General features: G+C 43.7%; 5 protein-coding genes and 3 pseudogenes across 15 annotated transcripts; 5 read left to right on the forward strand and 3 right to left on the reverse strand.

The window, feature by feature from the left end:
* Window positions 1-39,495: 39,495 nt before the first annotated feature.
* LOC308511095 (procathepsin L-like) lies at window positions 39,496-41,062 on the forward strand (annotated as a pseudogene). The gene is made up of 3 exons: window positions 39,496-39,932; window positions 40,302-40,645; window positions 40,845-41,062. The product of its transcript is annotated as a procathepsin L-like (transcript).
* Window positions 41,063-311,803: 270,741 nt separating this feature from the next.
* HCCS (holocytochrome c synthase) lies at window positions 311,804-321,535 on the forward strand. Of its 2 annotated transcripts, none has more exons than XM_081081340.1 (7): window positions 311,804-311,952; window positions 313,062-313,204; window positions 315,667-315,815; window positions 317,129-317,277; window positions 317,516-317,635; window positions 319,423-319,509; window positions 319,975-321,535. In XM_081081340.1, exons 2-7 carry the CDS (start codon window positions 313,093-313,095, stop codon window positions 320,171-320,173), a joined length of 816 nt encoding a protein of 271 aa, XP_080937466.1. In that variant the 5' UTR covers window positions 311,804-311,952; window positions 313,062-313,092; the 3' UTR covers window positions 320,174-321,535. The 2 variants fall into 2 exon arrangements, with proteins under 2 accessions (XP_080937466.1, XP_080937467.1); XM_081081341.1 differs by having other exon boundaries at window positions 311,934-311,952; window positions 313,078-313,204.
* Window positions 321,536-330,331: 8,796 nt separating this feature from the next.
* ARHGAP6 (Rho GTPase activating protein 6) lies at window positions 330,332-838,175 on the reverse strand (the record flags this gene model as incomplete). Of its 3 annotated transcripts, XM_081080923.1 has the most annotated exons (14): window positions 330,332-332,401; window positions 335,540-335,620; window positions 340,308-340,579; window positions 355,297-355,394; window positions 378,090-378,269; window positions 387,372-387,520; window positions 388,557-388,707; window positions 392,170-392,225; window positions 398,695-398,890; window positions 401,766-402,022; window positions 407,055-407,201; window positions 408,827-408,898; window positions 436,733-436,892; window positions 837,597-838,175. In XM_081080923.1, 14 exons carry the CDS (start codon window positions 838,173-838,175, stop codon window positions 331,626-331,628), a joined length of 3,174 nt encoding a protein of 1,057 aa, XP_080937049.1. In that variant the 3' UTR covers window positions 330,332-331,625. The 3 variants fall into 3 exon arrangements, with proteins under 3 accessions (XP_080937049.1, XP_080937050.1, XP_080937051.1); XM_081080924.1 differs by lacking the exon at window positions 407,055-407,201; XM_081080925.1 differs by lacking the exons at window positions 407,055-407,201; window positions 837,597-838,175 and adding an exon at window positions 630,384-630,632.
* Window positions 370,787-371,250, reverse strand: LOC308511314 (large ribosomal subunit protein uL23-like; annotated as a pseudogene). The gene has a single exon. The product of its transcript is annotated as a large ribosomal subunit protein uL23-like (transcript).
* On the forward strand, window positions 479,450-483,793 carry AMELX (amelogenin X-linked; the record flags this gene model as incomplete). The annotated part of the gene is made up of 4 exons (XM_081080988.1): window positions 479,450-479,503; window positions 481,372-481,419; window positions 482,998-483,042; window positions 483,281-483,793. The coding sequence occupies 4 exons, from the start codon at window positions 479,450-479,452 to the stop codon at window positions 483,791-483,793; spliced, it is 660 nt and encodes a 219-aa protein (XP_080937114.1).
* Window positions 604,557-618,528, reverse strand: LOC308510917 (putative inactive peptidyl-prolyl cis-trans isomerase-like 6; annotated as a pseudogene). The gene is made up of 2 exons: window positions 618,484-618,528; window positions 604,557-605,219 (listed from the first exon to the last, which is right to left on the reverse strand). The product of its transcript is annotated as a putative inactive peptidyl-prolyl cis-trans isomerase-like 6 (transcript).
* On the forward strand, window positions 808,665-810,593 carry LOC308510918 (polyadenylate-binding protein 4-like; the record flags this gene model as incomplete). The annotated part of the gene is made up of 1 exon (XM_081080989.1): window positions 808,665-810,593. The coding sequence occupies one exon, from the start codon at window positions 808,665-808,667 to the stop codon at window positions 810,591-810,593; it is 1,929 nt and encodes a 642-aa protein (XP_080937115.1).
* A 79,442-nt stretch (window positions 838,176-917,617) lies between the features above and the next one.
* Window positions 917,618-932,753, forward strand: MSL3 (MSL complex subunit 3). 5 transcript variants are annotated; one of them, XM_081080926.1, is made up of 13 exons: window positions 917,619-917,737; window positions 918,951-919,033; window positions 919,425-919,520; window positions 919,867-919,964; window positions 921,001-921,086; window positions 921,622-921,744; window positions 922,500-922,660; window positions 923,591-923,749; window positions 924,505-924,761; window positions 925,494-925,603; window positions 927,938-928,037; window positions 928,635-928,719; window positions 931,974-932,753. In XM_081080926.1, exons 1-13 carry the CDS (start codon window positions 917,636-917,638, stop codon window positions 932,071-932,073), a joined length of 1,560 nt encoding a protein of 519 aa, XP_080937052.1. In that variant the 5' UTR covers window positions 917,619-917,635; the 3' UTR covers window positions 932,074-932,753. The 5 variants fall into 5 exon arrangements, with proteins under 5 accessions (XP_080937053.1, XP_080937052.1, XP_080937055.1 ...); XM_081080929.1 differs by lacking the exon at window positions 917,619-917,737 and adding an exon at window positions 918,075-918,155; XM_081080930.1 differs by lacking the exon at window positions 917,619-917,737 and adding an exon at window positions 918,793-918,870.
* The last annotated feature ends 118,147 nt before the right edge of the window (window positions 932,754-1,050,900 follow it).

Below are 1,050,900 nucleotides of genomic sequence, written 5' to 3' on the forward strand. Positions count from 1 at the left end.
GGTATCTTAACGGATAGAGGACGTGTGTGTGTGTGTGTGTGTGTGTGTGTGTGTGTGAGAGAGAGAGAGAGAGAGAGAGAGAGAGAGAGAGAGAGAGAGAGACAGAGGAGGAGCTGCTATTGGTATCTTAACGGATAGAGGACGTGTGTGTGTGTGTGTGTGTGTGTGTGTGTGTGTGAGAGAGAGAGAGAGAGAGAGAGAGAGAGAGAGAGAGAGAGAGAGAGAGACAGAGACAGAGGAGGAGCTGCTATTGGTATCTTAACGGATAGAGGACGTGTGTGTGTGTGTGTGTGTGTGTGTGTGTGTGTGTGTGTGTGTATGTGGAGGAGCTGCTATCGGTATGTTAATGGATAGAGGATATGGAGGAGGATACCAGACATCATATAGTATGCAGGGAAGCCCCCACAACAGAGAATTATCTGGTCCCAAATGGTCATAGTGCTGAGGCTGAGAAACCCTGTCTGACCTGGGAGGGTGTTGCCTGGGGACGGGGGAGTCTATGGTAAACTGTAGAGCACTTGCCTACATCGGGGCTCGGATCGGAGGATCCAGCGCTGATGTGGGCATGTGGGAACCTTCCATGCAGGAACAGAACCAAAGGGTTGAAACTGCTTCAGGATGCCACGGGATGGCCTCACATTATCTTCAGGGCCAGATGAGAAGGAAATTGAGCCAGATCCCTTCTTGGCAAAGGCCCCCTCACCCCAATTTTCTCACTTGCAAGAAACCAGACCGCAATCCCTTTTCCTTACATTCACCTAAGTCAACTTTCTCAGGCATAAATCAAGGTGTTGGGGCACTAGTTCTCCCTCGGGAATCACAGATAACACACTGACGTCTACCTCGAGTTGTTTTACAGGAACCAGAACTCCCACAAGATAGAAAACTGCTGACGCTCACTGGCCACAGCCACATAAACCCCAGACTAGATGGCGCCGGAGGGTTGATGATGAGAAATCCTAAAATATCTCTTTGTAGCTCCAGCTCCAACCAATCTTGATATGTTGAAGACCCCTACCCTCAATTTCACTTTTCAAGCCAATAAATAGATGGAAGTTCGTGTTGTTCGGCGCAAGCTGCCCATTCCCCACTGTTCAGCGCTTCACAATAAAGCATTCTTTCTTTCACCACCACCTGGTGTCCGCAGATCGGCTTTGCTAAAAGGGGTGCTGGGCGAGTGCACCCTGTTTTAGTTCAGTCCAGGAACTACTTGAATTAAATACTTTAAGAGTTGTTTTTTGTTTTTTGTTTTTTTGTTTTTTTGCCAGAAAGACAATACAAATAAAGCTGGCTTCTTTAAACATATATCAGATTTAAAAATTGGGTAAAGAAATGGATTTAGAATCACATGTTGTCATGGTGATTCTACATAAAGGAAGTCCCTCAGGGCTCATGGCATAATAGGAGCCCCCATGTCCTGCATCCCTTCAGCCACCACATTAGCATCCTCAGTCAACCCAGGATTGAAACTCAATTGAGTTAATACACAAATTTCATAGGGTCCTTTTGTTTTAAATTTAGGAATACATTCAGTAATTGCATTCCAATCTGGGTATGTGACTGAAAACATATTTAAGAGTTTTTGGCATGTTAGAAAATGGACATAATTGCTTAGTCAGTATTTGTCAATTGATGAAAGGTATCAGCCTTTTGATTCCAATTTTAAATGTGAAATTGATGTTAGATTTGTGATTGTAAGTTAAAAAGTATAACAGAATTTATTGTTTGGTTAATGATATTGACTCTTACAGTGAACTTTCAATTCTCTAAATAAGTATGAATATTTTAAGAAGTCAATAAAATTAAATATTGAAAAGTTTAAATGACAAAAGGCTAAATATTTTAAAGTTTTAATGGTAAGAAGTTGAAATATTTAAAGTAAAAATGGTGATGAACGTAAATATACACAATTGTTAAATAAATGAATGCATGCATTTGATTTATAAAAGTAGTTTAGGTTTTTAAAAAAGATTCTGCCAGTTAGAGTTGCAAGTTTGCCCAGTTAGATAGATACTTGAATAAACAGAAAACAGAATATATTAATTTTATAAATGTAGATTAAAATGTATAAAAATTTAGCTAATTAAGTTTAGAAATGAGAGCAATTGTTTGAGTGTATATTGTTCAAATTAAATTGATTCAACACTAATCAAAACCCTCTGTGAAACTATTATTATTATATACAAAAAAGTTACTAGAATTGTAAGCAGAAAAATAAGATTTGTAAGTTGAACTTAAACGCTTGAAAAATATTTTGTCTTCTGTAACTTTAAAAATTTAATATCAATTTAAAGTCTACATAACTATATATAGCCCTTTCTGCACCAAAAGAAAGAAAGGAAGGAAGGAAGGAAGGAGGGAGGGAGGGAGGGAGGGAGGGAGGGAGGGAGGGAAGGAAGGAAGGAAGGAAGGAAGGAAGGAAGGAAGGAAGGAAGGAAGGAGGAAGGAGGGAGGGAGGGAGGGAGGGAGGGAGGGAAGGAAGGAAGGAAGGAAGGAAGGAAGAAGGAGGGAGGGAGGGAGGGAGGGAGGGAGGGAGGGAGGAAAGGAAGGAAGGAAGGAAGGAAGGAAGGAAGGAGGGAGGGAGGGAGGGAGGGAGGGAGGGAGGGAGGGAGGGAGGGAAGGAAGGAAGGAAGGAAGGAAGGGAGGAAGGAAGGGAGGGAGGAAGAAGGAGGGAGGGAAGGAAGGAAGGAAGGAAGGAAGGAAGGAAGGAAGGGAGGAAAGGAAGGAAGGAGGGAGGGAGGGAGGGAAGGAAGGAAGGAAGGAAGGAAGGAAGGAAGGAAGGAAGGAAGGAAGGAAGGAAGGGAGGGAGGAAGAAGGAGGGAGGGAGGGAGGGAGGGAGGGAGGGAGGGAGGGAAGGAAGGAAGGAAGGAAGGAAGGAAGGAAGGAAGGAAGACAGCAAAAGTCAAAGAAAATGCCAATCTTAGACTTTAGACCAGCTGAACTTGTCTTTTAGCAATCAGGAAATAATGTTTCTGTTGAACAAAGGGAAAGGGGCCCTCACTTTCCAGGTTCAAAGGTACAGGATTTCTGGAGTGGACTCTGTGTGCCCCATTTGCCGCCAGGAAAACATGGAGGATTTTGTAGCCCTGGCCAGACAAGACAATGGCGCTGACTACAGTCCCTTCTGAGAGCTCAATTATCATTAGATAGAATATAAAACCTGTTAGTTCTGGAACGACCCTTACAGATCACAGGACTCGCTCTTCTCCTCACTCCCCCCGCCCCCAGGAATGAAATGGCCGTGACCAACATGGTTACTCATACATCCTTTCCCCTGGTTGATTTACTAAGGTTCTTTCTAAAGTACTTGCCGAATTTTCTATAGCCGTGGCTACAAACCTCAATGAATGAGCAGATGAGCAATGAGGTTCTATGAAGATATGGAGATAACACACTTCTGAGAACTGTCTGACAGAGACGTGTGTAAGTATGCATGTGTGTGCAGGAGATGAAGGCTGGGAGCTACTCTTTCCTCTATTTCAGTGGTTCTCAACCTTCCTAGTGCCTCGACCCTTTCATACAGTTCCTCATGTTGTGGTGACCCCCAATTTCATGGTTACAAATGGAACATAATGAAAACATAGTGATTCATCACAAAAACAATATGTAATTATATATGTGTTTTCCGATGGTCTTAGGTGACCCCTGTGAAAGGGTCGCGACCCACAGGTTGAGAACCGCTGCTCTATTTCCTATCATTTTCAAAAAGTTGAAAATTATAACACTGTGCTATACAATATCATGACATGCAGCTATTAAGAAAGGCATGTTATTTTATTTTCCTTTATTTCCTGAATTTAGAAAATGTAAACAAATGACTTATGATAGTGCTGGCGAACCTTTTGAGCTCGGCGTGTCAGCATTTTGAAAAACCCTAACTTAACTCTGGTGCTGTGTCACATATAGAAATTTTTTGATCTTTGCAACCATAGTAAAACAAAGACTTATTTTTTGATATTTATTTTATATATTTAAATGCCATTTAACAAAGAAAAATCAACCAAAAAAATGAGTTCGCGTGTCATAGGTTCGCCATCACTGACTTATGATGACGCTTGATAACAGCCAGATCTGGAATTTAAACAGACCTTCTTTATGCTACTTCCTTTTAAAAAACCAAACCAAACCAGGAGGCGAATGTAGCACTAAACCAAATAGTGCCATCTGCTGGCTATTTGCTAATAGGTTTTTTTTTTGTTTGTTTTTTCTAATCAGGGCCACCAAATGTAAATTGATAGGAGAAAAGAGAGAAGCACGTTTCCTCCTTCCTCTGTCTCTGTACCCTGGGACCCCCTGCCACGCGCCCTCTGAAACAGATGACAAGGATTCCCATTTCCACTGGGGTTTCTCTCTCTCTCTCTCTCTCTCTCTCTCTCTCTCTCTCTCCCTCTCTCTCTCTGAAAATCTCTTGGATTTGCTTGGCCATCAATAAATACATTTCTAACAAAGACAGTGTTGAACTCCCTCATTTTCTTTCTTCCACTCAATAAGGAGATAAACGACAAGTTCACCAACCAAGCCGCACAATGATATGGAGACTGAATCTTCCTCCACGAGGCCTGGACAGAAGTAGGTCAAGATAATTGAGTGACAACTACTCTAGCATGAAGCATGCTGTTTGCTTCGACTCCCTGGCTTCATGTTTTTCATTTCATGATGGCATCAGGGCAAACAGAGTTTTGTGTAAACTCTTAACCGAGAAGATACAGCTGGGCTTTGGCCATTTCCAAAGATGGGCTGGCATGACCAATATTTAGATTTCAATCAAATACAAATGCACATGCAACCATCTTGTTCAGAGTTTCTTCTCCTGGGTAACGAAGTGAAATGAGGGAAAACACTGAACGGACTAATCAAATTCACCACCGCGAAGAAGCTCAAATGTCATCACTATGGCAACGTGTCAGCCAGGGTCTAGCTCATCTCTTCCTTCAGAGTGGAAGCTGCGACTTGCCCTTGCTAATGAATGAACGTGGCAAACACACTAAGAACAATGAGTTTGGGGCGATGAGGAAAGATCTGAGGACTGATCCATTCATGAAGCACTTGAGCCAATTTTGCGTTTTCTCGCTCCAAATTTAATTAGCCTCAGAGGACCTGCTTTGCACAATGGATTTTCTCACTTGCTCGGTTCACTCTGTGCTCCCAGAGGGATCTCGTGTCCTTGCGTCCTTTGTTCTGGGAAATGACAGTGATCATTTCCACTTTGGACCAAACTGGGCAAATCTCAGGTGATGTAATGCAGAGGGTGTAGGCAGTGGTTCTCAACCTTCTGGCCCTTGAAATACAGTTCCTCATGTTGTGACCCAGCCATAAAATGATTTTCGTTGCTACTTCCTAACTGTAATGTTGCTACTGTTAGGAATCGTCATGTAAATATCTGATATGCAGGATGGTCTTGGACGACCCCTGTGAAAGGGTCGTTTGACCGCCAAAGGGGTCGCGACCCACAGGTTGAGAACCGCTGGACTAGTGTATTTACCAAGAGGTTAGTTTAACATATTAAGAAGGCATGTAAAAGATGCCCTATTCACTGAAAAATCACTTATTGAAAAATCTGAGTTTCTGACTAAATTTTTCCAAGGCCAGCATTCACGTAGACAACCAATTAGTTTTAAAAGTCAGGATAAATATCCTTTTCATCAATTATGTGGCTGATACTCATGTTCCAAATGGCAGAAATTCATTCTGCACAGCTAGCCTAAATCACTCATTTTATCATTAACCATTTATTTTGACCTATTCTTAAAATTGTGGAAAATGATTCAGCACTGTATTCCTTAAGATTGTTTTTACACCTCATGAACTTACATTAGGTTCTCTACCTTAGGCTTCACATAGGGAGGCCAAAGAGCCAAAAGCTAATTTTCTAAGAAGCCCAATACACCAAATTTGCCTATTGTAGATTTAATAACTTCAATCGTTTTAAGTGGAATGCTGCATGTTAGTGACTGGTATATATTTTCTGAAATTTAAGTACACTGAAGGTAGTAGAATAATCTTAAAAATGCTAAAAGTCTCACAAAAGTCAATGTATACTTGCATGGAAAGCCATTCTATTAGACAATTGGCACTTTATATGTAATGGAACTGTTTCAGCTACTTCTGGTTTCAGCCTGGATATTTTCAAATGACACTTTCTAATTTTTTTACTTTGAACAAATTATCTAATTTTAATGGGCTAGCAATCTTTCCCTATTATATATAACAATTAAAATTTTTTAAAATTTAAATGGAAAATAAACTTTAAATAAGTGCAGGTGAAAATTATAAAACAAATTAAAGAACCAGATCAGATAAAACAGCATTTAAAGTTAAGAATTTAGTTAAAATTTAATTCAAATTATTTAAAATCAAACGTAAAAATGCATAAAGTACTAAAATAATTCATTATATGGTTTGATCATATATGTTATCATAAAACTAATTTTTAAAATAGTTGAGATTTATTGAAAGATTTGCTATGAAAGATAAAATCATATAAAGGAGTGAAAAGGGAGTATGAAAGCTCAGAAGGGACATATATAAAAGGTTGGGTGAATGGTAGCTCAATTTTAAACTACATTAAGTATAAATATGTAATTGGACCTAATGGATCATAAAAATATATTGGTTAAAGCTCTTAAACATCCTGAGAGATGATTGCAAGACCAAAGTACATTAAAAAGTTTTTAAGCTGAAAAAGTCAATTCTGATATTTTGATTATTGCTAATGAAAGAATGTATTTCTGAATGCATTCAAAATGCTTTCTTAATGATTAAATTGATTACGTAGAAGATGTACATGGAGCCCATCTTCAGTTACTAAGGTGGAATAGAGCTATTGAAGCTGTTTAGAAACTCTTTGGAATGTGCTAATGCCATTTTTTGATAAATCAGGAAATTCACATATTAGCTTTCGATGAACTGCCTGAGAGCCAGTGTGCGTGTGTGTGTGTGTGTGTGTGTGTGTGTGTGTGTTTTAAGTCTGGCTGTTTTCTGCCTTTCCTTGCTGTGTTCCGAGCAGTGCAGAGAAAGCAGCTGCAATGATTTTTCCATTGCAGACACTATGATGCCGTTAACTCAGCCTCAGGGTACATTGTTTGGTCCCCACGTCAGACTGCCTCATATTAGAGGGCCGAGTCAATGGATACTGCCAAGCGTTTTTCACTAGAACTGATGTTAACCCGAATCTCCCCGATTCGGCTCTTGTGCAGTGGACATTTATGAACTTAAAAAATGCTATATTTTTTCCTGGTCACATTTTACCTTGTTTTAGATACTATGTTTATGTTGCATTGTTTGTAGTCGAGTCAGCTCGGCTTTATTGGAAACCTCTTGACAAATCACGACTGTGGCTCCTATGACCCCCATAGTCCTTTGCTCCATTCTGGCACAAGGTAGGCTACGTCACACATCCGTGCCTGAGGAATGACACATGCTTCCTGACCGTTGTTGTCCTTCCCAGAGTACACACCCCTAAGATTCCATTTACCCAACTTTTAAAAATTAGCATTTCCAGCTTTCCTCCCCTCACTAATTTGAAGTCCAATTATTGAAATGCAAGAAAAAATATACTCACAAATGGCATTTCAGGAAAAATTAATCAACAAATCATGTCAAGTTAATTAAAAATGGAGATGAAAACAATCTGATAAAATCATTAATCTTCTTGAAAGCGTTTAATTAAAACATAAAGCATATCTTCATTAACATGAATGTCATATCTTAGTTACAGTGATAGCTACATAATGAACTCTAAGTTTTAGGCAGTTATATATAAAATAACAGGAAGACAGTTAAAATTACTTATATTTTATTGGGGATTTGGGTGTATTTCTATGTGTATACCCAGCATTCTGAGAACTCCCCATAACTCAAAACAATAATAAAGAATCAAACCAAAAAGAGAAGAAGACCTCAACTTTAAAACTTCAATAATAAAGAGGAAAAAACTTGATTTCAATGAATAAGAGAAGAAATTGAAAGTTTTAAGTGGCCTTCCCCATCCCAAACTCAGAATTCTAAAGGACACCAAGAAATTATTGGAGATCATTATGGCCTCAATTCTAAAACCTGATAAACTTAAGAAAAAGTTTTAGTGACGAATGTCACTCATGAACTTAAAAATGAAATATCAAAATAAAGTAATAAATAGTCTAGTAAAGCTTTGAAATAAAAATAATCCAAAACCAGGATGATTTATTTCAGAAATATCAGGATAGCTCAATAAATGGAAATCCACCAGCATAGCACTTCTATACTCTATGAGAAAGAGCATTTGAAGAGGCAATAAATAATACTTGATAAAAATGAATGAACTTTCTTAAAGAATTAAATAAAAATAGAAATAGTGTCCCTTAAGGTGTCATTGTAGACCCATCTTACACTGAGAATCAAGAGTAATACTCTAGTACAGCGGTTCTCAACCTGTGGGTCGCGATCCCTTTGGGGGTCGAACGACCCTTTCACAGGGGTCGCCTAAGACCATCGGAAAACACATCTATAATTACATATTGTTTTTGTGATGAATCCCTATGCTTTCATTATGTTCAATTTTGTAACCATGAAATTGGGGGTCACCACAACATGAGGAACTGTATGAAAGGGTCGCGGCATGAGGAAGGTTGAGAACCACTGCTCTAGTACACTGAACTGTAGTGAAGACACGAAGGGTCTCTATCTGCACTGCGAAGTATAGTGGCCGCTAGCCACATGTGGCTACTGAGAACTGGGCATGTGGCTGTTGGCACTGCAGAACTGAATTTTAAATTTTACTTAATTTTTATTAATTTAAATGGGCACACGTGGCTAATGGCCACTCTAAGGCAGAGGTCTTTATTCGGGTGTGGGGAGGGCAATAAGATACAATTTAATCATTATTCTTGATGGTTTAGTAGATGTTTACATCAGTCACTAAGAAATTAAAAAAAAAGAATATATTCTCTAAAAACCTATTGCTTCTTTCCCACCCCATTTTTGCAGGTAAAGAAACTGAGTTACAGAGAAGTGAAGTAAAATTGCTCAAGACACCGAGCTAATAGATGGCTTCCATGGGGCTTAACTCTTTCTCAAGGCCAGTAGTCATGGCGTCAAAACATCTGTCTCTGTGTATTCCCTTCCTCATCCTTCCTTTACACATCTGTCCTATAGATTTCAGGTGTCTGCACACCTGAATTTAAAATGCCCCGTTTGGTTGAGCTCTCTCCCTTACCCCCACCCAGCCAAAGGACTTAGATGCAAGCCTATAGGCCTAACCAATGGACACAGACAACAGGGGGGCGAGGGCATGAGTGGGGGGATGGGGGGTAATGTGGGGATAAGGACACATATGTAATCACTTAATCAATAAAGAAATAAAAAATAAATAAATAATAAAATGCCCCATTTGGGATCCTAGAGGCCATGAAGGCATAAAACAAAAAGAAACTCCCGACAACTGTTGCAAAAACTAGTTGAAGAGTTCAGAGTTGATGCAGGATATAAAGCAGACCCATCTCACATCCTGGCCAATAGCTGATGTTCAAGTTGTTTGGAGCAGGGAGCACATGTTCCACGAAACACAAATAATAATAAAGACATAGAACTCAGCATGATTGTTAACATACGTGTTGGGATCTGCACATGTAAATGAGCATTGGCACTTGGGAAGAAACATCCTGGAAGCTTAAATGTAAATTCCAAGTAAGCTAAACTGGTTCAGGAATGTCAACATCGTTGTGTGTTTTTTTGTTTTTGTTTTTAAATATATTTTATTGATTTTTTACAGAGAGGAAGGGAGAGAGATAGAGAGTTAGAAACATCGATGAGAGAGAAACATCGATCAGCTGCCTCCTGCACACCCTCTACTGGGGATGTGCCCGCAACCCAGGTACATGCCCTTGACCGGAATCGAACCTGGGACCTTTCAGTCCGCAGGCCGACGCTCTATCCACTGAGCCAAACCGGTTTCGGCAACATCGTTGTTTTTAAAGTTTCTCCAGAGTCAATTTACACATAACAGTAAAATTAGCCTTTAGATTTTCTGTGAGAAAATAACCAAAACACAATATTTGGAAAAACAAAAAATAAAATTTACTAGGAATATTTTAAAAATTCATTTCAGTCGAATTTTGATACTCCAGGAAAAGTTGCTTTGATTATAAGAGAATATGGAGCCTGGCCAGTGTGGCTCAGTGGTTGAGTGTCGACCTATGAACCAGGAGGTGACGGTTGGATTCCTGGTTGGGACATGTGAACAGGTTTCGGGCTCGATCCCCAGTAGGGGGCATGCAGGAGGCAGATGACCAATGGTTATCTCTCATCATTGGTGTTTCTATCTCTCTCCCTCTCCCTTCCTCTCTGAAATGAATGGGAATATATATATATATATATGCGCACACACACAATTTTTTTGAAGAAGAGACTATGGAAGGAGTCAAAGGCTTTCATCAAATTCTGAAGGGGGATTCTAAGCACTTTCAAGTATTTCAGAGATTGGTATCTTTGGCTCTTTATTACATCTAAGTCCACTTCAAAACTCAATGAAATTAATTTTCTTTGCTAAAGTGGCATAATTATAACTCCTCTTCTGTTTGGCATGGATGATCTAGAATGCTTTGATTTTTAGCAGGAAGGAAATTGCAAGGGATTTTTTTGGAGGCCCTAAATAGCATTGGGCAGTGAGGCAGGAGATGAGAGTGAGGAGAATGAGAGGGGGAGGAGAGAGAGAGAGAGAGAGAGAGAGAGAGAGAGAGAGAGAGAGAGAGAGAAAGAGAGATCCAAGAAGGTTTTATCAGGCAGCAGTTGGAGTAAGGGAGGATAGAGAATGGGGATTACAGAGCATGTGTATGAGAAGAGATTATCTATAATTAACTGAGTTGCAAGAAGGGCTAGTTGGGTGGCAAGGCAGACTGGAAAGGAAAATGAAGAATTTGGGTCAAGAAACGTCACATCAGACATGTCTTCACATTGCACACCAAAGACCATACAACTCAGATGTGCTTTGGTGGCTTCCTAACATGGGAGAGGGCAGGGGAAGGGCAGCAAGGGGGCAGGGGATATCCATGCATGTTTTACATACTGGTCAAGTCCAATGTTCATTGATGCAGACATGAATGAATGATTTGTTTTTGGATGTCACTGAGAAGCCTCATGAGGGAAGCACAGCATTCAGTGCTACAAATAGAATAATGAGGCATTAATGGAGCCCCTGCATCAGACAGCGACAGCAAATTTCCTTCTACCTTTCAAAGAATTGTATCACGTGGGATCCTGCACGCTAGGCTTGGCCTCCCTGAAATACCCAGAATTCCCTGTGGTGGGTAAAGGGCCCCAAGAATGCCAGCCTGTATATTCCTGTTGATTCCAAACCAGGTAATCCCCCAGGAGTAAAGTATTTTTCTGCTAATATAATTAGTGATCGCTTCTAAGATTCTTAGTCTCAGGTTCCTACACAAACAGCTCTGATAGGCAGTTAGTGGAAGAAGCCCATTCTCTTGAATACTTAGTCATGAGCGAGAAAGGCCAGATGGAAAGAGGACATTAAATTTCTACAGTAACTGTCCGGATTATAGAAAGGCATTCCCTATAGTCTATTTCCCTCAGCCTGAGGAAGAATTTCTAGGAGCCTTAACCCACACGACAAAGCAAAACACCATTTTTCTCAAAGTTGAATCATTGCAATACATGGCCCTCATATAGCAGTTTGTGTCTTTTTTCATGATGCCTTTCTAGAATCCTGTTTGATCTTGATAATATTCTGAGGGAGGGGCAGGCCAGTTTGCAAAATGAGGAGACAAAAATTCAAAACAGTGAAGTGATGAACCTCAGATTCCAGGCAGAGCGCAGGAGGCTTGATGTCTACTCCAGGATTCACAACAGCCAGAATATCCAGTTCAGGCTTCTTGCCTGAATTCAACTTTTATTTAACTGTTTTTAATTAAGTTCTTGCAGCATGATGAAAAAAATAGCATTCAATTCAATCTCATACAATTATTGAGTGCCTAGAACCCTGGTTGGCAAACCGCGGCTCGCGAGCCACATGCGGCTCTTTGGCCCCTGGAGTGTGGCTCTTCCACAAAATACCACGCGTGGTCGTGCACGTACAGTGCGATTGAAACTTTGTGGCCCATGCGCAGAAGTCGGTATTTTGTGGAAGAGCCACACTCAAGGGGCTAAAGAGCCACAGTTTGCCGACCACTGGCCTAGAATGTTCTAGATACTATTTTGTAATTAGGTTACAATAAACTAGACACGACCCCTACCTTTTGGCATATTATCCAGCCCAGGAGACAAGAAAACAGGGAAATAAACAATTAAATGAGTCAGGTTTTACCAGGTGGAGAAGGTGGTAACAGGCATACTAGCTTATTCACATATTTTCAATTATTTATTAAATAAATATATATTAGGCAACGAGCATGCACCATTCCCTGTGCTGGCATGTTCAGGGGACATACAGATGGAAAGGTACATGAGTCTTTTTTCAAGGATCTCTAGGAAATAAATACGTAAGTAATAGCCCAATGCCACACAATAAGGTTATTTCTAGGGCAATGGGATCACTGACAAAGGAGCTGGGATCACAGATAAAGTCTACATGGGGAGTGAGAGAAGGTTCCCACGAAGAGGAATCCAGTGTGAGAAGTTACATGATACCTTGTCTTGCCCTTACAGAACTTGTCACATGCCAGAACAGTAGCCACAGACACAGAGAACTACAAGAAATGGCAACAAGTGCCACCATGTTTATAAACACCAGGCACTGTGCTAGCACAGCCGCTAGTGAAGCGGTTCTCAACCTGTGGGTCGCGACCCCTTTGGGGGTCGAACGACCCTTTCACAGGGGTCGCCTAAGATCATTGGAAAACACATATATAATTACATATTGTTTTTGTGATTCATCACTATGCTTTCATGATGTTCAATGTGTAACCATGAAGTTGGGGGTCACCACAACATGAGGAACTGTATGAAAGGGTCGCGGCCTTAGGAAGGTTGAGAACCGCTGCTCTAGTGACTCCCTCTGTGTGAGCGTGTGAGGCAGCGCCACCGTGCTGATGCCTGAGCTGGCCTTGGAGCATGAACAGAAGTGTCGGGTAGAGAAGGGAGGAAGCCATTCCTGGCAGATAGGAACATATAAGCAAAGTCACAGAGGCATGAACGCGCATGGTAATGGGATGGGGAATAGTGAGACCTGGAGCTTGGAAACAGGATCTGAGAGTTGACCGAGTAGAAGAACAGGAAAAGAAGCAGGAAAGAAAATTTCGATGGCATTTTATGAGTCTAGGGTAGTGATGATTAAGACGAGAGATGGTGTATTTACGAGGATGTTCAGATGCAGCGCAGTCTGGGAAACTTGCAATGTAAGGGATGAGAGAGAGAGAGGTGTGGAAGATGACTCAGAAGTTCCCACCTTCACTGGCTGAGTGGCTGGAGAAGCACTCACTGATAAAAGACATAGAGAGGAATGTCTTGGGGTGTGGTAAACAGAATAATGGCCGTGTTCTAACTCCTAGAAATTGTTCCCTGATATGGCAAAAGGATTTTTGCAGATGTGATTTTGTTAAGGATCTTGAAATAGAGAGTTTATTCTGAACTCTAGGGATTATCCAGGTGGGCCAGTGTATAGCAAAGGTCTTTTAAGAGAGAGGTAAGAGGGCCAGAGGTAGAGAAGGAGTAGTGATGATGACACATCTGTCTCCATTTCTCTCCCTAAAATCAATTTAAAATAAAAATTGAGAAAAACTCCTTTCTAAAAAGAAAAAAAGCCAGCAATGCATTTTTCTAAATATCGAGATTAAGTTGTATAAAGCTCTCAAGCTGTACAGCACTTTGGATCACTAGAATATTATTTATCTGTATTATTCAATGTCCCTCTGACATGCAAACAATCTGAAAATGAGGCACTCACCCAGCAGAATGCTTTTCTGATGTGGAATAATGACCTATAAAGTACATCCCTGAAACAACAGTCTACTCATATCCTAAAGAAAAGTCATGTAGATGCATGAAGCTTACATCTGATCCTAGGGATAACGAACAAGGTTTGTATCTGCTCCTCAGCGGAAAGTGACTCAGGGACCTCTTGTGTTTACTATTTTGGTGAATGCCATTGCCACCCTTCAGTTGCTCAGAATCAAAACCTCAAAGTCATCATTACATGTCTCCTCTTCCTCACACCCCACATCCAATCCTGTTGATTCTATGACCTCAACGTGTATGGCACCTGACCCCTCCTGTTCCTCCTGCCTGGCTTTGGTCATGGCCTTGGAACTGGCTCCCCATTTTTAGCAGCGTCCACTCTCCATGGCTCCTTTCCACCGCCTCCACAGCGCTCTTCGTATGACTTGGATTATATCATTTCCTTCCCCCAAAGCCATGACGAATCACTATCATCAACAATGTGAAGTGCAGGATCCTCAAGCCAAAATTCAAACTACAACAGTACGGTACATGGATCATCTTGGTCCATGAACCCCTCGGCATGCTTCACCGTGGAGATACAGAAACAGGGAGTGATCATTTAGAAACCTCCCTACGCATTCTTTCCTTCTTTCCTACATTTGCTCTGATGCTATTCATTAAAATGTCATTCTGCGTCTGTCGCATCTACTCATACAGTTTTCAATTTGGTAAGTTAAACAGTTGTTAAAACCCTTTTTTCTAGTCGTTCATTTTTCACTGTTGAAAATAAATGTGTCAGGATACCGAACATCGGAAATTTACAACAGTGATAATCTGAGAAGCACTGGGCAGCGCTACACCAAGTGTGGTCTCCTGGCTGGCAGGATCCTCACCACTTGGGAGCTCCCTAGAAAAGCAGAATTTCAAGTCCCACCCAGGCTTACTAATTCTGAATCTTCAAGGGTGGGTCCCCACACTCCATGTTTTAGCAAGCCCTATAGGTTGCTTGCTAACGTTTGAGATACACTGACTAACAATCTTTCCCACCACTCCTTCAAACCCCTGCAGCCCCTGGTGGCTATTAGGAACTTGAAATGTGGCTCCTATGATGGAGAATTTTTAGCTTTATTTAGTTTAATTGAAATCTAAATAGCTACATGTGGCTGGTGGCTGCCATATGGGACGGCACTGGTCTGTTCCCTACCCTATATCCTTAAATAGACAGCCACAGTGCTAGCTCCGTGCTGTAGTTGGAGCTTTTCAGTCCACATAGGAATATCTGGTTTTCCAACCCCAGCACTCTCCTGGTAATCTATTGAATGTCACCCATCTTTCAATATTTCCACCTGTTCCAGGAAGACCTCCAGGATTTTCTTTATTTAAATTAATTTCCTTCCTTGTTTTCCTTTTACAGTGTCCTTTCTAACTCTCTTAATAGTACTTATTACTCTCTGCTTTGTGCCCGAGTTAGTTAGGGATGGGTTTGCCCTCCCTCAGATGGAGAACTGTTGGTTTAATCATCTTTTATCCCGCGACAGCACCTACCTGATACTTTGCAAATGGGGCACATTCATCAACCATGTAATTAAATGAAACCCACATGAAACCAGAAAGAAGTCTTCAACACCAACAATGCATCCTAGTGTTCTTAGAAGTCAAGACAGATCAAAATGTTAATGTATACAATTTAGTTTCGAATAGGAAAAATGTTAAAGCCATGGTGAAACATTTGTCACAGGATCAAAATACATTGTTATAAAAATAAACAGAGTGCCTGCCTCATCATTGCTTTAGCGGCAGGAACGCATTTTCCTTTGGCAGTCCTCTACCTCCATCAGAAGTGTTCCTTAACTAAATGTGAGATGAGAAACAGATTTGTAGCTTTTTAAAGAAATGGCACTCCTATTGTAGAAATGTACTCTTGGTGATATAAAAGCAGTTTTCTTATCAATTTCAAGAAAGATACTAGACTTCTAAATGGATCAAAATTTTGTTACAAAAGAGAAAAAATTAATGTTTATTTTTACAGAAAAGGTGAGACGAAAACACAATTCATTCTGCTTCATTTCAGAGTTCTATACTTGATCCTATTTTTACAAAGCTATAAAATTAAAATACATGAAATTAACCACACCAAACCAAACATTAAGGTGGTTAATAATTAAGTACATTCTGCCATCAATGTAATAAACCTCATTAGATTTTTATAGGGATTACATACCCACATTGACTCACAAATACAGCACTCCAAAGAACTTACACTTCACAATGCCTTCACACAAAAGCGAATGGGAAACGTATGTTACTTTCCAACAACGGGCAATGACAGCATGCATGTTAGATTTGAAAACCTGAATGTCAAATACAATTGACAGTTTTCTATGTACTTTTCTTTATGGAAGCTCACCAACGAACATCAATGCCAACTCCCCTTACAAGTAGTGTTTTCAAAAATTTTAGGTTGTCTGATTATGCCATGGGGGCGGGGGGGGGGAGCACACGATTCAACAGGCATCCACACATGATACATTTGACGTTCTTCTCAGTCTGTTCTAGGAAGCTTGGAAAGATGCAAGTTTCTAGGCCAGTGATGGCGAACCTTTTGAGCTCGGCGTGTCAGCATTTTGAAAAACCCTAACTTAACTCTGGTGCCGTGTCACATATAGAATTTTTTTTGATCTTTGCAACCATAGTAAAACAAAGACTTATATTTTTGATATTTATCTTATATATTTAAATGCCATTTAACAAAGAAAAATCAACCAAAAAAAAAAAAAAAAGAAAACGAGTTCGCGAGTACCTCTGACACACGTGTCATAGGTTTGCCATCACTGTTCTAGGCAATACTTTCAAATTTATTGTGTGTACTTAATTTAGTAGATGAAGAATAGACTGGAAGTCTAAGATAAGACAATATATTTATCTCAAGAATCCATAATTTATTAGAACATAATGGCAAAAAATTTTTAAGTCATATAGATAATTGAAAAAAAGATGCCACAGTACAAATGACATAATCTTAGTCATGTAAAAAATGAAGTAAATATATGTGAAAACATAAAGAATGTGAACACCAAACTGTTAAGACTGGTTTCCTTTGAGTGAGTAAGTACTGGTGGTGGGGATAATGGGAAATATATTTTTCATGGATCTATTCTATGTATTTTTGCAAGTTTGAATCCTTTATAACAAGAATGTTGCCAGGAGTTACAATCAAGATGTTGGAGTAGGTAACACTGTACTCACCTCCTCCCATCACCACATGAAAATTACACCTAAATTATAGACCAATCCACCGGGATAGCCATCTGAAGACTAGTTGAACAGAAGTCCCGTAACCAAGGATATAAAGAAGAAACCACATCGAGACTGGCAGGAGTGGCAGAGATGCAACATGGGTTGGCCCCACACCCACGTGGAGCGCTTGAGACTATAGAGGGATAGCTCAGCTGCAGATGTCCCTCCCGAGGAGTGAGGGATCTCAGCCCTATGCTGGGCTCCCTAGCCAGGAACGACAGTTCTGAGAAGAGCCCTCATAACGTCAATGAGGAGTCCATCCATCCGGGTGAGAAGGAAGGCTACTAGAGACCCGGGTGTCCCCTTAAAGGTCCAGCTCCCAAACTCTCACTCGCAGGCATTCGCTTTGGGCTCCCTCAAAGGGACAACTGCTTGGGGGGCATCAGAGACATATAGGGAGAAACTAAGTTGTGTGGCTTTGGTGGGGGGAGGGGGCTGGAGGGATGGCTGACATTGTCCCTATGCTGAGCCCTCGCCTCACGTGACCGAATCTGAATCTGCATTAGCCTGGTGAACACCACTAGCTCCACTCTGATGACTTTGCGAGACCCCACAGCACCGCAAAGGTCTGTGGGCCCCAGGTGGGTGGTGGCTGGCCTCAGTGAACCCTGAGACTTTTGAGTGGACCCAGACCTGGTATTGGTGTCAGCCAGCCTCCATTGGCAATGTGGACCCTCCCATGGAATGCAAGTCCAGCACTGGCAGCTACCAACCATGGATCACCTTGTAGCTCCTGACAGGTAGCCCCAGGCCAGTCACAGGCAGCATTGACATTGACCCGCACTGGTGGCCCTCCTTAGGGCCCAGAAGCACTGTACCCAGTGGCTGGCTTCAGACACAGACCTCCACCTGATTAGCTCCACAAAGGGCACACTCCAAGGGAGGTCTCAGAAGACACCAGATCCCACTGGGGTGAATCCCACTCTTTGGGTTCTCAAAAAAAAATAGAACTACCTTATCACTCAGTACTTACACTTCTAGGTATTTATCTGAAGAAATCAAGCACTAATTCAAAAAGATATATGCACCCCTATATGCATTGCAGCATTATTTACAACTAGGGGCCCAGTGCACAAATTTGTACACCTTGAAAGGAACTGTGGGCTGTAAGGCTGCGGTGGGCACAGGGGCAGGTCTCGACCCATCCTCTGTGGCCCTGCCCAGCCCTGCTCCTGCCGCTGCCGCTCCCACAAGCTGACGGTGCCAACCCAGCTTGCACCTGCTGAAGGCGCAGAGCAATTGGGGCCTGCACCATCAGCAGGTGCAAGTGGCAGCTGCTGCCCCGATTGCCCCTCAGGAGCAGGGGGAGGTGGAGAAGCCCTGAGGGGCAACTGGGGCCAGCAGCTGCCTCCCACACCCACTAACAATGCCAAGCAATTGGGGCTGGTGCTGGGCGCCAGCAGCAGGTGCAAGCGGGGCCGGCAGCAGGTGCGAGCGGTGGGTGGGACCGCAGCGCATGGAAGCAAAGAATTTTTAGTAACCACCAGAGGCTCGCCCCAATGACAGCGGCCAGTGCCCCGCCTTGCTCTGGTGCCCCACTCACCTGCTCCACCATTCCACCGCGGCCGACGCCCGCCATGTTCTGCGCGTGCCCCCTGGTGATCAGCACACATCATAGCGACTGGTTGTTTGGTTGTTCCACCGTTCAGTCTATTTGCATATTAGCCTTTTATTATGTAGGATAGCCAAAACATGTAAGCAACCCAAGTGCCCATCAACAGACAAGCAGATGAAGAAGTGATACAGTGGGGCCTTGACTTACAAGTGTCCCAACTAGCGAGTTTTTCGAGATACAAGCTGTCTCTCGGCCAATTTTTTGCTTTGAGTTGTGAGCTAAAATTCAGGTTACGAGCCAGCTTCAGATACCCCACCGCTAGTTGGCGCAGAGAACGTCACAGTGAACGCCACAACATCAGGCCAGCATCACGTGTCTCACTCATTCACTTTAATGATTTGACATACACGTAATTTGAGTTATGAGCTCCATCATGGAACGAATTAAACTTGTAAGTCAAGGCCCTACTGTACATATATATAATGGAATATTACTCAGCCATAAAAAGTATGAAATCTTACCATTTGTTACAGCATGGATGGACTTAGAGCAGCAGTTCTCAACCTGTGGGTCGCAACCCCTTTGGGGGGGTCGAACGACCCTTTCACAGGGGTCGCCTAAGACCATCGGAAAACACATACATAATTACATATTGTTTTTGTGATGCATCACTATGCTTTCATTATGTTCAATTTGTCACAATGAAATTGGGGGTCACCACAACATGAGGAACTGTATGAAAGGGTCGCGGCCTTAAGAAGGTTGAGAACCGCTGGCTTAGAGGGTGTTACGCTAAGTGAAATAAGGCAGACAGAGAAAGACAAATACTGCATGATCTCACTTATATGTGAAATCTAAAGAATAATATACATGAACAAACAAAACGTAGATTCATAGATACAGAGAACAAACTGAGGACTGCCAGAGGGGGAGGGGGAGGGGGCTGGGTGAAGAAGGTGAAGGGATTAAGAAGTACAGATTGGTAGTTACACAATAGTCATGGGATGTAAAGTACAGCATAGGAAATAGAGTCAATAATATTGTAATTATTATGTAGGGTGGCACGTGGGTCCTAGAATTATTGGGAGGATCACTTCATAAATTATATAATTGTCTAACCACTGTACACCTGAAACTAATATAAAATAATGAATGTCAACTATAATTGAAAATTTTAAAAAAAGTTTCCATGTATTACTTATGTAACCATAAGTAAGAATTATTTTAGAAAAATAAAAGAACATTCTACTTGGACAAAAGCAGAAGAAATATATATTTTTCCTGACAGAGGCTTTACCCCCTAAAATGTAGTACAAACAAAAGCAAATTAAATTTTTGTAAGAAAAACATCACACTTATTAATTTAATGGTCAGAGAGATTTCATCACCATCTTTTTACCAGCGAGGAAACTGAAACGAAGGCATGTTAAACTATTTGGCCGATATCACCAAGGTAGTAAGTGGCAGAGCCAGAATTTGATCCAAATTCTGATTTCAAAGCTTAGGTGTCAGCCATCACATTCCCTTAACTCAAGGAGACGCAGCTCAGAGAAATTTATTAACTGAATCTGACTAGAAGAATTAATCAACCCAATCTAGACAACTAATGAATTTGTAAAGCTTAATGGATTTATTTGAAGCAATTATGTGTGAAATAGAAATATTTTATACATCCTGGGATGTCTCTAATAACTGACCTCCACTCTTTCTAGTGATCCTTTCTTTATTCAGAAGAACCAGCAGTGGGAGTGAATGACTTAAGTTTCCTTGAACCCCAATCCCATGCTCACAGTTGTATCACATTTAAGGTTCATTTCAATGTTCACTTATTCTACAAATATAGCTCAATTGATGCTCCCTTCTTTTCAGATTCAACCCACTGGAATTAATAATTATCCTAAGTGTGTATACATATTTTGGGACACCCTATACCAGTGATGGTGAACCTATGACACGCGAACTCATTTTTTTGGTTGATTTTTCTTTGTTAAATGGCATTTAAATATATAAAATAAATATCAAAAATATAAATCTTTGTTTAACTACGGTTGCAAAGATCAAAAAATTTCTATATGTGACACAGCACCAGAGTTAAGTTAGGGTTTTTCAAAATGCTGACACGCCGAGCTCAAAAGGTTCGCCATCACTGGCCTATACATATTGATCACCCAATATGCTGCTGACTTTGTACATAGGGTCAGGGAGAAGAATGAGGCATCGGCCTTATTATCCCAAGTCCCTGGGAAAATAAGTGTAAAATAACCCCATGTAGAAGAAAGAATAGCAACACCAGAGTATTGGGGATGTTCAACAATATCTGGAGACATGTTGGTTGTCTCAACTTGGGCTGGGGATAGTATGTAGTGAGTAGAGGCTGAGATGCTCCTAAACATCCTATAATGCACAGGGCAGCCTCTGCAGCAGAGCAATAGCTGACCCCAAATGCTAACAGTGTCACGGTTTAGGAATCCTTTGCTAAGGCATATCACTCCAGAGTTTTTGATGAGGAAATTTAGATCAGTTAAACCAGAGGAATTTACAATCCCATGATAATGAATGGATAAAAATATCAGTAATCTACTCTTAAATATTCTTGTCCTATTCTTATCTTTCTGTGAGATTAAGAGAAAATGTAACTTTTCTGAGTGTGGCCTATTCTAGCTATATAAAACCATAATATGCAAATCGACTGAACGGCAGAATGACAGGCAGAATGACCAGTCACTATGACGTGTACTGACCACCAGGGGGCAGATGCTCAAACAGGAGTTGCCAGCAGGTAGCAGTGGATGGTGGGGGCCGGCAAGTGGGTGATGCCAGGCCAGCCAAGGCGGGTGTAAGCGGGGGGCCCATCACCCTGCCGGTCACCCCACGGATCGGCCCTGATCGCCGGCCAGGCCTAGGGATCCTACCCGTGCCCCAATTTTGTGCACCGGGCCTCTAATAATACATAAGTAGGAAGGGTGGGGGATTTTCCATTTTTAGGAGGATGAATTCCCATCCTTGGCCGAGCTCTCATCATCTCTCCCTCCCCAGACTGTTGCACACCACAATCAGCTTGTCCACTGTTCAACCCTCTTAACAAATCCCCATTGCACTGGGGAAAACATTCAACCTTGGTTTAACATCTATAAGGTGCCTACCTTACACCACGCCTTGTTTTACTCTGCTTTAGCCACAATGATCCCTGAGTTCTTTTCCCAACTCAGCGGCTACACGCATTCTATTTCCTCTAAATGGAAATCTGCTCCTATCACTAATTCCTTATGTTTCATACTATGACTTAAATATCATGCCCTAGAAAAGGCTTTCCGCAAAATGTCCCTTGCCTTTCATCCCTCACTTCCTTATCCATTCTCCACCCGTTTCCAACCTGCTCTGTGTCCCTGACACCCGTGTTTCTGTATAACTTAAGTGTCCTCGCTAGCTGGCTCCTGGCTGCATTCTGCCATTGGGAAGCATCAGTAAAGTAAGAGATCTGAGGGCTGGAAAAGATGAACGTCTGGGTATTTCCAACCCCTTTCCTATTTGGCTGCCATTTTGGGAGAGACTTCCTCTTGCTAGCACCAGAGTTCCAGCTCTAATTCATTAAGCCCTTGTGCCTTGCCTCTCTAGTGAATGCTACTTTCTGGTTAAGTTGGCATCTCTCCTGAGTTCCCTTAACCCTTCCCCACCTCTGGAAGTAACCCCTTTATTAACATATTTTCATTTAAATAAAGTGAATTTTGTCTCTGGTTGGCATCTTGACATTCACACTCCTCAATCTAAATCAGTATAGATTCTTTTTATTATTCTTCATATAGACTTTTCTATGGCCCTCAATCATTTTTCTCCTGAGCTCTTATCATATTTTATAAATGTGTATTTGTGCTAGTATTTTAATTCTTTGTGTAATATCTATTGTTTGACCCAGCAAAATTATATATGTTCCACAGGGAACATGGCTGTTTTGTCAGTGACAGTTGAATGGATTGATTGAAAAGCAGACACCTGAATTTGAATGAAATGAATTATTATTAGAAAAACAATCCTATATAATAAAAGGCTAATATGCAATTGTCCCCATGGGGAGTTCGACCGCTTGCTATGACGTGCACTGACCACCAGGGGGCAGCACGGAAAGAAGGAAGGCCCCAGCCAGCAGCTGGGGGAAGAAAGGCCCCAATCGGCTCTGATCGCCAGCCAGGCCTGGGGACCCTATCCATGCACAAATTTCGTGCACCGGGCCTCTAGTATTAATATAAAGAATTTATGGCCTTCACTGGTTTGGCTCAGGGGATAGTTCCACATTTTTCATTAGGCATTGAGAGCAGAGACATGAAAAGGAAACAGTTTCTTTTATTAAAGGCCCATAGGCTAGTGGGGAAGAGAGAAAGGTAAAGGCTAGTGGGGCAGATGAGAGACTTAAGCTGGGGCACAATGGGGTCAAGAAAGAGATTGCTCCCAACGGGGGAATATTGAGAATGGAGGCATTGGAAATTAACAAAAAAAGAGCATGTTTCCATTTTGTTCAGAAAACACAAGGGCCAATATGACTGTAAATTCTTTGTTGTTCCTCGAATTCAGGGAGGAAAGGAAGGAAGCAAAATCCAAGTCAAATCGTGCTTTGGGGTAATGTCTCAGCCAGATAAAACAGGCAAAGAAGCAATGACATGAAAATTGCCTGGGCTTTACTACAAGAATCCAGACATGTGGGTCCTGATCGTAATGGGAGCCCAAGTGGTGCGACGTGGAAGCCTCCAGCCAGAGCTCCTAGGAAACCTGCATTTCCTGCGTTCAGGGAGGTTTACCGTAAGTAATTCACCTGCTGTCAAGTGTGCTACACATGCATATGCCACTGGGTGGTATGTATGAGTGTGTGTGACCAAAATATGACATTTATAATCCTCAAGGTAACAGTTAGGTTCAACAACATTCTTTCTGTCTTGAAATATTGAGAAATATTCTAACATCTTTTTCCACTGAAATCATTTTTTGAACCTTCCCGTGTAGAGGAAAACAGTTATTTCAGCAAGTGCTTTTAGCACCTTCATGATTTTGTCGATGAGTTGCCCCAGCCCAAAGAGGTCACACTGAGTTACAAATCACTCTGATTAGAACCAAATAAATACAGGTCCTGTCTCCGTCAGTCGTTACAGCGGGGTCAACAAGCTTTTGCTATAAAGGCAAGCCAGTAAATCTTGTAGGTTTTGTAAGACACATGGTCTCTCTTGCAACAACTCAATGTTGCTATGATAACATGGAAACAGCCACAGACAATATGCAAATGATGGGCATGGCCATGTTCCAATCAAACTTTAGTTACAAAAATAGGTGGTAAGCCAGGTTTTGTCCATGGGCTATAGTGTGTCAGTCCTGCATAAGACTGTTGAGAAGGAAAGGGGAAAAATGAACTGAGAACAAAGGAGAACAAACTAGGGGAAATGAAATCATTGATGGAAACACTGCAGTCGTACCAAGAATATTCTAGTTGTAAGATATATGAAGATCATGACAATAAATCAATAAACTCTGACTAATCGAACACATACTCTGTCTTGTGATAAAATAAAACTTATTGGTAGAATTTCTTAGCAACTATAACCACTATCAAAAATAATCCCATTTTGAAAAATATAAATATATAGAGCAGAAATAGGACTATAACATGGATAAGTCTTGAAAACATGATGCTCAGTGAAAGAAGCCAGACACAGAGGCCACATATTATGTGATTCCACTTATATGAAATCTCCAGAACAGGCAAATCCATAGAGACAGAAAGCAGATCAGTGGTTGCCAAGGGCCGGAGGAAGAAATGGGGAGTGACTGCTAAGGGGCACAGGGTTTCTTTCTGGGGCGATGCAAATGTTCTGAATTAAATAGTGGTGATGGTTGCACCGACTCTGTGAATGTCCTAAAAACCACTTAATTGTCCACTTTAAAAGGGTGAATTTTATGGGATAAGAATTATATTTCAATTTTTAAAAAGGGTCTAGGACATTCTCATGCACTGCTTTTATTTTTCTGGAAGGCAACTTGAGGCAGTATATATTAAAAGTCGTGCAAATGTGGGAAGTCAAAGAGAAACAGGATCTGAGATGTGGAAATGGAAGAGCAGGAAAAAAAATCAGTTAATTAATTAATTTAAAAATAAATAAATATTTTCAGCAACTGGGATAGCTCCATATACATCAATTTGAACACAAGAGGGGTTTTGTCATGTCTTGAGAACAAGGAAAAGGTAGCACTTTACCTTTCCATATCCCTGGAAAACGGCCATGGATATTTGATTGCTGATATGAGTTAATGACAGGTTTGCCTGGACAGAAAATGATTATTGCTGGGCACCAGGCTAGGAGCTTTTATACTTTGCTGATCCTTACCACAGTTCTGCAAATTATGCATTATAAACCCCATTTTACAGGTGAACAAACGGATTGTCAAAGGCCATGCTCTTGACCAGCCGGTGTGGCTCAGTGGTAGAGCATCAACCCAGGACACAAGAGGTCCCTGGTTTAATTCCCAGTCAGGGCCACTGCCGGGGTTGTGGGCTTGATCCCCGGTCAGGGATGTGCAGGAGACAGCTGGTCGATGTTTCTCTCTCATTGATGTTTCTATCTCTCTCTCCCTCTCCTTTCCTCTCTCTCTAAAGTCAATAAAAACATATTTAAAAATTAAAAAGAAAAAGCCATGCTCTTTCCCCATCCCTCCTAATCTCATGGATCATATGTGGATGGTACCTCTAGCAGGAAGTGGTTGTCAGCCTGCACCTCGCTCCCAAAATGTTCCTCAACTGCATTCTTTCCCTGAAAGCGGGGAGGGGTTGCATAGGAGGCCCTGCCTACAAGTTCACTATGTCGCCATCTACATTCCAGCATCAGTCTGTCAACTGGTCTCCCTGCTCCTCTGTCTGCAACTACCAGAGGGACCTCCTTGAAACTTCTATCAGCTCATTCACCCCTCACTCTTTAAAAACACGAAGCCCTTCACCCAGTTAAAAGGGCCTAGGTGCCCTGCTTGCTGGCTATCACATGTGCTCAGTCTTGCCCTTGCTCCTCTGGCATCAGCCTATGGGCCTTCCTTCACATTGAGCCCTAGAAGCTTAGCCTAGCTCAGGGGTGGGCAAACTCTGGCACGCGTGCCAAACATGGCACGCCAGTAACTTTTGCTGGCACGCGAAACCCTCCATTATAATCTTCCACTACAATTTTTTTTCTTAATATCGACATTTTTATTTTTCAGATAAATTCAGTGTAGGTGCATCTTAGATAAATAAATAATTTTACATAACATGTATACATTAAAAATAAATGTATTTTTCATCATCATATACTGTGTTTTTGTCGCTCGAATGAATTTCATTATTTCTTCAAGTTTCTTCACATACGTACACCTTCAGAGATATCAAGTAGGCGTAATGTTCTCAAAAAATTAGGGTTGGCACGCAGAAGAATTTTGAGTCAGAGATTTTGCTGGTTTTGGCAATCACTCGCAAAAAGGTTGCCCACCCCTGTCCTAGTTGGCCCCTCTTGCCTCGAATGCTCTTCCATGGCTGACACCTTATTCAGGTCACCCTGCCCTTGTCTACAGTTCTAAAGCAGCAATAATATACACGATTCTAATCTTCTGCAAAGCTCTTACCACCTGATATTTTCTCCTCCTTCCCTCCCTCTCTCTCTCCCTTTCTTTCTTCCTACCTTCTGTCCTTTTTCCTTTCCTCCATCCCTTTTTCCTTCTCTCCATTCTCCCTCCCTGCTTCTTCTCCATCCCGTAGAATAGAAGCTATAGGACAGTGGTTCTCAACCTGCTGGCCCTTTAAATACAGTTCCTCACGTTGTGACCCAACCATAAAGTTATTTTTGTTGTTACTTCCTAACTGTCATGTTGCTACTGTGATGAATCGTCATGTAAATATCTGATATGCAGGATGGTCTTAGGCGACCCCTGCAAAAGGGTTGTTCAACCGCCAAAGGGGTCGCGACCCACAGGTTGAGAACCGCTGCTCTAGGAGCATATGAACTCTGTGTTGAAAGAATTAATGATAGTGAATGCAGCTTGGCAAGGTCCCATGTTTAGCTAAATAATTAAAGATCGAAATCCCATAGCCCATAGCCTGGGCTCTGCAGAGGGCTACCCAATAAATGGGGCTTCTAATGACCACACACTGTAGAAGGTCCTAACCAACACTGACCATTTACAACTGCGCCCACCCCCAAAGCTCCATGTCTGAGAAGTTTCTGCCTGGAGTTTTTATTACCTGCTCATAAAGCTCTGAATCATGTGGTTTACAGGGCAAGTGCTAACGCAGTCATAATTATATCGGTGTGAACACACTGTCATAGATATGCAGCAAACATAGACACAGGCATTTAAGAGAGACCAGCTGCTCCCAACACAAGATCAACGGTTGCGTAGAAACCAGTCAGCACACAGCTAAAGAACTTGAACTGAGTGACTGAAGGTGACACACCCTATAAATCACAGAGTGCAATGACAGTCTGCAGCAGCAGCTCAGAGTCACCAGCTCACTAGACAGAGAGCATTTTAGAGACTCTACAATGAAGACATGGATACCACCTTCCCTCAAATGGTGACTTGCCATTTGTTTTCTGTTTAAAGAACCCACGCAAAAAATAAGTGTAAACTTCAGTCTGTGGGCGATTTCCTTTCTTTTCTCTCTGGAAGCTGATCAAGAAACAAGAAGGGACATGACTTCATTATAAATTCAGCACTTACCTAGGGCTCCCCGCTCCCCACTTTTAAATCTTTGAAATAACAGCTCACCCCATTCAGAGACTGGAAGGAGAAAAATGCCAAGCCTTTGTTTGACCTTTTCTTAATTCATAAACACACTGAGCCAATGAAAACATATCCACCCACCCACCCATGCACTCCATCTCCTCACAATTAGCATTTTCCATGGACTCGGTGATGATTCTAAAGCAAGGTTTCTTGGCCTAGCCAGTGGTCGGCAAACGCATTAGTCAACAGAGCCAAATATCAACAGTACAACGATTGAAATTTCTTTGGAGAGCCAAATTTTTTAACTTAAACTATATAGGTAGGTACACTGTTATTCACTTAATTAGTAAGAGCCACACTCAAGGGGCCAAAGAGCCGCATGTGGCTCGCGAGCCGCAGTTTGCCGACCACGGGCTAGGCACTATTGATGTTTTTAATCAGATCATTCTTTGTGGAGGACTGACCTGTGCATTGCAGGATGTTTAGCAGCATCCCTGGCCTCTTCCCACTAGATGCCAGTAGCACCCACCACTCTGGTAGGCAACCAAAAATGCCTCCAGACAATGCCAAGCATGACCCTGAAGGCAAAACCACCCCAGGTTGAAACCACTGTTCAAGACATTGTACATAAAAAACTAGAAGAAGCCCTAACCGGTTAGGCTCAGTGGATGGAGCGTCAGCCTGTGGACTCAAGGGTCCCAGGTTCGATTCCGGTCAAGGGCATGTACCTTGGTTGCGGGCACATCCCCAGTAGGGGGTGTGCAAGAGGCAGCTGATCGATGTTTCTCTCTCATCGATGTTTCTAATTCGCTATCCCTCTCCCTTCCTCTCTATAAGAAATCAATAAAATATATTTTAAAAAAACTAGAAGAAAAAAGATCAGCTGATATTCTCTAATTGCTTTCCTCTTTTAACGTACGCTGACACGTTTTACCTCTTGGACACTGTAAACGTATCAATCTAGAATGTACACAGGTTGCCCCTGTAGCTCTGTTTGAATTGTGGGAGTTTCTCAGCCTCTTTCCGATATGCCGTAAGGCCAGGACTGCTTTTATAGGGAGACTCCTTGAAATTCAATGCCAGATTTTTATGCCTTCATCAAGAATTGTATGCCAAGATGACACTTCTTAAAAAACAACCAGGACCTGCAAATGCCTCCGAGACTCAGCGATATTTGCAGTTGGTGGAAGGATCTTAAAACTGGTTTCAAACCAGACATTTAAAGATCATAATATTTGTACGAAGAGCTCTTTAAAGGAAAAGAAGAGAGCTGGTTTTAGTTTGAAACCAATGAAAAAACAAGTCGTTTGTCTCTGCCTTTTGCTACAATAACTAACCTCTTTTAATGACGATATATTTAGATTAACAACAGAAAGAGCAGAACTAGCCCTGATATCGGCCTTACAAGATTTTACAATTCTGCAAAGGCCATTAATCACACACAATCTATAAAGACAACCTAAAGAAAATGTTCCAACTGCCTCATTCCCTTGTCTTGGTTATAATCCAAGAGTAAATCCTCCAAGTCTAAATCTCGCTACCCATAAAACTTCTTATCTGCCTTTGCTCAGTAAAGGCCATCAACCAAATCTCTACACACTGGTTTTCCCATGGAGGAATGAGGCTGTGAGTTTGTTTACCAAGAGGCAAAAGGTGGGAAGAAAGAATAAGCAAGAAATTGAACATCATTTTTCATCAGCCATCTCGTGTAAAGCTGATGTGGATGTAGAGAAAGATTTTCTTCAGGGTTTTCATAAATTTCATTATTTACCCAGGAATAATTTATTCTAATTGAAAAAGTGCATTTTAAAAGCTGCTGACAGAAGTGATTCTAGTTTCTAGGAATATATCCCAAGAAACTAGAAACACCAATCAGAAAGGACATATGCACCCCTATGTTCATAGCAGCACAATTCACCAGAGCTAAGATCTGGAAACAGCCTAAGTGCCCATCAGCAGATGAGTGGATTAAAAACCTGTGGTACATCTACACAATGGAATACTACGATGCGGTAAAAAAGAAGGAGTTCTTACCATTTGCAACAGCATGGATGGTACTGGAGAGCATCATACTAAGCGAAATAAGCCAGTCAGAGAATGATAACTATCACATGATCTCACTCATTTATGGAATATAATGAATAACATAAACTGATGAACAAAAACAGATCCAGAGACAGAGAAGCATCATCAGACCATCAAACCTCAGAGGGAAGGCAGGGGAGGGTGGGGGGAAGGGGGAGAGATCAACCAAAGGACTTGTATGCATGCATATAAACCCAACCAATGGACACAGACACCAAGGAGGTGAGGGCATGAGTGGGGGGTGGGGGGTAATGGGGGCATAAGGACACATATGTAATACCTTAATCAATAAAGAAATTAAAAAAATAAAGAAAAGCTGCCGACAATCATACATGGACTATTTCACATTATATAGGAGCTGACCAATGGTTATTGATTTAGCAACAGATGCATATTTGACATGAATGGTATAATTTCTCTAAATAGTATAATTTCTGTTTACAGAGAGATGAAAAGTGAATTAGTATCATTTTTTCATCTTTTTTTTTCTCTTTCTGATGGGTTAATGACCCGCTTCACACAAGCCCCACATTTTTGCTTGGGCTGAAGAGAAAAATCCTTGACATAGTCTGTGGGGAGCTGCTCTAGGGTTAAGCCTCGGACTGACCTGTTGGCAAAGTCACAAACAAGTCCGAGCTTAGAGGGCACAGTCCTCTTAGCATAATTAGGATTGACCTCATAACGCTCCCTAGATCTTATCTGGGAAGCTAATGGGCTGAGGGAGGTGCAGGAAGTGGCCAAAACAAGTGAAACTCACAAGAGCAGTGTAACTATGGAAACCACTACCTTGTTTACCTCTGACTATAAAATAAAGGCTCAGCTTGCCTCAGGATCTCTCTCTGTGGCCTCAGCCAGGCACAGGAAGATCCACGGAGACTAAAGAGAGCTATGCTGATCATCTGAACACTGTCTCCGTGTAAATCATTCTTCGCCGACTCTGTGCACACCTTTGGGAACCCCTGGCCCGCTCGGGCTGGACCCCGGCAATAGTCCATCTCGATCTAATGTGTGGCATTGCATTACGCTCTCTATGAGTAGCCTGCATCTTGTGGTCTATTTAATACCTTGCCTTTCTTATTAATAAAACCCAAACTAGGCCACGTTCAGGATGATCAGCTGGGAAGAATGTGGCTTGTCCGAGAAGACGGGCGTGTACCCAGCATTCTTCTCTAAGAACAGCATGGCTCGCCGTAAATGTGGAGGGTGGCGTGTGTGGAAAGTCGGGGCCCCCAGTGTAATCCTTGGGTAGAGAACTTTTGGGTTTTTATTCATGACAATTTAAACACCGTGCTTTTCTATAGGTCTCCCACCAACTAATTCAACAGCTGCTTGTGGGGGCATACTGACATGATGGACTCATTTTAGGAGGAGTCTAAATGCTTCCAAATACCCTTTATGTACTTTCTAAAATAACTGCCCATAGAAAAAGAGCATCTTGTAGTTCTAAGTCAAGGAAATGAATGATGTGAATACTACTTGAGTAAATCGTGATGTTGTTTTGTCTCTAATCCCTCTGTTCAATGAAGCTACATCTGTCAGTATAACCTCTTTGCAAAAAAATTGGTTGCTAATTTTAAGGTGATCAAACATCATTTAATCTGTTCAAGCTACCACACAGGGACTGCCTTGGTGGGCCAGGTATTCACTGTATTCTATCTCCTATTTTCAGAGGTGACCATACTCATTATTTAAAAGCTAACTCTTTAGGAGTATGAGGACAATTGGAATCATATTTCCAGTGGGGCCTACAAGTCAAGCCTGTGCAGCATTACACCCCCCTTCAGCTTGCCTAAGCACTCAGAGCTTAGGGGACTCTAACCTACGGGACTCTAACCTACGGGACTCTAACAGTACGGCCTAGTCTCCAATGCCAATATCAGCTCCCTTTCTGAGAAGAGCCAACTTGACCATCACCACCAGAACAGAAACCCTGCAATGGGCACTGCTGTGCACATGATTTTATTCAGTCCTCTACTTACCAAGGAGGTCAAGTTTCTCTCATTTTCCTGAGAGGTGAAGTCATTTGCTGGGGTCATGTAGCCAGCAAGGGGCTGAGGCAAGCCTGGAAGCCAGCTCATTGCAAGCTCACAGTCAATGCTTTTCCCACTCTACCTGGAAGAGCAAGTCATCACCCTGAGTTACAGAGTTGTTGCTTCCCATTGCAAGGGCCTGCTGAGCGAAACCACTGACATGAGATCGAGCAATTGTTGGATAGGTTTTTCTCCACCCTGACGCCAAATCAGATGTATCTTTGACAGGACACTCAAGCCTTAAGGGCATCACCAGACAATATTAGTGTTTGTTACCAAATATCATTCCTATATGTGACTCCCTCTATGACAGAGGTCGGCAAACTCAGTCACCAGAGCCAATTATCAACAGTACAATGATTGAAATTTCTTTGGAGAGCCACATTTTTTAAACTTAAACTCTATAGGTAGGTACATTGTGATTAACTTCATTAGGGTCCTCCTAAGGCTTAGGAAGAGCCACACTCAAGGGGCCAAAGAGCCGCATGTGGCTCGCGAGCCGCAGTTTGCCGACCGCGGCTCTATGAGACAAGCAAATATGCAAAAACCCATGCATTGCTACTCTCGAAAAATGTCACCAGTGAAATCCAGTCAATGTTTTCTTCTCCAGTTTTTGCCAATTAGCTGTTTCTTATTCTGCCAGCTCTTTAAATGGACAGAAAGCAGGCCTTGAGTGTAGGGTTAAGCCTTTGAAAGTGCCTTCAAATACAGGAACAGGCTGCAAACCGGAGCACTGTGCTCTGAAGCTGTAGATGTTTTATTGTTATTGATGCCGAGACAACAGCCAATGCGGCAGCGGGCTTTGCTGATGGGGCCTTGCCAGCTGTGGCCGTGACCTGTAGAACTCCTTGTATTCTCCTTTTACAGCAATTATTCTCTGCAGCCCCCTCCCCACAGTGTGTTCCCTCACCTTGCATTAAAACATGTCCCGGCGAGTCTGGCTTGTCCACAGGACACGGAGCCCCTCAAAAGCAGATATATTGCTCATTATTTTGGATCGCCTAGGGGTCTGGCAACTGTGCCTGGCCCAGGCTGATGCTCCCTTCCCCTCCCCACTCCTATTTTGGTTTATATCCTCTGAAAGTTCTCGTCTGAATTCTTTAAATATCATTGCTTCAAGCATCCACCCCACTTTACAACAGCAATTTACCACTTTGATTCCTCGCCCCACTTTGCTTCTCCTGTTGATTTATGTTCCCTTAAATTTCTGGGGCAAGTCAGAAAGGTGGAGAAGAAACACTGCAGACTTTGGAGTCACTAGCCAGCTATGTGGCAAGGGGCGTATTTAATCGCTATGAGCTTATGAGGCTCTCGTTTCTAAGGAGAGAATTGAGTTGGGGAGAAGGGAGGGAAGGGAAGGGGGAAGGAAGGAAAAGAAGAGAAGGGAAGGAAAGAAAGGGAAAAAGAAAGCAAAAATGTCAGCCTTGTATGGTCATTGTAGGAATTTTAGAAACTGTTTTGTAAGCTCTTGGCATTTGTCATCCATTAGTTAGCAGCCATCTGTTCGTGTATTCCTGAGTCTAACTGTGAATACTGGGAAGCCAAATAGAAGATACATCACATATTGAAATAAGAGAAGATGTGTCTTTGATTTTTTTTTTTGTCACCATGATGGTATTTGTGGGTGAAAATTTTCCTTCTGCTTTAATCTCATTGGAATTTTTATTTATAAAGTGAATCATGTTACATTTAGTTCTTACTGGTATTAGGATCAACCTTGGTAGATGCCTAATATTAGCAAGCAGCACTTTCAGGTCATCAGATGAATCCTCACGTAGAGGGACAACTCCTTAAACCCCTCTCAGCCACCAGGCCACCAGTACTAATATACTGTGATGTAACCATCTGTATCTTAGTTTCTGTGTATAGCTTTTTAATGTGAATTTAGTTGGCCCTTCTCCCTTTTTTCTTCCATCAAGCAAATATTAGTGAGGAATAATTAATAAGCAGACTTAAACATCTTCTAATCAAATAACAGGCCCTCAAACATATTAAAAGAGAATTATATCGAGTTTGGGCAAAATGATCAATTATTGACCAGCATTCAGAGTGCGGTGAGGGAAAAAAACACTGTAGAGTCTGTAGGAAGCTTAGATTTCTAATTGTGCATTGTAGGCGCTGGCATGAAGGTAGCAGAAAAAATCTTATGATAGTATAAGATCAGAATTGAATGTCTAGAGTTATTTAATAAAGGTAATATGATTGGAAACCAGCATTACTAAAAAGCATTCATTACTGAGTTAATCAATATGTGGTTCTGGTGAGATAATACAACAATCGTGAGAACTCAACATACTTCCAGACCAGCGGTTCTCAACCTGTGGGTCGCGACCTCTTTGGGGGTCGAACGACCCTTTCACAGGGGTCGCCTAAGACCATCCTGCAGATCAGATATTTATATGACGATGCATAACAGTAGCAACATGACAGTTAGGAAGTAGCAACGAAAATAATTTTATGGTTGGGTCACAACATGAGGAACGGTATTTAAAGGGCCAGAAGGTTGAGAACCACTGTTCCAGAAGGTTTAGGGTGGGGTGGAGATACCAAAAAGACTGATTAAAGTCGCAATGGTAGCCATGAGGGTGGTGAAGGGCTATTACCATGCAGCGAACACTTAGACCCATCATGTGGGAGCCTAGCAGGCACTTTTCCTACACCCGCACCACTGTGAGGCACATCATTATCCCCATATTTCCCAAAGGAGAAATTGAGCCCTAAAGAAGTCAATAAACCCGACCAGAGTCCAGATTTATTGGCAGAGGCTGAGCCGGGCTTTCAACTCATTTCTGGCTCTAGAAGTCTTTTTGACTAAATTAGGTCACAGAATAGTGACCTAATCATGTTGTCCCTCAAATCACCATAAATGCTGTGGTAGGCACCTATATGATGGTCCCCAAGAGTCCCTATCTTCTCAAATTCGTGATTTGGCATTTTCCTCCCCTTAAGTAACTTGTTCCTAACTAAGAGAATATGGCAGTGTTGAGAGGGGCCGCTCCCTTGATGGGTTAAAAAATATTGTGATCTTCATCTTGCTAGCAGGCTCTCTTCCTAGCTGGCTTTGAGGAGGGACGCTGGAATGTTGGAGAGGCCTGCATGGCGAGGAACTGAGGGTGGCCTCTGGCTGCCAACCAGAAAGGAAATAAAGCCCTCAGTCCAGCAGCCCTCAAGGAACTGAATCTTGCCAAAAACTACACAAGTGAGCTTAGAAGCATATTCTTCCCCGGTCTCTATATGAGATACCACCTCAGTGGACAGCTTGATCTTGGCCTTGTGAGGCCCTCAGCAGAGGACCCAGATAAGCCGTGCCTGGGCTCTTAACCCACGAAAGCCGTGAGATAATAAATGTGTGTTGCTTTAAGCCTCTGAGTTTGGGGCAATTTGTTAGGCAGCCCTAGATCCCAAATACAGTGGGGCCTTGACTTACGAGTTTAATTTGTTCTGAGACCGAGCTCGTTAAGGAGCTCGTGAACTCAAATTACTCTGTCAACTCAATGCAAAAAATCGGCTGAGAGACAGCTGGTATCTCAAAAAACTCGTTAGTCGGGACACTCGTAAGTCAAGGCCCCACTGTACAAGGATCTCACAGAAAGGCCAAGTAAAACCAACTGGCTTGCCACATGTAGCCACAAGGGTGAGACCCACAGAAGACAATGATGCTAGTTTTCAAAGTGACAGATACCTCAACTCCCAGACTATATAGCACCCAGATAACGGGTGAAACCAATGCAGTGAGCACATTGCCCCTGGGCCTAATACATTGGCTTAATCTGTGTCAAAAGCATAAAACGGAAAAGGGTACAACCACTAGTCAGAAAAACAGTGAACTAATACATGCAATGAATTAATAGAAGTGAACAAAGAGCAAGGACATACTGAGTAACAGAAGTTTTAGAAACCGCTTGATTTAACCAGGCTGGAGTTAGAGAGAATTACAACCTAAATTGAGGTTTTAAACTAGGGGATGGTTGAGTCAGTCCCTTGGGAATCATTTGGTATCCGGGCTGCTTAGGCCAGCTCTGTCGGGCTTAGCTCCATCATCAGGGAATAGCCCTCTGGATTAGAACGTTTCCAGCTTTTACGGAGCTTTTATTTTGTAATAAATGGAGGGTCAAGACAAATTCAAAAAATTTCTGGCCCAATTACATTTAGTAATAGGAGAAATTATGTTATTTCCCTTGGCTTTTAAAATTAGTCAAAGCTCACTTGGAATTTGAAAAATTCCCCCTTTTTGTTTGATTTTGTTTCCCTCTTCATTTACAGATTGGCTTTTATGTTCAACATCAGTTCCTTTCTACAAATATTAAAAGTGACAATTTATGTTTGACGATTTCCATACTAATGGGTAACCACAGCTCTAAACTTTATTAACCCAGTGCAGAAATTTATAACTTTCTGTTCTGAGCTCGACACTTATTCATTATACTAAGTTACGTCCATCCGCACCCTTTCTTAGCACTGAGACATTGCCCTTGAGGTTAAGTAGCCCTGAGTTTGAAAGCTGGACCATTCACTTACTAACCAAGTGGCCTTGATCTCCATGACCCTCCGTTTTATAATCTGTAAATGGGGAGAAGTATAAAGTCCTTGAGATGGAGATTTCCATATAAATTAACTGACATAATGTAAGTAAAATATTGTGCTTGGTACATAATAAGTAGCTGTTACTGTACTTTCAAGATTTTCTCTTTGTCTTTGGTTTTCTGCAGTCTGAATATGACCTGGCTAGGTAGAGACTTTTTTTTTTTTAATATATTTTATTGATTTTTTACAGAGAGGAAGGGAGAGAGATAGAGAGTTAGAAACATCGATCAGCTGCCTCCTGCACATCTCCTACTGGGGATATGCCCGCAACCCAGGTACATGCCCTTGACCGGAATCGAACCTGGGACCTTTCAGTCCGCAGGCCGATGCTCTATCCACTGAGCCAAACCGGTTTCGGCTAGGTAGAGACTTTTGATATTTATCCTGCTTTGTGTCTATGAACTTCCTGGATTTATGGTTTGGTTTCTGTAATTAATTTAGGAAAATTCTCAGCCATTGTTACTTTAATTATTTTTTTCTGCTTCTCTCTCTTTTTTTTCTTCTGGTATTCCCACTGTATGCATATTATACCTTTTGTAATCATCTTACAGTCCATTTAAATTGTTATTTAAAGATCTGGGAAGCAATGCATAAGAAATGTCAGGAGAAAGCAATATAAAATATGACAGAGAGTTGAAGTACAGTAAGGACTTAAGTACTGAGTGGATTCAGCCAAGAAGAGGTCAACACTGACATCTTGGGGGGCAGTTTTGACAGAGCATTGAGGGGGGAAGGCAGGCTACAGTGGAACAGACAATTCTCTTTTATCTCTAAGCAACTAAACTTGAGTGGCCACACAAAAAGGAATATATTGGCTCATTATATACAGGTAGTTGCAGTCTGCTGGTTGTTAGGTTGCCATATCTTTAAGACACATGGGTAAGAGGGGTGACATCAAGAAACTAAGTAATTTAAGCCATAGCCCTGAAGCAAAAAGATTGACAAACTCAAACAAAATACTCATTTGACCCTATCCAAAAAAATCATTCATCATCTGTTTTAAACCTCCTCCCCCCCACCCCTGCCCAATTTCAATCATGCCAATCACCTACCAGATTGGAAACTAGATAAACACCAGCACCCTAAAACACTCCTTTCTAAGCATCTCTATGAGGGATCAAATAATGATGGGGATGCATGTCTCCATCAGCAGCGGGGTCATTCCGGTCCTGCTCTGCCTGGCCCAGAGTGGGGGGGACACCTGAGACTGGATTTTATGTTCTTTTCAGAGTGCATAGGCCTCCCAGCCACCAGCCTGGCTTGCCCAAAGAGAAGTTGTGTGGGAAGTGTCCCGAAGTCCCCACTGAACCAGGCTGGAGAATGAACGGCAAGCCAGGGCGCTTAGAACTGAACGTTCCCCCACGATGACCTGGCAAGCCAGTCCCCCTGCACGTCTCCCTTCACTGTATGATTTCAGTGAGAAGGTTGTCCTTCTAACCTGAAGGCCTGGAAACATTTTCAAACCTGGATCGGCCTATTCCTCGAGACTAGTAACGAACCTACTGGGATCACATCCATCTGTAGGGTTCCCCCAGCACTGAAGACAAATTTCATCCTATAATTGAAAAATAGATTTGATTTCTATTCCGTTGTGTCAGAGCTTACACTGAGGTCTCTCAGTGGAGCGGTCTGGGCAACAGGGAGCTGGTCCAGTTTTGGCAAAAGATACTCTATAGACACCTGTGGGGAACACTGCGGAAGTGGAGCTACAGTGATGTTTGAAAAGGGATTCTGCTGCCTCTTGTAGATGCTGGGGTGGGACTGAGGGCCGTGAGGCATGGAGAGCCCAGATGAGCGGCCTCCCATCCTGGACTAGCATTTCCTGAGTCCCACTATGTGTCAGGCACTTGACATGAGTTCACTGAATCCCCTCCATATCCCTGAGACTGGGTATCTAAGGAAAATAAAGACAATTGCCGAAACCGGTTTGGCTCAGTGGATAGAGCGTCGGCCTGCGGACTGAAAGGTCCCAGGTTCGATTCCGGTCAAGGGCATGTACCTGGGTTGCGGGCACATCCCCAGTAGGAGATGTGCAGGAGGCAGCTGATCGATGTTTCTCTCTCATTGATGTTTCTAACTCTCTCTCTCCCTTCCTCTCTGTAAAAAATCAATAAAATATATTTAAAAAATAAATAAATAAATAAATAAATAAATAAATAAATAAATAAAGACAATCCAGGAAGATGGACAGCATAGCTGGCATAGAAATGACTGAATGGTGATTGGAACTTGAACCCAAGTCTGTCTCACTCTTCTTTGCTGTGCTCCACACGAAACCTGGCTCGCTGTCTCTACACAGATGCCTGTTGTCTTATGGGTTGAGTATTTCAAAATGTGATGTTTCTGCCAGAATGCAAGCAAAATAATCCAATATTTCATGCTATTGACTCAGGCAGTGACACTTAGGACATTTTCCTATCGAGTTTCCATTGTGATCTTGTAGCATTCTTTTTCTTATTTTTTCTCAGGGAATGCCTAGAAACCACATGCCTCTTGTCAGGGCTACCTTAGGAAATCCAAGTGACAAGGGGAAGCCCTCACATACCAACAAAGCCTGGGCAAGTACCCCTCTAGTGCAGAAGTGGACAAACCTTCTCTGTAAAGGGCCCGATAGTCGATGTTTTAGGCCCGTGGTCGGCAAACCACGGCTCACGAGCCACATGCGGTTCTTTGGCCCCTTGAGTGTGGCTCTTCCACAAAATCGTACAGTGCGATTGAAACTTTGTGGCCCACGTGCAGAAGTTGGTATTTTGTGGAAGAGCCACGCTCAGGGGGCCAAAGAGCCGCATGTGGCTCGCGAGCCGTGGTTTGCCAACCACTGTTTTAGGCGTTATGAGTCAGGTGGTCTCTGTCCCAACTACTCCATGGTGCTGTGGAAGTCCCAAAGCTGCCACGGACAATCCACAGTGAAGGAGTGTGGCTGTGTGCCAGTCCAACCACTTATGGAGACAAGTTTGAATTTTATATAGTGTTCACTTGTCACAAAATATTACTCTTGTGTTGAATTTGTTGAATTAAAAAATGTAAAAAGCATCCTTAGCGCCTGGGTTGTACAAAAGCAGACGGTGGCATGGATGTGGCTCATGGACCGATGTTTGCCATTCCCCGCTGTTTAGGATCACACTCTTATTTTTTTCATACATGTTCAATAGTTTCCTTTCAGAAAGTTTACAAAAGAGAGGCGATCCATTGGTAAATAATTAGTGAGAACTACTGAGCATAATGACATTTTAAATCACATTAACACCAGTTTTTGGTTACTGGGGTGGCTCATAAAAAACAAAGTTCTGGGAGATACTGGACCAGCGCGTGCTGACTGCGTCTGCTCGGCTGTGCCCCCGAAGGTTTTGAAACATGAATCCTTCACTCTTCTTGATTGCTCTTTACTTAGGAATAGTTTCAGTTGCTCCAAAACTTGATGGAAGTCTAGAGGCATGATGGCACCGGTTTGAAGGCAACACACAGTAAAGCTCAAATGAAGAAGGATGGAGGAGAGCAGTGTGGGAGAAGAATATGAAAATGATTGACCTGCACAACCAGGAATTCAACACTGGGAGACAGAGCTTCACCTTGGCAATGAAGGCTTTTGGTGACATGACCATCAAAACCAGAAGCACAAGAAAAGGAGAGTGTTCTGGGAACCCTACATTGCTGAAATCCCCCCAACTGTGGATTGGAGAGAAGAAGGCTATGTCACTCCCGTGAAGAGCCAGGGTCACTGTGGTTCTTGTTGGACATTTAGTGCAACTGGTACCCTTGAAGGACAGATGTTCTGGAAAATTGGCAGACTTATCTTGTTACAGAAAAACCGGACCAGAACCAAGCAACGCTCTGAGAGTTTGGAGTTACACTTTATTCACCGCAGTGGGCTTAGGGAAATGAATCCAAATTCTAAGCAAAGCTACAAGCAGAACTTCCCTTTTTCTGGAAGAGCCAGCCCTTTGTGTGCTTGCTGGCGGATCTGAAAACTACACAGTTCTCAGTTCTCATGGCACTGGGCGTATCTAGTCTCTGGCCTACAAGGTCAGACAGCTAAGTTTATCTCCCTCATTATTCAAGCAGGCTAGAAAGCAAACTTATTTTTTCAGAATAAGAGGCTGTTTAAAGAACAGCAGAGAATTCCAAACAGTAGTTTTACAGAATAGGGGTTTGCCTTCACAATCTCATTGAGTGAGCAGAACTGTGTGGACTGCTCTCAGGGCAAGGCAATGAGGGCTGCAATGGTGGTCTAATGGTTAATGCCTTCCAGTATGTTACTGGTAAGTCCAGTGGAGGCCTGGACTCAGAGGAGTCCTGTCCATATCATGCAAAGGTTGGACCCTGCAGATACAGGCCCGAGGATTCTGTTGCCAATGACACTGGCTTCATGGACATCCCTGAGCAGGAGAGTGCCCTCATGAAGGCGGTGGCAACCGTGGGACCCATCTCTGGTGCTACAGATGCAAGCCATCTTAGCTTCCAGTTCTATGAAGATGGCATTTATCATGAGTGGCACTGCAGCAGCGTGGATCTAGATCAGTGGTTCTCAACCTTCCTCATGCTGCGACCCTTTAATACAGTTCCTCATGTTGTGGTGACCCCAACCATAAAATTATTTTCGTTGCTACTTCATAACTGTAATGTTGCTACTGTTATGAATCGTCATGTAAATATCTGATATGCAGGATGGATTTTCAGGGGTCGCGACCCACAGGTTGAGAACCACTGATCTAGATCATGGCATTCTGGTGGTTGGCTATGGCTTTGAAGGAGAAGAATCAAGTAACAATAAATATGGAATTGTCGAGAACAGCTGGGGTAAAGCTAGGGGCAAGAATGGCTACATAAAGATGGCCAACGACCGGAACAACCATAGGGAACTGCCACCGTGGCCAGTTGTCCTACTGTGTGCGATGATGCTGATAAAGAAAGACTTGATTGAGAACAGGATTTCCAGAGGAGGAATTTTTATCTTAAAACTGACCACATTGTACTTGATGGGATACAGCACTTGAATCTTGAAGATCCAAACTGTGATTTGAATTCTGTGATGTTTCACATGGGTAAAATGTTACCACTTCTTTTATAAGAATGTATACATTTTTACCTATTAACATAAAACTTAATTTTTATTATTATTTTAAAAAACAAAGTTCTATATTTCTTTAAAAAAAACCCTTTTCATTGAAATTTTTATTGTAATAACTGTAAATTCACATGCAGTTGTAACTAACACAAAGAAACCCCTTGTACCCTTTGCTTAATTTCCCTCTATGGTTACAGTTGCAAAACCATAGCATAATATCACAAGCAGAAAGTAGACATTAATATAATCTACTGAGCTATTTAGATTTCCCCAGTTTTACTTGTACTGGTGTGTGTAGATATGTAGTTAGTTCTATGCAATTTTGTCATATATGCAAATTTGTCTATATACCACCAGGATGAAGATAGTAAGAGTTCCATCACCACTAGGATTCCTTGTGTCATCCTTTCATAACTACATCCACCTCCCTCCTTTCCCCCCACCTCTAACCCTGGCAACCACTAATCTGTTCTTTATTTCTAAAATGTTATTATTTCAAGAATTTTACATCCATGGAATCATACAGCATATAACCTTTGGGAATGGGCTTGCTTGACTCAGAATAATTCCCTGGAGATTCCCCCAGTTTGGTGAATGTATCAATAATTCATTCCTTTTTATTGCATGGTATGGACGTACCACAGCTTGTTTAACCCTCTATGCATTGAAGGACATTTGTGTTCTTTCTAGGTTCAGGCTAACATGAAGGAAGCTTTTATGAATGTTTATGTACAGGTATTTGTGTGACTATTTCATTTCTCTGGGAGAAATGTCCAAGAGTGCAGTTGCTGGGCTACCTGGTAATTTCATATGTATAACTTTTTAAGGTGCCCTTCGGGCATATTTCAAAATAAGCATTTGTAACATGATCGCAAAAACACCTGATACTGAATGATGCCACGGTAAAGGCCCTTTAACATTTTCCTGCCACCACACATTTTCACTTGACAAGACCGGGAGCTCCAGACTAGGGACCTTAACTGACCCCAAAGGGTGACAAGTCGCATCATGGTCAGTGAGGACGAAGCCAACACAAGAAATCACTTCTTCTGTCTCACCAGTTGATGCTCTCATCCTCTCACACAGCACCGGTAAAATCACAGATGGAAACAGAGAAAGACAGGGTGTTCTCATCACGAAAGAAGGGACATCATTTACTTGACTCTTAGGGACATTCTGAGCTCACATCCAACCATCTGTCCTGTGCCACAGCTTCCCTCCGTGGGGTCTGTGTGGCTTCTCCGCTCATAACTTGAACGGCCTTATGGCACTGGCAAGTGATCAGGGACAGCAAAGTGCAAACATGCAAACAATGTTTAATAATTCTCCCGGGTGTGTATGGGAACCAGAAACTCCAAAGCTCTGCGAGGACAGCAAACAAACCCTTTTCATCAGGCCTCCAGGGGCTGTGCACCTGTATTGTTGACAAGTTGATTATACTGACTAAGGAGGGTTGAGCCAGTTTTGATAAGTTACATCTCCTCAAATCGAAAGCCTTACCAGACAAGTTCTGAGGTCCTGAACAGCCCCAAGAAGAACTGATTGCAATTCTACATTAGCCTGGGCCAGTGGTCGGCAAACTCATTAGCCAACAGAGCCAAATAGCAACAGTACAACGATGGAAATTTCTTTTGAGAGCCAAATTTTTTAAACTTAAACTATATAGGTAGGTACATTGTTATTCACTTCATTAGGGGTCTCCTAAGGCTTAGGAAGAGCCACACTCAAGGGGCCAAAGAGCCGCATGTGGCTCGCGAGCCGCGGTTTGCCGACCACGGGCCTGGGCAATTGCTTTTCAGTCCCCTGGCACTGGACTTCCCAGCCCCTTTCACTCTCTCCTCAGAATCTCAGAGGCACTGTAACAGGGCGTCTGCATCTGAAAACGCTTCTTCTCCCAATAGGCTCTGCGGCCCAGCAGCAGCAGCACCGGCAACACTTGTTAGAAATGCAGATTCCCAGGCCCGAGACCAGGAGAATCCAAATCCGTGCAGTTGGACCCAGCCATCTGCTTCCTCGCTCTCTCTTACCCGGAGATTCTGAAGCTCACTCAAGCTTGAGCAATGTCCTCAACCTCTTCAGAACGATTTCAGGTAGATTATGGCCATGGAAACCCAAGCTTGCAAATAAGTTGCAAAAGAGCAGCCCACCAAACGGGTTCAGTCCTTTTCTGTCAATTACACAGTCTTTCTGAGGTCAATATTGATATAAGCATCAGCCAGAGTTGTTATTTCTGACATTCAGCAGATCATAGCTTTCTTCGCACTTGCTATATTTAAGTTATGTTTCTAATGAAAATGTTGAGTTTGTGCTTCTACTTAGCACCTATTTAAAATTCTTTATCAAACTGTAATTTCCTTGAGGGCAGGAGACGTGTGTCTCCATAGGCTAATAAAGAGGTACCTAATAAATGGTGGTTGAACAAGCGAATGGCTTGTGTTTTATATTATACTTGCTTCGTCCGCTCTTAAACTGTGCATGTTAAGGTTGCACGAGATGCTGAATTCTGGGCAATTTTCTGACTAGCCTTAAGTATCCAGCAGCTTTCCCCGAACACAGTAAGTTCATAAAAGTTATTGAATGAACAGTGAACAATAACAACCACTAAATTGCATCTTTGATGCTACTGTATAGACTCCAAATAATTTTACTATGGCCACTACTCCCATGTGCATGTGGGAAAAACTAATTTCATATGTGCCACTGTGAAGACTGTTTAACAAACATCACTACCGACACAATGGAACTGGAGAGCATGTTCGGAGAGGCTGTGGCTCAACAAAGGTAGCTATGGCAATGGTACCTTCTTTCAGAAGCGGCCCTCGTGGCACAATAAAGGAGAAAGGAGACAATGGGTATCCGGCCAGCTGAGCTAGCAAGACCAGCTTCTGTTTCTACCACAATTTTTCTAGTAAAAAAACAAATTATGGTCTCACCAGAGGATCCAAAGTCTAGCATTAAGATAGGGCTGTCTCAAGCCCTTTGATGTGGAGCCCTTAGGTTTTCCTGCCTTGCTGGTTATGCTGTAAGACTGAGAATAACTGACAACTGCACAGCAAGGTGTGATGACAAATAAGCACTCTTCAAGGATCAGGTGTGTTTGAAGGTAAAAAATCTTTACTCAAGGATCTAAGTTATCTTAGCAAGGAAGATCTGTGCTCTTTAATCTTCAAATAGCTCATTTGAAGGACAGGAAATCATAAGTGCTGTCCTCCGTGGTCTTTGTTATAAGACACGGCAGAGGAATAGTTTTGTAATCTACCTTTCAGGAAAACAAGCGAATAAGTCATTCATCTGTGCCTCGGAATCTAAGAGGAGGATAAGTAAAATGAAGTGTTTCTGGTAAGTAGACTTCAGCAATGAAATACTTTGAAAAGCTTACAATTATTAATAATCTCAGGATGACTTCCACTTGGTTTTCTTTTCCATCAAAAGAACATTTCCTGCCCTAGCTGGTTTGGCTCAGTGGATAGAGCGTCAGCCTGCAGACTCAAGGGTCCCAGGTTCGATTCCGGTCAAGGGCATGTACCTTGGTTGTGGGCACATCCCCAGTAGGGGGTGTGCAGGAGGCAGCTGATTGATGTCTCTCTCTCATCGATGTTTCTAATTCTCTATCCCTCTCCTTTCCTCTCTGTAAAAAATCAATGAAATATATTTTTAAAAAAGAACATTTCCTTCCACACACACACCAAAAAAAAAGAACATGTCCTTGAGAGTGACAGGAAGAGATGGCAGCAGATGTTCATTTCTTTCATTCAGTATCGCTGCTATTTTTGCATATTTATAGAAATAGAACTTTGTTGTCGAGTAGGGTTTCTGCCCTCTTGAAACGTGTCTTCAGGACATGTGTATTTTTAAAAGGACTAACATGTTTCTGATCCAAGAAGAAATACAAAACCAGTCTGGGTAAAACACCATCTTCCAAACAAATTTTAACTTTGTACTTAATTTGTTCAAGCATTTCACAGAGAATCTGTCTCCAGGCAGAATTCTGAAAAGCTAGTTTTGAGCCACCATACGTTACAATTGCTTGCAATTGCTGAATATTTTAGTAGCATTCATTCAAATTGATTTGAGCAATGTTTTCTATGCGAAGCTTTAGGGCGATCTAGTCTCAGAAAGGTTCTTTAAGGTATACTAGGAAAGCTGTCCATTGCGAAATGAGAGGACAGGGTGATAGGGAATGAATGTCCACCTTCAACTCTGGCAGGTCACTGTCTCGACATGCTGTTAACAAAGAGATCCTAAGTCCTGCCTAAGTCCACAGACCTCCGAAGGAAGTCTAAACAATTCTGAGTGATTTGGAGTAAAAGCAGGATTAAGCAACAAATTCAAAAGCTTTTTAGTGGGTGCCTTCTTCCCCAAAGGCACTGTGTTTTGTATGATTTGTCCTTCAGAGTGACAGTTCCGTAGCTCACATGTTTATCAAATATTAGACCACCACTCGCAAGGAACTTAGTGGGATGATACTGGCCAGCATTTGTTGAGCACATACTCTCTGCAGAATACTCCGCGTACATCTTCTAATTCAGTCTTATCCAAGGCCTCTGGCAGGCGTGTGGGAAAAGAAATGAATGTCAGGGACTTAAGTGTTAAGAGCAGAAAATCCAGCTGGCGAGTGGCGTGGCAGAAATTCTAATTTAGGTTTGCATAGCTCAAAAGTTTGTTCTCCTAATGCCTATACCATTTGTCCCTCCTTAAAAATCATTAAACAGCTAGTGATGGTGGCTGTGGAAAACGGAGGGTTGTGAAATCAAACTGAGTTCTTTTCTACATCTTTCCTTAGCTGGGATGAAAAGCAACACCACACACACACACGCACACGTTTATTTGGGTTTATTTTACGGGGGAACAATTAATATCATGTGAGCATATGTGTGTGTGTGTGTGTGTGTGTGTGTGTGTGTGTGTGTGAGAGAGAGAGAGAGAGAGAGAGAGAGAGAGAGAGACTCAATAGAAAAAGTTCCAAGACCATTCATCTACTCTTTTCAACTAATGAAATGAAATGAATTTGAACCGTAATTTATCTCCCTTACTCACATTCTCTCCATTTGTGACATACAGAACACTGCATTCTTTTTTTAAACACTACATTATAGCTGTTACTCCATGCAATGGTCTCAAATTTCTCCATCCCATATTTTTCTCTTCCCAGTCACGAGGCACTGCGTGTGCTGCCCTCACCCCCATCATTGCTTCCCTTTGGTGCACGCTCATTTCCTTATTTGGGACCCAGAGAGAGTAAGAAACAAATAGATGTTATGTGGGAAGAAATCATTATTGCCTAACATTTCCACATTTGTTTTGTCTGGTTTCTCGGAGTTCTCATTTAGTCCTTGTCTTAATTTTTTGGCAAGTTTCAGGAATTCTCATAATCCCCAAATTATCATCTTCCAACATTCTCCCCTTGGGAATTCCATGGAAGCCTCCTACCTCCATGCAATCCTAGGATCTGAGTAAGAGCCGTCATTTATGGAATATCATGAGAGTCCCCTTCCGGACGGCCTAGATCAGTGATGGCGAACTCATTTTTTTTGGTTGATTTTTCTTTGTTAAATGGCATTTAAATCTATAAAATAAATATCAAAATTAGAAGTCTTTGTTTTACTATGGTTGCAAAGATCAAAAAATTTCTGTATGTGACACGGCACCAGAGTTAAGTTAGGGTTTTTCAAAATGCTGACACGCTGAGCTCAAAAGGTTCGCCATCACTGGCCTATATGGTAACAGTCTACAAGTGAGAGGACATAGTATGTATAGCCATGTCCTCCCAAGCCTTTCTAATCAGCGGGCTAAGAAGGACCATTCTACTCTTCATCATGCCTTTTGCCCATCTTTTCTCATATCTGGGATCATAATTGATGGGTTTGTTTTTCCCAGAGGTAGAGCCTGTGTTTTGTGGCTCTCATTTTTTTGAGCAGTGCCAATGGCTTCAGACCCTTAGTGCTGTAAAAGTAAGATAAACTTGCCCACCAAGAGGCTCTGAAATACAGCCAGTGCCTTGGAATTAAAGTGATAATCCTTGCTGCCCTGCGCTTATCTGCATGGGCATGCATACAGCCTGGAGGGCACATAGATTGCACTTGCCAGGGCAGTGGTTCTCAACCTTCTGGCCCTTTAAATAACAGTTCCTCATGTTGTGACCCAACCATGAAATTATTTTCGTTGCTACTTCATAACTGTCATGTTGCTACTGTTAGGAATCGTCATGTAAATATCTGATATGCCGCATGGTCTTAGGCGATCCCTGTGACAGGGTAGTTCGACCACCAAAGGGGTCATGACCCACAGGTTGAGAACCGCTGTGCCAGGGTAAGAGAAATATGTAGGGAAGGAAACAGTGAACCTCTGCAGGGCAAACTGCACGAGGCAAACCACAAGGCTACGGTCAAGGAGCCATAACCAGCAGGTCGCCTGCCCCATGTTCAGTAAATGAAAATGTGCTAACACGGAGCTACATTTCCCACAGCCCCAAAGACAACAAACTCCGCAGCAGGCAAGGGGACTTGAGTCATAATGTCATCCTTGAGCAAGGTCGCCAAAGCAGAAAAAAATGCACTTGGCCATTGGTGTGTACCTAAAGGGCCAATTATCGATGAAACAATTGTAAAGAGTGATCGTTTCAGGGAAACACTAAAAAAGTCTTTAAAAATAGTCCGTTGACTCCAGTGATTTATGTCATAAGAAACAGACCATTTTAAGCAACACATGGGCAATAAAAGCGAGCAGATGTTTGCATTCTAACCAGGGCACTAATGGAGGTGCTATGGCACTGTATCAAAGTCAAGTTTGCCATCTTCAGAATTGCCCACTGGAGTTGTAAATGCAGCCGCGGCACTTTGGGCCAACAACGGGGGAGTGTTCCTCGCCCACTCTTGATCTCATTCCTGCTGCAGGTAAGAATGAATAATTCACTGTGAACACGCTGCATCACACTTGTTTCCTGAAATGGGCCTTGAAATGTGCGATTGAGTAGAAGATTCGAAATTGCCATAAAACCAATTCCTTGGGTTGCTGAATTCCAAACATAAGTTATTAAGAGCAAAATCACAGTCAAAATAAATGAGCAAGTCTAAACCCACAAGAGATTGGGTTTGGAATTTCACGGGCAGGCTCTCAGCCCGGCCGTTCCCAAGTCAAGCCCTGGGTCCTTGGGCAAAGCTCGGCAGTGGAAATGAGTTCGTGCACTGCAACCTCTCCCTCCCTCTCCTCTTCAGAAACTCAAAGCATTTAATAAATATGAAGTGAGGTACTGCTGGCCAAAGAAATAACTCCTGGGAGTCTGGAAGACATTTGGAAGATTAACTCTTTAGGCCACCAAGCTATTGGTCACAGCCCTAGAAGCGCTGCTAACTCAGTCAGGACTAGCCAAGCTCCTCTGCGCCGCATAGCTGAGGCCTTTCCCAGCAGGGGCATTTCCAAAGCACATGGCATTCACACTACTGTTGCAGATAAAGCTCATTACGGATTAGACAAGCGCTGCCACCTTCAGGGGCCAGTTTCACTGGGATGAACCCCATCAGGACATGACTAGGCAGCCATTCTCTGGAACCCACTGCTTGGCTGGCCGTCTTCTCCTGAGGGCTAGCAGTGCGGCCTTCCCCTTATGTTTGCTCTCTCCTGTCGCTCTTCCACGTGCCCACCTCCATTTCAGGGAGCAGTGTCTTCTCAGCCAGTCACCGACTCAAGAACAATGACCACTTTTGTCTCGTTTCATATTTCTTGATTTTTTAAAAATATATTTCTTTTTTTTTTTTTTTTTTTATATTTTATTGATTTTTTACAGAGAGGAAGGGAGAGAGATAGAGAGTTAGAAACACCGATGAGAGAGAAACATCGATCAGCTGCCTCCTGCACATCTCCCACTGGGGATATGCCCGCAACCCAGGTACATGCCCCTGACCGGAATCGAACCTGGGACCCTTCAGTCCGCAGGCCGACGCTCTATCCACTGAGCCAAACCGGTTTCGGCTAAAAATATATTTCTATTGATTTCAGAGAGGAAGGAAGAGGGAGAGAGAGATGGAAACATCCATGATGAGAGAGAATCATGGATTGGCTGCCTCCTGTACGCCCCACACTGGAGATCGAGCCCGCAACCCAGGCATCTGTCCTTGACTGGAATCGAACCTGGGACCCTTCAGTCCACAGGCCGACGCTCTATCCACTGAGCCAAACCGGCTAGGGCTTTCTTGATTTTTTAATGTAACCTCATTTCTTACTTTCTTCTGTATTTCCCTTTTTGTTCATTTGCTTTAAGTTTGCAAGCATTTACCTTGAAGTTTCATTCATTCTTATCCTTTTGTGTCATCTCTTTCTTTCTCTCCCTCTCTCTCTCCCTCTCTCTATCTCTCTCTGTCTCCCCCTCTCTTCCCCTTCCATTCTTCCATTCTTCTCCTCCTTCTTTCCTCTTCTCCCTCCTTCCCCCTATCTAGTCTCCAATATTTCCTAGCAATTTGTGGCTGCTGCTTCTTTTCTTGATCTCTTAGTTCTCCACCTGTTTGTCTGCTGAGCTGAGCTTTTGTTTAGTTATGGGGGTTGTGCTTGGCTGGGGAGCAGTGAATAGATTTTTCCGGCTTTGGGACCTCACTTCCTCTAACATATCCTGCTTCTCTATTTTTTTCTTTTCTCTTTTCTTTTTCTTTCTCCCTTACCTTTTTGACTTCCACTTACCTTCAAAATCATTATACTTTGTCTTTAAAGTACTGTGACATTTTCTTTTCTTATTCTTTCATCTGAATTTGAAAAAAATCAGTACACAATGGCTACAACTTATTGTCCTTAAGAGAGAGAAACTTTCTAATGGGTACATACATTTCTATATATGTAATATACAGGTAAATGTACATAGATACATATAGTGTTGCTTTATCATCGATAATGACTCTAGTCAACAAGCAGTAGATGTAATAATACATGGAAATATTCTACTTGAACTATATAAGCCCTGAAAAGGTCTAGGAAGCAGCAATAAAAATTAATTTTAAACTAAAAAATCAATATATTTTGGCATATAACAATATACACATTTCATTGGAATCACTTGTATTGTATATTTATAGCTAAAGTTAACTTCAAGATTCCTGATCAACAGCAATAAATTATATACAAGACACACACAGACACACACACACACATCCCCCACTTTTATTTTCCCCACAGAAGGCAGGTCATTTATAAATAAACTTTGGATAATCTAAAACTCATATATTGACTTATGCTACCAAAATACAGCCTTGAGTAAGCAAAGAAACAAGTAAATCAAACGGACAAGTATATATAAAATATGCTGTTTTAGAGATAACACGGGACATATTTTATTAACTAATTTATGACCTACAATCTGTTGGCAGAGGCCTGACTCCTCCCGATCCCAGTCTTTCTGAACAGGATAAACAGACCAGAAGGCCTGATGGTGGATAAAGCTCACATCTTTATCTTTGCAAGAGCTTTATTGGGGGGCCTGGAAACAGAAGTTCTCACCATTTTTCATTCATTGTAACGTTTGATGTGTTTTCTCTTTAGAGCGATCTTCACTCTGGCTCATTCTACCAGGTTCCTCTATTATCTTTGACCTGTGGGCAAATGATTTAATGGCAGGTAACTGCATTCACGGGCAAAGTGGACTCTTTCTCTGGTATGACACTGTCTAGCTCTGGCTTCCTTCTATTGCATTGTGATTCCTCAAACATCCAGAGTGGGAGCCGTTAATACTGCACATGCTAATCGCAAGGTCCTCTCAGCGGTGGTCGGCAAACTCATTAGTCAACAGAGCCAAATATCAACAGGACAACGATTGAAATTTCTTTTGAGAGCCAAACTTTTTAAATTTAAACTGTATAGGTAGGTACATTGTGATTAACTTAATGAGGGCACTCTTAAGGCTTAGCAAGAGCCACACTGAAGGGGCCAAAGAGCCGCATGTGGCTCGCGAGCCGCAGTTTGCCGACCATGGTCCTATGGAATGCTCCTGCTTTGAACTTAGCAAAACTAAAGCCAAATGGGTCTTTATGAAGCGAAGTGGCCGCCCTTCTAGAAGATACAATTCAGATTTAGGACTGCCTTTTTCAGCTCCTCTTCTATCTGGAAATGATTTGCACCAAAGTGGACCATGTTGAGAAAAAAATTATGAAGGCAGAGGAAAGGCGGTAGAAAGAAGCAGCTCTTTACATGCCTGGAACCTCTATTTCAGATAACAGCTTCCATTCCACTTCCTTCCCCACTCCTCCCACACACCCAAATCCCAGGCTGGCTGTATGTAGTAAAAGCTCAGCTTTCCAGATGGAGGCCCAAGTGCAGCCGAGTTATCTGCAAGTTCATACAAACGTTTCACAATCTTCCCCCCGAACATGACGCCCGGGAAGTGAGAAAATGCTATGCCTCCCACCGTCTCCCACACGCTTTTATATGTGAAATGTTTCTTGGGGGGAAAAAGAACTGAAGGGGGTTTTGATGACAAACGTAATATTCTTGATAATTCAGTGAGAGATAAGTGCGGCTCTAAAATGAAGAGACTTAACAGTGTGTGTCAAGAACAACGGGAAAGAAACCGAAGAAGGCAACAGAAGAATTGGGGTAGTGACCTGCATCCTGCAACCAGAACACCTGCAGAGGGAAGCTAACACCTGGATTCCACAGGGCGCAAGCCCCTGCCCCCTCCCCCCGCCTAGGCCCAGGTTTTCCTAACCCCGTGGCTGCAGCTCTCGCTGCCTAATGGCTCCCTTTCATGAGAGAATCTTTGGAAGTCAGAAAGGAATTTGCTGAGGTCACTCGAGGGCAGGGGAAGCACACGTCATCCACAATTCTCACGAAATTGATGCTAGAAAAGTCGAATGGCAAAACCTTCACCCGAAGTCTACAGGGAGCGTGAAGTTCAAGTGTGCTCATCTGTCAGTGCAGACTCTCAGGTTCCATTTTCCTCAATCCTATCGGCCTCTTACAAGTGATAAAGGATCTCAGCTAAGAAAAGCATAGCTTAGTCCTATATGGCAGTGGTCAGCAAACTCATTAGTCACCAGAGCCAAATACCAACAGTACAACGATGGAAATGTCTTTTGAGAGCCACATTTTTTAAACTTAAACTATATAGGTAGGTACATTGTTATTAACTTCATTAGGGTCCTCCTAAGCTGGCCTTTGCTAAAAATGTCCTCAATCTGATGGAGGGACGTTCGCTGAGGTCGACCCCTTCCAACTCTCCCATCCACACTCGTCTTGTGCACTTGTTTCGTCCATCTCCTTTCGTTCATCCTCTCTCTCTGTCCAAACCATCTCCACATACCTTTCTGCATCCTCGACACTACATCTTCTTTCACTCCACAACGTTCCCTAAAATTCACTTAATAAACTTTACTTAAAGCTTTAAGTCAACTTCGCACTGTACGTGTGCGCCCGCACGTGGTATTTTGTGGAAGAGCCACACTCAAGGGGCCAAAGAGCCGCATGTGGATCGCGAGCTGCAGTTTGCCAACCACTGCTATATGGGATTCCTTAATCCAGGTTGAGGAAAAAGAGGAGAGGGGGGTGGAATGAAATAGAAGAAAATCACCAGACAACTGAAGTTAATAGCTGTCCCGTACACTATCAACAAGGAGAAAACTTCACTTAGGTAAACTTACAGAGTGCTGAAATCTCCACTGTCAAGATTCTCACACACCACCTCACACCCCAGTAAGTTATTGAGAACAGCTATTCCTCCTCCAGGCTTCACTGGTGGTGAATTTGTGGAGTAAATAGTAACTCATGTGTGTAGGGCCTTTGACCATATCATGAAGCTATTTTGATGGTCTGAACAACCCTTGGAGATGGGTCTTTATGGTCTCACGTTTAAAGATGGGAAATCTGAGAGTCAGAGAAACTTAGCATCACATAGCTAGTAAATGAGTAAGCTAAGACTTGAACCCACACCAAGTCATTCAGGCTCAAAACGTGTGCATTTTCACCCTAGCTGGTTTAGCTCAGTGGGCAGAGCGTTGGCCTGCAGACTGAAGGATTGCAGGTTCAATTCCGGTCAAGTGCATGTACCTTGGTTGCAAGCTCAGGAGGCAACCGATTGATGTGAGAGAGAGTGGGCTGCCTCTCCACCATGCGGGAACACAGTGAGAAAAGGTGGCTATCCGCAAGGCAGAGAGCTTTCACCCGACACTGAACCTGTCCACACCTTAATCTTGAACTTCCCAGCTTCCAGAATTGTAGTATTTAAGCCACTCAGTCTATGGTATTTTGTTATAGCAGCCTGAGTTGACTAAGACAGCTGCCCTGCTTCCTCATCACACCAGCAACATATGCTTCCCACTTGCCTTAGCCAGGCATGAGCTCTATCAGGGCACATCAGCCCACCGCATACATTCTCTCTACATGACAGGAGCTACATCAGATTAAATGTCACATTCACTGGGGTGGGACATGGCAGGTGGCGAGTGGGGGGAAGAGAGTGGGGCCCGAGGGTCACCTTATGGAGCATAACAGCTTTAGACAGGTCCATCCTCAAGACCCTGAGAAACCATTAATACGAACTGAAACCAGAAAAATGCTGTAGTTGTAACACAAGTGGGTTTTTAATCAATCAATTTAGAAACTAGCTCAGGCCCTCCCACCACAGCTGTTGGAAAAGCTTTCAAGCTGTCTAAAGAATAAGTACAAAGTGAGTAATTTTTTTTGTTTATGAAACCTACTAGAGGCCCGGTGCACGAAATTCGTGCAAGAGTAGGTCTTCCCTTCCCTGGCTGCCAGCACCGGCTTCCCTCCGGCACCCGGGACCCAGGCTTCCCTCGCAGCCCCGACTTTGTCCAGAAGGACAGAAGGACGTCCAGTCTAATTAGCATATTATGCTTTTATTATTATAGATTTGTTTTAGAAGAACACCTTAAAAGGGGAAACATTTGAAATAACACAGAGCTTTTAGAGAAGGAAGAAGCCTTTAGAACACAGGTCTCAAATAGACAACCGTACAGGGGACAAACAGGTAACAAAAATAAGCAAAGAGGACCTGGTACAAGACATCAGAAACGACATCACGCTTCACTGAAAAGCCAATTTTTAAATCACTGAGTGGGCAAAATTACACATTGGTGAGTGTCCACTTCTACTCCGACCTCTTGTTTGCTCAAGACGCCCAACCCACTTCCACCCATTCCACTCCACTTCCACCCATTCCACTCCACTTCCACCCATTCCACTCCACTTCCACCCATTCCACTCCACTTCCACCCATTCCACTCCACTTCCACCCATTCCACTCCACTTCCACCCATTCCACTCCAGCTAATACTTATTGATTGAGCACTGTGCTCGGTGCTCTCACAGACGTGACCGTTTTCAATACTCATAACTGTCCAATGAATTGTGTATTTATGTCTCTATTGATAGATGAGGAAATTGAATCTCAGAGAAATTTAAGATGACTTGGCTAAACACACCGTCCACTGCTTTGGAAAAACCTGGGAAACACTGCAATTCTTTTGTTTCTTAACGTGAAGCCAAGTATATCAGTTCGAGTAAACTTGTTATCCGTTCGCTAGTAGTTTATATACCGCTTTGTTCCCCACGGCAATACATGAGGAGTGTGTCAGTACAGATCTAAATAACTGCACAATCAGGTACTCGGGGAAGGGGGGGGGGAATAATTTGGGTTTAACTAACCAAGGCCTCTGCGGCAGAACAATACCTCTAACTAATGCAGCGTTTCCTGGCTCAGGCTCTTTAACCAACATTCCACTCCTGTCACGTGTGAAAACTCCAACTGTCAAATTGAGGTGGTTCTGCTTAATTTCATTTCTGTCTCAAGTTTAGACAAGTGAAGAGCAACTCACGAGAGAGTGTGAGCGTATGGGCCCATAACAAGGGTGTGGCTAACGTTGGTTTACAGTTGTCTGTATGGAATATAATACAATGTGAATAAATAATAGAAGAATAAACGCTGTGTTTTACATACAACGGTAAACCTACTTTCGCCCCACCCTGTAGTTGAGAGCCATGCTTTTATGCGGATACAGTTATTAAGGACCAAGCATATCTGAGAAGGCCATGGCCCACAATGCACTGCTAGCCATTTTTATTTTCCTTGAAACAAATTTAATGGAACCCTTGGCAAGAATATATCAAGTAACTCAATTTCTTGGAAAGGTTCACTCACAGAAGATTCCCTTCTATGTGATTGCAAGCAATTAATTAAAAAATGGAAATGTGCTGTTCACATTGAACTAGGAGTCCTAGGCCTGTCTCTCACCTTGCCAGCTAACCTTTCTTCAAATATAAATATAGTTTAAATTGGTTTTGCCAATGCCCTAGAACCAGTGATGGCGAACCTATGACACGCGTGTCAGAGGTGACACGCGAACTCATTGTTTTGGTTGATTTTTCTTTGTTAAATGGCGTTTAAATATGTAAAATAAATATCAAAAATATAAGTCTTTGTTTTACTGTGGTTGCAAAGATCAAAAAATTTCTATATGTGACATGGCACCAGAGTTAAGTTAGGGTTTTTCAAAATGCTGACACGCCGAGCTCAAAAGGTTCGCCATCACTGCCCTAGATCCTAGGAAAATCAGACAGGTGCACACCAGTTCTGAATTTGCGGTCCCCAATTCTGAGCCTTACATATACAACCTGAGAGGTAACAGCAGCTTCTCTTGTCTGCGTCATAAGGATTGTCCCTGGAACTTGTACCTTAATAATTGTTAGTGTTTAGTCCAGCTGGCGTGGCTCTACAATGGTTTAGCATCGACCTATGAACCCGGAGGTCACGGTTCGATTCCCGGTCAGGGCACATGCCCGGGTTGCGGGCTCCATCCCCAGTGTGGCGTGTGCGGGAGGCAGCCAATCATGATTCTCTCTCTGCATGGATGTTTCTATCTCTCTCTCCCCCTCTCCCTTCCTCTTTGAAATCAATAAATATATATATATATATTTAAAAATAATAATTTCCAGCGGTTAAAAGTGAGTATAAGAGCACTCGAGTTCCCCAGGACTCTGGAAATACTTATTCTTCACATGGGATCCTAGGAACCTGTGACAACCCAAGAAAGTGTGGTGTTGCAAATCACATTAACAAAATATAAAGAGGCATCATCCAGCTCTCTGTTACTCTTGATGATCTGCAGGGGGCAAGGTGGTGTCTTTCTTGTGGAAGTATACCAAGTTCATTGGCATCTGCCTGACGTGTTCTGACATGGAGATCCTCTCTCTGGTCACTGAAAGCATGAACCTCTTGACCTGTGTGTTACCTGCTTTGTGCTCACTAGTTGTGACTGTCTGACTCAAAGAATGTCCTTCAGAATGACTAGCAAAACGTGAGTGGTTGAGGAAGTTTGTAGCCATGGACTTTATATGCTGCACATCATTCAAATAATGATATTTCTCTTTGCAGAAATTCTATGGTTGCATGAAGATTTGGTTTAAATTCATCTGTCTCTTATATACCCACTTTTTCTCCAGAGTACTTAGCACAGGACTTCAAAAGGCACTCAATAAATATTTGCTGAATGAATGTAACAGGAATTAATAACGCCAAATGTTTTTGAAAAGGTAATTGATGTCAAATGGTAGGCAGAGAAAGCCAGAGAAAGTTCACCAGGGATACAAATGCTGTGTACAAATTTGGTGCTGTGTCCAAGGAAAGAATTTACACTTAATAAATAACTTTTGAAACTCGGTTCTTTTATGTCATTGCCTCTGGATCAGGCCACACTGGTGGTGGGAGAATCCCAGCCAAACAAACCCCGATAGCAGTTTGAGAAAGGGACGTATAAATGAGACGTTAATGTTACAAAGGATCCCAGGAAATAAAACACCTTGCCATCTACTCGTCAAGAGATCTTTAAGGAGAGGACAACACACACACACACACACACACACACACTTACTTTTTAAAAATTTTATAAATTTAAAAGGGCAACTAGAGGACATACAGAGACCTCTGACAATAAAAATCCGTGTATTCTTTCTCACACTGAGCCCCAAGCCCCAGGTAAGCACAGTACAGAAGAATTTTAACTTGCATGATCTATATCCATGATGCAGAACCTTTTGAGCTTGGCAAGTCAGCATTTTGAAAAACCCTAACTTAACTCTGGTGCCGTGTCACATATAGAAATTTTTTTATCTTTGCAACCATAGCAAAACAAAGGTTTATATTTTTGATATTTATTTTATATATTTAAACGCCATTTAACAAAGAAAAATCAACCAAAAAAATGAGTTCGTGTGTCACCTCTGACACGCGTGTCATAGGTTCGCCATCACTGATCTATATTCTGGGCTTGGATTGTCCGAGTGTCAGCTTAACCGCATCATGACAGATAGAGAAATTGATCCTATCTGTACAATATAGGGGCAAATCGGGGAAGCTATGCGGTGCAGAGAGAACCTTTGGGAGGACAGCCCAGCCCAAGCACAGTTCAATGGCCTAGCCCAGGGGTGGGCAAACCTTTTGACTGGAGGGCCACAATGGGTTCTTAAACTGGACCGGAGGCCGGAACAAAAGCATGGATGGAGTGTTTGTGTGAACTAATATAAATTCAAAGTACACATCATTACATAAAAGGGTACGGTCTTTTTTTTTTTAGTTTTATTCATTTCAAACGGGCCGGATCCGGCCCGCGGGCCGTAGTTTGCCCACGGCTGGCCTAGATGCCAAGAGAGATGGACATCTGGGCACGTCTCTAACCCAGCCATCATTTACCAGGGCTTGTGGACAACTGCCGGGAAGCTTTGTCTTAAAGAACCCTCCTTGGGGTGATCAGCCATCAGGGGAGTTTGCAGCAAACTAGAGTTCACATGCTACCCTTTTGCGGGGACTCCCAAAGGATGCTAGCAGATGAACAGCACACGAAGTCTCCGAAAAGACTGGTGTCTCTTTTTTATTTCCCCACCCAGTATTTTTCAACCTCCTTTAACTTGGACACTCCTTTAACGTCTCCCAGGTCTGAGGAGCTGCGGGATGGTTAAACCCTTCCTACAGGCCCACAGTACCAGTGACTTGGAAGGGTTAATGCAACACCACGGCGTCCTAACTGCCTGTCATTGGAGGATTAGTCCGGACACTGAAGTAACTTTCATCTCCGAGAAGAAATCCGCCTGGAACTTTATTAACGCCGAAGTGTTAAATACAATAATCACTATTATTGCCCCCACATGAGAGGCTGAGGAGCCAAGATTAAGTGGATGTTGGAGCCCGGACCCCAGTCAGCTCCAATAATTCATAGGCCCCTGGCAAGCAGACCTCTAAACATGGGATTCAAGAACCCTGTGCTCAGCCCCCTGCCCTCCCCACCCCAGGAGACTTATCTGTCTTTCTGGTTATATATTCCCTTGGCTGTTGATGTAATTAGTGTATAATAACTGTGTACATATCAACTCACAGGAAAACCGGCAGACGTGCTGGTTGATTTGGCCGGAGGCCATCTCCTCGGCGGGGTGAGACACCCCGGTATAAACATCTGTTATTAACCGTATATTTTCAAATAGTGTTTTGTGTCTCCTGGGTTACTGATTCCCACCGAGAGCAACACCATATCAAGACTCCTGTTTTTCTGAGCGGCACCTAAGAGATAACAAGCTTTCAAACATTTACAACAGTCTCCTCAGTTCTGCTGCTTCTGTGCTATTAAGAATTTTATTTATGAAAACAGCTACGGCGTCACACGCACTGCTTTTCTAGGTTTCATTCTCGTGGAGGTGAGCAGGGCTCACTTAAACTGAGTTACTATGAAGAGTTCTGCTTTTTCAAGCCGAGAGCCCTGCATAAAACTGGCCCCAGCTTTTGTTGTTCTCAATCAGCAGTTGCCATTCCCTGTATTCGATCTATAGCCTCAGTAGGGAATGGGCTGTGACTGCAATTTTTCAAGAAGTGGTCATTCTCTCAGATCTGCTGGTTTGAGCGTATTACTTTTCTTGAGGCCAATTTAAGAAACTAATTTCTTAATATGAGAAATTCAAAATCGGTTCCTCGTGCCACTTGCTGTAACTGGTAGCCGAAGCCTGCTTCCTAAACCCCTAGGATTAAGTCACGGTGTGTGTGACAGAAAACAACACGATTTCTTTGATAGATGAGCCATCAAATATTCAAAAACGTTTATCTGAGCTAACTCAATGGTGAACCACCTTGCCATAAGAAATAAAAATAATACAATTTTGTACCTGATTCCCAAATCACTACAAAAGAGACTTTCTTCAAAAGTTATACCTGTGCCTCAGAACTCAGTGAGAATAGTTTTTTATTCTTTTTTCTCGGGGGTCTCATAACTGGCTGTTCCCAAGTATAACTAAAATTCCCCTGCCAGCCCGTTACCCTTTCACATATCCACGTTTAATTACATTCAGCTTCAGATCTTTGTATACATATAGAATATAGCCGCATTTGAAATCCATGGACTGCAATGCCTTTGACAGAAAGCCTTTATTCATCGTTCTCGCCTTATATATAAATAGACACACGCTACTTGTCAAAAGGCAAGAGGGAGCTTCTTCACATTGTCTAGAACAAAGAGCCCAGCTCGGCTCCTCTCTTTCCTCAGTGTCTCAGAAGGTGTCCTTTATTGCATGTGCACGATGCAAGCATTTTGCTGCTGCGTGAATGAAAAATGATCCCTTCAGACCGCCTTTTTAGTGACAGATTGCACTTCTGCAGAACCTCACACTGCCTGTGGTGGAAGGAACCCCACTTAGATTTACACTGACTTCCTTGGGGACTCAGCCTTCTCACAAAGCACCCCGATGCTCATTCCCAGCGTTCGAGTGCAACAGCGATGAGAAAGTTTGCTCATCGTGATGGTCTAGAAACTCTGGGTGAGGAGAAACACTCCCTGGAATGTCTAAAGCGCGAAAAGCATTGCCCCTGTGGCTTCTGGGCGTGCAAAGCAGGCAGAAAAGTTGTCTGGAGGTATTTGCGAAGCATTGTGTTTGTTCAGGAAGGAGCTGTGGGGTGGGAGCCTGAGCTCAGCCTCCCCTTTGCTTCCTGGGTGAGAGCAGCGAGGCTGCCACTTAAGCAGAAGCAAGAAGAGAGAGAGATCGGTAAGACTCACCGGCTTCCCCATTTTTCCTGGGACGGGCTTTTGGTTCCTCAGTGTGATCTGGAAAAAAGCAAACCTGTAGGTCCAAGCCGGCTGCCTCGGATCAGCTGAATGGCTGGGGCGTTCAGGAAGCTTGCTCTGTCCAGCTCAGCTCACTCCCCCTCTCCAGGCTGTGTGCGTACACGCCTCCCAGGCAGCGCAAAAATCCGCCAAACTCAGGTCAGCCGAACAGGTTTCCTTATATAGGTAAACATGAATCGCATTCCTGGTGAAAGAAGTTAACTAGGAATCCAGTAACCTGTTTAACTCTCCGCACGCCAGGACGGCTCCAAGTCAGTCAGCCCGCAGAGGGTTTGGTCGCAGTACAAAGGGATTTGTGCGATTTAATTAAAATCATCTTTATCCTGGCAGTCTGTAATATTGGCCTTTCTAGTGTAACTGCGAGTCAACAGCTAGTATTTTATATCATGGGCTGTGACCAACCTTCTATTATCTGAAGGCATTGTAGGGAGAAAGACCAAAGTATAGGATATTGTCATTTGTCGTTCATGTTTTTTAAAACCAGGGTAACTTGTCTTGAAATTATTTTCAAAGAAGTGAATAGAACATGCGATAGGAAGAGAATGTGAACAAACCTCTATCAACTGAGGCTCAAATGCCTTATTTGAGCAAAGTAAGTAATAGTTATTCAACTTTCCCAGGCCTTTCGTAGATAATGCAATGTGATCATTTTGAGTCTACTCCTTTTACAACACAATAATTGCTACTGTATTCTTTGATGGGCGAAATGACACATAATGGCATCTATTTATTCCCTGTAATAACCCTCCTGAGACCACATACTAAAGTGTTATTTGATGGTTTCAGGAAAAAAAACTAAGACTTGTGGATTTGCATAATTATATGCAAAAATTTTTAAACGACTTCCTGGGCTTAAGAAGGTAAGAAAATATTTTTTAATGTTTTTATTGATTTTAAAACGAGAGGAAGAAAGAGGTAGAGGGATAGGGAGAGGGAGAGGCAGAAGGAGCGGGGGAGAGGCAGGTAGTAATTCGTTGCCTCCCACACACACCCTGACCAGGGATCAAACCCAAAACCTGGGCATGTGTCCTGACTGGGAATTGAACCAGCAACCTTTAGGTGCACAGGACGATGTTCAACCCACTGAGCCACACTGGCCAGGGCAAAAAAAAATATTTTTAAAAGAACTCTGGGGAAGGCCTACCTCTAGGATCAAAACATAGTTTTTAAATGTAAGTATTTCTATCAATTGTCCAATAATTGGCTCTTTCCCCCTAAATTTATCTACCACTAATATAGAAATAATTCGTTTTTATTCTAACCAATTCCACTGAAATCTTACTAGAAAGTAGAGACTCAAGTCTTTCCAGTGCCTGAGTGTTGGAGGTGAAGATTACCTGTTAAATAAACCCTACTTTAAAACGAATCACTTGTTCCTATTCCATCCACTGGTTGACTGCTCCTTGAGTAGTGACAACCTTGGTAAAAATAGCTCAGTGCTGTATTTTAGATCTCTGCTAGGGAAAGGGGAGAGGAATGAACGTGTACACACTACCTCAGCCAGCACCAGCACAAACCAATCATGAAAAGTTTCTGTTAAGAGGAGTAAATTGCACAAATTGCACTGTCAGGAAGGGTAACTAAACTTTGAATAGCATTTTACATTGGACAAAGATTTTCTCATATAATTTCTTTTTATATTGCAACAAGAATGCTATGAAGTGTGTTACTATTTCCTTTCCGTGATAACAAAACTGATTTGCAGAGAGATAAAGTGATTTTTCCAAAGCCTCATGATCAGTCTGTGAAACATCCAAGATCACAGATCTTCTAGAATTTAACTCCAATAGAATTTTCAAAAATAGAGTCAACTTGAAGAGGCAGAAGAACATTAAAATGGCAGTTTTCCATGTGCAAATATTATTTTTAATAATCATATGTCCAGAGAGTTTAAATGCAATATAGTACTGCAATATACTGATTAAAATACTGTTATAAAGTCATAACTTACTGCTAAAATTACTGCCTTTAAGTGACTCCAGAAAGATCATAAAATGTGATAGGAAATGGATCTTTATTGAATATGAATTCGGGTTATAAAATAGTATGAAAATATAACTTTGCAAATATTGCACACATATTTCTGTTCACAGTATACACATTTCTATTGTATAAAGTTAAGGCTCATCTTGACTCCCCTACTAGAAGGAATATTAGTGTTTTCTACTCATTAAATACAAACACTGTGCGCCATGCTAGGTAAATGGCTTTCACTAATACAGTCCATTTATGATCCTGCACCCTTTATGTTCTCACAATTCCCACTGAAGCAAGTTCTGTTTATACAGGAACTTTAGATTTTATTAACATGTTGATACAAGACAAAGAATGCATTTTTTTTCCAGGGCAGGCTAAAGCTTTAAGTGCTTTAAGCTGGCCTCCAAATTTGTTCTTACAATTTTAAGCAAACAATCATTTAGGTTTTAAACACAAAATATCTTGGGCTATAATTATTGATTTGCAAGGTCAAACTGAAGCTTGGCTCTCTAAACAGCATATTACAAAGACGGAATACAACCCTCTGCTGAATCCATTCTGGATGCCTCAAGAAATGGTTTGGGAAAGACTGGGTCACCGAAGTAGCATGAATCCAACCTAACCATAGAGGACCCATGAAAGAGTACTTACAGCCGAATAATTACACCGTGCCAAAAAACAGCACTTATGGGAAACTAAATAAAATACAAGACTTACTTGAAGGGGAGAAAATATCATTGTGGTTTAAAGAAAACACGAGAGAACAGATTGTAGAAATTCCCAGTGACATATAACTAATGAGTAGTTGAGCTATAATTCAAATCTTGGTCCACCAGACTCCAGAACGCTTGCTATTCCTCCCGCATCCTGGATATACCACTCTATCCAAGAAAGAGCAAAGACCCTGCAGTCAGAAGATGCTTCCATTCCAGTTCCATCTCTTGCTTGTGTGGCCTTGGGTAAATTATTTAATATTTCTGAGCCTTACCTCTAAATGGAAATAAAAATGGCTGTACCTCTCACAGATGACTGATAGTTCCTAATGATATTTTTAAAAAATCATTCTACATGTATGTATTGGTGCTGTTTATGATGCAGGCATTTTGCTAGGTCTTGGGAATATACCCAGTAGTAGCAAGTTAGGCATGCTCTCTTTCCCCCCAGCTAACAGCCTTACAGGAATGACTGTGCACATCCATATTAAGGAATGTGAAACTCGAATGTTTTCCCCAATTTCTCAATTAATGCAATAATGTTTAGTTGAAGTTCCATGTCAATGAAGAAATATTAATGGACAAATGCCCAAGTTAGTGCTCTCACTGTGGTAACTGCAGGTTACTCTCACTGGCCAGAGGCTCGCCTCACCATGATTAGACTGAGGGAACCTGGGTTGAGCCAAATAAGGTAAATGCCAGAAAAAGATAAGACTTGGTGCATCATGATAGCATGACAATGGCCTTTATCTAACAACTGAGGAGGATGAGCACATTTCATTGAAAGCTGAGCGTTCATGGACTTGTCTTTATCATTCATTCTTTATATAAAAAAGCAATGAGCCCTGGCCGGGTGGCTCAGTTGGTTGGAGTGTTTTCCTAAGCACCAAAAGGGTTCAATTCCTGGTCAGGGCACATACCTAGGTTGCAGGTTTGATCCCCTGTTGAGGTGTGTATGTGTCTCTCTCTCACATAGATGTTTCCCTCTCTCCCTCCCCCTTTCTCTCTCTCTCAAATCAATAAAAACACATCTTCAGGTGAAGACAAAAAAATAATGAAAAAAAACCATGAGAAAGATTCCCTAAACATTGCAGCCAGTTATCTACCGACTAATCTATTATTAATTCACTTCCATCCAATACAGATTTAATCGGTATGTACTATAAATAAGGGTCTATGAAGAATACACACAGAAAAAGCTATACCAAAGAATGGTCTCTAGTTTCAATGGACCTTTCTAGAAAAATGTGCTCAATATCTGTATCAGGCAGGACGAGTGAGGTTATGCTCTGGTAACAAGCAACCCCCAGATCTCAGTGCCTTGTAAAAACAAAGGTTTGTTTCTCAATCATGCTGTTAGTTGACACAAATCAACAGGCAGGACTCTCTTCTTCATAGCCACTCAGGAATCCAGGCCGATGAAGATTACTTTCAACACATACTTCCGTGGTTACTCAGACAGGAAATGGGGTCTTGGTGAGTTGTGCACTGCCTTTCAAAACTTCACTCCATAAGGGACAATAAACTTTTGCTCACCTTTCATTGACTAGAGCTAGTCCGCTGGCCTCTTTAATTTAAAAGACAGAGACAGAACTAGAATACAGGACAAATGAAGACATGACAGATAGGGCAAACCATTTGGCTAGAGCAGTGGTTGGCAAACTGCGGCTCGCGAGCCACATGCGGCTCTTTGGCCCCTTGAGTGTGGCTCTTCCACAAAATACCACGTGCAGGCGCACACGTACAGTGTGATTGAAACTTCGTGGCCCATGCGCAGAAGTTGGTATTTTGTGGAAGAGCTGGTGTTTTGTGGAAGAGCCACACTGAAGGGGCCAAAGAGCCGCATGTGGCTTGCGAGCCGCGGTTTGCTGAGCCACAGTTTGCTGACCACTGGGCTAGAGGAAAGGATCAATTAAGTAGGCAATATGCAATACCCCTTCTGGCATAATGACTGGCATTATACGTTTGGAAAGTACGGACTAGATCCCATTTACATAAGAGTGGAACTTAAAGGTAGACTCAAGGATTATTAGTGGTTCTGGGTGAACCTTGAGGGAAACAGTGACATTTAAAAAGGATGTCCTGAGGCAGGATCTTCTTAATATTTCTATTAGTTACTTGAGTGGTGAAATAAAAGACAAGTTGATTTAATTTGCAGATGGTGCAAAATTGGATCGCTAACACCTCAGAGGATTGTATTATAATTCAAAATGACCTTGAAGAGTAGGGGGAAAATGACATTAAGAAAGAAACTTGTGTTCAATGGTGATAAATAAAGAACTAGAATGAAAGGTCTACAAAATACCTGGTAGAAAAACGATATCACACTAATAATATTAGCCTTTAAGTTAAATATATACTGGCAGCTTAGCACTTTTAGTTGTAAAGCCTTTGGTATGGTGGTATTAATAATGTAAGCACTGGAAAATAGACAGTTCCAGGGTATTGATTCATTGATGATCCACATTATAAGAAACTAGAGGCCTGATGCATGAAAATTCGTGCAAGAGTAGGCCTTCTTCAACAGCTGCCGGCACCAGCATCCCTCCAGCACCCGGGACCCAGGCTTCCCTCCTCTGGCTGCTGGCAAGCACCTGGGACCCTGGCTGGCTTCTCTCTGGCCCTGGCTTTGTCAGGAAGGATGTCCGGAATGAGGCCTGGAAGATGTCTGGTCTAATTAGCATATTATCCTTTTATTAGTATAGATAAGAAACCAGAACAAATTCAGAAACAAAAGCATACATTTCCAAAAGACTAAGTGCCCGAGTCAGGAGTCAGCAAACTTTTTCTACAAAGGTCTAAGTAGTAAATGTTTTTTACTTTGCTAGCTCTAAGCCTCTCTGCTGCTGTGGTCCAAAACAGCCATAGATCACATGTAAATGAATAGGCATGACTGTGTCCTAGTAAACCTTTATTTATAAAACCTGGCAGCCAACCTTGGGCTGTACTTTGCAGACCCCTGTTCTCTTTATCATAAAATGTGTTCTAGAATTGTAAGGTACTAAAATTAATTGTGAGTGCCTCAAAGGCAAGACGGACCCTATTTTGGCCATTTTCCTATTGCTCAATATGCTTCAATAGGAAACAGGACTCTGGTTCCCTAGATTTAAAATTCTAGCACAGCTGTGGGCGAACTACGGCCCACGGGCCGGATCCAGCCTATTCGGCTGTTCTATCCGGCCCGCGGAGCCCAAAGAGCGGAGGGTTCTCTTGCTCTCCCCTCCGCTCCTCCACCAGCAGCAGTGTTAACATGGCAATGTCGGGAAACACGGCCGCAGCTCCTTCTTCTGAGTCCAGTTTAAGGACCCATTGTGGCCCTCGAGTCAAAAAGTTTGCCCACCCCTGTTCTAGACCATGATAAACATCAAGTGCATAGGAGCTAGGACAAAAAAGCCCATATGGAATGCAATGGAATGTTCTGCAGTGTGTCTTTTGGGTGTCTCAAGGACAGCCCAGTATTCTATACCCCACCTCTCCTTCCCTCCCCATGTGCCCCCACACCCTTCCCTTTCCAATCTGTGGACAACAACGGGGGTATGTACAAGTTCAGTGATTGCAAGTAACCTCACAGGGTCATCTGACTATAAATGCCTAACTGGACAGGTCAATCATGCCCCAGGCCTATAACTTCTTTAGTAAAAGTTTTAAGCCAGCCCTGTTCATTGTTCTTGTGCATCTAGGTTAGCACGCCTTTAAAATGCCAGAAGTCATCTTTTCCAGACACCTCAAAGGTGCAACCACCCTCAAGGAAGCACATAATCTTGTTAAATATCCTATACCTTGCTTTCTCCCACCTTCATATAATCTTCCTTACATTCCTTCCTTAATTCTAAATGAATAAAAGACAAGCCCAAACCATCTTTTTAAAATACATATCAGATCATGCCACTTCTCCGCTTAAAATTTCTGGTGGTATTCTCCTATAATTAGAATACAATCTAGTTTCATATCACGGCCCATGGAGCTCTCCCTAATCTGACCTCTGCCAGTCTCTCCAAACTAATATCATAGCACCTTGTCCAGCCGAGGTGCCGTGTCTTCCCCCAGCGTAACCCTCTTCTCAGACCTTAGGACCTTTGCGTATGTTCTTCCCACTGCCTGAAACATCCTCCCTCGTTTGGGAGGCAGGCTAGTTGCCTCCTAAAGTCCAAATCAGAATCCCTGGAACCCGTGAATATGTTACGTTAAATGGAATGAGAAATGAAGGTTGAAGATGGAATTGAGATTGTTAACAGACTGACTTTAAGATAAAAAGATTGGAGGACATTAGAGGAATGGCGGTGTGAGATCCCCTTGCAATTTCAACAAGTTAACCAACTATAACACAACAAAGAATTCCCTGCTCAACACAGAGGCATGCCTAAGAGGCCCGTGCACTGGAACATTTAAAGGTGGGGAACTGGGAATAAATGGGGAGATTAGAAGGGAGGAAAGCACAGACATCCCACAGACACAGCCCTGCAGCTGGGAGCTTGTGGTTTGGCCTGGAGAGGGGAGGAAGCTGGCGGTAGCAGGTGCTTCCTTCCGCCAGGAGGAGCAGAGAGCTGTGGGGAGCTGGGGGGGGGGTACTCCAGCAACGTGAGGGGCAAGTGGAATGAACAGTGTCTGAGCCAACAGACGCCTGACAGAGCACAGGGTTCTGCAGTGAGGTTCTCCACTACCAGGCTGGGCTGTGATGTTTCAGGCAAAGAAAGGGAACAGCAGTGCTGCCTCACCACTTGAACTCCCAAAACTCGCCTCCCGTTACCCTTGGAGTATGATTGAGGAGCATGTTATCTGTAAACCAAGAGCTATTGCAGTAAAACTGCTATTTAAACACCAAACAACCCAATCAAAAAGAGGGCAGAGGGCCTGAAAATACACCTCTCCCAAGAAGACATAGGAACAGCCAATCTACACTAATAAAAGAGAAACATGCAAATTGGTGTCACTCTGCTATGCCCACCAGCCAATCAGGATGAGTATGGAAATTAACCCAACAAAGATGGTGGTTAATTTGCATATGCAGGCCCGGAGCAAAGACTGAAAATGACTGAAGACTGAAGACTGAAGAGGCTTGGCTTCTCCGCTGGGGCCGGACCGAAGGCCTGGGTCCCGGGTGCCGGAGGAAAAGCGGTGCCGGCAGCCAGGGGAAGGAAGGCCTATTGCGCGAATTTTCCTGCAACGGGTCTCTAGTAGATATATGAAAAGATGTTCAACCTCACCAGCAATTTGGGAAATACAAATCAAAACTACAATGAGATACCACCTCATACTTTTTAGAATGGCTATATTATCAACAAGTCAAGCAATCACAAGTGTTGGAAAAAAGGGAACCCTCATTCACTGCTGGTGGGAATGTAGACTGGCACAACCACTATGGAAAGCAGTCTGGCGATTTCCTCAAATAATTACTACCCAGCAATCCCTCTCTTGGGCATATACCCCCAAAAACTGGAAAATATGTATTCGCAAAGACATATGCACCCCTATGTTCATTGCAGCATTATTCATAGTGGCCAAGACATGTAAGCAATCCAAGTATCCTGCAATAGAGGACTGCATAGTACCTAGCCATAGGAAGGATGAAATACTACCATTAGCAACAACATGGATGGACCTTGAGAATATTAAACTAAGTGAAATGAGTCGGTCAGAAAAAGCTAAGAACCATATGTTGTCACTCATATGTGGGACATAAAACTAAATTTGGTGAACACAAACAGCAGTGTGGTGGTTGCCAGAGGGAAGTGGGTGTGGGGAGAAGGGGTTCCTAATATGAGGTGACAGGAGAGGATTTGACTTGGGGTGGTGGGCACACTGTGCAATGTACAGATCTTGTAACATAGAAATCCACACCTGAAACCTATGTGATCATGTTGACCAATGTCACCCCAATCAAGTTAATAGAAAAGTAATAATTAAAAAATTACAAAAAGATTATCTTGTATTAGCCAGGTGGGCCCAATGTAATCACAAGGTCCTTATAATGTGGAAGGAGGAGGCAGAAGAATTGGTGTCAGAGTGATGATGTGAGAGACTTGACTATCTGTTGGTGGCTTTGAAAATGGAGGAAGGAGACCATGATCCAAGGAATGTGGGCAGCCTCTAGACCAGCGGTTCTCAACCTGTGGGTTGCGACCCCTTTGGTGGTCGAAGGACCCTTTCACAGGGGTCGCCTAAGACCATCGGAAAACACATCTATAATTACACTAGAGGCCCAATACACAAAGATTTGTGGAAGAATAGGCCTTTCTTCCCCTGGCTGCCAGCACCGCCTTCGCTCTGGCCCAAAGCTGCCTTCCACCTTTGCGCACTGCCCAGAGGCCTGGAGCAGCCGGGGCAGGGCACAAACCTACGTCGTCACCATGGCGACGACGCAAGTGTCCCAGCCCAGCTGCCGCCATCTTTGCCGCATCAATTTGCATATTCCCTCCTTATTGGCTGTGGGTGCCACCATCTTTGTCAAGAAGTGACGGTCAATTTGCATATTCTGTCTTTATTAGATAGGATATTGTTTTGTGATGAATCACTATGCTTTCATTATGTTCAATTTGTAACAATGAAATTGGGGGTCACCACAACATGAAGAACTGTATTAAAGGGTTGCAGCATTAGGAAGGCTGAGAACCACTGCTCTAGAAGCTGGGAACAGATTCTCCTGTAGAGCCTACAGAAGGACTGCAGCCCTGTTCACATCTTGATTTTAGCTCAGTGAGGCCTGTGTTCTACTTTTGCCTGTGAGCACTAAGAAAACAAATGTGGGTTGTTTTAAGCCATTGAATGTGTGATCATTTGTTACAACAGCAATAGGAAACCAATACACCTGGCATCTGCACTGCTAACCCCCCCCCCCCCCGTCGCCCCCCGAAGCCCTCAGATTTTATGCAAAAGTTTCTTCAATAGGAGGCCACCCTTGACAACCATGATTGACACCAGCCATCTTACGTACAGCAGTTCCATAGCAATGTGTCCATTTTATTTCCTTCAGAGCTCTGATCACTATCTGACTTACTGTAGATCATTCCTCGCAAAGCAAACATTTAAAAAGCCCACCTTGACAAAAAGTAGAAAACAACAAGAAACTTGAAAAAAAAATAAATGTGGTGGTTATTTTATGTTCCTCGCAACAGGAATGATGGAGAAACAACCAGGTTTGGATTGAGTAAGAAACATTTTCTGTTGGATGGAAAGACGTTTTTGACAGTAGTTGGAGTAATTGCACAATGAAACAGGCTGCCAAGAAAGGCCACAGAGGCCTCGATTGCGGCAACACTCACAAAAGAGATTAGATAACTCAAGTCAAGAGAATAAGTGGAGCTCAGCCTAGAGCATTTACTTGATGACCGGCTTGTCCTTCCTCCAGCTTGAAAATGTGTGTAGCACAAAGCAATGAATCACAGGACAACATCTGCATGTAATTGCATTTCTGTTCCAATAATAAATGTTTCAACTGCTATGCTATTTACGAAAGCTGTTATCATAAAGAGCCAAGTGGGGGAAGTTTGAAACACAAACGCTTATCTTAAGAAACCTTTCCTTTGCAATTCAGTGTCCAAGTACCCAAACACCAAATTTGCTGTAGTATTTGAACTGTCCTGAGGAGTTTATTTTTGAAATTCTATTTTAAACGGATTTTTAGGTATTTGATTCCCTGTAAAAAAAAGCCCCTTCCGTCACCCCTGGTTTTCTTAATGTTTTTTGAACCTGAAGAGGAGCAAAGGCTGGACTTGTTCCTATTTCCCCTCACAGACATATCATCTGAATGTTGGATTTGCTGTCAACGGGGAAGAGAAGATGTTTTGCACTTTCCTTTTAGTCCAGAATGTTTACTCTCAAAACAGAAGACTAGAATTACAGATTTCCCCCACCTGCCCCGCTCCCACTCCCAAAGCCACCACCACCTCTAGGGACTTTAGGCCTTTACATTGCTTACAAAATGCCAGGACAGTTTCAAAGTATTAATAACCAAGGTAGAAAAGAATAGGAACGAAAAGAAAGTCTTATTTCCTCGGCTCGACCTTGCCCTCTCACCACCCCACTGTGGCAGATGACTTTTCTGTATGCCTTGGGAAAGGATAAGCTGACTTCTCTGTTCAGTATTCCCTAAGCCAGTGGTCAGCAAACTGCGGCTCGCGAGCCACATGCGGCTCTTTGGCCCCTTCAGTGTGGCTCTTCCACAAAATACCACGTGTGGGCGCGCACGTACAGTGCGATTGAAACTTCATGGCCCATGCGCAGAAGTCGGTGTTTTGTGGGAGAGCCACACTGAAGGGGCCAAAGAGCCGCATGTGGCTCGCGAGCCAGTTTGCAGACCACTGCCCTAAGCCATCAGTGCCACCAGAAAAGGTTAGCAATCATTTTGGCTTTTAAAGTTAGCTTTGAGGGAGTGCCTGTTCTGCAAAATAAAGCAAGTTGAATTTTTAAACAATTCACTTTACTTTGCATCTTTTAATGGAGCCTGTTGGCAAAGTAAAAGCCACTGCTTTCGGTCAAACATGAAAACTCGGTCAAGCTACAGAGAATACTAAACTACAGCTCTTAAAAGGCTGCCTCTTTCCATTTTGCTAGGCAGGTGTTTCACGATGATGTCGTTCAGAATTTATCTTTCAATGGGATGACAAATAACCATGCAGGAGGGAAAATCCGAAAAGAGCGAGGAAAGCAAGTAATTTTACAATAATAATTCTAAACCACCTTCCCGTGCCCTACGGTTTGTATTTCTTCACTCCTAAATGCTTAGTTCTCATTTTGCCGTAGGCGGCAGGAATGGCACCAGGTGTCTGACCGGCGAGGTTAGACCGGACCTGGGTTCAGGAACCTTGATACTTGGGTTCTGGCCAGGAAAGAATTCAGAGCCAAGACCCAAACTGTAAGAGAACATTTATATGGTAAATCCCAGAGGCAGAAAAAGTAATTGCTAGAAGAAATGGGCTCAGGAAACAAGTTATAGAGGTAAAGGAAGGACCCTTGGAGTTTGGGAGTGAGGAAGCTAATGGTAACATGCCTGGGGCAAGGAGAAAGAGAGAGAGGGGGGAGAGAGAGAGGAGAGAGAGAGAGAGAGAGAGAGAGAGAGAGAGAGAGAGAGAAAGAAGAAGAAGAAGAAGAAGAAGAAGAAGGAGGAGGAGGAGGAGGAGGAGGAGGAGGAGGAGGAGGAGGAGGAGGACGAGGAGGACGAGGAGGACGAGGAGGACGAGGAGGAGAGGAAAGAAGAGAAGGGAAGGCAAGGGCATGCGCTGAGTATGGAGAGAGCACTGGGACCTCTGTGCTAAGGGTTTTAAGGGCTGAGATGTTAGGGGCGGTCCCAGAGGGAGATCTCAATAGAATATGCAGCAGCTTTCTAGGTGCGTCCTTTCAGGGCTGTGGTCTCCACTGACTGACTGGTCGGTGCCAGGACAGGGGGTCATTATTCCACACAGCTGGTCCTGAGGGCAGCCACAGGGTGGCTTTTCTGGGCCTGGGGCTGAAACACAACTGAAGCCTAGATGCTCTCTCTGGGGAGGAAAGGTCAGGGGGTCCAAACCTCATGGCCAGCGATATGCTAGGGGAGAAAGGTCACCCTGGGGGCGGGGTCCCACCTTACAATTCACTGTCCATGGCTAGGCACCCAGGGCTTTCCACCCTGGCGACCTTCTGTGCCTGGCCCATCGTCCTTGCTCTGCTCATGTCTGTCTACTAGCAACTGCCTCCCACGACTTCATTAGCACTGTTTAAACGACCACAGTTGAATATCAAAACCAAATGAAAACATAGAACATGCCAAAACCGGTTTGGCTCAGTGGATAGAGCATCGGCCTGCGGACTGAAGGGTCCCGGGTTCGATTCCGGTCAAGGGCATGTACCTGGGTTGTGGGCACTTCCCTAGTGGGGGATGTGCAGGAGGCAGCTGATCGATGTTTCTCTCTCATCGATGTTTCTAACTCTCTATCCCTCTCCCTTCCTCTCTGTAAAAAATCAATAAAATATATTTAAAAAATAAAATAAAATAAACCACCACAGTTGAATATCAAAACCAAATGAAAACGTAGAACATTCTTTTAGGAGGATGAAAATATATGATCGATTTCCAAATTTGTTTTTAATTAACTCTTTAAAACACAGATCGATAATAGTGGTTGCCAGTGGTCGGCAAACTGTGGCTTGCGAGCCACATGCGGCTCTTTGGCCCCTTGAGTGTGGCTCTTCCACAAAATCCCGGCTCTTCCACAAAATACCAACTTCTGCGCATGGGCCACGAAGTTTCAATCGCACTGTACGTGCACGTCCGCACGTGGTATTTTGTGGAAGAGCCACACTCAAGGGGCCAAAGAGCCGCATGTGGCTCAAAAGTTACGTTTTAGTGAAACATATAATACTTTCCATTTTCTTGGTTTTGAACGAAGAGCAATATGCACTTAGTGGCATTAAAAATCACCAAAAACCATGGCCAGTGATAAAAAGACGCTGAAAGCATGTGCCTGTTCCGATGTGACAAGAAGAGCATGGTACATCTGTGGTATTTTCCCCCAAACCCATAACCTCAGTCTAATCATGAGAAAACAAGAGATAAACCTAATGTCTTTGTTTGGGCTGCTATAACAAGATACCACAGACTTGGTGGCTTATAAACAACAGAAATTAATGTCTCACATTTCTGGGGGTTCAAAGTCCAAGATCAGGGTGCCATCATAGTTGGGTGCACACTCTCTTCTGGGTTGCAGACTTCTTTTTTTAAGTTTTTATTGATTTTAGAGAGAGAGGAAAGGAGAGAGAGAGAAAGAGAGAGAGAGAGAGAGAGAGAGAGAGAGAGAGAGAGACATCAATTGGCTGCCTCCTGCAAGCCCCCTACTGGGGATTGAGCCTGCAACCCAGGCATGTGCCCTGACCAGGAATTGAACTGCCAACCTCTTGGTGCACAGAGCCACACCTGCGGGGCCAGACTTCTTGATGTGGGAGGGATTAGGAAGCTCTGTGGGGTCTCTTTTTTATGGGGGGGTCTCTTTTATAAGGGCGCTAACTCTATTCATGAGGGCTCTACTCTCATGATCTAGACACCTCCTAAAGACCTCCCTCCTAATATCATCACATTGGGGATGAGGATTTTAACATATGGTTTTAGTGGGATCACATACATTTAGATCGTAGCAGCTAAATTGAGTGACATTTTACAAAATATCTGACCACTACTCCTTAAAACTGTGAAAGTCTTTAATAGGAAAGGGACAACAGAGAAACACACAGCTCAGAAAAGCTTAAGAATATATGATGGCTAAATGCAATGTAATGTCTTGGATGGGGTCCTAGAACAGAAAGAATTTGTGAAGAAATCAGAGAAACAGAAATGAAGTCTGGAGTTTTGTTCATAGTAATGGGTAAACAGGATCTCTCTGTGCTTTCTTCGAAACCTTTTTGAAATCTAAAACTATTCAAAATTAAAAATATGTAAAAACAAATCCTAAAACAGCGGTTCTCAACCTGTGGGTCGCGACCTCTTTGGCGGTCGAACGACCCTTTCACAGGGGTCGCCTGAGACCATCCTGCAGATCAGATATTTACATGACGATGCATCACAGTAGCAACATGACAGTGATGAAGTAGCAACGAAAATAATGTTATGGTTGGCTCACAACATGAGGCGCTGTATTGAAGGGCCAGAAGGTTGAGCACCACTGCTCTAAAACAAAGACAACAAAACAATAGTTTTACATTGTGGCCCAAAGAAGGAAAAACGATTCAGAAAAGATGCATCCAAGAAAGACAGAGACACAGAGGCAGGGACATGCAGAGAGCAACAGATATAGCAATAGACTGGTGGGCTCTGGGAAGGCGTTGGAACTCCTGGGCCTTGTTGTATGGCTCCCCGCTCTTTTGTTAAGCTGTTGGGGATCAGAGAAAAGGATCATTGTTTAAAAGTACTGAGAAAATTGACATAGGTTGGCAGCATATATTAGAGGACTGAGAAACTAATCTTCCTTTTTCTATTTTCAAACGTTAGGTATTTTCTTCTATGTGATTCTGAAGGTTTTACAGATGTGTCCAGGAACGGCTGTGGTTTAGCAAGTTTTTCAGGAACCTTGGAGCCTGGATCAGCCAGCTTCTGACCCTGAATGTTGTTGCCAACAGGGTTCTCTGAGAATCCCACACTCTCTAATGTGCCAATGCTAACATGATACATTTAGAATTGGCCTTGACTTCCTCCTAATAGGTATTTCTATTTAGCAATCAATCTAGTTTTTATCTACCTGGGAATAGATATAATGGGAAGCAAAAAAAAAAAAAAAGATAGTTAAAAAAATCCCTGAGGTTAAGTAAAGTTTTCACAGTTGCACAGATTAAGTCTTTGGAGGTTCTTTTCTTAAGAGAAGAGACCCAGTATTTCTCAGAAGTTTTCCAGATTACTTAACCCCACAGTTAACCTCCAATTAATTCATGCTAAGAATTTCTTCAAACCAGTGTGCATGCACTTACTACACTTTCCATGGTGTTTTTCTAAAAAGGATTTGAAACACTATTTTTTTTAAATACATTTTTTATTGATGTCAGAGAGGAAGGGAGAGGGAAAGAGAGATAGAAACATCAATGATGAGAGAGAATCATTGATTGGCTGCCTCCTGCACACCCCCCACCAGGGATCGAGCCCACAACCTGGGCATATGCCCTGACCAGGAATCGAACCGGTGACCTCTTGGTTCCTGGGTCGACGTACAACCGCTGAGCCACACACAGCTGGGCTTGAAACACTATTCACCGTAAGCCAGGATAGTCTTGACAAGGTAAAATATGAACAGCCAATCCAAGGTATTTGATTACGGTGTGCCTTAAATCAGTCCAAACATCTATTTCATGGATGGGATACTCGCACTCAGGTCTCCAAGACATTTACTGATATTGATCAGAGAATCCACACACCTTTTTACATGGAAGAGATCTCTATGTAAAAACTGATTGAGATTTTGGTAACTGTTGGCATGTTGGAAGGGAGAGAGTAAGGAGATCGATGTGGAAAGATATCTCAGAGACTGTGTATTTCATCTTGAGTTCGTTTTATATCATAAATGTGAAGTTCTTGTGAGCTTGGATTTAAGCTTTAATGCAGCAAATTACATAAACTCTTTAACAAGAGCCAAAGTTCTAAAGTGCCCTCTTATATTTGTTTTGCTTTTCCATTGAAACAGCATACCCAATCTGAGTCTGATTAAGTCTGCTGACTTTGTTATCAGCGCTAGGAACTACATATCTATACAGAAAATTAACTTCACCTAGAAATGCATGTTTTAGTGGTTTTACTCCTAAAAATTTGCTGATTAAAACGCAGTAAGTCCTGGGAAAGGCCAAACTTCATTTTTTCCAATAAAAAATTGGGTTTGCACATAGGCTGGAAACAAGGCTAGGGTTTTTTGAGATGTGAAGACACATATGACTTCATATTAAGCAGATCGTCACTTTCTGGTGAGCACAATGGCTGGCACTTAGTATAGATCTAGCTTTATTCCTCTGTATCTATGTATCGACCTCAAAGTTTCCCAAGCTCAGTACCATTGGCATTTTAGATCAGATCATTCTTTGTATGTATGTGTATGGGGAGATGGCGCTGTCCTGTGAGCTATGGGATGTCGAGCAGTATCCCTGGCCTCTACCAACTCGATGCCAGGAGCATGCCCTCTCCAAGTTTCGACAACCAAATGTGTGTCCAGATATTGCCAAATGTCCTTTAGAGGGGACACAATCTCCCCCATTTAAGACTACTGATTATAGAAGAAATAAATGAATGACAGGATTTTTATAGCAAAACATCCAGGCTTCATCCTGGTATGATCAACTGAGAAGGTAAGAATGATTAGTAAATTTTTATTACCTAGGACCCTGGTCGGCAAACTGCGGCTCATGAGCCACATGCGGCTCTTTGGCCCCTTGAGTGTGGCTCTTCCACAAAAGACCACGTGTGGGCGCGCACGTACAGTGCGATTGAAACTTTGTGGCCCATGCGTAGAAGTTGGTCTTTTGTGGAAGAGCCACACTCAAGGGGCCAAAGAGCCGCATGTGGCTCGCGAGCCGCAGTTTACAGACCACTGACCTAGGACAATATTAATACTATTTCTATCACCATAATAAACTATAATACTATTAATGAATGCAAGAGAATATTTTTGGATCACCCATGCTTCCTACCTATTACTCTTCACCTGATTACCAAACTTTTTCTGCGCACACTGTTTCAGGTAGTGCCTAGAAGTCAATTGATCTGCTGAATCAAATCAATAAATTTCTAAAAGATCATGATTATGTGACAACCAAGACTCATCTGATATATTAAAAAGTAGGCTTTTTGAGGGAGAAATGGAATTTTTTAATTTAAAAAGCATTTCTTAAAATATTAAGAGCCAGAGCTTCACCTGATTCAGAACAAATGTTAAAAATGGACCAAATACAGTGGGGCCTTGACTTACGAGCGTCCCGACTAACGAGTTTTTGGAGATACCAGCTGTCTCTCCGCTGATTTTTTGCATTGAGTTGATGGAGTAATTTGAGTTAACGAGCTCCTTAACGAGTTCTGTCTCGGAACGAATTAAACTCTAAGTCAAGGCCCCACTGTATATGTAGTTTTGGAAAGCAAAGAGAGTTGTGTTCTATTCCCCATATACAAGGAAGAAAAGACAGCTTTGTGGGGTGCCATGTCCCATGATTCCGGTGGCTTGCACTCAGTAAGTATTAGAGCACCATCATCTAAAATAAATCACAGCACATAACTGGTATCACTTCATACTAAATTTTAATCATCAACAAGACCATAATTAGAATAGCGTGGGTCACTTGCTTTGAATCAAAATCCCTGAGTCTGCTTTCTCATTATGTATCAGAATCCTCTGCACCACAGCTGAGCGGAACAGACATTCTACTAGGAAGTAGACACATGACTGTGGGTATGCCATTAAAACACTTTGAGGCTCTTTGATTCCACCATCTGCAAAAAGGAAGGGATACTAATTTCTTCCTCTTAGGTTTCTCTGAGGATGAAATTAGACCACTAAGAGCAAGCGTCCTTTTAGAAACATTTAGTCATTTGCTTAATGTCCCTGGAGACTGGCTCCTATGGCCAACAGCTTCAAATGTCGAAAAATTAATTTTCCCCATATTCTTGAATCAAGAAAGGATATGTGAAAGCCTGCTGAAAAAGTAAAACAATATAAATACAGGTAAAGTGGCAGCAATGTATGCCCTACACCAGGGGTGGGCAACCCCTGGCACGTGTGCCAAACATGGCACGCCAGTAACTTTTGCTGGCACGCGAAACCCTCTCTTATAATCTTCCATTTACAATTTTTTTCTTAATATCAACTTTTTTGTTTTTCAGATAAATTCAGTGTAGGTGCATCTTAGATAAATAAATAATTTTACATACATGTATACATTAAAAAATAAATGTATTTTTCATCATCATAGACTGTGTTTTTGTCGCTTGAATGAATTTTATTATTTCTTCAAGTTTCTTCACATACGTACACCTTCAGAGATATCAAGTAGGCGTAATGTTCTCAAAAAATTAGGGTTGGCACGCAGAAGAATTTTGAGTCAGACATTTTGCCGGTTTTGGCACGCACTCACAAAAAGGTCGCCCACCCCTGCCCTACGCCTTTAAAGTAACTCTTCCGCTGTCTCTCTCTCATCTAAAGCAGGACCAAGATGTACTTGAAAATATCTAATTCTATTTTAATAGTGACTACTGTTTAAGGGCTCCCAGTCCACCCAATCCCAGGAGGCGGACAGAGTAAAGACCAGCTTCAGCCTGAAGTCCAGAGCAGCCCTGGCTTAATTGGCTTCACGTCCCTTGTCTAAATTTCAACACATGGTGGACTTAATTATTTCATCTTGGGTTGGGTGACCTCCATTAACTTGAACTCTGGTGTAAGTGACCTCTGTGGTCTCATTCACTCATTCACTCATTCATCCATTAATTCCCTGATGAACTCTATTCAAATTATAGTTAAACAGTGACACTGAGTCTTGTGCAAGATCAAAGGATGATTCAGGAATTCACAGTGCATACAATATGTGTGCGCACGCACACACAGACACACACACACAAATATAATACAGATGATATGTGACCGAAGATTCTAAGATGGTCTTAGAAGTTGATGAGAAAAGTATTATAAATAGGAGGCTTATGCTAGTCTTTACTGAAGGACATAGAATCTGGTCTTTAAGGCATGAACAGAATTTGGGCATAAGGAGAGAGTGGTTATATTGGTGTTCATTTTATAAACATTTGTTAAGCCGAACATATATGCTTAACTTCAAAAAATGTTGGCAGATACTTTAATCACCATGCTTTTCAAGTTTGCACTACATTCTCTGCTCTGACCATTCCAAAATACGGTATCTGAAATCTATATTTTAATTAGGCTAAGAAAATTATTTTGTCAAACCACTTCTAACAATAATTGGGGTATACTGATGAAATGGAAAACCAGGATTGGGATTCATCCATCTAAGTCATCTAAAACCCTGAAACCAAGATAAGTTTCCCAAAGAAATAGAATCTATAGCTCTCTTTGCCTTCTTTGACTCAATATTTCCTCTTCTAACATATGGATAATATTATTTGTCTCCCTGAGGTGTGTGGCTATTATGGGAGTTACTAGGGCAATTTGTTCAAGTACTTTAATGAGCCCAATGTATTTGAGATCAGTTCAGAATATCTTTCTGCCATGGGCAGGCTGGCCAAGGGTTCAGAGACTAGTTCATCCATCACAGCAGAAAGGGCCTTAGCAGAATATACCCTCTGAGCGGAGGGTGAACTACTCACCCACAGTCCCTTGGGGGAAATTGACAACTAGATTGGTGAGTGGCTTGGAGGGTCAGAGATGATTGTGGGGATGACAAAGAAGGAGAGATGGAGATAAAGAAGACAGACGGTCCAGCTACCAAGAGAGAAAATGTTTCCCTGGCTGGTGGCCTTGGAGGGGAAAAGATTAGAAATCATGGGACTTGGGGGTTAAGCCTAAATATAGGAATTTGTATATTCTGGTTAAATTTCAAATCAACTTATAATAAGTGACACAGACAAAACAGAACCATTAAGATAAGGATAAAAGAGTAAGAATAAAATAATAAACCAAGGGAAATAGTTGGATAAGAAAACAAGTCAGCAGAGTTATTCTAATGGAACACAACTGTTAACTTCAAGAGCTCTGGTAGCCAAGGCAGAAAGGGAAACAAAGCAAATTCCATGTTTCTGTGATATAAAGAAAGAGACAAATATTTTACCAGCACCAAGCCATAGATTTTTTTAAAATATATTTTATTGATTTTTTACAGAGAGGAAGGGAGAGGGATAGAGAGTTAGAAACATCGATGGGAGAGAAACATCGATCAGCTGCCTCCTGCACACTCCCTACTGGGGATGTGCCCGCAACCAAGGTACATGCCCTTGACCGGAGTCGAACCTGGGACCCTTCAGTCCACAGGCCAACGCTCTATCCACTGAGCCAAACCGGTCAGGGCAAGACATAGGTATTTCATTCAATGGATCTTGTGGTAGGCAGAAGAATGGCCCTCCAGAAATGATCATGTCCTAATGCCCAGACCTGTAAATGTTAGCTTACACGGAAAAGGGACTTCGCAGACATTACAAGTTAAGGGCCTTGAGATGGAGCAATTCTCTTAAAATGATCCCGGTGGACTCAATGCAATCACAAGGGTCCTGATGTGGGAAGGAAGGAGGTAGGAGGGTTATAGCAAGAGAAGGACTGTGATGATGGAAGCAGGGGTCTCAGAGATGTTATTGCTGGACTGGAGCCATGAGCCAAAGGATGCAGGCAGCCTCAGAAAACCGGAAAAGGCAAGGAAACAGGTTTACGCTTAGATCCTCCAGAAAGACCCAGCCCTGCTAAAACCTGGATTTTAGCCCAGGGAGACCATTTTCAGACATCTGATCCCCAGAACTGTAAGATAATAAATTTATGTTTTTTCAAGCCACTAAATGTGTGGTAATTTGTTATAGCAGCAAAAGAAAATGAGTAAAGACCTTTTTAATTAATTAATTAATTTATATCACATTTTTTAACTGATTTAAGAGAGAGAGGAAGGAGGAGAGAGGGAGAGAGAGAGAGAGAGAGAGAGAGAGAGAGGGAGAGAGAGAGAGAGAGATCAATTGGTTACCTCCGCACATGCCCTGACCAGATTTGGAGTCCCCTACCTCCTGGTGTACAGGATGCCACTTCAACCAACTGACCAACACCAGCCAGAGCACTACAGGCCTTTAAAAAAAATGGACCAAAAGAAGAATTGAAATGTAACTTTTAGGTCACTTCTGTTGGGTGTAAAAATAATATGGCTGAGCTATGTAACTTTCTGGTGTGACTGGCTACATGTAAGAATAAAGATTAGAGAATCTGGAGTAATAATTTGTAAACCAGGTACATCAGAATCATCTGAAGTGACGGTGAACATTTCAGATTCCCAAGTCCTTCTCCAGTCTTGCTAAGGAGATTCTGTGGCGAGGGCCTGCAATTTGTATTTTTAACAAGCATCTGTATTACAAATAAATAATCATTGCTACAAAGAAATTGCCACACATTTAGCAGCTCAAAACAACCTGCATTTATTATTTCAGTTTCTGTGGGTTAGAAATCTGGGCATGCCTTATAAACTGGTACCTCTCATGCCCTAACCAGTTTGGCTCAGTGGATAGAGCATTGGCCTGTGGACTCAAGGGTCACGGGTTTGATTCCGGTCAAGGGCATGTACCTTGGTTGCGGGCACAACCCTAGTGGGGAGTGTGCAGGAGGCAGCTGATCGATGTTTCTCTCTCATCGATGTTTCTAACTCTCTATCCCTCTCCCTTCCTCTCTGTAAAAAATCAATAAAAATGTATTTTTTTAAAAAAAGTAAACTGGTACCTGTGTTTCAGTGTCTTAGAAGGCAGAGTAGGTTTGCCAGCTGGGGCTGCGGTCTAATCTGAAGATGCGACTGGGTAAGGATCCCCTTCCAAGCTCACGTCGCTTGTTGACAAAATTCAGTTACTTAAGGGATGTTTGGCTGAGGTCCTAGGCTCCTTGCTTGCTCGTGATTGGAGGCTGCTCTCCCTCCCTTTTCAGATGGGCCTCTCCAACATGGCAACTTGCCTTCTAAAAGCCCGTGTAAAAGAGTCTGCTAGCAAGATGAGGATTACAAGCTTGGCAACATAATTCTGGAAGAGACATTCCATTACCTTGGCCACACTGTATTGGTTAGAAGTCACAGGCCCCGCCCACATTCAAGGGAGGATGTGATTACACCATGGTGAGAACACCAGGTAGAGGAGATCATTGGTGCAAGGGGTGGGGGAGGCTCTTCCCAGATGATTTTTGTGTAAAACCAAGTTGTGAGCACTAACCTAGGAGAATAAATGATTAGAAGGAATCAACCATTGCAGCTGGGCTTTGGACAGGAAGTGGGTGGAAACAATTCAAGACTGCTGGCTCCCGGATGTCTCAGTTGTGTCCTTAACAAATGCTATTGATTAGCATAGTGTCTGGACCTTGGAAACAGTCATTATTACTCCCAGGCCCCTCTCTGCTGCCAAATCAGTTATTGACTGTCCCTGGGCTGACCTCAACATCTCTGGGTAGCAGCACAAGCTGGAGGGAGAGGGGGGAAATTACGAGGGGGGGATAAATTGACATGGTAAGAGTGGGTCTCTGAAATTCATGAGTTTTGATTATTTTTACTCTCTTGGAAAAAAATGTAAATTCGCCCTGTCACAATCTAAAGAGAATCCATTTCACAATTTACACAGCTGATTTAAAAAACGATCCTATTTCAAGCCCCACCGCATTTCCCTCAGATATTGAAATGATATTCTGGCAGAAACGTTGGCATGTGCTTAGCAAACCCTCCAGGGCACAAAACTAAACAACATTTCCCAGCCCCTTGCAGTTAAGTGAAGCCAGGGAACGGAGTTGGCCTGAGGTAGGTAGCCTGGCTCCCCAAATCTCCTGCATGATCCTTAAAATTCTCTCTTTGCTCACCTCTTGAGCAGATGTTGGGGACACAGAGAAGGACTGTAGGGGTGACAGAGCCACCAGAATGACAGACCCTGGGCTCCAAGACAACTACTCTTCTCCTGTTACTGGCCAACTGCACTGTAGTCCAATGTGAGTGAGAAATGAACAGGTATTGTGGGAAGTCACTGTTCATTACAGCAGCTGATATTACTAGCCCTGACTAAAATCATTGTATTATTTTCTTGGTGGGACAGATGTATACCCACAGATGGATATTGAGGGACATGTATTAGAATAGGTCATGAGGGTGGTGATAGGGACATATTGACTGTATGTTCTTCCCTTCTAAACTATACAGTTTCATGGATAGATCTTTCTAGATGCCATTTCTCTGTCTTTGAAAATTGAGGGCTTTTCTCAGTGAGTTGACAGCGTGGGACTTCCTACTGTAACTCAGACACTGATTCTAAGAGGGCTGATGGCCTGGAATTACCATACTCCCACCCATGTAACTTGAAATCATAATACTGGTAAAAGCCCCGCTGCCAATCTGTGCCCCATGCCAGAGAGCTTTGTACGGATGCCAGTCTGGTCCAAGCATAGGTCGGCCACACACTTGCATGTCAGGTAGTGGAATGCTGGCTTCCACTTGAGGGTTCAGTGATGGCCACGCCCAGTCTTGTTTGTATATTCACACACATGCCAGTGCTATTAAGGTACCAGGCTCTCTTGTGTCAAAATCTAAGGCTTCTGTTTTTAAAACGAAGAAAAAAACCCAAAACCACGCAAGTCATCAAATAGCAAAGGTCTCAATTTGCAATTGTGTAGTTTGCGGAGGAAGCAACTACTTAAAGATGCACTGTTTCCCATTGAGCTTTTTAGAATAGGGGTGGCAATAATAATAACTGTCTTGATAATAATGTCATTTAGTATGTATGAGGCCTCGTGCTTGGCATGTCATATTATATGTAGTTTTATTTAAACTTCTGAGGAAAATATTAGTGCTATATTGCCATGTGTTGATGAGAAAAGTGATTCCCAGAGAAGGCTGCCACTCAGTTAGCAAGTGGGAGGAGCTGGGGTGAGGGAGCAAATCTAATTCCAAAGGTGCTATTTTATTAAAGTGTGCCTGTGTGCGTGCATGCGTGTGTGTGTGTGTGTGTGCGTGCGTGCATGTGCATGCGTGTGTGTTAGGAAACAGTCTCTAAGGAGTAAAAACTGACTTGGCCAAGGCCCTACAGGCAGTGACAGCGGTGAAAGTCTATCCTGAGCTCCCTCCAGCTATAAAAGCAGGCTTCCTTGAAGTCAGCACATGTTTACAATGTTTTGCAAAGAACCATAAATATGCATGTCCTGCATCACCCAATAGAAAAGGCTTAAGACTCTAAAATTAGGGCATCCCATGGGTATAAAACATCTACATCAGTTATAAAAATTTATTTGGTAAAAACACTTAGGCCGCAGTGGTCGGCAAACTCGTTAGTCAACAGAGCCAAATATCAGTAGTACAACGATTGAAATTTCTTTTGAGAGCCAAATTTTTTAAACTTAAACTATATAGGTAGGTACATTGTTATTAACTTAATTAGGGAACTCCTAAGGCTTAGGAAGAGCCACACTCAAGGGGCCAAAAGCCGCATGTGGCTCGCGAGCCGCAGTTTGCCGACCACGGACATTCAACTAATGCTGACTTATTTACTGAATGAATGGAAAAATGAACAAATGACTGATATGAAAATCATACTGTTCAACCTGAGTGATAATTAAGGGGATGAGGTTTATGTCATGAATTTTCCTGAGTAAAACAAATCAGACAACACTATTTGCCACACATACAAGACAAATGTCGGGTTATTAAATGTGAACTGATGATAAACTTGGGAGCTTGGCTGAAATTATGAATTCAATTCTGATACAGGTCCCAGCTGCATAGTCCTCAGTTTGAGGAGTGTATTATGCCAACCCAGCCTGCCATTACAAAAGGACTGGGTGACTTCAATAACAAAAATGTATTTCTTACAGTTCTGGAGCCTGGAAGTCTGGGATAGGGTGCCAGCTTGGTCAGGTTCTAGTGAGACTCCTCATCCTGGCTTACAGATGGCCACCTTCTTACTGTGTGCTCACATGGCCTCCTCTAAATCTAACTACCTCCTGAAAACCAGATCTCCAAATATCATCACACTGTGGATTAGGGGCATCAATATATGAATTTTGGGGGGACACAATTCACTCCATAGCGGGGAGTATAGTAATGAGGTCTTGATTTGATTTTTAATTTTCTAACCAATACTTCGGTTACATTTCTAGAATTCTGTCATACTAACCTCCTAGCACCAGTCCCTCACAGTCATGCCTGTGTAACAATAGGGTTTCTCAACTGCATCCATCTTGACATTTGGGGCTGGATCATTCTTGGTTGTGAGGGGCTGTCCTGGGCCTTGTAGGAAATTTGACTGCATCCCTGATATCTACTCACTAGATGCCAGCAGCCTCTCCCTGAGCTGTGGCAACCAAAAACGTCTCCATTCATTGCCAATGTCACCTGTGAAGCACAGAACGAGGAGGACACTTGCGACACCTTCAGCAAGGATCTGTAACCCATGTCCTAGATTCAGTTACCCAGCTTATTGTTTTGGTTTGTTGTTTTTTTTTACCTGAGATATGATTGACATATACCATTGTCTAAGTTTAAGGCATGCAACACATTGGTTTGATACATTACTACCATTGTGTTAGCTAAATCCCCATCATGCCACAGAATTATCATTTCCTTTTTTGTGGTGAGAACAGTTAAGATCTAGTCTCTAGCAACTTGGAAGATCATAATGCAGTATTGTTGTCCATAACCACTACGCTGTGCATTAGAGTCCCAGGACTTATTTACCTGCTAGTTGCAAGTTTGGACCCTTAAACAACATCTCCCCAATTCCCCCACACCCAATGCCTGGTAACCACCGTCCTACTTTTTTTATGAGTTAAGCTTTTTTAGATTCCACATATAACTGATATCATACAGCATTTGTCTTTCTCCATCTGGCTTATCTGATGAGGAAAAAAAACTCCTCATCATAATGCCCTCAAGGTTCATGCATGCTGTTGAAAATGGCAGTATTTTCCTTCTTTCTCATGGCTGAATAATATTCCATTGTGAATATATAGATATAGATATAGATATAGATATAGATATAGATATATAATCTTTTTTATCCATTCATCTGATGTCAGACACTTGAGTTGTGTCCATATCTCGACTGTTGTAAATAATGTTGCAATAAACACAGGAGAACAGATATCTCTTCAATATTCTGCTTTCATTTTCTTTGGATATATAGCCAGAAGTGGAATTGCTTGGTTGAATGGTAGTTCTATTTTTAATTTTCTGAGGAATCACCATACTGTATTTTTTTTCCATACTGGCTGAATCAATTTACGTTCCCATCCATCCACTTTAAATTCTGGCCATATGGATAGGACTTTTTTCCTCATCAGAATAACTCAAGTTTAAAGTTTAATTCTCACCTAACTCTCTTGGGATCTGGCAGTTACTTCAAAATGGCTGTGCTATTATATAGGCTACTATTTAAATTACTGAGATTGAAACAGATATTAAACATGAGGCATTTCACTGTTGACACTGACAGGTATTAAAAAAACACACACGTGATAAACATAAGTGTTCACATGTACCCTTTTCTCAACAGAATCTTCCAATTAAACAATCTCTTCCGCCTACACTTAAATAATATTTTAATAATGTTTCATTAAGATTGCCATGAGATTTGTGGCAACATTTACATTTGTTTTCAGTGCTATCGGTATCAGTTGTTTTTCTTCAAGGAAACCAAGACTTCCAAAAACTCCTTACTGCTTAGGGAAACAGTTAGTTACAAATGTTAAAGATTAGTATTTCAGCCCAGAAATAAACTGAGGAACCTCTTTGATCCTAGGAAGCAAACTCCTGAATTTGCTACCAACAATATATTTTCACGGGTGCTTCCCTGTGAGCAAAATCACGACTGAAGTTCCACAAAGGAAAAGCATCCTGCAGTAAGTAGGAAGGTGGGGTTTATACAAAGAAACACAAACAATTATGCCTCCAAACAAAAAGAAAAGTTACTCTCAAGTGTTTCCTCACTATGACTCAAAGTTTTACTGTTTCTGTGTCTACATTTGCAAATGCTATGGCCGGCAGTCTTCTCACAACCAGAGCATAACATTCTATGCTTATTCTCTCTTGGTAATTCTCTAATAAGTTTATTTGGAACCAAGATATGTTATTTCAAGCTGCCAGGTCCTCAACACAGCATGAAAAATCTGGGTTGTCTTCCATCTGCCTTTTAAATCCTTTCTCTTAATTATGATCCAGTAATCCAATTTTAGCTTGCACTAGACTCAATGCTCTAGCGCCAGTACAGAATTCAGTTTGCTCACTTGCTTCCCAAGTACCCAGGCTGAAAAAAGTCTTGTTATTGTCAGACCAAACAATGTGATTTGAAGACATAAGGCACTAAAAGGATAAGACAGAAAAGCAGGCCCTATTCCTTCACTATGTCATCTCTCAGTTTTTATTAACGGGGCAGCAGAACATGACTTTATTTTCAATAAAAGTAGAACATTAAACAATGTTTTGTAAGTCAGGAATTTTCTCAGGTGCTTATGGGTGACTTTCAAGCAGCATGCAATATGCCTGCGAGGATACAGTGATCAACAATTAATACAAAGCTCCTTTTCTTGTCACCCCAACTTGCCCATGTTAAACCTCAAAGATAAAACCACATCCGAGCGCCAGCATACATGTATCCCTCTCGGCACGAAATTCTTAGCTTTTACGTTGGTTCAGATCATTCCCCTCAGGATATTTTAACCAGAAGAAATATTTGGCTTGAAACCCAGTGTCCCAGGTCTCAGCTGAAAATCAGTGATATCATTTCTGAGGGGCAGCACTTCAGTACATCTGCCTTCCAGCTGCCAGAAATGGAAATACCTAGAGCAACTCTTATATCAGAGAAGCAGATCATTTCAATCTCTTCGAAGAGAAGGCAACAGAGAGAAAACCTGCCAAAATACAGCAGGCCATTCTCCTTCTTACTCTGCCCAAGCTATCCTTCACCCCACCCCAAGTTTTTCAAAGTCATCCTACAATTCAGAACTCCTAGCTCAGACTTCTCATGTTCTTATTGTGGCTTCTGACCTTTCCAATGACCCACTGATAACCCAGCATAAGAGAGATGAACTAACCATATGCTGAAAGGTTCGAACATCCCTTCGGGGGTATTGAACTACACGGAGAACTCTATGTTCTGGCAGGGGAAATACAGTGTAACCCAATTTTCTTACCATTACATGCATTTCACGGGCCTGGGAAAAATGGATCTTCTTACTTGTTTTACCAAACTCCATGAAAACAAGACTAGGTATCGCCCAAACAACTAATCAGAGCCTGGGTTTTATTGTGGCTTGAGGGGAAAGCAGAAAGATCACTGACATTTTCTTGGCTCGAAAGCTACATTAGGGGACTTCACAACCGGAACTTTCCTCAAGGGATATGAAATGCCACTAGACTTGATGTGGAAAGGGGTATTAACTCAAGAATCCAGATTCTTGTTTTAGAAAATTGATGGACACATATGAGGATAGTCATCCACGTAGACACTTGCTACACTTGTTCTTAGTACCTTCTTAGAGGTTAGTCCAAAATATTGCGCTCATTCTCAAAGCCTTCCTTCTGATGTCAGAACATGTGTGTGCAAGAATTCTGTGCATTAGCAGCGGCAGCAAAGAGCCACAGTCCTTTCTCAAAGCCTCTTGGTCAAGGTGTAAATTGCCCAGCTCTCTCTCTCAACCATAAGTGGCATTTCCAGTTTCAAGCACTTCTCTACTTTTCATCCCCACCCCCCATTCTAGTTCCAGCCACTGTCTTGTTTTCCTTGCATTATCACAACAGCCTGTTTTGTCTGTTTGTTTATTTTGGTAATAGTTATTGAGGTATAATTTATATATCACAAAATCCACCTCCCTCCTTTATGTGTACATATCAATGGATTTTAGTAAGTTCACTGAGTTGTACAACCATCACTGTAATCCAGTTTTAGGACATTTCCATCACCTCAAAGAGATCCCTCTTTGCTATTTACAGTTAATATTTGTTCCTACTTCGAGACCAGCGGTTCTCAACCTGTGGGTCGCGACCCCTTTGGCGATAGAAAAACCCTTTCACAGGGGTCGCCTAAGACCATCCTGCATATCAGATATTTACATTATGATTCATAACAGCAGCAACATGACAGTTATGAAGTAGCAACGAAAATACTTTTATGGTTGGGTCACAACATGAGGAACTGTATTTAAAGGGCCAGAAGGTTGAGAACCACTGCTCTAGACCCTGGCAACCACTAATCTTCTTTTTATCTATGCAGATTGGCCTTCTCTGGATATTTCATATAAATGGAATGCTAGAATATGTGACATTTTGTGAGTGGCTTCTTTCACTTATTATCATGTTTTTAAGGTCCATCCATGTTGTAGCATGAATCGGTACTTCATTCCTTTTTAAGGCTGAATAATATTCCACTGTATGAAGAGACCATATATTGTTTATCCGTTTACCCACGGATGGACATTAGGGCTGTTTTCCCTTTGGGGTTACTATGAATCATGTTGCTATGAACATTCACATACAAGTCTTTACGTGGACACAAGTTTCATTCCTAGGGCCGGAACTGCTGGGTTCTAGAATACATTTTTTGTGCAGCAACCTCTTAATTGTTCTAATTATCTCATGTCTTGACCCACTTCAAGACCTTCTCCCTACTACAGCGAGAACGATCCTTTGAAAGTACAAATCCAGTCATTGCTCTGCTTGGTTAAAACACTCCAGAAGCTTCCCAATGTTCTTAAATTAAAACCAAAACTACTACATTGTTTATGGAGCCCTCCAGGATCTGTTGTCACTTCTGCAGCCTCTAATCCTGTTTCTTTGTCACCTGGTCCCTTCCCCCTCTTTATACCAGCCAGATGCCATTTTATTTTCTGAACAGACTGTGATCTCTCAAGGTCTTAGCTTAAGCTCCCCCCCCCACACCCCCAACAAACACACCTAGAACTCTCTTTACTCTAGGGTTGTGGTTAAGAAGGCAGCTGTGGAGTTAGATACCTGAATTCACTAAGTACAGCTGTGTGACATTGAGCAGGTCCATGTCTGTGCAAGACACTCCCCATTTTTAAACTGAGGATTAATAATGGATTCTGATTAATAGGGTCCTTGGAAGGATTCAATGTGTTATAACGGGTGAAATCTTTAGAATAGCTCTCATTAAAAGTTAGTGATGGACAAGGAATTCTTCACGTTTTGGCTTAGATTTCACGCCCTTTTAGAAGTCTTCACTAATCCCATATACATGGGCTTGCTCCTTTAAGTGTTTCCATAATATTCTGTTCTTGTATCACATTATCATTATCATCAAAATGTCATTTGCTTGTCTGGATTCCCCTGGCAGACTGTGAGCTTATAAGGCAAACTAAACCACTTCTGTCACTTCTACCACAAGCATCTCATATGGCATGCCTCACAGCAAGTGATCATTAAAATATATGCTGAACTGAAAAACTATGCTAGACATTTTCCATGTTCCATCTATTCTCGCCTTTCTTTGTCCAGTTCTCCCTCCTTGAGAGACTTCCATGGACTGTTTCATCCAAACTATTGACCAGCTGCAATTTGGTTGTGTTTGGCCAAGAGAAGGCTCTGGCAATTTCTAGATGGATGGGTGAAAGAAGAGGCGATGGTAATAACCCTTCCCATTTCCTCCCTGCCGTGGTTCTGCCCATGGTTGCATTCTGCTACCCTGTTAGGACACCCCACTTCCACAGCTCTAGCTCTCTCTGGTGGTAGAAAGACTATCTCCTTCCCTTGCCTCTTCAAACCTAAGAGTGCCCCCAGCATCTCCCCGCTATTGCTAATCCCCGTTGCTCTGCTTTCCCTCCATCAGCCCTTCAACCCTGTCCAACCCTCTGTAAAAAGCTCATTAACCAGTCACCATGTTAACCCAGTTGAGTGTGCCACCTGATTCCTGCTGGGACCCTGACTGGTACAATGACTGATCATAGCTATTATTGTACATCTCACACTTCGCATTCCTACGGGGGGGCTCAGGTGGTAGAGGGGTGGGGAGACTCTCTGCTGTGTTTTGTTGAAGAGATGGTGGTAGGGGAACATATGATTTCACTATTAAAATAGCTTGCAACGTTTACAGTCCTTATTTTTATAGGTATACATGTCACTTGCTAGATGCCCAGATGTGTTATTGCCAATGCTTTCCCTATGGATGGTTCTTAAAGCATTTTGCTGGTGGATCTTGCCTTCCAGTGCACTTTTCAGTGAAGACTAGGTAGCAGCACTTGGCTTGATGAATGAAAATTCATAGTCCACCCAGAGTGCTAAGACTCTTCACGTATCACGATTCTTTCCAGTTCCAGCAAATGGAACATTTCCCAGGCTATGATTTCTAGTTTCCATTTGAGAAATATGATTGTATATGTGATACCATCAGTTCCATTACAGAAATAGGCTTTACACAGCCAAGTATCAGACTCTGAAACCAGGGAGGATCTGTAGGTCTCAGAGACCACAGCGCGGGGACACCTATGTCTTCTATGTCATCTGTCAAATCTGTTATGCACACATTCCTCACAGAACATGTGGTCTCATTTGCTCAGTTCCCAAGAAATAGGAGGCTTGGACTGAACTCTAAATTTTTCAAATAATTTACAAATATTTCTTTATGTCAAATAGGTCTTTTGTATATTAACTTAGAGTTATAATCACCCACAAGGACTTGGCTTTATTATCCAATTAGCATGATTTAAAATGATTCTCTAATATGATCAACGCTCAGATTTCAACAGCTCTAACTACACTATTTTGTTGAAGCCATCAACATTTTTCATGCACTGAATGTGGGAGGCCACACAGAGGAATTGATTACTTTTCAGAAGTGCCTATTCTAAAAAGAGAGCTGTGTTTGTTTCCTATGGTGGCTCTGACAAATGACCACAAATTTAGTGGCTCAAAGAAAACACAACTTCATATTTTATAGTTCTGGAGCTCAGACGTTCTCAGTGGGTCTCCCTGGCCAAACACAAGGTGTCCGCAGTGCTGTCAGTGGGTCTCCCTGGCCAAACACAAGGTGTCCGCAGTGCTGTATTCCTTCTGTGGACTCCCAGGGGAATCTGTGTCCTTGACTCTTCCAGCTTCTGAAGGCTGCTTGCATTCCCTGTCTCCTGGCCCCTTTTCCATCTTCAAAGCTAGCAATGGCTGGCCGAGTCCTTATACCCTGTCACTCTTACACTGCTTCCATCCTCACGTCTCCTTCTCTGCCTCTTCTACCTTCCTCTTTCACTTACAGGATCCTTATTATTACACTAGAGGCCCAGTGCACAAAATTCATGCAGGAGGTGTGTGTGGGTCTCTCAGCCAAACCTGCACCCTCTCTAATCTGGAACCCCTTGAGGCATGTCAGACATCCCTCTCACAATCCAGGACTGCTGGCTCCCAACCGCTCGCCTGCCTGCCTGCCTGATTGCGCCTAACTGCTTCTGCCTGCCAGCCTGATCACCTCCTAACCACTCCCCTGCCAGCCTGATTCATGCCTAACTGCTCCCCTGCTAGCCCGATTGCCTGTAACTGCCCTCCCCTGCTGGCCTGATGGCTCCCAACTGCCCTCCCCTGCTGGCCCGATGGCCCCCAACTGCCCTCCCCTGCCGGCCATCTTGTGTCCACATGGGGGCGGCTATCTTGTGTGTTGGAGTGATGGTCAATTTGCATATTACTCTTTTATTAGATAGGCTTGAACCCATCTAGATAATCCATGATGCTCTTTCCATCCCAAAACCCTCAACTAAATTACACTGGCAATGTCCTTTTTTGCAATGTAAGGTAACATACTGATAGGTTTCAGTGTTAGGCTGTGAACATTTGGGGGGGCCATTATTCTGCCTACTATAATACTATTACATAATTATTTAAAATTTTAGAAACTTTTGCTTTTGCTGTTATAAGTAATGAAATATGGTGAGAGTAAAAACTGAGTCTTTTTAGTTTTCCCTTATGCCATAAAAAAACAACAACCCTAGACACATTCTGTTGCCTTGATGTCTTTACACATTCAATGAGTGTAAAAATAGCTACTTCAAAGGGTTTGCTGTTGTTTTTTCAAACGGTTTTAATTTTTGAATTTTAAATTACTAGTACAGGTAAAATTACTGATGTAGAGAAAGTGCTCAAAAATAGTCTCCTATTCATTATATACCATTTTTATACATATTATTTTCCCTGTGTTAGAAAACATAAATATTCCAATAGTAATAATTATAAATACTTAGATTTCAGATGTCATTTTGTGATTTGGAAAGCTTCATGAAATATTTTTTTGTATCCTCTCATCTTCAAAATGAATACAGAGGAAACACAATTTTTGAGACTACATGTACGTTTTACTTAAGTAGTTTTGGGTTTGGCTTTCTACAAGACAGTAACTAGAAAGATTTTTTTTTTAATTTTTTTTGGTTGCTGTGGTGGAAGCTAGGAATTCTTCCCCAAATTCACAAGCCAATCATCATATATGATTATCCATTTCAGGAACTGGGACGCAATTAGAAGGCCAGGTTGTACTTCTTAGCACTTTAGTTGTTTTTTTAAAAAAATATATTTTATTGATTTTTTACAGAGAGGAAGGGAGGGGGATATAGAGTTAGAATCATCGGATGAGAGAGAAACATCGATCAGCTGCCTCCTGCACACCCCCCACTGGGGATGTGCCCACAACCAAGGTACATGCCCTTGACCGGAATCGAAACCTGGGACCATTCAGTCCGCAGGCCAACGCTCTATCCACTGAGCCAAACCAGTCAGGGCACTTCTTAGCACTTTAAAGGTATCATAGCTGTGCCACTGTATTGAGGACAATGAAATAAATGGCTACGAACAAAACCGTTTAATCAAAAAGTTAACTGATTGCCGGGTTGAGGGACAAGGGCAATGCAAGCAGACAGGGCCCCTGTTTTTGCGGTGCTGACGGTCCAATGGAGGAGAAGAAGGAATAACACACCGATAGATACGTGAGCCAATTCATATTCAAGCAGCTTGATTCCTAGGAGGGTAAATGCTATGGTGATAGCCTTATGCTGGGTTGTGTTTGTGGCCGAGGGGAAATTAGTCAAAGGCAAGATGTCTCTGGAGAGGGGACATTGGAGCTGTCGTTTGATGGAAGTAGTTCATGCTGTAGGTTCTTAAAAGCCCAGATCCCTATGGCCTCTCTTCATATCCATGCGTACTACCCACGGTGAGCAAGTTAATCAATTAGAATACAGAGAGAAAGTACTAGAACTTCTACTTGTACTTATTTTTATCTAGAAAATAAAAAAATTAAAATTTGCTAACAATTTTTTTTACATCAGCACCATACACCCGGTCCCTATGATAGACAGTCACCCTCATCTGAAGTACTGTACTGCACTGCATTTTATAAAAACCTAGTTAAGTGAATTTAGAGATCATATTATCTAATCGTAACTAGAATAAGCCTCACATAATGGACCAAAGGCTTTTCAAGTTTTCTGTAAGGATACCATGGGTTGAGGTAATACTTTGATTGTGCTTTTCCTTATCCAAGTGGGCCATTGTCAGCCACATTTTGACACTCTATTCATAGCTGAAGATAATACAGCCACAAGTATTTAACAGCACCAAGAAAGCCACATAAAACAAGTATTGACAAGCACTTCCATTATAGATAAATCTTACCCAGCCTTCCCAGAGGGGGAAGCCATCAAGTGAGTAACACATTTAAAAATATTATTTACTTACTTCATCTTTATTCCATTATGTATTTTTTAAATATATTTTTATTGATTTCAGAGAGAAAGAGAGAGGGAGAGAGAGAAACATCAATGATGAGAATCACTGATTGTCTGCCTCCTGCACGCCCCCTCCTGGGGATTGAGCCTGTAATCAGGGCATGTGCCCTTGACTGGAATCGAACCCCGGACGCTTCAGTCCGCAGGCTGATGCTCTATCCACTGAGCCAAACCAGCTAAGGCTGTATGTTTTATAATATACAAAATACAAAGGCTCCTGAGTCATATATGTAATTTGAAATTAATATACATATACTTAGGATTCGTGTGCATCCATCGTTGCTTCTAGGCTTGCATAATCAAATACACGCTGTGATCACCATTCTAAGCTATTTGATAGTTTATGGCCCTTGTTAGTGACTGTCAGCAACTATATATGGGACAACCTGTTCTGAACTCTGAAACGATTTTCAGGCTGGTGTGAAGTTCTGAGCATAATTAAGGTGCCAAGAATCACATAATCCAGCAGAATCTGGGTTGAGTGGCAATTCCCTAGTGCTTTGGAAGGAACATTCCAGTTCCAGCTAGAAGCTGCAGGGAATCTGAGCCGATCCCTGAGGTGATGCTCTAATTCCTGTGCCTTCGGTGCATACAGAATAGTGGCCAAAATTCCACAGTAAATCCATTCCTCAACAAGAGTTCCCAGTCTACAGGGTCTGGTCAGGGACAATTCTTGCGAGTGAGTGTGTGTGTACACATGCACACGCGTGTGCCAAAGTGACAGCAGCTAAGGTTCCCTTTGGCCCCTTGTGATCTCATCAAACACTTGCAATCACATTGATGCTTGCCTTATTTTAACATTGGATAATGTATTTCATAAGAGATTGTTAAAATCCAAACTATAACTATGGGCACATTTAGAACTGAAAGAGTTAAATGTATTTTTAAGTGTACGTGTGCATTTTACTCTAATGTCATTGATGAAATAATTTGCAATTCTGTTTGTCCTTAAGGATAGGCGGTAGGTGCATACAGCTTTCAGACATCCTTACGTAATCAGTTGCCTGTGGTAAAAAGCAATGGATAATCTTTAAGGATTTCTCGGTGATTAGGTGGTGGATGTTTTGATTTGCACAACAGAATGCATTCCCAGGAGAGAGGGACAGTAGAAATTCAAAGGTGCCCCAAGGCCTTCCATGTCCTAGATCCCACATTTATCAAAGTGATAACTGTCTTGTCAAAAGATTTTTCTCTCAATCCCTTTTCCTGTTCCCTGTGTTCCCTCTTCAGCTAGGTATCCAAACCCACTTCTTCGAACACGAGCAGGGGAGAATTATCTAAGACAGTGGTCAGCAAACTGCGGCTCAAGAGCCACATGCGGCTCTTTGGCCCCTTGAGTGTGGCCACGAAGTTTCAATCGCACTGTACGTGCGCGCCCACACGTGGTATTTTGTGGAAGAGCCACACTCAAGGGGCCGCAGTTTGCTGACCACGGATCTAAGACTCAGTGTGTGCTCAGGATTTGCAGAGATTTGGAGCACCTCATTCCCATCTTTCATCTATAGCGATACCATCCCATGCTTTGAAGTATAATATCACATAAAGAACAAATAAAAGCATCTTGTGTATGTAAATGTGTGAGTGTGTGTGTTTGGGTTATGGTGCCTAATATATCTGAGGAGATAGATAATTTCATGACAGTTTTCCTAGGAAGTCACTGCCCCAGGCATTTGGCTTTAGCGGTGGTAGTGGTGGTGGTGATTCTAACCCAGTGTTAGGCAAACTCATTAGTTAACAGAGCCAAATATCAACAGTACAACGACTGAAATTTCTTTGGAGAGCCAAATTTTTTAAACTTAAACTATATAGGTAGGTACATTGTTATTCACTTAATTAGGGTACTCCTAAGGCTTAGGAAGAGCCACACTCAAGGGGCCAAAGAGCCGCATGTGGCTCGCGAGCCGCAGTTGGCCAACCACAGTTCTAAGCAATTCAGAGGTCAGTGAAACTCTCTGGGTGAGGTGGCAGTTCAGAGTGGGAGCACACAGACTTGATGAGCTTTGAGAAGGAAGGGGTAGGAATGAAGCTTCTCAACCATTTGGCCTCCACTTTCTTCTCCCCCAGAGACTACTTAGTCACGTCAATCTTTGAATATTGAGGTCCTAGTGGATGTCCTCTGTAGAGGACAACTTCCCAGGGGCCTTCAAAAGCCTGAAGTCCTAAACCCAAAACACAGAAACCCAAGCAACCCCATCTCTTGTCATCACATTAAACATGTACCACAATAGGATGGTTTAATGTATTTTCTATGTGGAAGATTTTATTAAGTTTAAAGATTTTATTACGAGCTGGCCTCACATAATGTGGAGAGATCACATGGGCTGTCATTCCATCAGATCCTTCCTTCCTGCCTTTTCATTCTGGTGATATAGGCTTCTCCCGTCACACGTATCTGGCTCTCCTCTCCCCTAGAACTGCGGGAGGATACATATATGTAACAAAATCCCTTGCCATTGAATAGAGTCACATGACTAGTAATAGCTGATAGGCTGTGGGCAGAAGTAACTTGTGTCATTTCCCAAATAGGGAATTTTATTGCCATTATGAAACCCTGCAGCACTCTGTTCCCACTGCTGTCATGATTGGTGATGTTTCATATGTTGGTACCTCAATTAGACTGGGTTCCAGAGGTAGGAGAACATAGAGAGGCACCCTCTATAGATATCTAGTATTTGTCAGGTGTGCTCAAAAGGTAAATCTCATTGTGTGACATGACTAGGATTTGGGGGACTAGTTGTTAATGCAGCATACTCTGTGCTATCCTGATTGGTATCTTACTTCATTTCATGATTTTAAGCTTGGCCTATCTAGTCTGCTGGTGTGGCCATCTGCTCCATTGTTACCACATATGTCACATTCATCAGCATTCTCGTGCTTATTTGCGACAATGAAGGGAGGCAAGGGACTCATCATTTTTTTTTCTTTTCCTCTGAGCCTCCCACTGACATATGAAACTACAACACAAACCATGACAAACCATAGTCTGTTCTATATTTAGCTAACATTCTTTCTCTCTCTGCCTAAGACAAGATTTGACATGGAACTCAACTATCTAAAATTAAATGATGAGAATATACACATACTCCGAGTTCCAATGCGTCTTTATAACTTCAGCAAACCACCATCATTTTGGGTTTCCTTCTGCTGCTCTGGAAAGCAAGGACAAGAGTGATATTTCCCAAGGTGGTTATGGGAATGAGTGTGTGTATGGGGGGGGGGGGGCGGAGTGTAAGGGGAAAGGTGGTATATTTTGCATAAAGGGAGCTATATTTGAAAAAGGCATTCACTGCATTCTCAAGGAGCAGTCAGGAGAACTATGGACCTCCAGAGCATGTTGGAATCTGTTTTCTATTTTCCCACGTTACATGCTAAACTGTTTGCATGCTCACTCCCCATTGAGGTATCTGGCTCCAGTAAAATATGGAATTGCTACATTTATTTACTGATTTAAGAATAGAAATGAATCCAATAAGAAGGATCATTTTTATATCAGCCTGAATGGGTAATGGTGTTCCTGCAAATTCTAAATGCTTTAACCTATTCTTGTTTTATTTATAAAATAGGTAGCCAGTTTTCATTAAAACATTAATACATTTACATAATGTAAAAATAATTAAGTCTTATAAAGCATGTAGGGAAAACTACATTTAATTTTCATCCCAAGAATCTAGGTTCCAGTCCTTCCCAGCAGTAACTCTTATTATTACATGTTCTATACTTTTAAAAATATATGGCATATACAAGGTCCAAAACTTATCCCTTCTCCAAATTTATCAACATAAATGGAGTAGATCATGCACAATGATTTTAACCTGGCTTTTTTTACTTAACGATATTATCTTGGCCATTGTTCCTCTTCAGTCCATATAGATTTACCCATTGTTTCCTAATGTCTACATAATATTTTATTGTACATTTAGGACTTGACTTAATGGTATAGTTGGCCCAACTGATGGGCTGAAGGGGGGTGTAGCTCAAAACCATGAGATACAGTAAAATACCTGTTCTGATGGTACAGGTTATGCTGCATTAACAGATAAGCCCCAGATGATCGGTTGGTTTGTATTTGAGGTGACTCAAATCAGGCTGTCCAGAACAAGTGTTTCTGGCATCTGCATATAGGGCAGATGTTAAAGCATCAAGTTTACTGAATCGAAAAATATGGTTCATATAATTTCCATTACTGCAAATGGGTCCCTCAGAAACCTTTGCAGAAAATCCATCCCCAACATCTGGTTCCAGGCAACCACGTATCTATCTGCTTTTGCTCACCATACTTAGTTTTGCCTGTTATAACATTTTATATAAATGAGATCAAACAGAATGCACGCTTTTGTGCCTGACTTCTGTTGCTCAGGATGTTTTTGAAATTCATTTCTGTTGTTTTCTGTATCAATCGTTCTTTATTTTTCATTGTTGAGCAGTGTTCCATTGTGTGAACATACTACATTTTATTTATTCATCTTTGATAGACATTTGAGTCGCTTCTAGTTTGCGATTATTATGAATAGTGCTGCTTTGGATATTCTTTCAAATGTCTCTGCTGGGCACAGGTATACATTTCTGTTGGGAACATACCGAGGGTTGGAATTTCTAGGTGTATGTTTAACTTTTACAAAACTGCCAAATGGTTTTGCAAAGTGGTATGCCATTTTATACTCAAGATGGTGTATGACACCTGGGTGGGGAGGGGAGAGGGAGAGGGCAGCCGGGGAAAGGGGAACATATGTAATACTTTTCACAATAACGATTTTTCTTAAAAAGATGGTGTATGACAGTTTCAGTTGAGTCACATCCTTGCCAATACTTGATATGGTCATTTGGGAGATATGTTTTGATAAATGTTGTTCTCCAAATGTGTAGCAGACAGAACCATCAACTGTCCTGCCTTCCTTCTCCCTTGCTTTGCATCATTAGGCTAACACTTTCCTTGCAGCTATGTGTATTCAATATATCACAGTTCCAGCCAGTAGGGCAGTGGTTCTCAACCTGTGGGTCGCCACCCCTTTGGCGGTCGAACGACCCTTTCACAGGGGTCACCTAAGACCATCCTGCAGATCAGATATTTACATGACGATTCCGAACAGTAGCAACATGACGGTTAGGAAGTAGCAACGAAAATCATTTTATGGTTGGCTCACAACATGAGGAACTGTATTTAAAGGGCCAGAAGGTTGAGAACCACTGCAGCAGGGTATAAATCAGTCTGCCGGAGCCTGTCTAGGCAAGCTTTCATTTACCTACTAAAGGGACAGATATGCCAATGCTAAACCCACCCTTCCTCCTCACTCCTTCCTGACCTGATTGCAGACATGGCTCCTCGTGCTGTGTTAGACATCTCTTGCCGTCCACTGTGAAGGGAAGGCCAAGAGAACCATAGCAGACAATGGCAACCCCAAACCCCCAAACCAGCAGCCACCTACTTCCAAACTTCAAATTATGCAAGAAAAGTAAACCTCGTCTTATGAACGTCATTGTGCCCTAGGTATTCTCTTACTTGCAGGGTAACACTGCTCACTTTCTTATCATTCATTTAAGCTCTACCAAAGGGGACTCCCCAAATGACAGTCCTAGTGAAAGAGAATGCCCGTTTCCCCACAATTCTCCCAACATAGGGCACGGTTTAAATCTTTAGTATTTTGTTGTTTTAACATACATTTACTTAAGGAGGACTGAAGTTGGCACTTTATTTGCTATACATTGTCCTTTCTGTGACTTGCCTGTATATGTCTTTAGAGCATTGACTCATAAAAACTCTTTATATCATAACAAAACCAGCCCTTTATCTGTCATATCTGTCATTTGGCTCTCGACTTTGCGTATGGTAGCTTTTACGCTAGTCATACATTTTTGATGTTTGTGGAACATATTTTGAAGTGAGATGCCCTGTATTCAAATGCTCCTTTGGCTCCTTACTAGTTCTATGATCCAGGGGCTAGTCTACATTCACTTACCTGTCTTTAATAGACTTCATATATATAAATTGTACTAAAATTTGAACCCAGGTCTACCTGGCTCCAAATCTCATGGTCTTTTTATTATGCACCAAAGCCCTTCAAATATACAGAGTATACACTGTCTCAGCCCATTGTCATGTACCCTATTTAGGTCATCATTCTATATGAAGATTGGCTTTCTTAAATATGCACACTTTTAATCTTTGTGAAAATACGGCTCCCCTATGCCTTCATCTGTAGGTTATAAACAGATATGTGGGCCGTCGTCTTTCTAAGAGAAATCATACCTAAAGCCCTGGGGGAAAACCTGGCTTTCTTTGGTTTATGGAAAGGTTGCAGTCATACTTCCCATCTTTTCTAAAAATGTGGCTTCTCAAAAGATGAAATATTAACTTCATCTTTCATTTATTTATTTTTAAAATATATTTCTTTATTGATTTAAGAGAGGAAGGGAGAAGGAAAGAGAGATAGAAACAACAATGATGAGAGAGAATCATGGATCGGCTGCCTCCTGCACACCCCCCTTTGGGGATCGAGCCCGTAACCCAGGCATGTGCCCTCGGCTGGAATCGAACCTGGGACCCTTCAGTCCGCAGGCTGATGCTCTATCCACTGAGCCAAGCCAGCCAGGGCTTAACTTCATCTTTTAGATAGGTATAGATGTGGGGTACATCCAAGATCAAACTGTATCTCCCTTTTGATGATCTCTACTAAAATAATTCGATTTAGTTTGTGGACCTTTCCAATGCCATTATCAATTGGGCCCTAAAATGTTATCGACAATTTAAAGTATTATTCACATAAAAATGGAAGAACCTGCTTGGTGTAGGCTTGTCTTTCCCTCGATGACTATATAAGGGTGGGAGTTTCATGTTTTTAAACTACATGAAATTAGAATTTTACAGTACATGCCAAAGAAAATCAGTCTTTTCCTCAATGCCATTTCCATTTGAGACTGTGATTCTGCTTTGGCTTACATTTTCATAAAGTTGGCATTTTTACCTCTTCTGCATCTGGAAACTCCCAAGTGGCTTGGTCACACTGTGAACTGAAATGGAATGGAATCTGTTTTGAGGAATGGAATTTGTTTTGAGGAATAAATCACCACTTTTTACATTTTTCTCCCTTATGATGTATTGATTTGCAAGATATGCCATGAAATATATACATCTATGTATATGTACATTCACATACACACACCACACACACACACACACACACACACACACACACAGACTGAAGTTGAAAAAGAGCAAGAATTGTATGCATGGTTCGGTTTACTGTTAATTTGATTTCTTCATTTAGGGTGACTTCAAGGAGTTAGAAGCTGAATAAAATCAAACTCAAAAGAGAGGACAAACAGTAAATATATGTACAGATTGTTGAAAACACAATTGTTTCCATTCCATCAGCATTTAATTTTAGAAACATATTCTGATAAATCAATAACTACAAATAAATCTACTAGATATTCTATATCGATATTACTCTTAAATGTTTGAAGCACTGTTACAGCAATCAAAAGTATCTATAGCAGCGGTTCTCAATCTGTGGGTCGCGACCCTTTGGGGGTCGGATGACCCTTTCACAGGGGTCGCCTAAGACCATCGGAAAACACATATATAATTACATATTGTTTTTGTGATGAATCCCTATGCTTTCATGATGTTCAATTTGTCACAATGAAATTGGGGGTCACCACAACATGAGGAACTGTATGAAAGGGTGGTGGCATGAGGAAGGTTGAGAACCACTGGCCTAGAGGGATTCTGCTTTATCACCACTTTTGAAAGTGAATAGGAATGTAATTTGTCGGCCAAGAATGACCACCCTGCTGATGGCACTTTCTTTTTTTGTTTGAGGGTGAGAGCAAGGTAGAATGGCTAATCATTCCATTTACTCAGAATTGGGGAGGTTCCCAAGATGTGAGACTTCCGGTGCCCGGCAAAGGCCTGGGAAACCATGGCGAGTTGGTCAGCCTAGAGCAGGGCAACCTGTCCTGGTTGTTACAAATTGCACCCATCTGGGTTTGATACTGGAGCACATGACTGTCCTTCATGTGCCCAGAACTGAGATCATCCCTGGAAATGCTCACAGTTGTCTAAATGGAAGCAACAATTCTGAAACCACAATAAAACCTTCAGTGTTTGAAAAGTATAAAATGAGTACTTTGGGTAGTTTAAATTCTCCAGAGTAATCAGGATATGGATATAAACACAATATACTCTACAAACACATCCCATAAGAAAAAACAAGCCTCCCTAAGAGAAATGTCGGGTCTAAGATGCACATCAACTTAGTGTTCTGCTATGAGGGGAAGAGGGACGGTGATGGTCTGGGTGAAAATGCAATTTTCCATTTAGCAAGCGATTTAGAAAGTAGTTTCTTATATCATTATGAGCACTGAGTTATCGAAGATAATGAAATGCCCATTTTATGTCCTAGCAGCAACTTTCTAAAAAGCTATACCTGAATCTTCCCCTGGTATCCCCATTCAGCTCTGCCCAGAATTGGGGACCATATTTAAATGCATCTGGTGTGAAGCATAGATCTCTAAAAATGGCATATTTACATTCACAGATTAAATATTAACTAATTTAAAAAAATATATATTTTATTGACTTCTTACAGAGAGGAAGGGAGAGGGATAGAGAGCTAGAAACATCAATGAGAGAGAAACATCGATCAGCTGCCTCCTGCACACCCCCCACTGGGGATGTGCCGCAACCAAGGTACATGCCCTTGACCGGAATCGAACCTGGGACCCTTGAGTCCGCAGGCCGATGATCCATCCATTGAGCCAAACCAGTTAGGGCTAAATATTAACTACTTTTAAAACAACTAGACACCTCTCACTTCTCCTTCACAGTTGACCATTTTGTAGGAAGTGTTTTGGCTGAGAGTTTTGCCATCTACTTTTGAGTTGCTGGCACGACTAGACAGTGTGCTCGGATGAGGATCAAAGGGAACTTACTGAGCTTCCCCCATTTCATTCTATGGAAGAGTCAGGGTGAAACACAGATGCCAGCCCAGCCATGCTCTCCCTTTGGATTCTCATTACATTGGTTGCATCTCCCTCCCTACAGCAGTCGAGATCCTCTGGGGGTGCAGCTTGGATTTCTCTTATTTGTTTCTGACTCCAATTCCTGCTTCTGGTGAATTGCTTCAGTGTTTGGACCACTTCACCCTTCTGAGCGCATCCTCTTTGGTGGCCAGGGGATTGTACCATTTAGGTCCCCCTTCAAGAGACTCTGCTGCCAAGAGTGTGGTTAGCAGATAGCCGCCAGCTGCTGTGCCTACACATCTGTCATGGCCTCTAGGCCAAGGGTATACTGTTTCAGGGCTGCTCCCAGCCAAAGACTGAGCATGAAAGGGACTCAACCCAGACCCCTGTCTGATGTAGATTCTCTAACGGGCAAGCTTTGCTCGGGGGCTCGCATCAGTCAGGCCACTATGGTCTCAGAGCTGCACTGCAGGCTAGGAAGCTTCTGCCTCCATCTTCCTTCTTTCTTTTAAACAAAATTACATTTTTATTGTTTTCAGGGAGGAAGGGGGGGGAGAGAAACATCAATAATGAGAACGAATCACTGATCATCTGCCTCCTGCATGCTCCACACTGGGGATGGAGCCTGCAACCCGGGCATGTGCCCTGACCAGGAATCGAACCCTGACCTCCTGGTTCATAGGTCAATGCTCAACCCCTGAGCCACACCAACCAGGCCCTTCCTTCCTCATTTCACCTCACAGGTATTAGATGATTATAGGCTCTCCTGGTCTCTCTCCCCCTTATCTTCCATTGATATTTCTCCATCTCTGTATCTGCTTCTTGGAGGGCCTAAATTAATACATAGTTCTTATACCTATGTTAGATGCCAGTCAAAGTACCAATGGCATAAGGCTCTGTGTATGGCAGTTTTTTGTTGAAGGTTGGAGACAAATGATATAAAACTGAGTCTTTAGCATCCTTGTCCTTAAATATTTTGCTCATGCCCATACCCTCATCCTAGAATTTCCCATAAACTTGTTTTCCATAGGTTCCAATCTCTTGCCACATCTTTCACATTGCCAGCCTTGCCTCATTTCTTTAATCTCCACCCTGCATCCAATATTTGCTATGCCTCCTAAATTCTTAACTTCCCTTCTTACAGACTACTTCATTGGGACATCAACGGCCACAGCTCAAGTGGTGTATTATTGTTCTTCCTAAAAGAAACTGTTAGCTCATGGTGAAAAATCACATTTTCCCCTGAACCCTACTATGTATACTACACATGACTGAGGACAAACAACCAGAATTCTCATATTTACAGATGAAAAAAAAGAGATATCTCCATAACTCTATCCAACCAGAAAAAAATATTGGTTTATCCCTATGAAGTCATGAGAAAAAAAGGAAGGGAAAAAGAGCTACATTGGGTCAAACCAACGATACTGTAGTACTGATTTTATTTTATTAAAATATGTTTGTATTGATTTCAGAGAGGAATGGAGAGAGTGAGAGAGAGAGAGAGAAACATCAATGATGAGAGAGAATCATGGATCGGCTGCCTCCTGCACGCCCCCTACTGGGGATTGAGCCCTGCAACCCAGGCATGTGCCCTTGACTGGAATCAAACCTGGGACCCTTCAGTCCACAGGCCGATGCTCTATCTATTGAGCCACACCGGCTAGGGCTGTGGTACTGATTTTATACATTTAGGATTTAGTGTAGAAAATTCTATTATTTGCCATAAACCACCTTGAGGCATCTAGCGATAATTGCTAATTCTAATGAGGCAGAATGTGAAAGAGATTAACCAGTTATTTGCTACATCCATCTCCCTCTTTCCTTGGGCAATTCTATGTGATCACATGACTGAGTTGTGGCCAATGAAATTTAAACAGGAGTAAGACACACCACACCACACCAGCCCTGGCTCATCAAATCCCCAATTTATGGACCCTCCATGCTCTTTCCTTCTTTTCAACAGTTATTGAAGATAGCAAACTCACACCATAGAAGGATCATGGGTCTCTGAAATTAGGCCTGGAGAAGAGCATCCTACGTATCAAAAATTTTGCTAATATTTTATTGGGTGGCTAATTTTCTTATTAAGTTTTAGAGTTGTTGAGATATTCTGAACATAAGTCCTTTATATTCTTTGAAAATATTTTATCTCAGTCTGTACTTACTTTTTTATTCTCTATTTTGATTCTGTTAAGTGACTTTCAAAGAGCAGACTTTTAAAAAATATTTGGTGAAATCCAATTATCAGTGTGTTCTTTTGTAGATCAAATTTTGGTATTATATCTAAGCAGCCTTTGCCTAATCCAACAGAAAAAGTTTTTCTTATGTCTTGTTATAGACACTTTATAGTTTTAAGCTTTATATATTGGTCATAGATCAAACAGAGTGTATATGGTATGAAATATAGATCAAAGTTCATTTTTCTTTAGTATATGAACATCCAATTGTTCCATTAGCATTTTTTGAGAAGACTATGCTTTTTCTACTGAATTATTTTGCATCTATGTCAAAATTCAGTTGTCCACATAATATGTAGGTCTATCACTGGATTCTCTATTCCATGGGTATATTTGTCTATCTTTATGTCAGTACTACACTATCGTGATTACAGTAGCTTAACAATAATTCTTGAAATGTGGTAATGTTCTACTTTTTAAAGGTTGTTTTGGTTATTTTAAGGTCTTTGTTTTTCCATATAAATGTTAGAATCTGTTTGTCAGTTTCTATAAAAAGCCTGCTAGGGTTTTGATTAGGATTGCATTGAATTTATCAATCAATTTTAAGGGAAATGACATCTTAACAATATTGAGTTTTCTGACTTTTGAACAAGGCATATCTGACAATTTATGTAGGTGATTACTTAATTTCTCACAGGAATGTTTTATAATTTTCACCATGCATGTCCTTTACATATTTTATCTAATTTATCCCTAAGCATTTCACGCTTGTGTGCTATTGTAAATGATATTTTAATTTCAATTTCCTATTGTTCCATGACAGTATATAGAAGTATAGCTATTTTTAAATATTTAACTTTTAATCTTATAACTTTGCTAAACTTACTTGCTAGCTCCAGCAACTTACTTACTTATTTTTAATTAGATTTATTTCAGTGACATTGGTTAATAAAATTATGTATGTTTCAGGTGTATAATTCCATGTACATCATCTATATACTGCATGGTATGCCCACCACCCAAAGTCAAATCTTCTGTCACCGTATATTTGATCTCCTTTACCCTATACTACTACCCCAACCCCTTCCCTCTGGTAACCAGTTGTCTGTGTCTATAAGGTTTTATTGGTTTTTCTTGTTTGTTCATTTGTTGCTTTCAGTTTTATATCCCATGTGGCTTTTTAACAGATCCATCAGATTTTCTACATAGGCCATCATGTCATCTGCAAACACAGAGTTTTACTTTCTCCTTTCCAATCTTTATTTTTCCCTAACTAATTTTTTCTGCCTAGAATCTCCATTACAGTGTTAAGTAGAGTTGATGAAAATAGACATCCTGATGTTGCTTCTGATTTTAGAAACTTTCAGTCTTTGACTGTGAGTGTGAGGTGAGCTATATTTCCGTCATAGACGCCAGTTAGCAGTTTGAGGAAGTTCCCTTCGATTCCTATTTGTTGAGAGGTTTAGGTCAGAAATGAATGGTGGGTTTTGAGAACTGATTTTTCTGTATATTAAGATTGTCACATAGTTTTGTTTTCTTTTACCATTTGTTAATATAGTGTATTATGGTGTTTATTTCCACATTTTATGCCAACCTATATTCCTGGGCTTAATCCCACATAATCATGATGTATTATCCTTTTAATATATTGTTGGATTTTATTTGCTAAAATTTTATTTAGAATTTGTTTCTGAGAACCACTGGTCTTGCACCTGTTAAATATTCAAGAAATGTTAGCCAGCCCTCCCCTCAAATGTGCATACGTCTTCTATAGTTGCTGTTTTTCTGGAGTGTAATAAACAGAACTACAAAAAATATGCCGATTAGTGCACTTAAGCACCTGGATAAATTTAATGAACCTGTTATGAGTTGTCATAGGAATTTGGGTTAAATTACATTTAAACTTAAGTTGAACTTCTGTTTTTTAGCTGCGTGAAGGCAATGAGCACATGTTCCTTCCTGTCCGTAACAAAGAGTTTCTAGAGCTTAGGGTTTACTTGCAATCTCAAATGTCTTTTTAGCTTTCTATCTTCCATTTCAGACATACAAGCAGCAGAAAAGCCCAGCTTTCACACTATGGCTAATAGGGTGCCTTTACATCCACACAAGACAGCAGGTCAGACCAGGAGAGCTAACTGGGGGCCCATCTATATACATTATGTTCTGTTAAACCGCACACTTAGAAGTCCATTTACGCTTGAGCACACAGTATGTCCAATTCACATTCTACATAGGTAAGGCTGTTAGGCAAATTGACAGAATTCCAATGCCTGTAATCTTCTCCTACATTCTTTTAAAAAAGATAAATATGTTTTCATTGATTTTCTGAGAGAGAGGAAGGGAGAGGGATAAAGAGATAGAAACACTGATGAATAAATCCATGAATATTAAAAAAAAAGAAAGAAACATTGATGAAAGGGAAACATCATCGATTGGCTGCCTCCTGCATGCTCCCTACCAAGGATTTAGCTCCCAACCCGGGAATGTGCCCTGATCGAGAATCACACTAACTACTTCTTGGTTCATGGGCCAACACTCAACCACTGAGCCACACCGGCCGGGCGTCTTCTACCACATTCTTACGTACCAAGCAAAACCAGGGACAGCCTGATGCAATAGCAGAGACATTGGTCTTCAGTCTGAGTTCGTCACCTCCCACCGTTTCCTGGGTTAGTGTCATGGGCTGGGTAACAGACATTCAAACTGCCCGGGCTCAAGGGAAAAGTAGTGTTTTCTGTTGTCAACCACAGACTGTTTACACCAAAGCTAGACAAGCCCCCAGGCAGCAGCTGAGTGTTAGGAAGTCTGGGAGGGCCAACCCATACAACAAAAGAACCCGCAAACGTTTGTGGGTAGAGGAGGGGCTGTCTGTTGCACCATGACATGTAATGTAATATCATCTAAAATCTCTGTATAGAAAACAGTGCTTAAGCTTAGAACATTTGTGCTTAAGAACCTTGAGTGTTTATAGTTCTATTTAAGACTAGGCTGAAGCATTCAGGGTATGACAGCAATCTAATCCCAGTGTTACCAAGCACCTGCAAGGCAGGCCTGGTTGGTCTTCCAATTTGTCTTCTGACCATGTTCTGAATGGCCCCATTTGGGGTTCAAAAGAGACTATAATTTAATCTAATATTTTGCAATCCACTTTAGGCATGGTTGAGTGTCAGTCCATTTCTAAAATGAATCATGGCCTACTGTTTGCCTAACTCTCCTTTGGTTTCTCTTGGTCTCTATTTGCTAGGATTATATGCTAGGCAAAAATAGGATGGTAAATTAAAGTTTTGCTGACTGGGCATATTGCTAAGAAAGCTCTGAGCCATTTCTCATGGGCAAATATTTCTAAATTTATATTGGTCCTGGCATTAAGTGAAAATGAACCAATTTTTTTGCCTCCATCTCTTATGAGCAACATAAATTGAATGCATATTCTTTCATTTAACTTTTTTTAATGCCATCTGGATGCCCAGTGCAAATTTTTTGTTTTTTTAAAATAGTAAGGCCTTTGTTTGCGAATATAATATCTTATACTTATTTTTCTAGATGCTAGTATATCTAAGACAGTGCAAGGAATATTGTAAAATTTCCATAAATTGTCATACAAATTTGAAAAGCTGTGTATTTAGGGTAACATTCTTTGTTGTTTGGACATTTGGTCCGATGGTTTCCTTAACTCTTATTCTCTTTTTGCTTATTTGTTTGTGATTTTGTTGTTAATCCTTATCCGAGGATATTTTTTCCATTGGCTTGTAGAGAGAGTGGAAGGGAGGGAGAGAGACAGAGAGAGAAACATCAATCTGAGAGAGACACATCAATCAGTTCCTCTTGTACATGCCTCCACTTGGGGCTGAGGATAGAGCCAGCAACTGAGGTATGTGCCCTTGACCGGAATTGAACCCGCAACCCTTCAGTCTGCTGGCTGATGCTCTAACCACTGAGAAAAACCAGCTAGAGCAAATCTTTCTTACTTTCTATAATTTTTATAATAGACAAATCCTTCTTTTCCTTTAGAAGGAAGTAGATTTTCTTTTAAATAAATACATACATATGAAATTTTATAAATTTATATATTTGTATTTATTTATGTATTTATTTATTGCCTTCTGAAAACATAATCGGCCATAATCACAAAAGACCAGAGGCCACACTCTATGTCAGTGATGGCGAACCTTTTGAGCTCGGCGTGTCAGCATTTGGAAAAACCCTAACTTAACTCTGGTGCCGTGTCACATATAGAAATTTTTTGATCTTTGCAACCATAGTAAAACAAAGACTTATATTTTTGATATTTATTTTATATATTTAAATGCCATTTAACCAAGAAAAATCAACCAAAAAAATGAGTTCGCGTGTCACCTCTGACACACGTGTCATAGGTTCACCATCACTGCTCTATGTTGAACATTCCTTCAGCAGAACTTTCTGAACTATGAGCTCCCCAGCAGGAGGGAGCACAGCGTAGCACAAGGACTGAACTGATACATGTAATGATGATTTTCTCTCTTATGCTTGGAAAACAGGTTGAACCTGAAAATACATATTTCCAACAGGACAGTTTGGGTTACAAGAAGCGGTAGAGAATGGGATATGTCCCATTTCAGCACATGAGGTTTGGAGGGAGGATTTCAGGAGAAGGAATCTGGACAAATTGCCCAGTGGTTCAGTCTAGTATTTAAACATCCCTGGTGACTGAAGTGAATGTTTAGGATTTTGTTTGTTTGTTTTCTTTCTGTTAATCCTCACCCGAGGATATTTCCCATTGATTTTTAGAGAGAGCGGAAGAGAGAGGGAAAGACAGAGAGAAACATCGATGTGAGAGAAACACATAAATTGGTTGCCTCCTGCACACACCCCGACCAGGGCCCAGGCTGGGGAGGAGCCTGCGACCAAGGTACATGCCCTTGACCGGAATTGAACCTGGAACCCTTTGGTCCACAGGCCGATGCTCTATCCACTGAACCAAACTGGCTAGGGTTGAAGTGTGAATGTTTGAAATGTCTAAAAGCTCACATTCAAATTTGGTATCTGGATTATCTGTGCCTCTGATAATGGGAGGCCCATTTCATAGTTAATAAAGAGCCAACAGAACTAATATTTCTACCCTTATTCAGCTAAACATTGCCTTTCTCCTTGCATTATTTATTATCATTTGAAGCAACAAGATGCTGTTAATCTTATGGCTCAATATAGCTGGACTGGTCCCCCGGGTAATAATACCAGGGCTAAAGTCTGCCAACACTAGACTAGTTTTAATAATCTACAATTGTCAAGTCATTGATTTTAGATCTCACCAAAGATAAGCAAGACAGCAGAAATAGGCAAGCTTGTCACAAACTCAAAGATGTGGAAAGATAAGAGGAGCAACATCTGCTGAAACTGTTTGCGGGAAACACGAAATACAAAAGAATGACATCAACTGGAATAATTCAAGTTGAAAAGGAAGAAGAATGTTGGAGAATCCCAGAAGGAGTGGAGCCAGGGTCATCCGTCAGGAGGAAAGTGAAGAGAATGTTTAGAGAAAGTCTGGAGAGAAAAGATGATTCAGTGAATGACCTTGGACTCAAGTCCCTTAAACCTCTCCATGTCTCAACATCCTTCTTTGTACTCCCTCCTAGGGAGTTACACTGGAACATTCTGATGTCTGTAAGTCTAGGAATTGAAGTACAGACAGTGCCTGACTTATGATGATTCGACATCTCAGTTTTGACTTTATGATAGTGTGAAAGCAATACGTATTCAGTAGAAAACACACTTCCAATTTTGAATTTTGATCTTTTCCTGGGCTACCAATATACAGTACAACACTCATTCGTGATACTGGGCAACCTCGGCGGGCCACAGCTCTCCATCAGCCATGCGATCAAGAGAGTCAACAACTGATACTCGACAGTTTTCAACTTACAATACAGTGGGGCCTTGACTTACGAGTTTAATTTGTTCCGAGACCGAGCTTGTTAAGGAGCTCGTTAAGGAGCCCGTTAACTCAAATTACTCTATCAACCCAATGCAAAATAATCGGCCGAGAGACAGCTGGTATCTCAAAAAACTCGTTAGTCGGGACACTCGTAAGTCAAGGCCCCACTGTATTTTAAACTTATGATCAGTTTATTAGGATGTAACACCACCATAAGTTAAGGAGCATCTGTATATACATGTATATTTTTCATGACATCCGTGCCTTATCCAAACTCTAAATTTAACATAGCATCCTTTATAGTTGCACCCCTTACATTTTCTTTCTCTTGCATGAAAAAAATTTCTCTTGGAAACCAACTAGCAAGCATAACATAAAATGAATGTAGTGCAAGTTGTCAGTAGACTTCCACATATGTGTCACTAGGTGTGAAAGGAATTGTCTGATTTCTTAACACCTCATTTTTGGATCAGCCCCTCCATAAATACTCTTCTCACACCTCAGAAAGAACAAGAACACAACATATTAAAACTGGGCTTACTGGATGAGTCCAAACCCTTGTCAGAAGATTTGAAGCCTGGAAATCATAGGTTCTCATCACATGAGTAAAGTGACACTGAACATTTATTCCAACTCTGAAGTCTGTTATTTAAAAGGAGCCATGCTCTTCTTTCTTCTTGGTTTTCCTTATTTGTTTGTTTTTGCTTTGCTTTATTTCAATTTCTTGAAATTCTTTCATATCTGGCCAATGTCTGTTTGCCATGGTCAAAGGGAGAGGGAAGGAGATGGAATGGGAAGAATAAAATAACATTTAGATGTGTAGGGGGGAATCCCAGAAATCATTTTTATGTAGGTTTCCATACCAAGCCGGTGATAGAGAGGACTTGCTCCATGCCAGGCACTGGGTGAGGCGTACAAGGCACCATGCTAGATGGACATCAAAGAGGGAGCAAAGAAACTCAACAGCTTGGCAGACACACTCACTTAAAAACCCATTTGCACGGGCTGGAGAGAGCCTGTTGTCTCCTGGAGAGGCTTTGGCATGACCAGAAGGAAACATCAAAGACACTCCAGCCTTCAAATCCCTTCCAAGGGTGTTATCAGCAGGACAGGAAATGGGAAAGTCATCCTAGAAGGGATTTGGAAAGGAAGGGGCGGGTCCAAGGACGCCCTTGGCCCTGAACATGATCTCTCACCATGTGTACATTCAACAGACGTGAGATGGTGAACAGCTTGGCACCCCATCAGTAGCAAAGCTCGCCTTAGCCCCCCACCAAGACACTGCGGGGAATAAGGCAAAATGAGAAAAGATAATTCAATAAGAGTGTTTTGTCATCTTCATGGTCAACTTCACATTTTGAAAGGATCCCATGAAACAAGAAAGCCTGCATTCTGAAACAACAGAAGCGTAAATAAATATCCTAAGAGACAGGAGAAAACCAAATTCAAGCAAGTAGGGTTTGCCTGAAATACTAGCTGGCACGCTAGACAACACCCCTGCTAAGCCAGTGGGGGCGCTTCATGCTGATAGTACCTCAGGACGACGGAGGAGCCAAAAGTTGCCAACAAACACAAGGAAAGGCCTTTAATTCCGTGTCACTGGAAATAATGACAGACTATGAAATCTGCCCATGTGCAGAGCCCAAACAGAACTGAAATTTCACATGCGGCCTGCCACTGAAGGAGGATGGTAAAAATGAACTCGGCCAAGCTTTTTGTCAAAACACAAAGTCCCGACAAAAGCAAGGGATTGGAGATTTCTTGAAGAGATAGGGCCAAGCTTTTTGTCAAAACACAAAGTCCCGACAAAAGCAAGGGATTGGAGATTTCTTGAAGAGATAGGAACATTAAAGCAAATAGATAGGATACACTGGATACATATTAATTATATGTATTATATATGTTGATTAATCCAAATAATACACACTACATACTTATATATTCATAAAGGCAAATGAATAAAAATCTAAATTTTAAAATACATATTTTAAGTTGAACAAAGTTAAGATTTTAAAGTAAGGCCCTAGGGCAGGAGTGGGCAACCCCTGGCACGTGTGCCAAACATGGCACACCAGTAACTTTTGTGGCACGCGAAACCCTCTCTTATAATCTTCCATTTACAATTTTTTTCTTAATATCGACTTTTTTATTTTTCAGATAAATTCAGTGTAGATGCATCTTAGATAAATAAATAATTTTACATAACAAGTTATCTTAAAGACCACAGACATGGATTGACGAGAGAGGGGAAGAGCAATTTCTATGCCTCTGCCTTAACTCTCCCTGCCTTCCTAGATCCGACCAGTGTGTTGGTTTCATCCACATACGCTTGTGAATCTTTGTTCTCAGGGATGAATTTTGTTAAGTCTCGTAATAGGAGTAGCCTGACGGATGAAAGTAGTAGCTCGTGCATATCTCTGAAGCTCACGAAATATAAACCTGATGTCAAATCTGTCATTAAAAAATAAGTGTATTTTTCATCATCATATACTGTGTTTTTGTCACTCGAATGAATTTTATTATCTCTTCAAGGTTCTTCACATACGTACACCTTCAGAGATATCAAGTAGGCGTAACATGTTCTCAAAAAGTTAGGGTCGGCACGCAGAAGAATTTTGAGTCAGAGATGTTGCTGGTTTTGGCCCGCACTCACAAAAAGGTTGCCCACCCCTGCCCTAGGGAGTGGGAACTTTTTAAATGAGCCCCCAAGCCCAGTAACCCTTTCTTCTGCGTGTCTAGTAGGCGAGGACCCATGCATGCAGTTTAGAAGCCATGTGTGTAATGGTCAAGTTTAGAGTTTCTGGACTGGAACTTCAGGCCTTAGATGTCAGCTTCACTACTATCAGTGTGACTTCGAAAAGTTCCTGAACCAGACCTCAGAAAACATGAATACAATTTCAGTACTCGCCTTAGATGGCTGTTGTGGGAACTAAGCAAGATAATATATGTATAGCTCTAGACTGGCCCCTAGCACAGTGATGGCGAACCTTCTGAGCTCGGCGTGTCAGCATTTTGAAAAACCCTAACTTAACTCTGGTGCCGTGTCACATAGAGACATTTTTTGATATTTGCAACCATAGTAAAACAAAGATTTTTATTTTTTATATTTATTTTATATATTTAAATGCCATTTAACAAATAAAAATCAACCAAAAAAATGAGTTCGCATGTCACCTCTGACACACGTGTCATAGGTTTGCCATCACTGCCCTAGAACATATTGGGGACTCAATAAACATTCACTATTAATATCACAGATCTATTATAAGCTCTGTGCCCCATATGCATTTGTAGTGTCCACAGAAACTTAACAGAGTAGAGAGTAACCAGCAGTATTTAATCATGCCTGCTGCTTGGTTTAGACATTAAGGCTCCGCAACTTGTTTGATTTCCTAAATTGCACAATATAAACAGACATATGGAACAGAAAATTTACTTTCTTTTTTATGTAATTATTTCCACTGGTTGTTTTTTCCTTGGTTATTAAACAAGTGCATTTTTTCCATGTACCTACTTTTTTGTTTTATTTCATCTTCATAGAATAGAGTAAATGCCTGTTCCTGTCATCTGTATTAAATCTCATAAATAATTCTCTTAGATGTCAGCACAATATTCATACCTTAGAACAATAGTCCTCGATATTTCTCCAAGGAGCAGTGTCTCCAGATGTGAATAAGTCCTCCTATTAAAAAGAATTATATATCAAAGTTAATTTGAAAAATGTTGGATTAAGCAATGCTAACCAAGCATGCAGGATTTATCATAGCCTTAAATATGCTAATGTGTGCTATTGATCTCCAAGACATAAATATAACATGGCATGTCTTCCCAGATCACTTGTCTGCACAACTCCCTTTCCATGAAATTACCACTTTCACAGAACTATGACCACCTGACAGAACTAACACTCTGTGTAGGCACTCTGAGACACTCTATATTCAAAGGACTACCTGAAATCTACTGATTTTACCCTGGACAGTGGGTCACAATCTCATTTTTAGTCAGATGGTCTGTGTATCATGCAACAATAGCTATAAAGTGTCAGCACCCTGATTGCCAGGGTTGATCCTGATGGTTCTGCTGGTTGGGAAGGTGTCTCCTTTTGCTTATACCCCTCCTTCTATAGGCCACTCCTGCTTCCATATGCTCAGGAAAGTCAAATTCTTCAAAAGATGAATGCAGTTCTGTTTCAGCAAAGGCCATCACTTGTTCCGGAAGTGTGTTATTCTAAGCATGTCATCAGTGGACACACTGAAACAACGTCTACATTTGTATCATATTGTCCACAATTATTTCAGCCGGCATTCCAAATTGGTCTCTTGGTCAGTGTTTCCCATACTAATCACCCATGGAACGTGGGGTAGTGATTCTTGGGTTCTACCAGCCCAGGCGTTTTGAAATGCTTCCCTGGTGAGGACTATGATCAAACACCTTTGGGAAATTCAAACTTGACTACACATTACAAACCTTCTTAGACTGTTGAACCTCAGAGGGAAGGTAGAGGAGGGTGGGTGAATGGGAAGAGATCAACCAGTGAACTTGTATGCATACATGCATAACCCATGGACACAGACAATAGGGTGGTGAGGGCCTGGGGTTGGGGACAGGGGTGGGCTGGAAGAGGTCAATGGGGGGGAGGGAGATATATGTAATACTTTCAACAATAAAGATTAAAATAATAACAACAACAACAACAACAATAATAATAATAAAGAAAATACCAGAATCCTAAACAAAAGCTACTAAATCAGAATCTCCAAAGGTGGGAAGGGTATCTGTACTTTTGAAATATCTAAGAAATTTGGAGGGCCGGTTCTCTGAGAGGAAATGCCAGTCTACACCTCAGGTTCATCTACTGACAGAGCTAGAGAGGGAACTGCAAGGCAGCACCTCCAACATGGAGTCTCAGGCTTCTTCTGTGTGATCACTTAATATTGGCCATGAGGTACTGACCAGCATGGCACCCTAGACAGGGGAGGGGCCCACATACATACTGAGCGAGGAAGGAAGGAATGTCAATAGTAATATCTAAAAATAAACAAGTAATTTTCTCTGAAAATAGGCAGAGTTGAGAGCAGGAAATTTATCCCAAAAGCCCCAAATGTGGTTTGATCAAGAGACTCATCTTTAGAAGATATGATCATTCTACTTTGCCTTCTGGTGTTTTCTACAGTGTAAAATATCTCCTTAGGCTTTCTGTATGTGACATGAGATACCTTCCTAAACTTCATCAAGCAGTTTTCTGACTGTTGATGTGTTTTCCTAATATATTTCAACTGGAGGCCTGGTGCACGAAATTCATGCATGAGTAGGGTCCCTAGGCCTGGCCGGTGATCAGGGCTGATAAGGGCTTTCCTTCCCTGGCTGCTGGATGCCGACCAGGGCCTTTCTTCATTCCACACCACCCACTGGTGGTCAGCGCACATCATAGTGAATGGTCGAACTCTCAGTCAGTTGAACTCGCGAGGGGACAATTTGCATATTAGTCTTTTATTATATAGGATTTCTGTTTGGTTCTCCATCCCCTTGATCCTGAGTCTGTTTAGAATGAGCTCTCTACAAGAGCTGTCCTTCTGAGTGGAAAATGTAGTAATCTTACTAACAAAGAAGAGCCTCAACCAGCTATTGGACATGGGATACTTCATGCTAGAGAGAGGAAGCAAGCAGTACAGGTTATGGAACTAATTAATCATTTTGTCAATCTTGAGAATCCTTTGTTTGTAGAGTTAGCAAAAATGGTAGAGGTATTGGGAAGTAAAAATGGATTACAGGGAACTTCTGGAGCTAATTTTGTTAACATGATTCCTACAAGACACCCCTCAGGAACCAAGATGTGATTTCTTTTCTTTTTTTTTAAAATATATTTTATTGATTTTTTTACAGAGAGGAAGGGAGAGGGATAGAGAGTTAGAAACATCGATGAGAGAGAAACATCGATCAGCTGCCTCCTGCACACTCCCTACTGGGGATGTGCCCGCAACCAAGGTACATGCCCTTGACCGGAATCGAACCTGGGACCCTTCAGTCCGCAGGCCAATGCTCTATCCACTGAGCCAAACCAGTTAGGGCAATGCGATTTCTTTTTAACAGATCATCTTTTCTTTTGCAGGTAACTATAGACTTACAGAAGAGTTTCAATGATAGTACAGTGATATCCCATATACCCTTCACTCAGCTTCCCTATCGTAACATCTTACCATAGAAATTTTTATCAAAACTAAGAAGTTAACTTTAGTATAATACCATTAGCAAAAGCACAGAACTTATTCAGATTTCAACAGTTTTCCCACTAATGTCCTTTTTGTTGTTGTTCCAGGATTCTAAAGGGTGTCCCAAAATGCACGCAAGAAGTAATTTTGATAGAAAACACAGGTTTATAATTAAAAATTGTAAATTTTTTCTTGATTCATAAAGTATAAAGTATAGGGTTATGTATGGAATAGCATATAGGGTAAAGGCCTCCACGGCTTTGCTGGCACATGCGCACTCTTTTGTTATTGCTTGAGCAGCCGCATTTTCAAAGAAGAATGGTCCGATGATGCCTCCAGCCCCAAATCCGCACCAAACAGCGACACGTTGTGGATGCATTTTTTTCTCAACAATCACGAGTCGATTTTCTGAACCCTAAATGTGACAATTTTATCAATGAACGAAGCCATCAAGATTAAAATGAGCCTCATCAAAATTCCCCCACATTTATGCAAAACGGTCATGGAAAATTTCAACAAAAGAGTGCGTATGTGTCAGCAAAGCCGTGGAGGCCACTTACCCGATATGCTATTCTATTCCATACATAACCCTACACTGTATACTTTATGAATCAATAAAACATTTACATATTTTAATTATAAACCTGTGTTTTCTATCAAAATTACTTCTTGCGTGAATTTTGGGACACCCTTTACATTGCATTAAATTGTCATGTCTCTTTAGTCTCTTCTGATCTGGGGCAGTTCTTCTTTCTTTCCAGACCTGGACACTTTTGAAGAGTAATGATGTCTTCTCATGATTAAACTGAGGTTGTACATTTGGGGAAGAATATTGCAGAAGTGAGGAGCCCTTCTCAGTGCATCATATCTAGGGGTGTCTGGTGTCTATAGGTATTACTGATTATGTTTACTTTAACCACCTGAATAAGATGGCATCTGCCAGAACTCTTCACTATAAACTTACTATTTATTTTCACCTTTATAATGACTGACAATCTTGGGGGAAATATTATTTAAGCCAATATTCTGCTTCTCCTTAGACCAGTGACGGCGAACCTTTTGAGCTCGGCGTGTCAGCATTTTGAAAAACCCTAACTTAACTCTGGTGCCGTGTCACATATAGAAATTTTTTGATCTTTGCAACCATAGTAAAACAAAGATTTATATTTATTTTATATATTTAAATGTCATTTAACAAAGAAAAATCAACCAAAAAAATGAGTTCGCGTGGCACCTCTGACACGCGTGTCATAGGTTCGCCATCACTGTCTTAGACTATCATCCACTCATTTTAACATTCATTGGTAGATTCTGTCTGAGAGAATTATCACTGTGGTTTTTAAATTTCTATTTAGAACTATTTTATTTAAAAATTCTATGTCCATCATTCTTTCTCTTTTTATTAATTGGAATTATTCTGTAAGGAAAACTTGTTGCCTCTCTCCCATTCAAGACAAGAGATTGACAGGACAGAAACAGGCTGCATAAGGTAGACCAACAGGACAGCACGCATAGTTGATTGCGTCTTTAGAACATGATGCTATACCACCATCCTATGATGGGTTTCTACCCTAAAGACAAGCAAAAATGCACCAGATGGAAAAGCCTAGAATTTAAACTTAAACTCAGAGCTAGGGCAGGATGGTGATGATGTGAAGAGAGCATATTCCTGGTGGTGTCCATGTGAAGAAGACACAAATGCTAGCCTGGAGCAAAAGAATTTCTGGCGTTCAGAGAGCATAGGCAGAAAAGGTTAAACAGATTAGTGGCAGTTGGATGCTTGGTCAAAACATAAGTCACTACTAACAGAGTTCAGACACATGGTAGCGGGGACAGTGAAAAAATTCCAGAAAAACAAAAACAAAAACACAGGCCAAGGAGATTAGGACTGGGCACTAAGGAGTCTGGGTGAAAACAAGGAAACCAGGCAAACGTGATGGTCTCAGGAAATAGAAAAGATTAGCTGGTATAGTCAGAACTGTTCTCTGTGAAAGGCCAAAGAAGAAATATTTTGGCGCTTGTGAGCCGTATGTCCTCTATTCAACAATTCAATTCCGCAGCTATAGTGTGAATGCAGCCACAGACAGACAGCATATAGAGAAATGGGCATGGCAGAATTTAGATCGCAATGAGTCACAATTGGCCTGTGGGTAGTGGTTTGTCAGTTCTGACACAAATGAAGCCAATAGCACTCTCGGCCAGACTTTCCTTTGGGCTCTAGACTCAGTACTTCTTAGTTGGTCCTGTCTTGACTTAAAAAATCATCCCCAAGTGGCAGGTGACGACAAAAATAACTACAATCACTTCAAACAAGGCACAACAATTTGGGGGGGTTCTTTATAACGAAGGGTTTTGGAATTACTCTAGTTACTGCTCTATGTCTTGATACAGAGGTAAACATCACTTTGGAATTTAACTAAATTGCTTATGTTTATAATACATTCCCCCAAAGTAGATGCAGCATATACTTTTATTTGGAAGTTAAATTTTAAAAGTTGAGGTTTCTTGAGATATTTTGAATCAAATTGAATATAAGCCACTGTTATTATGAAATGGTCTCTTAACTTGAATTTTATGATATGGGTAATTTGAACCAAGTTCTTTGCTTAAATTATATCAGTAAATTGAAATAAAGCAAACAGTAACATTCTCTCCATCCTTTGATTCACCTTTGGTCTGTTGCTTTATTTAATGTTCTCCTTAAACATTATACATCTGAAATATAAGCTTTATAACATAATGGTGGCTAAATAGAGGAGGATGAACTAGAGGAGAACTTCAAATTATTTTGCTCTAGGAGAGTCAGAATATATAGAAAACGTTAAACTAATCCTTTTAGGAGTGAGATATCAATTCTATTTTCCTTGCACCCTCTGGGCTTTTCTTGAATCTTTGAAATCCCTTCTCTATAACTGGAATTCCTATGGAGATATTTCTGTGTATTTATTCTCAAGTAGCATAAAACATTTTTTTAAATTCTTGGCTAACGTAGCTTTACAATATTTTATAATTTTAACAGCCTTGAACTTGATACAGATGCAAATATAATGCAGGATAGGCAAAATTCATGGCCACTCACCGCAGGGATGAATGAAAGGGGGGAAAAAACTTGCAACATTTTCAGATTTCATAATCTTATTAGTTCCCTGGAAATTTAATTTCGAACCTGTGTCATATTTTGCAGATTTGATTTGAAGTAAAAGATTCAATTTCAGTAAAATATCAAAAGATATTTTAGTGTTTTAAATTTCATTAGACTGAATATTGGTGTAAGACATACCTAGATCCATGTCTTAATCTACTATTTTGTAAAACTGGAGTTGAAATATTAAGCAAATTGTTTTCCATGTAAGAAACTTATAAGCCATTTGTTTTTACCTTGTGAAGAAAATAAAAGTTTCACATCCCCAAACCAATAAACACACTATAGAATTATTTGCATCTTAGCGCTATAAATATTCTGATCATTATATTCATGCATTCTTTGGGCATAAATTGAGTAGGCCACAGGGCAGCTGGAGGGTGGCCACAGCTCGACAAACCTTACAGTTCAGCAGATGTGGTTGTAAGATATGGCTTCACTGAAAAATATTCACCACGAAGCAATTTTAGTACTCTACTCCAAGGTTTTGATTTAAAAACTTGGAATTTCCAACAGAAAAGGCATAGGCTTGCCATCATATTGGTCTTGAGGTACAAAAAACAATTAGTTGCCTCAAGTAAGCAATAATGTGAACCAAAAGAGTATTTTCAAGATGCAATTTTACTACAAATCTGTAAGTCATGAGTGAGAAAGCTTTTCAGCTCATGCAATGAGCCTATTTCATTTTCTTTTTTTGGACTTCCAGATACCCAGAGGCTTTTCTTGATGTATATATGAGAAGCCTTCATGTGGGTCATTCACTTTGAAAGATCAGCTCAATTATTGGAACAGTATTTTTCTCTGATTTGGAAAATAATATTTGTATTCTCAAGTATATGTAGAATTATCAAAATGTTCTAAGATTTTAGAGGAAATATCACAGCCACAATCATTTCCTGAGCTGTGGAGCTGAACACCATTATTTATAATATACATTGAGAAATTCCATAAGATCATAACATACACAGGAATGTTAGTAAGTACCTAGACATGCGGGAGAAGAGGAATGAAGGGGCTTCAGAAACAACCTAATGTCAACCTCATGCTTCAAAGGTTTGAGTTAATAAAGACTGAGTCAGACCAGCAGTGCTACTTTGATCTAGATCAAAACTTCCCACTCTAATTCCTTGGCTGTGAGAGGAAAGTGAATTTCCAGATTTCTCTTTGTAAAGGAAAAAAATAATAAATGTGAAAGATGCCAACATAATTCTTCAATGGTTTTAGGACTTGTGGTTAAATTTATGAAACTCTTTGAGTTACAATCTAACATTTACATAAAATAGGAAGGGGGGCTGATGAAATTAACATGTCCAAAAGTTACCAAGGGAACATCTAAAATAAGGCAGCGTTGCAGTACCTCTCCTTCAAGTGGTGCTGGTCCCCCGCCTGGGGGGTAATTCTCACTGAGTGAAATAATTAATCCACAGAATCTCTTGATTGGTTCCACCTTCCCGCTGACCAGCCCAAGGAAATTCAGAGTATCACTTAGTGGTTTTATTAATCAGGACTCTTGGGTTGTCTAATTCTGACAATATTTATTTAAAATATTCCTGTTTACTTGTAGTGTCCTTGAACATGACCATATAAAACTTCATGCACCAACTCACATGGAGGAATAAACACACACACAGAAAGAAAAGAAACAAAAGTAAAGGAAAGAGAAAGAAAAGTTGTGTTTCCATTGCCTAAGAAGTTGGCCGTGATCCCTCACTAGACTGTAAACTCCATGAGGATAGGCATATTAACTGCTTGTCCTTCGGGATGTCATCAGCACTTGTACTGTGGTCTGCACATGTGATAGAAACTCAACAAATATTTCAGTTGGATTGATCACATCTTGGGTTATCAGGTTCTAAGCCAGTGGTTCTCAACCTTCTGGCCCTCTAAATACAATTCTTCATGTTGTGACCCAACCATAAGATTATTTTCGTTGCTACTTCATAACTGTCATGTTGCTACTGTTATGAATCGTCATGTAAATATCTGATCTGCAGGATGGTCTTAGGCAACCCCTGTGAAAGGGTCGTTCGACCGCCAAAGGGGTCGCGACCCACAGGTTGAGAACCGCTGCTCTATGCAACGTGTTTCCTCTATTTATCATCAATTATACTTCACAACAACTTTTCTAGTTCAGCTGTGTTGTCCTCATTTTATAAAGTCCCAAGGTCACACAGCAGAAAAGCAAAAGAAGTGGGATTAGAACCCAAGCTTTCTTATTTCAAGTTTATGACTCCCACACACATCCGCTGCCTGAAACAGCATTCAGTAGACAGAAGCAATGTCAAAACCTTTCTCATCCCAGCAAATAAAGGATAATATTTGTCTCTTCGCATGTTCACCTGAATACTACCTAATATAGGAATCCTTCCTTAACCACAGAAAAGAATTTTAAGATCCATTATTTTTTCAAATTGAAGGAACAGAAAAGTCCTCAGGTAATTATTTAGAGAACAAGCTTTTTGCAACCTCCACTGCAATATTTTTCTAATCGCGTTCCTGGGTGGAACACAGGCACTGAATTTGGAATCTGAAGCTCATTTCCTGTTTAAAATGGTTTTCATTCATTGAATGTGAACACTTGTTTTTTATTGCAAAGTTGTTTACAAAGCTGAGCTGCTGGAATTAATTTTTTTTAATGAACAAAAGAGTGATGGAATATTTAACTGGAAGGAATTCACAGAGAGCTGCATGCAACTGGCAAAGAGTTTTAAGGAAAAGTTTTCAGTTTTAATTAAGGCTACTCAGTCCAAATTTGAGGAACATTCAGGTAAAATTATTTCAACGAAAGAATTGAATAACTGAGGAAAGGAAGTTTTATAACCTTTTTTTTTTAGTTTGATAAACAAAGCTTGTTCTTATCCAAAAGAATAATTAATTCAGGAAATATTAATGAACATTAAATCCTTGCTATATGCCAGACATCAGGATCAGTTCACAAAAAGTGATCTATATACATAAAAGATAATCAATAATTTCATGTTTTTATGAAAAGTGGCAAATGACTGCTATTCTTAATGGCAATTCATTAAAGTGAGAGCAAATTACATTCAGAACTCCAACGGGTAGAACAATAAAATCAACACATAAGGCCATGATCAGCTGCATAGATGCAAGTCACCTTGAAGACCAAAACTTGATGGATAGTTGACCTATAAAATATATGTATCAAAAGAAAGTGTTTCTATTTTATTGGGGAAGCTTCAGTCTTTTTATTTAAATTGAGACATAATTTACACATCATAAAATTCACCATTTTAAGGTGAACAATTCAGTAGCTTTTAGTATATTCAAAGAGTTGGGCAATCATCACCCCAAAACATTTTCAGAGTCCCAATAAAAAAAACTTGTACTCTTTAGCAGTCACTATTCCCTCCTCCCCCAAACCCTGGAAACTACTAATTTATTTTCTGTCTATGGATTTGCCTAATTTGGACATTTCATATAAATGGAATCATAATATAGATGGTCTTTTGTGATTAACTCCTTTCACTGAGCATAATGTTTTTGAGATTCATCCACATCATCACATGAATCACTTCATTCCTCTTTATTGTGGAACTAGAGGCCCATTGCAGGAAGATTCCTGCAAGAATAGGGCTTCCTCAGGCCTATTCCTGCAAAAATAGGGCTTCCTGCGACTGGAGTGAAGCAGAGAAGGGAGCGAAAACCACCTTCTCTGCTGCCTCGCTCCCTCCCGTCTCCGCAGCCTCGGCTCCGCTCCAGTGTCCGCTGCCTCAGCTCTCTCCCTTCTCCGCCGCTTCCCTCCCTTCTGCAGTGCTTGGTTTCCTTCTATGCTGTCTTCAGTCTTCGCTCCGTGCCTGTGTATGCAAATTAACCGCCATCTTTGATGGGTTAATTTGCATACTCGCTCTGATTGGCTGGTGGGTGTAGCAGAGTGACACTAATTTGCATGTTTCTCTTTTATTAGTGTAGATAGTATTCCATTGTTTGGATAGACCACATTTTGTCATCTATCCAGTTGATGGACATTTGGGTTATTTGTACCTTTTGAATAATTCTGGAATGAACAATCATGTACCCGCTTTTGTAGGAACATGTTCCTTTGATATGGTCCACTTAGAAACCAAGAAAAACAAAAGTCAGAAAGGTATCTAGCACTGTACCAAAGATAGCAAATGTGTCAATTATCTGTTTCTTTTGTTGCTGAATAGTATTCCATTATATGATTCTACCACTGTTTATTCATTACCAGTTGTAGGATATCTGGATTGTTTCTAGGTTTTGGTAATTATGAATAAAGCCACTGTAAACATTCACACAAAGGTTTTTGTTTGAATATAAATTTTAATTTCTCTTAGGTAAATACCTAAGAGTGGGATTACTGCATCATATGACAATTCTATGTTTAACTTTATATGAAACTGAAAAACTCTTTTCAAGGAGACCTGACCAATTTTTAAAATTGATTTTAGAGAAAGAGGAAGGGAGAAGGAGAGGAAGAAAGTGAGAGAAACATCTATGAGAGAGAAACATCAATTGGCTGCCTCCTGCATGCCCCCTACTGGGCATGTGCCCTGACTGGGAATTAAACCAGTGACCTCTTGGTGCATGGGATGATGCTCAACCAACTGAGCCACAGTGGCCAGGGCAAGACTTGACCATTTTGCATTCGTTGCTCAACATCCTTTCCAAACCTGATATTGTCAGATTTTTTGTTTGTTTCATTGGTTTTTAGCCATCCTACAAGTGTGTAGTGGTATGTCATTGTGATCCCTTTAAGACTTTATGTTCTAAATTATCCAGCAAATAACATGTTTTGCTAATATTAGGTAAAAATACCTAAATTAGGTATTTTTTTATCCAGCAAATAACCTGTTTTGCTAATATTGTTGTTTGTTTTCTAGCATTTTTAAAAACTTGCACAGAAATAGAGAGAATCTACACTAATAAAAGAGAAACATTGTAATTCGCGTACGACCGCTACCCTTTTCATTGGCTAATCAGTGAGATATGCAAATAAACTGTCAGCCAAGATGGCGGCAGCAGCCAGGCAGCTTGAAACTAACATGAGGCTTGCTTGCCTCAGTGACGGAAGATCGTTGGAGGAAACCAACGTTCCCGCCTGCGGCTGCAGGCCTCTGAGCGGGCAGTTTAAGAAACATTGTAACAAATACCGCCAGACTTCAGCCAGCAGATTCGCAACATTGTATGCAAAGGCCAGAAACCTACTTTCAGCCGTGGAGGCCAAAGAGCTGGAGCCAAGCCTCAAGGTAAAGCTGGCCCAGAATAAAAAAAAAAAAAAAAAAGAAAAAAAGGAGCGATTGGGAACTTCAGTCACCCCCAGCCTGAAAACAGCCCTCAGCCCCTCACCCAGGCTGGCCAGGCACCCCAGTGGGGACCCCCACCCTGATCCAGGACACCCTTTAGGGCAAACCAGCCGGCACCCACCCATGCACCAGGCCTCTATCCTATATAGTAAAAGGGTAATATGCCTCCCGGCACCGGGATCAGCATGACAGGGGGCAGTGCCCAAACCCCCTGATCACCCTGCGGCTCTGTGTGTGACAGGGGGCGGGGCCCCAACCCCCTGAGCAGCCCTGCTCTGTGCCTGATAGGGGGGAGCTCCCCAACATCCCCCCCCCACGGGCCCTGCTCTGTGTGTGACGGGGTAGAGCCATAACCTCCCCATCGGCCCTGCCCTGAGTGTGAGAGTGGCGGTGCCCCAACCCCCTGATCGGCCCTGCTCTGTGGGTAATAGAGGGCGGTGCCCCAACCCCCTGATGGGCCCTGCTCTGTGTGTGACGGGGGCAGCGCCCCAACCCCCTGATTGGCCCTGCTCTCTGCGTGACAAGGGGTGGCGCCACAACCTCCCCATCGACCCTGCCTTGAGTGTGACAGGGGACGGTGCCCCAACCCCCCAATCGGCCCTACCCTGAGCGTGACTGAGGGTGGCATCACAACCTCCCAATCTGCCCTGCTCTGTGCATGATGGGGCGGCGCCCCAACTCCCCAATCGGCCCTGCTCTGAGCCCGACCAGGGGCTGCACCTAGGGATTGGGCCTGCCCTCTGCCACCCGGGGTTATCTCCCAAGGGGTCCCAGACTGCGAGAGGGCACAGGCCGGGCTGAGGGACCCCCCCTTCCCCCCCGAGTGCACAAATTTTTGTGCACCAGGCCTCTAGTATATAATAAATCTGCATAAATTTATCACCCAGCTTCAATGATTACCATCATTTTGCCAATTTATTTCATCAAATATCACTACCATTTTTTTAAATGCTTTTTCTGGATTTTTTTCCAAGCAAATCTCATATTTTATTTCATTTCATTGTTAAATATTTCAATATAAATCCCCTGAATGATTAAAAATAAAATGTACTCACAAATAACAAAATCAACAATAATTCCTTAATGTTCTCTAATATTTAGTCTATGTTCAAATATCTTCAATTGCTTCAAAAGTGTCTTTTTATAGGCTGCCTTATTTAAATGCAATTTGCTTATGACATGAAATGGAAGCCAAAAAATCCCAGGTCCTATTTTCTCCAAATGATTGAGGTTCCACTCAATGTTCAGAAATAGTTTGAAGTTAGTTCAGATTTTATACAGGTTATAATTTAGCGATTCCAAATTATATTTTTATTACAAAGCAGCAATTTGGGATTACAAGACAGATATTAAGAATACAGAATTGGCATATAATTTAAGCCACAGATCAAAACACTTAAAAGATGCCTGCCACGATCAGATAGTGCAGCCAACGGATTCTGTTTGCAATGAATGCATGGGTTGGCACTACCAGCCTGGGGCAGGGTGGAGAGGACAAATACAGGGAGGGGGGCCACGAGAAGGAGTTCTTTCTTTGGCCACCAGAAAGGACTTGCTTCTCTCACTTGGCATTGTTCCAAACAAGACTTGTTTACAGGAGGCCTCAGCAAAACAGGAGAATTAACAAAACATCCTATCAAGAGGGGCGTGTGTGTGTGTGTGTGTGTGTGTGTGTGTGTGTGCCCTCACATTAGTGCATGTATTTCACATTAGGGGCTTCAGCCAAATAAAATTTGGTGTTTTTTTTTAATCTTTATTGTTCAGATTATTACAGTTGTTCCTCCCCGCCCCCCCCCCCATAGCTCCCCTTCACCTGGTTCCCACCCCACCTTCTGCCCTTACCCCCCATTGTCCTCGTCCATAGGTGTAAGTCCAATCTCTTCCTGTACCCCCCCACACCCCTTTCCCCCCCCCGAGAACTGTCAGTCCACTCCCTTTCCATGCCCCTGATTCTATTATATTCACCAGTTTATTCTGTTCATCAGATTTTTTATTCACTTGAGTTTTAGATTCACTTGTTGATAGATATGTATTTGTTGTCACTTTGTTGTTCATAATTTTTATCTTTACCTTTTTATTCCTCTTCTTAGAAGATACCTTTCAGCATTTCATATAATACTGGTTTGGTGGTGGTGAACTCCTTTAGCTTTTTCTTGTCTGTGAAGCTCTTTATCTTGGTGTTTTTTTTGTTTTGTTTTTTAAATAAAACCCAAATAAGACATTTTTTTATCATGCCGGCTTTAACTTTCACTTTATTTAGGACATAGACCAGAATTTATTTGGAATGAATTCCATTTTAGTTCAGAATTGAGTCATACAAAAACCAAGAAATTAATATGTAGATTTGACGATAAGCAATTTGGTGTGTTATGTACTAAATTTTTAAAAATTAATATCTGTTTAAATTTCTGGTGGTAACAAGACTTTTCTTCAGTACAAACAGTAGTGCTGTATTATATGGCTCCTTACAGCCCCCGAGCTCTATTTCAACGTTTGCACAAATGTATTTGCTTGCTCTATTACCATTTAGTCCAGATAACAAGGCTCAACAAATGTAGCCTGCACAATAAGAATATAATCACTGTTTAAAATCAAACTTCAGAGCGGGTCAACATGGCATAATCTCCCGTCTAAGTGATCTGTAATTTGCCTCTCCAGATAGTCATCTTGGCCCTGGAGCAGTTTAAAAGGTAGCAGCTGCCAAAAATTGTTAACCATTAAACAAAGGTTTGCTTTTCTTTTATGTGGCAGGAACAAAGGTGCACTCTTAAATCTGTGTCTGAAAAATGCGTAGGTTTTGAAGAGTCGAATCCTCTCTATAACCCTTGCTTTTGGTATACCGAACAAACCTTTTAAAAGTGTTCTGGGGGGTTTGTTTTTTTGTTTTGTTTTTTTTTCTTTGCCTTGATTGGGTGATCTGAGTCAAGGTATGTGAGTTTTATTTCTGGGGGCAACGTTGACATAAAGAAAACTTGGAAAACCCAGGAGAGTCCTGAAAGGAGGACACATTACACTGGAATGTATTCCATCACTTGCCAGGATATTTAAGAACACGGAGTCATCATCATGGGGGATGTCCCCGTCCTGAGTGCAGGTGACTCTGCATCCTGGAGAATATCCATTTCTCTTACTGAGCCACGGTGCAATGTAGCAGTCCACATATTTGCTTTTCATAGCTAAAAAGTAAACATTAGCATTTTTGCTTACTTTTCCATGTTAGCCCACTGCTTTGCTTCCACCTTCAAAGAATTCTATACTTTCATTTTCAAGGCAACTCTAGAAGACATGCCATTTTAAGTACCATGGGACTTGAGACTCCACGCACAGCCTCTCATGGATTCAATTAGTCACCGCTAGAACCTGAAGATCCTAGTTTCTACTTAGTTGACTGTAATCAAAGCAGGATTTCCCAGGGTACTGTCTCTTTTCAATCACATTTGCTTTCTGCCAAGTTCCCCTTTGGGTACTTAGAATGACTTTTTAGACCTTCACCAGTAGAAGGACAATGCCAGGTTTTTCACTAGTGTAATAGAACCATTTGCCAAAGCCATTGAATTATCCTGTTACTTATCAAATTCCTTAAAGTAAACATGTTGGCGAAGTCATTGCTTCCTTCTATCTGAAGTGACATTTTATAACCAGGGTTTTTCAACCTCCTTGGTGCTATGAGCATTTGGGGCCAGAGAATTATTTGTTTTGGGACCTGTCCTGTGCATTGTAGAATATCTAGAAACATCCTTGGTCTCTACCCACTAGATTCCAGTAGTTCTCTCCAACCCCAGTTGTGACAACCACAAATAGACATTACCAAATGCCTCCTGGGAAACAAAATCACCCCCTGTTGAGAGCTATCCTATATAATAAAAGAGTAATATGCAAATTGACCATCACTCCAACACACAAGATAGCCACCCCCATGTGGTCAAAGATGGCTGCCCCCATGTGGACACCAGATGGCTGCCATAAGATGGCCTGCAGGGGAGGGCAGTTGGGGGCGACCAGGCCTGCAGGGGAAGGCAGTTGGGGGCAATCAGACCTGCAGAGGAGGATAGTTGGGGGGAACCAGGCCTGCAGGGGAGGGGAGTTGGGGGGGGGGACCAGGCAGTTAGGGGCAATCGGGCCAGCAGGGGAGCAGTTAGGCGTCAATCAGGCTGGCAGGGGAGTGGTTAGGGGGTGATCAGGCTGGCAGACAGGCAAGCAGTTGGGAGCCAGCAGTCCTGGATTGTGAGAGGGCAGTCGAATATCCCTCGAGGAGTCCCAGATTGGAGAGGGTGCAGGGTGGGCTAAGACACACACACCCCCTCCGCATGAATTTTATGCACTGGGCCTCTGGTTGTTTTATAACCAGCAAGATAGGTATTCCTCTTCTGTCTCTTGAATTACTCATTAATACATTTCATAGTCAACTACTATGTTAAGTAGCGATGCTGGACACAAGGTGCTACTAGACATGATCCTTGCATGATGCTTGCCCTCAGAGAGTTTATGGATTAGCCTAGGAAGCCCTCACTCTAATCTCATTCCTAACATCTCCGCAGCAAGAGCCCGCCGTCAGCAATAGGCTAGGGATACAGTCTGTGAACTCACACCTAGCCTGGGCTCGTGACCTCCCTATTTGCCCTCAAATCCCCAAACCAGAGCATCTGTTTGACTTAGGTGGCTATGCCAAAGGATGATGACACTCTCTTTTGAGTTCTTTCAGTGCACTGGGTTTGCACCATTCATTATTTACTACCCAGTTTATAGATGCTATGTAATATTATGAACAATATCACATAAAAAAACCATGATGAGAAAAGCAACACAATGTGGATCAAAGAAGACTTACAAGATCCCTTTACTGTGGTGAGAACAGACTGTGGTGGGGCTAGGATAGAAGCGGGCATATCATTTAGGAATTTATTACACTAGACCAGGGGTGGGCAAACTTTGTGACTCGAGGGCCACAATGGGTTCTTAAACTGGACCGGAGGGCCGGAACAAAAGCATGGATGGAGTGTTTGTGTGAACTAATATAAATTCAAAGTAAACATCATTACATAAAAGGGTACGGTCTCTTTTTTTTTTTTAGTTTTATTCATTTCAAACGGGCCGGATCCGGCCGGCGGGCCGTAGTTTGCCCACAGCTGCCCTAGACCCTGATGTCAGGGGTGGGGATTCTGAGAAGAGGTAAGGTTTAGGATATGTTGTGAAGACAGTCAACATAATTTGTAGAGGAATTCAGTATAAGAAGTAACTCAAAAACAGACATGACGTGATGTTTTATGACATAAATTACTGAGTTGAGGAAGTTAGGGAAGTAGCCAGTTTGGGAGGATATACAAATGTTTATTTTTTAAACATGGTAACATTGAAGAATTATTAGATATCCAAGCATAGATGTCAAGTAACCATTTGGAAATATGAATCTAAAGTTAGGTGCTTGGCTGGAAATAAGAGAGTTAGGAGTGGTATTGCACAGGGTTCTTAACTGCAGACAACAGAGTTCACTCTAGCCAGTTTAAAGAGAAAAATATGTTACAGAGTTCCAAGAATATCTAGATTAGATAGTACAAGACCTGGATGCTATGTCGTCAGAAATAGTGCAAGACCTGGATGCTATGTAGTCAGAAGCAATGCAGCCAGGGCAAATGTCCAACCACACCATGGAAGGTTCTAATGGAAATCTGACCCAAGGGACTGGACATGAGGGAGTGGACACTGGAAATCTTTCTGACAAAGCAGGTACCTCCGCCATCATGAAAGTGACCCTATCTCTCCTAGTCATGACTACACCCCAATCTTACACCTGTGCACTTGAATCAAGGAAATTACGTCACATGTCTCTACCTGTAAGAAAAACATCCAATTTTAGCCATACAGACTCTCTAGTATTAGAAGGCAAGCTAGAGGGGTTTGGGATGAGTGTTTAATAAGTCAACTTGCTATTTTCTGCTTCAGGAAGCCAGCAGTGAAGAGCTGGGATTTATAACGATGGTACTGGCTGAGACCATCTGGGAAGAGGGACAGTCGCTGGAATGAGTCCTTAGGCACCCCAATACTGGGGTGTCCAGGAAGGAGACTGATAAGGATCCGCTAGTGAGGAGAAGAAAAAACCAGGCAAGTGTAGTGTCCTAGCAGCTCAAAGAGTAAGTGATCAACTGTATTGAATGGTGCTTTGAGATAAATTAAGGACAGAGGACTGACCACTGAATTTGAAAACACTGAGATCATTCATGACTTTGACAACAGGCATGTCAATGGCGTAATTAGAATGGGTGAAGAAGAGGCTTGGAGAGGGTGAAGTGGAGACGATGTGTATCAAGGGGCAAAGACATGGTGCTGGGTGTTGGAGGGGAAAAGGAGGCCAGGAGAAGATCTTTCAAATGGGAGAAATTTAAAACTTAAATGATCAAAAAAAAATCATAACAAAGCCACATTTTTGTTGTTGTTCTTAATCCTCACCCAAGGATATTTTTCCATTGATTATTTTAGAGAGAGCGGAAGGGAGCGAGGAGGGAAGAGAGAGGGGGAGAGAGAGAAACATCGATGTGAGAGAGAGACACATCCATTGGTTGCTTCCTGCATGTGCCCTGACTAGGCCAAACTCACAACACAGGTACGTGCCCTTGATGGGGAATCAAATCTGCAAGCCCTGTGGTTCACCCGCCAACGCTCTAACCACTGGGCTACCTGCCAGAACCACAGCCACCTTTTTCAACAACCCAACCAAACTCATATTTTAAATTGGCTCTTCCACAGAAGTTTGTTTGTTTCCTGACCTTTGCAAATTCTGTGCTTTTAAACATTTTTCCTAACCAGTTGAATGTCCTTATGGGGGATGCCAAGGGATTTGTTTCTCAGCTCAATGCCCTGAGTCTTGACACAGTCAAAGATAGTCATGCTTTTACAACTGGACAATAAGGTCTCTGATCCTATTCACACTTCGCCTGAAGCATACCCTTTGTTTCCGTTTTCACTACCTTTAACCAACAAGTTCATCAGAAAATACTACCTTTGTGTAATGCAGAAGAGGAGGTATTTACTTTAGAAAGTGCTAGAATATGAAGGTCTTGCTGTAATAATATGTATCTGTTCATCTGCTGCAGCCCAGATACTATGAAAACAGAATGAGTAACTGCTTCCATTCAGCACTCCCAGCCCTCCCTAAAGAGAACATATATGAAGGGTTCAGTGATTCAGTCAACTTGAATACATTTGAATGTTTATAATATACTCTTGACAATTCAGGTTCTACAAATTCCTCCGTTCAACTTTCCCATTGGGCACCTCTATCTTTGCACAAACTACTTTGAGTTAGTATTGCCTTGCCTATGGAAATTAGGTTGGCTTTGACAATTCAGAAAGGATTTTACAGGATGACATTAATTTGACAATTAATTTGGGGTTTTTTTGTTATCTGCTATTATAAGGAACCATAAAGGGAAGTTTGCTTTCCTTTCACTATCAGAACAGGTAACTTAGTTCACTTTGTAACTCCATTTTCCGCCCAAATCGTTTTCTTCTTCCCATCATCCCTAGAGCCCAGCAGCTGCTGATCTGATCTGTATTCCGACCCTATAGTTTTGCTTTTTCCAGAACGCTACACAAATCGAATCGTAGCGTACACAGCCATTTGAGAGTGCCTTCGTTTACTCAGTATAAGGCTTTTGAAATTCATCTGTGTTGTGAGTAGCAATAGTTAGTTCCTTTTTATTTCTGAGCAGTATTTGATTTTTATGCATGTACACTACTTATTTATCCATCCACCAATTGATACATTTGAATTGTTTCTCATTTTATTTTTTTAAATATATTTTATTGATTTTTTACAGAGAGGAAGGGAGAGGGATAGAGAGTTAGAAACATCGATGAGAGAGAAACATCGATCAGCTGCCTCCTGCACACCTCCTACTGGGGATGTGCCCGCAACCAAGGTCCATGCCCTTGACCGGAATCGAACCTGGGACCCTTCAGTTCACAGGCCGACGCTCTATCCACTGAGCAAAACCGGTTAGGGCTGTTTCTAATTTTAAGAGATTATAAAAAAACAACTTCTAAATACTTTCACATTGTTTTTTTCGTATGGACAAATGAAGAGAAATGTCTTCATGTAAGTGCAGAGTAGGGCTGCTAAGCCAGAAAACAAGCCTATGTTAACTTTCCTCTATACTGGTGGTGGTAACCATTCATATTCCAAACAGCAACTTATCTGATATCCTGAAAAATTGCTAAGCTCACCTACTGAAAGGTTTGTTGTAGATTCTTTGGGATTTTCTACATAGTCAGCCATGTTGTTGCTAACAAAGGACAGTTTTATTTATTCCTTTCTAATCTGTGCTTTTTAAAAATTGCCTTATTTCACTAGCTAGAAATTGATGTTAACTAGAAGTGGTAAAAATAAACATCCTTGCTTTTTTCCTAATCTGGGGTTGGGGGGGAGGGGGAGAGATTCAGTCTTTAACAGAAAAGTACCATGTTACCTATATGGCTGTTTTTGTTGATGTCCTTTATCAGAATGAAAGTTCCACTTTTTCCATAGTTTGTATGATAGATGTTGAATTTTGTCAAATGATTTCTTTTGCATCTATTAAGATTATCATGGCCTGGCCGGTTTTGCTCAGGGGATAAAGTGTCCGCCTGCAGAATGAAGAGTCCTGGGTTCGATTCTGGTCAAGGGCACATGCCCAGGTTGCGGGCTTGCTCCCCAGTGTGGGGGTGTGCAGGAGGCATCCAATCAATGCTTCTGTCTCTTAATTGATGTTTCTCTCTCTCCCTCTCTTCCTTCCTCTCTGAAATCAATAAAAAAATATATTTTTAAAAAGGTTATCATAAAGAATTTCATTGATACTTGAGTGTTGAACCAACCTTGTATTCCTAGGTTATAACAAATTTGGTCATAATAAATTTTTTATTCTTGCATTTATTAATACATATTCATAATTTTTTGTTTATATTTATGGGATAATTGACCTATACTTTTCTTTCTTTAAATGTCTTTTTCTGGTATTGGTATCAGGATAATACTGGCCTCATGGTTTGAGTAGAAATGACTTTCTTTGCTGGAAGGGGTTTAACTACAAATTTAATTTCATTTTTTGGTATAGAATTATTCAGGTCACACATTTCTTCCTCAGTGAGCTTGAGTGGTAGGTTTACAGAGGACTTTTGAGCAATTATTTTCATTGCATTTAAGTTCTTAAATTTATTAGCATAGGGAATGCGGTGGAGATAAATTAAAAAGAAAAAATGAAGAGAAACTTAGGGCAAAATATTTATTAGAGTATAGTTGTTCATCATATTCCCTTATTTCCTTTGTAATGCTATTAAGATCTTTTGTGATATTTTCTTATTTATTCCTGTTACTGTTCATTTATGCATTCTCATTTTTCTGTGTTTGGTTATAACTTTATCAATTTTATTGATTTTTTTCAAAGAAACAGATTTTGCTTTCATTGATTGTTCTCTTGTCTCTGCTTTCAATTCTGCTGCTTACTGGTCTTGTCATTATTGTTTACTTTTTTATTTATTTGCTTTCAGTTGAATTTATTCTTTTTTCTAATTTAGTCACATAGAAGTTTAGGAAATAGATTTGAGACCTTTCTTTTTAAAAGCTTAATGGTATAAATTTTCCTCTTAGTGTTGTTTTAGCTGCATTTTACATGTTTCCTAGCTTTAACTAATGTTATGTATCTCCTTCTGGTTTTCTTTCGATTTCATGGGTTATTTAGAAGTGTTTTATTTCATTTCCAAGTACTTGGGGAATTTTCCAGATAGCTTGTCATTATTTATTTCTAATCTAATTACATTTTGGACAAAGACATCGTTTTCATATTTTCTTTTAAATTCATATTTTATGTTTATCACACTTCGTTTCACATATTTCACTACAGAAATATTCATGACTGATTTCTTGTGGCTTCCCCTGCCTCTACTGTGGGTGTTATATAATACAGCATATGTACCATCTAATCTTCCTAAAATCTGAAAAATTGTGAATTCTAAAGGACATCTGGCTTCAGGGATTTGGCATAAAAAAATGTAGACTGACTTTGTGATTCAAAATTTCTATTTCTATTGTTTTTTAGATTATCATTGATGTGAAAATACATAATTAAACAATTTGATAGAAAAACTTGAAAAATCTGAGGAATATTTCCCCAGAATGGAGACCATGGTTCCCAGACAAAAAACATAGCAATGATAAACTTATGATATAATAGTGTTGAGTTTTCTTTGTTTATAGCCACTTCTCTTATCAGAGACCTCATTTGAAATACTAGACTGACAGGCAAATTTGGGTAACACTTCTTCTTTTGAATTTTCTTTTCCTGGACATGATCAAAATTGTCAAATGTAATCTTACTGCTTTTCTGTAATGAGTACTAAAAACTCTAAGGAAATCTCTGAGGAGATAGAGAAGATAACAGTTCACGACAAATATTAACCTCATTCTAGACTAGAGTTTTCTTGCTTATCGAAATACTATTGAAACTAAGAGAATTGCTTACTGAAACCAAGAAAGTTGGCTGTACTAGAAGAAATTCTTACTAACACTATTCCTAAATCTGTAGTAATGAACCAGAGGCAAAGAGTACATTTAAGTACTCTTTGTACTCCCTGTAACAGCAAACTTTAGCCCAAACTTAAATAAATAATGCCAATCTTTATAAAAATGCTATTGAATGAAAATGATAAATTAAGGGGGCCTCAATTGTGTAGGATGAGGAGAAAAGCCCGCACATAAGCTAGTAGGAGTTAAATTAGTGAATTCAATAGAGACTGTGTAGGTCAGCCAAACTGATGGGCAGGGAGAGGAAGCAGGCAAAGCTTTAACATGGATGTTTGTTTGTTTGTTTGTTTGTTTTGTTTTGCATTTTCATTACTTATCCTTTTTTTTTCTAAAGATACTTTGAGACCTTTTTTTAAACTTTTATTGATGTCAGAGAGGAAGGGAGAGGAAGAGAGAGATAGAAACATCAATGATGAGAGAATCATTGATTGGCTGCCTCCTGCACGCCCCCTACTGGAGATCAAGCCCGCAACCTGGGCATGTGCCCGTGACCGGATTCGAACCTGGGACCCTTCAGTCCACAGGCCGGCGCTCTATCCACTGAGCCAAACCACTCAGGGCACATTACTTATCCTTTAATAAGCACCGTATTCTGTGTGGAAGTCAGTATTCAGTTATATAGTGGCTCCCTCAGATACGTGGATTTGCTTGTATCTGAGTAAGTTCCAAATCATCTAGGTTCAGAATCATCTGAGCTGGCACTGGCTACACTTCAAGCCGCCCATCCCCTATAGCGCTGCACATTCTCGCATTTAAACAACTGATATAAACAGTGATAACACAGCGACTCTAAAGATGAAGAGGCAGAATTTGATTTCCTTCTGTCATGCCATGTGACCATTTGGAGTTACAGTTGTGTTTAAGATGGAAAATACTGAAACTGCTAACTATACTATTTTTAAAGTGCAAATGTTACTTCATCCATGAATATTTTTTTAAATATATTTTATTGATTTTTTTTTTTTTTTTTTTTTTTTTTACAGAGAGGAAGGGAGAGATATAGAGAGTTAGAAACATTGATGAGAGAGCAACATCGATCAGCTGCCTCCTGCACACCTCCCACTGGGGATGTGTCTGCAACCCAGGTACATGCCCTTGACTGGAATCGAACCCGGGACCTTTCAGTCCGCAGGCCTACGCTCCATCCACTGAGCCAAACCGGTTTCGGCCATCCATGAATATTTTACTGAATTTGAGTATCTGTTTATTATTTATTGAATTTCTTGAGGTACCGGGTTCAAGTGAACAACTCAATAGAACATGATCCGCACACTGCATCGTGTGCCCATCACCCACGCAGTCCCTTTCCATCCCCATTTTCACCCCTTTTGCCCACTCCACCAGCCCCCCCACACACACACTGTGTCTGTATGAACATAGTTTTTATTATTTTAACCACAGTAATTCGAGGAGCCAATCAAATTATAGAAACTGACTAGATACCATACAAGTTAATGCCACAGCTGATCTGCACATTTCCCACTTGCCCGGGAACTAAGACCCCCACCTCATTCCAGTGAAGTTCTAAAGAGAAACTCACATGCTGATAAGGAGAATGCTCAGGCCGAAGGTCATCTGGTTAGCTTTCTCTCTTTTTCTGAAGATTTTATTGTTAGTTTGATGCCATGAAGGGACAAAGATTAAAAGTTACTTTTGACTGGGTGCTGCTGGTGGTTACACGTTCAAGTTGAATTCCATTGTCACTCTTGGATCCCTGCTCAGAAGGAAAATCCAGGAAGCTAAGGTCTAGGCTGAGAAGAAGTTGGATGCCCCATCTCCTGGTGCTCTACGCAGGGCAGGGGGTGGCAAGGTACTCATTGTTTCACTTTAATCTCACCTAGATTTGCCATAAAGCTCAATTAGGGCTTTTCAAGAACAAGTTACTACCCTCCACCTTTAGTATGGATGTGACTGAGGCAATCCTGTTCTGAATCTACTTCCATTTTTTATTTCGGAAACGTTACACATTCATCTGCCTCAGTCTTTTTCGCATAGGAATTAAACTGCCATGGCAGAATGGACATTGGGATAAGTCAAAGCTACAAATGCAGAACATGCTTTGAAGACGGACAAAGGCCAAGGCCGTGCTGCAGGCAGTCATGAATAGAATTCTTAAGCCCTGTGGGAAATCAGGCTGTGCCCGATTCTGTTCTAGCGCGGGCTACTCTGGGTTGCGTTGTGACCACTTGCAGTGAAAGTCAAGTTCAGCTCCCCAAGCTGAGCGGTACACCTGAATGCTCTTGAAAATCGTCCTTATTTTCTTTTCTCTCAAAAGTCCACAGTCTGCTGACCAGGTAAAATAATAGAACATATGGTCTTTATTTAATTTCTTCATGCTTACCGCCAAGACAAGAGGAGGTTGAGGAGTGAAGATCTTGGCTGTCTCTAATGCTTTCCTTTAATCTTCCTTTATTTACTAAGAGCTAATAAAAAAATCTGAAGTGCTTAACTCTCAAGCATTGTTTTTCTTCTGGGCACTGGTATTTGATTTGTTCCTTGGCCTGAACCCGTCATTCTTTTTGCTGCTGAATGTGCTATTGTGAGCCTCCTTGTAAATGCTATGTTCATTCGCCTTTCTTTCATACTTTTTTCAGCTTCAAAAATGTGTATTTTTCCGCTGTTTTTCAAATCACTCTAAGTTATTTTAAAATATAATTATCTTAGATTTATAAAAGGATAAAATGTAATTATAAGAGCAATAGTTATATGGACAATTGTGGAAAAGAGAAGAAAATAATGTAACATCTTACTGCCCAATTACAGTTCTTTATTTATTCTCTTTTAATATGATTATTGCATTTTGTATATTAACACTCAGGGTATAGAATTCTGCCCCCGATGGCTTTCTTTCACTCCACATTACCTTATCAACATGGTTCCATGCTTGCTAACTCTGTTTTGTAATTATTAGGTTACATATTCAAGTGACATTGCCTCAATTCACTTAGTCTTCCTGCTACCAATAGGGCATTTAGAGTGATAATATCTGTTTGTGTTAACACTGACAGGAGCTTTGTAAAGCAGTCAAGCCTGCACAAAATTAATATTCAAGGATTAATGATGTGTGAGGTTTCAAATGTGAAAATGACAAGTTATAAAAACTTTGTGACAAACAACTCAACAAGAACAACTCTCTTTGTTGTATCTTTCATGACATACAACTGTAGATTAGGGGAGTGGGGACAGATATGACTGAAGTATCAGCATTCTTTCAAAAATCTGTATTACTAATATAATCATCCATAGAAACAATTTCCTGCCATATCTTTTCTGACATTTATCCTTGAAAATGTGATTCTTGATATATCTGACTCCCAGGTCAAACAAATTATATCTATCTCAAAACATTTAATATTTGTACAATGTGAATATTTACATCCTTATTATATAGAGAGTAGCCTTTGTAATATCTTCCCACATTCTGATATTCACACATTCTAATATTTTATTTGGAGCATTCTAAAATTGATTTGTCCTAAAAGGTTTGTATTTCTCTACAGACAATTAAAACTGAGAAGAGAGCTTAAAAAATCTGTATGCCTAATTACTATGAAGCTTGATCACCTTGTTTTTTGATAACCAGGAAACAAAACATGTTCTTAGTCCTTTGTAAATTATTCACTGCACTACCTCTTTTAAATATTGTACTTCTTAGTCTATCATTTTCTTTCTTTTAAAAATCCTTTTAATTTGTCAATAAAATACTTAAAATATACAGAAATCCTCTAGATTTTTAATATAATCAGCTCCTAGACAGACTTGTTTTACCAATACCAAACCTTTTAATAGTCTCACTAGATAATTACTTTTTCTTTACTCTTTCCATTTCTAATCATTTTTCCCTTTTAATGCACCTTTTCTTACATGATATTTTATTTTATAATACGTTAGTATGCTGGTTTTGTTTTTGTGAATTGGTGTTTCTCTGGATATCTTTTTAAATATCTCTTTATTTAAAAAATGTATGCCACTTAGTTTTATGTGTTTCTTTTGTGAGCATCATATGGGTATATTTTATATTTTATCTAATCTGATAATCTTCATGTTTCATTTTTGCATTTATTTTTACTGACAAGTTACATGTATTTCTTCTTTCTTTTACTTTCATTTCTCTTTCCTACTATTTTTGCTTCCCTTTTCTGACTTCTGTGAGATTAATAATTTTTAATCTTTTTCTTTTTAAAAGATACAATTTGCATATGGTGACAAATAGTAGTCTTGTTTCATTCTTTTTTTATGTGGCTTTCCAATTTTCCCAGCACCATTTATTGAAGCGACTTTCTTTTCTCTATCATATGTTTTTGGCTCCTTTGTTGGAAATTATTTGCCCATATACATGTGAGTTTATTTCTGGGCTCTCAATTCTGTTCCACTGGTCTGTGTGTCTGTTTTTCTAACAATACCATGCTGTTTTGATTTTTGTTGCTTTGTAGTATAATTTGTAGTCAGGGACTTAGCTGGAGAAATAGGAAACAGTATGTCTACTCCATCTTCCTGGAAACAAAACTTATGTATTTTATAGTATTTGTCAGCTTTTTCTAGAATTTAATTTTACGTGGAAAGCACTTAAGTCATAATTTAATTTTCAATATTTTTGGCTACGTTCCTTATATTAGATTTCTTCACCTGTTTTTGCATTTTGGTTTGCAAGCTCATTTGGAGAGGGAGATATATCTCTCTTAACTCTGGTGCTGTGTCACATATAGAAATTTTTGATATTTGCAACCATAGTAAAACAAAGACTTATATTTTTGATATTTACTTTATATATTTAAATGCCATTTAACAAAGAAAAATCAAACCAAAAAAAATGAGTTCGCGTGTCACCTCTGACACACGTGTCATAGGTTCGCCATCACTGGCCTAGACCCTAATTTACAACCAGTTTCAAAATATAAACCAGGGCCCCTGCCCTTTAAAGTGAGCAAGAGTTATCACAGGCTTGGGCCTCAAGCCACTGGGAGATTTGTTTAAGCTCCTAGTTGACCAACTATGCCTGAGTTTTCACACTGGCTTGGCCCACAGGCAACTGTGAGGTGTTGGCCCCAGGCAATGAGTGGCAGAAAGTTGTTCAGCCTTTAATTAGCGAGGGGAGAGGGTTCCTGCCGCATCCCTGCTTTAAGCAATAAGCCAATCCTAGTGCATCCCAAGTAGAGGTGGAGAGTCAGGGGTACTTCAGTCTCCCTTAGTTTGCAGAAGCCCAACTCCCTGCTATCAGATCCAGACTGGAAGCGGTCTCTTGCTTTCCCTCTGTCTGCAATTTTGCTTTTCTCTTATATTTCTGAACCATTGCAATGTGGACTTTCACCATGTGTCCTTCTTTTTATCGTTTTGGTATGTCACTGCCATGTGCTAGGAACAGAAACCGCACTGAAGCATGAACTTAGTGGGCCATCAAGATGGGAAATTCAAACCTTTCTTAACCCTTTTCGGTCCAACGTGGAGGCTGACTCGACAGGCGCTAGGATCAGGTTCAACGTCGAGGCTGAGACACCGTGAACCGGTTCAACATTCAATCCCGTCAATTAATTTGGGCCAGACTGTTTGAATTTCAAAAATAAAATTGGACCGCAAAGGGTTAAACGTGTTTGAGAACTACTTGAGGGAAATAGTTTATATATGATAACAAGCCCCTAAATCCAAAATGAGCTCTGATTAAGTTAGTTTCATAATAAGAACCAGTTTTTTAAGTGACATCATCTATTTATTAGCCATTGAATGTATAATTATGTAGTTCTCTTATATCCCCCCTTTACCTCAACCCATCATCCAAACATAGATAGATGATAACTTCCTATTAAATTGTTATTCAGTATTATTGGGTAAATATAAGTCAAATGTTTACTATGATTAAACTAACTTTCTTGTAAACTTTTTTTCTAGCGCTAATAACTGTCTCGTTTTCCTTTGCTTAGCTACCTTTTTACCTACGAATACTTCTCCCAATGCCATATAATATCATGGCAATACTTCTCCCACGCCATCAAATCTCTCAGTTCAAAAAGTTACCATTTCTTCCTTTTTGACACACTCCTTAGTGCCCTCCAGTTTTATGGTCCATTAGGACCAGTTACTCTCTTGGACTTCTAACAGTTGTCTTCTTAAAACTTATCTTTACCATGAACCTTCTCCTTTTTCCTATGGTACATCTCCTGTTTCCAGGATTTTACTTCTTTCTTGGTGCACTGTAGTATGACCCATGCTCCACAAACTTGCTATGAACAGAGGCATTGTTTTTGCTCTTCTTTTAAATGAATAGCTTGGCTAGTATAGCATTCTCGGTTGGAAATTATTTCTCCTCAGAATATTGGAAGTCATTGCTCTATTTTCTTCTGGCAACCAGAGTTTTTAAGTCCAAAATAGTTTTCATTGCTGATCTTTCATATAGGACATGTTTTCTCCCTAGAATATTTTAGTATCTTCTTATCATTTATGTGCTATAATATCACAATGATGTGCTGTGATGTGAGTCCTTTTATTCTTTGAATTATACCGCTTGTTGGGCCTTTTCAATCTAGAGATTCATATGCTTGAGTTCTAGAAATCTCCCTTGAACCTTGTGGCAGACACAGCTAAACTCCCACCGGAATTATGTTTTTCCCCCTTTGCTGTGGTCTGAATGTTTGTGTCTCCTCAAAATTCACACATTGAAATCCTAATCCCCAAGGGATGATATTAGGAGGTGGGTCCTTTGGGAAGTGATGAGGTCATGATTGTAGACTCTTTATAAATAGGATTAGTGTCCTTGTAAAAGAGGCCCCAGAGAGCTTGTTGGCCCCATTCGCCATGTGAGGACATAGCAAGAAGTTGGTAGTCTGCAACCTGGAAGAGGGCCTTCATCAGAATCCAGCCATGCTAGTGCCCTTATGGACTTCTAGAATCCAGAACTGTAAGTAATACATTTCTGCTGTTTATAAGGCACCCAGTGTATAGTATTTTTGTTATAGCATCCCAAATGGACTCAGACAGAATATGGAATTTTGTTTTCCCCCTCCAGAATACTGCCTCCTCTTTGTACCAAGGTAGGCAAGACGATAAGCTCTCTCTAACACACTAGGAGAAGTGACATATTACTCTAGGTCAGTGGTTCTCAACCTTCCTAATGCCGCGACCCTTTCATACACTTCCTCATGTTGTAGTGACCCCTAACCATAAAATTATTTTTGTTGCTACTTCATCACTGTAATGTTGCTACTGTTATGAATCGTCATGAAAATATCTGATATGCAGGATGGATTTTCATGGCTACCAATTGAACATAATGAAAGCATAGTGATTAATCCCAAAAACAATATGGAATTATATATGTGTCTTCCGAAGGTCTTAGGTGACCCCTGTGAATGGGTCATTCGACCCCCAAAGGGGTCGCGACCCACAGGTTGAGAACCCCTGCTCTAGGTCAAGACAATGAGGAAATGGATATATGGTTCTTTGCTCTTTTCCTTCATTTGTCAGATGGATGAAGAGAATCCCAAGGTGCTGGGATGGTAGAGCCACAAGACAGAAGTGTCATGGGTGCCTCCGTAATCATGAGGAGAGAAGCAACATGGTGATGGCTAACCAGGAACATTTACCTGTTATGTGAGCCAGAAATGTACTTTAATTCATTAAGCTCCTGATGGTTAGCAGGTTATATCTGTTCTAACAGGCAGTGTTCCCTGATTGATACAGCTCCTTGAAATATTCTCCTAACTGCTTTCTCTGATTTTAATTTCTAGAATGCCAAACAGTGAGATTGATAAGACTTCCCAGATTAATATTCTAATTTCTTATTTTTCCTCACATTGCCTCTCTTTGCCATTTTTTTTTTTGTCACTACTAGTGAGATTTACTTGAAAATTTCTTCCAACCACTCTATTAAAAACATTGAAAGGCAGGGGGATAGGGAAGGAACTTTCATATTTTTAGTTTCCAAGAGTATCTTTCTGATTCTTCCTCTTTTATAATACACAGTACATGTTTGATTCACTATGTTCCTTATCTCTGAGGATAACAATTATAGCTTTAAAATTATTTTCCTGCTTTTTACGTAATTTATTTCCTTTTTGCATGTGTGCGTTAGAAGCTATTCCTTAATGGCTTATGATCCAGGGCTGCTGTGCTTCTTGAGTGAAGTGCTAGAAATCTGACTGCAAGCTCTGTGTCTTGGTAAGTAGTGAGCTTCCTATAAGCAGTGGTTCTCAACCTTCCTAATGCCGCGACCCTTTAATACAGGTCCTCATGTTGTGGTGACCCCCAACCATAAAATTCTTTTCGTTGCTACTTCATTACTGTAATTTTACTACTGTTATGAATCGTCATGTAAATATCTGATACGCTGTATGTGTTTTCTGATGGTTGCGACCCACAGGTTGAGAACCGCTAGGCAATTGGCTAGCCCACTAGCTTCTTCATTTGATATTCTCCAATCATATACCATGGATTCTCAGCCTGGCCCGGATGTTCTGGGAGCCATGCAGATGCAGCAGGCTAAGTGGGGGTGCAGAATTAGGTTTCCATAATTTTATGCATGCCTGCATCTCACCTTCACCTCCATCTTAAAATGCGCCAGGTGCACCCCCAGTCTGCAGCCTCTCTAGTTCAATGTCTCTGTGGAATAAGACTTCAGTTCTTATTACAAGGATTGGGGAGAAATAATTACCTGATAATCAAGCGAAGGCTTGGTTGTGGACATTGAGCTGGGTTGGCCTACTGGGATGGTTCACATTCCCAGAGTTTTGCAGGTCAAGTGATGTATTAATGATTACTTTGGCCAAGATATAGGCAACACAGGAAAGATAAGTGTGGTATGGTTTGGGGTCCTAATTAGCTTTCCTATTGGCTAGAAAAATCCCAGGGTATCTCACTCTGAGGTTTTCCTGAAAACAGAGTCTGACGTAATGGCTTGAGTCGAACTTAATTTGGGGGGTGATATTTGAAGCAGAAGAGATGGAATGAGAAGAGTGAGAGAGGCAAGGGAGAAAAAGCCACAGAAGAACGAGGTACTGATTGGGTAAACAGTATGGGCCATTGGGGCTCAAGCCCAATCAAGGCCCTCTGGGGACCCAACAGAACATATATCGGAAATGTCCCATCAAATGAAATGGAACTAAAGTAATTCATCTATTGACGCTCACTGTCCTGGAGCATGGACATCCCTCCCACCGTTCAGGGCAGTGGCTGTTCAAGGCCTCAAGGGTCTCCCTCTGGTTTGGACAGAGTCCCCAAAGCCAAACAAGGAGATGCTGAGACTGAGCTGTGGCATGCTGGCAGAATGTGTGCAGTGCTTCTCCCAGCTGCAGGGAGAGCAGCTAGCCCAGTGGTCGGCAAGCCACGGCTCACGCGCCACATGTGGCTCTTTGGCCCCTTGAGTGTGGCTCTTCCACAAAATACCATGTGCGGGCGCGCACGTACAGTGCGAAGTTTTTAGGGAACGTTGTGGAGGGAAAGAAGATGCAGTGTCGAGGACGGAGAAAGGCTTGTGGAGATGGTTTGGACATAGAGAGGATGAACGAAAGGAGATGGACGAAACAAGTCTACAAGACGAGTGTGGATGGGAGAGTTGGAAGGGGTCGACCTCAGCGAACGTCCCTCCATCAGATTGAGGACGTTTTTAGCAAAGGCCAGCTTAGGAGCCCCCTAATTAAGTGAATAACAATGTACCTACCTATATAGTTGAAGTTTAAAAAATGTGGCTCTCAAAAGAAATTTCAATCGCTGTGCTGTTGATATTTGGCTCTGTTGGCTAATGAGTTTGCCGACCACTGAGCTAGACTAACAGCACATAGTGAAAGACGCTATGAGCATCTGCTACATGGCGGTGGTGGAAGGAGACAATATAAGTGACCAAACAGAAGAGAGAAGCACCTGACTAGCTCAAGAGGGTCAAGGTCAGAGAGTTCATTTACAGGTCTTCTAAGGATTCCAAAAAGGCCCACATGATAAAGAATCAGCTTGAAACATCTGCCAGACATGGAGAAAGCAAAGCCAGCTCCAAAGGGACCAACTCTATTCCTTCTCCTTCCCTTTCCTCCTCCTCCCTATGCCCAGCTCCTTGAGCCTTCTGGCCAGCGGTTCTCCACCTGTGGGTCACGGCCCCTTTGGCGGTTGAATGACCCTTTCACAAGGGGTCACCTAAGACCATCCTGCAGATATTTCCATGACGATTCCTAACAGTAGCAACATGACAGTGATGAAGTAGCAACGAAAATAATTTTATGGTTGGGTCACAACATGAGGAGCTGTATTCAAAGGGCCAGAAGGTTGAGAACCACTGCCTCTGGTCAACATACTGGGGGCTTGGGGAAGAGGAGGAATCCAAGTCCATGCCCACTTCCTCCACTGGAGGCTTCCAGCCTGGGGAAGTGATGAAGCGCTGCCTTTAAATCAATTTTGAGTTTCCATTAATATCCTGGATTGGATACTGATTTGTGAACCAAGACTGTTTGTGGCTCTATCACCATAAGAACTACATGTGACCTAAGGATGAGCAGAAACTTTTCTATCTTGGGGCAGGAGACATTCAACCCTTCCAAATAAAGTCCTTTAGAGGGTGTGGGAGATAAAGTTGTTTTTTGATTGCAGCACTGGTTGTCCTTATTTGATCTACATTTATCAGGCCATTTTAATGAAATAAAATTCATCTTTGCTTCTTTCCCCCGGGGGATGATATTTTCCAAAATGAAAAAGATGATGAAGGATATGGCAGATAGGAAGTTTGGCTTGAGGCTATGAGAAAGAATCCAAACTCCTTCCCCTGCTCACAGGCCTGGTGTGGCCCTGGGCCTCCTTATCCCTCCTAGCCATGCAATAGTCTCTCAAATTCTATGCTCTAGGCCGTGGTCGGCAAACCGTGGCTCGCGAGCCACAAGCGGCTCTTTGGCCCCTTGATTGTGGCTCTTCCACAAAATACCACGTGCGGGCGCGCACGTTCAGTGCGATTGAAACTTCGTGGCCCATGCGCAGAAGTCGGTTTTTGGAAAGGAGACGGACGAAACAAGTGCACAAGATGAGTGTGGATGGGAGAGTTGGAAGGGGCCGACCTCAGCGAACGTACCTCCATCAGATTGAGGACGTTTTTAGCAAAGGCCAGCTTAGGAGTCCCCCAATGAAGTTAATCACCATGTACCTCCCTATATAGTTTAAGTTTAAAAAATGTGGCTCTCAAAAGACATTTCCATCGTTGTTCTGTTGATATTTGGCTCTGTTGACTAATGAGTTTGCCGACCACTGCTCTAGGCACACTGAGATTCATTCACTTCCTGCAGAGTCCCGTCATGTAGTTCATCCCAGTCCTCCAGATTAATTCTCTCTCCCCTCTCCCATCTTCCACCTCCTCTGTTAGGGGCACCTAATTACTTATTATTTGCTAAATCTCACCTTAAATGTCGCCTCCTCCAGGAAGGCCCCGCCAAACACCAGAGTTTCTATCACATGTCCTTTAGGTGCTGACATAGCCCCTGGTGCTCCATCTCTCCTCGCACCTTATCACTATTATATTTACTGGTTTACTTTGCGGTACACTGTCTGCCCTCACCCGCTACCACAATCTCTGTAAGATGTGGTCTGTCTGGTCCACGTCTGCAGCCATGGCAGCTAGCACAATGTCTGGCATAGGGTGGGAATATTTGTCAAATGAATTAATCTATATGTGTATTTTCATAAAACGCCTGACTAATGTACATATATTAAAATGCAGATTTTTAAAAAATCAGCATGCAGAAAACAAGAAAATGACAAAATATTGGAATCGTCCTGGAAAATTCAGGATTTCCGGTGGCTATATATGTCCCTAAGAGAATGTTTCTCAAAATGTGGTTCCTGAATCAGCAGCATCACTGGGGAACTTGTTAGAAACACGCATTCTCAGCACCTCCCTCCAATCAGAAGCTCTAGGGCAGTGGTCGGCAAACTGCGGCTCGTGAGCCACATGCGGCTCTTTGGCCCCTTGAGTGTGGCTCATCCACAAAATACCGACTTCTGCGCATGGGCCATGAAGTTTCAATTGCACTGTACATGCATGCCCGCACATGGTATTTTGTGAAAGAGCCACACTCAAGGGGCCAAAGAGCCGCATGTGGCTCGCGAGCCGCAGTTTGTCGACCACTGCTCTGGGGGAAAGGTGCAACATCTGTGTTTCACAAGGCGTCCATGGCACACTCAAGTTTGAGAACCTCTGCCCTACTATTGAAAATGCCCCTCCCCGCAAAGCTCTTAAGTCATATTTGGAAGGAGGAGATGGTGTTTATTAAACATCCCTGAAAATCGAGACCCAGGCGACCTCCTTCTTCTTGATGCCATTCAAGTGAACCGTCCAAACTAAAGACCATCCAACACAGTCCATTACCAGAGGACTCAGCTGGAAAGGATTACAACTGAGCGGCCCTGTCAGCATGTACAGCCGGGGCCCAGGTGTGTGCATCTGGTCCTCCTGGCTAGGAAATCACTGGATTACTTGCTTCATTTAATTCTACATTTTAACAGCCTGACATTTTCAACTACATGGTTGGGTTTTTAATCAGATGGGCCATCGCTGTACCTCTCTTGGCATGACAACGTACTTTGTGGGAGAGTTGAATTAGCAAGGGTGTTAAGCCTCAGGTTTGGCCCAGGGGAGAGGAAGTGACACTTGAAATGTTTGGCCAATCCATATGTGATCTTAAGATGTGAAATCAAAGCCTTCATTAGAAAAAAACAGAAACCATCCAGAACCTTCAGTGAGTATTTGCTGATTCCTTCCCAAGGAGGTTTTATTTTTTTTAACCCTATCAAGTGTAGGGAGATGGAAAGTTTTGTATCTTGGATCAAATTTTATTTTGTCCATAAGGATCACCAACAGGAACAATGGGACAGACCTAAGATGCTGGATGGAAACTACGTTTTTAAATGGGGTAAAAAAAAAAAAAAAAAAAAAAAAGATAAATACACCAAAAACACAAACAAAAAAATAAACAAAGAGCCAAGGAAATGAATAAAAATGGGTGAAAATTTTTTCAGTTCAGGCTAACAAACAACAAATCTATATATATAAAAGGCTAATAGGCAAAGTGTCCCCCTCAGGAGTTCAACTGTGAGACCAGGAGTTTGATCGCTCGCTATGATGTGCGCTGACCACCAGGGGGTGGTGTGGAACATGGTGGGAGACCAGCAGCAGCAGTGGGGCACTGAGGAAGTAAGGGAAGGAGGAGGCGGGGAAGTTCAGGTGGATAATCTGATTGGCCCTGATCACCAGCCAGACCGAGGGCATGAATTTCGTGCACTGGGCCTCTAGTAATGTATAAGCAAATAATATGCCAGACACTATGTTGGGGAAGAAAAAAGAGAGAAGAGTGAAAATGCTCACCATCTCAGCACGGAAGACTCTCTACTTATTCTCTAGAGCGCTCTGTCCAATAAGGAAGCTGGTAGCCAAGAGAGGCTCATTCAATGAAAATCAATTAAAACAAAATCAAATAAGAAATCCATCGCCTCAGTCACACAATCCACATTTCAACTGTTCAGTAGCCACATGTGGTTACCATATTGAACAGCACGGGTTAGAACACTGCCCTGGGCACCACCTCGTGACTAAAGATGCATAAAATCTAGTTCCTGTGGTCCAGGGACATATTTTACAAAATATGTAAGACCAGGACACAACTATGATGCTATGAGAAAAATAGGCATGTGTGAGAGGTATAAACTAAGGCATAGGTCACCAGTACTGCTGTGCCTTGTTAAAAATACAAATGCTTGCTAAGTGAAATAAGCCAGTCAGAGAAGGATAAATACCACATGATCTCACGCATTTGTGGAATATAATGAACAACATAGACTGATGAACAGGGACAGATCCAGAGACAGAGAAGCAGCAACCAGACCATCAAACCTCAGAGGGAAGGTAGGGGAGGGAGGGGGTAAGGGGGAGAGATCAACCAAAGGACTTGTATACATGCATATAGGCCTAACCAATGGACACAGAGGGGGGTGAGGGCATGCGTGGGGGGGGGGGGTAAGGGTTAATGGGGGGATGAGGACACATATGTAATACCTTAACCAATAAAGAAATTAAAGATAAAAAAAATACAAATTCTCTAGTCCAGTGGTCGGCAAACTCATTAGCCAACAGAGCCAAATATCAACAGTACAACAACTGAAATTTCGTTTGAGAGCCACATTTTTTAAACTTAAACTATATAGGTAGGTACATTGTTATTAACTTAATTGGGGTTCTCCTAAGGCTTAGGAAGAGCCACACTCAAGGGGCCAAAGAGCTGCATGTGGCTCGCGAGCCGCAGTTTGCCGACCACTGCCATCCTCAGAGAAGAATATTCTTTGGTTCTGAGAGAGGCTTCCAGCATCAGGCAGGTATCTCAGGAAGCAGACACCTGAAAGATGGCTGTTGGATATAAAGAGACAAGACAGTATAGGAGAATAAGCATTCTCTTATAGGTAAAGTATAGGAGGATTTATACACTAGCACTGGCATAAATATGTGTGTATGCTGATCATACCACATCAGCAACTTAATTAGGGACTACTGTCAAAACCTCCCAACTTGATCTGTCTTTGATTCTTCAAAAGCCAAAAAAACAGTTCAAATCAGTGGTTCTCAACCTTCTGGCCCTTTAAATACAGTTCCTCATGTGGTGACCCAACCATAAAATTATTTTCGTTGCTACTTCATAACTGTAATTTTGCTACTGTTCTGAATTGTAATGTAAATTTCTGATCTGCAGGATGGTCTTAGGTGACCCCTGTGAAAGGGTCGTTCGACCGCCAAAGGGGTCGCGACCCACAGGTTGAGAACCGCTGGTTTAAATCCTTAAGTAGGAACATGAGCTCAGGAGTTAGTGAGATCGGAATGGATTAATAGGGAAACCAAGTCCTGAAGTCACCAGAACTATTCACAGGCCTGATGCCAAGCAAAAGACAATATAGCCAATCCTTTGTGGACAGATAAGTCATCTATTACACTTATCAAGCTACTAATTAATATAGGGAAATCAGTAGTCTTAAGGGAAAAGCACACTTTTTTTTTAAACAGACAGAACAACTTTGAAATACAGGAAAGCCCTCCTGGGGAGTACGATATATAAAGCTGAGAGCAGCTGGCAAATATTACCTCAAGATGCTGCACTTACCAGATGACAAAAAACGCCGAGTCTCAGCCAGGGAAGAACATTCTGAGCCCATACTGTCAGTAGATATCTCCTGGCTCATCAGTTGGTGATAATGGCTTTAACATCAATGGCTGATGATTTGGCCAATGAGATGGTCTCTGCTCCTGTGTTTGGGAAAAATCAGAGAAATCGGCATTAGTTGACCTAGATAACATCGCACAATGAAAAGCACGTAAATATTAACATTCTAACTTCTTCATTCTCATCCTGAATTTCTTTTTTTTTTTTTCATCTATTCTGGGATATTGCAAACTCATCTCTTATTACTTTATCTTTCCGTTCCTCCCTTCCTCCCTCCCTCTGCCCCTTCCTCCTTTCCTTTCTCTTTCCCTTCCTTTTCTCTCTTTCTTCCTTTCTCCTTCATGCCCATCTTCTCTTTCTTTGTCTTTAAATTTATTTTTAAAAAATTTGAGATGAAGGGGATTGTTTGTTCTTAACGGGATAAAGCAAGTAAAAAACAATAATGTTGATTCACTGAAGGCTGTCTTAATTTCCTTTGTTTGAACATATCCCCTCGCCACCACCAGAATACCTTCTTTAATGACAAACAATTTCCTGCTATACTAGATTCCAAGACCTTAATCCTTATGAAGGGCCATGCAAATGTTAAATTTGTAAGTCATATGCAGTTGTTCCAAGGAATTTTTATTGAGTTTCATTGGACATGCAGGCTAAAATGCAATTTCTGGCTTTTATTAGACACTAAAAGTCTATGTTTCAACTAACTCAACAAAGAAAAATTTGGGTGCAATACATAGCAGATGGGAGGAAAAAGCATCATGTGAAACTGTACTGGTTATACGCTGCTCAACTCCAGGGAGAACCATTTACAAAGGCTTTGAAGTGAATAGCGTGCCCCCAGGAGTTGTACAGTGCACGAACTGCTCAACTGTTCATGACAGCTTGAACAGGAAGCTTTCTATGTAATTAGCAGAGGTTATAGGTTGACTCAATTAAGTATTTACTTGGTACTTCTCATATTTACTTGGTACTTCTCTGTACCAGACCATGGTAAGCAAGACTGAATAGGTCTCTGTCCTCATGGAGCTAATACTTTATTAGGAGAATCAAATACTTAAGCAAGCACTCGTGATTAAAGCATGATACGCACCGTGATACAAGAAATACAGAGTGCTATGAGGTCAGGGCCTGAAGGAATTTCTGGTGATGTTGAGATATGAGAGATGAACAGGAATTAGATAGGCCGAGAGAGTAGATCTGTTTGGGGTACCAGTTTTGTTGGAGCCAAGCGCACTTGTCCTGTCAGAGCCTATGGCAGGCCCAAGCCATTCATAGGTGCTGCTTGGGGAAGATGTCATCTCTGTACAGTCACATGGAAGCTGTGCTCGGCCCCAGCTCAGTGACACATGTCGCCAATTTTATGCTTTGTTCTAAAGTAATGAGGGTACTTTACTCCGCACTCAATGGTGGGAGCCCCCTGACAACAGACAGTGTCTTAGCTCTTGATGTCCTGTTATTCTATCTTTGCATGTGGTAGGTGTCCAATGACTATTGAGAGAAAATCATTAAATCTCGTCTAACTTAAGGTAGATCAGTGTGAGATAAAGACTTGGGAGTTTCCTTTTCCCAGCCTTTCCACTAAGTGAAACCCACACAGATACCTGATTCAGGCAGACATGAGCCTGTTCGTTTTTCATTTGATTTCAGTTGTGCTATTAGTGAACGCATCGGAGCAGTTTCCTGATATTGTCACAGACAGACAAGGACACTTACACAAATAATGATATTTGCAGCAAAAGACTTATGATCTCATGTTTTGATTCCAATCTTATAAACGCTTGAAAGTAGCTTTATAGGTGTCTTGGGCTAATTCTGAGAGCGCGTATAGTTCTCGTGCAGTCATTGGAAAGAAAACACAGCATCCTGTTCCAATAAAAGTCTCAGACACGGCAGTAAATCAGGCTTGCCTTTCAGAATACAACATTAGGCCATCGGTTTGGGCATAACATTTGGTAATACCATTGAGACACTAAAGGCAATCATCATAACCCACATATAGCCACAGTTCCAAAGGCAGCTTTATGCTTAAGCCAGGACATGACAATGGCATGCAAGTTTGTTGTTTTTTTTAACCTGATCTGGAGAAGACCATAGAGACAGACAGCCTGAAACCCATTAATGCAGCGGTTCTCAACCTGTGGGTCGCGACCCCTTTGGGGGTCGAATGACCCTTTCACAGGGGTCACCTAAGACCATCGGAAAACACATATATAATTACATATTGTTTTTGTGATGAATCACTATGCTTTCATTATGTTCAATTTGTAACCATGAAATTGGGGGGCACCACAACATGAGGAACTGTATGAAAGGGTCGCAGCATGAGGAAGGTTGAGAACCACTGCATTAATAAGGTTAGCCTTTGCCTTGACACTAGAAGAGTAGCTTTTCTGAAAACTCATAAAATATTTTCGTATCTCCACTGTTAAGTGGGAGAATGTTCTCAATTTATTTCATTCAGCTTTTAAAAATTTAAATATGTTAGATTGCAAATCTGTGCATTGACCTAACACAATTTCACCATTCTTTTTTCTTCTTCATGACACGTGGCCAGCAAGAGTGAAGGTAAGTGGCCTAAAAGAGTGGACTGTCAGCTTGCATTTAAATCAGATTTTATTTCCAAATTTCTCCTGGTTTTTGGATTATAATTTCTCACAAGATGTGTTTCCAGAATAACAATGCCAAATTTGGTCATCCATAACAACAGTGATGTGAGTTAGAGAAACATTGGCCTGCTGGTTTCTTTGGAGAACAAATTCAGACTTAATGCTGCCAGTTTCCCATATTTCTTGGGAAAAATATGCTAGAATCTTTGATTTTCCCTATAGGGATACACAATAAAAATGAATAAAGTTACCCATTTAAAAGCCTCTCATTTATATTCTCATTACATTCAATTCTGATGATCTTGCATTACACTGGCTGTTTCAACACTTAATTTTTCATGGTTTCTTGAGACTTTCCACAAAGCAAACACACTTTTTTATGCAAATAATTGATGTTACAACACAGATATAAATATCTTTACACTTGAACATCTTTCCATATTAGCTTTGTATATAGTTGTCCAGTGAATATTTTTAATAAAGGAATGAATAGCTCTGCAAATATTATCCGTATCAATCAGCCAAAATATGTTAAGGCCAGACTGTAACTTGGATAATTTTCAAACAACATACTTCCAATTGCAAAAAGCAGTTCAAACCACTGAGCATTTTCACTCCACTGCTGCTCTGGTCCCTACGTCTATTCTCTCACAAACCAGCCCAGATCCCAGGAACAGTCAGTACAATGACTGTGCCAGAGTCATCTCCGTGGGTGGTCCCATTCTTCATGACATATGAATGTTTACCTTGCTCTGCCGGAATCTCAGTAGCTTCATTCTCTCCCGTGGCGAGCCCTCAAGGTTCCTACAAATATTGTTCTTCATAACTGAAGGTTCAATCCTGTGCCAGTTTCTAGAACCAACCTTTATCTTTGTTGGGAGGGTTTAAAGAATTCTGGTTGAATATCTAGAACATCCTTTCCTACTTGCTTGGCTGCCATTTTGGCTCTGATCTTGCCCCCTGTTCTTATAACTGGATTTCTTCTATTTTTCCCAGTATGCCACCTCTCCTGTGGCCTCCTGGCTCAGCTCTTGGGCTTGATCTGTAGCTCAGCAATTGGTATGAGCTCAGCCTCCTTAGGAATGTATTCTCTTCATTCCTTTCGGTACCTCAGAGTGGTGCAGGGCTGTACTCTCTTGCTCCCCATGAACTCAGGGAAGAACATTCCTGCAATCTCCTGCTAGCCTGCTGCTGAGATTGCTGAAAATCCCCATTGCCAATGAACGTGTCCCCTTTTACAGACACTCCACTAGATCTCCTAATCCAGTGGTTCTCAACCTTCCTCATGCCTCGACCCTTTCATACAGTTCCTCATGTTGTGGTGACCCCCAATTTCATGGTTACAAATTGAACATCATTAAAGCATAGTGATTCATCACAAAAACAATATGTAATTATATATGTGTTTTCCGATGGTCTTAGGTGACCCTGTGAAAGGGTTGTTTGACCCCCAAAGGGGTCACGACCCACAGGTTGAGAACCGCTGAACTAATCCCTGTTTTCTGTAGCCACGATGGCTGGGTGCTGAAATCTACCTGTGTTAGTTCACGTCCTCTGAGAAGTAAATGCTGAGACAGGACAAAGCGTGCCAGAATTTCATTAGAGGGTGTGCCTGCGTGAAAGAATTCGGATGAGAAATGGAGAAGGCTGGGAGAGCATTCAGATTGTGATGTCCGATGGCTCCCAGTGAAGGAGAGAAAGGGAGAAGATGGAAGCTCCTAGTCTCCCCCTTCAGGGTGAGGAAGGTTTGGGAAAGCTGTCAGGGCATCTTAACCAAAGTCATCTACCAAAGGGGTACCGTGTCCCTCAGGATCGGGCCTTAGTATCCCCTCATCATCTAGCCATTGGGAGGGAGCAGCCTGTCAAAGGGGGGCTTTGGCACAAACCCCACCATTAATTCCAGAGTGCAACAGCTGGGACCCTTGGTCAGCTATACCCCCTGTAGTCACAGGTCTGCCAGATGCATGTTCGTGGCCTTGACCACCTGTCAGACTAGACCTTCTTCTAGCACCGGAAGCTGGGTCTACCCCCCAGAAGCTAGCCCCACCCAGCAAGCATGCTGCTTTCCCGCCAGCTCCCAGCATCTCTCAGCCTGCCTCATCTGGCTGGAGTCAACAGGCAGCCAGGTCATGCCTTATCACAAGTAGCACTTGCATGAGCAAATTCCCTCTTGGCATTTCTTAGAGAATGCATGTGTTTCTAAAACCCCAATTCCAAGGAAAATTAGTTGAGACGTTGATGAAATGAGAAAAGGGATTATAATTCTCCCCTAAGAATTAAAACTGAACAATCAACATAGAGACATAACTGACTTCATGAAAGCCACTGACACAAAGTCGAAAGTAAGAGCAGGGAACCGATGCATGGAGTCCAAGAACAAGGATTTTAGGGGTGGGGACAGGAGAACAGAGGGTCATGAGCCCATCATTCAGCCTTCCTTTGCAGCTGCTGCCATGTCATACATATATGTTCAATGCAAAGAAAATATTAATGGATATGCATAGTACACTTTATACAAATCATATGACTGACATTCAAGAAATGACAAGTTTTGAATAAAATAAGCCTTAATTGGTAATTTCCATGAATGACTGTGGATTGTGTTGGTAATCGAATAAGGAGATCTGAATGTGAGGTTATTTGGATTCTACCTAACAACTACCCTTGCCAGCATTTCCAGTGTTTGAATGTTTGTTATAGGATACAATTCTTTGTAAAGAATGGTAAATTGAAAATTCTGTATTTATTAAACCATTCTGGTATCTATAATCCTATATAATAAAACCATAATATGCTAAGTGTCCGGTGGGTCAACTGCTCAACCTGCTGCTATGATGCACACTGACCACCAGGGGGTAGATGATCCAACAGGTAGGTTGGCTTGCTGCTGGGGCCGAAATCAGGACTGGGTGAGAGGGCCGGACACGCCTTAAAGCCCTCCTGTGTTCCCTCCCCAGCCCACTGGCCCCCATCGGTCCCGATCAACCCAATCGCCTGCCAAGCCGAGGGACCCCACCCATGCACAAATTCATGCACCAGGCCTCTAGTAATTAATAAAGAGTATAAAGAATGTTAGAAGTATTTTCACCATAATGCACAATAGAAAATAACTCATGAAATTTCCCAGAATTCTAATTTCTTGTTCCCAGTCCTGAAGATTGGAAACACTGAGATGAAGCTTGGGAATTCTCCAGAATGGAGTAGAGAAATTGCAATGACTTAAATGAGCAGGCGGCTTTCACCTTATCCAATCAGAATTCAAATCCCATAGCTAATGAGAGCCTCAATCTCACAGCTCCTTCGCAATAAGGGAAAGAATCACATCTCACAGCTTTCCATTGTAAATCTTCCCATTTTAGAAAAAAGACAATATGTTTTCTTTTCAGTTCTTTGTCCTCTATAGGGCTTCATGGCCACATGGCTAAGAAGGAGATACTACAGTTGAATAAAAAGAAAAGTGCATCATGTAACCATGATATCGCTGCAGAAGGTTTCATGCACTTGACCTTTGATGAATAGGTCATCTTTCCAAAGAATTTTTCCTGATTCTACTCCAGTGCCTTGGTTTGCTTGGACAGCCCAAACACAGTGTAACAGGCTGGGTCGCTTACACAGCAGACATTTATTCACAGTTCTGGAGGCTGGAAGTCCAATAGCAAGGTGCTAGCGCCCGTGGTCGGCAAACTGCGGCTCGCGAGCCACATGCAGCTCTTTGGCCCCTTGAGTGTGGCTCTTCCTAAGCCTTAGGGGCACCCTAATTAAGTTCATAACAATGTCCCTACCTATATAGTTTAAGTTTAAAAAATTGGGCTCTCCAAAGAAATTTCAATTGTTATACTGTTGATATTTGGCTCTGTTGGCTAATGAGTTTGCCAACCACTGGTCTAGGTTCTTCTCACCACATCAAGCAATCGTCACAATTCCTTTCAACCTTTGCTACACATTCTAAGCACCTGGGGACCTATAAACATATACTGAAACCCAGGTGTCCACTGCAAAAGATTCTGACTTAATTGGTCTAGGGTGGAGCTCAGACACTGGCGTTGGTTCAAAGCTCTGAGGAGCTTCTACTAGAAAGCCAAGGTTGAGAATGACCATGTTATACTATACAATACATAGTCTATGTCTGTGGACCTTTCAGCTGAGACCAGCCTCCCTACCATTAATTCAGAGGCACAGCTGGCTAAACCTGTATGGGGAAGTATTGCCTATCTGTTGACCACGTTATGTTTCTGGAGAGTCAAGATGCACAGGTCCCTGATAGAGACCATCACAGGCTGGTTGGTCCCTCTGGCCCAGTGTACATCAATGAAGGTAAATGTACATCATTGTTGTCCGTTCACCTCACAACAAGCCCAATGATGGCCTGATGAGTTTTATAGTTAAAACTCTGCAGCTTAGAGAGTCAGAGCACCTCGTCCAAGGTAGAGCTGGCATGTGAACTGAGGATACCCAGCTCTGCAGCCCTCAGTCTTACCTGCTCTGTGATATTGATTCTATCTAAATAAACAACCTTAACAGGGATAAAAATACTCCTTCACCTTAATTACTGCACACGCATCACTAAACAATGCACTCTTTATGACCAAAACCAAAATTTTCTGGTGAGAAATGAACCAAAGAGTTTAAATTTTGACCAAAGGCACCATGAAAATAAATACTGATATTGAAGAAATTCAGATATCCTGGCTTCCACACTTATGACCCTAACCCTAGGGCACAAGATGTTTTTTCTCTGTACCCATGATGGACATCTTTAATGTTTCTTTTCTGCTCTGAGAATGGGGTTTCTGATAATAGACCATACCTGATAACATCACCCTGAGTCTGAGAGGGGTTTTGAAGGTTGAAAATCTTGCTAAACGTTTACCAGCACAGTGCAGCCTGGGCTACTGTCTCCTTCCACCAACCAAACCATATCACTTTCAAAACTGTCTCTCTCAGTAGCCTCTGGTTTTATTTAATTTACTGCACTTGGAATTTGATAAGTTGCTGGCTAGCTTTCGCATTCTTTCGGATCCTCGTAATTCACATATTATCTTTCAGCTTTCAGTCTTTTGAATCCTCTACTTACTCCTGGAGGAAAGCTGCTTTAGTGTTTTATCCAGTTAATACCTCCAAACGTAGTCAGAGTCAAACACAGGGATAGATTCTTACCCAGAAGTGTCATTGTGGTCCAGACACTCCTCAATGTCCAACATTTGGGGAGGTCCAATATTGCCCATGGGCCCCACTAGGGATCCACAGATGAAAGAAAATGACCCCACCCTACAGGAGCTCACATTTTTGTGGGAAGGGGAGACAATAGCTGGTTACAAAATAATATAAGCATTCTGACAGACGTATGTATGGGGAGCCGTCCATGTCCACGGTTGGGGCAGCTCGCACAGACTGTGGAAGCCAAGGACTTTTTTTTAACTAGAGGCTGTGGAACATGATAAGGAAAGAAGAGGGCAACCATATTCCAGGAGGCAGGAGGGCACCCCCAAAGCATTGGTGCTGAGAGTGGATATGGCTCAAACACAGAGTCAGGGGCATGGAGTGAAGAGATACAAAAACGGTTAATCCTTATATAGTCTTGATACATGCCATGAGAAGTTCTTCCTGCTTGATGACTCCTAGTGATTCTCACAGCCCTGGACAGATAGGTATTACTATCCACCCATTTTAGAGATGAGGAAACTAAAGCAAAGGGAGATCATGGTACCCAGTAAGAGATGACGCCAGGATTCAAAGCCAAGGTAGCCTGGGGTTGGGGTCTACAGTTTAACTCTACCAGGCTGGTGTGGAAAGCTTTGCCAGTTCATTCATTTCGTTCATTTATTTGTTCATTTATCTATTCATTCATTAATTCAATGTACATTTACTGAATGCTACTACACGTTAGGCATGACAATAGGCTTGAAGATGAAAGAGACAGGCCCTTGAATTCTACCCTTAAGGCCATGGTGTAGGCAGGGCAGTGGCACGTGACCATTTAATTAAAATTTAATGGAATAATAATAAGACATTGCCTTCTGGTGCTAGAGTCTAACAGAAGGAAATGCTATAAAAACAAAAAATACTACAGCAAGCAAATTCAATCAAAATCCTGGCAAGGAATTTAGGCTCAGCGTTGGACCTAATGTGTAAGTGGACAAAGATGGGCAAAGAACATATTGTTACACAAAGAAGAGAAGGAATACAGTCTGGAGGTGCTGATGCCAATGTAAAGGAAATACAATTGGATACAAAGGGTTAAGTGGAGCAGAGGACAGGGCAGGCTTTCTGGGCTGGTGAGTGGCATCTGAGGCGCCGTGACTATCACTCGGGTCTCTATCCAAATCCATCATGGCTCTTCTGTATGACTGAGAAAAGCACTGGCCTGGAGGGATATAAAGGGTGTCCCAAAATTCACGCAAGATTTGAATTTTGCGTGAGCATTAACAACAACAACCAATAAAAGCCTAATTTTACTTGGTTCATTGAATCAGATTCTAATATCTGTTGCCCTTTGATGTCAATCCCTTCCATTTGATAAGCATGACCAAGTACCAATGATGGCCCAGGAGCAGGGACAAGGAAGACCACGGCTTTGCGTCTGTGCCAGCAAAGCCGTGGAGGCCATTTACCCGATGTGCTATTCCATACATAATCCTATACTGGATACTTTATGAATCAATAAAAAATGTACCATTTTTAATTATAAGCCTGTGTTTTCTATCAAAATTACTTCTTGCGTGAATTTTGGGACACCCTTTCGTTCTGAGTTCTTCCTGGAACACACCCAATTCCTATACTCTGGTCTCAAATGACAATGGCTTCAGCAGACGAGGCACAAAACACATGGACTCCTGACTGACTGACTGACTTGCCCCAGAATGGACACAGCTTACCTCCCCTGCCCGCTCCAGAACTTTCCAGTGACAGGAGAGGGGAAACGCCTGGGCTTAGAAAATTTTCCTCTAAAACTCCTTCTTGAACTTGAAGCAGGGAAAGTCTTTCCGAAGCAGATTTTTCTGCTTGACCACAGGTCTAATTTTTTCTCTGGGAAGTGAAGGTACCTCATGCTGGCGTAATCGAGTTTCCCTGGGAAGGAGCCGATGCCCCCTGGGTGGTCACTGCTGCTGACAAACTAGATGCAGATGTTTGGCAGGTCGCCTCCCGATGCATCCTGCTCTGTGTTTTTCCTCACGGAGCGATGAAGTGGCTTCAGGGCGCCTGTCACGCTGGGCCTCCGTACTTCACAACATGTCCCTGTGGTTTGCTGTTAGCCACGCCTCTGAAGGGCGAATCCATCAGTCATTGGATGGTAGCCCCACTTTGGCTACCCCTTCTCTCAGCCACTGTCCCAGCCAATGGAGCCAGCAGTTGCGTCCCTTCTTATTTGAGAAATGATCATGGGAAAATTCACACATTTGTGACATGCAGGTTTTAAAATGTATTCCAGAGAGGAAGGGAGAGGCAGAGATAGAAACATCAGTGATGAGAGAGGATCATTGCTTGGCTACCTCCTGCGCGCCCCCCATTGGAGATCGAGCCCACACCTGGGTACCCTGACCAGGAATCTAACTGTGACCTTCTGGTTCATAGGTCGGCACTCAACCACGGAGCCACACCGGCCAGGCTGAAATGAAGGATTTTAAAGCTGTGTTCTTATTTACTATTTTGAGAAACAAATGTTGACAATTTTAAGCTTTCAAATTAAAGGGAAAAGCAAGGGCCATAGTTACTGTCCTAACATGGTGCTATTAGGGGAGAGGGACAGATATTGCTTTGCTAGTGCATTCACCTATTCATTCTTCTGAAATTATGAGTGGGGAAAGGGATAGGTTAAACTTATAAAACTCTCCTTTACAAATATCTCATTTATTCCATGTATTTACCCAGCTACTCCATTCTTTATTTCCTGTCATTTATAACACAACTCCTCTAAAGAACTGTCCGTACTCTGAGCCTCATTTCTCTTTTCCAATGCATTTTCTGCTACTTCAATTTCTTTATCTCACTATAAAACCCACTCACATGAACACCTCCCTAACACAAAGCAAGTCAGCTCTGCTTCTAGGCTGAAAATCATTTTCTTTTCAAATCCTCCACTCTCTCATTTTAGGACCATGTTCTAATTAGGTTTGTGCATCAATTCAAGGCTGGCTTCTTAGGCTAGCTTCGTGGTCGGCAAACCGCGGCTCGCGAGCCACATGCGGCTCTTTGGCCCCTTGAGTGTGGCTCTTCCACAAAACACCATGTGCGGGCACGCACGTACAGTGCGATTGAAACTTCGTAGCCCATGCGCAGAAGTCGGTATTTTGTGGAAGAGCCGGAATTTTGTGGAAGAGCCACACTCAAGGGGCCAAAGAGCCGCATGTGGCTCATGAGCGGCGGTTTGCTGAGCCGCAGTTTGCCAACCACTGTGCTAGCTCATGGCTATGCTCTCCCATGGTGGGTCCTTAAACACGCCAATAAAACCTTAATGAAAACACGGTCTACAACGTCACTCTGCAGCACAAATATTAATCTACTGTTAGCTTTTATTTACAGTCAGCAGTATTTTCTAGTATCAACAACCAGCCCAAATCCAGTCCAATGCCAAAAAAGCATCATGATACACAATTAAAATACTATATCTGTACTCTTCCTCATCAGGGCCATATACATAGAGCATATGTCCATGTGTGTGCTGTGTACCCTTTAAGTCAGTGGTTCTCAACCTGTGGGTCGCGACCCCTTTCCCAGGGGTCGCCTAAGACCATCCTGCATATCAAATATTTACATGACGATTCATCACAGTAGCAACATGACAGTTATGAAGTAGCAATGACAATAATGTTAAGGTTGGGTCACAACATGAGTAACTGTATTTAAAGGGCCAGAAGGTTGAGAACCACTGCTCCCTAAGTGATAATAGTAGGTTAGGGTGATAGATTGGTCTGCATTTGCATTCCCTTTCCAATGGTAAAGCCTGCCAGCAACTTTTGAGTAATCATGGGGTGGAGAGAGGAATAAGTCAAAGTTTTAAAGTCGCCTTCAAAACATGCAGCTATTTCTTCCATCACCCAATCCTTCTCCAGATACTGTCCCATTTCTCAACTTCCTTTTACAGACTCCTTCAAAGAGTTGTCTCTACGCCCTATTTCCAATTTCCTGCCTCTCAAAGTCTTAAATTTCCCCTGATCAAGCTTTTGTAGCCATCACTCACCAAGATGGTTCTACTGAAGGTTCACTCGTTACTTCCACATCACTAAACCCAATCTCAGTCCTCAGCATGCATGGCTTGTTGCAGCATTTTACAAAGTTCATCACCCTATCCCCAGAAACACTTTCTGTGCCTGGATGCCAGGATGCCAGGATACCACACCATTCTGTTCCTGCTGCCCCTCTGGCTGCTGCTTCTCAGACTTTGCTGGTCTCTCTTCCTCTCCCTGACTTTTTTAAAATTTGAGGTGAAATTCACATAACATAAAACGAACCATTTTCTTTTTATTTTTTTAATCTTTATTGTTGAAAGTATTACATAGGTAAGTGAACAATTCAGTGGCGTGTGGAACATAATATTGTACAGCCATGACCTCTATCTGGTTCCAAAATGCTTCTATCATCACAAAATGAAACTGTATACCCAGGAAGCAGTCTCTCCATTCCTCCCACTGCCTGATCCCTGGAAACCGTTCATCTGCTGTTTGTTTCTACGGATTTAACTATTCTGGTAATTTCATATAAATAGGATCATATAATATGTGACCTTTAGTTTTTGGGTTCTTTGACTTAGAATAGTGTTTTGAGGTCCATCCGTATTGTAGCATGTACCAATACTTAATTTCTTCTTATGGCTGAATATACTCCATTGTATGGATGGACTGCAATTTGTTTCATCTGTTGATGGACACTTGGGTTGTTTGCACCTTCTGGCTATTGTGCACCTGACCTTTTATTATCAGAGCGTAGGCTCAGTCCTTCCACCTCTTCTCTGCCGGAGACCAGTTCCAGCAGGGCTGCATCTGGGAATGGCTGAAGGCATTTCCCCAAACCTGAATAGGATACATTAAATTGATTCTTGGCTGCCAGACAGCTAAAAGGCATCTTAATCTACATGGTATTGCCTCCTACTGGCCAAACACCTGAACAGCCATGGGCGAATTCCCCCATTCTGACAATGTTTCTGTATACCCTTTGAAGTGTGTATCTCTGCCTCGCCTCGGGACAAGTTGTGTTAATAAAAAGCATGGTGTCCTAGGGGCGGGGAGAACCTAAGACCTTAGACTTAAGATCTTGGAACTGAGCTCCTTTAGCTAAGCTCCTCTGACCCCAATGCCTTTCAAAATTATATCTCGTCTCCGGATTCTCTATTAGTCTCTGGATTCCTATTTAACATCTACGCAGCCTTCTCCAGGTTCCTGAACCCTTCCTGATGTTGGAGTAAGAGCACCAACAATACTTCTCTCCTTCTTCCCTTTCCACATTACTCTTTCAAGGATCTCTTCCAGTCATGTGACCTTATATAATATCAGTGTGCGGGTTATTTCCAACTCAGGCTTCTCTTCCAAACTGCACAGTCTTAGAATTTAACTCCCTGCGCAACATTCATTAGATTCCAATAGGCATGTCAAATGTAACATCCAAAATGGAACTCTGAATATTCTTCCCACCTGCCATTTGTTGCCAATCCTACCCCTCCCAGCTTTTCTATCTGTTAATGACAACTCCATCCATCTTTCTGCTTTGACTAAGGAGCTCAAAGACACCCTTGGCTCCTCCCATATTCACATTTGATTCATCAGCAAATCCTATCACCAGCTGTCATCACTTTCACTCTGACCACCTAGACCAGTGATGGTGAACCTATGACACGTGTGTCAGAGGTGACACGCAAACTCATTTTTTTGGTTAATTTTTCTTTGTTAAATGGCATTTAAATATATAAAATAAATATCAAAAATATAAGTCTTTGTTTTACTACAGTTGCAAATATCAAAAAATGTCTCTATGTGACACGGCACCAGAGTTAAGTTAGGGTTTTTCCAAATGCTGACACGCCGAGCTCAAAAGGTTCGCCATCACTGGGCTAGGTCCAAATTACCTGGTCCAATATCATTGATTATTACAATGGTCCCATGGCTGGTCCCTCAGCTTCTGGCAAGACTGGTTATAAAATACACACACACACACACACACACACACACACACACACACACACACCCCTCCTCAGGACTCTCTCTTTTTGTATGTTCTCACATACTGCTAGCCTGCATCTGATTATAAAGTTTCTTGGGCAAAAGCATTATGACCTTCCGAGAGAAGTTTAAGTCTATCCATTATCATCTGGTGAGAACATTCTCAACTAAAATAATCATGGAAAAAATGACTCTGATTTATTAACTTTTAAATGTTCCTGTGTTCTGGCTTTATTGTCCTTGCTTCCAACTCTTAAGGGAAAAAAAACCACCAACAACATAAATTAAGTTTCTTAGGTCCACTTCAAGGGAAAAAAACAAATTCTTCTCTGTTCAATTTCAAGGGTAAGCTCCCTCCATCCATTTTAATATATGGACCTGCTTTTATTCCATGTTTGAGAATTAGCTCCATGTTGCCTAAGAATTTAAAAGGGCTATAAATTAACTCTATTGAATCCCGTTCACAAATAGAAGACAGCATAGCAGCACTGAAAACTTAAAGCAGGGTTCAATTAGCATCAAACTAACTTTACTTGTCACATGTATTATTTTCAAGAAAACAACATTTGCGATGTAATAGAATTGTCAACTTATCTTGTTATAAAGCTGTGGTTTTCAACTAGAGACAATTTGCCCCCCCTCCCCCTGGAGATATTACGTAGTGTGGAAACGTTTTTTGGTTGTCATAATGCGGAAGGATGCTACTGGCATCTAGTGGGTATAGGCCAAGGATGCTGCTAAACATCCTACAATGCACAGGACAGCCCCACACAATAAGAATTACCTGGCCCAAAATTTCAAGAGTGTCAGGTTTTAAACACTCTGGTTTAAAATAAAGCAGGGAGAGCCCAGCCGGCATGGCTCAGTGGTTAAGCATCAACCCATGAACCAGGAGGTCACAGTTCGATTCCCGGTCAGGGCACATGCCCGGGTTGTGGGCTGGATACTCTACTCAGTAGGGGGTGGCTTTTTATCTTAATGCCGATCAATGATTCCCTCTCATCATTGATGTTTCTATCTCTTTCTCCCTTCCTCTGTGAAATCAATTTAAAAAAAGAATGTGTTTTTAAAATAAAGGGGGGATAAATGGTGGTGGAGACGTGACTTTGGGCGTTGAACGCACAATACAATACATAGATGTATTATGTGTTATAGAATTATATATCTGAAAAGTATATAATTTTATTAACCAATGTCACCCCAATAAATTCAATTAAAAATAAAGTTAAAATGTTTATCATTCCTTGGGACCATGGGGGTATAAATCCAACTGAAAGACATTTAAATTTTATAAGCAGATTTTTGGATTTCTGACTTTTGGTGTCTTTCCTTGAAGGTATAGTTTTTACATTTTGATTTCAATATAAATTAGCATATGTCACCTTTAAAGTCACCCATGTGGCAATAAGCCAACTTCTGGAAATACTCTGAGAAAAACTCAGTAGCAACTAATTTCCTGAAACAGTGTCTGGCACCAAACTGTTCCAGAGATGATTACAAAAGCAAGAAGCAAAGTGAATTGCACACAGTAGGTGTTGACAATATCTAGTGATTTACTGACTCCAATTCAGAATGTGTTTGCAATTCAAGGTTCTGGATGGTTTGTTAGCTTCTACATTTATCAACCTAATATAATACTCAAATTCTTTTGGGCCTAGTCGGGTCCCACAATTTCTATAAATGAAGGTGGTATGAGATGATTTAGAAAGATTTTATTCCAAAATGCTCAAATCAACCTCTATTATAAGTACGTATAGGCATAGGTACAGGTATAACTCTGTAACCATTGGGGACATCTTAAATTGGAAATCCCACATGTATTGTATTCTCTACTTTAGGAGGCTAACTAAAACATTATTAGCTTCCAGAACATGGATACTTGAAAGACTAATGAACATGTAGTGCAACCACTTCTCTTTTATTACAAACTAGGGGCCCAGTGCATGAATTCGTGCACCTTGAAAGAAACTGTGGGCCATGAGGCTGCGGTGGGCACAGGGGCGGGTCTCGGCCCATCCTCCATGTCCCTGCCCAGCCCCTCCCACCACAGCCCCAGTCCCCTAACTGCCGGCAGCCCCACTCCCGCCTTCGCTGCTCCCATGCCTTGACAGTGCAGAGCGACTGGGGTTGGTGCTGTCAGCAGGTGTGAGCGGCAGCTGCTGCCCCGATTGCCCCTCAGGAGCAGGGGAGGTGGAGAAACCCTCAGGGGCAATCGGGGCCGGCAGCCGCCGCTCGCACCTGCTGATGGCGCCGAGCAATTGGGACTGGCGCCAGGCTCTGGCAGCAGGTGCAAGCTGCAGCTCCAGCGCCAGATGTGGGTGCGAGAGGTGGCTCCGGTGCTGGTTGTGGGTGCGAGCGGGGCCAGTGCCGGCAGCGGGTGCAAGCTCCAGGTGGGACCATGGTGCACAGGAGCAAAGAATTTTCAGTAACCACCAGAGGCTCGTCCTGATGACAGTGACTGGTGCCCTGCCTTGGTCTGGTGCCCCCGCTCACCTGCTCCACCATCGCGCTGCGGCCAATGCCCACCATGTTCGGCGCCCTGCCACCTGCTGCTCATGCCTGCTATGTTTCATGTGCGCCCTCTGGTGGCCAGCGCACGTCATAGCGACCAGTTGTTTGGTTGTTCAGTTGTTCCACCATTCGGTCTATTTGCATGGTAGGGTTTTCTATATATAGATGAGGAAAGAGAAGCTCCAGAGGCTATGAGACTCCCAAGGCCACAGAGCTGGTTAGCAGCTCAACCTGGGTAAAAGCTCTGCTCTCCTGTGAGATTATTCTGACACTTCCCCCATCAGACTCAATTTTTTGCTTGACTTGTTGAATCAAACTTTCCAAAACTGCAGTGTAAAGTTATTTTGTCTAGTTTAATATCAGTCTATAAACTTGATATAAGTCCCTGAGCAATTTATTTATTTATTCCCATATTTTTACCTGAAATTAAAATCCTTCCACTAAGTGTGCAGCACAATTCTTTAAAGTGAGCTGGAAATTATTATAATACAGACTTAAGAAATCTATCTAATAATATGCAAATTGGTTGGGATGCTGTCACCTAACGACCAATCAGTAGGCTGGCATCTCCACCCCCGACAACGGGCCCAGGACATGAGGCTCGCGTCCCCTCCCCCTGCGCTGGCCCAGAGACATGAGGCTCACATCCCCGAACCCAGCAACAGGCCCTGCGACATGAGGCTCATGTCCCAGCCCATGGTAACGGGCCCAGGACGTGAAGCTCGCATCCCTGCCCCCTGTGCCAGCCCAGGGACTTGAGGCTCGCGTTCCCCCCCCCCCACGCCTGCCCACAGGCATGTGGAAAGATCCCTCCATGGTAGGCCCAGCTGGGGTCCGCAGGCCTCCCCAGGCTCGCCCTACCTCTTTGGGGCAATCCATCGAGGAGCCTTGGATGGGTGGGTGGGGCCTACCTCTTTGGGGTGATGGATCACAGGGCTCCTGCACTGTGACAGGGCATAGGCCATGCTGGGGGACCCCTCCCCTGCTCCAAGTGCACGAATTTCATGCACCGGGCCACTAGTGTTATATATATACTTAATACTTAATATATGATAACTATACAGTTAATGATTTTTTTATTTTGCCATAATGGCCTTTAAGAGTTATATTGCTTTTGGGACAATTCCTTTCCCCCCCCCAGAATATCACCTTTTTCACTCCCAAACACACTAAGTAAACTATAAGCACTGACAATGTCAATATCATTAATTCAGGCAATGACATACCAATTTACTTGACACAGCAATTTTTAGTCAGAGATTATAATAATGTGGAAGAAATTTCATGTATACAATGCATGCTTGGTCCTTATACCAAGCAAGAGGGCTGAACAGCTTGATGGCTGCTGGCCACATGTGCCATGTCCACACTTTCAAGCATAATCACATTAACCTTAATATTTCCCCCAAAGTATATTCCTGTGCTACAATTTTAACTGTAAGTTTATTTTGAGTATAATACAACCATAAGCCTGGAAAGCTTGAAAAATTGGCAAGGAAAGTGGGTCAGAAAAAAATGACTTTTAACATTTACAACATCTATTTGTATATTTATCTATTTAGTACCTAATCTAATTAATAAAACCTTTTTTTCATTTAATGTTTTTCAGGAATTAAAGTTATTAAACAAAGAACAGAGTTGAAAGTGACTTGGAATTTTTATCTTAAAGCTGAGTAGTCAAGCACCCTCCACACTTAGAGCTCTTCAGGTCACCTTTCCCTGCTCCCCAGTAAACCTAATGATTAGAACATTTGAGTCCAGATCTTCTCTTTGCCGATCTTCTCTTTATATCTTTTCCTGCCAGCTAAACACTGAAGTGTTGTAACAGACACCTCAAAAATGCCTGAATTCAGGCATGTGAATTTAATAGGAGGCTCTGGCTGGAGCTCTGTGCAATGAAACCAAACAGTTCTGTGTTCAAATGGAAATGGAAATATTTCACCCTGAATTATCTTTACAAGATGATTCCAACTTTAACATATGAAAATAACAGTTGAGATTTTTATCTGCGAATTTCTCAGGAGCTCCGTTTTCAGACTATGTGGTCTATTTTAAACACACCATATGGATTATGTACTCGAAGAACTACTCTGGACTGAAAAAAAAAACTGTGCAAACACAAACCACCCAGTTCTGAAGTCCCAGCTGGCACTTCTGTTACCCGTAAGAGCTCTTTTCTGTTTATGTTTCTTACACCCACATGTATATATGTTTGCAGTTGGAATCCTTCACCCTTGTCTCTTAAAAATTCCTTGAGCAGGAAGGCGGCTGAGAATGGGACTTCACTCCATTTATGCGGGTCGATATTCAGCCCAGTAATGTGGACAAAGTCAACACGGCAGGCAGAAGGCCGCCAGGAGAAGGCAAGCTCCAGAATCTTCTCCTCCCCTCTTCCGTTCCAATGTGCCTGCCTGGTGTTCCTTTTCCTTGAGGCTCCATTCCCTGTTTTTGCAGATGCCACCCAGTCTGAGGAAGCAGCATTTTCCCAAGTTGTGTGTCTTACCCGCTGTTACAAGAGTCCCTGGAAAGAAGGGTCCCTGCACTAGCTGGTGTGGCCCAGTGGCTAGAGCGTTTGGTCTGCAGACTCAAGGCTCCCGGGTTGGATTCCAGTCAAGGGCACATGCTGGGGTTACAGGCTCGATCCCCAGGAGGGGGTGGGCAGGGGGCAGTCTATCGATGATTCTTTCTCATCATGGATGTTTCTCTCTCTCTCCCTCTTCCTTCCTCTTTGAAATCAATAAAAATATTTTTTTTATAAAAAGAAAGAAGGATTCCAAGGAGAAACTATGGAGAGCGAAACTTCTCAAAGCTTTTTTTTTTTTTTTATGCCCAGAGCTTTCCATGTTACTGTTCACTGTGAACATCTTGGATGGTCATTAAATATGCAGATCTTCCTTTTCATCCCAGGGTCCTAAGGGAAGACTATTCCACAGAACTCAATGGGAACTACTACAGCTTAAAGCAGCGCTTCTTAATCTGTGGGTCGCGACCCCTTTGGGGGTCGAACGACCCTTTCACAGGGGTCGCCTAAGACCATCGGAAAACACATATAGAATTCCATATTGTTTTGGGGATTCATCACTCTGCTTTCAGTATGTTCCATTTGTAACCATGAAAATCCATCCTGCATATCAGATATTTACATGATGATTCATAACAGTAGCAACATGACAGTGATGAAGTAGCAACGAAAATAATTTTATGGTTGGGGGTCACCACAACATGAGGAACTGTATGAAAGGGTCGCGGCCTTAGGGAGGTTGAGAACCACTGGCTTAAAGGGACTTCTCAAGGTTTAACACTCAAGAAGGACATGCAGGCCTCCCGGATGGCAGCTGGGGGAGCTATTTTTAAATAAGTGGAGCTATTGGCACATGTCAGGACCCACTACACAAGTGGCTGCCTATTTCAACCCTGATAATACACTCCCCTATGACACAGTCACATTGTCACACATCTGGGAGTGACAGCAATGATTTCACGGATGATAGACATGAGAGGCAAAGCAGAAAGTAGACAGAAATTCTACCCGTATCAGTAGAGCTTATGAATTATAAACACAGCAACCCGTTTTGTCCTTTTGTTCCCCAACTACATACTGATTAGCTTCGAGCGGGGCCAGGTTGTCCTTAGCTGTTGCCCGGGATTCTAATGTGCAGTCTAGCACATTTTTGTAAACAATGAATATTTTCAGAGTGACTTAGTAATTCAATGATCACCAAATTTGGGCATTCTGCTCCGTTTTCATATTTCTCCCTCCCTCCCTCTCTGCACTTCCAAATCCCCATATTTACAGATGATCGTGGGAATCTATAGATAGGGGAATCAGAGAGGACATCTAGTCAGTTTTTTGTCCCTAGTCTAAAAGTTACCTATTTTAGCCCTAGCCGACTTGGCTCAGTGGATAGAGCGTTGGCCTGCGGACTGAAGGGTCCCAGGTTCCATTCCGGTCAAGGGCACATGCCTGGGTTGAAGGGTCCCAGGTTCCACTCCGGTCAAGGACACATGCCTGGGTTGAAGGGTCCCAGGTTCCATTCCGGTCAAGGGCACATGCCTGGGTTGCCGGCTTGATCCCCAGTGGGAGGCGTGCAGGAGGCAGCCGATCAATGATTCTCATCATTGATGTTTCCATCTCTCTCTCCTTCTCCCTTCCTCTCTGAAATCACTAAAGAAATATATTTTAAAAAAATAAATAAACGTTACCTATTTTAGGTGGATAGATCAGATCTCTTGTATTTAAATACTCCAGTGAAAGAAGCTTCAACGCAGTGATGGCGAACCTTTGAGCTCGGCGTGTCCGCATTTTGAAAAACCCTAACTTAACTCTGGTGCCGTGTCACATAGAGAAATTTTTTGATATCTGCAACCATAGTAAATCAAAGATGTATATTTTTGATATTTATTTTATAGATTTAAATGCCATTTAACAAAGAAAAATCAACCAAAAAAATGAGTTCGCGTGTCACCTCTGACACGCGTGTCATGGGTTCGCCATCACTGCTTCAAGGCCTCCTTAGTACTCTATTCGAAAGCTGCATGACACTCACGGCTGAGAAAATTATCTTTGATCACACCTTCTATCTTGTGCAACCGTCAAAAAGCACTTGAAGGACAGTGACCATTTCCATGGAAGGGTCAAGTTCAACCATACCTTTCCCTAAACACTTTGGCAAAACCACCAAAGAAAGATTTTTCTTGCTGCATAATTAAATGAAAAATATTTCTCTGGAATTTTATTTCCATTCTCATCTTAAACACACAGTATACATACATGTATATATCTGTATGCATGTGTGTGTGTGTTTATATATGTGCATATGTATACTTATGTCATCTGCTTAATCATATAGGTTCAAGAAGTTAGCCATTTTCATGACCTCCTTCTCCTATAGACTTTCTTCACTTAATTAGCCACCAACTTTGATCTATGCCAGCGGTTCTCAACCTGTGGGTCGCGACCCCTTTGGCGGTCAAACGACCCTTTCACAGGGGTCGCCTAAGACCATCCTGCCTATTAGATATTTACATGACGATTCCTAACAATAGCAACATGACAGTGATGAAGTAGCAACAAAAATAATTTTATGGTTGGGTCACAACATGAGGAACTGTATTTAAAGGGCCAGAAGGTTGAGAACCACTGATCTATACTGTTCCTGAAATGACAGTCACAACCCTTGGATCTTTTCCAGATTTCTATCATTTGTTGTGGCCTTTCTTCTCTTTCTCTTAGACTGTGTAGGAGGCTCTAAACTAGTAGAGATATTTCCAACCCCCTCCCATCCGGTATTGATTTTGTATGGCCATTTATAACGGCTAAAATGTCTTCAAATATATCATTCAATGTTTATGATCATTCTGTAAACCAGGCCCTATGACCTCTGGGCATATGCAGTCACTGTGAATGGTGACCAATGAGCTCAGTGTCACACCGCTAGTAATTTATTTGTCAATAAATCATGCTTCCTCTCACCTCATTCCCCCCCTCCCATGAACCTTAGATATTTTTAAAAACATCTAAAAAAATAAATTTTAAAAGACTGCTAAATGGGAACGTATGTGCAAAAAGATAAAATCTATCTTCATATATCATTACTAACGCTATTGGCTATTAAAATTTTAAAATAAGCATTTACTGATGAAAATGAAAGAAATTCTACTTAAACCAGTTAATTTACGTTATGAAAAATGAGATGCATTTTTTGTGAATTCCTAAGGGCATGTGAGAAAGGGCTATATTACTTGACAGTGTTCTAATGTTCCCTGACTGTTAGATTTGGGGAACTTGGCAAGTAACTACGTGCTCAGTGTATACACTGTATTAGTCTTTGCCTTTCTCCCAGTGTAGCATGACTCTTTCCAGTATTTCCAAACTTCCAACCCTGCCCGCCTCCAAGCCCCAGCTCATAGGCCATTCCTCCTCACCATTCCCACAAACCTTGTCTGCCACCCTAGGTTGTTGGTCATAATCCTCTTAGGGCCGTGGTCGGCAAACTGCGGCTCGCGAGCCACATGTGGCTCTTTGGCCCCTTGAGTGTGGCTCTTGCTAAGCCTTAGGAGTACCCTAATTAAGTTAATAACGCTGTACCTACCTATATAGTTTCAGTTTAAAAAATGTGGCTCTCCAAAGAAATTTCAATCGTTGTACTGTTGGTATTTGGCTCTGTTGGCTAATGAGTTTGCCGACCCCTGGCTTAGGGTATTCATGAGATATCATGGTTATCTAGGGACATGTCCTCTACTCTTAGAGAAGAATTCATTCATTTACCGATTCAACAAATAACCTTTTAGCATTGCTACCACGCCAAGTCTATTCTTGGTTCTCAAACAGAGAGAGTAATAAGAAAAAATTCTGTCTTAAGAATGCAATCTTGCGCACGCACCTGCTGTCTTTGTTATGCCACATGTATGGATGGCACCGCTCGGTCAGTTCAGCCTCCCTGACTTCAGACATCAGCTGACAGAGTGCTGTTTTCTCTTTCACTTCTTTAGTGTAGCCTGAGACTGTAAAACCATCAGAAAGAAATCTTGCATTTCAGCCTTGCATTAAGCATCTAATAGCTGACTGCACTTCAAACAGAAGGGTGCTTCTATTGAGAAAGAGGTATCCCTTACATGAGCCCAGCATTCCATTAACCAATGAAAGAAAGTGTTGTTTACGCAGGCCACTTTTCCCTGGATTCTTCTCTTAATTATTCAGCTCGGAGTGGGAACGGTAGTAGAGAAATCTGTCATGCTGAGAGTTCTTTCCCACTAATGAACTAATTAGAACATCCTATTTATATTTACACGTGAAAGTGAGTTGATTTTACAAAGTATACTGAGCTCAGTAGTGATGAGAAGGGTCCATGGCATCCTGGAACAATTAGGGACAATTGTTTGAGTGCTTTGGTGCTAATTATAATTATTATAATCAGTTCATCATTTATAGAATAAGCCCTTCTGAGGGCCTGTTTTCACAGCCAGTGTCAATTAGTCACTAAAGAAAACAAAGAGAATCTACGGGAACAAAGGGAAAACCACTTTTAGTAGACCCTGGAAATTACAGACCGCATTGTTACTTTATGTCTTAGCCAATTCTTTCAAAGTAGGATTTGAGACCGTTCTCAGGTAAGTACATAAATCCCAAATAAAAATAGGAAATTGAGGTCGTGAAGGAAGTAGAAAGAAAATGTACACTCTTTTGTTTTTTGGGTTAATCCTCACCTGAGGATATTTTTCCCATTGATTTTTTTTTTTTTAAGAGAGAGTGGAAGAGAAGGGGGGGGAATATTGATGTGAGAGAGACATATTGATTGGCTGCCTCCAGCACATGCCCGACCCAGGCTGGGATTGGGCCTGCAACCCAGGTATTTGCCTTTGACTGGGAATCAAGCCTGGACTCTTTGGTCCAAGGACTGACGCTCTAACCACTGAGCAACTGACCAGGGCTCCACTCTTAAATTTGATGGAACTAAACAAGTATAACTCTGGCTCTTCCTGTTGCTCAAGGCAAAAAAAAAAAAAAAAGAGAATAATGACCATTAACCGAATACTCCTGAGCAGAATGGACCACACAGAGGTTTCGTCCTTGGCTGAACTCCTCAATTTTAGATGGATGGCAGCTTGTTCACTTTTACCTGCCAGTTTTTCAACTGGATCTCTCTTTCCAAGTGAAGGCCTGGGTTCCATTACACTTGCTAAGTTTTCTCTCTAAATGAAGACAGTATTGTGCTAATAGCTCACACTGGGATGGCTGCCTTCACACCTGACCCCCTGTAATCCATTCTAAAGTTAGAGTAATCCCTCATGAATGTAAATCAAAGCCTGTCCCTCGCATGCTTGCCATCCTCTCAATGCGCTGACCCCCCGTGGCCTGACAAGGTCTGGTTACTGCCTCAGCTCCCACCTCCCTTCCCTCCCTCAGCTCCGAAGCAGTGTGAGCCTCTCTATTTCTGGAAAACATCACGCTCATTTCCTCTTCTGGGTCTTTGCTCTTGCTGTTCCCTCTGCCTGGAAAGCTCTTTGCTCTGATTTTCACATAATTGTTTCTTTGTTCATTCTGATTTCATGTCAATACTAAATTCTCAGGAAGCATTTCCCTGGCCATCAGAGAACCCGTCTGCACGTCACTGTTTCCCACATGACTAGGTCCTACTTTCTGCACCACGTTTATTTTCTGACGTGACCTTGGTGCATGTCTGTTTGCGGGTTAGTCTTTGTCATCACACTGGCACATACACCCACATGAGAAGGCACTGTGTGTCTCACTTCCCTCTCCATTCCCAGAACCCAGAGGCAAGTATGACATATGTTGTGATGGACGAATCAATACATGAAAGACAGTACACTATGAACTTATTTTATAATATGAAATGAAACTTAAATATATCCTAGTTCTCTTCCTAAACTATCCGGTGAAGGTCCAACTCAGTTTGTTCATTAAATGTAGGCATTCAAAAATGTTTCTGTAAAGAGTCAGAGAGTAAATATTTTAGGCTTTGGGAGACACACAGTCTCTGGCTTAAGTACTCGACCCAGCCGTGATAGGATGAAAGCTCCCACACATAATGTTTAAACAAATGGGTGGGGCTGGGCTCCCATAAAACTTTATTTACAAGAAAGAGCAGCTGTTGGATTTGGCCCCCAGGCCATGGCTTACCAACTGTTGATAAAAGGTGTAGATCACAATTCGTATCAGAAAAACGATAGTTGCTTTGCTAAAAGTGAAACAACTAAGCAGGAAAAAACAATGTTTTAAAAAATCCAGAAACATTAGAATACAAATTATTCTGCCTAGAAAGAAAGTGTAACCAAGAACTAAGGGAATCCATGATCAGACCAATAAAAGAAAGACCAAGTAGCAGCAATGCCAATGGCCGCATCACAGTTTCGGACACGTCGTGCTTGTGAAGAGAGGACCCTCTTTATAGAAGATGCTGATGAGATTGCACTTGGAAAAATGTAGACAGGTCCAGGCACTTCATTAAAGAGAAAATAAAGGAAAATGTCCAAAAAGATTGGAAAGCATGCTGTCACTGGCATGCGCTCTGAGGCACACAGCCAGAAAGAAGGCTCAGGAAGCTAATGGCTGGGAAATGATTGAAAAAAACCCCAGCTATGTAACAACGTGGGATACATGAAGACCACAGAGGACATGCCAAAGTGTTTATGCATGAACACTGCAAATACTGTAGAAAGGCAAGGTATGCGCTGTTCATCTATCTGGAGATTTGAAAACATGAAATAAAATGAAATTTGGAAAACATATATATAAGCCAAATGATCCTACCAGAGTTTAGAATAAAAATATTCTTTTAAAAGTCTCTTCCAGTGATTCCAGAAAATGTTTCCAAGAATGTATTTATATTTATGGAACATTTGACAGTTTTTAAGGTACATTTGGACACTCTGTTCCAATCTGATCATTGAGGCAGCCAGGAAAATATTATCACCCCATTTTGTAGATGAAGCGACAGAGGCTCAGAGATGGTACACTTGGAGAATTTCTGGCTATATGTTAGATTTACCTGGAGTGTTGTTTTTTTAAATGTGGTAATGCCTTGGTGCCACCCCAGACCAATTAAATAAAAAATTCTGGTAGTGGGATTCAGACATCAGTGATTTTTAAATGTCCTAAGGCACTACCAATGTTGAGGATCACTGATCTAGTCAAGAGGTCAACAAACATTCTCTGTAAAAGGCCAGATGCCCTGGCTGGTGTGGCTCAGTGGATGGAGCGTCAGCCTGCAGACTGAAAGGTACCGGGTTCGGTTCTGGTCAAGGGCACCTGCCCGGGTTGTGGGCTTGATCCCCAGTGGGGGGCGTGTAGGAGGCAACTGATCAGTGATTCTCTCTCATCATTGATGTTTCTATTTCTCTCTCTCTCCCTCTCCCTTCCTCTCTGAAATCAATAAAGATATATTTTTTTAAAAAGGCCAGAGAGTAAATATTTGAGGCTTTGCTGGCCATATGGCCTCTGTCACACATACTCAACTCTGCTGTTGCATAGTAAAAGCAGCCATACACAATATGTTCACACATGGGCATGGCTGTGCTCCAATAATAAAACTTTATTTATGGAAATATGTGATGGGCCAGATATAGCCCAAGGGCCATGGTTTGTCATCCCCTGATCTAGTAGGACTTTTTGTGGAAGAAAAGCCTGGAGATGTTAAATATTTTGCCCAAGTCATCATCATTCATCAATAACAAACTCCGGGCTGAGGTTCTGCTCTTCTGCCCACTGGCTTGCTATGGTCCCACTACCAGCTTTCTCTTGGGCTCGCCAGCCATAACTTTGGGTAAGCTATGCTCCACTTTCCGCAAGCTTAAAACATTATCCTCCGAACAACCTATCAATTATGTCATGGGAATAGGGCTGCCTTTGCATACAAAGAGCTGTGGTTTTTAGTCCCAGCTCTTCTACTTACTAGCAGGGGAATCTCTGGCAGTTCTCTCAAATCCAGAGTCTGAGTTATCATCCAGGAATGAGATTCCCCACAGGGAATTTCTGTGTAGATTATATGAGTACTAAATGACCCGGCACCATGCTTGGCACATAGTAAATGTTCAGTTAATATTGATTTCACAACTTGAGGACTTTTACTATTTTAAGATTCTTTTTTTTTTAATAGGTCATGGGGAAATTAAAAAAAACAAACAAACTAGCCCTAACCGGTTTGGCTCAATGGATAGAGTGTCAGCCTTCAGACTGAAGGGTCCCAGGTTCCATTCTGGTCAAGGGCATGTGCCTTGGTTGCGGGCACATCCCCAGTAGGAGGTGTGCAGGAGGCAGCTGATCGATGTTTCTCTCTCATCGATGTTTCTAACTCTCTATCCCTCAACCTTCTTCTCTGTAAAAAATCAATAAAATATATTTTTTTAAAAACCAAACTAGAATATTAGGAAAAATTAAACATTTCACCAAAATTCAGTCTCGCCATTGAGCAGGGACACACTGAAAACAGGAGGGGAAGAAAGGTACAGGAAGTATGTAAAGAAGCTCCCCTAAGAGATTCCGATGGCCATGGTCCTGTCCAACCTCACTACTGACTGACGGTCACTAGCCTAAGTTTTGATTAATTTCTGATTATCCCAGAAGTTGAGATGAGATGAAGAGTGTGAAGATTATATTATTTCATTCAAAGATATACATGGAGTGCAGGTCTGTGCCCTCATCTTCCTAAACTTGGTAGCTTGAATATTAACCTACAGCTCACAATTCATTATTTTCCATTGACTATAAGAGACACTATTAGTCAAATTGTGAGTTTAGGGTTTAGTTGGCATCATAAGATTGATTTATACTGATACCATTAGTGAATATACTGACTTTTCAAAAAATTTTGGCGTGAACAAGGTATCTATATTTCCACTGGGGTAAATAATATTACTATGTCATCCTATATAATAAAAGGCTAATATGCAAATTGTTGCCTTGGGAGTTCAACTGACCGGGAGTTTGACTGCTCGCTATGACATGCGCTGACCACTAGGGGGCATCGTGGAATGAAGGAAGGCCCTGGCCGGCAGCTGGCAGCCAGGGGAAGGAAGGCCCCAATCAGCCCTGATCACGGGCCAGGCCTAGGAACCTTACCTGTGTATGAATTTTGTGCACCAGGCCCCCTCTAGTATATTATAAAATACTGGGATGGTCTATTAGCAGGAATTGTTAGTTGACTAAGCAGCATGCATTCCCTTCCTTCCTTGCTAAGGGATCCCTATTACTCCCATGCCATTGTGTGTTTCATGCTAGGGAGGTTGAACCTATTTTCAGGCTATCTGTGGACCTGATTGGTCTGGGGTAATAGATGAGTCCTCTCACCAGTGACTAGATAGCGAATGTGTATGTGACCTTATTATAGCCAATGAGAGAAGAGAGAAAAATCAGGTAGGGGCTTCTTGAAAGTTTCCTAATTCTTCTGAGAAGACAATGTGAGAGACTATCTTTCCTCTTTGTTTAGAAAGCATTTTGTCTGGTGATGCCTGGAATCCTTGCTGCCATCTTTTTTTTTTAATTAAAAGATTTTTATGTTGACATTATTGCAGATATTCCCCATTTGACCACCTCCACCCGCCCCCTCCTCCCCTTCCTTTGGCCTTCACTGTTCTATTGTCTGTGTCCATGGGCTATGCAAGTATATTCTTTAGCTAATCCCTTCACCTTTTTATCCAGTCAACCCCACCCCCCTCCTCTCTGGCGCCTGTCAGTCTGTTCCATGTATCCATGCTTCTGGTTCCACTTTATTTGTCAGTTTATTTTGTTCATTAGATTTTGCATATGAGTGAGATCATGTGGTATTTGTTTTTCTCTGACTGGCTTATTTCACTTAACATAATACTCTTCAGGTCCATCCATGTTGTTGCTAAGGGTGAGAGTGCCTTCTTTTTTACTGCTGCATAGTATTCCATTGTGTAAATGTACCACGGTTTTTTATCTACTCATCTACTGATGAGCACTTGAGCTGTTTCCAGATCTTGGCTATTGTAAAGAACACTGCAATGAACATAGGGTGCACATATTATTTCTGATTGGTGTTTCAGGGTTCTTAGACTATATTCCCAGAAGTGGAATCACTGGTTCAAAAGGCAGTTCCATTTTTAATTTTTTGAGGAAACTCCATACTGTTTTCCACGGTGGCTACACAAGTCTCCACCACCAACAGTGCACTAGGGTTCCCTTTTCTCCACATGCTTGCCAGCACTTGTTGTTTGTTGATTGATTGATAATAGCCTTTCTGACAGGTATGAGATGATGCCTCATTGTATTTTAATTTCCATCTCTCTGATGATTAGTGACCTTGAACATTTTTCCATGTGTCTATTGATGTCCAGTTTGAAGAAGTATCTATTCAGGTTCTTTGCCAATTTTTAAATTGGATTGTTTGTCTTCCCGGCATTGAGTTGTACAAGTTCTTTATATATTTTGCAATTTAACCCATTATTGGATGTGTCATTGATGAATATGTTCTCCCATATAGTGGGTTCCCCTTTCATTTTGTTCATGGTTTCTTTTGCTAGGCAGAAACTTTTCAGCTTGATGCAGTCCCATTTTTTTTATCTTTTCCTGAGTTTCTCTTGTACTTGGAGACATGTCAGCAAAAATATTGCTGTGAGAGATGTCTGAGATTTTACAGATTTTTCTAAATCTGTGAAATATGTCATTGGTATTTTAATAGCAATTGTGAATCTATATATTGCTTTGGGTAGTGTGGACATTTTAATAATATATGTTCACCACTCTTATTCAACATCATACTGGAAGTTCTAGCCACAGTGATCAGACAAGAAGAAGAAATAAAAGACATCCAAATTAGAAAGGAGGAAGTAAAGTTGTCACTGTTTTCTGATGACATGATATTGTATATAGAAAACCCTAAAGACTCCACCAAAAAACTACTAGATCTAATAAATGAACTTGGCAAAGTTGTAGGATACAAATCAGTATCCAGAAATCAATGTCATTTTTATACACCAATAATGAACTATCAGGAAGGGAAACTAAGAAAACAACCCCATTTACAATTGCAACAACAAAAAATAAGGTACCTAGGAATAAATTGAGCCAAGGAGGTAAAAAACCTGTACTCAAAAAAACTATAGACATTGCAGAAAGAAATTAAAGAAGATACAAATAAGTGGAAGCATATACCATGTTCATGGATTGGAATAATTAACATCATTAAAATGTCCTGCTGTCATCTTACCTGAAGTTAAAACAATCATACAGATGACCCAGGCAAATGGTGTTGAGAACCTGGATCCATGATGGCATCATTAAATCATAGAATCAACCACCCTGAACATGCTCTATCGACTAACATTTCTTTATGTGAACTAATACCTCTCTTTAGGGTTTGTCAGCTTAATCGAGAATGTCTTGATTCTGAAAGTATGCTACTGAAGCCTTTTATCTGACATTACTTCCTGGATGCATTTCTCTCCCATCTGTTCTAAAATCAGTTTTCAAATTACTCTTTGAAAATACAAATCAGTATAGAGTAGCTGTGCTGCTACATTTGGTAACCTGATGCTTCAAAAGAAAGCAAGTAGTCTGGCATTTTGATGATTTTAGGAATGTCCTTTATTAACAAATTTCTGCAGGCAGAACTCACAGCTGGATGGCAATATACCCAGAGACAATATCCATTAATCCTTGGGCAAAGCAATGTCTTTGGACCTCAGACCACTTGAATGCAGACATATTTGCCAATCTTGTACACAATTCAAGGAATTTTGTCTTTAATACATCATTTCTAATTACAATCAAATGTTCACCACAGCAATCAAACAAGAGGAACTTGAATATATAAAGCTTCAAAAAAATATAGGTCATGAATTATTTCTCCCATCTCAGTGTTTGAACTTCCTGTACTTATTCACTCCATAAACACTTACTGAGTTCCTACCATGTGCTTGGTGTGGGGAATCCTATATAATAAAAGGCTAATATGCAAATTGTCCCCTCAACCTGGAGTTCTACCAGGGGGTGGGGCTGGCTGGCCAACCATCTACGGTCCCTCACCCTGGCCAGCGCCACCCCTGATCATCCCCCCCCCAACCCCAATCAGCGGCGGGGCCGGCCAGCCAACCTGCCACGTCTCCTCCCCCTGGCTGGCCCAGCCCCATCAGCCCCGATCGGGGTGGGATGGCTGGACCCCACCAGTGCATGAATTCGTGCACCGGGCCTCTAGTATAGAAATAAAAGGGCAAAGTCAATCCCTTTAGGGAATCAGAGGCTATCAGCATTGTTCAGTAGTACTTTCTATAGTGATGAAAATGCTCTCTATCTGTCCAATATAGTAGCCATTAACTACCTATGGCTAATGAGTACTAGAAATGTGACTATTGCAACTTAGGAATAGAATTCTTAATTTAATTTTAATTAAATTTGAATAGTCCCATCTACCTAATGGCTACCACATTGGACAGCACAAGTCTGGATGGTAAAGCAGACAAGAAAATCAAAGGTGATGATGTACTGTGATCAGCACTGCACAAGGAAATGTACATGGCCCTGCAAAGTAGGATTCCAGGGGAAGAACACTCAAGTAATTCAGCCTAAGGCGAGAAGGCAGGATAAGAAAATATATTCAGCCCTGGCCAGTGTGGCTTAGTTGGTTGGGGCATTGTCCTGCACACCAAAAGGTCATGGCCTCAATTCCTAGTCAGGGCACATATCCACGTTGTAGGTTAGATCTCTAGTCGGGGCACGTGTGGGAGGCAACTGATCAATGTTTCACACTCACTCAATGTTTCTCTCTCTCCCTCTCCTTTCCTCTCTTTCTAAAATCAATAAAAAAGGGCAAATACATTCAAAGAGAGTTGACCCTCGAATCAACTCCTGAAGGACAAAAAGAAGTTAATCACTAAGTCCACTTTCTGTTTCTCATTGTATTAGGATATTCTACTTCGTCATGAAATTAACATATTCCATGTTATCCATCAAACCATCTCCCATTCACTATTTCACTACATACGTTCACTTCAAGTATATTCATAATATAACCATTTTAGAGCTTTCCTGAATAATGTACTCCACATTGATCCAGAGGAATTTGTACTTAACATTTTATGTTAAATATGTAATACAAAAACACCCGCGTGCCGGTTTGAATTGCATAGCTGCTAAAATGCTGCTGACTGCAAACTACCAAAATCGTTTTCCTTGACCCGACTCTACGTGTGTTTTTCTCTTCCATCTATTCTAAAAATTGGTTTTCAGATTACTATTCAAAATACATATTTGACAAAATTATATCTCTAGTTACATAGATAGCAAGTGTGTGGAAATCTGTTTTTCCTTCTGTCACTTAAAGTTCACTAAGATAGTTGTTTCTGACCATTGAGCTCTTTCTGAAGCCGTGAGGCCCACTTGCCTTCTGCCTTAGAACAGAGCACCAGCCTCTGTAAATGGATTCTAGGTCCTCTCATGCCCCCCATGTCTCCTAAACACAACTTCTGTCTCTCTCCAAGGAGAGGAGCTGGGAATATCTGAGTTTCTGAGTTCAGTGGGCTTTACAAGACTAATAGGTGGAGAGTGAAGAAGAGAGATGGGCGTAGAGATACTGATGCCTGATGAACAGAATCATTGGGAGGCCCTGACAACCAGAAAATGAAGAGTTAATATGTGTTGGAACTTAGGTGATAGGAGGAATGAAAAAAGCCTAAGGCAGATGTACGGAGAAAATTAGAACTAGAACTATAGGGTGTCCCAAAATTCATGCAAGAAGTAATTTTGATAGAAAACACAGGTTTATAATGAAAAATTGTAAATTTTTTATTGATTCATAAAGCATACAGTACAGGGTTATGTATGGAATAGCACATCGGGTCAATGGCCTCCACAGCTTGGTTGGCACAGATGCAAAGCCATGGTCTTCATTGGTCTTCATTGTCCCTGCTCCTGGGCCATCATTGGTACTTGGTGATGCTTATCAAATTGAAGGGATTGACATCAAAGGGCAACAGATATTAGAATCTGATTCAATGAACCAAGTAAAATTAGGCTTTTATTTGTTGTTGTTGTTAATGCTCACGCAAAATTCAAATCTTGCGTGATTTTGGGACACCCTATATTAGCTCAAAAACACATTGAATGTTGGAGGACAGAGGGGGCCACACCTTTCAAGTGGGAGACTGGATGAATGCTGTAGGCATTGGTGTAAAAAATGCCTCTGGGGGGCATTCTGTTGGATTTTAGGAGCAGTTGGCTGTGATAAATGCAAATTGGGGGGCCAGTGATACAGAATTGAGATATCAAGGGGAGGTAAGAGAGATGAGGAGAGGGATATAAGGCGCAAGAGACTAGATAGGGAGCAACCACATAGATGAACTGACACTCAGAGGTTTCCAAGTCTTCAGAGAGGGATATGAGACTCCAATGAAGGAATTAATTGAGACAGTTGGAACAGGAAGAAACCTGCGATGGAGGTGGATGAGGAACCACAGGTCTGTGATTCCCACTGAATGGGCACTACGTTCTTAGAGTGCCATACTCCGGGAGAGGAAGCATATGCAATGGTTACGACTTCTGATGCCATTTCACCTGCTTTGAAATACTGACTCTGCTACTTCCTGGCTGTGTGACCTTGGACAATCACACTGTCTTTCTGTGCCATAGTTTCCTTCTCTTTAAAATAGCAATAACGATAGCGCCTCAAGTGGGCCATGGTGAGGATTAAGTTGTTGCAGAGACCAAAGAAGAACCAAGCGATGCTTTAGAGAAAAGGAGGGACACTGTTTATTTACGCCGGTGGACTCAGGGAATAGCTTCCCAAGTCTGAGTAAAGTAACACGCAGGGGGCTTCTCTTTTATATCTTCATGGGGTCTTTGTCCCACAAATATGGATTATGCTTCTGGTCCCTTTTCGCAGGCCTTGCAAGAAGGCCCCCAGGTGTTGGGGGTCTCCAGGCCATATCCGATGGTTTGGCCTAGTGCCAGAGTTAATAACCCTCCCTCCGGGGCAGTGCGCTGTTCACAGTTTTATGGCCTCTGTAACAGGTTCTGGAAGACCAGTTTCTGGGAAAGAAGTAATGACTTAATTATAGGTTATCAAGAATGTACACTGGGCTGGCTGGCATGGATTCCGATTGCTAGCCCCCCAAATATGAGGGTTACATTGGAATTAGCCCTATTTAGCCTTCTCAAAGTGAATTAATATCTATAAAATATGTACTATATGAAAGAGGTGGAAGAAGATAGGTGGTCATTCAGACCAGGAGATCTTTAAGACCTGACAGGTTTGAGTGACAGTGGTGGCAGTGATGCCCATAAGAGGTGAGGTGGAGATGGAAGACCATGAAGTGCTGGAGGTGGATGAACTGGGAAACCAATGTGGTGGGAATATTCTCAACATGAATGTTGAAGTAAAGGAGAGTGAGGTAAGGAAGAGTAGAAGGAAGTCTTTCTGGTAGAAGACCGGTGGCATTGCAAACTTTAACATCAACTTGTATTATTGATAAATATACCAGCTTCTGTGGTCAGTTTACATACCTTTACCTCATTTCTGTTCACAACAATTCTGCAAAGTCAATGTTTTCCTCCTCAAAAAAGAGGAACTGGCACAAACTGCCAACCGTAGCACATGGAAGGGGGCTCTGAGAGCCTGGGCTTGTCTAACTACAGCTGTGTTGGGGACAATGAGAATGGAGGAGATAGGCTGGGCCTCCCAAGTGGGAGTAACTGTTGAGCTAAGACGGCAATAGCAAGGGGAAGGCGAGGAAGAAAGATAAAGAGGCAATTCTGCAAGACTGAAGGATAGTCGGCATCGGTTTCTGCATTCATAAAATTAAAAGAGAACCAATTGGTTTACATCACATCTTTCTGTTATTGCAGTCATTCACTGAACTGAGAAAGCCTTTTGTTCTTCATTTTTTTCCGGAGAATAGCATCATCATTCAGGTTGGGTTGAGTGTCTCATGATGTTTTATTGTAGCCTTATTTCCCAGCCTGAAAATGTCATAGTTCCATATTCCTTTTGGAATGTGTAGTGTGATATGCCTCCCACCCTCCCTCCTCACAACCTGTCTTCTGTGATATATACCATTTCATCCCTTTAGCAATTGGGAAATGTATTTCTGGAAGCCAGTCTCTTGGCAATTGATGCATCATTTTTCCATTAAAGAGGGTACTCATGCATTCACGAAGAATTGCAGGTTTAAAGTGTTTGGTAATGATCTCTGGTTGCTTGTCAAGCAGAATTTCTATCTAAACAGAAAAATACAACTTTAATGTGATTTGCAACCCTTCCCCTGGATTCCTAATTTCCTCTGTGGTACAGAGTGATTGTTCTCCGTGCTGAAAATCCAGCACAGGTGCTCACTGCATTTGTCCTTCTTTGGAGGTACATCCTCTAAGTCTGACACAGGAAAAAGCTAAAAGTGTCCTAAATGAGTAATCCCCCTCCCCTACAATCTTTTAACTCTGATTTATTCCTAAGCTGAAGGTATTCATCACCAGCTGAGCTAAAATAAACTAACTCTTATGACATATAATTAAATTATTGGCAGAAATAAAATCTAAAATTCCTCCCAAGTACTTCACATAAACATCAGCAGGATAATTGAGTTGAGGTAAAATATTTTGTTGAAAGGCCCAAAAGAGAGAGAGAGAGAAAATCTACCTGAAAGAATTTGTTACCCTAATCTCTGACAATGTTTAATTTTCTTTTCATGATAATTATAGAAAAATTTCACTTGCATGTAAAATCCTCTTTTCTTTCAACTCTGCGTTGTCTCCCATCCTTTCCCGTATCTTTACCCGAAACTGGAAATAAAAACATTAGTAAAATGTTTAAACTCTTAGCTAAATGACAGCTTCTTAAAATCTGGCTAAAAGAAATTATACATGTACTCAGTAGTCACAGCTTCGAAGTGAAATTCAAGAAAGGGGGAGTGTTAGTTGTATTTCCATGTTGTCCATCTGATTTTCCTTTCAATTGGCTCAAGAATAGACTCAATTATCCCCAAAGCTTTGTAACCAGGATACATTAATCTGTGAGAATAGTGATTTCTGAACCCCTAATCAAATAATATTGAGGAACACACACAGACACACAAGTGCACATATATGCACATGGGCGCACACAACAACTCCATAACTGCACTTTGCCCATTCCAATGCTTCTAAGGATGACTTCAGCTCCGTTTTGCTTGGGAGTTTTCTTTCTTCCTGTCATTTGAAATTCCGAAATGATCTAGTCATTTCGGAAGCCAGAATTGCAGTGTCCACACCACATGGAAAAACGTTAAGCCAACTTTTTCAGGGTTTACCACAAAATGAACAACAAGTCAATACAACAGGGGTTCACAGTCAACACATTTTTCCTTTAAGGTTTTGTGGTATCATTTTCATATTTGTCTCTAAGTTTTAAAAATTCTCTTAACCACCCTCTGCTCTTTTCTGTGGAGCAGCAATTTTTAAATTATGTGGTGGTTTAATAAACTTCCCTTATTTTTCTCACATTCCCTCCAATGAGGGCAATATTTTTCAGGCCACTCTCCTTTCTGGATGCAGAGAAAAAGGAAGTTTGAACTCGGATTAGGAAAATTTGGGCTCAACCCCAACTCTGCCACTTGTTGGCCACATGGACCTTGGCTGGTACTGTCGTCCTACTGAGTGCAGTGGGCTTATCTGTAAAACAATGACACAAACACCTACTACACAAGTAGAGGATTCAAGGAAATGGTAGTTTGTGCAGAAAGTTTTTAGTGTGAAGATTCTGCCTATAGATTCTTTTTATTCATATGCTTCTTGGTGAGGGGGAATACTTGGCAAAAGAATGCACTGACCTTCTCCTTCTAGGAAGAAAGGGTCAGCACCTGGTGCTATAAGGACAAATGTCTTTCCACTCTGATCACCAGTAAACTCTCCTTATCACCACTCAGAACTATCTCAGGCCCAATCCCCGGAAGATAACTCCACTCCTATCGTTTTGAGGTTCACAGTCTACTGATACCATCTCCCTACAACCGCCTATCCTCTCATCTCTCTGCTCCTTGCCTTATCCTCCCGTTTCTTTTTTATTTTATTTATTTTTAATTTTGTATTGATTAAGTTATTACATATGTGTCCTTATCCCCACATTACCCCCACCCACCCACCCCTACTCATGCCCTCATCCCCCTGTTGTCTGTGTCCAATCCTCCCCCGTTTCTTATCCTGAGGGTTCTACCTCCCTTCCTGACCTTTCCAAAGGAAGATAGGTGGCTTCCTGTCACACCTCCCATGTGGAGATGGGACTAGAAGCTCTGGGAGGCAATGGAATACTCCCTACTCTCTTCTGCAGCTTCTAGTTTCCTGCCACCCGCCACCACCACCATGCAATAATATTTCCAGTTTTTTAAGTCTTTTGCCATATATTCTAACACATCTTTCCCTTGCCATTCATTGTTGTTTCACTCTGGGACACTCTCCCAAGTCCTTTAAGACAACAAGCATCTACCGCTGTCTTCCCTTTCAATGTCTGTCATGTTTTAAGGCTCTAACCCAGTGGTCGGCAAGCTCATTAGTCAACAGAGCCAAATATCAACAATACAACGATTGAAATTTCTTTGGAGAGCCAAATTTTTAAAACTTAAACTATATAGGTAGGTACATTGTTATTCACTTAATTAGGGTACTCCTAAGCTGGCCTTTGCTAAAAACGTTCTCAATCTGAGGGATCAACCTCAACGAACATACCCCCACTTCTTCTAATGCCACTTCTTCAAAATAGACTCGCCCAGGCCGAAAAGTGACTTCTGCGCATGGGTCACGGAGTTTCAATCGCACTGTACATGCGCGCCCGCACGAGGTATTTTATGGAAGAGCCACACTCAAGGGGCCAAAGAGCCGCATGTGGCTCGCGAGCCGTGGTTTGCCGACCACTGCTCTAACCTATTGAAGCTTTTTCCAACACCACACCTCACAGATCCTTGCCCTTTAGAGTACTGAGAACTCATTTCTTTGGCACCTCTCTTCTTAGGAAGCATCGCAATACACTTGATGTTTTATTGCAACCAAGATCTTAAACTGAAAGAGTCCTCTAACAGGCCACAACTTCCTGAGTTTTCAACTCTTTCACATCCTAATTCATGCTACATTTCTTGCCTCATCACAACATCCACTTCCTTTACCCCATCCTGCTTTCCTAGTGGATCACCAACTGCTGTCAGACAAATAATGCCCCAAAGGCGTCCATGTCCTCATCCTTGAAAGCTGTGAATGTGTTACCCTTATATGGCAAAAGGGATTTGCACATGTGATTAAATTAAGGACCCTGATATGGGGAAATGTTTCTGGATTATACTTGTGGGCCCAATGTAATCATGAAGGTCTTTGTAAGAGGGAGCCAGGAGGATCAAAGTCAGACAAGGTGATATGAGGATGGAAGCAGAAACAAGTGATGCAGCCATGAGCCCAGTAATGTCAGTGGCCTGTAGGAACTGAAAGAGGCAACCAGTTCCCTTGGAATCTTCAGCAGAACCAGCCCTGATAACACCATCATTTCAGCCCAATGCAACTCATTTTGGACTTCTGATCTTCCGAACTCAAATATAATAATTTTACTTAATGCTAGAGGCTCGGTGCACGAAATTCGTGCACTTGGTGGGGAGTGGAATCCCTCAGCCTGGCCTGCGCCCTCTCGCAGTCTGGGAGCCCTCGGGGGATGTCCAACTGATGGCTTCGGCCCGCTCCGGGGAGCGGGCCGAAGCCATCAGTTGGACATCCTTAGCGCTGCCACGGAGGCGGGAGAGACTCCCACCATTGTCACTGTGCTCCCCAGCTGTGAGCCCAGCTTCTGGCTAAGCGGCGTTCCCCCTGTGGGAATGCACTGACCACCAGGGAGCAGCTTCTGCATTGAGCGTCTGCCCCCTAGTGGTCAGTGCGCATCATAGCAATCGGTCGTTCTGCCGGTCAATTTGCATATTAGCTTTTTACTATATAGGCAATTTGTGGCAATTTGCTGCAGCAGTGTGATAGGAAACTAACACACCACCCATGCAGCTAAATGGCCTGTTGGCCCAGTTCCTGAGAGTACCAATAATCAATAATTTAGTTTTGCCCTTATCTTCACTTCATAATTCCTCTTGATTAGGACTTTCCTGGATTCTTGCCTTGTCAATCCCCACCTTTGATTGACTTCTATCTGGATAAGGGATTTTTTTTTTCATTCCTGCACATCAGTTTCTAAGTGATATTGCAACAAATCCTTAGCTAGTTAATTAGGATCATTTATAAATCTCTGAATTTTAGATTTTTTCCCTTTAATATTTCTCATTAGTGACTTCATAGTAGATGCTACATATATTTCTATTCTGCCTGGGATCTCAACCCACCGCTACCCACTTTACTCTTGGATGAACCCACATTTTTCGGAGAAGACTGAGATCTTCTAAAGCCTTTCAAACTTTCTTCTATCTTTAGCCACTTATTTTCTTTCCTCTTGTCTCAATATCAGTGCCCTTTCTCCTCAAATCCAAACCCTCCCCATGTCTCCGGATCCATGCCACCCCAAATATTCTTCACCCTCACTCTATCCATTAGCTCCTGTCAGCTGGAGCACATAAGCAGGGGTCATTAGTTCTACTCTCCTGGGCAGGGAAGCACCATCTAAGGCAGTGATAGAGAACCTTTTGAGCTCGGCATGTCAGCATTTTGAAAAACCCTCACTTAACTCTGGTGCTGTGTCACATATAGAAATTTTTTATATTTGCAACCATAGTAAAACAAAGATTTATATTTTTGATATTTATTTTATATATTTAAATGCCATTTAATAAAGAAAAATCAACCAAAAAAATGAGTTTGCATGTCACCTCTGACATGCATGTCATAGGTTCGCCATCACTGATCTAAGATTTACCTATGATAAATCATTCTTTAAATTTTACCTAAAGATCTCCAGAGCTAGGAATCATACCTCCTATTTCCTCGTATGATGTTTCCTTGTCTTAAGAATCAAGAAGTTCTCAAGTGAGAGAGAATAGTCAATTGTTCTGCCTTTTATAGATACCCAAGGAAAATGATATAATGACATTAAATAGAAATTCTCTGAGATCATGAAGATGGCAAATATTCTATATTGTTGTCTTCATGTCCTCATAAATATAAAATGATTCCTTATTTTGTTTTGGAAAATAGAGTTACTCTTCCCAGGAGTCCTAAAGAATTGTGTATTTTATGTAATAGGCACTCACTGTATGTTTACTGAATAAATGGTCAAAGCAGCTCATCAAAATGAAAATTTTCCAAGAGCTGATCACCAAGGGTCATAGAACACTATATTCATATTCATATTATTTCTGAGAGGAAGGGAGAAAAAAGATAGAAACATCAGTGATGAGAGAGAACCAGCAATTGGCTGCCTCCTGCACGCCCCCCTTCTGGGGATCCCGCCTGAAACTCGGACATGTGCCCTGACCAGGAATCAAACTGCGACCTCCTGGTTCATAGGTTGGTGCTCAACCACTGAGCAACACTGGCTGGGCAAGGGTCATAGAAATTTGAATGCAAATCAGCCTTCAGGTAAGAACCTCTCCATCTCTGTCTCTATAAGTTGTTACAAAATATTATTTTCATCAATGTATAACCTTTATCACATGGCTTCCCATTTTTGAAAATAGAATTATGTACCTTCTACTGTTGACTCTACTATATTCTTGTTACAGGTTTCAAAAACCTTACATAATAGTTCCAGCAATTTTTGCTGGCAATTGAAGCCCATGGATGAAGACAAAGAAGCATAAAAGGGAAAAGCTATTTTAAAAAAAAATGATTCTACATAGATGTTAAAGATGTCAACATTTTGGGGGGAAAGAATATTGCTTATTTTAAAATGTCTAAAATTATTCTAGCCAAATAAATATAGAACTAAGCTCTTGCAGAAATATAATCCTTATGGAAAAGATACCAATTTTTTCATAGAGTTATTTACTTTTTGCTTAAATTAATTGCATGTGTATGTAAAGTACACAGACATATTTTAAAACATATTAAATATATTAACCTCAAAATTCATATTTTCAATCTATGAATTTACATACATGGGAAAATATACAAACCATTTCAACAACAGTGCCAGAATACATTTAAAGTCCCAATATATAAAAATATTTTAAAGACATTTAAGTAAGAGAAGCAATATGGAGTAGTGAAAAGAAAATACATGAGATGAATCAAACTGAACTAGATTTGAATTCTCTTTTTTTATTGATTCTAGAGAGAGGAAGAAAGAAAAAGAGAGAGAAATATCCATGTGAGAGAGAAACATTGATTGGCTGTCTCTGACATGCGCCCCGACCGGGGGTTAAACCTGCAGCCTGGATATGTTCTGACCAGGAATTGAGCACACCAACTTTTGGTGTATGGAGCAACGCTCCAATGAACTGAGCCATACCTACCAGGGCTAGATTTAAATCCTTATCACCCATTATATAATATTTAACAAGTTCAATAACATTAATAACAAAAATTGGGTATAATACATTTTTAAAATATGAATGAATGATAGACATCATTCATGAGGGTTAATATCCAAATGTTTGATATCATGAAGCCTTCTAAAAGTTCACCATGCTTATAAATCAAAGAGAAAAGATAACTGTACAACCATCTGGAAAATAAAGAATTCCTAATAAAACCCTAACATAATAGGAAAATAGATTGACGTGAATAGGTCAATAGTGCCATGGATGTTTGCCTTGAAATAATTTGGACTGGTAAAAATGAAGCTGTTTTCCTAAAGTGAAGCTTGGGTACATTTTAACAGTTTACTCTGTAATTTTCTCTTTGAAAAGAGAAAAATAGGTATATGCTTTGTAAATAAAGAATTGCCATTAACAAATGGGAAAATAATAATTTAATTCTCATTTTCCTGTGCTATTGTGGGGTTTAAATGAACCAGCCTCTCCCAAAACATAGATTTCTCTTCTTCCTTCTGTTCAAAGACTGTATCTCATTCTTTATTCCCCAAGAGTGTCTGGCACAGCCCTAACTGGTTTGGCTCAGTGGACAGAGCGTCGGCCTGTGGACTGAAGGGTCCCAGGTTCAATTCCGGTCAAGGGCATGTACCCTGGTTGCAGGCACATCCCCAGTAGGGAGTGTGCAGGAGGCAGCTGATCGATGTTTCTCTCTCATCGATGTTTCTAACTCTCTATCCCTCTCCCTTCCTCTCTGTAAAAAATCAATAAAATATATTTTTAAAAAATGATAAATTCCTCTTCTGGAAATTCATGTTAGAGATATATCAGCACATAAATGAAATAATGCATTTGTTTCCATATCAATTGTGTTAAAAGACAGGAAACCACCTTACAGGCCACTACTAGTGAATTGGTTAGATAAATGATAGGACATGCAGACCCTAGAATACTCTAAAGCTGTAAAAATGAATGTGGAAGTTGTATATATAACAATACGGAAAGTTCTGTAAGATACAGTCATACCTGAAGGAAGAAGGTGAAGAGCACCGCATGGCTATGCTGTGTAGAAGAGGGGAATAAAGTATGATGGAGTACATATTTGTACTTTGTATGCATAAACAAACTCTGGAAAGATGACAAGAAATGAACAGTATTGCTTGCCTCTTTGGTAGAAGAGGCGAGAACATTATGCTTGGGGAGTGGGTTGGAAAAGACTTTAGGCTGCACATATACAAGCCTATGCTGTGGTAGGCAAAATTCTAAAATGTCCTTCCAGTCTAATTTAGGTACCGCTGTGACGGGACTTGGCCGATGGAATTAAGGTCCCAAATAAGCTGATCTGAAAGTCGGGAGATTTTTCCTAGGATCTCTGCACGGGCCCGGGGAAATCCCAGAGCACTTAAAGGCAGGAGAGGAAGGCAGAGAAATGAGGGAAGGGGCGAAAGTCAATGTTGCTGGAAGGGGCCACGGAGAAAGAATACACACAAAAAGGAGGAGGAGGAGGAGGAGGAGGAGGAGGAGGAGGAGGAGGAGGAGGAGGAGGAGGAGAAGGAGGAGGAGAAGGAGGAGGAGGAGGAGAAGGAGGAGGAGGAGGAGGAGAAGGAGGAGGAGAAGGAGGAGGAGGAGGAGGAGAAGGAGGAGGAGGAGGAGGAGGAGGAGGAGGAGAAGGAGGAGGAGAAGGAGGAGGAGAAGGAGGAGGAGGAGGAGGAGGAGGAGGAGGAGGAGGAGGAGGAGGAGGAGGAGAAGGAGGAGGAGAAGGAGGAGGAGAAGGAGGAGGAGGAGGAGAAGGAGGAGGAGAAGGAGGAGGAGGAGGAGAAGGAGGAGGGAGGAGGAGGGAGGAGGGAGGAGGAGGAGGGAGGAGGAAGGAGGGAGGAGGAGGAGGAGGAGGAGGAGGAGGAGGAGGAGGAGGAGGAGGAGGAGGAGGAGAAAGATGGCAGGTGCAGGAGCCAAGTGGGCCAACTAACAGTCAGCAAGAAAATAGGGACCTAGTCCTACACCCACAAAAATCAAATCAGGCAACAACCTGAATGAGTTTGGAAGAAGATCCCCTCCGCTGCCTCCTGAGGAGAGCCCAGGTGGCTAACACCTTGATTTCAGCCTTGTGAACCCCTAACCAGAGAAACCAGCCAAGCCAACCTGTACTTACCTACAGAGCTGCGAGATTTTGTGTTGTTTTAAGCTGCTATGTTTGTGCTAATGTATTACAGCAGTAATAGGAAACAAATATATCTATTAAATGTCTTTTTATTATAAATAAAGATTTAAAGTTCATAAAAATTCCTATAGACCTCAGTGAGATCATTAAAAATAAGATTAATTTTTCAGGAGCATAACTATCAAGCCAAAAGTTCATGGACGTTTTCTTTGTCTTGTGTGCCTACATTTAAGTACTTTTAGTCTGAAATCGCAATTTTGATTAAAAAAAAAATTCCCTGGGTAGCAAGTCTGTCTTGGCTCCTAAATCTAGAGCAGTGGTTCTCAACCTTCTGGCCCTTTAAATACAGTTCCTCATGTTGTGACGCAACCATAAAATTATTGTCGTTGCTACGTCATAACTGTCATGTTGCTACTGTGATGAATTGTCATGTAAATATCTGATATACAGGATGGTCTTAGGCGACCCCTGTGAAAGGGTCGTTCGACCGCCAAAGGGGTTGCGACCCACAGGTTGAGAACCGTTGATCTAGAGTCTTTAAAGTCTAAAATGCAGGATATAAACACAGTTTCTTCAATTCTTAGAAAGTTAGTTAAAACTGTTATAATTAAACTGATAGACACGAAAGGCACAGACACTTGGCTTAAAGGAGAATGTTTGCCTTGTCTAATTGACATGTCCAAAGGTTAAGCCTGCACTTTATCTAACCTGTAACTACATTATTCTTTCCTTTACTATTGGGTAGTTCCAGAGCTTTGCTAAAGCAGTTTATTGATCTTACATGAGAAAAATGATCAAATAAGTGGTCCTTAATACAGAACGAAGATAAAAATTCTAAGGACACCATTTCTATTTAATATCATTCAGTTCTTTATAGCTAAAAACTTTTTATAAAAACAAAGATCTCCCAAAATTAACTGCCTTCTGTGAGAAAAAGCAAAAATATATCTCTTTTCTAATTTGATGTAAAAGTTAAATTAATCTCACTGTTGAGGAAAATCTACCAATTAATCTCACAGTTCAGTGAAATCTGCTTTTTTCCCCAAACCATTTCTCCTCTTCTAAGATCTGTGCCCATCTCTTTCTACTCACTGCTGGTCGATATCCATTTCAGTGGTTCTCAATGAGGGTGATTTCCCCCCCCCCCCCGAGGTCACCTTGGGCAATGTCTAGAAATAGGAAGGATGAGCTTTAAGGAAAACTCAAGGTATGAGAGAGTAGGAACAGACATTTGTTTCTATTTATGTTTATTCTGTCTTCTTTTTTTGTTTGTTTTCAACAGAAAAAAAATGGGGAATGTGGCTATAGTGACAGGATGACCACCAAGAAGTCTCAAAACTATCCTTGTGCCAAAAATTCTCCTCTGAAATGAGAATTTCAAGTAGTAATTTTTGAAAATATTCACCACTTCAAGGAATCACATGTAAAGAGGCATTCATCATATATGATATTGAAGTGAAGTATGAACTTTTAAATGGTAGAAATGGAAAAGTTAGGAAAGATCAACAGGAGCAAAGGTATGCCATTAAAGACCTAGGCTAAGACCATCCACGTCTTTGTATTTCCAAATACTACGTACAAGTGCAGAAGCTGAACAAGTGAAGAAAGCCGATAGGGAAAAAAGTTGATTAATTTGAAATGTGGTGCTGGGTGAGGACTCTACAGACACCCTGTACTCTCAGAAAGATGAACAAGTGTGTCCTAGAGAAAATTAAGCCTGAAACATTGCTGGAGGCAAAGGTGACAAAACGGAAGCTGTCCAACTTTGGATACTTCATGAAACGGAGGATCTTTGGAAAAGACAATAATGCTGGGAAAATAGCATTAAGAAAAGAGGAAGACTGGTTTGGCTCAGTGGATAGAGCATTGGCCTGAAGACTGAAAGGTCCCAGGTTCGATTCCGGTCAAGGGCATGTACCTTGGTTGCGGGCACATCCCCAGTAGGAGGTGTGCAGGAAGCAGCTGATGGATGTGTCTCTCTCATCGATGTTTCTAACTATTCCTCTCTGTAAAAAATGAATAAAATATACTTTTTTAAAAAAGGAAAGAAAGAAAAGATGAGACCAAAGATGAGATGAATTGACCCCATAAAACAAACCATAGGCATGAGTCTACAGGATCTGAGTAGGGCTGTTGAGGACATGACATTGCGGATATCACTCATTTATAGTGTCACCAGGAGTCAGGGCCAACTCAATGTCAGGTAACAACAAGAACATGAACTGAAGAGAGAGGAGAGAGGAGAGAGGAGAGAGAGAGAGAGAGAGAGAGAGAGAGAGAGAGAGAGAGAGAGAGAGAGAGAGAAATGAGAATGAATCTGATATGAAGAAGATATTTTTCTCTCATTATCTTATACCCATTTGTAAAGTCCGGTTCATGCAATATCCAAAAAACAAAAGATGATTCAATCTCAACAATGTCAACTGGAGTGAGGGGAATGAGGAAAGGAGGAGAGAGTTTGAGTTACATTGGTGTCTGGCATGAAGACAATTAATCGGTTAAACCAGTGATTTTCAACCTGTGTGTGTGCCAAGCACACTGGTATGTAGCAAGAATTTTTAAAACATTCAATACCTGACTAGTTAGGGGCACTGGCCTCTTTTTCCTTAGATTGTCAAATAAAAAACAACATTCAACACAACAATAACCATACAGTGTGAACAAATCAAAATTATACCTATTTTTGTCAGGTCGGCAAGATAGATAGATAGATAGATAGATAGATAGATAGATAGATAGATATTGGTGTTCCATGGAATTTTAGTAATTAGTTTATGTGTGCCAGGAGATGAAAAGGTTTAAAATCTCTAGGTTAAACCTATATGCTTCTTTTCTGAATAGTATAGGGCCGTGGTTGGCAAACTGCGGCTCGCGAGCCACATGCGGCTCTTTGGCCCCTTGAGTGTGGTTCTTCCTAAGCCTTAGGAGGACCCTAATGAAGTTAATAACCATGTACCTACCTATATAGTTTAAGTTTAAAAAATTTGGCTCTCAAAAGAAATTTCAGTCGTTGTCCTGTTGATATTTGGCTCTGTTGGCTAATGAGTTTGCTGACCACTGGTATAGGGACATTAAATCTGATTTTCCCATTTGAAACCAATTTGGATTTGACATCAGAGCTATTTCCTTGAGTCAACCATAAGAAATGATGTATGTGACTGTATGCTTTCTCCATCCTGGACTGTTGGTTGCCGTGCTGATATGAACTGGCATGCCAGGCATGAGAAACCATTCATTTACAAGGAACCCATAAGCCCTTGAGGGGCATGCCCTGTGCTCCCTGGAATTGATCTGAGAGCTGGAAGGTCACTATGGGGCAGCAGACTTAAGTCATTCACACAGGAAATTCCCCCCTTTGGAAGGGCATCCACAGGCAACAATCGATTTCAGATTTCTAGGAAAGAGCCTTCTCATCTAGTGTCTAACAAGGGGACACTTTTTCTCATAACCTTGAAACAATATGGTTCTAACCTTCTCTTGGTTTTGGGCTAGAGAGTCTAGTTGAGTAATAACTAACAGAGACCATAATGCAGCGGTTCTCAACCTGTGGGTCGCGACCCCTTTGGGGGTCGAACGACCCTTTCACAGGGGCTGCCTAGGACCATCAGAAAGCACATATATAATTACATATTGTTTTTGTGATGAATCACTATGCTTTAACTATGTTCAATTTGTCACAATGAAATTGGGGGTCACCACAACATGAGGAACTGTATTAAAGGTCGCGGCACGAGGAAGGTTGAGAACCACTGCCATAATGCATTCAGGCTCTGACATGCCAACGTGGGGGCTAGAATTGAAGCCCAATGCCATAAGCATTGCAGCCTCTGTAGGTTGGTTAGCTTTGCCCAGTATCACAGTGTCATAGGTTTACATGAAGAGGTCTGGATAGATTAGCATATCTGTGTAACTACTGGAAAATAAATAAAGATACCATCCTTCTGATGTGAGGCCTGGAGTACCTTCGTGTAAAGAGAGAACATTCTGCCAAAACCGGTTTGGCTCAGTGGATAGAGCATCGGCCTGCGGACTGAAAGGTCCCAGGTTCGATTCCGGTCAAGGGCATGTACCTGGGTTGCGAGCACATCCCCAGTGGGAGATGTGCAGGAGGCAGCTGATCGACGTTCCTCTCTCATTGATGTTTCTAACTCTCTATCCCTCTCCCTTCCTCTCTGTAAAAAATCAATAAAATATATTGAAAAAAAGAGAGAACATTCTATTATTCTTGGTGATAAAGTAGATATTACACAGAAGATGCTCTAATAACCAATTCTACTTCCATTTCATGAGGACCTGAGTTGGGCTCCCACCACGCTATGCTCTCCCACTAGCTTTGCAAGCCAACAGTCCTCATCAGTCTTTCTACTCCTTTCTTACCCTCCACAAGACTTTGACTCTACACACGCTTCTGTTTCTCTAAATCCTTCCCCATCCACCACCTTGTCCAACATTTCAGAAAGACACAGCAGGATCTTGGCATTTAACTCGTGAAAAGCCGCCAGGCCTAACCGTGTCAATGTCCCTACTGCATGCTCACACAATGAAATGATAGTTTAGTATGAAAAACCCCACTGCTTTTGTAAATGCTGTGATAATCCTCATTACATCGATACAGAGCAAGAGAAAGGAGCTCAGACTTAATCCATTTTAATCTCAGTTATTTCCTAATATAAAAGACTGCAGGCCTTTTCACATTCTTTTGGAAGGATTAGTGAAGGCAAACATGAATAACAAATAGACATTTGAGTTCTAGAAGAGCCAAAAGCAATACAAAAGGAAGGCAGACAGATCAAATTTCTGAACAGAATTATTTTTCTAAGCAGAGTTTAAAAGTTAACATTAGGAACAAATGTTAAACAGCTCTGCACAGCTATTTTTCTTTACCTGGAACACATTTTGCCAAATAGTTAAACTGACAAGTTGGAAAGACACATCTTGATGCTATATACATAAAGGAACTTTGTCTATGTGACAGGCATAATAAGGTATTTTCTTAAAAGAAGAGCATCTTGGGTAACAATTTTCATATCCCTCTAGTCACTTCATTGTCTGAGATATTCCAAAACTAATGGTATCATTTTTTAGTGAAGAATATGTTGATTCTCATCAAAGTGTACTTTGGCCTCTTCATTCATAAATGAGGAAAGCAAGCTCAAGAAAGAGTCTCCAAGCCGTCCAGTGTCACAGAACCAGAGATCAATAACAATTCAAGACTAGAATCCTGGTTTTCTGACTCATTCAATGATCTTTTCATTTACCATTGTCCCTCTACTGCAGAAGATTATATTTTACTAGAGGTCTGGTGCATGACATTTGTGCACAGGAGGACCGGGGTTGGGGGGGGGAGGGCATCCCTCAGCCCAGCCTGCCCCCTCTCACAGTCTAGGACCCTAAGGGGGATGTCCGACTGCTGGCTTAGGCCCAGGGGGAGTGGGCCTAAGCTGGCAGTCAGAAATCCCCGAAGGGGTCTTTAGCATTGCTGTGGAGGAGGGAGAGGCTCCCGCCACTGCCACTGCGCTCGCCAGCTGTGAGCCTGGCTTCTGGCTGAGCGGCACTCCCACTGTGGGAGCGCACTGACCACCAGAGGAGAACTCCTGCATTGAACATCTGCCCCCTGGTGGTCAATGCACATCATAGTGAACGGTCGTTTCCCAGTTCAGTTAATTTGCTTATTAGGGTTTTATTATATAGAATTGTTGCATAGTATATACTTTCTCCTCCATTATAGCCCCATTCCATTTTGTTTCAATGTATCTTGACTCAAAACAGCAGGAACAGAAAACCATGAAAATGGTGGCCGACAGGATGGCAGTGAGGGTGAAAGTGTGAATGAGGGAGCAAAAGGGGAGTGTGTGGACGTGTGGGGGTTGTGTGTGTGAGTGAGGGACAGTTATATTCTGCAGGACTGTTGGGGGCTGGCGGACCAGGCTCCCCTAGATGGGCAACCTCTACTACCGCAGCAATTTCTCCTGGGGTGGCTGGCTCTGCCGCAGAGGCCACACCATCTTGAAGGGGAGAGTGGCTGTGACTGGGGGCCCAGCCTCACCTCCATCCGGGAAGACCTCCGACACCACCGGGGACCCTATACCGCACCGGCCAGGGACCTGCTGCCTCGGCTGTGAACCCACAAACACCGAGACTCCAGCCTCCCTGGCCAAGGGCTCCTAAAAAGTTTGTCCGGGGGGAGACAACGTGGCAGCTAAACTTAGCAATGTAGCAGGATTCAAAATTAACACCCCGAAATCTATGACTTCTTTATACATCAATACTGAACTCACAGAAAGAGAAACTCAAAAAACAATCCCATTACCATTGCACCAAAACAATTAAGATACCTAGGAATAAACTTAACTAAGGAGGTAAATGACCCGCACTCAGAAAACTACAGGACATTTAAAAAGAGACAGAGGAAGACGTAAACAAATGGAAGAACATCCTGTGTTCATGGATTGGTAGAATCAACATCATTAAAATGTCCATACTACCCAAAGCAATTTACAGATTGGATGCAATCCCCATTAAGATACCAACTGCATATTTCACAGACCTAGAACAAACTCACCAAAAATTCATCTGGAAAAAAAACCCCAAAAACCGAATAGTCACAGCAATCCTGAGAAAGAAGAACAAAGTTGGGGGGAATCACAATACCAGATATCAAGCTCTATTACAAAGCTGCTGTTCTTAAAACTGCCTGGTACTAACTAGCACAAGAACAGACATAGAGACCAATGGAACAGAACACAGAACCTAGAAATCGACCCAAGCCATTATGCTCAATTAATATTTGACAAAGGAGGCAAGAGCATACAATGGAGTCAAGACAGTCGCTTCAATAAATGGTGCTGGGAAAATTGGTCAGATATATGCAAAAAAAAAATGAAACTAAATCACCAAATTACACCATACACAAAAATAAGCTCAAAATGGTTAAAGGACTTCAATGTAAGACAGGAAATCATAAAAATCTTAGAAGAATCCATAAGCAGCAAAATATCAGACATATGTCACAGCAATATCTTTATGGATATAGCTTTTAGGGCAATGGAAACTAAGGAGAAAATAAACAGATGGGACTACATCAAAATAAAAAGCTTCTGCACATCAAAATAAACCATCAACAAAACAACAAGAAAGCCCACTGCATGGGAGAACATATTTGCCAATGCTATCTCAGATAAGGGTTTAATCTCCAAAATTTACAGGGAACTCATACAATTTAACGAAAGGAAGATAAACAATCCAATAAAAAAAAATGGGCAAAGGACCTAAATAGACACTTTTCGAAAGAGGACATACAGAAGACCGAGAGACATATGAAAACATGCCCAAAGTTACTAATTATCTGAGCGATGCAAATCAAAATGACAATGAGATACCATCTCCCCCCTGTCAAAATGGCTATCATCAACAAATCAACAAACAACAAGTGCTGGAGAGGATGTGGAGAAAAAGGAACCCTCATGCACTGCTGGTGGGAACGCAGACTGGTGCAGCCTCTATGGAAGACAGTATGGAGTTTCCTCAAAAAGTTAAAAATGGAACTCCCATTTGACCCAGTGATCCCACTTCTTGGAATACATCCCAAGAAATCAGAAACACCAATCAGAAAGGATATATGCACCCCTATGTTCAATAGCAGCACAATTCATCATAGCTAAGATCTGGAAACAGCCTAAGTGCCCATCAACAGATGAATGGATTAAAAACCTGTGGTACATATACACAATGGAATACTATGCTGCTGTAAAAAAGAAGAAACTTTTACCATTTGCAACAGCATGGATGGAACTGGAGCGCATTATGCTAAGCGAAATACCAGTAAGCCAGTTGGAGAAAGATAAATATCACATGATCTCACTCATATATATGTGGGATATAATCAACAACATCAACTGATGAACAAAAATAAATCTAGAGACAAGGTAACACTGAACAGACCGTCCAACCTCAGAGAGAAGGCAGGGGAAGGGGCAGTTAGAGATCAACCATAGGACTTGTATTCATGCATATTAGCATAACCAATGGACACAGACACTGGGGCAGTAGGGGCTTGTCCTGGGGGATAGGAGTGGGGGGGGGGAGTGCCAATCAGGTAAAAAGGGGACATATGTAATACTTTAAACAATAAAAAAGAATAAATTTTATAATCATTTAGTATATTATTGACATAATTATATGATCTAATTTTGGTTCCTACTATTAGTCTTAGGGTAAATCACCAAATTAAGAGCAGAGATTTTTTTTAAAAAATATATTTCTTTATTGACTTCAGAGAGGAAGGGAGAAGGAGAGAGAGATAGAAACATCAATGATGAGAGAGAATCATTGATTGGCTGCCTCCTGCACACCCACCACTGGGGAACGAGGCCGCAACCCAGGCATGTACCCTTGGCCAGAATCTAACCTGGGACCCGACAGTCTGCAGGCTGAAGCTCTATCCACTGAGCCAAACCAGCCAGGGCGAGCAGAGATATTTTTAAAAATAAATCATGTAGCCTGACCAGTTTGGCTGCATAAATAAATTTATCCATGTTGTCATGAAAAAAAATAGCAGGAACAAACTGATTCACATGGCCCTACTTGTCTAAATGCCCCCACAAAGTCACTGAGAAATGCTGTAAAGGTCAGGTATACCCAAACCCTTTGATAGAAATTCATATTTAACTAACAGAGTTATAAAATGAGAAGATCCCTAAGACATTATTTCCATGATGCGAGTTTAGATCTTAACACACTCCACCTTCACCTGTAATACTAGACATGGAATTTAGTTAAATTCAGGTTTCTCAACCTCGCCACTATTGACTTTTGGTGCTAGATGATTCCTTGTTGGTAAGGGCTGTCCTGTGCATTGTAGGATGCTTAACAGCATCTCTGGCTTCTACCCACTGGGTGCCAGTAACACTCCACCCCTGAGCTGTGATAACCAAAAATGTCTTCAGACATTCCAGATGTCCCTTTGGGGGGTAAAATCACCCCAGATTGAGGACCACTGGTCTAAATCCTTCAGCGCCTCTCTAAACCTTGACAGAAAATAGGAACAAAAGCAGAGATGAAAAGTGGGAGAAAAAGGGACTCACTGGCACCTCTGACTATGGACCCTCCTTGGCTCTAAAGCCATTTAAATGTTTTGGTGAAAAAGGGGAAAGTTGTTTTAACCAACCATATGCCTTTCTTCACTCCCACCACACTTTTGCCTTCAAGTGTGTTCTTGTGGCCATAAAAATAGAACCTGCCTGTTTGTAATTATACTATTATTCTGCAGCAAATTTTGGAAAGAGCCAATTGGTGCACTTCCAACCTGAAATTCTCCCTCTCCTCTTCTCCCTCCCTTAGCCAGGAGTTTGGAGAGAGGGAAGGAATGAGAGAAGAATGCCTCATGTGCTCAGCTCTGCCTGTGCTGATGCCTGCAGCCAGCATCCACCTCTCAGATCTCCAGGACCTGCCAACCGAACCTTCCAACATCACCTTGGCTCTGCCCCAACGTCATACCATGAGGTTGTCATTTTCTCAGCATTTTCACTCAAAACCACAGACCTTTGGTGAGAGATGGTCAGAACTCAACAATAGCAACGTGTAAAATGGGGATAGGAAAGGGATAAATCCCCATTCTGACTCAGAATGAGTTATGATCTTTTATTCATAGCTTGGGTTATTGCTCTAAATATGCCAATGACAGCCATGCTATAGAAATGTAACAGAAATGTTTAATAGGTGTGATTCCTACATAACTTCTTCTCTGGCTTTTTATAGATTGAGATACAAATAATAAACTGTCAAACTACAGCGGGAAGGCCGGGGAGGGGTGGGGGGGGTAAGAAGGACTTGTATGCATGCAGATAAGCATCACCAATGGACGCAAGACACTGGCGGGTAGGGGAGGCCGGGGGAAGGTCAAGGGGAGAAAAGAAAGGAGACATATGTAATACTCTTTGTAATACTTTAAGCAATAAAACAAAATTTTAAAAAATGCTCAAATCTGAAGTATGAAGTGCTATGATTTTTTACATATGTATAAATTCATGCAACTGCTTCTCAGATCAAGATCTAGAATATATCCATTACCCATAAGGTTTCCCTTCCTCCACCTAATTAATATTTACACACCTCACAACCTCCTAAGGCAAGGAATATTCAATGTCCATCAGTGTAGACTGGCTTTGCATGTGTATTTTAGCAAATATGTAAAATGCACAATATGTACTCTTTGTACTCTTTTATTTTCACAGAATGTGTTTCTAAATTCATGTATATTGTTTTGTGTGTCAGTGGTTTGTTCTTTATTGTTGCTGTGTAGTAATCTATCATGTAAATATACCACATACCCTGTTAATGGATATTTGTAGGGTTTAAAAAATATTTTGGGACCACTATGAATAGCACCGCAAAGAAAATGTACGCAAGCCTCTGTTTGGATAGGTGTATCTGTTTCACTGAGGTGTACAACTAGGAGAGAAATTCTAATATTAATAAACAGAAAATACCAATCATTAAAGCTAATTTTTATAGCAATATAAAGACCTGAAGGATATAATGATCGTCATCCATTCATTTTGTATAAAGGAAAAATAGATGAACCAATTTTATTAACAAATCAGGAACAACATACTAATGCCGCTAACAGAAGAGTGAACACAGAATTTGTCCTCAAACAGGGCAACTTTTCATAGTGAAAAGGCACTATTAATATTTGCATTGGACCCAATGAACCTGGACTTTCCTGAGAAAACAGTCTTATGCCAATTTCACAATTAGCTTGAAGCCCTTGTCCTCTGCTCATGACATTGGTCAGCATCTTGTTCACTAAAATTGGTCATAAATACTCCATCAATGGCAAGTCAGAAATCATAAACCTCAAAGCCAGTGGAACTGACTAGGAAGGATTGAGGACTGGAATGCAGAAATCCAGGGTTGAGACCTATGCTTTCAAGAGCTTGGCTATACCCTCATCCAATGTGCCATTCAATCAGTGAGTTCTCTCTCCCTTCTCATTTTCTCTTCCAGCTCAGAATCCATTCTGACTTTAAGCCAGTGTAGGCTAGCCACATGTGCTCTATGTTATGTCACTGAAAAGAAGCAAGCTGTAGAGCACGTCAGCGGCTGCAACACCTTTGGCAATATCTTTCTTCTTCATGCTTCAGCCACTGGACTTACTGTGGTCTGAGAATCCCGGAAGCACAGTGTGACGGTGCCTGAAATCTTCACTAAGTCAAATACCATGAAATTGTTTTCCTCAAGCTGATTCTCAACTGGTTGGGAGGGGATTGGAGTGATCCCATCAAAGCTGATGTCTTTAGGTTTATGTGGGAGAACAACGATGCTTTATTTCTACCATGTTTTCAAAGTTTGAAAGCAACACAAGACAATAACCATTACGTAGTAATGCCTTTTGACTACAAAGGACTGCCAGTGTTTACAGGCATTTAAAACTACATTTGTCAAAAATCAGAGATAGAAGATTCAAAACTAAAATAGCATATCTTGAAAGGAAAGCAGTATATACAGCTACCTTTAGAACATCCCATGATTCACTGTATTGAAATGAGTAGTTGCATAGAAAGAGTAAATTTAAGTGGAATGATGATCAGAGATTAAGGACTTTCTGTTTCCTACTGCAGAAAGCAGCCATTCCAAGTGAATTCACTGGAGAGTCATAACCTGTTACAAAATTATAAGTTAGAAAAAGAACTAGAAATATAGGTTAAGATTCTTAAACTAAAATAATATTTATAACATAAATTCCTTGTGGAAAAAATCCTTATTTTATAAAATCATCATTATCTTAATGCTAAGTTCATATTTTCTAACAAAGTATAAAACATTTTTGGCTAAATCTAAATCTTCTAGTTGATATCTAAAAATTAAACAATGGGGTCACATTTTTGTGTTTTAATAAAATCTATATTTACACTAACATACAACTCAGTGAAATACTCCTGGACATCTATCCCAGAGATATGAAAATTTATGTCCACATATAAACCTGTACAAAAATATTCATAGCAGCTTTATTTTAAAATAATAAGTGGAAACAATCCAAATATCCATCAACTAATTCTTATTCCATTCTTAGCATGGAATACCGCTTAACAAAAAAAAAACAAAACAAAACAAAAAAAAAAAAACAAAAAAGAAAGAAAGAAAGAAATCTCTTAAAACATGCAAAAATTTATTTCATATATTTTTTATTGATTTCCGTGAGGAAGGGAGAGGGAGAGAGAAATAGAAACATCAATGATGAAAGAGAATCATCCATCAGCTGCCTCCTGCACGCCCCCTACTGGGGATCAAGCCTGCAACCCAGGCATGTGCCTTTGACTGGAACAGAACCTGGGACCCTTCAGTCTGCAGGCCAATGCTCTATCCACCGAGCCAAACCAGTCAGGATAAAACATGCAACAATTTAGGAGTATCTCCAGATAATTATTCTAAGTGGGGGAAAAAAGCTAATTTCCAAAGGTCACATACTGTATTATTACATTTATGTAAAATTATCAAACTAGGTAAATTATAGAGATAGAGAACAGACCAGTGGTTGCCAAAGGTTAGCTATGATGAGGGGGAGTGGATGTGACTATAAGGGGATAGCATGTAGGAACCTTGTGGTCATGGAACGGTTTTGTGCCTTGATTGTGGTGGTGGTGATTACACAATTTACATATGTGATAGAATGGAACTACACATACATTGAACCAATGTTCATTTCACTACTTTGGCATTGTAGTGTATAAGATATCACCGCCAGAGGAAACTGGGCACATGGATGGTACCTGGAATCTCTGTACTACTTTTTATAGCTCCCTGTAAATCTAATTATTTCAAAGTAATTTTTTAAAAAGCTCCAGTTGTATCTATATCTGAACATACTCACTGACTCACTCATGAACTTGCCCCCTACCTTTAGAGCAGTAGTTCTCAACCTTCCTAATGCCCCGACCCTTGAATACAGTTCCTCATGTTGTGGTGACCCCCAACCATAAAATTATTTTCATTACTACTTCATAACTGTAATGCTGCTACTGTTATGAATTGTAATGTAAATATCTGATATGCAGGGTGTATTTTCATTGTTACAAATTGAACATAATGAAAGCATAGTGATTCATCACAAAAACAATATGTAATTATATATGTGTTTTCTGATGGTCTTAGGCGACCCCTGTGAAAGGGTCGTTCGACCCCCAAAGGGGTCGCGACCCACAGGTTGAGAACTGCTGCCTCCTGAAAAAAAGTCCTTCTTAACATGAATTTTCCTAAGAAAAAAAATAACATCACCATTAATAGCAAAGGGAAAAGTTTTTATGAATTTCTGAAACCTAAATTAAACCTACATATGCTAAAGCAACAAGATGGGGGGGGGGCGTTATGTGGGGATAAGGACACATATATAATAACTTAATCAATAAAGAAATTTAAAAAAGAAATAAATAAAATGAACCTAATTATGGCAATATTTAACGAAAGTTGTTATAACATGATATAACAAGGAACTGTTCTTTTAATTCCTCACTAAACATGTTGTCTGTCTGCACATGTTCCACTCTTTTTAGCAGCTAGGTAGTATGCATGGAAGCCGGTGGTCATAACGCATGCATTTGACACTCACTGTTGAAGTCACTGCACAATGAGTTAAAAAATAAAAAGAATAACGACGAAACTATCAGCGATAACAATACAGATGCTGCCTGAGCTCATCATTATTCCAAACTAGGAAGCCAGGCATTTTCCTGGAGGAAGAGACGGAAAGTGGCACCAGCTGCCATGGGGCTGTGCCCCTTCCTTGGTACACAGCTGTCCAGAGACAGGCAAATCCAGCTTAGTCTTCCTCCCAAGAAACACCCAGGAACAGAAGTGGGGATATTAGACCAAGCTCCCCTGAAAAGTCCAATTCTTGTAGACTGAATGGCATAGCTTGAAAAGAAGGCTGAACTGGTATACACCGAAATCTCCAAGGTCATAGCAACTGGACATTAAAATGATGAGGAAGTTTGTTTCTCATAGTTTAAAAATAATTTCAATGTTGATATTTTACTTATAAAATCAATCTTTAAAATATATGCATACCTACACACATATGTATGTGTGTACATGCACATGCATACACACCTACCGTATTTTTCCGTGTATAAGATGCCCCCATGTATAAGACATCCCTCCCTTTTCCAACCCAAAATTAAGAAATCAATATTTAAAACATTTGCTGGTTTTCTTATTAAGGTCTTCTTTCTTGGCATCTTAAGGAGTTGTTCTTCCTGTTTTCTCCACTGTCTGATCATACGCTCAGTGGGAGGGGGTCCAAATTACCTCTCTGCAGCTCTATTTCTATGCTCTTTTGCATAGTTGATTACATTCGGTTTGAATTTTGCAGAGTAAGACAATCACTTACCGGTATTTATCTTTTTATTTTTTGACATCTTTATGGGCTCAGAACGCTCCGGTCCCTGTTGCATCTGTGCACTCTCCACCTCCACCTCCAATTATGGCATCAGCTGATGTCCATAACAATAAGGCTCATGATTGGAGGAAGCCCGTTTGACTAGGTTTGGGCAGCTATGCACCCGTGCATGGCATCCTCCTCAGCTGACTTCCGTGTATAAGACACCCCTCGATTTTCAGTCTAATGATTTTAGAACAAAAGAGCATCTTATACACAGAAAACTACAGTATAAACGGTGATGCTCACCAGGGGTCTTTGATCTGAGATAAAATTGTAGTAGACACTTTTGCTGCCTCCAGATCCCTGAGCTCCTTTTCGCTCTGGGTCATCTCCCCTGGTTTAAGTATATTTTGGCTTCTAGGGACTGCACCCAGGACTGCCTTCAGGCTATGAGAGCACTTTGGCACCACACGTCCTGACATACCTGGGGGATGACCCTTAGCTCATGACTATCATGAAGGAAACTGCTCCCTGCACCAGAGGAGTGGCAACCTCTGACACTGCACTCCAGAGCTATTCTGTGGGGTATCAGGAGGAGGGTGGGACTTTGCTTCATGTTGCCTCCCTGCCTGGCCTTTTTCCTTGCTGCCTGCGTGCCCTATTCCCTTAACCTGCTTCATCTGGAAACATTTTCTTAACCACTTACATATAAATCTTCATTTCAGAATTTCTGGGACCAAAGTAAAAAGAAACTTTTTTCCCACATTAATATTTTTCTGAAGTCAAGGAGTATCTCACAACTGATATGAGCATTTAACTCAGCTTTTATTCCTGAAAAAATACACCCCTATTATTAAATAGATATTACATCTCATAATTAAAGATATCTAAGACTATAAGCAATGTTGGGGCGTCTATTTTATTCTCCAATGTACATCTAGTGCCCCAAATATTGCCTCAAACATATTTTACTCAATCCATTTTTGTGGCATTAGTGGATTGCAAAAAATATAGTTTTATAATTTGTCACGTATTATAATTCAAATTATGAATTTCTTTGATGGTAGGGCATGAATCACGTCTGTATTTATATTTCCCATAATATTGAACACAAGTCTTGTCCAAATTCAGCGCCAACAAATGTTGACTATCACTGGAATACAGATGCAAAAATTTCGCGGAGGGAAAAATAAATTTAAATCAGGTAAAGAAAAGAAAAGAGAACGAAAGGAAGGGAAAGAAGAGACTGGGAAGAAGGGAGAAAACAGCAGACTAGAGAGGTGAAATCACTAATTAGAAATGTGAAATGGTAGATGCCGGTCAACTTTCAAGTGAAAGCAAAGAAGAGATTGCAAACACTATAATGGCTGGGAATATGATGTGAGCCAGAGGCATCTGATTTACATTGAATTTAAGCAAGAAGGATGCATGCATTTTTCAAGACCAGGAAGTTAAGATCTGGAATAGATTTCTACAGTGTGCCAAATTCTCCATCCAGCAACTATGGACAGTTAGTAAGAAGTGCCATCACACAATGGTTTGCACAGCTCACCACAACAGCAGGGATTTCCAGACACAACCACAACATGGAAAGACCAAAAACCAAGCTGAAAACACTGGACATCCATATTCTTTGGGCCAACCAATGAGAACGCAAATGCCTCTCCATCTGTCCTCCACTAAGGTCTCTCATTAGGACTGAGTCACGTGTCTCCCGTATTCTTTACAGATAGCCAAGCAGACAGAGGGGTGCTACTTGCAGTTTGGTGAGGACCTGATCAAAGGTAAGGTGACTTTTGAAGCTGTCCTGCATTAAGAGGTGTCTAGATAAGACGATAGAGTAGAGGAACAAAAATACACTGTTTCAGTGGAAGCAGAAGTATGGTTATCTGTGTTTGTGTTAAAGCACATATGTATCCATGTGTACTGTGATGTGTTTAATCGCTGTTGGCAAGTATTACTGTGGAATTTTCTGAGTTAAGAGAGTTCATGTCATTGGGAGAGAATAAAGTCAAGTAAAGGATGTAATGCTTCCTTTGATACACAGAATTCAACTCATCCCAATGAGTCCTCCCTTTTACCTAGGATGCTCAAACTTGCCATGGAAGGGGCAGGAAGCAGTGAAAACGTGAAGGAAAGAGGAAGCACAGGGCAAGGGAGACGCGGCAATCGGAAACAAAAATTGCAGATCTATTGAGGATGGGAATGGAAGAGGCGCAGGCATGGGCAAAGCCTCAGGGGCACCCCTGTCCCACTTCTTGCCCACTGAGGAAGAAAGAAGCAAAAGCCATAACCGGTTTGGCTCAGTGGATAGAGCGCCGGCCTGCAGACTGAAAGGTCCCAGGTTCGATTCCGGTCAAGGGCATGTACCTGGGTTGCGGGCACCTCCCTAGTAGGAGGTGTGCAGGAGGCAGCTGATCGATGTTTCTCTCTCATCAATGTTTCTAACTCTCTATCTCTCTCCCTTCCTCTCTGTAAAAAATTAATAAAATATATTTTTTTATAAAAAGAAAGAAGCAAGAAGAAGAACATCGAAGCATCAGCCTGTCATACCTAGGACTCCCGCCATCTCTCCCCACCTGGCTCATCTCTCATCTCTCAGGGCCATGGTTGTCACCCTGGCTCTATCTGGAGCCCAGGTGGCCCACTCAGCCCAGCTCATTCTGTGCGCAGGTCTCTATATCCTCATGGCAAGCGTGGCTAGAGTGAGTAAAGAGGCGGTGTTAAGGGACATGAGCAGAGAAGTGGAGACACCGAAGAAGAGATGCCTGGCAATTGGACCTCCTAAATCAGTGGTTCCCAACCAGGGACATTTTTGCTCCCCCTTCCAGGCAGCATTCGGTGATGTCTGGGATACTTTTGTTTGTCACAACTGGGGGTGGGGGTACAGTTGGTTTCTAGTGAGTAGAATCCAAGGATGTTGCTAAACATCCTATCAATCACAGGACAGCCTCTCAGCCAAGAATTATGTGACCCAAAATGTCAGTAGTGCCATGGTTGAGAAAGCCGGGCTAAAAGAAGCCACTCTTAATGTCAGCTTGGTAATGCAGAAGCCAACGTCCACTGCGTCTCCCTGATACTTACCAGAGAGAAAGAACAAAGTCTGTACAACTGGATTCAGGGCTTTGAAACACGCTGCCATGGCTTTGACAGTTATTTGGAGCACCACACTTATCCCCGACTGCTATCCTCCAGCTCCTGTTTCCAGATGAGCACTCCAATTTCTCAGTGTAGTGTGATCATCAGACTTAACCATTTCTCTTTCCTTGCATGGGACTCTACCTCTCGCCTTCCCTGGCCACTCCTTCCATTATCACTAAATGCTGCCTGGAATATGGATAACCCGCCCAGAATGAGTCTTTCCTTTGTGATGCCTCTGTGGGCATCCAGGAATGAGCTATTGTCTCCCTCTTCTAAACCAAGTCCTTCCATGGTCTGATTAAGCTACCAATCCCAGGTGGCAGGAGGATTCCATGGAGCACAAGAACCTCAATACTCATAAGGTCAAATAAATCTTGCAAATGCTGGATACACTCGCATCTTCATAAGCATACTAGCCTAATAATGACTCTGAAGACTCTTAAGTGTAGAATGATGGTTGCCCTTTTTACCCCCAGTTGCCAAGATTATTTGACTAATGATTCTTCCCTCTTTTCGTTTTACACCTATGAGCACTGTGTAAAACTAACGTTTCCCAAGTGGGAACTCTATTCTAACCCAAGTCCACCTTCCATTTTTCTCCAGCTTGCCCTTTATAGAAGAGACTCCATTACTACCACTCTTTAAAGAGCAAAGGGGGTGGAATATATGGTGATGGAAGAAGATCTGACTTTGGGTGGCGAGACTTGAAACCTATGTGATTTTATTAAACAACTAGAGGCCCAGTGCATGAAATTCATGCACTTGGTGCATGTGTGTGTGTGTGGGGGGGGGATCCCTCAGCCCGGCCTGCGCCCTCTCGCAGTTTGGGACCCCTCAAGGGATCAGGCCTAAGCTGGCAGGCAGACATCCCTCTCGCAGTTCAGGTGCTGCGTGAGCCCGGCTTCTGGCTGAGCGGTGCTCCCTGCGTTGAGCATCTGCCCGCTGGTGGCCAGTGCACGTCATAGCGACTGGTCATTCCACCGTTCAGTTGATTTGCATATTAGGGTTTTGTTATATAGGATGTCAACCCAATAAATTTAATTTTTAAAAAAGAAGAGACTCCAGAGACCTTCCCAAACAAAGCCACAAGAAAGACTCAACAGGAGGAGAGAAGCCCAATAAGGAGGGAAAATTAAAAGTCTAATTCTATAATCTGATGGTTCCTTTCAAACTAAGAAAATGAACCTCATTGTGGAAAGTAATAAGTCAGAAGCCATGAGGCAAGCAGGTGGGAGAACCACCAGGAATGTTGAAGATTACGGCAGGCAATGGGTCATAAATCTGGAGCTAAGAGATCGTAAGACACCTGAGAGGAGGTCAAGGTCAATGGTTCCACTCTGGGAATCCCATCAGAAACCATTAAAAAGCCACTAGAGTAAGATGGTTACAGACTCTTCCCCAACAGAAGCTTCAAAGATTACTACCTCGGGCTTGATTGATCTGACTCCTCAGGGGCCAACACAACTGTGAGTGTGTACATCTAAGGGGAGCCATTAAGATGACAGATGCTATCGATTTGTATATTTATTGCCATAACTTTTGGCAGACTTTTTCTAGGAAAATTTTTATTATGACAATATAAAAGTAGATTATATTTCTAATGCAGGCAAAGGTGCCATATGGAGTAGCAGCAGCCTTTCCTTAAAGGTCTACTAAGCTGGAACTGGTTTGGCTCAGTGGATAGAGCGTCGGCCTGCGGACTGAAAGGTCCCAGGTTCGATTCTGGTCAAGGGCATGTACCTGGGTTGTGGGCACATCCCCAGTAGGAGATGTGCAGGAGGCAGCTGATCGATGTTTCCCTCTCATCGATGTTTCTAACTCTCTATCTCTCTCCCTTCCTCTCTGTAAAAAATCAATAAAAATATTAAAAAAAAAAAGGTCTACTAAGTCCGCAGAAGGCCATGGGATGTATGGCGAATGCCAGCTCTTAAAATCAGGTGACCTGCATCCTACACCTGGCTCACTGGACATTTTCTTCACCCTTCTAGGTCTGACACGCTCATCAGCTCAACGAAATTTGATTCTAGGTCAGCTTTCGGTTATCTGAATATCCAACACACTTTCTCCCCCCTGATTTTTCACACACGCTATTAGTTCTACCTGGAATGCTTATCCTTTGCTCATCACTAGACTGATCCTCCAGTTTCTTTAGATCTCAGCATAAATGCCAAATATTCTGGAAGGCCTTCACTTCTACCGTGGTTAGGTCCCCCACTGAAAGCTTCCACAGATCATCGATCATCCTCCAACATAATGCACATCAGATTTTAGCATAATTATTTAATTCCGTGTTTGTCCTTCCCTAGACTCTAAGCAAGAGGCTGGGAAACATCTCTCTTGCTCAGAGCTGTCTCTTCCTTGCCAAGCATACATTAGAAACTAAATGTTTATTAGATCGAGCCCTGACTGGTTTGGCTCAGTGGATAGAGCGTCGGCCTGCGGACTGAAAGGTCCCAGGTTCGATTCCGGTCAAGGGCATGTACCTTGGTTGCGGGCACATCCCCAGTGGGGGGTGTGCAGAGGCGGCTGATCGATGTTTCTCTCTCATCGATGTTTCTAACTCTCTATCCCTCTCCCTTCCTCTCTGTAAAAATCAATAAAATGTATTTTTTTTTTAAAAAAAGAAACTAAATGTTTGTTAGATCGAGACACGAATGATCTCAACATTGACATGAAACCAACAAGTGTCATTTTTAAAGATTTCTTTTCTGGTTCTAATTTGTTAAAGTAAGCTAAATTCGTTCGTAGCCTGGCTTAAGAAAGTGAATTCTAAAATCCTGATTTCTGATCTCTATGTATTCTTCTTAAGATAAAGTGCTTTAGAGGTACAAAAATATTCCTGTAAAGTTGTGTGTTTTTTGAGTATGTGAAAATTGGTCTCTATTTTATTGTACTCAGCAACTCGAATGGAATGGAGTCATTTTATAAACAAACACATACCTTCACCGCAGTTTACTTAGTTAGCAAATTCAAATTAGGATTTGAAAGGAGTAGGATCTTGATATCACAAGGGGAGGGGAGTTAAGGAAGCTCTTATCACTGATATGGAAATATTTCAATCATTTTTTCAGTAAAAATGCAAGAAAAAGAACATCAAAAGTGTTATTTCCATGAGGCCCCCTACAGCCTCATCCCTGCTCTGCCAGAGGACTTTGTGTTTGGTGGTTATGACTTGGGAAACCAGAAATGACCCTAAGTAGAAGGTGGGACCACCTGTCTTATTGGGGGTGGGCGCCGGGTTTAAGGGAGAAGGCACATGTCTCTACAGGAGGAAGAACTCACGACCTCGGAGGCAAAACTCTCAGCACAGGCATGTGCTTAGGAGCACAGACTGGAATTGCATTCAATCCTAGCTCTGCCCTCACTACCTGGGGAAACTTGTATAAGTTACTTAGCCTCATGGCGCCTAGACCAGTGGTTGGCAAACTGTGGCCCGGCAAACTGCGGCTCGCGAGCCACATGTGGCTCTTTGGCCCCTTGAGTGTAGCTCTTCCACAAAATACCGACTTCTGCGCATGGGCCATGAAGTTCGCGCCCACACGTGGTATTTTGTGGAAGAGCCACACTCAAGGGGCCAAAGAGCCGCATGTGGCTCGCGAGCCGCAGTTTGCCGACCACGGGTCTAGACCCCTCATCTGTAAAATGGAAATAGTTTTGGTAACTACCCTAGGGTTGTCACATAGGTAAAATGCTTTTATGCATTAAAGTACTTAAAAATGCCTACAATGCTAAGTGCTCAATAGATGTTAGATATGACCCTTAGCTTTCTGTTCATGGGCGGGGACTGCTTTTGAGATGCACAGAGTACGATAAGGCTCTCTAGCCCAATCTGAAGCAACTGACAAAAACTGAAATAGCAAAATGTTTTTGAATGGAGGAGCCCCAAAGAGCTGAGACTGAGGTCATTTAGAGCAGTGGTTCTCAACCTGTGGGTCGCCAACCTGTGGGTCGCAACCCCTTTGGGGGTTGAACGACTCTTTCACAGGAGTCGCCTAAGACTATCGGAAGACACATATATAATTACATATTGTTCTTGTGATGAATCACTATGCTTTCATTATGTTCAATTTGTAACCATGAGAATACACCCTGCATATCAGATATTTACATGACGATTCATAACAGTAGCAACATTACAGTGATGAAGTAGCAATGAAAATAATTTTATGGTTGGGGGTCACCATGACATGAGGAACTGTATGAAAGGGTCGTGGCCTTAGGAAGGTTGAGAACCACTGATTTAGAGGTTAGACTAGAATTGCTTGGGATTCTCCAAATTCTCTGTCTTTGGTGCAGGCAGTGGCAGCAAGGGTGAAAACAGAAGGTAGGATGAAGACCAGTTAACACAGGCAGGGTGACAGAATGAGAAAACAATAGTCAAGAAGCAGAAATGGAAAATGCCAGAAGACAATCATTTGCCTCCCTGGTCAAATGTTTGTTAGCCTTTCCTTTTTAGATGCCTTCTGTAGAACCGGATGTGTGGTGCCTCATGGTAGGCGGCATCCAGAGCTCCCAAACCTACATAATTGTCCTCCAGTTCTTTAACTCAACAGCAAAAATTTCTTTGGATAACACAGAGGTCCTGAGCTGGGAGATCAAAAGTTAAGTTTCTCGGGCAGGTTGGGTGTCTCAGTTGGTTGAGTGTTGTCCCATAAACCCTAAGGTTGCAGGTTCCTTCCACAGTTGGGGGGCAGATGAAAAGCAACCGATATGTTTCTCACATGGATGTCAGTCAATCTGCCTCCCTCCCTCTCTCTCTAAAATCAATACACATATCCTTAGGTGAGGAATAAAAAAAAATTTTTTTTACCCTGGCTGGTGTGACACAGTTGGTTGGAGCGTTGTCCCGAAAGGTGGCAGGTTGGATTACCGGTCAGAACACATACCCAGATTGCGGGTTCAATCGCTGGTCAGGGCGCATGCGGGAGGCAACAGATGGGCGTTTCTCTCTCATATCAATCAATCTCTCTCTCTCTCATCAATATTTTTTTAAATAAATAAAATTTCTCCATCAATAATTAGTTAGCCTATTGTTTTCACTTTATAGTTCTGTACCATTTTCTGCCATTAAATATCAGAAACTTAACTAAAATTGTAAAAAGCTTTACAGTTTTCCATTTAGAGACTACAGATTCATCACAAAGCTGTCGGAATACACACACACATACACACCACACACACCTCACTCTAGAGGTCATTTAGACAAGGAAGACATAATCATTAACTTCATCCTATATAATAAAGAGCTAATATGCAAATGGTCGTCGCGCCCTTGTACCCTCGCGCCCGGGCCGGGGGGCCTGAGGCCACCCCCCCCCACCTGGCGGGGCTTCATGGGGGACCTGAGGCCACACCCCATGCCCAGCGGGTCTTGATAAGGCACCTGAAGCTGCACCCCACACCCAGCGGGGCTTGACGGGGGACCTGAGGCTGCACCCCATGCCCAGTGGTGCTTGACCGGGGTGGGGCCGGCCAGGTTTGGGTCTCTCGCAATTTCAAAGCGCACACGGGTGGGTAGGGACTTGACTCTGGGTCCCACAGCGCAACCCAGACTCTGAAAGGAGGGAGATTTTCATATACATTTTACCAATTTTATTTCAGCTCTGACACTTCTATTATAGAGAAAGGACAAATAGCAATATTAAAATATTTCCTCTAATTAATTCCCTTTTAATGTGCACGAATTTTGTGCACCGGGCCACTAGTGTATAAAAGTTGGTCAATTATAATCTGGTTGTTCCTTTCACAAAGCATCTGTGACATTGTTGGAACTTGTCATTAAGTCCCTTGGCAGCAGGTTCTACCTCTAAGCTTTGCAGGGCACTGGCTACTTGCTGCCCTGTTTTCTCACCCAGCTCCACACGCTATAACTGAAAATTGTGGCTGGGCTTTCGTATGTAATTAGAGTTGTGCCTTGCCTGTTTGCCAGCTGGTTTCTCCCTCCTCTATTAATTAGTCCAGTTTTCCCTTTAAGGCATGTAGGAACTATCGGTTAAGTCAAATGAAAACAATAGGCCAGGTGATGTCAGTTTTCGAAACTGTTGATTACTTTCCATATTATATCATATGGTCATAAGGATTACTCTGCACTTATGGGTAAACTATTCAGCTACTCATTAGCTCAGTCCAGACACATCCAGGCTTGTCCTGGTGAACTAACCTTTTAAGCCATGTGACATAGGAAAAACAAATCCTTCTCCAACAGGTGTTAACCCAAATATCATACTAAGATCTTTCTTTCCTGGTGGCATTTGTAGTCATTTTTCTCATAACACAATGATTCCACAATAAGAACTTAGAACAAAAAGGGGAAAACGATATCTTAAGTTTCTCTTAAGAAGCTAGTTATATTTTTCAAATATAACATTGGCCCATTTTTCAAGCATCCTAACATGTTGATAATAGAATTAGAAACTTCCTAGTGACACAGGTTGTTCCAACACTTTCAACATAACAAGTCCAGCCCTAACCAGTTTGGCTCAGTGGATGGAGCATCGGCCTGTGGACTGAAAGGTCCCAGGTTCAATTCCGGTCAAGGGCATGTACCTTGGTTGCGGGCACATCCCCAGTGGGGGGTGTGCAGGAGGCAGCTGATCGATGTTTCTCTCTCATCGATGTTTCTAACTCTCTATCCCTCTCCCTTCCTCTCTGTAAAAAATCAATAAAATATATTTAAAAACAAAAAACAAAAAAAAAACCCAAAAAGTCCATAGGTTCCCTAGCACAAGGGATAGTGGCTTCAGATGTCGGGTGTGGCATTTGTTATACCCTCTTTCCTCCTTCTCCTTTAAAAAAAAATGTGACCCAGGGACCAGCAACATCCACATCACCTGAGAACATGTTAGGGAGGCAAATTCTTGGGACTCCTTCCCGAAACTCTGAAGGTAACAGACAGCATCTAAGTCTTCATGGACTCTCGGCGATTCTGGTGCATCCCCCTCAGATGAAACTCCAAGCAGATCCGAACAAAGCCAGTACATATTTGGTAGAACCCTGAAAGCTCATCCTGTGACTATGACTCTTAGATCACAGAAAGCAGAGTGTTAGGATCATTGTTAGTTCAATGAAGAAAGAGGAAGAAGGAAAAAATGTGCCAATTTCCTGGTAAATTTCCCCAATGGTTTTAACAATCTTTACCATATGCAAAGCATAATGTTCTCAACGATTAAATACCACTCGTGGGACTTAAAGAAAAGAGGAATAGAAGGACCATAGTTGGGAAAAGAAATTTCCCTCTTTCCTGCTATGGAAGAAATATAACACTCATTAGGTGATTCCCAAATCTACTGCACTGGGTTCTCAGACCAAGAAAACGTTTCAGACGGAGTGGCCAGGGTGATTCAGGCCACCTTTCTGCAGTGACCTTTCCAGTGCTGACACACAGCTTCCATCAAGAAATTTTTCTTAAAGAGATTAACCTAATTACCCAAGTTTTCTTTACATCAGTCATCAAGGAAGGGGGGGTGGGAGGTGGGGGCAGGTGAAACTGCCTTGAAATCAGAGCCCCAGACTTGTGCACATTCCCCAGATTTGTAGAATTCCTGAGGCCATCAGACCACCCCTCTTGACAGAGAAAAGACTGGCTGGCTGGAATCAGTACAAACAGCAATTATGAGAGCCATTTCCAAGTGGATAGCTCACAAACACACATTTCTTTATACCCACTAAGTGGCAGGAAGGATAAGGGAGGACACGGCAGCTAATGGAAGAGCATGAACTGAGCAAAATCCTTCCTGAACGTATCTGCAGGAGAAGGCCTCAAGGGGGACGGGGAAGTCTGGGTACTGAGGTCATCTGAGCTCAAGCAGCCACCCCACCCCTTCCCGGTGCTGCCTAAATCAAACTGCTTATTTGGATTCGTTCTGCCACTTTAAGATAGATGCTTTAAATAAATCAAAATCATTCAGTGTGCTGAGTGAAATTCTATGACCAGGACTAGCTGGATAATTGAATGTGGAGGCACAGCCACTTGATTTATTAGAATTGACCTTGGTCAGACGATTAAATCCCCCACTGCTCCAGCGACCTCATGAGCCCGGTGGGAATATTATCGCCAACTTGTTACTGGACAACTCCTGAGAGAAACGGATGACGAAAGTTGGGTACTGCTGTATTGTATAGTACAATTTTGCATGTATTTTTAATTTTGCTTAGAAGAGTGAATTAGGAGTGGTCCATATTCCAAACCCCCATCACCAAGCCAGTAGGCAGGCATCATATTTTGCCTACCACTGATTGTTAAAAGGAGGCCGATCAAACGTTCCTATTAACAGCCGCACTTCTCTTCATTCGGGGTGTGTGTGTAGAAAAGAGTACTTTAAGCCAACGAGAAGGCTGGATTGTCAGCCGTGCCTGGGAGTCTGAGAAGTTGGAGATAAGCATGAGTGACATAAACACCATTAGCACTGATTCTTTGGGAATAAATATTCTGTAGCTAACTAGCACACCAAGTCCTCAACTGAGGAAGTCACTGAGCCAGTAGGATAGATGCCACATTCTTGGTCATCAATGCAGCCCTGTATTCACGATCTGTCTACTAAGGGCATTTCTTTGAGCTGCACCCTTTCTTCAAGCTTAGCCAGCTAGGGTTGCTGTGCCCAAGGGCAGACCAATTAAGATTCATTATGTGACATCAAGGGAAGAATTCCAAACACTGGGCCCTCCACCAAGAATGTAGCATCCTCACCCTCCCACTTGAAGCCCTGAGATGTTTACAGTAAAAATAACCTTAGCTAATCGTAACTGCTGGGGAAAATACAGATAATCTCAGTGAGGTCACAAGAAGCTAAAAAAAGTCTTTAGAGATCAAAGAGTCATACTAAGAAGTGGTCAGAAAATTCAGGCTATAATGACTCATCTTCTATCCTTTTGCTCTTCTGAGCCTCAGATGGGGCTGAGATGCTTAACTACTTGAAAGCTTGGGTGGGGGTGTCTATTCACAGGTTAAGCCAGCGGTTCTCAACCTGTGGGTTGCGACCCCTTTGGCGGTCGAACGACCCTTTCACAGGGGTCGCCTAAGACCATCCTGCAGATCAGATATTTACATGATGATTCATAACAGCAGCAACATGACAGTTATGAAGTAGCAACGAAAATAATTTTATGGTTGGGTCACAACATGAGGAACTGTATTTCAAGGGCCAGAAGGTTGAGAACCTCTGGGTTAAGCCTTATGTTGAATCAATTCCTAGTTCCACATATTACTGTCTCAAATAAATGAGTAGTATGAAGCTAAATAACATTCAAAACAGAGAAAGTCATCTTTGGGACAGACTTGTAAAAGGCAGTTGCAGGAAATTGCACAAAATAAGCAGAGTAAATATTACTAGAGTGAACAGGGTGCTTCAGGCAACCACCCCCTGACACTCCAACTTGCTTTCGAATTTCACTTTTCCGCCTCCCTCTTTTTCTGCCAGATGAATGTACTTCCAGCTGGACTTAGGAGAAGCAACGGTGTCAAACAATGACTTGTTAAGACATACACACCTGTCATAAATGCAAGACTCTCTCAGGGGACATATTGAATTGCGTTCCCTGCTTCCTAAGAAAAGGTGCAATGAAAAAAATGAATTAACGATCAACTACCAGATGTTTCTAGCATCTCTATTAGTTTGGGAAAGATGAAACAATTGCTGCATTGTACAGATGTGTAATTCATATAAACACAGTGTTTAGGATGTGGGGAGAAGGCTCAACAAAATGTGTCTTGAGGATAATTGATCTTTTCTTTTTTGGCAATGCTTCATCAAAACAGGAAGAATTCTCTTCTTGAATGGACACATTTTACAACATCACAGAGAATAAATGGACATTTTTCTAAGGACACCATCATATGGAAATGCAATTGTAGTTGGACATGGCTTCATTGCATCAATTATAATTATCTTGACATTTTCATATATACACATTTCATTATTTGAAAGCTTTTTAGTTACAGAAAGTTCTAAATACTGAAAATCCCATTCTTCAAAGAACAAGATTGGATTCCAGTGAAGAGAGATGCTGTGGTCAATGGTATGGGAAGCACAGAACTTGCTGCACTTTTGAAAATATTAAGGGAGCCCAGCTGGTGTGGCTCAGTTGGTTGCCAACCGGTGCCATTCCATGCACCAAGAGGTCACTGGTTTGATTCCTGGTCAGGGTACATACCGGGTTTCGGGCTTGATCCCCAGTGGTGTTGTGCAGGAGGCGGCCAATCAATGTTTCTCTCTCATCGATGTTTCTCTCTCTCTCTCTCTCTCTCTCTCTCTCTCTCTCTCTCTCTCTCTCTTCATCTCTCTTTAAAAATTCAATAAAATATAAAAGACTATAGCTCTCAATTTAAAAAAATATTAAGGAGGAATAGATAAAAAATTTTGGAGCAGGAAGGAAGTCAGAAAGATTTCAAGCACAGAAGATAATGGAGTCCCTTTGAAGATGAAGAGGGTCACATGGCAAAGAATGCAGGTGGCCGCTAAGAACTCAGCGTGATCCCCAACTGACAGCTGTCAAGGAAAAGGGGACATCCATCCTATAATCACAGGGAACTGAAATCTTCCCTCAGCCCAAATGAGCATGGAAGCAGATTCTTCTCCACTCTCCAGCAAGAAATCAGGCCAACCAACATGTTGGTTTCGGCTTTGCGACACCCTAAGCCAGCGGTTCTCAATCTGTGGGTCGCGACCCCTTTGGGGGTCGAATGACCCTTGCACAGGGGTCGCCTAAGACCATCGGAAAACACATATATAATTACATATTGTTTTTGTGATTAATCACTATGCTTTAATTATGTTCCATTTGTAACAATGAAATTGGGGGTCACCACAACATGAGGAACTGTATGAAAGGGTCGCAGCATCAGGAAGGTTGAGAACCACTGCAAGAACTCAGCTAAGCCCATCCAGACTTCTAACCTACAGAACTGTGAGCTCATATATGGGTGATGTAAGTCTCTAAGGTTGCAGTAATTCGTTATGCAACAATAGAAAACGAATACACCAAGTGAGAGATACAAGTGCAAGATGAGTCAAACAATCCCCACAAAACTCTGGAGGCTCACACTGGACCTGCAGCAACAGTCTATTAGTAAAAGTAATGGTAGTAGCAGCAGTAACATTAATAGCTTAACCCGCTGGCACGGCTCAGCACTTGTGTGTCGACCTATGAACCAGGAAGTCACAGTTCGATTCCCAGTCAGGGCACATGCCTGGGTTGTGATGCCTGGGTAGTGGCTTGATCACCAGTGGGGGATGTGCAGGAGGCGGCCGATTAATGATTCTCTCTCATCATTGAGGTTTCTATGTCTCTCTCTCCCTTTCTCTCTGAAATTGATAAAAATATATTTAGAAGAAAAATAGTTTAAGGACCTAGACCTGAAATTTTTCTGGTATGGATTAGAGAAGAAAACGAGAGAGAGAGAGAGAGAGAGAGAGAGAGAGAGAGAGAGAGAGAGAGAGGGAGGGAGGGAGGGAGAGAGGGAGAGAGAGAGAGAGAGAGAGAGAGAGAGAGAGAGAGAGAAAGAAAAGAGAAAGAGAAAGAGAAAGAGAAAGAGAAAGAGAAAGAGAAAGAGAAAGAGAAAGAGAGAGAGAGAGAGAGAGAGAGAGAGAAAGAAAAGAGAAAGAGAAAGAGAAAGAGAAAGAGAAAGAGAAAGAGAAAGAGAAAGAGAAGGAGAAAGAGAAAGAGAGAGAGAGAGAGAGAGAGAGAGAGAGAAAGAAAGAAAGAAAGAAAGAAAGAAAGAAAGAAAAGAGAAAGAGAAAGAGAAAGAGAAAGAGAAAGAGAAAGAGAAGGAGAAAGAGAAAGAGAGAGAGAGAGAGAGAGAGAGAGAGAGAAAGGAGGAGAAGGAGGAGAAGGAGAAGGAGGAGGAGGAGGAGGAGGAGGAGGAGGAGGAGGAGGAGGAGGAGGAGGAGTTCTGACTAGTCAAGTAAATAGGAACCAGAAACCATCATGGCTCAACAGTAATCATACTTTGATTGAAGTGACCCCCCCAATCCCAGGGAGGTAGGCCCTTCACCGTTGGTGTTCTCAGTAGCATAGCATGTGCCACATCTACTGAACTAAATTCATGCTGATACTCCCGACATACAGGGTGAGGTTTGAACACTCTGAGTAAACGGAGTATCAACCAAGAAAGACATCATGTAGTGGCAGGTGGTCAGTTGCTACTGAAAATCTTTGAAAGGTAGAGAGATAAAAATGGAGGGCAAGCCACCATTCCTTGAGCTGATACGTCATCGCACTGGTATCAGCTCTTATGACTCCCCTGTGTGAGCAGCGCCCAAAGGTAAGTTCTCAGATGTCTTGGAGAGTTGAGAGCATGTGTGGATAAGTAAGAAAGAATGGAATTGGTGAAGAGTTTAATGCAGGAACTAACTCACAATAATTATGATCACTATGTACCAGACATATTCAGGATAGTATTTATTTCTATAGCCACTAATGGCAGCAGAGCGGATTTTGAGGGGATCAAAGGTTATGGGTATTTTACAAAGGTTGTCTGCTCCAATAAACAATGGCTACCTTTAATAGCGAAAAAAGAACAAATTCAGAGGGTGAAGTTTAAAACAATTTTAAAGAGCACTGTTGGCAGAATAATAAAGAAAGAGCAGCTATATATCATAGACTTTTATTCCAGGAATAAACCTTTGGGATCATTTCATCTAATCCTATTATTTATAGTTGAAGAAATACATGTCTCGTGGATAACAGACCTGTGGAGGTAACATATTTAAACCAGGAGTTATTGGACTAGAAAGAGGGTCCAGAAATGGACATGGAGATACAGGAGTCACCTAGGTCAGTAGTCGGCAAACTGCGGCTCGCGAGCCACATGCGGCTCTTTGGCCCCTTGAGTGTGGCTTTTCCACAAAATACCGACTTCTGCGCATGGGCCACGAAGTTTCAATCGCACTGGACGTGCGCGCCCGCACGTGGTATTTTGTGGAAGAGCCACCCTCAAGGGGCCAAAGAGCCACATGTGGCTCGCGAGCCACAGTTTGCCGACCACTGAGATGCAGTAATTGAAATTAAATATGGTGACACCCTAGCAGAGGGAAGAAATGCACTCCAGCTCTAAGCAAAGCATGTAGAGAGTGACACACCCAAAGGGAAATTGCCAATGGACACCACCCAAACATAGATAACCATATGGTTCACACCATGTGAATAAATAAAGGAAGTTGGACATTTATATTTCACATTTTTGGCATATTAACTGAACTTTAATTATTTCTTTTATTCTTGGGATGAATCTTTCTGCTTCTCAGAGATTGTTATGGAAATTAAGGCAGGTTCAAAATCTACACAGTGTTCTATCACTTGGATGAAAACTATAGACATATGCAGGAAAAAGAATATAAGAAAAGTTTAAAAGGTCTGTTTATAAGTATTAAAAACGCTTACCTCCAAGGTAACTCAAATACTTATGGTTATGTTACAGAAGGCAAAAATAATTCATCATTCTTGAAAGCAAAAGTACACGAGTTAAAATAGTTTCAATATTAAATAATGTGGCTCTATAATCTTATATAATTCCAACAAAAACCATGAAATGCATGCACAAAGGGGAGGGAGAACTAAAAGCAAGTTAAAGACCTCATCTTACATGGGATTCAAATAACTATATTTCTTTTGTGAAACTAACAGAGATATACAGGCTGTATTTTTAAATTTAATGGTATTCATTATAGTGAAACTACATTCAGAGTTTCTAGAGGAAAACAGCTCAGGAATTAACTTACAATAATTATGAACACTTACTATGTACCAGACATATTCAGGATAGTATTTATTTCTATAGCTGTTTTAATAACCCTGTAAAATGGGCACTATTTTTACCCTCACTTTGAAAATTTTACAAATGAGGGCATTTAGGTACAAAGAATTTAAGAGCTACCAAGTCTTGAAATACTGAAATGGGACCCAAGCTTAGGCAGGCACGTGCTTGAACTAAAGGTCTCAACCATCATTCTACATGGCTATCAAAAGATGGAAACAAATAGGGACAACAGAAAATAGATATATGTTTATCCTCACTCGAGGATATATTTATTGATTTTAAAGAGAGAAGAAGGGGGGGGAGGGAGAGAGAGAAAGGTGAGAGAGAAACATCAATTAGTTGCCTCCCATATGTGCCCCAAAGCCAGGGCAATCTTCTAACATTTATGTTTTATTTTCTTCTTCTTTTTTTAAAATATATTTTTATTGATTTCAGAGAGGAAGGGAGAGGGAGAAATAGCTCTGGCCGGTGTGGCTCAGTTGGTGAGCATCATCCCATGCATCCAGAGGTCGCCAGTAGGATTCCTGGTCAGGGCGCTAACCTGGGTTTCAGGCTTGATCCCCAGCAGGGGGTATGCAGGAGGCAGCCTATCCATGGTTCTCTCTCATGTAAGTTTCTCCCCCTCTCCCTTCTCCTCTCTCTCTCTCTCAAATCAATAAAAGCATTTAAGACACACACACACACACACACAGTCACAAGAGTCAAAAGGTGAAAGCAACCCAAGTGTCCACTGACAGATGAATGAATAATCAAAATGCGGCATATCTATACAATGGAATATTACTCAAGCTTAAAAAGGAAGGAAATTCTGGCATATGCTACAGAATGGATGAACCTTGAAGACTCGATGATGTGGAGTGAAATAAGCCAGTCACAAAAAAGACAGGTCCTGTCTGATTCTGCTCATATAGGGACTTAGAGTAGTCACATTCATAGAGACAGAAAGTGGAATGGTGGTTGCCAAGGCCCAGAGCAGCGGTTCTCAACCTGTGGGTCACGACCCCTTTGGGGGTCGAACGACCCTTTCACAGGGGTTGCCTAAGACCATCGGAAAACACACATATTATTTTTGTGATTCATCACTATGCTTTAATTATGTTCAATGTGTAACAATGAAAATCCATCCAGCATATCAGATATTTACATGACGATTCATAACAGTAGCAACATGACAGTTATGAAGTAGCAACGAAAATAATTTTATGGTTGGGGGTCACCACAACATGAGGAACTGTATGAAAGGGTCGCGGCATTAGGAAGGTTGAGAACCACTGGCCTAGAGGCAAAGGAGGAATTAGCGCTTAATTGGTACAGAGTTTCAGTTTGGGAAGATGATAAAATTTCTGGGGATGGATGGTGATGGTTGCACAACAATGTGAATGTACTTTACGCCACTGAACTGTACACTTAAAATGATTTAAATGGTATATTTTGCTATGGATATGTTGGCACAATTAAAAATTGTAAAAACTATGGCAGTAGGGAGTTACTGAGAAGAAAAAACAATTTCGCTTTAACATTCTCACCTGTGAAGGTATGGATATATGCAGCAGCAGGCAAAAATAGGTTTACGGTTGTTGGTATAGCAAGAGACATGCAGGTTATGATTATTACAATAGCTTTATCAATTCAAAAGCATTTCCCAATGGTACAGTACACTTGCTTTTGCCCATCTTTGTATACATATATGTAAACACATATGTGTGCATAGCATTTGTCATTCAATATTTAACTTTGTTTCTACACTTCATACTTATCTAAAGCACATAGGTCTTCATGAAGACCATAAAATGACTACATACATATTGCCGAAACTGGTTTGGCTCAGTGGATAGAGCATCGGCCTGCGGACTGAGAGGTCCCAGGTTCGATTCCGGTCAAGGGCATGTACCTGGGTTGCGGGCATATCCCCAGTAGGAGATGTGCAGGAGGCAGCTGATCGATGATTCTCTCTCATCGATGTTTCTAACTCTCTATCTCTCTCCCTTCCTCTCTATAAAAAATCAATAAAATATATTTTAAAAAAAATGACTACATACAGTAACTCAGACTGAATTCTACTAAAAATGGGTTGAGTTCATAGTGGTCATAATTATACCTAACTGATCAGGTGCCTTAGCATGACATGGCCTAACATAAAGGGCTAATGTGCAGAAATTAAAATGGACAAAAAGAAACACAGTGGGTGGTCACAGGAACTTTGGATTCTTTATATAGAACGTTACGTTTATAATAGCACATGTTCAGAATACAGGGCAATGAAACAGTGTGCCTCCTTTAGTTTTCTGCTGAGAGATGCACTGCCTTATCTTTCTCCTTCCCTCCATTAGCCTCTTATCAGGTTGGAAACAAACTTTACAAGGTTATCTTCTACCCCATCTCAGCCTTGAAAGGTCAGTCTTCCACCAGCACTTGGTGAGTAGGCATCTATTTATGGTCTCTAAGTGGGGAGATTTTATGAGCTCCTGGATAACTCAGGTCTGTTTTAACTATCTCTTCTCTTAAGTAATCAAAGTTCTTCATTTCTCTCCTGTTTTGCCTTTAGTGGAAAAGGACACCATTGGAATTTGTATGTTTTTAGGCTCAAGTAATGTTTTCATATACTCATTGAAGAAACATTTTAAAGCAGATGAAAGAAAACTATAGTCTCACATACTATATGATCCCATGCATGTGAAATTCTAGAAAAGGCAAAATTTTAATGACAGAAAGATCAAGGGTGCGGGGCCAGGGGTGGGGAGAGGGGATTCACTGTGAAAGGGCATTGAGAAACTTCTTGATTGGGGTGGTGATAACCGATTGCATAGAAGCCTCAATTCACCAGACTCTATACTAAAAATGGGTGGATTTTGCCCTGACCGAGTTGGCTCAGTGGATAGAGCGTCGGCCTGCAGACTGAAAGGTCCCAGGTTCGATTCTGGTCAAGGGCATGTACCCAGTTGGTTGCGGGCACATCCCCAGTGGGGAGTGTGCAGGAGGCAGCTGATCGATGTTTCTCTCTCATTGATGTTTCTAACTCTTTATCCCTCTCCCTTCCTCTCTGTAAAAAAAAAAAATAAATCAATAAAATATATTTAAAAAAAATAAAAGTCGGTGGATTTTATCATGTATAAATAATACCTTAATTTTTAAAAAGTGCTTTGTTAAAAACAAAGAAAAAAATCAAGTAGCCTGTAGCTCACTTCTCAAACACAATCACTATTGACGTGTTTCCCAATGTTTACCAGAGATTTTTTTATTCATTTGGAAACATACATGGGATCATATACCCTTTTGTCGCATGTTTTTGTAACAATTTAATATAACCATTTTCTATATTACATGGTCTTCTAAATCATTTTCATTGGCTATCTAATATTCGATCAAGTAGCAGCAATTAATGCTTAAAACTAATCACACGTCTATGTTAGTCATATTGGTTGTCACCAATTATTTACTTATGCAATCACTACTAGAAGAAATTGTTGTACATAAAGTTCTTTCTTTTTCTTTAAAATTTAGAAGTATTTTTAGGCTATTCCCAGAAGTATAATATCAAGCCAAATGGTATAAATATTTTTAAGACTCTTGTCAAACTCTAGATTCTTGCCAGAAGAGCCGTACAATCTGACACTGCCTCCAGCAAAGCTTAATGTCCTTCCACTCTTCCAGAATTGGATACTATCATTTTTTACATCTTAAAGGCCTCCCAATGACCACTGCCAAAGTCTTTCAGCCATAATTAACTCCTCTAATTTTTTGCGTCAGGCTTTTCCAACTTTTTTTTTTCTGTCTTCATTCACCATTTTCTCTTCCTTCCGGCATCCACCCCATCCCCTCCCTAGCCCACCTAACTGGTTTCTACTGCAATGGATGGCTTCCATCTTTACCGAGTGGACCCCTCATTATAATATACATTTGCAAAGGAAGGTTTCACCTAGGAAAACCAAATTTATGGCATATGAACAACAGCCCTTCCCTGGAACACAGTATAGGTGATAGTCACAAAAATCCAATGCATTTTAGAGACTGGAGTGTCAGAGGTCGAGACTGCAGGCTGTCTTAGGAATAAGGAGTCTGGGGAAGTAAGTCAAAGAGTCGGACTCAAAGGCTGTCATTTCCTTTTATAAATCCTTTCTTTAAAAAGCAAAAATCTAGCCCTAGCCAGTGTGGTTCAGTGGATAGAGCATAGGCCTGCAGACTGAAAGGTCCCAGGTTGGATTCCGGTCAAGGGCACATGTCCAGGTTGCGGGCTCGATCCCCAGCAGGGGGCGTGCAGGAGGCAGCCAATCAATGATTCCCTCTCATCACTGATGTTTCTATCTCTCCCTCTCCCTTCCTCTCTGAAATCAATAAAAATATATTTTTAAAAAATAAAAAGCAAAAATCTGGGGATAGAAGAGAAACAGGAACACGATATTCAGCTAAAGGGATAAATAAATTCATAAACTGCCCTTTCTAATTTGCACTCCAGGGTCAGTCGATTCTTTGGGTCCCCTGGAAACCTTCAATTTATCCACTAGGCCCACTTCCGTCAACATCCACCCAGGGCAGTCCTTGGGTTTGTATGGAAGGCTGCTAGAAAAAAGCACATTAAATGCTGTTGGTTACCTTTACAGACCTATATGCAATCCAGAGTAATTTTGTTTGGGATTCATTGTATAAACCACTGGGGGAATTGCCAAGTAAATGTAGGAAAGAGCATGGGGCATTGGTGGTGACTTCTTACACCAGCAAATGGGGTAAGGGTCCCATGCCTCTTTGCGTCTAGAAGGAGGCAGACGGAGGGTGTGGAGATGATTCCAGGTAGGATGGGACAAAGGGTTAACAACACATTAAAGGAATGAGAATGCCTTCCTCCACCTGGCATTCTCCAAGATGAAGAAATACGTGCCAATAGGAGAGTCTGGGGAACTGAGTATTGAAAAACCACAGCTGAGGAGTCAATGTGCTCAAGACTCACAGATCTAGAAGTAGGAACTCAGCTGGCTGTGGTCTTTTGAGGTGACTTTGTTGTCAAGGCTGAAAGTCACTTGAAGGATTGTAATACATCCTGGTGAGAAAACATCTGTTAACTCAGTGGTCGGCAGACTCATTAGCCAACAGAGCCAAATATCAACAGTACAACGACTGAAATTTCTTTGGAGAGCCAAATTTTTTAAACTTAAACTATATAGGTAGGTACATTGTTTTTAACTTAATTAGGGTACTTCTAAGGCTTAGGAAGAGCCACACTCAAGGGGCCAAAGAGCCGCATGTGGCTCGCGAGCCGCAGTTTGCTGACCACGGTGTTAACTTCAATCAAGTTCTGGAAAGAAAGGTTTCTGTACATGTGCTAAATGTTTCAAATCATGTGAACATGTATACTTGAATGTTCTCATTTAGATCAGCTCAGTTTGTTCCCACAGGCTGTGGGCTTCTAATCTCATGGGGCATACCCATACCATAATAGGCTATATTCTAATTGTATATTGGATTTCCCTCACTCGTAAACTCCTTGAGTATCAGGTGTATACTTGATCCTTCTTTCCAATATTCTCTTCTTCCAATTTAATATACAGTCAATGTCTGGCATATGGTAGACTCTTAATAAATGTTCTATTTGGGAGAATGAGTAAAAATTAAAGGCATCCTAATTCAAATGTTCTTTACCTGCAAATATTTTAGTGATATACCTTTAACTGAATTCTCTTTCACTCAATACCCCAATTCAAGGGAAGATTTTAAACTTTGATGCAATAATATCGCATTGTAATCCACAAAATATCTAGCCAATACTAAGAACCTTTTAAATAGTTTGTGATTTCCTAATATGCCCAGGGGAAATTGAAACTAGCATGAATATCCCCAAGAGTTAACAAAAACACAAGCAATGGGAATTCAGCATCCCAGGATATTATTAACGAAGATGTGACTCTGAAATGGAAACATGGCAGCGGGGAAGAGTCCGGAGAGGGGATCTCAACTGTAAAAGTCATTTAAAATGAGTTCTGCTGGTTTTGTTAATAACTATGGGATTTGCATCCATGTTGCTTTGCCTTGACTTTGACATCATAAAGTGGTCTCCACAGACCTGCTGACAGCTTCATGAGCTGACTGTGACAATAATCTATGTCCAATGAGAAGGAACAGGCAAGTAGGGAGTATGTATTTTTTTAAATACATATTTTATTGGTTTTTTTACAGAGAGGAAGGGAGAGGGGTAGAGAGTTAGAAACATTGATGAGAGAGAAACATCAATCAGCTGCCTCCTGAACACCTCCTACTGGGGATGTGCCCGCAACCAAGGTACATGCCCTTGACCGGAATCGAACCTGGGACCTTTGAGTCCGCAGGCCAATGCTCTATCCACTGAGCCAAACCGGTTAGGGCAGGGAGTACATATTTTTTATAAGCAAACATAAAGAGAACAGTGAATAAGGAAGTTCCCTTTCTGTCTTTGAAATACATATGCTTAAATTTGGGGGGAAAAAGAGAATTTGGCCACTTGGAGTCAATTCAAGGTATTTAATGATGATCTTTGATAGCCACTTAGTCCAAATTAATTGTTAAGAATCGATTAGTTCCATAAGTGAGACAGTTCACTTAGAGCCTGATGAGTGGCTCCCCACCCTGGTCCCCCAAGTTGTGCAAGAAAATGGCCTTTCAGTCTTATAGAGCAGACAATGTATATTAGGCCAGTGGTCAGCAAACTCATTAGCCAACAGAGCCAAATACCAACAGTACAACGACTGAAATGTCCTTTGCGAGCCACATTTTTTAAACTTAAACTATATCGGTAGGTACACTGTTATTAACTTAATTAGGGGACTCCTAAGGCTTAGGAAGAGCCACACTCAAGGGGCCAAAGAGCCGCATGTGACTCACGAGCTGCAGTTTGCCGACCACGGGATTAGGGCAATGAGAGTGAGGTAGGGGAGGCCTAATGCAACAAATACCAAACATATTAGAAAACACTCAAAAAAGATACATCCTAGGGTCACTCTGATCACTGAGAATAAGGGTAGAAAAACAAAGTCAATTTTAATGCTCAAATCCACTTTTTTTTCTCCTCGTGTTTTAAAATATATATTTTATTTTATTTTATATATATATATATATATATATATTATTGATTTTTTACAGAGAGGAAGGGAGAGAGACAGAGAGCTAGAAACATCGATGAGAGAGAAACATCGATCAGCCGTCTCCTGCACATCCCCCACTGGGGATATGCCCGCAACCATGGTACATGCCCTTGACCGGAACCGAACCCCGGACCCTTCAGTCCGCAGGCCGACGCTCTATCCACTGAGCCAAACCGGTTTTGGCTTAAAATATATTTTTATTGTTGATAGTATTATAGATATCTCCCATTTTCCCTCCCTTCACCCCCTCCTCCCAGCCCCTACACCCCCCACGCCTTCACCACCCTATCGCCCGTGTCCATGGGCTGTGCGTGTAAGTATATAAGTTCTTTGGTTTATCTCTTCTCTCTCAACATTTTTAAAGATGAAAATATTTTTCGATGAGAAACCTGACACTGAGCCTAAATCCTCCATTCCTTCTCACATAATGAATCTTTTTACATTTGATAGGAAAATCCTAGGAACTTCCCTGCACTAAATGCATTTGCTGCATTCCTGAATGTTCTGTTAAAGAGTAGAAAGAATCCAGTTGAAATTCCTAGAATAGTATGTTTATTATTTCAGGTAGCATCTAGGGCAGGGGTGGGCAAACTTTTTGACTCGAGGGCCACAATGGGTTCTTAAACTGGACCGGAGGGCCGGAACAAAAGCATGGATGGAGTGTTTGTGTGAACGAATATAAATTCAAAGTAAACATTATTACATAAAAGGGTACGGTCTTTTTTTTTCAATAGTTTTATTCATTTCAAACGGGCCGAATCCGGCCCGCGGGCCGTAGTTTGCCCACGGCTGATCTAGGGCTACTTTACACTAGTACATTTTGAGAGCATTTTGGTACAATATAGATAACTTACTTTCCAATTATGACAGTCCAGGTTTCATTTCATGGTAGGCTGGGCAAGCAAGGCAGGATGGACTAGCATTCATCTGCGGTCTCTATGCAGTTCTGGGCTTAATTTCATCAAGGTACAGGGCGAACTCTAAGGGGCCATTCATTAATGTCCAAAAGACCAGGTGGAAAATGGGTGTTTATTCAATGAATGACTATTTTCTCAGTCTGTTCCCACAATGTGTGAACAAGGATTTTCTCTATCAAATGGAGAAAAGAGAACATTTAAAAATGTCTGCACTTCCAAATATTAGGCTGAAATTCAAACACTTTTCCTAATAAATTGTGACAGTGTTTATACATGTTTTTAATCTAATGGTTTAGATATTCCATTTTCTTCTCAAATGATGAATCTGTTCATGCACGTGGCCTTGGCAAGTAGCAGAACTGTGTTTTTACAGCTCTGGTCACACCAGTCTATACATAGTTATGACTTCTTTTTTCCAACAAGAATTCAGTATTAGATTTCTCTTCCTCACCCTTTCATCCATCATCCCTTCCATGCTCTATTTTCCTTCCTGTTTCACTTTCTTTCCCTTCCCCTCTTCTGTCTTTTGCCATTATGTACTGTAGTAATATAGAACTGTGATATATTTTTATTTATAAAATATTTTGTATCTGAAATAAAATGGAAAAAATAATACTAACTTCATTGGGTTCTTGTGAGGATTAAATTATACACATAAGACTTAGAGCAGTGCTGGGGACAGAGGAAATTTGGTGTAAGTATAATTTAGTGAAAGTGATCTACATTTTGATAGCTATTGAATAGAAGTCATAATCCTTGTTGTTAATGTAAAATCAGATGGGTGAAGTATCTTGCCTTTCTCTTATAAAAGCGATTTGTGTAACTTTCTCTTTTCTTGATTCTTCAGTCTCCTCTCCCGCTTTTAGGAATTTCTAGCACCCCCAGTGTTTTATAGCAGTGGCTGTGCGATTGTACATGACCACAAAAGCTCTAGGCTTCACCCAAGGAAGCTGCCTGGACACACAACATTTTGCACACTATCCCAAGGTCAGATAGTTGTCTATAAACCTTATTTGAGAACCTCTGCTGCACAGAGAATCAAATTTTCCTACCCCGAGGAGTACCAGATTATACAAATGGAAAATAAAATATGTGCTTATGACAACAGCAAAGCAAGAGAAAGAGAGAAAAAGAAAGGGGGGTTCTGGAAAATATCTGCTTACTAATCTATACATATAAAAGCCTAAGTGACCATTACGACCAGACAACCGGACGACCGGCCAGTCGCTATGACATGCACTGACCACCAGGGGGCAGACACTCAATGCAGGCACCTGGTGGTCAGTGCACTCCCACAGCCAACCTCCCACAGCCACCCAACCTCCTGTGGTCCCTCCCCCACCCACCCCCACCCTGACAAACCCGGCCCGATCGGAACTGGGCTAGATGACCCCAATCGGTCCCGATCACCGGCCAGGCCTAGGGACCCCACCCATGCACAAATTCGTGCACCAGGCCTCTAGTATTTCCATCATAACTAAACACAATAGTTACCTTGGGAAAACTGTAAAATATTATGGGATGGTTTTGCACATATTTTAGGGGTTGGCATTATTTTATTTTGCATTACACTGGAGGGGTTCATTACAAGTTAGGACCATCTGTGCCCTGCCTCACAACTAAAACCAGTTTGGTCCAGTGGAGAGAGCAGAGATTCTAGAGCAGTGATGGCGAACCTATGACACGCGTGTCAGAGGTGACACGCAAACTCATTTTTTTGGTTAATTTTTCTTTGTTAAATGGCATTTAAATATATAAAATAAATATCAAAAATATAAATCTTTGTTTTACTATGGCTGAAAATATCAAAAAACTTCTATATGTGACACAGCACCAGAGTTAAGTTAGGGTTTTTCAAAATGCTGACACGCCGAGCTCAAAAGGTTCGCCATCACTGCTCTAGAGTTTGTGTTCTGGTTCTCTTCTTTCACGTCCTTGCTGTGGATGAGACATTACACTTCTCAGAAGCCTTGCTTCCCTGAGTCTAAGAAGGTAATATCACCTACCTCTCAGGCTTGTTGGGAACAATATAAGGTGGGTGTGCTTATGTTCATAATGCTTGTAGGCTTCCTTTACACTCTCTTTCTCTCTTTTTTTAACACGAAGTTTTCTGAATGAATAGATGATGGTGAAGCCTCCTGCCTCCATTACTATAGAAGCAGTTCCAGAGGCTGGCACACCATGCTTTCCATGACTTACTGATCCCATATGAATGGCAGGTATTATTTTATTTTGCTTTGACCGGAAAGTTTGACTTGAGGAACATTGTTGAGGCATACTGTTGCTATTCTGAGAATGGGACATCCTTAAAAAACAGAGGGAAACTGTCGGCGTGCTAATTTTCTTTGACTTTATAAGGGAAAATATAGAGAAAGAACATTAAAATAGGACAAGAATAAAATTATAAACATGGGTGTAATATACCTGTATTCCTTTACATATTTTATAAGAGAATAGTACAATTGGTATGAATCTTCTGATAGTATAAAAATTTCCATTTTAAAGACAAATTCTCAATCTTTAACCTTATTCATGTTTTTCCTACTTGCTTCACAATTAAATAGGTGAAGAAATAAAATATCACATCTGGCAATGATTTTTCATGGCAACATTCTGTTTGTGGTATAAACCTCTTCATACTACTTGATTAAGAATGCCACACAAATTGCATATGCTTATGCCATCGACAATAATTAATCTACTGCAAACAAGGCAAGTTTTCTTATCTTGTAAAAGAATTTCCACTGGGAGGAAATATTAATATTTGCTTCATTCTTTCCCATCCACACCTTAAGCTTAAAATGCACTTTTCCCCCGTCCTCTTAAATATTTCTACCAAGTTCACTGACCAAATAGCCACTCAGAAAACCTACATGTTGAGATGGAGACCTCTGAGAACAATTGTCCAAATGGTTTTGAACTCCCACTCCACAAGGTTTCTGACAAGTGTATCATGTTAGAGACACATAGTTGGGTAGTATGTGCTTAGGTGGAACAACGCATACAGGCTGGCATCTTGGCAAATCGTCCCCCAAAATGTGTGGAAGGATTTCTCTTCTTCCTCTTCCCTTCCTAACCTTGATGATTACAATACTTCTCTTCCTATTTCCCTATCCTTCTTTTGACAAAATCAAAGAAGACAGCTACTTTTTAAAATGTCCCTATCTCATGCATCCTAAAAGAGACACCTAAGTTCGACCCTTTTTTTGTTTTCCTTTTCTCTTCTTGTGGTGGGAGAATAGCTATTAAATGATGTTTACTTGAGACACTGAGTTTATAAACATGAAATGCACGCGAGATGCTATTTACACCAACACATGCTTATTGAGGATCTACTATATGCATCAACAGTAGGCACTGTGAACATAAACATGGTTTAGAGATAACCACTGTCCTTTATACATGTACAGTCTCTTGGGAGAAACAAGTGCTTAAACGAGTTATTACAAAATGGATACACTCTCTAAACAGGTATGTGCCCAGAAGTTTGCTGGCACAGAGGATGACATGGTGAATTCTGCCCAGAACGAAGGGGTATCGGAGATATAATCTCACAAATAAAAAATGTGGAAATGAATCTTAAAAGGTGAAGGGTTTCAATAATGTAAACTCCATCATTGGAACCACCCATCTCCTAAGGAAAGCTAGTTTAAAAACGGCTGATTGAGCCAGGCTGGCGTAGCTCAGTGGTTGAGTGTTGGCCTGTGAGCCAGGAGATCCCAGTTCGATTCCTGGTCAGGGCACATGCCCGATGTGTGGGGCATGCGGGAGGCAGCTGGTCAAGGATTCTCTCTCATCACTGATGTTTCTATCTCTCTCTTCATCTCTGAAATCAATGAAAATATATTTAAGAAACAACAACAAAACCCAGCTGATTGAAAGCATTAAACAGGTAACAAGGGAGTAGAGAATGTTAAGCTCAAGGAACTAAAAACAGAAAGAACCACAAAGAGTTAACCCTGCCATGTGGGTGCTCCTTCTTCCCTGGCGACATCTGTCCAGCCTGAAAGAAGGGACTGGAGAAGCTAAGTTGAGCGGGATTTCTGACACTCTCCTAAGTCTAGGGCAGCAGTTCTCAACCTGTGGGTCGCGACCCCTTTGGGGGCCGAACGACCCTTTCACAGGGGTCGCCTGAGACCATCGGAAAACACATCTATAATTACATATTGTTTTTGTGATGAATCACTATGCTTTCATGATGTTCAATGTGTAACAATGAAATTGGGGGTCACCACAACATGAGGAGCTGTATGAAAGGGTCGCGGCATGAGGAAGGTTGAGAGCCACTGGTCTAGGGGAACAAAACTGGGAATCCAAGATGACCAGTGCGAGTGGGAGCCCCCTAACCACGCCAGGCAGTGGGATAGGGCCTGGAAGAGCTACAGCGTAATAGTCACAGTAAATTGGAAAAACGCCACCCGCAGAGGCACTGCAATCCACTTGCCAGATACATGGCGGTCTGCAATAAATCATTGCTGAATGACCAATTAAATTATTAGATCTGGGAGTCAAAGGGGTGATGGCCCATATTTTGCCAGTTGCCCCTTCATAGAGCATATAGTAACTGGATGGCCATGTGGCAGAGGCAAAGAGAGGCCCAAACCCCCCCAAATTGTGAATCCACAAAGTTGGGGTTCTGAAATAGGATAATTTATGCAAGAAAAGGAAGAAGGTAGAAGGGACATGCAGCTAGGACCACCATCTCTAGCCACCTCTGCCACTTGGAAAAAAATGAAATAGAGAGTGGGAGTGGGGGGGAGAGGGATAGAGGGAGGGTAGGAGAAAAGGAAAGGAGTGAGGAGGTGGGAAAAGAACTGTTAAAAAACAGAAAAAAATTCATTCTATTAGCCAGCAATCGTATTTTCCTCCAGTTGTTCAGAAAATGTATTTCTTAAATCCATTAAATTAACTAATTATGTTACCATCAATTTCACTTGCACCACATTGAATTTGTTTTATTTTAACTGTGGTCTGTGGAGATCTGTGATCTGTCTTGATTCCCAATCCTCCTCCAAATCCCTATTTAAGGGTTTGAGACTCCAGATTAAACTTTTTTCTTATTTTATTGAAATTGCTTCCATGTTCTAAAAACGTAGCATTTCATGTTAACCACTTAGAAGAAGCGCACGCTTTGTTGAAAAACGTGCACGTTTTCTTGAAAAATTAGAATTGTGAGTGGACAAAGGCCAAGTTTCCATGTTGTAGCTGAATGATAAATGAGGCAAGCCTAACAGCTTTTATTAAAAAAAATAATATAAAGGTTTTTCCTTCTCTTCTTGTCATGCTTAGAAGGACAAGCTGACTGCCCTTAATGGTATAGTTATTCCGACAGCAAACCTGGTCTTATTGGATTGTTTTCTGTGGATGCCATGTGTTTATAAATATCCTGCCCTAACTGGTTTGGCTCAGCGGATAGAGCGTCGGCCTGTGGACTGAAGGGTCCCAGGTTCGATTCCGGTCAAGGGCATGTACCTTGGTTGCGGGCACATCCCCAGTAGGGGGCGTGCAAGAGGCAGCTGAATCCATGTTTCTCTCTCAGATGTTTCTAACTCTCTATCCCTTTCCCTTCCTCTCTGTAAAAAATCAATAAAATATATTAAAAATATCCTTATCCTCAGTTTCTTCTTCTCCTCTGAAGCTGATATTCTGTATGGTATGCATTAATGCAAAATTGTTTAAAGGGTGAACAATCAAAAGTCAGAAAATGCCTAGTTAAAATTCTTAGGAGCAATGAGAACTTGGCCACATTACATACCCTGGGCAAACTATGACACATTCTTTACCACATGAACAGAACCGCATTGAAGATATAAATTTACAAGGGAAAGGGGAATAGAAAAATTACATTCAGGCCACAACACCCACATAATTGGGCTGCAGAACCTTCAGAATTTCCTGACAACTGTTCGAAAATTTGGGCTTTGCACATAGATGCTGTGGCAACAGTATTTGCATTCAGTTTCCATGGTTTATTAAAGGAAGAAAGCATTCTAGAGAAATCTTCAACTTAGCTGTCCCTAACCCAAAATGTCTTAATTCGGGTGTCTTTATGGAATTGCAATGGAACAAAGAAACCAAAACAAAAGATTAACCCCTAGAGTGCTGGGGAGCGCTCCTCCTGTCTTTCACCAAAAGTGCCTGCAGTGTCACCATTGGATGCTAGTAGTTCATTCTGTATTGACAGATGGCCCCTAAGTGCAGATTACTTATGATGCCGAATGTTTGTAGCTCTAAGATTGACCACTGGCATTTACCTGCCTAAGTTTTTACAGGTACTACGATTTTATGAAGTTTACTCAGATTTTGTAGCCCTAAAGTTTCGAAATGGCGTCCAGTTCTAAGTCTGCTTTTAGTAGTGACGATGATATTGCTAAATATGTCAATTCTTGCTGTGAAGATGACGATTTTGTGGGAGATATTGGAGAAGGGTGTCCCTCTATTTTAACAGTATATGTTTTGTTCAAATTTTTTTCTACTAGTATTTTAGAATGCAATCAGCAAACAATATATGTCAAAGATGAAAACAAATGTAGTAAAGCTTTCCTTAAGTTTTTGAATATGCACCTTCATTTACTTGCGATTCATAATTTCTTTCCTAAACTGCTATAAAATCAGCAAAAATGCCTTGGCAATTTTAGTATAGGTCCTAGGATATTGGTTGGCACTCAAAGAGTTAATGTCTTTAATGGGCTTTTATTCTTTACATTTCTTTTGAGAATTTTTCCTGAGAAATGATGACCATTGGATTAAAGTGAACTTTTAATCATTTATCATTCAGAAATATGAAAGCACAGATATTCATGCTTTAAAATTTGTTCCCTGAGCAAGAAACAAATGGGCAAAAAGTGATTGGAAAAGCCTGAAATGGGAAACTATCATTTTCTTATTTTTTTCCTGACCAAAGCTTTAACGGTTAAAGAATAAAGTTTTCATAAGGCTAAATCTTTAGCACTATTTTTTTGCTCTGAATATACAAATAATAGCCAGATTTAATAATGTGGTTTTCTAGATAAGGTCAGATCAATTCTTTTGTATCTGCTGAGAATTAGAAATCCGTGGCCATCTCAACACAATTCCCCTACCAATTTCCTGAAGAGATTCAGATTTTAAACAAAATTTGTCTTTAAATTCTAAGTCTGAAAAGTCACATTTTTTCATGGATCTACCTACCTTTGGTGTCACAGACTCTTTGGAATTGTACAGATTCAAATGGATGCAAGTGAGTATGGAAATTACCATGCTTGATAAGTTTAATTTAGTTCCAGAAAGAGAATAGAAATGGATCAATTTACCATTTACCTCCTAGAGTGGGTGAGAAAATCCCACATACAAAATACTATATACAAAGGCTCCTATTGGGTTAAAGTCAGTTTCATTCTTAAATTTATTAAACACTAATATAAATGGTTATTATTAATGACAACTCTGTTCTCCTGAATAAAAATTATAACAACAGTTGACACTTGGTGACTTCTCATCTTGTGCTAGTCATTGTGCGAAGACCTTTACCTACTTATCTCATTTAACCCCCTCAATAACCCTGTACAATGGGGCCTTGACTTACGAGTGTCCCAACTAACGAGTTTTTCGAGATACGAGCCATCTCTCAGCTGATTTTTTGCTTTGAGTTGCGAGCTAAAATTCGGGTTATGAGCCAACTTCAGATACCCCACCGCTAGTTGGCACAGCGAACGTCACAGTGAACGCCACATCAGCCCAGCATCACGTGTCTCACTCGTTCACAATTGATTTGACATATGAGTAATTTGAGTTACGAGCTCCTTCACGGAACGAATTCAACTCATAGGTCAAGGCCCCACTGCATTAGAATTACTATTACGATCTCCTTTATATGGAAATGAAAACAGCTGCCTAGCAAGGGTTATACTTGCATGGCAAATGCATGGGGGGTGGGGGATAAGGACACATATGTAATACCTTAATCCCGTGGTGAGCCAACTGCGGCTCGTGAGCCACATGCGGCTCTTTGGCCCCTTGAGTGTGGCTCTTACACAAAATACCATGTGCGGGCGCGCATGTACAGTGCGATTGAAACTCCGTGGCCCATGCGCAGAAGTCAGTATTTTGTGGAAGAGCCACACTCAAGGGGCCAAAGAGCCGCATGTGGCTCGCGAGCCGCAGTTTGCCGACCACTGATCAATAAAGAAAGGGGGGGAGCGCACACTGCAGGTGCACTCCAAATTCTGGTGCAGGGTTAATGAAACTATTCAATAGAAAAGATGAAAACAACCACAACACATCTTCATAATCTAGCTCAGTGGTTCTCAACCTTCTGGCCCTTTAATATATTTTATTGATTTTTTTTTTTCACAGAGAGGAAGGGAGAGGGACAGAGAATTAGAAACATCAATGAGAGAGAAACATCGATCAGCTGCCTCCTGCATGCCCCCCACTGGGGATGTGCCCGCAACCAAGGTACATGCCCTTGACCAGAATCGAACCTGGGACCCTTCAGTCTGTAGGCTGATGCTCTATCCACTGAGCCAAACCGGTCAGGGCCTTCTGGCCCTTTAAATACAGCTCCTCATGTTGTGACCCAACCATAAAATTATTTCTGTTGCTACTTCATAACTGTCACGTTGCTACTGTTATGAATCGTCATGTAAATATCTGATATGCAGGATGGTCATAGGCGACCCCTGTGAAAGGGTCGTTCGACCGCCAAAGGGGTCGCGACCCACAGGTTGAGAACCGCTGGTCTAGCTGAACCATAGCTTCAGGAGAGTGGAACGTATGAGAGAATGAATTTAGATTCCTGCTATTCCAAACAAGTTGACTGTTGAAGAAACAAACACTGACAAGTTTTTTTTTAAATCTTTACTGTTGAAAGTATTACATATGTCCCCTTTTCCCTCCACTATATCTTCTAGCCCACCCCCCCAGCCCCCAGCCCTACCCCAGGCCTTCACCACAGTATTGTCTGTGTCCATGAGTTATGCATATTGCATACAAGTTCACTGGTTGATCTCTTCTCACCCACCCCCCCTCCCCCGCCTTCCCTATGAGGCAAACACTGAAACGTTTGATCTTTTACCAGAGTGTTAATATGTCACAAATATTTAAATTACTCTTAAGAACCAAAGGGTAAAGAGGAACAATCCCCTCACTCTATGACAGGGGTGGGCAACCTTTTTGTGAGTGCGTGCCAAAACCAGCAAAATCTCTAACTCAAAATTCTTCTGCATGCCAAACCTAATTTTTTGAGAACATGTTACGCCTACTTGATATCTCTGAAGGTGTACGTATGTGAAGAACCTTGAAGAGATAATAAAATTCATTCGAGCGACAAAAACACTGTATGATGAAAAATACATTTATTTTTTAATGTATACATGTACACTGAGAGTCCGACAGAAAACGTTATGACTCCGTTTGATATGATCAGTGGGACTTTTGCTGCTGCATCACTGATGACAGAGATTTGACATCAGGTTTATATTTCGTGACCTTCAGAGATATGCACGAGCTACGACTTTATCCGTCAGGATACTCCTCTGACGAGACTTAACAGAATTCATCACTGAGAACAAAGATTCACAATTGTAAATGGAAGATTATAAGAGAGGGTTTCGCGTGCCAGCAAAAGTTACTGGCATGCCAGGTTTGGCACGCGTGCCAGGGGTTGCCCGCCCCTGCTCTATGATGTGCTATATTGAGAAGTGGCAGCTCTCGCTTCTTTAGTCAGGCAAGCTTCCTGAAGGTCATTTTTTAAAAGGAAATGCATGCGATTGGGTAAAGGACATTCTTTTCATTGGTGGCATTTATTCACACATGGAATAAGCTAATTGAATTTACCATTAATAATCTTATTCATTTACAAACAGCCCAGAAGGGGGAGGGATTTGAAAATGAAATCAAATGCAAATGTCATCTCAAGAATCAATCTTAAGTATTTTTTAATATGCTTTATTAATTTCAGAGAGGGGGAGAGAGAAACACTGATGAGAGAGACAGCATCAATTGGCTGCCTTGCCCCCTACTGGGGATTAAGCCTGCAACCCTGGCATGTGCCCTGACTGGGAATCGAACCATGACCTCCTGGTTCATGGGTCAACACTCAACCACTGAGCCACACCGGCCGGGCAATCTTAAGTATCTTTAACCTATTGCACTTTCAATTCTTTGCTTTAGATTCATTTTCACTTTTGTCTAATCCCGTGGTCAGCAAACTGCGGCTCTCGAGCCACATGCGGCTCTTTGGCCCCTTGAGTGTGGCTCTTCCTAAGCCTTAGGGGTACCCTAATGAAGTTAATCACAATGTACCTACCTATGTAGTTTAAGTTTAAAAAATTTGGCTCTCGAAAGAAATTTCAATCGTTGTTCTGTTGATATTTGGCTCTGTTGGCTAATGAGTTTGCCGACCACTGGTATTGCCCCTAGGCTATAAGCATGTACAGTCTGTTACTGTACAAAACACAAGATTAAATCAAGCAGAAGAGAAAATGATGCCATCAAGACACAGGGTGAACACAAGATACATGAGGCTCCTGCTGGCTTAGCACAGCACATTGTTCTACAGCACACTTGTTTTTATAAGGAGAAAGAGTACATTCTAAAACAGCTACTAAAAGTCTTGGATAGCAAATACATAAACAAGTCACACAGTTATTTATTATCGTTATTAAGTGCTATGCACTGTACATAATTGTATGTGCTGTATTTTTATACAACTGGCAGCACAGTGGGTTGGCTTACACCAGACCAGCATCACCACAAACGCGCAAGTAATGCACTGGGCTGTGACATTACAATGACTACAACGTCATTAGGCCATAGGAATGTTTCAGCTCCATTGTAATCTTATGGGACCACTGCCATGTGTGAGGTCCATCTTTGACCGAAATAGCATTACATGACTGTGTCTAGAAGCCACCCAGGAATCTCCCTTCACTACTATCATAAGGATCGCCTTAGCCTTTCTCTTGGGCTGGAGTCCCTGCTTCCTGGACCCTATCTCTTCTTTCTTTCTTGATTAACTCTATAATTTTGTAGAAGCATATCTCAAACAGCTTCCTGATAAAGACTGCATGGAAAGTTGTGTGTGTGTGTGTGTGTGTGTGTGTGTGTGTGTTAGGCACTGAATATGAAACTCTTGGTTTGAAATTATTTTTCCTCAGAATATCGAGTGTGTTGTTGATCCCCTGCTTTCTAGCTTCCACTATTGTTACTGATAAGTCTGATGCCATCTAATATTTGATACTTCATATGAAACTTGTTTTTCTTTCTCCCTGAGAGTTTGTAGAATATATTTTCTGTCCCCTGCTTTCTTCATAATGTGCCTTGGAGTTGGTCTACTACGTTGTTCTGGAAACTTACTTATCACGATATTCTGGGGAAAATTGTTGAATTATTAATGATTTCCTTCCCTCTGTTATCTCTGTCCTATATTCACAGAACTTCAATTATTCTAGAACGTTCTAGATGAGCCTCTATTTTTTAAAATCTTTTTTTTTCTATTCTACTTTCTGGGAGGGGAGGGATTCCTTTGATTTTATCTCCCAACAGTTTGTGCTATCATAATTTTAATGCCTAAGGTTCAGTATTCACTGAATATTTCTTTTTTACAGTATCCACTTCTTGCTTCATAGATTTATATCTTCTCTGAAGACATTAATAGTAGTTATTATGGACTTTTATTTCCATTTATATTTGCATTTCAAGTTGTTTTTTACTTTTTAAATAAATCTCTGGCAGCCATTGGCCATCTGATCATATTAAAAGGGGGACACTAAAAAGAGGTCTGGAAGCTCTGGGGGGTGCTTGTCAATGACGCTTTTCTCTTTAGGGCAGTTTTTCTCAACCTGTGGGTCCCGACCCCTTTGGGGGTCGAATGACCCTTTGACAGGGGTCGCCTAAGACAATCGGAAAACACATATATAATTACGTATTGTTTTTGTGATGAATCACTATGCTTTCATTATGTTCAGTTTGTAACCATGAAATTGGGGGTCACCACAACATGAGGAACTGTATTAAAAGGGTCGCGGCATTAGGAAGGTTGAGAACCACTGCTCTAGGGTGATATTTGAAAGACCTCTGATATGAGTCTCTTGTGCTCTTTTCTCTTGGAAGTCAGGTTTCCAAAGAAGATGCTTCTGACCTCTTACATAGAATGTCCATGTCTGGCTGCCAAAATTTTGAGCCAAGTGAGGGAAGAAGGCTGGAGATCTCCAGTCCCATATATCAGGTTCACCTTAATCCCCATGTTCTCTACTCTGTCTCTGTCTGAGCTGTGCCTAGTATTGTCTAGTTCAAAGATCATCTGCTTATCCTCTTTATAGAACAAACCTCAAGTCTCCTGCCAGAATGGGGAAGGGATGTTTGCTCAGCTGCCTACATTTGGAATGGAGATTGAGGGACTAAATTGTTCAACAGACTTTCAACCAATTCTTCCACCTGCCAAAGCCTGCTCCTTTGGAGGATTCTGCAATGTACATTAGGTTATGACTCCCCTCTCCCAACTTCCAGCTTAGGGTTCAGCTTTCTCTGTCTGTTAAGTCATTCAACTCCCATCTATCTGCCTATCAGCTTCCCAAATTTTGTCACTGTTGTTTCCTCTCTCATTTTTATCCTTGTCTATTTATATCTTCTTTACGCATTTCTTTACTCACATTTAGTGGGATTGTGGGAAAAAGAAGAGTTAAAGTGATTGTGTGTTCCATCTGCCATGTTTAACTATTTACAAGCAAGACAACCACAATCAAATCCCTAGTGAGTTTTCTGGGGTGGAGGAGTGGAGAAGTAGCTCACCAAAGAGCCTGCCTGAAAGAATACACTTATGAGAAAGCCAAGAAACTTCTGGAAAAAATAATGACAAGACATTTCTCTACAAGATATTAAAATAACTGTAAATATAGTAGAGGCCAGGTGCACAAAAATTTGCGCACTCCGGGGGGTCCTTCAGCCTGGCCTGTGCCCTCTCGCAGTCTCCCCGGGTCACAGATCAGAGGCCCCGATCCCATGGGCAGTGTCTGGTGCTGCCTGCCCCGCCTCCCCAGGTCACAAATCAGAGGCCCCAATCCCATGGGCAGTGTCTGGCGCTGCCTGCCCTGCCTCCCCAGGTCACGGATCAGAGGCCTGCATCCCGCAGGCAGCATCTTGTGCTGCCTGCCCCACCTGCAGTATGCAAATTTAACGGCCATCTTTGTTGGGTTAATTTGCATACTCTTCTGATTGGCTGATGGGTGTAGCGAAGGTACGGTCAATTAGCATCTTTGTCTTTTATTAGTGTAGATGATTATCAAAATGGAGTCACTTTGGTAATCTAGACAGATGGATTAATGAAAGAAAATACAGCAAAATCAAATATATTAAAGTATCTGGTATATGATAAAGTCATATCTCAAATCAATAAATCCATCAGTATAAATTCTGAGAGTACCTTTTCCTTCCCAGGACCAGACAAGTGTCCCAGGGGCTTACATGGATTCCAGGGATGTCTTTTAGTATGTGGTTGCAACTCTGCTACTTGTCTTTGCTTTGGCAGTTATGGTCCATCTAAAGGTAATTGGTTTTTCTTTTACCATTCCCCCACCACACATACACACACACCATAAGGGATCGTGGGAGCCCAAGACCACTGAGCTTAGTATTTGCCCACAGGCCGACACACTGCCAGCCGGTCAAGACATCCTGCCCTTCCTCCAAGCCTAGCTGGGACTGGAATACCATCTCCACTGCTCTCAGAACTCCCAGTTCTTATTCTTGTAGCTTAGGAATTTTACCCCTTCACAGCTGGACTACTGCCTCCCTTCTTGTACTCTCTGAGCCCTGATCCTGTTCTCTGACTTTTGATTACAAGGGCCTCTTAACTATTCCCTCAAGCAAAAACTATACACATCTGCAGAACAGGAAGCCCTGGGGTTACAGTTCTCTCATCCTGACTAACAGACCATCCCCCAACTTAGCACCTTAAGCAATTACTTTTGTTTTGCTCTGAATTCTGCAATTTGGGTTTGCTCAAAGGCTGAGGGCTGGGATGTGGAATTTTCTGCAAGTTAGTACACTAACGTTTCTGGCAGCTGGGTCTCAGGTTGGGTCAGGAAGGAACACATGGTCTCCTCGTGTGGCTGAGGCTTCCTTACAACATGGTGGCTGGATCCCAAGGGTGTGTGTGCCAAAGAGAGAGAGCCAGGCACAGCCATAACACTATTTATGACCTGGCCTCGGAAGTCATGGGTGTCACTTCCACTGCATTCGACTTGTGGAGCCAGCCCCAAAGTTCTGCTCATGTTCAAAGGAGGAGAAATAGAGTTCTAGATCTCAATAGGAGTATGTCATGATTCTTGAGAACCATTTGGGACTGAATATATTACTGTGGCAATTTTTAGAAAATATAATCTGCCACACATGGGTTCCTTACATTAAGAAGAAGAGGGAGAAAAAAAAAAGAAGTTCTTTTATTTGTGTGTGTGAAAAGCCCACAGGCAAGAAAACGTAGTTAATTTTTCAGGTGACCTGGGTTCATGGTTGAGATACAAGTGCTAAGCAATCCTTTACTATATAAATTAACTGTGCTTTGCTTCAAGGTCATGGAATAGGTCCTTAACTCAAGCCAATCACCTTGAAAATAAATGAGACTGCTACCAAGGGCAACCAGATTCTAAAAAATGGCTCAGTATAAATCCATTTCTGCTAGCACATGATCTAGTAAAGATACATCAGGACATCTTGTCTGCCTAAATAAGGGCAGCCTATAAACACTGATAGTGACAGGAATAGGAGAATGTTTTGTTTTCTTTTCAAATAAATTGTGTGTGCATTGCTGCTCTATTGAATTCATTTATAGATGAGCAGATCACATTTTTTTACAACTTTTATCTACCATTTATTACTTAAAGGCTTACAGAGTACTCTATGCACTTTGAAAATACTTCTATGTCTACGGCCATACCACCCTGAATGCGCCCGTTCTCGTCTGAAAATACTTCTAGTTGCAACCCTGAAAAATAGATATGATCCATTATACAGAAGGAAGAACTGAGGTTTAGAAAGGGTAAGTGGCTTGTGCACGTGGCTAACCTGATGACACTTACTCCAGCTTCACCTCCCATCTCTCACCTTCTGCCCTGGGCCTTCTCTGACACTCTGGTGTGATTGCTCTTACAGTGGTTCTCAACCTTCCTAATGCCGTGACCCTTTCATACAGCTCCTCATGTTGTGGTGACCCCCAACCATAAAATTCTTTTCGTGGCTACTTCATCACTGTAATTTTGCTACTGCTATGAATCGTCATGTAAATATCTGATATGCAGGATGTATTTTCATGGTGACACATTGAACATCATGAAAGCATAGTGATGAATCACAAAAACAATATGTAATTATATATGTGTTTTTCCGATGGTCTTAGGCGACCCCTGTGAAAGGGTCGTTCAACCCCCAAAGGGTCGCGACCCACAGGTTGAGAACCACTGCTCTAGCAGATCACATTTTGTTTTAACTAAGAAAAAGCCATGTTGTTGCAAAAATGCAGCATGACTCTCTTGACAGCTATATTAAGCTAAATCATTGTGGAGGCTCTGGTATTTGGTTTTGTATCATGACTATATCCATGATACATTAAAGTTTTAGTTTTAGTTTTGATAATGGAATAGAAAACGCATATTCTGTGCCATCTGCAGTTCCAAAAGCTTTACAAATATTAATTCATTTAAACCTCATCACAAACTAATGATGTAGGGACTATTATGCCCAACTCACAGATGAGAAAACTGAACCACAGGGAGGTCCAGTAACTTGTCCAAGAGCCCATTCTGAACCCAGCAAACTGGCTCCAGAGTCAGTGTTCATATCTACTATGTTCTATTGACTTTGGAGAAACTTAACCACACACACATAAAACTAAAGTATGTATGGTTATGGAACTATACAATCAAAGACCAATCGATTGGAAGGTGTCAGCTTCCCTCTTTCTCAGCTTTCTGTAGCTGGGTTGTTACTGTAGGCTCAATGATGTGCAGATTCTGAGACAACGTGGCCATGGAGTACCAAGTCCTACCACCAGGAGGAGACAGTGCTACCCAATCGTAATTCCCATCATAATTCTCATCATTCCCATTGTAGCAATCGTCCTCCTCTGGGTTCTCCATTGGGACAGCATGAAGCTCTCCTGCAATCCCTACCTATTCTCAACTCTTGCCAACTGTGTCTCTTGAATGAAGGTTGCCGCTTTCCATAGACCCACAGCTACTGCCTGAGGTCTTTCTCTGAGGGGCTCATCATCGATGACCACAAAGTCTGTCCTTCCAATGACGAGCCCTCTCACCCAGCAGCCAGATCACCTGACCTTAGAAACATCCAACATCCAGAACCAAACCCACATCTCTTCTAGGCTCGGTGTCCTCCAACGTATACTAGGCCATGCCTCAGGCAGCGGTTCTCAACCTGTGGGTCGTGACCATCGGAAAACACATATAGCATATCAGATATTTCCATGGCGATTTATAACAGTAGCAACATTACAGTTAGGAAGTAGCCAGGAAAATAATTTTATGGTTGGGGGTCACCACAACATGAGGAACTGTATGAAAGGGTCGCGGCTTTAGGAAGGTTGAGAACCACGGCCTCAGAGCATGCTTTATGGGTATTCCATATCCCAATATCTGGAAATAAGTTGATATCTCATATCACTATACTTACAACTTGTTACCTGATCTAAAACAACCTGGTCCTTCTCTGAAAAGAACAAACCAAAATTGGGACATTGACATTTTTAACTTACATATAAATAATTTAGGATGCCTTTGAATTAGCCATTTTCAGCTGTTACCTTAAAAAGATGGGATCTGTCAGGTCTCATCATCTGGTTGTAGGAGTTTAACTCCATTAATTGACTTTATGTAAAATATTTATACACATTAGAGATGTGTTACGGGACAGAAGTTCATTATGGTCCTTTTTCAGCTCATCAAGAGGTACATTAGGAAACTAGGGCTTGATGTTAGCTGCCCATGCAATATGAATGGGTCTAACGCTAAATTTTTCATTCCTAAGCATTTGGGTCATACATAATCAATTTGATAATGTGTTTTCTTGGTTTTATTTCTTAATTGAATTTATGTACCATAGGAGGCAGTAGAAAAAATCTGTCAACTATCCACTCATATAAAGCAAAATTTGAAGAGAAAAATTACCTGTAGCCCTGACCAGTTTGGCTCAGTGGCTAGAGCGTCGGCCTGTGGACTGAAGAGTCCCAGGTTCGATTCCGGTCAAGGGCATGTACCTTGGTTGTGGGCACATCCCCAGTGGAGAGTGTGCAGGAGGCAGCTGATAGATGTTTCTCTCTCATGGATGTTTCTAACTCTCTATCCTTCTCCTTTCCTCTCTGTAAAAAATCAATAAAATATATTTTTTTTAAAAAAAGAAAAATTACCTGTAAAGGTAGCATGGTGTGGTGGAAATATTACTGGCAATCTGGGCTCAAATTTAACTCTATAACGCCCAGGTAATTTAGTTTTTCAATAGTAAGTAAAGTTCAATGGCCATATTGCCAAGCTATAAACAATTCCCAGTGGAGAAGCTGACATTGAAGTAGGATTCACGGAAGAAAATTCACTGGTTTCTTAAAAATGTGCTTTGAACCTTAGAAAAAGGAATGGAAGCAGGTACACACCAACCCCACTAGGTACCTTTCCCAAGTGTCTGAGGAATATCATTGTATTACGTTGTTTCAGGGGTCTCATCAATTGAATTTGGTGGCTTGAATATTTGAGTAGTGTCAGTGAGCTGAAGGGGGCGTGATTGCAGTGTGGACATTCAATGAAAGGGTTACAGAAGATGGATTCCATTTCCCGCCCATTTCCTGGTGTTCTGCATGAAGAGGTCAGTCCCGAGATGACAAGCTGCCCTGGGTGGGAATTGCCAGTTGAACCGATTACCTCCACTGAAGCATCGTCCCACCTAATTCAGAGCTTCAAATGGGGGTCACGGAGGAGCGCCAGGAGCACTAAACTGATGACACTGAAGGGCTCATCCCAGAAGATTGCAAGGAAATACTTACTTATCCTGCGGACAGAAACCCATAACAGAAACAAGGAAGCCAATGACAAGTTGACTTGGAAGAATCGAGTTCTTGCTGCGATTTTGAGTTTTAAGTTCTCTCTTGGGCTCCTGGCTCTTCACTTCATGTAAGTCTACTTCAGTAACTGACCTTCTTCAAAGGTCACCCAACAAATCCTGGCCACAAGCTCAATTTTCAGTCTTCCCCTTCTTTCAATTCTGTTGGCTTTGCCCCGACGGAACACACCTTTCCTCCCAAAGTGTTCCCTTAATCCCGGGACAGGTTTTTGCTGCTAGTCCTACTTCCTCTTTGTCTATTTATCTGTTTTATTCCTTTTTTCTCCTCCCTAGTTTCTAAATAATGGCCTGCCTCACAGCATAGTTTGGGGCCCTCTTTTATTATTTTATTATTATTTTTATTTTTAAAAATATATTTTTATTGATTTCAGAGAGGAAAGTAGAGGGAGAAAGAAACAGACACATCAATGATGAGAATCATTCATTGGCTGTCTCCTACACACCCCCCACAGAGGATCGAGCCCGCACCTGGGGCATGGGCTCTGACTGGGATTTGAACCCTGACCTCCTGGTTCATATATCGATGCTCAACCGCTGAGCAACACTGGCCAACCTGGGGCCCTCTTTTAACAGTTACTCTCTTTTGGTTAGCCCATTCACTCCTTTAGCTCCTGCTTTTCTATTTCAAATTGTGATGAACTGAAGCATGATTCAAATTCTCTAAACTGCTTATACACATCTCTAATAGAAGACTCACAGACCCTAAAACTGCATCAGGCTTCCCTTCTGACATTCCCAGCCCCCACCTCCCCAAAATCCCCAACAACAGCTCCTCTTTGCTGCCTTCCCCTCAAGCTGCCCAGGCTCACAAACTTGAAGCCTCCTAGGACATCCCCTTCTCATTCACCCTTGCACCTAACACACTGGTTCTCAACCTTCTGGCCCTTTAAATACAGTTCCTCATGTTGTGACCCAACCATAAAATTATTCTCGTTGCTACTTCATCACTGTCATGTTGCTACTGTTATGAATCATAATGTAAATATCTGATCTGCAGAATGGCAACCCCAGTGAAAGGGTCGTTTGACCGCCAAAGGGGTCGCGACCCACAGGTTGAGAACCGCTGGTCTAACAAGTGCTAATTACTACAGATTTTGCCTTTTCCCCCATCATCCAGGTCTATGCCATTCCTCTCCTTTCAGACTGACACTGCATGACTCACCCCTCCATTACTGCCTGCCTGGAGTTAACACATGTCAGGAGAAATACAGGCCAAGTATTCTGGGAGTTCAGAGGAGATTGTTAATTCTGAAATGGGTTATTTACATATCTATTCCAAGTAACACAAGGCAAATAACACTGAATGTTCCCCAATCCATGCAAATAGCCCAAATGGGTATTGAAAGACTAAAATGAATGTCATGTCTTAAATAGAAGTTATTATTGTAGAAAGAATTGATATTAATAAGGCAGGGTTCTTTTTAAAATAGACAAAAGTAATAATCCAAAGTTTCTTCCCTCTCCTAACCACTCAAAGTAGGGTACTGATATGATAGAGGCATAAAAAAGTATAATTAGTTTTTCCGACTGTTTTTTATACACTATCTGAATCAGAAACAGCTCGGGTATCTGTTAAAATGCTGATTCCCAGGACCCATATTGTACCCTCCTTCTGTAAAGCAGATAGAACATGTTGTTTAAACAAGTATCCCTATGATTCTTATGCATGTTAAGTTGGAGAGCTACTAAAATATAAGCAAAGAAAAAAGGCTAAAAAACTATGTGAAACTATCAGAAATTACATATATTTTCTTTTTTATACTTATCAAATTTCACAGTTATATAAAAGTAATGTGTGATTTAAAACAAACCTTATAGACTATCTCTGAATTTCACCTACATACAACAGGCAATAATTCACAGATAAATTATTTCAAAAAATTAAGAAGATTCTATAAAAGAGATTTGAGGCAGAACTTTTCCATATATCCTCAAAACTACAATTAAACTCAAGAGTGACTTAAATAATCTAATGCAGGGGTCCTCAAACTACGGCCCGCGGGCCACATGCAAATACAAATATTATATCTGTTCCCCTTTTGTTTTGTTACTTCAAAATAAGATATGTGCAGTGTGCACAGGAATTTATTCATAGTTTTTTTTTTTTAAACTATAGTCCGGCCCTCCAACGGTCTGAGGGACAGTGAACTGGCCCCCTGTTTAAAAAGTTTGAGGACCCCTGATCCAATGGGATTTTCTTATTCAAAACGTTTTCAAAATTCCAGATGTGTAGGAAAAAGATGATAAAATTATAATGCCATTGTTCTTTTTAAAAAACTCAAGTTCTCTTACTAGTAGTTAAGGGTACTGATTTATTTTAAACGTAACATGTTTCTGCTTCATAACAACATCTGTATTATTTTACATTTTTATTGGCAACTTTCACTGTACCCTGGTGACTTCTCAAAATCCTCAGACTTCCCTGCTGGTCAAAGTTTCCAAAGAAATAATAAACAAATGATTACTAACTATGATCTTTTTATTCCATGACCATGTATCCCATAAGAAACACTTGGGGGAAAAAGCTGAACTCCTCACTTTGGGGAGAATGGGGTTCACAGAGCAGGTCTCAACTGTAGAGATCTGGTGACGTGGACAGATCATCAAGAGCAGATAAAACAAGTGCACTGTCCCCAAGAGAGAGTGCCGGCATCCCGACTTCCACTAGCATTAAACACACTCCTCATTTTCCACTCACAAAACAAATGTCCGTCGCTCACAGAGAAGCTGCTACTATGGCAAGGCCGCCTATTGCTCGAGTTTCTAGCCAAGCTGATCTCAACTGAGAAAGATTCGAATCCCCAGCAGACATCTGGCAATATCTAGACATTTCTCTGGTTGTCAGATCTGGAGAGAAGTACTGGCGTCTGCAGTGGGTCTATGTCTATTTCTTTTTCTTTTTTCTTTTTTTTAAAATATATTTTATTGATTGTTCACAGAGAGGAAGGGAGAGGGACAGAGAGTCAGAAACATCGATGAGAGAGAAACATCGATCAGCTGCCTCCTGCACACCCCCTACTGGGGATGCGCCCACAACCCAGGTACATGCCCTTGACCGGAATCGAACCCGGGACCCTTGAGTCCGCAGGCCGACGCTCTATCCACTGAGCCAAACCGACCAGGGCTATGTCTATGTCTTACAGATAGATTCCACTAGGGTAGTAGATGCGGGAGTGTGCTGCCCCAACTCCCAGGTGTCAGGAGTGTTGGACAGGAATCACTCACAGGTCAGCTCCTCTCTAGGCACATCATCGACACTGAAGAGAGCCACCTCACCCTAGCTCAGTGGTCGGCAAACCGCGGCTTGCGAGCCACATGCGGCTCTTGGGCCCCTTGAGTGTGGCTCTTCCACAAAATACCACGTGCGGGCGCGCACGTACAGTGCGAAGTTGACTTAAAACTTTAAGGAAAGTTGATTAGGTTAATTTTAGGGAACGTTGTGGAGGGAAAGAAGATGCAGTGTCGAGGACGGAGAAAGGCATGTGGAGATGGTTTGGACACAGAGAGGATGAACGAAAGGAGATGGACGAAACAAGTGCACAAGACGAGTGTGGATGGGAGAGTTGGAAGGGGTCGACCTCAGCCAACGTCCCTCCATCAGATGGAGGACGTTTTTAGCAAAGGCCAGCTTAGGAGTCCCCTAATGAAGTTAATCACCATGTACCTACCTATATAGTTTCAGTTTAAAAAATGTGGCTCTCAAAAGACATTTCCATTGTTGTACTGTTGCTATTTGGCTCTGGTGACTAATGAGTTCGCCGACCACTGGCCTAGCTCATGCCGCTTCTCTGAGTGAAGCTAGCATCCAATGACTGTCAAACCAGGAGGGATAGAAAGGACTGTCTCAAGGAAGGACAGCTTTGAAGATCTAAGCTCAAAACCTTCTTGACCCATGACCATTTCAACTCCTTTCTCTGTTTATCTTCCTTCCTTCTCTCCCCCAAAGGTGTTGCGAGCACTCCCCAATAAATGTTTGCATGCAAATTTCTACCTCAGAGTCTGTTTCCTGGAGAACCCAACTGAGATTACAGCGGTGGGGGGGGGGGGTAACAATGGTGGTGGGAATGAGAGAGGATGGGGTCTGGCAGCCTTTAAAACTATCCTTCCTGGGGCCCTGGCCAGTGTGCCTCCATTGCTTGGCGCATTATCCCATAGAATGAAAGGTTTGCGCTTTCAATTCTTGGTCAGGGCACATACCAAGGCTGCAAATTTGATCCCTGGTCAGGAGAGCATATGGAAGGCAACCAATTGATGTGATCAATAAGCATATCCTCAGGTGAGGATTAAAAAAAGAAGAAAAAAAATCCCTCTAGGGCAGCGGTTCTCAACCTGTGGGTCGCGACCCCTTTGGTGGTCGAACGACCCTTTCACAGAGGTCGCCCAAGACCATCCTACAGATCAGATATTTACATGACGATTCATAACAGTAGCAACATGACAGTTAGGAAGTAGCAACGACAATAATTGTATGGTTGGGTCACAACATGAGGAACTGTATTTAAAGGGCCAGAAGGTTGAGAACCGCTGCTCTAAGGGCAGAGAGGTCAGTGCCCCTGACTAAATAGTCAGGTATTGTACGTTTTAAACATTCTTGCGGCACAGCCATGTGCCTGCAGTGGTGCACTGGTTGAAAACCTGCTGCTATCAGGAACAGTCTTGCTCACCCTGCAGTATTCTATTCCCCCTGCCCAGCGAGCACCCATATCCCTGGGAGACTTTCCTACCCACCCTGGAACAAGACGTCTTCATCCACATGAGAGCTTAAGTGGCAAATAATATTCTTAAGTCTTAGCAACAGGAATCAATGTTGCCATTCAACCTTGGTTCAAGCTGAGTCCAGGAATCAGCTTGCCACAGGGGAATATTGGGGGACACATCAGGGACCTTCCTGATGCCACTGAAACTATAGCAGGTCAACGTGTATAGTGGCAGAGGCAGCGCTATGAACTCATCAGACTTCATTCTCTTGTCCACCTAGGCCAGTGATGGCGAACCTACGACACGCGTGTCAGAGGTGACACGCGAACTCATTTTTTTGGTTGATTTTTCTTTGTTAAATGGCATTTAAATATATAAAATAAATATCAGAAATATAAGTCTTTGTTTTACTATGGTTGCAAATATCAAAAAATTTCTCTATGTGACATGGCACCAGAGTTAAGTTAGGGTTTTTCAAAATGCTGACATGCCGAGCTCAAAAGGTTCGCTATCACTGCCCTAGGCTCAATGTTATAGATTTCCCAGCTTCCTCTGCAATGCCACCGGGTCATATGACTGAATTCTGGCCCACACAATGTGGGTGGAAGTGATGTCTGTCGCTACTAGGCCAGGTCCCTGAAACCCCCTGAACAGTTCTCCATGCATTTTCTCTTCCTTTTTCTACCATGTGGTTGTAGATGATCCAGTCAAATTCGGAGGTCTCACGGGAGAACAGAGCCATCATATTTATGGAACCTGGGCCCCTGAATGGCTGAATGCATTCCCACACACCCATCAACCATGCTTGGGTGATATCATGGAGATACATGGGTGACTTGTCACTGTAGATAGGGTTGCTTACCTTCACACACTGACTCCAGATATATTTGGATGCAGCCATAAGAGTTAAGCTTGTGAGCTCTAACCAGTTTGGCTCAGTGGATAGAGCGTCGGCCTGTGGACTCAAGGGTCCCAGGTTCGATTCCGGTCAAGGGCATGTACCTTGGTTGCGGGCACATCCCCAGTAGGGAGTGTGCAGGAGGCAGCTAATCCATGTTTCTCTCTCATCGATGTTTCTGACTCTCTATCTCTCTCCCTTCCTCTCTGTAAAAAAATCAATAAAATGTATTTTTTTAAAAAGAGTTAAGCTATGGGAAGGTTCCTTGATATTTGAGAAACCCTGTCTCAGATAAGCCCTAACCAATATCTTAAAAAACTCAGGAAAAATCAAGGACTTCTATGCCATCATAGCCACAGCTAGTGGAGACAATCTAATCAAAGGCATAGCCACTTGCAAACCAACAAACTACTGGCATCCTGTATTTAGTTATGGAAGATATAACTGGATTATGAAATTGCATTCACCCATACATATTTCACACATCATTGATTGTGTGTTAACACGTTTAAATTTTGTTTCAAAAACAAAATAGCCCGCCAGCATGCTCTGAGTAAACAGACGCTTAGAGAAATGATGAACAAGGTCTGGGAAGAGAGAAGGAACACTTGAGGAAAATGGACTAACATTTTCACTTTCAAGTGAAAACTTGGAGAAAATATAAGGCTGGTTGGGTAAACAGAGAAACTATATAAGCCAGAAATTTCAGAAATGTGTATTTTAAAAGCCAAGATAACCAAAACAGGATGGATATTAACTCACTGTTACCCTGCTCTCTAGATTCTTCTATTCCATGTGTGCAGGAGAAAATAAGCAAGTAAAACAGGATGACTTGCTTTTTTTCTCTTTTAAGCGATTATTCTTCTCTATGTTGAGGGATTTGGCTATACTTCAGTTCCCCGGGGGGACGCTTTGAAAAAAGACCTTAGATTGTTATCTTTGAAACCATCTTCACAAAAGGCTCAAATGTGAAGTCGTAAGAAACTTTGCTTTCAAACCTAGAAATGCATCTGATTTCATTTTATTTTAAATTTCATCCTCAAGGAGCACATGACGTGTTTTAAGTCACTCTGGTAGGGGGCTTCCAAAAATCTTTCAGTTCATAGGATTAGTCACTAGACTCCAACATTTTAGTCCACTTACTAATGTCTGAACGCCTCTAACACTTATTGCTGGCTTAATCCACTGTGCATATGCGTGTGGACACATGTGTGTGTGCATATATGTGTGTGTGCATGCATCCCTATGCATGCATGTGCTTCAGGTCATTTTGTTGCATCAGAAGCAGTTTCCTATTTCTTTAAATTTGGAATCCCACACTTCTTCAGAGAAAAATAATATTAGATAACCTAAGATACAATGAATGGTTGCTCCATACCCCTACCCACTTTTCCCTCCCCTCTCCACCTTGAATTACTACCATTTCACCTATAATTATTTCTGTACATACATGTATGTTTAAGTTTCTATTTCTCATGTGAGATGTTAGGCCAAATTTATCAGTGGCCATAATTAAATAAGTATTAGTTTTGACTTCTGCAAGGATAATTACATTTACTTCTACTATTTTCATAACAAGACCAAAAACTGTTCAATACTACTCATTTTTACCATTTACAATAAAGACAGTATTTCATTCGACCTTAAACTTACACAATGTTATATGTCAATTATATCTCAATAAAGCTAGGGGAAAAGATTTCATTTGAACTGACAATGACCTTTCCTTCACAATAGAGCTGTGAATGAACTTCTGCTCCACAAACTCCCACATGTTCCATTTTTCTTATCGCTAATAATAGTCATTAATCAATCATCATATATACATACATACAAATACACAGAAAAAGACACATGTAATTTTTCTTCCTATATCACATTCTTTTAGTCTAAACCAAACCAGATTTTTCACTTGGGGGGAAAAAATCTGTAAATAAGATATTAAAGGAAAAATACATGAAAAGTCACCTAACATATTCACAGTTAAGGGAACCAGTGCCACACCCGATTTCACATTCATCTGGATTTTCATATCACATTTTATACCACCGTTATATGTAATTTCACAGTAATATGTCATAGCGCATGCCTAAAATACAAATATTTTAAAATCTTATTGCTAGCATTTCAGTTAAAGTCAAAAGAAGACATTTAAGTTCGTACCTTTAGTTCAAGGAGAAATGTATAAGGACTTGTATGCATGCAAATTAGCATAACCAATGGACACAGACACTGGGGCGGTGGGGGCTTGCCTGGGGTGGGAATGGCTGGGATGGGGGGCGCGTCAATTAGAGAAAAGGGAGACATATGTAAAACTTTAGACAATAAATAAATTTAAAAAATGATTTTACTATCCTCGCCAGTTAAAATAAACCTGTTGGAACACACCACCTTGAGGAATTTTCCCTTAGAGCTATAAATGTTCTGGCATGAGGAAAAAATAATATGTTAGAGAGTGTTAGTACATACCTTGGCTCGAATATTAAATATTGTAATACATCCCTTCATAATTTGAGAGTCCACCTGGACTAGAATCTGAGGATTCTGGGGTAAGCACAGTAAGTGCGGGCCCTGCCCTCAAAGAGCTTATGATCTCCTGAAAAAGAGAAGTACATGAGCCTTGCCTGGCTTGGCTCAGTGGATAGAGTGTCAGCCTGCGGACTGAAGGGTCCCAGGTTCGATTCCGGTCAAGGGCACATGCCTGGGTTGCAGGCTTGATCCCCAGTGGGAGGCGTGCAGGAGGCAGCCAGTCAATGATTCTCTCTCATCATTGATGTTTCTATCTCTCCCTTTCCCTTCCTCTCTGAAATCAATAAAGAAATATATATATTTTTTCAAAAATACAAGTATATGAGGGGTCACAATCAAGTGTGACACCTGTTACAACAGAAGGATTGTAGGAAGGTGCAGAATAAGGGAGGTGAAAGCAGGGAGGGACAGGGGAAGTGATGTTTCATGTAAGCTGATACTCACAGCATCCTTACTGATGCAATTTTGTTTTATTGAAAGTATGGCCCTGCCCTAACCGGTTTGGCTCAGTGGATAGAGCATTGGCCTGCGGACTCAAGGGTCCCAGGTTCGATTCCGGTCAAGGGCACATGCCTGGGTTGCAGGCTTGATCCCCAGTGGGAGGCGTGCAGGAGGCAGCCAGTCAATGATTCTCTCTCATCATTGATGTTTCTATCTCTCCCTTTCCCTTCCTCTCTGAAATCAATAAAGAAATATATATATTTTTTTCAAAAATACAAGTATATGAGGGGTCACAATCAAGTGTGACACCTGTTACAACAGAAGGATTGTAGGAAGGTGCAGAATAAGGGAGGTGAAAGCAGGGAGGGACAGAGGAAGGGATGTTTCATTTAAGCTGATACTCACAGCATCCTTCCTGATGCAATTTTGTTTTATTGAAAGTATGGCCCTGCCCTAACCGGTTTGGCTCAGTGGATAGAGCATCGGCCTGCGACTCAAGGGTCCCAGGTTCGATTCCGGTCAAGGGCATGTACCTTGGTTGCAGGCACATCCCCAGTGGGGAGTGTGCAGGAGGCAGCTGATCGATGTTTCTCTCTCATCGATGTTTCTAGCTCTCTATCCCTCTCCCTTCCTCTCTGTAAAAAATCAATAAAATATATTAAAAAAGAAAGTATGGCCCTATGCAGAGAGAAGGAAAGATTGGAGGAGATAATATAGAGGCAAGGAAAACAGGCAGAAGACCACTGACATTAATATGGGCAAGAAAAGATGGCATCCTGAACAAGGTGCTAACAAAGAAAATGGACAGAAGTGGAAAGATTCAAGAGCTATTTCAGAGCTCGTATCCACGGAGTTTGGTGATAAATTAGGATGAGTGGTAAGAAAACAGGGAGAATCAAGGATATGTCTGAGTATGGAAGGTGACCGCTTTTGTTTGGTGAAGTTGGATAAGTAGTTGAGCTATTTGGTGTCAAGATTTCTATTTCAGTTGATTCTCTCCAGAGATAGACAAACATCTCAAATTAGACTTGGCCTTGCGATGCATGACCATTTTAAGAATGTGTACATGTGGTGTAATTACTGCTATAATTCAATGGGGCTGCTTTGTGCCTTAAAGCTGAGAAGCAAGCATACCTTTGTGTGTTTGGAATGTTAATTGAATTACCTCCGACTTCAGTTTATGTTCCTTAAGTACAAACTCTTAAGTCAGGCAAAAGGGATCACAGTTATGTAGTACCATACTTAACTACCCTTTTTATAAGCAAGGATTTTCATACCAAAAATAAACAGAGGCACATAGACATAAACCCATAAATTATGTGGGCTAGTACTTTAAAGGGCTACATATTTGCACAAGGACCAGAAGAGCTTTTGTAAAAGGGACTAGTCCTGCGAATTCTCTCTAAAAGTGATTTATTTCTATCAACATTCTTCTTCAACTTAAACATCAGCATTCACACATATTTAAATTTCTCTAGACCTTGGACTTTAAAGCTCTACTTCTGCTGTTCTGTGTAAATACCTTTAGCAAAGAAGCAATAAAATAAGTTAAGGCAGCTTTTGTCTTTGAATTTGCCTTTCTTGTACAAATTTTTCTCTAAACACCTAAAGATTCTTTGATAATGTTATTTAGAAATATTTTCTATAGAAATATTATATATATATATATATATTTATGGTATAGAAAATATTTCTAAATAACATTATCAAAGAATCTTACACACATGTATTACAAACTGTTAGAATGTTCCGGCATGAAGAAAATTGACCTGCATTTTTTTACAGAAGGGGTCTTCTCAGCTTCCTGACAATGTAGATTTCAAACTTTATGTGTACTTATAAAATCACTTTTGACAAACATTTATGAACCATCTACTCTGTATAGGTAGATGTGCCAGTGTATGTCAATGTATATTATTAACATAATAAGTCAAGTGTCAAAAAAAAAACCCAGACAACTAAACGAATAAGTAATAATGTTAGCCACAAATAGAGTCAGACTTAAGCAACCATTTTCTACCTTTCTAGTTTATTAAGGGACGAAGTGAGAAGAAAAACGAGCTTTTATAACGCTTAGTCCCTGATATATCATAACAGGAATTGGCCATCCTCCAGCCTTGATAATCCATTCTCCAAAGAACCCTGGTGATCATCTTCAATAAAAAGGGGATTGCACACGGCTGACAGTACATGTTATTTCACATCCCAGGTTATTACTGATTGGCCCAGAAAGCCTTCATATTATTTATGTTTTCTGTAAAATAATCCTCACTTCCCAGTAGGAGGTAACTTTGCATTAAATGATGAAATTGCACTTTGGAATATGTATCCTATTAGTGTTTATCATATTAGTACATTATCCCTAATACAAAATTCGTGTCAGTTTAATGCAAAGCTTTACTTGCCCCTCACTTATAACTTACAGAAAGACATGTTGAACAAGTTAGTTATGTCAATACATGTCTGTTAAGCCCATGAGCTGAATTCCGAAAGGACGGGAAGAATTTTTTTTTAATGCTCTGCTTACATTGCTGCTGCGCTAACATCACTGACCCAATTAAAAACATACACGGGCAGTTGTGTATTTGTAACAATTTGTATGATTTAAACGACCAGGTACCTTAAAAGGGAGCCAGAGTCACGCTGGCAGCACATGATTCTCCAGCTAATCAGAGTGGCTTCCCTTTTAAATCTGGATTGAGAGACCCTCGGCATAAGACAGACAATGAGCACAAAAGCTGTCCAGAACACAGGGATCTGCGTGTTGTTCTTCAAACCTTGGGGCGTCAAGGAAACTTGCTGGTGTGAACTCCGTCTGGTACCTCCAAAAAGAAATCCCCCCAAGGTCTTGTTGACTTGACCTTGTGTCTTTCAGCTCCGCAGCCCACCACACACCCAACAGCTGCACCCAATCAGACTGCGCTCGGGACCTCCCTCTGCTGTGCAATGAAGCATCATGGACAGACCCTCAGATCTGGCTTCGGGGTTTGTTCCTGCTTCATCCCTGCCTTGACTCAGCTCCAAACCTCTGGGCCCCTCCTCCTGTCTCCTGCTGCTAATCCCGCACCTGCTCTTTGGACAGAGGTGGACAGTGGCTATTGGTACCAGGTCTCAGGGAGGTTTGAGCTCACTGTCTGGCTCTCATGCCTCTGACTACCCCTCCCATCCAGACTGGTCTCCAGGAGTTCTCTGCTCGGTCAGTGCATCCACTAGACCCGTGGTCGGCAAACTGCGGCTCGCGAGCCACATGCGGCTCTTGGGCCTCTTGAGTGTGGCTCTTCCTAAGCCTTAGGAGGACCCTAATGAAGTTAATTACAATGTACCTACCTATATAGTTTGAGTTTAAAAAATCTGGCTCTCAAAAGAAATTTCAATCGTTGTACTGTTGAAATTTGGCTCTGTTGACTAATGAGTTTGTCCAAACCATCTCAACATACCTTTCTCCATCCTCGACACTACATCTTCTTTCCCTCCACAACGTTCCCTAAAATTAACTTAATAAACTTTACTTAAAGTTTTAAGTCAACTTCGCACTGTACGTGCACGCCTGCACGTGGTATTTTGTGGAAGAGCCACACTCAAGGGGCCAAAGAGCCACATGTGGCTCGCGAGCCGCAGTTTGCCGACCACTGCACCAAAGCATTTCCACGGGTTGCCACCAGATACTCAGGGGTATTGTGCCAAAGGCTGGAACAGGGCAGAAGAGGGGTTTCCCCCGGGGGTGAACAAGGCCTTTGCCAAGGGCAGGGCAGCCATTTTCAAAAGCAGAACTGAGAAAAGTGCATTTGACGCGCTCAGGGCTCAGAGGTGCTGAAGGCCTGGGGCTTGTCAGGTAAGTTGAGAGAAATTCATCGGTGACACTCCCACAAGTAAACAACAAAAACACACACAATAAAAGTGGGCAAAAGCGCTCCCTAAACAGACCCTTCTTAAAAGGCAACATGAAAGGCAAATAATTACATGAAATAGTGCCCCCCTTCATTAGTTACGAAGGAAATGCAAATTAAACCAAAATTTAAGAGACTTACATCAAATATTGGTGAGGCTATGGAGCAACTAGAATTCTCGAACACTTGTAATCAGAGTATAAAATAGTATAATTACTTTGGAGAACTGTTTGGCAGTTTCTAATAGTTAAACATACATCTGTCCTAGGAACCAGCAATTCCACTGTAGGTAATTATCTAAGATGAATGAAAATGCATATCCACAAAAGACTTGTTTATGAATGATCAAAGCAGTCTTATTGATAAGCTCAAAACTGGAAACTATCCATATATTCATCGACATGTAAACATAAAACTTTGTATGTTCACACAAGAGAAAACTACTCAACAATAGAGAATAGGAATTACTGACAGAATCAAAAACATGGATGATTCTCAAAAACATTGTACTCAGTGAAAGAAGCCACACACAAGAGTACATACGTTTGAATCTATTTACATGAAGTTCTAGAATGAGCAAAATAATGTATGGCAATGAAAATCAGAACAATAGTTAAATTAACCAGAAAGGGGTACAAAGGAGCCTTCCGGGGTGATGGAAATATTCTATATTTTATTTTGGAAGGTTAATACATGCAGTTGTCAAAACTTAATTGAAATGAGGATTTGCACAATTTAGTGTAGTTTAATCATACCTCACTTTTTAAATGTATGAGGTCAAATATCATTATTTCAGAATACTGAGAATAAGTTGGCTCCAAATGGAGTCCATGACACAAGAATTAAAAGCCAAGTCCCACAGGCCACCCAAGGTCAATATAAAGCCATCACAGCCCTTCTCTTGTTCATAACAGTTAAGAGTCGGATGCAGACATGACAGGACTTGCTAAATAAAAGCACAGCCCTATCCCTAATGAGTGATCCTATCCTTTCATCTCTCTCTAGCCAGTGTTATCTCATGTTGATCCACCCGAACCTGCTGATGTGTCACGGCCATAATCTCTCAGTGTCAGCCTGTAATTGTTCAGGGTCAGCCTTGAAAGCATTGGGGATTCCTGCTGTAACCACACAGAGCTTATCAGTTGTATGGCTTCCTAGAACTCTACCATTAACTAACCGCTTGATTATTTCTTTACTGCCGTTCCTGCTCTTAGCTTCTCTCTGCAAGCCTGTGCAAACACTTTCCTGTGAGGTTCCTTTGAAATGCTCACAGAGTGATGGAAAGTGCTTTGATGTAGTAGGGTGACTGCTGGTGAGAAAACGCACATCTTCTAGTCTTTATTTTTTAATATATTTTATTGATTTTTTACAGAGAGGAAGGGAGAGGGATAGAGAGAAACATCGATGAGAGAGAAACATCAACCAGCTGCCTCCTGCACACCCCCTGCTGGGTATGTGCCCGCAACCAAGGTACATGCCCTTGACCGGAATCGTACCTGGGACCTTTCAGTCCTCAGGCCGACGCTCTATCCACTGAGCCAAACCAGATAGGGCAACATCTTCTAGTCTTAACACTGCCTAAAACAGTCCTTCTCACACTTTAATGTGCATAAGAATCACCAAGGAATATTGTTAAAATGAGGACTCTGACTCAGGAGGTGTGCGGTGCAACCCAGGTTCTGCATTTCTAACAAGCTCCTAGGTAATAGGGTGTTGCTGATCCATGGACCACACTTTGAGTTGTAAGGACCAAGGATTCTTTTCTCTATGGTTATGTTCTGTTTCTAGAAGGTGCCTTTCATTTGACTGCTTCGGGTTCAAAACATCCAAGCGAGGATCCCAGCAGTGGACAAAGGATAGCTTTTGGAATTCAAAAGAAACGTTCTGGAGAGGCATTCTAATTTTCATCTATTGACTCAACATCAATACATCTTCTCTGACGTATGGCTATAATCAATCTGCGAAATTCCCATTGACCAGCAGCCCCTACAGAGCAGGCAATAGACCTTCCAGAATTATATGGAAACAGAGCACTGGGCCGCAGGCAGGAGCCTCACCAACACTGCAGCTCACGCTGGTTAGATTACCATGGTTGGCAAACTGCGGCTCGCGAGCCACATGCAGCTCTTTGGCCCCGTGAGTGTGGCTCTTCCTAAGCCTTAGGAGGACCCTAATTAAATTCATAACAATGTACCTACCTATATAGTTTAAGTTAAAAAAATTTGGCTCTCCAAAGAAATTTCAATCGTACTATTGATATTCGGCTCTGTTGGCTAATGAGTTTGCCGACCACTGAAGGCGCACTCTGCCTGAGAGCCAGGGAGAGCAGAGCGGTGGATGCAGGGCAGCGAGTCCCTCTCTGGAACAGCCCAGAGCCTGCTTCCATAATCAGGTGGGAAAACAGCCTCTTTTCCCGATGACTCTGCTGGGTACAGTTTTGCTCCTCAGGCAGATACAAAGGAAAGCAGATGTTGACCTTTGGGCAACAGCATTACAAGAGGTAGTAAAGCTATAATGACAGTATGATATTTGGCATGAGGACATATTTTGAAAGTCTTAAATCATGTGTGTGTGTGTGTGTGTGTAATCTCTATCTTTATTAGAAAATTACAATGAAATCATTGAATATAAAAAATTTAGAATATTCATAAATTCCCCAACCAGTTTAAGTGTTTGATTTATCATTCAAAACGAAACTTTATACGGAAAATAGTAAATACTAGCGCTTCATATAGTATGATATACAAGAGTTATTGCAGTTGATCAGGTCTCTTGTTAATTGGGTCAGTGGAATTAATCCGTGGGCACACAAATACTTTGTAAAAGAAACAGAAACAACTAAACATCCACGCACACAAAACACGGCAGCAAAGGGAGCCTCTGATCTGCCCACAGTTTTTACTAGTGTAAGAAGATTAGCCAGTCAGACAGTGACGAAGGTTAGGAGTTCTAGATTTTGCATAACCAGCTTAATAGGTGAAAACAAACTCTACATGGAGGCAGCCCGTTAAGCACGGCCCCTAAGGTTTGGGGCTCCATCTAGATACAGAAATCTGGAAATGTATTAGGAAACCAGAACACGGAGGAGTTCAACTGGGAGTCCTGGTACTCAGCAAAACAGCTACATGAGCATGAACCAACAGTCTTTTTCTTGTCATTGCTTGTCTTCGCTCTAGAAGTCTTCCTCTGCTATTCTAGAATACTCTGACAGTGGTTTAAGCTGGTGGGAGTCCCTGTCCCTAAAAAGCAATTCAGGACTTCTCAACATTGCAGTACAAGCACCCACCTAGGGCTGGGTAATATTTTGGTAGCAATTATAAAATGTATACTCTCAGGCAAGCCTAATTTTTCTAACAGAAGTTTAACTAAAGAATCAGGATTTCTGTCTATACTCAAAATGAGGAGCAATAATATCTGAAGGTAATCAGATACCTGAGGGAAATTAGAGCTAAACTGAATTATTACAGAAAAGCCGTGGGTTCTTTTACAACCTATAATAATAAAAGCATAATATGCTAATTAGACCAGACAGCCAAACGACCTTCCGGACGACCTTCTGGATGAAGCCAAGGCTGCGAGGGCCGAGACAAGCCACTGCAGCTGCAAGGGCTGAGTCCCTTGCACAAATTTTGTGCATCAGGCCTCTAATCTATAATAAAAGGGTAATATGCTAATTAGACTGGATGTCTTCCAGACGTCATTCTGGACATCCTTCCTGACAAAGCTGGGGTCAGAGGGAAGCCAGCCAAGGTCCTGGGTGCCTGCGGGCGGCCGGAGGAGGGAAGCCTGGGTCCCAGGTGCCAGAGGAAAGCCGGTGCCGGCAGCCGGGGGAAGGAAGGCCTACTCTTGCACGAATTTTCGTGCATTGGGCCTCTAGTATAGTATGATCACCACCACCACTATGCTTTCTGCAATCACCACCATCACCCTCATCACTACATCATCACCATTATCATCACCATTATTGACGTTATCATATACTATTGATAGTACAGGCAGCTGTAGAAGCCTTATTGAAAATAATTTTGGCAGCAACTATGAAACCTTAAAATTCATATCCCATTTGACTCTTCCATTTCTTTCAAAGCTATCTGTCTTACAGGAATGCATATGCAAAAATGCATGGAAAAGCTTAATATTATACAGATGTCAATTCTCACCAATAAAATTCCAAAGTCCCAATAGGATTAATTTCAGGCAAATTGACAAACTGACTCTAAAATTGACATAGAAGCATTGTTTGAAACACAGAAAATTACCAACACCCTAAGTAACTTCCAAGACAAATTGATTTAACAAATGTTTATCAAGTGCCTATTGTGTGCCAGGTATTGTTTTAGTTAAGGAGCTAACTGAATAAAATGTTGGTTCGCTCTGACTGTACACCACTAGGCTGCATAGAAGAAGAATAAAGTACAGATAATTAATTCATGTGGAAAATCTCTATTGTGAACTTTTTAAAAATCACAGTACAACACATGCAGTATAATGCTATTTATTTTATAAAATCATCGTGATCCAAGCACATAAATGTAAATTGCATAGAAAATAATCTAGGCAGATATCTTACTAACAAGGAACGGATGGTTCCTTCTAAAGAGGAGAGTGGTATTGAATAGGTCACGAACAATGCTGGCTTTGTGTAATATCTGGCTTTTACAAGAAGAATGTGTTTCTCACATGCATACCTGAAAAACACTGGTGAAGCATCCCTCGTCACAATCTGGTCTAGAATAAACTGTACCTAATAGAATGTTTTCATACACCTTCTCATGGTTGTTGGTCATTTTTCTAGGACTTCAAATTCTGTAGGTTGATGGTAGACAACGATTATCTTTGTTAAAAGAAAAGGCAGGAAGGCAGGCAGATGAGAGAGAGAACAAACCAGGATGGTGTTTCCCATCAGTCAAACTTGGGTTCTAATCCCTGTTCTGTAGCATGATAAGCATGTAGGTTCTCAGAACATACACTTGCAATGGCAAGTACTAGATGTCTAACAAGAAGTGGCTCAAACCATGGGGATTTGTTAACTCACACAACCAGAAATTCAGAAGCAGAACAGTGCCAGGCAGGACAACTCCAGCAGCTCTCCCTAGGATTTTTCCTCATAGTTGCAAGATCGCTGCTGTAGCTCCAACGAAGTACCACATCCATACAGGACAGCAGTCCAATATAAGAAGAAATGAGGTCCTTTATTTATCCATGTCTCTACTTTTGGGGGGCAGATAGGTTTTTCACACCAGTCCCCACAAATTTCCCCTTGCATTTAATTGGCTAGATTTATTGAGGCCACCCGCAAATAAATCACTAAAACAGAAGTAGAACAATCATGTTTGACTTAAGCCCAATCATATTTCATATCCTGAGACTGAGCCCTCCTCCTTGCCTGAGCACATAACTCCATGGTGCCCACAGTAATCCCGGGTTCCTCTATTAATAAAAGAATAAAAAATAAAGCACCATTGGACAGTCAATATCCTGCTACAATAAGTAAAGATTGAGTTCCTTTATCTATAAACTAGGGGCCCAGTGCACGAATTCGTGCACCTTGAAAGGAACTATGAGCCGCGAGGCTGCAGTGGGCACAAGGATGGGTCTCGACCCATCCTCTGCATGCGGGAGCAAAGAATTTTCCGTAACCACCAGAGGCTCGCAGATGACAGAGACCGGTGCCCCACCTTGGTCTGGTACCCCTGCTCACCTGCTCCACCATCCCCCTGCAACTGCCGCCCGCCATGTTCCGCACTCTGCAGCCTGCTGCCGACACCCACCATGTTCCACACAGGACCCCTGGTGGTCAGCGCATGTCATAGCAATTGGTTGTTCCGCTGTTTGGTCTACTTGCATATTAGCCTTTTATTATATAGGATTGGGCCAAGTAACCTATCCTCATAATTGTTCAGAATACTAAGTGCGATAGTAAATGTTAAGCACTTGACTTATACTAGCTATTTGATAAATGACAGTTTTCTTCTTCAATCTCCTCCATCAATAACTATAGCATTATTTCCACAAAGAGCCTTTAAAAAGACAGAAAACTAGGAAGAGAAGCATCCAGAGATAGTTTTCCATTCTTTGCATTTAGGCACTCCTATATAAATGATATATTTACATTCTGCAACCAGAAGTTTGTTCCCTAAAATGCCAAATTAGTTTCTGAAAAGAGTTCTGCACAAAGCAATACGATTCAGTGATAGAAGTCATTAGAGGAGGTGCAATCTCAGGGAAGGACTTTTTCAATATTAATTTCAAGTGTACTTCTTGAAGAAGAAAAGGGGGAGCTACATGGGTGCTAACGGGACACTACAGTGGCACATGGCCCCAGGGAACCGGGAGCACGCTGGGGCCTCTGATACAAAGGCACTCATCCCAAACTCCCATTCCCCTATTGACAACTAACAATGACCGCATTTACTTTCTCAGGAAAAAACATCTCCCTGTAAATTCCAAAATAACACCACAGGTCCTTTGTACACAATGGCAACCAGGTTAAAGTTATTCTACCACAAATTATTGGATGACAAACTTGGCATTTTTATTTCAGCCACGGCAGGATGAGGAAGAGTAGAGGGGCTCAGACTTGGGGTCCTCTACACCCAAGTAGCTTTCCCTGGTGCAGTACTTTTCAAACTTGAGGGTGCATCTGAATCACAGGGAGGGTCTGTTAAGTAAGATTCCCGAGTCCCGCCCCCAGTCGGTCTAGGGTGGACTCCAAGAATCTACATTTCCAACAAAGTCCCAGGTGATGCTTATGATGCTGTTCGGGATTATTTCAATCCCTAGTGACAGAAAGCCAATTCAAACTAGATAAAGAAAAAAAACCAGAACATATTGATATATGTAACTAAAAGAGAAAGGAATTAGTGCTGACTTCAGGCATGGCAGACTTCAGGCAGTCAAATGATGTCATTCACTGTTCTCTAGGACAGTGGTCGGCAAACTGCGGCTCGCGAGCCACATGCGGCTCTTTGGCCCCTTGAGTGTGGCTCTTCCACAAAATACCACGTGCAGGCGCGCATGTACAGTGTGATTGAAACTTCGTGGCCCATGCGCAGAAGTCGGTATTTTGCGGAAGAGCCACACTCAAGGGGCCAAAGAGCTGCATGTGGCTCGCGAGCCGCAGTTTGCCAACCACGGCCTAGGACAGTGATGGCAAACCTATGACACGCGTGTCAGAGGTGACATGCGAACTCAGTTTTTTGGTTGATTTTTCTTTGTTAAATGGCATTTAAATATATAAAATAAATATCAAAAATATGTCTTTGTTTTACTGTGGTTGCAAAGGTCAAAAAATGTCTCTATGTGACACGGCACCAGAGTTAAGTTAGGGTTTTTCAAAACGCTGACACGCCGAGCTCAGAAGGTTCGCCATCACTGGCCTAGATGAACCTGCTGTCAACTGCTTTGCCAACAGTAGACCGAAGAACTGGATTAGAACATTTTTTTCTGTCATTTGATGCAACAGATTTTTCAAAACAATATTTTAATTTGGATACCAAGCCAATTCCCTCTCGGAGGAGGGACCGGGCGCATTCCATTGTGTAAGACAATACTCATTCCCGCACGGTGAAGTCAGCGCCCCGTGAGCCATGCTCTTTCTGCGATCCTTTTTCTTGCCATGAAGGTTCCTATTCTAAATGTTAACCGCTTCAGAATCAAGCAAGATGTTGCAAATCTTTGTTAGCATTTCTTTGCAAAACCAAAAGAGACAAGGCTGTCACCAAGGGCCTCAGGCACAATTATGTAATGACTTTTCCCTCATGGTATGAATAGGATTTCTGAAATCTATCTTCACCTCCCCGGACTTTTTCTCCCATAGGAATGCTGATTTGGATAGTTTATCTTTGCCAGCTTTTAACGTTCGAGGAGCAGTTGGATTGTTTGCTAAAATGATAGGAGGCATTTCAGGGCGGTGAGACCAAATCTTGGTAGGAATTTGGAGGTTAATAGGAAACACGCCGGGCATTTTGCTGGTTAGGGGAATACTAGGGCACGGGGAAGATTAAGGACTAAATGCACTCGAACTCATAAATGATATAAAATGGCGTGAAGTCGGATCGCACAGCAGGGAGATTTTGGCAAGAGCCTCTTCTTATGAATACTTGAAAAGGCACCAAGTTAAAAAAAGTCACAATATGTTAGCTATCTTCTATCTATCATCTATCTTCTCTCGAACTGCATACATATCCAAAAATGTTCAGATGAAACAAAATTTATTTCTATTTTTAGTCTAATCATGTGCTACTTTTTAAATTGCAACATGCTTTTTAAAAATGATAGAACAGTGAAAAAAGAATACAATACAGTCCCAACCGTACTAAATGAACAATTGTTCACATTTAGTTAATTTAACTGAGCCAATTTTAAAATGGAAAAGAAGCAGTCCAGGAAACACTGAAATCCCCTTCATTTTTTCCTTGTCCCATTTGCCTCTCTATTTAATTTCATGGGAACCCTTATAGTATATGATTTTATACTTTTTTTATATACATACTAGAGGCCCGATGCATGAAAATCATGCAAGGGGCTCAGCCCTCGCAGCCCTGGCTGCCTCGGCCCTCACAGGCCTGGCTTCGTCCAGAAGGTCGTCCGGGTGGTTGTCTGGAAGGTCGTCCGGATGGTTGTTCTGCTGTTTGGTCTAATTAGCATATTAGCTCTTTATTATATAGGCTATACCATATATTTTATATACATGTTTTCTAATATATACATAGGTGCTCTCAATATAACACTTATGCTACTACAAGTTGATTTCTTTATTCAGTGTTATACATTTGAGCCTATCTATTTTAGTAGCTGTAGATCTAGGTCAGTGGTTCTCAACCTTCCTAATGCCACAACCCTTTAATACAGTTCCTCATGTTGTGGTGACCCCTAATTTCATTGTTATAAATGGAACATAATTAAAGCATAGTGATTCATCACAAAAACAATATGTAATTCTATATGTGTTTTCCGATGGTCTTAGGTGACCCCTGTGAAAGGGTCTTCGACCCCCAAAGGGGTTGCTACCCACAGGTTGAGAACCGCTGATCTAGGTCATTATTAATGGTGGCATCACATTCCATTCTATGAGGACACTACAATTCATCTTTTAGCCAGCAGATAAAACCTTCAGGTGTTTTCCATTTTTCATGGCTACAAATAATGCTGCCAAGAATAATCTTGTCCATGTTTCCCGAGGCTACAGTGGAAGAGTTTTTCTTGAGACTATATCAAGGAACAGAACTGCTGGGTCATAACGCCTGTACATTTTCGGCCATGGTAAATGTCATCAAAACGCTCTCCCATGAGGTGATAGCAATTCGTATCCCAACCAGCAGCATCAACAGTTTCTGTTTTCCCTTATTCTTGTCAAGGATGATGTCATTCTTAAGGACTCACCCAAGGGTTCCTGATAAACAACCAAGATGAGTTTTCTGTCCATACGTGGGAAGAGACTGCAGTGGACACCTCTCACCTCCACCCACCAGGGTCTCTTATTTCTAGAAACAGAGCTTCTCTTTTCTATGAAGGACTGCCCTCCAATCTAGTGGACTGGTTAGTAGTGGCACAGTTATGAAGGAGCTTCTCCCAAGGTAGAGTGAGCCATCCAGGAGTGGAGCTCAGAATATCAGCCATCAAAAATTTCATTCAGGTGTTAATATGGGCAATAGGAGAGAAAAATCTCTCCCTTCCTTATATAAGTTGAAGAGTAAGAAACAAGCTGTCTTTGCCTGCCTGAGGAAGAAGCCATAGAGATGACAGTGGAATCAAGATTGGATACATAGACATTCCACTCAAAAAGAATTGGGAACAGGGACTTGAACAGATATTTGTACACCAATGTTTGTTGTAGTATCATTCACAATAGCAAAAAGATAGAAATAAAACAAATGTCCATCAACAGATGAATGGATAAACAAAAAGTAGTGTATACATATGATGAAATATTGTTTACCATAAAAATACTGATGTCTGCTGACATGGATGAATCTTGAAAACATTATTCTAAGTGAAATAAACCTAACACAGAAGAACAAATATTGCATGGTTCCACATATACAAAAGATCAGAATAGGCATATTCATAAAGACAGAAAGTAGATCAGAGGCTACCAGGGCTGGAAGGAGAGTGGGAGGAGGAGTTACTGCTTATGATTACAGAGATTCTGTTTAGGGTGATGAAAAAGATTTGGAAACAAATAGATGTGATAGCTGCACACCATTTTAATGCAATTAATGTCTCTGAATTATACACTTAAAATGGTTAAAATGTCATCTTATGTTATATACTAGAAGCCCGGTGCACAAAAATTGTGCACTTGGGGGGGAAGAGGTCCCTCAGCCTGTCCTGCGCCCTCTCGCAGTTCAGGAGCCCTCAGGGGATGTTTGACTGATGGCTTAGGCCCACTCCCCATGGGGAACGGGCCTAAGCTGGCAGTCGGACATCCTTAGCACTGCCGCAGAGGCAGGAGAGGCCCTCGCCACTGCCACTGCGCTCACCAGTCGTGAGCCTGGCTTCTGGCTGAGCAGTGCTTCCCCTGTGGGAGTGCACTGATCACTATGGGGAAGCTCCTGCATTGAGGTCTTCCCCCTGATGGTCAGTGCGCATCATAGCAATGGGTTGTTCCACCGTTTGGTCAATTTGCATGTTAGCTTTTTATTATATAGGATACTTTATCACAATAATTTTTAATCACAAGATCATCAAGAATTAAAAAAAAGAAAAAAACAAGATTATATAGACAGACATAAAGATGCATACATATATGTCCTAATGACATTTTTTTTTTACTCCTTAGATCCTATCATGCCTGAAGTCAGCCCTAATTCTTTTATCTCTTGGTTACATATATCAATGTATTCTGTTGTTGTTGTTTGTTTGTTTGTTTCGTTATCTAGTGTGAATTGGCTTTCTGTAGCTAGGAATTAAAATAATCCTAGATCAGGCATAACAGTGTATAGCCAGGAAGGAAAAAGTATGATCTTAATATCCACTTAGGTTCTAAACATTTTATTTAAACTTCTGCTGTTTGAAGGCGATCAATCAAATCTTATTCTAATTGAGTTTGTGTGTGTATGTGTGTATTATTGGGAGCGAATAATCACTTGAATGCTTGATACAAGGTTGATCCCAACCAAATTTTTTCCTGATACAGTTCTCTAGTTAACGCCTAAGAATAATTCAGTGACATGCCAAAGAGGATATAAATAAAAAAGAGTCTACAACAATGAGATGATGGACATTAAAAGTGATTCTTTTGATGTAGTCCCATTAGTTTCTTTTCTCCTTAGTTTCCATTGTCTTAGGGGCTGTATTGGTAAAGATATTGCTACAACATATGTCTGATATTTTGCTGCCTATGGACTCTTCTAAAATTTTTATAGTTTCCCATCCTGTAAGTTCTTCACCCATTTTGAGTTTATTTTTGTGTCTGGTGTAAATTGGTGGTCTAGTAAAATAAAAAGCTTCTGCACAGCAAAAGAAACCATCAACAACACAACAAGAAAGCCCACTGCATGGGAGAACATATTTGCCAATGTTATATCCATAAAGGATTTAATCTCCAAAATTTATAGAGAACTCATACAACTTAACAAAAGGAAGATAAACAATCCAATAAAAAAAAATGGGCAAAGGACCTAAATAGACACTTTTTCGAAAGAGGACATACAGAAGGCCAAGAGACACATGAAAAAATCCTCAAAGTCACTCATCATCTGAGAGATGCAAATTAAAGTGACAATGAGGTACCATCTCACACCTGTCAGAATGGCTATCATCAACAAATCAACAAATGACAAGTGCTGGAGAGGATGTGGAGAAAAAGGAACCCTCCTATACTGCTGGTGGGAATGCAGACTGGTGCAGCCACTGTGGAAGACAGTATAGAGTTTCCTCAAAAAAAACTAAACATGGAACTCCCATTTGGCCCAGTGATCCCACTTCTAGGAATACATCCCAAGAAATCAGAAACACCAATCAGAAAGGATATATGCACCCCTATGTTCATAGCAGCACAATTCACCACAGCTAAGATTTGGAAACAGCCTAAGTGCTCATCAGCAGATGAGTGGATTAAAAAACTGGTACATCTACACAATGGAATACTATGCTGCTGTAAAAAAGAAGGAATTCTTACCATCTGCAACAGCATGGATGGACCTAGAAAGCATTATGCTAAGCAAAATAAGCCAGTCAGAGAAAAATAAATATCACATGATCTCACTCATTTATAGAATATAATGAACAACATAACTGACAAACAAAATTAGATCCAGAGACACAGAAGCATCAAACAGACCACCCACCTCAGAGAGAAGGCAGGGGAGGGAGGATAGAGAGCAAGCAAAGGACTTGTATGTATGCATATGAGCATAACCCATGGACACAGACGGTAGGGGGGGGGGGTGAGGGCATGTGCTGGGGGTGGGAATGACTGGGGATAGGTCAATGAGGGGGAAAGGAGACATATGTAATACTTTAAAAAATAAAGAATTAAAAAGAGTGATTCTTTTACTTTACTACCAAACAGAAAAAGAAACGATCCCAAGGCCAAATAATTCTCATAGTTTGAGGATCTGTATTGTCCCAGAGCACGGACGCTCCCTTTCTGAGAGTCATCATCCCTTCTTGATGGAATCAGGAGTCCCCTCCTGGTTTATGAAGGCAATTAATGATTCTTACATTGATTTAATCTGCTCTTTCATAAGAAGTTGACAAAGTCTCAGCGGCAAAGAAGAGAGGGAGGAGAAGAGAACTTCATCCCCTTGATTTTTCTCTTCATTGAATTTGATGTTTCTATCTTCATATAATTTTAGCCACAGACAACATAAATAGAGCTAGATGAAAATAATGGACGATTTTCAAAACAAGATAGGAAATTTTAGGCCTTAATAATTCATGGGAACAATTATACTTTGGATCCAACAGCTTCTTCTGTCTCAGAAATTACACATATGGCAAACCTAGCTAATTTGCCAGTACTCTTGCTCATAATATGATTTCAAATGAAGTGAATAAAATAAAATAAAAAATAAATCTATTGGCAAAGAGACAAGCTGTAGAATTAAAAGTATTATTTATTGTAGAATTTCCTCAAGGACTTAACTAGGAGTGGTAGACACAAAATTATGAAAGATCCCCAAATATTTAATGTGTTACAAAAACCCTAGAAATTCAATAGTCTCCAGGACAGCCAAGAACAAGAGAAGGGATTTGCTTGTGTGGAGTAGGGAAAGGGAAGGAGTGTCCCCCAGTATATTGGTAGACACTACTGATTGTTTTAGGCAAAATACAAATATTAGTAATGGGTTAGATTGGTCTTATTAGTGTTTTTACAGTAGTCAAACAACAAAAATGCAAAACCAAAAAGGAATTAGGCAAAACACAATAAAAATGAATTCTTTGTTAAACATGAGAAGTAAAACAGAAAATATAGGAAAGGAATCATTTCTCCTATTTTTTTTCTTTTTTTGGCTCTGAAATAGCTCCAGAAGGACTGGAAGGAGAGCAAAGGAACCACGGAATCTCCTTTAGACAAACAGAATCGTGTCTCCAAAATTCATTTATGCTTCTCTCCATCCAGTTTAGTCTATTTCTTCCCCCACTAAATGCTTACGCGAACGCCTTTTCTGCCTGGGATTCATAAGCAAGACATTTTTGAAATATGCAGCTTCATGCCAGGAATGGGGTGGGGTGGGGACACCACAAAAAGGAGCTCTCCTTTCAGATATTAGCACAAAGAAGTGCTTCTTTGAAATATGTAACATTTCCAGCTCTGGGAAGGCACATCTGGCCTCATGTGTCAGGGTACGTAAGACCTTCCCAAAAGAAGCAACATGAATGAACTACCATGGACAGTCCACAGCTCATTGTAACACAATAAAAAATATGAGCTCTTTCCACTCCTGACACCATGTGAGTTTTCAGTCTGTCTCAAACTCATCAGGGTTCTGTTGAATGAATAATGTCATAGTTAGAGGGGGGGATTATTTGGCAGAGGGACAAGGAGGGGATAGGAGAAATAATTGATATGTCATTTGATATTACCATTTAGCTCCAGAATTGGGGTTTTGAGGATAATTCCAAACAAAATCCCAGACATTGGTTTGGAAACGGTTTCTCTAATCTGTGTTCTACTTTTGTGGCTTTCCAATTCCAAAATTATAAATGTTTTCTTCAAACTGAATTTCCTGTGAATTGGCAACAATTAGTTTAATTGGATTGAAGAAAATATGATTAATGTTGAGAAGAATATATGTGCTCTGAATCTTCTAGAGAAAAATCTATTCTGTTTTGGTAAAAGTCTGAACCAAAGTTATAAATAATTCATTATTTATGCAGTTCTATTATAAACTTGAGGGCTTGCGTAAATACTAGCATTTCTTTGTAATAATAGGCTATAATAATTAAATGTATTACAGGGAGTTAGATTCTTTATTAAACATCCATGTTATTTCAAGGCCAAAGTCTTAATTTCCTTTACACACTTTCTCATCTTCTACTCACTTATGCAGATAGTTCATCACAGCATTCATCAGCCCACTCTTTTTTTAAAAAAATATATTTTATTGATTTTTTACAGAGAGGAAGGGAGAGGGATAGAGAGTTAGAAACATCAATGAGAGAGAAACATCGACCAGCTGCCTCCTGCACATCTCCCACTGGGGATGTGCCCGCAACCCAGGTACATGCTCTTGACCAGAATCGAACCCGGGACCCTTCAGTCCGCAGGCCAATGCTCCATCCACTGAGCCAAATGGTTTTGGCAATCAGCTCACTCTTTAGAAGCAGAGAGCTATACAATTTTTCCACAGATATATCAATAAATATCACTTCTTAAACAATCTCTAGCTACCTTACATATGACCTAATTAAATCCTTGAGACAATGTTTTGATCTCTATTTAAGAGATGAGAAAGCAAGCCCGCGAGGTGTTGGATAACTTGACCAAGGCTACATTTAACCCAGACCTAACCCGGAGACTGTGCTGCTTTCACTACACTACGCTCTCTTCAACCGCAAGAAGTTGGGGATATCATCATAAAGGGGGCCATTCAAAAATACCACGAAGATGAATAGAACAAACTATTTCACAGAAAAGACCATTTCCAAAATATTAGTTACAAGAGCATTTAAAAATGGCCTAGCCCAGCCCGCATGGCTCAGTAGTTGAGTGTCAACCTATGAACCAGGAGGTCATGGTTCGATTCCTGGTCAGGGCATATGCCCAAGTTGTGGGCTCAGTCCCCAGTAGGGGGCAGGCAGGGGGCAGTTGATCAATGATTCTCTGCCATCGCTGATGTTTCTATCTCTCTCTCCCTCTCCCTTCCTCTCTGAAATCAATAAAAATATTAAAAATAAATAAATAAAAATGGTCTAAAACTATATCCCCTTAATCCTAAGCTGTTCATATTATTACTCAATTATTTACATCTATAGTGGAAATTTAATGTTTATGTTTTAGATCTTACTTAAGTGCTTGATAGCATTTTCATAAATATAACATTTACTACTTGTTAATAAAAATTCAAAGTGCAGGTTTCCCCTGCTCTCCAAAAGCAGAGGAGCCTATGACATTTTCATGAGCTGAAATGGTGTGAAGCAAAGAGTATCCCCCACTTTCCAAAAATTTGTGGTAGGACCACTTCACTTTTATGAAAGACCTACCTGTATATTAAATTTCTCAAATACTTACATTGGGTTTGAAGACTATTTCCTACCAGAAAATGGCCCCATTCTCCTCCTCATTATCATGCCTGTTTTTCTCTGCACTGTGGAGAAGACTTGGCAATGTATCAGAGGACAAAATTCAGGAAAAGAGGAGGAGAAGGAGTAATGTTCTACCTGAGAAGAACTCAGCACATTCCTGCCACCACCGTTCAGCCCTACTGAGACCCGGCGGAGCTGCAAGGAATAGTTAGCTGAGTTACCTAACAGTGGCTACGTTTTCTCACCAATGTATAAATGCTAAATTAGCTACGTCACTCCTCTTCCTGGCATTTCAGAGAAGTGAAAAATGCAAATGATATGGACCAGAACTGGGAGAAGAGAAGAGGAATTATACACCAATTTAGGAATCTGACCAAATCTATTTTTATTGACTAGGGAGATGTAAATATGTATAAATGAACATTTTCTTAGATAATTGAAACATTAACTGTCATTGAGATAAAATGATGTATCTTTTTATCAGATAGTAACACATGTTTGAAACAAGGTTTTCAAATATTATACCGACTGATATAATTCTAAGAATGAAGGTCTGTTATGGGTTCCACCATGTATGTTTCCCCAAAAAACCAGCCCCAAAGATAATTTGTAGCAAATATGTTTTCTGGACAAGACCCTGGGACAGAAAAAGAGCATTGGGTAATAAGTTTAAAAATCTAAATTAATAATGAGCTTTAGTTAATAATGTATCAATATTGGTTCATTTGTTTTGACAAATGTACCATACTAATGTAAGATATTAATAATAGGAGATACTGGTTGTGGAGTATATAGGAACTCACTGTACTATCTTTGTAACTTTACTGTAAAATGGAAAAATATTCTAAGATTATACTTTTCTTATTTAAAAAACAATAGCTTTTAAAATATCAATGAAACTGAAGATTGAAAGAAAATCATAATAGCAAGAAACACTACAAAATACTTTAAATATATTTTAAAAGAAGGTACAGAACCTACACGAAGAAAAGTACAAAATTATATTAAAAGAATTAAAACAAGATCTTCCAAAGGGAGAGAAATACCAGGTTCCTTTTCTGGAAGACTTAAGGTAATAAAAAAGCCAACCTATTGGTTTAATACTATTTCTATAAGAATCCAAGCAAAGTTTATTTGGATTGTGGGAATTTGGGGGGCTGGGGGGGGAGATAGGGAGGTAGGAGGTTGAATAAGGTGAAAATGATTGTAAAATGTTATGAAAATTGCAAGAAAGTTTTGAAATGTAATAATAAAGAAAAATCTGCTCAACAATGTTTTAAAATTATAATAAAGTCCCTATAATAAAAGGATCTGGTATTAACAAGAGAAAAGACATAGAGATCCAAGTACATGTAAGAATTTCATGTCTGGTAAAGCACTTACTTCAATTCAAAGGGGAAAGAATAGATGATGCATTTGGAAGGGAGAGAGGAAGGAGGGAAATGCAAAACTAGCAAGCAGAAGTGCACGGACACGCTGAAAGGATTCGATGCATTTGAGCAGGAACACCAGGGAGCCGCTGGGACAGAAGTGCTGTTTGGAAAAGGCCCAAGGCCAGGCTGTGTTTAGCCTTTATCCACGAGTGAGAGGACTGCTAAGAAAAGGTTTGATTGAGACTGGGGGGTGGGCTGGGAGGCAGGAAAGAAGACTAACATTTATTGAGTGCTGTGCCCAAAGTGTTATTCTCAGAAATGGACACAGATCAGAGATTTTCAAGATTTTCTACTGGTGTGCTGCAAGAATTTTTAAAATAGGCAATACCCGACTATTTAGTCAGGGGCACTGACCTCTTTTCCCTTAGGTTGTCAAATAAATAAATGACAACAGTCAACACAACAATCGCCGTCCAGTGTGAATGAATCAAAATTATACCCATTTTTTGGTCAGATCAGGCAAAAGTATATTTTTTGGTGAGCCCAGAATTTGAATGGGAAGTATATGTGTTCCGTGAAATGAAAAAGGTTGAAAATCACTGGCGTAGATCAGTTACTTCATCCTCATCAAAACTGTATGAGTTTGATATTTTTCAATGAGTAGTTTGCTGTTCTTGTTACCATTCATCTCCTTGTTTTATTTTTATAGCAATATTTGTACTGTTATTCTGAAATATTTTCTTTATTTGTAGTAGGAAGCAGAGAAGTAATTATACTAGTAGTGTTACCAAAAAAGATTTTCTACAGAAGAAAAAGTTAAGATTATAAAATTAAAGAAGTGAGAAACTGGTATTATTCATTTGAGCTGGAAACGTTACTATGAACTCGTAAGTTTTAAATATATCTACTTTCTGACTCTGTCAACTAAAATGACCAGTAAATTTGGCCTGTAATTCCATTCCCCACTGAAAGTTATCAGAGTTTCTTAGAGAATTCAAAATTCAAAATCAATGGTTCAGGGGCAGGGAAGATGAGATATTCATGGGACATTTTGCAGCGCTGGAAATCAAGGAAGGTTTCAAAGACAAATAGAGTCATTTCCAAAGGTCACTGGAACCAGCTTAAAGAGGCTCCCACTACTCAAATCTATGGAAATCTAAGTTGAGTATTCCCCTTTTTATCAGTAACGATTGTAGACACTCAACCTAGGGCAGTGGTTCTCAACCTGTGGGTCGTGACCCCTTTGGGGGTTGAACGACCCTCTCACAGGGGTCGCCTAAGACCATCGGAAAACACATCTATAATTACATATTGTTTTTGTGATGAATTACTATGCTTTCATTATGTTCAACTTGTAACAATGAAATTGGGGGTCACCACAACATGAGGAACTGTATTAAAGGGTCGCGGCATTAGGAAGGTTGAGAACCACTGCTCTAGGGGAAGTTAAGTAATTTGTGCACGCATATGCAGCCAGTAGAAAGTGGACTCAATGTTGAACATGAGTTTTCATTACTCTAAAGCAGCGGTTCTCAACCTGTGGGTCTCGACCCCTGAAAATACATCCTGCATATCAGATATTTACATGATGATTCATAACAGTAGCAACATGGCAGTGATGAAGTAGCCACGAAAATCATTTTATGGTTGGGGGTCACCACAACATGAGGAGCTGTATGAAAGGGCCAGAAGGTTGAGAACCACTGTACTGAAGTCTCTCCAGTCCTGATGTCCAAATGCTCCACGTACTCCTGCCTCGTGGTGGCTGTTCCCTTGAATGTCCCAGTAATGGTGGTCAAATCCCCACCTCATGCCACAGTATGGCGTCCCGCCCAGGTATCTCTGATATGGAGAGTCCTAAAGACATGTTAGCTTTCCCTTCAGCTCACCCTGGTACCCTGTGGCGACAGCCAGTCCGGGAATTCAGTGCCTTCCTGTCTTGTACCCTGTCTCAGCAGACTGCATTCACTTTTCTCACATATGTGTCCCCAACAGGAACCATGACTCTTTCATTTCACAAAACACTGCCAAGTCCAGGCTATAGAATTTAATAAAATTGTACTGACCACATGAGGTTAAAAGAAGAGAATTGTAATGCAAAAGAGAAAACTTAAAACTAGACACAAAATAGTATAGCTCCGGCCCTTTCTGGGTAGTTCAGCTGGTTAGAGCATCGTCCAGATATGCCAACGTTGTGGGTTGGCTCTCTGGTCGGGGCACATACAAGAATCAACTAATGAATGCATCAATAAGTGGAACAACAAATCGTTGTTTCTCTCTCTCTCACCCCCCTCCCCCCATCTCTAATATCAATAAATAATGCAGCTCCCAGTAGCCACCATGTTACAGAGTAGAGCCCACCTCCCACCACTCGCTCACTCTGGAGTGTTTTTGACCGTTGTATCCCCCATACCCAAACTCTTCTGGGACCTAGAGAGAGGAAACAAGTGTATCCTTGATTACCAGCCTCGGGTTCCCCTCCTGTGAGGGTACAGCTCTGCCTTACAATGAAGGGTATTTATACAGATGGCTTAGAGTTACAGCTTCCCTTTGGCCCAGCCAGACGGTTGACTGTGGTCATTTTTCTTCCCCACAACTGAAGAGCAATCATCCTCAAAAGAGAATCAAACATCCATCTCTAGCGACAAAATTAACCACAGAAACTTCAACACTAGGATGTCTTTTTCTCCCCAGGCTCAAATATCCCAGAACTAATTTTTTCCATTAAGGCCCAGATTTAAAATTCTGGGACTTCCTTTCATTCAGATTCAGAAGTCTCAGTGAAAGGAAAGCTGTCCCCAAGCACATGACCTAAGACGAAAACATCAGCCATGATCGGGGGGAGAGGGGAAGGGGAGGAATCAAACTTGAGACTCCTCCCCTTTCCAAAGCAAACCCCAAAATTCAGATTACTCCCTCACAGTCATTTTATGATTCAACTAAACCCAGAGTTTCACTCCATCCTGTCTCTCATCTCAAAAACTAAGAAGTTGCACTGATGTATTATGACCTCAGGGTGATAAGTACAGACATGCAAGGTGAGAGTCTCTCTCTCTCTCTCTCTCTCTCTCTCTCTCTCTCTCTCTCTCTCTCTCTCTCTCATAGACATGCAAGGTGTGTTAGTGTCTCTCTCTCTCCTCCCCCCATTGACATGCAAGGTGAGTCTCAGTCTCTCTCTCTCTCTCTCTCTCTCTCTCTCTCTCTCTCTCTCTCTCTCTCCCACCTAATCTGACTACTGATCATTGCAGCATTGTAACCCATCCAGGACCCAGTGCAGGAAGAAAGGATTTGCACACTCCACGCTTGTAGCCCACCTCTGTGCCGCTGAGGGCTGACCTATATGCACAGCAGAAATCAGGTTCCCAGTGGAGAGTCCTGGTATAATACCAAAGAAAGTGAGAAGAGTGGGTTTGAAGTAAGAATTCCCCCAGTGCCCAGCTGCAGGCTCATATCAGCCAGGCTCTGTTTGATGGCCAAAGGTGACAGCCCGGCTAGCAGGTCCCCTAGACTGAGCTCTCCTTGTCTCTGGGTTCCTGGAAACTGATCTCTCCCCACCCACCCTTCAGGCTGAGTTTGTTGATGGCATTCATTCTTACTAGGCCCAGGGTACTGTGCCTTCCCTTGAGGCTTCCACACCTTTAGAAATAGACCCTTCACTAAAATCTTTACATTATTACTCAATATAAATGTGCCACTGGTTTCCTGCTCGTATCCTGATGTGTACAAGTGCTTAGGAGAATTCTAATTTCACTCAGACCTGGTGAGGTGGATTATGCTCTCTGGAGTGGCTGCCTTCTGGAGGCATGTACCCATGGTCTCTGGAGATACCTGTGACTGCAATCCCTGTGACATGGCATGGCCTTTCTTAGCGTCTTTCCCTAGCACAACACACTCTTGCCTCCTAAGGCTGAGGTACCCTTGCCTGTGTGATGAGTATTGAAGTGTGCTATCTGGATCCCCCTTCAATGAAATGCTTGTTGCCCCAGCTTCTGGGAGTGCACTGAGCTCAAAAAGCCTACAGCCTGCAACCCAGCAGCAGAGGGCTACAAAGCCAAGGTCATGTCCTTCACAGGGCCTATACCCAATCATGGTCAAAGCAAACATATAACATTCTTGCCATTTGACCCAAAGAGGGACCATTATGATGGGCCATTTTATGCCAGAATTACCCATGGGGACGGTCAAGGCTGATTCAGCTTGCATTGCGTAGGTCCCCTAGATGCTCCCCTCACTAGCACAGGGATTACGGATTGTGGTCTCCCTGCCCTGATTGTTGGTGGTAAACAATGGTGAGACTCCTAGTGCCACTTCCTCCAAAGACACTCCCTCACAAACTCTTCCTCCTCTTTTTTATTGATTTCAGAGAGGAAGGAAGATGGAGAGAGAGATAGAAACATCCATGATGAGAATCATGGATCAGCTGCCTCCTGGATGCCCCACACTAGAGATTGAGCCCACAACCCGGGCATGTGCCCTGACCGGGGAATCAAACTGTAACCTCCTGGTTCCTAGGTTGATGCTCAACCACTGAGCCACACCAGCCAGGCAACTCTCTATCCTCTTGACTTATCTTCCACATCAGTGAGTCCTCTATTCAGGTTTTCTATTTAGAATTATTGTCCTAGGGCAGTGGTCGGCAAACTCATTAGTCAACAGAGCCAAATATCAACAGTACAACGATTGAAATTTCTTTTGAGAGCCAAATTTTTTAAACTTAAACTATATAGGTAGGTACACTGTTATTAACTTAATTAGGGTACTCCTAAGGCTTAGGAAGAGCCACACTCAAGGGGCCAAAGAGCCGCATATGGCTCACGAGCCACAGTTTGCCTACCACGGTCCTAGGAGTACCTTGGGATGTGGCACCCATTGTCTTCATGCCTCAGCCAAAACTGACCCTGGAAAGGGTTCCATTTCAACAGCATGTTACATTATGGAAATGCTTGAACATGACGAGACTATCTTTTGGAAGAACTCTAGCAGTGGTCTTCTCTAAGGAGGGAAATGGTGGACAGGGGAGAAGGACAGAATTGAGACATACTCTTCATTCTCTGTATGTTATACCTACTAGACTCAACCTTGCGGGACTACCAACATTTGGCCACATTTTATTTACAATTTTCTTATTATCTTGTCTCTCCTCAACATGGCCAACTGTCAACAACCAGAAGTGAATTAATGTTTCTCCCACCATCAGGTTATAACTGTAAGTGGCCTAAGGTGTGCCTATTTCTTCCTCTCAAATGTTGATCCTGCTATATAATTTTCCTCCTTACATCTTTTACACTCTGAGTTTGCTTCTGGAAGTATAACAGAAATTATATACAACCTAAGGAAGACAGTCAGTAATATCCCCACTTTGTCCCCACCCTATGTCCAATGCTAACTAACACCCAGATAATTAACCCTCTTTCAAGTCTCTGCTATGACACCACCTTCTTCCTCTGAATTTCTTCTCGCTGCCTGCAGCACACTGAGAAGAGACTGACCATTCTTTGTGCGAATGCATATCAAAGGATCTGTCACAGCATTGGCCTCATGTGCAGACGTATCTGGCTTCTTCATGATACTATTCATTTTTTAAGAAAAAACTCACGCTACAGCAATCAAGGTTTATAAGACTGCGCACAAAGACCACTAGGGGGTGCACCAAGGAAGCATAACAAAATGCGGAGACAAAAAAACAGGACAAAATTGTCAATGGAAGATATAGAGTTCAGAACCACACTTTTAAGGTCTCTCAAAAACTGTTTAGAAGCCGCCGATAAACTTAATGAGATCTACAAGAAAACTAATGAGACCCTCGATCTTATATTGGGGAACCACCTAGAAATTAAGCATACACGGACTGAAATAACGAATATTATACAGACTCCCGACAGCAGGCCAGAGGAGCGCAAGAATCAAGTCAATGATTTGAAATGCGAGGAAGCAAAAAACACCCAACCGGAAAAGCAAAATGAAAAAAGAATCCAAAAATGCGAGGATAGTGTAAGGAGCCTCTGGGACAGCTTCAAGCGTACCAACATCAGAATTATAGGGGTGCCAGAAGATGAGACAGAGCAAGATATTGAAAACCTATTTGAAGAAATAATGACAGAAAACTTCCCCCTCCTGGTGAAAGAAATGGACTTACAGGTCCAAGAAGCGCGGAGAACCCCAAACAAAAGGAATCCAAAGAGGACCACACCAAGACACATCATAATTAAAATGCCAAGAGCAAAAGATAAAGAGAGAATCTTAAAAACAGCAAGAGAAAGAAACTCAGTTACCTACAAGGGAATACCCATACGACTGTCAGCTGATTTCTCAACAGAAACTTTGCAGGCCAGAAGGGAGTGGCAAGAAATATTCAAAGTGATGAATACCAAGAACCTACAACCAAGATTACTTTATCCAGCAAAGCTATCATTCAGAATTGAAGGTCAGATAAAGTGCTTCACAGATAAGGAAAAGCTAAAGGAGTTCATCACCACCAAACCAGGATTATATGAAATGCTGAAAGGTATCCTTTAAGAAGAGGAAGAGGAAGAAAAAGGTAAAGATACAAATTATGAACAACATATATGCATCTATCAACAAGTGAATCTAAGAATCAAGTGAATAAATAATCTGATGAACAGAATGAACTGGTGATTATAATAGAATCAGGGACATAGAAAGGGAATGGACTGACTATTCTTGGGGGGGGAAAGGGGTGTGGGAGATGCGGGAAGAGACTGGACAAAAATCGTGCACCTATGGATGAGGACAGTGGGTGGGGAGTGAGGGCGGAGGGTGGGGCGGGAACTGGGAGGAGGGGAGTTATGGGGGGGAAAAAAAGAGGAACAAATGTAATAATCTGAACAATAAAGATTTAATTAAAAAAAAAAAGAAAAAACACATCTTTTTTTATCCCAAATTAGACAGTGCCAGGATCAGACCAGTAGGTTCTGATAGAACAAGATGCATACATGATTGCTAGATGCACACATGACCTCATTATTAAAACAGGCATTATTTCATAACAAAAATGAATTCGGCAAATGCTGTACACTCCTTATTCTGGGTTGAGTGCAATATTATGTCTAAATGTGATACAACTGTGAATCATTAGCTTATGTGGACTCAATTACTCAATGGTCTGTATATGATAGATGTCTCAGATACACAGTCCTAGCACACAGAAATGTACTCTTTCTAAAAACATACCTTGACAAAGAAGGGTAGCTAGTAAGATCCTGGCTCCTACAGATGATAAGTCTGCTTTGCTTCATAGCCTCCAAATTTCTATCTTGCTTCTAAATGATGAGGAATTTCAAGTCTCCAAGGAGGACAAATAACATGAGAAAACTTTGTCAGGAAACTACAGGCTCCAGGGCCAGAGTTTAGAAAACACGTATGCAGGTGAGACTGTTTTCAAGAACTTTCGACTATATCAATTCCTCTTTGTCAGAGTTACCATGTATTAGTCTAAGACAGTTATTATATTTTCTTATTATAAGCATGCACTGTGCTCTGCATCTGGAGCATTTGCCAAATTGTAGATTTATTCCTATTTCTATACATCTGTGAAAAGAATGTGTGTTCTGTTTCATCAGGGAGTTACTTGAAGTCACAGGTTGCTAATTCCAAATGAATAGAAACAGTGATTAATCTGGGAGATATGAGCTCTCCACTATTCATGTAACAGATGTCCATTATGATGAGTTACACATTTGTTCCATGTTTACACTAGAATACAAAAAAAGAGAATTCAACTACTTTGTAAAAACAGACACACACAAAAGAAAGAAAGAAAAGAAAAGGGGGATGTGGGAAGGTAGGGGATTAGAAAATACTTGAAAATGTTTATTCAGGTGCCAGGTTAGATGCAATAGAGACATGTGGTATGTCTGAAGGGTGGCAGGTAAAGAGTGGAGGGGAGGTGGAGGGCTGGGGGACAGAGGACCAAGCAGGGGTAAATGTTTCTGGCTTCCTTTCAGGGTGTGGATATTAACTCAGCTCATCTCACTTGGCTGAAAAGAGCGCCAGTGCCAAAACCGGCAATTCCATCAGCATTGGCTACACAGAAGATGGGATTTCAGAGGGAGGCCTGAGAAAAGGGAGGAAGATGGATGTCATTTTAGTCAAATAATTAAAAACAAAGCTGGCAGTCTATCTTGCTGTCAAGAAGAATAAACATCAGACTATGGAGCTGGAAGGGGAAGTGCAAGAGGCTTCCTGCTGCTCCCACTCTGGTCCAACGCAAACTCTATAGTTCTCTCCACACACACACACAAAATGATCCTCCTATGTGTTTTTCCAGTTACTCTGAGCAGAGCTAACACAGGAAGAGGACACAAGCCAGGAGTGGGTGTGGAGGAGGCTGCCTGACTGAGTCACATTAGAGCTGTGAGCTTGATAGCTATGGATACAGAGTTTCTAAAATAAGATGAGTGAAAGAAAGGTTTCCAGAACTTTCCTTTCTCTCAATATTTGTCCCCTGTCCTCATATGCCCAGGAACTAAAGCAGGGCCCAGCATATGGTAGGAACTAAATAAACACACACATAAACACACACATTTTTAAATGATACACAAACATGTGCTAGACTTAAGTGATGTGTACATGGATGGATAATATTTATCAATGCATTCATTATCTTATGCATTTGCAGGCTCACTGGATTAGAGCAGATGCAATATCATAACCAGAAACTAAAGAATCCTCTCTGAATATCATAACATGGCTGACATTTGTCCTAAACTATACCTTTCCTGAGTTTCTTTTTAATAGCAACACTCTTTAGAGGAGAGAGAAAAGTTCCATTTTGTTACTTAATAAAAAAGATGAGCATGGTCAACTGATAAAAAAATAATTCAAACAGACTCACTGACGGTTTCTAAAGCATTTTAATGACGATCCCTCTGTTTCTGCTCTTCAATTGCTTCTAAAATGTTCAATTTAAGATGCAAAATGCTGCACTTTTACATCTAATCCTTTCTTTTTATTCTTTGAAGATTATGACAGAAGTGAGCAATCCTTGCATGTGCAACACTCACAGGTAAATTAGAGAGCAGAACGATTCTTCTGACAGTCCTCATGTTGAGTGGACTTCTGGGAACCGTGCAAGGCAACAACAGCTTACTTGTCTACCTTCAGCAACACAAGAAGGGAACCCCGCAAAGGTAGCCAAAATGATTAAGGAGGAATTCAGTTACTTTCAAGGACATTTTTATGACATGTTGCTCTGCCAAGTTAGAAGTGTTGGTAAGCGGGTGCTTTGAGCCAGTTAAAAGGTTCTTTCAGGCATCCTAAATCTCTTTGCCAAAAAAAAGTTAATATTTTTATTTAGTCTAATCCCACCAAGTGAGCCAAGTTGATGGTGACAGAGAAAGAAAGCTTCAACTTTTAAAGGAAGTAGGAATTAGGATAATACAGGGGCCAGTGAATTTTTTCTGTGAAGAACCAAATAGCAAATATTTGGGGGCTTGTGTGACACATGGTTTCTGTTGCAAATACTCAGCTCTGTCATCATGGTGAAAGCAGTCATAGACAATATGTAAACAAATGGGCATAGCAGTGTTCCAATAAAACTTTATTTATAAAAGTAGGTGACAGGCTGGATTTGGCTCACAGGCCATAGTTTGCTGGCTCCTGGGATAATCTGTAGATGGCTCTCCAAAACAGACTGAAGCCTAAGGAAAGATGCAATTCTCAAGGTCAAATTGAAAATTATAGTGTGTTTTTTTAACTTCCTGTATTTTAAAATGTGCTTACCAGTATATCCCCTTTTTGTGTAGATCTTATGGTATTTGCCTGCCAATAGCACTTCCTTAAATGCATCATTGAGATGCATATCTTTTCATCAAATTACCTGCATAAACTTAGAGTTAGTCGAGAAAATAAAGTCAATCTAAATATTACAGGAACAAAAAAATTTAATATAAGAATTAAGGCTTGGCTCTAGCCGGTTTGGCTCAGTGGATAGAGCATTGGCCCACGGACCGAAGAGTCCCGGGTTCAATTCCGGCCAAGGGCACATATCTTGGTTGTAGGCTCAATCCCTGGCCCTGGTTAGGGTGTGTGCGGGAGGCAACCAATTGCTGTCTCTCTCACATAGATGTTTCTCTTTCTCCCCCTCCCTCCCACTCTCTCTAAAAATCAATGGAAAAATATCCTCGGGTGAGGATTAACAACAACAGAAAGAATTAAGGCTTGCATCCATGTTGGAATATCTGGGGTAGTGGGGCCAAGAAAGTCACTACCAAAGACCAGGGAGGCAGACACTGAATAGCTCAGCCCAGCATAGCAATGTGCATGTGTTAACAAAAGCTCTACAGAAATCTACTCCAATCTGCAAGAATCTCTGAGAAACTTCTCACCAACTATCTTAGTCTACACCAGCAAAGCATCTGGTTCTCAGTCACTCCCCCAAAAGCTTCTGAGTCTCCTGCCTGCCCCACATCCAACTGCAGTCACCCCTGAGCATAATAGTTTCTGCATCTCCTTATCCTAGAAAAAATGTTTTAATTACTCTCTTTGGCAAATCCTAACTCAGGGCCCTATGGAGAAGAGGATTCTAAGTGCCCAATTTCTCTGCAGTGCAGAAGAGATCTGAGGAGGGGTGGTAGTGATGCTTAGTCGATAATGGATAATCCATCACCTTTCGCCCCTTTGTTATATACTCTACTTTTGCCCATTTAACTTCCAAATAAACAACATAATGCTTCTGTCCTACTTGATGTAACTGTCCCCCATACATCCCAAACTCACTCATGCTCTTCCCAAAAGCGCATCCACAAAGTCTTATCTGTTATTTTATCCATAAATGGTTGATAGTTATTTGTCTTCTGGTTCAGTCACAATAACTCTCTATTATTCTGCAATTTAAATATTGAAATATAGCTTCAACTCACCCTTTATATTATATAATAGGCAGAGGAGAAAAGGACAACTTTTATGACTATGCATATCAAACACCTATATCAAACCAGAAGAAAATATGTATGCCTATTAAAATCCTCCTTTCTACAATTGGTCACATGACCATTGTTCGTTTTTATAGCTTTCTTCTCCTAATACTCATCGGGATCACAGGCACCCAGCACACTCAAGTAGGCTCATCGTCCATCCTCCACGCCAAGCTGGGATCTGCCACCTTCTAGTCATAGAGGTGAGCCCCTCTGTGCAGTATTCCGTCCAGGTCTCTGCAACTGCTAGGCCCCTTAACAGAGCCCAAGGCCTCGCCTGGACCAGTCACCCACTACGAGGCGCTGCCTGACTCCAGTGAGAAACAGATGAGAATTGGGAGAACCAAGAGGGGATCAGTGTCCCCCGATGCTGTCATGTTCCCATGTCCCCACACTCCTCCCACTTCCACCCCACATTTCAACTTTAAAATCTAGTCCTTGGTCCTCTTGATCGGTACAAAATTTAACTTTGCCTTCAATTAATGTCATATCTCTCCCTCTCCCTCATGCTTTCAAATCCAATAGATTTGAGAGAATATCTTCATTCAAATTACACCTAAAAGGCATGTATTAACTCTCTTTGATCTAAGCTGGGTAACTGAGTTGATTACAGACTGAGGTTCATGGATTTAGATTCTGCATGCACACATTTTGCTCTGTACCAAGGAAAAGCCTATTTAAGTAAGGACTTCAAAGTCCCTAACCAGCTAGTTCTCAAATGTGTGCTGGTGGTCAAGGGCGCAGATAATATGTGTGATGGTTCAGTGCAAGCCCTACCCCCAATTCCTATGAAACCAATAGAGAAGACTTCTCCCTTAATGAGAGAGATTTTAATGAGTAAGGGATAATGAGATATTTTTATAAAAAGGAAAAAATGGTCGAAATGTTAATATCATCTGAATAAACTTTGTCAATAAAAGGCCCCAAAATATCCAGGTTAAAAGACCAGTTTCCAAATCAATCAATCTCTCTCTCTCTCTCTCTCTCTCTCTCTCTCTCTCTTTCTCTCTCTCTCTCTCTCTCTTTCTCTCTCTCTCACACACACACACACACACACACACAAAATAAATAAATAAAAGAAGTTTACAGGACAAAATGGATTTCAACAAATATAAGAGAGTGGGTTTAAGTGTCAGAAGGACCTGGGTTCCAGTTTTGCTCTGCCCTTACTGTGATTATCTTATCATGTTATTTAACATCACTAAGCACCGATTTCCTCATTGGAAAATGTGGATAATTAAAATTTTGTTAAGAAAATTACTTCAAACTTTGAATGAGGTGAAATGGGCTGTGGCATGACATTTCAAAATCTTACTGGGGCACTAACCTACCAGCCTAAGAGTTATTTAATTATCTAGGGAATGGGCTTGCGTTTGACTTTCTAGTTTTTATTTGGTTAGAATTTAGATGCTCTGAAGTTACATGTTAATTCATAGATTCCTGCCCAGTAGAACAGATAACTCGAAAGGCTGTGGCTTTGTTGCTTTGTAGGACATCAGCCAGTTTTTCATTTATCTTAGAAATTTATTGCAAAACTCTTTTCCCCTTAAAAGGCCTACACATGCCAAGCTCCTCAAAACGCTCTTAGAATCAGTTTACCCTGCTATGGTTCCCATCATTGATAACTTGAATACATTCTTAACATGTTTTCATTCTGTATTTGTATGAGATGTGTGGGCTTTTATGCAATAATTATTTTCATCTTTTTATTCCATCGATAAGGCTGAATCAAAGTAAAAAACATCTGCACAGAAAAAGAAGCCATCCTTAAAATGAAAAGGGAACCCACTGTATGGGAGAATATATTCGCCAGTGAGTCATCTGATAAGGGTTTAATTCCCCAAATATATAAAGAACGCATACAACTCAACAAAAGAAAGAGCAAACAACCCAATTTTAAAATGGCAAAAGACCTGAATAGACACTTCTCCAAAAGGACATACAGATGGCCAGGAGTTTTGTATTTTTAGCTCTTTAAAAATTATACTTTGACAGCACCTATGTCATAAAGTTGTTAATAAGAATTAAATAAAACAATGCAAATAAATTAATAAGGCCTTGACATAAATTGATCAGCTAATAAATGTGAACTATTATTGTTGCTATTATTTTTTATTATTAATTTTTTAGAGGAAGGGAGAGAGAGAAAGACAGAGAAACATTAATTGGTTGCCTCCTGCATGCGCCCCAACTGAGGACTGAACCCAAAACTTAGGTATGTGCCGTGACTGGGAATCAAACCCACCACCTTTTTTTGTTTGTTTTTGTTTGTTTGTTTCCTTTATTAAGATATTACAAATGTGTCCTTAAACGCCTCCCCCCCCACATTGTCCCAATCCCCACTCATGCCCTCATCCCCTGGTGTCTGTGTCCATTGGTTATGCCTATATGCTTGCATACAAGTCCTTTGGTTGATCTCTCCCCCTTAGCCCTCCCCTCCCCTGCCTTCCCTTTGAGGTTGCTAAGTGAAATAAGTCAGTGAGAGAAAGATGAATATCACATGATCTCACTCATTTGTGGAATATAATGAACAACACAAACTGATGAACAAAAATAGACCCAGAGACAGAGAAGCATCGATCAGATGCTCAAACCCGTCACCGTTTGATTCAGGGGACAACACTCCAACCAACTGAGCCACACCGTCCAGGACTTATTGTTGCTATAATGCAGTTTGATCCACAGCAAATACAGAAGTCTTATACTCCAAACTTCACTCAGAGACGCCCATGAAGTTAAACAAATAAAATAGACTATTCATTTAATATTGAGCTCCAGCTTGATTTCCTGTGGGAATTTGACTTCTCTAGAATCAAGACCAGTGAATCAAGTTTTTTAATTAAGAGCTGTTTTCATGGATAAGATCTTACAATTATTTGGATCTCTAACCATACATAGAATAAGTATAAAAAAAAGAAATACAAATTTCCCACCTCACATGGCCAATAATAGATACTAAAATTAAAAATTAAGATGAAAGTAAAAATCTGTATTTTTTCCTCTTCTTCTTGCTTTGATATACACCGTGTTATGCCTCATTTAATTTCCTTAAATTTAAGTGGATAATTCTGTGGGTTTTTCAAAAGTTTTTAATAGCTATGTCCTTAATATCTTCCTTTGTCTGATTTCAATAACTGCTAAAAATAATGGTGTTTGCCCACAAAAATCTTGTCCCCGAAATGACACGAAAGGACAATAGTCGGAAAAGCACAACACATTTCTTCAATTTCACTATGATTTTGGTTGCTATTTATGCTCACACAGCTCTCTCAGATTATAAATTTTCAAAAAGAACTCAGTCAATTTTAATTTTTGGTTTTGGGTTTTCTGATTTGCTTGTTTTTTTTAAACCTGGCTTAGAAGTTACATCAGCACTGGCTCGGAGGAGCCAGATGAATTGGCTAAATGTTGAAACAACACTTCAGAAGTCATTCATAACCTTTCCAAACTGATGTCTAAAGAAGAATGAAAAAGCATCGATAGAAAGAACCACAAATACTGGGACACAAGATTTCCACCCACAAGTACAAGGAAATCAAGTAGAACTGGGCTTTATTGACACTGTAAGCAAAGCCTCAGAGAGCCCGAGTCATCAAATACTTTTAAATACCTTCAAACATTGAAACACAATGCAAGGACCTACGGCGCGCATTTCAAAAAGCAAACCAATGAATATGGGGACTGAAATCAAGATTAAACAGACTGTTGTTTAGTTCCAGTGAACCAAAGAAGAGCAAGGTGAACTGAAGATGAAGATGACAAGTAACACAGGTAGCACTGAAGTGCTTATGGTCGCAAAGCTTGCCTATGTGCCTAGACAAGTTCTGACATACAATTCAGATACATACTCATGCACATGTGTGTATGCATGCATACCTATGTATTTTATATATATATTTACATGAACACACACAGTTCCTAGCCTTTGAAGTGAGAGAATACCACTGATTCAAGTTTACTCTAGTCCAGTGGTTCTCAACCTTCTGGCCCTTTAAATACAGTTCCTCATATTGTGACCCAGTCATAAAATTATTCTCGTTGCTACTTCATCACTGTCATGTTGCTACTGTTAGGAATCATCATGTAAATATCTGATCTGCAGGATGGTCTTAGGCGATCCCTGTGAAAGGGGCGTTTGACCGCCAAAGGGGTCGCGACCCACAGGCTGAGAACCGCTGCTCTAGTCCCTTGCTCCTCAAAGTGCAATACCTGGAGCAGCACCATTAGCATCACCTGGGAGCTTGTTAGAAATGCAGACTCTTAGGCTCCACCCCAGACCTAGATGTGAACCAAATCGCCCAGTGATGTGTACACCCAAGTTCAGGTTTGGGACCCCTGCCCTAGATCTGGGCGATCCATTACCAAAGCGATTAGCCACACATGTCTATTCAGCAACTGAAATGTTATTAGTGAGCCATTACCCAAATTATTTACACAAAGAATCCGGAGCACCTTCATGAGGCCTAAGGCAGAACTTAAGGAAGCCAGACCTCAAATGGAATTCATTTCACTCCTGGCTATGTCAGTGGTCGGCAAACTCATTAGTCAACAGAGCCAAATACCAACAGTACAACGATTGAAATTTCTTTGGAGAGCCACATTTTTTAAACTTAAACTATATAGGTAGGTACATTGTGATTCACTTAATTAGGGTACTCCTAAGGCTTAGGAAGAGCCACACTCAAAGGGCCAAAGAGCCGCATGTGGCTCGCGAGCTGCGGTTTGCCAACCACTGGGCTAGCGGGTCTCTTACCATGACCTGGCTTCCTGATCTCCCTGTCCATACAGACAAATCATTTGCGTGTAGATTCATGCTGCTTAGACCGTCCAGCAGCAGTTCCCCTGAGGAGCATCCCCTCTCGGCTTTCATGTGGTCCTGGTGTGGGGGTGGGGGGCTGTTCGATTCCGGTCAAGGGCATGTACCTTGGTTGCGGGCACATCCCCAGTGGGGGGTGTGCAGGAGGCAGCTGATCGATGTTTCTCTCTCATCGATGTTTCTAACTGTCTATCCCTCTCCCTTCCTCTGTAAAAACATCAATAAAATATATTTTTTTAAAAATACATTCCTTTCTCTGCTTAACGAATTCAAACTGGGCTTCTCACTCAAAGCCCCAGATGTCTTCACTAACATGACAGACTTCCGGATTTTCTGAGTGTCCTCAGAAACATGCATCAGCAGCTTCTAGAAGGCACGAGGCCCTGGGCATTGGGATCCAAGAGTCCGCATCCTAGTTACAACCTTAGAACTTCCAGGCCATCCCTCTGCCAGGTTGGAGGGCTTTAGAAATGGCGAGCCCACGGGACATGGAAGGCAGCAGAAATCCTTGGCTATATTTATGCTTTCGGTTATGCACACAAATACATGACGGGCTTGCTTTCTTAAGTTCCACATCTCCTTGCTCTTTGGAGCCAAAACACGACAAAATCCTTGCGCTGTTGACACTTGGGTGGAATCAATCTTGGGAAAGGAAAGACCAAGGAGGATGAGTGTCAGACTCCCGACACTGATAATGCTTGGTGTCCTGGGCTGGCCAAAGTCTGGTGCCAGGATTGAACCCCATCCCTACCAGTGGTCCCGAGCTCTGCAGAGGTAATCAGGAAGGACAAACAAAGCCTACAGCACACCAAGTGACTGCAAAAGTACCCCTTCAATGAAGACATTTATTTCTCCTTCATCTTCTAAAAGTATACCTTTCTAAACTCGTCTAACTCTGCCTCACTAGATTCTTCAACTGTCACCCGAAGTATTAGCCATGATACTGTTTATCAGAGTTTCCTAAGATAAACTCTCCAACACCCCCCCCTACCCCCTTTCCAGGGAAGTTCCTGATTGAGGCCCATCCATACCAGCCAAAACTCTGATCCCAGTGGCCGGGAGATGCCTTAATGACGTTGGACCTGTGCACTTACTTGTGTTTGCAGGTAATGATCAACGGGCACCCTTCTTTGTTGTCTCACTTCTCTGCAGTTTAACTCGATTCCCACACTGATAGGAACTCAAGTCAATTCTTAAAACGCTCAAGGAAGGAAAGCTCTTTGTGTGAAGGCAGTAAGCCAAGGTGCTAATTCCATCTTTGGTAGGTTTTCCCCAGGACTATGTTCCTCGTGCAAAAGTTTCCGAGCTTGGTGGTTTGCACATCCAAATTCCAGTTGAATAAATAAACCAGCTAAAGTGCTAGGTTGCCTCAGGGACTAGCAGGGCAATTTCTGAACTTCCATCGCCCCCTAGTGGCAATTTTTGTTGGGGATTTTCTTACTCCAAAAAATTGGGGTTAGGATTCTTCCCTCCAAAGCTGTTTAAAATTAAAAATAGTAAAACAAATAATTCTCACATCGCAGGTTATGAAATATTTGTGTGGAAGTGTGTTAGTAACAGAGAGTTAATAGCTTCTAGGTCAGGGGTTATCAATTCCTACACTTGACAAAAATCATGCAATTGATAGATCTCACCAATCAGGGTGCCCTTTGCAATAAATTCCTATCTCATAGCTGCAATGCCCAGCATTAAAGTCATTACCCAAAATCAGTGGTCAGCAAACTCATTAGTCAACAGAGCCAAATATCAACAGAACAACGATGGAAATGTCTTTTGAGAGCCACATTTTTTAAACTGAAACTATATGGGGAGGTACATGGTGATTAACTTCATTAGGGGACTCCTAAGCTGGCCTTTGCTAAAAACGTCCTCCATCTGATGGAGGTACGTTCGCTGAGGTCGACCCCTTCCAACTCTCCCATCCACACTCGTCTTGTGTACTTGTTTCGTCCATCTCCTTTCGTTCATCCTCTCTATGTCCAAACCATCTCCACATACCTTTCTCCATCCTCGACACTGCATCTTCTTTCCCTCCACAATGTTCCCTAAAATTAACCTAATCAACTTTCCTTAAAGTTTTAAGTCAACTTTGCACTGTACGTGTGTGCCCGCACATAGTATTTTGTGGAAGAGCCACACTCAAGGGCCCAAGAGCCGCATGTGGCTCATGAACCACGGTTTGCCGACCACTGCCCTAAATAAGTTGTTTTTTAATTTAGAGGATCTAGAACTGGGTTTCCATTTTGCTGGTCCAATTAAATCACTTTAATTAACTCTGATTTTTTTAAATCCATGTTACCTCTTCGCAAATATTTTCAGCATAACATGTTTTGTAACGTTGTCCAAAGAAGCGAGAAAACATGTAAAGCCCCAAAATATGAAAGTTTATCAACCATGTATGTACAATTTTGCAAAAGCCAACATCAAACCCACACAAAGTAAGGAGAAATATTAACGTCAGATTGTCAAAATTTCAGCAGATTATACATGAAGTGGCTGAATGAAATGAATAAAAGTTAAAGATTTCAAACTTTAACCAGATGAAACTCAGAAATAGGTGGGAGAGTTGCCTTAAGTCAGTGGTTGGCAAACTGCGGCTTGCGAGCCACATGCGGCTCTTTGGCCCCTTGCGTGTGGCTCTTCCACAAAATACCACATGCGGGCACACACCTACAGTGCGACTGAAACTTCGTGGCCCATGCGCAGAAGTCGGTATTTTGTGGAAGAGCCACGCTCAAGGGGCCAAAGAGCCGCATGTGGCTCGCGAGCCACAGTTTGCCGACCACTGCCCTAAGTCATCAGACATGGATAGTTTAATGACACTGAATAGTCTCGATGGTCAGTAGGAACTGATGTACAACGTTCAGTTCATAGCCCCACCCAGCCAGCCCCTCATCCATTTGCCCACCCACACATCAGCTCTCCCCACACTCATCTGTTTCGACAGGTTTAGAAAGGTATGCTATGGGAAACAAAGGAGAAAAAAGTGTGTCTTTGCTGCAGAAATAATTTTGCAGTCACTGGGTACTGTGCTGTGGACTTGACTCCCTCCTGACTACCTCCACCCATCCATCTGTAAGTTAGTGTATGTGCCAGGCATTGTGGGAGGTACCAAGGAGAGAAGATGAATAGGATGTAATACCTACTTTCATGGTTCTCAAAGCAAAAGAGACTTTTTTTAAAATTTTGTTTTATTGCTTAAAGTATTACAGAGAGTATTACATATGTCTACTTCCCCCCCTTGAGCTTCCCCCAGCCTCCCCTAACCCCCAGTGTCTTATGTCCACTGGTGATGCTTATATGCATGCATACAAGTCCTTCGGTTGATCTCTTACCCCCCTACCTCCTGCCCCCCAACCCTCCCCGGCCTTCCTGCTATAGTTTGACAGTCTGTTCGAGGCTGCTCTGTCTCTGTATCTATTTTTGTTCATCAGTTTATAATGGTCTCTATAATCCATAAATGAGTAAGATCATGTGGTATTTATGTTTCTCTGACTGGCTTATTTCACTTAGCATAATGCTCTCCAGTTCCATCCATGATGTTGCAAATGGTAAGAATTCCTTCTTTTTTACAGCAGCGTAGTATTCCGTTGTGTAGATGTACCACAGTTTTCTAATCCATTCGTCTGCTGATGGGCACTTAGGCTGTTTCCAAATCTTAGCTATGGTGAATTGTGCTGCTATGAACATAGGGGTGCATATCCTTTCTGATTGGTGTTTCTGGTTTCTTGGGATATATTCCTAGAAGTGGGATCACAGGGTCCAATGGGAGTTCCATATTTAGCTTTTTGAGGAAACTCCATACTGTCTTCCATAGTGGCTGCACCAGTCTGCATTCCCACCAGCAGTGCACGAGGGTTCCCTTTTCTGCGCATCCTCGCCAGCACTTGTCGTTTGTTGATTTGTTGATGATAGCCATTCTGACAGGTGTGAGATGGTACCTCATTGTTGTTTTGATTTGCATCTCTCGGATGATTAGTGACTTTGAGCATGTTTTCGTATGTCCAAAAGAGACTTTTTGGATTTTTCAATCTGGTCTCTAGTCTCAGAAGAGGTGGGGCATCAAGATGGCCTAGAGACCTGGTGGGCCTTAGTTGAAGAGGCTAGGGATGAGAATTCATTCGGCCACAGCCACTGAATGTTTTCCCTGAAGAACAAAATGTGGGCTGTGTGGGATGGCAAGCATACAGACTATTTTGAGGGAGAGAGCATGTGTACATATGAAATTGCCAAGGAGCACCCATATGGCATCATCAGCTCAGGAATCCACATGAAATTAGTCAATGCTTTTTGGTGGCTGCATAAAGCATTCACCTTGTTTTCCAGAAAAGGAAGAAGGGGTATTGAGGAAGCACACCCAGAATGAAGAGGCTTTGCTTCAACTGAAGGACGGGGAGGTTCTTGCCTCTCCACCCACTCTGGCTTCTTTTTCAGAGCACAGTCAATTCTTTTGTTTCCTCACCTGCTAGGCCCACCCCCTCATCCCTGTTAAACCAGAGACCGGCTCCTGGTTCTTTAAATAGCACTAACCCAGTGCCAACATCCTACACACCAAGCATTCCTGCCACTCCCAAATCCTGAGCGGAAGTGTATGACCTTCAGCTTCCTCTCCTCATATCTTGTCTTCTTTCCGGCCAGAACGTTCTCCTCTGACCACCCTTCTCCCCTTGCCTTTGGAGTATAAACTTCATCAAATCTCTTTTGTTCAAGATCCTCCACCCCATCTTTCCTCTTTTTTTCGTCTCCAACAGAATATCTTGCATATAAAGGGTGTCCCAAAATTCATGCAAGATTTGAATTTGGCGTGAGCATTAACAACAACAACAAAAAATAAAAACCTAATTTTACTTGGTTTATTGAATCAGATTCTAATATCTGTTGCCCTTTGATTTCAATCCCTTCAATTCGATAAGCATCACCAAGTACCAATTATGGCCCAGGAGCAGGGACAATGAAGACCAATGAAGACCACAGCTTTTCATATGTGCCAGCAAAGCTGTGGAGGCCATTTACCCGATGTGCTATTCCATACATAACCCTATACTGTATACTTTATGAATCAATAAAAAATTTACAAGTTTTAATTATAAACCTGTGTTTTCTATCAAAATTACTTCTTGTGTGAATTTTGGGACAACCTTCAGTGTTCAATAATTTGTTAAATGCAAGAGGTGACAGAAGGATGGGAGGAAGGACAGAAGTACAGGAGGGAGAGAAGCAGGACAATAAAGAAAGGCAGAGAAAAGAATTCTTTTACAAGGACCCGATATTGTCTATAATAAACACCACCCAACAATCAAATGCTAACTTGTCCTCCTTCAGGAGCGTCCAAACTATGTTTTATTAACATAACTTTTGTGAAACGAATGTAATCTACTGGAGTTAAGGTTGAAAGTGATGGTTTTTACAATGCTTTCCTGTGGTACTTCTGGGACCAGACTGAGCTGCTGGGTGGGAAAATAAAATAGTCGTCCCCACACCCAATTTTCAGGCAATCTTTAAATCAACAGATAGAAGGTTCTTCACTTTAACCCTTCTTCCACCACACGGTTCTCATATGTATTATCAAGGGCTCAGAGAACAAAGCATATAAACACACAACAACCACCAAAAAGAAAGTGCCGAGAAACTGGAATTTCTTTTTTTTTTTTAAGTCTTTATGTTGAAAGGACTCCATGTCCCCTTTTCCCTCCCACTGACCTCTTTTAGCCCCCCCCCCCCCAGGCCTTCACCACCCTATTGTCAGGGTGGAATTTCTTTGAAATATTTAACTGCTCGCGTAATCTGCAATCAACTGTTTCTATTTCACCTGATAGAATAAAAGGCACACTTCATGATGTTTCGCAAGGAGTACTGGCGCATTTTCCTTTTACCTGTCACTTTTCAATGTTAGAATTTCCAGCATCATAGCGGACTCACCTGGGGATGAACGCGTTTGAGCAGGGGCACCCTTGTAGGTGATCCTCAAAGCACATGGGGCTGCTCCCCAGAAGGCTGGTGCTCAGCGCTGCAGTTCTGCAAAAAGCCACAAAATCAAGGATGCAGGCAATCTGAACAATCAAAAAGGAACTTTAAAAATAAACCAAGTCTATTATTATTGAAATTAGTACTTAAATACAATAGGGGCTGATTATATTATTATTGTAAATAATAGAAGAGTCATACTCATCTCTTCCATTCACTAAATCTATTCTATACGAAGCTGAATTCACTTGGGGCAACTCAAAACTTTAGACAAATGCTCTTGCTTCCACATGAGAGGAAAGATAAGCAATCTTCTCTCACTATGAGGTACTTTAGATTAGGGCTTCTGGACTATCTGTAGTGAATGACTAGATTTTTTAAATTTGGAATCAATCACTCTGAGATTTTTGTAAAAAAAATAATAAAAACTGCTAATAAAATGAAATAAAGAGCAAACAAACAAAATGCAAGCCAAATGGCTTCATTATCAGATTCATCAGATATAAAATCACTCTTTTTTAAAAAATCCTCACCCGAGGATATTTTTCCATTGATTTTTAGAGAGAGTGGAAGAGAGAGGGAGACAGAGAATCATCCATGTTAGACAAACATCGATTGGTCGCCTCCTGCATGTGCCCTGACCAGGGCTTAGACCAGGAGAGGCGCCTGCAACAGAGGTACATGCCCTTGATCTGAATCAAACCTGGACCTGTTAAGGTAAAAAACAAACAAACATTGAAACCTGTAAAGAATTTTTGTGAGTTTATTTGAGCCAAACTGTTGACATACACTGGGAAGCAGAACCTCAAGGAACTGAGATAACGCTCCGGAGAATGGCGGGTTACATCTGTATTTATACTTTGCAATCAAAGGAAAGGGAAGTAGGTGGGTTACATGAACTTCATTGGTGATACACTAGAGAGGCGGGAGAGAGCAAAGGGGGGGAAACCCCTGGGATTGGATAAGAAGTAAAATGATAGACACACACTTAGGTGGGTGCAGGAGCAATTAACATGATAACAATGAAGGAATTTGTGGTCTCTGTCCTGGGGCCCAGGCACATTAGGTTGTGCCCCCAAGGGGTCGGGAAAAAGGGAAGTTACAAGTTACCCAGACACTTCAATTGTATGTGATCATAGATGCAAAAAGACAGACAGGCTCAGTTAAGGTAAAGGTCGACCTTGTCAGTGACCTTATTGGCCTAGGCCAGTGATGGGGAACCTATGACACGCGTGTCAGAGGTGACATGCGAACTCATTTTTTTGGTTGATTTTTCTTTGTTAAATGGCATTTAAATCTATAAAATAAATATCAAAAATATAAATCTTTGTTTTACTATGGTTGCAAATATCAAAAAATTTCTCTATGTGACACGGCACCAGAGTTAAGTTAGGGTTTTTCAAAATGCTGACACGCCGAGCTCAAAAGGTTCGCCATCACTGGCCTAGGAGATGACTACCCACCATCACTGCTTTTAGTTCAAGTTCAATTTCAGACCATCCTTTGTGGTGACTTTACGTCTCTGAGTTTGCAAGACCGCCATGCAGGCCTCCCCTGAGCTTGTCATGTTACCATGTGGCCCCTTTCGTCCACAGACCCTTGGGACCCGGGACCTTTCAGTCCGCAGGCCGATGCTCTATCCACTGAGCCAAAACGGCTAGGGCTAAAATCCCTCTTACGCTGATACAGCAATTTCTAAAGGCTTACTCTTGACCTCTGTACTTCTTTCTATGGACAGCCCCTAAGGCACTCTATAGCCTTGGCATCCATAGGGCGGGCCTTGGCCTCCCAGCATGGCATCACCTGGAGACGCCATGTGTAAACAGGTTTCCTTTATACTCCCACAGTCACTTTAGAAATTAACCACAGTCAATGAAATTGCCTGAAGGTCTGGCTGTCTCACTACCAAGGGTGCTCGTGAGGCGGTGGGGAATGTGTCCCCCCATCCAGGGCATCCCATTGGCTCCATAGCCAGCAATGGCAGGAGCACAGGAACTGGATGCCCGACAGCCTGCCCTCCAGATTTTCAGACTCGAGACGGCAAAGTCAGCGCCTGCTGAGCTTCCAGCCTGCTGGCCTGCCCTCCCGATTTCAGACTTGGCTGTCCTGACAACTGTGTGGCACAATCCCTTCAAATAAATCCCCTGATAGATGGATGGGTGGGTGGGTGGGTGGATGGATGATGGATGGATGGATGGATGGATGGATGACGGATGGATGACGAATGGATGGATGGATGGATGGATGGATGGATGGATGGATGGATGACGGATGGATGATGGATGGATGGATGACGGATGGATGATGGATGGATGGATGACGGATGGATGATGGATAGGTGGGTAGGTAGATAGGTAGATAGGTAGGTAGGTAGATAGATAGATGGACAGATAGATAGAGCGAGCTCTTATTGGTTCTGTTTCTTTGGAGAACACTGATAAGTTTAGTACGATAAACATTGGGAGACGGCCCTAGCTGGTTTGGCTCAGTGGACAGAGCGTCAGCCTGTGGACTGAGGGGTCCCGGGTTCGATTCCAGTCAAGGGCATGTACCTTGATTGCAGGCATATCCCCAATGGGGAGTGTGCAGGAGGCAGCTGATCGATGTTTCTCTCTCATCGATGTTTCTAACTCTCTATCCCTCTCCCTTCCTCTCTGTAAAAAAATCAATAAAATATTTTAAAAAAAAAAAAAAAGATTGGGAGACAAAAGAGCACGCCTCAGATAACCTCATTCATTAGGCTTCCTAGTAACATGGCTGTCTCTGCTTCTGATGTAACATCAGGGGAGGTACAACTGAGGAGGAACCTTGAACAAATTAGTAGAGAGCCCCCAGAGCAGCGGTGCAGGAGTAGCATTGAGGAGGAAACTGGTCTTGCAGAACTTGTTATCTCAATGCAGAGGCCATGGGACTGTGAACAATGCACTGCCCTGGGGGCGGGGGGGGGGGGAGGGTTGTTATGCTGGTGCCAGGAGGGACCATGGATGTGGCCTGACACCTGGGGGCCTTCCTGCAGGGCCACGGAGGGGGCAGGGGCATATCTACAAGACAAAGACCCCAGCGGGATATATATATATATATATATATATATATAGAGAGAGAGAGAGAGAGAGAGAGAGAGAGAGAGAGAGAGAGACAGACAGACACAGGCAGGCTCTCTGCGTGTTTCTTCACTCTGATTTGGAAATTAATCCCGGAGTCCACTAGTGTGAATAAATAAATGGGGTCCCTCCCTTTCTCTAGGAAGCGGGCTTGGTATTTCTTTGGTCTTCGGTAACAGCATATTTTAGCATTTATGTTAACAATGCTTTATAATTCACAATTTATTTCTTTGAATGTAAAGCCTTATATTTCCATTGGTAAAATGTGTGTGTGTGTGTGTGTGTGTGAGAGAGAGAGAGTGAGAGAGTGAGAGAGAGAGAGAGAGAGAGAGAGAGAAGAAAAATCCAAATCTTTGCTACAATCTGATTATACCTTTTATTTTTTTATTTTTTAAAAAATATATTTTATTGATTTTTTACAGAGAGGAAGGGAGAGGGATAGAGAGTTAGAAACATCGATGAGAGAGAAACATCCATCAGCTGCCTCCTGCACACTCCCTACTGGGGATGTGCCCGCAACCAAGGTACATGCCCTTGACTGGAATCAAACCTGGGACCTTTCAGTCCGCAGTCCAGCGCTCTATCCACTGAGCCAAACCGGTTACGGCTGATTATACCTTTTAAATATTCATACCAATAACGCTGCATTTAGAACCTGTATATCTTTGGTTTTTATAGCATAAGGAGACCATGCCATAAAAAAAATCACAAACATCTGTACCTACTAGGATTCAAGAGTTAAAAATATGAGTTTTAATATCCCCAAAGCATATTTCTTGGAAAACTGTGTTGGATGTGGTGGTGGGAGAGAATGGTTTGTCAGCTTGTCTTCTGTGGCTTTAGTTCTTCCATCCCACGTTAGGAGTCTAAACCGCTCACGAGAACCTTCCCTTCCTACAGCCACTCATATCTCACTTTCTTGATTTTTCTTCCATTTTTACCTATGTTCTCTGCTGCAGACCAATTCCAGCATGTCATAATTTCAAGAGTTTCATCAAAAGGTTGATGAGACTTGGGGACTCAACAGGGTTGAGTCACACATGGAGTCACCTGTTGGGAATGGCTAAAGGCATTTCCCCAAACCTGAATAGGAACTGATTGTGGCTGCCAGACAGTTAAAGGGCATCTTAATCTACATGTGATTGCCTCCTACTGGCCAAACACCTGAACAGCCGTAGGCTATTCCCCAAAGTAACAATGCTTCTGTATCCTCTGAAACCTTACCCTTTGAGGTGTATTATCTCCACCTTGCCTTAGGACAAATTGTGCTAATAAAAGCAAGGGTCTTAGGCAAGGAGGCGCTCTTCAGTTCCTTTGGCTGAAGGTCCTCTGACCCCCAATGCCTTTCAAAATTATATCTTGTCTCCAGACTCTTTATTAGTCTCTGGATTCCTATGTCATCTGCGCACAGCCCCTTTTCCAGATTCCTGAACCCTTCTGAACCCTGGAAGCACCAGCATAAATGGACGCCCGAAGTGGGACAAGAGTGACAATAGTTCTCCCCAATTGTTCTCTCCAATTTATTAATTCACAATGCTTAAAAGAAACAAGACTGTCAAAGAGCCAGGGATATATTTAGATTGGCTGGTCAAACATTCTCTTCCTAGTAGGAAAACCCAACTAAAGTCAGAAGATTCTTTGGTAAATATGGAATGATAGCAAAGAAAAAAACAAAATTCTTGAAGGATATCACCCTTCATACTTGTGGCTTTAACATCCCATAATTCCCCATTTCTCCTAGAATTCCTCATCTCTCCCACAAGTCTCCATTTTCTCTCACAAGTTTTCTCATGATTTTCTGCTCTTCCGCAATTCCCCAATTCCTATCATGTTTTCTGCTCTTCCCCACAATTCCCCCAGCCCTCCACAATGCTCTGGTTCTCAAATAATTCCCTGTATTTCCCACAATTCTTAGTTCTCTCCACCAACACCCCATTATCTGCACAAATCTCTTCTCCCATAATACTCTCATCTCTCTCACAATTCTTTCTTTTCTCACAATCTGCCCCCCCCCCCAATTCTCTCTCTCTCGCCATGGCCAGAGACCAGACAAAAGGGATAGACCCTGTACTTCAGAGCCTACTGAAATTACTCATATTAGACAATCCTAAACCTGCGTAGCCTATCTCACCTATTCCTTACCATGGGAACCATAATAAAGACTCTTGCCCATGGTTCCCTTCCCTCTGCCTAGTGATGGACCCCATGCTTCCTTGTGCCTGTGGTCCCTGTGTGTAATGTGTACTCCCGTTCTTAAGATCTGTGTGTAGAACGCGCTGTCTGCAATGGCAGCCTTTTCCTGATCTGTTGTCCTTACCAAACCTACTTAATAATGAAACTTATCCCCTGACCGGTGTGGCTCAGTGGATAGAGTGTCAGCCTGCGGACTGAAGGGTCCCAGGTTCGATTCCAGTCAAGGGCATGTACCTTGGTTGCGGGCACATCCCCAGTAGGGAGTGTGCAGGAGGCAGCTGATGGATGTTTCTCTCTCATCGATGTTTCTAACTCTCTATCCCTCTCCCTTCCTCTCTGTAAAAAATCAATAAAATATATTTTTAAAATAAAAAAATAATAATGAAACTTATTAAAAGATTTATGCATAGATGTGCTCTCGTGAACAGCTGTGAGTGATGGAAGGAGGACTGGGCAAAAGTCCTGGGCTGCAGTCAAAATGGAAGCTTCAGCTGGCCCTCTGAGCAGCTCTGAAGCTGGGTTGGCACTTCTGAGTTTTCCCCCTTGAGGCTAGGGGCCCCAGCTCATGAACCCTTGCATCAGCCACTCACAGGCTGCAATCTGCCACAGAGTGGGGGGCAGGGGCAGATTGGCCCGAAGCAGTTCTCTCTGGCTGAGGGCAAATCCTGGAGGCAGCCTCAGCCCATAGCTGTCAGCTACCCACACTCCCAGCACCTAGAGCAGTGGTTCTCAACCTTGGCTGCACATGAGAATCACCTGGGAATCTTTTTCAAATCCTGATTTCTGGGCCTCATCCTCCGGAAATTCTGTTTCTTTGTTACTCATGTTGTGGCCTCACCCCATCACAAAGAAACAGAATTTCCGGAGGATGAGGCCCAGAAATCAGGATTTGAAAAAGATTCCCAGGTGATTCTCATGTGCAGCCAACGTTCTCAACCTGTGGGTTGCGACCCCTTTGGGGGTTGAACGACCCTTTCACAGGGTCGCCTAAGACCATCCTGCATATTTTACATTATGATTCATCACAGTAGCAACACGACAGTTATGAAGTAGCAACGAAAATAATTTGATGGTTGGGTCATCACATAAGGAACTGTATTTAAAGGGCCAGAAGGTTGAGAACCACTGCCCTAGACCCATGGTCGGCAAACTGCAGCTCGTGAGCCACATGCAGCTCTTTGGCCCCTTGAGTGTGGCTCTTCCTAAGCCTTAGGAGTACCCTAATTAAGTTAATAATCATGTACCTACCTATATAGTTTCAGTTTAAAAAATTTGGCTCTCAAAGGACATTTCAATCGTTGTACTGTTGATATTTGGCTCTGTTGGCTAATGAGTTTGCCGACCACTGCCGGGGCCTAGGGGATGGACTGCCTGGCCCTTACAGAGCACCTGGGTGTGCAGTGCTTTCACAGGTCCGCTACAGTGATGCAGAGCGCCAAGTGCTTCTTATTAACACTTTAAGTAACCAGATGAAATTATCTGAATTGGAAAGTACTGATGAACAGTATTTTGAGGCACAAACAACCATCATGTAACAACCTTTCTCTGTGATTTCTCTTAGTACCACACAGAGCTAATACCACTAGGGTTTGTTGCCTGCATCCCTGCTGGGAAAAGAAACCCACTCCATTTCTGTTAGAGCAGTGGTTCTCAACCTGTGGGTCACGATCCCTTTGGGGGTCGAATGACCTTTTCACAGGGGTCGCCTAAGACCATCGCAAAACACATATATAATTACATATTGTTTTTGTGATTAATCACTATGCTTTCATTATGTTCAATTTGTAACAATGAAATTGGGGGTCACCACAACATGAGGAACTGTATGAAAGGGTCGCGGCATTAGGAAGGTTGAGAACCGCTGGGCTAGAGGTAACTGAAAATACAGACCTTCCAGTCCACACACCCCCTGCAGACGGCCTGGGGAGGGGGATCTTGTTGGGTTCATCTTGGGATCTCCGGGGTCTGCCACCGCTCTCACCTGCTGAAGCTCCTGGAGTCGTTACTATAATTGCAACTGACGAGATGCAACTTAAAAAGACATTTTCAAGCGAACTCCTGCCAAGCACCCCCTGGCCGCTCCAAGCATCTGTCCTAGAAAGTCCTGCTCTAGGCAAGTCTCTGGCTCAACGCTCCACAAGCTCCGCCTCCGCGAGAAAGGTGCCTGGCCGGGGGCGGGGCCAGAGCGCAGCGCACGCGCTGATAGGCCGAGGCGGGCGGGGGCGGGGCCCGCTCCTTCGTGATTGACGGAAACTCTTCTTTTCCAGCAGGCGCTCCACCGCCCACACACCCGGAAGTCCCGCCTTCGGAAAAGGAAGTCGCGCCGAGCGCCGTTACCAGCGGTGACCCAGGCGGCCGCGGTGACCGCGCGAGGGGCAGGCGGCCCGGGCAGGCGGGGGCCGCTGGGGGCCGGAGTTGGAAGCGAGAGGCGGGTCCGGCGCGCAGAGCAACCCAGGCGGGAGTCAGGTGCGGAGCGGCCGGCGGGGGGTGGGGGGCCGGAGCAGTCGGGACGCGTGGGGACCGTGCGAGGAAGGCACTCCGCACCCTGCCCTCTCCCGTCCTTTCCTTCTTGAATCCCTTTTCTGCGCCGTACTTTTCCCAGACCCACAGACGCTCGCTAAACCCCGGGGCTGGGCTCCAGTCTGGCCTGAGTAAACCTCCCCTCTCCCACCCGATCACCAGTAAACCTCCCCTCTCCCACCCGATCACCAGTAAACCTCCCCTCTCCCACCCGATCACCATTAAACCTCCCCTCTCCCACCCGATCACCATTAAACCTCCCCTCTCCCACCCGATCACCAGTAAACCTCCCCTCTCCCACCCGATCACCAGTAAACCTCCCCTCTCCCACCCGATCACCATTAAACCTCCCCTCTCCCACCCGATCACCAGTAAACCTCCCCTCTCCCACCCGATCACCAGTAAACCTCCCCTCTCCCACCCGATCACCAGTAAACCTCCCCTCTCCCACCCGATCACCAGTAAACCTCCCCTCTCCCACCCGATCACCATTAAACCTCCCCTCTCCCACCCGATCACCAGTAAACCTCCCCTCTCCCACCCGATCACCATTAAACCTCCCCTCTCCCACCCGATCACCAGTAAACCTCCCCTCTCCCACCCGATCACCAGTAAACCTCCCCTCTCCCACCCGATCACCAGTAAACCTCCCCTCTCCCACCCGATCACCAGTAAACCTCCCCTCTCCCACCCGATCACCAGTAAACCTCCCCTCTCCTGTCCGATCACCGCCAAGGACCCTCTACCTCGGCCTAACCCCCTGGATATGACATTGTTTCTCAGGGACCGCCTCATGTCACCCTCCCCGCCCCCCCACCCCAATCCGCCCACCGTTAGAAACGTTCCCACACAGGGTGGTGTACGTATCACAACTAGTATTGCCCAAAGCGGGTAATATATTAAAGCTGTTCCCGGAAGTGGGTACCCTGGCCCGCACTTGTCCGGAAGGATGGCGAGGATGAAGAACAAGTTGGCCAGATTAAGAATTCCCAGGGAGTGGCTGGAACCCAGACATCAGCATTAATCTCTCTTTGCTTTGCCACGTGTGAATTTAGAATTGTTTGGATTCAGCCCAGCTTTTCCACCATGGGGTTGTCTCCATCCACCCCGGCTGTTGCAGTTCAGACCACCAATACTTCAGCTCACCAGACTACAGCCCCGCCTTCAGGATGTCCAATGCATGAAGGGAAAATGAAAGGTACTGGATCCTTTGTCTAGAAAATAAAAACAAAAGGCAATCCTCGAAAGGATTTTAGGGAAGAGGCAGTACAGCATGCTGGTGAGCCTCCCTGGGTTGGGTCCTTCTGTTGCTACTTACAAGTTATGTGACTGTAGACGAGGTACTTCTCAACCCATCAACTGTATGATGAAGACATAATATGCTTCACAGGGTTATTATGACAATTAATTGAGATAATGAATGACAGTGTAGTGTTCATTCCACCCCAATGCCCCCAAAGTTTGTGTGTGTCTATATCTGTGGTACTCAACTCGGGCGGGCGGTGATTCCCTCTCACCCCAGGGGACATTTGGCAACATCTGGGGACATTTTTGCCTGTCACAACTGAGGGGAGAGGCGCGTACATCTAGTGCGTAGAAGCCAGAAGTTCTGCTGAACAACCTACAGTGCACAGGACAGTCCCTCAACAAAGACTCACCTGGCCCCAGATGTCAAGAGGGCTGTGCTTGGGAAACCTTGGTCTAGATCTAGCTGTCTTTATCCACCATGACAACTATAGCCCGGAGGGTGTGGCTCAGTGGTTGAGCATCGACCTATGAACCAGGGGGTCACAGTTAGAGTCCCAGTCAGGGCACAGGCCTGGGTTGTGGGCTCCATCCCCAGTGTGGGGTGTGCAGGAGGCAGCCTATTAATGATCTTCTCTCATCGTTGATGTCTCTCTCTCTCCCTCTTCCTCTTTCTCTCTTCCTCTCTTTCCCTCTCCCTTCATCTCTGAAATCAATAAAAATGTATTTTTAAAAAAGACAACTTTACTCCTGCATCCTGGCAGTGTTCATCACCTGATGGACTTGCTGTTCATTCTTCAGGTGCAAACGAAGCAGCTTTCATTTTGAAGTGATGCGCGGCTGCTTTAGGTCCTTTGTATAAAGCAGGGCCTGAACCAGCCTCATGGGTGCCTTCCTGCTTCAAGATAGGAGGGGAAGAGCCAACAGGGTACACTTAACGAGTGCTTACCTTTCATTGCCTTGGGCAGTCAGCAAGGATTTGCTCACTGTCCACTCTGCTGATCACTGGTGGGTGTCACTTCCTTGTTTTTGCACCGAGAGAACAGCAGTGTATGAAACAGACAAAAATCCTTTGCTTGCAGTTTCCGTTCTTATCCTCATAATCATCCCGTGTGGTGGGTTTTCTCCCTTTTTTATTTATTTATTATAAAAATGTCTTTATTGATTTCAGAAAGGAAGGGAGAGGGCGAGATAGAAACATCAGTGATGAGAGAGAATCATGGATCAGCTGCCTCCTACACGTCCCCTACTGGGGATCAAGCCCTTAACGGGAATCGAACCCGGGCCCCTCCAGTCCGCAGGCCGACACTCTAGCCCAGGGGTGGGCAAACTTTTTGACTCGAGGGCCACAATGGGTTCTTAAACTGGACCGGAGGGCCGGAACAAAAGCATGGATGGAGTGTTTGTGTGAACTAATATAAATTCAAAGTAAACATCATTACATAAAAGGGTCCGGTCTTTTTTTTCAATAGTTTTATTCATTTCAAACGGGCCGGATCCGGCCAGCGGGCCGTAGTTTGCCCACGGCTGCTCTAGCCACTGAGCCAAACCGGCGAGGGCTCTCCCTTTTTTATAGCTAAGGAAACAGAGCTCCGGCAGCTCATAAGTGGCAAAGCCAGGAAAACTCTGTGACCTTGGACAAGGACAGCTCCAGTTCTCTTCCGGGGTTTCTCCGAATGGGAAGAATCCAGACAGGTTGAGAGGGCTGCTCTGAGCATCCCCGGGGAGATACAGCCCTGTCTGGTTTGACTTCCTTTGCTGTGTATCCAGAAGAGCTGCCAGTTGGATTTATCTGTATTAGTAAAGAATGTGGGTATGTGTAGGAGATTGAAGGGGCTGTGGGTTACGTAACATGAAAAATGTAACCCAGCGGTTCTCAACCTGTGCATCGCGACCCCTTTGGCGGTCGAATGACCCTTTCACAGGGGTCGCCTAAGACCCTCCTGCAGATCAGATATTTCCATGACGATTCATCACAGTAGCAACATGACAGTGATGAAGTAGCAACGAAAATAATTTGATGGTTGGGTCACAACATGAGGAACTGTATTTAAAGGGCCAGAAGGTTGAGAACCACTGTTCTAGCCCGTTGGCATTTGCAAATGTTGAGATTGGGCGGGGGGGGCCACAGTATTTTTGCTAAGGGCATGACCCAAGAAGAGAAGGGGTACCCATTTCTCTTTCAAAGGGAACGTAAACTTAGAGAACCCTGTCCTGGCCTCTAGGATATCGGGAAGCTAGCTAGCGTGGCCGTGGCCGTGGCCGTGGCCGTGGCCGTGGCCGGCTTTCAGCAGCCGACGCCTGGCCCTGCCTGTGGTCATCGCTGGTCAGCAAGTCAGCTCTTTAGGGCCCAGCCGGGAGAGCCAGGCGCCCTGCCTTTGTGGTGACACCGTTTTCATCCTTGATTTCTCTCAGGCTGTCCGGTGAGTGGAGAGCCAGCTGACCCCACGTGCGAGAAGAAACCCAGCTCTGGGCCTGCCCACCAGGACCGCGCCTACGAGTACGTGGAGTGCCCTGTTACGGGCGCCACTGCGGACAGGCAGAACCTAGATCCTTCTAATCTGGTAATCCGCACTCAGCTCCTTCCTGGAACTTTTTTAAAATGTATTTTTATTGATTTCAGAGAGGAAGGGATAGGCGGAGAGAGAAACATCCATGATGAGAGAGAATCATGGGTCGGCTGCCTCCTGCACGCCCCACATGGGATCGAGCCTGCAACCCGGGCCTGTGCCCTGACCAGGAATCGAACCATGACCTCCTGGTTCATAGGTCAATGCTCAACCACGGAGCCAGTCCAGTCGGGCCTTTTTCTCTTTTTTTCCACCTGTGATTTTAAACACACCGTAGTGAAAACCGGGAAGATTCCCGGTGTGGTGCCAGCACGCCCAGCTCTTCTGCCATCTTGCTAACCAGGGGCTGTGTTGTGACTTAATAATTCCTGTGCACCCGCTAGGCAGTCCTTCACACTTTCACTACAAAAAGAAGTTCTCGGCCAGTGGTTCTCAACCTGGGGTGCCCCCGGGGGGGACATTGGTTGTCACGACTGGGGAACGGGTACTCTTGGGTTGAGGTCAGGGATGTGGCTAAAGATCCTACTGTGCTCAGAACAGAGCCCGGTAACCAAGTATTGTGCGGCCCCAAGCGGCAGTAGTAGAGAGAGTCAGAAGCCCTAGTCCAAGTTCAATGCTGCTGCTGTGTCTGGGAGGAAACATCCTTCGCCTTCCTCCGGTCTGCCAGTGTGGGGACGTCACCCCTCATCGGCAACATACTCACCCCAAAGGCTGAAAGCATAAGCAAGAGCCTCAAAGTAAACTCCTTTAACAGGAAGTGGTGCTGTACAGGCTTCCTATCAGACTTCCTCAGAAGAATGAACAGTCATTTTTGTTAAGCCTGCCATAGAAAGGTTTTCTGAAATGCCTGCTGATCGTGGTATTTGTCATTACTCCTCTTTTTTCCCATTAATCCTCACATGAGGATATTTTTTTCATTGCTTTTCAGAGTGGGAGGTAGGGAGGGGGGGTTGACATTGAACCTGAAATGAAGGTACATGCCGTTGACCGGGAATCAAACCCGTGACCCTTCAGTGCGCAGGCCGGTGCTCTAACCACTGAGCACACTGGCCAGGGAAGCTTTTACTTCCTCATCCTTGAGGAGAAAAAGACCAAGAATATCCCCACAAGGTGTATTTACCGTTTCTGAGAACTTGAACAGCACGGGAAATGGTCTGATAGGGCTGAAATTTTGCTGGCAGTGGTTTGAAAGAGAACCTGTGTCACGTGCAATGCGTTGCTTTCCAGGAAGTGGTTCATTACCGTGCTTGTCTCTACTCCGTATCACGTTTCCAACATTTCAGAGCGGTTCTGCTTGTTCTATTCAGATGCCGCCACCTAATCAGACGCCGGCCCCTGACCAGCCATTCGCGCTTTCCACCGTGAGGGAGGAGTCGTCCATTCCCAGAGCAGATTCTGAGAAAAAGTGGGTTTACCCTTCCGAGCAGATGTTCTGGAACGCGATGCTCAAGAAAGGGTAAGCGAGGGGGCCTCGGACTGAGAACAGAAAAATTCGCTTGTTACATTTATCTAAGAATAACCGCCAAAGAGGTTTTTGGCCTTCAGATGAACAGTAAGTTTTTATTTCAAAAGGTAATTTGTTTCAAATAACGTTCAGGCTTATCAGAAGATAGTGCAAGGCGAAGCAGACTAGGGTGGGTGTGTCCGGAGAGATAGCAGGAGGCCGGTCCGATCTTGCCGACCTTCTTTCCCAGGTGGAAGTGGAAGGATGACGACATCAGCCAGAAGGACATGTACAACATCATCAAGATCCACAACCAGAACAACGAGCAGGCGTGGAAGGAGATTTTGAAGTGGGAAGCCCTTCATGCTGCGTAAGTATGTTTGAGATCTTAAAAAAACCCTCCCAGCCCTGGCCGGTGTGGCTCAGTAGATAGAGCGTCGGCCTACGGACCAAAGGGTCCCGGGTTCAATTCCGGTCAAGGGCATGTTCTGGTCAGGGCTCGTGCAGGAGGCAGCCAATCGATGTTTCTCTGTCTTTCCCTCTCTCTCCCAGTCTCCCTAGAAATGAGTGGGAAAATATCCTTGGGTGAGGGTTAACAACAACAACAAATCCTTCCGGCATCTTTCTTATTTTGGACCCAGGGTTTTAACATTCTTTCAGATGTGTCATTTGAATGAAACAGTTTGGGTAGCAGGCCCGTTCCAGTGACCCTGGTGTGGCAAACCCCCCCGCCCCCCCATGCAACCGTGTAAATAAATCCATGTCCTTATGCTCGTGGATTCCGTGGGTCCCGGGTGCAGGAAGGGGGGAGGAGGGACGGCTGGTCTCTGCTCCCCGGTATCTGGGCCTCACCCACCATCACTCGGTGGTCAGGGCTGGCTGGCTTAACAGTCGTGGGCTGGAATCCAGTTCTTTGCTGGTGAGGGACACTGGCTGTCGGCCACGACCCCTGCCCACAGCCTCTGAACGTGGCTGCTTGGGCTTCCTCACGCTGGTGGCTGGGTTCCCGGAGCTGGAGTACAAAAAGCTCCCATGGACGCTGCATCTGCTTTGATGACGTGGCCTCAGAAGCCCTGGGCCATCACCTGCCTGCCCAGGTTTGGGGGTGGGGGTTGGTCAGAGACCCCCGCCTCTCAACGGGAGGCGTGTCAGTCCATTGAAAGTAGAGCATGGGGGACACGGGACACTATATTGCTCTCTGCCCCTAGGGCAGTGGCCGGCAAACTGCGGCTCTCGAGCCACATGCGGCTCTTTGGCCCCCTGAGTGTGGCTCTTCCACAAAATACCGACTTCTGCGCTTGGGCCACGAAGTTTCAATCACACTGTACGTGCACGCCCACACGTGGTATTTCATGGAAGAGCCACCACACTCAAGGGGCCAAAGAGCCGCATGTGGCTCGCGAGCCGCGGTTTGCCGGCCACTGCCCTAGGAGATGCTCACTCAGCAGCATTTACTGATTCCCCAGCAGGCCTTTTTCTGGCGGAGAAGGCTGACCGTGAGCTCAGCCAGTGCAGGGTGGTCTTACGTGATGCTGCCCCCCAACTCCCTGCGCCTGGGAGCGGGCCAGCTGGCACCCAGGAAGTGCTCATCCAAGGCTGTGCGGAGAGTGAGCGGATTTTTCTAGCCAGGACCTCGCCACCCGTCCTGTGTGCGGTTGCTTCCTTAAGGAGCTGGTCCGACACCAAGTACATGAGTTCCTAGGGATTTATCTAGCATTTTCCTTCTTCGTGAAGGCCGTTCATTGGTATCAAACCCAAAAAGAGTGTAGGGTTTTGTTATGTTCGTCTGCAAGGTTATGCCAGCTGCTCTATGCGACAGAGAAGCGAGATGCCCAATACTCCACCCTCCCTTGTCCCCCAGGAACATGCCTGTGTCCCCACACCAAATGCAAAGGCCCTGGCCTGGACTCCTGCGGAGAGCAGGGCAGATATTCGGAAGGAAGTGGAGGGAGTGGAACATACCCGATCCAGAAACGGAGAGCAGCTTTTTGAAGGTCTAGGGATCTTGGTTTGAATTGGGCAGTGACCTTTCTTAGAGAATGCGAGACTGTGTAAAATGCCTTCAGAAAACTGTATGTTATTGAGGACATGCAACATCATCGTTTTCAAAGGAAAGAAGCTCTTTTCACAGGCTTGTCTAATTTGGGGCTTTCCTAGGGAGTGTCCCTGTGGTCCGTCGTTGGTCCGGTTCGGAGGGAAAGCCAAGGAGTACTCCCCACGGGCACGGATCCGCTCCTGGATGGGGTGAGTGGGGGCGGGAAGGGACTGCCAGTCCCGTGTGAGGGTCCCTTCTCCATGGACCGGAACCCAGAACTGGGGGGCCGTCTTCCAAGATGTAGCCCATGTGCATCTGTAGGTTTCGTCCAGGTGGGGGCGGATTCACTTGGGTTGGTGGGTTGCTCCCCATCTCCTTTTCGCAGGATCGACCCGAGCTGTCCTCTGACTCCTCCTTGCATCTGTGCACTTGGCCTTCTCCCTTCTCTCCTAGCGCAGCCGGAGAACCCAACCCCTCGTCCTGCTGGCTCTCTCTCCGGGGGGCCTGATTCCTGGGTGGGCCCATCGCACATCCTCAGCACCGCCTTTGTTGGGCGCTGTGGGCTGTGACGAGTCTCCCCTCCCCAGCGAGATGTTTGCCCGAGAGCAGGCCTTGCCACGCTGCTCCGGGGCCCGGCGAGCGGGCTGACACTCACCAGCGTGTCCTCATTCCAGGTACGAGTTGCCTTTCGACAGGCACGACTGGATTGTCAACCGCTGCGGCACGGAGGTCAGATACGTCATTGACTACTACGATGGCGGCGAGGTCAACCAGGAGTACCAGTTCACCATCCTGGACGTGCGGCCCGCCTTCGACTCGCTGTCGGCGGTGTGGGACAGGATGAAGGTCGCCTGGTGGCGCTGGACCTCATAGCCAGTGCTGTGTTAGAGACGGGGAAATACCAGCTATTTTTTTCTGAGAGCTACATTAAACTCTTTTCCCTAAGTTGAATTGCACTCGTGATGTACTGGGAAGGTCGAGTGGGTCATGACCTTGAACTTCACTTGGCGCAGGGTAGTATGCACGCGCTCTTTGGAGCTCTGTTTTTACCCCACTGTTGATTGCAGATCATAGTATGTTTCCTTCCCAGTGGGAAGCAGTCCCTTCGTTTTCCCTTGAACTGCAGTATTGCCTGTGTGTTTAATCTAGAAAAGTCTGAGCCACCCCTTAAAAAAGAACTTCCCTTAAAATATGAAGAGAGCCACTTGTCTTACTGTTTTCTCTTGACGACTTGAGACCTGAAAACCCATAGGCTGCACAGGAGCTCTTAAAGAGTCACCAGCAGTTCTAAAGGCCCTACGACAGTGGTTCTCAACCTTCCTAAGGCCGCGACCCTTTCATACAGTTCCTCATGTTGTGGTGACCCCCAATTTCATGGTCACACATTGAACATCATTAAAGCATAGTGATGACTCACAAAAACAGTATGTCATTATAGATGTGTTTTCCGATGGTCTTAGGCGACCCCTGTGAAAGGGTCGTTCGATCCCCCAAAGGGGTCGCGACCCACAGGTTGAGAACCACTGCCCTACGATATGGTCATGGCCCCAGAAGAAAACGCAGAGGTTGACTCCGGAAGTGCACTCAGCAAAACTCAACTGTGTCTTGGCTCCCCACGTTCTCATGGGAATTGTTCAAACCTGGCCTCATTACAGAAACGTTTCAATGCCACCCTGGTCTGAGGGCGCACGTGCAGGGGAATGTGTGTTTCCACTGTTTCATTTTCATCTCCATCCCCATTGTTCTGATGTGGAACTGCTGCCAACAGGCAGGTCTCACTGTTCCTGGTTTTGACAAGTGTTCTCTTGTGTCCCAGTCCTGCTGCCTGGAGCCTTCCCTGCAGTTGGCCTTGAAGGTCTGGCTGGCGGTGCAGCGTTAGCCCTGGTTCCTTTCTAATCATGGTCCTGTTTTGTTGCGTGTTCAGGGAGCTCTCCCATTGAAATTCTTGGTTCCAGTAACCCGTATACTGGTGGTTCCTCTTAGCAGCAGCATGTAACAATGACTATTGGGTTGGGTTTGGTTTTGAGTTGATCATATTAAGTCCTTGCATTTCTCCTAAATACTGGATTGTTGACTTAGGAGAAGGAACTAGCAGACTGGAGTGATTCATTTGCCATGAATGTCTTTGTTGTGACAGCTTTGCGTGGCGTTTTTTAAGTCTAACAACCTGAAGCTCTTCGACCTTTCAGAATATTTGTATATTTTAAAATCAAATAAAGCTGATAGTGAACAGGTTTCCAAATTTCTTAAGAGTAACTTTACACTTAAACAATCACGTCTTCTAACCTTTAGGGAGACGATGCTACAGCTGTCCTGCGAGAGGCAGCCACCTTCTCATCCGCTAAGCACTGATGGCGAACCTTCTGAGCTCGGCGTGTCAGCATATGGAAAAACCCTAACTTAACTCTGGTGCCGGGTCACATATAGAAACTTTTTTATCTTTGCAACCATAGTAAAACAAAGACTTATATTTTTGCTATTTATTTTACATATTTAAATGCCATTTAACAAAGAAAAATCAACCAAAAAAATGAGTTCGCGTGTCACCTCTGACATGCGTGTCATAGGTTCACCATGACTGCGCTAATGACATCCTTACAGGCGCACCTCGGAGGTCCTGCGGGCTTGGTTCCCCACCACTGCAGTCACTGAGAATCGCAAAGTGATAGGGAGAGGGTCTTGCTTTCAATTTGGAAAAAAGTGCAAAACCTGTGGAGCGCAATAAAGCAAATGGCGAGAAAGCGAGGTATGCCTGTACTAAGGAGAAGAATTACTATTGGCATTTTTATAAGCACAGGATAAGGCATTAGAAACACATTGTAACTAGAAACAAAACTTGAGCCTTAGGCAGGCACCCCTTTTATAGGGCAACTGCATTCCTTGAGAAAAACCACCTCTAAAACTGTCAAGCAAACCTGATCAGATCAGCAGTTTCTACCCCCAGCACTCCTGGGAAAGGCCAGCCTCCCAGCTTTCACAGCTGCTTGTGTCTAGATCAGTGGTCGGCAAACTCATTAGCCAACAGAGCCAAATATCGACAGTACAACGATTGAAATTTCTTTGGAGAGCCACATTTTTTGAACTTAAACTATATAGCTAGGTACATTGTTATTAACTTCATTAGGGTGCTCCTAAGGCTTAGGAAGAGCCACACTCAAGGGGCCAAAGAGCCGCGTGTGACTCGAGCCGCAGTTTGCCGACCACGGGTCTAGATGACACGTGAGCATATTCAGGGATCAATACTTCTCTGATCCCATAGGAGGTTTCATTTATAACTGGAAATTCATTTTGGACCTTCTCCAGGCCTGAAACTCAGCCTGTTGTCTACAGAAACAGCACTATTCGGAATCATCAAACTAGCGTACGTTGGGCAAAGTATTAACAAATGGGGTGGGGGATTGAACTGGGATTGTATATAGGGTGTCCCCCCAAAATGTATCCACTTACTGAATAATTATACAGGCAGTGTTTATTAACCTACATTTCATTTTCAAAACAGCTGCCAGCTGTTACAGTGCATATACATTTTGTGGGATACCCTGTATTAATATGGGGTATTCCTAGTAACACCTACCTAAAATCTATTCATAGATGGTCATGTCCCCTGGATCATCATGGGCCTGCAAAGGGCAACAGGTGCCCCTACCTCAGTCTTAGCTCAGTCAGTGAATGAAAGGGTGAGTAAGTGCTACGATTCCGACAGCCTCATGATCATCCCGGGTGGGCAGTTCTTGTATTTCTGAATATACAGCTACCAGTTTCTGCACTGTCACCAATATGTTCGGTCCTCTACCAGAGTGACTTTTCCCTCGCCAGCGTGAAAAGATGCACATTGCATGCCTGGCCTCTGCAGTGACTGGCTCATTTGTGTCTTCATAGGCTGAAAGCCATGGGTGGCGATCAAGAATGCTATCCTGCTGTAACCGGTTTGGCTCAGTGGATAGAGCGTCGGCCTGCAGACTCAAGGGTCCCAGGTTCGATTCCAGCCAAGGGCATGTACCTTGGTTGCGGGCACATCCCCAGTAGTGGGTGTGCAGGAGGCAGCTGATCGATGTTTCCCTCTCATTGATGTTTCTAACTCTCTATCTCTCTCCCTTCCTCTCTGTAAAAAATCAATAAAATATATTTTTTTAAAAAAAGAATGCTATCCTCACCCTAGCTGGTTTGGCTCAGTGGATAGAGTGTCAGCCTGCAGACTGAAGGGTCCCTGTTCAATTCCGGTCAAGGGCACATACCTCGGTTGCAGGCTCGATCCCTAGCTCTGGTCGGGGCTCCTGCAAGAGGCAGCCACTCAGTGTCAATGTGTCTCTCTCACATTGATGTTTCTCTCTCTGTCTCTCCCCCTCCCTTCCACTCTCTAAAAATCAATGGAAAGATATCCTTGGGTGAGGATTAGGGAAAAAAAAAAGAATGCTTATCCTTGAAAAGAGACCTGCACCCCCATGTTTATTGCAGCATTATTCACAATAGCCAAGATGTGGAAGCAACCTAAGTGTCCACTGATAGATGAACGGATAAAGAAAATGTGGCCCTAACCGGTTTGGCTCAGTGGATAGAGCGTCAGCCTGCTGACTGAAGGGTCCCAGGTTCGATTCCGGTCAAGGGCATGGACCTTGGTTGCGGGCACATCCCCAGAAGGGGGCGTGCAGGAGGCAGCTGATCGATGTTTCTCTCTCATCGATGTTTCTGGCTCTCTATCCTTCTCCCTTCCTCTCTAAAAAAAAAAAAAATCAATAAAATATTTTTTAAAAAAGTGCAACTCTCTCATTATAAGACAAACATGTGATAGGAGTATAACATACAGCATGGTAGTTATAGTTAAAAACACTATTGCATACTTGGCAGTTGCTAAGAGTAGATCTTAAGAGTTAGCACAGAAAAGAAACAATGTTGTAACAACTTGTGATCGTTTCACAGGATACAAATAGTGAATCGTTGCGTGTTACACCTGAAACTAATATACTGTCAATTATACCTCAATGGGCCTCAGCTTTCCCGGCTGGACCAAGAGGAATACAGCAGACTGTTGCAGTCTGTTTGGGCTGCTACGCCAAAATACCATCAACCAGGCGGCATATAAACAACAGAAAGGTAACCTCACCGTCCTGGAGCCTGGGAAGTCCAAGGTCAAGGTGCGGGCAGAGCAAGTGACTTGTAAGGAGGGCCAGCTTCTAGGTCCGAAGCCAACCATCTATCTTCCTGCTCTTCTCCTGATGGGAAGGGGAGGGACCAATAAGGGCCTTTTTCATAAGAGCTCCGCCCGTGGCCGAATCACCTTCCAAAGGCCCCGCCTCCTAATACCATCACATTGCCTGCCGGGTAGATTTCAACAGGAATTAGGCCGGGGAGACAGACATTCAGACCATAGCTTGTTTGTTTATATTTTTATTATCGATTTAAGAGAGGAAAGGAAACATCAATAATGAGAGAGAATCACTGATCAGCTGCCTCCTGAACGTGTCCCCACAACAGGAGGAACTGTATGAAAGGGTCGCGGCATTAGGAAGGTTGAGAACCACTGCTTTAGCGGCAGAATGTTTTTTCTTTAACCAGCACGAGGCAATCATGGTTAACAGAGCATGACTAATATTTCCCATAACCATAGCTAGTCCCCAATATTCTATTTTTGCCCCTAACACTTGGACCCCTTTGTTAGGCCGGGGTTTCAGATCTGGAGGTGGTGGCTAGGGTAATGGCAGATGGGATTGGGGACGTGTGCTGATTCTCTGCATTAGCTCAGGGATTTTGGACAATCACAGGTCTGCAAGCCTCACTTTCCGCAAGTTATCCTAAAGGTTCCTTTCACAGCAAAGGTCTAAGTTTCAGGTGGCCTCTATCCCTCAGGTTAGGATGGACTGGGTTATGTCATGTTTTAGGCTGAGACTTTAAAAAAACATATATTTTTATTGATTTCAGAGAGGAAGGGAGAGGGAGGGAGAGATAGAAACATCGATGACCGGCTGCCTCCTGCACACCCCCACACTGGGGATCAAGCCAGCAACCCGGGCATGTGCCCTTGACCAGAATCAAACTCAAAACCTTTCAGTCCACAGGCTGAGGCTCTATCCACTGAGCCAAACCGGTTAGGGCAGGAGTGACCATTTCTTAACTGAGGAACCCTGAAAGGCAGACCTGGATTTGTCTTCTCTGCACTTGTAACTCCAGAGCCCAGCACTGAAACCCCTGGTAAATGTTGGTTAGATGGATGAGTGGATGAATCCATCAACCGATCCCTTCCTCTAGGCCAGTGGTCGGCAAACTCATTAGTCAACAGAGCCAAATATCAACAGTACAACGATTGAAATTTCTTTGGAGAGCCACATTTTTTAAACTTAAACTGTATAGGTAGGTACAATGTTATTCACTTCATTCGGGTCCTCCTAAGGCTTAGGAAGAGCCACACTCAAGGGGCCAAAGAGCCGCATGTGGCTCGCGAGCCGCAGTTTGCCGACCACGGGTCTAGGGCAGTGGTTCTCAACCTTCTGGCCCTTTAACTACAGTTCCTCATGTTGTGACCCAACCATAAAATGATTTTTGTTGCTACTTCATCACTGTCATGTTGCTACTGTGATGAATCGTCATGGAAATTTCTGATCTGCAGGATGGTCTTCGGTGACCCCTGTGAAAGGGTCGTTCGACCGCCAAAGGGGTGGCGACCCACAGGTTGAGAACCGCTGGCCTAGGGAAGTTAGTGGTGGCTGTTGTAGCTGGTTGAAATAAAGGAAAACCTGAAGACAATGCTAGACTATAATTAAGTGCAATTAATGCTAATGAATAGATATGTAAATGGTATTATTTCTAAGAACTCAGCTAGGAAAGTTCTATTGCTAAATCACACCCATGTCTCACCCCATGGCTTTGCTGTCCAGAACTCCCAGAAATCAGACTTACTCTGGCCTTTCTTACTTTCAGCCTCTGTTTCTCTTTCTCAGCAGGAAGCAGGCCGGGGCCAGAGCCTCCCAGTGCTCCAGCGAAGCTGTGATCCTCCCAGGGACAGGACCCCCCCCCCCACACACACACACACCCCAGGGCAGGTCCAGCGGAGTCCCTTTCTTTCATGAGAGAGACAGGCTCCTAGGGCTTTATTTATTTGGCTCCGAATTGTCCGGATGGCAGGCTGGCACAGTTGCATGGCCGCTGCCAAATCCTGGTTCTGCTACTCTTGAAACCTTTGTGCCCTCTGCAAAATGAGGATGGCCATGGGGCTTAAAATATATATATATTATTGATTTTTTTACAGAGAGGAAGGGAGAGGGATAGTTAGAAACCTTGATGAGAAACACCAATCAGCTGCCTCTTGCACGCCCCTTCTAGAGAGCAAGCCTGCAACTGCAGCCAAGGAACATGGTCTTGACGGGCATTGAACGCAGCACCCTTCAGTCCCCAGGCCAACACTCTAGCCCAGCCGTGAGCAAACTACGGCCCGCGGGCGGATCCGGCCCGTTTGAAATGAATAAAACTATTGAAAAAAAAGACCGTACCCTTTTATGTAACGATGTTTACTTTGAATTTATATTAGTTCACACAAACACTCCATCCATGCTTTTGTTCCGGCCCTCCGGTCCAGTTTAAGAACCCATTGTGGCCCTCGAGTCAAAAAGTTTGCCCACCCCTGGCCTAACCATTGAGCCAAACTGGTCAGGGCGCCATGGGCCTTTCATTAATAAACCCGGGATGTCCTGGGCAAACCGGGAGGAGTTGGGCACTCTAGGCCCGTGGTCAGCAAACCGCGGCTTGCGAGCCACATGCGGCTCTTGGCCCCTTGAGTGTGGCTCTTCCACAAAATACCACGTGCGGGCGCGCACGTACAGTGCGAAGTTGACTTAAAACTTTAAGTGAAGTTTATTAAGTTAATTTTAGGGAACGTTGTGGAGGGAAAGAAGATGCAGTGTCGAGGATGGAGAAAGGCATGTGGAGATGGTTTGGACACAGAGAGGATGAACGAAAGGAGATGGACGAAACAAGTGCACAAGACGAGTGTGGATGGGAGAGTTGGAAGGGGTCGACCTCAGCGAACGTCCCTCCATCAGATGGAGGACGTTTTTAGCAAAGGCCAGCTTAGGAGTCCCCTAATGAAGTTAATCACCATGTACCTCCCTATATAGTTTCAGTTTAAAAAATGTGGCTCTCCAAAGAAATTTCAGTTGTTGTACTATTGATATTTGGCTCTGGTGACTAATGAGTTTGCTGGCCACTGCTCTAGGCTGATGTGGACCGAATTGAATTGAGAGAACCTTCTGACCCTCCTGTGACCCCCCCTGGGGCCCTCGGTAGGGGCTGGTGCTGCATGTACGTACCTTGGTGAATTGCAGGCCACGCCAGGCCAGGGGTCCCCACCCCAGAGCCCACTGCCTTCGGCTCAACACCCCCAGGATGCCTTCAGTCGTCTTGATTGCGTGGAGGAATTCCAACCTTCAGTGGAATTTTCCTTTGGTTTCTGCTTTTTTCTCTGGAACATTTGCTGCTGATTTAGTCCTGCTTTCAAATGCGGTCCAGTCCCGATGCCCTGTTTTCATCTCTGTGGGACTCTTCTTCAGTCATTTCCGTTCTCAGCTCGCTTATCAGGCGACACACACCCCAGGCCCGGACTCTGTTCTGCCATCTCCTTCTACTTAATCCCCAGGCTGTTTCTCTGCCAAGCAGATGTGTATTAAAATGTGCATAAGAAGCAAGCTGGGCTTATTTAGAAATGTCCTCCATGTGCACAAACTCCATGGGTATACAAGTTTTTTTCTATATAAAAAAGACACAATAAACGTATGGTAATAGCTACTTAGGTGGATCAAGACAGTCTTATTTGGCCATTCCTGCCATCACCGGTCAGGCCCCACTGCCAGCGACACAAAAGGAGGGATTGAGGACTCCTAGATGCAGCGCCTCGTAGCGTCTCTTTGCTCACAGGAATGAGGGACTTGAACAGCCTGTTAAATGGTTCGTCCAACCTGAAAGAGCTGAAGTTTTATTTTATTTATTTTTTCTTTTTTTTAATATATTTTATTGATTTTTTACAGAAAGGAAGGGACAGGGATAAAGAGTTAGAAACATCGATGAGAGAGAAACATCGATCAGCTGCCTCCTGCACGCCCCCTACTGGGGATGTGCCCGCAACCAAGGTACATGCCCTTGACCGGAATCGAACCTGGGACCCCTCAGTCCGCAGGCCGATGCTCTATCCACTGAGCCAAACCGGTGCTGGCTTATTTTTTCTTATCAGGTATTAAATCATCTACAAGGTGCAAGAAATGACTTCAGTTTCCACTCAGGTCCTTGCGTCTCGTGTGTGTGCTTTAAAACAGCTTATTTTTCATGGGATAAAGGCAGCTACGAACTAGCTGTCACTTACTAAGCGAAAGATATGGCCACCACTGCCCTACCCGGTTTGGCTCAGTGGATAGAGCGTTCGGCCTGTGGACTGAAGGGTCCTGGGTTCGATTCCGGTCAGGGGCATGTACCTTGGTTGCAGGCACATCCCCAGTAGGGGCGTGTGCAGGAGGCAGCTGATCAATGTTTCTCTCTCATCGATGTTTCTAACTCTCTATCCCTCTCCCTTCCTCTCTGTAAAAAATCAATAAAATATATTAAAAAAAAAAAAAAAAGATATGGCCACTGGGCCGAAACCATACAAAGAGAAAGGGAAGTAAATAGTCTTCATTACGCATGCACGCATGCACACAATTGAATTATTGATAAATATTCTGAGCCCTGTTTTCTGGATTGGCTATTTTAGATCTGACTATCAACAGACGAACAGACATTTGTGACCTTTTGTGACGCAGACACCCTTGGTGCCATTTGGTCTGGAAATTTTCAAAAACAGTACTATTAGGGCAAGAACCTGGCAGGAAGAGGACCCCGTATATCAGGCAGTCCCGTCTAGAATGGAGGGAAAGAACTGGCCACATCATTGTCAAATTCAAAGCCAAGAAAACACAGGGTCAGCAGGAGTAGGACAGGATGAGAGGAAGTGCCACAGAAGAGCAACCTGCAATGCATAAGCAAGCAGTGTTTGCTCTCGGTCTTGTTGACAACGTTTGGCTGCCTGTGGGTGGCCAGGAAGAGCAGGAGGCCGGCAGCCAAGTTCTTCGGGCCTGCGTCCCAGCCAGCGGCGGAGGTGCCGGACCGGGGGCTCAGCCTGAAGACAGCATAGTCATTCCCCAGGAAAGAAAATGAGATACCGCTTCTGGACTTCATTACAATCCTGAAACAAATTAAGCATCTAGCAGCGATGGCGAACCTTTTGAGCTCGGCGTGTCAGCATTTTGAAAAACCCTAACTTAACTCTGGTGCCGTGTCACATATAGAAATGTTTTGATCTTTGCAACCATAGTAAACAAAGACATATTTTTGATACTTATTTTATATATTTAAATGCTATTTAACAAAGAAAAATCAACCAAAAAACTGAGTTCGCGTGTCACCTCTGACACGCATGTCATAGGTTCGCCATCACTGTCTAAGGCCCATAGGAGATGGAACTTACAGGGATCTTGCTGGTTAATACTTGTCGAGAAGGTAAGAAACCCGAGTTCCCATCCTGTAGCAAACCACATCCTCATTGACAACTGAATTTCAATTGTGTGACAATCAATTTCACTTGAAACAAATAATTATAAATTTCGAAGTATATCAGTGTCACTGGTTAATGTCCCTAAGCCATCATACTTACTAGCTCCTTAGCTCTATATGTATAGTACTGGCATTTTAAAATATATTTTATTGATTTTTTACAGAGAGGAAGGGAGAGGGATAGAGAGTTAGAAACATCGATGAGAGAGAAACATCGATCAGCTGCCTCCTGCACCCCCCCCCCCCCCACTGGGGATGTGCCCGCAACCACAGTGCATGCCCTTGACCGGAATCGAACCTGGGACCCTTCAGTCCGCAGGCCAACGCTCTATCCGCTGAGCCAAACTGGTCAGGGCAGTATTGGCATCTTTAATACATTTGTACTTGTGGAGTGTGGGGTGTATGTATGGAATAGGACGTGAGTTCATTCATTGAATTTAACACCCAGAACAAAGCCTTCACTTAACTTTTTATTACTCATGGCACAAGACAGAATTTTAACAAACACCACTGAAAATGTCATTGGCAACATGAAAGTTAAGAGTAGCATGTTTTATAAAAAAAAAAATCATTTTTCTATGATACACATTATGAAGTGAAAAAAAAATCTCATAAAATACTGAAGCGAATCGCCACCTGCTGGTCAAAAATAGTTTTGCAGTTGAAAAACTTCAAAGGTAACTACACAGAATGAAGTACGGAAGGAGCATTTTACAATACACACAAAATTACTGAAGAAAACATTTCCTCAGCCTTTGGTACAATGTAAATACGAAGCTGTAGTCTTTTTCCCAATATTATTTACTTTTAAAGCATTGCATATAATTTGGTTAATACTGATTATGGGGCAAAAGGAAAAACCATGTTCTCTAATTTGAATACTCTAATCACTTTATAGTCGGATTCCAGTTTGTAGTTTTGAAAAGTACATAAAAGTTACACATTATAAATATATATTATATGTGGTCTATATGAAATTGAATTTGACCTAAAATGGGAAGGATGATTTCTTAATTATTCTTTCTTTGTTAGGCACGGCCTTTCTCCTGTTTGATAAACTGAATCCTTTCTAAACAGATTCCAAAAATATATTCCATAACATATCAAATCTAATATTTCCTTAAAATATATTCCATATGAAAAAGCATTCAGTGGCTATATTTTTTGTATCTCTCTACTATATAAAAATATGGCTTCTCATACTCTCTTGTACTTTGTTTTGTTAGTGTTTCTCTTAGGCATTGAAGGAAGGACTGTTCCTCTTTAAAAGCTATGGCAAAAGCACAGAAACCCGCTTGTGCATATTCTAGAACATTCTATAGAATCTCCTTGCTTAGTATAAGTGAAGTGATTTAAAAAATGTTCCTTTTGTTTTCTGTGAATATATCATATATGATTATCATACATAATCCGTTACAGAATATACAATAGTCAAAACTGAAGACACATAAATACAATGAAGCTATACCAAAGCAAGAGTTTTATCTTAGAGCCAATGTGAGCAGTTTATATATTAGAGACTGCCATCCGTTTATGATTTCGTATTTCCCTAAGGCTGGCTATGCAATAGAATCTTATTATAAATGGTGAGGGTGTTAGTGCTCTCTATCTTTAAGTGAACTGGGTTTCCCTTGTGTTATTTTTTTTGAAGTGTAAAAGAAGAAAAAGTAAGTAAATGTCCAATTGACCAACACCAACTCTTTTCCTTCCGGAGTGGAAGAAGGCTGTTGGGACGTGAGGGCCGAAGCTGGGTGTGGGCTCATACCAGTGTTTCCGGGAGGGCATCGGGGTTGTCTGCGGACAAGAGCTCCCAGATCTGCCACCGGTCTCTCTGCCAATCGAGCCAGCTGGGTTCCTCCAGGCCCTTACTGTTCTGATCGCTGGCGGGACCGGAGCAGGCGCTGCTCAGTTTGGGCTGGGCTGCTGGGCTTCCCTCCTCCCAGGGCGGTCCTGAAGCTTCTTCTGGCCTCTGGCGCCTCCACAGGGGGGACTCTGCGGGCTGGTGGGCCGCAGCTTGCTTCCCGGGCCCGGGATAAGGAGGCGGCGGCCTGCAGTCGGGCCTCGCCCTCTCCCGAGGTCTCTGGTGCAAAGGCTTGGTGCGGCTCGGCAGCCAGGCCACGTTCAGGTCGCTCTCGGCGAGGTCTTCCATGCTGCTCAGAGTCAAATACTGCTCCGACCTGGGCGTGGCCAGCTCCGGCCTGGGCGTGGCCAGCTCCGGCCTGGGCGTGGCCAGCTCCGGCCTGGGCGTGACCAGCTCCGATATGGGCGTGGCCAGCTCCGGCCTGGGCGTGGCCAGCTCCCACCTCCTGCCGCCGCCCTGGATGTGGGGCGTGCTACACACACGGGACACTGGAGGGTGGGCCCGGCACTCCGGGATGGTGGCCGTGGTCTGAGTCCTTCGGATGGCCTGCGGGCCACTGTCCAGTTCTGTGGGGCTCCCCTGCCACCGGGGCCAATGTGAGGACAGGTTCCCTTGAGAAAGGGAGCACGGCCCCGGTCGGAGGGAGCTGCTTTCAAAAATGTCTCCATAGGAACCTGGAAGCCAGAGAGAAGGGCAAGACATGGAATTAGGGTCGAGAATCTCGGTTCAGGTGCCCTGGTGCTTCCTTCCCTGCCAGCTCCGAGGACTGAAAAAGCACAGGGCATTCTCAGGTGCCGCTGGGACCCAGTGGTCGGCAAACTCATTAGCCAACAGAGCCAAATAGCAACAGGACAACAATTGAAATGTCTTTTGAGAGCCAAATTTTTTAAACTTAAACTATATAGGTAGGTACATGGTTATTCACTTAATTGGGGTTCTCCTAAGGCTTAGGAAGAGCCACACTCAAGGGGCCAAAGAGCCGCATGTGGCTCGCGAGCCGCAGTTTGCCGACCACAGCCTGGGCGAAGTAAAAGACTTCCTAGTAAAAAAAAAAAATGACACTTTTTTGTTGTTGTTGTTAATTCTCACCCCAGGATATTTTTCCAATGATTTTTAGGGAGCGGAAGGGAGAGGAAGAGACAGAGAGAAACATCATTGTGAGAGACACAAACTGATTGGTTGCCTCCTGCGCCCACCCTGACCAGGCCCCGGGATCTGCAAACGAGGCATGTGCCCTTGACAGGAATCAAACCCTTTGGTCCGCAGGCCGACGCTCTATCCACTGAACCAAACCAGCTAGGGCTACACTTTTTGATTATGGACACAATTGCTGTAGCAGCTCCAAATATAGATGCCTAGACTCTGACAGGTTAGCTAGCACATGAGATTCAACAGTCCTTGTCGCTAATTGACATTTCAGAAAAGGCCCCCTCAACCTGGCTGGGAACACTTACTTCTCTGCTCCCTTCCTGCTCAGTGCAATTTGCAATCCAGAGGAGACATAAATAATGTTTTCATGTTTCTATCATATCAATAAAAGCTGCAGGAATAAATGAATTGAATCTAAAACACTCATTTGGCCCAGCTGGTGTGGCTCAGTGGTTGGGCATTGACCCAGGAACCAAGAGGTCACGGTTCAATTCACGGTCAGGGCACATCCCTGGGTTGCAGGCTAGATCCCCAGTAGGGGGCATGCAGGAGGTAGCCGATCAATGTTTCTCATCTCATCGATGTTTCTATCTCTCCCCTCCCTCTCCCTTCCTCTTTCTCTAAAAATCAATAAAAAAATATATTTCATAAAAACAGTTTACACACTTAATGCTATAAACTAACATATACTTCATATGGATTAAAGAATTAAGGTAAAAGAATGAAATACTATGAAAGTGAAAGGCATATAGATGACTATCCAATGCTTAGTAAAGATTAATTTTGTAAAAAATTCACAAAAAGAGATACTGATAGACTTAATTATGTGAAACCTAAGAACATTCCAGATATCCAAAGTGAGAAAAAATGCAAGGCATAATATCAGTGGCAAACAACACAGACAAAGGGTTAACATCTTTATTAGAGGAAGAGTTCGTAAGAATCAATTTTTAAAACATTAGCACACATAAATAGCCAATGACATAAATGATAACTCAATGGAGGAAAATTCAGTAAATTAATAGAAAGACCGAAAAATGCTGATGAGAAAGAAATGCAAATGAAAAGAAGACAATGGAATACCCCTCAACCATTATAAGGATGAAATACTGCCATCTGCGATAGCACGGATGGATCCTGAGAGTACCATGTTAAGCGAAATAAGTCCAATGGAAAAGGACAAGAACCACATGATCTCACTCATTTGTGGGATATAAAACAGAAAGCAACAAATAAATAAATGAATGGACACAGACAACAGTATGGTGGTTACCAGAGAGGGTGGGGGGTGAGGGGAGGACGAAGAGAGTAAAGAAGGTGAAATATATGATGACAGAGGGAAACTAAGATTTTGAGTCGTGAACACACAATACAATATGTAGGTGATGTATCCTAGAATTGTATACCTGAGACCTATATAATGTTATTAACCAATGTCACCCCAATACATTTTTAAAAAAAGCAATGCCATTTTGTTTGTTAAGTTGGCAAAAATGCAAAGCCAATGACTTGTCATGCTGATAAGGTTAAAGAGGCACAGACAGGGCGGCCACCTGCAGCTCCCAGAGAACAAACTCACGCGCCCAACAGGGAACATGAAGTGACTGTGTACCTCTCAGATCTGTGATTTGTGATTCACTTTCCTAATCTGAATTTATAACTTTCTTCCCAAAATTTTGTGACCCCAACAATAATTTCAAATGCAAGAATGTACATAAGCCCAGCCAGTGTGTCTCAGGGGTTCAGTGACGATCCATTGACCATGAGGTCACGGTTGAACTCCCGGTCAGGGCCCATGCCCGGGTTGCTGGCTCGATCCCCAGTAGGGGGCGTGCAGGAGGCAGCCGTCCATGATTCTCCCTCTGTAATGTTTCTCTCTCTCTCTCCCTTCCTCTCACTCTAAAAATCAATAAAAACTGGGGCAGGAGCAGGCGGGAGAGGTCAATGGAGGAAACAGACATATGTAAAACTTTCAACAATAAGGAATTTTTAAAAAATTAATAAAAACATTTAAAAAGTGTACATAAAAGGAGTTCCTGACAGCATTAATTTATTGCAAGAACAACAAGAAAATGGAAACAACCCCGTTGTCCAGGCATTGGGTGGTTAGCGATGACTATGCACTCTGAAGTACGCAGTGGCCCTTACCAATAATCATGGAGGACAACCGGGAAATGGAAGTTAAATAATGTAGAGTTGCAGAGACAGAATGATTTTAGCCATGTTTACAAACTCTTGCAAGGGAAATGACATGAAATCTAGTCAGAGATTGACATATTTGGGTGGAAAGGCTAAGGGCAGCTTTATCCTATCCCCCTATTCTCAGCATTTCGCAAATAATTTTTTATATATATTTTATTGATTTTTTACAGAGAGGAAGGGAGAGGGATAGAGAGCTAGAAACATCAATGAGAGAGAAACATCGATCAGCTGCCTCCTGCACATCTCCTACTGGGGATGTGCCCGCAACCCAGGTACATGCCCTTGACCGGAATCGAACCTGGGACCTTTCAGTCCGCAAGCCGACGCTCTATCCACTGAGCCAAACCACTTAGGGCTGCAAATAATTTTTGACAAGCATGTACTATGATAACAAGGCAAAGATGAAAGGACATTCATTTTCAAAGCAAATGCGATAAACATTTTGAAAAATAATACTTCACCTGTCATTCCTGGGTCTTTGGATCCACTCTTCAATGTTGAATGCCAAGTTCCCCAGATATTGAAAGGTTCCTCAGACATATCTAGGAAAAAATGTATTCAAAGGTATGTAATTCACAAGGAAAACCGAGGAGCAAAAATCAATACACCAATCAATGCACATCACTTCTGTGCAAAGTACTGTATTTGAGAGTGTGATGGACACAAAACAGAATACGAGGCAGACCTGCCCTTTTTCAGGCGTATTCCGTTTGGGATTTACAAAAAGGCTCTTTCTATATTATGGTTGTGGTAGACAGAATAAGGGCCCCCCAAAGATGCCTGTGACAGGACCCCAGAACCTGAAAGGATGTTATATTCAAAGGGGACTTTGCAGGCATGATTGTTATGGATCTTGAGATCAGGAGAGGGTCTGGGCTGATCTGGGTGGGCCCAATGTCATCACACGGATCCTTATAAAAGGGAGGCAGGAGAGAAGATGATGTGTTGATGGCTTTAAAGATGGAGGAAAGGGCCAGGAGCCAAAGAATGCAGGCCGCCTTTAGAAGCTGGAGGAGGCAAGGCAGCAGATCTTCCCTGGGGTCCCCAGAAGGAATGCAGCGCTGCTGACCTGTTGTAGACTTCTGACATCCAGAACTATAGGGTGTCCCAAAATTCCCGCAAGATTTGCAATTGAATTGAATTGCAAATCTTGCGGGAATTTTGGGACACCCTATCTAAGATAAAGTTGTGTGTAGTTTTAAGTCACTAAGTTTGTGGTCATTCGTTACAGCAGTGATAGGAAAGGAATACAATGATGATGAGTGGCAAGAGCTCTAGCCACATTAACAGAGAGATAGAGGAACAGCAGTTATAGTTCCTATATCTAGTATTACCCTCAGGAATACTCCGCTATTGGTGTCAACAGATTCATCCCTGCATGTACTCATTCATACATCCTCTTAGTCTGCCCATAAATATTTACTGATTAAGGCGCTATTTTATGTCTTCTTACCACCTCATAGAGTCCTCACTACAGCCCTGTGATATGATCATAATGATAATTTCTTTTTTTTAAAAATATATTTTATTGATTTTTTACAGAGAGGAAGGGAGAGAGATAGAGAGTTAGAAACATCGATGAGAGAGAAACATCGATCAGCTGCCTCCTGCACACTCCCTACTGGGGATGTGCCCGCAACCCAGGTACATGCCCCTGACCGGAATCGAACCTGGGACCCTTCAGTCCGCAGGCCGACGCTCTATCCACTGAGCCAAACCGGTTTTGGCCATAATGATAATTTCTAGAAGCAAATGTCTACTGGGTGCTTCCGTGTGTTCTGCAGTTCACATGTATTCTCTCACTGAACCCCAAACTTAAAAGCTGGGGGCAGGAGCAGTCGGGAGCGGTCAATGGGGGAAAAAGACATATGTAAAACTTTCAACAATAATTTATTTATAAAGAATTACCGAATGGTTATCACATGCCAAGTTTTTTGTTAAGAACTTTATATGGATTAGCTAATTAAACTTATGAAGTAACTCTGCTATCTGTCTTAGTATATCTATGTTGATTTCAGAGAGGAAGGGAGAGAGGAGAGAGAGAGAGAGAGAGAGAGAGAGAGAGAGAGAGAGAGAGAGAGAAAGAGAGAGAGAAACATCAATGATGAGAGAGAATCATGGATCAACTGCCTCCTGCACGCCCCTTACTGGGGATTGAGCCCGCAACCCGGGCATGTTCCCTGGTTCATAGGTTGAGGCTCAACCACTGAGCCACACCGGCCAGGCTGTCTTAGTATTCCTAGGAGGAGGAAATGGGACTCTGAAAAACTCTATCACTCACTTAAGGTGTTGCATGTAGAAAGTGGCAGAGCAGGTCATCCAAACCCAGTGCTCTTGTCATTGGATGCCAACACTATGTGCTTCTAGTTCCCTCGGGGTGAAATTATTTCCAGGGAGCAAGCTACAGATGAGACAGGATGTGTCCGAGCAGCCACCCGGACCTCTACCCATCAGATGCCAAGTGTGACCCTGAAAAATGCCTCCTGACATCGTCACATGTCTCCCGGGGGCACCATTGAGAAGCACAGTGTTAGAGTTTGCCAAGATAGTACATGGATGAAAAGAGCTAATGTGGGCCTTAGTCCACCTGCTAATGAGTCAGAGCCCATGTGGATCTTTGCCTACATCAGCGATGGCGAACCTTTTGAGCTCGGCGTGTCAGCATTTTGAAAAACCCTAACTTAACTCTGGTGCCGTGTCACATATAGAAATTTTTTGATATTTGCAACCACAGTAAAACAAAGACTTCTATTTTTGATATTTATTTTATATAGTTCAATGCCATTTAACAAAGAAAAATCAACCAAAAAAATGAGTTCGCGTGTCACCTCTGACACGCGTGTCATAGGTTCGCCATCACTGGGCTACACTAAACAACTAAGGCAGTGGTTCTCAACCTGGGATGCACATGAGAATCACCTGGGAATCTGTTTCAAATCCTGATTTCTGGGCCTCATCCTCCGGAAATTCTGTTCCTTTGTGATGGGGTGGGGCCACAACATGAATAACAAAGAAACAGAATTTCCGGAGGATGAGGCCCAGAAATCAGGATTTTAAACAGATTCCCAGGTGATTCTAATGTGCAGCCCAGGTTGAGAACCACTGAGCTAAGGGGCAAAGACACTGACGCTGGGAGGACAGAATCAAGCTTTCCTGGTGTGAACTTGTCTAATAAGATCAGTTTGAATCTGTGTTTAGAAACCCGAGTATGCCTCGCCTCTCCTGACAGCAAAGTTCTCTTCCGATCGCCCTTTTTGTTGTTGCTTCAGAGAATATTATATATGGGAAACCTGCCACTAATTTAAAAGGGCAAAACTTAGATATCAACTATTACATCAAAGAGGCAGTCGATCCATGATTCTCTCTCATCATTGATGTTTCTCTCTCTCCCTTTCCCTATCTCTTGGAAATCAATAAAAATTTTTTAAAAAAGTAGCCATACTATGAAAAAAATATGTACCATTATGTATGCATATGAACAAGGACTAGGAAAATAAAGTTTCACATTTGGAAAATAAATTTAATGCCTGATGGAAACATGGGTTACTGCTTTTGTTATTCATTTTCTAAAAAATATATTTTATTGATTTTTTACAGAGAGGAAGGGAGAGAGATAGAGAGTTAGAAACATCGATGAGAGAGAAACATCGATCAGCTGCCTCCTGCACACTCCCCACTGGGGATGTGCCCGCAACCCAGGCACATGCCCCTGACTGGAACCGAACCTGGGACCCTCCAGTCCACAGGCCGACGCTCTATCCACTGAGCCAAACCGGTTTCTGCTTGTTATTCATTTTTAAAGTTATTTTGACAGGAATATTTGTAAAATAAAATAAAGATGCTATGATTTAAAAACATGCACACAGAATCCTTTCAGAGTGACTCTTCGGGTTAAATGGTAAATTTACGATAAAGTAGCAAAAATTTGTACTGTGTCTTCTAATTATTACTTAACTAGAGGCCCCATGCACAAAATTTGTGCAAGGGGCTTGGCCCTCACAGCCCCGGCTTTGTCTGGAAGGTCGTCCAGTCTAATTAGCATATTATGCTTTTATTATTATAGATGAGTGTCCTGCTAAGTCCCGGCCCCAAGGAATTCCTCTACGGAGGGAAAGAACAAGGAAACATCCAGTGGCCAAATACATGTGGGAAAAGCTGCAAACCACACGCTCCCTCCCAATGCAGCTATTCAATGGTGACCATTAGTGCTTTTAAGACTTTGAGAAATTGTACAATAGAGACACCATTAACTTGGTGAATCCAGCCATTCCCCAACGTATTTGACCATGAAACCCTTATTTTGCCTAAAAATGTTGATCTCCCTGGAGACTAACATTATGTTCTTTCTGGAACACGATGTCTTGTTATATAGTAGGCTCAGTCTGTTCTCTTTAGAAGAGTAACAGCAATAATTGGATGACATCTTAGACTTCGCAAATATGCACCCAAACTCTAGGACACACGGAGTTCCTGGGATGCTGGAAGGAAAAGAGTCAGCTGGGAATATCGCTCTCTGGACAGGAGGCTGCTTCCCAGACCCTCCAAGACAGCGGTTCTCAACCTGTGGGTCGCGACCCCTTTGGGGGTTGCCTAAGACCATCGGAAAACACATATATAATCACATATTGTTTTTGTGATTCATCACTATGCTTTCACTATGTTCAATGTGTAACCATGAAAATCCATCCTGCATATCAGATAGTTCCATGGCGATTCATAACAGTAGCAACATGACAGTTATGAAGTAGCAACGAAAATAATTTTATGGTTGGAGGTCACCACAACATGAGGAACTGTATTCAAGGGTCGCGGCCTTAGGAAGGTTGAGAACCACTGCTCCAAGAGATGACTAGGCTCACCACGCCTTCCTCTTCCTGGAGAACATCTTCAGCCATACTCAGTAAAAGCTCTGAGACCTAGCCGGTTTGGCTCAGTGGATAGAGCATCGGCCTGCGGACTGAAGGGTCCCAGGTTCGATTCCGGTCAAAGGCATGTACCTCGGTTGCGGGCACATCCCCAGGAGGTGGTGTGCAGGAGGCGGCTGATCGATGTTTCTCTCTCATCGATGTTTCTAACTCTCTATCCCTCTCCCTTCCTCTCTGTAAAAAATCAATAAAATATATTTAAAAAATAAATAAAAGCTCTCTGAATTGCAGAAACAGAAACCTAGGAAGGGAGGGAGAGAGGGTCCGCAGGGCCCACGCCACATGCAATCGCAGGCCCCGTTACCTTTTCCAAGCCGTGGTCCAGGAGAACTCTCCCTTGACTTCAATGATGGCAGGTGGCCCACCAGCATGTACTGCTCTGGTCCTCTGTACAGCTTCTCCGAGCCCCCCGGGGCCGTGTTCTCTTGCATAGCCAGCAGGGAGCGCTCGGACAGCACGGGGGAGTTGTTGTCATAAGGGGACAGGTCTCCGCTGGAGGCCTTGTTGGAGTCTGTGGATGAATGCCTGCCTCCCACCGAAAAGGAAACTTCCGACCGCAGCATGTCGTCAGGGCTTCTGGCACAGGGAGACAAGGACAGGCGTGTGAGGATGCTGACAATCGGCGACAGATTCCCACAATGTGACCGTTACACACATGACAGGAGGAGAATGCATGGACACAGGCTGAAACGAACCAAAGGAGACCTTCAGGGCAGGATTCTACATCCATACAGTGAAAGCGTTTCCATGACATGGCCAGCAGAGGGCAGTACAACTCAACAGATGTTACTGGAGATGGCAAGGTGAAGGCAAGGGGAGGATGAGGGGGTGGATCCCTGTCTTGTCCAAGGTGCCTCGCTGAAATGCCTGTTGGACTCGCTGGTTTTCATTTCAAAGTTATAGTCTAAACCAGTGGTTCTCAACCTTCCTAATGCCGCGACCCCTTAATACAGTTCCTCATGTTGTGGTGACCCCCAATTTCATGGTTACAAATTGAACATGATGAAAGCATAGTGATTCATCACAAAACAATGTGTAATTCTAGATGTGTTTTCCGATGGTCTTAGGCGACCCCTGTGAAAGGGTCGTTCCACCCCCAAAGGGGTCGCGACCCACAGGTTGAGAACCGCTGGTCTAAACACTTACGGAAGATTGCTCAACCAATGATGAAAAGGGTGAAAAAAAGATTACAATATCAGAAGAAACAGAAACCTCTTGTCAAAAAGAAAAGATGATTCTGTTTGCGGTAAGATGAACAAAATGTACTCGTTGGAGAATCTTAAAAGGGACCGACATCCTGTTGGAAATATGATTTGAAGAAAGGCTTTCCAAAGACAGAAATGTCTGAAGAGGGAATTGAGTCAGGGGCAAACTCTGGGGAGGGCTGTATATGTGCCAAACGGTCGCTACTGGGCATTGATTATAAGGAATGAAAAAGAGCAAAAGGCTGAAATGTCATTATTGCGATCCATCAAGCATATTTATGACTATATGTGTGGGAGCGTGTGCTCACGAACACAGGCAATCAAAGATTCTGCATATTTGATTAAAATAATAACGAAATAAGAAATTTAGAAATAGGCTGAACTTGACAGAATATATATATTCAAGGCCTTTAAGACATTTATTCTTTTATTTTTATTTTTTGTTAATCCTCACCCGAGGATATTTTTCCATTGATTTTTAGAGAGAGTGAAAGGGAGGGGGAGAGACACAAAGAGAGAAACATCGACGTGAGAGAAACACATCGATTTGTTGTTTTCTGCAATGCCCCGGCCAGGGCAGGGATGGGTCCTGTATCCGAGGTACGTGCCCTTGACTGGAATCGAACCCAGGACCCTTCAGTCCACGGGCCAACACTCTATCCACTGAGCCAAAATGTCCAGGGCTAAGACATTTGGGATTCACATTTGATAGCTTTAAAATATAGCATTTCACTTGCTAAAAGTACATGTAGCAACCATCAATTATCTTGAATTTAAGACATCCATTTAACTGAATATAATTTTAAATTAATCTTTTATCTTATTAAGGTAATAGGAACAAACTGATTGTGGAAAATATTTTGTCATTATTTTGATATTATAGTGATTCTTTCTGGCCATGGGATACCATTCAGTCAAATGATATTCTAATCACTCAATCATTCCTGACTGTTGATGAAAAAGAGGCTCAGATCTTAGTGTTGTGTTAAGGGCTTATTCTGTTTGTGGTAGCAACTGAAATATGAATTCCCCATAGGGTTCCTGAGGCTATTCAGATTTTACATAATCCAGTATATAAGAGTGTATGTTTCGTGTGTGTGTGTGTGTGTGTGTGTGTGTGTAAAACAAATAAATAATGTCTGATGCTCACTATCTATTAAGTAAGAAAAACTGGTAGATAACTATTAATTTCCTCAATATCCTGAATTAAAAATAATTCAGATAAAACTATGATTGAGCCTTTACATGAGGTTTATTATGGCTTCATAGACAACTTCTCTTCCCCCAGCCAAACACACTTAGTGTAAGTACGTCCATCCTTCCTGTGACAATGATGATAATGAGGATGATGTGACAACAGTGGCATGTATAAAATGGCTGAAAAGATAAATATCTGACTATCATTGGTGTCCATTGCATTTAACTACATCTCAAGTGACTCTACAAGGCACTAGTCCTTTTTACAAATAGATATAAAACGTACTAATTAGCATATCCATTACAGTTCATATGCGCATGAATTGTCACAGCAACAAAAATAACAGTGAAAATGTGAAGGGAATGGGAAAAGGAGAATGTCAGGAGCGTGAAAAGAGTGTTTGCAGTCTTACCTGGGAACATCTGTATTCTCTACCTTCCTCAAAATAGTGGCCCTGACAACATCTTGAAGGGAAATGATGACAGATTAAAAATTCCAGAAGCTTCTCTCTTTCCCCCCCTACCCCCCCACTTCTTCTCTTTACTAGTCCTCGCTTTCTTTGGGTTTAATGTTTCAAAACAAATCTTTTGTGATCTGAAGGTAAACACATGCCCGAGTAACCCTTTCCTCACCGAATGGTTTTGAGCATGCAACACGGAGGAAGGGTGCTCACAGGGGGGCTGGCTTCTTCTGGGGTTTCCTGCAGGGGTTAGCGTGCAGGAGACAGGCCTCGCAGCATGTGACATGTGTCGCTGGTCACCGAGACAGTCAGGGGCTTGAACACTTTCTTTAAACAATCTTTTAAAATTTTTTTTATCTATCTATCTATCTATCTATCTATCTATCTATCTATCTATCTATTATTTATTTTGTTAATCCTCACCCAATTATATTTTTCCACTGATTTTTAGGGAGAGTGGAAGAGAGAGGGAAAGACAGAGAGAAACATCAATGTGAGAGAGACACATCGATTGCTTGTCTCCTGCACATGCTCCGACCAGGGCCTGGGCCAGGGCGGAGCCTGCAACTGAGTTACATGCCCTTGACTGGAATCAAACCTGGGACCCTTTGGTCTACAGGCTGACGCTCTATCCACTGAGCCACACCAGCTACGACCTCTTTAAACAACCATATGGGAAAGAGCCAGACAACAACCGTGTGGATGATTTTCCAGAAACTTTAGGCTTCCTATGAATGAAAGAGAACTAAAAGGTACTTACTACTTCTGCTGGGAAGTGGGGGAAAACGATTTCTTCTCCATATCTAATCAAAGAGAAAGGAGTCTCCCTAATTCTAGTGGAGGGAACACAAAACGAAACAGCTGGACACGTGTGTTATCATGGGGTTAGCTCTGGGTGAGGAAACTTGACCATGAAAAGGAGAGAAAGTGAATGTGTCGAACTGGTAGCTACATGGAGCTCAGCTCGGAATCGGGGTTCTATGTTCTTATTAGGGCTAGAAATCATATTACTGGATTAATTTCAGTTGTTTCCTTTGTTTAGTTAACATTTTTTGTAGTCATTAATGAAAATGTCTCCTCTATCAGCCATGGTGTTATATCAATGATCGTGAGTACATAAAGCCTTATTTTAAAGAGAGTTAAGCCGATTCATTAGCCAAAACAAAATAACTATCAGAGCTACAAATACCTTTTTGACCCCTCATATTGGGAAAAAAGCTTTAGAATGGTCATATTTTAGCTCACAGAGAACCCCCTAGTTTTGTCTCATGTCTTGCTCATCTGTCTTATAAAACATACAGAAGAAAATACATTCAACAAAATAACTTGCAGATTCAGGCAATGGTTATGTGCATAAAGACACTTACCCTATGTAAGAAGTTTCTCTTATGTCTCAGTACTAGAGACATTTGGGTTTCTACCAAACAAGTAGGCTATTGAACCCTATGGAACCATGCATCATATATATATATACTAGGGGCCCAGTGCACGAATTCATGCACCTTGAAAGGAACCGTGGGCTGTGAGACTGTGGTGGGCACAGGGGCGGGTCTCGGCCCCTCCCACTGTGGCCCCCGGTCCCGTCTGCCAGTAGCCCCGCTCCCGCCACTGCGGCTCCCACATGCTGATGGTGCCAGCCCTGCTCGCATCTGCTGATGGTGCAGAGTGATTGGGGCTGGCACCAACAGCAGGTGTGAGTGGCGGCTGCTGCCCCAATTGCCTCTCAGGAGCAGGGGGAGGTGGAGAAGCCCTGAAAGGTGATCGGGGCCGGCAGCCACCACTCGCACCTGCTGACAGCGCTGGGTGATAGGGGCTGGCGCCAGGCACTGGCAGCGGGTGTGAGTGGCAGCTCTGGCATCGGCAGTGGGTGCGAGCAGGGCCAGTGCCAGCAGCAGGTGTGAGTGCCAGGTGGGACCGTGGCGCACGGGAGCAAAGAATTTTCAGTAACCACCAGAGGCTCACCCCAATGACAGTGACCAGAGCCTCGCCTTGGTCTGGCGTCCCTGCTCACCTGCTCCACCATTCCGCTGTGGCCGATGACTGCCATGTTCTGTGCGTGCCTCCTGGTGGTCAGCACACCTCATAGCGACCGGTTGTTCGGTTGTTCCACCGTTTGGTCTATTTGCATATTAGCCTTTTATTATATAGGATATATATATGCCTAAGCGATTGTTACAACTGGTCAACTGAATGACCGGTCACTATGTGGTCAGTGGCCAACCTTCCACGGTCCCTCCCTCTGGCTGGCTGACCCAAATCTGGACTGGGCAAGATGGTCCCGATTGGCCCCCATTGTCAGCCAGGCTGAGGGCTCCCACCTGTGCACGAATTCCTGCACCGGGCCTCTAGTGTAATAATAATGTATCTGACTTTGCAATGAGTGCTAAAAGGCTCTGTGGAATTGGGGCTCCCCTCGAGTTGGTGTCCTGGAGCTTCTGGTTTGCGTCTGTGTGTTTCACACCCCAACTGCATCTCATCTTCTCACTCCATTGTTTTCCTGTCCCCAGTTTCTCAAATTACTTACCATAGTATTGTTCCACTTTACATATTTTTTTCAAGTCGCTCCAATAAATTGTTTTTGGATGGACATTCAGACAGGGAAGTCACACCCACATTAATTGTTGGGGGGACTGAAAGGGCAGCATGCTTCATGAGAACATTCAGTTTGGTTAAAATAAAACAAGAACAATAATAATAATCATAACAAAAATAACAGAAACTGCGACACTCTTTCTTCCTCCATTTTCATGGTTATGATCAGATCTTATCAAGCAGGGGTGAGAGAGGAGGAGGTGGAGCCACTGTCCCTTTCCTCTGTTCTTTGGGCTGACTCTGCAAAGAAACTTGTTGGAAATGCAAATTCTCAAGCTCCATTCTAGGCCTACTGACAGGACTGGCTATACTATATGGGGCCCAGTGAAAAATGAACAGGCAGGGCCCCAAGTTAAAAAATAATTAAGAATTTCATGATGGTGAGAGCAGATCATTAAGCCAAACGTGGGCTTCTTCTAAGTGTGGGGTCCTGTGCGACTGTACAGGTTGCCCCCCCCCCACCTCCCCGCCGTGAAACTGCCTACCGAAAGGGACTGTCTGGACATGGGGCTAGCAAACTGTATTGCAAAAAGCTTTCCAGCTCATTTTGATGCATGGGAAGTTTGAGAACCTCGGATACCAAACCAACCTTCTCTTCCTCAAGCTATACATGCGACTGCGGGTCAAGGATCTACTACGCCAAATCAGGAGAGACACCACAAATAATGGCCCAAACCTCTGCACTGGCTGGCAGGGGGGGTAAATGGAGTGGTCTTGACCTTGAGGTGATTGGGACCACAGCTGAGTAAAGGAGGGAGAGTGTGCCCAGGCCAGTGAGCTCCATCAGCAGGATCCAGATCACTGAATGGAGTTTGGTTATTGATCAGAACGTGTTAAGGTGAGGAGGGGACAGGAGAGGCCAGCCTGTCTTTCTCTGCCCTTCTCGTACATTCTCCTAAGTCAAGCCATCAAAGTGACCACAGCTGGGGTCAGTGAGATGGTGGCCATAGTTGCCTAAGAACCCCTAATCCAAGACCTGTCTCTCCAAATGAGAGCCCACCAATGAAAACTATTTTATTTACACCTCAGGATTCTCCCTACAACATAGGCAGCTCAGAGTTTTAAGAAATTTTCGTGTCATTTCATTGCTTTAGCATTAAATCTATTGGAAAAAAAGTCTAGGACTTCCGTTTGGGGATCTCTGAAAACATAAGATAAGCAGCCACCAATGTCTTCTCCAGGATTTGCCTCTAAGAGGATTCCACTCCATGAAGACAATTTGAACTTCAGTGCTCCAAGTTAAGGCAATAAAATATTCATGTATTAATTTATATAAAATATTGACCCTAACCAGTGATTCACTAGATGAGAATAGTTTAAAAGACAGTGGCCTTATTGTACGTCTTGGGGTGTGATGGGTTTGAGGTTGGAAATCTGGTGGATGGGTTGCCCGCTGACATGGGCTTGCTCCCATGAATGGATGGATTCCTCATGAGACCTGCCAACCCCAGGATCATCCGTAGCATGCATGGCTACTCTCAGCTAATCCACGAAGCATGAGATGGACATGGAGAGTGAATCGCTTTCTCACCCTTAGCTGGTCCCTCCATGTCAGGGTGTAAACACACCGGCAGGGCACTGTGGGCAGGCCTGCCCTGCAGCTGGAGGCACAGAACTCGTTCTGTGGATAAATGGAAAACTCCGGTTCAATCAGCGGATGTGGCTGACCCAGCTCCTGGAGGAGCTACGCCAGTGAGAAACATCCGTGGAGATTGCAAACTTGAGTTGGCTTCATTCTTGGCTCAACTGATAAACCTCAGTCTGTTGGAAGCAAAGCACAGAACCATCTCAGACGTTATGAATGGTACTGGGAAAGGAATCCACTGCCACAGCAGCTCTGGATCGATGGGGGATTTTCCCATGAATCAAACTCAGTTCTGCAAAGCATCCCTTACGCAGAATCCTAGGGACAAAGGCAGCCTGCCCCGAGGAGAAGCAGACATAGATCCAAACTCCCTACCGGGAGATGAAAGTAGCTCCCCGGCATTAGAACTTGCCCAGGGCTTTGGTGAAATTGCTCCACTCATTTCTAGCTTGTAAAGGGTGTCCCCAAAATTCACGCAAGATTTGAATTTTGCGTGAGCATCAACAACAACAACAAAAAGTAAAAGCCTAATTTGACTTGGTTCATTGAATCAGATCTAATATCTGTTGCCCTTTGATTTCAATGCCTTCAATTTGATAAGCATGACCAAGTACCAATGATGGCCCAGGAGCAGGGACAAGGAAGACCAATGAAGACCACGGCTTTGTGTATGTGCCAGCAAAGCTGTGGAGGCCATGGACCCGATGTGCTATTCCATACACAACCCTATACTGTGTACTTTATGAATCAATAAAAAATTTACAATTTTTAACTATAAACCTGTGTTTTCTATCAAAATTACTTCTTGTGTGAATTTTGGGACACCCTTTATTAAGTCCTTCCTAACAGTCCTGGCACATGGAAGAATTGATGAGAGGTAAAGAGAAAACAATAATGACTTTATTCATTTCATTTCTAGTATGCCTCATTAAACATCTCCCAATCGATGTTTTGCCAGTCTGTAAAGGAGCTGAGAAGCACAGTAAGGTGCTGGAAGAAAGAGGTGATATGATAAATTCTCTCCTTCCATCTTAAATTGCCTTTCCACAGACGGTACACTTATACTTTTTTGGAGTTTTCCATCATGGGATTCTCTATTCCATATAGGTTTTTCCTGTAATTGGATAAAAAGGCTTTCTGGAATGGAGTGGGGTGTGTGTGTGTGTGTGTGTGTGTGTGTGTGTGTGTGTGTGTTTTATGCTTCATAATTTCCAATGAATGGAACATGACAGTTGACGTCACCACCTACTGCCTGTCAATAAGATTCATTGCTCTACTGGTAAAGCCCAATTTCTTGTCTCTGAAAATTTCCTGAGAACTGTTTTGATCTTTACAAATCCTAGTAAAAGGAAAACAGAAATTATAGTCCATCTTTGAACACCCATGGTTTTATAAAAGAAGACCTTTTGAATGACAATCACTGAAAGATTAAAGTAAATATTTATTTGATAATTTACATGTGTTGCCTTTAAATTATGAGAAGGCCTAATATTCCTCCATATCATGAAGATAGTTATTATTCAATAGGAGAAACATCTAAAGGATTTGTATGCATGCATATAAGCATAACCAATGGACATAAGGAGAAACATCTAACTCAACAAAAAAATTACTTTCCAGTTCTGAAATTTTATCCTTTAAGCCAACTATGGGTCTTCACCCCTGGTCCTGATTGGCTGGTCACTGGTTTTGCTATGTTGGAGAGGGGGAGGGGCAATTTCAGTAAAAACTCTGTGAAGGCCGCTAACAGAATTAAATACAATGAAATGTAAAATGCAGTTCAATTTGTTTTATTTTGACTTTGTTTCCAGTATACAGTAGGGAAAATGCTCTACTCAGCCCTGTATACTGTAGAGGTATATATGTTTTTATTTAATTTTAATGATGAATATTTCCCAGAATATTAAAACAGTTGAAAAATGGAAAAGTAGGTACAAGTTACAATATTATATTAAGTTTAAAAGCTTTATATATGCCCAAACAAAATCTTATCATTATTTTAATTTGGGTTACCTTAATTAAAAATTATTTAAGATTGGGACTTGGTCCAGATAAATTTTCACATAGAGCAACTCTCTCAGTTGAAAATAAAATAAACAAAGAAGTATATTCATAAGACATTATTGATGACTTGTTTTCACTTAAGCCAGGGTACCTTTTGCTTCAGGCTCCAGTATTAGCTTGGCCTGGCACTAGTCTTATAATTTTTTTTTGATATTTTGTTCATCAGAGATATTTGGCATTAACTTTGATTTCAAAATATTATATTTCAATATTGTTTATCTTTTTATTTTTGTATTGATTTCAGAGAGGAAGGGAAAGGGAGAGAAACATCAATGATGAGAGAGAATCATTCATCAGCTGCCTCCTGCACGTCCCCTACTGGGGATTGAGCCCGCAACACAGACATGTGCCCTTGACCGAGAATAGAACTCAGGACCCTTCGGTCTGCAGGCCGATGCTCTAGTCACTGAGCCACACTGGCCAGGGCTCAATATTGTTTATCTGGTGAGTGAGTTTTTTAGCATACCCTTAAATTTTGCACCTCGGTGAGTGCCTGCCTCCCTTTGCTCAACCTGGTCCCAGCCCAGATATGACACCTTGTTCTGTTGCAAATGCCTGTATTCCACGTACCCTGTCCTCTGATAACCTTCCGTTGTCATTCCCCATTTCCTTACACCCCTAAATCCAAGGAAGGGCTTTTAGTTTAAGTATCTTTGAAGAAAAGAGCATATCATTCTAATGAATATACCAGACAAGCAATTTTAAAACCTAAAGTCTTCATTGTTAGTAATAGAAATGTCTTTTCTCCCTTTGGCATTATGTTTCAGTCAACGCCAAAAATGTAAGTAGACAAGCAGGAGAAAAATAATGAATCCTCCTTTCACTCCGCCAATTCTATTGTTGCAAAAAGAAGAGAAAAACTCCCACCAAAACAAAACAGGAACTTCCCAAGCACCACCGAGTGTTTGATCTTTCAAGACAGAAGTTGTAATAAATCTGTTCTTTTTCTTGGTTCTACACTCTTTTGAAAAGTTACTTTTCCACTCCAAATCTTGTGCAGTTCTCACGTGGGGCACAGGAATCTGAAGCCTTTTTTTAGGTATATGTGAACTGGTGGCAAAGAACAGAAGCTTCAAGAAAAAAAACAGCAACGAAGGGACCTGAATCAAACCCGGGACCCTTCAGTGCGCAGGCCAACGCTCTATTCGTTGAGCCAAAACAGCTAGAGCGGTGGGCTGCCTTTAGACACTGCGCACAACTTAACGTGGATGGAGTCTCTCTTATGCCATATTGCCTTCATAGGTTGTTATCTGCTGGGTAGCAAGGTAAAATCTAGTGATGCCCACGTCTTTGGTAAGTAGTTGTACATGAAGAAAATGGTGAAACTTGAAGTGACATGATAGTAATCAGTAGCATTTATTTAAAAACATATATTGCCCTAGCCGGTTTGGCTCAGTGGATAGAGCATCAGCCTGTGGACTGAAAGGTCCTGGGTTCAATTCCAGTCAAGGGCACATGCCTGGGTTGTGGGCTCGATCCCCTGTAGGGGACATGCAGGAGGCAGTCGATCAATGACTCTCTCATCATTGATGTTTCTCTCTCTCTCTCTCCTTCTCCCTTCCTCTCTGAAATCAATAAAGAAATATATTTAAACAAAAAAATTAAAAAACTAAGAAACTAAAAACATATACTATTCTAATAGCACAACTCTATAAAGGTTTTATCTGTAGTTTACAGATGAGGAAACTGAGAAAGAGAGAGAGATGAATTTATTCATCTAAGACCACACAGCTAACAGCAGTGGAACAAAAACTTGAACTCAGGCCCTCTGGCTCTGCATCCAAAGCTTGTCAGAAGCATGTTATTCCATTCAGGGCTGTGCTATTGATGGGTAATGGACATACCAAGGTAGCCAGCACCATCTGGCAGCTGGGTCACTACCATTCGTTACCACTGTGGTCTAGCATTATCGTGGATTTATGGTGTGGAGTATTGGTTCCCTTCCTTTGTCAACCCAAAGACCCCTTTCAATGTCAAAATTCACCCCCTGTGACAGGAACTATGTCGTGTCTATTGCAGTGGATCTAAGCCAGAGATTCGCACCCCTGGCTGCTCAATAGAACCACCTGGGGAGTTTTTTAAAATCCCCATGGCCACACTTCTCTCCAGAACAAACGAGTCAGAATCTCTAGGGGTGGTGCCCGGGCGGACTTGTTCTTCAAGCTCCCGGGTGGTTCTGATTGGGCAGGCAAGTCTGAGCCCCGCTGGCCCAGCACATCTCGCTTTGCACTCTGTGCCATCTTTAATCACACACCTCCTATTATTTTGACCCTTGTCGGCCTCCTTCTAAGAGGTGTCCCAAAATTCACGCAAGAAGTAATTTTGATAGAAAACACAGGTTTATAATTAAAAATTGTACATTTGTTATTGATTCATAAAGTATACAGTCTAGGGTTATGTATGGAATAGCACATCGGGTCCATGGCCTCCACGGCTTTGCTGGCACATACGCAAAGCCGTGGTCTTCATTGGTCTTCATTGTCCCTGCTCCTGGGCCAGCATTGGTACTTGGTGATGCTTATCAAATTGAAGGGACTGACATCAAAGGGCAACAGATATTAGAATCTGATTCAATAAACCAAGTAAAATTAGGCTTTTATTTTGTTGTTGTTGTTGTTAATGCTCACGCAAAATTCAAATCTTGCGTGAATTTTGGGACACCCTTTACAAGTCTGTGAGCTCCTGAAGTCCAGAACACGTCTTGATGTTTGCAGCTTTCGCTGCTCAAAGTGTGGATCACAGCATCATCTGGGAGCTTGCGAGAAACCAGATTCTCAGACTCCCTCCCCCACACCTACCGGTTCAGAAAGAGCATTTTAACAAGATCCCTGCTGACCTGGATGCGCAGGAAAGTCTGAGAAGCTCGCATGTAAGGCAGGAACAGACTACCTGCAGCTTGAGGGATACGGCTCGCAAGCCTCAAAAGGCCATTAAATAGAAATGCCTATTTATTAATTTATGGATTTTCCCTTTATGCCATCATTATCGACTTTCTGGGCTGTGTCTTGCTCTGTACGTGGAAGAGAAAAACAAGCTCCTACTCCTTACGAAGGCTTCTCCATGTTTCCTGTTGGATAATGCCAGCCTCTGCCAAGCACAGAGCTCCGCGAGCTCCCCTTTTCCCTGGAGCCTGACACTCACCTAAGATCTTGCTCTATAGCAGCGGTTCTCAACCTCCCTAATGCCGCGACCCCTTCATACAGTTCCTCATGTTGTGGTGACCCCCAATTTCATTGTGACAAATGGAACATCATGAAAGCATAGTGATTCATCACAAAAACAATATGTAATTATAGATGTGTTTTCCTATGGTCTTAGGCGACCCCTGTGAAAGGGTCGTTCGACCCCCCCCCCCAAAGGGGTCGCGACCCACAGGTTGAGAACCGATGCTCTAGGGTCAGCCTGCCCCGACCTTACAATTCCCATTTTCACAGGGATAGCGAAAAGAAGACGCTAGAGTAAAGAATAAAAGGTTCATTTCCTGGCATTTCTATGCAAAGAACATACTCGAAAAACACATAAAAATAACTACTTATCAACCATCCTTCAAAGTCTAATGCCATATAACAACAGAAAATTGGCGAGTCAAAACCAGGGTTGTTTTAGGTGTGTTTTCTAGCTGCCCCCGCAAGTAGCCACGAAATGTTACAAATGCAGCTTAATGAGCGATTCGCAAGTAGACGTGCCCTCTGATACGTTCTCTTGCGCGGAGAAGGGAAGCAAGCGAGTTCATTAAAATTCTGGTGATGCGAGTTATACTGTGAAGAAAAGCCATGTGATCTTTCAAATGAGAACTTCTACCTGGATGACAGTTCCAATTCTAGGAAATTTTTAAGTGAACCTAATTCTCTGATGTGAAAAGCAAGACCATGAAATGCCAGCCAATTTGTGTAATTGGAGGGCGCTTTCATTCGCTCGCACCTCTTGGGCCTTGAATTGGGCAGAATGTCTTCCTTCCACCACAGGCCTGATAATGATCAGCATAGAGACGCTTTTCCAAAGTGCACTTGAAAGGATGAGCCAATTAAAACTGCTCCCGGCTCTGCAGGAGACAGGCAGCTGGATTTAGCAGAGCTATTAGTGTAATGACCCAGGAACGAAGGAGGTCTGAGCAGCGCAGAATTCCTTTTCACCAAATTTCTCTCAAGAATATAATATTTTTGTATATGAAGTAGTTTTAAAGGAAAATTAACACATCACATTTGGCGTCAGCATAAAGAGACACTTTCACATGTGTTGATGTTTCTAAGATATCATTGAATAGGATATACCAGTGGTCGGCAATCTCATTAGTCAACAGAGCCAAATATCAACAGTACAATGACTGAAATTTCTTTTGAGAGCCAAATTTTTTAAACTTAAACTATATAGGTAGGCACATTGTTATTAACTTCATTAGGGTACTCCTAAGGCTTAGGAAGAGCCACACTCAAGGGGCCAAAGAGCCGCATGTGGCTCGAGAGCTGCAGTTTCCCGACCACAGGGATTTACCATTATTTTATATACATTTAAGAAAGAAAAAAATGCTATGAATTAAATTAGGACATGCCATTGATTACAGGGTGAATCTCAACCTCAGAGATAATAAAACATTGGGGAAAATGTGTTATAGAATTGTTGAAGTTTCGTAGAGTAAAAGCACAACATAAATGATACTTTCATGAGAGATTAACAACAACTTTTCCTTTTTTGTTATTCCTCATCCGAGGATATTTTTCCATTGATTTTTTAGAGCGAGTGGAAAGGAGGGAAAGCCACAGAGAAACATCGATGTGAGAGAAACACACCGGCTGCTTGCCTCCTGCATGCCTGACCAGGGCCCAGACTGGGGAAAAGCCTGCACCCGAGGTACGTGCCCTTGACCAGAATCAAACCCAGGACCCTTTGGTCCGCAGGTTGACGCTCTATCCACTGAGCCAAACTGGCTAGGGCAGTGGTCGGCAAACGGCGGCTCGCGAGCCACATGCGGCTCTTTGGCCCCTTGAGTGTGGCTCTTCCACAAAATACCACATGCGGGCGCACACATACAGTGCGATTGAAACTTCGTGGCCCATGCTCAGAAGTCGGTATTTTGTGGAAGAGCCACACTCAAGGGGCCAAAGAGCCGCATGTGGCTCTCGAGCCACAGTTTGCCGACCACTGGGCTAGGGCAACAACTTTTTCTGTCACAAATGTAAAGCTGGGGGTCATGGTGGCAACACCGCTCCTGGTAATGGATGCACTATTACCCCTTAACTGGATTGACAAGTGCTCAATACCCCCATATCCTCTGCCTCTGTAGCAAATGGTTTCAATGAATCAGAAAATCTGACTAATGTAAAATTCCAGTGCTCCTGGTTTGGGGCAAAAATAGTGGCACAGCAGCCCACAGCACAGCTTGCATTTTACTCTTTACAACTACGGTGCACGTGGAGCCCAGCGTGTATTTTTATCCAAAGGATGCCAGCGAGAGAGGGCGGGGGAGTCAAGACGGTGCCTACTGTAATTTCAAATGGCACCTGGGCCTGGGCTGGGGCCTGTCTGGCGGTTTGGCGATGCGTCACTCGTGCTGGTAAATTACACATGTCAGACTCAGGCAGGCTCAGCCGTAAGGGCCCCTAAGAATAGTTATCAGAATTCTGCAAGGAGAATCACTAATGTGCCTCCTAGTCAGCCCCTGGAGCTTCTTGCCAGGGACTTGGTGCTTATTTTATTTTATTTTTTTTTTTTGCTGTTAAACACAGTCCAAAGGACGTCAAGGGACTACAAAAAGCCAAACATGAAAATGAAAAAAATCCTGTCAAGCAGTTCCTAATGCAATAAGTGGATCAGTGGGGCCGAAGCAGTGTCTAGTGAGGTGTGCCAGTTGCCAAAGTGCCACTTCAAATCACCCTGCATGGTTATGTAAACTTTTCTTTAAAAAAAAATATATTTTCTTGATTTTTTTACAGAGAGGAAGGGAGAGGGATAGAGAGTTAGAAACATCCATGAGAGAGAAACATCGATCAGCTGCCTCCTGCACGCCCCCTACTGGGGATGTGCCCGCAACCAAGGTACATGCCCCTGACCGGATTCGAACCTGGGACCCTTGAGTCCGCAGGCCAACGCTCTCTCCACTGAGCCAAACCGGTCAGGGCTATGTAAACTTTTCTAACTCTTCTGAAATGGAAAGAGAAATTGCCAAGCGGCTGGAGGAACTGGCATACTCACGAGGACTGGGAGGCCTTTCTTCTGAGCAAATAGTCCACCACGTCCGGGTCGGTCTGCAGCAGGCTGACCAGCACCTCGTTCTGCAGATCCGGGGGAACCTGGAGGGGCCGAATGTTGAGGCATCAATAAAACCATTCCAGAAAGAGGCCAGCCATGCCACTGGCAGCTCCATTAGAGCAGAAAACAGAGCCTTCAGAGTGTGAGAGAACAGAATGACTGGTTGGTTAAAACCAAGTCGACGCCAACCCCGACAGCTAGTTGAATTCTTAGGGCAAACTGGATGATTACCGAATAGTCATATTGAGTCCAAATTGTCACTTCACTGATGACTGGAGAGACAGTCTGATCACTTGGCTACCTCTGTTGTTCAGACTAGATTTTTCTTGGCTTTGAATCAGAAAAAGACTGTAGTTCAGAGGCATGGAGTTCGTAATTTATTGTCCAAGTGAGGACGCTTTCTAGGGTTCATATTTATATTTATGCCCAGACAAAAGGCATAAATGACAACTGTCGTGGGCAGTTCTGGAACATGTCATCAGTTTATTAAGAGGACAGGTCCTTAAGCCAGACTGCTTGTGTTTGAGTCCTAGTTCCACTTGCTAACTGTGGGACCTTCGGCCAGGTACATAACCTTCCTACATTTCCGTTTCCTCACCTGTAAAATGGAGATACTAATAGTATGCACCACAAACAGTTGCTGTGGAGATTAAATGACTTATTATATGTTGAGGACTTCGAACAGTACCTGGCAGATAGCAAACACTGAAAAAATGCAGACTACTACAGCTGCACATGCCGTTTTATTATTCAGCGCCTGTCTTCACGCCTTTCTTGCATCCTCGCCCATTAACAGTTACATTTCTTGCTTCATTATCTGATAAGGCCTTCGCTAGATTTCTTTAGATCAGTGATGGCGAACCTTTTGAGCTCGGCGTGTCAGCATTTTGAAAAACCCTAATTTAACTCTGGTGCCGTGTCACATATAGAAATGTTTTGATCTTTGCAACCATAGTAAAACAAAGACTTATATTTTTGATCCTTATTTTATATATTTAAATGCCATTTAACAAATAAAAATCAACCAAAAAAATGAGTTCGTGTGTCACCTCTGACATGCGTGTCATAGGTTCGCCATCACTGCTATAGATGGATGTCCCATGTTTTTCCAAGCCTAACTTATAGTGCATTAGAAAATGGCCTTATGATCCCAAATCACTCACATGGAAATGTTCTACAAGAAAAGACTGGCCCAGCTGGCGTGGCTCAGTGGTTAAGCATCAACCTATGAACCAGGAGGTCGGTTCGATTCCCGGTCAGGGCACATGCCAGGGTTGCGGGCTCGATCCCCAGTGTGGGGTGTGCAGGAGACAGCTGCTCAATGATTCTCTCTCATTAATGATGTTCCTATCTCTCTCTCCCTCTCCCTTCCTCTCTGAAATCAATACAAATATTTTTTAAAAAGAGAAGACTGAACTCGGCTCTAATGGGTTTCTATGCTGTAGATGCTGGTAACTCAACCAAAGGAAATTCAAACTATTGAGAGAAAAATGTTCAGACTGATTCTCTCAGATGTGGGCTTGGAGATAAGACTCTTAAGAACTGTGGGGACAAGTCTTCAGAGAATAAGTGGTTGGTGGGAGAATTTGCCTCCTGCCTCTTGCAGAACTCAATTCTTCTTGAGTTTTGAGAAGCTGGAAATAATTTTATTAATGAAAACAGGGATGAGAAAGCAACAAAACAGTTTCTTTCTTTCATAAATCTGTTCCTCCTACTTTATCCTGAATCATTATTAATGCCATTGCCAAACCCTCGTCTCACAAATGCAACATCTGGGTCGCATTCAAGCTTCTCTGTGTCCTTTCCCCTCCCTGCTCAGAGTCAGGAGATCTCATCTCCATGATGCCCGTTACTTCCTTCCTCTGTCTTCCATTCCAACTGCAATGATTCAAGTTCAAGCCCGCATTGTCTCTCTGGATGGAGTGATCATCTGTTTCCAGCCCCCATTTCCCTCTTCTTACAACAGTTCTACCCTAAGTTCCCTCTGGAGAACCAACTGTTCCCCAACTCTACGCTCAAGGGTGAAGTGTAACCTAGACAATGTTCTCCCTCTGTCCTTTCCCCACCTCCTTCCTTTAATTCAATACATAAATATTCAGTGAATGTTCACTGACTACCCAGCACTGGAACCTGGGATTCAGATACAAATCAAACAGACAAGAATCTTCGTCTCTTAGAAGCTGACAATGAATATGAGAAGCCTGACATTAAACAAACAAAGCATAGCATGGACCCCATGGAGAAAAGCAAAGCTAAGAAAGGCAGATGGCGAATTCTAGGGAGAGGAGTGCCATTTAAATAGTATAGTCAGGCCACAGAGAAGCTGACTTTTAGTAGAGAACCGAAGTTGATGAAGCAATGGCAGAAAATCATTCGAAGCAGAAGGAAGAAAAAATCAGCAAGATCTGGAATCAGGAGCAGCAAGGAGGCTAGCGAGGTGGGAACAGAGTGAGAGGAAGGAGGCCAGATATAGGAAGTGGCGCGGGTAGCCAGGCCAGATGTTGTGGAGTTTACGGGTCTCATAAGGATTTCTGTTCTCAATCTAAGTGGGTGGAGCCACTGGAGGTTGCGGGCAGAGGACTAACATGAATTGTCATCATTCTGGCTGCTGAGTTGATGATAGATTGCGGGAAAGCCAGAGAGAAGCAGGAAGTGCAGATAGGGACTGTTGATACATCTAGAAAGATGCTGGGGTGTTGCACCAGAATGGTGAGCTGATGAGAATGATTTGGATCTTGGAGATAAGTACAGACAGAGATGATGGCATTAGCTAATTTGTGGGTGGAGAGAGAAAAAGAGAAGGAGTAGGAGAAGGAAAAGAAGAAAGAATGATGTCAACATTTTGGGCCTAGGCACCCGGAAGGATGGAGTTGCCATTGACTGGTCTAGAGAATTGTAGGAGGAAGAGACCAGGTCAAGATTAGGAGTGATAAGGGTGAGAGGCCTGTGAGGCATCTGAATGAAGGAAAGATCTAGTAGGCAATTGGGAATAAAGACCTGGAGTCCCGGGGGGAGGGTTGGGCTGGACATAGAAATTTGGGAGACACACACAGATGGCATTTAAAGTTCTGTGACCACATGCAATGGCCTGGGAATAAGAATGAAAGAAGGAAAGGGACAGGACTTTTAGGTCAAGGCTGAGAGATCCTATTCTCTTACTTCATTGAATAAATTAAACAAATAAAAGGACTGAATTTTCGCTGTAAATTTTTCAAATAACATGACCAACAGATAAGCATGCTCATATCAATTTTTCCAAAAGGTAATACCTAAAATGAGAAGAAAGGGAAAATGAGAAGAGAGAGTACTCAGTTTAAAAAAAAAATGAATAGCAAAGCAAAAAATCATAGAGGCCCAAAATTACATGAGCAAATTATTAAATATATGTGCATTTTCATCCAGTTAGTTTAATTTTAAAATTTCTATGCTTAGACCAGGCAGTAAATTTTTTTGCTCCAAGCACCGATTCATTCCTACCAAAAAATAAGCAACTAGCATACACGTCCTTCTGAATAGTGGTATCACAATATTTATTCTTTCAGAGTATATGGTGGGTCTAATAGTGAATTAACTTGGATACATAATTAGAATAGCTAACAGGAAGTATCATTATTTAAAAAATAACTTTTGCCCTGACTGGTTTGGCTCAGTGGATAGAGCGTTGGCCTGCAGACTGAAGGGTCCCAGGTTTGATTCCGGTCAAGGGCATGTACCTTGGTTGCGGGCCCATCCCCAGTAGGAGGTGTGCAGGAGGCAGCTGATCGATGTTTCTCTCTCATCGATGTTTCTAACTATCTCTCTCCCTTTCTCTCTATAAAAAAAAATCAATAAAATATATTAAAAAAATAAAAAATAACTTTCTATACATTTTGTTAAACTACCCTGCAATTCAAAATTTTTACTCATTCAGCTAGGCCTGATTGCAAACCAATTGTAATTATTGAGATTTGTTTTATGTATTATATGTGACTTTTACTTGGTAACTAATGCAAATAGGAAGGGTTAGTGCTATAAGTCTACCTATATAGTTTCTTTCTAAAAGACCCAGGATACCATTTTGGCTTGGAGACACTATTTACAAATGAATAAAAAGACATAGTTAAAAAACATGCATCCATGCACCACAAGAAGGGTAGCTAATATTTTCCTATTATTATGTAAGGCTGACCACAGTGTACATAATCCATTATTTTAATTAATTTATTTATAGCTCATCTTGTTACAAAATGATTTAAAGCAGCTTCAAAGATTAATATGGCCCTGGCCAGGTTGCTGAGCTGGTTGGAGGGTTGTCCCGTGCACCAAAAGGTCGCAGGTTCAATTCCATGTCAGGGCACATACCAAGGTTCCGGGCTTGATCCTGGTCGGGGCGCATGCAGGAGGCAACTGATCGATGTTTCTCTCTCACATCAGTGTTTCTCTCTCCCTTTCCATCTCTCTAAAATCAATTTTAAAAAAGGAATGGTTCAGAAAATCGGGGCCAGTGGGAAAATGAGTATAAATAATTTGAAATGATACCTGGAGCTGAGTTAGTATTCCGTCAACAGTATCGATTGCTGTTTTCCCAATAATACCTCTAATTTTTGTATATATTTGCACATTTCACTGCCTCTTATTTAATAACAATTTCAAGTGAATTGCTGAGTTAAATTGGATGAGCATTCATTTTCTATTAATTTAGACACTTAATCCAGAAACAGAAGTAAAAGGAATAGATTGATAGGAAACAAGAGCTCACAGCAAGGAATAGCCAGGTAGGCTGTTCCCATATGCATTTCTTCTCAGGAATTAGGATGGTGTGGAAAAGGAATTAGGACTAAGAGTTGATAGCCCCCTGAGGACCAGTTTTGGCTCTGCTGCTTGTAATGAATGTAAAGTTGGGCACATGAACCATCTTCTGTAGAATTCTGTTCCAGCATCTGAAAAACCAGGCATATCCTATCTATCCTTTACAGAGGTGTTACGGGGATCAAAAGGGCTAACAAAGCCCTAGCCAGTGTGGCTCAGTGGATAGAGCGTCAGCCTGCGGACTGAAGAGTCTCAGGTTCGATTCCGGTCAAGGGCATGTACCTTGGTTGCGGGCACATCCCCAGTAGGGAGTGTGTAGGAGGCAGCTGGTTGATGTTTCTCTCTCATCGATGTTTCTGACTCTCTATCCCTCTCCCTTCCTCTCTGTAAAAAAATCAATAAAAAAATATTTTTTTAAAAAAGGGCTAACAGATTTGAAAGTACCTTACCAACTGTAAAGAGGTTTAGAGTTACAATATTTTATTAGAAATAGACAAAATAATTAATAAATTAAACACTTAAAATCAAATACAAGCAGATAACCTGGAGATGGCCAATATTTGCTTTGCAATTTCCTCCTTGACTAACTCACTCATTGCTGCCTCTTACCCTGTGTGCTCACAGAGAAGCATCACGTTCTCCTCTGCTTAACACTTCTGGTGGGTAACTAAGTTATAGGATTTTCTCTTGATATGTCTCTGCTCCTAACCTTCCCTGAATTTTTAGAATTATATTTTGTGACTTCTTTTTAAAAAATATATTTTATTGATTTCGTAGTTGAGAGAGAGAGAGAGAGAGAGAGAGAGAGAGAGAGAGAGAGAGATCATGAGAGAATCACTGATTGGCTGTCTCCTGCATGCCCTCTACTGGGGATCGAGTCCACAGTCCGGGCATGTGCCCTGACCAGGAATCGAACCATGACCTCCTGGTTCATAGGTTCACACTCAACCACTGAGCCACACCGGCCGGGCCATTTTGTGACCTCCTGGCCCCTCAACTGCAATGGTCTTAAAACCAGACTTTATCCCCCTGGGCTTCTGATTATGCAAGATAATAAATCCTGATGTTTTCATTCACTTACAGTTGCTTTTTCTCCTCTGTGCAGTTAAATGCTTCCTAAAAAATGCCTCTCTTTCCCCCTTTGCTTCTCTACTCTTTTCTCTCCTGAATTCCCTACCTGTAAACCCATGACCCTTCACCCACTTAATAAATATTATGCTTTCAGGACACAGGCCATGTTGGTGTTTTCCACCCAATGGATGCATAGTGAAGGTTGTAGAAATGGTTATAAATAATAAAAAGTAACCCAGGATTATTTAGTTTCATGTTGTATATTGCCTTTGCTACTTTTGTCCAGGTCAACGGTTCTCAACCTGTGGGTCGCGACCCCTTTGGCCGTCCAACGACCCTTTCACAGGGGTTGCCTAAGACCATCCTGCATATCAGATATTTACATGATGATTCATAACAGCACCAACATTACAGTTATGCCATTTTCATTCATGCCATTCCACAGCAGTTTGTCTGCCTCTTCAATTGCCTGTAATTGTTGTTTGGTGAGCATTTTCACTCCCTGACCAACATTGGTGATCTCGATGGCACCTGCATGTTTTAAAACTGTGCCAATCAGATGTGGCCAGCAACAAAAACATTCTCTCCTTTGTTTGTTGCATGAGAGATGCTTTGTGTCAGGCAGAGGTATCAGCATGAAAGGGTTGTCCGGTCAAGAACTGAAGTTTTATACCACAACTGGTACAGTTTTTCCTTGAACAACGACGTCCAGAACCAACTTGTTTGATATTGGAGATATTAGAGAACTGAGTTTGACTGCAACTGTTTCACTGATGGTTCACTACACGTTACAGCTGCATTGGGTATGGGGTATATGGGTATCACCTTTGCAATTTTTCGGTAAATCTAAGACCATTCTAAAATAAAACATCCATTAAAACAACACACAACATACTAGGCAGTGGTAATATGTGGGGGATGGTAGAAGGGACCACTGAATGGATGGGGGCATATGGGAAATGGCTGAGAGGAACCACCACCTCCCTGCCACCTGCTGGACAGTCATTGAACTAGAGGACATGAGGGGGAGACAGGTCCGTCTGGGAAAAACTTTAGGAGGGTCGAGGAAGCTCCCCTTTCTCTAACCAGAGCATCTGAGTCCTCTGCATCCTCTGCCACCTCCCCCGCCTGGATGGTCCAGCTGAGGCTTTGTGATGTCAGCCTCACCATGGCAACCCCTGACTGTTGGCCAATCAGAGCTGAGGGTGTGGCTCCCCATTGTCCTGGAGGGTATATATAGAGGCCAGGACCCTCCCTTGGAGTAGGGCCTGTTGCTACAACAAAACCCAAAGTTACTAAGAAAAGAGTGTAGACTAGTTTAGATAACGAATCCGACTCCACCCACAAGGATGGACGAAGAACCTTCCAGTTCTACAGGAAAGTGGAAGTGCGTTTCCCCACTCGATGACCAGGAAAAGGAGAAGGTCAGACTGCCCTACTCATATGCCTCCCCTTCCCCAATAATTCCTCACCCAAGACTCTGGCCGTGTGCTTTTGGGCACAGACACTTCCTCATTCAATCCACTGTCAGTCTGTGACAAGCCCATTTCCCGAGTTCTTCCCCAAAGCCAATGTCTGTCTGTGTTTAACTTGTCTCCCAACTAGATAACGAAGAAAATAAAGATCGTCAACTCAGTCCGTAAGATGAATAAAGACAAGAAGGAGAGAGGCACAAAGAAGCATAGAATTGTAATTCGCTACAGGAAGGAACGAAAACTTCCAGTCAGCAAGGCACCGGACGAAGAAGAAGAAGTGCCGGTGGTTTCTTCCACGAGTGATGTCCAGATGCCACCAGAAGAAGACCCTTAAGCAAGTGTAGCCTCTCTACAAATAATGCTTAAGAAATGGGCATTATGAGACCAACACATAACTGGTTTCCTTGAATAAATACCCCGTGTGAATAAAGCAAATGTGTTTGTATTTTTGTGTTTTCTCTGATGATGGGGAGGGAGCAAAGGAGGGGGCAGGTCTGTGAGAATGTGAGAGGGGGCAGGTATGTGAGAATGTGAGAGGGGGCAGGTCTGTGAGAATGTGAGAGGGGGCAGGTATGGAAGAATGTGAGAGGGGGCAGGTATGGGAGGGACGGAGAATTCTGCTAGTTTGGGCACCAGACCAGCCATTCCATAGGTAGTCAGACACGGAGAAGGACAAGGTGAAGACTGAAGATGAATTTTTTTCCTTGACGCTTTATCATGCTGGCAAGGAAGAAAAGAGGTTATTGTTTCTGCTTGTGTTTGGCACTGGGGGGATGGTGGTGGTAGGGGTGATGGGTACGGTGTTGTGTGAGGGTTGGCAGTGTGTATTAATGACTCTGATTTCCATTTTAGATGTTAGACTATTGACAGCTTCAAGCCTCATTCCTTTCTCTTTCCTGTGCAGCCAACATTTGGAGAAGGTGATAGAAAAGGGGTTTCTGATCCTAAAATAGATACAAATATGTCTAAACTAAACCATTAGAACAACTGTATTGCCTCAGTTTCCCATAGCCAAAGCACCTATTGACCTGAAATATTTTCTGGTGCATAATGGCAATCTGAAGTAATGAAGAGCAGCATAAACCTTCTGCCCTTAGCATCAGCTTGAGAAAATGTTACCCTGGGGACCTTCCTCTCTACTTATCAAAGAACACCTTTCACCCTTGTTAAAAAAAAGGGACCCAATGTAAATGAAAACCGGACCTTCTCACATAGACACCCATTATATAAGACCTAGATAGAGAAGCTATAATTGTTCCTGCTGTTTCTGAATTTAACAGCCAACTCTGACTTGCTCTTACCTGAGAAGTATGATGGGTGCCTCAGTGTGAATTTTCAGGCCATTCATGTCATGGTCACACACATTAGGATCCATATCTAATAGTATTAAGATTACTGATTCTACACAAAGAAACTGGTAAATAATTAGCAGTCATAGCAAAGTACTGGACTGACATGTTCTACTCAGTACCTATCTCAACAGATAGTGGCTACAGTTAACCTTCACCTTTAGAGATGTAGTACACTTTTCCCTGGGTACGCAGTAGGGTACCTCCCCAGTCCTGTTAAGTTTCATATCTTTGTAGACAGTGTCTTCACCACAACTATCTCTGCAAATCAGTCAGTTTAGCCAATGAACACAGAGTGTCAGGAAGCCTCCTGCAGGTAGTCCTCAATCGTGTTTCCCAACCTGGACATGCCTGTGACTCTCAGACTGAATCATACGTCTCAGTTCCACAATCAGATGGGACTGCCACTGTGTTTACCTTGTGAACACTTGTTGCGTCTTAAGCAGCTGTTGGTCCCTTCTCTATAGAGCTCGGTCGGACAGCCTGTTCAGTATACAGGTCCGTGCGGTGGTCACTCATGGAGGAAGAGTACTTACTACGAGGGATGCTGATGTCACACACGGAAAGCAGAAGGTGCACTGGGAGCTAGCAAAACGCTTCTGCCTTGGCTGCCCACCTCTGCCCCCCCCCCCGTCTCTCTCTCTCCCCCCACAGTAACACACACACACGCACACACACACACACACACAGGCACATGATCCTCATCCTCGGGCTTCTAGAGCGAGACATCCCTGTCACCCCTGTGACAAATCCAAGCGATTAATTCAGTCCCTGCCATGGAGCATTCAATAACCATGAAGGTACTGACTAGATTTGAGGTTCTCCAGAAGAAAAAGAAATAAATATGAGGAGAGTAGGGGAGAAAATCAGTCAAGTGTATCCAGGAAACACACACATACACACCCCACATGCAACCTGGGAAGAGCCAGGTGTTGGAGTGAAGTGTGATAATTCATGTAGTTAGTGAAATTTAAGTATGGGTATTTAGTTCTTTGGGATTCAATTCATACATTTAAAATACTAAGTAATGTGATATACTATTCAAACAGCCAAGGTAAGTAACGTAAGTGTCCATCAATAGATGAATGGATAAGGAAGATGTTCTACACACACAGATACACAAGCAACCACATCCCTTCTATGTGGAATATTAAACATAGAAACAGTCACACTCATTGAAACACAGAGTAGAAAGGTGTTTGCCAGGGGCTGAGGGGTGGAGGAAGTAGGAAGAGCTTGATGAAAGGGAACCACCTTTCAACTATAACATCAATTACATCTGAGGATTTAATGTAAAGAACAAACAAACAAAAGTTTAAGGTTCTCTAAAACAAGAAGTCCAGAACACTGTACAGCCAGGAGGATGCCCATGAGGCCGGACATGATGGCTACATTTTAATACGGTGTCCTGGATGGGATCCTGGGGCAGAAGACGCACATTAAGTAAAAGTAAGGAAATCTTATAAAGACATGAATACAGTAGAACCTCACTTCTTGAACTTAGTTTCATTCATAAAGCTGTTTGAGAAGTGATTTGTTTACAAACCAAGATCAGCCCTAGCCAGTTTGTCTCAGTGCATAGAGCGTCAGCCTGTGGACTGAAATTTCCCGGGTTCTCTTCTGGTCAAAGGCACATGCCTGGGTTGTGCACTCAATCCCCAGCTGCGGGTGTACAGGAGGCAGCCAATCAATTATTCTAATCACTGATGTCTCTCTCTCTCTCTCTCTCTCTCTCTCTCTCTCTCTCTCTCTCTCTCTCTCTCTTACTCTTGCATCCTCTTTTGAAATAGAAATATAAAAAAAGAAAACCAAGTAATGTTTCCCATTACATATATATGTAAATTGAATGAATCCATCCCTGACATACGAATGATTCCGTTTTAACATTCTTATGTACAGTACTTGTAGCCCAGGGCATGAAATTCATGCTTGGGGGAAGGGGGCTCCCCCTCAGCCCAGCCTGCACCCACTCCAATCGGGCACTCCTGGGGGGATGTCAGACCATGGCAACCCAGCACTGACTGCAGGACTGACTTTTGGTCGGTTGAGCCTTCGGTCGTTACTCACCCTGGGTTTTTATATATTAGACTAGAGGCCCAGTGCACAAAAATTTTGTGCACTGGGGGGGGGGTTAGAGGGGGGTTCCTCAGCACGGCTTGTGCCCTCTCGCAGTCTAGGACCCCTTGGGAGATAACGCCCTGCTGGCTTAGGCCTGCTCCCGGGTGGCAGAGGGCAGGCCCAATCCCTAGGTGCAGCCCCTGGTCGGGCTCAGAGCAGGGCCAATTGGGGAGTTGGGGTGCCGCCCCCTGTCATGCACAGAGCAGGGCAGATCGGGAGGTTGCGATGCCACCCCTAGTCACACTCAGGGTAGGGCTGATTGGGGGGTTGGGGCACCGCCCCCTGTCACACTCAAAGCAGGGTCGATGGGGAGGTTGCGGCACCACCCCCTGTCACGCACAGAGCAGGGCCGATCAGGGGGTTGGGGAGCTCCCCCCTGTCACGCACAGAGCAGGGTCGATCAGGGGGTTGGGGCACTGCCCCCTGTCATGCACAGAGCAGGGCCGATCAGGTGGTTGAGGAGCTCCCCCCTGTCACTCACAGAGTAGGGCCGATAGGGGAGTTGTGGCACCACCCCCTGTCACACAGGGAGCAGGGCGGATCAGGGGGTTTGGGCGCTGCCCTCTGTCACACTCAGGGCAGGGCCGATGGGGAGGTTATGGCTCGACCCTGTCACACAAAGAGCAGGGCTGATCAGGGGGTTGGGGCGCCGTACCCTGTCACACACAGAGCACCAGGGCGATCAGGGGTTTAGGGAGCTCCCCACTATCAGGCACAGAGCAGGGCCGATCAGGGGGTTGGGGCGCCTTCCCCTGTCATGAACAGAGCAGGGCGGATAGGGAGGTTGTGGCCCCGCCCCCTATCACACACAGAGCCGCAGGGCAATCAGGGGGTTTGGGCGCTGCCCCCTGTCACGCTGATCCCAGTGCCAGGAGGCCTTGCGGCTCCACTGATCCCAGTGCTGGGAGGCCTCGTGGCTCCGCTGATCCCGGTGCTGGGAGGCATATTACCCTTTTACTATATAGGATAGAGGGCTGGTGCATGGGTGGGGGCCGGCTAGTTTGCCCTGAAGGGTGTCCTGGATCAGGGTGGGGTCCCCACTGGGGTGCCTGGCCAGCGTGGTTGAGGGGATGATGGCTGTTTGCAGCTGGTCACACCCCCTTCAGCGTGGGGGTCCCCACTGGGGTGTCTGTCCAGTCTGGTTGAGGGTCTGAGGGCTGTTTTCAGCCTGGCGGGTGACTGAAGCTCCCAACCTGTCTTTTTTTTCTTTCTTTCTTTTTTTTTTTTATTGTGGGGCAGCTTTAGCTCTGATGCTTGGCTCCAGCTCTTAGGCCTCAGCTGCTGAAAGCAGGTATCTGGTTTGTTTGGGTTCTATAATTGAAACACAGTTTCAACTCCAGCTCTGAGATCCCGGCTGGCTGAAAGCAGGTTTCTGGGGTTTTGTTTAGCTTCTATATTTGTAACATAGTTGCTTAGAGTTGCAGCTCAGAGGCCGGCAGCGGCAGGCGGGGAACGTTGGAGTCCTCCGTCACTGAAGCAAGCAAGCCTCATGTTAGTTTCAAGCTGCCTGGCTGCCGGCAGCCATCTTGGCTGGCAGTTAATTTGCATATCGCCCTGATTAGCCAATGTGAAGCATAGCGGAGGTACGGCTAAATACCATGTTTCTCTTTTATTAGATAGGATGATGTCGAAAGTACTGTTTAATGAAAGAGAAACACTTGTTTTCTCACATTTATGGAACCACCCCGTGCTAGCTTCCAGGAATCACATTCCGCACTCCTTTCAGGGGTATCCTTCAAGAGGACCCGATGCAGCATCTTGGACTTTTCCCATATCATTGCCTCCCACATGCTCTCACAGGCTAACCACTGTTCATTCATGCCATTTCACAACAGTTTGTCTGCCTCTTCAATTGCCTGTAATTGTTGTTTGGTGAGCATTTTCACTCCTTACCAACATTGGTGCTCTCGATGGCGTCTGCATGTTTTAAAATTGTGCCAATCAGATGTGGCCAACAACAAAAACATTCTCTCCTTTGTTTGTTGCATGAGAGATGCTTTGTGTCAGGCAGAGGTATCAGCATGAAAGGGTTGTCTGGTCAAGAACTGAAGTTTTATACCACAACTGGTACAGTTTTTCCTTGAACAACGACGTCCAGAACCAACTTGTTTGATATTGGAGATATTAGAGAACTGAGTTTGACTGCAACTGTTTCACTGATGGTTCACTACACGTTACAGTTGCATTGGGTATGGGGTATATGGGTATCACCTTTGCAATTTTTTGGTAAATCTAAGACCATTCTAAAATAAAACATCCATTAAAACAACACACAACATACTAGGCAATGGTAATATGTGGGGGATAGTAGAATGGACCACTGAAAGGATGGGGGCGTATGGGAAATGGCTGAGAGGAACCACCACCTCCCTGCCACCTGCTGGACAGTCATTGAACTAGAGGACATGAGGGGGAGACAGGTCCGTCTGGGAAAAACTTTAGGAGGGTCGAGGAAGCTCCCCTTTCTCTAACCAGAGCATCTGAGTCCTCTGCATCCTCTGCCACCTCCCCCGCCTGGATGGTCCAGCTGAGGCTTTGTGATGTCAGCCTCACCATGGCAACCCCTGACTGTTGGCCAATCAGAGCTGAGGGGTGTGGCTCCCCATTGTCCTGGAGAGTATATATAGAGGCCAGGACCCTCCCTTGGAGTAGGGCCTGTTGCTACAACAAAACCAAAGTTACTAAGAAAAGAGTGTAGACTAGTTTAGATAACGCATCCGTCTCCAGCCACAAGGATGGGCGAAGAACCTTCAAGTAAAAAAGTGAATCTGAAGTGCGTTTCCCCACTCGATGACCAGGAAAAGGAGAAGGTCAGACTGCCCTACTCATATGCCTCCCCTTCCCCAATAATTCCTCACCCAAGACTCTGGCCTTGTGCTTTTGGGCACAGACACTTCCTCATTCAATCCATTGTCAGTCTATGAGAAGCCCTTTTCCCACCCATTTCCCGAGTTCTTCCCCAAAGCCAATGTCTGTCTGTGTTTAACTTGTCTCCCAAGTAGATAAGGAAGATAATGAAGATGGTCAACTTGGTCCTTAAGCTGAATAAAGAGAAGAAGGAGAGAGGCAGACAGAAGTACAGAATTGTAGTTCGCTACAGGAAGGGACGAAAACCTCCAGTCAGCAATCCACCAGACGAAGAAGAAGAAGTGCCGGTGGTTTCTTCCACGAGTGATGCCCAGACGCCACCAGAAGAAGACCCTTAAGCAAGTGTAGCCTCTCTACAAAAAATGCTTAAGAAATGGGCATTATGAGACCAAAACATGAATGGTCTCCTTGAATAAATACCCCGTGTGTATAAAGCAAATGTGTTTGTATTTTTGTGTGTTCTCTGAATGGGGAGGGAGCAAAGGATGGAGCAGGTCTGTGAGAAGGGAGGGACAGAGAATTCTGCAATTTGGGCACCAGACCCGCCATTCCATAGTTAGCCAGGCACTGAGAAGGACAAGGTGAAGGCTGAAGATGAATTTTTTCCTTAACGCTTCATCATGCTGGCAAGGAAGAAAAGTTGTTTCTGCTTGTGTTTGGCACTGGGGGGATGGTGGTGGTTGGGGTGATGGGGAACAGGGTGTTGTGTGAGGGTTGGCAGTGTGTAATAATGAATTTGATTTCCATTTTAGATGTTAGACTATTGACAGCTTCAAGCCTCATTCCTTTCTCTTCCCTGTCCAGAAAACATTTGGAGAAGGTGATAGAAAAGGAGTTTCTGATCATAAAATACATAAATACAAGCAAGTCTAAACTTAACCATTGGAACGATTGTATTGCCTCCATTTCCCATAGTCAAAGCACCAATTATTCCTAACATATTTTTTTAGTGCAGAATGGCAATCTGAACTAAGGAGGTTGCTTAATATTATGTAAAGGTGTGTGGATGAATTTGGAGGGTCAGAATTCATTAAATTTAACGAATTTTTCCCAAGTGCCTGAGACATTCAAGGCAGCATATGGCAATTGAGGCACATTAATGAACAAAAAGAAGCAAATTGCCCAGGACCAAGGAGCTTTGTTGAAGGATGACTCGAGGCAGGAAGAGGCAGAAAAATTAGTAGACTTTGCTCCATGGTAGGAGGTTAAAAAAAGTAGAAACATGTCCTAACCGGTTTGGCTCAGTGGATAGAGCGTTTGCCTGTGGACTCAAGGGTCCCAGGTTCGATTCCGGTCAAGGGCATGTACCTTGGTTGCGGGCACATCCCCAGTAGGGGGTGTGCAGGAGGCAGCTGATCGATGTTTCTCTCTCATTGATGTTTCTAACTCTCTATCCCTCTCCCTTCCTCTCTGTAAAAAATCAATAAAATATATTTTTTAAAAAAGTAGAAACACCTCAGGTATAATATGTGGGTTTTTTTTATAGTGTAAAATTTTTATACATATATATTTTTATATATATTTTATTGATTTTCCACAGCGAGGAAGGGAGAGGGATAGAGAGCCAGAAACATCGATGAGAGAGAAGCATCGATAAGCTGCCTCCTGCACACCACCCACCGGGGATGTGGCCGCAACCAAGGCACATGCCCCTGCCCGGAATCGAAGCCAGGACCCCTCAGTCCCCAGCCCGACGCCCTATCCAGTGAGCCAAACCGGCCAGGGACTAATTTTTATATTTAGAATTAGGCAGCTGGACTCGGGTTAGATGATCCTAATTTTGTTGGCAACATCCAAAGCATCATCGTCAGGAGCCAGTGGAACATATGCCTTCTTCCCTCCATCAGGCCTGATCAGGGTGCTGACCTTGGCCACATCAAAGTCATCAAAGCTTCTTCACAGCCTGTCTGATCTGGTGCTTGTTGGCCCTAGCACCACAATGTACACAAGTGTATTGTTGCCTTCTGGCTTCTGCATGGCTGACTCGGAGGTCAGGGAATTTGATGGCACAGTGGGCAGGCCTGTTTCTCCTGGGGGCGCTCTCCCGCGGACGTTTAGGCTGCCTTCGGAGCCTCAGTGTCTTTGCCCGTTGGAAGGTGGGTGACGTGCAGATCTTCTTTTTGTGTGGCTGTGGACGCCTTTCAGCACCGCTTTCTTTGCCTTCAAAGCCTTCGCTTTGGCTTCGGCTTTGGGAAGGCAGGGGCTTCCTTCTTAGCTTTCAGCGCCATCTTTGTAAAAAGGGAAGCATGTTTCTGCTCCCCTCTGCATGTATGTGCTGCCAACAGTGCACACATTCTGTCACTGTGGGCAGGCTCCAGCAGGAACATGCACCGGCCCGTGCAGCCATGTGCTGGCCTGACCATCAGGCAGGTTGGTGTTATGAACTGTCTAGCGCAGTGGTTCTCAACCTTGGCTGCACATTGGAATCACCTGGGAATCTTTTTCAAATCCTGATTTCTGGGCCTCATCCTCCAGAAATTCTGTTTCTTTGTGATGAGGTGTGGCCACAACATGAGTCACAAAGAAACAGAATTTCGGGAGGATGAGGCCCAGAAATCAGGATTTGAAAAAGATTCCCAGGTGATTCTCATGTGCAGCCAAGGTTGAGAACCACTGGTCTAGAGGGATTGATACCATTAAATGCCTCCTTGACTCCCTGCTTTCAAGCTGGCTAAACTATTCCCTTTCTTCCTTGCAAATGACCTCTGTCTGAGATGCCATAGTGAAGTACCTGTCTTCTATGTGGGAGCAACATGCTATAGAACTGTGAATGAAAAAAGAGTGGTGGCCTAAACCAGGAAATGGAAGTCCTGCTTCCTTTTCTGGAGATGTTGGTGGGGGGCGGCTTCTCCTTTGAGGACCTGCATTCCTGCCTGCCGCCTTGGACTTGGCAGGCATATGAGGATTTAAGAAAATGCAATTTGCAGGGGGGAACGAGAACACAAAGTGAAGCTTGGCTCCAGAGCCTGGAATCCTCCTCCTGGCCTCTGACCCCTTTTCCCAATAGTTCTCATTGGAAATTTCCCACGTGCGCTGTGCTTGTCCCCAGCTCAGGCCGCGGAAGAGGCCGGGTGGGAACCCTCAGGCGTTCCCACGTCTCCACTGCCCTCCGGACTTTTCCTCGCCCACAGGCGTGCTGCCTTCTCTCGTTTCCCTCTCTCCAAAAAAGTAGCCCTAGTGCCCTGACCGGTGTGGCTCAGTGGATAGAGCGGCGGCCTGCGGACTCCAGGGTCCCGAGTTCGATTCCGGTCAAGGGCATGTACCTTGGTTGCGGGCACTTCCCCAGTAGGGAGTGTGCAAGAGGCGGCTGATCGATGTCTCTCTCTCATCGATGTTTCTAACTCTCTATCCCTCTCCCTTCCTCTCTGTAAAACATCAATAAAATATATATTTTTTAAAAAGTAGCCCTCGTAGGAATCTTATGGCATCACCCCTCAGAAGGAGCTGACAGTTTTCTCCACTCTGTTCTGAAGTTCTTATTAATTCCCAGAGCAATGATGAGTTTTCTCTGGGATTCCCAATATCAGTTACAGAGGCAACAACTTTCAGAGCAAAATGAATGTGTTAATGATGTGGTCAGTGAATCCTTCTCTTTTCCACTATTCCCAGCGGTCCCAGCGAGTATCATTTTATAGTTTTTAAATTGTTGTTGATATTAGAAATGTAGGATCAGGATTGAAAGGTAAAGGAATCTAAGGAGTGTAGACACTGAACCCAAAACAAACACACAGGAAAATGCAGACCACACTGTTCTACAGAGCGGCCAGGGCGTGCTTGCCAAGGAGGTACGTTAACCATGTAGAAACTTCATTTCCTCAATATGGCCTTTCTGCCTTTCTTTCATTTCGATTCAAACTGGCCTCGTGCAGTAGCTGACTCACCTGCCTCCCTCCCCCCCGCCCCCCCCCCCCCCCCCCCCGCCGCACGTCCACTCTCTTAATCACTGAGCCCTCAGGACAATGAGGTTCTGGTCGGCATAAAAAAATTTTAGGACCAAAGCCTGGGGTTCTTTGCCCACAGAGACAGGGTTTTGATCAAACTAAAGATAACATCGAGGCTTCAGTTGTGTTTCAGCTCCAGGCCCAGAAAAGCAGCAACACCAGACTATACGATGCCATGGCTGATACCAGCACAAGCACTGATCCACTATCTTAGCACCGACCAATTGGTAGAGGCCACGACCCAGACCATGACCCTGACCACACCCTAACTCCCTGAGTCGCCATGATTCATGATTTTCCCTATAGAACCCATTCCCTTAGTCACCCTAACTCCCTGAGTCACCACGATTCATGATTTTCCCCTATAGAACCCATTCCCTTAGTCACCCTAACTCCCTGAGTCACCACGATTAATGATTTTCCCTATAGAACCCATTCCCTGGAAGCCATCGGAGAGCCAGGCCTTTGGGCATTAGCTCACCTGTCTCTGGGCAGAGGCCACTTCCTAAAAATAAATCCTTACTTTCTTTGCTGCAAGAATCTGTTCATGCCGTATTAGGCTCTAGAGCAGTGGTTCTCAACCTTCCTAAGGCCGCAACCCTTTCATACAGTTCCTCATGTTGTGGTGACCCCCAATTTCATGGTTACAAATTGAACATCATGAAAGCATAGTGATTCATCACAAAAACAATATGTAATGATATATGTGTTTTCCGATGGTCTTAGGAGACCCCTGTCAAAGGGTCGTTCTACCCCCGAAGGGGTCGCGACCTACAGGTTGAGAACCGCTGCTCTAATGCATGAGGGAAATGGACCCTTTTAGTCTGGTAGCAACACCTGCTTTGACAGGGCAGACATCTTATCAATGAAATATAATAATAGCAGCGATCTTTTTTTTAGTGCCTAGTATATGTCAATTCTTGTCCCAAGTGCCTTAACCTGTCATTTCTAATTCTCAAAATGATCCTATAAAGTAGATAACTCCATCTTTCCCTTTTGACAATAGGAAAATGAAGGCATAGGAAAGTTAGGCATGGTGCCAAGGTCACAGCAAATATATGGCTGGGCAGGGGTTCGAATTCTAGTAGCTCACCCCAAAACTCATGGTCTTCCCACCATCTTTCCCAAGATGTGGTTTCCCAGGGTGTGATGATCAAAGTAGCAAAATGCCCTGAGGCATGCATTAGAAAGTACAGATTCCTGGACCCCAGCCCAGTGCTACGCAATCGGATTCTCTGGAATTTGGCCCCGGAATCTGAATATATGACACATTTCCTTGTGAGTCCGCTGCCTGCTTAAGTTTGAGAATAGTGACTACAATCTGCTGCCTTGGTGGCCACTGTTCGACAAAGTGCCCATGATGGCTGTTCTCAGAATCAGCTCTAGGGTTTTCTTTTTCTTTTTCTTTTTTAAAAAAATATATTCTATTTTTTACAGAGAGGAAGGGAGAGGGACAGAGAGTTAGAAACATCGATGAGAAACATAGATCAGCTGCCTCCTGCACACTGGGGATGTGCCCGCAACCAAGGTACATGTTCTTGACCGGAATCGAACCTGGGACCCTTCAGTCCACAGGCCGATGCTTTATCCACTGAGCCAAACTGGGTAGGGCTCAGCTCTAGGGTTTTCAACACGGTGCCTGAAAAGCACACAATTGGTGCAAAAGACTGTCCTAGTCGGACTCTTAAATCTAGGCAGCTCTTCTGTCTTATGGGACAAAGCCAGGTTCCTTTTTGCCCTTTCCAATGACCTCAGATACTGGCCACTTGGAAGAGACATCAGGAAATGAAGGACATTATTAACACTCAGAACAAACTCTGGATCCCGGCCAGGCCTCTGTGGGTTTTTATATCCCTTCCATCAGTTCTGCGGAATTGCTGCCTCCAGGGTACATTCTGCCTTCCATGACAAACGCACAAGCACCTTTTCTAATAACTCTTCCTTTCGAATGCATGGCAAGCGATGCCTCTTTCTGAGCCCATAAACCCTTCCCAGGACTGTGAAACTGCACAACTGTGAACCGCCTTTAACTCTCAGGTCCCGGCTAGCGTTATTCTTCCTTGTTTGGAACTACGGTACTAATTCTGAAAGTCTCTTAAAAACAAACCAAAATGAAACAGCTATAGACATCATGGAATTTTTGTCCACCCACATAGACCAGCTTTGCCAACTAGCCACCAGCTCTGGTATAACCAACAGGAATCTGAAATGCCAAATATGCCAAGAGAATCTATGAAGTGAGGAGCTTAATTTTTTTCTGTGCTTAATGGAAATAAAAGAGATGACATTAGTGCTAGGGCACAGAATCATGAAGGTTTTAGAACTAGAAGAGATCTTGGTGAGTCATTTATTCTAACCCAATCCTGTGATCACGAAAGAAATAGAAATCGGAGAGCATGAGGTCACATAGTTAATGCATAGCAAAGACAGGACTACAGCAAACTTTTCTGGTTCCAGAGCCAGTTTTCCTTTTACTGACTCAGGCTTGATATCTTTTACCCATCACCCCTGTCGCTTAGAAAGTACAGATTTGAATTGATTTGTATGGTGCTCACTGTCTCTTCTCTCATTTGTCATTCCCATACTCCATGTCAGGAGATCAAGAATGCTTACGTTAATGGTGAACTTATTTTGAGAAAGCTATCCTTAATTCCTTCCTGCCTAACCTTTTTATACATAAACTTTATTATTCGTAAACTTCAGTCATATGGAAATCATATGTCCCCAAACTACCATTGAGTCATTTCTTAATTCAACCAATATTTCTTTTTTCTACCTAATGCCAGGCACGGATGTAATGCAGTCAAGAACGTAGATGGAAGAGGACGAGAAGGCCTCCTGCCATGAAGTTTACACTCAACCAACATGAGAAATTAGTAAAATCCTATATTAGTAGTGGTGAGTGCTAAGGAGGAAAGGCAGGGAAAGGGAATAGGAAGTGAGGAAGTGTGTACAAGGTGGGGAGAGGGGCTGTATTTAGACAAGGTGGTCAGAAAAGGCTTCAGTGAGGAGTAAAGACCACACCTGAGGAACCAAACTATGAGATATCACCCAGGAGAGTCTTGACATCAATTCTACAGAGAGTGGCAAAGATCAAATTCGGAAAATATTGGAAAATGCTGTTTTTCGTAGCTAGGGTGGCAGGAAATGGGGAGGAGGGGAATGGCACAATTAAAATGTGGCAACCATACTTCCCAGGAAGCCAGGAAGAGTTGTTTTAGTACCTGAGGTGAAAAGAGATGCCTGGTGATTAGTGGTTTCATAAGAAGAACTTTTCTTAGAATACAGAATTTAGAGAACAGAATTAAGATTAATGAGAGGTATTATTTTGTTAAAAAAAAAAAATCCAGAGAGCATGAAGTAATGCCACGACTGTTTGGCAAAAAGATATGTGACTTCAAAACTTGATGAAAAGGTTGATAAGTTTAGTCATTTGATTCATCCAAATATGCAATTAATTATGAGGATTTGGGCTGAAGTGTGGAATTTATATAGAGTCAATGATAAATGGCACATTTTTTTTGAGAGTTTACTGTGTGCAACATCGGAACAGAGCTTCAGAGACTCAACGAGAAGGGAGGCACTATTCTACCTCAGAGGACTTTTCACTGTGCGAAATCCATTTTCTGTGCCTCCTGGACGTCCAGCAGGAATACATTTCCCAGCCTCCTTTGCAATTAACTATGGCTTATGGGTGAGTTCTGGCCAATGGGATTTGAGTGGGCATGATGAATGTCCCTTCTAGTTTTGGCCCATAAATCCTAGAGGATTGCAGTGTCTCAAGATGCACGGAGCTGGGCTTCCTAAATCACGACGCTGTCAACCAAACATTTGATTAAACTTTATGTCAACAAGATATTTATGTCTGTTGTGTCCTGAGAGTTGAGCCAGCTCATGTAGCCCAACTAATATCACTATTAATTAACAGGTTCATAGAATTTTATAGTTTGCAGAATACTCTCCCATAGCAAATAATGGTGAGAATTACCCTGAGAAATAGGTGATATTTTGATTTTTTCCCATTTCATAAAACTGAAATTGATGCTTATTGAGTATTGAATTACTTAGTCACGATCACATAGGTAAGACAGGGAGGGCAAAGATTTTAAACCACTGGCTCTCAAACTTACAAAAAATCATTGATATAAGACAAAGCATGAAAATAAATCTAAGGCAAGGCATTGGAAAAATATAGACAAAATACTGAGGAGATTCAAAAGAGGAGACTAGAAGAGACACAATGGGCTCTGGTGGTGCAGGTAAGAGTCATGGTGAGTGTTTGCACACTGACAAGAAAAATGGGAGAAGAAACATAGAGAAGATTTCTGTAACTTCTGACAGGCAATATGAGTGGTAAACAGAAATAGAAAAGAGTTGGCATTTGTTCTAATGTTTCAAGGGAAGCTGGAGCAAGCAATGCAGTTTTTTGAAGGAAAACAGGAACTGGTAATTCAATACAAATCAAAAAAGTATTTATTGAGTGCCTGCCAGATGAAGGGCCTTCCAAAAGTGTACAGAGGATACAGAGAAGAGATAACAAGGACACAACCCATGCTCTAAATGTGTTTATAATCTATTAGGGGAAATAGTCAAAAATGACTGTAGCACAATGCTAAGATAAGCATCAATAAGAAAACTAACGGAGTTCAAAGGACAGAGAAATGACATGGGTAGGTGGCATGAGAAGGACACAGAAAACATAGGTGAAGCTTCATGGAGGAGTTAAAATGTTCATATTGACCTTTGAGGAGAGGCCATCTCTGAAGATGATATGAATATATAAATTCCTGAGGGCCACATACAATTCCGAAGAGAATGGTTTTGTCACTATTTCGAGCAAAGATACTGCTATCAGCATAATGAAGTGACTCCAAACGTGACCATTGTTCAGGGCACAAGAAAATGAAATTTCTAATTTGAATATGTTTGCTTAAACCTGGAATCACAAACTTACAGTGATATCATAGGTTGTAAAGTTCTTTTCCTATTGAAACTGCATGCCTTCCAATGAATTCAGTGACCAGCACTGTAGACCGGAAGGGGGTGTGTGTGAGTGACATTGTGCCACCAAGAGGCGATGAACAGACAGCCTACTAAGATGCTTTGCCAAAGAAAGGACCACCTACCATAAACAGGGTTTCATAATTTTCAATCATTTTCTGCACCACAGCGATGATGGCTGTGCTTTCCTCAGCCCGGGCCGAACTCTGGACGGAGAATTCTTTGTCTGATGACTTCTGCTTGTGCAGAAGGTTGGGTCCAAATATGGTGGCCAAGTTTAGAGATGTCATTTTGTTCCCCGTGACCTACAGGAACAGAGAATACAAGAACTGTTGTTATTTTTCCTTTTCAAAGGGCTGAGTGGTTCAATAACCCATAGAAACTTTCCTTTCCTTTTCTGTTTTCCTGCAAGGACTACATCACCTCTGGCAGAACTGATGAGAGGTTCCATCATTTTCCTTTTGCTTCATATCTTGGATTGAAGCTCATGGCACAGTGGCCATTTCAACAGCATACTGAGTAAAATTTTGTGATTCTAAGTGATTTGTTGTGAAACTGGTACTATATAAAACTTCTATCCTGTCTGCCTTTAAAAATATTGGTATCCATCTATCCATGTATCTATCCATCCAAACATCCACCCTCGGTCTAACCCTTCATCCATCAATCCATCATTTCTCCATGACTCCATCCACTCAGCATCTACCACAGGTTGGGCATTTTTTCATGGATTCTAGTTATTGACAAAAATTTCCCACAAGGATCACAGCATAGTCCTTATTTTAAAAGTTCACATTCTGCCCTGGCTGGTTTGGCTCAATGGATGGAGCATCGGCCTGGGGACTCAAGGGTCCCGGGTTCGATTCCAGTCAAGGGCATGTGCCTTGGTTGCGGGCACATCCCCAGTGGGGGGTGTTCAAGAGGCAGCCGATCAGTGATTCTCTCTCATCATTGATGTTTCTATCTCTCTCTCCCTCTCCCTTTCTCTCTGAAATCAATAAAAATATATTAAAAAAAGTTCCCATTCTGGAGGGAAAAGACACCAGTTATAAGCAGTGAGTACAAAGTATGAAGTTATCAACTCTGGAGGCCGCAGGGACACGCCCAAGAGATGGGACAGAAGGCAATTTCCCAGTGGTGACAATGCCATATGCAAAGACAGAAACATGTACAGTATCACAAGGGGAGGGGGTCAGGGTAGTGATGAAGAGCATGGAGCTCCCTGGGGCCAAGCCGCATGTCCTTTGTGGGGCCCAGTTGGCCTCGGCTGACAACCAGTGGTCTAGGCCCGTGGTCGGCAAACTCATTAGCCAACAGAGCCAAATATCAACAGGACAACGATTGAAATTTCTTTGGAGAGCCACATTTTTTAAACTTAAACTATATAGGTAGCTACATTGTTATTCACTTCATTAGGGTACTCCTAAGGCTTAGGAAGAGCCACACTCAAGGGCCAAAAGAGCCGCATGTGGCTCGCGAGCCGCAGTTTGCCGACCACGGGTCTAGGCAATTTTTTCTTTTCTTGATTTTTGAATCCTCACCTAAGGATATTTTTTCATTGATGGAGAGAGTAGAAGAGAGAGGAAGAGACAGAGTGAAACATCGATGTGAGAGAAACACATCGATTGGTTGCCTCCTGCACGTGTCCCTACCAGGGCCTGGCCGGGGAGGAGCCTGCAACTGAGGTACGTGCCCTTGACCAGAATCGAATCTGGGACCCTTGAGTCCGCAGGCTGACACTCTGTCCCAGGGGTGGGCAAACTTTTTGACTCGAGGGCCACAATGGGTTCTTAAACTGGACCGGAGGGCCGGAACAAAAGCATGGATGGAGTGTTTGTGTGAACTAATATAAATTCAAAGTAAACATCATTACATAAAAGGGTACGGTCTTTTTATTTTTAGTTTTATTCATTTCAAACGGGCCGGATCCAGCCCGCGGGCCGTAGTTTGCCCACGGCTGCATCCACTAAGCCAAACTGGCTAGGGCTAGGCAACTTTTTATTTCTCTTGTTGATATTGAAAATCCAGCAATTCCTGCATAAGTATGGGGACTGTGGCTGCTTGGCCGGGGGTGGGGGTGGGGGGGGGGTGGGATCTGCACAGTGTTTGAGGGGCAGCTGGGTCACAGCACAGAATTCGAGTTCTGAGTCACAGCCAAGACAAAGCTTCCTGAGCCCCACTCTTGTCCTGCGGAGCCTTGAAGTGGTGGCTACCAGTCCTGCAATCCCAGGGTGGGACATGGGGACATTATTTTTAGAAAGTGAGGCTGTTTTCAGGTTGGCCGCCAAGGAAAATGATTTTACGCAGTAAACACTGGGGATTTTGAAGAAAGTGCCCTTTGTGTATGACTGCTGAGTTATTTTTTTCCTTTCTTTTCTTTCATTGATATCAAACTTGACAAGTGTTTGTTTTATTTTTCATGTCGTTTCCTACAAGTTCACGGCTAAGGATAAAATCAAATATGTGCCGCCCTGGCTGGTTTGGCTCAGTGGATAGAGCGTCGGCCTGCGGACTGAAGGGTCCCGGGTTCGATTCTGGTCAAGGGCATGTACCTTGGTTGCGGGCACATCCCCAGTGGAGGGTGTGCAGGAGGCAGCTGATCGATGTGTCTCTCTCATCAATGTTTCTGACTCTATCCCTCTCCCTTCCTCTCTGTAAAAAATCAATAAAATATATTTTTAAAAAAATCAAATACGTGCCATTTTCTATCTCATCTCTCTAGAACTCCGAAGCATTTGGAGTGTGTTCCTTTCCCCTATTAACGTAATAGCAGAGCTTTCTCGTTTTTTTTTTTTTAATATTAACAAATAAAAGATTTTTATTTTTTCCCCCTTTTTTGGCTTAAACCACATAAATTTCTTTCTCACAGATCTGGAGGCTGGGAAGTCCAAGGTCAGGTGCCAGCCCATTGGGTGTCTGGTGAGAGCCCTGGTCCCTGTACACAATGGCTGTCTCCTGGTTGTCTGTCAGATTTTGTTTTCTCTGAAAAGAATGTTTAATACAAGGACAATCCAGAACTCTGTTTCCGCTGTCTCCTTCTCCTGTTGCTATTCTGGGAAAGCAACAAAATCTGTCCGTAAAACGGCACATGGATTCCAGCTGCAGGCCACGCTGCTGTGGTTTGTTAACGCTGTTTGGTTTTTGTGTGACCGTGCTTCTAATTGGAGACTTGTTCATGGCAGCCTCCGCCCGCGCTCCCCTGTCTCGGCATGTATCTGGCTATGTCTAGGTCATCGAATGTGCACTAGGGTTTGGTTTATGATTTCATTATTAGCCAGCCAATTCAAGACAAACTTTTATCTCTGCTAGATGAGCATCCTAGAGCATTTCTTTTTTAAAATATATTTTTATTGATTTCAGAGAGGAAGGGAGAGGGAGAGAGAGAGAGAAACATCCATGATGAGAGACAATCATGGATCGGCTGCCTCCTGCATGCCCCACACTGGGGATCGAACCCACAACCTGGGTATGTGCCCTGACTGGGAATCTAACCGTGATCTCCTGGTTCATAGGTCTATGCTCAACCACTGAGCCACACCAGTTGGGTCCTCCTAGATCAGCGGTTCTCAACCTGTGGGTCGCGACCCCTTTGGGGGTCGAACGACCTTTTCACAGGGGTCACCTAAAACCATCGGAAAACACATATATAATTACATACTGTTTTTGTGATGAATCACTATGCTTTCATTATGTTCAATTTGTAACCATGAAATTGGGGGTCACCACAACATGAGGAACTGTATGAAAGGGTCAAGGCATTAGGAAGGTTGAGAACCACTGTTCTAGATCACTTCTAATCCTAATATGAACAGCTCACCTTTAGTAAAAGTTTAGCATGTCCGGTCACTGGGAAAGGGATTTTCCAGAGGCTTTTTCAATTCTTCTCTCTAGAACAGTGGTTCTCAACCTTCCTAATGCCGCGACCCTTTCATACAGTTCCTCATGTTGTGGTGACCCCCAACCATAAAATTATTGTCATTGCTACTTCATCACTGTCATGTTGCTACTGTTATGAATCGTCATGTAAAGATCTGATCTGCAGGATGTATTTTCATGGTTACAAATTGAACATAATGAAAGCATAGTGATTCATCACAAAAACAGTATGTAATTCTAGATGTGTTTTCCGATGGTCTTAGGTGACCCCTGTGAAAGGGTTTTTCGACCCCCAAAGGGGTCGCGACCCACAGGTTGAGAACCGCTGCTCTAGAAGCTGGTGGGGCAGCTGCTGCGTCTGGCTTTTTTCCAGAAGGGATGTGACGCCTCGAGCCGCGGCCTGGACGTGGTGGGGCTGAGAAGCGAAGCTACTGGCTTGGCCCCAGGGAGCCCCATGCTCTTCATCACGACCCTGCCCTCCTCCCCCTGCTCACACTCAAGTGGCAGACCCCGTGTAGCACGAGGAGATGAAATCCTGGCTTCAAAGGAGGGCGGGGACCAGGGCCAGGCGAGCGAGGCACTGATCCGGCTGCAGCTCCAAAGCCAACCTCCCATTTCCTGGAGGCATGGACCTCCTCAGAGGTCAGCATTCCTGGCTCTCCTTTGGTGGCTAGGGACTTCTTTCTGCCTCATTAGGCTCTTTGAAAACTAAAGGCCAGTCTCAAACTCTCTCACCAAAAAAAGTGTATATTCGCCCCACATTTCCCATCAATGCCAGAGGGTTCTTGGCCAACCTGAGAAACCACTGCTCCAGAGGTTTCAGTGACGTTCCGGCAATATGCTTTTCTAGAAGAAGTGAAATCTTTCATACTTTGGGAATTTTTTTTTTCCCCTAAGGAGCAAAGCAAATAGCAAACTAGACAAAATGGAATAAAACAAACAAACACGAGAGAGAAAAACAACGCAATTTGATCAAATACCACTAGTTTTCCCAAGAAAAGCGCTGGCTGACTCGTGAACATTTTTCCTCATGTCCTTCTTTTAAACATCTTTGAAATCTTATTGGTTAATGATGCATTGAATTTGAAGCGCCCATTAGAAAGAAAATATGATGTGCATTTTATAAAGGAGGAAGCTCAAACCTTCCCCCTCAACCGCAACCCCAAATCTGTTTTCCTTCCTCTTCCTTTGTTTTATAAAATACAAGGTCATGTAGCAAGGTGCTGGCAGAGCCTGTGAGCCTCCAAGCTTTTGGAGTCTCTGGTTCAGTTTTCTTCTATGTTCCAAACCATAACAACTATCCAACAAACAGATAACACATCTAACACAGACACAAACAGGTAAGACAAAAAGCTGACAACCGCTTTGTTTCTTTTTAAAATATATATATTTTATGGATCTCAGAGAGGAAGGGAGAGGGAATGAGAGAGAGAGAGAAGCATCAATGATGAGAGAGAAGCATTGATCAGCTGCCTCCTGCACACCCTCTACTGTGGATCAAGCCCACCACCCCAGCATATGCCCTGACCAGGGAATTAAACCCAGAACCCTTCAGTCTGCAGGCTGACACTCTATCCACTGAGCCAAACCGGCCAGGGCAAAACCGCTTTGTTTCTTGACCATATTTCCCAATTTAATTTCCGCCTCACTGCAGTCTGTTCATTCTGTATTCTCTCCCAGTTCATGCTGAAACAACTGAAAAAATAATAAACAAAGGACCTCTCTTGTTCGTCTCCCTCTACTCTTAACTTCTACCAGAAGGGGTTTTAGCTAACTCCCATCTCTATGCAGTGCTTATGTGGTCTGTTTATTCAATTCCTACACACCCTTTACTCAATTCCTACACACCCTTTTTCTTTAATCCTCACCCGAGGATATTTTCCCATTGGTTTTTTAGAGAGAGTGGAAGAGAGAGGGAAAGACAGAGAGAAACATCCATGTGAGAGAAACACATCAATTGGTTGCCTCCTTCACGAGCCCTGACCAGGGCTGGGGAGAAGCCTGAAACCAAGGTACATGCCCTTGATCAGAATCGAACCTGGGACCTTTCAGTCTACAGGATGATGTTCTATCCATGGAGCTAAACCTGCTAGGGCCCTACACACCCTTTGATGTGTAGTTTAAATTCAATCTCCTCCACGAAGCCATTCCTAAGATTTCTGGCCCATGTCCATCACTTCTCTTACTCTTCAATGCATCCCCTAATTCTTTACTAGCCGCATGTCCTCACGGCCTCAACCTGCTAGATGCTACAGCACCTCAGGGACGATAATGAAAGAAATTTCTGAACAATACTCACTGGTTTATAGGAACTTGGGGTAGGTGACCAGGACATATGTGGTTTAATGCCAAGGCCATTCTTCCATGGAAACATTTATAATGCAATGCAAATTTTTTTCGGTATTTCTATTCATACAAAAGCTTCTAACTCACTCTGTCCCTGTCTCTAACCAATCTATAACATGGATATAACATGTTAGTGCAGCGGTTCTCAACCTGTGGGTCGCGACCCCTTCGGCGGTCAAACGACCTTTTCACAGGGGTCACCTAAGACCTTCCTGCATATCAGATATTTACATGACAATTCATAACAGTAGCAACATGACAGTTATGAAGTAGCAACGAAAATCATTTCCTCAACATGAGGAACTGTATTTAAAGGGCCAGAAGGTTGAGAACCACTGCTTTAGTGGAATCCTTCCAAAGAGTCTTCAAGCCTTAAAAGAATCAATCACCTCCCCCTTACAAAGGCATTCACTACTCTATGACCACAGCCCTATTTCCCTCCATACCTCATCAATACTTTCTCATTCTATAGCCTTTACTCCAATCCAAGATGGCTTTGTGGGCTACTTGCTTTCCTGTAACTTATAACCACTTCACAGAAGCAATGCTCTGCTCATATTTCCCCTGAAACTTTAATTTTTCTTAATTCATCCTTCATTGTGATGCAATGTTGAGGTCAAGACTGTCTAGAAACCCTTGGACTCTCTCATTCCCTGTACAATGTCGCTGTGACCAGGATATTTTCACATTCCTTAAAATAATTAGTCTTTTAAACTATTGTGCAGTGCCAGTTGAAGAATTTGTATCCCCAAAGTTCAGATAAGGCCACTCGGGTTTCGGAAGGTTAATAGATTTCTCCACGAGCACATGGTAAGTGAGTTATTAAGCTACCCAGGGGTGATCTTGCCTCTTCTCCCACCCCACCAGATACTTGGAAATATCTAGAGGTAGTTTTGGTTGTCTCAACTAGGGGGAGGGGTGGGAAGGACCAACCAAACCACTATCCAGCATCACAATTTTGTGTGAATTAGAAAATAAAATTCTCTTCCTCAAGATATTCTACTGCCTTCTGCTGGGCTACTGTCCTAATAACTCTGCAAATCTACACTGACTATGAGGTACATGGCACCTCCCCAGAGTTATGAAAGGCACAAATGCACAACTTACACAACCATAAGTGGACGCTCCCCGTGGGACACTGGGAAAGGTACTTAATGCCTCTAACTCAGTGGCCGGCAAACTGCGGCTCGCGAGCCACATGCGGCTCTTTGGCCCCTTGAGTGTGGCTCTTCCACAAAATACCACGTGCGGGCGCGCACGTTCAGTGCGATTGCAACTTCGTGGCCCATGCGCAGAAGTCGGTATTTTGTGGAAGAGCCACACTCAAGGGGCAAAGAGCCGCATGTGGCTTGCAAGCCGCAGTTTGCCGACCACTGCTCTAACACTCAGTTTACTTCTGAAACATGGGGGCAATGCTAGCACCCTTGTGTAATAAAGAATTAACTAAAATATACGAAGTCCTTAGTACATAGCTAGCACATGGTAAGAGACATAATTGGTAGCTAGTATTTCAGCATGCTAAGTTTCATTTGTACCTATCCAAGAATACTTCCTTCTCTTTGGCATAGGCAATGGAGTCTTGTTCAGCACTCGGACTAAAAGACTGTCTGAAATGATTCTAAAAAAGCAAGAGTGAATTCAATTGGACTTTTTGCTTTCCTCAACTCCTTAATCAGCTGAGACCCAACTTTCTCCTTCTTACACAGACACATCACAGCAGCCCTGACACACCTAGGAACATAGAAAGAGCTCTGTCTTTACCCAATGATTAGGCAGATGATTCTACAGCTCCTGTTATATCTATATTCGATAAAGGATGACTCCCAGAGGGGTCATATGCTGACTTAACAATTATGAGAATGACAGTGTATCCATCAAAGGGCTGTGTCTGCTCAAACGAGGTGCCAGTACCGTATTATGAAATCTGAAGCCAGCAGAAGTTTCACTAATTATAACTTCTATACAGATAAATGGCTAACTCAGGAAAGCTCCATTTTTTATACCTAAAGGAAGGATGAGGATAAGACAAGCAGAATTGCCTTTCTGGATTAAGGTGAAAAAATTATATATGATCATGGCTTTGGGGAAAGAAATCTGGCAAGCACAGACTTGAATCTACAATCCAGCTGAGTTCTGTGGTGAAGTGTGGAGTGCCTTTGGCCCCTGCTTGTTGATTTATACTGGGTGTTAGCATACTGAGAGTCTGAGAGCTGGGGATCCGAGGGTAAGGAGAAGGATGACTGCATGGTATCAAAAAGGGAAATAGGTCTCTTGTTAAGGTGAAGATTAGATAGGTCGCTGGCTAAAACACCTTGAAGCATATAAGTATGACCAAAGTGAACCAGAGCCCAAGAGCTCAGATGGGGGAGGCCTTCAGGTTCCTCCTACATCTGGTTTGGAAGCAGGCTGGCCTTCCCTTGCATTGAGCCAGTCCCTACTTGGGGGGAAGGGTTTAAGGAGAGAAGGGACCTCTCAAAAGGAAGATAGTAGACTTCTAGCTACAGGGCGGAAGGGAGCTCCAGGAACAAACCGGAAGAATAAAGAGGTGACATCACATTTGAGCTCCAAGTTAAAGAAGCAAATCAAATTAACTACAAGGACAGCCATCTCCCCTCATCTCCATGAGTCCATGTTTTCATGACTGTAAGCATCTCTGTAGTTCATTGTTTGTCTGCTTCACACAAAGGGAAAGTTGAGGTCTTGAGGTAAGCATCCTCATGAAATGATGGCCTCATTGAGAAGCATCCTTGAAACATAGGAGGTTAATGCACTTAGCAACTGTCCCTTGAGACAAAATCCTGCATTAGTTCTTCCTACACAGATGGGCTGGGAAAGGGGAGGAGTCATTTCCTCTGGGTGAAATGTTTAACCAAATCGATGGGTTGTCTTTTTCTTTTATTTTCTTTTTAATATTTTTATGATTGATTTCAGAGATGAAGGGAGAGGGAGAGACAGATAGAAACATCAATGATGAGTGAGAATCATGGATCGGCTGCCTCCTGCACACCCCACACTGCGGATCGAGCCCGCAATCAGGGCATGTGCCCTGACTGGGAATCGAACGGTGACCTCCTGGTTCATAGGTCGACGCTCAAGCACTGAGCCATGCCGGCCAGGTGATGGCTTGCTTTTTGAAAACAAGCAAAGGGAAGAGTCAGTCTCTATAGCAGAAGAAGGGTGCATACCTCTTGCCCATCTTTGCTGACGTTGTCGTTGGCGTGCCTGGCCACAATGGAGAGGAACTGGAGGAGGCGGTGGAGGGTGTCGCAGTTGCAGGGAGGTAAAAGGTAGATGAGGAGTTGCAAGGTGCCCAGTTGTTCCTCTGGCTCCAACACTAAGCAAGGCAAGAAGAGGCGCTCTAAGTCAGTAAAATGGGGGAATTCACACGATTTAGGCTCAGAGGAGGGGCCCTCCTCTCAACTTTCTTCAGAAAGAGATGATCAGGTCACATGTCTTTCCTTCACCCACTGATTTATCAATCTAGCAGCAAGGTTCTATGAGGGATGTAAAGATTCATTAGACCTGGGGAAATGGAACATCTTGAGCAAGCATTATAATCCAGGCTAGGAAGGTACCTTAATTTCCCTTTCCTCTCCCTCCTTTTCCTGGCATTACTAATCATTTACTTGGGGTATTATTGTCTTTCATTTGTGGTTAATATTTACTAACAATGACTGAGAATTGGCAAACATTTTAAAATTTGAGTTTATAACATAGCTGAAACTCTTTTCTGTTGAGCAATACGGAAGAGATAGACTTTTTGTTGGCAATAACTAAGACACAGTGCAACGACAGCGTCTTCTCTCTCTTTTGTGATCCTATCTGAATTACAGCATTGGAGGAAGAAAGGTATGGAGGCTGACTCAGCTCTAACCTATTCTTACCCCACCCTCACCTTCCTTTTCTCCTCCATGGGATCTTTCTCTATAGCCTGCAAGTGGCCACAGGGAAAGTCCTGGCACGGGGCTATACCATCTTGCTTCCCTGGAATATTGCCTGTCCCCATTTCTCAATCTGAGTCCCTTTCTCACTCCTTCTTTTTGCAAGAAATGCAAACTCATTTTTAGGCACAGACTCAAAGGGAACTCTTGCTATTACTTCAAAGCATCAATAGACAGCACTTTCTACTGTCCTAGGGTCATCTGAAAGCATCCCATATTCTTGGCTACATCCATTTGTTCTATTGCAACTTGCTTCTTGCTAATTCTCTCCAGGGTGAATCCCAGAAAATTCCCCAAATAACCTACTCATTAGAGACCAATAAATAAGGACCAAAAGTTAGTGGGAAACACAGGCACAAGGCTTGGATGAGTGAGTTGGACATCCCGGTAATCCAGGAACACATTCCTACTAATAGCTGTGTTACGCACGGAGAGTATTGATGAAAGCGGTGTACAGCTCTCTGGTGAGAAGGGGGTCTGGCATGTCCCTCAGGAACTCCTTCAATAAGGCAGCCACATCATGAACACTGTGCTCTTCTTCCAGAGAGACATCAATCCCACGGTCAAATTCCTCGCGTAACTGGAAAGACAACAGTTCAAGTGGCAGTCTCGTAACACCATATCTCTATGTTCAGTGCCCAGCAAAAGAAGCACTGTGATTTCAGCATCTGGTATTAAGTTTACATAGGTGAGGAGATATTTACTTCAGGTAGTTTTAATAATCTGCATAGCCCTAGCTGGTTTGGCTCAGTGGATAGAACTTTGGCCTATGGACTGAAGGGTTCTGGATTCAACTCTGGTCAAGGGCACATGTCTAGCTTGTGGGCTTGATCCCCAGTAGGGGGTGTGAAGGAGGCAGCCAATCCATGATGATTCTCTCTCATCACTGATGTTTCTCTCTCTCCCTCTTCCTCTCTGAAATCTCTCTCTCTCTCTCTCTCTCTCTCTCTCTCTCTCTCTATATATATATATATATATATATATATGTATATATATCCTATATAATAAAGAGGCAATATGCTAATTGACCATAACATCCTCACAAGATGGCAACGCCCAGTCCCCTCAGCCCCATGGGTGGGGGAAGGGGGGTGCAGCAGGCGTGTGGATCCGGCCGCTCCATGCACCTTCTGCTAGAGTCTCCCAGTCCCCTCAGCCCTGCTGGCAGTGAATTTTTATGCAACCATTACCTTTTTAAAAAATCCTTACCCAAGGATATGATTATTTCTTTTAGATCATCTGTTCTTGGGGAGTAGGCCTAAGCCAGCAGGTGGGCATCCCCCAAGGGTCCCAGACTGTGAGAGGGTGCAGGCAGGGCTGAGGGAACCCCCATGTGCATGAATTTTCATGCACCAGGCCTCTAGTGTGTGTGTATATATATATTGAAAAGATCTGCGTAAACTTAATACCCAAGGAGGAGATGCAAACAACATGTTGCCTTGATCTACAGAGCCTATGCAACCCAGCCAGGAATATACATGTAAGTGCATTATTAAATAAAAGTTTCTGTGGGTTTACTGTTAATGATGCAAGCAGAGGGTTTGATAACTATATCCAGAAGTTGGGAAGAAGAGCTAAGGGGTTAGGTCAACTATAATTGTGGGAGGGAGGAATGAATCCATTATATAGCAGTTTTGCATATCAGCATTCCTACCATGTTGGAATTTTGACATTTTACAGAAATACTCGACAAGAAAGCAAAGAGCTTTTTCTGCAAACAATGAAATTTAAAACCCGATGAGCCAAGCATGACTAAGTCTTGAAAGGTGACAATAACTAAATAAAAGCTGCCTTATATTTGTCCAAGTAGCTTAGTAACAGTTCCCAGAAGGTTTCCAGGCCTTAAATCATTATACAAGGTTTATTAGCATTCACAGCAGCAGCAGGAAGACACAATAGCAAGAAGAAGGGAGTCATAGCGCTGCACCCTACATATCACTGACAGCTCAACTTCTCTTAGGTATTGTTCTCTACAAATAATTATGTGAGTTTATGAATCTATTCAATGCAATGAGCTTCTATAAGAGTTCATGTGTTGAAGCATCCATTCATCCGTCCATTCAACAAAGATGTAATGCACGCTTCCTGTGTCCCAGGCCCTCAAAGTATGGTGGTGAATGAAGAGGCAAAGTCCTTCCCCTTCCCCAGCTCTCAAGCTGATAAGAGAAATAGGTAATAACCTGGTAATCCCACAAATGATTAATTAACTGTTAATATTGTGACAATTGTTCTGAAGAAAAAGTGTAGGGTGCTAAGAAGGAAATATAACAAGATGAAATGGTGAGTGAGTTAGAGAGTCTTTCATTCTTGAAATCTAAGTCTAAATGACCACGAATTCTATTTTTATTAGATAATATCCATGCAGTTTTTCTTTTGCTGGATCCAGCTATAACTGAGGAGTAATTCCTGACACTACCTCTCCACCTGAAGAAAATGCCCATGACTGTCTTGAACCACTGTCCGCGCAACTTTCCATTAGTGTGCATGAGGCAGCTAGAGAGAAGGCTTCTATGGATGCCACTCGCACTTGTGATCATTCGAACACACCGTATTTCTTTCTTTAATTAATTTATTTTTGGTTAATCCTCAGCCAAGTATGTTTTCCATTGATTTTTAGAGAGAGAGTGGAAGGGGTGGGGAGAGACACAGAGAGAGAAACATTGATGTGAGAGGACACATCGATTGGCTGCCTCCCATAGGCGCCCAGGCCAGGGCCGGGGATCGAACCTGCAACCAAGGTATCTGCTCTTGACCAGAATCGAACCCGCAACCCTTCAGTCCACAGGCAGATGCTCTAACCAGTAAGCTAAACTGGTCAGGGCTCAAACACACCCTATTTCTTTTCTGAGCACACACACATTCAGAAAGAATGGACCATAGAAAGAGCTTGGTCTAAATGTTCTGATCTTGAATTTAACATTGTGTGATATTGACTTAAGTTTCTTAATCTCTTGAATCCTCAAAAGAAGTGGTTGAAAGGGGCTACTCAGAGCTGGTGGGCAGATTGAATGAGATAATGTTGGTGGAAACACCCTGCAATTCTGCAGAGGCCTAAGACATATTACTATGCTATCTTCCCTCCTGCGCGTCCTATTGTGACATAGAATTCAACAGTCTCTTGTGTGACTGTGAAAAATAAAAACCAACCAACAAACCAAACAGAAAACACACTTCTTTTGAAAGACCTCTTATCTTGAAAAAAAAATAAGATAGGTGAGGGGGTATTTAGTTCAGTTAGTTGCAATAATCTAAATAAATATTCCTTCAGCTTCATCCAACTGAAAATAATTTTGATTTGGCTTCATTTTTAAGTTGTTAAGTTCCTTATTCCTTTCTGTTAAAACCAACACAGGGAAAAGAACATTTTAATTTTTTTCAGCCAACAGATGAATTCTTTTCCCAAAGGATGGTTTGCCTTTTATGAAACCATCATGAACACAGATATCTGCCTGATCAGAGGACAGTATTCCTGAAGCTCCGACAGCAAGCGTCTGTTGCAAGAATGTTGCACAGCGCTGAAGGAAATCAAGACATGAAAAATGAATTGGGAATCACTGGTTCCATGGAAAATTCATAAGAATTGTTTATTTTTGAGAATTATTTATTAGGGTCCTAGGGTCATCTGAAAGCATCTCATTGTATGAATGCTAATGGCATTATTCATATTGCATTTTAGTAAAAAATTGGTGCTATATAATTATTTTCTATTTCTTATCGCTGACTGATTAGGTACTCTCTGAGTCTCCTGCATTTACAGTTTCAGTAAGATATTTCTAAATCAGTTTTGCTCGGCTGTACACACCATGCACACGTCTGGATGTTTTGCTTTCAAGTGTTTGATCCTAACTCAATCGCAACCTTTCTGAGCCTCTGAGCTGCTGCCCTTCTGCCTTTTACCTCTCGGGACTCAATTATACTCTAATTGGCAGGAACATGCAGAAAAGATATTCAGGAGTGAATTTGCAAAAGCTTGAACTTGGCATGAGGTGATTCCATTGACAGTCAAGGGAAACGTACAATATCATCTTGGCTTCTCACTTACTTGTCTCACCCTCTTTTTGGAGCTTCCGACTCGAAAGATCCCCACTGTCTGGAGGCCTGCAAACAAGCAAACAAAATCAACAGACCTGTTTTATGGCGTGAAACTCTGGTGGAAGTCAAAATAGAAACAGAACAGAAGGCCAGCACTGGGCTACAGCATGCAAATTCCATCACTTAATGCGCCCACTGTCACTCTCCAGTACCTACAGGTTAGCCCTATAACCAACGGGATAATTTGATGTTAAACATTTCTGCTAAAACAATTTTTCATGTGCTATGATGCACTTCCACACCTCCATATGAGAAAAGTTATGTAACAATTTCTCTTAGTATTCAGAATAACTACTTAATCATGAATTTTATATTAATTTTTAGCTCTTTATCAATATTGAAAATAGTTCTTGTTTTACTGATCATACATAAAACATGTACTTATTAAAGAAGATCTATAAAAGGCAGAAACATGTAAAAAATAATATACTTCAAAAAAACACCGGATACAGAAATAGTCGCTCTTTAATATTTTGGGTTCTTTTTATCCAGCCATTTCTCAATATATATACAGGGGTGGACAAAAGGAGGTTTACAGTTGTAATGCAAATATATAATTAATAAATAATAATGCAAGAATAAACGTTCACATACTCACAACTGTAAGCCTACTTTTGCCCACCCCTGCATATATGGAGGGAGGGAGGGAGGGAGGGAGGGGGGGAGAGAGAGAGAGAGAGAGAGAGAGAATGCTACTGTTTTCACTCCATATTATGCTACAAGATTTTTTTTTTACGCCAGTAAAAATTCCTTGTAAATGTCATTTAAAATGCATGCAAATACTTTATAGTATGAATATGCCACAATTCACTTCATATTCCCCCATGACTGGCATATAGGTCCCCCAACACATATGCACTTGTTTTGCATTACAAATGGCCCTATTATGAACAACTGTACATAGGTCTCGGTTCACACTTCTAATTTTCTTAGGATCATATCCTAGAAGTGGGGTTACTGTGGAGGTTGAGAGGCTGCTCTTAAACAATTAGCTCTCTTAAAACAAAAAAGTGTTATCACACATGAGACATTTCAACAATAGTTCCTTAATATCATTAAATTTCCAGTCAACATTCACATAAGGTTCACAAACTGTGATAGATCTATATGCCTTTTAGTCTCTTAATGGATGTGTTCCCCTCTCTGCTTGTGTTTTTTTCCTCGTAACTGGTTTCATGAAGAAACAGCATAGCTCTCCCTCTGTAGACTTTCCCATCATCTGCACTTGGACACTCGTAGTGTCATTAGCATGTTCCTCTCTCCTCTTTATTTCCTCTGAAGACATATTTAGAACCAGAGTTTCCTCTGATTCTGGTTTGATTTTGGGGGCAAAAATACTTCATAAGAGGTATTATGGCCCTCGCAAGTTTGACTCAGTGGGTAGAACGTCAGCTTGTGGACTGAAGGGTCCTCATTCCGATTCTGGTTAAGGGCACATGCCTGGGTTGCAGGCTCGATCCCCAGTGGGGGGGGGGGGGCGTGCAGGAGGCAGCCGATCCATGATTCTCTCTCATCATTAATGTTCCTATCTCTCACTCCCTCTCCCTTTCTCTCTGAAACCAACAAAAATATATTTTAAAGAAATAAAATATAACATCTAACCTAAATTTTAAAATGATAGTCACAGATGTGCCTGAACTGGTATATAATACTCAGACTTCCAGTATGTAATAGGATTTTTTTTTGGGGGGGGGTGCTTTGCTTAATCTAGTTTTATTGAGGTTCCTCTCTCTTGCCACTGAAACAGTTCTGACTAGTACAATCTTTTTGTGTATTCTTTTATAGTATTGTCACATTATGCATTTTATTTGGTTTTCTAAGGATCTTTAGTTAGAAACGACATCCATAAATACCCCACTTATCACTTCTCTGCCTTATAAGTGGTATCCAGGCTAATTTGAGTGGATCGTGGTGAGAGAGGAGCTAATTATGTTGGCACTTTGCTCTTGGGTGGGATCTTGCTTTGTATCTATTTTCAGAAGACTTCTGTACCCTCTTGCTTCTGTCATCACTGTGTCTGCCTCACAACTGAGTCCAGTCCTCATTGCTTCTACCTCTCTGGGAGCTTAAAAACAGGATAAGCAAGCTATTAAAATCAAATTCAGAGTTCTGTTTCTTTGTTAAAATATGTTTTTATTGATTTCAGAGAGGAAGGAAGTGGGAGAGATAGAAACATCAATGATGAGAGAATCATTGATCGGCTGCCTTCTTCACACCCCACACTGGGGATCGAGCCAGTGCCCTGACTGGGAGTCGAACTATGACCTCCTGGTTCATAGTTGACATTCAACCACTGAGCCATGCCAGCCAGGCCAGAATTATATTTCTTTTTAAAAATGATTTTTAATTGCTTTTTAGACACAGAGGAAGGGAGAGGGGGACAGACAAACATCGATGTGAAAGCTAAACATCCATTTGCTGCCTCCTGCATGCCCCCTCTACCAGGGATCAAGATGGACATCCGGGCATGTGCCCTGACTGGGAATCAAACTGGTGACCTTTGGGTGCATAGGATGACACCCCGCCAATTGAGACACACTGGCCAGGGCCAGAATTATATGTCTTCATCTGAAAAATGAGCATAAGTATCTGCCTCAAAAGTTAAACAGTGATTCAATATTAGCTAATGCATATAAACTACAGTGGGGCCTTGACTTACGAGTGTCCCAACTAACGAGTTTTTTGAGATACTAGCTGTCTCTCAGGCGATTTTTTGCATTGAGTTGATAGAGTACTTTGAGTTAACGAGCTCCTTAATGAGCTTGGTCTTGGAACGAATTAAACTCGTAAGTCAAGGCCCCACTGTACTTAGAACAACGGTCGCCAACCTTTCCGACCTCACGGACCACCAGTGCTCTGCGACCACCAGTTGGCGACCGCTGACTTAGAATATATCTGTCATCGACTATTATGTAAAGGGAACTATGCCCTCACTGAACGGAGTGAGTCTTCTTGTGCAAAATGGAAAATGTTAATATAATAGTAGGTCTCAGCATGTGTACTTTGGACCACATTTATTTTCTTATTTTCTGATAGTTGAAATTTCTACATAGGTGAGATATCGCATAAGGGCATTTTCTACACAAGATGAGATTCTTCATTTGGCTGAATTCCTCTAGGCTGTTCAGAAATGTCCATTTCTGACATGATTTTCTCAATTATAGTACTTTTCCACTCAGTAAAAATGACTGATTTAGAAAATAGCTACTTAGTGATCAATTGTTATAATTACTATATATCTCAATTGATTATTATCTATTTTAACTTTAAAAAGTATTTATTTATTTACTTTTTAGGGACAGCAAATAACAGCATTTAGACAGCCAATGCTGAATAAGCCTCACAGTGATTTTCCTCAAAGAGAAGATATAGTCTAGGCATTCAGTAGCCTTGACTTAAGACAGTCACTGGTGCCCTAACTGGTTTGGCTTAGTGGATAGAGCGTCGGCCTGCGGACTCAAGGGTCCCAGGTTCGATTCCGGTCAAGGGCATGTACCTTGGTTGCAGGCACATCCCCAGTAGGGGGTGTGCAGGAGGCAGCTGATCGGTGTTTCTCTCTCATCGATGTTTCTAACTCTCTATCCCTCTCCCTTCCTCTCTGTAAAAAATCAATAAAATATATTTAAAAAAAGACAGTCACTGGTAAAAACAGGTGTACGGAGAAAAAAGGCATAGATCTGGCAAAGAAACGTGACTTCGCTGTGCCCTGCCCCAGAAATGGACGTGATCACCTTTCTCTCCTTTTCATCAGAAACTGAAATGAAAACTCGACCCAGAGCACCTGCATGTCAGGCTTGGGGGATGTGAGTAAGGAGGGCAGGCATACTAGGCAGGAGGCCCCACCCGAAAACCGGCCTATATCCCAGAAATACCACAGGGTATGACTCTCCATTATATTGTCTCTTTTTTTTCACGTGTGCTTTTGGGGAATTGGGGATGCTTAAGGCATTTTGACCCGATGGTATAGAAAGCATTTGGATGAAATATAAGTGGGGAAGGGTGATGGACACAAATATAGATGGAGTCTTGCTAATTGTCTAGACCCGTGGTCGGCAAACTGCGGCTCGCGAGCCACATGCGGCTCTTTGGCCCCTTGAGTGTGGCTCTTCCTAAGCCTTAGGAGCACCCTAATTAAGTGAATAACAATGTACCTACCTATATAGTTTCAGTTTAAAAAATGTGGCTCTCAAAAGACATTTCAATCGTTGTACTGTTGATATTTGGCTCTGTTGGCTAATGAGTTTGTCCGACCACTGGTCTAGACCAACGGTTCTCAACCTGTGGGTCGCGACCCCTTTGGGGGTCAAACGACCCTTTCACAGGGGTCGCCTAAGACCATCGGAAAACACATCTATAATTACATATTGTTTTGGTGATGAATCACTATGCTTTCATGATGCTCAATTTGTAACAATGAAATTGGGGGTCACCACAACATGAGGAGCTGTATGAAAGGGTCGCGGCATTAGGAAGATTGAGAACCACTGGTCTAGACCAACTTTAGAGAGAATAAAAAGAACTTTGATAAATGTTTATAAGGCTAAAGTGAATCAAACTCTTGCTACCCATTTCAAAAACTGGCAAACAAAGTCTTCTGAACTGTGTTTTGAAGTTTGCTTTTTATTCATTGGTTTAAAGTGAACAAGATTAATATCTGCTTGATTTTGAACGTGTCTCCTATGGTCCAGGAGCCACTTGGTCTAAACACCATGGCAACCCAGAACAGAGCCGGGGCCTTGAGAGATCGATCGCCCAGTTGCCTTCTTTCCTTTAGGCCTTAAGCTGCGTTTTAATTATTCTCAAAAGGAAAGTGAATCGCCCTGCTTTTAAATCAGCTTAAAGGAAATGCTAGCTCACATACTATCATTTATTTTCCAAAAGAAAATAAGATACACCAAGTTTTCTTTCACAAAAGCAGTTCCTCAGCCTGGCTCTGGAATCTTGCATGCTTGGAGTGGTATTTTCTTGTTTAGAATTTTTAAAAATATTTACAGTTCACTCGCTAAATCCTTTATAAGGACAATTCTCGTTTCAAAAGCGTCTTTTTCTACCTCATAGTGAAATTGGGGCTGCGTTTACATATTCATAGTATTTTACTCTTCAGTTGTTAAGCTATTTTTAAAAACAATTCTGTTCAAACAATATTCATTGAACACCTACATTGTGCTCATCATGATACTAAGTGTTGAGAATTCAAAATGACTAAGACCTTTCTCTTGAACTCCGGTTTATCTGCCAAGGAGAAGAGACAGATAGAAAAACACATACACACACATGTACACCGACACATGTATTAATATTTTGTATAAACATGTAATTTCAATATAATTAATTAAGTCACTCATATGTAATCAAGTGATTCCCATATATAATGATCTTAAGAGATTTAGCTATATCCTTAATAATTTTTAATGAAGTCCCAGTTTTATTAGAAAGAAAGAAATGAGCATGTTAACAGCAGTGATGTCTACATAATAGCCTCAGAACTTTGCTTTCCTTTCTTTTTTCCCTTTAATACACTAAGCATATTATTTTTATAGTCAAGCAGCAGTTAAAAACTTTTCTTCTGTCCATAAAATGCATTCTAACACTAGATAGCCAACAAATTTAGATTATGAAAACGGCCGTTTGATGAGCCAAGTCTAAATTTCAGTGTTTTTAAGTCAATATACTATCTGAAACTGAGTTGCCAAAGGGGTCTTTGTGAAGAAATTTTAAGTGGACACCCTTCCCACGAAAATGCAAATAGCAATATAGGAACCTGTTGTCAAGAACTATGTATTTTCTATTCTTGCAAGAAATGGTTTTCAAATCTTTTTTTTAAAGAAGCTGGACTCTTATTTTTTAAAGGAAGCCTTATGAGTGACTTCAATGTATAAACAAAGATAAAAGTGGGTCTTCTCTGTTTGAAGGGCATCCTGGAGACAGGCCTAGTCCAACAGATCTTACCCTCCCCTAAATTGCTTGACCTCAAAGGTTACTTCTGAAGACTCTTGGGGTCTAGGTAGTCTGAATGCCATCAAGTAGATGTTCCCCCAAAAATCTTGGTTAGCCCAGGAATCTCTTAAGCAAACACATCCATAAGCTATGTCTTTTTTTAAATCCTCATCTGAGGATATTTTTCCATTAATTTTTTCCCACTGATTTTTAGAGAGAGGGAAAGACAGAGAGAAATATTGATGTGAGAGAAACACATTGATTGGTTGCCTCCTGCACGCACCCTGACCAGAGCCCGGGCCGGGGAGGAACCTGCAACAGAGGTACTTGCCCTTGACAGGAATCGAACCCGGGATCCTTCGGTCCATAGGCCGATGCTCTATCCACTGGGCAAAACTGGCTAGTGCCATAAACTATCTTCACAAAGGAAACTTTGGCCCAGAGTTTGATCCAATGAATACAGAATTAAACTGGGTGCTTAAGTAAATGATGCTTGAATTAATGAAAGTCTTTAGTACTGACAGACAGGTCTGCTTACCATGTTTTTCTAGATGTTGACAGCAGCTGTCCACCAGCCTGGGAACCTGTCTGTAAATAGGATTCAGACTGAGTTTCTTATCTCTTGCTTTTTCTTTTTTACTTTGAGCTTCCGCAGGCAAGGAGAGCTGTAAAGCTTCTAGAAGTCGAGACTGATTGTCATCAAGATCTGTAATGGAGTCCACTGACATGGCACCCTGCAAATCACACATAGCCATGAGCAAAGCGTGCAGACAGAGAAGATAAAAACAGCTTCCCCCAGATGCCATCCAGGAATACTTTTACCTATAATTATTTATCATGCTTGAAATAATACTGCTTGATTTAATTGTGCTGCGTGTATACTGCGAGGGAAAAAAACCAAACATCTTTTGAAAAAGTTAGAAGACGTCCGTACATGGGGTAAGATACTGGCAGTGACAATTTCAACAATAGACAACATTTTCCAAATGAAAGACAAGAGGGCAAACATATAATTAAAATATTTGAACGCAACCACTTTGTTCCTTAAAACAAGAAAACATCGCATACTCAATGAATGAGGTAGTTAGAGAAATCTTGTGAGAAGCAAATAAAACAGTTTTAGTTTGCTTTCTCCCAGAAGCAGCACAAAGCACTTTCTTAGGGAAGTGGTCCCCGCAGCCACCTGCAGGGGAGTGGGGAAATGAGACATGGAAGAGAAAGCAGCCCCTGACGGGGGCCTCACCCGGCCTATGACCACCAGGGGCAGCTGGAGTCCAGTTGCATGGGGGCCCCTGGGAGACAGTGTGGATCAAACACCCCTGAGCTAGCCCGGCTCAGGTGTGACAGAGCTGAGGTATTTCTACTCCAAGTTTCAAGAGTCATCAATTAAGGGCTCCTCAGTTAAGAAATGGTCACTCCTGCCCTAGGTGGTTTGGCTCAGTGGCTAGAGCAGTGGTTCTCAACCTTCTGGCCCTTTAAATACAGTTCCCCATGTTGTGAACCAACCATAAAATTATTTTTGTTGCTACTTCCTAACTGTCATGTTGCTACTGTTTGAATCGTCATGTAAATATCTGATCTGCAGGATGGTCTTAGGTGACCCCTGTGAAAGGGTCGTTCGACCACCAAAGGGGTCGCGACCCACAGGTTGAGAACCGCTGGGCTAGAGCGTCGGCCTATGGATTGAAGGGTACAGGGTTCGATTCCAGTCAAAGGCACATGCCCAGGTTGCAGGCTCGATCCCCAGTAGGGGGCATGTAGGAGGCAACCGAGCAATCATTCTCTCTCATCATTGATGCTTCTATCTCTCTCTCCCTTCCTCTCTGAAATCAATAAAATATATTCTTTTAAAAAGAGTAGCTTCTGGTAGGGGCAGGGAGGTGGTATCAATGCCACACTCAGTCTGTGCAGCCTGTCATCTGCCTGGGGGGGCTCCTCTGGCCATCACAGAAAGCCCTCAGCAAAGAGGTGAGGTACTGCCAGGTGAGAAGGCCAGCTTACTAGGAATAGTAAAGGTCCAGGGGCAGGGACCAGGGCACCAGCCATGTCTGTGCAGTCGCCCATCCTGAGATGAAGTGTGGAGGAAGAAGTTGGCTGCTGATGTCCTGGGAAGCCTGCACAAGAGGAGAATGCATTTGGGAGGCCAAATGCATAGGCCTAGGTCGGTGGTTGGCAAACCGCAGCTCGCAAGCCACATGCTGCTCTTTGGCCCCTTGAGAGTGGCTCTTCCACAAAATACCACGTGCGGGTGCGCACTTACAGTGCGATTGAAACTTCGTGGCCCATGCGCAGAAGTCAGTATTTTGTGGAAAAGCCGGTATTTTGTGGAAGAGCCACACTCAAGGGGCCAAAGAGCCCCATGTGGCTCGCGAGCCGCGGTTTGCCGAGCCGCAGTTTGCCGACCACTGGCTTAGGTTACCAGAAAACTCTAATGTAGAGTCTTGTTGTCATTGCCATATATGGGTTGGGACAGACAGTCTGAGGGACAATGACAGGATTGGAAGAACAATTCCATCATGCAAATTCAAAGGTGGTCATGTCTTCCTTTTTACACAGAGCCAAAGCTTTGAAAAAGAGCAGTGGCTCGTGTGCCCCTCTATCTCGGAGAGGTCCTGAATGTTGGGGGTGGATGGAGAAATATGGATTTCAAGTGAGAAGTATCTGGGGCAGCGGTTCTCAATCTGTGGGTCGCGACCCCTTTGGCGGTCGAACGACCCTTTCAAAGGGGTCGCCTAAGACCATCCTGTATATCAGATATTTACATGACGATTCATAACAGTAGCAACATTACAGTTATGAAGTAGCAACGAAAAGAATTTGATGGTTGGGTCACAACATGAGGAATTGTATTTAAAGGGCCAGAAGGTTGAGAACCACTGGTCTGGGGTTTTAACTAGGGCATTAGTCAAAGGCTGGAGGTGATAAAAATTGGGAGCCTCCAGGTGAGAGAAAAGAGAGAGAAGTTCTCCCAGTGACCTGGGAAGTTTTAGAAATGTTTATCAACTGACTCAGCCAGTCACCAACCAGCTTTCCTGAAAACTCAGCTTTCTTCACTTGAAATGTGAAATCTGAAATGCCAAATAATAGTATGGTGCCTAGACACAGCACTCACTAAATAAATGGTAACATATCACTACTGCTTACATATATATCTGGCTATGTCTGAGAAAAAGAAAGTTCCAGGAAAAAGATTGTTTATGAAACCAGAAGCAATTCACTGGGCCAGGCACGGTTCTCGGCTGAAGATGAAGAGATGAACAAAAACATCCAGCCCCGCCTTCCAGCCTCATGGTCTCATGGGAGAGTCTCCGAACGCAACAGAAGATTGCAATAGACCAGGATCAATGGTGATGTAGAATGTTCGGGATATCATGGGATATATATGTAAACAAGGAGGGGTGCCCGAGGGCTTTGAGAGGGATGAGGGAAAGGCTTTGAGTGGGTGTCAGGTGCCATAGAGCCGGTGTAAATTCTCCCGGAATGGAGTTGTTGACATACCTGGACACAAATGACATTTCCAGTTTTCGCATGAGCAAAGGCTCAGAAAATAACCTCATACACCTTTGGTTGTCCTCGCATTGACTACAGAGAAAATACTGAACAACTCACCCTCCTCCTGGCCCGAGGAGCTGGTTCCGGGGTGTTTGGCGATGTTGACTCATTTGGTGTTTCCGAGGTGGAGCTGAGAGATGAGTTACTGCTTGACAGTTCTTTGTTTTGTCTTTTACTTCCAAATGGGAGGAGGGAGGCAACAAAATCGGATGCATCCTTTTGCTCGTCCCTCTGTAAGTCCTGCTTGAGCTTGTAGGCCCGGTCATTTGCAATGACTTGGGACAAGGGCATTCCAAATGCCTGCGGGATGAATTCTGGAATCGAAACACATTCATTTTCAGAGAAAGACCGGACCAGTGGAGACTTTCACTGACGCGTGAGACCTCAGGGCAGACATATTCAAATAGCTGTTTTTGGAAGAACTGATTGCTCAATCCAAATAAGAAGATGACTTTTTTGTTGATCAGAGTGGCCAAAGTTTCTATTTCAGTAAGGAAAGCTAGTGTGTATAACTATTATAGGCTTTAGACTTCTCGGCCTCTTGTTTTTCTCCACATATCTCAAGTATGGTTGAAAGGAAATGACTTTATAGAGAAATGTGATATTTTTGATAAAATGTACATAATAGTTTATCCTCATGAGGACACAGTTTTACAAAGAGTTAGTTCTCAATTTATATGTCTCAAGAACCCCCAAAGCTTACAAGGCATGGCAAGACTCTGCATTGATACATTCATTTGACAGGCACTTATTGAAGACCTACTATGTGCCACATCAAATTACACAATGGGGAGTACAAAGCTTGTGAAAGGTAGGTCCAGTCCTAACTCCCGGAAGCTTCCGAGAGTGGAGTGGCGGAGAGCAGAGTCAGATATGTAAATAAATGCAATAGTGTCCATAATGCACTAGCATAGAGAAATGAATGAAACAAAGGCAAATTCAATTAAGTAGACATACTTTGAAGTTCCCAGTGAAAGAGCTATCACGTGACATGATAATCTGAGAGGCAGAGGAGCAACTTGGAAAGAATTCTGCTCTTTTTTCATTGTGTTGCTTGCCCCCACATGCTGGCTCCAGTCAGCCAGGTTGGAGCTGTCACTCATGATCTGTGCTCAGGCTGTTCTGCTGACCACATGGGAAAGTGGAGTCCCACCATTAACTATCGGGTGAAGGGCCCCAGATACAATTTGTCCAATCCTCTAGCGAGGAAAATTTTGGAGAAGGAGCAGAATGCAGAAATCTATGGCTTTATTTGTAGATGTACATCCAGTTGCTTTCTGGGTCTCTACAGTAATGTGTATACAGATACATCATAAGCACACCAATCTTTAGGGCCAGGCATTTTATTTTTTTATATATTTTCATTGATTTCAGAGAGGAAGGGAGAGGGAGAGAGAAAGAAACATCAATGAGAGACTATCATTGATCGGCTACCTCCTGCACGCCCCCTACTGGGGATCGACCTCACAACCTGGGCATGTGCCCTGACTGGGAATCAAAACCATGACCTCCTGGTTCATTGGTGGACGCTTAACCACTGACCCACGCCGGCTGGGCAGGGCCAGGCATTTTATTGGCAACATTTGAGATTCATGATGAAGAGCATTAATGATTAGATTAAATGATTCTTTTAGACTCAAAATTAGGTCTTTTAGCAGCAGCAAATTGGAGGCTAGCCTCTCCATTCTTTTTATAACCCCTATAAATAAAACTAGAGTGCCCTGGCTGGTTTGGCTCACTGGATGGAGAGTCGGCCTGGGGACTCAAGGGTCCCAGGTTCGATTCCAGTCAAGGGCATGTGCCTTGGTTGCAGGCGCATCCCCAGCGGGGGGTGTGCAGGAGGCGGCTGATCGATGCTTCTCTCTCATCGATGTTTCTGGCTCTCTGTTCCTCTCCCTTCCTCTCTGTAAAAAATCAATAAATATATTTTAAAAATTAAAAAAAACTAGAGCGATCAAGAGAAAACAGTTGTAAAACGGTTTGTTCTTCAAAAGAAAAAGCTAACATTAAATCAGGTGGAAAGACGCTTTAAAGGTTTTCTTCTTTGATACATGGCACCATTTTAAAAAAAATATATATTTTATTGATTATTTTACAGAGAGGAAGGGAGAGGAATAGAGAGCTAGAAACATCGATGAGAAACATCCATCAGCTGCCTCCTGTACACTCCCTAATGGGGATGTGCCCACAACCAAGGTACATGCCCTTGACTGGAATTGAACCCGGGACCCTTCAGTCCGCAGGCCGACGCTATCCACTGAGCCAAACCGGTTAGGGCAGCAATTCGTTTTTAAGTGGAAAATTAAACCTTCAGCACCTTGGCTTAACATTCGGGGATTTTCTGCAGATGCTTACCATTCTCCATCAACAAACCAGGTGGCATATAATAATCCCAAAAAGATTTTAGGAATTTGTTTTGAATGATCAATGTGGCCAGTGTAGCAAACTGCAATGCCCCTTATAAAAGGCCACTTCCACTACCAGCAAAGAGAAACCAAATGGGGCCCTAGCAGACCACCTGCTGTGCACCTCAGGTTTAATTATGTAAATCAGTACTCTCTTGTCTATGGGAACAATCAAATAGTCTGACTTCAAAAAGGTTGGGGAGCCCTAACGGGTTTGGCTCAGTGGATAGAGCATCGGCCTGCGGACTCAAGGGTCCCAGGTTCAATTCCGGTCAAGGGCATGTACCTTGGTTGCGGGCACATCCCCAGTAGGGGACGTGCAAGAGGCAGCTGGTTGATGTTTCTCGCTCATCGATGTTTCTAACTCTCTATCCCTCTCCCTTCCTCTCTGTAAAAAATCAATAAAATATATTTTTTAAAAAAGGGTTGGGGAAAGTCTAGAAACAAGTAGATGGCCAGGTTGGCAGCTCCACAGAATATTAGGGACAATAACAGCAAAAAGGATACTGATGAATATCTCAAGTGACATGTGTCTGCTCATGCAGGCTTGCTCAGAGCAGAATTTAATATGAGATGGGGACTATTGATTTCTCTCCGAGCCACATTTTCTATACAAGGAAAACCAACCAGTCTCATTTAGAGATTTCTAATATCCCTGGGGGGAAACAGAAGAAAAATGGGTTTCCTTTGGAAATCTGTCACTTTTAATATCTGAGAGTCTGTCACTCTACTTGTAAATTGGAATAACTGAATACAAATGAAACAGATGAAATATGTGAAGTCATTCTCCCCAATTTTTATTTCTCTCTTTTCCCCCCAATCAAGAGCCGTAGCCACCTATCACAGATTTTTATTTCTAATGGGCTTTCTCTCCTGGCTGAGTTTATTCTTTCAGTAATAGCATTCTGATGTAGTCTCTTAGTTTCTCATTGCTTTCTTCCGAGGGCTCTTACAAGCTTCAGAAAGGAGACCTCCTGTGCCACTCAACTTGTGCTGCCGTGTCTAGTTTTTGTCAAATTCGAGATGTGATTCCTTAAATATTTTTGCTTTTCAAAATATGGCTATTGTGAAATTGGGGATTTATCACAAGTATATTGAGCAAATTCCTCCTTTATGTGTAAATAAAGAGTTGAGCACCCATGCTTATCTGAGGCTCCAAAGCTCCTCCATCAGTGGATAAAAAGGAACCTGTGATGATGGTGGCTAATAAAGTTGAGAATAGGTTTCTAAAACCATAAGGAGATTACCCAAGACGCACACCGTTTGGGGGCCAGGAACAATGTGTCTCGTGTTCCCATCTATGGAATGTGTTCATCATGGAGGCTGCTTCCCGTGCTGTTTTCATCAGTAGCAACTACCTACTCTCTCGCCCCAAGAACTGTGGGGTCAAGCATGACATCTTCTCTGCTCCCTACTGCCATTCCCAGATCATCATCTTCCCACTGTGCGGCAGGGACGGGCTATTGCAACGTTCCCCTGGTCTCCTGCTCATTGGTATCTTCTATTGACAATGACTTCGACTCATGGTCGTGACCCTCCCAAATCTACCATCCCCCTGGGTGGCTTGGACATCTACTGAAATGGCCTATCTGATCCCCTGTCATCCCATCTCCTTGACCTGCTCTCCTCTTACTTTTCCATGCACGCCACCTCTTTCATCCTCTCCCTCCATCCCATCCTACGCTTTGTCTGTAGCAGGAGTGATCCTACCTCTGGAATCGGGCTTCTTCTTTCCAGTCTTGTCTCCTTCCACCCCAAGTTTATGTTTACCCTGCAGTGTGGCAATCGGTTTAAACACACCATCAAGCCACCCCCGCCACGACACTTTGATGGTGTCCCCATCCCCCTGGTGCTGTGGTTAGGAACCACATTCACTGGGACAAAGTAGTTATTTTTAACCCTTTGCCCTCCAAGTGATTTCTCTTTGATACCAGCAAGAGATTTTTCTAAAGTTCTAAAAGTTTACAAATACTTTTTGGTTGCCAAGCAATTTAACTAAGAGAAATTAAGGACTTGGAACTATTCTGTAGGACAATATGTCTTCTGTTTCCAGATCGTAGCTATTGTAAATGCTGCTATGAACACAGGGGTGCATATATACTTTCTGATTGGTGTTTCAGGCTTCTTAGGATATATTCCTTGAAGTGATGCAGTGAAGGCCTGGTGTGGCAGTGGGAGTGGGGTAAATGGAGGAAAAAATGGGGCATCTGTCATACTTTCAACAATGAAGATAAGTTTAAAAAATGCTTTATTGGTGTACCCCAAAACCTGTTGATTATAGATACACTTAAGCTTTTCGTGACTTCTTTATAAATGTATAAAACTAAAAATTAGCGAAGGCAAGAATAAATAAAATATTTATATAGCCTTTTGACACAGGGACCAAAAAAAAAAAAGAAAACATGTTTTCTGCACCAGCATCCTTCTTGAATTAGTTTCATATGGAAATCAAAAGTCACACGGGCAAAGCTTAAGTGGCAGGAGAGATGCAGGAATGTCACATGATCTGCTGTATATTATGGCAAGCAATGAAATAAAATACAGGACATGATTCATTCTGATTGAATCAATTAATTTAGCGGCGTACCAAACATTTAATGAATCACTCTTTATTGGGAAAGCAATTTGATTCTAATAAGCGGCTCTCATTTATTTTTAGATGATCTAACCCAAGAGGTCATTTCGAGTTTCCTGTTTTCCTGGTTTTACTCTTGGATTCAAGTGATTATCATTTTTCACATGTGCAGCTGTTATGAACTCAAATGCTAATATTCCAATGGAAGAAAATACTGTGAACCAGCGAACTGTGTGAGACCCGCATGCTGCCCCTCACACTGGTTCCCAGGACTTTATGTTTGGGAAGGATGCCATATAATTAAGCTTCATTTAAGCATAGGACACCTTTTTAAATATCACAGCTACTTTAAATAAGAAAAAATACCATTTTTTTCCCCATGAAGCTTTGTTTTTCTCCCCTTAGTTGGATGGGTGATGTGTCTTTCCTTTGGAAGCATCAGGACCTGTTTTATTTCTCCCCAAGTCAGCTCCCTGCGCAGCCTTGTAGAACACTGCCAGGTTCTCACTGCGCCTATATAATACATAAATATGATTTGGTCTGAAAAATGCCCAATGGCCCAGTACATATCGGTCAATTACTTACCCTGGCCCTTCCTTCCCTGCTCACTTCCATTCTTGCGTCCTGCTGTTTTGTGATATAAGCAAGCACACATACATCTCTCTCCCTGAGAGAACTGAAACATCTCCCACAAAAACGCTCATCTGCTCAGTACCCGTGGTCGGCAAACTGCGGCTCGCGAGCCACATGCGGCTCTTTGGCCCCTTGAGTGTGGCTCTTCCTAAGCCTTAGGAGGACCCGAATGAAGTGAATAACAATGTACCTACCTATATAGTTTAAGTTTAAAAAATGTGGCTCTCAAAAGAAATTTCAATCGTTGTACTGTTGGTATTTGGCTCTGTGGACTAATGAGTTTGCCGACCACTACTCTATGGGAAGTAAAATGTTGGTTTTCCATTCTTTAGAATTCTGTATCTCCTTTTATTCCAAAGCAGGGGTCCTCAAACTACGGCCCGCGGGCCACATGCAAATACAAATATTGTATTTGTTCCCGTTTTGGTTTTTTTACTTTAAAATAAGATATGTGCAGTGTGCATAGGAATTTGTTCATAGTTTTTTTTTAAACTTTAGTCCGGCCCTCCAACGGTCTGAGGGACAGTGAACTGGCCCCCTGCTTAAAAAGTTTGAGGACCCCTGTTCCAAAGAATCAAATGTAATGACACTTTAGCATGGTTCGAGATATGAGTATAGAGTCTGGGATCGATGATGTGGACTAGGTCTTGTCCAATATTGACTACAATGTGTTTATTTTTTATACCTCTAGTTTTATTTCCTTCCATCAAGCAGAAATTCAATAGTTATATAAAAGATTTCCCAGGTGAGGCACATGGCTCTCCTTACTCAACACTCATTTACTATGTCACATAAAATGGAAATACATTCATATGACTACACCATTCAGCAGTCATTTCATAGAAACGAACCACAAAATGTTGTACTTTGCTAACGGGGGCCAGGTGCCCATTGTGTGGGCTCAATTAATATTAGTTTGAAATGACCACAAGGAATGGCTAAAGTGTCAATTCCCTAAGTAGACACAAAAGGGTACACAAAACAGTATGAAAAGAGTCAACAATTCCCAAAACATATAGGGCAAAGAATAAGCACGCAATGATCTAACATCAAAATGCTGAAAATGGCTCATCTTCAGTAACCCGTGAGGATGACACTGTTTCTCTCCAGTAGTCATGGTAGGTGAATCCAAACTCTTTCTCACTCAACTAGCCCTGCCTAAATATCTGGATTTGCCAGACAGCTGGTTAATGTTAGAGATGCTATCCATGGCTACTCAACCCAGGTTCTCTCTATGCATAGCTGATTGGCCAGCATCATAATTAGAACCATAAACTTGGCTGAAGTCACACTTTTCTCAAACCAGCTGAACTCATCAATTCAATACAGGGCCACTCAAACACAAAGGAATAGACCCAAACAGTTCTTAATAACATTCCATCATAGAAATCCCGTTTACCTAATAGTGTTGAACCACATAAATCTATGCAATTCAAAAACCCCACCAAATTCAACCATTATGCTCCATGGAAGATGTGTTCCCTCTAGTTCATTCTGTTCCTTACCTCTGTCTTTGTTTTTCTCCTTCCCTAGTGAATCCAGTTTCTTTCTCAAAGATTTCTTCCTCTTTTGTCCATCTGTAAATATTAAAAGAATAAAAAGTTGTAAAAATAAGAATACAATATCAATAATTGTGTCTGAGCAAAAGCATGACTTCTCACTTACTTCACTCATAATTTGACATTTTAAACAGACCAATGGCTCTGAAAATATAAGAAAAATCCCTTACTTGGATTGCACACATCTCTAGAATCTTGGTGTATACTCTTAAAATTTGTTTCATTGGAAAGTATAGGAAATTTATTTCCTTCAGAAATAATTTACTTTTGACATTTCAGATATGTTTGTTTTTACTATTAGATGAGTTTCTTCCTATTCTTCATATTTATGTGAACCAATGTCATCTTTTAAAAATGTTTATTGAGTTTATGGGGGTGACATCGGTTAATAAAATTATATAGGTTTCAAGTGTAAAATTCTGTAACAAATCATCTGTATATTGCATTGTGCAAAGTTAAGTCTCCTGTCACCATTTACCCACCTTTACTATCTTCTAGCTCCTCCCACCCCCGTTTCCTTCTGATAACCATCATACTGTTGTCTCTGCCTATGAGTTGTATTTTGCTAAGTGAAACAAGCCAGTCATAGAAAGACACATACCATATGATTTCACTTACATGTGGAATGTAATGAACAGAATAAGCTAACAGACAAAATAGAAAGAGACATAGAGAGAACAGGCTGACAGATGTTAGAGGGGAGGGGTTTGGTGAAAAAATTGAAGGGACTAAGCAAGTACAAACCCCACAAACAAACCAATGCCATCTTGAATCAAGTCTCTTTGAAAGAAGAGTTAACAGCACATAAGGCTTTGGCATTCTTGAGCTAGTAGAGTGTAACTGGAGAAGGAAATGAATTTGGGGGTTATAGCGCGCAGATCTAATTACTGTTGTGCCATTTATTAACTGTGTGACTTTGGATAAGTCTCAGTGTCCTCATGTATAAAGTGGGAATTCCATAGGGTTGTTGTGAAAATTAAATAAAATGATGCATATAAAGTGCTTAATGGGGACCCTGACACTTAAATTCAGATGTATTTTCCTTGATTTAATTAACTACTCCCCCACTGATGGACACTTGGGTTGTTTCTAATTTTTCACTATAATAAGTACGTCATACATTCTTTTAGCATCTTGTGCTTGCAGCAGATACACTTAATATGTCTAGTTAACTCACCAAATAATAAAGATACCACTCATATCAGTAGGCAGCTGCAATCAAATTCCTGGGATGTCATCATAAAATATTGGCAGTCATTATAAGAATGCGTTTTGGGATTATGCAGCTGTCAACTTAACATGTGGGAGATGCGAATCGGGAATCCACACTGTGGTCAAATAGGAGAAACACAGCCCGCGCCACAAGGAAACTTATGTGTAAGAAGGGGATTAAGAAGTGCTTTTGAAGGGATAAACTAAAAAGTGTAGTAAAGAAAGAGACTCAGCCCAATTAAATGTGAAAGCAAGACTCTGATATCTAGAAAAGCCTAACTATGCATTCTGAAACAGCAAGCATTCCTAGGATCCTCACGGGGTTTAGATGTTTCCAATTCCTCCTCTCTGAATGTTTGGAGGCAAAGATATCACAATATAATCAACATTCAATCCCTCCTTCCTTTCCAAAAGCAAAAACAAATATTGCAAAAATGATTCTCCTTCCATAAAATGGAAGTAGTTTGTAAGAGTCTTCACTCTTGCATTCATGAGACTGGTATGGGGAAAATTATGTAAATCAGTTCAACTGCAGCAAAGAGCCATCAGTCTCTTTCATCATGTACATGCTCTTATCTTCAGGGTCTAAAAGACGATCTAACCATAGGGATGACCATGATTTATTATATATATACAGACAATAAACATACTAACTGTACAAGGTTCTAATCTGTTCTCCAAATAGGACTGGTAGGTCTTCTACTTGGTAACACTGTATTCATCACTAGTTCATATCACCAAATGTATTTGACTATAACAAGAGTATATTTCTTAAAAAATATCCTATCATTCTTTCATTTTAATAGTTAACTTGGAAGAATAACTAAATGATATATATGAAAGCATAAAAGATTTATTTTTCGCCGAAACCGGTTTGGCTCAGTAGATAGAGCGTCAGCCTGCAGACTTTAAGGTCCCGGGTTCGATTCCGGTCAAGGGCATGTACCTGGGTTGCGGGCACATCCCCAGTGGGAGATGTGCAGGAGGCAGCTGATCGATGTTTCTCTCTCATTGATGTTTCTAACTTTCTATCTCTCTCCCTTCCTCTCTGTAAAAAATCAATAAAATATATTTTTTAAAAAAGATTTATTTTTCATAACCATTGGGCTGATCCTACAATTCAAACAAGTTGTCAAAGAACCAGACATTTTCTTTGAAGATAAAATGATTTTTTAAAACTTCTGCTTAGTTAGGGGATGTATCATATATACAGATGTGTGTAAATATAAATGTACAGTTTAAATAATAATTAGGAGGCCAACTCCCACATATCCAACAGCAATAGGAGGTTCAGATGTAGACTACTGCTAGTACCAAGAAGTCACCTATATATACCTCCTCCCCTTCACCCCAGGTCATCACTGGTCAGATTTTACAGTAATCAATTTACTGTTTTTCTTTGCAGTTTTACCATTAAGAGTATAGTTTTGTTTTTCCTGCTTTGGAATTCACATAGATGGAATCATGCTGTAGGGATACTTTCTTGCCTTATTTCATTCATCAACACTTCCTGAAATTCATCCTGCTGAGGCAGGTGGCTGGTGTTCACTCATTTTGATTGCTGTACATTGTTTTCTGGTATGAATATACTAGTTTATTTACCCAATTGAACTGTGGATGGAAATTTGAATTGTTTCTAGCTTGGTACTATTAGGAACAATGTCTTTGAAAAGCTTTGTTTTTATCTTCTTACCTATGTACAGGCACAAGAATCTTTCTAAGACAGTGGTTCTTAAAATGTGGTCCTAGGACCAAGAACACCAGTATTACCGAGGAACTTGTTGGAGATGCAAAGTTTTTGTTCCCATCCCAGACCTACTGAGTCAGGAATTCTGGAGTGGGGCCTAGCCGTGTGTGTTCACTGAGCCCTCCAGGGGATTCTGCTTCACACTAAAGCCTGAGAACCATAGTCCTAGGGTATATGTGTAGAAGTTGCATGACCAGGCCAGTGGGTATGCAATCCTAGGCTTTAGTAAGTAGCTCTGAACTGTTTTCCAAGTTGTTTTGCTAACTTATATTCCCACCAGTAAGAGAGCTTACATGGCCTTACAAGGATCATATGGACTTCAAAGTCTAAAACTCCAAACAATTTCTTGAAGCCTCCTTAAAAAAATGTGATCTTTATGAATACTGGCTTACGATTTTTTGTGGTTGTTGATAATCCTCACCCGAGGATATTTTTCCATTGATTTTTAGATAGAGTGGAAGGGAGAGAGACACACAGAGAGAAACATCAATGTGAGAGAGACACATTGGTTGGTTGCCTCCCACATGTGCCCTAACTTGGGGCCGGCGATTGTGCCTGCAACAGTGGTATGTGCTCTTCACGGGAATCGAACCTGGGACCCTTCAGTCCATGGGCCAATGCTCTATCCACTGAGTCAAATCAGCCAGGGTCTGGCTTACAATATTTTTAAAAGCTTAACTATTTACAACAAATATTATCTTTTAATTAGAGCTGAATGTTATTAAAAGGAACTAAATGAAATGATGGGTGATGCGTGATAATGTGAAATGATGCATTGCTTTAGCATGCCATTTCCTCAGTTAAAATCCTCAGGAAAGTGACCAGCGCTGGGAAATGAAACTGCTCATGTCTTCTCTTTTCCCTTGTGATCAATCAGCAGTTTGTTTATTGAGTCTTCAGTTTTGGAAGAGTGTCTTTTATTCCCACAGGTCACAGAAAACCTTTCCAAGGGACTGTCGTACTACATGTAACCATGCAGAACAGTTTATGTTCAACCAGTTCCTTGGATGACAGTATGTGTAATAAGTGCCATCCCATATTTCACATAAGGTTAAGCTTCCTAATGCTCAATACTCAATACTGCAAGCAATATTTTTCAGTGACGAGGAGCACATGCTTGCTAACTGCTCCCTAGGTGTGCACTATCTTATAGACATCAGTGACCTGTATGTAGGACTTGGGTCACATGTTCTGACCAGAGTTGTCTTGGAACAAGTACTTGGGGGTTGGACTTCATGCACTCTCCTTTCAGGAGACCATGCCCCATAGACATACATGACACAACAGTAGATGCGAGACAGCCAGCCTTCCACATACTAGTGACCCCAAAGCAAAGGAACCATCGGTGTGGAGTGTGGTTAATCTGGGAGTCCTCTTGCGGGGGGGCAATACCAGGGTTTTCAGGAGGGTTGAGACAAGGAAGCTCGAGATTTCTCCTCTAGGACATGTTTTTCATGAACTCATTCATTCACTATCAGATGGAGTTCCATCTTAAGGCTTGTTTCTCTAGCCCAGTGGTTCTCAACCTGCTGGCCCTTTAAATACAGTTCCTCATGTTGTGACCCAACCATAACATTATTTTCGTTGCTACTTCATAACTGCCATGTTGCTACTGGTAGGAATCGTCATGTAAATATCTGATCTGCAGGATGGTCTTAGGCGACCCCTGTGAAAGGGTCGTTCGACCGCCAAAGGGGTCGCGACCCACAGGTTGAGAACCGCTGCTCTAGCTAGACTAGAAGCTCTCTGGCAGAGCCATGTCCCCCTCCAAGAGAATAGCACAGCGGGGGGGGGGGGCACAGCATGAGGATCTGTCAGCACCCTCCATGGCCAGAAACCGGATAGGGGTTTTGGGCTGGTTCTGAGAGAACCCGGGAGCAATAAAGTACACAACTCCTCATTTTAAGGTGAGCAGATTCAGAGTGGCGGTTATAAAACAGTATTTCCATACTACACTGATTCTAGAGATAATAATAATAATAATAAAGATATTGCTCAAGGAAAGATTCATTTTGGGTGAAGGGAGAATAAGGGTCACTTTGGGGGAATAGATATTGTCTGAAAAGGGGCATGAAGGAAGCAGGGTTCTATGTCTTGACCTGATTGGTGGTTACATGATGTATACATATTAAGAACCCACTTAATTGTACTTGTATACATTCATATTTATGCACATTATTCTCTCTCTCTCTCTCTCTCTCTCTCTCTCTCTCTATATATATATATATATATATATATATAATCAAAAGACTATTATTTTAATAGAATGGCACAAACATAAAAATTACATTAACTAAATGGGACTGAAAACTCAGGAAGATTACCAATGGACACAAGACACTGGGGGGCAGGGTGAGGGCATGTGCCGGGGGGTAGGGGAGGCCGGGGGAAGGTCAATGGGGGAAAAAAAAGAGAGACATATGTACTACTATCTGTAATGCTTTAAACAATAAAATTAAATTAAAAAAATAAAAAAGAAAGTATTGCACGGGAGTCCCTTTTTTTAAAAAATAGAGAGTTCTTGAATATTTAACTTTTCAAAATACTTCAGTACCTATGATCTCTTCAGACTACGACTTCCCTATGACGCGGGCATAAAGTAGTAATGAGCCGCTTGTGTTTATTGAGCACGTACTATAAGCTAAATGCTTTGTATCTGTGACCCTTTTAAGTCCTCACAGAAGTTCTATGAAGCCCACACTATTCTTTATTCCTATTTTACAGGTGAGGAAACTGAGTTTAGAAGAAGTTCAGTAACTTGTCCAAGGGCAAAATTTGGGAATTGGTAAATTCAGAACTTGCACTCAGGACTATCCAACAACAAAGCCAGTGCTTTTAACTTCTACCTGAGCTGCAGTGAGGAAAATGTGCCTCTTTGAGTGATGTGACATTAAAGGCCAGGTATATGGACCAACATGCTCAAGGTAATACAGAGAGAGGAGAGAGAAAGAGAAAGAGGCAATATTAAGCTCTAAATAGTCACCAGAATTTGCTTGAGTCATCCTTGCATCTATATTAACTAATACACATCAACATAAAGGGTGTCCCAAAATTCACGCAAGAAGTAATTTTGATAGAAAACACAGGTTTATAATTAAAAATTGTAAATTGCTTATTGACTCATAAAGTACACACTATAGGGTTATGTATGGAATAGCATATCGGGTACAATGGCCTCCATGGCTTTGCTGGCACATATGCACTTTTTTGTTATTGCCTGAGCAGTCGCATTTTCAAAAAATGGTCTGATGATGCCTCCAGCCCCAAATCTGCACCAAACAGAGACACATTGTGGATGCATTTGTTTCTCAACAATCACACGTGGATTTTCTGAACCCCAAATGCGACAATTTTGTCGATGAACCAAGCCATCAAGATGAAAATGAGCCTCATTGAAATTCAGCCACATTTATGCAAAACGGTGATGGAAAATTTCAACAAAAGAGTGCGTATGTGCCAGCAAAGCCATGGAGGCCATTTACCCGATATGCTATTCCATACATAACCCTAGACTGTATCCTTTATGAATCAATACAAAATTTACAATTTTTCATTATAAACCTGTGTTTTCTATCAAAATTACTTCTTGCGTGAATTTTGGGACACCCTTTACAATCTGAATAGCTTTCTGATGGACTCAACTGAAAAGCAGCACTAAAGCAAATGGTCCAAAACTCACAGGACTGGTCGGTGGTGGAGCTGGGATTCAAACCAAAATTCCAACTCTTTCAAAAGCCCAGCTCTGTCCTTTGAAAGAGGGGTGGCTAAGAGCCAATTCCAGATATCTGTGACGAGAAGCTGAAAAGCCTTTCTTTAGAGTCATTTTGCTCCTGCATCAGGAGAGAGATTCTGGAAGCGTTTGCAAACACAATGGCTGCTCATTTGTGAGGGTCAGTCAGACTCTGCCCTCCCAGAAGGATGAGGGATGGACGAGAAAATGCTGAGGCCCATTGGGAGGCAGCCACAGAGAATGGGCGCAGTCAGCCTCAATTCTCAGGTGCCCCTGGATGTGGGACAGGGCGTCAACCTTTAAGCCCTTCATGTTGCAGAGCTCCGTAAAGATGACATTTCTGGAAGAAGACATTGCCTGCATTGAGATGTGAAATAAAGAAAAGGACTCCTTCCCTGTCCTGTAAGGACAAAGTCTTCTTCTAATGCAGTGGTTCTCAACCTGTGGGTCGCGACCCCTTTGGCGGTCGAACAACCCTTTCACAGGGGTCGCCTAAGACCATCCTGCAGATCAGATATTTACATGACGATTCCAAACAGTAGCAACATGACAGTGATGAAGTAGCAACGAAAATCATTTTCTGGTTGGCTCACAACATGAGGAACTGTATTTAAAGGGCCAGAAGGTTGAGAACCACTGAAACTAGAATCTAATGTTTTCACAGACACAGGCAAAACACTAGCCCGGTGGGTGCAAAATAACCCCATCCATCCCTCCTGCTATTCGGGCGGTGTTCAGCCCATGCAGTGGTTTCTAAAAACTTGACTCTAATGCAAAGTCTTGGTAAGTTCACAGACACGTCTGGCTTTCTGTCCTCCGGAGGAAAAGGGAGAAGCTGGCAGCTGTGGGTCTCACGCTCTCCTCACTCTCCCAGGCCAGCGGAGACACCTGAGCCTGCACCACTGCGCCCCTGGGAAGCCTTGGCGTCTGCAACTCCCTCCCAGCCTAAAAGGAAGGTTCTCGCTTCTTTCAAACCTTCAACAAATCCCTGCAGAAGAAAGTTGGAAGGAATGCTTTCTGGCATGACCTCCCCTGCTTTTCTCAACCACAGATGTCTCATTATTTATTTGGACCAGAAAAATCGACTCTCAGAGAATGCAAACCAAAGGAATTCATAGACAGTGAGGGGGCTCAGTCAAAAAGTGAGGATAATGATAGAAAAAAGACATCTCGGTGGTAGACTGGGAAGAAGCCCTTTAGATACTGCATATAGCCCTAACTGGTGGCTCAGTGGATAGGGCATCGGCCTGCGGACTGAAGGGTCCTGGGTTTGATTCCCAGTTGGGGCATAATCCCGGATTATTGCAGGCTCAGTCCCCAGTTGGGGGCGTGCAGGAGGCAGCCAATGAATGATTCTCTCTCATCACTGATGTTTCTATCTCTCTCTCCCTCTCCCTTCCTCTCGGAAATATATATAAAGGGTGTCCCAAAATTCACGCAAGATTTGAATTTTGCATGAGCATTAACAACAACAACAAAATAAAAGCCTAATTTTACTTGGTTTATTGAATCAGATTCTAATGTCTGTTGTCCTTTGATGTCAATCCCTTCCATTTGATAAGCATCACCAAGTACCAATGATGGCCCAGGAGCAGGGACAATGAAGACCAATGAGGACCACGGCTTTGCGTCTGTGCCAGCAAAGCCGTGGAGGCCATATACCCGATGTGCTATTCCATACATAACCCTGTACTGTATCCTTTATGAATCAATAAAAAATGTACAATTTTTAATTATAAACCTGTGTTTTCTATCAAAATTATTTCTTGCGTGAATTTTGGGACACTATATATATATATATATATATATATATATATATATATATATATATATATATATATAATGTATGCCAGGGTTTCTCAGCCTTGGCACTAGTGACATTTGGGGCTGGATAACTTTGTTGTGAGGAGCTGTCCTGTGCATGGTAGGATAGTTAGCCATATCCCTGGTTTTAGTTTATTAGATATCAGAGCGCCCACCCATTCCCTGTTATGACAACCAATGTCTCTGGACACTGCCAAGTTTCCCATGGGGGCAAAATTGCTCTGGTGAGAACCACTGGCAGTGGTCGGCAAACTCATTAGCCAACAGAGCCAAATACCAACAGTACAACGATTGAAATGTCTTTTGAGAGCCAAATTTTTTAAACTTAAACTATATAGGTAGGTACATTGTTATTCACTTCATTAGGCTTAGGAAGAGCCACACTCAAGGGGCCAAAGAGCCGCATGTGGCTCGTGAGCCGCAGTTTGCCGACCACGCCTCTGGGGGAAACTACGTCATGAGAAACGCTATGCAAAGGGCTATGCAGTAAGAAACTGGAGTCTCCAGCTGGAGCCACCTGAGTGAGCCTGGACACTGATCCTCCAGCCCCACTCAAGCTTTCAGATGACTGCGGTCCCAGTTGAACTTGATGCAACTTCATGAACCAGAACAAGGCTAATGCATTCCCAGATAGTCCCAAGTTAAGGTGTTCTCCCAAATTGTGTGAGATAATAAAAAGGGTTGTTTTTTTTTTAAGTAAAAAGAAAAGATGCCGAGCTAAATGCATGTGGTACGCTGGATGGACTTCTGGAACAGAAGATATTAGTGGGGACACTGGTAAAATCTGAACAAAGTACTTTGTTTGGTTGCTTGCAATGTACAAATGTTGGTTTCTTATTTGTGATAAGTGTACCTAGGTTATATAAGATGTTATCATCAGGGGAAGCTGGGTGAGAAGTATAAGGGAACTCTATATTATCTTTATAACTTTTCTGTAAATCTAAAATTATTCCAGTATAACAATTATTTTTTTTAAAAAGGCCCTTTCTTCCAGGCACTGGATGCATTCAAGCCAAGGCTGAAAACTCATCTGTCAAGCATGTGAGAAGGTGGAGGCTTGTGCTGCTCACTGAAGTACAGTGGGGCCTTGACTTACGAGTGTCCCGACTAACGAGTTTTTTGAGATACCAGCTGTCTCTCGGCTGATTTTTTGCTTTGAGTTGACAGACTAATTTGAGTTAACGAGCTCCTTAACGAGCTCCTTAACGAGCTCGGTCTTAGAACGAATTAAACTTGTAAGTCAAGGCCCCACTGTACTTCTGAAACACAGAGATTTGAGAGCTCAACTTTATGGCAAGAAGGCGACTCACAAGCCAAAGTTGTAACCTGACTGAAACTACTGAAATAATCTTCCTGCTCACATCTCCCTGATGTGAAAGAAAACATGCGTCTAGGCCTGTGGTCGGCAAACTGCGGCTCGTGAGCCACATGCGGCTTTTTGGCCCCTTGAGTGTGACTCTTCCTAAGCCTTAGGAGTTCCCTAATTAAGTGAATAACAATGTACCTACCTATATAGTTTAAGTTTAAAAAATTTGGCTCTCAAAAGAAATTTCAATCGTTGTCCTGTTGATATTTGGCTCTGTTGGCTAATGAGTTTGCCACTGGGACTCTAGGCAATAGAAGGCATGCACTGCGCCTGCCATTCTGGTGCAGCATGCTTTCTGGAAAGGGAGTGGACAGATGAGAGTCTTGAGCAGATTTATTTGTATGGCCCTGGTGCTGTTTTTCACACATGGTTGATCAGATGGTCTCAAGATACCTCCTATTACACAGGTTCTCTCAATCCCTTTTCTGCGTAAGTTATTAAGGTTTGGTACTTACTACTCGCATCCAAGGACACTGATTAGTACAAAAATCTGTTTATCGTTCAAGTTCTCATGCCTATCTTGCTAAACCAAAAAAACAACAACAAAACAGTCTTTAAATCATGTGTATGAATGTGGATTAGGTGAGTTATACAATCTGTGGGTGTCTTACAAAAGTGTTTACTAAAAAGATATTTTATCCTTACCTAAAACGGAAATTCATCCTGTAGTCTCATCTACTTCCCCTTTTGAGGGCTCTCAGGCCACAAACCTCCCAAAAGTAAGACAAGAAAAACACTAAACCAGATATTTCATTTCTACTTTGGAAAAGGAGGTTTGTCAAAGAAGTAATAATATTATTTATGGTCCCCAGCATTTGAGGGCCATTCATTGTGCCTAGACCAGCCGTGGGCAAACTACGGCCCGCGGGGCCGGATCCGGCCCGTTTGAAATGAATAAAACTAAAAAAAAAAACACCGTACCCTTTTACGTAATGATGTTTACTTTGAATTTATATTAGTTCACACAAACACTCCATCCATGCTTTGTTCCGGCCCTCCGGTCCAGTTTAAGAGCCCATTGTGGCCCTCAGTCAAAAAGTTTGCCCACCCCTGGCCTAGACACTACTTCTAGTGCAGTAGTTCTCAACCTTGGCTGCACATGAGAATCACCTGGGAATCTTTTTAAAATCCTGATTTCTGGGCTTCATCCTCCGGAAATTCTGTTTCTTTGTTATTCATGTGGCCCCACCCCATAACAAAGAAACAGAATTTCTGGAGGATGAGGCCCAGAAATCAGGATTTTAAAAAGATTCCCAGGTGATTCTCATGTGCAGCCAAGGTTGAGAACCACTGTTCTAGTGTTTTCCAAAGATGAATCTCTTCAATGTAAGTTAATTTGACCCAACACGTCCACCTCGGAAAACAGACAGGGACTAAGGAGAGTCGGACAACCCAAAGCCCAGTCAAAAACGTATCTCAGGAAAAGTCGGGATGGCCATTGGAGCCAGTTACCGCCAACACCATCCTCAGTGGAATGAATGAATTGCCTCTGCTGGTTTGAGCTGCCTGCTCCATATTCAGGAAGAGGAAGAGAGAGCAGCCCTGACAGAAAGGGGGAAGTACTACCAGGGAAATGGCCGCCTCTGCTTCTTAGCTGGAAGCATGGCAGCAAGCCAGGAGCCTGGAGCCAATGTGACTAGCGCCTGCTCTGATGTAAGACTTGAACGGGGATTAACCCCAGAGATTTAGGCAAGGAGCCGAAACAGGGATCTCGTCCCCGTTCTGAACGTGCCCAGGGATGTTGGGCCGCAAAACATGATCCATCTCCTTGGCTTGGGAATATTCTCTACATTGTAATAGTTATCTGTTTACATGGCATCTTCCCCTACAAAATGGGCTCATCACCCATACACTGATCCATCCTTCCCTCTATCCAACATTGCTTAAGCTGGTGTCTAAGGTGAGACAGAACTAGGTTCTATGAAACCAGATGAATGGACACGATCTCTGCCTTTGAGAAACTCAGTGTCATGCTCAAGACAGATACATGAGAACCTCATTAAAGAGAAATGAAGACATGCTTCAGTGGAGACATGTTACGAAGTGGTAGGTCAGAAGTGAGAAGACTGTCCCCAGCTCTGCTTGGGAAGGCTCACGTTTGAGTTCAGTCTTAAAGGACAAAGTGTTAGCCTTCTTGGGACCTTTGGATTTTGATTGGGGTTTTCCCCAGTAAAGCACATGGTGACTGCTCTAGGAAATCCTTTCTCATCCTAAGCCTCGTATTATATTATTCTCAGTAAGCATCTAATTGGTTTGTTTAAAAGAAGGTGAGAAAATTGCAAATTTGGGAGTGGAGTGACAGCTTATTTAGTGGGAACTAGGGTTCAAAAGAGTGACAAGAATTCTGGAAGATGCCCTGACTGGTTTGGCTCAGTGGATAGAGCGTCGGCCTGCGGACTGAAGGGTCCCAGGTTCGATTCCGGTCAAGGGCATGTACCTTGGTCGTGGGCATGTACCTTGGTCATGGGCACATCCCCAGTAGGGAGTGTGCAGGAGGTAGCTGTTTGATGTTTCTCTCTCATCGATGTTTCTGACTATCTCTCTCCCTTCCTCTCTGTAAGAAATCAATAGAACATATTAAGAAAAAAAGAATTCTGGAAGAAAACAACCTACATTGGAAAAGTAGAAAACAATGTATTAAAGCCCAAACTGGCTCTACCATTCAGTCAACTTTGGAGATTTATCTATCATCTATCTATCTATCATCTATCTATCTATCTATCTATCTATCATCTATCTATCTCCTTTAAAGAAATATTCCATGCTATAGACTTGGTTATGTAATCAAATCCATAGGTCAAGTTGTTTAATTTATATATCACCTTATCTTTAGCAATTCTTCCATTAACCTTGATTGAGATAGAAGGCAGGTAGACATATAGTTATCAAGTCATTTCCCTTGGTGTAAACCCCAATGAATTAAACACTGTTTCTTTATCCTGCCAGCACCTTGTGGGTTAGACTTTTTTCAAAATGTGTTTCCTAAGTGTCTGTTTCTCAGGGAAGAAAATATTCATGGTATTCTTAAGCAACACAGATGCCCTTCCTTAGAGATGAGGCTCCCCAAAGTACTTGTGAAATGTACTAATCCCCACAGTTTACTTGTTGAAGTGGTGGTGAAATGATCAAAGCTGTGGTCGGAAAATCAGAACATTCTGTGAGCCTCTTACTATTGCAAAGGGAGTCCGTTCTTGGAGGTCACCATGCTTCCAGCTAAATTAAACACTAAGAAACTTTTTCTGTTTTGTATAAATTATTTTGGCAAGGTAATTAGTTCTGAAATGTTTTCTCAAGAGAGAAACCTTGTAGAACCTCGAACCTCAAAGCAAGTATGTTTCTATTAACAGAAAATCAGGGAGATATTTGATTTGTAGACCTTGTCTCATTATTCTATCAAAATGTGAGATAGGGAAGTGGGTCACATGGCCTGGATGCCATGGGCTTAAAAGCTCAACTATGGTTTTTCCATAACCAGGCGCTCTTTGTAATCACTGCTTGCTGTAATAACTGGTCATGATCAAATTATGCCCTAGAAGGATCTTTTACTTGCTGTCATTTTTTCCACATTCAATTGCTATGAGTAAAAAAAAACAACCCAACAGCTATAACTATAAAGTCATATTCTAGGGGGGCAAACCTGATATCTTTTTCTAAGTGAGGAGCTAGTCGGTCCTTCCAGGCTCCTGAATTTGCTTCTCTCTCTTTTTTAAAAAACATATATCTTATTGATTTCAGAGAGGAAGTAAGAAGGAGAGAGAGAGAGAGAGAGAGAGAGAGAGAGAGAGAGAGAGAGAAACATCAATGATGAGAGTGAACCACTGACTAGTTGCCTCCTGCATGCCCACCACTGGGGATCGAGCTCGCAACCTGGGCATGTGCCCTTGACCGGAATCAAACCCAGGACCCTTCAGTCCGCAGGCCGATGCTCAATCCACCGAGCCAAACCAGCTGGGGCCTGAATTTGCATCTCTTATTGCACATCCCTTAAATTGAAAATGGTATTTTTCACTTAGTCTAGGTAGACATTGTATTTGCAGAGACAAAAGTTTCCAAATACCAGAGCAAGAAAAATGGTTTATGGCCAGTTATTTCCTTAAGCTATATTTCTTTCCTGGACTATAAAGGCAAGAGAGCAGATAGGAGAACAAAAGGACAGAAATCATATATCCCAAAGAAATACCCTGGATTATTAACTCAAGGAAATTCAATTTCAAATTATGGGAACTTCTTCATTATTCATTTTAAAGCCAAAACTTGTAGCTCAAGTTGAAAAGATAGTCAGGCAAAGTGTGCACATGATGTGATTTTCAACCTAGGTAAGGGGCTAATTTTATCAACTTTCTTTTGACACACACTGTTTTACACTGAACAAATATGAGGGAATGCTATATCTTTAAATCAGAGACTTAAGCCTTGGGAACTCCTCCAAATTTCTGCCAGTTGCTCCCATAAAAAGAGCTCTCGCCAATTCAGTAACTGAACAGGTGATGCAATTAGATGAAAACTATTAGGCTCCTCATTCTTTCCTTTTTCTATTCTCATTTTTGGTGATTCTTTGAGCTATGACTGACTGGGCTAGGATTGAATTTTCAATCCATTCCATTCGATTTCTCAAATATTTCCTGAGCAGCACATTCAACACACGGTACTAGACACTAAATCAAATAAATATGATATAAAAATAGTCCCCTCCCCTATTGCTTATTGGCAATGGCAGAAGACGATATTGCTATTATATACACAGAGAGTTTCTAATCTAAATCCATCTTTATCCTACTACACCCGCCCCTCCCAATTTTTTCCTTCCCTATTTTGTCACCCCAGTTCAGGAAAGGGATCTTAGGTGAAGCCAATTCCAGTGATGTCTCCCTGCATGCCAGTATTGACCTGGGGACTGGCCGGAAGGGAGGGAAGTCTGCTGGGAGGCAGCAGGACAATCCTCTGTTACTGAAGATGCTTGCTGAAGAGTCACTATGCTTTTTGCCTCTTCATGCTGCACAGGGACAGTGATACCAGAGGCAGTGGGAGCCATTTTGTGACAATGAAGGAAGGCAACCAAAGAACAAAGTGGACCTCTGATGAGAGCGGGGAAGAAAGATGGAAGGACACTGGATGAATGAGTTCTGGATGAGTCTAGCTGTATGGCGGCATCAGTTGTTTAAACAACTCATAAAAATATTAACTCTTCTTACTTCTTTGGTGCCACCAAGGGACTTTATTATCCACTTTGAAAATATATTTGGTCACATAATATAAACGCTAAAACCTCTGAGAGTTACAGAGTCTGACCATTAAAAAGAACACCCAATTATTACAAAATAAAATTAAGATAGCAAAGAAATGGAAATGACTAGAAAGGTATAATTGATCAATTACACAAATAATAATTACAAATTACTATATTGAATTAATAGTAATCTCTTAAATCAGAAGTCAGCAAGTTTTTCCTATAAAGGTCCAGAGAGTAAATATTTTTGGCTCCGTGGGTGACATGGTCTGTGTCAAAACTACTCTACTCAGTTTCTGTAGCACTTAGACAATACAGAAACAAAATGAGAAATGAGTATGGCTGTGTCTTAATAAAACTTTATTTACAAAAATGGGCAGTGGGATGGATTTGGCCTTTGGGCTATAGTTTGCCCACTCCTATCTTTTAAAAAAAGTAAATATATTTTTTATTGATTTCAGAGAGAGAAAGTGAGAGGGAGAAACATGAATGATGAGAGAGATTCATGGATTGGCTGCCTCCTGCACACCCCCTGCTGAGGATGGAGCCCACAACCTGGGCATGTGCCCTCACTGGGTATTGAACCGTGACCTCCTGGTTCATAGGTTGATGCTCAACCACTGAGCCACACTGGCCAGGCTGCCCACTCCTATCTGAAGTGAAGACTCCTTAAACTACTTTTCCAGAGCTTCTTCATTTGTAAACATTTTATAAATACCCACTAATTGAATTTTTCATAACTTCGAAGGCTGAATTTCAAGTTATCTAGAAAGCCTGATAGGTTTAAAAAACAATAACGCTTGATAATTAATCTCAATGAATACTTATTTGTCTTCGTTTCACCTATGGGGAAATAAAGAAAAAGAGGTAGGATGGAAGTCCCTGTTTATTTCATATTTTAAGGATTGAACATTCTTTGTAATGATCAAATTTCTTTTGGGCTATAATCCCAACAGAGAGAATGGTGTAGTCTTGGAATCTTCGAAAGGTGCCAGAATATTTCAGAAATTGCAGTGACAAAAGTTTCGTTCAGGATGCCAAAGCCTTGTGCAATACTAGTTGCTGCTCCAACAAAGATCTATAAATGTGACCCATACAGACAAGATCTTGGATGGAAACCTATTTTGTCTGAGAACATATAGGGAGCTAGTTTGTGAATACGAAGGCACAAAGCCTATGGCTTAAAGAGTCACATACTCTTGTCTTGGCCTGCCTGCTTGGCACCAGAATAGAATCATTCACAGCACACACTTGAGACCTTGATATTATAAAGCCCTGGGGTGCAGAGGAGAGCATCCAAGAAGAAAATTACAAAGGAACCTGCAGGGAAACCTCTGTCATTCCCGGCTTTTACTGGAATAAGTAGATGAGGCAGTTTCTTTTATCTATAAGCAGGTAACTCGGCTAGGTGATAGCCACAGCTCTTGTAATAGAATTCATTTATTTGTGTTTTCTCTATTGACTGATTAGGAACTCCTTGAGGATGTGTACAACTTTTCTTTTTTTTTAATCCTCACCAGAGGATATTTTTCCATTGATTTTTAGAGAGTGGAAGAGAGAGGGAGAGACAGAGAGAAATATCAGTGTGAGAGAAACACAAAGGATGTGCACTATTCTCTTTTTAAAAATATATTTCATTGATTTTTCACAGAGAGGAAGGGAAAGGGATAGAGAGTTAGAAACATCAATGAGAGAGAAACATCGATCAGCTGCCTCCTGCACACCTCCTACTGGGGATGTGCCCGCAACCCAGGTACATGCCCTTGGCCGGAATCGAACCTGGGACCTTTCAGTCCACAGGCCAACGCTCTATCCACTGAGCCAAACCGGTTAGGGTGATATGTACTTCTCGTGACATGACACTGAAGCTTCCATTAGACCAGTGGTTCTCAACCTTCTGGCCCTTTAAATACAGTTCCCCATGTTGTGACCCAACCATCAAATTATTTTCGTTGCTACTTCATAATTGTAATGTTGCTACTGTTATGAATCGTCATGTAAATATCTGATCTGCAGGATGGTCTTAGGTGACCCCTGTGAAAGGGTCGTTTGACCGCCAAAGGGGTCGCAACCCACAGGTTGAGAACCGCTGCTCTAGATAGAGGAGGCACGAGATGCTTAGGCCAGGGGTCCGGCCTGGCTCAGTCCTGTGGCCCCCCGGGAACAACGCCCCATCCGCCTTTCCAAGGTCCCGAGAGCCACAGCGAAGAGCCACCGCAGGCTTTCCATACTGCCATTTTTGTCCATTCCATCTGCCTTCTGACACTGTGCTAGTCAAACTGTGGGTCATGACAAGTGTATTTTAGAAAATGATAGAGAATCAAATAGAAGATGACAGGAGAGAAATGATAGAAAATATCCAAGTGAATCACTGATAAAGATAAGCAGCATTTGGGCCCTTGCCAGTTTGGCTCCGTGGATAGAGCATCAGTCAGAGGACTGAAGGGTCCCGGGTTCGATTCTGGTCAAAGGCATGTACCGTGGTTGTGGGCTCGATCCCCAGTGGGGGGCATGTAGGAGGCAGCTGATCAATGTTTCTCTCTCATCAATGTTTCTGACTCTATTTCTCTCCCTTCCTCTCAGTAAAATCAATAAAATAGATTTTGTTTTGTTTTTTTAAATAAGCACCATTTGGTTCTTGTGTTTCCTGGGCTGGGATGTCAAATGTATTTCTTACCTTAGATTGTGGACAAGAAGTTTGAAACCTACTGCTCTAAGGTAAATAAACTTAAATCTGTGGTGCATTCTCAGAACAAGTGCAAACAAAATGGATTTCTTCTTTTATATGGAATCCTACTGTAAATGGCCGTGATAGTGACATCAGCAGGCAACAGAGGGCCTTGGAAGTTTTTCGTTTCTTGACATTTTTCCAACAAAGTAGATTGTGTGGTGGGCAGAATGAGGGTGAACCTGTGAATTGAGCAAAGCAGGTGAAGATCTATGGCCTTCTATAGTTAAGGTGAGGCATAATGATGAAATGCCTAGCTTTGAAGAAAGATATAAGACAAAGTGATATGGTGATGGTGATGATGATAATATTCATGATAATGGTGATAGATAACTTTTATTGAGAGTATTCAAGATGCTGGGAGATGTTTTAAGCTCATCGTGGCTATTGCCTCAGATAAGACTCATACCAACCCTCTGAGACCACCAAAGTTGGAAACTGGGCAGGGGTTGAACTAATAGGGAAGCATTGAGGTTATTTCAAAATCATTACAAGGGTATTGGGGGAGATCATTGACAGGTGATTGATGCTCTTTAGAGAGATAGGGAAGAATGAAGAAATATACTTTTAAATGAGAATATGCATGCATGCATACATGCATTCATTCACTTTCTCAATGATTTGCTAAGGGTCAGTGGTTTATTGAGCAGTTGACGTGCTGTTCCAGATTGAAAGACAAATAAAATATAGCCTTATCCACTGGGAAGTCACAAGTCTCTGGGAAGATCACAGAAAAGGTCATTGTGGATACATAGAAGATACAACTAGCTCTGCAGCTCACACAATAGAGTCATTAGTTGAGGACCTCTAAGCCCAGTGGTCTAACGTTTTTTTGGTCACCCTATTTCCTTCCTACCAGCATTTCTACATGCATTTGAGTTGTGGATTTTAATCCAGGTTTCAACTTCCTTTTTTAAAACTGATGTCAGAGAGGAAGGGAGAGGGAGAGGGAGACAGAAACATCAATGATGAGAGAGAATCATGGATCAGCTGCCTCTTGCATGCCTCAGACTGGGGATTGAGCCCACAAGCTGGGCATGTGCCCTTGACCGGAAATGGAATTGTGACCTCCTGGTTCACAGGTCGATGCTCAACCACGGAGCCATGCCGGCCTGGCTCAACTTCAGTTTTATGTATACAAAAAAGCTTTAGCCCTGACTGGTTTGGCTCAGTGGATAGAGCATCGGCCTGCGGACTGAGGGGTCCCAGGTTCGATTCCGGTCAAGGGCATGTGCCTTGGTTGTGGGCACATCCCCAGTAGGGAGATGTGCAGGAGGCAGCTGATCGATGTTTCTCTCTCATCGATGTTTCAAACTCTCTATCCCTCTCCCTTCCTCTCTGTAAAAAATTCAATAAAATATATTTTTTTAAAAGGCCTTAACACACATTGTAGCACATCACCTCTTCAACTGAACATTGCCAGCAAGAAGAACATAGAAATAAGTTAATTCTATTTTCTCTCTAGGGCTGTTACACAAATATCCAAGCTCCATTTCCATGCCCACCAGGTGGTCCTTATTTTTAAAATCAACATTTAAATCACAAACCAAAGACAGCTGCAGTGTTAGCTCATCATGAATATCATTTTCTTGATTTCCCTGAGTTGTTTACTTGGGTTTACATTGCCTAAGGGACAATGGTGAGGGACCATTTTATAAGGAAGCCATATAATTGAGCAATTTTGAGGGGTCAGGGTACTCTTTTATTAGGCGATTGTCCACATTTTCTTAAACCATCAGCTATTACTCATTCTGTGATACTGTTTTCAAAATACATAAACAAAGCCTTTCTCAATTGTGATATCAGAAATTAACTGAAAGCAAGAGAGAAAAGGAGCATTAAAAACATGAATATGCATTTCCCTCCCATGGAACCACTGGGCTTTACATATTTAGTTTACAGTATAATGAGATTCAGCCACACTGCGTACACTAACCTGCTTTGCTGATTGTGGCAGAAATATGCCACTTTCTTTCATTTGACTTTAGAACAGAGGTCAGCAAATGTTTCCTATAAAGGGCCAGATCCTAAACATCTGAGGCTCTGTGAGACATATGGGCTGTCACAACTCTTAAACTCTCCCATTGTCAAGTGAAAGCAGCCACGGACCCCATGTAAATGGATGAGTATGGCTGTAGTTCATCAAGACTTTATTTACTAAAACAGATGGGACCTGGGTTTGGCCACTAGGCCCGTTTGCTATCCCCTGACTTAGACCATTTGTATTAAAATGCTATCAAAGTAACAGTAATTGAGCCTAAACATACTACCTGATACATAAATAGTGCTCTGCTCATGCGTTTTGAATAAACGAAGACTTCATACAAGCCATGAGGTGCTGCTTAATCTCTTGACCATGCTCCCGCATTTGTTTCTCGGTTCCACTGTTAAAGATCAGGCCATTTACAGACAGAAAGAGTGATCCAAAAGCCTCTGCCAAGAGCAGCCTTTGACCAGGCAGAAACATTCCATGGTTGCCCAAGAAACGCTCTATTGTTAGATACGACCCCTCCCACCAAGGGCCTCCTGATTTCTACCACTAAAAATGTATCTAGAGCCCTAATCGGTTTCGCTCAGTGGATAGAGCATCAGCCTGAGGACTGAAGGGTCCCGGGTTCAATTCTGGTCAAGGGCATGTACCTTGGTTGCGGGCACATCCCCAGTAGGGTGTGTGCAGGAGGCAGCTGATCGATGTTTCTCTCTCATCGATGTTTCTAGCTCTCTATCCCTCTCCCTTCCTCTCTGTAAAAAAATCAATAAAATATATTTTAAAAAATGTATCTAGATTCTCTGTAGCATCTTCAAAAGTCCCTTTTCAAAATATCTTAAGTTTAGCAGGAGTAACCTATCAACCCCATCAGTCATCTTCTAAGGTTTATGGAAATGTTGTCAGTTTTTAGTTTGTGTGTCTCCTGGCTGAACGTAATAGAGGAGGGGGAGCCACAGAGGTGAGAAGCCTAGGTCCCTGAATAACTGCGAACAGCAGGATCTATTGTCCTGCCCGCCACGGCCAACCTGTTCTGGATGGTGCCTGAGTAAGAAAGGAATGATTATAATGTTAAGGCACAAAGTGTTAGCCTACCTCAACCAGTACAAATATGTATCTGTGAGATACAGTCTTACTAGTAGAATTGTTGGGCCATTTAAAAGTTCTGTGTTGCCAAACTGCCTTGTTGCTGCCACAACAAGTGTATGAGACTCCTACCAACAGTAGATGAGTGTTTGTTTTCCCATAAAGTATATTATCCTACTTTTATAATAACTTTTTAAATATATTTTTATTGATTTCAGAGAGGAAGGGAGAGGGAGAGAGAGATAGAAACATCAATGATGAAAGAGAATCATTGATTGGCTGCCTCCTGCACGCCCCCCACTGGGGATCAAGCCCGAAACCAGGGCATATGCCCTGAACAGGAATCGAACTGGTGACTTCTTGGTTCCTAGGTCGACGCTCTAGTGCTGAGCTACACCGGGCTGGGCTATTATCCTACTTTTGAAGCCATTCTAATATAAAAGAAAAAATTCCCTTGTTGTTTAGCTTGCATTTCTCTAATGAATATGAGGGTGGGCATCTTTTCAAATATTCATAAATTAATGGCATATCTTTTTCTGTGAGCTGCCTGTAATGTGTCTATATTTTAATTATTTTTTCTCATATTAATTCATAACAAAGCTTTTTTACAGTAGAGAAGTTAGCCTTTAGTTTGTCACATGTGCTGTACATTTCTATTTATTGATTTATTTGTTGGCAACAAAGACAGTTCTTTTTTTTCCAATGTAGTAAAATGTATCACTCTATGTTTTCTGGATGGCGACTTTCCCAATGTAAAAATATTTAAATATCCAGCTATGTTTGGCTTTGGTGCATTTATAGTTTCATTTTTAAATCTTCAAATCCTTCTATATCAATTTCCTTAGATGTAAGGAGGAAGGGAAGAATCCAGCCTTTTCTCCTCAATGGTTGTCTCATTATTGCAAATACAATAATAATCCATCATTTCCCTGACAAGAAATGCAATATTTATCATGTCAGAGTTCTCATAGCAATTTTAGTTCATTTCGGAACTGTTGTCTCCCATTAATCTGCCTATGATGAAGCAGTATAATGCTCTTTTAATTGCTTTCGTTTTATGACATTTTAACAAATGGATAGAGTTCGTTTTCATTTGACCTTTTTCATATGTTTGCCTTCCTACTCTCACAGAATTATTTGCCCAGATGATGTTTAGATCAAGTTAGTGATATTACAAAAACAAATTCTGTTGGTATGTGTTTTGGAATCACATTCAGTTTAAAGATGATTAACGACATAATTGACATATTTATTTTATAGATTCTTTTTATTCAAGAAAAATATGTCTTTTGCATTTATTCCCAGCTTCTCTTCTTTATCCAACTTGGATTCCATGGTCTGAGTTTCCAATCATTTCCTTGAACACTGTATTAGTTTCCTATCACTGCTATAATAAATGACCACAGATTTAGTGACATGAGCAACTCAAGCTTACTAGTATTATCTGATATTTCTGGAGGTCAGAAGTCTGAGATGGGTCTCACTGGGCTAAAACCAAGGTGTCACCAGGGTTGCAGTCCTTTCTAGAAGCTCTAGTCTAGGAGAATCTGTTTCCTTGCCTTTTCTAGCAGCGGTTCTCAACCTGTGGGTCGCGACCCCTTTGGGGGTCGAACGACCCTTTCACAGGGGTCGCCTAAGGCCATCGGAAAACACATCTATAATTACATATTGTTTCTGTGATGAATCACTATGCTTTCATTATGTTCAATTTGTAACAATGAAATTGGGGGTCACCACAACATGAGGAGCTGCATTAAAGGGTCGCGGTATGAGGAAGGTTGAGGACCACTGATCTAGAGGCTGCTTTCATTTTCTGGCCTGTGGCCCCTCCTCCATCTTCAAAGACAGCAACATTGCTTTCAGTCATCTCTGTCGCTGACTACAGCTGGGACAGTTTCACTTCTCTGAAGTACCCACGTGATCAGTGTGGGCCCTCCCAGATAATCCAGGGTAGTCTCACTATTTCAGGGACGTTAACTGATCACATCTGCAAAGTTCCCTTTGGCCTGTGAGGTAACATGTTCACAGGTTCCAGGGACAAGGTCATGGCCATCATGGGGCCACTGCCAGGTGCTTCTCTACTATCATTGAACTCAACTAGAAAATCCCAACTCTAATAGGGATTTGATTAACCAGGTCTGGGGAATTCAAATTGCAAAAAGGTGTATTTGGCTTTAGTAGTGTTTAGTGGCCAGGATGCTCATTTTGCAATTTAAATTCCCAGACACTCACCTCAAATGAGCCTTTTGGCCCGCCCTGCAACCCTGCAACATCGCTGGCCCATCGGTTGCCCTCTCTTCCTCTCCTCTTTCCTCAAACCTCCAGTAGTTCAAACCTCCAGTACCTCCTGTCCATCCTCACTCCTAGCATGTGAAATTGCTTACACCTTCACCGAGAGCAGAGAGGCAATCTGGAGTGAAATTATACGCCCATCTTCTCATTTCCTTGCATCGGTACCATATAACTGATGTGCACCTATCACTATAGCTTGAGAGGAAGTCAAAGTCCCTACTTGTGCTCTGGATCCCATCCCTGCAGTCCATGCTAGGCAATCACCCAGTCATTTCCCAATCCCTCAACCTCCGATCCCCCCTCTCTATGGTGAAGCCCAGAAGCTGGTGAACATATTATAATATCATTTATCTGCACCCTGGAGACACCAGTCTCATGGAGAGAGGAGGTTCTTCAAACAGATACCCGTAAAAAAATCCCTAGGCCAGTGATGGCGAACCTTTTGAGCTCGGCGTGTCAGCATTTTGAAAAACCCTAACTTAACTCTGGTGCCGTGTCACATATAGAAATGTTTTGGTCTTTGCAACCATAGTAAAACACTTATATTTTTGATATTTATTTTTATAGATTTAAATGCCATTTAGCAAAGAAAAATCAACCAAAAAAATGAGTTCACGTGTCACCTCTGACACGCGTGTCATAGGTTCGCCATCGCTGCCCTATACTCATCCTAAAGTGGCAAAGAGCTGAAATGTGAGCTTAGGTATATTTCCATTTTCATTATACCCGTTGTCTCATTGGGCTTGGTATCATTTCTTTCGGTTCTAGGTCCACTGAATTTAAAAATATATTTTATTGACTTTTTACAGAGAGGAAGGGAGATAGAGAATTAGAAACATCAATGAGAGAGAAACATCGATCAGCCGCCTCCTGCACACCCCCCACTGGGGATGTGCCCGCAACCAAGGTATATGCCCTTGACTGTAATCGAACACAGGACCCTTCAGTCCGCGGGCCGATGCTCTATCCACTGAGCCACACTGGTCAAGGCAAGGTCCACTGTATTTATTTTCCTGAGTAAATAATTCACACAGTGAATCTGACCCTACTTAGAACCTCCACTTGGGGGTTTGCACGGAACCAAGTGGCCACCCTCCAATCAAAGCTGCCATCATAGCACTCCATGCATTTGGTGGCTCTTGGTAAATAATGTCTAGAATCATTTGCGCAAAACGATCGCCTCAGTAATCCCGGGTGACTCTGTTCATTTCTATCTCCCCACACAATCCCTTTTCTCCTCCATAAGAAAATATTTATACAACATTAGTTCCCGCCCCGGCTGGTTTGGCTCAGTGGATAGAGCTTCGGCCTGCACACTGAAGGGTCCCGGGTTTGATTCCAGTCAAGGGCACATGCCCGGGTTGCAGACTCCATCCCCAGTAGGGGGTGTGCAGGAGGCAGCCGATTCATGATTCTCTCTCATCATTGATATTTCTCTCTTTCCCTCCCTCACCCTTCCTCTCTGAAACCCATAAAAATATATATTTTTAAAATATATTTTATTGATTTTTTACAGAGAGGAAGGGAGAGAGATAGAGAGTTAGAAACATCGATGAGAGAGAAACATCGATCAGCTGCCTCCTGCACATCTCCTACTGGGGATGTGCCCGCAACCCAGGTACATGCCCTTGACCGGAATCGAACCCGGGACCTTTCAGTCCACAGGCCGACGCTCTATCCACTGAGCCAAACCGGTTTCGGCAAAAATATTTTTAAAACCACAAAAAAACCCAAACACATTAGTTCCCATTTTGATAGAAAACTATAAAAATGGGAAGTAATTGTGCGTGTGTGTGTGTGTATGTGTGTGTGTGTGTGTGTGTGTGGTTTCTATAGGAGCTATAGCATGAATATTTTTGGGCATCTGGATGGAATGAATCTTTTCCTGAGTGTGAAGTACATAATCTCAGAAATGAGCAATGTGGACAGAACTTCCAGCAGACACGTTTGATAAAGTTGTCTGCTTGGGAAAGGTTATTTATTTAGTAGACTCTTTAAAAGCAGGGACAAAGGAACGCCAAATTAACTGGGTTTAAAAATAAAGCTACAAATAATACTTGTTCCCTGATATCTTATCTGGTGTGCATCCAATGTAGGTTTCACATAACTTTGTAGAGTCATCATTCCCTCCAATACAAATTGGGTTTGCCAACAACATTTTTTTCTTTGTTTCTTTCTTTTTTTTTTTTTTTTAAAGGAACTGAAAGAACATCTGTGCTTGTGAAGGGGAGCTAAAGGGTGTCCCAAAATTCACGCAAGAAGTAATTTCGATAGAAAACACAGGTTTATAATTAAAATTGTAAATTTTTTATTGATTCATAAAGTATACAGTATAGGGTTATGTATGGAATAGCACTTCAGGTAAATGACCTCCACGGCTTTGCTGGCACATACGCAAAGCCGTGGTCCTCATTGGTCTTCACTGTCCCTGCTCCGGGGCCAGCATTGGTACTTGGTCATGCTTATCAAATGGAAGGGATTGACATCAAAGGGCAACAGATATTAGAATCTGATTCAATACACCAAGTAAAATTAGGCTTTTATTTTTTGTTGTTGTTGTTAATGCTCACGCAAAATTCAAATCTTGCGTGAATTTTGGGACACCCTTTCGGACTCTTCAGGCCTCACTTGGGCCACCTTGTGAGTTAACGGGGAGGAGAAGACAGGCCTCCTTTCCACCTGCAAGCCACCAAGGCAAGGTGAGGCAGGGTGGGTCTGCCCTCGGGAGAAGCAGTAACCATCCGGACAGTGATGAGTACTCATTCGCCATCAACTGTCCAAGGGCTTTATTTCTTCATTGAGCTGAGGATCTCTTCGTGTTAGATGGACATGAAAAGATCTAGCAGGGGCAGGGGTTTCCTCCTGGAAGGAGCTGGCTCTGGTTGCGGTGGCAAGCAGCACGTGCCGAGGAAGCCCAGGGGGCAGGAAGGGAGTCGGTGAGATGTGTGTCCCCCCAGCCCCTTGCCCTCATCTACCTCCTCCTTCTCCCGAACTCTCAGACCTCCAGCTTGAAGAATAAAAGCGGCCGTAGGAGTCCCCATCCAGTGAAAACTGTGAGGTCAGTGTTTCTGTGCTACTCTTTCAAGTCCAGTGGCCGGCAAACTGTGGCTCGCGAGCCACATACGGCTCTTTGGCCCCTTGAGTGTGGCTCTTCCACAAAATACCACATGTGGGCGCGCACGTACAATGCGATTGAAACTTCGTGGCCCATGCGCAGAAGTCGGTATTGTGTGGAAGAGCCACGCTCAAGGGGCCAAAGAGCCGCATGTGGCTCGCGAGCCGCAGTTTGCCAACCACGGTTCTAGTCAACAAAACGAAGCCTTTTACTGCAGAGGTGCACTGACCAAGCTCACAGTTGTAGTGAGTGGACAATCCTCAAATCCTATTTTTAAGATGTCTAAGCTTGGAGTGCCCTTTTTGTGAGTCACAGATGAGCCAAGAAAACCATACTGCCAGCATGGTTATTTTTTAAAATACATTGTTACTGATTTCAGAGAGGAAGGGAGAGGGAAAGAGAGAGAGAAGCATCAATGATGAGAGAGAACCATTGATCGATTGCCTCCTGCAGGCCCCCCACTGAGGATTGAGCCCACAACCCAGGCATGTGCCCTGACCGGGAATCAAACCCGGGATCCTTCAGTCTGCCGGCTAATGCTCTATCCACTGAGCCACACCGGCTGGGGCTGCCAGCATGGTTACTGACAGACTGTGAGTACATATCCCTGTACATAGCCAGGCTGCTCAACACCTGCACTTGGCACTTGGGCCTGACAGTGCTTGCGGTGGGGGGCTGGCCTGTGTGCTGTAGGATGTTTGGCAGCATCCTGGCTTCTACCCAGTACCTGTCAGTGGCATCCTTCTCCAAGCTGTGACAACTAAGTTTTGCCAGATATATCTGTCTCTCTCTCTCTGTGTGATATGAATTATTTTATAAATAAATATTCATGATCCGTCCCCTCAAGCCCTAGTAAAAGAAAACAAAGAATTTCTGAAGACACTGAAATCCTCCAAAGCAATCTTGTAGCAACATGACAGTGATGAAGTAGCAACGAAAATAATTTTATGGGTGGGGGTCACCACAACATGAGGAACTGTATTAAAGGGTCGCGGCCTTAGGAAGGTTGAGAACCACTGTTCTAATTGCTTGTTCTGAAGCCATGTGGACTGTTGAGATATGCACGGCTTTCTTTTTTTTTTTTTTTTTTAAATATTTTTATTGATTTCAGAGAGGACGGGACAGGGAGAGAGAGAGAGAGAAACATCAATGATGAGAGAACCATTGATCGGCTGCCTCCCGCACGCTCCTGGCTGGGGATGGAGCCCGCCCCCTGGGCATGTGCCCTGACCAGGAATTGAACCATGACCTCCTGGTCCATAGGTCGACATTCAACCACTGAGCCATGCCTGCCGGGCCACAGCTTTCCTTTTGAATGCCCCATGTTGACCTTCCCTGTAAGTCAACATACTAGTTGCCTTGTAAACTGCCCCTCTTGAACGTGGCTTTTACCATGGACAGGAATGCCAGCCAAGGACTAAGAAGCTGCGGCTTCCTTCCTGTGTGACAGCAGCTGTGAGCTGACTGCACGCTGTGGCTCTGGCCGAGCGGATGTCGGACTCGCAGTGTCCCGGGTGGAAGAACAGACAGGGCCTTACCTTTGGGAATGGTGATCTGACAGCTCAGGTCACAGTCCTGCTGCAACTGATAAAAAGCTACTTCCTGCAACCTGGCTCGCTCCAGCTCGGAGAGGCTCTGGATGGGAACTGACCGTAGCCGAACGCTGCGGCCCGACATGCTGTTCCAGGTGAAGTCACCCTGCAGACCCAGGAGAAACAGCAAGAGTTACACAGGCTGCCTACATCTCACAGGCTTTACTTATTCATCTTATTTTGTAAATAGATTCTTCTGGATTTCAGAGAGGAAGGGAGAGGGAGAGAGAGATAGAAACATCCATGATGAGAGAGAATCATGGATCGGCTGCCTCCTGCACACCCCCTACTCGGGATCAATCCCCAAACCCAGGCATGTGCCCTTGACCGGAATCGAACCTGCGACCCTTCAGATCGCAGGAAGATGTTCTATCCACTGAGCCACACCAGCTAGGGCTTTAAATCTTTATTGTTGAAAGTATTACATATGTCCCCTTATTTCCTCTCTTTTATTGGATCACAAGGAAACGTTTTGGTTTTGTATCTCAGTAACAGGAAAAACTGCTGCTAATTGCCACCATGTCCACTAAGATATAGAGCAGTGGTTCTCAACCTTCTGGCCCTTTAAATACAGTTCCTCATGTTGTGACCCAACCATAAAATTATATTTTCGTTGCTACTTCATAACTGTCATGTTGCTACTGTTTGAATCGTCATGGAAATATCTAATCTGCAGGATGGTCTTAGGCGACCCCTGTGAAAGGGTCGTTCGACCGCCAAAGGGGTCGCGACCCACAGATTGAGAACCACTGATATAGAAGGGTCAATATGTACTGTTAGCCTACTGTGTACCAGCGACTGTGCCAACCTCATGACCTTATCTGATATAATATTTAGTAATATAATAACATTATATAATAATATAATCTAGCCCTAACCGGTTTGGCTCGGTGGACAGAGCATCGGCCTGCAGACTGAAGGGTCCCAGGTTTGATTCCGGTCAAGGGCATGTACCTTGGTTGCGGGCACATCCCAAGAAGGGGGTGTGCAGGAGGCAGCTGATCGATGTTTCTCTCTCATCGAAGTTTCTAACTCTCTATTCCTCTCCCTTCCTCTCTGTAAAACATCAATAAAAATTATATTAAAAAAAGTTTCCTTTAAAAAAATATAATACAGTATATTTATAAAATATAATATATACTTGTGATACATTATAATAAATACAGATGCTCCTCAACTTACAATGAGGTTACATCCCAATAAACTCATTTTACGTTGAAAAATATCACAAGCTAAAGATGCATTTAATACACCTAAGCTACTGAACATCATAGCTTTGTCTAGCCTGCCTTAAACATGCTCAAAGCACAATATGCATAAACACTGGCAACATAGTACAATGTAGAGTATCGGCTGTTTACCCTCCCGATCGCGTGGCTGCCTGGGAGCAGTGGCTGCCACTACCCAGCACCATGCACTACATATCAGTAGCCCAGGAAAAAATCAAAATTGAAATTGTGAGCCCTAGCCAGTTTGGCTCAGTAGATAGAGTGTCGACCTGTGGACTGCAGGGTCCCGCATTCAATTCTGGTCAAGGGCACATGCCTGGGTTGCAGGCTCAATCCCCAGTAGGGGGTGTACAGAAGGCAGCTGATCAATTATTCTCTCTCATCATTGATGTTTCTCTCTCTCCCTCTCCCTTCCTCTCTGAAATCAATAAAAATATATTTTTTATAAAAAACAGAAAACAAAACCAAACCATAAAAAGCCCAGAAAATTCTTTAAAAAGTGAAGTATGGTTTCTACTTTAACACCATCATAAAGTCGAAAAATCTTAAGTCTAACTATTATTAAGTCCGGCATTGTCTGTACTTATTATACATTATATTAATATTATAGAAATATATAGTATATGTAAATGTAATATATTATAGATGAAATTGAGGCTTGGGGAGATTAAGTAAATTCCTCCCGGTCATAAAACTTACAAAATTTGGAACCAACCAGGACTCAAGTCAAAACATCTTATCCTTTAAATTCTATGCTAAATTATAACTTCTGACTTTCTATTTATAGCACTCTAATGAGGTATTTTGGTCACAATAAGTACAGAGATGTGATAAATAAGAACTGCACATATTTTCAGAGACATGAGGCATTTAATGATAAACTGCTCCACATCAAAGCATCAAAGCTGTTCTGGTCAAGATGGCGGACAGAGTCAACAGTTTGGATATTCCAGTAGGATAACAACAAAAACAAAACACCAGAATGAAATAAAAACCTATTCTGAAATTTCAAAAAAAAGCATCAAAGCAAAGACTCCCACAATCCTGACTACATTTGTGCGCGCACACACACCTCTGATGTCCATTGGGAGTGAATGGCTCTACCCCTGGTTCATTGGGAGTGAATGGCTCTACCCCTGGTTCATTGGGAGTGAATGGCTCTACCCCTGGTTCATTGAGAAAGTGATGGCCTATGAAACAATACTTCACAATCCTCTGAAGACAACTTCTTAAGACGACTTCTGTGAATTACAGAGGTCAACTGAGGCACAATAGCTTTGAAGAGGTGCCTGTTTTTTCCAGCAACAATCAAGAAAAGTTCCAGAACAAAGTGCCCCGACAGGCACTGCCAAGGCTTTGCTGTGGATGTGTAGAGCACTTAGGGATCCCGTAAGACTTCACTGTCCTCATCACTCCTCTTAAAGGAGGGAGACAGAGAGACCGGCAGCAGCAACTATGAAAATACCTTTGTTCCCTCCCGGCAGCAAATCCCTGCTTTGAATGTTCATTTCAAAGAGTGAATGGCACTATGTTAAAGCTTTGATATTTTCCCTCTTTATTTGGGATTTCATTTATTTATGTATTCATTTATTTTTAAAATGGAGATATTATACTTTAGTAGGGACAGAAAATAGACAAAGTAAGTAAAGGGTATAGTGCCATGGTCGGCAAACTGCGGCTCGCGAGCCACCTGCGGCTCTTTGGCCCCTTGAGTGTGGCTCTTCCTAAGCCTTAGGAGTCCCCTAATGAAGTTAATAACAATGTACCTACCTATACAGTTTAAGTTTAAAAAATGTGGCTCTCTAAAGAAATTTCAATCGTTGTACTGTTGATATTTGGCTCTGCTGACTAATGAGTTTGCCGACCACTGGTCTAGAGTGTATTAAAGAATGATAACTGCTAGGGAGGGAACAGAACGCCAGGAAGGGGCAATGAGCATGAGCAGAAAACAGGGAGGCACAGCTGCAGAGAGAGTGGCCAGGAAAGACCCCGCAGAGAAGGCCATGTCTGAGCAGGAGTGAAAGGAAGTGAGGGCTTTTTGTTTGTTTGTCTTCACATGTATGACTCTCCATCAGAGGATAATGATGAAAATGAACAGGAGCTCAGGAGGGGCTCAGGGAGCATGATGTGAGCGTGAGTCTGGGGAGAGGAGCAAGTCTAGGCACAGTGGGAAGGCTGCAGTCACATTTGGTGAACTGAAAAAGAGAGAAAAACCTTGGTCTATTTGCAATGACTTGAATGTATGGAGTTATTTTCTCCTAAGACTAGTTCTTGTAGCAGCTGATGGCTCAGTAGAAGGCTACAGGCAAATCCCAGAAAGAGAAATGACTGCATTAGGCCCTGAAAGAGTCATTTCAAAAAGAAGGTAATACTGTCTCTAGAGCCAATTGGTTCTTAAGCCCATGCTTAGCCCATGGCTAAAAAAACACAATTTTCCTAGGAGAGAAGGTTATCGAATAATAAACAAAGAGGGACTTCACAGGTGTCTCCAAAGGTACCTATGATCAAGTGGGCAGCATCTCTATATTTAAAAGCCTAAGCAGCCATTACAAAGAGATGACCAGACGACCGGATGACCGGCTGGTAGCTGTGACACACACTGACCACCAGGGGGCAGACACTCAACATAGGAGCTGCCCCCTGGTGATCAGTGTGCTCCCACAGCCAACCTCCTGCAGTCAGCCAACCTCCCGCGGTCCTTCCCCCCCAGCTGGCCGGCCCTGATAGAGCCCAATTGCTGGCCAGGCCGAGGGACCCCACCAGTGCATGAATTTGTGCACCGGGCCTCTAGTATTAAATAACAATGATATAATTCAGTTACAGTTTTGATTATAGGTAATGGACTAAGTTGTCTTCTAATCCATTATATACCACAAACTTGAAAACTAAAAGCTAAGGAATTTGTATAGACCTGGAAGAGTCTGTATGGGCTGCTCCAGTTTGTCAACCTTCCATCCCTCCGCCCTCTGTCTCTCCACCCTCCAGCATCTCATTCTTCTATCTGCCACTCGACAGTAATGAGCACATCAAATACTCCGCATCTTCCTCTATGTCCCAGTTCTTTCATTGCTCCCAATCTATATTTCTACCACTCCGAATTTTAATAGGATTTTTTTTCAAATGAAGTACATGCAATTTCAACAGGTTTTTAAAAGCCAGAATATGTTAGGTCCATTACTGGGAAATTATAGAATTAGCGCAATTAACACACAGGCTAAAACCATATTCATTCAGAGCTAAGTACAGTGTCAAGTAAACATCACAACACAATCACTAGAAAACACTGCAAACATTAAGTCTTAAAACTACAGTTCTGTTGCTTTTGAAACATATGATGATTTAGTAGTGGTTCACAATGAGTTACTTGGTCTACTGCATTCACCTTCCTAATTTCAATCCACATCATCTTTGAAGATTCATTTGTTTAAAGAGCCTTTCCTCAAAACATTCCCCCAAAGTCTATCGGCATTATCACAGGGTTTGAAGCAGGGTGCTCACAATAGAGAACATAGGGGTCTAAAGTAAGCCCGCTTCTTCCTTGGCCTCATCAGCTCTCTACTCAGGCTACTCTAGCGGAGGATGTAGTCTGCAGACATGGCTCCCATGGGAACTACATAGATGGGTATTGGGAGAGTCATTGAGCAAATCCATGAAGTTTCACATCTCCTCAGTTGCCTCTTCTGAGATTTCCAAGGGGCACATTGTTTATCTGCTCCAAGTATACTTGTCTTTATCTATGAAAATGGTCAAATATATTCAAAAAGAATAGACTAATAATCCAGAGGTTCTGATTCCGTTTTCAGGGATGCAGTTGGGCATCCATATGTTTTAGTTTCCCGATTGATGGTCCCAGGCAGCCAGGATTGAGAACCACCAAACTGCAGGGTTGATCGGATTCAGGTTTGAGGTTCCACCCCATTGGTCAATTTTTTTGAAGTAAGTCTGCTGTTCCAAAAATATTTAAGAAATTCTCCACCACCGAAGAAAGGTGCAAACTCACCACAAGAAATAAGGTTATTTCTGCCCTGACCAGTTTGGCTCAGTGGATAGAGCGTTGGCCTACAGACTGAAGGGTCCCAGGTTCGATTCCGGTCAAGGGCATGTACCTTGGTTGTGGGCACATCCCCAGTAGGGGGTGCGCAGGAGGCAGCTGATCAATGTTTCTCTCTCGTTGATGTTTCTAACTCTCTATATCCCTCTCCCCTCTTCTCTGTAAAAAAATCAATAAAATATTAAAAAAAGAAAAAAAGAAATAAGCTTATTTCTATGATAATCATATGGTCAAGATGCTACATTTTGAAAGAAAAGGTTCACTTTAACCCAACCAGGAGTAGCATGCCTCGCTTTCTTTTATTGAACAAATGTAGTAATGACATCATCCTTATTCATTCCCTCAACGACAAAAATGTTTTGAACCTGACATTCAGAATCTAAAGCCTATCCTCTTAGTCACTACCATATCCTGGCTGGTGGTTGCGAGCTTGAGAGATGCCCTTCAGCCTGCCTTTTGTTCTGCAGAGGTAGAGAAAAGTACAGCATGGATTTACCGGATAGGAGATCTGGCAGACAGAACAATACTCCCTGTTCCCCAAATGGACCAGTCCTAATCCCCACAACCCTCGAACATGCTACCTTCCCTAGCAAAAAGATCTTTGTAGATGTGATTGAGGGAATGGATCCTGAGACAGGAAGACTATTCGGGATTATTCAGATGAATGCAAGCTAATCACAAGAGTCCTTATAAGAGAAAGGCAGGTTTGGTAGAGTCAGAGAAGAAAATGTGATAAGAGAAGCAGGTGTGTGTGTGTGTGTGTGTGTGTGTGTGTGTGTGTGTGTGTGTGTGAGAGAGAGAGAGAGAGAGAGAGAGAGAGAGAGAGAGAGAGAGAGAGATTTTAAGATGAGTGCTAGGCTTAAACATGGACGAAGGAGCCATGAGAAAAGAAATTAAGGCACCTTCTAGAACAGTGGTTCTCAACATTCCGGCCCTTAATACAGTTCCAATTACTTCCATTGCTACTTCATAACTGTAATGTTGCTACTGTTATGAATCGTCATGTAAATATCTGATCTGCAGGATGGTCTTAGGTGACCCCTGTGAAAGGGTCGTTCGACCGCCAAAGGGGTCGCGACCCACAGGTGGAGAACCGCTGCTCTAGAAGCTGGAAAAGGTAAGGGACAGATTCACCCCACAGAGCCTCCAGAAGGAATGCAGCCTTTGATTTTATCCCAGTAAGACCCATGTCAGAATTTTGACCTCCAGAACTGCAAGATATTAAACCTGTGATGGTTTAAGTTTGTGTTAACTTATTGTGTCAACAATAGGAAATTAATACAGGAGAAGTAGGAGGGAGCATTAGAAGAGGAGGTTGGGGGGTGAAGGGGATTGAGTTGAGAAGAGGGTACACTCCCAGACACTTCAACAAGTATGTCTTGACCTCCTATCAGATTCTCATCTCTGTTGGAACTACTCAGCTCTGCCAATAAAGCAAACCAGGGGCCATAAATCATACGCAAATAAAAGTTCCAATAAAACTTTACTCCTGGACACTAAAATTCAAATCTCATATACTTTTCATGTCACATGTATTGTTATTCTTTGATTGTCTTCAATCATTTAAAAAGGCAGAAACCATTCTTAGCTTGCAGGTCAAACAAAAACAGGCAGCAGGCTGGATTCGCCCCACTGGCTATAGTTTTGTTGACTCCTGATATAGATATTAGGGTCATTGAGCACCCTACACATGTTTATTTAGCATCTACTATCATGTGCCAGAACCCCAGGCCTAGGACCCTGCGTCATGACCTATATTTACCAGCTAGATTCATGAGGGCAAGAACCTTGTCTGGTTTATTTGCATTGGTGTTTCCAGTATCTCAGGCAGTATCTGGTACTTAATTGTCACTGAATAAATATTTGTCTGTCAAGAGACTAAATGAATTAGGTACATTGAGTTCAATAAGAAGCTGGAAACTAACCAAGCCATGCAATGTTGCATCTATGAGGGAGAATGTCTTCTGGATTGGAATAAGATGCTAAGAAACAGTCTTTTGAAACAGACTGTGATGAGCCAACAAATGCCTGCATGTGAGGGCAGAAAATAAACTTAATAATATCAGACCTGAGGAGAATGAATCCATGACACCCGCACTCACCCATCAGACCTCGCATGAGCAGGAAGGCATGAATGCAAAGGTCAATGCTGCCTCGTCGCCTTCATGACCTTGGCCACGGGTTAATAAAGAAGCACCCAGAGAGTGCCAAAGCCCACTGGCATGGCCTGCACTGTGTTTCTGGCTGTTTCTCAACTCCCAAATGCGTGCTCCAGGTCAGCATTTTTCTTTGGTGACTATTAATCTCATAAATCGATGACTCATTTTAAGGCTCTCTGGATCCAGTCTTTTGGGTGGTCATCATAGAATTTTTTTTAAAGACTGAAAGTGGATGATTTCAATTTTGTTTCAATTTCATAAATGTAAGTGAAGTTGAAACTGACCCAATGTTTCTGGATAGACTAAGGGCTCTTACAATGATAAAAATGTCCTTTCATTCTGGGGAACCATGAAACTACACTAATAAAAGGTAGCAATACGATACCAAACGATATAGCGCAGGGGTTCTTGGGAGTGATTTTGCCCCCTCAAGGAACATTTGGCAATGTCTGAAAACAATTTTTACTATAATGACTCTGGGAAGGATGCTACAGGCATCTAGTGGGTAGAGGTCATGGTTCTGCTCAACATCTTACAATGCATAGGACAGTCCCCCCACAATAAAGAACTATCTGGCCCCAAATTTCCACAGTGCAGAGGTTGAGAAACCCTGGCCCAAATTACATAGAATCACTTAAAATGATGGTGTCAGGAGATATTAACAACCACGTATGAGTTTTGTTTACCATTAAAGGCATGCACTATATATTCTTATGTATATTATGCATTATTATGTATATTATACATGTATTATTCTGTATATCCTATCTAATAAAAGGGAAACATGGTAATTAGCGTACGACCACTACCCTTGCCATTGGCTAATCAGGGCAATATGAAAATTAACTGCCAGCCAAGATGGCGGCCGGCAGCCAGGCAGCTTGAAACTAACATGAGGCTTGCTTGCTTCAGTGACGGAGGACTCCAGCGTTCCCTGCCTGCCGCTGCAGGCCTCTGAGCTGCAACTCTAACCAACTATGTTACAAATATAGAAGCTAAACAAAACCCCAGAAACCTGCTTTAGTCCACCAGGCTTCAGCCAGCAGGATCACAATATTGTTTCAAATACAGAAGGTAAACAAAGGCCAGAAACCTGCTTTTAGCAGCGGAGGCCTAGGAGCTGGAGCCAAGCCTCAAAGCTAAAGCTGGCCCAGAATAAAAAAGAAAAGAAAAAAAGGACAGGTTGGGAGCTTCAGTCACCCGCCAGCCTGAAAACAGCCCTCAGCCCCTCACCCAGACTGGCCAGGCACCCCAGTGGGGACCCCCACCCTGAAGGGGGTGTGTGACCAGCTGCAAATAGCCATCATCCCCTCACCCAGGCTGGCCAGGCACCCCAGTGGGAACCCCCACCCTGATCCAGGACACTCTTCAGGGCAAACCAGCCGGCACCCACCCGTGCACCAGGCCTCTATTCTATATAGTAAAAGGGTAATATGCCTCCCAGCACCGGGATCAGCGGAGCCGAGAGGCCTCCCGGCACCGGGATCAGTGTGACAGGGGGCAGCGCCCAAACCCCCTGATCGCCCTGTGGCTCTGTGTGTGACAGGGGGCGGGGCCACAACCTCCCTATCGGCCCTGCTCTGTTCGTGACAGGGGAAGGTGCCCCAACCCCCTGATCAGCTCTGCTCTGTGCCTAATAGGGGGGAGCTCCCCAGCCCCCTGATCGCCCTGTGGCTCTGTGTGTGACAGGGTGCGGCGCCCCAACCCCCTGATTGGCCCTGCTCCATGTGTGACAGGGGGCAGCGCCCCAACCCCCTGATTGGCCCTGCTCTGTGTGTGACGGGGTAGAGCCATAACCTCCCCATCGGCCCTGCCCTGAGTGTGACAGTGGCGGCGCCCCAACCCCCTGATCCGCCCTGCTCTGCATGTGACAGGGGGCGGTGCTCCAACTCCCCTATCGGCCCTACTCTGTGAGTAACAGGGGGGAGCTCCTCAACCACCTGATCGGCCCTGCTCTGTGCGTGACAGGGGGGAGCTCCCCAACCCCCTGATGGGCCCTGCTCTGTGCATGACAGGGGGCAGCGCCCCAACCCCCTGATCGGCCCTGCTCTGTGCGTGACAGGGGGTGGCGCTGCAATCTCCCCATCGACCTTGCCTTGAGTGTGACAGGGGGCGGTGCCCCAACCCCCCAATCGGACCTACCCTGAGCGTGACTGAGGGTGGCATCCCAACCTCCCAATCCGCCCTGCTCTGTGCATGACAGGGGGCGGCGCCCCAACTCCCCAATCGGCCCTGCTCTGAGCCCAACCAGGGGCTGCACCTAGGGATTGGGCCTGCCCTCTGCCACCCGGGAGCAGGCCTAAGCCAGCAGGTCATTATCTCCCGAGGGGTCCCAGACTGCGAGAGGGCACAGGCCGGGCTGAGGGACCCTTCCTCCCCCCTGAGTGCACAAATTTTTGTGCACCGGGCCTCTAGTCTATATATAAAAGCCGAAGGGACCATTACGACCGAATGACCAGAATGACCGAAACAACCGGAATGACTGCTCGACTGGTCGCTATGAAGCATACTGACCACCAGGGGGCCAACGCTCAATGCAGGAGTTGCCCCCTGGTGGTCAGTGCGCTCCCGCAGTGGGAGCACCACTCAGCCAGAAGCCGGGCTCACGGCTGGAGCCTCTCCTGCCTCGTGGCAGCGCTACTGGTGGCGGTGGCGGCAGACGTAGTGGGGCCGGGATGAGCAGAGAGGAGCTGCACCTGCCCTGGCTGGGGCTCCTCCCCAGCTGCCTGCTGCTTTGGCACTGCTACATCCCTCAGATTCATGCACCAGCAGGGTCCCTTGGCCTGGCCTGCGGGGATCAGGCCAAAACTGGCTCTCCAACATCCCCTGAGGGGCCCCGGATTACAAGAGGGTGCAGGCCAGGCTGAGGGACCCCACCCATGCACGAATCTGTGTACCGGGCCTCTAGGAATGTAAATAAGCAATCATACAAGTAAAACTGAATGAAAGGTCTCAATATGATAGACTCTACATTAACTGGAGAACAACTCATCAGAAGTATTAACTAAAGAGGTTTTCTTCCCACCGGAAGTGTATGTCTCCATATTCAGAAAAAAAGAAGCAAAAGACAAACGAAAAAAAATCAACAACCTAATATCTGTGATTTATTCAGAGGGGTCGAATTGCATCTTTCCAAATTGATTTTCCCATGAACTAAAATTGATTAAAATAATTTTGGTTTTGGTCTCTCCCACAATGTTTTCTTATGTCCTTGAGTCTAGTCTCTAATTGCAGCATCTCTTTAACCTCAACTGACTGTAAACTTTCCAAGGTCAAGGAAGCCAGCCAGGCCTGAGGCAGGACTGCTCAGAATAAGGCCTGTGGACCTAGGGCCGTAGAATTCCCTGGGTAGATGATACTTCTTAAATATACAGGTTTCTGGGCTCTAAGGCAGATGTATAAAATCCGGGTTGTAAGAAACAGAGCTTAAGCACCTTTATCAAAAGCCAGCATTGCTAGATGACTCTTATTTTTGCACAATGAAGGTTGAGACCCACTGGTATGATGGTGAGGACTTGGGTTTAAATAGATTCAGAATATCTCTGAGCCTCAGTTTCCTCATCAATGAGATGGAGCAAAGAACAACACAACTTTCAGGTTTGTAGTGATCACGGGAGACCATGCAAGTGAATTTCCTGTAGAGTGCTTATGAGTTCCCAGCAAGCCCTGAAGACATGGTCATTTCAGTTACAATGAATATTAATCGTCATTACTCTACATTTGCATCCCCCATTTAAACCTGGCAGTTTTAGTGACACCAACAACTCTTCAGAAGTGTGTGTTGAATTATTCATCATTAAATGACTCCACTGTGTGTAAGATGTCTTTTTTAGGTGCTTATAAGTCAGCTGCTAAATTGTGGTTCCATATGGGTAAGAAGCAGAAGAACAGATCAGTAACTTAAGGCCTGAAAATGGCATGCCATTTAGCTCAACCATGCCAGGGGCTGAATTTCTTTCAACTGTTTTCTATTGTGGCCAACTGTCATTGATGGCTAATTAGCACAGCCAAGGTTCCCAGATAATGACAATGTGGTGCCGATGCATGGCGTAAGTTTCAATACCAGGCTCGCAACCAACACTTCTGAAGGGCTGCCGAGTTCTCCAAAATAAACACATTGCCAATGAGAAGGCACTCCCCTTTTCATGGGGTCTGGGCAAAGCCGAGGGTATCCGGGTAGCAGTCACACCCCTGTTTAGACTCTTAAAAGAGGTTATTCCTTCCTGAACGCAACAGAATAACTTTAGCTAATTCTTCCTTTCTTGATTCTTAAGCCACTTCTTCTCATCAGATCTTTAAGAAGCTTTAGCACATATATCCTGCATAACTGTTACCTTTTGTGTATCTATTCTGGTCTGTTTTTTTAAGCAGACATTTTTTAAAAATTCTCAACAGTTGGTAGGTATGGCAGTCCATTTTTTACCTTTTGCCTTGGTATATTAGTTATTTATTGCTACATGAAGAGTCAACATATGTTACAGTAGCATGATGTAAAAGCACTCCGCATTCATTCAACAAATGCTGAAAGAGCACCTGCTATAGGCCAATCACTGTTCTAGGTCCTGAAGAAGTCTTCGTGGACAAAACAAAGAGCCCTGGCCCTGGCCAATGTGGCTCAGTGGTTGAGCATCATCCCGTGCACCAAAAGATTGCTGGTTTGATTCTGGGCCAGGGCACATGCCTGGGTTGCAGGCTTGATCCCCGGTAGGGGTCATGCAGGAGGCAGCTGACTGATGTTTCACTCTCACATCAATGTTTCTCTCCCTCTCCTATAAAAATCAATAAAAATTCAAAACAAAGCAAAGAGTCCTGCCCTCATAGAGTTTCCAGGCTGGTGGAGGAACATGATAAGAAACAAACATATTAGAAGAGTAAATTACCTAGTAAGTACAAGGTGATAACCCCCCGAGAAAAGAAGGAGGTACAGTGGAGTGAGAGGAACCAGGAGTGTGGGAGGATTTCCCAGGGCATCCTTACTGAGAATATGATATTTGAGCCAATCCCTGTGGAGGGGAGGGAATGAGCCCTGCAGATTTCAGGAGATGAGCATCCTAGGCAGGGATGAGTGAACACAAGGGCAGCTTGGGGGAGTGGGTAAAGGCAAGGTTTGGCAAGCTAGGCTGCCTGGGTTTGAATCCTAGTTCTGCCACTTGCTAGCCAAGCTGTTTTCCATCCCCATGTTTTGCTTTCCTAATCGATGAAATGGGGAATGACGACAAGCCAGGGTTTGGCAAACTCCTGTGTGTGAGCCAAATTCTGCCTACTAATTGTTTTTATAGATAAAGTTTTATTGCAACATAGCCACATTCATTTAGGCATTGACTGCTTTCATGCTACAACAGCAGAGTTGAAATTGGCAGAGACTTCTTGGCCTTCAAAGCTGAAAATATTTACTATCTTATCTTTTACACAAAAAGTTTGCTGATCCTTAGACTTAAAAGTAAAGGCACAACATCTATGATTAGGATTTGTATTGTGAGATCAACCCTTTCCTTCTCTCCTAAGATTTTGTTTCTCTGGGCAACATCCCAAAGAGCCTGTAAAAAAATCATACAATATAGTAAGACTTGGGGATATTGGAAAGAATGTAAAAGCTCGGGTAAAATAAAAGTGGCTGGATTACTGATAAATCAAAGAAGTAGAAATGAACATTGTCAAACCCAGTGCTGTGCTAACACCATTAAACAACAATAACAAACATCACTCACATCTTATTTCCAGTGGAAGAATCTTTCCAGTGATTCACATGGAGGGGACATAACCACAGAGTGGAAATTCCCAAAGGTAAAAACGTCAGAACAAAAGGCCAATTTCACTTCTGTGTATCCCTACTAGAATTGTGTGGGCTTGTGTAGTAGCTACCAATTTAATCCTGAGTGTTAAGCTTCACTTGCATGTTGGATGGGGAAGAGGTAAAGCAGCCTGCACAAATCTAAGGGGCGTGGAAAATGGAAACACTTGCAAGAATTATATCCTAACTGGTTTGGCTCAGTGGATCGAGCATCGGCCTACGGACTGAAAGGTCTCAGGTTCGATTCCGGTCAAGGGCATGTACCTTGGTTGTGGGTACATCCCCAGTGGGAGGTGTGCAGGAGGCAGCTGATTGATGTTTCTCTCTCATCGATGTTTCTAACTCTCTATCCCTCTTCCTTCTTCTATGTAAAAAATCAATAAAATATATTTAAAAGAAAGAATTAGAAACTTCTCAATGACAGACAAGCTGAAGGTTTTGCTTGTCTTACTGTAATTACAGTGAGTTCACTGAAATCAGAATGACAGCCCTCCAGAAATAGATTAGACCTCAAAGATACTGCTAACATTTACAGATGGCCCACTCTCTACTAGTTACTGTTCTAAGCCCTTTATTTGTATTCACTCATTTAATTCTTACAAGGACTCTAAGGAATGTGTTATAATTATTATCCCCATATTTTCATCAGGAGACAACACCTTAAAATTATGTAAGCCAGACAATGTCTACAAATCCAGAGGCTTAAGGTTTTCCTATTTTGTAAAACAGATCACACTAGATTTATCAGTAGTCTTACCTGATATGATATCTAAGTTGTTCTCCAAAGCCCATAGTTATCAGAGCCACAGCAACTAAAATGTAAGTCCAGAGGGGAAGATAAGCCATCGTACCCTTTCAGACCTCAAACAGCCAGTGCGAATCTTTTGCAAAAATCAGCCCCATTCTGCTATCCCATTTCAAGCATGACATGCTCCTTCCTGCTCAAGTTTGCTCATTTCAATGTTATTAATCAATCTACAAAGAATGTTCTCGTAAATCTGCATTGGCACACCCAGCACTTAGCTGTCACACATCTCAGACGCTGCTCAATCTGCATTTCTTCAAAATCACAAGATAGATGGGGAAGAATCACAACATTTTATCACAATAATCTCTTGAAAAGAAGTACAAGCAGAGCTATTTACATGACTTACCCATGGATTCTACTCAGCTGTGTCGTTGCTGTCCTCTCTCACTGAACTGTACTAGACTTGGAGGAGGAATTTGAGTCTGTTTAAAAATTGTTTTGGTGAAAAACGCATCCTGAAATGGCAGATTATATCAAGTGTCTGAGAAATGGCCCAGCTGGCATAGCTGTGACTCCCACGATACCTTTCGTTGCCAGAGACCTCGTCTACTGTGAATCCTGGGACCCCAACATGCAATCTTGTCATCAGACCATTGAAAAGTTCTTGTCCCTTCAGACAGAGGCAGGCTGTGTCACTGAGAGAGAGTGTGTGTGTGAGTGTGTGTGTATGTGTGTGAGTGTAAGAAATAGTGTTGGGGGGGGGGCGAGCACGCAGAGAAATTGAAAGTGGACTTCCTGCCTTTTATTTGAATAAGACTATTTAGAAGAGATATTCTGGAGTTAGGAAAGGATCCCTCTATTAAAAAAACAAAGTTCCCCTTTCCACAGGGATTTGCAAATGGTAATTGGATTGTAACTGTGCAAACTGTCCTTATAAGGAATCAACCAAAGAATGTTGGGAACCTCGGGTAAAACCCCTGAGAGCAGGACAGAGCACACAGGGTGAGTTCTTTGTTAAGGACACATTCTTGATGCTTAAATGTATTTTAAAACCTCTGACTTCTTCATTTTTCTAACACTAGTAAAAAACATCACAAAAACAAAAAGGTCTCGTTCTATTTTATATCGAAACACAACACATGCTCTGAATTTTCTGCTCCTTGTGGGACAACAACCCTTGAGGAGAGGGTGTGGAGGTCAGCGTGAATACAACCACGAGGCCATGTTTAAAAGTGTGCAGGTAGGGGTAAGGGTGGAGGGAGAGATCCATGAAGAGCAGAGAGAAAAGGAAAGATTAAAAACATCTCCCGATCACCAATGACCTTGATCTCCATGAATTCCACATGGCACCAAACCAAAACAACTCAAAAAGACAACTTTGTTTTCCAGTTGATCTGAAGTTATAGTTTGTGGTCTGAAGTGAATTCCAGCAAAAGAATCACTGCAGTTATAATTGACAAACTGAGAAATGATTTCGTGGAAGATCTTACTGACTCACAATTTAGGGACTCTGTGTTGTTTTTACTAGGATTCTGCAAGGTTAATCATCACTTGATGGAAGCCACACACAGTTCCTCTTGCTGCTAGTATTTATTTAGCAAGAAGAAGGAATTTAAACACAATTAAATACATCAGATGATTTTCTTTACTATAATAATTACACTTCAAAAAATTCAGACTACACCCTAGCCAGCTTTGCTTAGTGGATAGAGCGTCAGCCTGTGGACTGAAAAGTCTGGGGTTTGATTCCCGGTCAGGGCACATGCCTGGGTTGTGGGCTCCATCCCCAGTAGTGGGTGTGCAGGAGGCAGCCGATCAATGATTCTCTCTCATCATTGATGTTTCTATCTTTCTCTCCCTCTCCCTTCCTCTCTGAAATCAATAAAAATATATTTAAAGAAAAAGAAAAAGAAAAAAGAAATTCAACTAAACATTTACTGTTACTACATATACCTCTACTTCTACTACCCCCAAAATCCGGATGTTGAAAATAGTCATGATTACAGCAGCTAGTGAACATGGTTCATATAATATGGATACTCATTAATGGAATATAGACCTATTTTTTTAAGGTGACTAAATATAATATTTCACATGAAATTGATAAGTATACAGTTCATTTGTCATTGTTAAGCAAATGATCTTTTACTGCATGAATAGATGAAATGTACATGTAGTATTCATTGAGTACTTACAAAGTGTCAGACAGTGTTCTGAGCATCTTATGGGCATTGATTCATTTAACCACTAAAAAAATTATTAAAAGTAGGTTATGTTATTATCCCCATCATTACAGATAAGGAAACAGAAGCTTAGAGAGGTTAAGTAACTTGCCCAAAGATCCACAGCTTGTAATGCAGCCATGGTCCCAACAACTATGAGGCTTACGCATGAACTGGAAGACAGAGCCATAGCCCAAAGTGAGCCCTAGTTGGGGCCATGTCATAAGGGTCTAATGGGAAATAGATACAGTGATTGAATAAGAATGATTACCTAAGTAAGACTGGCAAATCAATGATTTGACAGAGACATATATTCTCAGGTCAATTAATGTTTCATAAGAAGGTGACTATTTTTTCTTTTTTTTTTGCTTTTACATTCAATATTATTTTGTATTAGTTTCAGGTGTACAACAGAGTGGTTAGAACAATCATATATTTTTTCAAAAATATTTTTATTGATTTCAGAGAGGAATGGAGAGGAAGAGATAGAAACATCAATGATGAGAGAGAACCATTGATAAGCTGCCTCCTGCACACCCCACACTGGGGATTGAGCCCACAACCCGGGCCTGTGCCCTGACAGGGAATCGAACCATGACCTCCTGATTCATAGGTCGACACTCAACCACTGAGCCATGCCCGCCGGGCGACAATCATATACTTTACAAAGTGTTCCCTCTGATATTTCCAGTACCCAACTGGCACCATATATAGTTATTACAATATTATTGACTATATTTCCCATGCTATGCTTAACATCCCAATGTCTATTTTGAAACTACAAATATGTACTCAATTCAGATGGTGACTACTTCTTTAAGTGAACAATCTCAAATAACCTCAAGAGACAATATCTTGTGAAATTGCTAGTCAGTTTTATGAGTGGAATGAAGTCAGGCCTCACAAGGAAATGCAGAAATAATAAAGATGTTGTGTATCTTTGGGATTCTTTGGAAAAAATGCATTCAATCTGGAAAAACAAAGGGCGAAGATAAGGAATCTTTAAAATTCAAGTATCAACTCAAATAGAACCAGTAAGAGGCCAACAAGTCACCCAAATAGCCTTAGAAAGAACTATTAGAAGGTCTGATCTGTGGAAGAATTTTTGATAACCAGGAAAAAATGCCAGCAGCACAACAGTCATCTTTTATCTATTTAACTCTTCATCAGCCAAGGCTACCAGGCAACAATTTCCAGTCTCAGAATCGATGACATTAGTCACTCACTGTACCTTTTTCTTGATTCTTATTCTGCATTATTTCTTTTTTTTATTTTAATGTATTTTAATATATTTTATTGATTTTTCACAGAGAGGAAGGGAGAGAGATAGAGTTAGAAACATCGATGAGAGAGAAACATCGATCAGCTGCCTCTTGCACATCCCCCACCGGGGATGTGCCCGCAACCCAGGTACATGCCCTTGACCGGAATCGAACCCGGGACCTCTCAGTCCGCAGGTTGACGCTCTATCCACTGAGCCAAACTGGTTTCGGCTGCATTATTTCTGTTTATGTCACTGGAGCACAGCTGTCCCACCAATCATGACAATATGAGTAAGAAATAAACTTGTATGGTGAGATTTGGGGATGGACGTGATATAGCAGCTGACCTCACCTTCCTTAATGTCCTTTGTATCCACAGATAACAAATCTAAACAGTCTGAACCTGGAGCCCTAGCCCCTAGATTCCCAGTTAAGGACACATGCCTGGGTTGCAGGCTGGATCCCCAGTAGGGGGCATGCAGGAGGCAGTCGATCCATGATTCTCTCTCATCATTGATGTTTTCATCTTCCTCTCCCTTCCTCTCTGAAATCAATAAAAATATTTAAGAAAAAAACTCCTCTTTATAACTCACTTTGCAGAACATGTAGGAAGTCTTTTAGGAACAAGAAGATAAATACATGTTTAATGACATCTTTCAGGGTGTCATATTTAGAAACAGGCGATGCTCTTACGTTTTAGAATCATGGCTTACTCTGAAGAACTGGCACAGAGACATTTCATTTAGACTGCATTCACCACGGACACACCTTTTGTTGGTCCAATCAACTTCTTCTGGCCAGTCCCATAGAAGTGGCACTTAAAGTCTTAATATTTTTTTGACTGTACATAAGATATACTCATTGTAAAGGGTGTTTCAATCCTTCAGCTACCCCAAAGAGCACACTGGGAATGTGGTATCTTTTTGTTTAATTGCCACACTCAAGCTTTGGATGCTTAGAACTTCAAGAGGAAAGGTCACAAGTGCAAGCACAGAAGAAATATTCTGCATTCCCTGGTTGGTGTCATTTGCTTTCTTTTTTAAAAACATTTTTATTGATTTTTAGAGAGAGAGAAAAAAAGGGAGAGGGAAAGAGAGAAAAACATCGATGCAAGAGCGAACATAGATCAGCTGCCTCCTGCATGTTCCCTACTGGGGATCGAGCCCACAACCCAGGCATGTGCCCTGACTTGGAACTGAGCCAGCAACCTTCATGTGCATGGGACAACACTTAACCAAACTAGCCACACTGGCAAGGGCTGTCATTTGCTTTCTTAACCGTAATTCTCTGTCCTCTCCCCACCCTAGCACTTGACCTTGGACTAAGTTTTAGCACCCTCCTGCTGCTACTGTGACATATTTGCAGGGAAAGTAAATTTTAGATCATTTAGATCTAAAAATCTACCATCAAAGCAAAGTATTAGGGCCCTGACCGGTTTGGCTCAGTGGATAGAGCATTGGCCTGTGGACTGAAGGGTCCCAGGTTCGATTCCAGTCAAGGGCATATACCTTTGGTTGCGGGCACATCCCCAGTGGAGGGTGTGCAGGAGGCAGCTGATCGATGTTTCTCTCTCATCGATGTTTCTAACTCTCTATCCCTCTCCCTTCCTCTCTGTAAAAAATCAATAAAATATATTTAAAAAATAAAAGAAGGCAACCAATCAATGTTTTTTAAAAAAGCAAAGTATTAGGTAGCTGAAAAGTTACTTAAGGCCACAAATCTGAACTAGTCAAAGACATAATAAACAACATCTAATATTTAGTTAGTGCTTACTGCCTCCATGAATAGTTGCTATACTGGAGGAGGCAGGTACTAAGATGATCCTCATTTTGCAGACAAGAAAACTAAGACAAAGGGAGCTTAGATAATCTGCCGGAAGCCACACAACCAGGGAAGAAGAAGTTCAAATCCAGGCAGTCTGCTTCCAAATGCAACGGGTTAAATCCTTAGGCTCCATCACAGCATGCCTGTGACCTTTTCTCCAATGAGTCCTTTGGAGGGCGCGTGTGCAAAGTGAGTATGACACAGAGACCGGAAGGCCTCTCTGCAAGGGGGAGAAATCAATGAATGGAGGGCAGCGGAGGGTCCAAAGCCCTTATGGAATCAATGCACAAATGTGCACGAACAGAGGCAGGACAGCAGCGGGAAACAGAATGGAAAGCAATTACCTCTGAGAGGAAAGGGAGGAACTGGAGCTTGTTTTCAGGAAAGAGGAGCAGGCATTTTAGAAACGCTCCTGAATGTCATATCCTTTACAAGTAGGAATATGCACCCTAAGTTTTCTTAAAAAAATATATATGTATATATATATATGCATATATATATGTATATATATACATACATACATACATACATACATATGTGTGTGTATTATATATATTATATATATATTTATATTTTATTGATTTTTTACAGAGAGGAAGGGAGAGGGATAGAGAGTTAGAAACATCGATGAGAGAGAAACATCGATCAGCTGCCTCCTGCACACTCCCTACTGAGGATGTGCCCGCAACCAAGGCACATGCCCTTGACCGGAATCGAACCTGGGACCCTTCAGTCCGCAGGCCGATGCTCTATCCACTGAGCCAAACCAGTTAGGATATAATTCTTGCAAGTGTTTCCATTTTCCATGCCCCTTAGATTTGTGCAGGCTGCTTTACCTCTTCCCCATCCAACATGCAAGTGAAGCTAGACAGATTCACATTTCTTCACACATTGAAGGAAATTGTTATTGTGCTTAAAATTCAACCTGGTATATAAAGGCTCAATAATTTATAAACATTTTTATATTGTTCTGTTTTTCTAAAAGTCTTTTTATTGATTTCTGAGAGAAAGGGAGAGGGAGAGAGAGAAACATCGATGATGAGAGAGAATCATTGATCATCTGCCTCCTGCACATCCCCTACTGGGTATCAAGCCCGCAACCCGGGGACATGCCCTGACCAGGAATCGAAATGTGACTTCCTGGTTCATAGGTCAACGCTCAACCGCTGAGCCACACCTGGCTGGGCTGTACCCTAAGTTTTTGAGCAGAGGTGTAACATGATGAAAGGGGTGTTTTAGGAAATATGAAGGAGGCAGAGTGGTGCAGCACAGATAGGAAGGGGATAGACAGAGGAAACAAACATTGAGGTCTACAATATGTGTGGGAGAGGTAGGCCCCATGGGTGACATCAACTGACAAAAAAGGACTTTCAAGCAGCAATAGAACAAATGGCCCTTAGGGGTGCTTTTTTATGGGTCCCTCAATTTTTCAATAAATCTCAATCCTCATAGAATCGGGTCTATTATTATATTTGGAGAAATAGCTTCAGGGGTAGAGAGAGAAACTCACATCTCATTGTATATGTCAGGAAGGGCGGACCCAGAAAAGAGCATCCTCTTCTGGTTCTCATGGAGATATGCGGAAATGATGTCACTGGTTCTGATCTACTGCACCGGATGGCATTTACTTCATAGGCTGCTCCTTCTACCCACATCCTGAGGAGAGCTGAGTTACAAGGATGGGTGTTGGAGGTTTCACCCAACAAGGACACTCAGGTAAGAGGACACTCATTCTGGGTGAGATGTCCTGTGAACTCTCTGCAGACCAAGTCATTGTTCAGATACGGGCAGATTCAAAGCTCACCAAACAAGATGATCGCAAACGAGATGATCGGCAGCAGGAATGCTGAAGAAATGTGATCTCAAACTGGAGAGCTCCATCCCAAATCAGATATTTACAACTCAGCAGGAAATAAAGCAAGCCTTAAGGATAGATGACTATCATATGCAGGAGATGGAAAACTCTATGCTGAAAACCAATAGGCAAAACGAAGGAGGCAACAGCAACACAAAACACCAAAGTGAATTCCACTTTCTCATTTCAATACTGCATTTTACAACATTTTGTTCGTCGATTGCACTTAACACTACAAACATCTCCTCTCAATGAGGTTCTTCTCTACAGGAAAGAAAAACAACTCCCTAAAAATTACATTAAACTTAATTAACGTACTACCTTAATGAGCTCATTTCGAGTGTCACCAAATATTCATCACCTCTAATCTGTTGCCCAAAATGCGGGCTGTTGACATAAGCCTCTCAGTTGCAGTTTAAGACAATTTATCTTATTAAACTCTTTCAATAGGCCGTTCAAATCGGCACTAATTGTTGTAATGCTTCAAACTAAGTGGGAAAGGCAACTTACACACTTCCAATCAAAGGCTGCTAGTTAACTCATCTAAATCTTTACTTGGGGAGCAAATGAGAAATCAATGTGTTTTAAAGAAAAATATATGCATCCACGTTATTAGGCTGCAGAAAAAGTCTAGCTTTAACAATAGTCTTGGAATATTTGCTTCAAAAGCAAAATTAGTTCAGATGCCAGTAGAGATAAATTTTAGAAGAAAGGATAAGGAGCAACAGTTCTCAGACCTGCCTGCACATTAGAATTCTTGGTGCATACCTCAATTTATGCCCTAACCGGTTTGGCTCAGTGGATAGAAGGGACTGCGGACTGAAGGGTCCCGGGTTCGATTCCGGTCAAGGGCATGTACCTTGGTTGCGGGCACATCCCCAGTAGGAGGTATGCAGGAGGCAGCTGATCAATGTTTCTCTCTCATCGATGTTTCTAACTCTCTATCCCTCTCCCTTCCTCTCTGTAAAAAAATCAATGAAATATATTTTTTAAAAGAGCCAGACCAGCATGACTCAGTGGTTGAGCATCAACCTATGAACCAGGAGGTCACTGGTTTGATTCCCAGTCAGGGCACATGGCTGGTTTGCGGGCTCAGTCCCCAGTGTGGGGTGTGCAGGAGGCAGCTGATCAATGATTCTCTCTCCCGGAACCCAGGCATGTGCCCTTGACTTGAATTGAACCCGGGACCCTTCAGTCCCCAGGCTAACGCTCTATCTACTCAGCCAAACCAGCTAGGGCTTCATCTATATATATATATATTTTAAATATATTTTATTGATTTTTTACAGAGAGGAAGGGAGAGGGATAGAGAGTTAGAAACATCGATGAGAGAGAAACATTGATCAGCTGCCTCCTGCACACACCCTACTGGGGATGTGCCCGCAACCAAGGTACATGGCCCTTGACCGGAATCGAACCTGGGACCTTTCAGTCCGCAGGCCGACGCTCTATCCACTGAGCCAAACCGGTTACAGCTTTATCTATATTTTTAATGAATGTACCAACTAAGAAAAACTAGTTCTGTGGGGAGGATGCAGCTATGTCATATGGGTGCTGAATGAGACACGTGCTCCACACACTCATTCTGACCCAGATTTCTCCTCCCCTCACCCTCATACACAGTTTTGTGGTGAGTAAAGCAAATCAGCAGGGCAAACTTGTCGGGAGGAAGTCATGGAATCCACCAAAGTGTGTTCCAAGCAAATGATGAATTCATGTGGCACTATGAACCTATGGAAAATGGTCACAAGGAAAAATAAAAAATAAATAATATGCTAATGTGAGTTTTAAAATATTAAACTTATTTCTTTTAACGCGTCTACCTTTTTATTGACTTCCAAACCACCGGTTCATATTAATGGAATAAGGAAGTGTGTGGCGATAAACATAGATACACATCACTTGGTTCTTAAAAATGGTAAGACCCAGAATTCCAGAGTTCAGCAATATCAGCATAAAGAGCATACTGTACAATTTTCAGGCGCATAGTCACTTTGCTGATGTTTTGGTCATCTCAATGCCATAGCCTAATAATATGCTTCAATGTTGTTTTTACTCACGGGCGCTACTGAATTATGCTCATATTTTCTACACGGAGTTTTACTGGTTAAATATCCTTCTAGAGGTAGAACATTTTTTAATGTAAGAAAATGTAACATTACAATCTATTGGCACCATGAGAATTTGTGGTCAACTGGTAAGGATTGCTTCTCGGTGACTCACAACACAGGTAAGATAAGCTGGGAGCTATGCTCCATCCCCAGGGGATTTCAATATGTGAGGAACAGCTAACATTTCTGTGAATGTCAATATGTACTAATTCTTATTCCTCGCCCTGATTATGTATTCCCTACTGTAATCATGAAACAATTTAATGAGGTCAGGTCTATTCATATGTACCCATTTCACAGATGAAGAAATCAAGCATTAGGAGGTTAAGGAAACAGATAGCAAGTGACAGACCTGAGATTCAAATTCATGGGCCTTAATCCCCCAGAGTTTGGGGTCTTAAGCACCACCTTATGCTACCTCCCCGTATGGCAAGGTATGGCAAGGTGTGACTCAGGATCGCACACCAGACGGGCTGGAAGTGTGAGGTGGCTCGAGTCACATGAAACCATCTCTTTTAGTTTCTTACAAAGGAAAATGCTTAAGTTTGTGAATGATGTAGGATCTGTAAGAAGTTATATCTAACACCTCAATGAAGGCTTAACTTGACCTTGAGGTGACAACTGTTGACCCAGAGCAGGTGTGGCCAAACCACAGCCCCAGCCACATCCAGCCCCCGCCTGTTTCTGGGAACTGGAGCCCAGCCAGGTCCAGTCCGGGGCTGGATCCTGGTACAACAGCAGAGTTGAGTGGTTGCAGTATGACGGCCAACGTCTATCATATTTACCATCTGGCCCTTCACCAAAAAAAGTTTCCTGAGTCTGTTCTGGACCCACTGAAAAGAAGTCACCAGACATGTAGCACAGGAAATGACAGTTTCATGGGGCATTTCACAATTGCAAACAGCAAGGAAGCTCATCTTTTTATAACTATCATTACAACATGCATGTATGTATGTATGTATATATGTATGTATGTATGTATGCATGAACTCAATAGCTTATTTTTCCTTTATTCTTCTAAGGTCCCAAATGGCCTAGAACAGTGGTTCTCAACCTTCTGGCCCTTTAAATACAGCTCCTCATGTTGTGACCCAACCATAAAATGATTTTCGTTGCTACTTCTTCACTGTCATGTTGCTACTGTGATGAATCGTCATATAAATATCTGATATGCAGGATGGTCTTAGGCGACCCCTGTGAAAGGGTCGTTCGACCGCCAAAGGGGTCGCGACCCACAGGTTGAGAACCGCTGGCATACACTCTTGAGATGTGTAGGGAATCACTGGTGATGTCTCACTGAGGAAGGGTAGAGGAAGGTTGGGAATGTTTAAATGCCAATTATTTTCTCAGAAAACTTTAACTTCATATGATACCTCCCTCCTATAGCATCAAACTCACCTTCCCACCCCTCACATTTCAGCAATCTTCTTGATTCTTATTTCAATGTTGGAAATCTATTTTATTCTTAAATATATTTTATTGATTTTTTACAGAGAGGAAGGGAGAGGGATAGAGAGTTAGAAACATCGATGAGAGAGAAACATCCATCAGCTGCCTCCTGCACACCTCCTACTGGGGATGTGCCCGCAACCAAGGTACATGCCCTTGACCGGAATCGAACCTGGGACCCTTCAGTCCGCAGGCCGATGCTCTATCCACTGAGCTACACCGGTTAGGGCTGGAAATCTATTTGACTCCCTACATCTGTGCCTTTTCTCCCTGGCTAGACTGTACATTCCGGGAGGATACACACAGCACTTAGAAGAAAAAGCACTTGCATTTTTGTTGGATGAAAGAAAGCTTTGGGGAAAGTACACTCTACGTCTGTACAGAAAACCATTTGTATCTATTAGCATGGAAACAAGACCAGCGGGTAATATTTATAGTTAGGACATTTGTTCTAAAGTAGCTAAAATCACTTCCAGTAAAAATGAAAAAATAAAATATCGCTTCCTGGCTTTTACTATTAAGTGTCAAAACATGTAAAAGGGGCAATTGAACAGAGAGAAACGAATTTGCACGATGACACAAAATTCCAGGTATGACATAAAAACAAACCATCTGTACTTACTGGCACAGATCTGATTTTTTTTTAGTTCCATGTTTCAGACATTTTTTCCCCCCAGAAATGTTTTCTCCTCGATATGCTACTTTAAAAATGATAAATTAAAGTGTTTCAGAGACTCGGCTAAATACTTTTGCTTTGATCTAAGGCAAATAATTCTTCCTCTGAGCAATTACATACAAAAACGGATTTAAAAAATAAATTATAGTAAAATATGACAGGGGCTTGGAGAGTTATAACTAATGGGTGAATTTTTAACAGACTTTATTTTTTGAGCACTTTCAATTTTGCAGTAAACTTGAGCAGAAGGTACAGAGATCTCCCATAAAACCCCTCTTTTACACATGCAGTTTCCTCCATTATCAACACCCCCCACCACGAGTGGTGAATTTGTTATCATTGATGACCCTACATTGATTAGCATGTTCCTAAAAACTCCTAATTCTGCTGCCAAAGTCCATTTTCCACCAACTCCGGTCTCTGTAAATGCTAATTTGAGAAGGAAGAAAGGTACAACCAAATGGCATTGTTTGCCTTTGTAGAACTTGAGTCATGCTTTCCCACTGCCTGTTCCCAGAGCTGTGAGCCCCCTGTTCTTTTATGTTTTTCCTTATCCACATCTTTCTCTAGAACCTGACTACTTTTCCCCACCACCTCGGCCTTAAAATAATAATAATAATAATAATAATAATAATAATGACTAATGAAGCTAACAACTTTGAATACTTATTTTGTGCCAAAGACTGCTACCTGTTTCACATGAGGAATCTCATTTAATCTTTACAACCGGTTAAAGCAGCGGTTCTCAACCTGTGGGTCGCGACCCCTTTGGTGGTCGAACGACCCTTTCACAGGGGTCGCCTAAGACCATCCTGCAGATCAGATATTTACATGACGATTCACAACAGTAGGAACATGACAGTGATGAAGTAGCAACGAAAATCATTTTATGGTTGGGTCACAACGTGTGGAACTGTATTTAAAGGGCCAGAAGGTTGAGAACCACTGGGTTAAAGTATTACTATTAACATCTGTATTTTACAGATGAGCCAACTGAGGCACAGTGAGTTTAGGTACTTTGCCCAAGGTCACGCAGTAAGAAGTGGTTGAGCCAGAATCTGAACATAATTTGACTTAGAGCGAGGTTCTCTGTAACCAGTAGCCCAGTGGGCCTCAATGGGAGTGATTCTACCTCCCAGGAGACACTTGGCAATGCCTGAGGCATTTTTGGTGATCACAGCTGAGGAGTGAAGTGCTACTGGTTTCCGGTGGTAGAGACCAGGGATGCTGCTACCCATCCTACAGTGCTCAGGACAGCTCCCCTCCCCCAAACATGCACATAGAATGGTCCTACCCTAAACGTTAAGAGCTCCAAGGTTAGGAAACCATGCCCTACCCGTGGTCGGCAAACTCATTAGCCAACATAGCCAAATACCAACAGTACAACGATCGAAATTTCTTTGGAGAGCCACATTTTTTAAACTTAATCTATATAGGTAGGTACATTGTTATTCACTTAATTAGGGTCCTCCTAAGGCTTAGGAAGAGCCACACTCAAGGGGCCAAAGAGCCGCATGTGGCTCGCGAGCCGCAGTTTGCCGAACACGGCCCTAGCCTTATGCTCCCAATGACAGGGCATTTTTGAATGGACCACTTGTTGGTAAAATATATGATCGACATTCCCAGATTAGAAACTCCTATCTCCACCTGGTAACTGAGATTATCTTAGCCTGGAGGGGGGAGTACTTAGAGCTGTGGGGGCCATTTGGTACATCTTCTCATAGCATCCATTTATTCCATTTCTGCAGGCCATGCCCCTGGCATCCGGGGACACCAGGTCATTTTAATTTTTGTCCTTCAGTGGACACAGGAGACAGGAACTAGCCCACTAGGGAGTGTCTGAAAAGGGCCAGAAAGAAGATTCTGGTTTTCATTAGCTTTGCCTTGTAGTCCAGAAGACACAAGAGCAGCCTCTGCGTCACTGACAATGGCAACAGCAAAGGGCAAAGGGATGCAGGCACAATGGGTTGCTTGGGGTGCAGACTGAGTTTAAAAGTCAACCGAAGGACTTGTATGCATGCATATAAGCATAACCAAAGGACACAAGACACTGGGGGGTAGGGGAGGCTGGGGGAATGTCAAGGGGGAAAAAAAGGAGACATACTCTTTATCATACTTTAAGCAATAAAACAAAATATATAAAAAAATAACATTTTTTAAAAAGTCAAAATATTTTCAGAGAAGAGTTCTGCAATATCTACTCAAAATGTAATTGTGCATACCCCCTGACCCAGCAATTCTACTTCTAAAAATGGATTTTATAGAAAAACTATAAAAAGTGCAAGATACATGTACAAACATACTTCAACACCATCTCCGATAATAAAAAATAAAGCACCAGCAATAAAAACAATAGAAACACAGGCTTATGGTCACCAAAATAATGTGTGCTAGCATGATCATAGCAACATTATTTGCAACAAAACTTGTTAACTACCCAATGCCTATCAAAGTAGAATGAACAACTATATCTACACAATGGAATGCTAGATAGTAATGAGAATAAATAAATGCCAACCACCTTCAACAATATGGAGGCATCCCACAGACACCGTGTTGAGCAGAAGAAGTCTGACACAGAAGATAATACACTTTATGAAACCATTAATGCAAAGTGTACAAAGAGGCAAAACCAAACTGTGCTATGAAAAGACAGATTAAGAGGAACTCTTGGGGAGCCCGGCTGGCATGGCTCCGTGGTTGAGCATCAACCCATGAACCAGGAGGTCAGGGTTCGATTCCCGGTCAAGGGCACATGCCCAGGTCGTGGGCTCCATCCCCAGTGTGGGGTGTGCAGGAGGCAGCTGATCAATGATTTTCCCTCATCATTGATGTTCATATCTCTCTCTCCCTCTCCCTTGCCCTCTGAAATCAATAAAAAAATAGAAAATATATATATATATATATATATATATATATATATATATATATATATATATTTAAAACAAACAACAACCAAGAGTAATTCTTGGGGAGAAGTAACTGGAAGGAAATCCAAGGGGGCCTCCGTGTCCTGGTCATGAATAGCTATCGCTTGCGGATGGGATTCTTAGGGACTTGAACATTCTGCCTAATGCATTTCTATGTTGTTTGAATTTATTTACAAACACATATTAGGTTCATACCCAGAAAAAAAAGACACGGAAAATTAAGATGAAGAAAATATGCCTTCAAATATGACATTGTTATTGTTTCACCACTCAGGAAGATAACGGTTTTCGATGGATGAAGGAAATGATAATGGAATAAATGGAGTGCCTTGCCTGCAGGGTTGCTAATTGAGCCCAGCGTTGGAGGTCACTTGGGTTTGTTGCTGGCAATGTTAACAATTGATTCAAATTAGCACTTGTTTGCCGGGCTGCTCCACATTCAAATGGAGTTGTGGTGTGGTCACCGCAAACAGAATTCTTGGCCACACAAAGAATGTGTCTACAGAACAGCAAAACAACTGGATTTGTTTGATTAAATGAACAAAACCAGATATTCAGAGGAAGGAAAAATCAAAACAGCTACACCCCAAGTAACCCACTCAGATGGGTGGTTCATGAAATGCACCCATTCATTGAGTCAACACTTTAGCAGCCTCATGCAGAGGCTGAGAAACAGTCAGTTTGAAATGAAATACTCGTGGATAAACCGAGAGACCATGAAAAACACTCCTTTGTCCATCATCAGCACTTGTTTTCTGAGTGCCCACGGGGGGTCTGCCATCATGCGAAAAGTCTGTGGGTCTGATATTACTATTTTATAAACAATGGCAAATGTCATTGTATTGAGTATTCTTAATTCGACCCATGGCATGGAACAGAAATTCATTTAAAATAAAAATAAGCCCTAGCTGGTTTGGCTCAGGGGAGAGAGTGTCAGGCCCCAGAAGGAAGGGTTGCATGTTCGATTCCGGTCAGGGGCATGTACCTGGGTTGCAGGCTCAATCCTGGCCCTGGTCAGACGTGTGCGGGAGACCACCAATAGCTGTGTCTCTCTCACATTGATGTTTCTCTCTCTGTCTCTCCCTCTCCCTTCCCACTCTCTCTAAGAAAAAAAAGGCAATGGGAAAATTATCCTTTGGGTGAGGATTAACAAAAAATTAAAAAAAATAAATTTTAGATGAATAAAACAACACACTGATTTGGGTAGAGTTGATAAACTACAATTTTTTATATACAGTTAAGGTCCTCAAGACAAATATAACAATCAATTCATAAAATGAAATGGATTGCAGCCCATGCATCGCCACCCTGGCTGTACATTACTATAGTGAACTGAAACGGAATTTCTGAAGGTGGCACCTGGCCGTCAGTATTTTTAAAAGCTCCCCAGGTGATTCAAAAAATACAATGAGTTGGGCTCATTGCTCAGACCAATGAAATCAGAAGCTAAGTGGAATGCGACCCAGACATGAGTAGGACTGAAAAGCTGCACAAGTCGTTCTAAAGTATAGTCTGAATTGAGACCATTTAGAACAGTGGTCGCCAACCAGTGGTCCCCAGACCAATGGTGGTCAGTGAGGTCGTAAGGGCGGGTGACCACTGATTTCGGACACCAAACTTCTTCTAAATTCATATTGTGAAAAAGCCAGATGTGGCCTGTGAAGAACCAGTTCGTGAAGGGACCCAATATTATGAGGCCTCCGCTTATATAGTTTCACCAAAACATGATCACAAGGTGGTATTCTACCCAGGTATGACTTCAGCTGTTTCAGCTAATGTATCATATGGATTAATCATCCAATATAGGTAGCTTAGCTCCCATTTTTTAAAAATATATTTTATTGATTTTTTTACAGAGAGGAAGGGAGAGAGATAGTTAGAAACATCGATGAGAGAGAAACATCGATCAGCTGCCTCCTGCATACCCCTCACTGGGGATGTGCCCGCAACCAAGGTACATGCTCTTGACCAGAATCGAACCTGGGACCCCTCAGACCACAGGCTGACGCTCTATCCACTGAGCCAAAGCAGTTACGGCATCGCTCCCATTTTTTTTTTGTTTGTTTGTTTTTGATCCTCACCTGAGGATATTTTTCCATTGATTTTTTTTTTAGAGAGAGTGGAAGAGAGAGGGAGAGACAGAGAGAAATACTGATGTGAGAGAAACACATCGATGGGTTGCCTCCTGCAAGAGCCCAGACCAGAGCCGGGGCCGGGGAGGAGCCTGCAACCAAGTACATGCCCTTGACTAGAATGGAACCCAGGACCCTTTAATCTGCAGGCCGATGCTCTATCCACTGAGCCACACCGGCTAGGGCTAGCTCCTACTTTGTTAAGTGCTTACTATGGTTTAACAGTGCTCCATCTGCTGCTTTAGAGCATTTCATCTGGTCCTCACAACAACGCTATAAAGAACTGAGTGGGAACAGGTATTTCCAGCGATCCGCTACACAGGTAGGTTTTCCCCCAGAAGTACTGCTCTCACTCAATGTGACAGTGGATCTATTAGACCCAGCCCTGTCCAGATGCTCTATCTAGCCTCCAAACTAAATGTCAGGGTAGGGGAATAGGTTAAGGGAAAGGTCTTATAAATACGCACACTTAAAAATCTCGAAAACATCCTCAAAACATGTTTTGTCAAAATACATTTCAGTCAGCACGAGTCTAATGCATTCTGTGATATCCGTGATAAAAAACAAGAGCTAAAAGCGACCTTCTGTCATTGCTATAGTCCATGAGAATTAGGACTATTTACGTTCTGGATTGACAGAGAAGCCACTGTGTCCTGGCAGCCTATTTCTAAACACAGTTCTGGCTCAGTAGCTTCAGTGTGATCGCACTGCTATGCAAAGGTATCAAGTCCTAGACCAGTGCTGGCGAACCTTTTGAGCTCAGCGTGTCAGCATTTTGAAAAACCCTAACTTAACTCTGGTGCCGTGTCACATATAGAAATGTTTTGATCTTTGCAACCATAGTCAACCAAAGACGTCTATTTTTGATATTTATTTTCTATATTTAAATGCCATGTAACAAAGAAAAATCAACGAAAAAAATGAGTTCGCGTGTCACCTCTGACACGCGTGTCATAGGTTCGCCATCACTGCCCTAGACTGTCCAAGCTACAACAGACCAAGGCCGTTTGAAAACCACTTCCTCAACAATGAGCGCAGGAAGCCTGCCCGTTGTCACCTCAATCATTGTCTCTCCCCACTCTGAGCGGACAGAAGCTGAGAACTAGAAAAGACCAGAGACACAATGCCCGCCCCCTTCATTTATATGGGTTACCAGGGAGGATGAGGGCCTCCCCCACGCATGCATTTCTGAATAGAAAGACTGACTTTTCTGGTATTTCTGTATTTCTAAAGCCCACGCGCTTCCTCTCTCTCTTCCATTCCTTCGCCTAAGTTAGATTAGTAGGATTTGATTAAACTCTGATTGCTCACTTGATTTTGTTAGTCATGGTATAAATCAAATCTCATGCTTTTTTTTTCTGCCTCAGGGGTGTTTATAGTCCGCAGAATAATTTTAAAGCTGAGTTAAGCAAAACTCTTTGGGAACCATTAATATACTTTTACGGTTGTGGCACAGAACATTCCAAATCCCAACTTATATACTTTCTGAATGATTGGCATCATGGTTCCAAGCCTTTATAATAAAACTAAAGACCACTGACATATACCATTTTATTTTTAAATAACAATTTCAATCTTTTTTAATGACCTGAAAAATGGGTGATTTTTCCCACTGGATATTTTTTGAACGATAATTTCATCTAAATCTTCTTTTCCTTATTCAATTCTTTCTTTCTTTCTTTTTTATTTTTAAGAAATCACAGATTTGCCCTAGCTGGTTTTGCTCAGTGGATAGAGTGTCGGCCTGAGGACTGAAGGGTCCCAGGTTCAATTCGGGTCAAGGGCACATGTCCGGGTTGCGGGTTTGATCCCCAGTAGGGGGCGTGCAGGAGGCAGCAGATCAGTGATCCTGTCTCATCACTGATGTTTCTATCTCTCTCTCCCTCTCCCTTCCTCTCTGAAACCAATAAAAATATATTCAAAAATTTAAAAAGATCACAGATTTTAGAATTCAGGCTTCAATATTTGGATCTTCAGGGTCTTTCCACAACTGCATGCCGGCTCCGGGCCCCCACCTACTTCCTACAACTCCACACCCAGGTCCATTCTTAGGTAACTATAGATCTGTGGCTCTTCACTGGGACCAATTTTGTCCTCCCCTGTCCCCAGGGAACATATGGCCATGTCTGGAGATAGTTTTGGTTGTCACACTAGGGCAGCGGTTCTCAACCTGTGGGTTACGACCCTTTTGGGGGTCGAACGACCCTTTCACAGGAGTCGCCTAAGACCATGGGAAAACACATCCATAATTACACACTGTTTTTGTGATGAATCACTATGCTTTCATGATGTTCCATGTGTAACAATGAAATTGGGGGTCACCACAACATGAGGAACTGTATGAAAGGGTCGCGGTATGAGGAAGGTTGAGAACCACGGCACTAGGGGATGAGGTGCTGCTGGAATCTACTGGGTAGGAACCAGGGATGCTGCTCAACATCCCACAGGGCACAGGGCAGCCCTCCATAGAGAATTCTCCAGCCCGGAATGCCAGGAGCGCCAACAGTGAGAACCCCTGCTATGGAGATGCTCAGAGATCCATTTTCCAACCACATTTCCATCATCCCCCCCAAAAAGCCTGAACCTGTTAGCAGTCACTCCCCATTCCTCTATCCCCCCAGCCCATGGTAACCAGGAATCTACTTTCTGTCCCGGGATTTGCCTATTCTGGGAATTTCCTAGGAATAAAGTCAGACAATATATGGTCTTTTGTGCCTGGCTTCTTTAACTGAGCATCATGTTTTCAAGGCTCATCCATGTTATAGCATGTATCAGTACATCATTCCTTTTTAATGGCTGGATAATATTCCATTGTATGAATACCATGCTATATATTTATGTTTCCTATGCTTTGAATATTATAGATACTCAATAAATATTTTATTCTAATGATTTAAAAATTCCAGAGGTATACAAAATGGCATAGCACACAGCTATGATTGTCCTAGGAGCACAGTGATGATGAAGATGATGCACTAGGTAAGATTTTTAAAACTGGTGATTTTATGATTCTAAAGCGATGTTAGCACTATCCCGGGGAAAATGTCATCTATAGTTAGAACAAAGATGCACTCACACCACAGAATTCTGTGACAGAATATTGCATCTGTTTAATTTCACTTCAAGTAAAAATTACCCAATAATAAAACATGTGAGGAGAATTATATTGACTTCTGGCTTTCTTCCTGATTTATTTCATTCCTCAGAATTACATCAGCTTCAGATCTAGTCCATACTCCAAGCAGACATACCACTCATGATGTGATTTTTTAAATAGAGGTTTAGAAATAATTCTTAACAGTTATCGCTGAATTTTGTATAATTTGGGATGTGATCAAAGAAGATAATAACCGAAAAAGCTGCTCAGGGCTCTGTCCACATTCAAGGGGCCACTGGCTGAAACAAAAACTGGAATGGCTCCCAGGAATGCCAGTCCCACCGGAAGTGGTGACATCGCTGCTGCTTACGTCCTACCACCTAGTTCTTGCTCCCTGTAGAATGAGATCATATGAAGACATTATTCTGCCATTTTACATGTATGACTGTGTGAGCATTTCCCTAAGAGATGAAGAGAAAAGGTATGCGACTAAAGTGTAAGAATAGAAGCATTCTCTGCCCAAGGATGAAAGAAAAACTCTGCACATCCAATATGTGACAATGATAGTTTCCAACCTTTTCGGTGGCAAACTATTTCTTTTGTTCCTTCGAAGTTGCATAGTCCTGGTTGAGCAACTACTAAAATTGTCATTCTTAATATTGGAAATCATGTTTCAGCAGACTCAAAGGTCTATTGAGTGGCGTTACTAGCTTCCCCTTACTAATATTTCTCCATTTTCCAGGTAGGAAGGTAAGCGTACAGAAGAGTCTAGAGCAGTGGTTCTCAACCTTCCTCATGCCGCGACCCTTTAATACAGTTCCTCATGTTGTGGTGACCCCCAATTTCATTGTTACAAATTGAACATCATTAAAGCATAGTGATTCATCACAAAAACAGTATGAAATTATATATATGTTTTCTGATGGTCTTAGGCGACCCCTGTGAAAGGGTCGTTCGACCCCCAAAGGGGTCGCGACCACAGATTGAGAACCGCGGGTCAAGAACATTGGCCAAGGTCCGGCACCATAGGTCAGTGGCCCAACCACAATTCTGACCTAGGCTGTCCTGCCAAAGCCAAGTTCTCTCCACCATAGCCTATTGCTGTTGTTCGGAAACTAGCCATCTGTGTCTATGTACATTGAACCCCAGTAGGAAAGTGCAACTTACTTTTGGTGTATTTTGCTTAATAAGCAGAAATTTAAAACCTTGATTTTACATGACTGTGATACCTCCATTAATGCAGATGTAACATTTTTCTCTCCTGACAGTTACCGGTTAATTATAATCCAAGCAACACACATCCCATCTGCATATAATTTCCCTTATTGAAAATTGCCCCACCAGATATTTAGCAAATGCTTACAGATCTTTCAAATTACAAGCTGTACAAACTCTTTCTGTGAATGCTTATATTAAGATATTTTCTACTAGTGTTATAGTAGACAAGGACCTTACCACTTTAAATAAATCTATATTATTTTGATCTTTGATTTTATGTTCAGCTTTTTTCCCCTTGAGAATGAGCATACAGTAAACCCAGGGCTAGGGGGGATCTGGTGCTATCATTTACTCATCATTTTTGCTGAACATGAAGGAGAAATGTTACACCGCAAACTTCTTGTACCTCCCTTGTATTGTATTTGTTCCATTCATAGATTATTTAAAAGAAATAAAATAAAATCTTGCCTTCCCAGAGACTTTCAAGACTGAGTCCCTTGCCCTAGCTGGTTTGGCTCAGTGGATAGAGCCTTGGCCTGCAGACTGAAGGATCCTGAGGTGAATCGTGGTCAGGGCATATGCCCGGGTCGATCCCCAGTATGGGGCGTGCAGGAGGCAGCCGATCAATGATTTTCTCTCATCATTGATGTTCCTATCTCGCTCTCCCTCTCCCTTCTTCTCTGAAATCAATAAAAATAAATATTTTAAAATAATAATGATAATAAAGCAGCTTTATTATATTAAGCAAACAAACTCTGTCACAAATAAGAAAAAAAAATTACATATATACATCATAATATATTTGCTTGTAGTCTATTATAATTTGAACTAATAGGTCGGAGCCAAATATAATTAGAATAATGGCTTGAAAACCTTTAGAACAGTGGTTCTCAACCTTCTGGCCCTTTAAATACAGTTCCTCATGTGGTGACCCAACCATAAAATGATTGTCGTTGCTACTTCATCACTGTCATGTTGCTACTGTTATGAATCATCATGTAAATATCTGATATGCAGGATGGTCTTAGGCAACCCCTGTGAAAGGGTCGTTCGACCGCCAAAGGGGTCGCGACCCACAGTTTGAGAACCTCTGCTTTAGAACAACTTCCTTTTTAGGTCCTTATCAGAGCCATTTGCATGAAGTCTATAGGAGCAGTTGACAGCAATGCTGAGCTACCTCTCTTAGCTGTTTAAAAAGCCCACCTACATGACTGCATGATGTCGTGTCTATGGCAGCGGTTCTCAACCTGTGGGTCACCACCCCTTTGGGGGTCTAACGACCCTTTCACAGGGGTCATCTAAGACCATCGGAAAACACATATAATTACATATTGTTTTTGTGATGAATCACTATGCTTTCATTATGTTCAATTTGTAACAATGAAATTGGGGGTCACCACAACATAAGGAACTGTATTAAAGGGTCGTGGCATTTGGAAGGTTGAGAACCACTGGTCTATGAAGAAGCCACATAAATCAAAGACATTTTTTATATTTTCATAATGTCATAGAGAATGTCTCTACATTTTTTCAATTGCTCAACACATTCACCTAGCACCTACTTTGTAAAAGAGATTTTTCTAGGTACCAAAGGGCCCCCAAGAAAGTAGAAGGCACAATATCTCATGTCCAAGGGTTGCAAAGGCAAGTCAGTGTATTTATCAGAATTAATTAGTGGTGGTTTATCTGAGTTCTGAAGAGAGTACAACTCCATTCCAGCAAAAACAAATAAAAACACACACAAAGAAACACAACAGCCTAGAGAATATCTTCTTATAAGTAAATGTCAACAAAAGACATATTTAAAAGTTGACTTTGGCTTCCGTTATTTAAGAATATTCACTCTTGAAATTATACCAGAATATTGGACAACCCTGAATCTGCTTTAAAAGAAGATTCTAGAGTAGGGCCCCTACAGATAAGAAAGGCTTCTGGAACTCATAACACCGGACTTATTCAAAGATCACCCATATACACCTCAACTACTGCTAAAAACCAGGAAGTTAATCAAAGGGGAAACCCCAAAACTCAGTAAAAAATTCTCCCAGCAGTCAAAAATCAACACCACAAGACTGAAATTTTTGAACTTCTCTCACAGGTGAGCCTCCAGGGCCAACATCGTTTGGAGCATCGCTTTACTGGCAATTCACACATACTTCTAACAAGTCTGGGCACAGAATTTTCCAGCACACCCTAAATTAAGCAGCAAATTAGAAGGGGAGAAGTTGCTACATAAGCAACATGGGAACAGCAAAATGTGATGAGCTGCAAGTCAAGAAAAATTATAACTACTGTAAAAATGGGCAAAATAACTTTAAAAAAATTATAAAGCAACATATATAAACATGTATAATTCGTTGTTTCTGAATGCCTACTATTTGCCTGAGTTCAGGCATCGTGAAAAGTGAAGACATTTAAGACATGCTTCCTCTCAGAGCTCAAGGCTGCTTCAGCTCTTGACTACCATGGGTTCTTTTTATCGAAATATTTGATTGGTCCAAAGCAAGGAGGTATAACGGCCGATTCTTGCTGCCTGGGATTCACCCATGCTTTCCTCATCTCCAGCTACTAGCAGACAGGAACAGTGTGGCTCATGATTGGTGCCCAAAAGGGTTAAAGGTTTCCCAGCCTCAGGTCCTTGCACATGAACTGTATGTTTTGCAGCCCTGCTTGATCCTACAAGGCCTCCGGAGGGACTGAGAGTAGGTATTTCTGGGCCAAAAGATGACCTGAATATGGTATTTTTATAACCGTTTCTTGGACCCTCATAGCAAGAATGGTAACCTATAATTGATAAGGGCATTTATTCACTAATCAATTTGGATAAAAGCTTTTTAGAAAATAATAAATTCATGCATGTATTTTCCCCCTATAGCAGTGATGGTGAACCTATGACATGTGTGTCAGAGGTGACACACGAACTCATTTTTTTGGTTGATTTTTCTTTGTTAAATATTTAAAATAAATATCAAAAATATAAGTGTTTTATTATGGTTTCAAAGATCAAAAAATTTCTATATGTGACACGGCACCAGAGTTAAGTTAGGGTTTTTCAAAATGCTGACACGCCGAGCTCAAAAGGTTCGCCATCACTGCTCTATAGCAACACAAATGGTCTCAGGTTCATAGGTATTCAACGAATACATTTGGAACAAATGCTTAAGTGAATGAAGGCGCATTTTAAGGTCATAATGTTGCATTTATTCCAGAGATATTGTCATAGAAGGAAATATTTTATGCTTATGATCCTTTTTTTTAAATATATTTTATTGATTTTTTTACAGAGAGGAAGGGAGAGAGGTAGAGAGTTAGAAACATCGATGAGAGAGAAACATCGATCAGCTGCCTCCTGCACATCTCCCACTGGGGATATGCCCGCAACCAAGGTACATGCCCTTGACCGGAATCGAACCCGGGACCCTTCAGTCCGCAGGCCAACGCTCTATCCACTGAGCCAAACCGGTTTTGGCTATGATCCATTTTTAAAATAGTGATTTTTTTTAAAAGAAAAAAATGATGTCAAAGATACAGAAAAACAAGAACACAGATATTTTGGAAATGTTATCTACACTAATAAAAGAGAAACATGCAAATTGGTGTCACTCCACTACACCCACCAGCCAATCAGATGAGTATGCAAATTAACCCAACAAAGATGGTGGTTAATTTGCATATGCAGGCCCGGAGCGAAGACTGAAGGCTGAAGAGGCTTGGCTTCTCCGCTGCGGCCGGAGTGAGCCGGAGCGAGGGCCTGGGTCCCGGGTGCTCCAGGAAAACCGGTGCCAGCAGCCAGAGGAAGGGAAGGCCTATTGCACGAATCTTTTTGTGCAACAGGCCTCTAGTAGTCTCTATATAACAAAATAAATAGTCAATCTAGTAAATTCTGTTTTCTTGTATAAAGTCACCTTATTCCTAAGTAAAATAATTGCTTATAGGAAGGTTTTTTCAATTGAAATTTTGTGTTTTCCCCCCAAACCATTGAACAACTTTTAAACTGCATATGTGGGGCCTAAATTAGTGAAAGAAATTTCAAGCTGAGAGATCCATATTTTAATACCCTATGACAGGATATGCAGTAGGAGAAAATAAATAGAACCAAAGAATTTCCATAGTATTTCTATGGTATTTGCCATCAAAACCTGAACAGTGGTGCACAATGAATTGGCAATAACTCAATATCTAGTGGACCAGAGCAATTAGTGCCACAATAAGGGATCCTTGTTGACCTTTGTGGCCACAAGGTCACTCTCGTTCTTGAAAGATGAGACAAAGTAATGAGACAAATTTTATAAAATTACAAGACACTCTCATTTTTGAAAGATGACACAAAGTGGTGAGCTGTATTTTCCTTCCTCTCCTTCCTATTCTCCTTTACACCTTACTGCTCACCTCCCAGGTACTCCCCTTCTGAGTAACCTGATGCCAATTCTCCTCAAAGCCATTTTGCAGCTTCCTTCTTGACTCTGATGTATAATTTACCAACAAATATATTCATATATAAATGCAAACCCTGGACATAATTGGCTTTTAAAACCCTATTCAGTGCTCACTTTCATTTATACATTTTGCCTGTTGTAACCTTCTCAAAGTCTACCTTCCTTCATGAGGGTTATTCACTTCCTATGAATTCATTCCCAAAGACCATCCTAGAATCTTCTTTATCAGCATTTTCAAAATATTTACTGTACGCCAAGTGATGGTGCTGGGGAGGGTGATACTTCCATTTCTCCCAGAGATGTCTCTCATTTTGTTTTCACACTAATCCTCTTAGGTAGGTTCTGTAATTATCTTCATGTTACTAATGAGGAAACTGAACTCAGATAGACTAAGTATATTGTTAAAGGTCCCTCAACCCTTGGTGAAGGTGGGGTCAGGATCTATGTAAGCCTAAGCTGTAGTTCTTAATAACATACATTGCCTTTCATGAATAATTTCTCCTTGAGTTTAATTCAGCCAATGTGGAGCACCTATATAAAAACATGTGTACATGTACAAACTTTATAAATATTATGTAAGTAGTCAAAGAAATCTGGCTATCCTGGCAAAATTATCTGGGTATATAATCAGTATTTCTTTCACTGATCTACTATTGATAGACAACTCATGAGCTGCCTCTTATCATTAGTTACAAATGTGCTTTTTAATTGATCCAAATCTAGGTTAAAAGAAAAAATCCATATGCTTTACTAAAGTAGAAGAGTAAAAGACATGAATTTTTAAATATTTTTATTGAGTTCAGAGAGGAAGGAAGAGGGAGAGAGAGAGAAAGAAACATCAGTGATGAGAGAGAATCATGGATCGGCTGCCTCCTTCACACCCCACACTGGGGATTGAGCCCGCAACCTGGGCACGTGCCCTGACCAGGAATCATGACCTGCCGGTTCATAGGTTGATGCTTAACCACTGAGCCATGCCGGCCGGGCAAAAGACATGGACTGGGCCAGAAGGATGTGAGGCAACAAGGGCCAGCATGCTGAGAAAGACTGAATTACTTTACTATGTGGGAGCCGAGGCCCTGTTCCATCTGATACATACTTGTTTGCAAAGACCAAAATACATTTTTTTAAATATATTTTATAGATTTTTCACAGAGAGAAAGGGAGAGGGATAGAGAGTTAGAAACATCGATGAGAGAGAAACATCGATCAGCTGCCTCCTGCACACTCCCCACTGGGTATGTGCCCATAACCAAGGTACATGCCCTTGACCGGAATCAAACCTGGGACCTTTGCATCCACAGGCCGACGCTCTATCCATTGAGCCAAACGGGTCAGGGCCCAAAATACATTTTTAAGTGTGAGGTCTGGTGTGTGATACATTTCTTGTCTTGCCTTTTAGATCATCAGTCAATGTTTTGCTACGGTGATAACCTCAAGTTCACGGTTGCTTGGATGGCAGATGGGTTGCAGGATGGGGCCAAGGAGAAGAGACTTTGTCCCCTCTTTTGGTGGCCACCAGAATGGTGTTAAAGGAATGACCACAGGCAACAGAGAAAACACTTTCAATGAGAATAGAAAATAGAACAGTAGTGATCCCTAAATTATACTAGTAATCCCTGAGAGAAATATTGGGGAGAGCTTGAATCAATTTATCAGAAAAGAATGGGGAACTCTAGGAGATACCTTGATTACACCATAAAAACTCAACCATCTAACACTTTTTTGGGTAAAGAACAATGTTATGTTTGCTAGAACAGGGAACAGATAATGACATAGTTGCTTCTTGAAGGTAAATCTGAATATATCAGCATGTGCAGTCAACTTATTTGCTGACTTAAAAACAGTGTGATGAAATTTTTTGCCTGTAAACCTATTATTGCCCGTAATGAAAGATTCTATACACTCTAATCACAACATTCAACCTTATGTTTGATCATAGCTTCTAAAAATTCATGATACAGGGATTTTTCGTTGTACTCGACACATTTTTCCTTCAGAGACCTGATTGGTTGTTCCAGATGCTGTGAATGATATAAATTGAGCTCTCAGTTGGAAGAAATCTATAGGATCAAGCTTCCCTGAACTTCAGACAGAAACCTGCTCTGAATACAAATACCCAAAGGTATGTGAATTTCATTCACTGTTTGGTATTATTTCTATTGTGATTATTTCTTTTTGTACATTTCATGTCCAAAAGCTATGATGGAGTATGCATTTCTAATACTTTATGCTGTTAACATTCAGTTATGTCTTCAGTTGGACCATAATTAAGTGAGACTCTGATTATTAAATGAAGTATGTTACTTCGTAATGCAGCAAAGTATCTATATTTCTTTAAATTTTAGTTCCAAAATCTTAATGCACTTTTGGGGGCCAAATTTCAAAGCAAAATACTTACTTTAATTACTTCTCAGGTAAGATAAAAATAATTTCCACCCTCTGCAACCCACTACTTTAAAAAGCATTTTACTTAATGACATCAAATAGAATCATCAACTAAAAGATTTTTCTCCTTAATTCAAACTTTCAAAAACAGATTTAGGAGCTAGAAAATGTCAGTGTACTTTCCAAAGCCAGCATTCTGACACATGGCATTCACTTCCTGTGCAAAACGGAAGGTCTTCCTTCTGAAAGCTTTAAAAGTTAGTCGATAATGTATACCATCACGCCGATGTGCATGTCTTAGGGTAGCCTGGTGTGCCTCATGTCTCAAGGGCTTTATTTGTGGGATAAGTCCAGTGCAGCGTCAAACAAAGGGAAGATGTCATTGATTAAATATGGAATCTTTTAAGTAGATGGCATTCGAAATTCATGGAATAATCACAGAATTCGAGTGCAATCCTTAGCCACATCTTTTGCTGCACACCTGGACTCAGAGATGTTACCTGAGGGTCTTGCCTGAAGTCCTACTGGGGGCAACACCCAGAACCAAATTCCACTCCTTCCTTATTCTGTTGGCAAGTTGCTTAATGTCTTTTCTCAATGATGAGGCTTTGTTTTTAACAGCAGAGATGCTCAGGCAAACTGTACAAAAAACACATTTCTCTACCTCCTGGTTCTAAAAGTATCAGACACTGTGTATCTTGACGCTCTTCTCAATTTTAGAGTCAACTCAATTCTTTTCATCGTTCATTATAAGCTACACTTAGCTTCTATGGCTCTAAAGCTTATGGGGGTAGGGAAACGGCATGCCAAATACTGCAATGATAGATTATCCATGTCCCTGCAACGTGTTCAGCTCTCAGTCTAAAGGAAAAGCATCTTTCTCACTATTGGGACTCTAGAAACGACAAAATGGGCCGAGGACTGGAAATCATACATGAATGAAGTAACCTCAAAAAGAACTGTCTTATCCTTCCCACTAACAACAGATCAATATGGATTAGGTGGGTTTTATGGGGCTTTCATGATGTCCATATGTGAGAAGAGATAAGAGAGTGTGTGTTGACATGTTTCAGGATCATCAAGAAATGGGGACCTGGATTCTGTTTGCCTGCCTTTTGGGAGCAGCCTTTGCTATGCCCGTGAGTAAAACTACCCCAGTGCGTACGTCAATGTCCAATTGCACAAGCTTGGGAAGAAAACTGCCCCCTAGTTGGTAAACTCTGGGGTTTAGAACAGTATTAAGATAAGATGTCCTCAAACAGTTTTGTGTTTAAAAAATACTTTGAAGGGCTTGTTTTTAAAAAAATGGATTCTCAGATGTCTCCACCAAAGATTCTGATTGAGTACAGCTGAGATTGGGCCCAGGACTCTGCACTTGAATAAGCACCAAGGAGATTCTGATGAAACAATATGCTTGTAAAGATTATGGCTCATCTCTAGATGGAGGAAACTTCTGGAAGGGACCTTTGAAAGGCCTCAAGAGAAAGTGCCTAAATCAGCCTGAGGCAAATTAAAAAACACCAGTTTTCTCTAAAACCTAACAAGTGTCCAAATCTCTTTCTGCTCTCCCCACCCCTGTGCTGTATCCTTCAGGGGTACAGTTTCTGTGATAGGAACTCCCTTCTTGAACCACCTTCCTGTTCTCAGAGGCCTCATCCCTTTGGGGGCTCCTGCTAAGCGCATGACTTCTGGGTGGAATCCTCCCGACGCCCACTACATATGGATATATTTTACATTCAAAGGTATCAAGGCCCAGGAAGGTTGACCCATTCTCCCTGGACATGGGTACAAAAGCTCCAAGAGCCTAAATCACATGAAGGCACAGTAGGGTCCATCTGCTTCTCAGCGGCAGAGAGAGCAGTTGATACGACCAGAAGCCAGCAACGCTTGCATATCTGCCTCCTCTCCCCTCTCACGCACAAGCCCAAGGTTCTGCACTCAGCCTTCCTGAAATCCTACGTTGTGGCCATTCCTAGTGCCCCTAGGAGCCTCTGCATTACAAACTCAGCCCCCTTCCCCTCCTCAACTCAACACCCCACCTTCTGAGGGCTCACATCAAGAAGGTATAGAAAAGGCAGTTACATGACTCAAAGAATTCACACTCTGATGAGAGCAAATGAACCCTCTTAGGAAATCTGAGCATTTTAAAAGAACAGAGCCTTAGATAGCTTGATGTCTGAGGAAGACGTTCTGCATGATGCTCTCTCCTCTCCTTCTCACCCATCCCATGGCCGGCCAAGCTTCAGAACGCAGGCACCAGGCACTTGGTCTGCACTTTGCACAGGACAACCAGTCCTGGTTTAGCTCATTATTCCGGTTGTTTTTATTTTCAACTTTTAAATGTCTCTGCTACAAAAACATTGATAGAACAATAACAAAAATCAGCTTCAACTTCATCAACCCACCCTTTCTTTTTCCATGGGAATTTATGTTTCCACTTCCCTGCACCCAGCTTGTCCTCAGATTCAGCAATAATGCACTTGTTTGTTCTGTTGTTGTGTTATTTACTTTGCCTGTGAATGATGAGGAATCTCTTTGATGCTTAAGCACTCCCCCACCTCCTGATCTGTAAGGGAAGGTCTGGGAGATGATTCTCTCATTGGTATTTCATGTTGTGGCAGAGAAACATGTCTCTTCCCAACATGGAGTGAGTTTCAAGAAGGAAGACGGTGAGTGGGATAGAGTAGGCTTGATTGACAGCATGGATGGCGGGTGACTGAAGGTCACTGGAGGACAAATGCATGCTGGTTCCTGCTTCTAGGTGTCCCACCATAAGATTGCAGCTGTGGGGAAGTCTTTCAACTAAGAGGGCTCCTCTCCCACATAGCATACATGTTCAATGAAAAGCAGACCTCAAATATATTCTGCATTATGTAGATTTTTTTTAAGTAGCTTCAGTCTCTCTTAATGTGAACGATTGCATATTGACTTAATCTCTTCCTCTCTCTCTTCCTCTTCTCTCCCTCTCCCCCTTTCATTTTCTTCTCCTCTCCCCTCCCTATAAAAGCTACCACCTCATCCTGGGCACCCTGGTTATATCAACTTCAGCTATGAGGTAATTTTTCTCTTTACTCATTTTGACCATTGTTTGAGTTAACCATGTCCTGGGATCTGTAAAGAAGAGTGTGTTGATTCGTCATTCAAGATGTTTCTCAGTCCCACCTTGATAGCTCTCCCTACTGCTTCCTGGTTTAAGCTCTGGTGAGTTGCTTTGAGCCTGAATTGCCCCAGCACGCTCCTGCCTGGCCTCTCTGCCTCAGTTTCTCCTGCTTTTATGGCATAAAAGTATTCATCATGAGCTGTCACTCGGGGGGACCGCTTGGTAGGGCAGAAAAGAAACTCTGGCCGAGCAGGTTTATTCTATCCTAGCCCCTAAAATGTGGGGAATCGGGTAAGATGTTAAGATCCTTTCCCGCTAGAAAACGCCTGATTCTAAGATGTGCATACCCTGTGTGTATCCCTCACTTGTTTTTACTGAAAGATTCATGACCAAGTAGTCTATGAGACATTCTTCAGAGCAATAAAAAGCTTGAGATTTCTGAAAATGGGGTTAGAGGCTCTCCTCAGCCCCATACTAACCATGTGACCTTGGGCAAGTCATTTTCATTCTCTGGGATTCTGGTTTCCTCATCTGTAGAAGGGAAATAATTGCAGTATCCACACTTCAAATTACTGTTTGGGGAGCAAAATAGTCCAGCAACATAAAAGGTGCTTTGTCAAGTATAACTTGAGCAAGATTAATAATTGTTTGTTGTATTGATAGCCAATGCTGTAGCACTATATTAAGGAGTCCTTGTACCTGAGGTTGCCTAGATATATACTGTTTAGAAAAGGAATGAAACTTCCTTCTTTCATAGGTTTAGATGACACTCTGTGAGTCTATCTATTCATATAGGCTGAGGGAAAATGTGAATAAGAATTTCAGGCAAGATTTTCTGGTAAACCTTACAAGGTTGACATATTTGACCAGAAAACCTGTGTTTATAGAATGAGAAACATGGTTTCTGCCTCCTTTCCTTTTTCATTGTGACATCAAATCAAAAACTAATGATTAATGTTGTGTCACATTAATTTTTCTGGTTTGTTTTGCTCTTGCAAAGAAGAGCAGGAGCTGAGGGATGAAACAGAATTGCTACATTTGTAACCTCAGCTGAGCTCAGGAACCTCTTTAACTCTCCATGACCTTGTAAGAGTGAGGGTGATGCCAGTCGGCGTGGCTCAGCGGTTGAACATCGACCTATGAACCAGGAGGTCAGGGTTTGATTCCCGGTCAGGGCACAGGCCTGGGTTGTGGGCTTGATCCCCAGTGTGGGGTGTGCAGGAGGCAGCCAATCAATGATTCTCTCTCATCATGGATGTTTCTTTCTCTCCCTCTCCCTTCCTCTCTAAAATCAATAAAAATATATTTTTAAAAAGAGTGATGGTGATGATACTTGCCTCAGAGTATGTGAGAAAAATGAAAAATGTGTGTGATGGATAGAGCATAGTACCTAACACACAAATGTTTACTCTATTCTTTCTTCCATAGAACTCATATTTTTAGGTTATCAATATTGACAGGACTGCATTTTTGAATGCATATTTCATGTAACTATAGTAAAACAAATGTATTTTAATGTCTCTTTCTCTTAAGGTGCTCACCCCTCTGAAGTGGTACCAGAGCATGATAAGGCAGCCGGTATGTAGATATTTTGTTCTTTATTCTCTCAAACCACGAAGTGTGCAGTTCGATTCCCACATCTGACACTAACAGGAAGTCTAGTTTGTCAAGGTCCTATCTGTGGACACAGTTAGAAATTCTTGCCCAGGAGGAACGAATAAGTATTCAGATTGTCATAAGGACAAAGAAAACATTGCTATTCTCCAGCTGGAAGCCAATGAGCCAATGGTAAACCTGCCTCTCTGTTTCTCACCAGTACACTTCCTATGGTTACGAACCCATGGGTGGATGGCTGCACCACCAAATCATTCCCGTGCTGTCCCAGCAGAACCCCCCGAATCACGCCCTACAGCCTCATCACCACATCCCCGTGGTGCCAGCTCAGCAGCCCGTGGTCCCCCAGCAGCCAATGATGCCAGTTCCTGGCCAACACTCCATGACTCCAACCCAACACCACCAGCCAAACGTCCTTCCGCCCGCCCAGCAGCCCTATCAGCCCCAGCCCGTCCAGCCGCAGCCTCACCAGCCCATCCAGCCCCAGCCACCCGTACACCCCATCCAGCCCCTGCCACCCCAGCCACCTCTGCCTCCGATGTTCCCCATGCAGCCCCTGCCCCCCATGCTTCCTGACCTGCCTCTGGAAGCTTGGCCCGCCACAGACAAGACCAAGCGGGAAGAAGTGGTGAGTATCTCCCGAAGCCACTACAACACCCGTGGGAATGGTGAAGCGAAGCTGGCCCCCGGAGTTCTCAGTTCTCCAACCATCTAGCTTCTTTACGTTCCGTAGCTATAGGTCATGGACTCTATGAGTATAAGCATGTGCTGTAATTTTATATGATCAACAGGTTTATCTACATGGCTTCGTAATGAAGACCATAGTCTTTATGGTGGGTTTAAAAGTTTGAATTCCTACCAGAATCTATAGTACTGAAACCTGTTCACTTTATCTGTTCTCCTTATCTTTCAAGTATTAGACTAGCAGAAATAGGCTAGAAGTGCACTGAATATTTTTATAAAGGAGGGGATGCAAATATTTAAACAGGGAGGTGGGAAATCTCTTTAAAGACCTGCAGAAGATGACCTGTTTCAAGTGACTTTTAATGGAACTTGGAGGAAGCTAAACCAGACAGAGGGTCAGGTTCCTTTTTGGTGAGGAGCCAGGATACCCGGGTTCCAATTCTGGCTTTGCTCCCAAAGAGGAGATGGGATTAAACAAGTTACTTCAAATTTATGGGTGTTTTTCCTTCTTCAAAATGAAATAAAAGAACTAAATCAGAGAATTTTCAAGCCTCTGTCCAAGTACAAATACCATAGTTTCCCAGTAAAAATTAGAATCTATTATAATATCTGCCATATGTGTCTTCACAATGATGGAGAATCAGGGGCAGAATTTTTGAAAATTGATTGTATCACAAATGCTCTGGTGCGTATATTTGATTATTCTAGTCTAAGGCACATGTTACTTCTTTGTATAGAAAATACATTTATCTATCTCTTTGTTAATAACTAAGGCCATGAACTTCATAATGTGTTCATACCCTGCCAGAGCTATGCATACAGAGGTGCCTTCAAATAGGGAGCTTCAACTTCTGAAAACTCCTGTGTAAAAATAAAGTATAAATATTGATAGTTTCATAGGCTTGTTTTATGGAAAGTAAAGTGGTGAGGTCAGATCCTGGCACACAGGAAGTGCTCAATAAAGATAGTAATTGTTCTTTTCTAATTAAATAATAGTTTTAAGTATCCTGAAGGCAGAAGCCTCCATCCTGGATACCTCATTTCTAATGTCAAGGAGCTAACGAAGAAACTTTGACAATTATAGAGCCAAACTTAAATGGTTGTATACTGTTTTGGCAAAACTGAAGCCCTACGTTTGTAAATGATACTTACTAAGAATATTTGTAAATGATTTTAATTGTTCCTTTTGCTATTTTTTTCAGGATTAAAAGATCAGAAAAAGAGAAGATAACTGAAGGAAATACTTCAGTTACTTTTAGAATGACAATGATTTGCGCCTAGCATCACTTTCCTTAGCAAATTCTATAACTAAAAATGAGTTCCATTAGCAAACAATAAAAATGTTTTAAAAATAATTCATGTCTTTGTGTTGAATTCAATTTAAAATTTCACATCACTTGAGAGAACAATTTATAATGGCTATTCTTTATTTGAAATATATTTTTATTGATGTCAGAGATGAAGGGAAAGGGAGAGAGAGAGAAACATCAATGATGAGAGAGAATCATTGATTGGCTGCCTCCTGCACGACCCTACTGGGGATTGAGCCCGCAATACAGGCACGTGCCCTTGGCCAGAATTGAACCCAGGACCCTTCAGTTCTCAGACTGGTGCTCTATCCACTGAGCCACACCAGCTAGGGCAATAATGGCTATTCTCGAATAAGGCAGGAACTTCTCATTTATACCTACAAAATGACCATTCTTCAGGCAAATGAGTACTATATTTCTTTTTAGAAAAACTTTAAAATATACTATCTCAAATATTTTTAAAAACAGGAGTTTATAAATTAGTTATAATAGCTGAGAAAGTGAAAGATGATAAACATGTACTATCACTGAACCTGAACCAAATGAAGGGAAGTTTATATGAAGAATTCTTTACATTGAAAAAGATAAGCTCTTGCGCAATGCTTACATTACAAAACGAATTAAGACTTGGAACCCTGGCTCTGTAACTCACACCACATTAGTAAATAAAATCTGGTCTTTTGATCTCATTTTACTGTAAAAGATTTTTAAAATGAAATTATGTGATAGGGATAATAATGGACTGAATTTTGAATCAGTGAGGTAATTAGTTTTTCTAAGAAAACTTTTATTGAATGGAGCTTCCAATAATCACAGTAATTTTATATATTTAATTTCTTTCACTTTCTAATCTTTATGATGATAAATTCTGCTGTATAGTCTTCAATAGGTTAACAGATTTATAAAATGGACTCAATACAAGATTGCTTTCCCACTCATATTTATATTTGAATCCTTTTCTCCTCCTACACCCACACAAAACTGTAAACACTGTTTTCAGGGCTTGTATTACACAGCACCCACAGTAACTTTATTCCAGTACTTTTCTGAGTAAGGCCTCTTCATCATTTTCTGGAATGAAGAAAAGGAACTTTACTAGGAGGGTGTCAATATTCAAGCAAATAACTTGATTTTAAAGAATTTCGATTCAATCGAAAAAGTAAGAAAGCTTCTAATTAATTGGGATGGGCAATTCTAATCAATTTAGTAATATTTATTAATCACCCTCTAGGACAAGACACTCTTCCATGTCTTAGTGAATACTTAAGTATGGTAAGTCCCCATCCTTAAGTAATCGAGAATATACCAAAGGCATAAAAGAAGCTCACAAATAATAAGAGAAGGCCTTACAGCGGTAACACTGACAGGTTAGTCAGAATGCTCTGGTGAATATCACAGGCATCATTAGCGAGCTGTCCAAGAGCTTTCCTCACCACTCATTCCCTGTTGGCAGAGCCAGAATTAATCTGAGCATCTCCCTCCCACGAGCTTGGGAGACATGAGCCTCCTCCCCTGTCCCAGGGAATGAATGTTCACTCCTCCATGTCAATTATGGCACCCATTACCATAACATACCATATCCGTACCAAATATGGCATCCGTTACCATAACATACCATATCCGTACCCAATACGGCATCTATTCCCCTTGCCAGTGATTGGTTAAGGATAGCTGTGGTGGAACCTGAACACTGAATGAAGCCAAAAAGGAAGTCTGCTAGGAGGAGCTTCTGGAAAAAAAGATTACCCTTTCATTACACACACACACACACACACACACACACGGAAAAAGTCTTCTGTCTTTGGCTCTATTTCTTTGAGGATGTGATATGTGGAACTGTGTCTGCCATTTTGTGACAAGGAGGGGCAAGTAGAAAGATGGAAAGTCCCTCAGTCCTTGGCGGTATCATTGTGTCCCTAAATTCACTAAACTCTGGAACCACCTACCTCTAGGTGGATGACACACTCTATTTCGATGCTAGTGTTTTTCAACCATGGGTCGTAACTGATTCACAAATAATATCACACCAGGCCCCCATCATTTATGTCATTATAGCAAATTGTCTCTTCCAACGATGCTAAGCTTACATGGCCAGGACTAAGGAGAATTATTTGAATGTCATCAAAAGTCAATGACTTTCCTGAAAAAAATCGGATAAACGGAGAAAATATATTTATATTTATATTTATATTTATCCTAGCATATTCTTCAAAATATATGCCCCCACACATACTTTGTCTTCCGCAGCTCATGAAAATATTATCATTATATTTATTCCCAATGAGAAAAACTTTAAAGGTGTAAGTGATGATGTCATTTGGAGACTGTGTGACACTGGAAAGAACACCAAGTTTGGAGTCAGACTGGATTGCTTTCAATTTTTCTGATCGAAGAGGATTCTCTGTTTGGGAAAGTATTTGAGAAAATAATTCTCCCTCTATAAGAATTCAAACTATATATATGTGTGTATATACACTTATTCGAGTCACATTCTAAATTACAGGGAAAAAGTCAGGCTTTGGACTCCCTAGACTAGCCAGTATGGAATGAGATGTACTGCACAAGATAATTTTAACAAGAAACTGAAATGTGTGTATTCAATGTCCAAACATGTGCTTTAATATCATCATTCGCATGGTGGTCTTTTATGATCACGTTATCCTACCACATTCAACGATGTATGTGAATCACAACATAGCATGTCTTTGATGGTCCCGAGTGAGGCTTATAAACATTCATCAGTGAGGTGTGTGGCCCTGGAAATGCAAAGGTAATAAGGCTGGTCTGCTTCTCACATCGCCCGGTATTACTCCCTCTTTCTACCTATCCATTCTGCTCTTGGCTATCACTTCTTCCTGTTTTTTGGTCAATGTGTATTGACATCTTCTAATATGTAGCTTTTTCCTATATACATTCTCTCTGACAAAATAAAGGACATTGGCCTGGGGATTGTTATTCTCGAAGATCCACAGTCACTCTGAGTGTGCCAGATGGCCACAAATGACAAAATTCTGACATGTCGATGTAACCACACACATCACATGGCTGATATAAGTTGAATAAAACTGAACACTTCTAGTTCATTAAGACTCAGGCTCAGTGAGCCCTATATATTTGAATCAAATATGGAAAAAAGTACTAGATACTTTTAATGACCAAGACTCAAAGTCCAGGCTGAAATAAATAGCAATACTGATCATAAATGCATTTATAAACCCAGACTTTAGCTAAAGAATTTTTAAATTAATAACAAAGCAAAAATAGATTATTTACAGAGCTGTGCTATGTCTTTGAAATTAAGTTAAGAGAGAGATGAAGTTAAGTAAATCACCTCAAGGAAAAACTCATCTCACTAAAACCACTTCCATGTCATTAATAAATTTGAAATCTCTACACTCATTCACTCTTTGCTGGTGAGAGCTTTCATATGCATAATTTTTTCCAGAGGGCAAATACATGTCTAGGAATTACCCTGAGAGAGTCATTGAAATGCAAGGAAAGATATGTGCAAAGATGTTGATTACAGCATTATCTATATCAGTGAGAAATTAGATCTCACTTAATTTTACTATATCTATCTGAAGGAATACTGAAATCAGAAGTATGCTTTAGAAGAAAATTTATTAGGAGAGAAAATGCGACAAACTAAAATTTAAGACCAAAACTGTGGATCATTTGTGAATATTACACATGAGCATAACATGTAAATAATTGATACACACACACAAATGTGTATAGACAAAAACTAGGATGGAGATGCACTGTTTGTATGAAGATCCAATTTTCCCACAATAAACATAAATTACTTCTATAATCAAAACCAAATTTAATTTTTAAAAGTTCGTTCTCCCTTTCTTCTGCTTCAGCCCAGACATACCTCCTTCCTTCAGTTCCCTTTGATGTGAGTTTTGGATCTTGGTGGGTCTCTTTCAGATAAAATCCAAGTAGAAATCAGTTTATATGTACTTGACTTTTCAGAGAAATATTTTGACCAAAGAAGGGTGAGGGAAAAGGAGCAATTGGCTTTAGCAGGAACAAAAACAAACAATACAATCAAACAACAAAGAAGAGATGAGAGTTATAAAGTGAAGAAGAATTCAAAGCAACACAAATAAGACAAAATAAAGAAATGACTATCAAGGCAACTCCTGCTGAAATTCTGTCAAAAGTTAACTGGGTTCAAAGAGCAGGCAGGTCAAAGCTAAAATACAATGACTAAGCCCTAAACCCTTAAAGCCCTCAGGGTGTAGGGTGACGTTTCACATTAAATGAGTTTTCTTTTGATTCAAATAATGCCTGAACTTCTGGCTGACTTAAAACTCATCAATTGTGTAATTTTATTTTAGGCTGCAACGGGCTATAATGTAATTTTTTTCTCTCCTATGCTCAATCACATCAGGTCTGATTCATCTGAAGAATTCCACCTCAATCAATAACAACTCCAATTAAGCCGAAAATGCTCACAATTCACTTATTAAAAAGGTCAAAGGAAAATAAAATCTAACAAGCTCATTTCCAGGCTGTATTTTCATAACCACCTAGCTTCGTACATGCACTGAGGATGGAGGGTCACAGGGTTACTTAAAAGTAATCTTCACTCAGTCAGACACATGAATAGTCACCACATTTTCCAAATCAAAATTCAGACATGTAGGGAGATAATATGATGGAGACATATGCTTACCTGGCAATGATACTCTACTTGCACTCCTAATATATATCCCCATGTGGCCATTCCAAATTAAAAGAAAATTAAACAAAATTTAACATCCAGTTTCTCAGTCACACTAAGCATAGTTCAAGTGCTAAAAGGCCCCAGGGGGCTAGTGGCCGCCATGTTGGAGAGCATAGATTCAGACTATTTCTACCACCAGATGCATTAGACAGCACGGCTCTCTGCACGGCTGCCTGAGCTGGAGGAACGATTTCTACTAATTCAAACATTTAAACAAAAGATGAAACAAAACCAGAGTTGCTGGTTAAAACCAGACATCTCAGCTAACCCTAACAAGTCATCTCCCACGCATTCCAGGAATCAGGATCCTGTATGGGAATTTTCTACCAAGGGTAGAAGCGCCCTTCTCTTCCTCAGGCTGAATCACACACACCAACGTGATTTTCACTCTAGTTTTCATTTAAAACAGACGAGTCCAGAGTTCCACTAAATTAATTTGTTCTGCTTGTGAGAGAAACGATTTCAGTTCCAAAGGAATAGCCATGTATTTGCAGACAGCCACACTGGATGGAGGTAGAAGACTGGGGTGGCCCTTGACCTAGGGCCGTGGTCGGCAAACTGCGGCTCGCAAGCCACATGCGGCTCTTTGGCCCCTTGAGTGTGGCTCTTCCTAAGCCTTAGGAGTACCCTAATGAAGTTAATCACAATGTACCTACCTATATAGTTTCAGTTTAAAAAATGTGGCTCTCAAAAGACATTTCAATCGCTGTACTGTTGGTATTTGGCTTTGTTGACTACTGAGTTTGCCGACCACTGCCCTAGGGCTTCATTGGGAATAAGCCAAAACCTAAGCTGACAGAAAGATGAAAGTAAGAAAAAAACACACGAACTTTTATCCATCCCCGAGGGTGGCTGACTGCCTGTAAACATCAGAAAATATTTACATTCTTTTCTATTTTGTGGTTCAAACCAACAGCGCCAACATAGGACAAATGGGTGCACGTGACTTGAAATTTTCAATAAAACTTCTCTCTATTCTAATCATTCAGAAACGATATGCTTATCATATCAGTTATCATCACCAAGGCACATTACACTTCTCCCAATATAAAAACTCTATCAAGAGGAGGGGGTAAGAGATCAACCAAAGGACTCGTATGCATGCATATAAGCATAACCAATGGACACAGACACTGGGGGGTAGGGGAGGCCAGGGGACTGTCAAGGGCGGGGGAAAAAAAAAGGACACATATGTAATACCCTCTGTAATACTTTAAGCAATAAAATAAAATAAAATAAAATAGAGAAAAAAAGAAAAAAAAAGAGGAAAAGATCAAATTCCTCATTTTCTTCACAATGTACTGTTGACCTCTCTTCTCCCAACTCCACCCAAAATGGAAACACTGACTTTTCCTCCGAAGTGGAAGTTCACCCCTTAATAGTAACCAATTGCTGAAAACACCAAGGTTGATTTTAAGGCCAACACTTTAAAAAGAATATAAAATAGTAAACTGTATTAATTTTTAAAAACACCAAACATAGCCCTAACTGGTTTGGCTCAGTGGATAGAGCGTCGGCCTGAGGACTGAAAGGTCCCAGATTCGATTTCGGTCAAGGGCATGTACCTGGGTTGCGGGCACATCCCCAGTAGGAGATGTGCAGGAGGCAGCTGATCGATGTTTCTCTCTCATCGATGTTTCTAACTCTCTATCCCTCTCCCTTCCTCTCTGTAAAAAATCAATAAAATATATTTAAAAGAACAAAACAAAACAAAAACAAACAAACAAAAAACCCCACCAAACCTATCTGTGAACAGCTTAGCATGGTAATCAGAGGAGAAAAATGATTTCAACCAATTTCCTACATTTCCAGAACGTAGTGGCCTCTAGCTGTGTTCCATATTGCTTTAATAAAATAGTCATCAGCCGATGTTTGTTGTGAAATGCTTATTAATTGGAGCTTTTACTTTTTGTTTTGTCATTTGGCTCATAATTCCTTTTGCCCCTATTTGATCTAGAGCTTTATCAGCAGGGGTCATTCGGTGACATTTGGTTATTTAAAAGTACTTCCCTGCTGGGAAGAATTCATCCTGGCCTCATCTGAAACACCTGACTCTTCTAGAAGCTAAATGATTCTTGAATAAGATTGGGCTGGGAGTGGTGAGGAGTCAAGAGGTTAAGGAAAGACAAGAGAAATAGTTAGTTGGGTTCCAAAACATTTGCCCCAATAAATCAAGCCTGAATCACCTATCAAAAAAAAATAAGATCAACAAAGTCCCTTTACAAACAACATTGCCTTACTGTCAACAAAAAATAGCCGAGGGCCAGAATTTTTGTTATTAATCAAAAAAATGCTTTAACAAGGTTAAATATCTTCCTCAGAATCACCATATCTTGTTTTCCTCTCCAAAGAATTTTCCATACTTCCAATTTGTCGGTGGCACGTGGGAGCTCCGGGGACAGAGAAGGGTCCACATACAGGCAAAGACAGCTTCCCAGTGTGGTGGGGTGTGCAGGCTCCACAACCAGACTCTTTGGGTTCACAATCATGACCTTTGCGTATCTGCTGTGGAAACTTGGACAAGTTTCCTAGCCTCTCTGTGCCTTCGTTTCCTTGTCTATAAAATGTGCTAATATCCATCTCTGAGTCCTCTCCTGTCAACAATCCCCAAGCTCAATAAATGTTGGCTATTGTTCTTATATGGGGTGTCCCAAAATTCACGCAAGATTTGAATTTTGCGTGAGCATTAACAACAACAACAAAAATAAAAGCCTAATTTTACTTGGTGTATTGAATCAGATTCTAATGTCTGTTGCCCTTTGATGTCAATCCCTTCCATTTGATAAGCATGACCAAGTACCAATGATGGCCCAGGAGCAGGGACAATGAAGACCAATGAAGACCATGGCTTTGTGTCTGTGCCAGCAAAGCCGTGGAGGCCATTTACCCGATGTGCTATTCCATACGTAACCCTGTACTGTATACTTTATTAATCAATAAGAAATGTACAATGTTTCATTATAAACCTGTGTTTTCTATCAAAATTACTTCTTGCGTGAATTTTGGGACACCCTATATTTAAAAATGGAGAAAGAAGAACGACATAGAATCTGAACATAACATGGCGGTTTTATGTGCCAAAAGCTCCCACTCCAACACATTGGCTATTTATCGTCGTGCCATGTCTGACATGGAAGCACCTGAACCCCTCCTTCACTGATTGCTACCCTGCATTACCCCTGCCTTCTCCCATCCCATATCCCCAAAAGCTGTTCTTTACCACCTTCAAGATCACCTTAAGGATAATCCGAGAGTCAGTCATCCAGGAGGATGTCATGAGCTGTACAAGGCTCATTGGACACCTCTCCTCTCAAATGTCTTCCTTTAACCTTCTTTGTAAGGCCTGGTCCCCATTTAGAGTGACTTCCAAGTCTGACCATTCCCTGTCATTCTAGCATTGGTCACAGCTCAGATAATTCCACGGTAGACATTTCTTTATCTGTTTTTCGCCAGAGCAGTGGTTCTCAGCCCGGGCAGCTGTGCCCCCTAGGGGACATTTGGCAAGGTGTAGCGTCACAATGGGGGGTGGTGTGGGGTGGGGGTGGAGGGGTACTACTGGTTATCAAGTAGGGAGAGACCAAGAATATGCTAATCACCCTCCAATGCACAGGGCATACCCCACAATGAAGAATGAGCCAGCCTTGAATGTCCACACTGCTGAAGATGAGAAACTCAGCTCTAGAAAACAGGCCAACATGGAATCAGGCTGTGTGTCCAGAACTTAATATATACAAAGAATGAGCCTTTGGACAAATCTAGATGTCTGTGTGCATGTTAAAAACCAAATTGAGAAAGAAAAACCAAGAGTTCAAATCTTCAAGTTGGTCAACTTGATATGGGACCTAATACAAGGGAGTTTCCACTTCCTGCACCAACTGCATCAGCAAAATCTAAGCAGCTTGGGGAGCCCTAACCAGTTTGGCTCAGTGGATAGAGCGTCGGCCTGCGGACTCAAGGGTCCCAGGCTCGATTCCGGTCAAGGGCATGTACCTTGGTTTCGGGCACATCCCCAGTGGGGAGAGTGCAGGAGGCAGCTGATGGATGTTTCTCTCTCATCGATGTTTCTAACTCTATTCCTCTCCTTTCCTCTCTGTAAAAAAATCAGTAAAATATATTTTAAAAAATAAAATAAACAGCTTGGGGAGTGGCCCGCGTGTTAAAGAAAATCTGCCAGGCGAAGAGATGGTGATTAAGTCAGCTGATGCCTCTAATCAAAACCATTCCTCATAAATTCAAATAGTTATTTGCTCTTTCAGAAGTTACTTAAAAGTGAGAGAGTCACTTGTTTCTTGGAAGCTTACTCAAAAGTGGTTGTGTTACCTGAGTAATGAAGAGGAGAAAGATAACCAGACCATTAGCCATTACTGTAACTACTGAATTAGAGCTCATTTACTTTGTCTGGGAAAAGCCCTATTTTGGGATTTGCTTGAATTTGGCAGGATAACAAGAAATAAGTAGTTTTGTCCATAGAGTGCGTAGGGATTTAAAATGCCTTAATTCTCGCGATTTTCAGAACCATCACTGTCCAACAGTATTATTTGATAAATATATATATGAAGGCTTTGGCTACAAAATTATTACCAAAAACCCTCCCACAGCCATGGAGGATATAAAGCAGTGTGCTAGCCCTAGCTGGTTTGGCTCAGTGGATAGAGTGTCTTCCTGCAGACCAAAGGGTCCTGGGTTTGATTCCAGTCAAGGGCATGTACCTTCATTTCCAGCTCCTCCCCGGCCCAGGTCCTGGTTGGGCCTCATGTAGGAGGCAACCAATCAGTGTGTTTCTCTCACATTCATGTTTCTCTCTGTCTTTCCCTCTCTCTTCCACTCTTCCTAAAAATCAATGGAAAAATATCCTTGGGTGAGGATTAACAACAACAACAACAAAAAAACAGTATGCTATAAGTAGAGGAGATCCGCTTTGATTGAGTGCAGACCTTGGGTAACCTATTTGGGGAACCGAAGACATGAAACATCCTATCTGTACAAATATCAAATGCAAGACACTCTTCCAAGCGCAAGCAAACCGCTCCCCTCGGCCCCCGGACCTCACAGATCAGGAAAACAGCTATAAGTCCGCATCAGCTCAAGGCCTCTCTGTCTAGGGACCTTCTTTTACTGTCTACCCAGGCTGAGTGCTCAGGCCTCCTTGTTTCCAGGACGTTCATGCATGCCTGCATTTCAAGCAACTACTTGTTTCCTCTTTGGTCTCCCCACTAGCTGGCAAGCTCCTTGAGGCTGGTTTAGAAAAATACCTGGGAATGGGTTGGTGAGCTTAATATCTGCTCACGGAACCATGATTAGCATTAAAAACCCATCATACTGTAATATAAAATTAACTAGAGGCCCGGCGCACAAAAATTTGTGCATGGGGGGGGGGGTGTCTCTCAGCCCGGCCTGTGCCCTCTTGCAGTCTGGGACCCCTCGGGGGATGTCCACCTGCTGGCTTAGGCCCGTTCCCTGGGGGATGTCCACTTGCCAGTGGGGAGCAGGCCTAAACTGCAGTCGGACATCCTTAGCTCTGCTGAGGAGGCGGGAGAGGCTCCCACCACCACAGCTGTACTGGCAGCCATCAGCCTGGCTTGTGGCTGAGCAGAGCTCCCCGTGTGGGAGCACACTGACCACCAGGGGGCAGCTCCTGCATTGAGCATCTGCCCCCTGGTGGTCAGTGTGTGTCATAGTGACCAGTCATTCCCAGTCATTCTGCTGTTAGGGTCAATTTGCATATTACCCTTTTATTATATAGGATGATTACAACCACATCAAACATTTGCTCTTATTATATTCTAGGCATGTTATTTAAGCACATGACATATACCCCTCATTCAATTCTCACAACCTTAGAGAGGAAAAGTTGTCTCTATCCCAAATTCACAGATGAGGAGTTGTCTAAACTTTACACTTTAAAAAGAAATGAGGTACTTCTCAAAACACACGCCAAGCACTGAGCCAAGACTGGCGTGGCTCAGTCCTGTTTTTTATGAGTGCCATTTGAAAGGTAAACTAATTTGTCATCTGCCTCTAGGCTCCTAACTAAAACAACCTGTATCTATTTTTAACAGCAAATATGAATTCAATTGGATCAGAGTAGTGAAATTGTCTCCTTTTGTTACTTCGTTTTTCTGGCCCGTTTGACCTCCCAAGGATGCGCTAAGAAGCTAATTGTAAAAAAAGATCCTCAAGAACCCCTAACCCAGTGGTTCTCAACCTTCTGGCCCTTTAAATACAGTTCCTCATGTTGTGACCCAACCATAAAATTATTGTCGTTGCTACTTCATAACTGTAATGTTGCTACTGTGATGAATCGTCATGTAAATATCTGATCTGCAGGATGGTCTTAGGCGACCCCTGTGAAAGGGGCGTTCGACCGCCAAAGGGGTCGCGACCCACAGGTTGAGAACCGCTGCCCTAACCAAATAGCTCCTCTGCAGTTGTGATGAACCACCACAGATGGGGGGGAAACCTCTGCAAACATGGGCAAGTATCACCACACAATGGGGCAGCATTGCCATGGCAACCAGGAGAAACCCACGCAGCCCAACCCTGGGTGTGAACCTGGCCTTGAACAGTCCTCACTCCTTCCTTGGTTCCCAAAGATGGACTAAAAACAAATAAATGCAAGTCCAAGTCCACAGAGGAACTGCGAGGTGCTGTCTTTCTCATTGATTCGGTCACAGAGAGCTACAGTGGGAACGAATGATACCTTGTTAGAAAATCCAGGCCTTGGCCCTCCATGATCTTCCCTCCCAGGCAGCCCATTGAACACATGTTCAGCCCTTACAGAAAAGCCATTCCCAGTGACATTCTGGAGTTCACTAGGATGACTAGAATAGGAAGGCTGCTGGTATATTCTTAGCATGACACGGAGTCAGAACGAATTGGCTGGCATATTCTCTCTACCTGGCATTTGATGCCCAGATTCAAATACATAAAAAGGTTCAAATATTTCAACAGCTTCCTGCTTTGTAGCTTCTACAAATGTTAGCTGTCAAGGCTGCAGTTCAAGCTGGCTCCTTCCACAGGCCCCGACCAGGAAAGGAAATGTTTGCGAATGTGCACAGCTGCAGGCATAACAAACTCCGGCTCAGAAGGTTGACAAAACCCGGCTTCTGCCCCAGAATGATGAGCTCGGGCTCAACCTGGGTTCCACAAGGAGTTTCTTTATTAATGTGAAAACAGGCACAACAGAACAACTTCAAGGATTCAAAAATGATTCTTTTTAAAGACAGCTGTAGATTTCTAAAGTACATAGGGGACATTGCTAAAATGTGCAATTCCTAGCAACAGGATTTAAAAAGACAGTTGGAAAATAAAGGGGGATTTTACTGCCTGTGTGGCTCAGTTTTCCAAAGGCAGAAAGAAATGGCCCGGCCGGTGTGGCTCAGTGCTTGAGTGCCGGCCTATGAACCAGGAGGTCAGGGTTTGATTCCCGGTCAGGGCGCAGGCCCGGGTTGCGGGCTCGATCCCCAGTGTGGGGCGTGCAGGAGGCAGCCGATCCATGGTTCTCTCTCATCACTGATGTTTCTAGCTCTCTCCCTGTCTCTTCCTCTCTGAAATCAATAAAAATATATTTTAAAAAGAAAAAAAGAAATGTACACATGTGTGTATGATAGAGGGAGAACTCTGCAAATGCACTGAAGTGGCCTCTCACAGAGTCCAAGTAAAAGATGGCTGATCTGTAGGAAACCCTGGGGTTCCACCTGCTTAAAATTAAAAAACACTCCCCAAATAAACTAGTGTTTAACACGATACTGTCTTGTTCCTATAGGAAAGGTTCAAAGAAACTTTTTCTTGTAGTTCTATAAAGCCAGCAAGTTCTCTAAGATCTATGAACACTTTCATAATATTCTAAATGAGTAATAACAAAAGGGGGGTGAGGGCATGAGTGGGGGGGATAGGGGGTAACGTGGGGATAAGGACACATATGTAATCACTAATCAATCAAAACATAAAAATAAATAAATAAAATCGGGATGCTGGGGAAAAAAGAAAAGATAGATTTTGAGGTTCTTTCTATGAAATCATAAAAAAGAAAACCTGGAATCATAAAAAATAAGGTTTGCACCAGAGGCTGTCAGCAGGAGAACCAAGGCGCTCCGAGCCAACCATCTGCCTGTGCTGCCTGGAGTGGCCGCCAGGGAAAAGTCCAGCCCTATTTTGTGGTTTCACGTCAGTGCTCATGCTGCTTATAGATGTCCTGGGATCTCGACCCTTCATCATATTGACGGGAAGGGCAATGTTTGTTCTTGTCCCAAATGTCCCTCATTCTGTAGTCCCCAAGGACCCAGACCCCAAGAGAGGCTCACAAGCAATGATGTTGAGTCTCAGTTCGGTCATGGACCAGCCAGGTGACCCTGCCATCACCCAATCCACTCTCCCCTCAGTCTCTTTCTTTTTTAAAAAAATATATATTTTATTGATTTTTTTACAGAGAGGAAGGGAGAGGGAGAGAGAGCTAGAAACATCGATGAGAGAGAAACATCGATCAGCTGCCTCCTGCACACCCCCCACTGGGGATGTGCCGCAACCAAGGTACATGCCCTTGACGGGAATCGAACCTGGGACCCTTGAGTCCACAGGCCGATGCTCTACCACTGAGCCAAACTGGTCAGGACTCCCCCTTAGCTTCTTTACCTGATACGGAAAAGCACTGCACCAGAAGGCCACTGAGAACTATGCAACAGCCACATGATAAGCCAGTCATTAAAGTCACATTGCAGTGATTTTAAAATACTGAGAAAATAGCCCAAAAGAAAGAAACAGTGAAGAAACTGCCGAAGAAACAGCGGGTCCTCCCCAAGATCTACTCTCAGTTCTCACCAAAAATATGCGTGTCCTGGCAATGATCTGTGACATTCCGGTCACCCTGGCTCAAAGGCTCTGTGCCTTCTCCTACAGCAGCGGTTCGCAACCTGTGGGTCGCGCCCCTTTTGGGGGTCGAACGACCCTTTCACAGGGGTCGCCTAAGACCATCGGAAAACACATATAGAATTACATATTGTTTTTGTGATAAATCACTATACTTTCATGATGTTCAATTGGTAACCATGAAAATACATCCTGCATATCAGATATATTTTTTAACATATTTTATTGATTTTTTACAGAGAGGAAGGGAGAGAGATAGAGAGTTAGAAACATCGATGGGAGAGAAACATCGACCAGCCGCCTCCTGCACATCTCCCACTGGGGATGTGCCCAGCCCAGGTACATGCCCTTGACCGGAATCGAACCTGGGACCCCTCAGTCCGCAGGCCGACGCTCTATCCACTGAGCCAAACCGGTTTTGGCCATATCAGATATTTACATGACAATTCATCACAGTAGCAACATTACAGTTATGAAGTAGCCACGAAAATAATGTTATGGTTGGGTCACAACATGAGGAACTGTATTCAAGGGTCGCGGCGTTGGGAAGGTTGAGAACCACTGTCCTACAGCAACAGGCAGAGACATCTTAAGTGTCAGTGGAACCATCTGAACTTTGAAGTCGAAAGAGACACAAGTGCTGAACCAAGTGGAGTGCATCCCTCCGAAGCTATTACTTCCCTTACTCTTTCCTGCTTGTGTCCGCCTTCCCCGGATGCTGCTGCCTCCGGGGCTAGAAACCCAGAAGTCTTCCACTTCCTACTGCCTTGGGCCCTGCCTTGCTCCAAGCACAGAACAGAGCCTGAAACACACACACACCCGTCTCTTCTTACCTCTCCAGGATCCTTACACCTCAGCAGCAGCAGCTCCAGGCAGAACTGACTCCCCATCCTCCCCACACAGAGCCCTGTCCAGTGTGGGAATGGAGGAGGCTGGAGAGAGGGAGGCAGGCTCCCAGCTGGAATGCGTGCCTGGAGGTCCTGGGAGGGACAAGGCCCGGGGTCACTCTGATCCTCTGAGTCAGACACTCTGGGGAGCTCTCAGCTCGCAAAGGCCTCCCTGGGCACACAAGACTGAAAGGCCCTGAGCGCTTATTGGGGGGAAAGTCTGAAGTTACAAACGGGATGTAAATGGGTAGAGACTTACGCCAGTTTATGGTAAATGGTAGGCATGCCATCTGAATTCTGGACAGAACAAAGAATTGAAATGCAACGCTAAGTCGCATGTCTGATAAGAAACTTGTATCAAGAATATATACATCGAACAGACTGTCAAACTACAGCGGGAAGGCCGGGGAGGGTTGGGGGCGAGAGGGGGGTGGGTTAAGAGATCAACCGAAGGACTTGTATGCATGCATATAAGCATAACCAATGGGCACAGACACTGGGGGGTAGGGGAGGCCAGGGGAAGGTCAAGGGGAGGGGGGGGGGGAGGAAACATATGTAATACTCTTTGTAATACTTAAAGCAATAAAAAAATAAAGAATATATAAAGAACTCTTACAAGTTAATAATAAAAAGACAAGTAATCCAATTTAAAAATGGGCAAAGCTTCTGAATAGACAGCTCTCCGAAGAAAACATTCAAATGATCAATAAGCACATGAACAGATGCTCGACATCGTTAGCCATCAGGAAAGTATATGTCAAAACCACAGGAGATACCACATCACACCTAACAGGATGGGAAAAGAAATGTTGGTAAGGAGGTAGAAAAACTGGAATTCCCATACCTTACTGGTGAGGATGTAAAAGTGCTTTGGAAAAACAGCTCGGCAGTTTCTCAAAATGTTAAACAGAGAGTTCCCAAATGACCCAGCAATCCCATTTCTAGTTATATACTCAAGAGAATTGATGAATGGGTAAATAAAATGTAACATAGCTATCCAATGGAATATTAGCTACATAAGGGAATGAAGTACTGATTCACGCTACAGCATGGACGAACCTTGAAAGCATCATGCTAAGTGAAAGAAGCCTGGAACAAAAGACCACATATTGTATGATTCCATTGATATGAAATATTCAGGACAGGCAAATCCATGGAGACAGAAAACAGATTAGTGGTTGCCAGGGGTAGGGGGACTGAGGCAGTAATGATTAAGAGGCAGAGAATTTCTTTTTAGGATGATGAGACTGTTCTAAAATGGATTGTGATGATGGTTGTACAACTCTAAATGTACCATTAAATTATACACTTTAAATGAGTGAACTGAATAGTATTGAATTATATCTCAATAAAGCTGTCATATTAAAAATAAAGTGCTAGCTCTATGCCCTTGCTACAACCTTTTTTCAATTACATGGGGCTCTTCTGAGGTAACCATTACTACTATAGATTCGCCTATGTGGCTTTGGCAGGGGCCATGGTGAGGGGGAGTCTCCATGGAACATGGAGCTGGCCCCTGGCGCATCGGGACCCTTGTCCTCGGCTTCTTTTCTAGGCCACTGATGACAAGAATTCTGTTCCAGCTTTGGGGTTTAGCCCATTCCTCCCTGACTTCTTTGGTAACTCCCTTCCCAGCACATCCATGACTCCCATTTCAAACTTACAGTTGTACCCCATGTGGCCGCCACCTCCGAATAGATTACATGTGACTTGAGCACCGTGGGCCCTCCCTGCTCAGTGACTCCTCATGGCTGAAATTCAGCAGTCAAATGTTACCTCTCACCTCTAGGGGCTATTCTGCATTTTCACTATTATAAGTAAAAAATAAAACAAAATTAGCAGGTGATGCCAATGAAAGAAGCAATGCAATAAAGAGAATACCACAGTGGTCAATGGGTCAAAAGAATTCAACATTCTAGCCCAGCCAGCGTGGCTCAGTGGTTGAGCATCTACCTATGAACTAGGAAGTCATGGTTTGATTTCCGGTCAGGGCACATGCCCAGGTTGCAGGCTCAATCCCCAGTGTGGGGGGGGGGCGGGGGGCGGGGGGGGCGCGGGGGGGGGGGTTAGGGTCAGGAGGCAGCCAATCGATGATTCTCTCTCATTATTGAAGTTTCTATCTTTCTATCCCTTTCCCTTCCTTTCTGGAATCAATACAAATATTTTTTAAAAAAGAAAAAAACTCAACATTCTTATATAATTTTATGTAAGAGAACTATATTAGAGTTACTAACATATTTTAATTATTTTTATTTATATCTTATTTTCCAATTACAGTTTACAGTCAATATTATTTTGTGTTAGTTTCAGGCGTACACATAGTCGTTAGACAATCATATACTTTACAAAGTGTTCCCCTCAATATTTCAGGACCATATATTTTAATTATCAATATTCATTATTATTGTTTGTTTTCATATTCTACATCTTTCCAAATATGCTTGGGCACCATGGACCAGTGCCCATGAACATTATTTTCTTAATGATAACTGCTTCATCCTGCCCCATGCTCAAGATTTGATTCCGTTTATTCTGCCTTCTCTTAAAGTCTTTTTTAAAAATATATTTCTTTATTGATTTCAGAGAGGAAGAGAGAGGGAGAGAGAGATAGAAACATCAATGATGAGGGAGAATCATTGATCGGCTGCCTCCTGCACACCCCCTACTGGGGATTGCGCCTGCAACCCAGGCATGTGCCCTTGGCCGGAATCGAACCTGGGACCCTTCAGTCCACAGGTTGATGCTCTATCCACTGAGCCAAGCCCGCTAGGGCTCTTAAAGTCTTAAGAGAAAGGTTTGCTAGTGGCTACAATTAGCTACAATGCACAGTGTCTGACATTCGTCACACTTTGGATCATGTAATTTTTGCCTATTTTAGATTTGTCTTAAAAATTTCAACCTTTAACAGTCCTTAAAATTATTCATTTTTAAAGTGGTTACTATTGCCCTCTCAAGCACATTGGTGGAACTAAGAAGGAGTAGACTTTTCCATCTGAGAATAAGCAAGGAAGCAAATGAATGTTCCCAAAAGACCCGCCTGTGTTCATTCTGCGCTGGAATGTCCATACAGGCCTTTTCTCAAACACACTTGAGTGCTGTGGGTAATAGAAGTCAAATAATAACGCTCAGAGGAACACGCTATGTTACTTTTTAAGGGAAAAAAGTGGGGGGAAATCAAAGGGTTTAACAATTTTCTTCACTGGCTTACATTCAGGGACTCTGAAAATTTGGCCACTGCTCAAGTTTGTGAATTTCTATGGAAAATGAACTGTGTTTGGCAAGCTCGACCAAATATGAGGCTGATAAAAAAAAAATGTTTCATGTTTTCTCAAGACCTTATGCCACTGACTGTGTGGGATGGAAGAACTGTCCAAATGTCCATTTAAACACCGTAAATAAATTATTTTCTATACCCATATGCATTAATAAAATTCCATTGATTTCAGACCAGGACTTGAACTAAACTTTCTTTGAGTTTTCATTAGGAAGTGTTTCCCCCGAGAACATGAACTTCAGATTAGGCAAGCTGGGTTCAGTAGAGTCCTGTTTCAGAGTCAGAAATGTGAATGCAATACTTTATGGAGAATTGACTGAAAATTCAATTGACAGGAAGGTGGTTAGGAAGCAGGTTTTGAGCTAAAAAGAAAAGGATTAGGCCCTGACCGGTTTGGCTCAGTGGATAGAGCGTCGGCCTGCGGACTGAGGGGTCCTGTGTTCGATTCTGGTCAAGGGCATGTACCTTGGTTGCGGGCACATCCCCAGTGGGGAGTGTGCAAGAGGCGGCTGATCGATGTCTCTCTCTCATCGATGTTTCTAACTCTCTATCCCTCTCCCTTCCTCTCTGTAAAAAAATCAATAAAATATATATTTTTTTTAAAAAGAAAAGGATTAGGCCAAAAGAAAGAAAACATTATTGTAATAGCGCAAATCATTACATAAAAGAACACTGTGGTGAGTTCTGTTGCAAAGTTCATGACTTGTGAATATTATCTCCAAACCAGTCATCTCTGAGTTTTATAGACTTGGCTGTCCAACGGCCTTCTTGACCCTTCATCTGGTATCTCAGGGTCATCTCAAACTTCACTTATCCACTCTTGAACTCTTGGCTTTCCCTCCTGGCAAATGTCTTTGTATCTAAGCCTCCTGCATCTTAAGAGGTGTTTATAAGCATTTATCTCAGCGCCTGGTATGCACACCTGCTTCATAAATGCTGTTGATGATAATATTGATGATGACTGATGATGACGAAGATGACGATTTTCATGCACCCAATTTAGTTGAGCCAGAAACCAAATAGTTTTGCTTTTTTCTTCTCTTCACCTCATGCCCCACATTTAATCCATTCCCAGGTTCTGTCAATTCTGCCTCCAAAATAAACCAGGAATCCAAACCCTCCCCTCCAACTCCACTTTCACCATCCTATCTCCAGCCTCCATCAGAGTTCTTCTGAACAAATTTAACAGCCTTCTAAACCAACAAACCGTATCCGTGCTTGCCCTTGCCCAATGAATTGTCCATGGAGGAAACCAGAATGATCTTCTGAAACACCAATTTTCATTACTAAGATGTACATAGTGCGCATCATATATTTATTAAATATACTAAACAACCTTATGAGGTAGACTGCTATTATTTGCATTTTACAGGTGAGGAATTGAGCGAAGAGAGATTGAACATGTCCAAGATCACTCTGCCTCTAAGAATCAAATTCAGGATTTATACCTGAGTAATCTGGCTCCAAAGCTCAGTGTTCAACTTCTATACAAAGTACCATGCCATATGCAAACTTAAAAAATAGATGCAGAGACATAAAAGCATAGAACAGACTGAGGAATCTCAGAGAGAAGGTGGGGGTGGGGCTGGAGTAGGGGATGGAAAGAGATTAACCAAAGAACTTGCATGCATATATGCATAACCCATGGACACAGACAATAGTGTGGTGAAGGCCTAGGGTGGGGGTTGGAGCACGGTGGAGGGGAGCAATGGGGGGGGGGGACATCTATAATACTTTCAACAAGAAAGATAAATTTGAAAAAAACAACAAGTGCACAAAGACTGTCGCTTCACTTCCATTGTATGTAGAATAAAATCCATCTGCATTGGACTTCCCCCTGCCAAGAGCCTGGGCCTTCTTCCTCCGCCTCCCTTCTCATGCCTTTCCCTTTCTTCCGGTTCTCCTGACACTCATGGACAAGGCCAGCTTGGCCCTGCACAGGGGGCTCTGCCCATGCTGCTCTCAGTGGCCGAACCTCTTTCTAGGCCAGTGGTTCTCAACCTGTGGGTCGCGACCCCTTTGCAGGTCGAAGGACCCTTTCACAGGGGTCGCCTAAGACCATCGGAAAACACATACATAATTACATATTGTTTTTGTGATGAATCACTATGCTTTCATGATGTTCAATGTGTAACCATGAAATTGGGGGTCACCACAACATGAGGAACTGTATGAAAGGGCCGCGGCCTTAGGAAGGTTGAGAACCGCTGTTCTAGGCATTTTCTCCTGGCTGGCTGCTCCTCCTTTACCCTGGATCCCACCCCCTCAGTAAGCTTCCCTGCCTTCCCAATCATAAGTCACTGTTCCCTGAGTTCTCCATCTCAACCATCCTGTTGGTTTTCTTCTCAGCACTTACCTCAGCTTGTAATTGCTTCCATGTGTTTGTTTGTCTACTGACTGTACCTCCCACTGTTCTGGAAGCTTCACAATAATAAATATTGTTTATGACTATATTTCTACTATCTAGCATCATGCCTTCTACGTAGTAGATGCTGAGAAAATTTGATAAAAGATTATATGAAGAGCCCTAGCTGATTTGGCTCAGTGGATAGAGCATCCGTCTGCAGACTCAATGGTCCCGGGTTCGATTCTGGTCAAGGGGACATGCCCGGGTTACAGGCTCGATTCCTATTGTGGGGCGTGCAGGAGGCAGCCAATCCGTGATTCTCTCTCATTGATGTTTCTATCTCCCTCTCCCTCTCCTTTTCTCTCTGAAATCAATACAAATATATTTAAAAAAAAAAAGATTGTATGAAGACATGTATACTTTGGTGATATAAAATATTGACCTTAGATTCTCCAAGTGAGACTGCAGGATCAGAATCACCTCGGGATGCTTTTTTAAAAAACATTTTCTATTGATTTCAGAGAGGAAGGGAGAGGGAGAGAGAGAGAGAAACATCAATGACGATGAGAGAGACTCATTGATCGGCTGCCTCCTGCACATCCCCTACTGGGGATCGAGACTGCAACCAGGGCACGTGCCCTTGACTGGAATCGAACCTGGGACCCTTCAGTCTGCAGACCAATGCTCTATCCACTGAGCCAAACCAGCTAGGGCCTGGAGATGCTTTTTATCAAACGTAGAATCCCAGGACTCTGTGTTATTTTAAACATTTACCTTTGAGGGCTATCACCTAGTTGTCTATAGAATTTTTATAATTTTGATTTTGACATGATTTGGCCACAAGTAACTCATATAATTCTTGTCTGGCTGTGCTTTTAAGAAATCATTGTAAATTTTCAGGAATACTTGCTAAGAGAGAAACATGTATATCATAACTTGCTTTCACATGTGATAAGGTTGATACAAATATTCACTGACCAGGAAATTGATATCTACCATGTCTTCAGATATGTAGGTAAGCATTTACATGATTACCTTGGGAGCCATGGTTTCCTTTTCCGCTTGCAGACATATGTGTGGGATCCTGGAAAGTGTGTGGTGCCTGGGCCCCGTAACGGGTATAATGGACAAACTGGACCCGCTGCAGTCCAGTACCAAACTGACCATAATGAAACTTCCCAGGCTTAGAATTTGCATTTCAAATCTCAGAGGGAGGGCAGGGGTGGGTGGGTGGGTGAGTGGGTGGGAAGAGATTAACCAATGAACTTCTATGCATATATGCATCACCCATGGACACCTCTGTGGTGACGGCCTGGGGTGGGGGGAGGGTGCTGGCCAGAAGGGGTCAATGGGGAAAAAAGGGGACATCTGTAATCCTTTCAACAGTAAAAATTTGTAAAAAAATAAAATGAAAGAAAAAAATAAAAACTTGCTAAGAAATCTTTACATATGAAATTTGAAAGCTACTTTTTTCTTTTTATCTACACTTATGGCTATTGTTTTAGAAAAATATACAGTTGTGCCCTAAGCGGTTTAGCTCAGTGGATAGAGCTTCAGCCTGCGGGACTGAAGGGTCCCAGGTTCGATTTTGGTCAAGGGCATGTACCTTGGTTGCGGGCACATCCCCAGTAGGAGGTGTGCAGGAGGCAGCTGATCGATGTTTCTAACTCTCTATCCCTCTTCCTTCTTCTCTGTAAAAACTCAATAAAATATATTTTTTTTAAAAAAGAAAAGAAAAATATACAGCTGATATCAATTTCTACTCTTTAAATTTGTGGTATAATTCTGAGAAATCTAAGATGTTTCCATCAAGGGAAAACATACACTATTCATTGCTGTTAAGCTCACTAAGTCTCCAGAAATTCCAATGACCAATAACGTTTTTGGTCAAAGACATCATCTTTGGTTACTGTCTTTTTTAAAAATATATATATATATTTTATTGATTTTTTACAGAGAGGAAGGTAGAGGGATAGAGAGCTAGAACCATCGATGAGAGGGAAACATCGATCAGCTGCCTCCTGCACACTCCCTACTGGGGATGTGCCCGCTACCAAGGTACATGACCTTGACCGGAATCTAACCTGGGACCCTTGAGTCCATAGGCCGACGCTCTATCCGCTGAGCCAAACCGGTCAGGGCTGGTTACTGTCTTTTGTTAGCCTGCACATCCACATGGAAATAAAGGGACAGGCATTCCTCGGTTTGGAGGGGAATGATGAACCATTTGGCCAGATGGAAAGCTTAGCAAGGTAAGTCCCATAACTGTAGCTTGACTATGCTTTAAGCCAAGGGTGGGGAACGTCCGGCCCTCTGGCCATATGAGGCCCACAATATCTTTTGGTCTGGCCGTGCCAAGGCTTTAAGGCAGCGGTTCTCAACCTGTGGGTCGAGACCCCTTTGGCCGTCGAACGACCCTTTCACAGGGGTCGCCTAAGACCATCCTGCAGATCAGATATTTACATGACGATTCATCACAGTAGCAACATGACAGTGATGAAGTAGCAACGAAAATCATTTTATGGTTGGGTCACCACATGAGAAACTGTATTTAAAGGGCCAGAAGGTTGAGAACCACTGCTTTAAGGGTGAGTTAATTAAATGTTTGACTAAGTGGAACAGTCTAATTTTTAAGTGGATCATTTTGTATGGCCCGCGAATGATATAATAAGTATCCAAATGGCCCTTGGCAGAAAAAAAAGGTTCCCCACCCCTGCTTTAGACTATTAGTGGAGAATGTTAAGAAAATGAAAATGGAAGCGTGGACGAGGCTTCCTGGATTGCTCAAAAGCAGGGGAGGCTGTTTGTTTCTCTTTTAAGGAAAGATACATGACAGCAGAACTTAAGTGAAAAAGGGAAAACAAAACAACAAGCAAACATTCAGCCCTGCTCGTGATGTTAATCAAATAAATGAGGTAATAACCCCCACCCCTGTCCATAACCCTGCCTCCCAGTTCCTTCCTCCCAGTCTTTCTTTTTAAAAAAATATATTTTATTGATTTCAGAGAGGAAAGGAGAAGGAGAGAGAGAGAGAGAAGGAGAGAGAGAGAGAGAGAGAGAGAGAGAGAGAGAGAGATCAATGACGAGACTCATTGATCAGCTGCCTCCTGCACGCCCCCTACTGGAGATTGAGCCTGCAACCCGGGCATGAGCCCTTGGCTGGAATTGAACCCAGGACCCTTCAGTCTGCAGGCTGACGCTCTATCCATTGAGCCAAACCAGCTAGGGCCTCCCAGTCTTTTTGAACCCACTTCAGTTAGGTTTTTGCTCCCACCATCCATCAACACTGCTCTTACTAAGGTTATCAATGACCTTTACATTGCTAGATCCTCTTATCAACTCTAGCCTTCATCTTCCTCGACACACCAGGAGGGTACCCCCCAAATTTATCAAAACCAGAACTCTCTTAGGAGTCAAAGTGGCTGCTGCTGATACATATACTAATTGATAACTGTGCATTATCTAGGAATGTACCTGGCAATGAGACTCAGTATAATGACTGGTTCTGCAAAACCCTCCTCCAAATAGCTCTTTTTTATTCTCATTGAAGGTAACTTTTCCTTGAGAAAATCTCCAAATTGTCAGTAAGTAACTTCCAGTCATATCTTTTTCTAGAAAGGTATTAAAAATGCATATGGCCCTAGCCGTTGTGGCTCAGTGGATAGAGCGTCAGCCTGGGGACTCAAAGGTCCCAGGTTCGATTCCAGTCAAGGGCATGTACCTTAGTTGCAGGCACATCCCCAGGAGGGGGTGTGCAGGAGGCAGCTGATCGATGCTTCTCTCTCATCGATGTTTCTGACTCTCTATCCCTCTCCCTTCCTCTCTGTAAAAAATCAATAAAATATATTTTAAAATATGCATACGATCCAGAAAAAAAATTAGAGCTTCTCCAAATCCCACTTTGAGGACTTGAATTGCGAGGGAGAGCGGGTTTGTTCTTCACTGCTTCACGAGATTCTTCTTTTGTTTTTTTTGTTTTTTGATTGTTCAATTGTTTTAAAATATATTTTATTGATTTTTTACAGAGAGGAAGGGAGAGGGATTATGGGGCGCGGGTACGGTGTTTTGGCCAGGATCAAGCCTCGGACTAATGAAAGGACAGGGTCCTCTCATTGCCACGTGCAAGTCCCAGCTGGAAGTCAGGGCCCTCCCAGCACAATCACAGCCAACGGCTGTGGTTGTGAACTTGAACCTATGGTCCGAACACGTGGCCCCACATGCCTTGTGGTAGAGTTCGGGTGCATGTAGTTGAGTGAGGTTGAAACTCACGAGAATGCTGTAAACAACGTGATCACGCCCCTACTTTGCCTCGTGGCATCTGCTATAAAATAAAGACACGGCTTGTGCGCGCTGGCGCTGTCTCCTCATCAGGGAGGAGTGTCCCACCGAGACCCAGCTTTCATTCTCTTGTCTGTCTTTCCTTAAGCCTTTCACCCCCCCACTCGGGATCACCCTTGGCCGTGCTGGCGCAGCACAAGGGACAGAGGGTTAGGAACATCAATGAGAGAGAAACATCGATCAGCTGCCTCCTGCACGCCCCCTACTGGGGATGTGCCCGCAACCAAGGTACATGCCCTTGACCGGAATCGAACCTGGGACCTTTGAGTCTGCAGGCCAATGCTCTATCCACTGAGCCACACTGGTTAGGGCACGGGATTCTTAATGATGCCGGAAGGACCTTTTTTCCCTCAGAGCAAAACAGTACCACCGCATGAAGCACATTCGTTCTTTACAGGGACAGTGGACAGAGTGGTTAATCCTACGCATTTCAGGAGCGAGTGAGCTGGTCTTGGCAATACCATCCCTCCTGCCTGTGCCTGGTCCTGGAAACCAGAGCAAGAGCCGTTGTCCTTCCTTCCAGCCAGAGGCACGTGAAGAAAAGGTGGCTGGAGGCTGCTGCTAGCGCAGTGGTTCTCAACCTTCTGGCCCTTTAAATACAGTTCCTCATGTTGTGGTGACCCCCAACCATAACATTATTTTCGTTGCTACTTCATCACTGTCATGTTGCTACTGTTAGGAATCATAATGTAAATATCTGATATGCAGGATGGTCTTAGGCGACCCCTGTGAAAGGGAAGGGTCATTCGACCGCTAAAGGGGTCGCGACCCACAGGTTGAGAACCGCTGTGCTAGAGACACAGGACAAAAACCCTTTTCTCCCAATATGTCAGGGTTCCTCTGCCTCAGCACTATGGGCATACTGGGTTGAATCACTCTCTGTTGTGGGGACTGTCCTAGGCATTGTCAGAATTTTAGACGCAATTCAGGCCTCTACTCACCAGATGCCAGTACAATCTCCTCATTTGTGACAACCCAGTATGTCTCCAGATGTTGCCAGATGTCCTCAAGTTTGCGACCACTGGCTTAAACCATAGATTTATCCCCAAACTGTCAGTCTCTCTCAATACCAGCTTAGAGGCGCTTGCAGTGGTTCTCAACCTGTGGGCCGGGACCCCTGAAAATCCATCCTGCATATCAGATATTTACATGAAGATTCATAACAGTAGCAACATTACAATGATGAAGTAGCAACGAAAATAATGTTATGGTTGGGGGTCCCCAAAACATGAGGAACTGTATGAAAGGGTCCCGGCATTAGGAAGGTTGAGAACCGCTGGTAGAGGAACATCAAGTGCAGAGAATTACAGGAAAGAGCCAGAGCCACTGGATGGAACGCACCACACCTGTGGGATTTTTGGTGCCCCTGCCTCTGCCATTTCTAATTACAGTGGGGCCTTGACTTACGAGTTTAATTCGTTCCGAGACCGAGCTCGTTAAGGAGCTCATGAACTCAAATTACTCTATCAACTCAATGCAAAAAATCGGCTGAGAGACAGCTGGTATCTCAAAAAACTCGTTAGTCGGGACACTCGTAAGTCAAGGTCCCACTGTACTGAAGTGGTTTAAGTGGGGTTTGCTGTTGCCAGCCAGGGCCATCAAAGCACATGGCTATGTTCCAGGGCGCCCTACAGCTTGGAGTGATGGCCCCGGTGCCACCTCAGGACAGGACTGCCTGAGTTTTCTTTTATATGCAGAGCAGAAATCAAATGGCTTGTCTTTCCATTTGCTACTTGCTGCGTTTTTCACACTTTTAATGGAATTGTAGACTTTCAGAGCAGGAAGGGGTTTTCAAGGGAGGAGAATTAAGCTCAAACCAATATCTGTGTTTATCTTCAGAGGAAGGCTTTCAGAAGGGGATTAAGCCCTGGGCCTCCACATCTCAGGAAAAGAGCCATTATCCACTTCAGCACACTTCCTGAGCATGACGAGTCACCCGTACATCTGGTGTCAAAGCAAAGGGTGACATTTTCTCAGGCCACATGCACTTAAATATTCCCTTCTCCTTATATGGAAAGTCTGCATGGTCTTAGTGCCTAAATCAACTATCTACTCACAGTACGCTTCCGGTCATTTCTGTGGGCAGAGCTGTCATTTAATTTTGTCACCCAGCAGTGTGTGTGTCTGTGTGTGTGTGTGTGTGTGTGTGTGTGTGTGTATGAAAACTGATGAAAAAATAGAGCTGGCATAATTGGTAGGCTGTGAAATTCAGGGAATAGTGGGGAGGGGGAGAAGATGAAAAAATACAATCTATTTCTTTTATTATTTTTATAGTATCATTGTGTGGGTTCTTTGCTTATTATAAAAGCAATGCAAGCTTATAACTAAAAAAAATCAGAAATGCAGACATAAGCAAAAGAAATAATATTAAAACAATCTACAATCCAAGAATCAATCACTGATTATGGCTTAGTGAATATTTTTCCAAATATTTTCCTGCATATTGAGATTTTCTCCCTAAATGGCATCATATTATTTTGAAATCTATAATTCATTTGAAAGGTCCCTTTTTACAGATACTTAAGTTGTTTCTAATTCATCCCCACTGTAAATGGTGCTTCATATGAATTGTTGGCTGAAAGGTTATATATGTGCAAAAACAAAAGTGTAAGCAGCGAACACAAAAGTCATTCTGAAAAACAGACCAAGACCTAGGATATCATTGGCTTCAGCACTCTGCTACCATCCACTTGCAAATCCAACGACAGAAAGCAGCCTCAAAGAGGGCAAAAGGGAGAGAAGAGCAAGCCAGTCTCCCAGCGAAGGAAACTGCCCTGATGACAGACATAGTAGGGCCAACACTACATGAACCTAATGGAGAAATATTTAACAATTAACCCAAAGCAGATGTGTTCATATCTGTGTTTATACTCATACCTATGCCTGTACCTATAGATGTAAAGGATGTCCCAAAATTCACGCAAGAAGTAATTTTGATAGAATACACAGGTTTATAATTAAAAATTGTAATTTTTTACTGATTATAAAGTATACAGTATAGGATTATGTATGAAATAGCACATCAGGTAAATGGCCTCCACGGCTTTGCTGGCACAGACACAAAGCCGTGGTCGTCATTGGTCTTCATTGTCCCTGCTCCTGGGCCAGCATTGGTACTTGGTGATGCTTATCAAATTGAAGGGCTTGAAATCAAAGGGCAACAGATATTAGAATCTGATTCAATAAACCAAGTAAAATTAGGCTTTTATTTTTTGTTGTTGTTAATGCTCACGCAAAATTCAAATCTTGCGTGAATTTTGGGACACCCTTTACCTATAGCTGTACCTGTATATTCATTCATCCATCCATCTACCCACCCAACCAGCTATCATCCATCCATCCATCCATCCATATATTAGTGGTTCTCAAACTTGAATGTGCATCAGAATTCCCCAGAGGCTCGTTAAAGCACAGACTCCTCCACCCCCTCCCAGAGTTTCTGATTCAGCATGACTCTGACAGAGTCTACAAACCTGCATTTCTAATAAATTCCCAGGTGATGCAAATGCTTTTGGTGTGGAGACTGTACTCTGAGAAGTGCTGCCTATTCTTCTACCTGGATCTTTATCTCTATCTTGTTACCCATCTGTATTTTGGTGAACATACAGTTACCCCCACACACTGTAACTTTTATCACCATCATCTTACCTAATAAAAGACAAACATGTAAATTGACCGTACCTTTGTTACGCCAACCAGCCAATCAGGAGTATGCAAATTAACCTAACAAAGATGGCGGTTAATTTGCATACTTAGGCTCCAAGCAGTGGAGCGAAGGCCTGGGTCCCGGGGGCCGGAGGAGAACCGGTGCCAGAAGCCAGGGGAAAGGAAGGCCTATTGCACGAATCTCTTCGTGCAACAGGCCTCTAGTTAATATATAAGCCACAATGTTATATACTCTACAAAACACATACTATGGTACTTTCCAATTTTCTCCACTGAATTTAATAATAAAGCTCTACCTGGTTTGGCTCAGTGGCTAGAGCATTGGCCAGTGAACTGAAGGGTCCTGGGTTCGAGTCCCATCAAGGGCACATGCCCGGATTGTGGGCTCGATCCCCAGGAGGGGTCATGCAGGAGGCAGCCAATCAATGATTCTCTCTCTCCCTCACCTTTCCTCTCTGAAATCAATAAAAATATATTTAAAAAAAATTAATAACAATTTTAAGATATAACATTTATTACCACATACCTTCTTCCTCCCAGAAGAATGGTTCAAGTGTGGCACATTTCTTGTTTTTCCCTTGGGTTTTCACTGCCTTTGGCTTTTAACTTGATGTATTTACATCTTAACAATTCAGATTTATTTTCCAAACAGTGAGATGAAGCAGGGACGACTCAAAGGCAGCTTCATTTTTACATTGGCCAGGCTTCTGTAAACAAGCTCTTGACTGAGCAATTTCTAATTCTCTAAACAGTCGGGGGAAATATCACACAGCCAAGCAGATGTGTTATTCTCCCAACTTTTTCTTTTGCTTCTTCAGGTTTACAATCATTGTCTACAGCACTGAACCAACCGCATTCCCTTCAAGTAAATTTTGGCTTTGCTGGATGGCAACCCTGTTGGCCATACTCAAGATGTGGTTCAAAGAACAAAACTTCTCCCAGGCGGCTCCGTGGCCAGCTTCCTCCTGCCAGCTTGACGGCGCTTGATTGAAGGGTTATGTTGGCACATGTTTGCAGCATGCAGTGGGAACACAGCTCCCCAGATGCCAGCCTTTACCTAAATAAAAGCGGGGCCTGCATCTCCTCAGGGTCAAGTTAAAGAATACGGGCTGTGATGTCTCAGACCTCAGCGGGTACCAATTAGTGAGAGACAAGACATGTACACAAGGAAATGTAATCGGTAATTTTAATGGATAAACAATTGAGAAAAAGAGGAATGAAGAAAAAGAGTCATCTTGCGCTGGTGCAGTTGGGAAAAACTTTATATTCCATTTGTTCAAATATTTTAGAAAAAGATGTTATTTCTCCAGAAAGCAAAATGCAGACATTGAAGAGGAAGGCAGGTTTTTACTGATGAGGTCAAAGCAAAGACTGTCTGGAGCGAGGAGTTAATGTTTGACAAGAGAAGGAATAATCCCAAGAATGATGAATTTCACTACAGAAATGATTATAAATGACTGTCAACTGCAACCTATCACAAATGTATTTTATGGTGGGAGACAGGATAGATGGAAGAATAGGGGGAAAAATACAAAAAAAAAAAAAAACTTGTGCTCTAATCGAGAAAAGGAAGATATGTGTTCTGGCCAGTTCAGAGAAAATATCTCTTTCCTCCTCGATATATCTACAGACAGATAAATAAATGAGCATGAATGTACTCAGACATACACACATTCAGACTTTATGAAATAATTCCAATTTATATATAAGATCCTGTGTTCCCATCAAGCATTCAAAATGACCCTAATTGCAAATAGTTCAGTGACTAGCTATGGAATGAATGATAGAGTCAGCAAACATGAAAATAAAGCTGTCACTTAGATAAATGTGTCACAAAAGAGAGAACCCATAGACTGTAGTAACACAGACATCCGCATTTTAAAATCTATATTATCTTTTTGTTATAAAGACACGTCCAATATAAAAAGATGAGCTATCTCAAATTTTGCTATGAAGAGAATTTACTGGAAACATTGCAATAGGAGAAATTGTGACTGTTTCTAAAAGTTTTTTTGACGCAACAATTGGGCTATAGTTCCAATTTGTTTAAAAATCTGTTCTATTAGACACAAATTTAGTTGCAAAATGATATTTTGAAGTAGAAATTAATATAAAAGATAATAAAAATGAACACTTTCTGAAATAAGTATATTTTCTAAAGAAATGTAATGCTTTAGCTCTAGCCAATGTGTCGGTCTGTGGACTGAAGGGTCCCGGGTTCGATTCTGGTCAAGGGCATGTACCTCGGTTGCAGGTTCCTCCCCAGCCCGGCCTTGATCGGGGCTTGTGCAGGAGGCAACTATTGGATGTGTTTCTCTCACATGGATATTTCTCTCTGTCTCTCCCTCTCCCTTCCACTCTCCCTAAAAATCAATGAGAAAATATCCTCGAGTGAGGATTAACAAACAAACAAACAAACAAACAAACAAACAAAATGTAATACTTTACTTATAAGGAATAGTGAGGTAAATGCTACTCACAAGTAATTTCTCAATAAAGTAAATGTATGAATAAAAGAATTCATTTTAAAAAATCAGTTGGTTCTCAGATCCTAGCTTGAGAACTTCAACAGATCTAACACACACAAGCTCATTTTCAAAGTAAATGTAATCCTATTAAAAACAAATGGGAAAAGATGTTATCTCAGAATGCACAGTTTAGCTACAGTCATTATAGCAGTTTCCACATTGTTCAAATCCAGATTTTAAAAGTACAAATAAAAAACAAAGCAGTTATTCAAAACAAGTTTGCATCAGAAATTCAAAAACATCTGTCACAGATCTGAAGTCAAACTTTTTACTCCCATCATTATTGTAAACTGGCCTTATATATCAAAGCTGACCCTATCTTAGTGAGAAAATTTTATGGAGAAATTCTTGAAAACGAGATAAAGAAGCCATTAAGGGATTATCTTTTCTTTGTGCTGTGATGGGACATACATGAGTCAGACAGCTGGCACGCCCACTAAAACGCTGGTGCCAACCTCCCAGTTGCGAAACATCTCAGGTCTGTGAAACATCTCAAGAAATCGTTGTGGATGCTCAGAGAATAAGCCAGTCAGAGAAAGACAAGCATCACACGATTTCGCTCATATGTGGAATCTAATGCACAAAAGAAACTGATGAACAACAAGGATCCAGAGACAGAAGCATGAAACAGCCTGTCGAATCTCAGGAGGAAGACGGGGTGCATAGGAGGCTGGGTGACAGGAGCTCAACCAAAGAACTTGTATGCATAAGTGCATCACCCATGGACACAGACAATAGGGTAGTGAGGGCCTGGGGTAGGGGGTAGGGTGGGCTGGAAGAGGTCAATGGGGGAATAAGGGAGCCCATGTAATACTTTCAACAATAAAAAAATGGAACTACATCAAAATAAAAAGCTTCTGCACAGCAAAAGAAACCATCAACCAAACAACAAGAAAGCCCACTGCAAGGGAGAACATATTTGCCAATGTTATCACCGATAAGGGTTTAATCTCCAACTTTTATAGGGAACTCATACAACTTAACAAAAGGAAGATAAACAATCCAATCAAAAAATGGGCAAAGGACCTAAATAGACACCTTTCAAAAGAGGACATTCAGAAAGCCAAGAGACATATGAAAACATGCTCAAAGTCACTAATCATCCGAGAGATGCAAATCAAAACAACAATGAGGTACCATCTCACACCTGTCAGACTGGCTATCATCAACAAATCAACAAACAACAAGTGCTGGAGAGGATGTGGAGAAAAAGGAACCCTCGTGCACTGCTGGTGGGAATGCAGACTGGTGAGAACAGTATGGAGTTTCCTCAAAAAACTACGAATGGAACTCCCATTTGACCCTGTGATCCCACTTCTAGGAATATATCCCAAGAAACCAGAAACACCAATCAGAAAGGATATATGCATCCCTATGTTCATAGCAGCACAATTCACCATAGCTAAGATCTGGAAACAGCCTAAGTGCCCATCAGCAGACGAATGGATTAGAAAACTGTGGTACATCTACACAATGGAATACTATGCTGCTGTAAAAAAGAAGGAAATCTTACCATTTGCAACGGCATGGATGGAACTGGAGAGCATTATGCTAAGTGAAATAAGCCAGTCAATGAAGGAAAAATACCACATGATCTCACTCATTTATGGATAATAAGGACCATTATAAACTGATGAGCAAAAATAGATACAGAGGCAGAGCAGCATCGAACAGACTGTCAAACTACAGCAGGAAGGTTGGGGAGGATTGGGGCAGGGGTAAGAGATCAACCAAAGGACTTGTATGCATGCATATAAGCATAACCAATGGACACAAGACACTGGGGGGGGGGGGGGGAGGGAGGCCGGGGGAAGGTCAAGGGGGAAAAAAAGGAGACAGATGTACTACTCTTTGTAATATTTTAAGCAATAAAAAAATGTTTTAAGAAGAAATTGTTGGGGAATTAAAAAATATATTTTAGCGAATCATCTACAGTAGAGAGTTTCCCAACCTTAGTATTCTGAACATTTGGGGCCAGATCACTGTTTGCTGTGAGGGGCTGTTCTGTGCACTGAAGGGTGTTTAGCAGCGTCGCTGGCCTCTACCCACTACATTCTAGCAGAAAATACCCACTCACAATGGTGACATTGAGAATGTCTCCATACACCGGCGAAAGTGTACGGGGAGCAGCATTCTCTCAGCAAAAAGCACTCCCAGCACACATTTACACCAACTGGTTGGATCAATTGCTGCAGTAAATATTATAAAATTTTATATTCATGTAGCACTCCTTCTGTGAATTTCCCCAAGTGTTGTATGCACATTTTCATATTTAATCACAACAGACTGACAGATCTGGAGTGACTGCTTCTTAGGTATAAACATTTTTAAATCCACTAAAATATTTCTGATGCTCTTACAAAAATTTCCAAGGATTCTCATCCAGAATTCGTAATCTGGGGCTGAACCCAAAATGCGATCACGGTTTTGCATAATGCGCTCTTCAAAATGGAAGCACAGATTGTGTTGGCTTTGGAAGTTGTATGGGAAGGATGTTGCTTATGTTATCATTCAGATGAAGAAAATCTGTTTCCCTTGTTTAAGTAGAAAGTCAGTAATACTGCTGAGCATGGTACACCTTGAAAATGGAAAGATGTTGACATTAGTTATTAGATCTATTTTATATAAAGTTATAGTTTGTATTAATTACTCAGGAATCAGCTCGGGAAAAACCCTCCCGAGGGAGATTATTACAGAAATACTCAATTACAATGACCATTTAAGTGAGATTTTTGCCCTTAAAATTTGTCTTAGTAGGACTTGCTCATAAAATGAAAAACAAAAAAGTATAGGGAAAGGTTAATGGGAGGAAAAAGGGGGACCTATGTAATGCTTTCAACAATAAAGATTTAAAATAAATAAATAAATAAAATAATAAAATAATATTTTTAAAAAGTATGGGCAAATTTTCTTGGCTAAATTTATTTAAAAATATGTGACTACATTGTTCAATGAAAATAAATCCAAAGATCAAAATACGTATCAATAAATTATAATTATAATATAATCACTGATAATGCCGAGAAATCACTCAAGTTTGACAAGAATAATTACTGAGCAAGTCAAGTGGGGACAATATGCTTCCTTCAGGAATAAAGGACAAGACAGGAAAGCTACCATTTTTATCATTTTTTTCTACAGTGTTTCTTTCTCATAATTTTCTCATGAAGATGATTCATTTATCACTAAATGGCATCATATTATCAGATCACCAGACATTTCATATAATTAAAGGCACATCAGAAAAAAATCTTTGTTAGCCTGTACATTTAAATTATTGGTTCAGAAAATATTATTACTATGTTATTCACATTCCTCCACAGATAACCATTTCAAACCTAAATTGAACGTCTGTAATGATTTAACATTTGTCATTGAAATTATAATGATCTAAAATATACCTCAGTTGAAAGAGGAAAATATACTAAGTCAAAATTCTCTTTTATAAAAGGTTATATCTCTTTTGCTAAGTTAGCTATTCTCAGTTGGAATGACTTGGCATCTCACAGGACATTTGGGGACATCTGGAGGCCTGTTTGGCTGCCACCACTGAGGGGAGGGTGCTCTCGGCATCTAGCAGGTAGAGAGCAGGGATGCTGCTAAACACCCAATCATAACAGGACAGCACTTTATAAGATAGAACTAGAGGCCCGGTGCATAAAATTCATGCATGGGGGTTGGGGGTCCCTCAGCCCGGATTGTGAGAGGGAGCAGGCCAGGCCAAGGGACCCCATCGGTGCACCACTGCCACCCCCTGCCAGCGCTCCATTGCTGACGCCCACCATGTTCTGCACCACCCCCTGGTGGTCAGCACACATCATAGCGAGCGGTCAAACTCCAGGTAAATTCCCAGTCTAGGGGACAATGTGCATATTAGGCTTTTATTATATAGGATGATCCAGGCCCAAATGCCCACATGCTGAATTTGGAAACCCTGCTTTGGATAAAAGTAGCTCCCGGCTTAACCTGTGCAAGAAAGCAAGCAGCACCCAATGCAAAGGGTTGTGATGCGAGAGAATGCCTTTTGGAGAATGTGTCACATTTTTCCAAATTGATTTTCCTTCTCCCATGGAAGGTGGAACTTTCACAACCCGCTCCTGCTATTGTTGGCATCTTACGGGTGAGGAACCAAATGGAAGATGGGAGGGACAAGCGGCCCCCAATGAGAAATCCTTGCACTGCTGTTCCCTCACGGACTGTATCTGATTTGGGCAGCAAGTACGTACTTTGATACTGGGTCAAAGCAATGCCTTCACCGTGGAACAGGAATGACTTGACATGCTAAGAAAAGTACATCATAAAAATCAACACAGCTAAACTTAAGCAATGAATTGGAATAACGATCCCTGCCCCATGTCAACCATAAATGATACTCTGTATTGCTTAGGAGTCACTATTAAAATCAAACTTTTACCAGCCTTAAGTAAACATCTTCATTTTCCACAAAACTAAGTGATGGCAGATTAATATGATTGCTTACAGCTGCAAATGTCTCATGGTGAAATAAACACTTGTTAAACTTTGGCTAAAATTTCTCTTCAGTGGCTTATAGCATCGTCTCCAAATAAAACCATTTTTAACGAATCCATTAAATAATGCCCTGGTAGACCCTTTAACTAAAACATGGGATGGACTGGACACAAATAATCTGTTGGTTATACAATAAGTGCACGTTAGGTTAAAAACAACCTATGTTCCGAAATATAAATGACTTTATAATTTTACACTGGGGTCTAGCACTGTGTAAATTACTCATGTTTTACCCCACCCAAAGGGGAAAAAAATCAAAAACTTCATGCTAGGGAGGAAAAAAACGTTTCCCGTGTGTTCACTTTTCCTGAGCGTCTGTGACAGTCTCTAGATTATGGGTCATCAACACTGCAGGAGGCAGGTGTCAAAGTTTTGAGAAACTGAGGTAAGCCAAGGGCATCTGGCGTTCGTTCCTGCTAAGAAAGAAAACAAAATCTTGCTCACGCACTGCATTGCAAAAACTTGAAAGGAGGAAAAAAAAAAAGTTCCTCTTCAATTCCAAATCGTCCAGGACAAAAGATATCAATCATTTACCCTTTAGTGTGAATTATGGAATCAGATTCTTTTGTTCTAAGGCTAAACCGAGTTCAACCCTTTGAAGATCGGAAGAGATTTGGTGTTGTGGGATGTTTTACAAAGTACAGTGGGGCCTTGACTTACGAGTGTCCCGACTAACGAGTTTTTCGAGATACGAGCCGTCTCTCGGCCGATTTTTTGCTTTGAGTTGCGAGCTAAAATTCAGGTTACCAGCCAGCTTCAGATACCCCACCGCTAGTTGGCGCAGCGAACGTCACAGTGAACGCCACAACATCAGCCCAGCATCACGTGTCTCACTCGTTCACTGTTGATTTGACATACGAGTAATTTGAGTTACGAGCTCCGTCACAGAACGAATTAAACTCGTAAGTCAAGGCCCCACTGTACCAAGTCAGTTTGGAATGATAACCACCTTTGGGAAAGGAATAGCAAATGGCCACCATAATCCACAGAAGCAGTATTGGTGGGTATAGGCATTTAAATACCAAAGATAAGCAAAAACATCACTTCAGCAAAACGCAGATATTTTTAAAATTGATTCCAGAGAGGAAGGGAGAGGGCGAGGGAGAGGGAGAGAGAGATAGAAACCTCCATGAGAGAGAATCATTGATTGGCTGCCTCCTGCACGCCCCCTACTGGGGATTGGGCCTGCAACCCAGGCATGTGCCCTGACCAGGAATCGAACCCAGACCTCCTGGTTCATAGGTTGATACTCAACCACTGAGCAACACTGGCCGAGCCAAAACACAGATATTGTAAATTCATTTAGTGGCTCCTTACCGAGCCCCCTACTGGGTGCCAGGAATGCAGTTGCTGTGGGAAAAAGATATGAATGGTTGAGTCTGAGCCTAACTTCACAGTGGTTCATAAGAATTTGGAGTCAAACACAACCTGCTTTTGCGTGTAATCTTATGGTGGAAAGGAAAATAGACTGCATTTATCAAAACGAAAAGACTGGCCCTAGCCAGTTTGGCTCAGTGGATAGAGTGCCAGCCCGTGGACTGAAGGGTCCCAGGTTCGATTCTGGTCAAGGGCATGTGTCCGGGTTGCAGGCTTGATCTCCAGCCCCGGTTGGGGTGCCTGTGGGAGGTAACCCATCAGTGTGTCTCTCTCACATCGGTGTTTCTCTGTGTCTCTCCCCCTCCCTTACATTCTCTCTAAAAATCAATGGGAAAAATGTCCCCGGGTGAGGAGTAACAACAACGACAAAAAAAGAGAACGGATCTTCATTTACAACAGGTTTGGTGACCTGGCCTGCTTCCCTGGACATGCATTAACGTGGTACCTTTCAAATAACATTCAGTGATAGTTCATACTGAATCCCTTCAATTACAAGAAAATCACTTTTGTTTTGTAAGTGCTTTTGTTCTGGTATTAGCTCGGTGAAAATGTTCTACTTTTACTGAAAGAAGAAGAAAAGGGATCCTGAAATCATTTCTGAACTTTGTACATTCATCTCCAAGCACCTGAGTCTTCTTTTTCTGTGTGCTAGATAGAACGACGGTACAGAAAATGTGTGTCTTAATAACTTAATAGACCAACATGAATATTCTAATCACATTCTCCTGGAACTACCAAATAGCTAATTCTGTGAAAGACAATCAATTTGACAATCATAGCGATAGTGTGGTAATTCATTAAAACAGGGCAAGTGTTAGAAACGAGTTTTTCCTCTAAATGGCAGCTCTAACATCTTTGTGATTCAACTGATCCCATTACACCTACACAAGAGCAGATTCCAAACTTTAATAAACTTCATGAAGGCTGAAAGACTGGGCAATATCGACACCAAAGGTATGAGATCATTATGGGAAGTTCCTGAACTTGATGCTAGGGGAGTGACTCATTTTTCTCCCCCTGATGCTAAAGAGCTTATGGATCCATATTGGGGCAGACATTTTTCAATATTTCATAAATCTGGTTTGGGTATTCAATAATCTAACTTTTTTTTTTTATCACCGTCAATGGTTTGTTTAGCCTGGTGAACACAGAATGACAAATTAAAAAATGCGAAGTCAATTTTCCCCTCACCTACCTGACATTAAGTAATAGATCTGAAGGCTGTTTTAATGAATGGATTAATTTAGTATCTAAATAGTTCAACTAGCTATCCCTTATTTCTGCTATCTATCCCACCTCCTTCCAACAAGGTGTTCGAGAATTGCATCTGTGTTAAAAGTAAAGGGTGTCCCAAAATTCATGCAAGATTTGAATTTTGTGTGAGCATTAACAACAACAACAACAAGAAATAAAAGCCTAATTTTACTTGGTTCATCGAATAAGATTCTAATATCTGTTGCCCTTTGATGTCAATCCCTTCCATTTGATAAGCATGACCAAGTACCAATGCTGGCCCAGGAGCAGGGACAGTGAAGACCAATGAAGACCATGGCTTTGTGTATGTGCCAGCAAAGCCGTGGAGGCCATTTACCCGATGTGCTATTCCATACACAACCCTATACTGTATACTTTATGAATCAATAAAAACTTTACAATTTTTAATTATAAACCTGTGTTTTCTATCAAAATTACTTCTTGTGTGAATTTTGGGACACCCTTTATATGCACAAGAACAGTCTGGCCATCATTTTACAGCCACCACCACCACCACCACCACGAAGACAATAACCACCACAACAGCTAACAATTATTTAGCACTTGCTACAGGGCAGTTACTGTTCTATCATACCCCAGGGTGTTCCAACATGCTGGTTAAAAAATCCCAAGAGAGTGCACCCAATTTCTCAAGGGTTCATGAGATACACATGGGTCTTGGAATGCCAGAAAGCATAGCAACTATCATTTGGGCATCTCTGAATAGGATGGTCTTATGTTGTACAATAAATAAGCATGATCCTCCATGCATTCCACAAATATTAATTGAGGGCCTCCTGTGTGCCAGGCACCGAGGCCTGTGCTCCAGATAAGCCAGTCAGTTCATCATTCCAACACCACCATTGCTCTCACTTTACAGGGAGAAGCTGGACAAACTTACCCACACACTCCCAGCTAGGAAGTGGCAGTGCCAAAACCAAGAGGATCGATTTAGCTAATCATCTGAGTCACTGGGCAGATGATGCTCCCATTCATCCCGACACCCAAGCCGGAAGCTGCAGGATGTACCTCCCACCCACCCCCACCCCTGCTCTCCCTCACTATCTCCACCACACTGGCCAGTTCTCCTTTGTGGCTTCTCAGACCTCTTCCTTATTCCTCTCCATCCCAACATCCCTGCCTTGGCCCAGGCGCACATAGGCTCTTTGTTTGCTTGTTTTATTTCGTTTTTACTAACTTGAAATTCACATCATATGAAATTTGCCATCGTCAAGTGCACTGGTCAGTGGCATTTAGTAATTCCCAATGCTGTGCACCCACCACCTCTCCCGAATTCCCAGTTTTAGCATCCCGAAAGGAAGGCCAGTATCCACTCGTATCTCCCTTCTCTCCCTCCCTACAATCACTAATATATTTGCTTTCTCTCTGGTTCTCTATTCTGGGTGCTTCCTATAAATGGAACCTACAACAGGTGACTTCATGTTTTGGGGGGTTTATGTATGTGGTAGCATGAATCAATCCTTCGTTTCTTTTTATGGCCAAACAATGTTCCATTGTACAGATAGGCCACCCTTTGTTTACCCGCTCATCTGCTGATGGACGTTTGGATTGCTCTCACTTTCTGGCTAGTGTCAATAGAGCTGCAACGAACATTGATGTACTAGTATTTTTTTGAATACCTGTTTTCAATTTTTTGAAGCATATACGACGGCAGAGAATTGGTTCTTTTGAGTATAAGCTTAGGAGTAGGATTCCTGAGTCTTTTGGCAATCCTATATTTAACTTTTTAATGAACCCCACAGTCTTTTGCATGGAGTCATGCAATAGAATGGTTTCTATACCTGAAGCATCCCCTTTCTGATCCCTCCTATACACTGCCAGCAGAATTCTTCTGATGCTATGCCACTGCTTATAAACTTTGAATAGTTCCCTGATATGTGCTAGTACAAGAACAGCCAGCAATCCTCATGGCTTTGGACGGCCGGCATGGGCTCAGCCCAACCTGCTGGTCTCAAACTACCCTTTATGTACCCAGCTGGAGACAATGGCTGCATTATCTGCTCTCCTCTTGACATTGTATCTGGGTCATCGTCAGGACATTTGTCCCCAAAGGCCTTTCATCCTAAAGATTTGTGTGCAAGTCTCATCTCCTGCACAGAATGTAAGTTTTTAAAAAAAATATATTTTTATTGATTTTTTTTTACAGAGAGGAAGGGAGAGGGATGGAGAGTCAGAAACATCGATGAGAGAGAAACATCGATCAGCTGCCTCCTGCACACGCCCCACTGGGGATGTTGCCCGCAACCAAGGTACATGCCCTTGACCAGAATCGAACCTGGGACCTTTCAGTCTGCAGGCTGACGCTCCATCCACTGAGCCAAACTGGTTAGGGCTAGAATGTAAGTTTTGTGAGGGCCCAAATCATATTGCAGTTGCACTATCCATCTTAATGCTTAGAACACAGTTGGCATTTAAAAAAACATTTGATGAAGGACCGAAAGAAGAAATGAAGCCAAATGAAGGAATGAATAGACTCAGCATATCAATGTGAGCATCTCCTTTGCTTTCTCAATGAGCCTCATCCATCATACCTGCCTTACGACTAAAGCTGATCAGGTATTAATGGCTTAATCAGAAAGACTGGTGTCTGGAGGCGAATCCCAAAAGGAAACCATACTTGACTAGCTTTGAGACTTTAGGCAAGTTACAGTGGGGCCTTGACTTACGAGTGTCCCGACTAACGAGTTTTTTGAGATACCAGCTGTCTCTCGGCCAATTTTTTGCATTGAGTTGACAGAGTAATTTGAGTTCACGAGCTCCTTAACGAGCTCGGTCTCGGAACGAATTAAACTCGTAAGGCAAGGCCCCACTGTACTTAGCCTTTCTGTGCCTCAATTACCTCACCTTCAAAATGCAAATAATCCAGGTTTGCTTAAGTATTAAAATAAACTCATATCGATGAAGTCCTTAGAATAGTGCCTGGCAAACGGTCAGCAGCTTAGAAAAGTTTGTTAAATAAAATCAGAGAAAGAAATGAATCCACTGCTCGCATTCTAAATGAGTACAACTGTGATTAGGACAGGTAGCAGGAACACAAGGTTCTGTGAGCTGCAAAGGAAAGGTACTTACGCCCACTAACCAAACTCTCCATGTGAATTTCAAAGCTATATATCTGTAAGTTATTCGCCAGATGTGATTCTTTATTAGTTTTGGAGGTCTGAGGCCATGATAGAGAAGTACTTTTGGTCTAATCCTGCTAATCCACATTACCCAATATCATGGGGGAAAGAACTGATAAGTGTTTGTTGATTGGACTTCCCTGGGCAAATGAAACTGATTACAGAGAAATCGGACCTATAACTGCCTACGGCCCACTGTAACACTGTGTAGTGGTGTCTAAGCAACTCACAAAATCGAGCATATTGTTAAATCAATGAGAGCAAAGTACCTAAGTACAAGAATATTTCCAAATGATATGTTTACTTCTCATTCTAATCTATTCATCTCAGTTCCTTTAGATTTTAAAGTTTTAGCTAAAGGGTTCTCACAAGAACGAGACCCGCTGCTCACACTCAATGGCCCCCCTTCTGCCACCACTGTTTCTGTTAACAAGCCCCTCTCAGATCTATCCCCTAAAAATATCCTTTCTCTGAATAAATTCAAATTACCCAGGTTTTTCTCATATCTGCCATAACAGAGCCTTCCATGACATCTAGTTTACTTCTGTGTGTTGAGTGGTGATGAATCTGCGAGATACATGTATACATTCACCTTTGACTTGCAAGTTTTTATTATGCAAACACAAAGCAAACTAAAATGTTCCAAAGGGCACATGCATCCCCTTGTCCACAGTGTAAAAAGCCACCCACTGACACATGTGTGGGTTGACCTGTTGCTGGTATGGGAGATTCCTCCATGTGATATCTAGTGCAGTGAATACATGAAGGCTCTCTCTTGCACCATGAATACCCAGGGTTTGACCCAATTTCAACCGTTTTGAGAAATGCATTTTTTAATGAAACTTTTCATTTTGAGATAATTGTAGAATCACATTCACCTGTAAGGAATAATACAGAGAGCTCTCCTGTTACCCTCTCCCAGTACAACTCCCCCAGTTATCTTGCATAACTGTAGTACAATATCACAGCCACGAAACTGACATTGATGCCATCCAACAACTTTAATCAGATTTCACCAGTTTTATATGCACTTGTGTGTGTGTGTGTGTATTTAATTCTATGCAATTTTATTACATGTAGACTAGAGGCCTGGTGCATGAATTTCGTGCACTGGGGGTGGGGTTCCTCAGCCCAGCCTGCACCCTCTCACAGTCTGGCAGCCCTTGGGGATGTCCGACTGACGGCTTAGGCCCACTCCCTAGGGAGAGGTGGGAGAGGCTCCCGCCACCACTGCTGCACTCACCAGCCATGAACCCAGCTTCTGGCTGAGAGGCACTTCCCCTGTGGGAGCACACTTACCACCAGGGGGCAGCTGCTGCATTGAGCATCTGCCCCCTGGTGGTCAGTGTGCGTCATAGCGACCAGTCGTTCTGGTTGTTCCACCGTAAAGGTCGCTAGGCTTTTATTATAAGATTTATATGACCACCATAATAGTGAAGACACAGAAAATTCCATCACCACAAGGATCCCTCATGATACCTTTTTATAAATCTGGCAACCAATAATCTGTTTTCCATTTCATCGATTTTATCCTTCGAGAATGTTACATAAATGGACTCATACAGCATGTGGCCATTTAGACAGGTTTTATTTCCTCAGCATACTACCTTTGAGATCCATGCAAATGGTTGTGTGTCTCAATAGCTCATTCCTTTTTATGATCAAATTTTATTCTATGGTCTGACCATGCCACAGTTTTTGTAGCCAGAAATACATTTCCGATTCAATGCAATTTTCCTAACTGCACTGTGCTACAGAATGTAGTATGAACTGATGTGGAATTATGTAAATTACCTTGTTTTTTATTACATGACCTCCACAGCGAAGTGACAAATGAAGTCATTTTTCTGTATATTTTAAACTAAAGCTTGCGCAGGTGTTTCAGTCAGCTAAGTATTTCAGCTTCGACTATTTTAGCTCCGAGTTATCCAAATAATTATCTCAGAAATGTTTCTTGTTTAATTCAGCGCACAGAGAACGCCTCGGTGTGAAGCAAGCGGTGGTAACAAAGTAACTAATGATCATAATGATCAGGATTTAGTCTTCTGGCCGTTCTCTCCTTGGGAATGTACAGGGAGCCTCTGAAAGTTCAAACGCTGTATTTTTGGCAAAGGACCCTCATGCTTTGTCTGCAGTTCCCTGCTTCCTTTGCACCTGGAACCAGCTATTTTGGGACTGTCTAGACAATCACCCCAGCTTGAAAGGTCTTTTCCTTTCTTTTCACATCATCACTGAGCATGGGCGGTAATAAATAGATGAGGCTGGCATTCTCTCGTTCAAGACATTATTCAAATATAGTCAGGAACAAAAGTGCCTATGCTTTAGCTCACAAACTCGAAAGGCTTTCATCTAGGGTCCCACACGCCTATCAACGGATCCACTTCAAATCAACCAACACGAAGGTGTCCCACCACCCGCCACTGTCCAGACCGCTGCGCATGTGGTAGTGGGATCATACTTTTTGGTGGATCTGCATGAAACGGTTAATATTTGGCTATTTTGGACCCATAAAAATGGTGACTTTGAATGATCCAACCCAAGACACTTGGGAAGGAATCTGGGGGTGCTGTTTCGTTTCCCTCCTCCAGTTCCCAGGCCACACTCACCGGATTGTAGTGATGACCCAGAGTGCACAGCCTCTGTAGGCCACTCTTGCCACTGCCAGGGAGTAAAGGGACCAAGTATGGCCCCTGCCTTTCTCCACATGCTTGTTGCCTAGAGCAATTCCTCTGAGTTAGTAAGTAGGATCTCAGGGAGGCTGCCCAGGGTACCTTTACTTGACCTCTTGTAGGCCTTTCTTTCAAGAGGTGACAGGCAGCTTTCAAGCTCTCCCCAGGACCCCTAGAGTCCGCTGTCCCCAGGCTCTCTAATGCAGCGGTTCTCAACCTGTGGGTCGCGACCCCTTTGGCGGTTGAACAACCCTTTCACAGGGGTCGCCTAAGACCACCCTGCAGATCAGATATTTACATGACGATTCATAACAGTAGCAACATGACAGTGATGAAGTAGCAACGAAAATCATTTTATGGTTGGGTTACCACATGAGGAACTGTATTTAAAGGGCCAGAAGGTTGAGAACCACTGCTCTAATGGGTCCTGAGAATGCTTTCTGATCTCTGACCGTCTGTGGAATCTTCCTACAGGTATGCTCTGATGCTCGCAGTGTTTACGCTCTGATCTTCACAGTGTTTCTTTTCAGAGGAAAAAAATGCACATGGATGGATGGATGGATATATAATATTATAAAACCTAACAATAATCAGTTAGTTTTATCTGCTTCCTTATGAGCTACTATTAGTGCATCTATTTTTCAATAAAATAAGATACACATATTGTTTTTCTGCTAACGCCGTACCATTTCTACTGTCACTTTCAAGTGCTTCCTCCCATTTTCTTTGCTGCGGATATATGCACCCAAATTGGTTTGGGACTCTGAAGTCAACAGCATTTCTCCTGAATACAAACTGGAGCACCAGAAACAAGAGCACCCCAAGAAGTTTGAGCCAAGAATCCGGGAATTTTACTTACATTCCACGCATGACGGAGAACTTGGCCCATGCCAAATGCAGTCAACACAGTGGTGGTGATGGGGGCACAAAGTCAATGACTGCTTGGTCTCTCCTTAAGCAGATTACAACTCTGTAGTAGAGGAACGACATTATAACACCAAGTGGAGTCAACAGAGCATGGAGCCAAATTAGAAGATGTGAGCTCTGATTCTAGGGGCCACAGCTTCCCAGCAGTACAATTAGGGCAAGTGCCTGACCTTCCCTACGTCCTCCCTTGAAAATCAGTTCATACTAATAATTCTGGTCTTATTTTTGCTTGCACTTGATATTGAATAAGATACTTAATTAGAATATTATATCATCTGTAAAGTGCAATGGATCAACTTAAAGCACTCTAGGAATGCAAGCTATTACTTTCCGTGAGCATTCATTAGATGCATACACTTCCCCAGTGCATCCTCACAATAAACATAAAAATCAAAAAGGAAGCCCTGGCCCAGTAGCTCAGTTGATTAGAGCGTTGTCCTAATATTCCAAGGTTTTGGGTTCAATCCCTGGTCAGGGCACATATAAGAATCAAACAATAAATGCATAAATAAGTGGAAAAACATCTCCCTATCTCTCTTTCTCTCTCCTCTCTAAAATCAATCAATAAAAGTGAATATGGAAACGAAATAAAAAAAGAAGTTAAAAAAACAAAAATAAATAAATCTTAAAATGAATTATTATGTTCCTCCTTTTAGATGGACAAATTAGGCTAAAAGAAGCTGATTAACCTCACCACTGCCAAGATTCTTTCCTGCAGGAATGAAGACCTGCTAATGAGCTGAGGCAAATTTCTCCACAGTCATCAGCAATTTTCCACTTTCCAATTGCCAATATCTTCTCGGCTCCTAATTTTTCACTTCTCAATCACTCAATACAACTTGATCTGTTTTATACTTCAACTCTTCAAGCAAAACTAGTTTTAGTCAAGATCACCCATGATGCCACGTTGCAAAGTTCAAGGGGACGGTTCTGTCTTCACTCCACCCGACCCTCCAGCCGCATGAGACCTAGCTGACCAGTCACCCAGCCATATGGATCCATTTCTTTTCCCAGCCTTTGTAATATACACCACTTTCTTCACTTTTGTCCTCACTAACCTCTTGATCTAGCTGCTTTTTTAAAAAAAGATTTTTTTTTTAATTTCAGAGAGAAAGGGACAGGGAGAGAGAGATAGAAACATCAATGATGAGAGAGAATCATGAATCGGCTGCCTCCTGCACACCTCCTACTGGGGCTCAAGCCCGCAACCCGGGCATGTGTCCTGACCTGGAATTGAACTGTGACTTCCTGGTTCATAGATTGATGCTCAATCACCGAGCAACACTGGCTGGGCTTGATTTAGCTTCTGCGCTGCTGCTCCTTCTCCTTTCAAGCTCTAAATGATGGTGCTCCTCACAACTCCGTTCGAGGCCAGCGTTTCTTAAGTCAAACCTTCTTAAGATGTGCCCAGGATCTGTGCACCTCCTGAATCAGACTCCCCAGAAACAAGCTCTACAAGGGAAGGACATTTTGCACATGAATTGCTGCATCCCCAGCACTGGAAGAGTCCAGGCATACCTCGGTTCTCGAAAAAGATTTGTTGAAGAAATGAAATGCCTGATGTGCTTGTGAAAAAGTTCCCCCTGGGATGCACTCCTGGTTCCAAGTTGGAATCACGGTATATTGGACATCTGAGAGCCATCATTTCTGGTCTTCTGTCACATGACCTTCCATCCATGTTCTTTCTTCAACCCAATTCCCTCTCCCATTCCTCGTCTTTCAGTGCTTGGGGAAGGCTTGCCCAGGCCCACCTTTACCCAGATGAGGTCAAATATCCCTACTGTGCCCGCTCCCAGCACCCTCTCCTCTCTGGAACTCGTTTTCCCTCTAATTTTACACAAATACAAGGAAGCCCTCTCTCTACTGCCAGGCTGCCTCAGATTGTGGAGGTTTCTCTTAACCATCTTACTCCCCTTTCCTTACCTAAAGCCGTGCTCATAGTGGACTCTGAGCAAATAAATTAATATTTATGATATGGGTTAATATTGCATTAATGTTAATATATCAAAACTATATTAACAATAAAGTTATTATACATATATAAATTATAGGTTAATGATAGAATAAATAATTAACAATTAAATAATGACACAAATTTCTCTATCTCCAAGTTCACATTTGAATTCTAAAGGCATATATCCATCTAGCAGCTTCACATCTCTACATGGATATCTAATGGGTTTCTCTATTTCAAACTGTCCCAAGATCAAACGTTTTATTTCCCCCCAATCTTGTTTCTCTCAATATTTTCTCCAAGCTGACCCACTTGCTTACACAGGAACTTGGGCCGAAACCGGTTTGGCTCAGTGGATAGAGCGTCAGCCTGCGGACTGAAGGGTCTCAGGTTCGATTCCGGTCAAGGGCATGTACCTTGGTTGCGGGCACATCCCCAGTAGGAGGTGTGCAGGAGGCAGCTGATCAATGTTTCTCTCTCATCGATGTTTCTAACTCTCTATCTCCCTCCCTCCCTCTCTGTAAAAAATCAGTAAAATATATTTTTTTAAAAAAAGGAACTTGGGAGTATCCTTTTATTTCTTCTTTTCCTTCACCAGTCCCCTGTCCCATATCCAATAAAACACTTAATCTTGTTTCTTCTGCCTCTAAAATATATTTGAAATCCATCCCTTCATCTCCACAGCTACTGCCCAAGCCCAATCCTCCATCAACAGTCAACTGGATGATTGCTATGGCCGAATGACCACCCCATGTCCATTCTTGCTCTCCAACAATCAACTTTCCACACACAACTCAAAACATCAATCAAATTATCCCCAATTAAAGACTCATCCCAATCCAATGGCTTCCTGCTACACTGGAATAAAGTACATACACCTTAGCTAGGCCTGCCTATCTGTCCACAGCACCTCATGCCATGGTCCCCTTTTCTCACTATAATCCTGACCCCCCCCCATTTGGCACATGCTGTTTCTTATGCCTGGAATGATTGCCCCCCATGACTCCATTCCTTGCCCATTTCACAGAGCTGGTTTCTTCTTCTCCTTTGGGTCTCAGATGAAATGTCACCTTCTCAGAGCAACTTTCTCTAACACTCTATTGAAAATAGATTCTGTCTTCTGACATCTGCTATCCAAGGAATCTGTTTTCTACACAATCAGCATTTACCACAATGTGGAATTACTGATTGACTATTTCTTGTTCATTATCTTGTTTTTGCATGGAAAGCTCCAAGTCAGTTTTGTTCACCATTTCATCACCAGCACCTCAAACAGAGTTCAGCACATGGTACTCTCAATAAATATTTGTTGCATGAATGAACATAGAGAAATAAAATAGTCAAAAGAGAACAGCTCCAGTCCAGCTGGCGTGACCCAGTGGTGGAACGTCAACCTACGAACCAGGAGGTCATGGTTTGATTCCTGTTCTGGGTTGCAGACTTGGTCCCCAGTAGAGGGCCTGCAGGAGGCAGCAGATCAATGATTCTCTCTCATTTTCATTGTCTCTCTCTCTCTCTCTCCCTTCTTCTCTGAAATCAACAAAAGTATATTAAAAAAGGAACCGCTCCAGTAGATTAGTAGTTGCCATGGCCTGGGGGTACAGGGGGGTTGACTATAAAAGGGGCAGCATGAGGGAATTGTGGGCAGAGGGGTGACAGAACTCTTCTGTATCCTGATTGTGGTGGTAGTTACTTAACTTTATGAATTTTTCAAAACTCATAGAACTGTATCCCTAAAACAGAAGGTTTGACTTTGGGTAGTGGGCACACAATTCAATATGAAGATCATCTATCAACAAATTTACACTTGAGCCCTAACCGGTTTGGCTCAGTGGATAGTCATTGGCCTACGGACTCAAGGGTCCCAGGTTCAATTCCGGTCAAGGGCATGTACCTTGGTTGCGGGCACATCCCCAGTAGGGAGTGTGCAGGAGGCAGCTGATCGATGTTTCTCTCTCATCGGTGTTTCTAACTCTCTATCCCTCTCCATTGTTCTCTGTAAAAATTCAATAAAATATATATTTTTTAAAAGAAATGTATACTTGAAACCTATATTATCTTATTAACCAATGTCACCCCAGTACATTTAATAAAAAGATGGATTTTGCTATATGTACATTTAAAAATAAGTTAATAAAATCACTATGTTTCCAAAACCCAAGTCAACCCAGAATAAATCTAAAAATCCAAGGTTCACAGGTATAGGGCTGTTTTGTAGGGGGTTCCATTCACTTCCCATGTTCACGATCAAGTCCTGACTCCAAACATACTTCCCTATTTCTCACTTATCAGTTTAAAGAAAGGAAACCGGAAACAAAATAAAGATGTGGAGAATAAACAAAAAAAGAAAAGACACAGTGGTAAAATAATATTTAAAATAATCATGTGATAAAATGTCAGCATTTCTCTGTGACATTTGGCTCTGTTTGTATTGGCTCGCCCCAGCCGTGCAGTGGCTGTGGGTTGATTTCATAATAGTGCCTCCCACACATACACCCACAGCTGACCTCTGCTTTGTGCTGTTGATAATGACTAAACTTCACATATTATGCTGGCAAAAATCTGTCCCTTCCCTGGAGGGCTGTTACACATAGGGAATTATAGTTTCACAGCGAACAATGTTTCCTTCTCAAAATACTCACCATCCACTTTCATTGGAACAAAGTTATATGAGCTGATAAATTGTTGCCTTCTGCCAAATTATTACTCATCATTGTATAAATGTAAAATGTAAATTGAAAAAAAAAACACCCAACATATGCCACTGAGAAACCCCATTCTATCAGGGGGAGGCAGGATGCAGAGATATTAATAGATTCTTTAAACATGAGTTGCATTCTCTACAGTAAGCGCATGACATACAAATGTAATCTTGTGACCTCCCCTCCACCCGCCCCCACTATAGACTTTTATCCATTAGAACATGTTGATGGATATACCATTTCAAAATGAAATATTTGGTTATCTGACTCTGATTTGGGGAAAGGGAAATGGTGAGCTAATTTCCTCTTTTATCAAGCTGAATCACTGAGCTCGCTCTGTTGCTATGCACGTATAAATCAATGCCATAGCAACTTCTAGTTTGCTCTTAAACACCCAACAGCACAGCGATGCTAACAGGTATTATTTTTTTTCAATCCTCAGATTTGTATTTTTCTTCTTAGCGGTTTTAATTTTATACAACAGGTTACAGCACAGAATTATTTAGTTGCTTATTGCCATATTAATGCCAGTACAGCAGAAACCACCGCCACAGCTTCCCTTTCTTCTTCTCAATTCCTCGCTCACAATGAAAAGTTTGCACTTTGGAGAGTAGAGGATTATCTTTATGGGGACCCTACATTTAATAAAGCTGAAATACATTCTTTGAAATTCATGAGATCTAGAAATGCATGAATTTCTCATATACCTATTTAAGTGAACTCAGTGAAAGCATAATCACCATTTAGTATGTACTAGGAAGTGTGCCCGGTTCTAGAAATAACAAAATCCTCACTATCAAGGGATTCAGGAAACACCCAAGAGGCCGAGATAAGAGCATATTCTAGCTTCTATGAGCTCCTGCTATCGAAAATAGAGTAGGCAATCTTGAATTTTACCGCTTTGGGGTTTAGAATTTTCACCTACAAATATTTTGTACTATCTAACTTTAGACTACTTATGGAAAATCATAAGACATACCACCTCAATCACTGCTCTCCGTCATGTTGTTGGGTGGTGGACTGCAAGAATAAATGACTTTTTCCTGAAACACCTGAAACACGTTTCAGATTCTATGCTTAACTCTAAGATTATTTAGCCACCTGAGCCAATCAATATTCCAATTAGTTAAGGGACTAAGATGCGCTATTTTATAGATAGGCAATCAATTTTACTGAAACTGTAGCTATCCATCCACCCTTCCACAATCATATGTTAATGTATACAAAATTAGGAAATTTTGGTTCAAGTCATTTTTCACTTAAGCATCCACTTACAATTTGAATAATGCACATCAAGTACCTTAGAAAATAAACTCTCTCATTGAGATGCATTTAAAATGTCTCAGAGCCCGGCTGGGGTGGCTCAGTGGTTGAACATTGACCTATGAACCAGGAGGTCATGGTTTAATTCCAGGTCAGGGCACATGTCCGGGCCGTGGGCTTGATCCCAGTGTGGGGGCGGGCAGGAGACAGCCGATCAATGATTCTCTCTCATCACTGATGTTTCTATTTCTCTCTCTCTTTCTCCCTTCCTCTCTGAAATCAATAAAAATATATTAAAAATTATTTACAATGTCTCAGAAAACTGGCATCTTTTCATTTCTGATCAGGTGGAGAGTAGCTAATTCCTGTTGCTCTTAGAAGTGGGAGCAAAAGCTTTCATTCCATAGCGCTTCCCTGATCGTAACTGTAGGACTAGAAGGCCCTGTACTTCTTGAGAAATCCTATGTTTAAGTGATTGGTATACAAACATAATTTGTGCATTTTTAGGAATATTAACTTATAACTTTGACAGCCTTGAGGTTAGTATTCACTTGAAAAGTTAGGACTGCAGAAACACATTTTACATCACTAATTCTCAAAGTGTGGCTCCACGGCCAGAAGCTTCTGTCTCCGATGGAAACTTGTAAGGAATGCAAGTGCATGAAGCCCACCTCAGACATACAGCGCCAGGCACTCTGGGAGTGGGGCCCAGCAGTCTGCATTTTAATAAGCCTCACAGGGGTTTCAATGCACACTCAAGCTTGCAAACGACTGTATTATCTAATACATATTTCTTAACCCTTCATCCCAAGTTGCATCAAAAATGTCCCTTTGAGACTTAGCTGGTTTGGCTCAGTGGATAGAGCATCAGCCTATAGACCAGCAGTTCTCATCCTGTGGGTCACAACCCCTTTCGGGGTCGAACGACCCTTTGACAGGGGTCACCTAAGACCATCGGAAAATACATATAGTATTACATATTGTTTTTGTGATGAATCACTATGCTTTCATTATGTTCAATTTGTAACAATGAAATTGGGGGGTCACCACAACATGAGGAGCTGTATTAAAGGGTCGCGGCATGAGGAAGGTTGAGAACCACTGATCTAGACTGAAGGGTCCTGGGTTTGGTTCCAGTCAAGGGCACATGTCCAGGTTGTGGGCTCGATACCCAGTAGGGGGCGTGCAGGAGACAGCTGATCCATGATAATCCCTCATCATTGATGTTTTTATCTCTCTCTCCCTCTCCCTTCCTCTCTGAAATCAATAAAAATAAGAAAAAAGTGTCCCATTGACAAATGTCCCCTGGTGAGGGGGAGGGTAGGCCCCACTTGAGAACCACTGGTTAAAAGATTTGGACCAGTTCTACTGGTTCACTGGGGATTCTCATTTTGGCTGCACAGTGGAATCAATTAAAAATACTGATGCCCATAGTCCATCCCAGCCCAGTTGTATCAAATCCCTGCGGGTGGGTTCAGGGATCCATGGGTACTTTTTCTTTCTTTCTTTTAAAATATATATTTTATTGATTTATTTTTACAGAGGAGAAGGGAGAGAGAGTTAGAAACATTGATCAGCTGCCCCCTGCACACCCCCTACCGGGGATGTGCCCGCAACCAAGGTACATGCCCTTGACCAGAATCGAACCCGGGACTCCTCAGTCTGCAGGCTGACGCTCTATCCCCTGAGCCAAACTGGTCAGGGCCATAGGTACTTTTTCAAAGCTCACCAGGTGGTACTAAGGTGCAGCCCAAACCTGCAAGCATTGTACTGGCCATGCCTTCAGGTCCTACCTGGGAGAAGAATGCAATACCATCTGCTCTAAACACCGCATAAGATGTCCCAGAGGTCGAGTGAGAGAACATCTGTGAAACCACTTGCTCCACAAAACATTATGTTAAGGGCAGCAGAGGAAAAGAATGCATTTGAAAAAGTTGCCATGGAAATGAAAAGCTGTATACAGCCCTTTGTTATGAATTAGGATGATTTATATTCACTGCCTCGTACACGCACACTTCATTTACTGTATGGAAGAGATGTGGGGAATTCGCAGTCTCTCTTGGTAATGAATTCATAGCATTATCTGGTCCTGGGTGGGCAGAAAGCCATAGGAAATCAGATCAAATTGGTCATGGAGAGCAGCAATGATAATGTGCACATATAAAATCCAATCACTAAACTTTCTATCCTCTTGGCTCTCAAGAACGCATTTTAAGAAACAGGAAAGAATGCAGATTCGTCTCAAAATAAATTGCCTCTTTAAAAATTGTTAGGATGTGGGGAATTGTGTACATAAAATGCTTGAAATAGGCTTCAACTGTGTACGTATAAATTGTTTCTTTTTTAAAAAAAAGATTTTTAAATATCTGAACCAAACAATACCAAATGTTAAGTTATTTAATCTGAAGGACAAATACATAGTTTTGCTTCACTTGCCTATACTTTTTACGTTTGAAATATTGGATTGAAAGTAAATCGAGGATGTTAAAATCAGTTTGAACAAAGCACTAGAAAATATTTTATAGGAAAGTAAAGGACACCTGTTTCCACTGGTGAAGAGAGGCCAGCTGTAGGCCAAGGGGCTCCCTCCCAGAGTCCCTGCTCAGTGTACATTGTTGGCAGGAAGGGGACATTAGACCTTTGACATTCAAGATTCGTTTTGAACTTCACCAGTATGTAAGGGAATCTTATTAGTGTATTTTTTTTTGGTCAGATGTTCTACTAGCTTTGAAACTAAGCCAACTATTATGACACTAGAAGCCTGGTGCACAAAAATTTGTGCACTGGCAGGTTGGGGGGGGGGGGCGCTGTGGTCTCTCAGCCCAACCTGTGCCCTCTCACAGTCTGGGACCCCTCGGGAGATAACCACCTGCTGGCTTAGGCCCGATCCCTTGGTGGCAGATGGCATGCCTGATCCCGCAGTGCCCGCCCTGCCCACCTCGAGCTGCACACGACAGGCCCGGATCCTGCACTGGGGCGGGTGGCGGCTGGGGATCGTGCTGCCGCCCGCACAGGGTGGCGCAGCGGGATCTGCCTGCAGTATGCAAATTTAACAGCCAACTTTGTTGGGTTAATTTGCACACTCTTCTGATTGGCTGATGAGCATAGCGAAGGTATGGTCAATTAGCATCTTTGTCTTTTATTAGTGTAGCTACCTGTTTCTACCCTCCTGCGCTCCTCTCTCATTTTTCTAGAAACCAACGTGGCAGCAACTATGACATTTTAGAAAAAGGCAGTGAAAAGACAACCTGTTAGGCACATGTTTGAAAAGAATCAATTTGCTTGAAGTGCCGCGCTCAGTGTAGGCTGTGATGAGATAAGGAAGCAGAACACCCTTTCTCCTGGAGTAGGAGATGGCAACCCGCAGCCTGTGGGCCCCATCCAGGCTGCTGTGGCTGTGAAAACTGTGAATTTAGCAAAGCCTGGTCTACTCCTTCACGTGTCATCCCTGGATGCGTTCAGCAATATCAAACTGGAGTAGTTGTGACAACACCATGATGGCCCCCCAAACCTAAAACATTCACCATCTGGCCCTTTACCAAAACACTTTCCTAAGTCCTGCCCGAGAGTGTTAACATATAAAAATTTCCCATGGAAGCTTAGTCATAAGTGATCGAACAAAAAAAGGTTTTAAAATGACTCTGGACTATAGTCATGTGGTAATCTACCTTTATACTTATAAACCAATGATAATGATTCAAGTGTTTTGTTTTGAATCCTCACCTGAGAATATTTTTCCATTGATTTTTAGGGAGAGTGGAAGAGAGAGGGAAAGACAGAGAGAAATACCAGTGTGAGAGAAACACATGGATTGATTGCCTCCTGCAAGAGCCCAGACCAGGGCCTGGCCTGTGGAGGAGCCTGCAACCGAAGTACATGCCTTTGACCAGAATCAAACCTGGGACCCTTTGTTCCACAGGCTGACACTCTATCCACTGAGCCAAACTGGCTAGGGCAGTGGTTGGCAAACTGTGGCTCGCAAGCCACATGCGGCTCTTTGGCCCCTTGAGTGTGGCTCTTCCACAAAATACCAACTTCTGCACATGGGCCACGAAGTTTCAATTGCACTGTACGTGCACACCCGCACGTGGTATTTTGTGGAAGAGCCACAGTCAAGGGGCCAAAGAGTCGCATATGGCTCGCCAGCTGCAGTTTGCTGACCACTGGGCTAGGGCATAATGATTCAAATATTAATAACTACCTTTTCTCTTTAAAGAAAACTGATGTTGTCTACAAAGGAAACCTAATGAAAGAGGTGGTGATGAAAAATAATTTCATACATAATGTAATAACAATGTATGGTTGTCAGATGGGTACTGGATTTATTGGGGTGATCAATTTGCAAGTTATATGAATGTCTAATCACTGAAACTAATATAATATTGTATGTCGCCCTGACCGGTTTTGCTCAGTGGATAGAGCATCAGTCTGCGGACTGAAAGGTCCCAGGTTCGACTCCGGTCAAGGGCATGTACCTTGGTGCGGGCACATCCCCAGTAGGGAATGTGCAGGAGGCAGCTGATCGATGCTTCTCTCTCATCCATGTTTCTGACTCTCTATTCCTCTCCCTTCCTCTCTGTAAAAAATCAATAAAATATATTTAAAAAAAATATTGTATGTCAACAATAATTTAAAAATTAAAAAATAATTTAACATATTGTTAAAACATCACTGACAGTCTCTCTAACTGGCCCTTTCCTAGAGTAGAATTCTTTTATTCAAATAGCTATTTGTTGTTGAATAATTGCATTAGACGTAAAGATACTTGTGGAAATTTACTGACCAAGAATTCTTCCCTTTTAAAAAAATATATGTCATAGTTGTATACTAGATAAAAATATAAAAGTGATAGTTGCCTTCAGTCATTTAAAAATAATTAGCTTTATAGAGTGTGAAGATGATATTTGTGTTTCAATATACATAACAGCCTATTTTTACTTTCTTTCACATGGCTGGAATTCCCAATGCTTTGCGAAACTTTAGGAAAAGAAGATACTTTTGTAGCTACATAAAACTGTATCATTCCTAGCAGTCTTAGTACTTACTAGTAAAAATGAGATACTACTGTCACCCATTCCTTTATTTCTCCTCAAAATGACCCTAAAAGAGGAAAACAGTTAATAATACAAAGTGAGTGCAGAGCTATGGTTGCCAAGGCAACCATAATCATCTTTCCTTTGAACTTTGTTGGAGCATCTACTGCAGTTCAGACCAAGGTCATGCTTCTTTAGGAAACTTATATAAAGTCCTTATTAGTTATAGCAATCTAGCAGGTGGTGACAGGGATGTAGAACATGAACTTAAAACTAGAGTATGACCCACTGCCTGGCAAGGTGGTTGTGAGGGTACATGAAAAGAGGTAGGTAAACCCAGGAAACAGAAGCCCTCCGATAGGTGACAAATACTCTCGCTGTTGCTCACCATCACCCCTCCAACTCTGCCCTCTCTTGCTCAAGTCACTCAATCCCCTTGGTCTCCAGTTCCCTTTCCTACAAAATGAACAACTGGGTTACAGTGATTCCAAATAGATCTGCCACTCAGAAAATCCTGAGCACTCGCTTTTACTTCCCCAAATTTATAATTATGGGGCTGGCTGAACTAATGAGATATTTTAGGGATAATCTAGACCAGCGGTTCCCAGCATGGGGCACACGCCCCACAGGGGGGCTATTTGATTGTTAAGGGGGGCAACTCGAGAATGAGTTATTCACAGTGAATTTTTGGCATTTCTTATGGTTCTAGGGGCCTCCTATACATTATATAAATATATATTGGGACATATTTATGCATTTCAGTTCTCTGTGTGCTTTTAAACTTTATTTGCTATTTTTTCATATCACTTCATTATTATTTTTTAACAATGTCTGAGTGATGTCTTCCTCAGGACTCCCACTGTCCTTTCGTTCTTTGATTTTTCTCTTTCATGGAGGCCCTGTTCTTTGGAAGCTTATGTAGACAAAGTGAATGGCCTTTTAGGCTTCCTCCACGTGACTGGGAGTTCACTTTTTGAAGAATAAGAATTCTATGTCACGGGGGTGGGGGGGTGCCTTGGGATTTTAGAGGTGCTTGGGGGTGGCGTGGCCAGAAAAAGGTTGCGAACCACTGATCTAGACTTTTCTATAGAGAGAGGCTTATTAAGTTTTGTGAATTGTCTGTATCATAATTCTACACTAAGAACCCTAAAATATAATTTTTTCCTCAATAATCTGGGAGAAAATTTTTTTCATATCTCAGCAATTCAAACTCCAGAGTTTTTCAATGTTTGGGAGGGGCTGAAGGGGCCCAATATTTTAAAGATGAATTTAATTTAGTGCTGAAATCTTCCTTTTGCATTTATGACTGTGTCCCAAAATAGAATTCTAGAAAAGAGAAGTGTGCTTCAGAAATATCAAGAAGCCTCCTCTGAATCCAGCAGGGTTTCATATACATTTTAGTTTCTTACACTTGAAATTGGTTATTCCTTTATAAGTTCCCATATTTTACTGCCTCAAGTAGGATGAATCTGACACCTTGTTAGTCACGGGGAAAAAAAAGGAAGAAAATCAAGTCACTAAGCAAATTATTTTTCCTTTGGCTTGTATGCACCCCATAACTGTACTGAGGCACTTACATGACAGAGATGTTTACTTGGAATTAAACTAAATGATTTACTGATTGCCATCTAGTCCTTAAAACCCCTTTAAAAATGTATATCTTGAAAGAGCTCCCACGGGAGAAAAATCTTTTAATTCTAATACATCTATTAAAAAATGGTCTGAAATAGTTCCAAACACACTAGTACAAAAGAGCTCCTTTGACTACAAACACAATTTTGATTCTTTAAACACACCCTTGGGTCGTATTCAAATTACATGCACACACACACTCTCTGACCCGCCCACTTCCCCTATTTCTTCCTATAACCAACAAAACCAAATGTTTTACTGCAACCATGCACACCCCTTCCAACTGCATAAAAATAATGGCTTTAACTCATCATGAAAGCACAAGAACCATCAGGGCTGAAATTAGTCAAAAGAAATGAAGAGTTTGGAAAATAAAAAGCTACATTACATTCTAAAATGGTTTTACCTGGATAAACAGCTACTATGCTGACACAGGCATCTGCATCATATAACTCAATACAGGTGACCTAGAAACACCCAACTTACAAATACCCTGTACATGGCAACAGCTGACTCACGGCAGCCGAACTGGGACCAGAACAAGGCCCTCCCTAGACTTGAAGGTGGGAGAAGGCTTCCCTAGGATTTACCTTGGTCTCCGGCGTCGGTAGTGACTTAGAGGAGAAGAGGGAAATGGGGAGCCATGGCTCTCATACCATCCCCGGGCTCCCTTCCCACCATGCTCACCAAGGAGTCCATTTCCCGTCAATGTTACAAAGAGCGCCTCGGTTCCCAGGCTGGGCCATCAGAAGGCTGCTGGCCCCACAGCGCAGCTGCAACTGTGCTATTAATACTGGTCTAGCTTCCCACTTGGAAGCCAACTCCATCCTGACAGTGCCTGTCAACTGTGTTATGGTTAAATGGATTTGGGGGCGGGCCTGGGCGTCTGCCAGTTAGAACATCCTCTCTGTGGGAAAATTCCGCGGAGGCTCCCACAGCTCACGGACAAATGGGTGTAGACCACACGTTGGGAGATCCTTCGGCAGCAACAAATCAATCCTCACCTCTCCCTGTGGAAACACCTAGGCCAGGGGTGGGCAACCTTTTTGTGAGTGCGTGCCAAAACCAGCAACATCTCTGACTCAAAATTCTTCTGCGTGCCAACCCTAATTTGTTGAGAACATGTTACGCCTACTTGATAGCTCTTAAGGTGTACAAATGTGAAGAACCTTGAAGAAATAATAAAATTCATTTGAGTGACAAAAACACAGTCTATGATGATGAAAAATACATTTATTTTTTTAATGTATACATGTATGTCAAATTATTTATTTACCTAAGATGCACCTACACTGAATTTATCTGAAAAATAAAAAAGTCGATATTAAGAAAAAAAATTGTAAATGGAAGATTATAAGAGAGGGTTTCGCGTGCCAGCAAAAGTTACTGGCGTGCCATGTTTGGCACGCATGCCAGGGGTTGCCCACCCCTGACCTAGGCACTCATTATAGTAAACCCTTGTACAGATAAACACATGGCAGGTCCAACACTCAGCACACAACCTGCCCCATGGTAACTAATGGGTATATTTTGCTGTCATCATTAATATGGCAACATATACACATGTACACAGAAATATAGACACATTACACACATGCACACATGCCACTATACAATACTCTGTGCAAATATGTTTTCATCAAAGGAAAATGCCTTTGTCTTTTCTTGGGGAAAAGATGAACAAAGTCTAGCCTTGAGCTGTGTACTTTAACTGTTGTTCTCTTACTCTGGAGATTGGTTTGTACTTGTTCAGTCAATGGCCCTCCCCAGGCCAACAAGACAGCGATAGGACAACCTGCCAAAACATAGAGTTGCTCAGCCATCGCACAGGAAGTGGAAGAGCTGTAATCCAGAGTCCACCTGGGACCTCATTAACATCCTGATCGAATTAACTCAAAGACTCGCTATTATATATATAATAGTCTTCTTGAATTCGTGGAAGTTATGTGTATAGAGCAGCCGTGGGCAAACTATGGCCCACAGGCTGGATCCGGCCCATTTGAAATGAATAAAACTAAAAAAAAAAAAAAAGACCGTACCCTTTTATGTAATGATGTTTACTTTGAATTTATATTAGTTCACACAAACACTCCATCCATGCTTTTGTTCCGGCCCTCCGGTCCAGTTTAAAAACCCATTGTGGCCCTCGAGTCAAAAAGTTTACCCACCCCTGAGATAGAGGATACTGTTCTCACCAACAGCAAAGAGATAGTTTAGCACAAGTTGATGAATCACAAATTCAAATTGTTTCTACACACACACACACACACACACACACAGCTAGCAATGCAACAGAGGAGATAGGAGATGTTGGATGATTAGATTAGCAGATTGCAATCTGCTGGGAGAAGAAGGATAGTTAATGCCCAGCAGCCTTAAAAATGTCCACTGTGAACCAGTCCAAATGAAGCAATGGTCATGCTGACACAGATACATCCAATATAGCTTCAGTCTATTCCAGGGGTGGGCAAACATTTTGACTCGAGGGCCACAATGGGTTCTTAAACTGGACCGGAGGGCCGGAACAAAAGCATGGATGGAGTGTTTGTGTGAACTAATATAAATTCAAAGTAAACATCATTACATAAAAGGGTACCGTCTTTTTTTTTTTTAGTTTTATTCATTTCAAACGGGCCGGATCCGGCCCATGGGCCGTAGTTTGCCCACGGCTGGTCTATTCGGTTGAAGAAAACCAAGATCTTTGTTATTTGCTTAAAGATAGCTCAGGGCCCAGTGGAAACCGGAGCAGTGCGTGGAAGAGCAGAAGGCCTCCCAAATATGATGTCTTCCTAAATAAGTTGATCAGAGTCTTTAATCAAAGGGCCAGGGCAGAGACAAGGGCTAAAGCCGGAATAGTGAGTTGTCCTCCACGGGGGAGCCCGGAAGAGAAACTCAGCTCACCGGAGTAAGCTCCTTGAATTCTCTAGTACAGAGCCATTAAAGACACTTCACTTTTGGCGTGTTGTCTTTTTTTAACTTAATCACCCCATGGATAAAATATTCCAGCACCCATGGGGAATCTGAAATGAAGCAAGAGCAGATTTAGATGTATTCTTTTTCCCCCTTAAATATATTTTTATTGATTTCCGAGAGGAAGGGAGAGGGAGAGAGAGAAAAAAACATCAATGATGAGAGAGAACCATGGATCAGCTGCCTCCTGCATGCCCCACACTGCAGAGCAAGCCCACAACCCGGGCATGAGCCCTGACCAGGAATGGAACAGTGACCTCCTGGTTCAAAGGCTGATGCTCAACCACTGAGCCACACTGGCTGGGCTGGATGTATTCTTTAAAATGAATGCTTGAGAATTATCTTTTAGTTGGAATATAAAATATCAATATACATAATATATATTATATATTATGTATATATTATATGTTCACCCAGATTAATGTATATATACTCCTTATTTGTTTATATACACACAATATGGATGTTAACTTATCTTGAAAATGCTTTCAAAGGGCATTATCAAGCATACTTAGTACACACCCACTGTGGGTGGCTAATTAGATATTACTGCCTCACTGGCATATTTTCAAATTGAAGGTAGGCTGCTACAATGGGCATCTGCACTGGTTGTAAAAAGTGTCATCCCTTGCACTGCTATAGAAGTTTTTAAAATATATTTTTATTGATTTCTGAGAGGAAATGGGAAAGAGAGAGAGAGAGAGAGCTCCATGATGAGAGATAATCATTAATCAGCTGCCTCCTGCACGCCCCACACTGGGGATGGAGCCTGCAACCCGGGCCTGTGCCCTGACCTGGAATCGAACCGTGACCTCCCGGTTCATAGGTCAATGCTCAACCACTGAGCCACGCTGGTCGGGCTCTACTATAGGAGTTCAACAAAATCTGTCTTCCAGGGTAGCTGCGGCTCCCTGGACTGTTCAGTGTCATCAGTCCACAGAGGTATGCCCTAGGCGCAGTGGTCGGCCAACTCATTAGTCACCAGAGCCAAATATCAACAGTACGACGATGGAAATTTCTTTTGAGAGCCAAATTTTTTAAACTGAAACTATATAGGTAGGTACATTGTTATTAACTTCATTAGGGTCCTCCTAAGGCTTAGGAAGAGCCACACTCAAGAGGCCAAAGAGCCGCATGTGGATTGCGAGCCGCAGTTTGCCGACCAGGGCCCTAGGGGAAAAGTGTGCTCTAATAGACATTTGGAAAGAAGGCAAGAAACATTTCCCCATGCAATTTAGGTTCATCTGCATGGTGCTGTGGCTATGGAAGAAGGCATTACTTCTACACATTACTTCTACTCTCCCAGGCAACAGTATTTTAAAATAAAAGTAGCAGGAAAAAACTTCCCATGTCAAGTCACCCTGAGAAGTGAATCCCTTCCTTTCAGGAAATTTACCAATCTTGGCCAGGGTTTGGAAGTATTTTGTGTTGAGATATTTGCCGGGGTGTCCCTGTTTGACCCGAAACAATCTGTCTCAGGCAACAGTAATACTTACACTGTCCTAAGGCATGTTTTTAATTGGGTGGCAGACATGTCAATCTAGGTGAAGCGCCCCAAGGGGCACACCTATTTCTTGGTAGTGGAGCAAACCCAGATTATGAGTCTGAATATACGACAAGTGGCCCAGATGATTTTGTGCTTGGCCCCTCACTCCTGGTTTCAATTCCTTCTTCCCTAATTGTTCTGCTTCCTCTCAGCCCTTTGTGGTCACTCTCCTTGACCTCTTCATGGAGAGGGTGTGGCCATAACGTGGGTGCAGCCATATTCTGGGAAAGCCACTCCCTAGGATTTTTAATGAGCCCACAAACTTGTGACTGCATCAGGCAACTTTTCATGCAAACAGATGCTTCCCCTACCTGAACGGACAGAGAACCTAACTTCTGTTTTTGTTGTTGTCAAACTAACAAACAGATAGGCTTCTGGGTGCCTGTTGGCTAATAAAAGGCAAACTATCTGGAGAACTTGATCTTTCATAAGACCTGATAGTGACATGGTGGAGCGGTAGCTAACCTTTACTACCTTTCACTTCTTTACTGGTTTCCAGCATCTACCACAGAGAATATCACAGTTGTGAATGTCCAAACTGGCCAGGGTCGCTGTGCAACACCTAGCCCACAATAGTGTCATGGTGATAAAATGAGATAATAATTGTGAAACATTCTAGAGAAAGCCTGGCACCTGGAAAGAGCTAAATATACGTTCACTACCACCGCCATTATGATCACTGTCATTATAACCATCATCACCATCATCACTGCCACCACTACCATCATCACCGGCATGACCACCACCACCATCATCATCATTGATTGCAAAATGAGTACTACTAATTATAGAATTCTACTTAGGAGAAGAATATGTTCTAGGATAGTGAACTCAAAGGTAAACACGGTAACATATAATTAATTCTGTATAGGAAGCCCTGGTTGATAGATCATCAGCCTCAATGCAATTTTCCCACAGGCAATATACTCACTTTTCTTCCATCACCATGGTTCCTGGCCAAAAAATTTTTAGATGAATGACAAATTTCAGTAAAGTACTACACAAATTATTCTGGAACTTTTGTGGATCAGACAGTAAAATGTAGCAGAAATGGCTATACATTCAGATGCACTTAAGAACTATGACTATCAGGAACTATTTAGTAAAGAGGGTGAATCTATAATGTCAAGCACTTGCCCCCTCTTGCTCAATATGTTCATCAAAAACTTACATAAAGGTCATGCTTATTAAATTTGCAGGTGACACTGCTAAAAAGAATAGATAATATAATAAGAGAGAAAATTATGGTTTTAAAATATAGATTAAATTTACACATAATAATTTAATTAGATTAGAAAGCTAGAATGCAACCAAAAACAAAAAGATTCAAAATATTAGACATTTATGTTCAAATTGTAACAAACTTAATTTTGGAGATAGAAAGGTGACTTGAATAGTCTGCTAAGCTCAAATGAAGTCTGATAAAAGTGCTAAACCAGGTAACATAAACTTGGGCTACATGAAAAGAACTTTATAATCCAACTTGAGAAAATGCAATGGGCTCCATCCAAGCCAGAGCACATGGAAATTACCAAACTCTATTTTGGAGGTCACACCTTTGAAAGATGCTGATGCCTCCAGCCAGCCCTGAGGAGGACAGTGTAGATGGGGAGGGTAGGTTCTGCAAACACTGTCATTTAAAAAAGTTTTGAAGTTCTGGAAAAGAAATGAGGCTGTTTTGTCTGGAATTGTGGAGACATGGGATAACCAAAACGCTGGCTGAAAATACTATGTGAATGATCGTCAAGTGTATTAACTAGTCGATCTAGTCTATCAAGAGAGATTTCAAAAGGCGAAGGACTTATGTGATCTGAAGAGAAAACAGAGAACAGACTGGTGGCTCTCTGAGGGGAAGGGGCATGGGATTAAGCAGAGAAAAAAAGAAAGACTCGTGGACACAGACAACAGTATGGTGATTGCCAGAGGGAAGGGGAGTTGGGGGAATGTAGAAGAGAGCGACGAGGGGGATAAATAGTGATGAGGGTAAAGAGGAGATAAGTGGTGATGAGGGTAAAGGGGGGTAAATGGTGAGGGATGGAGGCTTGACTTGGGGTGGTAAAGACAATACAAAATACAGAGGATGTATTGTAGAACTGTACACCTGAAACCTATGTAATTTTATTAGCCAATGTCACCCCCATAAATTCAATAAATATAAATATAAATAAGTAAATAAAGAGAGAGAGATTACAAAGAACTGAATGGAAATTCCAGAAGTAGGCCTGGGCCTTTCCTCAGGAGACTCTTTCTAAAGAAAACATTTCCCAAGGATAAGTGACCTGGGGACAAGGAGACTCTTAACACTTAGAGGTTTCTGCAGATAAGTACTTGGTCATGATAGCAGGCCAGGCCTATGGATCCTACCTGTGCATGAATTTCATGCACCGGACCTCTAGTCAATTAATAATGCCTTGGATGAAAGGTCAAACATATGACCTTTATAAGTTCCACCATTGTGACTCAATTCTCCTACATTAAGTTTCTATGAGATATAAAATAGTTTAAAGCAGTGGTTCTCAACCTGTGGGTCGTGACCCCTTTGGGGGTCGAGCGACCCTTTCACAGGGGTCGCCTAAATACATCCTGCATATCAGATATATATATTATGATTCATAACAGTAGCAAAATTACAGTTATGAAGTAGCAATGAAAATAATTTCATAGTTGGGGGTCACCACAACATGAGGAACTGTACTAAAGGGTCGCGGCATTAGGAAGGTTGAGAACCACTGGTTTAAAGGGTTTGCTAAGGGAGACAGAGGTGCTTAGAAATGGAAAACAAGTGAACTACTGTCTCTAGGTGGCTGAGGAGTGTAGCAGGTGCTTCAGTCTTCATGATAAATAGATTCAGGCATATATATGGCTAATATCCAAAGTGTCCCCTCAGGAGTTTGACCAGGAGACCAAGAGTTTGATCGCTTGCTATGACGTGTGCTGACCATCAGGGGGTGGCGCGGAACATGGCGGGTGACCAGTGGCAGTGGCGGGGCGCTGAGGCAGCAAGGGAAGGAAGAGGTATGAGGAAGTGGGGAGGCAGGGAGGTGGGGAGGTGGGGAACCTGACCGGTCCTGATTACAGGCCAGGACTAGGGACCCTACCTGTGCATGAATTTTGTGCACCAGGCCTCTAGTCAATTAATAATGGCTGTAACCCAAAATTTTTTTTGGTTATTCCTCACTTGAGGATATTTTTCTTTTGATTTTTAGGGACAGTGGAAGAGAGAGAAAGACTGAGAGAAACATTGATGTGAGAGAAACACATCGATTGGTTGCCTCCTGCATGAGTCCCGACCAGGGCCTGGGTAGGGGAGGAGTCTGGGACCGAAGTACATGCCCTTGACTGGAATTGAACCTGGGACCTTTCAGTCCGCAGGCTGATGCTCTATTCCTTGAGTCAAACTGGCTAGGGCAAAAAATTTAGAACTTTGTTTAAGGTTGGTACTCTTCTGAAGACAGTGGAAGACAGCTTCCCCAGTGACCTGTAGGCTAGTCCATGACCTCTGCAGAATGGAATGATGTCTTATGCTTTTTCATGTTCCCCACACCTTAGGTCAGTGATGGCGAACTTATGACATGCATGTCAGAGGTGACATGCGAACTCATTTTTTTGGTTGATTTTTCTTTGTTAAATGGAATTTAAATATATAAAATAAATATCAAAAACATAAGTCTTTGTTTTACTATGGTTGCAAAGATCAAAAAATTTCTATATGTGACAGCACCAGAGTTAAGTTAGGGTTTTTCAAAATGCTGACACGCTGAGCTCAAAAGGTTCGCCATCACTGCCTTAGGTACTAGGCATGCTGTAGGTGCTCACCAACCACTAGCTGCTTGGTTAACTTACTACTTTTTCTCCGGGGGATTCAGGTTAAAAAATGAGGAGTGACTAGTCAACAGTGGAAACTCCATCTTGGCACAGTAGCTATTTGTGTGACTGCTTTCACTAGGGCATATGACCCTAAGCTAATTGGAAGAATTTTGACGTCAGAAAGATAAAAATGTGGCTTTTGCTGGTTTGTGGCAAAATATTACAGTAATGTGCCAATATGGGGTTTTTCTTAAATCTTGTTCACTTTTGATATTTTTTAAATTTTAAAAAAATATTATACGCTTCTTATGTCTGATGGGACATTAATACATTTTGTTAGACTGCACTTCAATACTAAAATGATTTAATATAATTACTTGACATAATATTGCAAGATATACAGCATTATTATATTTTAATATTATATATAGGTATATATAAAAGTATATATATGTGTATATATATACATATATATATATATATATGGTAAATATATACCTTTTAATAACTGTATTGTTGTCAATCTCTGCCTTAAAGTCCTCTAGAAGTTTTTTTTATATATTTAGGTGCTCCTATATTGGGTGCATATAGTTTACCGGGGTTATATCCTCTTATTGGAATGATCCCTTTAGTTATATACCTTTTAATATCTAACAAAACTTTCTAGAAGATTTACATCCATCTAATCACTATATAGTTAAATTACACCAAAACAAATTGAGAATTTATTATGTAACTAAATAACAAAATATCCACATTGCCTTGACCCGGAAATGAGGAAAATTATAGCGTTAAAGCAAGGTTGGAACATGACTGTACGGCATACCTGCTGGAGGGAGTGCATTTTCATATATCCCCTTATCTCTTTGTTGTTATGCTGCTTACCAGCGGTTCTCAACCTGTGGGTCGCGACCCCTTTGGTGGTCGAACGACCCTTTCACAGGGGTCGCCTAAGACCATCCTGCATATCAGATATTTACATGACGATTCATAACAGTAGCAACATGACAGTGATGAAGTAGCAACGACAATCATTTTATGGTTCGGTCACCACATGAGGAACTGTATTTAAAGGGCCAGAAGGTTGAGAACCACTGGCTTACACACTTACTGCTAATACAGCCTGTGTCTCTCATTAGTTCATTTTCACCTTTTATTGCTGCTATATGACTTGAGAGTAGATAACAGCTCAGGTCCATTGAGAAGGCCACAGCTTTCGCTCCTGCAGCCTGTGAATATGCCACGGTGGATTTTAATTACAATGGTGTCAGGCTGATGAACCAACCCCAAACAGCACTGAATTGGGAAGTCATTTCCTTTTTGTTACCTTTTATAATGAATCTCAAAATGACAGATGCATACACAATGCATCATTCTTTACAGACGCCGATTCATCATTGGACTTCATCGCTTCCAGAGCGATGGGAATGGCTGGAATCCAAAGGCTCTGATTCACAGGGTTCTGGCTTTTCTCCCATTCAGTTGGTGGGAAATGCTTTTTCTCTTTGAGTTACACGAGAGATGGAGTTAGAGAAACCTGCATCCTACGCTCTCATGATTTGGCTCATGCCTATATTGGTCTCCAAATCTGATATTTTCTTTGGTCAGTTGATAAGACTTCTGGTTATATCCATTGCATCTAAAATACATGTTTTTTTTTTAATTGATTTCAGAGAGGAAGGGAGAGAGGGAGAGAGAGAGAGAGAGAGAGAGAGAGAGAGAGACATCAATGATGAGAGAGAACCATTGATCGGCTGCCTCCTGCACGCCCCCCACTGGGGATGGAGCCCGCAACCCAGGCATGTGCCCTGACCGGGAATCAAACCATGACCTCCTGGTTCCTAGGTCGACACTCAACCACTGAGCCACACTAGCCGGGCTCCATTGCATCTAAATAGCTGTAGTATTTTTTTTTCTACTCCCCCCCCCAAAGTTTCAGCACTTTTCAGATATGACGTCCCCAGGCCAGCTGCAGAGATCCTGTCCCAGTGATACACAGCATCTCTCCCTGGTGTTAATAAGTCACTTAAAGCCCGAGGATTCTCTGGAGTAGCCTGCAGTCATAACCAGCAGTGCACTAGGGACAGGGCAATTTTCTTAATTAATATTTGCTATGTGCATAGAGGAGCTAGAAATACCAACCAGGTATGCTTTTACTCAAACGTGGATCTTAACGACATCTTTTAAAAACTGAGATAGAATTCACATACCATAAAATGCACCATTTTAAAGTGTGCAATCCGGTGGACTATGGTATATTCACAGAGCTGTGCAACCATCACCACAATCCACTTTAGAATATTTTCATCACCCCAAATAGAAACCCATACCCAATAACAATTACCCCCAGTGCATTCTCCTCCAGTCCCAGGCAACCATGAATTTGCTTCTCCTCTCTGTGGATTTGCTTATTCTGTGCATTTCATATGAATGCAATCATACGAATCCCTTTGTGCCTGGATTCTTTACTTACTGTAGCATAAGGTGGTTTTTTTAAAAACAATATATCAGAATCATGGATCGGCTGCCTCCTGCACGCCCCACACTGGGGATCGAGCCCGCAACTCAGGCATGTGCCCTGACTGGGAATCGAACTGTGACCTCCTGGTTCATAGGCCAATGCACAACCACTGAGCCATGCCAGCCGGCACACTTAGCATAAGGTTTTTAAGGTTCATGCATGTTGTAGCATTTATCATTTCTTTTTATAGCTGAATACTACTCTATTATATGCATATATCACAGTTGCTTATCTCTTCATCAGATGACGGTCATTTAGATTGTCTCTACTTTCTGGCTACTATAAACAATGCTGTCGTGAGCATGCATGTACATGTTTCTGTGTGGACATAGGTTTTTCTTTTTCTTAGGAAGACAGCTAGGAGAGGAATTTCTAGATCACATGATAACTCTATTCTAACTGTATTTTAATTGTTTTCCTCAGGTAGCCATGAGGGATCTCAATTCTTCTGTAGATTCTCCGATAATTTAGTGATGCTATTATCTTTTTATAATAGAAAAAGCAGTTGGGATATTTCATTCTATTTCATCATCATAAAGGTCATCCATTCATGTCTATGAACAATTTAATGCAAATTCCTGCAGAGAGTCTGAATTAAATCCTAGCTATTTACTGTCTCAGAAATGAATTCATCTTAACTTGGATGATTTCTGTATATAACAGATGGGTAAATTCTCCATTAATTAATACTTGATTATATTAGCATCTGATATAGTACTTCCTTGAGCAGACACTCCAGGTTCTAGGTATTATCAATCATTTCTTCCTTATATGAAGGTCAAGTCCTCTGCCAGATGATGGCATCAACCTCCTGAGAAGCATCATCTGCTCACCCCAAAATCTTGTAGTGTCATATCCATCTTCCATGAGACAAATGGACTGACCTGAATTAGTGATGTCAGAAAAAACTAAATTTTTATATGCAACCCCTTTTATTTCACATTCAGGAACACATAATTACTCAGAATAACAGAAGAAGAAACTTCTTTAGATAACAAGAGGAAATTATTTATAATTAACAAATTAATTCTGTAAATTGACCTTAAAGGAAGATTAAAGGTAACCAAACAGTCTTTCTCACAAGTTTTATTGATATAACTTCCAAATCTTAAACTATAATAAAAGGCTTGTTAAAAATGCGTATTAGTACCAAACTTCCTATCACCATACTCCAATGCAATCAAAATTCCCAATCATTATTAAACACTGTAGTTGCTTAATAATATTGGTTCACACTTTAAAAAATTCCTTCTCTTATCGTCCAAAAAGATGTTTCTCCGGGGACCTTGTAGACCAGATTTTCCTTCCTTATCCTGCCTCTGCAGCATCTGTGAGCTCATTCTGGAAAACCCACTGGGCGTGAAGGCCATCAGCAATGTATCAGTCACATAGATAACACTTGCCTTTGAATCTTCTACTGTCCACCAACAAAATGTTTTTCCACCTTTTCAGCTGGCTAAGTTACATAAAAATTATAACAAAGGCACTCTTTCCCTCTCATACTTCACTCTGAACACCCTCTTAAAACCAGAAGAAAAAATAAAACCATATGAAATAAAGTTGAGAGCCCGGCCGGTGTGGCTCAGTGGTTGAGCATCACCCTCTAAACCAGGAGGTCACGGTTCAGTTCCCGGTCAGGGCACATGCCCGGATTGTGGGCTCGCTTCCCAGTGTGGGGTGTGCAGGAGGCAGCCGATCGAGGATTCTCTCTCATCATTGATGTCTCTCTCTCTCCCTCTCCCTTCCTCTCTGACATCAATAAAAAATAAAAAGAAAATGAAGTGGAGGTACAGGGTTTTCCAGACATGTCATTGCTAATGATTTTGCTTTTTTTTTTTTTTTTTTTTGAGATGGCTACTGAGTTCCACAAATCACGAACGCAGCCACCACCCTATACATCCAAGTGCCATGCCTTCTCACCAGATGGAGGCGCGGCATGTGACGGGAAGTGAAACCCCTCGCGTCAGCACCAGCGGGGTGTTGGCAAGGAAACCTGTGTGCAGGGGGCAGGGCGGGTGGTTTTCAACTCGCCTCAGACTTTCAAAAGCCGCAAGCAGACATTTGGGGTGCCTTCCCCACACCACGCAAAGACAATCTCAGGTCACGTGCTAGGGAGAGACATGCTATTTCAATATTTAGCCCAGGCAAACAAGATTATCAAGGCTAAATTTTTTCTCACGTTACTGCCCATGGCCAAGTGTATAACTCTGACAGGGTCCTCTCCGCCTGCGATTTTGCCACATGAGTATAACCTTTCCCTACAGGTGTATGATTACCATTCATGCAGAGGGAACTGCTAACCATCTGTATCTCAGTAAGAAGGAATTAATGAAGCAACCGATGTTTAACAGTTGCATTGTCTACCTCCCAGGTTTGCATGAATACCCTTTATAATATAATGACAAATTGTCAACTACACCCAGCTGGTAAAGATAAGTCCACTGAACTTGCTTTTTAGACAACCTCAGTTACTTAAATTTGTTAGTAGACTAGGGCAGTGGTCGGCAAACTGCGGCTCGCGAGCCACATGCGGCTCTTTGGCCCCTTCAGTGTAGCTCTTCCACAAAATACCAACTTCTGCGCATGGGTCATAAAGTTTCAATCGCACTGTACGTGCGCGCCCGCACGTGGTATTTTGTGGAAGAGCCACACTGAAGGGGCCTAAGAGCCGCATGTGGCTCACGAGCCGCGGTTTGCCGACCACGGGGTTATACCATTCCATTTGCCAGGACTGTTTTCAGAACGGAACTGGATTTCAGATTAAGTTCGGTTGCATTACAATTACAGAAACAGTAAGAAGTAAACATAACAGTGGCTTTAAATAAGGTGCAAGTACAGTGGGGCCTTGACTTACGAGTTTAATTCGTTCCGAGACCGAGCTCGTGAAGGAGCTCGTGAACTCAAATTACTCTGTCAACTCAATGCAAAAAATCAGCCGAGAGACAGCTGGTATTTCAAAAAACTCGTTAGTCGGGACACTCGTAAGTCAAGGCCCCACTGTATACTAGTGTAGCTCCCCGTTGGGAGAAAGCCGTCCGAGGTCAGGCAGGTCGGGGCGCTGCAATGGCATCAGGGGTGAGGTTCCCAGTAGCTTACTTTCTCATTTTGCTGTGCTGTCTCAGGGCCAACATGCCTGCTTGAGTTCTAGACAACATATCTAGTCATCAGCCAACAGGAAGCCCTCAGAGGCGGGGATTTTGTCGCATCGCCACCATTAGCTGAATGAGAGGAGAAGAAAGGCAGGCAGGAAGAAGGCAGAGTGAAGGGTGGCAACCAGCAGTCCATGCCATAGCCTGTGACTCGGTTCCAGCCAATGGCATATGAAGAAGCTTCTAGAAAAGATTCTCTCACTGAGAAGGAGAAGGAAAGAGATGGCTTGTACTTCTCCTCTGGTCACTGTTATACCTCAATGCACTGTTTCGCTACCAGCCTGAGGGTAGAGCCAACACACAGGGCAGGACGCAGCCTGCAGGGAGCAAAACCAGCCACCCTAACAGCCTGGATTTCTTTCTCTGTGTGACAGCAACTCCATTGCCATTGGACTCTGTTGTGGGGGAGCATTCTGTTACTTGCAGCTGAAAGCCCTCTAATTCCCACGGACCTTCCAGATTTGAGGACAGTTCTCTTCCCTCCTTGGCCTGTATTTTTCCAAGCCCCAAATTCTACAGACATAAAAGACCCCCCAAGTATTGTTTCAATCACTATTATCAAAATATACCTTCTTTTACTTTAAAATGAGTGCAGAAAAACATATTGCATTCATTTACCCAGCTATTCAAATATTTCTTTTAAATTATAATAGTTTTGTAATCCTGGCTTCACCATGTCTGGTAGTATCATCTGGAACAAGTAACACCGTCTGTGAGAGCCACAGTTTTTTATATGTAAAAAAGGGGGAAAATACCACCTCTTTTTAGAGGTGGGTGAAGGACAGAAATATAGGTAGATGACAGAATGTCAGATACACAGTGGGTGCTCAGTAACTAGCCGCTATTATATGATGGGCAGCCACTGGAGACACAAAGATGAAATGAGTAGATCTGGTTCAAAGCTACATTCAGTCCTTTCTTCTCTCTTTCCTTCCCTCATTCATTTATACATATGTACATAAATATACATTCCACCCAGTTCCAGGCACTGAAGCCGTCAGAAGGCAAATGTAAAAAACATAGCAATGTTTTAAGTGGTAGAATGAAGTGTATATACCAAGGAACTATGGGTGGTCAAAGAGCAGAAACCAGGAGACAGCGATGACACAAAGGAGTGGAAACTATGAAGGAAAGAGAAGGAAAGTGAAGAGAAGGTATATGAGACTAGAGCAGTGGTTCTCAACCTTGGCTGCACATTAGAATCACCTGGGAATCTTTTTACAATCCTGATTTCTGGGCTTCATCCTCCGGAAATTCTGTTTGTTTGTGATGGGGTGGGGCCACAACATGAGTAACAAAGAAACAGAATTTCCGGAGGATGAGGCCCAGAAATCGGGATTTAAAAAAGATTCCCAGAACCTGGCTAGAGAACCCAACTATGCTGATCAACTGAACGCTGCCTCCATGTCATTCCTTCTTCGCCGACTCCGTCCACACCTTTGGGAACCCCTGGACCTGCTGGGGCTGGACCCCAACAATTAATTATATTATTTATTTTCATTATTTTAAAAAAAAAAGATTCCCAGGTGATTCTAATGTGCAGCCAAGGTTGAGAACCACTGGACTAGAGAGAAGAAATGAGTAAAGAAGAGTAGACAGTTGAGGGAGGGAGGGAGGGATGAGGAGAAGGAGGGAAAGAGAAAGACTGAACTAGCTCGTCAGTGAGTAAAGTTGAGTCTGCAGCCTGGTCAATGTCTAGCATTGCTGAAGGCTGGTAGTTTACACAGTGATGCGTTCCTGCCGAGTCCTTCCTGGATGGTGTTCCAGTTTTCCCAAGGGCTACAACTATTTTTCTCCTCGTACATTCCTTCCCTTGTAACTTTAAGGTGAAGTTCTACCACCTGAAATGACCAAGCACGTCTCTGTTCCCTGGAACACAAAAGGCCCTAAAACAAAGTAAATGGTAGCTGAAGCTGTGGCAGTAACAACAGGGGGGAGGGAATGTGTGGACAGTGATGAGGAAAGAGGGAGAAGATGGAAATGTGTTTAGGCACCAGATGAAGAAAAAGATGCCCGCAAAGGCGATCAAGGCGTAGGATTCCTCTGCCCACTCTTTGATTGGATTGTTTATTTGTTTGGTGCCAAGTTTCACGAGTTCTTTATATATTTTGGAAATTAAACCTTTGTCGGAGCTACCGTTTGTGACTGCATGGGATTTAGATGGGAAAATAGATATCTTTGCCTTTAAGACAGGAAAGGGGGCCTGTGCTAATTATTTGAATTTCATTTGTGATAAATCTTGTACCACAGGACAGAGTGACCCAGCACTTTCCTACGGAACTAGCTGTAACAAAGGGCTATTATAAGCTTTAAATTAGCTTATTTTCAGCTCACAAAGTATGATGTGAAAACAATATGGCTGTCCCTAATGTGCCAATGATGGTTACTTGCTCTGTATCCTCAGTCCATTTCACAAAGGAACCGATGGGGCTGGGTTTCTGGAAGTGATGGATCTTGTAGTTGTAGTTAGACAATGAATCACCCAGGAAGTTAGAGAGACCAGGATATTAGAACTTCCAGATCCGGGGGCTTCCAGGCTTCTGCCTTATCCGTCAGGCGCATGTGCTTCTCCAAGTGAAGGAAACAAAACCAGAATAGAAGCGACAGTTGGCAAAGCCACAAGGTCAACCCTTGCCCTCTCCTTCCTGGTTTCCTGCAGGGACCTGACACTCTCTACGTGAGCTGCCGTGGAGCAAGTCTATGCTCTGAGAAAAGACTAAAATAGAAACAACTACTACTGCTTGTCTCTTTCGGCATCTCTGAAATGACATCTGAGAAATCTAGTCATTGCACAAATTCTAATTCATTTCCTACTAGGTGCTAGGCAGCTGAGTTCCACAAATCACGAAGGCGGCCACCACCCTATACATCCAAGTGTTGTCATAGGCACTGGAAAGAGTGTTGGTCATAGAATGCTTTTCCGTTATAGTATCCATGGCCATGAGAAGGACTAATAAGAATTCTGACTGTTTATCTAAACGGATACATCTCAGTGAGCATATCGCATTGCTATTTACAAAAGCGGAGGTGGCTGTTTATTTTTCAGCGTGGACGATGCACACGTTGTACTTTTCATTTACGAGCTACAACTCCGGGTGAACAAACCCTCAGGGTAAATACTCTATTTATAAAACCCACAAAAGATGATGAACTCTAAAGGTTACATGAATTCAACTTTTTACTGTGGCCCATTTGGCCCAGGATTCCATATCTGTCAGAAGATCCAGGTGACATATAAGAGAGGGGAAGTTTATTGTGCTAGTATCTAAAATAGCTATCTTATCCCTCTTCCAATACTCACTTCCCAAGTTGCCTTATTTAACTATCACACTTGAATTCGTCTTTCATGAATGTGTGTAGAATTGTTTTAAAATGTCTACATTTTAAAATGTTAGACTATATCAGTTTTTAAGATACCAGATTAAAAAGAAAACAAACATGCTTTCAATTATGACTTCCATGAGATTAACTCTAATTCTATAATCATGTTTCCTAATGTTGTTGCTGTCAAGCTTAAAGGGAATTAACTAGTCCTGTTAAGTTCTATTGTATTATGTCCACTTCTGTATAACCATAGCCTATAAAATACCACACCATGAAAAAAGGGCTTAATAAATATTTGTGGAATAAAATAATTTAATATTGCCTGGCCAGCGTTGCTCAGTGGTTGAGCATCAACCTATGAACCGGGAGGTCATTGGTTCGGTTCCCGGTCAGGGCACATGCCCAGGTTGCAGGCTCCATCCCCAGCGTGGGGCGTGCAGGAGGCAGTTGATAAATTATGCTTCTCTCTCATTGATGTCTCTCTCTCTCTCTCTCTCTCTCTCTCTCTCTCTCTCTCTCTCCGCCCCCTCTCCCTTCCTCTCTGAAATCAATAAAAAAAATTTTAAAATACTAATTTAATAAAGAAGTAATTGTCCCCCTCTTTATAGACTTTAAACTTCCCATCTCTCTGCCTTCGTTTTTTACAGACTAGAGAATCCTAATATTTTAATGGATTCTCATCAAACAAGATTTAGGTGCTACCATTGAGGTGGCCCTATGTTCCAGTTTGCTTAGAACAGTTCCAGTTTGTGTCTAATGTCCCACTGTCATTAATACTAGTGACCTTTCCTTTTCAAAAGTGCCCTGGTTTGAATGAACCTGTATTCACTATTCCCCTAGAGACCCCCTATAATATTCTATACATGGATTTCAGTGCAGGCAAAATCTTTCTTGTGCATTGCAGAAGTTTCTGCTTGTTTCCCAATCCCCTTGCTGATGATCAAGTGTTTCTATATGCCTTCAGACTACTTGTAGGGATTGTCTACCAGTGGTGCGCACGTACAGTGCGATTGAAACTTCGTGGCCCGTGTGCAGAAGTCGGTATTTTGTGGAAGAGCCACACTCAAGGGGCCAAAGAGCCTCATGTGGCTCGCGAGCCTCGGTTTGCCGACCACTGGCTAGGCAAAGTCTAGGCCAGTGCTAGTCAACTTTTAATGCGCATATGTATCACCTGAGGCTATTGTGCAAATTCAGATTCTATTCAGCTGGTGAGGGATGTAATGGGGATTTTTCATTTTTAACTGCTCCCAGGTTATTCTGGCTGCTGGTCTGGGGGCATTTTGAGTAGCTAGGACCAGCGAGTGTTCCGAATTAGAGAATGTTGGACGCCATGGCACTGAGGTCAAATCCTGCCTCTATCACTTATTACCTGTGTGAGCTTGAATAAGGCATTCGATATCTTTAAAGGCCCAATTTTCTCATATATGAGATAGAAAGAATAGTATGTGTCTCAGAGGGATGATGTGGGGATCAAACCAGACAATAAACATAAAATGACACTGTCCTCTCCCACTGTAAATGCTCAGAAATGGTGGTAGTTCAGCCCTAACCGGTTTGGCTCAGTGGACAGAGTGTCAGCCTGCGGATTGAAGGGTCCCAGGTTCGATTCCGGTCAAGGGCATGTACCTTGGTTGTGGGCACATCCCCAGTGGGGGGTGTGCAGGAGGCAGCTGATCGATGTTTCCCTCTCATTGATGTTTCTAACTCTCTATCCCTCTCCCTTCCTCTCTGTAAAAAATCAATAAAATATATTTTTTTAAAAATGGTGGTAGTTGAAATCATCATAATCATAAAATTACAGTTTGTATTGTTCTCCTTTCACTCTATCCAACACTTCCCTGCACCTTTCCCCATTTTATTCCAACCTTATCATCAGAGGATACTTGTTCTGATAAATATCAGAGGGTAATGTGTAGGGCCATGTTGTGAACAGTAAGTAGCTAAAAACCCGGATACTTGGGTATGCTAAGTTCTCAAGTTGTCAGTACATGCAGGGGTTACACTCAGGGTTTGGATAGATCCACAGGAAAGGCAGGGACAAATATTTGGCTAAGAGTTGTTGATTAATTCCAGTTCATAGACGTTCAATTGTCTCTTGAGCGGATCCAATTATCTGTGCTGTGGCTGCCTCCTTTCGCCTGCTTGTGTCAATAGTGGCAGCCAGGAACAATTCACCTGTGTATACTATTCTAAAACCCAGTGTTGCCAGCAGAAGAAGCAGCGTGAATATTAGGAAAATAGGGAGATTGAAGAAACTCTTAAACCTAGGTCTGCTTTTAAACTGCTTCCTCTTTGTCCTAATTGGGCAGCAGGAAGCAAGATTCCAAGATTTCCAGTTTCACTTTCTTTCCCCAAGCCTTTCAAAAGTCACATCACTGCAACCTTTGTTTTAACTTTCGTAAAGTGACAGGACTGAAATAGCATTCTGTAAACACAAACTTTCTATTTAAATCTATGGGGTCACAAACATTGTGTTATCCTCTTCCTCATCGTTAAGGTCCTCTCCAGCTATAAACATTTCTCTTTCCTCCGATGTCAGTCCTAATACAGGACCAGTGTTCTCTCTGTGTAGAATCAACAACGAAAGGGGAAAAGTGAGGTCGGAAAGTTGGATAATTTTCTCAACAATGAAGTCTCTGACTACTTAGTCACTGTGAAAGTGGACGTTGAGTTTGAAGTCACAACATGCTTATTTAGTTTGAAGTCACAACCTCCTAAGACTCAAAGCTCTCTGTAGACTATCCTTTTCCATGAATGCATTCGTTGACTTATTTAGCTCACAGAACTACCAAAGCATGTTTCCTGAGGCCCATAACTATGTACACACTAATCATGCTCCATCCTGAGATCACGACCTTGACACCTGGATGGCAGGTCATTTTCAAGGACATCTACAACAGAAAATAGGTGCATTGTAACCAAGATTGGCCAAACCATCAGAATGACTGAAAAAGAGGGTTTGCTTATTGAGAAAATAAGTAGAATTCATTTATGTTTTTCCTGTCAGAGTTGCACTTAGCATTGACAGATCTCATTTGGTGCATAAATTTCAAAAATTCCTTAAGAACTCAAATGTAATTTGTGATTTATTTCCTTTGGAGTGGGACTCTGAATGCTGAAAAATAAAAATAAAAATGTTTGTAACAAAACTTTTCTTGCCTCTAGGAAATGTAACTAGGACCCAGTTGATTGGCATTCAATAGAAATAGCAGCACCCATCCTTCTGATCAATATTCCAATGTGGAAGCGATCTCTGGTTACTAATCAAGACCAAGCAAGTATCTGCCTTTCAGCTATATAAACATAAAATAACAGAATCAACACCAATAACCTATAGAAATTATCCAAAGATACAAACACAAGCCTGAGGAGAAGTCTAAGGCTGAGGCTAAGGGCTGGGGTTTCTCAACGGACCCGTCTTCCTGTACAGCAAGCGTGTCAAACTCAAAGGCTCACACGGGCCAAATAAACAAGGTTTAAGCTTATGTGGCCGCAAAAAACCAAAAGCTTCCATTTTCATAGAAACGTAGGTTTATTTCAATAGAGATATGCTGAGTACAAAGGGCTGAAACAAATGAGTCATCGTGCACATACAATAATAGAACATTTTAATAAAAATTAATATTTTTTCTTGAACATTAACTTAGCAGGCACTCAATAACTGCACAAATGAATAAGCGTAACAGAAATAAACCTATTTTTCTTGTTTTCCAAAAGGGAAATATTTCCTGTTGCGCACACCAAACAAGTCAGTCCAAGACTAAGGACGTGGCCATCGGCTGCTAAAATATTCGCTGCTGGTATTAGTGGAGAGAAATGGTTGCCTGCGTGTCAGGCATGTAAGGGACATGAATGCAACACGATGATAGTCATCAGTCATTAGCGAACGTTGTAGTTCGTCATTAATAATGATGTATAGCAGGATATTGTAAAAATTAAGTTATGAATTTTTTATTAAGATGTTTCTTACATACCGTTATATTGGCTGGGCCGCAAAAATATTCGTTGTGGGCCACATGCAGCCCGCGGGCCGCGAGTTTGACATGCTTGCTGGCAGAATTACCAGTCTAGGTACCCTCTCTGTGCTACCAAGCCTGGAGCAAGCCCAAGATAGAGCAGCTTTCAAATTCAAAACTGCATCCAGGAGACTGCAGCTTACTTAGCCAGGCCTTTGGGAGCCACTGTTTAAACCTCACAGACAGCCTCCTCTAGGGTCCAGTTTTGGTCTTTCTGGCCCTTTGGCTTTGCAAACAACAGGGGCTTGATGGCTACAAAGGAGAACATCTAAGGAAGGTGATTCACCAGGACAGAGCAGATATAAAATATTGCCAACATCACGAAAGTTTCTGTTGGACAATGGTGTGTATCTGGATGCTATCAAAATTTAAGGTGTCAGATTTTAAAATTTTTCTTTTCAAAACGTATTTGCATTGACTTCTATTCTCCATTTCCCAGAAGTGGGCAATCTAATACCATCTTTGGCGCTATGGTTTCAATGGATAATCCTATTGTTATAGTAATCATTATGGTACTTAATGTTAGGACCTTAGAATGTAAGACTTAAAGCATTTAACCCTATGTGGACTGTTATAGTAATTAATGTTAGATATAGGAATACTGTGTGAGACCCAAGAATGCACCCATATCTAACATTAATTACTATAACAGTCCACACAGGGTTACATGCTTTAAGTCTTATATTCTAAGGTCCTAACATTAAGTACCATAATGATTACTATAACACCTATGTTTGCCTGGCCAAATGGGAAAAACCAAATAAATTTGAAAGCATATATCTTCCATGGCATGTGCTAATTTCTAGTCACTCATGACTGTGTATAAGAATTTAAACTAAAACCTGTTCTTCACCTTAACCGACAAACAGAGCTTTGTCTGACTATCTAACTTAACTTCCCACACAGGAACCTAAGTGATAGCAAGCTGTTACAATGGTTGACTCATCCTTTAAATATCAGATCCCCCTTAGGTCAGATCTCTGATTAGACAGCACCTCCTAAGAAAGCTCTCCTTACCACCCTACTAACCCCACTCCGTCACCCTGTCCTCTTATCTTACTTATGACCACCTGACATGTATTTACTGATTCGTTATCAATCTCCCTATGCTACACTGTAATCTCTTTTAAAGGGAAATTATTTAAACTATTTTATTCACTGATGTATCCATAATGCCTAGAACATTTTTTCTAGAACACTAATGCTTATTTTTTCACTTTGTATATGCTAAGTCTGTAATTGTAGAACGAATTTATGAAGGAAACTTCCTGAAAAAGGATACAAAATGCTGTATTTCTCTTGAGAGAAGATAGATAACTTAGATGTTATCATGTACGGATCAGTTCTGTGGTCTAAAAAAATTAGGAGCCTGCTTGAGTCCTACATGTAGCATGCCATTTCATTATCAGTCACATTATTATTGGCAATGTCCATCAACAAAAATTCTGCAACAAAAATTCTGCAACTGATAAAATGCTCACTTTTCTAGAATCAGACAAAATAGACAAACATAAATTGAGAAAGCAATGACATGGGATGTTTATATTCTAAAGCAGCGGTTCTCAACCTGTGGGTCGCGACCCCTTTGGTGGTCGAACGACCCTTTCACAGGGGTCGCCTAAGACCCTCCTGCAGATCAGATATTTACATGACGATTCCTAACAGTAGCAACATGACAGTGATGAGGTAGCAACGAAAATCATTTTCTGGTTGGGTCACAACATGAGGAGCTGTATTTAAAGGGCCAGAAGGTTGAGAACCACTGTAATCGAAGGGCTTGATGTTGTAGTAAAACTTACATAGAAGAGAATGTAATCCATACCAAATCATTTGGATCACTCCAAATTCTATTCTGACCTTTCTTAGTGAACACAGGTATATATTGGCAGATGTGCGATCCATGACCATGTACATCTTTCAAGGTTTCCCTAAGAGCCTTTAGCAGGAGCTCTGGAGGCTCAGGTTTGGGTGCAGAATTGGGGCCTCCTCAGGCAGCCCTGCACAAGCCTGGACTGCGAGTCTCAGCACGATGGCTTCTCCCTATGGCTTCCTCACCTTCCTTCTTCGCTAAAATATAAACCACCAGTCAGGGCTGCAGGAGCAATGGAGTGAAACAAGGTGTGTGCGTGGGGATAAGAATCCGAGATGGGAGCGGGGGTTAGAGGGGAGTTGAAGAGGCCAGGAAAAAAGATTGGTCAGGAAAGCGGTGAGAAAGTTAAATTAGAGAGAAAAGTACAGGAAGATAAAACAAGTTTAAAACAGCCATAAATGAGTAAGTGAATAAGAAATACAAACCAAATGGTAAGAAGGGGGAAAAGAATTATAATAATGAAGGAAAGGGGAAACAGGTAGCAGAGGAACAAGAGAAGGTAAGAAAGAGATAAAAAAAATACATAGTGATACAGCATGAAGAGAGAAACTAAAAAACAGGATACAAATATAAAAGGGAGACAATAGATGATCTCTCTTAAAACATGTCCCGTCTGAATACAAATGACCTAAAACAATGGCCCCTGTCCCAGTGCTCACGAGAAATGCCATTTTACAAGCTGCGGAGTGTCTGAAACTATCAGACACAGACGCCTCGTGAAGTCCTGCTTCATCACCATGAGACTCGCTGCCCAGTGTGTTGCTTTCGCACTGCAGCAATGACCTAAGCAGACAAGAGCTCTTAAGAACAGTCTGCATTTATCTTACTCTGCACTTGGATTCCCTAGCCTTGTCTCTTCCTCTCTGCTGAATTTGGCATAGGAAAAGATAGAGTATCTGCGTCTACTAAACCCTTCAACGATGACAAAGAGTCCTAGCTGGGTTGGCTCAGTGGATAGAGTGTCGGCCTGCGGATCGAAGGATCCTGGGTTTGATTCCTGTCAAGGGCACATACCTCAGTTGCAGGCTCCTCCCGGTCTGGACCCTGGTCAGGGCACATGCCCGGGTTGTGGGCTCCATCCCCAATAGGAGGCGTGCAGGAGGCAGCCGATCCATGATTCTCTCTCATCATTGATGTTTTTATCTCTCCCTCTCCCTTCCTCTCTGAAATCAATAAAAATCTATATTTAAAAAAATTCATCAGTGATGCTGCCACCCTCAAATCCTCAGCCTGCAACATGACTTGACATTTTTTCCCCTTTTAGCAAAGTCATAGCAACCTTACACAGAGGTGATACAAATGGAGTAGTGAATTTATGGTTGAAATTCTTACTGCACTTCCACATATATGTTAGTTAGCCTGTGGGTTCTCTGGTTTTACTTCTGACCACTTAACAACAGGATAAATTATTTCCAGTGAATATGCTGCCATCAAAATAGTGAAACCATAATTAAGATACAGAAGATACAGCAATTTGATTCCCTCATATCAAGTAATCACTGAAGCTGGAAATGCATACTCTAGTGCTGATTCCTAAACTTGGCTGTTTTTAAAAATATGGTTTCTGACCCTAGCTGGTGTGGCTCAGTGGATAGAGTGTCAGCCTGCAGACTGAGGTGTCCCGGGTTCAATTCCGGTCAAGGGCATATGTCCAGATTGCGGGCTCCATCCCCAGTGGGGGGCGTGCAGGAGGCAGCCGATCTATGAGTCTCTCTCCTCATTGATGTTTCTATCACTCTCTCCCTCTCCCTTCCTCTCTGAAATCAATAAAAAAATATTTTTTCAAAAAAGTGCACATACTGAGTGGAAGATTTATTTGAGGACTATCCGTAAAATCAGAGACTCAATGTAATTTGCAATTTGGTACTCTGTGGCTCTTGTCCTCTTCAAAGGCTTTTGCTTAAATCCAATTGTAAGTTTAATTTTAGATAATCAAACCCCAGTGTATATGTTGACCATTTTTTTTTAACCTGGACTGAATCTCCAAGAGTTCCCTCTTTAGGCAGAGAAAACAAGAAAAAAAGGACTCCCTAGATTTTCTGCTGGCCATGGTTCCTGGATGTGCAATTGCGCTGATTTCCCTATGAGTCACACTGTTCCTAGTATATCCCAGACTTTCCCCTTTTGGATGCCTGAAGAAAATATTCTATTTGACAAGGGAACACTGGAGAGAGAGAAGCAAACCAGGCAGCTGTGTCCAGCTCCATAAAACACAGGATGGCCTGCTGTCTTAGAGCAGAGCTGCTCCCACGTAAGTGGACAAGAAGGACTAGGGGGCTTATTTAGAACACACATTCCTGTGCCCCACACCAGACTCCCTGTTCACCAGGGCTGGTGAGGCCCACGATTCTGCCTTTCTAACAACCTTCCAAAGGATGTGGATATGGCTGGTCCATGGACCACGTTTTGCTTTCGAGCAGTGGTTCTCAACCTTCCTAATGTTGCGACCCTTTCATACAGTTCCTCATGCTGTGGTGACCCCCAACCATAAAATTCTTTTCGTGGCTACTTCATCACTGTCATGTTGCTACTGTTATGAATCGTCATGGAAATATCTGATAGGCAGGATGGATTTTCACTGTTACAAGTTGAACATAATGAAAGCATAGTGACTCATCACAAAAACAATATGTAATTATATATGTGTTTTCCGATGGTCTTCGGCGACCTCTGTGAAAGGGTCGTTCGACCCCCAAAGGGGTCGTGACCCACAGGTTGAGAATCGCTACTTTAGAGCAAATTTTCTCTGCCTTGGCACTATTGGCATTGGAAGTCGGATAATTATTTGTTGTGGGGGCTGTGCTCTGCACTTTTGAATGTTTAGCCCCAGCCCTGGTCTCCACCCACTAGATACCAGTAGTACTTCCCCAGGTGTGACAACCAAAATGTCCTCCAGACCTCACCAAATGTCCTTAGGGCGCCCGATTGTCCTTATTGAGAACCACTGACTTAGAGTATGGGTTCTAAATTGGAGTCTAGCTGAACTATTTTACTAGCCATGTGTTTCAGGGTAGCAGTGTTGGAATTATTAATTCAAGAGCGTGATTGCGCCTTCCCCAAAGAGCTGCTGTAAGGACCAATTACAGGAGGATGCATTTGCTCATGTAGCATGGGGCCTGACCCAAAGCAGGACTCAATAAGAGATAGTGAGTTTTTTTAAAAGATAGTCTTTGAATAAGCATCTTCTTAGAACACAATGTTATGAAACTAGAAATCAACTACAACAAAAATACTCAAAAACATTCAAACACATGGAGGCTAAACAGCATGTTATTAAACAGCAAATGGGTTACAAATGAGATCAAGGAAGAAATAAAAAATTCCTGGAAACAAATGAAAATGAACATACAACAACCTAAGTCTATGGGATAAAGCAAAAGTAGTCCTGAGAGGGAAGTTCATAGCATACAGGCCTGCCTCAAGAAACAAGAAAAATCTCTAATAAACTATTTAACTTTATACCTAAAAGAATTAGAAAGAGAAGAACAATAAAAGAGCTGAATAAGTAGAAGAAAGGAAATAATAAAGATCAGAGCAGAAATAAATGATATAGAATCTTAAAAACAATACATAAAATCAATGAAAACAAAAGCTGGTTCTTTGAAAAGATAAACAAGATTGATGAACCTTTAGCCAGACTCATCAAGAAACAAAGAGAGAGGACCCAAATAAATAAAATCAGGAATGAAAGAGGTGAAGTAACAACTGACACTACAGAAATAGAAAGGATTATAATACTATGAACAACTATACTGGACAACCTGAGTGAAATGGACAAATTCCTAGAAACATACAATCTTCTAAAACTCAATCAGGAAGAATCAGAAAACCTGAATAGACTGATAACAAGTAATGAAATTGAAGTAGTAATTTAAAGTCTCCAAGCAAACAAAAGTCCTAGACCAGAATAACATTTAAAGAATACCTAACACCTATCCTCCTCAAACTATTCCAAAAAATCCAAGAGGAAGATTTCCAAGCTCTTTTTACAAGGCCAGCTTTATCCTAATTCCAAAACCAGATAAAGAAACTACAAAGAGGAGAAACTAAGATGGCGGCATAGATAAACACCGGGAAATTGCTGCTTCCCGGAACAATTGATAAATGCATCAAAAACACAAGGTGGGCATCATCCAGAACTACAGGGGGGCTGGCTGAGTGTAAATTCTACAACTAGAAGGAAAGAAAAGCACACTGAGAGCCAGAGGAGCTGCGGAGGTGGAGTGCAGAGGTACGGGGGCTCGCGCGCGCGGAAAGGGGGTGGCACCTGAGGACACGGCTGTCTTTTTGAATCCGGAGGGAGACACAAGCTCCCGATGGCTCTGAAATCTGGTTCCGGGAAGTCTCTGGGAACCTAGGACTCATACGGGGAGAAACTGGACTGTCTGGCAGCGGGCGAGCTTGAGAGCGGCTTTCCCTCAGAGGTGCTTGCAACCATTGCCAGGACACTGGGACTCGCGACTCCTTAGGGCAGGGCTGAGGCTCCACCATAGCTGCTCTCTCCGCCCTTTGATTCCTTGAGACCCCGCCCCGCCCAGGCTGCGGCAGAGGCTTTTGCATATGAATGCCCCGGCCATTTGCAACCTGTAATTACCTAACAAACTGCAGCTGGGCAAGACAAACCTAGAACTTCCAAGAGAAGGCCCAAGGCCCCACAGCGGCTTGCATTGCTTCACAGCTGAGCCTCATCAGGGCACCTCCAAACTCCAAAAAAGGAAGGGGAATCTGCAGTTCTCTTCATAGCTCCTGCTGTGTAACCTCAGGCAGAGACTAAATTAGCACCTCCTTAGATCCAAGAGCCACTGTACCCAGTGGTCAGAGGGGGACCATCCAGATCACAACTCCTCAGATCCATAAGGGACACACTCAGGGAGCAGACTCAGTGAGCACCAAAGCCCCATTGAAGCAAGTCTTGCCCCAGAAGGGTGTCTCCAGCACAGAAGTTCTCCCAGTGCAGACACAGCTGATTCTCACTGCCAATTGGCCTGGAGGTCAATTCCTCCCAGTGATCCTACAACAACCAAGGCATAGCTACAACAAGACTGTGCACAAAGCCCACAAGGGGGTGCACCAAGAGTGTCCACCTCAGGTAACTGGGGAGGCTGAGCCACTGGGCCCTACAGGACACCTAGCACACAAAGCCACTCTATCAACACAGGGAAGCAGCCAAAATGCGGAGACAAAGAAACAGGTCACAAATGGCAGAAATGGAGGAAAGCAAACGACTGGATATAGAGTTCAAGGCTACGTTTATAAGGTTTTTCAAGAATTTTATGGAAACCGCCGATAAATTTAATGAGTCCCTCAATAAGTATAGTGAGACCATGGAGGACATGAAAAAGGACCAACTAGAAATTAAGCATACACTGACTGAAATAAAGAATAATCTACAGAGATCCAACAGCAGACAAGAGGATCCCAAGAATCAAGTCAAAGATTTGAAATACAAAGAAACAAAAAATACCCAACTGAAAAAGAAAAAAGAAAAGAGATTCCAAAAATATGAAGATAGTGTAAGGAGCCTCTGGGACAACTTCAAGCGTACCAACATCAGAATTATAGGGGTACCAGAAGAAGAGAGAGGGCAAGATATTGAAAACCTATTTGAAGAAATAATGACAGAAAACTTCCCCTACCTGGTGAAAGAAATAGACTTACAAGTCCAGGAAGCGCAGAGAACCCCAAACAAAAGGAATCCAAAGAGGACCACACCAAGACACATCATAATTAAAATGCCAAGAGCAAAAGACAAAGAGAGAATCTTAAAAGCAGCAAGAGAAAGACAGTCAGTTACCTACAAGGGAGTACCCATACGACTGTCAGCTGATTTCTCAACAGAAACCATGCAGGCTAGAAGAGAGTGGCAAGAAATATTCAAAGTGATGAATAGCAAGAACCTACAACCAAGATTACTTTATCCAGCAAAGCTATCATTCAGAATAGAAGGTCAGATAAAGAGCTTCACGGATAAGAAAAAGCTAAAGGAGTTCGTCTCCACCAAACCAGCATTATATGAAATGCTGAAAGGTATTCTTTAAGAAGAGGAAGAAGAAAAAGGAACTCTTACCATTTGCCACAGCATGGATGGAACTGGAGAGCGGATAAATACCACATGATCTCACTCATTTGTGGAATATAATGAACAACATAAACTGATGAACAAGGACTGATCCAGAGACAGAGAGGCATTGATTGATTGGACTGTCGGGCTTTGGAGGGAGGGTAGGGGAGGGTGGGGGTAAGGGGGAAAGATCAACCAAAGGACTTACATGCAGGCATATAGGCCTAACCAATGGACACGGACAACGGGGGGGTGGGTGAGGGCATGAGCGGGGGGGGGGGGGTAGAGGGCAATGTGGGGACAAGGACACATATGTAATATCTTAATCAATAAAAATATATTTAAAAAAAAAAGAAACTACAAAGAAAGAAAATTACAGGCCAATATCCCTTATGAGCATAGATGCTAAAATCCTCAAAAAAGTATTAGCAAATAGGATCCAGCAATACATTAAAAAAGTTCATACACCATTACCAAGTGGGAATTATTCTGGTGACGCAAAATTGCTACAATATTCACGTCAATAAATGTGATACAACACATATACAAAATGAAGGATTAAAATCACATGATCGCCCTAGCCAGCTTGGTTCAGTGGATAGAGCATTGGCCTGTGGACTGAAGGGTCTCAGGTTTGATTCTGGTCAAGGGCATATGCCTGGGTTGCAGGCTCAATCCTCAGTGGGGGGCATGTAGGAGGCAGCCAATCAATGATTCTCTCTCATCATCAATGTTTCTATCACTCTCTCCCTCTCCCTTCCTCTCTGAAATCAATTAAAATATATTTTAAAATCACATGATCATATCGATGGATGCAGAAAAAGCATTTGACAAAATTCAGCACCCATTTTTTAGAAAATCTCTCATCAAAGGGGGAACAGAGGGAATCATACCTCAACATAATGAAGGCCATATATGACAAAGCTACAGCCAACATTATACTCAACGAGCAAAAACTAAAAATGTTTCCCTTACCAACAAGAACAAGACAGGGATGTCCGCTTTCACCACTCTTATTCAACATAGAACTGGAAATCCTAGCCACAGCAATCAGACAAGAAGAAGAAATAAAAGGCATCCAAATTGGAAAGGAAGAAATAAAACTGTCATTATTTGCAGATGACATGCTATTGTACATACAAAACCCTAAAGACTCCACAAAAAACTACTAGAATTAATAAATGAATTTGGCAAAATAGCAGTATACATAATTAACATCCAGAAATCGATGACATTTTTATACACCAATAATGAACTCTCAGAAAGGGAAATTTAAAAAACACACCACAAAAACAATCCCATTTACCATTGCAACAACAACAAACAATTAATAATAAACTTAACCAAGGAGGTAAAAGACCTGTACTTGAGACATTATAGGACATTGAAAAAAGAAATATAGGAACTGCCATTTGACCCAGGGATTCCTCTTCTGAGACTATATCCTAAGAATCCTGAAAAACCAATCAAAAAGAATATGCACACCCCTATGTTCACAGCTTCATTAATTATAATAGCTAGGATCTGGAAACAGCCCAAGTGCCCATCAGTAGAGAAGTGGATAAAAAAGCTGTGGTACATCTACACAATGGAATGCTGGTGGCAGAGAAAAAGAAGGATTGCTTACCCTTTGAGAGCAGGGATGGACCTGGAGACTATTACGCTAAGTGAAATAAGCCAGTCAGAGAAAGACAAATATCACGTGATCTCACTCACATGTGGAATCTAGTGAACAAAATCAACTGATGAACAAAACAGGCCCAGAGACATGGATGCCTGAACAGAATGACAAATCTCAAAGGGGGGGAAGCTGGGGGAGACGGGAAGAGATTAACCAAAGAACATATATGTATACATGCATAGCCCATGGACACAGACAATAGTGTGGTTAAGGCCTGGGGTGGGGCTGGGACTGGGTGGAGGGGGTAAATGGTGGGGGGATCTGTAATATTGTCAACAATAACAAATAAATTTAACAAAAAAGATAGTCTTTGTATGAGTCAATATCCTCCAAACTCTGTTTATCACAGAGGGGTGTTTGTCTGCTGAGTTAGAGAAATTAGAGTGTACAGAGGAAATGACAATAAAATAAGCCTACCACCTATTTCTATGGTCACGAAGCTTAGAACATAGTTCCATGACTAATATGCTGAACATATTGCTGTGATTCTGAAATTATCTTTATTTAAGAGATAAATGTGTTCCTTAAGTTGTCTCCAAAGCCAAATATTATGTCAATTTGTTCAATCCCTTTCATCCCAAGTAACCTCAGAAGATCAAAATCCGTTTCCCAAAGGGCAAAAGCAACCCAAGGGGTTGATATCAAAATTTCACAAGAAACATTGCCATATCTCATATCCTGTCTGTAGTCTCCCATAGGAGCCCTCTTGTTAGCTTTTCTCTCGCCACCAGGAGGAGTACTGAACTTTCCCACAGGGTCACAAGCCTTGTGAGGGGTGCACTACCCAGGCTGGCAGACCAGAGTTGAATAAAGCTTTTAGTGACTTCCTAACAGGATAAAAATATCTCCTGGTATAAATTCAGCAGAGAAGGCTGTACAAACCACTTCTGTATATAACGCCCTTTAAAACTTGTCTATTCCAAACACTGTAGCAGAGTCAGTTATTTTCGATCCTGGGAGGCAAGAAATGACAATTAATTGATTCTTGGTGCTCTTTCTTTCTTTACATTTAAGATGAAGCAGTAGGAATAAGACAGGTAAAAATTAATGTTACATAAGAGAATGTAATTTATATATTAGAAAAGTGCATGGCCAGTGACCATTAATTTATTGTACGAAGAGGGTAGAAAGAGGTAAGTTTTAATTGAAAGAATAGAGAGAGGAATGGCCACGGGGCTCCCTTAAACATGTCCAAACCAAGTGTTAAAAAGTAATACCATTTGCATCCCTCCCCAGTTCTTCGCATTTTTATTTATTTCATCAGCAAGTAGTGGACACATGTTATCAGTGCCTTGGTAATTCTGTGAGCAACATTCTTAAGACCCTTATTTTTATAATATGTTTTAATATTCTGGTAACTGGCAGGGCCCTTTAATTAATAATAAAGTCCTCCGAGATATAACAACAAACTTTTAAGTAGAGGTAACAAAATGGTTTTCGGATAGTTCCTATGTGGCCGTGTGGGCTCTGGTAGTGATGGTGGTGATGATGAAGAAGATGCTAATAGTGACAGAGGTGATGAAGATTGATTTAGCTACATTTCATGAAAGCCTATCACCATATGACAGATATCGGGCTAAGCAATTTATACTAATAGCTAATGAAAACCTCTCCTCAACCCTAGGAGGAAAGTATAGCTTTATTCACTTGTTTTAAAGTTAGGGATCCATATCATTCCAAAAACCTTTCAATGCCCAAAACACAAATATAAATAAATAGAAAAACGTAAAGGTTCTTGTTAACTACATGTTAAATTAATGATCATTATATAGAAAATGTTTTTATGTTCAGATAAAATCCCATACAGCTGTATTTGTGAAGGCTGACTCTGATGCGTTACTGGCCATACTATATGGATCCTGCCAGAGACACAGAACTTTTTCTTACTACAATTCACTCTTACAATTTTCTCTACAGTTGTAACGTTTTTACAATAAGCATGTGTTCTATCTACAACCCCAGCCAAGGCAACTTTGTCATATTAGAACAAACAAATGATGTAGCTTCCAATGATATTCTCAGAATGATCATTTGCATTTATGAATCTGAAACATGGATGTACATATTAAGCTGTTCCGTAAGCTACTAATGAGTCTCCAAGTTTTTGCCAAACAAGTCAAAGTATAAACGAAACTGGCAAAAAAAGAAAAAAAAACAACCAAACAAACAAACAAACAAAAAAACAAATGAAAATGCACCCGTATGGTGCCAGGTGGGTTCTGGAAATTTCCGGGGATCATTTTGTAAAGAATATTATTGTCTAACCACTAAGCGGTACACCTGAAACTAACACAAAATAATATTGAACATAAACTGCAACTGAAAAAAAAATTACAAGTTTTAAAATAGAATGCACCTGTAATAAAAGTCAGAAATAATAAGGCTAAAGAAGCTTATACTTACATCACCTTTCATTTGGATTTATCTATTAGAAAAGCTCCTAAATTGAGAGATGGATGTAGCATCTGCAGTCATATTATTAGCAATAATAATTATTTTATGTCTGAATATGTAAACTCTACATTATTTATTTGATACTCTATTTCCTCTTGGCTAAAATCGCTCTGGGGCTTGAGCCAAAGCCACCCCTGAGTAAAAGGCATCAGTCAGATTAGCATTTACCAGAACATTCCAAAGTCAATAAGGCATGTGTTTTCAGAGCCTTTGTGCTGGCTATCTTTAGGTCAGCAGAGGAAGAAATTCTGAAGCACCAGAGCTGGGAGTTCCACAAGTAAACAGCCTGCTGCATGGTTCCCTGTGAAGAACAATCTGGAAACTCTCAAGGGGGGTGCATGACTGACCTAAAGTGACTTGACGGACCACAGGATCAGGGAAATCCTTTGGATAGTGAGGGTTTACCTCCTGTCTCCTCAGAATCAATTATAAAATGAAGGCATTCTAAAAGCAAGTCAAGAAGACTGCTAAAGGGCCTTCTTGGATATGTTACCTCTCTCTTCCTTTGCCTTCTCTACAAAACAACTCAGGGTGAGTATAACACATTAGAAGTAACATTTAAGTGACTTTACTATTTATCCTCGGTCTGTGGCTCCTGCCATTAGGCGCTGTATTGTTCTAATCCCAAATTTTGGACCCATATCATGAATCTATAACCTCAGATACAAATTATCAGCCAATATGATGACTGAGAAGGTAGTTCTGCTCATATATCACCACCTCTCTTAAGATAGTAACAAAAGTCCTAGCTGGTTTGGCTCAATAGAGTGAAGGTCTGCGGACTGAAAGGTCCCAGGTTCGATTCCGGTCAAGGGCATGTACCTTGGTTGCGGGCACATCCCCAGGAGGGGGCGTGCAGGAGGCAGCTGATGGATGTTTCTCTCCCATTAATGTTTCTAACTCTCTATCCCTCTCCCTTCCTCTCTGTAAAAAAATCAATAAAATATATTTTAAAAACAGATAGTAACAGAAGTCTGGCTAGAGTGGCTCAGTGGTTGAACATCCACCTATGAACCAGGAGGTCACAGTTCAATTCCCAGTCAGGCCACATGCCCGGGTTGCAATCAATGATTCTCATCATTGACGTTTCTATCTCTCCATCTTCCTTCCTCTCTGAAATCAATAAAAATATATATGTTTAAAAAGATGGTACAAAATAAGCTACGTCCTCTCATTTTAGAGGCAAGTCCACTTTCCACTTTGTGTATAAAACTCAGCTGACTATGGCTTATGAAGAAATAGGGTAAGCAGTGACAAAACTTCAGGAAATACAAAGACAGGAGGAGGGAGAAATTATCAAACTATAAAAGGAAATAGAGTTCAGGCTGGGCAAAAAGAGCAGGGTGTTTGCCCTCACCTCTGAGCATAAACTAGAAAATACACGAAGCTTATTCACATGTTTTTCCTGATCCAAACACAGTTGAAATTTGGAAAGAGAGTAAATAAAGGAGTAAGGGAATATTAATGCTTCAAAAAACGTGCAAAGAACATTGCAATACCAGTGTGTAGAGAAATATGACTAGAATAAAGATAAAAATGATAGGGTGGCCAATGAGATGCACAAAACCCATATGCGAGCATTAAGGATTTCAAGTGCAGATAAGGTCATGGATCCAAGATCTACCTGCTATCAGTCCTTACATAGAACATCCTGCTGTGCATCCCTCTAGCCAAGATTTTGTCTCTAGAACTTTCCCCACTAAAAAGAACCAGAGATCCTTGGCGAGTAATTGAATCTATATATTGCAGCAAGAAAAATCAGGATGGATCAGGTACACTCAGTTGTCATCAGGCCGCACGAATGCTTTCAAGGATGATGCCAAGTGGCCAAATGGGCCAGCTTAAGAGAGTTCTCATTGACAAGGGCATGACAAGTGAAACAACAAAAAGGAAAAAAATTAATTCTGCAAAAATCCATGAGAACAAACATCCCTGAGAACTAAAAAGCAACAAATGATATTACATAATATTTCCCCCAGGAATATTTACTGGAAAGGCTGCAAATGGATGAACCCAGATAACATACATGCTTGCCAGATTTCAAGACTCGCTGAATTTCCTTGTCAAAGTTAACAATAAAACACGGCAGAAGGTGTTCCAAACTGGGGAAGGAGTGCAGAACCCTAGCTACGCATGAAAATCACTTGGGGAGATTCCTAAAATATCACTGCTGGGCACTGTCCCCAGACCAATGAAATCAGGACTTCTGGAGTTGACATATTCAGAAGTCCCAACTGGAATTATTATTGCTAATAATATGACTGCAGATGCACAAGAACATACATCATCTCTGGAGTCCTGGTAGTAGGGAAAGTTTCCCAGAGCATTCTAGGGCGGGTGGAGCACCACGGGTCTAGAATTAGGGTGACCAGCTATCCTGGGGACTTCCCTGGTTACAGCACTGAAAGCCCTCAGGCCTGCGCAAACAAGGATGATTGTCACTCTCCTCACTCAGGTGATAAAAAGTCGTCACAGAAATGTTCAATGAAAATCAGATAAGAAAACACTGTAAAAGTATTGGCTATAGGTGACCATGATTCACCAGGCCACAAGAAAGGTTGAGGCTTAGAAAATACTACCTCTCTAAAAGTGACTGTACTACAACAAAGGCCCACTGACGTGGAAGCATGAGGTTGGCAAACTCTAGTTTTTAGTGTCTCGATCCAAAACTTCTGACCGAAAAGAGTGAATTTGCAACTTTGAAGCCACATTCTCAACCAGTAACTCGATGCACAATCTCCATTTTCCTCATTTGGGTCAGTAACCTTGCAGCTCTGAAAAGTATTCTAACACTAAGGCTAAGGCTAGTGCTAATGCTGGTGCTGGTACTAGTACTACTAATAATGGTGGTGCTAGTATTAGCATTAATATGAATTCTAGTGCTAATGCCAGTACTAGCACTAACACTAATATAGAAACTATACTAACGCTAGTTGGTGTTGAAACTAATACTAACGCTAAACACTAAAATTACTGGCAATACTCCTAATAGTAGTACTTCTAATACTAGTTCTGATCCTAGTAATAATACCATTGTACTATTTATCCTATATAATAAAAGGGTAATATGCAAATTGACCCTAACAGCAGAACGACTGGTCCCTATGACACACACTGACCACCAGGGAGCAGATGCTCAATGCAGGAGCCACCCCTGGTGGGTCAGTGCGCTCTCACAGGGGGAGCTCTGCTCAGCCACAAACCAGGCTGACAGCTGCCAGTACAGCGGTGGTGGCAGGAGCCTCTCCCGCCTCCTTTGCAGTGCTAAGGATGTCCGACTGCAGCTTAGGCCTGCTCCCTGCTGGCAAGTGGACATCCCCAAGGGCTCCCGGGCTGCCAGAGGGATGTCTGACTGCCAGCTTAGGCCTGATCCCCCGGGGAGCAGGCCTAAGCCAGCAGGTGGACATCCTCCAAGGGGTCCCAGACTGCGAGAGGGCACAGGCTGGGCTGAGGGACCCCTGGAGTGCACAAATTTTTGTGCACCAGGCCTCTAGTATATATATAAAAGCCTCAGCGACTGTTACAACTGGTTGCTATGATATGCACTGACCACCAGGGGACAGATGCTCAATGCAGGAGATGGCCCCTGGTGGTCAGTGCACTCCCACAGCCAACTTCCTGTGGCCAGCTAACCTCCTGCAGTCCCTCTGGCCAGCCCTAACCGGCCCCAATCTGGACTGGGTGAGATGAGCTCCGATCAGCCCTGATTGCTAGCCAGGCTGAGGGACCCCACCCGTGCACAAATTCATGCACCCGGGCCTCTAGTATTGGCATAAATATTAGTGTTAATACTAATACTAATGCTAGTGCTGGTAATTTTATTAATGCTAATGATAGTACTTAATACTAGCACTAATATTGGCATTACCAATAATACTACCAATACTGGTACTAGTACTTCTACTAGCACTAATACTAGTACTATTAGCAATAATATTTATGCCAGTATTAATTTTAACTTTAATATTAGCTCTAATGCTATTGCTAATGCTGGTACTAATAGCAATACTAATATAGATACTAGTACTAATAAAATATATGGAGCTAATAAAAAATTAATAAAACTTTTATATTAATACTATGATAACTTCTAGAGTAAACATATTAAGATATACATGTTTTATTTGTTCTTTGAGGTCTTTGAATTGTTTGGGAGAATCTGGAATATTAAACTTATGATTTTATTTAAAGTGCCTAGAATTTAATAATTTAAGTTTTTAATCACTGTTCAAATATTTTAGGAAATCTAATGTTTTTAAATCTGGAAATTTAGACTTCATAAGGAATATTTAGAGGCATAGTAAAATGTTAATGGTTAGATTTAAAAATCTGACTAGCTGCTCTTTAAAGGATCAACAGAAAAATATTCTTCTTTTACATGAATGCAAATATAGTAAGATTTACACATAAAATGAGATTTTTAAGTGCAGCTTAAAGGCTTACACAGGTATTTTTAAAGTATAATTGGATATGGATATTCTGAGTATTACCAAAGAGGGTGTGGGGATCAATGTTGATATTATTGTACACAAAACAAAAGCTCCAGCTTTCAAAAAACAATTGGTGTGATGTTTCTGAAACAGGGTGGTGGTGTGGTCAGACAAGAAAGCAGAGAATTCCTCGGAAATGAGAAGAGGGAAAAGGAGAAAGCAGGCACAATGAATCCATCCCCAACTCTGAATGCAGAGGCCGAAGGGGGCTTACACGATCCCTTAGTGCAGTGGTTCTCAACCTGTGGGTTGCGACCCTTTCACAGGGGTCGCCTAAGACCATCGGAAAACACATTTATAATTACATATTGTTTTTGTGATGAATCACTATCCTTAATTATGTTCAATTTGTCACAATGAAATTGGGGGTCCCCACAACATGAGGAACTGTATGAAAGGGTCGCGGCATGAGGAAGGTTGAGAACCGCTGCCTTAGTGAGAGCCTCCATTGTAAAACCACTGGCTTGCATCCAAGGTGGTTACAGTGATACAGATACTCCAGTTCAGAGCATGTGACATACGTTTTATCAATGAGGCGGTTTCTGATTTATTTGGGAAGAACTATCAAGAAACAAGATGAAAGCTGCTGGTGGAACATAGCAGAAATACTTTCAAGTAAGCCAAGGATAAAGGCCGTTTAGATATTATTTCTAAGTGCCAAGGCTGCTAGAGACAGCAGGGTTTACGTGGAGGTTGGCTGCAGGGTTAGAAACAAGGCGAGCCCATCAGCGGGAAGGGGGGAGGCAAATCTAGACGTGACGAGATGCCTGCGGCCTGGGATGGTTTAGCTGGCCCAGAGCCACCAGCCATAATGGGAGCCTGGGAGCCCTGCAGACATGAGGTGTCACATTGAAATGCTCAGGTGGGGCAAACAGGGACACGGAGCATGCATTTGAAACACCGAATGTGCAAGCAAAACACGCTGGTCTTGAATTAACAATAACATGCTAGGGAGGGTCACACAGCAAAGGGATCCACGTCAAGTGAGACACCTGCTCCCAGCATCTTGCAACACACGGAAGAATTCGAACAAGGAGAGGATGTCAACTAAAGACGGAAAAATGAATGAGGGGGGGCACAAAGAAAAGGAAGAAAATGAAGCTATAAGTAGCAGTGAGGGAAAAAATACAGGTAAGTGATGATGGAAAACATAAATGGGAATCAGGATAATTATCTGCTAGTTGAGGGGAAAATACCCCTTTAAAAAAAAATGGAGGTTTTTCAGGTGGAATGACGTTAACAGTTGAAAGGAAGGCAGCAGACAAAAGAAGGTCATGGATTAAGTGGACTATATTGAGCCAGCGGTTTCCCTGCAAGTCCAGGTCTGAGCAAAGGAAAAACACTTGAAAAAAATCATTTGGTTGCCCTTGCTGGTTTGGCTCAGTGGAGAGAGCGTCGGGCTGCAGACTGAAGAGTCCTGGGTTCAATTCCAGTCAAGGGCATGTACCTAGGTTGCAGGCTCCTCTCTGGCTTGGGCCCTGGTCAGGGCGCATGCAGAGGCAACCAATCCATGTGTTTCTTTCACATCGATATTTTTCTCGGTCTTTCCCTATCTCTGGAAATCAATGGAAAAATATCCTTGAGTGAGGATTTAAAAAAATTAAAATCATTTGGTTAAAAATATAATTATAAAGGATAGGCAAAAGAGGTTGACCAGCACTTTCCACAGAGGAAGAAAGCAGGCCACAGGGAAACGTGGGAAAGTGAAAAATCCTATATAATAAAAGGCTAATATGCATTATGTGCCAAGGCTGAGAAACCCTGCTCTAAACAATACAGTTAATGTTTCCTGTCACTAATATTCCCTGCCTTCCTATTGGAATGCAAATAAAACAAGTTTCAACATGTACAAATTATATGCCAAATTAAAGAAAAATAAAAGGCCTCTCACAGGAAATGCGACCACTAATGAAATGATATTGTGGGTTTACCGCGATGAGAGATCAAGGACCGGAGAATCCGAACCTTGGCCAACCAGTCTGCTGAAAGTGAAGACTGGATTTCAACTTGAATTTGATTGTTGGAGTTGAATTCACATTCAGACACATTGAGAGTCCTTTCAATGAAGACTTCTAAAAAGCATTCTCTACCATCAGTATTTAATAAATGATACCTAAAATAAAATATCCATGTTGAATATTATATTGTAAACTCCCCAAATCACGTATTTGTAGAAAAATGAAGGGGTTTTCAGGTATACAGTTATATTCATTGCTACCAAACCGCTTAGTAAATTTACTCATTCTATGGAAATCTAAAGGAAAGTGAAATAGTAAGATGCTGTTCAAGACTGCAAAGCAAGTAGACAGTGTGAGAAATAATATAATCCCCCAATATGAGAAAGTGGGTGTGGATGTAGCTTGGAGAAAGTCTTATATGGCTTAAAGAGAAAGAAAATGAGTCATCTCCCATTCCAGATCTGTGATGGCAGGAATGTGAACTGGGAACTAGAGGACTAGTTTAGAGAAAGATTTACAAATTATGAAGATTCTTTATTATAAGTCAGGAAACACTGAAACATGACCATGAGTTCTAAAACAGGCAATTTAAGTAATTGATGAAACCCATTTCCAAGTTATCAGTTATTGAGGCCCTTCAAGTCGAACAGACCAAGCCAGATGTTGTCAAACTGATCAATTGGGGATTGAGGGCTTTGTTGTTAATGATACCCAAGCTCCTCTCCAAACCAAATACAGTGGGGCCTTGACTTACGAGTGTCCCGACTAATGAGTTTTTTTGAGATACGAGCCGTCTCTCGGCCGATTTTTTGCTTTGAGTTGCGAGCTAAAATTCGGGTTACGTACGAGCCAGCTTCAGATACCCCACCGCTAGTTGGCGCAGCGAACGTCAGTGATTTGACATACGAGTAATTTGAGTTATGAGCTCCTCCGTCACGGAACGAATTAAACTCGTAAGTCAAGGCCCCACTTTAAATCAGAATATCCAGAAGTGGAGCCTGTCCTTTGGTATTGTATTATACAGCACATCTCAAACTGTTATGTGTATGTGGATTGCCTGGGGATCTTTCTAACTTACAGATTCTGACTGTGTCTGGGTGTATCTGAGACTTTTAAATTCTTGTTACCAACAGTGCTGGTCTAAGGGCTACACTTTGAATAGTGAGTGTTAAACGCTTCCTGGATGATTCTAATATGGAGCCAACATTGAGAACCATCAATAGTTGATGCCTAGCTTTGAGGTGGGTGCTATATGGTCATAGATATGAAATAGAAAATATAAAGAAGTATTCCTTGTGGGGACGTAAAGTACAGATAGGAAATATAATCAATAATATTATAACAACTATGTCTGGTGTTAGATGGTACTAGATTTATCAGGATGATCACTTTGTAAGTAATATAAATGTCCAATCACTGGGTTGTGCACCTGACACTATACTGTACCTCAACTCTAATTGAAAAATAAAAAATATTATTAAGAAAAATAAATAAAATAAATTTCTCATATAAAAGCAGCATTCCTCAAGGAGTTACCCTATCCTCATCAGAGCTTTCACTGTCATGCAATCCACATATCTTTGTCTTCACCTTCAAAAGCAAAAGAAAAGGTCAACGTCTTTTAAAAGGGAACAATTCCAATGTGGACCCAGACAATCCTGGCCACTCCTTTGGAAGGGCAGCCCATTACACGTTTATCTGATAATGTAAGCAGCATGCCCAGCTTAGCACGTGCTTTTGGGGAATGCTCTGATTTCAGCAGAGTTCTACATTGGGTAGCCCCTTCTCATCACTCAGGTCTCCTCCCAAGGTACCACTTCCAATAGTATCCCCTCACTCTCATTTCCTTATCCCACTTTTCTTTGGGCATTTATCACTAATTAATCAATCAATAACAATAAATGACTAGTGAACTCAAAGAAACCTAGAGCCATTCCGAGCCCTGCTGAGATATGAATGTATCCTGATTATTGGTCAGTATGGGAAGTGTTCTGGGTTTGATTCTGGTCAAGGGCACATTCCCACACCCATGCACAAATTTCATGCACTGGGCCTCTAGTAGCTTTATAAGATGAATAAATTCTGGGGACCTAAGGTATAAGTATTTCTCCTACACAAACCTCATACAGTGGGGCCTTGACTTACGAGTGTCCTGACTAACGAGTTTTTCGAGATACGAGCCGTCTCTCGGCCGATTTTTTGCTTTGAGTTGCGAGCTAAAATTCGGATGACGAGCCAGCTTCAGATACCCCACCGCTAGTTGGCGCAGCGAACGTCACAGTGAACGCCACATCAGCCCAGCATCACGTATCTCACTCGTTCACTTTTTGATTTGACATACGAGTAATTTGAGTTATGAGCTCTGTCACGGAACAAATTAAACTCGTAAGTCAAGGCCCCACTGTACATCCTATGAATCTTTGCCTAAAAGTATGTATTTATATGTCATACCATGGATGAACCTCAAAAGCATAATGCTGAATGAGTGAAGCAAGTCACAAAAGGCTAGATATTGCATGATTCCATTTATCTGAAATGTTCAGAAAATGCAAATCTTTTGAGAGATAAAATAGAACAGTGGTTGCCTGGGGCTGAGAATGGGCACAGGCAATGACTGCAAACGGGAGTGAGTGATCCCATTGGGCTGATTAAAATGTTCTAAAACTGGATTGTGGGGATGTCTGCACAACTGTGTAAATTTATTAAAAATCAATGAATTGTACACTGAAACGAATTTTATGATATGTAACTAATCAATAAAATAATTTTCAAAGTATGCATTAAATAAGAGAATCAAAAAGTGCTTACTTGCAAATGAAGGACTGGGATCAATCTTATACACTCAAACTTAAAGTACATGAATAACATTACAGCATATCTTTTTTCTTTCTTGGTCACCCTCTTATAAAAACCGAAATATAATGAATGAGAACAAACACTTTTTTTTACGAGTAACTCAGGATGCACATTGATCTGACCAAGCATCTATCTGTGGGTAATAAGGAAACATCCCACTGATCTAGATACCTGGCTTCTAACAAATTCCACTTTCTAAAGTCAGAAGCAGAAAAGACATCTGAACAACTCTCAAGATCGCCTGCATAGTTTAAGGGGCCCCAAGCAAAATGAAAATGCAAGACCTCTTGCTCACAAACATGCAGAATTTCAAGATAGTGACAGCAGAGCATGAAACCAGTCATGAGGCCCTTCTGAGCACAGGGCCCTGAGCGCCTGCACAGGTCAAATGCCAAAAAAGCCAGTCCTGGCAACAGAACTAGTTACCACAAAAACACCGAAACAAGGCCATGCACTTTAAAATATATATTTATTGATTTCAGAGAGAAGGGAGAGGGAGAGAGATACAGAAACATCAATGATGAGAGAGAAGCAGGGATTGGCTGCCTCCTGCACGCCCCCCACTGGGGATCGAGCCCACAACCCAGGCACGTGCCCTCACCAGGAATCGAACCGTGACCTTCTGGTTCATACGTCGATGCTCAACCACTGAACCATGCCACCCAGGAAAACCATTCATTTTATTTACAAATTTCATTTTGTCTACAAACTCTCATTTGTTCTTCTACATCAGTGGTTCTCAACCTTCCTAATGCCGCGGCCCTTTCATACAGTTCCTCATGTTGTGGCAACCCCCAATGTCATTGTTACAAATGGAACATAATGAAAGCATAGTGATTCATCACAAAAACAGTATGTAATTATAGATGTGTTTTCCGATGGTCTTAGGCGACCCCTCTGAAAGGGTCATTCGACCCCCAAAGGGGTCGCGACCCACAGGTTGAGAACCGCTGCTCTACATGCATGCCTAGTGGATTGGGTTATCTAAATCATGGGATGGGGACCATCAGAGCTGTGAAAGGGGAGTGAAGGCTTTGAGATAGAAGAAGTCTCCTGTTGGGAAAGATGAAGAAGCAGACCTTGGGAAGTGAATTATTATAATGAGGCCAAGAAACAGTCACCTTTTCCATTACACCCTCTGTTTGCAAAGAGGGCGGCACACACTACATTTTAGACAGTACTTGTCAGCAAAAGTGAGAACTGAACGGGGCAGGAGTGTGCTAGAGAAATGCTTACCAACTGACTCTGGGGACCAGCCCTGTTTGGTAGCCTTTACCAATTTCCATGGTGTAAACACTCCCACTGGGAAAAACTTCAAGGTACCAAGGTGAGGAAATGGAGCATGGAGTTGGGAAGAGATATACGAAATTAGTTCCCCATCCAGTGCTAGCCAGCTCCAGCAGTGGAAATATAGGGTGTCCCAAAATTCACGCAAGATGTGCAATTGAATTGAACTCTGCATGAATTTTGGGACACCCTATACAAGACAGGCTCAAGGCTCAGGTGTGGAAATAAAATTTAGTTCCGTTTGCTAATAAGCCATTTTGTTCCAATGGTTCACAAAAGGGAAGGTAACCGTTGCTATTTGCTAAAATGAGATTTTCATTCCAGTGGCAAAATCGTCAGGGGTAATAAAAAAGTGACTACATAACTATTTCCCTGGTCATTTTCCTTCCAAAAATAATGATTTCGGAGTGATTTCACAGTTCAAGATTGTATGCTGAAAGAGCAAACCAATTGTGAGAAGGACTGAAAACTATGCCAGTGATATGGTTTTTTTTTTAAAAAAAATAGTAATATTTGTTTTTAAAAAGGAGGGTGTGGCCAAGTAACACTATTTCCTCTTTGCTGTTCTAATGCTGTAACCTATGAATCACCCTGCAGGAGAAGGGCGCCCATCGGAGAGATTGGGAACCTTTACTCTTTGTAGCAGAAGCATTGGGCTTCACTCCCCGGGTTAGTGGCTTCCCATAGAACCCGAGGGTCAATGGACTGTTGCAATGTAAACATTTAAATCACCATAAGCTGCTGAGAAGCTCTCGCTCACACCAGAGCTCCAGCTCAGGAGAACGTCAACACCTCTTAAAGCTCACGCAGCGCCGGAACCGGTTTGGCTCAGTGGATAGAGCGTCGGCCTGCGGACTGAAAGGTCCCAGGTTCGATTCTGGTCAGGGGCATGTACCTGGGTTGCAGGCACATCCCCAGTAGGAGGTGTGCAGGAGGCAGCTGATCGATGTTTCTCTCTCATCGATGTTTCTAACTCTCTATCTCTCTCCCTTCCTCTCTGTAAAAAATCAATAAAATATATTAAAAAAAAAAAAAAAACAACTCACGCAGTCAACCACGTTCTGGCTCTGGGCATGACTCCACACAAGACAATTCCTAGATAGTGTCTCAGGTGGCAGCCATCTTGCTGCCCCTAGGATGGCCCACGTTTCCCCAACTACTCTTGTGTCCTTCTTTTCTCTTAATTTATCTTTTTTTTTTAAAAAAAAATATAGGACTTTTTAAAAGATATATTTTTATTGATTTCAGGGAGGAAGGGAGAGGGAGAGGGAGATAGAAACATCAATGATGAGAGAGAATCATTGATCGGCTGCCTCCTGCCTGCCCCACACTGGGGATGGAACCCACAACCCAGGCATGTGCCCTGACTGGGAATCAAACCTGGGACTGTCCAGTCCGCAGGCCAATGCTCTATCCACTGAGCCAAACCGGCTAGGGCTTAATTTCTCTTTACTCTTAATAGTATTAGAAATGTCCCCTTTGTTTTTTTCCCATTGACGCCCTCTACCTGCAGCCACCGCTCCCAGGCCTTCCCACACTACTGTCTGTGTCCAGGCGCTATGCATCTATGCATCTAAATTCTCTGGGTAATCTCTCCCTTCCCCCTCCCCACCCAGTAGCCTTCTTTTATCCAGAGGCAACACAGGGAAGTCTGGGGTTATTGCCCCTCTTAGAGTGGCTGCTCCCTCCTCCAAAGTGAGCAGGGGTTAAAGTTATCTTTTTTCTACTACCGGATAAACTGTGGTCGGCCCACTTATTTTTGGAAAAATAGTGCTTATTATATATGAGCAGTGTCCTGGGGCTCATAATGTTGTTATTCCTGTTAAGTACTGGCCCACATCCTGACACAGTACTTCGAAGGCAAGGTACTGTGCACATAGCGGCCCATTTAAAAATAAACTCTGGAATGAATGCCAAGAGGAAAAAGAAACACTGACTTAAATTAATAAAATAGGTCCAGAGACGTAGAGACATCGAACTGACTAGCAAACCTCAGAGGGAAGGCAGGGGAGGGTGGATGGGTGGGAAGAGATTCATCAATGAACTTGTATGCATATATGCATCACCCATGGACACAGACAATAGGGTGGTGAGGGCCTGGGGGGAGGGGGAGGGCGGGCTGGGAGAGGTCAATGGGGGCAAAGGGGACCTATGTAATACTTTCAACAATAAAGATTAAAAATAAAACTGATGCAGAAAAAAATTTAAAGAAGCCTATACAATTGTGATTATCCTCATTACATCTGATTAGCATAAATTCTATATTTCAAAATATCTCAGAGCCCCTGTAGAGATTATTAGTTTTAATCCAGTGTCTTCTCTGCTGTTATGACTTGCTGCTAGGAGCACATGCAGTGTCCTATTTAATTTGAGATCCTCTAGCAGGGAAAAATGGAAGGTTTGATAACACTCATTATTCAGTCCATTCACACACACACACACACACACACACACACACATACATACACATGCATACATACCGTAAATGCCCGGGCGTGGCAGAGCTACTGTCAACAAGAGCTGCTTGTAAATGGGGCCCATCTTTGAGAAGCTACTGCCTAGTACAGTGGTCGGCAAACTGCGGCTCACGAGCCACATGTGGCTCTTTGGCCCCTTGAGTGTGGCTCTTCCACAAAATACTGACTTCTGCACATGGGCTACGAAGTTTCAATCGCACTATATGTGCACGCCCGCACGTGGTATTTTGTGGAAGAGCCACACTCAAGGGGCCAAAGAGCCGCATTGGGCTCACGAGCCGCAGTTTGCCAACCACTGCACTAGGCCATGGAGGCACGTGGGAAAGGGTAGCCTGCAGGGGAGTAGCTTCTAGGTGTGTGGATAATATAGTGGTGCCTTGACTTACGAGTGTCCCGACTAACGAGTTTTTTCGAGATACGAGCCGTCTCTCGGCCGATTTCTTGCTTTGAGTTGCGAGCTAAAATTCGGGTTATGAGCCAGCTTCAGATACCCCACCGCTAGTTGGCGCAGAGAACGTCACAGTGATTTGACATCCGAGTAATTTGAGTTATGAGCTCCGTCACGGAACGAATTAAACTCATAAGTCAAGGCCCCACTGCATATGCCTCTGTGTTTACTACAATAGCATTAATACATGTCATGAAAATGTAATATATGACATATAAGATGTGGTATGGCTAATGCATTATGTAGACCATAGAAAATATAGTTTACAATGTATAATATGTTTATCTCCCACAGATAATTTCATTGCTTTCCTAGGCTTTATGACAAAACCTGCAGCCAACTACCCTCTGAACCCTGGAAAGATGTCAGGCCAACAGAATCCTCACACTGGGATCAACCCCATGATTGCACTCTCTGAAACACAGTCTTGAAGCAGGTAGTCTGCGGCCACATGGCGTGACTTTAGGCACGTTACTGAAACTGTTTCTTCATCCGTATACTAGTAACCTGGGGAGAATAATTGCACATGTTCTCTAAGGTTGTTACTAAAGTTAATGAAGTTAGTATTTATAAAAATCCGAAGCCAGTGTGTCGTAAATAGCAAGTGCTTATAAAATATCAGATCCATGGGAGGATATTATTGTTCTTCTATGTTCATGGAGTCAATAAGAATGTCACTCATGTATGTCTGATAGAAACACACAGCTCACTCTAAGGTTTTCTTCACCATAAGCAAACCTCTTTTCAGAGTTCAAACAAATCGCAGAACTTTTTAAGTCATTGTTCAAATTGATGTGATTTACAAACTAGAATAAGAGTGTCATTCTCTTTCCTTGAATGCATCAGGTGATCAATATCGATAACTTTTTCCTAAATATAAGAAATTCTTTATGCACCTGCTTTTGAATTACTGACTGACATTTTTATATTAGGGAATTAAGAACTGAGGTGAAAACAGCTTGACACTCCTGTTAAATCACTAGAAGGCACAATATAAGATGTATTTTAATGATCATATCCTCCTATTGGATAATTGTACCTTCATATGGTATAACACGTCTTTCATTTCGTCACTTAGGGATTCCAAGTATCTTGACCTCTGACTGGTAGTTGAAGAAAGACAAACGTAAAACCAGACTAACTGAAGTTTCGTGAAAGCAACATATGGACAATTTTTGTTAGAATGAAAATTTTAGAAAGTGCCATTTCTCTCCTTAGCCTAGACTCCCAAGCAGCGTTTATACTTACAAGTCAACAAATTAACATCCTTGATGAGTCACCATTTCTAAATAACTCACATTGTGCTTCCAGAGTTACTGCTAGAAATATTTCTGGCATTTATTTCCTTAAGGAGACTTACTAAGTGGTACTGAAACCCAAAAGTCCAAGAGAAAAATCAGAGTTTCTACATTTGGACTAAAAAGTGGACACACACAGAGATCTGTTCTTTCTCTAAAATAGAATATATTAAATTGTAGGCTTGAGTGGTGTTTGTAAGTATGGCACCGTGGGAGGGAGACAATCAATATCAATCCCAGGAAGCAAAGGCGTTTCTCGAACAGGCAGTCATTACTGCACCTGTCCCCCAGAAATTGCCAGATGTGATTGTGCCTCCCCCACGGAACAAAGCTTTTGCATGTTCATAGCCTTAGCACTTAGTAGTTCCTGGTACACAGTAGGCTATCAAGAAACATTTGCTAGGATAAAGACTGGACAAAGGGATCACCATCTTAAGTAGCTTGCAGTCAAGTTTGGAAGTAAGACTAACAGCCATGAGAGACTTCATCCTGAAGACAAATAATGACCAAAATGTCAGAGAGGACGAAATCAGAACCCTTATGCACTGCCACTGACCATGTAAAATGGGCCACCCACTTTGGGAAACAGGTTAGCGGTCCCATAAACGAATAAATATAATGACCCTGTCATTTAACTCCTAGGAATATTTCCTTTCAAGAGAAATGAAAACATATCTCCACAAAACCTGGCACACGAACGTTCATAGCAGCATCATAGCTAAGAACAAAAAGTGGGGGGAGCCCAAGCCGGTTTGGCTCAGTGGATAGAGCGTCGGCCTGAGGACTCAAGGGTCCCAGGTTCAATTCCGGTCAAGGGCATGTACCTTGGTTGCGGGCACATCCCCAGCAGGGAGTGTGCAGGAGGCAGCTAAATTGATGTTTCTCTCTCATCAGTGTTTCTAACTCTCTATCCCTCTCCCTTCCTCTCTGTAAAAAATCAATAAAATATATTTTTTTAAAAAGTGGGCAGAGATCAACCAAAGGACTTGTATGCATGCATATAAGCATAAGCGATGGATGTGGACAACAGGGGGTGAGGGTGAGGGCAGGGTCAGGGGGATGAGGGGACATTGGGGGACAAGGACACATTTGTAATATTTTAATAAAGGGAAAATAAATTTTTTAAAAAGTGGGGGAAAACTCAAATGTCCATCAACAGATAAGTGGATAAACACAATGTCTATTTATACAAGAGATGCTGACTTGGAAAGAAATGAAGTTCTAATGCACAATACAACATGGATGGACCTGGAGAACATGGTGCTAAATGAAAAAAGCCAGACACACAAATTCACATATTCCATGATCCCATTTATAGGAAATATCCAGAACAGGCAGAAAGCAGATAGCGGTTGTCAGAGCTGGGGTAGAGTACTGAAGGGCGATGGCAAGGGGGTGATTGCTAAGGGGTGCAGCCTTTCCTTTGGAGGTGATGAAAAATGCTCTAAAACATGCGGTGATGGCTGCACAACTCGGTGACTGTTCTACAATCCACTGAACTATACACTTTGAAATGGTGAGTTTTATAGTATGTGAATTCTACCTCATTTTTGTTAAAGATACCAAAGAGGCATGGGTGCGGGAGGCCAGTGAAGAGAGAGAGGTCCCTAAAGTTGAGGAGATCTTCAGAGACCTCCGGGAGAACGTGAGATTTGAGCTAGGTCTTCAGGAAGGCATTGGATTTAGGTCTGAGGAGGGAAGGCATTCTGGAAGACAGGAAGAAGATGACAAAGTGAAGCTGGTCATTGTCCCAGTCATGAGTAGAAAGGCCAGCGGACATTGCAATAGTTTCAACAGTGACTCTGTGTCCTCCACGGCTGAAAACCATGTCTGCCTCTGCTCCCAGGGAAATGCACAGCTAAAGAACAGGCACCCGAAATGCAAGACATCTAAGCCTCTACTTTCACACCTGTGGCTTTAAAAGATTCACTTTTATTTTTACTGCTTTATTTATTGATTTACTTATTTATTTGAATCCTCACCTGAGGGTATTTTTTCCATTGATTTTTAGAGAGTGGAAGAGAGAAGGAAAGACAGAAATATCGATGTGAGAGAAACACATCCATTGGTTGCCTCTTGCACACGCCCCAATGAGGGCCTGGGCTGGGGAGGAGCCTGCAACCCAACCAAGGTGCGTGCCTTTAACTGGAATCAAACCCTGGACCTTTCGGTCCACAGGCCGACACTCTATCCACTGAGCCAAACTGGCTAGGGCAAAGATTGACTTTTAGATTTCTACCCCAGCAGATTATTAAAAGAAATCCCAGACAGCCTTTATTTCATCCAGAAATATTTCAATCTTACACTCTTAATGTTTAACATTAACCTAACTTGACCTTTCACTGTATAATGATACTTGTCCTATGACTGGGCAGTATTCTATTTTTCCCCAATATTTGAGGACCTGAATTTCAAGAAGGGGGATGTCTATGTGTCTAGGGCCGTGGTCGGCAAACTGCGGCTCGCGAGCCACATGTGGCTCTGTGGCCCCTTGAGTGTGGCTCTTCCACAAAATACCACATGCGGGCGCGCACATACAGTGTGATTGAAACTTCGTGGCCCATGCGCAGAAGACGGTATTTTGTCTCCCCACACTCAAGGGGCCAAAGAGCCGCATGTGGCTCACGAGCCACAGTTTGCCAACCACTGGTCTAGGGGAGCAGCAGTGGCAGCTCCTAGTCACGTGAATATATTTGGAAACTCCTAACACCCTTTATTTCGTTGAGTTTTTGATAGTTTACTATTAGACATTTGAGGTTGTGCCTCCACTTGGAATGAGCTCCATTCAGGAGACAGTATCATGGTGTTGCCTAGCAGAAAGCTGTTTAAAAATAACATTCTCAACACATTCCTCAACATTCCCAAAATATTCTACTTGGCTCTGATGGTGGGATCTGAGAAGAGGCTGGTCATGATGAGCACAAACTTGGAGAGGAATTCTTGCTGAAACAGAGCTCTATGGGGCCAAAGAGAGAAAGGATGGAATTGGGGGGATCAGAAGGCCATCCAAGGGTGACTAATCCAGCCTCCCACCCACAAACAAATGCCCTCTGACAGCCCTTAGAGATAGGTATCACCTTGACTTTAACTTTCACAGCTTTATGTCCAGACAGTTCATGACCAGACTGCTTTTATATAGATGGTCTCATAACCTGGACAAAACCCTAAATGAAGAGAGAAAATATAGCCCAGCTGGCGTGGCTCAGTGGTTGAGCATTGACCTACGAACCAGGAGGCTGTAGTTCGATTCCCAGTCAGGGCACTTGCCCTGGTTACGGGCTCGATTCACAGTGTGGGGTGTGCAGGAAGCAGCTGATCCATGATGCTCTCTCATCATTGATGCTTCTATTTCTCTCTGTCTCCCACCCTTCATCTCTGAAATCAATAAAATATAAAAAGAGAGAAAAAATATAAACTCTAGAAAAATATGTAATGTCTAGAGCAGGCTCCTCAATATCACATTATTGAAATGTAGGGCTAGAATCAGGGGTGGGCAAACTTTTTGACTCGAGGGCCACAATGGGTTCTTAAACTGGACCGGAGGGCCGGAACAAAAGCATGGATGGAGTGTTTGTGTGAACTAATATAAATTCAAAGTAAACATCATTACATAAAACGGTACGGTCTTTTTTTTCAATAGTTTTATTCATTTCACACGGGCAGGATCCGGCCCGCGGGCAGTAGTTTGCCCACGGCTGGGCTAGATGGTTCTATGCGGTGGGGCGGCAGGCTGACGTGTGCATTGCAGGATGTTGAACAGCACCCCTGGCTTCTACCCACTAGATGCCAGTAGTACACCACCCCCACCTGACTTGTGAAAACCAAAAATATCTCCAGGCTTTGCCAAATGTCCCTGGGGGCAAAAATGCCTAGGTGGGAACCACTGGTCTAGAGTGCGAATGATGCTGGGAGAACAGATTTACCAGAGCACACCTATTAGACGGGTTTTCCTACTAGTCAACAAGTGATCTGCCCCTTTACAGTTTTAGTGGTTTTTCAGGGTGTTTCTTTATAGGCTGGCATACTATGAAATGCTGATGCCCTCTCAGACCACAGCAAACTGTTTCTATAAAAACCTGCTCTGGCTGCAAATGGCAAAGCAATGAGCATTTCAAGCTACACCTGGTAGGATTATCATCATGTTTTTATTCCGTCTGCACACATGAATATTGACACTATGGGGAGTCATTATGAATAAGATGACAAGAATCAGGCAACCCCCCGTGGTGGGTAAGATTTCAAAACTTAATTTTTCAATCAATTCTTAAGAAACTCAATAAACATTTTCTCTTAAAACCAGATGGTACAAGATTACCGGTGTCCTGAGCTTCACCTGAAAAATCCATTTAACCCACATTTCCGCTGAAATGTATTACTCACGCAGCGAAGAACCATAGAAAGCAATGGCCCTACTTGATTGCATAAAACAGTAGAACAATGCTGAATAAGACTACTCTGTTTACCTTGAAACCTGATGCCACAGAACAGATTTATTAGAAAGATTAGGAAAGAGATATGAGACTAAAGGGACCCTGAGACCATTTTAAGGGCTTAAAAGTTGATAGAAGTTGGTCTTAATATGGTGTGTCACGCGCAGCCTACCCTTGATTATAATCTAAGTCAGTGGCCGGCAAACTTATTAGTCAACAGAGCCAAATATCAACAGTACAGCGATTGAAATTTCTTTTGAGAGCCACATTTTTTAAACTTAAACTATAAAGGTAGGTACATTGTGATTCACTTCATTAGGGGACTCCTAAGGCTTAGGAAGAGCCACACTCAAGGGGCCAAAGAGCCGTATGTGGCTCGCGAGCCGCAGTTTGCCGACCACGGATCTAAGTAGTTTTTGTCTCCATACAAAACAGAAAGAGCAAGAGTCAAACAACATATACTTCTGAAATTTCTCGCCAACATTTAGAAGGAGGAGGGAAGAGAAGTGTGAGATAGTTACGCATGATAATAAACTGCTTGCTGTCTAATAGAGTGAGTTGTAGAAAGAAGAGGGGGGAGGAGAGGCAGTAAGGCATTAGTGGTGTGAGATATTTGCTCTCCTTGGCCATCAAGTGGTGTTTTAGCCACTGCCAACGTGGAGTGTGTGATTTTGTACAACAGGAATGGGGTAGAGACGGGGAGGCCAGATTCAAGGTTTCTTGACGTTGGCATTATTGACATTTAGAGTATGACGATTCTCTGTGGAGGGCTGGCCTGTGCACTGTAGGGGTTGAGCAGCATCCCTGGCCTCTTACCCACTAGATGCCCTTGGCACACTTCCCCCAGTGGTGACAACCATTTGTCTCCAGACATTGTCCCTGGAAGAAGGCAGGGCAAAATTGCCCCACTTGAGGACCTCTGGGCTAGAGGCATCACATTCTAAGAGCTATTGGAAGGAAGCTATGACCTAACAGCCATTCACAGGGTAGGATGGTAGGATACTCAACACTTAACATTAAAGGTACCCCTCATCGTTCAACGGTAGGTTCTTGGGCACTATCCAAACTCATCAAATGTTGGTTGACTTGAATACAAATATGTAATTGGTTATATTCATGTTAGGGAAGAATCGTTGGTTTCAAAGCTAGTACATTATATGTTTTTTATATATGAAGGACATCTGAGAACATGTGAATTTTGAAAGTGGAGTAGTTATTTATTGAGGGTTTACTTTGTCCCAATCACTGTCCAAGCACTTTATGTACATCATCCTACTTAATTCTGACTCCAGCCCTGGGAGACAGTTTTGCGGACCCTATTATGAGATGACAGTACCAAGGCTTATAAAGAAATAACTCAAAGTTGCCCATTTAGTATGTGCCAGAGTCAGGATCTGAAACCATGCCTAGTTCTAAATACAGACTCAACGGGTGGCATTGCCCAGAAATGTAGGGTCGAATTCCCAAGCTCTTTGCCACATGATTACACTGTACATAAGATTGCATGTTTGTCTCACTTTAAAGAATTACAAATATTAACGGATGCAAAAAGCTCAAACTTGCAAAAAGTGTTCCATTCATTTTGGTTCCATCTTCTTTGAACACTTCTAAAAAATAGAGACTGTCAGTGAGTCATGCTTTGAGACTGTGCCTAATTTAAGCAAAGCTCCATAGAGGAAAATGATGAACAAAATGGGAGAGGGCCATCTCCATTCTGCGAGATAAGAACTTGGCCTTCATCAAGCAGGGGTCCCCTCTTTACCAGGATGGCTTTGTCCATAACTGTGCTTGTCTCAAGAGGTTCTAGAAAGTTCTGACTCTGCCCACGAATATCAGAACCGAGATGCTGCCTTGACAACACCAAACCATGCCTGCAGTGTAACAAACCCTGAAACAGGAAGCGGAGAGTCTTCCACACAAATGCCAAATCGAAATGTCTCACACGTGAGCGAGAGTTGAAATATCTATTGCACTTGTGCCTGCCACTTCCCTTCTTCCCAGGGCCTCATTACATAAAGGCTTGGGTGTTCTGGGGGAATAATTGGGCATCACTGGTGGCAGGGTGTGGGAGGGCGCCTAGGTTACCTCCAGCATGCCACACCTTTTTCAGGAGGTGGGCAGCTCCTATTTATATACCTGATGAAGACACACCCCAGCAGTTGTGGGGGGGGGGGGCGGGGGACTGCCAAAACAAGGAGGTAATTGCACTAGAACACCTTGTACTGAATGCAGATCAGATGGCTCCCTTCATCTTTTCAGAAAGGAACGGGTATCATTGCAAACAAGAGTTTGCGTTGGCTGCTCGGTGTGGGCATGCCAAGGGGCTGAAATTCAAAGCTAAGCAGAGCCCTAGCAGGTTTGGCTCAGTGGATAGAGCATCGGCCTGCGGACTGAAGGGTCCCAGGTTACTGGGGGGCTCGATCCCCAGTAGGGGGCATGCAGGAGGCAGCCAATCAATGATTCTCTCTCACTGATGTTTCTTCCTCCCTCCCTCCCTCTCTCTCTCTCTCTCTCTCTCTCTCTCTCTCTCTCTCTCTCTCTCCCTCTCCCTTCCTCTCTGAAATCAATAAAATAGATGAAAAGGGTGTCCCAAAATTCACGCAAGAAGTAATTTTGATAGAAAACACAGGTTTATAATTAAAAATTGTACATTTGTTATTGATTCATAAAGTATCCAGTATAGGGTTATGTATGGAATAGCACCTCGGGTAAATGGCCTCCACGGCTTTGCTGGCACATATGCAAAGCCATGGTCTTCATTGTCCCTGCTCCTGGGCCAACATTGGTACTTGGTGATGCTTATCAAATTGAAGGGATTGACATCAAAGGACAACAGATATTAGAATCTGATTCAATAAACCAAGTAAAATTAGGCTTTTATTTGTTTTTGTTGTTGTTGTTAATGCTCACACAAAATTCAAATCTTGTGTGAATTTGGGGACACCCTTTATATATATTTTAAAGCTGAGAACACCAGCAGAGAACAGAGTTGGATTTTACCACGCAACAAGAAAAAATGGCCCCATACCTACCACACCCATGGAGATATGAAACCCTATTTCAGGGGAGAAAAGAAATATGGTTCCGGGGTGCCCAGAGCTGGGATATAGGTGTGGGGGACAGTGGAAAATCCCACTAATTAATATGAAAACTTCCCAGCAGAGCACTGAATCAAATCTGTCATCTCTTGGCTCCTAATTCAGTTCTCTGAAGGCCCCGTGTCAAATATGGTAGCCACTAGCCATTGTGACTCCTGAGTGCTTGAAATGTAGTCAGTTGGAATTAAGATGCGGCATGAAATACATGCCTTATTTCAAATACTTGGAATGAAAAAATAACATATATCACATATTTCCTTAGTAATTTTTCTATTAAAAATACATTACTATAATGATAATACTTCAGCTATATTAGATAAAATATACTATTGTGGGGTTTTTACTTATTTAAATGTGGCTATTAGAAAATTCACTACTACCTATGTGGTTTGGATTATACTTCTGTTGGACAGCACTGTTCTGAAGGCTGAATGTTACTTTAAGGCAGCGGTTCTCCACCTGTGGGTCGCGACTCCTTTGGGGGTCGAACGACCCTTCACAGGGGTCGCCTAAGACCATCAGAAAACACATCTATAATTACATATTGTTTTTGTGATTAATCACTATGCTTTCATTATGTTCCATTAGTAACCATGTAAATCCATCCTACATATCAGATATTTACATGACAATTCATAACAGTAGCAAAATGACAGTGATGAAGTAGCCACGAAAATAATTTTATGGTTGGGGGTCACCACAACATGAGGAACTGTATGAAAGGGTCACGGCATTAGGAAGGTTGAGAACCCCTGCTTTAAGGCATGATTTACGTTGGACTCAACGACACTTTCCTAGGAAAGTGTTGCTTGACTGAGCTTGGCTCTCTATCGCACATGTTCACTTCAAGCAGAGTTGAAAACTGAAATTTCATTCACTGCCTTCTTGGCAAAATCTGCTGGATAAACAAATCTCCCTTTTGGAGGCGTAGAAAGGGATGGCTAACAATGGAAGTCCATTTTCTTCCTTTGCAGACAGACTTAAACCATATTGAAGCAGAGATGAAACAGGCTCTGACATCGAACCAGGCTCATCATTAGGTGCTAATGTCGAGTATCCTGCAATGTTTCAAAACGACACACGGATGGAGAAAGGCCAGGCCTGAACAAGGCCGGAGAGGAGAACATGTTGACTATATGGATGCAAATGTTAGGATGGCTGAGCGCCCCCGCGCCATGCGCTCCTTGCTTTTCTGCATCCCCTCTCCATTCCACCACTACCTGATGCTTCTTCCCCCCATCAGAGGCAAAAGCCATCTTCCTTGTCCTCTGAGGAGCCTCTCTGCTCTGCACTGCCCATTGCTCGTCTGGCTTGTGCCGCACCACTGTCCACCACGATCGCCTTTGGCTCCAGAACCTATCCTATAGGAGCAAGAAGAAGTCTTCAGGCTGGAAACAAGCTCATCCTGGCATCAAAGCCTTACAACCTGACTCCACGCAACCCACCCAAACAAGGTTCCAGAGATGAGTGTGAGACTCATGAACAGTTAAGTCTTTAATAGATTCCAGCCCATCTTCAGTCTTTGGAATGCAGCATATACATTGAAACATGAAAACAGTCATTGGCTGTGCGTTTGCTCAATCCATCCCAAATCGATTCCATGTCATTAGGCTCCATGAAAGTCACACTGCCTGTCAACGGGAAACCAATAAACAAATTATCTTCGCAGTTCGTAAGTTTGATGCCCCTGAAAGCCTCCTCTGGAGAAATGTTGTGCTTGTGGGTGGTAATAGGTTTTTCTAACCTAGAGCTCAAGGAAAATGCGATCAAAGGATGCCGCTGTGGGTAACCCCAGGAAGGAAAAATGTCTCAAAAAATAATTTTCAAAAGAACAGGTTGCAGCTCTTCAGGATAGCAGCTCCTCAGCGACCCTGGATCATCTGGGAATGAGTCATTCCAGATAAGCACACACATCCTGGGTGGCCCAGAGGTGATGCGCTAACCATCTTACATTAAGAGCTTTTCTGCTTCTAATGGAGACATTTCCTTGTCTTTTCAAACCGTGGAACCAGTGAGTCTTCCAGGCATAATTACAGGTGAAATGCAGAGCTGAATGGGTATGTCACAGGATCACCACATGAAGTGAATGTGTCTCCAGCCATCCACACTGACAAGCCATTATGACTCACAATGTCTTTTCAACATGGTACTCGGTGTCCTTATGGGCCAAGGATGAGGGGCTGCTTCTCTAGCAATCAGAGCAGCTCTTGGTCCTGCCTCCTCACTGCCCTCTCTCTTTTCTATTGTCCACAGCGCGGGCAAAATGCTATGCCACTGTTCTCCCCTCCACCACCAAGTGGCCATGGGTGCCCACCCTGGAGTTTCAGGAGACCAGAATGCTGCTGCCTGCGGATCTCTATCACTCTACTCCTCTTTGCTTTCCCCATTTGCTTATAATTGCTTCTCCACACGTTCAAGTTCGCCAGATGAGCTTCTCATGCACCTATCACAGATGGGCCATGTGTCTTTTCCTCTATAACAGTGGTTCTCAACCTCCCTAATGCCGCGACCCGTTCATACAGTTCCTCATGTTGTGGTGAACCCTAATTTCATTGTGACAAATGGAACATCATGAAAACATAGTGATTCATCACAAAACAATATGTAATTATGTATGTGTTTTCCGATGGTCTTAGGCGACCCCTGTGAAAGGGTCATTCGACCCCCAAAGGGGTCGCGACCTACAGGTTGAGAACCGCTGCTCTATAAGGATCCATGAAAGACGGCATCATTGGGTAAAAGCACATACTCTGGACCTCAACTCTACTTCTCAGGAGAATATTTTTTTTAATTTTCTTTATTTTTTTAAATCATTAGTCATTTCTGTAGTCTGGCATTCTGAAAATTATTCAATGAAAAGAAAAAAATAATAAATTCACTAATTTTTAAAAATTGTTTACTATAGGATTTTATATATTCACAGGGGGAAGAGAACTAATTTTGGCATTTGAATGGCTAAGCTCTCACACAGAGATTATTAATCCTTGGTTCCTAATCTAAATACAAAATTGCTGTATAATCAATTTCTAATCAAATCATCAATTTTTTGCTTCTGTTTTATAAATGATTATAATTCATTCAATAACAAAAAAGTAAAGGATATAATTTCTCCTTGGGAAGATGAAAAACAGTTTATCATGAAGGAGTGTGACATGGCCTTTTAAATCAGCTACCATGGGTTCAAAACCCAACTCTACCATTTGCTATTTTTGTGACCTTGGGAAATGTAGTCTCTGTAAGCCTCAGTTTTGTCCTCTATAAAATGTGGTAAATGAACCCAATTAAACAGTTGTTCTGAGGATTAGAAAGTACACATATTAGGCATTGAGAAAAATGTTTGAGACAGAGTAGATATTGGAAGGAAACGTCTTTTTCCCATTCCTGATCCTCTGGCAACAGAAGATGAAACTGGGCATCAGCTGGGAAAAGCAATCCTTGAATCACTGAGAGCATGCAAGAACGCATTTTCAAAGATATTGATCTTCTGTTTGGCCTAGGGTATTTTGACTGAGCTTGCTATAAACACACACACCACCACCACCACCACCCCAGTTAAATAGATTTAACATTTGCCTATGAATAGCCACATAAAATGCATCCTAATTTCTTGTGGTTGGCAGTCATGGTTGCTTCCAGCACGTTGGCCATGGGTTTGGGTTTGGGGCATTCAAATATATCCTAGTCTCCAGCGAAAGGCCAGACTATGCCCGTGTGAACAGTCCTTACGCTTCTGTTTCTGTTTCCCAAGACGTAAAATAAACTGGCTGTCACATATACACTCTAAGGATACAGAGAAGTTTCTTAAATATATATATGGCAAAGCAACACATACATAAATAATGGGGAAGCTTTTGTTTCATAAGTAAACGTGCCCAGACAATTACCTTACAGTGGAATACACTGTTTAAGTCTAGCATTGCTTGTTCTTTATAATCACTTTATAATCACTTTATAAATTGAGAGATATAAATTATATTCTATTTTATGCTATATAATTCATGCATTTAAGCATGTGCTTTTACCCAAAAGTCTCTGAATATACTACACATACTAAAAACCATTGGCTAAATATACTAAACACCAAAGACTTTTGAATATACTAAATTCTAGAACATTTCCAATTCTAGAATATTTTTATCACCTTGAAAAGAAACCCGCCGAAACCGGTTTGGATCAGTGGATAGAGTATCGGCCTGCGGACCGAAGGGTCCCAGGTTCGATTCCGGTCAAGGGCATGTACCTGGGTTGCGGGCACATCCCCAGTAAGAGATGTGCAGGAGGCGGCTGATCGATGTTTCTCTCCCATCGATGTTTCTAACTCTCTATCTCTCTCCCTTCCTCTCTGTAAAAAAAAAAATCAATAAAATATATTAAAAAGAAAAGAAAAGAAACCCCATAATTATTAGTAATCACTCCCCATTTTCTCCCACCTCCAGCCCCAAGGAACCACCTGACTACTACTACTACTACTACTACTACTACTACTACTACTATTACTTCTCCTCCTTCTTCTTCTTCTTCTTCTTCTTCTTCTTCTTCTTCTTCTTCTTCTTCTTCTTCTTCTCTCTCTCTCTCTCTCTCTCTCTCTCTCTCTCTCTCGATTTGCCTATTCTGTTTTCAAGGTTCATTCGTGCTATAGCATGTTTCATTCCTTTTTATTGTCACATAAAATATTGTCCATTGGAAGGAGAGACTACATTTTATTTACCCATTCATCAGCCAATGGACATCTGCATTGTTTCCATATTGGGCTGTTATGAATAATGCTCCTATGACCATTCATGTACAGGTTTGTATGTGGACACATATTTCATTTCTCTTGGCTATATACCTCAAAGTGGAATTGCCGAATCCTACGATAACTCTGTGTTTAACTTGTTGTTGTTATTAATCCTCCACCGAGGATATTTTTTCCACTGATTTTTAGAGAGAGGGAAAGACAGAGGGAAATATCCATGTGAGAAACACATCGATTGGTTGCCTCCCGCACCAGCCCCGACCAGGGCCCGGGCCAAGGTGGAGATTGCAGCTGAGGTATGTGCCCTTGACCGGAATCGAACCCAGGACCCTTCAGTCCACAGGCCGACGCTCTACTGGTATCCTCTGAGCCACACCAGCTAGGGCTGTGTTTAACTTGGTGAGGAGCTGCCAGATTGTTTTCCAGCGGCTGCACCATTCGACATTCCCACTAGCGGTGTATGAGGGTTCCAATTCCCCATATTCCTGCCAACATTTGTTATTATTATTTTTATTATTACCACCCTAGAGGGTGCATTTCTCTGATGGCTAATCATTTTGAGCATGTTTTCATGTCATTTTTGGACCATGGCATGTATGCTATATATGCTTGCTGGCCCTTTGGGTGGAATGAGGTGGAGGTATGTGATAGAATTCCACAAAAGCATGGAGGAATCAGATACAGAAATGATATCCTATAGAATTATTTTTTTTTAAAATTTCTGTTAGCACACTGAATGTCTTAAGGAATTGGTGAGTAACTTTAATCTCGAGGCTGGAATTTGTGAGGTCACTATAAATCACTTAACCCAAACATGATTAAGTGCTATTCAAGAAAATGTTGGACGAAGCAGTAAGATTAATAACTTAAAAAAGCAAATGACTTCAATAACAGAACTTTTGTTAAAACTATGAAAATAGAGCTATAAAACATTCGTCTGTTGGTCACAGGTGTTGTCATGGGATCTTGTGTAAGCGATTAAGACCCCAGTCTGGTAACCCGCCAAGCAGATGCTACTGAGGTGATGTGTGTAAGTGTGTGGGGTGGGTAGAATTAGATGGCTAATAACAAGTATGGCAACACACTTCACAATGCACACTATGGGGCGAGCATTGCTATAAACAGCGTGGCAAATACTGCACCCCTTTCACCTATAATACCTGTTATCCTTGCCACAGCTCTGTAAGACATCTTTAATTTTTTAAATATATTTTTACTGATTTCAGAGAGAGAGGGGGAGAGAGGAAGAGAAACATCAACGATGAGAGAGAATCACTGATTGGCTGCCTCCTTCACACCCCTACTGGGGATTGAGCCTGCAACCCGGGCATGTGCCCTTGACCAGAATCGAACCTGGGACCCTTCAGTCCACAGGCTGATGCTCTAGCCACTGAGCCAAACCAGCTAGGGCTAAGATATTTTTTAAATGTTGCTCTTGGCCCTAGCTGGTCTGGCTCAGTGGATAGAGTGTCAACCCTGAGGCTGAAGGGCCCTGGGTTTGATTCTGGTCAAGGGCACTTACCTTGCTTGCAGGCTCAGTCCGTGGCCCGGTCAGGGTGCATTTGGAAGGCAACCAATCGATGTGTCTCTCTCACACCGGTGGTTCTCTGTCTCTCCCCCTCCCTTCCACTCACTCTATATGGTCTCCCATGCAGAGAACATATTTGCCAATCTTATATCCCATAAGGGTTTAGTCTCCAAAATGTATACAGAACTCACACAACTTAACAAAAAGAAGATAAACAATCCAATCAAAAAATGGGCAAAGGACCTAAATAGACACCTTCCTTATCTTTTTCTTTTTTTATAATCAAGCATGGTTTAATTAAATCTAGAAACAGTTGATCAGATACATAATAAACTCAGAAAATATTGAGATGAAAATCAAGCATAAAAACTTCCACTGTCAATAATTGTACATTGTTGTAGTGGTCTGTCATTCTCTGTTGTAACCAATTCTAGGTGTTGAAGAACTTCTGTTTTTTCAGTCAAATGCCCAAAAGCCACATGCTTTGTATCTAGCTAGAGAGCTGATGATAACGTGACGTAGAACTGTGAGCCACTGCTGGGACAGCCTTTGTTGACCATTCCAAGAAATCCCATTTCATTATGAGGAATTGAAAAGCTTTCTTCTTCAAATGTTGGCACAGACATCGACTGTCCACCATCTCCTTTTGCAGCCACTCCCCTCGTAGCCGAGCATTCTCTATTATTCGATGAAAAATCGAACTGACATAAGGTAGCCTGATGCCGCTTTGAGAAAACCTTGCTTCTCCTGGCACTAGAGCTGAACACTTTTACATGTTTGGGGACATGTGTCACAGCATAGCTCAAAAACCAACCTTCCAATTGGATAAAGATCAATAGAAACATCCAAGACCACAAAGCCATGCTTCGTGTCACTTAAGAATTTAGTAGAATAAGCCACAGTACGTGCCCCATCAAGGTGTGGGCCCATTTCTGAAGTTCAAGTGCATCACCCAGCAGCTGATCATTAATAAAACACATGGCATTGGGAGAATATTTCCAGACTTCATTCTTAAGTTCCTTTATCACATGCCTTCCTCAGGAAAATCTGTAAATATTTTACTTTTTCTTAAAATCAGCCCTTTTTTTCTTCTGTAGATATTGATCCCATGCAATTCTAGGATCATCAAATTTGGATGGAAAATTACTCTTCAGACTCTTTATTCCCAGCAAGGCTCTGAACGAAGGCTTCCTTCGCTCAGAAGGCCCTTTAAAGATGGCCCTTCTCGAAGTGGAATGCCTGCCCTCCAGAACCTGCACTTTTCCCCTACACGCACAGATCCAACCAGGCTGGCCCTGCTCAGCCGGGACATTGCCTTCCTGGAACATGGACACCCTCCCTCCGCACCTACCCACCCCCATCAGCCACCAGGAGGGCGAGATGAGGGGGGAAGGGTCCCCCGCTCTTGTGACTTCTTCTCCTTTACCTATGCGGTGCTCTTTGCAATCTGAAAGCTCAATAGACACATCTCCAAAGTGGACATACAGAAGGCAAGAGACACATGAAAACATGCTCAAAGTCACTAATCATCCGAGAGATGCAAATCAAAACAACAATGAGGTACCATCTCACACCTGTCAGAATGGCTATCATCAACAAAAAAGTGCTGGAGAGGATGCAGAGAAAAGGAACCCTCGTGCACTGCTGGAGGGAATGCAGACTGGTGCAGCCACTATGGAAGACAGTATGGAGTTTCCTCAAAAAGTTAAAAATGGAACTCCCATTGGACCCCGTAATCCCACTTCCAGGAATATATCCCAAGAAACCAGAAATACCAATCAGAAAGGATCTATGCACCCCTATGTTCATAGCAGCACAATTCACCATAGCTAAGATCTGGAAACAGCCTAAGTGCCCATCAGCAGATGAATGGATTAGAAAACTGTGGTACATCTACACGATGGAATACTATGCGACCCACAGGTTGAGAACCACTGTTTTAATAGCTTCCTCTTGCTTCGAGGTTACAGTCTAATATCCTTACTCTGTGGCCTACAAGACCCTGCAATTCTTCTTGCTCACCCCTACCCATTCCTCCAAATGCCTCTATGCCCCTCTCCACCTCACTCACTCTGGACTTCCTTTATTCAGTGACTTGAACCTGATACGCCTCTTAGTTCCTTAGGGTCATTGCACAAACTAATCCTCCTTTCTGGAGTGCCTTCTCCCTCTCCTCACCAACCGAATTCCTATCAGCCTGGAGATCTTAGCCTAAACACCACTTCTTCAGGCATCACAGATACAACCAAGGCCACCGCCAGGCCAATCTGGATCCGCGGCCCTCAGGGAAGGGGCTGGAGTTTCTGAATTGCATTCCACGATTCACTGGATATTTTATGTCAAGTTCACTCAGAAACACAAGCAGGGACCTGTGGTCACATGCCCTCTGGCCTTCTCAGAGTCTTGCTGCCAAGTTCAAGGGCTAAAGAGCTGTTGAGCTGGGGGACCCCTCCCACGTCCTCCTAGGAGAGCAGCAAAGGTAGCACAGGGCCTCTATACTCAGGCAGACAGCTGGTCCTAGGCAAGGAGAGGAGGAGGGGGGCTTTTTGGAATGGATACTGCTGGCATGTGCAGACTGCAGTGAACTATTTTTTTTTTTTAAAGTATACTGTGTCAAAGACATAGGCGGTTTTGTGTTTTTTTTTTTTTTAAAAAAAGCACTACAGGAAACAGTGTTGTAAAGCAATTAATCACCTGTTCATGTGCCTTTGTTTAAATCAAAAAACTGCAACAAAACTAAGTACTTCGCACCTACCAGGATGGCTAAGATAAAAAAGACAGATCTGCCGAACCAGTTTGGCTCAGTGGATAGAGCGTCAGCCTGCGGACTCAAGGGTCCCAGGTTCGATTCCAGTCAAGGGCATGTACGTTGGTTGCGGGCACATCCCCAGTGGGGGGTGTGCAGGAGGCAGCTGATCGATCTCTCTCATCGATGTTTCTGACTTTCTATCCCTCTCCCTTCTTCTCTGTGAAAAGTCAATAAAATATATTTAAAGAAAAAAAATAAAAAAGACAGATCAGAGTAAGTGTTGAGGAGGATATGGAGAGACTGGAAACTGCATGCACTGCTGGTGGGATTGTACAGTGGCACAGTCATGTGGAAAGCAGTCATCTCCTCAAATGGTAAAACACAGAGTTATTATAATCACCCATAAACCCCACTCCGAGGTATACACCAGTGCTTCTCAACCTTCCTAATGCCGCGACCCTTTCATACAGGTCCTCATGTTGTGGTGACCCCCAACCATAAAATTATTTTCGTTGCTACTTCATCACTTCATCATGTTGCTACTGTTATGAATCGTCATGTAAATATCTGATAGGCAGGATGGATTTTCATGGTTACAAATGGAACATAACGAAAGCATGGTGATTCATCACAAAAACAATGTGTAATTATATATGTGTTTTCCGATGGTTTTAGGTGAGCTCTGTGAAAGGGTCGTTCGAACCCCAAAGGGGTCGCAATCCACAGGTTGAGAACCGCTGGTATACACCCAAGAGAAATGAAAGCATGCCTCCATGTAAAACTCACACATGAATGTTCATAGCCTCATTATTCATAGTAAAAAATGAAAATGAACCAAATGTCCATCCGCTCATGAATGTATAAACAAAATGTGTTTCTACATTAGATGGCAATGAAAAGCAATGAAGTACTGATACATCCTATAACACAGATGAACGCTGAGCACATTATGTTAAGTGGAAGGAGATAGTCACAAAGGACCACATATAATATGGTTACATTTATATAAGATGCCCAAAACAAGCCAATCCATAGAGACAAAACAGATCGGAGGTAGTCAGGGGCTAGGCAGCAGTTCTCAACCTGTGGGTCGCGACCGCTTTGGGGGTCGAATGACCCTTTCACAGGGGTTGCCTAAGACCATCAGAAAACACATCTATAATTACATATTGTTTTTGTGATTAATCACTATGCTTTCATTATGTTCCATTAGTAACCATGAAAATCCATCCTGCATATCAGATATTTACATGACGATTCATAACAGTAGCAAAATGACAGTGATGAAGTAGCCACGAAAATAACTTTATGGTTGGGGGTCACCACAACATGAGGAACTGTATTAAAGGGTCGCGGCATTAGGAAGGTTGAGAACCACTGTCTTAAGTGGAAGGAGATAGTCACAAAGGACCACATATTATATGATTCCATTTATATAAGATGCCCAAAACAAGCAAATCCATAGAGACAAAACAGATTGGAGGTGGTCAGGGGCTATAGAGTCATGGAAGTGGGTGGAGTGTGACTGCAAAAGGGTATGGAGTTTCCTTTTAGCGGGGGACAGAAATATTCTAAAATTAATCATTGATGATGGCTGCATAATCCTGTGAATTACACTAAAAACCACTGAATTGTACACTTTAAATGTGGGAATTATGTCTCAAGAGAGGCATTAAAAAATGCTGCTATACCTCGGGTTTACAGAGCAAGTTGTCCCTACGTAACTTTGTATATACCCAAGAGAAATGAAGATTGCATGGGACACCATTTAGCACGCAGTCCCTCAAGTTAATGAACACATTCCCAGCTATCAAAAGACAGTCTTACTAGTTGCCATGAAACTAAAAGCTCATGTGAGTGAAAGCACAGGGTCTTAATGATCTTGCCCACAAGGGCAAGGGAATGATAAATAGAAATTAGAAAAAAAGGAGGAAAGAAAAGAAGTTAACATTAGAATGTGACATTTCCACTCTATTAGACAATAAAGGAAAGAAAAACAAACAAACAAAAAATGGGCGGAGAACTGTTTTCAGTAGAACCTCTTTAAATAGAGGGAATAATTTCTACACCCCCAAGCAAACTTCTGTCACACAGTCAAGGTCAAAATGTCCCCAATAAGATGAGGACGACAAGACTACTGGCCTGTGGCTGTGACTTCATTGTATGGAATACAGGCATTAGGCCTGTGTCACCAGAAGGTATTTTATGTATATATTTATATTATATTTATATTTATATTTATGAAGTTAACTTTATCATAGTATAACTTATACATCATAAAATTCAACCACTGTTCATGGACAATTCAGTAATGTTTTTATAAATTTACCAAAGTGTACAATCGTGACTATCATCCAGTTTTAGAATATTTTCACCAGATATGTAGAAAAACCCGATGGTTACTCAGATGCCTTATTTGCTTTTGATTTGAGAAACCTGAATTTCCTACACGTCTGGTGTCTCGTGCAATGGGCTGGTTCTGTGTTAACCACAAATGTATGTTGGTCAGACTACTCTAAATCCCGAATAAGTAGTACAAAATGGGGGTTTCTGCAGATTTATTTGTTTTTCTAGGACAGTGGCCTGAAAGCGAATAAGATGTATTATATTGTTACTAATGTATTTGAACTGTGGTTGTATAAGATTAATTGAAATCTTTCACTTCCAAATAAGTACCTTTTGGTTCTGTTATTAACGCACACTCTTTAAAAACCACTTTATTTAATGTAATTTACATACCATAAAATGCACCTGTACATTTGCAGTTGTGCCACATCACCATGATCCGGTTTTAGAACATTTTTATCACTTTAACAACATACCTGGTGCCCAAGGGTGGTCAATCCCCTTTCCCACCCCCAGCCCCAGGCAACCACTTACCTACTTTGTCTCTATGGGCCTGCAGAAGGCATTCTAACACACATACACAAAGTAATAGATGAAAAAGGCATCTTTAAGAAAATCCTACTTTTACAGCCAGATTCTGGTGTCTGTGATGTTGAAAATTTTTTCAGTAACAAATAAATTAATGGTTGCAAAGAAACCTCTGAAAAATAGTCCTAAAACCATGTCTCCACTGTAAAATGCTATTTTAAAATGTCTCACAACAACCAATAGACAGCATTTTCCCATAATGCAATATTTTCCTCATTAAAGTCAAAGTGTCAATTTTATCCTCTTCCAGCATCCCCCCCCCCAATACCTCAAACAGGTTAAAACAGTTTATAGCACATATTCTTTTTAAAAAATATATTTGTATTGATTTCAGGGAGGAAGGGAGAGGGCGAGAGAGATAGAAACATCAATGATGAGAGAGAATCATTGATCAGCTGCCTCCTGCACACCCCCTACCAGGAATGGATCCTGCAACCCGGGCATGTGCCCTGACCGGAATCCTACCTGGCACTCTTCAGTCTGCAGGCCGACGCTCTATCCATTGAGCCACACCAGCTAGGGCTATCGCACATTTCCTTCATTATATTTGGAGAGGTTGAGCCTCCTCTAAATTGGGATCTCAGGCTCAATCAAGCAAACAAAACTCCCCCAAATGACATTTATTCCAAAAGCTTTTTAAGGACTATTATAAAGTTTCTAGACATTAAATGCTTTTGAACAATATTCTGGAAATTCGTCAGACTAGACAAAAAACTGCAATCTTTCTTAGCAACCAGGCAATATTGTGAGCGCTTCCCAGATAATTATAGAGCTGTCATTTTAAGGAACAATCATTAATTGATATCTTTATAGTAATTGACAAGGCGGTATTACATAATTTCTACAAAATAACCCTTTGTCCTTTAACAACCAGTGAAGAAAATTCTTATCATGCTAGGTTGGAAATTGCCTCTGCCACAAATATATACCCTTTGGTGTCTATATACACTATAGTCCTCAGTTCTCAAGAAAATGGTATTCCCAAAGTGCCTTTCTCTACTAAAGAGTTGACCCTTGGCCAGCATGACAAATATATGAAATTGAGTCATTTCCACATAACTCTCTAGCCCAGTACAACTGTGCAAGTAGATAAATCATGTTTCATTATGGGTTTGCACAATGCCATGCCTGCCCTGAAACACAACACCCTGATTCCGGCCAATCCATGGACTTCTTCACAGGCCACAGGTTGCTGCTTTTCAAGTTCTATTCACTGGCTCTCACGAGGGTGCTGACCTGGTTTCTATTTTGAACTGGAATTTCCTCTCCTGGGGTCACTGGCTCCCCACCCACAGGGGCCTTTTCCCGGTTCCCTGCTCAGTGCCCCACCTTGCCCCTGGCTCTGGAACCCCAGAGAATTTCAGGCTCATCCTCCTTCAAAGTCCAATGAGAAGAAGACTCAGGGACATTCCGGTTGATATCTGCTGGGAAGCAGGTTTTGTGAGCCTTCAGGGCTCCTGTTAGGAGACACCAAGGTGACATTTACACAGGAAGCTCCTGAGACAAGACCTGCAGGAAATGAGAGCGGGAGGCCATGTTGTAAGGCTAAAGCTGTAAAGAAATCTCCGTTCAAAGGGTCACAAGCGTGTGGAAGAGTCAGCCAAGAGAAACATCGCCAAGCAGAACACGGGGGCACATCCCTTCGCAAAACATGGGCTGCCCAGGCAGGGCCAAGGGGTCTCTCACTGCCCCGCTCTTGTGGCGACGGGCTCAGTGAGCTATAGAGTTTAAGGAACAAGGGCGGTGGTGTTTTTAGGGTCAGCCCTTTACATTCTGTAATCTGATGGCCTTCTGGATACACTGAGGTAAAATTCTTAAGTGCAAAACCAGCGTTTGAGCCAATGAGTAATTACATTTTTCAGAGTTCAATTCTCCATGTTGAACTGGTAAGGATGGAAGTGCTCATGAAAATTATTCTGCCTAGAATGTTTACAGAATAAGCTATAAAAATACTATTTTTAAATCTTTTTCTTGCTTTCAGAGAGGAAGGGAGAGGGAGAGAGAGATAGAAACATCAGTGATGAGAGAGAATCATGGATTGGCTGCCTCCTGCTCTCCCCACACTGGGGATCGAGCCCGCAACCCGGGCATGTGCCCTGACTGGGAATTGAACGGTGACCTCCTGGTTCATAGGTTGACAACCACTGAGCCATGCCGGCCTGGCGACAAAAATACTATTTTAACTTAAAAATTCCAAAGAGTATTCTGGTGACTTAGAGAATTAGACAAAGCAAATAAGTTTCAGATGCTATAACCTGTATGTGCATGCATCTTACTTTGTATGCAAGAGGAAATCTTGAAGGAAAAACGAGATATTCTCTTTTTTTTTTTTTTACTTTTCCCTTTAGTGTTGGACACATACCCAGTTCTCCACTCACACTGGTGAATAAATGAATGTTCAATAATATTTATCTGTCTCTGAATGTGCCCAGCATCCGCCTACACACTAAAGATGTACGTTTCCTTTCGTTTGCCGTCCTTCCTATATAACAGTAGACCTATCCTCAGCATCTGTCGTAATTTGAGACAGAGCATGAGACCAGAGATCTGCAAACTTTTTCAGTAAAGGGCCAGATTGTACATATTTTTGGGCTTTGCATGCCATGCAGTCTGTTGCAACCATCCAGCTCTGCTGTTGCAACATGAAAGCAGCCATAGTCAATAGGCGGGCATAGCTGTTTCCAATAGAACTCGATGTATGGCCCTGGCTGGTTTGGCTCAGTGGATAGAGCGTCGGCCTGCGAACTGAAGGGTCCCAGGTTCGATTCCAGTCAAGGGCACATGCTCAGGTTGTGGGCTCGATCCCCAGTGGGGGACTTGTAGGAGGCAGCCGATCCATGACTCTCTCTCATCATGGATGTTTCTATCTCTCTTTCCCTCTTCCTTCTTCTCTGAAATGAATAAAAATATATTTAAAAAAAAACTCGATGTATGGACACTAAAATCTGTATTGCATATCTTTTCACATCATCAGATAGTCTCCTTTTGATTTCCCCCCACTGTTTAAAAATGTAATACTTATTCTTAGTTCTCAGGCTATTAAAAAAAGCAAGCAGCAGTCCGAATTTGGCCTGTGGGCCACAGTTTGCTGACCTCTGATTTAGACAACTGAGTGGCTGCATCGCGGCAGGTGCTTTACTGGGTCTGAGCACCTACAGAGCACACTGCGGGGAAAGAGGGTTTGGCAACTGATACAATGGAGGGAGCCAGGGCAAAGGTTTTCAACTTCAGAAAGAAGATTTTGTATGAGCGCATTATTTTTAATTTAGCTTATATTTACATGTCAGGATTGATCAAAACAACAAGCTAATTCACAAATGGTAGCTCTGATTTGTTTGAACTAAAGAATTAATACAAACTTTTCTCCCTATTGTAAATGACCACATACACAATTTCTTCTAGGTTTTAAAACAGGAGCTAAATTTATGAATCTTATTTTTTTTTTAACAAATCTTTTTAAAGTGACACTACCAAATCAAAACAAATTTGGAAAAATCTCCTCGGAGGGGATTCTGAGTGTTTTGTTTTCCTTTGGACGCATTGAGGAACCAGAGCTGCTAAGCACAAGGAAACAGAGGAAGGCGGTGACATTTCTGTTTAAACATGAATGTCATTCAGTCTATTTTTATGATATTTCATTGCTATGTAGTCAGTCTAGAGCAGCGGTTCTCAACCTGTGGGTCATGACCCCTTTGGCGGTTGAACAACCCTTTCACAGGGTTGCGCGCCTAAGACCATCCTGCATATCAGGTATTTACATGACGATTCATAACAGTAGCAACATTACAGTTATGAACTAGCAACGAAAATCATTTTATGGTTGGGTCACAACATGAGGAACTGTATTTAAAGGGCCAGAAGGTTGAGAACCACTGGGCTAGATCCAATCAATGTGGATTTGTGGGGACTGGTATCAGTGGGGCGACCCCATCATACTGCTTTTGTTGTTTAATTAGGTCATAGGGAAGTATGTATTGATAACCATGACAGAAAGAAATAGGGGAAAAACTTGAGATAGAGAGATGTGAACCTGCTCAAATACATCAGTATTTTGATGAGAATTTGACTACATACTGCGGTAAAGTGAATGATTTGCCCCATTCCTTCACCCCTTGATACACTCATGTAATTCCTCACCCACGACATTAAGTTTGGACATGTGACTTTCCTTGGCCAATGGCAAGTGGGTAGAGACATTAAGAATCCTTAGTCAGGCCCTGACTGGTTTGGCTCAGTGGATAGAGCGCCGGTCTGTGGACTGAAGGGTCCCAGGTTCGATTCCAGTCAAGGACATGTACCTTGGCTGTGGGCACATCCCCAGTAGGGAGTGTGCAGGAGGCAGCTGATCGATGTTTCTCTCTCATCGATGGTTCTAACTCTCTATCCCTCTCCCTTCCTCTCTGTGAAAAGTCAATAAAATATATTTTTAAAAAAAAGAAACAAATGTTCCCCGATGCAGAAATCTCATGAAGACCTTTGGGTTCTTCAAATCCAAGTTTTCTTTAGACTCTGCACACTGGGTGATATGAGGTACTACACAGTAATGAATGATGGCGTTACCTGCCTACCTAATTAAAAACAGCAGGTTAGGCCCTACCGGTGTGGCTCGGTGGCTAGAGCATTGGCCTGTGGGTTGAAGGGTCCCGGGTTTGCTTCTGGTCAAGGGCACGTACTGGGCTTGCAGGCTCCTCCCTGGCTCGGGCCTTGGTCAGGAAGCGTGCAGGAGGCAACCAATCGATGTGTCTCTCTCACATCCATGTTTCTGTCTGTCTTTCCCTCTCTCTTCCCCTCTCTCTAAACAAATCAATGGAAAAATATCCTCGGGTGAGGATTAAAATAAAATAAAATAAAATAAAATAAAATAAAATAAAATAAAATAAAAACAACAGGTTGGTCCAAGAATCTCTAGGTTTTTGAAAAACATTCTCATAAAGATCAAGGAACATTGCATTGTAAAACCGTGCAATAATTCAAGTATCCAGTAAGAGTGCGCCTATGTTTGCAGAATCAGGCAGCCTCAGCACTTTTTGCACCTTCTTTAAAATAGTGGGAACCAAAAAAATGCAGGAAGTCTATATGACTGTGGCCCAATGATAAGGTTTCACTAGCAGTCATCCTGAATAAAAACAGCCATTAGGGGTGTGTGTGTGTTGTTTTTTTTTGAACCAGCTAATCTTGATAAGGTTCAAACTTTCCCCAAGAGAGGTCTATGAACTGCCACTCCCTTCGAAATGAATGAATAAAAATGCATGTGAGCCATGAAGGCCAGGGTTTACATAACCCTGGTGCTGTCCAGAGCACAGCTGGGTCGTGGCCGCCACAAACACATGAGGGGCTTTTTGTATCCTTGCTCCTAAGGACTCTGGAGGGCAGACTGCCAGCCCTCATGTACCTGTTCCAGGCGGCTGCCAGTACAGCCACGGGGTTGCCATTCCTGAAATGGATGTTTCATGAGAACAGCCATGCAGAGAGGGAGCGAGGGGCATTCATGCAGGAGCTCAACTCTGTGGTGTTTCCATCCAAAGCACTTGGCTGGGGAAAACACAAGAGTTAGGATTACAAAATGACCACAACACTCAGCTAAAAATACCAACCAGGATGTCCCTTATTGGTGGCTCTATATGTTCCTAACAAGAACACCCACATCCTCCCTGATCTCATTATCGGTTCACCTTGCTTTCTTCTGCTGTGTGTCTGGACATTTTTCGCATAAATGATCGACGGAGACAGATAGGTGCCTATTGTGCCGGGAGCACAGAGGGAGTCAGTTCAAAGGTGTCATTTGAATGGACAGCAGGTCAGTGGTTGCCCGGATGAGAGGTAGCGAGTAGCATGGGTGTGACTGCACAGGGGCAGCGTGAGAGAGGTCTTTTGTGGTGATGGAACAGTTCTGTATCTTGCATGTAGTGGTGGGTATGCCGATCTATACATGTGATAAAATTGCATGGAACTTCTCACTTCTCTCTCTTGCTCTCTCTTGCTCTCTCACTATCTCGCTCTCTCTCTCTCCCCCCCCCTTCCTCCCTCCCTTCCTCCCTCTTTCTCTAGCTCTCATACACACACACACACACACACACACAATGAGTGTATGTAAAAAAACTGGTCAAATGTGAACAAGGCCTCTCTATATTCAAGTGAATAGTATTGTGCTAATGTCACTTTCCTGCTTTTGATATTGCACTCGAGTTACATAAAATGCTATCATTTAGGGAAGCTGCGTAAAGGGTCCCAAGTATCTCTCAGTTCTATTTTTGCTCCTATGAGTTTATAATTCTTACAAAAATTAAACGTTTTTTCAAGCGTCATTGCAAAGGTATCAGCTCAACCCAATGCCATTGGCACAGGCAGCCACTCCACAGTGGATCCGCGTGAGACTCGGCAAACAGACAAGGATGTGAGTCTCAGTACCACTAAACTCTATGACCCTGCAACAAGCTTCAGCTCCGTACCTTGGTTTCCTCATCTTTCAAATGGGGTGATACGAGGACCTACCTTCCAGGGTGCCGTGAAGTATTAAATGAGATACTATATGTAGAACGTCCAGGGCTCGCGGAAAGCATGCAGTTAAACACCGGCTACTATTATTATGACTGTGAGTCAGCCGAAATATTTCGAAGAGCTCTAACTCAGTGCTGACATTCAAAAACAGGCTACGCATGAGACACAGGGGATGAAGTCCAGATATGGTCCCTGATTCGGGCCCCTGCTTCTTTGGTTTGTTTGGTTGTCTAGTGAATGTGGTCATTAAAGGAGTTACTACCAACAAGATGGCTATTGTGAAAGTGGACGCACAGGGTCCTCAAGGAGGAACTAGCTCAGAGAAGAGGCGCTTTCTGCAATGAAGGTTGAGAGGGGTTTTTTTTCTCTGCTACGTGAGCTGGAGCCTCGGATGGCTAAACTGCAGTCCTCAGGCCCAAAAACACCTTAGCCAACTCCTTACCAGCGGTTCTCAACCTGTGGGTCGCGACCCCTTTGGCGGTCGAACGCCCCTTTCACAGGGGCTGCCTAAGACCATCCTGCAGATCAGATATTTACATGATGATTCATCACAGTAGCAACATCACAGTTATGAAGTAGCAACGAAAATCATTTTCTGGTTGGGGTCACAACATGAGGAACTGTATTTAAAGGGCCAGGAGGTTGAGAACCACTACCTAAGAGAATCACTTTTCACTAACACACAGGTTAACCCTTATGAGGTGATGTGTGATTTTAAAGGTTAAAGCTCTTTACCCATCAACCAGAAAATGAGTTAAACCAATTCTTCCGTTTTTATTATTTTGAAAATAAATTAGATGACACTACCCTAATAGGCTTGGAGGAGGAGAAGTCTATTAGAGCTCTAACTGACATCAATAAATTTAGACCGAAGCATTTTTGAATTCCGTATGGAGCTTCTTCATATTAAATAAATTGTAACATCTACGTTCAATATGTCCCTGTACAATGAGTGAAGAGGAAGTACTTTTACCTGCTTGTAATGTCAATATTCTTAGACAGATACATCACCTATGAACGGATTAGGCATGACACATTGCTAGTTTAAACGTGGTCAGTAAAATAACCCACAGGGAAGAGAAAAGAGCGATGGCAAGAAAGTTGGGAGTCCTCTATCTACTTAGGAATTCGGGTCTTTCATAATGTAAGTGAACCCCAAACAAGAGTGGACCTGCGTGTGCTGCTATTTTCTGTTTGCCAACTTCTCCCCGCCCCCTGACCAATGAGACACAAAGGTCTGCCCTTCTCTGTACACGCATGAGCCTGTGAGACTGACCTCAATGGGCTGCATCTCAATGGACTGGTTGGCTTTGGTAAGAAAGGAAGATGGGAGAGCAGGAAGATCACGAGGTCAGGGTGTTCATTCTCCCATCCATCCCTGCTTCTTCAGAGTCTGCTCTTGCTGCAATTCTCCCTGAGTACATTTCCAAGGTCTCTTCCAGCCCAGGTTGGAGGTCGCCAGGTTCCACTAACACTGGTCCCTACCTGTGTCCTGGTAACATCTTTTCCATGTTTTTTTATATATACACATATATTTTTATTGATTCCAGAGAGGAAGGGAGAGGGAGAGAAAGATAGAAACATAAATGATGAGAGTCATTGATAGGCTGCTCCCGCACTCCCCCTACTGGGGATGGAGCCCGCAACCTGGGCATGTGCCCTTGACTGGAATCAAACCCAGGACCCTTCAGTCCACAGACCGACGCTCAATCCACTGAGCCAAACCGGCTAGGGAAAGTTAAGCCTTTCTGAGTGTGCCAGTCCGCTTCCTGCTGGGATCTGTGAGTCAGTAGCTAAGGTGGGAGAATGCCTTATATTTTGAGGTCAAAGACTATGTTACACATTTTGCTCATACCATCAAAGTGACATCATAATGGCACTGTTAAAGGTTACGTGCATAAACACTTACAAAATAATATTACGTGTCACCGTTTTCAAATTCTTCCAGCAAATTCAACATTCCATTTTCTTGCTAAACTATTACGACTCTGTGGATCTCATTAAAATGGCATCGCCAAGTGAGGAAACCAGAGCAACTTCGGGGTTTTTCGCCCATGTGGAGTGGTACCCACCTGGTATGGGGGGAGCTCAGGGACACTCACCTGGCACAGGGAGCCCAGCAAATGCAGAGCAAAGGTGCTCCCCATGCGGGCGAGAAGCTTTTCGCCTCTGTGTTTTCCTTGGACTGACTTAAACATTTCTTTACAAGATATTTCAGTCAGCTGCAGAAAGGGGTCATTCAAAAACTATTTTAAAAGTTGATTCATATTAAAGTCTCTGGCTGTTTCCATGGCACATTTCCTCAGAGCCACAATGCCAACTCTTCTGAAAACTTCATCACAGAAATCCAGTTTAGGTGACACTCCAAGCACTCACATTTCACTCTAAAAATTTTTAAAGTTAGAAGAGGTCTAAGAATGTGCCAAATAACCAAAGAGAAGGGGAGAAAATCCTGACCAGTTTTCATTCCACAGGGTCATGACATCTTTCAAACAAAGAGTCCTTCGTAACAACGACCACATACGAATGAACAAATTACTCTTATACTTTATGTCTAACTTATCCAAACTGAGAAGTATCCCATAGCCGCATCCAAGTAGTCACCATGACAATAAAGAAAGCAGTACCATATCATTATCGGTGGGAGTCCCTGTTGTTTCATGTGACCTCCCTCTAAGTTTGTAAGTATTCAGAATGTATCCTATCTAAGAAAATAGTGATATGCAAATTAACCATCACTCCGCAACAAAGATGGCAGCGCCCATAGCGGCAGGGGGCAGGGGGAGACGGATGCTGGCAGTGGCGCCCTAGCAACACGAGTCCAGCGTCCCGTGCCACAGCCGCACGGAGGGAGGGGCCTCTGGCCAGAGGCTGGGGTGCGGGATGCTGGCATTGTTGCAGGCCAGGCTGAGGGACCCCCTCCGTGCACAAATTTTGTGCACCGGGCCTCTAGTTTAAGAATAAAATGAATCCAAAAAGCTGACCTTTTGAAAGTAAGGCCAAAACCAGAAAATCTGAAAAGTACATTAAAATACGTTAATTATATTCATTTGTAAATGTTGGTGATGTTAGTTCAGATTTTTGCAAGTACCTAAGACCTTTCCATATATTTACTCCCCATCACTTGGAGCTTACCATGTAAAACAGGCTGTGCTTAATTAACATTCTGTGAAGTGGCCAGGACTTAAGAAAGGGCCCACGATCCCAGTCAATGGCAGACTAGATAGACCGCCCACACACCTGGCACGCTGGGCTGTGTGAGAGATGTTTAACCTAATGAGATTGAGAAATAGAGCTGTTCATTGCTTCTTCCTTGTGCTTTTCTTTCACTGTCTTTCCTACAGCAGGCCAGCCCACGTGAGATCTTCAGTGAGTGCCTGCTGGACAGAAGTGGGCCCTACCTTCTCACTCACATACGGTCGCGGGTCCGATGTCCACACAGAGAGGCTTTCTGAGAACCCCCCACATCTTAGTTTGGAGATTATGACTGCTCATTTTAGACCAGGACTAACATATTTTTAATATATCTTATTGATTTTTAAAGAGAGGAAGGGAGAGGGATAGAGAGTTAGAAACATTGATGAGAGAGAAACATCGATCAGCTGCCTCCTGCACACTCCCTACTGGGGATGTGCCCACAACCAAGGTACAAGCCCTTGACTGGAATCGAACCTGGAATCTTTGAGTCTGCAGGCTGATGCTCTATCCACTGAGCCAAACCGGTCAGGGCAAGGACTAACATTTTTAATAAACCAGTATTCTGGCTGAATCAGAAGAAAGGCAGAGAATCAGACAAGACTGTTAGACACGCATAAATCAAGAAAAGCCCTGGCCAGTGTTGCTCAGTGGGTTGGAGTGTCGTCCCATGCACCACAAGGTGGCTGGTTTGATTCCTGGTCAGGGCACATATCCGGGTTGTGTGTTCGATCCCTTGTCAGGGCGCATGTGGGAAGCCACCAATCAACGTTTCTCTATCACCTCTCTTTCTCTCCTTCTTCCTTCCTCTCTCTAAAAAATCAATTAAAAAATTTTTTTGAAAAGAAGTCAGCTAAAGTCTTACACAGGAGAGAAGACAGAAAATCTTTAAGAAATAAGGCCCAAGAGTTCAAAGGGCATCAGAATTGAGGAGTGAAGAAGTGAAGAGCTCCCAGCAAAGCACTGAGGTTTCTAGCAAGGACCCCATCACCCTTCCTGGACTAAACCCCGCAAAGTGTGAAATATGCTGTTCCGAACCTGGACTCATGTGGAGAAAAGGTAACTACCATCTTGTCCTCTCCGTCTCTTAAATAACAGAGGAAGATGTATAATGCATTTTAGAGCGCTCCATACAACATGATTTTCAAAAACAGTAAGGATTTTGATGTCTACAGAGACACACATGAGTCAAGGTTTCTCAATTCAGCGCTACTGACAGTTGGGCCAGGCAATTCTTTGCTGGGCTGTGCTCTGCACTGTAGAATGTTGAGCAGCGTCTCAGGTCTCTACCTACCATATATCCGCACCTCTTGCCAATTGTGACAATGAGCGATGCCTCTGGACATGCGCAATGTCACCTGGTGGAGGGAGAACCATGGCTTAGATGACTTAGAAAATGGATGCTAAGGGACATATTGCCTGGCCATGCTATGTAGAGGCACCATTGCTCTTGTGCCTCTTGTATCCTTATATGGGGTGTCCCCAAATTTCACGCAAGATTTGAATTTTGCGTGAGCATTAACAACAACAACAGAAAATAAAAGCCTAATTTTACTTGGTTTATTGAATCAGATTCTAATGTCTGTTGCCCTTTGATGTCAATCCCTTCAATTTGATAAGCATGACCAAGTACCAATGATGGCCCAGGAGCAGGGACAATGAAGACCAATGAAGACCATGGCTTCGCCTATGTGCCAGCAAAGGAATGGAGGCCATTTACCCGATGTGCTATTCCATACATAACCTTATACTGGATACTTTATGAATCAATAAAAAAATGTTCAATTTTTAATTATAAACCTGTGTTTTCTATCAAAATTATTTCTTGCGTGAATTTTGGGACACCCTATAGAATTCAGTTGAGATAAACACTAGCTTATAAAACAAAAGACCTCTCTGAAAACTTGCACTGCATTATCTCAGAGTCATCTGAAGCAAAGTACTGGATTGCACTCTTTGGATCCACTTTGCGTCTGAATCCTAGACTTTGTGGGAGCTTCTGGAATGGTAAGGGGTTTGCCATGTAAATGAATCAGCGGTTTCCAAATGTGGCGATATCAGAATGACCTCCAAAGCTTTTTTAAATTTTTTTTATTGATTAAGTTATTACATATGTGTCCTTATCCCTACGTTACCACCCATCCTCCCACTCATGCCCTCACCTCCTGTTGTCTGTGTCCATTGGTTAGGCCTATATGCTTGCATACAAGTCCTTTGGTTAATCTCTCCCCTTTACCACCACCCTCCCCTACCTTCCCTCTGAGGTTTGACGGTCTGATCAATGCTTCTCTGTCTCTGGATCTGTTTTTGTTCATCAGTTTATGTTGTTCATTATATTCCATAAATGAGTGAGATCATGTGCAGATGACATGATACGGTACATAGAAAACCCTAAAGACTCCATCAAAAAATTATTAGACTTAATAAATGAATTCGGCAATGTAGCAGGATACAAAATTAATGCCAAGAATCTATGGCATTGCTATACACCAATAATGAACTTACAGAAAGAGAGACTAAAAAAGCAATCCCATTTACCAAGAAAATTCAGATACCTAGGAATAAACTTGACTAAGGAGGTAAAAGACCTGTACGTGGAAAACTACAGGACACTGAAAAAGGATATGGAGGAAGACCTAAACAGATGGAAGAACATACCATGTTCATGGATTGGTAGAATCAACATCATCAAGATGTCTATACTTCCCAAAGCAATCTATAGATTCAATGCACTCCCCATTAAAATTCCAAAGCTTTTTCAAAGTATTGCTTCCAAGTCCAGGCCTTCGAGATTCTGATTTAGTGGGAATTGGGTGAAACCCTGAGGCCAATATGTTTTTTTCAAACATCGACTAATAATGAGTGAAGTTTTGAACCCCCTGTTGTAACCGAGGAAAAAACACCCAGTCAGCCAGATCCATCCACTCGCAGGTATGTATTGGCTGCCTACCCTGTGCCTGGGCCTACACTAGGCAGTGGGGATATGATGGGAAAAGAATAATTGGATCTCTGCCCTGAATAAGCTTACACACCAGTCGGGACAGATAGACAAATGAGGAATGTATATAGAGGGGTGGGCAAAAGTAGGTTAATAATGATAATAACTATAATTATAAATACATAAGAATAAACTGTTTTGTGTACTCACAACTATAAACCTACTCTTGCCCCACCCAGTATAGTACCAAGTAGGGATGCAAACAACATAAGCACTATGGTGTGATAGGCTCAGTGGTATTTCCGTGGAGTCAGAAGCACTTTGGAGAGAGCAGTCAGGGGTGGCATTTTTTCCTGCAACTTATAGGACAGTGATGGCGAACCTATGACATGCGTGTCAGAGGTGACACGCGAACTCATTTTTTTGGTTGATTTTTCTTTGTTAAATGGCATTTAAATGTCGGGGTCCTGCCTCAGTGGGCCAGGGGTTCCCAAAGGTGTGGACGGAGTCGGCAAAGAATGTTTTACACGGAGACAGCATTCAGAACTCTCTAGCTCTCTCTAGTCTCCGTGGATCTTCCTGTGCCTGGCTGAGGCCACAGAGAAAGATCCAGAGGCAAGCTGAGCCTTTATTTTATAGTCAGAGGTAAACAAGGTAGTGGTTTCCATAGTTACACTGCTCTTGTGAGTTTCACTTGTTTTGACCATAGTTACACAGTTCTTGTGAGTTTCACTTGTTTTTGTTCTTGTTCTGGCTGCACTTCCCTCAGCCCATTAGCTTCCCAGATAAGATCTAGGGAGCATCAAAAGGTCAAGCCTAATTATGCTTAAGAGGACGGTGCCCTCTAAGCTGGGACTTGTTTGTGACTTTGCCAACAGGTCAGTCCCAGGCTTAATCCTATATCGGCTCCCCACATTTAAATATATAAAATAAATATCAAAAATATAAGTCTTTGTTTTACTATGGTTGCAAATATCAAAAAAATTTCTATATGTGACACGGCCCCAGAGTTAAGTTAGGGTTTTTCAAAATGCTGACACGCCGAGCTCAAAAGGTTCGCCATCACTGGTATAGGACATCGACGATGATAACTCTGAACAGATTTCTCTCTGTCTTTCCTGCTCTCTCCCGCTCTCTCTAAAAATCAATGGAAAAATATCCTTGGGTGGGGATTAAAAATACATATATGGGACTTGCAAAATCCTTGCTTCTGTGAGGAGACAAACAATAAGGTGACAGAGGGTAAAAGTGAATCCCAGGCCGGCTGGCTAAATTTTCTAAGACATCTACGTTGGCAGCGCTGATGGATGACAACTGACTCACATCAGCCCAGTCCAGCAGCCGTGCCCTATTCTGGGTGTCTTCGGAATCACCAAAGAATACCCCGTAGTCAACACCACTGAATGATGAAGAGAACTTAATGACTTCAAGGCTTTGGAAATCCAATGTTCATCGAGAGAAAACTTGGAAACTTTCACATGGAAACCTGAACTGTTTGGGGTGAAGAGAGGATCCCTTTCAGGGGAAGCGGCTTAGCCCTTGCGGTGGATTCCTCAGGGAGGGGTGAAGCCGAGCAAGGGAACGATCAGCAGCTCATGACCAGGCTGTGGTTGAGAGCACAGATGGTGGAGTGACTGCACCCAACAGGAAGTGAAGTCAGCGCCAGAGGAGCTCAGAAGTAGACAGGTCCTGGGACCAGAAAGGCTGCATCTTGACAGCTGGATTCCGCAGAGCCCAGATCCGAGTCTCCACCACCTGCTTGCTGACCACACCTCAGGGAAACACAGGCATCGCCCACCCAAAGATTCATCTTGGCCAGAGGCATCGCGAAAGCTTCCTATTGTCTGTCTTTCACAGGAGAGAGATGAAAAGCAGTGCGATCCTCCAGGGAGCTGCTTAGGATAATGCACTCATAAGCTTCCCCAAAGGTCATCTGTTCTAAACCTAAGGCTCAGTGGGGTAATTCCACTGGAGTGGCCATACTTAATTGCAAGTATTGTCATGAAATTCAACGTATATTGCATGATCTTGGCAGACAGTCAAGGTTTGTAATATTTTGTTTGTGGTTAATGGAAGGAAGCACTATGAAGGCTGTTGGGGAAGGCGAGTTAACGTCATGCTTAACCCAGGCCAAGTGGCCTGACTTTGGGGGCGGGGGGTCACCAGAAGCAGGACAATGTTGCCAAAGTCATGATCACTGAAAACGGAGTGACTCATGCTTCCACCCCTAGCACTTGTGTTGTGGGTGAGGCTCCCCCGGAATCTGGGTCGGCCTCTCTCTGAAGTCCTGCAGGTTCATTGACGAGTGTATATAATACTCATAACGTTTACCATGTCTTCTCTTTTCAGATCCTATTACACAGCAACTGTCACATCCTCTTAAACACATGCATGTGCCCGGGCCTTCCCATCACCTCCCACAAATCAAATAGACCAGTGACTTTCCAGTGGTGGTGATTTTGCACCCCAGGGGGTACTTGGCAATGTGTGGACACAATTTTTAAGTCTTTATTGTTGAAAGTATTACATATGTCCCCTTTCCCCCCTATTGACCTCTCCCCCCCTTCCCTCCCCCCAGGCCTTCACCACCCTATTATCTGTGTCTATGGGTGATGCATATACGCATGAGTTCATTGGTTGATCTCTCCCTCCCCTCTCCCCTGCCTTCCCTCAGGTTTTTTTTTTTTAATGTTTTTATTGACTTCTTAGAGAGAGAGAGGAAGGCAGAGAGAAAAAAAACATCGATGAGAGAGAGAAACATTGATAGGCTACTTCCCACAACCCTGGCCTGGAATCAAACAGGCAACCATTCGGTGCAGGGGACAACACTCAACCAACCGAGCCACACCGGCCAGGGCTGTGTGGGTTCATTTTTGGTTGTCACATCTGGGAGGTGGGGATACTATGCTACTGGCTTCCAGTGGGTCTCTAGGGGCCAAGGATGCTGCTAAACAACCTATGATGGCAACGGACGGCTCCCCCCTGAGAATCATCCTGCCCCAAACGTTCATTTTGCTGAGGCTGAGAAAACCTGAGAAATACAGAAACACAGGGCACCGAACTTACTGGATCTTGGAAAATGTGGCTTTTGTCTACACCAGTGGTTCCCAACCTTCTGGCCCTTTAAATACAGTTCCTCATGTTGTGACCCAACCATAAAATGATTTTTGTTGCTACTTCATAACTGTCATGTTGCTACTGTTAGGAATCATCATGGAAATATCTGATAGGCAGGATGGTCTTAGGCGACCCCTGTGAAAGGGTCGTTGGACCGCCAAAGGGGTCGCGACCCACAGGTTGAGAACCGCTGGTCTACACCAATCCAATTAAAGGGCTATTTGGCCACGCAATTCAGCAACATGGAGGGTCACAGGAAGTCACTGCAGGTACAATATTTGATTGTTGGATTCTTATGGTGACAGAAGTGGGAGGGAGAAGGACGATTCGGCCCATCGATTTCACTTATCTCAGGAGTCCAACTGGGGAACCAGGGCACTGGAGTAAAGCGCTCCGTTCTCTCACCTGTGCCACCGTGAACTCTACTGCTCTAGGCTTGGATTTCTTCAGCCATGAAATAGAAAACGTTTCTAGCCCTAACCGGTGTGGCTCAGTGGATAGAGCGTCGGCCTGCGGACTGAAGGGTCCCAGGTTCGATTCCGGCCAAGGGCATGCACCTTGGTTGGGGGCACATCCCCAGAAGGGGGTGTGCAGGAGGCAGCTGATGGATGTTTCTCTCTCATCGATGTTTCTAACTCTATTCCTCTCCCTTCCTCTCTGTAAAAAATCAATAAAATATATTTTTAAAAAAAGAAAGAAAGAAAACAGAAAACGCTTCTAACCCACCAGTTGGTGGTGAGGCTAGAACGGACACGGACTGTGTCCAAACGCTTTGACAATAAACGTAAATGAAATACTGTGATCTGTAGTTACTCCAGAAGTGCCTCCAGGAAATCACTGATTCGTGCATGTCCGCCGTGGCCCTCACACGCCAGCTCCTCTCTAGCCCATCGAAATGAATGAAGTCCGGCTAGTTTGATGTCCCAGCATCTCTCAGATACACCGACCGCTCTCCACCTCCAGCCCAGCAGCCGTCCTACTACAGGCAACATGGTCAAGGGCACATGCAGGAGATGCGGGCTCAATCCCCAGTAGGGGGCGTGCAGGAGGCAGCCAATCCTCTCTCTCCCGGGCCTACATGCCAGGCTGTGTTCCGGCTCCTTCTCACCCGTGCCTCCCTCCTGGAACCGCAGCCATCTGTTCCAAATGTAAATAGGATCAAGTCCCCAAAAGGCTGTCAAGGACGACGCCCAGCTGGAAGGACTGGGTCCCCCTAAACTCAATGTGGGGAAACGGTGGGAGGAATGGTTGGGAGGCGAACATCAGTGCTCACATGCATTTTTGTGATGATAAAGCAGGACAGCCATGCTCTACTTCGGAGTGCAGCTGATTATATAAATACAGGATGCTCTTATCTACTGGAGTGTTTGTGTTTCTCTCTTTGTGGCCATGATGACCATTTCAAAAGACGAGGGAAGAGTTCAGAGCAACTCTGAACGTTTTCACGATGTACTCATCTCTCCGGAAAACTGACCAAACAGCTGTCACACCATAAGCATCCAACAGATGTTTGATGAATGAAGAAAATGCGAGCCACTGAGTTCTTTTTTTAAGTTAAATTCTTTTATTTTTGTAATATATTCTTCTTTTTATTGATTTCAGAGAGGAAGGGAGGGAGAGAGAGATAGAAACATCAATGATGAGAGAGAATCATTGGCTGCCTCCTGCACGCCCCCTACTGGGGATGGAGTCCGCATCCCCTGCATGTGCCCTTGACCGGAATGGAACCCGGGACCCTTCAGTCCACAGACCGACGCTCTATCCACTGAGCAACACCGGCTAGGGCCATTGATTTCTTATATGCTGTCTCATCTTGAACAAATGCAAAAAGCAGTGAAGGAAGAACATACATACTTGATCCCAGATTATATTTCAGAGCAAAAAGAGGTACTGACGACACACGGAGGGGAATTCTTTCCCTGAACGATGCAGACAAAAAAAAAAAAAAAAAGCCTCCAAGACCCCAGGAGCAAAACCCTGTTGGGCAAAGTGAGTGGAATATTTGTGCTAAAAGGCAAAGCCAGCTTTTGAAATAACCTAACCAGTGGTCGGCAAACTCATTAGTCAACAGAGCCAAATATCAACAGGACAATGATGGAAATTTCTTTGGAGAGCCACATTTTTTAAACTGAAACTATATAAGTAGGTACACTGTGATTAACTTAATTAGGGGACTCCTAAGGCTTAGGAAGAGCCACACTCAAGGGGCCAAAGAGCCGCCTGTGGCTCGCGAGCCGCAGTTTGCCGACCATGGACCTAAAACCCATGTGGGAATAGCACAGAAGAGTGCAGTGTTAGAACAGACACTGAACCACACAGGGTTACGTTACTATGAGAAGCAATGAGTCACACTTCACAGCGACCATTCTCTTGACTTGTGAGTGACACTGAGCTGCCGAATGCTGCTGCTTTCCGTCTAAAGCAGCGGTTCTCAACCTGTGGGTCGCGACCCCTTTGGCGGTCGAACGGCCCTTTCACAGGGGCCGCCTAAGACCATCCTGCAGATCAGATATTTACATGACGATTCATCACAGTGGCAACATGACAGTGAGGAAGTAGCAACGAAAATCATTTTATGGTTGGGGGTCACCACATGAGGAACTGGATTTAAAGGGCCAGAAGGTTGAGAACCGCTGTGATGCACAAGGAACTCCAGGGACCAGGTGATTTGCTGAAGTCTGACAGCCCACACATTCCCTCTGCCATCTTCCTTCTTACAGTCTTAACTCAGAAAAGCTGCACGGGGGGATCGGCGCTGGAATAAAGGGCTATTTCATCAGCAAACCTTCAGAGCGTAAGAGGAGGCGTCAGCGTGTCTCTAAGTGAACGCTTTTAGGAGACTCAGACAGCTGAGTGATGCAATGGATTTATATGCACGACTGAGGCACTCACCATTCCTAGCATGAACGGACAAATTCGACTTGTTTCAATGAAGGAGGCAGTTCTCAGCTGTCCTCCCTTTCCTTATACAGTAAATGGTACAGAGACCTTACAAACGAAAGGGCACCAGCCCACAACTCAACATCTGGAAAAGGTGGCGGGGGAGGGGGGGTGCTAATTGGGAGGAATGAGCACAGACTGTAGCCCAGTGGTTCTCAACCTTCTGGCCCTTTAAATACAGTTCCTCCTGTTGTGACCCAACCATAAAATGATTTTCGTTGCTACTTCATCACTGTCATGTTGCTACTGTGATGAATCGTCATGGAAATATCTGATCTGCAGGATGGTCTTAGGCGACCCCTGTGAAAGGGTCGTTCGACCGCCAAGGGGGTCGCGACCCACAGGTTGAGAACCGCTGCTCTAGATCCTTCAGTGCAAAGAAACCTCTGCCGGAAACGGGTTACCCCTAGCACCACGTTAAGAGGCAAAAGACGAGGCCCCCACCATCTCCAAAAAATGAGCAAGCATTAGGAACTTACGCTTGTCATTTCAAGACAAGTACCTGGCAAAACTAGAGAAAGAGCCACCATAGATTCCTAAACCTCTCACCAGGGAAGGGACCTTCACAGTTTTCTAGTTCAGACCCTCTTTGTTTTATTCCCAGCCCAGCAAAGGGAACCTGCAGGCACTCCCAGTGAGCCCAGGGCCCCCAGCAGCCCCGGGCACCTGCCGGGGTCTCTCCAGGACCTCAGGCCCCAGCACTCCTGTCCAGTTTGACTACTGTCTTGAAAAATGTCTTTTTATGTGCAGAGTGCATTTTGGAGGCCATGAATTTCAGACCCATAACTGTCTTTGCTTTATTACACTATAAGTATTAAGGATTCTTTTTTTATTATTGTCTAAAGTTTTACATATGAGTGTTAACCATTCTTGTCTGCACGCTCAGCATGCTTCTCTCCAATTCTGCAAGCGGGCATTCAGCGCGGGCACCCAACCTCAACAGGGCGAATCGCGTCAAGGAAAACTCCGTCAAGGAGCAGGCGGCAGAGCAAGGGCCATGCCCCACCTCAAAACAGCACATCGCACAACTGGAAAATAAATGTGCAGAGACTGTCGTCAGCCGGCACGGCCGCCTGCCGCTTCCTGGAGGCGCATCCAGAACCTTCAGCGCGCATTCCTCAGAAGCCCTTTTCTTTCGTGCCTCCTTCTCTCTCTCAAACATCAACTCGGTCTAGAATCGCGGAGCCGTCATCAACCTTGAAATCTTGAGTCTTTTCTTAAAGGAAACAACCCCCCCTGCGCTTGTTGTCGGTTGTGTGCTGCGCAACTCCAGTGCGTGGCACACAGTAGGTCTGCAGTAAATATTTATGGAATATCTGAGTCAACAGAGGGAGCAGAGGCGGCTGACAGCAGACCCCCGGCTCCTTGTGTATGGATGAGAGACTGTGCGACCTTCCGTCCAGCTCCGGATTCTGAGGGAATGTACACCCCCTTTCTCAGCGGCTGCACCCCGACGCACATTTCCCTGCGAGCCCTCTCGCCACACGCTGCGATCGCCATCCCGCCCCATCCCGTCCCTGCAGCGCGTCTGACCCACGGCTGGGCTGAGCGGGAAACCGGGCCGGCCCCTGGAGCCTCATTTCTCCCCCAGGCGGGATCCAGGTTCAACTCCCATGCCCCGGGCCCCAGGGTGGGGGCTCCCCTTCTAAGGGGCCGTGGACCCTGGGGGACAGGACACACGCAGCCCCCTCCCCTCCGCTCACCGTACCCCCCAGGACCTCCGGGGAGCCACGGATCCCCCCAAGACCAGCTGTCCCCTCCCAGGCCGGTCCAGTGGCGCCCCCTGTCGCCCGTCGGCTCCGGGACACTCACCGCGTAGTGCAGCTGCGGTTTCTCGCGGGCCACCGGGTCCCCCATGTCGCTGGCGGGGAAGATAGGGGGTCCCGGGCACAGCCTGGGATCACGACGCCGCTCCGAGGTCCCCTTATTTCACCGCCATCCCGGGCGGACCCCGGACGCGAGCGCTGCTCCCGGTCCCTGAGCGAGCTCAATGCCAAGTGCCCAGCGCGCCCGAGTCCCACAGCCCGAGCTGGGGCCAGGGAGGCGCCGCTGCGAATGGGCAGGAGGAGGAGTAGCGGCGGGAGGAGGAGGAGGAGAGGGAGGAGAAGTTGGAGGAGGAGGAGTTGGAGGAGGGGAGGAGGGAGGGGGAGGACGGGGCGGGTAATGGGGGGGAGGAGGGAGCAGCCCAGTCAGTGTCGAGGGGCGGGCGTTCTGTCCTTCCGCGCCCGGGCGGCCCCTGTCGCGGCTGCTGCCACCAGCTGTTGAAGGCCACAGCGACCAGCGCGCCCGCGACAGGTGTCCGGGCAGCGGGCACTCCTGCCTCCTGCCACCCCACCCCCCGCCAAAGCCCGAAACCCCAGCCAGAGGGCCAGAGGGTGGCCCAGAAAGACTTGCAGGAACTTGGGAACGCGCCCCAGGGAGGGCGGGGTTTCGCCTTTGGAAAGCCCTCCTTTGGGAAAGTCAAGGCCACCAGACCCAAGGAGTGGGCAGCGGGAAAGGAGCCAGGAACGCTGCCCGGGGGGACTGATCCCGGGAGGGAGGCCTGGCTGGAGGGCGGCTGGGGCCGCACGCGTTGGGCAAAGTGGGTCCCCGAAGACTTGCAGGGCCTGGGCAGGTCTGGGGAAGGCACTGGAAAGGGAGTCCTGGCAAGTGTGGGGAACATGAGGCCTGGCATCTGTGCCAGGCTGGATCCAAGGGGAGGTGTCCTCCCAGCGCTGCCTTCTGGGTCTTAGTTCTTAGGAGCGACTCAGAAAAGGAGGCAGCACGGATTTGGACGTAGAAGAAACAGGCATCGGGTCCACCGAATTGGTGTCAGTACAGCCTGAGGCTCCCAGCGCCGCCTAAAACTGGCCCCTGCTCTGCAGGCCCCTCCTGGGAGCTTGCACTTTCTTTTAATAGATTTTTATTTAGTTCGGAGAGGAAGGGAGAGGGAGAGAGAGAGAAACATCCATGATGAGAGAGAACCATGGATGGGCTGCCTCCTGCACGCCCCCCGCTGGGGATGGAGCCTGTAATCCCAGCAGGTGCCCTGACAGGGAATCCAACTGTGACCTCCTGGTTCATGGGTCGATGCTGAGCCACTGAGCCACACCAGCTGGGCGTGCGCTTTCCACCCCCTTGGAGGAGAGCGCCCACTCCTTCCCCCGGCCCAGGGCACTGTCATGTCTGCGCTCCCTCCTACAAGCTGAGTCTGGACTAGGCACAGCTTCAGCCAGAGTGGACCATCCAGACCCAGTGAAATCAAGCAATCCCAGCCACGGAGGGGTGACTACCGAGTGGAAGGCGGATTTGTGAGTGGCTCGTGCCCATTTTTGAGGTTCCCCCTGTACTGAACTCCCCGAGCGGCCCTCCGCCTGCCCTGTGGGGGTAGGGAGGATGGGAGAATAGGACATGGCCCCTATGCTGGGGCCCTTATCATTTGGTTGGACTGACCACCCCCTGGATTATAACATTTCAGAGCAAGTGGCTGCATGATTGTAAAGAGCGCCAGGAATGTGGAGCCAGAGGTGCAGGTATCCTGAAGACTCTACTAGGCCCGTGGTGGGCAAACTGCGGCTCGCGAGCCCCCTGCAGCTCTTTGGCCCCTTGAGTGTGGCTCTTCCACAAAATACCATGTGTGGGCGCACACGTACAGTGCGATTGAAACTTCGTGGCCCATGCGCAGAAGTCGGTATTTTGTGGAAGAGCCACACTCAAGGGGCCAAAGAGCCGCATGTGGCTCGCGAGCCGCAGTTTGCCGACCACTGCACTAGGCAATCCCGTGATGGTTCATCTGCTAAAAAACGAAGCTTATATCCTGAAGTTCCCAGCACCGCCTGATCTTATCGTGCCTACCCTCTGACCCAACAATTTCACTCCGAGATAAGATAGAAAAAATGGGCCAATGGCCTTCCGTGTGCAGGAATGTTCATGATAGCTTCAGGCAGGATCACAAAAAATGGAAACAATCTAAAGGAATGGGTGCATAGCTACCCGGCGTGGCTTAATGGTTAAGTGTCGACCTATGAACCAGGAGGTCAGGGTTCGATTCCCGGTCAGGGCACAGGCCTGGGTTTTGGGCTCCATTCCCCGTGTGGGGCGTGCAGGAGGCAGCCTGGTCAATGATTCTCTCATCATTGATGTTTCTATCTCTCTCTCCCTCTCCCTTCTTCTCTGAAATCTATCTATCCATCTATCTTTAATAATAAAAACAAGTAAAAGAATGATTTTCCAACCTGCAGATTCCAGTTCAAGGTTGAGATGGTCAGAACCTCTCCCCACAGCTCAGGTGCCAGGTGGGACCCACCCTGGACAGGACACCCTTCCATCCCAAGGCCACTCACACCCTCACCTACACCCGCAAAGACTGGGACAGTGTAGACAAGACCGCTCACCTCACAGGCTCATCTCTGGGGTGTGGGAAGAAACCGGAGTCCCCGGAGAAAACGCACACAGATGTGGGGAGACTGCACACTGCACGCAGACATGGTCCCAGCGGGAATCCATTGTTTTTCTCATCAACGTTAGAACAAGACGAAACGACATTGTACAAAACAGCATTACCCGGGGACCTGCTTTATTTACATGTTAGAAATGACTCTGCCTGCTAGCGTCTTTCTTGCTAAATTGTCATTGCTAAGTTGGAGTTACATTTTTAAGTGCCATAGAGCTGTTTTTTTTCCCGTGTTTAAAAGGTTTGGGGAGATGGGACAACACATTTAAGAAATGATCAGTGCATGCTGCAAGGCTCTTAAATGCACCTCAACGTGGATCATACGCCTCGGTAGTTCTCAGTGCATTTGTTCAAGACTCGAGAAGGGACCTAGGTTATGCAGAACTCTAAGAGGTCTGCTAAATCTTAAACGATTTTCCCTAGTCAGTTTGGCTCAGTGGATAGAGCGTTGGCCTATGGATCAAAGGGTCCCTTGGTTGCAGGCTCTTCCCGGCCCCGGCCCTGGTTGGGGCCCGTGCAGGAGGCAACCAATCAATGTGTATCTCTCACATCGATGTTTCTCTCTGACTCTCCCTCTCTCTGAAAATCAATGGAAAAATAACCTCAGGGGAAGATTAACAACAACAAAATTTCTTAGACTATGTTTTCTATTTGCTATTGAGTTATATGAGTTCTTTATGGATTTTTTTGTATATTAACCACTTATTACATATATAGTTTACAAATATTTTTCCAATTCTGTAGATTGCCTTTGCATTTTGTTGATTGTGTCTTTTGCTATGCAGAAAAGTTTTTAGTTTTATGTGTCCCACTTGTTTATTTTTGCTTTTATGGCTTGAAGTTTTGGGATCAAACCAATAATTCTTTGCTGTCCTAGCATCCTAGGATGTTCAGCAATGCCCCTGGCATCCACCTGCGAGATGGGAGTTTTACCCCCTCCCCCAGCTGGGGCAACCCAAAATGTCCCCTGGGGGCAGGGGCAGGAGCCTCCCTGTCTGAGAAGCACAGCTTTTAGGAAGTTCTGCATCCATAATCTTAGACCAGTGGTTCTCAACCTGTGGGTCGCGACCCCTTTGGGGGTTGAACGACCCTTTCACAGGGATCACCTAAGACCATCGGAAAACACGTATAGAATTACATATTGTTTTTGTGATGAATCACTATGCTTTCCTGATGTTCAATGTGTAACCATGAAACTCCATCCTGCGTATCAGATATTTACGATTCATAACAGTAGCAACATGACAGTGATGAAGTAGCAACGAAAATAATTTTATGGTTGGGTCACAACATGAGGAACTGTATGAAAGGGTCGCGGCCTTAGGAAGGTTGAGAACCACTTCCTTAGAGCTTACTGCTGCCTGTCTTCTAATTTTCTGATGAATCGTGAGCATGTTTTTATTACATCTGGCTTCTTCTACTCAACATCGTGTTTTTAAGGTTCTTTCGTGTTGTTCTATGTAGCTGTCGCTGGGTCATTCCCACTGCTGTCTAGTAGTCCATTGTGTGTGTTTAGCGCTATTTATCTTTTCAAGTGCTGCGAAACATCTGTGTCCTTTCCAGCTTAGAGCTACCGGAAACCATACTGCTCGAACACCATTACACATATCTCCTCGCGCACATGTGTGTGCGTTTTTACAGGGCACAAACCTGGCAACAGAATTGCTGGGTCATGGGCAGGCCTAGCCTCAACTTCACTGGGTAATGCCCCCAACAGTTTTCCAAACGGATTGTACCAATTAGAATCTTTATTTACACGCCAGTATAAATAGACTGAGCATAGTTTATATAAAGGCTGAACATAGTTTAGAGTTGTCTCTCTCTCTTCGAGGTTTTCTCATGGGGCTTGCAAGATAAAACTCAGGGAATCAAACACCAGGATGAGGAAGGAGAGCTGGGGACGGAGCCTGAGGTCCTCCTTGGCCAAAATCACATCTCTTTTAAGTGAAGGAGGACCGACCAGGCCTGCAAGGAATTGGAAATGCCGTTGCTGACCCACCCACACGCACAGGTGGGAGCAACGAGAACACGATGTTTATGCTTTTGAGGGAGGACCTTTTATTCGGCAGAAACTCAGCACACTGTGGGGGGCGGGATCTTAGCAACCCAACTATAAACATGAAGGCATTGCCACTAAAGGAACTGCCATTTTGCTCCACAGCCATAATCTTCCCTTTCAGATGAACCCTAATGGGGAGATGAAGACGGGAGAAAGCCAAGGAGAATGAAGCTTTCATTCCTTTTTCCAGCTCAGTTAGAAAGAGACAACTCCCATTCTGAAGACAGACTTGGTCCAAAGATGGGGAGTGAGGAACTCCTGGGGGTCCCAAGAATGGCACCCTGGGGGGTGTTGTGACATAGAACAGTGAAGAAAGAAAAAAATGCACTGGCATCACCTCTAATGTCGCCCTCAGCCTTGATCCCTACTACCAAGAATATTAAGAAGTTATACAAGGGCCGAAACCGGTTTGGCTCAGTGGATGGGGCGTCGGCCTGCGGACTGGAGGGTCCCAGGTTCGGTTCCGGTCAAGGGCATGTACCTGGGTTGCGGGCACATCCCCAGTGGGGGATGTGCAGGAGGCGGCTAGTCGATGTTTCTCTCTCGTTGATGTTTCTAGCTCTCTGTCCCTCTGCCTTCCTCTCTGTAAAAAAATCAATAAAAAATATTTAAAAAAAAAAAGAAGTTATACAAGGTGTGGCAAAAGTAGGTTTATAGTTGTGAGTACGTGAAACAGAGTTTATTCTTGTAGTATTATTATTAATTATTGTATTATTATCCATACTCTCTTGCCCCAAATGTCAAGTGCCAATTTTGAGGAACCCTTCATAGTCATAAGAAATTCATGCTTTGCCCTAACCAGTTTGGCTCAGTGGATAGAGCATCAGCCTGCGGACTGAAAAGTCCCAGGTTCAATTCCGGTCAAGGGCATGTACCTTGGTTGCGGGCACATCCCCAGTAGGAGGTGTGCAAGGGGCAGCTGATCAATGTTTCTCTCTCATCGATGTTTCTAAACCTCTATCCCTCTCCCTTCCTCTCTGTAAAACATCAATAAAATCTATTTTAAAATTTAAAAAAAGAAATTCATGCTTTAGTAGTTCTCACTCAGTAGAACATCTCACACAACCACCACTTGTCTTTCAGTGGAGTGAGCCCTGCACCACCCAAGCAAACAAGGAGCGATTTCCCCAGAGCAGAAGAGTAGAGCTGGGCTCTGGGACCTCCTCCAGCCAACACAACATATCAAAAGGCTAACAGGTAAAAACTGGCCGTTGGTGTCATCCAGACTAGACGCTATGGAGTCGTCTGGAGCCCTTGGCTAGTCACCCAACAAAACTACTCTTTTCAAAGGCTCGGCAGTCGTATGAATGATGCTCGCACGTAGCATGACTCCGGCGTCTGAAATTTCCAAAACAAGTTTAGATGGGACGTTGCCCCCTCCTCAATTAATCTCTTGTGTGATTATGATTTCACTTTTCAAGGGAACAGAACATACAAGGCAAAAGTTAAGAATTTGTTGTCAGAAGTGTAATAAAATGAGGAGAATGAAATAGAGTGTCCCGCGCATGCCAAGTCACTTAACCTGTCTGTGTCTCATTAATCCACCGAATAGAGAGAAGGAGCCAGAATTTCAGGTCACAAGGCGTGCTCGGGACAGAAAAGTTGAACCCCAGCCATTTCATGGGGCCGCCTTTGCCTTGCTGTGCAACGTGAGCCAACCAAAGAGAACAGCTCCAAACCCAATGTCTTCTTTCTTGATTCTTTTTCCTTGGGACCACGCTTTATGAAAGTAGCTCTCTGCCAGGTGCAATTTTGTCCCCCAGGGCACATTTGGCAAGATTTGAAAATGTTTTTTTAATCAAAGCTAAAGTTTATTTGGTGCATAATCTGTGCTTGCTCTCAGGTACTTTCACATGTATCTTTTCCTTTGATATGTAAAAGCAACCATGTGAGGTATCTTACAGGTTAAAAAAAACCAACATAACACAAACCTACCTCTTTCACTTATTCAGGTGAAAAGAAGGTTTATAAGCATCTACACTAATAAAAGAGAAACATGCAAATTGGTGTCACTCCGCTATGCCCACCAGCCAATCAGGATGAGTATGCAAATTAACCCAACAAAGATGGTGGCTAATTTGCATATGCAGGCACAGAGCGAAGACTGAATACTGAACACTGAAGAGGCTTGGCTTCTCCGCTGCAGCCAGAGCAAACGAAGGCCTGGGTCCCGGGTGTCAGAGGAAAACTGGTGCCGGCAACTAGGGGAAGGAAAGCCTATTGCACGAATATCTTCATGCAATGGGCCTCTAGTTCCAAAATAAAAGCAAATGTGCCCAGGGAGTAGGGGAGGCTGGGGGAAGGTCAATGGGGGGAAAAAGTATACATATGTACTACTATTTGTAATACTTTAAACAATAAAATAAAATTTAAACAATAAATAAAATCAAACCCAACCAAGTACATGGTCTGTTTCCATTTCCTTTTATACCTATTTCCACTTCCTCTACATATATCAGGATGTAGCATTAGAAGAGCCAATTCAAATGAAAGGGAATCTTTCTTGTAATTTTCGTCTGCAGGTGCTTTTTAACCTACCAATTTTCTACTCTAAGCACAAGAAACTTAAATGCTGTCAATACCTGAAATAACTTGTAAGGTGATCTAGTACTTTGAACATTCTGTTCACATAGAAATACAAGCCTAAAATTAGCACTTTTTCAGAGGCACTTTTTCAACAGAAAAAGGCAATGGTAACAGTTCAATGGATGGAAAGGATTTAAATTAAATACCTTCAAGAAAATAAAAAAGAATGAAGATATTTTTAATCTTCACAACTTGGGGGGTGGGCAGTAGTGCTACTGGTGCTTAGTGGGTGGAGGCTAGGGATGGTACTAAACATCCCACAGTGAACAAGCCAATCCCACCACCTCCCACCACACACATACAGAACAAAGGCCTGGGCCCAAACGGCGATCGTGCTAAGATTGAGAAACCCCACGTTACATGTAAAATTGCTCCAATCAAAATAATCCTAACGCATTAGAATCTAAGCATCAGGCTAGGGCGTTTTCATTATTTCAAATGTGATTGCCATTTTGTTCATGTTCACACATGTAGCACATATGGAAATACATTCCCTGGAGAGATTATAAGATGTCTTCTCCCTTTCAGCAGACGACAGGCAAGAAGAAAACAGACCAGCCTCGGCCAGTTTGCTCAGTGGTTAGAGCACTGGCCCAAGGACTGAAGGGTTGAGGGTTTGATTCCGGTCAAGGGCACATACCTCGTTTGCAGGCTCAATACCCAGCTCCAGTCGGGGTGTGCAGGAGGCAATCAATTGCTGTATCTCTCTCACATCGATGTTTCTCTCTCTGTGTGTCTCTCCCCCTCCCTTCCACTCTCTCTGAAAATCAATGGAAAAAAATACCCTCGGGTGAGGAGTAACAAAGCAAACAAGTGAAAAAGAAAACAGACCAGAAAGATAAGGCTCATATCGGCGTCTGAATGTATGATCTTCAGGACCATGTACATCAGTATCACTTGGGGTGAGATTTTTAAAAGTAGATTGTGAGGACCTCCCCAAAAATACTGAGACAGGACCTCTTGGAGCATGAACTCACAATTAACATTTTTAGCAAGATCCCTTGATATAATGTGCAACAGTTTGAGAGTCACTGACATGGTGAGACTAAAATGCAGAAACATGCTTAGAGCGGTTGAGTGACTCGTTCAAGGTCATGCAGATAGCATGAGACAATGTTAGAATCCATCCCTAACTTAATTAATATTTGAAAAGGGAGTAAAGACAGTCTTTCTAATAAATGCTGCTGGGAAAATTGGACAGGTAAATGCAAAAAATGAAACTAGACCACCAGCTTATACCATACACAAGAATAAACTCAAAATGGATTAACGACTTAAGTGTAAGTCATGAAACCGTAAAAATCCTAGAAGAATACATAGGCAGAAAGTCTCAGACATTTCTCATAGCAATATTTTTCCAGGTAGATTTCTTCAGGCAAGAGAAACAAAAGGAAAAATAAACAAATGGGACTACATCAAACTGAAAAGCTTTTTCACAGCAAAAGAAACCACTAACAAAATGAAAAGGGAACCCATCGAATGGGAGAACATTATTTCTCGATGATACATTCAATAAGGGGTTAATATCCAAAATTTACAAAGAACTCATACAACTCAATACCAAACACCAACAGTCCAAAATTAAAACCACAATGAGATTTCACCTCACACCTGTCAGAATGGCTATCATTAATAAATCAATGAACAACAAGTGCTGGTGAGGATGCGGAGAAAGGGGAACCCTCGTGCACTGCTGGTGGGAATGCAGACTGGTGCAGCCACTGTGGAGAACAGCATGGAGTTTCCTCCAAAAATTAAATATGGAACTCGCATCTGACCCAATGATCCCACTTCTGGGAATATATCTGAAGAAACCCAAAACACTAATTCAAAAGAATATAACCACCCCTATGCTCATTTCAGTGTTATTTATAATAGCCAAGATTTGGAAACAGGTCAAGTAGCCATCAGTAAATGAGTGGGTGAAAATCTGTGGTACATGTACACAATGGAATTCTAAGAAAAAAAAGGGAAATCTCACTTTTTGCAACATCAAGGATGGACCTGAAGATTATTACACTAAGTGAAATAAGCCTGTCAGAGAAAGACAATTACCATATAATCTCACTTACTTGTGGAATCTAATGAACAAAATAAACTGATGAACAAAATAGAAACAGAGGCATGGGTACCTGGGGCAGACTGACAGCTGTCAGATGGAAGGGAATATGGGGGGCTTCTAAAATGTCATAGTCAGCCCTGGGCGGTTTGGCTCAGTGGATAGAGCATCAGCCTGTGGACTGAAGGGTCCCAGGTTCGATTCCAGTCAAGGACATGTAGCTTGCTTGTGGGCACATCTCCAGTAGGGGGTGTGCAGAAGGCAGCTGATCAATGTTTCTAACTCTCTATCCCTCTCCCTTCCTCTCTGTAAAATATCAATAAGATATATTTTTAAAAAATAAATAAAAATAAAATGTCATAGTCAATATTTTATCCCTTTCCTGCTTCCCTGATTATAACATTTGTGTGTGTGTGTGTGTGTGTGTGTGTGTGTATAAAACACATAGACATAGGGTGGGGGTGGGTGGAGGTGGGCAAAGGGGTGGAAAATGACCTTGCTTGGGGTGGTGGGTGCACAGTACAGTGTGCAGATGATGTTTTATTGAGTAGCACACTTGAAACCTGTATGGTTTTGCGAACCAATTGACTGTTACCCCAATCAATCGAATAATAAATAAATAAATAAATGCCACCATTGCAAGAAGATGAAAAATATCCCTACGTTTATGATTAACCAGAAGAATTGGATCCATTTGTAGTTATTGAAGAAGAAATGAAAATAACATTTGTCCTAGGTCCGTGGCTGGCAAACTGCGGCTCGCGAGCCACATGCGGCTCTTTGGCCCCTTGAGTGTGGCTCTTCCGAAGACTTAGGAGTACCCTAATTGAGTGAATAACAATGTACCTACCTATATAGTTTAAGTTTTAAAAATGTGGCTATCAAAAGAAATTTCAATCGGTGTACTGTTGATATTTGGCTCTGTTGACTAATGGGTTTGCCCACCACTGTCCTAGGTCATCACAACCCAGAGACTGCTAAGGGACTTGCTCCATTCTTCTGTGGCGGTGTGGTTTTCTCCCCACTGTCTCCGTGACTGAGGAGGAGCAAGAATGCTGCTGCACGTGACTCCTTTCAAAGCTCTCAGGATAACTGATCTCCATTAAACTTTATTTTTCAAAACCAGAGAATTCCATTTCTCACATGAACCTGTCAAGAAATGACCAAGGTGCTTAAATTACACAACTTCTTCGTCCTTTGAGATTTCGCCGAGGGGAGCATCCCTTCAGAGTCTATTGAAAATCCTTCCCCATCTATAAAATAATTCTTTGTCTCCCTTCCTGGCAAAATAAAGCTACCAGCCACGGGTTCCCTGCTGCTGATGGGAAAGTCTGAGATCTGGAACAAAGAGAGCTGTTTTGCACATCATAGTAGACGATGTGAGGCCTTCAAGGCTATCGGATTGCATTTCTATAAGTTCCATTTCTACAATGGAATGATGGGGAAAAGAAAAACAATTCCAGCTGTAAACGTGGAGCAAGGACACAGACAATGAAGAACAATTTGAAGGGATGTCATGTGTGAGAAAGAAAAGCCTTGTCAATTGTCTCCAGAAGCTGGACAAGCACCCAGAGTGAAAGTTATGAAGACTCAGATTTTGACTCAACAAATGAAAGCCCTTTCTACACTTGACCTGGCAATTCCACCCCTAGGAATATAACGACAAGGAATGAAAACATGTCCACACACAAACTTGGACGCAGGCCTAACCGGTTTGGCTCGGTGGATAGAGCATCGGCCTGCGGACTGAAGGGTCCCTGGTTCGATTCCGGTCAAGGGCATGTACCTTGGTTGCGGGCACATCCCCAGTTGGGGGTGTGCAGGAGGCAGCTGATCAGTGTTTCTCTCTCATCGATGTTTCTGACTCTCTGTCCCTCTCCCTTCCTCTCTGTAAAAAATCAATAAAAATATATATTTTTTAAAAACTTGTATGCAAATGTTGATAGCAACATTATTTATGATAGCCCAAAGATGCAAGCAACCCAATTGTCCACTAACTGAGGAAGGGAGGGAAGGAGAGAGAGAGGGAGGGAGGGAGGAAGAAAGGAGCAAGAGAAGGAAGGCAGCTATCCAGGGAGGTGGTGATTTCCTCTTCCTGGCAATATTTAACCAGTTAACTGCCACACATCCAAAACGGAAACCATCCCTACATGCCATGATATTTTGAATTTAATTTAAAAAAATCAATTTGCAATGAATATTATAAAAATAAATATATTACTACAATTCGGGTGTTCTTGAATATTTTCAGCTGAAAATTCTCACAAAAAATGATTTTAGCCCTGACCGGTTTGGCTCAGTGGATAGAGTGTCAGCCTGTGGACTGAAGGGTCCCAGGTTCAATTCTGGTCTATGCCATGTGCCTTGGTTGCGGGCACATCCCCAGTAGGGGGCGTGCAGGAGGCAGCTGATGTTTCTCTCTCATGGATGTTTCTAACTCTCTATCCCTCTCCCTTCCTCTCTGTAAAAAAAGAAAAAGAGATTTTAAAGTTGGTCAGAGCTGCCACTTAGGGAAAACATTGTTTATAGACACGTGTGGCGTGTGGGGAAGGTCCGCCGCTTACGTCTACAGACGCTTATGGCATACAATGGGTTCAGTTGAGCCCAAATGACCATCAGTTGGCCCAGCTGCACTGTATGGAAGTTTCGCTATAAGACCTGCAACTCGAAAATGGCATAGTCAATGTTTTACCCCTTCCCTGTTTCCCTGCTTATAACATGAGTGACTCAAGGCTCAAGACTGGCTTCTAGTAATTCATTCAGCCCATTCTTTCATTCATTCTTCCAATGCTGGCTGAAGGCAAGCCCTGGTGCTATTTTTCTCTTAATAATAGAGTTGCTTCTTGCCTTAGTCAGTGGTCGGCAAACTCATTAGCCAACAGAGCCAAATATCAACAGGACAACGATGGAAATTTCGTTTGAGAGCCAAATTTTTTAAACTTAAACTATATAGGTAGGTACATGGTTATTCACTTAATTAGGGTACTCCTAAGGCTTAGGAAGAGTCACACTCAAGGGGCCAAAGAGCCGCATGTGGCTCGCGAGCCGCAGTTTGCCGACCACTGCCATAGGTGGAGTTACCAAGAAGCAGACTCTAAGATAAGGATTCACGTGCAAGTGATTTCTTAAAGACATGTTGCCAGGGGAAACTGGTAAGGGATGAGCTGAACAGGGTAGGAAAGGGGAGAAAGCCAAGTAATGGTGCGATTTCTGGCAAAGCCCCGTCTTGGCCTGATCCTGAGGGGAGCTGTGGGGTCTAAATTCCATCTGGGAGCTGTCCCACCTCAAGGAAAGAGGACTGAGCTTTCATAGTCTCACACCTGCCCATCAGGGGCTGTGGGATGAGGCCCCAGGATGATGCCAACTCCCAGGCACTTCGTGCCCTTTGTGGGTCCCAGGAAGCTGCTGCAGAACCCCACGGGCTGTCCTCTGATGGTCCCAGATGTTGGTCATTAGAAGCCAACCACACAAAATCTGGGGGAGGGGACAGGCAGACAGAACCGGTAGGAGGTCTGAGATATTGTGGGCAGAGCACCAATAGCAAGTGTTCACTGCACGTTTGGGTTGAACACCTGTTCCCCTCTAAAGGCTCTTTGTGACTGCTCTTGTGTCCAGATCCTGAACAGTATGGACATGTGTGGCCCCAGATGGATTTCTGGGGAGGCCAGGTGTGAGCTGAGCATCCAATACCCCTCACCCCAGGTGACTCCCTTTCTGGCTGATTAGCGCTCTACATGGTGTCTCTGTCCATATTAGACCTGTTCCATGGCATATACTGACGACCTTCTGAAGTAGTGAACCCACTCATAGTGTTAGCATCATCAATGGTCATTTCGCCACTTACTTTAATTTTTTTAAAATATATATATATATATATTTTATTTCAGAGAGGAAGGGAGAGGGAGAGAGGGAAACATCAATGATGAGAGAGAATCATGGATTGGCTGCCTCCTGCACGCCCCCTACTGGAGATTGAGCCCGCAACCCGGGTATGTGCCCTTGACAGGAATCAAACCCAGGACCCTACAGTCCACAGGCTGACGCTCTATCCACTGAGCCAAACCGGCTAGGACCAGCCACTTATAAGATTAGGCAGGTTCCAAAAGCTGCAAACTCCTGGAACTATGTCTGACTGGGCGACTTGACTCACTGGACTCCGCCCTCCCTATTATCACAGTGAGGTCGAAGAGGCCAATCCCCAGCCACACAGTACAATTTTCTCTGCTTTATCAGTCATCCTATGACATCATTCGCTGATTACCATCTTTGTTGTGAGAATGAAACGTGTGTGTGTGTGTGTGTGTGTGTGTGTGTGTGTGTGTGTGTGTGTGTAGCAGTTAGAAGAATGCCTGGCCTCTATAAGCTCTCTAGTAATGCTTACTATTTATTTTTTTTAATATATTTTTATTGCCTTAACCGGTTTGGCTCAGTGGATAGAGCATCAGCCTGCAGACTGGGGGGTTCCAGGTTTGATTCTGGTCAAGGGACCTTGGTTGCTGACACATCCCCAGTAGGGAGTGTGCAGGAGGCAGCTGATCGATGTTTCTCTCTCATCAATGTTTCTAACTCTCTATCCCTCTCCCTTCCTCTCTGTAAAAAATCAACAAATATATTTTTATTGATTTCACAGAGGAAGGGAGGAGGAAGAGGAAGAAGAAGAGGAGAGAGAGAGAAACATCAATGATGAGAGAGAATCACTGATGGGCTGCCTCCTGCACACCCCCCACTGAGGATCAAGCCAGAAACCCAGGCATGTGCCCTGACCGGGAATCAAACCGTGACCTCCTGGTTCATAGGTCTACGCTCAACCACTGGGCCACGCCGGCCAGGCTAACGCTCACTATTTATTATAACACGGGTATGGAACTTCTCTTCAGTTGCACGAATAGGTTTTTGTCCTCAAAATTGTTCTTCCTGCCAAAGGACTTGCAACAATTTTTCTGATCGATTTCAACTTTGAAAAACTTTGGGTTTTATTTGACTTCCTTCGGCAACTTCTTCCTAGCACCTTTTTCTTCCATTTCCCCTGAGGTGATCATACAAGATGGAGTTCATGGCAAAAGTCCTCTGCAGCGAGCAGAAGGACAGTAAATATTAGGTGCACTGGGGAACAAACCGGGGGGGCGGGGGGGGCAGAGACAACAAGCTCCCAGAACCTCTTAACATACTTTGGTGGCGAGGAGTGAGCCAGCGGGCGTGACTGCGGAGCATGGCTTTGTTTGTATCTTCGAAAGTGCACAAGTTGAAATTCCATAAATAGAGGAGCTTCTGTGCCACTTTCTATTGCTAATATTTTCTTTTCCTCTGACGTCTGTCCCCAGCATTTGAGTTCAGGGTGAGCGCTTAATCAGTGCATTGGTGATTGATGATACAAGCGTTACAGGGGCGCATAGCATTAGAGAGACAAATCCAGGGAACTATCAAGGGTGAAAAATCACCATTTCAGTAATTTACAGAATCCTGAAGGGAAAAAAACAACACACGTTGTACTCCAATGTTTTTTGTTTTGTCTGCTCTAAAAGAACACACGAGAGATGTTTTTCTCAGATCTGGCACAGGGGTCGGTAAGAGTGGTTCTACATTCCTCAACGGTTGAAAGAAAAATCAAAAAAAGAAAGATGTTTCATGACAGGGACAAATGATAGGAAATTCGCATTTTGGCCTTCACAGATATAGCCTTATTGGGACACCGCTATGCCCACATGCACGCATTTGTTTATGGCTACGTTCTTTTATTAAAGAATTTTTAAAAAATGTATTTTTATTGATTTGAGGAAGGGAGAGGGAGAGATAGAAACACCAATGATGACAGAGAATCATTGATTGGCTGCCTCCTGCACGCCCCCCGCCCCACTGGGGATGGAGCCTGCAACCCAGGCATGTGCCCTTGACCGGAATAGAACCCTGGACCCTTCAGTCCCAGGCTGACGCTCTATCCAGAGCCAAACTAGCTAGGGCTGTTTATGGCTACTTCCAACAGCCTGATATATCTGGTCTTTTACAGAAAATATTCGCGGACTCCGATGTAGAAAACCAAAACAGCACTTTATTTCGTTTGATTTTCATCTACTTTTGGTTTGCATCTTCTCCCTCTTGGAGTTTCACAAAGCCGAAGGAAAACTATATCCTCCAAAGATTCGTTTCTATTAACATCTCAATTATTTAGCTGCATGTATGGCGCTGAAGCAGACAGAGAAACCAGAACGCAGATTGGACTCGGCTGCTCCACACATCTGAGCTTCCCGAGACACGTTTACGTTATTTCTGGCAACTCCACACGGGCCTCCTTTGGTCTGTAGAAGGCGCACACACCCGCCTTTCTTCCGGAGCAATATAATCAGAACCAAAGCAAACACTGGCTTGTTGTGTCTGTATGCATTCTCCAATCACCTGTTCAAAGTCTTTCCCCCTCACTGTTGTCTAAGTTTGATCGAATAAAAAGCTTTCCCTGTGTCTTCACCTGACAGGTTTAATCCTGATGTTCAGACACATGCTGTGCCTCGGTATCGCTCGCTCCAGACTTGACGGGGTTGGCACCCATCTGCACCAAATTCACTTACATACCACACCGTCCCATGTGCCCTGACGCCAGAAAAGCAGAAGAGTCTAAAGCATTTATATCCAAATTTGGCCCTTGAGGTCTGAACATTTTATCTTATCATCAAAACTCTAGGCCACTCAGAGGAAGTGAACTTGAGCTGCTCACAGTTCATTTATTTTTACAGCATCCACTTTTCACTAGGCCAGTGATGGCGAACCTATGACACGCATGTCAGAGGTGATGCGTGAACTCATTCTTTTGGTTGATTTTTCTTTGTTAAATAGCATTTAAATATAAAATAAATATCAAAAATATAAGTCTTTGTTTTACTATGGTTGCAAAGATCAAAACATTTCTATATGTGACACGGCACCAGAGTTAAGTTAGGGTTTTTCAAAATGCTGACACGCCGAGCTCAAAAGGTTCGCCATCACTGTTCTAGGCTGTGACTAGGCTGTATGGACAAATATAGGTGAATAGAAAATTTTCAGACTAGTCAGTATTCTGGAAGGTATTCCAAAATCCAATCCATTTTCTACAACTAGCATGATGCTTCGAGCACCCTCCTCACATTCTGAACATTCCAAGATGCAGCCATCCACCACCTTCTTGCATTCTTGGCAGGGGAGATGCCCTTTGAAATTCTAGGCCACAAATCGAATGTGAGTTTGTGTTTTCAAGGGGTCAACTCCCTCCGGCTGTAACATCCTTCTTCCCCCATCACATCCATCACCTCCCTTCCCCACCCCTTCCATTTCTTCTTTGCCTGTGTGACTCCCACTAGCCTCCCTGGATTTCCTGCACCCTATAGACCCCCTCCCCATCAAAAGGGTGTGTGAGCCTTCTGGTCTGACCTCTGTGAGGGCATTTATCTTGTCTGTATCCTCCTGAAACACTGTCCTCTTCAAAGACAGGGGCTGTCATATACATCTTTTACCCCCAGAGCCTGGACCCATGCCAACTATACAGCAACCACTGGAGAAATGTCAATAGAATGCTGCTATTAAATACTAGAGGCCCGGTGCACAAAAATTTGTGCATTCAGGGGGGTCCCTCAGCCCGGCCTGTGCCCTCTCGCAGTCTGGGACCCCTCGGTGGATGTCCACCTGCTGGCTTAGGCCTGCTCCCCGGGGGATCGGACCTAAGCTGGCAGTCAGACATCCCTCTGGCAGCCCGGGAGCCCTCGGGGGATGTCCACTTGCCAGTGGGGAGCAGGCCAAAGCTGCAGTCGGACATCCTTAACGCAGCTGAGGAGGCAAGAGAGGCTCCCGCCACCACCACCGTGCTGGCAGCCATCAGCCTGACTTGTGGCTGAGCAGAACTTCCCCTGTGGGAGCACACTGACCACCAGGGGACAGCTCCTGCATTGAGTGTCTGCCCCCTGGTGGTCAGTGTGTGTCATAATGACCAGTCATTCCCAGTCGTTCTGCTGTTAGGGTCAATTTGCATATTACCCTTTTATTATATAGGATGATTGCAGGAGATGAGAACAGTCAGCATTGGGACTGTTGGGTATAGCATCAGCATATCTAGAAAGAACCTGAACTGGAATCCACTGCAATGGCAGTGCCTGCTGCTTGAGGTAAGCTGGTGAGTTAGCCAACAGAATCCTTTCCTTATGCCTGGTCTTGACTCCAGGCCCTGTTGAATGTCACAGGTGCCTCCCGGTTGTCAACAGAACACAATAATGTGGTATTGAAAAGCAAAACCTTTTCAAATCGTCATTCTTGCCCTGAGGAAAGAATAAACCACTCCTCTATGAAAGGAAAGTCCGCAGGAAATCACAGAGATGCTGTCCGGTCTCCAGGCTGACATTTCAGGTGACAGAATAAGTGTGTCCCAGGGCCTTCGCAAGGCAATCCAGCATGACTGACAGGGAAACGTGGCTCACAGGACAGGAGCTCCTCAAGGGCACGTCAGTCTACATAGGGTTTAGGAGACAGGACTCTCCACTTTGGTTTCTCATGAAATAAGCAGACTCCACTCAAAATTCTATGATAACTGGGAGTTCCATCTTTGCACATTCACCCCTCCTCAACTGTTAGCGGACCCTGAGACCTAGCTCTTCAGTGGTTTGACACTAAGGGGGCACCAAGGCGCAGAGTAACTTGCTTCCCTAAGACAAGGTTCTTCAAATACTTTAAACCTTAAAGCAAGAAGCCCAGTTAACTTATGACTACAAGAGCTTGGCAATGGCACCCTTGTTCTAATGGCCCCAGCCCTCCCCTCCTCCTGGGACTGCTAAGAAGAAAAGGGGGGCAGCTGGTGTGACTCAGTGGTTGAGTATCGACCTGTGTACCAAGAGGTCATGGTTCGATTCCCGGTCAGGGCACATCCCGGGTTGTGGGCTCCATCCCCAGTATGGGGCGTGCAGGAGGCAGCAGATCCATGGTTCTCTCTCATCACTGATGTTACTATCTCAGACATATTATTATATACCTATAATAATAAAAGGGTAATATGCTAATTAACCAGACATCCTTCTAGACGAAGCCGGAGCTGGAGCGAAGCCAGTGCTGGCAGCCGGGGGAAGGAAGGCCTATGCTTGCACAAATTTTCGTGCACTGGGCCTCTAGTGTATACACACACACACACACACACACACACACACACACACACAAAACACATATATATAGTCTCAAGTCTCAGTAAGTTACATAAAAATGATGTCACAGTTTTAAATTACAGATTTTGGATAATGATGGAAATATGAAAGAAGTACATCTTATGTATGTACCAGAACTTTTGGATGGAATATCTAGATGTATTTACAAATGTTCAATTATCCAAATTTAGTTTTTAGCAGTGCCTTTTTTAAAGTATGGCCATCAGTTACTCTAATACTTGGATTAGTACATTCATTTTTAGCATTTAATATTATTCTTTCTTTTATAACTCCTCATTTGCATCCACGTGAAGGAGCAAATTTAACTCAATGTACTAGCCAAGAATTTGGGAGATTCTTTTAAAAGATCTGGCTACTGGCCTGGCCGGTGTGGCTCAGTGGTTGAGCGTCGACCTATGAACCAGGAGGTCATGGATGGATTCCCAGTCAGGGCACATGCTCAGGTTGCAGGCTCGATCCCCAATGTGGGATGTGCGGGAGGTGGCCGATCAATGATTCTCATCACTGATGTTTCTGTCTCTCTCTTCCTCTCCCTCTCCCTTCCTCTCTGAAATCAACAAAAATATATTATTGTTTTAAAAAGACCTGGCTACTTTTTCTGACCTTCTCCTTTAAAACATGCCTCAATTCCTGGCTTTGCGGACTAATACTTTAATCCTTCTTAAAATTTAAGATTGATGTTTTGGCGTAGCACATCTTAGCCAGCCTCCCACATAAGACTGGGCAGCCAGCCAGAATTCAAGAGTGCAATTGAGGCAGACAACACAGCACACAAAGGCCCCCCCAGCCTCCAGCACCTCTTTACAACTTCACCAAGTCAAGACTAAACAGAAATGAAAAAAAAAAAAAAAACCCAGCTTCCTTCCAAATTGCCTTTTCAGGATCCATACATTGCACATCCGCTGACCTTGCAGCCTTCGCTTGGCGGCCAGAAAGCCCAGGGCCACGGGTCTGCTCAGTGGGTTAATCCACTGCAGCTGAGATACAACCTGTGCATCCTCCCCAGGGCGACCTGGGGCTGGGACCACCCGCATGGCCACACAGTCTCTCGCGCAAAGCTGGAAACGGCCAATGTATTCCATTTCTTACTGAGACCAGAACACAAACACAGGCTCAAACAAAGGGCCAGGCTTGTTGTGTAGCCTAGTGTGGTTGTCTTACAAGAAGAACATGTCAATAGAAAACTGGCTGAGAACAGCACTGCTATATGTCCATCTCTTTAATGGGGGGGTGGGGGGGGGCTCCTTATTGAAATCCTATACAGGTGGAACAGTGCACCACTCAGTGCATTTGCCGAGGTGAACACCTTTATAAAGGGTGTCCCAAATTCACGCAAGATTTGAATTTTGCGTGAGCATTAACAACAACAATAACAAAAACTAAAAGCCTAATTTTCCTTGGTGTACTGAATCAGATTCTAACATCTGACAGAAAAAATGAGGCCAGGTAGATGGCTTCACTCACAACACATTCCTTCTTCCAGTCTCTCTGTCTCCACTCTGATGATTTCTCCCTGAGCACATCTGGCATCAAAAGTCTTCACAAGACGGGCCACATGAAACCCTCTTTGAGAAACACTTGGAATGATTTTTCCCAAAGAAATAAATGGATGCAGAACAATGAAAGATTAAAAGGCTCCATATAGCCCAGGCCCTCCAGAGTTTGACCTAGAGCAGTGGTTCTCAACCTGTGGGTCGCGACCCCTTTGGAGGTCGAATGACCCTTTCACGGGGGTCGCCTAAGACCATTGGAAAACACATATATAATTACATATTGTTGTTGTGATTAATCACTATGCTTTCCTGATGTTCAATTTGTAACCATGAAAATCCATCCTGCAGATCAGATATTTACATGACAATTCATAACAGTAACAAAATGACAGTGATGAAGTAGCAACGAAAATAACTTTATGGTTGGGGGGTCACCACAACATGAGGAACTGTATGAAAGGGTTGCGGCCTTAGGAAGGTTGAGAACCGCTGACCTAGAAGGTTTTATCTGGGGTCAAGAGAAGATAAAGGCTCCAGGAGGTTGACAAAAAAGAAAAGTATGGGGAAGAAGAGAGATTTTTATCCAACATCTCAAAGAGTTTCCATGAATTTGTAGGACTTGCAAAATCAAACAGCAGCTGGTGCTGAGTTGCAGCTAACCAAATGAAGGCTGACTTTCCCGTGGAGTGGCCGCACATCATTACTTTGCATTCATTATGGGCTGAAAATCTAGCCTTCAGATTTGCAGCAGGGAGGCTGATTTTGATTGCAGGTTGGAGTGCATATTACTACCTGGAGATGTTTTGTGTGTGTATTATTTGCAAAGCTACACGTCAGGAGCCACACAATCCAAATGTCCACTCAAGGCTCTCACAAGCAGTCTTTTCTACATGTGACAGGATTTATTCAAAGAGAAAAACATTTTTTTCTTATTCTTCAGACCAAAGGGAAGATTGCTTTTTAACCCACCTCTGATTTCTTCAACTCCCTCTTATTGTAGGCCAGTCTGTTATAAACTTGTTCTTTTCTGTCTGAAGTATTTATTGCAAAGCCCTTTTCCAAGCAGGAAGTCTGATCCCAGTAATAGTGTGATTGTAAAAGCCAATAGAAAAGCCATTATAAACTCAGTAGCAACTCCTTCTTACTTAGAACTTTCAACTCTGTTTCTATTGAAAAAAAGACCATTTTTTGAAGAGCACTGTTCTTCTCCTTGTTGTCTGAGCTCACTTTGCCTACTTGGTCAAAAACAGAATTTGCGCCCAGCCAGGTGTGGCTCAGCGGTTGAGCGGTGGCCCAGGAACTGGGACAGTGGTCGGCAAACTGCGGCTCGCGAGCCGCATGCGGCTCTTTGGCCCCTTGAGGTGTGGCTCTTCCACAAAATACCGACTTCTGCACATGGGCCACGAAGTTTCAAGAAGTTTCAATCACACTGTATATGTGCGCCCGCATGTGGTATTTTGTGGAAGAGCCACACTCAAGGGGCCAAAGAGCCACATGTGGCTCGCGAGCCGCAGTTTGCCAACCACTGAACTAGGAAGTCACCGGTTGGATTCCACTTAGGGCACATGCCCGGGTTGTGGTTGCGGGCTCAATCCCCAGTAGGGGGCCTGCAGGAGGCAGCCAATCTATGATTCTCTCTCACCATTGATGTTTCTCTCTCCCTCTCCCTTCTTCTCTGAAATCAAAAAAATATATATTTTGGGGGAAAAAACAACAACAACAATAACAAAAACCCTGAATTTGCCAAAGCTTCAGTCTGTAGGCCATGTGGGCACGAAGTGGTTAAACTTCCAAACTTCTAAAACCGGACAGGAAGGAGTCAGAGACCTCTGCAGAGGAGAAATCTTTCTGAGATTTTAGCAGCCCTTCAAACGTACTCATTCTTGAAAGCCAAAATGGCCACATTGCTGGGAAGCTGGAGAACTTTGACCCCTATGTGGACACTCTTTAGAGTAGTGCTACTTCATAATTACACCTGGGCAATAGACAAAACAGGATTGTCCTATTAAAATCCAGATGTGTGGACATCCTACCCCGGTGGCCCCTTCCCTCTACCACTCCATGCAACCCGGGGCTCAAATGTGCAGAGAGAAGCCCCAAGGGTGTGGGGATGTAAGCAATGCTCGTTTTTTCTACTTTTTCTTTTTTTAATCCTCACCCAAGGACATTTTTCCACTGATTTTTACAGAAAGTGGAAGAGAGAGGGAAAGATGGAGAGGAACATCGATGTGAGAGAAACACATCAATTGGTTGCCTTCTGCACAAGCCCTGACCAGGGCCCGGGCTGGGGAGGAGCCCGCAACCCAGGCATGTGCCCTTGACCAGAACCGAACCCGGGACCCTTCAGTCCACAGCCTGACGCTCTATCCACTGAGCCACATCGGCTAGGGCAGCAATGATCTTTGGAACATCAGTTAAATGATACCGAACCCAGGGCTGTGCAGTATCAAACTAGAGCAGTGGTATTCAGCCCGAGCGTTCTGCCTCCCAGGGGACACTGGGTAATGTCTGGGGACATTTTGGTTGTCATAATGGGGAGGGTGTCGGGTGGGAGAAGTGGTACAACTGGCATCCAGTGTGCCAGTTAGCAGTATCCTCCATTGCCAAGGACAGCCCTCAAGGTAAAGGCTCAGCCGGCCCCAAATACCAAGAGCGCTGAGGTTAAGAAACCTGAATTAAAAGTAGAAGCTATTCAACAAAATAAGAGCCGAAGTAGGGAGGCATGGCACAGACTGACATACCTCGATGTTGGGTTGGTGAATGAGCAGAGATAAATCAAAGAACTTCTATGTTTATATGCATAGCCCATGGACAGGGGCAATAGGGTAGCAAAGACCTGGGGGGGGGGGGGCCTGGGAGGAGGGGGAAATGGAAGATATCTGTAATACCATCAACAATAAAAATATACTTAAAAAATAAAATAAAAGTAGAAGCTAGAGCAGTGATGGCGAACCTTTTGAGCTCGGCGTGTCAGCATTTTGAAAACCCTAACTTAACTCTGGTGCCGTGTCACATAGAGAAATGTTTTGATCTTTGCAACCATAGTAAAGCAAAGACATATTTTTGATATTTATTTTATATATTTAAATGCCATTTAACAAAGAAAAATCAACCCAAAAAATGAGTATGTGTGTCACAGCTGACACGCGTGTCATAGGTTCGCCATCACTGAGCTACAGCAATGCCTAGGATGGGGCATGAGATCTAGAACACATGCACTACCTCCTGTGCCCAGTGAATGCTGCACAGGGCAGACCCAGTCACAAGTTGGGCAGAGTTCACTTTCCATCACCCCACGTTCAAGGCTCAGCCGTTGCTTCACGTAGCGGGAACAGAGTCAGCATCAGACACTTGTTATATTGTACTAGAGGCCCAGTGCACGAGATCCGTGCACTGGGGGAGTCCCTCAGCCCAGCCTGTGCCCTCTCGCAGTCTGGGACCCCTTGAGGGATGTCCACCTGCCGGCTAAGCCAGTAGACATCCCTCTTGCAGTCCAGGGCTGTGGCAGTCTGGGACCCCTCGTTCTTTACAGCCTGCCTGCAGCGGGGGCAGGAAAGGCACCCGCCATGGCCATTGCGCTCGTCAGACGTGATCCCGGCTTCTGGCTGAGCAGCGCTCCCCCTGTGGGAGCACACTTACCAGCAGGGGGAGCTCCTGCATTGAGCATCTGCCCCCTGGTGGTCAGTGCGTGTCATCGCGACTGGTCGTTCCACCATTCGATTTGCATATTCCACTTTTATTATATAGGATATTCAAGTAACACTTCGAAATAAACTGTAAATATAATTGATTCCATCCAGAGGTTAATCATCGTCATACATTCTGTTTTTCTCTACCATCTGGAATAAAAGAATCCCTTCAGATATTATTCCCCGAAGTTGTCCCAACTGACCACTCTGATGAGAATTTGTGTGTCCATAGTGAGAAAAGCAGATCATGGTCTCTGGTCTCGTCTTTCAGAAAGAGGCCTAGATAAGACCCATTCCATCTGGGCGTGCTCCAGATAAACACTCCAGTCCTTACACTTTAAAAAGGAAAAGCTGGTAACCAGTGGTGCTAGCAGGAACGGTTTTCCAATGGAAATCGGACCAACGTGGATGTAAGCCTTTTTTTTCTCCTTAATTGCCTTTCACTTCTCTCGATGCCCCTCCTCGGATAAATTCTCCACGTGACTCATGCTGAAAAGAAAGAACTGAGAAACTTCTTTTCAGCCAAAAGAGCCGTTGGCAAAAAGTTGACATTCCATTCCTTTCCTGTCCTACCAACGTACACACATTTAACTCCAAAGAATGACTGGTCAAAAATAGCCCTTCTCGGCCCTGATTGAAACATCACACCACATCAGAGACTGGCACCCTTCATAGTAAATATTTAATAAAGCACAAGGGTAAGTATTTAAATACTTTACGGAGACAAGCCACATAATTCTGATTGACATTTTAAGGAAGAGTCATTTATTTGAGGAGAAGGAGCCTCCCATTTAAGCCTGTCTTCTCAATCACCAGAGCAACATTGAGCCCTGGCCAGTGTGGCTCCGTGGATAAAGCATCGGCCTTCAGACTGAAGGGTCCCGGGTTCGATTCCGGTCAAGGGCACATGCCTGGGTTGTGGGCTCGATCCCCAGTAGGGGGCGTGCAGGAGGCAGCCGATCCATGATTTTCTCTCATCATTGATGTTTCTATCTCTCTCTCCCTCTCACTTCCTCTCTAAAATCAATTTTTTAAAAATGTTAAAAAATTAAAATACAACACAAGAACAACATTGAGTCTTGACATTTTGTCAGAGTTATTTTTGATCAAGCCATAGTTTACTGTTAAAAAAGGTGTTTACTGCCCTAACCCGTTTGGCTCAGTGGATAGAGCATCAGCCTGCAGACTCAAAGGTCCCAGGTTCGATTCCGGGCAAGGGCACGTACCTTGGCTGTGGGCACATCCCCAGTATGGAGTGTGCAGGAGGCAGCTGATCGATATTTCTCTCTCATCGATGTTTCTAACTCTCTATCCCTCTCCCTTCCTCTCTGTAAAAAATCAATAAAATATTTTTTTAAAAAAAGGTGTTTATTAATGAAGAGTCTCTAAAAGCTGGGAACAGATTTTCAGTGCAATGTTAGTTTTCCTAGAACACACTGAATTTCCACAAGGAAGTATTTCAGAATACAAGTATCAGTACAACAAACACAGAATCATACTCTTGCTTGTGCCTATGGAGAACCCCGGGAAAGGAGTGACACGACAATGACAGATACCGCATTTCTTCAAGGCTCGGAGGACATGCTTGCGAGTTCAAGGAAGTTACGATGACAACCATCAGATGTACGTTGTGCCATCCTGATGTATCAGGTTTCCATCAACCCATCTGTAGTCAGAACCTTCCACATGTCATTATCATTCACAAGTTACTTTATTTCTACATGGTCATAACACACTATGGTATAAATAAATGTTTTTTAAAAGTCAAAATTGAAAAGTGAAGCCAATTAAAATATGAACTTGTGGAGACTTTCCCACAAGGTTATATAACCGACTGGAGTCTATTTTTATTAATTTCAGAGAGGAACGGAGAAGGAGAGAGAGAGATAAACATCAATGATGAGAGAGAATCATTAATCGGCTGCCTCCTGCACGACCCCTACTGGGGATCAAGCCCGCAACCCAGGCATGTGCCCTTGACGGGAATCGAACCCGGGACCCTTCACTCTGCAGGCCGACACTCTATCCACTGAGCCAACAAGCTAGGGCTGGAGTCTTTTTTTTTTTTTTAAGTTAGATCAGGCATCAGCAAACTACAGCCTGTGCTTTTGTAAAGTTTTATTAGAACATGGTCACAATTCATTCAGGTATTATCTATGTCTGCTTTGGGCTTACAAAGGCAAGGTCAAGTGGCTATCACAGAGACTTTCTGGTCTTCAAAGTCAAAAGTATTTACTCTCTGGCCCTGTACAGATACAGTTTGCTCACCTCTGCCTTGGGTCCCTGGCTGCTTCCAAGCGGACACTTCTACAGATGCGTATTCATGCATATCTATATATATAAAAGCCTAATCAACCATTCAACCGGTAGCTATGATGCGCACTGACCACCAGGGGGCAGACGCTCAATGCACAGGCATGGAAACATGGAACAGACTGATGAATCTTAGAGGGAACGGGGGAGGGGGCAGGGAGGGAAGAGGTTAACCAAAGATCTTATATGCATACTAGAGGCCCAGTGCACAGATTCATGCACTGGTGGGGTCCTTCGGCCTAGACTGCAGGGTTGAGGCCAAAACCAGCCTGGTGCAGAGATTCATGCACTTGTGGGGTCCCTTGGCCTGGCCTGCGGGGATTGGGCTGAAACTGGCTCTCCAACATCCCCTGAGGGGTCCTGGATTGTGAGAGGGTGCAGGCCAGGCCGAGGGACCCCACCAGTGCACAAATCTGTGCACCAGGCCTCTAGTAATAAATAATCTTTAAGAAAGAAAGTTATCTATAGATTTAGCAACAAAATAGGCAAACAATCACAATTCAAGAAGACCTGGTTCTAGCAAGAAAGGTGTTTTTAAAGGCTGCTGACTCTGCAAAGCATTAGCTTGAAGCAATAAAATTTGAATAAATAATTTGTGATTGACATAAAGGGTTTGGCTGGTATGTACATTTCCCAATACAAAGGTGAGAGTTCTTTATTTGTTGGGGGGTGGGTGGTTCTTATTTTATTATTATTATTTTTTTAAATCTTCACCCGAGAATATTTTCCCATCGATTTTCAGTGAGAGTGGAAGAGAGAGGGAAAGACAGATTGAAATATTGATGTGAAAGAAAAACATTGATGGGTTGCCCCCTACACGAGCCCCAACCAGGGCCTGGGCCGAGGAGGAGCCTGCAACTGAGGTAGGTGCCCTTGACTGGAATTGAACCCAGACTCTTTGGTCCACAGGCCAACGCTCTATCCACTGAGCCAACCGGCTAGGGCTTAAACTCTGGATATTTTAGTCTTTGAGCACTGCCTCCAATTGCTCCACTTCCCTTGATTTTCTCCCAGGCAATCAGCGCCCTCCTGACTTCAGCACCTTCCTTAGGCGGCCTGGATTGCAGAGTTAGCTACTCCAGCTCTTACTGACCTTCCTTTGTCTTCTTGCTGTGATTCCACCAAATTCATTCCGGATCCATGGGGCCACCCCGCCTCCCCCAAGTTGGATATGAAGTTTCGGGGGGAAATGCACAGATGTTCTGTACTGGTTTCAGCCTATCAATAACCAATGCTGTGCCTGGACCAGCCCTTGTGGTTCTTATTGTTTATGAAAGACACCCTGCAGCAATAGCATTAGGAAACTTTGAAAAGATACAGGTTTGTTACTTACAAGACCTGGAAATTACACAGCACACCTGGGGCCACACAGCAAGAATACACAGAGAGGGAGGGAGGGGAGGGAGGGAGGGAGGGAGGGAGGGAGGGAGGGAGGGAGGGAGGGAGGGAGGATGAAAGAGAATGAGAGTACAGGCCTGGCCTGGGGTAGAGGATGGGGTCTTAGGGTTTCATGGGCGCAGTCTTTGTTGGTGGGTCTCAAACATCAGAGCAGGAATTTAAAGCACAGGAAGAGAAAACAAATGAGCAGCCTATATGGGCAGGTATTGAAACCAACCAAGATCTGAAACAAAGGCGCCTCGGTGGGGTGCGGCAACCTGGCTCTTTATCTAGCCATGTGGCTGGCACTGTATGCACTGAGATAGGCTTCTTCCAAGTGGATGCCTCAGCAACCCAAGTTTAAGGCAGGCACTACATTGCAAAAGCCAAAAAACAAAAACAAACCAACAAACAAAAAATACTCAATTGTTAGGGCTTCCCTTACAAAGTGAAGACTGCATTATGCTAAGTGAAATACGTCAGATGGAAAAAGACAAATACTGTATGGTCGCACTTCTATGTGGAACCTTAAAAAAACAACAACAGCCAAGCCCATAGATACAGAGAACCATGGATCGGCGGCCTCCTGCACACCCCACACTGGGGATTGAGCCCGCCACCCAGGCCTGTGTCCTGACTGAGAATCAGACCAGTGATCTCCTGGTTCATCGATCAACGCTCACCCACTGAGCCACGCCGGCCGGGCTGCATCTGGAATCTTAAAGGCTCCCATCTGATACAATCATGGCTGGGAAGCACTGGCATAGACCTTAATGCCGCCAACACAGCGGTTCTCAACCTGTGGGTCGCGACCCCTTTGGCGGTTGAATGACCCTTTCACAGGGGTCGCCTAAGACCATCCTGCAGATCAGATATTTACATGATGATTCCTAACTGTAGCAACATGACAGTGATGAAATAGCAACGAAAATCATTTTCTGGTTGGGTCACAACCTGAGGAACTGTATTTAAAGGGCCAGAAGGCTGAGAACCACCGCTCCAACATAACACGTTCACCCCAGTCCTCTCTCCTGAGCTGCAGGTGACTTACTAAAGAGCTCCCTGCATCCCGCAAGGGCATTTAGAAGGCAGCTCACATTTTCCATGCAAAATAGCAAACACTTCCCACACCCCTTCCCCTCCATAAAGTATCTGTTCCACTGGGGAGCTTGCCTTTACTGAAGGGTCCCGGGTTCGAGTCCGGTCAAGGACACACGCCTGGGTTATGGGCTCGATCCCCAGAATGAGGCGTCCAGGAGGCAGCTGATCAATGATTCTCTCTCATCATTGATTGTTTCTCTCTCTCTCTCCCTCCCTCTCTGAAATCAATACAAATATATTAAAAGAAAACAGCTTGCTGCTCTTGCAACCATTTCAGCATGTGGTATTCAAAGTGCAGCAAACATGTCGTTTCCATGGGCTCTGCTACCTACGCGAAACTCTAAGCAAGTCATTCGGCCTGAGTCCAAAGGGGATTTATTTCTAGAATTGAACACCTGAGCCTCTCGGGCTTCTGAGTCAGGAGAGCTCTGAGGTGAACCCTTCACGGGGAGGCCTGCCCAAGGCTGCCAGAAGCAACGCGCATTCTCCCCAGGCGAGGCCTCGCTGACAATCCCCTGAAAAGCCACAGAAAGCTCATCTCCTGGCCTCAGGTGCATACACTGACCTTTTTGTTATTTCCTGAATGCAAGCCATTCCAAAGCCATGAACTCTGTGGTCTGAAGCAGGGTTTCTCGGCCCTGGCACTAGAGGTGTGTGGGTAGGGGCAGCCCAGTGCATTGCCCGATGTTTAACAGCATCCCTGGCTTCTACCCGCTAGATGCCATTAACACACACATGCACACAGACACGCAAACACGCACACACATGCCAGTTGTGACAATAAAAAATGCCCCTAGATATTGCTAAATGTCTACCACTGAGAACCATTGGTTTAAAGCAGTGGTTCTCAACCTGTGGGTCGCGACCCCTTTGGCGGTCGAACGACCCTTTCACAGGGGTCGCCTAAGACCATCCTGCAGATCAGATATTTACATGACGATTCATCACAGTAGCAACATGATAGTTATGAAGTAGCAACGAAAATCATTTTATGGTTGGGTCACAACAGGAGGAACTGTATTTAAAGGGCCAGAAGGTTGAGAACCATCAAAGGGGCTGTTAGTGTAGGCCCCAGGGGAGAGACTCACACATCCGCACTGGTGGATCCATGCAGCACAGCTCCCCCACCAGTGACTGTCTCCTACTTCTTGTCCCCTGCATGCATCAAAAGTCTCCCTAAAGGCCAAAGGAGAAGAGGGGTACCATGGCTCATACAAAGCAGACTGCTCTCAAATCTATTAGTGAGAAAGCAACCGGCTAACAAAGCCACTCGCGAGAGCGCGCCCTCTACTGGAGGGGTGAAGACAGCAGGTGAGTGGATTAAAAAACTGTGGTGCATCTATACAATGGAATACTACGCTGCTGTAAAAAAGAAAGAACTCTTACCATTTGCAACAGCATGAATGGACGTAGAGAGCCTTATGCTAAGCAAAATAAGCCAGTCAGAGAAAGATAAGTATCACATGATCTCACTCATGTGGAATCTAATGAATCAAAATAAACTGATGAACAAAAATAGACCCAGAGACATAGAAGCATCAAACAGACTGTCAAACCTCAGAGGGAAGGCAGCAGAGGGGGGAGATCAACCAATGAACTCATGTGCCTATATACATAACCCATGGACACAGACCATAGAGTGGTGAAGGCCTGGGGTGGGTGGGGACCGGATGGGAGAGGTTAATGGGGGAAAGAGGGGACATATGTAATACTTTCAACAATAAAGATTTTTTTAAGTCTTCCTAAAGCTGGTGTCACAGGGTGACTCAGGGAAGAGTTATCAACAATAGTGGCCCCTTCCAAAACTTCATTCCGATAACTTTAGTAGTTGCAGGATATAATTTAGCTGTTAAATACAGGGACAAACATCAAGATATTGCCTTTCTTTCTTTCTCAATTTTTTTCTCCAATTACCTCAAGAGGAAATGTTATCACTATGGCCTATGCTGAACCAAAAAGCAGGGGGGCCACGTGTTGCCATGGCAACAAAGCCGCAGTGCATTTCCTGTTACCCTCTGAGTTCACAGGGCAGGCTCCCAGGGGCATCGGACTGGATTTCCTAATTGCTTTACCAGAGGACACTCCCGCATTCCAATTCAAGAAGTAAAACTTGTTATAAGTGATGATGTGCATTTAAATATGGGGTTCCTCTAGCTGAAAGGGGGTTTTCTATTTGGAGGACATTTCAAGGGGAAATGCCAACCTGCCAACCGTGGTGGCTCTTCGTAGATTGCTGACCCCACCTCAGAATCTGGGGACTCAAGTCAATGTTCTGAAGAGCAGAATTCCAGGGACTCGCCACCACACTAGTCTGTACTCTCATCTCTGACCTTGTTGGTACCGCTGCCCATAGTGCCTTCTGCACTCGCCAGGGTAAGATGACGCCCTTCTCCATCATCCCAGCGCACCTGGTCATAATCTGTCCTGTGCAGTAACACTGGTTCTCGTGTCTGAATCCGCTGCCACACTAGAGACTCCTGGAAGGCAGAGGCGATGTCTTCCCTGGCATTTAATAAGAGTTTAATAAATTTCTGCTGAATGAGAGGTTCCTTTTTTGTTTGACACTTAAGATGAAAATCAAAGGATAACAAAAGAAACTCATACAAGAATTTAGAAAAACAAGTAAAAGTACAATTACGAACCAAGACCCATCCCAGACTTCTGGCGGGAGATTTAGAGTTAGTATAGATGCGATCTAAAATTTTCCATCAATGGGTTTCAAGTACCTACACCAGGGGTCCTCAAACTTTTGAAACAGGGGGCCAGTTCACTGTCTCTCAGACCGTTGGAGGGCTGGACTATAGTTTAAAAAAAAACTATGAACAAATTCCTATGCACACTGCACATATCTTATTTTGAAGTAAAGAAACAAAACGGGAACAAATACAATATTTGTATTTGCATGTGGCCCCTGGGCCGTAGTTTGAGGACCCCTGACCTACACCATTCATTCATTCATCCATTCATTCAAGGAGTATCTACTGAATGTCTACTATATGCTAGGCATGCAGCAGGTGAGAATAGTCATGTTTAACCTATATATATATAAAGAGGTGCCCTAACCGGTTTGGCTCAGTGGATAGAGTGTTGGCCTGCGGACTGAAGGGTCCCAGGTTCCATTCCGGTCAAGGGCATGTACCTTGGTTGCAGGCACATCCCCAATAGGGGGTGTGCAGGAGGCAGCTGATCGATGTTTCTCTCTCATCGATGTTTCTAACTCTCTGTTCCTCTCCCTTCCTCTCTGTAAAAAAATCAATAAAATATATTTTTAAAAAATAAATAAAAATTAAAAAAATAAAGAGGTAATATGCTAATTGGTACTAACAGTGTCCCAGTCATGATTGGTCAACCGGCTGCATGCGCACAGGAGCTGGTGGGTGGGGACTTGGGTGGAGACACAGACAGGGGGACCTGCCTAAGCTGCCGCAGTGCGGCTTGAGCAGGCCCGGAGCTGATCTACTTAATTCCCTTTTAATGTGCACAAATTTTGTGCACCAGGCCACCAGTACTTACATAAGGTTTTATAGTGTATGTTACAGTCTCCCACATAACCTAATCCAAGGAATATCTAGAAACTCATGGAGTCATTGTGTTTCCTAAGAACATACATACAAAGTGAGAGATCTACCTGTCCTGGCGAATGCTAACCAAGACCCACCCCGGCCATTAAAATTCCAACATACAGTTCATACAAGAAACATATTAATCAGAATTTTATTCTAAGGAGATTTGTCATAGAGGCAGCATTTGCACCCAAGAATTGCTCTCTGCACCAAAGCCACCTGGGCTTTGTCTAAAGGCAGGCTGCTCACTCAGTTATCGCAAAGGAATAGCAAAGGAAAGCCAGGCTGAAGCTAGATGAACTCTGCAATGTGTTTCAGCCTCGCTAAGTTGTCAAAGCCAAGTGTTTCCAAACTACTCCTCACCTGCATACTCTCCAAGGTTGCCTAGTAGCATTTATAAAACGACCCTGGCATTTCCAAAAGCCCCTATTCAAAATAAGGCCATGCTAGTGTGGGTTTTGAAAACCCAGAAGTAATCAGATATGCTTGGGTCGCTCCGGATCTAGGAATGAGCGAGCTACAATTTCATTTGGGATGTATTAAACTTGTTTGCGAAAATTTTATGTGGGCTGGGCTAAGTTTTTGTTTGCACAAATTGTCAAGAATGTTCTTAGATACTCCCCAGCATGCTAAAGAGATTCTGGCTTGTCCAGCTTCAGTATGTGCCTACCCTGCCTTCCAAGGGAGACTCGGTCCCACAAAAGTGGTCCTTGAGCTTCTTAGCACTTGAGAGTGCCATGGTTCTGGTTACGGTGCTTAAGGATAGTGGATGAGGAGGAAAAAGGACACGAAGCAGTATTTCTGAGTATTCAATATCTGACTAGTTCCAAGAAGTTCAAGTCAATTACTCAAGTTATTTCAAAATTATTTCTGGTTGAATAAACGAAGAAACAACATTGAAACAGACTCATAGATACAAAGAACAGACTGATGGGGAACTGGGTGAAAAAGGTAAAAAAATCAGTAAAATATATTTTTTAAAAAACTGTAAGAGATAACAGGAAGATATACCATTAAAGCATGTGAAAATGAAATAATTACCAAAAGTAAGAGTTGAGCTATATGCCTACATGCTACAAAGACCAGATAATGATTGGTGGTTACAGAATACTCACAGGGCTGTAAAGTACAGCCTAAGGAATATAGTCAATAATATTGTAATAACCGTGTACGGTGCCAGGCGGTTACTGGAAATATCGGGGGATCGCTTTGTAGGATATATGATTTTCTAACCACTAAGTGCTGTACACCTGAAACTAATATAAAATAGTATTGGATGTGAACTACAATTGAAAAATAAAATTTTTAAAATTACTACTCTGGTTGTGCTAACAGTATTCTGTTGGCCCTTCCAAAACTAAGACACATATGAATTCTATGACATATCCCAGCCCTCTGAAGGTATATTATTACTCATCAAGGCTCATTAAAGCCTGTCAATCCCCTTTTTGTTTTAGTATTTCCAAAGGAAGAGTAAGCAAAGCAGCATGTAGGCATATAGCTCAACTCATATTTTTGGTAATTATTTCATTTTCACATGCTTTAATGGTATATCTTCCTGTTATCTCTTACAGTTTTTTTAAAATATATTTTACTGATTTTTTACAGAGAGGAAGGGAGAGGGATAGAGAGTTAGAAACATCGATGAGAGAGAAACATCGATCAGCCGCCTCCTGCACACCCCCCACTGGGGATGTGCCCGCAACCCAGGTACATGCCCTTGGCCGGAATCGAACCTGGGACCCTTGAGTCCGCAGGCTGACGCTCTATCCACTGAGCCAAACCAGTTAGGGCCAAAACACTTTTTTTAAGCACAACTTGGACTGATGCCAGATCTTTATTATAAACATGGAAAACGACACTTAATCTTTCATGAGTTTTTCTGGACTCTATTTCCTTACGATTCAATGGGCAGATTCCAATATATCTCCCTGTCACTGGAGAGGAAACATATTCTCCAAGGCAGTGGCAGAAATTCCTATATTTACCCAATGGAAATTCCTCCACCGGCTTTCCAGGCCTCTTGAAAATAACCACAGGAAAAGCTGGGATATACTCTTACAGAATCCAGACTCTAAAGTACTTTTGCAGATTCTGCAGATTGAAGGCAAAAGAAGAAATGGTGACATTCCACTTGCAATAATGGTTAGGATGATATAAACATGGCTAGACTCGATGGTGACATCTTTGTTATTCTCCGAAGCATTCTGAGAGGCAGAACAGTTAGTGATACCAGCTCCTACCACTTAGGAGGTGAGTATCAGAGACTGCAGCCGCCTGGCCTTGCCCTGGTTGTGTGAATGCAGCCAAGGACTTCATTGCCTCCGTAGTATTGGGACCAAACTGAAATGCTGAAATGTATAAACATGGCAATGGTATTAAACTTTGCAAACTGCAAAGAAAGAAAAAGAGTTTGTAAGTCCTTACGGTCAATAAATCAAGACTTGGCTAATTCATGAAATTTTGCTGTTCACGTGGTAATTGAAATAATTTTCCTCTTTTCCTTCCACCTTCACTGCCTGGGACTTCTCTCTGATGGCAATTTTCATCTCGGTTTCCTGGTGAGTGATTTCAGGAGGCATCATGTTAGATTGAAATTAGAGAACAGGAGAGTAGATTCTTCCACTTCAGTCGCTTGGTACCTATGGCAGGTCACTTAAAATCTTCGGGTCTTGCCCTAACCGGTCTGGCTCAGTGGATAGAGCGTCGGCCTGCGGACTCAAGGGTCCCAGGTTCGATTCTGGTCAAGGGCATGTACCTTGGCTGCGGGTACATCCCCAGTAGGGGGCGTGCAGGAGGCAGCTGATCAATGTCTCTCGCTCATCGATGTTTCTAACTCTCTATCCCTCTCCCTTCCTCTCTGTAAAAACTCAATAAAATATATTTAAAAATATTTAAAAATCTTCAGGTCTTTTCCTCATTTCTAAGGTGGGGATAATAATTCTTGCTGTGGAAGAATCAGATGGCATAACGTATGCAAAAGGAGTTGAAAATTCTAGCCTATTGTCATAATCTGCAGAGGACATAACTGCCTACACAAGTAGCTCAAAAACATCTACAGATAAATGATTAGAATTAACAACAGGCTTAGCAAGGTGGCTGCAATAATTTCAATATAAAAATTACATTTTTATAAATTTGTAGCCAGCAGGCATAAACTGTGCCATCTTAATTGCAAAATATATATTATGTACTCAAGAAAAACTATTCAATAGGCAATATATTTTTACATGTTCATATATAGGCAACATATCAACATATGCAAGACCTTTATGTAGAAGATTATACATTTTAATTACTGAAAGCCAGTAAAGAACTCCAAAGCCAATGGAAATAAGTACTATGTTCATGGATATAAAGACAAAATATCAGTAAAGATGTCAATTTTTTCCCAATGTTTTTATGGGTTTGGTATGATTCCAAACAGAATCCCAACTGACTGTTTTTTAGAGGAGTTGATAAGAGGTTCAAAAATAACCAAGATTTTCTTTAAGAAAAAAATGTAGAGAGAGGTGTCCTATCGAATGTCATTAGGAAAATATGGCGAAGGTGACAGAATAAAGAAAACTTTGAAACAGGATTTAGCTACAGACTCACATATTTCTAGAATTCTGATATATGAAGGCCTGGCATCGTGGAATAAAAACCTTCAGTTACCCATTCAATTTGACCAATGGCAGGGGTTAGGGCAGCCGTGGGCAAACTACGGCCCGTGGGCCGGATCCGGCCCGTTTGAAATGAATAACACTAAAAAAAAAAAAAAAAGACCGTACCCTTTTATGTAATGATGTTTACTTTGAATTTATATTAGTTCACACAAACACTCCATCCATGCTTTTGTTCCGGCCCTCCGGTCCAGTTTAAGAACCCATTGTGGCCCTCGAGTCAAAAAGTTTGCCCACCCCTGGGCTAGGGGGTGGAACAAGCTCACTGGTGTATCCTAGGACCCAACAGAAGATGATCCTTCTTTGCATATTACAGAACGTGAGAGCACTCCTTGAAAATGCGAACAATACAGAACCGTGGTTACAAAAGACAATCCTGGTAATTTTCTAATATAATCAACATAATTCAGAAAAATGACTAATGATGATGTTCACTAATTAGTGAAGTTATGCTATCCAAAAATAGAAAAGGCGCCGAAACCGGTTTGGCTCAGTGGATAGAGTGTCGACCTGTGGACTGAGGGGTCCCGGGTTCGATTCCGGTCAAGGGCATGTACCTGGGTAGCGGGCACATCCCCAGTAGGGAGTGTGCAGGAGGCAGCTGATCGATGTTTCTCTCTCATCGATGTTTCTAACTCTCTATCTCTCTCCCTTCCTCTCTGTAAAAAATCAATAAAATATATTTTTTTAAAAAAAACACAAAAATAGAAAAGGCATCTTGCCTTGAAAAAATCAAATATATGATGAGTATTCAATAGGCAATATATTTTTACATGTTCATAAATTTCCACCAATGGTACTGTTTTTTCTTGTTGTCCCTAAAAGGAGGCCAGTATTACTCAGAGGAAAATAATACTGAGCTCTGAGGCTCAATCAAACATATAAAATAAAATAGAGATTTAGTACCATGAGGTTAATGCCTCTACCGATAAAGAGAAGTACAGCATGAAGTAGTCACAATCAGAACCCTGTCCATATCCCCTAGAGCAGCGGTTCTCAACCTGTGGGTCGCGACCCCTTTGGCGGCCGAACGACCCTCTCACAGGGGTCGCCTAAGACCATCCTGCAGATCAGATATTTACATGATGATTCATCACAGTAGCAACATGACAGTTATGAAGTAGCAACGAAAATAATTTTATGGTTGGGTCACAACATGAGGAATGTATTTAAAGGGCGAGAAAGTTGAGAACCACTGCCCTACATCCACCTTGAAGATCTTCAAGAACCATAAGAGGTCTGAGATTTTGCCCTACTTGTAAGCTAAAAGTCTTTCTGCTGCACTTTCATGGATGCCGGCAGAAGACATGAGACATCTGAGTCAGAGACAAAGGATAGTTGATTATTCACAGCAATAGTAGTAGCCAGAAGATCAGTATCTGCTCCAGTCTTCTGAGGCCCAAATCCTTCAAAGTGCCCTAAAGACAGTCAGCTGATACCTGCACACATAATGGATCGCATTACAGGAGAGGAACCCTCAGCTGAGGGAACCTACATTTTTATATTGGGCAGTAAGCCTGTCGAAACTTTGTCCAGAGAGAGAGACAACTATCTTTATTACACTAAACAGCAAAAATACATGCTTCCCTCTAGAGAATGACATGATCTTTCTCCATCAAGAATGTTCACTATATAAATGTTTTTGAAAAGATATTCCAAAACAAAGGTGTTTTGCCCCTGCTCACAAAATAGATGAAATGTGAGAGGCACATAGGCACGGTCTTTCAACACAGGTCACCGGCAGCCAGTTCCCTACATCCAGATGGCTTCCTGTGTCTGCCTCAGGACAGTCTCTAGCCAGGGGCGTGTGCTGGATCTCCTGAACAGGGCACACTGAAAGTGCAGAGGGGTTGAGGGCCCAGAAAGATCATGCCTGGGGCAGTGGTCGGCAAACTCATTAGTCAACAGAGCCAAATATCACAGTACAACGATTGAAATTTCTTTTGAGAGCCAAATTTTTTAAACTGAAACTATATATGTAGGTACATTGTTATTAATTTAATTAGGGTACTCCTAAGGCTTAGGAAGAGCCACACTCAAGGGGTCAAAGAGCCGCATGTGGCTTGCGAGCCGCAGTTTGCCAACCACGGTCCTGGGGCATTTCTGAGGTGTGTTTTATACAGTCTCTTAGCAGAATTGAGTCCCAGGTTCCCACAGCAGTAATCAGCTCATTAACACATTATTTATTGGCTTCTCCCTCGCCTACCCCCCACCCTGCTGCCTCCGTGTCACCTCCTTACTTCCTTACTGTGCTCCTGGGATCAGATAAAGAAATAAACTACCTGCGCTCAATTCCCACTCTCAGAGTCAGGTTTTGGAAAACCCATAGCAAGGTAGACAGAGTCAAGAAATAAACTCATGCTGAATTTTCAATGTCCATAACTGATATCTTCGCTTTGTGATGTGTAGCCATGATCTTAAAAATGGAAGGAAGTCATACATTAAACATCTTGGTATGAAAACAAATTATTTCCCCTAAGAGGATTATCCTGGATTCACAGTTACCATGATGATTCAAATCTTGATTCTACTAAGGTCCTAGTTGTAGTAAAGCAAGATAATCCTACGCTTGATGGAGTCCAACCTTCTACCAATAGAGTTAGGGAAGACTTTGGCAAGGCTGCAGGCCAGGGAATGAGTTCATCCTTCAGAAATAGGCCTCTGCCTCTTGCCACTCCAGTATTTGGAAATGTGGCCGGCAGGGATAAGAGATTGGCTTGGCATAAGCCAGTGTATCTAAAACCCAATGTGTGCAAACATACAAATTGCTTGTGGGTTCTGAGAGCTGGGCAATAATGCCTGAGTCATCACATCTGCCCTAGGGCTCCTCCATATGGCAGACTATGCCTACAAGAGTATGTTTTGGAGATGTACCAACTAAACTATGTGTCTTTTGGCAAACGACCACATCTCTCTAGTATTTGCTTTCTTTGTTTATTAAATGATGGTGATAACATCTACAGCTCGAGGTTTTGTTGTAAGAATTATATGTAATAATATATGCATAAAGCTCATACCACCAGGTGTCCATGTCTTTCATTCAGCAAGTACTTTATTGAGTACCAGATGCCCAGTGCACAAAAATTCGTGCACTCTTGGGGGTCCCTCAGCCCAGCGTGTGTCCTCTTGCAGTCCAGCAACCCTCAGGGGATGTCCGCCTACCAGCTTAGGCCCGTTCCCCGGGAGATCAGGCCGAAGCTGGCAGTCAGACATCCCTCTGGCAGCCTGGGAGACCTCAGGGGATGTCTACCTGCCATCATAGGCTTGCTCCCCAGGGGATTGGGCTGAAGCTGGCAGTCAGATATCCCTCTGGTAGCCCAGAAGCCCTCGGGTGATGTCCGACTGCCATGGAGTCGCGAGAGGCTCCTGCCACCACCGCTGCACTTGCAGCCGACAGTCCGGCTTGTGGCTGAGCAGAGCTCCCCTGTGGGAGTGCACTAACCATCAGGGGGCAACTCCTGCATTGAGCATCTGCCCCCTGGTGGTCAGTGCACATCATAGCTATGGATTGTTTCCGGTTGTTCCACTGTTAGGGTCAATTTGCATATTACCTTTTTATTATATAGGATTATTATATAGGATTGTTTATGTGCTAGGTATTGTTCTAAGGGGATGGGATATATCTGCAAACAAAATAGACAAAGATTCCTGTCCAAATGGAGCTTATATTCTAGAAAGGAGGAATAGACAATAAATAAGAACTATAATACACAAGCAAATTTTTTAGGATGTTAGATGAGAGTAAATGCTAGGGAAAACATTAAAAGTATAGCAGAGTAAGGAAGCATCAGGAGGGAGGGAGGTGGGGCAGCTTATGGTATCAGATAAGGTGGTCAGGGTTCTTCATGGGAGGCTGAGTTTAGAAAAAATATTAGGAGAGCAGACAGTTGGAGCATGTATATTTGGGGAAAGAGTGCTCCAGGCAGAGGCATAAATATACTTTAATGTACCTTAAATATCTTTCACTAGCCATCTTTATGTTTTTTAATTGAATTAAACAAAATTGGCAATAATAAAGAAATATGGCAAATATTTATTATCATGTGCCAAGCACTATTTAGGCTTCTCATATATTAACTAAGTTGATTCTCACAGCAACTCTCTGATTTGGCACTATCTTTGAAAGAGGTACTATCTTTGAGGTAATAAAACTTAGGCTGAGAGCAATTAGTTAATTGCTCAAGATCACACAGCGAGTAAGTGGGGGAGGGCAGAATCAAACAAAGCATTCTGACTCAAGAATTGAGCAGAGAGAGAAAGGCATTTGCCCTAAGTTCATCCAATTACTAAGGAAAAAAAAAAGCCCGGCCAGCGTGGCTCAATGGATGAGCATCAACCTATGAACCAGAAGGTCATGGTTCAATTCCCGGTCAAGGGCACATACCTGGGCTGCAGGTTTGATCCCCAGGGTGAGCATGCAGGAGGCAGCCAGTCCATGATTCTCTCTCATCATTGATGTTTCTCTCTCTCTCCCTCTCCCTTTCTCTCTGAAGTCAATAACAATATGTTTTTTAAAAAAAGGAAAGAAAAATATTTTGAACATGCACTTCCAGATTTGCAGATCAGTGCTAAACCTATATTCCAGGACCAGAGGTAATAAACTGTGGTATGACTTCCAGATTAAATCTTCCTGCTCTTAACTCACTTTGTCATAAACATTTGTTTACATATCTGTGTTGTGCCCAGCCATCCGCCTGTAGGTATTTATGTGATAAACAAAAGCATATGTCCTCCCAAAGACGGGTACAGGAATGTTCACAGAAGCACTGCTCATAACAAACCCAAACCAGAAACAATCCAAATGTTCATCAACTGGCGAATGAATGAACAAGATGTGGCGTGTCCACACAATGGAATCCTATTCGGCAATAAAAGCCAGGAAGTACAGTGGGGCCTTGACTTACGAGTGTCCCGACTAACGAGTTTTTCGAGATACGAGCCGTCTCTTGGCCGATTTTTTGCTTTGAGTTGCGAGCAAAATTCAGGTTGTGAGCCAGCTTCAGATACCCCACCGCTAGTTGGCGCAGCGAACATCACAGTGAACGCCACAACATCAGCCCAGCATCACGTGCCCTTTTAATGGTGAAAATTGACTTGACATACGAGTAATTTGAGTTACAAGCTCTGTCATGGAACGATTAAACTCGTAAGTCAATGCCCCACTGTACTGATACATGCTACAAATGCGAAGAACCTCAAAACATATGGGAAGTGGAGGAGGAGGAAGCCACACAGAAAAGATCATGTATTGTATGATTCCACTCATAGAAAATATCCAGAAAAGGCAAATCTTTAGAGACAAGATAGATTAGTGGCTGCTGGAGGCTGGGGCAGGATATAATTGGGGTCATGTAAATGTTCTTGATTGATTTATGGTGATGGTTGCACAATTCTATTAATTTGTGGTGATGGTTACATAATTCTATGAATTTAATCAAAATCATTGAATTTCATATTTAAAATGAGTGAATTTCATGGCCTGTATATGTTATATCTCAATAAAACTGAGAGAGAGAGAGAGAGAGAGAGAGAGAGAGAGAGAGAGAGAGAGAGAGAAGAGAGCCCTAGCTGGTTTGGCTCAGTGGATAGAGCATCGGCCTGTGGACTGAAGGGTCCAGGGTTGATTCTGGTCAAGGGCATGTACCTTGGCTGCAGGCTCCCCCCCGAGCTGGGGCCCTGATCAGGGCATGTGCAGGAGGCAACCAATCAAGGTATTTCTCTCACATCAATGTTTCTCTCTGTCTTTCCCTCTTTCTTCCTCTCTCTGTAAAAACCAATGGAAAAATTGGTGAGGAGAGAGAGAGAGAGAGAGAGAGAGAGAGAGAGAGAGAGAGAGAGAGAGAGAGATGCCTGTGCTGCCTTTTAAGCTATTAACTACCTGAATGCAGATGGTATCTGTATGTTTCGCTTCTATACCCTGGGCGCCTAGCACATTTTGCTGGGCACAGAATAGAAGGTCGAAGAACTTTTGCTCACAGAAAGACCGAATGAATGAGGTGGTGGGGTTGACAGATCTGCTTCACTGCATTCCTCCCTCCCCCACACACCCCACCCGCCACACACACACCCCACCTCTACCCCGGATCTCCCCAAGGTACAGATTTCTTCAACATCGCAATCAAGCTTTGCAAACACATCTCAGGACGATGAAACAAACAAGGTTCTTGTGTGCAGGACGGCTCGGCACAGCGCCATCAAGAAAACCACAGCCCTAACTCGGAGGCTCAGGGTGCAGCCGGAACAGGTGACTGGGGACTCCCCGCAGGCAACAGTTTCTCTGCTGCCGGCTCTGGGGGCCGAGAAGCAGGGCCCCCTGGCAGGGAGAAACAGATCAGGGTTGGCCCGGGACTGGCCGGGGGTGAGTCCTTGCAGACGGCCCGTAAGCCCGGGCTGGGAGACAGGCCAGGGGAGGCACAATAGTATCCCTGGAAGTCAAAATATTTTCTTTTACCCAGTTGCCAACTCGCAGGGAAGGAAATTAAAGCAAAGCTGCTTACCTAATTTCAGGCAAGGATATTTTCCATAGTTTTGCAGGAATCTTTTATGGATGAGACACAGAAGGACCCAGGGGCAGGCAGAAAGCAACGGTGACTGTGGGCTTTTTTATTCTATTTCATTTTTATCCTCAACCAAGGATATTTTTCCATTGATTTGTAGGGAGAGCGGAAGACGGAGGGAAAGACAGAGAGAACCATCTATGTGAGAGAAACACATGGATTGGTTGCCTCCTACACGAAGCCCCAACCAGGGTCCCAGGCTGGGGAGGAGCCTGCCACCGAGGTAAGTGCCTTGACCCCAATCAAACCCGGGACCCTTCTGTCCGCAGGCCAGCGCTCTATCCACTGAGCCAAACCGGCTAGGGCATCTATGGGCCTTTTAGCACATGGTGGACTGCACATGTTCTTCTTGTGCTTTTTTACGCGGTTTAAAAAAAAAGCAAGTCCAGCCCTAACCGGTTTGGCTCAGTGGATAGAGCGTCAGCCTGCGGACTGAAAGGTCCCAGGTTCGATTCCGGTCAAGGGCATGTACCTGGGTTGCGGGCACATCCCCAGTAGGGAGTGTGCAGGAGGCAGCTGATCGATGTTTCTCTCTCATCGATGTTTCTAACTCTCTATCCCTCAACCTTCTTCTCTGTGAAAAATCAATTAAAAAATATTTTTTTAAAAAAGCAAGTTGAACTCGTAAAATCGCCCACATCTAATGCTCTCTGAGATTTAAGGCCAAAAGATATGACCCGAGTTGAGTCACATCTAAGTGAAAGGGAACTGCCCATCATCTCTCCTCAGCCCACAGCAGCACACTCTCTCTTTAAAAAATCAAACTGGGTTTGGCCCCGTTTGACATTACCCCTTGAGATGATGTGGGAACGTGACCTTTGCTTTATTTGGGTGGTGGAGGAACGGCGTTCTGGTGTTTCCTCCTTCCCAGCCCTCTGAAAACACTTTCCCAATTTCTTTCCGCTCCAGGCAAGGAAAAACACAGTAGAGATAGAGTAGCAATCTTATTGTCTTAATGACTCAATCAAGAAAGAAAACATCACACTGGGTTTTAAAAACTCATTTCCAATGGATTCGTTGAAGGTTGGAGATAGCATCTTCATCTCCCAAATCTTATAGAGCAACTATTTTCCCCCCAAATCAACCATAAAGGCTATACGGGGCTGGGATTCGAATGTATAGCATTATATGGCATTAACTCTATGCATTTTTCACAACTTTCTAACTCAAACCCTATGGGGACACAACCAAAAATAACTACACACCACCAGCAAGAGCTCCACCTAGATCAGGGTTTTGCTGAACTATCACAGGTGTTCCTACTAACTGTACGGTTGATTGAAATGGGTTTTTTTGTTTTTGTTTTTTTTAAATATTTTTTTATTGATTTTTTACAGAGAGGAAGGGAGAGAGACAGAGAGTCAGAAACATCGATGAGAGAGAATCATCTATCAGCTGCCTCCTGCACATCTCCTACTGGGGATGTGCCCGCAACCCAGGTACATGCCCTTGACCGGAATCGAACCTGGGACCTCTCAGTCCGCAGGCCGACGCTCTATCCACTGAGCCACACCGGTTTCGGCGATTGAAATGGTTTTTAAAATGTAGTGAGTTCTTTAATCCAGTGGTTCTCAACCTTCCTAAGGCCGCAACCCTTTCATAAAGTTCCTCATGTTGTGGTGACCCCCAACCATAAAATTATTTTCATTGCTACTTCATCGCTGTCATGTTGCTACTGTTATGAATCGTCATGTAAATATCTGATATGCAGGATGGATTTTCATGGTTACAAATTAAACATAATGAAAGCATAGTGATTCATCACAAAAACAATATGTAATTCTAGCCGAACCGGTTTGGCTCAGTGGATAGAGCGTCGGCCTGCGGACTGAAGGGTCCCAGGTTCAATTCCGTTCAAGGGCATGTACCTTGGTGGCAGGCACATCCCCACTGGGGGGCGTGCAGGAGGCAGCTGGTTGATGTTTCTCTCTCATCGATGTTTCTAACTCTCTATCCCTCTCTCCCTTCTTCTCTGTAAAAAATCAATAAAATATATTTCAAAAAAAACCAATATGTAATTCTATATGTGTTTTCTGATGGTCTTAGGCGACCCCTGTGAAAGGGTCGTTCGACCCCCAAAGGGGTCTCGACCCACAGGTTGAGAACCGCTGCTTTAATCTCTTCCTGCCCACCCCCCTTCCCTCGGAGATCCCTCGGCCTGCTCCACGTTTCCATGCCTCTGCTTCTATTTCATTCATCAGTTCATTGTGCTCATTCGATTCCACATATAAGTGAGGTCATGTGATCTTACAACTTATATGCATGTATGCATTTCCCGTGAACATGGACAATAGGGTGGGGAAGTGACTGGGGCAAGGCAGAAGCCGGGTGGTAGAGGGCAAAGGGGGGGGAATTGGGGGACATCTATAATACTCTCAACAATATGCAGCCCTGGCCCGTTTGGCTCAGTGGATAGAGCGTTGGCCTGTGGTCTGAAGGATCCCGAGTTCGATTCCTGGTCAGGGCACACGCCCGGGTTGCAGGCTCAATCCCCAGTAGGGGGCGTGCAGGGGGCAGCCGATCCATGATTCTCTCATCATTGATGTTTCTCTCTCTCCCTTCTTCTCTGAAATCAATAAAATGTATTTTTTAAAAGATAATAAAAAATGTAGTGGTGAGGCCTTAAAAAAGTTGTACAAATCTTCTTCCCTCTCTCCCACCCTGTCTGCCCTGTGGTTGAGAAACGCTCGGGCTGTCCCAGCCCGCCTTCTGGGTGGCGAGCTCGCTGCCATGTGCTGGCAGCATTTCCGGTGTCTCTCTCAGTGGCACTGGTGGGTTTCTGTCTTCCTGCCTTCAATTCAAGACTGCACCCTCCCTAAAAATCAATGAAAAAATATCCTCGGGTGACAGTTAATAAAACACACAAAAATTTTAATACATAAATAAGAAAACAGTAACCTCCTATATTTTAAAGTATCATGTTGAATTCTATGATATAGGCAACTAAATCTCATTCTCATTTATACATGTTTGAGTGTCAAGTGAATTCCACCGTGAGAATCAAAAGCATGAATGTCATGGTCAAAGGCAGACCACAGCGGACCTGCCCCCGAAGGGGATGCTGACAAAGCTACCGCTTGACCTTCAGGTAAGCAGGGATTGCTTACTTTTTTATTTTAAAACAAATGACTGTGCATTCGATTCAGATGTTTCTTGCTGAGCTTTGCTTCTTCAGCATGTTAACGTCATGTGATTACATTCACCGCTGGTAAAACACACAGACATGAACATGGAAACGAAATCACAGATAAGCAAGGACACATAGGCCAAGAAGCAGGTGCCTTGACCTTCAAACAAGTATTCAGAAGCTACATTACAGGGGGAGAGCCGCCCGAGGGTCCCACCGGCTGATACAAATTAACACATTTCACCCAAATTCTCCTTTTCCTTATCTCCAGTAATTGCCAAGCAAGTTTAACTGCAAAGCTAAAGGATCTGCCAATCCCTCCCTTCAAACCTTTGTTCTTCTTTGCATACATTGTTCATTGTCTTCAATACAGGAGTGGGCAAAAGTAGGTTTGCAGTTGTATGTGAAAGGTCTTGTAGTCCTGTGTATTAGTTATTATTTGTTTGTATTACAATGGTACGGGAAAGTTTATTCTTGTATTATTGTGTATTAGTTATTATTTGTTTGTATTACAATGGTACGGGAAAGTTTATTCTTGTATTATTGTGTATTAGTTATTATATTATTTGTATTACAACTGCAGGTGAAAGTTTATTCTTGATTTATTGTGTATTATTATATTATTTGTATTACAACTGCAAGTGAAAGTTTCTTCTTGTATTATTGTGTATTAGTTATTATGTTATTTGTTTGTATATATTAACAAACAAATATATACAAACAAATATATTTGTTTGTATATATTAACAAACAAATATAATATAACCTGCTTTTGCCCACCCCTGTATTTCATCAGAAGCTCCTCGGACCTCCCTTCAGAGAAATCGCCTCTTTTCACTTAACCACAACGGGCCGTATGGACAGAGCAAAGTCAACTTTATAAACAATTTACTTTCCACTTCTTTCCACCAAATTAAACAAATGGCGCACCGGGAATGTCATTCTGCAAATAGGAAAAAGGGGCATGGCAGGTGAGCTGGCTCCCCCACCTCCGCCCAGTCTGTTCATGGCCAAGTCCAAGCTGGCTTTCCAGCCTAGGACAATCCTCCGATTCCACCACGGTCACTGCTCCCGGCCATCTACTTTCAGCTGTCTCAGGCCTGTCTGCCAATTACTGCACCTCAGACTTCATTCCTCATTCATCATTAGGTGTGTGTTTTCATCCTCACCCGAGGCTGTGCTTATTGATTTGAGAGAGAGAGGAAGGGAGAGAGAGAAAGAAACATTGATGTGTGAGAGAAACATTGACAGGTTGCCTCCTGGACGCGCCCCCCCCCCCCCCGCCCCGGAGATCGAACTCACAGCCTAGGTATGTGCCCTGACTGGGAATGAACCTTTTGATGTAGGGAACGATGGCACAACCCACTGAGCCACCCAGCCAGGGCTGATGATTAGGGTTTATCTTTGTAAGTACACGTGCTATCACATATCTTATCAAACCCGGCAGTCTTATTGTTCCTCCCTTTTCTGCAGAATGTGGTTCTCTTTCTTTTTTCTCTTAAATAGAAGAATGATAACACGTAGTTATTGAGCCCATTGTTACTGTGTTTGCACGGCCTTTGCCTGAAAATCTGATTTTGCCTTCTCAGTACTTATACTAAGTAAGAACCACAGGACATCAGGAAACTTACACTCAGGAGCTTAGTAACCTGCTAAAGTTCCCAAGATTTCTACTTTATGCTCCAATCTTTTCTCTCTAGAGTAGCATTGCTCAGTAGAAATATGGTGCAAGCTACATATGTAATTTTATTTTTTTAAATATATTTGATTGATTTTTTTATAGAGAGGAAGGGAGAGGGATAGAGAGTTAGAAACATCGATGAGAGAGAAACATCGATCAGCTGCCTTCTGCACACCCCCCACTGGGGATGTGCCCGCAACCCAGGTACATGCCCTTGACCAGAATCAAACCCAGGACCCTTTGGCCCACAGGCTGACGCTCTATCCACTGAGCCAAACCAGCGAGGGTGGAATGAAGCTATTTAGCTAGCTCATCTAACCAAGTGGACATCGTGCCCTCCAATTTCAAACTACAGGCTGTGGAAGATTGAAAGGTAAATGATAAAGCTAAATCATTTTTTATCTGTGTATTTCCAAGATACTTTCAAAATCCCAGTTCACTAAGAGCTTCCAGAGTTCATTTCCTCTGAGGTACTTCTCTGATATCATCGGAAAGGACTGGCTGATGGGTTGCCTGGTGAAAGCACCCCATTTGGACAAGTTAAATGAGTAAAGCTGGTTAAAAAAATATATTCACCCAGAGCCTCCGGGCATAAGGTATTATTTCCAAGAGCCCAAGCATTCTTGGCTACTTGGAAGTATTACTGGAAGGCACTCAAAACAAACACTCCATTTGCCTGATCTTCAGCAAAGAAAATATCAGCCTGTGTGAGCTAATGTGGATGTTATTTTAGAATTCGCTCCGCTGCCATTTCAGGGTAGCTGATCCCATTGTCCTCACCTCAAAGCGTTTTGAACTAAGATTTGGAAGGCAGGCAAGCTGCAAGCCTTGTGAATTTTTATTTTATTTTATTTTATTGATTTCAGAGAGGAAGGGAGAGAGAGATAGAAACATCCATGATGAGAGAGAATCATGGATCAGCTGCCTCCTGCACGCCCCCTACTGAGGATCGAGCCCACAACCCAGGCATGTGCCCTTGACTGGAATTGAACCCAGAACCCTTCAGTCCGCAGGCCAACGCTCTATCCACTGAGCCAAACCAATTAGGGCAAGCCTGGTGATTTTGAGTGTGGTTCTAGAGCAGTGGTTCTCAACCTTCCTAATGCCGCGACCTTTTAATACAGTTCCTCATGTTGTGGCAACCCCCAATTTCATTATTACAAATGGAACATAATGAAAGCATAGTGATTCATCACAAAAACAATATGTAATTCTATATGTGTTTTCCGATGGTCTTAGGCAAAAGGGTCGTTTGACCCTCAAAGGGGTCGCGACCCACAGGTTGAGAACCACTGTTCCAGAGGAATTCCCAGATGCATGGATTTCGTCTAGTCATGCAGAAGACTTCCCCTTGAATCCCCAGGTATTTGGATCATGGGGGCAGGGGAGGGGGTAGAAATATTGGCAGGAACAGCCAGGGCTTGTTTCATGAGCGCAAGCTGGGCAGTCACCAGGGCTTGGCACTGCACAGGGCCCCCCAATTATTTAATACTCTGCTGTCACCATCTTGAAATTATTGGTAAGTCTTGAATAGGGGCTCTGCACTGTCCTTTTTCACGGGGCCTCCAAAATCATGGGAGAACCCTGAACACATCGGAGTGGCTTTACTGCTACCCTCTCCCCGGACATCTTTGTTTCTTGTCATTGGCATATAGAGTCGTCCCCCCTCATCTGTGGTTTTGCTTTCCACAGTTTGTTATCCGCAGTCAACCACAATGGGGAATATTCAATGGAAAATTTCAGAAATCAACAATTCATTTTAAATTGCTCACCATTCTGAGTAGTATGATAAAAATCTCACATCATGGCCCTAGCTGGTGTGGCTCAGTGGATAGAGCATCAGCCTGCTGACTGAAGGGTCCCGGGTTCGATTCCAGTCAAGGGCACATGCCTGTGTTGCGGGCTCGATGTTTCTATCTCTCTCTCCCTCTCCCTTCCTCTCGGAAATCAATAAAAATATATATATTTTTAAATCTCACACCATGCTGCTCCATCCTACCCAGGACATGAATCATCCTTTTGTCCAGCACATTCACCATATAGACACTCCCCAACCATTAGTCACTCCTGGGTTATCAGAACTACTGTCCAGGTATCATGGAGTTTACTTTCAAGTCACCTTTATTTTACTTAATAATGTCACATTTGCAGCACTTTTATTACAGTATAATATTATAGTTGTCCTATTTTATTATTAGTTATTGCTTATCTCTCACTGTGCCTAATGTTAAATTAGACCTTATCACAGGTATGTATGGATAGGAAAAAACAGTGTTCATAGGGTTTGGTGCTATCTGCAGCTTCAGGCATTCACTGAGGTTCTTTAAACACATCCCCAGTGGATAAGGGGGGACAGTGTACACTATTCTCTATTTATACTAAATTAAATTTTTATTTTTTGGCAGCTGGGTACTGTTAAAGCAGCGGTTCTCAACCTGTGGGTCGCGACCCCTTTGGGGGTCGAACGACCCTTTCACAGGGGTCGCCTAAGACCATCGGAAAACACATCTATAATTACATATTGCTTTTGTGATTAATCACTATGCTTTCATGATGTTCAATCTGTAACCATGAAACTACATCCTGCATATCAGATATTTACATGACGATTCATAACAGTAGCAACATTAGTTATGAAGTAGCAACGAAAATAATTTTATGGTTGGGGGTCACCACAACATGAGGAACTGTATTAAAGGGTCGTGGCATTAGGAAGGTTGAGAACCGCTGCTTTAAAGGGTTTGGCCAACCGGAAAGATGAAGAAGAGGATCAAAGAACAGAAACGTGAAAAGATAACATGAGAAGGCATGGAAACTGGATGTGGGATCTACGGCAATTCTCTGTACAATTTTTTGCAACTTTTCTAGAAATCTAAACTTACTCCAAAGTAAAAAGGCCAGCTCATCATAAATTTGCAAAGTAAAATAAGTGCTTTTTAAAATACAATTGTAAAATAATAAAAACAAACAAACAAAAAAACCAATCCTCACACGTCTGAAAATGAAAAAGAAACAACATTCTTCTGAAAAAATTACTGGATCAAAGAAAAACTGACACTATTGATATTTGAGGCCACATAAATCTGTGTTTTAGGGACTGTCCTGTGCATAGTAGGATGTTTAGCAGGTGGTCTCTACCCGGTATAAGTGGCAGCATTTCACCCCCAAGTTGTGAAAACCCCAAACATCTCCCAACATTGTCAAATGTACCTAGGAGACAAAATTGCTCCACGTTGAAAACCACTCAAACAATCCAACTTAATTTCAGGTAGTGATAAGTGATAAAAATAAATAAATGATGAATGAATGAATGAATGAATGAATGAATGAATGAAACTGGATGATGGCTAGAGAGTGATGGGGAGGCACCACTTAATATTGAAGGATCCCATAAGGTTATTCCAAGGAGAAGGGGCCAAGAAGCAGATATCGGGTGTTTTTTTTTTGGGGGGGGAGCATATTTTTATTAATTTCAGAGAGGAATAAAGAGAGACAGAAACATCCATGGTGAGAATCATGGATCGGCTACCTCCTGCATGCCCCACACTGGGGATCGAGCCTGAAACCTGGGCACATACCCCGACCGAGAATCGAACCGTGACCTCCTGATTCATAAGTCAACGCTCAACCAGTGAGCCATGCCGGCCAAGCAAGAAGCAGGCATTGTTAAGTGGGGACAGAGAGTTCCAGGAAGTGAAAACAGTACGTGCAAAGGTGGCAAGGAGCTAGGTGTGCTGAAAGCGCATAAAGAGAACAGGGTGGTGAAGTGTGATGATGTTGGATGGGTGGGCAGGGCCAGATCATACAGCGACTTGTGACTTATGTTTTAAATAGATAGTTTAGTGGCTCGGTGTGAAATGGTTTGGGTGGCATGAGAAGAGGAAATTGGTTGTCTGGGTGAGAGATGAGGAGGGCTGGAATAGAGTTTTAGTGGACAGCTGTGGCACATGGAGCTGTAGCTCTGAGGGCCTGGCTGACAGATGGGGTGTGGACAACAAGTTCCCTTTCCCCTTTGGATCTGCTAAGATGGTATCCATTTCCCATATTCCTCTGCTTCCAAATGGGCCAGACTTGCCACGTTTCTGGTTCTTCACCCACCTCTGTACCCTCACCTTCTAGGTTCCCCCCTTCCCCTAGCCCCTACCCAGGGCAGCTCCATGTCCAGTGGCCTCATCTTCCCTTGGCCTCCCGGGCATTCAATCACATCCACTTTGCCTCCAAACACGGCCAGCATTCTAACCCTTTTCAGAGCTAAAGCCGAACATTCTGTTTCCATGAATACAGAAACACACTAACTACTGCCATTATGAATTCCAGGGAAGGGCTGAGTGGGTTTCTCAAAATCCTCTTATGAACAAAAGATACAGGGGTCAGAAATGCAAGAGAGAAGAATGACTTTCAGCTGAACAGTGCAACATAGCAGCCCAAAGAGGTGTATTTAAACAGTGATTTTTCTAGTGTGTATGCTGCAGGGGGTTGAATTGTGTGTCCCCCCCAAAAAAAGATTATGTTCCAGTCCCGACTCCTGGCACCTGTGAGTGTGACCTTATTTGGCAATAGGTCTTTGCAGATGGAATTACTTGAGATAATCACATTGGATTAGGGTGAGCCTTAAATCCAACGACTGGTGTCCTTATAAAAAAAGAAGACACATATAAACACAGACACACAGGAAAGAAAGTCATGGGAAGCCCTAGCTGGTGTGGCTCAGTGGATAGAGTGTTGGCCTGCGGATTGAAGGGTCCCAGGTTCAATTCCTGTCAAGGGCACATGCCCAGGTTGTGGGCTCGATCTCCAGTAGGGGGCGTGCAGGAGGCAGCCGATCCATGATTCCTCTCATCATTGATGTTTCTATCTCTCTCTCTCTCCCTCTCCCTTCCTTTCTGAAATCAGTAAAAATTATTTTTTTTAAAAAAAGAAGGTCATGTGAAAATAGAGACAAAGATTGGAATAATACAGCTACAAGCCAGGGAACACCAAGAATTCCTGGGAGCCACCAGAAGCCTGGAGGAGGCAAGGGAGAATCCTCCCCTCGAGCCTGCAAAGGGAGCACAGCTCTGTCAACACCTTGATTTGGCACTCCGCCCTCCCAAATTGAGAAGAATAAACGTCTGTTGCTTTAAGCCACCCAGTTTGTGGTTATTTGTTTTGGCAGCCCTAAGAAACTAATACAATGCTCAATTTGGCAATTTGGGACAAAAGGGACATTTTATCTACATGTGAATTTTCTGCAAAAAAAAAAAAAAAAAAAAAAAAAAAAAAAAAAAAAAGCTATAGCATGGAGTATTTGCAAGATGAAGTTTAATGAGATGAAGAACTCTACCATTTGACCTTGTGAGTTCATTTGGTATCGTACGCATGTGCCCTGGTGGAACTGTGTTCTTGACATTCCCTTCAGCTGTACAACCGCTCCATGGGACCCAGGCTCCCAGGGCCCCGAGCTCTCATGCTGGGTTCTTTGCACGATGAAGTTTAATGGGCACCGGCAGGGCCCTGAAGCCTGCGAACTATGGGTGGGGTGCTCAAAAAAGGGTGACCAAGCCTTTCACATTCTGACTGCTCTTTCCTACCAGCCACAGCTCCCCAGAGGCCCAACCACTCCTAAACGCCCTGGGCCTGGTCTTCTAAAAGGGTCACCCTTGGGGCGCGCCTGGGTCTGCCTTGGCAAAATGCCAGGGAGAACACCACAGCTTTACCCCCAAGTCTCACCCATTAATGCTCTTTTCGCTCGTTATACCTCCTTCCCCACATCAGATAAGTGGTTCTTGTCTATACCCACTTCCATCTCCATCCTGTGGTAATTTCAATGGAGATCTAAATCTCCCCAAATTATAAGTGGCCCAAAGCATTGCAGCTCCAATGATAGAGCACACCAGCCAGGAAGAGGAATGATGTGCCACCTCCTAGGCAGAGGACTAGCGGGCCTTTGCGTAAGTCATCCAGAAGACTAAAGACATGGATTCAAACAGATGGCAATTTTAAAACGTTTTATCGCATAATATGCAAGTTCTTATTGTAGCACATGCACTTCCAGGTACCATTTGTCTCAGTGCTTCCTCTTCCCTCATCCTCTCTCTTCTTTTAAAGTCAAAATTTTCAATATATTCTATCTAATTCAAAATGGAACTGAAAAAAAAAATGAAACTGCCTTATGACCCAGAGGTTCCACTTCTGGGTATATATCCAAACAAACCCGAAACACTAATTCGAAAGAATATATGCACCGCTATGTTCCTTGCAGCGTTATTTACGGTAGCCAAGCTATGGAAACAGCACAAGTGCTCATCGGTAGGTGAGTGGATAAAAAAGCTGTGGTACATTTACACCATGGAATACCACTCAGCCACAAGAAAGAATGAAATCTTACATTTTGTGACAGCATGGATGGACCTAGAGGTATTATGTTAAGTAAAATAAGTAAGACAGAGAAAGACAAATGCCATATGATTTCACTTATGTGGGATCTAAAAAACAAAATAAACAGACAAAATAGAAGTTACAGAGAAAAGACTGAGAGTTGAGAAAAGGGTAAAAGATTGGGGAACTGGATGAAAAAGGCAAATAAATTAAGAAGCACAAACTGGTAGTTACAGAATAGTCACAGGGATGTAAATGACAGCATCCTATCTAATAAAAGAGAAACATGGTAATTGGCGTACGACCGCTACCCTTCCCATTGGCTAATCAGGGTGATATGCAAATTAGCTGCAAGCCAAGATGGCGGCCGGCAGCCAGGCAGCTTGAAACTAACATGAGGCTTGCTTGCTTCAGTGACGGAGGACTCCAACGTTCCCCGCCTGCGCTGCCGGCCTCTGAGCCTGCAGTTTAAGAAACATTGTAACAAATATAGAAGCTAAACAAAACCCCAGAAACCTGCTTTCAGCGAGCCGGGATCTCAGAGCTGGAGTTGAAACAGTGTTTCGATTATAGAACCGAAACAAACCAGATACCTGCTTTCAGGAGCGGAGGCCTCAGAGCTGGAGCCTCAGAGCTAAAGCTGGCCCAGAATAAAAAAAGAAAAAGAAAAAAAGGAGCGGTTGGGAGCTTCCGTCACCCGCCAGCCTGAAAACAGCCCTCAGCCCCTCACCCAGACTGGCCAGACACCCCAATGGGGACCCCCACCCTGAAGGGTGTGTGACCAGCTGCAAACAGCCATCATCCCCTCATCCAGGCTGGCCAGGCACCCCAGTGGGGAACCCCACCCTGGTCCAGGACACCCTTCAGGGCAAACCAGCCGGCCCCCACCCATGCACCAGGCCTCTATCCTATATAGTAAAAGGGTAATATGCCTCCCAGCACTGGGATCAGTGGAGCTGCGAGGCCTCCCGGCACCAGGATCAGCGTGACAGGGGGCAGCGCCCAAACCTCCGATCGCCCTGTGGCTCTGTGTGTGACAGGGGGCGGGGCCACAACCTCCCTATCCACCCTGCTCTGTTCATGACAGGGGAAGGCGCCCCAACCCCCTGATCAGCCCTGCTCTGTGCCTGATAGGGGGAGCTCCCCAACCCCCTGATCGCCCTGCAGCTGTGTGTGTGACAGTGTGCGGCACCCCAACCCCCCCCCCCCACGGGCCCTGCTCTGTGACAGGGTAGAACCATAACCTCCCCATCGGCCCTGCCCTGAGTGTGAGAGTGGTGGCACCCCAATTCCCTGATCGGCCCTGCTCTGTGGGTGATAGCGGGTGGTGCCCCAACCCCCCCCCCCCAACGAGCCCTGCTCAGTGTGTGATGGGGTAGAGCCATAACCTCCCCATCGGCCCTGCCCTGAGTGTGACAGTGGCGGCACCCCAACCCCCTGATCCGCCCTGATCGACCCTGCTCTGTGCATGACAGGGGGGAGCTCCCCAACCCCCTGATCAATCCTGCTCTGTGCGTGACAGGGTACGGAGCCCCAACCCCCTGATCGACCCTGCTCTGTGCATGACAGGGTACGGAGCCCCAACCACCCTGATGGGCCCTGCTCTGTGCATGACAGGAGGCAGTGCCCCAACCCCCTGATTGGCCCTGCTCTGTGCATGACAGGGGGTGGTGCCGCAACCTCCCCATCGACCCTGCCTTGAGTGTGACAGGGGGCGGTGCCCCAAACCCCCAAGCAGCCCTACCCTGAGCGTGACTGAGGGTGGCATCACAACCTCCCGATCCGCCCTGCTCTGTGCATGACAGGGGGTGGTGCCGCAACCTCCCCATCGACCCTGCCTTGAGTGTGACAGGGGGCGGTGCCCCAAACCCCCAATCAGCCCTACCCTGAGCGTGACTGAGGGTGGCATCACAACCTCCCGATCCGCCCTGCTCTGTGCATGACAGGGGGCGGCGCCCCAACTCCCCAATCGGCCCTGCTCTGAGCCCAACCAGGGGCTGCACCTAGGGATTGGGCCTGCCCTCTGCCACCCGGGAGCAGGCCTAAGCCAGCAGGGCGTTATCTCCCAAGGGGTCCCAGACTGCGAGAGGGCACAGGCCGGGCTGAGGGACCCCCTCTTCCCCCCCGAGTGCACAAAATTTTGTGCACCGGGCCTCTAGTTCTATCTAATAAAAGGGTAATATGCAAATTAACCATCACTCCATCACAAAGATGGCAGCGCCCAGTCCTCTCAGCCCTGCCAGGGTGTCCCAGTCCTGCGGGGGCAGCCACTGAGAGCGGGCAGCATGAGGGGCCTGGCAGAATGCTTGCTTCGTTGCCACGGCGATGAGACAAGCGTTCCACCCCGGCCGCGGAGGGCCTCTGGGCAGCGGGCACAGAGCGTCCGGGGGGAGGGGGGAATGCTTGCGTCATCGCCCCGGCGACAGGCAAGCGTTCTGCGCCCAGCTTTGGAGGGACTCTGGCCAGGCCGGGCGCGGAACACTTGCATCGTTGCAGGCCAGGCTGAGGGACACACCACACACACGTGCATTTCGTGCACTGGGCCTCTAGTACTGTAATAACTGTGTATAGGGCCAGGTGGGTACTGCATATATCAGGGGCACCACTCTGTAAAGTGCATTATTTTCTAACCACCATGCTGTACATCTGCAGCTCATACAGAATAATATTGAATGTAAACTGTAATTGAAAAATTAAAAAATATTTCATATTATCCAAAAATATGTTGAGCAAAAGAAACTAGACAAAAAAGTTTACGTACCATATGATTCCAATTATAAGAAATTCTAGAACAAGCAGAACTAACTTAAAGGGTCAGAAAGTAGGTTGTCTGGTATGAAAGGAGAAGGTACTTACTGAGAAGGGCAATGAAGGAACTCTTTGTGGTGATGGAAATATTTAATATCTTGATTGTTTGGGTGGTTATATATATATATATATATATATATATATATATATATATATATACACACACTCACACACACACATATAGGTAGGTATAATACATATATATGTGTCAAATATCATCAACCTGTACAGTTAAAATTGCATATCTTATTGAGTGTTAATCATACTCCAATGAAGTTGATATTAAGAAAAAAACATAATGAAATACAATTACATACCCACCAGTATGACAAATTATAAAGACTTGGACCAAGTGTTGGCAAGGATATAAAGCCACTGGAACTCTTGTACAATGATGGAAACTTTTTTGGCAGTTAAATAAACAGCCTGCCTATGACCCAACAATTCCACTCCTAGCTTTATACCCAAGAGAAATTAATACATATACCCATAAAAAGATTTGGACCAGAATGCTCATAGAAGCTTTATTTACAACAGCCTACGACTGGAAACTACCCAAATATCCATCAACAGGAGAATAAATAAACAAATTGTGGTGTGTTCATAAGACGGAAAACTACCGAGTCATAAAGGAACAAACCATGTTCACAACATAGAGAAATCTCCAAAGCGCGTATTAAATGAAAGACGCATAAGCGTACATACAGCTGGAGCCCACGTACAGGGATTACAAAAGCAGGAATACTAATCTATGTGGATAGAAATCAGAATGGTAGTTGCCTCTGCGGAAGGGAACTAATGGAAGAAAGCATGAGTCAACCTTTCTGGGGTGATGGAGATGTTTTATATCTGAATCCGGGCAATGGGTGTGTGCGTTTCTCAAAATTAATCAAGCTGTACACTTTAAGATCGGCGAATTTATCTACATCAGCGGTTCTCAACCTGTGGGTTGCGACCCCTTTGGCGGTCAAACAACCCTTTCACAGGGGTCGCCTAAGACCATCCTGCAGATCAGATATTTACATGACGATTCATCACAGTAGCAACATGACAGTGATGAAGTAGCAACGAAAATAATTTTATGGTTGGGGGTCACAACATGAGGAACTGTATGTAAAGGGCCAGAAGGTTGAGAACCACTGATCTACATATAAATCATACCTTGACAAAGCATGAAAAAACAAAAATACAAGTTGAAGCCAGGGAGATTTGGCGGGGGGGCCGGGGGGGTGGGGGGGTTGGACAGTTCTCCAGCGTTAGTGTTCATTTGTACTTATTTTCTCATTTTTCTTAGAGATTCCAAAGCTGCTATTTATCAAGAATATTCTTCGCAAACAACCAAATTCCTCTGAGAGCGAAGTGACACAAGCTCTGGTCCTCCGAGGGCCCAAAGAAACAAACCAGGAGCCGCTGAGGTGTGGAAGCCCCAAATCTTTGAACTCACAAGAGAAGGAATTCTAAATCAGGAACCCAAACATTCTCTGTTTCCTACCAGAAATATGCACGCACGCAAAAGCTTCAGCAGGCAACGAGGCTACTGAAACAGCGATCGGGTCAGCACAGATGTCTGAATATGCATTCAGAATCCGCTCAATGCCCCCTTTAAACAAACGTGGCTCCCCTTCCCCTGCTCCCCGCGCCCAGGTAACTCTTAACAACCATGCACTCTTTGGTCACAATTAATCCGACATGCGGGGTCCTGAGCTTGAAAGCCGTGTGTGTCAGAAGGTTTCTCAAATGCCTTGGACACACGGTGCCTGCCACCCAAGAAGCAACGCGTTGCCTGGGAGGCCTAGTGTTACCATCAGGAAGTAGCCATGGGCCTGCACCACCAGCCAGGGCTCTCCCAAGCAAGGGCAACGTCAAGTTCAGCTCATCACACCACAGCTCCGAAGAGTTAGCCAAGCCCTGACCAGTTTGGCTCAGTGGCTAGCTAGAGCGTCGGCCTGCGGACTGAAAGGTCCCAGGTTCGATTCCGGTCAAGGGCATGTACCTTGGTTGCGGGTACATCCCCAGTGGGGGGTGTGCAGGAGGCAGCTGATCGATGTTTCTCTCTCATCGATGTTTCTAACTCTCTATCTCTCTCCCTTCCTCTCTGTAAAAACTCAATAAAATATATTAAAAAGCCGTAACCGGTTTGGCTCAGGGGATAGAGCGTTGGCCTGCGGACTGAAAGGTCCCAGGTTCGATTCCGGTCAAGGGCATGTACCTTGGTTGTGGGCACATCCCCAGTAGGGTGTGTGCAGGAGGCAGCTGATCGATGTTTCTCTCTCATCAATATTTCTAACTCTCTATCCCTCTCCCCTCCTCTCTGTAAAAAATCAATTAAATATATTTTTTAAATATATATATATATTAAAAAAAAAGTTAGCCCAAAAGATTTTGGATTGGAGACACCTAGTTGCACACTCAGTCCTCAATGGTAGCAGTGCTCTGACCAGCAGGTCCTGGAACACACTGAGTTGTTTAGGACGCATCTGCAGATGTGCAGGTCCCGTTAGCAGCGGTTCTCAACCTGCTGGCCCTTTAAATACAGCTCCTCCTGTTGTGACCCAACCAGAAAATGATTTTCGTTGCTACTTCCTAACCGTCATGTTGCTACTGTGATGAATCATCATGTAAATATCTGATCTGCAGGATGGTCTTAGGCGACCCCTGTGAAAGGGTCGTTCAACCACCAAGGGGTCACGACCCACAGGTTGAGAACCGCTTTCTAAATCATTTTTTTCAAACAGAGCTTCATTCACGTTTTGATTTTGCACTGGGCCCAGTGCTGGTTAACTCCAAGTCGATCAGAGGCCTGAATGTAAGATTGGAAACGTGGAAACTCTTAGAAGAAACTATGGGAGTAAGTTTTCATGACCTTGGGTTGGAAAAGCCTTCTTAGGTACAACACCGGAAGCACAAGCAGCAAACGCAAAGTAGATAAACTGACTTCAACAAACTTTAAAACTTCTGTGATTCAAAGAATACCATCAAGAAAGTGTACATATAATCCTAATGCTGGGGTAAAAATATTTGTAAATCATGTATCTGATAATGAACTTGTGTCTAGAATATAAATAATTCTTGCAATGCTATAATAAAAAGGCAAGCAATCCTCAGAAGGAAGGTAAGGGAGGGAGGGGGTAAGGGGGAGAGATCAACCAAAGGTCTTATATGCAAGCATATGGGTCTAACCAATGGACACAGGCAACAGGGGATGAGGGCATGAGTGGGGGGGGGATGGGGGGGCAACGTGGGGATAAGGACACACATGTAATAACTTAATCAATAAAGAAATTTTTTAAAATATATTTTATTGATTTTTTACAGAGAGAAAGGGAGAGAGATAGAGAGTTAGAAACATCGATGAGAGAGAAACATCGATCAGCTGCCTCCTGCACATCTCCCACTGGGGATATGCCCGCAACCCAGGTACATGCCCTTGACCGGAATCGAATCTGGGACCCTTCAGTCCGCAGGCTGACGCTCTATCCACTGAGCCAAACCGGTTTCGGCAAGAAATTTTTTTAATAAAGCAATCTCATTTAAAATAGGCAAGGAATCTAATAAACATTTGTCCAAAGAACATATGCAGATGGTCAATAAGTACATGAAAAGATTCTCAATATAATTAGCCATCAGGGAAATGCAAATCAAAACCATAATGAGATACTACATCACCCCTACCAGGGGACAGAGTACTATGACCAAAGACAGGTAATAGCCCTAGCTGGTTTGGCTCAGTGGATGTATGCTCACACATACATACACACATGCACACACACACACATCAGGGAACCACTGGTCCATCCCCTGACTGCGGGAAGGGAGAGAAGAATGAAGGGGGAGGTAGCCACATGCATAATAAAGTCAAAATTGGGCGGGGGGGGGGGCGGGGGGGGGCGGGGGGGCGCTTCACCAGAGAGGCCTGTCAGTCTAATATGTGGGAAAGATCACTGACTAGGGAGTCGACCCTATTAGAAGCCACAAAATCTTGGAAAAATGATTACTTTGTAAAAGCTCTGGGTCAAAATCCCAGGAGACAACAAGCTCCTTCCCTCAGACGCTGGACCATGATTGCTCTAAGCTTTTCATAGCAACCACATTGTCCTGTGACAGTGATTGGTCTCAGAGTGGACATGTGACCCATTTCTGGCCAATGGAATGAACCATAAAGAGAAGTTTGCTGAGCTTTTATAAAGTAGAGATTTCTCACTCCCCAAAATAAGGTTGTTGTAGGAAGAAAAACCCTTTACTATCCTTCCTTCCTCCCTACGTCTGACGTGAAGAAGTGATGCGTGGGACACCCACAACCATCTGCAAATATGAGCATAAACTCACGAGATTCATGATATGCTGCCCAGCTTCTGATACCACTGAGTCACCGAGTCAACCCAAGAGTTCTTACCATCAAACTTCTAGATCTGTGAGGTAATCAAATATTGTCTTTTCACTTAATTCTCTGTTAATTAATCTTTTGACAAATAAATTTTTATTTATTTCAGAGAGGAAGGGAAAGGGAGAGAGAGATAGAAACATCAATGATGAGAGAGACTCATTGATCAGCTGCCTCCTGCATGCCCCCTACTGGGGATTGAGCCCGCAACCCAGGCATGTGCCCTTGACTGGAATCGAACCAGGGACCCTTTAGTCTGCATTCCGACGCTCTATCCACTGAGCCAAACCAGCTAGTGCTGTTAATTAATCTTTTTAATTAATGATACAAGTATCCTGAGATAAAGCCCCATTCATCACCCTCCCATTAAGTTGGTTAAGAAATTTGATACATTAATAGAGAGGGTTCCACTTTCTTTGGTACCATGAGCTGTACAGATGGATGTTTCTTTTGGCCATTGATCATCTTTCTTGACTTTATGGAAAGACATCTGCAGTGGGAGAAAACAAGCCCATCAGGGAAGGAAACAGAGCTAAGAGACGTTGACTCTAATAAATTCTTGTAGTGATACTGGCCTCAACTACCTTATCTGTACAATGGGGATAATAATTCCTACCATGCAAGACTGCTAAGAGAAGGATTTTAACTAACATTTGTAAAGTGCTTGATTCCATTTACTTTGCATTTGAAACCCTTGGCTAATGAAGTAGTCCAGCCTACCCTGCAAAGGAGATTAATACTGTTATTTGATAGTATTTGGGAGTTTGGGGGTAGATCCTAGAAGCCAGTGTGTGTGGGCTTGAAAACTGGTTTCCCTGGAAAAACACTTTGGCATCTGATTCAATTTTGCCTTGGTTTTAGTAACTGTGCTCAAAGATGCCAAAGGAAGGGAGAGGGGAGAGGAAGAAAGGGAAGGAGGGAGGGAGGGAAGGAGTGAGGGAGGGAAGGAGGGATGGAGGGAGGGAAGGAGAGAGGGAGGAAAGGAAGGAAGGAAGGAAGGAAGGAAGGAAGGAAGGAAGGAAGGAAGGAAGGAAGGAAGGGAGGGAGGAAGGAAGGAAGGAAGGTAGGTTGTAGGAAATGCCATTAACTTCCAAAAATACTCTGAGCCTATGCAATGTTAGTTTTCCTTCTCAGCCCAAGGCAGTTCTTAGTCATAAAATAACATTTTTAAAAAAATACATTTTATTGATATTTTACAGAGAGGAAGGGAGAGGGTTAGAGCAGGGGTCCTCAAACTTTTTAAACAGGGGGCCAGTTCACTGTCCCTCAGACCGTTGGAGGGCCGGACTATAGTTTTAAAAAAAACTATGAACAAATGCCTATGCACACTGCACATATCTTATTTTGAAGTAAAAAAACAAAACGGGAACAAATACAATATTTGTATTTGCATGTGGCCCGCGGGCTGTAGTGTGAGGACCCCTGAGATAGAGAGTTAGAAACATCAATGAGAGAGAAACATTGATCAGCTGCCTCCTGCACACTCCCTACTGGGTATGTGCCTGCAACCAAGGTACATGCCCTTGACCGGAATCGAACCTGGGACCCTTGAGTCCACAGGCTGATGCTCTATCCACTGAGCCAAACCTGTTAGGGCAAATAACATTATTTTTAAATGTCTCTCTACCTTGCCTGCCTTTCACAATCATAAGTAAAATAAACTTTAAAATGACACAAAATTTTGTAGTATGTGAATCAGTTATGCTACATGTTAAATGAAAACATCATTGTATAAATTGCAATGCCCATTGACACGCATTGCTTGTTTTCCTTGTGATGACTTGGGGTGGGGGCAGCGAGCATAGCTGTTGCATCTCCCATTCCGTATCAGCAAGAATCCAGCTAGCAGGTGACAGGATGAGAGTGCTGCCCTGATCTGCTGCGCAGCTAGGTCCTTCCTGCCCCTTCTCTTCCACTCATTATTCATACCAATCACAGAGGTGCTCCTCAAATCTTTATATATATAGAAGTAGCTATTGCTTACAAGAATGTCTTATTTTCTTAGATATATTTTTATTTCAGAGAGGAAGGGAGAGGGAGATACAGAAACATCAATGATGAGAGAGAATCATGGATCGGCTGCCTCCTGCACACCCCCCACTGGGGGGTCGAGCCCACAACCTGGAATCGAACCCGGGTCCCTTCTGTCCACAGGCGGATGCTCTATCGACTGAGCCAAACTGGCTAGGGCCAGATGTCTTATTCATAACACTTTGATTCTGAGACAGAAGCAGTGGTTGATTTTGAACTCCACACATTGCAATCACCACTAGGCATACCATCAGCCTGCCCAGGGGATAGGAGCAGGAGAAGTCTGCGAGGCATGAAATGTGAGCCCAACACAAACACAGGAGCCACCTCCTGATAAGGAAAATGATGTTTGGCCATTGTCTTCCGAGGAAAAGAAGGCTGGGTTATAGTGACCTGAAAATCAACTTCGCCAGACGTCATGCCAGGTCAAGTAGGGAACCCAAAACAATCGCTGGGTTAGCATGGCTGAATGCTACATCCAGAATCAAATGAGTTCCAGGGACAAAAGAAAAGAAATGTTAAGGGTATGTGATTTATTTTGCGGGAGTGAACAAAATTTAGGCTTCCACGTAGTCATTGTTCATTCGCTCAGTCACTTGATCGTTCAATGAATAATCGTTGAGTGCCTATTCTAGGGCAGGGGCTGCTCTAGCTCCTGGTAATATAGCAGTGAATGAGCCCAGTGAAGAGAGAGACACACAGAATAAAAAAGGAAATCAATTCTAATTTCACATGATGCGAAGTGCATACAGAGCTTCTTTCCCTCCTTCCTTCCTTCTTGCCTTTCTTTCTTTCTAAATAATCCAACCCGAGAGCTATGAAATGGGCCTTGCCGGGTAGGTATGTACCTGCACAGGGTGGGGTAGGGGTGACGACCCAGTAGAGCATATCAGAGTGCAAGCAGGGTGAGCAGGAATGCTGAGCTTACTCAAGGGAGCCTACTGCTGGAGGTTAGAGTCCTAGTGGCCGAGGAAGGCCTCCACACAGGTGGGAGAGGATGCCAGCCTGGTATGGGCTTGTGGCACCTGAAGGGGGTACATAGAGTGTCCCTGTGCCACCACATGTGAGGTCCCCATTTAATAGCAAGAAGTATCACTTGTCAAATGAGTCCAAGATGTGGGCAAATATGATATGACCTGAGCTCTAAATTCTAACACTCTAAAACTATTGAATAGAAATTCGCATCAAATTGACCCCCAAAAAAGACTGTGTGAGATTGCCCATGCAGAACTGGATGCCATTTCTTAAGCTAAATCAGGATGTCTCAACCTTTGGGGTCAGATTATTTGTTGCCGTGGGGATGGTGGCATTCGGCACATTGTAGGGTGTTTATCAGCATCCCTGGGATCCCTGCACTAGATGCCAGTAGCATGCCCTCTCTTCCCCATTGTGACAACAAAAAAAGTCTCCAGACATTGCCAGATGTCCTCTGGAGGGAGGGGCAAATCCTTTCCTTCTACCCGAGTTGAGAACCACTGCATTAAATGAACTAATGAAAATCACTGCTTTCGCCTAGCTGGTGTGGCTCAGTGTTTGAGGTCAAGGTTCGATTCCCAGTCAGGGCACATGCCCCAGTTGTGAGCTTGACCCCCAGTTGGCGGCATGCAGGTGGTAGCTGGTCAGTGACTCTCTCATCATGGATGTTTCTATCTCTCCCTTTCCCTTCCTCTCTGAAATCAATAAAAAATATTTTTTTTTAAAAAAAATCACTACTTTTCATCTAACATGTTTTCTTTGAAAATCCCACAAAATGATCAGACCATTTGGGACAAAATTGAGCATTAGTTCCATCAATTACTATGTCTGGACATGCTTTAAAAACCTGTGGCTGACACAACACTGAGCATTAGAGTAATTAAGGGAAATTATGGAATCAGATTCAGAAGGTCACGGCAAATGGGCCTAATAAAAATGACTCTATTCGAACAGGATAAATATAAGCTCATTCACTTGAGTACAGAACACCAACAGCAAATTATAGAATGGAGAGAGACAGGATTTAACTTCTACAAGTGTGGGAAAAGTTCTGCAGGAGCAAACTGCAGTGTGACAACCAAAAGGAGTAGGACTTTTGGAGTTATTTTATGTAAACTCCTGGCAGTTGGCTGGTGGTAAGTTCACCTGTGGGAGAGGGTACCCAGGCTTTGAGGGACTCACCAGGAGGTCGGAAGCCTCTTAGCCCGAGGTGCTAATGTTCACAAGCTCTGATTCCAGAAGAGATTTTTGTAACCAACCCACCCCTTGTTTACTTACCTGGGGCCCTTGGAAGAAGAGATGGGAGCTGAGGGTAGATCAAAGGCTCAGACTACTGCCTATTTTTTTATTCTTTTTCTATTGATTTCAGAGAGGAAGGGAGAGGGAGAGAGAGACGGAAACATCCATGACGAGAATCATGGATCAGCTGCCTCCTGCACGCCCCACACTGGGGATGGAGCCCACAACCCGGGCATGTGCCCTGGCCGGGAATCGAACTGTGACCTCCTGGTTCATAAGTCGACACTCAACCCCTGAGCCACTCTGGCTAGGCACTTTTATTAAATTTTTATTAAATTCATGGGTTACTAGAACCATATAGGTTTTCAAATGTACAATTCTATAATACATTATCTGTTTATTCCATTCTGTGTTTCCAGCTCAAAGTCAAATCTTCTATCACCATGTATAGGGGTGGGTAAATGTAGGTTGCAGTTGGATTGTGACATTCTTTTGAGTTAATAAAGCTATTGTAATAATCATAACCTGCATGCCTTCTATACAGACAACTGTAAACCTCCTTTTGCTCACTCCTTTACAACATATTTGACCCCTTTGCCCTTTACTACCTCCCCCCAATTTTCTTTTAATGATTATCTTTGCGTGTCTAAAAAAATGACTTAGGTGATTGAAAGTTAATGGTCTATTAAAGAACCTGTTATTTTTGTGTCAAGTAAAAAAATAGACAGAGACAAATGTTTGCAGAGAAGAGATCAAAGAGTAAGGATTTTATAACTAGCTTAATAATTTTAATTTTTAGGAAACATTGAAATAAAAACAATCATGACAATAATAGGGAACTGGGAAGCTTCAGAACCTATATTTGTATTTGTTTGTACAGTAACTGAGCCAAATAAAAACTGAGTACATCCTAGCACACTACATGTCTCAAACAAGAACAGAGAAAAGAGGCAGGGAATTCAGCCATCAAGTGGCCCAGGAGAGTATAAGCACATACTCCTGAAAGAGCCTGAACCTTCGTCATTGGTGCCTGTGTGGATCCATATTGCCTCCTCAACAAAGAGTCTCCAACTCCTGCCCCCTGCTTGCCTTGTCTTGCAGGCAAAGACTTACCTCCCACTAAGGGCAAAAATTCCAAATACTCACACGTACTTCCCCAGACTCCTTTGTAGTGTAAATATGGACCCAATGCTGACAAATGAGACACAGGGGGGAGTCTACAGGGAACTTTGGGGAAGGGCTTGCTTTAAAATAACAAAGGTGTAAGTACCCTTTCATTCACCAAGTGTGTCCTGAGAGGCCCATGTGGCAAGAAACTGATGGCCTATGGCCAACTGCCAGTGAGAAGCAGGCTCTCAGTCAAACATCCCTTGAAGAACTGGATTCTGCCAACAACCAGGGTGAGCTTGGAAATGCATCCTTCCACAGTCGAACCTTCGGATGAGACACCGGTTCGGGCTGCAACCTTGGCTGCAGTCTCGTAAATGACCCTGAAGTAGAAGAATCAGCTCAGCGGCTTCTGGACTCCTGACCCACAAAAACTGTGAGATCATAAATATGTATTGTTTTAAGGCACTGAGTTAGCGGTAAGTTGTTACATAGTAATACAGAACTAAGACAATGCCTGTGAGAGAGAAAAAATGTTCTTACTGCCTAAGCAACTTTCAGTTGTTCATTCAGTTACGTGCATCCGAAAGCAGCCTGGCTGATACACAGAGATTTCTTGTGCAGATCCTGTCTTTTTGTACTTGTAATATTTCATTAGCATAATACTAAGCTACTGGTTAACATTAGATTGATTACGTCTGCTATTATAAAATTGGAAAGAAAAGCTATTGTGATAATTTCATGTTCAAATGAAGGACCAAGATTCACAGAATTATCCTGGGCTCTTCATTAGCTTTGACATTTGAGAATGATTCATCTGGTTAAGTGCACTCTGAGTATCTTGCACTAGCAAAAAATATTATTATACTTGCACCATTTTTACAGAATTCTTACACAAACAGACTTCTTCCACACTTGTGTTTTTTCAATCAAAGCACAGAATTGTATCCAAGTCCAGTGCAGGGGGTGCCAGGAGAGAAAAACCAGGAGGCCCAATTCAAGACCTGTCTGTACTCTCCCTGCCTCAAGGCCTTAGGTTACTCATCTCACCTCTCTGAAGTTCAGTTGCATCAGAACCAAAGGGGGGTGACCTTCATCTCACTGAGTAAATGGTAAAAAGTAAAACAAAGTCTGCTTATATTGAAGCATTTGGGGAAGGAGAAATTATATAAAGGATAATACATTATCCTGGTTCTCAGAGGATATTTTGTTTTTGTTGAAATAAAAATATACACACATAGGAAAGGTGAGCCCAATCGTTCCAGGCCGTATTTTAAAGCCATTTGGTAAAGGAGCATTTTCTGGAAGCCTTTTCTTTTTTCTTTTTATTTTTTTTAAAGAATGAGAAAAGATTTATTAGAAGAATTCTGAGCAACAGAAAGCCATTGTGACTATATCAAACAAATTAATCTTTTTTAAAAAAAATTTTTATTGATTAAGTTATTACATATATGGAAGCCTTTCAAAATCAACTTACTTAGCTACATTTGCTCAGGTCCTCTAACTACTTCTGATAAAGATTTGAAGAACCAAAGACATCCATCAACTGAGTTAAATCTAAGAAAGCACTTGTCCTTCTCTCTGTCCCAGTAACTAAAATAACATCCTGGAATGAGAATTTTGTGTTGTAATCTTTTCTGGCTGTGTCTGCGGAATGCCCAAACAAGTGAAAGCTAACACACTCAGGCAAAGCAGGTACTTGGCCCTTTGGTTGTTTTACTGACTTCTTTTCTCCCCCTAATGCAGTGGTTCTCAACCTGTGGGTCGCGACCCCTTTGGGGGTCGAACGACCCTTTCATAGGGGTCGCCTAAGACCATCGGAAAACACATATAGAATTACATATTGTTTTTGTGATGAATCACTATGCTTTCATGATGTTCAATGTGTAACCATGACATTGGGGGTCACCACAACATGAGGAACTGTATTAATGGGTCACGGCCTTAGGAAGGTTGAGAACCACTGCACACATCATAGGACTCTCTTTCTCTACTAATTCACTCATCTTCAAAATAGTAGTCCTGTGCCTCTCTACTGTTTTCCTTTCTTAAACAAAATAGCATCTCCGCATTCTCCTTCTCAGTGTCCCTCCAAAAGTCTCCAAGATTCCCAGGTCCTCTGAAATTTTCTCCAGTAATTCCTCTCCAGAGAGCAGAGCTTTCTCTGCTTTTAGGTGTGTATAAAATGACCTGTTTTCAGCCCTAGCCGGTTTGGCTCAGTGGATATAGAGTGTCAGCCTGCAGACTGAAGAGTCCAGGTTCGATTCCGGTCAAAGGCATATGCCTGGGTTGTGGGCTCGATCCCCAGTGGGGCGTGCAGCTGATCAATGATTGCCTCGCATCATTGATGTCTCTCTCTTGCTCTCCCTCTCCCTTCCTCTCTGAAATCAATAAAAATATATTTTATAAAAATAAAATGCCCTGTTTTCTCATATCTCCTTGCTACCCTAGATGCCAGGTCCCCTGACCTCTGGTTCCCAGTGTAAATGTTCTCTTTTTTTTCATCCATCTCATTTTTCCTGCCTGAAGGGACTCTGATCCCAGCCTCCTCCGGGCACTGTTGGATGCAAATGGGAAGAGGAAGGAGCTGCGAGGGGTTCCATCCCTGGACACAGGCCATCTTTACATTCTGAAGCATCGGCTTTGCCAAGTGTGACTTCAGCTGGAAACAATCATGAAGCGAGAAGGCTTACTGCACTGTATTCTGCAGTTTTGTGTGTGTGTGTGTGTGTGTGTGTGTGTGCGCGCGCGCGCACGCCAGCTTTCTTCTCAAAGACTGATTCAGACCTAGGTTATTGTGGGCTGTTCTGTTTGTTTAGTTTTCTCATTGGAAGAGTAACACAATTTTCCAGCAAAGTTGTTATTTATCACAGGAAGGTATCTGAAAAAGGGAGAAAACTGCCCTGTCATATATAAAAACTTCCCTGTATGTGATTTTATAAAATGAAAGAACAAAAGGGCATTAAAGGTTACCTGGTCCAGACGTGGAGAGTACTACGCTAAGCGAAACAAGCCAGTCAGAGAAAGACAAGTATCACATGATCTCCCTCATATGTGGAATCTAATGAACAAAATAAACTGATGGACAAAATAGATCGGGAGACATAGAAGCATGGAACAGACTTGTCAAATCTCAGAGGGAAAGCAGTGGTGGCGGGATGGGTGGGAGGAGATCAAGCAAAGAACTTGTACGTATATATGCACAACCCCTGGATGCAGACAATAGTGAAGGCCCTGGGTGGGGAAGGGGGGGCAGGATAGAAGGGGTTAGTGGGGGGGTGGGGAAGGAGGACATATGTAATACTTTCAACAATAAAGTTTTTTTAAGTCATCTGGTCCACCTTTTCCTCTTTTTATTCAAATAATAATATTTAGTGGGCCCTTCCTTTCTTTGGAAGGTATTTCCTAAGATGCTCCATCATCATCATCATCATCATCATCATCATCATCATCATCACTGTCTATCGGCCTCAGCTGTGGGGACTCGCTCTCTCTGTCTGCCCCCACTACCACCTAACTGACTAGCCTACTACACTCTACGTGCCTAAGAATAGAATATATTTTCCCAAGCACAGTTTTAAAAACTGTCCACTAAATCCCAGAAGTTAAGATTCAGAAGGCAAAGAGAAACTTTTTTTTTCATGGAACTCACAAGAATAGCTAACAAGAAACAGCGGACAGCGCAAGTGTTGGCAAGGTTGCGAAACTCGAAGATCTAATATAGGAAGGAATCAGAAAACTTTCTCCATAAACCGTCAGCTGATAACATATTTTCAGCTTTGGAGGCCATGCAGTCTCATTCGCAACTACTCAACTCTGCCTTTGCCACATGAAAACAGAAACAGGCAACACAACAAAAATGATCAAGATTGCGTGATACAGAAACAGGCCTTTGGGCGTAGTTCACGGATGCTGGATCTACTGTATTGTCAGTGATTGCGTACATTTGTACAAGCAGCTGGAAAACTAAGGCAGAACATACATACACACACACACACACACACACACACACTAAGCCTTAGCAATTATATTTCTACATATACACACGGCAGTAAAAAAAAAAACAGAAATAAGTCAAATACATGGTCATTAATAGTACAACTGATCAATAAATTGTGATATATTGCCGAGACCGGTTTGGCTCAGTGGATAGAGCGTCGGCCTGCGGACTGGGGGGTCCCGGGTTCAATTCCGGCCAGGGGCATGTACCTGGGTTGCGGGCATTTCCCCAGTGGGGGATGTGCAGGAGGCAGCTGATCAATGTTTCTCTCTCATCGATGTTTCTGGCTCTCTGTCTCTCTCCCTTCCTCTCTGTAAAAAATCAATAAAATATATTTTTTAAAAAAATTGTGATATATTAATGTAATATAAGACTTCATTGCAAAGAAAATGAATGAATTACAATTAAATGTGACAACCTGGAAGATCTCGCAACAAAACGTGTTATAAAGCCAGACACAAAGTAATATTTAATCTGTGATTACGTTTATATAAAGTGCAAAACTAATCTATGTGATTAGAAGTTGGGAAAGTGTATACTTTTGGGGTTCTATTTCTGGGGAGGCTCTGTTTCTTGATCAGGTGCTGGTTACATGGATGTGTCCACTTACGGAAATGGGGCCAGGTGGGCATTATGACTTATACACCTTTCTGCATGTACTTTTTACATCCATAACATATTTACAATGACAACCTGTGAAAACTTCTTCAAGAAATCACACGTTTCACATCTCACTTCCTCACTGAACCTTTCCTTCTGGCCCTGGGACCGAATTACTTACTTCCTCCTCTGAGTTCCCATGACACCCTGCACATTCATCTACATGTACTAATTCATGATTATTTATATCTTCTTGCTATACTAGACTCTTTGCTGCTTGCACACAGGGAACGCATTTTAATTACCTTTATGCGCTCAAAGATCAACACGTTGAATGATGCAAAAGAGACGAGAAATAAATGCCATTGAAGAGCTCAAGCAGGCACTGTGGGTGTTCGTGAGACAATTCCACCATGAATCCGCTACTCTCTAGCCCTTGCCAACAACTTACTGAAGTCATTTTATAATCCAAAGAGAGAGTCCCAGAGTCCTGATGGAAATGTCAACCATCTCTCTCTTTGGACCTTCACAGACTCTACCCCTTATTTGTTAGATCCCAAGCAAGGACAATACCCAGATCATATTTGCTCAGGTCCTCAAAGAAATGCCTTTAATTTCACAAGATCTGATGTTATGCCCTCTGTTTCTTTTTGGTAAAGGGTTGAGACCAGAGATAGCCATTTTTATACACATGCACACAAAATCTGTGTCTTTTGCAAAACCAAAGTTGAAACTGTATCTATTTTATTACACAATGGCCCATATCTACTAGTAAAGCCTTGCAAGATATATGTTTCTTTGAATTCAGTGGCAGAAAAGAAAGGTGACATTTGCTGATGAACTTACACATTAAAAATGGCTCTGGGGAACCCAAGAACTATCTTCTTCTTTTTTATGTGTCAGAAAATTCCATACTCAATAAAATTATCAACCCTAATGATTAAGTCACTTTAGGACCATGGTGATAGTTATGCTTCTGCTTCTTTTATTTTACTTCAGTTCCACTTTTATGTGAAATTGCTCTTTTTTATTATATTGAATTTGTTAAGCCTCCTTGGAAAGCAGGTAGACTAAAATATATACATATATATATATATATATATATATATATATATATATATATTAAATCAGGGTTTCTCAGTCTCCATACTATTTACATTTTAGGCTAAATAATTAATTGTGCGTTGTAGGATGTTAAGCAGCATCCCTGACCTTTACCCCTGACAATAGCATCCACCCCAGTTGTGACAACCAAAAATGTCTCCTGACATTATCAAATGTCCCCTGTTGGGCAAAATCACACCCAGTCAAGAATCACTTTCTTAAATCCTATATAATAAAAGGCTAATATGCAAATTGACCAAACGGCAGAATGACTGGTCGCTATGACACGCATTGACCACCAGGGGGCAGATGCTCAATGCAGGAGCTGCCCCCTGGTGGTCAGTGCGCTCCCACAGCGGGAGCACAGCTCAGCCAGAAGCTGGGCTCACAGCTGGTGAGAGCAGCAGTGGTGGCAGGAGCCTCTCCCGCCTCCACAGCAGTCAGACACCCCCCAAGGGCTCCTAGACTGTGAGAGTGTGCTGGCGAGGCTGAGGGACACCCCTCCCCCCACCCCCAAGTGCACGAATCTCGTGCACCGGGCCTCTCGTATATAGATAAATATTCTAAAACTCTTTCAAGTTCTTGTATCTAAACTTAGTCACCAAGTAGCTATTAAATAAGATGCAACTCAAAGGACTGATTAAAACCAACTACACCTTTCACCCTGTTCAGTGGTACATACGTAGGTCTTCATCCAAATGAGGAAAACACATAGATACCCACTGGCCTACTTAGGAGGCACGAGCGAAAGAAAGACTCAATAAAAACCAGTGAATGCAAAATGTTGGTTTCATACCTTTCCTGGAGTTAAACACAGGAAAAAATGAATGGAAGTGGCCAAGACCGGTTTGGCTCAGTGGATAGAGCATTGGCCTGCGGACTGAAAGGTCCCAGGTTCGATTCTGGTCAGGGGCATGTACCTTGGTTGCAGGCACATCCCCAGTGGGGAGTGTGCAGGAGGCAGCTGATCGATGTTTCTCTCTTATTGATGTTTCTAACTCTCTATCTCTCTCCCTTCCTCTCTGTAAAAACTCAATAAAATATATTTTTTAAAAAAATGAATGGAAGTGGTTAACGGCCACAGACAATGTTATGAAGGTATTTCAGATGCACATGGGAAAAGCCCTATGGGAAAAGCCCTGCTAAATGAAGGCATCTGGAAGAAGGTTGGATGTTTTATTTTCTCAAAGTAGAAAATGACTGAGAGGTCTAGATGGCTTTTATTCAACAAACATCAAAGCTTCCCGGAAATTTTCCCCTCGAAGGCCAACATTTGAGGGGAGGAGTGATGGAAGTGACAAGCCCCCCAGTAAGAATACTACTCACCAGTATAATGCATTTCACTTCCACCGACCGGCTCGCATTTGCCTCTCTGAGGTAGCCTGGACAATATAGGTTGAATTACCCTCACTTTATACTCGGGTTAAGTCAAACATGTAAATGGCACAGAGTCATACACTGGAGAACATAGAACAACTTGAGTGGAAATGACCTTAATTGTCTGCAGCCTACAAAACCCCAATCCAAGCCTCTTCCCCCTGTAATTCTCCCCTGACTTGCCCCAGCCCTCAGCTGGAAATATCTGGTTCCTCTCTTTAGCCCGAGCCTTTCACTCTTTCATTCGTGTTGTCTCTGTGTTAGCTTTTTCTCCCTACTCCAGCACCATGTGTCTTAACCGTGTCTTTGCTTCTGCACTGTTTTCACCACGCACAGAGCCTTGCAGGAATCAAAACTATTTGTTTAATTGAACCTGTCTATTAATATACTCCTGAATTCCTATGGGTTACTCGGGAGTGAAAGTTGAGTATTAAAAGCCGCATCCTTAAGGGGAAAGGATTTCTTGAGAAATGTCTGGAGGTTTGTGACCCAGTGATCCTCTCTCTGTAAAAGCACACGCATGTTTATGCTCAGGGAGCGGGAGCCGAGGCCTGCTCTGTCCGGGGGGACTCATCGCCTAGCCCAGTGATGGCGAACCTTCTGAGCTCGGCGTGCCAGCATTTTGAAAAACCCTAACTTCACTCTGGTGCCGTGTCACATAGAGAAATGTTTTGATCTTTGCAACCATAGTAAAACAAAGACTTATAATTTTGATATTTATTTTCTATATTTAAATGCCATTTAACCAAGAAAAATCAACCAAAAAATTGAGTTCGCGTGTCACCTCTGACACGCGTGTCATAGGTTCGCCATCACTGGCCGGTGCTCGCCACAAAGGCTCCTTCAGGTGGTATGTGGGATGGACACGGCAGCACTGCGTTTAAGCAGTTACTAAAACGCACACTTTATATGGAGGCTTGTCCCAGCTGGTTTGGCTCACTGGATAGTGCAGTGGTCGGCAAACTGCGGCTCGGCAAACCGAGGCTCGCGAGCCACATGCGGCTCTTTGGCCCCTTGAGTGTGGCGCTTCCACAAAATACCGACTTCTGCGCATGGGCCACGAAGTTTCAATCGCACTGTACGTGTGCGCCCGCACGTGGTATTTTGTGGAAGAACCACACTCAAGGGGCCAAAGAGCCGCATGTGGCTCGTGAGCCACGGTTTGCCGACCATGGGGATAGAGCATTGGCCTGCTGCAGACTGAAGGGTGTCGGGTTCAATTCCCGGTCAGGGCACATGCCCGGGTTGCAGGCTCGATCCTCAGTAGAGGGCGTGCAGGAGGCTGCTGATCAATGATTTTCTAATCATCAATGTTTCTATCTCTCTCTCCCTCTCTGAAATCAATAAAAATCTTTTTTTTTTAAATAAAAGTCTGAAGGCTTCCACATCTTGCTGTACATGGCTTTAAAACTAGTGATATCTGTTCAGTGGCGAGAGGGCGGTTCTCGAATGATGCACCCTGGAATTGGACTCCCTCCTCTCTGGTTCCGGGGTGCGTCACCCAAGAACTGCCGCTGCCAAGTCACCACAGCTCAGCAGCTCCTGCATTGAGCATCTGCCCCCTGGTGGTCAGAGTGCGTCATACCTACCGGCAGGTCAGATGGTCGGACAGTTGCTTAGCCTTTTATATATATAGATTATAACCAATAAGACCTAACAGCATTGCCCAATGTGCTTTTAGGATCACAAAATATCTTTCTTTTCTAGTCCTAGAATAAACTGCTATAAGGATCTAGTCCAACTGTTTCCAGACAGACAGGAAAGCAGGCCCCTAGGAGAAGTAACTGGCTTAATCAAGTGGCAAAGCTACAGCTGAGACAAAGACAGCTCTGCTACCCACTCTCTACCCATCCACTGCCTCTCTCACGAGGCCACCATTCCTGTCTTTGGGCAATAAAAAGCAAGGTTTTCACATAATCCACCTATTCCATATAAAAGTTACCACACAAACTCCAGGTGTCCCTCCCTTTTTTCCCCAATTCTTTTTTATAAGGATGGATGCATTTCAAGGCTCCCTATACTTGTGTCTATTTGATTTATCAAAGCCTGAGATTATGCTCATTGATCTAAATATTTCTAGCTGCTTTAAATATTAAGTTATTTAATATACACTTACCATGGCTGTAGCTACAAATATTACCTAGATCAAAAAGCAAAGTATACTTTCTGCTGGATTGTGAAATACCCAGTAGTATGTTTATGAGGGTATTTTTAATTCCTTCATGTGTTTAATTATGAGACTAATAAAGTTAGGGGAATGTAGTCTCTCTTCTGCATGTGCACGTGGAGAAAACGATGGAGTGCAAGTTCTCGGGTGTGTCTTCTTATAAGGACACTAATCCTATTGGATCAGGTCCCACCCTTGTGACCTCATTTAACCTTAATTATTCCCTTACTCCAAATACAACCACACTGGGAGTTGGGACTTCAACATGAAATTGGGGGAGACACATACATTCAGGCCATAAGAAGCTCCTCACAGGGACATGTCATCTTAACCACGTAAAGAAAAAAATTTTTTGAGATTTCTAGGAACAGGAAGAGTTGGGGTAGAAAAGGGGAGAGCCTGCCCTAGCCGGTTTGGCTCAGTGGATAGAGCATCAACCTGCGGATTCAAGGGTCCGCAGTTTGATTCCAGTCAAGGGCACATGCATGGGTTGCAGGCTCGATCCCCAGTAAGGGGCTTGCAAGAGGCAGCCAGTCAATGATTCTCATCATTGATGTTTCTCTCACTCTTCCTTCCTCTTCAAAATCAATAAAAATATATTTTTAAACAGAAAGAAAGAAAAAAAGAAAGCCTGAGGGTTCAAGAATGGGTTTGGGCCCACTATATAGCTTATATCCAAATGATAAAAATAACTTCCTGTAATTTTATCTCAGATTCTATACAGAATCTCAGTTTTGTGGTTTTTTGCGGCACCTCAGAATCACATGATTTCCAAGTTGGGAGTGACTTCTATTTTCAGATGCAAACACTGACGCCCCACAAAGCTAAGCGGCCCTCTGAGCTTAGCAGGTAGACTGGGCACACGCTCAATTCCCCCTGATGTTTTCCTGCCGGGTGAGAACTGTTCATTGATTTATTATCTTAAAAAATCAGGATGCATGTTAAAAAAAAATGTAGTGTTGTTTTAAGAAATGTTCTATTCAGGAATTTGAAGTCAGAGGTCTAAAATCCAGAAGGTTATCAGAAAAGAAATCCAGAAAGTGAGAAAGGTTAGAAAAACACAAGACACTTTGTCCTGTGTTCAAAGTTGCATCAACAAATGGTGAAGTGGAAGGAATGTGGCTTAAGGCAAAAAAAAAAAAAAAAAAAGGTATGTGAAACAGTCCTTGGGCAATGACGTGGGCATAGCCATGGTAGGAAAAGGTCCAGTGGGTTCAGCGGCCCCCCTTCCAGGTGTAAATCCTCTCACCTCCCCAAGTGCTGAACAAGAGGACCTTTAGGGTAACAGGCAACCTTCAGATGCGAAACAAAGGCTGGTCACAGCAGTTCATGGTCCCAAATTCTCTCATTGGAAACATTCAGATGGGCTTTAGTGTATCAGATTAGGCCATAGGATGCCCCAAAGCATGCACTGCGTGCTTTCCAGTAAAAGAGAGCATTGTGCTAAGCGAAATAAACCAGTCAGAGAAAGATAAGTATCACACGATCTCACTCATAAGTGAAATCTAATGAACAAGATACACTGATGAACAAAAATAGACCCAGAGCCCTGACAGGTTTGGCTCAGTGGATAAAGCGTCGGCCTGCGGACTGAGGGGTTCCGGGTTCGATTCTGGTCAAGGGCATGTACCTTGGTTGCGGGCACATCCCCAGTGGGGGATGTTTAGGAGGCAGCTGATCGATGTTTCTCTCTCATTGATGTTTCTAGCTCTCTATCCCTCTCCCTTCCTCTCTGTAAAAAACCAATAAAATATATTTTAAAAAATAGACCCAGAGACATAGAAGCATCGAACAGACTGTCAAACCTCAGAGGGAAGGCAGGAGAGAGGAGAGGGAGAGATCAACTAATGAACTCATATGCATATATGCATAACCCACAGACACAGACGATAGGGTGGTGAAAGCCTGAGGTGGGGGAGGGGGAAGGTCAATAGGGGAAAATGTAGACTCCATTAATAGCTGGCTGGTGGGTGAGTTAGAAGGCAGCTGGATTTGGTCTTCAGGCCATAATCTGGGGCCTCCTTGCTTCAAGGGACTGTCATGATCACTTGATAGTCTTCAGGTTGGTGTGGGGTGGGGATTTGGGGCGTAGAGTGGAGGCCCAGTGAGTCAATGTAAGCTTGTTGTAATACTTTCAACAGTAAAGATTTTTTTAAAGAAAGAGATATTGAATGAGGGCAAAATTATAAATGGTATTTTCCTGCAAATGACTTAATAGTCATAGGGAAGCTATTCTCTCCAGAAAGAATCTAAGATGGATTATGTATTCCCTTCTTGTCTGTCTTTAAGAAAGCTGGAGCCCTGGCTGGTTTGGCTCAGTGGATAGAGTGTCGGCCTGCAGACTGAAGGGTCCCAGGTTCGATTCCGATCAAGGGCATGTACCTTGGTTGTAGGCACATCCCCAGTGGGGGGTGTGCAGGAGGCAGCTGATCTATGTTCCTCTCTCATCGATGTTTCTAACTCTCTATCCCTCTCCCTTCCTCTCTGTAAAAAACCAATAAAATATATTTTTTTTTAAAAAAGAAAGCTGGAGGAAAATAAGGTGGAGCTCTTTACATTCTTCAATAAAGGAAAGGGAGTGTGGAAAATTGCATTAATGACCAAATTCTTCTTCACAGTTCCCTTTCATTCACACCATATGGCAGTGGTTCTCAACCTTCCTAATGCCACCACCCTTTAATGCAGTTCCTCATGTTGTGGTGACCCCCAACCATAAAATTATTTTCGTTGCTACTTCATAACTGTCATGTTGCTACTGTTATGAATCGTCATGGAAATATCTGACATGCAGGATGTATTTTCATGGTTACAAATTGAACATAATGAAAGCATAGTGATTCATCACAAAAACAATATGTAATTCTATATGTGTTTTCCGATGGTCTTAGGTGACCCCTGTGAAAGGGTCATTCGACCCCCAAAGGGGTCACGACCCACAGGTTGAGAACCCTGCCATATGGCATTCCTATCACTAAAGACTACCTTTTCCTGCCTGTTGATTTTACATTCCACCATGTGACTTGCTCCAGCCAATGGCATGTTAGCCTGCATGTTGCAACTAATGCTCTTGAGTGACGGCTTACTGTCCTGTGTGTTTGCCGCGGCCATGAAAACAGCCTCCCAGGAGCTGCTGCCACTCAGCCTGAGGCTTGGAATGAACACACACAGAGAAACACGAGCCTCAACCTGGTGAGAAGCCAAAAGCAATTAGATCCAGAGCCTGAAGCAAAGTCACTGGGCTCAAGCTGACATGGACTCACCGGGCTTCCACTCTAAGCCCCAAATCCCCACCCCACACCAACCTGAAGACTGTCAAGTGATCATGACAGTCCCTTGAAGCAAGGAGGCCGCAGATTATGGCCTGAAGACCAAATCCAGCTGCCTTCTAACTCACCCACCAGCCAGCTATTAATGGAGTCTACATTTTTAAAGGGTAGAAAAAAACATCGAAAGAAGATTTTGTGGTCCTTAAGTATTATATGAAATTCAAATTGCGATGCCCACAAAGTGGATTGGAACACAGCCACTGTCATTCACTTATGGCAGCGGTTCTCAACCTGTGGGTCGCGACCCCTTTGGAGGTCGAACAACCCTTTCACAGGGGTCACCTAAGACCATCGGCAAACACATATATACTTGCATATTGTTTTTGTGATAAATCACTCTGCTTTCACGATGTTAAGTTTGTAACCATGAAAATACATCCTGCATATCAGCTATTTACATGACGATTCATAACAGTAGCAACATGACAGTGATGAAGTCACCACGAAAATAATTTCATGGTTGGGGGTCACCACAACATGAGGAACTGTATGAAAGGGTCACGGCCTTAGGAAGGTTGAGAACCACTGACTCATGTATTATCTATGGCTGCTTTAGCACGACAGTGGCAGAGTTAAATAGTTGTGACAGACCATATAGCCCACAAAGATGAAAATATTTGCTATCTGGCCCTTCTAGAAAAAGGTTTTCAATCCTGCTTGAAGCCACTGAGTTTTAGAGTTGTTCCCCTAACAATAGACTGGAATCATTAGCAGTAATTGTATCACCCCAGTAAATTCAATAAAAATAAAAATGAAGCCAAAACCGGTTTGGCTCAGTGGATAGAGCGTCGGCCTGCGGACTGAAAGGTCCCAGGTTCGATTCCGGTCAAGGGCATGTACCTGGGTTGCGGGCACATCCCCAGTGGGAGATGTGCAGGAGGCGGCTGATCAATGTTTCTCTCCCATCGATGTTTCTAACTCTCTATCTCTCTCCCTTCCTCTCTGTAAAAAATCAATAAAATATATTTTTTAAAAAATGAAATGAAATAACACAAAAGTAGCAGAGCTGGAGGATCTACTGGAATGGTCTCTACCAGCCTCGTGTTGCTTCATATTGCCAGGGAGTCCTTTAAGTAAATTGATTATCTTTTCTGTGTTTCTGTGGATTGCTTTGTGACCAAATGCAGTGACTGAGACAGAGGAAGAAGACATGGAAGCAACACTTGGAACTCCAGAGGGAACTGACACGTGACTCCTTAGATGAGTGACATGATACTGACACTGAGCAATACTGCACCCAGAGAAGAGATCATCAGAGATGGGTGTGAGTCCCTTCCCTAACGCCTGGGAGGACAGGGACCAGGCCTTGTACATGTATAGGGTGTCCCAAAATTCACGCAGGAAGTAATTTTGATAGAAAACACAGGTTTATAATTAAAAATTGTAAATGTTTTATTGATTCATAAATATACAGTCTAGGGTTATGCATGGAATAGCACATCAGGTAAATGGCCTCCACGGCTTTGCTGGCACAGACGCAAAGCTGTGGTCCTCATTGGTCTTCCTTGTCCCTGCTCCTGGGCCAACATTGGTACTTGGTGATGCTTATCAAATTGAAGGGATTGACATCAAAGGGCAACAGATATTAGATCTGATTCAATAAACCAAGTAAAATTAGGCTTTTATTTTTGTTGTTGTTGTTGTTGTTAATGCTCACGCAAAATTCAAATCTTGCGTGAATTTTGGGACACCCTTTACATCCTCTGCACTCCCCTCAGGACCTTGCACATTTCACAGCGAACTGTGGGTACTTGGCAAACATGTGCCGATTAAAGACCTATCTTGGAAAACAACATGGTTTAGTGGCAAGTGCATGGGATTGAGAGCCAAATGGCTTGGCATCTATGCCTGCAACTAAGTGGTGGGAGTCGTGGGAGCCATTATTATTTCAGTCTGTTGCAGAACATTCTAACCCAGCCGTGGGCAAACTACGGCCCACGGGCCGGATCCGGCCCATTTGAAATGAATAAAACTAAAAAAAAAAAAGACGGTACCCTTTTATGTAATGATGTTTACTTAGAATTTATATTAGTTCACACAAACACTCCATCCATGCTTTTGTTCCGGCCATCCAGTCCAGTTTAAGAACCCATTGTGGCCCTCGAGTCAAAAAGTTTGCCCACCCCTGTAATCTAACCAGAACACTCTGCTGGTGGGTTACAGGAGGATGGAGGTAGGAGGCCCTGAGGCCAGCCGGGTGGGACCAGGGGAAGGCAGAGCCTCTGAGGTGAGGCCCCTGACTACAAGCAGCCTTGTCCTGTTACCCCAGCGAGCCTGAAAATTATGATTATTTTCTCTGTATACCATGATATGAAAATGGTTAGGATACACTGGCAGCAAATGAGCCAGGATTTAACATATAAAAAGATTAGTTTAGTCTGACAGCTATTTAATTTTAAAGTGCAGGGGATACACTAGGTCTCTCTAATTAATTCTTCATTCGTGAAAAGTAATTAAAGTGGCCTTGAAATGATTCTAAGAATCTCATTAACTGTCCTGGAGATTTGGATGCTCGGAAGTGAACAAATTAAGCTTAGTGTTTTCTGTTTTTTAATCGTTTTTAAAAATATATTTATGTGGATTTCAGAGAGGAAAGAAGGGGGGAGAGGGAGAGAGAGAGAGAGAGAGAGAGAGAGAGAGAGAGAGAGAGAGAGAGAGAGAGAGAGAGACATCAATGATGAGAGAAAATCATTGATCGGCTGCCTCTTGCACACCCCACACTGGGAATCAAGCCCGCAACCCGGGCATGTGCCCTGACAGGGAATTGAAATGTGACCTCCTAGTAGTTCATAGGTCCATGCTCAACCACTGAGCCACACCGGCCGGGCTAGTGTTCTCTGTTTGCACCCTCTGTAATAACCTCCCTCCAGGCTGTGGCGGATTCATTTTATTTGATGGTGCCAATTAAAAGCTAACCAGATACACAGCCTTTGAAATGTGACTTTGCAACTATTGCCACCAAGAGTTGGTCTATTTCTCCACCCTCTGGCTAACAGGCAGTAGCAGAAGTGATGGCTCTTGAGTTTTGAGCCTAGATCAGTGGTCGGCAAACTGCGGCTCGCGAGCCACATGCGGCTCTTTGGCCCCTTGAGTGTGGCTCTTCCTAAGCCTTAGGAGGACCCTAGTTAAGTTAATAACAATGTACCTACCTATATAGTTTAAGTTTAAAAAATGTGGCTCTCAAAAGAAATTTCCATCGTTGTACTGTTGATATTTGGCTCTGTTGACTAATGAGTTTGCCGACCACTGTCCTAGACCTTAAGAGGTCTTGAATGCTTCCACTCTCTCTCCCATGCCCCCGCCATGAGTAAAGCCCAGGAGAGTCTGATGGGAGATCAGAAACCATATGGAAATAAGCCCAGTGTTTTCACCATGACTATTCTAGACAGCCAACTTCCGAACATAGAAGAGAGGCAGCAAAGATCAGCAGGACTGCCTCCAGAACCCACAACTGACTGCATGTGCATGAGACAGCCCAGGCAAGGCCAGAAGATCACTCACCTGACTCACAGGAATATGACCAATAATAAACTTATTGTTTTAAGCCACTGAGGGTTTGGGTGGTTTGTTATAGTAACTGATACACAGATATATTAGCATCGGGTCTCTGCCCATTCTAATGAAATGAAAAATTGTTCTTTTCCTCATTTCTAATATTCAAACATACATTGACCCATGCATTCAACAAAATATTAGTTATCTATTTAGTGTCAGATTCTTGGTCAGGCTCCAAGGTTATAGCAGTGAAATCCACTCAACCAACAATTACCTCCAAAATGACATCTCCCATGCTGCACTCTTATCTAATACTAGAGGCCCAGTGTATGAAAATTCATGCACTTGGAGGGGGGTGCCTCAGCCCAGCCTGTGCCCTCTCGCAGTCAGGGAGCCCTCAGGGGTGTCTACCTGCCAGCTTAGACCTGCTCCTCAGGGTATCAGTTCTAAGCTGGCAGTCAGACATCCCTCTGGCAGCCCAGGAGCCCTTGGGGGATGTTTGACTGCAGCTTAGGCTCGCTCCCCACAGACAGCCTTAGCGCTGCCGCGGAGATGGGAGGGGCTCCTGCCACTGCTGCTGCGCTCACAGCCATTGGCCTGGCTTGTGGCTGAGCGAAGATCCCCCTGTGGGAGCGCACTGACCACCAGGGGGCAGCTCCTACATTGAGTGTCTGCCCCCTGGTGGTCAGTGCATATCATAGCGACCCGTCATTCCCAGTCATTCCACCGTTAGGGTCAATTTGCATGTTACCCCTTTATTATATAGGATTTTAGAGTCTAGTTCTATTTTAATGTTTTAGCATTACTGAAAACTCATCCTGTTCTAATTCTTAAATGATCATTCTCTTCTCCAGGAACTTCCAGCAAAACGAAACCAAAAAACAAATCAGCAACAAGAACAACAAAAGGCTTTTCTCCTATTTGTGTATGAAATGTGGACCATGAACTTTGCCCAAGTGAGTTGAGACTTCAAAAAGGAATAAGACTCAAGACAACCTTCAAGAAGATCCAGTTCTGCCCGGCTGGCATGGCTCAGTGGTTGAATGTTGACCCATGAGCCAGGAGGTCATGGTTAGATTCCCGGCCAGAGCACATGCCTGGGTTGCGGGCTTGATCCCCAGTAGGGGGCATGCAGGAGGCAGACGATCCATGATTCTCTCTCATCACTGATGTTTCTCTCTCTCTCCCTCCTGCTCTGAAATCAATAAAAAAAATTTTATTTTAAATGTTAAACCACATTTCCCAGTTGCCTCTCATTTAGGTGAGGCCATATGACTATTTCTTACTGAAGGGATATGAATAAAAATGATGGGTCATTTCTGGTCCAAGGCACATAAAAGCAAGCATGACTTCTCTACAAACACACTCTCCTTCCCCTGCCCCTATCTTGGTGTATATATATTAACCCCTAGAGTGCCAGAGAGCGTGATCACGTTCCTCCTGTCCTTCGCCAAAAGTGCCAAGAGCGCTTTATTTTAACATTATATGCTTTGTTCAAATTTTTCTTTCTACTAGTATTTTATAATACAATCAGCAAGCAATATATGTCAAAGATGAAAACAAATGTAGTAAAGCTTTCCTTAAGTTTTTGAATATGTAACTTCATTTACTTGCGCTTCATAATTTTTTTCCTAAACTGCTGTAAAGTCAACAAAAATGCCTTGGCAATTTTAGCATAGGTCCCGAGGATATTGGTTGGCACCCAAAGGGTTAAAGATGGTAGTTTTACATAATAGAAAATGCCTGGATTCCTGAGTTACCACTTAAAGAATTCCCAGTATTTCCACCTGACCTAAACCATTTGCTTTGGTCTTTGCATGAGCAAGATAGGTCACTGAGATTTGGGGTACTTTTTAATACATATTTTTATTGATTTCAGAGAGGAAGAGAGAGGGAGAGATAGAAATATCATGCCCACTACTGGGGATCAAGCCTGCAACCCGGGCATGTGCCCTGGCTGGAAATCGAACTGTGACCTCCTGGTTCATGGCTCGAAGCTCAACCACTGAGCCACGCCTGTTAGTAAAAGCTTAGAAATGATTTTTTAAAGTTCTCTATATTTTTAATGACCTATAAACTAAGATTTTCTTGCCTGAGTATCTGAGAGAGATTTTTCTTCCTGTATGAAACATTGGTCTTGATTTTAGGAAATTACAGCCACTGAGCTGGGCTGGGGTTATTTTTTTATAGCAATTAGCCTATGGCAGGGTTTCCAACCTCAGCACTACTGACATTTGGGGATGGAAATTTCATTGTTGTGGGGAACCATCCTGTGCATCGTTGTATGTTTTAGCAGCATCCCACCATAAACTAGTGTAGCCACTCCCTCTACCAGTTGTAACAACCAACAATATCTCCCTTGGGGAGCAAAATTGCCTCCATTTGAGACCCACTGTCCTATACTTCCTAAGGCACCCAGTTCGCTTCTCTCTTCTGGTATATTCGTTTTCCGTTTTTATCATTGCAAATCTAAAAGTCTAAAGACCTCTCTGTGCTTTTTTATATATTCTTAACTTGACCCACTCTCATTTTCCAAGGTTCTCCTTTTTAAATGTTACTTAATTTTTTTAATCCACACATAAGTGATACTATCAGTATTATCTTTCTTGACCCATTCATCCACTGATGGTCACCTAGGTTGTTTCCATGCCTTGGCTATTGTGAATAATGATGCAATGAACATGGGAGTACAAATATTTCTATGAGCTGTCTGTTTGGTTTCCTTTGGATATATATCCAGAAGTGGGATTGCTGGATCATATAGGTCTATTTTTAATTTCTTGAAGATTCTTCATACTGTTTTCCATCAAAGTTCTTGAGAATTACCACCCCATACATCAACTGAGTCTCTACAATATTGCCATCTTCATCTTTGTGTATGCATCGCACACATTCACCGCACACCTTCTCATCTCCATGTATCTGCTCCTCCCATGAGACTTTCAATCCTACCCTCACCGGTTTCTCTCCCGCCGCCCCCCCCCCCCCCAGTAAATTTCCATCGCCACACAGGTATCTAACATTGGGTAAACAATGAGTTTCATTACACAGGCAAGCTATAAGTAATTGACAGCGGCTGCCTGGAGAGTGGCATTGAAAAGGTGAGACTGATATACAGGCCCAGCAGCAGCATGTTGTGATTATGTGTCCATGTATCTGAAATTCTAGACAGATTGTCTCACATTGCTCTCTGTTGAATTTTCCGAGTCTTCTTCTAATTTCCTAAAATCAAGACCAATGTTTCACACAGGAAGAAAAACTCTCTCAGATACCCAGGCAATAAAATATTAGTTTATAGGTCATTAAGAATACAGCCCTAACCGGTTTGGCTCAGTGGATAGTGCGTCAGCCTGCGGACTGAAGGGTCCCAGGTTCAATTCCGGTCAAGGGCATGTACCTTGGTTGTGGGCACATCCCCAGAAGGAGGTGTGCAGGAGGCAGCTGATCGATGTCTCTCTCTCTCATCAATGTTTCTAACTCTCTATCCCTCTCTCTTCCTCTCTGTAAAAAATCAATAAAATATATATATATTTTTAAAAAGAATACAGAGAACTTTCAAAAATCATTTCTAAGCTTTTACTAACATTAATCAAGAAGGAAAAGGTACATCCCCAGGCAGTCATTCCCTAGGTTCTGTGTTAATCACACTGTCATGTTAGGGAGTTTTATTTTGATTTCTTCAAATTATCAGTTTCAATAGTAGCTATACATCATATATTTATTGGGGCATAAAATATACCTCCTCATTTTTTCCCCTTAAGTCTATTTTTATTGATTTCAGAGAGGAAGTGGGAGAGAGATAGAAATATCAATGATAAGAGAGAATCATGGATTGGCTGCCTCCTGCACGCCCCCTACTGGGGATGGAGCCCGCAACCCAGGCATGTGCCCTGACCCGGAATTGAACTGTAGCCTCCTGGTTCATCGATTCATAGGTCAACACTCAACCCTTGAGCCATGGCGGCCGGGCACCTCATTCTTTTTTGATAAACAAAGCTTCCTCTCAACCTTGGCTAAATTTCTGAACTTGGGTAAAATCCTATAGGCCACAGCGCATGATACGTTGGAAAATATTTTTTGAACGTCTGTCTTCGAGATGTTTTCCCCTTTTATTTTTCTTCTAAACCATATTTTATATGAAAAGAACCAAATGTGCCATTGTCATGGGTACACGATCATCTTGTTTACCGACAAGTGATTCATACACATGGGTAATGGAAGAAACCTGTCCCCTTCCGAGAGCAGTAAACCATGTATTGGCTCAAAACGTTCCCTAAAATGTAGTTGAGTTCATCTCAAAACTTCATGTGGTTCCTGGAATTTGACTGGTCCTTCGAAAACAAGAAATAAAAACTAAAGTTATTGTGATGGAGTCAAAAGACCTCGTGGATCTCTGCATTGCCAGACCTCCCTCAAACATGAAATTCCCCACTGGGAACGAACCATTTTCCCGTGGAAGTCAATTCTCTAGGAGTAAACATGGCCCATCCTGATTTCCTGTCAATCTTCTGTGGCTATTTCTAACCCCATTTCTGGAGAACTCTGAGCTCTCTCTGCACTGATATTTTCATTTCCCAAAATAGCTCCCAAGCGCTGACTATGCAGCAGATGTAATGCTCGCTGGTCGCGATGCCTTTCTGTGGCTACTGCCTCTCTTGCATCTGCCTGCTTCTTTCCAATTCCCATTCCCACTCATCACCCTGGCACCGTATCGCTTGACTTCTACCCCTGCCTCTACTTTCCTGTGTTGGAAATTCTAAATAATATTGGCCGATCCCTCCCAAAGACAAAAAGATAGCCAGCAAGTGGTGAGGGTACATAAAGGCAGATTTGGGTTCAATAGAGGCCATAACCACCAGGGTATGTGAGGAGAAAATGGTCCAACATTCAGGTTTTAGCACCAGACAGCCTGGGTTAATAACCAGGCACTTACTAGCTGTAAGCTTTGGAGAAATTATTTCATCTCATGCCTCACTATCCCGAAATGTTAGAGATAATAACCAGATAGACCCTATTAGGCAACTGAGAGAATTAAATAAGTTCACACATGCAAAATGCATGTAATAGTTTTCAACGACGAAGGGTATTATTTTCACTCTAATTTTATAATCAAGGAAGTGAGTCCATTACCCATTAGGGCAGAGAGTGCTAACCAGTCAGCAATGCCGTAATTTTTCCTCTTCTTTCGGGGCAAACGATTAGTCCTTACTTCCCAACCTGCCTTGCAGTTAGGAGTGGTCATTGACTGATTTCTAGTCAATGAAATATGAGAGGAAGAGGTGTGTGTTCTTGCCAGATTTGGCCCATGTAAACTTCCCACACGTGATCCTCTACTGTGCCAGCTGGAATGGAGGGACCCTGGTGTGGCCTTGGATGTGACATGCTGGAAATGAGAAGAGGACTGTCAGATGGAGAAGAGCTCGGCTTACCCCCCTCAACTCCCGCAACCCCATCCTAGTCTAGCTTGAAGCACCAAAGAATAAATACATGTCTATTGTTTTGAGCTCTTCTATGCTTTGGTCTATTTGTTCACTTATTCTAACCCAGGAGTTCTCAGCCTTGGCACCAATGATATTTGGAGGTAGATAATTCTTGGTTGTGGGGGCCTCTCTACCTATGAGGAGCTGCTAGCAGTCCTCATCCCCAGTTGTGACAACCAAAAATGTCACATTGACAAGTGTCCCCTGGGAGCAAAAATCACCCTGGTTAAGAACCATTCTTCCAGCCCATCCTAACCACATACCCATCTTCAGAGATACGCAAGGTGCTGGGTGCATGGTCTCTTTCCAGCCGTGATCGAGCAGGTGGTGGAGATTTTTGAAGTCTGCCCACGATCTGGAATCCCTTCCAGGTCTACAATTTACGTTGGGACTTTTCTTGGTGGAAAAGATCGAGCACATTTACTGGTAGATGAATTCTTTTTTTAAAAATATATTTTATTGATTTTTTACAGAGAGGAAGGGAGAGGGATAGTTAGAAACATCGATGAGAGAGAAACATCGATTCAGCTGCTTCCTGCACACTCCCTACTGGGGATGTGCCTGCAACCAAGGTACATGCCCTTGCCCGGAATCAAACCTGGGACCCTTCAGTCCACAGGCCGACGCTCTATCCACTGAGCCACACTGGTCAGGGTGGTAGATGAAGTCTTAAAGATAATTCAGTCCCTAAGGAAAATGGGACCAGGAGGTGATTTCCCACGGTCATGCGCAAATCAGGGCTCCCAAGTCCCTGCTTTTGCTTGAATACACCATAGCGCCTAGCATGAGCCTGATGGATACATCGTTCTGTTTAATTATTACATACCTTTCTCACCAAATAAAATCATCTGATTTATCTTTCAGAGTTTAGTTCAAGGAAAATGCCCAAAAAAAGATGCAAGGAGGGAGGCTCTGAAGGACACCAGTTATTCACCAGAAACTGTATATAAAAATCTGTCAATTCTTTATTTACAATGGCCATAATTTAGGGAGGAAAAAAAATCCACGCAAGAATAATTAATTGACAACAGGCTCTATTTACACATGTTGTTAGTAACTACATGGACCCATCTGTCAAGAATTGATATTAACCAGGCTCACCAACCGACTAACTCTCCAAAGGCTAGACTCATTCTCAAGGCACCGAGTATCAGAGAAAGAACTGAGAGCTGATCTGCTGTAGCATTGGTACCTATGACAGAGTCTAAAAATATAAAAATCCCTGTAAATCCATCTCTTCACCTTGGGGTCTCCCAGAAGCAGATAATGAGATAGGAATTTGCATACAAGTAGCTTAATTGGGAGGAAGTTCAAAGATGCTTGGAGGGGCGCGGAAAAGTGAGACAGGAAATGAAAGATGGCCAATTCAGAGTGCAGTAACGAGCCGGTGACTATTAGGGGCAACTGGGGCTCAATCCTGCTGGGCCCCCCTGGGAGACTGTAGGGTGGCCTCAGAGTCTTCTCACTCAAGAGGCAAGGAAGCTGGTTGTGTTAAAGGTCCCTTCCTGGGTAGCACTCCCCGCCATTTCCAAATCGCGTTATTATTGGCTAAACACAAGGAATAGGCCAGTGGTTCTCAACCTTCTGGCCTTTTAAATACAGTTAGTTCCTCATGTTGTGACCCAACCATAAAATGATTTTCGTTGCTACTTCATCACTGTCATGTTGCTACTGTTATGGATCGTCATGGAAATATCTGATAGGCAGGATGGTCTTAGGCGACCCCTGTGAAAGGGGCATTCGACCGCCAAAGGGGTCGCGACCCACAGGTTGAGAACCCCTGGAATAGGAAGAGGTGGCAGAGAAAGCCTTCGGAGTGAGGAGTTTCAGTGTTTGCCAGATCCAGCCTTCGGATGGGTGCGGCCAGGGCATCAAAAGCATTTGCTCTGGTCCAGGAGTAAGTCATTCACCCTCCATTCCTCGACCCCCCGCATTTCTCCCCAGCTCCAGCAGTCTCTTTTTCCATTGAGCTCATTTCTTTTTTATTTAATGTATTTTTATTGATTTCAGAGAGGAAGGGAGAGGGAGAGAGAGACAGAAACATTAATGATGAGAGAGAATCATGGATCGGCTGCTTCCTGCACGCCCCCTACTGGGAATCAAGCCCGCAACCCAGGCATGTGCCCTGACCAGGAATCGAACCTGGGACCCTTCAGTCCGCAGGCCAATGCTCTATCCACTGAGCCAAACTACCCAAGGTAAAATAAGGCTTTTAATGATATGTCTTTCTTCTATGAGTGTTGTGAAATGTAAATATATAAAACTCTCAATTCAGAACCTGGTAGATAGTAAATACTCAATGCATGATAGTTCGCGTAGCTTTTTATTTGTTGCCAAATCTTTTTATTTATGATACTGAGGTAAATTTGAATTTCAGAAAATCAAGGAATATCTTTTAGTATAAGTATGTCCTAAATATTTCATGGTTCTATGGACTGGAGGCAATGTGTTTTTATTTTTATTTTATTTTTTAATATATTTTATTGATTTTTTACAGAGAGGAAGGGAGAGGAATAAAGAGTTAGAAACATCGATGAGAGAGAAACATCGATCAGCTGCCTCCTGCACACCTCCCACTGGGGATGTGCCCGCAACCAAGGTACATGCCCTTGACCGGAATCGAACCTGGGACCCTTCAGTCCGCAGGCCGACGCTCTACCCACTGAGCCAAACCGGTCAGGGCAAGGCAATGTGTTTTTAGAAGCCCTAGAATCCACAGCCTCGTTGGCACTGGGGTCTTTTCAACGCATGACACAGGACATACTTACACTAAATACCAAATACTGCATGAATATACTTCTACTAAGAAATACTCACTGTTTCTCCGAAATTCAAGTTTAACTGGGTGTCTTGCATTTTTGCTAAATCTGGCAAGGCTGCATGACATAAATATGCCTCGTCACAGGGGCACAAAATCCCTGAGGATTTGTGGATCCGAGTTTTACAATGTCTATTAACATTCTTAAGAAGCGTGGTTGAATTTCTTTCAGGAGACTTCATCTACAGATTCCTGTTCCTTACAGCGGGAAGGCCGGGGAGGGTGCGGGGGTGAGAGATCAACCGAAGGACTTGTATGCATATAAGCATCACCAGTGGACACAAGACACTGGGGGGTAGGGGAGGCCAGGGGAAGGTCAAGGGGAGATAAAAAAAAAAAAAGGAGACATATGTACTACTCTTTGTAATACTGTTTAAGCAATAAAACAAAATATTGAGGACAAAACTATGTAAAGATTATGATTTTTTAACAACTAAGCTGTACACCCAAAACCAATCATAAATAAATAAATAAATAAAACAGGAAAGTATAAAAAAATAAAAACTAAAAACTAAAGATTCCTGTTCTTGTGTCAGTAATCAGTGCAGAAGCAAGACCTCAGACCTGTTGAGCTATCGGCTCGCGTCGGGAACAGGGCTGCCGGCGCCTTTCTGGGACACGTTTATAGAAAAGATTTGCTAACCTTTCGGGACAGAGGGAGATGCAGCCCTGCTGGTGGCGTCCGGCTTATCTGGGCCCCATCTCCCCATTCCATTCGGGCGCACGTCTGAGCGAACCCAGGCGTGACGCAAGCTCCCTGAGCCTCACATTTCACTGCCGGCGTTTTACTAGCAGGGTTGCCTAGCGTGTCCCAGGAGGTTTACAAACATCGGAGACCGTTTAAGAGGCTGCCTGTCCTTTTAATCTATAGAATATTATCGGTGCAGATTCTTCGGATGCTTCGGAAAGACTGCAGGGGACGAGGAGGGTGTAGATTCGAGGGCTTCTAAAAAAGGCTGCCCCTGCTCATCGAGAACTGAACTTGGGAGCGGCAAGGTCTTCCTGCAACAGAACCCGGATCCTGGACACTAGTGGCTATGTCCCAGGGTCAAATACACCAGCTTTCCTGAAGCAAAAGTCTCTATGAAGCTTTTGCGTTCTCCCCCAGGTCTCCAAGGTGTGCATAAATAAAAAAACAAACAAACAAATTAAATAACCTGAAACTCTTAGCTGTGAGTTTCATGGTTTAAGTTCTCAAAATGTTACTAAAACCGATGCAATAATAAGAGAATGAACGCTCAAATCAGCATAACTATCAGTAGAGCAGTTGGCATGATATACTTTCTATAGAAAAATATTATTCCCAAAAGAAGTCTGGCTGACAGAGATCAAGAAATACCTGTGATTCTGGTGGTGGTCTTTCCCTCTTGTCTACTTTCACTTTTTCTACCTGTTGGTCTAAAGCAGTGGTTCTCAACCTGGGCTGCACATTAGAATCACCTGGGAATCTTTTTAAAATCCTCATTTCTGGACCTCATCCTCCGGAAATTCTGTTTCTTTGTGATGGGGTTAGTTTTCAAGTCTTTAGCATAATGTCTGGAACACAGTAAGTGCTTGGTAAATGGCAGCTCTCAGCACTATTAAACGGTACTGCCTGCCCTAGCTGGTTTGGCTCAGTGGCTAGAGCATCAGCCTGCGGACTGAAGGGTCCCGGGTTCGATTCCAGTCAAGGGCACATGCCTGGGTTGTGGGCTTGATCTCCAGCGGGGGGCATGCAGGAGGCAGCCAATCAATGATTCGCTCTCATCATTGATGTTTCTCTCTCTCTCCCTTTCCCTTCCTCTCTGAAATCAATAAAAATACATTTTTTTTTTTTTAAAAAAAAGGTACTGCCACCTGCCTGAAGTGTGAGGTTAGGGGACTCCACGCTGAATTTTCAGCATCCCCTACTGGTCAAACTTCATGGGACAAAAGACAGTCCACAATTCATACTCTACACCAGGGGTGGGCAAACTTTTTGACTCGAGGGCCACAATGGGTTCTTAAACTGGACCGGAGGGCCAGAACAAAAGCATGGATGGAGTGTTTGTGTGAACTAATATAAATTCAAAGTAAACATCATTACATAAAAGGGTACGGTCTTTTTTTTTTTTTTTAGTTTTATTCATTTCAAACGGGCCGGATCCGGCCCGCGGGCCGTAGTTTGCCCACGGCTGCTCTACACCCATGTTCCTCGAACAACCCGAACTAAAGACTAGGGTTTGCTTTGGTTTTGCTTTCTTTTTTTTTTTTAATCCTCACCCAATGATATTTTTTCATTGATTTTTAGAGAAAGTGGAAGGGAGGGAGAGACAGAGAGAAACATCGATATAAGAGAAACACATCGACTGGTTGCCTCCTGCACGCGCCTGGACCAGGGCCTGGGCTGGGGAGGAGCCTGCAACTGTGGTACGTGCCCTTGACCTGAATCGAACCCGGGATCCTTCAGTCCCCAGGCCAATGCTCTATCCACTGAGCCACACCGGCTAGGGCTGTTTTGCTTTGTTATTCCATTGCAGATTCATGCTTTTGTAAAACATAATAAAAAATAAATTACTAAAAAATATGGACAAGGCATATAAAACACAAGCCCAATATTTAAAATTCGAATCAACAGACATAAAATGATGCTGTCAAATTTCCATGGAAGTTTCTAAATACACGCTCAGGTGGTCTGTTTTTCTCACTGCACATCTGCAAGGACTGTCCCAGGACCTGCACTGGTCCAGGGCCCACATTTTGAGTAGCACAGGTCACATGGTCAGCGCACATGCATTTCACCACTGAACATAGACTCTCGTACTAGAAGAATAGTATGGTTTTAATCAATGAATTCACTTTTTGCTCTTTTATTAATAAGAATAAATCTGATTAGCCATAGTAATGTGTTGGATTTGAAATTTTATCTAATAATATTTTCTTGGTAGACTAAATTCCTAATTACATATAATATTTAGACTAATATTAAAATCTGTACTTTCCTAACCACAGACTGTCAAAAACAGGCGGAGGTGTCTGCTCAGAGAATATAGCTTATTTTTGTTTTAAAAAATGCATTGTCGCCGAAACCGGTTTGGCTCAGTGGCTAGAGCGTCCCGCCTGCGGACTGAAAGGTCCCAGGTTCGATTCCGGTCAAGGGCAATGTACCTGGGTTGCGGGCACATCCCCCAGTGGGGGATGTGCAGGAGGCGGCTGGTCGATGTTTCTCTCTCATCGATGTTTCTGACTCTCTCTCTCTCTCCCTTCCTCTCTGTAAAGAATCAATAAAATATATTTTTTAAAAAAAGTTATAAAAAATGCATTGTGAATACTACAGCATATATATGGTATATAATACTCCTCAAAGAAGGAGAAAAATTCTAGAAAAAAAAGGGAAATGGATTTATCAGTTCAGAAAGCCACTACTGCCTGGCTGGCGTGGCTCAGTGGTTGAGCATTGACCTTGAGCCAGGAGGTCACAGTTCGATTCCCAGTCAGGGCACATGCCCGGGTTGCAGGCTTGATCCCCAGTGTGGGGCGTACAGGAGGCAGCTGATCTCAATGATTCTCTTTCATCATTGATGTTTCCATCCCTCTCTCCCTCCCTTCCTCTCTGAAATCAATAAAAATATTTTTTTAAAAAAAGAAAGAAAAGAAAGACACTACTTTACTTGACTATGTCACTCTCAAGTCTACAAGCCCATTTCATTAAACCATGCTGTGTTTCTGCTTGGAATACATCTCCCAGCCCCACCTACCAAGTAAAACTCTGCTTATAAGATCCAAAGAAGGAAGCTTTGAGTCTGAAGAACAGCGAGGAGGCCTGTTTTCAGTCTGGGACCTGGCTGCCCTCTCCCGGCAATGTGTAAAGTAACAACTGAAAGTCAGCCTTCTCATAGTCCAAATTCAGATGTGCCCGTTGACTCCTGCTGTAGTGCCCTTTGTTTGCATCAAGCTACCAATTATGGTCAACAAAGTGGACAGTAGCTGTAAGCTTTAAAAAATCTCTGGGTATCATAACCGTCTCGCAGAATTTAACTTGTTAGGTTGTTTTCAGTATGGGGACTGGCCGCCCTCTCCTGGCGATGTGAAAAATAACAGAAAATAAAAATCAGCCTTCTCTAGTTAGTCCGGGACATTCCACCCTCGGCCAGGCTCCCTTGGTATTTATAATAACATAACCATTTTCCTAAACATATCCACTATAAGCCCTTGAGCCTTTAAACTCAATACATACAAAGGGATTGTAAAGAACATGGCTAAGAAATGACATCGACTAGCACAGAATGAATGAATGAATGAATGAATGAATGAATGAATGAAATTGTATTTTTAAAATACCATTTGCAACAGCATGGATGGAACTGGAGAGCATTATGCTAAGTGAAATAAGCCAGTCAATGAAAGAAAAATACCACATGATCTCACTCATTTATGGAATATAATGAACAACATAGACTGATGAACAAAAACAGATCCAGAGAAAGAGAAGCATCGATCAGACCGTCAAACCTCAGAGGGGAGGCAGGGGAGGGTGTGGGTAAGGGGGAAAGATCAACCAAAGGACTTGTATGCATGCATATAAACGCAACCAATGGACACAGACAACAGGGAGGGTGAGGGCATGAGTGGGGGGGGGAGGGGGAGGAAGGAGGAATGGGGTGATAAGGACACATACGTAATACCTTAATAAATAAAATAAAATAACAGGGTGGCTCTAGCAGGCTTGGCTCAGTGGATAGAGCATCGGCCTGTGAAGTGAAGGGTCCTGGGTTTGATTCTGATCAAGGGCATGTGCCTGGGTTGTGGGCTCCATCCCCAATGTGGGGCGTGCAGGAGGCAGCCGATCAAAGGTGTTTCTTTCATCATTGATGTTTCTATCTCTCTCTCCCTCTCCTCTCCTCTCAAATCAATAAAAATATATTAAAAATAAAATAAAGTAACAGGGTGAACTGTATTAGAAACTGTTGCTACACTGCTATGTGTTCACCCAAACTTACTCCCTCTCCTTCCTGCCTGTGGTCATGTGACTGGGTTCCGGCCAATGATGGAATCGGAAGGGATGGTGCAGGACTTCCGGGCTGGCCCACAAAATCTCCCCTGTGCGATCCTTTCTCAGGCCTCTGGCTGGAAGTGAAAGGGTCCCGATGCTGGAAGTGGGCATTGGTCAGCAAACCACAGCCTGCCCCTGGTTTGTTCTGCCCAGGAGATGAGAATAGTTTTTGCTTTATGGTTGAAAACTACTCAAAAATGAAGAATATTTCATGAAAATTCTATGAAACTCAATCTCAGCGTCCAAAATAAAGCTGTATTGGCACACAAACACGCTCATTCATCTACAGAGTGTCTGCGCTGCTTTCACACTACGACAGAGGTGAGTAGGTGTGGCAGACACCCTCCTGCAAAGCCTAAAATATGTAAAGGGTGTCCCAAAATTCACGCAAGAAGTCATTTTGATAGAAAACACAGGTTTATAATTAAAAATTGTAAATTTTTTTTATTGATTCATAAAGTATCCAGTATAGGGTTATGGATGGAGTAGCACATCGGGTAAACGGCCTCCATGGCTTTACTGGCACATACGCACTCTTTTGTTGAAATTTTCCGTTTTGCGTAAATGTGGCTGAATTTCAATGAGGCTCATTTTCATCTTGATGGCTTGGCTCATCGACAAAATTGTCACATTTGGGGTTCAGAAATCCACGCGTGATTGTTGAGAAACAAATGCATCCACAACGTGTCGCTGTTTCGTGCGGATTTTGGGCTGGAGGCATCATCGGACCATTCTTCTTCGAAAATGCGGCTGCTCAGGCAATAACAAAAGAGTGCGCATGTGCCAGCAAAGCCGTGGAGGCCTTTACCCAATATTCTATTCCATACATAACCCTATACTGTATCCTTTATGAATCAATAACAAATTTACAATTTTTAATTATAAACCTGTGTTTTCTATCAAAATTACTTCTTGCGTGAATTTTGGGACACGCTTTACAAGCTGGCCTTTACCAGAAAACAGCTGCGGATCCCTTTCCCTCTTTTGAGCTGAGCTACAAGATGGGAGGAGCCGGGGTCCCCACATCACTACAGGGAGTCTGCCCACCACATACTGGACTGACACGTGAGAGAGGAAGAATAATGAACAACATAACCTGATGAACAAAAACCGATCCAGAGACAGAGAAGCATCGATCAGACCGTCAAACCTCAGAGGGAAGGCAGGGGAGGGTGGGGCTAAGGGGCAGAGATCAACCAAAGGACTTGTATGCAAGTATATAAGCCCAACCAATGGACACAGACAACAGGGAGGGTGGGGGGGATGGGGGGTAACGTGGGGATAAGGACACATATGTAATAACTTAATCAATAAAGAAATTTTTTTAAAAAAAAACAGTAAAAAAATTGACTCAAATGGAACACAAAACTTAACATAAAATCTCAAACTGGAAAACACAGGTGAAAATTTTTGTGACCTTGGTTAAGAAATTATTCCTTGTACATAACACCAAAAGCACAATCCATAAAAGAAAAAACTGGACTTAATAAACATTTAAAACTTAAAAAAAGAGAGAGAGCGAGAGAAAGAAAATGTTATTTGGTTATTCCACAAAGATTTCAGGGTCCGTTCTTTTTAGGATATAGAGTTGCCCCAACTAATACAAAGATTTTTTTCTTTTCTTTTTTTTATGCCTACGGCAGGAGGTGGGGGCGCTCGGATGAGTGAGACTCATGCAGGTAAACAGAATAAAGAAGATGTCAGAATGCATATTTTAAAGAAGATGCCATTTTGTACTTTATATTCACAGGGCTTAAGTCCTGAGGGGGGCTACCAGGGTGAAGAGAACATATTTTCAGTAACATATTTTAAAACAGCGGTTCTCAACCTGTGGGTCGCGAACAATGAACATACATCCTGCATATCAGATATTTCCATGACGATCCATAACAGTAGCAACATGACAGTGATGAAGGAGCAACGGAAATAATTTTATGGTTGGGTCACAACATGAGGAACTGTATTGAAGGGGCGCGGCATTAGGGAGGTTGAGAACCACTGTTTTAAAAGATTGTGTAATATGCCACCTCATTCCCACTAGATGGCACTTCAGAGCATTTATCCTTTCAAAAGGAATCTACCTCAGAATCAGCACAAGGTTTTAAACGTAATAGTTGGTATTTAGCGATGCCTACTGTGTATTCATTAGTTTTGCCGGAGATACAGAAAAAGATAAAAATCAGTGCCCCTCCCTCTAAAGTACTGATCATTTGTAGATTTAAAGTAAAATATGTTTAAAGCAAAACATAAATCATCCTAACTCCCAAATAAAAGTTTTCTTATTCCAATAAACTTGTTGCTGGTTTGATAATTATTTAAATCCTTTAAATGTGTTTTTTTCCCAAATGGCCATGGGTCCCACTCTACACAGGCAACATACTTCCCCCCAAAATCTTTGTCTACAGAGGAGACTTCACTAACTCCGTCCTCGGGCGCATGTCTATTAATGACAGTCACTAGCATGACACCGTGCAGTTATTGTTTTTATTCTTACCACACTTAGCCCACAATACATTGTTCATCCTCAAGAAAAAAATATACTGAATCTGAATCATAGTTTCTAAGCCATGACAAAGGGTATGCACTGTATTCTAAGGGTAATTAAGGAAATACTGACATTTTGGGGTTGGGGGAAAAAGATCCCTGTGGTGTGGAGAAAAGAATTGGAGGGTTAAAGTGGTCAACCCTAGAAACCAATCAGGAAGCCTCGACTAGAGTAGTGGGCGACTCAATGGAAAGCAAGCAATGGAGTCAGGAACATTGAACTGTACGTGGTTATAGTCCTTGTCTCTGTGGCAGATAAAGCTCACGCCGTGCAAGGGAGTTACATGGCTGAGATTGGCCCTAGCTGGTTTGGCCCATGGGCTGAAGGGTCCTGGGTTCAATTCCTGTCAAGGGCACGTACCTTGGTTGCAGGTTTCCCGGCCCAGGTTGGGGTGCGTGCAGGAGGCAACCAATCGATGTGTCTCTCTCACATTGATGTTTCTCTCTGTCTCTCCCTCTCCCTTCCACTCTCTCTAAAAATCAATAGAAAAATATCCTCGGGTGAGAATGAACAACAACAACAAGGCTGAGATTGAAATGCCTTTCCCTTTCCTAAGAACAATAGCTCAGCCAAGTTCCTTGCAGCTTATGAACTGCAGGCAGTTTGATCAGTAAAATGAAGATACTGCCTACCTCACCAGGGCTCTCCTGGGGACTAAATAAAATCAATCCATCGAAAATGTGCGCTGTACTGCCTAGCAATTCACAAATGAGCAGCAAGGGATGTTATGGGTTCCAGTGTCTGCTCTAGAGAAAACCCTTCCACTCATGTTGAGTCTGTTGCTCTATGTTGGCTTTCCCAGCACCCTAGGGTGATGGTGTGGGGCACGACTCCTTAGCCTTGGCACTAATGACATTGAGATTGGATCATTCTTTGTTGTACGAGGCTGCCCAGTGCACCTTGGAGGTGATAGGATTGAGGGAGATAATTTGGGCAAAATACTCTTGCATTGTCCAAAGCAGGGGTCACCAACTAGTGGTCTGCGGACCACTGGTGGTCTGTGAAGTCCAAAAGGTTGGCGACTGCTGGTATGTCCTCTCAAAGTCGGCACTGTTGACATTCAGCCCAATGAGCACTGGGTCCTCACATAAGGCTACTGGGTTTACTTGTGCTCAAAATGAGCATTCTTGCTGAAACAAGCAGCCACGGGGGCCTTTTCTCCTTACTGGTCAACAGCTTTCATGCACTACCAAAGCAACCTTTCAGGGCATCCGTCCTTCCTCAGGTCACCATATTTTCTTCACATTCCATAACCACCTACCCTCTCTCATCTCCACGCCCATCTGTGTTGAAGCAGACACTGGCTCTGGGGCTGCATTCCAGACGCTCATTAACAGAGGTCTGGCTTACATCTGCCAGGATGGTGCAGAGATGTCCCTGATGGATGTCCTAGAGAGGCTAGATCTGTGACATGTTCAAGTCACGCAACAGCAAAGACATTCAACTTCCCCTTGTGGCTCTGCTGATCTTTGGGGGGGGATTTAAAACTACAGTGTGGCCTTGACTTACAAGTTTAATTCGTTCCGTGATGGAACTTGTAACTCAAATTACCCGTATGTCAAATCAATTTTCACCATTACAATGACACGTGATGCTGGGCTGATGTTGTGGTATTCATTGTGACAATCACTGCGCCAACTAGCGGTGGGGTATCTCAAGCTGGCTCGTAACCCGAATTTTAGCTCGCAAATCAAAGCAAAAAATTGGCTGAGAGACGGCTCGTATCTCAAAAAACTCATTAGTTGGGACACTCGTAAGTCAAGGCCCCACTGTATATGACTTTGGCTCTTGAAAACTAGCTTCCTACTTTTGTTAAAGGATGTGTCTTCCCGACCATCAAGTGCATGAAATTTGTTCACTTATTCATTGTGCAAGGATTTTGTCAGCATCCTTTTGACTTCCCGCTCCAGCTGGCTTTCTTTGCTTAGTCAACCTCAATAAGTACACAACATAGCATACAACAAGGCTGGTGGGCCAAAGCCTGGTGAGTGAGATGAGCCAAGTACCAGGTTATAGGGCGGAACAGATGCAGTCCATGCCCCCTCACATCCTCCCAGCATTCACTGTTCCAGTGTAGATCAGTGGCACCCTGCTGCAAACATAAGCAGCTCTCTAAGGATTGCCTCTTGGCCAAAGAACCTGGGGCAGGCCAGAGGGCAAGGGAGATCGTGCTCTGGGAGGTAGCCCTGAGCCAATGGAACATGAGAGTTGGATAATAAATACCCCAGTTTCCTTGGGTGGGATAATGTTTTACACCAGCTCCCAGGTTCCCTAGTGGGAATGCTGCTCATTGGCTAAAATGGAAATTTGATAGTACACTCTTTTTTAAAATATATTTTTATTGATTTCAGAGAGGAAGGAAGAGGAAGAGATAGATAGAAACATCAGTGATGACACAGAATCATTTATCGGCTGCCTCCTACAGGCCCCACACTGGGGATCAAGCCCACAACCCAGGCATATGCCCTGACCAGGGAATCTAACCGTAACCTCCTGGTTCATAGGTCAACACTCAACCACTGAGCCACACTGGCCGGGCAATAGTATACTCTTTATTGGATTCCTTCCTCCTCTATCTCATTTGCTTCTTTTCTGTTCCTCTTCTCATATTCCCAATATAATCCCCTTGAATTTGAATCCTGGACTCAGAATCTACTTAGGGAACCCCACCGAAATCATGCTAACTTTCATTGAGAGATAAATAATTTGTTTCTTGTGAACAATGACCATCAAGAGAGATGATAAAACCTTAATAAAAGCTGAAAAATAATTTAGCTAATAGTGTGAAAACATGCTTTAAAAAAACGTATTTCTAGACTGAAATGTAACTGAGAGAAAGCAAAAGGCTATACAATCATTTTCACATTTGGTTCTTATATTTGAATTTTTCCTGTGTGATATCTACCAAGGATAAATGGCATGTTTCAACTCCCCCAAATAATAGCATAATTGGATTTTTGCACCAAAGAAAATTACCAGTTAGAAATTTTGCAGTGGAAGGGCCTCCAAATTTCTAGACCTAAATTCCTCAGTAAAATCTACTGATGTTTTTTTATCTTAATTGGGCAGAATGCACAATCACCATCACAAATATTCCAGAGATGAATTCTCTTTTCATACTTAATGGAGACTTCGAACTGTAGTCCCAGGCTTCTGCCACAATAACAGAGGATCCCGTTTTAGCTGGCATATACCCAGCTAGAGCAAGTATGATATGGCCCAGCCTCCTCTACAATTAGAATGGGCATATAATTAAATTCTGGGCAAGGGGATGTAAGCAAAAACGCCCTGTTATGCCCTAACTGGTTTGACTCAGTGGCTAGAGCGTTGGCCTGCAGACTCAAGGGTCCCAGGTTCGATTCCAGTCAAGGGTACGTACCTTGGTTGCGGGCACATCGCCAGTTGGGGGTGTGCAGGAGGCAGCTGATCGATGTCTCTCTCTCATCGATGTTTCTAACTCTCTATCCCTCTCTGTAAAAAAATCAATAAAATATATTTTTTAATTAAAAAATAAAAAAATAAAAAAACGCCCTGTTTTAACAACAGAAAATTGCCTGCAAGATAGTTCTTCTCAGCTCTGGTGATCTGCCACCCAGGAGACATTTGGAAATGTCTTGAGAGATTTTTGGTTGTCGCGCCTGGAGGTTGCTACTGACATCAAATGGGCAGAGACCAGGCAAGCTTCCTACAATGCAGACGTCCCCCACAACAAAGAATGATTCTGCCCCAAACGACATTAGCACTGAGATGCTGAAACTCGGAATTGGCCATTGGATTTGAAGCCAGAACGCAGAAACAACTGCTTCTGATTCTTTCAAGCTCTGCATAGAATCCAAGTGCCTTCTGCTCCTCTGATATCTACGAAGTAATAAGAGATGATGCTGTCTCATGCTATCAGCCATGGTATTTGGAGTATTCTGAGTCCTGAATGTTTGCTTAACCTGATTCATGTTCTCTGTCGCTCACTAAAGCAGTGGCTCTCAGAACTTTCTGGGCTCAAGACCCTTTTAAGCCCTTACAGATTTCAAGGCTTTCCAATGCTTGTGTTTATGTGGATTTTATGTACTGCTAGTTATTGAATGAGTCATAAAAACGGAGAAAGCCTTAGAACATAAGCACACACTTCATTAGCTGTCAACATGATGACATCACCACACACCACGTGATCTCGGGAAAATTCTATTGTATACTCATGAGAGAATGAAAGTGAAAACACACATTTCTTCACATTATTAGGAAAGTAATATTATGACCACAAGGAACTCCTGAGACTCAAACCCTCAGATCCTCAGATTATACTTTGGGAACCATAGGACTACAGTGCCCACTTTAAAGGCCCAGATATTAATAAATATTTTATTGTAAATATATAATTAGCCTTGTAAATATATACTCCTCATTTCTAAAAGGTACAGGGATTGCCCTAACCGGTTTGGCTCAGTGGATAGAGTGTCAGCCTGCGGACTCAAGAGTCCCAGGTTCGATTCCGGTCAAGGGCATGTACCTCGGTTGCGGGCACATCCCCAGTAGGGAGTGTGCAGGAGGCAGCTGGTCGATGTTTCTCTCTCATCGATGTATCTAACTCTCTATCCCTCTCCCTTCCTCTCTATAAAAAATCAATAAAATATATTAAAAGAAAGAAAGAGAGAGAGAGGAAGGAAGGAAGGAAGGAAGGAAGGAAGGAAGGAAGGGAAAGAAAGAAAGAAAGAAAGAAAGAAAGAAAGAAAGAAAGAAAGAAAGAAAGAAAGGAAGGAAGGAAGGAAGGAAGGAAGGAAGGAAGGAAGGAAGGAAGGAAGGAAGAAAGAAAGGAAGGAAGGAAGAAAAGGTACAGGGATTTCTTTATAGCTTCTCTAAAGCCAGAATAATATACAAATAAGAAAGATAGACTGCGACTTTTGATATTTTTAATACTGAGTATGTGCAACGAACGAACTAGCTTATTAGTCTTGGAGATCATTTGAGAAAAAGAATCAGTCATTCTAAATTTCCTCTAATCTGAGACATCGGGAATGATCAGAAGATCATGGTTTCATGTTTGAGGAATCCAAGCCCACTCAAATCTGGTAATGAAGAGGGAGTTTGAGGTCTTGGAATATATTTCTCTTTGTTTTTCCTAGCCCTTCATGGTCGAGCACCTCCAAATAAAATTTATCTCTAAGAGAAGAGCAACATCAGCTATAAACCCCCAACCCCCCCCCCAAAAAAAATCAATCACCCAGAAAGGGGACCAAGAATGGTTTTTTTCTTTATGAAGACTTCAGGAGAACTCAATACTTTTGTAACTCTTTTCTCTACTTGATAAAAAATTAACTCCTAGAATGTGTACAATAATAACCAATTACTGAATTTCTCATAGAGAGTACTGGCTACGTATGTTTTAGTATTAAGACATCAGTAAATAGAGATCAGTTGGTTTTTTCAGAAAATGTATCTAGTTTTAAAAATATTGCCCTGGCCGATTTGGCTCAGTGGATAGAGAGCTGGCCTGGGGACTGAAGGGTCCTGGGTTCGATTCTGGTCAAGGGCACATGCCCAGGTTGCAGGCTCAATCCCCAATAGGGGGCGTGCAGGAGACAGCTAATCAGTGATTCTCTCTCATCATTGATGTTTCTATCTCTCTATCCCTCTCTCTTCCTCTTTGAAATCAATAAAAATATTAAAGTCCTTCATTTTTAAACACTCTTTTTTCTCCATTTCTTAATATCCCGGACACTTGGTTTTTAGCATACATTCCTGGAAACTAATTCAGTTGTTCCTTGCAAATAAGATCATGATTAATTAAACGTGGCACTATTGACATGTGAAGCCAGATAATGCTTTGCTGTGGGGGCTGCCCTGTGCATTGTGGAAGGTTTGGTAATATCTCTGGCGCCCACCAGCCAGATGCCAGTAGCACTCCCCAGGTTGTGGCAATCAAAAATGTCTCCAGATATTGCAAAATCGCCCTGACATAGGTCCACCCATTTACCGTTCAACTGTGTGAGAAATGGGGCTCTGTACTTTCTTGGCGGGTTCCGCCATCAGATCTTTGGGAGTTTTTGTTGTTGTTTTAAATAGATTTTTACTGATTGCAGAGAGGAAGGGAGAGAGGAAGAGAGGGAGAGGGAGGGAGGGAGAGAGGGAGAGAGGGACAGGGAGAGGGAGAGAGAGAGAGAGAGAGAGAGAGAGAGAGAGAGAGAGAGATCAATGGTGAGAGAGAATCACTGATCAGCTGCCTCCTGCACAGCCCCTACTGGGGATTGAGCCCGCAACCCAGGCATGTGCCCTGACCAGGAATTGAACCGTGACCTCCTGGTTCAGAAGCTGGTGCTCAACCACTGAGCCACACCGCCCGGGCCAGATCTTTGTTGTGTTACTATACATTAAACTTAAAACTCTCCCATCAATTCCACGAAAGTTAACTTTTCTGTGACTGTGCAGGGCTGCCTACCCTGCCAGACAGATGACCCGATAGCCACCCACATGGACATAAACCCGGACACCTGTGGGTAAACGTGTTCTTCCCGTCCTCTCCGGAAATGTATTGCAGGGGCCCAGGCCACAACTCCCACTTCTGAACTAGCCTCAGCGACCTGCCGTCCGGAAATACCCTCATTCGATGCATGTTAGCAGAGTGCCTCATCACTGCCTAGCACTGTTTTAGGTGCAAAGTGGCAAATAATTAAACCATGCCAGCCCTGACTGGTTTGGCTCAGTGGATAGAGCGTCGGCCTGCAGACTGAAGGGTTCCAGGTTCAATTCCGGTCAAGGGCATGTATCTTGGTTGCAGGCACATCCCCAGTAGGGGGCGTGCAGGAGGCAGCTGATCGATGTTTTTCTCTCATGGATGTTTCTGACTCTCTATCCCTCTCCCTTCCTCTCTGTAAAAAAATCAATAAAATATGTTTTTTTTTTTAAAAAAAACATGCCAAAAACCTGAGTCGCCTCAAGAGTATGACCAAGGTTCTATTCTAACCAACCCTAGAGGCTGGGTTATGCCTGTCATTCTGCAAATGGCTTCATAGCAGTTCATTTTTGAGGTCAAAAAATCTGAAACCCAAAACAAATATCTTTTTCAATCTTCATTATATTTGTTGCTGCCCTGTTTGGAATGGGGTTCACTCCATCACCCATCTTGCTTGTTTCAAGCAAAGGACAATCCCAGCATCTCTGGTAGAATTTAACTGAATACTGAGATCCTGGTCATTGAATAGTATGATTTCTGTCTTGGAAATACAGTGGTTCTCCTTCAGCCTTCCCGGGCCCAGTCTGTTCTTACGCAGTGAGAAGATCAAACATTTCAGCAAATAGAAGAAATGATCACATTCTATGGTAGGCTTGCATAATGCAAGTTTCCAATAGGATTGAAGCTCTTTGGCAGAAATTAAAACATTATCTTAAAAAAAAAACCACACACACAAAAAAAACAAGAAAAATCTTTGAAGAAATGATCTCATCACTCTGAAACTCCCTACCAAAAGTATGTAGGTAGCTCAAGATTACATTTAATGTTCAACTGGATACCCATAGCAGCATACACTAGACAACTTCTCAGGGTTAACTCATTTCAGACACTAGCATGAAAAATGCTTTCCCTTGTCTAATCTCCTCATCTATACAATTAATTCTCCAAACGATAATACCTTTCAACAATGTTGACTGCAAGTAGATATTGTGCTGCTTATTGGTAAATATTAGATTGAATAACAGCTCTGGTAATTTCACTAACCCTTCCATTTAAAATACGAAAATTCAGACAGCTGCATAGTTTATTTACTATATAGTTTTACACAATACATGCTAATTCTCTCAGAAAAATTATCGGACATTTTTTTTAAAAACAGATTTAAGTTTCAAAATGGCCCGCTCACCGTGAAAGTTAACTTCCAGATTACAAAACAGTGTGCAAGCCAATATTTTGAATCTTAAGCATAGGGGTCAGATGGACACTTCACCCTTCATTACTAGATGAGATTTGAGGAAAATATTATTACCTTAAACCTTAGTCTCAACATCCCTCAAATAGGAATAAGAGTATTTAGTTCAGAAGACTGCATAAGCTCATGTTGGCTCAGGGTAACATCTCAAAAGGTAGACATAAAATATTTTGTTTGTTTCGGGGTTTTTTCTTTTAATATATTTTTATTGATTTCAGAGAGGAAGCGAGAGGGAGAGATAGAAACATCAATGATGAGAGAGAATCATGGATTGGCTGCCCCCTGCACGCCCCTTACTGGGCATGTGCCCTTGACCGGAATGGAACCAGGTACCCTTCAGTCCGCAGGCTGACACTCTATCCACCGAGCCAAACCAGCTAGGGCCACGACATGTTAATAATTTTATTATTCACAGAGTCTCTTACAATAACAACATGTTTTCTACCAGCTAAAAAGAAAAAATGTGAAGTGGAACAAAATCATCATGGATCACGTTTTTGTGAAAGGACGTAAGAATTCCCAATTTAGGGAGGTAAACACGAGTGCCACCCATCTGGACACGCAAGAATGGAGCCACTGCGCTCTGCCCCACAACTGACCTTCTGTGTTTATTTCTTTGGAAGCTCTGCCTTCGAAACATGAAAAATTAGCCTTCTCCTACTGCATTAACAAATGAACCATGACTTAAGAGTTATTTTATTGTCTTCTGGGGAACTCCTGGTATATATATTGCTTTTGCTTTTTATGCTGGGACATTATCGTATTTATATCCCTAATGCCTGGCACATACTGGGTTTGCAATAGAAGATCTAACTGTAGGTAAATACCTTTTTCCACACAATAAGCCCTTTTAAGACAACATAGTGAGAGTAACTGAATTGTAGTAGCAAGAATCTTTGAAATATGTATCTTTACCTCATATGGGGACCCCCTTCTCCCCCCCCACCCCCAATAAAATTTAATTTAAAAAAAGAAAAATAAATAAAATAAAAAATATGTATCTTTAAAATACTATAAAATATAGTATATGGGGGCTAGGGAAGTATTAAACCTAAACTCACATCTGTTCTTTCCCAAGTTCCACCAAAGTGTTGTTTGGGGTTCAGAGGGTTCCAATGCAAGGGGCGAAGATGCACATTTGGAAACCACTTTCAACTAATTCTATTCGACTTAAGTCATCTCCTCCTCCCATGACCATGTTTCTCTTTGAAGAACCATTTGCTGTTTCCTTCTTATACCCATCTTCCAGTCCACGCACTGTCTCAGGTAGCTGCCTGCATATCTGCTCCTCACCTCCCAGCAGCTTCCAAACTCTTCTAACAAAAATTGAAGAAACTCAAACCACCGCCCCTCTCTTTTCTAGTTCTCCATACCAAGTTTCTCCCCGTGTCAAAGCTAAAGAAAGATTCGAGATGGAGATGACCATCTAAGAAAACGTTATGCATAGCGAATCAATTCCTGGTTCTCTCTCTCCGATAAAACAGTGCCAGGGAACACGGCGTGTTGGTAAATGACAACGGGGCAGGGGACGGCCTACTGAGTGGGACACAGTGACATGGCGGCTTCTTTAGAGAGTAAAACAGGGCTGGACTCAAGAGTAAACACCCAAGACATGGTTTGCAAAGCAAGGGTTACAAGAAAATCTGAGCCCCATCAGCCTCACGTGCTTTGGAGTCATTTGGGCAGCAGACTCTTTGGCCTGTCCAGAAAAAATCTAAAAATAGTGTATGGCTCTCCACGATGCCCTCTGGGTAGGGACTTGCCAATAGCGCATGTCATAACAGTTCCCCTGCAGTGTGAAAACAGATGTTTGAATTCCCCAGTGACGCTCTGCCTAGCCCTAGACTCTCGATACCCTTCCCTTGGTGGCAACACCATCTCCTATGGCAACTACCATCTCCCATGGCAACACCATCTCCCATGGCAGCAGAAGGAACAGGGGAATGGCAAAGGGGTTACAGAAGGAAAACTCTGTCTCTTACAGACCATCCCTTCTCAAACTTCATTGAAATGCAGGGCAATCACCTGGGGATTTTGTTGCTTCTGCAGGCGCGGTTGGAGCCGGAGATTCTATTTCTAACGATCTCTTAGGCCAGTGGTTCTCAACCTTCCTAAGGCCGCAACCCTTTCATACAGTTCCTCATGTTGTGGTGACCCCCAACCATAAAATTATTTTCGTGGCTACTTCATAACTGTAATGTCGCTACTATTATGAATCGTCATGTAAATATCTGATATGCAGGCTGTATTTTCATTGTGACAAATTGAACAGAATGAAAGCATAGTGATGAATCACAAAAACAATATGTAATTATAGATGTGTTTTCCGATGGTCTTAGGTGACCCCAGTGAAAAGGTGGTTTGACCCCCAAAGGGGTCGCGACCCACAGGTTGAGAACTGCTGTCTTAGGCGGTGCTGATGTTGCTGGTCCATGGCCCACACTTGGAGGAAGACTATGGGTTCTTTCTAAGTGGGGGTGGTTCTCCAATCCCTTCCCTTGGATTAGCCAAGCAGCCCACCGAGCACTGAGCTTCCAGGATTAAAATTGATACACTACACAGCCCAGGTGAGCAGGCATCGGAGTGGGCCTCCGGCAGACTCTCTCCTCTTGATCAGGGAGAGCCCTCTTCAGCACCATTCCCTTTTGTCTTATTGGCCAGAACTGGGTCACGGGGCCCTATTTAAGCTACAAGGGAGGCTGAAAAAAGATAGTATCTTGTGTTTCTAGACCAGCGGTTCTCAACCTGTGGGTCGCGACCCCTTTAGCGATTGAAGGAATCTTTCACAGGGGTCGCCTAAGACCATCCTGCAGATCAGATATTTCCATGACGATTCATCACAGTAGCAACATGACAGTGATGAAGTAGCAACGAAAATCATTTTATGGTTGGGTCACCACAGGAGGAACTGTACTTAAAGGGCCAGAAGGTTGAGAGCCACTGGGCTAGACACTTTGGGATTTGGGCAGACTCTGCCCTTAGCAAGAAAGGAGAAGGGAAGGACAGCTCAGCCTGCCATGTGCACACAAATCACCTGGGGGTCAGGCAGCCGCCTGCACACTGCCAGGCTCCACTCCAATTAAAAAGACACGGGCCCTGGCTGGTTTGGCTCAGTGGATAGAGCATCAGCCTACGGAATGAAGGGTCTGGGTTCGATTCTGGTCAAGGGCACAAGCCCGGGTTGCAGGCTCGATCCCCAGTAGGGGGTGTGCAGGAGGCAGCCGATCCACGATTCTATCTCATCATGGATGCTTCTCTCTCTCTCTCTCTCTCTCTCTCTCTGAAACCAATAAAAAATATATTTAATAAATCAAAATAAAATAAGTACATAAAAAGATACAGCACTTGCCCTAGCCAGTTTGGCTCAGTGGATAGAGTGTTGGCCCGAGGACTGAAAGGTCCCAGGTTCGATTCCAGCCAAGGGCACGTACCTTAGTTTCAGGCTCAGTCCCTGGCCCTGGCCAGGGTGTGTGTGGGACATAACCAATTGATGTGTCTCTCTCACATCAATGTTTCTCCCTCTCTCCCTTTCACTTTCTCTAAAAAAAATCAATGGGAAAAGATCCTCAGGTGAGGATTAAAAAAAAAAGACACAGCCCTTGAAAGGACATTTGAAAGATGCACCTGCCCCATTTCACAAATTGTTATGCAAAGGAAGGTGGAGGGCCACTGATCCCAGCAGCCTTCCTAAAGCGGCCCAGCCAGCAGTGCCCTGCACTTGGTCCCGAGTTTCCTAAATGAAAGGGAGAGAGGAATGGGGACCTGAGCTGATCTGAGGTTTAGAGCAACAGGTTCTTGGGCAGAATTTTTTAAAGCTCCCGGATGGACCTCACGTGCAGCCAAGGTTGAGAGCCACGGCCCTGGAGCTGTGCTGCTCGGGCTGCAGGGCCCACACCCATCGCCTGGGGGCTGGAGAAAATGCAGGTTCCCATTCAGCAGCCTGGGGTGGGGCCTTGTTCCCCCACATGTCAGACGCTGCCGGCCCATAGAGCCACTGTGCTGGCCCCGGCCTAGAGAAGAGGCGCTCAGAAGGGGACCCACGGCACGTTGTGGTCTGAAACTACAGTGGGGCCTTGACTTACGAGTTTAATTCGTTCTGTGACCGAGCTCGTAACTCAAATGACTCGTATGTCAAATCATTAAAGTGAACGAGTGAGACACGTGATGCTGGGCTAATGTTGTGGCGTTCACTGTGACGTTCGCTGCGCCAACTAGCGGTGGGGTATCTGAAGCTGGCTCGTAACCCGAATTTTAGCTCGCAACTCAAAGCAAAAAATCGGCCGAGAGACGGCTCGTATCTCGAAAAACTCGTTAGTCGGGACACTTGTAAGTCAAGGCCCCACTGTACTTACTGCCATTCCATAGCGAGAATTTTTTTTATTTTTATTGATTTTTTACAGAGAGAAAGGGAGAGGGACAGAGAGTTAGAAACATCGATGAGAGAGAAACATCAATCAACTGCCTCCCGCACACCACCCACTGGGAATGTGCCCACAACCAAGGTGCATGCCCTTGACTGGAATCGAACCCGGGACCCTTGAGTCCACAGGCTGACGCTCTGTCCACTGAGCCAAACCGGCTAGAGTGCTCCTCAGAAACCTTTCCTTGGCATTACTAAGACAGGCGAGTGCCCAATTTTGCATTTCACAAAAGTAAAACAGAGTGGAACAGAACACCTGGTCCTTGTCCAGAAAATCTACTAGATTCTCAACCAGCGGTTCTCAACCTTCTGGCCCTTTAAATACAGTTAGTTCCTCACGTGGTGACCCAACCATGAAATGATTTTCGTTGCTACTTCCTAACTGTCATGTTGCTACTGTGATGAATCGTCATGTAGATATCTGATAGGCAGGATGGTCTTAGGCAGCCCCTGTGAAAGGGTCGTTCGACCGCCAAAGGGGTGGCGACCCACAGGTTGAGAACCGCTGTATAAAGCGCTGGCCTAGGATAATCCCCTCCATCAGCATGCAAACTTGAGGCAGGAATCACATCTTATTAACCATTGAATGCCCAGTATCTGGACATATAGGGCACTTAGGAAATGCTGGTCAAATAAAAAAAGGAAGGAAGGAAGGAAGGAAGGAAGGAAGGAAGGAAGGAAGGAAGGAAGGAAGGAAGAAAGGAAGGAAGGAAGGGAATGAGGGAGGGGAGGGAAGGAGGGAGGGAGGCAGGGAGGGAAAAGAAAGATAGATGTTGGCCACCTGGTCGAGCTATGGATTGGTTCCACAAGGACACAGGCATAAATTTATGTAAACTTCAACATTCAGAGACCAAGGATCCAGGCTAGGCTAAAATGTACAGTGGGGCCTTAACTTACGAGTGTCCCGACTAACGAGTTTTTTGAGATACCAGCTGTCTCTCCGTGGATTTTTTGCATTTAGCTGACAGAGTAATTTGCGTTAACGAGCTCCTTAACGAGCTCGGTCTCGGAACGAATTAAACTCATAAGTCAAGGCCCCACTGTACTTTGATTTCAAACACTTGCCGGTAGCTTCTACACTATACTTTGGAGACACAAAGATGGGCAGCACGTGGTCCTGGATGTCAGAAAGCTCCGTTTCTCACTCTGCTCCTCGAAGTGTGGGCCCGCAGCCTGGCTGGTGTTTAGCCATGCAGACTCGCGTCTCGCAGCGCCCTCGGCGGCCCGGATCTGCCTCTCACTTCAACAGCGTCTGGATGGAACAGACCCAGGGACGACCCCCTTCCAGCCTCTGGCCACTCTCCTACGTCTTAGCCCAGTGGTCGGCGAACTCATTAGACAACAGAGCCAAATATCAACAGTACAACGATTGAAATGTCTTTTGAGAACCACATTTTTTAAACTTAAACTATATAGGTAGGTACATTGATATTAACTTCATTAGGGGACTCCTAAGCTGGCCTTTGCTAAAAACGTCCTCAATCTGATGGAGGGACGTTCGCTGAGGTCGACCCCTTCCAACTCTCCCATCCACACTCGTCTTGTGCACTTGTTTCGTCCATCTCCTTTCGTTCATCCTCTCTATGTCCAAACCATCTCCACATACCTTTCTCCATCCTCGACACTGCATCTTCTTTCCCTCCACAACGTTCCCTAAAATTCACTTAATCAACTTTACTTAAAGTTTTAAGTCAACTTCGCACTGTACGTGCGCGCCAGCACGTGGTATTTTGTGGAAGAGCCACACTCAAGGGGTCAAAGAGCCGCATGTGGCTCGCAAGCCGCAGTTTGCAAACCACTGTCTTATCCAGTCCCCACCTTCAGAACCACCTCCTGGACCAGCCAACACACCACTTTCTTCTCCCTGAACTCCTATTGCCCAGCAGCCATGAGCTCCCAGATCCAGCAGCACCATCACCAGGTGGAGGCTGCGGGGAACCGCCTGCCCCCATGCCCCTGCGGCCCCACACCCACCTCTCTCTGGGCTTCTCTTTCCACCGGATGGACCATGTGGCTCCCGAGGGCAAGTTGGCAGAGAAGAAGCCTGAGCACCCGTCCCTCAAAGAGGCGAAGCCAGCGCGGTGGCCGCATCCCCTTCCAGGACGAGCTGAAGCCTCCCCAAGGTGAGCGGGCCACACTCAGGGCGCCATGGAGGCCGCCCTGGCCTTGGAGAGGAACCTGAGCCAGGCCCTTTGACTCCCTGGAAAACCACTTCCGGGAGAACCACTTCCGGGGTGAGGAGGTGAAACGCATCAAGAAGATGGGCAACACCTGACTCACCTCCACAGGCGGCCGGCCCCGGGCTGGGCTGGGCGAGCATCTCTCCCAAAGGCTCGCCCTCAAGCAGGACTAGGAGCCTGTGGAGCCCGAGGCCTTTGAGGGGCCCCTCTGCATCCCCTGGTGTCTGGCCTTTGCCTGAGCCTCTCCCCAAAACTATCAGCCATTCTTTTAACCACCCTGAAGCCCTCTCCCATGCATGGGACCCAATGAAACAATAAAGGTTTTTGCAACAAGAACAACAACAAAAGAAATGCAGAATCTCATCCGCCCCAGACCTACTGAATGAGAGCCTGCATGTGAACAAGGCAATTACTGCACACGCTCCAACTAGACACATGTGGCTCTAAATGGGTGATTCTCAGCCTTGCCTACACATTGGAAGCACTTGCAGAGGTTCTCAACCTTGGCTGCACATGAGGATCACCTGGGAATCTTTTTACAATCCTGGTTTCTGGGCCTCATCCTCCGGAAGTTCTGTTTCTTTGTGACTTATGTTGTGGCCCCACCCCATCACAAAGGAACAGAATTTCCGGAGGATGAGGCCCAGAAATCAGGATTTTAAAAAGATTCCCAGGTGATTCTCATGTGCAGCCCAGGTTGAGAACCACTGATCTAGAAAGTCAAAGATTTGATAACAAAGAAAAATGTGTTCCTTCATCTACGTAACAAAGTGAACTGATGAACGGATTGCATCCAGAGACATGGAAGCATGGAACAGAGGGGGGAACCTCGGAGAGAAGGCAGGGGAGGGTGGGTGGGTGGGAGGTAATCAACCAAGGACTTTGTATCCATATATGCATAACCATGGACACAGTGGGCCAGTGAAGGCCTGGGGTGGGGAGAGGGGGCGGGCTGGCGGGGATCATTGGGGGAAACAGGGGGATGTATGTAATACTTTCAACAATAAAGAATTATTAAAAATAAATAAATACTCCTCAATTCAAAAAAGTAAAAGAAAATCAATAAAACATATATTTTAAAAATGTGTTCCTTTTGCTAATCCCAGATTTCAGGTTTCAGAAGATGAGTGTTAATGGGTCATAGTGAGATATAAGGGAATCTTTACCCCCCATGACCTCAGAATGTGACCTTATTTGGAGATTGGGACTTTACAGAGGCAATCAAATTAAAATGAGGTCATTAGGGTGGGTCCTAACCTAATGTGACTGGTGTCCTTATAAAACGAGGACATCTGGACAGATACAGGCACAGGGAGAACACTATGTGGAGATGAAGGCAGCGATTAGATTTATGCTTCCGAAAGCCAAGAGATGCCAAAGATTGCCGGCAAAACCCAGAGAGCAGCCTGGAGCTGCTTTTCCCTCCCAGCCATCAGATAGAACCAATGCTGCCGGCACCCCGACCTCAGACTTCTCTCTCCAGAACCGAGAGGAGATCCTTTCTGCTGTGACAGCCACAGTTTGTACTGCTGTGTTACAAAAGCTCTAGCAAACCAGTGCAATGAGTTACAGGAGACGATAATCCTATGTAATAAAAGGGTAATATGCAAATTGACCCTAACAGCAGAACAACTGGGAATGATTGGTCACTATGACACACGCTGACCACCAGGGGGCAGATGCTCAATGCAGGAACTGCCCTCTGGTGGTCAGTGCGCTCTCACAGGGGGAGCTCTGCTCAGCCACAAGCCAGGCTGACAGCTGCCAGCACAGCGGTGATGGTGGGAGCCTCTCCCGCCTCCTCAGCAGCGCTAAGGATGCCTGACTGCAGCTAGGCCTGCTCCCCGCTGGCAAGTGGACATCCCCCAAGGGCTCCCGGGCTGCCAGAGGGATGTCTGACTGCCAGCTTAGGCCTGATGCCCCAGGGAGTGGGCCTAAGCCAGCAGGTGGACATCCCCCGAGGGGTCCCAGACTGCGAGAGGGCACAGGCAAGGCTGAGGGAACCCCCCTCCCCAAGTGCACAGATTTTTGTTCACCGGGCCTCTAGTGTAGGTAATAATGTAGATAGAATCCAGACCTGGCAAGTTTAGTTGTCCAATTAAGGGGCTGAAATGAAGATGATAACTGTTAGTGAAGAAGATGTTTCATGAGGAAGGAGATGTTTTAAGCTTTATTTGTAGCAAATCAGGCTTGAGTAGGTGGATAATCCAATCTCGAACAAACAAACAAGCAGAACACTTGCTTGGAACTGTTTTGAAGAAGAGCCACGACAGAACGAGATCCTCAGAAAATAGGGAAAGCAGTCCTTTCTGCCTAGAAATGGGGAGCATTTTTGTCCTTGAGGCTGTTTACCGTTGCGTTTTACTAAAGCAGAGAGTAAATTTCAAAAAGCCAAGGGGGGGGGGGTGGGACAGGGAGTGGGGAAAGAAGGCAGGAGCCAAGAGCATGAATAAGGGAAGGAAGAAGAACAGAAAATATCAACATGTGTTGCATAACTAGTTCTGGAAAAATCTGTTGGCAAGTGCCAGGTCGGCTTCAACTGGCCAGGAACTGGCCAAGCTCCTCTGGGGAAGGGAGACGGTGATACTAAACCCAGTGCGACTATCACCGTGCCTTTAACTATTTCAGGCAGCAGTTCCAGGGCAGGGAGTGTGTGAAAATGCACTATATGCAAAAGCCACTAACACGCTAAAACAAACAAACAAGCATCTACCTAAACTAGCCAAAATGTAATCAGTCAGAAGTTCCTTTTAAGAATCATCCTATTTGATCTTTTAAAGTTTGAAATTTGGGTGTTTGAACCCATATTTCATTTGACAAAATAGAACAAAGTCTCTCTGACTTTTAAAACTTTCTTGGTAGTTGGTCTTTTTTAGAAAAATATATATTTTATTGATTTTTTTACAGAGAGGAAGGAAGAAGGATAGAGAGTTAGAAACATCGATGAGAGAGAAACATCGATCAGCTGCCTCCTGCACACCGCCCCCCCCCCCCCCCGGGGATGTGCCCGCAACCCAGGTACATGCCGTTGACCAGAATCGAACCTGGGACCCTTCAGTCCACAGGCCGGAGCTCTATCCACCGAGCCAAACCAGCTCGGGTGCAGGTTGCTGGTTTGATGCCGCATTCAGGAGGCAACTGATCGATGTTCCTCTTTCATATCAATTTCTCTTTCTCTCTCTCTCTCTCTCTCTCTCTCTCTCTCTCTCTCTCTCTCTCTCTCATCAATAAAAAGCAAATCTCCAGGCGAGAAAAAAGAAAAAACAAGGCAGTTACCCTCATATAGTTTAGATTCAGTGGAGACAGAGTAGGAGAGGAAAGGCAGGCAATACATAAATAATGCATAATATGTAAATGCTACAAAAAAAAATAAAGCCAGATCTCTTAGTCAGTTTGGGCTGATATAACAAATACCATCGGCTGAGTGGCTTAAACAATAAACGTTTATATCTCACAACTCTGGAGGCTCAGAAGTCCAACACCAAGATGCTAGTAGATTCGGTGCCTGGTGAAAGCCCTCTGATTTGCAGAAAGCTGCATTATTGCTGTATCTTCACATGATGGAGAGAGAGAGATCCTCTCTCTCATGTCTCTTCTTAAAGGGCACCAATCCCACCCAGGAGGGCTCCATCCTTTTAACCTAATTAACCCCTAAAGGCGTCATCTCTGAAAATCACATTGGGGACCAGGGTGTGAACACTGAGAGCGGAGAAAAAGTCACCTACTAAGAAGGCTCCTGGTAGCTGGATGGGCTCCAATTTTTTTAAAATATATTTTTACAGAGAGGAAGGGAGAGGGATAGAGAGAAACACCAATGAGAGAGAGACATCGATCAGCTGCCTCCTGCACACTCCCTACTGGGGCTGTGCCCGCAACCCAGGTACATGCCCTTGACCGGGAATCGAACCCGGGACCCTTGAGTCCGCAGGCCGAAGCTCAATCCACTGAGCCAAACCGGTTTGAGCAGGGCTCCAATTTTTTAAAAAGTGGAGCCGAGCACCCATTTCTGCACAGGGGCCTTTCACGCAACTGCACTTTGTGGGGAAGCCTGCACTCTGTTCCTGCCATCTGAGCCAGCGCCCCTAAAAGAGTTCCTGGAGTCCCAGTGCAACCAGTAGGACTGAGGTTTTCCCCACCCAATCAGAGCTGTGCAGCTCCAACCAATCAGAGCAGCACTATTCTGACCAATCTGGACAGTGTCTTGGACCAGTCAAACTGAGGATTCTGAGTCCTCATTTGCACGAGGATAGACCAATCAGGGAACAGAAGGCAGGGACTTCTGTCCATATAAGCCGGCTCCCCTCTGGCTTGGAGAGGGTCCTTTTCCTTTCCATCAAGGCTGCCTGTCCCTGGCTGAGCTGAGACACTGAAGAAGTCTTGCTGGAGCACGGTGGCGCAGACAGCACAGCCCAAAGGACTGGCAGGGAGCAGAGCAGGCCAGCAAGGCGCAGGGCAGGGCTGTCTAGCTGGAGAGGGGCCTGGCCCCAGGCTGCCTCACAGTCGTGCTCTATATACCACAATGTCGCTGTTTTGCACTGAATAAAGTGCCCTTCTTTACCGCACTCCAAACTGGGGATTCCTGTTGGCATTGAATTGGCACCAATGACCATCAGTTGAAACAGCTTCAACATATGAATTGGGGGAAGGGGGACACAAACATTCGGCCCATGGCACCAGATACAGAGACATGGGAAGGAGGAAGGGGTAATGCTTTTTTTAAAAAATCTTCTTTTAAAATATATTTTTTACTGATTTCAGAGAGGAAGGGAGAGGGAGAGAGAGACAGAAACATCAATGATGAGAATCACTGATGGCCTGCCTCCTGCACGCCCCCTACTGGTGATCAGTCTGAAACCTGGGCCTGTGCCCTTGACTGGAATCAAACCCGGGACCCTTCAGTCTGCAGGCCGACGCTCTATCCACTGAGCAACACTGGCCAGGGCCTCACAAAGTGTTTTGAGTTGTGAGCAAGACCCACGAGGCCAGGCCACCTGCCAGTGCGAATTGGCCAACTTGTACCATACACAGCGAGGCTGCTCTCTGGCTAGCCAACACTCAATTGAGCAGCTTCTTGCAACAGACCCACTTAGTAGATAACACAGTTTCTCACAAAACCAACGCCACCCCCACAGACACAGTTTCTTGATTCAGGCCTCCCATGAAGGTGGGGCTCTTTGAGGACTAAAGCAAAGGAGTTCCCCCAGAACAGGAGGTCAGTGACTATCAGGATAACAAACTACAGCTAATTGTACTGTGGCATGGTTCTAGGGTTACCCTTATTCTCAAGAATTTGATTTCAGAACCTAAATTTCTCCTCCAAGAAATAGAGATGACTCTGCTTTTAGAGTCTTTAGTGCTTCTAGAATACCGTTCATTACTTCCTATATTATACTATATTTATGTGACTGGCCCCCTACAAGGTTCTAAAATTCCCAAAGAAAGAGATCGTGCCGAAACCGGTTTGGCTCAGTGGATAGAGCGTCGGCCTGCGGACCGAAGGGTCCCGGGTTCGATTCTGGTCAAGGGCATGTGCCTGGGTTGCGGGCATATCCCCAGTGGGAGATGTGCAGGAGGCAGCTGATCGATGTTTCTCTCTCATCTATGTTTCTAACTCTCTGTCTCTCTCCCTGCCTCTCTGTAAAGAATCAATAAAATATATTTTAAAAAAAAAGAAAGAAAGAGATCGTGTTTGGTCCACATCTGCATGCCAATAACTTATTCAGAGTGTGGCAGAGAGTAGGTGCATGTCATCAAAATAAGTTGTTTTTCCTGCTTCTTCTCCCACAACAACCATGTTTTCTATCGAAGGACTTTGCTGATGAAGAGCACAAAGACACTGTGATAAAAAGGCAACAAAGTTATTTCAAACCAAGCTTTGCTCATAGAAAGGGCGGTGAAGGGAGAGGAAAGAGGAAGAGGAGGAGGAGGAGATGGTGTTTTATGTTTTTCTCTTTCCAAGAAGTTAATACCTGTTATTCAGTTGACAGTTTCCTCTATAAATCCTATCACCCATGTCAAAGTCCTTTCTGGAAGTAGATCAAAAGTTTTGAAATAAGGCTGTCAGAGCCAGTATTACAGCTATGAATAGAGTGCAGCATGAATGCTAGATTACTCATGATGAGAAAGATAGCAATTCCAGCGCGCAACAGAAATAAAACTCTAAGAGCTTGCAAGGGTCAAAAATGGTACCAACAGACTACAAGTTCTAGCTCTACAGCCACGGCAATTTCTTGAATTTTAACAGTTTCTTCTTTGTTTTTACCGAGATTCAAAACAATATATGGAAAAAGACACAAGCAGAAAAAATTCCACGAAATAGAGATATTACAGGAGCCAGAGCATGAACACCATTGCAAGAATAATCTTTTAAAAGTAGGGAGGCATGCTGCCCTTGTGATTCATCCCAATGTTAATTATTAATTACCAGGGGAGACCCTGTAAACACAAGCAACTTCACCCCAAAACCATCCCCATGGCACCCTAAAGTCAGCCTTAATTAGAAAAACATCACAGGTGCCACAATATGAACTGGGAATTTGGGATCCAATCATGAAAGGGGAGATGTCTAACCTCCCACCTGCTAATCAAAGCCAGTCTTGCTTTTGAGCAAACCTTAACTCGCAAGTCATACTGAAGGTCACGATGGCCTCCAATGACTTGTAAGGATGAGAAATGTCTCGACTGGGAACAGACTCTCTAGATCATTCTCAACAGAAATGGCTTGTGGACCCACCACTAGGCACACTCAAATCACCAAGTTAAAGGAAGCAGGAATGGGACCCTCACCGGGAGTTACTGGGATGGAGCTACTTTTAACCAAGCCCATATACTCTACGTTATTTGCTGCCAAAATTAAAATCCAAGCAATCTGCCTGGTCATTGATGAAGCCTGGTTATCATGACACTTTAGAGGGGGCCAAAGCCTAACCTTGAGGCATTATTTATTGTTAGTATTTGCTTATTCCCCCTACACACAAGGCTGTGGTTTATCCATAACATCTGGACTTCATCGTTGACTGGAAAGCTTCTGAGAGCCCTCGTGCCGAGTGAGGCAATGGAAACAGAACATGATGTCGGAGGACTGTCAACAGGCATGTGGAAATTGCCAAATGTCATGTTCTTTTCCAAAGAACATTCATGATGCAAATAAAAATCAAATAACACTTCTTCTTGGCAAAAGAATGAGCTTAATTTGCTTTTGTTTTCTTCTCTCTTGCTTTTAACTTGAACTGGGCTGCAGAGGGTGGCGGAGACGTTATCAACACTCGTTGCTCTCCTGAGATAAAGCGCTTGAGCTCAACTTTGAAAAGGCGAATTGTTCCTTCCAGGAAGAAGCTAGCACCATGGACAATTATACAGACAGAAACTCTTTCTACTTCCACATGAACGGTGTTGGGGATTTCCCGGGACCTGTCCTTCTGCCTCTGGCGACATGTCGGCTCTGGCCACAGCTACTTTGCAGCTCAAATGACAGATCTTCATCCTTCCTTCCGTCCGAGAGGTCAGAGATGGTAACAGACCCTCCAAAACATGAGAGTCCCTCATGTTTCAGCAATTTCAAGATCATGATCCTCCGCTGGCCAGTGGTAGTATAAGGGAGGGGAGGGCAATGCTCTTACCTTCCTCTCGTATCATCCATGGCCTTGGTCCTTTCTGATGAGGCCTTTTTCCTTCTCTGTCTCCTCGTCTTCCATGACCCCAGGCCATTTAAAGTGGTGTAAGGCCTCAGGACCTTTGCACATGCTATGTGTACCCTCTGTCTGCCTGGAATGCCTTCCTTCTTCCTTCTTTGTCAAACTCTTACTCATACTTCAAAACAAGTCGCAAGTTTCACCTTCCTGCATTGGGAAGACAGCGCTGTCCTCCAGGACAACAGGGAGGCCTCCTCCTCCCATATCAGCCCCTTCAGACTTCTGTCACTCACTATAAGCACTGATTTATTTATCTGTGTCAACCAGTAGGCCCCAAGTTTCTTAGAACAGGGGATCGATCCCGTCTGCTTTTGCATTCCCAGGCTTAACCTTAACAGGCGTTCAACAATTATCTGCTCAAGAAACTAGGAGTTCGCCGTGTTCATGAATAAGTACATAAAGTGAAATCATATTTTTAAAAATTGATACATGAAATAAAATCAAGGCTGGCTATTACCCCAAAGGACATAAAGCAATTTTGGGCCAACCTAAATTTCCTACCAGCTCTGGACACAAATGAAAGCGGCATTTCCACTCTCTCTCCACCTCCATTTCTCATGTGAAAGAAGGAAAGCTGCAGGAAGCCTTCGCTGTCCACCATGAAAACCAGAAACGGCATCCAAATATCCACGCATGGCCAGCACCGCGAGGCAAACTCAGGGGGAGGCCAGTGGCCATAGCCACTGGGTGAGGGACGCGCTAGGAAAGGGCTCCTAGCACTGAAGCTGCTGGAGCAGAGGACTCAGCATGTCCTTGGAGAGGCTGGAGGGACCGGCCTGGACCCGAACAACAACAACAAGCCCGGCCGGTGTGGCTCAGTGGTTGAGCTTTGACCTATGAACCAGGAGGTCACTGTTTGATTCCCGGTCAGGGCACCTGGCCCAGTTGTGGGCTCGATCCCAAGTGTGGGGCGTGCAGGAGGCAGCCAATCCATGATTCTCTCTCATCATGGATGTTTCTATTTCTCTCTCTCCCTCTCCCTTCCTCTCTGAAAGCAATAAAAATAGATTTTAAAAACAACAAAATGGATACCCGCCACACTGGGGGAATCAAGGAACAGGTGTGCATGTCATTCTTTTTAAGAACATGCCAGAAATTATGTAAAATGAAAATTGTCTTTTAAAACAATTTGAAAGTGAAACTACCATGCTTTGGAGAATTGCCAGCAGGCCTCCAAATCTTTGGATTTGAAACAAATCTTGGAGCCTGAAACACCAAGTCCAGCCTTTTGTAATGGAAGTGGCATGATCACTCATCCATGCATCCTGAAAATGTCCATGTATACATTTTTAAAAGCCCATATCATATAATCGATATATCAAGGAAACACCAAGCTTAGAGCCAACGATCCCACACAATGGGATTATTAGGATTCAGTTCCTTTCAAAATGAAAATAATGTTATTATCACTTAAATATTAAGAAAACATAAACGACATCGAAAACTATAAAAAGATAAAGTTGGAAAAACCATCTCAAGTTCCAAGCCCAGGGATTATTTCATAATTACTTTCTAATTCTCACAAAGCAAACAAAATAATTGCTTTATGGTATCTAGGTAACAATTTCAAAATAGAGTAGCATGTCCGACCCTCGGGTGATTCTGAAGAAAAATCTTTTTCTTTTTGTCACTCCAGTACCAACGTGACCTTCCCTCTGGCGCCCACCTTTGAAAAGCAATGTCACTCAAGGTTCGCTGGCTATTTTGAGAACAAGCAAATCTAATTACTCAAGACTTTTGCAAATTCACGACACCCACAAAAAGTTAATGCCTTTATGTTAATGTTATTCACTTTCTATTTTTGGAACTTGATTACTTTCCACACATGCCAGCTGTCACATTTCTACATGAATGGCCTAATTGTGAACTTTCTCTGTCATGTGTACTGGACTGACTAATTTCTGCTTTGGGGAGAAACCCTACAACCAATGACAGGTATTTTAAAAACATGACCATGGAGAACCTGAGATAAATGCATCCTTATGCCTACCTACTAGTATTCATACCAGTTTTTTTATTGATTCCAGAGAGGAAGGGAAAGGGAGAGAGAGAGAGATAGAGACATCCATGATGAGAATCATTGATTGGCTGCTTCCTGCACACCCCTACTGGAGATCGAACCCACAACCCAGGCATGTGCCCTTGACTGGAATCGAACCTGGGACCCTTCAGTCTGCAGACCGATGCTCTATCCACTGAGCCAAACCGGCTAGGGCTCATACCAGTTTTAAAGGCACTGAGGGAAGAGAGAAGAAAATACTCTTTTATTAGAAAATGCATAAGAAAACAAAAAAGATATTAAAATGTATATATTATTTGAAATAAGTAATTGTAATATTAAAATTTCTTGAAGGAATTAATTACCAACTGTAATTAAGTGAGCCAAGAGTTGGAATACCCACTTATTGAAAAAACCTTAAGAGAACTCAATTAAATAACAATAAAGATGCATGAGAATATAAACAGCAGGTCACAGAGCAGGCATTATGAAAATGTGTCATGAAAAAAAACAGTATTATTGTTCTTCCCAGCTCTTTTTCAATTTTATGAATGCCCACAAGATGTACATAATCAGAAGCACATCAATTGAGAAGAGTAAGCATTTCTCTTTGTTACATGCTTACACACACATGTAAGTACACATCCACTGATTAATCAGAAGGATACGCCCATGAGCCAGGACAATTATGCATTTACACAAAGACTAGAAACACACTTTGCATATATTCATCCTTTATAATAATTAGAACTTGATCACAGCTACCAGTTCCCGATTTCATATCACAATTTACATCTAGAGGGAATTGGAATAAATTCACATTTATGCTTACATGTTAAATCAAGGTGAGGTACAGTTAAATTAGGGAACAAGACCGACTGGCATGGCTCAGTGGTTGAGTATCGATCTATGAACCAGGAGGTCACAGTTCAATTCTGGTCAGGGCATGATCCCCAGTGTGGGGTGTGCTGGAGGCAGCCAATCAATGTTTCTCTCATCACTGATGTTTCTGTCTCTCTCTTCCGCTACCTCCCTCTCTGAAATCAATAAAAATATTTTAAAAATTATGGAACAGATACTTATTCTTAGTTTCCCCTAAAAATGAAACATAAAGTCCTTTGACAAGTTATTGTTGATTAGCTTAGAATGATTTCTTGCAGGCTCTATTTCCTGTGACACAACTCTTAGTATTCTTGGTTTTGACTTGTCATCTTTGTATTAGTCTAATGGTTTAAAATATTGTGTGTAAAAGGTCACAAAGACTTAGATGCAGCCCCCAAATCTACCCTCTTAGAAAACATTTTGTTGACATTTATCATTGTCAACAGAAAAATCATATGAAGTCTAAAATGTGCCTTTATTCCAAAAAAAACGAATATGATAGATAGCAAGAGGAGGCAGCAAATCAGTATTTGGTGCAACTAAGCAACATTTCCAATATACAGAGAGAGGAAAGAATACAGCTTCCGAGTAACTAACTGTATCTGCTTTGGGAAGCAATCTTTACATTGATTATTTTCACTATAAAGTTATTATGCCTTTCTGTTATGCTTGCTAATCATTATCAAAGAAACAAAATTTCAATACTAGATATATCTCTATGAAGTACTTTGCAACCAGAATGTTTTAAATCTCCAGAATATTATTGATTATAATTTCAATACAAATTTCCTAGAAGAAATAGAAATATTAGTTACTGCAGTATTAAGAAAATTTGACCCCTAGCCAGCTTGGCTCAGTGGATAGAGCATCAACCTGCGGACTGAAGGCATAGTTTTCAAGGGCATATGCCTGGGCTGTGGCCTTGATCCCCAGTAGGGGGTCTGCAGGAGGCAGCTGATCAATGATTCTCTCATTATTGATGTTTCTATCTCTCTCTCCCTCTCCCTTCCTCTCTGAAATCATTAAAAATATATTTTTTAAAAGAAAATTTGAAGTTAAGATTTTAGTGGGGTTAAGCCCAGAGTCCCTGGTTGCTTAGGTAGAGTACCTGTTATTTGGCTTTTCCAAAAGAAAAATTTAGCCATAGGGGGTGTGTCTCAGTGGATAGAGCATCAGCCTGTGGACTGAAGGGTCCCAGGTTCGATTCCAGTCAAGGGCATGTTCCCAATTGCAGGCTCCTCCCGAGCCCGGGTCCTGGTTGGGCACATGCAGGAGGCAACCAATTGAAGTGTTTCTCTTACATTCATAGTTCTCTCTCTCTTTCCCTCTCTCTTCCACTCTCTCTAAAACAATCAATGGAAAAATATCCTAGGGTGAAGATTAAAAAAAAAAGAAATAAAAAAAAGAAATTACAAAAAAGAAGAAAAATTTATTTTACAAAGTTCTGGTTTTATGATGTGTTCTTGAGGAAAAAAAATACATCATAGTTTGATATTTACTATCTACATAGAGTAAAATTTCTTCAGAAAACTGAACTATGAATATGCAAAGACTATTTCACATTGTGAAAAAAAACTGACTTCTAGCATGGTCTGAGTGACAAATCAGACTTTATGACTTGTAACATGCAGTAACATTTTGAACATCATTAGGTCAATTTCATGGATGCTTCAGTCTTCCAGTCTTGTATCCAGGCCAAAAGCCCAGCTTCTAGAAACAAATGTTGTAAATCAGAGGACACGTAGAATATACCACTCAGAACAACCCCAGTACCATAGAGGTGATAGAAGAATGCTTTTTGAAAAAAATATATTTTTATTGATTTCAGAGAGGGAGAGGGAGAGATAGAAACATCAATGATGAGAGAGAATCATTGATCGGCTGCCTCCTGCATGCCCCCTACTGGGGTTTGAACCTGCAACCCGGGCATGTGCCTTTGATCGGAACCGAACCTGGGACCCTTCAGTCTACAGGCTGATGCTCTATCCACTGAGCCAAACCAGCTAGGGCTCATTAGTGTTATATTTATCTGAGTGCTAACATTGCTGAAGTCTATTTCCTTTCATCCTCAAGTTTCCACATTCTATAGCTTTGCATCCACTTGGAGATTATATTCTCCCTTTTTGTTGTCTTTGGGGAATTACTGATCACATTAATGAAGATCTTATGTTAATTCATAACTAGATAAAAGTGATAAATAGAAAGTCACTTAAACTCTCTGGAACTTGATTTCCTCTTTCATTAAACCATGATGATAATCCTATTACTCAGGGGTTTTCTGAGGATTAAATGAAACATTATCCTATATAATAAAAGGCTAATCTGCAAATCAACCAAACGGTGGAACGATCAGTCGGTATGACATGCACTGACCACCAGGGGGCAGATGCTCAATGCAGGAGCTATCCCTGGTGGTCAGTGTGCTCCCACAGGGGGAGCGCCGCTCAGCCAGAAGCCAGGCTCAAGGCCGGTGAGCGCAGTGGCGGTGGCGGGAGCCTCTCCTGCTTCTGCAGCAGCACTAAGGATGTCCAACTGCAGTGAGCAGACCTAAGCCATCAGTAGGACATCCCCCGAGGGCTCCCAGACTGCAAGAGGTCACAGGCCAGACTGAGGGACGCCCCCCCCCCCCCGCGAGTGCATGAACTTCGTGCACCGGGCCTCTACTACATGTATAAGAGCTTTAGAATGTAAGGTGTTGCCAGTGAAAACTCATTGCAATCATATCCATAGAATGAGCATCATGCAAAGCCACGCACTAAGCAAAGGACATTAAGACCTTTTGAGCAAAAACAAATCCCAAAGCATAACTAAAGTCAAAATTAAAAACAAAACTGTTTTGTTTCTTTAAAAATAATATGACTAGCCAAAACTGTTTGAATTTCAAAGCCATGGCTTAGAGCATGCTCAAACAATGTCTAAAATGTGGAAACATTTGTGGAACTTGTGGGAACACACAATTTCCAAAAGCTTTACTCAGAACAAACCCACGAGAACTAACAATGTCCACATCATCACGGACATAAACATGAGTGCACACCCGTCCCCAATACAATTAGGCCCACCCAGAATGTAGGCCTTAGAACAGTGGTTCTCAACCTTCTGGCCCTTTAAATACAGTTCCTCATGTTGTGACCCAACCATAAAATTATTTTCGTTGCTACTTCCTAACTGTCATGTTGCTACTGTGATGAATCGTCATGGAAATATCTGATCTGCAGGATGGTCTTAGGCGACCCCTGTGAAAGGGTCGTTCGACCGCCAAAGGGGTCGCGACCCACAGGTTGAGAACCGCTGCCTTAGAACAAATGGTGACAACAGCGATAAACAGCATTTCATCAACAAATTTCTGTGAATTAGCTCAAGATTTCTCTAAACAGATTGAATTGCCACATTTGTAACATACAGACTTCGGTTGTGTTCCCCTACAAGTGGACCCTGAGACAACCATCTGAGTGTGAATAGTTTCCCTGGGAGGTGAGGCAAGAAGGAAAAGCAATCAATAGAGGTGTGTTATCAAACAGGTGACTTCTGTGGGCACTGGCGCTCAGTCCCACTGAGGAATGCTGGGAGCCAGTGGAGGACACACTGAAGGACCACCAACTCCCTGGCATCTCCAGGTTAGGGCTGCTTTCCGGAGCACTTCCCACAGTCAGGAAAAATAAAAAGCCTCAGGTACAGGATTTTTGGTGTTCTGTGAATGCTGAGAGAGCAGCAAAGAATTTCCCGGCCCCAAATGTCAATGGTGTCGAGTGGCAAAACCCTGTGTGTGTGTGTGTATGTGTGTGCATGCGCGCGCACTCGCTTAATATACTAGAGGCCTGATGCACAAAAAATTGTGTAAGAGTAGGCCTTCCTGCCCTAGCTGTTTTGTCTTAGTGGATAGATAGAGCATCAGCCTGCGGACTGAAAGGTCACAGGTTCGATTCCAGTCAAGGGCATGTACCTTGGTTGCAGGCACATCCCCAGTAGGAGGTGTGCAGGAGGCAGCTGATCGATGTTTCTCTCTCATCGATGTTTCTAACTCTATCCCTCTCCCTTCCTCTCTGTAAAAAATCAATAAAATATATTTTTTAAAAAAGAGTAGGCCTTCCTTCCCCCAGCTGCCTGCACCGGCTTCCCTCTGGCACCCAGGACCAGGGTAGCTTCCCTCTGGTCCCAGCATCGTCCAAAAGGACATCCGGTCTAATTAGCATATTACCCTTTTATTATTATAGATTTTTATTGATTTCAGAGAGGAAGAGAGAGGGAGAGATAGAAACACCAATGATGAAAGAGAGTCATTGATTGGCTAGGGCAGTGGTTGGCAAACTGCGGCTCGCGAGCCACATGCGGCTCTTTGGCCCCTTGAATGTGGCTCTTCCACAAAATACCGACTTCTGTGCATGGGCCACGAAGTTTCAACCGCACTGTACATGCACACCCGCACGTGGTATTTGGTGGAAGAGCCACACTCAAGGGGCAAAGAGCCGCATGTGGTTCGCGAGCCGCAGTTTGCTGACCACTGGGCTAGGGCGAGAAACCCTGTTTTAGACAACTAAAAGATGAGTGTGGAAGGCAAAAGAGGCACCTCACTTTGCAATGGATGTTGCAGGGGGCTAGTTTCGGTGTTGGGGGAAGGTAGCAAACTAAAAGGATTTCAAAAGCTTTAGTTACTTAGCAATTTCTCACCTCTCCTTAGGTTTTACTAGCACGTGGAATCCAGGTAGGGTGACCGGAAACCAAAGCTCTGACTCTGGCACCAACGGTAACATCATTGCACCACTGAGCATTGCTATTGCTGGCTTCCACAGAGGTTGGGAAGGGCCAATGTTTGCACGTGGTGGTCTCCCAACCTCACACCCTCTGATTGAGGTCTGGGAAGCCCCACATTTTCTTTATGATAGGCTGCTTATAAACTGCCTTGGAGGTTCCTTCTGATACTTCTGTCCTTCATGCTTCTTTTTTCGTTTGTTTATTTTGTTTTGTTTTGTTTTGTTCTTGTTAATCCTCACTTGAGGATATTTTTCCATTGATTTTTAGAGAGAGTAGAGGGGAGAGGGAGAGACAGAGAGAAACATCGATGTGAGAGAGACACATCAATTGTTTGCCTCCTGCACGGGCCCCAACCAGGGCCAGGGAACCTGCAACTGAGGTAAGTGCCCTTGACTGGAATTGAACCCGGGACCCTTCAGTCCGCGGGCTGACGCTCTGTCCACTGAGCCAAACCGGCTAGGGCTCCTTCATACCTCTTCATTCAAATTTCTGATTAAACCATCCAGGGGCCCCACAAGGCATTTCTTTTGGCTGCCATGAAGTCTTCATTCTGTGAGACTTCTTTTTCTCACATTTAAGACATTGGTTTAAACCAGCGGTTCTCAACCTGTGGGTCGCGACCCCTTTGGGGGTCGAACGACCCTTTCACAGGGGTCGCCTAAGACCATCGGAAAACACATCTATAATTACATATTGTTTTTGTGATTCATCACTATGCTTTCATTATGTTCAATTTGTAACAATGAAAATACATCCTGCATATCAGATATTTATATGACGATTCATAATAGTAGCAACATTACAGTTATAAAGTAAGCAACGGAAATAATTTTATGGTTGGGGGTCACCACAACATGAGGAACTGTACTAAAGGGTCGCGGCATTAGGAAGGTTGAGAACCACTGGTTTAAACAGAAGCCTAGGAATGTGGTGAAAATGCATAAAAAGAAAAGCTGTAAATAAAATGCAGAGTAAAGAACTAACAAGAAGTTTCTTGTTTATGGCAAGATCAAGTTCTCAGTAAAAGTAAAGTAAAACATATGTTGGAGACCTTACAATGATGGGTCTGGGTTCAAGAGGAAAAGGAGAAGGGCGAGTTGAGAGAAGGTTCTGAAAGTGGCCTTAGGTCTCATGCGTTATGACATGAAGTGTGTATCCATTTAAATTACTGGCAGAATCAGGACCAAGTGAGCAAACTAAATTACAGGAATGGCACAGAAAATATATCCTCCTCTTTTATTTCTGAGTCTCTAAGAGATAAAAAATAATAATAATAATAACCAAGTCTTACATTGACGAATCAGCCACTGAGACCTCAGGAGCAAGTGCCACTTAAAAATGAGATCATAGGCATGACTTGTTCTGCTCATTTAATAAATGAATATGGTTTCTTTGATGAAATTCTAAATATTTGACCATTTGTTTAATATTTTCGTACTACCTGGGCTGATGGTTAGTGATGAAGACAACATGATGATGATGATAGTGATGGTTAGCAATTGAGTGTTTAGTGTCCCAGAAATTATGATCAACATTATGTGTCATTGCTTCAGTCTCTCAATGCAACTATAACATACTATTATTATCATCATTTTACAGTGCAGAAATGGAGGTTTGGGGTTTCAGGGTAAGTTAGTGGTAGCTCTTGGAATTTATCCGAATCTGCCTAAGTAGCCCACACAGATCCCATCTCTCTGATAGTGGCATTTTGGAAAGAGCTAGTATTACTTTGGTGCATAACTTTAAAATACGAAATCTATAATTTTAAATGTATGAATTCTTTAAATTATATGCCTGTAGGTTAGGAATTGGAGTTGGGTTTTCCTTCTAGGGCATTTTCTTTGGATATTTTCCACCATTTATTTCCATGGAGAGGCAGCCAGTAGATGGAAAAGGCATAAACTTTCATGCTAGACAGATCAGGGTTCAAATATTTGCTTCCCTTTCTCTAGCTGTGTGAATTAGGCAACTTAGTTACTGTAGCAGGCAGAATTCTAAAGATCTTCCCCCAAGATTCCCATCCCCTGGTTAATCAAACATTTATCTAGGTACCGCTATACAGAGGTTTTGTAGATGTAATAAAAGTCCCAAGTCACTGAATCTTCAGATATGGAGATTATCTGGATGGGCATGCTTTAATCACATGAACCCTTTAAAAGGAAGAAGTCAGAGATTAGAAGCATAAGAAGGATTTGACATGCCATTGCTGGCTTTGATGATAGAGGGTCCATAAGCCAAGGACTACTAGTAGCTTTTCAAAGCTGAGAAAGACCCCCAGCCAACAGCCACCAAGGCAACAGAGACCTCAGTCCTACAACCACAAGGAACCAAATTCTGCCAACAACCTGAATAAGCTCAGAAGGGATTCTCCCCCAAAAGCCTCCAATATAGAACACAACCACCAAATTTGTGGTGATTTATCATATAGCAATAGAAAACTAATATGGTTCCCTTCTCTGAGTTTGTGTTCACAATAATTAAATAAAGGTAATACTACATACCTTGCAGAGTTATGGAAGGATTAAAATGAAGATGTAGTTAGAATGCCTAGGGTATACCTGACATATAGTAAGCAGTCAATAAGTGTCACTAATTATTCTGGAAGTTAAGGTCAAGGGGCAGTTGCACTTTAACACAGAGGAGACATGAAATTAGCATAAAACTACAAACTCAATAGAAATTTGAATTCAACTATGATAAAGTAGAAATTAAATCAAAATGAATATGCACCCTACAAAGCTGATAGAGGAAGAAGCTACTAACTTATGAAATAAGTTCCAAGAACTGATTTTAGGCCAGTGGTTTGTAAGTGGGTAGGTACTTTCCTATAAAAATAATAGCAAGACCTAGTGATTAGGGCTCAGGGTCATTAAGACCCATTAAATTATTAGGCACCTGCCTGTCTTTAGAGGAACTGAATCATAATGAATAGCAAGGTTTCTTTGAGAAAAACAATCCTTCTCATTTATACCACACTGTTTACTCTAAGACAGCGGTTCTCAACCTGTGGGTCGAAACCCCTTTGGCGGTCAAACGATCCTTTCACAGGGGTCGCCTAAGACCATCCAGCAGATCAGATATTTACATGACAATTCATCACAGTAGCAACATGACAATTATGAAGTAGCAACAAAAATAATTTGATGGTTGGGTCACAACATGAGGAACTGTATGTAAAGGGCCAGAAGGTTGAGAACCACTGCTCTAGGAGAAACTTACATCTATTTTGTAAGTTTTGAAGTGAGCACGGGGAGGACGAGGTCCACATCTCCCCACCCCCCTTATAGCTGGGATGGCAGGCCATGTGAGCAAATTCTGGTTCATGGAATGCAAGCAGGAGTGACATGTGTGACCTCCAGGTGAGGCTCATGGGATCTGCCATTCTCTCATGCCATTCCTTGGAGCACACAGGTTGAACATGGTGATGGAAGAAGGTTGAGTCCTTGAATGGCCACATGGTAGTCTGTCCTTCAAACAATTGATTCAATTCCAGTGCAAACAAAAAATAAATGTGTATACATCTACACAATGGGATACTATGCTGCTGTAAAAAAGAAGGCATTCTTACCATTTACAACAGCATGGATGGCACTGGGGAGCATTACGCTAAGTGAAATAAGCCAGTCAATGAAAGAAAAATACCACATGATCTCACTCATTTGTGGATAATAAAGACCATTACAAACTGATGAGCAAAAAAAATAGATACAGAGGCAGAGCAGCATCAAACAGACTGTCAAACTACAGCGAAGGCCAGGGAGGGTTAGTGGGGGGCAGGAGGGGGGGTAAGAGACCAACCGAAGGACTTGTATGCATATAAGCATAACCAATGGACACAAGACACTGGGGGGTAGGGGAGGCCGGGGGAATGTCAAGGAGGGGAAAAAAGGAGACATATGTAATACTCTTTGTAATACTTCAAGCAATAAAACAACATTTTAAAAAAACACGTTTATTGTGTTAAGCTACAGAAATGTTCAGATTGTTTGTTCCAGCAGTGAGCTTTCTATTGCAGCAATTCCCTCCCATAGGACATTTGAACTTTAAAATGAGGTGCTGCCATAACCAAGACCTAATTCTGTAGAATCTTCTTAGCCATCAGGCAACAGGAAGAGAGGAAATAGATATCATAGACTGGGAAGACAGGTGAGGTGTTATGCAGCAGAGACACACTTACTAAAATTCTGACCTGGAAGACAGACCACAAACCTTTAGACTCAGTGCCTTTAGAATGAAAGTGTTAGCACATGTTGGCAATTCTTGACTACATTTAGAGCAAGAGGTTGCAAGAAAAAAGGGGGGCTAGGAAAGAATTTTAATTTTCAAGCAGAAATGAAAGAAACAGCGATTCCAAAATTTGAGCCTAGAAGACTGGAGAAGCTTCTAGATACCCACAGATATAAACTAGAAAAAGGCTTCAAACGTTACTGTGTGCCTTCCTCTATCAGCCAACTAACTTTTTAAAAATATATTTTTATTGATTTCAGACAGGAAAGGAGAGAGAGAGAGAAACATCAATGATGAGAGAGAATCGTGGATCAGCTGCCTCCTGCACGCCCCCTACTGGGGATCGAGCCTGCAATCCAGGCATGTGCCCTTGACCGGAATCAAACTTGGGACCTTTCAGTCTGCAGGTCGACGCTCTATCCACTGAGCCAAACTGGCTAGGACAGCCAACTTACTTTAGAGGCTCGCACACTGTCGTTATTTAACAGATGCAGTTCTGAGCAGTTTGCCAGAGATTAATGGCTTAATGAAGGGACAGATCCAGAATTTGAACTCATATCTTCTGAATCTGACTTCAACTTTCTTTCCATATATTTTACAGCCAAAATGCTGTACTAAATTATATATTTTTTAAAATGTGTTGATGGTTCAGTAGCTAAACAAAAGTGAATTTCCTTGGGAACAAAATAAACTTTCCATCCTTTTTACGGGAACCAGAAGGTGAAATCATTGCTTCAGTTTCCCTAAGATGGGATCTCCATGTTATTTTTATTTAGAACTCCTTGTTCTCCTTTTTATCTATGAAATTAAAATGAAATTTCCTTCTTTGGAGGCACTATTGTCATTTTTATTAAAAATTAGATTTGAGGCCCTAGCTGGTTTGGCTCTGTGGATAGAGCGTCAGCCTGCGGACAGAAGGGTCCCAGGTTTGATTCCAGTCAAGGGCACGTGCCCGGGTTGCGGACTCATCCCCAGTAGGGGGTGTGCAGGAGGCAGCCAGTCAATGATTCTCTTCATTGATGTTTCTATCTCTCTCCCTCTCCCTTCTCTCTGAAATCAATGAAGAAATATTTGGGGAGAAAAAAGAAGACAGTTCTGGATGCTCTTCTCAGATACTTGCCATTGGGTAGAAGCAACTTCTGGAATCATCTTTTCCAACCATATTCCCTTTCAGAAGAGCAGGGACCCAGATGTTGGAGGAATTGCCCAAGGTCACATGGTCGAAGAAGAACACTGATGGTGGCTTCCATTTAGTTAGTGTCTCAGGCACTGTAGCAGTGGCTTGACATACGCTTCCACACTTAATCTTCATCATACCTCTTTGACGGAAGTATTAGTATTGTCCTAACAAACTTGGCCAAGATCACAAACCTACACACCTAGGAGTAGCCTTAGATCAATGGTTCTCAACCTTCTGGCCCTTTACATACAGTTCCTCATGTGGTGACCCACCCAGAAAATTACTTTCGTTGCTACTTCATCACTGTCATGTTGCTACTGTGATGAATCGTCATGGAAATATCTGATCTGCAGGATGGTCTTAGGCGACCCCTGTGAAAGGGTCCTTCGATTGCCAAAGGGGTCGCAACCCACAGGTTGAGAACCGCTGCAGATGGAAAAAGTGGCTGTTTGGTGGAACGGAAGTCTATGAAGCATGGGTTGGCAAACTACAGCTCACAAGCCAAATCCAGTCTTCCCCCTATTTTTGTACAGTTCATGAGCTAACACCTAAATGCATTATTCTGGCTGTAGCCTTCACCAGCCTAAAATATGCAGGACCGGATTACCTCCTTCATTCTAGATGCTATATTTTTATTAATGCAATCAAGAAAACTTTTATTATTTTTTTAAATATATTTGTATTGATTTTTTACAGAGAGGAAGGGAGAGGGATAGAGAGTTAGAAACATCGATGAGAGAGAAACATCGATCAGCTGCCTCCTGCACACCTACTGGGGATGTGCCCGCAACCAAGGTACATGCCCTTGACCGGACTCGAACCTGGGACCTTTCAGTCCGCAGGCTGATGCTCTATTCACTGAGCCAAACCAGTTAGGCTATTATTTTTTTTGGGGGGGGGGGGCGGGGGGAAATTGCCTCAACAAGTTATCTCTACTACCAATTGATGCTCAGTTAAAACACATAAACATAATTATATCTTAAGTCTATTCCTTCAATCTAGGATTTATACAGGTGGTTTTCCTGCCTTCACTTTTTTATTATTATTGATTTCAGAGATGAAGGGAGAGGGAGAGGGAGATAGAAACATCAATGATGAGAGAGAATCATTCATCAGCTGCCTCCTGCGCACCCCACACTGGGGATCATGCCCGCAACCTGGGCATGTGTCCCGACTGGGAATTGAACCGTGTCCTCCTGGTTAATAGGTCAATGCTCAACCACTGAGCCACACCGGCCAGGCTTCCTGCCTTTACTTTGAAGAATTTTTATTTATCTTTGTTACAATTCATTGTCAGCCCATCCAAATCTTTATCTCTAGGTCTCAACCTCTCTTCTCAGCTTTACAGTAACCAATGTGACACCTTGATCCGAAGGGCTTCCCAACTCATAAAACTCAACACAGCCAAAATGGAACTCATCATGCTTCTGCCCACATTGCGTTTCCTCCTTCATGGCCCCCAACCTGTAACTGTCTGGAGCACTGCGTCATGGCCATCACCTCAAGGGAGCATTATGCCCTAATGTCTGCCATGCTCTGGCACGTATGAGTGTGGTCACAAAATTCCAAAGAGAAAAAGGAAAGAAGAGGAGGGGGGAGGAAGAAGGGAAGGAGAACAGGGCATTTGTACACTATTTAAAGCAGCGGTTCTCAACCTTCCTAAGGCCGCGACCCTTTCATAAAGTTCCTCATGTGGTGGTGACCCCCAACCATAAAATCCTTTTCGTTGCTACTTCATCACTGTCATGTTGCTACTGTTATGAATCGGCATGTAAATATCTGATATGCAGGCTGTATTTTCATTGTGACAAATTGAACATAATGAAAGCATAGTGATGAATCAAAAAACAATATGTAATTCTATATGTGTTTTCCCATGGTCTTAGGCGACCCCTGTGAAAGGGTCGTTTGACCCCCAAAGGGGTCGCGACCCACAGGTTGAGAACCGTGATTTAAAGAATAGTGAAAGGTGTGGGTTCAGCATGAAAAAGATGTAAAGACAGCACTGCTGTGGTCAGGGCGGCTGGGACCCCACGTTGGCAGCGTGGGCACCCCTCAAATCTCCTACGGCTGACTGGTGAATAACAATGTGGAGATACTACGACCTAATAATGGGATATTATTTCATAAACTGAGGGCTAGTACTTCAACTCTGTGCGCATGGAGGATCCGATTTACTTTGATGATCAAAGATGCTGCTTCTCTTCAAGGAGACTTTCCTTAGTAAAAACATTCGGGCAGTTATGGGCTCCCTTTTTAAAAAGTAAACAATTTGAAGGAAGCATCTCCTTGCTTTCTGAACCAAGAAATAAAGGGAAGGTTACATACCATAGCCTCATAGTACTATCTGTGCAGTAATACTACCATATTACTATAATATAACATTATCGAATATTACATTTAGCCCTAGGTAGTATGGTTCAGTGGATAGAACATCAGCCTGCGGACTGAAGGATCCCGGGTTCGATTCCGGTCAGGGCACATGCCCGGGTTGCCAGCTCGATCCCCAGTAGGGGGTGTGCAGGAGGCAGCCGATCAATGATTCTCTCTCATCGTTAATGTTTCTCCCTCTCTCCCTCTCCCTTCCTCTCTGAAATCAATAAAATCATATTTTAAAGAAATAAAATATAACATTTAACCTAAATTTAAAAATGATAGTCACAGTATTTCAGAGTAAATATTTTCCAATTTTATCAGCGTATATAAGAAATGTTAGTTATTAAAATGTCCCAGATATGAGATCTTGATTCAGTAACTCTGTAAATAAGCTGCTTTCTTCCATAGTCCTCCTCTATTTAGAACATGGCAAACCCCGTAATGACCACGTATCTGAGGGGCAGAGGTCTTTGACCTGCCTAAACCCAGAACCTACAATCAAGGAAATTCCCAGTGCTTCCAGCCACCCAAAAGGCATTTCTAAATGAGTTATGAGTCTTTGCAGCTTGCAGGTTTAGTTGTATTTTCAGAGAAAAATCTCAATTTCTGAGGAGATGACTTCATCTGGGCAAATACTTTACTGTAAAAGGTAGAGACTCAGCACTTGTGAAAGTCTCATTCGAAGCTGCGTCAGGAGACAGGAGCTCCCATGAAGAGAGGCAGAGGAGAGGTTACCAGGTCCATTAGGAGATCTAATGGGCATGTGCACCCCCAGGGAAATAATCTCTGGCTTCATCTTTTCTTTTTTTTTTCTTTTCTTTTTTAATATATTTTATTGATTTTTTACAGAGAGGAAGGGAGAGAGATAGAGTTAGAAACATCGATCAGCTGCCTCCTGCACACCCCCTACTGGGGATATACCCGCAACCCAGGTACATGCCCTTGACCGGAATCGAACCTGGGACCTTTCAGTCCACAGGCCGACGCTCTATCCACTGAGCCAAACCGGTTTCAGCATCTGGCTTCATCTTTTCTATTTCAGTGTCTCAACAGCCGGTCAGAAAGCACCTACAAATGTTATCTCCAGTCACTGCAAGTAGCCTCAACTACTGCTATGACTCATTAAATGCCAGAAACATCTCCTCAGAAGTGAAATAACATGTCCTGTAGGGTAGGTGACAAATCTATAAGGGTGATGACTACCAAGAAGCAACTCATTTGAACACATCCCTGGCGTTCACAATTAATCTCATTAAATTGCATTTTTCATTTGCAGCTTCTTTTCCGAACTTGTGCTTCCTATGGCTGTCTCACGCTGTGGAGGAAATTAAGCGCCTGGAAGTCATATAACTTTGTAATAAAACGTTGTCTCGTAACTTGGTTTTACACTCGAGTGGGGTCCATAGACAACAGCATGAGCTGAGAGCCATTGGGAAACGCAGACTCTCCGGTCCCACAGGGGACCTGGAGAAGTAGAATCTGCATTTTAATGAGGGCCCCAGTGGACCTATGTGCATGGCTGTGTGAGCAGCACTGCCTACCAGAGAGTAAGAGCCCAATAAGAATGATTAGGGTTGCGATATTGAGACGGAGGTTCCGGTCAAGTTGGTGGCATAGGTAAATGCAGTACTCAGAATCTCCCAGGCCACATCAAAGTTACAATTAAATTACAGAGCAACCATCATTCAGAAAGCCTGAAATCTAGCTGCACAGAAGTCCTACAACTAAGGACAAAAAGAAGAAGCCTCATTGAGACTGGTAGGAGGGCAGAGATATAGAACAGGCAGCCACATGTGTCAGTTAAAAATCAGGAGGTAGCCCAACCAGCTTTTTTGTTTGTTTCCATTTTCATGAAATATCTTTCGATCTTAAGTGAGTCTCTTATAGACAGCATATATAAGGGCCTTTGCATTGTTACCCATTCAGTCATCATATGTCTATTGATTGCAGCATTTAATCTATTTGAATTTATGTAATTGTTGATAGATATGTATTTATTACTATTTTATTATTCATATATTTGATTTTTTCTTTTTCTTGAAGATGACCCTTTAACATTTCTTTTTTCTTTTTTTATTCAATTTTTAAATTATAGTTGGCACTCAGTATTTTATTAGTTTTAGGTGTACAGCATAGCATTTAGACATTTATATAACATATAAAGTGATAAGTGATATTCTATGAATGAGAGAGAATATCTGGACTTTCCTGCTTTGCCTAGAGATTTACTCTAAAAATGGAAAACCATAAGTAATATTTCCATTGTAATGACCACTTAAATATTGTTCACTGAATAGTGAAGTTGAATGCTGTGACTGGATTTTCTCATCTGTGATTGTGGTCTTGATCCACGTGCCAATGTTCAAGCAGATTCCCTTTTTACGCTCCTGGCAACTGTTCAAACCAGGCCACATCTGAGGTTGCTTCATATTTGAAGCATGCTTTCCTTGTACAATTGGAAATGTTTGTTTCCCTGTAGTTTCTGTTTACTGCTGTTTTTATCTTTGGGGATGAAAGAAATGTATGACTTACAGATCCTGTTATTAATTTTCTCCACCTTCTAACTCCAGCTGTGTATTGCTCAGAATTCATTCCATTCAATTGGAACTCTATTTACTAGTATTCCTTATTCTAATTTGGAAGATTAGTCTTCTATTTGGACCATTCTTCTACAGTTTATCTTTATTTAAGTTATTACTACTCTTTCCCCTCCCCGTTTAAGGCATCTCGTACCCATTGTCATTTCCTAAAAATAGACTTCAAAACAAAGACTTTATAACAAGAGACAAAAAAGGGCCCAGCAACTTCACTTTGGGGTATTTATTCAAAGAAATCCAAAACACTAAATCAAAAAGACATATACATCCATATTTTTATTGCAGCATTATTTACCAATAGCCAAGATATGAAAGCAACCTATGTGTCCATCAACAGATGAATAAATAAAGAAGTTGTGCATATATATACAATGGAATACAATTTAGCCATATAAAACAACAATGAAATCTTGTCATCTGCAACAACATGGATAGACCTAGAGGGTATTGTGTTAAGTGAAAAAAAGTCAGACAGAAAAAGACAAATGCCAAATGATTTCGCTTATATGTGAAACCTAAAAAGATAAAATAAACAAACAAGCAGTACAGAAACAGATTCATAGATAGAGGGACATTTTGATGGCTGCCAGATGTGAGAGGGGTTAGGGGCTGGGTGAAAAAGGTGAAGGGATTTAGAAGTACAAATTGGTAGTTACAGAATAGTCATAGGTATGTAAAGTTGGCGTAGGGCATATAGTCAATAATAGTGTAATAATTATGTATGGTGTCAGCTCCTCGGGCACTTGAAACTAAAGAGAAAATGAACAAATGGGACTACATCAAAATAAAAAGCTTCTGCACAGCAAAAGAAACCATCAACAAAACAACGAGAAAACCCACTGTGTGGGAAAACATATTTGCCAATGTCATATCTGATAAGGGCCTAATCTCCAAAATTTATAGGGAACTCATACAACTTAACAAAAGGAAGATAAACAATCCAATCAAAAAATGGGCAAAGGACCTAAATAGACACCTTTCAAAAGAGGACATTCAGAAAGCCAAGAGACATATGAAAACATGCTCAAAGTCACTAATCATCTGAGAGATGCAAATCAAAACAACAATGAGGTACCATCTCACACCTGTCAGACTGGCTATCATCAACAAATCAACAAACGACAAGTGCTGGAGAGGATGTGGAGAAAAAGGAACACTTGTGCACTGCTGGTGGGAATGCAGACTGGGGCAGCCACTATGGAAGACAGTATGGAGTTTCCTCAAAAAACTGAAAATGGAACTCCCATTTGACCCTGTGATCCCACTTCTAGGAATATATCCCAAGAAACCAGAAACACCAATCAGAAAGGATATATGCACCCCTATGTTCATAGCAGCACAATTCACCATAGCTAAGATCTGGAAACAGCCTAAGTGCCCATCAGTAGATGAATGGATTAGAAAACTGTGGTACATCTACACGATGGAATACTATGCTGCTCTAAAAAAGAAGGAACTCTTACCATTTGCAACGGCATGGATGGAACTGGAGAGCATTATGCTAAGTGAAATAAGCCAGTCAATGAAGGAGAAATACCACATGATCTCACTCATTCATGGATAATAGAGACCATTATAAACTTTTGAACAATAATAGATACAGAGGCAGAGCTGCCTCAAACAGATTGTCAAACTGCAGCGGGAAGGCCGGGGAGGGTTGGGGGGCAGGAGGTAGGGGGGTAAGAGATCAACTAAAGGACTTGTATGCATGCATATAAGCATAACCAGTGGACATAAGACACTGGGGGATAGGGGAGGCTAGGGGACTGTCTAGGGCGGGGGGATAAAATGGACACATATGTAATACCCTTCATAATACTTTAAGCAATAAAAAATAAATAAATAAATAAATAAATAAATAAATAAATAAATAAATAAATTATGTATGGTGTCAGAAGGGTATGAGATCAGGATGATCACTTCGTAAGTTATTTAGTGTCTAATCACAAGGTTGCACACCTGAAACTAATATAATATTGTATGGCACCTGTAATTTAAAAAGAAAAAAAATTACCAGTGTTGCAACTCAATAATTAGAAAGACAAGTCTATTTTTAAAATGGGATCTCAATAGCCATTTTCCCAAACAAGATACACAAATGACCAACAAGCCCATGAAAAGATGCTCAATGTCATTAGTCACTAGGAAAAGGCAAGTCAAAACCACAATAAGATACCACTTCACACCTATTAGAGCCGCTCTAATCATAACGACATAATAATAAGTGTTGCTGCAGATGTGGAGAAACTGGAAAACGTATACGCTGCTGGTGAGAATGTAAAATGGCATAGTCCCTTTGGGGAACAGACCAACAGTTCCTCATACCGAATATGAGCCAACAATTCCACTCCTAGGAACATGCCCAAGGGAAATGAAGACACATGTCCACAAAAAATGTGTACAGGAATATTTATTGCAACATTATTACTAATAGCCAAAAGGAAGAAACCACCCAAATGTCTATCAGTACATGAATGAATAAGTAAAATGTGTTATATTAATACCGTGGAATATTACTTAGTCATAAAAGGAATGAAGTACTGATACATACTACAACATAGATCAGCGGTGCTCAACCTGTGGGTCGCGACCCCTTTGGGGGTTGAACGACCCTTTCACAGGGGTCGCCTAAGACCATCAGAAAACACATATGTAATTACATATTGTTTTTGTGATTAATCACTATGCTTTCATTATGTTCAATTTGTAACAATGAAATTGGGGGTCACCACAACAACTGTATTAAAGGGTCACGGCATTAGGAAGGTTGAGAACCACTGACATAGATGGACTCTGAAAACATTAAACTGCATAAAAGAAGCCAGTCACAAAAGACCAAATATTATACAATTCAATTGATATGAAATATCCAGAAGTGCCCTAGCTGGTGTGGCTCAGTGGATAGAGCATCGGCCTGCAGACTGAAGGATCCCAGGTTCAATTCTGGTCAAGGGCACATGCCTGGGTTGTGGGCTCAATCCCCAGTAGGGGGGCATGCAGGCGGCAGCCGATCCATGATTCTCTCTCTTCATTGATGTTTCTCTCTCTTTCCCTCTCCCTTCCTCTCTGAAATCAATAAAAATATATATTTTAAAAATATCCAGAATAGACAAAACTATAGAGACAGAAAGTAGATTAGTGATTGCTTAGGGAGATGAGAGTTAAATGGTATGAGGTTTCTTTTTAAAAGGATCAATATGTTCTACAATTGACTGTGGTGATAGTTGTACAAATCTGCGAAGACATGAATATACTAAAAATAATTGAATTGCTTCTTTAAAAAGCTGTGAATTCCCCCCATCAAACTTTCATGTATGTCATGAAGCTATGATGACCTGCAGACTATATAACAAAGAAAACTAGGCCCAGCCGGTGTGGCCCAATGGTTGAGCATCAACCCTTAAACCAGGAGGTCACGGTTTCATTCCATTCAGGACACATTCTCGAGTTGCAGGCTCGATCCCCAGTAGGGGGCGTGCAGGAGGCAGACTAGCAATGATTCTCTCTCATTGATGTTTCTGTCTCTCTCTCCCTCTCCTGTCCTCTCTGAAACCAATAAAAAGTCTGTTTAGAACAAAGAAAACTGGATAATAAATGCTTTGTGAAAATGAGCATTTCCTACGTGCAGGGTCCTATCTTGGTCCTGAACAGAGATTTTCCCCTTGAAATTCTCCCCACAGCCCTGAGAGTTCATTGCTATTATCATCCCCATTTTACAGATGAGAAAACAGGTGTCGGAAACATACCCAAGGGCGACTGGCTGGTGAGCAGTGGTGAAGCTCATATTTGAACCCAGGGAGTCTGGGAATAGAGCCTTCAATCAATCTGTCTCTCTCCCCTCCAACCCCCTCTCTCTTTCTCTCTTTTCTCTCTCTCCCTCCCTCGCTCTAAAATACTTCGGCTAATTGTTAATAGTCTAATCAACACATAGGTGGTAGAAGAGCCATGTCATGAGCAAAGAGAAGTGGGAGTCAGCCCTTGCCACTCATAACTGATATTCTCCAGGCCCTCATTGCTTTTTTACTATAGTTGGCCAATGTTCAATGATTTTTTCTTTGTATCAGTAGACAGATTGGCTTACTCTGATAAGAGGCTTCAACCTCATCCTTCTCCATTTCCCAAAACATAAAACACTCTGGAAAAATCAGCCAGCCCTTTTTTATTGGAAAAACACTTAGTCAAACAAAACTGCCTATTTTCAGAAATGCCTTGAATGAGGAGAGGACTAGTCAAATTCCACACTGGCTATGTCTCCATGAGTCACAGAAAAGAAAAAAGTTTTCATGGGTGATCACAAGACACTGGTATCTGTAATGAGGCTGCTGCCAAATTAACAACTCTGATTCAGTGGTCAGCAAACTGCGGCTCACGAGCCACATGCGGCTCTTGGGCCCCTTGAGTGTGGCTCTTCCACAAAATACCGACTTCTGCGCATGGGCCACGAAGTCTCAATCGCACTGTACGTGCGCGCCCGCACGTGGTATTTTGTGGAAGAGCCACACTCAAGGGGCCAAAGAGCCGCATGTGGCTCGCGAGCCGCAGTGTGCCAGCCACTGGGTTATCTAAAAGTCACAGCGAACACACATATAATATTTACTTTGCCCTGGGAGTACTATTTTAAATGCTTTATATTTACTCATTTAATATTCACAATAACCCACAATGTACTTTATTTTTTATATATATATATTTTATTGATTTTTTACAGAGAGGAAGGGAGAGAGACATAGAGTTAGAAACATCGATGATGAGAGAAACATCGATTAGCTGCCTCCTGCACATCTCCCACTGGGGATGTGCCCGCAACCCAGGTACATGCCCCTAACCGGAATCGAACCCGGGACCCTTCAATCCGCAGGGCGACGCTCTATCCACTGAGCCAAACCGGTTTCGACCACAATGTACTTTAAATAGTACCTTTTACAAATGATGAACCCTAGCTGGTTTGGCTCAGTGGATAGAGCATCAGCCCACAGACTGAAGGGTCCTAGGTTTGATTCTGGTCAAGGGCACAAGCCCGGGTTGCGGGCTGGATTACATCCCACCATGATTACGTCCCAGCCATGGTTGGGTGCGTGCGGGAAATAACCAATCGATATGTCTCTCTCACATCAATGTTTCTCTCTGTGTGTCCCTCCCTCTCCCTTCCACTCTCTCTAAAAATCAATGGGAAAATATCCTCAGGTGAGGATTAGCAAAAATAAAAATTAAATGATGAAACGGAGGAATGAAGGTTTTCACAGCCAGCTATTGGCAGAGCTGTGGGGTGAAGTCAGACATTTCATACTGTGAACTGCTCCACCTCACTTACCGCTCTTGATTAACGGATGAAAAAGCTATAGCCTCTGCCACTAGAGATTACTGAGAAAAGATGAATGCAACACATTGAAATCAAGTAAACTTCATGGTTGTCGTCATTTCCACAATCTCAGAGAAGAGTTCTGTCAGTAAGTGATGATGGCTGTGACTGAGGTGAACTTGAACAGGTTGTCTAAACACACAAAATCACCCACAGGGGCTACTCAGTGTTAGACATCAGATGAATTACCAGGAAGCATATGGTCTACACAGCCAAGAAGTCATTCCTCTTTGCCAATCAAATCCTACTGCTCGTGTCTGCATAGGAGGGAATTATCCAGAAGAAAAAGTAAACAGTCGAGCTGACTTGTCTATTTGTACTCCCTGCTATCATTTCAAACAGCGTCATGGTTCATTAGATACTTTGGTATGCTCAGCCAATAAGTATTTTTTAATGGAGAATGATTACAAACCTAAGTAAATAAAAAATTCCATAATAATAAATCATGATCAAGCAGGCTTCACCCTAGGAATTCAAGGAGGTTCAACATTATGACAGCTATTAATGGAATTCCCTATGTATTTATATTAAAGGTAGATAAAACACATGACCATCTTAACAGATGCTAAAATATATTTTACAAAATTTCAGAGGCTTTCCAGATATATATATATCTACTAATAAATCAAGATAGAAGAAATGTGCTTTATCTTGGTCAAGAGTACCTCCAGGAGTTGATAGAAATCATCCTTGTTAAACAGTAGAAAATTAGAAGTGGTCCATGATACTCAGAGGCAAGACAAAGATGCCCACATTCAGCCTCATGCCATAAGCCTTCATCAATACATAAGACAAGATAAAAAGGAGCCTTAAAAATGGAAAAGGACTATGCCAAACTGTTATTATTGGCAGATCAAAGATTTTCTATTTACAAATCCAACCCTGTTAATTTAAAGTTTATTTCAACTAATACAAAAGTAATAAGGTCACTAGATATACGAACAATATACAAGTTAATGGCCCAACCAGTGTGGCTCAGTGGTTGAGCGTCGACCTATGACCCAGAAGATCAAGGTTAGATTCCCAGTTGGGGCCCATGCCCAGGCTCAGTCCTCAGTGTGGGGTGTGCAGGAGGCAGCCAATCAGGGATTTTCCCTCATCAATGATGTTTCTATCTGTCTCTCCCTCTTCCTCTTTCTCTTCTGTAATCAATGAAAATATTTAAAATATTTAAAATATATATATACTGCCCTGGCTGGTTTGGCTCAATGGATAGAGCGTCGGCCTGCGGACTGAAGGGTCCCAAGTTTGATTCTGGTCAAGGGCACATGCCTGGGTTGTGGGCTTGATCCCCAGTAGGGGGCATGCAGGAGGCAACCAATCAATGATTCCCTCTAATCATTGATGTTTCTACTTCTCTCTCCCTTTCCCTTCTTCTCTGAAATCAATAAAAATATATTTTTAAAAAATACATATATATGTATATATGCATATATATGTGTGTATATATATATATACACACACAAGTTAACGGATTTCGTATATGACATCAATAACCAAATTGCAAACTAAATGGAAAAATAGATTTCATCTAGATCAGCAAAACAACCAAGAAACAAACAAAAATAAATCTATAAAGTACTACGGTATTAAATGAATAAGAAATGTGCCAGATCTACGTGAGAATTTTGCAAAAATAAAAATCCGTTCATTGTGGGAATGACTTTGATAAATCATTATCATCAAATGGGAGTGTGTCAGCCGCTAAAATCTCAAGAGGGAGAGATGCTGAAATATTTACTTTAGCCGCCCGGATCTAATTCATCAGGCAATTGATACTTTGCCAATGCGGCCACCTTCAAAGCCAAAAGCAGACCCCAGCCCTTGAGTGTTTATCCTCATCCTGTCGAGTATGCATCAGCCCTTCCAGAACGGAGGCCCCGGTGACGCCTTCGTGGCCAGCATTCTGCGGGCAGCGCCCTGCGCAGAAGGGTCAGCCCACAGGCTGTTGCGTGTGGAGTATTGTCGACTGCCTTACTGTTTCAAGGAATATGAACTTCATTTACTGAGCAAGAGCCCTCCTAGGTCTCTGATATATTCAGACCATTTTGCTGTCAAAACTGCTTTGTGGTGCTGATCCTTTGTGTCTATAGCTCCAAAATTTATTGTAATAAATGCAGATGTACTGTAACGACATAAAACTACATAAACTTTAAAGCAATGCGTTTGGTAATCCACCAATTGAAGGAAACATGCATGTCAACGAGAAAAGAATTGGATCAAAAAGAGACCCCGAGACATAGAAGCAGGAACAGACTATTGAACCTCAGAGGGAAGGCAGGGGAGGGTGGGTGGGAAGAGATCAACCAATGAACTTGGATGCATATGTGCCTAATCCGTGGACACAGACTATGGGGTGGTGAGGGCCTGGGGGGTGGAGGACTATAGCGGACTGGAAGAGGTTACTGGGAGAAAACGGAGCCCTATGTAATACTTTCAACAATAAAGATTAAGCCCTAGCCCAGTGGTCGGCAAACTGCGGCTCTTTGGCCCCTTGAGTGTGGCTCTTCCACAAAATACCACGTGCGGGCGCGCACGTCCAGTGCGATTGAAACTTCGTGGCCCATGCGCAGAAGTCGGTATTTTGTGGAAGAGCCACACTCAAGGGGCCAAAGAGCCGCATGTGGCTTGCGAGCCGTAGTTTGCCGACCACTGCCTAGCCCATTTGGCTCAGCGGATAGAGCATTGGCCTGAATCGAATCCCAGGCTCGATTCAGGTCAAGGGCACATGCCTAGGTTGCGGGCTCGATCCCCCGAAGGAGGCAGCCGATCCATGACTGTACTCTCTCTCATCATTGATGTTTCTATCTCTCTCTCCCTCTCCCTTTCTCTCTGAAATAAAAATATATTTTTAAAAAATAACAAAGATTTTAAAAAAGAGAGAAAAGGATTCTAGATAGGAATTGGGGAGATGATTATAGCCATAGAGCAGTGGTTCTCAACCTTCTGGTCCTTTAAATACAGTTCCTCCTGTGCTGACCCAACCATACAATTATTTTTGTTGCTACTTCATAACTGTCATGTTGCTACTGTTAGGAATCGTCATGTAAATATCTGATCTGCAGGATAGTCTTAGGCGACCCCTGTGAGAGGGTCGTTCAACCGCCAAAGGGGTCGTGACCCACAGGTTGAGAACCACTGCCATAGAGGGTAACCTGCCAGTAATACAGAACAGAGAGATTCGCATGGAAGAATGGGAGATAAGAATGCAGTTAGAGCCAAAGCCGGTTTGGCTCAGTGGATGGAGCGTCGGCCTGTGGACTGAGGGGTCCCGGGTTCGATTCCGGTCGAGGGCATGTACCTGGGTTGCGGGCATATCCCCAGTAGGAGATGTGCAGGAGGCAGCTGATCGATGTTTCTCTCTCATCGATGTTTCTGGCTCTCTATCTCTCTCCCTTCCTCTCTGTAAAAAATCAATAAAATATATTTAAAAAAAAAAAAGAATGCAGTTAGAGGCTTAAGTAATTATATGGCTCTGAGCCATCAGTTCCCAATAATGCAAAAGAGGAAAAGAATCTGGAAGGTTTGCTATCTTCAAGAAAAGACTGCCCTAGCCAGCTGGGCTCAGTGGATAGAGCGGCAGCCTGCAGACCAAAGGGTCCTGGGTTCGGTTCCAGTCAAGGGCACATGCCCATGTTGTGGGCTGGATCCCCAGTGGGAGACTTGCAGGAGGCAGTCCATCCATGATTCTCTCTCATCGTGGATGTTTCTCTCTCTCTCTCCCTCCTTCTTCCTGTCTGAAATCAATAAAAATATATTTTTTAAAAAAGAAGATTGAGCTGTGACTCTCCCATAGGGTGGGTCCTGGGAAGATACCTGCTAGGAATAAATATGACAGGGCGTGCATGCTGCTGAGGGGCTAGAAAAGCGTCTCTCAGCTGAGATGGGCTTCCTGGAAGGATTAACCGCTTAATACGCTGCAAGATGAAGAACATTGTAAAAGTCTGCAGGCTAGCCCTAACCAGTTTGGCTCAGTGGAGAGAGTGTCGGCCTGCGGACTGAGGGGTCCCAGGTTCAATTCCCATCAAGGGCATGTACCTTGGTTGCGGGCACATCCCGAGAAGGGGGTGTGCAGGAGGCAGCTGATTGATGTTTCTCTCTCATCGATGTTTCTAACTCTCCATCCCTCTCTCTTCCTCTCTGTAAAAAATCAATAAAGTAGATATTTTTTAAAATCTGCGGGCCCCAGGATTCTTCACCACTATCAAAAGACCTAATGAAGAAGAGTTAACTTTATCTACTAGAACAAATCCTTATATTTCCAGGATCTCAGTAACATGATGTTTTCTGTCTATTTAACCCTCTCCCTGACTTCCAAGTTAATATGCGTTCATTGGCGAAGGAATTATTTTTCATTGTTATAAACAGAAGTGTGATTTTTTTTACAGTTATGTTTTACCATCTATGGAATTGCCCTTGAGACATTCGGAGTTTGTGATAGAGACACCCATTACCCAGGTCCCAAGATGAAGCCCCTGCTTTCATCTCTGTCACTAGACATCCTAAAAGGAATCTGAGAGGGGCTCTCTACTGGGATGATACAGATTTTGAAAGCTACGGGCTTGGTTTATTAGTTTAGCCAGTGGTCGGCAAACTGCGGCTCGCGAGCCACATGTGGCTCTTTGGCCCCTTGAGTGTGGCTCTTCCACAAAATACCACGTGTGGGACGCAGGTACAGTGCAATTGAAACTTTGTGGCCCATGCGCAGAAGTCAGTATTTTGTGGAAGAGCCACACTCAAGGGGCCAAAGAGCCGCATGTGGCTCGCAAGCTGCAGTTTGCCGACCACTGGTTTAGGCAATTTTTAAAAACTCTATGAGCCCCACCAGACCGGTGTGGCTCAGTGGTTGAGCGTCTGCCTATGAACCAGGAGGTCAGGGTTCAATTCCTGGTCAGGGTTTGATCCACAGTGTGGGATGTGCAGGAGGCAGCCCATCAACTCTCATCACTGATATTTCTCTCTCTCTCTCTCTCTCTCTCTCTCTCTCTCTCTCTCTCTTCATCTCAGAAATCATCTCTGAAATAAGTAAAAATAATATTTTTTAAAACTCTATGGGCCACCATTTCTGGACCTACAAATGTAGATTGTCACTACTTCCCATGTGTATTGGGAGTTTAAGAGGGTGTAGCCGCTTTGCAAAATGTCCTGCCCATGCTTCAAAAACTTACACTGAGTTCCCATGGAGTAGCAATTCCACTCCCAGCTATACATCCAAGAACAGTAAAAGCACACAGCCACACAAAGACTTGTCCACGAATGTCCATGGCTGCATTGTTCCTCACGGCCCCAAAGCAGAAACAACCCGACTGTCTGCCAAACGATGGATAAACAAAATGTGGGCTATCCCTACAACGGGACTTATTCCGCAACCAAAGGAAATGTACTGAACCTTGAAAACATTAAGCAGCTAAATGAAAGCAGTCAGTCACAAACGACCATATATTGTATGATTGGATTTTTTTAAACCCTCCCCTGAGGATATTTTTTCCATTGACTTTTAGAGAGAGTGGAAGGGAGAGGGAGAGACAGTAAAACCGATGTGAGAGAAACACATTGATTGGCTGCCTCCCACCAGCCCCAGACCAGGTCCCAGAGCCGGCAACTGAGGCACCCTGCAGTCCGCAGGCTGATGTTCTATCCACTGAGCAACACTGGCTAGGGCTGTATGATTGGATTTATGCAAAATGTCCAGAATTGGCAAATCCATAGAGACAGAAAGTAGATGAAGGGTTTCCTAGGGCTGGGAAGGAGGGCAGGAATGAGGAGGGACTGCTAAAGGACACGGTTTCTTTTTGATAAAACTGTTCTGAAATTAGATCGTGATGATGGTTACACAATTCTGTGACTATACTAAAATCTCCTGGTTTGTACACCTTAAAAGTGGGAATTTTTTGGTGTGTGAATTAGATCTCCATAAAGCTGTTACTGAAAAACGATCTTGTATTCTGTTCTTGGTCTGTAATCCTATGGTCAATATCTATATGTAGGATAATGAGATATATCCATCTGCTGTACTGGAATTTATATCGGTTTTAAACAATGAAGAACTTTTATAACTATTTCTGCAGGTTCTCATGCATGGACAGCAGGCAGAAGACTGCCTAGAAAGAGATGTGTCTTGTTTCTAGAAGTTTCTGAGGCGATGAAACTATGAAACGCGGGGGGAAATACACTCACTCGGAAAGCATGCCTTTGTGAAGGATGTCTGCAAGCTCTTCTTATTTTCTAGAAAAACGGAGCTCTTCTGAGAGAAGGAAAGAAGGTGCTGGGTTACTATCTGCTGAAATGCTGAATAGGAATGAAATGATCTAATGAGGAACCTGATAGGCAGGTTGCAGGGGAGACAGGGGGATACATGAGAGTGACAAAATCCAGACCAGCCCACTCATGTGGTGACGTCTCATTAAGAGACTTGCAGAAGAAAACTTCCCTCACTGCAAAGCCTTCCCCCTCCCTTCCCCCATCCCCCTTAACCTGTGTGAACTGTTCAGCTACCACCAGCTTATGAGAACCTAGTACACCAGCCTGAAACTCAGCGAGAAGACACCCTCACAGCACTCCTTCCTATTAAAATCTGAAAAACAAATTAGTTAGCTACTGTTGAGAAGAAGAAAAAAAAAGACAAGACTAATTAGGTATGATTTTCAGAAGCAGCCTTATCTTTGACGAAACAGGGGAGTTGAGAGAGAAGAGAAAATGAGAGGACAGGGGGAAGCACAGAGGGTTTTTAGGATAGTGACACTACTCTCTCTCTCTCTCTCTCTCTCTCTCTCTCTCTCTCTCTCTCTATGACAGTGGTTCTCAACCTTCCTAATGCCGCAACCCTTTAATGCAGTTCCTCATGTTGTGGTGACCCCCAATTTCATTGTTACAAATGGAACATAATGAAAGCATAGTGATTCATCACAAAACAATATGTAATTATATATGTGTTTTCCGATGGTCTTAGGCGACCCCTGTGAATATACAACACCGAGAGAGAATCTGATGTAAACTATGGACTTTGGGTGGTGATGTGTCAATATAGGTTCATCAATTGTAACAAAAGCACCACTGTGGCCTGGGGTGGGGTGGGGAGGGGGTATTGGTAATGGGGAGACTTGCATGTTTGCAGGCCAGGCATCACATATGGGAAATCTCTGTACCTTCACCTCACTTCTGTTGCAAACCTCTCTTCAGCTTCATTTCTCACAGCCCCACCCTACTCTCTCTGTTCTAGTCACCTAGAGCTTCCTTCAGTTTCTTGAATTTTCCATGCTTAGTCTCAGAGTCTTAGCATGTATTTCCAACACCAGGACTCTAATTCCCTGGATTTTTTTTTATATATTTTATTGATTTTCTAGAGAGAGGAAGGGAGAGAGATAGAGAGCTAAGAGAGAAACATCGATCCGCTGCCTCCTGCACACCTCCTATTGGGGATGTGCCCGCAACCCAGGTACATGCCCTTGACCGGAATCGAACCCGGGACCTTTCAGTCTGCAGGCCGACGCTCTATCCACTGAGCCAAACCGGTTTTGGCTCCCTGGATTTTTTTTTATCATTTAAACGGCTATTGGTCACGCAGGTCTCTCAGTTAAGCAGAGAAATGATAGCTAAGTAAATGAATGTGTACATAACATGCTAAATAATATATATAATCTAGGACCACCTAAAAGTACTATTTTAAATATTAATTTGGGGAAGAAAAAGATCTTTTTATGCACAAAGTAACCTTCTAATTTGTGGATATTTAAACCTGTATATTTACAAAGCAGTTTTACATAAAATGAGGCAGAAGGGTAGCATTCAGTGCAGCTTTCCTATTGCCAATTGTTGAAGCACGAGTTGCCGAATACTTGCTTTTGTTTACAAAATAAAAAAACTTGCAAGGGTGCTGTCTGCTGGATGAGCACAACCTCCTGCCAATTTCTCCTCCGTTCTCTCAAAAATAAAAGAGCAAAACAAGGCTTAGGCTCCTCCTCCGAAAACATCACACTTGTATTATCATTTTGATCAAATGTCTCCAAAATTATTCAAGTTATCCAAAATTCGCATCCAAGCACTTAGAGAAAAAGGTCTAGGCCAGGGGTGGGCAAACTTTTTGACTCGAGGGCCACCATGGGTTCGTAAACTGGACCGGAGGGCCGGAACAAAAGCATGGATGGAGTGTTTGTGTGAACTAATATAAATTCAAAGTAAACATCATTACATAAAAGGGTACGGTCTTTTTTTTTTTTTAGTTTTATTCATTTCAAACTGGCTGGATCCGGCCTGCGGGCCGTAGTTTGACCACGGCTGGTCTAGCCCCTCTCCTCAGGCTTGGGATTTGGAGCTGTTTAAACTTGGCCTCTTCGTCTTCTGGTCCCCTGACCTACACTCATCTTCAAGCCAGGCTGAGCTCTAAGGTTCCACACCGTACTGTCTTCCATCACGCTATTTCCCTGGTCTGAGTGTCTTGGTGTCTTTTCTCTGCCCACCTGATCCAAGCATTTAATAAATCATTTAAAAAAAATTAATTGTGTGGTACTTTCCACAAAACAGCTCAAGCTCTGAACCTATATTCTGATATGTAACTAGGGCAGTGGTCGGCAAACTCATTCGTCAACAGAGCCAAATATCAACAGGACAACGATTGAAATTTTGAGAGCCACATTTTTTAGACTTAAACTCTATAGGTAGGTACATTGTGATTAACTTCATTAGGGGACTCCTAAGGCTTAGGAAGAGCCACACTCAAGGGGCCAAAGAGCCGCATGTGGCTCACGAGCCGCAGTTTACCGACCACGGAACTAGGGTGATCAGCCCATCCATGTTAGCCTGGGATTTTGCAATATTACTGGAAGTTCTGCATCTCAGAACTCCTCCCATCCCCCCCCCCATGCCCCAGGCAAACAGGAGTGGTTGGTCATCCTGTCAATGTCATGTAAATTACGAGCTTATCTGTGTTTTTCACAGACTTCACACGGGCTCTCAGCATAATGTTTACTCAGCAATATTTTTTATTAATTTCAATTGCATACATTTGTACCAGTGTAGTTTTATTTATTTATTTTTAATATGTTTGATTGATTTGAGAGCAGTGGTTCTCAACCTTCCTAATGCCGCAACCCTTGAATACAGTTCCTCATGTTGTGGTGACCCCCAACCATAAAATTATTTTCGTGGCTACTTCATCACTGTCATGTTGCTACTGTTATGGATCGTCATGTAAATATCTGATATGTAGGATGTATTTTCATGGTTACAAATTGAACATAATGAAAGCATCGTGATTCATCACAAGAACAATATGTAATTATATATGTGTTTTCCGATGGTCTTAGGCGACCCCCGTGAAAGGGTCGTTTGACCCCCAAAGGGGTCGCGACCCACAGGTTGAGAACCGATGTTTGAGAGAGAAAGGAAGGGAGAGGGAGAGAGAGGTAGAAACATAGATGAGAGAGAAACATCGGGAATTGGCCGCGTCCTGTACGTCCCCCACTGGGGACTGAGCTTGCAATGTGGGCATGTGCCTTGACCGGGAACGGCACTGGCAACCACGTGGTGCCTGGGTCGACGCTCAACCAGTGAGCCACGTCGGCGGGGCTGTACCCCTGTGTTTTTACACAGCCATTTCCACAAGTGATTTTCTGTGAATTCATCATAAGGTCCAAGTGCTGTTGTCGTTAAACAAAATGGTCTGTCAGTTCCTGGCAACCTAGACATGAAGCGAAAAAGAGAAGCTCAAAGCCAAACCATGAATAGCTTTGAAAGATATGGCAGAGCTAGAAAAATCTTTGTCAGCTGAGTCTGCAGCTTATCTGTGACCACCAGGAAATACTTGACTAGGACTGAAGTGTATGGACAATGAATGTAGCTGTTTAACATCTGTTCTACCACCTTTATTTTGGGTAGTAACGGTGGGATATTAAATCTGCTCTTTCTTCCTTGTCAAATATATTACATTAAAAATTACTTTGAATCCCCATGGGGGAAGCAAATATCATTCTGTAAGCTGTAAGGAATTATGAAGTTTATCACTGTTAATATAAAAGGCGAAGCCAAAATCAACATTTTTAATCAAAAACTGACATCAGGTCAGGGCTTGAACTTGGCTCTTGAGAAAAGCAAGCAATCAAGACTAAGCACTAATATTCCAGGCAGTGGGACGAGTGTGCATGAAGACTCGCAAGTGAGAGGCCGGGAAGCATGTTCAAGGAGCTGGAGAGTTTATTTTTTTTGCGATAAAATGAGAAAAGGAGAGCTAGTGAGAGTCTAGTGATGAGGAATTAGAGGGGTGGAGCCGGATCCCAGAGGGTCTTACAAACAAGGTCATGGAGTTTGGAATCGATTGGAAGAGCATTGGCGAGACATCAAAGCACTTCAACTGCATGTCAGGTTTTCATTTTCAGACAAACCACTCGAATAACGAAAGGAGAGAGCGCATTGTTGAGGGGTCAAGTTGGAGGCAAAGAGTCCAGGCCTGAGGCTGTTACAGGTCATGGTGTGATCCAATACAGGGTAGGGGGGGATGGACAGAGGGAGACTGGAGAGATGTTTAAGAAGTAGAAGATCCGTTACAACTGGTTGGAGATGGGGTGGGGACAGGGGAGAGAGAAAACGGCTGAAATTGACATTATAGTGTCTGGCTTCAGCAATCAATGGGCCTGGTGCCCTCAAGGTAGGGGAGCTATGGAAGAGGGTTGGGTGGAGTTGGGGAAAGATAAGGGATTGGGCTGCTTTATATATTGACTCCTAAGTTGACAAAAACTTACAAGGAGCACAGTTTCCATGCCAAGCTTATAATCCAAAGAAATATTTTCCTCTAAGAAACAGCTCGCCCAGCCAACGTGGCTCAGTGGTTGAGCATCAATCTATGAATTAGGACAGTGGTTCTCAACTTTCTGGCCCTTTAAATACAGCTCCTCATGTTGTGACCCAACCATGAAATGACTTTCATTGCTCCTTCATAACTGTCATGTTGCTACTGTGATGAATCGTCATGTAAATATCTGATCTGCAGGATGGTCTTAGGCGACCCCTGTGAAAGGGTCGTTCGACCGCCAAAGGGGTCACGACCCACAGGTTGAGAACCGCTGAATTAGGACGTCATGGTTGATTCCTGAACAGGGTACACGCCCAGGTTGCGGGCTGGATCCCCAATGTGGGGCGTGCAGGAGGCAGCCAATCCACAATTCTCTCTCATCATTGATGTTTCTATCTCTCTCTCCCTCTCCCTTCCTTTCTGAAGTCAATAGATATATATATTTTAAAGGAAACAGCTCAACAGTCAAATACAGCTTCCACTTGTAGAAAATAAAGCATGCAGAAAGGAAGTGCAACCGAGGAGTCCATTTTTATTTTTTTAATATATATTTTATTGATTTATTACAGAGGAAGGGAGAGGGATAGAGAGTTAGAAACATCTCGATGAGAAACATCGATCAGCCGCCTCCCGCACACCTCCCACTGGGGATGTGCCCACAACCAAGGTACATGCCCTTGACCAGAATCGAACCTGGGACCCCTCAGCCTGAAGGCCAACGCTCTATCCACTGAGCGAAACAGGTTACGGCTCGAGGAGTCCATTTTTAGTAAGTCTACACTTTCAGGGGTAAAGTGCCGCATGGCACAGGGAAGCTGTCTTTTCTGTAAACTTTCCCAGTGATTGCCAGAATTCCACGCATCGCTCTCAAAAGCCATCTGACCAGAACACAGGCCAGGTTGCCGCCCAGGCATGAATTCCTGGGAATCCAAGAGAAATCAAAGGAAAGTGATACCCAGAAGGAACGTTATCATTTTAACTACATTTTAACTACATAAGAATCCCGGAGCATATCTGGATGCTAATACGCCAGTTCAAGGGGATTATCAAAAACTAGATGCTCTCACTGTTTACCATGAAAAAAAAAAAAAGTCTGACATTTTATTTCAAGACTCTCGGCCCAGAAACTATCAGTGAAAGCCTGGGTGTCGCAGTCATAGAAGAAAATCTTGTACAAAATTTCAACTTGTAGGGTAGATGTTATTGCTGCCCACCCTTGACCTTCACCTCTGCCTGTTGTGAGCGGCCTGCTGGGAATACCTGTAAATCTCTGCCTGGGGTGGGGGGTGGGGGGGGGTTCTGGATGAAGGAGCAAGGCTTCCTCACGCAGGACCAGCTGGAAATACCGGAAAGTTAATGCCCCTGAAAGCAGCCCTTACCGATGACCAATGAGATGCTGGGGACCAAATACATCAAGGCCAGTGGTTGGCAAACTCATGAGTCAACAGAGCCAAATATCAACAGTACAACGACTGAAATTTCTTTTGAGAGCCAAGTTTTTTAAGCTTAAACTATATAGGTAGGTACATTGTGATGAACTTAATTAGGGTCCTCCTAAGGCTTAGGAAGAGCCACACTCAAGGGGCAAAGAGCCGCGTGTGGCTCGCGAGCCGCGGTTTGCAGACCACTGTCCTAGGCCCCAGATGGGATAGCTCTGAGGGGGGTTCTACACTGTCTCCCAGTCTTCCGGCAGGATGGACCCTAGTTATGCAGAATGAGTGGGCATCTGAATGCATGTAGCTTATTTTACAGCTGTTCCCAGGAAACGAGCAGAGACGTGTAGAGTGAGATGGCGAAGGGGAGGTGTGCATTGGTGAAGATTACCATTGCAGGCAACTGGGATTCGGTCCTGCCGGGGGCGTCTGGGAGACAGTGGAGAACACGCCTCGAAGTGATCTCAGCAAAGCTCATGACCCTGGTGCGTTGATGTCCCAACGCCCAAGGTCAAGGAGAAGGATTGATCCTGGCAGCCGTGGGCTGCTTGGCATGTCCAGGCTGCAGCAGGCAGAGGCAGGAGCACGCGCTAGGAGCTGAGGGGCCATGGGTCAAGGTGCCCAGAATGGCAGATGCTAACGGGGGCTGATGACATCTGCTACGGCAAGGCACACAGCCCACAGGAGGGTGCCAGGGAGCACCCCCAGTGGCCCAATGAGGTAAGTCCCGAACGACAAGCCAGAGCTAGCAGGGTCTGCGGGGGGGCTGTGGGAGAAAGCCAGGGGCATTCGATGGGAGAGGGTCAGTCTGCAGGAGGCCCTTTAGGTGAGAGGCTGTAGGGCGCAGGCTTGATGCCGGGGAGAGGAAGTGGAGCCCAAGAGAAATGGAGTCAAGAGGATGTGATGAATTCTGTGTGAGTAAAACTCCTGAAAAGATGATTCTTAGATTGATGGCTGCCAGAGGGGAGTGGGGTTGGGGACTGGGTGAAAAAGGTGAGGGTTTAAGTTTGGGCCCTAGCTGGTTTGGCTCAGTGGATAGAACGCCGGCCTGAGAACTCAAGGGTCCCAGGTTCGATTCCGGTCAAGGGCATGTACCTTGGTTGCGGGCACATCCCCAGTGGGAGGTGTGCAGGAGGCAGCTGATTGATGTTTCTCTCTCATTGATGCTTCTGACTTTCTGTCCCTCTCCCTTCCTCTCTGTAAAAGATCAATAAAATATATATATTTTTTAAAAACTTGCTTAAAAAAAAATGACACAGGTTGACCCAGAGTGGGGAGCTGTCCACATTTCTTTCTTTCTGTGGGCAAACCAACAGCTTGGAGAGTACAGGGTCTGGCCTTTGTACTGACCTGGGGGATGGGGAGAGAGGTGAAGTGAAGTAACACCAGAGAGGATAGCATGAGCTATATGACAGCCAAGAGCAACTCTGTTCCAAGACTGAAAAAAAACAACAAACAGATCCAGAAATGGAGAGGGGGCACCGTGCTGTAAAAGAGACAGGATCCTGAGTAGGCTGAGCAGGGAAAGGGAAAGAAAGGGGAGAGGGGAGAGAGGCGAATGGGAAGGAGAGAGAAATGATGTAAGGATGGTTACCATGCTGTGATGAGTGGGATTTGGGGACTCAGATCAGTGAAAATTTTTTGTGTCATGGAACTTAACTTCACCTTAATTCTTTGCAATGCAACATATTCTTTAAAGTGCAACCTAATTCTTCTATTGGAGTGAAGATTTAAGTTACCTATCTACTTTTGGAGGTGGTTGGATTTGTGTTTATTTGAACGTGACATTCAGTTGGACTGCACAGGAAGTGGCTTTACCCAAGTTACACAAATAAAATGAGAAAACTAATAAAGTTTTGTGCTCTGGCCAGTTTCCTCAGTGGTTAGAGTGTTGGCCCCCAAGGGTCGCGAGTTCAATTCCTGGTCAAGGGCAGGTACCTCAGTTGCAGGTTCAGTCCCTGGACCAGGTGGGAGCAAGAGCAGGAAGCAGGCAATTGATGTCTCTCTCACACATCAATGTTTCTCTCTCTCTCTCTCTCTCTCTCTCTCTCTCTCTCTCTCTCTCTCTCTCTCTTTCTCTCTCTCTCTCTCTCTCCTCTCCTCTCCTCTCCCCTACTCCCCTCCCTTCTATTCTCTCTAAAAATCAATGGAAAAATATCCTTACTCCTCGGGCGAGGTTAAAAATAAAAAGATTTGCAAGGATGGAGGTGAACACTTGGCAGAGGTCCTTTGGATGGTTCTCAAAGTGCTGTCTTGCATTCCATGAAGCTCCTTGCTCTGTTACCGACTTCTGAGAGCATGGAGAAGGGGCTTCAGCTTTGAATTATTCCTGGTGTGTGCATGCTTTACTATCTCTCTGAGGGCAGGGGCTGTCCATACAGACCCATGCTTCTTAGCAGTCCTCGCAGAGCACAGGATCAGTGAGTGAACCCTGAGAGAATGAATGGATATGGATGGGTCCACCCAGGGTCACATCATCAGCTAAAGTGAAAATGAAATCAACGGCCAGGATCTCCCTTTGGCCTAATCCAGGGAATAGTGGGAGAAAGAGCTGTAGGAGCATCTTATCATGTAAAAGGCCCCATTACTCAGATTGCTGTGAGACCTCTGGAGGCTCAGTTTGACTTTTCAAAATCTGAACAACTCCATCTGGACCCAATAGTAAATGCAGTCATTGTTTAATTTAGGTGCCACTTTCATTGTCAAATGAAGCCTGTCTATCAGTCAGAATTTAATAGCTTAAATATGTTAGAAAGACATTAAGCAAAACAAAAATGTGGCTTAAAAGGTGGTGATTAAAAATGCCACATTGTGAAATCATCTCATTCAATGTTGCTCTCCAATCTGTTTCATATTTCCTTTGCCCTTTCGCTTCCCTCAACAAGCTGCTCAAATACTTCTCCCTCAGTAAGTATAAGTATAATTTGATTAAGTGAGATTTTCTTCTTACAGTTGATAATTCATGAACTATATTCATCATTCCTATAAGTTTCATGGATTACATTTAAAATACTGGGCCCGGCCAGCATTGCTCAGTGGTTGAGCGTCAACCTATGAACCAGGAGGTCACGGTTTGATTCTAGTCAGGGCACATGCCCAGGTTGCGGGCTTGATCCCCAGTGTGGGGCGTGCAGGAGGCAGCTGTTCGATGATTCACTCTCATCATTGATGTTTCTCTCTCTCTCTCTCTCTCCCTCTCCCTCTCCCTTCCTCTCTACAATCAATAAAAATACATTTTACCATAACCGGTGTGGCTCAGTGGATAGAGCGTCGGCCTGCAGACTCAAGGGTCCCAGGTTCGATTCCGATCAAGGGCATGTACCTTGGTTGCGGGCACATCCCCAGTAGGGGGTGTGCAGGAGGCAGCTGATGGATGTTTCTAACTCTCTATCCCTCTTCCTTCCTCTCTATAAAAAAATCAATAAAATATATTTTTTTAAAAAAATACTTTTTAAAAAATTTAAAAAAAAGTTGCCCTTGCAGAAAATGACCCACTTTTCCCAGGAGGCTATGCTCCTACTTCTGCTTTTCTATTTCTTTCCTCCATGTTAATTCCATTCCTGTCAGTGTCGAGCTAGTCCGTGCACTTGTCCATTCTGCACAGTTCTCAGGCCCTTCTCAGGCCTTCCTCCGCTCCGCTGTTGGTTTTGCAAACTGGACTTTCCGTTTACCTTTCCCGACACTTTTCCAAGCACCACCTCCACCTGCGTACTCTGCATTCATGTTGGTGCCTTTTCTCCTCCTACCCGTGTGAGCAGTCTGAGGGCTACTGCCTTGGCCCATTCTCTTTTCTACTCTCAGGACCGAGCATTGTTCCTTCAGGAACAGGTGTTCAACCACTGTTAGGCCGATCGAAGTAATTCCTAGACTATCTTTATAAGTTCTCTGGGCAGGCCACAAAGAACTCTGGACTATTTCAAAGTTGGTCTAACCACTGAAAAGACCCTATTCTGCCTTTCTTTGGATAAAGAAGTTTATTTGTAAATTTACTTTATTACTCTTACTAGAGGCCCAGTGCATGAAATTCATGCACAGGTAGGGTCCCTAGTGCTGCCAGCCACCAGCTGGGGCCTTCTTTCGTTCTGCGCCGCCCCCTGGTGGTCAGCGCATATCATAGTGAGCGATCAAACTCCCGATTGGTCAAACTCCCCATTGGTCAAACTCCCTAGGGGGCGCTTTGCATATTAGGCTTTTATATATATAGATTTTTTAAATCCTCACCCGAGGATAGTTTTCCATTGATTTTTAGAGAGAGTGGAAGAGAGAGGGAAAAACAGAGAGAAACATCCATGTGAGAGAAACACATGGATTGGTTGCCTCCTGCACAAGCCGCGACCTGGGCCTGGGCCGGGGAGGAGCCTGCAACCGAGATACATGCCCTTGGCCGGAATCAAACCTGGGTGTCCCTTCAGTCCACAGGCTGATGCTCTATCCACTGAGCCAAACCGGCTAGGGCTCTTTGTAAATGTAGTCGACATACATAATTGGCCTGAAAACTTCAATAGAAGGATAAATTTAAAAGCCATGGAAGACCAGCTCTATAAAGTGATTTTCCCAGGATCTATACCAGACGCAAGCTAACTGGCTGCCATCTTAACTGGCCGAGATTCAATAAGCTGGGCGAAGTGCCCTGCCTCCCACAGCAAGTGTACGCTAAGGGTTATAACACAAACTCCACGAGGAAAAGAACTCGGGGATGCTTTCCTCTTGGTAGAAGAAGAACTCAACCTAGTCACAAAACCAACCACAACACAAACCAACCACAACACAAAGGAAGGCTGCAGAACTATAACGCGTGCAGAATATCAGCACCAGATAATGCTGGTGTGGACAGCTTGTACAGTGGGGGCTTGACTTACGAGTTTAATTCGTTCCGAGACCGAGCTCGTGAAGGAGCTCGTTAACTCAAATTACTCTGTCAACTCAATGGAAAAAATCGGCCGAGAGACAGCTGGTATCTCAAAAAACTCGTTAGTCGGGACACTCGTAAGTCAAGGCCCCACTGTGTTATGTTCTAGAACCCTTGCACATAAAATCCCCCCGACAGTGTCTGCATTATCAGCTAGAGCAGGGGTTCTCAACCTGTGGGTCGCGACCCCATTTGGCGGTCAAACGACCCTTTCACAGGGGTCGCCTAAGACCATCCTGCAGATCAGATATTTACATGACGACTCATAACAGTAGCAACATGACGGTGATGAAGTAGCAACGAAAATCATTTTATGGGTGGGTCACAACATGAGGAACTGTATTTAAAGAGCCAGAAGGTTGAGAATCACTGAGCTAGAGGGTTAGTGAACATGTGGTAGAATGAGGATTTATGCACGGTGTTCTTTGCAAAGCATTTTACTATGAAAACCAGTCAGTCTAGTTAGGAGAACACCAACTGGGCCCTAAATTACACACACCTTCATGACAAGACTCCCCTCACGTGAATGTGAAACATTTAATTTTAAAATGTTGACACCACAGCCCGGCTGGCATGACTCAGTGGTTGAGCATCAACCTATGAACCAGGAGGTCATGGTTCGATTCCCGTCAAGGGCACATGCCCGGGTTGTGGGTCGATTCCCTGTGTGGAGGGTGCAGGAGGCGGCCAATCCATGATTCTCTCTCATCATTGATGTTTCTCTCTCTTTCTTCCTCTCCCTTCCCTTCTGAAATCAATAAAAAAGTATTTTTCTTAAATGTTGACATTACAATATATAAAATAGCTAGTATAAATACACATCGTGTATTCTATAGCTGCCCGGTTTTTGTGGGTTTTTTTAGGAAACTGTAGGTTGCACTGTGGTTAAGACTTGTATCTTGACCCTTGAAAAGCCCACATCCTATCACAGCGATGCACAGTCAGACTTCGCCCCAATTATTAAACACTTGGATCAAGTCATGGCCAGTTTTACTGCAAAACTGTACACATGTATCAATTCTAGTACCTTCCTAGCTACCCAACAAGTCATTAACCTACAGAAACATGTATCATGAGAAGCAAGAAATAGCGCCCGTCCCTTCTGCCTATTCGCAACTTGACCTTCCTCAGCAATGGTGCTCAGGTCACTGAGGTCTGAACAGTCACTTTTCGCATTCATCCTGAGTGGAAGATGGAATGACTCCAGTACAAATGCAGCACATTATAAACACTTTCCTACAACAAAGTCACAAATTCAACCAAAGTATTCTACAGAACTTAGTACAAAACACCATGAAAACAGCCCTAGCCGGTGGTTAGAGCATCGGCCCAAGGACTGAAAGGTCATGGGTTCGATTCCAGTTAAGGGCACGGACCTCGATTGCAGGCTCGATCCCTGGCCCCAGTCCAGGCATGTGCAGGAGGCAGCCAACTCATGTGTCTCTCTCACATCAATGTTTCTCTCTCTGTCTCTTCCCCTCTACTCCCTATAAAAATCAATGGAAAAAATGTCCTCAGGTGTGGGTTAACAAACAAAAAAACAAAACAAACAAAAAACCCCCACCTTCACTTAAGGAAGCTCTCTCTGTATCCAGCCAGCCAACTGGAGGTCCTTGGGCATGATGGGAACTCTCTTAGCATGGATGACACACAGTACCTTCAAATAAACCCTCCAGGTATGTTTCACAAGCCTCCTGCAGCCCACGGATGGAGGCATTCTGAAACCTCAGGTCAGGTTGTGGTTTTTTGTTTTTTTTGGGGGGGCGGGGGGGTTAGTATATTTTTTTTTAATTTCAGAGAGGAAGGGAGGAGAGAGAGAGAGAAACATCAATGATAAGAGAGAACCATTGATCGGCTGCCTCCTGCACGCCCCCTACTGGGGATGGAGCCCGTAACTCAGGCATGTGCCCTGACAGGGAATCGAACCTTGACCTCCTGGTTCATAAGTCGACATTCAGCCACTGAGCCACACCGGCCAGGGCAAAAACCTGGCCCTTAAATAGGTACAGAATTATAAAAACTTTGGCCACAAAACTGTGCTTTCCAACACCAGAGCCATGAGCCACATGGTACTAAGCACATAAAATATGTCTAGTCCATATTGAGGTAAGCCAGGGGTGGGCAAACTTTTTGACTCGAGGGCCACAATGGGTTCTTAAACTGGACCGGAGGGCCAGAACAAAAGCATGGATGGAGTGTTGGTGTGAACTAATATAAATTCAACGTAAACATCATTACATAAAAGGGTACGGTCTTTTTTTTTCAATAGTTTTATTCATTTCAAACGGGCCGGATCTGGCCCGCGGGCCGTAGTTTGCCCACAGCTGAGCCATAAGAATAAATTGCACTCTGGGTTTTGAAGACAGTGTGAAATAAAGCACATAAATTCAAAAAAAATGACATTATGTTCGGCAAAAGGCTGACTAAATAAAAATTTCAAGGGAAAGATACAAATATATAATAAAGCACATAAATTCTTGCAACACGTTCATATTGATGTATGTTGACACAATATTTTGATTCTACTTAATTGAATAAAATAATCAAGATTAATTTTACTTGTTTCTTTTGACTGTTTAAATGTGGCTCTGGGAAATTTTTAAAGTCTACATATGGCTGACATTTGTGGCTTGAATTAAATTTCTTGGATATTGGTGCTATAGAGATTACTGCTATAGAAAATACCTACTTGAAACAGTAGACATCATATCCATTACACAAAGAAGCATGAGATCAAGCTATTTCAAAATCGGTAAAATAATGTCCCGCACCCCTGATGTCCACATCCTCATACAGGAACCAATGAATATGTTACTTTATATTTTTAATATATTTTTATTTATTTCAGAGAGGGAGACAGAAACATCAATGATAAGAGGGAATCATTGATTGGCTGCCTCCTGCACACCCCCTACTGGGGATCCAGCCTGCAACCTGGAATGTGCCCTTGACCAGAATTGAACCCGGGACCCTTCAGTCCTCAGGCTGACGCTCTATCCACTGGGCCAAACCAGCCAGGGCTAACATACCTTCTTGAGAGCTTGTTTGGAGGTTCTAGCAGGGGAGCACAGCTACTGTACCGGTATACCCTTGACCGAAGAATGGTTCTTTCCTCTGTTGGGTAAGGTCGGCCAGGAGGAACACACAGGGAGCAGGGAGGGAGGGAGGGAGGGGACACCCACCTAGCCAGCCAGATCAGCCAAATCAACCCTGGCGATCAACGGGATGACAGATGTGGCAGCCAAACCACCCTCACATCCTATAACATACTTTCTTCATACATAATACCATGTCTCGTGGATAAATGGATGATCATTACCCAGCCCATGTTATTGAGATTCTGACATAAAAGCAAATTGCTTGGAGTGAACAATTACATGTAGAAAGAAGAGGACATTTTATCTAAACAGCTACATAGAAAGACAAGCATAGTCACTGTAAGTTCTACGTTTCTCTAATATTTAAACTCATGTGATCACAAGCAAATAAAGATTTTTTAAATGCAGGCCAACCCAGTTCACAATCCTCCATGGTTGAGTGCATAGCTTGGAGAAATAATCCTTTGGATAATATCATTTTTCAAGGAAGGTGGGCTTTAGTAAAAAAAAAAAAAATTAAATAGGAGAGATTAATAATACCCTAATCTCCTTAGTAACTGAAGTTAATTTATGAGAATTATAAACTTTAATCTATTTCCAACTTTAAAGGCAGAGAACATCAGTCAACCAGAAAAGTATTTATGGCCTGCGACCAAAATTAAAATTGATTCTTTTTTGGGCAGAAGTGGCAAGAGCTCTGGATTGTGGGGTTGGGGGAAAGACAGGATCTAGTTCCTATTCCCGAACCAAGATTCTACTAAACAGCTGTCAGCGTGTGCCTTGGGCTATTCCATCATGCTTTTCTCCTCTACAATGTTAATGTATTGGACCAGCTGGATATCTCTAAGCCTCTTTACAGCTCAAAAACAATTGATGCTTAAACACCAATGCAGGTTTGTTTTATTCATTTCATTTTGTGAACATATAAAAGCATAACTTATGAAGACATTTCCGTCTCAGGTTGTGTCCATGGGCATATCTGGTAACGCCATGAAAAAAGACAGCATGACCTGACCTATAGTTTATTGGGTATTTAGGGATTTGATGTCTTCACTTAGCTTGTCGTGAACATGTTGACATGGATGATTGCCCTATAATGAAAATAATTTTCATGGTGTTTGGCCAGAAATCTGTGTGTGATGAAGAGTAGGGTCCAAACAACAGATCAGCCTATCAGCTTTGGCAGCTTGGCCTCCCCCCTTCCTCCTAGCAGTCCCCTCCCCCTTCCATCCCTGTCCAACAGCATTCATCACAACCAAGGCTTAACTATAAATAGGCGCTGGAATGGACATAACTGACTTGAACATGGAGGGAAAGGGCTGGGGCAGGCTCCAACTTGGCTCCATTTCGCCTCATTCCTGAAGGTTTTCCAGCAAGGTCTCAGCCTCCTGCCGGCCTCTTCTCCTTCCCGGTCTGCGCTATTCCTCCACATTATCACTACGGGCAGAACTTACCGTCTTACTTTGTAGGACAATCTCATTGCCAATCTCTTTTTTAAAATATTTTTTTATTGATTTCAGAGAGGAAGGGAGAAGGAGAGAGAGATAGAAACATCCATGATGAGAGAGAATCATGGATCGGCTGCCTCCTGCACGCCCCACACTGGGGTTCGAGCCTGTAACCCACACACGTGCCCTGGCGGGAATCGAATCATGACCTCCTGGTTCATACCAGTAGGTTGACACTCAACCACTGAGCCACCCGAGCAGACAAGCACATTGTCTTTAGTTGCAACATGTAATGCCTGTGTTCAATCCCCAGATAAATATATAAAGTCATAGAGAGATGTTCGTTTAAGTAATTCAAAAATGTCTAGAAGTTTTAGTTATTCTGATCGATACTCCAAATACAGAATTTGGCTAAAAGTTAAGCAGGTTTATGGCACCTTTGGTTAGAAATTGAAAAACAGATGAGACAAAATCACAGTCAAGTAAGCGCAGGAAGGTAATAAGAAAGCATCTAAAGGAGTTGAACTATCGAAATAAGCCAGTCTGAGAAAGATAAGTATCACATGATCTCACTCATTTGTGAAATCTAATGAACAACATAAACTGATGAGCAAAATAGATCCAGAGACAGAGAAGCATGGAACAGACCATCAAACCTCAGAGGGAAGGTAGGGGAGGGTGGGTGGGGGTAAGAGATCAACCAAAGGACTTGTATACATGCCTATAAGCATAACCAATGGACACAGACAGTAGGGGGGTGAGGGCATGTGCTAGGGGGTGGGAGTGGGTGGGGAGAGGTTAATGAGGGGAAAAGGAGACATACTGTATATAATACTTTCAACAATAAAGAATTTAAGCCGAAACCGGTTTGGCTCAGTGGATAGAGCGTCAGCCTGCAGACTGAAGGGTCTCAGGTTCGATTCCGGTCAAGGGCATGTACCTGGGTTGCGGGCACATCCCCAGTAGGAGGTGTGCAGGAGGCAGCTGATCGATGTTTCTCTCTCATCAATGTTTCTAACTCTCTATCCCTCTCCCTTCCTCTCTGTAAAAAATCAATAATATATATATTTTTTTTAAAAAAGAACCAGTAGTGGTCAGTGTGTGAGAAATGGCTCACCTGTTCACCTTTCAAATGATGGCCTAGGGAACAGAAGCATGCTGAAAATGAGACTTTTAATAATACTCTCCAGAGCAGGCGCCCATTGTACAGAAACACACATGGGGCCAGGAACTTAGCCTATTTATTTACTCCCTCCTCCCGTTCCTCATTGGCTGAGGACTATTTGGTCACCTATTTCCTAATAGGCTGCCTAGGTCTTGCTGTCTCCCATTGGGTTATTTAAAAAAATGGGCGGGGGCCAAAACCGGTTTGGCTCAGTGGATAGAGCATCGGCCTGCGGACTGAAAGGTCCCAGGTTCGATTCTGGTCAAGGGCATGTACCTTGGTTGCGGGCACATCCCCAGTGGGGAGTGTGCAGGAGGCAGCTGGTCGATGTTTCTCTCTCGTTGATGTTTCTAACTCTCTATCTCTCTCCTTTCCTCTCTGTAAAAACTCAATAAAATATATTTTTTTAAAAAAATGGGCGGGGCCTTCTCTAGTTGCCTACACCTCCCTTTGTCTAGGGCAGCGGTTCTCAGCCTTCCTAATCCCGCGACCCTTGAATACAGTTCCTCATGTGGTGGTGACCCCCAACCATAAAATTATTGTCGTGGCTACTTCATCGCTGTCATGTTGCTACTGTTACGAATCGTCATGTAAAAATCTGATACGCAGGATGGATTTTCATGGTTACAAATTGAACATAATGAAAGCATAGTGATTTATCACAAAAACAATATGTAGTTCTATATGTGTTTTCCGATGGTCTTAGGCGACCCCTGTGAAAGGGTCGTTCGACCCCCAAAGGGGTCGCGACCCACAGGTTGAGAACCGCTGGTCTAAGCGAATCTTCCTAGAACCTGTGCTCTCAGCCACGTGTGCAGCTGTCATCCTCCCCCCCCCCCCGCCCCCCCCATCCTGTTTGCTCTGGGGAAACGCACCAGCCGCCTGGCCACATGCTGCTTCTTTTCTATGAAGACAAACCAGAGGCATGTTTCCTACAAGCGTGATGTCACAGCGTGCCGAGTGCTGGGCCTTTAAGCAGGCAGTGGGAGTCGGAAATGTCTTTGGGGGGGCATTAACACTCCCCTGTTTAAGATGAAGAGCTGAGTCCAGACTCCAGGCTTAAAGATGGACTGGACTTGGGCCCCTCTGCTTGTTACGGGAAGTTAAAATCAGCTATTGCCAATTAATTGCAGGATTTACCATTGGTTAGCAAGAGGGAGGACATGACTTTGTTCCCTAGGGTACATTTGGCAATATCTGGAATCATTTTTGGTCGTAAGTGAAGGGAAAGAAATGCTACTAGCCCTAAGCAGTTTGGCTCAGTGGATAGAGCGTCGGCCTGCAGACTGAAAGGTCCCAGGTTCGATTGTGATCAAGGGCATGTACCTTGGTTGCGGGCACCTCCCCAGTGGGGGATGTGCGGGAGGCAGCTGATCGATGTTTCTCTCTCATCGATGTTTCTAGCTCTCTATAAAAAAATCAATAAAATATATTTAAAAGAAATGCTACTGATATCTAGGAAGTAGAGGCCAAGGATGCTGTGAAGTACCTACAGAGCACAAGACAGTGCCTCACAGCAAAGCATCACCTAACAGTTTCCCTATTGAGAAATCCTGGGTTATATGAAGCTTTAGAGCAGTGGTTCTCAACCTTCTGGCCCTTTAAATACAGTTCCTCATGTTGTGACCCAACGCATAAAATGATTTTCGTTGCTACTTTATCACTGTCATGTTGCAACTGTTATGAATCGTCATGTAAATAACTGATCTGCAGGATGGTCTTAGGCGACCCCTGTGAAAGGGTCATTCAACCGCCAAAGGGGTCAAGACCCACAGGTTGAGAACCGCTGCTTTAGAGCCATGGATGCAAGATCTGTGTGTAGACCAAGATCTGGATCAAGCTGCACCTGGCTTAGAATCAGCCTCTGCAATATTTCTAATATCTCTATAGGATAGGAGCTCCAAACCATCATAAAAGATATGGGTCCAGCCCAGCCGGCGTGGCTCAATGGCTGAGTGTCGACCTATGAACCAGGAGGTCACAGTTCGATTCCCGGTCAGGACACATGCCCGGGTTGCGGGTTCCATCCCCAGTGTGGGGTGTGCAGGAGGCAGCCAATCAATGATTCTCTCTCATCATTGATGTTTCTCTCTCTCTCTCTCCCTCTCCCTTGCTCTCTGAAATCAATAAAAATATATTTGGAAAAAAATAAATGGGTCCACAGAGGGCCCAGGTGGAAGTCAACTAGAATATGCCAGACACAAAGCAATGCCAGTAAAGAGAGAGAGAGAGAGAGAGAGAGAGAGAGAGAGAGAGAGAGAGAGAGAACAGTGAAAAGGAGAAATATGACCCAGACTCATAAACAGTGAGGTACCTAATGGGTAAAGAAATGATGTCAGAAATGAACATTTTGGATTCCTATTTCAGAAGCTTTGCCCTGACAGCAAAAGCATAAATCTTCCCCTGTGTCAAATATTTTAGGTGACAATCGGATTCACCAGTACATTTAGTTTTCCTCTGTAATCTCAAATATTGCACGAGCCAGTCCTTATCACAGTTGTGGCTTCAGAAACAATCAGGTAGCAGATTTCTTTGTACTAAAATCTAGTTTACTAATTCACTTTTCAGCTATTTCAGGTCTAGGAGTACATGTCATGAAATTAGCACAAAGCATATTGAGAAATTTAAAAAATATTGCTAAAAATAGAAAACATTGCTTTAGTAAATAGTGAAGTACACCATTTCATGATTGGAAGACTCAATATCATATATTGGTCAAGTTTCCTAAATTAATATGTAAATTCAAAGCAATTCCAAACAAAATTCCAACATGATTGCTCAGAAATGTAATAAGCTTATCAGAAAACTTACAGGAAAGAAGGGTCCAAGAATAGCCAAGAACATTTTGAATACCCAGTTCATCAATAGGACGAATTGATATTATTCTTATAGAATAGAATATTATATAACAGTTAACACTAGAACGATGATGAGTAAAGAAAACACATTGCAGAATGATACCTATAAATTAATACCACTCACAGAGATTTTTGGTTGTTGTTAATCCTCACCCGAGGATATTTTCCATTGATTTTTATGGAGAGCGGAAGAGAGAGGGAGAGACAGAGAGAAACATCCATGTGAGAGAAACACATCAACTGGTTGCCTCCTGCATGAGCCCTGACCAGGGCCCTGGCCGGGGAGGAACCTGCAACCAAGGTACGTGCCCTTGACTGGAATCGAACCCAGGACCTTTTGGTCCACAGGCCGATGCTCTATCCACTGAGACCAACCGGCTAGGGCAAACATTCTTTTTTTTTTTTAATTTTTTTTTTAATTTATTGCTTAAAGTATTACAAAGGGTATTACATATGTGTCCATTTTATCGCCCCGCCCTAGACAGTCCCCTAGCCTCCCCTATCCCCCAGTGTCTTATGTCCATCGGTTATGCTTATATAGGGCAAACATTCTTTTAAAACATGCACATGCTCAGTTTAGTCCTAAGTATATAAGTATACAGGTCGCAATAAATTGTCGTTATTCCCATGTTTCTCCCAGTTGTAGTGAATAATAATAACGCAGTGGTAGCAACACTGTAATTAAGCCAAAGTGATTAGAAGCAAAACCTGCCTCCAAGTGTTGGCTCTGCCCTTACTGGTTTTGTGACTTTGAACTTATTATCTAATCTCTGAGCCTCAGTTTCCTCATCTGTAAAGGGAGGATTAACAGAATTTACTGAAGATTAATGGGAGAACAAAATGCAATTACTGATCTAACTCAGTACCTGGTCTGGTAAGTAATAGTGCCTCATTAAATGATGATTGTTATTGTTACTCTAGAAACCATTTCCCCTGCGGAGTTCAGAGGCTGTGGCTTTAGCAAGCTCCAAGCCTTTGGATAGCACGAACCATTCAGAACAAAGCTACTGCTCCCACAAATTTCAAATTCTAAAGGTTACTTTTCCAGTCAACTAACTCCCTGTCTTTTGTCCCTGTCTTTGGACCCAGAGGTAAACTTTCATTAACAATGTAGTATAAAAGTATATTGAGCCGAAACCGGTTTGGTTCAGTGGATAGAGCTCCGGCCTGTGGACTGAAGGGTCCCAGGTTCGATTCCGATCAAGGGCATGTACCTGGGTTGCGGGCACATCCCCAGTAGGGGGTGTGCAGGAGGCAGCTGATGGATGTTTCTCTCTCATCGATGTTTCTAACTCTCTATCCCTCTCCCTTCTTCTCTGTAAAAAATCAATAAAATATATTTTTTAAGAAAAGTATATTGAATGTCACTGTAAATTTGAGAGGAAAAACAATGAAAGATGAGCCATTGTCTTTGCAATAAATCACTTCGCTATCTGATTGTTTATGAAGCCACAACTGTGATAAGGACTGGCTCATGCAATATTTGAGATTACAGAGGAAAACAAAATGTACTGGGTGAATCTGATTGTCACCTGAAACGTTTGACACAGGGAAAATGTTTATGCTTTTGCTGTCAGGGCAAAGCTTCTGAAATAGGAATCCAAAATGATTTCATAGACAATGATTTGAAAGTGACAGAGAAAATTGTATCACTATAACATTGGAAAAGCAACTTTCCCCCGATATCATCTCTGATTCAGGAAAGCTATAAGGGAATCTATACAAAAGTGATCGCATTATTATCTGCTGTTGGAGGCGGAAAGGATTTCTTTGTGAAAGCTTTTCTAGTCTTTTCACAAAAGCATCCTTTTAAAATACTATATTTGGGGTATGTTTTGCATCTGTGCAGACAACAGCAAGACTATGTTCCTTTCTATGGTACTCTGCAGCAAGCTGACTATCAGAGCATAACGAAATTCTAGTCCTAGCTGGTCTGGCTCAGTGGATAGAGCATCAGCCTGCAGACTGAAGGGTCCTGGGTTCAATTCCGGTCAAGGGCATATGCTCAGGTTGTGGGCTTGATCCCCAGTGTGGGGGCTGCAGGAGGCAGGCGCTCAATGATTCACTCTCATCATTGATGTTTCTCTCTCTCTCTCTCTCTCTCTCTCCCTCTCCTTTCCTTTCTAAAATCAATAAAAATATTTTTTTTAAAGAAGAAACTCTACCCATACTCAATGCTAGGTACCACTGTGAACCGGAATAATGATAACCACTTCCTCCAGGGCTCCCCAGAAAATGCCCCCCAAAATCTGCTACATCAAAGCAAGCGGGCAATGTCAGATTAAGTCCTTTTCCCTAATATGGAGACTTTCCCCGAAAATAGATCTAAGGATAGTTTGAAAAAACTAGAATTGTGTTGTCCCTGTTTAAATAGTTCAGATGCCTGTATTCTCTGTTTTGCTATCAGCAGAAAATAATTATGTTCTAATCATTCCATAACTCTCAACCATGGCTAATTTTGGTCCGTTGTCTACAATGAGTATTTCATTATCTATATCTTGTGATCATCTCATATACTTCAGAGACTATAGTATGCCTGTGCAGAGGGGTGGGGTTGGGGGTGGGTGGGTAGGGGTGTGTGCATGCATGGGTGCACACAAGTAGAAGAGTGTGTCTTGCAGGTCCTATATCTTTATTTATCTACAAAATTACTTAATTTATCCCAAGAGAAAACGAGGAAAGGAGGGGATTTGCCACTTTCCTCCATCTCCACCTCTGTCTTCCGCCCTTACCTTTAGTGCAGCAGCATCAATGCAGCCCTTAGCCTCATAGTTCCTCAAATTCCTCAGGTTCAGAGGCCTTCCATTTAACATATGTCCGTAGCCTTTCTAAACCTCCCCTTTATGTCTCTTTTCTTTTTTGAGAGAGAGAGAGGAGGAAGGGAGAGAAAGAGAAACATCAATCAGCCACCCTCTGCATGCCCCCCACTGGCGACTGAGCCCACAACCCGGGCAGGTACCCTGACTGGGAATCGAACCAGCAACCCTTCAGTGCATTAACACTCAACCAACTGAGCCACAGCGGCCGGGCCATTGTCATTTTTAACTCATTCATTCATACAATAAATATGTATTATTTATGCCAAGAATTGCACTTGGAGGTGGGGTACAATAATAAGATCAATATGGCCCCTGGCCTAATTGAGCAATTATGAATATGGAATATACATATATTTTCCATATATACTATATATACATATATATGTGTGCATGTATGTGTGTGTGTGTGTGTATATATATATGTGTGTGTGTGTGTGTGTGTATATATATATATATATATATATATATATATATATATATACACACACACACATACTAGGGGCCCGGTGCACGAAATTCATGCACTGGGTGTGTCGGGGGGGGGGAGTGTCCCTCAGCCCAGCCTGCCCCCTCTCACATACTGGGAGCCCTCAGGCGTTGACCCCCATCACCCTCCAATCGCAGGATCGGCCCCTTGCCCAGGCCTGACGCCTCTGACAGAGGTGTCAGGCCTGGGCAGGGGACCCTCATTTCCCCCCATCACTGGTTCTGCCCCCAGCCCAGGCCTGATGCCTCTGGCCCAGACATCAGGCCTGGGCAGGGGACCCCCAGACCCCTCCGATTGCTGGCTCTGCCCCTTGCCCAGGCCTGACGCCTCCACCAGAGGTGTCAGGCTTGGACAGGGGACCCCCATCTCCCCCCGATCACTGGCTCTGACCCCCGCCCAAGTCTGAGGCCTCTGGCCCAGGAATCATGCCTGGACATGGGACCCCCATCTCCCTCTGATCGCTTGCTCCACCCCCCGCCCAAGCCTGACGCCTCTGACCCAGGCTTCAGGCCTGGGCAAGGGGACCATCATATCCCCCCAATCCCCGGCTCCGCCCCCCACCCAGGCCTCATGCCTCGGCCAGAGGAGTTGACCCTCATCATCCTCCGATCACCAATCACCAGATCAGCCCCTTGCCCAGGCCTGAGGCCTCCAGCAGAGGTGTCAGGCCTGAGCAGGGGACCCCCAGCTCCCTGTGGTTGCAGGCTCCGCCCCTGCCCAGGCCTAACGCCTCTGGCCTAGGCGTCCGGCCCAGGCAGCGGGGACCCACAGCTGCAGCGGCCCCGTGATCATGGGCTTCGCTTTAGGCCCAGGCAAGGGACCCCTAGCTCCTGGGACTGCCAGCTTCGACCGTGCCCAGCTCCCATCTCTGGCTCCACCCCTACTTCCTGTTATCACTGGCCAGGGAGGCAAAGGCGCCTGATTCCCTCCGATCATGGCTGGGGGGCAGGGCAAAGGCGGCCGCCTTTGCCCTGCCCCCCAGCTCTTAGCTCCCCCCTGGGTTTCTGATCACTGTCAGTGGCAGGGGGCTTCTTCCTGCTTTCCCTTTCGCCTCCCTGCATTGTGCCTACATATGCAAATTAGCCGCCATCTTGTTGGCAGTTAACTGCCAATCTTAGTCGGCAGTTAATTTGCATATAGCCCTGATTAGCCAATGAAAAGGGTAGCGCCGTACGCCAATTACCATTTTTCTCTTTTATTAGTGTAGATATATATAGTGTCCCAAAATTCACGCAAGAAGTAATTTTGATAGAAAACAGAGGTTTATAATTAAAAATTGTACATTTTTTATTGAGTCATAAAGTATACAGTCTAAGGTTATATATGGAATAGCACATCGGGTCAATGGCCTCCACGACTTTGCTGGCACACAGGCGAAGCCGTGGTCCTCATTGGTCTTCCTTGTCCCTGCTCCTGGGCCATCATTGGTACTTGGTGATGCTTATCAAATTGAAGGGATTGACATCAAAGGGCAACAGATATTGGAATCTGATTCAATGAACCAAGTAAAATTAGGCTTTTATTTGTTGTTGTTAATGCTCACGCAAAATTCAACTCTTGCGTGAATTTTGGGACACCCTATATGTCCTCAGTAGGACACTGAATTCTGAAAAAGAACTTTACTACACATCACTCCTAGCTCCCCGAGGCAGATGCCATTATGAAAGCACATCCTCCCACAAACTGGAGGGCAGAGCCACTCCCGTGCCCAGGAAGCTGCTCCCCGAGGCACCTGGTGGCCTGGGGGGGGGGGGGGGCTGGGCTGAGGTTCCCCTTCACACACCCTGAAGAGCCCCTGCCAAATCTGACCTCATGTCTTCACCACCAACACACAGCTAATAATAGCTTCTGCTCTTAACTTACACAACACAATTCTTAAAGGCGATCTTTGAGAACCAGCCAGCCGTCTGGAAGGAAAAGTTCCAGAGCCTCCCCAGTAACTACTACCGGAGTCCAACTCCCCGCAGCCACATGGCACTTCCAAGTTCCACCAGCAACGTCCTTTGGAAAGAAGCCAAAGCTCCCCCAACCAGTGTGGGTGTGTGTTCAGCCTGGAGGTCAACGCTGTTAATTACCCCCGCCAGCTTCTGTTCTCCCAGCATCAGCAAGAGATGAACATCTTTCGGGATCGGATGGAGAAAAATGTGTAACCAAATATTTTATATCGCTATGTATATTTATACCAGCGGTTCTCAACCTGTGGGTCGCAACTCCTTTCACAGGGGTCGCCTAAGACCATCGGAAAACACATATGTAATTACATATTGTTTTTGTGATTAATCACTATGCTTTAATTATGTTCAATTTGTAACAATGAAATTGGGGGTCACCACAACATGAGGAACTGTATTAAAGGGTCGCGGCATGAGGAAGGTTGAGAACCACTGATTTATACATTACTGTTAGTAGAATTTGGCATGTGTTTAGTAGCTCTGAGGGAAATATTTATGTAAAGTGTTACATTTAGTCGTTAATAAGCTAACATCTCTTGTATTTTTTAAATATTTTTATTGATTTCAGAGAGGGAGGGAGAGAGAGAGATAAAAAGCATCAATGATGAGAGAGAATCATTGATCAGCTGCCTCCTGTGCCCCCCCCCCCCGCCCCAACGGGATCAAGCCCACAACCTGAGCATGTGCCCTTGACGGGCATGGAACCCAGGACCCTTCAGTCCGCAGGCTGACGCTCAATCCATTGAGCCAAACCGGCTAGGGGACATCTCTTGTGTTTTTCATCCTTCAATTCAACAATCAAATTATAACATCTTCATTCCACTATTCAGACTATTTGTAAAAGCAGAACATTCATCCAAGAAGTTCAATTTAAGTGACTTCCAAAAGGGCTGATAGTGAATTGTAAAGACATCAAATTCCAGGTAGAAAAGGACTGTAGCCTTTATGAAGGCAAGGACCATATCTATTCTGTTCACAATTGTATGCCTAAGCCTAGTGTAGTTAGCTGGCACAAACTAGGTGCTCAATAAACATGTGATGTTTAATGGATGGATGGATGGATGGATGGAAAGGTGATGAATGCATAGATATGGCTCTGTATTTATTTGGATTGGTAGAGGAAAAGTTAGTAGAAACGAATCAATGAGCTAGGGAAAGATTCCTGTCCCACATTAATGATGCTATTCCTATGGTTGGCAGTAAGACAAAATACCCTGAGGAAGGCTTAGAAGTTGGATGAATGATGGTGTAGATCCTGGAGTGCAATGTTAGGCCAATAACATCATCTTTCGGGGCCCATTCCTCATCACTAAAACTTCATTTGGAGGGTTACTGAGAGGATGAAATGAAATAACGATGAAAGAACTCACTGGACCGCCAGGCAGTGGTGTTAAAATGCTGGAAAGAGATAAAATAAAGAGGGCATAGAGAGAGCTTCAGAAACTGTGGGCTCTTGGAAATCTGTGACCGCTTCCAACGTGCACAGATAAAAGACCTTGCTCTATGTCTGTGTCGCAGCATTATGTCTTGAAGCAAACTGCTTCTCAAGATGAACTGTGATCATCTCTCCCCTAAACAGATAAAATGAAGTTTCTTTTTACCATCTCACGGTTCTCCATGTTGCGTGTGTTCTAGCATTATTTTAAAACATCGCAAAATGTGGGCAGAGAGAGGCACAGAAGTCTAGAGCAGGGGTCAGCAAACATTTCCTGTAAAGGATGGAGTCGTAGCTCTTTTAGGCTTTGAGGGCCATACGGTCTGTTACAAACTATTCAACCCTTGTGTTGGAGCATGGAAGCAGCCAGAGACAATAGATAGAGAAATGGGTGTGCGTGTGCTCCAATAAAACTCATTTATGGACACTAAGATGTCAATTTCATGTAATTTTCACATGCCATCAGATAGTCTTTTCTTCCCCCCCGAGAGATTTTCCAATTTTTGGCACGCGACGCAGTGTGCAGACGATGTTTCGTGGAATTGTACACTTGAAACCTGTATGGGTTCGTGAACTAATGTCTCCCCAATAAATTCAATTTTAAAAAGGAAAAAAATATTCTTCTTTTGATTTTTAACAACCGTTTAAAAATATAAGACAGTTCTGAGTTAGCAGGCTGTAAAAAAGGCACGAAAGGCTAAAGTTGCCCCACGGGCCATAGTTCAGTGGCTCGTGGTGTAAAGCAAGCTGTTGTTTGAATATTCACTGCAGTCCTTTAATGAGTTGGGAGTACTTGATGTTCTTCTGATGATCCAATGGTAAAGGTATAAAAGGTTAATACTTAGCCCCTTCGCGTGGGTGGTTAGTGCTGAGCGTACAGAGTGTGGGTTCCAGGCTCGGAACACACATGTATTCTTTTTTCTTGAAATTTTTATTGAGGCAGTTATAGATTCACATGTAATTGTAAGAAATAATAGAGATGAGTCTACCCTTTTACCCAGTTTTCCCCAACAACTTGCAAAACTATAGAATAATATCACAACCCAGATACTGACATTGATGCAATTCACTGATCTTACTCAGATATCCCTGGTTTTACGTACACTCATTTCACTGTGTGTGTATTTTGTTTTATGCAATTAAATTATATGTGTAGGTTCATGCATTCACCACGATAGTCAAGATGCATGGTTAAAGAAACTGTGTTACACACACATACCATGGAGTAATACTCAGCAATCAAAAGAAACACATTAAAAAAAAAAGAAAAGAAAAGAAACACATTATTGATACATGCATTAATTTGTATGACTCTCCAGAGAATTATACTGAGTTTCAAAAAAGCAATCCAAGAAGGTTACATAGTGTCTAATTCCATTTATATAACATTTTTGAAATGACAACATTTTGCCCTACCTGGTTTAATTCAGTGGATACAGCCTCAGCCCGCGGACTGAAGGGTCCCGGGTTGGATTGTGGTCAAGGGCATATACCTAGAGTTGCAGGCTCCATTCCCAGTAGGGGGCGTGCAGGAGGCAGCCGATTGATGTTTCTAACTCTGTCCCTCTCATGGATGTTTCTAACTCTCTATCCCTTTCCCTTCCTCACTGTAAAATTAATAAAATATGTTAAAAATATATTAGAAATGACAACATTTCAATATATTACTAGTTCCAGTTTGGAGGGAGGATGTGAGAAGTACAGAAGGAACTGGGTAGGATTCTGTAAGGGCCACGGAGGGATTCTTCTGGTGTTGGGAGTGTGTCCTGAGAGAAGTAACTTGGCACATTTATGTTTTTAAATCTTTTTTTAAAAACACAAAATGGCCCTAACCGGTTTGGCTCAGTGGATAGAGCGTCGGCCTGCGGACCGGAAGTGTCTCAGGTTCGGTTCCGGTCAAGGGCATGTACCCTGGTTGCGGGCACATCCCCAGTAGGAGATGTGCAGGAGGCAGCTGATCGATGTTTCTCTCTCATCGATGTTTCTAACTCTCTATCCCTCTCCCTTCCTCTCTGTAAAAAATCAATAAAATACATTTTAAAAAAAATGTTTCACCAAAACAAATTGCCTCTCATCCATCAGAGACTTTTTTCTTCCTTTTTATAAAATAACCACCTAGTGGTTATTTTACAAAATAACCCAGTGGTTATTTTATAAAATAATATTATAAAATAATAACCCAGTGAAGCAGCCAGGGCCGAGACATATCTTAACCCCGCAGTAGCTGTAAGAAGGAACCACAGCCGCTTGGCGGCCATTGGCCCCACCCGACCGGAAGTCAGTCAGGTCCGACGTTCTATGGCCTTGACCGTTGCGTCGGTTGAGACTCTGGAACATTTTTGTCCCTCCGCGCTCGCCGTCGCTGCCCTTTCCGTCGCCGTCGCCCTTTCGTCGTCACTGGCCCTGCTCGCCGTCTCTAGCAACAAGGTCAAGGCCCATGGCGACCTGGCAGGCAGACGAGGAGAGCCCCGGCATGCCGGGCTTCCCCTCGGCCTCGCTGTACGTGGGGGACCTGCACCCCGAGGTGACTGAGGCGATGCTCTACGAGAAGTTCAGCGCGGCTGGGCCCATCCTGTCCATCCGCGTGTGCCGCGACGCCCTCAGCTCCCACTCGCTGGGCTACGGGTACGTGAACTTCCACCGGCCGGAGGATGCGGGCCACGCCCTGAACACCATGAACTTCGACACCGTCCACGGCAAGCCCGTGCGCATCATGTGGTGCCAGCGGGACCCCTCGCTTCGCAGAAGCGGCGTGGGCAACATCTTCATCAATCACCTGGACACGTCCATTGACAATAAAGAGCTGTACAACCTGTTTGCTGCTTTCGGGACCATCCTGTCCTGCAAAGTGATTTCGGATGAGAACGGGCCCAAGGGTCATGGATTTGTCCATTTCCAGACCCGGGAAGCGGCCGACAAGGCGATTCAAGAGATGAATGGCGCACTGATCAAGGAGCGCAAGTTGTTCGTGGGCCCGTTCAAGCGCCCGAACCAACGGGAGGAGGAGCGCAGAGCTAAGATGGAGCAGTTCACCAATGTGTACGTCAAGAATTTCCGGGACGACATGAACAACGAGTGCCTTTTAGAGATCTTTAGCCAGTTTGGGCCCCTCTCGAGTGTGAAAATCATGACCGATGACAATGGCAAATCCAAAGGTTTCGGATTCATCCGCTTTGAGCGCCATGCAGACGCCAAGAAAGCTATCGAGGAGCTGAATGGGAAGGAGTTCGGGGGGAGAAAGATTTACGTTTCTCCAGCTCAGAAAAAGAAGGAGAGGGAGGCAGAAGTGCAGCAGAAATTGGAAGAGATGAAGCGAAATCGCAACACCAAATACCACGGCATTAACCTCTTTGTGAAAAACCTGGCCGAAAGTACCGATGATGAGCGCCTACGTAAAATGTTTGCCCCGTTTGGCACCATCACCAGCGCAAAGGTTATAGTGAAAGGTGGCCGCAGGAAGGGGATTGGTTTCGTGTGCTTCTCCTCCCCGGAGGAAGCCGAAAAAGCAGTAGCCGAGATGCATGGGAAAGTGTTGTCCGCCAAGCCATTGTATGTGTCTTTCGCTCGGTACAAACAAGAGCGGCGAGCTTACTTCGCTAGCCACCTCGGGAAGAAGAAAGCTACCCCGGCCAAATCTCCACCCACACCGGACACCAGCCCCTCCCAGCCAGCATCTCCAGATGGCTTGATGGCAGCTGCCCCCCAGGCTGCGGATTCAGCTGCCCCACAGGCTGAGGATTCAGCTGCCCTACAGGCTGCGGATTATCCTAGCCAAGCTGCTCAACCAACACCGAGTCCTTGGGATGCTGATGAGGCTGCCCAACCTCCTCTATCCTACAATCTACCCTATGATATTGACCTGGCCATTTGGGGTCCCAGGGCACCAGTTTCTTCGCCTCTTCTGCAAGCCATCTGGGCACAGCCAGAGTGTGTGGCTAGCACATCAACACCCACAGCGAGTCCCCGCACCGCTGCCCGCTCTGCTCTGCGGTATAAATACAACCCAGGCGTCTGCAATCCTCAACTGCTGGGCGCCCAGCCACACGCAGCCGCGAAGCCACCCGTGGCCCGTGAGCAAAGTGGGAAGTGCCTGATTACTTCCACGCTGGCGTCGGCCTCTCCCGAAGACCAAAAGAAGATGCTGGGCGAGTGGCTGTTCCCTTTGATTCAAGCCTTACAGCCTACCCTTGCCAGTAAGATCACGGGCATGGTGTTAGAGATGGATAACTCGGAACTTCTGCTTCTGCTAGAGTCGCCAGAGTCGCTCTGTTCTAAAGTGGACGAAGCTGTCGCTGTCCTGGAAGCCTGCCAGGCCCAACAAGGCGAGAGGAAGCCACTGTTGGTGCCCCCGGGGTTCCAACTGTAAAACCGATCAGGAAACCCCCCCCCTCCCCCTGGAAGAAACTCCTGCTTCACTAAACAAGAACATCTGAACCTCAAAAAAACATCAATGTTATAGAAAACTTGCAAAATGGAAAATTTTCAACATTATTTTGAACATTCTGTACTGAGCCAAGGCCAGGTCTAGCAAGCAATGCTAGACCTAGATGACTTATTGACTTAAAAACAACAAAAGACACACACAAAAATAGTAAAATATCAAAAACAAGTTGATGTGTTATGGACTCTAAGAGAATGTTCAGCAACATCCAAAAAGTTAAAGTATTTCTTTAGATTTGTTCATTCTTTACTGTGGTTCCATTTTGAAATTCTTGTTTTAGTAAAAATTCCTTCAATAGTGAAAAATGTTTCATATTTAATATTTTACCTGGAAGTGAAGCACTATTCTTATGTATTAGTGAAGTTTGGGGATACTTACGACATGTAGATGTTTGCTGCTGGACACAGATTTGCAAATATCAGGTTAAGAAATAAAAATGAGTTTAAAAAAATTCTCTTCTGCTTTCTGCTTAATTGTTGAAGTGTGATTTAGAGTGATGACTATTGGAGAGGTGTATTTCATTTCCCAGTATAATAAATAATACATAAGGAAAGCCTTCAGTATTACTATTTCCGTGACTTATGACTTATTAAAACTTGCCTCTGCTTGATGGACCTGGACATTATTATGGTACTTGAAATAAGCCAATCAGAGAAAGACAACTACCATTGGATGTCACTTATGTGGGATCAAATGAACAAAATAAACTAACAAAACAGAAACAGACTCATAGATACAGAGAACAGACTGACAGCTGTCCAGAGGGGAGGGAGTTTGGGGGGGGGGGCGGGTGAAAAGGGTGAAGGGATTGGGCAAAACACATATATACCACATGATCTCACTATTATGTGGACTCTAATGAACAAAATAAACTGACAAACAAAATGGAACCAGAAGCATGGATACATGCACCAGACCGGCCAGTGCCCGCGGTGAGGGGGGTGGGAGTGCTGGGTAAAGACAGTGAAGGGATAAAGAACGTATATGCGGACCCCATGGGCACAGACAATAGTTGGGTAAAGGCCAAGGGAGGGGGAGGGGGCAAAGGGAGACACCTGCAATAATGTCAACACTAAATATCTTTAATTGAAAAGAAAACCTCATAGGCAGAGACAACAGCATGGCGATGACCAGAGGGAGAGGGGGTGGGGAGGTAGAAGAGAGTAAAAGGGAGATAAATGGTGATAGACGGAGACTTGACTTTGGGTGGTGAACACACAACACAATATACAGATGATGGATCATAGAATTATACACTTAAAACCTACATAATTTTATTAACAGATGTCACCCCAATAAATTCAATTAATTTTTTTTTTAAAAAAACCTGTTCTTGGAGGCAGAGAATTGAAATGCCCCAAACATAGCTTAACTGACAACTGGCAAAGCTCCAATTTGATTTGAACATTAACTTTCTAAATTCGGCACTTGGAATTATTTGTCTTCTTTATTTTCCTTCAGAAAAGTGCATTTTTTAAAAACTATATATTTTATTGATTTTTTACAGAGAGGAAGGGAGAGGGATAGAGAGTTAGAAACATCAATGAGAGAGAAACATCGATCAGCTGCCTCCTGCACACTCCCTACTGGGGATGTGCCTGCAACCAAGGTACGTGCCCTTGACCGGAATCAAACCTGGGACCCTTGAGTCCGCAGGCTGACGCTCTATCCACTGAGCCAAACCGATTAGGGCAGAAAAGTGCATTTTTAATTGACCTAAATCTAACTCCCACAGATCCTACCTAAATGATCACAGTGTGAAAATTTTAGATCTAATTTCTACTTCTATGTGGTACATTAAAATTCAGCAGGAAGTTTGAACACCGGACACCAGTGTGATGGTATTTGGAGGTGGAGCCTTTGGGAAGTAATGAGGATTCGATGAAGTCAGGAGCGTAGGGGGGGGGGCGGGGGGGGGCGGGGGGGGGCCAGAGCGCTCTGCCATGTGAAGACATAGCAAGAAAGCAGCATCTGCAAGACACCCAGTCTATGGTATTTTGCTGTAACAACCCAAGTGAAGACACCTCTATTGCTAGACGTAGTTTAAAACATGCTTTCTCTATCTGTGCCGCCCTCTGCAAGTGAGTCTTAGTCTATTTTTAGTAAAATGGGGATTACAGTGGCAGCTGACTTGGTGTTATTATGAGGATCAAAAATGTTGATATCGCCCGGCCGGTGTGGCTCAGTGGTTGAGCATTGACCTATGAACCAGGAGGTCACAGTTTGATTCCCCATCAGGGGACATGCCCGGGTTGTGAGCTTGATCCCCAGTGTGGGGTGTGTAGGAGGCGGCTGATCTATGATTCTCTCTCATCATTGATGTTTCTATCTCTCTTTCCCGTCTTCTCTGAAATCAATAAAAAAATATATTTGAAAAATAAGTTAGTATTTGTAAAGCATGCATGGAGCAGTTGATAAATATTGACTTAAAAACATACATTTATATATTTACCTGTAGATCTAGTAGTTTAAGCTATATACTTGGCTAATTATTTTTATTTAAATGTTCAGTAAGCTTTAACCAACTAATAGTCATGTAAAGATATAATGAGACATAAAAATTAAAATTAAAAATATTAAAATAACAAAGAGATACTATTTCTCAAGTTGGCTAAAAAAATTTTTAACTATTCAGTGAAATACTTGGCAAGTAAAATACTGGGAGGCATGTTAAATGGCCTAATCTTTCTAGAAAGTAATTTGGCAATATTCCTAAATCCTTAACATGATTCATAAACTTGGACTCATTGATTCCTCTTTTAACAATGACTCCTAGTGGAATAATAAAATGTGTAGTGAAAGATAGATATATGATTATTTATAGTAGACAGTAATAAGAAATCTAAATATCCAACCATATAAGAATAATTAAAGTATGGTATATCCTTACTATGTTTTTCTTGGCAGCCATAAAAAAAAATCACATTTTTAATCATTTTTTAAAAATATTCTGTATTGATCTCAGAGAGGAAGGGATCAGGAGAGAGGGTTAGAAACATACTGATGAGAGAGAATCACGGACCGGCTGCCTCCTGCACGCCCCCTAAAGGGGTCAAGCCCACAACCTGGGCATGTGCCCTGACCGGGAATCGAACCTTGACTTCCTGGTTCATCGGTCAATGCTCAACCACGCCAGCCAGGCCATTTTTAGTAATTTTTAAAGACAGGAAATGTTTATAGGAGAATGTTCTGTGAAAATGCTATAAAACTCTAAATGAGACGTTCTCTAATTGCATTAGTGATCTGTTGCTGTATAACAAATTACCTCAAAACGAAGCAGCTTAAACAACACACACACAGATTGCGTGGGTCGGGGATCCAGCACAGCTTATCTGGGTCCTCCGGCTCGGGGCCTCACAAGGCTGAGGTCAAGGTGTCCTCTGCGGCCGGAGCCTTATCTTGACCCTCAACTGGGGAAGGATATGCTTGCAAGCTCCGTCCTGCAGTTGTCGGCAGGACTCAGCTCATTGAAAAGACTGAGGGCTGGCCGAAACCGGTTTGGCTCAGTGGATAGAGCGTCGGCCTGCGGACTGAAAAGTCCCGGGTTCGATTCCGGTCAAGGGCATGTACCTGGGTTACGGGCACTTCCCCAGTGGGGGATGTGATGTGCAGGAGGCAGCTGATCGATGTTTCTCTCTCATCGATGTTTCTAACTCTCTATCTCTCTCTCTTCCTCTCTGTAAAGAATCAATAAAATATATTTAAAAAAAAAAAAAAGACTGAGGGCTTGATTTTCATGCTGGCTGTTGGCTAGAGGCTGCCATCATGCCTTGCTGTGTGAGCCTCTCTAACATGCCCACTTGCTTCGACAGAGGGTCTCCTGGCAAGTCAACATTCACAGCCTTTTGCGCCCTAATAATGGAAGTGACAGCCCTCAAAGTTGCCGTATTCTATTGATTATACTCACAGGGAGGGAGTTACAGAAGGTTGTGGATTCCAGAGGCAGGGATCATTCGGGGGCAATAGTAGAGATTGCCAACCACATATATACACATGGATACATTAATATAGTATATAAATACAATAGAAAACTGCAGAAAAATATGCCAAAATAATCTAAGTAAATATCTCTAAAATAAAGCATGATGGGTGGTTTTTAGTTTTGTCTTCACCTTTTCTATATTCTATGAGGGGTTTTTATAGTGAGCATATATTAATTTTATAACTAGAAAAGTATCTGTTTTACCTTTTTAATAAATAGTGAAAATTCATTATATTTTACTCAGAATGCTACAATGAAGATATTTTCAAATGACCCTTTCAGTGATAAAATACTCCTTTAAAGACTGGTTGTAAATAATAGATACAGAGGCAGAGCAGCCTCAAACAGATTGTCGGGTGGGGGGCAGGAGGGAGGGGGGTAAGAGATCAACCGAAGGACTTGTGTGCATGCATATAAGCATAACCAATGGACATAAGACACTGGGGGGTAGGGGAGGCCAGGCGATTGTCAAGGGCGGGGGGAAAAAAGGGACACATATGTAATACCCTTTGTAATATTGTAAGCAATAAAATAAATAAATAAATAAATAAATAAATAAATAAATAAATAAATAAAAATATTTTTAAAAAAGACTGGTTGTAGTTAAAATATCTACATCTGGGTAAACACTTTCAAACATCTGGTAATTAAATGGGTACTCAGGACACGATTCGCTGTCTCTGGCTTAATTTTAACCCTTTCAACTGTTTAAGTTTATAAACACCCAGGAGAAAGGTGTTTAAATAACTAGTTGCATTTGTTTTTTAGTGACAGCACCCATACTTTCAGTCACAGCCATAGAGAGGAATGTTACTATGCAGGTAAGTCAACTGTTCCACAAGAATTTTCTCTTTTCACTTTGGGCATTGCAATGGCCTCGGGGCTTCACGGAAACCAGGCCTTGTGCTCAAGAAAGTTACATTCTAATCGGTAAGAGAGAACAAATACACATCAAATAGCAGCACAGCATTCTTTCTCTGAGGTACATAAAACATCCCTGGTTCTGACATGCTTGCACCACAGATGCCTTAATAATTCAGATAAAGGAAGGCTGGCCCTAGCCGATGTGGCTCAGTGGATAGAACATTGGCCTGAGGACTGAAGGGTCCTGGGTTTTTTCCACTCAAGGGCATGTACCTAGGTTGCAGGCTCCTCCCTGGCCCGGGCCCTGGTGGGGGCTCCAGCAGGAGGCAACCAATCAATGTGTTTCTCTCACATTGATGTTTCTCTCTGTCTCTCCCTCTCTCTTCCACTCTCCCTAAAAATCAATGGAAAATATCCTCGGGTGAGGATTAAAAAAAAAAAAAGAGGAAGGCTGAAATACTCCAAAGACCATTCTTAGGGGAGCCGTGATCTAGTCCTTCTACAGTGGGTAGCCCTTAAATACTCGTGGAAGGATGGAAAGGCATTTCAGGCGACATTTGACCAGTACAATCTCAGGTTATGCCTGTTCCCTTCATGTAATTATTAATAGCGCCACTTTTCACATTCTAAAGCGTCTCTGTTTTGACAATAAATTATGTGAACACCCTCAGGAAAAGTAGAGGGCATTCACATTCACTAAGTTGAGTCGATCTGCTTCATAGATAATAATCCCTACCAGCATCAGCAAGAAAATGTTTTGCCCATTTGGGTTCATTATTCATTTATTCAATGGGAATTTAACTTACAGTGGTCATTTGTTTTCGCTTTTTTACTCTCACTGCAGAATAATAGTCAATTAGAGATATGGACTGTGAAGGAAAGTATTTTTTTTTTTTTGCATTTTTTTTTCTATTTTAAAAATATATATTCTTATTGATTTCAGAGAGGAAGGGAGACAGAGAGATAGAAACATCAATAATGAGAGGGAATCATGGATCGGCTGGCTCCTGCACACCCCACACCGAGGATGGAGTCCACAACCCAGGTATGTGTCCTGACTGGGAATCGAACCCTGACCTCCTGGTTCATAGGTCAAGGCTCAATCACTGAGCCACGGTCAGGTTGATAGTAGGTAGAGTTTTAACTCGAGTTGTCTCTGTGTGAAAGCTCAAAAGGTCACCTCACTTAACTTAAGAACATTTCTGCTTCCCAAGTTCTTCCAAAATCTAATTCTTTTTTTTTTCTGCAATTGTTTTTGCCCTTTCCTCTCAAGAGTTAGCTGCAATAAATGCAAATTTTGATAATGTTTTTAGTGGCATTTTAAAATCTTTCTAATTACCAGTGGCTTAAATTACCATGATTCTTTTGGGACTAGCTGAAATTTGTTTTGAGTAGTTCTCTCAAAGTTTAGATAATAAGTAGTATCAAATTTATCCATACAGAGAAAGAAAAATGGAAAAGAAAGTTTAATAATACAACTTGGTTGTTTTCCTGTCAAAACAATATGGCAGCGCTAAAAGGCTGACCATTTTCAATGAAATCAGGAGAAATCCTATATTCAGTTCCCATGAGGAAGCAGACCTGAGGGTTTGGCAGGTAGAGGAGACAGCTAACGGAACAGTCTGCCATACAGTGATGGGACACCTTTGAAAACAAAAAAACACACTGCTATCACCAGAAGAAGCACAAGTGGGGAGAAGAGGCTTCTCTTAGGCATTTGGTATCTTGTATGATCTACTCCGCTGCAAAATAAATACTGAACAATGTTTACAATTGGACTAAAGAAAATGGTAGTCAAAAAAGAGCGAGTGTAACAGTGAAAAGTGCAGAGAGAAGTAATGCTAATTCAGTGGTCAGGGTAATCTGCCAGAATTAAATCGTTAAAATTGGTTACAAGTTGGCATACATCAAAAACTGAAGCTTGAAAAAATATTCAGGGCCTAACTGGTTGGCTCAGTGGATAGAGCGTCGGCCTGCAGACAAAAGGGTCCCAGGTTTGATTCCGGTCAAGGGCACGTACCTCGGTTGCAGTCTCCTCCCCAGCCGGGGCCCTGGTCAGGGCTCGTGCAGGAGGCAACCAATTGATGTGTTTCTCTCACACCGATGTTTCTCTCTGTCTCTCCCTAAAAATCAATGGAAAAATATCCTTGGGTGAGGATTAACAACAACAAGAATAAAAAATATTCAGGCTCTGTATGCAAATAAGCAAATTTCAGGCAATTAGATGAGTTGTCTACATGACCAAACAGCTAATTTGACTGAACCGTTTAGATAGTGTTGCAATTATTGTCATCTAAATTTCATTCCATTCCCTCCATTAAAATCCCCACTTGTTTTCAGTTGCAATAGTAATTCTCCCTGGTATCTGTCTAGAGAACAAGGGGTCAGCTGGCAGGACAGATCTGCACTGCTCTGCTCTCATAGAAAACAGGGCCAACTTACTACTGCTTCTACATTAAATTCAAGTTCTAATCCCCTCCCCAAAAGAAGAAAATATTAATTTCCAGCAGATGAACAAAGTCACATGTAGCTCCAGACTAACTAGTAATACAAAGACTTATAAATTTAAAGTTTATAAATTTACTAGTGGCCCGGTGCACGAATTCATCCACATTGAAAGGAAATTAATTAGAAGAGATATTTTAATATTGCTATTCGCCCTTTCTCTATAGTAGAAGTGTCAGAGATGAAAGAAAATTAGTAAAATGCATATGAAAATAATATATAAATTGATTAATAAATAAATAATGACAACATGATATAACAACAACAAAGACAGATATAAAAACAACAAAGACATGATATAAAAACAACAGTGATGCAAACAATGACTGATAAAGTGATTAAACTTATTCTAATATCTCTCTGTATACCACATTAAGAGTGAAAACACTTTCAGAGTGCTTGGCTAATTTCCCTTGTGATGAAGTATTTACAACTTTAACTTGAACGTCACACGCTCTTTGAACTCAAAAGAAAGCAACATATAACTGACTACGTCTGAAAACGGGTTCAGATAGGAATATTCCTACTCTGTCTAGAGTTTGTCCTTGTGATTTATTAATAGTCATCACAAATGCTGGCATCACGGGAAACCGTCTTCGAATTAATTTAAATGAGAGGCCAGTGTCAGACAGAGACAAATCAATTCTTGGATTCAGAACAACCTCTCCCTCTGCAGACCCTGTTAGTTAATACTTCAGCTTCGATAATGTTAGGTCGCAATCATTTGATAATAAATCTAGTACCATTACAAAGACCCCATTCACTAGTAAGATTTCTCAGTAGCATGATGATTGCACCTACTTTCAATTCTAATTTATGAGTAGAGGTTTTGGGAAGCATGAATTGGTGGTCTCATCTGAAAGGATTTCTGGATGTCAAAATTTGGGAAAAGTAACTGAGTCTAAGAAATGGCAAAGGGTCGCCCTAGCCGGTTTTGCTCAGTGGAGAGAGCATCGGCCTGTGGACCAAAGGGTCCCAGGTTCGACTCTGGTCAAAGGCAAATACCTTGGTTGCAGGCTCCTCCCCGGTCTGGGCCCTGGTCGGGGTTTGTGCAGGAGGCAACCAATCGATGTGTTTCTCTCACATCGATGTTTCTCTCTATCTTTCCCTCTCTCTTATACTCTCCCTAAAAATCAATGGAAAAATATTGAGCGAGGATTAACAACAACAACAACAAAGAAATGGCAAAGAGTAAAAGAATGACAAGACAATAGGACTAGAAGGAAGCAGAAGCATAAGGCCAAACAAAAAAGGGACATTGGGACACATTATAAAAGAGTATAAATTATTTTTTAAATATTCCTTCTGGATTAGACAACTGTATGATGCTGTGGCTTAGCAATAAATTTTCACAGACTTTTATTTTTTCATATAATTTAGAGTGTGTGTGTGTGTGTGTGTGAGTGTGTGTGTGTGTGTGAGAGAGAGAGAGAGAGAGAGAGAGAGAGAGAGAGAGAGAGAGAGAGAGAGAGGAGATATTGACAGAGATTATCATCAACCTGCTTCACCACCAACTCCCAATCCCTATGGCCATGGCCTTAAACATTGATTTTAAAAAGAAGGTGAGAACCATACTTAACCTTTTAAAGCCTCCTTTTAAGTTTTAGCCAGTTTTTATTAACATTCTGAGTGATTTCTGGTAAGTAAGAAAGTCATCCTAAAGCTATGATTTTATGCCAGAAAAAGTACGTGTTTAGACGACTGCTGTTACCAGACGAACGAATCCTATCTCCACTATCTTATCAACGTGTTCCTTTACAGTGATACTTTTTTTATAGTTATCAGTTGTTTTCTTTCTTTATTGATTAAGATATTACATATGTGTCCTTATCCCCCCATTGCCCCCCAACCCCCTGCTCATACCCTCACCCCCCTGGTGTCCGTGTCCATTGGTTAGGCCTATAGGCCTGCATACAAGTCCTTTGGTTGATCTCTCCCCCTTCCCCCCATCCTCCCCTGCCTTCCCTCTGAGGTTTGACCATCTGATCGATGCTTCTCTGTCCCTGGATCTGCTTTTGTTCATCAGTTTATGTTGTTACAGTGATCTTTTTAAATAAGCTTTTGATTCCATAGTTTTACAATCTAATAACATGTAAAGGAGGCTTAAGAGCGATGCCTGGGGAAGCAAGCATGAATATTCCACTCTCTAACCCATGCTCCCCCATCGGACTGAAGCTGTTGATGCCGCATCCATTACTCAAGAAATATAAACTCGGCGTCACTATCTCCTCGGCTTGTGTCTGCATTTGGCTTCCCGTCTGAACATAACAAAAACCTGCAAATACAAATCTTGTCATTGAATTGAAGAAGGAAAATTCGCCTACACCAGAAGTGGGCGTTCATCCTAACCCTTTTTGTTTGCTTCCGAAAGTAACGGGTTGCTTTTTATTTTTGTTTTTTGAATATGTTCTTATTGACATTTTACAGAGAGAGGAAGGGAGAGGGATAGAGCGATCGAAACACTGATGAGAGAGAAATATCATCGACCGGCTGCCTCCTGCACGTCCCCCCCCCCCCCAGGAGATGGAGCCCACAACCCAGGCATGTGCCCCGACTGGGAGTCGAACCGAGATCCTGTTGGTTGCTGAACGACACGAGCTGGGCAGTCCCGGTGTTTTTAAAACTGGATACAGCCGAAGCCGGTTTGGCTCGGTGGATAGAGCGTCGGCCTGCGGACTGAAGGGTCCCAGGTTCAATTCCGGTCAAGGGCATGTACCTGGGCTGCGGGCACATCCCCGGTGGGAGATGTGCAGGAGGCAGCTGATCGATGTTTCTCTCTCATCGATGTTTCTAACTCTCTCTCTCTCCCTTCCTCTCTGTAAAAAATCAATAAAATATATTAAACAAAAAAATAAAACTAGATACAGAAATGCAAAGCCAGTGAAGAACAGTGCCGCCCTCGCCCTCAATGATCAGCTATTGCAAAGTACGCAACGAGGGGAGACAAGGATAGAGCAAGAAAATAGGAGGTTCAATGAGATGCTCACAAACGGCTTCCGGTTTTGCTGCTTTACCTACGGCTGGGCCCCCAGCATAGTCTCCTGTGTACCGTGCGGGCCGCTTCCTCCCAGAGCTGCTGGGCCTAGTCTACCCCAACCGGAAATGCCGGGGAGCCTCCTCTTCGCATACTGACGGCCTGTCTCCCTCCAGGGGTGCTCCGGGGCCCCCTTCTCTGGAGTCTTCTTGGATCATTCCCAAGCACGCCAACTTCTTCCTTCTCTTAACTCAGATGGAATTATTAGGCATCCCAATACAGTTCTATCCCAGTGTAATACGTGTTTTTATATTTTCATTGATTCCAGAGAGGAAGGGAGAGGGAGAGAGAGATAGAAACATCCACGATGAGAGAGAATCATGGGTCAGCTGCCTCCCGCATGCCCCCCCACTGGGGATCGAGCCTGCACCCCAGGCATGTGCCCTGACCGGAATCGAGCCCGGAACCTTTCAGTGCCCAGGCCAATGCTCTAGCCACTGAGCCACACTGGCTAGGGGCCAATTTCAAACTTCTATGTTATTCTCAGTTTTCCCTGTGCACTATCCAACCAGAACAGTAATCTATATGAAGGTTGGGCAGTTTCACATCACAAGATTTTGGAGAGCGCCAGGGGCATGGATGTTTGACAAATAGTTGCTGTGAGATGGGCTGATGGATCCATTTTTTTCCTGGCTGGTAAGTGAGAGAAAGTATGGGGAGACGACTTGTCCTAGGGCAGGGGTGGGCAACCTTTTTGTGAGTGCGTGCCAAAACCAGCAAAATCTCTGACTCAAATTCTTCTGCGTGCCAAACCTAATTTTTTGAGAACATGTTACGCCTACTTGATATCTCTTAAGGTGTACGTATGTGAAGAATCTTGAAGAAATAATAAAATTCATTCGAGCAACAAAAACACAGTATGTGATGATGAAAAGTACATTTATTTTTTAATGTATACATGTTATGTAAAATTATTTATTTATCTAAGATGCACCTACACTGAATTTATCTGAAAAATAAAAAAGTCGATATTAAGAAAAAAATTGTAAATGGAAGATTATAAGAGAGGGTTTTGCATGACAGCAAAGTTACTGGCGTGCCATGTTTGGCACACGTGCCGGGGGTTGCCCACCCCTGTCCTAGGGACAAGCAGCCACCTAATTATCTGATTTCGCAAAGGACACCGCATAAGAATCACACAGTGCCTCACTTAGACATTCACCACACCTTTCAAATCGGCAGTCCCCCTCAATTAACAGTGACAGAGCCCTAGCCGATGTGGCTCAGTGGCTAGAGTATTGGCCGGCAGACTAAAGGGTCCCGGGTTCGATTCCGGTCAAGGGCAGATACCTCGGTTGCAGGTGCCGTGGCCCTGGTGGCAGTGTGTGCAGGAGGCAACCAATCGATGTGTCTCTCTCACATTGATGTTTCTCTCTCTCTCCCCCTCCCTTCTATGCTCTCTAAAAGGCAATGGAAAAATATCCTCAGGTGAGGATTAACGACAAAAAAACCCCCACCAAAAACAGTGACAGAGATCAAAACTATACACAAAGGGAGAGGGGGAGAGTGAAACCTACTCCCTCACATGGAAAAAGGGGGCATTTGTGGTTCCAAGAAGATTGCCCCGATCTTTTGTTCTGCAGCAGCAGCAGCACACAGCCTGGGACTCGGCATACTGACCAGCCAGGCCGTAGCTCAAAGGAGGAAGAGAACCTTTTCGCTGTGATATGCTAAATAGTCGCTTTCCCCTTTAAGAAGGTCATACCACCCAGTGACGTCTTGCTAGAGTAACAGATGATGCAAGCACTTCGCTCACACAGACACTGGAAAACTTCAGAGAAGAAGAAAAATGGAACAAGCATGCAGCCAAACACAGCATACATTCCGCATGCCTGAATAGACTTCAGAGTTTTCCAAAAGCAATCTTCTCGTGCTCAAGTGCTCTGAGGCTGAAGAATTTGAACAGCCTGCAGGGAGGAAAGCCTAGAAACTGCTTAAGCGAATTCTAAGCATGCCCCTGTGGTCCCTGTGGGCTGCAGGTACTCATCCATCACAGCCTTCTGGCAACAGCTTGACAGCAGCACTTGCTCTCTCATCTTTTTTATCTCATTATGCGTTCTCCCTATAAAAAATACCATTTAAAAAAATCACAAGCATTCAGACTTTTTGTACATTGCTTGACAGACCAATGGATAGTGTGTGACTTTACCCTTTCTTTTTACCCATTCTCAGTCCATTTCATCTTTTCATTTTTATTTTTTTAATATATTTGTATTGATTTCAGAGAGGAAGGGAGAGGGAGAGAGAGATAGAAACATCAATGATGAGAGAGAATCATCGATCGGCTGACTCCTGCATGCTGGGGATCAAGCCCGCGAGCAAGGCCTGTGCCCTTGACCGAAATCGAACTCAGGACTCTTCAGTCCACAGGCCAATGCTCTATCCACTGAGCAAACCAGCTATGGCTCATTTCATCTTTTCCAATTCACCACGTACTCATGGTGATACCCAGCAATATGCCATATATTCAACATTAAATGTAAGATTTCTTTTCTTGTATGCAGTACACTTTGGAAACAAGCAGGAGAATTTACACAATCAGTTCAAAATACCTCACGATGCCAAGCACCTATGCCAGCTTTGGTGCTGTCACTGAAAAGATCTGTAGAGCTACTTTTTGGAAACTCCTCTGAGATGTTTATTCATAACATGCCTAACAGTCACAACTTGGTTAAGCCAAAGAATAATAATCCCAGTAAAATCAACTATGATACTTACCAAAAGAGCCTGAGCCACGGATTTGCTTAAACCTCAGCATATCCAGAAATCCCACTCCTAGGTATAGGCCTAAGAGAATTGGAAACAGGTGCCCACACAAAGACTTGTACGAGAACATTCCAAGCAGTTCCTGAATTCCTAGTGTTCCTATACTCATAGCAGCCAAAAAGTGGAAACAGCTTCAATATCTATCAAGTGATGAATGGATAAACAAGATAAGGTTATCCATGCAATGGAACATTATTCAGCAACAAAAGGCAATAAAATACCGATACATGCTACAACATGGATGAACCTTGAAGAAATTGTGCTAAGTGAAAAAAAGCCATCTAGCGGTTCTCAACCTGTGGGTCGCGACCCCTTTGGCGGCCGAACGACCCTTTCACAGGGGTCGCCTGAGACCATCCTGCATATCAGATATTTACATGACGATTCATAACAGTAGCAACATCGCAGTTATGAAGTAGCAACGAAAATAATTTTATGGTTGGGTCACAACATGAGGAACTGTATTTAAAGGGCCAGAAGGTTGAGAACCACTGGACAAAATACTACGTATTGCATAATTGCACTTATATGAATTGTCCAAAATAGGCACATCCAAGAAGACAGAAAGAGTAGGCAGATCAGTGATAGGGGCTGGGGGCAAGGAGGAATGAGGAGTGACTACTTCATGGATAACAGGATTTCTTCTTGGGGTGGTTAAAATGTTCTAAAACTTATGGTTGCACAACTCTGTACCTATTCTAGAAAACATTGAATTCTACCCTTTAAATGGGTGAATTGCATGATGTGTAAATTAAATCTCAATAAAGCTTTTTAAAAACAATTAAAGGAAACAATTTCAATTAATGACTATCATTGAAATCTAATTAATGAATGGGTTCTCCTCTAGCACTTGCCGACTTTTGTTTTTGTTTTGTTTTAAATATCTTTTTATTGATTTCAGAGAGGAAGAGAGAGAGAGAGAGCAACATCAATGATGAGAGAGAATCATTGATCAGCTGCCCCCTGCACATCCCCCACTGGGGATAGAACCTGCATCCCGGGCATGTGCCCTGACCTGGAATCCAACCATGACCTCCTGGTGCATAGGTGACACTCAACCAACCACTGAGCCACACAGGCCGGGCCCTACTTTTGTTTTTGTGAAGAGCACTTTTGAGATTTTCCAGAAAGTACTGGGGAAGAAGAGAGGTTTTCCTAGCCATTGTCCCCTCCAGGGATCCACCATCTAGCCGTCCAGCCAACAACAGGCAAACAGAACTGCACAGGCCAGAGTGCCTTCTCCTGCGTGAGCCCAGGCGCCCAGATCCACGAGCTCGCACCACAATGTCTCCTACATGCTTCCTTCTGGGCAGGCAGCTATTGTGCAAAGCAAGTACAAAATCTGTGAAAGTTTGTTTAAAAAGCAGAAGTTCCCATCCAAAAACAGTGTGTTTCGCATTTTACCCACAAAAATATATCTCTTTTAAAAAAATTCGACACAAGTTCACCCTCCAGAGGGCTACGATTTACAATTCTTGGTGCTTGGAAAGAAATGCTAGCACCTTCCTCACAGACAGCAGTAACCACGTCCCCTTCTGTGCTCCCAGCGCCCTTCGTTAATTTTTTACTACTGTTTAACTTATACAGGTAATACCTGTTTCTTCCAGAAGAACTGAAAATACAAAAATGCGAAAGGAGAATTTAAATTCATCCAGAGATATTATAACCATATTGTCATGTGTTTCCTTCTCATTATCTTTTTTATGCCACTTCAAAATTCCAAGTGTCTCTCTCTCTCTCTCTCTCTCTCTCTCTCTCTCTCTCTCTCTCTCACACACACACACACACACACACACACACACACACACACCTGAAGACTGACCAGGCATTGGCCCCCTGCCACGCGGCAGAAATTCCCATTAGCACAGCGGTTCTCAACCTGTGGGTCGCGACCCCTTTGGCGGTCAAACGACCCTTTCACAGGGGTCACCTAAGACCATCCTGCAGATCAGATATTTACATGATGATTCCTAACAGGAGCAACATGACAGTGATGAAGTAGCAACGAAAATGATTTTATGTTGGGTCACAACATGAGGAGCTGTATTTAAAGGGCCAGCAGGTTGAGAACCACTGCATTAGCAGGTGGCATCTATGCCCTCATCCTTGGCATCTGGACTGGCCTGGGACTTGGCCACTAGGAGAAAGCAGAAACAGTCCTGCGCCGTTTCCACTTACAGCTCTGCACGCACATGAGCACAGGCCGGAGCCGCCTGAGGTGCTGGCTGAAGCTGAGCCACGATATTAGTCAAGGAAACAAAACTGTTGGAAAAACCCATTGCTTCCTTTTGACTAAAATTATTGTTGACAAACATGACTATCTGCATATCCGATTCAATCTACACATTTCCACCATGAAAGCACATTACAAACATCTGTTTTAGTACCAACATCGCCAACATTGTGTTTCCATTTGAAAAGAAACCTTGTTAACAGACATCTTCTAAGAGATGTTTTTTTAATGTTAAATGTTGTTGTTGTTTTTTTCCTTTTTATCGAACTTATTGGGGTGACACTGGTTAACAAAATTATACAGGTTTCAGGTGCACAAAAATAAAACATATTTAACTAATGAATTTCACAGAAAATAATGACCTCATTTTTTACTAACCAAGAGAAATGTTTTCTGTTAAAATCAAGCTCAAAGGTAACCAGATCAGCATACTCAAAGAACGCATTACAAGCCCGGCATAATTAGCTTCTTTTTGCAAAGAAACTCTCAGATCCATACTTTGTGCTCTAGAGATATTAACGCTGGTGCTGAGGATGCTGGCCGGTGGTATTTTTCCAGCGGTATTTATTATAAAACAATGTTGGCAAGTGAAAGAAAACAGCACACACTGCTAATATTTTGGTAGAATTATGTGTTTATTCGAGTCTGTTAACAAGAGAGAAGTGAGCATCGAATGAGCGCAGAGGAATGCTGCTGATGTAAATGAATATTTACTCAAAGTGCTGCCCTTCCTCCCCACTCTGATAGCGGATGACAAAGAGCGTTTTGAACTTGGATTTCTCCCAGCCTCACACCCCAACAGATGTGGCACCCAAAGAAATGCTTGCTCCCCTACCGGGTTTGGCTCACTGGACAGAGCGTCGGCCTGAGGACTGAAGGGTCCCAGGTTCAATTCCGGTCAAGGGGCACGCGCCCGGGTTGTGGGCTGGATCCTCAGTGGGGGGCGTGCAGGAGGCAGCCGCTCAATGATTCTCTCTCATCATTGATGTTTCTCTCTCTCTTTCCCTCTCCCTTCCTCTTTGAAATCAATAAAATATATATATATATATATTTTAAAAACTGCATTCCTTCTGCAGGTTCCAGGGGAGAAATCATTTCCTTGTGTTTTCCACCTTCTAGAGGCCACCCCATTCCGTAGCGGATGGCTCCTGCCCCCATTTCAGTCATCAGTGTAGCGTCTTCAAAATCTCAATCTCTCTCTCTCTCTCTCTCTCTCTCTCTCTCTCTCTCTCTCTCTCCTCACATCTCCTTCTCTAACTCTGACCCTCTTGCCTCCCTCTTATAAGGACTCTTGTGATGGCATTGGCTCACCCAGACATTCCATGATAATCGCCCCATTTTGAGATTCTCAGTTTCATGACATTTGCAACGTCCCTTCTGCCCAGTCAGGCAGCATGTGCATGGGTTCTGGGGCTCAGGACGCGGACACCTTTTGGAGTCCATTGCTCTGTCTACCAGCGTCCCCTTGCCAACTTGCCAGCGCCTTCTGAGCACGCCCCATGGTTTCTTTATCTGAAAGGATGGCTTTCATAAAAGGGGAAGCACCTTGTGGGGTCCTGCGGGATTGTTCCACATACATCCCCAGTGTCAAGGGCATAGCCGGCACTCAGCAAAGAGGCCATGACCGCCCGGCGGAGTGGCCAGTTTGGTTTCGCTGGACCAGACTTCCTGGGGGAAAGGGAGGAGGTCGACTAGGATGATACGGTCAAGGGCTTTGGACTAATGGGCTAAGCCCATGGTCAGCAAACTGTGGCTCGCGAGCCACATGCGGCTCTTTGGCCCCTTGAGTGTGGCTCTTCCTAAGCCTTAGGAGTCCCCTAATTAAGTGAATCACAATGTACCTACCTGTATAGTTTAAGTTTTAAAAATGTGGCTCTCCAAAGAAATTTCAATCGTTGTCCTGTTGCTATTTGGCTCTGTTGGCTAATGAGTTTGCCCGCCACTGGTTAGATTTCATTCTGTACACCCTGAGCCCCAGCAAAGGTTTTCACTCGGGGAGTAAACATGATGACAATGATGTGTTCGGAGTACAAGGCCAATAAGCCAGATGGAGAGAGAGAAACCCAAGGCGGGGTGACCAAGTAGGAGGCCACAGCAAATGAGGACCCAAATGAGGCCGTGGCGATGAGAAGGAACAGCTGGAGAGATGTAAAAACTTGGATACAGCCCTAGCCGTTGTGGCTCAGTGGATAGAGCGCCGGCCTGCAGACTGAAGGGTCCCTGGTTCAATTCGGGCCAAGGGCACAGGCCCGGGTTGCAGGCTCGATCCCCAGTGGGGGGCGTGCACGAGGCAGCCGACCCACGATTCTCTCTCATCGTTGATGTTTCTAGCTCTCGCTCCCTCTCCCTTCCTCTCTGAAATCAATAAAAGAAAATAAACAAGAACTTGGATACATTCTACTTCAAATCCTTCCTAGAACAGAGCGCATGAGAAGTAAGCACAACAGGATTTGCGAACTTACTGGAGAAGATCAGAGGGCAAGGGGGGGTGGGGCTGAAGGCATCTCCAGCCATCTCTCGTAAAACTAAGAAGTGGGAACATGGTGACTCCAAGCAGAAAGGACATACAGAAAATGAAAGGTGCGCAGAGGGAGGGAGTGCCGCTCTGTTCCGCTCCAAACATGTAGAATCTGAGGAGCCCAGGGGGTCTAGAGAGCAGGTGTCTTGCAGAAAATCAGAAATAGATGTCAAGAGGTCATGGGCAAGCCTGGCCGGTGTGGCTCAGTTGGTTGGAGCATTGCCCCATAGGAACACACTGTCAAGGGTTCAATTCCCGGTCAGGGCACATACCCAGGTTGTGGGTTCAATCCCCAGTCGGGGTGCACACAGGAAGCAATTGGAGGCAACCAATCAATGTCTCTCTCTCTCTCTCTCTCTCTCTCTCTCTCTCTCTCTCTCTCTCTCTGTCTCCCTCTCCCTCACTCTCTCTCCCGCTCTCTCTCAAAAAAAATCAATTTAAAAAAAGAGTTCATGTGCAAGATCACAGCTAGACACAGAGTTAGGAGTGCCCTGGAGAGGGGTGATGGCTGAAATCACAAAAGTGAATGAGGTTGTCAAGGGAGAACCATTTAAAGAAAATGTAGAGCCCTAGCCGGTATGGGTCAGTGGATAGAGCGTCGGCCTGCGGACTGAAGAGTTCCAGGTTTGATTCTGGTCAAGGGCACGTGCCCGGGTTGTGGGCTCGATCCCCAATGTGGGGGGTACAGGAGGCAGCTGATCCATGATTCTCTCTCATCATTGATGTTTCTATCTCCCTCTCCCTCTCCCTTCCTCTCTGAAATCAATACAAATATATTTTTTAAAAAAGAAAACGTAGACCCATGGGGATGGCTGGGCCAAAACAAGCACAGAGACAGGAAAGCAGGAGACAGTAGATGTGAGAAGCGAGCAGTAGGAGAGGACTGAGACCCCTCTGCGTGGTGGGGAAAGGAGGGGGAGGGCAGACCCGTGCCGGCAGGTCTGCCCAAAAGCCCACCAAAGGGGGTCTAAGAGGAGTGTGAGGATGTGGGCCCCTTCAAGGGAATTGTTTCAGGAAGTAATGGGAAGGGAGAAGAGATGGCCAAAGCTGAAGGTGCTCCTGCTCACTCGTTTTTCCAGAAGTTTGGCGGTTTGTATTGCGAGTCAAGAGAGATTTCAGGATGGTTCTCCCTGCGGCATGTTGTCTGAGATTGGGTTTAACCTTTTTGGTCCCTCTCTTTTTTAAAAAAATATATTTTATTGATTTTTTACAGAGAGGAAGGGAGAGGGATAGAGAGTTAGAAACCTCGATGAGAGAGAAGCATCGATCAGCTGCCTCCTGCACACCCCCTACTGGGGATGTGCCCGCAACCAAAGTACATGCCCTTGACCGGAATCGAACCTGGGACCCTTCAGTCCCCAGGCTGATGCTCTATCCAGTGAGCCAAACCAGCCAGGGCTGGTCCCTCTCTTTAACTGTAAAATAAGGAGGCAGCAGCTGGGTGCTACCCAAGGTCCTTTCTTTTTTTCTTTTTCATCTTCATCTGAGGATATTTTTCCATTGATTTTTAGGGAGAGTGGGAGAGAGAGGGGGAGACCTTGGCACTATTGACATCTCGAATAGGATAATAATTGGCTGTGGGCTCTGTCCTCTGCACTGTAGGATGATGAGCATTGTCCCTGGCCCCTCCCCACCCACCAGATGTCAGTAGCATCCCCCAGCCCAGCTCTGTCAATCAAAAATGGCCACAGGATAACTGGAGAGCATTATGCTAAGTGAAATAAGCCAGTCAGTGAAAGATAAATACCACATGATCTCACTCATTTGTGGAATATAAAGACCATTATAAATTGATGAACAAAATAGATACAGAGGCAGAGCAGCATTGAACAGACTGTCAAACTACAGAGGGAAGGCCGGGGAAAGTTAGGGGGCAGGGGGGGAAGAGATCAACCGAAGGACTTGTATGCATGCAGATAAGCATAACCAATGGACATAAGACACTGGGGGGGGGGGGTGAGGGCATGTGCCGGAGGGTAGGGGAGGCCGGGGGAAGGTCAATGGGGGGGGGGGGAAAGGTGACATATGTACTACTATTTGTAATACTTCAAACAATAAAATAAAGTTTAAAAAATAAATAAATAAAAAACTGCGGTACAGCTACACGATGGAATACTACGTTGCTGTAAAAAGGAAGGAACTCCTACCATTTGCAACAGCATGGATGGAGCTGGAGAGCATTATGCTAAGTGAAATAAGTCAGTCAGAGAAAGATAAATATCACATGATCTCACTCATTTGTGGATTATAGAGAACAACATAAACTGATGAACAAAAACAGATCCAGAGACAGAGAAGCATCGATCAGACCGTCAAACCACAGAGGGGAAGACAGGGGAGGGTGGGGGTAAGGGGGAGAGATCAACCAAAGGACTTGTATGCAAGCCTATAGGCCTAACCAATGGACACAGACAACAGGGGGGTGAGGGCATGAGAGGGGGTGTGGGGGGACAATGACACATATGTAATACCTTAATCAATAAACAATATATATAAAATGGCCCCAGGATGCCAACTTGCCCCCAGTTGAGAACCACTGGTCTATAGAGACCAATCTATTAGAAGGAGTTCAACGGCACAAGAAAACAATTTGCTCAAGTGGGAAGGCGAGAAACGTTTCTATGCCAACTGTCATTTGTTTATAGGATCCTTGGCATGTTTTTCTCATGCCCACTTCCTCTGAGTATCTACACTCTACTAATACACCCTCCCCCCACCGCCCCAGACACCAGAGGAATCTCTTTGAACCACATATCTGATCATGTAACCCCCCGCATGCTTAAGAAATCAATTTCCCCCATTCTCCACAGCCGGGTTTCTCAGCCTGGGCACTCCTGACCTTGAGGGCCAGATGACTGCTGTGGGGGCTGTCTTATACATTGCAGAGTGCTTAGCAGCATCGCTGGTCTCTCCCTCTTGCCACTAGATGCCAGTAGAACCTCCCCTGTAGTTGGTAGAATAATTTCTCGCCACACCCTAATCTCTGGAACCTGTGACTGTGTTCAATTGCACGACAAAGAAAATGTAAGGTTGCAGATGGAATTAAAGGTTGCTAATCAACTGGCCTTAAAATGATGAGATTATCTTGGATTATTTGGGTGAGCCCCATGTTACCAGAAGAGTCCTTAAGAGAGCCCGAAGGATAAATGACTATGGAAGAAAGTCAAAGCGATTCAACATGGCTGGCTTTAAAGGTGAAGAGAGTGGGCCACTGGCAAAGCAAAAGATACGGGTCCTCGAGCCTTGAGAAGGAACACAGCCCTGCCCATACCTTGACATCAGCCCAGAGAGCCACTTCAGACTTCCAGAAGCCTAGGATAATAAATGTGGGTTGCATAGGATGATAAATGTGGGTCGCTCTAAGCCACTGAGTTTGGGGTAATTGGCTACCGCGGCAACAGAAAAGTAATACATCACCATCCCCAGCTGTGACAACCAGGACTGTCTTCAGCCAGTTCTAAATGTGCCCCGGGGACAAAGCTGCTCCAGTTTGAGAGCCACTGCTCTGCGAATGGACAGCCCACATTCCCGAGGCGTGCACAGAGGGCTCTTCGCAATGAATGCTACCCAACCTGTTGTACAAGCATCCAACAGAGCAAGAGACAGCCCACGCTCCAGGCACGCCGACCTCCTGACTTCCAAAACACTTCACGTTTCACTTATTTGCAGATTTGATGCCAAGAGGTGCTTTGAATGGTAGGCAGTGTGCTCTGGCCTCCTGCCTTCCTTAGGTATTATCTTCCAAAGACATGTCCAATTTCGGGTTTCGTTCGCTTATTCCATAAAAATCCATGTGGTTGCTAATATAATAAACCGCAGATGTCCTAACCTCCCCCTCCAAACAAATCATTGCTCCTAAGCCCCCCTAAGTCCTCTTCGTTGGAAACTCTAGCATCACCAACCCCTCTGTGGGTTTCTATGTCTACTGCTTTCTCTTCATCAAGGAATCAGTTCCCTTCTTCATATAGATGGCAGTCATCCTTGAGATCAAGTTCAAGTGTTCTCTACACAAGGAAAGCTTTCCAAAGACTCCCCACAGCACAGTGAACCATGACACCACCAGCCCCTGTCCCCGTCCCTCACTGTGTTGTGATACTTCTGCATTATACTTATTGGTTGATTCATCCGTTCTCCTCAGCAGACTCTAAGCCAGTGGTTCTCAACCTTCTGGCCCTTTAAATACAGTTCCTCATGTGGTGACCCACCCATAAAATGATTTTCGTTGCTACTTCCTCACTGTCATGTGGCTACTGTTAGGAATCGTCATGTAAATATCTGATAGGCAGGATGGTCTTCGGCGACCCCTGTGAAAGGGTCCTTCGACCGCCAAAGGGGTCGCGACCCACAGGTTGAGAACCGCTGCTCTAAGCTCTTTAAGACGTGACACCATATTTCAGCCTCTCTGTACTCCTGGCAGCCACAGCAATGTTTGTGGTAAATTGGCATGAATGAAGAAGAGAAGTCATGGACAGAGAAAAATCAAGTTAATTATGGGTTATCAAAGCTGGGAAACTCCAGACCAGCTACGAGCATAATCCCAGCTCTGGTCCATGAGAATCAGAAGAACCCCAGAGTTGGAATGAGACCTTGTCTGTGGTCAGAATCAGGGACAAAGCTTGGCTGCTAAGAACACAAGTTGAGCCCGGCCTGCATGCTCAGTGGTTGAGCATCAACCTATAAACCAGGAGGTCATGGTTCGATTCGCAGTGTGGGGCATGCAGGAGGCAGCTAATGGATGATTCTCTCTCATCGTGGATGTTTTATCTCTCTCTCCCTCTCCCTGCCTCTCTGAAATCAATAAAAATATATATTTTTTAAAAAGATCACAAGTTGAGAAGCATGTGCCAATGGTATCGCCATGCACCATTGAGCCTTTTGCCTTCTCCCTTTATCTACTCAATAGATATTCTACCCAGCATGTCCATGAATCAGATTTAGTTACAGCAATCCTGAACTACAAAGTGAGGAAATATAAATAGAGTCATAGATGATTTTGACTAACATCTCCAGGTTTATGGCCATAATACAGCCATTTGTGAGCTCTGAGTGAGCATAAGTCATAGAGTGGCGGGCAGTTATGAGAGTCTCGGGAGCAGGAGCCGCTGTGAGAACATTAAGTTTAAAACCAGAGAATCTGCCGCAAGAAGATTCTGTGCGCACACACACACACACACACATTTTTTCCATTTCCATTTTTATATGTTATATTTTATAACTAAATAGAAATGGGTGGGATCCATCTCTGGCCAAACCTGAATGAAGGTAAATTCTCAGGTTTGCCTATGGATTCCATGGAAGAGAAACAAAAGTTGAACAAACCTTAAGACAGTGGTTCTCAACCTTCCTCGTGCCGCGACCCTTTCATACAGTTCCTCATGTTGTGGTGACCCCCAATTTCATGGTTACACATTGAACATAATGAAAGCATAGTGATTCATCACCAAAACAATATGTGATTATATGTGTTTTCCGATGGTCTTAGGGGACCCCTGTGAAAGGGTCATTCAACCTCCAAAGGGGTCTCGACCCACAGGTTGAGAACCGCTGACTTCAGAGGTCCATGGAGTGGAGTCCGCATAGATTTGGGATTTGATGAAGGCCCCAGGGAAGCTCTATGGCCCAACCGTGGGCAAACTACGGCCCACGGGCCGGATCTGGCCCGTTTGAAATGAATAAAACTAAAAAAAAAAAAAGACCGTACCCTTTTATGTAATGATGTTCACTTTGAATTTATATTAGTTCACACAAACACTCCATCCATGCTTTTGTTCCGGCCCTCCGGTCCAGTTTAAGAACCCATTGTGGCCCTCGAGTCAAAAAGTTTGCCCACCCCTGCTATGGCCGCTGGAAGCACTTCTGTGGGTTGAAAGCACTCACTTGCTATCTGGGCAGCATGGGGTGTGCATTCAACTCCCTGGTGCAGCGATTCTCAACTGGGGGCAATTCTGACACCTAGGGTAGTGTCTCTAGACATCTTTCATTGTCACCCTGGTGGGGAGGGGTGCTAATGGGTAGAGGCCCAGGATGCCGGTAAACATCCTACTATGCACAGGACAGCCCCAGCACAAAGAATCATTCGGCCACAAGTGTCACTAGGGCAGAGGCTATGAAACCTTAAGCCAGAACAACCAGGAAAAGCACAAGAATCTGCAGGAACCAAATCTGCCCACCAGGGCCCATCAGTAACCTTGCACGGGGCCCATTTGCTGGACTTTTGACATCATTAGTCAAGATTCCCTTTTAGACAAAGGCCCCATCTGGCTTGCCAGTGAGAAGGACCAGCAGTGCTCAATGAGATGAATTGCCTTCGGGTTTTTTTGTGGGGTGTGTGTGTGTGTGTGTGTGTGTGTGTGAGAGAGAGAGAGAGAGAGAGAGAGAGAGAGAGAGAGAGAGAGAAGGCTCCAGGGCGTTCAACCTCTGAAAGGTAATCCAGGCCATTAAATTCCAGACCCAGGGGTTATGTTAGGATATCTGGGCCTCTACTAACCAAAACCAGCCTCGGGTCTTCACGCCAGGATTCTATCCAATCACTCCATGTCTGCCTCAAGAGCAAAGGGATCACACACACACACACACACACACACACACACACACACACACATATTTTATGAGAAAATTTTGTTCTTTGGCTAGATGGCTTTGTATTTAGTTTGTTTCTTTCATTTCTAAACACTGCTTTTTATATGTTATATTTTATAACGAAACTTGAAAATACAAGATATCAAAGCTTAAGGATATTTCATCCTTTTTTCCTTCTTTTTATTGTTGACACTATTACAGATGTCTCCATTTACATGTACTTCGTTTGAACCATTGCAAAGAGGTGACAGTCACAGGACATGAGCTTGCAGACTGCCCAAACACTGCATAGAACAGCAAGTCACCAGTATTGCCACAGTTCAGCTACTTGTCCATTGACCGTGAGGTTTAATGGCCAAGAAGATCATTTTGAACAAGTCGTGACCACCTACGATAGAATGCCTTTTGGTCATAAGAGTAACAAACAGCTTCTATATGTGATATTCTAAGTATGTATGGTTGCTAAGGAAAACCATCTTAATGATGCAATTAGGTTTAAGCATGAATGTCGGGGGCTACCTAATCCAAGAACTTGGCTTGCTTTTGCACTTCTCTCTCTTTCTCTCACCTCCAACAGATTAATCTGATAGTGTGTGCTTCTGATATAGAGTGGGAACCCAGCCCCTTCTAGAGACCAAGATAAATTCAATATTTATTTCTTCTTATTTTTTTTAATCCTCACCCAAGGATATTTTCCCATTGATTTTTGGAGAGAGGGAAAGGCAGAGAGAAACATCGAGGAGACTCCACAAGGGCCCAGGCCGGGAGGAGCCCGCAACCCAGGTACATGCCCTTGACCGGAATTGAATCTGGGACCCTTCAGTCCGCAGGCTGACTCTCTATCTACTGAGCCAAACCGGCTAGGGCAGAAATTCAGCATTTAGATTTTTGACATTTAGATCTTTCTAAAGCTAAGTTCCCTTGTTTGGAGACCATCTCTGCTCTCTGACTTGACTTTTCTTTCTACAGCCTATCATCCTGAAGAACAATCAGCAATGTTTATTAGTTTTTCTAATCCATACTCCCCACCCGACAGCAGCAGTTACTTTGACAAAGTAACTATTAGTGGGTGATGCTATATTTCTGACGCATACTGCTGATTTTTCTAAGGCAATCTATTAAAAGCCAACATCTCATCGCTATCTCATGTTAACAGAGCGAGGTATGCTCTTGGATGCTATTCTCTGTTTTTCTTGGTTCCGTTTCCTTTATTTAGTCTAAATCTCCAGCAATCTCATGGTATTGCATTTCATTTCTGTAATTCTAACTGTCCTTTAACATATTTCATTACCACTGATGGAATCTCCCTTCCTTTATGGAAACAGATCCAAGGCAAATCTATAGAGTTTGTGGACTGAGATAGGAGTTGTTCCTTTTAAAAACTACTATTTATCTTGTAAAAGCACGCTGCTTTCCAAGGACCCATCGACCAGTTTCCCAGCGGCTCTGCTCTCCGTTAACCAGAGAGCACACACTGTGAGGGTACCAAGCAGCTGCCTCTCCGCTCCTTATTTATTAATGACTCCTGATCCCCACATACTTCATTAATGAAATAAGTGAAATAAGGAAAACTCCTAGTGGTCCTTAGTGGAATCTGTGCATGTTTCCATGATTTTTCTCAGCCTTAACCAGAGATTTATATTTTTTTTCATTGATTTCAGAAAGGAAGGGAGAGGGAGAGAGAGAGATAGAAACATCAATGATGAGAGAGAATCATGGATTAGCTGCCTCCTGCATGCCCCCTACAGGGGATCGAACCCACAACCCGGGCATGTGCCCTTGACGAGAATCAAGCCTGGGACCCTTCAGTCCACAGGCCCACACTCTATCCACTGAGCAAACCGGCTGGGGCTAACCAAAGATTCCCCGCCCCCCCAAACCAACATTCCATACCATTTCCTAAACTAGTACCCCACACCATAGCGTTCTGAAATTAGACCTGTAGGGAGAAGAAAATATCAAAACTACTCGTAGAGAATTCTAGTAGTTACTCCACCCTGTCATTCCAACACAGAACTACAGACGGATACTATCAACACCCTCCACAGCCACGCTCCTGCGCGCTCTGTAGAACCGGATGGCAGGTACTTTCACCTCACCCTTGCGAACCGCTTAGCCATCGATCCTCTGAGCTCCTAAACACATCAACTTGGGGTGAAGGGACCAGACGCCCCTATGCCATGGCCCGCGACACGACAGGAGGGCAGAACCCCGCGCCTTCCTCCAGCTCCAACGCTGCTCCCAGCGGAGCCAAGAAGCCCAAACCAGACCCACACGTGTGGCCAAGAGGGACGGTCCATTTCCAGGGACCGGTCACCAGCCCAAGAGGAGCAGCCACACCAGGGGAGCCCCTCCGTGGGCCCCTGGCCCTGCAAATGCCATGAAGTGAATTCAAGACGTGCCAGGTGTCCATCGTGGGCCATGCGGGCCCCGACGCCAGACCCTACCTCGGACTTCCACACGACGTACGGGTGGCCGTGGCTGTGGGGTGGGGACTGCAGCCTCCTCTGCTGGAGCCACCTCTTGGGAGAAGCGAAGATGCTGCTGGAGCCCCCGCCGCCCGAGGAGCAGAGGATGGCGCTCCGGCCGCCGCCCGGCCCGGCCAGGACCGACGGCAGGTCCCAGGTCATGCTTTTCTTGAGGCCGCCGCGGCCCAGGGGCAGCTCATAGTCAAAGTGGAAGCTGCCCGAGGGCGACTTCTCCTGCGGGGTGCTCGGCGTGGAGAGGGAGGCGCACAGGGGTCGAGGCGATGGGAGCCGGTGGGCCCGGGCGTGGGGGCCCCGCGGAGAGGACGCCGAGCGACCCCCGAGGCCCTCGGCCAGGGGCAGCGGGGAGCAGAGCCGGGCCCCCGGGGCCCCCGCCGAGCCGCCCTCCGCGCCCCCGTCGCCCCCGGAGCCGCCGATCAGGGCCGGGTCCAGGCTGCGGGTCTGGCGCAGCCTCCTCTTGGAGAAGCCCGGGGCCGAGGGGGAGCCCGAGGCGGGCGAGGAGCAGGAGAAGACGCTGTGGAGCAGGCTTTGCGCGGACATTGCGGCGGGGCTCGGCCCCGGGCCACCCTCGGCCCGCTCTCTCGGGGTGCTGGCGAGTTGGGGCGCGGGAGGAAGGGGGGCGCGGGCGATGCTGCCTGGCTCGGAGGACGGTGGAGGCCGGTGCCAGGCTCCCGTGCCCGCGGCGCGCTACCAGTGCCCCGGCGGGGGCCAGAGCAGATCCATCGCCAGCCTTCTAGGAAAAGGATCGGGGTCCACGGCGGCACCGCAAGCCTAGAACCTCGCCCCAGAGCCGAAGCTGCGAGGGGAGGGCGGGGGAGGAAGAGGAGGAGGAAGGTCAGGCGCCCGCTGGTTCCCAGCTGCAGCCGGCCAGCGCCACTCCGCCTGCCCGGCCGAGGAAGGAGACTGCTGGCTCCTGCTCCCTGGCTCGGGGCAGCCTCGAAGTCTCCAGCAGGTTCCTCCTCGCCCCCCGAAGACAGTCGTCGGGGGCCGGGGGACGCGGCGTCCGGGGCGTGCGCCCAGGGCGCGTCGGGGCTCCCGGGGCAGCGAGAGCGGCTTCCCCCCCGGGATGGAGCCGGGCGCCCGGGCTGCGCCGCGGGGCACGATCGCCGGTTCCCGGAGCCCCCGAAGCGGCGGGGCTGGCTTCCCCTTGGCCGCTGTGCCCACTCCTCCAAGGGGTTAGGCGCAAGGATGGCTCCACGCTCCGGGGTCCGCGGGGGGCCAGTCTCGCCACCAAGCGGGGACTCAGAGCCCGCTGCGCCGGGGGCCTTCGGAGGACGGAGTGGCTGCGATGGGAAGGAATTCCTGGCCGCGATCGGGGGGCTCAGGAGAGGACGCTAAGGGCGGGGATCCGTGTTCTGCTCTGAGGGGCTCTGGATAGTCGCAGCGCAGCGCAGCCCGGAGCCCGGGGCCCGGCGTGGAGAGGTCCCCGCACGCCCGCCCGCAAGCTCGGGCCGGGGACAGCGGGATCGGGGCAGCCGGCACCGGCGGGGCGGGAGGGGAGCCAGGTCCGGCGCTGAGGCGGAGCCAGGAGCCGGGACAACCGAACCTGGAGGCGTTGTCTGCGTGCCCGACCTGGGAGCCGCCCCGACAGACCCCGGGTCTCCCCAGGAGAAAGCCGCGAGGACGGAAGTGCGGACCTTCTCCCCAGCCTCCCCTCCCCCAGGGCCAGGGGGAGGCCGGCTCCACTCACGTTTCTGGAAAGGAAAGGAAGTGTCAGATTGCACCCCACCCACTGGTGTCAGATGGGCAACCCAGGACGGGGCGCGCTCAAGTTGAAGTTAAAGGTCCTGCCTTCCCGGTCCCCGATCCCGGCTGGTTTTATTTTTTTAAAAAAAGGATAGAGATTCGACTCGAATGGGCTGGAGATGGGACCTACTGGGTGCTGGGGGCGGGTCCTCGCAGGAGAAGGGTTCCCCGGGAGGTGGCGGGTGTGGCCGCGCCGGGCGCAGCGGCCGCCTATAGGCTGCGGACACGGGCGCTCCGGGCGCCGCACGCCGCAGCCACATTCCTCCTCCGGGGCTGGAAAATGCTGGCGATGTCGGTGTTCCTGCTTGGAGAGGTGTTCCTGCTTGGAGACCAGCCCGGGAGCCCTTCTCCCGCCACTGGCTCAGCCCTGGAGTCTACAGCGAGCACAGCCTCTCTGCGGGCCGGATGGCCTCACATTGAGGTCTTGCAACACCTCTTCCAACCTTCCCATCAGGGGGAGCAGAGAGGATGCTGGAAAGGTGTTCGTGCGTCCCTCTACCCCTTCAGGGGGGAAGAGAATGTTAGACAAATGTAAAGGCGACTCTCCTTCGCCATTTCTTTGACTAAAGGGGGAAAAAACGTGCAATGAGCTTATAAATACAGGTATTTGACACAAACATTCGTTTTGGCGTGTGGATGTCAGAATTGTCCAACTCTGGGTTTGGGAAGACTTCTTTGATTCCCTATGACATTTTCAGGGGGGAAAGCTACTTTCTTTGTCGTTTTCAAAAGTGTGTTTTGAGCCAGCCGGTGTGGCTCAGTGGTTGAGCGTCGACCTGTGAACCGGGAGGTCAGGGTTAGATTCCCCGTCAGGGCACAGGCCCAGATTGTGGACTTGATCCCCAGTGTGGGGCGCGCAGGAGGCAGCTGATGGGTGATTCTCTCTCATCATTGATGTTTCTCTCCCTCTCCCTTACTCTCTGAAATATATATAATATATATATATATATATTATATAGATAGATAGATAGATAGATAGATAGATAGGTAGATAGTGTGTGTGTGTGTGTTCGACGTTTTTAGGTATTCTATCTAGAAGCCATGAAAATCTAATTAACAGAAGAATTTGATGCCTCCATAAAGGGCTTCTTTCCCACCCCAGGATCTCTGATGTCCATTTTTTGGTAAATGCCGTGGCACAGGCTGTACCCAGGGAGTCCCTCCCAGTAATTTTATGAGCTATCTGCTGCCTGAAGACTGGATGAGGTACAAATTTTCCCTCACGCCACTCCCCATCTCTTCTCCTCCCGGAACTTCAGTATTTTCAGTGGCGGGCGATGACGTGTGCTGTGGAGAGGCACAGCACTGAAAATCGCTCACTTCCTTGCCTGACTACACAGGCTACATTACCCTTGGGCGATGGTTGGTGTTGGCTTCCTTCCCTCCTCAGACAGGTCACATTAGAGCTCAAAGAGAGTGGGTCTTGCCTGGCCATTTCTGAGTTAGCACTACCTTGTCGCTTGTCCCCAGTAATGGGAACACTTCATGCCTCCACCCTTTGGAGACCATTGCATAGAACTGGTTATGCCTCGTTGGCTTTTGGCATTTGGGGTAGATGGTTAACAAAGTCACACTTCAGAGAATCGCTTGTAACTCAAGGTGGTTGAGCAAATGTAGTTTAGGATGCATATACGTTCTGTTTCTCTCAGCCCAGATGATGACCACGGGGTTGAAAAGGCAGCCCAGCCACAATTAGGTAGGGTTAGGAATGCCCTCCAGGAACGAATTCACATTCTTGGTCATGGGTGTTGGAGAGCCAATGAGCAGAAGGACGCTTCTATTGGCGCTTGGTGCTGGGGGCAGACACATCCAGCTCATTCATCATCTTCTTTCCAAGGGGTCCTGACCCTCCATTAGCCTGGGGCTTGCCTCACGGTTGGAGACAATGAAGAAATTGTTTTAAATATTCATAAAATTAAGCTCAGGCTCCTTCTTTAAAACCCAGGGTAAGTATATGTGCTTTTAAAACACGAGGGTGGCGGGGGAGGTAATGACCCTTCTGGAAAAAATTTTGTTGTAAGAAAATTATTTGGATTTTTAAATGCTATTTTAAAAAACTATTTTGATTTCCATCCTGATTGCCGTTAGGTTTATTTTGCAGTCATTGTGGTTTATGTTATAGTCATTGTTAGTTATGGCATCCTAGTTTACTCCTGTTTGTTATATAATCCCCTTGCGTGTATAGACCTATTCATATGAGCCTTTCTGATTGTCATTTTATGTCAGACTTGATTAAGGAAGATCTGAGTTTCATTTACCAATTTCAAAAATGGCTGGTGTTGTTAAACTGACCCCCGGAATTTTTTTCACGATGCATCCGCCTGCTTAAAAACCAATATAACTGGTGGCATCGAAATAGTACACGATTTGGAATATATGTACTTTAGAAACCAGGTCTTTACGACTTTGCTCCTTTCTCAGGACATTAGCTACTGAAAACTATTGTCCATATTTGTTTATTTTTTCCTCAGAGCTGAAGTTAACCAAAGCCTTAGGATACCTTCTTTTACAGGACAGAACAATCTGTTCACTGTTCATCCCCTATTATAATTATCCTAGAAATTCACCATAAAAAAATATCTGTTCCATCTGTTCATGGCACAAGAATATTCTAATGAAAGTTCTAGAGTCCTTGGTCTGACATCAAGGTATCCTCTTGTCAAGGATCCTAGAAAACTCATCAGTTTTCTTTGTTCCCTTGAGACCCTGGTCTACAAACACATACATCTTGCTACCAAAGAATAGAGTCTCCTAAACCCAACTTTCCTTTTCTTAACTTTATCCCCTGAAATGTTTCTGATCTCCAGCCAAAATTCCTCTTTCCCCATGGTGTTAAGACCCTTGAGCTATTTGTAGATTTTTATCATGCCCCTTGGGTCTGACTTTGTGGTTTGGCTACGCTATAAAGTTCATATTTTGCTTTCAAACCATCATTGTAGATGATTTCTTCTGGATTCCCTCCAGTTGCTTATTTCTTTTCAGTCCTGAGGTCCAATATTTCAGGTTAGGGCCTCCTCTTTTGCCCTTGTTGGTTATATAATCCCATGGCTTATATAGTCCCAAATCGCGGCGAACTTCCTGATTGACTGCCATATAATATTTCAGACCTCTATCTGATTGGCTCCCAGCTCTTAGTCCGCATCGCTGATTTTTGTTTCACCCCGCCTGTGTCTCTCAAACTGGTTCTGATCCCTCTGATACCATTTCTACATCTTAGTGGTATGTGGGCTAAACAGTTCACAGCATCTCACTCTCCCATAGAAGAAATCAAGGGTTCTGCCTCCGAGTTCCTGAAACAGGAAAAGAGGAGCATGATTTTAATCTGCGCTATGTGGAATATATGAGAAACGTGTGGAAAGCTTTTACAGGACTTACAAATGCTAATTATATTAAATAGCCTAAACTACATCTTGATTGTAAGCAAGGAGTTTTTTGCAGCTGAACTAAGAATGTTTCTCTAGATTTCTATTCTGTGATCTCCCTGAATAAATATAATTGCCAAGGGTCTTGAGCTGCAATGGACAGATGTCAATGGAGGTAAATCTACAGCTGCATATGGGTAAGATTAGGAAAACCTCACTTTTTTAAAAACATATTTTTATTGATTTCAGAGAGGAAGGGAAAAGGAGAGAGAGAAACATCAATGATGAGAGAGAATCATGGACCGGCTGCCTCCTGCATGCTCCCTACCAGGGACTGAGACCCCAACTTGGTCATGTGCCCTTGACTGGAATCGAACCCAGGACCCTTCAGTCCGCAGGCCAATGCTCTATCCACTGAGCCAAACAAGCTAGGGCAAAACCTCACTTTCTTAAACACCAGCCCAGCATTGAGGAAAAGTGATCATTTTCTAAAGGCGGAAGTGTTGTCATAATAATTCTCCGGAAGGTGAATATAACGAATTGCAAGACATAAGGGTATTTGAGAGCTTGAGTCCGAACTGGCACTATTATGTGAGAAGACAAAGATGTAAGTTTCACTCTTGACCTCATAGAACAATTTGATATTATAATATCAAGAGAGATATTCAGGGGAAAAACTTTATGTCAACACTAATGGGAAAAGGTGCTGGATCTGTCTATACCAGCCGTGGGCAAACTACGGCCCGCGGCCCGTTTGAAATGAATAAAACTAAAAACAAAAAAAAAGACGGTACCCTTTTATGTAATGATGTTTACTTTGAATTTATATTAGTTCACACAAACACTCCATCCATGCTTTTGTTCCGGCCTCCGGTCCAGTTTAAGAACCCATTGTGGCCCTCGAGTCAAAAAGTTTGCCCACCCCTGGTCTATACTGTTTACTAATTGAATTTAGTGTTTTACTCAAGATCATCTCAGACAGCTTAGTCCGGACTCTGTAATCATAACAACATAAAAACAACTTACACCTGTTGGAACTTACTGTGTAACAGGCCCTGGGCTGAAATCACATGTGCACCAGTCCAGTGGTCGGCAAGCTGCGGCCCCTTGAGTGTGGCTCTTCCACCAAATACCACGTGTGGGCGCGCACGTCCAGTGCGATTGAAACTTCGTGGCCACACTCAAGGGGCCAAAGAGCCGCATGTGGCTTGCGAGCCGCAGTGTGCCGACCACTGCACTATCCAAATCAGCAGTCACACACCCAAAGCTCAAATACTTAACCCCCAATTTTATAGATGAAGAAAACCAAGACCTAGACGAGCCCCACAGGTCACCCCCTGGCTAAACCAGTGGCAGAAACAGTATTCAGATCTATGGGATCTAACCTTGACCTCTAAGTCTTCAGGACTAGAATTGCAGATTAAGAAGCTATTTGAGCTGAAACCGGTTTGGCTCAGTGGATAGAGCGTCGGCCTGCGGACTGAAAAGACCCGGGTTCGATTCCGGTCAAGGGCATGTGCCTGGGTTGCGGGCACATCCCCAGTAGGAGATGTGCAGGAGGCTGCTGATCGATGTTTCTCTCTCATCGATGTTTCTAACTCTGTATCCCTCTCCCTTCCTCTCTGTAAAAAATCAATAAAATATATTTAAAAAAAAAAAAAGCTATTTGATTTGGAAGCGCTTTGGGACCCTTTCTGAGAGCATTTCAATTTGTTGATTTCTTATCCAGCTATAGGATGACTAACAGACCTACTGTCTCCAGCATGCTTAGCACAGAATTACTATAATCTTTACAAAATCTATGATTTTTATGCTACTTCATGAATCCAGATATACTGAAGGAACACCCCTGATACAAGTTTGCCGACCACGGCCTAGGACAGTGATGGCGAACCTGTGGCACGCGTGTCAGAGGTGACACACAAACTCATTTTTTTGGTTGAGTTTTCTTGGTTAAATGGCATTTAAATATATAAAATAAATATCAAAAATATAAGTCTTTGTTTTACTATGGTTGCAAAGATCAAAACATTTCTATACATGACACGTCACCAGAGTTAAGTTAGGGTTTTTCCAAATGCTGACACGCGGAGCTCAAAAGGTTCGCCATCACTGACCTGCTCAAACCTTTCTAATTTGTTAATGAATTGTTTGCTTAAAGTTATTTGAAAAGGGCCCATGGTCAACCTGGTGAATAGTCATTCACCCCAAGTGAATAACCACTCTCCCCAAGTGTTAGTGAGGTGTTGTCAATACCAACTAAATACAGTGGGGCCATGACTTACGAGTGTCCAGACTAACGAGTTTTTCGAGATACGAGCCGTCTCTCAGCCGATTTTTTGCTTTGAGTTGCGAGCTAAAATTCAGGTTATGAGCCAACTTCAGATACCCCACCGCTAGTTGGCGCAGCGAACATCACAGTGAACGCCACATCAGCCCAGCATCATGTGTCTCACTCGTTCACTTTTTGATTTGACATACGAGTCATTTGAGTTACAAGCTCTGTCACAGAATGAATTAAACTCGTAAGTCAAGGCCCCACTGTAATAGCAACATGGGCTTTCAAAGCAGGGCTCTTTCTTGAGTGAAAGGAAACACAATCTGGGGGGTTTCTATATTCAGAAGTTGTTTGCCTTTTATTACATTTATATGTCAGTTTATAAAACAGGCCAGTTTTTTGGTTCAATAGCTTGGATCAATTTCACACTGTCCAAAATTAGAACCATGAACATGCTCCTAAAAACAGGCACCCAGTTGAGGTTTTCATATTCATCTAGTTAAGATCAAGACCTGCAAAAATTTCTTCTGACATTATATTCAGAAACCTAGAGGACTAATTTCAGCATCCCTAACCAATCATGATCTTTAGAAAAATCAAAATCAATGTGGAGAAAAAATGTCCTGTTTCTGTGTCAGCATCTGCACTGAACACAAAAAGCCACTTGCAACACTGCCTCTTCTCTCATTTTCTGTGCGAATATGAGCAATGCAGTCTGTTTTCTAGTGTTTCGTTCTGACCTGCTAAAAGCAGCTTGCATGGGCACATTGTTCTACTCTCTCACTTACATGTTTATTTCTTGAGCTAGTGGGAGTACAGTGTTTTAAATATCAACCCCTCTGTTTCAGGTTCCCACTAATGAGGCAGATGAAAAGCAAGGTTGAATAAAAATCGTAAGCCAGGCCTGGCCGCCGTGGCTCCGTGGTTGAGCATCCACTGACCTAGGAACCAAGAGGTCACAGTTCGATTCCCTGTCAGGGCACAGGCCCGGGTTGCAGGCTCCATCCCCAGTAGAGGGCATGCAGGAGGCAGCCGATCAACGATTCTCTCTCATCATGGAGATTTTTATCTCTCTCTCCCTCTCCTTTCCCCTCTGAAATCAATAAAAATATATATTTTTAAAATTTTTTAAGCCAAGTCGCAGTATGGATGTGCTTAGCAAAGTCCCAGGAGCCACTTGTGAAAGAAACAATTGCTGTCTACCTGCAGCCAGTATTTGAAAGAATATTCCAACAGCAAATCCTAAATGCATGACTATCATCATTTTTGGTTTTGGCTTTGAAACTCGAGAGCCTTTTAATAATAATACAAGTTGTCTAACAACTACATTTAGTCTCAGTTTATCAACATTTCTGAATATGCGCTTTGTGCTAACGGCATTCCTTCTTTCTTACTTTCATTTTCTTCTTCGCGGGTGAAGGTGAGCTTGGAGTCTCAAAGTAAGTTCATTTCATCTGAACCTGGCCTACAGTGCAGCTGTACTTAGGTACTGAAAGTATTTTTAATATCTTCCCATAGCATATGTTTTAGAAGTACTTTGGAGGATGAATTACGTAATAATGTAAATATTTTTTGTTGTTAGTTCTTACCTGAGGATATTTTTCCATTGATTTTTAGGGAGAATGGAAGAGAGGGAAAGACAGAGAGAAACATTGATGTGAGAGAGACACATCAATTGGTTGCCTCCTGCACGGGGAGGAGCCTGCAACCGAGGTACGTGCCCTGGACCAGAATCAAACCTGGAACCCTTTGGTCCGCAGACCGAAGTGCTACCCACTGAGCAAAACTGGCTAGGGCTGTAAATAATTTTTAATATTCTGTGTAATGACTCTAAGATTTTCATAACCTAAACATTCTTTCAACACTATTTTTTTTATTTTTTTAAAATATATTTTATTGATTTTTTACAGAGAGGAAGGGAGAGAGATAGAGAGTTAGAAACATCGATGAGAGAGAAACATCGATCAGCCGCCTCCTGCACATCTCCCACTGGGGATGTGCCCGCAGCCCAGGTACATGCCCTTGACCGGAATCGAACCTGGGACCCCTCAGTCCACAGGCCGACGCTCTATCCACTGAGCCAAACCGGTTTCGGCTCTTTCAACACTTTTAATTTTTCAAAGTGCTAAGTAATGTGGATTTTTTTCCTCTAAAATTTTCATTTCCCCCCCAGAATCGGCACTCCTCTATGTTGAATGGAAACAGGAGAACCTATTTGCCCAGCATGTGCTTCTAGTGACAAGATAGGGCGGGGGGTGGAAAGGAAAGGGGAAATGGAAAACTGGCGCTGTGCCTTGGGGCCTATGTTTTTCCTCATCTACTTTATTGAGAAATAATCTACATGCAATAAACTGCGCCAGTGAGTTCTGACAGCGCTGCTTCCCTCTGAAAGCACCGCGGCACTGAAATCCGTAGCACTCCCAGCGCCTCCTGGGGCGGCTCTCACTAATGCTGCCTGAACACTGACGACTGGATTCTGTGCCGTGTAATGGCTGGATTGTGCCTTCAGTCTGTACAGAAAGGGAGGGAGAACTAAACAGACAGCAGAGCCTTTTTTCTTCTTGTGATAGGGTCATTTGTGTCCCCCCAAAAAGATAGGTCCAAATCTCAACCCGTAGCATGGGTGAATGTAGCCTTATTTGCAAATGGGGTCCTTGCAGATGGAGTGAAGTTGATTAGATCAGGCTGCATTAGTGGATTACAGTGGCCCTAAAGCAAGGACTGGTATATATCTCCTATATAATAAAACCCTAATAGGCAAATTGACCGAACTGCGGAACGACCTGTCGCTATGACACGCACTGACCATCAAATGGCAGACACCCCTGTGTTGAACGTCTGCCCCCGAGAGGGAGGTGACCAGCAGCGGGGTGCCAGGCTGCCAGCCAAGGTGGGTCCCAGCGGGGCCCCCGATCACCCCACAGATCAGCCCTGGTCACTGGCCAGGCCTAGAGACCCTACCCTATATATTGAGAAGAGTCTCTTAGATTTTAAAATTAAAACCTGGCAAGGCTACTCTAACACTGAAAAAACAGGATGATGCAGGGATGAGTTCAAATGCCAGAACAGGCTTGAGAGACATGCTTTTGAGAGGACAGATGACATGGAAAACCAAAGCCCAGGAAGGTTTCCTCTGGCTAGAGCCTCCAGAGATCCAGGTGAAAAAGCAGAGGTGCTCAAGTTCAGAGCTGCATGCCCTTCATTTGCCTCCTGTACGATTTATTGGGAATTCCTCGGGTATTTTTCACAGTTCACTGCTTTGTGGCAGGACACAGATTAGAAACATGCCAGAGAACTCCCACCCCACCCCCCTTTAAAGATATACGAAAGAAAATAAGGCACTGGCAGGTGGTAACAGCAGGCTGTAGAACAGGGAGCTAGATTTAAGGGGTTTCCCCCTTTTTAAAAAGGAAATGGCTCCATAAAGCAGTGGCATGGGGTTAGCAAAAGCAAACTGCTGACGTTATTGAAGGTTTAGGACAGCGGGGAAACCCAGGGATGAGAATCATAGATCTCATTGGCAGTACAGGCTCAGCTACTAACTAGCCCAGTCAACTCACCTTACGCAAAATAAATCCCTACTCACCTTCAGGTCATGGCTTAAACATGGCTCTTTTTTAAAAATATTTAAAAAAATAAAATAAAAATAAAATATTTTATTGATTTCAGAGAAGAAAGGAGAGGGAGAGAGAGAGAGAAACATCAATGATGAAAGAGAAACATCCTTGGCTGCCTGCTGCACGCCCCACACAGGGAATCGAGCCCACAACCCGGGCATGTGCCCTGACTGGGAATCGAACCCTGACCTCCTGGTTCATAGATTGACGCTCAAGCACTGAGCCACACCTGCTGAGCTAAACATCACTCTTTTGAGAAGCTCTCCCTGACTTCTCCTCCCGCAGCTAAACTAGGTCCATGTCATATGTTCTCGAACTCTCGGACTTTTCCTTCATGGGAGCACCTGCCAAATTATAACTTGATAGGATTCATTAGTGCAGTTCTGTATGTTCAAGCTCTCACATTCCCGATCTTCCACTCCATGGAAGTGACATCACTGATGGCTTTCCCCATGCATTCCCAGTGCTGGAACAGCTCCTACCACGTAATAATAAGAGCTCAATCAATAGCCCTAAATTGAGCTCTCAGCCCCAGTAACTCATCTGAATTCTGGCTCTCCAGGTCCCCGATGGCTCTCAGCGGGAGGTTTCTTTATTGATCTGACTTTTTGTGGAAGGACTGAACTAAGCAATTATAGGCATCTGCTTATCAAAACTATTGATATTTCATTAAATGCATGGCCTTTGAGTTGGGCATCCCCAAGTTTGAGTCCTAGGTGTGGGGTGTGTGTGTGTGTGTGTGTGTGAGAGAGAGAGAGAAAGGGGGAGGGAGGGAGGGAGGGGGGGAGAGAGAGAGAGAGAGAGAGAGAGAGAGAGAGAGAGAGAGAGAGAACAGACCAACCAACCTTGGATAAAGTTACTTAATTCTTCAGAGACTTGGTTCTTCCTCTGATACATGGAATTAACAGCTATATAAAGCATTTAGTACAAACACATAATATCTGTTACCTATTATTAATAAAATTTATCATGAATTATAGAAATAAGGCACATAGTATGGCTTGTCTAGACTTGTCTATCTGTACATCCCATCATAAAATCAAGTACCCAATAACAATAATAGTAATAATAGTCAACCCTTAATAGGCATCAAGTATAGTGCCAAGTGCTTTACATGGATGACACCTTATTTAATCCTCACAACTTGATGAGGTAGTTATTATCTTCATTATCCAAAGGGAGGAAACTGAGTCACTAAGAGCTTATAAACTTGCCTAAGTGAGCTAGTCAGTAAATGGCAGAGCCAGGATTTTCCCAAATTAGCTGGTCAATCAACATTGGAGCCAATAAAGTAACACCAACACACGATACTAACTGGGTGTTTGTTTTTTAATTGATTTCAGAGAGGAAGGGAGAGAGAGAGAGAAACATCAATGATGAGAGAGAACCATTGATCAGTTGCCTCCTGCACACCCCACACTGGGGATCGAGCCCGCAACCCGGGCATGTGCCCTGACCAGGAATCGAACTGTGACCTCCAGGTTCATAGGTCGATGCTCAACCACTGAGCCACGCCAGCCAGACCTACCTGGGGTTGTTAAATATGTGTTCTATGGAAGATGTGTGACAAATAGAAAAGTCATGCTAATCTTTTCATTCATCCAATGGAGACCATGTAGGCAGAACTGGGTCTGTCTGGGTGTGGGGGTCAGGTATGGAGGAAGGGGGAAGAGAGAATCATTGATCGGCTGCCTCCTGCACGCCCCCTACTGGGGATCAAACCCTACAACCTGGTCATGTGCCCTTGACAGGAATCAAACCCAGGACTCTTCAGTCCGCAGGCCAACGCTCTATCCACTGAACCAAACCAGCTAGGGCTCTAGTGCTTTAAATGTCTTCTTTTGAGCATTTTTCCCGTACTGCATATTCCTCTTAAGTTGTGAAGCCCGAAACTGGACACAGTGCTCTTATAAGAAACATACTCCAGCTGTGTTCAGTTTGACTTGTGTGTGCCGAATAAGAAGTTAAGTAAGTCCTCAGGGTGGTGGTAAAAACATCAAATCCTGTTCTTTAGAAAGTGGAGAGAGGCCGAGCCTGACAAGCCAGGCTCTAAGGAGAGGAGAAGTTACTGTTTACTGAATTCCCTTTTATTGTCATCAATGGAAAGTCAGTGTTCCTGAGCCAGATGATCCTTGGGGCGTTTCCAGATTGCACGTTGGAGCAAACTGTCTTCCTAGATGGAGATTGAGCTGATAAAGCAGAGGGCCAAGAAACGATCTATTTGGCCCAAGCACGTGACGCAGGGTGGAATGTTAAGATAATGGGGGAAAAAATATGTTTAAACTACTTAAGAGCCTGATTTGTGGGAATAATCAACTTTGATTTGATTGCATCAACCTTTTATTCAAAAGTCCTGAGTTCTAAATCAAACCAAATATCCTTTATTGACAATAAGTACTTACATCTCTCTCAGTAGCTGCCTAGGAATTTTTTTTTTATTTCAGAGAGGAAGGGAGAGAGACAGAGACATCAATAATGAGAGAGAATCATTAATTGGCTGCCTTCTGCACGCCCCCTACTGGGGATCGAGCCTGCAACCCCAGCATGTGCCCTGACTGGGAATTGAACCATGACCTCCTGGTTCATAGGTCGATGCTCAACCACTGAGCCATGCCGGCCAGGCAGTAGGCAATTTTTTATGCATTCAGTATGTCCTTGAGTCTACATCTTTCTCCGTGACCTAGCTGTTAGTACCTCCACCAGCAGTAAGACTCATAGGAGTAGGAGAAGCACATATCTAGTCCATTTTCTTAAGAAATGGAGAAAGTGCCCTAACCGGTTTGGCTCAGTGGATAGAGCATCGGCCTGCGGACTCAAGGGTCCCGGGTTCGATTCCGGTCAAGGGCATGTACTTTGGTTGCGGGCACATCCCCAGTAGGGGGTGTGCAGGAGGCAGCTGATCGATGTTTCTCTCTCATCGATGTTTCTAATTCTCTATCCCTCTTCCATTCTCTCTGTAAAAAATCAATAAAATATATTAAAAAGAAATGGAGAAAGCTATGGCACAGAAATTGCAAGTGACATGTCCATGATATAAGAGACTATATTCCATTTATTTTTTTACCCCCGGAATATTCTACAGTGCCTGATACAAAATAGGCACTCATTATAATGAAAAAAAAAAATGAGTGATTGAATGAGATTAATGGAACTAGAATTCTTGCCACGTGACGCACTGAGGTCACCCTCCACAACATTATTCTGAATTGCATATGTGACATTAATTCATTGAGCACATTTCATTTTTTTAAACATCTTTATTGAGATGTAAGCCACATACCATAAAACTTACCCACTTGCAGCTGCGTTCATCTTAACTCAATTTAGGCAAACAGAGCTGAGTTATGTATATTTATTTGAAGTCTGCTTAAAGATTTGTTGGGAAACAAGGAATATGCAGTTAAAACTGGTTTTGGAATCCATCCCTTGATTTATTTGGGGGATGCATCACTTGAGACCAGTGGATAAGTGAGTAGATTTTCCAATTGATATATTGGCTATCACTAAAAGCGATTCTCGGATACATTTTGAACTTAGTGGAGAAACAGTCCCGGTGATGATGAGATTGCTCTTTTGAGTCAGGATCTTGCTGGAAAAAAAGAGTTCCCCAAGGAGAGTCATGAGATTTTCCAGTGATTGACCAGATCCAGAGACTAAGGCTTCTAAAAAGAAGCCAGATGGATGTATTATTGCTGATTTCCAGCAAGATAAAGTATTTGTTTTCACAGATTGCTTTAGTGTCCTGGTTTCACATTTATTGTTGTTTTAAAGGCGAATTAAAAACATTGGCAATGAGAGGGCCAGATAAAACAGAATCCCGAACTGCCCGGGAGGAAGAGAGTGATTGATAAAGGGATCTTGATCCCCAAGCACAGCCCAGAGCCCCATGAACTGTTATGTTGGTGGCTCTCTTTATGTGAAAAGATTTAATCTGTGGTTCACTGGCTTCTTTCTCTCCTATGAGCTCAAATTATTAGTCTAGTGCAGAATATCATCAACATTTTAAAATTTTTCTTTTTCAATTACAGTTGACATTCAATATGATTTTGTTTTAGTTTCAGGTGGACAGCATAGTGGTTAGACAATCATGTCCTTTACAAAGTGTTCCCCTGATATTTCCAGTGCCCACCAGGCACCATATGTAGTTATTACAATATCATTGACTTGCCCTAGCCGGTTTGGCTCAGTGGATAGAGCATCAGCCTGCGGACTGGGAGGTCCCAGGTTCGATTCTGGCCAAGGGCACATGCCCGGGTTGTGGGCTCGATCCCCACTAGGGAGCGGGTGGGAGGCAGCCAATTAATGATTCTCTCTCATCATTGATGTTTCTATCTCTCCTTCTCCCTTCCGCTCTGAAATCATTAAAGAAATATATATATAACTCTATCCCCTATATTGTACTTTATAGCCCTGTGAATAATTTGTAACAACCAATTTATACTTCTTAATGCCTCCACCTTTTCCTTTATTTTATTTTATTTTATTTTACTTTATTTTTAAATATATTTATTGATTTCAGAGAGGAAGAGAGAGGGAAAGAGAGATATAAACATCAATGATGAGAGAGCATCATTGATTGGCTGCCTCCTGCACATCCCCTACTGGGGATCAAGCCCACAACCCAGGCATGTGCCCTTGACAGGAATTGAACCTGGGACCCTTCAGTCTGCAGGCCAACACTCTATCCACTGAGCCAAACCAGCTAGGGCTCCACCTTTTTCATCAAGCCCCCAACTCCCCTCCCTTCTGTCAACCATCAGATTGTTCTCTGTATCTATGAGTCTGTTTCAATTTTGTGTGTTCATTTATTTTGTTCTTTAGATTCTACATATACATGAAATCATATGGTAGTCTTCCTCTGACTGACTTCTTTCACTTAGCATAATACCCTCTAGATCCATCCATGCTGTCACAAAAGGTAAGATTTCATTCTTTTTTTATGACTAAGTAATATTCCATTTTCTATATGTACCATCATTTTTTTTATCTGCTTGTCTATCAGTGGGCACTTGGGTTGTTTCCATATCTTGGCTATTGTAAATAACACTGCAATGAACATCGGGGTGCACATATTTTTTAAGATTAATGTTCTGGTTTTCTTCGTGTATATATACCCAGAAGTGGAATCGCTGGGTCATAAGGCAGTTCCACTTTCAATTTTTTAAAATATATTTTTATTGACTACAGAGAGGAAGGGAGAGGGAGAGAGATATATAAACATCAATGATGAGAGAGAATCATGGATTGGCTGCCTCCTGCATGCCCCACACTGGGGATCAAGCCCACAACCCGGGCATGTGCCCTTGACAGGAATCAAACCCGGGACCCTTCAGTCTGCAGGCCAATGCTCTATCCACTGAGCCAAACTGGCTAGGGCCAGTTTTAATTTTTTGAGGACGCTCCATACTGTTTTCATAGTGGCTGTACAGATTTGCATTCCCACCAACCGTGCGGGAGGGCTCTCTTTTCTTTACATCCTTGCCAAGACTTGTTTGATCATCGACTTTTTAAAGGAAGGCATTGAACTCAGCGAAACCTTCCATCTGATAAGATGGAAATTACAATGAAAGTAACCTGCTGGTGAGAAAGACCTTTTCTGGTATTTTGGGGGGAGGGATGGCCAGCTTTTACGTTCTGCTGCTAAAGTACTAAAGGAAAGGAAACTTCTCCCACTATATAGCCCCTTCAGCGTGGCAACCACAGGTCACCTTGGAAATACTGATGTTCTCACATGGCCTTTATAGAGAAAGAGAAACTTTGGCACAGAACTCTTGACTAATCTGGCCCAAATGAGATATCGTCTTCATTAGGTGAGCCTGAGCCACTAACTTCCTCAGTCCGCAGGCCGGTGCTCTAACCACTGAGCACCCGGCTAGGGCTGAGCCTCCAAATTCTTGTCAAAGCATCTCTTGAGACATTTCACCCCCAAATGGGTGAGCCTGTCTTTATACCCCCAGCCAGCCAGTCAACATGTCGAGTAATCATTCACGTCGTAGGAATTTTCCTATATGCTGGACTACAGCAGCAAAGCAGAAAGTTAAAAAAGAATGTATCAATTTGTAAAGGGAGGCACATAACAAATACATAAATAAGTTAACATATCATTTCAAGAACGAAGATGTACTCTAAAGAGTAGAAAACAGAGAGACTGATGAGTTGCGTTAGCGACAGTGATGATAAAAGGCATCTCTGAGAATCTGGTAGCCAATTTGATTTCTATTTGCCTGAAGGGAACTCCAATACCCTACATACCAGGAGTAACCAAGGCCAAGGAAAGGGGGAGCCTTAATCACCCTGACACCTGCCCAAAGGCGTGCCTCACCGTCCTTAGAAGGAAAAGCAAAGTCTGGCTTCTCTTAAGATACCAGTTTAGCCGAAACCGGTTTGGCTCAGTGGATAGAGCGTCGGCCTGCTGACTGGAAGGTCCCAGGTTCGATTCCGGTCAGGGGCATGTACCTGGGTTGCGGGCACATCCCCAGTAGGAGATGTGCAGGAGGCAGCTGATCGATGTTTCTCTCTCGTCGATGTTTCTAACTCTCTATCTCTCTCCCTTCCTCTCTGTAAAAAATCAATAAAATATATTAAAAAAAAAAAGATACCAGTTTGAAGTCTTCATCACTCGTCTGGGGTAAAAGCAGTGGCTCTTACCTTCAGAAGGCTAGCTGTCCCCATTCAACACACAGATCTATAATCTCTCTGGAAGGACAGTACTGCTGTGATTTAAAAAAAAACACAATTCTTTGTAAAAGAATTTCTACTTCACTTACTCTCAAAATATAGTTTCCAGAACTAAATATAGTTCTGGCATGCGTGCCATTGGCTGACATCCTGCATTGCATTCGCCTTTAAGGGCGTGCTGCTCTCTCTTTCTCATGCTTTCAGACCCTGGCCGCTTGGCTTCGCAGCTCTGCTGGAGGGACAGTGATCCAGTGGTCTCCCTTGCCATTAATTCTTTAAAAACCTTCCACAAACACTGTTGTCCGTATTATGTTTTGCAAACCTTTGCCCTGGTGCTTTTGTTTTCTTTTGCAAAATCCTAAATTTGGTGCTTAGACTAATTTGACCCCCAAATATATCATCTTTTAAATAAATACAAGGCTTGACAAGGTCCAGAAACTGGTGCTGAAATGGAAGCCAGGATCCTCTCCAGTTTTCTGCGGCCGGGTCAACAGCGACAGTTACCGCAATCACTCAAGGGGGGAATAAAACACTCTATTTTGGGGAAGGAAAATAAACATTCACGGAGACTATCTCTGGGGAGGGGGAGATGCACGAGATCTCAGTAAGTGTTACCTGAATCCATCTGCCCAAATCTTTTGAGGCGTTTTCTGGAGTCTATTTCACCCTGGGCTGTAAAGATCAGTCCCAGGGCCATGATTTCTCGGTCATAAACATCCAAGAAAATTCAAATGATCAGCGGGGAGTGGGCTCATTAAGCATGACTCTGAGATTCAAGAAACGACTCCTGACTCCAACTAACCAGATTACTTTGGTCAAATCTCGAAAGAACCTCACTTGCTAGTCTGAGGGTGAAGACCCTGATAAAATGCCACTAACGTGTCAGCCATCTTTGTCCCCTCCCTCATCCACAGTGAGAACTGTGTAGAATCAGCCTTTAAAAGAAAATAAACATGTGTCTTACCAAGCAAAGCTTCATATAACTTTTATGACTTGTTAGGGCTTTGAAGGAAAATTTGTAGAACACAATTTCTAAGCCATGCCCCTCATTATTTCCACGGAAACCACCAGGGGAATTAAATAGGAGTGCTGAGCAGTTATACGAAAAAGTCGCATGGAAAAAATAGCAGCTTTGTAATGAATGTCGTGAGGACTGCGGCGCTGTAGAGAGGGTAGAATGCTTTTGGAAAGTGGCGCTGAACCAAACGAGATGAATGAAGATACTGACTCAAGTTTATGTCTATCAGTAGGTCCACCTTAGGGCCGGGTTGTTCAGCCCGATGAGCTATGAGACTCAGACATAAATTCCCAGCTCCAGAAAGATAATCGTTTAGAATAAAGACAGAGCTGAGAGGGGAATGGGTGAGGGGAAGAAATGTCATCAACTCAGATGGTTGCCTCTCTCCCCTCCCCTCCCATGTTCCTATTCCTAGAAAAATGGAAACATGGAAGGGGAGGGAAATCCAAAGGGTGGCGAGTCTGGCCAGTGGTACACAGCGGTTGCGCATCAAACCACGAACCAGGAGGTGACTGGTTTGATTCCTGGTCAGGGCACGTGCCCAGGTCTCGGGCTTGATCCCCAGTAGGGGGTGTGCAGGAGGCAGCTAATCAATGATTCTCTCTCATCATTGATGTTTCTCTCTCTTCCTCTCCCTTCCTCTCTGAAATCAATAAAAAATATTTTTTAAATATAAATAAAATAAAAAAGGGTGGCGAGTCAGAAATTGCAAGCTGACAGGTTGCAAAGGGCTTTGCACTCTCTCAGAAAGCATGCAGAGGGATGCAGTGAGAGAGGACCAGTGAAAAAGCTCTCACCTCACATTACAGGCATGGCTGGCGATTGACTACTGCGTTGCTAGAAAACTTACAGTGTTCTCTTCTTTTTTAAAAATATATATTTTATTGATTTTTTACAGAGAGGAAGGGAGAGGGATAGAGAGTTAGAAACATCCATCAGCTGCCTCCTGCACACCCCCTACTGGGGATGTGCCCGCAACCAAGGTACATGCCCTTGACCGGAATCGAACCTGGGACCTTTCAGTCCGCAGGCCGACGCTCTATCCACTGAGCCACACGGCTTAGGGCACATTGTTCTCTTCTTTAAGGACCACCAGCCAGCAAATCATACAAATAGCAAGTATATTTGAGAGGCAATGAAGTAAAGGGTAACAAGCATAGATGATGGGCTTGGTTTTTGTGGGGGTTTTTATTAATCCTCACCCGAGGACATTTTTCCACCAATTTTTAGAGAGAGGGGGAAGGAGAGGGAGAGACAGAGAGAAACATGAATGTGAGAGAGTCACATCAATTGGTTGCCTCCTGCACACACCCCGACCAGGGCCAGGGAACCCACAACCGAGGTACGTGCCCTTAACCGGAATCGAATCTGGGACCCTTCAGGCCACAGGCCGATACACTATCCACTGAGCTACACAGGCCAGGGCTACAAGATGGGTTTGAACTCCAGCTCTACTCCTTACCAGCTCTGTGCCTCGACATCCTCTGCTAAAATTTGCTCCTGAGCTGTTATAAACATTCTCTTGTAAAATGCTTAGAACTGCGCCTGGCCCGTCGGGAACACTCAATGAGCGTTTAAATGAATAAGTACAATCAGTCCTGTTACTCTTTTTTTCTGTGCCCTCCTAGGTTTATCAGCTGATAGAAAATGGGAAATATTTTCGATTGCTCATAATCCATACTTCAATGTCTCTCTTTCCAAGTGTTTTCTGTTTAAAAGAGTAATTCATTATCCCTGGCTGGTTTGGGTAGACAAAGGTACATGCCCTTGACCGGAATCAAACCTGGGACCCTTGAGTCCGCAGGCCGACGCTCTACCCACTGAACCACACCGGTCAGGGCGAAACATTTCTAATGAACGGTGCTGCTTCTGAGGTGGAACATGCTTATTCTGTGGAAAATGTAAGTAACGGTTGGCATGGAGAAGAGTGGGACAATTCTGAGAAACAAACCAAGATATTTCTATATTTTTCCACAAAAGACGTGCGCCAATGATCTTAGGACATATAGTAAAATGAGCTCAGCCCTCGACACGAAGAATTCCATTCATTTGCAACAACTTCAAAGATGCCATAAGCTTCCCCTTTGTTACTGAGTTGCCACAAAAATGTGAGTTGGGTGAATTAAGTGTGTTCTTAGCACTATCTTTAGCTGCTAGTCTGGTGGTCCTCACTCGAGCCAGACTTCTCTTGTTAACTCGAAATTTTGGGGGGCTAACTGTAAAATCGCTGTTTTATTCTTCTTCATAATTTGGCAAAGATAGTTTTAAGTTAATACTACTCTTTGAATTTATTCTGTGTCTTACACTACTCTGCTTTTATCTAGCTGCCTGGTATTGCTGTATCTACAGTTTAAATATTATGTAAATGATTTACATTGGATGAATTTTATTTCTACAAATATCTTGATGCCGGTTTTTCCCCAAAGAAAGTACTTAGAATGGACTTGTACTAAATTTCAAATTTAAATTTAGTTCCTTAGTAAAGGAACTAAAAAACACACAATTTCTTACAAATTTGATTTCACTACATAATTTCTTACAAATTTAATGTTGGGCTACTAGGTTCTTTAAAGGAAAAAATAAGACTAGGTTTATCTTCTAAATAATAATCTATAACGTCTCCCAATCATTTTTCTGAACATCTACACATATGTGTACACATATAGACATACATGTACATGCACATGTATACACATAAATGTTATAAATATGCCCACCTAGCTTGCTTCAACATATAATATTTTCAGAATGGTCTGTAATGTGAAGCTACTTCTCGTCAGTAAATGACAGGAGACTTGAACACGGTGACTTTAAAATTTCACCTTGCCCAGCCGGTATGGCTCAGCAGTTGAGCATCAACCTATAAACCAGGAGGTCATGGTTTGATTCCTGAGCAGGGCACATACCCAGGTTGCAGGCTCAATCCCCAGTGTGGGGCGTGCAGGAGGCAGCCGATCAATGATTCTCTCTTTATCATTGATGTTTCTACCTCCATTTCCCTTCTTCTCTGAAATCAATAAAAATATCTTTTTTAAAAAGTTCACCCTTAACTCTCAACAAGAAAGATAAATATTGGATGATCACCTCCAAAGGCCATAAGATACTGAGGTAGGCTTCACATAAAATTGCTCATTTAGCTATCATTTCTCCATTAAGCAGGTCATGCTTTAGTATATGACGCTACAGAAAACAAATGCTGCTCGGAAAGCTGCTGTGAACAGTGCTGCAGAAAGCAATCTGAGATCTATCCACTAACCCAGTGGCCTTCCTCCTACTGGGAGTCAGCATACACCCCCCCCCCCCCCCCCGCCCACGAAGGCACACCTTCCTCTAGGCCAGCGGTTCTCAACCTGTGGGTCGCGACCCCTTTGGGCAGTGATGGCGAACCCATGACACGTGTGTCAGAGGTGACACGTGAACTCATTTTTTTGGTTGATTTTTCTTTGTTAAATGGCATTTAAATATATAAAATAAATATCATCGCTTCTCGGCCTTTTGGCTAAGATCAAGTGTAGTATCTGTTCTTATCAGTTTAAAATAAATATCAAAAATATACATCTTTGTTTTACTATGGTTGCAAAGATCAAAAAAATTCTATATGTGACACAGCACCAGAGTTAAGTTAGGGTTTTTCAAAATGCTGACACGCCGAGCTCAAAAGGTTCGCCATCACTGCCTTTTGGGGGTCAAACGACCCTTTCACAGGGGTCGCCTAAGACCATCGGAAAACACATCTATAATTACATATTGTTTTGTGATGAATCACTATGCTTTCATTATGTTCAATGTGTAACCATGAAAATCCATCCTGCATAGCAGATATTTCTATGACGATTCATAACAGTAGCAACATGACAGTTAGGAAGTAGCCAGGAAAATAATTTTATGGTTGGGGGTCACCACAACATGAGGAACTGTATTAAAGGGTCACGGCATTAGGAAGGTTGAGAACCACTGCTCTAGGCAGATATATTTCTATCTCATGCCCATGGCCAAGAATCTGGTGCATGCAACCTAAGAAGCAAGTCATGCAGGCCCTTGACACCAAGCTCCCTGGCAATGAGCTCCCAAGGGCATACCGAGCAGCCGTCCTTGGCTCACGGGAGCACACACTCATGCAGATCAGCACTAACCTGCTCCCTGGAGCAGTGGTTCTCAACCTTCTGGCCCTTTAAATACAGTTCCTCCTGTTGTGACCCCCATCAAATTATTTTCGTTGCTACTTCATCACTGTCATGTTGCTACTGTTAGGAATCGTCATGGAAATATCTGCTATGCAGGAGGGTTTTAGGCGACCGCTGTGAAAGGGTCGTTCGGCCGCCAAAGGGGTCGCGACCCACAGGTTGAGAACCGCTGCCTTAGAGCGTGCGATTCTCCTTAGCTTTTTCTGTGTAGGATTAATTCCAATAGTCCTGTCTTCGTCCCTTTGGGGTGCTGTAACCAAGTGCCATAGGCGGATGATTTATAAACAACGTAAGTGTATTCCTAATAGTTCTGGAGACCGAAGATCCAAGATCATGGCGACAGCATGGTCAGGTTCTAGCTCGGGCCCTCTTCCCACCTGCAGCTGGCTGTCTTCCGGTGGTGGCAGGAGGAGGTCAAGGGACCCCCTTTTTTATATTTTTTATTGATTTTTTACAGAGAGGAAGGGAGAGGGATAGAGAGTCAGAAACATCGATGAGAGAGAAACATCGATCAGCTGCCTCCTGCACACCCCCCACTGGGGATGTGCCCGCAAGCAAGGTACATGCCCTTGACCGGAATCGAACCCGGGATCCCTCAGTCCGCAGGCTGCGGCTCTATCCTCCGACCCAAACTGGCTAGGGCAAGGGACCCCCTTTTTTTATAAGGACCCTAATCCCATACATGAGGTCCTCCTAATGCCATCCTACTGTGGGGGAGGATTTCAACATATGAATTTGGGGAAAACACACATTCAGTCCACTGCAATTTCAATCTGCATGCCATGTTCAGGGTGCCAGTGGATTGACTTGGACCTTGAGTTTTTGTTTGTCGCTTTTTGTTTGTTTGTTTGTTTGTTTGTTTGTTTAAATATATTTTTATTGATTTCAGAGACAAAGGGAGAGGGAGAGATAGAAACATCAATGTGATGAGAATCATTGGTCAGCTGCCTTCTGCACGCCCCCTACTGGGGATCGAGCCCCCAACCCGGACATGACCCCTTGACCGGAATCGAACCCGAGACCCTTCAGTCCGCAGTCCGACACTCTATCCACTGAGCCAAACGCGGGCTGGACCTTGAGTTTTGACTGGATGTGTTCCAATGTTTCTATTTTCAGGGCACCCTTTGAATACCCATCAGTGCAGATAACAGCTGCATTCTAGAGAATATAACTGCTAATGGGAATTACAGAAGTTAAAACTATATTTCCTTTCCACCACTGGCTAGGAAAAGACGAGCAAATATGTTCCCTCTACAACTATTTTTTCTATTTTAGAAAATAAAATTAATATATATTTTGCCCATCTCACTTGCGGGCACAATGAGAAAAGACAGAAGCTTCTTAATAAGTCTCTTATCCCTCTCCCCACCATGGTAGCAATTAAAGCAGTGAGAAACAACCAGCTTAGTGCAGAATAACAGAATTTTAGAACCAGAAGTTGTCTTTTTTTTTTTCTAAAGGGGAGGTCACCTTTTATTTATTTTTATTTTTTAAAATATATTTTTATTGTTTTCAGAGAGGAAGGGAGAGGGAGAGGGAGAGGGAGAGGGAGAGGGAGAGGGAGAGGGAGAGGGAGAGGGAGAGGGAGAGGGAGAGAGAGAGAGAGAGAGAGAGAGAGAGAGAGAAACATCAATGATGAGAGAGAATCATAGATCGTCTGCCTCCTGCACGCCCCCTACTGGGGATCGAGCCTGCAACCCAGGCATGTGAGCTTGACTGGAATTGAACCTGGGATCCTTCAGTCCATAGGCCAATGCTCTATCCACTGAGCCAACTCTGCTAGGGCAAACCAGAACTTATCTTGGCACCAGTATAACCCATCTTCCTTCAGTCACTGAGGAAACTGGGGCAACACAAAATCAACCCGAGCTGGATTTAGAGTCTTTGTATATAGGGTTCTTCTGCCCAAGTCTTCTGACCTGCTGGCTTACCCTTCCCTTGACTATTCAAACAGAGCACCATTTTTTCTTAGGTCATGGCCATATTAAACAAAATTAAAATCAGGTACATCACAATCATCAGTCCGGAAGCCTTCTGCTCAACTGTCAGAGACAAATGAATTTTGCTCCCTGATCTCTCTCCCACCCCCGCCCCCCACCTCCCCCCATCACTGTCACTGCCATGGACCAGGCCCTCACCATCTCACCCTGACTGACCGTTGCCTCCTATACTTGTGTCCCCGACCCCAGCCTCTTCTCTCTTTTTTAAAAAAATATATTTTATTGATTTTTTACAGAGAGGAAGGGAGAGGGATAGAGAGTCAGAAACATCGATGAGAGAGAAACATCGATCAGCTGCCTCCTGCGCACCCCCTACTGGGGATGTGCCTGCAACCAAGGCACATGCCCTTGACCGGAATCGAACCTGGGACCCTTCAGTCCGCAGGCCGACGCTCTATCCACTGAGCCACAGCGGTTAGGGCCCAGCCTCTTCTTCTGCAATTGCATTCACCTGGCCACAACGTTTTGTTTCAGAAATTCAAAGTTTATCAGCATGCTCCTCTGGTTGGTCACCAGAAGGACCGTCACCAACTGTCCAAAGCATGTGTGGTCTTAGCCAGCCGCAACCCAGCCCTTAGCATGTCATCCTCACAGCCTTCCCTCTCCTAAGGACATGCCTGCTGCTTTAAGACACACCTTCTCTTTTCACACCTCAGTATCTTCAAGAGGCCTTTTCCTCTGTTTTTGGCACGTGACCGATGACCTCTCATCATTGGTGTTTCGATCTCTCTCTCCCTCTCCCTTCCTCTCTCTGAAATCAGTAAAAATATATTGAAAAAAATGCTTAACATAGTGCCTTAAATATCTTGCTTTATTTTTTGACATGGCTCAATGTAACTAGGTCTATTCTGTTCAATTAAATAAATATTTCTTGAGCACCTACTCAGAGCTAAGTATTGTGCCGAGTACTAGACCTTCTAGAAAGTCTCCCTCCTGGTGTTTTGTTTTAGTGCTTTTTATTTTTTTATTTTTATTACTATTATTTTTTTAATCCTCACCTGAAGATATTTTTCCATTGATTTTTAGAGAGAGTGGAAGAGAGAGGGAGAGACAGGAAAATATCAATGCGAGAGGAACACATCGATGGGTTGCCTCCTGCACGTGCCCAGTGCCCTTGACCAGAATCAAACCCGGGATCCTTCCGTCCTCAGGCCGACACTCTATCCACTAAGCCAAACTGGCTAGCGAGAACCCTCGCTCTGGGTTCTCATAACCTTCAGCGCATGCCTGCGTTATTGCATTTTCCGCAGTATGTTGTTAGTATGGCAGTCTCTCCTCCAATAGACTGTAGAGCAGAAAGGAACTGGCTTTAACTCATCTTGGTGTCCTAGTACTCGGCACAATACTTAGCTCTGAGTAGGTGCTCAAGAAATATTTATTTAATTGAACAGAATAGACCTAGTTACATTGAGCCATGTCAAAAAATAAAGCAAGATATTTAAGGCACTATGTTAAGCATTTTTTTTCAATATATTTTTACTGATTTCAGAGAGAGGAAGGGAGAGGGAGAGAGAGATCGAAACACCAATGATGAGAGAGAATTATAGATTGGTTGCCTCCTGCATGCCCCCTACGGGGATCGAGCCCACAACACAGGCGTGTCTGGAATCGAACCTGGGACCCTTCAGTCCACAGGCCGATGCTCTGTCCTTTAAGCAAAACTGGATAGGACTATGTTAAGCATTTTAAATTAACTTCAACTTAGTTTTTGTTTTTGTTTTTTTTAAATAAGGGAAGAGAGAGGACCCTAACTTATTCCATTCAAATGTTTCCCGGATAGTGTTGGGAGAATTAGCTCTATTTATGAAGAAAGATTATTTGAATTGCTATCTCAAACCATTGTGCAAAAGTGACCTCCAAATGAATTAAAAATCCAAAAATTAAAGTCACCCATGGAAGAAAACAGGGGGAAAAATGAGAAAAAAATAATAGTCACCCATGGAAAAGCAGTGCTCAGAACTAAAAGTACATAAAAATAGATAAATCTTAAACAGAGCCTGAAGTAAAATCATAAGAAACAGAATCAAATCTAGAAGACAACAGCATTTATGTAAATCGAAATCATAAATATAAAAATACAAAACAACAATGAATACTTTTCCAGGATACATTCTTATCCAAAGACCTATATCAGGGGTCCTCAAACTTTTTAAACAGGGGGCCAGTTTACTGTCCCTCAGACCGTTGGAGGGCCAGACTATAGTTTTAAAAAAAAATATGAACAAATTCCTATGCACACTGCACATATCTTTTTTTTTTAAAGTGTCTGTTTCTTTTCTTTTTTAAAAATATTTTTATTGATTTTTACAGAGAGGAAGGGAGAGAGATAGAGAGTTAGAAACATCGATGAGAGAGAAACATCGATCAGCTGCCTCCTGCACATCTCCCACTGGGGATGTGCCCGCAACCCAGGTACATGCCCTTGACCGGAATCAAACCTGGGACCTTTCAGTCCGCAGGCTGACGCTCTATCCACTGAGCCAAACCAGTTTCGGCTGCACATATCTTATTTTGAAGTAAAAAAACAAAACGGGAACAAATACAATATTTGTATTTGCATGTGGCCCGTGGGCCGTAGTTTGAGGACCCCTGATATATTAACCACATTGGGGTGAATGCTTAAGGCAGGGCACAACATGAAGAAAAAACTTATCAATGAAAAGAGGAAGGAGATATTGCCTGGACTGATGATCATAGTGGACTATGAAAGAGGATTTTTTTTCAAGAGTACACTCAGATGTAGAGACATATATTGAACCTGCTAGGATGGAAAATAAAGAGGAAAAATACAATTTTTTAAATGGATACTGTAGGAGATGGTATATTATGCACTGAGAAATATAAGCAACTCAGCTGTTGATCCAAAGACTAAAATATGAAATTGAGCTCTAGCTGGTTTGGCTCAGAGGATAGAGCATCGGCCTGTGGACTGAAAGATCCTGGGTTCGATTCTGGTCCAGGGCATATACCCAGGGTGCAGGCTCGATCCCCAGTAGGGACGTGCAGGAGGCAGCCGATCAATGATTCTCATGATGTTTCTATCTTTCCCCCTCTCCCTTACTCTCCTAAGTCAATACAAATATTTAAAAAGAAATAAAAAATGAAATCAAAGGCTTAAACAAATGCAAGGGAATATTCAGTTTGGTCTCATAAAACAGTGGGTGTGGAGGTTGGGCAGCAGCGGGTCCTCACGGTGTGAAGTCATGTTCCGACAGCTGCAAATGAGCTTGAGGCTCCTTCCTGAAGGCAGTGAGGTAGAACAGGCCACAGGGCCGACAGAAGATTCTAGCTCCTGCTCTGTGGGGGACTTACTGGGTGATCCCAATAGGCCATTCCATTCCCCTGGGCCTGCTTCCTTATCAGAATGTCACAGATAACGGTATTGATGCCTCACCAGAGGGCTGTGAGAGAGCGAGCAGAAGGGACTGGACCCTACAAATGATCTACTTCCCTGCAGACATTAAATGCATTAAACAAACAGAAGGGACTCCGGCTCCCAGGCAGACAGTAGGGTCTGCCACCCATCGGCAGCAGCTTGCAGCCGCTGTATTGGAATTAGGGAGGGAGGGAGGGAGAGTCCAAAGGAAGAGAAATGGCCCACCCATTGAAGCCATCTGACTGTTGTCTGTTAGCTTTTGTCTTTGGAACTGTTACCGCTCACTTAGCCATCTGTGTGACTTTGGGGGAGCTCATCTCTGGAGAATGGGGGCAGGTGGAGGTCACGTGATCATGGCCTGAGAACTGCATGTCAAGGGCTTGAGGACAAGATGGTCCCCACTCAGGAAGGCTGCCTAGACATTTCCTTCCTGTTTTGACGGAAGAGAAATTGTTAACTGCTTTTGCGGGATCAAATGGAAGATTCACCTGTTTTGCTCATCTGCCAACATAAACAAGGAAAATCCTCATGCTTTTACATAAAACAGCGCATCTGGATTTACTAAATATTATTGCTATTTTGACACAATTTATATTAGTATGCCCTACAATTAGACTGAAGGCAAATGTTTATAAAATGTGGGACATTAGCCAAAACCGGTTTGGCTCAGTGGATAGAGCGTCGGCCTGCAGACTGAAGGGTCCCGGGTTCGATTCCGGTCAAGGGCATGTGCCTGGGTTGCGGGCACATCCCCGGTGGGAGATGTGCAGGAGGCAGCTGATCAATGTTTCTCTCTCATCGATGTTTCTGGCTCTCTGGCTCTCTCCCTTCCTCTCTGTAAAAAATCAATAAAATATATATTTTAAAATGTGCGACATTAAAAGAAAAAAACGTGGGACATTAATTTTGAAAAGAACTCCAAGCCCTGGCCGGTTTGGCTCAGTGGATAGAGCATCGGCCTGTGGACTGAAGGGTCTTGGGTTCGATTCTGATCAAGGGCACATGCTTGGGTTTCAGGCTCAATCCCCAGTAGGGGGTGTGCAGGACGCAGCCGGTCAATGACTCTCTCTCATCATCTCTCTCCCTCTCTCTTCCTCTCTGAAATCAATAAAAATATATTTATAGAAAAGAAAGAAAAAGAACTCCAAAATTACTTGCATTCACACAAAGAGAACAATAATTTTTAAGCATTAACAGTTTGACCTGCTGTGTTAAAACCATGAACTTTTCACCCAGCCTGTGTGGTTCAGTAGTTGAGGATCAACCTAAGAACCAGGAGGTCAGGGTTTGATTCCCAGGTGGGGCACAGGCCTGGGTTGCGGGCTCCATCCCCAGGAGGGGGTGTACAGGAGGCAGCCGATCCATGATTCTCTCTCATCACTGATGTTTCTCTCTCTCTCCCCCCTCCCTTCCTCTCTGAAATCAATAAAGATATTTTTAAAAACCTAACTTTTCCAGGATTACACGTAAGAAGACTGACACGGAACTCTTTTCGTGAGCAGTTACTAGTGCTGCCGCATTCGTTAGCTTTCTTCTTGAGAGCTTGGCATTGCTCACGCCATGTCCTACCCAGCCGCATGGCATGCTGTGGGGCAGGTGACCAATGGGAAACTTCCTGAAGGAAGAGGGCAGCGACTGTTGAAATTGCGAGACATATTCTAGTGTTGCTCCCAGAACCCAATCCTCTGACTTGCTCTTAGAAACCTGGGGTGATCTCGTTGTTTATGGCACTAATCATTCTGTCTATGCAGGAACAAAGAAAGAGTTTTGCTTTGTTTTGTTTTGTTTTGTTTTAATTCTCACCAGAGGATATTTTCCCATTGATTTTTAGAAAGAGTAGAAGAGAGAGGGAGAGACAGAGAGAAACATCAATGTGAGAAAAACACATGGATTGGTTACCTCCTGCACGCGCCCTGGCCAGGGCCCAGGCCGAGGAGGAGCCTGCAGCCACCATACGTGCCCTTGGCCGGAACTGAACCTGGGACCCTTTGGTCCACAGGATGACACTCTATCCACTGAGCCAAACTGGCTAGGGCGAAAAAGTTTTTTCTTGATGCAAAAACTCCTGACTTGGGCCCTAGCCGGTTTGGCTCACTGGATAGAGCGTCGGCCTGGGGACTCAAGGGTCCCAGGTTCGATTCCGGTCAAGGGCATGTGCCTTGGATGCGGGCACATCACCAGTGGGGAGTGTGCAGGAGGCAGCTGATCGATGCTTCTCTCTCATCGATGTTTCTGACTCTCTATTCCTCTCCCTTCCTCTCTGTAAAAAAATCAATAAAATATATTTTTTTAAAAAAAAATGCCTGACTTGGGACTAAACATGGAGTCTGTTTTGGCAGATGGAGAGACAGGGAGCAAGGGGCTTGTCCCTCTTTGGCCATTGAGGGCCGGGGAGTTGCAATGCAGCCCGACCGCGCTCACATGAAGATAAAGCTGGCGAGGAGGAAGGGACTAGCAGAAGGGGAGAAGGGATTTTATCTTTGACCTATTGAGTGGCTTTTTGAAACCTGAGTCATCAGTGTAGGGCTGTCCCGTGGGAAAGGGCCAGGAAGTGATAAACAAGAGAAATGACGGAATCCTAGCGGAAACGCCCTGCTCTGCGAGCTGCTGGCAGAAAGAGAGAGATCGGATACAAACGTGTATCCTGCCAACATGTACAGGACTTGGACGAATCCGCTCAAGAATGAATGTACAGCTAGTGATGTTTATGATGCCATACACGGCAAGTGATGAATAAACCTGCTACTGAATTCACACGATTCCACTCGACTTACACAGTCGTGCGCTGACAGCAGAAAACATTTTCGGCCCCTAACGCATCAGGAAAGGGGCAGTGGTGGCATAAACCCACCTAGATAAATCTGGTACCGCTGACGTTATGCCTCGCTTACCGTCGGTCTGAGGAAAATTAAACCTCCAGTTCCGACTTTTTCAATTCAACTCAGTGGCCAGATGTTACCCTAATCTGGAAAGAAAAGAAAAAAAAAAAAAAGCTCATAATAAAGAACAGAAGGATTAATCATTTTATTGGACATGGAGAATCCATTATGATTATTACAGGTGTGTGCGATTTCTTTAAAAATCCCTCAGGTACTAAGTCTTAAATAACAAATTAAACATAATAGTGGATGCCCCAGTCTATTGCTATCTTTGCTAATGGATCATTGATAAATATACTCTTTAGAGTAAGAAGAGTATGTTTCTTTAATATATAAGATGTATATGGTGCTGGCACGACACATAACAGTATGCAGTTGTTGTCATTTTAAAAGGAATACTTCATTTTTTGTTTTGTTTTTAATCCTCACCTGAAGACATTTTTCCATTGATTTTCAGGAAGAGCGGAAGAGAGAGGGAAAGACAGAGAAACATCGATGTGAGAGAAACACATCAATTGGTTGTCTCCTGCACACACCCTGACCAGGGCCTGGGCCAGGGAGGAGCCTGCAACCAAGGTATGTGCCCTTGACTGGAATCGAACCAGGGACCCTTTGGTCCACAGGCTGACACTCTATCCACTGAGCAAAACTGCCTAGGGCTACCCTTTCTCTTTTAAAATGAATAACTTGGCTTTTTAATCTACTCTATTATAGCCTTCTTTTAATTTCTGTTATCTTTATAATTCTTAGCCTTCTAAGTTCTATGGGCTCATCCTGTTTCTTTTATAACTTCTTAATTTGGAGGCTTCATTTATGGTTAGCCTTTTTTTTTCATACGAGCATCTGGGTCTATAAACTTCCCATTAAATACCCTTTAGCTACATCCCCCAAAGTTATGTGTAATACTTTTAGTATTTTTAAATTATATTTTCAAATTTCCAATATTATTTCTCCTTTGAACTGTATATACATATTAATGTTTTTAATTTCCAAAAGTGTGGGTTATGGTTTTGTTTTTATTCTTTTGTTTGTTCTTGAATTCTAATGTAGTTGTGATTTTAAAAAATGAGATATATGATAATGATTTTTTGACATGTGTTGAAATTATTTTATGTTCCAGTATATAGTCAGGTTTTATCAAGTTCCATATATGCTTGAAAAAAATAAACATTGTACAATTGTTTTGTTTTGTATTCTCTCTCTTCTCCCATCTATCCACATATATATGACCAAGTTTGTTTATTATATATTCCATATCATTATGATTTTCTTCATCTATGAATTATTGATAAGGAAAGGTGAAAGTTATCCCTATGACTGTAAGTTTGTCATTTCTCTTTATAATTCCATCAATATCTGTTTTACAGATTTTGAAGTTATATTATTGACAATATAAGTTTTAATTGTCAAATTTTCTGGTGCATTAAACCTTCTACTAATATTTAATGGTCTCTTAGTAATATATTTTGCCTAAAGTCTATTTTGTCTGGAGATACCAACTTCCTTTTGATTAATATTTGTTTGATACAACCTTTCCAATCATCTTATTTTCAACATTTTTGTGCTCTTGTTTTAGATACACTTTTTTGTAAACAACGTAATTTAGAAAAAGCATGTTGTTGCTCTCTTTAAATATATATCTTTATTGATTTCATAGAGGAAGGGAGAGGGAGAGAGAGAAACATCAATGATGAGAGAGAATCATCCCTCCCCCTATTGGGGATTGAGCCCACAACCCTGGCATGTGCCCTTGACCGGAATCAAACCCGGGACCTTTCAGTCCGCAGGCTGACACTCTATCCACTGAGCCAAACGGGCTAGGGCAAAAAGTGTGTGTGTGTTTTAATCTAGGTTGCTGACCATTGCTTTTTAATGAAAGAGTGAGTTAGAATTGAATTCTTGTGATTACAAACTATTTGGGTTCATTTTTCCATCTTATTTTATGCTTTTTCTTTGTTCCAATTTTTCCCACTTTTTAAAACTATATATTGGCTGTGCACTGCCCTAGAAACCTGCACTCTGGCCACTGCTCCTATTACCTTGATGCCCTCCACCCCTATCGCCCCCAATAAACATGCCTCAAGCAAGCCTGGGGCATGTCGGACTGGTCAGTTGCTCATGTATGCATAACAGCAGCTCTAGGTAGTTGGAGAAAATATCCGACTTCATTGTCATTCAGATGGAGAAACAAGCCCAATCTAATCTCCCTTTGAGGATACTTCAGATGCCATGAATGCTATCAGCTGATATACAGTGGGGCCTTGACTTACTAACGAGTTTTTCGAGATACCAGCCGTCTCTCAGCCGATTTTTGCTTTGAGTTGCGAGCTAAAATTCGGGTGACGAGCCAGCTTCAGATACCCCACTGCTAGTTGGCGCAGCGAACAACACAGTGAACGCCACAACATCAGCCCAGCATCACGCGTCTCACTCGTTCACTTTTTGATTTGACATACGAGTAATTTGAGTTATGAGCTCCGTCACGGACCGAATTAAACTCGTAAGTCAAGGCCCCACTGTATTCTCTAGACTTCCCAGCTACTTTATCTTAGTAGTTTACTAAATGGATGAAGCAAAGGGGATTGCTAATTACATAGCTCAGCAAATATTTGTTGCTTTCATGGGGTACAGGAATATAAGTTCCTACCCCTAATCATATATATATATATATATATATATATATATATATATATATATATATATATTTGATTTCAGAGAGGAAGGGAGAGGAAGAAAGAGATAGAAACATCAATGATGAGAGAGAATTATTGATGGGCTGCCTCCTGCACACCCCCTACTGGGGATTGGGCCCACAACCTGGGCATGTGCCCTTGACCGGAATCGAACCCGGGACGCTTCAGTCCGCAGGGCGACACTCTATCCACTGAGCCCAACCAGCTAGGGCTCTTCCCCTCCTGACAAATGGACACTCCATTTGGGAAGAAGAGCATGGCCGGCTGAGAAAACAACAGCCAACCAGAGAAAGGTCTGAGGCCAGCATGTCAAACGCACTGCTCATGGGCCGCATGCCTCGTTTATTTGGCCTAGGTTAGCCCTTGAGCTTGACATGCTTGGTCTATGGTTAAGGGCCAAGCTGGGCGGTAAGAAGCTGTGCTGTAGACCTTCAGAAATAGGAACTGTGAACTGGAGAGGGCGGAAATGACTGCGTGGCAGAAGCAGAAGCAGAAGCTGAGCCCAATGAGTAGAACTTGAAGAGCACCTTCACCTATGGAATAATGTCCCACTCTTTCCATAGTTAGCTACTCACTGGTCTCTTGTTGTTTAGTCTGCTGTGCTTCTCCGAATAGGAACCACCCGGAGTCTTGCTGAAGGACAGAGTCTGGTCACTGGGTCTGGGGTGGGACCTGAGATTCTGCATTTCTCTTAGATCAGTGGTTCTCAACCTTCCTAAGGCCGCGACCCTTCAGTACAGTTCCTCATGTTGTGGTGACCCCCAACCATAAAATTATTGTCGTTGCTACTTCATCACTGTCATGTTGCTACTGTTATGAATCATCATGTAAATATCTGATATGCAGGATGGATTTTCATGGTTACACATGGAACATAATGAAAGCATAGGGATTCATCACAAAAACAATATGGAATTATAGATGTGTTTTCCGATGGTCTTAGGCGACCCCTGTGACAGGGTCGTTTGACCCCCAAAGGGGTCGCGACCCACAGGTTGAGAACCGCTGCTCTGAGGCGATGGTGATGTTGAGGTGACTGGTCCAGAGGCTGCACTTTGAGTCGCCAGGTGAGGGGTTGTTAGGTCTCTGAGGCAGAGACCATGTTTCACTCACCTTCGCATTCGCCAAACCTAGCATGCTGCCTGCCACACGGTAGACTCAAAAAACCTGAATGAACTCATAAATGAATGAGGATTAGGGGAGACCAACCGGAAAGAGCAATGTTGATGCCAAGAGCATGGTGTTAGTTTGACAGGCACAGAGAACCAGGGCCAGTTAGGAGTACGTTACAACACTCCATGGAAACCGAGCCCAGAATTTTATATTTGAAAAGTCTTACACTGTGGAATCAGTAAGAACTTTGGACAGAAGACAGGGTAAGGAAGAGATGAGTTTGAAGATGAATTTTTCATTCGAGCATAAAACAGAGGGAGTTCTGCCAATAATTGCCAAAACTGAACGTCAAATACTAATCATATACCTCGGTTACAGGGTTTCTACAAGATGGGTGCTCGCCACTTCATACTTTTTTAGATACAACCAAGTCTTTACCCCCAGGGCTGGTCTAAACTTGCTCTTACTTTTGGAATCTCCATTCTACATTATATAAAACATATTAAAACAAACCCACATCCCCAGGAGGCATAATTCACTGCTATAAAAAAAAGTTAAGGATTTTATAACTGCGTTTTATGATACTTGGCTACAAGTAACTTTTGATTTATGAAATGGCTATAATGTCTCAGCAGTCATAACTTACAGATGGTTTTCAAATGTAATGAAATGTTTATGGATACTAAATTCATTAATGATTGAAGTTGACATAATTTAGGCTTTGTGGACACTTAATTAAGCATTCATTCATTTCTATTTTACAGTTCTCTCTTTGTGCTTTTGATCCCACAAATTAAATTTCAATTCTTAAGTATCTATTAAGTCCCTGAAGAGTCCCAAAGCCTTAATCATGTGCTTATAGGATATAAGGAATAAATTGGCCCTACCTCTATCCCCTACCTGTTTTAATCCTGCAACAAGAAAATGACCAATCAGCTTGGCCGGTATTGCTCAGTGGTTGAGCATCGACCTATGAACCTGGAGGTCAAGGTTCGATTCCGGTCAGGGCACATGCCCGGCTTGCAGGCTCGATCCCCAGTCGGGGCGTGCAGGAGGCAGCCGATCCATGATTCTCCATCATGGATGTTTCTGTCTCTCTCTCCCTCTCCCTTCCTCTCTGAAATCAATAAACATATATTTTTTAAAAAGAATATGATCAATCATTTTTATAACCATAGAAACAATTGTCAATGATGATTACTGTAATGCAGAAGAAAAAAGCCTATGAAATATTGCTGTAATAGTGAATGTGTCAGTTTTGCTCCAAATCATTAAGTAGGAAGTAGCTTCTCATTCCAATTAGTGTTGGTACACATGCTTTCTTTGGAAACGATCTTTGCTGCCCAAGTTCTCTTTGCTATAAGACTTCTTAAGTTCAGACACTAATTGACATGAAATTGTAAAAAAAAAAAAAAAAAAAAATGATACTTAAAATCTGAAGCGAAGCAAGCTGTCCCTAAGCCTAATCTAGTCTATGGAATTCATCAGCTCTGTTACCTGCACTATGGCAAGGTTTACTAAAGATTGAGTTTGCCGTAACTGGTTTGGCTCAGTGGATAGAGCGTCGGCCTGCGGACTGAAAGGTCCCAGGTTCGATTCCGGTCAAGGGCATGTACCTGGGTTGCAGGCACATCTCCAGTAGGGGGTGTGCAGGAGGCAGCTGATCGATGTTTCTCTCTCATCGATGTTTCTAACTCTCTATCTCTCTCCCTTCCTCTCTGTAAAAAATCAATAAAATATATTTAAAAAAAAAATAAATTAAAAAAAAGATTGAGTTGTCCAAATGATGAGAGAGTAGAGAATTGTGAAAACATTTACATTTGCTCATAGATGTTATTTTAGTCTTTATCTCAGATGTCCTTGGAGCTTACAATACTTTCAAATAATGGAATCACCCTGTTGGGACCTCATGGTCTTCCCTACTATGCTTTCCCTCAAATCCCTCCTTTGATATTCTAATGTTAGAAAATCACTCGATAACCGGAAGCAGAGGGGGTGCACTCTGAAAGGTACAAAGGAAAGAAGAAGGTTTTTGAGAACCTATTGCACACTTGACACCTGACCTAAATCCCCTTTAGCCCTCACAGTGATCCTATGTAGTCAAAATTGACAAGAGGGTCTGGAAAGAGTCTGGGCTCGGGCAGTTGAAGATGGCAGATGCAGGTTCTAAACCCAAAGCTGTATCGAAGGCCAAAGGCATGTCTGCACACGTCATCTCTAGAAATTGATTTTTAAAATATATTTTTTTATTGGTTTCAGAGAGGAAGGGAGAGGGAGAGAGAGAGAGAAACATCAGTGATGACAGAGAATCATTGATCAGCTGCCTCCTGCACGCCCCACACTGAGGATCAAGCTCACAACCCGGGCATGTGCCCTTGACTAGAATCAAACCCAGGACCTTTCAGTCCGCAGGCTGACACTCTATCCACTGAGCAAACCGGCTAGGGCAGAAATAGCTTTTTTTTTTCTTTTTCTTGGTGCATACCATCCTATGACGAAGAGGTAATTATGTTGACTTAAAATTCTAGTATACAGCCTCTAGAATATTTAAAGAGTCCACGTACATTGCCTGCCTGACTCATTAAGTTGGTGAAAATGTCACTATAGTCTTGAATAACTGGCATCTGCTTTTATTATTGATGTTGAACATTAATTAAAATTAATTTCAAAGCGCCATGAATTTTGTTTCTCCCGTTTCCAAAGGGCTTGTTCAACTTTCTCACAAAGTAAATCTGCTTGTCTTTTTAGTGTGAAGAATTTTTTGTGCGATTTATCGGCGTCCGCTAATTCATTGGCCACGAGTTCAACATATTACTGTCACACATGACTTCTTAAAATAGGAGCTAGAGTTATTTTTACTAAAATAATTCCTCCTTAGAAGCCCCATTTGCAAATGTCTATTTCAGGCCTGCCTTTTGAACCTAATTCTGATCTGTGTTTACTGTGTCTCCCTGGCCTTCTATTTATAGCTGAGGGATTAACATTCCCATGTTCCCCTTGACCTATTATTCCCAACATCTAATCCCTTCACGGAGGCCTAATTAAATGTAAATTAAAGTATTTAAGAGTCCAAATCACTTAAGGGAAGTGATGTGGTCAGTGTTCAGTAAGAATTTAAACATTTTCTTAAAGCACCAAAAACTGAGTTTATTTTCTCACAATTATAGTTTGTGGACTATTGAAGATCGCATTTGTCTTGTGTGATATGAGCTGTATAAAGCATTGAGCCACTGCAGTGGCTAAATAAATCTTCAGAGGGTACCTGCCTTCAGTGCTTCGGGGCTGCCATAACCATATACCATAGACAAGGTGGCTGTAACCACACAAATTAATTGCTCACAGCTCTAAACACTGGAAGTCCAAGGTCAAGGTGCCAGCAGAGTCTGTGTCTGATGAGGGCCGGCTTCCTGGTTCATAAATGCCCATCTTCTTGTTGGGTCCTCACATGGTGGGAGGGGCAAGGGAGCACTCTGGGGTCCCTTTTATTAAAAAAAAATTTTATTGCCCTAATTAGTTTGCTCAGTGGATAGAGCGTCGGCCTGTGGACTCAAGGGGCCCGGGTTCGATTCCGGTCAAGGGCATGTACCTTGGTTGTGGGCACATCCCCAGTAGGGGCTGTGCAGGAAGCAGCTGATCGATGTTTCTCTCTCATCGATGTTTCTAACTCTCTATCCCTCTCCCTTCCTCTCTGTAAAAAAATCGATAAAATATATTTTTTTAAAAATTTATTGATTTCAGAGAGGAAGGGAGGGGACGAGAGAGAGAGAAACATCAATGATGAGAGAGAATCATTGATCGGCTGCCTCCTCACGCCCCGCACTGGGGATGGAACCCACAACCTGGGCATGTGCCCTGCCCTGGAATTGAACTGAGAGTCCTGATTCATAGCTCGACACTCAACCATTGATCCACGCAGGCCAGGCTGAGGTCTCTTTTATAGGAGCACTAATCTCATTCACAAAGTCTCTGCCCTCATGACGTAAGGCCCCACCTCCCAAAGGTCCTACCTCCAAATACCGTCACAGTGGGGGTTAGGTTTCAACTTAGACATTTTGGGGAACAAAAACATTGCCTGCAGCAGTCACTAAGCATCTCTGAAGTATTCTAGTATATTAAGAGGTTCGGTATCAGGGGAAAGCCATATTGAAGTGTTTTAACAGAGAAAGAAGCCAGATACGCAGACTGCTCAATCCCCTCTCTCTCCTTCCCGGCAGATGCATTTTCCCGGTCCAATTTGGAGCGAGGGCTGGCCAGGTGGCACCGAGATGACATGTGTAACATAAGCCACAGCTTTCAGAGGGTTCTGCAACTGCTTCTGAGCCCTGATGAAAGGAAGCAGCTGGCATGGCCTTTCCCACTCTCACTGCCTCGAATGCAGCATTGTTCTGGAGCCATTTACCAACAAGCACAAGGGGAAGGCAAGAGAATCATAGCCTTGATGTGGTGGAGTCACAAAACCAGTGCTAGCAGCCATCTGTCACCTCTGGATTCATTTTTATTTTAAATACTAGAGGCCTGGTGCACGAAATTCGTGCACTCAGGGGGTCCTTCTGCCAGGCCTGCGCCCTCTCACAGTCTGGGAGCCCTTGGGGGATGTCTGACTGCCAGGAAGCAGACCTAAGCCAGCAGTCACACATCCTTAGCACTGCCATGCAGAGGGAACGCACTGGCCTGCGTTGAGCGTCTGCCCCCTGGTGGTCAGTGCATGTCATAGCAACTGGTTGTTCTGCCATTTGGTCGATTTGCATATTAGCCTTTTATTATATAGGCTATGTATATATTTTATTGATTTCAGAGAGCAAGGGAAAGGGAGAGATAGAAACATCAATGATGAGAGAGAATCATCCATTGGCTGCCTCTTGCATGCCACCTACTGGGGATAAAGCCCTGAGTGGGAACTGAACCATGACCTCCTGGTTCACAGGTCGCCGCTCAACCACTGAGCCACACCAGTTGGGCTCATTATACTATGTAGACCTCAGATATGGTAAGCATTTATTCATGGACCACAGGATAAGGAAATGAGGCTTTAAAAACTAAAATGATCCCCAGAGCCATGGACAGAGCTCTTTACTGAACCACAGTGTCCCTGCCTTCCCAGCCCATCTTTTTCTGCTCTACTACACTGACATTCTGGCTTTACACGGAAAGGATGCAGGAAATGAATAAAACCTTTGAAGGGAGAAAAGATGTGCTTTAATAGGAAGAAACCAATAAAATGAACTCCTAGGGCCCGCATCTCTGGGCAGAATTTAAAAGGTTATGGAGATCAAAGGCTCCTGGAGGAAAAAGAGAACAGGATGGGGAAATACAGGAGACAAGGGCGTTTACACTGTTGATGGCAAATGACAGGCATGCGCTTCATTCCGGTGAAACAGTAAAGCTGTTACAGACAAAGCAGCCAGCCACGTTATAAAATTGACTTGCGTTGGGAATCCGCGGCCAGGAATTTCAACTCAAGCAGTTGTTTCCTGGCACGATGTCCCGGAGATAATTCCTTATCTGAAACACTCATTTTTGTTCACATTCATAGGCAGTTCTGCTGACCGTGCTGTTGGCTTCGGGCTGCACATCTGGTCAGGGGGCCTCATCTGGGCAAGTCTGAACTGCCTGCGAGGCTGTCGACTCACATAACCTGTGAAAACACAGGCTGGACTCAGCAAGCGTGATCGTGTTCAGTGGACAGGACCATCAGGGAAGGTGGACAGACACTGACACTGTAGGGATCAAGGGGAGGCCATAGCCCAAGCTGGTTGGGCCCAGTGGAAAGAACATTGGCCTGAGAACGGATGGTTCCCAGGTTCAATTCCAGTCAAGGGCACATGACCGGGTTGTGGGCTTGATCCCCAGTAGGGGGCATGCAGGAGGCAGCTGATCAATCATTCTCTCTCATCATTGATGTTTCTCTCTCTCTCTCTCTCTCTCTCTCTCTCTCTCTCTCTCTCTCTCTCTCTCTCCTGTCCTTTCTGAAATCAATAGAAATTTTTTTTTTTTTTTGACAAAACCCAAAAGAACCTTTCTGTGAATCTGCCCTGGGAAGGTGGTAACTGCTGGGATGAAAATCTCTATCAGTAACGAACTTAGCAAACAAAGTTGAGCAATTGTCTTCCGAGAAGCTCCACTCAGTAAATGTTTTCTAAAACTCAGAGAAGGAAAGAAGGCCAACACACTCCTCTTTTCCAATGGCGCCTGAGCATTAAGCCAAGATAAATGGAACTTCCTAACAGATTGCTGCTGCTGTTGTTTTTAATGAAGGAATCTTTTTTTAAAATATGTTTTTATTGGTTCAGAGAGGGAGGGAGACGGAGAGAGAGAGAGAAATATGAATGATGCGAGAGAATCATGCATCGGCTGCCTCCTGCATGCCCCACACTGGGGATTGAGCCCGCAACCCGGGCATGTGCCCTTGACCGGAAACAAACCTGGGACTTTTCAGTCCGCAGGCCGATGCTCTATCCACTGAGACGCACTGGCTAGAGCCCTAACACATTGTCTTGATAGTGATAGTTCTTTGGTTTAAAAAAAATTATCTAAATGTGTCCTTAGCCCTTCATCATCATCTTTCTCATCATCCCGTGTGTGTTTTTTGCTGTTTTTGTTTGTTTGTTTTTTTAATTTATTTCAGAGAGGCAAGGAGAGGGAGAGAGAGAAACATCAATGATGAGAGAGAATCACTGATTAGCTGCCTCCTGCTGCTGCCCACTAGGGATCAAGCCCACAACCCAGGCATGTGCCCTTGACAGAAATCGAACCCAGGACACTTCAGTCCACAGGCCGATGCTCTTTCCACTGAGCCAAACCAGCTGGGGCCATCCCGTGTTTTTATTTTCACCATGACTGTCATCTAAAATGATCGTATTGCCCTGACCGGTTTGGCTCAGTGGATAGAGCGTCAGCCTGCAGAGTGAAGGGTCCCGGGTTCGATTCCGGTCAAGGGCATGTACCTTGGTTGCGGGCACATCCCCAGTAGAGGGTGTGCAGGAGGCAGCTGATCGATGTCATCGATGTTTCTAGCTCTCTATCCCTCTCCCTTCCTCTCTGTAAGAAATCAATAAAATATATTTAAAAAAAAAATAAATGATTGTGCCGAAACCGGTTTGGCTCAGTGGATAGAGCGTCGGCCTGCGGACTGAAAGGTCCCAGGTTCGATTCTGGTCAAGGGCATGTACCTGGGTTGCGGGCACATCCCCAGTGGGAGATGTGCAGGAGGCAGCTGATCGATGTTTCTCGCTCATCGATGTTTCTAACTCTCTATCTCTCTCTCTGTAAAAAATCAATAAAATATATTAAAAAAAAATAAAATAAAATAAAAAATAAATAAAAAAATAAGTGATCGTGTTGGTTTCTTTGCTGGTGTGCCTCTGTCTTCCTGTCCCTATAACAGAGGCTCCGGGGCAGCAGCGACTCTAAGCGGCTTCGTCATCACTGCCTGACCAGCTCCTGGGACGGCGCCCAACACTCCATAAACACTTGCTGAATGAATGAGTCGTGTCCAGTATAGACAAGATAAACTCCAAACTCATCCCTATTTTCACATTCAAGACCTTTCCCGGGCTGACTCCGACCTCAGTTTCCCCGGCTGACTGTTTCCTTCTTTCACATTGGACCGCAGCCACACTTACCCTGTCCTTGGTCCCCAAATAGGAGGACTTTCTCTCCATGAAGGTTGCCTGCCAACCTTCCTGATCCTCTGCCCACCCAAATTCTGTCCATGACCTGTTGATGGTTTTCCTTCTTTTTTTAAAATATGTTTTTGTTGATTTCAGAGAGGAAGGGAGAGAGAGAAACATCAATGATGCCAGAGAATCATTGGTTGGCTGCCCCCTGCACGCCCCCTACTGGGGATCGAGCCTGCAACCCGGGCACGTGCCCTTGACCAAAATCGAACCTGGGACCTTTCAGTCTGCAGGCTGACGCTCTATCCACTGAGCCAAACCGGGTAGGGCGGCGACTATATTTTTTTCACTTGACTTCTCAAATGGCAAGTTGCACAGGGCTTTTCACATAACAGCCTTTTAAAAGAGATAAATATTGAATACTAGATTGAATTAGCTAATTGATGCTTAGAAGGTACAGTTAAGAGAATAGAAGAGGAATTGTCTTGTGACTGGTGTTAACCTATAGACAGGGAGAAAAAATTAATTTCCTTTCAAAGGCCACATTAAAAAACAAACAATTCTGAAAAAGCAACTTCCCATGCCCTTTTGCTGAAAGTAGCAAAATCAATTGTACTTCAAGTCATGCTTGAGCCCTGAACTGGCAGTCGGACATCCCCCGAGGGATGTAGCAGTGCACCAAGCAGCAGGTGGCCAGGAGGAGCCTGAGCCAGGGCCGGGCAGAGCGCGCTCATGCTCATCCCACCCGGCTGTGCCTGCCCCCTGGTGGTCAGTGTGCATCATAACAACTGGTCGACTGGTCATTCTGGTCGTTCAGTCGTAACGGTCGCTTAGGCTTTTATATATATCGATAATAATCCTCAAAACCCAGTGCTAGCTTGCTCATATCATTAATAGCTACCCAACACGTATCTGAACCGATTGGTCTTTCTGACATATTGTCTAATACAATGATTGCTCCCATTTCCTTATTTCCTCCACAGCAGGATATAATTTCTAAATGTGTGAATGATACAAAGATGGACCTTTATATCTCAGCTTCCCTGCGATGTATGAACACATGTTAAACTATTCCTTTTGGCCCAGCTGGTGTGGCTCAGCAGTTAAGCATTGGCCTATGAACCAGGAGGTCACAGCTCTGTTCCCAGTCAGGGCACATGCCTGGGTTGCGAGCTCAATCCCCAGTAGGGGACACGCAGGAGGCAGCCAATCAGTGCTTCTCTCTCATCATTGATATTTCTATCTCCCTCTTCCTCTCCCTTCCTCTCTGAAACCAATAAAAATATTTTTAAAAACTATTCACTTTGTTTTAAAATCATGGATTTTTTTCATCTAGGGTTAATCTAGGATTCTTGTGAATAAGATTTTGGAATTAAATTTACTATCAGGAAAGGCTTTTGATTGCTTCCCTATTGAATGTAAAGTGAAAAATTAGTTCCTTTTGCATGATTTGAACTCCAATCTGATATTGAAGATTTCTACTTCATTGCAATCTATGAAAGCATGTTGCCTATATTTTCAAAATTTTGACATAAACGGGGATACTTATGAATAAAACTTAAAATAAATTTTCTATCACAAAACACTTAGTTGTTTTACAATTAAGTGTAAGATTACAGAAGTAGCCCCATTATCTGATTTGAACTTTTCATAAACTTTAAAAAGGACTATATCCTCATTAAAAAATATTTTAAAATATTTCTGTTTAAAATGTCATTAGGATTTTATTGGAGATCGCATTAACTGTATATATTGCTTTGGGTAATATGAACACTCTAAGACTATGCTGATTCTTCCAATCTGTGAACATAAACTAGCTTTCCATTTCATCGCGTCTTTTTCTATCTCTTTGGATAATACATTGCAGTTTTCAGTATAAGTCCTTCATATCCTTTAAGTTTATGCCTAGGTATTTTTTTCTTTTTGTTGCAATTGCAAGAGGAATTGTTTTTTCAATTTCTTTTTCTGAAATTTCATCATTAGTGCATGCAGGGGATTTTTGTGCCTTGATTCTGTATCCTGTAACTTTACTGTATTTATTTATTGTTGTTAATCGTTGTTTGGTGGAGTTTTTAGGGTTTTTCTCTGTAAAGAATCATGTCATCTGCAAGAAGTGCCACTGACTTCTTCCTTCTCAATCTGGATGCCTTTTATTTACTTCTCTTGTCAGATTGCTCTAGGTAGGATTGCCACTCCTATTTGAATAAGAGTGGCCCGGCCAGTGCGGCTCAGTGGTTAAGTATCAACCTATGAACCAGGAGGTCACGGTTTGATTGCCCATCAGGGCACATGCCCAGGTTGCAGGCTCAATCCCCAGTGTGGGGTGTGCAGGAGGCAGCTGACCAATGATCCTCTCTCATCACTGATGTTTCTATCGCTCTCTCCCTCCCCCTTCCTCTCTGAGATCAATAAAAATACATTTAATTAAAAATAGAGTGGGCCCTAACTGGTTTGGCTCAGTGGGTAGAGCGTCGGCCTGTGGACTCAAGGGTCCCAGGTTCGATTCCGGTCAAGGGCATGTACCTTGGTTGCGGGCACATCCCCAGTGGGGGGTGTGCAGGAGGCAGCTGGTCGATGTTTCTCTCTCATCGATGTTTCTAACTCTCTATCCCTCTCCCTTCCTCTCTGTAAAAAAAATCAATAAAATATATATATTTTTTAAAAAGAGTGGACATCCTTATTTTGTTCCTGATCTTAGAGGAAAAGCTTTTAGTTTTTCACCACTGAGTATATTAGTTGAAGACAGAGAAAGCCTCTTCAATAAATGGTGCTGGGAAATTTGGAAAAATAATTATTCTATGGACATTGATCTTTTTTATTCTTTTTTCTGTAACTGATAAGTGCTTTCATTCCAAATCAGTTTCTACAGTGCATTTTCTATAAAGGATTACTTTGGAACCTCTAAGCAAGAAGTTTCTTTTCTCTTTTCATTCTGTAGAGCAAAATATTTGCAGCCATACGTCTGTGTGAGCTGTGCGTGTGTTCTTTCTCCGCTGTTGTTTTGAAATTCTATTTCATTGTGTCTTCATATTTTAAAACGCGGATGAAGCCGGGGACTGATTAAATATATCCTCTTGCTTCCACTAATGGAATCCTATGCAACTGCAGTGCAAGGGTCAGGACGTTCTCTCTGTCCCAGCGTGGTCACATTGCTGAGTGAAAAATGCGAGGCTTATGACATGCCCCATAAAACCATACCTTTTGTGGAGAAAGGGTAGGAAATAAGAATAAATATTCATAGGAGTCCAACTTCTCAAGGAATAATGTTTCCTGCATTTTGCCTTTTGAACTAAGTAAATCTATGAACTGTTCAAAAATAAAAAGTAATAAAATGAAATCTATGCCCTACCTAGCTGGTTTGGCTCAATAGATAGAGAAGACTGAAAGGTCCTGGGTTCAATTCCAGCTAAGGGCACATGCCCGGGTTGTGGGCTCAATCCCCAGTAGGGAGTGTGCAGGAGGCAGCTGATCAGTGATTCTCTCTCATCAATGATGTTTCTCTCTCTCTCTCTCCTTCTCCCCTTCCTCTCTTAAATCAATAAAAATATTTTAAAATATTAAAAAATAAATAAAATCTATTAAAAATGAACTGAAATAGGTTTCTGACTTGGTTAGCAGAACATAAGATGACCATTAAAACATTCATAAACTGTGCAACCACTGTACTAAGTCCAGAGCCTTTTCATCACCACAAAAAGAAACCCTGTCCATTAGCAGTCACTCCTTAGTCCCTATTCCCCTCATCCACTACCCTTCTTTTTTTAATTACAAAACATTCAAGCACAACTCAAATTCCAAGCAAAACTCAAATCTGGTTTCTTAAAATACGTTTTTAGTGATTTTTACAGAGAGGGGAAGGGAGAGGGAGAGAGAGAAACATAGATGAGAGAGAAAAATCATCAATCAGCTTCCTCCTGCACGCCCCCTACTGGGAATCGAGCCTGCAACCCAGGCATGTGTCCTGACCAGGAATCCAGCCAGTGATCTCCTGGTTCATGGGTCCACACTCAACCGCTGAGCCACACTGGCCAGGCTCAAAGCTGGTTTTTAAACAGCACTTGTTATTGTAGCACTTGCAACCAATATCTGCAATATGATTTCTAGCAGGATTAAGTCTGCTCTTGAGTTCAGTACCTACTTCTACTTCTACAGGTCAACTTTCTTCCTCCTCCTCCTCCTCCTCCTCCTCCTCCTCCTCCTCCTCCTCATTATTATTATTGTTATTGTTATTTTAAGGCCAGTGTGGGCCCTGCAGAAGGACAATGCTCATATTCACCAGTAAGTTCTCATCTTGTCTTCTAAAGGCAAACTTGGAAATTTACACATTCATTGTAATAAACACCGATATCTATTCTGTTTTTATTTTTACGTTTAGATTAGAATGTCAAAGCAAGTTTCCAAAAAAGGAAAGAAGATAAGAAAAATAACGCCTCATATTCCTGAGATGCCATTATTTTTATTTGTCACAAATTATTTGTAATTACTATAAAAATTCAAGTGTGATCAATAAAACCATAGTTAAATGTTTTCTCTCCAAAATAGAAGCGTGAAAATGGCAATGGAAAACCGTTAGCCTAATTAAGGAAATGATGCAACAAATATCTAGTGAGTGCCGCCCTAACGTGTTTAAGGCGGAAGAAAGTGATGGGAAGAGGACCACTGGGGGCAAGAGAGAAGGTGAAATTGCTCCCGCCCCGTATTTCTGTATTTCTCATTTTGTCAAGGACCTCTGACTCAATTGTCATTTCCCACTTCTCCCAGCTTCTGGGTGCTCACTACGCTTTTTTAAAAAAATTTTTAATTGAATTCAGAGAGGAAGGGAGAAGGAAAGAGAGAGAAACATCAATGATGAGAGAGAATCATGGATCGGCTGCCTCCTGCACGCCCCCTACTGGGGATCCAGTCCACAACCTGGGCTTGTGCCTGTGATCGGAATTGAACATGGGACCCTTCAGTTCGCAGGCAGATGTTCTATCCACTTTGCCACACCGGCTAGGGCAAAGCTTTATTATTATTATTATTATTATTATTATTATTATTATTATTCTAGACCAGTGGTCGGCAAACCGCAGCTCGCGAGCCACATGTGGCTCTTTGGCCCCTTGAGTGTGGCTCTTCCACAAAACACCACGTGCAGGCGCACACGTACAGTGCGAAGTTGACTTAAAACTTTAAGTGAAGTTTATTAAGTGAATTTTAGGGAACGTTGTGGAGTGAAAGAAGATGCAGTGTCGAGGACGGAGAAAGGCATGTGGAGATGGTTTGGACACAGAGAGAGGATGAACGAAAGGAGACGGACGAAACAAGTACACAAGACGAGTGTGGATGGGAGAGTTGGAAGGGGTCGACCTCAGCGAACGTCCCTCCATCAGATGGAGGACGTTTTTAGCAAAGGCCAGCTTAGGAGTCCCCTAATGAAGTTAACCACCATGTACCTACCTATATAGTTTAAGTTTAAAAAATGTGGCTCTCAAAAGAAATTTCAATCGTTGTACTGTTGATATTTGGCTCTGGTGACTAATGAGTTTGCCGACCACTGAGCTAGACCATTTGGCTCACTTTCTCCCACCTGGATAGAGGGAGGGCTCCTCGCCTGGGTCTCACAGAGGCTCCCACCCCCTCCTGCTTCAGTCCCTCCTCTCCATGGCTCCCTGAAGCACTTTCCTAAAGCACAGGCCTGTCCGTGTCAATCCCCTGATTAAACTCACCCCATGGCTCCACCTTGGCTGCAGGAGAAAGTCTACCCTTTAGCCGGGCACACAAGGCCTCCCAACCTAGCCAGAGCTCATACGTCCAGCGTGAACATTACCTATACCCCCCCTCCCGGGCCCCCCACTATTCTGGGGCTGCCTATATACTAATGGCTCACGGAGCACTCCCCGGACAGGTCAGACTTTTTCCCACACCCAGCCATCCAGCCTCTTCTTCATGCTGTTCCCCATCTCAACAGCTCCTCCCCACCCCGTCTACCGAGAACACCTCCTCTCATTCCCCAAGATCCGACCCCAAGGACACCTTCTCTCTCCCGCCTTTTTTGGTGGGAATGGATCACCGTCACGTAGGCAACCCTTTTAGGATTCCAGACTCTCCTGGGATTTATTCAGCACCTCCTTCCAAAGTCCAGATCTTTACAAGCAGGGCTGGCCTGCGCCCTGAGGATAAGAGGCTTTGATTTTGTGTCTGGTTGTGCTACAGGACAGGAATGAGGGGTTGGGCAACCAGGCCTGGAGGCTAAAATAACCTGGCTGCCCATCCTTCAAGAATTTGAGGGAGTGTTTGATAAGACTGAAAGGGAACGGAAGACTGTCTCCCCAAACTGGTTTAGACTGGCCAAGGGAAGACTGGCCAAAGATTTCCAATGCTGAAAAGGAGTGTGATTCAGAACATGTGCCATTATTTCAAGTCGGCCTAAAGGAACCGGGTATAAAAGAGCTGGCAATGAATAGACTACCTATAGCTTCATCTGTTTTCTGGTACTGTTGTTTTGTTTTGTGTTGTGTGTTTTTTTTTTAAATATATTTTATTAATTTTTTACAGAGAGGAAGGGAGAGAGATAAAGAGTTAGAAACATCGATGAGAGAGAAACATCGATCAGCTGCCTCCTGCACACCTCCCACTGGGGATGTGCCCGCAACCCAGGTACATGCCCTTTACCGGAATCGAACCTGGGACCTTTCAGTCCGCAGGCCGACGCTCTATCCACTGAGCCAAACCGGTTTCGGCTGTGTTGTGTTTTTTATTAGAGATGTAAAAGAACATTAATTAGGATTAACACCATGAACTGTTCGATTCCCGGTCAGGACACATGCCTGGGTTTCTGACTCGATCCCCAGTAGGGGGCGTGCAGGAGGCAGCTGGTCAATGACTCTCTCTCTCTCATCATTGATGTTTCTATCTCTCTCTCCCTTTCCCTTCTTTTCTGAAATCAATGAAAATATTTTTTAATAAAAAAGAGAGAAGACATAGACAACAGGGGGGTGAGGGCATGAGTGGGGGAGATGGGGGGTAATATGGGGATAAGGACACATATGCAATCACTTAATAAAAATTAAAAATAAAATAAAAGATTAGAGAGAGAGAGAGAGAGAGAGAAGAAAGAGAGAGTTTGGGGTTGCCAGCACCTAGGAAAGCGGAGGAGGCGCTAGGTAGGACTGGGACCAGGCCTCGGAGAGTCACTGGTTGGCTGGTGCTGGTATTTCCAAGGCATGCAATCAGGCTGGTGCCGGGGATGTGCAAAGAACCAGCAAAAAGCCTGCAAACTGGAGACAATGGCCAGTGGCAGGTGAAGAGCCACGGCGGGGGTCGCACCGACAGGAACAAGAAGCCCACAGTCAAGAGCAGCCGCCGCTGCCGCCTTCAGCCTCCTGGTCTCCCTGCCGCCACCTCCCCGCACTCCTCTTGTCGTCATCACAGGGAGCCTCTCAGCCCCAGCATCTGAGAGAAGAGTGTGGAAGGCAGGTCTGGGCTGAGACCATAGCTTCCTCATCGGCACGTTTCCTAGACTTGTTGAGCTCCATGTTGAACTAGTGAAGAAAAATTCTCCCGTAGGAACAAGTAAATGCAAATATCCCTTTAAAAAATCAAACAGGCCCTAACTGGTGTGGCTCAGTGGATAGAGCGTCAGCTGGTGGACTGAAAGGTCCCAGGTTCGATTCTGGTCAAGGGCATGTACCTTGGTTGCAGGCACATCCCCAGTAGGGGGTGTGCAGGAGGCAGCTGATCAATGTTTCTCTCTCAGCGATGTTTCTAGCTCTCTGTCCCTCTCCCTTCCTCTCTGTAAAAAATCAATAAAATATATTTTAAAAAATCAATCAGCTTTTATAAGTATTAGTTCATTATAAGTTACACAGTTTATTAATGTACTGGATTTTTTTAACTGATTTCAGAGAGGAAGGGAGAGGGGAGAGAGAGATAGAAACACAATGATGAGAGAGAATCATGGATGGGCTGCCTCCTGCACACCCCACACTGGGAATTGAGCCCACAACCCGGGCCTGTGCCCTGACCGGGAATCAAACTGTGACCTCCTGGTTCATAGGGTGATGCTCAACCACTGAGCCACGCTGGCTGGGCCATGTACTGGATTCTTGATTTCAGGGCTCCTTTTAATTAATTCTCAGTAGCAGATGCCTTAAAAAGTCTAAATCCAATTTGGGAATAGGATCAATGTTACCGAGATGTGTATCGACTGAACACACATTTCAAAGTTAGCATTCCCAGCCTCTCCTCACAACACGCCAATAGCGCCCCCCAGCCCCCAGCTGTAACAACCAAAACGTGTCTCCAGACATTGCTGTTTCCTAAGGGCCCAGGTCACCCTGACTGACAGCCACTGGTCTGCCACCACATGAGCACGGTGTTGTCAATATTTTTGACGACAAAAAGAAATGAGAAATGGGCCACCCTGCCGAGGCTGGTCCCAACTTAGTCCTGCATCGCGTGCTTCACAATGGCTCTTGCTGCCTCGTCACACGGAGGATTCCGCCCCTCATTCCATCCCAATCACAGCTCCCCGGTGGGAGCCCCTCTCCCTGGGCAGTGAAACCTGAAAGGGCTCTTTCTCCACTCTGCCCACAAGCTGAACCCCTGCCTACCGACTGGCCCCAGGTTCTTGTTCCCCACTGGGTCTTATAGGGACGCTCAGCCACCCTCCTAGGCAGGCCTAAGGACAGGCAATCTCCAGAAATCAGTATCTTTAAATCTGTGGTCCTCAGACCACCTGCATTAGGATCAAGTGCAGTGCTGGGGAAGGAGGGAAGGAGGGAAGGAGGGAAGGAGGGAAGGAGGGAAGGAGGGAAGGAAGGAAGGAAGGAAGGAAGGAAGGAAGGAAGGAAGGAAGGAGAGGGAGGGAGGGAGGGGAGGGAGGGAGGGAGGGAGGGAGGGAGGGAGGGGAGGGAGGGAGGGAGGGAGGAAGGAAGGAAGGAAGGAAGGAAGGAAGGAAGGAAGGAAGGAAGAGGGAGGAAGGAAGGAGGGAGGGAGGGAGGGAGGGAGGGAGGAAGGAAGGAAGGAAGGAAGGAAGGAAGGAAGGAAGGAAGGAAGAGGGAGGAAGGAAGGAGGGAGGGAGGGAGGGAGGGAGGAAGGAAGGAAGGAAGGAAGGAAGGAAGGAAGGAAGGAAGGAAGGAGAGGGAGGGAGAGAGGGAGAGAGGGAGGGAGGGAGGGAGGGAGGGAGGAAGGAAGGAAGGAAGGGAGGAAGGAAGAGGGAGGAAGGAAGGAGGGAGGGAGGGAGGGAGGGAGGGAGGAAGGAAGGAAGGAAGGAAGGAAGGAAGGAAGAGGGAGGAAGGAAGGAGGGAGGGAGGGAGGGAGGGAGGAAGGAAGGAAGGAAGGAAGGAAGGAAGGAGAGGGAGGGAGAGAGGGAGAGAGGGAGGGAGGGAGGGAGGGAGGGAGGGAGGGAGGAAGGAAGGAAGGGAGGAAGGAAGAGGGAGGGAGGGAGGAGGGAGGGAGGGAGGGAGGGAGGGAGGGAGGGAGGAAGGAAGGAAGGAAGGAAGGAAGGAAGGAGAGGGAGGGAGGGAGGGAGAGAGGGAGAGAGGGAGGGAGGGAGGGAGGGAGGGAGGAAGGAAGGAAGGAAGGGAGGAAGGAAGAGGGAGGAAGGAAGGAGGGAGGGAGGGAGGGAGGGAGGGAGGAAGGAAGGAAGGAAGGAAGGAAGGAAGGAAGGAAGGAGAGGGAGGGAGAGAGGGAGAGAGGGAGGGAGGGAGGGAGGGAGGAAGGAAGGAAGGAAGGGAGGAAGGAAGAGGGAGGAAGGAAGGAGGGAGGGAGGGAGGGAGGGAGGGAGGGAGGAAGGAAGGAAGGAAGGGAGGAAGGAAGAGGGAGGAAGGAAGGAGGGAGGGAGGGAGGGAGGGAGGGAGGGAGGAAGGAAGAAAGGAAGGAAGGAAGGAAGGAGAGGGAGGGAGAGAGGGAGAGAGGGAGGGAGGGAGGGAGGGAGGAAGGAAGGAAGGAAGGGAGGAAGGAAGAGGGAGGAAGGAAGGAGGGAGGGAGGGAGGGAGGGAGGGAGGGAGGAAGGAAGGAAGGAAGGAAGGAAGAGGGAGGAAGGAAGGAGGGAGGGAGGGAGGGAGGGAGGGAGGAGGAAGGAAGGAAGGAAGGAAGGAGAGGGAGGGAGAGAGGGAGAGAGGGAGGGAGGGAGGGAGGGAGGGAGGAGGGGAAGGAAGGGAGGAAGGAAGAGGAGGAAGGAGGAAGGGAGGAAGGAAGAGGGAGGAAGGAAGGAGGGAGGGAGGGAGGGAGGGAGGAAGGAAGGAAGGAAGGAAGGAAGGAAGGAAGGAAGGAAGGAAGGAAGGAGAGAGGAAGGGAGAGAGGAGAGAGGAAGGGAGAGAGAGAGAGAAAGAAAGAAAGAAAGAAAGAAAGAAAGAAAGAAAGAAAGAGGGAGGGAGGAAGGAAGGAGAGAGAGAAGGAGGGAGGGAGGAAGGAAGGAAGGAAGGAGAGAGGAAGGGAGAGAGAGGAAAAGAAGAAAGAAAGAAAGAGAGAAAGAAAGAAAGAAAGAAAGAAAGAAAGAAAGAAAGAAAGAGGGAGGGAGGAAGGAGGGAGGGAGAGAGGAAGGGAGAAAGAAAGGAAGGAAGGAAGGAAGGAAGGAAGGAAGGAAGGAAGGAAGGAAGAAAGAAAGAAAGAAAGAAAGAAAGAAAGAAAGAAAGAAAGAAAGAAAGAAAGAAAGAAAGAAAGAGAAATACAGGGTCTTCACATTACTGAGGCACACTGGCTACCAGTGTGACTTGGGCGTAAAAATACTTTTAGCACATATTCTAGATGATTCTTTGTTCATTACAGTATGTGACCACTGTAATGGTCAAGCACAGATTACTCACTCTTGGGGTGCTCCCACCTCCCCCAAAGCTAAGATTTGGCCTCAGCCTGCTTCCCCACAGAAGATATTCTTTTTGAAAAAATATATTGATTTCACAGAGGAAGGGAGAGATAGAAACATCCATGATGAGAGAATCATTGATGGGCTGCCTCCTCCACACCCCCTACTGGGGACGGAGCCTGTAACCCGGGCATGGGCCCCCTGACCGGAATCAAACCCGGGACCCTTCAGTCCGCAGGCCGACGCTCCATCCACTGAGCCACACCAGCCAGGGCCCCATAGAAGATACTCTGACTTTAATGTGATTTAGCTGATATCTAAACTCAGGCTGTTCACAAGGTGCTCTTTTTAGATCACGCATAAGGTATCTCCAGACCAATGTCCACGAAGTTTTGAAGCATCACTGGACTCGCCATCTGGTGGTCACAGAAGGCATGGCGTGTTTTCCTGAGAGGAAATGGTAAAGAGGGAGTTTTCAGTATTTCCGTGGTATCTGGAGGGACTGGTGATCACCGTCTTTCTTTTTTTTTTTTTTTAATGTATTTTATTGATTTTTTACAGAGAGGAAGGGAGAGAGATAGAGAGTCAGAAACATCGATGAGAGAGAAACACCGATCAGCTGCCTCCTGCACACTCCCCACTGGGGATGTGCCCGCAACCCAGGCACATGCCCTTGACCGGAATCGAACCTGGGACCTCTCAGTCCGCAGGCCGACGCTCTATCCACTGAGCCACACCGGTTTCGGCCACCGTCTTTCTTTTTTATCTGTTGTGCTCTGAGCTTTTCTATATCAGCAGAGACTTCTGACACACACAGCTGTGGCGTGTACTTACACGTTCAAACAGGAATGATTTTCAGTAGATGACCTAGGCCAGCAAACGGTTTCTGTAAAGGGCCAGATAGTAAATATTTTCGGTTTTGTGAGCCATATGGTCTCTGTTGCAATTACTCAACTCTGCCATCGTAGGATGAGAGCAGTCACAGACAATATGTACCCAAATGGACACGGTGTGTTCCCATAAATCTTTGTTTACGGGCACTGAAATTTGAATTTCATGTCATTTTCTCAGGACACAAAATATTATTCATATCCTTTTCACCATTTAAAAATTCCACAGGCATTCTTAGCTCACGGGCCTTGTAAAAACAGGCAGCAGGCCCTAACCGGTTTTGCTCAGTGGATAGAGCATCAGCCTGCGGACTGAAGGGTCCCAGGTTCGATTCCGGTCAAGGGCATGTACCTTGGTTGCGGGCACATTCCCAGTAGGGGGTGTGCAGGAGGCAGCTGATCGATGTTTCTCTTTCATCGATGTTTCTAACTCTCTATCCCTCTCTCTTCCTCTCTGTAGAAAAATCAATAAAACATATTTTTGAATAAACAAACACGCAGCAGGCAGGATTTGGCCCCTGCTAACTCCTGATCTGGCCTAGAAGCTTCCCTGTTGTTGCCTCCCTTCAGGGTGATTGTGAAGGGCACCTATTCCCTATCTGCGCTGGGTGTCTTTTTATTTGTGTCTCCACATATTAAAGAAAAGCGGGCCTTAGATGATTTGGCTCAGTGGATAGAGCATCAGCCTGCGGACTGAAGGATCCTGGGTTTGATTCTGGTTAAGGGCACATGCCCGGGTTGTGGGCTGAATCCCCAGTGGGGGGCATGCAAGAGGCAGCCGATCAGTGATTTGATCTCATCATTGATGTTTCTCTCTCTCTCCCTCTCCCTTCCTCTCTGAAATCAATAAAAATATTTTTAAAAAAAGAAAATAAGAAAAGTGAGCCGGTGGGACTAATGTCCATATGATCCAGAAACTTCGAAGCCTGCAGAGTCCTGACAAGGACTATAAAAAGCAAATAATAAGCTGAGCGAGGGACCTCCTATTGGTCATTTCTCCTAAAGATGAGCTCACAGACAAAATTTACAAACCATGTGAGGAAATCATATGCCCTGAGAACTAACAAGGATAGCTAGATACAGATGACTCTGGTTTGGTCATTATAATAAAGGACGCAGTAAATGAGTTGAGCAGTAGGGTAGACACGGCTGATAGAGAATTATGAATTAGAAGAGAGCTAAAAAGAAGACCCGGTCAGTAAAGATATGACAATTGCTAAACAGAAGCTAAGAAACAAGACATGAAATGGTGAGCTCCAACATCCAATGGAGAGACTTACAGCTGGAAGGATGGAGAGAAGGGGGAGAGGCAATAATTAAAAGGGTAATGGCTGAGACAGCTCCAGGAAATCTTGCAGACATGTGTAAATTTAATTTAAGTGCAGTGGGGCCTTGACTTACGAGTTTAATTCATTCCGTGACGGAGCTCGTAACTCAAATTACTCGTATGTCAAATCATTAAAGTGAACGAGTGAGACACGTGACGCTGGGCTGATGTTGTGGCGTTCACTGTGACGTTCGCTGCGCCAACTAGCGGTGGGGTATCTGAAGCTGGCTGGTCACCCGAATTTTAGCTCGCAACTCAAAGCAAAAAATCGGCCAAGAGACGGCTTGTATCTCGAAAAACTCGTTAGTCGGGACACTCGTAAGTCAAGGCCCCACTGTACAGTGGGGGACTTGAAAACATGGGCTTTGGAACCAGATAGAGTGGCTTGAACACAGTTCTGTCACCTGCAATTTAAATCTTGAGCAAATAGCTTCTCTGAATGTTCTCATCTGTCCATCTCCCTTTCACAGAAAAACTGTGACAGCTGCTTGAGTTACTGCTACTGTAGCTGTAAAGCACATGGAAGTCTCAGCTAGATGTGGAATTGATTTTGGAACTAAGGTGGCACATTGCATAGGGTGTCCCAAAATTCATGCAAGAAGTAATTTTGATAGAAAACACAGTTTTATAATTAAAAATTGTATTTTTTTATTGATTCATAAAGTATACAGTACAGGGTTATGTGTAGAATAGCACATCAGGTAAATGGCCTCCACGGCTTTGCTGGCACATATGCAAAGCCATGGTCTTCATTGGTCTTCACTGTCCCTGCTCCTGGGCCATCATTGGTACTTGGTCATGCTTATCAAATTGAAGGGATTGACATCAATGGGCAACAGATATTAGAATCTGATTCAATAAACCAATTCAAATTAGGCTTTTATTTTTTTGTTGTTGTTGTTAATGCTCACGCAAAATTCAAATCTTGCGTGAATTTTGGGGACACCCTATATTTCCTCACTTCTTTATTTTTTTTCCACTTCAATTCTTTTTTTTAAATTTCTTTATTAAGTTATTACATATATGTCCTTATCCACTCCAATTCTTCAAGTGTCGATCTTCTCTCCCACAATGTGCCTATGTAAATCATTTTTAGTTGTCTTGCTTTCTGTCTCTTTTAAGGGGAGAGGATGTTTTGGTTTCCTTTTACTTTCCCTGTCATCTCACAGAGTCCCCATCATGGCCAGTTTCCCTAGTGAGAGCAACCACTGTATGTTTACTGAGGTATTCCACTTGGAACCTCCGCTGTCACTTGGATATCTGGTGTGTCATATGGACATAGTTATTTTGATGTTATCCTCTTGTCTGGAAACTAGAGCCTCATGGGACCTTCAAGAAATGAGAAGTCCATGTCAGTTAGCCATCCCTGGGACAGCAACGGAAGATAAAAATAGATTTCTTTGAACATCAAGTGATTTCTCACTCTTAAGTGACTTTCTTCTTTTATTTATTTTTTTTATGGAGCTTGGGGTAATACTACTCTATCTTGTTCTCACGAATTTCAACAGGAAAAGGGTGCTTGACTCACAGGGAAGAACTGGCTGCCTTCACTCTGCCATTGTGCCTGGCTTACTGGTAGGTCTACTTTGATCCTTCACGTCCACCCCCACATCATCCCCAAAGTATTCTATAAATGGACATTATTCTTTTGAAAAAAAAAAAATCCAACTAACATTTTGTAGAAGGATGCCACAAGCCAGGCCGGTGTGGCTCAGTGGTTGAGCATGGACCTATGAACCAGGAGGTCACAGTTCAATTCCTGGTCAGGGCACATGCCCGGGTTTGGGGCTTGATCCCCAGGAGGGGGCATGCAGGAGGCAGCCGATCCATGATTCTCTCACTTTCCCTTCCTCTCTGAAATCAATATAAAATACATATTTTAAAAAAGAAATAAAAATGCCACAATAACCCAATTTTAGGTGATAATGGGGACATGAGTTTGGGTCAAGTTAAAACCAGTAAAAAACAAAACAAAAAAAACTCTTCTTCATTATTGAGAATCAAACTAGCAGTTAGTGTATTTGGTAGACGTGGGCCATAGTTCTCGTTAGCTTCACTTCTTTGGTATTTCATTTCATATATGAAAATCATACCATCTTCGTTCCTCGCTTTGCCAATCAACCAGCCTAGGCCCAGAGAGATCAACTGAGCAGCACCTCCCTCTCCTCCCCTGTGCACTTCTGCTTTTCCTCTGAAGACCCCGTATTTAGATATCTCATTAGTCAAGGGTATGATTTGGGATGACAAAAATATTGATTTCATTTCAGCACCTCCCCCCTTGACGGCAGTAGACTTTAGGGCAGTGGTTCTCAACCTTCCTAATGCCGCGCCCCTTCAATACAGTTCCTCATGTTGTGGTGACCCCCAACCATAAAATTATTTTCGTTGCTACTTCATCACTGTCATGTTGCTACTGTTATGAATCGGAATATAAATATCTGATCTGCAGGATGGTCTTAGGCGACCCCTGTGAAAGGGTCGTTCAACCGCCAAAGGGGTCGTGACCCACAGGTTGAGAACCGCTGCTTTAGGGTCTCCTGAAATGATTATAATAGCAAGTGCATTCGCTTTCTATGGTGCCTATAATAAATTACCACAAACTGGGTGGCTTAAAACAATACATTTGTTCCTATTCTCTTCCAGTTGTAGAGTCAGAAGACAAAAATGGGTCAGCAGGACTGCCTTCCTTCTGGAAGCTCTAGGGAGAATCTGTTTCTTTGCCTCCTCCAACTGTTAGAGCAGCGGTTCTCAACCTGTGGGTCGCGACCCCTTTGGCGGTCGAACGACCCTTTCACAGGGGTCGCCTAAGACCATCCTGCAGATCAGATATTTACATGACGATTCATCACAGTAGCAACATGACAGTGATGAAGTAGCAACGAAAATAATTTTATGGTTGGGTCACAACATGAGGAACTGTAGTTAAAGGGCCAGAAGGTTGAGAACCACTGTGCTAGAGGCTTCCTGAGTTCCTTGGTTTGTGGCTCTGCCTTACTCTGATTGACTCCCCTCTTCACATCTCCTTCCCTGCCTCTGGACCTCCTGACTCCATCCTAGAAAGACCCCTGTGATACCATTGGGCCCATGCTGATAATCCAAGATAATCTCTCCATCTCAAGAGCCTTAACTTAATCACACCTGCCAAGTGTGATTTGCCATGCAGGGTGCCATATTCACAGGGCTCTGGGCTAAAGATGTAGACATCTATGGGGGCTATTATTCTGCCTAGCACAGAAGTATTGGCTGCACCTGTCCCGGATGACATGTCTTCCATTATTGTCTTGCGGTGTAGGTAAAACATTTTATTGCCATCTGATTTTTTCAAGTGTATGTCTTCTCACCACCATTATTGAGAGTAGATTCTTCCTTAGGTGCCTGTTTTTAATCCTCCAAGGTCAGAACGCTGCATGTTGTAGCTGCTTGGCACAATCAGAGGATGAACTTGTTGTAGGTCCCTCATATTTTCTTTCATGTGCCGGAAGCCAATTCCAGCATGACAGCAGGGCTGAATCTGGAGTGGCTGAAGGGCATTTCCCCAAACCTGAAAAGGGATGATTGTTTGCTGCCAGACAGCTCAGGGCATCCTAATCCACATGTTATTGCCTCCTACTGGCCAAACACCTGAACAGCCCCAGGCGATTCTTCCAATCTGACAATGACTCTGTATACAAAACCTGACCCTTTGGAGTGTATATCTCCGCCTCCCCTCAGGACAATTATACAAAGCATGGGGTCCTGAGACTAAGGAGATCTTAGCTTCCTTTAAACTAGGCTCCTCTGCCCCGCAAGGCCTTTCAAAATTATGCTTCGTCTCTGGACTCTTTATTAAGTTACACACAGCCCTTCTCCAGATTGCTGAACCCTTCTAGATGCTGGAACAAGACCCCCGGCATTATCCATAGAACATATACATCCACTTCAAAAAAGGTGTAAGGGTTACTGCCACCAGCACATTTACAAAATGACTACTGTAGGTAAAGAACAAGGTATAAAATAAATTAAGCTGCTTGAAATCTGTAATTCTTTCTTCAATCTTGTGTATTTTCTCTGTATTCTTCTACGTTTTCTTTGACTGGTTAACTCTAAGTCATGAGGCAATCCCTCACATGTGTAAAGTTAATTGTGGTCTTCACATCCTGAAACTTAAGTGACGCTTTATGATGGCAATGATATATACTGTACTGAGATGTAATATATAGTCAACATATACATTCCGAGAAGATAGACTAGCACCTAGATTCTTGGCTGCTCAGTGCTAGGGACTGGGAGAAACTCACCCTGCCCATCTCTCTCCTTTGAGAACCATTGCTGGTATATTAAATAGTATAAGATGTCCACCTCTGTGTATAAAGATGCTTTCACTGACTCCTGTCACTAAGGAGTCAGGTGAGGATAAGTAGTAACAACCGATTCAGCATTCTCTTGCTCCCTTTCATTTGTGAAAAAAAGAGATGGATTTTTTAATGATGAGTTGGGATCCACATGTAAGGTATAAAGAGAAATTAAGTGTACCTGGACCTACCTGGTATCAAGTGTGAAACTTTAAATTCACTAACCTCGCCTGGCCGGTGTAGCTCAGTGGTTGAGTGTCGACCTATGAACCAGGAGGTCACAGTTTGATTCCCGCTCAGGGCACATGCCCAAGTTGCAGGCTCAATCCCCAGTGTGGGGTGTGCGGGAGGCAGCCGATCCATGATTCTCTCTCATCATTGATGTTTCTATCTCTCTCTCCCTCTCCCTTCCTCTCTGAAATCCATTTTTTAAAAAATATTTAAAATGCTGCTCAAGCCCGGCCGGCATGACTCAGTGGTTGAGCGTCAACCTATGAACCAAAAAGTCACAGTTCTATTCCCAGTCACAACACACGCCCGGGTTGTGGGTTTGATCCCCAGTAGGGGACATGCAGGAGGCAGCCAATTCATGATCCTCATCATTGATGTTTCTAGCTCTCTCTCTCTCTCTCTCTCCCTCTCCCTTCCTCCTGAAATCAATAAAAAATATATTTTTAAAAATAAAATTCTACAGCACACCAAAAAAGAGATTATATTTTTGGCTGAACTGACCAAAAAAATAGGTATAATTTTGATTCGTTCACACTGGATGGCTATTGTTTGTTGGCCACTGTCATCTTTTCTTTGACGACCTAAGGGAAGAGGCCAGCACCCCTGACTACATGGTCAGGTGCTGCGTGTTTTAAACATTCTGGCCGCACCCCGGGTTGAAGCCCTGAGCAGCAGTCCTATGGCCATGTCTCCGGCCTGCTCATCCTCACATACCAGCCTGTGTCACAGCCACAATGGCAACATCCGGGCTTCCTGCCCTGCTCTCGCATGTAACCCCAGCTTCTATCTCTTTTCCATCCGGTCTCATTCTAAAGCTTGTGTTTTGTTCTCCAGCCAGTTGCTCCTGTTTCCCAGGATCCCTTGAAGAAGCCCCACTGTCTGGAGCTTAAGCAGCCCGTTAGATGGAACAGTATCAAAGGCTTTGTGAAAACTGAGATTGTCCATGTTGCATGCATTACCGTTTTCCAGTGTGTCTGTAGGCTGCTCCAAAGTATACAAAGGAGCCAGTGAACTGGGATAGATAACATCTTTCTACATAAAACCCCCTCACCCTGTCTTCTGGAGGCCAAAACACCCATCGGAGAGGGAGAGAGATGCTTGTCAAGTATGTTCTAAACGCAGGCCAAATATTTGGCTGCTTGGCATCATGTCCACGGCCATCTGGAAGGCTGATACATTTCTCTTCTAGATGCTTCGGTGGTGTGTAGCCAGAGCTTCTGAGTCGTGTTGGAATATCAGCAAAGGTGGTTCGCTCAGGGTTAACTAATGTTTAATGAGCCCCTAACAAAGATCACACGTTCAGCCCTGGCCGGTTGGGCTCGGTAGATAGAGCGTCAGCCTGTGGACTTTGGAGGGTCCCAAGTTCAATTTCGGTCAAGGGCACATGCCCGGGTTGCGGCTCGGTCCCCAAGAGGGGGCGTGTAGGAGGCAGCCAATCAGTGATTCTCTCTCATCATTGATGTTTCTATCACTCTCTCTCTCTGAAATCAATAAAAATCTATTTTTTAAGAAATCACACATACAATATGTATTTGATCCTCATGTGCATCTTTTTTAAAAAAATATATTTTATTGATTTTTTACAGAGAGGAAGGGAGAGAGATAGACAGTCAGAAACATCGATGAGAGAGAAACATCGATCAGCTGCCTCCTGCACATCTCCTACTGGGGATATGCCTGCAACCCAGGTACATGCCCTTGACCGGAATTGAACCTGGGACCTTTCAGTCCCCAGGCCAACGCTCTGTCCACTGAGCCAAACCGGTTTCGGCCCTCATGAGCATCTTATAGGGTATGTGCTTTTGTTCCTATTTTACAAATAAGAGAAATGGGTCTCAAAGGCCGAGATCACAGAATAAATGCTAGACTTCCATGTGAACTGGGGTGCTGATTCCTCATTCAGTCTCTCGCCTTTACAACGCAGGAAGAGCACAGGGTCCCGCGCCCAACATACAAGTTTTCACTCTCCATAACTCACTCTCCATTGTTACTACTCAAACTGTGGTCCTTGAACCGATAATGCCAGCAACACACATAAGCTTGTTAGAAATGCAGAATCAGCGTCCATTGCTAACCTACAGAATCAGAATTTGCACTTCTTTTTAAAAAAATATATTTGTATTGATTTCAGAGAGGAAGAGAGAGGGAGAAAGAGAAACATCAATGAGAAAAACATTGATTGGCTGCCTCCTGCACGCCCCCTACCGGGGATCAAGCCGGTAACCCGGAATCGAACCCAGGACCCTCCAGTCTGCAGGCCGACACTCTATCCCAGGGGTGGGCAAACTTTTTGACTCGAGGGCCACAATGGGTTCTTAAACTGGACCGGAGGGCTGGAACAAAAGCATGGATGGAGTGTTTGTGTGAACTAATATAAATTCAAAGTAAACATCATTACATAAAAGGGTACAGGATCTGGCCCGCGGGCCATAGTTTGCCCACGGCTGCTATCCACTGAGCCAAACCAGCTAGGGCGGAATTTGCATTTCAACAAGATCCCCAGTTGATTCCTATGTACATTAAATTCTGAGAACTGCTGCTCTTCAGTGCTATAAATGTGGAAAGATAATCACCTAGGTCAGTGGTTCTCAACCTTGGCTACACATGAGAATCACCTGGGAATCTTTTTACAATCCTGATTTCTGGGCCTCATCCTCTGGAAATTCTGTTTCTTTGTGATGGGGTGCAGCCACAACATGAGTAACAAAGAAACAGAATTTCCGGAGGATGAGGCCCAGAAATCAGGATTGTAAAAAGATTCCCAGGTGATTCTCATGTGCAGCCCAGGTTGAGAACCACTGGCTTAGTTGGTCACTAGAACGATGGAATTGGTTTCCTCTGTTATGGGGAAAGGGTGAGTCTATTTGCACTTGCATTCGTATGATTACATTGCAGGAGGCTCATGGGATTGCCATTTCGGGACAGGTGGAAGGTTGGGTATGTAGTCAAAGAAGTGCTGGTCAGTCGGCCCTTGTCATCCATTTCTATCCCCTCTTCTATTTTACTTAGGCTCTGCCATTAGCTGCTCTTATATGACAAGAGGACCAGCTGGAAGTTCAAGCTGAAAGTGAGACAAGGCCCATCGCTCTGATCCGGTACAGGCTGCCAGCATCAGACAGGCATGAGCGTGTGTGGCTGCCGGCCTCCGTCTCCCAGGGTCTGCTCCCCAGCTTCCTGGGTATGAGACAACAGTGACACTTTGTGGCTATAGTGACAGCAGCTTCTAGAATTCCAGATCATGGCTAAAGTGTGTCACTTTGAAATCACCAGTTCAGTGGCAACCCATGACTTTCACTCCTCGGTCCCTTTCAATCACTTCATTGTCATCTAAATCCCCTTTTTCAAGTCTCTTTATGTCAGAAATAGAGTAAATTTATACTTCCTGCATTAACTTCTGACGGATACAAGAAGGTATTGTACATCCATATGTAAGGATGGTATATATCCACCAAAAAAAAAGATACAGCCCTAGAGTTATAATCCTATATAATAAAGGGCTAATATGCAAATAGTTGTCACATCATCACACCATCACACTGGGGCCAGGGGACCTGAGGCTGTGTCCCCCATCCTGCGGGGCTTGACAGGTGTGGGGCCAGCTGGGTCTGGGTCTCTCGTGATTTTGAGGCACGCACGGATGGGCGGGGACTTGACTCTGGGTCCTGCAGCATGCCCCAGACTCTGACAGAAAGAGGGAAAGACGGAGAAACAGCAATGTGAGAGAAAGACATCAATTAGTTGTCTTTGCCCTTGACTGAAATCGAACGTGGGACCCTTCAGTCTGCAGGCTGACGCTGTATCCACTGAACCAAACCGGCTAGGGCTACTACCATCTTATAAAGCCTTTAAGACAGTGGTCGGCAAACTGTAGCTCGAGAACCACATGCAGCTCTTTGGCCCCTTGAGTGTGGCTCTTCCACAAAATACTGCATGCGGGCGCGCACGTACAATGCAATTGAAACGTCGTGGCCCATGCGCAGAAGTCGGTATTTTGTGGAAGAGCCACACTCAAGGGGCCAAAGAGCCACATGTGGCCCGTGAGCTGCAGTTTGCCGACCACTGCTTTAAGAGGTTAATGATTGCTGGTAATTAGGAAGGTTACATGGCTACCTTCCGTTTGTATATGGAAAATGAGATTCAAAGGATTCAAGTGTTCTCAAGGTTAAAGAAAGGGCGATTGGGAGGAAACAATGATGTCATGGGTTTTAGATTTACTTTGCTTTTATTTCTTCCACAAAATTTACGTTAACACTCATCACCTTCCTTGGCCTTCCAGAATAATTAGATAACTCAGCCCCCGCAGAACCTAAAAATCTGGTCTAAGCAACATCTATATGGATTTTCAGTGATACAGACATATATATATATATATATACATATATATACACACATATATATATATATGTATGTATATATATGTATATATATATATATAAAATTCCATAAGCTTTACCATCCTCATTATGAAATAACTTAAAAATCAGAGCACCATAAGCTAATCCATAATTCTCATCATTGTGTTTCTATCCCTCTCTCCCTTCCCCTTCCTCTCTCTGAAATCAATAAAAACATATTTTTAAAAATCAAAGCACTGCACATTTTGCTGTTTTCATGCTCCCTCTGGAAGGCGTGCTGGTCTCAAGTCTGTGAGAAACCTATCTGCAAAATAACCCGTCCTCATTTTTAAATCACTTGAAAATGTTAGTAAGCTAATAAAAGTGAATTAATATTTAGGTCTAGTTGAAATAACACAGTTTAAACAACGAGGGAAAAATGCGTGACTTGTCCGAAGTGCCGTTTTACAACATCAGTTTATTATAATCCTAAAAACTGTGTTTTTAAACATTGTTGGATGATCATTTTTAAAGATTTCCAAAAAAGGGAAGTTTGATAGCACAAATCTATTCGGTCGGAGACACTGTCTTTATAGGGCATCTAGGAGCTTTCTGTTTATCAAATGAATCCAGTATTATTTGTATTGTTTCCTTTGGGATATAAACAAGGGAAAATGGTAGAAAAGATTCAAGACAGTAAACTATAAAGGTATCACGTTTCATCTATCCATCTTAGCGAGAAGAACCGACGATGTTTATAAGATAGGTGACTCAGATCAGCCACAATCCAGTACAAGAGTTTAGGAAACACAGCGGGCTCATGTGACATCCCTAACATTTTTTCCACTGTCAACCGGGGTCAAAGAGGCCACACTAGACATTAAGCAACTCACGGCTCTGTTCGCATCTTCTAAATCCTTGCACATGCTCCTTTCCTCTCTCTCTCTTCCCTTTCAGCACAGTATCTCCTCCAGAAAACCCTTCCATGACCTTCAGACGTGACCTTGCTTGCCCCTTTATGTGTTCCTCTAACACCCTCTCCTTTCTCTGTCATTCATCACATTATTTTTCTTTGCTGACTTTGCAAATTGGTCTGTCCAGCCATCTAGACCAAGCATGTCAAACTCTCGGCCCGCGGGCTGCATGTGGCCCACAACAAGTATTTTTGCGGCCCAGCCAATATAACGGTATGTAAGAAATGTTTTAATAAAAATTTCATAACTTAATTTTTACAATATCCTGTTATACATCATTATTAATAACGAACTATAATGTTCGCTAATGACTGATGATTATCATCGTGTTGCATTCATTTCCCTTACGTGCCTGACGCACAGGCAACCATTTCTCTCCACTAATACCAGCAGCGAATATTTTAGCAGCCGATGGCCACGTCATTAGTCCTGGACTGACTTGTTTGGTGTGCACAACAGGAAATATTTCGCTTTCGGAGAACAAGAAAAATAGGTTTATTTGTGTTATGCTTATTAATTGGTGCAGTTATTCAGTGTCTGGTAAGTGAATGTTCAAGAAAAAATATTAACTTTTATTAAAATATTCTATTATTTTATGTTCACGATGACTCATTTATTTCAGCCCTTTGTACTCAGCATGTCTCTATCGAAATAGGCCTACGTTTCTATGAAAATGGAAGCTTTTCTTTTCTTGTGGCCACATACACTTACACCTTGTTTATCTGGCCTGTATTAGCCTTTGAGTTTGACATGCTTGGCCTAGACCAGGGGTGGGCAACCCCTGGCACGTGTGCCAAACATGGCACGCCAGTAACTTTGCTGGCACGCAAAACCCTTTCTTATAATCTTCCATTTACAATGTTTTTCTAAACATCGAATTTTTTATTTTTCAGATAAATTCAGTGTAGGTGCATCTTAGATAAATAAATAATTTTACGTAACATGTATACATTAAAAAATAAATGTATTTTTCATCATCATATACTGTGTTTTCGTCGCTCGAATGAATTTTATTATTTCTTCAAGGTTCTTCACGTACGTACACCTTAAGAGATATTAAGTAGGCGTAACATGTTCTCAAAAAATTAGGGTTGGCATGCAGAAGAATTTTGAGTCAGAGATTTTGCTGGTTTTGGCACGCACTCACAAAAAGGTTGCCCACCCCTGGCCTAGACTGTAGTTTCATGAGGCCAGGAACATGCTTTCCTGCTGCTATCTCTCGGTCTCTCCTCTAGTGTGCAGTGCCTACGAACCAGATTTTTAAAAATGTAAGCCCTAACCAGTTTGGCTCAGTGGATAGAGCGTCGGCCTGCAGACTGAAAGGTCCCAGGTTCGATTCCGGTCAAGGGCATGTACCTTGGTTGCAAGCACACACCCAGTAGGGAGTGTGCAGGAGGCAGCTGATCGATGTTTCTCTCTCATCGATGTTTCTAACTCTCTATTCCTCTCCCTTCCTCTCTGTAAAATATCAATAAAATATATTTTTTAAATATATATATATATATATATTTGTATTGATTTCAGAGAGGAAGTGAGAGAGAGATGGAAACAGCAATGATGAGAGAGAATCATTGATTGACTGCCTCCTGCATGCCCCCAACTGGGGATTGAGCCCAAAACCCAGGCATGTGCCCTGGACCAGAACCGAACCTGGGACCCTTCTGTCTGCAGGCCGGTGCTCTATCCACTGAACCAAACCAGCTAGGGCTTGACTTGACTCTTACTACCCAAGCACAGCCTATGGTTTTATTTTGGTTTTAATCCTTACCCTAGGACCGTGGTCGGCAAACTGCGGCTCGCAAGCCACATGCGGCTCTTTGGCCCCTTGAGTGTGGCTCTTCCTAAGCCTTAGGAGGACCCTAATTAAGTTAAGAACAATGTACCTACCTATATAGTTTAAGTTTAAAAAATTTGGCTCTCAAAAGAAATTTCAATCGTTGTCCTGTTGATATTTGTCTTTGTTGACTAATGAGTTTGCCGACCACTGGCCTAGGACATGCTTAGAGAGAGGAAGAGGGAAAGAGACAGAGAGAGAAACAGAGAAACATCTATGCAAGAGAAATATTGATTAGTTGCCTTCCGTATGCACCCCCACTGGGGATCAAACCTGAAACCCAGCCACGTGCCCTGCCAGGGAATTGAATCGGCAGCCTGTCAGTTCACAGGAGGACGCTCAACCAACCGAGCCCCCACTGCCGGGCCAGCCCGTGGTTTTGTGGAGAGCCTGACCTCACATACCAACCTTGGGCAAGTTGGTTAGCAATGCCATCTGTTAAATAAGAACGATCACACAAGTGCTGGCGAGGATGTGGAGAAAAAGGAACCCTTCTGCACTGCTGGTGGGAATGCAGACTGGTGCAGTCACTGTGGAGAACAGTATGGAGTTTCCTCAAAAAACTAAAAATGGAACTCCCATTTGACCCAGTGATCCCACTGCTAGGAATATATCCCAAGAAACTAGAAACACCAATCAGAAAGGATATATGCACCCCTATGTTCATAGCAGCACAATTCACCAGAGCTAAGATCTGGAAACAGCCTAAGTGCCCATCAGCAGATGAGTGGATTAAAAACTGTGGTACATCTACACAATGGAATACCATGCTGCTGTAAAAAAGAAGGAGTTCTTACCATTTGCAACAGCATGGATGGACTGGAGAGCATTATGCTAAGTGAAATAAGCCAGTCAGAGAAAGATAAATATCACATGATCTCACTCATTTGTGGAATATAGAGAACAACATAAACCGATGAACAAAAACAGATCCAGGGACAGAGAAGCATCGATCAGACCGTCAAACCTCAGAGGGAAGGTAGGGGAGGGTGGGGGTGAGGGGGAGAGATCAACCAAAGGACTTGTATGCAAGCCTATAGGCCTAACCAATGGACACAGACACCAGGGGGTGAGGGCATGAGTGGGGGGGGGGGGGTAATGGGGGGATAAGGACACATATGTAATAACTTAATCAAAATTTTAAAAAAACAACAAAAATAATAAAATAATAAATAAGAACAATCACAGTGCCACCTCAGAAAGTTGTGGGGATAATTCAATCTGAATCTATAAAGGGCCTAGCACAGTGCGAACACTTCACAAACCTTCATAAACTACTGAGGAAATAAAAGAAGAAATACACAGCCTCTGGCATGTACCAGCTGGCCAGGCCTTCACAGTCCCCCGCCCAGCAAATGAGTGACAGCTGCTTCTTTGCCAATGACAGTGTCAGCGCCGGTCTGGTCTCCTCTGAGGTAAGAGGGACTCAATACCCAATCAGAAAACCCCCTCTTCCAGGCCGCATCCAGCCCGCAGCTCCACCGCGCCCCAAATCACCTAAGGGAAGTCCGGGTTCTCTAATAAATACTCTCTCCCCCCTCACGGGTGTCCCATAGTTCCCCGAGGCGTGCGTTCTCCCTGGCTGCAGGTTGCAATACTCCAGCTTGCTCCACCCAAGCTTAGCAAGACGCTCAACCACTGAGCCACACCGGCCGGGAGTTTTTCATCAGAATATTCATTAACCACAAACACATTCTTAGAATGTAGGTCTGCATTTCACTGAAAACCAAAGCAAGCAAGAAAAAGTATCCAGTTGTAAGGTCAAAGGCCAGTGATGGCGAACCTTTTGAGCTCGGCGTGTCAGCATTTTGAAAAACCCTAACTTCACTCTGGTGCCGTGTCATGTATAGAAATTTCTTGATATTTGCAACCATAGTAAAACAAAGACTTATATTTTTGATATTTATTTTATATATTTAAATGCCATTTAACAAAGAAAACTCAACCAAAAAAATGAGTTCGCGTGGCACCTCTGACACGTGTGTCATAGGTTCACCATCACTGCCCTAGGTCATTCCAATGCATAAACCGGTTATTTGAGAAAGTCACTTACAGTTTGCTTCTCACACACGAAGGAGATGCCAATGGAAACCGCATCCTAAGTGGCCAGTAGGCCTACTGAAGCCGGACTCGGTGGGAAGTACTGTTTCAAATGCACCCTCACTCCTCTCCTCGTGTCCAGGGAAAAGTGCATTCTCGCCCAGAGAGAGCCATCTCCCCGATATCCCCGAAGGCAGCATGAGAGAGCAGCCGGGCACCAGGAGCCGTGTCCTGCACAGAAGGGAAGACTGGCCGTGGCCAGTGTGGCTCAGTGGATAGAGCGTCGGCCTGTGGACTGAAGGGTCCCAGGTTCAATTCCGGTCAAGGGCATGTGCCTAGGTTGCGGGCACATCCCCAGTCGGGGGGAGGTGTGCAGGATGCAGCTGATCGATGTTTCTCTCATCAATGTTTCTGACTCTCTATCCCTCTTCCTTCCTCTCTGTAAAAAATCAATAAAATATATTTTTAAAAAAAAGAAAAAAAGAGAAGGGAAGACTGCTCAGCAAGAAGGGCTGGAGTTGGCAGCGTGGGTTTAGCAGTGAGTGAGCCCGGAGCTCAGCAAAGCACCCAGGCCCCAGGGAGTGCCCCCGCCCTGATGTGCTGGCTTCCTGGTGCCCGGGGGCTGCAGCCATTCCAGCCTTCCCACGCGGACTGGAAGCCCAGAGAGAAAGAGAGTCTGTACATGGGCCTCTGGTCCAGGGAGAGAGGAAGGGCCCCCTGCCCTGCTCTGCCCCCTGAATCCGCAACAACATGTTGGCACCAAAATTCTAATGTTTACCAACAGGTTTGGTTTTGAATCCTCACCCAAGGAGACTTTTCTGTTGATTTGGAGGGAGAGTGGAAGGGAGAGGGAGTGACAGAGAGAAACATCGATGTGAGAGAGACACATCGATGGGCTGCCTCCCTCAGGAGCCTGCAACCAAGGTAGGTGCCCTTGACCGGAATTGAAACCGGGACTCTTTGGTCCGCAGGCTGATGCTCTATCAGACCCGTGGTCGGCAAACTGCGGCTCGCGAGCCACATGCGGCTCTTTGGCCCCTTGAGTGTGGCTCTTCCTAAGCCCTAGGAGTACCCTAATGAAGTTAATCACAATGTACCTACCTATATAGTTTAAGTTTAAAAAATGTGGCTCTCAAAAGAAATTTCCATCGTTGTCCTGTTGATATTTGGCTCTGTTGACTAATGAGTTTGCCGACCACTGCTCTATCCACTGAGCAAAACCGGCCAGGGTGGCCACAGGTTTTAATAGTTGCCCAGGTGTATACTCAGAAGCCAGCCCCACTGCGTTAGCCTAACCAAGTCTCACCCGGCCTGACCTCTTGCGGGAGGTCTCCTCGGAGAGTTTGGGAGGGCAAACACCTGAACAAAATTGGGGCCCAACCAGGGCATCGGGGAAGTAAGTAACTAGACCTGCCTGGACGCCTTGCTATGGAGAAGGAACCGCTGCAGGTCAGCTACCCACTAGGTGGCGACCTCCACTGAGAAATAAAGATGTGTGCGCCCTAGCCGGTTTGGCTCAGTGGATAGAGCATCGGCCTGCAGACTGAAGGGTCCCAGGGTCGATTCCGGTCAAGGGCATGTACCTTGGCTGCGGGCACATCCCCAGTGGGGGGTGTGCAGGAGGCAGCTGGTCGATGTTTCTCTCTCATCGATGTTTCTAACTCTCTATCCCTCTCCCTTCCTCTCTGTAAAAAAATCAATAAAATATATTTTTAAAAAAAGATGTGTTATAACCGGTTTGCCCTGGCCGGTTTGGCTCAGTGGATAGAGCGTTGGCCTGCAGACTGAAGGGTCCCGGGGTTCGATTCCTGTCAAGGGCACATGTCTGAGTGGTGGGCTCGATCAATGGTTCTCTCTCATTATTGATGGCTCTCTCTCTCTCTCCCTTTCCCTTCCTCTCTGAAATCAATAAAGAACATGAAATAAATAAATGTTCTGTGGACTTAAAAATGTATACAGAGTGAAAAAAATGTATACAAAGTAGGTTTACAGTTGTGAGTGCATGAAACAGAGTTTATTCTTATATTATTAATTATTGTATTATTTTCCATACAAACAACTATAAACCTACTTTTGCTTGATCTGTGTGACCTAATTATCAGCTGCAGAGTTCTATAAATGTCCATTAGCTCAAGTCTGTTAAGTCTTTTATTCAAATCTTCCTTCTTTACTAATAATCTACTTGATATGTTAATTTTCAAGAGGTATATTAAAATATTAAGGCTGTCCATTAAAAAAAAAAGGATTTGATGGCTGTCTATCCTCTAATCCCCCCGCAAAAACTGGAAAATGAGAGGGAACAAAACATAACTTCAGCTCAAGACTGTTACATTCATTAAACAAGGAAGGTTTGACCCTGAGGCGGCTCTACTGTCCCAGAGGCCAGCAAGCAAACCGAAATCTAAGCCTGGAAACGCCTCAAGATTACCAGATTACCATAGCCAAATGCCGAGGACAGCCCATCACAAACAGCCAGCTGGCCTGCCACTGCCCCCATCCTCCCTCCCTCCCTCCCTCCCTCCCTCCCTTCCTTCCTTCCTTCCTTCCTTCCTTCCTTCCTTCCTTCCTTCCTTCCTTCCTTCCTTCCTTCCTTCCTTCCTTCCTTCCTTGCCACGCTTTCCTCTGGCTCCTGTCCACACAGCCTTCACTTCCGGGCTGAAGCTGTCCAATCTGAATCTATTTGTGCGCAAATAAACTCTAAACATGTTCCTATGCCTCCGTTTCTCTTTTAGCAGCTCTGGCGTCGGAACAGGGACCCGAAGGGGACTCCCCCCAACCCCCCCTAACAGCCTCGGGAACACGAAGCAAGAGCACAGGTACCTGCTGAGCCCTGGAGCGTGGCCTTCTCGCTGCCGCTGGAGATGCGGGCAAGTCCGTCTCGAGTCCTGGATCCCAGCGCCCCAGCGCCCCGGCCTCCGTGTTAGGAGCTGGCAGACTTTATCTGAGCATCTTTCCGGATCTGGTCCAGAAACTGCCAGGAATTGTTGCAGAAGAGCAAAGAAATACCAAGCCCGCTTCCTAGAGAAAGGGCGGGACCCCGTCTACTCACACTAGTGGACTTTGGGAATCATTTCCAAACCAGAGTGAAGAAACACGCAGAGGCCTCGCTTTTTATAACCTTCTGGGGTCACTGTCTTGCAGATACGGTTCCGCCCCCTTTCGTGGGCTTTCAAGGACGCCCCCAGGTGTTGGGGATCCCCAGGCCATATCCATGATCTGTGCTGGGGCCAGTGATAACGACCTCCAGCCCCCCACTCCCCCAGGCAGTGCATTGTTCACAGTTTTTATGGCCTGACACGCCTTGCAAGACCAGTTTCCTCCTCAGAATTGGGCTGGTTCCGAATGGAAACAGAGCCAGAGCTGGGGAGAGACTGCGTCCCTCTTAGAACCTGGAACTGGGGCCTGGGAGGCCTCAGGTGAATACAATTTTGCTTTAAGATTGAACAAGTAGGGCTTGGTGCTTGAGAGTTGACCTATGAACCAGGAGGTCACGGTTCAATTCTTGGTCAGGGCACATGCCCGGGTTGCAGGCTTGATCCCTAGTGTAGGGCCTGCAGGAGGCAGCCGATCCATGATTCTCTCTCATCAATGATGTTTCTCATTCTCCCTCTCCCTTCCTCTCTGAAATCAATAAAAATATATTAGAAGAAAAAAAAAGGTTGAACAAGTAGACCAAGCATGTCAAATTCAAAGGCTAACATGGGCCAAATAAACAAGGTTTAAGTTTATGTGGGCCGCAAACAAACAAAAGTGTGGGGAGCGGCTACAGTGTTTGGTCAGGTTCAAGCCTTGGACTGATGAGAGGGCACACTCCCCTCGAGGCCACGTGCAAGTCCCAGCTTGGAGGGCAGGGCTCCCCCGGCACAATTACAGCCAACAGCTGTAGTTGTGAGCTTGAACCTATGGTCCGAACACGTGGCCCTCGTGCCTGAGTAACGTGGGCTTGATAGAGTTCAGGTGCATGTAGTTGAGTAGGGTCGGAAGCCACGAGAATGCTGTAAACATCTTGACCTCGCCCTGACTTTGCCTCGTGGCATCTGCTATAAAATAAAGACTCGGCTTGTAGTCCGTGGCACTGTCGCTAGCTCTCCACCAGAGAGGACAGCGTCCCACCCAGACCCAGCTTTCTTCTCTTGTCTGTCTTTTCTCCATCCTTCACCGCCCCCGCTCAGGCTCACCGAACCTGGCTGAGCTGGCGGCACATAAGGCGCCCTGGGGCTGAGTATGCCATGGCCGTGCCGGCCCGGCACACAAAAGCTTCCATTTTCATAGAAACACGGGTTTTATTTCCATAGAGACATGCTGAGTACAAAGGGCTGAAATAAATGAGTCATCATTAACATAAAATAATAACATTTTAATAAAATTATTATTTTTTTCTTGAACTTACCAGACACTGAGTAACTGCACAAATTAATAAGCCTATTTTTCTTCTTTAAAAGCAAAGTATTTCCTGTTGCTCACCCCAAACAAGTCAGTCCAAGACTAAGGACGTGGCCATCGGCTGCTAAAGTATTCGCTGCTGGTATTAGTAGAGAGAAATGGTGCGCCTGAGTGTCAGGCACGTAAGGGTCATGAATGCAACACGATGATAGTCATCAGTCATTAGTGAACATTGTAGTTTGTTATTAATAATGATGCATAACAGCCCTAACCGGTTTGGCTCAGTGGATAGAGCATCGGCCTACGGACTGAAAGGTCCCAGGTTCGATTCTGGTCAAGGGCATGTACCTGGGTTGCAGGCACATCCCCGGTAGAGGGCGTGCAGGAGGCAACTGATCAATGTTTCTCACTCATTGATGTTTCTAACTATTCCTCTCCCTTCCTCTGTGTAAAAAATCAATAAAATATATTTAATAATAATAATGCATAACAGGATACTGTCAAAATCAAGTTATGAAATTTTTATTAAAACATTTCTTACATACCGTTATATTGGCTGGGCCACAAAAATATTCATTCTGTGCTGCATGCGGCCCGCAGGCCGCGAGTTTGACATGCTTGCAGTAGCCTGACCTCACCAAGACCACGTTGGCTGGCGGTGGAGAACTGGTAACCGTCTTGGATCACCTCGCCCATTTCCCAGGGGCCTAGAGAACACGGGGTCTGGGCCAGGCGCTCCCTATCAAGGGCAGAGGGCCCATGACTGCGCCGTCTGCACAGTTTCTGGGGACCCGGACGGGGCCCGCTGGGACCCCACTCACTCCGGGGCCGGCATCCTGGGCCAACCGGCCGGAGCCAGCGGGGGACAGGACTCTGGCCCCAGCCGGCTCGCTCCGGCCTCTGCCGGGGGGGGGGCCGGGCCAGAGAGGGGGGAATGTCACGGTGCCCGCCTTGCCAGGGCCAGAGGGGCGGAAACAGCATCGGCCAGGGATCCTTTCCCTCCCAGGGCAGCGGGTGCCTTCTCCTGGTGTCCTTTGACTTGGCTTGGCCGCCATCAGGTGAGGGCCCCCCAAGGCCGCTGGATAGAAATTTCGTGGCTGGATGTGGCTGGGCGGGCACGTGGGCTGCTCTCAGCTCGCAGCCAGGGCCCTGCTGCCGGCCGCCAGCTCTCCGGGAAACTGTCTTTCCTCCCGTGGCCATCTCTGGGCGCCGCGCTGCATCTTGGGATTATCTTCAGTAAATAACAGCTAGTGTAAGTTTGTCGTTTTCATTAAAAGAGGCATTAAACCTAATACTTGTGTTTTACCTACGTTTACCAACAGTCAGGGGTAAGCTCACTTGATCTCCTACAGAATCTGTCAGCAAGAAAGACAGCTGCCGAAACCGGTTTGGCTCAGTGGATGGAGCGTCGGCCTGCGGACTGGGGGGGGTCCCAGGTTCGATTCCGGTCAAGGGCATGTACCTGGGTTGCGGGCACATCCCCAGTACGGGGCGTGCAGGAGGCAGCTGATCGGTGTTTCTCTCTCATCAATGTTTCTGACTCTCTGTCTCTCTCCCTTCCTCTCTGTAAAAAGTCAATAAAATATAAAAAAAGAAAAAAAAAAGAAAGACAGCGGAAGATGCTGTGTAAGGTCTGCAGCCAGCAGCCCGTCGTCAGATGGGCTCAATGAGCCTGGAGACATAGAAACAAGATGAATGATGAGGTGAACAGCAAAGACAATTCTGCCACAAACCTGACGTCATAACCCATCAGTTTCACAATGAGGCAAGAGCAGCTTAAGTCGGCTGGTGACAGAGCAGCGCTGATACCAAATTTTTGTCATTCAATCGTGTATGAGAGGATGGGATTACAAAATTAATTTTAAAAAGCCGTCCTGGCCAGTTTGCTCAGTGGATAGAGCCCCAGCCTGCGGACTGAGGTGTTCTGGGTTCCATTCCAGTCAAGGGCACATGCCCAGGTTGCAGGCTCGCCCCCCAATAGGGGGCGTGCAGGAGGCAGCCAATCAATGATTCTCTCTCATCATTGATGTTTCTCTCTCTCCCTCTCCCTTACTCTCTGAAATCAATACAAATATTTTTTTAAATATATTTTATTGATTTTTTACAGAGAGGAAGGGAGATAGTTAGAAACATCGATGAAAGAGACACATCGATCAGCTGCACACCTCCTACTGGGGATGTGCCCGCAAACCAGGCACATGCCCTTGACCGGAATCGAACCTGGGACCCTTCAGTCCACAGGCCGACTCTCTATCCACTGAGCAAACCGGTTTCGGCGCCAAATATATTTTTAAAAAATTAAAAATATTGCCCAGCTGGTGTTGCTCAGTGGTTGAGCGTCGATCTATGAACCTGGAGGTCACGGGTTCAGTTCCCAGTCAGGGCATATGCCCAGGTTTCAGGCTCAATTCCCAGTGTGGGGCGTGCAGGAGGCAGCCGATCAATGATTCTCTCTCATCATTGATGTTTCTATCTCTTTCTCCCTCTCCCTTCCTGTCTGAACTAAATAAACTCAATAAAAATATTTTTTTAATTAAAAATATTAAAAAGAGCAACTTCCTCTTGGAGCTTTTCTGACACTGTCCCTCCTCCCAGAGACCTAAGCACCTGTCTGCTCTCCAGGGCACCAGCTCCATCAGAGCGCACAGCAGGCTCGCCTTTCCTGAAATGTGTGCTCTTGGAGGCCCGGGCTCAGATGTGTTCTGTGTGTGTCTAGCATCCAGCACACAGAGGCTCAATAAATATTTGTTGAATGAATGGCGGGCCAGGAGAAATGGTTGAGGAACATTTATCGCCAGCCTTTACCCAGCACTTGTGTTCTGCCAGGCACTACGCAAACGCATGTGCACTGCATAGACTGGTCTCTTCTTAACACAACCCCAGGAAAGAACTGGCTCTGGCCCGTGTGGCTCAGTTGGTTGGGTGTCCACTTGTGCACTGAAGGGGCTTGGGTTTGATTCTGGGTCAGGGCACATGTCCAGGTTGCCGGCTCCATCCTGGTTGGGGTGCAAGAGGGGGGGCAGCTGATCCATATTTCTCTTTTGCATCAGTGTTTCTCCCTCCCTCCCTCCCTCCCTCTCTTCCTCTCACTCTGAATTTAAAAAAAATAAGAACATATTTAAAAATAAAAAAATAAATGTCAGAAAACCACCTCACTGAGAAACTAATCACTTGTCCAAGGTCACAAGCTATTAGATGGGACAGGATCTCATGGTCCGGGCAGTTCTAAATGTTATTGCCAAATACTGTGCTTCTAAAGCAGCGGTTCTCAACCTGTGGGTCGCGACCCCTTTGGCAGTCAAACGACCCTTTCACAGGGGTCGCCTAAGACCATCCTGCATATCAGATATTTACATGACGATTCATCACAGTAGCAACATGACAGTGATGAAGTAGCAACGAAAATAATTTTATGGTTGGCTCACAACATGAGGAACTGTAGTTAAAGGGCCAGAAGGTTGAGAACCACTGTGAATCTAAATGTTAAAATGTAGCACAGTGTCTGGCAGATGCAGCAGTACACAGGATGAGCTTGACGGGTACTCAACTGGATACATGTAGCCACCTGGGTACATGTAGCCAACTGCAAGGAAACAATTCAGGGAGGCAGAGCCTTGCATGTGAATCCCTGTCTCCTTTACTTGCTACAAATAAATAAAACTACTTTGTGACAACAACGCCTCGTTCTTGAATACTGAACCCCTTGAGTTCGTAACAAAACTAGGAAGTGACAAGTGTGGGACTCCGTGCCAGAGCCCACCCCGTGTGTTTTACCTCTACACCCAAGAGGAAAAAGAAGGCTCCAACCAGCATTAGACATGGAGCCCTCTAGCGGCTGCTGATCTGGAGGAGGGCTGCAAGGGAGGCTGCCACTGATGGGATTTGTCGCTTTTACGGTCCCGAAGGCTTCTGCATTCTTGGGCTTTTTAGGGGACAAGGGCAAAGGCTTTGCTCTAGGTCCTTGAGTCAAGGACATACGAAGGGGTGAAAATGGAGAGGAACAAAAGAAAGCATCTAAAGCAGCGGTTCTCAACCTGTGGGTCGCGACCCCTTTGGCGGTCGAACGACCCTTTCACAGGGGTCACCTAAGACCATCCTGCAGATCAGATATTTCCATGACGATTCCTAACAGGAGCAACATGACAGTGAGGAAGCAGCAGCAGAAATCATTTTATGGTTGGGTCACAACATGAGGAACTGTAGTTAAAGGGCCAGAAGGGTGACAACCACTGAAAGTCTTGCCTGAAAGGTTAGTCTGAAGAGGAAATCTCCATTCACCAGCCAGAAAAAGAAAAAGGCTAATGTTTCAGCTATAACATGCAATGACTTGTGCCCCAGAACTCTCCCTGTCCTGTATGGGGAACCTCACCATGAAGATCTCAACCCTGAAAAACCACAACCTGAGGAGGAATTATGGTTCCAGTTCTGGCTTCTCCGCTGTATTATGTGCCTGTCTTCCCCCAACCTCTCCCTCCTCTGTTAGCCCTTCTTCTGGCAAATGGACCTATCACTCACCCAACTCATATATCCTCCAAATCTGTAAGCCTCCCAGGATTCCTTCTCTCTCCCACTTCACATCCAATTGGTTACTGAGTTTTGTGGATCCTATTTCATAAATCTGTAGTCTGTTCATTCATTACATATTTATTGTGTGCTAGGAGTATGCAAGGAGGAACTGAAGGTGTTCCCCAGACCCGCCCTGCCCCCTTCAAGGAGCTGAGCATCTGAGAGGGCATTTTGCAAAGGAAAACTTGCTGCTGAGCAGTAAGTCAATGCAATAAATGGATAGAGAACTGGGAGGGGTCGCTGGGGGGTATATGACTTATCTAGGGAAGCTTGCGGACTTTCCTCATGGCCATGTGCAACCTGAGAGGTGAAGGATGTGTACCAGAAAGCCAGTGGTGGGGAGGCCAGTGCCCATTTCTGGAAGCAAGAACAGAGCTCCTCCCTAACCAGTTTGGCTCAGTGGATAGAGCGTCGGCCTGTGGACTGAAGGGTCCCAGGTTCGATTCCGGTCAAGGCACGTACCTTGGCACGTCCCCAGTAGAGGGTGTGCAGGAGGCAGCTGATCCATGTTTCTCTCTCTCATCCTTTCTCCCTCTGTCCTTCTCCCTTCCTCTCTGTAAAAAATCAATAAAACATATTAAAAAAAGAAGAACAGAGCCCAGAATGTGGAGAACTGGCAGTTCACTACGACCTCAGAGCCTCAAAGCTGGTCCCAGCCGGGTCTTAATCCAGTAACTGCACTGCCCAGAAACAAACTTCCTATTCCTGAACAGAAGGGAAGGGGGAAATTTAAAAAAAAAAAAGGCGCCACAAAAAAACAGCACCCGGTCTTTTCGGTCTCTGGAAGTTTGTCCTTCAAGCTGCCTCCCCCCCCCCGCCCCCCCGCCCCGCCCGCCCCCCGCGTTTGTCATTCGTTCATCAAGTCCCTCCTGACCCCTCAGTGTAGGCACCTGCCATACCAGCCTCGCAGTACGTCCCACCCTTAGGGTTCTCAATGTGTTGGAGAAGGCAGGCCCTGAGGGAGCAACTTGGAGAGCTGGGGGATGGGAGGCCATGCTGGAAGCCGCGACTGAAGATGTTAGCGGCCTGGTAGACTCATGACTCAGGGCCACGGCTCGCCGCTGTCACTGCGGGCCCCAGGCCTGCCACCTGCTGGGCCTGGCCCAGGTTGGCCTTGGCGCTTGATGCACTCCCTCCCCACCCTTCGCCACCCCTCCCCCCTCTCGGCCCAAAGCCACTGCCCATCTGGACCCGACCCGGGCCCCAGGTCCTCCTCCCGGAGCCAGATGTGGCGACGCGCAGCTCCGCAGAGGTGGCGGGCGCGGCCAGGGCCTGGAGGGCAGCCGCCGGCCGGCCTCCCCACGCCAGCTCCACCCCGGGCCGCTGTCTCCCAGGAACTTCCCACACTCCCGCCACAGAGCGCGCGCGGCGCGATGACATCGTGGGAGCAGCCCGCGTCAGCTGCCTTTCCCACGAGGGCGGGAGAGGCTGCTCCGCGGGCAGACCTGGGCTGCGGCCGGCCTTCTCCGATCGCAGGCGGCCCGGGCCCGGGGAGGACTCGCGGGGGCTCGCGGAGGGTGGGCGGGGGTGGGGACAGAGCGCGCGACCCGCGATTTCGAGGTCCAGCGGCGACTCGGGGCGGGCAGAGGCGGGACCGAGGGCGGGGCGGCCGCAGCCTCCGCCATTCCCCGCTCCCTCCCTCCCACCCCCCGCCGCAGTGCACCACCTCCCCGCCCCCCCTTGTCCCCCACCGCGCGCGCTCCTCCCGCCCCGGAGCCTCGCCCTCCGCCACGATGAGCAAATGAGCGCGAGCGAGGGCATGAAATTTAAATTCCACTCAGGGGAGAAAGTCCTGTGCTTCGAGCCTGACCCCACCAAGGCGCGAGTGCTGTACGATGCCAAGGTGCCGCCGCGGAGGGACAGGGAGGAGGCGCGGGTCGGGGACCCCGGGGCGGAATGCGGGTGTGGGTGCGGGTGCGGATGGCGGCGGGGAGAGGGGAAGCGGCCGGGCCTGGGTGCTCCCTGCCTGTGACACCTGGGCCTGCGCGGCACCTCGCGGAAGGCAGGGGGAGCTCGCGGGCGCCGCGCTGGGGACTCGGGGCAGGAGTGCTTCCGCTTCCGGCCGGCGTACGGGACTGCGCACGCGCGGCCTGAAAGGTCGCGAGGTTTCGCGAGGTTTTCGCCGTGCGTCGATTTGCGTACGTGACCGCAGCTTGGGCGGTGTGTCCAGGAGACCGCTCACGGAATGGCGCCTTAAGTCCTTTCGTCCTGCGCGGAGCGCCTCGTGGGCTCTCCTGTGACACAGACACCGACCGACCCAGGTCCTAAGCCACAGCGCTGCCTGTCGACTCGCGACGTCATTGTCCCGGGGCCTCAGTCGTGCTTGGGACCCTCCCGTAGGGTCCAAGGGCTAGGTTGACCCAGTGTTACCTTCCCTCAGGGCCTTTATGTTTTCAATCTCCAAGTCGCACCCCCTGCCCATCAGGGGGCTCGCGGGGGACTGAGCCCCATCTGTAGCCCCTCAGGTCTAGGCGGCGAGAGGGCGTGGGCATCGCAGTCTGGTGGTGGGTTGGCCCGGGGTCCCAGGTGCGTCCGAGCAGCGCTGCCCATTGGGGGACTTCCCAAGGACCCCGGGTTCTGTGAGTTATATTTTAGGGTTCCGCCCCCGAAACCCTTGTCTCTGATTTCCCTCCTCCTTCCCCGCCATGAGTATCCCCTGGGGTGACACGCCCCATCATTTGCCACAGATGTTCCCTCTGGGGACACAGTGGAGCTGGAGAGACTACAACTCCCAGAGGTCTCAGGGCTGCAGCGCTCTTGTCTGGCCAGGACTCTTCTTTACTGACAGTTGGCTTGCCAATGGCTTTAAAAGACGCACCCAATCCCACACTCAGAGACCAATCACGGGGAGTTTGCAGGGATGTTTCCTTTTTTGAGGCATCCAGTCAGGAAAAAAATGGAATTGAAAGGAAAAATGTTTCGGCACAGCTCGCGGTCTAAAAAAGGAGCGAATACTTCCTTTTCTTTTCAAAAAAGGTCTATGATCTAGTTTTCCTGATCTAGCTTCCGGTGTTGTGTATATTCAGTCATTTGTGGACAATATTTTCTGGTTTCAGATTGTGGATGTTATTGTTGGGAAAGACGAAAAAGGCAGAAAGATTCCAGAATATCTAATCCATTTTAATGGTTGGAACAGAAGGTGAGTGTATTTGTTAAACCTGACTGAAAATTCATCGTCTTTGCAGCACAGGAACCTGGGGTTTTGTTAAGTTTTAGAAACACTTGTAGAAAAGTTTCATGTGCAGTTTTTGCTTTTTGAAATCAAACTTTGCCTATGCAGAAGAATGATAACTTTCAAGTTGATTATATTTGAGTTCTCTATGGGTAATTGTGGAAGCCCCAGTTGCTTCTATGGCTAAATGAGTTTCTTTTTAAGTTTATTTGCATTTTTTGTGGCTTTAAAGTATTTAAATCATTTTCCAAAATGTAAGTAATTCTGGGACACTTCCGTTCCTGTGAGGTGCTGTTGGGCATTTGTTTATAGCGAATTAAAATACTGAATTTTCTATCCTTTTTTGCTTGTTTTGTAGCTGGGATAGGTGGGCAGCTGAAGATCATGTCCTTCGAGATACTGACGAAAATCGGAGATTACAGCGGAAACTGGCAAGAAAAGCTGTAGCTCGCCTGTGAGAATACAACAATCCTGACAAATGCGTTTTCTCTTAATGTGTAGAATTTTTAGGCTATAAAAGTAAACATATGACAAGCATGGCTTATTATGCAATTGGACTTACTAAAAATGTGTTAACAAAGAGTGTCTGTGTTGTATTGTAAATAACTGCTGTGTTTTCCAAGGAGATGTATATATGTAATAATCTGAAGTGGAGATCACCATTTATGTTCTACAGCTTCATTATTTGTCGGGTGCTTAAGAATCTTTGTTGTTCTATCTTGTTTTTTTACCTTGAGACCCTTATCAGTCAACATCAAAATTTATTTCAGTCGTGTTTTATTTGTTTGTTTGTTTTCCAGAAGCACAGGAAGAAAAAAGAAGCGCTGCCGATTGCCTGGTGTCGATTCTGTCTTAAAAAGCCTCCCCGTTGAAGAAAAAGATAAAAGTGATGAAAACTGTGAGTGGCCTGAGTTATTTTGTTATTTTCTCTGGTTACATGAACTTTTACCGCCTGGCCAGCATGGCTCAGTGGTGAGCGCCGACCTATGAACCAGGAGGTCACGGTTTGATTCCTGGTCAGGGCACACGCCCGGGTTGCAGGCTCCATCCCCTGTAGGAGGCGTGCAGGAGGCAGCCGATCCATGATTCTCTCTCTTCATTAATGTTTCTCTCTCTCCCTCTCCCTTCCTCTCTGAAGTCAATAAAAATATATTTAAAAAATAATAATAAAAGAACTTTCACCTACTTCTTTTATACTGCAGGACTGAGCAGGAGGAATCATTGAAATTACACAGGGAAAGGTTTTTAGCTCATTACATATGATATTTGCCCCCTTTCAATTTTGACGAGTAAGTTAGCAGTCAAGTTCATAATTCGTCATCATCAGATATGCTTCTGATCGCTGCCTTCTCGGCCAGTGTCTATACTCATCCCTCAGGAGTCCATTCTTATGGTACCTCCTGGGCCTGGGTCTGGGCCTGCGCCTCACTTTCCAACGCAGCAGGTAACCGTGGGATCCTAGATGACTAAACACTTTCAGATCATTGTCTTTATTTTTCTTTTTAAAAATATATTTTTATTGATTTCAGAGAGGGAGAAAGATAGAAACATCAATGATGATAGAGAATCAATGGATCGGCTGCCTCCTGCACGCCCCCTACTGGGGATTGAGCCGCAGCCGGGGCATTCTGCCCTGACCCGGCATCAAACCCGGGACCCTTCAGTCCACCGCAGGCTGACACTCTATCCACTGAGCCAAACCGGCTAGGGCTCAGATCATTTTCTTGGGTGTGTTTTGCATTCATTGAAATCGGTGTTATGTTTTTCCAAATAAATTTCCATTCTGAAAGGTACGATGTTTGCATTCAGCATTTAAAATATATGTAGGACTGCAGTTTGTGGATACCGGCAGTAGGACACATCCCACCCTAAGGACCTGGAAGAGCTGGGGAAGTGGCTAACCCAGGCTTGCTTGGTGTTTGTGTCTCACCTAGCTGTAAGCACTTCCTCTGGTGACAGCAGTGAAGAAAAGGATGGAGCAATAAGTGAAGAAAGTGACATTGAAGAAAAGACTGAAGTGGTAAAGGTTTCATTGTGAAAACTCTTTGGTGTTGATTTTAGTGGTAGAACTCTCCAGTCGTGAACCATTTGGTAAAAATACATTTTTAACCACATATTATAAAGTCGCACTTCATGTTTAAGGGAAAGTAACTCGTGTATAGTCACCGGATGACCCTCTCAGTGGCTCTTTACAGCCGCAAAGTATTTGCACAAGTCATAGAGACCTGTTACTTTTCAGTGACATTGCGAGCTTTATTGTTACAATGGTGACTATTTCTAAATGCTGTGTATCAGTTTAGCATCTCCTGCCTGCCTTCAGTCCTACTTGTGAAATGAAATGGGGAGACAAGAAAGCATTTGCAATGCGGTTAGTGTCCTAAAACGAGTGAATGTGGCCTTTGATGCACTTTTCATCAGAACACGTATCATTACTGGGGTAACGGTGGAGGATTAACTGGCTTTGTATCATAGAGTCTTTCAAGGGTTCGTCCTCTGGACATGGTCTCTCCTCCTGTTTTAAGACGTTTTAAAAATACGGAATTTTCATGTCGCAGAAGGGACAACTGGAGCCGCGCAGGAAAAGGGCGATGGACGAAAGGGCAATCACTATAGACATCCCCGACGTTCTGAAGAAGAAGTTGGAGGACGATTGCTACTACATCAACAGGAGGAAACGGGTACGCATGGGCGGCGGATAGAACGTAATCCCAGAGTCCAATCCTTGAGAACCCTGGGGCGATGAGACTTCCATGGTAAGGGGTGGACCGAGTCAGGTTTCAAAGTTATCTGATGGTAGCGCCCTGCTGCTGATTGTGCACAGTCTTGCCCAGGCTGGCTGCCCAGGTGAGCCCTCTGGGAGCTTTGCAAAGACCTGATTCCTGGACTGGCACTCAGAGGGTAAGCGCACATGGGCTCTGGGGTGGGGGCGGCTGTGGAGCTAGTCTGCGAGGCTCCCCAGGTGATTCTAATGGCTAACATGAGACTCGCTGCCCGCATTCATTTAAACAATTAATGCTGTAATGTACAGGGTGCTATGATCGGTACACAAAAAACCACCCGAGAGCTTCAAAGTGTATTTATTTCAAAAGCTGCTTTTCACACTGAGTAGGCTTTCGTTTGGGGTTTGAAAAGCGATGCAGACAAGACCACCGTTGGTTGGAGTAGGTCAGTGGTTGGCAAACTGCGGCTCGCGAGCCACATGCGGCTCTTTGCCCCTTGAGTATGGCTCTTCCACAAAATACCACGTGCGGGTGCGCATACAGTGCGATTGAAACTTCGTGGCCCATGCGCAGAAGTCGGTATTTTGTGGAAGAGCCACACTCAAGGGGCCATAGAGCTGCATGTGGCTCGCGAGCCACCGTTTGCCGACCGCGGGAGTAGGTGGCCGATCCGGTGGGATGTGTGCGGCAGCTGGGTCTGTTTCTGTTGACAGTTAGTGAAACTTCCGTGCCAGACCAACATCATCACGATCTTGGAATCGTACGTGAAGCATTTCGCGATCAATGCAGCCTTTTCCGCCACTGAGCGGCCCCGGCATCATCACGCTATGGCCCAAGCCAGCATGAATGTGAATTACATCCCAGCAGAAAAGAAGTGAGTGGGAGAGGGGGCTGGCATGGTATGGTTCTCTTTTTGTGTATCAGAGAAGTGACTGTTATTTAGAAGAGGTAACACTGTCTCCATTTCAGTATTATGAATTCGTTTAACATGTCACTTAATATGCAATTTAGTATCAAAATGTTCTTTTTTCTTTTTTAAATGTTCAATAACTGCATCTGGTCTGGATGCAACACCAGGACCAGTTTGTGCAGTGATCTAATTTCGGAAGGTAACTTTGTTCCGTGAGAAGCACCAGAAGGGGCAGGGAGGATTTGATCAAAGCTTGTTTACAAACAGGCCTTTATTCTGGCCTGAGTAACTGGCCCCGGGGTCTGCCTCGGTGCACGCGTCTCAGCCGGATGGAGTGGAGTTGGATAAGTAGAGTGTTCAAGTTCACACGGGTGAGGCATTCATGGGCCCGCCCCTTCCACTTGGGCTCCCTGTGGGGCAGTGAGCACACTCGTGTGTTCAGTGTTGTACGTTAAAATCACTACAGACTCCCTGCACTTTCTATCATAAGCCCACTGTTCCTATTTAATTCTTGGTTGTTGTTGGCATCTAGATTCATTTTATTCCTCAGGTGTGTGGGTGTAATATACAGTGTTTAAAACTCTGCCTTTGCCCTGACCAGTTTGGCTCAGTGGATAGAGCTTTGGCCTGCAGACTCAAGGGTCCCAGGTTCGATCCCGGTCAAGGGCATGTACCTTGGTTGAGGGCACATCCCCAGTAGGGAGTGTGCAGGTGGCAGCTGATTGATGTTTCTAACTCTCTGTCCCTCTCCATTCCTCTCTGTAAAAAATCAATAAAATATATTTAAAAAAATAAAAATAAAACTCTGCCTTATTAAAAACGTACCACCTCATTGTGACCGTTGGGCAAGTTCTGTGTCTTGCATCTCTGAGCGCTTCCTTTTCATCCTTCCAGCGTTGACCTTTGCAAGGAGATGGTGGACGGGTTGAGAATAACCTTTGACTATACTCTCCCGTTGCTTTTGCTGTACCCATACGAACAAGTTCAGTATAAAAAGGTGACTTCGTCCAAATTTTTTCTTCCCATTAAGGAAAGTGCCACCAGCACCAGTAGGTAAGTCCCAGCATGGAGACCGTGGTTGGGTGTTGAGCGGCTCGCCCCCTTCCCCAAAACAGTGGAGAGAGGGGAGCACGGCCCAAGGGGGAGGAGATGGGGGTCTGAGCGTAGCTCCCTCGCTTGCTGGTTGTGGGACTCGGCGGGGAGAGCTTGGCCTCCTGGAGCAGTTACTGTTCTGTGGGGAGGCTTGTGGAGGGCCAGCCACCTGTGGCCTTCAAGTCAAGGTTCCTTCCCTTCTGCGGGGCTGTGTCACCGCATGCGCCCCGTCGCTGACCAAGCGCGCCCACGTCTCCCTGGAGGGAAACCAAAGGCCCCAGCCTACCGTCTCTCCCACCCGCACACGCTGCTGCTGCTCCCTCGAGCCTCTCCTGCGTGGTCTGTCTCGCGATGGCCACTCGTCCGTCCCCTCCTGCCTGCTCACCCCCTGCCTTTCCCCCCTCCCCGCCGAGGGCACCCCCAGGTTCCCCTGGCCACGCTGTGCTCTGCGCGGCCACCATTCCCTTCATCCCTCCTCCCTTCTGTGGCTCCTGGCTCTCTCGCTGCCTCGTGATGTCTTCTCTCAGCCTGCCTTCCTTTCCTGTTGCTGTCGCCTATGGGAGAGGCCTGTCCCCAGGCCCTACTCCGAACCTTCAGGTCCCCAGTGTCCCCCATGCACTGTGTGCTGCCACACATTTGAGGCTGTCAGGCATGATGTAGGTTCTGCAAAGGTTCCCCACGCCGGGGCGCACGACACCGTGCCCTTCCTTCCCTAGGAGCCAGGAGGAGCTCTCTCCGAGCCCGCCTCTGTTGAATCCGTCCACCCCGCAGTCCACGGAGAGCCAGACCGGGGAGCCCGCCACCCCCAAGCGGCGCAAGGCGGAGCCCGAGGCCCTGCAGTCCCTGCGGCGCTCCACGCGCCACTCGGCCAACAGCGACCGGCTGTCCGAGAGCAGCGCGTCGCCGCAGCCCAAGCGCCGGCAGCAGGACACGTCGGCCAGCATGCCCAAGCTGTTCCTGCACCTGGAGAAGAGTAGGTCCCCTCCTGGGCATCGGCCCCCGCCGAGGCCTGCGGGAGGCAGGGCAGGACCCCCTGCTGCCCGAATTGGACATGCTGGCTGTAGCTGGGTGCTTGGTGCCCCTGGGTTAGCTCTGGGTCGCCAGTCAGTTGGCAGTCACTCCCCATTCCCTCCCCTGATGCTGGGCACCCGCCGCTTGTTTGCTGCCCCTGCGGATCTGCCTCTGGGCACAACCGGTGACCCACTGAGTCAGACAGAGTGTGGCCTTTTGTCTGTGGCTCCTTTCACTCAGCAGCAAGTTTTCAAGGTTCATCGTGCTATAGCTTCTGTTAATGCTTGAGTCCTTTTCTTTTTCTTCTTTTTTTTTTTTTTTTTTGCCAAATAATATTCTAGGTCAGTGGTTGGCCAACTGCAGCTCGCGAGCCACATGCGGCTCTTTGGCCCCTTGAGTGTGGCTCTTCCACAAAATACCATGTGCGGGCGCGCACATACACTGCGATTGAAACTTCGTGGCCCATGCACAGAAGTCGGTATTTTGTGGAAGAGCCACACTCAAGGGGCCGAAGAGCCGCGTGTGGCTCGCGAGCCGCAGTTGGCCAACCACTATTCTAGGTGCTGTGTTGTCATAGGAGGGTCTTATTGTTAGAGACGAGTAAGTCCTCTGCTGTCTGTAATGTCTTCCAGCTGTTTGTCCTCCCCAGCCATGCGATTTCTCAGTGAATAACTAACATCTGTTCCTTCCGAAGAAACACCTGTGCATAGCAGATCCTCCTCACCTGTTCCGGTGACCCCCAGCAAGGAAGGCAGCGCGGTGTTCGCCAGCTTCGAAGGCAGAAGGACTAATGAGATCAATGAGGTAGAGTGCCCGTGTCTGCCGCTCGCCCTCCCCCGGCGAGCCTTGCGCGGTTGCTTCAGTCCTGTAGCAGGAAATCCGGTTTCCGCAGAGGCGCTCTGTTGCTGTGGACGTGAACAGGGTCGTTCAGATGATGTGTAACCATGTGTTCTTGGTTTCGAAAACGAGAACATTGTTACACTTACATTTAGCTTTTATCTTAAGAAACTGTTAGTTCTGAAACATGAGTATAGTGAGTCCTCACTCAAGGTCATGAGTAGGCGCTTGGACTTTAAGCAGAACAACATACAATGAAACAAGTTTTGCCACAGGCCAATGGATACACACAAGAATTCAGTCCCTACGGCATCTCAGCAACATTGTAATGAACTGACGCCATCAGAGGACCTCCTTATTTTCATTTTATAGAATAGGCGTCGGGACACTTTTTCTGCAAAAGGCCAGAGAGTAAATATTTTAAGCTTTGGCCACACAGTGTCTGACAAGACTGCCCAACTCCAAAAGTAGCCATAGACACTGTATACATGAATGAGTGTGCTGTCTCCAATAAGACTTTAATACGCACACAAATTTGAATATCAGATCATTTCCATGTGTGATGAGACATTGTTTTTGGTTTTTTTTGCTACTTCCCCAACCATTTAAAAATATAAAATCCATCCTTAATAATATTAATAGTCATCCCTTTGAGGGCGTGCTGTGTGTCAGCATTATGCCAGGCACTTGACCTAAATGACCTCATATTCTTACCTTACACTGGGGTTCCGTTAAAAATAACACTTCATTTTATTTTTTTAAATCTTTATTGTTGAAAGTATTACATGTGTCCCCTTTCTAGCCTGCCCCTGCCCCCTGCCCCAGGCCTTCACCACCCAGTTGTCTGTGTCCATGGGTTATGCACATATGCATACAAAGTCTTCGGTTGATCTCTTCCCACCTACCCAGCCCCGGGTAGCTTCATTCTAAAACTCTCTCTTTTTTTTAATCTATATTTTTTTTTATTGATTTCAAGGAGGAAAAGAGAGGGAGAGATAGAAACTGGGGATTGATCCCGCAACCTGGGCATGTGCCCTGACCGGAATCGAACCTGGGACACTCCAGTCCGCAGGCTGACGTTCTCTCCACTGAGCCAAACCAGCCAGGGCTAAAACTCGATTTTTAAGGCCACTTAACTGATGTAGGTAGTGAGTGTCTCCAGGATTCAGGAGATGTCTCAGGCCCGCAGGCTATTCTGTGAATGTCACCCGGGGGTGGGATTCCCTTCTTTCCGTGTCTGGGGGCAGCTGACTGCACCAGGCAGAGAACATTTGGTGATGGAGGGTCGGCAAACTTGCCGTAAAGGGTCAGAGTGTAGGTATTTTCAAGGTTAACATCTATTTTCACTTGATTCAGCGGGTCAAATTAGCTTCCAAAGTGAATATAACAGCAGCAATTCCGGGATTTTGGAACAATAGTAATATTACTCAAAACATCTTTTTTTACTGCTTCATTCTCGAATACAGTAGTATTTTTAATAAAGGAAAGGCACAAAATGACCTAAATAGTTACAGCTAATGTATAGGTAGTAGCTGTTGAAAAATTAGGAAATCAAATAGTTCCCTAATCTAATTTTAATCCTTCTCTTCCACAGTTTTATTTTTTTATAAGCTGATATTTATTTTGATAGTGACATATTTTTTTCCTCTACTTAATTTATTATCATAATTTTCAGATGATTAGAAGTGTCTACATGTTGCCAAGGAAGTTGGACCCTCCTGTGATTGATTTAAAAGGCCAAAAGGTTTTGAAAAATTATAGTAGAAAACTATAATATGTATGCTAGTATATAATCTATATGGAAAACATATATGTTTATCTTCTCATGACCCTATATTATAATTCCACCACTAAAAAAAACGAACGTTAATATTTTTCCCTATGTATTTACATAATAATTCTACACAATATTTTATATTGTGCTTTTTTTTCTTTTTGCAAGTGTTATGTTGAACTTAATTATTTTGTAGCTCGACCCTCTTCAGCATAAAAACCCATTATACTCTCCTATGTCCTGAGATCATACCCACAAAGAGCTCCATGGGAAAGTCGGAGGGCTACCTTCAGGACTTCCACATTGTCAGGAATTGGTCACTATTTCCTCCCTTTCCTGGTCCAGCTGTGGAGCAACTCCTGAGGTGCCAGAGGGCCGGCAAGTTGGCGGGGGGGTGGGGGTGTGACACGTGATCGGGCACAGAATGGCAAAGCACACGGGTATTTGCCGGGATTCCGGATGTTATGACTGTTGCTAATGGAGTGGTAAGATGCAGTAACAAAGCGTTCCGTCTGTGCCTTTCCCAGGTCCTCTCCTGGAAACTTGTACCCGAGAGTTACCCTCCGGGCGACCAGCCACCTCCGCCCTCTTATATTTATGGGGCGCAACACTTGCTGCGATTGTTTGGTAAGAAATCCTGGTCCCTGTTTTCTTCCCCCTCCCTTTTTTTTTTTTTTTTGCTTTAACACAGTTGTTAGCTTATGTACATCTTGTGGTAATGTTGGGGTCTAAGAAAAATTGCTGAAAGGGAACCTCTTTAAAAAAAAGGCCCTTCATAAATCTTAAATTTCCTAAAAATTATATTTGTAATATTTGTACTATTGCTGTGTCTTTGTGTTCATGCAGAGTTCTTAGTTTTGTTTGATAACATGGATGTTCATTTCCGATCAAATAAGGGTAAACAGCCCTAACCGGTTTGGCTCAGTGGATAGAGCGTCGGCCTGTGGACTGAAGGGTCCCAAGTTCGATTCCGGTCAAGGGCATGTACCTTGGTTGCAGGCACATCCCCAGGAGGGGGTGTGCAAGAGGCAGCTGATCGATGTTTCTCTCTCATCGACGTTTCAAACTCTCTATCCCTCTCCCTTCCTCTCTGTAAACAATCAATAAAATATATATATTTTAAAAAAAAAAAAGGGTAAACAGACCCAGACGGTCCTTGGGTGTGTCCTACCCGTTGCCAGATGCTGCCCGTGGTAAATGGTTTTGCTTCTCTTTTCGATGCAGTGAAACTTCCAGAAATCCTTGGAAAGATGGCCTTTTCTGAGAAGAACCTGAAGGCTTTACTGAAGCACTTTGATCTCTTTCTGAGGTATTTTTTATTACTTTGGCAAAAGCTACCTCTACTGCCTTTCATCTGACTTTTCTGAATTTCTCCTTAGCACATGTAGAAGCTAGCTCTGATATTTTAAGTAGCAGCGGTATTACCTAAGTATAGTTAGTTCTAACTGTAACTGTAATAGAGGGGGTTCTAGCTATTTCCTTTGTCCATAATTTATCTGCTTTCTAAATCAAGGGTGCTCATTGTACGGAGGTAAAACTTTTGGTGTCACTAGAAGAATCCAGTTGGGTAACCTCGGGAAAAGAAAGTTGATTTTGCCCAGCCGGTGTGTCTCAGTGGTTGAGCATCAACCTATAAGCCAGGAGGTCATGGTTTGATTCCAGGCGGGTCAGGGCTCAATCACCAGTGTGGGGCATGCAGGAGGCAGCCGATCAGTGATTCTCTCTCATGGTTGACGTTTCTGTTTTTTTGTCCCTCTCCCTTTCTCTCTGAAATAAATTAAAAAATATATATATTTTTAAAAAGTTGATTTCTACAGTAGAAGTGATTAAGATTGATAACTTAATTTTATAGTTTTTATTCAGGAGTACCTTAAATATTAGACTCTTCTTTGCAAGTACATTAACTTAAATATTATCAATGACAGGATTTGGGGGTTTCAAGTTAAGATAAATGACTGTTGTTGACATTGATATTGTGCATTTCCTTTCTTGCAAGTGTTGTGTTGACCTTGATTATTTTGTAGCTTGATCCTCTTTGGTGAATTCAGAGAAAGCCATTCTTTCCTTCACCTGATAGAGCCAGTCATTTTAGCATATCATAGGACCGTTTCCTCCTCCTCTACTCCCCCTGCCCCCACCACGCTGTGGTCCAGCTGTCTCTGGCTCCCCCACCCAGATGCCTGTTGACCAGTCCCTCTCCTTGGCAGTCAAGGCTGCTCACCCAGCTTGTCCTCTCCACCTGACTTCGTTTCCTCCTTCTCTTTAAGGGGGGGCCTTTTCCTTGCAGTCAGGCCCCAGCCTGCAGGAGCTAATCAGGCACCACAGCGGGGAGAGCACTCCAGCCAGAGAACTGGGTCTTGGAGTTTTGAAAAGATACTTTCATGTAGGCATTTTGAATAAAGTATCCCTGAGTGAAAATAGACTTGGTAACATTTTACTATAAAGAAGTTTCAAAATCATCCTCTTCCCTTCCAGCCTCCCTTCAGACAAGCCCACAATTCCATTTGGCAGAAAAAGTTTGTAAGCTGAGCCCTGGCTGGGTGGCTCAGTCGGTTGGAGCATTGTCACATACACCCAAAGGTTGCGGGTTCGATTCCTAGTCAGGGCACGTACCCAGGTTTCAGGTTCAATCCCCGGTTGGGGAGAGTACGGGAGGCAACTGATGAATGTTTCTCACATTGATTTTCTCTCTCTCTCCCTCCCCCCACCCTTTTCTCTCTCTCTCAAAATCAATAAACATATCCTTGGGTGAAGATAAAAAAAAATACTCTTATAAGCTGAAATCAAATAATGCCAACCAACTATGAAGAGATAGCTACAAGTTAGCATAACAAAGACTGCTAATTTTGAAGTATGCCCAATCCAAAATAGAAATTAGGATTTTAGGAAGTCATTTAGGTAGATTTACAAATAAATATAGTAATTGGTTTTGAAAATGTATCCAAAGGCATCAACTAGAGAATCAGTGGACTCGTTACTAGTAATTGCTGTAAAAAGGATACAATCAAAGAAGAAAACGTCCACTCTTGAATGAATTCTGGCTCGGTTTTTACTGAAGAAGGTAGTGCAGAGGTTTAGCCTTACATGTTTAGTTAATATGACCCATGTGAGGACGTTTTAGCCCTCCGCGGGGAAGTGTGGGACGCTGCAGGGTAGCATCTGTGTATTACAGACTCTTGAATGGCCGCGTTGTAACGTCCCTACCAGATGTCAGTCGGTCTTGCTTATGTTTTGGTTCTGGAAGCTGGAACCGGAACACTTCCGGCGAGGCAATTTTGGACACAAAGTCCTCTGTACTCGTGGTACCGTTCAGTGTCGGTGTAACTTAGCCCCTGGGAGCATTGTGAATTTCTCAAGTGACACTTGCTGAGTTTATCATTTATTTTCAGAGTTTGTTTTTAAAACAGGAAAATGAAGACATAGTCACTGAGGCCTTTTTGCACGAAAGCGTTTACATAATCAAGGCTGCCACCTAGTGGGGTTTAGGTTCTGCTTCTATGTGCACACTTGACAGGATTGTGATGAAGTAATAATTAATGTAGAAGCTGCATGTGTGCAGTGAAAGGAATCAGTACAGGATACAGAAATCAAGATTATATTAATTTTTCTTCCTAATACCAAAACAGAGTGACATGACAGAGTGGTCAGAAGTTAAGATTTCCCTTGCTGGTATGTAAGCCCTTCGGTAATCACTGGGGCCATTTCTTCTTTTTCCAGTTTTTTTTTGTTGTTTTTTTAATTTTATCTTGCCCTGACCAGTTTGGCTCAGTGGATGGAGCATCGGCCTGTGGACTGAAAGGTCCCAGGTTCGATTCCGGTCAAGGGCATGTACCTTAGTTGCAGGCACATTCCCAGTGGGAGGGTGTGCAGGAGGCAGCTGATCGATGTTTCTCTCTCATGGATGTTTCTAACTCTCTATCCCTCTCCCTTCCTCTCTGTAATAAATCAATAAAATATATTTTTTAAAAAATTGTATCTTTCTTGTTGAAAGTATTACATACAGTGTGGGGCCTTGACTTACGAGTTTAATTCGTTCCGTGATGGAGCTCGTAACTCAAATTACTCGTATGTCAAATCTTAAAGTGAACGAGTGAGACAGGTGATGCTGGGCTGATGTTGTGGCGTTCACTGTGACGTTCGCTGCGCCAACTAGCGGTGGGGTATCTGAAGCTGGCTCGTAACCCGAATTTTAGCTCGCAACTCAAAGCAAAAAATCGGCTGAGAGACGGCTCGTATCTCGAAAAACTCGTTAGTCGGGACACTCGTAAGTCAAGGCCCCACTGTATGTCCCTTTTTTCCTCCTCCTCCCTCCCACCCCCTTGCCCTCCTCCCCAGGCCACCCTATTGTCTGTGTCCATGGGTTATGCATAGATGCATACAAGGTCTTTGGTTGATCACCTCCCACCCACCCACCCGTCCCCGCCTTCCCTCCGAGATTGCACACCCTGTTCCCTGTCTCTGGATCCACTCCGTTCACCCGTGTATTTGGTTCATTAGATGCCACCGATGAGGGAGATCATGGGATGCTTGCCTTTCTCTGACGGGCGTCTTTTCTCCTTGCAGGTTTTTAGCAGAGTACCATGACGACTTCTTCCCAGAGTCTGCCTATGTCGCCGCCTGTGAGGCGCACTACAGCACTAAGAACCCCAGGGCCATGTACTAGCGGCCGTGGCTCTGCAAGAATAGCTTCTCTGCAGAGCTCTGCGCTCTTGCTCCCCAGGGGAGAGCTGGGGAGCCGGTGGGAGAGGCGATGCCCACCCTAGGGGGCCACTACCAAGGCGGGCCCAGTTCTTTGAGTTATTATTCCTGTAGTTATTTCTGTTAAGTAGTACTTTTTTGATGCCTGAACAGCCTGCAACATCTGGCCCCAGCCACTGCACGCGCCACCTGTGGTGGCCGAAGAGCGCAGCCGTGTCCCTAGTGAGATGTTAGAAATGCGCGCAGGTCAGGCTGTTTCAGTAGGAATTGGCATTATTAGCAATAACCCCACTTTTTTAGTTCTTCGTTAGCACTAAGCAAAATGGTTTTTGCAAACTTCTTCTTAGATGATAACTGAGCAACTCAAATAAATTTCCGTTTTGCTCGGAAACTGCCAAGTAGTCCCCGAAGATTTTAGAAGGAATTGCTATTGAAGGCCAAAGAAAGGGGGCAGCTAGACATTTGCTTGCAGTTCCTTTTCTGTAGAACCTTATTTTGGGTGATCTAAAGAAAGCCTTGCCTGACTTGTTTGAGATTTTACAGCTCTACTCCGTTGTGTAATGTGACGCTTCCCGTTCTGTGAGATGTTATTTTTGAGGTCCTAAATAAAGCCGAGCCCGTCTTGTTGGAAGGAGCCAGGAGAGAGTTGGCAGTCTGGCCTTGTCCTCTTTTTTTAGTGCAAAGAACAGTCAGGTCACTTCTTGGCTCTTAACTTCTCCTTCTGTCTTGTTTCCCTTTGTGCCTTTTTCGTGACGGCCTTTGTCCCCCTCTCCTTTGATTTTGTGTCGCTTGGCGGCAGGACTAGAAGGTGGTCACTGGCCGTTGATGCAGCTCTTAGCTGTCCTGTTGCTGCACTCCGGGCTGCTCGGGGGGGCCAGCTGACGGTCTCTCAGGTTCCCCTTCTGATCCTCACCGTAGTCTCTCACCGGCCTCACCGTATCCAGTGATTGATATTTCAGTCGCTCGCCTGTCGGGATGTTTTAGAAAATCCTAACTCGATGGACAGGATGCTGGTCCCATACTAGCCTGGAGTATAGCGCCTGCCTTGTCTTGTATGTAACTCAGCTCCGTTGTCCTTAATTTCCAAAGGTCACTGGTCATGATCAACAAGGGCCACAGGGAACTTTTTATTTCATTTTATATTTTTACTAGAGGCCCGGTGCACAAAAATTTGTGCACTGGCGGGGTGGGGGGGTATCCCTCAGCCCCACTTGTGTCCTCTCACAGTCTGGGACCCCTCGGAGGATAACGACCTGCTGGCTTAGGCCCACTCCCGGGTGGCAGAGGGCAGGCCCAATCCCTAGGTGCAGCCCCTGGTCAGGCTCAGAGCAGGGCTGATTGGGGAGTTGGGGCGCTGCCCCCTGTCATGCACAGAGCAGGGCGGATCAGGAGGTTGCGATGCCACCCTCAGTCACGCTCAGGGTAGGGCCGATTGGGGGGTTGGGGTGCCGCCCCCTGTCACACTCAAGGCAGGGTCGATGGGGAGGTTGCAGTGCCACCCTGTCACGCACATAGCAGGGCAGATCAGGGGGTTGTGGCGCCACCCCTGTCACATACAGAGCAGGGCCAATCAGGGGGTTGGGGTGCTGCCCCCTGTCACGCACAGAGCAGGGCCCATCAGGAGGGTTGGGGCTCCGTACACTGTCACACACAGAGCAGGGCTGATCAGGGGGTTGGGGAGATCCCCCCTGCCATGCACAGAGCAGGGCGGATCAGGAAGTTGTGATGCCACCCTAAGTCACGCTCAGCGTAGGGCCGATTGGGGGGTTGGAGCGCCACCCCCTGTCACACTCTTGAGGTTGCGGCACCACCCCGTCATGCACAGAGCAGGGCCAATCAGGGGGTTGGGGAGCTCCCCCCATCAGGCACAGAGCAGGGCTGATCAGGGGGTTGGGGCGCCTTCCCCTGTCATGAACAGAGCAGGGCAGATAGGGAGGTTGTGACCCCGCCCTCTGTCACACACAGAGCCGCAGGGCGATCGGGGTTTGGGCGCTGCCCCCTGTCACGCTGCTCCAGGGGCCAGGAGACCTCTCGGCTCCGCTGATCCCGGTGCTGGGAGGCCTCGTGGCTCCGCTTGACACCAGAGCAGTGAGGCCTTGCTGCTCCGCTGATCCCGGGTTCGAGAGGCCTCGCGGCTCCGCTGATCCCGGGTTCGGGAGGCCTCGCGGCTCTGCTGATCCCGGGTTCGGGAGGCCTCGCGGCTCCGCTGATCCCGGGTTCGGGAGGCCTCGCGGCTCCGCTGATCCCGGGTTCGGGAGGCCTTGTGGTTCCGCTGATCACAGGCCGGGAGGCCTCTCGGCTCCGCTGATCCCGGGTTCGGGAGGCCTCGCAGCTCTGCTGATCCTGGGTTCGGGAGGCCTCGCTGCTCAGCTGATCCCAGTGCTGGGAGGCCTTGCGGCTCCACTGATTCTGGGGCCAGGAGGCCTCCCAGCTCCGCTGATCCCGGATTCAGGAGGCCTCGTGGCTCCGCTGATCCCGGTGCCGGGAGGCCTCGCTGCTTTGCTGATCCCGGTGCCAGGAGGCCTCACGGCTCCACTGATCCCGGTGCCAGGAGGCCTGGCACCTCTGCTGATCCCGGGGCCGGGAGGCCTCACGGCTCCGCTAATCCCGGGTTCAGGAAGCCTTGTGGCTCCACTGATCCCAGGCCGGGAGGCCTTGCGGCTCTGCTGATCCTGGTGCTGGGAGGCCTCGTGGCTCCGCTGATCCCGGTGCTGGGAGGCATATTACCCTTTTACTATATAGGATAGAAGCCTGGTGCACGGGTGGGGACCGGCTGGTTTGCCCTGAAGGGTATCCCGGATAAGGGTGGGGGTCCCGCTTGGGTGCCTGGCCAGCCTGGATGAGGGGAGGATGGCTGTTTGCAGCTGGTCACACCCCCTTCAGGGTCGGGGTCCCCACTGGGGTGCCTGGCCAGCCTGGGTGAGGGGCTGAGGGCCGTTTTCAGGCTTGCGGGTGACTGAAGCTCCCAGCCTCTCATTTTTTCCTTTTTTTTAAATTCTGGGATTTATTTACTTCTATGGCTATCACTGGAGCTGAGAGCCGGCTTTAGCTCAGACCTCGGCTGCTGAAAGCAGGTTTCTGGACTCTGTTTACCTTCTGTATTTGAAACTTTGTTGCGACTCCAGCTCTGAGATCCCAGCTCACTGAAAGCAGGTTTCTGGGGTTTTGTTTAGCTTCTATATTTGTAACAATGTTTCTTGGAGAGCAGGCGGGGAACCTGGCTTCCTCCGTCACTGGAGCAAGCAAGCCTCCCTGTTCGCGTCAGCTGCCTGGCTGCCAGCCGCCATCTTGGTTGGCAGTTAATTTGCATATCTCCCTGATTAGCCAATGGGAAGGGTAGGGAAGTTATGGCTAATTACCATGTTTCTCTTTTATTAGATAGGATTGATTTCAGAGAGGAAGGGAGAGGGAGAGAGAGAGAGAGAAACATCAATGATGAGAGAGAATCATGGATCAGCTGCCTCCTCACACCCCACACTGGGGATCCAGCCCACAACCTGGGCATGTGCCCTGACCGGGAATCGAACTGTGACTTCCTGGTTCATAGGTCGAAGCTCAACCGCTGAGCCACGCCATCCGGGCCGCAGGGAATTTTTTAAAAATTTGTAAATGGTTTCATCAAAGAAACTTCTGCATATACTGACCAGTGAGAATCAGAACCTCTGACTCGGAGTCGCTATCATCTTAGTGCGTGTCGTTGCTCAGTAACTCAGGTTTCCGTATCTGATCTGGAGTAGCATCGGGGTTCACCCGGCTTTCATCTCATTGGCTTTCCACAGTGTGCGTACAGCCGGTGCCCCTGCAGCAGGCTCAGGATTGTTCCAGAACTGTAATCGGTAATTCCTCATGGCCCGGGAAGGAAAAGTTCCCCTCACAAGAATCTGCTCGCTAAATATCTCTAATGAAATGAACACAGACTCTCTGGGAACGTTTCTATAGTTCTATATGTTGAGTTGACAATTCATTAATTTTCTAATAATGAAAAATGCTTTTCTTCCCCCAAAGGCATTTCGGAATCACAACTTCTCTTAAGCTGAGTCTTTGCAGCTTAGGTTGCCTTAACTGTTGAAAATATTCTCTCTTGATTGTGTATTAATAATTTTTCAAATAATTGACCAGTTAGCATATGATTGGAATGCCTAGACCATCCTTATAAAAATTATACATTACCTTCCTTTTGTCCATTTTGAAATGGTTACGTTCCTAAACTGCCAAACCTGCCTTGAGTGTCACGCCCATCGTGTTCATGTTTTCCTTTTAAGGCACATGAAGGTGTATTGCAAATAATATTTCAGTCACTTGAGTATCAGAATCCTGTGCTCAAAACCACTGAATGAGACAATTTTAAGGTGAGTTTTATGGTGTGTGAATTACATCTCAGTTAAAAGGGAGATCTAGGTATTGGCTGTGGCTAAAACCCAAGAAAAATACACCGTGAAAACCCATTTTTGAGAACTTAAAAGGCTGTTTGACCCAATGTTCTTTCAGGCCTCACTGCCCAGGGCCGGCCAACGTTCCTTTCCTCACTGGGCTGAGCTCGTACCTCGCCTGAACTTCAGAAAACCCAGGGCTGCCTTCGTGCAGTTTCCTTCGTGAGCAAACATGGACTTAGGTCCTCAAACTTCTTTGGCTTCCAAATTCTTCTGCATGAAGGGACATGGGAGTAAGTCCATACCACATTACGATAAAAGGCTAATCCAGTGGTCGGCAAACTGCGGCTCGAGAGCCACATGCGGCTCTTTGGCCCCTTGAGTGTGGCTCTTCCACAAAATACCAACTTCTGCGCATGGGCCACGAAGTTTCAATCGCACTGTACGTGCGCACCCGCACGTGGTATTTTGTGGAAGAGCCACACTGAAGGGGCCAAAGAGCCGCATGTGGCTCTGGAGCCACAGTTTGCCGACCACTGGGCTAATCCCTGGGTCAGTGACAGCGAAAATAACATGAACTAAGAATAATGCAAATCCTAGCCAGTCCATCTTTGTAAGTCTTCATGTCTTAGCATTTTGCAACATCAATCTTCGTCCTTCCAGAAGGTCATGAGGAACCACAGGTAGTAAAGGGCTCCCGCGTTTTCCTATTGATTCCTCCCGTTCTCACTCAGGTTTACGGCCTTCCGGGGAATGATCGAATTGGAGCTCTCCTTTGGCACAAGGTAAATTACAGCCGCCTGCAGTTCTATTTACTGCTCCGTCTTCACCGTTGTAGAGGTGACTTTCAGACAATTTCACATCGTCAGCTTCTATCAGATGTCCGTTATTATCCAGAAAATCATTGGGGATGAGATGATTTGTGAGCTGAATAGAAACGCACCTATTAGTGTCAGGATGAACGCTGTTTAAATGCGCGTGGGCAGTTCATAAAACAAAGCGAAAACCGAAAGTGCAGTCTTGGAGGGAAAACCTAGGAAGCTGTTCTTTTGATAGATGATAGTTCATCTTACCTTTTATACAGTGGGGCCTTGACTTACGAGTGTCCCGACTAACGAGTTTTTTGAGATACCAGCTGTCTCTCGGCCGATTTTTTGCATTGAGTTGATAGAGTAATTTGAGTTAACGAGCTCCTTAACGAGCTCGGTCTCGGAACGAATTAAAACTCGTAAGTCAAGGCCCCACTGTATTCTGTAGCACATCAAGCTTAACCAGTCATTGCATTGAAGCCGTTTAGGAATGTGATCCATAAGAAACCATGGTGTGGTAGACAGATTGAAAAATATTCCTCGTGGGCCTGCGTGGCTCAGTGGTTGAGCGCTGACCTATGAACCAGAGGGTCACCGTCTTTCTCTCCCTTTCCCTTTATGAAATCACTAAGATTTGTTTCCAGCCACTGTTTTAAAAAGAAAACATTTTGGATTTCACTAAAATTTCCTTTACCATTACCTGGATCTCTACCCCTGTCTTTTTTTTTTTTTTTTTTTTTTTAAAGACACCAATAATACGTTTTATTAGAGAGAATGGGTGAGAGAAACATTGATTTGTTGTTACACTTAGTTATGCATTCACTGATTGATTGTGCCCTGACTGGGGATTGAACCTACAACCTTGGTGTCTTAGGACGATGCTCTAACCAACTGAGCTACCCAGCCAAGGCAGACCTGTCCTTTTTCCAGAGGCAATACCTCCCTGAGTTGAGGTGTGGACTCAGATAGTACACATGGAACTCCTTGTTCTTGTACTCTTCATCATGTTTTTGACATATACATAGATGCATATTTATACACACAGGTACATGTTTATATACCTGATATGTATAATACATATATATATTTACATAACTATATCAATTCGTGTTTTTGCATATGTACACATTTACTTTAATCCTAACTGCTGTATAAGGGCCTGTCACGTGGCTATATTAATTCCTTTCCCGTTGTCGGACATGCAGATTGCTTCTAAACTCCCCTCTCGAGAACAGAGCTGCGAAACAGCCCTTCTACATACAGTGGGGCCTTGACTTACGAGTTTAATTCATTCCGAGACCGAGCTCCTTAAGGAGCTCGTTAACTCAAATTACTCTGTCAACTCAATGCAAAAAGTCAGCCGACAGAGACAGCGGGTATCTCAAAAAACTCGTTAGTCGGGACACTCGTAAGTCAAGGCCACACTGTAGTTCCTTGTTTCCAAATGCAGTCCCTCCCAGTGGTTCTCAACCTTGGCTGCACATGAGAATCACCTGGGAATCTTCTGAAAATCCTGATTCCTGGGCCTCATCCGGAAATTCTGTTTCTTTGTGATGGGGTGAGGCCACAACATTAGTAACAAAGAAACAGAATTTCTGGAGGATGAGGCCCAGAAATCAGGATTTTAAAAAGATTCCCAGGTGATTCTCATGTGCAGCCAAGGTTGAAAACCACTGCTCTAGGTCGGTGGTCAGCAAACTCATTAGTTAACAGAGCCAAATATCAACAGTACAACGATTGAAATTTCTTTTGAGAGCCAAATTTTTTAAACTTAAACTATATAGGTAGGTACATTGTTACTAACTTAATTAGGGTACTCCTAAGGCTTAGGAAGAGCCATACTCAAGGGGCCAGCCGTACACCCAGGATGGCTGGATGGGCAGACACATGCTTTCACATTTCCTGGCGTCTCAAGTTACCCCATTAGACAGGGACCTGGCTTTATCAGAGTTTCTGGGTGTTAAGTTTCAGCGCAGCCATCTTGTGGGACAGATTGGTAACACAGGGAGCTAAGAAAAGAAAAACTGGATGCAGGCTTGAAATCATTTTAAAACATTCCACATTACCTCATCTCACACCACCACCACCCCAGTGTTTTTATGCAGCATTGGGAATTGCTATTCGGTGGTCTCAAAGAAATTACAAAAATAAGAAATTAATAAATTTGCTTGGCTGGTGTGGTTCAGTGGTTGAGCATCCACCTATGAACCAGGAGGTCACAGTTCGATTCCTGGTCAAGTGCACATGCCCGGGTTGCAGGCTCCATCCCCAGTGTGGGGTGTACAGGAGGCAGCAGATCCATGATTCTCTCTCATCATTGATGTTTCTATCCCTCCCTCCTCCTTCCTCTCTGAAATCAATTAAAAAAATATTAAAATAAATTTTTAACAATTTAAAAAAGATAAATTTACAGTGATAAGCAGGGGAAGAGAGGATGGTCTGCTACTTTGCTCACCAATTGGTTTCCAGGGCAACTATTAATGACATGGAAAGGAGCTCATTGGTCATCCACAGAATATTTCATATACTGTATTGTTTTGAACAGGGCAAACTCACTCCATTCGATAATTTCTGAGGGGACTCGGGTTTATTAGTCAATAAGGCAACCTAGTTCTTTTGGTTTTCTCAATTGAAAGGTCGTTTGAAAACCTGCATTTTATCATGCCGAGACATGAGATGGTAAATAGACAGTGCATGGTATGATCAGGGTTAGGTCAAACAATATTCTCTCTGGGAAATAGAAAATCACTCTTGTCGTCTAAGCAGTAAGTGGCTAAATGCTCTTAGATTTTTGTCTGGCTGGTGTGGTTCAGCAGTTGAGCATCGACCCAGGAACCAAGAGGCGGTTGGTTGGATTCCTGGTCAGGGCATATGCTGGGGTTGCAAGCTTGATCCCCAGGAGGGGCGTGCAGGAGGCAGCCCATCAATGATGTTCCTCTCTCATTGATGTTTCTCTCCCTCTTCCTTCCTCTCTAAAAATCAACACAAAAGCATATTTAAACAAATAAATGTGCTTAGATTTTATACATCCCCTCTCAAAAGTGGATCTAAACACAAGTCTTATTCTTTGGAGAATAAATGTTCTCCAAAAATTGTATGTACCCTTTGTCCTCTGAGCTCAGTCCAGACCAGCTGATCTAACAGGATGATGTCAACAGGCCCGGCTTGCTCTGGGCGTGTAAGCGTATTTGAAAGCTGCCTGCGGTTTTTCGGTTTCTGACAGGTTACATTATAGATGCTCCCTAACGCAGCTGCTCTTAGTTTAAGATTCTTGCAACTGGCGGTAAGAGTCTTTGGTTTGTACATAGAAGTAAGACTCCCATCATGCATTTGGTACAGAAAAATGAGGAGGAAGGAAACGATTGGAAAACGACATCCGTGCCCTTAAAACTCCCCGGGCAGACGGATCCCAGAGTCCGGATTAAAATGCGGAATAATATTCATGAACTAAACTCTTGCTCGGTCCCGGAAATCACTGAACAGGAACTTCTGATGCTAGTTGCTCAGTTCCGTCCTTCTTTGAGCTTTTTGGAACCAAGGCTCTGGTTTGGGGACTAGACAGTGGAGTCTGTACCCCTGGGGGAAATTTGATAACGAAGTTTCAGGGGAAACGTTGCCCGTTTTTCGCCCGCCGCGCTCTGCGGTGCATTTTTGCCGAAAAGGGGGGGGGGGGGGGGATCTGCGCGCACGTGCGTCCCGTGCCGCTCGCTCTCGGTCCTGCCAGTAGAGGGCACTGGAGAGGGGCCCAGGGCGCGCGGGTCTTCGGGCCGCAGCTGCTCCCGGGGCGGACCCCCTTTTCCCAAGTCGGATCCTCAGCTCCAAAAGGCCCTTCTCCAAAGCCCGGGGTCCCCCCACCCCCCGCCTTCGGGCAGCCGCGCCCCCCCCCCCCCCCCCCCCGCAGGCTCAGCGCGCACGTCCCCGCCGGTAGGGCTCTGCGTGCATTTGCCAGCTGGCGTCCAGACCAACCATCGGACACCCCCCACTCTCTGGTTTGGGGTGGAAATGCTTCTAGAAAGCGCTCCCACTCAGTTGTTCGGGAACTTGTCAGTGTCTTTTACGGATGTTTACCTTTCACTCCGCAATTCAGGGGTTCCCAACTGCTGGCGGAGAGGGAGGGGGTGCGACAGAAAAGGTTTGGCGGGCCCGCCCAGCCTCCAGGAGGTATCAGCCGGGCCTTTGCAGAATAAATTGGCCAAAGCTGATCTAGCTCTTCAAATACATTGCGGCCGTGCCTGCTACTTCTTACCTTTTCAGGAGCTGCTGTTAGGTTCATTTTAACACTCGGAATTTATTTGAGAGGCTTTCTCTCTCTCCTCTTTCTCTCTCTCTTGATTATGTTTGTCAACGGTGATCGTTTTATTGCTGTGCTTTTTCTTGCAAGAAATTTGCTCTTGGGTTTCTAAATAATGCGATATTTTTCTGGTTTCTAATATATTTTATGCTTAAATTTTTTTCTTCATCCTACTTAGACTTAAAAAAAAATCTTCTAAAATGTTACGGTCATTATAATTCGTAGTAGTACCAATATGATTAAGCAACAATCCCGTTTCTCTGAAAATCACAAGATACTAACACTTTCAGCCCCTCAAATACAACAAGATAGACACTAAAAGGCGCAGATGGTCGGAGCAGTTAAAAAGCAGGGACCGCCCTAGCTGGTTTGGCTCAGCGGATAGAGCATAGCCCTGCGGACTGAAGGGTCCTGGGTTCGATTCTGGTCAAGGGCACATGCCCAGGTTGCGGGATTGATCCCCAGTGGGGGGCCTGCAGGAGGCAGCCGATCGATCAATGAGTCTCTCTCATCATTGATGTTTCTATCTCTCTCTCTCCCTTCCTCTCTGAAATCAATAAAAATGTATTTAAAAAAAAAAAGCAGGGACCATCCACTGATGCAGAGTCAGCCACCATCCCCCCCCCCCCCCCCCTAGTTGCCAGCAGCATTTTGGAGTTCTTTCCTCTAGTCGCCTCTTGGAGGCACCGTGTTGCAGCCGTGAGCGGAAGTCCCTCTCCTCTTTGAGATTGAAATTCCGTCTGCCTGAGCCCCCTTCTCTGCACTCCCGGGCAGTCCAGTCCCCTCCCTGCTCCAAGCTTCTGCAACTCGACTGGAGGGGCCTTTTAGTCTCAGGTCCCCATCAATGTCTCCCCTCATGGCCTTTTCTCTCCTAACTGCTTTCTCTGTTTCCCTGGGAGGAGTTCTCAACTTGGATCCTTTCCGCACTAGTCAATTACAAGTTGCCTCTCCCCGGCAGACAGACTGACATTCAACAGCTCTCATTTGGGTTCCCATCCCTGTCTTTCCCCTGACCTGTTTTCTGTGTAATACGACAAGTGGAGAGGGGAAAATGCTTTCTTCAAAGATGAGCTTCTCAAACCCCCCGACTCCGAGACGGTGGATGGAAAAAAGAGATCTTGCCAGAGTTGCGTTGCTGTGCTGTCACTTATGCTGCTGCCAGGTGACCTCGCTGCCTTAGGTGGCTGCCTTAGGTGTCTTCCCTGTAGTTTAGAGGGTGGCGGGTGTCCCACCTGCTCACACTGCCGTCTGAACACAATAGTGTTTCTTGCTTTTAAGATATAAAAGAAGCCTGACCTGGTTTTGCTCAGTGGCTAGAGCTGCAGACTGAAGGGTCCCGGGTTTGATTCCGGTCAAGGGCACATGCCCGGGTTGCGGGCTCAATCCCCAGGAGGAGGTATGCAGGAGGCAGCTGATCAATGATTCGCTCTCATCATTGATGTTTCTATCTCTCTCGCCCTCTTCCTTCCTCTCTAAAATCAATAAAATATATATATATATTTTTTTTAAAAGATATAAAAGCCCTGACCTGTTTGGCTCAGTGGATAGAGCGTCGGCCTGCAACTGAAGGGTCCTGGGTTTGATTCCGGTCAAGGGCATGTACCTTGGTTGCGGGCACATCCCTGGTGGGGAGATGTGCAGGAGGCAGCTGATCGATGTTCCTCTCTCATCGATGTTTCTAACTCTCTATCCTTCTCCCTTCCTCTCTGTAAAAAATCAATAAAATATATTTTTAAAAAAAGATATAAAAGAAGATGATGGAGTTGCTTGTTTTAAAACCATATTTAAATTTCCTAAAGTTTTGAAATACTAAATGGAACATCAAAACCTTGAGGTCATGTGTGCTGTGTAATGACAAAGATGGGTGGTTTCGAACAAGGATTTCTTTGCGTTGCCTACTGGTTGCTAAGACTGAGCTAGGCTGTCACCATGAGCTGTTGCCTGGGGCCACTGGGGCCGGAGTGTTCAACATAGCTTCCCTCAAGACTGTCACCGCAGCTGGGTGTCTGCTAAGTCTGGGGGGGGGGGCGGGACGGGGGAGGCCTCTGTCTCCAGCAGGGGAGATGGACTTCCCACGTGGTGCCTCAGGGCACCGAGGGCAAAGCAGAAGCTGCTGGGCGCCTCCTGCTGCGTTGTGCTGTCAGAGCCAGTCCCAGGGTTAGCGATTCAAGGGGAGAGAAAACAGACTCCATCTAGATCAGTGGTTCTCAACCTTCTGGCCCTTTAAATACAGTTCCTCCTGTTGTGACCCAACCATACAATTATTTTCGTTGCTACTTCGTCACTGTCATGTTGCTACTGTTAGGAATCGTCATGTAAATATCTGCTAGGCAGGATGGTCTTAGGCGACCCCTGTGAAAGGTCATTTGACCGCCAAAGGGGGCGCAACCCACAGGTTGAGAACCGCTGATCTAGATGGAGAGAGCAGAGCACACCACCTGGAGGGGAGGACTCGTTGGCAGCTGGGTTTGTAGAGACCATCCACCAACCTCAGTGTCCATCCCATTCATTCCGTTCAGGAAAATGACACAAGAGACATGGAAGTTTTACATCGCTGATATTTATCACCCACAGAGACAGCGAGGATAAATAATTAAATGCCCAGTGCATCGCTTGGTAAAGGGCCAGATAATACATAATTTACTAGTAGACTTCGTGGGCCGTCCAGTCTCTGTTGTAACCCCTGAACCACCCCGTTATAGGTGAAAGCAGCCAGAGACTATATGTATATATGGATATATATATAAACCTAAGCGACTGTCCAACTGTTCGACCGTTGGACCATTCGACCAGTAGCTGTGATGTGCACTGACCACCAGGGGGCAGACACTCAACGCACAGGCATGGAAACATGGAACGGACAGATGAATCTCAGAGGGAAGAAGGGAGAGGGGGAGGGTGGGATGAGATTAAGCGAAGATTTTATATGCATTCTGGAGGCCTGGTGCACAGATTTATGCACCATTGGGGTCCCTTGGCCTGGCCTGCGGGGATCAGGCCGAAACCGGCAGTCTGACATCCCCCAAGGGGTCCTGGAGTGCGAGGGACCCCAGCAGTGCACGAATCCAGGCCTCTAGTATGGATATCAATGAGTAGACAGGCTGGGTTCCCACAGGACTTTCTTTTTTTGTTTGTTTTGTTTTTTGTTAATCCTCACCCAAGGCTATTTTTCCATTGATCTTTTAGAGAGAGTAGAAGAGAGAGAGAGAAACAGCGATGTGAGAGAAACATCAATGTGAGAAAAACACATAGATTGGTTGCCTCCTACACGTGCCCTAATCAGGCCCCAGGCCGGGGAGGAGCCTGCAACCAAGGTATGTGCCCTTGACTGGAATCGAACCAGGGACCCTTTATTTTTTTATTTTATTTTATTTTATTTTATTTTATTTTATTTTATTTTATTTTATTTAAAATATATTTTATTAATTTTTTTACAGAGAGGAAGGGAGAGAGATAGAGAGCCAGAAACATCGATGAGAGAGAAACATCGATTAGCCTCCTCCTGCACATCCCCCACTGGGGATGTGCCCGCAACCAAGGTACATGCCCTTGACCGGAATCGAACCTGGGACCCCTCAGTCCGCAGGCCGACGCTCTATCCACTGAGCCAAACCGGTTTTGGCCGAACCGGGGACCCTTTAGTCCACAGGCCGAGCTCTATCCACTGAGCCAAACTGGCTAGGGCTCAACAGGACTTTACAAAAAGCAGATGGTGGGCGGGATTTGTCCTGTAGGCTGTACTTGGCTACCCCGGGTCTAGAGAAATCGTAGTTTTCCTGCATGCCAAAGGGATTGAAAATTAATTACAGGAAGGAGATTCCAGAGTCGGATAATCCCCACATAAATGATCTGAAACTCAAGTGAATATAAGAGTGAGCAGTAGCGAGCTTGTCCCTGTTGTTGTGTGTCATTAGCATGACTCCACACTACTGGCATCATAAGCATCACGTGTGGTCTCTGTGTCCTGCCCGAGAGCAACGCATGGCGAGTCAGCCTTTCCCTCCCATGCTTACCGTGCCTTGTAGCTTCTAGAAAGTCACTTCATGTCCTCAGAGGAAGGGTATGTGATCAGGTGAAACCCTAACTGTTAAGCAAAAGGCAAACAGCGGGCTAGTTTCTATTTTTTTTTAATATATTTTATTGATTTTTTACAGAGAGGAAGGGAGAGGGATAGAGAGTTAGAGACGTCCATGAGAGAGAAACATCGATCAGCTGCCTCCTGCACACTCCCCACTGGGGATGTGCCCGCAACCAAGGTACATGCCCTTGACCGGAATCGAACCCGGGACCCCTCAGTCCGCAGGCCGACGCTCTATCCACTGAGCCAAACCGGTTTCGGCATAGTTTCTATTTTTAAAAGACACTCACTAGCTGTAGGCTCCCACAGCTCCACATATGTGAGTTCTTGGGCTCTTAATAACGAGGCAGCAGAAAAGTCAGGGATTCAAAAATCCTCTTGACCACTTCTTCTTACCTCTGCATTTCTCTGTAAGCACTCAGTGTCTCATATTTCATCCGTGATACATTAGTGCTTTATAACGTCATCGTTTGCTGGGTGGTTTTTTGGTTTTTTTTACATCCACACACGTCCATGGGTGGTGGTGACTGGGGAGAGATTTTCATCAGCATGCACGCCATGTACGAGTACAAGAGGTCTTAAGGAATAGAAGTTGCATCCTCAGCCCCAAAGGGACTTCTTTCCATCGATGTCAGCGGTTCTCAACCTGTGGGTCGCTACCCCTTTGGCGGTCGAACGACCCTTTCACAGGGGTCGCCTAAGACCATCCTGCATATCAGATATTTACATTACGATTCCTAACAGTAGCAACATTACATAATTTTATGGTTGGGTCACAACATGAGGAACTGTATTTAAAGGGCCAGAAGGTTGAGAACCACTGATCTATGTTTATGCATGTGCCTTCTAGAAATCAAATACCCTATTCTTCTCATAGCTGCATTACGGTTTGCAGTAAAGCCAAAGAGAAGTATTTCTTTTTGAAATTAAAATAGGGAAACTAAACAATATGCAGACTATATATACATCTTATATAATAAAAGCCTAATATGCAAATCAACCAAACGACAGAATGACCAGTGGATTGATCAGTTGCTATGATGCGCACTGACCACCAGGGGGCAGATGCTCAACACAGGAGCTGCCCCCAGCTCGCAGGTCCCAGGCCAGCCAAGGTGGGTGCCAGTGTGTGTGTGGGGGGGGGGGTGGGGGAGGGGGCGCAATTGCCTCGCCGGTCACCCCACAGATCAGCCCTGATCACAGGCCAGGCCTAGAGACCCTACCCATGCATGAATTTCATGCATCAGGCGTCTATGTATATTGATTGATTGATTGATTTCAGAAAGGAAGGGAGAGGGAGAGAGAGATAGAAACATCAATGATGAGAGTCATTGATCTGCTGCCTCCTGCACGCCCCCCACTGGGGAACGAGCCCACCACCCGGGCAAGTGCCCTGACCAGGAATCGAATCCTGATCTCCTGGTTCCTAGGTTGACACTCAACCACTGAGCCACAAGGGCTGGGCCAATATGCAATCTTGCACAGTGTATGAGTGTTCCTCAAAATGTTAGTTATGTCATTGCCCTTTACAACTCTCAGACCCTGCGGCGTCATCTGTAGTTAACAAACTTTATTTTCTACCTGCAAGTGAGACACCAGAAGAGCAAAGCCCCAGCTGCCCGCGGGGTTGGCCCTGCCACTCTGCAGGGGCCGCTGTGGAAGTGTCGCCTTTTGCTGTCCTGAGGCCACATTTTCCCGCTTGCCACCTGCTTCCGGCTGTAGCCAGGCCACGGAGGGAGGGGCCTGAGGCCTAGTTCCAGGTCTCTGCCCCGGGAAGTGCAGCGAGGTTTGCAGAGAGTATGCGCCACTGTATGCACAGAGGGAGTGAGGTCGCCCACGGCCGCTCTGTAAGGGGGAAGGGACTTAAGCTTCTCTTGGGACCCCTGTCCTGATAGCTCATGTTTGATTAAAATAGCATGCGTCCTGCCGGCGTAGCTCAGTGGTTGAGTGTCGCCTTATGAACCAGGAGGTCACGGTTCGATTCCTGGTCAGGGCACATGCAGGAGGCAACCAATCGATGTGTGTCTGTCACATAGATGTTTCTGTCTGTCTGTCTCTTCCCTTCCTTCCATTCTGTCTAAAAATCAATGGAAAAATATCCTCTGGTGAGGATTAACCAAACAAACTAAGTGGTCCTGACCGGTTTGGCTCAGTGGGTAGAGCGTCAGCCTGCAGACTCAAGGGTCCCAGGTTTGATTCCGGTCAAGGACATGTACCTTGGTTGCGGGCACATCCCCTGTGGGGGGTGTGCAGGAGGCAGCTGATCAATGTTTCTCCCTCATCGATGTTTCTGGCTCTCTATCTCTCTCCCCTCTCTGTAAAAAAAAAAAAATAAATAAAATAAAATAAAATAAAATATATATTTTTTAAAGAAGTGAAATAAAAAGAAATAGAGTCCATTGCTAACACCTTTGGTTGGAAGTGGGTTTTGCCTGCCTCTCAGGCCCTTTCCTGCGTATCACCTTTTCATTTCATGAGGTTTCCTTCAACACTGGGCATGCAGCCTGTGTCTGGGAGGCGCCCTGTTCATTTCTGCCTCCTTGAGGAAAGTCCGTCCACAGTGATGCAAAGATTTATTTTCTTTCATTCGCTGGCCAGCTGATGGGCTCTTTCTTACACCCATGAAGCTAGCGGGCGGCGGGTGTTTCTCTGAGCTTCCGATCAGAACATCTCCTTTGCTCATTCCGATCAGAACGTGTCCTATTTCCCTTGCCACCATCTGTTGAGATACCTTCCGGAGAGACACCGAAATTGAGACCTGAAATACGTTTGTGAGGCTGATCACTGACGTCAGTGCTTCCAGATTTGAGAAGGCAGTCAAGGATCCACTAGGGCTCTGGCCGGTGTGGCTCACTGGCTAGAGCGTCGGCCTACAGACCAAAGGGTCCGGGGTTTGATTCCGGTCAAGGGTACATGCCCGATGGCAGTCCTGATCCCCAGTAGGGGGTGTGCAAGAGGCAGCCGACCCATGATTCTCTCTCATCATTGAGGTTTCTCTCTCTCTCCCTCTCTGAAATCAATAAAAATATATTTAAAAAATAATAATAAAAGGAAAATTCCAGAAATCAACGATTCAAGCCAAACCTCCCTAAGGCCGGACCAAAGGCCTGGGTCCCAGGGGCCGGAGGAAAACCCGTGCCAGCATCCAGGGGAAGGAAGGCCTAGTGCACGAATCTTCGTGCACCGGGCTTCTAGTATTGTTATAATTGTTCTACTTTATTATTAGTTATTGATGTTAATGTCTTACTGTGCCTGCCTGGCCGGCCTGGCTCAGTAGTTGAGCATTGACCTATGAACCAGGAGGTCATGTTTCAATTCCTGGTCAGGGCACATGTCTGGGTTGCGGGTTTGATCCCCAGTGGGAGGCGTGCAGGAGGCAGCCGATCCATGGTTCTCTCTCATCATGGACGTTTCTATCCCTCCCTCCCTCTCCTTTTCTCTCTGAAACCAATAAAAATGTATTTTTAAAGATATCGTACTGTGCCTAATTTATCAATTCAGCTTTATCCTAGGTATGTATGTATAGGAAAGAACACAGTATGTGTAGAGCTATGCATGGCTTCAGGTATCCTCGGGGGGGGGGGGCGGGGGGCAGGTGTGTGTCTTGAAACGTATCGCCTGTGGATAAGGGGGTGGCTATACCCATTTTCCTATATTTTCTAAACAGAGTCGTTTATAAGTGCCAGGAACGAGTTTTTCGAAGACTTAGAAATGACAGTTCTTTCATTTCGATTTCCTAGATGACTGTGCAAATTGCTACCTCATAAGGATCTGGGCTTGGCAGGTGGAAAATGCACACTTTCCAGCAGGCCGTTCGCTTCTCAGCCCGGCTGCCTTAATAGAAACATCTGTAGGCATCCACGGACAGTCTGCGTCTATTTTTGAGAAATGACTCTTCCGATAGACTGTTCGATACTTGTAAACTGCTTATTTAGCTTTAATGTCCCACGTAAACAATAATCTAGGAAGGAGAGTCTTCTCCCAAGGATATTTGTCTGATTCCCAGATTTTCTATAGCTAAGTGAAGCCCATCTAATCTTTCCCGTGATGCCCCACAAAATGAGGCTGCTGTCAGGCTATGCAGAAAGAGTGTGTGACGCAAACTGTTTTGTGTTGAGGACTTAGTCATGTATCTCAACCAAGAGAACCAGCCCTAACCGGTTTGGCTCAGTGGATAGAGCGTCGGCCTGCAGACTCAAGGGTCCCAGGTTCGATTCCGGTCAAGGGCATGTACCTTGGTTGTGGGCACATCCCCAGTAGGAGGTGTGCAAGAGGCAGCTGATCCATGTTTCTAACTCTCTATCCTTCTCCCTTCCTCTCTATAAAAAATCAATCAAATGTATATTTTTAAAAATCAATAAAAATATATTTAAAAAAAAGACAACCAAAGAGCATTTGCACTTCTTTTGTCTGCTTCAACTATGGATGGAGCCCTAGCCGGTGTTGCTCAGTGGATAGAGCATTGGCCCAAGGAACGAAGGGTCCCGGGTTCAAGTCTGGTCAAGGGGACATACCTTTTTTTTTTTTTTTTAAATATATTTTATTGATTTTTTTACAGAGAGGAAGGGAGAGAGATAGAGAGTTAGAAACATCGATGAGAGAGAAACATCGATCAGCTGCCGCCTGCACATCTCCTACTGGGGATATGCCCGCAACCCAGGTACATGCCCTTGACCGGAATCGAACCTGGGACCTTTCAGTCCGCAGGCCGATGCTCTATCCACTGAGCCAAACCGGTTTTGGCCAAGGGGACATACCTTGGTTGCAGGTTCCTCGGCCCTGATCGGGGCTCAGGCAGGAGGCAACCAATCGATGCGTCTCTCTCACAGTGATGTCTCTCTCTGTCTCTCCCTCCCTCCCACTCTCTCTAAAAATCAATGGAAAAATATCCTCAGGCGAGGATGAACGACTACAACCACTTAAAGGGATTAAGACAGAAAATGACACAGCTGATACCTGGTCACTAATGGCAACCGTGTGCTTTGCGCTGGGGACTTGCTAGAGTCATGGCGTGGCCTGGAGGCAGCTGGGTCACTCGCTCTGGGGGCTCATTGCTCCTGTTGACAAATAATCTATGTCTGGGCGCCTCTGACTGCAGCCCCATTTTTCACAGTTGGCGGCTCTGGAGCTAATTTATCAACAGGCGTCTGCTTTAAATTGCATGAAATTAAGTGGCTTCACTGGGGAATTGCTCCTTGGTTCTGTAATACTCATTTTGCCTTGGTGTGACAGGGGATCCTTTCCACAGGGTATGTGTCTATAGGGAGAGACATAGTGTCTATAGGGTTCGGTACTATCCGCGGCTTCAGGCATCCACGGGGGGTCTAGCAATGTACCTTTTATTAAAAAAATATATTTTTATTGATTTCAGAGAGGAAGGGAGAGGGAGAGAGATAGAAATATCAATGATGAGAGAATCATTGATCGGCTGCCTCCTGCACGCCCCCTACTGGGGATGGAGCCTGCAGCCCAGGCCTGTGCCCTGACTGGGAATCGAACCCAGGACTCTTCAGTCCCCAGCCAATGTTCTATCCATTGAGCCAAATCGGCCAGGGCTGTATCTACTTTTAAAATCTCTCTTAATACCTCTTTTTCACAGAGTCAGGCAGGCATTTCTTTCTGTCTGCCTCCCGCCGCCAGCCTCGCAGTCCCCAGAATCTTCTCTGTCCAACCCTCTCCTCATTCGCTTCTTTCATGCCTATAGGCTGGGGAGCCAGATAAGCACCCTCTTTAGGACAATGAATTCAATGAGGTGACTTTGACTCATCTACTGCCACTCTCCCTTCTTGCAAATGGAAGTGTAAATCCCTTTTCGGGCCATCGTTTATTTTGCTTGATTTATTATTTCTCACAAGAATAGCTTTCCCCGCAAGTCCCGGAGGGAGAACGACTTGGTAAAGATGCAGTAAGAGGTTTTCGAAGAAAGAATCTTTTGTGACAGGGACTGTCACCCGCCGAAGCAGAGAGTCCTGGCCTGTTTCTTTCAAGCAGCATTGACGGGGTAAATGGGGAGCCAGGATTACATTCTCCTCACAATCGCTGCCTCATAGACTACATCTGTAAAGAACCAGTGGTTACTTCAAGGCCAAATCACCCAGTACAGCTGTTTCTTCTGAGGGGCTACTATTGAGGTGGTTTCAAGTTCATTGTCGATAATAACTAGCCCCTCGTCGGCTCTCAAAGTAAGGTTGGCAATTTACCAAGTCAGAAAAGTAGAAATAAGAAAATCGCCATTGCGCACAGCTCCACCACCCAGACGTGATCCCCAATATTTCTGCTTCCTCTGTGATGCAGGCGGCTCCTTCGGCTGACCACAGGTCATTTATGAAGACTTTGGATGGTTCAGTCGGTTGGAGCATCATCCCATAGACCAGTGGTCCTCAACCTTCTGGCCCTTTAAATGCAGTTCCTCATGTTGTGACCCAACCAGAAAATTATTTTCGTTGCTACTTCATCACTGTCATGTTGCTACTGTTATGAATCGTCATGTAAATATCTGATAGGCAGGATGGTCTTAGGTGACCCCTGTGAAAGGGTCGTTTGACCGCCAAAGGGGTCGCGACCCACAGCTTGAGAACTGCTGCCATAGACCAAAAGATTGTGGGTTTGAGTCCCAGTAGGGGCAACGTGTGGGAGGCAACCAATCGATGCTTCCCTCTCACAATGATGTCTCTCTCAAAATCAATAGACTATTTAGAAAAATGGTAGCTTCAAAAAAAAAGATTTGGATAAACTGTGTGTTACATAGTATAGGGCAGTGATGGCGAACCTATGACACGTGTGTCAGAGGTGCCACACGAACTCATTGTTTTGGTTGCTTTTTCTTTGTTAAATTGCATTTAAATATATAAAATAAATATCAAAAATATAAATCTTTGTTTTACTATGGTTGCAAAGATCAAAAAATTTCTCTATGTGACACGGCACCAGAGTTAACGTAGGATTTTTCAAAATGCTGACAAGCCGAGCTCAAAAGATTCGCCATCACTGGTATAGGGTAAGTAGTAAGCCCTATAAGGAAAGGGTAGACTTATAAGACCAGGGCTGGCACCCTGACCGGTTTGGCTCAGTGGATAGAGCGTTGGCCTGTGGACTGAAGGGTCGCTGGTTCGATTCCGGCCAAGGGCATGTACCTTGGTTGCGGGCACATCCCCAGTAGGGGGTGTGCAGGAGGCAGCTGATCGGTGTTTCTCATCGATGTTTCTAACTCTCTATCCCTCTCCCTTCCTCTCTGTAAAAAATCAATAAAATATATTAAAACAAAAGACCAGGTGGGCACCCCACCTCCCAGTATTGCACAGAGAGCAGGTTAAGGAGGGTTTTCCTGTATATGCATCTGAGGGCATGTCCTGTGGAGAGCGGCTACAGGGTTTGCACAGGTTCAAGCCTCGGACTAATGAGAGGGCACCATCCTGTCGAGGCAAAGCCACGTGCAAGTCCCAGCTTGGAGGGCAAAGCCCTCCCAGCACGATCATAGCCAAAGGCTGTAGTTGTAAGCTTGACCTTCTGGTCTGAACCTGTGGTCCCAGGTGGCTGAGTGAGGTGGGCTGTGGGAGGTGCGGCAAGTGCTGCCAAAACAAAGCTTGATCAGGTGCATGTAGTTGAGTAGATTCGAAACCCGCATTGTAAACATCTTGACCAGGCCCTGACTTTGCCTGGTGGAATCTGCTGTAAAACAAAGACACGGCTTGCAGGCGGTGGCGCTGTCTCTCTAATCCAGTGGTTCTCAACCTCGGCTGCACATGAGAATCACCTGGGAATCTTTTTAAAATCCTGATTTCTGGACCTCATCCTCCGGAAATTCTGTTTCTTTGTTATGGGGTGGGGCCACAACATTAGTAACAGAGAAACAGAATTTCCGGGGGATGAGGCCCAGAAATCAGGATTTTAAAAAGATCCCCAGGTGATTCTCATGTGCAGCCAAGGTGGAGAACCACTGCTCTAATCAGAGGGCAGCGTCCCACCTGGCCCCAGCTTTATTCTCTTGTCTGTCTTTTCTAATCCTTCACCCCCCCCCCCCCTCAGGTTCACCCATGGCCGTGCTGGTGCGGCACAATGTCCTAGTGGAGTCACCCTGCCCCTCGTGAGTTTTCATTCTTTTTTGTTTTTTAAAATACATTTTATTGATTTCTTACAGAGAGGAAGGGAGAGGGATAGAGAGAAACATTGATCGGCCGCCTCCTGCACACCCCCTACTGGGGATGTGCCCACAACCAAGGTGCATGCCCCTGACCAGAATCGAACCTGGGACCCTTCAGTCCACAGACCGACGTTCTATCCACTGAGCCACACCGGTCAGGGCGAGTTTTCATTCTTATAGGAGAGCATGAGAGCACCCTGGCCAAGGGGAATAACCCGGAGATGGGCACGGGGAAGTCTAGGTTCGTTGCCAGCTGTTGGCAGGACTTGTCCAGAAACGCTAAATCCCCAGGACCCCAGGCCTTTGGGGTTCATGGAACACACGGCCCCTCTGTCACGAAGGTTGCCCGTGGAGAGCTGAGCTCAGGTGAGTCTCTCTCACAGGGAGAAGGGGTGGGAGCAGCTTTCTTTTTTTTTAAAAAAAAAATATATTTTATTGATTTTTTACAGAGAGGAAGGGAGAGGGATAGAGAGTCAGAAACATCGATGAGAGAGAAACATCCATCAGCTGCCTCCTGCACAGCCCCCACTGGGGATGTGCCCGCAACCCAGGTACATGCCCTTGACCGGAATCGAACCGGGGACCCTTCAGTCCACAGGCCGACGCTCTATCCACTGAGCCAAACCAGCCAGGGCGGGAGCATCTTTCTTAGGTAGAGCATGCTCCCAGCTGCGTGTCAGTCCCGGCGACTTGGCTGGGGTTGGGCGTGGGCTCCTGAGTCACTCGTGGACCCTAATCTCCTCTTAGCTGGTTGTGTGTGTGCGCGCGAGCGTACATGCCTATTACTCTATCTTCCTATGTGCACACACACACATTTTCACACGCATATTCTGTTCAGTCTTCAAAGTGAATTCTAGTTTACTTTCAGACAGTTGTGCATACTACCCCCATCGTTTTAAAGCATCCTATCAGTCCTGCTTTTTAAAAAATTTTATCTTTTAAAAATGTTTTTATTGATTTGAGAAAGAGAGGAAGGGAGGAGGGAGAGATAGAAACAGCGATGAGAGAGAATCATTGATCAGCCGCCTCCTGCACACCCCCTACTGGGGATCGAGCTCGCAACTCAAGCATGTGCCCTGCTTGGGAATCAAATCAGCGACCTCTTGGTTCATGGGTCAATGCCCAACCACTGAGCTACACCAGCTGGGCAGCTCTGCTTTAAGTATGCTCTGAACTTGGGGTGGCTTTGCTAATGTTGTAGTCTTGTTTTTAAATTAAAACAGCAAATAGTCATCCCTAAGTTTTCATGTGTTTTTGAAAGGTTAACACAGCCCTAACTATGAAGGCTGGACTTGTCTGCACCTGGCCAGGGACCAATCTTCCTGTCAATCAAGCCATACATTCTTCCTGTTTCTGTTTCTATTGTCAGGTCTGACTACTTCTCAGCTCTGGGGGATGAAAATCAGAGAAACTGCCCTCTGCGTGGCTCAGTGGTTGAGCATCGACCTATGAACCAGGAGGTCACGGTTTGATTCCCGGTCAGGGCACAGGCCCGGGTTGTGGGCTCGATCCCCAGTGTGGGGCGTGCAGGAGGCAGCCCTCAGTGATTCTCTCATCATTGATGTATCTCTCTCTCTCTCTCCCCCTCCCTTCCTCTCTGAAATTAATACAAATATATATATTTTTAAATCAGAAAGGGTGAGGCCCAGAACGTGGCTCCTTCATTTGCCTGTTTATTTCGGTTGGAATTGGGATTTTCCACAGAAAAGTAGGAGATCCATGCTATGATTTCTGTTGAATCCCTCATATACACAGAACAGAGCAGGCTGAATTACCCGGCAGGAGATTTTATTTTATTTTTTTTCTTTCCAAATATAGTTTTATTGCTTAAAGTATTACAGAGAGTATTACATATGTCTCCCCCCCCCCCCGACATTTCCCCGGCCTCCCCTACCCCCCAGTGTCTGTGCCCATTGGTTCTGCTTATCTGCATGCATACAAGTCCTTCGGCTGATCCCTTACCCCTCCCCTCCCGCCCCCAACCCTCCCCGGCCTTCCCGCTGTAGTTTGACAGTCTGTTCGATGCTGCTCCCGGCAGGAGATTTCAGAAACTGAGAGGCAAGGTCGAGGAGCGAATCTTGGCTAAGTGCCCCCTAACATGTCTGCTGTGCAATCTGGTTGAGGGTTTTCCTGTGAAGAGAGAGGAGAACCTCCATCGTTTAGCACCTGCTGAGCCGGAGCTACAGAGACTTGCTCACTGCGGCCTCCCAGCAGCTCCTGGAGGGCTCGGGGGCCCGCTTAGCTGACCGTGAGACCCCGAGCTAAATAACACGCAGCCAACAAGGGAGAACCAGGCCTCGGAATCCACATCTGCGTGTCTCCCCACGGCCATGCATCTCCCACTACCAGGGCCCGTGGTGCTCTCATGGGCTCCATTGCCACAAAATATTCAAAATCCTATTTTACTACTGTTTTGGCATAGACAAGCATAATCCAGGCTGGATTCGCTAATATATAGACATTATTATTGTGTTTCTTAAATATGCAAATTATTACCCTTGTGTCTATTGCATGATATATGCTAATTTGATATATGCTAAAGGATCCTTTAATATATATATACTGTATATACTAGAGCCCTGGTGCACGAGATCCATGCACTGGAAGTGGGGGGCGGGTCCCTCAGCCTGGCCTGCACCCTCTCACAATCCAGGACCCCTCGGGGACATTGCCCTCGCAGTCCGGGACCCCTTGCTCCTTACTGCCCTCCTGCAGCGGAGGTGGGAGAGGCTCTCGCCACTGCTCCTGTGCTCGCCAGCCATGAGCCCAGCTTCTGGCTGAGCAGTGCTCTCCCTGTGGGAGCACACTGACCACCAAGGGGCAGCTCCTGCATTGAGCGTCTGCCCCCTGGTGGTCAGTGCACATCACAGCCACCAGTCTTTCTGCCATTTGTTCGATTTGCATATTACGCTTTTATTACATAGGAGATATATATATATATATATGTATATATATGTGTATATATATATATATTATTGATTTCAGAGAGAGGAAAGGAGAGGGAGAGAGAGAGAGAAATATCAGTGATGAGAGAGAATCATTGATCAGCTGCCTCCTGCACACCCCCTACTGGGAGTGAACCTGAAACCCAGGCATGTGCCCTGGCTAGTCAACGCTCAACCACTGAGCCACACTGGCCAGGCTAAAAGTCTTCATTGAGTCGTTCATAAGAAGGAAGTATCCTAAATATTCTTATTTCTTCCCCTGTTGGTTCTAAGTACAGTGAAATATTATATTTTTGAGTTATCTTCTAAACAGTCCATCATTTGACAGTGCGAAAGAATCCCAATTCTTCAGGAGAAACGCGGGAACTTTCTATTACATAGTGGCTACTCTGTAAATAACGAGTAGACAGCATCTCCCGTGATCTTGTCTCTCTGTGGCATATGTTTTAATGCATTCTTGTGTACCGCGTACTCTGTCACTTACAATCTATGTCCCTTTGGAAAAGTAGATGTTAGGTTTAAATATATTATTAACATCCCTTCAAAAACATCTGTTTTGTAAACATCCCATCAATTCTGTTCCCACAACATGTTTATGATCAAGTTGGGAGATGGTAGACGACTTAAAGGAAAGGGGGAGTGAGGGTGCTACAGTTTTCGAAAACTCTGGCTGGTGTTAATTGAAAATGAAGGCACTTTATTCCCCTTGTCATTTTGATGTATCTCTGAATTTTTGTAAATGGATTTTCTTTTAAGCTTCAGAGATTACAAGCTATGCAATCTTGCAGCGCAGCTGGTGGAATCGATGGGCCGCATCTTCCGTCTTAGCAGTGCAGTGGCCAGGGTGGGAAAAAATAGACTCCAGGTCCAGCCTTTGGCATTGAACTTCAGTCTGTTGCCTTGCAGCCCGGGACAAAACAGTTTCCTTAGACTGCGTCTCTTGGACATTGGTGTTCTCAAGTGTAATGCACACTTAATTTTGCAGAAACGATTTTTTATTCCAGGCTATGAATATGTTCGACCTGAGTTACGGTTAGTCAGTTCCTACACGCAGATAGATGGGTAGAAGACCAAAACAACACCTCTATTTTTCAGACAGTGAGTTAGATCAGGGTCGATGGGTGTATCTGAAAGAAAAGACTTTTCTCAGATAACAGAAAAATTTTATGGAAACGTATTTCTTCACTATAAAAGTTTTATTTTTTTCTACAAATTGACATAAATAAAACTATACAATATGTATTCTTTCACATCTGGTTTCGGTCACCCAATGGACTGATTTTGAGTCATTCATGTCATTGCATATATCAATAGTGCATTTCTTTTAAAAAATATATATTTTTCTTGATTTCAGAGAGGAAGGAAGAGGGAGAGAGAGCTAGAAACATCAATGATGAGAGAGAATCATTGATCGGCTGCCTCCTGCATGCCCCCCCTACTGGGCATGTGCCCTGACCGGGAATCGAACCATGACCTCCTGGTTCATGGGTCCGTGCTCAACCACTGAGCTACACTGGCTGGGCCCTTTTTATTTTCCTAATGGTGTCTTGGTGAGCAGGTTTTTTATTTTGATGAAGTGCAATATACCACTTTTATTTTATGGTTAATGCATTTTGGGTCCTGTTTAATGAAATTTTTGCTGATTACAAGGTCAAAAAGATCTTTTCCTATGAGTTCCTCAAGAAATTTTACAGTTTGTGCTTTTACATTTAAGCCCATTTGCTACTTATGTAAAAACCTGTCAGGGACGTGAAAAACAATTTATTTGACAAAACATCGCTTTGTGAAAATAATGGCATGCAAAACATATGTCCTAAAAATAAGTTATTCAGAGTGGTCTGTTAAATTGCGGTTGTGTATTGGTAAGCAAGCGATTGAGAGCCTCAGCTGCCTCTCATGGCGTTGGCAGAGTTGGCTAATTATTGTAAAACTCACTTTGTGATAATGTGGGCAAGATTATCTGGCTGAATTGGGTTTTGCTAACAAAGGAGTGTGCAGGCTTTCACATGCATTTCTTTGACACAGATGCATTCTGCAATTGGAAATAATTTCTTCGCAATAGCGTATTGTCTCTAGAAATAGCGAGCTCTCCCCTTGGCGTCTGTGCGGAAGCGCTCATCAGCCCTTTTCTTTTCTGAGTGGCACATGGCGAACCGTCCAAGAGGTGCTGAGGGCCGTCTTGATCAGCAGCTCGGCCAGCTGTTACACGCGACCTCCAGCCCCTTTCCAAGGAGAAACTCCAGAGTAGGTCACTTCGCAGGTGGAACTGCCTCTCTCCCTTTCTCCTTCTCCATCCATCAAAGATCTGAAGCGCCTCCCGGGCACCAGGGTACCGGGTGGGCCACGTAATCACAGGAACACCGAGGATACTTGCTGATCATTCAATGTAATTTTTAGATATATTTTTATTATAGGCCCAGTGCACGAATTCGTGCACCATTGGGGTCCCTTGGCCTGGCCTGCGGGATCGGGCCGAAACCAGCTCTCCAATATCCCCCAAGGGGTCATGGATTGTGAGAGGGTGAAGGCCAGGCCGAGGGACCCCACTGGTGCACGATCAGGAAGTTAGTCAGCCATGGAGGGATCACAGGAGGGCTCCAGGGCAAGTCTGGCCAGTCTGGCTCAGTCCCGATTGGCCGGATCCCAGCAGCAAGCTAACCTACCAGTCAAAGCATCTGCCCCCTGGTGGGCAGTGACTGTCATAGCGAGTGGCTGAGCAGCCTTCGCATATCATTAGCTTATTACACTTTGATTGGTTGAATGGCCAAGCAGACGACCGGACATTTAGCATATTAGGCTTTTATTATATAGGATTGGTTTCATCGAGGAAGGGAGAGGGAGAGAGACAGAAACATCAGTGATGAGAGAGAATCATGGACTGGCTGCCTCCTGCATGCCCTTCACTGGGGATCGAGCTCGCAACTTGGGCCTGTGCCCTTGACCTGGAATCGAACTGTGACCTGTATTGTTTCATTCAGTCCAGTGCATGGGAGAGGGATCCAGAGTGGTTAAGGGAATAGCCAGTAGTTCTGGGAGGGGCTCAGGTAAAAGCCAGACACCAGGGGATGCAGAGGGGCTCCTCAAAGGGTGAGTCTTTTGAACAGATGTTCGCCCAGCCCAGCCCGGGGCCAGCTGCCTGTGGAGGTGAGTCAGGTGTCACCCATCTTCTTGATGCGTTTCACCTTCCCACCCCGGAAGTGGTTCTCCCTCCCGGAAGTCACAGAGCTGAGGCTCTGCATGGGTAAAAGGGGGGCCTGCAGCTCCCAAAGGGCCTGGCTCAGGTTCCTCTCCAAGGCCAGTGCGGCCTCCATGGCGCCCTGAGTGCTGCCCGCTCACCTTGGGGAGGCTTCAGCTCGTCCTGGAAGGGAGTGTGGCCACCGCGCTGGCTTCGCCTCTTTGAGGGATGGATGCTCAGGCCCTCATTCTCCGCCGACTTGCCCTCGGGAGCCACATGGTCCATCCGGTGGAAAGAGAAGCCCAGAGAGAGGTGGGTGTGGGGCCGCAGGGGCAGGGGGGCAGGTGGCTCCCCGCAGCCTCCACCTGGTGATGGTGCTGCTGGATCTGGGAGCTCATGGCTGCTGGGCAATAGGAGTTCAGGGAGAAGAAAGTGGTGTGTTGGCTGGTCCAGGAGGTGGTTCTGAAGGTGGGGTCTGGATAAGACACAGGAGAGTGGCGGGAGGCTGGAAGGAGGGGTGTCTCTGGGTCTGTTGAAGCAGGAGACAGATCCGGGGCTGCCCAGGGCACTGCCTGGTAAGAGGGACCAGACGGCTGTGAACTGTGGTGATGGCCATGGCCGAGGTCAAGGGCTTGACCTGTCTGTGATAAGTTAGGTGCATAACTTCAGAGTAAGCATTTAGAGACTCTATCATGATTGGACAGATTCATTGCATGTCTTTTGAGTCACAATTTTTTTTAAAGACTTGTATTTTGTACGACTGTGTTTTTTTTAATTTCTTTTCCCCCCATGATTCATTTTAGTTGTATTTATAAAAGCCTTTTTTTGCAATGCGTTGAAAAAAAATTTTAATAAGTTTTTATTGATTTTAAAGAGAGAGGAAGGGAGAGGGAGAGGGATAGAAACGTGGATGAGAATCATGGACCGGCTGCTTCCTGCATGCTCCCCACTGGGGATGGAGCCCAAAATCCTGGCATGTGCCCTGATTGGGAATCAAACTGTGACCTCCTGGTTCATAGGTCAATGGCTCAACCACTGAGCCACACCGGCCAGGCAGATTGGACTTTTTAAAAAATTGTTTCTTTGCTATGGGAGTGTGAGAGACACTAGTCTACAGCAAGGGGTTGACACACTCCAGCCCTTGGACTGGCTGCCTAATTTGGCAAATAATGTTTTTTTTTTAAAATATATATATATTTTATTGATTTTTTACAGAGAAGAAGGGAGAGGGATAGAGAGAAACATCAATCAGCTGCCTCCTGCACACTCCCCACTGGGAATGCGCCCGAAACCAAGGCACATGCCCTTGACCGGAATCGAACCCGGGACTCCTCAGTCCGCAGGCTGACGCTCTATCCACTGAGCCACTCTGGTCAGGGTGCAAATAATGTTGTATTGGCCCACAGCCAGTCCCATTTATCTCCGTGCTATCATCTTCGGCTGCTCTCACGGGACAGAGACAGAGTTGAGGACTCGCGACAGAGATCGTTGACCTGCTGAGCTGAAAATATTCCCTCTCCGGACCTTTACAGGAACCGCGGGCCGAGCGCTGCTCTGGTCTGTCTCCCCGCTTCCCAGCTGGTCTGCGCTCGCGGCCCACAGGGAGAACTTGCTTCGCTCACACACCTCCTCTTGCCTCCTTTGCCTTCCCTCAACTTCCTCACTCCCTGCACGAGTTTCCTAGCTCTCCTCCCAAACAAACGCCTTGTACTCACATTCTTTTTAAAAATATATATATTTTATTGATTTTAGAGAGGAAGGGAGAGGGAGAGATAGAAATATCAATGATGAGAGAGAATCATTGACTGGCTGCCTCCTGCACGCCCCCTACTGGGGATCGAGCCCGCAACCCACGTATGTGCCCTTGGCCGGAATCGAACCTGGGACCCTTTAGTCCGCAGACCGACGCTGTATCCATTGAGCCAAACCAGCTAGGGCTGTACTCACATTCTTGACCCCAGGTCGACTTCCGGGGGAACCCACCAACGCCCACCTGATGTCCTTGTTTGTCCTAACTCCCGGGCCAGGTCACTAGCAGAGTAGGGCCCACTTACTAGCAGGGCCAAACTCAGCACATCAGTTAGCTGTCACACACATTGCAACTGTCATGCAAAAGGAATTTACAAAAAGAAAAAAGAAACTGCAAAAAAACCCCAAGAGCTATTCCACTGCCCCCACCCCCAGGGTCCCAGCTCTTCTGCAACACCCTGTGAAAAGTCAACTTTGTGGCCATGAATTTTTCTGCTTCATTGGCTCTATCTTTCTTTTTTATATATATATATATTTTATTGATTTTTTACAGAGAGGAAGGGAGAGGGATAGAGAGTTAGAAACATCGATGAGAGAGAAACATCGATCAGCTGCCTCCTGCACACCCCCTACTGGGATGTGCCCACAACCCAGGTACATGCCCTTGACCGGAATCGAACCTGGGACCCTTCAATCCGCAGGCGGATGCTCTATCCACTGAGCCAAACCGGTCAGGGCATCTATCTTTCTTTTTTAAAAATATATTTTTATTGATTTCAGAAAGGGAGAGAGAGAGAGAGAGAGACATGAATGAGAGAGTCATTGACCGGCTGCCTTCTGCACAACCCTACTGGGGATCGACTAGGGATCGAGCCTGCAATCCCGGCATGTGCCCTGACTGGGAATCGAACTGTGACCTCCTGGTTCATTGGTTGACACTCAACCACTGAGCCACACCGGCCTGGCCTTTTACTCTATCTTACCAAGTGCCTCCTCAGGGCCAGGGAGGGTGGGGGAGAGGCTAAGGAGGAGGAGGAGGAGGAGGGGAGAAAGTCCCCTCTTGCCCTACATAGGATGCTCCCTTTTACAGCAGCCTGCTTGGAGCCCACCCCCAGGTGTCCACACACCTGAGCCGGTCCAGTTGTCTCGGGCCTCGCAGGACCTGGCCACGTCACTGCCTGCCCCCACTTGATCGCTGCCACTTCCATTCGTCTCTGTCTGCCCCCACCCCCCCCATTCCTCGGGTCACTTCAGACTTCATTCTGTCTTCTAAAGTGTAACGCTGCCATAATTAGGCCATATGTTAATTAGTAAGATGACGTCCTGTCACTTGGATGTGGATCATCCCACAAAGTGCCATCGAAAAGGGAGCTCGGCGGGCAGAGGAGGCCGGAGGTGACTCCCAGCTCAGCCCGAGCTGCCCAGAGAGCCGGGGAGATGGCGGGATGCGAGAAGGGGAAGGGATGGGGTCAGGAAGAAAAAGGACTAGAGTCGACCTCTTTTCCACTCCAGCGATGAGATGGCAGCCAGGAGGCGCGCCTGAGGCCAGGAAGCCCCCCGCCCCCGGGATGGCCGAGTCTCCTGCAGCGCTGGAGGTGGCCAGGGCCGAGGTCAAGGTCCCGATGGAGGCCGTGGGCGAGGTGAGTGGCAGACATGTCCCCATCTCGGATCCCTGGAGCCTTGGGGATACCAATCCCAAACCCAAGGCCAGCCTCTGTCTGTACGGCCCCTCTAGGTGCGCCCCGGGCCATCGGAAATGATGGGGTTCTGGTAGCCTGGGGATTATGTGCACATGCTGTTCTCTCCATGTTGGTTCTCCTGTTAACCTGTTTGCTGACATTCTTGGGATAAGAAAGTTGGAAAGAGAATGAGGCGGGTGGTGATTTCCTGTCGCAGATAATGTCACCTTTGTCACTCCGGAGACAATTTCCCAGGAAGCTAATTTCTCAGGGAACTCAGGACGGGGTGCAAGGGCATGTGAATTAGAAAGATATCCCCCTCCCTCCGGTTTGCTTTCAAAAGCGGATGTGACGGGACCTTGTCCTGTCATTACCGGACTAAGGGGCGGAAGGGACCAGGGCGGGGTTTAAGCCGTGCTTTTGCCTGGATTCCCAGAGGCATTTGACACAGGATCTGTCAGGGGTGCCGAAGGGGAAATGTTGGGGTCAAGTTTGTGCTAATGACGGTGTTAGTAAGTGTTACTATTATCATTTGTTAGTGTTTGCCGAGTTCCTAGTATACTTCCAACCTGTACAGCCCTCCTGCTAATACGCCTACCAATCCTTCAAGGAAAGTCTTATTCCCATTTAACCTGAGGTTCTCAGACACTCAAAGATCAGACTGCAAGCTGACAAAGGCTGAAATCCATGTGATTTTTTCTTTTTCTTTTTTAAAAATATATTGTTATTGATTTCAGAGAGGAAGGGAGAGGGAGAAATAGAAATATCAATGATGAGAGAGAATCATGGATCGGCTGCCTCCTGCACGTTCCCTACTAGGGATCGAACTTGCAACCCGGGCATGTGCCCTTGTCCGGAATCGAACCCAGGACCCTTCAGTCCGCAGGCTGATGCTCAACCACTGAGCCACACCGGCTAGGGCTGTTATTTTAACTCTAAAATGTGAGCTCCTGTCAGTGTACCGGGGTCAGCAAACTTTTTCTGTGAAGGGCCAGATAGTGGATATTTTTAGTTGCCGGCCACTGTGTGTTGTGACTCCCCAGTTCTGCCATTGTAGTGCATAGGCAGCCAGAGACAATACCTAAATGAATGTGGCTGTTCCAATAAAACTTTATTAGGGACACTACCCTTGGTTTTTAATTTCTTTTTCACATGTCATGAATTGTTCTTTGGAATTTTTCCCAACTGTCAAACAATGTAAAATCATTCTGCTCACGGGCTGTATAAAAATAGGCGGCAGCCTGGCTGGTGTGGCTCAGTGGATTGAGCATCGTGTCCCATATACCAAGAGGCCACGGTTTGATTCCATCAGGGCACATGCCCGGATTGCGGGCTTGATCTCCAGTAGGGTTCGTGTAGGAGGCAGCCCATCAATGTTGTGCCCTCATAGATGTTTCTATCTCTTTCCCTCTCCCTTCCTCTCTCTAAAAAGTCAATAAAAACATATTAAAAAAAAAAAAGCAGGTGACAGGCCAGGTCTGGTCCGCATTCTATAGTTTGCTGACCCCTGCACTATGTGAAACTATCTGTCTGGCAATGACTTCTGAAAACAATGTAGCCAAAGCAACTGAGTAACATATACAGTGGGGCCTTGACTTACGAGTGTCCTGACTAACGAGTTTTTCGAGATACGAGCCGTCTCTCGGCCGATTTTTTGCTTTGAGTTGCGAGCTAAAATTCGGGTGACGAGCCAGCTTCAGATACCCCACCGCTAGTTGGCGCAGTGAACGTCACAGTGAACGCCACAACATCAGCCCAGCATCATGTGTCTCACTCGTTCACTTTATGATTTGACATATGAGTCATTTGAGTTACGAGCTCCGTCACGGAACGAATTAAACTCCTAAGTTAAGGCCCCACTGTATTTTTGGTTGTTGTTACTCCTCACCCAAGGATATTTTCCCATTGATTTTAGAGAGAGTGGAAAGGAGAGGGAGAGACAGAGAATCATTGATGTGAGAGAGGCACATCGATTAGTTGCCTCCTGCATGAGCCTCAACTAAGGCCAGGGATGGAGCCTGCAACCAAGGTACATGCCCTTGACCATAATCGAACCCGGGACCCTTCAGTCCGAGGGCTGACGCTCTACCCACTGAGTCAAACTGGCTAGAACCCTTTTTATTTTAATGGAAACTCATATCATGAGTAAGCCAAATTATCAGATTTTATCTATATATGACAAAACAGAATCTAATCACTACAGTTTAGGCCAATGGTCAGCAAACCCATTAGCCAACAGAGCCAAATACCAACAGTACAACAATTGAAATTTCTTTGGAGAGCCAATTTTTTTAAATTTAAACTATATAGGTAGGTACATTGTTATTAACTTATTAGGGTGCTCCTAAGGCTTAGGAAGAGCCACACTCAAGGGGACAAAGAGCCGCATGTGGCTCGCGAGCTGCAGTTTGCCGACCACGGGTTTAGGCTAATGCAATAGGTTATACTTCAGATCATGAACCTAAATGGATTGTCATAAACTCGTAACGAAGCCCGATGGGAGGCGAAAGTCTGAAATGAAACAGGATTTCCATTTAGTCTTCACTTTGGGCATGCTTTATTTTTGCATAGTCCAGGACTCATCTGAGTTTGCCAGAGTGAAATTTTCACACAACGCATCCTTCAATTCCCTGGGAAGTCGGCAGGAGAGGTGGCTTGCCTACTTTTCTAGGTGAGAATTTCTGCTTCAGCAGACTTCGGGGAGGGCAGGCCGCCTCTATCTTGCTGATATGCCGGGGATGCGATCTATTTATATTACAGACCATATGCGGAGCCTGGCAAGGCTTTCCATGTGAGCTCATGGCACTGCCCTAAAATAGGAGGCTGGAGCGGGCCCCACAGACATCGGGGACCTCTCACAACCATTATGCTGATGAACAGGAAGGATGAACAAAATCTCTGCGTCCCGATGAACAGGATAAATAATAAATACCCGTCACGGGAACAAAATGCTCTCCTTGATCTCCGCAGGTCATCAAAGTCAAGTTCTGAAAGACTCGAGTACTTTTTAATGGGCTTTCCTTCTTTGTGTATTGGACAAATCGCAAGTCCGGATCTGTCTCACTGATGGGCCCCCTTCAGAGTGTGCTGCGTTTTATCTAGAGCTTCATTCAAAGCAAGCAGCATTTATAGAGCACTTAGCCAGTGTTAAGTGATTAGATTTATCTGAAAGGAAATAGAGAAGAGCTTTTGCTGACCTCAAAAGGCTCTCCCAGACAAGGACAAAGGTGATGAGGGGGAAAAAAGAAGTATGTTACAGAGTGCCAAGCATGGGGAGACAGGCCCATGCCAGGCGCCGAGGAAGGTGTGAGTGGAGGACATTAACTGTTTAGAACAGCGTGGCTTCCATGGAGGCTGCAAAAGGAGGTACTCTCTTTTTTTTTCTTCTTTTTACTTTTATTTCTCTACTTTCCCATCCCCCCACCCTTTTTTTTGCCTTTTTTGTTCATCTTCACCCCAGGATATTTTTCCATTCATTTTTAGAAAGAGTGGAAGGTTGGTGAGACAGAGAGAAGCATCGATGTGAGAGAGACACGTGGATTGGTTGCCTCCTGCACCAGGGCTGGGGACCAAGCCTGCAACCAAGGTACGTGCCCTTGACTAGAATCGAACCCGAGACCCTTTCGTCTGCAGGCTGATGCTCTATCCACTGAGCCACACCTGCTAGGGCAAAAGGAGGTATCCTCGGGGTGTGTTGAATTTGCTACAAGAATTCTCAAATTTTGTGTGTCCATTCAGATGGGCATTCTATGTTGACATATGTACACATGGATGCATGTTTTCTCTAGTTATATAGATCAGGGCTCCTCAAACTTTTTAAACAGGGGGCCAGCTCACTGTCCCTCAGACCGTTGGAGGGCCGGACTATAGTTTAAAAAAAAAAATTTCAACAAATTCCTATGCACACTGCACATATCTTATTTTGAAGTAAAAAAACAAAATGGGAACAAATACAATATTTGTATTTGCATGTGGCCTGCGGGCCGTAGTTTGAGGACCCCTGATATAGATGAATCTGTAACTTTCAAAACACCTTTTTATCGTAGTAAGAGCTATGAGATATACCCTTGAACGTGGTGCGTACAGTGTTGTACCGCACATCCCTAGAGGTTATTCATCCCGCATAACTGACACTTTATACCCACTGAGTAGCATCTGCCCATTTCCCGCTCCCCTTGGCCCCTGGCAACCACCATTCCTCTCTCTGCTTCTATGAGTTTGGCTACTCCAAGTTCCTCATACAAGTGGGGTCATGTAATATTTGTCTTTCTGTGCCTGGCATATATATATAATTGATTTCAGAGAGGAAGGGAGAGGGAGAGAGAGAGAAACATCCATGATGAGAGAGAATCATGGATCGGCTGCCTCCTGCACACCCCTACTGGGGATCAAGCCTGCAACCTGGGCAGGTGTCCTTGACCAGAATCTAACCCGGGACCCTTCAGTCCACAGGCCGATGCTCTATCCACTGAGCCAAACCGGTTAGGGCAAACTTGCTCATTTTTACTCTCACATTTCATGATACAATTTTCCCCAAACTCCGCACTTGCACATGGACATTCATTTCTCCTTCCTCTGGAGCCACATGAAAACAGTTCCATATTCACTCCCACCGAGTGGTGGGTTGCTGCATTCTTTGAATTTGGGCCTGATGCCGCCATTAGAAATTTCATCATGATTCACATCGACCCACTAATTGGTAGTGAGCTCCGGGACATAAGCATTAATGTGTTGTAATGAACTGTTTTTTTTTCAAACGGCTCATACGCAGTGGCACCCAGGGCTGCAGCTTGAAGTCATCTCTCCAGAAATGACGACTCCATCTGCATTGCATTTCCTTACCTTCTCCCATCAGGTCAGGTGACCTTGACAGGCATCCAAATTGAGTTTGATTGAGGTCATTTCAGGTTAATGTTGACTTCCCCAAATAGTATTTTGTTGTTCAAAATCAAGTAATTGAGAGACTGCCTGTAATATGAATGTCTTAATAAGGACTTAATTTTTTTATGAAATAATTGTGGGTCTATACAGACTTTTGGGAAAAAGGGCTACTGGAAATTTGGGTGTGAGGGAGGTAAGTTAACTTTTCCTCTGTAGTAGGAGAAAATCAATAGAAATTTGATTTTGATAAGCCAAGACACTGTGACATGAAGTATACTACCTAGAGATCTCGAGGCAACTACTAAATGATCACTCGCCAGTAATAGTTTCAGTTAGTGGCTTGTTGTTCATTATAAAGGTACGTAAACTATTTTAGTATAATGAAAAATATAAAAGTTGCCCTAGCTCCGTGGTCGGCAAACTGCGGCTCGCTAGCCACATGCGGCTCTTTGGCCCCTCGAGTGTGGCTCTTCCGAAGCCTTAGGAGGACCCTAATGAAGTGAATCACAATGTACCTACCTATGTAGTTTAAGTTTAAAAAATTTGGCTCTCCAAAGAAATTTCAATCGTTGTACTGTTGATATTTGGCTCTGTTGACTAATGAGTTTGCCGACCACTGCCCTAGCTGGTTTGGCTCAGTGGATAGAGCGTCAGCCTGCAGACTGAAGAGTCCTGGGTTTGATTCCAGTCAAGGGCACATGCCTGGGTTGCAGGCTCCATCCCTAGTGTGTGTGTGGTGGGGCGTGCAGGAGGCAGCCAATCAATGATTTTCTCTCATCATTGATGTTTCTCTCCCTCCCTCTCTCTCTCTCTTCCTCTCTGAAATCAATAAAAATATTTTTTAAAAAGAAAAATATAAAAGTTAAAGCAGAATATTACAATAGTTCCAATGAGAGATGATGAACCATGTCATTGGTGGTGAGAGTGAAGGAAGGGGCAGAATTTAGAGCCGTCGGGGGGTCAAGGTGGTGGGACTGCATGACTGGACATGGGAGTTAATGGGGAGGTAAGAGTGCAGATGGCTTCTGGTTTCCCAGCTCTGGAGACTGGGTACATACAGTGCCCACTTGGGGATGCATGAACAGGGGAGTGAACGACAATTGGATCCATGTGAACACACATGCTCTTTATACCTGTGGTCTGTTCAGGAGAGATGATTCAGGAGCGCAGGAGAGTAGCACTGGGAGACACCCCGTTGGGATTCATCAGCAGATAAGTGTAGATACAGCCATGGGAGTGGCTAGATTGCCCAGGAAATGTGTTTTATGTAATACTAGAGGCCTGGTGCACAAAAATTTGTGCACTCGGGTGTGTGTGTGTGTGTGTGTGTGTGTCTCAGCCTGGCCTATGCCTTCTTACAGTCTGGGATCCCTTGGAGGATGTCCGCCTGCTGGCTTAGGCCCGCTCCCTGGGGGATCGGGCCCAAGCTGGCAGTCAGACATCCCTCTGGCAGCCCAGCAGCCCTCAGGGGATGTCCACTTACCAGCGGGGAGCAGGCCTAGCTGCAGTCAGACATCCTTAGTGCTGCTGAGGAGGCGGGAGAGGCTCCCACCACCACCGCTGTGCTGGCAGCCATCAGCCTGGCTTGTGGCTGAGCAGAGCTCCCCCTGTGGGAGCTCACTGACCACCAGGGGACAGCTCCTGCATTGAGCATCTGCCCCCTGGTGGTCAGTGTGTTTCATAGTGACCAGTCATTCCCAGTCGTTCTGCTGTTAGGGTCAATTTGCATATTACCCTTTTATTATATAGGATAGAGGCCTGGTGCACGGGTGGGGGCCGGCTGGTTTGCCTTGAAGGGTATCCCGGATCAGGGTGGGGGTCCCCACTGTGGTGCCTGGCCAGCCTGGGTGAGGGGCTGAGGGTCGTTTTCAGGCTGGCCAAGCCCCCCGGCGACAGAAGCTCCCAGCCTCTCCTTTTTTTCTTTTTTCTTTTTTTATTCTGGGATTTATTTACCTTCTATAATTGAAACTTTGTAGCCTTGAGTGGTACTCAGAGCTGGCCAGAGTGGGTGGGAAGCTTGGCTTCCTCCATTGCCAGGGGCAACCCAAGCCTCCTGCTCGCTCCAGCTCCATGGCCACGGCCGGCTGAAAGCAGGTATCTGGGGTTTATTTATCTTCTATAATTGAAACTTCGTTGCCTTGAGTGGAGCTCAGAGCTGGCCGCGGCAGGCGGGAAGTTTGGCTTCCTCCATCTCTGGTGCAACCAAGTCTTCTGCTTGCTCCAGCTCTGTGGCTGCCAGCTGCCATCTTGGTTGGGTTAGTTTGCATATGGTCGCTCTGAATGGCTGGTGGGCGTGGCTTAAGGCTTAGCGAAGGTACAGTCAATTTGCATGTTTGTCTTTTATTAGTGTAGGCTAGAGGTCCGCTGCATGAAATTTATGCACTTGGTGGGGGAAGGGTCCCTCAGCCTGGCCTGCACCCTCTCCCAGTCTGGGAGCCCTTGGAGGATGTCCGACTCATGGCTTAGGCCCACCCCCCGTGAACCCAGCTTCTGGTTGAGCAGCGCTTCTTCTGTGGGAGTGCACTGACCACCAGGGGGCAGCTCCTGCATTGAGCGCCTGCTCCCTGGTGGTCAGTGTGTGTCAGAGTGACCTGTCGTTCTGCTGTTTGGTCGATTTGCATATTAGCCTTTTATTATATAGGAGGATAACAAGGGTGGGGAATTGGGCTTTGGGAAAACCATCACTATTAGAAGTGAGAGGAGAGAATTCAATGAAGGAGGCTGAGAGGAAATGGGACAGAGAGAAAGAAGATCGAGACAGGAAGGGTAAAGTGTCAAGGAAAGCGTATTTAGTGTTAGATTTCCAAGGAATGCCAAGCAAAATAAGGAATGAAAATATCTACTCGATTTAGCAAAATTCTTTTATATTTTCTAAATAAGGCCGTGAACTCCTTAGCAGCTGACAGCTTAGAAGAACCTTTTGGGAAGGTATGAGTGGGGAATATTTAGTTGAGAGAATCTCAGTATTCATCAAGAAGAGATGACACTGCCCAAAACAAGTGAATGCGCTCTTTGCCCAAATTTGCCTGTGGCCCAGCACAGAGATAACCTCACAAACACTTAAACTGAGCCCCTGCCTTTGTCCCCCCCGGGCCTCAAGTTCACTCTGTGACTGGCTTGCTGTCCAGTCTGGTTCTGCCTGGTTATCCCTGATCGCTGCCTCATATTCTTCCAACGCCCATCTCTATGGCAAGGGCTTCACGTTTATGGTGGGATTTCTGTTGAGTAGATACCTGATTTCCTCCAGACACTCCTGTCCTTCTGATTCCCAGGGGTATATCTGAAGGGTGGGAACCACAGGGAGACAGATTGTTTCAATGCAAGGATGACTCTGAGACAATGCAACTCAGGAGGTATTGAAAGAGTTAATCAAAGAGGCACCAAATTTCTATTCCCTGAAGACCTTCTAGCCCAGACTAGGTGACCTTTCAGCAGTCATGCTGCAGAGGGAAGAATTCCTCCATCAGATGACCTTTAAAATCCCTCCTGTCTTGAAATAAGCCAGTCAGAGAAAGACAAGTATCACATGATCTCACTCATGTGGGGAATCTAATGAACAAAATAAACTGGTGAACAAAATAGATCCAGAGACATAGAAACATGGAAGAAACTTTCAAACCTCAGAGGGAAGGCAAGGGTGGGTGGGTGGATGGGAAGAGATCAACCAAAGACCTTGTATGCATATATGTATAACCCATGGACACAGACATTAGGGTGGTGAGGGGCTGGGGCAGGGGGTGAGGGCGGGTTAGAAGAGGTCAATGGGGGAAACTAGGGAACATATGTAATACTTTCAACAATAAAGATTTAAAAAATAATCGATATATATAAAAGCCAAGCCACCAGAACGCCGGAATGACCAAACGACCAGTCGCTATGATGTGCACTGTGGTGGCCAACCAGCCCGATTAGGGCCCTGATTGGCCCCCCCAACCTCCTGCTGCCCCTCCCCCAGCCAGCCCCGCCCATGATTGCCACCCCCTCAATTGGGGGCAGGGCTGGCCAACCTCCTGTAGCGGGCCTGGCCTCGATCAGCCCCCATTGGGGCCGGGCCAGCCAGATGCCACCTATGCATGAATTCATGCACTGGGCCTCTAGTAAATAAATAAAATCCCTTCCTGTCCTAAGAGTCAGTGGTATCCCATCACTAAACAGAGCATAGGAACCAGGGAACCTCAGGGTTGGAAGGGGCTGTCAGAGGTCATGTGGTTCACTTCCTACCAAATGAATGCACCCCTTTTTCTGCCTTATTGGAGAGGAGCATCCCCAGCTTCTTCTTTTTAAATTAATAAACTTTATTTTTTTAGCGCCTTTTAGGTTCACAGTAAATGTGAGCGGAAAGCACAGACAAATCCTATATGCCTCCTACCCCCACACATGTACAGCCTCCCCCACTATCAACGTCCCACAGCAGAGGGATACATCTGTTATAGGGATGGACCTACATGGACACATCATCACCCAAAGTGCAGAGTTTATATGAGCATCACTCTTTGTGTTGCATACTCCACTGGTTTTGACAAATATATAATGACATGTGTCCACCATTGTAGTTGTTACAGAATAGTTTCACTACCCTTAAAATCCTCTGTCCATTCGTGCCTTCCTTCCCCCAACCCCTTGCAACCATAATATTTTTACTGTCTCCATAGCCTTCTCCAGAAGGTCATGTCGTTTGAATCACAATATGTAGCTGTTCTGATTGCTTTCTGTCACTTAACAATATGCATTTTAGTTTCCTCCATGGCTTTGTATGGCTCGATAGCTCTTTTTTTTCAGTGCTGAATAATATTCCATTGTTTGGCTGCACCACGGTTTATTTATTTGGCCTGTGGAAGGACATCTTGGTTGCTTTCAAGCAATTATAAATAAAGCTGCTGTGAACATCTGTGTGCAGGTTTTGGGGCAGACCTAAGTTTTCAATTCAAGGAGCATGGTTGCTGAATCATATTATAAGAGCTAGAGGCCTGGTGAACAAAATTCATGCAGGGTAGGGTCCCTAGGCCTGGCCTCCCTGCCTCTCCGCCTCCTCCTTCCCTCACTCCCTCAGTGCCCCACTGCCACTGCCCCTGCCACTGGTCGCCTGCCATGTTAACGCTGCCCCCTGGTGGTCAGCACATGTCATAGTGAGCAATCAAGCTCCCGCTCTCCTAGTCGAACTCCTGAGCAGACAATTTGCATATTAGCCATATATATATATATATATATATATATATATATATATATATATCTTTAGTTTTTATTTTTTTATTTATTTTTATTTTTTTTAATATATTTTATTGATTTTTTACAGAGAGGAAGGGAGAGAGATAGAGAGTTAGAAACATCGATGAGAGAGAAACATCGATCAGCCACTTCCTGCACACCCCCTACTGGGGATGTGCCCACAACCCAGGTACATGCCCTTGACCGGAATCGAACCTGGGACCTTTCAGTCCACAGGTCGACGCTCTATTCACTGAGCCAAACCGGTTTCGGCAATCGATATCTTTTAGTTTTTAAACTGTCTTCCAAAGTGGCTGTACCATTTTGCATTCCTACAAGCAATGAATGAGAGTTCTTGTTGCTCCATATCCTTGCCAACATTTAGTGTTGTCAGTGTTTGGATTTTGGCCATTCCTTGGCTTCTCTTTGAATGCTCAGACAATGATAATTCACCACGTTGGAAGTGCAGAATACACTGACTGGCCGAGCAAGGAAGGCCTTCAGGGCATAAACTTAGATAGAGAACTTTTGTGGCACCTATGTTCACTCTTACCCAGTCCTTCCACTGGTTCTCCCCTGATTTCTCACTAGTACCAGAGCTCCAGTCATGAGCTCCCTCAGGGGCAATGCCCCTCACTTCCCCGTCACTGAACAAGGCTGCTCATTCTATTTTTAGAAAGGTCTGACGTCAGGTTTTCCCTTAAGTGAGTTTAGTGAGCCTAATGGAAATTGTCTTGTATTTGTTCAGCCTCCACTGTCTGGAGTTGTGAAAATACACGGAGTGGCCAGATTATTATAACCACCTGATGTTTGTAGGCAAATTAGCTATAATTTCGCACTGAAGTTGCTAGAGGGCCAGATCATTATAAACGTCTGAATAGCGCAACATACCTAAGTATCATGGCTGATCAGGTTCATCCTATCATGTGGATGGCGTACCCCAATGGAGATGGCTTCTACCAACAAGACAATGAGCCATGCCACGGTGCTCATATTGTGCAGGAGTGGTTTCAAGAACATGAGGGAGATTTACCTTGCTTAGGTGGCCCCCACAATCACCAGATCTCCATCCAATGGAGCATTTGTGGGACGAAGTTAAAAGAGCCATCAGACAGCGGTTCCACAACTATCAAATCTCACAGAACTGGACAGTGCTATTCATCAGGCATGGTGTCAGATTCCTCGCATCACCTTTCAACATCTCGTGGAGTCAATGCCAAGAAGAATCGCCGCAATACTGAAGGCAAAAGGTGGCCCAATGAAGTACTGATGGGGTGGTCATAATAATCTGGCCGGTCGCCGAAACCGGTTTGGCTCAGTGGATAAAGCGTCGGCCTGTGGACTGAGAGGTCCCAGGTTCGATTCCGGTCAAGGGCATGTACCTGGGTTGCGGGCATATTCCCAGTAGGAGATGTGCAGGAGGCAGCTGATCGATGATTCTCTCTCATCGATGTTTCTAACTCTCTATCCCTCTCCCTTCCTCTCTGTAAAAAATCAATAAAATATATTTAAAAAAAATAATAATCTGGCCGGTCATAATAATCTGGACACTCAGTGTATCTTCTTCTATGTGACAGACTTCACTACAGAGGGAAAGCTATCATGTTCCTCCTAATTTCTTCTCTTACCTGGGGTGCCTGTTTTTTTTTGTTGTTGTTGTTTTTATCCAGGTGAATAGATATGTATTTTTACAAAAGTGAAACTTTCCTGATAATCAGACAATGGAATGATGCCCTGGCCAGTTTGGCTCAGTGGATAGAGCGTCGGCCTTGGACCAAAGGGTCTGGGTTCGATTCCGGTCAAGGGCAGGTACCTCGGTTGTAGGCTCCTCCCTGGCTCGGGCACTGGGCGTGCAGGAGACAACTAATTGATGTGTTTCTCTCACATCGATGTTTCTGTCTGTCTTTCCCTCTCTCTTCCAGGCTCTCTAAAATCAATGGGAAAATACCCTTAGGGGGAGGATTAAAAAAAAGAAAGAAAGATAGAAAGAAAATGGAATGATAAAGGATATATATTTCAGTACATGAATATAATGAGAACTAATATTATACATTTAACACAAGAGAGAGGAACTTGTTTGAAAAAAACTCACACACGTGTCAGCTGTGTGATCATACCTATAATCCATCTGCTTTTTATACAACTCTCAGTTTTCTCGGTGAGATTTCACTTGGGGTTGAAACTTGGCAAAGCCTTGGTCTGACAGCAATTTTTAAAATACAAAATGTGAAGGAAGGAGAAAAGGATCTGTCACATTTTTCAATTACAAAGGCACCAAGGCAAAGAATAGCTCCTTTATCTGCTTTTTCTTTTCATGAGCTCAGGAAGTCAAAAAAGGGAGGGTTGGAAGAGCACCCTTCAACTTAAAAATAAAATCACTTGCTTTAGATATTTAAATGAGAGGAGTAATCAGTGACCTGTCGGAAGTCCACAGGCTACTGGAATTAAAAGGTACACTCAGGCCCTAGCCAGGTTGGCTCAGTGGGTAGAGCGTCAGCCTGCAGACTGAAGGGTCCCGGGTTCAATTCCAGTCAAGGGCAAATGCCCGGGTTGTGGGCTCAATCCTCAGTGGGGGGCGTGCGGGAGGCATCTGATCAACGAGTCTCTCTCATCATGGATGTTTCTGTCTCTCTCTCCCTTCCTCTCTGAAATCAATAGCGTCCATTCTGCCCTGCTATTTGCTTGTGTTTCTTGTCTTGTAAAGCCAGAAAGAGTTCATCTTCCTTTCAGAGTTGAGAAGAGCTCTGGGAGCCTGTTCTTGCCCTCTTGCTTCATTAGCCCAAATGATTTTTCTTGTAGAATCTCATCCGTGTTGGACTGTCCTCCCTCATCCTTCTCCTCCATCCTTATCAAAGCACCCAGATTACATCGAAGCAGCCGGACCCGGGAACAGATGTGTGTTAACAGAGGGGATAGGAACTGGGCATGGACTACATGGTGTGCAAGTGGAGTGTAGGTGGGGCGTTGGGTAAATGGCATTGAGCAAGGGTGCCAGAGGGTCAGGTGGCCCAGTGAGAGGTCAGGGCGGGTCAGCCAAGTGATTGCTTGATCTTCTTTCTGCCTTCCTCCTTCCTTTTTCTATCTTCTTTCCTTGCCCTCCCTTTACTTCATTTTCTCTCTTTTCCTTTCAACCATTTGCCGTTTCTCTGCTTTTCCCATTCTTTGTTTTTTTAAAATATATTTTTATTGATTTCATAGAGGAAGGGAGAGGGAAAGAGAGAGAAACATCAGTGATGAGAGAGAATCATTGATCGGCTGCCTCCTGCACGCCCCCTACTGGGTTTGAGCCTGCAACCCGGGCCTGTGGCCTGACCGGGAATCGAACTGTGACCTCCTGGTTCATAGGTCAGTGCTCAACCACTGAGCCATGTGAGCAAGAACTGAAGTTTTATTCCACAACTGGTAGAGTTTTTCCCTGAACAACTTGGTCTAGAACCAAATTGTTTGATATTGGAGATGTTCAAGAACTGAGGTTTGGCTCTAACTGTTTCACTGATGGTTCATTACATGTTACAGTTGCACCATATCAATGAAAGATATTAGTAATAAGGGAAATTGGGTATGGGGTATATGGGTATTACCTTCACAATTTTTTGGTAAATCTAAAACCATTCTAAAATAAAACATCCATTAAAACAACACACAACACACTAGGCAATGGTAATATGTGGGGGATGGTAGAAGGGACCACTGAATGGATGGGGGAGTATGGGAAATGGCTGAGAGGAACCACCACCTCCCTGCCACATGCTGGACAGTCATTGAACTAGAGGACATGAGGGGGAGACAGGTCCATCTGGGAAAAACTTTAGGAGGGTCGAGGAAGCTCCCCTTTCTCTAACCAGAGCATCTGAGGCCTCTGCATCCTCTCCCACCTCCCCCGCCTGGATGGTCCAGCTGAGGCTTTGTGATGTCAGCCTCACCATGGCAACCCCTGACTGTTGGCCAATCAGAGCTGAGGGGTGTGGCTCCCCATTGTCCTGGAGAGTATATATAGGGGCCAGGAGCCCTGGAGTGTGGCACAGTTGCTACAACAGACCAAGATTACTAAGAAGATATGGATCCAACCGCAAGGATGGACCGAGAATCTACAAGTCGTGAAGTGAATAGGAACTCCGTTTCTGAACTCAATGACAAAGAAAAGGAAAAGGTCAGACTACCCTACTGATATGCCTCCTCTTCTTCCCCTTTCATTCCCCACTATAGACCCTGACCCTGCCCTTGTCTGGCACAAACATCTCCTCAATCAATCCACTATCATTCTATTCCAATCCCACTTCCCACCCGTTTCCCAATTTCTTTCCCAAAACCAACTTCTTTCTGGGCTTATCTTGTTTCCCCATTAGATAATGAAGACAAGTGGCAATGTAAATTCAGTCCTTCAATCAAATGGATATAATGAGAGAAAAAGAAAGAGGCCGATGGTTATATATTGCGACATAAAACGCAATAGACGCACAGTAATCCAGCCAATTGAGGATGAGGAGGATGAGGAGGACTACGAGGACAATGAAGAGTATAATGAGGAAAGAGAAGAAGGAGAAATAGAAGAAGGAAAGGAAGAAGAAGAACAACAAGAAGAAGAAGATGAAGAAGAATACGATGAGGATGAAGACGATGAGGAGGAGGAGGAGGAGGAAGAAGAAGAAGAAGAACAAGAAGAACAAGAAGAAGAAGAACAACAAGAAGAAGAAGATGATGAAGAAGACTATGAGGATGAAGGCTATGAGGATGAAGGCTATGAGGATGAAGGCTATGAGGATGAAGGCTATGAGGATGAAGACGATGAGGATGAAGACGAGGATGAAGACGATGAGAATGAAGTCTATGAGGATGAAGAAGATGAGGATGAAGACGATGAGGATGAAGACGATGAGAATGAAGTCTATGAGGATGAAGACGATGAGGATGGAGACTATGAGGATGAAGATGATGAGGAGGAAGAAGACGATGATGAGGAAGAAGAAGAAGAAGAAGAAGGAGGAGTGGGAGAAGGAGATGATGAGGAAGAAGAGAGTTCTTTCACAAGTGATGCAGAGAGTGTATCTGAAGATGAATACCCTGAGAATATGTTGTCTCTCAGGACATTGTGCTTGAGAAATGGTCATTATGTAGATATATCAAAACCTAAATGGTCTCCTTGAATAAATACCAGCGTGTGCATAAAGAAAATGTGTTTGTATCTCTGTGTGTTCTCTGATGATGGGGAGGGAACAAAGGAGGGGGCAGGTCTGTGAGAAGGGAGGGATGGAGAATTCTGCTAGTTTGGGCACCAGACTCGCCATTCCATAGGTAGTCAGACACGGAGAAGGACAAGGTGAAGACTGAAGATGAATTTTTTCCTTAACGCTTCATCATGCTGGCAAGGAAGAAAAGAGGTTATTGTTTCTGCTTGTGTTTGGCACTGGGGGGATGGTGGTGGTTGGGGTGATGGGTACGGTGTTGTGTGAGGGTTGGCAGTGTGTATTAATGACTCTGATTTCCATTTTAGATGTTAGACTATTGACAGCTTCAAGCCTCATTCCTTTCTCTTCCCTGTGCAGCCAACATTTGCAGAAGGTGACAGAAAAGGAATTTCTGATCATAAAATAGAAACAAGTATGTCTAAACATAACCCTTAGAACAATTGTATTGCCTCAATTTCCCATAGCCAAAGCACCTATTGTCCTAAAATATTTTCTAGTGCATAATGGCAATCTGAACTAATGAATAGCAGAATAAATCTTTTGCCCTGATAATCAGCTTGAAAAAATGTTACCCTGTGGACCTTCCTCCCTACTTATCAAATAAAACCTTTCAACCTTGTTGAAAAACCCACGTCTTATATAATGGGTGTCTATCTGTGAAGGTCCTGTTTTCATTTACATTCTGAGATATAAAAGTAGTAGATGTTGATGACAAAAAAAAATGTCTGAAAGTTCAAAAAAGTGCAGTGAAAAGTCTAAATCCACATCCATTTTCCAACAATTTCCTTCATCCTATCCCCCAGAGAGAATCGCTTTCCCGTTGTCGCATTCACTCCCTAATACTGGGAAATGCAAAGTAAAAAGATATGAGCCCAACAATTCCTACATTTATGCTTAAAATAATAAATCGCTGTCCTCTCAGATTTCTGGGAAGAGTTTAAGCATTCTGACTGTCCATGGTCATGTTCCCCTGAATTTGTGTTTCTGACTACGAATTATATTAGTTTTATCTTTCAGTTCATTTTAAAAAAAATATTTTTTATCGATTTCAGAGAGGAAGGGAGAGGGAGAGAGAGAGGGACATCAATGATGAGAGAGAATCATTGATTGGCTGCCTCCTGCATGCCCCCTACTGGGGATTGAGCCCACAACCCAGGCAAGTGCCCTGACTGGGAATCAAACTGTTGAAGCTCAATCACTGAGCAATACCGGCTGGGCTTTCGGTTCATTTTTAAACTGAAAAAAAAGAAAAGAAAAAAGAAGTTGTATTTCAATACAGATTTTTTTTTTTCATTAAAAAATCCTATTGGGCCCTAACCGGTTTGGCTCAGTGGATTGAGCATCAGCCTGGGGGACTGAAAGGTCCCAGGTTTGATTCTGGTCAAGGGCATGTACCTTGGTTGTGGGCACATCCCCAGTAGGGGGTGTGCAGGAGGCAGCTGATCGATGTTTCTCTCTCATCGATGTTTCTAACTCTCTATTCCTCTCCCTTCCTCTCTGTAAAAGCATCAATAAAATATATTTTTTTAAAAAAGTCCTACTGGTCAATTCTTTAAATTAGGAATCTCAAATACTTATGTTGATGTTGGATTTTGAGAAAATTATTTTGAAATATTCCTGGATTCAGTTTCTCCAAAAGCTGAGATTCTGTTTCTTCTACCCCGAGCACAGGAAAAAAAAATCTTGCTTTCCTAAAGATGTGATAAAAAGAACGGTGTGACAAAAATAGATTCATGCTCAGCTTCTACAGAAATAGGCGAATAGTGGGTAGACATGATAAATAATAGCCAAGAATTATAGGGGGTCGTGATTTATGTTAGAACCGGAAGGAGTTTTAGAGCTCACCCAGGGTGCCCCCTCATTTCCATGGAGGACTCTCCATACTGCCGATGATGAAAAACAGGAGTGAGTAGCCATTCACAATGAGAGTACAGTTTGTGGTTTGTTTCTCGTTTTTCTCCCAGAGGCTATGTTCTGTTTGTCCCTGGATCTGAGTCTTCTTGCATATGTTCGGGGAATTTGCAGCAGTACAAGCTGAGTAATTAAGGAATAGAAAGGTCACTGTGTGAGCTCCGATTCGGAAGGATGGCTCCGTCTTGGCGAGCTGATTCCTATGCATTTCAATCAGGTAAGCTTGGTTCCAATGAACTCACCGAGAATCTAGCACAAATCCGTGCCCTATATTCCAAGGTCCTCTTTATCCCATGGGAAACGGGCTCTTCAACATGAAAAATTAGAAAGCAAGACCAGAGTTCAAACATGAGATACAGACAAAAGGTGCCAGAAGGATATTCATGCATTTTTATGGGCCAAAGAAGGCAGTTTTCTTATTTGTAAAACTAGTAGCTCTCTGCGGGGCCTGGCTGCTCCGTGCCCGCTACCCAGAGGCTCTCCGCAGCCCAGAGGCCCATCTGCGGCCCGGCGCAGAATGCTTGCCTTGTTGCCGGGGTGACAATGCAAGATGCAAGCATTCCCCCCCCCCACACACACACCCTTCCCGCCGCTCCATGTCTGCTGCCCAGAGGCCCTCTGCGGCCAGGGTGGAATGCTTGCCTTGTCGCCGCACTACTCACGCACAGAGCAGGCAGGATTGGGGGGCCCAGATGGCATGAAATGGCTAACCTGGAATATCCTACCCGCCCCCCCCCCCATCCATTTTCAGCCCAATGGGCTGGACTCTTATTTTCAGCTAATCTCCAATGAGGAATGAAGTGTTGCCACTAGACAAAAACAAGTCATACCAGAGGAAGGGATTTCATTAGCTTCCTTGTAATAAAGAATCAGAAGTTGGTCCAGCCAGTGTGGCTCAGTGGTTGAATGTAGACCTATGAACCAGGAGGTCTACAATTAAATCATGGTTCAATTCCTGGTCAGGACACATGCCAGCGTAGGAGGCAGCTGATCAATGATTCTCTCTCATCATTGATGTTTCTCTCTCTCTCTCCCTCTCCTTTCCTCTCTGAAATCAATATGTATATATTGAATTTATTAGGGAAAGGGCTAGGCAAAGGTAAGGTCTGCACAGTATCGAGCCAAGGGGACAGGGGGTCCATGATGGCAGTCCCAAAAGCTGGAGTTCCACCCTTATCTGTAGTCACTGGTGAGAAACTCGTGTCAGTGGGTGTGGGGTTGAGCTGGGCTAGGAATGCAGATGGAAAGCAGGTATGTGACCAGGTGCCATCAGCGCAGTTTCCGTCCCTTGTGTGGTTGGACTTCTGGTGTCCAGCAAGCCTTTCCTGGCCTTTGTCTCCCGCGGCAGGAAGCTTACAGATGGCCCTTAAGGCTTGCATTGCCCTATAGGCCTCACAGGAGGCACCAGGCTGCATCTGTCACGTGGTCCGCCCTCCACATTCTGAGTCTGTGGTGAGAATATGCTGTGTACGATTTCAGCCTCTTCACATTTATGGAGACTTGTTGTGTGGCCCAGTCTATGGTCTATCCCAGTGGTCGGCAAACTGCGGCTCTTTGGCCCCTTGAGTGTGGCTCTTCCTAAGCCTTAGGAGTCCCCTAATGAAGTGAATAACAATGTACCTACCTATATAGTTTAAGTTTAAAAAATTTGCCTCTCAAAAGAAATTTCAATCGTTGTACTGTTGCTATTTGGCTCTGTTGACTAATGAGTTTGCCAACCACTGATCTATCCTGTAGAATGTTCCCTATGTACTTTATTTTTATTTTGTTAGTTTTAAATGTATTTTTATTGATTTCAGAGAGGAAGAGAGAGGGGAGCAGGAGAGAGAGGGGAAACACTCATGATGAAAGAGAATCATGGATCGGCTGCCTCCTGCACTCTCCACACTGGGGGATCAAACATGCAATGCAGGCATGTGCCGTGACCGGGACTCGAACCATGACCTCCCAGCTCACAGATCGATGCTTAACCACCAAGCCACACTGGCTGGGCCACATGAACTTTAAAAGGGTGCTTACTATGAAAACTCTTTGAGAAGAAAAGTTGATTCTGACTGTGAAGTACCCTCTGAAATGTACTTTGAATCACTTCACGCCGCCCTGTAAATGAGGCTCGTTCCTCTTCTCCTGGGGTCAATTTAACAAGAAGATGCATATTTATGATGCAAATTATGAAGAAAGCAAATACTCCGCTTGCAGAAATCCTTGAAAATAGAGCCGTCAAAAGAATTTATCTTTTCCCATCCCTGGTTCTAATGAACAGTTGAAGGCATGAGAATATTATCTGTCTCCTCACCCTGTTTTTCAACATTTGTGCACATAATACAGGTTTATTAAGGCCATTCCTATTCTTGAACTGAACTATCTGACATTTATTTAATTAAAAAATTATTCATTTACTGCACTTGGGAAGAACTATACTTGCAGACAAGGCCAAATTGTCGGGGGTGTCAGTTTTTATTCCCTGTGGCATGGAGTGGAGATGAGCTGAAGGCCTGAGGCTCAGTGTTAAAGAGGAAGCTCAGGTGGATACAGACACGGGGGGGGGGGGGGGGGGGGGAGACCATGAGTGGGGGGATGGGTGGACAATGGGGGATAAGGACACATTTGTAATACCTTGATCAAGAAAGGAAAAAAGAATAAAAGGAAGCTCAGGTTTTCACCTGAGAACATTTTGCAAAATACTTTTACTTCTCTTTCAAACTTGGGGTTCGCCATTTTGAGACAGAATCTTGAGGGGAGGAGAATGTTTTCTTGGATAGTTTCTTGCAAAATCAAAACCACGTTAGAACCACAGAATCCCTCCGTTCTGCGGAGAGGAGGGAGGGCTGCTTTCCCAGGCATTCAGCTCCCGCCTCTACTGAAGCCAGGTAGTTAAGATTGCTTTGTTATTGGGTTTCTCGCTATTTTGGGAATAACAATGAGGTTCAAGGTCAGGGAGGAGTTACTGAAACCATTTTCTCCGTGTATTTCAAGAGCATTGCTTGTGAGGTTATCTTTTCGCCCACTCTGCCTCCGTCGCTGCTCCATTAAGTGGTTTCCCATAGACTAGACGAGCTGCTGCCGCCACTTGAAATGAAATATTCATTTCTGTTTCCTGATGTTTTCACTCTGCCCGTGTCCTCCTCCTTTTGTTGGATGTGCTTGTTCTGTTGTTGTTGTTGTTTTTAATATATAAGTTTTAAAAATGTTTTTATTATTTGAGAGAGAGAGGAAGGGGGAGGGAGGGAGAGAGAGAGAGAGAGAAAGATCTGTGAGAGCCCAGCCGGCATGGCTCAGTAGTTGAGCGTCGATCTAGGAACCAGGAGGTCACGGTTCGATTCCTGCTCAGGACACAAGCATGGGTTGTGGGCTCCATCCCCAGCGTTTCTCAGCTTAATCACCCTTTGAAGTTGAAGTGTAAGGGGAAGGACTTCTTGGTTGAGGCTTTCCGGTGGGATTTGGGCCTGAAGGTCAGCTTCCGCCAGGTGTACCTGGACTGTGTGGCTGAAGTGACTCCATGACTCAGGTGGCATTTGTGAACCTGATTCATCCCTTGTCACGCAGCCTATTGCTTGGTTTTTCCAGGAAAGGGAGTTGGAACTATAGCCAGCTGGTACCTAACCAGCTATGAGTCACGTGGTCCTCTCCCTCTGGGGTGTCAGCCCCTCCAGGGCTCCGTGCCAGTCACACTTTAGTGACATTTAAAAGAGAAGAATTGTCTTGGAGAAAAGAGGAAGGATCTTCTGAGGTTCTTAAAACCTGATTATAAGTGAACTCGTCAAAGAGAGAAAAGTTTTGTACATCAGCTGATTTCTGCCAAGCCGAGTTAGGGCTAGATGGTTCCTGCATTGCTGCGGGTGAGGTGGGCTGCGTTTCCAGGGCTTTCTGTAAAGCTCCAATTCCTGGTTACCCTTGGAGATGAGGATCAATTACTCTTCATTTAGTACTGCTTGTTCTTCTACTGAAAAAGTTTACCAGTTCTCTATTTACATAAGAGTAGAATCAATCAGTAGATTTTCTTTTTAGTCGAAGACTCTGAATTCACTTGAAAAATTTTCACAAAGTAATCACTTTTTAAAAAAATGTGTTTTTATTGATTTTTAGAGAGAGAGGAAGGGAGAGGGACAGAGAGAAACGTCGATGAGAGAGACACATCATCCATCGGCTGCCTCCTGCATGCACCCCCACTGGGGATTGAGCCTGCAAGCCAGGCATGTGCCCTGACCAGGAATTGAACCCACCACCTCTTGGTTCCTGGATCTGATGTTCAACCACTGAGCCATGCCGGCCAGGCAAGTATTTACTTTTTAAAAAATAAACAAGCAGTCAGCCCTGGCCAGTGTGGCTCAGTTGGTTGGAGCATTGTCCCATGCACCGGAAGGTTGCCGGTTCGATTCCCAGTCGTGCACATCCCCGGGTTGTGGGCTGGGGAAGGCAGCCTCTCCCCCCCCCCCCCCCCCCGTCATTGTTTCTCTCTCTGTCTCTCTTTTCTCTCTAAAATCAATAAAGACATACTATTTTTTTTTTAAAGAAGCTGTTAGATCGCGGCTATGGGACTCATAAACAATTTCAAGGCACTTAATGATTTTATTTCTTTGTATTAGTTGTGGATCTATTTGGTATCAAGGTGAATAAGAGCCACAAGCTCAGACAGAAGATTGACACTGAGATCTGCGATCAGTGAGAGCTGAGAAAAAGGAGACAGAATAGCCGAAGGAGTATTACCAGGATTGTTAAAGGATAAAAAAGATGCATATGAACATTGTTTTTTTATTTTTTAAAAAATATTTTATTGATTTTTACAGAGAGGAAGGGAAAGGGATAGAGAGTTAGAAACATCAATGTGAGAGAAACATCGACCAGCTGCCTCCTGCACATCCCCCACTGGGGATCGAGCCTGCAACCCAGGTACATGCCCTTGACCGGAACCGAACCCAGGACCCTTCAACGCTCTCTCCACTGAGCCAAACTGGCTAGGGCTGAAAATTGTTTTTTTAATGTATTTTTATTGATTTCAGAGAGGAAGGGAGCGAGAGATAGAAACATCAATGATGAGAGAGAATCATGGATCGGCTTCCTCCTGCACGCCCCACACTGGGGATGGAGCCCACAACCTGGGCATGTGCCCTGACCGGGAATTGAACCATGACCTCCTGGTTCATAGGTTGATGCTCAACCCCTGAGCCACGCGGACTGGGCGCATATTAAAATTGTTAAGAGTGTGGGCCAAAATCAGTTGGAATTGAGTAGTGCCAAATTCCTTAGAATATCTTGTCAGATTTCAGCCGGGACAGACGGTAAACATTCCCAGCGGTACTGAGCGACACCGAGGACCCAGAGGGGATCTCAAAGACACTACCCTCCCAAGATGCAGCGCGGCGCCCAGAGATGGCCACGGGAGGAAAGACAGTTCCCCGGAGAGCTGGCGGCCGGCAGCAGGGCCCTGGCTGCGAGCTGAGAGCAGCCCACGTGCCCGCCCAGCCACATCCAGCCACGAATGGGGTGCCACCCGCTTTCTACCCAGCGGCCTTGGGGGGCCCTCACCTGAAGGTGGCCAAGCCAAGTCAAAGGACACCAGGAGAAGGCACCCGCTGCCCTGGGAGGGAAAGGATCCCTGGCCGATGCTGTTTCCGCCCCTCTGGCCCTGGCAAGGCGGGCACCGTGACATTCCCCCCTCTCTGGCCCGCCCCCCCCCGGCAGAGGCCGGAGCGAGCCGGCTGGGGCCAGAGTCCTGTCCCCCGCTGGCTCCGGCCGGTTGGCCCAGGATGCCGGCCCCGGAGTGAGTGGGGTCCCAGCGGGCCCCGTCCGGGTCCCCAGAAACTGTGCAGACGGCGCAGTCATGGGCCCTCTGCCCTTGATAGGGAGCGCCTGGCCCAGACCCCGTGTTCTCTAGGCCCCTGGGAAACGGGCGAGGTGATCCAAGACGGTTACCAGTTCTCCACCGCCAGCCAACGTGGTCTTGGTGAGGTCAGGCTACTTGTTCAACCTTAAAGCAAAATTGTATTCACCTGGAGAGAGAGAGAGAGAGAGAGAGAGAGAGAGAGAGAGAGAGAGAGAGAGAGAGAGAGAGAAACATCAGTGATGAGAAGGAATCATTGATCGGCTGCCTCCTGTACGCCCCACACTGGGGATCAAGCTGGCAACCTGGGCATGTTGCCCTGACCGGGTACCCTGGGAATCGAACTGTTGACCTCCTGGTTCATAGGTCAATGCTCAACCATGGAGCCACGCTGGCCAGGCCATTCCAGGTTCTAAGTGGGACCCAGTCTGTCCCTGGTCAGAACCAGTCAACTCCAGCAGTTTCCAGACGCAGTAGGAAAAAGAAATGCTCAAGTAAAGTCATGCAACAGTCGAGGAGCGAGGATCCGGGCTCTAAGAGGGACTGGTCCCCCATTTCCAGAGCCAAGGAGAAAGCAGGATGTCAAGTGTCAACCCGGAAGTGGTTAGGAGCCTTCCGCAGGAGCTCAGGGAGAGACTGGATAGACCAGTGGTCGGCAAACTCATTAGCCAACAGAGCCAAATAGCAACAGTACAACGACTGAAATTTCTTTTGAGAGCCACATTTTAAAACTGAAACTATATAGGTAGGTACATGGTGATTAACTCAATTAGGGTACTCCTAAGGCTTAGGAAGAGCCACACTCAAGGGGCCAAAGAGCCGCATGTGGCTCGCGAGCCGCAGTTTGCCGACCACTGGTAGACAAAAGGCGAAAGCAAAGTAAGGGGATGATTGATTGGCCACAGCTTCAAGCCTGGTTGGCTGTCTGTGATTCGCTGTCCTTAGCTTTTTTCGTTTGTAACCTTGAGGCGTTTCCAGGCTTAGATTTCGCTGTGCTGACGTAGGCCTCCACGGCATGAGAGCCGCCTCAGTGGAACAGCCTCCTTGTTTAATTTCACAGGCTCTGATATTTAAATCTCTCACCCGATGCAGTTATTGGGTCAATTTCCTTGTCAGCTAATTATACCGTGAGAATTTTTCCATGACCGCAGCAGAGATGCTGTCCTTCCCAAGGTCTGTTGCAGTTTTTGCCTCGAATGTTAGAACTGATAGTAATTTTGGTTTGATAGTTTCTGTTTATCTTGTGACATAAAAAAAAAAAAAATAGCGCTGAACCGGTTTGGCTCAGTGGATAGAGCGTCGGCCTGCGGACTGAAGGGTCCCAGGTTTGATTCCGGTCAAGGGCATGTACCTTGGCTATGGGCATATCCCCAGTAGGGGGTATGAAGGAGGCAGCTGATCGATGTTTCTCTCTCATCGATGTTTCTAACTCTCTATCCCTCTCCCTTCCTCTCTAAAAAACCAATAAAATATATTTTTTTTAAAAAACAAAAAACACTTTCCATTAAAAAAAATAGCACAATTATGAAAAAAGAAGTACGTTTATTTTTATTTCTGGGTTGAGAAATACGCACCAGGTCAGAATTTGTTTTCCTTTAGTTAATTCACTTATTCAGTTTACTGTCTACTTAATATTACAGGGATAAAAACTTGAAATGTGTGCAATCTTTATATATATATGTGTGTATATATATGTGTGTGTGTGTGTGTGTGTGTGTGTGTGTGTGTATATATATATATATATATATATATATATATATATTTAGAGGCCCGGTGCACGGAATTCATGCACGGGGGGGGGGGGGGGGGCGGGGGCGGAGGGTGTCCCTCAGCCTGTTGGGTAGGGTCCCTAGGCCTGGCTGGCGATCAGGGCCTATTGGGGCTTTCCTTCCCCTGGCTGCAGGCTGCCGGCCTCACCCCACCACTGCCACTGCTTGCCATCTGTGCCGAGCTGCCCCTCCCTGCCCCCCCCCGCCCCCCCCCCAATCACCTCCCTCTGCAAGCGACAGGCATGCGGTGCGATTGCTTGGCTGGCCTGGGCTTCCCTCTTCAGGGCAATCGATGGCGGGGCCCCCAGATTGATTGCCCCGCAGAGGGAAGCCCCGCCCACCTGCCACAGCGCCACCGGCTGGGTTGCCTGGGCCTCCCTCTGTGGGTGATCATAGGGTGATGGCGGATCCCCCCCACCCCCCTCCCCCGACCAATCACATCGCACCCGCCTTGGCTGGCCTGGCACCAGTGCGTGTCATAGTGTGGTCGTCTGGAAGGTCGTTCTGCTGTTTGGCTGTTCGGTCGATTTGCATATTATGCTTTTATTATTATAGATAAGAAAAGAAAAGAAAGGGAAAGAAGTGACTAACATTTTAAAAAAGTGGTTAATATTCCCAGTGCTCATCTCCAAGTAGGTGAAGTCCGCGGAGGCTCTGAGGCCGGAGAGCCGCTCTCCTGGGCGAGGCGTCGTGTGGGTGGGGTGGGGACCGGAGTTTTGAGGACAGGCTTGGTGTCGGATCAGCATTTCAGATGGACCTTACAGAGTAGGTAGAATCTTGAAAAGAGGCTTTGAGGCGGGGAAAGTATTGAAGGTAATAGCACTAAGGAAAGCATTTTGGTCACTTAAGGAGCTCAGATGGGGACCAAGGGGACACTTAGATTAATGTAAAGGTTTCAAAAAAAGGAAGTGCTGCCGTGGCCGGTGTGGCTCAGTGGATAGAGCGTCGGCTTGCGGACTGAAAGGTCCCGGGTTCGATTCCGGTCAAGGGCATGTACCTTGGTTGCGGGCACATTCCCAGTGGGGAGTGTGCAGGAGGCAGCTGATCGATGTTTCTCTCTCATTGATGTTCCTAACTCTCTCTCTCCCTTCCTCCCTGTAAAAAATCAATAAAATATATTTTTTTTAAAAAAAGGAAGTGCTTGTGCAGGAGTCAACCAAGCAATGTGTTTCTCTCATCTCGATGTTTCTCCCTGTTTTCTACTCTCCCTAAAAATTAATGAAAAAAATATCCTCAGGTGAGGATTAACTGCCCCACCCTCCCACCAAATAAAATAAAATAAGTACAAGGATTTTATCAGCAGAAATGCCTGTGCAAAGAAAAGCATGGATGGGAGCAGGTAAGGTTGCGGAAGCATCCTAGACGCCCTTCATGTCTGAAGAAGGTTCAGCAAAGCTGGCTGGTTCTTGCGTCAAGGTCAAACAGCAAAGGAGTCTGTATATCCTGGGACAGTGTGTCCCAGAATTCCCACTCCGCTTAATCATTGCTGGGGAGCAGCCCATGGGAGGCAAGATGCACATAGATTCTAGAAGGCAGGAGCCCAGGACCTGGGACAACTGCCTTCCAGGATAGGAGGTCTGCAAGGAGCATTCCCAGAGGCGACGCACCACGCCCACATAGAAGTTCAAACATCTGTGCAATGATTTCCCCTGATCTCCACCTAACCAATGTTTACATCTTAAATTCTAGCACTTCCTTTTTTTTTTTTTTTTAATCCTCACCTGAGGATATTTTTCCATTGACTTTTAGAGAGAGTGGAAGTGAGAGGAAAAAAAAAAAAAACAGAGAGAAATATTGATGTGAGAGAAACACATCGATTGGTTGCCTCCTGCTTAATCTCTGACCACGGCCCCGGGCCAGGGAGGAGCCTGCAACCAAGGTACATGCCCTTGACTGGAATCAAACCTGGGACTCTTCGGTCTGCAGGCCGACGCTCTATCCCAGCCGTGGGCAAACTACGGCCCGCGGGCCGCATCCGGCCCGTTTGAAATGAATAAAACTATTGGAAAAAAAAAGACCGTACCCTTTTATGTAATGATGTTTACTTTGAATTTATATTAGTTCACACAAACACTCCATCCATGCTTTTGTTCCGGCCCTCCGGTCCAGTTTAAGAACCCATTGTGGCCCTCGAGTCAAAAAGTTTGCCCACCCCTGCTCTATCCACTGAGCCTAACAGGATAGGGCAAGCCCTTGTACATTTAATCTTGTCTTGACTTTTGCATCTTAGGGGAAGCGCCAGGACTAACTCCATGTGTTTAAAAGTAGCACCATGTTTGAAGGTGTATGGCCAAGGAAATTGTCTTGAAGATGTGTTTGTGTGGCCAGCACACTGCTGGTATTTAGGTTGTATGGCTACTTCAGGAGACTTTAGTGGAACTGGTGGGGATTACGGAGGTCTATAGCGCCCCCTGGGTGTTGGTAGTGGGGAGTCACTGAAAGTTGTTGATTTATTACAGGAATGATGACAGATTATTTCATAGTTGTCATAAGCTATGACTGAAGTCACATGTATGATGAAAGAAAACATGATTTCACCCTAGCTGGCTTTGCTAAGTGGATAGAGTGTTGACCTGAGGACTGAAAGGTTTTGGGTTCGATTCCGGTCAAGGGCACATGCCTGAGTTTTGGGCTCAATCCCCAGTGTGGAGTGTACATGATTCTCTCTCATCATGGACATTTCTATATTTCCCACTCCCTTCCTCTCTGAAATCAATAAAAATATGTTTAAAAAGAAAACATGATTTCAACTCTAGTTAATGAAAACGAAAACTATAATTTCTGCCTCCAGTTTAGTGCTTCTGACTTAGGAAGAACTGATGTCTTAAGCATTCGACCAAAACAGCTTAGAAATTCATTTCTCGCCAGAACCGGTTTGGCTCAGTGGATAGAGCATCAGCCTGCAGACTCAAGGGTCCCGGGTTCGATTCCGGTCAAGGTCATGTATCTTGGTTGTGGGCACATCCCCAGTTGGGGGTGTGCAGGAGGCAGCTGATTGATGTTCTCTCTTATCGATGTTTCTGGCTCTCTATCCCTCTCCCTTCCTCTCTGTAAAAAATCAATAAAATATATTAAAAAAAAAAGAAATTTGTTTCTCCATTACTTTCTCCTGTCAGTATGCCTCTAAAACATTTTATCAGGAATTATGGCATGATCATACAGCTTCCTCATTTACAACGTTCCTCCTTTATATAATTGGTGAAAGACCTCTTACGACAGCCATAAATTACTTTGGCTCAATTTAATGTTAATAAAGACATGTTGAAGCATGTGCCTCATTCACCTGCTTTGTCTTGCATTGAAATAATTCTATGTTTAGGCCCTGGCTGCTGGTTGCCTTGGATATCATGGGACTGTCACAGCTTTAGGCTGTGACTTTGCTGCAGGTGCTAACAGGAGGAGACAGTAGGCTGCCAGGCAGAGGCAGAGAAAGGGGAAGCTGGCCTCCCACACACACTGCGGCCCGGGCAAGTCACCCCCATCGCATGGGCTTGGGCAAATAAATGACTTCTACCGGGAATACGTGTCATAAGCAAACAGACTGCTCGGGAAGTTAACAAGAGCGAAGGACTGAGGGAGGAAGCGAGAGGAGCCTGCTTGCAGGCGGAGGGCATGGGATAGCATTGGCAGCACGAAGCGGATGGTCAGACAAACTGGCGGGGCGAGGACAGACGGGGCCCCCTCAGGGATCCTAGAGCCCAGGAGACCAAGCCAGGACTTTGAACAGGGTGCGTGGAAGAGGAGGAAATGGCCAGGGGTTGGCATTTGCGGGCACCTCTGGATCATAGGAGCTTTGGGCGTTCACCAGAGCAGGCGACTGCTTTCTCCTGAGTGACAGGGTTCCTTAGCAAAAGTAGGCCCGCCTCTTGTCTTTCTGTGCAAAACTGTCCTGTCATTGTTGCTCTGGGAATAGTCTAGCCCAGTGGTTGGCAAACCACGGCTCGCGAGCCACATGCGGCTCTTTGGTCCCTAGAGTGTGGCTCTTCCACAAAATACCGACTTCTGTGCATGGGCCACAAAGTTTCAATCGCACTGTACGTGTGTGCCCGCACGTGGTATTTTGTGGAAGAGCCACACTCAAGGGGCCAAAGAGCCGCATGTGGCTCGCGAGCCGCAGTTTGCCGACCACTGGGCTAGAGAACTGATGCCTCCTTTACCCAGGAAGACTTATCCTGGGTATCTGCCTCTCCCCTAAGAACAAAGATGCATTTCAAAGTGGAAAGTTTAATGGACACTTCGCATTGACCTGATCACCTTTGAGTTTGTTGGCATTCTTTTTTTTTATTGATTTCAGAGAGGAAGGGAGAGGGGGAGAGAGATAGAAACATCCATGATGAGAGAGAATCACAGATTGGCTGCCTCCTGCACGCCCCCTACTGGGGATGGAACCAGCAACCCGGGCCTGTGCCCTGACCAGGAATCGAACCGTGACCTCCTGGTTCATAGGTCAACGCTCAACCACTGAGCCACGCCGGCCAGGCTTGTTGGCATTCTTGACTTCTGCTTCTAGTAAAATGTGAGTGCTTCCTTCTATAGCAGTGGTTCTCAACCTTCTGGCCCTTTAAATACAGTTCCTCATGTTGTGACCCAACCATAAGATTATTGTCGTAGCTACTTCATCACTGTCATGTTGCTACTGTGATGAATCATCATGTAAATATCTGATCTGCAGGATGGTCTTAGGTGACCCCTGTGAAAGGGTCGTTCAACCCTCAAAGGGGTCACGACTCACAGGTTGAGAACCGCTGTTCTATAGGAAAATGGGGTTTTCTCAAGTAAATGTTTGGTCTGGTGCAGAAAAATGTGGAAGAAGTCTGATAATTTACTGTTACCAGTTTCATAAAGCTGATCCTTATTTCAGTTGAGGGTGACAGAGGAAGCCACGTCAGAAGAACTTCCATTTGTGACATTCCCGGGAGAAGAATTCTTGCAATGAGTAAAACCATTGCATTATTCTGTTCTTTCAAAAACTATAACACATTTGCACAAAGAAGATCATCAAAACTGGACATTATTTGTCTTCCAGGTGGATGGGAAACAGACCAAGAGAAAAAAATAAGTGACTTAATGACCTGAGTCTACCCAGAGAGTGGAAAATAAAAACCAGGATTCTAACCCTGCCTTCCATTTCCTCTTCACCCTTCAAAAGCACAGGTGAGCGTTTACACTCATTTCGAGAGTTGACCTACTGGCTATGGGAACCAAGGAGCCAGGACAGCAGTGCCAATCCGATTCAAGATTGGTTTCCTTTTCTTGCTGTTGTAATGGAATGGTATTGTTTTCTTCCTCGTGAATGTAAAAATGTGTGACTTGATTGTCTTTAAAGCACATCTAGCCCTAGCCAGTTTGGCTCAGTGGATAGAGCGTCGGCCTGTGGACTGAAGGGTCCCAGGTTCGATTCCGGTCAAGGGCATGTACCTTGGCTGCGGGCACATCCCCAGTAGGAGGTGTGCAGGAGGCAGCTGATCAATGTTTCTCTCTCATTGATGTTCCTAACTCTCTGTCCCTCTCCCTTCTTCTCTGTAAAAAATCAATATAAAAAAAATATTTAAAGCATATTTATGTGAGTTGTGTATATCAGATGGAGGTGTGCTACTCAGAACTAAGTCTCCCCGAGAAAGACAACCATGACAACAGCAACAGTGAGAGCCACAGCTATGGAATGCTCATTCTGTGCCTAGCATTGTGCTATGATGCATTTTATTGATTTTCTAATTAATCCTTATGATAGCACTAGGTGAGTGTTTTTAGTATGTCTTTCTTTCTTTCTTTCTTTCTTTCTTTCTTTCTTTCTTTCTTCCTCTCTTTCTTTCTTTCTTCTTTCTTAATTCTTTATTGTTTGAAGTATTACATAAGTCTCCTTTTTCCCCCATTGACCTCTCCCTGGTCGTCCCCCCCCCCCCCCAGCACATGCCCTCACCCCCCTACTGTCTGTGTCCATGGGTTATGCTTATATGCATGCATACAGTCCTTTGGTTGCTCTCTCACCTCACTCCCCACCCCCCATCCCCGCTTTTCCTCTGAGGTTGGACTATGTCTCTGGATCTATTTTAGTTCATCAGTTTATTCCACAAATGAGTGAGATCATGTGATATTTAGTTTTCTCCGACTGGCTTATTTCTTTTTTTAAAAAAATTTTATTTATTGCTTAAAGTATTACAAAGGGTATTACATACGTGTCCATTTTATCCCCCTGTCCTAGACAGTCCCCTAGCCTCCCCTATCCCCCAGTGTCTTATGTCCATTGGTTATGCTTATATGCATGCATACAAGTCCTTTAGTTGATCTCTTACCCCCCTACCTCCTGCCCCCCAACCCTCCCCGGCCTTCCCGCTGCAGTTTGACAATCTGTTTGAGGCAGCTCTGCCTCTGTATCTATTATTGTTCAAAAGTTTATAATGGTCTCTATTATCCATGAATGAGTGAGATCATGTGGTATTTTTCCTTCATTGACTGGCTTATTTCACTTAGCATAATGCTCTCTAGTTCCACCCATGCTGTTGCAAATGGTAAGAGTTCCTTCTTTTTTACTGCAGCATAGTATTCCACTGTGTAGATGTACCACCGTTTTTTAATCCCCTCATCTGCTGATGGGCACTTAGGCTGTTTCCAGATCTTAGCTATTGTAAATTGTGCTGCTATGAACATAGGGGTGCATATATCCTTTCTGATTGGTGTTTCTGGTTTCTTGGGATATATCCCTAGAAGTGGGATCACTGGGTCAAATGGGAGTTCCATTTTTAGTTTTTTGAGGAAACTCCATATTGTCTTCCACAGTGGCTGCACCAGTCTGCATTCCCACCAGCAGTGCACAAGTGATCCTTTTTCTCCACATCCTCTCCAGCACTTGTCGTTTGTGGTTTTGTTGATGATAGCCATTCTGACAGGGGGGAGATGGTACCTCATTGTTGTTTTGATTTGCATCTCTCGGATGATGAGTGACTTTGAGCATGTTTTCATATGTCTCTTGGCTTTCTGTATGTCCTCTTTCAAAAGGGTCTATTTAGGTCCTTTGCCCATTTTTTGATCGGATTGTCTATCTTCCTTTTGTTAAGTTGTATGAGCTCCCTATAAATTTTAGAGTTCCCTATAATTTTCCGAATATAACATTGGCAAATATGTTCTCTCATGCAGTGAGCTTTCTTGTTGTTTTGTTGATGGTTTTGTTTTCAGCATTTTATGAATATGAAAACGGAGGCACGGAGAGGCTAAGTCACTGGCCGAGGTCCAACATAACTAGTCCAGGTTTTTTTCTCTCTCTCCAAAGAGGGTTCTCTTAACCAGGGCAGATTGTGTAACTGGTAAGTTGGTGATGGGGACACACGAGATTCAGATTGTAGAGTAAGTTGAATCTAAGTGAACTGATTCATACAAGGCTTTGGCCTGGAAGCAATTACTATGTGGCCTGGTCTTATGATGTCTTAGGATCATCCATCACTTGCTTTGGGGAGAAGGCCTTCACAGAGTACGTACAGTTTCCAGGCTACTGATTCAGGTAATAAAGGACTGTGAACATTGAGTTTAGGCAAGAACAGGAGAAATAAGGTGAAAAAGCACAGTTCTCAGTTCTCAGGTCCTGATGGCTACTGAATCCAAGGTAGACAGATTCTGCTAGTACAGTGGTGGTCTTCAGACTGATTTGTTCACATATTATCTCATCAAAACAACGGTAAGACTACCCATATACTAGTGTGCATGTGTCTGTGTATGTGTCTATGTATTGTGCCAGCACAGACAAGGGTCCGGTGAGCCTGAGGAGGGGCGGTGAAGGATTAAAGAAGACAGACAAGAGAATATAGCTGGGGCTCGGTAGATCTCCCGTGCCTGGATGAGGTCACAGAAAGATCCAGCCTGCAAGCTGAGGCTTTATTTCATAGTCAGAGAAAAACAAGAGTAGTGGTAACCATAGTTACAATGTTCTTGTGAGTTTCGCTTGTTTTGGCAGCACTTGCTGCACCTCCCACAGCCCATTAGCTACCCAAGAAGGAACTAGGGAGCGTCATAAGGTCAAGCCTAATTATGCTAAGAGGGCTCTGCCCTCCAAGCTGGGACTTGTTTGCGGCCCTGCCACAGGTCAGTCCAAGGCTTAACCCTAGAGCCGCTCCCTACATATCTATGTTTTTAGATTATATGAATTCATTATATAAATCACATTATATGAATTAATATATTAAGAGCTCTTAAAAGAGACTTAAATATGCATCAAGCTTAGTAAACTTTTGTAAAGTAATGGACTGAGTGTTGTGTCATGGTTTTCAATGCTACTGAAAACTATTGTGGTGGTTTGTTTTCATGGTCTGGATTTTAGCTTTAAGACATTTTACAAGTTGTGATGACTTCATGCTGCCATTAGCTAATTTCTAAGGGGGAAATGCACTCTTGTGGTGAGACTGATGATTAACATTAATGGATGTGAATCCATATTTAGATAGTCTTCTTAATTTCGATTTTATGGGGCTGATTTCTCCTTGGAACTGATTGTATCAGCATGTTTCAAACTGCATATCACAACCTATTGGTTGATTATAATATTAATGATAAATAGCATGACTTTAAAAAATATATATGTTTATTGATTTCAGAGAGGAAGGGAGAAGGAGAGAGAGAAACATCAACAATGAGAGAGAAGCATGGATCAGCTGCCTCCTGCATGCCCCCTATTGGGGATCAAGCCCAAAATCCGAGCATGTGCCCTGACAGGAAATTAAACTGTGACGTCCTGGTTCATAGGTCGATGCTCTACCACTGAGCCACACTGGCCTGGCTAACATCACTTTTTAATAAATCAGAAGAGAAAATTTCATAGTACATTGCCAGTAAGTATTGTTTTGAGAAGCTCTTCTTTCAGTTATATGCCTATATCTTTATATCTGGATATACAGGGGTGGGCAAAAATAGGTTTATAGTTGCATATGCAAAAACAGTCTATTCTTGTATTATTTCTTTTTCTTTTTTAAAATATATTTTATTGATTTTTTTACAGAGAGGAAGGGAGAGGGATAGAGAGTCAGAAACATTGATGAGAGAGAAACAACAATTCAGCTGCCTCCTGCACACTCCCCACTGGGGATGCGCCCGCAACCAAGGCACATGCCCTTGACCGGAATCGAACCTGGAACCCTTCAGTCTGCAGGCCAACACTCCATCCACTGAGCCAAACCAGTTGGGGCTATTTCTTAATTATTGTATTATTTATTTGTATTACAACAGTAAACCTACTTTTGTGCACCTCGTATTCACATACCTATAGATGCACATCTAAATATGGAATCACAATGTGAAACATGGTGGTTAGGCACTTGAAAATATTGAATTAGATCATTCTTGTTTTTATCCTGGTCTTATCACTGTTCAAGAACTTAGACTGTGAGAAGGAGAAACATAAACTCTACTGTATTCTTGTTTTCCTCTTGGGCTTGCATTATTTGCATTATTTTCTTTTTCTTTTTTTTTTTTTAAATATATTTTATTGATTTTTTACAGAGAGGAAGGGAGGGAGATAGAGAGTTAGAAACATCGATGAGAGAGAAACATCGATCAGCTGCCTCCTGCACACCTCCTACTGGTGATGTGCCCGCAACCCAGGTACATGCCCTTGACCGGAATCGAACCTGGGACCCTTCAGTCCGCAGGCCGATGCTCTATCCACTGAGCCAAACCGGTTTCGGCTCTTTTTCTTTTTTTTTTTTTTGTTAATCCTCATGAGAGGATATATTCCAGTTGATTTTTTAAAATATTTTTTTTATTGATTTCAGAGAGGAAAGGAGAGGGAGAGAGAAACAGAAACATCAATGATGAGAGAGAACCATTGATTAGCTGCCTCCTGCATGCACCCCACTGGGGATCAAGCCCGCAACCTGGGTATGTACCCTGACCAGGAATCGAACTGGTGGCCTCTTGGTTCCTAGCTCAATGCTCAACCACTGAGCTACACCGGCTAGGTCCCTGGTCCTTAATAGGTATTAGTTAGGGGATAAATAAATAGAGCCAGTCATGGAAGCTGTGTCTGGCCTGTCTCTGACATTATTCAGCTGTGCAATCTACATCAAGATCTGACAAACTATGGCCCATAGGCCAAGACCAAGCCATGGCCAGCATTTGTAAATAAAGTTTTATTGGAACACAGCCACCCTCTTGAGCTGAAGTATTGCCTTTCACATGACAATGGCAGAGCTGAGGAGGTATCTCTCTGGCCATTTATAGGAACAGTTTGCTGACCCGTGGGCTGGAGAACATCGCTTACTGTCCCTGGACATTGGTTTTGTCATTTGTAAAACGAGTTGCACGGACTCGGAGCTCACATGTGCAGTCTCTGGAATCTAAGACACCATTCCACAGAGAAACTCAACGCGATGCAGGCTTAAGGTTTCACTCATTGTCTTCTCAGAAACTGTATAATTTCGAGAAGTTGTCTTCCTAAATGAATGTAAAGGTTGTACCACATATATCTTGAAGACACATGGAGTGTTCCAGGTTGAGTTCATTTCTGTGGTTTGGAGCTTAAGTGCTCGGAGCAGTAGACTCTTTATGCTGTTTAATAGTTTCCCACTGCTTTCCCCAAGGGCTTTACTAAAATAAACCTAAAGAGCTTGCAAAGTAACTCCGATAAGTGAGTTCACTTCAAATCTCTAATGCTTTATGTGTGGGTCTGGTATGTTGAGTTAAGAAGTGAAAAATAGTGTTAAATATAACATTAAAATCCCGGTTGAATTTCTTTGGCTTACTGTGAATTCATTTATAGACTAGATAAGAAAATTATTAGTTGCTACATCTTGCAGGAGAAAAAGTTCTAGTTTGGGAAGAAAAGTTTGTCTTTATTAAGTTAGAATCAATGACATTATCTTGATTGGTTTTCTTATTTGCCTTTAAATTATCCATGCTGAAGTACATAAAAGTCTCATGGATACCTTTTCTTTTTATGTACTTATTTTTTTGCTAATCCTCACCCAAGGATATTTTTCCATTGACTGTTTTTAGAGAGAGTGGAAGGGAGGGGGAGAGACAGAGAAACATCGATTGGTTGCCTCCTGCATGCACCCAGACTAGGGCTGGGGATGGAGCCTGCAAGCCAGGTTCCTGCCCTTGACCGGAATTGAACCCAGGACCCTTCAGTCCTTAGACTGGCACTCTACCCACTGAGCCAAACAAGCTAGGGCTCACAGATACCTTTGAAAGATAATCAGATCTGTAAAAATTTTGTTCTAGTCATAAAACTCGCATTGAGTGTTACTTCCCATAGTTGCCTTCCTTTTTCCATACTATTGACTGCATCCTGCGTCGCAGATCACAGAACGTGAATATTACAATCCAGTCATGTAGGCAGGAGTTTCTAAGACACTGAGCAAAAAGAAGTAGAATACATGACATTGTTCTGTCCAAATAAGCAATAAGTTGCAATTCGGGGACTCTGTCGCTCATTCATTAAACATTGATTGAACTTCTACTATGGGGTCGTTTGTGCCACGAGGTGAAATATCTCAGGTATATGCTATCTTTTAGAGATTGCACAGAGGTAGACATTTCGAGATTTCACACCATGATCCCATTTGATTTTCACCCCAAATTTGGAAGGGAATCAGAACAAGCATTCTGTTCACCTCTAAGGCTTGTGTGTCCCCTCTGGACAAATCCTGGAGTGACAGAGTGGAGAGGCGAGCCCAGCCTGGCGCTGCCTGGAGAAACTCCATCGTCCCCAGGTGTCTCCTCATATGGGATCTCAGTGTGGGCTGGAGAGGGTCCCTTGTTGACCTGAGGATGGGGAGCAGGTAAAAGGCAGGGGCAAGGCCCTAACCGGTGTGGCTCAGTGGATAGAGCATCGGCCTGCGGACTGAAGGGTCCCAGGTTTGATTCCGGTCAAGGGCATGCACCTTGGTTGCAGGCACATCCCCAGTAGGGAGTGTGCAGGAGGCAGCTGATCGATGTTGCTCTCTCATCGATGTTTCTAATTCTCTCCCCATCTCCCCTCCTCTCTGTAAAAAATCAATAAAATATATATATTTATTTTTTATTTTTTATTTTTTTTTATTGGTTAAAGTATTACAAAGGGTATTACATATGTGTCCATTTTATCCCCCCGCCCTAGACAGTCCCCCAGCCTCCCCTATCCCCCAGTGTCTTATGTCCATTGGTTATGCTTATATGCATGCATACAAGTCCTTTAGTTGATCTCTTACCCCCCTACGTCCTGCCCCCCAACCCTCCCCGGCCTTCCTGCTGCAGTTTGACAATCTGTTTGAGGCAGCTCTGCCTCTGTATCTATTATTGTTCAAAAGTTTATAATGGTCTCTATTATCCATGAATGAGTGATAAAATATATATTTTTTAAAAAAGGCAGGGACATGGTGCTGGGACAGGGCAACCTCTCCAGCAGCGGTTCTCAACCTGTGGGTCGCGACCCCTTTGGCGGTCGAACGACCCTTTCACAGGGGTCGCCTAAGACCATCCTGCAGATCAGATATTGGCATGACGATTCCTAACAGCAGCCACATGACAGTGATGAAGCAGCAACGAAAATCATTTTATGGTTGGGTCACAACAGGAGGAGCTGTATTTAAAGGGCCAGAAGGTTGAGAACCACTGCTCTCCAGGCGAGAGGCCTGATTCGCAATTCACATCCTACTCTGCCTCCCAGACCCAAGCAGGAGGCTGCGTTTGCAGCTCACGGCGAGCAGGGCCCCTTGAGTGCCCAGCAAACTGTGGGTTGGCCCCACACCCGCCTCTCACCAAACTCAAATGCTCCTTCTCCCTCGGCGTGGGGCGTGGGGCGGTAGGACTGGGGTCTGTGGCCTGTGGGAAATTCTTGGCAAACCACCCCGCACTGGTTGGATGGTGACCCAACCATTAGAGCACCAGCATCGTGGACCTGCCAACAGGCAACTCCTCGCCTCTGGCTGAGAAACTCTGAGCCACAAGGTCCTGAGCTGTGAACGAAGGGGCCGGACTAGGTTCTCTTGGAGGTCTTTCCCCATCGGTACTCGCCATGGGTTTTGGACGCACCTTTCACTCCCGGATGAGCTCAGTGTTTATACGGGGCTCGGGGTCCAGAGCTGTCACTGGCAGATGCCGGCACGGCGGGGCCTGTTTCCGCCCGCTTTGCTGGCAGACCTCTCTCTCGCTGCCGGAGGTCTTCATCTCGCTGCCAAGATGCCCCAGAATCCCAGGGAGCGCTCAGCAGCTGACGCCAAATGTGAGCTGAAGAAAGACAGTGCGCCTCGAGGAATGGATTTCGTTTGCCCCGACCAGGGTTACCCGATTTGGCAAATAAAAAGGCAGGACTCCCGGGAATAGCTGGCTTTCCGATCCTATCACAGAACTCTTGTGTGTAAGTATGTCCCACGCCAAATATTATGACGTGGAATATGCTTATGCTAAAAATGTCCTTGCTTATTTGAAATCCTAATATTATGGGAGCCCTGTATGTTTTAAATCTCTTTTGAGAGAGTGGAAGGGAGAGAGAGAGAGAAACATTGATGGGAGAGAATCATGGATCGGCTGCCTCCTGCACGCCCCACACTGGGGACCGAGCCTGCAACCCGGGCCTGTGCCCTTGCCCGGAAATTGAACCCGTGGCCTCTTGGTTCCCGGGTCAATGCTCAACCACTCAGCCACGTCGGGCAGGCGGGAGGCCTGTATTTTATCTGCCATTCCTAATCCCAGCACTCAGTGGGAGCACTGGGCATTGCAACTAGACCAGTTCAGAGCTGAAGAAATGGGGGGGAAAGGGGCCTGGCCTAGAAGAGACAGAGTGGGGAGGGAGTAAAGCAGACGTAAGTACCAACCCCAGGGATAAAGATGTGCTGTGAACCAAATAGCACATGGGTGTGAGGCGGTGGGTAAGGAGCAATCAATCCAAAGGCTACAACAAACTGCAGCCAGCCCTGGCCGGTTTGGCTCAGTGGATAGAGCGTTGGCCTGCAGACTGAAGGGTCCCGGGTTCGATTCTGGTCAAGGGCACATAGCTCGGTTGCAGGGTCCATTCCAGCCTGGCTGGGGCATGTGCAGGAGGCAAACAATTGATGTGTCTCTCTCACATCGATGTTTCTCTCTCTGTGTCTCTCCCCCTCCTTCTCTCTCTAAAAATCAATGGAAAATATCCTCAGGTGAGGATTAACAACAACAAAACAACAAAAAACTGCCCCATTGTGGGGAGGGAGGCACTGAACTTACTGAACTTGACCAGACATTATTCATTTCCCTAGCCCTGCTGCCCAGCACAGTGCCTGGCTCACTCCCGGCGCTCAGTAAACATTGAATGGCAGGGAAGGAAGATGGATGGAAAACCACGTTCTGTCATTGTGCGTTCTATGGAAAACGGGGCCCGCTGGGAAATGCACAGGGCCCTTTAAGGGGTGAACAATGATGCGTCCGATTACAGATGCATGGACAATGGGAATTGCTTTGTGAATTCCCACAATGAACTTTGCTAACCCTTCCCTTGTTTTTCACTGCAGGTACAATTCCACTGAAATCTTTCATGGCTAGACAGGGTTTTGAATGCCACTTGTATGTTCAAAGCTAACTTACCTAATAGCCAACTCATGGGAACCTTGAACAGAATTACTGGGGCATTTAGATTGAGCGAAAGGGCTTGATGGAAAATTTCCCATTCAATTTCAAAAGTCTAATTAATTTACGTTTTCTATGACATTTCCTTTTCTTTCTGCGGGAAGGATAAAATCGCATGCTATGTGTATTATTTCTAACTCTATGTTCAAATTTGAAAAAGCTGTTTGATCCTTAGCAAGCCATGGGATATTTCCTTTCTCCGTTACAGAGAAATTAAAGGGAAGTAGAAACATAAACAAGAGCATGTAGATAACAGAAAAGTAGCGCCAACATCTCCTCCGTTTTCCTTGAAGTTAGCTTTAATTTGTACCAGAGAAAACCATTTTTACAGAACACGAAGCGGGCTGCTCTCCAACCAGTGGTTTCAACTTCAAATCATTGATTCTGTGAATGATGCATTTTTTTAGAGCTAATATGTCCGTTCTATGTTAGCAGTGTGTCAGCCACAATAGAAGGGCAGAAAGCTGAATGTGGAAAAGTATTAAAAATGTACCTAGGAATTCAATAATATATATATATTTAAATATATTTTTATTGATTTCAGAGAGGAAGGGAGAGGGAGAAAGAGATAGAAACATCAATGATGAGAGGGAATCATTGATTGGCTGCCTCCTGCACACCCCACACTGGGGACTGAGCCTGCAATTCGGGCCTGTGCCCTTGTCCGGAATGGAACCCGGGACCCTTCAGTCTGCAGGCCGATGCTCTATCCACTGAGCCAAACCGGCTAGGGCCAAATGATATGTATTTTAATATAAAATTAAAGTTGCTCTTGTTCTTAGCATTCTAGCAAAAGTAGAAGTTTCCCCTGGTGCCATGGAGCCAACGGTAGTTCTTAGAGGCTTCTTGTACCAGCTCTGGGTGCTGTTGCCATGGAAACTCATAAGCAAAAGGAGGTCTCCTGTTTCTGAGAGAGGCAGGGTCGGAGATTCAGGCCAATTCTCTGGATCAAATATGTTTTAAAAGCTTCAAAATTACCGAAGAGCTAACAAAAGTACGAAAGTGAAGGAAAACGTAAAGTAAGTATTGGCTAGGATGTGGTGAACTGGGCCCTTATGCACTGCGGATGGGGATGTAAAATGATGGAGCCACTGGCGTGGCTCAGTGGTTGAGCGTTGACCTATGAACCAGGAGATCACGGTTCCAGTCCCGGTCACCGGGGATCTGGGGAGCGAGCCCGCAACCCGGGCATGTGCCCTGACCAGGAATCAAACCAGCGACCTTTCAGTGCACGGCGACCTTTCAGTGCATGGGACAACACCCAACCGACGGAGCCACACCGGCCCGGGCAGACAGGCCACTGTTAATGAGATGTCCACCATCTGCTAATGACTTGCCCAACTGCTAATGAAACCCTCTGCCTAATTCCTCGGTGTTGAATTTAAATAGACTGCCGTTATTGCCTTTAATTGAAAAGACTTTTTTTTTTTTTTGCACTAACTTAAGGCACATAAACATCCCATTATCTCTGAAGCATCCATCTTATATAAAAACTGCTGTTTGAAATTTTAACCCTGCTATTTCTGGCTTCTGTAAATGCTTGCTGGCTTAAATAATAAGGAAAATAAGACTACTCCCATTTCAGAGAGGCCATTAAACCTTCCCCAGATGAAGTTATCAGTGCTGGCATCAGGCCAAGCCTTTGGTCGCGGTCTCAAAGCCCCAGCACATAGGACCCTTTAAGAACTTGCAAAGGGAACTGGAAAAAACCCATATTTGGGAGACAAAGAGGGTAAAATAGTATAAATATGGGAAACTTCGTGTGTGATTTGACCCAGAATCTGAGAGACATTTTCCTCTGGGCCCGCGCGTAATAAATGTAACTCCATCTCTCTAAGCGTTGCTTGGTTCTTCTCCGGTTTTTCTGTAACATCTTGCCTTGATTTGTTTTGCTGTCAAAGACCAGCTCTGGATAGTTTGCCAGAATGAACCCTACTTGCAGGGCGATGACAGAAAGCAAGGTAAAATAAAGGAGGTGTCACTAAGCAGAAATTAGCACATTCCAAACAGCAGGTTTTAGAGACCTGGAACCTATAGCAGTGCAGGAGTTAGGATTTTCCAGCAAGACAGAGCCAACTGATAGATAGATGGATGGAGATTTAATGTAAGGAATTGGCTTTTTAAAATATATATATTTTATTGATTTCAGAGAGGAAGGGGAGGGAGAGAGAGAGAAACATCAATGATGAGAGCAAATCATTGATCAGCTGCCTCCTGCACACCCCCTACTGGGGATCGAGCCCACAACTAGGGTGTGTTTCCTTGACCGGAATCGAACCCGGGACTCTTCAGACCCCAGGCTGACACTTTATCCACTGAGCCAAACTGGCTAGAGCAGGAATTGGCTTTTTTTCACATTTTTATTTACTCTTTTTAGAGAGAGAGGGAGAGAGAAATGTCCATTTGTTGTTCCACTTGTTTATGTATTCATCGGTTGAGGCTTGTATGTGCCCTGGCCAGGGATGGAACCCACAATCTTGGCCTACCCAGTCGATACTCCATCCAACTGAGCCACGGGGCCAGGGCTCACATGGTTGTGGAGACCTGCCATCTGCAAGCTGGAGACCCAGGAGAGCCAGTGGCACAAGTTCAAGTCCGAGTATAGGAGAAGACCCATGTCGCAGCTCAGAAACAGGCAGAGAGAGCCAATCCTCCCTCACCCCCGCTTTTGTTCCGTCCTGACCTCCCTGGACTGGAGGAGGCCCACCCACCCTGGGGAGTGCCCTCTGCTGTATTCAGTCCACTGATTCCAAAGTTAACCTCACCCAGAAGCGCCCCACAAAGACACCCAAAATAATGTTGAACCAAATATCTGGGCACCTTGGAGCCCAGTCAAGATGACACAAAATCAACCATCACAGCTAGTGAGCAATTTGGCAAATGTCAATGAACAGTTGGTATTTCCCACTTAAATGTGACTCCAGCCCTAGCTGGTGTTGCTCAGTGGATAGAGCATCAGCCTGCAGACCAAAGGGTCCCGGGTTCAATTCCGGTCAAGGGCACATACCTTGGTTGCAGGCTTCTCCTGGGCCCCGGGCCCTGGTCAGGGGCGTGCAAGAAGGTAACCGATCAATGTATTTCTCTCACATCAATGTTTCTATCTTTCCCTCTCCCTTCCACTCTCCCTAAAATTCAATGGAAAAAAAGCCTCGGGTGAGGATTTAAAAAAAAAAAAAGTAGGTAACTCCATTTTGACAACTGAAATTGACAACTCAAATGAGTCCTCTGCTTCCCCCACAGCCTTCACTATCTACCTACCGCTATCTTCCTCCTCTTTTGAAAAGTTTCAATAAATAAACAACCCCGGGAGGATGGGGGAGGGGGGGGAGATATTTGGCAATGTCTTTTTAGGTGGATTGGTACTTACACGGTACAGTGGGGCCTTGACTTACGAGTGTCCCGACTAACAAGTTTTTTGAGATACCAGCTGTCTCTCGGCCGATTTTTTGCATTGAGTTGACAGAGTAATTTGAGTTCACGAGCTCCTTAACGAGCTCGGTCTCGGAACGAATTAAACTGGTAAGTCAAGGCCCCACCTGTTTCCCCCAGGCTGGGCGGGCCCATAGCACCGCGTGGGATATACTTACGTAGCTAACTGGGCCCAGGTGTTTGCTGCTTTGCAGCGTAGCTCTCTCTTTTTTTTTAGTTATTCTAGTTCTTTTAATAGATTAGTAAACCATGATTTGTTCATTCATGTTTCTTTCTCTCTTTTTTTTGCAGTTTATAGCATTTTACTTATTTTATCTGTTTTAAATTTTGTTTTATTGCTTAAAATATTACAAAGAGAAGTATCTATGTCTCCTTTTTAGCTTCCGAAGGACTTGTATGCATGCAGATAAGCATCACCAATGGACACAAGACACTGGGGCGGGGCGGGGGGGGGCGGGGGGGGGTAGGGGAGGCCGGGGGAAGGTTAAGGGGGAAAATAAAAATGCAGTGTAGCTCTTAACAAGCACGTGCTGTGGGCTCTCAGCCACCTGCGTTAGGCCCGGCCCCCTGGCTATATACAGCCCCAGGGCCTTGTGGGTTCCACGGGCTACGGCCTGGCTGCCTCCCAGGACGCCCTTCTGTTGGTAAGTCCCCTTAAGAAACTTGTGTCATCCTGGAGTTGCCCCGGGAGATTTCCCCAGCGTGTCTGGGAAAACTGGTTGTCACAACTAGGGAGATACTACAGGTGTTTAGTGAGTAGAGGCCGGGGATGCGGCCCAACACCCCCGTGTCCAGGGCAGCCCCATGCAGAGTATCCAGCTGCCGATGCCAGTGATGCCAAGGGTGGGAAGCCGTGATCCATAGAAAAGACGCGGGGTGCCCCAATGGGCCCCCCCTGTGTCATGGGAAACGGGTGCGTTGCAAGCCAGCATTTTCGCACCGAGTTGAAATTGCTGGGTGCTCGGTAGCATTGAAATTGGCAACTTTCAAATACAGTCGTTTTAAGGTAGACACGCTAAGGCTCAAACCTGGAGTTAAAACAAGAAAGCCGGCGAGAAGTCGGGCAGCACGGAAATCTAGGAGGACTGCGCGCAGGTGGCTCCACTCCAGCTCGTGGAGTCCAAGAGCGCATAGCGAGTTCGTAGACGGGGAGGGGCAGATACTCCCTTTCAACTGAGGCCAAGGCCTTTGGAAGGTACCACTGGTTTCCATGTGCAATGTCCCTTCCATTCTAACCGCGCTGGCTTGTCCCGCCCGATTCCTAGGAGTCAGCGGTAGACTATCAGAAATCTTGTTACTTGGCTCATCCACTTATGTGCTTCATGCGGAACCTGATTGCTTCTTTTTTAAAAAAAATTTTTAATTGATTTTACAGAGAGGAAGGGAGACGGATAGAGAGATAGAAACATCAATGAGAGAGAAACATCAGCTGCCTCCTACACAGCCCCCCCCTCCCTCCCAGGGATGGAGCCCACAACCAAGGTCCATGCCCTTGGTTGGTATTGAACTCGGGACTCTTCAGTCCACAGGCCGACACTCTATCCACTGAGCCAAACCGGTTAGGACCATGATTGCTTTTTTGCTTTTATGCTTTTTTTCTTAAATGAGTCATCCGCGCATCTTTGCTCACGGTCAGGAAAAAAGTCCCTGTTAATAATTTACAAAAGACACAGCTACTCCACTCCCCTTTTGCACCTTCAAATCTCTCCAAGCACGTGACTGTCTGAGCAGATCTGGTTTCCGAGTAGCTGCGAGATGAAATATAATTGGCCTCCCGGCACCGATTCCTCCTCTTGTTCCCCGCTCACTCTTGTCTAGCAGGGGTTTGGTAGGATGCGATCATTCTTGTAAAAGAATAAACGCGGCCCTTCCCTTCCATCCGCAGGCTGTTTGGCTGCCTACCATGGACCAGGACCTCGAAGGAGAAACTTGGCAGACCTTCTCCATCCCCTGGGGCTTTGGCAAGGCGGCAGCAGACGGAGGAGGACATGTGTGCCCGTGAGTAATAGCGGTCAAGTTCACATGGCGGGGGTCTGGCCGTGTTTTCGGAGATGAGCGCCTGTTTTGCGGTGTGATGAGTTTCGCTGGACCAGGCTTGAAAGCCAGGTCTCAGAATGATTCAAGAATGATGCCTTCGGTAGGAAAGGGGCAAAATCCTGCCTGAGGTTTGTCCAGGCGACTGTAATGTTTAGAAAGAATATTGAGGGGGAGGCAGGAATATCCTGGAAAGGAAAAGTACAAAATCATATACGCGTTGGTGGTTTAGTCCCTCAAGACTAAATGCCCAGAGGCACTTTCGGGGGAAGAGAAACTGATTTCGGCTGCTTGTCCTTATGTCGGGTATTACAATAAGCTATGAGTCACAGTCAACTTTTGACTACACTTTTTTGCAAGGGAAATTGATTTGCGCTGTGTTTATTTTCTTTTAAAAAATATGGTACCTTCTCAGTGACCCATGGATCTGGAAGGATGAAAAGTTTTGATTTCAAACAGAAAATGTGATGTCGGTTATGCAAATCGGTTTGCAGGATGTTTGATGGTCTGGAGAAAGAAGTTTTTCTCCTTTGAGAAAAGGAGAGAAAGCTCAGATCATTACTGAGTGCCTTATGGTTTATATAAATATCTGATTTTTTTTTCTCGGTGTTGTCTGGGTTTCATATGATAACTTTGTCAGGAATGCGTACGTTTTGGAAGGCTGATTGGAAAGTTTCCAGTCATTTGCTATTTAATGCTTTCTCATTAATCACTGACGCTGTGTATTATAAGCCGCTTAAGAATTCAAGTAAATGATATTCTTGCAGTAGGTTCTATGGTTCTTGAGTGTTTAAGCACTGAAATAAGAACCTTGTGGAGGACCATGTATAATGCAACTGCCACAAGTTACGAAAAGCTCTCCAAACGGATACAATTCATGACCTTGACTTTTACTGCCTGGGACTTGGAGCCACGTATTTTGTAGAGTTGTCATAATTTTCCGTGACTGCAATCACTTGGTTGCACTATTTGTTTGAAGACAGTTCTGAGAGTTTGCATGAGTACGGATGAAACCTCTTTCTGTGATGTAGTTCCTTGTAAGGAAAATATAGAAATGGATGCTGTCATTGTATGGGACTGGAACACACAAAAGTCTGACATTTTGGAACTATGATCCCCCAAAATGGCTGCTTGTGACATAACTATTTCTTTTTGGTGGACAGATTTCCCCCCGATTTCATGCTTGAAGGATGAAATGATTGAGTGTTTAGGCTAGGGGTCCTCAAACTTTTTAAACAGGGGGCCAGCTCACTGTCCCTCAGACCGTTGGAGGGCCGGACTATAGTTTAAAAAAAACTATGAACAAATTCCTATGCACACTGCACATGTCTTATTTTGAAGTAAAAAAACAAAACGGGAACAAATGCAATATTTGTACTTGCATGTGGCCCGCGGGCCATAGTTTTAGGCCGAGGGAAGTGGTCACTAGAGACATATAGGAGCCCGCGACCTGTGTGTCTTGCTTGCCTGGTCAATAACATAAAAAGAAAGAAATTCAACTCCAAGTTTATTGAAGCATATTATTTATGGGCTTGGGGGAGAGTAGGTAATACAAGAGATATGAAGTATTTTAGGTCAAAATACTAAAGGCAAACCCCTGAATTTCAGTTTGTTGGCCGTAGTTTTAACTCCATGTATCCAGCGAAAAGTCCATTGTGTCCTGTTTTATTAGAATTAGTGCCCCATATGCCTCTAAAAAGCGAAGTTCTATGTTATCCCTAGATATGCGTAGTCAAGAGATGATTCGGGTAGCATATTATTAATCTTATTTTTTTCATCTCTAAAATACTATTTTGTTTCATGACTCAACATAAAAGCAGCCATTATTCCACCTTCAGCTTCTATCTCCTGGAGGGAGCTCTCAAGTACAAAACTATGTAAACTGGCTTCCGGGTTTCATGGGCGGGGGATCATTTTCCTAGAGCAGTGGTTCTCCACCTTGGCTGCACATGAGAATCACCTGGGAATCTTTTTAAAATCCTGATTTCTGGGCCTCATCCTCCGGAAGTTCTGTTTCTTTGTCACTCATGTTGTAGCCGCACCCCATCACAAAGAAACAGAATTTCTGGAGGATGAGGCCCGGAAATCAGGATTTTCAAAAGATTCCCAGGTGATTCTCATGTGAGGCCAAGGTTGAGAACCGCTGGCTAGAGGAACAGCTCCCAAAACAGTGCCTGGCTCATCTAATTATTCAATTACTGATGGTGATTCTCCCTGTTAGTCCTAGTAATGGTATTAATAGAGCCTTTCAAAAGCGATCTTGTTTGCTAGCCTTCAAGTTCACTTTAAGTTGGAGTGAAAATCACAGCTTATCGACCTTCCAGTAGAAAGAGTGATTTGTTTAGAACTTGGGAGCAGGAGTGAGTACAGGAAGTTAGGGAGATTAATACGTCTATGTAATTTCTTTGGTTTTAAACACAAAGCTTGGTAGAAAATATAATTAAAACATTGAGTTTTGCCTGGCCGGTGTGGCTCATTAGTTGAGCATTGACCTATAAACCAGGAAGTCATGGTTTGATTCCAGGTCAGGGCACATGCCTGGGTTGTGGGCTTGATCCCCAGTGGGGGGTGTGCAGGAGGCAGCTGATCCATGATTCTCTCTCATCGTTGATGTTTCTATCTCTCTCTCTCTCTCCCTTCCTCTCTAAAATCAATACAAATGTATTTAAAAAACATTAGTGAGTTTTAAAACAGGAGTAAAAAAATGGGGTGAGGCCCTAACCAGTTTGGCTCAGTAGATAGAGCATTGGCCTGCGGACTCAAGGGTCCTAGGTTCGATTCCGGTCAAGGGCATATACCTTGGTTGTGGGCACATCCCCAGTAGGGGGTGTGCAGGAGGCGGCTGATCGATGTTTCTCTCTCGTCGATGTTTCTAACTCTCTATCCCTCTCCCTTCCTCTCTGTAAAAAATCAATAAAATATTTTTAAAATATGGGGTGAGTTTGTTTCAGTTCCACAAATACTGAGACCCTATCAAGGCGCTAAGTGCTGGGTGCAAAGATAAAAGTCAAGGCTATAATGAGATACCACACCTCACCTGCTAGAGTGGCAAAAATGAGAAAGGCTGGCAATGCCAAGTGCTAGCAAGGGTGTGGGGCCACTAGAACCCCCATACATCGCCAGGGTAGTGTACCAGCAAAATGCTGTAGCCACGCCCTAGCCGTTTTGGCTCAGTGGATAGAGCGTCGGCCTGCAGACTGAAGGGTCCCAGGTTCGATTCCGGTCAAGGGCATGTACCTTGGCTGCGGGCACATCCCCAGTAGGGGGTGTGCGGGAGGCAGCTAATCGATGTTTCTATCTCATTGGTGTTTCTAACTCTCTATCCCTCTCCCTTCCTCTCTGTAAAAATCAATAAAATATATTTCTAAAAAATGCTGTAGCCACTTTGGAGACCATTTAGTAAGTTCCCATAAAACTGAATATAGCTGAAACCGGTTTGGCTCAGTGGATAGAGCGTCGGCCTGCGGACTGAGAGGTTCCGGGTTCGATTCCGGTCAAGGGCATGTACCTGGGTTGCGGGCACATCCCCAGTGGGAGATGTGCAGGAGGCAGCTGATCGATGTTTCTCTCTCATCGATGTTACTGACTTTCTATCTCTCTCCCTTCTTCTCTGTAAAAAATCAATAAAATATATTTAAAAAACAAAAAAAAACAAAAAAAAACCCCTGAATATATATTTGCTGTAAAACCCGTATGATCCCACTCCTGGGTACTTACCCTAGAGCAGTGGTCGGCAAACTGCAGCTCGTGAACCACATGCGGCTCTTTGGCCCCTTGAGTGTGGCTCTTCCACAAAATACCGACTTCTGCGCATGGGCCACGAAGTTTCAATCACACTGTACGTGCGCGCCCACACGTGGTATTTTGTGGAAGAGCCATACTCAAGGGGCCAAAGAGCCGCATGTGGCTCCTAAGCCGCGGTTTGCCGACCACAGCCCTAGAGAAATGAAAACTCGCCTTCAGAGAAAAACCTTTCACAAAGGTTTATGGCAACTGTATTCAAAATTTTCCCAGACTGCAAACAGCCCAAATAATCCTTCAATGGATGAATGGAAAAACAGTGTTAAACATTTACAATGAAATACTACTTGGCAATAAAAAGGAACAAGCTATCGATACACAGCACTCTGGATGAATGTCAAAGGCATTATGCTGAGTGAAAGAAGCATGCTTCAAAAGGTTACACAGTATAGATTCCATTTTTATGATGTTCTGAAAAAGACAAAACTATAGTGACTGACAGATCAATGGGTGCTAGGGGGGCGTGGGGTATGATAGGACCTCATGTAGCAGAAGTATTCTGTGTCCTAGTTTTGGTCATGGCTATAAAAATCTATAAATGTGATGACTTTTATAGAACTGTATATCAAAAAGTCAGTTTTAGCTCTGGCTGGTGTGGCTCAGTGGTTGAGTGTCATCCTTTGCACCAAGAAGTCGCCGGTTCGATTCCCGGTCAGGGCACATGCCTGGGTTGCTGGCTCGATCCCCAGTGTGGGTGCATGCAGGAGGCAGCCGATCAATGATTCTCATCATTGATGTTCCGCTCTCTCTCCCCCTCCCTTCCTCTCTTGCTAAACTCAATAAAAACATATTTATTTTAAAAATGTTTAAAATAGGCCGCATCCACCTGCCCTGCTTGGGTGTATACATGACCTAACCCAGTGGTCGGCAAACTCATTAGCCAACAGAGCCAAATATCAACAGTACAACGATTGAAATTTCTTTTGAGAGCCACATTTTTTAAACTTTATATAGGTAGGTACATTGTGATTAACTTAATTAGGGTACTCCTAAGGCTTAGGAAGAGCCACACTCAAGGGGCCAAAGAGCCACATGTGGCTCGCGAGCCACAGTTTGCCGACCACAGTCTTAGGGCCATGCAGACTGAGGTGTGACTGTTACATTCTTTGTCTTCAGCCTCTTTAAGTAGGGGCCTCCAAAAATAGATGAGGGGATCCATGAACTACTCTGTATGTAATGCAAATTCTTACCTGTTCAAGCATTTTTCTGGGGAAAAGGACCCATCACTTTTTTTTAAAATATATTTTTATTGATTTCAGAGAGGAAGCAAGAGGGAGAGAGAGAGAGAAGAATCAATGATGAGAGAGAATCATTGATTGGCTGCCTCCTGCACGCCCCCCACTGGGGATCGAGCCCACAACCCGGGCATGTGCCCTTGACCCCTTGACCGGAATTGAACCTGGGACCCCTCAGTCCGCAAGCCAATGCTCTATCCAGCGAGCCAAACCGGCTAGGGCCCCATCACTTCTTTTTGCGTCTCCTTCCCCCTAAGCCAGTGGTCGGCAAACTGTGGCTTGCGAGCCACATGCGGCTCTTTGGCCTCTTGAGTGTGGCTCTTCCACAAAATACCGACTTCTGCGCATGGGCCACGAAGTTTCAATCGCACTGTACATGCGCGCCCGCACGTGGTATTTTGTGGAAGAGCCACACTCAAGGGGCCAAAGAGCCGCATGTGGCTCGCGAGCCACAGTTTGCTGACCACTGTCCTAAGGGGAAGGAAGGGCTTAGAAGTGCTATCCAATACATTGTCTCTGTTCAATAGACTTTATTCAATTAACTGAGGGCCAAAGCTATTTTTCCAAAGCTTTGAATACATACTCAAAGCAAAATCTTATTGAGGCTCATCTATGCACTTGATTATTCCTTCTGTACTTTCAGTGGCTGGGATGCATTTGTGAGCAAACACTTATAAAAGCAAGGTACCCCAGCCCTAACCAGTTTGGCTCAGTGGATAGAGCGTCGGCCTGCGAACTGAAAGGTCCCAGGTTCGATTCTGGTCAAGGGCACATGCCTGGGTTGCAGGCTCAATCCCCAGTGGGGGACTTGCGGAAGGCAGCTAATCCATGAGTCTCTTTCATCATGGATGTTTCTCTCTCTCTCTTCCTCTCTGAAATAAATAAATAAATAAATAAATAAATAAATATATATTTTTATATATTTTATATATATATATATATTTATATATTTTAAAGGTGTATCCAGTAGTAATCAATGCTTGAAACCCCACCAGTTTGTGCTCCCTAGTCAGTTTTCCTCCACATGCACCCCTATTTTCTGAAGATTTTTTTTTTAGATGACAATTAGGGAGTCTTCTACTGCCTCAATAAAGTAGATTTCTAGAAGGAAACGGATGAGAAACACATTGGAATTTCAGGGAGGAGATCAGTTTAGTTCTGGTTACAAAGCACAAACACACTCAGTGCTTTGACATGCAAACAGAGATGTCGGGCAGCTCAGCGTGCACTTGAAGAATCCTTCTCGAACAAGGGCTGTGCTTTGCCCTTTAAAAGCTCACTCGGAAGGAGAGAGATGGCTATCCTGCACTGCAGATCCTTGCTGACAGGGTTCAACACAATCTTCCCTGGGGACTGCAGCTAATGGGCTGGAAGTTGGCTGTCTTTAATATGTTTGCCCATCTTCCCTTCCCCAATGCAGAACTCGAACCCCCCAAGCGGGGAACGCACACATGCGCACACACAGCCATTTTCGTTGTTTAATTTTTTTGCTTATCCTATTTTTAATATTTTTGTTGTTATCTGATCACATCTTAATACCAACTCCTTTTTTTTGACTCAGGATTTTTGTGCTAACTGTACACGTTCTCTGGAATGTTCTACCACTCGTCTTTCTACAAAGGAGACATTTGAGCAGAAACATTTTTCCTGACTAGATGGGTTGTGGGTGAGGGGACTAAAGATGATCACTACTAATCAAATCCTTTATATTTACTTCCCAATTTTATTTTGCGTACACCTTTCACCTTTAAAGTTCTATGTCATTAGCTTTTGGCTTTTACATTATACCTTTACAATTTTTACCTCTATTACATCTTGGAAATTCTATTTCTATTTCTGTAGCTTATATTCTATGATATTCTTGAATCCCCACAATTTACTAATTTAGTGAAATTGTATGTGCCATAGCAAGTAAGAATTTTAAAGGTATATTTAAAATTGTCATTCTCTGTAGAAAGGACTTTGAGAACTTTCAAGAATGTATTTGTCGATAGGGCTGACTTTTTCATTTTTGAATAGCAAATTTGAACACTATTACTTGGGTATCACATACCTCTTCTTACACCCCCATTTATCTAGGTTTACTGTTCTCTGGTGAACTGTTCTTTGATAACTCCAGAATTCACTGGCTGAACTGTCAAGTGTCCATAGAATTTTAATGTTGCTGTTAAGATATTTTCATTCTCAAATATATGCTTATTCTTAATTGATGCATGCTTTCTAATTGTTTTTTGTAACCTACTAGTATTCCCAACTATATTACAATTTGTTGGAATTGTCTCCTATTTTTCTCACATTACCCAGTAGTCTTGAATAAATATTTATTAAATTAAATTGAATATAGAAGAGACATCTTCATTAAGAACTTTCTAAATGTAAAGTCAGCTCTTGGCATATTTTCTGCCTTCCAAGTGGTAGGCCTGTTTCTTTGTAGTTCTTCCAAGCATTCTGGCTTTTGGAATTTCTATTATTTCCTATGTGAGCAGAACATGTGTATCAGCTATCAATTGCTATGTAACGAGCTACCCCCAAAGCAATATGGCTTAAAACGACAGAGATTTATTATTGCTAGTAATTCTGCGAATTGGGCTCAGCAGGGTGGTTCATCTACTGCATCAGATCTCTGCTGGGCTTACTTGTGTAGCTGCGTAAGCTCGGAGGTCAGCTGGGGCTGGAATGTCCAAGGAGGCTGGGCTCACATATCTGGCCCCTTGGCTTCAGTGCTGAGAGTTGGGGGCCAGCTAGACCTCTCCCTGTTGTTTCACAGTTTAGCCCATGGTTCCTTACATGGCAGCTGGGTCCTCAGAAGGCAAAAGGAAAGCTGCCAGTCTTCCTCAGGCCTAGACCTGGAAGTCTCACACCCTTACCTCTGCCATGCTCTCCTAACCCAAACAAGACTCAAGCCAGCCCTAGCCGGTGTGGCTCAGTGGATAGAGCGTCGGCCTGCAGACTGAAGGGTCCCAGGTTTGATTCCGGTCAAGGGCACATGCCTGGGTTGCGGGCTCAATCCCCAGTAGGGGGCAGGCAAGAGACAGCCAATCAATGATTCTCTGTCATCATTGATGTTTCTCTCTCTCCCTCCATACCTCCCTCTCCCTTCCTCTGATATCAATAAAAATATATTTAAAAAAAAAAGACCCAAGCCAGCTTCCAGGGGAGGGACTGCATCTCTTGATGGAAGAGCAGCTGTCACATTGCAGAAGGGCAGGTAGGCTGGGAGGAACGCTGGCAGCCATTTTTCAGATAATCTATCACGACAGGATGGCATGAAAGGAACGTGAAATGGTCTAGACAAGCTTTTAAAAGTTTGCATCTCTGTCGAAACCAGTTTGGCTCAGTGGATAGAGCGTCGGCCTGCGGACTGAAGGGTCCCGGGTTCGATTCCGGTCAGGGGCATGTGCCTGGGTTGTGGGCACATGCCCAGTGGGAGATGTGCAGGAGGCAGCTGATCAATGTTTCTCTCTCATCGATGTTTCTGGCTCTCTATCTCTCTCCCTTCCTCTGTGTAAAAAACCAATAAAATATATTTAAAAGAAAAAAAAAAGTTTGCATCTGAGGAAGCTGAGACCTAGAGAAGTGTCCTGGCTTGCCCGGGCACCACAGCTGGTTTCCTAGCCCAGTGGTTGGCAAACCGCGGCTTGCAAGCCACATGTGGCTCTTTGGCCCCTTGAGTGTGACCTCCATAAGCCTTAGGTCAGGGGTGGGCAACCTTTTTGTGAGTGCGTGCCCAAACCAGCAAAATCTCTGACTCAAAATTCTTCTGCGTGCCAACCCTAATTTTTTTTTTTAAATATATATCTTATTGGTTTTTTACAGAGAGGAAGGGAGAGGAATAGAGAGTCAGAAACATCGATGAGAGAGAAACATCGATCAGCTGCCTCCTGCACACTCCCCACTGGGGATGTGCCCCCAACCAAGGCACATGCCCTCGACTGGAATCGAACCCAGGACCCCTGAGTCCGCAGGCCAACGCTCTATCCACTGAGCCAAACCGGCCAGGGCGAACCCTAATTTTTTGAGAACATGTTACGCCTACTTGATATCTCTTAAGGTGTACATATGTGAAGAACCTTGAAGAAATAATAAAATTCGTTCGAGCGACAAACACACAGTCTATGATGATGAAAAATACATTTATTTTTTAATGTATACATGTTATGTAAAATTATTTATTTGTCTAAGATGCACCTACACTGAATTTATCTGAAAAATAAAGTCGATATTAAGAAAAAAATTGTAAATGGAAGATTATAAGAGAGGGTTTTGCGTGCCAGCAAAAGTTACTGGCTTGCCATGTTTGGCACGCGTGCCAGGGGTTGCCCACCCCTGCCTTAGGTTCTCATCGGGAACCTGGAAATGATCATTTTATCTCCTGGTACGGTTGTTGTGAGGAATAAGTGGTAACATGCATGTAAAGGGATTACATAGCCCTATGACTGACTTTAATACATATATGATACATGTGATTTAATAATGTTAACATTTTCGTGAGGGTAGTAATTGCATCTTGTCTACTGTTGTATTCCCAACTCCCAGAACGGTTCCTGGCACAGAGTAGGTACTCATTATTTGATGCATGAATTCATGAACACATTCTATAATACTCTAACTGTTATTTCTGTGCTTGAGCAGAGGACTCGGTGGCTTTAGGTGTAGAGTTTAGCACTTACATGTATGTGTGTGTGTGATTGTGTGTATGTATATAGGAGATGTGTATGTGTATTATGGGGATAGACAGATTTTTCAGATGCTGCTCAGTTGGTCAGAAATGATACTGCCTTTTTTTTTCTGGAGCTGGCTAACTTCCTCCCTTTCTCTCTCTCTCTCTCTCTCTCTCTCTCTCTCTCTCTCTCTCTCTCTCACTCTCTCACTCTCTCTCTCTCTCTCTCTCTCTCTCTCTCTCTCTCGTTCTTATTTTGGCTTTGATGTAAAAATCCCACCTCAGAGCATATCTAAATGCATTGCTTTTATGCTTACAGTAGAGCAGGAAGGCATAACCTGGAGAGAGGCCCAAGGTCTTTGCCAAGTGAAACAGTACAGCCTTTCTGCTCTAAAGATGGTCTTTCAACAACGCCCTTGCTTTTGTTGTAACTCAAACCAGGCTCCAGGACAGCCCCCCGCAGTCCTCCTTGGGCGAGTGAGCGGGAGTGGAACTCCCCCTGGTCTTGGCCTGATGGAGGCCTTGAGGCTCTAACAACGACCTGCCCCTTGGCTTCTACATGTGTTGGAAGGAAGAAGGATGAGTAAAGGACACATGCGCACCCAGATCCAGCCAGAGGCATGCATATGTCCTTTGTTCACTGCATAAGCATCCACTGTGCGGAGAATGGAGTTACTCTGTTCAGTAATTAAGTCCTGAGATGTCCCTAACCAGTTTGGCTCAGTGGATAGAGCATCAGCCCGCGGACTGAAAGGTCCCAGGTTCGATTCCCGTCGAGGGCACGTACCTTGGTTGCAGGTTCCCTGGCCCTGGTTGAGGTGCGCACGGGAGACAGCCAATCGATGTGTTGCTCTGTCTCTCCCTCTCCCACTCTCTCTAAAAATCAATGAAAACATATCCTCGGTGAGACTGAGGGGACTCTTCTTTCATTAGAGAACGAAAGAAGACTAATCTTGCATTTCCTAGGGCCCCGCTGCTTTGGGTCAGAGATTGGGGGAGCCCGACAAGGCTCCTGGGTATAGGTTGCTCTCTTGTCCCTTGGGTCTCTTGTGTTGTTCTAAAGGGACAAGAAGTGGGAATCTACGCTAATAAAAGAGAAAGATGCGAACTGACTGTACCTCCGTGACGCCCACCAACCAATCAGGGGTGAGTATGCAAATTAACCCAACGAAGATGGCAGGTTAATTTGCATACACAGGCACAGAGTGGCCTGGGTGGGACACTTGTGTCATCACCATGGCGATGACGCGGGCATTCCACACTGCCCCAGCCGCTCCAGGCCTCTGGGCAGCGTGGGAAGGCAGAAAGGCAGCTCTGGGCCGGAGCAAAGGTGGAAAGGCAGCTCTGGCCAGGGAGAAGGCGGTGCCGGCGGCCAGGGGAAGGAAGGCACATTCTTGCACGAATCTTCGTGCATCGGACCTCTAGTATGGTATATTTCAGAAAGCTGGGGGTGGGTCTCGATCCTGGGACTAGCTTCAGAATCCATGAGCGCTTTCTCACTGTACACGCCTCTGGATCTCAGAAACTGGAGCAAAATTCCTGAAGGCTCTTCCAGGTTTGTTTGTTTGCTGTGTTATTAAATAAATAGCCCTGGTCGCTTTAGAATAATTTCAGATTCACAAAATGGTTGCAAAGATAGCCCAGATAGTCCCCCCACAGCCCTCACCCACATCCTCCCATTGTTAACATCTTCTATTTTCTTGATATGTTGGTATATTTCTAGGAATTAAACTCAGACTTGATTTAGATTTCACTAGGTTTTCTACCATTGACTTTTTGTTCGAGGATCTCATCCAGGGTACCACACTGAATTCCATTGTCTTGTCTCCCTGGACTATTCTGGGCTGTGACAATTTCTCTGTCTTTCTGTGACCTTGACAGTCTGGAGGAATCCTGGCCAGGAGTCTAGCCAAAGTTTCAAGTTGATTCTGCTTCTGAAGGGCACCGCTGTTCGGAGCTGGTTCCCGTGTAGGTGCTTGCGCTTGCGTTTTGTTTTGTATATATTTTCCCTGAGTTCTTAAAGGTTTCATTAGGATTTCTTACTGCCTGTCAAGTGATCTGTGACATTTCGTTGACAAATAACCTATGTTTGGCTAGGGATGAAAATATGTTTTGGCTACAATATAAGCTAATGTAAAGTGGAAACAGACTTGACCAAATCAAAATGCATTATATGCACAAGTACTTTTGTATGAAAATCTTTGACTAAATAAACTATTATGGCTTTGATAAGGACCATAATCACACTTATTGAGTGCTGACTACGAGCAAGGTACTGTCCTCAGTGAATGAGGTATGGTAAGGCATTTAACCTCTGATGGCTTTTTCTGTGTCAACTTGGCTAGGCCCATGGTCGGCAGACCGCGGCTCGTGAGCCACATGCAGCTCTTTGGCCCCTTGAGTGTGGCTCTTCCACAAAGTACCATGTGCAGGCACGCACGTACAGTGCGATTGAAACTTCGTGGTCCATGCGCAGAAGTCAGTATTTTGTGGAAGAGCCGGTATTTTGTGGAAGAGCCACACTCAAGGGGCCAAAGAGCCGCATGTGGCTCACGAGCCGCAATTTGCCGAGCCACAGTTTGCCGACCACTGGGCTAGGCTCAACTACAGCCCAAGAAATGAAAAGTCAAAGGACCAGAGAGATTCCCAGATGGTTGTTTTGGACAAGATGATTCTTGCTCTTACTTGTACAACAGATTCCAAAAACACTGTTTTCTTTTTTTTTTTAATATATTTTTATTGATTTCAGAGAGGGAGAGAGAGATAGAAACATCAATGATGAGAGAGAACCATTGATCGATCGGCTGCCTCCTACACGCCCCCTACTGGGGATCGAGCTCGCAACCCAGGCATGTGCCCTGACCGGAAATTGAACCTGTGACCTCCTGGTTCATAGGTCGACGCTCAACCATTGAGCCACACCGGCTGGGCTATGGGCATTTTCAAAGTCACTATTTATATTTGCACCTGAATGTCTTTCTCAGTGTTGTTTTATCCTCTCTAATCAAGCTACCCTTCCACATTAGAGGACTTGTAAGAGCTCAAGGTTCCTTCCCTTGAAAGGATCTGTCCCTTATTGATGTTCTTTGATGTGATTTCTCAGTTGCAGGCTTCCGGCCATTGAACTCTGAATGGCTTCCCCTGTGTAATTGCACAGACACCCTCCTGAGTTCTGTAGGCTAGCGTGGTCTGCGTAACCCAGTTAGCTTTCCTGAATCTCGGAGGCATGTGGATTTGTAAGAAGAGGGTTCAAACTAGACTCTATTAGTTGCTTTCTCCTGCAGCGTTCCTTCCTTATCTTTCCACCACCTGGTGCCAAGCTGGTGTTTGTAAAGGGGCCAAGGTGATAGAGTCCTTGCTTAGTTCATGTCCAGTGACCAGCAGGAGTGAGGTGTGCTCGGGCTGAGCCCTGACACAGCAGGGCTACCGAACTGTTCCCTACAGGGCATTTAAACAGGTGCTTCGTGAACTGGAAGGTGCCCCCCAGTCACCCGGGCATCTTGTTAAAATGTAGATGCTGGCCCTGGCCAAGTAGCTCAGTTGGTCAGAGCTACTGCCCTGATGTGCCAAGGTTTCTGGTTTGATCCTGATCAGGGCACATACAAGAATCAGCCAATGAGCCCTAGCCGGGTTGGCTCAGTGGATAGGCGACACTCTATCCACTCAGCCAGACCAGCTAGGCTACCTGTGAATTTTAGGCAGAGAGTGGCGTGGCCTGACTGCTGTGTTGAGAATAGACTTTCAGGGCCATGGGCCGGCAGGCAGGTGACTCCACTCAAGTGGTCTATTCTCAATGTGTTCTCGGATGTGTTGCGTGTAGACGGCTCTATACCCTGTGATTCACAGCCAAGGACACCCTCCTCTTTTTCTCTCTTCTCTCAAATATCCTTCCATCTGAAATACACTCCAGAGCAGTGGTTCTCAACCTTCTGGCCCTTTAAATACAGTTCCTCCTGTGGTGACCCAACCATAAAACGATTTTCATGGCTACTTCCTAACTGTCATGTTGCTACTGTTAGGAATCGTCATGGAAATATCTGATCTGCAGGATGGTCTTAAGCGACCCCTGTGAAAGGGTCGTTCGACCGCCAAAGGGGTCGCGACCCACAGGTTGAGAACCGCTGCTCCAGAGCCTTGCTACCCAAGTGTGGTCCCTGGACCAGAGCATCAGCCTCCCCGAGAGGAGCCTCAGACATGCCCCGTCACCGATCCAGGTGAGAGACTGCGGGAGAGTGAGGCAGAATCTTGTATGTGCCGGAGGTCGGAAGAAGCCAGATTCTGGGTATTCTTTGAAAGTGGAGCCCAATTTGATGTGATATAAATTGTGAGAAGGTCCGCGAGTGAGTGAAGGATGTCTCCAAGGTCAGAGGCCAAGTGCATGGGAAGATGGCGTTGCCTTTGAGACGGGAAAGACTGCTCTGGGTGTCTGAGCAGGGGTGGAGAGGGTGTTCGACAACCCCGTCCACTCTGCAGTGAACATAATACCTAACTACTTAACAGCAGACCTATTTTTGTGTAATAGCTTCATAAAAACTACAAAATGGCTTTTCCATCAAAGAAAATTTGAAGAGACGCGGAGAATTGCGGGAAGGCTGACCTATACATTCGTACGGCATTTTGTGTGATGTTAGCAGCTAATGGCGGTAGGTTCTACATTCCTCTCCGTGGCACCCTGATTTCTCAGGCCTAAGATGCACATGCGTCATTGAGAAGGGATCTGCTTCCTCTCAGGATGGGGCTGGTGACCGTAACAAGAGGGATGTTGCAGAAAAATGTGTTCGTGCAGAAGCAAATGGCTGAAGAGTTTATTGTAGACGAAAACCCGGCGTCGATCTTAATCTTATTTTCACTTGCTGTGACTCAAGGGTGATGGTGACTCTTGACAACTGACACTGTGCTGCCAACCTCCCCTTTTATGTATTTGTTTTTGTTGTTTTTAAATATATTTTTATTTGAGAGGAAGAGAGAGATAGAAACATCAATGAGGAGAGAGAATCTTTGATCAGCTGCCTCCTGCACGCCCCACACTGGGGATCGATCCTGCAACCCGAGCATGTGCCCCGACCAGGAATCAAACCGTGGCCTCCTGGTTCACAGGTTGATGCTCAACCACTGAGCCACGCTGGTCGGGCCTGTATTTGTTGGTTTTTTATTGTCAGTCCATTGACATCCTCCTCTTTCTTCTCACGAGAGCTAAGGATTAAGGTTGAAATGATAGACACTAATGATTATTTAGCTATGGTCACTGAGCTACCCAGTAATACTTTCGTTTTTATGAGGAGTTTTGAACAGAAGTGCACGTTCACCGAAACGGACCATTACGTAACATAATTTTTGCGTTGGCTTATGAGTCACCCTATAGCAGCGGTTCTCAACCTGTGGGTCGCGACCCCTTTGGCGGTCGAACGACCCTTTCACAGGGGACGCCTAAGACCACCCTGCAGATCAGATATTTCCATGACGATTCATCACAGTAGCAACATGACAGTGATGAAGTAGCCACGAAAATAATTGTATGGTTGGGTCACAACAGGAGGAACTGTATTGAAAGGGCCAGAAGGTTGAGAACCACTGCTTTATAGCGATGATAGCATAAATCCAAGTGGACAATATTACTTCCTTCCCATCAGTTTCTTATTAGCCATCAGTACAGCCCTGAATCATTTTCTGCCATCACTGCAGCCCCCAAATAATGTAAAACTGTTGGGTATTAAAGGGTTATCCAACTGCCTGGTCTTTGGAAAAGTCTTCTTTTTGTGACTCAGGCGCCAAGTTTTGAAACTGTTTTGGTTAGATCCGGTTTTTTCAGGTCTGTTAGGAGCCAAGTTCCTTGTTTCTCTTTGGCTTTTTCATTCAATTGTGAGCAGCCCTATAGGAAAGACATAATTTGACAGACTACTGAACTGCCTTTCCATGAGATCTGTTCTTTATTTTAAAAAATATATATATTTTTTTATTGATTTCAGAGAGGAAGGGAGAGGGGAGAGAGATAGAAACATCAATGATGAGAGAGAATCATCGATTGGCTGCCTCCTGCATGCCCCCCACCGGGGATCGAGCCCGCAACCCAGGCATGTGCCCTTGACTGGAATCAAACCTGGAACCCTTCAGTCGGCGGGCCAACGCTCTATCCACTGAGCCACACCAGCCAGGGCGAGATCTGTTCTTTAACTTTCACCTCTGAGAAATGGAGTTACTAGGAATCTGCTCTCTGGCTGCTACACTTGGCAAGGAAACCATCTCTTATGTTAGAACCCGAATGGCAATGGTGGTGGCCTCTTCCTTGCCCCTCACACCCACTATGAGGTAGGATTTCCAGAAGGAAGATGAGTGACTGAGCAAGGAGACGGGCGAGGGGGTTGTCGCAGTAACCCAGGGGAGTGACGCGGGAGGCTGCCCCACTGGGCTGGCCGTGGAGCTTGGGGAAGATGCGCAGGTTCTGGTTCAGTTGGAAATATCAGGCTAACGGGATTTGCGGATGGGATCCACACATGGCGTGGGTCAAGGGTAATGCCAAGGTTATAGGCCTGAATAACTGCAAGAATGTAATGGCTAAGCAGGGTATTCTTAGAGGCCTACCAAAGAAACTGAGGAAGGCAAATTTTTGGAAGAACAAAGTAGCAATGAGCAGGAGACAGCCGCCATTTTTCATTTTGTTCACAGCCTTGGAGTATGATTAAGAGTCTGGTCTACCACTGGTCATTGTCCAAAGCTTTCTAGGGAATGAAAAATGCTGGGCAAGATCGGTGGTGTGTGTTTATATGTCAGTATTGAGCATAGACTTCAACCCCCAAATGGAATATAGTGCCCTCAAGTTCTAAACCATAATATTTTCCATTTTAATATTTATGCTAATATGACACTCTTATGGAAGAAAAGAGAATCAAACTTTGGTTGAAGAGCAAATGAAAGCAAACCCCATCTATATATAGTCTGAATTCCTTGACTCAGAACATCAAGGTATTCAGTGTATCGAATGAGGCTGATTAATAAACCCCGTGGAGACCCCTCCTTGGTTCTTTACAATCCTAATTTCTCTTCTCCACCTTAAGCCCAAATCACAGTTCCATTTTGTTCAAATTCCATCTTTTAAATTCCATGCTTTCGGGTTTGAAGTCAAGGCGTTTTGAAATTACAAATTTAAAAGTCATTAAATTATATCAGACACCCAATACTCAAACCATAGCGGTACGTTTAGATTCTGTGTTCTCCAGCCAAAATGCTATAGAAATTTCTCTTTGTAGCTCTCCAGCTTGTCTTTTTAAAATTAATGTTATTCGAAATCCTGTGCTATTTCAATTTTAACGTGTCCTGCTGTTTTGAGTCTAATTTTGAGAATATGAAGTGAAACACCAGGATTTTGTGGAAGCGTTCTCAATTTTGAAATGGTCACCTTTATCTTCTCTTTCTCTTGCAAGTGAGTGGGTATAAATAGTTAGCATTTGGTTTATATCAGCATCACTTTTTTTTAAAATATATTTTATTGATTTTTTACAGAGAGGAAGGGAGAGGGATAGAGAGTTAGAAACTTCGATGAGAGAGAAACATCGATCAGCTGCCTCTTGCATACCCCCAACTGGGGATGTACCCGCAACCAAGGTACATGCTCTTGGCCGGAATCGAACCCGGGACCCTGGAGTCCGCAGGCCGACGCTCTATCCACTGAGCCAAACCAGTCAGGGCGCTTTTATTTTTTATAGTGTCTGTTTCAAGAAAAACTAGGCAGAGCTTTGTCAGGAAAGGTAGACTTCATCAGGTGTTGCCTTACTTACCCAATTAATTAAGAAGAGACTTTGTCACCAAGCTCTAGGGCAGTGATGGCGAACCTTTTGAGCTAGGCGTGTCAGCATTTTGAAAAACCCTAACTTAACTCTGGTGCCGTGTCACATAGAGACATTTTTGGATCTTTGCAACCATAGTAAAACAAAGACTTCTATTTTTGATATTTATTTTATATATTTAAATGCCATTTAACAAAGAAAAATCAACCAAAAAAATGAGTGCGTGTGTCACCTCCGACACGCGTGTCATAGGTTCGCCATCACTGGGCTAGGGAGAGTGGATGTCATCTTTCCTGTTGATCCTTGGCCTTTTTGGTTGAAGGGCGAGGGACACTTAAAAAGTTGGCTTCCAGGAAGGCGAGAGCTTGATTTGGGTTTTAATTTTAACACTCAGTTTTGTCCTACCAACGTTGAGTTGAGTGGTTTTTACACTCAACTGCAAATCCAGGCATCACATCTTTTTTCTTTTGTAAACTGTGTTATTGAAAGTACAGTGGGGCCTTGACTTACGAGTTTAATTCATTCCGTGACGGAGCTCATAACTCAAATTACTCGTATGTCAAATCTTAAAGTGAACGAGTGAGACACGTGATGCTGGGCTGATGTTGTGGCATTCACTGTGACGTTCGCTGCGCCAACTAGCGGTGGGGTATCTGAAGCTGGCTCGTCACCCGAATTTTAGCTCGCAACTCAAAGCAAAAATTTAGCTGAAACCAATATTGAACTTCCTGTCTTGGCCCTCACTTTCACTTTTCTCAGGAAACAAGTCAGAATTGATACCATCAGCCTTGACCTCCAAGACCCTTGGGAGGTCAATACTCATCAGCCACCTTTGGGGAATATCTACGGTGACCATACGAGGACTGAGTCACGGATGGATCCTTTGCTTGGCGTTCTCACTTTGATGTTCGGACTCTGAAGCCTTGACTTTGTCCCCAAAGCTCTTGAGCTTTTATGATGTTTATTTTTAAAGATAGAATATACTATTGACCTGTAGAGGAAAAAAATCTATTTTGGATGATAATGGAAGTAGCTCCTCAAATAGTGTGTTTTTTCTATTGCTTTCTGTGGTAGGCAAAATTGGCTGTGTCCATACTAACGTTCCCCTTTTCCTGCCCACCAGGAACTCAGTTTTATTTAGTGGGCAGTGTGCACAGCCCTCGGGGATGAGTCTGAACTGGCGTTCTAAATAAGCCTATGGCAATTCCATTTCCCTTGGACAAATACTCCTCTTGCAAATGAGGTGACTTTTGGCCAATGACACATCGGGCTAAGACTACTGAGGAATGGCCAGGAGGGAGTTTACTGCCTGACAAAAGGGAGAGTTTGGAAGTAGACCCTCTCTGCACTGCACTTTCTGTTTCCTGACTTGAATGCGCTTCTGCTAAGCTAAATAAGCCAGTCAGAGACTGACAAGTATCACATGATCTCACTTATATGTGGAATCTAATGAGGAAAATAAACTGATGAAACATGCAACAGACTAACATATTGGGGGGAGGGGGAACGGGAAGAGAGTAAACAAAGAATTGATGTGCACACATGCAATACCCGTGGACAAATAATAGTGCCGGGAAGGCTGGGGAGGGGGCGGGAGCCATTTGTAATACAGTGGGGCCTTGACTTACGAGTGTCCCGACTAACGAGTTTTTCGAGATGCGAGCCGTCTCTCGGCTGATTTTTTGCTTTGAGTTGCGAGCTAAAATTCGGGTGACGAGCCAGCTTCAGATACCCCACCGCTAGTTGGCGCAGCGAACGTCACAGTGAACGCCACATCAGCCCAGCATCACGTGTCTCACTCGTTCACTTTAATGATTTGACATACTAGTAATTTGAGTTATGAGCTCCGTCACGGAATGAATTAAACTCGTAAGTCAAGGCCCCACTGTACTTTCAATAACACAGTTTACAAAAGAAAAAAGATGTGATGCCTGGATTTGCAGCATCCATTTTGCAAGCATGAGGTTATAAACTAAGGTAAAACGCCGAGGATGGCTAAGTGGAAAGATAATCATCCCAAGACATTGGTGATTTTGTTGATCTAAGGCAGCGGTTCTCAACCTGTGGGTCGCGACCCCTTTGGGGGTCAAACGAACCTTTCACAGGGGTCACCTAAGACCATCGGAAAACACATAGATAATTACATATTGTTTTTGTGGTGAATCACTATGCTTTCATTATGTTCCATTTGTAACCATGAAATTGGGGGTCACCACAACATGAGGAACTATATTAAAGGGTCGGCATTAGGAAGGTTGAGAACCACTGGCAGTGGTCTGTAAACTCATTAGCCAACAGAGCCAAATAGCAACAGTACAACGATTGAAATTTCTTTTGAGAGCCACATTTTTTAAACTTAAACTACATAGGTAGCTACATTGTTATTAACTTAATTAGGGTACTCCTAAGGCTTAGGAAGAGCCACACTCAAGGGGCCAAAGAGCCGCATGTGGCTCGCGAGCCGAAGTTTGCCGACCACAGATCTAAGGCATCAGACCATGAACTCCCTACCTGCTTTTATTTTGAGATAATAAAATACATTCATGTGTTTACATTTTTTTTATATATATGATTTTATTTTTTTCTCATTTTTATATATATTTTATTGATTGTTTTACAGAGAAGAAGGGAGAGGGATAGAGAGTTAGAAACATCAGTGAGAGAGAAACATCGATCAGCTGCCTCCTGCACACCCCCTACTGGGGATGTGCCCACAACCAAGGTACATGCCCTTGACCAGAATCGAACCCGGGACCCCTCAGTCCGCAGGCCAACGCTCTATCCACTGAGTCAAACTGGTTCGGCCATGTGTTTACATTTTTAATAATTCTATTTGTCAGTAAGAAACATTCCTTATTGACCCAGTTTCTGTTGTATTCTTGAGGCAAATCACCTGCATACCTCACTTTGAGAAGCAAGCTTTGTCTCTTAGAAAGAGCCTTGAATTAGCTCAGGCTTGGACTCTAGTTTTAGAACACGGATATTTGAAAGTCAGCTTTTCATATTGGGAATATTATGACTGAAAATACGGGCTCTTGACACCAAAGGATCTTAGAAACGAGAGGGAGAGATTGGCTTTAAGTAGATAATTCAGATACAGTGAATCACGTGTAACAACACAAATGTGAACTAAAAGTTATTGGAGCAAAACCTGGGGTTTTGTGAGGCAGAGAAAGCCTTTGAAGAGAAGATAATCTTTTTTTTAAAAAAAAGAAGTTGTATTGAGATGTAATTTACAAACAATAAAATGCGCCAATTTTATATGTAACTTTCATGTACAATTGTGTAGCATTCACAAAAATAAAGATAGTATTTATATCGGTCCAAAAAGCTCAGTTGCAGTTAATCGTCTCCCCAAATCTCCTGATCTTGGCAAACACTGGCTTTCATTCTGTTCCTATAGTCTTGCTTTTCTAGAATATGCCATCAGGATTGAGTTCCCTCTCATTTCCAAGGTTAGTTTTGCTGGATTTCAATTCTTGGTTGACAGTTTTCTTTCTCTTTTGGCACTTTAAATATATCATCTTACTGACTTCTGGCCTTCATTATTTATGATAAGACAGCTTTTAAAATATTTTATTATATATATATATATATATATATATATATATATATATATATATATATATATGTTTTTCTCTTGCTGCTTCAAGATTTTCCTTTTTCTATGGCTTTTAACAGTTTAACACTATGGTGTGTCCAGGTACAGTTCTCTTTGTGATTTATTCGCTTCTTGAGACTGTAGATTAATGTGTATTATCAAATTTGGGAAGGTTGTAACAATTACTTCAAATATTCTTCAAATATTCTTTCTATTTATCTCTCCTCTCCTCCTGACACTCCCATTACATGTAAGTTGGTACATAATATTATCCTATACGTCTCTGAGGCTCTGCTAGTTTTTCTTTTACTTTTTCCTATTATTCAGACTAGATGATTCTATTCATCTATTTTCAAGTTTACTGATGATTACTTCTGCTATCTTGAGTCTGTTGCCAAGACCATCTAGTGAATTTATTATTTTAGTTATTGTCGTTTTCAACTCCAGAGTTTTCATGTGGTTATTTTTCATATACTTTCAGTGGCTACATTGATATTTCCAATTTCTTTAATCAATCCCATTACCTATTTCTTTAATACTTAAATAAACATGGTTTCACTTAACTCATTGAACAGATTTATAACAACGGCTCTGAAGTTTTTTCTGCTTACAGCACCTGGGCCCCTCAGAGTCCTTTTTCTCCTTCCATTCCTTTTTCTTGGTATAGGTCAGTGGTCAGCAAACTGCGGCTCTCGAGCCACATGCGGGTCTTTGGCCCCTGAGTGTGGCTCTTCCACAAAATACCACGTGTGGGCGCGCACGTACAGGGCGATTGAAACTTCCTGGCCCATGTGCAGAAGTCGGTATTTTGTGGAAGAGCTACACTCAAGGGGCCAAAGAGCCTCATGTGGCTTGCGAGCCGCCGTTTGCCAACCACTGGTATAGGGGATACTTTCTGGTTTCTCTGCATGTCTCATTCTGTTGTTGTTGTTGAAAACTGAATGGAAAGCTTGATGTTTTAGATAACATATTGTAGAAATTGTGGGCTCTGCATTTTTTCCTCTCAGCGTTGTTGTTTTTGCTGATTTGTCTTCTTTTTGCTTTTATTTCGTTTAGCAACTTACTTTGCTTTTATCGGTGGAAACTTTCCCCCGCTCCCTCGCTCCCCATGCTTGGGACTGTGACATCTCTGCTGTTCTGGTTTTTATCTTCTATTTTTAACCTGGCTTCCTGTGTAGCACCCTTGTGTCTGTATAGCTCAGTTTTCAGTGATTAGATAGAAATGGTGCTAGAACAACTTATGTCAGTGAGGATTCTACTCTCTGCTGATGGATCTGTGTGGGTGTGTGAGCACTTTCAAAGTTTAGGCAGATTTCCATCCTCTTGAAATCTCTGCACGGTGATGTTTGGAGAGCTTGGGCCTGTGGGCAAAACCAGGGCCGCATGCTGACCTGACTAACTCGGGGATTGCCTGCGTGGTGGCCTTCAAGCTCAAGGCACCCCAAGTAACCACACAGGATGGGCTGAAATGAAATACCTTTCATTAAAAAGCAGTGTAGCCCTAGCTGGTTTGGCTCAATGGATAGAGCGTCGGCCTGTGGACCGAAGAGTCCCAGGTTCGATTCCGGCTAAGGGCACATGCCTGGGTTGCGGGCTCGATCCCCAGTAGGGGGCGTGCAGGAGGCAGCCGATCAATGATTCTCTCTCATCATTGATGTTTCTATCTCTCTCTCCCTCTCCCTTCCTCTCTAAAATCAATAAAATATATTTAAAAAAAATAAAAAGCAGTGTCTGGTGGGTAGTCATGTCTGAGGCCAGTCTCTGCCTTGACAAAGATCAACTTTGATCTTTACTGAGCCTGCCTTTTTGCATCTAAGATAACAAACCTGAGGAATGTCAGGGTAACTTGTAACTTCCCTTTTTCCGAACCCCTGAGGGTACGACCAAATGCCCCTAGGTGCCAGGACAGACCACAAACCCCTTCATTGTTATTGTTATCATGTTAATTGCTGACTGTTAACTATCCTGCACTCACCCAAGTAAAAGAAGTATTTGTCTAAACCAGCGGTTCTCAAACTTCCTAATGCCGCGACCCTTTCATACAGTTCCTCATGTTGTGATGACCCCCAACCATAAAACTATTTTCGTTGCTACTTCATCACTGTCATGTTGCTACTTTTATGAATCGTCATGTAAATATCTGATATGCAGGATGTATTTTCATTGTTACACATTGAACATAATTAAAACATAGTGATTAATCACAAAAACAATATGTAATTATCTATGTGTTTTCCGATGGTCTTAGGCGACCCCTGTGAAAGGGTCGTTTGACCCCCAAAGGGGTGGCGACCCACAGGTTGAGAACCGCTGGTCTAAACTGATGAACAAAAACCGATCCGGAGACACAGAAGCATCGATCAGACCGTCCAACCTCAGAGGGGAGGCAGGGGACGGTGGGGAGAAGGGGGAGAGATCAACCAAAGGACTTGTATGCAAGCCTACAGGCCTAACCAACGGACACAGACACCACGGGGGTGAGGGCATGAGTGGGGCGGGAGAGTAATGGGGGGATAAGGACACATATGTAATACCTTAATCAATAAGGAAATTAAAAGTAAAAAAAAGAGAAGTATCTATCATTTTACTTTTCATCCAATCCCAGAGGTTCTCCCACACTCACTTTGCTCTCTCCTGACTCCCTAATCTCTCACCAATGGATTTCATGTAACCACTTACATCTCCTCCTTTTACCGACATGTATAAAACAAGGTGCAAAACCACCGTTCTCCGGAGCACTAGCCCAATCCGTTGAGATTCTGCATCCTTCCGGGCAATTGTCGACAGTTTGGCTCAGATAAACTCACAGAAATTCTTTACAGGTTGGAATGTTTCTGTTGTTTTTTACCATAACAGGCCCACTCGGGTCCACCCTGTGCCTCCCAATTAGCCAAGGCTGTGTGGAGGGCACTCCCAGCCCCTTCACAGCCTCTCAAGTTCAGTAGCTCCCTGTGGAATTTCTGGCTTTACAGCTGGTCTGCCACTCACCCCCAAGGGACTACAACCTCAGGTTAATGCTGCGATGGACTGTCCCCTTTTGTTTCCTATGGAATTTGTCATTTTTAATGACACTACCACCCGTCACGTGTGCAAATCAAGGCCCCTCCCTCTAGCCCAGTGGTTCTCAACCTGTGGGTCGCGACCCCTTTGGCGGTTGAACGACCCTTTCACAGGGGTCGCCTAAGACCATCCTGCAGATCAGATATTTACATGACGATGCATCACAGTAGCAACATGACAGCTATGAAGTAGCAACGAAAATAATTTTATGGTTGGGGGTCACCACAACAGGAGGAACTGTATTTAAAGGGCCAGAAGGCTGAGAACCACTGCTCTAGCAGCAAATGTTCTGGCCACTTTTGGAGCCACGCCTCACACTACTGCAAAATCTCACAACTTTGCTGATTAATCTGGGTGAGTGGATGGGGGCGGGGGGGGGGGGTGTGATCAGTTCCAGGCAGGAATGCCACAGACTCGCTCTTTTACTCAACGTTCACCAGTTTTTCATGAATAAATACATCTCAATTTGTTGTCTGCCTCTGGCTTATTCTGAGAGCCTTGAAATGGTTGTTCCTGGCAGTTGTCATGTTTTAGAATTGGGCTTGCAAAGAGAGATGCTGCTTTAGTCTGCTGTCCCTGAAAATCTTACTTTTACATTTATTCATGTTTTTCTTCATTTTCTGTTGTATTTATTAGTTTTTTTAATGTTAGATCTTGCATTCCTAAAATAAATCCTACTTGGTTAGAGCATATAAACTTTTTATATATTGCTATGCTTGACTTGCTAACATTTGATTTATAATTTTACTATCTGGCCCAGCTGAGTAGATAGGGGATGGAGAGGCATGGTTAGCAAGAGCAAGAAAGCAGACCAGTGCTCAGCCGGCGTGGCTCAGTGGTTGAGCCTTGACCTATGAACCAGGAGGTCACGGTTCGATTCCCGCTCAGGGCACATACCCCAAATTGTGGGCTTGATCCCCAGTGTGGGGCTTGCAGGAGGCAGCCGATCCATGATTCTCTCTCATCATTGATGTTTCTCTCTCCCTTCCTCTCCCTTCCTCTTAGAAATCAATGAAAAAATTATAAAAAATTATATTTAAAAAACAGACTGGAGTAGACATCTGGGATGGACTGTAGCCGGCGGAAATTCCTGTGGACACCTGGACACATCCTCTTGAACACAGTCCCGCTGCTTTACAGATGGAGTGCTGCTGAGCCAGGAGATATTTAAACAAGAGGAACTAGCTGAGATGAGCCAAAGTGGTGCCACAGCCAGATCTGGCCGGAGAATAGGTGACCCCTAGCCAGTTTGGCTCAGTGGGCTGAAGGGTCCCTATGAGTTTGATTCCAGTCGAGGGCAGGTACCTCGGTTGCAGGCTCCTCCCTGGCCCAGGCCCTGGTCAGGGCGTGTGCAGGAGGCAACCAATCGATGTGTTTCTCTCATGTCGATGTTTCTCTCTGTCTTTCCCTCGCTCTTCCACTCTCTAAAAATCAATGGAAAAATATCGGTGGGGCAGGCAAGACCCATGCACCTTCCCCTAGGGCAGTGGTCGGCAAACTTCGGCTCGGCAAACCGCAGCTCGCGAGCCACATGCGGCTCTTTGGCCCCTTGAATGTGGCTCTTCCACAAAATACCGGCTCTTCCACAAATACCGACTTCTGCGCATGGGCCACGAACTTTCAATCGCACTGTACGTGCGCGCCCCCATGTGGTGTTTTGTGGAAGAGCCACACTCAAGGGGCCAAAGAGCCACATGTGGCTCAAGAGCCGCGGTTTGCCGACCACAGTCCTAGAGTGTGTGGTGGTAGCAGGGAGGTTTATCCTGGTTTAGCTGACGGGCTGGTCATGAGGAGGAGATCAGCAGTGCAGGGAGAAGAAGGCTCCCACAGGCTACTTCCACTGTAGAGGCTGCTCCTCCTACTCAGAAGCCCCCAGAGAAGAGGAAGCACATGCCCCATGGGCCTCTCCACTGAAGCTGGCAGTTGGGGGGGGGGGGACAATTTCTGTAATGCACTCCCAGCCTCTCTTCTTACTCTTTGCCTCTTAGATGGAAAGTTCTAGTATAACCAGGTCGGCTTCACATTTTTACTTTTATTATTTTTTTAAATACATTTTTATTGACTTCAGAGAGGAAGGGAGAGGGAGAAGAAGATAGAAACATCCATGATGAGAGAGAATAATGGATTGGCTGCCTCCTGCAGTCCCCACACTGGGGATCAAGCCCGCAAACCGGGCATGTGCCCTGACCGAGAATCGAACCCTGACCTCCTGGTTCATAGGTGGACGCTCAACCCCTGAGCCACGCCAACTGTGCTGGTCCCACATTTTTCTATGTAGCTCAGCCTTAGAATGTTACCCTTGGCAATGGAAACTCATGTTTAGCTCAGGCAAATTGTATTCTCTTCTCAGAAACCAAAAAAGAGATCATTTACCCTGGACAGGAGAGAGTCCCTCCCCGCCCTCCGTCTAAACGACTGCCCCAGTGAGCAGGCAGCTTCAGTTTACTGCTGCTCTCGGCTTGTTGAGATAATAGCACATATAAGAAATATCAACGCTCAGATTCCTCTAAGGACACAAGAGCCACATGACAAATGAGTCCAGTGCCCTGACAAGCTAGTGAACTTATCTTGAACCCACAGAGGAAAAGAACCCTATGTATCCATAAAGACAGAACAAGACACAGAACTGTGCGTGTGGATTTTCTGTGGTTAAACAGGCAATTTGAAGATGCTCCATCCATTCTTGTCCATTTTTATGTGTGAAAATCCTCTTGTCCAATGACAATTGTAGAATGTGATAGCAAATTGCTTATTTTCTGATATGTATAGCAAACTTAATAAGATTACCAAAAAAAGGACCCTTCTTTTATACAATAGCAAAATGGGGAGGGGAGTGTATGGGTCACCAGCTGTGCCCAGGCCTGGGACTGGGTGTGGTAATGTTATTTGTACTCTTTCATTTCCTTCTGAGCTCGTTACCATTATGCCATTTTATTTTATTTTTTAATATATGTTTATTGATTTCAGAGAGGAAGGGAGAGCGAGAGAGAGAGAAACATCAGTGATGAGAGAGAATCATGGATCGGCTGCCTCCTGCACGCCCCCTCCTGGAGGTCAAGCCCGCAACCCGGGCATGTGCCCTTGACGGGAATCGAACCCAGGACCCTTCAGTCCACAGGTCGATGCTCTATCCACTGAGCCGAACTGGCTAGGGCCCATTATCCCATTTTAGAGAGACACTAATGCTAAAGGAGATTAAGAAAGTGACCCTTAGATGGGGCCCATCGCTTTTTAAGAGGCGAAATTGAGATTACTATTCACATCTGCCTCCAAAGCCCATGGTCCTTGTGTAGTTGTTTCCTTTTGTCCAGCCTGTGGCGTATTGGGCCTGTGTATTTCAGAGAGTGTTTGGAATATACAGATTCCTGTCCTCTGGCCCCAGAGATCCAAATTCTGTTACTTTTTGGGGGGCACAATCAGGAACTCCCATTTTCCCAGGCATGGCTATGATCATGATGCCGACTGTCTGAACATAATACTTGGGAGGGCTCTGGTTCTCCTTGCTGGCTGCACAGAAGGTGACAAAGTACCAATGCTTGGCGCCTTGCCCTACATTCTCTGGAGAGGGGCCCAGGCATCAGTATGTAAAAGTAAGGTCCTTGCCGAAACCGTTTTGGCTCAGTGGATAGAGCGTGGGCCTGCGGACTCAAGGGTCCCAGGTTCGATTCCAGTCAAGGGCATGTACCTGGGTTGCGGGCACATCCCCAGTAGGAGATGTGCAGGAGGCAGCTGATCGATGTTTCTCTCTCATCGATGTTTCTAACTCTATCTCTCTCCCTTCCTCTCTGTAAAAAAATCAATAAAATATATTTAAAAGTAAGGTCCTGACCCCTCTAGGCCACGGTCATTCTGAGGGTCAGCGAGGGCTGTGAGTTGCTGGCTAGCTCTTTCTGGTCTCACTTTCATCATTGAGTAAACTGCATGATCACGGACTGTCCTGGCTTCGCTATAAGGTACTGGACTGTGGTGGTTCATTTTATGTGTCAACTTGACTAGACCGCGGGGTGCCCAGATAGCTGCTAAAACCTTCTCTTGGGCTGTTTCTGTGAGGGTGTTTCTGGAAGAGATTAGCACTGGGATCAGTAGGCCAAGTCAAGAAGCTCGGCCTCACCAATGTGGGCAGGCATCATTCAAGCTACCGGGGCCAGAATAGAACAGAAAGGCAGAGGAAGGAGGGATTTCCAGATTCCATAAGCCCGTGAGCTCATTCCTATAGTCAGCCTCAGGTGCATCTACATATCCTGCTGGTGCTGTTTTTCTGGAGTGTGGATTCTGCCTTCAAGACCTCTTCCGGATATCCGGGTCTTAGAGGAAAATGAGTTGGTATTGGACGATCCATCATTCATTGTTCAGTTAAGACTTGAAATACATTATGTATGGTTGCTTTTGGAGTCAAAAACGTACATGTCATTTTCCCTTTGGCAAATAAGTAAAGACACAATATTTGCAGGTAAAATCTGATTTCGTTTCAGCACTTCCTACAGCAGCGGTTCTCAACCTGGGCTGCACATGAGAATCACCTGGGAATCTTTTGAAAATCCTGATTTCTGGGCCTCATCCTCCAGAAATTCTGTTTCTTTGTGATGGGGTGCGGCCACAACATGAGTAACAAAGAAACAGAACTTCTGGAGGATGAGGCCCAGAAATCAGGATTTTAAAAAGATTCCCAAGTGATTCTCATGTGCAGCCAAGGTTGAGAACCACTGTCCTACAGAATGAAGATGAAGAATTTTCCCGAAGCTGTGATATTGAGTGGGCAAAAAAGGATGAGGGCTGCAGATGGTAGGTAGAGTGAGTGAGCAGGGGTGGGGTGTAACCCCAGATCAGGTTTCCTTTTCTTTCTTTTTAAAAAAATATATTTTATTGATTTTTTACAGAGAAGAAGGGAGAGGGATAGAGAGCCAGAAACATCGATGAGAGAGAAACATCGATCAGCTGCCTCCTGCACGCCCCCTATTGGGGATGTGCCGCAACCAAGGTACATGCCCTTGACTGGAATTGAACCTGGGACCCCTGAGTCCGCAGGCCGACGCTCTATCCACTGAGCCACACCGGTTCAGCTAGGTTTCCTTTTCAATGGGACCCCCTCAGCAGGGCGAACTGATGGCTTGCTGCATCTGAACAGCGCATTGCACAGTGTCCTTCAATTCTGATATCATTTGAATAATAACTAGGCAAGAATATGACATTTAAAAAGTCCTGTGAGCGCTCTTGTAACCGGACAATCAATGGGTCTGCCTGTCACTACTTGAGCCAATTCAGCCAAGACAGGGTTGAATCATATGAGTGTTTATTTCAATCCTGCCGGCAGGATGGGGGAGCAGCAGGCCAGCCACAAAAATCTGCTCTGCCCCCCACCGTAAGCCAGCTGCTTATATTGGGTAGGAGGACACAGATTGCATGGGGAAGTAGGCAAAGGGTATGCCAAATGGGCAGTTTACAGGTAATAAGGGCTGGAGGTTTGCAAAGCCTGCAGGTATGCAAAGGCTGGGGGTCTTCAAAGGGCTGGTGGCTCTGGTTTCTGCACCAAGGTGGTTAATCTCTCCATGGTAACAGGTAGCTCCAAATGGGGAAAATGGGCCGCCTTTCCAGGTGAGCGCCCAGGTCCCACGTGCAACTCCCAGCCAGGTGAGCAGGTGCCTTTGTGAATCAGAACAAAACAATCACAGGTAACAGAACATGACTAATATTTCTCAGTTCTAGCTGGTCCCCAATATTCTGTTTCTGCCTCTATCACTCTGAGCTCCTGTAGCGGAATTCCGCCTAACCAGGCGCTGCAAACTCAAATGCCTACAGGGGCGAGGCAGGTAAACTAGAGAAGAGTGCTGAGCAGATGCGAACAGGCAGGAACCATGGAACTCTTGAGCACGCAAGTCTACCTGAAAGCATTCAAATACACCTTTCTAAAAAAATATTGTGGCCCTAGCTGGCTTGGCTCAATGGATAGAGCGTCAGCCTGCAGACTGAAGGGTCCCAGGTTCGATTCCGGCCAAGGGCACCTGCCTGGGTTGCGGGCTCAATCCCCAGTAGGAGGCATGTGAGAGGCAGCCGATCAATGATTCTCTCTCATCATTGATGTTTCTCTCTCTCTCTCTCTCTCCTTTTCCCTTTCTCTCTGAAATCAATAAAGAAATATATATTTTTTTAAAAAATACCGTGTCGGTGGAATAAAACTCACCCAAGGGCCATCACTTGGCAACTCCTGATCCAGACAAAACCAGTTTGTATCCTGTTGCAGTCTCATGTTGCATAGCTTTAAAGTCATAAGCCCTCGGATTACTGGCAAGCTCTTTACAACTTTTTTTTTTTTTAAATATATTTTATTGATTTTTTACAGAGAGGAAGGGAGAGAGATAGAGAGTTAGAAACATCGATCAGCTGCCTCCTGCACATCCCCCACTGGGGATATGCCCGCAACCCAGGTACATGCCCTTGACTGGAATCGAACCTGGGACCTTTCAGTCCGCAGGCCGATGCTCTATCCACTGAGCCAAACCGGTTTCGGCTCTTTACAACTTTTAACATGCACCTTGTTGGCAGGCTCTCTTCTCTTCCTGAGAAAGAAAACAAAACTCAAAACACAAACAGCCCCACGTGCTCTTTAAACTGTAGCAGCTGGTAGCGAAACATATGGGCAAATTATTTCTATGGAATTGTTATTCCCTGTGTGCTGTGCTGGGGGAGGGGACTAAACGTTAAATAACACGGTGTAGACAAAACATACGCTGCCTTTGCCGCTTAGCTATTTTCACACCGAGTTGTGAATAGTGTTCAGAAGTTTAGCTGGTGTGGCTCAGCGGTTGAGCGTTGGCCTCTGAACCAGGAGGTCATGGTTCGATTCCTGGTCAGGGCACACGCCCAGGTTGCAGGCTCGATCCCCAGTAGGGGGCGTGCAGGAGGCAGCTGCTCCATGATTCTCATCATTGGTGTTTCTCTCTCTCTCTCCCTCTCCCTTCCCCTCTCTGAAATCACTAAAAATATGAAAAGAAATAATTTAAAATAATGTAACTTCTTGATACAGATACATGCCATAATTTCTGAGCATATATCTCCATAGGATATCTATTTTTTGGAGCAAGAGAAAAAAGAGCTTTCTAGCAACACAAAACAAATAGCTTTCAGGATGTGCTTGCCTTGACTGCACTTGACTTTTATTTCCTATTCTGAGGCACGGTGTGCTGACCTTATAAATGTTATTAGATGTTGACCTGTAAATATAAGTAAGAATAATCAATAAGTGGAATTATATTTCTGGACACAAAGGTCAGCTTCTCCTCTAAGCTGCGTGAGGTTGCTTTGCGAGCTTGTGGTATAAAAAATAACGAAACCATTTTTGAGAAGCATTTTCAATAGAGCAGAGGGGCATATTCTCTAATACAGTAATAGGGTCGTGTAGCCCAGGCAGGCGACAGGGAGCTCCGCAGAGCAGCCTTGTCCCTCGGTTGCGCGGGTGGCAAAGCTGCCCTACATTTTTATGGCAGAAAAGGAAACGGGCATGACTATTTCAATCTAACAAATACCGGAGCTGGGTCCTGGGACATCTGGCGATGAACAAGCCAAAGTCCCTGACCGCATATGGACTATTACATGGTGTTGTACAGTGTGGTCGCTGCTCGCCAGGTGTGGTTGCTTACATTTAAATGAATCTTAAAAATGTTCAATCCAGCCGAAACCGGTTTGTCTCAGTGGATAGAGCGTCGGCCTGCGGACTGAAAGGTCCCAGGTTCGATTCCGGTCAAGGGCATGTACCTGGGTTGCGGGCATATCCCCAGTGGGAGATGTGCAGGAGGCAGCTGATGGATGTTTCTCTCTCATCGATGTTTCTAACTATCTCTCTCCCTTCCTCTCTGTAAAAAATCAATAAAATATATTTTAAAAAATGTTCAATCCAATTCCTTTTAAAAATTGGGAGGATTCTTGCCCTGGCTGGGTTGGCTCAGTGGATAGAGCATCGGCCTGCGGACTGAAGGGTCCCGGGTTCGATTTCAGTCAAGGACACAGGCCCGGGTTGCGGCCTTGATCCCCAATGCGGGGCGTGCAGTAGGCAGCCGATCCATGATTCTCTCTCATCTCTGGTGTTTATCTCTCTCTCTCTCCCTCTCCCTTCCTGAGATCAATAAAAATATATATTAAAACACACACACACACACGCACGCAGCCAGCAGAGGATGCAGACAGGAGCCTATCTAGGTTTTGGAAAGATAACTATACGCTATTGTTGTAAAAAGAGGGTTAACGTGGTGGGTCCACCTTCAGGAAGGAAGAAGAGGAATGAGCTAGATCAGTGATTCCCAAAGTGGGAGCTACCGCCCCCTGGTGGGCGCTGCAGCGATCCAGGGGGGCGGTGATGGCCACAGGTGCATTTGGGGGCATATATCTTTCTGTTTAATTGCTATTAAAATTTAAAAAAAATTAATTTCCAGGGGGCGCTGAGTAATATTTTTTCTGGAAAGGGGGCGGTAGGCCAAATAAGTTTGGGAACCACTGAGCTAGATCTTAAGCTAAGTCTGTGATCTGGAACTAAGGCTGAGCAAATGTGGAGGCAGAGGAGAGAGGGTTGAGAGATCTTGGGGGTGCGTTCCATGTGGGGAAGTGGAAAAGGGGGATTGGAAGAGAATTCCGGGGGCTTCGGACTGGGGTGGAGAGCTCTTCTGAAAATGGGGATTTCGGGAGAAGGGTCATGTGGGCATCTCTGCGAAGCCTTCCTTGACCTCTCCAGGCAGTGCTGACAGCTCCTGGGTTGTGGCTGACATTTTACTTTTAGCTCTAGATGGCAGCAAGGTACCAGCCCTCAGCTAGGCTGGGAGTTCCAGGAGAGGGTGTGCCTACACTGGCACGTGCCTCCTCGTGGCACCTCTCCCCTCCTCTTCCTCCTCCTCCCCAGCAGCCACTCCCTCCCACTGCAAGGCCAGGCACCTGTGTCAGCCTCCCTTGCCACTAAGGCGTGGGCATGTGATTCGGTTCCAGCCAATGGGAATTTGGGGAAATACTGGCATTGGATTCCGGTAGAACTTTTCTTCCTTAACAGAGGAGCAAGACAGGAAGCACCCCTCCCCTTCCTGCTTTAAAACACTGGTCTGGGAAAATGTAACCATCACAGCCATGGCCGCCATATTGTCACAAGGAGCCCAATGGGAATCAATCCTAGAAGATGATTCTGAATCTGATATGGTTGAGGCCCTGGACCGAAAATGGAACTGCCCTTCTCCTCACACTTGCCTGGACTCTTTACAGCCCCTTTATTATGATGATTACTTTTTAACATATTTTAATTTTATTTTTTTTATTGATTTCAGAGAAAAAGGGAGAGGGAAAGACAGAGAGAAACATCAATGAGAGAAAGTCATGGATCGGCTGCCTCCTGCACGCACCCCACTGGGGATTGAGCCCATAACCCCAGCATGTGCCCTTGACCTGAATCGAACCCGGTACTCTTCAGTTCGCAGGCTGATACTCTATCCACTGAGCCAAACTGGCTAGGGCTTTACATCCCCTTTATTTTATTTATTTGTTTGTTTATTTGCATCCCCTTTAAATAGGTGTTCTCTTACTCAGGTTTCCTGGGAGGCAAAATCTTGCCCCTCCTGGTTGAGAACTACTATTCTAGGCAAATGCTTTGGTTTTATGTCAAAGTCTAAAGAACAAATGATAGGTCTATGCACATATCAGTTACAAATCACTGGTGAGTCCATCAGAATCCAGCCAACAGCCTAATGCATTGGATGGTGGGAGGACAGGGCCCACGGGGAGTGGGAGGCTGCGCACAGCATTTTGGGGGCCGAGTGAGCTCATGGGCACTGCGGAGGGAGGACTGGCCCGCTGGAAGGTTTCAGGGAACTCTCAGGGAGTCAGGGTCAAAGGCGGGCACCGAGGATTCATGTTTGCCAGTTATCCTCGGAGGGGACCAATGACAACTGCTGCTGCTTCAAAAGTTGAATTTGCGGATGAGCGTTTGGGGAAAATGCTGCCCAATCCGGAGTTCTACCGTGAAAACTTGCTTGTTTTCAATTCAAGGCTATTAATTGAAGCTGCCTCGTTATATGCATTTTGCTAGGTTTTAGGGCTCAAAAAGAGTTGAGCATCTCCCTGCCCGCCCCCCCCACCACCACCAGGGGAAGGGTGAGGGAGAAAGATATGATGAGAGAGAAACATCAATAGGCCACCTCATGCATGCTCCCCACCGGGAATCAAGCCTGCAACACGGGCATGTACCTTGACCAGGAATCAAACTGTAGCTTCCTGTTCACAGGTCAGTGCTCAACCCCTGAGCCACACTGGCCAGGAGGGAGTAGAGCATCTTGGGAAAAAGGCCTGCTTCCTCCTCCAGCTCTTCTTCAGAGACTGTCAGTTTGTCTGTGGACCAGAGCTCAGCATCTGTGACAGCACAGAGTCTATCTGCTGGGTAGCTAGTACACTGTTCTGGACTTGGGACTGAATCACGGAAGGACAACATGGCAATGCAGACTAAGGAAATGGAGATTTATTAGCGAGTAGATCTCTTTTTAGCCCTCTAATTCCTGAATTCAAAACAACACAGCTGTTGTTCTTTTATGAAACACACCAAACTCTCTCCCCCATCATCTAAATGCCTGATATAATTTCCGGAGCCCCTCCCCCCACATTTGTTTCTGAGAAAAATAGAGACTTTTTCTTCTGGACCATTGAGATTGTGCTTTGCGAAGACCAGGGGGAAATTAAGGGAGGAAAAAAAGCCAAGCATATTTTCAGCTTTTGCAGTAAGTGTGAGCTTTCATCGCAATCGATGATGAATGCTAACATCTTTATGGAAATGCCAGCCTTGTTAGGACAAGCAAGCCCCAGCCAGCTGCCCAGTGGCCCCTTTAAATAAAGGGGCTGAGCCTCTCTTCTTGCCTGCAGGTTGGCTCCAAGTGCCACGATTCTGCCATCACCATCTCCACTCTCTCCTACCCCCAAACAATTCATCACAGTGTCTTCTGGATGGTGACTAGTCCTGGAAGATGAGCTCTGATTTCAAATAATGATTTATGGAACAAAGGAACATGTTCCCTTTGATAAGACTGACACATGCTCAGCTTTAAATTCCCCTCAGGAAAGGATTCCTTCAGTTCCTACGAAGAATATAGGCAGAGGGCAAAATAATCTATTTATATAAAGAGGAATTATGCAAATTAGGCCGGGACGCAGTAGCGGGTCACGACCACAGGAGGAGGTTGCGTGCACAGGTGAGGCCCGGAGCAGAGATGGACAGGGACAGGGAGGCTGGCCCGCCGTCTCCTCGGCCGAACCCGAACGCAGGCCCGGAGAGGAGACGGCGGACCTACCTCCTGCGGAAGCAGCGTGGCTCCCTCCTGCCTCCCATGGAATCGGCGGGTCCCTCCCGGCTCCCGTGGGCGCCGGCAGCTTGCTTCCGCCTCCTGCGGAAACCTCACAGCTCCCACTGTGGTTCCCACCGGCTCCCACGGAAGCGGCGGGCAGCCTACTGCACGCCATATCACACGATGGGCTACTAGTATTTAATGAAAACCTACTGTGTGCCAGGATTTTCTCTCATTTACTTCTCACAGGGCAGCCCTGGGAAGCAGTTAGCAGTATTTTTATTTCACAAGTAAAGTAAAACTCAAAGAGATAATGAAATTTGCCCAAGGCCACAGCACTGGCAAGGGTGAAATCAGGTTACAAGGACAAAACGGTGACAGCCATGACACCTGTCTCCTCCACAGGCCGGCTGCTGTTCATTCTGTGAAGTCCAGGAATAGTCAGCCCAGGACAAAAGGACAAGAGAAGGGTCTTCTCTTTGGTGCATGTGTCTAGCTCAGCCGTGGGCAGCCCGCGGGCCGGATCCAGCCCGTTTGAAATGAATAAAACTAAAAAAAAAAAAGACCGTACCCTTTTATGTAATGATGTTTACTTTGAATTTGCATTAGTTCACACAAACACTCCATCCATGCTTTTGTTCCGGCCCTCCGGTCTAGTTTAAGAACCCATTGTGGCCCTCGAGTCAAAAAGTTTGCCCACCCCTGGTCTAGCTAGATACTCCAGATGCATCTGAAAAGTCAGGGTAATACCGACCAACTGCTTTAACAAACATCCCCCATCTTCAGTGGCATAATGTGGGAGATGGCTCGATTGTCCCTAGTTGTTTAGTCTCCAACCATGTAAGGAGACGCACCCTCAGCTACTGCCATGTAACTTGCAATGCCTTGTGGGGGGAGGGGAGGTGTGTTAGTCTGCATGGGGTGCCACAGACTGGGTGGCTTAAAGAATAAAAATGTATCTCACAGTTCCAGAGGCTGGAAGTCCAAGATCAAGGTGCTGGCAGGTTTGGTTTCTCCCGAGGCCTCTCTCCTTGATGTTCAGATGGATGCCTTCTTGTTGTGTCCTCACATGGCCTATTCCTGGTGTCTCTTTTCTTGTAAGGACGCCAGTATTAGTGGATTAGGGCTCTACCTGTATGACTTTATTTATCCTTGATCCCCTCTTTAGATGCCCTATCTCCAAATACAGTCACCTCGGTGGTTAGAGCTTAAACCTATGAATTGTCGGGGGGCGGGGGGGGGATTAAGTCCATAACAGGAGGGAAGTAGGGTTTCCACCCTCCTGAGGCTTGGCCGTATGACAGGCTTTGGTCATTGGAACGTGAGCAAATGTGATGAATGCCACACCTGAGCAGAAGCTTTAAGTCTTGCATAGTCCGGCTGGTGTGGCTCCGTGGTTGAGCGTCGACCTGTGAACCAGGAAGTCACGGTTCAATTCCGGGTCAGGGCACATGCCCGGGTTGCAGGCTCGATCCCCAGTCGGAGGGGCATGCAGGAGAGAGCTGATCCATGATTCTTTCTCATCATTGATGTTTCTGTCTCTCTCCCCTTCTCCCTTCCTCTCTGAAATCAATACACACACACACACATATACATACATACACACACACATATATATTTTAAAAAACCAAATACTAAAATATTTTCCAGTTCCACATTGGCTTCATTATTCATAGATCATAAAAAAGAATTGCTTCATCATCAGTGTCCATCCCTTTGTACTAACCATACCCTCGCAGTGCTCTTCATGGAAACGGACGTCCCACCTTGCATGCCTTTCCCCTCCCCTCCCCTCCCCTCCCCTCCCCTCGCTGCCCTCTTTATTTTTGTATTTAAGCTGTGAGCTAGCTCTGCAACCTCAAGTGATTGGTTGAAAATATCTTTCATTTAGATCACTGAACGTTTTCCAAAGCTTGGATTGCGGTACACCAGGAAAAAGTAGAAAATCAAACATTTTATTTTATTGCTGCAAAATGATTTTCAATTCTTCCTACACTCAAATCGGTGCCCAGAAATTCCAGAGAATCAAAAACTTCATTGCTTTTCCGCGCCTCCGCCAGCCACTCTATTTCAGGAACCAATTGTGCCCACACACTCTCAGTTGGGGAGAATAATTGTATGCATTTGTAGGATTGAAACTGAGTTTCCAAAATATTTGGTGACGTTATTGAAGTTAGCTTTGTGTCTTTAGGGACGATCAATATCTCGCTGGAATAAATGTAGCATCAAATTGCATTATTTCGGTGGCAGGCTTCTAATTATGATTCAGTTGATAAAGCTGGTGCTAAACGTGCAATAACTTTGCCTCTTCATTTATGTTTGTCTCTGTGCTAATTTTCTTTTTAAATTAAACTCTTCAGAAGAGAGCTTAAGGTGTAGAATTTTTATTTCCGTTAAATACCCCAACCTCACTCATGGCTATTCCCAGCTCTCTCGGCCCATTGCTAGTCACACTTAAAAGGGTGGATGAGCTTATCAAGATGGCAACTAGTCTATTACCTGATAATCCAAATTTTAAAGAATTTCAGCCTCAGCTGGTTTAGCTCAGTGGATAGAGCATCAGCCTGCGGACTGAAGGGTCCCAGGTTCGATTCCAGCCAAGGGCACATGCCCGGGGTTGTGGGCTCGATCCCCAGTGGGGGGCGTGCAGGAGGCAGCCGATAAATGATTCTCTCTCATCATTGATGTTTCTCTCTCTCTCTCTGCCTCTTCCTTCCTCTCTGAACTCAATAAAAAAATATATTAAAAAATTTTCAAGCAAGAAGTATTTTTTAAAATATTTTTTTATTGATTTCAGAGAGGAAGGAAGAGATAGAAACATCAATGATGAGAGAGAATCATTGATCAGCTGCCTCCTGTATGCCCCACACTAGGGATCAAGCCAGCAACCTGGGCATGTGCCCTGACCGGGAATCGAACCATAACCTCGAGGTTCATAGGTCAACACTCAACCACTGAGCCACACCAGCCGGGCTCAAGCAAGAAGTATTGATTTAGTCTACTGTGCTGGGTAAATGGGGGGGCTGCTGCGTGCTTACTGGGTCCCTGCATTGGGTACTAAGACTTGAAGTTGTTGGGATTTTGTCTATTTGCTTGCCTTACTTGGGTCTCCCTAACTTTCTTTAAAACTATATTTGTATTGATTTCAGAGAGGAAGGGGTGGGAGAGAGAGACAGAAACATCAGTGATGAGAGAGAATCATTGATCGGCTGCCTCCTGCACGCCCCATACAGGGAATCGAGCCTACAACCCAGGCATGTGCCCTTGACTCGAATCGAACCCGCATGAAGAAGTAATGTGTTCTTGACAAATATAACTGGGCCATATTTGGTATTTTGAGAAAATGACTCGATGAAGGAAGTCTTTGTCTTTTGTAAAATGATTACTTGTTTGTAATTACTTACACATATGTGTTCCTGTGTGATTATAAATTCTTTGAAGTTATAAACAATGTCTCTCCCACTGATATATCCCCAACCCAGGACAGTGTCTGACACATGCCAGAGTGTCAACAGATACTTCTAGTTTGAATGATGAAGGAATGAATGATGTCCTTGAACTTAATAGGAAATTACTACCCATTGTATTGTCGTTGTTTGATTGGTTTGTAGAGGAAGAGGAACAACAAAACGGGCAAGGCAAATTTCGTGCAACTGGTCTTTCCTTGTAAATGTTGAAGGTCAGGTTCATTCATATATACCAGTTTGTCAATAGACTTTGGCTTTTGGGGACACTGGATTTCTAGCAATTAAATAAGCTATTGGTGAATTTTTTACAGTCCTTTCAAGAGCTTTTAAGAGATGATGACTATGAGAAATGCTGTATGTTTACCTATAGGCCATTCTGGTGTTTGCTACTTACTGCATTCCCCGGGCCCCCAGCTCCTAGAGACATCGAGAAGCTTTTTGTCCTTCCTCCCCCACCGTTAGCCATATGCCACTTCATATCCAAGGTGATTCTTACTTATCCCTCCCTCTTGGGAAGGAAAAATGGCTTTCATATCAAGGCTCATTCCCAGATGAGAAGCATGGACGGTGTTTAGTTTGTTTAAGAAATACTTCAGCCTCAACGATTTAAAAGCTTAAAGAGAGCAGTACCTCTGTTGGCATAAATCCAGTGTTCAAAGTTTCAGGAAATCCATCAGCTTCAAGCAAGCGCCTGGATTTATCTCCCCGGTTTAAAAGACTTAAACAAGGGAGACGGAAGGCATGGGAGTTCTCAGGACTGCTGGATTGTGTAGGGACACCTTAATTGCTCTACAAGTTGAGAAGTATTATTATTATCATTATTATTATTATTATTTAATTTCAGAGAGGAAGGGAGAGGGAGGGAGAGACAGAAACATCGATGATGAGAGAGAATCATTGATTGCCTGCCTCCTGCACGCCCCACACTGGGGATCTATGCCTTGACTGGGAATCGAACCGTGACCTCCTGGTTCATAGATCGACACTCAACCATTGAGCCACACCAGCCTGGTAGAAGTCTTTTCTGTTGAGCTGCAGACATCGGGTCTTGGTCCTCCTTCCTAAGAGAATGCCTGTGAGGCTAATCAGGGCCTGCCAATCAACAGCCCTGAGTCCTCAGTGTGACCATCAGCTTCCATTATGACGTGTGCAGTGGATGCATATGAAAGATGGAACTTTGAAGATGGACAAAGGCTGACCGGTGTTGCAAGTTGGCTTCTGGTTCCGATGCATATAAAATAGCAAGGTGCCCTTGCCAGTGTGCTCAATGGTTAGAGCATTGACCTGCACACCAGAGGGTAGTAGGTCCAATTTCTGGTCAAGGGCACGTACTTGGGTTGCGGGTCCTATACCTGTCCCCTGGCCGGGGTGCATGTGGGAGGCAACCAATTAATGTGTCTCTGTCACATCAATGTTTCTCTCTCTCTCCCTCCCCCTTCTCTTCCCCCCTCCCCCTCATTCCAGTCTCTCTAGAATCAATGGAAAAAATACCCTCACTCCTAGAGTGAGGATTAAAAAAAATAATAGCAAGGTAAAGGCATCTACTTACCCCGCCCAGTGTCAACCACTCTTTGAAAGAGTTGCTTTGGAGTGGAAATGTATGCTAGATTTTACATTTTAGCAGTAATTTTGCTTCAAACTCTTACCCTATGGAAATTTGCTGGGTGATTATGCTGATTATTATCCTAATTGCAAGATGCATTTTAAAAATTGATTATTACTCACGTAAAAGTGTTTCATTTAAAATGTGTTAAACAAAAAGGCATGGAGGATGCGCAGGTCGAAGTCTGGCTATCGTAGAATCAAGGGAGAAACGGTACCCTCCCACCTCGTGAAATCAACTGGAAATGAGAAGGTTCCCCAAGCAGACTGACGCTTACTATCCATTTAGGACTAGATTTTGTGTCTGACAAGGTTAAAGATTAGCCTGTCTTCCGTAATATTGGTGTCTTACTTTTAGAATATGGACAAGGAAGGCACATGCGATCAATTATTTTATTGCGGTAAAATACACATAAAAGTCACCATCTTAACCATTTTAAAATGTCCAATTCAGGACCATGTATCATGTTCACAGTGCTCTGCAGCTAGCTTGTTCCAGAACCTTCTCATCACCCCCAAAGAAACCCCATCCTCATTAAACAGTCACTTCCAAGGTCCCCCTCCTTTCAGCCAGCCTGGCTGCACTTTCTAATCCCTTCATCTTTGTTTCACCCTGCACCCCAACCCCATCCCCTCTGGCAACCATCAGTCTCTTCTCTATGAGTGTTTTGTTCATTAATTTTGTTCTTTACATTCCACATATCAGTGAAATCATATGGGATTTGTCTTTCTTTGGCTTATTTCACTTAGCATAATACCCTCTTGGGTTGCTTTCATAGCTTGGCTATCAAATAACACTGAAATGAACATATGGGTGCATATATTCTTTCCAATTAGTGTTTGGGGTGTTTTTTTTTTAAAATATATTCTGAAGTGGAATGACTGGGTCATAAGATAGTTCCATTTTTTATTTTTTGAAGAACCTCTTACTGTTTTCCATAGTGGCTGCCCCAGTCTGCATTCCCACCAGCAGTGCCGAAGGGTTCCCTTTTCTCCACATCCTCGCCAACACTTGTCATTTATTGGTTTATTGATGAAAGCCATTCTGACAGGTCCAAGGTGCTACCACATTGTGGTTTTAATTTTCATTTCTCTGATGATTAGTGACATGAGCATATTTTCATATGGCTATTGGCCATCTGTATGTCCTCTTTGGAGAAATGTCTATTGAAGTTCTCTGCCCATTTTTAACTTGGATTGTTTTCTTGGTGTTGAGTTGTATGAGTTCTTTATAAATTTTGGATTTAACCCCTTATTGGATGTATCATTAATGAATATGTTCTCCCATTCAGTAGGTTGTCTTTCTTACTTTTGTGTCTGTTCCCTTTGCTGTGCAAAACCTTTCTAGTTTGATGTAGTCTCATTTGTTTTTCTTTTGTTTCCCTTGAGCAAGGAGGTATACTGGAAGGAAATATTACTAAGAGAAATGTCCAAGATTTTACTGTCTATGTTTTCTTCTAGGAGTTTTATGACTTCATGTCTTGCATTTAATCTTTGATCCATTTGAGTTTATCCTTTTTAAAATATATTTTTATTCATTTCAGAAAGGAAGGGAGAGAGAAATAGAAACATCAGTGATGAGAGAGAGTCACTGATCATCTGCCTCCTGCACGCCCCCTCCTGGGGCTTGAGTCCGCAACTTAGGCATGTGCCCTTGGCTGGAAATGAACCTGGGACCCTTCAGTCCACAGGGGGACGCTCTATCCACTGAGCCAAACCAGCTAGGGCTTGAGTTTATTCTTAAAAATATTTTTATTATGATTTTACTGATTTCAGAGAATCATCGATCAATCGGCTGCCTCCTGCACACCACTCTACTGGGGATCAAGCCCGCAACCTGTGTGTGTGCCCTGATGGGAATCGAACCATGATCTTCTGGTTCCTGGGTCAACACTCAACCACTGAGCAACACTGGCCAGGCTTGAGTTTATTCTTGCATATGGTGTAGGAAGGTGGTCTAGTTTCTTTTTTTTGCCTATATCTCTAATTTTCCCAGCACAATTTTTAATTTGGGTCCTTTAACCTGTTTTCTTTTCCTGTGACACAAATTCTCATTTCAGCCTTTATCTGGAAATCTATTTCCAGAAATTGGTGAGATCTTAACATTTGTAATTTCATGTAAAATTAATGGAACATGGATTTTTCAGCAGTTCAGTCAATATTGGAAGCTAACTTGCAAAAGGCAGGTGAGAAAAACAGCTCTCTCAAGGAAATGCCTGCACCAGTTTAATATGCTCAGATAATCTGGAGG

Source organism: Myotis nattereri, assembly GCF_964212035.1.
Source record: "Myotis nattereri genome assembly, chromosome: X".
In the NCBI taxonomy this organism is placed as follows: domain Eukaryota; kingdom Metazoa; phylum Chordata; class Mammalia; order Chiroptera; family Vespertilionidae; genus Myotis; species Myotis nattereri.

Excerpts from the sequence above, each read along its gene's own strand:
- MSL3 (XM_081080926.1), top strand. The coding sequence starts at position 917,636 with ATGAGCGCGAGCGAGGGCATGAAATTTAAATTCCACTCAGGGGAGAAA. Across the intron at positions 922,661-923,590 it reads TACATCCCAGCAGAAAAGAA|CGTTGACCTTTGCAAGGAGA; the intron begins GTGAGTGGGAGA and ends TCATCCTTCCAG. Across the intron at positions 928,720-931,973 it reads CACTTTGATCTCTTTCTGAG|GTTTTTAGCAGAGTACCATG; the intron begins GTATTTTTTATT and ends TTCTCCTTGCAG.
- HCCS (XM_081081340.1), top strand. The coding sequence starts at position 313,093 with ATGGGGTTGTCTCCATCCACCCCGGCTGTTGCAGTTCAGACCACCAAT. Across the intron at positions 317,636-319,422 it reads TGGGAAGCCCTTCATGCTGC|GGAGTGTCCCTGTGGTCCGT; the intron begins GTAAGTATGTTT and ends GGGCTTTCCTAG. Across the intron at positions 319,510-319,974 it reads CGGATCCGCTCCTGGATGGG|GTACGAGTTGCCTTTCGACA; the intron begins GTGAGTGGGGGC and ends TCCTCATTCCAG.